Genomic DNA, 1,153,433 nt, shown 5'->3' with positions numbered 1-1,153,433 from the left:
GCCCCCACCAGCTAGCTGCAACGGGCTGCTCTTCCTGCAAGCCGTGGACAAAACAGGCGGCTGCCAAACGACATTAGAAGGGAGCATTGCGCCACTTTAAACGAGCATGTTCCCTAGTTGATCAGCAACAGAACAACGTTAACCGGGACGACTTTAAGTGAGGAGTTACTGTATCCGTGTTCTGGAGGTCTCAAGGTAGAGCAGGGACAAGGTGGAGGAGAAGGAAGCGCCTTTATGGATTTTGACAGGGCATATTCCCCATGTTTGGGGCCAGCCAGGGAGAAAGTGGTTGTGGAGAAAGTGGCCAAAGGGCAATTGTAGCTGAAATCACTAGCAGCACAAAGGTAGAGGTTGAAGATGTGATATAGAAGAGTTTAGAAACTCTGAGAGGAAAGAGAAGGGGAGGAAGTGTATATGCATACATGACTTTGTCATATTACTTCTTGATCGCAGGATACAAGTTCTTTGCTTGTGAATTTCTGAAAGCTTCTGAGGACAAGTTGTTGTACTTTTTGTTAGTCTGTGGAGCCATAAAGAGCGCAGGTTTATGAAGAGGATAATAGGTGGGAACTGGAGAACAGCCTAATTGTTAAAAAGCCTGAAAGAAAATCTAAAGAGAACTTCCAATCTTCCCGTAGCTGAGCATTGACAGTTACTGACAGAGAAGCTCAAAAAAGAGGCTGTGACTGCAGGCTTAACAACTCCAGTGGGTGTTACATTTAGCTCGAGTAGTAAAGCAACAAACCCAAGGACAGGATGGGATGGGAATAATAGGAGAGCAATATTAAAGGTGAAGGGTATGAATAGAAAATAGAGGCCAAAATGCTGCAGGCATCTGTAACACTGCTGGCAGAAAGCAAAGTAAAAGCTGTGGGAGACCTACTTCTAGCGGAGTAACAAAGGCCGTAGCAAAAGCGGGAGAAAGGAAGAAGAGAGATGAATACAGAAAGATTCTAATAATGAATTCAGACTACACATGTAGATATCATTGCTGAAGGCCAATGTTACCAACCAAGGACACACATATACATACATTTCATTTGTAGATTGGAAGAATCAAGGCTGCAAAGATTTTTTTTTTTTTTTTGACAAAAAGACCCTAAGTTTTCTCAGTGTTTTCAAAATGGCATGCATGCTTTCAGTCCTTTTATTAAAAGCAATCAATGGGTCAAGACACTAAGAAGTAATTCCAAATGAAAAGCAGAATTGTCCTTAGAGTCAGAGGAGGACAGTTTCTAAGCGAGGTGCTACTTGACGGAGCTTGCATGCAAACTTATTAGCGCAAAGTGGAAGAGAGAAGGACATGCTCAGACCAAATGAACAAAGAAAACCTTTTATACACATTAATAAATATCCTCTTATTTAACCAATATGTAGCTCATGTAATCGTTCTCATATTAATTATAACTCCTGTATTGGCTAATTATGCATTTTTGGCTATACTTTATATTAAGAGTGCATTTGTAAATAGTTTATAAAGGCTCAATAGATCTTCAGTAAAGGTTATAAGCATGTCATTTTATTCTGAATAGAGTGTCCACCTAAGGGAGTTACACCGGAATAAGAACATAAGAACGGCCATACTGGGTCAGACCAAAGGTCCATCCAGCCCATTATCCTGTCTACTGACAGTGACCAATGCCAGGGGCCTCAGAGGGAGTGAACCTAACAGGTAATGATCAAGTGATCTCTCTCCTGCCATCCATCTCCACCCTCTGACAAACAGAGGCTAGGGACACAATTCCTTATCCATCCTGGCTAATAGCCATTAATGGACTTAACCTCCATGAATTTATTTAGCTCTCTCTTAAACACTGTTATAGTCCTAGCCTTCACAACCTCCTCAGGCAAGGAGTTCCACAGGTTGACTGTGCACGGTGTGAAGAAGAACTTCCTTTTATTTGTATTAAAGATGCTGCCCATTAATTTCATTTGGTGGCCCCTAGTTCTTATATTATGGGAACAGGTAAATAACTTTTCCTTAATCGCTTTCTCCACACCACTCATGATTTTATATACCTCTACCATATCCCTCCTTAGTCTCCTCTTTTCCAAGCTGAAAAGTCCTAGCCTCTTTAATCTCTCTTCATATGGGACCCGTTCCAAACTCCTAATCATTTTAGTTGCCCTTCTCTGAACCTTTTCTAATGGCCAGTATATCTTTTTTGAGATGAGGAGACCACATCTGTACACAGTATTCAAGATGTGGGCGTATCATGGATTTATATAAGGGCAATAAGATATTCTCTGTCTTATTCTCTATCCCTTTTTGAATGATTCCTAACATCCTGTTTGCTTTTTTGACTGCTGCTGTACACTGCATGGACGTCTCCAGAGAACTATCCATGATGACTCCAAGATCTCTTTCCTGATTAGTTGTAGCTAAATTAGCCCCCATCATATTGTATGTATAGTTGGGGTTATTTTTTCCAATGTACATTACTTTACATTTATCCACATTAAATTTCGTTTGCCATTTTGTTGCCCAATCACTTAGTTTTGTGAGATCTTTTTGAAGTTCTTCACAGTTTGCTTTGGTCTTAACTATCTTGAGCAGTTTAGTATCATCTGCAAATTTTGCCACCTCACTGTTTACTCCTTTCTCCAGATCATTTATGAATAAGTAGAATAGGATTGGTCCTAGGACTGACCCTTGGGGAACACCACTAGTTACCCCCTCTCCATTCTGAAAATTTACCATTTATTCCTACCCTTTGTTCCCTGTCTTTTAACCAGATCTCAATCCATGAATGGATCTTCCCTCTTATCCCATGACAACTTAATTTACGTAAGAGCCTTTGGTGAGGGACCTTATCAAAGGTTTTCTGGAAATCTAAGTACACTATGTCCACTGGATCCCCCTTGTCCACATGTTTGTTGACCCCTTCAGAGAACTCTAATAGATTAGTAAGACATGATTTCCCTTTACAGAAACCATGTTGACTTTTGCCCAACAATTTATGTTCTTCTATGTGTCTGACAATTTTATTCTTTACTATTGATTCAACTAATTTGCCCAGTACTGACGTTAGACTTACCGGTCTGTAATGCCAGGATCACCTCTAGAGCCCTTTTTAAATATTGGCGTTACATTAGCTATCTTCCAGTCATTGGGTATAGAAGCTGATTTAAAGGACAGGTTACAAACCAGAGTTAATAGTTCTGCAATTTCACATTTGAGTTCTTTCAAAACTCTTGGGTGAATGCCATCTGGTCCCGGTGACTTGTTACTGTTAAGCTTATCGATTAATTCCAAAACCTCCTCTAATGACACTTCAATCTGTGACAATTCCTCAGATTTGTCACCTACAAAGGACGGCTCAGGTTTGGGAATCTCCCTAACATCCTCAGCCATGAAGACTGAAGCAAAGAATTCATTTAGTTTCTCCACAATGACTTTATCGTCTTTAAGCGCTCCTTTTGTATCTCGATCGTCCAGGGGCCCCACTGGTTGTTTAGCAGGCTTCCTGCTTCTGATGTACTTAGAAAACATTTTGTTATTACCTTTGGAGTTTTAGCTGTTCTTCAAACTCCTCTTTGGCTTTTCTTATTAAATTTTTACACTTAATTTTGCAGTGTTTATGCTCCTTTCTATTTACCTCACTAGGATTTGACTTCCACTTTTTAAAAGATGCCTTTTTATCTCTCACTGCTTCTTTTACATGGTTGTTAAGCCACGGTAGCTCTTTTTAGTTCTTTTACTGTGTTTTTTAATTTGGAGTATATATTTAAATTGGGCCTCTATTATGGGGTCTTTGAAAAGTGTCCATGCAGCTTGCAGGAATTTCACTCTAGTCACTGTACCTTTTAATTTCTGTTTAACTAACCCCCTCATTTTTGCATAGTTCCCCTTTCTGAAGTTAAATGCCACAGTGTTGGGCTGCTGAGGTGTTCTTCCCACCACAGGAATGTTAAAGGTTATTATATTATGGTCACTATTTCCAAGCGGTCCTGTTATAGTTACCTCTTGGACCAGATCCTGCACTCCACTCAGGACTAAATCTAGAGTTGCCTCTCCCCTTGTGGGTTCCCGTACCAGCTGCTCCAAGAAGCAGTCATTTAAAGTATAGAGAAATTTTGTCTCTGCATTTCCTCCTGAGGTGACATGTACCCAGTCAATATGGGGATAATTGAAATCCCCCACTATTATTGAGTTCTTTATTTTGATAGCCTCTCTAATCTCCCTTAGCATTTCATCGTCACTATCACTGTCCTGGTCAGGTGGTCGATAATAGATGTCTTCCGTTATATTCTTATTGGAGCAAGGAATTACTATCCATGGAGATTCTATGGAACATGTGGATTCATTTAAGATTTTTACTTCATTTGATTCTACATTTTCTTTCACATATAGTGCCACTCCCCCTTGACCCTGCGCGACCTGTTCTGTCCTTCCGATATATTTTGTACCCTGGAATGATTGTGTCCCATGGATTGTCCCCACTCCACCAAGTTTCTGTGATGCCTATTATATCAATATCCTCCTTTAACACGAGGCACTCTAGTTCACCCATCTTATTATTTAGACTTCTAGCATTTGTATACAAGCACTTTAAAAACTCATCACTGTTTATTTGTCTGCCCTTTTCTGATGTGTCAGATTCTTTTTTATGTGAATGTTTCTCGGCTAATCTGGCCCATACTTTATCCTCTTCCATCTTCTCCTCCTGAATAAACCTAGAGAATCTCTATCAATAGACTGTCCTCTAAGAGAAGTCTCTGTCCGATCCATGTTCTCCTCTGCAGCAATCGGCTTTCCCCCATCTCCTAGTTTAAAAACTGCTCTGCAACGTTTTTAATGTTAAGTGCCAGCAGTCTGGATCCACTTTGGTTTAGAGGGAGCCTATCCTTCCTGTATAGGCTCTCCCATCCCAAACGTTTCCCCAGTTCCTAATGAATCCAAACCCCTCCTCTCTACACCATCGTCTCATCCACGTATTGAGACTGAAGCTCTGCCTGCCTACCTGGCCCTGTGCGTGGAACTGGGAGCATTTCTGAGAAAGCCACCATAGAGGTCCTGGATTTCAGTCTCTTTCCTAGCAGCCTAAATTTGGCCTCCAGGACATCTCTCCTACCCTTCCCTATGTCATTGGTACCTACATGTACCACAAACACTGGCTCCTCCCCAGCACTACACATAAGTCTGTCTAGATGCCTCGAGAGATCCGCAACCTTCGCACCAGGCAGGCAAGTCACCATACGGTTCTCCCGGTCATCACAAACCCAGCTATCTACGTTTCTAATGATCGAATCTCCCATTGCTAACACCTGCCTTTTCCTATGACTGGAGTTCCCTCCCCCAGAGAGGTAACCTCAGTGCGAGAGGCAACCCCAACACCATCTGGAAGGAGGGTCCCAACTATGGGAAGGTTTCCCTCTGCTCCTGTTGACTGCTCTCCTTCCCTGAGCCTTTCATCCTCCTTAACAGTGCAGGGGCTGTCTGACCGGAGATGGGACAAATCTACAGTGTCCCGGAAAGCCTCATCAACATACCTCTCTGCCTCCCTTAGCTTCTCCAGTTCTGCCACCCTGGCCTCCAAATCCTGTATGCCGTCTCTGAGGGCCAGGAGCTCCTTGCACCGAATGCACACATAAGCCACCCGCCCACAGGGCAGGTAATCATACATGCTGCACTCAGTGCAATAAACAGGATTGCCCCGCATGCTGCAGTTGGGCTTCTGCCTGCATTCTCTCCTACAGCTGCCTAGGTTAACGATAGAGTTTTTGTTTAAATCAAGAAGTTGTGATTATAGTTTAGTTTAAAGGTTTTAAAGAATGGCAAATGTACCTCGCTCCCTTCCCAACTCCCTCTCGAAACTCTCTGTTAGCGGCCCCTGGTCCCAGAGCTCCCTGGTCACTTGCTCACGGCTTTATAAAGGCCTGGCCTTCCTAATAGCCCCACCCCCTGACTAAGGCTCAGCCAATGAACAGAGGCTTCTTGATTTCAAACCTTGTTTAGAAGCTCATAGCTTCCCAGCTGCTGGCCACAGCACACGGTCCTTCAAACAGACAGGCAGACAGACAGACAGACAGACAGACAGACAGAAGCTCAGCACACAGCAAGTAACCCCCAAACACAAACACACACTACAGACAATCACTTACCCCAAGGGTCCCGTATTTGCTCCTCCTTCACTTGGAGAACTCCCTCTCGAAACTCCCTGTTAGCAGCCCCTGTTCACAAAAGCATGCTACAGACATAAGCATGGTGTGTTACAGATGGCTATAAACTATAGTTATAAACTATGGTTCTAAGCAACCTATGACCTGCTGGAGTCTAACAAATTATTTGCCATTTATTGAAACTCTATTAATAATGTATTAACCTTTTCTAATCTGTTAAGGACACATATATAAACACATTACTGCATCAACAATGAAAAACCTGTAAAACTAATGTCAAATGAAGGGGAAACCCCCATAATAGATCAAAGATAACATTTACGAGAATGCCTAAGTGACATGGGAGTTTAGGTCTTATTTTCAAACTACCGAAGTTACTTGGAGCCAGATTTGTAAAGGTATTTAGGAAATTAGTAGGATTTTCAAATGCACCAAATCCCATTAGGCTATGTGTCTCAGTCTCTTGAAAATGAAGCTTAGGATAACATTTCTGTAAGTGCATAATTCACTTGGGCAGCCATGTCTAATTTTAAGTCAATGGGACATAGGTGCCTCAGTCACTTAGGCCAGGTCTTCACTACAAACTTGCATCGGTATAACTACATTGTTCAGAAGTAAATCCACCCACTGAGCAATGTAGTCATACCAACCTAACCCCCTGTGTAGACAACACTTTGTCAACAGGAAGACTCCTCCAGCTGACATGGGTACCACCTCTCGCCGAGGTAGATTCACTGTGTTGACAAAAGAAGCTCTCCATCGGCATAGTAGTATCTTCACTAAAGCGCTACAGTTGCAGTGCTCTATGCGTAGACAAGCCCTTAGGTTCTTTTGAAAGTGTCATCCCCAAAGTAGTGTTGTATATGGCTTTCTGCAACCCTACAGACAACAAGCTTACAGATGACTCCAGTCATTATCTATTGTAATCCTATAGAACACTTTCAATATTACATTATTCATCTCAGTGATCTCCTGCTACAGGGATTTCCACAGATTTACTGTTGTGTCTATTAGTATTTCCATTTTAGGTTATAAACCAACTGCTCGGTAGTTTCATAGATTGTCTTTATTATTATATCACAGAACCAAAGAAGAAGCAACATCAATTCTAATTATACCCTTCAAAGTGCTGAATGCCTAAAATGAAACCCTTTAACTCTTCCCCTGTGCAGGCTAAATAATCCTATTCTTCATTCATCATCGCGGCAGCCAGGAACAACACCAGAAGCAGTTGTACATGGACAAAAGAATCTCAACATAATTCTTCCTTAAATACCCCCCACTTGTTCCTACCCAGAAAATAAAGTATTCAGGGAGAAAAGGGCTAGGGAGACATTTAAGTGCCTAATGATTCTTATTTGTGTTTGAAAAATGTTAGTACAAGGAAAATTTTTAAACTCTCCCTTTGGTAGAATGCAGATCTTACCATCTATGTAAATGTCAGTAAATGCATGATTCCTTCACCTACTGGCATAGCAGATCAGAGTCCTTGCAGTGCCAACATTTAGTTCAAATGATGGATAGTGTCAGAATAAAACAAACCATTGGGAGTTCATCCTATTGATATAGTATAATCTAAGAGAAAATTACTTCCAATTTATTCCATTGAAATCTACAGAAGCTCTTCTTCTGTTCTATGAAGCTTGGCAAGGCTGGTGGGACAATAGTGTTGTTTGACCTGTGACCTGCATACAGAGGATGGGTGGGGCAGAGCTAAACTTGATGTGAAAACATTAACTGAGCATTTCCTGCTATTCCAATATTTATATTTCAGCCTGAATGGCTTCTAGTTTAGATTCAGGAAAACGACAAAACAAGCACAAAAGTACAGTGGCTACAAGGACAGCAAAGAAATTACACACATGCACATGTGTGTGGTACAAAGGTTTGAATTACTGCATTACTCTTAAGAAGCACCGACACAAATGAGCTAACCAAGCCATCCCAAACAAGTGCCTGTAAGGGACAGGGCATTAGACTAGGACTTAGAACACCAGGGTTCTATTGCCAGCAATGGTCGAGACCTTGGACAAGTCACCTCCCCTTCTGTGCCTCAGTTTTTCCATCTGTAAAACTGGGATATTATACTGACCTTCCTCGTTCCTATACATGTTGTGATAAGGATGTTAAGATGTGATCCCAGGACCTGCCAGGGCCAAAATCATGTACAGTGTGTCCTACTGGAGAGTAGTAAGTGTCTTCATTCCAGTGGTAGAAGATTCCTGCTTCTAGCCTTGATGGACTGCAAGATTTGTAAACTAGGACTGTTAATTAATCACAGTTAACGCATGTGATTAATTCAGAACAAATTAATGTTTTTTTTCTTTTAAATGTGCAGTTATCGCACACCAGAGTGCTGTGCTCAGGGGGCACCGCTGCATGCCTCTGGGGCAGGGGTACGGCCCTCCTCCCCCCACTGCTCTGCTGCCCTGTGCAGCTGCTGCTCCTCTTATCCCTCCAACCCCTGCCTTGGATCCACCCCTGGCAAAGCAGCTCAGGACAGAGAACCTCCTGTCTCCTGTGCAGAGTGGTGGGTGGGGGCTGGTGTCTCTGCTGAGCTCGGGTGGGTGGGGACAGGGAGCCTGTCTGTGCTGTTGCCTCTGGGTCAGGAGTGGGAACTGCCTGCAGGTGTCTGAACAAGCAGTTAGGCAGGTGGGTGCGCTGCTTAAAGCGACAGTGCGCTGACTTACTCACTCCCCCCTACACACACACACACACACACACACACACAGTCTCTCTCACACTCCCCACAACATACACACCGTCTCTCACACTTCTCCCCCACACACACACACACTGCATCCCCAACATCCAAACATGTTTAAATAAATGGTATTCTATTAGTGTTTAACAGTGTAATTAAAACTGTGATTAATTGCAACTTTTTTTTAATCTCACGATTAATTTCTTTAATTGTTTGACAGCCCTACTGTAAACTTGTCACCAGCTGAGGAGCAAACTGTCTGTCCTGGGCCTCAGGCAGAAATAATTTCAGGGGAGAAACTCCACACATTCAGAGAACACTGCTGTTAAGCTATTTTAATATCACAAACTGAAGTGGAGATGGGTTAATAGGAACAGTGCAGGTGTGGGGTGGAAGGGGCAAGATCAATACAAGTTTTCACAGGCTTTGCAGTTTATCACATAAGTATCACCACACCTCTGAGCAAAAATACGTTTCAAACATTTTTAAATTCTATGTTCTTTCTAGAGTATTCCAGTCAGAGCTTTTGATTTCCTGACACTTTAGGATAAATAACATTGAAGAAGATAATTACGTACAAAAAAACCTGTGTAAAAATATGATTACAGTTGCAAAGTCAAGCACCCAAAAGTTAAAAAAAAACTGAAATTAAGCTTGTCTGTGCAACCCTAATTCAGCCCCCTTATGCTAAAGCATTATGGTAGTCTAACTACATGGACACTTTACTTTTTCCCCCACAGTACCCTTACTTTTGCAACCCAATGTTTTAGGAAATGATATAGAAAAAATTTTATGAACTAAAAAAAAAAATTGACTCCCACATGGGTCAGCATTTGACCTTTAGAGCCACCCTTTTGCCAGTTGAGCTCCTTGTGTGCGTACACACACATACACACACACACACACTTACACTTTTCCCATTCTGAGTGGTGGTACCTTGAACCACTGCAGGCAGCCCCCAGCAGGTGGGATTAATAGCTACAGAAGAAGCCCTGTTCAGCCCCTGCAAACTCAGGATTGCACATTCTAAGTTACTCTGTGGAGATGGCTCATCTAGTGCAACTGGCACAGAGGAGCTGGCAGGGGATGGAGCATGCTCAGTGCAGACAGCATCGCTGGAGAATTTAGCTGCCGAAATAACAAGCCTCCACTGAGCATGTGCGAACTGAGATGTTTCAGAAGCTTATTACTTGAGCAAATCAGGGCAGATTTGCAGGAGGACAGCCAAGGTCACTCCTGTGAGAGCAGCCAGTCTCCCTTCCAAATGTCAAGTCCCTGCTCCAAAGGGGAGATGCGTAGAATTCAGTGAAATGGTTAAAAAAATCTTATAACATAGGCAAAACAGCATCTTTGCCTCTAAACTTGATTAACAATTTTAGCTGAAATTTTCCAGACAAGCTCAGCCTGTAGCAGACAACTAGCATGGAAATTTTAGATGGAACTGTTAAAGTTAGGTGAAAAGTTATAAGCAATTGAAAGTAGGATGGTAGAATGAAAAGTGTTAGGCAATCTTAAGTAAGGGCATAGCTACTGGTTCCACCTATAACACTGCAGTGTTATGATATGCATATGTTGTAGAGTTAGTTAGTTAGTTATTCTATTCTGTCCAATCCACCAAAATGTATATTTCTGGAAGCTTTTTAAGAAGATTGTGTTTTCATTGGAACTATGTGATGGCCATATGGGCATCAGCAGTTGTTCCAGTCCAAAAATCTCTTAACTACTGTTGCCATGGAACAGAGATATTAATGAAATCCTAGTTAAAAATATCTAAACAGTGACAGTCCTAGTTAGATTAGGAATGGATCTTTTTCTTAAAATACAGCTACCATTCTGATTCTATCTATCCCCAAACCTTTAAGTGATTTTCTGCTCTTAAAAATCAATTTCTGGGATTCCATGTTTGTTGTTTCTTAAAGAATTGTGTGTCAAGATGTTCATAGTTCCTAAATACAAATATTTTTAGCTTGTAAGTCTTGCAAATTCAACAAGGCTCTGGGAACCAAGACTGGATTTATTCCATCTTGAGCATCACCACCTGCAGGCAAGACTCTACAGATCACTGCTAGACCTCATTTACATCTGTGCTACTCTGCAGTCCTTAAATTACGGTCTCAGTGACACCTGGGCCATCCTTTTGTTTCAGTCAGTGCACATGTGTAGCTGATTAGAATGTAGTTAACAATTCTGATGATGCATAAGGAGAAATAGAATACAGCTTATTCTCCCATAGCCGATTCTGCAGAGCTAACAGAACTAAAAACTCATCTCTGAAGTCAGCCAATACAGTTGAATAAAAACAGGGACCAGATCTGCCGTGTTAAATGGTGATATTAGTTTTCAAAGCAAAGTTGTACTTTAAGGTTCGGATGAGGTCAGATAAGTTGGCTCCCTCCCAGTTAGTATTCCCTGTATCTAAGTAGTCGTGGGGTGAGAGGGAAAGTACTGCCATGGAACAGAACCTAGCTAAGAGGCAGAAAACAAAGAGCAGGAATAGCTGGTCAATTTTCATCATGGCAAAAGGTTACCAGCAGGGTACCCTAAGGCTCTGTACTAAGAGAGAAGTTAAGTATATTTATTAATTCCCAGACAAAAACTATATTAAGAAGGAGGTGAAGTTGAGTGTATGTATGAGCAAATTAGGGTTTAAACACACACATTGCAGAGGTGTTATAATTATCCCCAAACCAAGCATTATAAACCCAGGAAATTCAGAATGAAGGTTTAATTTAAAAGAAGTCTAAATAAGAGAAGGTATAGAGATGTACAGTTAGGGCACCAAAAGAACCTCATGCAATGATGCTATAGAATAACCATAGTTATGATTACTGCGTAATAGTGTTTGTCTTTAACCTAAAGATTTTTTTTAATGTGCCCCATAAGTATCAGATTTCAGTGAGTTTAAACTTCATGGGAACTTTGAAGAGTCTGAGTGTTAAGATCATGCGAGACCAACCAAAATGATAAGAGGTTTAGAAAACCTGACATACGAGGAAAGGTTTTAAAAAAGCTGGGCATGTTTAGCCTTGAGAAAAGAAGAGCGAGGGGGGACCAGATAACACTCTTCCAATATGTTAAGGGTTGTCTGTTATAAAGAGGATGGGGATAAATTGGTCTCCATGTCCACTGAAGGTTGGCCAAGAAGCCATGGGCTTCATCTGCAGCAAGGGAGATTTAGGTTAGCTATCAGGAGAGACTTTCTAACTATCAGGGTAGTTAAGATCTGGAAGGGAAGACCAAGGGAGGTTGCAGAAACCCCATCAGTGGAGGTTTTTAAGAATAAGTTGGACAAACACCTGCCTATTTATTTGGTCCTTCCTGAGCACAAGGGGCTGGACTTGGTAACTTCAAGATGCCTTCCAGCCCAACATTTCTAGGATTCCATGAAATACAAGAAACTCCTCTAGTGATGCAAAGCCATCAAAGCTGATGTTATGCCACCTGTATGCTGCTTCTGCTTATGTAATGGGCAGGCTGGGGAACTTGCAAACCACATACTCTTCCCCCAGATCTTTGGACTCCAGAACAGCTGGCATAACTTCAGCCAGTTATGCGGCTGCTCTAGGTTGTACAGGGGCTATTTCAGCCCCACACCTTGCCCACAAATAGAGGAGTAGAAAGTTGGTTGAGAGCCACCTTCCCTTCAGCCCCATCTGTGCCAAGTATGAAGTGAGCCCAGGGTTTCTCTTCCACGCTTTCTGCTCAGTGCACTCAGCCATCAGAATCCTGGCTCTGTTCAGAGCTGCTGAACGGCCACACGAGTAGAATCCTTGGGAAACTCCCAGCTACAGCAACAACCGCACTGCAGTGTCTTATACAAAAGGAAATCTCAATATGTTGCTTTCCAGTTTGTTTTCAGCACAATTCTTTCTGTTTGTATGTGTGTTGGTGTGTACCCAGGGCTGGAATGAATCAGAACTGCAACTTCAGCACCATATGACTCCTCGCATTAGAGAACACCTGTGGATAATTTAATAGCCTAAAGAATTGCTGAAAGAGGAGAGACATTGCTGGCAGCCAGTATATCAGTTCAACAACTAATCGTTCCTCTTCTGTGAGAAGTCCCTTTTCAGTCAAAGCACTTGTTACTGTATTCCTGTTTACAATGGCTCAAAATCTGTCGATGTTCATAGCGTCAGAAAAGGATAGTGTTGGCACTGGAGCTGTGGAACAGAAAATGCAGATAGCGGCTACATTCGTGGAGTGTCAAAATTAGAGCTGGCTGAAAAATAATTGATGTAACTCCCTTTTTTGTGGAAGTGAATCCATTTTTGATGGGAAGGTTTCACAGCGCCAGGATGGAACTTGTGGTCAGACAGAGAACTACCCACTCTGGGATAGCTGATAGGACAGTGATGAGTGCACTTGTTTAGGAGGTAGGAGACCTAGGTTCAAACTCATACACCAAATCAGACAGAACATGGACTTGAACCTATATCGCAGGTGAGTGCTCTACCCACATAACTATTCTGGCACTTTGTCTCTCTCTTGTGGTCTTTGTTGTGAAAAAAATTCATTTCTTTTTAATTGCACTGTTCTGTTCATTCTCTCTGAAGCACCTGGCAATGGCCACTGTCAGAAAACAGGATACTGGGCCAGATGGACTACTGGTCTGATTCAGGGTGGCTGTTCTTATGTTTTGCATCAGAAGAAAACTAACTCTGAAACTTCTAAATTTTGTTTTAAATTTAATGTTTTCTGGCCAGCCCTAACCAAAGCATACCTAAGAAGAAGCAACAGTCCACAGACACTTGGTGCAAAGACAAGCCAAACATTTGAGGGCATAAACCAAATGAGTAAACCTGTGAAATAAATCCCATGCTCAGTGGAAAGTTGAAGGATAACTCACTGTTCAATGCTAAAGGAGGCACATGTTGATGCTATAACCAATTTTCTTCCTTCTGTTTAATACCAGATGTTGGACTAGATGATCTAATGATCCCTTTTGGCTTTAAGACAAAGGGAGTTTCTCATGATGTAGCTAGAAGTAGATCATAACAGCAGATTTTGCCTTTGTGATTGAGAGTCTAGAAATATAGCTGTGCATGAGACTTGGAGTGAGAAAAAAAGTTCAGTTCATACAGTGAATTTAGAGGCATGTTGGACTGTGTGTGAGTGATTGTGTTTCTCTCCCTTACCAGCTGTCTATCTGTAGTTTGCCTGGGAGAGGAAAGCTACTGGTGATGCGATGCATTAGAGCCAAGGGGGATGAATGGTGGAATAACTGGGATCTCAGTCCTTGCCATACGGGATCAGAACAGTGGTTCATCTCCCCAGTATCTTTTCTTCCAAGAGTGGCCAGCACTAGATACTTCAATGGAAGGTGCAAGAAGTAGAATGTGGAGAGAAATGGGATGAACTGCCCCCAAGGAAAGTTCCTTGATAGTTCTAACCCCTCCTGCTTCTGGGCATGATCCCTTCCAAGTCCCTTTTTTGTATGTTCTTATTATTCAGGTCCTTTGACTCCTACTGAATGCTTGGCTTTAGCTATCCCTTGTAGCACTGAGTTCCATGCGCTAATTGTGGGAAAAAAGTAGTTCCTTTCATCAGTTTGAATTTGCAACCTTTCAGTTTCATGGAACATCCCTTGTGTATTCTGAGAGACAGTAAGCCAAAATATCCAATCTTCCTTCCCAGTCTAGCCATTATGCATCTTTTGATGTTCCTATCTCGAGATACCCAAACTGGCATCAACTGACTTCTTGCAGTTGCATGAAATGCTGACAGGTAAGACCCAGCAAAATTACATATGGCAAAATATCTTACGCCATAGTGTGATTTACGGTCACTGCTGGTCAACGTCCTTATGCTAAGGTTATAGACCTAACTTCCTTATGCTAACTGCTTAAGCTTGGGCCTGTAGGGTCCTTGCATTACTGCTATATCATACTTCTGTTCTCAAGATGGCGTAAAATCTATGATGTATCTGACAGGCAACACTCCCCAGAATACAGATTCAAAAGACTGGATCCAAAGGTGGGAATTTGCATTCACCTCCCCATAGGTATATCCTAGGAATCCACCTCAACTTGATTGGTTCCAAAAGTTCCTTCTTGTCTGGCACATTGTTCAAAACAGTCCTTTGAAGTTCATAACACTTCCCAGCATTTAGACTGGCCGTATCTCTGCACTAGACAATACATACATACAATACTCCTGGGGGAATTCTGTGCCACTGTGTGCACGCAGAATTCATGTCCCCTGCAGATTTATTTGTTTCCCTGCAGACAAATGACTTTCTGACAGGGAAGCAAAGGGAAGCTGCAAGAGCAGTCACACAGCGCTTGGTAGCAGTGCAGATACATCGTTTCAGGAACCTGCAGCAGCCGGCAGAGAGGTAAATCACTGCAGGGCTGGGGACGCCCCAGCCAGTGGCTCCTACCCTGAGCCGGGATCCCGGTGGGCTGGAGGCAGGAGAGGACAGGACTGCCTCTTCCCCTGCAAGGAGTGGCTAGGGCTGTGTCAGACCCACTCTCAGAAATCTCCCCCAGATGCAGGAAGGTCAGCATCCTCCCCTGCTTCCTGTCCCCATCGCTCCTCAGCTGCGGGGTGGAGGGGTCACTGAATGGGGACCTTCTCCCTCATTCGCCCAACCCCCGTGCATCCAGACCTCCCATACCCAGACACCCCTGCCAAGCCTCATCCCATAAGCCCAGAATCCGCCTAGCTCTCCATACCTGAACTCTACCCCACTGAACCTCAACCCCTGCAGCTGGAGCCCCCCTGCACCTAGAGCCCCGGGCTCCGGCCACCCACCCCTGAGCTCCCTGCACTCAACCCCCCACCCTGACAGCCCCATCCCCCATAACACTCTGAGCCACCACATCCAGACCCCCATGCCACTGACCCCAACTAGCTGCATCCAGACTCCCACCCCACTAAGCCCCACTCCCTCAGCACCCAGCTGCCCCCCACCCCCGCTCAGACCCCTCTGCTGAGCCCCAACCACATTCACCTGGAAGCCCCTGCAGAGACCCATTGCCCCTGAACCTGGAACCCCCCCCACAAGCCTCTGTGCATCTAGAGCCCCCCCACTGAGCTGCCTGCACCCAGATTGTCCCACACAAAATCCTCTCACCCCACACTGAGCCCCTCCGCACTTGGATCCTGCCTGCTTGAGACTGCCTGCCCCACACCTGGTGTGCCTGGCGCAGAGGGGCAGGGCCCCAAGGTGTTTCTGGGGCAAGTCCAGGTCTCGTGCTGAGTCAGGGTCAGGTGCAGTCTCACCACTGAGTCCGTGTTCCAGGGGTGAGGGGTAGGGAGGCTGCAGGGTGATCTCCCGCCTTTGTACAGCCGATGGCCTGTGCTCCCCTCTGCCATGCTGGAATCTCTGCATTTAATTTATTGACAAATAAAACCTGCAGAATTTTAAAATATTGTGCCCATATTTTTAAATTTTTTGGCACAGAATGTCCTCAGGAGTAATACAATCCCACAATCATACATTCAATTTGCATGTAATACAAAGAACTCCAAAGATACTTAACCCTATTCAATAAGATTTTTCACTGATATTGCAGGAAGTTGCCCTCACTCAATTGTCTCCATGTATAAATATGAGTAGTTTCTAGGAGTCTGGTTGGGTGCCTTTAAAATGATGCAATTAGAATTTCAGTGTCTTTGTTTGTGCATTTTGAGCAACTGGACTGACGCAAAAGCTCAGGGCCCTAAATTATGGGCAACATTAATGAGATACTGGAGGTAGAAAAATGAAATGCTAGATTTTAAGTCATGTGAGGTCCATGTTTGACATTTGGAATCATATTTTTGAAACCCTTCCCAGGAAGGTAAGTCAGCTGATCTATACCAAAATCTGAAGATCCAGCCTAGAAGAGTTTACGAAATGTATTTCACCACTGCATGCCCGTATTACGAATTGGTTTTTATTTACTAACCCATTTCTCATGGGGTTAGTGGTAGAGATGGGGATGTGATTTTGTTTTAGTTGGTGTCTCTGAATGTTCTAACTGGTTGTGCTTTATTTGGGGCTTTGTTAGAGTGGGATTAGTCATGCTGAACATGTTATTGTCAATCCGGGATGCTTTCAAAAGGGATGGTTTAGTTTCTTTAATTAAACTTTAATTCTTCAGGTTTCATTTCTTTATTTTGTTTTCTATTTTAGTGCAAGGACGTTTTCTAAACATCCATTACAAACAGGTGTCTGTCCTTGTCTTACTGACTGATGATTAGGAAGATGATCCATGACTAATTTAAAATCAGGGCTAGATTCCTTTTCAACAGAGCTTCTAGGAACACATGGATGAGATTGAACCATTTGGATCAGGCAGAGATAGATGTACCGGTTCTAATAAGTGGGATTTATTCCCCTATTTCTCCTCCACAGACACCAGGACCGAGTGGGCCAAAGTTACTGGTTGCATTCCTGAGCTGGCTTTGAGCGCAGCTAACAGCATTTTCACCAAATACAGGGATAGACCTGATTTTACACAAAGCTCATGTAGTTCCTTATCCAAAACCCAGTGAAAACACTTTTGCAAAATCAGCCACTTATTTAGGTGCACAAGTATGGATTTAGGAGCTTGACTTCCGGGTTGGCCCAGTTTTCCAACTCTACAGTCCAATAAAAACAGTAAATATATAATTAATAAGTGTTATAAACCTGAAAAAATTACTGAAGATAGTTTTCCCAACTGTATTGATTTTTCAGCTTTAAAGTGAGATATTTCAAGACCTTTGAAGGCTAGAAGTCCATGCTGCGTGTCCTGCTGGAAAGCAAGAATTCTCACTTCCATTGGTACAAACCTCCTAGTTCTAGCCCTGGTGAGTCATGAGATAACATCTTAAATCCATCCCTAGTGCAAGACAGAGTATAATCTTTTAAATCAATGAAAGTGACCCCTATGATCACCCTAGGACTTGGGCCAATCTAATTTTGAGGGGGAACTCCACATTTGGAGAGGTGTAGATGGAAACATTTCTCTAGTAGCTTGATTTATTTTTAAATGGCACTGTCTGAAGCTGTGCAGAGGTTTGGAATGGTATAATAAATCCTCCCTTGCACTCTTCCCATCTCCTGGAAGTCAAAGGTGCATGATCAATGGAATTTATCATCAATGTGACGTATTAACGTATGTTTGTGTGCTGAGGGGGGAGAAAAAGTATGTTACAGCATTTCTAAAGTAATTACATTATCCACCCACTTCTGTTAGAGTTGGTTTCATTTTTTATTGCTTTTTCCATCACATGAAGTTGTGTTTTTGAGAGAGGGTCTCTGAGCCAGGAAAAAGGAATATCAAGTTGATATGTGTCAAGGGAGAGAGAACATTAACTATGCTCTTCAAGTCCTAATGAATAAGATCAAAGATACATTTTTAAAGTTTCCATAGTTCTATAAATGATTTCATCAGATGTTAAATCATAGCGTATGCCTGGCAAATGGTCCCATAAACTCTTCAGTTCATAATTCTTCTATCGAAGCTTTGATTTAGTTTATGACAGGTGCTACGTTAATCTTCACAGAAATCCTGGTAGGTAGCATGACATCTGGAAATGCAATATAAACTGATCTTGTAAAGAAAATGGCAGACAACTTGTCAAAAGAGAGAGGCTTTTCAGCAACACACAGTGTAACTGGGCAGATCACAACGACTCCCATTCTCCAGATGTCACAGTGATCATGAACATTCACAAAAATGGTCAGCTCAAAATGGATTCCCAGCTCTTTGCAACAACAACCCAAGAATAGCTTCTCATCCCTGAGACTAGAAGAAAAGAGAAGACGAGGAAGAATGGAGAAAAATGGGGAAGTATAGGGAGAAAAGTTTCCAGATACATCCCATTAGGGTGGCAGTTCCTCAACAGATGTAAATTGGCACAGCTGTAATGAATTCAATAGAGTTACATCAGTTTACATCCACTAGGAATTCTGATTTGGTGCTTATGTAACGCCAACAGACCCCGGACGTCGGCGGGCGGAATCGAAATGAGGACCTCTAGAGCTTAGTGCATGAGCCTCTACCGCACAAGCTAAAAGCCAACTGGCTGTTAGCTAAGGCTGTCGAGCAGACTCATTAATTGCTCTCTAAGTGGTCTCGGTGCCACTAGATGGGACAGAGCACCACACCCAGGAGGTGTGTGGGTTACACTTACAGGGTAGAGATGGATAATACAATCTGTCTTCCTGTCTTCTGAAATAATTGCCATTAGCGCTCAGCTATTACAGCAAATGGGTACATTATAAACAGATTAGATTAAACTACTATTCAATAGGTTTTCTTGAGCAACCATGAGAACTTTGAAACTAGTGGACGAGAATTGTTATCTCAAAGGATTCTTGAAAACCAATGTTCTGTAACCCGGAAGCTTATAAGGACTTGTCCACACAGGGAAATTGTCCAGCATAACTATAGTGCGATAAATATGTGATTACTATAGTGATATCCATATAACTCTCTCATATGGACAATCTAACATGGAATAAAAATAACTTTGTCCTGGAGTAATTACTCCAGTCTGAAAGAGGAGAGAAGAGTGAAAACATGCTTTTGCCCTGACTAAAGCAAAATCAGTAGTTTCGCTTTAAACTAAAAAAAGCCAAACACACACACAGATACTTTTCCAGTGTGAAAAAAAGTAGATTTCTTTTAACTATGAACTAAAAACTAAAAAGGAAAAAAGCCTTACAGGAAAAGGCACAGAAATGGCGCAATTGATCCAGGTCATTAATATAAACTGACAATTAGTGACAAAAACCAATTCCTGTGCAGGATTGGGGGGAGGAGAGAGTCAGTTTCATGACTGAGAGATGGTTTCTCATTATTAGGCCTGTGGAAACTGCAATGGAGAGGGGGTAAGAGGCCAGGTTCCCTTGCCCCTCACAAACCTTCATGTAGAGCGGGTGAAAACAACAACAGCAAGTTTGGTGGGAATTCTTCAAATATTTTACCATTTTTTCAAAAACAAGTTGGAATTTCAAACTTTTGACAATTTTTTTGACCCTCAAAAGATTTCAACCTGCTCTACAATTGGGTTAGCTCCCCTCTCCCTGCAAAGGGAGGGGGGGGGAATTGTTGAAAAAACTCATTGCCAGGTTTATTTTTAAAATCACAATTTTCAACTAAAAATGTTCTAGAATACTTGAAACATTTCCACCAGTTCTGCCTCAGAGAAGACTCTTGAGCCAGGGCTGATGGTGTTCTCAGATCCCCATCTCATCCACACCACCCTCACCCACTTTGCCTTACTTAAATTGCAATCTCTTCAGGCAGCAGGTGTCCTGGCCTCCCTCCCTAGCCACTGAGGCTAGGCGGCCCTCTTTGCACACACACACCCCCAGCTCTTCAAGCTGCGCTGCCACCAGCAATTCCCCAGAGACAGGGCAATGCCACCCCAAAGCTTCTTCAGGGGCAGGAACCTGAAGCACCACTAAATCATGCAGCTGACTCCCAGCCACCCCTTCATGGCCAGAGGTCACTCTGCCTCACCCCTGCCTCTTTCCTCCTTGTCAGGGCCCTTTAAGAAAGCATAGTTCAATGGTGACCCACAAGGGGTCCCATTTACTTAGTCCTCTGATACCTGCTAGCCCTCTAAGCCCCAAGTAGTTCAGTGTCTATCTCCTGGTTAACCCAAAACAACACAAACTCACTCAGTCTTCATCCCAGCCAGCCTTTCCAGCTTCTTCCTGCTTGGAAGGGTTTCTCCCAGGTCTCGTTGCCTGGAGAGCTTTCTCCCACTAGTTCCTGTAGCTTCAGCTTCTCTCCCTGCTGACTTAGGGCCCTGAAGGAATTTTCTTGCTCCTGAATACCGCTACAAACCTTGTTTCAGTTTCCTAGGCTTCCCCCTTTAGTGCTCTTTTTATCCTGGGATCACCTGATTCAACCCAGGAGGGGCTCACCCTGTAATCAGAGCTGCGTTAGTGCCAGCCTAGTGGCAAGCCGCCCTGTTACACATACCTTTCTCCCCCCACAAGAAGGTGATTGGCAACAGGTAAGCATGGCTGCCTCCTGTTCGCCAGCTACTTTGGCTGGCAAACCCACTAGGGATTGTGAGGGGTGTCCTGACACAGCTCGCTGGCAGCGGGCTTGTCCCCACTGCCCTATAGAGGGGGGAGGTGACACTTCCCAATCTTCCCCCCTAAAGACACAGTGGTTAAAGCAGAAAGAGGAGGCGAGTTCTCATTGCATGGACCAAGCAGGAGGGTGAGCTGCTTCCTGAAGCCAAGGAGAAGAAAAGGAGCCCTCCCTCTACCGTGGAAGGGAAAGCCCCAAATTTACTCTTAGTGTGCAATGAGAGGAGAGTGTCCTGTGCCCCTGGAGAAACTGAGGGAGAGCAAAGAGGGACACGTGTCTCTAAGACCAGAGCAGTCTGCTTTCCTCACCTACCTGGAGAGATTAAAATGTAAGTAAGGAGGAGAGCTCTCAGCCTTGTGAGTGGGAGGGTCGCTTGTGAGGAATAGCTAGGGGCTCTTCTAGCTTACATCGGGGGCCACTAAAGCCCCTGAACCCACAGGGAGCAAGGGGGATGGAAAGTTCCCTTTACTACATCTCTCCTTGGGCTGCGTCTCCAGGAAGCACGGCACAGAATCTGACCCAGTAGCATTAGTATAGGAAGGTCCCACTCTCTGTATTTTTTCTTGCACTTGAGTGTTCGATGATACGGTGTGCATCTCACATTTTCCCGTGTCATCACAGTGGGGGCCAGGTTTATGTGAATAATTGTCAGGATGAGTTGAAATTGCAATAAGCAGCCTGTATGGGAAAAGAGGATTTCTGCATCAAGTAATATGTTTGTGTTTCCTGGGACAGGAACGGTTGACATCCATCCCTTGTCACAAAGTAACATGCATCAACAAATGTAATTTTAAAACCATTATAATGCTGCCAAATACATTAAAACAAAAGAACACGGGATATATATGCACCAGAAGAGTTACAGATTTCCTGAGTGGTTCAGCATTATCAGAACTGTCAATTCAAAAATAAAAATTGCCAAAACTGTCCCTACAACATTATAAAACTGTGACAGGAATACACAATAGCTAGTAAATTAAAAAAAAAAAACACTAGACACAATAATCACCTACATATCCTGCCAAGCCAGCAACAAAATGTACCAAGGCTACCAAAAACAGTATCACAGTATCCAATATCGCTAAAAATTAACGTCACATCAATTATTAAATACAAAGTCCGAACTAAGCAAAGAGGAGCATTCATGTAATGTAAGCATTTAGAGTGGCTAAAATCCAAAGGAAAAAATCCCAGAAAAGAGATGATTATTTGCTCTTACCTTTCTTTGTCTGGGGTTTGGATACCTGGCTGATCGAAAAGTCTGTTTAGTTTATCCAAAAGAAGGTTAAGAGGTGACTTCATCATGGTCCACAAGTACCCACAGGGGAAGAGATTTCTGATTGGAGGTCACAGGGAAGAGATTTCTGATTGGAGGTAGCTCTTTGATCTAGCAGAAAAAGGCATGAGGAGATCCAGTGGTTGCAAGCTGAATCTAGACAGGTTCAGACTAAAAATAAGACACCAGTTGTTTATAGGGAGGGGAATTAACCATTGGAACCACTTACCAAGGACTGGATGGATTCTCCACCTCTTGAAACCTTTAAATCAAGACTGGATGTCTTTCTAAAAGATGTGCTATAGTCCACACAGAAGTTATAGACTTAATGCAGACATTTCTGTGTGAAGTTCTTTGGCCTGTGTTATATAAATTATACTAGATTATCATAATGGTCCCTTCTTTTTTTTTTTTTTGTAATGTAAGGTTTTTAAGGCCCAGCCTGACAAAGCCCTGGCTGGGATGATTTAGTTGGGGTTGGCCCTGCTTTGAGCAGGGGGTTGGACTAGATGACCTCCTGAGGTCTCTTCCAACCCTAATATTCTATGATTCTATGAATCTATGAATTTTTGCATTCAGGAGCAACAAGCAGGTATTTTCCCTACAGAAAATACTTAAGGCGCACAAGTCATGTATACCACACGCTAAACCAACAATGGAACTGATAGTAAAATTCCACATCCCTGTGTTAAAGGCACCTGCTCCACTGCCTGAATTATAAGAAAATAAAGGGGTACGTCTTGAGGCAGTATTTCTTCAGAAGTATAATGCCTAAGGCATAAGCCTGTTAACACTGGGCCTGACTTAAGTCAATAAGAATCTTTTCATTGACTTCAGTGGGTTTGGATGAGGCCCACTGAAGTCAATGGAAAAACTCCTGTTGACTTAAAAGGAATCTAGATCAGTGTCTAAAAGCTTTCACTGGGTCTTGGTGCCTCTTGCCTTCTCACCCCATTAGGCTGAAAAAGGAGCCTTCGGATTGGTTGGTAGACAGTCTTACTCCATGTTACAAGTGCAATAGTCCGTTTCCTAACATATGTGCCTATTTTTAAAATACTATTAAAGTGAAATACAATCTAAACCCAGAACGTCCCTGAGCCCCCAAGTGTACTAGAGTGGGTGGGACTGCCCTACTTTGGGGCAAGCCAATCTACATCTTGGCCCATTATAAAGGTGGCACTCGCTTTTTGACATTTGACTTGCCCTGCTGTACCAAAGCAAGGGATATTGCTGTTTCTTTGACAAATGCTGGAGACTTTCACCCACACCCCTGTGCGACAAAGCTTAGAATAGATGTGCACAATGTTTAGCCCATCTGTACATCTCAAAACTCAGATTGCGTCATTCCTTTTTCCTTCTTCTTATTTCAGTGAAGGTAGCCCTTAGATACTACAACCAAGATCAGGACCCCATTGCGCTAGGCAGGGTTGGATCACAGGCAGTCCCCGTCCCAAAGAAATTATAATCTAAATAGACAAGACAGACAAAGGAAGTATCTCCGTTTTACAGATTGGAAACTGAGGCAGAGAGACTAAGGGTGGGCTTTTCAAAAGCTCTCAGCATTGCCTGAGTTTTACCATTGCCTTCAGTGGGAGCAGAATTAGGGCCATGCAGAATGCTGTCTAAATCCTACTTAAGGCCCAATCCAAAACTCACTGAAGTCAACAAAAGTACTTGACAGAGCTTTGGGTCATGCCCCACGATTTATCCAAGATCACGCAGAAAGTCTGTTGTAGTGCTCAGAACTGAACCCACATCTCTTGAGCCAGAGTCCAATGCCTTAGGAAAAAGCAGGGCCACCCAGAGGATTCAGGGAGCCTGGGGTCTTCGGCAGCGGGTCCCAGAGCGGAAGGACCCCCCACCGCCGAAGACCCGGAGCGGAAGAAGCTCCGGGGGCCCGGACCCCACAAGAGTTTTCCGGGGCCCCCAGAGCGAGTGAAGGACCCCGCTCCAGGGGTCCGGGGCCTGCGGCAAATTGCCCCACTTGCCCCTCCACCCCCGGGTGGCCCTGGGAAAAAGAGCAACCGTAACCCACACAGCTCCTGGGTGTGGTGTTCTGCCCCATCTAGTGGAGATTAATGAGTTTGTTCTACATCCTTAGCTAAGAGCCAGTTGGCTTTTAACTCATGCGGTAGAGACTCATGCACTAAACTCCAGAAGCCCCAGGTTCAGTCCCACCACTGATGACCAGGGTCTGTCAATGTTACAACTGGCGGCTCAGCTGAGATTTCAACTCGGAAGTCTCTGAAGCTCGGGACGCGTTTCCTCAGCAAGGGGAGTTATGTAACCCACACACCTCCTGGGTGTGGTGTTCTATCCCATCTAGTAGCACTGAAACCACTTAGCAAGAGAGATTAATGAGTCTGCTCTGTAGCCTTAGCTAACAGCCATATGGCTTTTAGCTCATGCAATAAGCTTCAGAGGTCCCAGGGTCAATCCCACCCACTCACAACTGGGGTCTGTCGGTGCTACACAACCTTCCCTCTTTATTTTGTCATGTCTCCCTTCTGCACACGACAAACTCAAGAGCTACCCAATTTGGCTTTACTCATGCATTGTTGTACTATCACTTTTGAAATCTTGGCAGCCAAAAACAGGCCTCCTGTGTTTATTGCTTGAGACATAGGCTATGTACACACTACCACTTATGTTAGTGTAACTTATGTGGCTCAAGGGTGTGACTAAGCCACCCCCCTTGGCAATATAAGTTCCTCTGACATAGCGCTGTCCACACTGGCACTTAGGTTGGTGTGCACACACTACGTCGGCAGAAGCACTTCTGCCACCACCATAGCTACTGCCGCTCATTGTGGGTGAATTAATTAAGTGGTGGGGAGAGCTCTCTCCCGTTAGGTTAGAGTGGCTACACTGCGGAGCGCCACTGCTGTAAGTTCTCTAGTGTAGCCACAGCCATAGAATGGAGCCAGTGACACTAACTCACTGCAGCAGTACAGAGTTCTGCGCTCCATAGGGTTACCATATTTCAGCGAGCAAAAAAGAGGACGGGAGAAGCCCCGCCCTAGCCCCGCCCCTGCCCCTCCCACTTCCCGCCCCCCCTGACCTCCCAACCCTCCCCCCGTTCCTTGTCCCCTGACTACCCCCTCCTGGGACCCCTGCCCCTAACTGCCCCCCAGGACTATCTAAGCATCCCTGCCTCTTGTCCCCTGACTGCCCCAACCTTTATCCACACCCCCACCCCCAGACAGACCCCTGGGACTCCCACGCCCCATCCAACCACTCCCCACCCCCTGACAGCCCCCCCCAGAACTCCCAACCCATCTAAACCCCTCTGCTCCCTGTCCCGACTGCTCCGATCCCTCTCCCCACTCCTGCCCCCTGACAGTTCCCCCCCAGAACTCCCAACCCATCTAAACCCCTCTGCTCCCTGTCCCCTGACTGCTCCGATCCCTCTCCGCACTCCTGTCCCCTGACAGCCCCCCCCAGAACTCCCAACCCATCTAAACCCCTCTGCTCCCTGTCCCCTGACTGCTCCGATCCCTCTCCCCACTCCTGCCCCCTGACAGCTCCCCCCCAGAACTCCCTTCCCCCTACCCCCCGCTCCTTGTCCCCTGACTGCCCCCTCCTGGGACCCCTGCTCCTAACTTCCCTCCAGAACCCCACCCCCTACCTAAGACTCCCTGTTCCTTGTCCCCTAACTGCCCCCTCCTAAGACCCCCCCCCAACTGCCCACCAGGACCCTACCCCCTACCTGTACCCTGACTGCCCAAAACTTTCTCCACTCCCCCCAAAAAGCCCCCCCCCCCGTTTCTTGACTGCCCCCTCCAGAACCTCCCTGCCCCTTCTCCTGCCCCCCTTACCCTGCTGCTCAGAACAGGGTGTTGGGCTCTGTGCGAGCCGGACACGTGGCTAAGCTCCCCAGCACAACAAAACCTGGTCCCTGGCCCTGCACAACAAAACCCGGTCCCTGGCCCGGACCGGGTTGCAGGGGAGAGCTGCCCTTGTATCAGCACAAAGTGCTCTCGCTCCCGTTTTGCTACGCTGCATGGCAGTAACCGCTCCCAGTTGCAAAAGGGGAGGGCTGCACTTTGTGCTGAGACACTTGCTCAGAATGCAGGGCGGAGCTCCTCTCCAGCTGCTCCGGAGTCCAGCCCGGGACTTTCCTGCAGCCCTCCCAGCCGCTCCGGGGGAGGGGGGAAATCCCGGACATTGTGAGTGCTTTACAAATTCCCCCCGGACGCTATTTTTAGCACAAAAAGGAGGACATGTCCGGGTAAATCCGGACGAATGGTAACCCTAGCGCTCCAGTACTTCAGTGAAGGGAGTGTGGGGTGCATCCGTATCTCCGAGAGCACGATCGGACCCACCTATGAATGTAGGTCAATTTTTATTTCATAGCTTTCTTCAGCCTCAATTTACCATAAAGGAAATTCAACCCATCTCTACTGGAACGCAATGGTTTTAAGGAACAGATTCATTTACCATCTTGGGTGGATATTTAAACAAAGCAAAAATATTTTATGCTGAATTTTAGTTACAATGATCTATAAAGAGTTTCTACCTGCAAAAAAAAGAAGTCTTAATTTAAAAGGAAAAATATGAATTACAATATGGCTGTAAACTAGCCCCTTAATCTTATTAAGGCTAAAATGTACAGAGGAGCCTAAGGGAGATAGGTGCCAAAATCCCACCAAATTTCAATGGGGTTTAGCCTATTGGAGCACATTGGTCAAGTCACTTCACCTTCCTGAGCCTCAGTTTACCCAGGTATAAAATGGGGGTGATGATACTGACCTCCTTCATAATGGTCTCTGAGCTCTACTGATGAGCAGTGCTATATAAAAGCTAGGGATTAGTACTAACTCCCATAGGTTTTCTATAGAGATAGTTGTAAATGCTACACATAAGCCTACAAGGCGATAATTCCAGCTGTTTTCTTTCAGCACCATTGAAGAAAAAATAACATTTTCAATATGGACGCCAATTATTTACCTGTTCAGTTTGCACAGTTTTATCCTCTCTCCAGTTCAGGATTGTTGTTTAATTTGCTGGCGGATTGTGAAAGCCAAATCTTGATGATAAAGAGCTGGCCTATAGGGGGAAAAAAGATTGATCTGCTAGTATACGAAAAATAAACAAATAAACTTAATTTATTTGTGCATCAAATCATATAATTAGGGGCAGTTTACTGGATGTTGGTGTTCCCTTGCAGGATCTCATCAAGTGTTGTGATGGGAGAAGGGGGAGTATGGTAATTTCTCTAGTACATGTAAATAACAAACATTGTTAACAAATGAATGATGGAGGTCAATGGGCCATACAGTCATTAGATGGTGTAATGATATGCTGCAGGTTATCTGGGGGCACGGGGTACTAATGACATTCACAGCATTCCTTCAGCAAATAGCCTCGGCCACCAGAGATGAGCATTCACCTTTCACAACGCAATATAGTGGTAAATGACCCAAGTGAGAAAATTTCACTTCAGGTTGGCGTTTAATGTGCTCTTATTATTCCTCAGTCTCTGATGAAAAGAGTGCTGTCCATCTCCAGTCTGGTTTTGCCAACTGATAAATGGTATAGCCAATTGCTGGACCACATTTTGGTTCATTATGACATACACTCAAGAGACCAAATAATCAATGTCAGTCAGTTTCATTGCTATAAGACAATAATAATAAAATAGTGCAGGAAAAGGTTCTGTACGCTACCAGTCTGCAGGAAGCTGTCTCATGCAGTGTTATTACATCCACCTTATGCGGAAGGTGTGCTCCCAAAGTTGCACCCAAACCATCTTTTTATCTCCTACCTGTAAACGGTTCTGTGTGAGTCATTTGAAACTAGATTTAACCCATCAGCTCTCTACCTTGTTTTGCTGGTACCATGATGTACCCCTTATCTCTCTGTTCTGAACACACGCATTCCAAGTACCAGGGGACATGCGGGCACCTCCAAGGTTTGTAGTAGGGCAGAACAATCTTGTCGTCTTTGGAGACATGAGGTGGATGAGGGAATATATTTTATTTGACCAATTTCTGTTAGTGAGAGAGACAAGCTTCTCTCTCACCGACAAAAGTTGGTCCAATAACAGGTTTTCCCTCCCCGACCTTGTCTCTCTAATATCCTGGGACTGACACAGCTACAACGCCTCTGCTTTGGGGCCATTCCAGTACTCGCCTGTGAGAATAACTCCCTACCTGTTGCTATGGTAAAATAATCGACTGTCCTGATCCTGACCGCTTTCCTAGCTACTTAAACCAAAGCTTACTTCAGCTAACAAGGTGTAATGGGAGAACAGGGTTTCAGTAAAGGCACAGGCCAATTTAGCCTATATAACTGCTATGCTATTTGTGCTTAATGCATAATAATGTATATGTGGTGTGATAATACACATGAATAATGTGATTTTATACACATCACATATGTTAGCCAGCATATATTGGTCAACACTATATATGCTGGAAGTCCAGAGAGCAGGTGACAAGAAAATCAAACATGTTTTAGAAGTTGGTCTTGGAGCTAGGGCTCTGCCCCAACGTCGTAGCCATAATCTTCATCCCTTCAACTGCACACCCTCTGTTTTCCTGGCTGTAGATCATCATCCTGTGACACTTCCCAGGCGTACCCAGGGTGTGAGGCACCTCGCTATCACCTTCCCTTAGTGTGGGGAAGTCTGGCTATTGCTTGTTGTGGATCACCTCCCTGACCCCACCAGCCTCTGGCAACACAAGCCCGGCCTGCCAGGCCCCTGCAGGCCCCGCTTTCTTGGTGCAGGTTAGTGATAGGCACACACCAACACCTGCACCCTCCGAGCGTCCCTCGGGAGCACCCACCCTCTGATCCACCCAGCTCGCTGCACTCTGATTCTCTGCTCCGAAAGGAATAGTGCACACCAGCTTCCTCGATCCAACTCAGGATCCCTGCCCCGCTTCACGCACAGAACTTAGATGTTCTTGTTTTCACTAAAAATATAATTTTATTATCCCAGAACAGAGATTCAAAGGATAGTAAGAAAGGCCATTGGAAACACATGGTTACACATAAAAACAAAATCATAACACGCTTTCTGGAGCCTAAACTTACCTCACAAGACAGACTAGCTATCCCAGTCCTTTTCCCAGCATTTTCAACCATGATGGGTGAGATCTTCCTTTCACAAGATCAAGCCCATGGACAGCTTGTCTTCCTAGACAGAAGGATCCCTGGTTTACTTCTGTACCCCAAGTTATACCCCCAGAAGTTCATGGTCTTGAATCATGAACAGGATAACCCCTACTGTTTTTGTATTTTCCTGTGGCACTCACAATCTGTTCATTAGCATGTTGTAGTAAGAGGAGGCCCTGAGATATAAACCTTGGTATCAGCGGCCCAGTATGAGGCCTAAGGCCTGAACTAAAGTAATGGTCAAGACTTTGCTAACATAAAGCAAAGTTAAGCTGTGAGCCAGAGGCAGACCCTGCTCACAGAAGCTGGCAAGGAAAGGGCTGATGCTGGAAAAAGAGACATACCTAAAAGGTACTGGACACTAGATATCAGAACATTCGGATACTTGCACATTCCACAAGATAACAAGGAACAGGCTGACCCATCCCAATGACAGGGCCGAAAGGGTAATATGATGGATAGAGTTGTTTTGTTCAAACCAACATGTACAAGGTGAAAGGCGGCACCTTACTACATAAAGGGGTTGTATCTTTCTACGTAGAGGGATTGCACCTCAATACGTCAGGAGTGATGTGTAAACTGTTTGTACCTGTGTATAAGAATGCATCCCTGAGTGGACATCTTTGTCCAGCCTAGGGGGCAGTGGAAAGTCCCGCCACTGACTGAGCTGAGTCCATTGTCAGGGAGCACATAAATACTGGCTAGCCACACCTTAGCAGCACCTTGGACTTCGTTTGCTGGGGAGCTGGAGACTGTGTTTCTCTTCGACAATAAACCTGGCTGACGTGCCTTCGTACCTTACTAGAGTCTATGGTCAGTGGGGTTCTCTCGGGGTCTGCTGTGTCAGCTCTCTGTGCAGAGCTGGGGCAGCACACAGAGGGAACACACGCACGCAGCCAATTGATATCAACATTGAACAGAGCAGAGCACCGCACCGGTAGTGTCTGACGACACATGTGACTCAGTATGCAAATAGACTTCTATTGTAAGATACACAATGGTCAGCCAGGGAGTTACGTGTCCCTCACCTCCTGTCTGGAAAAGTCTGTGTCAGGACACACTATCGCTGTGTGACCTGCCTTTAAATACATGGCCTTGAGAACAGAATACATAACTCCTTACACACTATCTGCACATATATTTTGCAATGGCTATGATGACCAATGCGACACAGGCTTTCAATAGAGCCCTTCCATGACCCCCTTTCATGAATCCGAGGATCTCTGTACCCCTATGCTTTCTGCCCCTGGGCATTGAGAGGTCTTTGGGTCACACTGCCCCAGTGGTAGTAGCATGTTTCAAAATTAAATGTCTTTCTAAGAGATATGTTCTAACTCTACAAGTTATTGGTCTTAACACAGGTAAAATTCTATTGCTTGTGTTATGCTGGCGGTCAGATAATGCTCCCTTATGGCCTTAAAATCCATGAACTTATGATATCCCATGGCAGATATTCTGGTTTGTGACTGGCACTACTTGTGAAGTAAAGGTACTACTTAACATAAGTCATGGTATCAGAATCTGGCTCACTCATATTTGGTAGATGTAAAATGGTGCAATGGCTCCTAAGTTTTCCAGAGCAATATTATGGACCAGATCCTCAAACTGAAGTCAATAGAGTTATGTCAATTCACATGATTTGGCCTAAAGTCTTAATACACTGAACAAACAGTGACGAAGCAATGTCCTCCTGATCAAATATCATCTTTGCTCCCTGTTCAAATGGCATCTGTGCTCTCAAAAGTTCTTTATCACATACTGTAAAAGTCAAGCAGATACAAATGGAATTAAGAGTAAATGCATGAACTGAAAATGACTTCTCTCACCTACCTACATATACCAGCTGTTTGTACCCAATCTTTCCATGGCCTCTCCCAGTTCTGAAATATCAGCATTGTTGCATGCCTTTCAGTGGGAGATACGCATTTTGTGTTACCTCCATACTCACAAAGTATTTCAGAAATAATAGGCAAAGTTTGAATATGAATCATTTATTTTTGTTTGAGCTAGAATTTTACAAAGGAAACCCACATAGAGCTTGTCTGATTCTATGAGGACAGGTGAGGAGAAGAGAATAAACAACCCCCCACCCCTATTGCTCCAACAGAGTTGACTGAAGTTTGGTTGAGTTAGACATTTGGCATGGGACAGAGACTTCCCTAATTTGTTAGAATTCTTTACAGGTCAGATTTCCAAATGAGCTCAGCATTCAGTCGTTCCCATTTAGAACAATCTGGTCACTTCATTTATTTGCCCGACGAGGTGGTGGCTAGGCCCTGGAAAATCAAGTCTGAGTTTGACTGATTCAAAATCTAGCACTAGAATTTTTACTGTAACACTGTGTGTTATCTGTCCCGTCTGTGCCCAGTCCACAGGGGACACAAGTTTGTTACGGATTTCACCTAGCGAGGCAGGCTCTTTAGCTCAAACTGTGGAGACTTGTGCTTCTAGCTCTGAAGGTCCCCTACTCAATCCCTGGTGTTGGCCAGGATGTCAGCCATCATATGAGCAAGATGCTACATCTTCCTCTTGGTAGCTCCATTCAGTCTGGCTGATTTGGGCTCAAAAAAGAGCACAGCAAAAATAGAACAGGTCCAGAGTAGTACAATGGAAAAAATGAAAGGTGACCTTACAAAAAAATCCTATTTAGTCTGGACAAAAAGTCTAAAGAGATTTATTAGAAGGTTTTATGGTAAAAGGAGCATTTTTTTGTACATAAAGTTATAAATGAAGTAGAAAAGGGTAATCATTTGCTCCTATTTATTTATTTATGAAAATTTGTAACGCATTCATGGCTAGGGGCTCTGCACCGAGAATCTCCTGCCTCCATACCACAAGAGCATATATCTAGGGACTGTCAGCAAAAACATATCAGATGATCGCCACTATCATAAGAGTGCCTGGACAGAGAGGGGCAGTCTTGAGAATTGCCAGGTCCTGGCTCTTGTAGGGTTAAACCGACAACTTAAACTGCACCTGGAAGCAGCCAGGAAGCTAGTGCAATGCACAGAACATGTGTCCTGTGTTCATGGAAACCCGTTCCACTAAACAGGTGCGTCTGTCTCTATCTAAGCTGCTTGGGGCACGAACTGTCTTTTGGTTTAGTGTTTGTGCAGCACCTAGCACCGTGGGGTCCTGGTCCAGGACTGGGGCTCCTAGATGGTACAGTAATACAAATAATAATCATTCTTCACTAGCGAAACCTTCCAAGTAGTCTTCCAGGGTAGCCACAAGGAGGGCAGATTGCAGTAGTCCAATCTGGAGGTGACAAAGGCACGGATCCTGTTGTCAGGGTTTTCATCATTAAGGAAAGGCGGCAGCTTCCCAGATAATCACAGATTTAGAAAAGCCACTAGTGTAGCCTGGAAATCCAGAACAGTGGTTATCCAAAAGTATCCTAAAACTGCAAGTTACTTGGGCAAGGAGCAATCCAATAGATTCCAAAGCTAGAAAAGACCATTATAATCATCTAGTCTGACCTCTTGTGTAACACAGGCCAAAGAACATCCCCAAAATATTTCATATCTGAACCAGAGCATATCTTTTGGAAAGACAACCAATCTTGATTTAAGAGTTGCCAGTGATGGACATTACACTATGACCCTGGGTAAATTGTTCCAATGGTTAATTACCCTTAAAATGTATGCCTTATTTCCTGTCTGAAGTTGTCTAACTACCTTGCAACTTTTGCATCGTTATACTTTTGTGTGCTACATTGAAGAGATCATTAACAAATACTGGTTCCCCATGTAGGTTCTTATAGACTGATTAACTCGCCCCTTAATCTTCTCTTTGTTAAACTACATAGATTGAGTTCCTTGAGCAGTGGTGGGCAACCTGCGACCCAAGGGCCGCATGCAGCCCATCAGGGTAATCTGATTGCGCACTGTGAAACATTTTGCTGACTTTGACTGTCCGCAGACACGGTCCCCTGCAGCTCCCAGTGGCCATGGTTCGCCATTCCCGGCCAATGGGAGCTGTGGGAAGCAGCGGGCCACAGAATGTGCTGGCTGTGCGGAGGGACGTGCCTGTGGTCAACATCAGCAAAATGTCTCACGGCCCACAATCAGATTACCCTGATGGGCCGAGGTTGCCCACCACTGTCCTTGAGTCTATCACTATAAAGGCAGGTTTCTAATCCTTTAATTATTCTCATGCCTCTTCTCTGAACCTTCTCCAACATCAATATCTTTCTTGAATTATTGACATATTGACAGAACTGAACATATTATTCCAGCAGCCATCCCACCAGTGCAAATACAGAGGTAAAATAACCTCTCTACTCCTACTCAAGTTTCCCCTGTTTACGCATGCAAAGGTCACATTAGTCCTTTTGACTACAACATTGCACTGGGAGCTCACATTCAGCTGATTATCCACCATGAGCCCCAAGTCTTTTTCAGAGTCACGGTTTCCCAGGAAAGAGTCCCCCAGCTTGTAAGTATGGCCCACAATCTTTGTGCCTACATGTATACATTTTGCTGTATTAAAATATATATTTACTTATGCTCAGCTTGCCAAGCAAAGCAGTCATAACTTCCACTGGTTTCTTCTTTTCCCCCTTCCAACCAGATACACCTCCACTTTATCTGGGTTATATCCATTCTGAAGCTGAAAAGAATGAAGAAGACTCACATTAATTATTATTATTATTAATTACAGTTTCAGTGGTCTTCCCTTTGAGCTATGCACTGTACAAACACACCTTAAGAAACTGGTGATGACCTGAGCTACCAGTCAAAACAGACAAATGGTGAGAGGGAAAACAGAGTATCGGGCTGGGAGTCAAATAACAGTGCCAGAGCCAGGAATAGAATGTACGGGGTTTTTTTAGTCCAATACCCTATCTACTGTACGATGCTGCCTCTCTGAAACTGAAAAAACGGGACAGGGGTGGGGAGTAATAGGCACCTATACAAGAAAAAGTCCCAAAAAATGGGACTGTCCCTTTAAAAACGGGACATCTGGTCACCCTAATATTATGGGAAGTATCTCACTGTGAATATAGCACACTTGTGTGGGAAGGACTGACGTCTAGAGGGAGGACTTTGGGATATCGCAGAACAGAGATTTGTTATATTGCCTGCAGAAGAGCTGCTGAGATCTGTTTCTCATTTTTTTTCTTTACATTTTGTTATGTTGTCACAGGTTGTACTGTTAATATTCTGTCAGACTGCCTAGAGCCTGGAAGGCGCATCTTTTCACATGCTTTAAAACATAACAATGAAATAAGAATCATTGGATCGGGACTGAATTTTCCATCCCTGATGCTCTAGTCTCCCCAAGTACTGCTTCGTTTGTCTCAGAGGCTCTGTGCACCATGGTGATCTGTGAGGAAGATAAAGAGTGAGATGTTTCAGGCCACTGTATCCATAGTGGAGATACCTTATTAAGCAAACAAACTGCTGAGTCATGTTTTCTGTCAGAGCTAGCAAACCTTATTAGATCCATCAGTCTTTCAGACAGTCTCTGGGGCCTCTTGGACTGCTCAGTGCTAATGGACACCCAAAGAGCCATGGCAGCAAAACACAGCCACTTCCTTCTCTGCCGTGCCCTGCTGTCTTGGAACCCGTTTTCGCCCATTCCGGGACAATGTTACAGTGTGCAATACCTGCCCTGAGCACCAACCATGACAGCTCTCATGGCAGCCTGTCCGCTAGGCCCTCACCCTGGACAACTGTGGGGCCAGGTGCCCCGGCCTGCCCGTTTGCTCTGGGAAGGAGGGGGAAGAAGAAGAGCTGGGAGAGGGAAGTCACACAGCACCTGCTTACTCCTACACCCAAGCTCGGTGTAGCCCATGCAGGGACATGAGTGCGCTTTTCATGGCCTTGCACAAGCGTGAGGTCCATCTCAAAATCAAGCCCAAGTATTTTCCTAGGGGAACGTTGGGGGTCTCTTCTTCTTTTAGCTGACCTGTTTGCTAATTACCACCAGAACTATGCCCGACAGTGGCAAGAACTTGCAGGTTCCAAGTGGCAACCTGAGACCACGACCCAGCAATCACTTTGGCTTGGCCACTGAACAGCGGTTTTCCTGACTTGCTCTCCTGCTTAGAAGAAACCATTTAGGTTCCCTTTTCCTGCTTCCAGGAATCTGCAAGCAATAGGTCTGCTCCCAGTGGATGTAATTCATACACAATATTTTAGATTTCAAGGGTCCCATTTACACAAAGGCTGCTTCGTACCACTCTAGCAGTACACGGGGGCCCTGAAGTGGTGTGTGTAAATATATGCACTGTCACTTTAAAGCCCCATCACCTGCCAAAATCGTGTCAAGTGGCCTTAAGTTTTAAGAAGAATCAGGCCCCAATTGTGTCCATTCTCTACTATTTCTAAGACCTGACCTACACTAGGAAATTAGGCGGGTGTAACTACATCACTTGGGGGGAGGGGGTGTAAAATCCACCTCCCTGAGCAGTGCAGCTAAACTGTCCTAAACCCTGCTGCAAACAGCACTAGGTCCCTGGGAGCATTCTCCTATCGACCTCACTACTGCCTCTCAGGGAGGGGGATTACCTATGCCAACATGAGAACCTCTCCCATCAGGAAACATAGGCTTTGTCTATACTACCATGGTAAGTCAATGTAAGTTAAGCAACTCCAGCTACATGAATAATGTAGCTGGAGACAACATAGCTTAGGTTGACTTACTGCAGTGTCTACACCATGCAGGGTTGACGGGCAACACTTTCCCGTCGACTTACCTTACTCCTCTCATTGTCAGTGGAGTACCAGGTCGACCAGAGAACGCTCTGCCCTTGATTTAGCGGGTCTTCACTAGACCCACTAAATCAATGCCTGATGCATTGATTGCTGGAGTGTCGGTCCCGTGGTGGTGCTCAGAATTTTAAGTGTAGACAAGTCCTCCATCCCTCTTCTGTAGAGGCCAGAACTATAGCTCACTGAAGTGATTTCTGACCTCAGTGGGCTTTGGATCAGGCCCTTAACCAGCATGGTGGTGGTGATGTTTGTTCAGTGAAAAGCCTCTAATAATTGGAATTTGTTCCACTTTATTACCTCTAAGTACCTCTTTATAAGCACTGGAAGTTGGTGGGGGTTTTGGTTTTGACTTGGCATGTCTCCCACCCCTAACACCACTAGATCTCATTAGTTAGATTAGGCTCAAAGAGAAAAACCTGATTCAGAAAGGCAGATTTACATGTTGTTTCCTGGTTTTTCATACTCTGTGGGACATACAACAAAACCTATTAAAACAGTAAAAGCTTAACAAGGACAGAATCAAGGGGGGTTTGTTTCCTGAATACTAGGACAGCTCTCGCTATGAATGGAGGGGAGGCTAAAGTGATGTGGATGACACCTCTGAAACAGTAAACAAGTTCCTGCTAATTGTGGAGTTTCTCTCTAATTTGGGGTAGGATTCACTCCAGTGGTTTAATCTTCTAGTCTGGAGTTCATTCAGTATTTTAAGAAAATCTGCCTAGCTGAAGGGCTCAGGTTCCTAGCATTCCCTCTCCCCGCTCTGAAAGGAGAATGAGAGACTGAGACTTAAATGGGGTTGTTCCCTTTTATAGACATTCCTACTCAACATCAGTCCATCACATAATTATGCATACTGGGTTCTGGTGCAATTAAACCTTAGGCCTGGTTTGCACAAGGGAAATTGACCAGCATAGCTATCACAGAATAACTATTCCTCTGTTGCTATTCCATTATAAGTGAGCTATTCCAGAATAACTCCCCCATATGGATACTGTTCCAAGAGAAATGATTTTATTCTAAACTAATTAGAATGCTTCCCGACTAAAGCCACTTTCATTTTGGAATAGAGCATCCATACAGGGAGTTCTTCTTGAATAGTTCAATTATAACAGAATTGCTATAGCAGAAAAGTTATTCTGGAATAGCTATGCAAACCAATTTCTTTGGATGGCCAAGCCCTTATAGACTTTGGGACTTATTATATTTAGCTGTGTTTACATACTAATTTGCATAATATTACTCATGAAGCTTTGAAGTGAAACTTAAGCTGTTTGAATTTTCCTTTTATTTTGTCTCATGCATACACAACTCAAGAGATCTCTGGTAAATACATATCTAATCTGAAAAGAAAATCTGTTTACATAATTGCCTCTTCATAAATTATGTGAGTTAATCCCTCACTACAACCTGCGGTTAATTTTCTTCCCACAAACACAACAGCATCTTACAAAAAAACCACCCTAATTTTAAAGTTACCAAAGGACTTGTTAATTAGAATACCAAGAAGGACTAAAAAAAAAAAGCATAAATATCTATCTTTCAGTACTGCTGAGGTTGTGACACAAGTCAGGAAGTTCAAAATTCAAGCCAACTTTCTCTTCTTAACTTGCAGGAGTGTAAACAAGAAAGTAATTTAGCTTTCCTGCTAGAGAGAGTCTTCATTTACATGTGCTAGCATTTTGCTTGTTAATGTCATGTTAATATTTCAGACAAGTCCATAACAATATTTAAACTGCTGATGTTCAGAGTTTGGTTACAGCTCAGAAAAGTAAGTGCCCAAAGATTTGGATGATTATCTAGCCAACCAGGGGCTTGATCCAAATTCCAGGGAAGACAATGGAAAAAACACCCACTGAATCTGAGTCTGAATTACTGAGTCTGTAAAACTGTATTTGAACTGCTGCAAGAATAACTTTTCATGAGAGTAAGTATTTCAGCTATTCTAGTTCCAATCCTGGCTGTGACTGGAAACCAGAAAAGAAAAGGGAAAAAAGCTTATGGACGCATATTAAAAATATGCATGTCTAGAAATGGGCAAAGGTTGATTTTTTTTAAAATGTCTTCTAAGCAGATACAGCGCTGCCTAGATTAGAAGCAGAAGGTGGTAAATGAAGTATTTACTTGAGATCAGAGCTATTCTGCTGTCTGTGTGAAGCCCCCATTTACAGCCTGATTCTGAGAGGTTCAGAGTCTCTCCTGTGTGTTACTGAGCATTGAAGTTGCCAAGGCTCCTTCCCCATTCTGAACTTTAGGGTACAGATGTGGGGGCCTGCATGAAAACTTCTAAGCTTAACTACCAGCTTAGATCTGGTCCGCTGCCACCACTCCCAATGGGCTAACTCTCTTCCCTAGGTAGCCTTGAGAGACTCGTCCACCAACTCCCTGGTGAACACAGATCCAACCCCTTGGATCTTAAAACAAGGAGAAATTAACCATCCCCCCTCCTTCCTCCCACCAACTCCTGGTGGATCCAGATCCAATCCCCTTGGATCTAAAAACAAGGAAAAATCAATCAGGTTATTAAAAAAGGCTTTTAATTAAAGAAAAAGGTCAACATCATCTCTGTAAAATCAGGATGGAAAATAACTTTACAGGGTAATCAAACTTAAAGAGCCCAGAGGACCCCCCTCTAGCCTTAGGTTCAAAGTTACAGCAAACAGAGGTAAACATCCTAGCAAAAGGTACATTTACAAGTTGAGAAAACAAAGATAAAACTAACACGCCTTGCCTGGCTGTACTTCATAGAATCATAGAATCATAGAATATCAGAGTTGGAAGGGACCTCAAGAGGTCATCTAGTCCAACCCCCTGCTCAAAGCAGGACCAATTCCCAGCTAAATCATCCCAGCCAGGGCTTTGTCAAGCCGGGCCTTAAAAACCTCCAAGGAAGGAGACTCCACCACCTCCCTAGGTAACGCATTCCAGTGTTTCACCACCCTCCTAGTGAAATAGTTTTTCCTGATATCCAACCTGGACCTCCCCCACTGCAACTTGAGACCATTGCTCCTTGTTCTGTCATCTGCCACCACTGAGAACAGCCGAGCTCCATCCTTTTTGGAACCCCCCTTCAGGTAGTTGAAGGCTGCTATCAAATCCCCCCTCATTCTTCTCTTCTGGAGACTAAACAATCCCAGTTCTCTCAGCCTCTCCTCATAAGTCATGTGCTCCAGACCCCTAATCATTTTTGTTGCCCTCCGCTGGACTCTTTCCAATTTTTCCACATCCTTCTTGTAGTGTGGGGACCAAAACTGGACACAGTATTCCAGATCAGGCCTCACCAATGTCGAATAAAGGGGAACGATCACGTTCCTCGATCTGCTGGCAATGCCCCTACTTATACAGCCCAAAATGCCGTTAGCCTTCTTGGCAACAAGAGCACACTGTTGACTCATATCCAGCTTCTCGTCCACTGTGACCCCTAGGTCCTTTTCAGCAGAACTGCTACCTAGCCATTCGGTCCCTAGTCTGTAGCAGTGCATGGGATTCTTCCGTCCTAAGTGCAGGACTCTGCACTTGTCCTTGTTGAACCTCATCAGGTTTTTTTCTGCCCAATCCTCTAATTTGTCTAGGTCCCTCTGTATCCGATCCCTACCCTCTAGTGTATCTACCACGCCTCCTAGTTTAGTGTCATCTGCAAATTTGCTGAGAGTGCAGTCCACACCATCTTCCAGATCATTAATAAAGATATTAAACAAAACCAGCCCCAGGACCGACCCTTGGGGCACTCCACTTGAAACCGGCTGCCAACTAGACATGGAGCCATTGATCACTACCCGTTGAGCCCGACGATCTAGCCAAACTTACAAGTTTGAAATATGAGAGACTTGTTCAGAAAGATTTGGAGAGCCTGGATTGATGTCTGGTCCCTCTCAGTCCCAAGAGCGAACTCCCACCAAAACAAAGAGCACAAACAAAAGCCCCCCCCCCCCAAGATTTGAAAGTATCTTGTCCCCTTATTGGTCCTTTGGGTCAGGTGTCAGCCAGGTTACCTGAGCTTCTTAACCCTTTACAGGTAAAAGGATTTTGGTGTCTCCGGCCAGGAGGGATTATAGTATGGTACTCAGGGGGGCTGTTACCCTTCCCTTTATAGGTATGACAGAAGTCAACAGGAGTGAGGGACTCAGCAGCTGTCACAAACCAGCCCTTAGACAGTGTGTCTCGGTATTTTCTATTGTAACATTCTCAATAGCCCCAGCGGCTCCTTTCGGAAAGGCAACATTTCTTCACCCTATCACCTTCCTTAGCCCTAGTCATCTACCCTGGTGACGTGACATGACGTGCCTCCCACTCTAAATTCTGTCCCCTCTTGGAGGTAAACAAACAGTCCAGCCAACCAATCTTCATATCCAATGTAGAATCATAAAATAGAATCATAGAATATCAGGGTTGGAAGGGACCTCAGAAGGTCATCTAGTCCAACCCCCTGCTCAAAGCAGGACCTAATCCCAACTAAATCATCCCAGCCAGGGCTTTGTCAAGCCTGACCTTAAAAACCTCTAAGGAAGGAGATTCCACCACCTCCCTAGGTAACCCATTCCAGTGCTTCACCACCCTCCTAGTGAAATAGTGTTTCCTAATATCCAACCTAAACCTCCCCCACTGCAACTTGAGACCATTACTCCTTGTTCTGTCATCTGCTACCACTGAGAACAGTTGAGCTCCATCCTCTTTGGAACCCCCCTTCAGGTAGTTGAAAGCAGCTATCAAATCCCCCCTCATTCTTCTCTTCTGCAGACTAAACAATCCCAGTTCCCTCAGCCTCTCCTCATAAGTCATGTGCTCCAGCCCCCTAATCATTTTTGTTGCCCTCCACTGGACTTCTTCCAATTTTTCCACATCCTTCTTGTAGTGTGGGGCCCAAAACTGGACACAGTACTCCAGATGAGGCCTCACCAATGTCGAATAGAGGGGAACGATCATGTCCCTCGACATAAACTAAAACCAGTCTCCTGCTCCTTCCAGGCACAATGCTCAGTCCTTTTTCCAGAACGCCCCTCTCCAGCTCCTTCCCTTCTGAGAGTCCAGACTTAGGCAACCCATAAGGGAACCCTCTGCTTCCTGCCAGGCACAGCCATCCTGCTCTTAGGGGCTGCTTAGCTCCAGCCCTTCTGAGTCTCCTAGAGCTGCCAACTGGCCCTGTCTCTCTCACAGGTCCCTTATAGCTCCCCACTATTTCCCCGTTGCCAGTGAGCTCTCTTACTCCCAGGTACCATCCGCTCAACTTCATCCCACTTGGGACCACTAATCAACCCAACCCATCTAATCCCCAGCTGATCAATACCATGTGGGGGACAGGGAGGCCGCTGAGCCAGCACCGGTGTGACTGAGCCTGACCACTCTTAATGCGCCAGCTCACCTCTGACCTATATTAAGGTATGAGCTAAATAGTGTGGGTATGTTGCAGTAGTTCCTCCATAGTTAAGGTTGCAAGCACCTGCTATTTTGATAAACCCCCATTTTAACCTCCTTCCCTCACCCTTTTTAACTTAAGATAGACACATTGTTTTGACCTGAAAATTGCCACATTTACTCTGGAGGCAAAAGAGAATGTTTCTGACAAGTCTGAAGAAAATTTGTTCAATTATCTTTGAATTACAGGTCATTAAAACATTACTTTGATTTTAACTGTTGGCTTTTGTCTACGGTGTCTGTCTTTTAGCTCGCAAATTATTTGCTGCAATCTCTTCAAACTTTCTACACAGTTCGTGTCTTTGAAAAAGGCATGCAGTGGCTGTATTTGTAGCAAAGAGCTTATCATTAAGCAAAGGTTTTAATGTGATTAGTTATGGATCTTTTGGGGCAAGGCCCTGCTAACGGAGATGTCAATAGGAGGGTTGCCAATGATTTCAGTGGGAACAAGATTGAGTTATAGACGTAGGTGTGAGCATTTTACACTCGGTTGATGAATGTCTTTAACTTGCTCAGGTTGTTAGGTACATTACTCACTGAACAATCTTTACTGTTTTTAAACAAATAGCCAGCCTGGTGCCATAGAGAGGATCCAGAATATGTCATCCACACGCCTCTCCTTTTCTGAACATACACCAAAATCCACCTACAAAAAGACCAGGAGATCTGGAACTGATGCAGAAGAATCATTACCAGCAGGCCAATGGGCATAGTTATTAGCATGCGTATACAGAATTAGATGAATATCTAATGCATGCTATTTTAGTGCAAATGGAACTGTTCTTCAGAGCCATTCTTGTCTAACAGGTCAATATAGATTTGCAAACAATTTTAAGCATATAAAACTAGAGCAGACAAAAAGCTCCTTGTGGATAAATATTGAAGGAATAAGTAAAATCATGACATTACTTGAAAACAGTTCCTGACTGCTCAGGGGCTACTTCTGATTTTTAATATTTGAGCCATTAGGTTCTTTGGCCAAAAAAACTAATGAGAGACAATATTACTGACTGCTCACTTGCCAAATGATATTTTCAATTTTTTACAGTGATATCTGAAACTGGCACATCTTGTTTTGATTTTACTCACATAATTTAAAACTAGCCCATCTGATTTTAATTTTTATTTGGTTTTAAATTTGCCTAAGAGTTTTGCACGCCTAATTTCAAACCAAAATGTTTTTTATTGTCCAGTTTTAATCTGCTGCCCGACTGAAATGACAATGATTATAACTGGCTTACTGTCAGCTGAGTTACCATTCTGTTATAATCCATAAAACCTCTTCACTTTTACAAATATGTATAGAAATTGGCTATTACAGTAAGCAAAGGTAAGAAACCCGCAAGTATGGGGCACAATTTATTTATATAAAAGCTTTGTGAAGAAAATACATTTTGTACAAAATATGTGACTACCTCTCTTGTCTCATTCTGGGATTTGAATCCCTTTTTAATGAAAGGTTGGGACGAATCCCTTTCCTGCTGCACTTCAGCCATCTGAAGACACATTCCGACAAAGATATTTATGAAAGTAAACATTAGAAGGAGGAATGATGATTCAAAACTAGACCATGCAGACTCTGGGGCTGCTAATCTAGGTCTTTCTCACTGCATCACTGGGCAATAGAGATGCTCACTGATCTGAACATTCAGATATTTGGGAAATTCAGGTTCAGGTTAAAGTTCAAGAAGAGGCCCACGCAAATGAAGCAGTTAGGTATTAGTTCAATAGAAATAGTAAATAGCAATAATATCTCCTACAATTAGCTCCTTCACTGGAGGTTTTCAAAAGGAGGCTGGATAGCCATCTGTCTTGGATGTCTCAGCCAGAACAAATCCTGCATCTTGGCAGGGGGTGACCTTGGTGGTCCCTTCTGACCCTATGGTTCCATGATTTATGGTTGACTCCTGCCATCCTTATAAAGGGTCATCATGACGTGGAAGGATGCCCTCCTAGTGCGGTGGGAGCCTGGTGACTCCCAGACTGTGTGTTTGAGCAGATTGACTCCATGATTCCTGTAAGCACTGTAGCTAGCAGATCCCTCCAACAACTATGAACTAGAAAAAAACAACAAGCTTCCTTACCCAGAATTCATGACCCCTGGGATTTTGGGGGTCTCTGAGCACCAGGGATTATGAGGCCACTTTCAATGTCAAATCCTGCCCTGCTATGAGATATCCTGAAGAACAGGTACAATGGGCAAGTGTGAACTCCCTGCTTATCTGCTTTCCTACACTTTGAACTGAATTTACAAGGAGTACATTGAGTGCATGTCTGGCTGCAACTCCAGCCTAAATTTTCTCACAGTGCTGAAAGCTTCAGTGTGCATCCCCAGATTTTTGTGACTTAATGCCAAGCTTCTGAACTGCTCTGTTATTTGTGTCCTGTGGGAATGAAGCCAATATCAACTAGACCTATATGGAGCAACATACAGAATGAAACCTCCTGATGATATCCTACTTTGCACTCATTACCCACTGACCTGTTGTCAATGATTTCATGAAATGATCATATCCAGTGCAGATCCACAGGAGATGTACCTGATAACTAATTGATTTCAAAGCACACTATTTTGTGGTATAGGCCCTTTGACTGTATATAAATGTCCAAATTCAACATTAATAATCCAATTTTCAAAAGAGCTCAGGCCCAGATCCTCAAAAATATTTTGGCTGTTGGTCTCCATTGAAATCCATCAATGTTTGTAGCATAAATATCTTCAGGATTCAGGCCTTCATGCCTATTTAAGCATCTAAATGAAGGGGCTAGATTTTCAAAAGGCCTTTGGAAATCTGGCCCCAGTTGTGGATGCTAAGCCCTTAACAAATCTGGCCATTAGCATTCCAAATCTGACCTTTTAAACAGTGCAATCAGAAATGGAGGAAGTGTCCTTTTTCTCATCTAAAATAAGGACCCCAGTTCTACAGATTTGCAAATTCCAGTATAGTGCAGCCTTTTCATTGACTTATGTTTTGGCTACGATAGTACATTCAGCATGTATATTTCACATTCCATGTTACCTAGTGGTGTCTTCCTCTGTTAGACTCTGACATACAAGCTGAAGTGACAGTGTGTGTCACAGCATGTGAAACAGCATAATGTACCATGTCAAATATGTGAAACATTTTCTTAAGGTGTCAGCTACCTACAGAATTTCAGCTAGAAGCAGAAATTTGAATTCTCAACAAAATATAAAAATGCATGTACAAGTTGATATGTGCATCTCCATTTTAGCAATGTTTTTGAGTTCAATATTATGGTGGCATCAGCACAGATCCATAGCTAAGACCGCAAGGGTAGGAGTATAGCTGTCATTATTATATAATGTCATCTTGGAAGGTCAGACTTCATGTTGTGTGTTACAGTGATTTTCATTTCTTTCATGTGCACACTGAGGGGGGACAGCTTTGCTGAACTGAAAAAGGGTGTATTGGAAAGGGTGTTGGGTTGTTGGTGTGGTTGAGCATCAGAGCAATTGTTAAACTGATACTGGGTTTGGTGTGAATGTTGCCTTAGCGTATGGTTCCTTTGGTAATTTGTGTTGTGCAGAAACTGAGAAACCTTGACACTAAGTTAACAAAGCAATAGGGTTTTTCTCTACACGTGTATATATAGTGAAGGTTTTCAAAGGGGACTAGTGATTTTGGATGCCTCCAATTTTGAATGACCAACCAAAGAGATAAAGGTGCCTGATTTTCAACAAGTGCTGTATACCCATTGTCTGAAATTTAGGGTAAAATATATTGTGTTTAATGATGTTGTAATTATCCTAAAGAAACAAAATATAACTCCAGGAAAGTCAGAGTTAAAGTTAATCTTAAGGAAATCCAAATATGTTAACATTTAGAAATACACATTAGGGCACCCAACAAACTTAATTCTGCCCTACAAAGACATGATGCAATCACCATGATTATAATTGAAGCATTAAAATATTTTTGGCCCTAGATTAAATTAACCTTTTAAAAATATGTTTTTTTCATTTATTCCCCCCCCCCCATAGTATTATATACTGTACAGTGTATCCTGGCAAACAGGGCAGAGTTAAGGTTATTTGGGTGTGCTAACTGAAATGTTCTGTTATGGAAATACACAAATTAGTTTTAATGAGTTCACATTTAATTAATTTAAACTCATAAGATAAAGAAGAGATTTACTTGTAAATTCTCACAAAATTCATCCTGTGCTCAAAGCGTAACGGTGGTCATTTTGGGGAGAAAACACTATTTTTTCACCCATACAAAGAGGCTGAATCCCTGCTTTAAGTGTAAAGCTCAACTCAGCCATTACTGCGGAGCCACAACCAGTGCCTCTATAACACGCAACATACCTTGGTCTTCAGAGTCCATATCCCCGATCTCCTTTCCACTCCCAGACCTAACCTTATGGAGCCTCTCTTCTCTAAAGTCTTTTATTGCCATTGGCTGTGCGCGCTATATATCTTCATTTCAACGCTGTGGCTTCTGTTAAATGTATTTATTTTCCCCTTCAGCTTTGAAAGAAGGGTTGCTTAAATTTAATTACATTCTAATGCAGCTTGAATAGTTAATGTGCAGCTGTTAATTGATAGCCCCTTCCAAATGAAGCTTTATATCCAACCGGCATGGTCCCAACGGGTGTTCTGGCTAAACTCATTGTTAGGACACCCAATTCAAATGGAAATGGACATAGGAAATGTAGTACCAATTATATCAGATACTGTACAGTGTACCATGGCAAACCCATTCATCTTCTGAGTTCTTCCAAGGATACATTCGGTGGGGAGCCAATGATGGTAATGGGGTAAAATTTGATAGATAAGAAGCTAATTGACGTTTTCTTCTGGTGTTAGGGGACTATTCAGCCCTCATGAGCTGATATTGGCTTGTAATAAATATGGTTGCATTAACCAGAAGTTCAACTGCAGACTGACAGAGAAACAGTTATAACTGTAGTACGGCAGAAATATTGTCAAGGAAGAACTGGCCGGTATGAAAAACATCAACATAAATCTTCCCCTTAAGCAGGGCAGACAGTCCAGATGTGGTAAGGCAAGGAGAGCACTATGTGTGGTCACACCTAAGATAGGTTAGGCAGGCCTTTTCTCAATAGTCAATGATACTGAAAGCAGATAAAGAATTCTATAGAAATCTCTCTTTCTGCACAACGTCTTTTTCAGTGCAGCAGGAAATGTTCACATGTCATGATTTGCCAGAACTGCTGATAAATGACAATGTACTTCCATTTGTATGTAATGAATTCCAGTCTTCGACACTAGAGAATGATGTGTATCATATCAACACTGTATAATGATTTAGCAGAAAAAGAAAGCTTTGCATTCTATACAGGGAAGAGAATCTGATCAGAATTGCATAGATCATTTATTATCAGCTGCCTGAAACTTAACTCACACACTTACAGAAGACTTCTCTAGTGGCAAAATGAGTTATGAGGTAGACTTTCAACATCCAATGGATGTTGTCTCCCTAAATTCTTAGGTGCTACTGAAATCTTCTCCTGCTTGTGCTTACAGATACAATGGAGATTGACACAGGCGATGCTCATCTATGTTTATGCGTTACTCGAGCATGTGGTGGTATAGTCTTCCATTCCTTTCTTTTCTCTGTATAGCCATAATTTTTAGGGCAGTCAATTAATCGCAGTTAACTCAGGTGATTACCTCAAAACAAATTAACTCAATTAAAAAAATGTATCACAATTAATTGCAGTTTGAAGCGCACTATTAAACTAATAGAATACCAATTTAAATATAAATATTTTGGATGTTTTTCTACATTTTCAAATACCGATTTCAATTACAATACAAAATACAAGTGTACAGTGCTCATTTTATATTTTGTATTATAAATATTTGCACTGTAAAAAAGACAAGAAATAGTATTTTTCACTTCACCTCATACAAGTACTGTAGTGCAATATCTGTATCGTAAAAGTGCAACTTACAAATGAGGACTTGTAGGCTCTAAAGTTGTACATTGCACTCAAAAATAAAACAGTTGTGTAAAAAAATAATTCTACCTTTGTTAGCTGCACTTTCACAATAAAGAGATTGCACTACGGTACTTGTATGAGGTGAATTAAAAACACTGTTTCTTCTTTTACTGTTCAAATATGCACTTTGCACTTTATATTCTGTGTTGTAACTGAAATCCATATATTTGAAAATGTAGAAAACATCCAAAATATTTAAATAAAATGGTATTCCCATTATTTAACAGTGTGATTAAAACTGTGATTAATTGTGACTATTTTTTAATCATTTGACAGCTCTAATAATGTTCTTTTTACTAGTCTTGGCCCTGTTTCCACTTGGATGAAAGCCAATTACAGTAAAAGCTGTTATATCCGGCATGTTGGGGGAATAGGAGGTGCCAGTAAGTGAAAAATTCCAGTTCACTAAGAGGGAGGGAGTTTGGGTGTGGGACAGGGTGCAGGGCTGGGAGTTGGGGCGTGGGAGGGGGTGCGGGAGGGGATGTGGGGCAGAAGGTTGGGGCACGGGAGGAGTTTCGGGGTGCCCGATCCATGTGGCACTCACCTCAGCAACCTGTTCCTGCTGCTTCTCCTAGGCAGAGGCGCGGCTAGGCAGCTCTGCACCCTGCCACTGCCCCGCCCTGAGCACTGGCTCCGCAGCTTCCATTGGCCAAGAACCATGGCCAATGGAAGCTGCAGGGACAGTGCCTGCAGGTGGAGGCAGCGCGCAGAGCCACCTAGCTGTGCCTCCACCTAGGAGCAGCAGAGACAGCAATAACTTCATGCTCTGCAGTGTTTTTAATGCAGTCCTTCTCAGCTGCTCTCTTCAGCCACTTCAGTCAGTCCATGCCCAGGCAGCATGTTTAATTTTTGCTGTACCTTGCTATTCACTTGTCTTCCCTTTATTTTCTTCACTTCATTGGCTTCCGGTCCATCTGTGCAGTAGCTTTAAAGCGCTCACCCTTGCATAGAATGTTCCATTCAGACTGATTCTTCCTATCTTCCTGCCCTCTCTTAGTTTTTCTTCTCAAAATCTCCATGCCCTATTTCCTTGATCTGTGGCCATTTCTACACGCTGTGTTTTTTCCTCTTCTAGCCTCAACATTAACTCTTCTGTCTTCATTTTTCTGACTGCCATTTTAAATCCCATCTTAAAAGTCTCTTTCCTCGTCTTTATTTTACCACGTCTGTCTCTTCTCTCCCTCCTCTAGTAAACCAATCTTTTTTTCTTTTTGTAATTTATTGCTTTATTGCACTGTCCTTTTGTTTCCCTGACCTAGGCTTTGGATCAAAGCAGCTATATAAATAAAATTTATTTTAAATAATTGATTACAATAAAATCATGTAAGAAGAACAAGCAAAAATAGACTGCTGGAAGATACGAGGCAAAGGTGGAGTTTTAAAACAGGACAAATAGTACTCGTTTATAGTATTATGATTTGTATTATTGTAATACTAAGGAGCCCTAGACATGGACCGGGACCTGATTGTGCTAGGTGCTGTACAAAAACAGAACAAAAAGATGGACCCTGCCCCAAGGGGTTTACAGTCTAAATAAAATACTTGGGCTTCATGGGTTCCTGATACTGTTATCACAAAGACCCCGATCCTGCAATGAGTTCTTTACGGTTGGATCCCTTTGCCCTCATGAAACCTTGTTGATATTGATGGGGTCCGCACAGCTGCAGGTATCCATCCTTTGTAGGATCGTGGCTTAAGACCAGAGGTGTGACAGTGCACAGACATTTTGATCAGCTTTCAGCAGGTGTTCTAACACTTCCATTAAATAGATGAGGTGAAAATCCAGTGGCCTGATCTTGCAGCCAACGGGGCTCCCCCTGGGCACAGGAGCCTGCCGGTGTTCATCTCTTTGCAGGATCTGGGCCACAGAGTTTAGGCTAGTAGACATATCAATGAGGCCATTTCTGTCTAGCAAAGCCTTTGTTTTACTGCAGAAGCATCCCTCTTTCATAAGGCAGATTCTAAGATGCCAACCTGGGTTTTTCAATGAATAATTCTGGATAAAGGCTGCAGAATATTTTTGGCAAATATTCATTACAATTTTAAATGAATGCGCTGTGATCACAATTGCAGGGCTCTCTGGTGATTGCTTTCCACAAACATACAGAGGTATGATTGAGATCTACCATGACAAATGTCCATGCAAAATGCATCTCCAATTCAGATGCACAAGGAGTCAGGGAAACCAAATGTCAGATCCACGCACTGTGGTCAGAAGAGCTTGTGTACTTCTCCATTCAGGGAACAGAGATAACAGAATAGGACTGATTCTCATATCCTTACTCTCTCTCTCTCAAACAGTCCCATTGAAATAAATGGGATTCATTGCAGAGAAAGGTACAACTTAGTGTAAGATCAGAATCTAGCCCTGTATGAATTACCTGCCCAATCAAAGGTAATCAGTGCATACTGAATATCAAGGAACAAATATTCACAAAGAATAAAACCAGTATTCAAAAATACAGTCCAAAAATTTCATTAAATGCTTTCAAGTAAAAAATACCTTCAAAGATATCACCACCTGCTTGTTTCTAGTCCACAAACAGGAAAAAAGAAAATAGTTCCATGTCCAATGAATGTAATTGTGAGTTATTCACTCAGATATCATAAATTTTACTTTACGGTACCGCAGAGGCCCCAGCTAAGCTGAGGCTGAGTGGAGTATGTGCTCGTACACACAGAAAGACAGTCCCTGTCCCAAAGATCTTACAATCTAAACAGACAAGGGGTGGAGGAAAGTCAGCACTATTATCATCACATTACAGATAGAAAGAAGAGACAGAGATTAAGTGACTTGCCCAAGGTCACACACCTTGACTCTGTGGTGGAGCTGGGAACTCAGACCCCTAACCTCAAGACCATCCTCCCTTTCCAGAATTAATAGTATATTCCTGATGGGGGAACTTCAATTGTGTCCTCTGCTGTCCATAACCCACTTTAAGGGCTAAAAGCTGAGGTATGTTGGCATAGACTCACTGACTTCAACAGAGCTATGTCAATTAACACCAGTTGAAGATCTGACCCTGACTCTACCCTTAGAAATTGTCAAATGGCAGCTGACATCTTGGACAGGCTCTCTATTCAGAAAAGCAATAACAAAGGAGTTTGTTAATCACCTGCACGGTGTGTTCTATTATTTCTGTGACACTCACTTAAAAGTTTCCAATTTAACATCCAACAATAAGAATTTAGGCCCTGATCCTGCAAAGGCTGACGCATGTATGTAGCTTGATGGGCTGTGAGGAGTCCCAAGGAGTACGTTTTTGCAGGCTCGGAGCCCTAATAAATACAATTGATAATGTTCCAAATACTAAATAGTTCACTTTTAAGTTATCTCTTTTCTCCCCTTGCTCCCAACATAGCAAAATACAGTCACATAGAGCTAGTGAACATGTTGGTCTTTTTTGCTGAAGCTATTTGATATGTTGGGTGTCACTTTAAAGTTTGAGCCTTGTCTTTAAAATGACACCCAACATATTCCAGTGGATCATCAAGTAAGCAGATATAAATAATTAGGAGATTTCCTTATTATTTTTAGATCATGCTAATTCTGTCTTCATATACTGGCAGAATTCTGGCACGCTGAATAAGAGAATGCTCTGTAAATTCTCTGCTGAAGTAAACCAATATTTTCTCTTCACTCCATTTTCAGAATCCTTTTTCCCCCTTAAGTTGGAAATGACAAACTCCAAACCCAACCACATGTTTCTGCCTTAAGTATTTACACAGTCAATAACTAGTTCACAGCTAATCTTAAATTTACAACTAAACTATTCCCCTAGATGTTTTAAAACACTTCTACCAGTTGAATTTTATTTTTATTTTTTTTAATGTTTCGTTATCCACTACAGGTTTTGCTTTCCAGGATCTTGTCATGTTTTGGATGTGATCTCTCTTATTGTGGTAACTGGCAACCACGCCTGTGATAATAAATCAAAAAAGTACAGCTGGATGCCAGAAGAAAACATTTGCCACACTTCTGTCATCTGTAGCCACGTGACACTGACAACACTACACTCTAATTTAGGCCAGAAGTTGATGCTGTCTCTTTAGGGGGCTGGGGAGAGGGGGAGTTGTGGCTGTTTTACACATTTTGGCAAGGATGCAGCCACCAGCTAAAGGACATCACAATTACAAAAGTTGAATACAAAGGATACTCATTTGCATGAGAAAGGCAGCTTTCTCTATAGCAACGGGGGGAGAAAAAGGTCATAGGCCATTCTTCTGTTTGGGGCCAGAGATAGTTCAGTCCAGCCGATGGTGCCTTATTCTGTTGGGCTCTCACTCAGCAAATATGGTATTCAGTATATTGCTGACTGCAAACAGACTATTATCCTCTGTGCTTTTGGCTCAATGTTAAGAGTTAATTTCTTGTTCAGTGAGTGTCTGAGAGAGGCATATCCATTCCTTCTAGTTTTCGGTTCTTTGTAGTTCTTTTTTCTATATCAATTATTGAGGTACTCAGCTGTCCTCCTCCGCCCCATTAGTTAACTCTTCTGGAGTGACAGGTTTATTAGAGTTCCGTGTCCCAACATGAGAGCAATATCTGAATGGTCAGTAAGTTCATAAGCCAAGGTGGGAAGCTCAATGTACATAAATTCATCACGTTCTGCCTCACCACCCTTGAGGCAGCACAGAGATTTAAGTTCTTCTGTCTTACACTCCTGTGTAAATTCTTATTTCATGACTTTCAAGAGTGTTTGCGGTCCATTTAAAGAAACTAGGGAACCACTCAGGTGATATGTGACTTCTTAAAAAGCAGAATTATGCACAGATCAGACCAGTAGTATCACAACGATGATGTATAGGGTCATTCAGTGAATCTCAGTTCTTACCACTCACTCAGATATATCCTACAATTTCTCTTAACTGCTGGCCTACACAGGCTGCATGAGAAAGCAAGTGCTGTGCTTTCTGTAAGTATTTAGCATAAAATTATGAGTTTAGCATTGCTGCAGAGAAGTTGAGGTTACATAACACTTTCATGCTGGACTGTCTCTTTTACATTAGTGTAACTCTATTGACTTGAGTGGAGTTTCTCCAGATCGCCAATTGGGTCTGTTAGATCAGTGTCGACCAGCCTTTCATCAGCTATTTTTAAACGTTCTAAAAAATAAGGTTGGGGGCTTACAATGTACCATATTTGACTGGGCCTCTGAATAATTGGTCTTTTTCCTTCCTTCTTTCATGATTGGGTCAGATTCTCCACCCAGTGAATCTACTTTGTGCTGCTGCAATGGCACAAGAATATTCTTGAACGAATCTGTGTTAACTGGATACATAGGGGCTTGTCTAGTGTAGGGGATGCCTCAGGAGGCACAGGGCTGGGGTAGCCGCTCCTATTACTTTCCCAGCTGGGGATCAGGCTAATTTAACGGTTTGGCAGTCACTCTGTGTGGCTGGGGAACAGGGCTGTGACTGGAAAGTCGTTAAATTAGCCTGATCCCCAGCTGCCAAGGCAGCCCATCGGGCCACAAGCACCTGGCATGAAATAGAGTAGTGCTGCTCTAGTTTGCATCGGGGATGGCCACTGGAATAGTGATCCCCCCCTAAGGTGCCACTTTTGCCCCCCTCCCAGCCCCAACTTCGTACTGTGCACAGCTCAGCCTGTCAAATGGAGCTGTGGCCATTACATCCGCACATTGGAGTGAACTGGACTTTTTCCAACTAAGACATGTTTCCGATACTTTCTGGAGCTCACGTTGAGAAGTTTCCTTTGAAAGCATCAGGGCGTGTATAGTAGCCCTGAATGAGAATTACTGCTTTGCTTTGTTGAAAAAAAGTCGCATTTTGAACGAAGTTATGTGTGTCTGTAAATCTGCGGCAGTGCATGCGCAATGGAGTGTTTCCCTTGCCAGCGGGAAGACAAAAGGAGGCATGGCTCTGTGTATGGTGTGTATGAATGACTGGAAGAGAGACAAGTGCACAGGGAGAGTCCTGAGGATCACAGAGCATGTTCTCTCAATGCAATTTTCTGCATGAAACTTCAAGAGGCACATTCAGCCACACCCCATCCTTGTTCAGCAGAGCTGCTGTGATTCAGTGCTGTCCTAGGGGTAAGCGAAGGATTTGTGGAGGATGCAAAGAGGATGCACACCTCCCTTTTCTCTCTAGTGCTTACTATTGCAGACAGGAAGTGCAATCTCTTTCCTTGCACAGGGATGTCAAAGGCCTCTAGTGGGATCCTGACCTGTCTAGCTAGTGAGACTGCAGTCCAGAAACTGCTGAAGCAATAAAGCATAATGAAAGGAACCCTGTCAACTTAATACAACAAAAGGTTGGATCTAAATTAAGAGTCACAGTCGCAGAGTACTCCAGCATCTTGATGATATAAGATTAATATTTCCTTCCAGTGAACAAAAATCCCAAAGGGGCTGCAAAGGCCAGTTGATTTAACAGTGCACTGGGGTTGACCCTACCACAACAAACCAGCACATGTTATTTTTGCTGTAATCACAAGCACAGAACGCTTCACAGAGCAGGATATTTATACACCCAGTGTTTTGTTGTGGCTGCTCAAAAGAGCAGATGAGCACAGCAATAAAAACAGCATTGTGTGTGTTTGTATCATAAGCCCATGTAGACATCCAATCCTAAATACCCTCTGACACTTGAACCTGTGCAGTATACATATGGGTTGTTGTTTTAAAATAGAAACTCACTGGGCACTTTTAAGCTCAGAGAATTAAACCTACTGCCTCATCATTTAGTTCTCTACCTGCCATATGGCTGGTCTGATTCATCCCAGCCCGCAGTTGGAGTGGCACACAGTTCTGAGATGTTTTACGTCTTACAGTATTTAAGGGCAAGAGGATTTCAGTGTTGCTCATCCTTTAGATGTTCGAGACTCGGATATAACCAATTGCTCATGCTCATGGCTGGCTGGTTTAATGTTGTTTTTCTCCCATGAGAGCAGTTGCCGAAGGTGGGAAGGGTAGAGCAGGAAAGCCCTTATTTACATTGCTTTTTGTAAGAGTATTATAGTTCAAATTCTCCTATGTCCTAGGCTGCAAGACCCACTATAATGCAATGCAGCATATGCTCTCAGTTGCAAATTTAACCTAATTCCCTCACAGCAAGAGCAGCCACATTAAGAAAGGAGAGGCTGTGGCGTGTAAAAGCAATTTAAGCTGGAACTGTTGGGATTTAGCTGAAATCTAACATTCACTTACCCCAAAAGTTTATCACCGTGCTTTTTGAAATGAAGAAAATAGATTACATTAGGTGGTAATTTACTCCAGTCTGCTCTGTAAATACCAAACAAATCATTTGATCGAATAACAACACTGTGGGACACAAAAGAAAAGGCAGAAAGGAAATGCACTCGCTTTCCTTGCAAAGAGACGTCAAAGGCCCATATGCTCAGACCCTGCTGCGCAGTGCACAGGAGCAGTTCAACAGGGAACGCCATGGGGGGCCCAGGCAGAAGGGGAAGGCAGCTAAGCGGCACACTGTCCCCACCTATGAGACTGCAGACAAGGGGAAGAGGGACTTGAGGAGATTTCATTGTGCCTGAGGCAGCAGTAACCCCTCCAAAAAGCCACAAAGCACAGCCATGGACCAGGAACCAAGAGCAACAGGGACCCCCAGCCTCTGTGGCTTGAGTAGAGAAAGGACAGGGATGTGTAACTGAGCTGGAGCCATGACCTGGGTCAGAGCACCTTAGATCCTTGGCTTGTGCTGTTTCTGGGCCCCTCCCCTTAATCACTGTGCACCCACATCAGCCCCACAGTTTTGAGGAGCGACTGAGGGGCTCTGTAGCTGCATTCCAGCCACAAAGGTTTTTGCATTACCCTCCCCCCATCACATTATTCCATGCAGCGTCACAGGCCCAGATCTCTAACATTTAGGTTCATCGGTGTTTCAGCCAGCAAGTTTTCTTTGATCTCTGATATAGCCTAAAGGCCTGTTGACACAGGCAACTGAGAGTTTGTAGGGTTTGTGTTGTAAATAATGGTCCCCAAATGTAGGGTTACCATATTTTGAGCCTCCTAAAGGAGGACACTCCACGGGGCCCCGCCCCAACTCCGCCCCTTCCCCAAAGTCCCCGCCCCAACTCCCCAACTCCGCCCCCTCCCCTGCTTCCTGCGAATATTTGATTCGCGGGAAGCCTGAAGCAGGTAAGGGGGGGGGAGGAGGTGCGTCTCCAGCCTGGGTCGGCCCGCCCAGCACTGCTGGCCCCCGGGCCGAGCACCCCCGGCCCAGCTGACCGCCGGCCGACCGCCAGCCCCCGAGCCGCCGGCCCCCGAGCCCCCGAGCCGCCGAGCCCCCGAGCCGCCGGCCCCCGAGCCCCCAAGCCACCGGCCCCCGAGCCGCCGGCCCCGAGCCCCCGAGCCGGCCGACCACCGGCCCGCATGTCCCGATTTTCCCGGACATGTCCGGCTTTTTGGGATTTCCCCCCAGACGGGGATTTGGAGCCCAAAAAGCCGGACATGTCCGGGAAAATCCGGACGTATGGTAACCCTACCCAAATGTTATAGATGGGACCATTCTGCATTATAAACCATGCACCACATCCCCATAAAGATCAGCAACCATTTTCCCCGTGGCTGGTGCAAACAGGTGTAAATGACACTCCCATCACCCATGGGATTTCAATCCCAGGCAGGGCAGGGCAGGGCAGGCAGCAGTAATGTCTCTAATTTAGAACCAATGAGCTGTACGTAGAATTACTCGGAGATTGCCGCTATTTAAGATAAAGGCTGTGCATGCGTCTGTCACCTGCCAAATAATTGAAAATCAAAATATGACTTAATCAACCAACAACAATAGTGTCAACCTGAACACATTGGATTTCTGACCAGGCACAAAACAAATCAAAGGTAAGCATTCAGGGGGAAATTATGCATTGGAAAAGCATATTCATTTACCTCTATTAACATGTAAGCCATGCTGTGGATTATCCCAGTTAATAAGAATGAGATCCCTGCACATCAGAAATGCCTAGGGAAGGTAACAAAAAATATGTTTCTACATAAAAGACAAATGATTATGCTTATACAGCAAATAAATGGTCTAGACTTACCCAGAGTGTAATATTTGCTAAGTGCTTTTTGTACATTCAGGGGGTTTAAAGGGTTGCATTTGGCAAAATGCACCATTTAAATATGACACAGCATGGTTTGCAAATGCTTGTTGAGACAGCAGTTGGTAATAGGGTGAGCCAGTCTCCATTAACCTTTGCAAACCAGACATTGTAGATAACAGCTTCACCTCTATATTTACAGCTGCATTTCTGTACAATTTCCTTACTGAGGTAAGATGTGCAGCTACTCATGTCCTTTTAGCTAAGAATGGCTTTTCTTCAGTCCTATTTTGGTACTTCATTCTGCTTTGACACCATCTTGAGTCTTTTATTTTATTGGATTTTACATTTTCGTTTTACTCGATTTCCACCAAACCTTTTTGTAAAAATGGAACTGCTACCCCGTACAGTGAAATTTACAAGTCCCCTTTTCTTTGCTAGTGTCTGGTGACAGTGAGAGGGTGCTTGGGTGGCGCATCTTCTCCACCCTGAAAGGGGATAGTCCTACCTGACAGAGTATCTCCTAAGTTGCTCCTGCTAGCAAGGCAGCTATGGTGCTTTGAGCTTCACCTGAGCACTGGGAACGTCTAGGAGAAGTTGGCAGTGCAAACAATGTCTTCATCCCTCAGGAGTGACTCCTGAAATCCCACTGGCCCTTACAGACTCTGGAAGGTGCAAATTCCCAGCATGCACCTCTGTGCCAGCAGCAGCTAGAGACCAGTTACTGCAGTGTCCGCTACTCACTCGCTGTTCCATCAATGCCCCTCAGTCACAACCTGCTGTAACCTTGGTTTTGTTGTTCTCCTTCCACCTCTTCCCAGCCAGAAGTTCCTTGTCTTGGTGGTTTTCATACTGTGGGCCAGCTTTAATTTGGGATGAGGCTGAAATCAGCCAGCCCTCTGGAGATGAATGGTCAGTTCCGTAAACCATCCTGAGACCAAGGCCAGATGAAAGCAATCTGGGGCTCCAGGTATACTACAGTGTGACCCTCCTTAGCTCCACTCCCGAGACCTTGCCCCCAAAACATGGCAGCACACCTGATTGAAGGGGTGGTTGCTACGGGCCCTTCTGGCTATTGTTTCAGGCTCTCTGCAGACATCACTGTGCTGAATACAACCAGGTTGCATTTTCATGAGTGCTATAAACTTTTTTTAAATGAAAGCTGAGGTTAATGGAGTCACATGATTCTAGAGTGGCAATACACCTCTACCTCGATATAACGCTGTCCTCGGGAGCCAAAAAATCTTACCGCGTTATAGGTGAAACCGCGTTAGATCGAACTTGCTTTGATCCGCCGGAGTGCGCAGCCCCGCCCCCCCGGAGCACTGCTTTACCGCATTATATCCGAATTCGTGTTCTATCGGGTCGCGTTATATCGGGGTAGAGGTGTATCTAAATCCAACCTGACATATCACCCACCCCATTTAATGAGTTTATATCCAGAAACCATGATTTCTCTAAAAACAATGCGAGATGCTCATGTACAAAAGGGAGGATATAACAGTCAATCAGCCTGGCCTCCTGGATCGTTCACTGCACTGGGACCCTTGAGAGCTGAGTTATATTCCTGGCTCTCCACTGGCCTGCTAAGTGAACTTGGGCAAGTCACTGCCCCTCCCTGTGCCTCAGCTTCCCCATCTCTAAAATGGGGATGATAATGCTGACTTACTTTGGAAAGCACATTGAGATGTACTGATGGTAAGTGATATATAAGAGCTAGGAACTATTATTGTGTGTCAGGCACTTTTTAAATACATAATTTCCAAAGCGCAAGGTCTGTATTGTGAGCTGGTAACAACCTCTTATGTAGCAATCTTGTATTGCTTTAATTCACTTGCACTTAATGAAAAAGACCATATGGTTTGAGGCCTGTTGGCTACCAGAAAGTCTTGTTAATGGCACAAAGACCTGCCTGGTGACAAAATTAAAAGCAATCAAATTGTGATCCACAAACAAACAAACATTGCCAGCTTACCTCATTCTCAATTACCAAGTGACTAATACAACACAGCACATTATTTAATTAGCAGCGAATACGATATTAATGAGTTTTGGTGCCTCGGGCAATTAAAACAAGTGCTCTGTCGTGTTAGGTTACTTGCGACTGGCACTTCAAAACCTGCCGAAGAGATAATGATGCATTCCTGGCAACAGTGGTAAAACCTTCGGCACAACAAACTGAGACATGTCTGATTTTGCCTGTTTTACTCTCCAGCAAGTTCTGTCCAGTGAGCTTTGTTTAAAAGTACTAGACCACTAAAGCAGGGTACTTGGGTGCCAAGAAGAATGGGTTACAAATCTGTTACCTAAAAGTCAAATATATTTTCATAGAGGAGTAATGCAAATTCCTTATTAGAAGGTCAGTAACAGCTGTAGATAGACTCCAAACCCCTCAAACCAAATGTTACTTTTCATTAAGTGCAAGTGAATTAAAGCAATACAAAATTGCTAAATGGAACATGGTTCATGTGAACATTTTCTTTGGTGTTGATATGCATGCGCCCATTCACCCATTCACCTGTGCTCTAAGAGTCAAGTTCAAATGAATGCCAAATCTGAAAGCAAAACTCAGCTGAAGTTTCCTATTTCACCAAGCTTCATGCAGAAATCAAGCAAAGCCAGAAGTGTGACATGGATTGGATAAAAGACCCTGTATCTGCCCGGATGGACTCCAATCCAGGCCCACCCTTGCTCATAGGATCACTGAATCTTAGGGCTGTCTACTCTGCAATCCCAGGGTGCCCCTGCCGCTCAGGCAGACACACACAAGCTAGCTTGTGCCTCAGACCAATGAAGCTGCATCAGCACAGGCTTCAGTGTGGCCGTTAGGGCAGGCTAAGCCAGGGTTCTGGGCAGACCGCGAGCCCAGGGCAGGTTACCACTAGCTCAGGTATGTCTACGTAACATACAATCACACTCTGATTGCAAGCCAGACATACCCCTGGGGAACCTTTTTGATGAACACGCTTGGAGTGTCAAGTATGAAACTAAACAAAAATCTAGCAGAAGTGTGGGTAGGTTTGGGTCTGCAGAGTGAAGAAAACTCCCGTTTACACAGAGTTAGCATAACGGAAACAACCAGGACAGTTGATATGGGAACAGCAAGGCACTCCAAACAGATCCAAGCAAACCTGGCAATGGGGCAGTTAGACAGCAGCTGTAATTTAAATTAGGTAAATGCAGAGCTCTACGTAGTTGGGTAAATAATTCACATTTCATACACGCTGCTCTGATCTACATTCGCCAGAACATTTCAGGAAAAGAATCTAAGAGTCATTTGAAATAGTCCAGTGTACTGGGGGCAGTTTAAAAAAAGAAAATGATTGGACACTTTGCTTTTGTTATAACGGGACAGGGAATAATAAAGCAATGCTAATGTTTTATAAATCGTTGCTGCTCTCTCAGCCTCAATATTATGCTCAGTGTGGGTCGCCTCAGCTCCCGTGCAACAAATATCGCAAAGATTCGTGTGGACGAGGAGAGAAAGAGATTAAAATATTGAGAGAGATTAAAATGACTAAGGCTGGTTAGTTTAGAAAGCAGGAGAGTAGGAAGGGACGTGACAGGGCAATACAGTAATGAATGGTTTTGTGGAAAGAGATCTGGTCCTCTTCCATGTGCAGTCCCAGTCCCATAACACAATTACAAGGGGGAACTTGATGAAATTGGCAGGCAGAAAATGTAAAATGAACAGAAGGGAAAGCTTCCTTAAGTAGCATATTATCAGCCCATGGAATTCAATGCCACAGGAAATCATTGAGGCAAAGAGTTTAAACAGGATTTTAAAAGGATTCAGATATTTACAGCAAGGAGTAAAACCTTTGCAGCTACAGTAGCCAGGAAGCTAGGTCAAAAATGCTAAAGACATTAACCCTTTGTGGCATAGCTGAATCACCTGAGGTATCAGAAAGTAAATGTTTCTTGGCTGAATTGTTGCACTGCTGCCCAGAAGCAGTTGTGGGTGGAGGAGCCTGGGGATGGGATCTGGGTGGGGAATTTCATCTTCTTCTGAAGGCAGATAAGAGAGATCAACAGGCCTCTCTGCTACGACAACCTCTTCAGTTCTAAGCGAGAGCGCCCCATTGGCTGAGGAGGGCTGAGCCAGCCCCCCTTTAGCCAGTGTTCGCTGCTCATGAAACCAACCCAGGATTTATTAATGGGGCAGGGACCATCTCTTTGTCCTGTGCTTGTACAGCACCTAGCATAAATCAAATAATAATAAATCATACCACTAATTAATTGCCCTTGAAATGAGGCTCACACAAATGTCCAAACTAGGAAATCTGGAACTGCTCAAACTGGAGCAAGGTCCGGACTGATGTCTACCTCAAACCTTACTTTTATTGCCCATGGCCCTTTCTAAAACCCTAGAACTGGTGGCTGTTTCCAGGGCTGTCCCCAAGGAAAGGTCAAAAACCTTCTGGCCTGAGGAGAGAAATGAAGGGGAGTCAAAGTTAAAGCCCAGCGCAGGTTTTCAGCCACCACCACCGACCACAGGGCTCCACACCATAAGGTGCTAGCCCCACTCTAGCTGCAGATGGACCAAAGCAAAGAGTAAGCATAAAGTCTCTTCAGGAAAGCCAAGCTCTGAAAGGCAGATTCTGGCTGCTACTGGTATCTGTGGACTTCTCTCTGCTACCTGCTGTATGAAGTCTCAATGCACAGCTGACTGGACTGCAGAATCCTGCTGGAATTTGGGCTCTCCCCACCTAACACTATCCCATCCCACAGTCCCGCTATAGTCACTTAGCTGAGCTCACAGTGTCAGCAAAATTCACTGGTGACACACTGACACCTACTGTTAGTCACTTCCCTGGTAAATGTGCATGCAACTCCTTTCCTCTCTGTTGCTTGAGCATTGAGTCCCAGCCCCGCAGCCTGCTATGGGCTAAGGCTAGATGGGCACCCTCATTCCAAGTCAAAAGCAGATCTGCCTCTTTTCCAACAGAGCTGCCTGAACTTGGTCTTCCTCTTCTCCACAACCTGCTGGGAGCACCACGGGTAGGCCATGGGGTTCCCCTGGTTACCTTTCTAATCAAAGAGGTTCTTAGTCCATTCATCATAGGGGCAATCATTTCAGCAGGACTGGTTCCGCTCAGCTGTTTGCCTCAGCCCAGAGTTCAAACCTTCTCAGCCCCATTGAGACAACTATAAAAATCCGGTCAGGGAGAAGGCAGAGTGATGGCACCAGCCACTGCTCATCAGCACTACTAATTAGAAGTATCTGCACCAAACAGGCCAACCTGCTGTTTTCAATGGGAAGTGATTTCTCTTAGTTACATACTGTTGAAGCCCCCTCAGCTTTGATGATCCTATTATCAGGTCAGCCAGTCTCCCCACTGGGCTCTCAACAGCGCTCTTTGCAAAGCTGCTGTCTTCTCAAGGTTTCTTGCTCAGAGATGCCACAGAATGGAGTCTATGACACGCATCCAGGAAACACCATAGCAAAAGATACCTGCTACAGCAGTGCACTGGGTCCAATACAAGGGCTTTCACACCATACAACATAATTAGGGCCCTACCAAATTTATTTTGGTCAATTTCATGGTCATAGGATTTTTAAAATAATAAATTTCATTATTTCAGCTACTTAAATCTGAAATGTCACTGTGTTGTAACTGTAGAGGGCCTGAACCAAAAGCGGGGTCACAAGGTTATTGGGGGGGTGCTATTGCCACCCTTATTCCTGCGCTGCTGCTGGCGGGGCGCTGCCTTCAGAGCTGGGCACCTAGTCAGCAGCCACCGCTCTCCGGCCATCCAGCTCTGAAGGCAGCGCAGAAGTAAGGGTAGCAATAGCACAACCCCCCTACAATAACCTTGAATCCCCACCCCCCACCCCCGCAACATCTTTTCCAGTCAGGCCCCCCAGTTTGAGAAACGCTGGTCTGCCCCGTGAAATTTGTATCGTATGGGGTAAAAGTACACAAAAGACCAGATTTCACAGGGGAGACCACATTTCATGGTCCATGATGCATTTGTCATGACCGTGATTTTGGTAGGGCCCTAAACACAATCTGATGTCAGGGATCTAATGGGGAACAGGGAAAGAAGGGAACAGCTCCAAATTTTTGCAAAGATTCAGGTTCTATTTGGGGAAATACTTGACACTTCAGTTGGTTCTTTTAAAAAAAATGTAAAAATTGAGACCAGCTATTGATAATTCTCATGCACCAAAAGCTGCACCCACGGGTGCAGGACACCTGCATTTAGAAATCCATAGCAACAAGACACACCACTATAACTACATTACTGTATTGTTCGGAGCCCAAAGAGGGAATTTTCGAAAGCACAGTAATAGATGATGATGTGTGTAAACAAATCCCACTGCATCCCAAAAGAGTAAAGCTTTTTAGAAAACAGGGTTGGATTGCCTAAATCCTTTGATACAGAGTACACCATTTGTGTTTATTACAGGCCTTTGTCCTGAACAACAGCAGCAGCAGACGGTCGATTTAGGAGGTACACAAGCCACCAGGCAGAAATCTTTCAAAACAAGCAGAAGACATTGTGCTAGTGCATTTACCAAAATACAGATCTTTATGCCTTTACAATACAAGGCACACTCTGCCCGGTGGGACCTGCTCACTTTCCATTTAGTTCAATCTGCTATCATGCGCCCTTAAGAACATAAGAATGCCCGTACTGGATCAGACCAAAGGTCTATCTAGCCCAGTATCCTGTCTTCTGACAGTGGCCAATGGCAGGTGCCCCAGAGGAAATGAACAGAACAGGTAATCATCAGGTGATCCATCCCCTGTCGCCCATTCCCTTGTCCACCTTTACAGTATAATATACATCTCAGCGTATCTCAGACTCCCAACCAAATAACAGCGGATCAAGAACTGTGACAGATTCTGGGTGTAAATCCCCATCAACATCTTAATCTGTTTATTATCCCCTTGTGGCACTCAGATCACTGTTAGCTATCAGGATTAAGGACTGGTTTAATTCCAGCATTGGAAAGGCCATTGTGGTTTTTCATATAGAATTGTATTCAATTATACAATTTTAAATCAAAGAAACAGAAATGTCACCACAAGCATTGTTGAAACAGAAATGTCTCTTCACTTTCATCTTTCTGAGCCTCAGTTTCCCCACCTGCATAATGGGGATCATTATACTGACCTCCTTTGCAAAATACTTTGAGATCTACTGATGAAGTGTGCTGTATAAGACCTGTGGATCATCATTATTATGTTCAGTCTTTTTATAAATGTAAATAATTTTTTTTTGGCTCTGATTCTGAATACCACTTAAGCACATATTTAACTTTAAACCCATACTTACATCTCAGTGAAGTCAATGAGATTTAATCATGTGCTTAAAGTTAAGCACATGATTAAGTGTTGTCTTGAACAAGGATGACTTCCTGACCTAGATCATTTATATTTTTGGAATTTCTTTACTGGCAAATAGAGTTCCTAATTGTCTGGTGCCTTGGTGATTTCTGAAATAGCAGAAAATAGAAAATGGAACGTTATTAAACTACCATCATGAGTCTGTCTCTCCCCGTGTCTCCTGCCCAGAAATCAGAGAAATTTTTCCAGATGACAGACACAATATCATCCTGCTTCTTGCCACAGTAGTATACAAGCTACTCTGGAACAGGACCAGACCTTTGCAGGCCAAAAATGTCATTTGAAGGACAACAGTCTAGAGTGGGAGGAAAAATATAAACTAGAAGTGAGGATGTGAGAGAAGAAAAGACACACAAAGTGCTTGCCATTATCTAACAGGTTATTTTAATGACTGAACATGAGTGAGATCCCGACCCTGCTCTGGCCCTTTTATGCTAGCTCAAAGGGCCAGAGAGCCTGAAAGGGCTTGAAGCCCTGGATTCCCTGGGCACAGGCACTGTGGTGGACAATGGTAAGACTGCCCTCGCAACTCCTGTCAAGGGGCAGGGTTAGGGTAGGGCACATCAGGGCCCAGGCCGGAGCCTGCAGTGCTGCACAGTTCCGGGCAGCATTGTGTCACAGAGGGCAGCCCAGGAAGCAGCCACAATTTAGCAAAGCCCCCAGGGCTGTTTAAGTTATGACAGGGACCACTCTAGCCCCCAGAGCAGCCCAGGATCAGGAGGGCAAAAAAGATGACATAATGCCTCCTCCCCCTGCCATCTCCTGGGCTGCAAGTTCTGTGCTGCACCTCTGACAAACAGAGAGCAGACTAGTAACCCATGTATCTTCCTAGGGGCTTATATGCTCCCTATCACTGTAACATATGAGTGATCATCTATGCTTTACCTTACCTGGCGAGCATGGAGCACGCCGCTTTGTAACTGCAAAGAGAGGGGTTAGGATTCTGTTTTGTGTGTTACCCCTTTAAACACGAGAAGCCGTTTTCCTTCTCTGCTAAGGTGGAACAGTTTGATGAGGCATTTCAAATGGGGGCGGTTACGACAGTAGGAGACACACTGAGCTCTGTCTCAGGGGGACAGAAGATCAGCTACATCTCGATGTATTGTTTTTTCTTGGAATGAAAGTGGTACACGCCGCAAGTCCAGGTTGAATATGGAAAAAACAAAACAACAAATGGCAGCACAAACAAATCCCATTTCCTAAGAAATCAACAATGGGTAACTGGCTGGACTAAACGGTGTATATTCCCAAACACTGGCTAAAAGGCGGAGACAAAGAGAAAAGAGCAGCATGACTGTGAATCATCTGGTAAGTCTGTTTCAATATCTTTCAATTGGAGCCATACGACTTGTTGTTTAACTTCAAACTTATGGCGCTGAGCAGGGACCTGCCCAGAAAGCCGCCACATGTCTGTTATGATTGGGTTTATTTTTATAAGATCAGTTGCATTTGAGGCAGGCTAGGAAATCGTAACTCCTATTTCATGTTGTTGTCCAAGGTTCAAACGTAATATGTTTGCACAGATTTTGAAATACATTTACAAGCTTAACAGTAACCCTCTTCAGGCGTGTGAGGTGAAAAGTTCTTGTGTGTCAATACATGCCCAATCGCCTGCATGAGTTTGCTTTATTGAAACACAACACTATCTCCATAATCATAAGCTTCTACCGGATTTCAGAAAATGAAATGAAAGAAGGGGGAAAATAGATGTGTGGGTGGTGGCAACATACTACTCTCACACTGAAACTGTTCCCAATTTGTTAAAATGGCAGAGAATTGTCACATCCTGTCACATTATTTATACCAGATTGGATACGCGGCCTGTTTTAATGTGATTTTAGTCAGGGTTATATTGCTTGTTTTTTGCAACTCTATTGTCAGGAGCAAAATAAAATCTAAGTACTGTAGACTGAACCACGTTACGCTAACGGTGAGAGGGCTATAATGAACTGACACATAGCGATACAATATTGTATCAGTCACCTGGTGCTGATTTATTGGGACAATTTCAATGGAAAAAACATACTTATAAACAAAACACAAAAAGTTACCTTTGCTGCTGACATCTTAGCGTATTGAAATTGATATTTTTAAAAAATTACCTTACTTTACACCATTCAAGGTAATTGTTTCCCTTTTTGTGTTCCACACAGCTTGGATGGCCTGGTCAGTTTCTGCAACCAGAGGGATGAAATATATTCCACCCTGATTATTCTCCATGTGAATTACTGGATGCTGAGTCTTTTTGAAAATATGTTTGACCAGATCAAAAGAATGAAGGAAATGCAATGACTTAGAGCCAGATTCAGAGTCTAACTCCTGAAACTTTAGGGTACAATTTTCAAAGTTGCCTAAGTGACATAGGAACCTAAGTCCCAAAGGGGCTATTGAAAATTGTATCTGTAGGAATCTATGGTGGATTTAAAAAAGAACTATTTGAGGAAAGATGGGCCAAATGGGATGGACCAGTTTAAAAAGAAATTATTCATATAACTCACAACAGCAGGCAACATTCTGATACACTTCATTATGATGAGAGGCATCTTTCTCTGTGAGCAACCCCATTGAAATAAGTGGAATCACACTCCTGGAGTAAGATGCTATTCAGTGCGATCTGGAAAAAGGGGTAAACGGAGACATGGCGAAATTTGCAGAGGATACAATATTGCTCAAGATAATTAAGGCCCAGAAAGACTGCGAAGAGCTACAAAAGGATCTCACAAAACTAGATGACTGGGCAGGAAAATGGCAGATGAAATTCAGTGTTGATAAATGCAAAGTAATGCACATCGGAAAACATAATCCCAACTATACATATAAAATGATGGGGTCTGAATAGGCTGTTACGACTCAAGAAAGATCTTGGAGTCATTGCATATAGTTCTCTGACAACATCCACTGAATGTGCAGTGGCAGTTAAAAAAGCGAACAGAATGTTGGGAATCATTAAGAAAGGGAAAGATAATAAGACAGAAAATATCTTATTGCCTCTATATAAATCCATGGTACGCCCACACCTTGAATACTGGGTACAGATGTGGTCACCCCATCTCAAAAAATATATATACTGGCATTGGAAAAAGGTACAGAAAAGGGCAACAAAAATTATTAGGGGTATGAAACGACTTCCATTGAGGAATGATTAATAAAACTGGGACTTTTCAGCTTGGAAAGGAGACTACTAAGGGGGAATATGATAGAGGTCTAAATAATCATGGCTGGTGTGGAGAAAGTAGATAAGGAAGTGTTATTTACTTATTCTCATAACACAAGAACTAGGGGTCACCAAATGAAATTAATAGGCAGCAGGTTTAAAACAAACAAAAGGAAGCATTTCTTCACACAATGCACAGTCACCTGTGGAACTCTTTGCCAGAGGATGTTGTGAAGGCCAAGACTGTAACATGGTTCAAAAAAGAACTAGATAAGTTCCTGGAGGACAGGTCCATCAATAGCTGTTCACCAGAATGGGCAGGGATGGTGTCCCTAGCCTCTGTTTGCCAGAAGCTGGGAATGGGCAACAGGGGATGGATCACTTGATGATTACCTGTTCTGTTCATTCCCTCTGGGGCACCTGACATTGGCCATTGTGGGAAGACAGGATGTTGGGCTAGATGGACCTTTGGTCTGAGCCAGTATGGCCATTCTTACATTATACACATCTTTAAAAAGTACCTGTTTTCTCTTAAAAAAGAATCAATCATGCTGATCTTTTTATTGATATTCAGTTTTGTAAACCCTTTTTAATTGGGAACCAACTTACACTCATAGACTATCAGGGCTGGAAGGGACCTCAGGAGGTCATCTAGTCCAACTCCCTACTCAAAGGAGGACCAATTCCCAGACAGATTTTTGCCCCAGATCCCTAAATGGTCCCCTCAAGGACTGAACTCACAACCCTGGGTTTAACAGACCAATGCTCAAACCACTGAGCTATCAACTTGCTTAACATGTTATCTCAGAGTCCCTTTAAGTTTTTAAAAATAACATTTAATTTTCTGCAGATCAGATTGCTTTTCTCAGTTCCCTCAATATCTCTCCAATCAAAGCAGATGGTTAATTTAACATATCTGACAATAACACCATGCAACTGTACATGAAAGTCATAGATAAACAGGGTAGTGAATTAACGGGGGGGCCTCTTGAAACTTTCCAGCTCTAAAAGCACTGTATAATCTTCTCACTAAATGAAAGTAAAAGGGAAATCAAATATAGATTGTTGCTTTTTTTAAGTGCACATACAGTTTAACTCCAGATAGGCTTTGGTTTTCAAAACCGATTTTGTTTGCTGATAGTGTACGATTTGTATTAAACCCTTTTGATAATTTTTAAAGCACATTTCAGAAATTGACAAGATGTTTGAAGTTTACAAATTGTATACTACATTAGCACAGCAGTTCCACCCACATTCATCCCCACAGCACACTCAGCAAAAAGGTTTTTGCACGTAAAACAAAAATGATAATACAACTATACAGCCATCCATTTCTTAGAGGGGATGTAAAGCTGAGGATGTGACCACTTGATACATATTCCTATAGCCATTTGACATAAGAGAATAGGTGTTAAGGACTGTCAGTGTCCTGGCCAACTTCCAGCTCAGGTAACAGTCCACTTATCTAAATTCCCCATTATATCAGTTGAAAATGGCTGTCTACATTTCCTGCTCTAAGTTATTCTGCAGTGGGGTTGTGTGCTATTAAATAACTGCCAGGCGGCTCCCCAGAAGGGTCTGCATTTCAAGCTTTAGGGTCCTTCGGGATGGAAAAGGCAATGTAAGATCCTTACCACTATCACGCTCTTACTGAACAGCCTTCTTCTTGCAGCTGGCTGTACATTTTTCATTAAAAAAATTTTCAGCAAAAAATAGCTTTGGGGTTAAATGGACATTTTCAAGCCAGCTGTAGTTGCGATTTAACCAGAGACAGCAACACACCTACCATGACTGGGAAACAAGCTCTTTGGGCAGGGACCATCTTTGTTCTGTGTTTGTACAGCACCTAGCACAATGGGGGCCTGGTCCATGGCTGGGGGTCTAGTCACTACCATGAGCCAAATAATACCCATGGTCTGCGCTGCATGCTGGTCTGGTATGTTAGAGGTGTCCATAATACTGTTCCCTCAGTGTCCCAGGCTCTCTGGAGTGAGCTCCATGCATCCCAGGATTCACTCATGGAAAGGAGCTGGGTGGGAGCACACTAAAGATGAGATGGATGTGTCAAATACACAGGAGGAAGGTGAGAAATTGAATGAAAAGCCTGCTAGCCTACAGCTTTTATATTTCTCCCCTAATGTCACCTAGTGGCCTCTCTGTTCAGTGGCTCTAAGCAGCCATGCCTAACACTACAATTGGGATGTATATCCTTCCCCCCCGCCACCGCCACCGCCCTCTGGCCTGCAAGGAATACTCACCCTGAGGCTGCATCACCTTTCCGCTAAAGCTGAAAGTTCCTCCAACTTTCCTGAATGGGGATTTAGGAAAGTCCATAGCAGCATGGTTCCAATCTGGCCCCACTGCTGGTGAGCAACAGGGCAAGGGCTAGCAGGGCTCTGCTGCGTGCCCCCTTGCCTCCAGTCAGCAGAGTCTGTGTTGGTCTTGAAGAAGTCACAGGACACAAGAGCTGAAGGCCTGTATTTTCTACAAGGGGGCAAGCCACCCCAGACAATTGCTGTGTCCCCTCAGCCTGCTTTCCCTCACCCTCTCGCCACCTGGGCGCATCTGAAGGGAACTTCACAGTTTTCCCATCCACTCTACTCCCTCCCTCCCCACTGCTTTTCTGCAGGAGCGGTCCATGTTAGCCCAAGTAATTCACTCAGCAGAGCGATACAGATCACGTATGAAAGACGGGGGCAAGGAAAAGCAAAGATGGTGCAAATCCCATATAATAATAATAATAATCTATACGCAATGTGTTTCCCCCCTGGTTAGAGGGAGGAAGGACCACATGACAGATGCTGGTCACATGGTTTAATGCACTCCTGGAAGGTGCTCAGATACCACAGTCATAGATGCATTATAAGACCTGAACAGGAAAACCTCCGTCCACTGCACAAAGTTGCAGCGCTGCAGTCCAAGGTGCTGAAGGAGATTTTATGCTCACATGATTCAGTTAACCCCAGAACAACGAACACTACAGAGATATTCCAGGCTGACTCCTGGAGCCTCAAGCTGGCAGGTATTTGTGCTCTGTCACCCCTCATCTCTTGTGGATCCCCATCCCCCACCATATCCTAGGTCAACATACAGTTGTACCTGCACTGGGGTGGGTCTTTGGGTGTGAACCTTGCTCTCCTTGGCCTTTGTCTCCCCCTCATCACCTGTCGCTTTCAGCTGAGGCACTGGGCCCTTCACAACTTCAACAGCACAATGGCATCAGCACTTGGCTCTGGTGTTCTCCTAGGACACCTCACTCTCCTCCTCTGATTGCCATTTGATTTACTAGACCCATTTCATGTACATCTTAACTTCCCCTGCTTTGCATCATGTGGTTTCTATACTGTATTGCACTCACTGGTGAAATCAATGCTGCACTGTCCCTCTCTCCCCCTACACTCCTCCCTCTCCCCCCATCACCTCTTCCCTGCCTCCAGGGACAATTCCCCCAGCCTCTGCTCTCCCCTTACTGCCTCTCCTCTTCCTTCTCGCTCTTCCCATCCCTCCACACATTCATCCTGCAGGTTCATCCTCCATGCTGACACCCCCACAGTCTCTGTTGCTTCTCACTTCCTCTCTAGGACCTTCAACTTGCTCCCCTGGATCAACTCTTCCACTCACTGCACTGGTCACTCCTTTTTTACCAACAAGATGCAAAGAAGCAATCCCAAGATCTTAACCATAACCCTTGTCCTCCCTCTGCGTTTGTGCTATTTGTCTGTTCTTATCACTTGCTAGGATGTTAGTGTGACGATGAACTCCACTTGCTTTATGGAAATATGGTTATGAATATGACATAACTGGAATATGCTTTACATTAAGTACCCCTTGTATGGTGTCATTAGAAATCTTGTAATCTACTAAGTGTGTTCATCCTATTTGTTTGCATGTATTATTTCTATATCTGGAGTTAGGAGAATAAGATATAAACTTGTATCACTGATGTAAACATATTAAGTGGAGGCCATTAAGGGTGCTCCAGAATCAATCAGTTGTAAATGGCCCTTAGTTATTTGAAAGCCTTCCTGTGTACATGTGGGCCAGCCCATGGGGAATGGAGACTAGGGTTCTTACAGTGACATGTGACCACATCACCTGATCATGAAATCCATCTTAAATCTGGTATTTTTCCATTTAGAAGGAGGGGTGGGGACCCCGAGAGACAAAAGATTCCCGCCTTGTGCTAAAGCTATACAAGGGGATGGAGCAGGACAAAAGGGGCTGCCAGTCATGAGAAACCCCCTGCTTACCACCTGAGATGTCTGCTGGATCTAACAAAGTCTGTACTGGGGAAAGAATTGGGCTCAGACTAGAAAGGAGACTAGTCTGTGAAAGAAGCTTATTGGAACATTTTTGAGGGTGAGATATTACCTGTAATCAGTTTCTTAATGTATTAGGCTTAGACTTGTGTGTTTTGTTTTATTTTGCTTTGTGACTTACTTTGTTCTGTCTGGTATTACTTGAAACCACTTAAATCCTACTTTTTATACTTAATAAAGTCACTTTTTTATTAATAAACCCAGAGTAAGTGATTAATACCGGGCAGGGGGAGGGGAGGGAACAGCTGTGCATCTCTCTCTCTATCAGTGATATAGAAAGCGAACAATTTATGAATTTACCTTGTATACGCTTTATACAGAGTAAAACGGATTTATTTGGGGTTTGGATCCCATTGGGAACTGGGTGTCTGGGTGCTAGAGACAAGTAACCTGCTGAGCTGTTTTCAGTTAAGTCTGAAGCTTTGGGAGTGTGGAGCAGACTCTGGGTCTGTGTTGCAGCAGGCTAGCATGTCTGGCTCAACAAGGCAGGGTTCTGGAGTCCCAAGCAGGTGGGGGAAATGGGCTCAGAGATAATTTCAGCACCTCAGGTGACAGTCCCAAGGGGATCTCTGTGACCGAACCCGTTATAGTTAGGTGCCAAACCAGTAAATAAATAATAATAATAATACCCTACCCAGTCCTCTAAAGTGTGCAGTACCCCCTGTGAAATTATGAGTACTCTCCTGAAATCAACAGCTGTTCAGGATGCTAAGCACTTTGGAAGAACAAACCCTTTAACTTTCTCTCTCTCCCTTCTCTCTTATTAGATACCCAGGCTTTGGGAACAGGTGTTTCAGACATGCCTGAACTCCAAGGTAAATATGTTGCCCTGTGGCATTAGAGTTGTGCAGTGCTTCCCAAATCTTGGCAGGTGGAGGCACTTCAGAAATATCACTTCGGATTAATTGACCTAAGCACAAACCTGTTGTTGCATCTGCAACTTGCCCTCCCCCTCACTCCTGTTTTGTCATTATTATTGTGTTTGGCAATGACGTTTGTGCCGTTCATTTCTGGGCAGTGTGACAGAATTATAGCTGTGGGGGAACCATGCCTATACATTTGCTGACTTTTGCACATATAAAATCTCCAGCATAACTTCATCTTAACATTTTTGGAGGGGGTGACTTAGCATAGTCTAAGCAACATGTTAAGGTACCTAGACTCCCTGAATCCACTGCTTTAAATCCTGTCACGGTCAACTCAGTCCTTCATCTTTCAGAATCAGATAAATACTGTCCCTTACTGCTCAGGAATCTCAGATGAGACCTTAAAAACTGACGTTCTCGGCACTTTGCATGGATATTATACTTCCTATGAGAGGTTAGATAAGAGCAGCAATTTGTCCTGATGTCCTTGTTCAAAATTTCTATTCCCTCTGCTATTGTGTAGTGTGCCCTAGTTGTCTACCCATCTGCTGCTCTCTATGCCAGTACTGCATTTCAATGATGTGTCCATCTTACAGCAGTGCATCTCAATGCTGGAGATACATGCTGTAGTTTGTTACTCACATTGTGCTGAGAGGTGTTAAAGAAATTTGAGACGTTATGATGAAAGTTGGTTTTTGCATTTAAAATTCCTTGTTGGTTTTGTATTTTCAAAGGAAATTGATTAGTTGTACAATCAAATAAATAGACTATAAGGCTGGAATTTTCCCAAGTACTTGAAGTCAGCCTCTATCAGCTACCACCAAAGGCCAGTGGGAGTTTGCTAGTGAGATCAATGGGAGTGCCTCTGGCCAATGCTGAGAATTTTTGAAAGTCCCACCTTAAATATTTATTTGTATTTTCTGTGTGAGATTAAAATGAACTCCTTGGGCCAGATGGTTGAAAGTTCTCAGCACTAAAACTGAGGATCAGTTTTCAAAAGATCACAGCTCCCATTTAGGCTCTGATATGAATTCAATAATAGCAATAATAATTTGTATTACTGTAAGGCCTAGAAGTCCAACCAAGATCAGGGCCCCATTGTCTTGTATGCACACACTGGTTCTGCCTTTGCACCGACTGAAGTCAATTCAAAACTCCCATTGATTTAAATGGTGGAGGATCAAACTCAAAGGAAGAGGCAATCTGTGACCTAAAAGTTTACAATCTAAATGGACGAGATAGACATCAGGTGGATGAAAACAAAGAGGTCACATTTTCAAAGAGCTTAGCCCCCAGTAGTTCCCATTCAATCCAGCCTTGGGAATGCATTCATGTGACTACTGTCACAAGTATATTTGAACACACATTCAAAGTTCTATGAATGACGGATTATTTAAATAGTTGTAGATACATTTCAGTGTCCAGATATATAGTATGCTCTTGCACATGGACATTTGGATATTGTTTCATACACATTTCAAATAATTAAAAAATATATATGCTCTGTGTTCCCAGTATGCTATTTTTCACCCACTTATATTGGAATGTCTTCATTTCTCAATTAATATTTTTTTCAAACTTGGCCAAACAACCATTTCCCATCAAAGGCAATGTACAGAACATGCCAAGTCTGAACCTTTAAATGAAATCATTTTTAACTGATCCAAGCAACAACAAAAAATCTCTGAACAATTTTCTTAAAGCAAGAAAACAACACTGTATGGTTTTTCACGTTCAGAGAATTTAAAAGTGCCTTAGTTCTTCAAACCCCTCCCCCAACAGTCCTTTGGTCTGAGGGGGAAACAAGCTAAAAATATTTCAGTGTGAGCTAAAAGACTGGATTTTCTAACTTGTTCAGAGCCCTGAAAACAGAGGCTTACAGTGAAAATATAACTACAGAGATATTAGTTGCAAGGTTACAGTCCCTGTTCAAAGCCGAATGCATCTTCCTGTTATCCCTGGGGTTCTGTTCTAACTACACTACCACTGGGCCAGCTAAATAACATAGAAAAAATACATCTGAACTGTCCTTTCTCAAAGAAAGATTCCCTTTTCCTTTCATTCAGTAGCATGATGAGTGGAACTGGAAAAGAGGAGCAGTTTGCAGAAGGGACATATCTTGGTGTGAATCTAGAGGTGCAGGGGATATAAACCAGGCTGGATTATGTCTGTGGGTGCAGCCTGGACAGACACAGCAGAGAGGGAGCATGAAACACTGACCCCTCGGAACGTTTCCTAAAGATCTGACCACTCTGCTGTTTGCTGTGCCACATGTTATAACGAAACACAGGCCAAGCGACGTAATTATAGCTGGAGAGGGGAGGGGGAGAAATCTGCAGACTGGAAATCTACTGGTTTTAACATCACTCTGTCATTTCCGTTCCAAGTCGTCTCAAGGCCACCGTGTTTTACCCAACTAAACAAAACTCTCCTTTGGGAGAACTAAAATGCTTCTTTATAAATGCGATGACGACGACATGCACACCCAAAAGTTCTGGAGCTCTAAGCAGCTTCCCCAAGGCCTCCCCCGTAAGCTGAATAACCACCATCTGGAGGAGCAATTTTCAAAAAAAAGTTTACATTTGCCAGAGTTTACTTGGCAAGGCTTTTTTTCAAAAGGGAAGCAGCAATCCTGCAGACAACAGCTTCCTCCACCACACAAACCTGATTCATTCCCAGAGCACTATCCAACATGTTGACAGAAGGAGGCAGGGATCCTGGGGGGGGGGGGGGGGAATCACATGCGATCATGTAATTAAAGACTGTCCCCTATTGCATACACAAACTCAGGTTGCACAGGCAACCATAATTCTAGCATTTTCTAAATTTTCAGGACTTGAGTTTGCAAACGTAATGTCCTTTTAACATAGTTTGTGTGCGATTGAAGTAATAATTACCAGAAATTCCCTCATGCTTTTTACATGGTATTTGCATTTCTAATACAGAGTCTAATCATGTAGTTTGTTTTTCTCCTTTCTCTTTGTTGTCTCTTGTTGCTTTCATAGGATCATAGGACTGTAAGGGACTTCTGGAGGTCATCTGGTCCAGTCCCCTGCACTCATGGCAGGACTAAGGGCTGGTCTACACCGGGGGGGGGGGAGGGGGATCGATCTAAGGTACACAACTTCAGCTATGAGAATAGCATAGCTGAAGTCGACGTATCTTAGATCGACTTACCTCGCGTCCTCACGGCGCGGGATCGATGGCCGCAGCTCCCCCGTCGACTCCGCTTCCATCTCTCGTGCTGGTGGAGTTCTGGAGTCGACGAGGAGCGCTTTTGGGGATCGATTTATCATGTCTAGACGAGACGCAATAAATCAATCCCCGATAGATCGATGTACCCTAGTATTACCCTAGTGAAGATGTACCCTAAGTATTATCTAGACCATCCCTGAGGGGTGTTTGTCTAACCTGCTCTTAAAAATCTCCAGTGATGGAAATTCCACAACGTCCTTAGGCAATGGGTATAAAATAAACAAAACCATTGTTCCAAGTTATGTGCAGATATTTTCTATAGTATGTAAATGTTTTTTGGGAGTCCACTTAAAAATCAGTGGAAAGATTCCCATTGGCTTCATCAGGCCCTAAAAGCTGAAGACAGAAAAGCTACAGAGCTCTAACAGAAAAGCTTTCTGTATTAGGACCCTATCCAACAGAAATAATATGTGAGCTTCTAGAGTGTAGAATACTGTGACTCTTTCCCCATAATAGATCTTTATGGTTAGGGTTACAGAATCCTGGGAACAGCGTGGAGAGAATTCACTATCCCTTTAGGACTCCCCACTGAATGCTACTTCTAGTTCTCCAGAGCTAATGCCCCACTCCTATGTTCACATAAGCAACTGTTCAATTTCTTAAAGCTAATCCACTTTTGAGCTGGAGTGGCATCTCAACAGCATTGTGCTCCAACCTCAGAACTGGTTCTATGCAGGTAGATCTGTGCCGATGTAAGCAAGTCCACTAGTGAGGACAAGCAAATCCACAAGAATGTATCTTTTCTGAGTTCATCTCCTTCTCTTGCATTTGGAATTTATATTAGAAATGCTTACCAGGTTGAAATAGAAACAGAAAACCATAGACAATCAGCAGCCTTCATCAAATACAAATTTTACAAGAGACATTTTGCTCAGTTGAAAGGTCATGTCATTTGCACCAGTTAAATAACATTTTGATGATCGATTTCCAGAGCTTGTATTTCCAGTGGTTTTTATTTCTTCCCTAGACACTGGAAGAACTACTACATTTGTAAGGCAGTGTCTCTTCTTCATCCCCCCAACAGAGTGTTGTTACCAATACTGAGTGTCAGAATTAATCAGTCTGGTTTTATTTCAAGGATAGCAAGCTGAATTTCATTACATTTAAGTAGAGAATTAATGACATGGAACAGAAAGATGATGCCATTTTATGCAGAAAATGCTTTGCCCCCATAGCTGATGGAGGGTTCCTATGAACCTAAGCTCCCTCCCAATCTGCTGCTGAAATTTGAAAGAAAGGAGGAATTGATTTGACACCTGGTTGGGGAACAGGATTGTCTGTCCCTTCCAATCTACTATTGGAGGTTTGAGCAGGGACTGTTCTGACCAGCTGGTTCCAGTTCCCATATTAAAATATAATTATTAAAAAAAAATCTTTAGGAGTAATTGAAACCTGTTAAGTCCTGCCAGTTCAAACTGTTCGCTGCACTCATGTGCTTAAGGATGATCTTCAGTTAATCTGCTGATGACAACTCTGAAAGAGAGCTTGTTCACCTACACATTCACCTGCATGACAGGTAGAATTAGTCCATGGTCCTGATCCAAACTGCACAAAGAGTTTAGGGGGATCATATTTTCAAAATCAAACCCAGGAGACTTCTGCTACATTTTTTTAGAGTCCTGAAATGCTCATACAAAAGTACATCTTAGAATCAGAATAATAGAATATCAGGTTGGAAGGGACCTCAGGAGGTCATCTAGTCCAACCCCCTACTCAAAGCAGGGCCAATTCCCACTAAATCATCCCAGCCAGGGCTTTGTCAAGCATGACCTTAAAAACCTCTAAGGAAGGAGATTCCACCACCTCCCTAGGTAACCCATTCCAGTGCTTCACCACCCTCCTAGTGAAAAAGTGTTTCCTAATATCCAACCTAAACCTCTCCTACTGCAACTTGAGACCATTATACCTTGTTCTGTCATCTGCTACCACTGAGAACAGTCTAGATCCATCCTCTTTGGAACCCCCTTTCAGGTAGTTGAATTAAAAGAAAAGAAAAAAAGAATTGTTGACTTCTGCAGACTAAATAATCCCAGTTCCCTCAGCCTCTCCTCGTAAGTCATGTGCTCCAGCCCTCTAATCATTTTTGTTGCCCTCTGCTGGACTCTTTCCAATTTTACCACAACCTTCTTGTAGTGTGGGGCCCAAAACTGGACACAGTACTCCAGATGAGGCCTCACCAATGTCGAATAGAGGGGAACAATCATGTCCCTCGATCTGCTGGCAATGCCCCTACTTATACTGCCCAAAATGCCGTTAGCCTTCTTGGCAACAAGGGCACACTGTCCACTCATATCCAGCTTCTCATCCACTGTAACCCCTAGGTCCTTTTCTGCAGAACTGCTGCCTAGCCATTTGGTCCCTAGTCTGTAGCAGTGCGTGGGGTTCTTCCGTCCTAAGTGCAGGACTCTGCACCTGTCCTTGTTGAACCTCATCAGATTTCTTTTGGCCTAATCCTCTAATTTGTCTAGGTCCCTCTGTATCCTATCCCTACCCTCCAGCGTATCTACCACTCCTCCCAGTTTAGTGCCATCTACAAACTTGCTGAGGGTGCAGTCCACGCCATCCTCCAGATCATTAATGAAGATATTGAACAAAACCGGCCCCAGGACCGACCCTTGGGGCACTCCGCTTGATACTGGCTGCCAACTAGACATGGAGCCATTAATCACTACCCGTTGAGCCCGACGATCTAGCCAGCTTTCTATCCACCTTACAGTCCATTCATCCAGCCCATACTTCTTTAACTTGCTGGGAAGAATACTGTGGGAGACCGTATCAAAAGCTTTGCTAAAGTCAAGGAATAACACATCCACTGCTTTCCCCTCATCCACAGAGCCAGTTTTCTCATCATAGAAGGCAATTACATTAGTCAGGCATGACTTGCCCTGGGGGAATCCATGCTGACTGTTCCTGATCACTTTCCTCTCCTCTAAGTGCTTCAGAATTGATTCCTTGAGGACCTGCTCCATGATTTTTCCAGGGACATACAAAAGTGTGTCTTCACTACCGGCTGGATCGGTGGGCAGCGATCGATCCAGCGGGGATCGATTTATCGTGTCTAGTCTAGACGCAATAAATCGACCCCCGAACACTCTCCCATTGACTTCTGTACTCCAGCTCGGCGAGAGGCACAGGCAGAGTCGACGGGGCAGTGGCATCAGTCGACTCACCACAGTGAAGACACCACGGTAAGTCGATCTAAGTATGTCAACTTCAGCTACATTATTCACATAGCTGAAGTTGTGTAACTTAGATTGATCCTGCCCCCCACCCTCCCAGTGTAGACCAGGCCTTGTTCTTTTTTAAATAATGCTGCTCCCAACTTCTGACTCAACAGTGACACGGGCATATTTCCTGGAGTGGAGGATTTTCCCTGGTAATATAGCGTCTGAATGAGTTTATCATGAAACACTGAACAAGTGTCATTAATATTCACTATGGGCAAAGCTCTGATAGCATCTGCACTCATTTGGCTTTTCTCTTCACCTCACACACTGTTCATCTCATGAATACTTATTCTATTGGTCTGTTAGTTCCTTGTAAACACTGAGCAAATTCTACTCACTGCAGCAATATGTCTTGAACAAACCTTTTAATAGACCTGAAAAAAAGGAACATTTGCTTGGTGAAATGAAAAACAGGGACATTTCAGGTCTTGAAAGAAGTTCCCAGGACACCAGAAGCCCAACATTGTTAGTGGACTCTGGCTTTATGGCCTCCAATTTTGTGTCCGCTCACTCTTTCAGAAAATTAGGGTAAAACAGTGACTACGCATCAAGCAATGAGGCTGAAAATGAAGACAAAGAGGGAAGGAAAGCAAGCATGTTACAATGTGAATTTCTCTTTCAAACAAACACATACAAAGACTGCTTAAGTTCTGGTCCAGATTTTCAGCAAAAGTAAATTGAGTGGTTAACTGACGTTAATGCCAATCTATTGTGGCTGAGGAGCCAGACCTTTAATTTTTATTTTAGTTTCAAAAACATTTTGAAACAACATCATTTTCAACACCACCTGGCTCAGTTGGAAACCAACATGATCTTTATCCCATTTGAACAGACGATTCAGAAAGTTTTTATGCAGCAGTATTGTAAGATCATTATTTTTTTCAAAAACCTGACAGACAATAAATCTTCTCTTTTTGCATAGTGCACGGCCCACACCATAAGTCTTTTCAGTTATGTTTACTGGATGTTCTATAGACTTAAGAGAGTTTGGAGAAGCTCACAAAAGATTCAAGAGCTGGATACCTGTCCTGATAATACTTATGCTCAAGGACACTGCACTGACCCACAGAGTAGCTCAGATGAAGTTCAACACCATGCCCAGATTATTGCACGATCTTAGAGGGTCACAAAAAGCTGCATAAATAATTATTGAATAGTAAAAGAAAAACAAGTCTCAGTGTTTGCTGCGAGCACAGGAGTATACTGGAAAGGTCATCACTTAAATGCATAAGGTCTCATTGGCTTGTGGGATACACTAATGAAAAATGTACTTGCTCCCAACAGCAAGAATCAGGGCATGAACTAAAGCCATAAAAGTTTTATAGAGCCTCTCCACAGATACCGCATTGCTTTGCCTTTGGTCTTCACAATGCACTTGACAGAATAAGCTCTACTGTGATGTACTGGCATTTCAAAAGGCTGGTTTCAAATTTAAATTATTCCACTCCGAGGTTGAACTAGTGAGTTCCTTTGACAGCTGTACTGGGTCCTGCTTTAGTGGGAAGAATGGCAGTGCTCCATGTAGTGCTGTGGGGATGAAGTGTAAATCAGGTCTCAGAAATATGCACATTTAATGTACTTAATTGACTGTAAAATAATTATACTTTGCGGTGTAATTGTTCTGCTGTGGAAGAAAGCGGGGCTTCTAAACATTTAAGGGAAATGATTATGGGACCAGAATTAAGACATTATTTTCTCCTATCATGTACATAAAATATCATAAGCATTTTGTCATTACATTGTGTTCTGTATGTGGGATGTAAGCTTCTCTTGCAAAAGCCTTTCTTGTTCTTTTGTTCCTCTCTTATTTCCAACCCACTATCCATCCTTCACTCTATTTTGATTTAGGGACACAGAGGCAAGAGCATTTCAAAACAAGTTTAGGAACAAGGAGTGAAATCCTTGCCCCAATCAAGTCAATAGGAGTTTGCCACTTCACCCGAGGAATTTAGACTATCCTCTCTCCCTTACTGATTTATATCGGCTCATTTTGAATAATGTGTGTAGTTGGGAATAAACACGAGTGTCATTGGGTTTGGATTTTACTTTATCTTCAAAGACTGGCAGCTTCAGTTACAACAGAGTCACTATTCCACTATTCCCTGGCCATAACAGTCGTGCGGGAATTTGAGTCAGGATATCCAGCAAGGGAATTTATGTTCATCCCCTTATCTACATTCCTTTGGTTCAGTGAGGGTAGCCTGAAACATTTCAAGATATTATTAGTCTGAATTTGGATCCAATTATTTCTAATTGGCCAAAAGGGATCAATGAAAAAAAAAATGGGATCAAAAAAATTAGTTGATGAAGTCAACAGTTCCTTTTTTTCTTTTAATTGATGGGTTTCTTCTTTTTTCATTCCCACATCCCCAAGGAAATCAGCAAGGATTTGGGAAGATTCAGAACAGCACACTGTAATACCTGCCTCTAAAGTGAACCTGTGTCCACAGCTGTGAAACAGAGAGTCCAGGTTTTGGAGAGTTAGCTACACAATTTTATTATGCAAAAAATGCTACAGATCAACATGATTGGATTTCCTTCCTCTCTCTCATCTGTGAAATTGTCAAGAGCAAATCCCAGAAGGTAAACCAGGCAAAAGAATAGCATGGAGCTCCCCGGCAACTAGGATCTGTCAATGGTTATCATTCAAGGGAACAGAGTGCCTTGCTCAGACTATTGGAAACTTGATTGATCTTACTTTGACTGTCTTTCATCCACTGTATCTTCAGTAACATAGAAGCTGCTTTGCAAATCATAGAGCCATTATTCTTAAGTAGAGCTGGTGGGAAATTTTTCAAGGAAACTTTTTCCATCATAAAAAAAAAATGCTGGTTTGTCAAAACAGAAATTATCTGCAAAAAAAAAAAGGGGGGAGAGGGGGTTGTTACAACAAGTGTTCCAACTCAAAATAAAATGTTGAAAAATGTTTTGAAATCGTCAAAACAGTTTAACACTTACAAAATGAAAATGCCATTTTTCCCAATTCAAAACAACTTTTCATTTCAAAACATCCGTCTTAAAAAGTTAACAGATCAACATCGAAACATTTTGAAATTAGCCAAACGAAATGACCCAAAACAAAACTATTTTCTCCTTTTTCACTTTTGGTTTGTGAAAATTGTTGAGATTTCAATTTTTCATCCTAGTTCAGGATGGGACAAATTCTCGACAAAGTCAGTGGAGCTAGCTGTGCTTTGGATTCTCTCTATCCTAGACCACTGAGGAGAATAATGGAAGTTATTGCAGCCTACAGATGTATTGCCTTCCTTGGTTTCCCCTTTTCCCGAGGGTGAGAGAGGGCAACTCAGAAGGCAGCAGCTGTCAGGGGAACCCATGGAAGCAGGTGCTGTCCTGAAGCCATTGGTGACAGGAACAGCTATGCAGGGGAAGCTGGATGCTGATAAATGATCTGGAAAAAAGGGATAAACAGAGAGGTGGCAAAACTGGCAGATGATACAAAACTACTCAAGATAGTTAAGTCCCAGGCAGATTACAAAAAAGCTACAAACGGATCTCACAACATTGCGTGACTGGGCAACAAAATGGCAGATGAAATTCGATGTTGATAAAGACAAAGTAATGCGCATTGGAAAACAATCCCACCTATACACGTAAAATGATGGGTTATCAAAATTAGCTGTTACCACTCAAGAAAGATCTTGGAGTCATTGTGGATAGTTCTCTGAAATCATCCACTCAGTGTGCAGCGGCAGTCAAAAAACCGAACAGAACGTTGGGAATCATTAAGAAAGGGATAGATAATAAGACAGAAAATATATTGCCCCCATATAAATCCATGGTACGCCCACCTCTTGAATACTGCAGGCAGATGTGGTTTCCCCATCTCAAAAAAAAAAGATATATTGGAATTGGAAAAAGTACAGAAAAGGACAACAAAATGATTAGGGGTATAGAACGGCTTCCGTATGAGGAGCAATTAATAAGACTGGGACTTTTCAGCTTGGAAAAGAGACGACTAAGGGGGGGATATGATAGAGATCTATAAAATCATGACTGGTGTGGAGAAAGTAAATAAGGAAGTGCTAGTTACTCCTTTTTATAACACAGGAACTAGGGGCCACCAAATGAAATTAATAGGCAGCAGGTTTTAAACAAACAAAAAGAAGCATTTCTTCACACAATGCACAGTCACCTGTGGAACTCTTTGCCAGAGGACGTCGTGAATGCCTAGACTATAATAAGGTTCAAAAAAGAACTGGATAAATTCATGAAGGATAGGTCCATCAATGGCTATTAGCCAGGATGGGCAGGGATGGTATCCCTAGCCTCTGTTTTCCAGAAGCTGGGAATGGGCGACAGGGGTTGGATCACTTGATGATTACCTGTTCTGTTCATTCCCTCTGGGGCACCTTGCATTGACCACTCTTGGAAGACAGGATATTGGGCTAGATGGACCTTTGGTCTAACTCAGTATGGCCATTCTTATGTTATGTTCTCTCTGTTACCCGGCACAGATCTTTAGAACTGTACTTTGCTTTCCGTAAAGTTCTCTGTCTCAACAGCTCCCTCAGCTGTCCCATTACTCTGAGGATTTGGTGATGTCATGATGTATGCCTATTGGTAGATCTAAGTGATCTCCGTCTATTCTGCACTTGGCTACAACTATGCTGCATATATATCAATACCAGGATATTAGACAGACAAGGTGGGTGAGGCAATGACTTTTATTGGACCAATAAAAGATACTAGTTCCCACCCTTGTCTCTTTAACTCTGCATTGAGAAGCGGGATCTGTTGTCAGCACCTCTGGGATTCAGCATATTAGAATCCAATCCAGTCTCCCACTGAAACCACTAGAAAGACTTGTACTGAGTTCAATGCACACTGGATCAGACTCTCAGTCACCATTCAAACTGCCATGAATTCAGAATGGGAATCAACAGTTCCCTCTCAGGGATTTCCTGACCCTATTTCCTCCTTTTTATTTGAACCTTTCAGAAGTAATCAGGGCCATGGACTGGGACTCAGAGGACTTGGGTTCTGTTTCTGGTGCTGCCACTGACTGGCCCAGTGACATTGGGCAAGTCTCTGTACCTTTGCCTTCCCACTCTTTGACTGTCTTGTTATTTAGGTGGTAAATTCTTTGGACAGGACCTCTCTCTCTCTCTCTGGGAGCTTAGGCTATGTCTATACTGGTGCTCATACTCAAGTACTTGACCATGTATAGGCTCACACACACATACCAAATCTGAGTGAGTGTCCACATTATGCTGTCCTGTACATGGGCAGTGCAGAGCTATGTTTGTAGAAGATTATAATTTAGAGACGTTCCCTCATAAGGGACAGTATATGAACGTAGGAATTTGGAGATGTGTCCTGGAGACGGGGGTAGCAGTTCACTAGAGGCATTCTCATTCACTGGTTTCTTATTTAATGTACCCCAAGATTGTTACAGGTATAACACTGTGTACACACACGGTGTCCCTTTCCAACAAAACTCTGTCATCCTGCAATGGCTCTTGGCGTTTTGCTATCTGTCCCATACTTGTACCACTGTTCATTTTGGTTTACCCCAAATTGGGTGTCTATTTCAAAATTCAGTTCTACCTGTGATAGTGATCGGTAAATGCCTCGCTAGATAAATTTCATATTCATCGATACCGCTTTCAGGTGTTACTCATCCGTCATCGCTCTATTAAGTAGAGCTGGATGCAGGGGTGAAAGTAACTTAAAGGACTTACCGGTACGCCAGAGTCTTGAGCAGGGGGCGGGGCCTCAACCAGAAGAGGCGGGGCCTTTAAATCCCGGGGTCGTTTACATTGAGATTTAAAGGGTGCAGGGCTATGGCTGCGGTAGCGGCGGCTGGGAGCCCTGGGCCTTTTAAATCACCGCTGGAGCCCCATGGTAGCGGTAGCGGTAGCTGCTGAGGCAGCCGGAAGCCTGCTGGTACAGTCGACTGTGTATGGCTTTTGCCGGTACGCCGTACTGGACCGTACCGGCTTACTTTCACATCTGGCTGAATGAAAAACATGGGTGAGGAAGAGGGTAATGTGTTGTGGAGGGGGAATCTAAATTTTTCCCCAATTGTTTTTTTTGAAATTCAAATTTTTATACTTGGAATCTTTTTAGTTTCAAAAACTGAAAATTCAGTATTAAAAAGAGCTCTCAAGTTGGTCAAAAATGAGGGGGTAATACTGAAAATTTATTTTTTCCAAACTCCAATGTATCAAAGTTTGAATTTTCAAACTTTGAAAAATTTTTATCAGCTCTTCTACTTAAGTATCTGGTTTCCAGTTCCTTATCCAATATATATTCAGCATGGGGATGTCTAAATTTAGACAACTTTTTTAAAAGACAAACTTTCAAGAGGTTATGCCCCAAGTCAGTAAGATGCTGAGTGCACTCTGAGCAGTTCCGACTCTCTATTTGACCTCAGTGCTAGTTGAAGGTATTCAGCATCTTGCAGGACTAGATTCTTTGAGATCAGTTTCTCCGTATGTGTGTTGATGGGACTGAAGACACCAAAACAAAAATTGTTCGCACTTCCTTTTCAATCTGGACATTCTTCTTTCTGCCTAGAATTGGGATCTCAGTGCAGGTGAAACTGACTGTGTTTGATACATAAGGCAAACAAGACCTTCCAAAAAGACATCTACTGACGGAACTGATTTATGCCATGTCTACACTATGAGCTTTTGCCAGCATAGCAATGTCAGCTGGGGTGTGATTTTTGTGACATTTCTGTACTGGCAAAATCCCCCAGGTGTAGATACAGTTATACTGGCATACCAGGCCTTTTGACAGTAAAGTTTATTTCACTCACCGAACTTTATAAGCTATATTGACAAAAACGCCTTTTTGCCAGTATAAGCTATGTCTACAGCTGGAAGGTTTGTCACCGTAGCTATCCAGCAAATCTTTTGTAATGTACACCTGGCCTTAGTTAAATCATAATATTTTCAAACTGGTGGACTAGTGACTAGTGTTTTAACTGCTTATGTCTGGCTTAAAAGCAAAGCATTTTCCTAGCACTTTTCTTAGGAGTTTACAGCTCACTGATGTATTTGGGATGATTTTTTTCAATCATCACTGTAGATCTGTTTTCATTCTGAGGAGGGCATTTCAACCTCTGCTTTTATTTTATCTGGATCAAACAATTAGGATAACTTTATTGAATTTATGCTTAATACAGAAATCTACCTTTCGACGTCAAAAAGTAAAAAAAAAAGATCTGCATTGGAAGTCTTACATGGGAGAAAGAAAGGCATCTTTCTCTTGTCCACAAAACTTACCCAAGACCACGATTTAGGAAAGCACTTAACTTGGTGTTTAACTTTAAGCACGTGCTTACGTCTCAAAGCAGGTGTTTAAGTGCTTTCCTGAGCAGGGATGCTTTCCTGTATCAGGGCTTAAGTCTTTAATTATCAGTCACTTTACAATCCCCAGCCAAAATGAAAACAGCATCCCTTTACATCTTTAGCACCTTGTAATCTGTCAGAAATCTGTGAAATCCCTCTTTGAAACACTTTAGGAGTAGAAACATCTGAAGTTCTACTAGAAAATGGTAATGAGAGGACTAAAATAACTAGTCCTTTAAATAGATATGGATTTCCATAAAGGAAAAGTTGATTTATTCTTTTTATTAATAATAAATCATGTTGCCCTTTCAAGAGACGTCTTTTACTCTTCATTTTTGTCACATATTTTAGATATTAGACAATCCAAAATATGTCCCATTAGCTGCAAGTTCCAGAGGGCATTCGCAGATCAGGTTTTTGAATGTGAACAATACATGGGAAACAGACAGGATAAATTATTGGTCAAGGCGAATTTGAACAGCCTGTCTTCTCCAGCCTCCAAATGTAATCTTTTTAAGATCAGAATGTATAATCAGAGTTCATAAAGTAGAAAAAAATGACACTATTTGCCTTCAATAAAATAAAATGCCATTGAAATGTATGGCTCTGCACCTCAGAAATCTGTCTTAATGATACCGTTGTTTTGGTTAACACTTTAACAGCCGGTGCTAATGGGGCTATAAAATAAATTATGCCAAAAAAAACCCTAAGTTCATAATTCAGATTTCTGACTGCTGTGTGAGAAAAGTGATTCTACTTTCCCCCCACATAATTAACAAGAACCCAACTCCTCTCACTAGAGTCAGTTGGGACTACAGTCCCTCATCAGTACCTGATGAAACTGTTGTACAAGAAATTATAGGCATAAATGCAAGAGTTTGTGCCAGAAGGCTTCCCCTTTCCTGGGGTGCATTTGTGGATTGATACATGTCCCAAGAACATAAGGATAAAGGACCTATTTAGAAGGTGGCCAGGCAAACTTGATTCACCATACCAGATCAGAAAAATACTCCATATAATTTGGTATCTTTCCTCCAGCAGCAACCAAAGACTGAAATTTCCAAAACGATGATCCTCTTACACCTTGAAGCATGAGATCTGGTTGCCTTAATCATCTTAGCTTGCAACACCAAGTATTGTTAAGGGGTATAAAATTGTCCTATATCAATTCATCCACCACAGTATTTAATGTCAGTGGCATCAGCTGGATATTTAATGTAGATGCCACTGAAATAAAATGCAATGTCTTGTACTTCTCCTTTCCCCCAATGGTTGGAACAGGGATGACTAGAGTAAAGCATAGCTGGTGGGTCCACAGTCTTGACCTTCCGCATGGACAGGGTAATTCATAGGCTATAACAGGAGAAACAGTGCCCTCAATCTACCACACGACTCTGCACCTCTCCCTTGCATGTCCCCTGCACAAAACACTTCACAGAATCATAGAATATCAGGGTTGGAAGGGACCGCAGGAGGTCATCTAGTCCAACCCCCTGCTCAAAGCAGGACCAATCCCCAACTAACTCATCCCAGCCAGGGGATCCTTAAAAAGCTCTAAGGAAGGAGATTCCACCACCTCCCTAGGTAACCCATTCCAGTGCTTCCCACTAGGAGGGTGGTGAAGCCTAGAGCACTGTCAGGTGCTGTGAAGCCTTCCCCTTATGCTCCTAAGTCCCTTAGGCACTTCTGAAAAATCTCCTCCTTGGTTATTGTGATGGGTTGGATCACAGAATCCCCCTTGGGAGCTGCCACCTGATGTGCCAAGACTACCTCTGCCCCTGCTTTCCCTGCCAACTCGGGACTCCAGCACCCTGTCTTGCTGAGCCAGACATGCTCGTCTGCTCCAACGAACACCCAAGGTCTGAATTTCATGGCCCAAAGCTGCAGACTTAACTGAAAGCAGCTTACAGAAGTGTTCCTGTCTTTAACACTCAGATGCCCAACTCCCAATGGGGTCTAAACCCAAATAAATCCATTTTACTCTGTATAAAGCTTATACAGGGTAAACTCATAAATTGTTCGCCCTCTATAACACTGATAGAGAGAGAGATGCACAGCTGTTTGCCCCCCCCCCCCAGGTATTAATACATACTCTGGGTTAATTAATAAATAAAAAGTGATTTTATTAAATACAGACAGTAGGATTTAAGTGGTTTCAAGTAGTAACAGACAGAACAAAGTGAAGTACCAAGTAAAATAAAATAAAACACGCAAATGTATGTCTAATACAGTAAGAAACTGAATACAGATAAGATCTCGCCAGTTCCAGTAAGCTTCCTTTTACAGACTAGTCTCCTGATAGTCTGGGTCCAGCAATCACTCACACCCCCTTTACTGTCCTTTGTTCCAGTTTCTTTCAGGTATTCTGTGGGGGGTGGAGAGGCTCTCTCTTTAGCCAACTTAAGACAAAATGGAGGGATCTCTCATAGGCTTAAATAGACTTTCTCTTGTGGGTGGAGACCCCCTCCTCTCTCCTATGCAAAATCCAGCTCCAAGAGGAAGTTCTGGAGCCACCTGGGCAAATCACATGTCCATACATGACTCAGTTTTTACAGGCAGAAGCCATTGCCCACATGGTATCTTGAATGTCTCCAGGAAGACTTCTTATGTGAATTGGAGCATTCCAAGATGCATTGTTCCTTAAGTGTTTCCTGATTGGGCACTTAACTTTGTGAATTCCTTTCTCCAGGAACTGACCAAATGCTCTACTACCACCTAGCAGCCAGGGCTCCAGGCTTCCACCACCCAGTGGTGGATTTTTTCCAGGGCCCCCGACATGGGCCCCATTGGCCCAGTGGCTAATCCACCACTGCACCCACTCTCAGCCATCTCCTGTCCTGGGTGAAGACCCACATCTCACTCTCTTCTGACTGGGGTATTTCCAGGCTGCACAGTTCCCCACCTACACTGTGTTATCCCCAACAGAGACAAGCTGCCCAACCACACCTGCCTGCTTTCTCTTCAGGGGCCGATAGAGTGATTGTCAAGAGCTATAAGTAACAATTTAAGTAACCACACAGTTCTATCTATGCAAGTAATTTGTACTCTTAAGGAAAAAGCACTGCAGAGACAACATATTAAAACCAATAAAAACCCTAAACTCATGCTAATAATCTTATCAGAGAGCACCCCACCGTAACATGGGCTCTGGCAGGCACAGTCCTTCAACGCCCACCCAAGGGATTTCCTTTGTGGTCACAAGTTCACCATAACCTCTTCTCAGAACTAGCACCCAGTCTTATGGGGCCTCAGTGGATCCAGTCCTTCCAACCATATGCTAAGGATGGAAGACAGGGGTCCTGTCCATTTGCTGGATTGGGGCGGGGGAAGGCCTTGAGCCAGTTTAAAACCAGGCTATCTATCCAAAGTTTCCTTTCTTTGACTGTTGGCCCCTGAAGAATCCAGTCTGAACTAGTATATGTACATCCCTCCAGGGGATGGTTCCAAAGGGTTAATAATGGAGGGTGTACATTAACATCTGCCTCTACTAGACAAGGTTCATATATCTCCACAACATGTACACAACTGCATTCTAATGCAATGTACCCCAAAGCTATTAACCCTAATGTGATAAGGTTTAACTTAATTCAACAAAGTTTATCTTAATTCCCTAAGATTTGCCCAGGATATTGTCAGTCTGTCACAATTTCATTGCCTTCAACATTATCCCTGACATAGCATACAAGGTCTTGTCTCATAGCTGAAGTGGTTACCTTTAATAGGCAGTATTTTATTGTGCCATTGCTGGTCTACATGTTCTATTTGCTGTAATTAACAGCTAAAATGCCAGGACATTGTATTAGAAAAAGCCAGGAAGTGTGTACGACTTCACCCTTGTGCCCATTTTAGAATAAAGACATTCAGATGGAATAAGAACAAACACCAGCTCCATAACAATTAGGAGGTTCTGATGTTGTCCCAAAACACAGAGCGCATTTATCATAAAACTCACAACCCACCTGAAAAAGAGTAATTCACACATCAGCAGCCATTACCCTTCTTTAGAATGAATGTAAATCCTACACACTGAATATTAGACTGACATTTGGGGTAGGGTTATGTCAGGGCTGTATCCCCACTTTGAACTTTAGGGTACAAATGTAGGGGCCTGCATGAAAACTTCTAAGCTTAACTACCAGCTTAGCTCTGGTCCGCTGCCACCATCCCAATTGGATTCCCTCCCTGGGAAGCCTTGAGAAACCTTTCACCAATTCCCTGGTGAATACAGATCCAAACCCCTTGGATCTTAAAACAAGGAGAAATTAACCATTCCCCCTCCTTCCTCCCACCAACTCCTGGTGAATAGAGATCCAACCCCCTTGGATCTAAAACAAGGAGAAATTAACCATCCCCCCTTCTTTCTCCCACCAACTCCTGGTGAATACAGATCCAAACCCCTTGGATCTAAAACAAGGAAAAAATCAATCAGGTTCTTAAAAAGAAGGTTTTTTAAGAACCTCTAGGCTTAGGTTCAAAGTACAGCAAACAAAGATAAACACTCTTGTAAAAGGTACATTTACAAGTTGAGAAAACAAAGGAAAACTAACCCGCCTTGCCTGGCTATTTACTTACAAGTTTGAAATAGGAGAGACTTGTTTAGAAAGATGTGGAGAACCTGGATTGATGTCTGGTCTCTCTCAGTCCCGAGAGCGAACGCACTCCCAAACAAAGAACACAAACAAAAGCCTTCCCCACCCAAGATTTGAAAGTATCTTGTCCCCTTATTAGTCCTTTGGGTCAGATGCCAGCCAGGTTACCTGAGCTTCTTAACCCTTTACAGGGAAAAGGATTTTGGAGTCTCTGGCCAGGAGGGATTTTATAGTACTGTACACAGGACAACTGTTACCCTTCCCTTTATAGTTATGACAGGTTATCTAAAGCACTCGATTTTGGCCAAACTCTGTTCTCATTGACTTCAATGGCAAAATGCCCCTGGATTTCAATGGAAGCAGAAGCAGGCCAACTCTGATTGCTTTTGAAAATCCTTCCCAAAGACTAGTTCCATAAAAGTTTGCTAGCAGTACGTTTGCTGACACTTCAACAGCCTGCCTTGCAAGAATCGCTAAGCACTGTACACAATAAAACTGGTACATGAATACTCATGGAAAGCAAATATTGAGCTTTGCACTGGAAGAAGTATCATATACCAGGGATGGGACACAGATTAAGGGACCGATCCAACAAAGCACCAAAGTATGTATTTAAATGTTAATGTGTGTGAGTAGCCCCATTGGAGTTGGGTTAGAGACTTTTGTCTTCAGCTTTTCTAGCTCAGTGGGGGATGGGAGCAAAGTGCAGCTGGGGTACAAGATTTCCACACTCCCTTCCAAAGCTGTGGCATTTAAGATCCCAATCCAGGAAAGCACTTATGCCTGTGCTTAAAACTTGAAGCATGTACCTTTTCTCATTGAAGGTGCAAGGAACAGTGGCACCGAAAGCCACAGATCCCTGACTCTTCTCCACACTCCAGCCGGTCATGTCTCCCGAAAAACTGCCGCGCTTCAGCCACCTCAGGCTACGGTGACGGAGACCCTTGCCTTTTAGGCTCCTCCTCTCTCCCTCCTCCATGCGTAGCTTTGGCTGCTCTTTCCTCTCATTTAATCCTGTCTTCATTTTGCAGCCGAGGGCTGCTAAGGCCTTAAAGAGTACAATGCACATGGCAAGTGACACCTGAACATAGCAGTGTTAGCTGCAGTAACCGCATCGCTCCCTGAGGCAGAATTAAAAGATGATCTCATCTCCCTTTGTCTAAGAAAAGACAGACAGAAAGTACCTTCCTACACCAGAGCAGGTCTCCTCCCCTCCTGGCAGGTGCCCTAGCCACCAGGCTGTAGTCATTCTCACGCCCTTTCTCTCTGGCCCACTGACCATTCAAGTGTTGCATACAAGTAGAACAGCTCTGAAAGGAGAGCAGGAAGGAGTCACCCCAGAATACCATATAGCGGGTGGTTAGGCCACACACCTGGGAGGGGACAGACTCAAGAACAAATCCTTGCTCTAGAGCCTGGGTGGGGGGCGTCCCATATCACCCGTGAGCATCCTCACTTCTGAGTTAAAGGTTATATAGGGGGCAGCACCACACACTCAGTTTTTGTGAATCCAGCCCTTCATCTCCTGTACTGCTATTAAAAAAATACATGAAACAAAATGTTTCATTTTGGGTCAAATAAAATATTTTGTTCGATCTGAAATGAATTTTTCCCAACATTTTCCTATTTCCAGAAAGTTCTGAAAATTTTCAGATTCAGATTGACCCCAGTTGTTTCCCCCTCAATATTTTGGAGCTGACAGTGGACTGAAAAAACACAGTTATTCTCACAGCTCTACTCATTATTAGGAAAGTCAGGAATACACTCACTGCTAGTGGCGCTTCTCGCTGGCCATCCTGGAAATTAGCTGTGCCAGACTTGCACTCTCCCTCTGGTGGTGTCTTCCCCCAGCCTGTCTCACTCTGCAGCCCTGCTCACTCTCGGATCTGCAGTCTCCGCTTCATGGCTTAGCCACTAAGGTCATCCCCTTCCAGGGAATTCAAAGTCCTTCCAGACCCACTGACTGTCTGGCATCTCCAACACCCTTGCCACTTCCCAGTGGCTGGAGGGGAGCCTAGGCCCATCCTCTACACTGGGTTCCAGATAAGGGACCCTATAACGAGCAGCCAAGGTCTCTGCACAGTCTGATCCCTTGCTGCCATTTCCCTGGGCTTCTTCTTACTCCTCAGGCTTCCCGCCTCTCTGGGTTTGCCAACTCCCTTCACTCAAGGAGTAACTACAGCCTCTTCCCTTCCTTCCTGCAGCCCTCTTGCTGCTCACCACTCCTGAGCCTTATACTGGCCCCACTTGTTCCTGCCTAGCTGAGCCTACTTCTAATTAGTGGCCTGCTCCCTAGCTCCTCCTCCCGGTGCACCCAGTGGAGTGAATTGGCCTGTCTGGCCACCTTAACCCCTTTAAGTCCTGCATGGGGAGGACACCCCATCACAAGGAATGAGGAGGATTTGTTCTATTGATTTTCTCTCCCACTCTCTTCCCTGTTCAAATCCACCCCAGGTCACACTACAGTTTATGGTTGGCTAAAGTGCCCACATTCCAGAAAGTAACCACACATCATAATCTACACCGGTGGTTCTCAAAGCCAGTCCACCACTTGTTCAGGGAAAGCCCCTGATGGGCCGGGCTGGTTTGTTTACCTGCCGCGATCACAGGTTCGGCCAATTGCAGCTCCCAGTGGCCGTGGTTCGCCACTCCAGGCCAATGGGGGCTGCGGGAAGCAGCGGCCAGTACGTCCCTCAGCCCGCGCCGCTTCCTGCAGCTCCTGTAGGTTTTATTTTGAGTAGCTGATGAAGGGGGGGGAAGCAGATTATTTTTTAAAAAGCAGAGCTTTTTAAAGCTTTACTTATATTTTCAAAAACCTAGAGTCCTACAGACTGCATAAACCGAGGATGGTAACTTCAAACGACAAACCCTCCCGAGACTGGCAATCCATACTGTAACCTAATTAGTCAATTCATTATCCCCAGTACAAATATTAAGAACTAAAAGGTGAAGAGCATTCATCTCTCTTACAATCTCTTTTGCATTCCAATTAATATTCATTTCTATTGTTTTATTTTTAGAATCTAAATGTACTTGGCTTATTAAACTGTATTTGTTTTTCAGCATGTGTGTGAAAGGAAGACATAGGAGAGTATTTAAATGTCTTCTAGTCAGCCCTTTGGAAAACATCGATTTCTCCATCAGCAGTGTAGGAGAGAGAAAGAGCCTGGAGTCCTGGGTCTGGTATAAAACCTGAGGCCTGAACCATAGTCAGTAGAGTCAGGCCATGCCAGGAACCAAAGTAGGCCATGTATTAAAGCAGATGCTCACACGTTCACCGGACAGTACACAAACTTGGCAAGGGTACTGCTAGCATTGCTAAAACACAGGCACTCATAAGAAGCAACAGATACTGGGTATGTGTGTGAACACATGCCGAAAGATTAGCCCAGACCTAACACCAGATAAGAGGGGTTGACAGAAGTGATGACTAGGGATGCTTTGCCTGAGACATCTGGAGCAAGATACAAGGGGAGGTAACAAGTGAGAAACAATCTACAAACCACATACTGAGTGCTTCCCCCATCCCTGCGGTCCAGCTCTGCTGGTATAACCCACGCTCGCCAGCCAGTGCACGCTCTAATGGTGGCCGAGCCACCCAGAGGTTGACGAGCCTGCTACTGCTCTGGTCCCTGGGTGGGTGACTGGCAGCAGAGTCTGAACCTGGGACCTCTGGATCTATCAGCATGAGCCTGAGTTCAAAGACCCAGCTCTGTTAGTCAAGGATGTAGCAGACTCATCAACACTAGCAGCGGGAGACAGAGCACCACCCTGACCAGACACAGGTTAGACTGCCTGGTGCATCGGACTCCGCTGCCTCCTCACCCCCACAATGACCAGTTCTGGAAAAGGGGAGTAGCTGGGCCCCCATCCTAGGCAGGAATCCAGGGAGACTTTATCCCCCCTTATGCCCAGGGACCATCATGTAAGGCTGAGATCACTGGGGAGGAGCCACTCTGGGAACAGGGGGCTGGAGGCAGCAGCCAAAGCAAGGGAAAGATTAGGGAGGCAGCGAACTGCTCTTTCCTTCCACTCCCTCATCTCCCACTGGGCCCACATACACAACCAGAGATTGTGCCACTCGCAGACAATGCGTGCACCCACCGAGCCACACCACACTCAGCCTGGGCACCCCTCCATATCCATGTGCACCGTGTAGCCACATATTCCTTCCTGCACACTCAGGGACAGCATCTCCCAGCTCTCCTCGTGCGCAGCCTCTAGGAGCCTGTTGGTTTGTTTTCTGCTTGGTCGGTCACCATTCAAATGGCACCCTGCCAAGTACACGCTGGAAGTTTCCTGGTGCCACTATATGGCTCAATCAAAGAAACAAATACAGATGGATCCCCTTTGATTCTAGCAGAGCTTTAATAAAGCAAATGTCAAAAATCTCATCACTTATGATTCAAGTTGTGCTGCTCACGGAAGGAGACAAGGCTCAGAAAAGGTTTATAACCGCCAGTTCCCATATGAAGGTTAAAATAGTTAGAACCTTGACACAACTGTATGCAAAGTCATTTTCTTTTGCTTTCTGCGCATGCATGGGCACACATACACAACCCGAATTCACATTGTAGGGGGCCCAACTAGATTTGGGTTTATATTCTGTTCTGTACACATCTGACAATTTAATTAATCCCGATCTGGAGTTTTCCTCCTTCTAAAACACAGCAGTGACATCAGCTGGTAGCCACAAACCCTGTTCCAGAGCACCAAGAATGACTTGTTCTATGGAGCTAGTTCTCTTGATTGTAGCATGAGTCTCGTGATACATGGTAGTGATTTTACAGTCCCAGCTCCGGGAGTCATGTGATTGTGAGAGAACTCAGCTTTCATTTTTTTTAAATAAAGTTTCGAGCCCTCAGTGTTGCAGAGAACAGCTTGGCAACCTGAACCCTAAAGCTCCAAATAGCAGCAAGCAAATTAAAAAAAAATCCAACATTTATTAATTTTTAATAATCTCATGATTTTAAGCCAGTCATGATTATGAGGACCCTGATGTGATTTCTGAACGCTTGGGGTTGGCCGTAATACTTGTTCTCTCATTCCACACTGCCGCTAGAATGCTGTATATACCTTGTTTAAAAGGTTCAAAAGGAGATTCCTGTGTCTACTAGCTCTTCTCTAATTAGGAGGAGTAATAGAATTAAGATGGCAAAGGTCTCCAAGCATCAGCAGACAGGCAGCTATCCCTATTTATTACTGGTCTCCCCTCCCCACCTTCGAATGAATCGCCCTGCAGAACTAAATATAGAGAGGATACTTTACAAAAGGATAAAGCATTGGCAAGGCCTGCTGCACCTTCAGATTGGGCTGGTGTTCAAAGGCAGTAACCACTTATGAGGAGGAGGTAGAAGCGCACACACCTGTCCCTCTCCAAAGGCTCAACCCCACAAGGAGCAACAGGCGCTCCGTCTTAAGGAGGAAGATTTCCTTCCAGATCTCCATGGTGTGGTGAGGGAGAGTACCCAGAACTCCCCTTTATGGATTGCAGTATGGCCCCTGTGCACCATGCAGAGGTGTGGAAGGATTCTGGGGCCATTTGGGGGGCTATCCCTCCCACTGGAGAAGTACAGACGGCACAGTCCTTACACTCCCCTCACTGCACAAGTAGTGGCTGCCATTGTGCCCTCCCCAGAACTGCACACCCACATAAGAGCCAGGCCCAATCTGGCCCTGGATGGCTGGTGCCCCAACCTGTAAACTATGGACAATCTCAGTAGACTTCAATTGCTCTGACAAAGTACCAGGAGCTAGGTAAATTCTGCACTGCTAGCTATAGCCTTGTGCTACCCTGCACAGGTCATGGGCACAGAGCCTCATGTGTGGACATTTCTGTGGGCTGCATGAGGATCCCGACCAATGGGGAATCTTGGCAAGTGATCGTAACAAGTGGTGCCATTGTCTCCATCAGGGTATCAAAGTCCATGACAGGCACTGGCTCCTACAGCTTGAAGAGAAAAGAGCCTGTAGGAAGCAACCAATATACATACATTTGGAATAACTGCCAAAGATCATGCAAGTCTCAGATTGGCCTATTTGGCCACTTGAGACATTGCAAACCAGCTACATCAGAGGCTGCAATTCCCACCATCTCTTGCAGACGAAAGGATGCCAACAAAGCATGAGGAGGGCTACTGGGCACCGAAAATGCACTGGATCGTGTCAGGAGGGGTACTGGGAACTATTAATGAATGCTGATGAATAAGTACCAAATAGGTCCACACTTTCTGGCCATCTTTGTGTTAAAAAGGACATTGTGCAGCTGTAAGTCCCAAGAGTTAGTTACACCATTTTTGTTAAAGTAGCAGGATTATATGCAGTAGCCCAGCCCTTCCTTGCTAAACAAAAAATAGAGCATCTTTAATTTAATTTTCACATGCAGAATGGTATTATTTCTACAGAAATGCACTTCAATCCTTCTAGAGGGTGAGGCACTGCAGACAGCGCTCATTCAGATGTACATTTATCTAATTTAATATTTTCCACTGACAGCTGAATTAAGGTTGTATCATTTGGCCAACAGCCAGGTGTGAACTTGTGAAGTAATAGAAGTGTCATGTTCAGTACACTCCAAGTCCTGCAATAAATCTACAAAACTATGTACTGCAAGAATGACACAGACTCAGGAGAAGGGTTCTGATTGAACATTAATGATCTGCATTTTCTCTGTCTTGCTTTGCATTCCCAAAGCTTCAGCCACATGACTTCACTCAAAGACATTCTTCACTGTTGCAATTTTTTTGCTGTTAGCAGTAGATTAGAATAATAAAGAGACTTTATTTCTTCTCCCTCTCCCGTTTTAAGCCAACTCCTGAAAGCACTTACATGCAATTATTAACATGTAAAACTCCATGGAGGAATATAAGAGATAAAGACAACTAGCAGCACAAGATATAGGAATAAAGCAATAAAAAAAGAAGACATTTTGAATGTCAGCTCTTAAGTGGTAATTTTATGAAGGTTACTGAGCCTGAAACTTCAGCTGGCCAGCACTCAGGCATAGTTTGAAATCTCACCCTAGTTAGGTAAGTTTTGATATGGTTAAGATGGAGAAGAGTACCTTTTTCATAGAATCATAGAATATCAGGGTTGGAAGGGTCCTCAGGAGGCCATCAACTCCAACCCCCTGCTCAAAGCAGGAACAACCCCAACTAAATCATCCCAGCCAGGGCTTTGTCAAGCCTGACCTTAAAAACCTCTAAGGAAGGAGTTCCACCACCTCCCTAGGTAACCCATTCCAGTGCTTCACCACCCTCCTAGTGAAAAAGTTTTTCCTAATATCCAATCTAAACCTCCCCCACTGCAACTTGAGACCATTGCTCCTTTTTCTGTCATCTGGTACCACTGAGAACAGTCTAGGTCCATCCTCTTTGGAACCCCCTTTCAGGTAGTTGAAAGCAGCTATCAAATCCCACTTCATTCTTCTCTTCTGCAGACTAAACAATCCCAGTTCCCTCAGCCTCTCCTCATAACTCATGTGCTCCAGCCCCCTAATCATTTTTGTTGCCCTCCACTGGACTCTTTCCAATTTTTCCACATCCTTCTTGTAGTGTGAGGCCCAAAACTGGACACAGTACTCCAGATGAGGCCTCACCAATGCCAAATAGAGGGAATGATCACGTCCCTCAATATGCTGGCAATGCCCCTATTTATATAGCCCAAAATGTCGTTAGCCTTCTTGGCAACAACGGCACACTATCCACTCATACCCAGTTTCTCGTCCACTGTAACCCCTAGGTCCTTTTCTGCAGAACTGCTTCCTAGACATTTGGTCCCTAGTCTGTAGCAGTGCATGGGATTCTTCCATCCTAAGTGCAGGACTCTGCACTTGTCCTTGTTGAACCTCAGCAGATTTCTTTTGGCCTAATCCTCTAATTTGTCTAGGTCCCTCTGTATGCTATCCCTACCCTCTAGCATATCTACCACTCCTCCCAGTTTAGTGTCATCTGCAAACTTGCTGAGGGTGCAGTCCACACCATCCTCCAGATCATTAATGAAGATATTGAACAAAACCAGCCCCAGGACCGAACCTTGGGGCACTCCGCTTGATACCGGCTGCCAACTAGACATGGAGCCATTGATCACTACCCGTTGAGCCTAATGATTTAGCCAACTTTCTAACCACTTTATAGTCCATTCATCCAGCCCATACTTCTTTAACTTGCCGGCTAGAATACTGTGGGAGACTGTATCAAAAGCTTTGCTAAAGTCAAGGAATAACACATCCACTGCTTTCCCCTCATCCACAGAGCCAGTTATTTCATCATAGAAGGCAATTAGGTTAGTCAGGCATGACTTGTCCTGGGGGAATCCATGCTGACTGTTCCTGATCACTTTCCTCTCCTCTAAGTGCATCAGAATTGATTCCTTGTGGACCTGCTCCATGATTTTTCCAGGGACTGAGGTGAGGCTGACTGGCCTGTAGTTTCCCGGATCCTCCTTCTTCCCTTTTTTAAAGATGGGCACTATATTAGCCTTTTTCCGGTCATCTGGGACCTCCCCCGATCGCCATGAGTTTTCAAAGATATGGTTCTACAATCACACCCACCAACTCCTTTAGCACCCTCGGATGCAGCGCATCCGGCCCCATGGACTTGTGCTCGTCCAGCTTTTCTAAATAGTCCCGAACCACTTCTTTCTCCACAGAGGGCTGGTCACCTCTTCCCCATACTGTGCTGCCACGTGTAGTAGTCTGGGAGCTGACCCTGTTCATGAAGACAGAGGCAAAAAAAGCATTGAGGACATTAGCTTTTTCCACATCCTCTGTCACTAGGTTGCCTCCCTCATTCAATAAGGGGCCCACACTTTCCTTGACCTTCTTCTTGTTGCTAACATACCTGAAGAAACCCTTCTTGTTACTCTTAACATCCCTTGCTAGCTGCAACTCCAAGTGTGATTTGGCCTTCCTGATTTCACTCCTGCATGCCTGAGCAAATATTTTTATACTCCTTTCTGGTCATTTGTCCAATCTTCCACTTCTTGTAAGCTTCTTTTTTGTGTTGAAGCTCAGCAAGGATTTCACTGTTAAGCCAAGCTGGTCGCCTGCCATAGTTACTATTACTTATTATTGTATCTCACTTTCCATAAGCTTGAATTTTCTTCCCTATTGTGGGGGGGGGGGGCAGAAATAGAGACTAAGGCATGGATTTTCAAAAGCAATCTGTGTTGGCCTAACTTTGCTATTACTGAAGCCAGGGGTGTTTTACCATTATCATAATGCCACTACATTAATCTATGGTGTGCCCATATCTTTAATCGTGTATCCAGTTCTGGTTGACCCATCTCAAAAAAGGATATAGTGGAACTGGAAGAGGTTCAGAGAAGGACAACAAAGATGATCTGGGGGTATGGAATGTCTTCCAGAAGAGGAGACTAAAAAGATTAGGGCCGCTCAGCTTCGAAAATAGATGACTAATGGGTGGGTCTGATAGAATGAAAAAGTGGAAATAGTGACTAGAGAAGTGTTATTTATCTTTTTACATAACACAAAAACTAGGGGTCACCCAATTAAGTTAATAGGCAGTAGGTTTAGTACAAACAAATGGAAATACTTTTTCACACAATGCACAACTAACCTTTAGAACCCATTGGCACTATTGTGAAGGCCAAAAGTATAACTGGGTTGAAAAAAGAAATAGATAAGTTCATGGGGGAGAGGTCCATCAATGGCTATTAGCCAAGATGGTCAGGAACACAACCCCCTGCTCTGGGATGACCCTAAATCTGAGTGCCAGAAACCAGTGGAATCTCTTCTACTACCAGTGGAAGGCAGGGGTGGATCATACCTTAATTGCCCTTTTCTGGACACTCTCAGTGGTACCAGCCACTGTCAGAGGATACTGGGCAAGATGGAACAGCTTTTACATACCATTGATTAGTATGGTGTGATGGGGTGGTCTAGACCCAAAGACCCCCTGACGGAGGCCGCAGGATCCTGCCACAGCCATCCCAGGAAAGGAGCAAAGTCCTCCAAGTGGCTTATAGAGACTGTGCAGGAAAGCAGCCAATCAATGGGAGGCTGCAATGCGATAGCCAAGAGAGGGTTGCAGGCTAGTATAATTGGAGCTACAGTGCAGACCCCAGTCAGCTCCTTGCTGGAGCCAGAAGAGTGCAGCTGGGGCTCCTGGCTGACTAAAGGGAACTACAGCACCATGGACAGCTCAGTGCTGGCAGGGACCAGGGAAGCGAGGAATTGTTCCTCGTTGGCTGTTGGGCCTGAACATAGAAGAGCCTTGAGGGTAAGGGTGAAGCTTTGGTGAAGGCTCAGGCCCTGGGGAAGTGGCCCAGGAACTGAAAACAGTTTTGTGAAAGGGATGTGGCGGTGCTTGGCTGCTATTTGTAGGGTCCCTTGGCTGGAACCTGGAGTTGTAGGCTGGCCTAAGTCCCTCATCCCACACCCCAGAGGCCACTGGTAAAGTGACCTACAATTGGACAGCGATAATCTGAACTACTTAGTGGCCCACCTGAGAGCTGGGGCCAGAAGGGCCCAGAGAGAGTGAAACCATAGCCCCCAGGGAGGAAGCCTGGTGGGCTACGGCCAGATACCAGGACCGGGACTGTCTAAAGACTGCAGAGGCACCCAACCAGTAGGGGCACTCATGTCAGGTGAGTGCCATGCTGTTACATATGGACATCAAGTTAAGCCATCTAGTCTGATCTAAGTTAAGCACGTACAAAAGCCGTGTCAGAGATTTAGTCCTGCTTGTGATCACAGGGGGACTTCCAAACAAACTCTTTGGGGAAAGTGGACTTCTTACTGAATTGGGATCTGGATACAGATAGCTCAGGAGTCTGAGTTTAGGATCTGCAGCTCTCTTCCTTGTCCAGTTGGAGGCTTCCACATATTCTCCAGTGCTAGAAATCTGGTTTTCTGCATGAAACACCGGATCTGTTTCTCCTACCCTGTCCCCCTAGTGCAAGTTCGAGGGGGGTTACAATTCTCCTATTGAACAGTGCTCCACACCGGCCAGTCAGAAGAGCAGGGACCCCAGGCTGGCTAGACTTGATGCCCTGAAGGCAAGAAGTGATAAAGTGTAGAAAGAGAAGGAGAGAAGTAGTAGGATAGTTTAATACACACTGGCAGGGTGTGTATGGTGGGGTGTATCAGTCTTTTATAAGAGCTAGGGCATAGCATGATGATTAGGAAGGTGCACATAGGGAGCTGGCTTACTCCAGCCTGGTCTTTCTCCCTACAATCAGGTCTGGCTCAAGTGTAGTCATGTTCCAGAGACGGAAGAGCTGGAGTAACCGCTGAAGGTAGAAGGGAGCCAGAGAGAGAGAGTCTCTCTTGTCCTAGCTGTGAGTGACCCCACAGACCTGGTTTCCATCACAACCATTGCCTCACAAGGGCCTGTTTCTGATGTCCCTCACACTGCTGTAACCTCCTAGATCCCAGTGCAATGACTCAGAGCTGCCATCTCCCACCAGTGATGGGCTTCCGGCCCTTGCAGAAGCAAGTCTTGCAGTCATGCTAGAGGCTCCAGCCCTCACCTTATTTATAGCCCTGCCCAGGCACTCTGATTGGCTGATCTTCCCCACTGCCTCACCTCCTGCAGCCAATGACAACTGCTGGAGGAGGGAGAAAAGTCCCCCCTTCAGGAGCCCTTTTCCCACCTTCCCCCTCCATCCCTGCCCCACCAGGACGCTGCTGGAGATGCCCCTTCCCCAGGTAGGGAAGCTAGAGAGACCCAGGAGCTCCTCCTTACTGTCCTGGAGAGTTGGGGGTGAAAAGCCCCCACAACTGCAGGAGGATCTGAGATGGGGATGGGGCACAAAATTGCTGTAGGGACAGGCACATGTGGGGCAGGGATGAAGAGGGCACAGCATTAATTGGAAAGCTTGGGGTCGGGAAGAAGCTGGAAGTTCTGCCGCATCAGGCAGCATTTGATACCAGTCTGTGTCATTTGATCTCAGTCTGGTCTCTCCGGCCCAAGCTACTCCAGCAGGGCAGAACCCCCTTACTCTGTACTGCCCGCTCTGTGATTGTCTCACACACGCTGGGGCAGGTGGCGGGAGTTCAGGGATGAGAACCCAAAACTGCATATGTAGAAGGGTGAAGTCACAGCCAGCCCCCTCTCCTCCTCTCTCCTCTCCTCCTCCCGTCATGGCTGGGCTAGCATAGATGCACTTACCTGTCTAGCACCTCCTGCCAACCACGGCCCCGGCCCTGCGGTGGGCTCTTCTGTCATAACCAAGAGTCCAACACATAGTAGCTCCAGGTCCTTCCAGCTTGTCCTTGGCCCCCGTGGTCTCAGGGTTTTCAATTGTCCCTATCTCCATATGACAAGGGCCTCGTGACGCCTTCTCCCACACCCTACAGGGGATTCCAGTCCAGGGACCCTAGGATGAGTAACCATGGTCTGTTCCCTCAGTCACCTTGTCACTGTCCCCCCACTCTCCTCCCTAACTCTTGCCTTCCTTTAGGCCTCCTGCCCAGCCCCTTTCTGGGCTCTTTGCAATGATCAGCACCTCCCAGGGCTTCTCCCCAGAGGTCCAGTTCCTGCCCTTATGTTGGGGCAGCTGCAGGAGCTTGCTCCAATCCTGTCTCTTCCAAGTATTTCCCCCAACTGTGGGCGTCGTCCTCATCCTCGCTCCTTCCTCTTCCATGCCAAGGGAGGAACTGCCGAGATCTCTCCTCTCTTCCTGCCACTCCTTCCTCTCCTCATAGCACCTCCCAGCTCCTCCTGGGCCTTCATCTTGAATGAAGCCAGACCTGCCCTCTGAGTACAGTCAGGTGGGTTAATTGGCTTCTCAGACCCATGTTAATCCTTTCACCACCACCCGGCACATCAGGATATAACCTTCTCAACAAAGTGTCAGGAGCTGGAGGCTGATATTGTGCTTTGGGGAGGGGCGGGGGAAGGGAGTCCTTGTGTATTTTGCACTTCTGGAGCTGGCAAGGGCAGTTACTCCTCTTGTATGGGAGTATAAATGAGATTCAAATCAGGTCCTGCAAGCCAGGCTTTCAGAAGAGTTCAGCAGCTTCCATAGGTCTCAGCAAGCGCGACTGGGTGCTGGGCCCTTTTTGAAAACCTGCCCATTTCAAACAGGTGCCTGAATGGGATTGAGGCCCAAGGCAGGTGTCCCACCCAGGTACTGTGGTTTGGTAGGAGATGCTCCCAGCTCTCCAGGTTCCTTGCTCACAGGTCTTAGAATCATAGAATAGCAGGGTTGGAAGGGACCTCAGGAGGTCATCTAGTCCAACCCCCTGCTCAAAGCAGGACCAATTCCCAACTAAATCATCCCAGCCAGGGCTTTGTCAAGCCTGACGTTAAAAAAGGAAAGAGATTCCACCACCTCCCTAGGTAACCCATTCCAGTGCTTCACCACCCTCCTAGTGAAATAGTGTTTCCTAATATCCAACCTAGACCTCCCCCACTGCAACTTGAAACCATTACTCCTTGTTCTGTCATCTGCCACCACTGAGAACAGCCGAGCTCCATCCTCTTTGGAACTCCCCTTCAGGTAGTTGAAAGTAGCTTTCAAATCCCCCCTCATTCTTCTCTTCTGCAGACTAAACAATCCCAGTTCCCTCAGTCTCTCCTCATAAGTCATGTGCCCCAGCCCCCTAATCATTTTTGTTACCCTCCGCTGGACTCTCTCCAATTTGTCCACATCCTCCTTGTAGTGTGGGGCCGGACACAGTACTCCAGGTGTGGCCACCTCAGTGCCGAATAGAGGGGAATAATCACTTCCCTCGATCTGCTGGCAATGCCCCCACTAATACAGCCCAAAATGCCGTTAGCCTTCTTGGCAACAAGGGCACAATGTCAATTTATATCCAGCTTCTCGGCCACTGTAATCCCCAGCAGAGCCAGTGCAACCTGTTAGGCGACCTAGGCGGTCGCCTAGGATGCTAGTATTTGGGGGGCAGCATTTTCTTCGGTGGCGACCACGGCGGCCGGATCTTCAGCCGCCCCGGTCGGCGGTGGCATTTAGGCGGAGGGAGCTGGGGCAGGGGGCACGGGGAGGGCCCCCTGCAGCAAGTAAGGGGGGGCAGCACGCAGGGGAACTCCCCGCCCCAATTCACCTCTGCTCCGCCTCCTCCCCTGAAGACTCTGCTTCTCTCCCTCCCAGGATTGCGGTACCAAACAGCTGATTGCCGCCGCAAACCTGGGAGGCGGGAGAAGCGATGGTGGAGCTCGGGGAGGAGGTAGAGCAGAGGGGAGCTGGGGTGGGGAGCTGCCACACGGCTGCCCGGGCGGGGGGGAGCTGCAACGGGGGGGTGCCTCAGGGTGGAGGGGGGGAGCTGCCGCAAGGGGGGTTCCTCAGGGCGGGGGGGGCGGGGAGCTGCCGCAGGGCTTGGGGAGGGGGCGGAGCAGAGGTGAGCTGGCGTGGGGAGCTGACACATGGCTCCCTGGGCCGGGGTGGGTGGGGAGCTGCCGCGGGGGGGTGCCTCAGGGCGGAGGGGGGAGCTGCCGCAAGGGGGGTTCCTCAGGGTGGGGGGGGGGGCGGGGAGCTGCCGCAGGGCTTGGGAAGGGGGCGGAGCAGAGGTGAGCTGGCATGGGGAGCTGCTACACGGCTCCCCTGGCCGGGGGGGGTGGGAAGCTGCCACGGGGGAGAGCGCCTCAGGGTGGAAAGGGGGGTGAGGAGCTGCCGCAGGGGGGGCGCCTCAGGGTGGGGCGGGGAGCTGCCTCAGCGCTCGGGGAGAAGGGAGGGCACAAGGTGGAAGTTTCGCCTAGGGCACGAAATATCCTTGCACCGGCCCTGATCCCCAGGTCCTTTTCTGCAGAACTGCTGCTTAGCCAGTCAGTCCCCAGCCTGTAGCAGTGCATGGGATTCTTCCGTCCTAAGTGCAGGACTCTGCACTTGTCCTTGTTGAACCTCATCAGATTTCTTTTGGCCCAATCCTCTAATTTGTCTAGGTCCCTCTGTATCCTATCCCTACCCTCCAGCGTATCTACCACTCCTCCCAGTTTAGTGTCATCTGCAAAGTTGCTGAGAGCACAATTAATCCCTTCATCCAGATCATTACTAAAGATGTTGAACAAAACCAGCCCCAGGACCAACCCCTGGGGTACTCGGCTTGAACAAGGAATGTCAGGGCTGAAGAGGACACCCTATATTTCTCATGATCTTAGGGGGGCTGGGCTCTGTTCTATACCCTCTCCCCTGTGCTCCAGGGTAAAGGCATTCTTCCCCCACCCCACCAGCTGGGAAACTGGACTCTTCCCTCTGCTGGCTGAACGTGGTGCTGTCTCTTGCCTCAGTTATCTTTGTGCCCCAGCTCTTTGTAGACAGTTTGACAGGGATGGAGGCTGCTGTCAGAGCACACAGAGCTATCTTAAGAGTCTGTATCTGGCCTCCCCTCTCCTCCCAGGAGAAACATCCTTCCCCTCATCTGAATGCTGGGTTCCACCCCCCTCGGCCCCACGGTTGTACCTATGACTCCCACTACTATGGGTGGGAAGGGAGCAGCATTCCAACCGTGCACAGTCCAGCAGAAGGAACGGAGAATCCTGCATCCAGCTGAAGATACAGAGGGGATTGTAAGCAATCTTCAGCTGGAATCTGGCCAGGGCTGGGACCTCAATGTGATATCTTGATAGTCTTGCCCCAGCCTGGCCCCTCAGTGCCCTGCTGGGGGAATAGTTCTACACTGAGTCAGCGCAAAGAGCGAAACCTAATGTATTTCATCAGCAGCATCACACACATGCCACTGCAGGCAGCTGATAGCACAATCCAACTCGGGAGATCTCTTTATTAGAGAGTAGGGGCTTGCTCCTTTGCTCATTAAAGCTCACGTTGACAGCAGTGGTGCGGGATCAGACATGAAAATAAATTTCCATTTAATAATCAAACCTATTTCTTAGATAGCAGTTCTCAGCAGAGACAAAAGCACTTCACCGTCTTTTATGTACTTACCCTCACAGGACCTCTGTGAGGTCGAGAGTATCATTCTCCCCATTGTACAGATGGGGAACTTTTACTCCCTCAAGGAACAGATGGGCAGGATCCCCTGGGAGAATAACATGAAGGGCAAAGGGGTCCAGGAGAGCTGGCTGTATTTTAAAGAATCCTTATTGCGGTTGCAGGAACAAACCATCCCGATGTGTAGAAAGAATAGTAAATATGGCAGGCGACTAGCTTGGCTTAACAGTGAAATCCTTGCTGACCTTAAATGCAAAAAAGAAGCTTACAAGAAGTGGAAGATTGGACAAATGACCAGGGAGGAGCATAAAAATATCGCCCAGGTGCAAGAGTGAAATCAGGAAGGCCAAATTGCGCTTGGAGTTGCAGCTAGCAAGAGATGTTAAGAGTAACAAGAAGGGTTTCTTCAGGTATGTTAGCAACAAGAAGAAAGTCAAGGAAAGTGTGGGCCCCGTACTGAATGAGGGAGGCAACCTAGTGACAGAGGATGTGGAAAAAGCTAATGTACTCAATGCTTTTTTTGCCTCTGTCTTCACGAACAAGGTCAGCTCCCAGACTGCTGCACTGGGCAGCACAGCATGGGGAGGAGATGACCAACCCTCTGTGGAGAAAGAAGTGGTTCGGGACTATTTAGAAAAACTGGATGAGCACAAATCCATGGGGCCAGATGCACTGCATCCGAGGGTGCTAAAGGAGTTGGCGGATGTGATTGCAGAGCCATTGGCCATCATCTTTGAAAACTCATGGCGATCGGGAGAGGTCCCGGATGACTGGAAAAAGGCTAATGTAGTCCCCATCTTTAAAAAGGGGAAGAAGGAGGATCCAGGAAACTACAGGCCGGTCAGCCTCACCGCAATCCCTGGAAAAATCATGGAGCAGGTCCTCAAGGAATCAATTATGAAACACTTAGAGGAGAGGAAAGTGATCAGGAACAGTCAGCATGGATTCACCAAGGGAAAGTCGTGCCTGACTAACCTAATTGCCTTCTATGATGCGATAACTGGCTCTGTGGATGAGGGGAAAGCAGTGGATGTGTTATTCCTTGACTTTTGCAAAGCTTTTGATACGGTCTCCCACAGTATTCTTGCTGCCAAGTTAAAGAAGTATGGGCTGGATGAATGGACTGTAAGGTGGATAGAAAGCTGGCTAGATCATCGGGCTCAACGGGTAGTGATCAATGGCTCCATGTCTAGTTGGCAGCCAGTTTCAAGTGGAGTGCCCCAAGGGTCGGTCCTGGGGCCGGTTTTGTTTAATATCTTTATTAATGATCTGGAGGATGGTGTGGACTGCACTCTCAGCAAATTTGCAGATGACACTAAACTGGGAGGGGTGGTAGATACGCTGGAGGGTAGGGATCAGATACAGAGGGACCTAGACAAATTAGAGGATTGGGCCAGAAAAAACCTGATGAGGTTCAACAAGGACAAGTGCAGAGTCCTGCACTTAGGACAGAAGAATCCTACGCACTGCTACAGACTAGGGACCGAATGGCTAGGAAGCAGTTCTGCAGAAAAGGACCTAGGGGTTACAGTGGACGAGAAGCTGGATATGAGTGGACAGTGTGCTCTTGCTGCCAAGAAGGCTAACGGCATTTTGGGCTGTATAAGTAGGGGCATTGCCAGCAGATCGAGGAACGTGATCATTCCCCTTTATTCGACATTGGTGAGACCTCATCTGGAATACTGTGTCCAGTTTTGGGCCCCACACTACAAGAAGGATGTGGAAATATTGGAAAGAGTCCAGCGGAGGGCAACAAAAATGATTAGGGGTCTGGAGCACATGACTTATGAGGAGAGGCTGAGGGAACTGGGATTGTTTAGTCTCCAGAAGAGAAGAATGAGGGGGGATTTGATAGCTGCTTTCAACTACCTGAAAGGGGGTTCCAAAGAGGATGGAGCTCGGCTGTTCTCAGTGGTGGCAGATGACAGAACAAGGAGCAATGGTCTCAAGTTGCAGTGGGGGAGGTCTAGGTTGGATATTAGGAAACACTATTTCACTAGGAGGATGGTGAAGCACTGGAATGCATTACCTAGGGAGATGGTGGAATCTCCTTCCTTGGAGGTTTTTAAGGCCCGGCTTGACAAAGCCCTGGCTGGGATGATTTAGTTTGGAATTGATCCTGCTTTGAGCAGGGGGTTGGACTAGATGACCCCCTGAGGTCCCTTCCAACCCTGATATTCTATGATTCTATGATTCTAACTGAGGCACGGGGAAGCTAAGTGGCTCGGCCAAGGTCACACAGGAAGTTTGTGGCCAAGCAGGGAATTAAACCAAGGTTCTCTAAGTCCTGGGCTAGTGCCCTGGATCATCCTTCCTCTTTTAGCAGCCATCAAAGTGACCTTTAGTTATCTAGCAGTGTTATCCAGTGTTATCCAGCAGCGTTAGCCAGTGTTATCTAGCAGTGTTATCCAGAGTCAGTCACACTAGACACTACCCTTCCATAATTCTAGCTACAGCTGGAAAAATACTCCAAAATATTTCCTATGAATATTCATTTGAATTTGCAAAGGGAGTTGCTTCAGCTATATTCACACTCACTTCATGTTCACTTCCTGTGAATCTTCTAGCCAACAACTTTACTGGCAGCGATCTTCACAGAGTCAGCAAATTTTAAGAACTGTTTTTAAAAAAATATTTGTTGAAAGCAAACCTGGAATTTATAGAAATGAGTATTCAATCCAAAAACCTGATTCTAAGAGTTAGGCTTATCCAGTAAGCCAGCAGGAACATACCATATGTGTTGTGTGTCCAGTCAAACAATGCATATTTAAATGGCTTTGGGAAAAGAAACCAAACATCTTTAAAACTATTAAAAGAACCAATGCTTAAATAAAAATGCAGGAATAGCGAAATAAATTGAGGCTGATTTGCAACCCTTTATCAAGTCTCCTAAGCTAAATGCTATGGCCAGTGTTGTACTATAAGTACTAAAAACAATAGATATTTTGTCTACACTACTTGTAGGTCTAGAGATGTGAAGCCGATGCTTCTCACCTGGCCTAGTGGATAGAGCAGGGGACCTGGGTTCTCTCTCACACTTGGCCACTAGCATCCCGGATGACCTTGCCCAAGTCGTTTTAACCTCCCCGTGCCTCAGTTTCCCCAATCTGTAAAATGGGGATAATGCTAGTGACTCTCCTTTGTAAAGCACTGAGATCTACTGAAGAAAAGTGCTCTCAAAAATCTAGGAATTATTATTTCTTCACTCCCTGCTCAACAAACCCTTTTAACTCGACTTTTCAATGCACTCAGATGAGCCTGAGACTTTATTCTTCTTTCGGCTCCCCAACCTAGGCCAACTGCCTTTTTATTTTCATTTTCCACAAGGGGGCTTCTAGAACCAACATCCTGAATATCCTTGGTAACAGAATGATGCCAGCATAATATTCCATGACACTGACCCATTCAACTTCAGTCTCCCACCCAAATACAGATCATGCAATCCGCCTATCCCAGCCTGACTTTTCAGACAAGAGAAAATCCCAGGGTAGGAATTGCTCTTTTGCCTCCTGGCCCCAAATACACAAAATACCAGAAAAGCTTCAAGGATTTCAGCTTTCTGTGTGTGATGTGCAAGTTTTTGGCCTCAGGAAGTGCAGGCAACTGTCACTAAAGGCAATGGAAGTGAACTCCTGGTTCCACTAAAGTTAATGGCACACAAAAAAGCATTGATTTCAATGGGCACAGCAGTTCAAACTCTGTGGTTTGCAGCTTGCATATAACTGGGAGCAAAAATTGGCTTTGACTTCCCAAACAAGCTAGAGGGAAAACTAAGAGTGACCAACATCGGAGTTAAAGGGACACAGCTGGGAATTGAAGGCCAATTATTTGACATGTCCTTCTCTCCAGAAATATTACTTCCTGTTTTAATGCATCCTCAGTACAGCTAAATACCTGCACCCTCAAAAACAAGGGATGAATTGGTGTTAAACGTTTCTGTTGCCAAAACCGGGACACTGCAGTCAGTGGGTCCCAGGCTCATTCATGCGGGTTTTGTGCCATCCCTCCAGTATCAGTGTGTCTTCTGTCTTCTTGTGAATCAATTGGGGGCTGAAACTGACAAGATCCATCTAAACTGTGAAGTGAATGGCAAACAGGAGACTTACCCTTTTCAGTTCCCCACTAGTTCCCAAGAACAGAGCTGGAGAAAGCTTTGCTTCCTGTAAAGGGAATCTTTTAAAACAGAGAATTGACAGATGTTAGCCTTGTTCTCTCTGGGATATTCTTATGGGGAAGCCCTATAGAATTTAACCTCAAGAAGGTTCTGCAAAAATTGTCTAGGGGGTTTATAGAAATAAGTTTCCAATTTAATGTAATTTGGTAGCGAACAGGGCTGGCTCCAGGCACCAGCCGACCAAGCAGGTGCTTGGGGCGGCACCTGGAGGGGGGCAGTGTTCCGGCCGGCCGGGGAGAGCAGGGCCGCGGCTGGGCTCGCCACCCTCCCCCCGGCGCTCCGGCCAGTTGGGGAAAGCGGGGCCGCGGACGGGCTCGCCGCCCTCCCCTGAAGCGCTCCCTGCCGGGGGGCCAGGAACAACAGGAGGCTTTTTTGCCTGGGGCAGCAAAAAAGCCAGAGCCGGCCCTGGTAGCGAATGATACAGTATTTATAGGGTTTTTTAAAGCCATGCTATAGAATACTGCAGCAGTGAATAAAATTCTATAGGATGGTTCAGAATACTCATTGAAAGGTTAAACTTTATTAAATTTGATAGGACTTTCCCATAAGTTGATTACTGTAGCACAGAGAGCCAGGGTTAATTGGTGGACACTGCAGGTTTTCATTTTCCAGAGAATAAGTAGGATTCTAGATCAGCAAGATTTGAAAGTCCAGTACACTAATTCTATAGCAAAAAAAAAAAAAAGGGGGCAGCATAGTCTAGTGGTCTGAGTGCAGGACTGGGTATCAGGAACTCTTGACTTGTTTACTCCTGCTATGACCTCAGCCCAGACTTTTATCTGCTCTGCCTTTAAGATGGGAATAATACTTATCTCACGGGGGGGTTGTAGGAATTAATTCTGGAACTGACCCCAAGCCACATAAACCCAAATCTGAGCTTCCCCAAAGATCAGTGGCATTCAGAGCCATGATTTCAATGTGGGCCTATCTCCAATTACTCCATGTTTATAAGTGCTCAGTGTTCCTACGAAATTGGTGTCCATACATTTTGAATTGTACTATTATCTCCCCATGTGCTCTCCTTTTACATAAGCACGTCAGTTCAGCCCTCATCACTAGAACCCCTCATGACTGATCTCCTCTGGACTGTTAACAAATCAAAAACATGCCATTAATAAAATCCCAAATGTGAAAATGTACCTGCCATCTGTGTGATGAATCTAGCCCATAATTTCTCAAATCAAATCCCTCTGTGGAAGAAACAGCTGTTCACAGAGCAATTTGTCTGTGGATCTGGAGTAAATCAAAAATGAACTACCCAGAAACTAAATTTTAAGCCCATTCTAATTGAAAAGACATTCCTGTTGCTAGACAAAGTTTACTACTGTCCAACTTTTATACCCATAGCAATGGATTGGTGGTGCCATTTTTAAACACTCACTAAGCAGCTGTCTCCTGGATGCTTTGCACACTTACTGAAATAAACCATAAAGTGGTGCCGTGACCCCCACAAAACGGTAAACAAAATGCTATTGTTCTACGTCAACGTTTCTGCAGTTACTCAGTATCCCCACATCAGCTCTTTTCGCAGGAGGTTTCTTTGAAATTGCGAGTTTTGCACCAAAAAGAAATATAGAGTAAGAACTGCACTGGGTTAACGGGTAAGCAGAGTCAGCAGCCCTCAGCAACATGATGCATCAATAAGATAAATCAGCAGCCCTGCCAAAATTGCTACCGAACGTTTACATGTGCAATGCAACCGATGCATCAAAAGCTCTCCCTTGGCTCCACTGTAGAGGGTTAAGAGACTTAGGAGTGAGAGTCTGATGATTTATCGCTTACAATTAGAGGGTAATTAGTTATATGGTTTAGAATCTGAGGGTCTCTTTTGGTAATAATTTCTGTGGCTAAATGTTTTCCAGCCAAGAGGAAATTATGAACTGAACTCATCACAAGTATTCTGTTGCCTTTCACAAATCCAGTACAATACTCCCCTTTTGGACGGGGAAACTAAACCGTTTGATAAGAAGAAAGCTACCAGGACTGGGTTTTTTAGAGGTTAATGGGAATGCAGACAGACTGCTGCTTACATGTTTTTTGTTTTGTTTTGTTTTTTGGGGGAATCCCTGATTTGTGTTAAAGAGGTGGGTCCTTCTCTTGGATACAATCTCTTCTGGTCAGACTTTCCCTAGCTGGTGTCCCAGTGCTGACACTGAGATTGCCTGATACTGGAGTGGCTGAAGTGTATTGGAGTATAGTTGTATTGGTGGTGATGGGTCTTAGCCCTTTAATGGACTTGTAGATTGGGGTTGATTTCAGTGAAGTCATGGTGTGCACAGAGCATCAGTGCTGTGTGAGCCACATTAGTCTAACACAGAGGTAACTAATGTGTGGATCACAATGGCAAGGTCCAAGGGCCACTGCCTTCTCACCAGCTGAGGATGGTCAAAAACGTTTTTGTTCATTGACGCAATCAGTGTGGAGGTCACTCTGTCAATGGCAGGTAAAGCCACTTTTGTGACCTACCCTCCACCTCTTTTCACTCATGTGAGCACAAGAAGGAAAAAACTTCTTGAAAAATCTGCAGCAGTTTCACCACGCATCTATTGTGACATAACAAGTATGAGCTAAAACCTCAGATGGGGTAAATCCAGGTTCTTGTAGTACCCTCATCATAGTAGCAGACCAGCTTCTGTCTGAAGTCACACTGATTTACACTAGCTCCAGATATGGCCTGTGCTCCCTAAGAACCTAGATCACACAACTTCCATGATCTGATGGGCAGGATCCCCTGGGAGAATAACATGAGGGGGAAAGGAGTTCAGGAGAGCTGGCTGTATTTTAAAGAATCCTTATTGAGGTTGCAGGAAAAAAAACATCCCAATGTGTAGAAAGAACAGTAAATATGGCAGGCGAGCAGCTTGGCTTAACAGTGGAATCCTTGCTGACCTTAAACGCAAAAAAGAAGCTTACAAGAAGTGGAAGATTGGACAAATGACCAGGAAGGAGCATAAAAATATTGCTCAGGCATGCAGGAGTGAAATCAGGAAGGCCAAATCACACTTGGAGTTGCAGCTTGTTAAGAGTAACAAGAAGGGTTTCTTCAGGTATGTTAGCAACAAGAAGAAAGTCAAGGAAAGTGTGGGCCCCTTACTGAATGAGGGAGGCAACCTAGTAAGAGAGGACATGGAAAAAGCTAATGTACTCAATGATTTTTTTGTGTCTGTCTTCACAAACAAGGTCAGCTCCCAGACTGCTGCACTGGGCAGCACAGTATGGAGAGGAGATGACCAGCCGTCTGTGGAGAAAGAAGTGGTTCGGGACTATTTAGAAAAGCTGGACGAGCACAAGTCCATGGGGCTGGATGCGCTGCATCCGAGGGTGCTAAAGGAGTTGGCAGATGTGATTGCAGAGCCATTGGCCATTATCTCTGAAAACTCATGGCGATCGGGGGAGGTCCCAAATGACTGGAAAAAGGCTAATGTAGTGCCCATCTTTAAAAAGGGAAGAAGGAGGATCCGGGGAACTACAGGCCAGTCAGCCTCACCTCAGTCCCTGGAAAAATCATGGAGCAGGTCCTCAAGGAATCAATTCTGAAGCACTTAGAGGAGAGGAAAATGATCAGGAACAGTCAGCATGGATTCACCAAAGGCAAGTCATGCCTGACTAACCTAATTGCCTTCTATGAGGAGATAACTGGGTCTGTGGATGAGGGGAAAGGAGTGGATGTGTTGTTATTCCTTGACTTTAGCAAAGCTTTTGATACGATCTCCCACAGTATTCTTGCCAGCAAGTTAAAGAAGTATGGGCTGGATGAATGGACTATAAGGTGGATAGAAAGCTGGCTAGATCGTCAGGCTCAACGGGCAGTGATCAATGACTCCATGTCTAGTTGGCAGCCAGTTTCAAGTGGAGTGCCCCAAGGGTCGGTCCTGGGGCCGGTTTTGTTTAATATCTTCATTAATGATCTGGAGGATGGCGTGGACTGCACTCTCAACAAGTTTGCAGATGACACTAAACTGGGAGGAGTGGTAGATACGCTGGAAGGTAGGCATAGGATACAGAGGGACCTAGACAAATTAGAGGATTGGGCCAAAAGAAATCTGATGAGGTTCAACAAGGACAAGTGCAGAGTCCTGCACTTAGGACGGAAGAATCCCATGCACTGTTATAGACTAGGGACCGAATGGCTAGGAAGCAGTTCTGCAGAAAAGGACCTAGGGGTTACAGTGGACGAGAAGCTGGATATGAGTGGACAATGTGCCCTTGTTGCCAAGAAGGCTAACGGCATTTTGAGCTGTATAAGTAGGAGCATTGTCATCAGATCTAGGGATGTGGTCCAGGGCCGGCTCCAGGCACCAGCCAAAAAGCAGGTGCTTGGGGCGGCACCTGAAGGGGGGCGGCGCTCCGGACGGTCGAGGAGAGCGGGGCCCCGGGCAGGCTCGCCGCCCTCCCCCCGGCGCTCTGGCCAGTCGGGAAGAGCAGGGCCGCGGCCGGGCTCGCCGCCCTCCCCTGCCGCACTCCCCACCGGGGGTCCGGGGGCGGCGGGAGGCTTTTTTGCCTGGGGCGGCAAAAAAGCCAGAGCCGGCCCTGACGTGGTCATTCCCCTCTATTCGACATTGGTGAGGCCTCATCTGGAGTACTGTGTCCAGTTTTGGGCCCCACTCTACAAGAAGGATGTGGAAAAATTAGAAAGAATCCAGCGGAGGGCAACAAAAATGATTAGGGGGCTGGAGCACATGACTTATGAGGAGAGGCTGAGGAAACTGGGATTGTTTAGTCTGCAGAAGAGAAGAATGAGGGGGGATTTGATAGCTGCTTTCAACTACCTGAAAGGGGGTTCCAAAGAGGATGGATCTAGACTGTTCTCAGTGGTACCAGATGACAGAACAAGGAGTAATGGTCTCAAGTTGCAGTGAGGGAGATTTAGGTTGGATATTAGGAAAAACTTTTTCACTAGGAGTGTGGTGAAGCACTGGAATGGGTTATCTAGGGAGGTGGTGGAATTTCCTTCCTTATTGGTTTTTAAGGTCAGGCTTTACAAAGCCCTGGCTGGGATGATTTAGTGGGGAATTGGTCCTGCTTTGAGCAGGGGAGTGGACTAGATGACCTCCTGAGGTCCCTTCCACCCCTGATATTCTATGATTCTATGATCTATGTAGTCACCACACTGGCCCTTTCTCATCCACAGTTTTCATTCAAGTGAGCGGACACGACAGCAGGGGCACCATGTGGATCATCTGATGTGACCCAGGTCAAACGATATTAAATCACATGTAGGGAACTCCCATCCAGCCATGGCAGTAATTAGCACCAAATTGATCTTTGGTCTTTCAGCTGCCTTTAGCACTGTTGATCATAAAGTGGTGCTGGCTGGGACATAAGACCTGGCAAGAGTGCACAGAACAGCATTCTGTTGTCTCCGCTCAATCATGACCAATTTTTGTTCATTTACAGCTGTAAAGGCCCATTGAATTCAATGAGAATGCACAAGTATAGCTGAAAACAGAATCGGGTTCACTGACTATAGATCAAGCACAAATATGCTCCGAGCACCCATTCTATTCCATTGGGGGGGTTCATGTGCGCATATGATGGTAGCATTTGTCAATACTTGAGATGCAGAGAGTCCCAAGAATGGAAAGACAAGTTTTGCCATTCAGTGAAGCAAACGTTGAAGGAAAAATTCACACTGCTAAAGGGAGGTCAATTGTCACAATAGAGGGAGGGAGGCAGAAAGAAGGAAGAAAGAAGTCAGCACTCAGGCCTGGTCCACACTAACCCCACACTTCGAACTAAGATACGCAAATTCAGCTACGTGAATAATGTAGCTGAAGTCGAAATACCTTAGTTCGAACTTACCGCGAGTCCAGACGCGGCAGGCAGGCTCCCCCGTCGACTCCGCGTACTCCTCTCGCAGAGCAGGAGTACCGGCGTCGACGGCGAGCATTTCCGGGATCGATCTGGGATCGATTTATCGCGTCTAGACAAGACGCGATAAATCGATCCCAGAAGATTGATTGCTTACTGCCAGACCCGGAGGTAAGTATAGACCTTCCCTTGGAGGTAGATTCTAGCATCCAGGAGACAGTGCCTGAGCAACATTCAGAAATAACTTCTGACTAGAAGTAGCAAACCGCCAACATGAATGACCAGGGAAATGCAGGGAATGATAAAGGAGAAAAGAAGTGTAAACGAGACACTAACCTTACAAATGAGACACTAACTTTGTGTGGTTTTGGAATACTAGAAATGGCACCAGAAAACCACCCGCGAAAGTGAAACTAGGACTACACAAGCTGTGAAGACAAAGGACTTTACAGCTATATTCAGGAGTGATCTTTTTGAGGAAAGCCATATGCTTCTGAGAAGCAGATAGAACCAGAGTTCTCAATCGCTTCTTTACATCTGCATTCACCAGGGAGAATTGAAGAAACAGGAATGATTCAGATGCATACAGAGGGGGGAGGAGAAATAACTAAAAACCGAGGAAGACACCAGAACAGACAGAAAGGAGTTAGATCAACCAAAAAACAGAGATAGCTCCAGGACTTGACAGTAAAGTATCCTGGAAGAAATTATAACCAAGCCATTAGTAGACATTTGGTGTCTGTGAAACTTTGCAGACAAAGTGCCTAGAGAATAGAGAGAAACTAACCTCACACCCTGTTTTTAAGACGGGATCAAGGGTGTAACCAGGAAAATAGAGCCCTGCACAAAAAGGTTAGCAGATGTTTTTGAATGAACTAATTAGCTGATTTTGCTATCTGCCTATTGGGAAACCAGCAGAGTGTTTGATTAATTAAATGCAGATTTAACTTTTTTTGAGACAGACTTTCCTACCAGAACAAACCTGGAAAGAAAGAGAACATTTATCTCCAATAAAATTATATTTGGCCAGCTTTATTCTGCAAGCCTACTGCTGTTATTGAAGACACCTGGCTTTTAATGTTCTCACAGCACAGCTTCACCTTCTGCTAGAGCCTGCAGTGAAGTCAGAATCCTGTGATGATGACGACATCAGATTGTTGCTGTGGCAACAACAGCCATGTCACTAATTCAACACTGTTGTGTCACCACGGCTTCAAAGAAGGGCAAGAGGTCTGTGAGGGAACCAGCTCTTGTTTAAACTAGGGCACTTTGTGAACAAATGGGTGAAACAATAGCTGAAAGGTAAAACAATTGCAACTAATTGGAGAGACTTGAAAATTTTTAATCCTTATCCCCTCTCTAAAATGAATTAAGTGCCTGTGAAAGGTGCCAGAATGACAACATTGGGGGAATGAGGTCTTCTGTTTCATGCATCACAGTGTGAGAACTGTTCCTAGTCCATTTCACCAACCCAGTTGATCCTATGTTATAACAGAAGGGTCCAGTAGTAACCCCTTAGAAATCCACCTGTCTCTATCATTGGATCTTTCTGTCAGTCAGTTTCTGTATGGATCAAACACAAAATGGTGCTAGTCACAGCTCCTGAGGATTTTCTCTAACACTGAGCATGCCAGTCTAGAGTTAAAGACCTGATTGGAAATCCCAGTCCTCATAGAGATGGCGTATGGAGAGAAGATTAAAATTACGCAACTAAAAATGTAGGGTCCGCCTGATTTTTTGTTTTGCATGGATCGGATATGTGACTTCATTGTTCATCTTCTTTAAGGACTTAGCTAGATGTGGAACAAGGTAGTGCCACACAGTGCAGCAAACATCAAAGCAATCTGGTGGAATGATGTTACTGCAGGAGACAGTCCCTTCTTCCTCCGTTTGTTTCTCTTGACTTTTTCCTCTTTGTGTCGTACCACTCCAGCCCAAATGGCAAGAGATGTGTGGGGTCTCAGTAGTAAACTCCACATTGCTTCTTCAAGCTGATTGTGCCAGGCTGATGCCAGACTTTTATCATTTTCATTTATGATGGTTGTTTTTCATGTACATGCCAGCAGTGCTCATACTGCTGAAATGAAATTGCCAGATATTGATGGCCATCTGTGTTCGAACCTCCCACTACCAGTAGGTGGTCTAATTAAGATGGCAGGTGGTGCTGCTTTCTCATAGCACACCCTGGTGCATCGGGATCCGCGGCAATGTGCTTTTTGACTAGACTCCACCATACACTGCCCATACCCATTCTAAAACTTGTAATCAAAGCAATGGATGATTTACTAGAGCAAGCTGTTATAAAATGTTGGTCTAATTATGTTGATACAGGGGCATATTTACTAAACTTATTAGCATGTGACATGTTGTTTACCAGTCTGAGCATGGAAAAAGTGGACTCAGACTCAGAAGATGTCTTCTCTGATAGCCAGTGAATGTCTTGGCTCTGCTCACCATAATGTTGGCAAATATGCCAGAGCTATTCCTGGTGCCAATCCTTCAGTCATCTGTATTTTTAATAAGTGCATTCTCAATGGAAAAGTTTGTCAAACATACTGTGAACATCATTTCAATGATACTGGTCTTTGACTTCCCTCAGAGTTTATTAAATGGTGAAATATGTTTAGAAGACGGTCTCTACATTCTCTGGGGCAAGGGCTGTTTATACGTTTGTACAGCAGCCTAACACAATGGGGTCCTGATCTCTGTTATAGCCTCTGAATACTACTGGATTTGAAATCAATAACAATGGGTAGGTATTCATAACTACTTATTACTAGCTAGATCAATGTAATAAAAGGCAATTTATGATTAGTTCAGTCAAATTGTACACTGAAAAAAGAATGGTACTAGCCTTGCAATGTCATCAGCAACCTACAAGAGACAAGACTCAGTATTCTTTCCACAGGGTCATTAGAATGAGGATCTTGACCAGCCTTGGAAAAAGCATCTCACTCATGTAGCAGCAGATCCAGTCCATTCATCCAGAAGTGACATATTTGTTAGGCTGGGAGTTTCAGAAGGTACCACTCCCTATTACAGCTGAAAGAAAAATGACATAAGAGCGGCCACTGGGGCTAGAGAAGTGAGACAGTCCAACAGCCAGAAACAGAGAGAACATGAAGCATAGAAACATGGTGAAATATGGTATCTATTAAATAAAAGGCATGTGCAATATATTTTAAAATCTAATCCATAAAAGGGAGTGCTTAGCTGTCCTAATTTCTTTCAAAGCTTTGTGCTTAAAAGTATGTATTTAACATAAGTCAGGTTTTTCCAGTGCCAAAAGCAAAAAGTGACATCGTTTCCAGATGTAGCTTTTAACAGAAGACGTCTTGAGTAATTAAGTGCTGTCAGATCTGAGAGGACTAGTAATTGAAGATGTATAGAATCCAACTTATCGCCAAACGAGACTTGACACTGGGGAGAAAGTGCAAATAAGATTCTTCTAGCACAAGTCTTTTTGTTCTGGCAATGAGCTTTGAGGTGTAGACGAGAAAACTTTCATTTCCCTTTAAAATGGAAAAGTTCTAGTGGAAAAAGTTCCCAGGAACTTTGGTTACGTGTGCTGAATTATTTAGCTCTTTACGTTCCTATGTTTGCTGTTATCTGCAGTTGGAAAAAACACACACAAATAATGTACTGCATCTAACCTGCCCTACTTAGTCAGAGGAGACAGACAGTTTGACTCCAGAGCTGAACGTCAGCTGTTTGGATTCAGCTCTGCAATGCTCAGAATAGTTTATACCACAGTCTAAACTGAGCCATCAGCAATAGGATCTCCAGCCCCTGAAATGTCAGGAGATCAAGTTCACTCCAGGCAGGAGCTGAATTTTCAATCCAGGAGGCTGCATCGTCTAAAGCTCACGATTATTCAGGTGAGTTGGTTTACTAACATGTCAACGTACAAGATTTGTCCTCCTAAATTTAATTTGTACTTTGGATTCTTCTTGCCATCTGTAAATAATATCTGCTTAGAGCAACATTTTAAGAGGCCCATTTTCAGTTTGCTAGGACTGTTCAAAACTAGGACTAGCCCAGCTAGTGGGTGACGTTTTCCCCTGTGCTGGTGTGGATACAAGCAAAGAGAGAGGTTGCAGGTGGGATGCGCTGGCAGGTGAGATGCTGACCTAGAAGTCCCTGAATGCTAGGTGAGTAGCCTAGCTAACATACTCTATAGGGGTCATGGTCAGTGAGACAGAGGATATCGCTAGACTCCAGTCCCTTGCATATCTGCTGACATCTATCAATAGACACCAGTGTTGAAATCCTGGCCTCATTGAATTCAGTGACAAACTTCCCAGTAACTCCAACAGGGCCATGATTTCACCCGCGGGAGAGCACATTTTGCTCCATTCTATAGAAGCACCCAGGGACTGCACGGCCCCCAGACCTCCAGGCTCCACTCCACTCGTATCTGTCCTGCGAAGTAAGGTAGCTCATGGAACTGCTGCTGGACCACATCTTCCCAAAACAAGTTCACTGTGGTGAAATACAGCCCCTAAAACATCGCCCTATCTGCTTGAACACAGCCACACTAATAGCCCGCAGCAAGAAAATAAACTCTTCAGCTCTGCACAGCTGTTGTCTCTACCACACCTGTGTTGTATCACAGCAGACCCCAGCTGCCATACAGTAGCCAAAAGGGGGGCGGGGGGAGAAGACGAAAGAATAATCTATTTTTCTTGTTGTATTGTCACTTTAAGTGCCGTTTCTAAAGCTAATGAATAAATAAAACAGAAATACATGGAAATCACTGGGTTTCTGGTAAATCTTGTAAGTAAAAGCTACAGTTCAGTTACTGGATATGAACTTCAAGTAGTGATCTGCAGAGAGTCTGCTCAGGGATCTCAGTCCTGTATACAAACACAAAGCCAGTTTGCAACATGTTTATCTACCTTCAGCATGATTTATGTACGGGTGTAATGGGGCAAATACAAAAACTGTAGCAGAACCAGATAGAGCTCAGTGATTTATTATATTGGAAGGATGGCATATAGCAGAAGCACGCAAACCAGTTTGTGTTACACCTGCTGACACATTGGATTTAACGTCGTGAGCCATATTCCAGGTTATGCAAAAGAAAAGGCTGTGGTGAAAAGGAAAGACCTTTATGGGGTCTGGGAGAATATTATGGGACACATGCTCAGCTGGTGTAAATTGTCATTGAAGTCAACAGAGCTATGCCAATTTATACCAGCTCAGATCTGCCTTCAGATTCCTACGTGGCTATTTTTCACTTCTTTTTTCTCTCTTCACATGCCAACAAGTGGTGGGCGATCAAACAATGTGCAGCCTTCATACCACTAGAATGTTATGGCTAGTTACAATAACTAGAGACTGACTGTTCACCTGGCAATCAACTTCTTTATGTTTACCCAAATGCCACCAGGCATGCTGAGAGTTAGATATGGATAACAGGGTTCAGGTAAGAGGGGGAATTTTCAGTGTCATTAACAGACTTTTGGGGGTTGCCCTTTTTCAGATAACTCAGAGATGTGGGTAACTGAGGTTCTCCAGATCATTTAGGTCTCATTATCTAATTTTGTGGGATGCTGATAATCTCCTTGGAGATGTTTTAGTTTCCTTTATTATTCAAATGAGCTATCAAACTTGTGTCCTCATTAAAAAGCTTATGTTGCTTTTTTCACGACTTGGTAAGTTAGCTTGAGAATCCTAAACAGACTGCAGTTATAATATATATATTACACTGTAGTGAGCTGGTGTGGCTCCCCGCTGCCCTGGAGGGGGAAGAGCCCATCCGGAGGCCGGAGTGGGCGGAGCTGGGGAGCTCTGAGCCCGCCCCTCAGGGGATCAGGCAGCGACCCAGAAGTATAAAGGTTCGCCCTCAGAACTCAGTCAGGCCCCAGCCGCCGGAGAGACCAGACGTCTCCAGCCTAGCTCAGGGCTCGGAAACCTCTGTGGCCCGGGGCTGCCGCCAGGAGCCGCCGGGCCTACCCTGCGCCCACTACCCAGAGGAACCACCGGGCCTGCCCTGCATCCGCTACCCGGAGGAGCCGCCGGGCCTGCCCTGCGCCCGCTACCCTGAGGAGCCGCTGGGCCTGCCCTGCGCCCGCTACCCCGAGGAGCCGCTGGGCCTGCCCTGCACTCACTACCCAGAGGAACCACCGGGCCTGCCCTGCATCCGCTACCCGGAGGAGCCGCCGGGCCTGCCCTGCGCCCGCTACCCCGAGGAGCCACCAGACCTGCCCTGCATCCGCTACCCGGAGGAGCCGCCGGGCCTGCCCTGCGCCCGCTACCCCGAGGAGCCGCTGGGCCTGCCCTGCGCCCGCTACCCACAGGAGCCACCAGACCTGCCCTGCGCCCACTATCTGGAGGAGCCGCCGGACTTGCCGAACGATCCCTGGCTGGACGAACCCATGGTCCAGGATCTCCGCGAGGCCGACACCAGCCCCCAGATAGGCCCTGAGGGGGAGTGTGGAAGTGGCCCGGGGGCAGCCAACCCCAGTCTGGCTGCACCACTGCCAGAGCCGATGTCGGTGTGTTGCGGCCAGGATCCCCACTGACAGCAGCGGGTATCTGCCACTGCTAGGGCCCCGGGCTGGGACGCAGTGGAGTGGGAGGGCCTGCGTCCCCCCTGCCACCCAACCCGTGGGTGGCCATCTCCCCATCTCCCCATCTCCCTGGCCTGAAGAGGCTGGGACCACTTGTTTGTTGCCCCGCCCTGACCTAGGGCCTGGGCTAAATACTCTTGTTTGTTGCTCAGCCCGACTGAGGGCCTGAGCCCTGACATAACATTGGTGCCCGGCCCGCTGCCACGGTCGGGCTTCCTGTGTCTTCCAGAACCACAAGGGCTGCTGAGGGAGACCCTGCGGCCGGACGAAGTACCCTAGCCCCAGTGGTGTAGTAAGCTGGTGCGGCTCCCCGCCGCCCGGAGAGGGTCGAGCCCCGGCAAACCCTTGTACATATGCCTACCTAAATTCCCTGACATGTCCGACTGGACAATGGGATTCTTTCCTTCTTGCCCAAACCATTGTGCAGTGTTCTCCAGAGCCGCCACTTTCTTCACAGAGGTGACTCAATTTCAGTGGTAGGTTAAGATGACTCTTGTCACTTTGTAACCAGTGGATAAAGTTCTTTGGGATCCTTTAGGATAACCAAACTATAACTGAAGTGACAATTAACTATGATTAATAATTACATGTTTTCTCTCTATCCTAGATATGTGTCATACAAAGATTGTGCTTTTGGTTTATGAATATGAAAATATTTGTGCTTTATAGCCTTTTGTAGGATTCCTCCCCTCTAAAATATATATATATATATATCTAGGTAGTTATTGCAGCATTTCCCATTAGCTTTTTGCTTTGTGAAAACGAACTTCACAAAATGATGGCAAATTTGTGGAGGCTGACAAACTGGTGCCAAATTGTTACGCAGGTCTGCCCCTCCAGTGCAGGGGAACATAATTAGTGTATACATCATAACCCAAGCTGGCTCGGTGGAAATGCTAGCTTAGCAGGGTCAGCAGGGAATGTTTATACTGCACACCCAGGATCAGTTTTGCCTCAGGTAGTCTGGCACAGAAGAGCTGATGAATTCAAAGCATGCATTCAAAGACTGCTCTCAGCAAAACACGTCCACTTTAATTCTGGAGGTGCCCAGGTGTGGCTAGCAGGAGGAGGAAAACCCTGCACAAAGTGGAAGGGGAGACAGGTCCATGAGGTATGCATTAAAATAAATTGTAGCCACATTTGGGGTGGGGGGGGGGGAAATCATGCAAGTTCTCTCAACCTTGTCTGTCACCAATGTGCTACTCTTTGCATAACAAGAGACTCACCCAATGTAAAGGGAATGTAGCTGCAAGGGCTGTGTAAAACCTATGCACACATTAAAAAAAGAGCCGCAAATTAGCAAATGAGTATAATGTGGCTCAGTGCAGTTCCAAAACAGGCCAAGAAGGATGAAAATGTAAAGATCCAAGCAACAAAAAAGGAGGGGGAACACCATTCCACAATGCCAAACTGAAAAAATTATCCCCAAAATTGACTACACAGCGCTAATTGATGCAATTGAGTGAGGCAAGGGAAATAATCCAAGAGCAGAATGACTGTGGTAGGAGCATCGCAATGTAATTGCAATGTGATTTTTTTTTCCCCACTATGTATCATTACACCACCTCTGTTTCTCTTGAACAAGTGTATTTTTTCTAGCTAACGCACAGAGAAAAATATCATCCCCTTCCTTCTCAGGCAAAGCCCACGTCACTTTATGCTACAGAGCTAGAACTATCAGCCCACAGTTATGGCTGTGATACTGGGTCCACTACTAGCCTTATTGTGACCCTCCCCTCCCTTATCACACACTTCTCAATAAAGCTCATGTGGCCTGGAATGCCACGTCCTTCACCTTGGTCCAGAATCCATCCTTGCCACCCCATTGAAGCTACTCCAGCTCAGAGGCTTAGACCCCACATAACCCCATCAGCTGCTCAGCTGTAAATCCTCTAGCCCATGCCACACTTGCCTCCCCTTGCCTTATGCTGGCTGCTCCCCTGAAAAAGGAGTTCTGCCTTGTGCAGGCAGGGTACAGTCTCTCCCCGACAGCTAGCTCCCTTGTGCATAGCAGAACTGCACTGGTTGTGATGCTCAGAGTAGCCTCTCAGTAGTGAGGGAGGAGGCTGGGCTGTTCCCTTATTCATGTAAGCTCTTTGTGCCTCAGTTTCCTCATCTGTGAAACAAAGGTGATATCTCCCTTCTTCCCAAGGGTACAGCTAGACTCATGATTGTCTGCAAAGTGCTTTGAGATCTCCAAATGGAAGGTGCTATAGAAATACCCTATTACTACTATTCCACTGAAGGAAATCTCATCCAAGACAATAGCAAAGGGTAGAGTTTGATCTGGACTTTGTTATTCACAGCTAAGGGAATGGGCGTTTTTTCCCCTGACGTCTCCTTGACTTACTTTGCAAAGCCAGCAGAGCTGGCTGGGAAATGTCTCTTATTTCCCGAGGATATTTTCAAATAATTCTTTGAAAGTTTGTACAGAATTTCAGTGCTCATTGAAAAACTGATTAGCAGAAAACCAACTTCCATTTTTGAAAACTGAAAAGAGTTTTGTTTTTTGACAAATGACCAAAAAATCTGCCAAAAATGTTGATGAAATACCATTTTTTAAAAAAAGAAAACCAATTCTTTCTCAAATTTATTTCTTCCAAAAAGTCTAATTATTTTTGAGCAATTCTACTGGTCAGTAATCTGTTACCATTAATATCTGTAAACTGTGTTTGTAACACTGCTGGATATTTTTTTATATAAACTAGATGTACATTGCAAATCAGTAATGACAGGTTTTTGCAAATTATTCTAAGCACAAAGTTAATTTAAGTTTGTATTTAGTAATAAAAAACAAGTCAACCTCAAGTTGTAGAGTATAGTTCTGCCTTTGTCAATAGGACTAGCTTTTTCGGCTCGATCTGTTAAATTGCCATCTTGCTTTCCATGGCCCATTGGGGATAATTACAGCAGCCAAACTGTGACTGAGAAAGAATATCACTGACTATTTCACTGGGTATCAGTATTGGGCAGGATGTCTGTGATATTTGTCCTAAAGTATTCATAAAGCATGCCACAGTATGTCCCCAACGTGTGCCATGTTAGGATTTAAATGGTGATCTACATTAGAAGCAAAAAAGACAACCAACGTTTTGGAGCGTTGTTCCAGAGTAGCTCATTCCAGTCCAGGAGAGTATCACAACAGGGGTTTCAAGTAGAACTATAGTATGAATGAACATAAGCTTTTACTTCCATGGAAGTGACTTGCCTAAACCCAGATCAGGAAAGCACTTAAGCACACGCTTAACTATAAGTCATCCTAAAGTTGAACTTAACTTGAAGACGCTGGGAGTTAAGCACATACTTATAGTCAAGCATGTGTTCAAGTGCCCTCCTGGATTGGAGCCCTAGGACTTAATCCTGCTGTGATGGGAATGAGGATTCAGCTTGAGCAGTGCCAAGCTAGCTGTCGTGCTGCTGGGCATGGTGCTGTGTTGACTCAGAGAGCAGGGAGATGAAGCTGGCGGAGGGGAACACGCTCTCCACACTGGCATGCTGACAGGAGCGCTGTGCCCAGCTTGTGTCATAAGGCACTGCGCAGCTGGTGGCACAGACCTCTCAGACACAATTCTGCATCAGGGTCTGGCCCACCTGGCTGCCCATTCTCTTGACTCTGTCAGCACATTCAAGTGAGGGCAGGGCAGAGCCTCAGCTGGCGTAAGTCATTGTAGCTTCATTGACATCAACTCCCGGCTGGCAATTCAGTGATAGTGAGCACAAATCCTCCACATAGCGTTTAGATCACCTCATTGCCCTGAGGTACCAACGCCCGAGCTCTGCACTATCATGCTCATTTCCCCTGTCCACCAGAGCTCAGTACAGAGCCGGTGGGGCACGGCTGTCCAAACTGTAGCAGAGTTTTCGCCAATTGCTAATACTGGGCACATTCTTCTGCATTATATGGAAGACTTACCACACCGGGGCTGAGCAAGTGTCTAGCGCTTTCTCCCCCTGCGCTTCTCTTAGCTACACTCAGGAGCAAGCAGGATTGAATCCCCGGTATGTTGTTTATTCTAATTTCATCCTAGCTTGGAAGGGGTCTTGTTATGCTTGCCAACACTGCTAAACGCCGATTCATCCAAACCAACTCCCTACGTCAACTTTGTTTGTATAGCTGAGCAGTAAGATATGGGACACCTTGTTGGCAGTGCAGGTTAACGCAAACTTCAGCCTGAAATATATATTAACCACCAGGTTTGAACCCAGGGGCCTATGAAGCCGGGAGGTTCCCAGTTAAGGGTTCAAGCATCGGCTTCTAATGCATTCCCTGGGTCACTTTCTACCGCAAAGTGCATTTTGGGCACTTCCTCGGCTGGCAGCACGTTGGTGTCCCGGTCAATCTCCGCGGTCGGCTGGTTGTCTGCAGCCTAGTCTAGGTCCACAGTTCACACCAGTTGGAGAGTCACAGGCACCTCTGCAGAAGCCTGCTGCACGTGTTCTTCCTCCTCCTCAGCCTCCCAAACTGAGCTGGGTTGCTCCTTTTATCTGTTCCCTCCACCTGGTGCACAGCAGGGGCAAGGGGGCATGTTCTCCTGGGTCCACAGTGATTGCTGAGGCCCCGTTGGCCCAGTGCAGGGCTGGTACAACCCGTCACACATGCCTTTGAGTGGTGTGATGAAAATGGGTTCAGATCAGGCAGAGTTGTGGATTTTTGAGAACAGCGCTTTGCACACAGGCTGCACATTTTTAACAGCAGCAGAAATGAAACGAAATTGCTCCCTGCATGCATGAGCAGCTAAGGCCTGGCCTACGCTACATGGTTAGGTCAACACAAGGCAGCTGACGTCAAACTAGCTGTGGATGTGACTACACTTAAATTTGGTTCTTGCTGACGTAAGTGCCCGATCTGCAGACTTAACACCAGTGATGCAAGTAAAATCCATGTCTTACGGGGGGGGAGACACCAGCTAAGGGGGGCACGTGACCTCCCCACGTGACCGTCCATGTGACTCCTCACCACCCTGCCCCCAGCCCCAGGGCCTCCACCCTCTTCCCGTCCCCTCCCCACATCCATCCCATGTTACTTGGGGAGGGAGGGCTCTGTCTTCCCCCTGCTGCGCTGGAGACAGTGCCGGGGGGCAAGGCTAGGGGGGCAGTACAGCCGCTGGAGGATCTGCCAGCATTCTGCTCCTTTTCCCGCTGCTGCCCCTCCCATCAGGGAAAGGAGCAGAACTCCCAGCCCTCTCCTCCGGTGGGGCTGCTGCTGCTTTCCGATACGCCATACCGGCTATACCTAGCTTGCTGGTATTGTGTTCCGGAGTGTACCGGCCTGCTTGCTTGCTGCTTAACACCACTACCTCCCCAAGCGGCGTAGAGTCAGGGTCGATGTACAGAAGTTGACTGAGTGTAGACACTGCATTATTATGTCGACTGTTACTGGCCTCCATGAGCTGTCCCACAATGCCCCACACTGACCGCTCTGTGAACTCTACTGCCCAGGGGTCCGGTAGACAAGACGCCATCCCTCTCCTTCAAAGCCCCGCAAAGTTTTGAAATTCCTTTTCCTGGTTGCCCAGATTGGTGAGCACACCTAGCAACACTCCACTGCTGTGTGCAACTGCCCAGCTGACATGCCAACTACACACTGCAGACATGCTCCTGCCTGGAGTATACACAAGGTATCGGAGCTCCTGGGCCTGTGGGGAGGAGCCTGTGGGGGGGCTGTGAAGCATAGCTCTGTGCTACAATGTGGGCATCGACAAGCAGATTCCTCAGGGGATGCAGGAGAAGGGCTACAACAGAGACCAGCAGCAGTGCCGCCCTGAAAGCCAAGGAGCTGTGGCAGACCTATCAGAAGTCAAGGGAGGCCAACAGTCAATCTGGTGCAGAGCCGCAGACCTGACGCTTTTACAAAGAGCTGCATGCCGTCCTCGGCAGATACCCCACCATCACCCAAAAGAGCCTCATGGATACTTTAAAGAATCCTTATTGAGGTTGCAGGAACAAACCATCCCGATGTGTAGCCGGGAGTTGATGTCAATGGAGCTACAATGACTTGGCTTAACAATGAAATCCTTGCTGATCTTAAACGCAAAAAAGAAGCTTACAAGAAGTGGAAGATTGGACAAATGACCAGGGAGAAGTATAAAAATATTGCTCAGGCATGCAGGAGTGAAATCAGGAAGGCCAAATAACACTTGGAGTTGCAGCTAGCAAGAGATGTTAAGAGTAACAAGAAGTGTTTCTTCAGGTATGTTAGCAACAAGAAGAAAGTCAAGAAAAGTTTGGGCCCCTTACTGAATGAGGGAGGCAACCTAGTGACAGAGGATGTGGAAAAAACTATTGTAGTCAATACATTTTTGCCTCTGTCTTCACGAACAAGGTCAGCTCCCAGACTGCTGCACTGGGCAGCACAGCATGGGGGAGGAGATGACCAGCACTCTGTGGAGAAAGAAGTGGTTCAGGACTATTTAGAACAGCTGGACGAGCACAAGACCATAGGGCTGGATGCGCTGCATCCGAGGGTGCTAAACGAGTTGGCAGATGTGATTCCAGAGCCATTGGCCATTATCTTTGAAAACGCATGGCAATTGGGGGAGGTCCCAAATGACTGGAAAAAGGCTAATGTAGTGCCCATCTTTAAAAAAGGGAAGGAGGAGGAACTGGGGAACTACACGCCAGTCAGCTTCACCTCAGTCCCTGGAAAAATCATGGAGCAGGTCCTCAAGGAATCAATTCTGATGCACTTAGAGGAGAGGAAAGTGATCAGGAACAGTCAGCATGGATTCACCAAGGGCAAGGCATGCCTGACTAACCTAATTGCCTTCTATGAGGAGATAACTGGCTCTGTGGATGAGGGGAAAGCAGTGGATGTGTTATTCCTTGACTTTAGCAAAGCTTTTGATACGGTCTCCCACAGTATTTTTGCCAGCAAGTTAAAGAAGTATGAGCTGGTTGAATGGACTATAAGGCTGATAGAAAGCTGGCTAGATCGTTGGGCTCAATGGGTAGTGATTAATGGCTCCATGTCTAGTTGGCAGCCAGAATCAAGCAGAGTGCCCCAAGGGTCGGTCCTGGGGCCGGTTTTGTTCAATATCTTCATTAATGATCTGGAGGATGGTGTGGACTGCACCCTCAGCAAGTTTGTAGATGGCACTAAACTGGGAGAAGTGGTAGATATGCTTGAGGGTAGGGATAGGATACAGAGGGACCTAAACAAATTAGAGGATTGGGCCAAAAGAAATCTGATGAGGTTCAACAAGGACAAGTGCAGAGTCCTGCACTTAGGACGGAAGAATCCCATGCACTGTTACAGACTAGGGACCAAGTGGCTACGAAGCTGTTCTGTAGAAAAGGACCTAAGGGTTACAGTGGACAAGAAGCTGGATATGAGTCAACAGTGTGCCCTTGTTGCCAAGAAGGCTAACGGCATTTTGGACTGTATAAGTAGGGGCACTGCCAGCAGATCGAGATACGTGATCATTCCCCCTATTCAACATTGGTGAGGCCTCATCTGGAGTACTGTGTTCAGTTTTGGGCCCCACACTACAAGAACGACGTGGAAAAATTGGAAAGAGTCCAGCGGAGGGCAACAAAAATGATTAGTGGGCTGGAGCACATGATTTATGAGGAGAGGCTGAGGGAACTGGGATGGTTTAGTCTGCAGAAGAGAAGAATGAGGGGAGATTTGATAGCTGCTTTCAACTACCTGAAAGGGGGTTCTAAAGAGGATGGATCTAGATTGTTCTCAGTGGTAGCAGATGACAGAACAAGGAGTAATAGTCTCAAGTTGCAGTGGGGGAGGTCTAGGTTGGCTATTAGGAAAATCTTTTTCACTAGGAGGGTGATGAAGCACTGGAATGGGTTACCTAGAGAGGTGGTGGAATTTCCTTCCTTATTGGTTTTTAAGGTCAGGCTTGACAAAGCCCTGGCTGGGATGATTTAGTTGGGGATTGGTCCTGCTTTGAGCAGGGGGTTGGACTAGATGACCTCCTGAGGTCCCTTCCAACCCTGATATTCTATGAGTCTGATTCTATGATCTGAATCCCAGGCCCTGGAGTGAGCAGCAAGGAGGAGAGGGAGCTTGGAGGACAGGCGACCGGGGAAGCCAGCTGTGCAGCAAGCCAGGACCTGTTTTTAACTTCACCACAGTCCAGCCTGTCCCATCAGTGGAGCACGGGCAAGCCTGAGGCAGGGGAAGGAACCTCTTCTAAGTTTGCTGTTTACTTTCAAATTACAGCGGTGGAACCCCCACTGTAGCAGGACGCACCTTTTGATTAGTTCATTTTTAATTGTGCTAGACAAGGTACTGGAAGAACCAAGAGAGGTAGAGTTGCTATTTGCTTTTCATTCCCCTCTAGAGTTAGGCAGTGGGGGTTAGGCAGAACACTCTGTTTATGTGCACCGGGATGTCCCGTTAATCCTCCGTAGAGAGTTCAAGGAAACGTTTAGGGAAGTACTGTGCAATCCTCTGCCGAAGGTTTCTAGGGACAGCTGTCTTGTTTCTTCCTCCACAGTAGGGCACTTTCCCACACCACTCAGCAGTTACTGCAGCAGGTACCACTGCAGTACAGGCTAACAGCACACAGGCCCAGGTGGCACCAGGATACCTGCAGCAGATGTGCTCTTTCTGCCTCTGTTATCCTCAGGAGTGAGATATCAGCTAAAAACTCCACTGCTTATGAAAAATGGTGCCAATATTCAGGTCCATTGCCCTATACAACTAGAATAATGCAAGCGAGCGATTCCATCCTCATGTCCCAAGCCCCCAGAGGGACATACTCAGCATGAATGGTGCTGTGTCCTATCAATCCCTGTAGTGCTTACAACTTTTGAGGAGTGAATTCAGCATCTTAAGTTTTCCATTGTGAATACACTGACAGTGGTACTTCTCTGTGTTGTATCTGCAGTTGCTGCCAGTGCAGCCTTCAGGGTCTCCCCCTCCACACACCCCTGAGCCAGATAAGGAGGAGAAAGAGAAGGACTCGGGATGCCATATTCCAGGAGATCTTGCAAGCCAGTGCTGCATCGGACCATGAGCACAGGGCCTGGAGGATCACCCTTTCAGACAGTACTGACAGGGATAGAGGAGAGGAGAAAGGCTCAGGAAAAGGACAGGGACACGCTGCAGCAGATGCTTGCGCTTGCTGCAGCAAACAGAGATGCTGCAGACTCCAGTAGCCTTGCAGGTTCAATAATCCCATGTTCACTTCCCTTTGCAGCCCATAGAGAACTCTACATTGGGACCTCCCTAAGCCTGCCCCCTCCCAACTTTCCATGTGGCATCAGGGATCATTGCACTACTCTTACCACTCCACCCAGGGGGACATTAAACAATCACAGATGCACATACACCAACCATGACTTTCACAGGTCAGTATATGTGTACCTGAAATGAAGGGGAAAAAACACTCATTTCCATAAGTCCTGTTCCCTTCATTTATTAAATTCTAAATGTTTTTTTTTATTTCCCTGGTTAATGTCACAGAATAAAATTATATTTTTGGCACATAATTCATCTTTATTAGTTCACAGCATATACTGGCTGGTGATGAGGAGGTCTGACAGCGATCAATTTCCTATTACTGCAGTGTGTCACAGAACCCATAACATCATTCCCAGACAATATTAATAGGTCCATTGACAAGTTTATATTCCTGCATACATAGCAATTACTACAAGATTCATTCCAGGCTGCAAAAGAGAAAGGCCAGGTAGATCACACGACCGCAACACATTACTCTGTCTCACTATTAAAATGTTTTTCAAAGCTTCCCTGAGCGGAATAGCTCCGAGTTGAGCTCTTCTTATAGCCCTTGTATCTGGCTGTTCAAATTCAGTAGACAGCCGTTCCACTCCACCCTTTCCCCTCTTTGCTTCACAGATATTTTGCAGGTCACAGTAGGCAGCTATAACCATGGGATATTTTTCTCACTGAGGTCCCGTCTTGTAACTAAACAGCACCAGTGACCTTTCAGACAAACAAAGGCACATTCAACTGTCATTCTTCACCTGTTGATCCTGAAGTTGAAGCACTTCTATGTGCTGTCGAGGCAGCCAGCGTACTGCTTTATGAGCCAGGGGGAGCAAGAGATAGGCTGGGTCGCCCAGGATTACTACAGGCATTTCAACATTCCTAATGGTAATCTGCCAGTTGGGAAATAAAGTCTCTGCTTGCAGAGAACAGTTTTGTGTTCTTAAAGATGCGAGCATCACGCACCTTCCCTGAGCAGCCTACACCGATATCAGTAAAGCGTCCCCAGTGATCCACCAGCACTTGCATGACCATAGGAAAGTAACCTTTCCTATTGATGTACTCAGTGGCAAGGGACCTGGAAGGTCCCCTCAGTCCTTGGAAAAATCATGGAGCAGGTCCTTAAGGAATCCATTTTGAAGCACTTGGAGGAGAGGAAGGTGATCAGGAACAGTCAGCATGGATTCACCAAGGGCAAGTCGTGCCTGACCAACCTGACTGCCTTCTATGATGAGATAACTGGCTCGATGGATATGGGGAAGCAGTGGTTGTGATATATCTTGACTTTAGCAAAGCTTTTGATATGGTCTCCCACAGTATTCTTGCCAGCAAGTTAAAAAAGTATGGATTGGATGACTGGACTATAAGGTAGATAGAAAGCTGGCTAGATCATCTGGCTCAACGGGTAATGATCAACGGCTCAATGTCTAGTTAGCAGCCGGTATCAAGCGGAGTGCCCCAGGGGTCAGTCCTGGGGCCGGTTTTGTTCAACATCTTTATTAATGATCTGGATGATGGGATGGGTTGCACCCTAAGCAAGTTCATGGATGACACTAAGCTGGGGGGGAGAGGTAAATATGCTGGAGGGTAGGGATAGGGTCCAGAGTGACCAAGACAAATTGGAGGATTGGTCCAAAAGAAATCTCATGAGGTTCAACAAGGACAAGTGCAGAGTCCTACACTTAGGTCGGAAGAATCCCATGCACTGCTACAGGCTGGGGACCAACTGGCTAAGCAGCAGTTCTGCACAAAAGGACCTAGGGGTCACAGTGGAGGAGAAGCCAGATATGAGTAAACAGTGTGCTCTTGTTTCCAAGAAGGCTAACAGCATATTGGGCTGCATTAGTAGGAGCATTGCCAGTAGATGGAGGGAAGTGATCATACCCCTCTATTCGGCACTGGTGAGGTCACATCTAGAGTACTGCGTCCAATTTTGGGCCCCCTACTACAGAAAGGATGTGGACAAATTGGAGAGAATCTAGTGGATGGCAACGAAAATGATTAGGGGGCTGGGGCACATGACTTACAAGGAGAGGCTGAGGGAACTGGGCTTATTCAGTCTACAGAAGAGAAGAGTGAGGGGGGATTTTATAGCAGCCTTCAACTACCTGAAGGGTGGTTCCAAAGAGGATGGAGATAGGCTGTTCTCAGTGGTGGCAGATGACAGAACAAGGAGTAATGGTCTCAAGTTGCAGTGGGGGAGGTCTAGATTGGATATTAGGAAAAACTATTTCACTAGGAGGGTGGTGAACACTGGAATGGATTACCTTGGGAGGTGGTGGAATCTCCATCCTTGGAGGTTTTTAAGGCCCAGCTTGAAAAAGCCCTGGCTGGGATGATTTAGTTGGGGTTGGTCCTGCTTTGAGCAGGGGGTTGGACTAGATGACCTCCTGAGGTCTCTTCCATCATCTTCTATGATTTTATGAATCTAAGGCGGTCTGCTGCAACAATAGATGGCACACATATCCCTATCACCCCACCGCAGTTCGGGAACCCCATTTGCTGCAAAACTATCCATTATGTCCCACACGTTACTCAGAGTCACAGTCCTGCTTAGCAAGTGGTGAGTAATGACCCTGCACACTTGCATCGCAATGATCACTGTGGTGGATTTCCCGACCCCAAAACATTTGCCCAACTGGCTGGTAGCAATCTGGGATTGCAAGTTTCCACAGTGCTGAAAAGTCAGGCTAGACTAATGTAGGGGCAAGTGGTTGGCATAGGGAGTTTAGAACAGGGGCTCTGAACCTTTCCAGACCACCGTACCCCTTTCAGGAGTCTGATTTATCTTCTGTACCCCAAGTTTCACCTCATTTAAAAACTATTTGCTTACAAAATCAGACATAAAAATACAAAAGTGTCACAACACACGGTGACTGAAAAATCACTGACTTTCTCATTTTTACCCTATGATTATAAAATAAATCAATTGGAATATAAATATTGTATTTACATTTCTGTGTATAGTATATAGCGCTGTATAAACAAGTCGTATGAAATTTTCGTTTGTACTGACTTTGCTAGTGCTTTTTATGGAGCATGTTGTAAAACTAGGCAAATATCTAGATGAGTTGATGTATCCCCTAGAAAACCTCTGCATATCCCCAGGGGTAAGCATACCTCTGGTTGAGAACCACTGGTTTAGAAAACCCCAGTACTGTATTGATACCAAAGGCCTTTCTGTGTTCCATGCAGTTCTGTTGCATGCAGCTCCCCCAGTTTGATCCCACTTTCCCAGTCTATACCACCATATTCCCACTCCTAGTCCTGGGGCAGCTACAGATGGGAGTTGGGCCTTTTTCAGCAAATATCAGGGATGCTTAAATATCGGCCCTGGGCCCACGAGTGGCAAGAAGCAGGAGACTGCTGAAGTCAGCAGAAAGATTTTACCGTTGGTAGTTGTGATTTTGGAATATAGAGGGCCTAAGTAACCTAACCTGGTCACTGTGCTAAAAGGATTTTGTTTCCATTGACGTGCAGAGTGTACTAAAATAGGACTTAATCTTAGTGAGATTAATTCAGGATCACAGTGCTTTTGATTACATAATTCAACAAGATGTAATGCCCCCCAAACACCATGCAGTATAGATTTTCACATCAAATCGTTCAGAAGCTAAATGTTAAAGCACAAGCTAGTTCTGTGTCAGGTGAAGATAATAGAAGATGATGTCTAAAGCTGCCATTTCTAGTTTGGAGATTGACTGGAGACTTTGTAATTGGCCAGTTTTTGATGGCCACACTGTATAAAACCTCTGATACATATTTTGGAGAGGGTGGAGGTCATGCTTCCAACAATGATGAAAGGGTAAAAAAATATTTTTGTAAGTATCTGACTGGCTGAGTTCTTATTGACATGATTGCTTAAAGCTGCTGGGACATAATTGTGCTACTAACAATGTTAGGGTGTCTAGAGCCTCGGAGAGGCATCTTTTTATTGTGTTAATTCTAAATAAATAAAATAAAAATACCTCACCCTATCTGATTCTCTCCCAGGTATTTGATAGTCTGTTTCCTTGCCTCTCCAAAGCTTTACCTGGCAAGCTACAGGCAGAATTAAATACTAACCCCAATCACACTTAGCACTTCTGTTGTGCCTTTCTTATGTAGATTTCCAAGAACTTTATGAAAAGCCCCCTACATGCCTCAACAGGTGGGGGAACTTGATGGGGCTGGTGCCCAAGGGAAGGGAGACAGTCACTGTCTCTGCTCTCCTCCCCGATCCCCACAGGAGTCTCTGACACCCATTGGCGAGCTGGGGGGAGGGCTGCTGATTGGCCAGCATTCTCTAGCTCCCATGATTTAACCTGGAGCAGTGGCCATGTTTAGGCTCCATTCCAGAAGCACCTCCAACACACCCTGCGCTAGTAAGGAGAACCCGGCCTGACAGATGCTGTGGGTCTAGGCAATCACGTGTTTGGGGGGCAGAAAGGATTTTTTGTCTTCCATGGGCCAACTGGCAGACGACTAGGGAGTTTTTCACCTTCCTCGCAGCACCTTAACGCCCCAGTCGGTCAGGTGGGAACATGCTTAGCACCTAACTGAGGGACTTGAGTTGAGTTGTTAATTCATCACAACTTGCAGCTGGTTCCCAGTGGGGTTAGAAGGATAAAATGAACCATTTCTGAAGGTAAGAGATCTGGGATCTGGTGATAGGCCTTGGGCTCATGAGATAGGGTGAGACCTTGCAGGCTGAGGTCACCACCCCTTTCTGCACCCTCGGTCCCGCTCACAGGAGTGAGGGTGCTGGGACTCAGAGCGAGCCGAGTCCTGCAGGGTAGGCTGTCTGACCACGAGTTATGGGTCACATGGTAAGGTGCCCTATAACCCCTGCACTGGAACCATTTAAATGCCTGATATAGGAGAGTATGGGCGATGGGCAGGTACTGCCCCTCCCTTGTGCATACGTTTAATTTTAAGCAGCCTGCATCTTTATTGCATGCACGTGTCTGTCTTCATTTCACCGCTGGGTCCGCACCAAATGGGTAAGTATTACCTCCCCTATACAGAGTGAATAAGAGGTGCTGAGAGGTTAAGTGACTTCTCCAAAGCATTAGTTATTAGTAATTATAATGAAGCTTTATTTGTATTGTATTAGTGCTATGGGGCCCTATTGTTTTAGGCACTATATGAACACATAACAAAACTGCACTTTCTGCACCGGTGAGCTTACAATCTAAATAAGACTAGGTTTCAACAGTAACCGTGTCTGCAAATGCCTTCTGTCATTTTGGGTGAGCCAAGGAACTACGCCCTTTGCTCCATGGTGAAGATCTGATCACACTCACCTCCGCTTTTGGCACTTCTAGAATGGACTGCTTCAATGAACTCTACTTAAGATCGGCCACAAAGGCCACGACAGAAATTGTGACTGGTCTGCAGCATTGGAACCAGATGGAGGGTGGGGTGAAGCAGACAAAGCATATCACCCCTGCCTCCCTGTTCGATCCTGGCTGCTACTGACGGTGCCATTCCTGATCTTCAGAGCTATACACAGGCTGGAATTGAGCTGTTTTGCTGACACCTCTTTCTCACCTCACCAGCTGTGATCTAAAGGGAGGTTACAGCTGACACAACCTCCAGTGAAATTCTCAGCAGTGGCTGGAAATAGTATTAAATTGTTTTCCTAAAGGTTAACTGTAAAGCATTTGCAATAATCCTCACCGTTGGTTTAAGAAGCATCTACACTATGCCATAGCTGTACTGCTGTTGCTCTTGTAGTGTAGACACAGCCTTAGTAAATAGATAAACCAAGTCACAATAACATCGTGATGTACAATTGCTTTAATGCAAAAAAATTCAAACAAAAAAAATCCCAGTTGGCCTGGAATTTCTAGTTCTTTAATTGCTGCATAAAATACTTTCAATCCTGCAAGAGATCATGTCTAAAAACAACATGTTCTGATCTGAACCACCAAATAAAAAAACATGTGATAGCCTTGCTTTCTGTTCGTTCTTGTACTAGACGCACAGACGCTACTCACCAAGCAAAATATTGGTTTCGTGCAAGAAGCTGAGTTATTTAGTTCCTGTGACTGATCCTCTTCTAGAAGAGACAACACTGACAGATCCCTGAACAATGTAGTACATTGAATCCAAACATGAAAATACGCTAAGACACCTATTTTCTAATGCTGTACACATCCCTAACTAGAGCCCTGAGCTGCAAACGCCAGAGAGTCTAAATAAGCAAGGGTCGAAAAAAGCATTGGTGAAAGTAAAATATTTCATGGAAGTACACAATGTGTTATTTTGCACTGATGAGAATGATAAACAAAGCATAAACCTATAGCCAAACCTTCTGAATTTCCACTAAAGAGGTCAGATATCAAGTCAGAAATGTTCTCAACGTGTTAATTGTTCTTCTCTATCCTGTAAAGTCCTATTGACACAATATACTCTTAGAACTTCCAGTGTCTAAACCAATTTGGTCACTAAATTGATTCCAAGTCCTCATGACTCTAATGAGAATTTTGCTGCACAGGGATAAAATATAGCTACAAACCTGTGTGCTGCTAATTAGTGCAACAAAGTGCTTTCCAGTTCTGAATGTTTAACTGAAGCTTATCAAGACCACTATAAATTACTAAGTAGCTATTCCAAGCCTCACCACATACGTTGCACCTCTTGTTACACAACTCATAATATTTGACATTAATAGGAGTAGTAATAACCAAGATACGTTTTCAGCCACTTTCACTGTCTTCCACTAGATGTAGCTGAGGTGAATTGTTCGAATAAATGGGAATTTACCCTGTGCACATTCCTTTGTCTACACATGTCATTGGCCTCTACAGAAAAACCTACCATAGCTATCTAATACATATTCTCTGATTGAGCACGTTATAGACACACTAGCATCATCTCCCACCCCTTTACAAGTGTGAAAGCATTAGCCTTGCACTGTCTCGGTGACATTAGCATCGCCATCTCTGTGAAGGTGGAATTGCTGCCCTCATTTTAAAAATAAGGGAGCTGAGGCAGTGTGAGAGAGAGTTGGATTTTCAAGAAAGCCCAGAGGAATTAGGTACTGTGTTTCTACTGAAAGTCAATGGGAGTTGGATGCCTAAAGGAGTCAAAAAATGAGTTTGAAAATCTCATCCAAAGTAACTTGCCCAAGGGCAAAGAAAAATTCCATGACAGAGCCAGAAATAAAGCCAGGGTTTTCTGGCTTCCGGATGTTATGGTTAATTAATTTGTGTTTCAGAACCACCTAGATCCCCAGCCAAGCCTGGAAACCCATTAATGCTGGTGGCTGTACAGACACATGGAGGCAGACCCTGAAGAGCTCACAAACTAGATGGAACAGCCAAAGGAAAGGTTTCTACCCCCACATCACAGATTGGGAACTAAACCACACACAAGGGGCGAGGGCCCAGATTTTAAAATCTATTTAGGTGTTGCTGCTCTCAAAAAACAGAGGCAGAGTGGCCTCCTCCAGACCTCTGAGGAAGGGACCATTACAATCGCCTAACTGTTTTTGGAGCCTAAATCTAATTTTCAAAAGGGATTTAGGCACTTAGGAGTCGCTCAACAGTCGACCCCATCAAAGAGTCTTAGGCATTACAGGACGCAGCATTGCAGTGCCTAACTTCTCAGCACCCCAACATCTAGCAGAGTCCAGAGGGATTCCCAAGCACCAGCAAGCTGAGTGGGGAGGACCCATCTAACCTAGCCAGTAGGAAATGCTGATGAGAGGGGTGGGGCTCAGGCCCCACCCCCGCAGGGAGTTAAGCATCTGTTTCCAGCCCTGCAGGAGGTGCCTTCATCCACTCACAGCCATGAACCCCCTCCTGGAATTAGGCAAGTAAGTCCTTTCTTGACAAAAATAAAAAAAATGGTGACCAGAAGCTGGTGGCGTTCTCTTTATACCCAGTAGCCAGGCAGTATTGTTTTGAAATGTAAGCTAATTACACTGAAAAAAGATTTTTAAAAAGCATAGTCAATATCAAAGCAAAACATTCAAAATTATCAAACCAATGAGTTTTGATTGACCCAACCCCCCAAATGTTTTCTTGGTTTGCTATAATTTGACTTTTTGTCCCAATTCAAGATGGAAAAATTTGTTGAAGTCTCCAAAATAGTTCCCATCCATATTTCCCATCCCAAAATATTTCCCATCCAACACAGCAAGAACTTTTATTTTCTGGTTTTCTCCTAAATGAATCTTTTGTGAAATCAACATGATTTTGCAAAGCATTTAGTCTTTGACGGAGCTGTATTCTCTAACAGAAAATCATTCTGATGAAGGTTTTCTGACCAGCTCTTTACTGAATTTCAGCAAATGATTCCTATGCTAAGCCATGAGTTCTGGGTGAGCAAAAGCAGGTCTTCTAGAAAGATCTGCAGTCTTGATATAAAGACTTCAAGTGATAGCAAAAGATGTGGTGGATTCTCTATCCTCTAAGAGGCTCCTGATCAAACTTCTGGAAAGCTTTCTGGAGGACCAAAAGAACAAAAGCAGACAAACCAAGTTAAGGGCAAGATTGTGGTTAGCCCTTCATGACTGGTTTGAGGGGAAAAGGTGGTGGTGTGTAAGAGCTGGGGACACCAGGGAGAAGGCAGGCCATGGCACAGGCTTCCAGTTAGGGTGAGGTGTACACTGAGTTTTTTCAAAGGGTGGTTTAGTGGCCACACTGCCTCAGCTGGCCAGGAGACGTGGTACCTGGGGAACGTGCCCCCTACCACAGGCAGTGGCTTACAATTGTAGTCTAGGGTTATGTCTACACTACCCGCCGGATCGGTGGGTAGTGATCGATCCAGCGGGGATCGATTTATTGTGTCTAGTCTAGATGCAATAAATCGACCCCCAAGCACTCTCCCGTTGACTCCTGTACTCCAGCTCGGCGAGAAGTGCAAGTGGAGCTGCCGGGGGAGCGGCAGCAGTCGACTCACTGCAGTGAAGACACCACAGTAAGTCAATCTGAGTACGTTGACTTCAGCTACATTATTCACGTAGCTGAAATTGCATAACTTAGATGCATCCCCCCAGTGTAGACCAGGCCTAACTGAAGAATGTATGAGCTCCCTGAGAAAGCTGAGATGTGACATTGACTGTAAGGTGAGGCCAGAACTATTGGACTGAATCCTGAATGGCCCATGGCATTGAGAATGGCATGTAGGGCTGCCAAAGCTCCCCGCAGCGTGAGTGGTGAACCGCAGCGTGTCACATTCTCGGCAGTGAGCTTTCAGTTGTCTCTCATGTCACAGGAGTGGTTCGGTCTGGAGCTGCTACGAAGTGGAATGGCAAGCCTGGCACTATGGGGTGATAGGAGGAGCTCCCACAAACCATCACTTCCCAGGCAACTGGAGAAGCAAATAGCTGCTCAGCACAGCCTGCGGATAGAAACACACATCTTCCCCACCGCTCACAACCCCTGGTACTGTCATTTCGTTCCTGATGCCTGAAATTCTATGCCTCTCCTGCCTCACCATTACCAGCTCTGTCTCCTACAGCGCCCCTTCACACAGAGCTCCTCTCCACCCTGGCCCCTGGCGTCAGGGCTCCTGGGCCTTTTGCAAATCTGGCCCTTCATTTAGGTGCCTAAATGGAAGCTAACCCTTTCTGAAAACCTGCCTTCTCTGCCCCCTCCCGCTGCCCCCAGGGTGTGCTGAACACTTGTGGAAATTCGTCCCTGATCCTTTTTCTGTTCAGGAATAAATATTACTTTTGTGCCTAAAATTAGTCTCCTGAATCCAACTGTGGTCACCTCTAGAAGTGGTCTAATTTTCAAAAGTGCTGATCACCCTGCAGCCCTCACTGTTTTCTTGCTAAGAAAGAGTGTTCTGGTAAAAAATTCTAGTTATAAACTGGAGACTGCAGCAAAAAGGTTCAATACATAACGATGAATGTTAAAATATGGTGGGTGCTGGATTCCTTTTGTGCTAAGATAATGGTTAAGTACCACATGCCTACAGTTTCTTGGAGCATAAAAAGGTTGAATAGCTCTGTCAGAAGAAAATCATTCTTAGCATATCTTAAAGGAACAAAACAGGATAGAGTCCTCATTGAAGAGACTCATCATCTGATAATGAACCTGAGATACTCAAACAATGGTCTTTTTTCAGGTGGCATAGAGTAACCAATCAAAAAGTTTTAGCTATTCTGATTAATAAACCTGAAAAATTCCATTAATAAATTAACCGCCAGATAGCAAGGTGAGGAGGGGGGTTGCTCTTGTAATCAGTAGTGGATTTACTTTCTTTCGGCTTGATAGATGGAATTAATCAATAGCTCTCAGTTTTAGCCTAACTCTGCCCCCAGCTACATCAATGGGAGTTTTAACATTGACTTCAGTGAGAGCAGAATTAAGCCAGCATTGAGTGCTTTTGGAAATCTTACCCGGCACTCCTGTTCTGTAAGGTCCTGAGCACTTGAAACTGAGGGATAGCTCAGTGGTTTGAGCATTGGCCTCCTAAACCCAAGATTGTGTGCTCAATCCTTGAGGGGAACATTTAGGGAACTGGGGCAAAAATTTGTCTGGAGATAGGTCTTGCTTTGAGCAGGGGGTTGGACTAGATGACTTCTTGAGGTCCCTTCCAACCCTGCTATTCTATGAGGTCCTGAAAGTTAGGGGCATGCAGAATCAGCCCTAAAAGACTTATTTGATTATAAGTTTTGGCTGAAAAATCACCCTAGAACAGAGGGCCTGTGCAAAGACATCTACATTATTTAAAGTTCACAGGCTTAAGTATTGCAGAAGGCTTTGCAGAGGCCACCTGCAGTAGGGTGAGTTACGCTGTAAAGAAAAGTGTTCCCCTGCCACCTATTCTGAGGCATTAAATACCTTACTAGAATAGCCAGGCCAAGAAACTATGAAATGGAAATGTTACCTTTGTGCCTCTAGAGAATCTAAATGAGTGAGGGAATTCTCTAGCATCTCATTGTAGTTGACCCATTTCTTTAATAAGATGCAATAGTAAGATATATTCCAGAATAATTGCTATCAGATTAGAAAGTGTCATTTGTTCAACCGTGCTTCCAACAGAAGCGGTAGTGTTGTGTTTTTCAAGATACGCTGAAGACACAGCTAGGAAGTTTTGCAATTCAATGTATTTAGCTAAGTGGTTAGAAGAACCAGTTTTTGCCTCAGACACCATAAAGGGTTCTGAACCTGTTGGGTGTTAACATTTTTCTTCGTTCTTACAGAACCCCTCTACTCTGAAGAGTGCCTATGGCTGGCCCAAGCCAGTTGACTTGGGCTTACGGGGGTCAGGCTAAGGGGCTGTGAAATTGCTGTTTAGACGTTCCAGCTCGGGCTGCAGCCTGAGCTCTGGGACCCTCCCACCGCACAGAGTCCTACAGCCTGGGCTCCAGCCCGAGCCCAAACATCGGCACTTCAGTTATACAGCCGCTTAGCCTGAGCCAACTGACACAGGCCAGCTGTGGGTTTTTAATTGAAGTGTAGACATACTTTACGTAAAAAGGATGGCCTGAATTTTCAAGATTGACTAGTGGTTTGGGGGGTCCAACTTTAAGGTGTCCTCAAGTTGGGTAGCCAAAAACAGAGGCATCTGAAGTCACCAGTCACTTCTGAAAAGTTAGACCAACAGTGAATAAGACAATGCGTCTGCCCTCTGGGGACACTCAGAGTCCTATATACCGATTTTAATGACAAAATACATTTTATTACCCCTATTAGCACTGCAGAACCAACACAACTGGATTCTATACATTTCTGGGCACCCGTAACCAATGGTGGTTGATCTACAGGTCCTCCTCTGGGCCAATCTAAGGAGGACAGGAATTGTTCCAGTCACAGTTATACAGCTTTAGCTCAAGTTGTAGCAGCTCCTGCTTTTAGCTCTGGAGATCCCCACTTCAATCCCTGGTCATCAACTAAGACAGCGGCAGTCACACATCAACAGAATTACCAAGTTCCAGACAGTGCAAACTCACTGACAGCACTCAGGTTGCACCAGTGCCACTCTGACCCTATGTCTACACTGAAATAAAAGACCCACGGCTGGCCCAAGTCAGCTGATCCAAGCCAACCACGGATATTTAATTGCTGTGTAGACATACCCTATGTGACCTGCAAGAGTGCAGTTACTCATAACGATGTATGCAAAGGAAACACCATGTGATTACCAGAGAACAGGCTGTTTGCAGGGCTGGCAATTCGGAAAAAGAAGTCTTTTCATTTATGAACAGAGCAATTGGGTACGGAATCAGTGTGTCACAATAAACACCGCACTCTAAATGACCCTGACCGCCAGTTTTCTGAGTAGAATCACATGCTAAGTGGTGTCATCAGGAGAAGGATATGGGGAATTGTATTATGGTGGAGTTAAAACAGCGGTGATGTCTTGAAATTATTAAGTAATTTCGTATTGATTAAGAAATATTTTACATGGCAACTTCTTGCCTGATCTTGAGATTTTCAAACTATATAAATACAGAAAATGGTTAAAAGTTTAACTGACAAATGATCTCTTCTCATTGTTACAGTATTTGGTAGGGAAGATTAGAAACAATATAAATAAGCATTTTTACCAAACAGTACATCATCTTTCCTATAATTTTAAATTATCTACATAAACAAAGTAAATCAAATTACTATTGTCTGTATCCCTGTATCACCTTCTGTGTATATTTCAACTGATGCATTCATAGAATTTCATCCTATTATCTCAAATATTTTCCTTCTTTTATTTTAATTAATAGTGAATAAAATTTTATTCCCTCACATCTTGTCCTGTAAATACATGTGCTGAATTTATTCTGATTAATTTAAAAATATTAAATCCCCAAATCTGGAACACTTCCCAGATTACACATCTGTCTTATTCATGAATCAGATAAGGAGACTGATCAGAGTAACAGGGATGCAATGAGAATGAGAGGCGATGTGGAGGGGGCACCTGCACACACACACCCCGATTTCTGCCAGGGTTTATGCTCCCTGCCCTGACCCACGCTGCCCTCCCATACACACACCATCAACAGTTATGCATCATCTCAGATGAGACCCCCAATATGTAGGATCACGGGGCAAAGTTTCTGTTCCGAGATGTGGGAGATATCTAGTTCCTGGTTGGTGAAGTGCATGTTCAAATTCCTCTGTGGGACAGCTCCCAGCATGTCAGAACTGACCTGTACTTGGTCAACTGAAGTTCAGGATCTTTATAAACACTGTGTTCTTTATGGAAGAAGCCAGCCTATTTAAATCCATGGGTTGGTGTCTGTAGCTCACACAGAACAGAAGGCCCGCCCCTCTGATGAGGGAGGGGCCTCAGGTGCCAGGGGTTAACTGAGTCTGGGGGACAGTGAATGACAAAACAAGGAGGGGGCTGCACGTTACCCGTTTAAAACAAGGGAATCCAAAGAGAAAACCAAGCAGACAACCCTGGACAATGCTCAGTGCTGCTCTGTGAAGGAGTCAGCAGATGCCACACAGAGGGACACTCTTCATATGCAGGTGGAGATGAGGGACTGGAAAAGGCCCCATAGACTCAGAGAACCTCCCGGTTGAGCTTCCCCCTCCTGGGCTGATGGACGGCTATGTTGGCCAGTGCCAGGAGGAAGCTGATGAGGACATTACAGGACTCAATGGAGTGGGTGTAGGAAGCAGTGTAAGGAGAAGAGGAGATGGAATAGGGGCTGCAACATAGCACACTGCAAGTAGGCGTGTGCCAGGGTCTCCCTCCCACCATAGGTGGGGCAGCTATCGGGTGTAACCTTGCCAGCCAGGCTCAGACTGGACTGATGCCAGACAACAGCAGTGCAAGTTTCCAGACAGCCCTGAAGAAGGACTCCTAATTCCTTCTGTGGGGACCATCCCTAGGGTGAAGGGTCGTTCGCTCCCTGTTCCTCTTTCAGTCCATAGCCTCTCAGCTCAGACTGCCAGCTAGCATACCAATTAGAGCCTGTTGTGGAGGTGGATTTCTGAGGTGGACATTGTTACACCGGGCTAAACATGTTAAATATAAGGGTTTTCCCTCAGTACTATGATCATCCACCTACTGTACGTGAAGGGATGGGGGAGCAGTGCGCTATTCTTCACCTGCCTGCTGCTGATAGGCCAGATCATGGTTCTTGAGCTTACATTTAAGACTCTACTGGGCCATGTAGGCCCAGCCCAGCACAAGGAGCAGTGCTGTGGAGCTATATATAGGTAACTTCTGACACCCCTGCTGCTACACCCCCGTGAGAGGCAGCTTAATCTCCCTTGTCCACCAATCCTGCTCCATAGGCTGGGGTGGAGAGGGCAGGCGCCATGGCCCCACCTCTTACCTGCCCCTGGAGAAATGAGGTGGGAGTAGTCCCTGAGCTCCCTTGAGCACACAGACTGCAGTGGTCCCCGACAAGAGCCAGGCAAGTGTGAGGGAAGCTCCTTGCCTCCAGCCCCTGAATGCTTTATTAGCTCTGCGATGCAGGACCCAATTGTGCGAGCCCTCCATGTATGGAAAGCCCATGGATGTCAAAGGAAGTCTCACACATCATGTCCCTAAAAGTGGTAGTTTCAAGCACATGAAGCCACAGGCTGAATCCAGCAAATCCCTAGGGAAAAGCTGACTTGGTGGGGAAGTTATAGCTGGAAAAGTATAGGGCAAGATTTGGCCACGCACCAAGGAACAACACTCCCGAGCTTTCCAGCTCCTAATTCGTCCCTCCATCCAAATCCCGAACACACAGCGCTCGGTTTATTCTCTGCTTCGAGAGCCCTTCTGGGGGACTGCTCAACCCCAAACCTGCTTGTATTTGAAAATTGCCATCTGCCTAAGTATAACGTATAGTTTATGCCGATGGTACCTTGACACAATTATCTGTAGTCATGCTGCACATGTGTACGATTCATCTGAACACGGTAAAATCAATGTAACAAAATAAATGAATGAACAAGCCCTAGAGGAGCTTTCCAGGAAATGACAGTTTCTGTTGTATCAAACTACACCTCTGCGGGAGCAAAGAGGAGGAGGCTTTGCAATGCATGCTCATGCTCATTGATTAATCTCATCCAATGGACGTAAGCGGGTGGTGGGCGGCCTCCGAATGCTCAGCGTTTGGTCCAGAAGTTCAGATGATTACCTGGAGCATATTGCAAACTGCTGCTGAGCCTGTGCAAAGTTATGTGGAGCAAGAGTTTTTGAAAACATTAGCTGACAAGAATCAGTATCAGTACTGAGGTAGCACCTAGTGGCTCCATTCATAGATCAGGCCCCCATCGTGTTAGGTGCTGTACTAACCCAGAACAAAAAGTCAATTCATTCTCCGAAAAGATTACTATCAGTTACCAATAGCTCTCACAGCTTTGTTAGGAGAAGAAATTACAGCCACAGAGAGAAAAGGGGCAGTAGAAGAATTAAATTCTGACAAAGGATCAAGTCCTCATGGTATGTAAAACATGGAGTAAAACAGTTGGGAACCCTTTAAGGGGAGTGACTAGGGTTGCCAACTCTGACTGAAGCTATTCCGGGAGATTCCACCCCCCAACATGACGTAATGTCATTTTCTTGCTTTCAATAGTCACTAAATCAATGCCGATTCCGGGAGACTCCAGGCCAATCCCAGAGGGTTAGCAACCCTAGGAGTGACTCTAGCATGCTGTGGGCACTGGAAAGGATATATTTTAAATGCTATGTTCACTGCTATGTTCTTTTTACCTGGAACTTGTTGCAGATAGATGGGATGGGTACTGACCCATTGCATTCAGGTTTGAAAATATTGGGGGAAGGGCTGGTGAGACACTTGTGGGAGAGGGGATTTTTAAAGTGCTGTAATGGTCCATGGTCCATGGCAAAGAAAGCGAAAAAGTGTTTGAACAGAACACAAGAGTCAGTGGAAATGCCTGCAGGTGTTTCAACCGCGGCTGTACAAAACCTGAGGTTTAAACAGTAGTAGACGTTTTATGCAAAGAACTTTGTCATGGGTCACTCACCAGCCGGCGCATTCCCTCGCAGCCAGGCGTCACCCTGCAACCACTCCAACTCAGTGCCCCCCACTCAGCAGCTCTTTGGCCTCTTCTCACTGCTCCAGCCAGCTCATTCATAATCTCACCCCTTCTGGGGCAGTCAAGAGGCCCACAGACCAAATGTTCAGTGGCCCTGGGTAGGGTTGTCAGTGCCAGCCTAGGCTCTGTGGTCCTTGCCCTCTCTTCCTCAACTAGCCCCTTTTCTTCGGGATGTCCAGGCAACCCAGGCCTGCCCTTTCCTCTAGGTTCCAGCCCAAGGACCTGTGTTTAAGCAGCTAAGAGCTGCTCCTTATAGTCCCGTGGGCTGCTTCCTACCCCTGCCTGTCCACAGGTGCCTTTCCCAAGCCTCTCTCCCTGGAAGTCCAGCTCTTTGTGAAGCTTCTTCCTATCTGCTGCTGAGGACCCTCCCCTCAGGCGTTCTCAGCCTCTCTAGCAGCCCCCGCTGTCTGCTCTGCAGCCTTGTTATCCCAGCTGGAGCTGGCCCGGCAATTAGCTGCCGCTGAGGAGATAGCTAGCCGACCTGTTAACCCCTTAGTGGCTGTGGTTGAAGGGGTCTATAGACTCATAGACTTTAAGGTCAGAAGGGACCATCATGATCATCTAGTCTGATCTCCTGCCACCCTCTCAGAGCCTTAGAGTCTGATTCAAAGTCCACTGAAGTCAATGGGAGTCTTGGTTGATCTGGGGTGTTCTAGATCAGTTCAAAATGTATCAGCCCTCATTTATCTGCAGCGTGCTACCAGGTAGGGGTACATCTAGGGCCTGCATGGAGTGGTGCCATCGTAGTAAGGGTCACAGAGGTGGCTGGACAGTCCTAAAAGACCCCCTATCCCAGAGCACAATGCAGGGTTCTGTATGCTGAGCAGAACAGAGCTGCCAGCTACAGCTTTGGTTTGGGCACTGTTAGAGGGAGGTGATGTTACAAACAAAAACCTGTTTGTTTAGTACAAGCTCCCCGTGCGGTCATGTGGAGAGCACCACGTCACCCATAGCATTTGGGATAGAAGTGGACTGGCTTTTTGCTCTGGGTTTGTACAGCACCTACCACAATGGGGTCCTGCTCCATGACTGGGGCCGCTGGGAGCGACCACAATACAAATAATAAATACATAATAATAGGTTGGCAAATGCAGGGTATTCAAATGGGGCAGGTGCTACGGAAGGTATCATCCGTGTTACGCTGATTTCTGATTCTACTTCGCAAAACCAGCAATATATTGTTCATTATTTCCAATCTGTTGGGGGCGGGTGCTTGCTAGGAGACATGGACTGAATGGTTAGCACATAGGTTGAACTGCTTCTATTAGGTGTAAATTGCTCTCTACATCCTTCCCCTGTTAAAAAAAAAAGCAGCCAGCAAAATTATACATTTAGGAACTTATTTGACAAATACTTCAGATGCTCTCTATAAACGAATTCATTTCATAGCACTTAATAATGCACTTGAAGAACTGAAAAGATGAATTTGTTTTCCTATCCCTCTGACAGGGCACATAAATGCAATTAAAAGGGGTATTACTCTTGGTGGCTAATTGCATTCTCCAAAGTATTCTGATAAGAATACCAACAGAATTTTTTTTAAACAACTAAATTCAACCATTAGCTTTTTTATTTGGACTGAAAGAAACAAAAAAAACAAAATTCGCTGGAAAATCTCATGAGACCAGCTCTCACATGGTATCACTTCCATTGCTATTCCCAGCAGGAAACACTGCGGTGGAACTAGAAATTTCCTTTTTTCTGTTAAAGATTTTTTTTTAAAATAACATTGTTGTACTCTTGTCTAATACGTTCATTGATCAGCTTGGCAGGTGGTAAGCAAGATTACTGCCTCCAATGCAAAACATGCTCATTTTATTATTACCTTCTCCTCTTTCGTCCACCTGTTATGCCCTGCTATAAATCCAGATTGGGAGCTCTTTGGGGCAGTTTTCTGATTAGATGTTTGTCCAGCAACTGGCGCGAAGCCTTCATCCACGATTGGCGCTTTGAAGCGCAATGGTAATACAAATTTATAATCCTGAAGGGTATCATTCTACTTATTCTTCTGTTTAAACTCTGACTCAGTGTGTGTATTTCAGCAAAATGTACCAAGGAAAGGTGGTACATTTACAGTTTACCTTTTCTTAAAAATGACCTTTAAGCACTAATGAAGGCAGATGACAATGTGCACAAACTGTTTGTTTTTATTGTTTTGAGTTATGTGGCTTCAACGTGAAACTTCTTTTAGAAGCTTAATTACTCCCAGTGCTGCATACATAGTACAGCGAAGGTATCAAGTGAGACAATGAAGGGAGTTTGGTGGTTTTGATCTTCTCGTTTTCTGAAATCCGTTTGTTCCAAGCCAGGTAGGTCCTCTGGAGGCCCAGCGATTTGCCAGAATATATTACATTTTTCCAAGATTAGGGCACAATGGATGATTAATGTTTCATGCTAAAATGGACTTTTCAAGGACTTGGGGGAAGCCTCACAAGATTAATTTTCTGCCGGCACATTGTGATCGAAATGCATAAATCGCAAACAGTATCTTGTAAGTTACCAGAGCAAAGGGAAGCCAGATCCTGACACGGAGCTAGGGAAGTAGATCCCTTTAGCTGATGTAAATCAGCATCGTCCCACTGAAGTCAATGGAGCTACACCAATTTGCATCAGCTGAGGATCTAGCCCATAAAGTTTATAAGGGATGAGTCTCCAAGGAATACTACGGGTACGGCTGTGTAGAGAGGCTAGAAATGGCTTCCCACAAAACTAAGCGGTACGGTAGCAAGTCCAGGACCAGTTTCTGGCATGAGGACTGCACCAGCAGGCAAACAGAAACTGAGCAAGCATGTCAGCAAAAGCCAGAAAACATCTGCTATGCATCGACAAATGGCCGTGCTGGAGTTCTGGCTGCGGAGGGAGACCAGCGGAAACTCCTGTGGCCTGGGCTAAGAGACAGCAAAGCTGGAGGAAGAGGTGTGGTTTAGATCGGAGTAGGTGTGGGACACAAAAACCAGCCTCGGTTTCCTAGACAGACAGCTCTGTGCAGCCCAGAGGTTAGACATAACATCCATCGAAATGCTTCAGTTCAGGTGACAGAGATCAGTATGGACCATGTGTGAACTGTTCATTCTTAGCTACAGTGAGGACTGGGTTTCAGTGATTTATGAGGCCATGCCTGTGTAAATGGGACCAGACGGTTGTGCTGAATCTGGACAGAATTCAGACATAACCATAAACTATTTTCACCCCCAGGAATCATACCAACTTTTCTAGCCAATGCACCTTTTCCCACTGAGAAGCTAGAATTTGGGTCACATTCAGAGATGAGTCAAAATAAGAGGAGAGGAAGTATCAGCTGGTACATCTTACACTTTCTTCAGTCCTTGCCAATAAATTCATGAGCTTGGATTCTTCTGGATATCCACCAGCTTAGTGGCCTAAATTCTGAAGTGAGTCCAGCAAGTCTGAATGGGTGTGATTTATACCTCCTTCCAGTCCCTTTAACATGTGCATGACTCCAGTGTAGGCTCCCTTTAGGCCAATGGTTCTCAACCTTTTCTATAGCACAACCCACAGCCGCCTTGCCTCCTGCATCTCTTATCCCCTCTAAATAGGATCTAGCCAGGACTTTTCTATTTAATAACATGGGAAGAGTAGGGGGTGGTTCCCCCCAGAAAGTGGTTCACAAATCCACCGTGATCCCCGCTTTAGGCTCCCTTAAACTTACTTATTGAGTTTCACACCCACTTAGCAGACATCCACCTTACACCTCACCTGTGCCATTGAGTCTAAGATGAGAGTAAGGGAGTCTAAATTGGTGTAACTTCCACACTGAAGAACCAGGAGCAAGTAGTTTGGCAAGCAAGCCATTAACAGGGGGCGTAGTGGGTATAAGTTATAAGTCGCTCCCTTCTCCATGAAGTGAAAATTACATTGCCCTACTTGAACTTACATTTTCTTCTAGCCCCTTAATGCTTAAATTACTCCGGTTAAGATCCATTACATACTGGTAAGGAAGTCTAAGTAGATCTAAAGTAGACTAAGTGAGTCTGATTGACGCCACCACACAAATCACTACAACAGGTTGCTTCATAATAAAAATATGCATCCGAAGAAGTGGGCTGTAGTCCACGAAAGCTTATGCTCTAATAAATTTGTTAGTCTCTAAGGTGCCACAAGTACTCCTGTTCTTTTTTCATAATAAAAAGAAATTCTCAATTTTTTTTTTTTTTTTTGCCAATAAGCCTGGTGAATTTGCTTTGCTGTTATTTGTAGGGTGATATTACTAGCTGCTTTGAGTATTTGAATGACAGCTGGAGTATTCATGAAAATGTCTGTTAGTTAAATGTAGCCCAGAGGATTGTTTGTCTGAAAATCTGTATCCGGAGAGCATTATTGGTGTGTGCTATTTGTCAATTGTGTCGTTCATTATTCACTTGTTTCAAAAGTCAGAGTCATCGAATCCAGGAGAAGAAACAATACCATGTGAGTTAGGGGACCAATTACAGAGCAGGAATAATGAATAGCAAACAGTCAAAGTAATCAGTTAGTGAAGAACCTATGTGGGCTGGAGCCCATGGCCAAGTTCTAACTCAGTGATACTCACACCTCAGTGGTTCAGGAGCCAAATTAGCATCAGTGTTACCCAAAAGAGCCATAGTCAGGGGAATTCATTGTTTCATTGACTATAGTGCTATATATTCAATCACACAGTGTTTTAACATCATGTGATGCAAAGAGCCACAAGAGACACATGAAAGAGCCCCTTGCGGCTCGCAAGCCTGAGTCTGAGTCTCACGGCTCTGGCTGCACATAATTAAGGCTAAGCGGAGCTATTTGTACAGCAGCCCGTCTTTCAGAGTGCTCTGACATCCATGTCCATAAATACATTGCTTTGAAGACAGTTGTGCCCTCTCAGGGGCAAGGATAGTTAGCGGTTCCCGTGACGGGTTCCCTTAGAACTGGGGTACCACTGAGCCCTCTGACCCACCAGCCTGGGCTCCCTCTCACACTGTGCTGCTGTGATAAGCTGCAAAGCCCTCCAGCCTGCACTTTCACCAGCTTTCACACAGGTAGGGACACACCCAGCTGCAGTTACATACACGCAGGTTCTTTAACCAGCCCCTGCATGTGACGGCACAGCTATGGCACCTCCCAGTTCCTAAGGCATGCACCCAAAATTATACCGTCTTGACTCCTCCCTCAATCTGGAGAAGGATATGCAACAGCTTTCTGCCCCAAGTTACGACTTCCACACACACTGGTTTTAGACAAAGCAAACACAAGTTTATTAACTACAAAAGATAGATTTTAAGTGATAATAAGTGATAGCAAACAGATCAAAGCAGATCACCTAGTAAATAAACAAAACTGCAAACTGAGCTTAACATACTAGATAGGTAGGATATGAATTAACAAATTCTCACCCTGAGTGATTGTAGCAGGGTGAACACCTACTCTAGCTCTGAAGGGGTTGGAAAAGCCCTGCAGAGGGCTGGGGCTGTGGAAGGGAGCAAAACCCCGGCTGATTGGCGGAAGTGGCTGCAGCTGGGGCCACGCCCCAAACGGAGCAACTAGGCCTTATAAGAAGGCCAGGGCAGCCAGAAACTCAGGAGTCTCACTCTGACTGGAGAGAGAGACAGGCCTGGCTGCTGGGGAACTCACCGGGGACCTAGAGTGAGGCAGGGCTGAGGAAAGGCCTTGGGGGCTAGGAAGCCCTAGGCCAGCAACTCCCCAGGCTTCAGGGCCTGGTCCTAGGCCCACGTAGGTATTGGGGTTGCAGAGGGGCAGCCTGAGGGTCGGTAAAGGCAGCCAGTCCAAACCCCTTGTTGCCAGTGCTGATTGGCTGACAGACTGCAGTCCGCCCCAGGGCAGGGGGGCTAGATGGTGACTGGCAGTAGCCATGACTGAGGTGACATTGGGATGGGGGGGGGTTCCCCTAGGTGGGGAGACCCAGAGAGAGAGTGGGGTACTGCCAGGGGGGCAGCACCCAAGCCAAGGGCACCGGGGTCCAGGAGAGACACGGGGGCCAATGACAGGTGGGATACTTGGCCTGCAGAGGGCGCGCCAACAACTGGTGAGCTAATTCCCGAGACGACCAGCAGGAGGCATCGCAGGGGTGGGTCTGCGCCTGGTTACAGTGATAAACAGGCTGGCAGATTCTCAAGGCACAAGTTGCCTCGGCTTTGCAGCTTGGGTTTCCCCAGATTTTCATACACAGGCCAGAAATCCCTTTAGCTTCAGTCCGTCACTTCCCCAACCCCCGTTCAGCCTTTATTCCTCAGGTGTTTCTAGGTGTGTTGTTGTAGAGAGAAGGAGGACCCTCCATGATGTCATTTTCCTCCTTTTATATCTTCTTCCCACTTGCTGGGAAGGTCTTTTGCTGTGACCTGCGTCAAACAGTTCCCATTGTGTAGTGCTATCTCTGAGAGGTTTCTATTGTACACAGTTCCTGGGGTAATCCTTGTGCTTGTGCATTTCCTCAATAAGCCATTAGCATTGTTTGGCCTTTTTCCTGTTGTACTTGGCAGGCTGCTTGTGGGTGTTTTCAACCTCACAACATGTTTCAGTGACACATACCTAGCCAAACTTCATAACTTCACATACAACAATAGCACATACAAACCAATGAACTATTAACGGTTAGCAGATCAAGACTTTTACAATGATACCTCACAAGGCATACTTTGTACAAAACATATCCTAATTACATGACAGTGGTGAATGTTGGGGTTCCAGGGTGTCACCGTACACATTTGAGGTCATTCATTATCTGGCAAATATGTAGGAATAAAGGAATGCCTGTCCAAATTATGACTGGTGAATGAACAGAAAAAAAGGGTCACTTTTTGGGATGATTTATCTGCAGCAAATAATTCAGCCAGTTCTACGCATCACTTCTGAATTTGAGCCTTTGGTTCCAAATTTGTAAGTCACCTCTAATTTGATTAAACAAAAATAAAACGTTGCTAATGTACAGCAGCATACATTTTGTCTAAACCCCGAAACTTGGAGTTGTTGGGTGAGATTGGCAAAACCTCTCTTTTGTTCAATTGTTTTTCTCCCGTTGTGGAAACAAGTCTGGGCTTATTAAGAAATGTTTTAATTCTGCTTCTAATTTGTTGTTTTAAAGGGGGCTTTTTGCATTGTTTGGAGTCGGACTGAAATCAGGAACAATTCAAGGAGTTTTCAAAATAAGCACAGAACAAAAAGGGCAAGACAAATATCCCACAGTGGGTCTGTCATATGCAAATCAATAAACAAGAAGTGTTAATGTCTGATGATTGGTAGAATAGGCACAAGGGACAAGAGCAGGTCCTCTTGCAGTTGACATTAACAAACTGTGAACAATGCACATTTCTTTGTACAGTATTTACATAGCTTAATGGAGTTTTAAAAGGTCACAATCCGAGCTGTAGACATTTTGGAACTGTGAATTACATACAATTGCATTGTTGAATTCTTAATTATATCCTTAAAGGGTTTACACCCAAAGGAACTTTCACAGCAAAGCCTAGATTGTCTGGCTCGACTTCCTCGTTACAGTTCCACGTACTGTGGGACCCACACAAAGACTTCTGGCAGAGACGAAACTGAACCTGTGTCCTCTGCTTGCAAGACTGATGGACTAGGAAGTGCTCACCCCAATAATGCTACTGAATCTCATTAGCATCAGGCACCTGATTCAATGTTATCAACTTATATAGAGGGGGCTGCACCATAGCAGAAAATTAGTGTTTGCATTAGGTGCGCAAATGCTAAAGCACGCCTTGTTTGATACTGGGTATTTCGGGGCTTGGCTAAAGCATGCCTTGCCGTGTTTTGGACAGCTCTTGAGATCTTTGGTCTGGATAGAAGCAGGTAATTCTGCTGTAATATTCTATTTGAACAACCAAGACTTGGCTGGTGCATAAAACTCGTGCCATTCCATGCATGAACCACCCTGTGTAGCATATGTGTAATGCATGGACGTCAGATACATACACCGAGACCATAGTTGTCAACAGGGTTGAAACCTGAGATCTTGAACACCAAAAGAACAGGCTCCTGCCAGCAGAGCTAACGGAGCTACATTAGTCTGATGAGCAAAGCAGACCACATATTCCCTAGGGCTGGTCACTAGCGGGTAGCATGATCTCACACACAGGCTAGTATATTATATGTGTATAAACTGCTGTAAGGCCCAGGCATGCCAAGTTTGATATGTGGCCAGCCTGCGGCATGCTATATACAATGTGTGTTGCCTTTCAGACTACAGGCTTGTTCCTGATGTACGAGTCAATTCCTGCTGCCATCAGGGAGCCACGTTGCACGTGGGTGTTGTGTACAGCGGCGTCTCAAAAGAACCCACTTCAATTCCCCAGCAGCTGTCTCTGTCTACACACAACACTGCCTCAAGACAGAGCTAAACACAGAGGCAAACTGGAATATTACTTGTAAAATATCCTAGGCCAGATCCTCTGTTGGTGTAAATCCACATAGTGTCATTGTCTCCAACAGAATTACACCAAATGACAATAGCTGAGGATCTGGCGCTCCGGGTTTGACCCATTCCCAAGCAGTGCTAGCCAACAGGAAAACAGCAGCTGGCACGACTGCAGCTTAGCCCAAACACATCGGTTTCACTACTCATTAACTTTTTAGCTGACCCAGTTTGCACAATGAAATCCACAAAGGCATTACTTCACACAGACTACGGAAGACAACTTTGAAATCCCCCAGTCAATCCCAATTGTCCACACACCAGTAGACATGGGAAATGTCTACATTGCAAAGAAAAACCCGTGGCACCGAGTCTCAGAGCCTCGGTCTATTAACTCAGGCTCATGGAGTAGACGTTCCCGCTTTGCCTGGAGCCCAGGCTCTGAGACACCACCCCCCTTGCTGAGTTTCAGCATGTCTACGCCCCTATATTTAATCCCATGAGCCAGAGTCAATTGACCCAGGCTCTGAGGCTGGGTTTTTCTTTGCAGTGTAGATATACCCTATGTAAACTTTGGTCCTGTCCCAGGTCACAAAAGTGGACAACAATCATCCCCTCAGAAGCAAGACAATGTGCTCAAAAGAATATGTTGTGTTAAGGGGATGTAAGACCCTCCAGGAAAATTTTGAAACTGCCAATTTGGTCATATGAATTCAACTGTAAAGGAAATAATAGTTTTATGGTTTATTTCAGTTTCAGTTGGTTGTGATGGTGACAAAGGATCACCCTCTTAGGGGTTCTCTATATGGGAAAACTGACTAGAATTGCAATTGTGGAATAAACTATTCTGCAATAGCTATTTCAGAATAGCTCCCTGGGTGAACACTCTCTTCCCGAACAAAAGTGATTTTACTCCAGAATAACTACTCAGCTTTGCAAGGGCACTAATTATTCTGGGGAAAAATGATTTCTATTCTGGAATGGAGTGTCTACATGGGGAGTTTTGTGGTTACTGGGCCTACGAATTTGCTCTAATTGTGAGCTGAACTGCAGAAAGCAAGTGAAAGTTCATAAAATGTCACAATGACCTATAAGAACAAATGTTGATGGGAAAAGGTACAAAAGGGAGACGAACTGAATTAGTCCAAACAAAAAGGCCTCCTGATATAACTCAAGGACTGTGCTGAAATAATGCTTAGCAAAACCAGAAGACGTGGAACCAGAAATTAATGAACAAAATGAACATATATTAGGCCTAAATAGTGAACAAATAATGAGATAAATTATTCCACGCATCACTCCATTTTTGGGTCTTTAAAGAAAGAGATTTTGAGAGGAAGAGATGGAAGAACAACCAGGGCCACTGAGCAAGCTTCACCATCCTGGCTGCCAGTCCTACTTTTACCAGGGACTTTATCCTAACCTGATGAACGTCCTGACCAGACCAGACCAGAGAGAGAGACCCAGATGACATCATCATCCCTACTATCTCCAGCTGAATCCCATCTACCACCTGAGATAAAACATGATCAGACTTTAACAGCAACAACAGCAGCAGATCCCACCCATTTAAGCTCACTCCCCTTTTCCTCCAAAGGACAGTTATTACCATCTTCAATACCATCTAAAGGCACGTTTTCAGTACCCGCCAGATCGGCGAGTAGCAATCGATCTATTGGGGATCGACTTATCGCGTCTAGTGAAGACACGATAAAATCGATCCCCGATGGCTCTGCCGTCGACTCCAGAAATCCACCGCGGCAAGAGGCAGAAGCGGAGTCGACGGCGGTGCGGCAGTGGTCGACTCGCCGCTGTCTTCACAGCCAGGTAAATTGACCTAAAATACGCAACTTCAGCTACGCTATTCACGTAGCTGAAGTTGCATATCTTAGGTCGACATCCCCCCTCACCCCCCCCCGTAGTGTAGACCTAGCCTAAGAGACTGTCAAACAAAGGGGCTTTTTCCTTCTACAAGCTCTCTCCCACTAAAAGGAAAGGGAACAACGATGTTGTTAAAATGAAAGCCTTACTTAATACTTTACATGTCAAATATTTTAACTGTTTGTCCTTTTCTTTATTTTTAATAAAAGGTTGAAAGGATTTTTAATGGTGTGTTTGCCCTGGTACTAAGCAGGGTGTATACCAAACCCTGACCCTTATTTAACACTGTTTAATATTAGACAGTGACTGGCTTATCTTAACACCTTGGACAATTTATTCCAGCTAAATTAATACAACAGGAGCCACTCCAGAATAGTTATTCTGGTTAATTTCCCTCTGAAGGCAAGCCCTTAGGGAGTTCGGGTCCAGTTCCCATAGGAATTCATTGGGAGTTGGGTGTCTAAATTAGAAACTCCCAGTTTGGAAATATTCTACAACAATCATAACAATAGTCAACACATCTATGCCAATCTAATCTGTTACAATATGCTTTCCTGCTTCATCTCCTACACAAACAAAGTACATATTTAGGCTCTCCCTCCACTCCCCTGAGAGCTGGTGGAGAGACTATTTATCCAAGGTTAGTTAATGAGCCATGTGTTATTATATCATATCAAAGTCAGTTAAATATGTTTGATTTGTTTCCTTCTATCTCTTTATGGGGGAAAAACTGAGCAAACAAATGTGTGTGGAGTACAGACTTCTAGCTATGGTTTTAAATGGCAGTGTTGAAAACCTAAATAAAATAGAAGAGTGGATGGGCACCAACTGCTGCATACAAAATCATGTATCAGCTCACCTAATACAGAATGGGCCAGCGGGAACACTAGGGTTGGGTTTCCAAGGACACTCAGCATTGGCCCAAATCTGCCCCATTGAAATCAATGGAAAAACTCCCACTGACCACTGGGATGTGAATTCGGCCAGCACTGGGTGCTTTTGGGCATCCCATCTTTAGTCCCCTGGGACGCGTAGGAAATCAGGTGGCTATTTCTTAAAATAGAACTTCACATACCCTGTTCAGGGCATTGAATTTAGCTGCCTCGTTCTGATCACAGGCTCTCAGCAGTGTTGCAACATATGCAAGCGGGTCAGCCAAGCCAAACTTCATGAGCTTCCACTGTACAGTTCCCTTTGCAGCGCAAGACAGCATCATTTGGGGTTTTCCACTCCAGAGGGGGGTGCGTGCCTGAGTAGCTGGGAAGTTCCTTAAATGGAGCCATCCCATGCAAAGCTGATCACAGCATCTGAATGTAACTGCAGCTGGGTGTGCCCCTACCTGGATGTGTGCTGGTGAAAACTCAGGCTGCTCACAGCAGTACAGTGTAAAGAGAGCCCAGGCTGGTGGGTCAGGGGGCTCAGGGGTACCCCAGGTCCAGATGGCACCCCACGGGGAACCTGTCACACAAGGTTCATAAATAAATGCTGTCATAAGACTCCTCTGCTGTTTTGGAGAGCAACACACGTACTGCTCTGGGTAGGTCTAGACTGCAGTCACTGGGTGTTATTGCGGCTTGAGTAGACATACACAAGCTAGTTTTGAGCTAGCAACCAGAGCAGAGAAGTTGAGACAGCATGGACTTCTTGTATTCATTTAGATGGCATATATGGGCCTAAAGAGTCAAAGGTGTTAACAGTCCAGCATTAAACAGTGTTAAACAAAGTTTCGGGATTGGTATACAAAGCCCTCAACCTGCCAAGAGCCATGGCAAACACACCATTACAAATCCTTTTAACCTTTTATTAAAAACATATCTTTTGCAACAGCGTTGCAAACACCCCCAGCAAATATCATTCTGGGATGTATTATTAGGAGTCTTGTAAGTACACGAGAAGACACGAGAAGTAATTCTTTTGCTCTATTCCATGCTGATAAGGCCTCAACTGGAGTATTGCATCCAGTTCTGATCACCACATTTCAAACAAGATATGAACAAATTGGAGAAAGTCCAGAGGAGAGCAACAAAAATGATTAAAGATCTAGAAAACATGATCTATGACTGGACGTGCAAACTTTTTGGCCTAAGGGCCACATCGGGTTTTGGAAATTGTATGGAGGGCCACTTAGTGGAGGGGGACATGGCCCGGCCCCCACCCCCTATCGACCCCCCCCCCGCTTCTCGCCCCCTGATGGCCCACCCCTGGGACTCCTCTCCCATCCAACTCCCCTGTTCCCTGATGGCCCTCAGGGATCTCTGCCCCATCCACACACCCCTGCTTCCTGTCCCCTGACCACCCCCGGAACCCCATCCAACCCCCCCTCCTTCCTGGCTGCCCCCCTGGAGCCCTGCCCCATCCAACCACCCCTTTTCCCTGTCCCCGGACTGCCCCCAGAACCCCTGCCCCTGACTGTCCCCTGCCGCCCCATCCAACCCCCCCTCCTTCCTGACTGCCCCCCCAGACCCTTTCCCCCATTCAACCCCCCTGTTTCCCCACCCGACCGCCCTGACTCCTATCCACACCCCTGCCCCCTGACCACCACCCTGAACTCCCCTGCCCTCTATCTACCCACCCTGCTCCCTGCCCCCTTACCGCGCTGCCTGGAGCACCGGTGGCTGGTGGTGCTACAGCCGCGCACCGCGCAGCACAGAGATTGGGTCAGGCCAGGCTCTGCAGCGGCACTGCCCAGGAGCTCGCAGGCCCACCGCCCAGAGCATTGCAGGCCCACCGCCCAGAGCTGAGGCTGCGGGGGAGGGGAAACAGCTGGGGAGGGACTGGGGGTGAGCCTCCCGGGCCAGGAGCTCAGGGGCCGGGCAGGAGAGTCCTGCGGGCCAGATGTGGCCCACGGGCCATAGTTTGCCCACCTCTGATCTATGAGAAAAGTTTGAAAAAAATGGGTTTGTTTAGTCTGGAGAAGAGAAGACCGAGGGGGACATGATAATAGTTTTCAAGTAATTAAAAGGTTGTTAAAACAAGGAGGAAGCAAAATTGTTCTCCTTAACCTCTGAGGATAGAACAAGAAGCAATGGGCTTAAATTGCAGCAAGGGCGGTTTAGGGTGAACATTAGGAAAAACTTCCTAACTGTCAGGGTGGTTAAGCACTGGAACAAATTGCCTAGGAAGGTTGTGGAATCTCCATCATTCGAGGTTTTTAAGAACAGGCTAGACAAACACCTGTCGGGAATAGTCTAGTCCTGCCATGAGTGCAGGGGACTGGACTAGATGACTTCTTGAGGCCCCTTCCAGTCCTACACTTCGCTGATTCTATACTAAAAAGAAGGAAAAACAGTTAAAACATTTGAAATGTCAAGTATTGAGTAAGGCTTTCATTTTACCAACATCCCTTGGTCCCTTTCCCTTTAGCTGGAGAGAAGGGAAAAAATCACCTTGTCTGACACACTCTCTGAGAGGGTAATAACTGTCCATTGGGAGAGCGGGGGGGAAGGATAAGTTAGTTGAGATGGGCTGGAGCAGTTGTCATTGCTGTTTTTGTTAAAGTCCTATCTCGTCTCTTAGAAAACAAACCAACGCAAACACACACACGAGGGAAGAGAAAAGAACAGCACAGATGGAAAATGCAGCTTTTGTTACTGGCGTTGACTCTCACTTGTAATCTCATTGCTGGAAAATCACAGGTGCTGCACATGGTGTCACTAGGCACACCAAGCCATGGCAAACTTGTACCAGCATCAGGCTGTTCAGGGCATTGAATTTAGCTGCCTCTTTCTGATCACAGGCTCTCAGCAGTGTTGCAACATAGGCAAGTTGGGTCAGCTAAGCCAAAGTCTTCCTAGACAGAAGGCAAAAGGTGAGGGGTCAGAAAGAGAAGAACTAAGTGGGGAAGAAAAAAGACACATGGGGATGAGTGACAGTCTCATGTCTCAGGTGCTAGTTGGGATTTAGCCAGAGCCAGTAGAGGTGAAGGTGGCAATGTCATCTGGGACCGTCAGTCTGGTCGGGACATCTCTCAGGATTATGACCAAGAAGGTCTGGGATTCCGGGAGCCAGTGGGGGTGGCAGCCATGACAAAGACACTTGCTTCTTCCCCTTCACTTATCTTTCCTGTCTATTTGCATATTTTCCTCCCAAATACTCTGTTGAAGGACCCCAAAAGGAATGAATGGTGGAATAGCTCTTCCCCTCATTATTTTGTCCACCAATTAGGCCTAATAGCCAACTTAGCAATTTTGGTTTATTGATTTCTGGCCCTCACATTTCTCTTGTTTACCAGACACGATCTTAACACTGTTCTTGAATTATTACCAGTGGGCCTTTGCTGGTTGGACTAATTTAGTCTGTCGACCTTTTTCCATTAACATTTATTGTTATGGCTTATTGGGATGTGTTATGAACTTTCACTCACCTCTTACAACTGAACTCACATTTAGGATTAATTTGTAGAAATTAATCATTACAATCATTACAACAGGCTGTACAAGGCCAGCCAGAGCCCTGGTTAACTATTCCTGGGGATAGTCTGTGCTATACTGCCCATTGCCACCGCTTCATTGCTCCAGAACCGAAGCGAGCACCATTCCAGCTAGCACTGGTAAGGCTGCAATCAGACTCTGTGATTGCAATCCAGACATGCTCTAGGTGACCTTTTGCTGATGCATTTTCAAACCATCTTCTCCAGATTGCAAGCTGTGGGCTTGATTCACCCAGCAATCCTTTGGTTTCACCCTGGAATAAGTGGAGTGACACCAGTTTAAACTGGGATAACACCGTAGTGAATCACCTCCGTAGAAAGTCAACGTCTCCTGGGCTTATGGCCCCTATTTCCCAATTAAACGGGGCAGTGTTTGAGGGCCTGCATTGCTGAAGCAGCTCTCGGTGCCGAGCCTGCTTACATTATTTTTTCAGAAGAATTCCTTCTCCACACTCTTCTCGGGATCAGAGAAAAGGTATGAAAGCAAAGGTACAGCAGTGTCCTTATTTATTTTTAATCTTTTCCTGTGATTTATTATCTGGGACACCGGATTCTCCCCTGAGAGCAGGGCTCCTGTGCTGTGTGTATTCAAGACTGCCATTTATTCATTTAGGCTCCGAGATCTGAGCTTGCAATATCTGATGTTACAGCAAAGTTCTCGCAGGCTCAGGGAGCTTGTTAAATGGAAATTCCACTATTGTTAAAACAAAAAATTCTGCTTTCTGGGGGAAAATATCAGTAAAAACCTGCCGTCTTTCTGTTTGGTAAGCACCTTATTTTTATCAACTAGCGTTGTGAACAAGGTAATGGCTTCATAGGCTGAAGTGTGCTTTCAGTTTGTTCGGGCTGAGGGGTGATCAGGAGCTCTCACAATGCCAAAGGATATTACAAATACAAAGGATGAGAAGGGCTCAGCGTAATTACCAGGCAAATATCTGCAAGACAAGTCACTCCTCCCCTCAACTTCCTGCCATTTGCCCTCTAGGATCATTCAGACTTCAGCCTGAATTCCTGTCCTTTCCTTGAGCCCTGCCCACCGCCCATTAAAAAAACCAACACCATTCCCTGCAGGAGAGTGTCACTTCCCCAGTACAGGAGCTCGCGGTAGCAAAGGGATCAGCATGTCACATGCACACAGAGACTCAAGAGATTGAATCCAGTTCCTGCTTCTGCCACCCATTGTGACCTCAGACACGATGCTGGATTTCTCTGTGCCACAGTTCTCCAGCTGTAAAGTGGGGGCAATCGCTCTTCTGTTGTCCCAGACATTGCCTGTCTGGTTTACAGTCATTGAGGTTAAGGCCAGAAGGGACCTCCAGTTCATCCAGTCTCACTTCCTGGACGTCATGGGCCACCAACACCACCCAGCACCTGCCCACTAAACCCGACCACCACAATTAGACCAAAGTCTTACAGCCAAACCATGTGTGCCAGAGGCGGAGAACAGGAGGGACTGAGGGGAACCAGAGCATGAGGCTCCTACACTGGCAGCGAATTGATATACCCAGATGATCCTATGAAGTGACCTGCACCCCATTCTCCAGAGAAAGGTGAGGAAAAACTCCAAGATCCATGCCCATCTGACCCATGTATGTACAGCCCCCCAGCGCAATGGGGCTGATCTCAGTCGGTTCCCCTAAATGCACCAGGGATGCAGATAAATAATAATAATGTTCAAAATAGCACTTAGTTTTATTCCCCACGTGGCTGGTGTCTTTTGTGCACAGTGAGGCAAAGATCATATTGAAGCTGAGAACCAAAATGGCAGAACTTTTCAATGCAAAAGGGGTTGCATTTCCAGCAAAAACTCATCACTAATTCACCCATGCCCCAGAAATATAGTGTGAATATCATACACCCTATTGTGAATTTTTCTTTACCCAGTAATGTCATAATGATGGGGACAGACTACATAATACACCCCTCAGGAAGTAGGTCCTAGGGTGTTCATTCTGGGTACACATGCAAGCAGTTGCTGGCTGAATCTATCTATCTATAGATTCTAGCTGAATCTATCTTTCTATCTATATTTTTTTAAATACAAAGGCATCAGCAAGAGGCCCGCAAGCAGGCTGGGAGAATAGTAGGAAAGCCCACTGTTTTATTCTGGTCTCCATAATCCAAGAAGGAAGCTCATAAATTGGAGAGAGTTGAGGGAAGAGCAACAAGAATGATGACAGCTTTAGAAAAGAGGCCTCAAAGGGACGGACTCAGAGCTCAGTGGCCAGAATGCACAAAACGAGTTAGGCACCTGCGTCCCAGTTTGGGGAGCAATACAGCACACAAAACTCCCACCAAACCCCGTCGGCACCTAAGTTTAAGTTTTTGCAGTGAAAAGTTCCTGCGTTTCTGTCTCTGGGCATGAGCATTGTTGCCTCCCTGTCGGTGCGATTCATGACCCAGGCGGAGATAGGCGTTCAGCTACCTAAGCTGTGCTGGCAGGCACCTCCGCGCACACCTACCGGGTCGGCCTCCTCAGGCAAGTTCACACAAAACAGGTCAGGAGGAAGAAGGAGGACCTGTGGGGCCAGTGGATAGGGTACTCACCCAGCTCTGAGACATCCCTGGTTCTAGTTCTCCCCCTTCCCACCCCCTTGCAAGCAGAGAAAGTGAGCATACATACATACATACAAGCATGAGGATGATGCTGTAGCCTGGTGGACAGCACCCTTGCCCTGAACATGGGAGACCCAGGATCCAGGCCTTCTGCTCTAATGGCTATTTTAAAATTATCTATCCACACTGCAACAGTTCCAACAAGGGAGCTAATCCACATAGGATTAGCCTAAAGCCCAGTGGCTAGGGCACTCACCTGGAAGGTGCCAGAGCTCTATTCAAATCTTTTCAGCTGGGGTCTCCCACAGCCCAGGTGGAGACCCTAACCACTGGGCTAACAGTGGTGAGGGCGCTCCTCCTTCCCCACTATCCAGCTTCTTGCTAAAATGGCGTGAGCGTCTGACTCCAGGAGAGGGGCTCCTGGTCACAGATCACTAGCAGAGTTCGGCACCTAGGTCTCGGCTGCAGGGAGGCGCCTATCTCTGCGAGAGGAGTGGGACTAATCACACAACCATGTCACCGGCATCTCCCATTGGCTGGCTTTGGTGGCTCTGCCTTCATTTTACAGGGCACTGAGGTGACCTGACCCCCGCAGAAACGGCGGGAGAGAAAGGAAGCCAGAGAGAATATAGCAGTACTTATAAAAAGTGTGTGTCAGCCCTTCATTTTTCATCCACCCTCAAAGGCTTTAATCCCACTTCTCCATAAATTCCCTTACTTCTCAGGCACATCCAAAGTTTCCCAGTGAGGCAGGCATTCGCCTGTGCCCAGCAGTCCCCAGACTCAGGACCTTTTCTTCCCAAGATGATTACATCTCTTCCCACCCCTTTCTGGAGCTGTATTTCTCACCAGCCACCCAGTCTTCTTACATGATACCTCACCTCCTCTCACTGGAGTGAGTTGGACCTGACTTATATACACCACAGTCCCCTCCCGCTCGCAGCAGCCTCTAACAGGATTGGTCAATTGGAGTCAGCTGCTTGGGTTTTTTTCTTCCCCTGTTTACACTGTCACATCTCCAATTTTTAAATCAAGAATGGATGTTTTTCTAAAAGATAGGCCCTAGTTCAAACAGGCATTGTTCTGGGGGAAGTTCTCTGGCCTCTGTTAGACAGGAGGTAAGACTAGGTGATCACAGTGGTACTTTCTGGCCTTGGAAACTATGGGTACATTACATTTGAGCTGCGACTCCAGCTCCCACAAATATACCCACCCTAGCTCAAGCGGAGCTAACACACTAAAAATGGCACTGCCTGGGCTACCTTGAGTACACGGCTCTTTGTAATGCACTGGCTCAAGTGGAACCAGCACAGGGACAGTTCCACGAGCTGGGAGTCAAACTTTCCCATTCAAATGTAGACATGCGCTAGGAACTGTTCAGTGTGGAGAGAGGGACACGGGAAGGTTAGCCAAAAGCATCACAAACCAACCCAAGATCCAGTTCCAGGGAACCTGCCATGTCGTTTAGAACCAAAAATAACATTTTATTGAAAATATTATGGGTAGAGCTGGCAGCAATGCCTGGCGTTAAGGTTGCCCAACACTTTCCATTACAGCATCCTGTTGTCAGGTGCTTAGAACTTTGCCAAACTTGGAAAAATAGTTTGTGATCATGGAGTTAAAGGCTGTACTATTGTGCACATGCACATGGGAGCCAAAATTAAGATTGCATAGGCCACCTTAATTCCGGCATTTCTTAACTTTTGAATGCTTGACTCTGTCACCTGACTGTTCTTTTAACATGTTTTTTTTTTTTGCAAGTTACACATATATAAAATCTAGTACAAGTAAATTTTCACGATTGCAGAGAAAAGCTTGAAAATGTGACTCATGGGTACCCTAATGGCTCAAAAACAGAAAGCAAGAGAAAAGAAACCAAAATGTATTCTTTTTAAAACATCTAATAATTTGTAAGACAACCTCATAATTTGGGGTGGGCCTGACTTGTGATTTGTGAACACTTGGGGTTGGCATACTGCACGGGACTCGGAAAAGGAAACTGACTAGACACAAAAGTAAAAACTGACCTGATGATTTCCATTGTTCAAGCCAAACGAGAGGCAAAAATAGCTACACTGTTAAAGTAATACAGATTTTAAAGCCCTGTCAGTCTGAATATTTGAATTTGTTACTAAGGCATGTGAAGAGGTTTTTTATTCCTTTTCCATATAAGATTTTTAACCAGAGAGTGTCCCTTAGAGTGTTCTTTAGTTTCAAACTGGCCTTCTTCAAGTCTGAGATGGGATGAAACATGATGGTGAAAACAGACTTTGCAGAACGTCCCAATCTTGGTTCTTTGCCCAGTTATACCCTAGAGGATGGGAGGGGAGAGAGAGAGAGAGAGAGTGCGTACATGCACACTCAAACATTGTGAAGGCAGAGAAAAATAGAAAACTCTACGGCATTTTTAGGTGGGTTTTGTTTACCCAAAGAAAACATTTTGCAAGCTGATGTCTTTTCATTCTCATACCAATGCACATGGACGATATCATGCTGTGCCACACACAACAGCAAAGGTAAAGTGATGCTGTTCCTGTAGAGCGACAAAGCCATGGGGACCTGGTTTGTCTGTTTTGTTTTGATTTCTAATGACAAGAGAAAGTTAGATGGAATGAAATTCACAGCAGCTCTGCCAAAACGGAGCCATGGAGCACACAGAGTGGAACAATGACCCTACAGCTTGCTCCCCTCATGCCAGTAACCCCTCCCTGGCAACAGTACTTGGATCCAAATCCCCACATTGCTGGAGGAGATGCTGGAGGGGAGCTGCTCCATGACCATGCTGCAGCATAAGCGCTCTATAGGTAGGGTGACCAGATGTCCTGTTTTTAAAGGGACAGTCCCGTTTTTTGTGACTTTTTCTTGTATAGGCACCTATTACCCCGCACCCCCGGCCTGTTGTTTCACTGTTGCTATCTGGTAACACTATCTATGGGCCATGCTCCAGCGCCAGAGGTAGTGTAGGCATCCAGTCGGCTGTCCTGCATTTGCTGGAAGGAGACCAGGATCTTGCATGGAGCAGCAGGTGCCCTGCATAGATCCACAGGGCTGGGCGAGAGGTCTTGGGAGCTGTTCCGGCTCCTCCTGGTTAGATTCTGCACCTGCTGCTCACCTCTCTCCCCAGGGAGAGGGCAGGACAGTTGCCATACATTCAGCGCTGAGAGGTTTTTGCAGTGCTTTGGCTTTGGGTTTTTCTATGGAAGGGGAGGGGGTGGGCCTGAAGGATGGGTGAAATTTCCCCCAGGCCCAAGTGTTTCCACAAAGCTCTCTTAATCCCTGCCTCTCTGAGGGCTGAGGGCACGGAGAGAGGGATTGCAAAGGAAGGCTGGTGTCCCCCTAATGGGCTGTGGAGAGGGTATGAATGTGCTGATGCAGAGGGAGAGTTGGGGGCACAGGCCGGGGTCAGGCTAGATATGGTTATTTGAACTCACACTTAGAACCTCGCATAGAGGATGAGGATGCACACGGACTAGAATAGCAGTCGCAGGGGGGCTGTGCTGCAAGCCTGCAGCCTGAGCATAATGTTGGAGAGCAAGTTCTGCACCCCAGGAAACAGGAGCGGCGCCAGGGTTTTTGGCGCCCTAGGCGGGAGTCCTTCCACGCTCCCGGTTGTCGTCGGCAATTCTGCAGCGTTGGGGTCCTTCCGCGCTCCCGGTCTTCGGGGCACTTTGGCAGCGGGTCCCAGAGCGAGTGAAGGACCCGCCGCAGAATTGCCACCAAAGACCCGGAGCACGGAAGGACCCCCCGCCGCCGAATTGCCCCCCTCCCAAATCCTGGTGCCCTAGGCGACCACCTAGGTCACCTAAATGGAAGCGCCAGCCCTGCCAGGAAATCCCGGAGGATTTGCCAGCACAAAATCTTTCCTCGTACAAAATCTGCTTTCTGCAGCGAGAGAGAGAGAGGGGAGGTTCTCCACCTTGAGAGAGCAGATGCTGAGAAATGCAGAAAGGCTGCTGGAGCAAAAGCCAAAAATATAAAAATCCCTTCAATGGTTTTCACTTTGGGAGGAGATGAATTTTGTACATTATCTGACTGAGATGAGTTAGGGAAAGGTTTGGGTTACAAAACACAAAACAGTACAGAGCTTTTCAAGGTGTGCCAAAAGTAGTTATGGTTTTGAAACAAGATTCTGCTTCAAAGAGAGAGATTACAGTAAGAAGCAACCTACATAGCTAATGATAGTTACAGCTGGCTGAAAATTTTTCGACAGAGCAGTTTTCTGTTGAAAAATGGAGTTTAATTGAAATCTAAACATTTTGCAGGAACATGTCAATTTTGACAAAAAAATTTATGGGGGGAAAAATCCAAGTGATTCATTTTGACATTCTCATTTTGTCTTGATAATATCAAAATGATTCATTTCAATAAGGAAAAATTTTTAATTTTGACTTTATCATTTTGATTCACTTCATTGACACTTTGATGTGATAATTTAATACAAGATTAAAGTTAATATTTTATCTTTAATATTTTCACATAATATAAAAGTCAAAATAAAATCTTTCAACATTATTGAACCAAAAATGATTCAATGTTTCCAAACTGAAATTTTTCAGAATTTTCATTCTTTGGGAAGTTTCCAAATTTCTGTTTTTGTTCCAATTGGGAACTTTTTTTTGTTTTGAAATGTCAGAAGTTCCCACAGAACACAAAGTCCAGCCAGTTCTGTCCATCAGTGTATGTTTCGCTGCTAGAATTTTCAAAACATTTACCAGATTAATACACTATGTTCTGCAACAACTCCTGTAAAATATTCTGCAATAATAACCCCAAACGGTACATCTTGCTTTAGTGCTAGCACAGAGTTTGGGATCGCTGCTGTGGGATTATATCTTGCAAGGGATACAGTCAACAGTTCTCTAAGGCAATTGCTTTAGACCTGCTTCTTCAAAACTTATGCTGAAAAGTATTTACATAAATTGTGCTCGTGGTTTCAGTCAGATTTTCTCAGCATGAGTAAGATTGGCAGGATAGTCCCCTGGTGAGAAAAAGAGATGGTCAAAAAAGGGGGATGAATTTAGCACACACACACACAAAAAAATCCAAAGCAGAGCAGGAACAAGCTCTGAAAGTTTGTCTACACTGAAATGAAAGCCCGCGCTTGAGCCTGAACTCAAAGCTAACCCCCCTAGCATCTACAGTACAATTGTGCTAACCCAGGATCCCATGATCCTGCAGGGGTGGAGGTTCCGACCTCAAGTCCAGCTGGGACCCAAGATCTGAACCCTATTGCTTTGCAGTGTAACTTCAGCCCCACTTGACTCAGGTCTCAGGAATCATCCAGAAGTATCCCAGAATTCCATGGGACAACTTGCTTAGTCCTCTCTATCCCAACAGTCTGCAGTCCACTCTATTGACTCTAAAACGGGTCGTCAGATTCAAGTCCCACTAACCCTGGGCTTACATGGCAGTGTAGACAGACCCTTGTTGAGCAGTACTCCTGTTAGTGGAGCTCTGGCATGAAAACACAAGTTTGACAGAGAACACACACAAATTTTCCTTTGGGAGCATTTGCACCACATTCATTGACATCAACAGGGGTCATGGTGCATAGTAAAGGAGAGAATATAGCCTATAAACCTTCCTGATATAGACCACACTTTTTAAATTCAAAATTGATTTGGCTTGGTTTCCTGGGTTTTCAAGAGTGGTTTTCCATGTCTAAAACCATGGAGGGGGCTTGGAGGTGATTTTAATACCTTGACTGCATCTACAACAGCCTGTACAATGAATTGTACAACCATCTCTTTTCTTTCCTCACCTGACCCCTTTGCTCCATCCATACCACTCCCTTCCCGGCTCCCTACATGCCATCCCACTTTCATCTCTGGGCCTTGAGTCATGCTCCCCCTTACCTTTGGAATCACCCTATCCCACCGTCCTCTCAGCCTTCTAGTCTCTCTTTAAAGACTCTTCTCCCAGAAGCCCTATGAACCTAATCTTTCCCTCCAGTTAACTGCATCTCAGTGTAACCCTGAAGGAGTCTGCATCACTAACCATCCACCTGATCACACTTATTGAACCTTTCCCCTTCCATTCCTCTCCCAATTAGTATCAGATTTCTCCTGGCCCAGCTCAGCCCAATAGATTCTATGCTTCACTTTTCTCACTTGGTACCTTGCTACTTTCACCACCACCTTCCAGTGTTTTGTGGGTGAAGACAGTTAATGTCACAGTAGAATGTTTGTAAGCAGGATTTTTGCCTATGCTTAACAGCAGTGTATGAGCATCTCAGGACAGGAAACTATCCCATGCCGTGACAGGCTGTACCCTTATGATCACCCTTTTTACAGGACTATGATCAATGTACAAAATTCTTCCCTCAGAGGTCATGTTTTCTAGACCTTTAATCATTTTGTTGCTCTTCTCTGGATTCTCTCCAATTTGTCCACATCCTTCCTGAAATGTGGCGCCCAGAACTAGACATAGTACTCCAGTTGAGGTTTAATCAGCGTGGAGTAGAGCAGAAGAATTACTCCTCATGTCTTGCTTACAGCACTCCTGTTAATACATCCCAGAATGATGTTTGCTCTTTTTTGCAACTGCGTTACATTGTTGACTCATATTTAGCTTGTGAACCACTAGATCCCCAGATCCCTTTCCACAGTACTCCTTCCTATGCAGTCATTTTGTATGTGTGGAACTGATTGTTCCTTCCTAAATGGAGTACTTTGCATTTAACCTTATTGAATTGCATCCTATTTGCTTCGAACCATTTCTCCAGGTTGTCCAGATCATTTTGAATTTTAATCCTATCCCCAAAGCACTTGCAGCCCCTCCCAGCTTGGTATAGTCTGCAAACTTTATAACTTTGCCATTATCTAAATCATTGATGAAGATATTGAACAGAATTGGACCCAGGGTTAAGCAGCCATTCTTTGGAAGGAAGAAGGGTATGAGCAATACATTTACATCTTGGCAATGAAACAGCTGGAAATCCCTGTGCAAACAGACTTTCTGTCTCCTGAACCTCAGCTGGAGATGATTTTCAAAGAGGAAAATACCTACAAGTAGTGAGAACAGAGGACACAAATCTCTTCCTTCATTTCTATTCACGGCATCAACAACACTTGAAAGACAAAGGAAGCATCATGGGACTGGGGAGTGATCCTGGCTGAAAGCTTCCACCAATAAGACTGCTAGAACATGTGGTGAGAGATCCTTTGCTTTGAATTCACTGTCACTTGTTAAGTTAGGCATTAGTTGTGTTTTACCTTTTATTTCTTTGTAATAAACTTTTATGCTTCATTAATTGTAAACACTAAAAATCTATCTTTCTGTAGTTAAAAAACTTGTTTTATCTAAGCCAGTGTGGTTAGATTGAAGGCTTTTGGGAGCTTCCATTTGAAATAACAAAATTGTGTATATCATTTTGTATTAATAAAATGACAGACTTTCTATGAGCTTGCATTGTCCAGGAGGGTGCTGGGCAGTACAAGATGCACATTTTGGGGGGAAAGTCTGGCACTGGGAATTTTCTGGTGTCGCTCTGCAGTATAATTCAAGAGTGGCAGGCTGGCTGGCTGAAGCATTCTTGCACGATAGTTGGGGGTAATTTACCTGCTGGGGGATGAGTTTGAGCAGACGAGGAGTGGCTACTCTCAGCGCAGAACAGTGTAAAAGGCAACCCAGGTTGCAGAACTGAGGGGACACAGCTGTCCAACAGTTCAGATTGTTTCCTAGGGAATGTCACATGACTTAATAATGTATGTCCTCAGCAGAAATAAAGCTAGTCTGAGTTATTATAGAGTATTTACACCGGGCAGGAGAAGTGAATAAAAGATAGGCCACTACTGTTTTCAACTCTATGGGACAAGCCAGGTAAACACATATATTATGCTGTGAAGCAATTCTTAGAAGGAACATAGGTAAATGTTACAATTTTCAGGAAGGAGTTTTTGAAACGCTAACCGTCATCTCCTTAAAATTCACAGCTCTGTTATGTATTCAATCATTAACACCTAATCCTGTGTAACTCAGGAAAGAGGAATGAACTATGGAACATTTCCTATGAAAGCCGCAACCTCCTTAGAGTGAAACACTGGGACTGCTCTTTGAATACATTATGTGCTATGGAATTCTACTGAGTTGTAAAGTATGTCATGTGATAATATTCAGCTAAAAAGGGAAAGGCTCCATCATATGAGGTTTAAGGCATTTCTCAATTGTTAAGCAAAATCATTTCAACTCATGATAGAGGAATTTCCAGACTGGACCAAACCTGTCATTCATCCAGTCCAGTATTTTCTCTCCATCAGTGGCCAGGACCAGATGCTTCAGAAGAAAGTGCAAGAAGCCCTATAGCAGGTAGTTATAAGATAATGCCCTATTCATCCTCATGGGAAAGGGTTGCAAACAACTTCCAGCACTGCAGCACAGACTAATTGAGCTAAAGGAGTCAAACCACTTTAAAGTGAGAGAGAAAAATCTAATCGAGTTCTTCTCAAAGTCATTAGCAGGAAAGTGGACTTCAAGGTTGCTGGAAAGGTCATGGGAGGGCAGAAAAAGCGAGAGAGGCATTGGACTGGTTCTTCTCACACTGGCCCTGTTTGGCGGTAGTGTTGGTATCCAGAATGTGTACTGAACAATCTTCTGCGCCATGCACAAAGAGGGCGTTGAAAAGTAAACCAAGAGAAGACAAGTATTAGGGGGTGTCACGTTATTGATTTGAACTGGGCCCACATAGAACATGGTTGCAACCAAAGTCCTGTAGTGGCACCAAATCTTGTAGGGGTTGGGGGTCAAATGAGGTGTCTAAAACAAGGTTATGGTTTGCAGATTATGATTATGCTGTCTATATGTGTGTATCAATTTTGTAGTTGAAGTTATGAATACTGGCTCTATACTGTCTGTATTTCAAACTTAGGTTATGCTTCTGGGAAACTTCCCAGACAAGTTGGTGTTAGCTTTGCCTAGCTTTCTTCATGGCCCATTAAGGACCATAAGCTATACAACTGACCCATTGAGAGAAGGCAAATATGCCTTGCAACTCAGCAAAGTATGCAGGGACTAGCCCATGTGACTCCAGACTCCATTTTGCTGTAATTCTCCACAGTAAGGACAAAGAGATGTTCTTACACCTGGAAAAGACTATAAAAGGCTGAGGCCTCTCCTCCATCTTGTCTTCAGTCCTGCTTCTTACCTCTGGAGGGACTTTGCTACGAATGGAAGGACTGATGACCCATCCCAGCTGTGGATGTACTCCAGAGACTTGATTTTGAACCTGCAGTGTATTTCATCACTGCTACAAGCCTGAACCAAAAACTTTGCCATTAGTGTATGTAATTGATTCCATTTAACCAATTTTATCTCTCATCTCTATCTTTTTCCTTTTATGAATAAACGTTTAGATTTCAGATTCTAAAGGATTGGCAACAGCGCGATTTGTGAGTAAGATCTAATTTGTATATTGACCTGGGTCTGGGGCCTGGTCCTGTGGGATCAGGAGAACCTTTTTTCTTTACTGGGGTATTGGTTTTCATAACCATTTGTCCCCATGATGAGTGGCACTGGTGGTGATACTGGGAAACTGGAGTGTCTAAGGAAATTGCTTTTGTGACTTGTGGTTAGCCAGTGGGGATGAGACCGAAGTCCTCTTAGTCTGGCTAGTTTGGTTCGCCTTAGAGGTGGAAAAACCCCAGCCTTGGGCTGTAATTGCCCTGTTGGAGCAATTTGTCCTAAATTGTCCCTCTCAGTTGGGTCCCGCCAGAACCGCAGCGTTACGGGGGACAGGCTAGAACCTGGCCAGCATAGCACTGGCCTAGAACCTCTGGATTGAGAGACCTGCGGAAGGCTCTTCTCCAGCTACCACTGGCCACAAGACTCTCCAGCAACACAGGGGGACCTGGACACAATGCTGTATGCACATCCCCCCCTGCTACCCAGCATGCCCTAGGCGCCTCTTTAGCAGCTTTTCTCCAGCAGAGGATTCTCCCCCACAGGAGAAAATCCTCCACTGATTATATGGCCACTTTTCATCCACCAAAGCAGCAGACATAGCTCGGACGAGAACACCTGGATCCTGACTCCAAATCTTGTGCTAATAATGCTGGACTAAACTTCTGCCCTTATCCCCAAAGGCTACAGGTATGTGTTGCAAATGAGAACCCCATGCTTCTCAAATAGCAGAATGCATAGCGCTGAGATACATAACATTTTCATTAATCATATTTACAACTGTGGTTGTGTCAGATGACGGGCTCCTTTTCAGACACCTTGATTCCACATGAACTGTATCTGCACAGAGGAACAGCCTGTTCTGTTCTACAAGCGAGAGAGTCTATAGAAAGTTGACTTTTACATGAGCTATCGAGGTACTTAATTTTAAGTGTGTATGCTTGCCTAATGGTGACTAACCTCTAATGGCCTGAAAAATGCGTAAACCTGACATATCCAATAAAATCAGTGTAATTATACTTTCTGTACCAGGCATTTGAGAACATGAACAATGTGTGTTCAGGAAGAATAATGTTTCATTGAAACTGCAGGGGATATAATGGGACTTAGTATTCATGGGGTTGTAACAAAATATTTTTTACAGATCTTCACTGATTGTGAAATTATCTATACTGAAGAAACTGGAGAAATTGGATGTACTCTACACCAAAGACTAAAGGAGCATAAAATATACACTATTGCAGTTACAAGGCACATAAAATCTTATTGTATCTGTGATAAATATTTGTGCTTGAGCAATTTTACAAACTACTTTCTGTGGGGAATGGTTAAGGAAGAGAAGGATGCCTTATTTATCAGTTTTAAAGTGTAGCAACTCCCAGGACCAGTGACGAGCAGGCTGTAATGTATCCGCACTCAAAAATATTCAATTAATTATATAATTTGGCATTCAAAAAGCTCTTTTTTTTCTTGTTAAGCTGTTATCAGTAGATAGATGCAACGTCTCATGGGCTGCATAAATGAAGTCAGAAGAGAACCCTAAAGGGATGCTGTTAAGATTAAAATCATATATTAAAAGAAAATTCCCCCATGAAGAATGTAGAGCCCACAGCTCAGAGTTTGATGGAGAAGCTAACACAGCATTAAGCTGCGTTAAACTTTTTTGCAAGTTCTTTGTGGAACTTGGAGAGGCTATGGGCCAGACAGGTGAGGAGTTAGGTCAGTGCGAGTTAGGCACTGAATCTGCTTAGGTGTTTTGAAAATCACACAGGCACTTAAGTGCCTCTTTAGGTTCATGATTACTTTTGAATATCTTGCTTCATGTGCAAATCCCGCCCCGTCCCCCGCAAATCACAAACCAGAATGTGGGCAGTCAAGCCCAATGGTTGGAGCAGGATCCAGGCCTAGAGGTCAGAACCATGAGTCAAGGATCAGACCCAGAGTAGGGTGGCAGCACTGGAGCAGACTGGAACAGGACAGGAGCAAGACGGAAGCAGGACTGGAGCGATGCTGTGAACAAGGCCGGGGCAGGACCGGAGCACGGCTGGCACAGGAGCGATCGCAGCTGTAGCCACAAGCATTGAGCCACCAGAGATTGTTGCTGTTGGGCCTAAGAGCAGGTTTGGTGACTTCCTTAGCCAATCAGGTGGCCCTGCTGGGGCTCAGGCTGCCCTGAGACTGAGCAAGCACACCTGCAAGTCCTCATTCCTGACATCCCGCACACCATCCTGCACCTGGTCTTTAGCCTCCCTTGCTTGCCCTCCCCTCCATAGCTGCAGATCTCCTCCACCACAGCAGGTGTTCCTGCAGGGGTTGTTGTGAGAGAACTGGATTTGACATAACTCACAGCTGTTGTTCGATGTTGTTAGATGTTGGCTGCATGTGAGAGTTCTCTGTGTGCTGTCTCAGATCTGCGCAGATAGTTGGCACAGCAGATCTCAAGCGAACTGCCCAGTAACCACAGACTTGATTCGTAGCGAACTGCCCAGTAACCACAGACTTGATTCGTAGCGAAGGCGCTTGGTCAGATTTATTGTCAACAAAGCACAGTCCTAATGTCCTGGCTCAATGGTTACAGTTATACTGACACATGTGTTCCTGTTGCAATGGACTAGCTCAGTTAATGGCGGAACTTTCCATTATCCCCTAGGCCACCCAAAGACACTCCCTCCGAGACAAACAAGTTACATATTGCCCTTCTGACATAGTTAGTTACTGCCCTATGACGTGAGTTGTTACCAACCATTACCTTGTACATATTGGTTCGATCAAAGCATCTCTATCCATCGCACTGTCATCCTGACTTTATCCCTTGTTATCTTTTGGAGGAGGGTGTTTGCACCATACTTGGTATCGGGGTGTTCTGGTACCATCCTTCTGGAATGTGTTTGTGTGAGTTCCTGTGCCTAGCCTCTCTTAGGAATATGTGTTTTTGCAATACCAGCTCTGTTCTTGCCAGGTTCTGTAAGCTCACAGCCTGTCTCTTGCTAACTTTTGCTTTATATTAGCAAGGCTTGACCACTACTTTAGTTCAGGCCTCATACCAGACCTTTGCTATACAGGCTTATGTCTCAGGCTCTCTTTCTACTACAACAACCATCTTGTGCACTTAACCCCCATACGCTGGAAGTGAGGACACCACATAGGAATAATTTGGCCTTGCTCAGGCAAACAGAACAAAAACAGCTGCAAGCTGTGGTTTTACTGACTGGGATAGATAAAGTGAAAGGACAGATTCATATGGGGATTGGGGGTCGTATGGAAAACTGACCTTGATTCTGGTTGTTTGTGTTTGTAAGTTTCTTGCTGAAGCCGCTTTGCTGATAAGCAGAATAATAAATGATTATTGGCTGTTGCTAGGGAATTGTTAGTCTATTAGGGGCTATTATGAGTTATGTGCTTTGTCTGGAGAAACCTATAAAGAGTTTAGTTAGAAAGTATGCTTTGGAGAAGTTTGGATTTCCTATGAGCAAGGAGTCACTGACATAAAAACTCCCCAGCAGCTAGGCGGAAGGCTGACCACTGGACCCCTGGTGTTGTCATTTGACACCATCTCAGACTTTGGGTAACTACATTTATTTGGGATGCTCTAGACCAACTGTTGTTTTAGAACTGTGATTTGTACTTAATGAAAACAAGGATTTTGGGGTGGAAGCACTTTTGTGTGTACCAATCATTTATCAAACGGAGGTGCTGCGTCACCCACTGATTTATTATCTGACATCGCCTGGAGAACAAAACTAGTTACCAAACTTTGGGTTCAGATAACCCCGGGTAGCAGGGTGAGGAGGAGCACTGATGCACTAAAGATGGCTGAACCAACTCACCACGCAACCAAGGACAGCATCACACATGCCAGGCTCCTTCTCTGAAATACGTGGTGACAGATCTCCATAAAGGTTCCATCTGCCAAAGGAAAACCATCAGCCCATAATTAAGTTGGCTGGACAGAGGGCACGTGGGAGCCTGCAGGGCATGAGGCTCATCCGATGCCGTTAATGGTGACAAAGCTACAGGACTGCAGTAATTCAATGTAAACCAGGGTCACAGTTCAGGGAAACTGCACCTCTTGTAGTCCAGCAAGAGCACACAGTCTAAACTTACGCCTCAGCCATCACCACTCTTGGGCAGACACCCACAACTCTCTCCCTGCTGATGGAGCTTTTCCAGGCTGCACAGTTCCCTGCTGACACTGAGTTCCTCACCCAGTCAGACTGCTTACTGGCTAAACAGGCCAGCTTACTGGCATTGCTTTCTCCTCAGAAGCTATAAACAGTGCAATTACCCACAGTTAGAAGGTACCATACAGGTATTCCTAAGTGTGGCAGGGTGGACTAGGTCTGGAGGCCTCCTGCTGGAGGACTCACAGCCCTGCATCACCTGGCCACAAAAGAGCAGAGAGAAGTCCTCCTGGCAGCCTAGAGTGACTGCAGAGGAGCAGCCAATCAAAGAGGCTGATGGAGCAACCAATAAGGGGCCAGAAGGGCTAGATAAAAGGCAAGCAGCAGAGCAGAGCTTTCAGTTGCTGTGTGGAGCTCAATCAGGGAGGATTGGGAGCCTGGCTGGCTAGATGAACAGCAGGACCACGGACAGCTCACTGCGGAGAGCTCACCAGACAGAACCAAGCCCGGGGAAGGCTCCCAAAGAATGGGTGCCTGGCTAGCTGGATAGAGTAGCAGCAGGACTATCGAAAGGTCAGTGTGGGCAGTGAGCCCGGGAGACTGTGGACAAAATCTGCCCAGACCAGGAGAGGGTAACTAGATGGGCCCTGCTGGTCTGGTTGCAGACTGAGCCCAGGGAGGGCTGCTGAAAGGACACCAGCAGAGGGTACTGAGATGGACACCCCTGAGCACAGAAAGTTACAGCGCTGTAACGCACTAGTGTAAACAGTGCTGTAAGCTAATCCCCTCATGGAGGTGGAGTACCTGCAGCGCTGGGAGAGCTCTCTCGCACTTCGAAACGCTGCCGCAGGAGCGCTCCCACAGCAGCGCTTTGGAGTTTCGAGTGTAGCCACGGCTTAGGTGTCTGAAGAAGGCAGTGACTCTGGGAAGAAGCCTGAGAGCTATGGCCCCATACCAGGGCTGTGATAAGAACACCCGAAAGGGGGGACAGAATGAGTGGCTCGGCTAGACGGCTGAATCGCTGAAGACCTGCTGAGAGAACCATTGGCTGGGAGGCACTTGCGAGAGGCGGCTGCCACTCCGTTGAAAGACCTAAACCAAAAGCAGGGTCACACCCAGCCAACCAAAGGGGCCACCTGCCATAGGTGCATTCCGCCCCATGAAAAGACTGACTGCAGGCATATCAGCCAGAGAAAGGGGGCGCTCATGAGAGGTGGGTTATTCTAAGCAAGCACATTTATTCTTAAGGTAAAGGTATTGCAGAGAAAACATATTAAAAGAACCTGCACACACACCCAAGCTAATAAGTTTGCCAGAGATCATCTCCAACTCCAAGAGGGGCTCTGGTAGGTGATCAGTCCTTCAAACTCCATCAAGGGGTTTTCCTGGGGTTACAAGTCCATAACCGCTCTTGATCACAACAAGCACTCCCAAAATCTGTATGTCACTCTCTTATTCAATTGGTCTCTTTGATCTTGGGACCCTGGGAACAGATAATCAGCAGGCAATTGCCCTCTCCTTAGGGCATAACTTCAAAGAACTAGGTTATTGCAAAACCATAGGTGGGTACAGTGTGGAAATTTCTATTCACTTCTCTACATATTTCCCATAAAATGTACTTCACATGTATTGTTCGGAAAGATCTCTGTCTGCCACATGGTCCAATGTAGTTCTTTGATTGTCCAGGCCCAGAATAATACATAACCTTTGCATTTAATACAATGGACTCCAAAGATACCCACACAAAAATTAAGGTTTATCAAGGGTGTTGCAGGAAATTACCATATCTGTCACAACTAGTATTGTGAACAGAGTTCCTGGCTATATTATTATTATTTACATCACAGCACTGCCTAGCAGCCCAAGCTGACATCAGGACCCCACTTTGCAGGGCCTTGCACAAATGCAGTGAGAGACTCTCCTGGCCCTGCAGAGCTAACAATCTCAACAGACAAACAAAGGGGAAGGTGTATCTCCAAGGTCATTATCAGAGCCAGGAGTAAAACCAATCTCTCTTAAATCCCACTGCAGAGCAGTTGGCCCCACTGCCTCTTGGAAATGGCTACAGAGCTCTCAGTTAGAGGTAGGGTTACGGACAGAGTTGTCCAAAACTGCTGAGATTTTTTTCATACAATTTCGTTTTGGGCAATTTCCCAGCCATGGTATTTTGACACAGAGATCAGCACTGCACAGCAACAGTGAAAGGCAGAGTTTAGATAAAGTACACACTCATTTGCAAACACAGAAGGGGCAGCTTAAGTTGATTCCAGACTGTCATCTCAAGTGAATTCAAAGCAACGGTGACTGCCCCAGAGCCGCACACACCCACATGAGTGGCAGTGCTCCATAAAACACAATAGACTCGAGCAGAAGCAGGAGCAGCAGCATAGCTGGTCTGGCCTCCCAGCCTGGTTCTCCACCATCTCACTGCTGTAATTGTATAGCCAAGACATTAGCTACACACTCCATCAGACATTGCACAGAACATAGGCTTCAAATGCACATTAGTGGGCAAATATCCCTCAGTGTCTGTACAGCCTCATGTATTAGTGTTGGTCTTGATTTTTCCAGGCTGTCTTATTCATCGCAAACTGTAATAATCTCCTCCCCCTCACCACCACCACCCCAAGTACTATGGGAGGATTTTTTTTTAATAGCCAGACCACATGCAAGAACTCATTGTAAACCATCCTCATCCTTTCAAAGTTACACTATGAGAATGCCGGAAAGTATCCTTATACTAGCCAAACTACATCTAAATGAGGCAGGAGCCCAAGCCATAAATGGATTTTTAAGCCTCACCCATTTGGTGAGGCGGTTGAAATCAGAGGGGCTGTTCAGCCATACGGAGAGACAGGCGCTGTTGCAAAGTTCATACCAGGATGCAAATGGGTTGAAATTGACTGCTTCTTCACTATGGCTGCTGCCTGCAGACTTCCAGTGAAGTTCAAGCAGAACTTAAAGCTGCTTTCACCACAGCAGGAATCCTCAGGAAAGTGTCTCCATCTCCCCTGAGCCTCACTTGCACCCTCGCTGCTCCAGCGCCAGTGAATCTGTCCCATCGTATGTAAGTCCTCAAATTAAATTAAATTAATGGAGATATCCCATCTCCTAGAACTGGAAGGGACCTTTGAAAGGTCATCGAGTCCAGCCCCCTGCCTTCACTACAGGACCAAGTACTGATTTTGCCCCAGATCCCCAAGTGGCCCCCTCAAGGATTGAACTCACAACCCTGGGTTTAGCAGGCCAATGCTCAAACCACTGAGCTATCCCTCCCCCACTAAATACCCTAAAAGAATCCACTGAAAGAACTGGGAGTCAGTAATGTCTGAGGGGTTTGGAGGAAGCACCAAGAGGAATGGAGAGAAGCCAAGCCAGAGTCACGGAAGACAATTAACATTGAGCTGAAGTGGTATATCCAAGATCAGCCCATTGGAAGTTCTGTTGGAGCAGTATCATGGGCAACACAGAAGTCCTGCCCATTCATTAGACAGTCTCAGACTGCAGCATTCCACAGCCTCTTCAGTTTTCTTAGCTCAGCCTAGAAACTAGGGCTCCAGTCTGTGTTTCTAAGAGCCCAATCTGGAAGGTGCTGACTGCCCTCTATTCCCAGCTATGTCCAAGTGTCAGCACTGGGCAGCAGGCCAAATTCCAGCATTAGCTCCAGTCTTTGGCTAATCTTCATATCAAAGGGTTTCCCAAGCTGTCAAAATTATTAAAACCTCCAAAATGAAAGCAATCACCAACTAGAAGCTCAATTTAATTATCCAGGCTTTGGCCAAGAGCCTTTTACGCTGGTTTCCTGCTGTAGTTCACCCATCAAAGTGGCATTTCTCATTGCTATCAATTCGCCACAAAGGAGTTCTGCTTTGGGAGCCTGATGCAGAGAAAGCCAATACACTGTTTTCCCCCGAGACAAGCTAGTATTGAACATTCCTACCGATTTTATCGGGATAATAAACACAAAGGGCCAAATCTCAGGGTGCAACTGATCTGCACAGAGATAGAAGAGCCCAATGGCTGCTCTAATTTATATTATCAGCACTGCATACAAGGATGGCAGTAGTGCATCGCTGCCAGACCTCCTCTCTGCCAGCAATGCCCCTTTTCCCCAGCAGCATGGAGTTTGAACAATGTGAGAGGCTCTGGGATACCAGAGAAACATCCTTATGCTGGGTTGATCCTCCCTGGGCCAGTCATGCCAGCTTTAGTGCAAAATTCCACTAATGATGCAGTGCAGAGCAGTCAAACTGCACCGTCTAATTTGGCCCAGAGTTTCACAGCTCTTAAGAATCTGTATTATCTTCTGCCTGTCCAAACTCCTCTGATGAAAATGGCATAACTGGGATTTCAGGTGAGCCAAGGACATTTAGGCCATATGGAAAGGTCCATTATTGTGGTGTTCCATTCCAGCAAGAAGGGAACTATATATTCTGTGCAATTTTATGTAGGCAATAACCTGAGAGATCTTGTGTTAAAAGTTCTCCTCCATTTTTCCATCACAGTACATCCAAAGTTACCAGGCTATCAACCAATTTTGACACCATACTGATTAAAGAACTTGAACTATAATTTCCACTATAATTTATCTGGGCCCAAGATGGTTCAAAATGATTGAAAGATATTCAGAAAATGAACTGAAATAATCAGTGAAAAGATCATACAGCTATACTTGGTACTCAGGTGAAAATGTTTAAAATGCTCAAAAAAACGCTTGTATTTTATTTTGAATTATGCATGAAATTGTTTATAAAGCTCGAAGTCTGGTCTCTCAATTGCATATAATACACCAAAATGTCCCTCATTGATCATACAAACAGATAATGTGCAATAATCAGCCATATCTCTATTTAGGTACTATTACTGGGACAAAACATTACCCTATCCCCTAATTTATCTATCATCAGCTATACTCATGGTTCAGTAAATCTATTAATGTGTTCCATTTTAACTCCAGGCAAAGTATTTGGATGTAAAAATGCATGATATTTTAAATTAAATTTGTCCTAAATATTCATAAAAACATGTGTTTTCATGGAAAACAGCATATTTTCCTTGGTGGCAGCATTGTAGAAAATTAGCACAATGTCTTTACATTTCACTGGGAGGTTTTGATGTCTCAAATGACGAGAAATTTAATTTCAAATAAAACAATTACAGGTCAGGAACACAATAAAGGGTGCTTGTACCTAGCACCATCACATTTTCCTAGCAACAACAATTAATATTTATGTAATACGGCAAGCATAGCAATGAACATTGTCTACCATATAGATTTTCAGGAAGTGATTTCATTGTCTCCGAGACTTTTATTTTTTAATATAAACTTTTCAGCATCCCGTGCACAAGTATTGGAAAGTTGATCAGTATTGAGCCAGTCACTTGCACCACATAAAAAGAGACACTATAAAGCTTGGAGGCTTTGGATTTGGACAGTTAACATGTGTATTCCTGCAAAACCAATACGGCCATGCACAAGGATGGTGACGACTATCAGGAAATCCCTTGTCAATCATCTAAGATTCAGCTTTATAACTGGTTTGCATTGTCATATGCATCTAACCTCAATCAAGGAGGAGTCCACTCAATGATTTACACATGTCAGGTGGGGCAAATACCGTGAATGTGCTCCAGCATGGTTGGACTTGTATGGTGATAAATGACCCACTGCTGAATCATGTCAATGGCACCTGTCAAAAGAATCTGATGACATCCCCTGTGACTCTGGGTTCCAGACCACCTGCTTTCGGCATTTTCTAGACAAAGAGTGCATAGATTGCAAGAAGACACTATGCTCAGTCAGGCTAGGTCTACACTACCCGCCTGAATCGGCGGGTAGAAATTGACCTCTTGGGGATCGATTTATCGCGTCCCAACGGGACGCAACAATCGATCCCCGAATCAACGCTCTTACTCCACCAGCGGAGGTGGGAGTAAGCACCGTTGACGGGAAGCTGCAGAGGTCAATTTTGCCACCGTCCCTACAGCAGGGTAAGTCGGCTGTGATGCGTCGAATTCAGCTACGCTATTCGCGTAGCTGAATTTGCGTATCTTAAATCACCCCCCTCCCCCCCGTAGTGAAGACCTTTCCTCATTAATATTGCAGGGGAAACAAAATCATGTATAATCTACCACCTCTAGTACCAGTCCCATACCTTTACCCAGTGCAAGAAAGAGACTTCAGTTAAGATCTGGCCTCTGTGTCCCTGCATCTGGACTAACCCTTCTTGCCATGTGCAGTATATGCAAGAAAAGGGAGTGGTACATCCCCCTGGCCCATAAACACAAGAAAGATCAAATAGTCCAAGCAGAAACTGTAGATGCAAGAAAGTTAAGAAGAATTGAAAGAGGATTGGAGCATTGTCAATCATACACAAGGACAAGATTGTGTGTCAATTGATGTCTAGTACCATGAAACTTGTTAGAGAGACTATGAAAGATTTTTGACAAAGTCAGCAGATAAGTATAAGCCTACTTGTGCTGAACAGATGTACAACAACGCCCGCATATTTTTCTGTGCCACTATCATCCACTTGAGTCTCATCGTACACCAGGAGATATTGCAGAGGACAAAAAAAAAAAACATACCCAGATTTTAATCAAACGTGTAAAAAAGCATGAAGGTCTTGATACTTCAAATTACAGGAAGTGAGTCATTGTAAAGGCAGAGAGTTCCATAACCATTCAAGCACAATCATGGTAGAGACCAATGGAAATTTAAACATGGCAGCATTTTTCTAATCTTTATGTTTGTAGTAAATCTTGAATAGTAAAATATAAATTTATAACATCGTAGCAAGACTCTAACATTACAATTACAATCAATGTCCTTATGGAAAACCCTGGAGTTTTTTTTAGAAGTCATGCATGTTTTTGTATTACAGAGTTGACAGACTGAAATATCGTCTGAAATGTGACTTCCTTCAGCTTACCTTTCATACACCATATCACAAGAATGTTAGTGAGATGGGGTATGCTGACACAGTGTCAACATGTATGCTTATTAATAGATTTCCTTATCAATCAGAGGCAGCTACAGATATGGACACAACTGAGTGACGAGGAGCAAATTCATTCTCAACCACAGGCTTGATGATCAACCAGCCCATTGATCATCTAGAATAAATACACCAGTTCCTGATGTGCAGTCAGCTAGGACTCCACACAATGCAGCCACCAATCCTGGAATGAGCTGTCCCTGACCACCAACATCAATCAGTTTCACCGGTGATGATGCAAAGTCTGTCATGCCATTTGATCTTTACAATTTAATGGCCTGTGTTACTGGTTCACCAGATGTACCGACACTGGCTGGCTATGTTGATCTTCCAGATGATGTGGACTTTAAACTCATATCATTTTGCCAAGACATGGTTCACCTTGCATCCAAGGGTTGAAAATAGACCCCTAAATCCCTTTGCCTTGGATTGACAATTAGACACTTGACAGGATCATCTCAAGTGGTCTCCATACTAAAACTGTAACATTGTGCATCTTAGAATGCAATAATTAGCCATGACACTGACCTGCTCAGCTACGGCTCATTAAAGGGTTGGTTAAAGGTTCCACTGGGCTTTGGAAAGAAGGCTCCAAGCATTCTAGCCTGGGACAATATTGATTTTGGACAAGAAACCCTATCTGGGCATGGCACCATCCACCATACAAATGGAATAATGCTGCAGAGACACATCACTGAACCAGCCCCAACATCCGGCACAGAGCCACTCCCAAAAGGAGGGTGTTATCTTAAAATACCCCTCGGGTTTGCGATAAAGCAGTACCATCAGAACAAGAGGAAAGTTCCACAGAAGCTGAGTTGTGATGCACATGCCCCATGAGAGGCTGACCGATACAGATCAAACCTGGAATCAGCCCTGAGAACTGAATTAGCATACATTTTTATGAAGGATCTCAATGCTGATTCACATGGCTGGACAGGTTTCCATAATGCTTGTCAACATGACTGTACTCTCTCGACGGTAGCTATCCATTATCTTCCAGTCTTCGAGGCACCACCAACAGAGACGTCTACAGTGTACACTATTCTGAAATGAAGTATTTATATAGCTGATCAGCTTGAAATTAAGCATGTAGTCTTGATCTTTGACCAAGCAATATATGCTAAAGCACAATAAATCTGATGGAAAGACTATGACCACACAAGATATTTGATAGTGTGCAGCGTGGCGAATTCCATACCTGCATGCCATTTCTAGGTGTCCTCAGCAAAAGATTTGTGAATGTGGGAATTCTTGACATCTTGACATAGTTAGAAGTTGCCGCCCCAGGATCAAATCAATCAATGGTGTTCTGAGTGGCCACCACTACAATCACAATATGATAGAAACAAACTTCTGTATGAAAGCATGCAGTGTCTGAGATTTCAGACTTTCCTTAAATCATCACCACTGGACAAAGCAGATAAGAACCTACTGGTCATCAAAAAAGAAAAAAAAAGTGAAGCTAGTATTCCTCATTCAATCTCTGAATATTCTGTGTAGAGCTCATGAATTCACCAATGTGGTCATGAAATATGAAGAGAACCCCCAACATATGCCTTCTGTAACTTTTACATCAACATAGTGCAAATCTTGCTCCTCTTTGTGAGAGCAACACCTGAATCTGACTAAGGAGTTGCAACTTTCAACTATTCACTTCATGATGCTCAGGTTCTTCTCTTACAATCATGTGAACTATGCCGAGTATCCTCCATCACACTGCCTAGAAATGGTGAAACTGCCCATCACATCTCCAGAATGTTACACAGAATGCAACACCCAAGGAAAGCAGATGGTCCAATGTCAAAGTGGATATGGATTCTCTTCAATCACGTGAACAAGGCTACAATAAAGACTGAACAAGGAAATTGAACAAACCTGCAATAAAGATTAAAAAACAAACAGTGGTTTGGTTGGATTGACACAAAGCAGTTCATTGCTGGATCTTGTCACAATATGGGAAAGCTATTGTAAGAATGAGGAAGTGTGAAATGATGGCAGGCCTTGGTGTTCTGCCCAGCATCATCTTTGCTGCCTAAACAGAGCCTGCCACCAACATGTGATGCTCTACACACCAATACAGCAAGTGAGCAAATTACTAGGCTGCTATAATGAGGCACTCTCTTGCCAACAGGTTGAATGCTCCTTCCCCTGTAGGCCAGAGATGGCATTTATTAAAAAAGGAGCTTGCCATCATCTGTATAACAAGGAGTCCAACACCAGATAACGTGTTGCAGGCCGTGCATTGTGCCTGCAAGCATGTGAAACATCAAACCAGGAGGGGTTCGTGTCTTGCTGCTGGGCTTTCCTGCCCAGACTTGTGTCAAAGTCAGAAGAGCATGAACAGTGACAAAGCCGCTGATCCCATCACTCACAATGACGACGTGTTTGACGAGAGTGACGTTGATGAGTAGGATGTTGGGATTGTCAAACTGGGAAGTAAAAATGTATTTTCCTGTGGGAATAAGCGCTCCAGTACCACCAGCAATACACATAATTCAAAACCAACTCTGGATTTGAATAAGAAAATAAAATGTTATTTATATCAATAATTAAATAAATTCATAACAATCCTGATAACCTGTCACTTAGAAAATTTGAAACATAAATGTTGTATAGAAGGGGATTCCAGGAAAAAGGCTTGTTTTACTTTTTTTCAGTGCTGTTGCTGAGGAAAATGTTGGTTCTCAAGGAAAATAGTAGGTATTTACATAGAAAAAATGCATCAGATGTATGAAATGTATCATTTCAAGCACATAGGTTGGTGTGCAAACACTTCTCTTAAGGGTAAATGGCAACGTAGTCCAACCTGTAGTGAGAGGCAAGTATTGTCAAGAAAAACAAATTAGGGAGATGGGATGATACCTATACTTACTACCAAAAGATAGACATAGTAATTTATTGCACATTATCTGTTAGACTGATGATTGTGGGAAATAATGATGTTTAAAACACCCCAGTTGGGAAAGAATTTTTAGTCCTTTAGCACATTTTATTGTCCATAAATACTTTTAAAAAAATTCACCCAAATTGGCTATTTGCAATTTTTTTCTGGTGTATGACTTCTACGTTCCTCAGTCCACTCAGTCTTGCCTTTATCATACTTCCATATACATTTCCATCATTTTCAGCCAGTTTGGGGCCTTAGGGGGAAAATGTTAATGCGGTTACAGACAAGAACCCTTTGTCAGTATGGTGTCAAAATTGGTAACTTTGGGTGTGCCAGGGTTTCCTGCAGAAAACTGTTAACACAAGGTTATTGGCTATCTAAATCTGTTGAAAGTAAGTAGTGCCCCATTGCTGGAACAAAATTAATTTTCTAAGCACAATAATGGGCCTTCCCATACATGAACAGGACAAAGATGTTCAATACTTTCCCTGACTCAATTTCTCACATAATACCTGAGGTACAGAGGGAAGAAGGGCCTTGGAGAATACCTTATGCCTAATGGGTCACTACTTGCATCTTAGACTTCCTTGAGGTGAAAAGGACAATAACTTCAGCCACGACCAGTGAGCATTCCACAAGCAGCATTTTGGGCCAAAGGAGCTGGGCCATGAGAGATCTGCTCTTCCAATACCAGTTTAAAAGCCATAAACCTCCACTAAACACTACGGGTGTGGCTCTTGCCAACTTGACAGAAGCTGGATTCTGTGCATCCTTCATGCTGCATTGAAGAAATATGTTACAAATGCACTAAAAATTAAGTATCTGCTCTGTAAAGGTGATCAGTGGTTTTCCCCACCTCACCCCACCCCTTTTCTAACTGCTACTTATCCATAGCCAGTTCTGTGATATAAGGTCTTGCAGTCATAAGGGGAAGTGTCTTTCCTGCTCATTTCTTTTCTCTTTATTGGCATATATAGCGATCCTTTTTATCCTTGGGGGCATGTGTCTCAATTGCTCTTCAAAGACATTTGCTAATTACCTTTCTGACCAAATGTTTTAATGATTTGGTTCATTATTCTTTAGTATTAGGAGTCATTTATCCAGCTCTGGCTGAATTTGTCTGATGGGGAAAATGGAGGACAATGCTTTGACTGCCTCCATAGCCGCTGGGGAGTATACACAGTAACTCTCACATAAGGACTGCCAGATATGGGGCCAAACTCTTGGCCAGCATTGTTCCAGCCCAAAGAGCTGAGCCATGGTGTATAAGGAAAAAATGAATGAGTAGGCAAAAATGTTGTACTTGTTGTGCAAGGGGTGTGATGTCAGAGTGATCTAAAACCAATGCCACAATGTGGTTAAGTCTTCCCCGCCAGCCTCTCCGAGGCAACAGAAAGAAACATTCTAAGCACCTTTTCCTCAAGGTAGCTAATGCTCACCTACTCAGTTCTGTTGGACAGTGACCAGAATAGTGGTGTGTGAGGGAAGGGAGTCTCTGATTCATGAGCAGATAGCCCATGGCTGAGAAGCTACCCAGAAAGTTATGCATGTCCTCTCTGATTTGAAGTCACCCCCTGTGGTAAAGGAATACAAAGAAGAATCAAGAGAGTTCCTGAGCAGCTTGCTACAGGTGAAAACCCTTTGCTAATAGTGGTGAGATGGCCTTATGTAAATGACAGTCAGGTCTCACCCTACTTTTGTAAACCTGCCTATCTTCAGCCTTCTCCTTTCTCCAGCTCTATCTCAAACGTTAGCACCATAAACCAAGACACCAATGACTCCATTGGAGAACTGCCTGACCTTTTCCCAATATCCCAGCCTCATGAACCACAGAATCTCACCAACCACGTTCAGGTGTCCTCCATGTACATATCAACACCAAAGTTGGACAAATGGACTTGGTCAACCCTCTACAAATCTGGAGACTAAATTTACACTAGTGGAGTGTGTTACAGCACTTGGCTTCTAAAGGAAGAGAGCAAATTGTCCATCCCCCAGTTCAGCCCACTCCCTTTGAGGGACATCAAATCTCAGTGCTCTCAGAGCACCTTTCCAAGTCCTGCAGGGAACAAATATCTGGCCAAACAAGAACCATCCCTGGGAATTCTTTTATATCCATATAGTATAGATAGATATTTTTCATTAGGAGTCAGATTTCAGAGTAGCAGCTGTGTTAGTCTGTATCCGCAAAAAGAACAGGCGTACTTGTGGCACTTTAGAAACTAACACATTTATTTGAGCATAAGCTACATTTTCAAAATCCTTAGGCCCCAAAGACCCATTTTCAAAAGTGATTTAGATTCTCAGGAGCCAAAGTTCCTTTCATTGAGACTCAGGTTCCCAATCACCTACATCTCTTTTGAAAATGGGACTTAGGCACTTCCAAATATTGTACCCTAGAGCTGGGTGAATACTGCAAAATATATCTCCCCAGAGACTACGTTCAAATGTTTAAATAAATTTGCTTTGACTGTCTCTGCATTGTGAGTGCAGTAGAATATTCATGGAGAGCAAATTTCCAATGTGTAATCATAAGCATTCCTGTCGGCAATCTGGCTGTGAGAGTTCTGCTCATCCAAAGGGTTCTGTAAACATATTCAATGATCTACATGTCCCGTGAAAACAGCCCCCATTTTGAATATCAAATGTTCACAAAGAACTGCTTGCTAATGGGTGGGGGGCAGACCAAAATTCTTGGCAAAAACTCTACTGAATATCTGATTATTTATTTCTATGAAATGATGGGCTTTGTGCAACAAAGCAAACATGTTCAGACTGTGACAGTGTGGTTTCAAGTGGACACTCAGAGGTTTTGCATGGTTTCCACCTGGGACCATGCTAAACTTTTGCAGTATTCTCTGCTTTGTCTCTGTACCACTTTGCTCAGTGAACATGGGCCCCCGTCACCTAAACCTGGGGGGGGAGGGGGAAGGCTTAGAGTTGTACAGTATATGGTCAGACAGGACAAGCAGATTATCTACTCTGACCTCCTGGCCATCACGGGTCACCATCACCATCCAGCACCCACAAACTAAACCCAACAACTGAAATTAGAGCAAAGTATTATAGCCTTCAGGAGACTAGACTATTGTATGCCACGGGCAGAGAAATGGAGGGACCAAGTGACACGAGTGCCCAAGGACCCTGCAATGGCAGGGAACTGATTAAATGAGATGTGCCCAGATAATCCAGGAAGTGACCCGCACCCACACATTGCAGAGGAAGGTGAAAACCCCTCAAGGTCACTGCCAATCTGTCTTGGGGGGAAATTCCTTCCCCGTCCTGAATATTGTGATCAGTCAGACCCTCAGCATGTGAGCAAGAACCAGCTAGCCAAGCACTTGAGAAAGAATACTCAGTGCCACCTCAGAGCAGCAGCCCACTCCATCCAGTGTCCCACTGTAACCCACACACCTTCTGGGTGTGGTGTTGTGTCCCAACTAGTGGCGGCGAGACCACTTAGAGAGAGTTAAAAAATGAGTGTGCTCTATAGCATTAGCAAAGAGCCAGTTGGCTTTTAGCTCATGCTGTAGAAGCTCATGCACTAAGCTCCAGTGGCCCCATCCCGCCCACCGACGACCAGAGTCTGTTGGTGTTACACCATCACCAACCACGGCCATCATTATTGCTGAGTTTCTCACATGTGTGTTCCTGTGTATATGCAGACTTGTATGTTCCTAGACTATCTGGGATTATTTTAGAGTTCTATTAGAATATTTTAAATTGCAGTAAATAGTATTATTTGCATATACCGTATTTCAGAATTTTTTAATCAAATAATTTGCAAGTGGATTGAAGTTTTCCTAGAAGCCCCATCCTTTTGACTATATGGATCTTTGCAATCATAAAGGTGTACAACCTTGCCAAGGCAGATCTGAATCCTTCCCTTTGCATTTAACTCTTAGCAGACCATGTTTACATTCTCCATACCACCTCACTGCAGTAGGAAGAAACTGAATACCATGTAGCTGTAAATAACCTCATGGAATTCTATCTCCTTACGTACAAGATCTTTAACTTGCTGATCACTTTCTATTAGTTATCTGTTAGCACTGAGATTGAATTACAGACGTGCAGCCTGCCTAGTGGACTCATGCAACACACAGGAGCACACAGGCAATTTGGCCACAGGGCTAAAAGGAGCTGTTATAGACTGCGAGGCAGTTTGCAGAAGCAGCAAGGTAAATTCAATTACTAACCCTCTCGCCCACTGCATTTCAGGAACAGTGACTTAAATTGACAAACAAGGAAAATCACAGGTAAAGCTGAAAATCTGGATGGCTGTTCCGCCTCGCTGCAGATCACACTGGTTGGTTGGTTTGGTTTCTATTTTTGTGATGTGCACTATAAATCTACAAGTTAATGCTGAATATTTATTTATTATGTATTTATTTCTATTTCTACATAATCATAAAAAGCCCTTATCCTTGCCTTCAGGCAGTCTTGACAGATATTTAAATACAATCCTTATTAAAAATGAATCCAGTGATTTCATTTCAACTCTCACTGCCAGAAATAACAAACCAAGACAGATAAACAAGGAAATACCTCATTTCATTGAACAACAGCCCTCACCATCCCCACCGCCTCCTCCAAAGCCTGGGGGAATGGCTGGTGCTTTGCATCATACCCTAAGAGTCAGCAGCTCCTAACTATTATGGATCAAGATAAGGAGTAAGTTCCTAAGTCAAGGGCCCCTCCTGGGCAAAACCCTGCCAGCAGCCCCCTCCCAGTTAAGCCAAGCGGGGCCCAGCTTTGGTGATTCCACAGACTGCAACTGGGAGAAGAGATAGTGTCTGAAGTGAACAGCCTCGAGTCTAACCCGTCTGGAGATTTGTGTGTCAAAAGCCAAGCCTCTGTCTCCGCCTAGAAAATAACTGGCCGCCAATCCACATCCCAGACCACTTGTGGCGTATGCTCCAGGTGTGATTCCCCACTTTACAAGCCAGCAGCTGCGTTGTGCCCCAACATCATCTGCTGGCTGCACGTAAGCCAGAGCCCCAGTTAAAGCAGTGTCACCTCAAGGCTGGAGTTCTGCAACGGCCTGGGTGACGGTAGCAAGGTCCTCCTCTGAAAGAAATGGTCGCTGTCTCCTGGCCAGACACAGGAGGGGGGAAAAGCTGGGTCAAGGACTGTCTTTTTGTTCTCTTTGTACAGCACCTACCACAATGGGGTTTGGGTCCATGACTAGGACTCCTAAGTACTATGGTAATACAAAATAACACGGACTTATTATTTATTATTTGTGTTACAGTAGCACCAACAGGCCTCAATCAGAATTTGGTGCCCATCGTGCTAGGGCAGGAGAGGGCAAACTACGGCCCGCAGGCTGGATCTGGCCCGTCAGGGATTTCAATTCGGCCCATGGGGTTGCCAGCCCCGTGGCACAGCAGGGCTAAGGCAAGCTCCCTGCCTGCCCTGGCCCCACGCCGCTCCCAGAAGTGGCTGGCACCACGTCCCTGCAGCCCCTGGGGGGGGAGGGGAGAAGAGGGCTCCGTGCGTTGCCCTCACCTGCAGGTACCGCCCCCCGCAGCTCCCATTGGCTGGGAATGAGGAACCACGGTCAATGGGAGCTTTGGGGGTGGTACCTGCAGGCGAGGGCAGCGTGCAGCGGAGTCACCTGTCCCACCCCAACCCCAGACTTGCTGGCCACTTCTGGAGTGGCGCAGGGCCAGGGCAGGAAGGGAGCCTGCCTTAGCCCCACGGTGCACCACTGCCACCCCAGAGCTGCTCAAGGTAAGCGACGCCAGGCCAGAGCTCGCACCCTGAACCCCTCCTGAACCTCATACCCCAAGCCCCTGCCCTGAGTCCCCTAACCCCCTGCCTTGAGCCCCCTGCTGCATCTCAACCCCCTGCCGCACCCCTCCTTCACCACACCCCCCTGCCCTGAACCCCTCCTGAACCCTGCACCCCTCCTGCACCCCAATCCCTAGCCCTGAGCCCCTCCCACACCCCGCACCCCAACCCCCTGCCCCAGCCCTACATTCATGGCCCTGTGTGCAATTTCCCCACCCAGATGTGGCCCTCGGGCCAAAAAGTTTGCCCACCCCTGTGCTCGGGGGCTGTACAGAGCCCCAAAGAGCTTTCAATGTAAATAGAATCTAGCCATAGATTGTGGACCCAAGTTGTAAATGATGATGCACTCTCTGATTTCAAATGGACAGATTGATTCATTGCCTTGTCAGCCAGCCTTGTCTTAGAGAGGCAAGGTCGGGGAGGCAATATCTTTTATTGGACCAACTTCTGTTGGTGAGAGAGACAAACTTTGAGCTACACAGAGCTCTTCTTCTGGTCTGAAAAAGGTACTCAGAGTGTCACAGCTAAACACGAGGTCAAACAGATGGTTTAACTTAAGTAGTTAGAATATGTGCTAAGGGAACATTCAAGGTAAAGTGGCCAGTGACCTCTCTGCAGCCATAGGACAAAAACAGGGGTTAGTGGGTTACAGATTGTTGTAATCAGCCATAAATACAGTGTCTCTGGTCAGTCCATTATTTTTAGTGACTAGCAAAGTTATGAATTTAAGCTCCCAAGCTTGTCTTTTGACACAACCAACTTCCTCCGAAAAACTCCACATCATCAACCTCCCTCAGAACACTGTCCTTGCCACCATGGATGTCGCTTCCCTATACACCGACTTCCCTCACATTGACAGCATAGCTGCCTGCCTGAAATATTTACAAGGAAATGGGCAACCCTCAGATATCCACCCCAAACACACCACCAACTCATCCATTTCACCCGCACCCATAACAATGTTACCTTCAACAGCAAACACTTTGTCCGAGCCACGGGAACAGTCATGGGTCCTAGGATGGCTCCCCAACGTGCCAATCTCTTTATGGGCCACCTTGAAGAAGAATTTCTGGACAAATGCACCACAAAACCAATGTTATACCTGAGGTACATCGATGATATTTTCATCCTCTGGACAGATGACTAAAACTCCCTCAGAGATTTCCACCAAAACTTCAACAACCACCACCTGTCCATTAAACAAACACTCCACACCAGCATCAACTTCCTGGATACCACAATCAGCTTTAATAAGGAAACCCTACAGACAGCCATATACAAGAAACCCACGGATCAGCACACCTACCTTCATAGATCCAGAACCAACCCAAACAGCAAGAAATCTGTTCTCTAAAGCCAGACACTCAGATACCACAGAATATGCTCAGAGGAGAAGGTCTGGGATATACATCTCAACACATTCAAACCTGCCTTCACCAGACAAGGACACTGCACCAGAGAAGCAGATCACATCATGGAATGGGCCACCCAAATACCCTCAGAGAACCTGCTCAATGCAGAAATAGCACTCCCTCCAACTGCACACCCGTAGTTGTCACTTACCACCCCTCACTGGAACCATACAGGGTATCGTCAAACAACTACAACCCATACTCTAGAGGGACACCATCCTGAAAGAAATCTTTCCTGAACCCCCTCTTCTGGCCTTCAAGCAACCCCCCCCCAATCTCTCTAAACTCGTCATCAGAAGTAAGCTCCCCACAGACCAGGACACGTCAACTCAAAACAGCACCAGATCCTGCCAGAACAACAGATGCAAACCTACAGACATATCTCCTCTGCTACAATTATCAATACCCCCCACAACACCCCTTTCAAGATCCATGGGTTCTACACATGCCTGTCACAACATGTGGTGTACCTCATCTGGTGCATTAAATGCCCCAATAACCAATATAAGGGCAAAACCAGACAATCACTACGCTCTCAAATGAATTCACACAGGAAAATGATAAAAGACAAAAACACCCCGTCACCTGTGGGCGAACAATTTTCTCAAAGCGATCACTCTATAGCTGACATGAGAGTCCTCATCCTCAAAGGAAACCTGCACAACACTTTCAAAAGATGAGACTGGGAACTTAAATTCATAACTTTGCTAGACACTAAAAATCATGGTATAATAAAGACACTGGATTTATTACAACAATCTGTAACCCACTAACCCGCCTTTTCACCTTGAATGGTCCCTTAGAATATGTGTTAATTACTTATGCTAAACTATCTGTTCAACCCTGTGTTTAGCTGTGACACTTTGGGTACCTTTCCCAGACCTGAAGAAGAGCTCTGTGTAGCTAAAAAGCTTGTCTCTTTCACCAACAGAAGTTGGTCCAATAAAAGATATTCCCTCCCCCATCCTGTCTTGTTAAGTGTCCTGGGACCAACACAGCTACAACATTTCGGTCTTAGGCCTAGTCTACGCTATACAGTTAGGTCGATGTAAGACAGTTTACATTGACCTAATTATGTCAGTGTATACACTACAGCTGGAGCTGTGAAATTCACAAGAAAGCCGTCTCCCAGCTCCCCAGCCAGGCTGCTACTGGCTCTCTGTGCGGCTGGGCTGCCACCAGGCTACCAGTTTGCGCTGCTACCCGGGCTCCTCACTCCTCGGGAGCCCTGCTATCCCCGGGGTCCCAGCTCCATGCTCCCTGACTAGAGCCCGGCTACCTTCCCGCCCGGAGCACGGCAGCCAAGCAGACTCCAGGCATGGATCTCCCCACCAGGAGCCTGCCTGGCTGCCCCCCACTCCCCAGGCTCTCAGTTCCCCACAGGGAGCGTGGCAGCCAACTGCACTCCGGGTGCGGATCTCCCCGCCAGAGGTGAGAAGCCCTGATCAGATTCACCCCCACTCCCAGCTGGGAACGGGGAGGTGAGAAGCTTGGTGGGCCAGCTGGGCTCCCAGTGGGGAGCTGTGCAGGGCTGAGAGTCACACACACACTGCCCCTTTTTAGTCGGTGGAAGCGCTCCTGGTGAGGATGTGCACCACCACCAGGAGGGTAGTGTGGACATCAGCCACTGCAGTCATTACTGAGGTAGCTGTAAGTCAACCTAGAATAGGTCAATTTAAGACTGTAGTGTAGACATGCCCTTATTCAGATTGGACCTCAGCCAGCTTGCCCACTTCCAAGGCCTAGCCAACGCTGGATAAGCCACTTAACTGTATTGGCTAGGAGGGCAGCAAATGACACACAGAGAAGGGTGGCACCAGTACATTGAAAACACCAGAGCCACTAACCCTGCCAGTAGCTCCATAAACATGCTGAACATGAGAGCAAGTGAGAGGCAATGCTGTGGAAAATCTCGAGTACGGTCATACATTTTAACTGCCTTGTATTTGGGCCTGATTGTCTAGCCATCAAATACACATAAATCTTGACAAACCATGGTCATTCTGTGTGCTAGGGCGGTAGTATTATTTTTTAAATTGTTTCCTTGGTTACAAACACACATTACAGAGCCACGTTCTTATCTGAATTACCCCACTGTAAATCCATTGATTTAAATGAAGTCTCGAGATTTACACCTCGAAACTGAGATCAGAATAGGACCCATAATTTGTGCTTCTGGTTTTCTCAGTCTCTCTCCCACTTTCTTTCTCTCACATGCACACACACACACACACACACACACAGTGTGGGGCAAGCGGAGGAAGGAGAGATTTTTAGGAGTTCAGGTATGAAGTTTGTGATTCACTGATGCAAGAAGCCAGGCTGCAGTTTTCAGAGCCATTAGTCAGTCCATGTCTACTTGGGCCAGTGCCGTAATCTTACCATCAAAACTGGATAAATGTCACAACTCTGCTTTAAAGTACAAGAAGGAATATTTTGCTTGCATTTAGTTTTTTAGTCTAAAATGGCAAAATTATCACCAGAACTTGAAAATACTGGCAAAGCCCTTGAGCTAGCTGCATCCCTGTTGTAACACCGTTGACTTGCACCAGGGATTAATTTGGCCCTCAGTGTGGTTATTGTTTTACAGTATAGTAAAGGCACATTGTGCTTTCCAGACAAACTAAAGACACGGTGCCCGCCTTGAACACCTTACAGAAGACACATTCCCCCGCAAGAATGCCTTATTCTTGGGACTTCACTGCTCCTGTTGGGTCTCCAGAGGAGGAGGGAGTTGGCCAATAGTGGCCAAGTTAGTGGTGGTGTATTATGATGCAGCACTGAGAGTTTCCTGGAGGCTGAGTTCTCCCACATTACTGGATGTGATGCCCAGCTGTGCATGAGATACACACCAGCTGAGGAGCCAGCGTGCAGAGAAGTTAAGTGATTTGCCCAAAGGAATATGGGAAGTGGTGGAGCTAGGATTAGAACACAGATTTCCTTACTCCCAGTCCTGTTCTGTAACCCAAAAAACCAGCTTCTCTCTCCCTGACACAGGGTTAACTGCCTGTGCAGTCAGATTTGATGTCAGGCCTGGATCCGATGCTGGAGGAAGCTGGAATAACAAAAGCTGAACTCCCATATGCCAGCAATGACTAATTCAGTTCAGTTATTTACTTTATAGCACATTTTAATGTGATTAAATATAAAAATATTAAAAAATCATTAACTGGGGAAAACAGTCTTTTAGTTACATTGCACACTTTGAATAAAAATCTGAGTCAAGATGCTGGATCAACCCCCCGCCCCAAAAAATACAAAATATCCAGTGCCAACGTAGTCTGAACACATTTCTGGCAGAATTTTCTGAGCATCCTCTTCAGAAGGACACAACCAGCCTTTCCCAAGGTGAGGACCGTGTCTACATCAACCCCTTCAGTAACTAAGAGCACAGAGGTCACGCAGCTCCCTGGCTGCTGTAGAGAGGTGTTTACTGGTGAAGTTACTTCTGCAATGAGCAGAGGACCTTTGAAAGGGTATTGTGGGACAAACCAATCAGCACACACCCTGAAACAGCTCCCATTGCAGCGAATGATAAAAAGCCCCATTGATTTCAGGGGGAGCAGGATCGCAGCCAAGGAGGGTAAGCAGTGAATGAGCTGTGCTGCTCTGACTACAGAGCATATGAACTTCCTCTAAAAAGGTGACCACCCTACAGAGACTGATGTTCTGGCTGAAGTAAACCAGCATAGCTCTACTGACAGGCTGACCCTGAAGAACAAGGGGAGCATGGGCATGGGACACCCTGTTAATGGGTGCAGTACACACTCCTCTGCCCTGCTGTCTGCCTTCCCCTCCTGCTGAGCGCTCTAGAACCACTACAGGTGCTAGACTCACAGACACTCTACACCCCAAGGGGAAGGCTGCTTATACCCTCCCCTCTCTGAGCCACGTGCGTAGGGCTGGGAACAATCTCACAAGTACTGGAGGAAACAAAGGGGCGTTGAAAGGTTCGTCCATCAATAGGTCTGTGACAGATTGCTGAAGGAACAGACCATGTCAACACTAGAGCGCTTACCACGGCACAGCAGTACTGATGCAGCTGCGCCCCTGTAAGATTGCTCGTGTGGCTGCTCCCAGACGGGAGAGAGCTCTCCCGCCGATATAATAAAACCACCTCAACGAGCAACGGTAGCTATGTCAGCAGGAGTCAACATAGCACTGGGCACGCTACCAGTTATGCTGGCAAATTTACGTCGCTCGGGGGCAGGAGAAGGGAGGGGTTCACATCCCTGAGCAACGTAAGCTTTGACGACATAAGTGGTAGTTTAGACATGGCCTTAGTGTTAGGCTTGTTACTCTCCATCCTCATATTCCAGCTCCTTTCTAACGCAGTCACACAGACTCATAGTTCTAGCACTCCCTTGCATTCTAATCCCACTAACCTTTTATTGCTTCCTATGCACATGATCTCCTAAAGCTCCCTCGGAAGAGAGGAGCAAATTAGAAAAACGCAATGTACAGCAAGTGATTTGCTTGTGATGTTTGCTCTCACAATTCTGCATGTAGGGCACCTTTCTGTTCCGTTAGCACTTTCCTGCCAAATTGCTCTAGTGACTGAAGTTAGATAAGCCCCCAAAGAGCAGGGACTAATAGTTCTGGAGAACAGAAGAAGAGCCACTGCCAATACAATGCACAACCAAGAGAAACATTTATTCAGCCACCCACCCTCCCTCGCCCAAATACTCAACACTGATGAAATCAGCGCCCTATGTTTATGATTAAGGACCTTGCTACTCCCAGTTATTTTTGACACATTTGTTCCAGCGCCCAGGATCGAGTCATCACAAGAACAGAGAGGATCCTTCCACAGCACTTCTGACTAGAAATGGTTTCTAAGCCATGAATAACAAGGAGTCTGGTGGCACCTTAAAGACTAACAGATTTATTTGGGCATAAGCTTTCGTGAGTAAAAACCTCACTTCTTCGGACGAAGAAGTGAGGTTTTTACTCACGAAAGCTTATGCCCAAATAAATCTGTTAGTCTTTAAGGTGCCACCAGACTCCTTGTTGTTTTTGTAGATACAGACTAACACGGCTACCCCCTGATACTTTAAGCCATGAATGTAACACACAAGGTGTTTTATGTGCCACAGTGTGTTTTGCTATCACATGGGGGACTTGCATTACATAGTCTCTTTGGAAATCCTGTTCCCAGAGGTTTTGAGGAGGTGACATTTTGGTGTGGGCAAGACAGCAGAAAGTTTGCACCATAGAATTAACATAGCAGGAAGCCCTTGTATTGAGTGTTTCACCTTTCTGGATGGGATAAAAGACCTATAGTGGGAATACAGCAGGAAGAGATGTCAGAAGCAATTCCTTTCCAAACAAATGAGGGACGGGCTGAGATTTGCTAGCCATCAGATGCCTTAAGGGGTCTTCATCAGTAAACACCAAGCAGAATACATCTGACCATTTCCAAGTTGCCTCAGTGTCTGTTTCTTTAACAGCTTGCAAAAACAAAGGAGAAGAAAGAGGGGATTTTCATCCATTTTATCAAGGTGAATAAAGGAAGAGACAGTCAGATCCACCAGTTTTTCAGAGGGGACCTAGAATGAGCACACTGGAAAGACAGAAAAGCTGCCACAACGTCTCTTGTAAAAGACATAGGCCATGCTTAATCAAAGCTGACACAATATCAAGACTTTTCAAGGCAATACCTGCATTAAAAGATAAGTATTCAGATGCTGTCAGATTCTGCAAACATCTCCGGGTGCCACCAGGTAAAAAAAGAAAAAAAAATCCCCCATCAGCAAAATGTGATTTTTATTCTACTGTGCATGATGCCAAACAACTCTGTCTTTGCACTCTGCTCATGAGGTTCCCAGAGAGAGGAAATTACCCAATACCTTAGTTCCCGAATACCACCTGCAAGGGAAGAGGCTCACAAGGGTTGACAACCAGGAGTAAGTAAGAAAGGGAAAAGACTGAGAACCCAAAGCAGAAGTGAATGAAAAGAGAGACATGACCAAATTCTGCACTCTCTCACAGACCTTCGCCCCGCTTCATTTCAGCAGGGTTGAATTTATGTGTCTGAGAGCAGAATCTGCCCCATGGACACCAATCATTTGCTGAGAAAGTGTATGTGAAGACAGGTAACTCCCATGAAGCCTGAGCAATTTGATATAACCCTTGGTGTGCCCTTTGACCAAAGTCAATATGAGCACCAGAATCCGTCTTCTGTCTACGCCACCCTCTCTCCCAAACAAATTTTACTAACTCTCTGGTGCTCACTGATGACTGGGAAGCATTAAAATTAACAAGGTATTGTTTCAACGCCAGTTTTGAAGACCTACATGTGCACACTTTTAAACACACATTGTTAAAGAGACTATTCAGTTAATATTATTGTTTCAGGTGCTGCATGCCAGGTAGTAATCTGGAGGGACTCAGTGTTTCTAAAGCTAAACTGGCTCTTAATTAAGAGAACTATTTACAGAGGTGCTGCAGCTGCAGATAGTTTTCCAGCCATGTGCACACAGACTGACTTCCTGGTGCCTCATCCAAATGCTTCCCTCCTGTAACCACAGTCCCTCCCTCCAAGAACTCCCATTAACTTTGATGGCTGGATTGGACACAGCGTTATTTAGCCAAAAGCTGGGATCTTAAAATTGAGGTTGAATTTTTATTACAAGTGAGGCTGAAGGAAGAGATTCTCATTTCCATAGGTTTGACAGTTGCCATCCAAAGAGAAGATGGTGGTAGTGGTTTGTGGGAAGCACCTGGTGATCTTTATGTTCCATCTCCCTTTCCCCAAGAAGCGGCACTTCGTTTTCAGAAGTCTACTGTTTGTTGCTCAAAACAAGATTAACTAGATTGTGGAACGTAATTCATGTACTTCATAAACATTTGCATTTTCTAATTATTTCCACAAAAGGCTGAAATGCTGGATTCACACACTTGCTGGGGAGTATTCAGCAGGCTTTAAATTAGACTCATTGCTGATACTCAGATGTTAGATTTCCTACATTGTCTCCTGTTATATAGGAAGAAGGTACTTGTGCGGCTCAGACAATCCTCTGAGTCTCTTTCCTGCTCGGGGATTTGGAAAACTGATCACTTCTTTGCATACAGGATCATCTAAATAAACTGGGGAAGGGGCTCACCTACACTTTAAAAAACTATCATTTAAAAAAAATATTCTTTGTTTGTCTCGTCCATATTTCCTGTATCTATAAAAAAAATTCACATACCAGCTCGAAATCTTTAAGTGAAACCATCAATTCACTTTATGTTGTTTATAAAATATAGAAGAACTGTAAAGTGTTGTCTCAGATTCTCTGTGTGCCATCTTTCCACTAGGGAGCTGTTTGCATTTCCCTGATTCAGAACAGGCCTGAACCCACCCTCGTCGCTCGGGAATTACAATAATTATAAATACAAATTTGAAAATAAAACAAAATAAAATAAAGTAATTATCTTTTTAAAATATTCTAACGTCTAAAGAAAACAATGTATTCATGTATAAATAAAACATGATATTAGTCTATGGGAGCTTTAAAGCTCAACAATAAGATGAGATTTCTTGATGCAGACCCACACAGGAGCCGGTGGCAGGGCATGTCCTGTGTTTTGCCCAGCTGTTTGATTAGATCTCCCTTAGACATGTATGCCCTGCAGTCCAGGGCCATGTGACTGCTAGTCCTTCCCAACCTGGGGCATACTGCTCCAGCACTTGCTGCTGATGTCTCCAGTGTCGGCATACAGTATGTGCTGGAGCGTGCATACTGATTACATTGCAGGATTGATGACACTGTCTTGGTGTTCTTCGCACTGACGCAATGAGAGCTTGTCCTTAGTGACATTTTTTTCCCCTGACAAAAACCACAGAAGCCAGAGCCTGCGGTAAGCTGCAGCCTGCTGCTGCTTGTTCTTGCCCCTGCAGGCTGGAGCCCCGCCTTCCAAAACAGAGAGCGGCCATTGGTCTCTGCAGCCACACCCACATCCTTACACAAGGAGCGCTGATCCACACACCTGCAGGCTGAGAAAAGTCATTGTCACTACTGGATGGAAGGAGAGGTTCCACCTTGAAGCATATACAGATGTTGTGTCAGGAGGAGCCTTGATGCAGGCTTTGCCGCCCTGTCTTCAAAGCTTTGGCACGGACGTCCTTATAACTAGCCTGTTTCCAAAACACGTTAATCCTCAACTAGAGTTTACTTTCACTGGTGATGCATGTCAGAGGAACATACGACTGGACGGGACCGCCTGGGTCACTGAGTCCAGTTCTCTGCTGTCTCAGGCAATTGTCATGCAATCCTGTTCATAAACTCATCAAACTCCATTTTAAGACTAGAGGTTCTTTGTCCCCTCTTCCAATAGGAACGCTGTTCCAAAACCTCACCCCTCTGATGGTGTAGAAGACTGGTCTCACCACTGGTGTACTGCCTCACGACTGGGTATGTATAGCACAGGGATGCCCAACCTATGGCCTGTGGGCCGTACACGATCCCCCAGAGCATATCATAAACCCTGGGCGGCAGGGCTTGGGCTGTCAGCCCTGGGCAGCTCTTGATTTGGGATTTGGGAGAGGGTTGTGTGTTCTTTGCTGTTTTTTCCCCCCTGATTTCTATTATTCTGATACACGTTTTATGCACTGATTTCTTTCTTTGTTTTTAAATAGACAATACTATACAGAGAAATCACCTATCTAAATACATAGAAACGAAGCTGAACTTAAAATATAAATCAATGCTGGTGACTTTAAATCTCATTAAAATCTGTCGGATCTGTCTGGCCCAGACAAGGTTGTGCTTAGGGTTATGTTGCCCTCTTGTGTAATGAGGAGGGGCACGACTGATGTAGCAAATTCTCCTCCTCTAGTGCTCTCTGCTGTCACCATGTTGCCCCTGTGGGAGTCTGCCTTGTCTCATTGCTCTGGCCAGGTCATGTTTAGTCCCCGCCCCTTCCGAGGTAACAGAGTCCAATAAACTCAATTCAGCACAACTCTTTGCCCCTACCTGAGCTCATCCCTCTATAGACTAGTTCTCCCCCACTCCTTGTGTCAGGGGGTTTCCGCCCCAACTTTCCCAGTGGACTGGTAAGGGAAGCCAGGCACTTGCACTCCTCTGGGCTCCAGGCCAGCAACCCCATGATGAGCAGCTAAGCTCTGCTCACTCAGGCTCCTCCCTGGACTTTTCCTACCTTGGTCTTTCTTCAGACCCTTTTCTGCAGCCCCTCCAGAGGCTTACTGTACATCTGCCTGGCTCCAGGCCTTTCCCCCTGCTCTCTGCTCCCCTCTCTCCCTGCATCTCCCGCATTCATCTGGGCTCCTCCCGTTATGCTCCCACCCAGCTGGGCCTCATCTTCACTTGGGCCCATCCTTCTGGTGCAGCCAGGAGCATTAATTGTCCCCTGTTTCTAGTTAACCCTTTCATGACCTGTGTGGAGGTACATACCCCATCCCAGATGATTAGAAACCTTCTTCCAATTTCCAGTCTAAATGCATTCATGGCCAGTTTATTCCCATCTGTTCTTGTACCCACATTATCATACGCTAATTGATGATGCAGTTCCTATATACTCACAGAAGTAGTCATGACTATCATTTCTGTCTAAGAACGTGTATATGCAGGGCCGGCTCCAGCATTTCTGCCACCCCAAGCAAAAAAAAAAAGCCGCGATCGGCGGCGGCAGTTCAGCGGCAGGTCCTTCGCTCCTAGAGGGAGTGAGGGACCTGCCGCCCCCGAATTGCCGCAGGTGCCGCCCCTCTCCCTTGGCCGCCCCAAGCACCTGCTTGTTAAGCTGGTGCCTGGAGCCGGCCCTATGTATATGTTCTTCTTTATACACAGTGGCATGAACATATTATAAACATGGAACAGTGGTTTACATTAAAAGAGTGATTTAATAAGCTGCTTGTTACCTTTGTTTCTGCAGTGTGCTTTTCAAATGAGAGGATGAACTATGATCCCTGCTCTGTCCTTCCACTGGTTTCTAGACTTTTGTCCCTTAGTGGCAAGCTTGTTAAAGCCGTGAACTGTCAGACTCAGTTATTCACAATGCATCTTAATAGGCTTTGTAGTTTTTCTTAAAAGAGAAAAGAAACAAAAACAAAAAATCACCGCCGGGTCAATTGTCCTTTCTTGAAAATTGGTTTTGTGGAATTCATCTCTCCCCAGGAGATTGCTGAATAATTGACGAATGTTCTCTCTTGGGACAACACTAAAATGAAAGAAAATAATGCTGTAATCCCTGCACGAAAACAAACTTCAGTCACCACCTTTGGTGTAAGAGGCTCATGTGTCACTTTAAGATCTATTTTGATATCCTTTTCTATCACATCGCCATTTTGTGTTAGTGCGAAGAACTGGCTGCTGTCTCTCCAGAGCTCATGAACTAAGCAGGGATGGGTTAGCACTTGGCTGAGAAGCCTCCAAGAAAAGTCCCAGGTGATATAGAAAGTAGTGCTCATGGTTTACTAGCAGCTATTCCTCATTAAAGGTATGTCTACACTGCACATATCTTACGATGGCATGTAGAGTACATACACTGCATGCCCCCCAGCACAGCTATAAAAAGTAGTGTAGACACTTATGCACTGCTTAGGCGTGTACGATAAAGACATACCTGCACCTTTGGAATCTGTTCTCTACACCCTTAATCTGTGCCTCCCCCATCTACATGACTGTTTTTAGCAGCGTACTGTCCTGTTGCAGGAATCTTTCCCCACTGCCTCCCTTGCCAGCATAGGCGCCGACTCTGTGGGTGCTCTGGGGCTGCAACACCCACGGGGAAAAATGGTGGTGTTGAGTACTCATCGGCAGCCCCCTATCAGCACCTCCCCCTCCCTCCCCGCGCCTCCCGCCCACCGCAATTACCTGTTTTGTGGCATGCAAGAGTCTGGGGGGGGGGGGGGAGGAGGGAGGACGCAGCACGCTCAGGGAAGGGGGCGGAAAGAGGCAGGGCAGGGGTGTGGAATTGAGGAAAGGGGTGGACTAGGGTCTAACTAAGCAACAAGATAGCACAAGACTACTATCATATTTCAAACTGAAGCACTGTTTTCTGGAATAGCATGGCTGAGTTGTTAAGGTATTAGCCATGTGCTTCCGTACAAGGGCACCAAAACACTTGGTTTAACAAATTTCAACAGACACTACAAAGATGACATTTATTTTATCAGCATAAAAACATCTCATTCGAAAAATATTTGACTCATAGAATAGGAATATACCACTGTTTTTCGCATTACAGTTCTCAGTAGAATAAGAGAAATGCTTATTTTTCATATCCACCAATGTACTCTATATCATAATTTTATCATGTCATATTGTACCAATTGTGGAGACTCATTCAGTATTTCTTATTCAAGTGAAGCTTCCACTGAAGTTAAGGGAAGCTTTGTCTGATATGTCAAGTATTAGAACTGGGTACACAATGTTGTTGTAGATGTGTTGGTCCCAGGATATTAGAGAGACAGCATGGGGGAGGTAATATTTTATTGGACCAGCTTCTGTTAGTGAGAGAGACAAGCTTTTGAGCTACACAGAGCTCTTCTTCAGGTCTGGGAAATGTACTCAGAGTGTCAGAGCTAAATACAAATTGGAACAGATTATTTAACATAACTAGTTAACACATTTTTCAAGGGACCATTCAAGGTGAAGTTGTCAATTAACACCTCTCCAGTCATAGGGGGGAAAGGAGAAAAAGCAATCACTCTCTATCTGACCTCAGTCCTCATCCTGAAAGGAAACCTGCACAACACCTACAAGAGACCAGCCTAGAAGTTTAAATTCATAACTTTGCTAGACACTAAAAATCATGGACTGAATAGACACACTTGGATTTATGGCTTATTTCAACAGTCTGTAACCCACTTAACCACCCCTTCCCTTCCACCAGCTCTTTTCCTGCCCGCTTTCACCCTCTATGACTGAAGAGGTGGGAACTGGTCAATTCATCTTGAATGGTCCCTTGAAATGTGTTAACTACTTATGCTAAACAATCTGTTCCACCTTGCGTTGAGCTGTGACGCTGAGTACCTTTCCCAGATCTGAAGAAGAGCTATGTAATCTCAAAAGCTTGTCTTTCACCAACTGATGTTGGTCCAATAAGAGACATTGCCTCACTCACCTTGTTTCTGTAGAACTAAGGCCTTGTCTACACTACAGTTTTGTTGACATAAGTCGGGTTTCATCAACAAAACAGAGGAGATGTACACACAACTATGCTCCTCCCACCGATTTAACTCTCCTGCTACACCAACATAATAAAACCACCTCAACAAGCAGCATAGAGCTTTTTGCAACAAAATTAGAGAAACACAGTGTCAGTGTAGACATTGCGCTTGCTTATGTCACCCTAAGTAGCTTCCAGGAGGTGTCCCACAATGCCCATCATGACTGCTCTGGTCAGCAGTTTAAACTCCGCCAGCCTGCAGCCAAGTACACAGGCACACACCCTCCTTTAAAGCCCTGGGGATTTTTGAAATTCCACGTCCTGTTTGCTCGGCCTGGGCAGCTCACATCGCATCTTCCCAGCTGACCATGCTGTCTCTGTACAGCAACAGGCTCCTGCGTGAAGTACAGTGGAGTTTCTGGATCTGTTGGGAGAGGAGGCTGTGCAGTCACAGCTCCAATCCAGCCCTAGGAACTTTCATACTTAGAAGCAGATTGGATGAAGCAGTGGACAAGGAGGTTGAATTGGAGGAGGGGGATGGGCTAAGCAACAGGCTCGTCTGGTGGCGCGGCAAGCCAGGACCTCTTTTTGACTCCGGAGGGGGTCTAGCCAGTCACAGCAGTCCAGCTCTGGCATGCCTGAACCAAGAGAGGAGAGCTCATTTTGCTTTGATACTGCACAGATACATAAAGTAGAGGTGTCCTATAGTTCGTTACATGGTACACATGGGAGAAGGGATTGAAATTAACAACTAAGTACTGTTTGCATCTGCTTCACATTCCCCTGCGCAGCTATGCAGTGTGGGCCCCGAGGAAAACTTTGTTAATGCACACCAAGCTCTCCCGGAAATCCTCCGTAGAGATCTCTAGGAAACTTTCCTGCAGAGACTCTGCAATTCTCTGCTGAAGGTTCCTTGGCAGAGCAGCCTTGTTTCTTCCCCCATTGTAGGAAACTTTGCCAGCCAATCAGCAATTACTGCTGGAGAAACCAAAGCAGCACACAAGCAAGCAGCATACACACCGGTCTGAAGCTGCTCGCATGTCAGAGAGGCCCACTTGCATCTTCGATTACCCTCAGTAGTGTGATTTCAGATTCGATGGAAACCGGTGCCAGTATTCAGAATAATGTCCCCATGCATTTATACTGATATCCTCCTGAAACCTCCCAGACTCTTCATCCCATCTTGCACCGTCTCCCCCTCCCCAGGCCGAACTCACCATGTTTAGTGGTCTGGCCATGCTGCGTGCTTGCCAAGGGAAAGTGAGAAAGAGGTGTATGTAACTTTTATGATTCAAGACTGTGAGTGCACACACAATACTGACTGTGTATTGTTTCTGTTGCTTCTACAGATGTGCCCTTGAGGGCCAGCTCCTATGCACCGTCAGATAAGGAGGCAAACGAGGAGGAGGAAGGAGGACATGTTTTGGGAACGGCTGTATTCATCTGATCAAGCTGATAGCGAGCACAGAGCGTAGAGAGAGAGAGACAATAACTGAGAAACTACAGATGGATAGCCAGGAGAGGAGACAGGGCCAGGACTGGAGACAGGGCCAGGAGCAGATAATAAAGCTCATGGAGGACCAAACAGAGACTGGGCTGTCGGTGGAACATATGTGCACTTGACTCCCACTGCAGCCCATACAGAACCTCCTTCCTTGCCCTCCCCAAACTCCCCCCACACGTTCCTGGCCCATTGCAGTACCCCTTGCACGCCACATCTAGTAACATTTTCCATAGTGACAGCTGGGCTTACACTCAGCTGTGAGATCCTCACTTCAGAGACTGCTGCTCACGGTCATGTTCCTTGTAAGAAATGTTAATCTGTGTATTGCTGTTTAATAAAAATGGAGTCTTACAAAGACAGCGATTCTTGATTTGTGACCTACACAGGATGGTTGCAACAGAAATTCAGATAGTGGCAATCACCACATTTTCAGACTAGAATTAACGCTTAGCAGGAATCATTACAGGGGTCATTCAAGGTGGCGAGTAAACAATACCTGGCTCAATTCAATACAGAAAGACGCATTACTGGGCTCATTGATTCAAAGAGCTCCCTGTTGAGCCTCTCTAATAGCCCTGGTATCTGGTGCTCAAAGTCAGCCACCAGGCAATTCACCTCAATGCTCAATCCCTGCGGAAACTTTTCCCCCTTGGCTTCAAAATGTTATGCAGAGCACAGCAGGCTGCTATGACCATGGGAATACTTTCCTCATTAACGTCTAACCTGCCAAAAAGGCAGCACCAGTGACCCTTTAAACTGCCAAACACACAGTCTACAGTCATTCTGCACTCGCTGAGCCTGTTGGTGAAGTGCTCATTGCTGCTGTCAAGGTTTCCTGTGTATGGCTTCATGAGCCACAGGAGTAAGGGGTAGATCTCCCAGGATCACTATGGGCATTTCCACATTCCCTATCAGAATCTTCTGGTCTGGAAAGAAAGTCCCCGTAGGCAGCTTTCTATATAGGCCAATGTTCCTGAAGATGTGTGCATTACGCACCTTACCTGATCACTACGCGTTGATGTCAGTGAAACGACCCTCCAATACCATAAAGAAGTAGTCCCTTCTGTTGATGTACTCTGTTGCAAGGTGGTCTGGGGCCAAAATTGGGATATGCATGCCATCTATCGCCTGGTTGCAGTTAGGGAGTTCCATTGCCACAAAGCCATCCACTATTTCCCAGTGGATTTCCAATACATTGCCCAGAGTCACAGTCCTTTGTGGCAGGAGGCGATTAATGACCCTGCATATTGAATCTCTACAACCCCAACAGTGGACTTCCCAACCCCAAACTGATTCACAACTGACTGGTAGCCACTCGCTTTTCCACTGTTAGGGCAGTTCTCATTTTTGTGTCCTTGCGCCCACACTTAGTGCTTGTTTCCTGAACCCAATCATGATGATCCACCATGTGTAGCTGCTCCATGAATGCCAACATCAATCTTGAATTGTTTCTTTCCATGGCATGCAGCAGAACAGGCAGCATGGATTACTGTTCAGATTCGCAGCTCATGAAATACTGCAGGATCAGCTGTGTTGTGTTCATAATGCTCATCACAAGATTGGTGAGCAGTGCAGGATCCATGCTTTCAGGCGGAAATAGCAGGAGCAAAGTTTACAGGGGCAGTTGAAAAATGGCATGAAACGCAGTCAGAAGCCCTTGGAATTATGGGATCAAGAAAACTGCATCATGGAGGGGGATCCCACCCCCATGATGCACTGTGATCCATTTCCAGAACTCCTAGCAGAAGAAAGTGGCGATTTGCACAGTGGGATAGCTACCATTGTGCAAGGTGCTGTACAAACAGTCCTTGGTGTGAATGTTTGCAGAAAATAAAATTACAAAGTTACATAGATGAGTATTTGCAACAAACAACAACAAATAAGCGCCACATTTTTTACATTTGCATGTACCAGAATGCTGTCAGCTTACCAGTCAGGGAACAGAAACAGCACCATGTGATTCAGCTAATCAATCACAATCAAGCCAGTAGACAATCCTGAACACACCCATTCCTGCATGCAGTCCAATTTGAGTCAAAGAGAGTGCATGTGGCAGTATGTTCACAGGCTCAGCACCGCCATCATTCAAACAGCAAATATGGAACACTCAGAACCACGTGAACAATCTACCGAGCTTTAAAAGCCATCAGCAATTTCATCAGAGGAGCTCTCATGATAAATACATTTGAGGAAATCATCCTTGTAGATACTCCACAAGCATAAAGAGACTAAATACATCTAATACGTTATTGGTGGTGAATGATTTGCTTTGTTCTAGCAATTATTTTCACTATATAATCTCTTATTCCCTTTCCTCTTATCTTTCCTTTAATGTTACTTGGTGTCTTCCATTTATGTGCCTCTCTCATTGTTTTATGTTCATGGTAAATCAATACAAATATTCAGACACTTAAACACCTCATTAAAATCTGCTTGTAGTTTTCTCTACCCAGGCTCAATAACACCAATCTGTTCAATAGCTCATAATATGAAAGCTTCATCAAACTTCTAACTATTGTTAACTCATTGCTGCGGACTGTTTCCAAGTTCTGCTATATCGTTAGTGTCATGGGAGGGATTTTGCCCCACAGCTGAGACTAAGCAAGTGAGGATAAAAGCCAGCAAGTGGCTTCCTTGGAAAGAAGAGCTGCTATAGAGAGATCAGATCCTGTGGAAGGTCCTCCTGGCACAGGGGGAAGAGAAGAAGAATGGGAAAGACCACTGGGCCCCGGCAGAAAAGCTAGCAGAATATGAATGTGGAATTAGATAGGACTGTTTTATTGTGTTTAAAGAAAAAAACATGCTCTGAAGGAAGAGTTAGAAAAGCCTTTGGGTGTGGTATTAATCTTTCCTGGGCTGGGGAGACAGGTCAGCTGCCCTACATTTAGGTTAGGGAAGCAAAACTTACAATAGTACCCTCAATGAGGTCATACTATCACTTTAAATGTCCTACCAATATCTGTGCTCTCAGTCACTTCCTACGGTATGAAAAGTGTTCTCTAGCCAGTGTTGTACATAGGACAAAGAGCTTCATTGAGTCATCTGGAAAGAGAGAGCAATTTGGAAACAGCATTTACATGCTTATGAATGTTATTTGTTTCATCTGGTTTGTGAGATATATACCCATTTCCTAGAATATTTATGACATCCATGTCCAATTTGTGACAATTATAATCACAGGGTGCCACAACCTTCACAGTGATTAAAAGGATTTTTTTTTAAATTAAGTGATTGGAGCAGCTCATCTGAATGGGAGAAGGGTGGTGAATAAGCACAACAGGGTGAGGTTCACAGGGGAGGTCTTTAATGGATCCAGGGCCTATACCACTAAATGCTTTGGGGGAGAATTTCCAAGGCACACAGTGGGGCTAGATGCCCATTTCCAAGTGACTTTAATTGTGAGCCCAAATTTGCCTTTGAAAAGCTGCCCTTTAAAATAAGCCTTCCACTTCATAGCGACCATTGTAATGAATCCATAGCGGACACAGCAGGATGATCTCTGCTCACAGCAGGTGATGTGAAGGAAGCATTTGAAGGACTGATGGCGGTTGTGATTGCTCCATTGATGGGCAGAGCATCTTAATGGGAGCCTCACACAGCCTCTAGCTCCTGCTCTTGGAGAGAATCATCCTGGATTTTGTTTTCATCTGTGGAGGCCTAAGAGGTTGCGAACTTTCCTTGAGGACACGGCGCTCAGCCCAGTCCATCGTGAACAGCTCCTTTGCCATTTGTAGGATGGCCTGCAGCTACATGCCAATGCGGCACAGGGCAGCTCACGCCTGTGGTGGAACTGGTCAGCACGAGCATCACAGCTGTGCTCCATGGGCTGGAGAGACCCTACAGTCGAATCATACATTTACAGGTGATCCTGCCTTGATGCTGGCGGGTCTCGGAGTATGTAACTTTCTCCCCCTTGACATCTGTCTGAGTCCAAGTCTCCCCTCCTTCAAACAAACCTTAACACTGCTCTTCAAAGGTTTCCCCGCCCCCATGTATTACTATTGTTGCCATTCACATCCACTCTGTTCTCATGCCATAATTCCCTCTTCAGTTTATTCCTTTTATTTCAATTATTTTATTTTGTTTTGGGAAAATGTCATTGTTATTTTGGTAGGGACAACTGGACCCTTTATATAGCTGCTGCTAATAGTAAATAAATAAATAATAATAAACATGTGGCCCTATACAAGTGGAGCCAGGAGGAGAAGTGATGTAGTAGCAGGGCTAGATGGGGCATAATGGAGACCATAATGTGTTCAAGAATGCTGGCAGAAGAACCGTCAATGACCCTGTCTTCCCTTGTTCTACACAGATTGGCTGCTCTCTCCTCCGAGCTGTTCTCCGGCCTGCAGCGAAAAGGTCTGGTGCACAAGGATTCAGGGCAATGGCCCCAAAAGCAGCTAGACTAGCCATGCTGGCCATTCTCGGCCCTTGGAACCCAGCCGTGCAACGTGTGGCTACCCCCTGGGTGTACCTCTCCTGATTCCATATTTTGGCTCTTCCTGTGCAGAGCGAACATGGGACTGCAGATCACCTGTATGATCCTCTCTGAGCACAAGCTGGCTCTACAGATACTTTAAAAGAAGCTGCTGCCGTCAACATGAATTGGTCACGGTCTCTGTTGAAGAACTAGTTGGTGTGAGCTTCACCGGCACCATCTTGCATGCTCATGATAAGCTGCTACAATCTGGTTTGTATTATTGTTTTATGTGTAAGAGTCAGCGTCTAAATACAAGGCTAAAGCAGCAGCACTTAAGGCATGAATTAAACTCCCAAATGGAAATTTAGAGTCAAGGTTTTCACTCTGTCCTTCGTTAATCCTGCTGCTGTTAGGCACAGGTGAGCCTCCAATGTGTGTGTTACAATGTTCTAGAAAGAAGGTAAGTGAGGGCGAGCCCAGTTGTCTTGACTCTGAGTTAATATCCTTGGTGTTACTTTAATGTTAGCCCTTGGGTATGTAATTTTAAAGAGCCGTGAATATTGGTAATAGCATACCACTTTCTACACTATAATATTAAAGGAGATCCGCTACTGGATGTACAACATGAGGTTCCTATGGCCCTTCCAAAAACTGTGAGGCAAAAATACAGTGTGCTATAGTCAGGCTATTAAGTGTCTACCAGTGAGGACAATGGATAGTGGGAACTATATCCGGGGGTGCAGAGATACACCCATGTATACTTCACCTAGGGGACAAGCAGGGCTGGCTGTTTAATGCTGGGAGCAATAATTTGGGTGAGCTAACCTTCATGAAACAGGAGAATGTCTCATGAGTTAAGTTTAGGGCACTCTCCTAGGACTTGGGAGACCTAGTTTCAAGTCCCTGCTCTGTCATAGACTTCCTGTGTCACCTTGGGAAAGTCACTCAGTCCTTGGGTCTCAGTTGCCCCCTCTAAAATGGGGATAACAATACTTTCCTACTTCATGGTGGTGCTCTGAGGTTAAAGATGGTAAGATTTTGGCAGTCCCTCCTACCCCCATGATTCTAAGATGCTCAGATACTAGTGTAATAGGGGTCATAGAAATAGACAGCAAGAGATTACTAGCAGGCTAACGCAATGGTTTGTATGCATTTGATGGTTTCTGACCTGTTGCAATATGGAAATAGTTAATCCCAATATCTCCATATTGGTTTAGGCACTGTCAGCTGTAAAGCAATTTGGTTTAGGTTCATAAACTTCACTGTGATTATATTGATATATCACTATATAAAAGAAAACAGTTAAAGGGTCAGATTTCTCTATCCTTTCTTGTCCTGAGCAGCACGTCACTCTGCAAGTAGTTCTGCTGGTGTCAAAGGGCCTACTCGGAATAAATGTTACTCGTTCTGAGAAACGATGGCAGAATCGGTCAGTTGGGGTTTTAGGCTCAAGATTTTCAATGCCATCTATGGAAAGTCAGTTCTCACACATTTTAAGGGCCATGTGTGTCCAGTTGCTTTTGGCAGCTTGAACTCATGAAGGGGAGTTAGGTAGGGGAAGTGGTCCATGAGAAGACCTCTCTATTAAGCTGTGGTCTGCTCTAAAAAACCACACACACCACAAACTCTTGCTCTCTTGTTTTCAGCATAGACATGGGTCTTGTGAAGTGCTGAGTTCTAATCCTAGTTCTGGCACGGACTCTTTCTTTGGCTAGGGCAAGATGCCCAGGCCCAAAGCGTGTCTGGTTTATGTGGAGCCATAGGTAGACAAGGGTAAAGGCACAAAAACTTCCGCATCCTGTGCTGGGGGTCAGCCAAGGTGCGCTCTGGGCTCATGCTGGCAAATCAAAGGAAGCGGGACCCTGGGTGGCGGGTAATGGAGGCTGGGGCTAGGCCTCTCCAAACCTCTGCTAATGGTCCCTGCCACAGCCCTGGAGCCGGGCCACAGTGGGGGCCAGGCCACGGGCTGCTCCAGGCACCTCCTGGCCAGGCTGGGGCTCAGAGCTGCGCCAGGCACCGGCCAGGCTTCGGAGCTGCACTGGTGGACCAGCTGGTGAGAGCTGGGGGCCAGAAGGGGCAGAATGGGAGTGGGGCCTCAGGCAGAAGACGTGGGGCAGGGAGCTAGCCTCCCCGAACAGGAGGGTCCACGCGCCACCCAGGAGCAGGATGAAGCTGAAATGAAACAGCCAGTGGAACTCCACCCTTTCAAAGAGTAGTGGTGGTTCTGCACCAGGGTAAACTCTCATTCTAGTGACCCCCTCCTCCACAAAGCACTGAGCTGTAGGGTACTACCTAGCCTTTCAGCTCTCGGCCTTCCTTGTCCCATCTGCAACATGAGGTTGTTAGCAGCTGCCTGCCTCACAGGGATGCTATGCAGATTAGATCATGTTTGTCAGATCCCTTTGAATGACCTAATGTGCTATGCAAGTGCTAAGTAGTATCATTATCCAACTAAAATGCCCTTACGAAGCATTAAAAGTGACTACCTACCACCTTGCGTTTCTGTGTAAAAGAAATACTATTTTAAAATTGCCATCATCCCCAGTTGTACAGTACCGGTTACGGGGTTTCTAAAAGCAAGCTTGCACAATTCCTTCTTTCTTAATGCAGCAGAGGCGAGAGTACTAACAGAAAATGTATTCCTTTCCTTCTTCCCTGTCCCATCCCTCTTCCAGATTTCCACTGAGAAAACATTTTGGTTCATAAACTCCCTTATTCTCCTCAGCACACAGCCTCCCATGCAATTCACAGCTCTGAAAACATTTTCACCAGCAAGAATATCAGTGCACTTTACCTAGTATTACATTCTTCCCACTTCCTTCATACAGAACAGTGAAACTACACAATAAGATACAGTAACTTAAATCCTTGAGCTTCCTGAACACATTTTGCATAATGGAAACTCAGAACAAAGCTTCATATGCTCATTACTAGGTTTGCCTGAAGCTAAAGATTCTTCCTTCTATCCATCTAGTATAACTGAAAGTGTCTAGAAAACTTTGCTTAAGACCCTTTAAAAATGAAGAAAGCAATACACATAATGGACCAAACCATGACTTCAATTAGAGCTTTACAACACTGCTGTAGAAGGTGGTGTTGTTTCCTTGGTGTTAAGAAGGGTAGATTTTGACCCCAGAGCATGGCTATTTTCAGTTGTTCAAATGTCTTTACCAGTAGAGGGTGTATGTAGAGCACTCTCCCATTCATTCTCTATCTGTGAGCCATGTGTTTTCTCTGAAGCACTTAGAGAGAGGATCCCACCAGTCCAAACATTTACTAAAAATCACTCCTCTCTAGAAGGTTAATGCATCAGTGACTTATACAGGTTGAACGAGCAGAGATGAAATATTCCTTTCCTGACCATGTACACTTCAGATACTGCGAATATATCTGGACAGCCAGAGCTGCAGCCACAGTACATCACAGTGGTCCAACATTGAATTCTTGAAAGTCATCTCTTTTGCTAATGTTTGCATGTTATTTATTTTAAAACCCTTTGACAATTCTCTGCTTTGTTCAAATAAATGATTTCCCCATTTTCATTTTGAAGGAGCACATATTCTTTCATAGAATCATAGAATATCAGGGTTGGAAGGGACCTCAGGAGGTCACTTTGTCCAATCCCCTGCTAAAAGCAGGATCAATTCCCAACTAAATCATCCCAGCCAAGGCTTTGTCAAGCCGGGCTTTAAAAACCTCTAAGGAAGGAGATTCCACCACCTCCCTAGGTAACCCATTCCAGTGCTTCACCACCCTCCTAGTGAAATAGTGTTTCCTAATATCCAGCCTAAACCTCCCCCACTGCAACTTGAGACCATTGCTCCTTGTTCTGTCATCTGCTACCACTGAGAATAGTCTAGATCCATCCTCTTTGGAACCCCCTTTCAGGTAGTCAAAAGCAGCTATCAAATCCCCCCTCACTCTTCTCTTATGCAGACTAAATAATCCCAGTTCCCTCTGCCTCTCCTCATAAATCACCTGCCCCAGCCCCCTAATCATTTTTGTTGCCCTCCACTGGACTCTCTCCAATTTGTCCCCATCCCTTCTGTAGAGGGGGGACCAAAACTGGATGCAATACTCCAGGTGTGGCCTCACCAGTGTTGAATAGAGGGGAATAATCACTTCGCTCGATCTGCTGGCAATGCTTCTACTAATATAGCCCAATTTCGTTGGCCTTCTTGGCAACAAGGGCACACTGTTGACTCATATCCAGCTTCTCGTCCACTGTAATCCCCAGGTCCCTTTCTGCAGAACTGCTGCTTAGCCAGTCAGTCCCCAGCCTGTAGCAGTGCATGGGATTCTTCAATCCTAAATGCAGAACTCGGCACTTGTCCTTGTTGAACCTCATCAGATTTCCTTTGACCCAATCCTCCAATTTGTCTAGGTCACTCTGGACCCTATCCCTACCCTCCAGAGTATCTACCGCTCCCCTCAGCTTAGTGTCATCTGAGAACTTGCGGAGGGTGCAATTAATCCCATCATCCAGATCATTAATATAGATGTTGAACACAACTGGCCCCAGGACCAACCCCTAGATCCAACTGCCAACTAGACATCGAGCCGTTGGCTCTCTTGGCTTGAAAAGCAGGTAGATAAGGTTGATTTTGGTTCTAAGCAAGATTTTGAACGTTATTATATTTGGCTTTGTGTATTGGCCAAGAAACTTACTGATCAGAGGCACCAGTGATGGTGGTAACCTAATGTTGTTCCTCCTAACGGGCTGAATTCTTTCTTTGTCAAGGTGGTATCAGCACCTGCTAGTTTATACTAGTTTCATGCTAGATCAGAAAGCAAAAGTTTAAAGTGGAACAAAAATGTGGATGAAGCATTGTCCATGTTCCCAGGTAACATCATTTTCTGATTAAAATTAGTATACACTTGTCTTGCAAGAGCTATGTAAGCCAATCTAGGAGCTGTGCTGTAAAAAGTTTGAGAAAAAGATATAAAAGCCATTAAATATATATTCAGCATGTTAGTTCATGCCTTTACTAAATAGGATAAAGAAAGATAGCTTCATACTTTCCTGTAAAACAGCCTGGCCACCCAAACACAAGTCCAGTGAATGGTTCCAGTTACACTAATGCCAAAATCTTTAGACCTACTACAATTAGGAAACTATTGAACTTTAACAGGAGTTTTGAATTTTCAGAGAGTTATCCAAACAAAGCTGCGTCTCTTGCAGAAGGATATGTAACTGTGGGTTGAAAAAAAATGCTAGCTGACCATTTTTGAGCAAACCGAATTTTCATTTTCATGGAATTTCAGTTTTACAATGAAATAAAGAAACATTTGTTGTTTTGGGGGTTTTGTTGGAAAACTAATTGCCACCACAACGAAAATTTCCCAGGAAAACTTTAATTCACATCAAATCAAGTTTTCAATGACAAATGGGTTTGATAAAAAAAAATTCCACAGCTGTAATATGAACTAGAAATGGGAAGATTGCCATTTTCTTCAATAAGCTTTGGATCAGACCTCAAGAGGAGAAATTCTGGTCTTAGGTATAACCTGTGTAATTGCAGAGTAACTCTGTTAACTTCAATGGGAGCTGCTGAGAGCTCTGCATGTTTAGAAATCAGGCCACAGAAGAAGCTAAATGTGGACTAACTTTAGGCTCTCATTTTTGAAAATTCTTCACCTAAATGACTACATAAGATGCAAGGCAGTGGAGGAGAGTGGAGAATCAGATCCAATGAGTCTAGGAGAAAAAAAATCCATGTTTTTTTTATTTTCAATTATCAATAATAATTCAGTCACCTTTTATATTAATGGTACACCGTTTATTAGCCCTGTACAAACTATTCAAATTGGAAAACATTAACCAAGAGGAGTAAACCTACCATTTCAACGTTAACAATTGGAGGGAGTTTTTAACCAATGTTTTTTTTCTAAACAAAAAAATTAAAGCTTGAAAAAAAAATTTGAAATTGATATTTCCACACAAAAAATCAATTTCAATTAAACCCCGTTTTCTCACACAGACGGTTTAATTAGAAGTTTTCTGCCTAGCTCTGCACACTGATATTTCTCTTTTTATATACAGCTTTTTTCAGCACAAAATACTCACTGGAATAAAAGCCCTTTCCAGTAGCCATACTCTTCGAGATACTGAACAACTATCATTTAAAAGGCTTCATGTACACACATCAAAGGGGTTCTATGATTTACATGAGTGAAACTGGGTTAGTTTGTTGTGTCATCTCAACCTGAAAAGGTGTGTGTGTGTGTGTCTGTGTATGTGTGTGTGTATATTATATATATTAGGGCTGTCAAGCGATTAAAAAAATCAATTGCGATTAATCACGCGATTAAAAAAATGTATCATGATTAATCACACTCTTAATACTAGAATATCATTTATTTAAATATTTTTGGATGTTTTCTACATTTTCAAGTATATTGATTTCAATTACAACACAATATAAAGTGTACAGTGCTCACTTTATATTTATTTTTGATTACAAATATTTGCACTATAAAAAAAAAAAGAAATTGTATTTTTCAATTTACCTAATACAAGTACTGTAGTGCAATCTCTTTATCATGAAAGTTGAAGTTTAAAATGTATAATTATGCACTTAAGAACATAAGAACGGCCATACTGGGTCAGACCAAAGATCCATTTAGCCCAGTATCCTGTCTTCTGACAGTTGCCAATGCCAGGTTGCCCCAGAGGGAATGAACAGAACTAGTAATCATCAAGTGATCCATCCCCTGTCTTCTATTCGCAGCTTCTGCCAAACTGAGGCTAGGGACACCATCCCTGTCCATCCTGGCTAATAGCCATTGATGAACCTATCCTCCATGAATTTATCTAGTTCTTTTTTGAACCCTGTTATAGTCTTCACAACATCCTCTGGCAAAGAGTTCCACAGGTTGACTGTGCGTTGTGTGAAGAAATACTTTCTTTTGTTTGTTTTAAACCTTCTGCCTATTAATTTCATTTAATGACCCCTAGTTCTTGTGTTATGTGGAGTAAATAACACTTCCTTATTTACTTTCTCAACACCAGTCATGATTAAATAGACCTCTATCATATCCCCCCTTAGTTGACTCTTTTCCAAGCTGAAAAGTCCCAGTCTTATTAATCTCTCTTCATACGGAAGCTGTTCCATACCCCTAATCATTTTTGTAAAATTTTACAGCCTGCAAGTCCATTCAGTCCTACTTCTTGTTCAGCCAATTGCTCAGACAATTTCACCTGAAAGCGAGAACAAGCATTCTCGTGGCACTGTTGGAACCAGTGTCGCAAGATATTTATGAGCCAGATGTGCTAAAGATTCGTATGTCCCTTCATGCTTCAACCACCATTCCAGGGAACATGTGTCCATGCTAATGACAGGTTCTGCTCTATAACAATCCAAAGCAGTGTGGACTGACACATGTCTGTTTTCATTATCTGAGTCAGATGTCACCAGCAGAAGGTTGATTTTCTTTTTTGGTGGTTCAGGTTCTGTGGTTTCCACATCATAGTGTTGCTCTTTTAAGACTTTTGAAAGCATGCTCCATACCTCATCCCTCTCAGATTTTGGATGGCACTTAGATTCTTAAATCTTGGGTCGAGTGCGGTAGCTATCTTTAGAAATCTCACCTTGGTACCTTCTTTGAGTTTTGTGAAATCTGCAGTGAAAGTGTTCTTAAAATGAACAACATGTGCTGGGTCATCATCTGAGACTGCTATAACATGAAATACATGGCAGAATGTGAGTAAAACAGAGCAGGGGATATACAATTCTCCTCCCAAGGAGTTCAGTCATAAATTTAATTAACACATTTTTTTTACGAGCGTCATCAGCATGGAAGCATGTCCTCTGGAATGGTGGCCAAAGCATGAAGGGGCATACGGATGTTTAGCATATCTGGCATGTAAATACCTTGCAATGCCAGCTACAAAAGTGCCATGCAAATGCCTGTTCTCACTTTCTGGTGACGTAAATAAGAAGACGGCAGCATTATCTCTTGTAAAGGTAAACAAGTTTGTTTGTCTTTAGCAATTGGCTGAACAAGAAGTAGGACTGAGGGACTTGTAGGCTCTAGAGTTTTACATTGTTTTGGTTTTTTAGAGTCCAGTTATGTAACAAAAACAAATGTACATTTGTAAGTTGCACTTCCATGATGAAGAGATTGCACTACAGTACTTGTATGAGGTGAGTTAAAAATACTATTTTTTTTGTTTATCATTTTTACAGTGCAAATATTTGTAATCAAAAATAACATACACTTTGATTTCAGTTACAACACAGAATACATCTATGAAAATGTAGAAAAATATCCAAAATATTTAATAAATTTCAATTTGTATTCTATTGTTTAACAGTGCAATTAAAATTGCGATTAATAGCGATTAATTTTTAATCACGATTAACTTGTTTGACTTAGTCACGTGAGTTAACTGTGATTAATTGACAGCCCTGATATATATATTCCCTTTGTTATATATTTGATGGATCACCTAACCATTAAAAAAAGTGTTTTGAAAATAAGACCCTTTATAAAATGTCTATATTTCAGATCTCTGCCCTCATGATTTTTTGGGCGGGGGGGGCGGGGTCAAGAAGGTGGAGACACAATCCGCTTTCCTGTTAAAGCTTTTAAATGTATTTATTTCAGAGGACAGTTCTGCCACGGCTTAGTATCCACTCATGATCCTGAGCAGGTCACTTAGCCTTCTGTGCACCTCACGCTCCTCCATCTGTAAAACAGGGATAGTATTTCCCTACCTGTGTAAAACACTTTGAGATCTACAGCTATAGAGTGCTGTAAAGATGTCACCTGAGAACCTAATAATGCCAACAGAGGGTTACAGAAATCTCATGAGTCTGGTGTGTACATTGTAGCTCAAAGAACACTATGTGAAGTCTCAAATGAAAACCAGTTTCACGCTGACCATTAATATCATTGTAAAATCTATGTACAGACAGGAAGTAAGGAGTATCACACGTACACACTGAAAATATGGTGTTTTTTTTTAAATCTATATCAACCAAATTCACCACCAAAGGTGAAAAAGAGGTTTTCCTCCGGACAGGCGATAAGAAATGTGTTTCTGTCAGGACATAAATTAAGCACTGTAAGCTAACAGAATGTGTGCCCAGGCAAAGAGTAACAAAGGTGTGAAATCAACAGGAATTGAGTCCACAGGAAACAAGCCCTGGGAGTTATCCTGTCTCTGAATAAAGACAATGGACTGTGGGGGTATTGCTATGAGGCAAAGAAGACAGCCTGGTATCCTGCACCTACGAAGCTAATGGACAGCACACGTACCTTCATGAAAACAGGACCTCAACCAGCTGTGGTTGAAAATGTTGTAGAGGACTTCGGGGGAGAAGCTTCTTCAGACAGGAACTTGGCTGTTAAGTTTAGTCTCTAGAAAGTGTGTTACCTTTTTGTTTTGCATGTAACCATTCGTTTCTTACTCACTATCACTTGAATCTTGGCTACCAAACTTATTCTTGTTTTCACTATAAATATATTGAAGCGCTGTGATGTTCAGCATGGTGCAGATCCTGCATTGAATCTTACAAGCTGGTGTGTTCTGTTCCTTTGGGGACAGCAGACCTGATAGTTCTGAGAGAAGCCAGTGTCAGGGGCTGATATCACAGGGGGGAATGCTTCAGAGGGACTCAGAGTGCACCTATTTTTAACCTGCAGGCAAAGTAAGGGCTGGCATAGCCAAGAGAAGAGGGCTTGAGTAGCTAAGAGACTGGGGGTGTTCAGAAGCCCCCACACACCTAAACACCAGCAAGACTCTCTCAAGCTAGAGGCAGGTGCCTCGCAGTCCTGGGTACCCCAAGACCCATCAGAAAAGGTGTTCTTATTAATATTTATCCTGGCTGGTTGCAGTGCAACACCACAGGTGACTGAGCCAACCAGAAGAATTTGTCAGTTCATTTGTATGGCACAATGTAAGACCCTGGTCCTCAATGACTTACACCAGGATTATGCAATGTCGCTGAAGCCGATGAGGCTACTCACAAATGTGTAAAGTTAAGCACGTGTGTAAGTCTTTGCAGAATCGGGTCCCTTCGGTTTTAAAGTAACAGTGGTGTGGGCACTTTCTTACACTTAAAAATATTTCCTGCCCCCCGTGTCACAGCCGTTCTATTATCTGCCAGTAGCAGTGTGAAATCAAAGTATCTGGAGGTGTGACTGTAGTTGTACGAGTTCTGCAGTGGTGTACATATAGCAAAGTGAAACAATTAAAGGGCCGATCCAGTACCCACTGAAGTCAATGGACAGGCTCCTGACGATTTCAATGGGCATTGGAGCAGACCCTAAGGGCTAGGAGAACAAGTTCTCATGCTCGTGGCAACAGACACCTGTTTTGACACAATTTGGAAATCCTAACAACTGCATCAAAAAGCCATCCAAACCCAAGTCCCAGCCCCACGCCATGCTCCCACAGTGGCTTCAGACCAGTACTAAGTCGCTGCAGAGCACAGACATCTCAAAGAGGGTCAGCGAATACACATGTAGTAAAAACCTTTGCGGAGGCATTACACAATGATAATCAGTTCGGGAAGCCTGTGCTTTCAGCATTGGACACTAAATGCAATTTCAAAGCCACAAAGCAAAGCAGGAAGAAAGTATTACCCTGGAAGCAGGGATCCAGTGGGGTAATACTACTACATAGCTCCTCGATAGTACTTTTCATCCATCGCTCAATAGCACTGCCAGGGAGCTCGCGTGAGCAGCTGGGTGTGGAACAGATGCAGAGGCATAGAGCTCTGCATGGATTCTGGGAGCTGAACCATTTGCTCAGCCAATGGGCCCCACATAGGACCCATCCCCAACAGAGCAGAAGCAAACACACACAAGTGCCTCTCTAGATGGGGATAACAGGGTTGAGTACAAAAGATTCTTAAACCCTGGATCTCACGTTAGACAGTGACCCTTTAAGAAGGCTAGAAGACAGATCATTGAAAACATTCCCTTCCTCCTCCTCCTCCAGTTATAAATATTTTTTTAACTTAACTGAAGGATTAGATATCAGCACCCAGGTTTGTGATGCATTGTGTCATCGACATAATGAATCCCTCATTTCCCTCTTTTCCACTTCAGTCAAGCTCTATCAAATGCCCTCAAACCATTACTGTAACCGTGTGATGACAGTTTAATTAGATCAAGACTTTGCAAGAGGAAGAATACTGGAAACAGAGACAGTTATGGATTACAGTCTGAGCCTTCGCTACCTACCCTTCTTCCACCCCACCTACATCGAGTGCTACCTCAGGAATGCCAGGAGAGAAAGACATTTCCCCACACACACACAGATAATGTATCCCATTTGAGGGTTATCAGTTAATCTAAATGACAGGGGTTACAGTGTCAGCCATTCCTTCTGTCTCCATATTTCTGAGAACCAGAACACTGCTTTTTGCATTCCAGGAAGGCATGCTCGGAACGAGCAGTCAAGAATGGTAATGCAGAGACACCTAGGGTGAAATTCTGACTCCAGGGAAGTCAATGGCAAAACTCCCAGTCACTTCAGTGAGGCCAGGACTTCAGCCCTGGGATTTTCATAAAGAACAGAAGAACACATTCAATGGGGAGGCCACTATTTTAAGAATACACCTCTACCCCGATAGAACGCTGACCTCGGGAGCCAAAAAATCTTACCGTGTTATAGGTGAAACTGCGTTATATCGAACTTGCTTTGATCCGCCGGACCGCGCAGCCCCACCCCCCCTGGAGCACTGCTTTACCACGTTCTATCCGAATTCATGTTATATCGGTTCACGTTATATCGGGGTAGAGGTGTATTTATAACTATAAGCCTGTAGTGCCATTCAGCTGAGCGTCTCCGAGAACTTGACGATCATTCACAGACTCCAAGGCCAAAAGGGACTGTTACGATCAGGTAATCTGATCTCCTCTATAGCACAGGCCAGACAACTTCCCCCCTAAAATTCCTAGAGCAGATCTTTTAGAAAAAAACATCCAATCTTGATTGAAAAATTCCTAGTGATGGAGAATCCACCATGACCCTTGGTAAATTGTTCCAATTGTCCATCGATTAATTCAGGCTTGCAGTACTACCTCTGAAGGAGCTATCATTGTGTCCATTTTACAGGTATGTAAATTAAGGCACAAAGGATGGAATTCACAAGGGGCGGAGGAACTTAGTAGTTGCAATGGTGAGCACTGTAGTTCTTAACTTTTACATGCCTGTGACAGAGCCTTGGCAAAGGATCCCCTGTTCTTTGCAAACATTTCTCATCTCAGACCTTAGGAACTCACTACACCAAACATGTCTAGCAGGATATTTATCTATAAAAGATAACATGCATGGTGTCTACAAGAAGCTCATAACTTGTCAAGATTCATAAACTTTGTGAGATGCATGTACAGGTAATATTTAAGGAATAGTGTATTTATACTGAAAGTACGCTTTATGGACCTGGAGTAGGAATTGGTCACTGGGAGACGGTATATCTGAGTGATGGCCTGTCTGGGTAAGAGGGGGACTTGTCATCCCAACCTGTTTGGCCGGTGATGCAATGCAGGCCTCAATTGTTTAGCCTTACACAATACTAAGATTTTGAATGGGAAACCATCGGAGGCAATGACCAGGGCCGGCTCCAGGCACCAGCCCACCAAGCTCGTGCTTGGGGCGGCGCAGCGCTCCGGCCCCCGGGGAGAGCGGGGCCACAGGCGGGCTCGCCGCCCTGATACCTGCGCTCTGGCCGCCAGGGGGGGAGCGGAGCCCCCGCCGGGGCTCACCACCCTCCTCCCAGGGCTCCTGCCGCCCTCCCCCCGGCCGCCAGGGGGAGAGCGGAGCCCCCGCCGGGGCTCACCGCCCTCCTCCCAGGGCTCCAGCCCCCCGGCCGCCGGGGGGAGAGCGGAGCCCCCGCCGGGGCTCACCGCCCTCCCCCGGGGGCTCCGGCCGCCCTCTCCCCGGCCCTGGCAATGACAACCAATCAAAACCACTTAACAGCAAAGAAGAAACTTAAGATGGGGGTTTGCCCTATCTGTGAATAGAAACAAAATGCCGTTTTAATATAACAAACTAGGGAGAAGCACCCTTTATCCTTTCAGTGAGAAAACCTGTTGCAAAGCAGGGGTTCTTCATTAATGTTTGGATCCTGGTTCTTGTGAAACTAGCTAGCTCTGCAACCGACAACTTTGGGCAGGAAACCTATTTTATTAGATAGAAAACTATTAATAGGAACTATTAATAAGTGTAGACCCAGGTTCATGTTTTATGATTTTGTTTTTGGTTGTTACTGTTTGTTTTCATCACTCTCTCTTGTTTCTGGCTCAATCTTTATTCTCTGTTAATTAAATCTACCTTTGTTTTACTGTAAGTGGTCAGAAGTGCTATGCAGTTTAAGGTAAAACTGGTAAACTGAGGCACACTACACCTCTGGGGGCAGAGAAGCTGGAATCTGTGAGTAGCCAGTTCAGGGGCTGGCTATCATGAGGGAATGAGTCAAAGTGCACCTATTGTTAACCTGCAAGGCAGAGGAAAGCGTTTGAGTGGCAGAAGGGCTGGTAGCATCAGAGAGCTGACACCCAGCCACCACTGGAGGCAGAGTGTAATAAGGTGACCCACAATCCTGGGTCAAAGTGCCCTGCCACCAAGTAGGATTCATGATCTGGAGTTAGGCATTCAGACTCCCTATACAATGCATGGGGACAGATAGGTGCCTAAAAGCGGGATTCACAAAAACCTGCAATCTGAGCAGGGAGTCACTTAACCTAGCCAATAGGAAGTGCCAATGATTGGGGTAGACCTGAAGTCCCACCCCAGAGCAAGAGAGACAGGCGTCTCTCTCTGCTTGGTATCCCCAGCCTTTCCTGAAGTTAGACCCCTAAGCCAAAGCAATTGAGGTGCTGGTGCCTCCCCACCCCAATAACTTTTAGGCCGCTGGTTAGAGCACTCACTCAGGATGGAGGAGAGCCAGGTTCAATTCCCCTCTCTGCCTGATGTGCAGAAGGGATTGAAGGCGGGAGTCGTCTCTCCACGAGAAGACCCCAATGGTGGATCGGGCGCATACACAGGACTTTCTAGTACTCTGCGGCTGTGAAGGCGGCAGCAGGAGGGAAGCCCCTGATTGTCTTGGATCTCCTTGCCACTGGTCAGGGTTTTCCTCCTGTCAAGTTTTGTGTGGTTACTGCCTGTGCACCGGTTTCCCCATGTTAAAAGATTTCACGCGCAAGCCTCTCTCTCCTAGGAGGGTGCCCTAACCCCCAGGCTATGGCAGAGCTCTTTCCATCTCTCCTGTCGAAGCTGTTCCACTTTGTACAACTCCATAAATATGAATTAGATCAGAGAGAGAGAGACCGGCTCTCTGTGCTGGTGGGTAGCGCAATCACCTGGGAGGCAGGAGACACAGGGATCAGTCCTTCTTAGCCAGTGGATATTACTTATTTATATGCAGTGGAATGGCTTCAACAGGGGAAATTGAAACAGCCCTGCCTCAGGGTACCCCATCGCCCAAGGGTAAGGGCACTCCTTAGGAGACGGGAGACCCAAATTCAATCCCTTCTCCAAGGCATCCAGAGGGGGGAAATTTAACCCGGGTATCCCATATCTTGGGTGAAGGCCCCTAACCACGGGGCTAAGATTTATTAGCGGGAGAAGGGAAGCAGCACCTCCTCCTCTGGCCATTCGGCATGAGATTAGATGTTCTCTTAGCACATCGATCAGCTTGGGCCCCAAAGGCAAGCTAGGTGTGGGAATGTCTCAGCTCCTGGGTGGTGTCGGGACCAAGCTAGCTGTGTGCACGCCCAGTCACCAAAATTTAAGTTTCCACGATTAAAGTCCCTGAAAGGCACATAGGCGCTAAGCTAGGGGGAGGGGGGCATGGTGAACACCAGCGGGGCCTAAATGTTGGCCTTGGGGGCCTAGCTTCCACGTTAGGCACTTCCGGCTGCCTTGTGAATCTCACCCAGGGAGGAAGTGGTTTGCCCCATTTAATGGCAGAGAACAGAGCTTAGAGATTTTGACCCACTATAGACCTCACTGCCAAAAAATAACCAGTCGCAAATAAATGTGACCTTTGGCACTAGTTTCTGTGGGGCAGCACACTAGTCAGTTGGTAGAGTTCAGAAACCCAGAGCTAGTATGTTTTGCAGATCTTGTGCCAGCATCTTAGTGCTGAGAACAGTATAACTACAGTTATTCTACAGTATAACTGGGTAATTATTTAACTGCTTTTCAAGTGCGTATTTAATCAGCACTGCTCCCTCCCACCAGTTATTATTTGATGCTCTTAATGTCGTACATTTTCTGCAGTATTCCCGGTTCCTTTACATTTCACGTGTGCTGACTCACAGAAAGTCACGTTGGTATTGCTCAGTGAGTTTAGATGCAGGGCTGTAAGATGAAAGGCATTTGCTGTTCTACTGCCACTATTCCCTACCTAGTTTCTAAACTAATCTGCACTCATAGGTTGTTAGATGTTGGGAAAATTCCTGCTCTGTCCTGTGCAGGTGCATTAGAAGGGAAAGTGTTTCTTCCTCACATGCTATTCCCCATCTAGCACTATCAGGGCTCTGTTACTATAGTAGTGGAGTATCTCAGTCTTTAATGTATTTATCTTCCTCACACCCCTGTGAGGTAGGGCAGCGTTATTAACCCCTTTGCACAGCCATGGAGCTGAAAGATAAGTGACTTGACCAAGGTCACATAGGAAAGTCTGTGGCAAAGCTAGAGATTGAACCTGGGTGTCTCGATGCCCAGCCTACTGCCCTAACCAGACCATGCTTCCTTTTGACACAGCACACAACAGATAGCAAACAAGCTCACCAGAAGGGCCCTGCTCCTCCCTCACCTGGCAGTCAGCAGGAGGCACATGTGACTCCTTTTCTGGAGCAGCAGGAAGGTGTGGTTGCAAGGCCCCATGTTCCCCACTTACTTTTGGTCAGCCTGCTCAGCAAACCAGAGGCTGCTCCATTCCAGCCACCACAGGACTGTGCTGTAGGGCTTGATCCAGAGGCCACTGAAATCAATAGGAATCTCTCCATTGACTCAGCAGGGCCACGATTTCACATACAGATTGAAGTGATGCAAAAGACAAGCAAGTGTGTCCTTTTCCTTCATCCATTAACCTAAGCTACAGGGTCAAACGCTGCAGTCCTTAGGCCTCATTCTCCATTCACCTACACTGCTGCAAGTTCTGAGTAACTCCACGGTGCTATAGCTGGAGAACAATGGTCTAAGGAAGAGGGGAGTGAGCACCTTGTGAAATCCTGATGCAGGAACGTCTCCTGTCAGAGCCACTGATGCTTTGCCTGAGCCCATTACTGTCATTCTTGTACTTTCTTCACTAATATCTCCCTGTAAGTAACTGATTTTTAATTGCTTACAAGACAGATACTTCGTATTGCACGTTGAAAGTTATTGTCACTAGGGTCAGGTGAGATGGGTTTTCACTTAATTATCAACCTATCCTGCCTTGGGGAGAGCCATCAGTACCACACTATGGCCATGTTAACAATATCTGGACCAAATTCTGTTCTTATCTAAACCAAAGTCCAGAGTAACTTCATTGACTCCTGTGCATCGCCCTTAGCCTCAGTCCCACTGGAATATGTCTACACTACACTGAAAGAAAGCATTTCTGCTGGTGCTGGAATGCCGCCTCCCCAAATGACAGGTTACAAAGTAGCAGCCGTGTTAGTCTGTATCCACAAAAACAACAGGAGTACTTGTGGCACCTTAGAGACTAACAAATCTGACATCAGGAATCATAATTTTCAAAAACCAGTAGAAGAATACTTCAACCTCTCTAATCACTCAGTGACAGACTTGAAGGTGTCAGTTTTGCAACAAAAAAACTTCAAAACCAGACTCCAAAGAGAGACTGCTGAACTCGAATTAATATGCAAATTAGACACAATTAACTTAGGCCTAAACAGAGACTGGAAATGGTTGAGCCATTACACTAATTGAATTTTTTTTCCCCCCATCTTAAGTTCTCCTCACACCTTCTATGGGTTATCTCGATTATCACTTCAAAGTTTTTTCTTCTGCTGCTACTGATAGCTCATCTCAATTGATTGGCCTCTTACAATTGGTATGCGTACATCCACCTTTTCATGTTCTCTGTATGTATAAATATCTTCTGTCTGTGTGTACCACTCTATGCATCTGAAGAAGTGGGCTGTAGCCCATGAAAGCTTATGCTGAAATAAATTTGTTAGTCTCTAAGGTGCCACAAGTATTCCTGTTCTTTTTTCCCCAAATGACGTTAGCTATGCTGACAGAAGCACTCTTCCAGCAGTAGAGCTGCATCTACACTGGATGGGTTTTCGACATGGCTATGTGGTTAGGGGAGCGGTTTTTCACACTACTAGCCGACAGAGCTATGCTGGTATAAGTTAGAAGCGTAGCCCACACCTGAAAGCACAATTTGGCTTTCTCTGTTCCTGTGCTTTTATAGTGCTTGATATTTCCTGTCCTTGTGAAATTCATTTTGAATAAATGTACTCACAAGAAACTCACATGTCCTCTCATCTTTAAGAGCTTCTGTTTTTAAATTTTAATGAACATCACACGAGAGGAAAAAACCACACACACAGCAGCTATTCAAAATTAGCTTTTTTGGGGGTGCTTTAGAGAAGAATTTCACTTCTCTATAGCCCAACTGGGACTGCAAGCCACCCAGATAAGCTTTTCAATGTATGCAGCTAATCATGTAACTCTCAGCTCTGAAAGCGAGCTTTTTACCTTTTGTCTCTGCTGGGCTATTCTTTGGAATGTATAGCACATTAATGGGAATGCACTATTGAACTACCTTGCATAATACAAAGGAACTTTGCTTAAATTATACTTAAATTACCAGTAAAGAAGCTGAAGGGGTCTCACCTCCCAGGCTTTTATGAGCTCATCATAAATAAGGCTGCGATTATTTCACTGAGGTTGCGATAGTCACGGATTCTGTGACTTTCCGTGACTGCTGTAGCTGCTAGTGCAGCTGATGTCAGGGCCACCCAAGCAGCTGGCCCCGGGGCCAGCTGCTTGGGCACCCCATGGCCAGCTGGTTGGCCGCAGACAGTTGGCTCCAGGGACTGCGCGAGCAGGGGCCGGTGCAATTGGTCCCAGGGATTGCCCAAGCAGCAGTCCTGGGGAATGCCCGGGGGCCAGCCACATTGGCCGCTGCTTGGGTAGCCCAGGGCAGCTGGCTCCGGGGATTACCATAATAGCAGCCAGTGTGGCTGACTCTGGGGAGTGCCTGAGCAGCGGTCCTGGGGGCGCCCTGGGGACTACCTGAGCAGGAGCGGCCCCAGGGGCGCCCAGAGGCCGTCTGGAGAGCAGTCCCTGGGAGTAGCGGCTGTGAGGAAGTCAACCCCCAGCACTGGAGCAGGGCGCCCCAGAGCAGCAGGGCCCCAAAAGTAGAGATTTAGTCAGGGGTATTTTTGGTAAGTCATGGACGGGTCACTGGCCGTGATTGTTTATTTATTGTCCCTGACCTGTCCATAACTTTTACCAAAAATACATGTAGCCTTACTAATTCTTAGCCTTACTAATAAAGGTATGGTTTTTCTCAAGTATTCGTTCGTTCCCCTACTTAACATAATATACCTTGCATGCTTCTGCACAGAAATACTCTAGATGGGTTGACCCACCATTGGTGCACCCCTAATAAGTCTGGGCATAACAATGCTTTTGTCTCTAGCACCCCCTGCTGACTGTCACTCCTTTCTGGCAACTCAGCTTCTGGCCAGATCACTCTTAGTTCCACCTCTTCCAGAGTTACAAGAGGTCTGACAAATATTAGTCCCAATCCTTATATCTGGTCTTTGGCCTTCAACTCCAGGCCCCGTGGTCTTTACACCCCTTCAAGCAGGGCTCTCAGTAGTCTTTATTCCCTTCTCAGGGACCACATTACTACCACAGGTGAGAGGGTGAGGAACCAAGGCCCTCCTTCTACACTGAGACCATACACCCAGTAGCCAAGGTCTGCTTCATCAGATTCCCTGCTGCTGCTGCCTCTCTGGTCTCCTTCCTACTATAGCCTGTTTTCAGGCCTTCTCCCCAGCTCCTTGTCATAAGTTACACATCCCAGGGCTGTGTTCTGGGTCCAGCACAAGTCTCACATCAAGCAGGGTTCCACTCCCCAGGCCTCCCTGCCTCTGAGTCCTATCCTTGCTAGTCTCTTCCTGCTCCTGGGAGCAGCCTCTGAGCCAGTTCTTCCCCTTTACCTCAGGGCCCTGCACAAGCCTTCGACCCAGCAGGATATCCCCCCTCTGGCCAGTTCCATCACAATCTTTTCTGTACCTGCTCCTGCTGTTTCTTCCTGTTGCTCTGCTGTCTACCACCAAGACAGTGGCTGCAGGGTTCTCACTGACTGTGTTCCTTCCATGACAAAGAACCAACTGCTCCCCAGCTGGGTTTGATCACCAGTTATGGCCAACACCCCGCCAGGTGCCACCCAGTGAGGGAATTGGGCTTAGGCTCCTGTCAACCCGTGGCTAACCAGTGTAGGGTTTACTCAAAAGGCTCCTCTTCTCCCTCTTCCAATGCTCAGTGTTCTCTATATGAGACTCACATTCTGATCCAAACTCAAGCGTGTGGCTGAATTACAGGCATTGAAAGTCCTCCAGGTAAGTGTACCTGGCGTGTGGCAGTTGTCCATAGAAATACCAAGATGCAATGGGACACATTAAGGAGAAGATTTTAGTCTTCAAATCACAAGCAAGAAGCCCTGGGATAGCTCAGTGGGTTGAGCATTGGTCTGTTAAACCCAGGGTTGTGAGCTCAATCCTTGATGGCGCTATTTAGGGATTTGTGGCAAAAATCTGTCAGGGATGGTACTTGGTCCTGCTGCAAAGGCAGGGGACTGGACTCACTGACCTTTCAAGGTCTTTTCCAGTTCAATGAGATAGGTATATCTCTATATTTAAAAAAAAAATGAGGTAGCCTGACTCCAGAGAGAGGTTCCTCCTGATCCCAATTAGTATGAAGTTGGCTTATGCCCTGAAGCATAAGGATTTAGATCACTTCCAAAACTCTAGTTTTTTATTATTGTTTTGGTCTTAAAGTGTTTTTTTCATTATCCAATCCTCTTTGAATCTTTTGGCCTCAATGATATCCTGTGGCAATGAGTTCCAAAGGCTAATTGTGCATTATGGGAACAAGTATTTCCTTGTATTAGTTATGAATTTCCTGCCTTTCAATTTCTTCAATTGCCCCCTTGTCTCTGTTTTACAAGGCAGTGACTAGAAGACTTGAACTACCTCCTCTGTAACATTTTCCACCTTGTCTCCAGACTGATTGTCCAGGGTGTGAAACATGGCGTGCCGCTTATAGCAACACAATGGCCCAGACCATTCCTCTCCAATCATGGGGCTGGAAATCCATGTTGGGACTGTGGAAGGAAGAGGAGTGACCAGAGCATAGTCCCCTGTTGAGTCTGAGGGACTGCATGCAGAAATCCCACTGGGCACTGTTGCTTGAAGCAGGGTTAACTCAGAGGGCCAGCAGAGAAGCACATGGGGGCAGCCCTCCATTCAGGATGACTCTGACCTCTGAAATCTACAGGTGCCATAGCGTTGGGAAGCCATTTCTGTCTAAGCTAAAGCAGCCCCCTCGGGCTTCCCTATGGGCCATGGCAGTGCCAGAATCTTTGCAGTACTGCATGCCCACCTCTCCAGACCCCAGCCCTGACTCCGGCTTGTCCCCTGTGCCAGGGTTTGGGAGGCAGTCCTCGGAGGGCAGTCTTACAGCTGTCTACTACAGCGCCTGCATCAGGGAAGTTGTCCTCCAGCTGAATACAGGGCTTTGATGGCCACTTTACAGTATGCCATGTTAAAAGGGCTGCAATAAAGGGGCCAGTGGGGGGTTAAGTATCTCACTCTATAAATTTGCCAATGCCTTCTAGTGAATGGAATATATTAGACTTGTTCAAATGTGGCTGGGTGTGACAAGAGAGAGATCAATTCGCCCTCTAGTGGCTGCAAACACAAAAGAATAAACCACCTACGCAGAACGGACCAAATTCATCCCTATTGTAATGGCACTGAAGTCAATGGAAGTTACAGCAGAGATTAAACTGGCCCCGAGGATCACTAAGTGCCTTACATCCATTAATGAGTTAAGTCTCATAACATGCCAAGGAAGTAAGCATGCACTGCTATTCCCTTTTTACAGACCAGGGAGAGCAATGCCTGGGAAAGGGGACTCTGGAAGAGTGGGATCTGAGTGTCACTGATTTCCACATCAAATTAGTTCAGATTACAAGTTAAAAAAAACTGTTTTGTTTTTATTTATTTTAAACCCTAAACCCTGCTAATTCACCTCCAGGTCTGACAGTGAGGTCAGGTTCTTCCAGGCTTCTGCACCATTACCAGGAATGAAGGTTTCACAAGGCAAATTCTGCCTTTATTTACAGCTGTGCAACTCCTTGATCATCAGTGGGGCTGCAAAGATATATGTGAGGGTGTAATTTGGTCCACAGTATCTAATCAATCCTGTATACATGCCTAAATCCTAATAGATGACCATGCAACCTTTAAATGAAATGTAAGCCATCCTAGTCAGTATTAGAGAGAGTTAAACATTTGGGTGTGTTTTGGTGTTTGTTTTTTCAAAACTGCAAAATTCTGAAGGAGCAGTAAGAAATTCAAAAGAAGCTTGTGAATTTTCTTTATCATACTTATCTGGCCCCCTACTACACCTCTGAAAGGTAGGGAAATGCAGACAAAAACTCTAAGTGACTTGCTAGAAAGCTTTTAGCAGAACAGGGAATCAAACCAGTGTCTCCTAAAGCCTAGGCAACTATCCTAATCACTGGACTATCCTTTCCCTATTTGTTGAGTATCTCTACTTAATACTTTTCTGGGTCATATCATGGATGCATGCAGGAGCCAGAGACACCTGTGTGTTTACAAGCTGGATAAAAGTGTTATTAGTAATAAGGCCCTAAAATTGCACAAGGCAGCTCTCCCTGTGGGTGCAGTGAAAGGTACAGGGATTACCTTTTTATTTGCCTCCCAGCACAGTTTCCATTAACAGCAGAATTTAGTTAGCCCCCATCATTTAAATCAAAAGTGTGTGGTTGTTACCCTAGGAAACCTAGCAGAGGTCCATGCGGGTATAGTTCCTGCCTGATATGTTCATCGCCATGCATGGATGGAGAAAGGGTACCTGGAACGTTCTCCATTGTGCAGGTAGCAGAAAATGATCCCAATTAAGTCATTGGATGGGGCAGCATTGCAGAGACTGGGGACGTGAAACTTCAGGGCCATGGCCTCCAACCGTCCGCAAGGGCCCTTCACCTCTGCTGTCTTTAGTGGGGGGTTGGTGATCTGCTCTACTGCTGCTCCTCCTAAGGCTGTCACCTTATCTCCTTGTTTCTTGGGGCACCAGGTGTCACTCCTTCAAACAGGCCCTTATGGGGCCCAGTGTGGACACTTCTACTGCAGTCAATGGGTTCTTGCAAGGGGACAGCAAGTGCCTGCCAGCCCAGGGGAGTGGCAGCTGAGAAGCCATCTCACTTGCTGAGGAAAGGGAAAAGATAACCCCTCCACACAGTTGCTAGGATAACCACTGAGTGCCCCTAGAAACCATGAGCTAGGAGGGATTATCAGGCATCTCCTCCCCAGCAGACGGTTGTTAGGGAACCATAGGCGGTTCTGCGGTGGGTCTGGCCGTGGCTCAGACAGCAGCAGTGAGACAGGTCCCTCGCTACCCAAGAAGACCCTTCTGTATTGGAAGAGGCAGTACCAAGTGGCCTCCATACTCAAGTCTGTAGCAAGGGCACTGGCCTCTTGTCTCTGTTTGCTCCTTTAAAAAGCCTGTGATGCAATTTGCATGAAACTGGTATAATCCCAGGTCAGTCAAAACAAAGCTCACCCACCTCCCAGCTCCTCGAGTCCAGCCATTATCTCCTCCCAGTGCATCAGTTATCACACTTACACCTAACCCACCACTGTCCCAAAACCTGGGAAAACCAAGGCCTCCGGGCAGACAGCCTTGTGCTTCTGCACTGCCTCCTATAACTCCCTCCCTCAACTCCCAGGGCAATACAACTCCTGCAGGATCCGTGCTCCCAGGGGCTCCCCTGAACCCAACTCAGGAATGGAAGTCACCATGTGGTGTCCACAGTGCACAAGATAATGTTACCATTGTTTTGCCCCACTGTATGGGGGAACAAACAAACAATCATCCCTCAGTACATACAAAGCCCTGTCCACCTGATGTAGCCATAGGGGAGTTTCTGCAGGGTTAGGTGAAAGGGGACAATTCCAGAGTCACAGCCCCCCTTCTTCTACAATGACCCTGTCCTGCCCCAGAGTCCCCACCACTCAAAGTGAAAGGGACAATCCAGGTGCTGATGTTCCACACCAAAGCTAACATGGCCACACTGTACAGATGTTCATTCAGCTACAATTCAGTGTCCACTTCGGTGGGTACTATCTGAGCAGCTGGACCAAGTTAACATCGATATGGGAACCTTAGCATTCAATTTTTGTGACTTGCATGCATTCAAATTCTGAGCCTCACTACTGCACTAATGTTGTCATTGGCATTTCATGTTATTCATTCCACTAAGCTGAACAGGCCGGCCACTTTTTAAACTCTTAGCAGTGTCAGTAGTTTCACTACCTCATTCTTAAACATAAAGGCCAGGTCTACACTACGAGTTTAGGTCAGATTTAGCCTGGACACGTCCACACAACTAAGCCCTTTTTTTCGACTTAAAGGGCCTTTTACTCCACCTCCAACAAGGGGATTAGCGCTAAAATCGGCCTTTCCGGGTCGGATTTGGGATAGTGTGGATGGAATTAGATGGTATTGGCCTCTGGGAGCTATCCCAGAGTGCTTCATTGTGACCACTCTGGACAGCACTCTCAACTCAGATGCACTGACCAGGTAGACAGGAAAAGCCCCGCGAACTTTTGAATTTCATTTCCTGTTTGCCAAGAGTGGAAAGCACAGGTGACCATGCAGAGCTCATCAGCACAGGTAACCGTGATGGAGTCCCAGGATCGCAAAAGAGCTCCAGCATGGACCGAACAGGAGGTACAGGATCTGCTCGCCATATGGGGAGACGAATCAGTGCTAGCTGAACTCCATAGCAGTAAATGAAATGGCAAAATATTAGAAAAAGTCTCAAAGGCCATGAAGGACAGAGGCCATAACAGGGACGCACAGCAGTGCCGCGTGAAAATTAAGGAGCTAAGGCAAGCCTACCACAAAAACAGAGAGGCAAACGGAAGGTCCGGGGCAGAGCTGTAGACATGCCGCTTCTACGCGGAGCTGCATGCCATGCTAGGGGGTGCAGCCACCACTACCCCAACCGTGTGCTTTAACTCCATCAATGCAGAAGCACGCAACAGGGAAGCGGGTTCGGGGTACGAGGAAGATAGCTCACAGCAAGGAAGCGGAGAAACCAGTTTCCCCAACAGCCAGGATATGTTTATCACCCTGGACCTGGAACCAGTAACCCCCGAACTCACCCAACGCCTGCTCCCAGACCCTGAGGGTGCACAAGGGACGTCTGGTGAGTATACATTTGTAAATATTACACATGATTTAAAAGCAAGTGTGTTTAATGATTAATTTGCCCTGGCAATCGGGGCCAGTACAGCTACTGGAAAAGTCTGTTAACGTGTATGGGGATGGAGCGGAAATCGTCCAGGGACATCTCCAGAAAACTCTCCTTCATGTACTCCCAAAACCTTTGGAAAAGGTTTCTGGGGAGGGCTGCCTTATGCCATCCGCCATGGTAGGACACTTTACCACGCCAGGTCAGTAACACGTTGTCTGGAATCATTGCATAACAAAACATGGCAGCGTATGGTCTCGGTATTTGCTGGCATGCAGACAACATCCATTCCTTATCTCTCTGTGTTATCCTCAGGAGAGTGATATCATTCACGGTCACCTGGTTGAAATGGGATGATTTTATTAAGGGGACATTCCTGCTCGGCTGAACAGAAATATGCCCCGCTGTTAGACACGCGGTGGCGGGGAAGGGGTGAAGTGATCATCCCAGAGAATTGGGTGTGGGTGGTTGGAGGGTTAGTTGGGTTTGTGTTGCATGTTAACCTGGAAACCTCAGCCCCTCCTTTTACATTGCAAACCCATTTTAAATGGCCAACTCAATGGGTGCTTGGTATGGGAAATGAGCACGCTGCTGTTTGAAACCATTCCCACATGTTATGAAGGTTAAAAAAGCCAAAAGACTGTGGCTTACCATGGCTGCCTGCAAGCCGAATTCTATTGCCTGGCACTGCGTGAGTGATCTCTCACACCAAACCGGCAGGCCCTCAAATATAAGAGGAAAAATGCGACCTTGTAACGAAAGCACATGTGTTGTGTAATGTGAACAGCAAAATTTAACATGAAAGAGTGTATCCATTGTTCTCTAAAATGTCTTTTTTAACCACCTCTCCCTTCTCCTCCACCAGCTGCAAATGTTTCTCCTTCACAGAGGCTAGTGAAGATTAGAAGGAGAAAATGGCGGACTCAGGATGATATGTTCTCTGAGCTTCAGATGTCCTCCCACGCTGACAGAGCACAGCAGAATATGTGGAGGCAGTCAATGTCAGAGTGCAGAAAAGCACAATATGAACGAGAGGAGAGGTGGCGGGCTGAATCACGGGCTGAAGAGAGCAAGTGGTGGGCTGAAGAGGATAGGTGGTGTCAGCTTGCTGACAGAAGGCAAGAGTCGATGCTCCAGCTGCTGGAGCATCAAACTGATATGTTCCAGCGTATGGTTGAGCTGCAGGAAAGGCAGCAGGAGCAGAGACCGCCGCTACCGCCCCTGTGTAACCAACAGCTCTCCTCCCCAAGTTCCATAGCCTCCTCACCCAGACGCCCAAGAACGTGGTGGGGGGGCCTCTGGCCATCCAGCCATTCCACCCCAGATGATTGCCCAAGCATCAGAAGGCTGGCCTTCAATAAGAGTTAAAGTTTTAAAGTTTTAAAGGTTTAAACTGCAGTGTGTCCTTGTCCTTCACTCCTCCCGCACCCCTCCTGGGCTACCTTGGCAGTTATCCCCCTAGTTGTGTGATGAATTTATAAAGAATGCATGAATGTGAAGTAACAATGACTTTATTGCCTTTGCAAGCGGTGCTCGAAGGGGGGAGGGGAGGGTGGTTAGCTTACAGGGAAGTAGAGTGAATGGGGGTGGCGGGGTTCATCAAGGAGAAACAAACAGAAGTTTCATCCCGTAGCCTGACCAGTCACAAAACTCATTTTCTAAGCTTCTCTGATGCGCACCGCGCCCTGCTATACTCTTCTAATGGCCCTGGTGTCTGGCTGCGCGTAATCAGCAGCCAGACGATTTGCCTCAACCTCCCACCCAGCCATAAATGTCTCCCCCTTACTCTCACAGATATTGCGGAGCGCACAGCAAGCAGCAATAACCATGGGGATATTGGTTTTGCTGAGGTCTATCCAAGTCAGTAAACTGCACCAGCGCGCTTTTAAACATCCAAATGCACATTCTACCACCATTCTGCACTTGCTCAGCCTATAGTTGAACAGGTCCTGACTACTGTCCAGGCTGCCTGTGTACGGCTTCATGAGCCATGGCATTAAGGGGTAGGCTGGGTCCCCAAGGATAACTATAGGCATTTCAACATCCCCAACGGTTATTTTCTGGTCCGGGAAGAAAGTCCCTTCCTCCAGCTTTTGAAACAGATCGGAGTTCCTGAAGATGCGAGCCTCATGTACCTTTCCCGGCCATCCCAGGTTGATGTTAATGAAACACCCCTTGTGATCCACCGGGGCTTGCAGCAGCATTGAAAAGTACCCTTTTCAGTTTATGTACACGGTGGCTTGGTGCTCCGGTGACAAGATAGGGATATGGGTTCCGTCTATCGCCCCACCACAGTTAGGGAATCCCATTGCAGCAATGCCATCCACTATGACCTGCACATTTCCCAGAGTCACTACCCTTGATATTAGCAGGCCTTTGATTGCGTTAGCTACTTGGAACCCAGCCGCCCCCACAGTAGATTTGCCCACTCCAAATGGATTCCCGACTGACCGGTAGCTGTCTGGCATTGCAAGCTTCCACAGGGCTATCGCCATTCGCTTCTCGACTGTGAGGGCTGCTCTCATCCTGGTATTCTGGCGCTTCAGGGCAGGGGAAAGCAAGTCACAAAGTTCCATGAAAGTGCCCTTATGCATGCGAAAGTTTCGCTGCCACTGGGAATCGTCCCACACCTGCAACACAATGCGGTCCCACCAGTCTGTGCTTGTTTCCCAGGCCCAGAATCGGCGTTCCACGGCATGAACCTGCCCCAGTAACACCATGATTTGCACATTGCTGGGGCCTGTACCTTGTGTGAGGGCTGTGTCCATGTTAATCTCTTCATCACTCTCGTCACCGCGCTGCAATCGCCTCCTAGCCTGGTTTTGCTTTGGCATGTTCTGGCTCTGCATATACTCCAGGACAATGTGCGTAGTGTTCATAATGCTCATAATTGCCGTGGTGATCTGAGCAGGCTCCATGAACCCAGTGCTATGGCACCTGGGCTGAAAAAAGGCGCGAAACTATTGTCTGACAGAGGGAGGGAGGGAGGGGCTAGTGACGAAATGGTTTACAGGGAATTAAAATCAACAAAAAGGTGTCTGTGCATCAGGGAGAAACACAAACAACAGTCACACAGAATGCCCCCCCCCCCAAGAAAAATAGTTGATATTGTCAGTTATTCTCTGAACTATTTTTAGGATTTTTTAAAATTAAAAAATAATGTTGAATTTCTCGTTTAACAAAAAGCCTAGTTTTGGTAAACAACTTTTTTTATTACCATTTTCAATAATATTTTTGCTGTTGCATTATTTGTTTTTAAATCAAAAACAAAATCCAAAAACCTAAAGGTGTGTCCATTTCACAAGGAAACTATCAAGTTTGGGAAAATTGAATTAAATTAGTTATTTTATTTTACTTTACAATTTTTATTGAAATAATTATCAAAACAGTAATGACATTTTTTGTTTACCAAAAATGGTTTTGGTGAATGAAAATTTGATAATGTTTTCAATAATTTGATTTTAAAATTGATTTTATTTGGGGAAAAAATAGAAATGGGTCTCTTGTTCATGAAAACAACTTCAAAGATTCAGAATTGGTCATGAATAGTTTTGTATTTGACTAGTTTTAATAATAAGCTGTCTTATTACATACAAAGATGGGTTCTTTTAACATCGTTACTCTTGCAACTTTTAAAACTTCCACAGCAAAGAGAATGACATCGAGGTGTAAAATGGAAAAAGATGAAAGATGCGACACAAGGGAATTTCAAACCTGATAGCCTGAGGGTTAAGCATAGACTGTTAAAAGAAGAATCCAATTAAACTTTAAAACAAGGATGTACCAAATTGCCCAACTGTAATAAATTCATTCTGTACGGATACATTAAAACAACAACCTATAATAAATACATGTGCTTCTTAAGCACATCAAATTAATTAAAGTGGATTGTTTTATTTAGAGTTTAAGAAAAGTCATCTCATTTGGGTGGTGGCCTTAGCTGTGTTAGAGTATCTAGGCCACTACCTAAGGATGCAGAGACATGCTGTATGCAACAACTCAGAGAGGATCACTTCATAAAAAATAAAAACTTCTGTATAAAAAAAATAATAAATAGTGCCCGGCGTGGATACAAAAAGGTTATCTGCAGATTTGCAGGGCTCTAAACAGCTCCACAGGTCACCATGCAGCAGTGATGCAGGGCTGTGTCAAGCCCCCCCCACCTCACTTCTCCCCAGAGACCTCCTGCTCTGCTGCCCACTCCACCGACCCATACCCCTCCTTCCCCACTCCGGGCAGAGAGACTACAATTCTTTCTATGCAGCAGATACCCCTGGATTTGCAGGGCTCTAATAATAAAAGCATGGATTGAAAGCACGTCTCATTATTAGCCTTCAAAGCCCGGACCTGGAGCTACTATGTGTTTATCAGCTAATTTCAATAATACTCCAATGTTTTATTAAACTTCTGGTTGGTCACCAGCATCTGGCGAAATACAGGCCACCCCTTGGACCAGACTTGCTAATGAGCTCAGCTTCCATTAGGTACTCAAATGAAGTAGCCAGACTTCCAAAAGGAAGCACCCTTCAGCTCCCTTAAGAGCAATGGTAACAGCTGGGTACCGAGAGCTCTGGAAAATCCAGACACTTGCATGCCTAAGTGGGAGCAGCTGGGTGCCGAGCTCACTGGAAAATCTGGCTAAATATGTGGAGTGAAAAACCTCTTAAAGTCATTTTTCCTTGCAAGTCAAGGCTCACTGTGGCCTCAGTGCAGCAACGTGCTTAACCAGTAGCTTAATTTTAAGCACAAGAGCAGTCCCAGTGAAGTCAACGAGACTACTCATGCTTCAAGTTAAGTAAGCAGTTCTGGTCCCCGGTGTTTAAGAAAGATGAATTCAAACTGGGACAGATGAAGAGAAGGACTACTAGCATAGGTGCCGACTCTGTGGGTGCACCGGGGCTGGAGCACCCACAGAAAAAAAAAAGTGGGTGCTCAGCACCCACCAGTGCCAGCTGTTCGCCATCCCTGCTCATCAGCTGATGGGGGTGGCACTACAGCCAAACAGCTGATGGGGGCAGAGCAGGGGCAGGAAGAGGCAGAGCAAAGGTGGGGCATTGGGGGAAGGGGCAGAGTGGGGGCAGGGCCTCAGGGTGGAGCACCCCTGGGGAAAAGGAAAAGTCAGCACCTGTGTCTACTAGGATGGTCAGAGGAATGGAAAACCTACCTTATGAGAGGAGACTCAAAGCGCTTGGCTTGATTAGCCTAACCAAATGGAGGCTGAGGGGAGATATGATTGCACTATGGAGACTTAAATACATCACAGGGATAAATACCGGACAGAAAGAGCAGTTATTTAAGTCCCAATGTGGGCACAAAAACAAATGGATATAAAATGAAAGAGGAGAAGCCATGTACCCCCAATGCAAATAGAGATAAGAAACTGTTTTCAGGCTCTCTGCACAGGTACTATGGCGGAGAATGCTTTGGAAGAGTTAACTGAGGGAAGGGATCAGAAGGAGACCCCATCGATCGGAAAGCATGAGATGCTCTGTCCTAGGGATGGGGGTTACACAACCACCACTCCCAAGAGGAGGAGACGGGTGGTGGTGGTCGGGGACTCCCTCCTACGGGGGATGGAGTCATCCATCTGCCGTCCAGACCAGGAAACTCGAAGTGTGCTGTTTGCCTGGAACTAGAATTCAGGATGTGACAAAGTGTCTGCCAAGACTAATCAAGCCCTCGGACCGCTACCCCTTCCTACTTCTCCACGTGGGCACCAATGATACTGCCAAGAATGACCTTGAGCAGGTCATTTCATGACTCTGGGAAGAAGGATAAAGGAGTTTGAGGCACAAGTCGTGTTCTCATCAATCCTCCCTGTTGAAGGAAAAGGCCCAGGTAGGGACCATTGAATTGTAGAGGCGAATGCATGGTTACGCAGGTGGTGTCAGAGAGGGCTTTGGATTCTTCGACCATGGGATGTTGTTCCAGGAAGAAGGATTGCTAGGAAGAGATGGGATCCACCTAATGAAGAGAGGGAAGAGCATCTTTGCAGACACGCTTGCTAACCTAGTGAGGAGGCCTTTAAACTAGGTTCACTGGGGGGTTGGTGACCTAAGCATGGAGGTAAGTGGGGAAGCAGGATACTGGGAGGAATCACAAGGAGGTGGGTGCAACAGGGAAGGCCTCCTGATTCATACTGAGAAAGTAGGGCAATACGCTAGTTTTCTTAGGTGCCTGTACATGAACGCAAGAAGCCTGGGAAACAAGCAGGAAGAACTGGAAGTCCTGGCACAGTCAAGGAACTATGATGTGATTGGAATAACAGAGACTTGGTGGGGTAACTCACATGACTGGAGCACTGTCATGGATGGGTATAAACTGTTCAGGAAGGACAGAAGTTGGAGGAGTTGCACTATATGTAAGAGAGCAGTATGATTGCTCAGCGCTCTAGTATGAAACTGGAGAAAAACCTGTTGAGAGTCTTTGGGTTAAGTTTAGAGACAAGAGTAACAATGGTGATGTCATGGTGGGCATCTGCTATAGACCATCAGACTAGGAGGATGAGGTAGACGAGGCTATCTTCAGACAACTAACAGCAGTTTCAAGATCACAGGCCCTGGGGAACTTCAATCACCCTGACATCTGCTGGGGAAGCAATACAGCGGTGCACAGACAATCCAGGAAGTTTTTGGAGCATGTTGGGGACAACTTCCTGGTGCAAGTGCTGGAGGAACCAACTAGGGATCATGCTCCTCTTGACCTGCTGCTCACAAAGAGGGAAGAATTGGTAGGGGAAGTAGAAGTGGGTGGCAACCTGGGCAGCAGTGACCATAATATGGTCGAGGTCAGGATCCTGACAGAATCACGTAAGGAGAGCAGCAGAATACAAATCCTGGACTTCAAAAAAGCAGACTTTGACTCCCTCAGGGAATTGATGGGCAGGATCCTCTGGGAAGCTAATATGAGGGGAGGGAAAGGAGTCCAGGAGAGCTGGCTGTATTTTAAAGAAGCCTTATTGAGGGGGCAGGAACAAACCATCCCGATATGCAGAAAGAATAGCAAATATGGCAGGCAACCAGCTTGGCTTAACAGAGAAATATTCAGTGAGCTTAAACACAAAAAGGAAGCTTACAAGAAGTGGAAACTTGGACAGATGATGAGGGAGGAGTATAAAAATATTGCTAGAGCATGCAGGAGTGTAATCAGGAAGGCCAAAGCACATTTGGAGTTGCAGCTAGCAAGGGATGTGAAGGGTAACAAGAAAGGTTTCTACAGGTATGTTAGCATCAAGAAGGTCCCTTGTGTGGGACCCTTACTGAATGGGGGAGGCAACCTAGTGACAGATGATGTGGAAAAAGCTGAAGTACTCAATGCTTTTTTTGCCTCGGCCTTCACAGACAAGGTCAGCTCCCAGATTGCTGCACTGGGCAGCACAGTATGGGGGGAGGTGAGCAGCCCTCAGTAGTGAAAGAACAGGTTGACTATTTAGAAAAGCTGGACATGCACATGCAATGTATCCAAGGGTGCTGAGGGAGTTGGCTGATGTGATTGCAGAGCCATTGGCCATTATCTCTGAAAACTTGTGGTGATTGGGGGAGGCCCCGGACAATTGGAGAAAGGGAAGATAGTGCCCATCTTTAAAAAAGGGAAGAAGAAGAATCCAGGGAACTACAGTCCCCGGAAAAATCATGGAGCAGGTCCTCAAGGAATCCATTTTGAAGCAGTTGGAGGAGAGGAAGGTGATCAGGAACAGTCAACATGGATTCACCAAGGGCAAGTCATGCCTGTCCAACTTGATTGCCTTCTATGATGAGATAACTGGCTTTGTGGCTATGGGGACAGCAGTGGACATGATATACCTTGACTTCAACAAAGCTTTTCACATGGTCTCCCACAGTATTCTTGACAGCAAGTTAAAGAAGTATGGATTGGATGAATGGACTTTAAGGTGGATAGAAAGCTGGCTAGATGGTCAGGCTCAATGGGTAGTGATCAATGGTTCGATGTCTAATTGGCAGCCAGTATCAAGTTGAGTGCCCCAGGGGTCGGTCCTGGGGCTGGTTTTGTTCAACATCTTCATTAATGATCTGGATGATGGGATGAATTGCACCCTCAGCAAGTTCATGGATGATACTAAGCTGTAGGGAGAGGTAGATATGCTGGAGGGTAGGGATAGGGTCCAGAGTGACCTAAACAAATTGGAGGATTGGGCCAAAAGTAATCTGATGAGGTTCAACAAGGACAAGTGCAAAGTCCTGCGCTTAGGACAGAAGAATCCCATGCACTGCTACAGGCTGGGGACCGACTGGGTAAGCGGCAGTTCTGCAGAAAAGGACCTGGGGATTACAGTAGACGAGAAGCTGGATATGCGTCAGCAATGTGCCCTTGTTGCCAAGAAGGCTAACACCATGTTGGGCTGTATTAGTAGGAGCATTGCCAGCAGATTGTGGGAAGTGATTATTCCCCTCTATTCGGCACTGATGAGGCCACATCTGGAGTATTGCATCCAGTTTTGGGCCCCCCACTACAGAAAGGATGTGGACAAATTGAAGAGTCCATCAGAGGGCAACAAAAATGATTAGGGGGCTGGGGCACATGACTTAGGAGGAGACGCTGAGGGAACAGGACGTATTTAGTCTGCTGAAGAGAAGAGTGAGGAAGGATTTGATAGCAGCCTTCAACTACCCGAAGGGGGGTTCCAAAGAGGATGGAGCTTGGCTGTTCTCAGTGGTGGTAGATGACAGAACAAGGAGCAATGGTCTCAACTTGCAGTGGGGAGGTCTAGGTTGGATATTAGGAAAAACTATTTCATTAGAAGGGTGGTGAAGCACTGGAATGCGTTACCTAGGGAGGTGGTGGAATCTCCACCCTTAGAGGTTTTTAAGGTCAGGTTTGACAAAGCCCTGGCTGGGATGATTTAGTTGGGGGTTGGTCCTGCTTTGAGCAGGAGGTTGGACTAGATGACCTCCTGAGGTCTCTTCCAACCCTAATCTTCTATGATTCTATGGCCATCAACAAGTTTATACCTGAAATTAGATGAAGGTTTCTAACCATCAGAGGAGTGAAGTTCTGGAACAGCCTCCCAAGGGGAGCAATGGGAGAAAAAACCTAACTGGCTTCAAGACTGAGCTTGATAAGTTTATGGAGGGGATGATATGATGAGACTGCCTACAATGGCATGTAGCCAATGTGTGACTGCTTGCTGAAAATATTCCCAATGGCCAGTGATGAGACACTAGATGGGGAGGGTTCTGAGTTACTACAGTGAATTCTTTCCCAGGTGACTGGCTGGTGGGTCTTGCCCACATGCTCAGGGTCCAACTGATTGCCATATCTGGGGACAGGAAGGAATTTTCCCCTCGGTCAGATTGGCTGAGACACTGCGGGGGTGCCTTCCTTTGCATCATGGGGCACGGGTCACTTGCCGGTTTAAACTATTGTAAATATTGGATTGTCCGTAACTTGAAGTCTTTAAACCATGATTTGAAGACTTCAGTAACTCAGCCAGAGGTTAGGGGTCTATTACAGGAATGGGTGGGCATGGTTCTGTGGCCTGCAATGTGCAGGAAGTCAGACTACATGATCATGATGATCCCTTTTGGCCTCAAAGTCTGATTCTAAGGTCAGGAAGATGAGCATTTTCATGCTTAAGTGTTTGCTGGATCGAGGCCGTAAATCTTAGCTCTTGACACCTTGTCATCATTAAGATCCCATGTTGCTTTTTTGCAAAAGTAAGGTTTTTAACCCTAGTGCCCTGGCCAAATTCCAGTTTAAGTAATTGTCTTTTGCTGACATACACTCTCCCTGCAGTTTTAAATGAATACATTATTCTAGTCACTTCCTGTCCTGTTTTGTAATCTAGATGTACACTGTCACAGTTGTAATATTCCAACCCAGAGGATGCTGCATTCACAGGTGAGTGAAATGACTCCTGTACAAACTTTGTAAAGCTTTTTGGATTCTTAAGGATAAAAGTAGCTAAAAGAAATTAAGCTTTTTGTTATTGCTACAGTTGCTTGAAAAACAAAACATTGTTTGCTTTTGCCATTGAAATCTGACAAAAATGTGAATTTCTATTTTAATCATCAATGGTTATTACTATTTGAACATCAAACTGCATAAGTATTAATAGACATAGAACTGTCCTAAGGCCTAAAAAAGAACTACAAGATCTGCTGTAGGAGCCGAGAGATTGCGTTAATTACTTAAAGCCACTTCCCTTCTTTGTGTAGTAAAAGCCTGATAAATATTTAATTGTTTACCAAAAATATTCAAGGAGGGCTTGAGTTCACGGAATCACTGTGGGAGTAGAGATGTGCGGAGCCACCCACTTTAAGTAAGGATATGTGACCGGGTATATAAACACCTCACTGGCCATGAGGGGGTTAAGGAACAGTTACGGGCTAAGCAGGCCCCACCCTATGCCCTTGCTGAGCATGCTCAGGTTGATGGCACTTGAAGTTAAAAGTCAGCCAGGCAGCTCAGTCTGTGGTTGGCAAGCCAGGAAGAGGAAGTACCCTGAGAGCTCCCCCGGAGGACTGCACTGAGCCTGCATTGAGCCAGTGATCAGGGGAGACACAGCACCCATTCGCTGGGACAAGGGCTGGAAGCCCAGAAGGCGATGCTCTCCAGAGTTGGGAGGTGGCTGAATGGGACACAGACTAGAGTAGGAAAAGGCCCAGGGAAGCTGACTGGAGGCTGACACTCTACAGAGACAGGTGAGCAGTCAAACCAGCCTTACAGGGCCCTGGACTGGAAGCCCGTGGAGTAGGATGGGCCCGGGTTCCCCTACCCTGCCTGCACTGTGTCCACTAGGAGGGGCTGCCGCCTCGTTAAATGGTAGCTGCTGGTTAGGAGTCCCCTACATCACCACCCCCTGATCATAGAGCAGGAAAAAAAGAAGCACCTTCTGACTGATGGGCATCTCTGATTTTTTTTTTTACACGTTTGATTGCTTCATAGCTGCTGCCCACATGTCTCTCCTGCCCTGCATGCACCTCCTCTTTTGCTGGTGGAGGGCAGCACTAGCTAGCAGCATGGTTAAGTAAACTTGGAGTAACAGATCTCCCACATGCTTACTGCATCCTTGGAATATACAGAGTGCCTCCACAAGAACACAGAAGGACAAATTTCAGGAGAGGAATGTTGACAGAGAGTTGCTGTTCTCCATGACATTCTCTTCAGGATCCCACAGAAATGTGAGCTGGAAATCCTGCAGCATTCACGGTCACCAGACACAGCGCACTCAGGTGGAAAATAGGATAGTGCATAGGGAGAGTAGCAATGGTAGGGAAAGCTCCCTAGGGATGGAGAAGAAAGCTATTCCCAGTGATAGGTTGAGGTCTGCTTCCCACCCTGCCAATATGGAACTTGCAGGTCTTACCCCTTTCACAGTTTAGAGCTCCTAATGGAATTGATTGAGGAATGCAGTGTTGTAGCTGTGCCAGTCCCAAGATATTAGAGAGAGAAGGAGGATGAGGCAATATCTTTTATTGGACCAACTTCTGTTGGTGAGTGAGAGAAGCTTTTGAGCTCAAACAGAGCAATTCTTCAGGGCTGGATGGTAATAGCATTGTAATTTTCTTTCAAATATTAAAATAGCAAAACTGTTCTATATTTTAAAAGAGCTTTTGTTGTAAATAGATTTCCACCCTGTCTTTTTTCCCACACACCACCATTCTTTGTTTCCTCCTTTCAGAGGAATGCCCTCTGTTCTGTAAAATTTCACAGCTCAGTAGCCCAATTTGCTCGTTATTCTACTTTTTCAAAGTAGCTCCCAATCTCTGTTAATTCCTTTTTTCTGTAACTCCGAATACCTGAAGAGCTCTGCATAAGCTCAAAAGCTTCTCTCTCACCACCAGAAGTGGGTCCAATAAAAGATCTTACCTGCCACACCTTGTCTCTCTGATTGAAGAATGGCATTTCTGACCCACACAAAATGCCAATAGTTCAACATTTGTTTTCATCCCAAATCAAGCTGGAAAGTCAAAATATTGAAACTTTTCACAGACTCCCATGATGCACTGTGGCAGTGCAGCAGCAGGGAGAGACCACTGTGCATTGTGGGAGATGTAATCCACCTAGAAAGCAGGGCCCGCAATGGAGAAGGTAGGCACAGAATCATATGTAGGGCTGGAAGGGAGCCTCCCTGTGCTGAGTAAGGACTAAGTAAACCTACACCATCTCTGACCATCCAATGACAGGGATTTCACAACGTCCCTTGTGTAACAATGCGGCCTCTGGCAGGACACAACTGAGAGTATCAATTCAGGACAAATTGCTTAGAGTACGGCAGTTACAGCCCAAAAATGGAGTTCCTTTATGCACACCAACCCAGCCAAACAGAGAAGACTTCGGTTTTACCTCACTGGCTAACCAGAAGTCATACAAGCAATTCCCTCAGATATTCCTGTTCCCTTGTATCACCACCAGCACGACTCCTTATGGGGACAAATGGTTATGAAAACCAATATCCCAGTAAAAGAAAAAAGGTTCTTCCAATCCCAAAGGATCAAGCCCCAGACCCACGTCAATATACCCGTTAGATCTTACCCACAAATCACTCTGTTGCCAATCCTTTAGAATCTAAATCTAAAGGTTTATTCATAAAAAGAAAGAAATATAGATGAGAGCTAAAACTGGTTAAAGGAATCAGTTACATACAGTGCTGGCAAAGTTCTTGATTCAGGCTTGTAGCAGTGATGGAATTAACTGCAGGCTCAAACCAAGTCTCTGGAGTACATCCACAGCTTGGATGGGTCATTCAGTCCTTTGTTCAGAGCTTCAGTGTAGCAAAGTTCCTCCAGAGGTAAGAAGCAGGATTGAAGACAAGATGGAGGAGATGCAGCAGCCTTTTATAGTCTCTTCATATGCGGCCTGTGCTTCCTTTGTTCCAAAAACAAGCTACCCAGCACATGTCATGGAGAAACCTTAGGGTTCTGTCCATAGGCATATCCCTGCATACCTTGCTGGGTCACAAGGTGTATCTGCCTTCTCTCAATGGGTCAATTGTATAGCTGATGGTCCTTAATGGGCCATCAAGCAGGCTAGGCAGTACTGACGCCAAATTCTCTGAGGTGTCACCCAGAAGCATAGCACAAGTTTGAAATACAGACAGTATAGAGCCAATACTTATAACTTTAAATACAAAAATGATACATGCATACAGATAGCATAATCATAACCAGCAAATCATAACCTTTTCACAGACACCTCACTTGACAACCTTTGTACAACATTTGGTGCCACTATAGGACCCTGGCTACAGCCATGAACTATACGGTCACAGTTCATGTCAATAACGTCACACATTGGAAACCTGTTCCAGAGCTTTACTACCCTGACAATTAGAAAGTTTTTCCTAATATCTAACCTCGATCTCCCTTGTTGCATAGTAAGCCAATGGGACGACCTGGAACTACAACTCCCATGAGAAACCACAATAGCTCTGGAAGATGCCAGAGTCTAATTCTGACCCAAAAAGAGCCATTGTTTTGATTTTCCATTGGAAAATCCTGGCAAAATTGATCTTTTCCCAAGGAAAAATATCAAGTTTTAACAAAACCCCATTTTCCATTAAAAAATGTTTTCTCTGAAATTTTCCAACCAGATGAATCTGCCAACCACTAGTCTTAGAGGAGGCAGTAGCTAAAACTCCATAAGCTCTGCAGTGCAGCTTTGAGGGAGTTGTTTATCTCCCTCCAGGGTTTCTTCCATGGAGATCCTCTGAGCACTGAAAATGTGGGGAGAAAATACACTGTCCATAGAAAACACCGTGTTGCCTACTGGAGGGCTAGACAGGCGCGCAGAAGAAAGGCCGTCATTTATTACTAGAAATACTGCCATTCAAAACTAAATTTCCTAAGCAACTCTGACATTATACAAGAGAGACTCCTTTAGTCTGTACAATATAACAAATGTCCTCACAGAACAGCCAGAGAAACAGATTCCATATTCAGGAGTTCCATAGATTCCAATGCCAGAAGGGACTATTATGATCATCCAGTCTGACCTCCTGTATAACACAGGCCAGAGAACCTGACCCAGTGATGCCTGCATCACGCCCAATAACTTGTGGTTGAGCTAGAGTGTTATCCAGGTGTTGAAAAGAGTACAGCTTTGGTGATCAGGTCTCCTTATTACCTTACTTTATTGAGACAAGTCACTGTAGACAACACTTGCAGGCCCCCAATCCTAGGAGCTTTTAGAGAGATGGAAATCCTATATGAGCACATACATCTAAGCCACTGAAAAAGACTTCCCTTAAAAAACAAGTGACTAGCTCAATGGAGCAGAGTCTTTTCCAGGAGCTTTTAAGTATCGACTTGTTATGGCTGTTCTTACAAAATCATGCTTGGGCTGGAGCCTCAGACATGCACACTTCTAATTTACGAGAGCTAGTCAACAAAGACCTGCAATCCCAGGAGTGATGGTTATTATTAACATGAGTCGATATTTTTGAGACACCAGACGAAAGGCTTCCTCGGAAGCATCAAGGAATGAAAGCCCATTAGCTGGATTGCCAAGTTTCGTTTCCCTCTCCAAAGTTAGGAGCTGGCTTTTCAAGGATATGGCTGTAAATGACTAGGCCAATGGGATGTAGACCCAGAAATGTAAATGAGCCAGGGCAAAAAAAAACCCAACACCTCAATACATGTTATATGCAAGTGTCCCAGAAAACCAGTGTTTCTACTGGAAAAGATAGGAGCCTACTGTTCATTCACAAAGAGGCTTCAGCTTGATCAAAATAATGTTTAAGGACTGGCGTTCAGTTTTACAGCTGCTATGCGTGATGGCTGAGGTCTTACAAAGGAAATAATGTGTCAGGGTCTTACGCATTTTCTTATGGGAGAAATTTTGGGTTGGTATTATCTAAAACAGTGGTTTTCAACTGATGGACTACAGCACCCTGGGCGGGGGGTGGGGGGAGATGGTCATGAAAGGCAATTGGATGGTACCAAAGCACTGAAAGTTTCATTTCAGTGTAAAGCAAAGAATCTCATTCCCCATACCCCCTTCCCCTTTGAGGATCAAGGACTCTGTCAGACCCCCAAAACATGTGCACACACATGAATTATACACGCTTATCCTTATCGTGGTGAACAAGGAACCATCTACAAAATGACGCAGCTTATCAGTGGTAAACAGCAGACACCAACAAACACTCTCATCAGGAACAAACAAGGACACCTACTAACAACCGAAAAAGAACAAGAAATGCGCTGAACAGAGCATTTCAAAGAATTGCTGAACCGGGAGCCATCTGAAGAGGAAGCAAACATCCAGGAAGCAGAAGAAGATCTTGATATTAACACAGACACCCCAACTAAGGAAGAGATCATCCAAGCCATCAAATCCTTAAAAAATGGGAAAGCTCCTGGCAAGGATAACTTGAATGCAGAATCGTTCAAGGTAAATCCTAAGTTAGCAGCATCTATCCTGGCCCCTGTATTTACATCAGTCTGGGAAAGGGAAAAAGTGCCAGATGAGTGGACCAATGGGGTTATAGTGAAGATACTAAAGAAAGGAACTCTCAGTGATTGTAATAACTGGTGTGGTATCACAATTTTATCTGTGCCAAGCAAAGCATTGTGTAAGATCATAATCCGGTGTACATCAGACGCAGTTGATAGCTTCTCAGAAAAGAGCAAGCCAGTTTTTGGAAAGCGCGTGGATGCACAGACAAGATCTTCACTCTACGAAACATAATAGAACAATGTTTAGAATGGCAACAGCAGCTCTACATAAACTTCATAGACTTTTTGAGAAAGCTTTTGATAGCATTCATAAGACCAGCGTATGGTGCATTCTGCAGGCATATGGAATCCCTTTCCATATAATCAACATAATGAAAAGCTTTTATTTCAACTTTACATGCAGTGTTGATCACAGTGAGCTCAGTTTTGAAGTCAAAACAGGAGTACATTGGGGTGTCTCATGTCTGCAATCCTCTTCAAGATTGCCATCGACTGGGTAATGCAGCATACAACAGAAGACATGCCAGGAGGAATTAAATGGACACCCTTCTCATCCTTTAAAGACCTGGCCTTCTCAGATTATTTCGCTCTCCTATCACATACCCAACACCATATACAAGAAAAAACAACTCGACTCAACGCATTCAGCCACCAAATTGGACTGAAAATTAATTGCAATAAGACAGACATCATGACCTGTAATATTGCCTCACCATCACGGATAAAAAGAAGAACAGGAGTACTTGTGGCACCTTAGAGACTAACAAATTTATTAGAGCATAAGCTTTCGTGGATGCATCCGAAGAAGTGGGCTGTAGTCCACGAAAGCTTATGCTCTAATAAATTTGTTAGTCTCTAAGGTGCCACAAGTACTCCTGTTCTTCTTTTTGCAGATACAGACTAACACGGCTGCTACTCTGAAACCATCACGGATAGAGAATTATGTTCTCACCAACGTAGAAACATTCACATACTTGGGCAGCACCATCAGCCAGGAGGTGGAACAAGCCAGGACATCCAAAACAAAATCAATAAAGCCAGGAACACCTTCAGGAGCATAAATATAGTCTGGAAATCATCAACATACAAAACGAAAACTGTGTACTTTCAACATTACATTATAGTGCAGAATGCTGGGGAATAAGAAAGTATGACATGTCCAAACTGTCTTCATTCCACACAACCTGCCTCAGAAAAATCCTCCAAATCTTTTGGCCCAGAACAATCTCAAACCAAGATCTATTGACACAGTGCATTCAAGAAGATATGAACATCATCATTGCCAGAAGCCGTTGGAGATGGATTGGTCATGTGCTTCGGATGGAAACTGATTCCATCACCAGAGTAGAAATAAGATGGACGCCTGAAGGCAAGCAAAAACGAGGCCGCCCGAAAACAACATGGCGAAGAACTGTGGAAGCCGAGCTGAAAAACCTGCGGCACAGCTAGGGAACCACTGAAAGACTTGCCAAAAACAGCCAGGAGTGGAGGAGGTTCGTCACTGCCCTAAATGCTAGAGACATAATATGAACATCATGATGATGATGATGATGATGATCCTTAGTACATTTGTGTTCTTATTTTTATTGTGAAGGGGGCCATGAAAGCTTTTGGACTTCCAAGAAAGGGTCATCAGTCTAAGTTGAGATACTTGCCTTCAAGCAAGGAAACTTCTTTCTGATAGTGCACAGATAGTGATGTTCACCATCAGTCACTGAAGGAAAAGCCCCAGAGAGTGCATAGGTAGCGGGAAGTCAGAGATCAGGATCGGGGGACTAGTGGTTGGAGCAAGAGACACAAGTCTGAACCAGAGCTGAGGGTCAGAGCCTGAAGCCAGCTACTGGAGCTGAAGTCAGAGGTTAGGAATCAGAGCCAAGTGTCAAAACAGGTTACATGGAGTGAGGCCCAGCTAGACCCAAAGCAGGACCCTAAGGCTAGCACAAGACAGGCACTATCACAGGCAGGGTGAACATTGCAAGTATCAGTGAACTGCTGGTGGGCTTAGGAGCAAGCCAGCCAGCTTCCTCAGGCAAGGAATTGTATCGGGGTCTGTCTGGTGCAGCCCGGAGATTGAGCTTGTCTAGCTGCAGGGCCTTATTCCTACCAGTGGGTACGTGTGGTTATGTGAAAATGGTCCCTCAGCCTCAAGGAAATAGCATCTGACACCCCCACACACACAACTACCAATAGCATCTTACACCTGCTTTGCACAAAAGTAACAACACAAGGGGCAAGACTGGACAAGCAGGCTCCAAACATAGACACGTGTTGTCAGCAAGCCAGGAAAAACAGTCCAAAATCCCCTGGGTGTGTTAACCTCCAAGACATGCTGCAAAGCTCGTCTTTTCAAGGGAGCTATTGTAGAGGGAGATGGGGCACAAAGGGGGGGTGTTCACTATGATGAGATATTTCCTTTTATTGGTGCTGTGTGGACAGTCTGTTTAGCTATCCTCGTACTTTGTGGGGTTGCCACTGGTTCCTTCTCGTTATATCATCTGTGAGTGGGATTTTTCAGAAGAGCTCAGCCTTGAGCTAACTCTGCTCCCATTGAAGCCATTGGGAGTTCTACCTTCGTCTTCAATGGGACAAGAGTTCTCTCAACACTGGGCGCATTTGACAATCCCATCCTGTGTTTTTACATGACTGTCGCCAATATTGGTGCCTAGAGCGTGAAACAGGTCCCTTTCTGTCACTACTGTTACTAATAGTGCAATGATTCAGTTTCATCGGGGATTCGATTTGACTTAGCGACAGCCTTTGCTCGGGAGACACCCGGATCATTATTGGGGTACATTGGGGGAGTGAATCAGGAGGCTTTCACTGCATCAGTCTGCAGTCTGATTTGTTTGGCTTAGTGCTAGTCCCTGTTTGTTTCAAGACAGAAAGTGGACTTCTGGCTTGTGAAAGCTATTGGAAAGTTCCCTCTTTAGCCTCAGATCAGGTGTCGCTTGGGCAGTACTACAAACTTCCCACTCCTCATTGTACTCCAACAACTGGCTCCCCCACTTAGCAGGAGGCACCCACTCCAGATGGCAGGGCAGTAAGATTTCTCGACCATTCCATCCTTGTGCTTTCCAATGAAAATGCCAGCGAGCCTGTCAATTAATGCTAATGGAAGCGATACCTGTCATCCAGGAACTGGATAGAGACCAACTCAAGTGACTTAGGGCCACCAATGGTCATGATTTTCAGTTTCTTTCCACGAGCTTATATTAAAATAAAGATCTTACAGGGCCCAAAACCATCATGGATACAGCGCTAGGTCCTCAGCTGGATTTCGATCAATGAAGCGATGATAAGTAGCAATAAAAGAGTCTTCAAAACCTTGGCTCTGTAAGCGTTCCATTCAGTTGGTTAAAGCATGCATCTGAAATGCAGGAGACCTCTGGTGACAGATCTTCTTCCTTTCTGGAGGAGAGGGGGGAATTGAACCTGGTCTCCACCATCCCCACTGGTGCTGAGCACTCGAACTACGGGACACCACCACCACTACCTCTGCCAGACATTTTGTGTGGAACAAGGCAGGGACCTAACTCATTCCAGCAGGAAATGCGTCATGTGTCTAAACTGCCTGACTCCAGGTGACAGGTTCCAGTTTGTGGATCGCTAAGCAGAGACAGGTGCCTCCTGGCAGCCTGGACATTGGCACTTATCTCTGAGAGTGGAGCAGGGCTTAGCGCACTCACTGTCAGGGACCAAGCCCTGTAGCTGAACCAGTCTCCAGGCAACCTAATGAGCACACCTGGCCTGTAGCAGGCTGCCTGATTGGCTGCACTCCCTGATTGGGGAAAGAGTCAGCTATGGCTCTGACAGCACCCGTGTCTGCCTTGGACTTGCCTTCCTCGCACTTCAGGTAAGCTAGCTCTGACCCTCCGCTCGGGTTCCTGACCTTGGATTCCCTTTCCTGGCTACTGATTCCTGCTCCAGCTACTAGGCATGAGCCCCTGCGTTCTGGTCCTTGAAACTCTCCTCTTGTCAGTATCTCCCATTGATCAGCTGAGGTGGCTCCCCACTTAGCATGCTGGCTTCTGTGGATCAAGTTTGTAGGAACCTGTTTGTCCAAGGCACTGGATAGGAAGCCTAGGTGCCTACCTTGGCTTTGAAGTTTGCAGTGCTGTTCCTGGATGCCCACTATTGGAGAACCTAAATCCTTTGTGGTTTTCCCCCAGGAGCCTTCCATTTTTGTGCATGAGGCTTTTGCTCTTAGGCGATCTCTCTTCACATACTTTCCTTTCAACTCTAGTGGCATTCATTAAATCCCCAAATTAAGAAAATAAAATGTTAATAGCTCTTCAGAAAGCTGCTCTGTGCTACCCAATGCTCCTTAGAAAAGGTAAGTACTCAGAGCAAACCCTTAAAGGGACAGAGTGGGATTTTCAAAAGTAGCTATGGGAGTTAAGTATCAGAGGGGTAGCCATGTTAGTCTGAATCTGTAAAAAGCAACAGAGGGTCCTGTGGCACCTTTGAGACTAACAGAAGTACTGGGAGCATAAGCTTTTGTGGGTAAGAACCTCACTTCTTCAGATGCAAGTAATGGAAATTTCCAGAGGCAGGTATACTCCACTGGCCATCACCTACTGTCCTCAGCTTAAACCTCTCCAACGCATCATCAGTGATCTACAACCCATCCTGGACAATGATCCCTCACTTTCACAGACCTTGGGAGGCAGGCCAGTCCTCGCCCACAGACAGCCCGCCAACCTTAAGCATATTCTCACCAGCAACCACGCACCGCACCATAACAACTCTAACTCAGGAACCAACCCATGTAACAAACCTCGATGCCAACTCTGCCCACATATCTACACCAGCAACACCATCACAGGACCTAACCAGATCAGTTACAACATCACCGGCTCATTCACCTGCACGTCCACCAATGTTATATATGCCATCATGTGCCAGCAATGCCCCTCTGCTATGTAAATTGGCCAAACTGGACAGTCACTACGCAAGAGGATAAATGGACACAAGTCAGATATCAGGAATGGCAATATACAAAAACCTGTAGGAGAACACTTCAACCTCCCTGGACACACAATAGCAGATGTAAAGGTAGCCATCTTACAGCAAAAAAACTTCAGGACCAGACTCCAAAGAGAAACTGCTGAGCTCCAGTTCATTTGCAAATTTGACACCATCAGATTAGGATTAAACAAAGACTGTGAATGGCTATCCAACTACAGAAGCAGTTTCTCCTCCCTTGATGTTCACACCTCAACTGCTAGCAGAGCACCTCACCTCCCTGATTGAACTAACCTCGTTATCTCCATACTGATTTATACCTGCCTCTGGAAATTTCCATTATTTGCATCTGAAGAAGTGAGGTTCTTACCCACGAAAGCTTATGCTCCCAATACTTCTGTTAGTCTTAAAGGTGCCACAGGACCCTCTGTTGCTTTTTATGGGAGTTAGGATCAAAATCTAACTGAAAATCACTGGGATTTGTGCTCCTGAATCACTAATATGCTTTTGAAAATTCTGCTCAGAATGTTAATTCAAAACACCCATTTCTCTCAAAGTTTTTCATTTACTAATATTAACACTCTTTAAAGATAACTAAAACCAAAAGAGAAGAGCAAAGACATCTTGTCTGTTCCCCCAGCACACATGCACTTTGTGCATCTGACAGCACTTGAGTGTCACAGGGGTGCTGCTGGTTGGGGGGCACTTTGGGAAATCTGACCCGTTAGAAGTAGGGCCCTACCAATTTCACAGCCATGAAAAATGTGTCATGAACCGTGAAATGAGCCCTTCCCTGTGATATCTGATCTGATCTCCTCCTTGCTGCTGGGAGTGCCCCAGCCAGGGGACTCCTAGCTGCAAGTCCCCTCCGGGCTGCTCTCACGAGAGGGGGGAGCTCAGACCCACCTCTGAGTTCCTCCCCCTGCTGCAGCTGAGCACCAGCCCCAGAGGTTCCTGCAGCTGGAGGAAGCTTGTGGAGGTGAGTCCAATCTCCCCCTGCTGCGGGGAGCACCTCATCTGGGCTCCTAGCTGTGAGTCCCTGCTGGGCTGGGGAGGGGCAGGACTTGTCCTTTCCCTGCAGGGCTGCTGGAGGGTGGGGAGAGCAGCCCCACCTCAGGTACCTTTTGGGTTGGGACCCCCACAGTTACAGCACCATGAAATTTCAGATGTAAACAGCTGAAAACGTGAACTTGACCAATTAAAAAACCCTCTGGCCATGAAATTGATCAAAATGGACTGTGAATTTGGTAGGGCCCTAGTTATAGGTGATGAGTTCTTTATCTTGTCCCGTTGTGTATAGTCAGTTTTACATCTGTCAATAGTCAGTTTCATTTTCTTTCGCTTTGTTCACTGCACGAACAAACTGGTCTAATATGTGCATTGCTGAAACAGGTGCTCACACACTTGCTCTTCTTAACGGGCCATGGAAGGTTTCATGGGAGCTGCTTACATTTCAGGAGTTAGCCGGATGCTACCAGTTAATTATCGTATCATTTTGCTGTAGAAGTTGTATGGGCCAGATCCTCGGCCTGTGAAAAATATCAGCTCCATTGACTTCCATGGAGCTATGATATTTTACACAAGTTGAGGATCAAACCCTAAGTCCTTAATTTCTAAATCCTCATTTTTTAAGAAGAGTCATAGAATATTTATATAACCCACAAGAGTCTAGCCTGATAGGAGGGTTCAGTGAGCCAGAGAAGCGGAGTCTCTCCCACCATGACCCTCACCCAGACGGTATCTCTGACATGGCAGGAGGGAGCAGTGGTATTGGAATGACCCTCAATATCTGGTGGAAGCAGAGAGTGCCTGGGGGAGTTCAGGACCCATCAGCAAAGCAGTGGGAGGTGTGGTTGTGTGTATGAAACATTAAGAATATGAGGAAACAACAGGGAAAGAGTTGGGTTTCAAAGAACTGTTTTTACTAACTATATACAAACATACAAGGCCTAGGTATTAGAGCTGGCTGGAAGAACGTTGTCAAAATATTTTGACAAACAATGCCTTTTTCATCAAAATCAAAACATGCCAATTTCAATGAGCTTTTGTTTTGAAAAACTCCAAAATGAAGCATCTTTATAATGTCAAAATGTCCCGTACTGACGCTTTTGGAATGAGACATTTCAAGTTTTCTTTCCAAAATGGATTTTATTTATTTTATTACAAAAAAGTTTTAAAAGATCAAAATTAGAACAAAATGTTCGGGTTTTAGTGGTACAAAACACTTTGACCTGATTTTTTTTTTTTTCCAAATTTCATTTTGTGAGAAATCTGAACAATTTGTTTTTGTTCTGGTTTGGAATTTCCCCCCCAAAAAAGTGAAATGGCAGAATTTCTTGCCAAATGGAAAATCCTGCCCAGCTCTACTAGATAAGAGCAGCCATGTATATAGTTGGGTCCCTGTGACATTTGCAGTAGAAGACAGGAAGGCTTGTATGGGCTATCAAACTATTTAAAGGAATGCTACCCCCCATGCTACAAAAAGAGACGGTAGAGGTGTTTCAGATTCTTCTACTGAAGGAATAGCAGCTAGACATGATTTGTATTGGAACCAGGGCCAGCTCTAGGCACCAGCAAAACAAGCTGGTGCTTGGGGCGGCACATTTCTAGGGGCGGCATTCTGGCGCCGGCCATGCTGCCCCTAAAAATGCGCCCCGGCCATCCTAGCTCACCTCCGCTGCTGCCGCTCGTGCGCCACAGCGCATGAAACAGCTGATTCCCACGCCGCTGCTCGCCCTCCCTCCCAGGCTCTCAAACCTGGGAGGGAGGGGGAGATCCTGAGTGGCCGTGGGGCACGAAACAGCTGATTCGCGCGCTGCTGATCACCCTCCCTCCCAGGTTTCAGACCTGGGAGGCAGGGGGAGACCCCGAGCGATGTCGTGCACTGCTTCTCCCCCTTCCTCCCTCCCTCCCTCCTAGGCTTGAGAGCCTGGGGGGAGGAGGCAGGGCTGGGGATTTGGGGAAGGGGTGGAGTTGTGGCAGGGCTGCGGGCAGGGTAAGAAAAAAACTGGGGGGGTGGCCAAAATTTTTTTTGCTTGGGGCGGCAAAAATCCTAGAGCCGGCCCTGATTGGAACTGCAGGGCTAGCATGGTGCCTGCTTCTGGAAAAGTCCTTTCATGTTTGGGGAGGAAATAGTTCTTAGCACTGAGAGGATCTCATCAGTAACATTCCCTCCAGTGTTCAGAGAGAGTCTGCAGAAAGGCTGGAGGTTCTAATTCTTGCAAACGTTCCAAAAAGACTTTGTATACTTTTCTCTCTTTTCCTCCAGTGTGGCCCCCTCTAGCTATTCCCCCTGAATGTAAGGAAGCCACTAATGATTACAAAATGTACAGATTATTAATTAAAGCGAACTTACATCCTAACTCCAGGGCCTGGCCAGCCTGCCTGATATTCTTTAATGCAGCTAATGTGCTGCACACAAGGAAATGACTCCCCTGTTACTTGTCTGTGTATTTAAGCAAATAAGATAATAATGTCTTGGAATTTCTTATTCAGACAGAAATGAAAAGAGGCATCTTTCTTTTGCTGCTTTTGTTTCTCACTAGACATTCGACAAAGCCTTTTGTTTCCTTTCAGTTTCCTCAAGTACATGAACACCTGCTGAAGGAGATGCTCTGCCACATGCCATTTTCAGTAGGAGACAAGACAGGTTCTGGAACTGGTGGTAGGATTCAAACATGGTGACACTCTTGGGGTCACTCTGGGGTATGTTTCATTTTGGACCAGATTCTCATACCCTTACTCATGCTGACTAGTACCTTACTCGGTGAGTGATCCCATTGAACTCAATAGGGCCGCAACTGGAGTAAGGAATGGGTACAACATGAGGAAGGGTTTTGCACCTTGTCTACTCAAGAAATTATTCTGGAATAGTATCAGAGGGGTAGCCGTGTTAGTCTGAATCTGTAAAAAGCAACAGAGGGTCCTGTGGCACCTTTAGGACTAACAGAAGCATTGGGAGCATAAGCTTTCATGGGTAAGAACCTCACTTCTTCAGATGCAAGTCTCGGTAGCCATCATATCTGGGTGCTGGCAGACGTGGGGCTGCATTGCTATACAGCAGCAGATCCTTGCCTTTTGGCAGTAGATGGTGTACTACCACTGGTATACATCATCGTCGTATTCCTCAGTGAGTTCGGTCAGAGGCACCTGGGCAGACATGTTTTGTCTCCTGGAGACTCAGTCCTGCCGGCAGTCCTATTGCATCGTCTTGACGATGATGGCTAACAATCGTAATACAGCATCTTCTGCCAAGTACCCAGAAGATGCCGATGGCTATACGTCATGCTGCACCGTCTGCTGCCAGCCTAAGATGTAAAAGATAGATGGACCAGACTTGTTCTGTATTCATTTGCTTTCCCCTCCCTCCATGAAATCAACGGCCTGCTAAACCCAGGGTTTTGAGTTCAATCTTTGGGGGAGACCATTCTGTGTGACAGTTGTTTGTGTTTATCCCTGATGCTCAGACATCTTTGTTGATTTTAATTTCCTGTAAGCCATATCGTCACTCGCCCCTCCCTCCCTCCGAAAGACAATAGTTTTGCGCCTTTTTTCAGCCCAGACGCCATAGCACTGGGTTCATAGAGCCCGCTCAGATCACCACGGCAATTATGAGCACTATGAACATCACGCGTATTGTCCTGGAATATATGCAGAGCCAGAACATGCCAGGCGAGGAGGCGATTGCAGCGATTGCAGCGCGGTGACAAGAGTGATGAGGAAATTGACATGGACATAGACCTCTCACAACGTACAGGCCCCAGCAATGTGCAAATCATGGTGTTACTGGGGCAGGTTCATGCCGTGGAACGCCAATTCTGGGCCCGGGAAACAAGCACAGACTGGTGAGACCGCATCGTGTTGCAGGTGTGGGACAATTCCCAGTGGCTGCGAAACTTTTGCATGCGTAAGGGCACTTCCATGGAACTTTGTGACTTGCTTTCCCCTGCCTTGAAGAGCCAGAATACCAGGATGAGAGCAACCCTCACAGTTGAGAAGTGAGTGGCGATAGCCCTGTGGAAGCTTGCAACGCCAGACAGCTACCGGTCAGTCGGGAACCCATTTGGAGTGGGCAAATCTACTGTGGGGGCTGCTGTAATCCAAGTAGCTAACACAATCAAAGACCTGCTGATATCAAGGGTAGTGACTCTGGGAAACGTGCAGGTCATAGTGGATGGCTTTGCTGCAATGGGATTCCCTAACTGTGGTGGGGCGATAGACGGAACCCATATCCCTATCTTGTCACCAGAGCACCAAGCCACCTAGTACATAAACTGAAAAGGGTACGCGGGATGGCCGGTAAAGGTACATGATGCTCACGTCTTCAGGAACTCTGGTCTCTTTCAAAAGTTGGAGGAAGGGACTTTCTTCCTGGACCAGAAAATAACCGTTGGGGATGTTGAAATGCCCATAGTTATCCTTGGGGACCCAGCCTACCCCTTAATGCCATGGCTCATGAAGCTGTACACAGGCTGCCTGGACAGTAGTCAGGACCTGTTCAACTATAGGCTGAGCAAGTGCAGAATGATGGTAGAATGTGCATTTGGACGTTTAAAAGCGCGCTGGCGCAGTTTACTAACACGGATAGACCTCAGCGAAACCAATATTCCGATTGTTATTGCTGCTTGCTGTGCGAGAGTAAGGGGGAGACATTTATGGCTGGGTGGGAGGTTGAGGCAAATCGCCTGGCCGCTGATTACGCGCAGCCAGACACCAGAGCGGTTAGAAGAGTACAGCAGGGCGTGGTGCGCATCAGAGAAGCTTTGAAAACCAGTTTTGTGACTGGCCAGGCTACAGTGTGAAACTTCTGTTTGTTTCTCCTTGATGAACCCCGCCCCGCCCCATTCACTCTACTTCCCTGTAAGCTAACCACCCTCCCCTCCCCACTTCGAGCACCGCTTGCAGATGTAATAAAGTCATTGTTACTTCACATTCATGCATTCTTTATTAATTCATCACACAACTAGGGGGATAACTCTTATTGAAAGCCAGCCTTCTGATGCTTGGGCAATCATTTGGGGTGGAATGGCTGGGTGGCCGGAGGCCCCCGCACCACGTTCTTGGGCGTCTGGGTGAGGAGGCTATGGAACTTGGGGAGGAGGGCTGTTGCTTACACAGGGGCTGTTGCGGCGGTCTCTGCTCCTGCTGCCTATCCTGCAGCTCAACCATATGCTGGAGCATATCAGTTTGATGCTCCAGCAGCCGGAGCATCAACTCTTGCCTTCTGTCAGCAAGCTGACTCCACCTATCCTCTTCAGCCCATGATTCAGCCCGCCACCTCTCCTCTCGTTCATATTGTGCTTTTCTGCACTCTGACATTGACTGCCTCCACACATTCTGCTGTGCTCTGTCAGCGTGAGAGGACATCTGGAGCTCAGAGAACATATCATCCCGAGTCCGCTGTTTTCTCCTTCTAATCTTCACTAGCCTCTGTGAAGGAGAAACATTTGCAGCTGGTGGAGGTGAAGGGAGAGGTGGTTAAAAAAGACACATTTTAGAGAACAATGGGTACACTCTTTCACGTTAAATTTTGCTGTTCACATTACACAGCACATGTGTTTTCGTTACAAGGTCGCATTTTTCCTCTTATATTGAGGGCCTGCCGGATTGGTTTGAGAGATCACTCACGCAGTGCCAGGCAACAGAATTTGGCTTGCAGGCAGCCATGGTAAGCCACAGTCTTTTGGCTTTTTTAACCTTCCTAACATGTGGGAATGGTTTCAAACAGCAGCGCCCTCATTTCCCATACCAAGCACCCGTTGGGTTGGCCATTTAAAATGGGTTTGCAATGTAAAAGGAGGGGCTGAGGTTTCCGGGTTAACATGCAACACAAACCCAACTAACCCCCCTCCCCCCCCACACCCAATTCTCTGGGATGATCACTTCACCCCTCCCCGCAACCGCGTGGCTAACAGCGGGGAACATTTCTGTTCAGCCAAGCAGGAACGAGCACCTCTGAATGTCCCCTTAATAAAATCACCCCATTTCAACCAGGTGACCGTGAATAATATCACTCTCCTGAAGATAACAATGAGAGATAAGGAATGGATGTTGTCTGCATGCCAGCAAACACTGGGACCAGACCAGGGGGACAAGGTGGACGAGGCTTTCTTCTGGCAACTAGCAGAAGTTGCTAGATCACAGGCCCTGGTTCTCATGGGAGACTTTAATCACCCTGATATCTGCTGGGAGAGCAATACAGCGGTGCACAGGCAATCCAGGAAATTTTTGGAAAGTGTAGGGGACAATTTCCTGGTGCAAGTGCTGGAGGAACCAACTAGGGGCAAAGCTTTTCTTGACCTGCTGCTCACAAACAGGGAAGAACTAGTAGGGGAAGCAAAAGTGGATGGGAACCTGGGAGGCAGTGACCATGAGATGGTCGAGTTCAGGATCCTGACACAAGGAAGAAAGGAGAGCAGCAGAATACGGACCCTGGACTTCAGAAAAGCAGACTTTGACTCCCTCAAGGAACAGATGGGCAGGATCCCCTGGGAGAATAACATGAAGGGCAAAGGGGTCCAGGAGAGCTGGCTGTATTTTAAAGAATCCTTATTGAGGTTGCAGGAACAAACCATCCCGATGTGTAGAAAGAATAGTAAATATGGCAGGCGACCAGCTTGGCTAAACAGTGAAATCCTTGCTGATCTTAAACGCAAAAAAGAGGCTTATAAGGAGTGGAAGATTGGACAAATGACCAGGGAGGAGTATAAAAATATTGCTCAGGCGTGCAGGAGTGAAATCAGGAAGGCCAAATCACACTTGGAGTTGCAGTTAGCAAGAGATGTTAAGAGTAACAAGAAGGGTTTCTTCAGGTATGTTAGCAACAAGAAGAAAATCAAGGAAAGTGTGGGCCCCTTACTGAATGAGGGAGGCAACCTAGTGACCGAGGATGTGGAAAAAGCTAATGTACTCAATGATTTTTTTGCCTCTGTCTTCACGCACAAGGTCAGCTCCCAGATTGCTGCACTGGGCAGTACAGCATGGGGAGAAGGTGGCCAACCCTCTGTGGAGAAAGAAGTGGTTCGGGACTATTTAGAAAAACTGGACGTGCACAAGTCCATGGGGCCGGATGCGCTGCATCCGAGGGTGCTAAAGGAGTTGGCGGGTGAGATTGCAGAGCCATTAGCCATTATTTTTGAAAACTCATGGCGATCGGGGGAGGTCCCAGATGACTGGAAAAAGGCTAATGTAGTGCCCATCTTTAAAAAAGGGAAGAAGGAGGATCCGGGGAACTACAGGCCAGTCAGCCTCACCTCAGTCCCTGGAAAAATCATGGAGCAGGTCCTCAAGGAATCAATTATGAAACATTTAGAGGAGAGGAAAGTGATCAGGAACAGTCAGCATGGATTCACGAAGGGGAAGTCGTGCCTGACTAACCTAATTGCCTTCTATGATGAGATAACTGGCTCTGTGGATGAGGGGAAAGCAGTGGATGTGTTATTTCTTGACTTTAGCAAAGCTTTTGATACTGTCTCCCACAGTATTCTTGCCACCAAGTTAAAGAAGTATGGGCTGGATGAATGGACTGTAAGGTGGATAGAAAGCTGGCTAGATCGTCGGGCTCAACGGGTAGTGATCAATGGCTCCATGTCTAGTTGGCAGCCGGTTTCAAGTGGAGTGCCCCAAGGGTCGGTCCTGGGGCCGGTTTTGTTTAATATCTTTATTAATGATCTGGAGGATGGTGTGGACTGCACTCTCAGCAAGTTTGCAGATGACACTAAACTAGGAGGCGTGGTAGATACACTAGAGGGTAGGGATCGGATACAGAGGGACCTAGACAAATTAGAGGATTGGGCAGAAAAAAACCTGATGAGGTTCAACAAGGACAAGTGCAGAGTCCTGCACTTAGGACGGAAGAATCCCATGCACTGCTACAGACTAGGGACCGAATGGCTAGGTAGCAGTTCTGCTGAAAAGGACCTAGGGGTCACAGTGGACGAGAAGCTGGATATGAGTCAACAGTGTGCTCTTGTTGCCAAGAAGGCTAACGGCATTTTGGGCTGTATAAGTAGGGGCATTGCCAGCAGATCGAGGAAAGTGATCGTTCCCCTTTATTCGACATTGGTGAGGCCTCATCTGGAATACTGTGTCCAGTTTTGGTCCCCACACTACAAGAAGGATGTGGAAAAATTGGAAAGAGTCCAGCGGAGGGCAACAAAAATGATTAGGGGTCTGGAGCACATGACTTATGAGGAGAGGCTGAGAGAACTGGGATTGTTTAGTCTCCAGAAGAGAAGAATGAGGGGGGATTTGATAGCAGCCTTCAACTACCTGAAGGGGGGTTCCAAAGAGGATGGAGCTCGGCTGTTCTCAGTGGTGGCAGATGACAGAACAAGGAGCAATGGTCTCAAGTTGCAGTGGGGGAGGTCCAGGTTGGATATCAGGAAAAACTATTTCACTAGGAGGGTGGTGAAACACTGGAATGCGTTACCTAGGGAGGTGGTGGAGTCTCCTTCCTTGGAGGTTTTTAAGGCCCGGCTTGACAAAGCCCTGGCTGGGATGATTTAGCTGGGAATTGGTCCTGCTTTGAGCAGGGGGTTGGACTAGATGACCTCTTGAGGTCCCTTCCAACTCTGATATTCTATGATTCTATGATTCTATGACCATACGCTGCCATGCTTTGTTATGCAATGATTCCAGACTACATGCTACTGACCTGGTGTGGTAAAGTGTCCTACCATAGTGGACAGCATAAGGCTGCCCTCCCCAGAAACCTTTTGCAAAGGCTTTGGGAGAACATGAAGGAGAGTTTTCTGGAGATGTCCCTGGAGGATTTCCGCTCCATCCCCATACACATTAACAGACTTTTCCAGTAGCTGTACTGGCCGCGATTGCCAGGGCAAATTAATCATTAAACACGCTTGCTTTTAAATCATGTGTAATATTTACAAAGGTACACTCACCAGAGGTCCCTTGTGCACCCTGAGGGTCTGGGAGCACGCCTTGGGTGAGTTCGGGGGTTACTGGTTCCAGGTCCAGGGTGATAAACATATCCTGGCTCTTGGTGAAACTGGTTTCTCCGCTTCCTTGCTGTGAGCTATCTTCATTGTCTTCATCATCATCTTCCTTGTACCCCGAACCCGCTTCCCTGTTGCGTGCTTCTGCATTGATGGAGTCAAAGCACACGATTGGGGTAGTGGTGGCTGCACTCCCCAGCATGGCGTGCAGCTCCGCGTAGAAGCGGCATGTCTGCGGCTCTGCCCTGGACCTTCCGTTTGCCTCTCTGGTTTTGTGGTAGGCTTGCCTTAGCTCCTTAATTTTCACGTGGCACTGCTGTGCGTCCCTGTTATGGCCTCTGTCCTTCATGGCCTTTGAGACTTTTTCTAATATTTTGCCATTTCGTTTACTGCTACGGAGTTCAGCTAGCACTGATTCGTCTCCCCATATGGCGAGCAGATCCCGTACCTCCCGTTCGGTCCATGATGGAGCTCTTTTGCGATCCTGGGACTCCATCATGGTTACCTGTGCTGATGAGCTCTGCATGGTCACCTGTGCTCTCCACGCTGGGCAAACAGGAAATGAAATTCAAAAGTTCGTGGGGCTTTTCCTGTCTACCTGGTCAGTGCATCTGAGTTGAGAGTGCTGTCCAGAGTGGTCACAATGAAGCACTGTGGGATAGCTCCCGGAGGCCAATACCATCAAATTCTATCCACACTACCCCAAATCCGACCCGGAAAGGCCGATTTCAGCACTAATCCCCGCATCGGTAGTGGAGTAAAGAAACCGGTTTAAAGGGCCCTTTAAGTCGAAAAAAAGGGCTTTGTTGTGTGGACGTGTCCAGGCTTAATTCGATTTAACGCTGCTAAATTCGACCTAAACTCGTAGTGTAGACCAGGCCTCAATGTGTGGACACTCTTAATCTGTAATAAGTGTCCACACACGGAGTTAGGCAGGAATAGTTAATGTGCTTCAAATTCCCCCTTACTTTATTCTGGATTATCCAAGCCCTAAGACTCTGATTCTTCGAGTTAGTCTGAGCTTTCACATGCAGCCCAATGTAATGGGTGGCACATAACTGCATCCCTTGCCCCCCAAAAATCAGATCCTGAAAGCAATTGGGCCTGAGAAACACTTGGCAGAGGTGTGATCTAAACTTAAGTTTTACCAGCATTTTTTTGTCACTTACGAGTGGTTTGATTTTTTTCCCCCCAACATACAATGGTGCAAGTAAAGCTCTAATGTAGCTGCAGTTATACCAATTTAACTGTGCTTCTATCAGTATAGCTTATACTGACTGGGGGAACGCTAAGCGCTACTGTACTGATATAACTATGTCTACATTACAGGGTTGTGCTGGTATAACTATACTATCAAAACCCGCCGAGCTCAGTCATAGATTAATGATCAGTCCCTCAGGAGCTCCTCACTTCCCTGTGGCATGGGGAATATGCCCATTGTCAGATTCAGTGTGCTCCCCACGCTATATATGCCAGCTGGTGTGGTGTGCGGGAGCACTGGTTCTTCCTATTCTTTAGCCTACCTGCTTCTGAAGGGGGGGCCTTTGGTGAGAAGACTTTGTTCCCCCTTGTACCCAGACCCAAGAACTGGCAGCTCCTAAACTGTGGGGACAGGCCAGGACCCAGCCATCATCTTGCTCACAGCAAGAAACTAGTGTTTGCCTGCAATCCTGACCTCAAATGGAGTCCCAGCATGGCCTGCTGTAGGACTTTGTTGAGCCACTTCCAACATCTCTGCAAACATTTGCCTTCAACAGCAGCCCAGCAGGCCATTGGCTTCTATTTGCATTACTGTACAAATACTTTTTGCTGTGAACAATGTAAGAAATCATTGCCTATTGTGTCTGAGCTCCCGTAGTGTCTACTTGAAAGAGAACCAATTCTGATACAGTAAAACATTGTGCAGGAAACCTAGTTCTATTTCATTTTTTATTTTCTTCTTCTGTGATCTGGTGACACAGAGTAATTGACACTGTATGCTCACCTCTTGCACAAATATTACTGTTTCTGAGTTGTCTGAAATGGAATTTCCTCACTTTAATACCACACCGAGTTTTCTGTAATATGCTGAAGAGGAAATTGGTGGGGACCCTCTTAGGCAGCCACTAGTTCCATCAGAAGGCAATGACAAGCTGACCACTCATAAGCATTTCACTTAGCAGCAGGAAGGCACCTTGTTCACACAGTTCCCTAACACTGGGCTATCAAATTAACCGGCTTCTGCCCACTGAGAACACTGGGCATTTATGTAGCCACTCAGATCCCAAAGGACCCTACATCTCTTTGCAAATATGTCTGTCTCTTCACTGAAGGAAATGACTTCCACTGACATGCAGCTGCTGGGGTGACATGGAGCAGCTCCAAAACAGTACATAGCAACACTAAACACAGAACAGTAACAGAAAATAATTTACCAGTCTGATAATAGAGAGGGAATCTAGATAGACAGGACATAATGTAGTCAGAATTTAAGGCTGGTGTAAACATGCTTTTTGTAGCCACATAACTATATTGATTAGGAGGGTGATGTTTTTTACCAATATAGTTACCATGATACAATCCCTAATGTGAACACTGTTAGTTATACTGGTGCATATCGCACACTTAGGTCTTTCTAGTCCATGTACATCACAGGGCAGTTAATGGGGAGTTCAGGCTCAGTCTGTCAGTGACTGCCTTATGAAGGCCCCATCTGGGGTAATTGACTGTGGCAGGGGCTGATTCAACAAGCACCTGGGCCTAATAAAGGCCAGTTAATGGGAAACTCCTAACTGGGGCAGGAAACTCCTGTAGAGTGGAGCTCCCATGAGAGGCCTGAGTCAGAAGACTGAGTAGGGAGCCTAGAGAGGGATTTCTCCGAGGAGCCTGTAAGAGGTGCTCCTAAAGAGGAGAAGCTCCTAGCTGGAGGGCTGCTGTTGGCAGACACCCAAGGGGGTCTGGCCTTAGCCCTGGGTCTCCCAGTCACTGGCTGGAAGCCCAGCCTGGCAAGGATCACCCCTGTCCTTGGAGCAGGATCACAGGGGATGGACCTCCCTGGACCCCTGACTCCATAGAAGGATCCTTCTCTGGAAGAGGCAAAAGGCCTACCAGCAGGGGCAGAGAGCAGTACCGAGACACCCCCTGGGGAAAAGCCCGGTTAGAGGCGAGCACTGGACTCAGGTGGGGGACAGACGGACTAAAAATGACTCTGGTCACCCAGCTGAGAAGTTGGGATGAAGGCTTGGTTCATATTCTGTGTTGGCTTTTCTGTTAATCAATTAAACCCTCCACAAGGGCATGTTCTTTAGCATCTAACAATCTGTCTGGACTTGTTGATACCCTGGGTGAGGGAAAAATCAACTAAGGGCTTGCCCTCAAGGAGGTGAGCTGGGTCAGCCTGGAATGATGACAATGCAAAACACGGGGCCTTCCACACTGCCTTCTGGAAAAATCTGGCTAGAAATCTGGTATGCCATGAGAAGGCAGCAAATCACCAGAGAGCATTCTATAGGTGGAAAGTGCTGAGATGAGACTAAGGTTAAAGGCCATAGATGATCAGCATCAAGAGAAGATTGCATCAGAGTCTCTTTACTGGCAAAATGTTCTGAAAAGGCTCATTGCCATTGTGAGAATGCTTGCTACCCAAAACCTAGCACTGCATGGCACTTCGGATCAGCTGTATGTGCCTAACAATGGAAACTTCCTTAAAATTGTGGAGCTGATGGCTGAGTTTGATGCTGTACTCCAGGAGCATCTAAGAAGAGTCACCACCCAAGAAATGTACACACACCTCTACCTTGGAAAAACAATTCAAAATGAGATCATACAGTTACTGGCAACAAAAGTCAAACAGAAGATTGTGGCAGATCTGAAGCCAGCAAGATATTACTCTGTTATTCTGGACTGCACACCTGACATCAACCATACAGAACAAATTACTTTAATGGTGCATTTTGTAACAACAACAGAACCTAGTGAAAATGTCCCTGCAATGGTGACTGTCAGAGAGCATTTTTTAGAATTTATTGACATTGATGATACTACAGGAGCTGGTATGACAACTGTGCTTCTTAAAAAGCTGGAAGATACGGGAATTGCGATAGCCGACATGTGAGGTCAGGGCTACGATAATGGTGCCAACATGAGAGGAAAGAACAGAGGAGTGCAGACACGGATCCGAGAGTTAAACCCTTGAGCTTTTTTTGTCCCATACAGTTCTCATTCATTGAACTTGGTGGTCAGTGATGCAGCATCAGCTTCTAGTGAGGCTGCTGAATTTTTTAATGTAATTCAAAGCATCTGTGTATTTTTCTCTGCATCAATGGCAATTTCATCGATGGCAAATTTTGAAGCAACATCTGGGAACATCCTCTCTGACATTGAAACCACTGAGTGCCACATGATGGGAGAGTCGAGTGGAGGCGATAAAGCCTATCAAACACCAAACTGGGAAGACAGATGATGCCATAGTTGCAATTATGGAGGATAATGCTATGACAGGAACTGTTCATGGGAGAACAGTGACAGAGGGAAATGGAATCATCAGAAACATACATAACTTCAAATTTCTGTGTGGCTTAGTGTTGTGGCATGACATGCTGTTTGAAAGAAATGTTGTAAGCAAGAGCCTCCAAGGTGTTGACCTTGATATATCTGGAGCAAGGAACAACTGGACAAAGCAAAGTCATACCTACAGTCTTACCAGTCAGATGAGGGATTTCAAACCTTTCTGAAGAGTGCACAGAAGTTGGCAGAGGAACTTCACACTGAAGCTATTTTCCCACCCATTCACGAATACAAGAGTCACCGAAGAAGAAGACATTTTGATTACGAGACACAGGATAATGCCATAAGAGACCCCAAACAACAATTCAAAGTTGAATTCTTTAACCAGGTGCTAGATTGTGCAATACAGTCAGCTGAAGAACGTTTCATGCAGCTCAAGGAACACAGCAGTATATTTGGGATGTTGCATGATATTCCAAAACTCTTCACTATACCTGAAGAAGACCTACACCAGCAATGCAGGGCACTAGAGACAGTGTTCACACATGATGACGTGCGATATTGATGTGAGTGATTTAGATGATGAACTGAAAGCCCTTTCAAGATACATTTCAGCAGGATCAACTGCAAAGGCTGTTCTGGAATATATGTGCACAAATAAGATGACCACCCTCTTTCCAAATGTTTTTGTTGCTCTGTGCATACTTCTAACACTTCCTGTAACCGTTGCCAGTGGAGACGCAGCTTCTCCAAGCTGAAATTAATAAAAACACATCTACGCTCCACAATGACACAGGAAAGGCTGGTCGGCCTTGCAACCATCTCAATAGAACATGAGCTGGCCCAGACTGTGGACCTTCAGGAAGCAGTTCAAATCTTTGCAACCAAGAAGGCACGGAAAGCACCACTTTGATTACTCAAACAGATAAAAATGCCAGTGTTTACTATGCAGACAAGAAAAGTTACATTTGCTGTCCAAGCATTTGAAAGTTATGTATTACTTACAATTTTTGAACAAGGCATTTTAAATTGTTAGTTCTCCTTTATTGGGGTAGGTAGCAGAGCAGTGCCATGAGAGGAGTAGAACAGGAAGAAGGCAGAATTGAGACCTTTCAAAGTTTTGGCCCAAGCAAGGGGGCACGGGGGCATCATTTGGGCTCCCGCCTCAGGTGCTAAAATGTTATGGGCCAGCCCTGGGCAAGTCCCTGGCCTCAAGAGTTCTGAATATAAGGCAAGAATTTTCAAAGGCCCCTAAGGGATCAAGGCACCCAGCTCAATGACATTCAGGTGTCCAACTCCCTTCAACTCCTCTGAAAATCTCACCATAAAAATAGCCAACACATAAAGGAGAGGGGAAAAGACTACATTTGGGGGGACATGCCCATTTGCCCCTAATTTTAATCCTACTCAGCCCTTAACTTTCTCCTACTAGATATATATTCCTAGATATAACTCCTCCTCCCCTTCCCCCGCTTCCTGCACCCATGGCTCCTCAGCTGCAGGGGGAAGGATCCTTGTACAGGGAGCTGCTCCCCCATCTACCCAACCCCTGTGCATCTAGACCCCCTCATACCCAGACCCTCCGGCCAAGCCTCACCACCCGCACTCAGAACCACCCTTCTCCGGGGGGGAGCTGCACAGTGATCTCCCACCTCTGTGCAGCCAGCGGCCAGAGCTCTCCAATGCCGTGCTGGAGCCTCAATATTTATTTGACAAATAAAATTTGCAGAATTTTAAAATATTGTGCACAGAAATTTTAATTTTTTGGTGCTGAATGCCCTCAGGAGTAAAGAAATGAACGTAGTACAGATTTTCAAAAAAGAAAAAAAAACCTGGTACCCTTGCAATCATCATCCCTGATTACATAAATTCCTCCTAAAGAAACAAATATTAAAAGAATAGTTGAACACCTAGAGATAAAAATGTGAACTCTATGCAACATGATTTATAAAAAAAGAAATCTTAACAGACAAAGTTAATTCCCTTTTCTTAACAGAATTGCAAAAATCAGTGGATGAAAGTGTAGGTGTGATATATTTAGATTTTAGTACAGCATTGGCTATTGTTTCTTATAATATCTCTTTAAGAAAAAGGGTAAACTAACTCCGAAAGAACAATCTAAAAATAGTCTGTGTAAATACTGCAGGAAGGTGGATGAAGGTGCACTTGTGCAAATGTATATCCAGCTAAATGATCATGCCAAAATGATCATGTGGACATCTTTAAACATCCTTGAGTTCCCTCTTTCTGTTTAGAAAATTTCACTCATCCTATCAGGAAGCAGAAACAATGTTATGTGACTTAAGTAACCAATCACATATCAAAAATAATGGGTAGTGAATGGTTAAAGATATAATCAAAGCAACAGCCCACAGACTGAGTTATGTTTACACAGAGTTTCTTGAATTTTACTGGTTTGTTATTTTGAATTTTTTTCAAAGACTTTGTAAATAATTCATTAAAAGAAAAAAGGGCCAAATGCATTCATAATTTAGTCACTAGCTCTTTTCAAGTGGGTTGAAAGCTGGTTAAAAAGGCCAGAGAAGGGGTAATGCCGAACAACAGTACATAAAATTGAGAGAAGTTACTTGATCGCATAACAGACATTAGTGCTAGGTCCAGTCTTAACATCCTCATTAATGATCTGGAATTAGGAATAAACAGAAAATGAATGAAATTTGTAGGTATTAATAAGTTGGGAGGAATTGTGAACATCCCCCACAAAGAAACCAGAATAATACCAAGGAACCTAACCACATGGACAGAAAATAACAATAATATTGAACTTGGTAAATTCAAAGGTAATATGGTAAGGAGAAATTATCTACATTCATACTTAAGAGAGAAGAAATATAAGAAGCAGTAATGAGGAAAAGGCCTCAGGCTGAGAATGAACAGAAAATTAGACTATGTTGGTTGAGCCTCAGTTTGTGTAAAGCAGAATATCTCAACTGAGCTGTTAGTGAAGAAGTTAGGGGAGTCAAATAAGCCCACGTACACCAGCTGAGGATCTGGCCCTCAATTTGCAATGTGATAAGGTAGCAAAAAAAAAAAAATCAGTGCAGTTTTGTGCTGCATATTCAGATGCACCACATCACAATGCAGGGAGGTGAAAGTTCTTCCAAATTTGCCTACAGTAAATGGTGATGATCTTTAAGGTGTCTAACCCAAATTAAGGTGCATGCATTATAACGTCAGCACCTTTTAATCCTGCATATATCTGTGAAATTACTCTTTGAAATACCTCAGGAGCAGAGCTAATACCAAAAGGTATTTTTTACACCATTTGAAAACTATATGTTTATTATAAGTCAATAAACTAGAGCTTGACTCACTCACCTTTACTTGCCAGATTGCATGTTCCACACCTAATACTGAGAGATTTTGCTGCTGAGAGCTCAGATGTCACTTTGGCAGTTTTCACCAGATAACATTCACATCTTTTTGGCTTTACTTAAATAGCATGAATCAATGCATAAATTATAAAATAATAAATAAATGGAGATCTCTCATCTCCTAGAACTGGAAGCAATCTTGAAAGGTCATTGAGTCCAGCCCCCTGCCTTCACTAGCAGTACCAAGTACTGATTTTGCCCCAGATCCCTAAGTGGCCCCCTCAAGATTGAACTCACAACCCTGGGTTTAGCAGGCTAATGCTCAAACCACTGAGCTATCCCTCCCCCCATATCCTTGGTTTATTTGTCTTTTTTAATTCCAGCCAAAGAATTAACCGAGTCTATAGGTTGTTCTCCTTTTTCAATAAGTCCCTGCTTTTCCATATTGTCTGCATCACATTTTACTATACCTGTGAGAGAATGAGATTTTTTTTCTTGCTGAATTAATAACCAGAGTTACAGACGTGTTTATCTGGAATTCTTCCAGCTATCATAGGCCTTGGAAGGTATCTGAGTAATCTTTCACTGAGCCAGCTGTCTTAGTTCTCGGCATGAGCTTCTGTGGCATTTACAGCAAACATCTTTTAACTAACTTTAGGTCTAGGCAGTATTTAGTCATAACACAGGTGATACATCAATATTTTCTATTTGCGAAGGCCTTGACTCAGGAAAGCATCCCTAATCAGGAGAGCACTTAATCATGTGTCTTTCTGCAGTTCTCAATAGGAATGGGCTTAAGTGTTTCCTGAATTGGGGCCAAAGTGAATATGATATACCGGTTTTTAATACATGTTGTAATTGTTACTTACCCTTGTACTGTTTGTCTCTCTCAAATTTAAATTTGGCCAATTACAAAGACACACACTCACACAATAAAAAGGGGGTGAAAACACCTGAGAACAGAAGAATTGAAATGAAAAACTAAAAATAATAATAATTTTTTAGTTGACCAAAACATTTTGGTCAGCTCAAAATTAATTGAAAAACAAACAAACAAAAAGTCATTTTGAATCAACCTGAAATGTTTCAGTCAATTCAATATAATTTTTTTTTTTTTTTAGTTTTTTGTTTTGACAAAAAATAAGTTTTGGTTCAAATCCAGCCAGATTTTTTTAACTGAATATTCCATCATCCATTCAGTTCTACTCAGCACATCCCAAGATCAAGCCCCAAGTCTGTGGACATTCTTATCACATCCTCCTGATAATAATCAGCTCAGAACTGTGAGTTAATGGGCAATGGGACTTGAGGGCGCTCTACATCTGGTTGGTTGTGCTGAACACCTCCCCTGCTGTTAGTTATTCCTTAAAATTATCATCAAACATTGGACTTCATTGGGAGTTTGCGTCAATTGAATGTGGCTCTTGTGAAAGGTGTCAGATTTCCAGCCCTGGAGACTGCAATAAATCATTATCTGTTGTTATTATTAATACATATTTATAACACATATAGAGTAATGCATAGCATTTATATAGTGCCTTATATGTTAAAGCACTGAGCAGCAATGCAAGCATCTGTCTTACCCTCTCTCACCCATCCACTTTCCCTTAACAGTATTCTGGCAGGATCATCTCTAGAGCTGAGAACACAATTCAATACCCATGGCCATTTAATTCAAGATCGCTTGCAATCACACCCATTCAGCCCTCTGTTAAAACCACCAGCAAAGGTGGCAATTGGGATGCTAACATTATGAGGTGAGCTTCTGTTCACTACAAATTAGATTTGGGAGCTTTCTTTCTATATGCATGGATATTCTGTTCCACGCAAGGTGTAAGAGATAAATATACTTTGCTTTAGGACAGAAAAAAGTGCCCCAGGGTCTAGGTAGCCATGGATGCTCCAAGTCATAACAAGATAAGTCAGCACTCTACAGGTGTTTATCCACTGATCCTATTTGCAACATTTGTCGCATGCATGTCAATCAATGGAAAGGCAGCAAACATCTGGAGGCACGAGGGCTTTAAAATCTCTTAACCAGAAAACTTCCACTCTCTTGGAAAAAGGCAAAAACCAAGCCTTGGGTGGCTAAGAGAATGAGGCCATTAGTGGGTCATACATGCTTAGTGCTAGCAGAATCCCACCAGCACAAGCCTTTTCTAATAGATAAAAGAACTAATGGACCTTCTGCAACACTAGTGTGAATGGCTGGTATGCAGCACAGCTGACAACACAGGAAATGGTGGTCATAAAAAGAGCATGTTGGAATTCAGTCGTATTTATAGACTTGGCATCGAAACATTACAGAGCTCAGTGGAATGATGTTGCCATCCAATTGTTCATAAATCTCCTGCTTCCAGCTGAGTCCTCACTCCCCTTTCACACACAGACACATGCCACCCACATGCACATATGCATACTCACAGATACACACATACTTTTCTGTATTCTTTCTCAAAGAAGAAGGCTGTTCTACAGCTTTAGGAAGCTTTACACGGAAGAGTAGGGCATGATCTAGAGGAAGCTTATGGTGGGCATCCAAGATACTTGGACGAGTGATTAAAAAGATAGAATTTGTGCCAATCGCAGCATATTTGACAAAGTTTGCCTGCCAAATCTGTGATATCCAGCTCCTTTCAAATGTCATTAGCAAACATGTAGCACTGTGTAGTAAACATTGTGGGGAAATGGCCATATTGCAGTTCGTGCCTAGCTTGTAGTAGCAATTTGGAATTGTGGCATGCTTTGGAGGCAAATGGCCGCATTTCTCCTCTGGTATAATTCAGCATATCCCAGTTGAAGTCAGTAAAGCTATTCCAATATACACCAACTGAGAATCTGTCCCATTGTTGCATTATTTCTGGGGGAAAACTCAGCTGCCGATCTGTCCCTTGCATCCTAACACTGGTGGGATGTTTGAAAGGAAACAACAAGCCAACAGCAAATGCTTGATTCATGTGCCATAGTCAAAATTAACACTATCTCCACCTCCTATAGATCTAAACCGTTGGATAGATACTGAAACACAAAGGCTGAATTCAAAGACCTTCCCCTTACTCAAGTTTTCAGGTACAATATAATTCAACATTATCCGGAATATCGAAGAACACCGAAGATGAATAGTACTGTGTTTGGGGAATCAGACTTGAAGCTTCCGTTAGTGTTAATAGAAATTGTGGGTCTTGACACAAAAGTGACTAGTGATTTTGGATGCCTCAGTTCAAGGGTAAACTTGAGACAGCTTAAAAGGGCTTGTTCAGAAAATGCTGAGCATCTATACCCTTTGAATATTAGTCCCTTCTAAGGTATTTCAAACTCGGCACCAAAATAGTTTTGAAAAGTATTTCAAATGCTTTGGAAAATCTTGGTCCTAATTCTCTGTCCATTACACTACTCATATATTCAATGTATAGGTGTTCTTCCTCTTTCTTGCCACTTTCCTATTTGAAGTCAGTAACTTGTATAGCCTTCTTCCAAAACTGATGATTGTATGCCCGGCTGTCATGCAAATTGGTCTCTCTAAGGTCCACTGATGTCCAGTCCATGTACAGAGTCTTTGGATTTCCCATTGGTTGTTTTTCGTCCATGACGATTGCAAGGATCATCCCACTAATATAACTCTCAGGTCTCCATTGGACATGTTCATATCAATGCAGCTAAGCCTCCCTCTACTTGTTTTCAATTGGGGCAATCCGGAGTAGGCCCCTCACAACCTCATTTTCTTTCTTATCACAGAGTGTCCAATCATTTGACAATCTCAACTTCTCCATTTCTGTGGTTGAGAGTATACTGATTTCTTTTCTTGTGGCTGGCCAAGTCTCAGGTCTGTACATTAGGATGGCTTGAATTACAGTTTTATACACTCTGTCGTTTAACTTAATTGGCATCCTTTTATCAGAGAGAAATGGGATCAGCTCCCACCATTTGCACCAATCAGCTTTGGTACAAGACCGTGCAACACTCAAGCAGGCACCATTGTCAGCAATCATTAGATCCTTTGTATTTAAATTCTTTCATTCTTCTAAGCTCTCTGCCTGTAATATCCTTTATAGTGGGTCCTCCTCCCTCAGTTATCAAAGCTCCAGGCTTACCAATGTTCACTATAAGTCCTGCCTGCTCAAAACTGCGTTGACACTGGTTTGCAGGATCTCACAATCTTCTGCACACATCACTAAGTTAACAACTAACAGCATAGTCTAAGGCCTGGTCCACACTAAGCCCCCAGTTCGAACTAAGATACGCAACTTCAGCTACGTAGCTGAATAACGTAGCTGAAGTCGAAGTATCTTAGTTCGAACTTAAAGGTACTTACCGCGGGTCCACATGCGGCAGGCAGGCTCCCCCATTGACTTCGCCTACTCCTCTCGCAGAGCAGGATTACCAGCGTCGACAGCAAGCACGTCCAGGATCGATTTATCGTGTCTAGACAAGACGCGATAAATCGATCCCAGAAGATCGATTGCTTGCTGCCGAACCAGCCGGTAAGTATAGACGTACCCTAAGGGGGCACCTTTCATATACACCTCTACCCCGATGGAACGTGTCCTCGGGAGCCAAAACCATCTTACCGCGTTATAGGTGAAACCGCGTTCTATCGAACTTGCTTTAATCCTCCGGAACGCGCAGCCCCCCCACCCCCCCCGGAGCGCTGCTTTGCCACATTATAGCCGAATTCATGTTATATCGGATCGCGTTATATCGAGGTAGAGGTGTAGTCTCACTTATCACTCCCCTGATGTAGAATAAATATAAAATTAGAGAATTAAAGTTAGTTTACGTTGTAAAAAGAAAATCCCTGGAAGTGATGAGTTATAAGGCCAGAAGGAATGATATAGGGAGGATGTCTGGCTCAAAGAATAACTAATGAGATAAGGGGAAGTCTATAGAAAGAAGGCCTCTGACCATCAGGGGTGACTGCAAATGGTTTTAAATAAGACAAAGAGAATCTATCTTAAAAAGAGCCCACATGCAAATGTTCTCTCTAAAATTAGGGCCTACGTGAACCCAGGTGTACAGAAAAAGTTATTGGTCAGCAAGAAGGAGGGGAAGAGACAGTGAGGAAAGGCCTTGGGGAGAAATGAGGTTGTAAATCTTACCTGGATGAAGACTGGAAATAAGGGTGAACTGTCTCAAAGAGATTTTTAACTGAAGTCAGTAACTGGCAATAACTTTACTTGTTTGTTAACGGGTATCAAAAGTAAACTCTTAAAGAGTTCATTGCTAATAGCTGCCTGACCACTTTCAAGCCAAGTAATATGGGTCTAAGCACCCCTGGGATTTTCCCGTTTGTAAGTTTCATGAGCTAATGCTTATAAATGTTTTGTTACTCTTTGGATGTAGTAAATGGCTTATTTTTTAGGATTTTTAGGCATGTTTAGAGCAATTGTATAAAAACCATTTAGTCTTTGGATTTAATAAAGGAATTTATGGTTAAATTAGTGTTCTGGTATTATGCTGCAGAAATAATAATAATTCCAGCATATGACAACTGCAAACAAAAAATGGCTCAATGCTGCCTCCTGATGCAGGGCAATGTTTATTGGAAATTCTCTGATGTAGCCGCATTTGGCTTTGACTATGGTAGTTACTCCATCATACATAACCTGGATTAGACGGATATATCCTTCTGGCACTCCTCTCCATTACAAACTCCACCAAACAAATTGTTTTGGTACATGATCACACACCTTCTCCAAGCCCACAAAGACCCTACCCAGTTGCCATCTCTTTTCTCAGAACATCTCCATGAGGATTTGTAGAGCAAACATGGTATCAATTGTACTCCATCCTGTCATAAATCCATGCTGACCATTCTAAATTTCAACTGTTCCATGCAGATGCTACTCAACAATCTTCTCCCGTACTTTCATAGCATTTGACATCAGCTTAACTTACCAGACAGCAAATGTGAAAAATCGGAATGGGGCGGGGGGCTAATAGGAGCCTATATAAGAAAAAGACCCAAAAATCGGGTCTGTCCCTATAAAATAGGGACATCTGGTCACCCTAGCTTAACTGGGCGATAATTAGCACACAGTGTAATATCTCCTTTATGTTTAAAAATATCATTGAACAGACGTATAAGATATGCAACACTTTCCCTTCCCAGATTCATTAGCACATCCACTGATACTTCATCAGGCCTAAGTCCCATGTGCTTCTACAACCTCTTTCTCCTGTATGCAATCTGTTACATCTGGTTCGGCTTACATGTTCTTTGTTCCTCCCTTGGATTCTCCTCATTCACCCCTCTTAATAAAAACGCTCCAGACATCATAGATTGATTCGCCATTCATTTTCAGTATGCCATGTTCATTTCTAATATAAGCAAACTCGTTCACATCCCTCTTCATTTTCTCTCTTATCTTAGCAAGTTTGTAGATGGGCTTTTCTCTGTCATATCCTCCTAACTGATTGTATAGCTCATCACAGGCCAATTTTTTAGCTGTTGCAATATTTCTTTTGACCTCCTTTTTTGCGTCCATATATGCCATCTTATCACTGCTCAAACCACTGGCCTGCCATTTTTTAAGTAACCTTTTTCTTCTCAATGGATTCTTTAACTTGAGGATTCCACCACCAAATATCCCTTTGTATCCTTTTCAGTTTCATCAGTCCTAAGAAGTCATGTGCCATTTCCAGCTACATTAACTTTAGTTTGTACCAGTTGTCCTCCACATATCCCTGTGTGTAATCAGGAAATATATACATTACTTCTTGTTTAAAGATTTTTTTCATTCTCATCTTTAATTTTCTACCACTTAGACCTTTATGGTGCCTAGGGGTTCGGCTGTTTCCAAGGTTCTCTGCATTCTGATGTCCATAAGAAGTCTGCATTGAATCACAATGTAGTTGCTGGGTATTACTTTACAATTGATTATTCATGATCACTTCTTGTTAAAAAGAAATTGATTTTGGCCTTGTGTCCTCGACTGGCATAGGTTATGAGGTGGTTTTCCCTCTTCTGAAAGTGTGTGTTTGCAGTCACCAGTGCCAGACAAAGTCTGGAGAGCTATTTCCTCCTCCAAATTTCTGGTTCCAAGGCTGAGCCCTCCATGGACTGTTTCATATCCAGTCTTTGCCTTTCCGTGTGCATTTAGATCTGCTCTCATAATTATCTTCTCACTGGGTGGTATGTTTCCAATTAAGGCACAACTCATCAAAAAACTCCTTTTTTTTACCTTTGATCCTCTCCTAACTGTGATGCATACCCCTTTACTATATGGATAGTTACCTCTACCCAACACAATTTAATTCTTGTCAGTTGGTCCGAACTTCTGGTAACCTCTATTACATACCTATGCCTGGTTTGATCCAGAATAACTCCAATACTATTTCAGGAGGCTGAAATCCCTGAATAGTAGAATTTTGTAACCCTTCACTAGCATCTTTGCTTCACAACCTTTCCATTTAGTCTCTTGTACACATACCCCTCTTTAAGATCTCATACAGCTCCAGGCTTCTTCCCGTCAGCATTCTTACATTCCATCTTGCATATCTTAGCTTACTCCACTTACTCACTCACGTCTTTAATGTTAGCAGCCCTTGCCCAGTTACAACAACCAGGCCAAGCTATTCTGTGTTGCTTGTGAGGAACGCTCTAGCCCTCTGAGGTACACTTGACATGGACACCAGTTCACATAAGCATATCTATTAGACAAGCTTTACAGGTCGGGCGTCCAAGCCAAACCCCCTTGGTTTGCAATTGGAGTTTCCCTTCTCCTGCATGAGCTGCCTACTGAGACTACCGAACCCAACCTGCCCCAGCAAGATTTATTTTAAGGCAGTTTTTATTCACCTTGATGGCCTCGTCATAGGGCCGATGTGGCAATTTATATCAGTAGCCACGACACCAGCTACATCACGCCCTGCTGAGAGATGCCACCAGTTGGTCTGTGACTGCTTGTTGGATATTCACAACTGCCCTTCATCTGCAGAACATTCCTCTATCTACCACCCGGGAAAAATTCTTATTCTGATTGACAAAAGTCACTTTTCTAGCCTCTTCCTGATTTTTCCCACTGCTGAGTCTATACTCCCATGCACCTTGTGGTACATGTGACACACAGAGGAATCTGGCTTAATCTGGAAAACTTCCTGAAATACAGAGCTGAGCCATTTATCTCATACCTCAGAAGAAGAGACTAGGTAGGGATGATTTGAGTGTGACGTCAGTGAATTCTTTTACCCAACACAGACTACTGGTTAGCACATAAGTGCACGCTCAAAGACATGCCAGAAACACACAAATATATATGTGTTACTGTTGGTCAATCTGCGACACATGCTACAGTTATTTCACTGAATATGCATATATAAGCTATAGGCATAAGAATAGAGATAAATGGAGGAGGTTTTCAAAAGTGCTGAAGGGATTTAGGAGCACTATTCCCATTGACTTTCAATGGGATTTATGCTCCAAAAATCCCATAGGGGCTTCTGAAAATCTTCCCCAGCTATAGACCAACATCTGTGGCTCATTTGGCTGGCAGTCTGGGATAAGCTAGTATTCTAAATGGTTAATATGTGACCCTTTCTTTGTGTTGGTTGCTAACACTGTATGCGTCATCTTGTTTTCCTTCATGTAACATTTTTAGCTACATCCTGCTCATTTTTCTTTACCTTACAAAATTGTATTCCTCTTATATATTAGAGATCTCTTCTTAATCCCTCCTTTTTTTGGAGTACAAAACTAACTATAGCCTTCTTTATAAACATTTAAGACTATCCCGCATTCCAGCTGCCGTCTTTGCACATCTGTCATCTTGTCAATAGCCTGTAATATGGCACCCAGCATTTTCCACAGTCCTTCAGGTGTGATGGTTTCTGGAGCCCTTTGTATATTTCTATAATCTCTTCTGATTTGTTCTGTGCCTCTGATACATCTCAGGGGTTTGTTTACTTTCTTTATTGCTGCCAGACACTGTGCTGACTGTTTTAAGATTACATCTCCCATCAATCTCAGATCCTTTTCCTGAGAACCTTTCAGAGGGGGTTTGAAAAGATTTACAAAATGAATGTGAGACAAGAGTGTGCGGGTCCATTTTACAGAAAGGGGTACAATATTCCTTTGAGAACTGGTATAATATGAGGGGCACTAGGAAAACAAAAGCTAACTTTTTTTTTTTAATAATTTCACTGATTTCTGAAATGAAGCCCCGGAGGTAGAAAGATGCCACAAAGGATTCAGAAGATAGACTACATGTCTGTATACAACAATCCATTGTTTAAAGCCATGATTTTCAGCATTATCCCTTTGGCTATGTTTTGACCCAGTCTTATTTGATTTATGTTTCTTCACGTTAAACTGCATGCACCACTAATCTGGCTGAGATCTCCCTTTATCTGTGTTTCTTTGAATGGAGTCTCCTTATTTGGTACAAGCAAGTCTACTCAATTTTATTATTTGCAAACCTGTATGCCTTGCAGCATGTACTTTGTTTCAGGTGAATATGTGCAATCTGCAAAGGATAAGGAAAAAGCAGAATGCCATGCTGATCGGTGGTGTTGGTTTCTTCCTTGCATCCATCCATCTATCCTAATTCACCCATAACTATCGCATTTAGTCCTTAAAATGATCAGAATCAATTTAACATCACAGTGTGACCTTCAGAAAGGAAGCTAATTTTCTATTAAGTTTAGAATTTCACTGTTAATACTGAACATACTAAAGTTATATCATCATGGTTAAAGTCCTTGGGGAGTACAGTTTATAACGTTGACTTCTTTCCCCTGATGATTTGCGACTCTTGTTTCACAAATGGCTTAAAACCTCCTAATGGTGTCAATGTAAGACTACCACTTTTCCTACTTTTCTGGTCTTACTCTTGCTTGCGGGGAGATAGGTAAGATAAGTGGTTACAGCTGATGCTAATATTGTAAACGCTGCTAGCTACGGATACTGAAAAAGCAATGTGTCCACATTCCCTAGAGGGTAATGCAATATTTCTTCCATGAGCTCAGCTTTCATTCAAGCCTAGCATGCAATCAGAACTGGAAACTTCTTCTGGACATCAGCATAATGCATACTGTATGTTAATTCTGCAACATATGCCTGAGAGATTTCCTCCCTTCCTTCAGCTAATATTTTGGAGTTTATCATAACATGTACAAGTTCCTAATCCACTAGAAATGGGTATTCTTTGATGGGATGGCTGACTATACCATACACAACTTGAAGACCAAGGCATATACTTTGATTTTATGAATCTTGAGAGCCTGGAGCAGTCCCTAATATATTCATGAAGGGCTGCTCCAGACTCTTGATGTATATTTTTACAGTTGCCTCTTCTGATCTAAGCAGCTGGCCAACATACAGGTCCCTCCCAGAGTTGTTCCTGTTAGGAGGAGAAATTGATGATACCAAGTCAGGCATATTCATTGGTGCAACCCTGTTTATTTATAAAGGATGTCCTGATCCAGAGATGCCCAATCATGAGTTGGACCCCAAAATCAGGAGATTACTTAAAACAAATTACATGGTGTGTTTTTTTCCCCCTCTGTTTTTGATCTTTGAACGCCCCCTGCCCATCCCCCATGTGTGGGTGAGAATTAGTGTTGCCAGCTCTCGCTTATTGGGGAAGGGGATTTTGGTCTCCACTGTAGGAGCTCACCCCCACATCTGCCCAGCAGTTAATTCTGCCCCCCAATCTCAAATCGTATCCAGCCCCTCAGCCTGACCTCTGCTCTTCTTGGGGTGCTTCACCCCCCTTGCAGGTCTGGGGGGTGCTTATAGTAGGGAACCATTCTTCCCAGGCTGGATGGGCAGCTCCAGGGCCACACGCACATGCACAGTGCAACCTCTTTATTTTGTATGTGCAAGGCAGTGAATCCTCCCCAAACTGACAGCACCTTGTTTTTAAATACAGAATGAACTTTTTGAGAATTGACAAATAAAATCCACAATTTGGTTCATTAAAGGACATCATTTTTAATCCATTTTAAGGTGTTCAGAATCTGGTCAGTCTTTTTTTGTCCCACATGGTCTCAGGAATGGAACAATGCAGACACCTTACACGTTGCATAGAGTTAAACATTAATTGAAATCTAGTGGATGGGCTACATTTGAAGGAAATAGGTTGTAATTAACAAAAGTTATTAATGACTCTTGTCTCTAATTGCTATGATTATGTAGACTACAGAAAGACTCGAGCTAACAGCTCCAGTTAATTCTGAAGTGGGGCCATTGTGAGATCAGTGGTAATTCAACCAGTCACTGCCTTTCCTCCCCGGCTAATATACAGGCAACATTTCTCCTGGCTGTAATAGCTCAATGGTGTGAGAGCATCTGAACACCTGTGTCAAGAGCTCTGATTGTTCGATTGCTTGGTCCAACTGACCCCGTTTTTAAAACAGCATGCAAACTCGGTCATCCGTGCCTGAAAGCCTCCCTGTGATGCTACAGACTAAGTTCCACTGTGCACTGAGGCAACACATCCTCTTACTGAGGCAGGAGTGCACTGGGAGCACCTTAACTACAGAGACACTGGGACTCGGGGGCTGGGATCTCCCTGTCCCTCACTCCATATAACAGCCAGAGTCACTAACATAAGCCCTTTGAACAAATAAGTCAGTTGCAAAATTAAGGGCTAGAACCCTTTGTCTGCTTCATGCTGATCTAGCAATGCAAAGCGAGTTACCTGGCTGGTGTGCTTTGGCTGAATCTGCCCTTTAAACTTAAAAGAAATACAAGTTTATATACTATATATTCAATTATTAAAAATAGTGCATGGTAGCTTCCTCTTTGGGTTTCTTGTTCAGCCTTTGTGTACTACATTTTTAAAAACTAAAGAAATTCCCATACCAACCCCCACCCCCCAGAAAACCGTTAACATGGAGTTATGGTGAAGGTATGTATCAGTAATGTACAGGTAAAAAAATAATTAAAGTGATGTCATAATTATCCTCAAAACGAATAATGTAGCTCAGCTCCTCAAAAGGTATATAGGTGCTGAACTCAAATGATTGCAAGGGGAATTGGGTATCTAAATACTTTAGAGGATCTGAGTCTATTAAACCCAAGAAATTCAGAGTTAAGTTTACACTTGAAGGAAATCCAAACATGTGAGTGTAAGGAATGCACAGTGAAGTTACCCAAACAGCCTTACCTCTGGCCTGTAGTGATGCCATGACAGGGAAAAAATTAGAAAAACAAGTCTTAAAAATAGTTTAGTCTGAACTGGGAGAACAAATATGTGTGTGCCTGAATCATAATTGTATAGTTATTGCTCAGCATCATAACAGGGCAGCTGAAAATTCATAGTAATTTTGAAACATTAAAAAGTTACTATCATAGAATATAGGTGTGATGTTGTGCAGTCTATATGGTTTTATTAAAATATAAGTGAATATAATGTAACTGGGATATGCTTCATGCAAAAGGTCTCTTGTAAGGTATCATTACAAAGCTCATAATCTACTGAGTGTGATCATCCTATTTGTAGCAATGTACCACTCTTGTATCTAAAACTAGAAATATAAAACATAAGTCTGAGGGCCTATTGTAATTGTGTAAAGTGTGGGCCATTAAGGATGGTTTGGAATCTTGATGACTCCCATTGTCTGCAGATGGCTGTATTTACCTGTGAGTCTTCCTGTATAGGTGTGTGCTGGCAAGTGAGTAATGAAGTCTTGCAGTGAGATGTGATCATGTCACCTGAACTGGAATCCATCTTTAACCTGGTGCTTTTCCAGTGAGGGGGGTGGAAACCCAGAGGGACAAAGGGTTCCCGCCTTATGCAAAAGATATATAAAGGGGTGGAAGAGAACAAGGGGGGAGGAGCCATCATGAAGAATCCCCTAGCTATCACCTGAGCTGCAACAAGAGCTGTACCAGGGGAAAGAATTGTGCCCAGGCCTGGAAGGTGTCCAGTCTGAGAAAAACTTACTAAAACATCTCTGAGGGTGAGATTATCTGTATTCAGTTTGATTAGACATAGATTTGCGCATTTTATTTTATTTTGCTTGGTGACTTATTTTGTTCTGTCTGTTACTACTTGGAACCACTTACATCCTACTTTCTGTATTTAATAAAATCACTTTTTATTTAGTAATTTACTCAGAGTATGTATTAATACCTGGGGGAGCAAACAACTGGGCATATCTCTCTCTCAGTGTTATAGAGGGCGAACAATTTCTGGGTTTGCCCTGCATGAGCTTTATGCAGGGAAAAACGGATTTATCTGGGTTTAGACCCCATTGGGAGTTGGGCATCTAAGTGCTAAAGACAAGCACACTACTGTGAGCTGTTTTCAGGTAAACTTGCAGCTTTGGAACAAGTGATTCAGACCCTGGGTCTGTGTTGGAGCCAGACAGGAGTGTCTGGCTCAGCAAAACAGGGTGCTGGAGTCCTGAGCTGGCAGGGAAAACAGGAGCAGGGGTAGTCTTTGCACATCGGGTGGCAGCTCCCAAGGGGTTTCTGTAATCCAACCTGTCACAATAGGTTTGGAAGAGACCTCAGGAGGTCATCTAACCCAACCCCCTGCTTAAAGAAGGACCAATCCCCAGACAGATTTTTTCCCCAAATCCCTAAATGGCCCCCTCAAGGATTGAACTCACAACCCCATGTTCAGCAGACCAATGCTCAAACCACTGAGCTATCCCTCCCTAGTAGTTATTTCATCTCTTAAGTGCTTATCACATGCATGGCTCTGTACAAGACATAAAAGCAGTGGGGTTCAAAAGTGCTAAGCATTGGCCTAATTCTGCTCCCACTGAAGTCCATTGTAAAACTCCTCCTAAATTCAGTGGGAGCAACAGGGAACCCTTTTGAAAATCCCATCAAAGATATTCCCTGCCCTGAAGCGCTTACAATCTGAAGCACTGACCTAGAGAAGATGGGATGAACTAGAATCAGAGGAGATGGTTGAATCAGAATTGTATTGTTTGTCCCCAGTTAATTTGGGGAAGAGAGAGGGAATGTGTCTGATCTGAGCTAGTTTTGTAGGTAGTCCTGGGTAAAATTAGTCATTAAAAGGGAATTTAAATAGGAAGCGGGCAGAGAGCTGGGATGGGAGCCGCACCCTCCACTCAGGCCCCTGGACACTGGATGAAGCTGTGCAAGGAGCTCTATACGTGAAAAGTTCCGGTTGTGGGAGAATGACCCAGTGCAGGCACTGAGGGAGACAGCTCCGGGGACCCCCACTGATGACTTGGCAGGTGGGGCATACTAGAGATGAGCACAGGTGCAGGAGGGAAGCTGCAGCATGCTGTGCTCTTGCGATTTCAGGTAGTGCTGCAGCTGCTGTAATGTAGACAGGCCCCCAGGACTATCTAAATTATGGCGGGGGCAGACCTGGGTCAGGAGAAGAGTGCAAAGGTGACTTAAAGGCACAGGACAGAATCTCAGCCTGGTGTACGAGGGCTGAGTGATGGCTCAGTGCATTGAGGCACAGGTAAGAAGGCAGGTGGGCCTTAATTCAGCAAAGCACTTAATTTTTAAGCATGTGTTTAAGTCCCACTTAAGGTAATAGGACCTAAGCATGCACCTAAAGCTAAGATTGTGCTTAGTGCTCTATTGAATAAGGATGGATTTATTCATCGATTTCTAGACTCCAAGGACAAAAGGGACCATTGTGATCATCTTGTCTGGCTAACTGTATAACGCAGGCCAGAGAGCATCTCTAAAATAATTCCTAGAGCAGATCTTTTAGAAAAAACATCTAATCTTGTTTTAAAAATTGCCAGACATTGAGGATCCTCTATAAACCTTGCTACACTGTTCCAGTGGTTACTCCCACCGTGAAAAATTTAGGTCTTATTTCCAGTCTGGATTTGTCTATTTTCATCTTCCAGCCATTGGATCGTTTTCTCTCTGTCTCTGCTAGATTGAAGAGGCCATTATTAAATATTGGCTCCCCGTGTAAGTATTTACAGACTGTATACAAGCCACCCTTTAACCTTACCTTTGTTAAGCTAAATAGACGGAGCTCCTTGAAAACAACAAGGAGTCCGGTGGCACCTTTAAGGTGGCACCGGACTCCTCATTGTTTTTGTGGATACAGACTAACATGGCTACCCCTCTGATACTGAGCTCCTTGAGTCTATCGCTATTAGACATGTTTTTAATCATTCTCATGGCTCTTTTCTGACCCCTCTCCAATTTCTCACCATCCTTCTTGAATTGTGGGCACCAGAACTGGACACAGTATTCCAGCAGCAGTCACACTGGTGCCAAAGCCACAGGTAAAATAATCGCTCTACTCCTACTTTATAACTGACCTCGGGACCGATTGCAAGAGTGGGCTGATAAAGTTTGTGGATGATACGAAGGTGGGAGGAGTTGCAAACTCGGAGGAGGATAGGGATACTCTGCAGGGAGACTTGAATGAGCTTGTGAATTGGAGTATCAGAAATAGGATGAAATTTAATAGTAAAAAGTGTAAGGTGATGCACTTGGGGACGAATAATAACAATTTTAGTTACAAGATGGGGACGCATTGGTTAGAAGTAACGGAAGAGGAGAAGGACCTAGGGGTCCTTGTGGACCGCAGGATGACTATGAGTCGGCAATGTGACGTGGCGGTGAAAAAAGCCAATGCAGTCTTGGGATGTATTAGGCGAGGTATATCTAGTAGAGATAGGGAGGTCCTGCTTCCGTTGTATAAGGCGCTGGTGAGACCTCATTTGGAGTACTGTGTGCAGTTCTGGTCTCCCATGTTTAAAAAAGATGAACTCAAACTGGAACGGGTGCAGAGAAGGGCGACTAAGATGATCAGAGGAATGGAAAACCTGTCGTATGAAAAGAGATTAGAGGAGCTTGGGTTGTTTAGTCTGACAAAGCGAAGGCTGAGGGGGGATATGATTGCTATGTTTAAATATATCAGAGGGGTTAATACAAGGGAGGGAGAGGAATTATTCCAGTTTAGTACTAATGTGGACACGAGAACGAATGGATACAAACTGGCCGGGGGGAAGTTTAGGCTTGAAATTAGACGAAGGTTTCTGACCATCAGAGGTGTGAAATATTGGAACGGCCTTCCGAGGGAAACGGTGGGGGCGACGGACCTGTCTGGTTTTAAGATTAAGTTGGATGAGTTTATGGAGGGAATGGTTTAATGATAAAACATAGTAGCCAAAGAAAACCAAGCAATGATACATGAACAGCATAATGGCCAACAAGGGTCAGGCTAGAGACTCTTGCCTATATGCTCGGGGTATTACTGATCGCCATATTTGGGGTCGGGAAGGAATTTTCCTCCAGGGTAGATTGGCTGAGTCTCTGGAGGTTTTTCGCCTTCCTCCGCAGCATGGGGCAGGGATCACTAGCAGGAGGGTCTCAGCCGATTGAAGTCACTAAAACACAGGATTGGGGACTTCAACGGTAGAGTCCAGGGAAGGGTCTTGCGGCCTGCAGCATGCAGGGGGTCAGACCAGATGATCATAATGGTCCCTTCTGACCTTAAATGTCTATGAGTCTACTTGAGATTCCCCGCTTTATGCAACCAAAGATTGCACTCACCCTTTTGGCCACTGTGTTGCACCATGTTCAATTGATTATCCTCTTACTTAAAGATAAGCATGTGCTTAAGTGCTTTGCTGAATCAGGGCCAAAAACAAGAGTAGGAGAAAGAAACAAAGATGATGCCAAAGCTGAAATCATTAACGGACTTTGGATCAGTCTCCCAAACTCAAAAAGAGTCTTTTAATGTGCTTTGCATCAGGCCCTGGTGTAATGAAGCTGATATGGAGATATGTGATATGAAATGAAAGCCATGTTGTAGGTCTGGGTCAAGTTGTGTGGGATCTGGAAGGAAATGTATGCTACATATTTCTAAAATCATTGATAGTATTGACATGTTATAGGTGTTAAATTTAAAAAAAGAAAAATAGAGGCAAGGCGTTCTGAACAATGATGAAGTAACGAAAACTTTGTGAAAGATAGCTATTCATAAAGAGTAGGGGAGGCAATACTTAGCAAATGTGAACCTATACCAATCAGCTGATCCAGGTGACGTGTATCACAATGTTAGGGACATTGGTAGCTGAACCTTACAGCAACAAATATTTCTGAAACATTACAACAATATCAGGAGGTACTAGAGAATGGCAGAAAGCAAATGTGGTACCAATCTTCAGAAAAGAAAAACACATTAATCTTGGCAGTTACAGTCTGCTAAATCTAATTTTAATCCATAGTAAATTAATGGAACAATTATTAAAGATCTGTGTTTGTACAGGCACTCAGATGCCATGGTGAGGTGTGTCACAGTTAGACAGACAGGGAGCCAATGGTGCCAGACAAGCTTGATTGCTTTGTTTGACAGAATTACAAAATTAGTGGATGAAGGAAACTTGACACGCTTACTAGATCTGGATTTTAGTAAAGCATGTGATAGCCTTTTATGGAATGAAACCTGACTCTAACAATTAACTCAGATTGGCTTGGATATAAAAACTGTCACATGGATCAGGGACTGGTTGCTATCCATGTGGCAGCATTCATACCTAAGGATATCTACTTGTGGGGTACTGCAGTGATGTGTATCTTATTTAAGATCTTCATTAATGATCTTGAAGGAATGTGTAAAAGGAATGTTAATTACATTTGCAGAGGATACTAAAATGGGCGGGTGTTGCAAACACTCACGTGGAAAGAAATAACACAAAAAACCCCTAGAGAAATTAGAATTAAGAGCAGAAAAAAGCAAAATCATATTCAAATAAATCATTTGGGGAACATAATCTGAAGCACTGATTTGCTGATTTGGGAGAGAGAATTCTGGCAAGCAATAATGCTGAAAAAGCACTTGGACTGACATGCCGAGATAGTTTGTTCAGTAAAGTACTGAATTTTTAATCTGAAGGCCCAGGATTCAAGCACCTGTGTAGACAAAAACATACGGATGCTAGGACAATGAGTGTAGTAAAAGAATCTGAATAGTCATGAAATTATAGAACTGTTTTGATGCCAGGCCATTTTTAAAACTTGTCAGTGCGACTTGGGAGTATCACATCATTTAGCACCAAAGACCAATATCTCTTTATATGTATTTGTGGATAATCTAAGCATTATACCCAGATGCACAGACACTCTTTTCTTAACCTGTGTATTACATAATTTTAACATTTGTTTTAATCACATGTCGAGGTGTTACTTAATATTGCATAGCAGAGTTTTATTTGAAAAGGAAACTCTCAGGATAGATCTTGTATAACTCTTAAAATCTAGTTTTGTTTCCCTACTGAAATTTGTCTTATTCTTTGGCTCAAATACTTCTGTTTTGCTCTTGTGGGTGCTAGAATATAGGCCCTGATCATATTACCAAGAAAGCAAAGCATTAACTTGTTCTTTTCTGTGCATTCGCTCCTCTTTCCTGCTCATAGCACACTAATAATTACTTGAGGACCCTGATTTATCAAAGTAGTCTAACTGGGGTGAACCGTAAGTACAGGAAAACATCTGTACTCAGGATAATACTTAAGCATGTGTTTAACTTTAAGCGGAAGCTTAAGTGCTGTCCTGAGTAGCAATGGAGTTAAGCATATGCTTAAGTGCTTTCCTGAATAAGGGACCAAGTTAGGCAAACAGGATTTATCCCATTGTCCCATAAACAATATTGGGAGTACAAGGACTGTGCAGATGTGTCTGGTGACTGGGATATAATTTGGTATACTGTTCATTGTTATATTCATGGCATACACAAAGAAGTTAGATAGAAACATAAAATGCTCTCTCTGGAAGAGCAATTTCTTAGAATTCAGAGCAAGAACACACAAGAACCAAAAAACAGAGAGAAAACAGGCTGCTCCCTAAAACACAAGCACAACTCACCCCACCTTACTCTAAGCTGCTGGCTACAGACTGACTCCTGTCGCTCCCATGCTTCTCTACAGAGCCCCCTGGCCTGCAAGCAGGACCAGGAAGCCCCACTCTTAAAGTGGTAGCTTGCAATCCTAACACAGTCCTCACTACACCACACTCATATATGAACACGTACCGTGGGTGCTATGTACCTTATATTCATGATTAGAGGGGAGTCTGCTGACTAAGGGATGCTTACCCTGCAGTTCATTAAGTCACTGGGGATCTTGGGTAAGGAAAGACTGCAAAGACGTAGCCCGGGGTGCTTTGTAGAATCAAGTTTACTACTTTTTAAAAACACCACAGAAGCACTTGCTTTCTATACATGTGAAAAGTTTGCCTCTCTATATTTCTTTTCTTACAGAAAACATTTCAATTTTACATCATTCGCACAAAACAAACAAAAAAATCAAGAAAAATATTAATAATTTCAGCAAGCACTTTCCAGCCCAGAGGCCCTTTACAAACATCTAAAATATAATAAAGTATAAACTAACAATAACAAGATTATACTATCTATTATTACTTACAGCTGCATAGTTATAATTACCAGAAGGGTGGAGGCACACAGCCCCCCACCTTAAGCTTTCAACCTGGAGAGGAGACAGCTGTGGTTTTGTCCTTCTCCCCGTGGGCGCCGGAGTTGTATAATTTTTGGTGGTGTCTAGAACGGATCCAAGAAGAGCCGTCCTGTCCATAGGACAGACCAGGGCAACTGCCCCAGGCCCCGCGCTTCAGGGGGACGTGGGGTCCAGGACGGCCTTGGGGGCTAGTGGGGGGCCTGGCACTGGCAGCAGTGAGTGACCCCCCAGCTCCCAGTGTCGCTCGGGGGAGGGGGCGGAAGCTGGAAAGAAGTGGGGCGGGTGCTTGGCAAAGGGGTGGAATGGGGGCGGGGAGGGGCAGAGCAGGGGCGGGAAGAGGCAGAGCGGGGTGGGCTGGGTCTCTCGTTGCTACCGGCGCCAGGCCCCTCGCTAACCCCCCATGCCGCCCTGGACCCCACATCCCCCTGAAACGCGGGGCCCGGGGCGGTTGCCTCAGTCTGTCCTAAGGACAGGATGAATCTGAAAATATCAGCCCAAACATTGGTGGAGCCAGGCCCACATTCCTGAATATTGGTGGTGCACGGGCACCAAGGGCCCATATAACTCGCCATCTATGCTTCTCCCAACTCGAATCTAGCTAACCCACACACCCTTCTCACCTGCACTGCCAGTCTGCTTCCTCTCCTGCAAGAACTGCAGGGGGAACTCCTGGAAGGCAGATATTGGAGGGGACAGAAGGCAGACCTAGGAGGATGGGGTGGATTGGAGGTGGGGAAGCAGGAAGTGTGGGAGTGGAAGAGGGACATAGATTGGGAGGATGAAAGTTCAGTAGGGGCGTGGGGAGTAAGAGACTAGGGGGAAGGCATGGAAAATGGGGCTAGGCAGGGACTGAAAGGGATGTAGGTGGGCACTGGGGGAGAAGTTAGATACAAGGTTGGAAGCTGATGGGAAGCACAGGCAAGGAGCCCATGAGATAAGGTAGAGAGGTGGGGAACTCGGGAGAAGATGGGGATTTGGTGGAAAGCTGTGGGGAGGCAGCTGAAGTGGAAAGAGGAGAGCAGTCAGGAAGAAGAAGCAATGGAGAGACAGAAAGCTGGAGGAGGTAGGAGGTGTTACTGGAGGCTTTTTAATACGAGTATAGCTGTAGATAGGTGAGTTATGCAAATAGTTAACAGAAAGTGCATCATTTACTGGCGTACAAAGATATGTTACATTGTTTATGAATTTGTCATATCAGTGAAGTTAGTGTTGTTGCACACTGCAAATACCTCATTTTGCAAAGCTCTTAAAATGGTGTGAGCCGCTGGAATGGTTTGAAAGTGACTTGTTGCTGGGTGTCCTGACGCCATCCAGCATCTTTACAGTGTTGCTAATCCCCCAAATTCAAAACCCGGTAGTCAGACCCCCAAAAGTCATGAGATTGGCCCCCAAGGCAGGAGGTTTGTTTAAAAAGCCCAAACAATTATATTGTGTTTTTTGGTCCGTCTTGATTTTTGAACTCCCCTTGTCCACCATGTGTGTGCATGTATGACTTAGTGTTCCCAGTGTTCTCAAATGCATAGCATGGTGCTGGCTATCTGGTGGTGTGGCATTCCCAGTGTTTCCCCAAAATCTAATTAGTTGTGTTCCCCCCTCATCCCTACATCTACCCACCCCCTAGCCCATCAAGTAAATATGCAGCTCCCCAACCCTCAGTGCTGCCACCATATCAGTACTGCCCTCCACCTCTGCTCCTCCAGCAGCTGCAGAAGTTCTTCATCCTCCTCTCCCTACCAGTCCTGGCATTGCAGGAACATAAGAACAGCCATACTGGGTCAGACCAAAGGTCCATCTAGCCTAGTATCCTGTCTACCGACAGTGGCCAATGTCAGGTGCCCCAGAGGGAATGAACAGAACAGGTAATCATCAAGTGATCCATCCTCTGTTGCCCATTTCCAGCTTCTGGCAGTTAGAGGTTTAGGGACACCCAGAGAATGGGGTTGCATCCCTGACCATCTTTGGATAATAGCCATCCATGGACCTATCCTCCGTGAACATATCTAGTTCTTTTCTGAACCCCATTATAGTTTTGCCCTTTACAACATCCCCTGGCAACAAGATCCACAGGTTGATTGTGTGTTGTGTGAAGTACTTCCTTTTGTTTGCCTATTAATTTCATTGGGTGGCCACTGGTTCGTTATGTGGAGGAGTAAATAACACTTCCTTATTCACTTTCTGCACACCATACATGATTTTATAGATCTCTATCTATCTTGGTCATCTCTTTTCCAAGCTGAAAAGTCCTCGTCTTTTTACTCTTTCCTCCTAAGAAAGCGATTCCATACCCCTAATCATTTTGTTGCCCTTCTCTGTAGAGGGTGACCATATGTTCCGTTTTGGCCAGGATAGTCTCTTTTTAAAGCTCTGTCCTGGCTGTCCCAACTTGATAGTCCTTGATCAGTTGGCAAGAGGAAATGGGACAAATACTCACTTTTGTCAAAAAGTGGGGTGTAGAGGAACATGTAGGGGGAGCGAGTGGCGATGCCAGCCCCACGGAGAGGAGGAGGCAGGGCTTGGGTGGGGGACAAGCAGGGCTCTAGCGAGCAGCAATGCCAGCTCCAGCCTCCCATGGTGGGGGAGGGAGGGAGGGCTAGCCCAACAGTGTCCAGAATGACATGCAGTATTCAAGGTGCGGACGAACCATGGATTTATATAGTGGCATTATGATGTTTTGTGACTTCTCATTTATCCTTTTCCTAATGGTTCGTAATATTCTGTTTGCTTTTCTGACTGCTGCTGCATATTGAGTGGATGTCAGAGAACTATTGACAATGACTCCAAGATCTCCTTCTTGAGTGGTAACAGCTAATTCAGGCCCCATCATTTTGTATGTATCGCTGGGATTATGTTTTCCAATATGCATTACATTGCATTTATCAACATTGAATTTCACCTGCCATTTTGTTGCCCAGTCACCCAGTTTTGTGAGATCCTTTTGTAGCTCTTCACAGTAAGTAATTTTGTATGGAGAGGAGAGAGGAGAGGAGCAGAGACCTGACTAACTCATTGTATGACCTGCTGGGCTCTTTCTGCTCCCTCTCCCTGTTTCCCCTCAGTAGCCAGAGTTTTTTGGGATAGGGGATGGGGGGAGAGCTTTGCCTGCCTCCTGCAGCCACCCTGATTGGCTGCTCTTCCCTTAGGAGGCAGGGCAATGGGGAAGGCAGCCAATTAAATGGGTGTTTCCTCTTGAGCATGGCTGAACATCCCACCTGAGTGGGAGGTTCTCAGACTGGTTCCCTCAGGGGCTAAGATCTAGTTACTTGCCAGAATTGGCAGCATCAGTATAATCATCCTCCGGTCAGAAGAGCTGGAAGGGGAAGTCCAAGGAGAGGCAGGGCAGGGAGGGAAGAGGAGAATATGTAGGCTGAGGTGGGGGAGGGAATGAGAGTGCAGTAGGGTCTCAGAGAGGGAAGAGGATGAAATTTGAGAGCCCTTGTGTGCAGAGGGAGAGGAAGCTAAGGGAAGCTGAGAGGTTGAATGGAGGGGTAAGAGAGGCAAATAGAGCTGTGGTCAGAGTAGCAGGAGAGAAGTGGGGAGGACTAGGAGGTTTTGGATGGTAGGACCAATGGAGACAGGAGAAAGTAAGAGAAAGGTATGGAAAGCTTTAGGGACAAGGTGGAGAGCATGGGCATCAGCTTCGGATGGCAGCTGAGGAAACCTGGAGGTGCATGGTGTTGTAGGAGCAGCAGTGATCTGTATGCTCTGTATAACCTGTATGTTCAAAAGGTCTGTTACACCTTCACCCCCTTTTTGTCTCCTCTCCCTCTTTGAATACCTGTGAAGTGGCTTTCCCCCTCCCTCCTGGAATTAGGGTGACCAGATGTCCCAATTTTATAGGGACAGTCCCGATTTTGGGGTCTTTTTCTTATATAGGTTCCTATTACTCCCCACCCCCGTCCCGATTTTTCACACTTGCTGTCTGGTCATCCTAGGGTGATCAGAAGAGCTCCCAGGTAGACAAGGTATGGACACTGCCTGAGGTGGAGTGTGACCAACCAGTCATCTCTAGTCGCAGGCCATGAGGAGCAGGTCCGTAAAAGGGGAAGGGGCCATGTGCTCAGGAGTGCACTCATAAGCTTGTACCTCCCGTGGAGGCCCTTCGCCCGGACCTCCTGGCCAGTGGTTCGCCGCGTTGCAGTCCATTGTGCCTCGGGAAGACTTACCCTCATCACACCATCCATTGCTGCGCTGCAGGACATTTACCTTGAAGGATCCTGACATCTCCAGTACCGTGCCTGTCCTGGGAGCATCAGTATGCAAATATGAGTGTGATAGCTTAGATATCAATATAATAAACGTGCTGCTTTCTGCCAAACTCTGGTGGGTCATTAGTCCACCCTACGCTTACTAGCTGACCCAATTTCGGGTAACACATGGGTGTGCTGCTCCTGGAGCATGGCCAAAAGGGCAGTGCTGAAGTGCAGGAGTGCTGGGGTGACCATGGGGGCATTGTGCTATCATGCAGGATAGGGAGGGGGGCTTTCCCTTCCCCTCACTTTAATAATAATGAATATTTGTGTATTTTTTGCATTAGAGATCCCCCTGAGAACAGGGTCCAGTTGTACTCCACGCTGTACATACACACGGTAATAGACAGCCCCTTCCTCAAAGGCCCTACAACTTCACCTGCTGGGGGGGGGGGGGGCACAGGCAAGCGTCTCCCCGTGTCCGTGCCTCAGTTTCCCCTGCCCCCCTTTGTGTGCTAAGCTGGTAGGCTCTGTGCGGGCAGGGCCTGGCTCCGGCTGTGGGCATGTACAGCTCCTAGCACCGCGGGGCTGCAGTGGGCGCTAGCGTGCTGCACGCCGTGTCCTCAGACCCTAAGCCCGGAGTCAGGGCGCCCCGGGCGAGGGTTCGCCGCCCCCGGAGCCCTAGCTCCGAAGGCGCAGGGGTGGGGGGGGCGCCCCCAGCCTCCCCCCTCAGTGCGCGTGCCGCGCGGTAGGTGGAGCCCGCGTCCGCGCAGCCAGCACAGGGCTCCGGAGCCGGGTTTTGCGTGCGGCCGCCGGCTGGCTCTCGGCTCCGCCGCCCTCCCGCATCCCCAGCCCGGCTCGCTCGCTCGCTCGCTCCGGGGCTGCAGGCGGCGGCTGGTTGCCCGGCTCCCCGGCGATGAGGAGGAGGCGGCTCCCGCCCGCCCGCAGCTGCCCGGCTCGCTAAGGAGGGGGGGGCTCTGCCGGGAGGGGAAGGGGCGGCGGCGGCGGCGGGGGGGCCCGAGGAGCAGCAGCCCCGTTGGCCCCGGCAGCCCCCTGCAGAGCAAGGCGGCCGCGCGGCGGGGAAGGCGGCTCTGAGCCCAGCTGGTGCCGGCGGAGGAGGTGGAGAAGGCAGGAGCAGGGGGGGGGAGGGGGGATGGTTTTTTCTCCCGGTCTCTCTTCCGCGGCGTCTTTGCTCCGCGAGCAGCGGCAGCCCGGGCAATGACTCTGCCGCAGCCGAGCCGCTCTGCTCCGGGGGGTGCGCGGGGCCGCCGGCCGCTGCCCTGAGCGCGCTCCGAAGTTGGGAGGCGAGGGCGCCGCCGGGCTCGCCCCGCTGGCGGAGCGGCAGGACCAGGAGGCAAAGGAGCGACTTGGGGTGCTTGCCCCCCCCTCCCACCTCTTCCCGGGGCTGTGCCGCCCCGCGCCCATGGCTGGCTCCGGGAGGCAGCGCGCCGCCGCCGCAGGTTGCTGATGGGGACGGAGCGCTCCGGACCGGACTGAAGGTAACTGCTCCTAAGGGCCCCCCCCCCCGCCATCGCCTCCCCCGCCCCCTGCGTTGCGCGGAGTCCCGCCGCCCCCGGGGCACCGAGCGGGGCTGTTTCCCCAGGATAGTTTCCTGCGGGAGCCGCGAGCGCGTGTTGTCCTGGAAATAGCGCTGTGCGCATCGCGGGCGGCGGTGCCGTGCCGTGCCGCGGGCAGTGCCTGGTGCCCGGCCGGCGGGGAGCGGTGCAGGTGATGGCTCTGGGCTGCAGGGAGGGGTGGCTCAGCTTGGGGAGGGGGGATAAAGGAGACCCGATGGGGTTTTATTTTATTTTTCCTTCTCTTCCCCCCCCCCCCACCCTTTTCTGGCTTCCCTAGGCAAGGCACCGCGTCTGGCTGCTGGGTTTGTGGGTGTTCTGCGAAATGCCGGCTGTGCAAACCCTTCCGTGGCTGGCTACCAGGGAGGGATGCCTGGAAGGGTGGCCCCAATAAACCACCACTTTCCCGGGCGGCGTGCGAGGAGGGGGCGCGAGCGGGGATATTCGGGCTGAGCTGGGGAGTGTGGGGGGAAAGAGGTTTTCATCCTACCTTCCCCAGCCTCTCCGGGCACCTCCTCGCCCGGCAAGCGGGGAGAGACACGGCTGAGGTAGACCACAAAGGATTTTAAGAGCCATCAAAGCTTGTCCCCCTCCCCCTTGGAGATCTGGATTTTGAAGCAGCCCCTTTGCCTGCTACAGGAGTAGGGCTGGCGTACAGCAGAGCGAGGGATGTGAGCAAGAGGGGCCGGCACAGAAGGGTGGAGGATGAAAATTACATCCCTTTCTTGAGCGCTCGCTTTATTTTCCCATTTCATTATTTATTTGCCTTTCCCTTGCAATCATCCTGTGACTGTTTAACTTGGAAATCTGGTTGCATGGCTGCTGATTGGTACAGGCGGTGAGCCCGGTTGAGGAACCCGTCCCCATATTCTAGTCTAACAAAGCTCGGCGCATTTAGTGCTCGTGAAGATGTTAGGTGCAGCGCCCCAAAATCTGCACTGTGTCCCTGGGATTTTGTCTTCGAGGGCTGGATCTCGTTAACAGACTTAAGTACAATGTCGCCAATGGCAACAATATATTCCAGGATCAGTTGTTTTGTTCATCCCCCACCCTCCCCATAGATGCACAGATGTTTATATTTTTGCGAGAGAGATTGGGAGCTAGGTATAAAAGGAACCTCTCGAGTAGGCTTCGCATGTGATTTTTCTCTGCGGTTGTTAAAACAATTTGTAAACAGCCGAAGAAATGAATTGCTGTGTATCGCTGCAACAATCGTAGTTACAGCCAAAACAACTGATGTCTGTTGTATTTACTTTCCCATTCACATTACTCGTTAGGAAGTATTAGAATTCTTGCACTCCCGGTTTGGATTCCATGCAGCCAGCTGCTTAGGAAATGTGGAGATGGCTAGAGCCGGGGAAAGGGGGAAAATGCCTTCTGTGTCTTGCTATAAGGCAGATAGGCAGCCTGCTAGTTATAATTGCTTTCTGTATTGTTGCACTGATTATTCCAAAGCATTAGATCAAGATTTTCAAAACCAAGCCAAGAAAAAAAAAATCATTCTTCAATGAAGTCTTTTGAAGGCTTCTCCATTATCATTTTTAAAAGCTATCTAGTAAGAGAGCGTAGCCAATACTAGCTGTTCGATATTGAGAAATAGTGGGGGTTTTGTGGAGCCAATATATCATAATTTCCAGGGTTTTGGGGTACAAAAATGCTTCCACTGTGTATTCATTTTGGAAAAATTCTTCTATAGATTTATGGGCTATATAAAGTGTACAAGTTAAAGGGATTGCTGTCCAAAAAAGAGAGAAAAATCTACCCTGTCCTTATTTAACAGCAAGAAGAGAGAAAAATCCATGTATCAGTGCCAATGTTTGGTTACAAACTTAAGGTTAGTGCTCTATTATGACTGGTTTTTCTTAAGGTAGAACAACTCACCTCAAATTTTAGTAGCCGCAATATTAATAGTGGTGATACAATCCCTTTGTTGTGATTCAAACTGCTGCTGTTTTGGTGTTTGTTATAAGCCTGGTTTCCTTATTTAGCGTAGAGCACTAAAGGTAACTGTATTGTCTCCTGTTACTACACCAAACCAAAACAACAACAGAGTGAACACAGATGGAAAGCCTTTGCATATCCATTTCCAAATGTTCTGAGGTTCTTAAAAGGAAAATATTGAATTTTGACTCACCCTTCACTCAGATTAATTAATATGTAGTTTATCTTTTGGAATGCATGGGGTGAAAGGAAACATTTAATATTAGTATAAAGCGTGTTTAATGGCAATGCAGGTTAGCCAAAGAAAAACAGTGAACTGTAATTTTTGAATATATATAAGCAATTTAATACTGTTTAGCAAGCGTAAGGTTACCAAGTCTCCCTTCAGCTATTTTGCTCCACAAGACAGGAGTTGGTTGTTGAGGGAACATGGAATGATTTGTTTCTCAATCTAGAAAATTCAACCTAAGTGTTTCCAAGGCTGTACATTTGAAGATTTGGTATCATCAATGTCCTTTGTTTCCTAGCAGCATGTGTTCCATAGTATTCATACATTCCACAGGTTGTGATGTCATCAGAGTTGTGTCCATCTCTATTGTAGGGTTTAGCCGAAGGTGATGTGGTAGGAGTGCTTGAGTTTTATTTCCCAGCTGCTCTTGTTAATTAAAGAATACAGCACACACCCTGTTGCTTCCCTGAGATACAGTTGGTTGTATTGTCTGCAGATGATAAAAGAAGTGATTGCTTCGTTACGTACATGTAAAATGTGAGCAGAGTTTAGGTGAAGATGTAAGACCTCCCATTGAATCTACTGACTGGACAGTGGTACATTTTCAAGTGTTACAACATAGTAAATTACAAAGCTCCTCAAGGTATTTCACAGCCTTGTGAGAGAAACCAGATCATTCTTTCCTTGAACATAAATTGGAAGATCTTTAAAAATACTTGTGCTAGATGAAGCCTGTTATATTGAATGGGGTTTTTGGGTGTGTGTGCTTTTTTCAATGTTCTTTTTGGTGAGTTTATAAACGTGTGGCATGGACCTCGTTAGCCAACACTGTTGTTTTATTAGACATAATTTCTGGTGATCTGAGAAGATTAAAGAACATTAAAATAGATTCGTTTCCATTATTTTCTAATTCATTTAGGATTTATGGGAGTGGATAACCTACAAAACAATTAAGAATTAAGGATGGGCAAACTATATTAGTATTTGATATTTGTATAGCGTGTCTGACTTGTACACTTGGTCAGTGTGTCCAACCAAGAATATTTTCCCTGCCCTGAGGATTTTTCATGTTGGAAGCATGAATAAGTACAGTGACAATAAAAACAAGTATGAGATATAGAGAAGAGTGTGGTCATTGGAACAGGAATGGGGACATTAGAACTGGGGACATTTCAGGAACTTTTGATCTAAGTGCATGTGGGGAGAGAGGAGGACTGGTGTGCATTTACTAGAGGATTATTTTACACATACCTGAAACAAGGTGCAAAGACAGGTGAAGGAGGTGGGATTGAGAGAGCAGGAAGGGGTTATAGGAAGAGATAGGGTGTGTAGACTAGCGTGGAGTTTTGGCCAGAAATGTTACCTGGACTACAATCTGTTCATTTAAGTTTCACGTGAGTGCTGGCTCTGTATTTCTCTTGGAAAAAATTAAGTTGCACAGTAGATGTGAGAGGTTCTATGCTAGGATCTCAGGTGATTCTGGCTAGAAAAATCCTCCTCTTGGTATGCCCCTATCTAGAGAAAATCCAGAAATAATACTAAAAATGTTGATCTCGGAGATGCTTAGGTCATGCTGAGTGCAGGGTCTCATAATCTTAGTAGATTATTGGGGAGAGTTCTGGGGCTGTTGGATAGCATAGAGGTGCACAGAGACTTGCCACTCTTTTGCTGCTATCATTGGTTGGGCTGCTTGTTGTAGTGGGATTAAGAGGCACTTACTACATGTGTAAGAACTCAAATGACCTCACTCCAGTTCCTTGAACTTCTAGCTGTTCTCTGCTGCTGTCTTTTTCCTCCTACAGCTGTCCAGTTGATACAGCAAGAATACTGAAAATGCATCGTATCTAGATCTAAAAATGGAAATATTTATAGTGTGAAGAACCACGTTCTGGCTTTGTTTGTAGCCATTTACTCTCCTATGGGCTATGTATAGAAGACTGGGGCATTCTTTGTCATTCTTAAGTATGGCCCTGCCAGCCTCTGGTAGAAAGTTTTCACAACTGCTGTTTGGCAAGCGTTTCAAGTTACAGCTCCTAACTCCTTATGTAGACACCTATGCAAGTTTTCTAATTTTCACAGGCGCCGAGCATCCAGCAGTAACCATTGATTTTTTGAAGACTCGCAGAGCTTCTGTGTGCTCAGTACATCTGAAAATCAGGCCACCTACGTTAGGTGCCTAAACAGAGCTGTAGGAGCCTGACCATAGGCACCCACTTTTAAAGTCTTGGCTATTTATCTAGAGAGAAACTGACTTGTACTCAAATCTTTGATGTGATTCCTTACATCCTAAAATTGGATTCCATTGTCCATACTGTAGCTCTGAGTTAGCTGTAGTTGGAGCAATGCACAAGATACTTAGTTTAAAACACTTGTCATTTGTCATATTCCTGTATGCCGGCCATGGTGCTTTAAAGTTGGCTTGTGCGGGGACCAACTCGATCTTAAGTTTGGTTGTCCCCAATTAATTCCTCATTAACGTCAGCAAGAAGCAATTTCATTCCAGACTACACTTTGTGTAGAGTGCGTATGTAGATGTGTTCTTGCTCCCCCTAAAGTCACCAGTGGCAAAACTTCCGTTGAATTTAATGGGAGAAGGTTGGAGCCTGGAATTAAGTATCTATGTCAATATAGGGCCAACTGGCAGAGGTGAGGCAGAAAAGAAATGTGATAAATTGATGGGCCCATTGCGCAAATTATGAGTTCCTCCATTTAGTGGTGTATATGAGGAAGTTGAAGCCTGAAGCCAGCTTCCAATTTCAGCTGCAGAACGGATGGTCATTCAGTGCACCAAAGGTTTGCTTATGGTAGGGTAGAAGCTTGCCTGGCAACCAATAACAAGTTAAATTTCTCTTTTCTGGACTACTTTTGTGGTTGTACAACAACTCTGTCCAATGGGATTTATCCTAACTGATTGAAACCACCATTCATTTCCTCTAGGAGAGACTGGGATAACTTGGTGTACATAGACTAAAACAAAACACGTTTTGAAATGTCTTTGTTGCGGATCATGGTATGGTACAAATTAATACCATACAATATTGCAATTCTGCCACCAGTTAATCAGAATTTCATTGCCACGTTTTTTCATTTATACTTCAAACAATTTGCATACCCTTCCAAGGGAATACTATTGAGTTCAGCAAGAGTTGGATTGGACCTTAGGGGTTGGAAGGCGGGTGCATGTGTAAAATATATATGTATGCGCGTGAGTATATATTTGAACATATAAGCCAACAGATCATTTTGTTGAAAACTTGAGCTGTTGGAAAATATTGTGACTTCTACCACATCATCTGTAGTTAAACACTTCAGTACAGAAGTGCACAACATCTGACAGCATAGTCTGTAGAATATATTGTGTGCAATTGAAACAAATTCAGCTAGGAAACCTAACACAGATCAAGTCTTCGGTTTCTGGTTTTTTGGAACCACTTAGAATGAACAGTCAAGATGGAGAAAAGAATATCTATTGATCAGAGTTGAAAAGGACTGACACTCAAAGGAGACCTAGCTACAGTATTGTTTCAAATGTATTTCTATGTATTTTCAGCATCACTGTTCTAGCAGTTGATATAATATTTCAGTCTTAATGAACCAGTGTAAATAATTGAGAACTTGAAGTCTGCTCTGTGTATTTTTAAAACTATAGTGGGAACATATAAATGAAAATCAACATAGGTTGCATTTCATGGGTCATGAAAGGAATCTGGCTCGAAGGAGAGTAAAGTTGTATTTAGAAGCTGTCACAGTCTGATATTAAATTACACATATAATTTAAATGCCTAATTGTCATTAAGTTTATATAGCATCTGTTAAAATTGACGTTGTTATGCTATTTCTTATGAAATGATACCTTTTATTTGGTAAATAGTACAGTTAACATTTCAGTGATTAAACCGGAGGAATTCTAGTAATTATAAACTGAATACTTCAAATCTAACTCCCATTGCAGTCAATGGCAAAACTTTGACTTCAGTGGATACAAGTTTGGGCCCTTGGTTGAATTTTTCTCACTACATTTGCTTTAAGCCGATTAAGTCAGATCCTCAACTGGTATAAATTGGCATATGCTGATTACACCATCTGAGAATCTGACCCACTGTATCTGAACTCAGGGGAGGGATAGTTCAGTGATTTGAGCAGTGGCCTGCTAAACCTAGGGTTGTGAGTTCAATCCTTGAGGGGGTCATTTAGGGTTCTGGGGCAAAAATTGGGAGTTGGTCCTGCTTTGAGCAGGGGGTTGGACTAGATGACCTCCTGAGGTCCCTTCCAACCCTGTTTTTCTATGAATCTACAGCTATGGGAATTGAATGTTTCTGAAACTTAAGTCAAACATCAAGACTAAAGGGCCTGATTCTACAAAAGAAGCTCGATGATTGTGATTTTATGACCATGTGGAGTCGCACTGAAGTCACTGGGGCAGTGTATGGGCATAAGGGTCTTTGAAGGATTACTGACTTAAAGTGTGTGCATATAAGTGGCTCTTTTATAATTAGGTCCCTCATAAATGACTTATTTGTTTCGGTCTTCACCAAGAAGTCTGAAGGAATGCCTAACATAGTGAATGCTAATGGGAAGGGGGTAGGTTTAGCAGATAAAATAAAAAAAGAACAAGTTAAAAATCACTTAGAAAAGTTAGATGCCTGCAAGTCACCAGGGCCTGATGAAATGCATCCCAGAATACTCAAGGAGCTAATAGAGGAGGTATCTGAGCCTCTAGCTATTATCTTTGGAAAATCATGGGAGACGAGAGAGATTCCAGAAGACTGGAAAAGGGCAAATATAGTGCCCATCTATAAAAAGGGAAATAAAAACAACCCAGGAAACTACAGACCAGTTAGTTTAACTTCTGTGCCAGGGAAGATAATGGAGCAAGTAATTAAGGAAATCATCTGCAAACACTTGGAAGGTGGTAAGGTGATAGGGAACAGCCAGCATGGATTTGTAAAGAACAAATCATGTCAAACCAATCTGATAGCTTTCTTTGATAGGATAACAAGTCTTGTGGATAAGGGAGAAGCTGTGGATGTGGTATAGCTAGACTTTAGTAAGGCATTTGATACGGTTTCGCATGATATTCTTATCGATAAACTAGGCAAATACAATTTAGATGGGGCTACTATAAGGTGGGTGCATAACTGGCTGGATAACCGTACTCAGAGAGTTGTTATTAATGGTTCCCAATCCTGCTGGAAAGGCATAACGAGTGGGGTTCCACAGGGGTCTGTTTTGGGACCGGCTCTGTTCAATATCTTCATTAATGACTTAGATATTGGCATAGAAAGTACGCTTATTAAGTTTGCGGATGATACCAAACTGGGAGGGATTGCAACTGCTTTGGAGGACAGGGTCATAATTCAAAATGATCTGGACAAATTGGAGAAATGGTCTGAGGTAAACAGGATGAAGTTTAACAAAGGCAAATGCAAAGTGCTCCACTTAAGAAGGAAAAATCAGTTTCACACATACAGAATGGGAAAAGACTGTCTAGGAAGGAGTACGGCAGAAAGGGATCTAGGAGTTATAGTGGACCACAAGCTAAATATGAGTCAACAGTGTGATGCTGTTGCAAAAAAAGCAAACATGATTCTGGGATGTATTAACAGGTGTGTTGTGAGCAAGACAGGATAAGTCATTCTTCCGCTCTACTCTGCTCTGGTTAGGCCTCAGCTGGAGTATTGTGTCCAGTTCTGGGCACCACATTTTAAGAAAGATGTGGAGAAATTGGAAAGGGTCCAGAGAAGAGCAACAAGAATGATTAAAGGTCTTGAGAACATGACCTATGAAGGAAGGCTGAAATAATTGGGTTTGTTTAGTTTGGAAAAGAGAAGACTGAGAGGGGACATGATAGCAGTTTTCAGGTATCTAAAAGGGTGTCATAAGGAGGAGGGAGAAAACTTGTTCACCTTAGCCTCTAAGGATAGAACAAGAAGCAATGGGTTTAAACTGCAGCAAGGGAGGTTTATGTTGGACATTAGGAAAAAGTTCCTAACTGTCAGTGTGGTTAAACACTGGAATAAATTGCCTAGGGAGGTTGTGGAATCTCCATCTCTGGAGATATTTAAGAGTAGGTTAGATAAATGTCTATCAGGGATGGTCTAGACAGTATTTGGTCCTGCCATGAGGGCAGGGGACTGGACTCGATGATCTCTCGAGGTCCCTTCCAGTCCTAGAATCTGTGAATCTATAAGGAGTTGAAATGTTTGATTCCAGTGTCCCAAAAGCTGATTTCTCCTGTTCTGAAGACTGACCTAATGGAGGTGAAGCTCTGAGCAATTTGTAAATCTCCTGTGAACTACTTACGTTTTTAATAATCATATATACATACACACATTATATAGTATCTTTTAAAAAGATGTCAGTCTTCTCCCTAACGACCCTTTCACCCATCCCCCGACTTACCAGCCAAGTAGCTAGTTATAGATGTAAATCTACTGTTTGAACTTTTGAAGGGGACCCGCTGCTCAAAATTAGAGGGATAGGAACGTTTAGCAAATCCAGTGATTTCTGTTAGACATGAGGTAACATTATTTTTCATTCTAACTATTGAAAGTGGAAACAAAATGCTGTTTGTTGAGAAGTTGTAACTTTCTGTTTTTTGCTTTAAAATGCTTCTAATGCTTCATGGAAATTTTTGGAATTGTGTAGAGAGAAAATGTTGTTTTGCTTTTTATTTTTTTCCTTTGTTCCTTCCCTTATGTGTTAAAGATGTAGGTATGAAGAAAAGAAAATCTTGGGTCAAAATGCTCAAACATGGCTGCCTGAAGTTAAGCAACAACATCCAAATTTAGGCAGCTAAATAAAAGTGGCCCAATTTTCCGAAGCCCTGAGGAGCCCCAGATTTCGTTGAAGTCTGTGTGGGCTCTTGTTTATGTATTCCTGCAGCCTCTTCCCACTCTGAAGGGATTGGACCCAATCCATCTTCCATTGTGGTCAATGGGAATTTTTCAGATAGCTTCAAGTGGAATGGGATTGGAACTGTAATCTCATCATGAATGTAAATTTCACAACTACTAATGGTGGCATCCCAGGATTGACTTCAACCGGGGGATACATTGCAAAGAGCCATTAATCTTACGGAAAACTTTGGGGGGAAAAAAACTATTTAAAAAATTGGACGGTGATGCATCATTTTGCCAGTACCAGGACTTTTATGTACAAGCCATGTTTTGTTTTCAAGTTTATCACCAGCTTTTTAAGCTTTGTATTAGTGGAGTTAACTGGAAATGGGCAAAAACAACAACAAAACCATGATTTGAGGGATTTCTTCAGTGGATGGCACTCATACCCCCCAAAAGTTTGCTTACAGCACTGCTGTAAAACAAGATGAGACCTTGCATTTCAGATTCCAAAGATGATTTAAATCAGAAAGGAACTACAGGAGTTCCAGAGTTACACAGGTTTAAATCTGAAATAAGCAAATCGCTCATTTTGTGCAGAAATGAATAACATTATTTTTTAAAAGCTGGGGAGAAAACATTTAAATTAAACAGCTGTATCCATATCTGTGTGGGTCTGCTTTCCCATTGGAATGAGGGAAAGGCTGTACGTTAAAGGACATTAATACATGGAGCTCTAGAGCAGTTGACCTTTTTTTAATGTACCAGATTTGTTGTGCTAGAGTATGCCACAAGAAAAGGGAAACATGAAGTAGAAACTATACCCCCGTTCTATTTGATCGGCTTGTATTGCTGTTTACAAGTCCTGCAGAGGCAGTGTGTGTTGCTATTCAGTACAGCTCCAGAAACTCAGCATTAGCTTAAGCCTGTGAGAATAGGGGAGGGACCAAAGCCCAGTTTTTGATGTTCTGCATGGGTGGGTATCCTGAATACTAAAATGCATTCCATTGACAGCTGACCCCGTAAGGAGATTTTTCAATGGCTCCCTGTTTTTTTTCACCTTCCTTCCCTCAAAGCTATTCCAAAGGATGGTGGGGGCGGGAGGGGGGAGAGTCCTCATAGTCATCTTTGTGAATAGATTTCACCGCTGGGTAGAACTGAAGAGGGTTTCAAAGATTGTGTTTAACTCCTTTGCTTTCACAGAATTTTGGCCAGTATTTGTGTCACAGTCTGACACTTTGTCAGTTCAAAATGATGCAAATTCCTGTCAATTACTTCAGGGAGGATGGCTATCCCTTTTTTTTTTTTTTTTTTTTTTAATGAGCCTTAAATACTACAAATTTTGTACCAAAAATGTCTGCCATATAACTTAAAACCCTTGGTTGCTGTTTTATGTATGTATGTGTTTATTTTATTTAGTTGCATCTGTATTTTTCAATAATAATTGGGTACGGTTTTGGGAACTATGCCAAATGGATAGCTGTGTTAGGCTTGGCTTTGATGTATTTACTCACATTGAGTAGTACCTTACTCCTCATGTAGCCCCATTGATAGGACAAGTATCAGAGGGGTAGCCGTGTTAGTCTGAATCTGTAAAAAGCAACAGAGGGTCCTGTGGCACCTTTGAGACTAACAGAAGTATTGGGAGCATAAGCTTTCGTGGGTAAGAACCTCACTTCTTGCATCTGAAGAAGTGAGGTTCTTACCCACGAAAGCTTATGCTCCCACTACTTCTGTTAGTCTCAAAGGTGCCCCAGGACCCTCTGTTGCTTTTTATTGATAGGACAGTTTGTGGTGTAAGGTGGTATTCAGTGTGAGTGAGGATGTCACAATGTGGGCCTTGAATCATTAGAAAGAATCATAGACTATCAGGGTTGGAAGGGACCACAGGAGGTCATCTAGTCCAACCTCCTGCTCAAAGCAGGACCAATCCCCAACTAAATCATCCCCGCCAGGGCTTTGTCAAGCCAGGCCTTAAAAACCTCTAAGGAAGGAGATTCCACCACCTCCCTAGGTAACCCATTCCAGTGCTTCACCACCCTCCTAGTGAAAAAGTTTTTTCTTAATATCCAACCTAGACCTCCCCCACTCCAGTATGTACTCCATTTTCTTCCAGAGGAAGTGAATAGTGTGAGCATGAGACATCATTGATGTTTCATAGTGTAAAGCTGCTGTAGTGGGAGGTCATTTCTGTTCTCTTTAATGGGTACCATTTTTCTTTTTTTGAGGGAGGGGTAAGAAATATTAAATATGTTTTTTTAAACCTTGGTTCCAAAGTAATATATGCATTCTCATGCCAAATTCAGTTTGATAGGTGTTTTAAATAGCTCTCAGCTTGTTTTATGGAGAGGTAAATTGTTACTATAGACAAGTAGTCAACAGTTAGTACTGTAGCATACTTGGTGGAGCATTAGAAATGGATTGACCAATCAGGACCTGCCTCTAGATAGTACGTATGTATAACAAACACCGTGTGGAAGATGGCCCTTCCACGTGGAATAGTGTTAATTTTGGAACCTTGGACTTCACGCATAAAACTAGAGTGGTGTTCTAGCACTCCTAATTTGCCAAGAAATGCCGGTGTACATCCCCCGTCCATCAAGGGCTCGATCCCGCTGTTCTTTCTTCAGGGTCAGACTCTGTTCCCCTGAAGCTGAGTAGAACACCTTACTCTGAACAATCCCATTGATTTCAGCGGGAGTATACTTGAGCAGCAAGATAACACTGGGTGTGAGACAGGATCTGGCCCTCAGTTTTTACTCAGGCCTTATTAGGCACAGCTCTAATGACTTCATCAGCAGTTTACCTGAGTCAGACCAGAGAGTCTGATTGTCCCTTCCCGTGGGAAAACCTGGGTCTCCAGTGAGTGCCCTGTTGCCATATGGCTCCCTTGGAGAATGTGTGACAGGGCTCCTGTAGCAGATACTTTGCGGCCCGGAGTGCACTGTTAAGGGGGCTCCCCATTGCAGGGGAAGATAATAGAGTTTGGGTCTGTATTATCCTTCCATCCTGATCTTTGGAGGGGGTCAATTTGTTTCCCCCATAATCCTGGCCCTGCCCACTCAGCCCCTTCCACCACGTGGATCCCAGTACCCATAGAACACCCTCCTGAGAAATTTGTGTGGGAGGGAGAGCTCTGGGTGTGGAGAATCCCACAGATGTAGGGGCTGCAATTTGGCCCGGAGTAAGGATGTCCAGGTTTGCCCCAGAACTCATGTAGTTTTGAGGCAAAGCAGATGTGTCTCTGTAGCATTGCTGGAAACATGAAAAATTAGATCATAGACTTAGAAGTCTGCATGATATACAAGCTACCGGTGACTACTTTATCTCCATCACATCACATCATGGGAATCTGGCCTGGCCGGTGCAGATCATAAAGTCCAGAATTCTTGGGCTGATTCCTGCTGTTCTTAAAGGATAGTCTTGCTGCAGTCAAAATAAATGGTAAAGCTCACATTGTGTGTTCTGGCCACGATTCCTTACTTAACCCAAACTCCAGCTTACCGCAACAGGACCTGTAGCCAAATGAGTGGACGATGGAGAATGGAGAGCTCTTTTTTGTAACTTAACTATATGTTATAACATCTAAGCAGCCACTGATGTTGGTGGTTCCTTATTAACTACTGAGGTTGTTAATTCTGTCATCAATCTACACACAATATATTGATTTAGCAGTGGTGGGTGTTAATACAAATGAATTGTATCACAATGCCTAAGAGCCTCGATCATGGATTAGGACCCCATTGTGTTATGCCTTTATATCAATCATACTTGGATAGAATGTGTGCAGCTGTTTCATTTCAAATGAAGAGGGACTGCCACAGTTTTGGGCAAAACTATGGTTAAGTGGCTGGAGTAGACCGGTCCGGAGAGTAGCCAGCACTTACCAGAAACCCTAATTAGTAGAAATCCCATGTACGCTTGACCTTGGCTATTGAGTCAACCCTCAAAGAAGAAAGAACGCTAAAAATTAGTATGCCATCAACACTGCACTTTTATTATTTGACGTTATTAAGCAAACTTGGTGTGTATTTCTTTTTTGAAGCGTTTGATTAAATGTGTGATCTTATCTTGCTGAAATAGCCCGCTGGGCTGCAGACACTGGTGTTCAGAAATGAAATTTGTTTAGAGACTCTGAACAGTCATTTATTCAATGAGACCTTTCTTGAATAATAGATGACAGTGAGATAGCTGTGCAATGACAGTTTTTTTTCCTGCCTAGAGAGGGTGATGAGAGAGAGAGAGAGAGAGAAGAGAGAGGGAATGAACAGATAACACAAGTGCACAAGAGCAAATAGGCTGTATGCACGGGAAAATCAGTCTACCATACTTTGTAGCAGAAATGGGAAACCTTACAAAGGTTGTTGTTTACCTCTTAGGACCTGATCCTGTAGAGTTATATAGGTGTTTAATTTTATGGACTGTATGTCAGTATATCTTGAAGCCTATGTAATCCTTTGCACACCTATTTGGTTGTATATAATAAACATTTTTGCTTAATTGACATTTAAAGCCTGGGGCCAGATTCAGCTACCATTACTCACAACGAGTAATACTTTATGTGTAGACCCATCAGAACCACTTGTGGAGTAGGGTACTAGTACAGGTGACAATCTGGCCCTTAGTATTTACATGTTATGTTAGATCTGATGCTGCTTAAATATGGTCTCTAGATAAATGTTCTCTTCAACTTCTCCAGGTTCTTGTAGATTCCAGTAATATACAATCATAGTGCTTCCTTATGAAATCAGTTACTATGGCACTTCCAATCTAATTATGGTAAATATACTCATTCCTGTAAAGTAGTCCATGGTATGTTATCTGATGTATGCAACATATGTTTTTCCCCCCACCAACACACTTCATTGTAATTTTCTATGTAACTCCTAGGTTCACAGGGATGAGATTTCATTGAGTGTTTGGCATGCATAGGATTTCCAGCTGCTGACACATGGTTATGTTCCTTACTTTTCCTTATATGTGGGGCTGACAATGAACATAAAATACCTAGCAGTATTTTTACATGTTTGAAATATGAACACACACACTGCTGTCAAGTATGTTCTGAGGGTGAGAAATGGGACTTTTAGAGCAACTTATGCTTTCCCTGTTTAAAAAAAAAGACTTTTTTTGGTTTTTTGTTTAAAAGGAAGTTTTCTCATGAATGAAGCAAGCCCTGGAGCGCCTCTGCTCTAAACCTGCATTCTGTTCCAGCCTGGTTTTCCCCTGCACTGAGCAGCAGTTGTGTATACTCTTTAATTTCAGGGCAGAGTGGTGATTAAGTGGTTTTTCCTCCTAGAAATAAAACCAAAGCTGCTTCTTGTATGGGTCAGTCGAGGATGTGAGTTCATTGCCTTAATGATATGGCAAGGTGTGGCCTTTTGAGTCCGCTAGCGTCTGATGCTCCAGCTGCTCGTGTTCTGTGCTCCCCGATTAGTTGGTCTGTTTTCTGTAAAGCTATATTAAGTCATGTGGCCCAGATCCATGACGGTACTTGGGTGTCACTGCAACACACAAAATTTCTGCTTGGCTGCCACTTCACCCAATAGGCCCCTAAAGTCACTTGAAGCCATTCCACTGCATATAAATCATGAAAGAGTGATGGGAGCAGGGGGACTAGCCCCTGGGTCTCCCAAATGGTTGCCTTTACCGCCAGGTAATCCAGCTGTTCTCTCTCATCAGTTATTTAATCGGAAATGGAACAGCTTCAGGAGGAGAGACTGAGGCAGCCCCACATCAGAATAGTCCAGAGTCCAGTGGTTAGAACACTCTCCTGAGAGGCGTGGGAGACCCCTGTTCAAATCCTCTCTCCTCCTTTGGCAAGATGGGGGCACTGAACTTTGATCTGCCACATCCCTGGTGAATGCTCTAACCACTGAGCTAAAGGTGGGCCGCTCCTCCTCCCACTGTTGTGTGTGGAGTGAGGCAGGCACCTAACTCATTCTCACAAGGAAAAACGTAGGTGCCCAATGTGCCTGCCTCCAGCGCAGGTGTTCCTGGCTGTTGTTCACAAGCAGAGACAGGCGCTTCCCTATAGCTTGGATTTAGGCACCTGTCTCTGTAGCAGGGCTGGGCCTCTCCTTTGGCTAGCATATGGGGTTTTTCTTGTTTTTTTGGGGGGCATCTAGCTTTCCGCATGCATTGAATCGGGAGCCTAGGTGCCTAACTCAGGCTTTGGGGATCACATTATTTCTGTCACTTTCTAAAAGTGACATGTTGTGTGAGCATCCCAACACCGAAGTCTCTTTGTGGATCTGGGCCTTTATTACTTTCAATCACGCAGAAATTCTTCTTTTCTCAGCATAACTAATCCCAATGGATGTGAAATATTTTCCTGGAGATTACAGAAAATACAGGAATTTGTGCGTCTGGGAGCCCAGTGCATTCTGCTGTGACTTTTGATTGGCCTAGCTAGGAGGTTACTTCTCACGATCAGGCTATTTGGACAGTGAGTTGCATTGTCTCCTAGTGTATGGGAAAGAAAGTCATCGATAAATATGTGGCATATAGGAAGCGTTCCCCAAATATGGTTTTGAGGCACTTGTCCACAAATCTACAACTAGATATCATAGGAGCAGTTTTTTCCACTATAGGAAGAGTGTGGGAGTTAGAAATGGGGAACACCAGAATGAGCGCTCGACTCGTATAACCTCAAATGGCTAATTTTACAGAGGTTAATTTATAGAATAACAAGGGCTGTCAAAAAGCATCATCCCTGAATTCCTGGAGGGTGTCATTTGGGCGTAGTCCGGTGTTGATGGCCGGGTGGAGCTGTGCCGTGTTGAACGAGCTCAGGAAAGGATTCCCCGTGGTTGCTCTGCAGGGACATGATCACTAATACATCTCTTTCCAGGGCTAGGGTGACTAGACAGCAAATCTGAAAAATCGGAACGGGGGTGGGGGGTAATAGGAGCCTGTATAAGAAAAAGACCCCAAAATTGGGACTGTCCCTATAAAATCGGGACATCTGGTCACCCTATCCAGGGCACAGCTTATTCTCCCTGGCATAGGTGCTGATTCCATGGGTGCTCTGGGGCTGGAGCACCCACAGGGAAAAAAGAGTGGGTGCTCAGCACCTACCAGCAGGCCCCGCCGACCAGCTCCTCCCCCTTCCCCCAGCGCCTCCTGCCCACTGCTGAACAGCTGTTCAGCGGCGGACAGGAGGCACTGGGGGGGATGGGAGGAGCAGGGGAGGAAAGAGGCAGAGCGAGGGTGGGGCGCGCTCAGTGGAGGGGGTGGAATGGAGTGGGGCAGGGGTGGGGCCTTGGGGGAAGGGGTGGAATGGGGGTGGGGCAGGGGTGGAGGACCCCCAGGGAAATTAGATAGTCGGCGCCTGTTCTCCCTGGTCATATGCCCACTCTCATTCACTCCACTGGGCACTGGAAGGGGCCCTATGCACCCATGAGTGAGGATGGAAGGAGCAGTTCCTGTGCTCACTGGAGTGCAGGGGCTGCAGATGGGCCTGTCTATTACATGCACTATGTAAGGGGCAAAGGAAAGGAATCTTCTGTCCTCTCCACTCACCTGCCTGAGGGGTAGGCCCTAAGGTGAGACCCTGCATATGGATGTATTTTTACCTTAGAGCCATTTCCTCACCTTCAGAGAAGTTTATGGTCCGATTCCATTCTGTACGATTGAAATTGGAAGTCCGTAGATAAAATGAAGTTGAAAACTTGGCCAGATTAAATCCTATTTGCCATTTAATTTTCTCTAGAAATACATGGCCTAATTAGGTTCTCAGATAGTGGCCCTATAGGAAAATTGCAAAGCTGAGCCTCTGTAAAAGTCCTGGTAATGTGTTTTTGAAATTTTAATGATCATTTGAAATAAAATGCACATCTTCATTTTTCCTCTTTAGGTGAGACACTTCAGAACAGCAACATTAAAAAGAAGTATTAATACTTAACATTGTAGCTACTAAAAGGATTGTAAAGTTAAAAGGTCCACTGCAGACAAATTTCAGGAGTGGCTTTAAAAAAAAAAAAGAGTAAATTTTATCTGGCATCCGTTGAAGTTTAACGGAAGTTAAGTTTTAATTAAAAAGGAAGAGTGCAGCAGGGTGGTGATTGGGTTACGTGCCTGTAGTGTAAGTCTATGTGCACAGGCAAGTCCTGGCTCGCAGCCGGAGACTGCAGATTGCATTGCAGCTGCCCCTTCCCCTTTTCCAGGGCTGTCCGAGAATTGGTTAATCTGGCTGCTTGTCGCTCTGTCTCACTCCTGCTACTGAGAGGCAGATACCTAGCCTGCACTCCTTATCTTTCTTGTGCTGGGAGGGATGGCTCCTGTTGGGCAGGGTGAGGTGAGCAGACAAAAGAGCCTGGATTTAAGAAGGGGACTGGTTGTGGTGGAATTGGGATGCCCACTGGGTAGTGAAGACTGGGGCTTCAGTTTGGTTCCGCACTTTGCACTGCCACTAAATTCATGCAATTAAAATAATAATAATAATTCATAATAAGGGTGTCAAAATCTGTCCCTACTGTGAGCTGCCCCTTTTTCCAGATGTGGATCCATTGACTTCACTGAAGGCTACTGATGGAGAAAAGTATTGTTCAGCACAAATAAGGGACTTGGATTCTGTCCCTTAGTGAGCGCTCACAGCACAGAATAGTAAATAGCACAGGGCCAGGTTCTGCCACCCTTTCTGAGACTGACTAGCACTTGACGAGAAGTCTTGTTGATTCTAGTGAGGCTGCTCACAGACTAAGTTGCTACTCAGCGTAATGGCAACAGAGTCAGGTCCACATTTATTGACAGTCGTTCACTTTGGAAGGCCTTGCAAAGTCCCTTCTGTGTCCCTGTGTTTCTGTTACAAGGTGCTAGGAGAGTATTGCATGCAGGCTTCTGGAGCCTTGTGTGTGCAGGAGGTCAGCATGCTAGTGTGCTACCGATACCTGAATGTCATGCCAGTACGGCCTCTGCTTTCACAGGCGTTTGCAAACAAACAAACAACCCCCCCCCCCGCGTTCTCCCCCTCAAAAAAGCTGAATAATTGGTGAAAGTCTGTTTGAAAAAAAGACCATGGGCTGGATCTTCAGGCGACAAGCCACCCGCTTTGTTTTAAGGCCGTAAGACTGAAGCTGAGGATTCTGACTGTGGCAGTGCCTTTTTAAAGAGTTTGTTTCATCAGCCTACTCCAGTGCAAAGTAAAAGAGTCATGGTCCCCGTACTACAGGAAAAGCCAGAGCAGAATAAAGCAGCACGCTTGATAGGCTGCGAGCGTGTTCAACCAGTGCTTTGTGATCTGCTTATGGGGTTCTGAGTGCAGAGTAAAGGGTTGGTATTGATGTATAAAGCCCTAAGGTCCAGGTCCCCCAAGGTAATTAGGCTCCTTACTTCCTTTGAGTTCATTTGAGGATCTGGGGCTAAATGACCAACAGCCTGCCTACATGAGAGATACTGCCTCTCTCCCTATGCGATAGTGCTGCAGTTTAGTTTGAGTGCCTGTGCAGACCTTGACATGCATTCTCTCTCCCCCCTGCCCCCCCAATCTCAGAAGGAATTGTTGAGAAGGAATTGCTGTCAGGAAGTTCTTTGGGAGGGCCCTTTTCTTGTGGAATGCACTCTATTCCCCCCCTCCCCCAGCCATCTTGTGCACAATATCTCGAAGCTGTTGACTTCCAGTGAGCACTCCTGCAAAGCTCTCCTTCGGTAAGAGCTGTGGAGGAAGTCAGTGCTACACAAAGGGTGACAGGCAGGCAAAGTGAGGAATTTATTATTATTTATTTCTAGTATTGCAGTAGCCCCTAGAGGCCAGGGCCCCATTGCAGTAGCCCTACACAAAACATAAAAGAGAGGGATGGTACTTGCCCTGCAGTGAGAACAAACTAAGTAAGTTATTAAGCTTGTGCAGCTTGGCTATTTGCTTACCCTGTTTTGTGAGGTTGCTGCTTGATTTATGTGCATATTGGTTACATTGAATTATTGGTTCTTAAGTTAGTATAGCTGCCTAGGGTGCAAATTAGGCACCTGTTGTCATTTATTAAATACATCCTCTGTAGACTTTGGGCTCCTATCTATGGTTGACAGGAGAGGCTGTCTAGTCTCTGTTTAATCAACTGTTTCTAAGACATCTATCACCTTGCTATTTATGGCCCACTCTTGCATGTTTCTAACTTTTTTTTTTTTTTTTTTGGTCTCTTGGTAGAATGGGAGCAGTTAAAGATGTACATGTTTGCAGGGTAGGCATTGACGGTTGAGCTGCTTCCACATTAAACTCTGTACCCTCCTCACTGGTGTCTTGTTAGTGATTGGGGAGGGAAGTTGAAGATCCCATTGGCCAGTGTTCCCCTTTCAGTAAAACAGGTTCGAACTTCCCAAGGGCCTTTGCTTGTCTCCAGGTATGCAATGACTGCTCTGTTTTCTTTCAATCCCTGCACCACCGTTCTCTAACTCATTACACAAAGTGCTTTTCGAGATCCAAAGTACGAAAAGGTGATATAGAAAGACTTAGACCACTGTAATGTGGTGACAATATTTAAATTAAGGAAGGAGGACATCTTTCATCAATAGGGGCACATAGAATAACCATCAGTAGGAGTGCCCCTTTGTGTAACATAGACCAGTGCTTTCTGTAGCCAGCCTTCAACAGCTGGAGAGGCACTTCATCATTTGATGGAGATGCTGGGAGCCACAAATTAATCACATCATGATGTCTTGATGTTTCTTTGCAATATTGGTGTTGTGCTGTTCTGCAATATGGGGTGATGTTGCATGGTAGAAACAAGAAATCAGCATGAACTGATGCAAAAAGATAAATGAACATCCTTGCACCTCTTTCCATTTTATGACTACTGCAGAGGTGGGAAGGGGGGAATCCTTGTTTTCCTTTTTATCTATTGCCCCGAATATAGGTCCCTGTTTCATTTATATTTTGGAAGAGGTCATCACTGGGAAATGGATCTCATTATCTTTCCTATTGCTAGGTCTGTTTGCTTGGTACTTCTTGCTCATGTATTATGGAGAGACAGTTTCCTTTCTCTAATTAAGGTGAAACCTGCTTTCCCTTATAATCCTGATTTTGACTGTTTCTCTAAAATCCTCAAAAAGGTCCTTTCCGCTTCATGTTTTGTATGTTTGGTCTCTAGCCAGCCGAGAATATTTTTTGCCAAAATTTTGTGGTGATTCAGATGAGTCATTTTTGAGATGGAGTTTGGACTTAGCAAAATAGGTTTTAATCAAGTTTAGAAAATTCTAATCCCCCAACGCACAACATTTTACCTCAAAACTGGCTTCGCCTAGAAACTTCAAATGAAGTTGATCTAGTACATTTAATTTTGAATTGACTATGGGCATACTTGAGAAATAATTCAGCTGTGATTCAGGAATGTTAGAATAGTGTGTTGAATGCTGGGCTTCTATGCGTTCATTTTTCAGAATGTGTACTCTAGCCATTTTCCTAACAAAAAGACAGCGTTCAAATGTATACCATATTTGCTGCAGATTGAAGTCAGTAAAGTTCAAAACTGGAAATAAGGCACAATTTTTTAAAGAGGGTAATTAACTATTGGAACTGATTATCAAGGGAAGTGGTAAAAGTTCAATCTGCCGGAATCTTTAAACCAAGAATTCTAAAACGAATGTGCTAGTTAAGAAGTTGAGTTTCATGCAAGAAACACTGGGTGAAATTTGGTGTCCTGTGCTGGAGTTGAAATTAGATGATCACAATGGTTCCTTCTGGCCTTAGAAATCTATGAATATGTAAAGAAAACCCAAACAGAACCCCAGAGTCAACTCATCCCAGCCCCCATCATGATTTGTGCTCTTGCTAGTGAATGGTGCAAAAATGTTCTGTGGCTATTCAGTTGAACTTCTTCATGAATTTACTTCAGCCATGTTTACACTCCTGTTTTGTTTGCTTTGTGTGAATATTTGAATTATCACATTTTGCTAGTGTGTATTGTTTATGGAAAGCAAATTTCAAAGTTGCACTGTGAGTAGTTGTGTGGGAATTGTTTGCCTATTTGTCTGCCCAGGGACCAGAAACAGTATCCTGTGACTTCCCAATCAAATAGCGATCATACTCTCAGAGAAAAGTTTGCAGTCAAGTCATAGAATTTAAAACATTTGCAGAAGAATCTGTTGAGTGGTTGTGAACTGGAGATGTTGATCTGCTCACTGATCCTCCATGAATGGAAGAAGAGGCGAAAGTACTCTGATTATTAGTTACGAATTATTAATTAATCTCTACAAGCAGCAAGAGCACCTAACTCAGGAACCTACTTCTGGCATCCTGGGCCCCCACTGCACCCTACCAAAAGGGACTGTGTAATAAGGAGAATATATATCTGATCCTGCAGAGGTTCCCCTTAATCCTTCCTGGGGAAATGAAGTCCCACTGAGTTGAATGTATTGTGAAGTCATTTGAGTTCTAAGGAGTTAATTAAGATACCAAGTGGCAACAGTTATACAAGTGTCTTTGGACACAGTTAATGATTCAATATATACACCTGGGGGAATTCTGTGCCACTTCACAATGCAGAATTTTGCAGAAATTAATGTTTTTTGTGCAGAATTTTCTTTCTCCCCACAGAAATGGGCTGCAGTGCTGCTGGCTGCCAGTAGGGGCCGCTGGACCAGGTAGAGCCCAGCTCGCACGTAGAAGACAGTGCCAGGGGGAGGGCATGAGGGGTGGAGCGCAGGAAAATCCACACAAGTCTGGGCTGAGCATCAGACTGTTTTTTTCTCTGGATTCCTGGACTCTGAGGGGTGGGGGTGGGGCATCTGGGCTGGGGGGGCACCCAGCTGAACTCTGGGGGGGGAGGGGGTGCAAGTATCTGGGCTGGGGGGGCGTGGCTAGGCTCTTGGGGGTAGGGAATTTGGGTATATTGGCCGGGGGGGGGGGCTGCAGCTGGGCTCTGGAGGGGAGGGGTTGTGGGTGTCTGGCCCCCCAGCTAGGCTCGGGGGGGAGGGGAAGAGAAACAGGAACTGGGCTGTCAAAGGAGTTGCTTTAACACTCTACTCCTGGGGGGATTTTTGTGGCTCTGAATTGTTACAGACATACTTGCTGACAGGTATTTTGCAATAAATTACCAAAATAATTGAAACTGGCATGATTATGTAGTGTTATGTTTGACAACATTTTCAGAATTTTGCAGAGTTTTAAAGTATCGTGTGCAGAATTTTTATTTTTTGGTGCAGAATATTTTTATTTTTTGGCGCAGAATTCCTCAAAGAGAAAATGTACACAAACCGCCTACACCAGATTACGAAACTAATCGACATGCTTTGTCTGCATGCTAGCCAGGGTGGATAAAAGTCGATAAGATAAAAAATAAAAATAAAATGTATTGGGTTTTTATCAGATTTGTTATTTAAATTTTAAATTAAATACAAGTTTATTAACTAAAAGTATTAAAATTAAATTTGAAATTGACAGTCTATATTAATGCCTAAACTTACTATAATATATTAAAATTAATTAAAACAAAAGATAATATTAAGCAGTGCATGTTTGCTGTCAAATTTTAAAGAAAATCAATTCACTGAATTGGTGGAAGTCACTGGCTAAGCAGCTGGAGCCGGAGTTTGTTGATGTGGTAGAACAGCTTCTGACAGCAGGAGCCTCTTCTGCAGATACAGAGAGAATATTTTCTTTGTTTCAAATGGATTCAATTTGTTCAGTTCAATAAGTAGTTTATTAAAAGTTAATAAACCAAGTGGGAGTTGAAAAAGCAGGAAAGCTTGTTTTTTTTCTTCCACACTGTGAATAAAAAACTAGGTGTGAGGGTGTGTGAAATCTACTAGTTCTAAAATCTTGAAGACATGGTGACCAGAAACAACCAGTTCAATTCACTAAACACAGCACACAAACTGTTTAATAAATCAGTGAGTTTTAAATGCAAAACACGGATTGATAAACTTGTGTCCAGCGCTTCTAAGGTAGTTTTATTTAATTAAAAATGCTGTTTGCGTGCATTTTTAATTGAATTTGAATTTCCATCCAAATGGAGTTTGACATACATCACAAATAAAAAATTAATCATCTTGTAAATAACAAGCACATCCGTTGCCATTTTCTAACATAATAAAAATGTAAAAAATAAGAATTTGAATAAATGTTAAGCTATATAATTGCTTACATAAATATGTATATCTATAATGTATCCTCCTGGTTAGCACAAAGAAACACCAAATTTAGTGTAAGGGTTGTATTTAGTTGCAAATCAACATGTTTTAAGGGCTGCTAACTAATGAGAATCAACCTTTCTTTAGAAAAATAGATAAAAAGTACAAATGCAAAACACAATTAAAATTGATTATTTAAATCAAGGTTTTCTGCTTGCTGATTTAAATTGCTTTGATTTAAATCAGCCCACCTTGACAATAACCTTTTGTTATTTCATGAATTGCACTTGCTTTTGGGGAGGTTTGTGCATGAAACCAATTATTTAATCACATTTCAATTCACCACCTAAAAGGCGGATACATAAAGTGGCTTCCTGAATCGTATGATGTGCACAGTGGACCAAGGGCTGCCAATTTGTGAAAGACCTTAGAAGAGTTCTTGGATCCAAAAATAACATCTCTTACATACTGGACAAGAAAGGAAGATGGAAGGGAAGTTGAGAGGTTACTGTTAATGCAGAGGCAGAGTTACGTTATTTGGGTGCCTTATCCTTATATTTCCATATTTACAAATGCTTGGGGTTGGTTTTTTTTTTTTTTTTTTTTTTGCATTCATCCATGGCTCTGAATTTCCTGGGCTTCCAATGGTTGCTTTTCCATGGTTGCAGTGGTCTTGTAAGCTTGCCTGTTTGTTTTTTGCTTAACCCTTAAATTACTGAACAAAGTTTTTTGAGAATATCAAGGAACTTGGAAAGCTTTCCAGGAACCAGTGGTCTGTGTACTTTGCCTGGTATGCAGGCTAAGGAATTGGGCATCCATCTGCATCCACTACACCCTACCAAAATGGACTATGTCATAAGCACCAACTGCAATGCCAGTTAGACTGATGGAGCCCAGAAGTGCCATTGCTAGGGCCCTAAAGAGCCACGTACTGTACAGACAAAGAGCCATGGGATGAGGTTCATTTGTGCAGACGGATAGTCTGTAGAACGTGAACGTGGTTAGCACACATTGACTTTAAAAGGCTTTTGTGGCGATGCTGGAATTTGATGCACAGGACATGTATACTTCTGCCTTGTCTATTTATGCCACAGGTATCTCCTTAAGCAGGTATTTCTATTGTACTACTGCATTTTCTGTGATAGAAATGGAATTTTTTTTAATAGCAGAAAAAATAGAAAACCAATCTCTAGGGCCTAGAAATTCATTTCCAATTTTAAATTTAATCTGTGTGGCAAACTTGTACCTAATGCTACAGTGTCAATCCAGCCAATGGCTGAAAGTTTATTCAAAGACATTGAAATAACATATGGTCCTTAAGGGCCCTGGACCCTTGAAAAAAACTCTCCATTACTCCCAAGGGCCGGTGGCTGATGTTGAATTAGCATAAGGCACGTTCCTTGAATGCTGCAGAAATAAATAAAAGCACAATGGAATCTGAATGACTGGCAATTTTCCCTCTGTTGTTTTTAGCCACTTGTAAACAATTCATCTGTGCTCTGCATATTGTGAATATATCGCTTGTGACACCCCGTGATGTGTTTTTGCTACTCTCCTTTTCTTTTTTCATAGTAATCTTTCCACGTAGAGACACACTACCTCCAGTCATAAAGATTGAAATGTAATTAAAAGCAATTCTAAAGCGATGTTAAAAAGGCAAAGGATTAGTTAATACATCATGGGGGATATATCTGCATTGACTTCAGTGGGAGTTACCATTATTATCTGTATAACAGTAGTGCCAGCTGAGGTCAGGTCCTTTGTGCTAGGACTGTGCAAACACATAGTGGGTATGTGTATGCTGCAATCTGGGGGCCTTATTAACATCGTTTTCTTTATAAAGGTTGTAAACTTAGGGCAAACTACGTCTTGAGGATGGGCACATGAGGAGAGAAGAACAGAGGCAGATGAACAGCAGTGGTTCCTTGAGTCAGTCAGCCTGCAGTAAAGATTCATAGATTCTCATGCTAGAAGGGACCATTGTGATCATGTAGTCTGACCTCCTGTATAACACAGGCCAGAGAACTTGCCCAAAATAACTCCTAGAGCAGGTCTCTCAGGAAAACATCCCCCCTTGATTTAGAAATTGTCAGTGATGGAGTATCCATCATGACTGTTGGTAAATTTCCAGTGGTTATTTACTCTCACTGTTAAAAATGTACACCTTATTTCCAGTCTGAATTTTTCTAGCGTCAATGTCCAGCCATTGGGTCATGTTGGACCTTTCTCTGCTTGATTGCAGAGCCCATTATTAAATGTTTGTTCCTATATAGGTGCTAATGGACTGTGATTAAGCCACCTGTTAACCTCCTCATTGTTGAGCTAAATAGATTGATCTCCTTGAATCTATCACTATAAGGCATGTCTTCTAATCCTTTAATCATTATTGTGGCTCTTTTCTGAACCATCTCCAATCTGTCAACATCCTTCTTGATGAAGATGAAGACTGTGGGCCTGCAACGTGCACTTAGGGTCTACATGGCCCTTCAGTGCTGCTTCCAAAAGGAGCAGAATGTGTTCCCCTCCATAATGTCTGCTGTGGATGATAGGCCCAACCCTCATGTACCTATTCTATCTCCATGCTCCTGAGATCAATGGAAAGATCCCACAGGTCTGGTTTTCTGAGGGCTCCCAGGTCCACCCTGATTCCAGTGGGAACTGCAGCTGACTATCCCCTTTGAAAATCAGACCCCTGCCATGTTAGCTGGGCTCTGTGCCTAGAGCTCCAGAGACTGCTAGATCACTATATCTTGCCCTGCTTCTGCAAGGTTATATTTCTTCTTCCCAAATCTGGCATAGTCATATAAGGCAGGACAACATTTTTTCTTTACTTTGTGTTGAGTCATTATGAAACTCACGCAGAACTACAGTAATCTGAGAATTAACATGAGGGAAAACTATAATTCTAGTGCCTTAGACAGAGTGCTTTGTATACACAGCTCACACCACAAGCCTATCAGTATTGCAAATGTGATGTGCTAAACATACTGTCCCAGTTTCTAGCTACTTAATGCTGGTTTTCTGCCTGGGCTGTTGGTTTTATTTTTTAAGCAGGTGACTACATTCTTAAACTGCCATTTCTCTTGAATTAGACATAGGAGTATGCTTATGTGGAAGAATTTATTTGGACTAACATAGAAATACATGCTGCAGCAGAATAAGTGAACAAAGGAACACGCTCTGCTCCTTTTATTTGACTTGTGAGATCCTTGTACTTCAAAGGTGCTTACTTAATGTGATGCCAGTATTTATGGACTCTCTGGTAGCTGTTGCATTCAATTAAGAGCTAGTGACCTCAGTATTCTAAATTATAGTATGTAAAGCAGATACATTTGTAAGCCACCTTCTGCTATTGAAAAACTTCGTTTTTTAGGCTTTGCCAAGAAAAGTAAATCACATGTATACTGACAATATGTCTTGTGTAGGGTTACCATATTTCAGCGAGCAAAAAAGAGGACGGGAGGAGCCCCGCCCTAGCCCCGCCTCTGCCCCTCCCACTTCCCGCCCCCCCTGACCTCCCAACCCTCCCCCCGTTCCTTGTCCCCTGACAACCCCCTCCTGGGACCCCTGCCCCTAACTGCCCCCCAGGACTATCTAAGCCTCCCTGCCTCTTGTCCCCTGACTGCCCCAACCTTTATCCACACCCCCACCCCCAGACAGACCCCTGGGACTCCCACGCCCCATCCAACCACTCCCCACCCCCTGACAGCCCCCCCCCAGAACTCCCAACCCATCTAAACCCCTCTGCTCCCTGTCCCCTGACTGCTCCGATCCCTCTCCGCACTCCTGCCCCCTGACAGCCCCCCCCCAGAACTCCCAACCCATCTAAACCCCTCTGCTCCCTGTCCCCTGACTGCTCCGATCCCTCTCCGCACTCCTGCCCCCTGACAGCCCCCCCCAGAACTCCCAACCCATCTAAACCCCTCTGCTCCCTGTCCCCTGACTGCTCCGATCCCTCTCCCCACTCCTGCCCCCTGACAGCCCCCCCAGAACTCCCAGCCCCCTACCCCCCGCTCCTTGTCCCCTGACTGCCCCCTCCTGGGACCCCTGCTCCTAACTGCCCTCCAGAACCCCACCCCCTACCTAAGACTCCCTGTTCCTTGTCCCCTAACTGCCCCCTCCTAAGACCCCCCCCCAACTGCCCACCAGGACCCTACCCCCTACCTGTACCCTGACTGCCCAAAACTTTCTCCACTCCCCCCAAAAAGCCCCCCCCGTTTCTTGACTGCCCCCTCCAGAACCTCCCTGCCCCTTCTCCTGCCCCCCTTACCCTGCTGCTCAGAACAGGGTGTTGGGCTCTGTGCGAGCCGGACACGTGGCTGAGCTCCCCAGCACAACAAAACCCGGTCCCTGGCCCTGCACAACAAAACCCGGTCCCAGATCCGGACCGGGTTGCAGGGGAGAGCTGCCCTTGTATCAGCACAAAGTGCTCTCGCTCCCGTTTTGCTACGCTGCATGGCAGAAACCGCTCCCAGTTGCAAAAGGGGAGGGCTGCACTTTGTGCTGAGACACTTGCTCAGAATGCAGGGCGGAGCTCCTCTCCAGCTGCTCCGGAGTCCAGCCCGGGACTTTCCTGCAGCCCTCCCAGCCGCTCACTCTGCTGTGCCGGGGGAGGGGGAAATCCCGGACATTGTGAGTGCTTTACAAATTCCCCCCCGGACGCTATTTTTAGCACAAAAAGGAGGACATGTCCGGGTAAATCCGGACGAGTGGTAACCCTAGTCTTGTGTAATACTATTATTTGTGTCTGCTTTAATGTGACTTACACAAGCTTATTTTGTGTAAATGTAACATTATGTACATCTTTTTGTGTGGCTAAAAGGAAACTAAACAGTTAAATACTGCATATCGGATAGTTATGAAGGAATGTTTAAAAGTCCTTGTGTTCCAGATCATTTTTAACTGAAAATGTCATTGAGTTTTCACTTAATTGTAGATTAAAAATTCACTTTTTCATTTTACATGTAGTTGTAAATGTCCTATCAGAACAATGAATCAAATGCAGCCAGTGTAGTCTTGAAGGAAAAAAATACCATGTTTAATTTTTTAGCTTTGTTGTTGAAAATACATAGTTATAGTGCAGATGTTTTACTATATTCTGTTGTTACTAAGAAGACCTTTGGCTTCCTCATTTTGCCAACCATGTTTCAAAATAAAATCCCTGAAATGGACAAATAATATATATCTTGCCCTTTTCCCGCCTCCCCCCCCCATAATATTATGATCCAACGTATATGTTTCATTGCAATTGTTTTAATTCAGTGACACTATGTTGTTCTTATCAACATGGGTTAAATGTGCCATACCCACATTTAGGTGTTTTGTTTTGGTTTAAAATTTCGTGTCTATAACTTAGCAAAGTTGGCATTAGCCCCAGTCCCTTGTGGCCAAACGAAATGCTACGCACAGATCTGCCTGCTTGGATTAAACCAAAACCCATAGAAAAAGGTGTATACAATTTGAAACATGCATCAGAGAGACCCTGATTTGGGAATGCACTTATGCATGAGTTTTTCTATCCATTACTTTCCAGGACAGCACCTACACATATGGTCAAGTCCCATGGGATTTAAACACATGCTTAAATTTAAGCATCAACCTTTATTACCGGTATATCTTTCTGCTTTAGAATATGTTTTTTATTTTTTCAAATTTAGCAAATTCTGAAAAAATATATATATATAAACAAATCCTAATTGTAAACCGAAAATACTTCCAGTTGAATCCTGAAGGTAAATCAGGATCCAAGTTAATAGAGCTTTGATATTTGTATCTTAAAAAATAAATTGGTTGAATTTGGGGCAATATATTGACACTGTTTTTAAGTTAAGGATACAGTTGAATAATGTCAGCTAAAATTTGATCTGTTTTAAAACTGTAATGTAGGGAGCATTTTCCTCCAGGATTCTCAACCTCAATCTTCATTTTTGCATATTTTCTCCTCTCGTTGTGAGAAACTTAAATATTAATTATTTTAATGTGGGCTTGTGTTCCCTCTGGTTTTGCAGCAGCTGTTAACACAAACTGTTCCTAGAACTGTTCTGACTTCTGTGAGGTTGATTTTTCAAGGTTTTTTTTTATGTTAATTTCAAGCTCCATTAGAAAAATTGGGGCATGGGGAATGCTTGACATACGTATGTAAAAGGACAGCAGTTCCGAAGAACAAATTTATTTTCAAGCTTCTGAGCAATGAGAAGTTAAAAGTAGCACATAATAATCTGATTTTTTTTAACCAAACTGTTTAATACGTGTAGATTGCGTTCAGTTCATCAATGCCACTCTGCTGCTGCTCCTTAACATTTAAGTAATGTGTGAAAACTGGAGAGTCAAATGACAACCGTAATTTTTAGCTGTCTGTGTAAAAGACAGTCAAGGCTGCAAGTATAGGTAGAACAGGGGTTCTCAAACTGGGGTTTGGGACCCCTCAGGGGGTCACGAGGTTATTACATGGGCGGGTCGCGAGCTGTCAAGCTCAACCTCAAACCCAGCTTTGCTCCAGCGTTTATAATGGTGTTGTAAATTAAAAACACATTTTTATATATTTAAGGGGGGGTTGCACTCACAGGCTTGCTATGTGAAAGGGGTCACCAGTACAAACGTTTGAGAACCACTGATGTAGAACCTCTGGAGAAAATTCCAACGGTAGCAGAAAGCTACTATATATTACTCGGAAACTGTAGCAGTTAACCAAGCTGGCAAGTTTTCGCGGTGTGTGGATTTTCCCAACTAAATGATAAATTCACTAAAGTAGTTCACGTGGGTAGTATTTTCGCTGTCTCTCTCCCACCAGCCTGCCCTTAATCACTGAAGAGACCTTTTTCCTTGGAGATAGGTGAAAGATCAGGAGTCTTGCTGGACCATAGATCTTTATTAGGAATTCAAGCACTATGTATTTAGTTCCTTTCACCTCTTTCACAGGAGGCAGACAGACTCTTCCTCTGTGGTATGAAAAGGTATGAGGGGTGGCTGGGACATAGCCTCTTACCGTCAAGCTTTCAGATTCCAAACCTTTCCTGACTATTTGACATTTTTCACAGAGCCAGAATGGCAAGACCCCTCATTCCATTTCAGCCCCATCTCAGCTGCTAGAAGTCTTTATGGCATTGCATCCTTGGATAACCATTTGTGTGTCTCTAAGCTACTAAGACATTTCTTGAGGCAATGACTATCCAGGGAACATATCCCTTAGCAATGGAAAGGGGGACCTGCCTTAGGATAGAGAGTTGTGGAGCATGGGAAATAGAAAGCCCATTTAGATGTCAACTTCTTTAAGTTGTTTAACATCTCTCTTTCATGAAGGGTCTTTCTTAAAATCTAGGACCCTCTTCAGCAGGCTGAATTAATTAGCTTTGCCTTCTGCAGCTTGTTTCCAATGGAAGGCAGTGGATGAATACTTCTGGATTGTTTCTTGTGTGGCCATTTTAGATGTTCAGTTGAGAGAAGGTATGTATGTCAAACAATATCCATAAGGGTAAAATTTGTCAAGCAACTTTCCAGGTTTAATATTTTTTCTGCATTACTCATTGCTAAGGGGAAACCGATCTATTCATAAGATGTTTTTTTCTGGTAGGTTTTCTCTAATAGTAGCTTTTTTTTTTTTTTCCCCATGTGAAATGTTTGGTACATACAATCTGTGAGCATAACTTCAAAGAATGTTTGTCATTTTAGCTCCATTCCCGATGTTGCTGCAGCTTACGTTTTTTGTAAATAATAAAATAAGTGTGTTTGGACATTTAGTGAATGACATTTAGTGATCATCTTCATGTAATCACTCTTTGTGTTTAAAAGAAAATCGAAGATTAATAAGCAGTAATTGTTGCATTCGATCAACATTAGTAGTGTTTGAAAGCCAGAATTACAAATGCTGTAGGATTTGTTCTTTTCATTGGTCCATAGGTATTGTGTGATCTGTTGGTTGACTGGAGAGAAACTAAAGTAAGGTCCTGATTCAGCAAAGCATTTAAGCATGTGTGATAATGTGATTTAAACTTGCCCTTAAAACAAACTATGAGTGTGAGCTTAAATGTTTTGCTGAATTGGGCCCAAGAGTCTGATGCTGCAAGACATGGACTTTGATTTCAAGTTGAGGTGACTCAGCATCACACAGGAGGTGCTCAGTGCGCTGCAATAATGGATCCAAATACAGCAGGAGGAACTGGTGAATATTACATGTTGAGCAAAGTAGAAGTTAAACAGGGTCACCAATTAACCGTCTCTCTTTGCTTACAGGTAGTAAAGAAAGTCAGACAGCTTTGCTTTGGTTTAAGGTTGCTTTAGAATGCATCCCTTCTTAACAAACTCAAACATTTACTGAAGGTATTTCTCCTGTTTTAGGTGAGATGAACTTTTAAAACTATTACAGTAAATAAGAGACTAGTAAATTCTGTTTCAGGATGGGACAAATGCAAAGTACTCCACTTAGGAAGGAACAATCAGTTGCATACATACAAAGTGAGAGATGACTGCCTAGGAAGGAGTACTGTGGAAAGGGATCTGGGGGTCATAGTGGACTACAAGCTAAATATGAGTCAACAGTGTAACACTGCAAAAAAAGCAAACATAATTCTGGGATGTATTAGCAGGAGTATTGTATAGGGTTACCATACGTCCGGATTTTCCCGGACATGTCCGGCTTTTGGGGGCTCAAATCCCCGTCCGGGGGGAAATCCCCAAAAGCCGGGCATGTCCGGGAAAATCGGGAGGGAGGGAGGGCTCGGCCGGGGCCTCTTTGGCCAGGGCCGGTGCGGGGCCGGGCCGGGGTCGCGGCGCGGGGCCGGGCGGGGAGCAGGGGGCGCGGTGCCGGGAGCCGGGCCGGGCCCGAGGGGCTGGGCCGCTGGGCCGGGCCGCTGGGGGGTCCGCGGGGCTGCGCCGGGCCGCGGAGCCGGGCCGGGAGCCGGGCTGGGGTCGCGGGGCCGGGGGGTGCACCGGGCCGGGGAGCCGCGGGGGTGCGCTGGGCCGGGGTCGCGGAGCCGCGGGGGTGCGCCGGGCCGGGGGGCCGGGCTGGGGTCGCGGAGCCGCGGGGGTGCGCCGGGCCGGGGGGCCGGGCCGGGATCGCGGGGCCGGGGGGTGCGCCGGGCCGCGGGGCCGGGGGGGTGCGCTGGGCCGTGGAGCCGCGGGGGTGCGCCGGGCCGGGGGGCCGGGCCGGGCCGGGATCGCGGGGCCGGGCGGTGCGCCAGGCCGCGGAGCCGCAGGGGTGCGCCGGTCCGGTCCGGGAGCCGGTCCGGGGCCGCGGGGGTGCGCCGGGCCGCGGGGGTGCGCCGGGCCGGGAGCCGGTCCGGGGTCGCGGGGCCGGGGGGTGCGCCGGGCCGCCGGGGGCCGGCCGGCAGTGCTGGGCGGGCCGGGGGTGGTCGGCCGGGGCTGGCACCCCAGGGCCCGAGCCGACCCAGGCTGGAGCCGCTGGGGGGGCCAGCCTGGGCCGCACCTCTCCCCCCCATCTCCCCCCCCCTTACCTGCTTCAGGCTTCCCGCGAATTAAATGTTCGCGGGAAGCAGGGGAGGGGGCAGAGACTTTGGGGAGGGGGCGGAGTTGGGGCGGGGGCGGGGCCGGGGCCCTGTGGAGTGTCCTCCATTTGGAGGCACAAAATATGGTAACCCTAGTATTGTAAGCAAGACACGAGAAGTAATTCTTCTGCTCTACTCCATGCTGATTAGTCCTCCGCTAGAGTATTGCGTCCAGTTCTGGGCACCCCCATTCAGGAAAGATGTGGACAAACTGGAGAAAGTCCAGAGAAGAGCAATGATTAAAGGTCTAGAAAACATGACCTATGAGGGAAGATTGAAACAATTGAGTTTGTTTAGTCTGGAAAAGAAAGACTGAGAGGGGACATAACAGTTTTCAAGTACATAAAAGGTTGTTACAAGGAGAAGGGAGAAAAATTGTTCTCATTAACCTCTGGTGATAGAACAAGAAGCAATGGGCTTAAATTGCAGCAAGAATGGTTTAGGGTGGACATTAGCAAAAACTTCCTGTCAGGGTGGTTAAGCACTGGAATAAATTGCCTAGGGAGGTTGTGGAATCTCCATCATTGGAGATCTTTAAGAGCAGGTTAGCCAAACCTGTCAGGATGGTTTATATAGTACGTAGTCCTGCCATGAGTGAAGGGAACTGGACTAGATGACTTCTTAAGGTCAATTCCAGTTCTATGATTCTATGGAATATAAAGTGAGATATTTGGAATCTCTTGCACTGCACTGATCTTTGATACTTTCATTGTGGCAACTTTTATGGAGTCATTATTGATGCTATGTGGAGGTGCACTGGGGTGAAACAATTGTTTCTGGAAGAGCGGGGATGCTAGGTCTGCTATTTCTAAGGGGTCTATTGCCTACCTGGATTTTCATATCCTAAATCCCATTGGATCAGACATATGAGGTAATATATGAGTGTTATTCAGAGTCATATAAACATTGATCAAATCCAAGAAGGTGTTAATCTCTGGTTTGTACCTGTGCTTGATTTTTTTTCTTGGTTACATCAGAAATTTCAGTAAAATAATATTTAATCAAATTTTATTATTTGTCCTATTTTTGTTGGAAAATGTTAGCTATTGCATCAAATTACTGTTGTAAACTAGTCTGATGTTAGTTTTGTACAAACTAAGGTCAAATTGATATACTTTAACATAGCTTCCACTAACATAAACAGCCATTGTCTATTTTTACCTCCTGAAGACCTGGGCTTTGCTGATAGATTTTGTATCTTTCACAAAGAGAGTGTAAGTTATGTGAACTCTTTACAATCCAAAGTAATAAAAAAGATAAAAATTGTCACCATTTCTTCCTTATCTCATCACAAGACTGTTTCCCGAATGAAGTATGCACATAGGCTTTAGTCCAGTGAAATATGCAGATATAATTTAATTTGCATACATTAAAAAACTTAGCTTAATTAATGATTTAAGACTTTTTTTTTCAGCTGAAAGCCTCTTTCACATTTTTCCTGATTGAATTGCCTATTCTATTTAAATCAGGCTTTGATAGTGTTTCTTGTGCATTACAAAATTATACTGGTAACTTTTTGTTACACCTTTTATCAACATGACTAATTCATAACAGGTTTCAGTTTATTATTAGCTGTAGATGTATTGTAGAGTACCACTTTCCCCAAAGTAGAAATTGTAAAGTGCTTGTATGATGACCATTTCTTTAAAAGTGTGTCCAGGGATATCCCTATAGAGTATAGAGATACATATGGTAGATGAAGATAGGAAATACACCACATGTGAAAAGAACATTTTAATATTAACATGGAGAAAAATGCAGTATGCCTGGCTTGTGATTTCCTTAGAATTACAAATATAAACCACCACGCCCAAGGCAAGGTTCTGTTTGTTGCATGTTGTAGTAAAGCAACACACAGGAAACATTTTAAGCCAGCTCAGTGCTAAATAATTTAAGAACCTTATTTTATTACTGTCCTAACATGAATTTTAAATTTTGCTATTTTCAATGTGGGTTTCTTATTTTTCTTGAGGGGAGATAAGAAAATTGGACATTATTTGATATGTGACTACTTCCCGTGTCCCACATTCCATCAATAGATATCCTTCTGGAGTACAGTAAGTGTTATGGCATACCCCATAGCATTCCATATTCACTGCAGTCAGAATTTCCAATTTCCAGTCATCAGCAATTTCTTCAGAGAAGCAAACCTGCCAACCTCCTTGAAAAGCACAGTAGTCCATCTGGTCCTCAAAAAGCCAACAGTGGATGAAGATATTCTGTTAAATATCATCCCATCTCCAACCATCCCTACACTGCCTCCCAGCGTATTTGCATTGTGAGTTCAAGGCCTTAGATCCAGATCCTCAAAGGTATTTAGGCTTTAGTCCTTAGCTTCAAGGCTGTCGGTAGGGTCAAGACTCAGCAACTGCATTTTCTCTTTGACCTGCCAAGACAACTTTGTTCCTCCAGGGTAGCGCATTTCACAATCCAGGAGAACCAGAGGCATTGTTCTCAGTTGAATAGCTCTGGCTATGAAATTAGATTCCAGAGGGGTCTGGCTGCTTTCAGGGCATGCTGCGGGAACTCCTTCTTTAACAGGAAATTACCACCATAGCCAAAGTAATAAGGGAGAGAGTTTAGGGGGAGCAGGAGAAAGCCACAAAGACATGCACGCAGAACCCTCTCCTTCCTGAGAAGGTACAGTGCTAAACACTGCTCAAGTCTGTACAGCCTTCACTGATCCGTGAAACACCTACTACCATAATATCGTAGCACTCTGGGAAACCCAAAGACAGGTAGAAATGACCAATTTGTTTCACCTATCTAGGCTTCGTTCACCCACCCTGCTGGTGCAGGGTTTACTGGTTGCAATCCCCCAGCACCCGCAGGGACCTCTGTGCCCCAGGGCTGGGCATTGGTGCTGCTGTGGTATCCAGCACAATGCCGCGCTGTGTGTATGCGCTGTCCATACATTCCATCCTGTGTGATACTGCCATGTGCAGAACGGAGGGGGTGACAGAGGGGGGAATTAGTCCCTCTCTGCCTCTAGGATATGCAGCCTCGGACAATGGGGCTTCTGTGGTTCAGGCAGTGTAGTGTTACTGCGGGAGAAGCCGAGATTCGGAGGGGTTAAGTGTCTTGCCTGGGGAGGGCTGTGGCCTCACAGATTAAGCGTGGCCCTGAGAGTGGGAATAATCATTTAAAGGTTTACGATTTTCATGGCAACCGATCTGATTTTATTTATTTATTATATTTATGCCAGCAGGAGCAGTGTGTGCAGGGCAGAGGGACACCGGGCAGCTCAGCAGCATGTCTGGAGCAGGAGTGGGGAGAAAAAACCCTGCAGCAGGAACTCACATGCAGGGCAGGGGTAGGACCAGGAAGAGAGGATTGTGCCGCTGTGGGGGAAGAAGGGGTGCTGTAGATGGGAAGGCAGATGAATGAAGAGCAAAAGGAGAAAGTGGGATTAATGCTTTTTCCAAAAGGTGTAACTCTCTCCCTCCCCAACAATTTTCATAATGAAAACTGCTGAAAATGTTCACCCTCTTCACGTGTCAGAATTTGCTACCAGGCTGTTACGCAGCTGTGGAGGCATCTCTTTTAAGAGGTGGTCACACTATAGAAAGAGCTTGAGAACCCCTGCTCTAGAACTGCCATCTGTCTAACAATTTCCGCTAGCATTAAACACACTGATTGTTTCTTTCAATCATTCTTCACATTCTACCCCAGCTCTCTCTTCTCTGTGTAATGCACCTGGCTAAACATGCAGAGATTCTGAGACCCCATTTACTGCAAGCAGTTAGGTGATAGAATATAAACCAAGTTGTTACAAGTACCAACCTTGGCTCAAATCCTGCAAACACATGTGTGTGCTTAACTTTTTAGCATGCAAATAGTCCCGTTGATTTAAATGGGGTTTCTCGGGGGCTTAAAATTAAGCATGTTCCATGAGTGTTTGCAGGATTGGGACCTATGTTTGGAATACCCTGACATATTTTAGGGTAAGGTTCTTTTCGCATCTCAGTAGTGTTGCAATTGCAAAGAGAGAGGGAGGCTAAAGAAGAAACAAATGGGATGAGAAGAAAAAGAAAAGAAAAAGAAAAAGTTAACACGGATCGCTGAGAACAGACAAAATAATGCATTGCAGAAAAATCTTTTGTTTTCATTGAAACATATTTGCAAAAACATACAAATGCCGACATTTGCTCTTGAGCACTCTCAATATTCTTCGATATTAATTGAACCAAGGGCTAAAATTCCTACTTTCAGTGGATTCGTTTTGTTTTTTGAATTTTGCAAATTGATTAATATTTTCATTTTGAAAAGCGATGCCGACTCAGCAGAAGATGTGATCTTCTAATTAGCACATGTCAGGATTAGAATTAGTGTTGAGTTGTAATTTGCATTTGTACATATAGCAAAAGACCCAGGCTAAGGTTGGCCGCAAGTAGAATAAAATTATAGGTAGGGCTCTAACTTGGCTCTTCCCAGCCCTGCGTCTGTAAGTTTTGGGAGAAAAGCACAGTACACAAGTGTTATGTTGAGCAACACGTGGATTCTAGTGGATTAATTTCCAACAGAAGAATTACATACAAATGATTGGTATGTGTTATGCATGTTAAATAACCACTTTTATGGGCCTGTTGGAAATTAATATAGCTAATTGCCACACACTCACACCCTTCAGCTTAAGGCATTGCAGTGGCAATAGTTTCTTGGCTAGATCTGCTAGGGCCCATGCATACAGGTTAATGTTTCTGAATGTGAAAATAGGGTGCATCTCTAGGTCCGTAGAGTCCTATTTTGATTCAGCTTCAAGTCCTTTTTGTGAAGAGCATGATCTCACACTGCACGTTTCTCATCTGAGATTATTTTTGCAGCGAACATTCATCGCATAGATGGTATGTAACTTGAGTGTCTAAAACACTTCATTGCATACTGGCATCTGGGCACTTGAGCACAATATTGCCCTCAATTGTAATAAATCTATACACACCTTCAAGCTCAATGCATAATTTAGGAGTTGATCTCCAATTGTGGGAAATGGAGAGCAATAATACCTAACTCTTGTACAGTATTTTTCATCGGTAAATATCAGAGCATTTTGCAATTTTTAATGTATTTATCCTCACAACAGCCCTGTGAGGTAGAGAGAGATTATCCCCACTTTACAGCGTCTTGTGTCGGCTGGTGATGCCAGCTAGTTCCACTCAAGCAAGCAAGAAAAAGCAAGAGGTTTGGAACACGACTGAGCACTTATCACTCTGCTGACATACGCGGAGAGGTTTATAGGGATTCTAATATAGAAGGTAATGGAATCTGAATGGGAATGGAAAGCAGACTTTTCCTCCAATGGTGGTGATAAACCAGCTTAATTCAAAATAGATGGAAAGTAGACATAAATGCTTGGTGTTGGAAGTAAGAGCTGTTTGTCATTGAGATAGTGGGGGGAAAGTATATCAGATAGTGTTTTATCCATGTAATTAGGTCAATGTAATTGAAGCCAGTTCACTTGTTAGTGAACATTTGTCTAACAAGTTTAATTCACTTCAGTGCATCTAAGTTTAAACATCAAGGGGGAAAAAGCAACTCAAGCAGGATTTTTTTTAGTGTGTGTGTGTGTGTGTGTGTGTGTGTGTGTGTGTGTGTAAATATTTGGGAGACCTGGGTTCTAGTCTCAGCTCTGCCACTGGTTTGATGGGTGACCTGGGGCAAGTCACAGCCCTGCTCCGTGCCTCAGTTTCCCCAATTGTGAAATGGGGATAATGCTACTGACCTCCTCAGTAAAGTGCTTTGAGATCTGCTGATGGAAAAACACTAGGTAAGAGCTAGGGATTAGCATTGGTTCTGAACTAGACCACTTGAGCAATTCATTCCCCTTCAGTGTGCCTCTTGCTTATCCCTATTTGAAGGAACACTCCATGTTATGGACCCAACATGTATTTTTGGATGGAGCTGCTAAGAAGAAAGAGGACAGCATGGACCTGATTTAGAAATGCTTTCTTGTGTGTTTGATACTGTTGCATATTTGCAAGGAAGCTGGCCTGTGGATTCAGAGAAGCATTAAGAAACATCCCTTTTCCTGAGCTGCTAATGTGGTCTGAAAGTGAGAGCAAGGGCTTGGCAATCCAAAGGCTGGGAGTCTGTTCCCAGCTCTGTCACAGACTTTGAGGTTGTAGGCAAAGCTTCACAGCTCTCTGCCTCAGTTCGCTGGTCTGTAGAATGGGGGTATTAGCAGTCACTCATCAAAACACATAAGCATATGCTTCATTTTAAACTGTTCCTCCTTGTTCAGTCCAGTTTTCAGTTCACTTGGCCTAATCCTTCCCTTTCTGCCACCTCCCCACTTTTATAACATACTGTTGACTTTGTGAAATGGAATCAAAGGTCAGTAAAAGTTACCTTTCTGGAATTAAATGGGGTGTCTGGACTGCATTTTAAAAGCCTGAATAACATGAGCTCTTTGTAGATCAGTGGTTTTTGCAGCAGGCATACATTTTTCATGAATAGCACAGCCAGTAATGCAGAATATGCATAGAAATTCCCAGTGCACAAGTTATTATTAATGCCTCAAGGCTGTTAGCATACAGTTTGTCCAAAATTGTTTAGGAAGATTTTCCTATCAGTTGTGTAAATATAGTACTGTGCATGTAATTTTTGTCTTCTGAGGTTAACACTTAGCCACTTATAGATATGTTATACGTCCCTGAGATGTTTAAAGACGAATGTCTTAGTCATAGTCAACTGGCCCAATGAGAACAGATGAATTTCAAGATATGCCAAGTTAAAAGTGGTATAAATTGCTTGATGTAGAAGGGAAAGAAAATTAATCTCTTTAAGATTGTTTAATTTCTCCAAGAAGACCCTTTTTAAACCACACTTTTGACTTCCCTATTTGGCTGTTTCTGAGAGCAAAAAGAAATGGTTTCAAAGACCAAATCCTTTCAGGTTGTTGACCTTTCTTTGAAAGGTCATGTTACACTTTATAGTAGTGCAAACCCTGAGAGATCATTCAATAAAATAACATTAAAAGCTATCATACATCTGATTTTCAAATGAAGAACTAGCACATCTTACCTTCCAGCTGAACAAATAAAACCTGTAGTAGTTTCATACTGTGATCATAACATAATTGAAAGGATATTATTTCAATGTGCAATTCAATAAAACTAACTACAGTAGTGGGGTTATCGATTTAAATTCAGTTAAAGCAGTTGAAATATTCAGTTCAAAATATTCTGATGAATATCAGCTCTGGTAATATGATTTTCTGCATTCAGGAGCAGAAAATAAATTATCAGTCTGAAATATCTGATATAACCTTGGGGAAGGGCTTGCTTTTGTACAGTTGGCCTGGTTGGTGTAAGCTTTTAACTTTTGATAGCATTCTCTCTTATATTGCATGTGTTTCAGGTAAATACTTGTTGTTGCATGTTAACAATTGATCACTTAATTATACTTGGCCAGATTCCGCAAATACTTTTTGTTTGAACCAGTTGCTTGTTGTGGGCATGATATTTTGTCATGTAAACGTGAATGCTCTTCTGAACCAAAGGGAAGATTCTTTGGTAATTACTTGGGTATTTCCAAGTGTAATTAGCAAGTTATCTGCAGTGACATCTAAGTACAACATATGTAGTCAGCATGCAAGTAAATAAGAGCTTTCATGGTGTTTTGTGAATTGTAAAATAGGGTTGTCCTTTTAAAATGCTAATTGTAGTACCTCAGGACAGTCTTATACAGTGCACTAACTTTCCAGGCTACTTCCAAAAGGTCATTTATGAACATGGGACGCTATTGAGTAGAACATTTCACATGAGGAGATATGAAAAAATGTACTCTACCTATCTTTGTATATTGTCTTTTACTCTGTGCTCCTTACCGTAGTATTTAAGCACCTTCCAGTAGTGCATTAAGCAACATAACTCACATAACTGTCAAGTGTTGTTGGTTCTCTCATCCTCTCCCCAGACGGAGAAGTTTGTGCAGTGGAGTGATGACTTATTTCTGTAGGTTGGGGGGAGGCAGCAGAAATAATCCAGTCCTGGGAGGCTAAAGTGCCCTTTGTCCCTATTTTTACCCCACTCCCAGGAAGATCCTGGATCATGGCCATCGTCCCTGTGTCTGATGACTAGATGAGGCTATATGTTTATTCAGTCATCACCACCCCTTAACTAGCTGGAGAGGAATCATGACTGAATGACAAAGGACACCAGCTCTGCTTGCTCATGGTGACACACAGGGAGGCCAGTGCCTAGACAATCTTGAATACTGGTGCTCTCTTACAGTATGTGAAACCTCTCCAAGACAAAACCGATCCATTGGTTGTTTCATAAGTATTCTTTACAGCCCACCCACGTTAGGGGACTCGGGGTTGGGAGGCCGGGAACCATCTGGAAAGAAGGAAAGGAAGTGGTGCTGTGCACTTGTAAAGCTAAACTGACTTACAAAACGGAAGGACACATTTCAGTTCAATCTTTGTGCTGCTCTAGCAAAGAGACACAGGTGCTGGCTTTTTCCTTTGCCCAGGGGTGTTCAACCCCCATTCAGCCCCAGGCCCCATTCCACCCCTTCCCCCAAGGCCCTACCCTGCCCCACCTTTTCCTGCCCCACTCCCCCACAGGCCGTGCCCACTCCACCCTTTCCTCCAAGGCCCCACACCTGGCCTGCCTCTTCCGGCCCAGTTCTGCCCTGTTCCCGCTCTCCCCCTCCCTCCAGTGCCTCCTGCATGCCGCGGAACAGCTGATCGCGGTGGGTGGGAGATGCTGGGAGGGAGGGGGAGGAGTTGATTGGCAGGGCCTCCGGCAGACAGGAGACACAGGAGGGGAGGAGGGGAGCTGGCTGCCAGCGGGTTCTAAGCAAAGTTGGTGCCTGTGCAAAGAGATAAAAGACCAGTTTAGGGTCAGACCTTGGCCTCCTGCACTGAGCCCAGGAAAGCAACGTTTGCACAGGGGACCTATGTGCAGGCTGGGGGAACGGAATCCTCACTCACAGTCCAGCTGCAGGGCGTGACGCAGCGGAGCTGAGCTCCACTCTCAGGGAATGGGGTCACTTCCAGGCCTCCCGCCGTCCTCCCCAGCAGAGCGCACCAGAACAGGGAGAAAGGATTCCGGGACAACTTTCAAAGTTACTTTTGGTTCCCAGGATTTGAAATGGACCCATTCTCCCCCTCACCCCCACTCTTCTGTGATTTTAATGGAATTTTTTTGCATGTGAAAATCCAGTTTTCACTGGAATCCAGTGCAGTTTTTGGTAAATGGAAAACTCTCGATAATGATTTAGGTAAACGCTTCTATTAAAAAATTATAGGAAAAATGGAAAATGTTGATAATGTTGACACAAGTTTGCAAAACATTTAGGTTTGTTTTTGGTGTGTGTGTTTTGATGCACTTTATCACACAGAAAAAAGCTTTTACCAGGTCTACCCCCGTCGTGCAGTCATGGCTCCAGTAATCCCACTTCCCATATCCCTTGCTCCCCTCATTGCTGTGAACCCCTGTTTTCTGCGATGCGAGCAGTGTACAGATTCCATGTCTATCTTGCACCTATTGTCTTCCTCACACCTCCATGAAGCTGCAGCAGTTCTGCCGCTTTTCAGGCCTTTCCCTCCTGATCCTAAGGGTACAGTTTCTGCCCGTAAGGTCACTTTTCGATAGATGTATAGGTTTCAAAGCAAAGGCTTCTCTCTCTTCTTGCGTTACTAGTGAAATGCTTCTTAATTCACAAAATTCCATGTAACTATGGTTATTTTCAATTAGATGGATGAAGTCATAATGGCTGTCTGTCTAATGCTTTCATCAAAGTGATAGAACTAAGGTTGGATTTTCAGAAGCACTCAGCATTGTACTAACTCAGCTCCCACGGACGTCACTGGCAGGGTTAGACAACTCTGAGTGCTTTTGAAAATCTCACCCTTGACTTTCTCAGCTTTTACCTGTGAGCAATATAAAATATACAGATTTTTTTTCATTCCCTATTTTAGCGGATCTATTGTATACACAGTGACTCCTATTACTTTTGTATAACTTGATTGCAGCAGGCATTTTGCTGAGCCATTGTACTCAGGATGAATGAGCTACATTAAATATATGAAGCTGGCTTTAAATCTTTGACCTGGTCTATTAAGTTTTACTTCTTCCCAGTGAACATGTATTCCAAGATTTGTTTCATAACATGTGCAATATGGCGGTGATGAAATAGTTAATAACCAAAAGCATGTGGACAAAATCTTTAATGAATTTAAAATTAGATTCCTTGCGTTTTTCTAAAATACTTTCATATTCTTAGAGACACAACCCATTTTTTCTTTCAGCAGCACATCTAAACAATTTCAAAGTGAGGACAAAATAAAGCCAGAGCCAGTGGTAAAAATGATGCCTCCTTGAAATGTTCTGAGTGCTGGAATTTATTTTATAATAGCAGCTAAGGAGGCCTGTCCCCTAAAAAGCAGGGAATGAATAGTGTCTAAATCTGCTTTAGGAGAGAGCTTGTTCATCAGACTGTACCTCACTTTCCTTTATCTGTCACTCTGTAAATAATAGGGAGAGTTCCTTGGTTGGTTGTACCCAACATGTACCAAATATAGCGTATAATCAACCAGCTGGAGCTGTTCTCATTCGATCACAAAATACCTTTCTTCTGGCAGATCTGTTCTATGTTTTTTATCATATGAGCCAGGCAGAACTGTATAGTTTGTACAGTAACTTTATTAAACTTCAAACCAAATAGGGACATATGGGATACATTTTCCAAAGACTGTTTTTGCACCTGCAGATTAGAATACTTGAACGCGTAACTATGCACATCAGTAGCACCGCTTGTTTAAACGCTGACCAACAGACATACAGGCTGCATAATCTTGTTTTGTAGGATTTGCACATACAAATACACCTCTACCTCGATGTAACGTGACCCGATATAACACGAATTCGGATATAACGCGGTAAAGCAGTGCTCTGGGGGTGGGGTGAGGGGGTTGCGCACTCTGGTGGATCAAAGCAAGTTCAATATAATGCGATTTCACCTATAACGCAATAAGATTTTTTGGCTCCCGAGGACAGCATTCTATCGGGGTAGAGGTGTAGTTAGGTGTGTTAGATTTGCACCCACAATTCCATTGCAAGTTGGAAAAAGTGAAAGGGATGATTTTGTAGATGCAAAAAGGGAGGACAGGTCTCAGCCCCGTGGAAAATGTGACCTCCGTCATGCATTGTAAATTATATGCATATTTATATCATATGCATACGCACATGCCGTATTTTACAAACTCATTGGAGATTAAGGAGTTAATAAAATCAAAAAGCTCATAAAATGGAACATCTCAGAATCACAGCCGGTATGGCGCATAAGTTGCAGAGTGGTGCATTGAGCCACTTCCTTCTTGTCCTTCAAACCCTTGCAGAGTGATTTCAAATGCACAGAAGGCATTTGAATGTGAAGGGCTGTTGACCTGTTCTTCATTGACATCACTTCCGTTATGTGATACTTTTTCACCGAGAAAATGACTCTTATGACTGGTCATTTGTAAGACTGGTATAGAGATTGGTTCAACTGTAACTTGTTTGCTCCATGTGTGGCAACTTGCATTGTAAAGGACCCTGTTCTGCATACTTGCTCACCTGCATCTGGGAGTCAAAAGTTCATGAGGTTTAGGTCTAAGTGTTTCCCTGGCATTTTCATTGAGGAGCTGGGTAGGAAAGAAGCCAGAGGTTCTACCCTTCTCAAACCTACAGATTCCTGAGATAAGCATGGGGCTTCTGTGTAGCTCTCAGTCCTGTGCATGTTCCTGGAGAAGGAAAATTCCTTTCACCAGACCCAGCATTTCCCAGAAACATTTGGAAATGGCTCCTGGTTGACTCAGAATAATTCAGAGGCAGAGTCAAATGTGTGTCTGTTAGCCATGCATGTAAATGCATTGAAGTCTACTTTCTCTTATAATATTGTTGAGAAATCGTACCAGTCATGCACAAAATGTGGATTATATTTTCCCCCAAAGGCCCATAACTGGGTTGAATGAAAACCAGTTTTCACTGGACAACTCAGACACTTCTCAATGAGCAATATGTCCATATCAAATTTCAGGTCTCCCCTAACCCTTTGCCACACAAGCGTACCTTCAAAAAATGTCACAAGAATATTTTATATAATGGAGGAAATGGGTCCTCCCTCTTTCCATACTCTTCCTAGTGCTAGTGACTTAACAGCATTTGCAGACGCTCTTCTAAAAAGTGACCTTTGGGAAGAGAGCCAGCTTGGAGAATTTCATCCTGAAAGATGAACATTTTGGAAAATTAATAGTGATTGAAAGTGGGTTTAGAACAGAGAGTTTGCGTAAGTCTGTCACCCATTTCAAAGAGCAGAAGTGCAAACCTGAGTCTAGTTGTTAATTACATTTCTGATGAGGCTGTTTTGAAACAGAAATTGATTTCACATTCTGTCACCATAAACATAAGGGTGTCATCACAAATTCATATTTTTGCTACTTGCTGTTTATAAATCCTAATTCTCTGTTTGAGAGTTAAACAGTTGCAGATAAAAGCACTTTGAAATGATGATAATGTAAACTGATGCAGCGCCACTGAAGTTAGGGGAGCTATACTGATTTACGCCAGCTCAGGTTCTGGTAGCAAATGTCAGCTTCTTTGAAATGAGAAAATGCGTGAATATCTGATTAGTTGAAGAGAACACAACATGTATGTGTTGTTTCAAATGGAAGGGAAGGCTCTGGTGGCTTCCCTGCTGCCGTGGCTACTGTTCAGACATTCCTATCAGACATCTGAGCCCTGGAGCTCATAAAAATACTTCAGGACAATGGGCCAGATCCTTGGCTGGAGTATATCAGTGCAGCTCCCTTGAAGTAAACAGGGTTATGATTTACACCAGCCGAGTATCCGGCCCATTGACTTTAACAGATCTAGGCTAGTTTCACCTGCTGACGATGGGGCACAATATTTTTGCAGTGGAAATACTCCGGATTGCATCGAGTCAGATATTTTCAAAGTAAATTCCCAGGGAAAGGAATCTGACTCACCCTCTCCCCACTACAGTGTCTTACCCACAATCCATTTCAAAAGTCACATGTTGAAGTCCACGCGATGCTATCAATAGATTCTATATATTGTTTCAGCAATTGGCTGTAAACATATCCAGTGAACCACACTTGTTGATGTTGCCTGTTTCCTTGCTTGTGGCTTGAAGAAACTGGGTTTGTTTGAATGGGAGGAAAAAATAGATTCCTTCCTCCCTTTATTCTGTAAGCACATGCACTGCTAAGACAGAAGCTTTATCACAAACTCAAGGAGATCATTTCTGCAGGAGCTGTTTGTGGAATTGCTGGTAGCACATCACTTTGCAGAGTCCTACTGGCTGAGCCTTAATTCGCTACAGAGTTACAGACGATTAACACACATGTTCACTTCTGCGCTAGATGTTGACCGAGTTTCCTGGAGCATGAGTTATTTGCTGTCACATTGTTCAAAGTTTTAGAAAGACGTGTGTTTTTGTTATTAGGTTTAGATTTTAAAAGGAGATGTTGATTCGATCATGTCTGTTTGACCTTGACAGTCACCCAAGTTGCGGAATAAGCAAGATTACAGGATAGTCTGTATCTAAGAGTTCCCCATGAGTTTTCTCATGCAGTCTTGCCATAGTGTGGCCTATTAAAGTGGTAGAAAACAGAGTCTCATTAATAAAAAAGAAAGCCAACGCTTTTGTAATCACTCCAATGTTTGGCTTCAGTTCGTGTCGCACAGCACCATGCCATTCAGTGAATGCGCTCTTAGCACGCTGCACAGTTCCATGGGATCTGTGGTCTACTCGAATGCCTGAGATCCTGCTGAAGAGTTAAGGGGATCTGAATGTTCTCAGTTGGACATATTCAGAGGCTGGATCCCTCTATGGGCCCAGTCATCTCACACTGAAGGCAACAGGACTTCCATTGACTTAAGTGAGGGCTGGATTAGGTCACTTCTTTCTTTATTGGCATAAGTATCTGGGTATTGAAAAAACAGCTTGTCTGGAAGTTGGCTCCTTCTCTGGCTAGAAAGGATGGAGATAGGGAGCAGAGCAAAGGTGCACAGCAGATCAGGTGCGGTTCCTTTAAGAGAAGGGAAGGGTGGAACTGGGTCAAGGTGCAGAGTTGGGGGCACTGGGCCTTTTGCCTACCCAGGAAGGCAAAGAAAGAAAGCAGAAAGAAGTCCTGGCCAGAGGTGGTGGTCAGAGTGGGGAATGATTTGTTTGGGAGGATTATCAAAGTGAGTGGGGGAGCAGGAGAATTAATTTATAATGGGGGGGGCACAGGAAGGGCTGGAATTGGATTTTATAGTGCTGGACTTGAAGCTTTGCTAATATAAATTTAAAAAAGCCTGCATGGAGGTGCGCAGGGTTGGTTATTCAGCTATTTTTGCCTGGGGCTATGACTAATACTTGCTTGAGAATGTGTCCCAGTAAATTTTCAAGCCCCGAGTATTGTGTGCATGCGTGGACATGAGTATAATTCAGAACGCCAGGGTATATTCCTACCCTGAGCCTCTTGTACCCATTACTTAAGGGAGACTTTATTGGTATTTAGCCCCTGTTGCTCATGAAAGGAGCAAGTTTCCAAACGGAGTGCCTCCCTCTGCCCTGGAAGGAAATGCCAAATGTTTTTTGTCTTGTTTCTTCCACCTTGGTGTTAGAGCTCATCAGTTTGCACCATGTATGAATTGTTAACAGGTTAGCATTTTTTTCAGGGTAGCACCAAACGATTAATTATAATGTTGTACAAAATTAATTGAAACACAATGTAATCCCTGTTAAGGAATGTCACTGGAATGATCTTAAAATAGACCCCAGAAGAAATAGTTGAAATCTCTCAATAGAAAAGGTTGGCAAATTTTCTGTGCCAGTCCTCAGAGAGGCTTTCTTTTGCCATTAAAATATGTTCAGCTTTTTGCTGTGTTCTCTCTCAAAACGCCTATCATGCGTGGGGAAGGAAAAGCATCTTCACTATCATGTTCATATCTGCCAATGTTATGTCCTCCTCTGTGCAGATAATTGGGGTCAGAGCCAAACACTAACTGATAGGGGATCAGTCATCCCATCATTGTTCATTACCAGGATCCTTGCACCTTCCTCTAAGGCATCTAGTGCTGGCTACTGTCAGCGATGGGATACAGGACTAAATGGACCTTGGGTGTAATCCAGTCTGGCAATTCCTGTGTTTCTATCATGGATCTAAGACTGAGAAGCTTCACCCTTTTGAGTTCCTGCCAGGCACACAGTCTCCATAACAGAGTATAGATGGCAGTTCATTTCTCATATGCATCTTGCATGATGCTTAAGGAAATCTCTAAAAAAAATAACGGAGAAGCAAGTTGTATCTGTGGTGTGGTTCCATTCCTAAAGCTCTCATTGCTGCATTGGACAGCTCAGAATTGTTTTATTAGCATTCCTTTCAAGCTGTGTTTTTGGGGCTCCTTGTTGGCGAGCGTCACTGCACACTTTCCTGCGTGAGATGGGGAAGCTGAACAAGGCCGGCTCACTCCATATCTGAAAACCACTCTAAATACATGTAAAAAGCAACAGAGGGTCCTATGGCACCTTTAAGACTAACAGAAGTATTGGGAGCATAAGCTTTCGTGGGTAAGAACCTCACTTCTTCAGATGTCTTGCATCTGAAGAAGTGAGGTTCTTACCCACGAAAGCTTATGCTCCCAGTACTTCTGTTAGTCTTATAGGTGCCACAGGACCCTCTGTTGCTTTTTACAGATTCAGACTAACACGGCTACCCCTCTGATACTCTAAATACCTGGTATCTCTTCAACCCCCCATAGAGGGGTGATTGTTGTGCACCATTCCCAAGTGAGGAGGCTGCAGTGAATGCGTGTTTTGGAATCTGCAGAAGGCAGGAGCTGCAGTTCATCTGCCTGTCCATTCCTGGTTTACAGTCTGCTGCAGCACACCACAGAGGGATACCACTTACCCTTTTATAGCACTTTAATCATCTGTTCATTAAAGGGCGCCTAGACCTTCCATTTCTCCACTCAGCACTGTCTCATTCATTTGAGTGTGTTTGCTAAGTTCTCCAAGCTTTCTGTTAGAGCTGGTGCAAAGCATTCAGTTCTTAGTGCATACCAAACACATGTGAAACAGTACAAGCAAAATTCGTGGAAAGACAAACACCCCAGCTTCACACCAGGTTCAGGTACAGCACTACTCCACAGTCCTTGCTATTTTCAATCTTAGTGGCCATGCCCATCAGTTATCCGTACGTTGTTCATTTTTTTTCTGCTTTCAGAGATCTTTTAAAGAAAAGCAGGTAATTTTGAGGTTGAAGTCAGATCAAAGTTTTCTCTGGTAATGTGAGGTTCATTTTGTTGGAGAGTTGGCCATTAATGTTAGGCCTCATCTGCATGAGAAAACTGCACCGGTTTCACTTAAATTGGTTTTTAAAACTGTTTAGCTAAACCACTGCCACACCCCATGTGGACACTTTTATTTTGGGTAAATAGTGGGTTGTTTTGTTTAGCTTAAGCTTCTTCCTATGCGGCTGAAGTGAAACCCAAATAAGCCATCCTTAAAGCAAAGTGTCTGCACAGAGTTTGTTCTTGTTTGCTAAATTAGTTTAAAATCACACTGTTATCTAAACCAGTGAAACTTTCTCATGTAGACAAGGCCTTAGGCATCTGTTTGTATTTAGGTAGTTTCAACAGTGATTAGATGCATAGCTTTATGCAGCCAAGTTCAAAAATTGGGTTCTAGGGCAAAAATATTGAGCAAATATAGGGGTGGACGGACCTCTCATTTCTTTCTTGTGCCCATGGCTTTACTTTTCATGAAAATGTTCAGCCATGTGGTTCCATTTGAAAGTTACAACTCATGTAGAAGTGACTTCAGGACAATTGGGTTTTAGCCCGAGCTTGTCGGTGTCTTGTGGATGGGAACACTTGCCATCTGGAATGAGTCTGATCTTTTTTTTTAAGTAATATCTACCACATTTTAAAAAGTAAATGGCTCTTTGGAAAGTTAAAACCACGTCTTACTGACAAAGTGGAACTAAACGTGGACAGAGCAAGCTTCTGGCAGCCTGAGTACGAAGTACAGTGACCTTTTTCAGGCTCTGGTTTCTATTTCAGCATTGGGAAGTCCTTTTCTCTGACTGCAGACAAATCGCCTTCCAATCAGAGGCTAGATGACTGAGATCAGAACACAACTAGAAGAGCTGCTGCGTTGCCCGATGCTATGATTCGTCTCCTGACTGGAACCGTTTTTTTCCAATTTACCCAAAGGGTGCCTTGGAAACATGCATCTCCAAGAGGGCAAAATCTCTCAAAGAGAATCCTTTGGATCTCAGACCTGGGTGAAAAATGACTGTTTCCATGGCAGTATATAGTTCTAAAGAGCTGAGACCTGCAGCTTCTGTTAACAGGCGCTCATAGAAGTGCGTTTCAATAGTGCTGAGGAACAACTGTGTAAAAATAGAATTACCTACCTTTGTGAAAAGTTAACCTCGGTTGTGATGAATCTCATTGCTTCATGTTGAGGTTACTGCTGCTATTCAGCTCTGGCCTTGTCTTCACTGCTAGGAAAGGTATATTTTTGACCACATAATGTATTGGGTAACCAAGAATTGGGCCTCATCTGCCAAAAGTTGTAAAATGCTATAAAATGGGATTTATTTTATTGTGCTTATTTATGTAGGATTTATACATCAAGGCATGAAAGGCTTTAAAGGCAGTAATTGTAGTGAGTGCCATTCACAATACTATCTGTTAGGGTAAGCATTACATTTGATAAAGTCTGACTGTCACCTTTGTGCGAGGTGAGGACAGTGCCCCGGCAGAAAGAATGAACTAATGTTTGACTAGATTTCTAAGACTCTACCCAGTTTTTGTATGTTAAGACACAGAGGGCCCTTTCTGCTTTTCAGTGTGGGTACTATGAAATGGGCACAGACCAATGCCATCCAGAATTGGCCTGTCAGGGTAGAAGTAGGGAGAGGAGATTCAGTGACATCATTACCCCACCTGAACCTGGGAAACCTTTCTACATCAGTAGTGTACATTTGGCATGGGGAGAGGGCAGAGAATGGTCAGTTTGGAAGGTTTCTTCTTTAAGGGACAACAAGTTAAGAACTGAGAAGGCTCAGGTGTGCATGGCAATAACGTCTCCGTTAACTACCTGGTCTGAGATACGCAGGGTGGGAACGTACCTATTTCAGGATGGAGGATGGTAGGTGTAGCAAGAGCATGGCTGTTCTACATGGCATCATTCCCCTAAGGAGGGCCCGGTGGAATTTCCCATAGGCACGAATGCTGAAGCTGTCAGCATGTAACCGCCTGCTCTCTACGCTCTGCCCTCAGAAGGGGCCCATGTCGCACCAGCTTGGGTGAGAACACTGCTCCGAACAAAGTCATGCTGCCATGTGGGGAGAAGGTTGGTGCAGAGGGGCCCCCTCTCCATGCACTTGGAAATTCCAGTGGTTCTTGCGATGTTTGTGGGATTGGAGGGCCATGTCCCGTTCCCCATGAGAAGGCCAACATGAGATTGTCTCCCTTGTAGCATGATGCCTCAGCAGCTCCATGGCATCACCGTTTTCTGAGTCACTTCTGAGTTTTTCTGCCCCAGGGGTTGATATGTAAAAATCCAACAGTTTGCGGTATCAGGACCTTACTTTGTAATAATGAAACCCTTACGTATGTGCTTAGGGACCAAAGAGAAATGTGGTTAGCAGCATACCTGTTCCATTTTATTGGAGAGAATGGACAGGCCCAACTTTAAACCATGTACAATGCATCCTTGTGAAATGCCCTAAAAATGCCTGCAATGGTAATGAATAATAAATATCTGACCCTGTTTCACACAGAGCTGGAGCATGTTTTAATATGAGGAGTAAATGCTTTTGTACGCACTGGCTGGGTGACGGCAAATGTATTTCTGAGATAAGGGCACCAGAAAGAGTCTGGCATGCCGCTAGCATCTAATAAAAGTTGTTGTTAAATGTGGTGAGAGTATTACTCTGTGTTACTGTGTCAGTTCCAGCTGCAGGGACACTAACAATGGCCATTCAGTTTCTAAAATAAAAAAGGTCAGGGTATGGGGTGCCAGTGAAAGGGAAGTAGCTGAATACCAAGGTGTTCCTAGGAGTGAAGTAGCACATGCTAAATTATGAATGGACAGCAAAGCTATTGTACTTGCAAACGGGCTGGTGTTTCTTTAGTTCTAACCAATTAGAGCAGATTTGGTCCAGGTTAATTGCTTGGCTTTCGTCTTACAATAAAAGAACTGTAAGCAGTAGAGCAAAGGCTATATGATGTTTCGGGGGTGAAATGGTGAGGAGTGGGGACATGAGGACCTGCCTGAGAGCGCATAACAACGTGGATTCAGACACAAGAATGCAAGTGTTGCAGATTATTGCTGCATAGGCAATGGTAACTGGTTGCTAACTCTGAATGTATTCAGTCTAGTGACAAGTACTACTCTGGAGAATTGTTAACGGTCGCAGACTTTGATTTCATTCAGTTAAGCTGGTGGTAACCTTTTTAAAGAACTGCTTGGGACAAACCCAGGAATTCTAGTCGACTGGATTTTAGAGGAATTAAACAGCAATTGCTGCAGCCCAGAAAACCCACCAGCTTGCTTTTTATTTTTTTTCCCCTCTCAAGCAAGAGCTCTGCTTCTCCTCTGCCTTTTGCCTGTGAAGAGGGAGCGCGGTCTCTTAGCTGCAGCAGAATGGGAGTGTTGCGATCCTGCTGGACAGGTGCGAAGGACTGTGCTGTCTGTTGCATGTGACTACAGCTCTCCATTCTGCTTCGGGGTAGCACACTATGCTTCCACCAGTGAAAATGGCTGCACAGGCCCATGTAGAGCTATGTCGGTTCTAATTAAGGGCTCAGTTGGGTTGTATAGGTGTGGCTCCAGGAGCTGTCTCAGTGCGTGTAATTTAGGGTTACCATTCGTCCGGATTTACCCGGACATGTCCTCCTTTTGTGTGCTAAAAATAGCGTCCGGGGGGAATTTGTAAAGCACTCACAATGTCCGGGATTTCCCCCTCCCCTGGCAGAGCAGAGCGAGCGGCTGGGAGGGCTGCAGGAAAGTCCCGGGCTGGACTCCGGAGCAGCTTCCTCCTCCCACCCCCCCCTCCCTGCATTCTGAGCCGGCCGGCAGCTCCTCCTCCTGCAGCCCGCTCCGGCAGCCCTGTGCAGGACCAGGGACCGGGTTTTGTGTTGTGCTGGGGAGCTCAGCCATGTGTCCGGCTGGCACAGAGCCCAACACCCTGTTCTGAGCAGCAGGGTAAGGGGGGCAGGAGAAGGGGCAGGGAGGTTCTGGAGGGGGCAGTCAAGAAACGGGTGGGGGCTTTTGGAGGGGAGTGGAGAAAGTTTTGGGCAGTCAGGGTACAGGTAGGGGGTAGGGTCCTGGGGGGCAGTTGGGGGGGGTCTTAGGAGGGGGCAGTTAGGGGACAAGGAACAGGGAGTCTTAGGTAGGGGGTGGGGTTCTGGAGGGCAGTTAGGAGCAGGGGTCCCAGGAGGGGGCAGTCAGGGGACAAGGAGCGGGGGGTAGGGGGCTGGGAGTTCTCGGGGGGGCTGTCGGGGCAGGAGTGGGGAGAGGGATCGGAGCAGTCAGGGGACAGGGAGCAGAGGGGTTTAGATGGGTTGGGAGTTCTGGGGGGGGCTGTCAGGGGGCAGGAGTGGGGAGAGGGATCGGAGCAGTCAGGGGACAGGGAGCAGAGAGGTTTAGATGGGTTGGGAGTTCTGGGGGGGCTGTCAGGGGGTGGGGAGTGGTTGGATGGGGCGTGGGAGTCCCAGGGGTCTGTCTGGGGGTGGGGGTGTGGATAAGGGTTGGGGCAGTCAGGGGACAAGAGGCAAGGAGGCTTAGATAGGGAGTGGAGTCCCGGGGGGCAATTAGGGGCAGGGGTTCCAGGAGGGGGCAGTCAGGGGACAAGGAACGGGGGGAGGGTTGGGGGTTCTGGGGGGGCGGGAAGTGGGAGGGGCAGGGGCGGGGCTAGGGCGGGGCTCCTCCCGTCCTCTTTTTTGCTTGTTGAAATATGGTAACCCTAGTGTAATTGCCTCCTGGAGCTCCCTAGCATGATTGATGCCGTGGTGTGTGTCTGGTGTCACCTACTTTCAGGAGGTCAGCACGCACTTCCCTCTGTGGCCAACCAGCTCAGCAGGCTGGTGGAGGGAGAAGCCATAGTCTTGTCTCCTTCCCACTCCGTTGTAAGGCACTGCAGGACTAAAACCTGGGACTGTGGTGGTTCTAGGCGGCTGACACTTCCACGTTACCATTGGAAGCTCAGGCTGGGTTTTTGCTGGAGGATCTTGTGAAACTAAATGCTTCAGGATCTACCACCTAGCAGGGTCTGAGTGATGGCCCCCCGCAGCCGACTGATTGGGTCATGCTGGTTTATGAATGCATGTGGAGCTGTCAGAGCAGCGATGCAGACTGCTTGCTTCCACTTCAGACCTTGCCTTTCTGTGGAGCCTAGACTCCAGCTTCTGACCCTGGTTCGTCCCCAACTCTGCTGCTTGCCTTGTGTCGGTAACCTGGTGCCTGACGCTGACTCCTTGGTATCCTGACCTAGATTGACCCTGACCCTGCGACGTGTCTCCTGACTGCCACTTGGTAACAGAGCGACACACACAGGTCACCTCGCCTGGCCCTGGCACCCTCTCTGCCCCCCTTTCTGCAGGACTCGCACTGCTGCCCTTCTGCTGTCCTTGAGTTCACCTGGACGCAAGGAGCACAACCATGGCCAGTCGTGTGCAGGGGGCAGGTTACAAAGTGAACTGGGCTTCTGTCAGTGGTGCCAACTCCAAGCCTTCAAAAATCATGAGTCAAGTCCCCCGAAGTCATGAGATTGGCTTAACCGTCATGAGCTTTTAAAGAAATGATAAATGTTGGGATCTTTTTATTTGCCTTCTGAGCTGTTTGCCTTGAGGGGTCATGCGTACAAGCTTTTCTCTGCAGTGATGAGGTAGGGCTTTAACAGAAACATCTGATATTGCAAGACATGCCATGGTGAGGTTTGCAGCACTGTGGGTGCGATGAATCTCTCTTATCGTTTCATTTGTCACGCCCACCAAGGATCAGATCTCAGTGTCAAACTTAAGATGGAAATAGAAGGAAAATTATTTATTTTCAAAGCTTGTACCCTGAGAGGATGGCCCAGTGGTGAGAGAGAAGGGACAGCTGTGTTTGTACAATGGAGTCCTGGTCCATGACTGGACTCCTAGGTGCTATGATAATACAAACAGTAAATGATAATAGCCTGGGACTTGGGAAACCCAGGTTGAATTCCATGCTATGCCACAGACTTCCTTTGTGACCAAGTCACTTGGCCTCTCTGAGCCTCAGTTTCCCATCTGTAACATGGGGATAACAGCACTTCCAGGTGTTGTGAAGTTGAATTCATTAAAGATTGTGAGGTGCTCAGAGACTATATTAATCGGGAAGTGGGGTACCTAAGTACCTTAGACCGTGTCATTAGAATATATTTGTTTTGTGCATTTACTTCATGATGTAGGCTATGTCTACACTTACGGCGGTGTGTGGCGTACCGGCACTACATGTGTAGCTGCGCACCGCAGTGAAAGGCAGGCTACGTCCACAATAGTCTACGCTGGTGGCTGCTTCTGGCAGAGAGAGGCTCCGGCAGCGGGGAGGTAGTGGGATGCTACATTGCTGAAAATAGCAATGTAGACGGGGAATCACTGCTTGGGCATGCAGAGAGCCATGAATGGTATGTACCTTGAGGCTTCAGGTGTGTAGGGAACTGTACTCTGCTCTCCTAAGTAGTGCCTCACTGCTACACTGCTGTTTATACCCAGGATGGGGGGGGGGGGTGTAGCGCCAGTACTCTACGCGGTGCCACGAGTGTAGACATAGCTTTTATTTTTAATTCACTCAGAGATTTAAAACAAATTCGAACCCCCCTTAAATCTGAGTCCTTCTGTTGTTTTGGTAAATAGAGACTGTTTCAAAAATGTATGCCATATAAACTACGGGCCAAGGCAGGTCCCTTGACTTGTGCCACACCAAGTGAGGGAGTGTGATGCAAGATACAATCAATAGAGCCTTAAATGTTCTTCCCATGCAGCGATAAAGGCCCAGATCCTCGAAGATATTTAGGTAGGAAGTTAGGCATTTGGGGAAGTTGGGGATCTGAGCCAGAGTGCTTAGGTAGTGCAGTATGTCACATGTGACATATCCTTCTTCCTGTAAAACCAGCAGTATACCATACACAATCTGGAGAGTGGAATGGGGAGGAAGCTAGCGGAACAGTGGGATGGGGTCAGCTGGGAAACCATTTGCGATGAATGCTTCCCAAGCTAAAGGCACTGAAAGTTATTGTTGCCAGAGGTGCAGCTTGTGGTGTGCTGGCAACCTAGATAGTTGACAGGCAATTTATTGTAACAATTCCCTCTAGCTGCTGACAGTTTACCAAGTACAGTATCAGGAAAGGTCATTTACTGCCCAAGGAGATATTGAGGGATTTTTTCCCTGGCTTCCACAGATTCCCTATGGTGGTGTCTGTCTGTGTGTGGAGTTGGGTGGTTGGTCTTTATCAGTGTTACTCTGCCCTGCTGCTTTCTGGATTGCCAAGGGCTGGGCTGGAGGGTGTTTGTCTCCATGTGCCCCACTCCTTGTGACATGTACACTTGTGCATGAACAATGGCCTGCTGCATTTCACGTTGCTCTCCTGGTTTTTGGTCACTCTGCTCACGCCATCTCATTCCTTTTTCTAGAGGAGGAGACCATTCAGCCCTAATGGTATGTTTGGGAAATGTGTAATTTTAGGGAGTGTTACTGAAAGCAGCGTCACATAGTAATGGCTCCAAAGGTAAATTGTAAAATCTCTCATGGGAGACTTTATCCTTTTGAATCACTGACCAGAGCATCACACGTCCACGTGGACACCTGAAAATTGCAGGTGAAACTACTCTGCTAGATTTAGTGCACGGATCCAGTGAAACTATTATTTTACAAAATTACAAAAAGTCCCCCCTCCCCCGCCAATATAAATAAATAAATACAAAAGTAGGCTCAGAGGGCCTGGTTATAAACCCGTTAATGTCAGCAGGAAACTTTCCTTTGACTTTCATAAGCTTTGAATCAGTCCCCCCAAAAGCATACTATTGTTTTGTTGCAATTGTGTTGCAAGTGACAAAGAATTCTGTGTAAATGCTGTTTTTAAAACCATTGCCTCCAGGTTGAGGCTTTGAGACAGATGCTTTTCTCCAGCGTCTTGCATGGTGACTCACATGGGTGAGAAGCACTGACATTCCACTCTGGTAGTGTTTTATACCTGCTTCTCGCAGGTGATTTGACGACTGGGTAACTGAGAATCAGCCCCATGTGCCCTAAGTTTCTGTGCAAGTTGTAAAAATGCTATAAACTGGGATCTGTTTTATTGTTTATTTAGGATTTATATAAAAATAAATAGACGCACCTATCCTAAGTGCTAGGCGCCTCTGACACAAGTTACAAGCACAATAAAAATTAAAGAGCAGCTTTGCCCTCCTTTCTGACAGCCAACAGAGCTTTGCTTTATCAAAGGGAATGCTAACCCTTAAAGATAGTATTGTGAGTGGTGCTCATTATGGTTATTGATTTAACCAATCTTCTAGGCACTGGTATGCCACAAGCACATCTTTCATCTACAGTACTATTATTTATTTGTACTACAGTTGTTCCCAGAGCTTCCAACCAGGATCAGGGCTCCCTGCGGATACATGGTAAAAGAAAAGCTCTCCGAAAAGCTTACAAACTTTTACTGTGTAGCTGCATTTTTTTTAATCCTGTGTAACTCTGGGATAAAGTATGTGAATGATACTACAGGCTACAAATAAAGGCTTCAACTTGCACTGCTGATCGAGGTGAAATTTCCAGTGTTCCCAACTCTCTGAATTTCTGTTGTAAGCTTTCAATATTTGGTATTTTTCTTAAAGTCCCAGCTCCTGGATTCATGTGTATTACAAGAGAATCTCAGCTTTCATTTAAAATGTAAGTTTCTAGCCCTCATAGTTGCAGAGAAACGTTTGAAAATATGAACCATATAGACAATGACACCAATAAAACGATCCCCAGAGTTGTTGTTTTAAAAAATCTCATGACTTTAAAGCCAGTCTCATGATTTTTGACTATTTCAGGTTGGCAGTATTGCATTCCCTATAAGCCATTGGCTACAACGGATGCAGGGAAAGACTATAATGTGAATTTGGGCAGGACAGCAAGTTTGTTAGTTTCTCTTTCATCTTGATTTTTGCTCTCTTCCTATGGCCAATCACAATAACTGCAAAAGAAGGGTAATTATTTAAGTGGTTGCGTTGTTCTTCTAAATACTTTCTTGGGAACTTTATTTTGACTGTTGGGTAAAATGAGAGTTTAAATTAAAATCTCCAGTTTGTGAACTATATGTGAGTCGAACTATGATAAATTACTAAATATACTGGATACCGTGGGCTTTTGAACAAGGAAATATACTCATTGCAGAGGAAATGGAGTTTCCAGTAAATGGAGGATAGCGACAGTGAATAAGAAGACATGAGAAACTACTTTCAGTCTAAGACATTTGGCCTTCATCACTTTATTACGACGTTAAATGAGATTTATTTATTTGATGTATTTATTATTTCTTAAAGTGTCCCTCTCCTGATGGATTATCTGGAATGCAGTACCAGATATTTAAAAGAGAGTTGGGCAGCCAGCACAGACACAACAGACCAACAGCACTGGGCAAGGCGGGTGGTAGGAATCCAAAATGGAGGGCTGGAGACAAAAGGAGGGTAAAAAGGGATATAGACTTGACTTTGCTGGGTCAGCATCAGAACCCTACTCAGGGAAGGATGGGGTCCAGCTGTCAGAAGGAAGCATAGAGCAGAGATCAAAGACAATGCGTGTGATCCCTGTTGCTCTGAAGGTGTAAGCTCTGAGGTTGTCTTCACTGCCAAAATAGGGGTTTTATGCAGGGGATAACTAATGCATGCTATAGCTGTCTCTTGCTGCAAAATCCTAGCGGAGACAATGAACCTGTTGTTTGTATTGCAAAGTAGTTTGGCTAAATCCTCTCTGTCTGCCCTGCCTGGGGATGACCTCTTAGCTACACCGCAGCAAGAACTACAAAGCCTTGTCTGCACTAGAGTTTTTACAGTGAGCTACAGCTAGTGCGCGTCAGCTGTAAAACACAACCCTTTTGCTGGTGAAGACATGGCCTAACGAGGGTGGAAGTTCAAATATTTTTAACCTTTCTCCTGCTTTCAGCGAATCAGTGAAAATATTATCAGTGAATTCAGTAGGAGTAGCATTATATTCTATTTGCAAGACAATGAGCCCCATTTTGGTTATTTGGATAGATGTGGCCCCTTGCTTTAAACAACAACAACGACAACTTGAGATAAAAGCTTGTGGAGAAAATGATGAATGCAGTAATTTTGGATTAGAATTTACCCTTCCTGCCATGCCCACATCATGTAGACAAGTAAATTTTCATAGTCCTTTTTTAATATTCTGTTCTTTAAATCCATGGCTTAGGTGTGAGATGATTGCTGACATTTCAGCTCTGTCTTCATATTGTATTTTTTAATCCGGAGCTAGTGCTTGATTTTAAATAAATACAGATGAGACAACTCAGCTGACTCCAATAAGTAATAATAAGGATTGCAGGTTTTATTCTTTTCAGTATAATTAATAGCATGGTATATGAAGGACCTTTGCAAAGTAACTTTTCTGTAAACTCATTATGGTGCAATCTTATATAAATTGGTATGCAGAATACAGCTGACTACGTCCAGGATCTTGCATAACCAACATAATCATGTTTACACTTGACAGGAATCTTATATTTTCCTGAACAGACTTTCACCCTCTGCAGTTATACGGTTATTGTCTTTTTCCAAAAGCAAGATTGTTAGGCAGAGCAGGGCTTCAAAAGAGGGGTGGTATTATATCAGAACACTAATAAATGATGTATTCCTATCTTCCCTACTCCACTTCCCAACTAATTTGTAACCAACCTTTTAACGGGCCACAAAATATGCCGGCCAATTGCAGAAATGTGTTTAGCTTCGTTTGATAGCATTTTTTTTCAACACAATGACAAAAGAAATGTCCCACATAGCTAATTACAAATATGCAGGGCAAACAAACATGCAAAGGGTATATAAACAATGTTTTTATAAATATAGTGCTGTGAAGTCCACAGCTATAAATAGCATGGATAGAAGGAGTGGGTGCATGAAGGAATTAAGATTATATATACACAAACTACATAACCTATATGCTAGATATTTTATATCACTGTATCATATTCACGCAACTGCTGACTGCAGTATTTCTCTGGTCTTAATTATATACCAGGGAATCTTCAGAACATGACGTGGTAAACATTCTATTAAAGTAGGAATCCTGGGCATGATACGAACGATGGTCGGGAAAGCTAATTACTAAAACTTAACTAAAAATAAGTGGTTGCCTAGTTCACCTTCTGAAAACCCATCAACCCCTTGTTTCACTCCCAAGCTACCATTTCTATAGGTAAAAATACATATGGATCAGCCATATAGAAATAGCTATTTAATCCCTTCTAAATCACTTGAGGTTTATCTGGAGAAGCTGCTCATACAGAGGGAAAGTGAGCCTTTAAGGGTCCCGTTCTGCAAAATACGGACCTGCTACTGTGTGCAGGATCCATTTCCCACTCCGTCCCTCTCCATCCACAGACCAGAGGCTGGAACTGGCTACCAGTTGCTGTGATGCTGTTCAGGGGAAATCCAAAACCCAGGCTCCCAGATGCACCTGGATAGCTCAGGCAATCATGCGTAAGTTGTCAAAACAATGCTGCAAACAAAAATGTGCATCTGAGCCGTGTAGAGCATGCATGCAATGAGCTGTGGCCGTCTGCAACCTTGTATTCCCTCTGTTGCACTGAAACAGTACTTCGTAATTGGCATACTTCAGCTCCATCAGTGCTTCTGTTGTGTGGTGACTGTTCCTTCAGCTGTAAAGCTGGTACATTTCATCACTGTGATAGGCTTCATGCACAGCTCTTCGGGCCCGCACAGTATGCGAGTCACTGCCCTGATGTTCCCCCACCTAATATACCCACTTTTAAGCCTGTATGGGGGTAGAATCTTCCATTGTTTTAGCCCGAGCGAGGTGCAAACCACTTGGCACGCTGGTGCTCCTGTGTATGTTGCCTGCTGCTGGGATGCAGAGGCAGTAGTACTGTCAATTCCTATAAAGAATTTGCCCTTAGAGAGATCATTTTTGAAGTCAGGCTTGTTTTTCTTAGCTTACATTTGGGATTGTGTGGCTGCATTCACTCCCAAGGCCTCCCCCGCCTCCTCAACTCATATTATATAAAACAATAATCTCTGTCTGCATGAAATAAAAGCCACAATAATGAAGTTATACTTTCCTTCTTGGATCAGACCTAATTAAATTTTGTGTCGTCGTCGTCGTCCCCCAGTAGTCTTACGAACACCCGGGTACAGGCTTGGAATCAGGTACAACTTACATGCTGCTTTAGGCATCAGGATGTTTTACCGGCAGGTAGACTATTGGCAACATTCTCTAGCAAACTTTCCTGAAATAGAGCTTTAACTCCAAGAGAGAAGTCACCTTGGCGTAACTCCTTGACGTCTGAAGAACGGACACTTTAACGGCTTACCCTTTTCTACCAGTGTGCTGCAGAGTCAGTATTGACAGCGAGGTCAGGCCTCAGCGGGAGGCGCTGCAGTCAGCACTGGGGCCAGAGACAACAGTTGCTGCCATCTGAGCCATCCTGCCACCTGTCCCACTGGTGTTGGTCATTGATCAAGATCTGGCATTTACAGAACTGATCTGATATCCTGTGCATTAAGCTTGTATCTATACTTGAGAAATGAGATGTGTCCCATGCTATTCAGAGTAACTTTTCACTCTGAATTACTTGTTCAGTCAGAAAAATGGATCTTTATTGAGACGCTAGTGCAAATACTCAGCACCACAGATCTAGAGTTTAGCCTCCAGTGGCTTACGCTGACGATTATCCCTGCCATACTTCTGTGGCTTGTGCTTTGGTCCAAGGGCTTCCTGCTTGCAGGCTCAAGCTCTGTTCTGTGAGCCTATGCGTGTGTTGGTTTTTTAAACAAAACCTAGATGCAGTTGAAACTCCCTAATGCAGTGTTGTTCCATCCCAATTTATTTGCTTCATGAACTGTTTTTCTGGTTTTGCAAAAATAGCAATTGGTAACTATAACCCTGATTTTACAGAAGTTTGTGTCTTGCATGTTTTTACATCGGGTCTGTTTTTCAGTCTTGTGTACATTACCTTTTAGCATGGCGGCATAGTATCTGTTCGGGGCAGGTGATATTCTTTAATTGGAGTATGTTTACTTTTTGTTTTTTGCCAAGTTTTTCCTTAATTTATAGCTTGATGTTAACTTAATTACATTTATTTTGTGTGTTTGTTTTTCTTTAAATCTTATAAAAGTATAACAAAACAGGTGGTTGTGGGGTTTTTTTTTTTTTTTTTTGGATTGCCAGTCCTGTCCAATCTTTAGTTAATTTCATCAAGCACTAATGTGTTTTTTTCCTCAGAGACAGCTGACTGTTTGAAACACTGGATCCAGAAGCATGGCTTTTAGATTCCTCTTTCTTACAATCAGCAGACATGCTACAGACCACCTTTCTCCTCCCTGGGTCTGAGGCTAAACTGATATTAATAGGTTTAAAGATTATTTCAGAGTTAATAAGAAGAATGTTCAGTTATTTGTATTGCTCCTGACAGATTATGCAAATATTGCCTTTATTGTAACATCTTGTACAATTCAGATATTAGATGTCCTTTGATAATTTTACAAGCTGTGTTTTGCCTAATTATTTGGTTCCTAATTAATTCAGGTTACATTTCACATCAGGACAATACTGTGTGCAGTTCTATCTGATGTGCCATAGATGCTTAGGAAGGAATTTCCAGCAAATATGGATTCCTAGGCTTGTTTGGGCTAGCAGGCTGCTTGTGGCAATAGATTTCTCTCACACCAATGAAAATAGCAGGTGGATGACTTTCCGATCAAGAACCTGGCATTTGATTCACACGGTTAGCACAAGATATGTGTTAGCGTTTCAGTGGAAAACTAGGCTGCGTTGCCAACTCACATGATTTTATTGTGAGTTTTGCAATATTAAGTGTTTTTTCTTAAAGCCCCACAACTTCTGGAGTCCTCCGCTTCTGAGTGAGAAGCTCAGCTTTAATTTAATCTCCCCCACCCCCAAGTTTCTAGCCCTGTTGGTTGTGGAGAAAACCTTGAAAATCTGACCCCTAACAGCTCAACAGGTAGAAGGCCAATAGGAAGACTCCTGAATATGTGTGATTTTTAAACCAGTCTCATTTTGGGGGGGCTTGACTTATGATTTCTGAACACTTGGGCTTGGCAATCCTGCATTAGCTGGCAGTAGCAAGGGGTAGTCAGAGCGGCCCCTACAGAACACTTTGGGGGAAAGGGCCCAAGGCGGCAAGGCCCAAGTACCCACTTTCCCCACCATTTTCCACCCAAATGGTCAGCAGTGATCTACTTGGCCAAGGATCAATCCGTGAAAGGCCTCAGTACTGCTTGAGCAAACAGCAGCAGGGGACAGGGGCAAGAACTAGGAAGGGCCATCTCTCCCCCTCAGACATACACTCTGCCCTTGGAGAGAGACGCTGATGAGGGAAGTGTGGTCTGAGGTACTCCTGCCATTAACTACATGGAGCTGTATCCCTGCTCATCCCTCGGAAAGGTCCCAGATCTCTCTAGAAGACAAAAGCGGCTGAGCGGTGGCAGGTACTTGTGGTTCATCCCCGGTGTTTAACTGTGGATGGTTTGTTTAAAGGGGACTTGACTTCCTGGGAGAAAATGGCTGTGACTGGACCATGAGGAGCGCAAAGGTGGCAGAAAAAGTGACTCTCAGAGGTCTGAATCTGTTAGGATTCTTGTTTGGATTTTACTTTTTTGAAGTTATGAAATAAAAAAGGTTAATAGACAAGGGTTAAAATATATATATTTTTAAATTTGGGATTAAACAGGCAGGGGGTTATTAAAAAACCCAAATAAAAAAAATCCACCAATGACCACCCCACCACACACCACAGAAGGAGGCGAAGATTTAAAAATAATTGGAATTAGACAAAGGTAGATTCGGGGGGGGGGGGGGAATAAATTAATAAAACTAGGAAAAGCAGGGGGTTATTTTGGGGAAAAAAGAAGGAAAAAGAGGTTAAAATGAGGAAAAATTGAAATAGGCTCCTGCTCACATGTCTGCCATTACCACAGTCTGTTTAACCGATTTATCCCCACAACACCCTTGGATTGTCCCCTTGATACAGGCTGGAAACTGAGGCACAGAGAGACCAGTTGAGTCACTGAAGGTCATGCAGGAAGTCTGTGGTGGAACAGGGAACGGAACCCAGGTTTGCCACGTCCCATAACTGTGGACCGTTCTTCTGGGGGTCATACACAACTTGTGCTCTAGCAACCCATGATCTCCCCTCTGTAACTGTGGTTGTTCCCCTTTGTGTGTGTTATGCCCACTTGTTGCATCTTGTCATAAAATTAGATTGTAAGCTTGTGGGGGCAGGGGACCATTTCTTTCAGAAGCTCCAATTCTGCCAAGACTTTTGCACGTGCTAGCTTTGCTCCCTAGGAATAATCCCTTTGAAAGCAATGGTACTGTTCAGCTTCACTTGCTGTAAGTCTCTGCAGGGTTAGAGGCTATGTTGGTATACTGCTTATTAACACAATGGGATGCTATTATGAGCGAGGCTTCTGAGGGCTGCTGTAAGTGTGATTCTAGTAACAATAGGATCACTCACTGCATCAGTTGTGGTTTTTTTAACAGTACCATGCTGGCTTAGCAGAATAGTTTTTCAGGACGGTCCTAGAAGCTCTTTCTAAACCCCTGTTTGGGTGCTTGGCAGGAATCTGCACATTTCCTAACTACGGTGTATAAAAGTGGCCTTTCTAGTTGCTGTTCCATCTTCCAGGACTATAAGTGCATGGGGAAGGTGAGCCATCCCGAAGCCCCTTACTAGGATCACCGTCAGCGTGTTTTTATGATCATCAGCAGAGCCAGCTCTGAAAATCAATTCTGCCTTTTGTTAGAATCAAAGCCTCGCTCTCCTCATTTTATCTGTGTCCATGTCATCTTGAAGAGGTCCAGCTGCACACCTTTGATGTCAAACAGGTAATTAAATATTACCAGAGCAGGACTGAGAGTTTCAGGAAATTACACACCTTATTTGTAGTGGAAATCATAAACTGCGATCTAAAGCAACTGTTTCCAGGTGGGGGAAACCTACAGTTGATGGAACCCTATGAATTTCAGCAGGAGTCTCCGGGAACCCTGAGATCAACGAGGTCCCTTGGACAGATAGAGCCCAGAGTAATGCAGCATGGCTTTTGGACATGATATGCGACATGTTACTGCAACTGATGCTGTTGCCAGCTTTTGTGTCCTTCATGCATTATTTAATAACTTTTGTTCATTTGGGTTTGTTTGCGTTTTTAAATGTCTCTCCCTTATGCTGGATTCTTTCTGTGATCATTTATTAATCACCTAGCAGTCCCAGTCATGGACCAGACCCGCAGTGTGCTAGGCACTGTACAAACACAGAACAAAAAGATGGCTCCTGCCCTGTGAGCCTTCTGCATTCTATGGATGCATGTTGGAGGCTAAGAAGCGGGTGGGGGGCTGATTTCCCACGGCTGTATGCGGGGGTTCTCAGTATTCAGGGCTTCCGACAGAGGTAATTGTGTTTTCCCCTTTTGCTTTTTCTCTCCTCTGTCTTGAACTCCTGAGCTGCCGCACTGAATTTAATATTTTAAATCTGCAGAAGTCAGTGCGTCGAGGCTGGAAGATACATTTGGCTTGACAAATAAAGCTTTTGCTCCCGGCTAGTGGGTGGGCTGTGCTTGAAGAGTGCCTCTCAAATTGATGGGTATCAAAGCCATTGTGTGTGAATGTTATTTTACAAGTAGGGAAAATTGTCCTGATCACTTATCAACCTTGTTATGTTTGTTCAATCTCGAGTAGTTGGTATCTTTTTAAAAAGACCAAAATTACTCAAAATAACTGGATTTACAGTAGTGAAAGTCTGCTGTGAAGTAATTTTGCAATCATTTTGTTGACTGAGACTGCTGTATGTTATATTTCTGTTCCAGCTGTCTCCTAAGACTTTCTGGAAATGAGATCTTCTACTTCATGAGCTTGTCAAAGTGACTGCATTTTAATCCAAATGTGAAGAGATCAGTCAATTTAATTTTCTTGGTGATCAGCCCAGCCCTAGTGGCTTTCACAGAGCGTTCAGTTAACTTTGCTGTAGGATTGCTCTGTAATCTGCGCTGACTAAATGAATGTGGGACAGTCAGAGTTTTTCTGTTTGGGGACAGTAATTTTGCTGTTCATGCCCATTTTTCTATTACAGGCCATGGGGAAGGTTTCATTCTCCATGTCGAGTACTTTGACTTTGGATAGGAACACAAGGCTGATATGGGGAGATATAGCCACGCTTCAACCTTCTGTCTAGTCTGCCATTTCTTCCCAATGGGACACATTCATGCCTCAATTGCATGTACTGTATCCCCAGTGGTTCAGGAGCGTCCGAAGTCAGAATTTTGCCCACTAAACCCAACTTCCGCATTCCCTAAGTATCGATAGCTCCACTGCAGCAAATCCCTCTTTAGTAGATATAGATTGGGGGGGTTAGAAAATCACTGGAGTCTACTCCATCCTCTGGAGGTTTAATGGAATGCTTTCTGCAGTGTGCCCAGCTCTACAGTTAGAATGCGGCATGCTATTTTTCTCTAAATGCTGCATGTGTGAATGTAAGGTGTTACCCATCAAGCTGTTGTGCCATGCGTACTTATCAGTCCAGCAGTTCATGTGTTGCCTGTCCCAAGGGCGGATAAGCATTGTTTTTTGCAAACCAGCTGTGGTTTATCCAAAACAGAGGTGAAGTTAAAGCAGTAGTTCTATCCAATATGCTTTCCTTTCCAAGAAAAAGGTTTCCAATAGGTAGTTCTGTGCATTGCTTATGCAACAATAATCTATGGGTGAATGAGTGGAAATGTTGTCACTGATCAGTTCTTTGCAGAGGCTGATATTGGTGAGCTCTTAATTTGGGAGAAGGTACAGTAGGCACTTAGCTTGTATCAGTAAGAGGGAATGGCTAGAGCATGCATAAGAAAGATGTGAATGTCATACAGCCCTAAAAGGCACTGAACAAAGCTGTAATGCAAGATACAAAACAAAGTTTAAAATCTTGACCAACCTTGAACAGCTGTGGGTTTCCATTTAGGAAATGGTTTGAAGCTAAAAAGAGATTAGAAAATCTACCCTTGATATAAGGTCAGGAAAACTACAAAGAATAGCAGCTCCTCCTCTAAAAGTAAAACATGAGTGGAAAGTAGAAAATGTTAGTAAAGCAATGACATTTGACCTTAGGCAACAGGGGTTGAGTGGTAAATATTTCATAAGAGAAAATATTTTTTCCCTCTTCATTTTAACAGAGCAAAAGGTGCTCAATTTCTGTCTCCATTCTAAACCGTCCAAAGTGATTATTCTGTTTGACTCTTGCAGAACTTAGATAATTTGACATTACGCTACTAAGGCCTGGTCTACACCTAAATATTAGAACAGCCCAATTGGATTGCTCAGGGCTGTGAAGGATTTTGCACCTTAGTCAACCTAATCCTTAAGGTAGATGCGGCAAAGTTGACAGAAGAATTTTTCCACCAATCTACCGGTAGTTACTGCCTCTCGGAGAGTTGAATTGATGGGAGGAAAACCTAGAGTTGCCAATTTTGGTTGTACATTTTCTTGGAGGTTTCATCACATGACATAATTAATTTTTAATTATAGATTGATCTTTAATTTCCTGGAGACTCCAGGACAATCCTGGAGGGTTGGCAACTCAAGAAACCCTTCTATTGATGCCCATCTTCTATACTATACTGATAGGAGCTATGAATCTATAGCCGCTGTAATGTAGACATGGCCTTAGATACACTAACAGATATACACCTCTACCCTGATACAACGCGACCCGATATAACACGAATTCCATACAACGTGGTAAAGCAGTGCTCCGGGAGGGCGGGGCTGCGCAGTCCGGCGGATCAAAGCAAGTTTGATATAACACGGTTTCACCTATAACGCGGTAAGATTTTTTATATCGAGGTAGAAGTGTACTGTGACTACAACCAAAGTCAGTGTTCAGAGAGAATTCGATTTTTGGGCAGTGGGTGAAGTCCTTTTGATCTGTGACGATTGTACTACTTCATGCTGTATTTTAAAAGCTGTAATTTTCAACACTGTATTGCATATTTTATTCTAAAAATAATAATTATTCATCTTTGAAAGAAATAATGAGAAACACAGGATAACTGCTTAGCCTGTATTTCTAGTAGAGCTTTTTTGAATAAAAGGGTGTTTGTCGTTAAATGATCTTTTTTTGCCAAATCAGAATTTTTCAATAAAAATTACTGGCAGTGCCTATTTTTCATTTTTTTTTTCAATTTTTGTATGAAAATTTTGAATTTTTAAATTTTGATAACATTTTGATGCAATTGTTAATGCCAATAAAACTATTAAACCCCCCCAAATTGGAAAAAGGTCTATTTTGAACATTTCAAAATTAAAATTTTGAAAATTTTCACAAAAAATGTTTTCATTTTCTGACAATCTCTTCTTTCTGGAGACCTCTGAACTGTTATGGAGAACTACACTGAATAATCAAATACCCTGCAGACCTTTGCTTTTCATTTCAGATGTTTACTTGCAATGAGAAATAAAAGGATGTCTACCTGACAAGGTATGCTTCCATATGTGCTAAATCTGGGCTTTTACTAGTGGGGGACAAACAATTTTTACAAGTTTAGTATTGGAAAGAGCAATGATGCATCCAAAAAGGCATATCCCGCTCGGAATTTGAAAACAGGCAAAATATATTCAGTTGTAGCATTTACTGCTGCCATTATAGAACATTTATTCTTCAGGGATCAATTTTGAGTCTCTGCAACAACAACCACTGAATTGGGTTTTGGGGAATTAAAAGATTTTTGTTTAATTTGTTAGCTGCTGAACTTATTAATGTAACCCATCGTAAGCCAGGATTTTCAAAGACGTTAACCTAAGGAAATTCAGTGGCAGGGTGGGTGGTAGTAGAGCTGACTGAATAATTGTATTTCTCTTTCAAGGCTGAATAGAAAATGCGTCCTGCTCCTCCTGACCCCGCAAAAAGATTTTGAACCAGAATTGAATTTTTCTGTTTTTTTCACACTGAAGTGAAAATGCTTGTTCAACCCAGTAAGAAACTTTTTTGAATAATTTGATGTAAAACAATATTTTTCCTTTTTAGTTTGGGGTCATTTTGGGGTGTTTTTTCACCCTTTTAATTTTTTTAAAGTTAACTTTTGGTGGAAAACACCAGACTCCTTGATGCTTCTGAATGGCACTCTTATGGAATAGCTAGTCTTAACATAGAAGAATAGGACCACATAGAATAATAATATAACCTCATTTCCCGTTTACCAACACAGCTTACAGAAATTTTTATATCTCTATTGTTCCCATCTCAGGCTTCTTCAAAGAAAAACTATAGAAGTAAGTAAATACTTTCTTTAAAAATATTTCTAAAGACAGAAAGTTATGGAGCAAAGCCCAGATTTTACAATAATATGTCAGCCTGGTGTGGGACTGTGAACTACTGGTGAAAAGAAACCCAAAGTGTTTTCATCACCATGCTATAGTACAGTAAATGGAAGGCACCCCAGCAGCCCCTGCTGGAGTGGCAGTGGGTCTCTGCCTGCCCTACGCAGATCAGCGTGGACGTGGAGGGTAGCATAGGGGTGAGCATGCAGTTAATTGGCAAGGTCCCACTGGATGTGTATAAGTGGTGTGTTGGTGTTATTCCAGTCCATAAGCTCTGAGGAGTGGCTGTTTGGTCCTAGCACACTGGTTTCTGTTTAGAGGTTGGATTTTGTGCCTCTCTGCTGGCACTTCACTCATTACGGATAGTGTCATTCTCTCTTTTTAACGATTTAGAAGTTTTAAATAAATGTTCAATGAGCAATTTTCATTGCACTTCTGGTTTCTCTTCCAAGCTCTCTCTTGTCATCAATTTGATTGCAGAGAATTCATGAGTGATATTACAATGTATTTCAAAGCAGCAAACTGCCATTGACTTCCACAGGAATGTAAGCTGTACTGTGGTAGGCTAAATTACATCAGGAGTTTTGAAAACAGGGCAGATATCTACTCAAACAGGAGCTGATACTCAACTCTAATAAATCCTCAAAGCTGGCTCTGTTTTTTGTTACACTGGATGGCATGTTCATGTATCATTTTTCTCTTCATAAGACCAGAGTGAACGTTTTTTAAGTGCCTATCGAGTTTGATTCAGGTAGACAAGTGTCCAGAACGAGACTCTCCTATAACACAGTGTAGGAAGGTTGGCCTGTAGTTTCCATGCAAAGCTTTGAGTTAATAAGCTATAAATGTCTTGTGGGCTCCAATCCTTCAGTGCAATGCTCCCCAATTAAAGTTTTACAAACCTTATGACCTAAAAAATCTATCTTTGCAGTCTATTATCTTCCTGTCTAGAATTCTGCTTAAAAATTAGACAGTCAAATCTGAAGATCTGTAGTTCACTTTTATGCAGCAGAGCCTGGAGTTTTTAGAATAATTATTTTGCTAAACATGCACACAAATCCCTTGGGTAAAACCCTGCTCCCACTGACATTAATGTGAAGACTTCAACTGACATCAGCAAGGCCAGGATTTCACCCCTTGCATGTAATTATAATCGTTAGCTGGTCATGCTTTTTCCATAGCTCTTTAGACCCTGCTCCACCACACTGTGTTAAACCATTTTCTGCCATGTGGATGTATTACCAAGAAGCCAGTTCATTACTGAATCCACTCATATGCTGGTCAGATTTCCATTAAATCTCTAGATATTCCTTTTAAATCCACAAACTGGCTCAAAGTTAGGGTTGAGGGAACAAGTCCAGATAAAATCAGAACTGCCCTGAACTGTTAAAATGTTCTGAAGGGCCAGAGGCTGCGCTAAACTGTTAAAACAAAATTCCTTTCCTTGGCCACTCTGCACTATCCAGTTCTAGTCAGGACCAGAAGCTAAGTGCTAAGATAGTGTCAGGGAAGCTGTTTCCATGATATTCCTCCCAATCCTGCAAATACACGCAACCTTACACAAGTAAGTAACCTTGCACAAGTCATCACACTAAAGTCAATGGGCTACTCGCATGCATGAAGTTTCTCATTTGTGTAAGTGTTTGCAGGGTTGGGGCCATAGACCTTTCACAGTCGCTGGTTTGGAGCATGAGGACTTCCCGCACATGCTCTTTCAGATTGAGAGGACAGGAACAGGTTCCAATTTTTGAAAATCTCCATTCTCATTCCTTCATCTCCCCCCCCCCCCAGCTGCACTCTCCCATCCACATCCTCATGCTCCGCTTTCCTCTCCCCTTCTCTACACCTGTCCAGTTCAAGCTCTCCTCTCCATTCACCTCTTCCTCCTAGTTCTCTCTCTCTGGTGGTGATGGAGAGTTGGAGGACTCTGGGTCTTTAGAAAGTGCAATCTCATTTCCCCACTCTGTGCTCCCCGCTACTGGTGGACACTCAGAGAGGCTGCTTTTTTCTTTGCTGATGGTAACAGGCAGCCGACAGGCTGTAGGCGAAGATGACTCGACTGAGTAATGGCTGCCGGCAGGGAGCAAACTTGCAAGGAGGGGAAAGTTCTTATACTCCCTCCAAAGCCCAACTATCCCTCTAGCACCAGTAGTTGGGGGAGGGGAGAGGAGAACATGGCTCTGCCCAGGCACTCTGGAGAGCCAAGAAGAAAGGCCCTTTCTCAACACTAGTGCTCTTCCTCCAGCCCCACCCACATGTCTTTGGTTTGTGTGCAAAGCCTTGTCCCTTCTCCAAAGAGTGCTCATCCAAACTGCAAACAAACTGCCCTAGGTCTGCAGGATCCAGCTAGGGTGACCAGATGAGGTGAAGAAAATATCGGACACATGGCAGCGGGGAGAGGGGGGTGCCTGCCGGCAGAGAAAAAAAAAAAAACCCTAGTCCTGCTGGCTGTGCGAAAAAAACAAAAAACCCCACAGTGCTGCCGGCGGATATCGGCACAAAATGCGTGCCGACCAAAGATCGGTCGGGACGCTGCACAGACACCGAAATATCGGGACGCCGGTCACCCTAGATCCAGCTGAATTGTGCTGCAGAGCAGAATTCTCCCACTCGGGGTTGCCTCAAGAACTGTGGGGAACAGCAGAAAAGCACAGGCTTCCTGCTGCCATATGCGGAGTTGAAGCCTTGCCCCCTGAATCGCTGGTGACTGCAGTCCTGGCTCACCAACCGGTACGGAGCATTGTTAGTCGTTGAGGATGACTGGCCGTCTAGTCATGGAGGAGTTGCCTCCCAGCTTTTACAGCAGTTTGGTACATTCTTCAAAACAGCTACAAGAAGCTGTTCTAGTTGCAGGGGAGAGAGAAGATGGTTAAACGCTTTGTTAGGAGGCTCAGCGCAGCACCCTATGTTTCACTGGAGAGCTCGCCACCTCTCTCCCCTTTGGCATGCTCTGCTTTTCCTGGAGAACCTGACAGTCATAAAATCTCAGCAAGCTATTGACTATCTCACGGGCTGTTGGAATGAAATAGCTCATGGAGAACAAAAAATGGTCCTATCGTAGAGGTACATCTTGTCTGGAGAGAGACGCAGATGGGGACTTGGAAACTGATGCTTGGCTGTAGCCACTGCCATTATTCACTAGCTTTCATGAGCAATAAAAAAATCCATTCTACAAAAACAGAGCGTCTCTTTCTTCTGACCTTGGTGTAAAAAAGAAAGGAGGAAAGTGACTCGCACCAGAAGGCATAATTTTTAATTAGGAAGTTAAACTTCACTCACAGACAACTATGTCCAGATGTCTCAAATGAGAACTTTTCAGGGGCCTGAGTACCATTAGCTGAGCCGCATGTAGCTAAGAAGCTTCCTGGGAAACGAGGTAGGTCGTTAACAGGTGTGGGGAAGAGGGCAGGAGCTGTAAGTATTCTATTGATCCCTCTAGACCTGCTGATGGATAGACTCTTTCCCTTTGATTTCTTTTCTAGGACTGTAAGCCCTCAGGGGAACCTTTGACGAGAACATTTTTCAGTAATCGGTACAGTTACATTTTAGCCCCAGTTATGTTTGCTGACCTTGTCCGGTGTTGGTGGCTGTTCGTGTCAGATTCCACCTGCAGCGGGATCTCTCCCCTGTCAATTGGCTGAGCTGTAAGAATGGTTTGGAGATCTTTTAGCTGATGCGTTAGCCGTGAACAGCTTAGCTGAGGGAATTTTTCATGTACAGCAAAGTTGTCAGCAAAATTGCAAGACAAACTACCATCAGCTATCTCCCTTATCGACTCTGGGCTGCTTAATTTCTGTTTCACTCTGCTAAGATAACTATGTTGTGGACTGCATGTAGTTGTATTGTATAATTCTGTAACCACATTGTCCAATATTATTATTACGTTAGCTGATTCTGAAATGTCATCATCTACCAGTAGTACTATAGCGGGTGCAAATGCATAGGCAGGAACGGTGATGCTACTTCTCTGCCACAGTCTCCCACTCTGGCCTTGGGCAAGTCACTTTGTCTCTCTGTACGATAGTTCACCATCTGTAAACATGGGGATAATAGCACTGCCCTAGTTCACAGGGAGGTTGTGCCGGTAAATGTCTTATATCTATATCATGAGAGGCTCAGATAAAACAGTGATAGGGCCAGAAAAGTACCATAGATAGGTTCCAAGTAGCACCTCTTCCAGTTAGGGATGGATTTCAGCTTCCATTTCACAGTAATGTTTTTCATTGCTTATAACAAACTTATATGCCCAGTGTATTTTTTTATGGGGGATCTCTGCCCAGAAGGGAATACGAAGAGAAAAGATGAGAACAAAATTCAAATACTAGGGTGATAAGCCCCATAGAAATACCCATAACTAAATTATTTATTGATATTGGCCAAAACTGTCAAAAATGCTGAACGATTCTGGGTACCTCAGTTCATGGGTAACTTGAGGTACTTGAAAGGGGCCTGATTTCAGAGAGTGTTGGCATCCGCCTGCCAAAAAGCAACCCTCTTTGAGATGTGTCCAGCTGGGCACCTAAGAATGAAGGCATTCAACAAAGTAACTTGCCCGTTTCTTTTAGAAGTCAGACAGTGTATGGTAATAAAACACAACCACCTTGATCACTTTTAGCTGATGACTGTATTTGAACCAAAGTGCTATAATATTTTGTAATGACAAATAATTATATAAGCCATTGAGTTATTTGACCATTAAGAGGGTTAGCCTCAATGCGAAACATATGAAAATATGACACTGTATTTTATGGTTCAGATTAATAAGAAATGCTTACACACACAGTAAGCACTCTTTTATAGATTACTCAAACACAAGCTTGATGATGCATTGTACACAAGTTTTAGAAAACTGTAGACCTAAGCAAAGATTTACTGTATCAGCATCTGAGTGAGGGGAGCGGAGCAGAGTGCAAATAAAGTAGAAAGATGGAATTGAAAAGGCAGTTTGGGCAAATATCTGATCATGTCCATATGGTGAACGAAGTGTGGTTGGTGAAGTGACGGGGCCATTATCTCCTCAGTCCACTAGGACAAGTTAATGACAACCAGGAAAATCGTTTGAAAGGTCAGATGCAATCTCACTGGATAGTGCTTGAGTCACTAATGGCAAATACCTACACTTCAAACTTCAGAGCTAAATTCTTCCTGTCTGCAGAAACTTTAGTCTAATGGCGAGAAATGTCCTCAGCCAGGCTCCAATTCAGCAAAACATTTAAGGGCATGCTTACGCACGTCCCTAGTCAGGAAAGCACATACTTAACTTTTAAGAATGACTCTGGTCCAGTGGTTAGGGCGCTCACCCAATGCCTGTTCAACTCCCTTCTCCTCATCAGATGGGGGAGGAGGGGGGCTTAACCTGGGTCTCCCACATCCTGGGTGAGATCCCTAACCGCTGGGTTAAGGTTATAAGGTAGGCAGCCTCCTCCTCTCATCTCCCTTGGCTGTTTATGTGGAGTCAGGCGTGCCCCACCCCGGTCTTGCAAGAAATGGCATAAGCACCTGGCTCCAGCAGAGAGGTTCCCAGCTGTGGATTGCAAGCCGAGATAGGCACCTCCCTCCGGCCTGGACTGTGGTGCCTAATTTCCAGAGGGGGACAGGGCTTAACACTGCCCCCCCCCCCCACTGGCATCTGCTGTTGTCTGCTTTCCATGACTCTCTATCTTGCATATTGACTTTTGTGGATTCCTTTCGCGGGCACCTCTCTCTCCTCATGCATTGTATAGGGAGCGAGGTGCCAACCCCCTGGCTCTGAGCACTGCAATGCCTGAATTCCTTTGTGGATCTGGGCTCGTCCCCTGTGGACAACTTAGCTGCAGTTACTGTTCACCAATTCACATCTAAAGCTTTTCAGAGCCTCATGATATTCCAAACTGCTAGAGCTTTGAATAGATCTGCAAATTCAAATACAAAAAAAAGTTGCAATGTGCTGGCTTTAAACGTTCCTAACTGTAAAGTACTGAATCATTATATCTCAAATATGGCTTGTTTTTTTTTTTTTTAATGAGTCTGAATAAGATCTATGAAGGAAAACCAAAGCTGAGAAACAGTGGTTTGGTAGTTGTAAAGGTATGATGTTTTAAATTCAGCAAATGTATCCTTTGCTGAGACATCCTTAATAAATGAATTCTAAGAGTGTTTCACAAAACTGGACAGAGGAATTGTCAGCCTCCTATATTAACACAGTAAACGCTCCAAAGTTTTAAACTACTGAATTAATTTCCTTCAAGGTTGTTTGATTTTCTAAAGTCTCAGGACCTCCACTGAACAAGCTTGGCTTGTAGCTTCTACCTCTGGTTTTGAGCAATACCTGGGCAGACCATGTGCAAAAACGGTGTTCTTTTCCTAAGTGTGTAACTCAAACACATGTGAACTGACTGCCTCCCAATAATTATAAATGCATTACAGTTCCTATGAAAGGTAGCACTCTCTTCCCCCAGTCGTCTGGTTTCTTAGAGTGACGTTGATTGATTCCTTTTGCACTGGATGTCACTCTCACGTAGTTGTTGGTGGATAGCCTTGTTTAAACAGGTGGGTCTAGCAGGATGGTTTGCAGGAAGTGAGATATGAGCTCCTTCTCCAAAGTGTTCTGTACCAAGAGCATTCTTGGAGGGAGCATTGCCAAATGATACCTGGGGTCCAACAGGCAAAGGGTCATGGTGGTCCATGGGGTGGACTGCATAGCAAGAGTTGATTCCTGAGGTCATTGGGCCCTAGCCCATTGAAGAGGAGGACCTTGAATGGCACCTTCAATTTGACTGGCAGTGAATGAGGCATGTGCCACTTTCAGTTTAGAACAAACTCAGTCTAGTCACATGCCCAGAATTAAAATTTCTCATTAGCTCATGGCTAGCTGTTTGCTGTTCTGAAAAGAACATTGTACTGTAGAACAAGACATACCATTTACAGGAGTTTGGCGTGTCCACTTTTGACATGCAAATGGAATTTAATTTTTCCCCCTGCCAGGTCAGAGAGAGGCTTCTGTTGAAATCTTTTATTTTATTTTATTTTTTTCTCAAGGGAAATTTTGTTTTAAATGCCTCATCCCTTTTAATCTTCTGGAGAATTGTGGTTCATGCTTGTGGTCACTAAACCACTCACCATTCTTTGAGTTGACTAGCAAAAGGATAATGCAGATTTCTTACTCCCAATATCAATACAAAAAGCCAAATTAGCTATTTCCAGAGTTTACTTTTCCTGAGCCCGAATGTTAATAGCTCTTGAAAAGTGGTTGTTCCAGTTGAGAGTAATAAACATCACACTGTGTGCTCGGGTGTCACCGGGCCAGCTAGAGGAGAAGTTTTTAGTAACATACAGGTAAGGTTACAATCATATTGCATCTTGTGGTCATTGCCTTCTGCGGTATAAATATACGTAATGATCTTGTTAAATGTGATACATTCCATTTCACTATATTGACATTTCCATTTTAGTGCGATATACCTGTCTGGTAAGTCTATCTTTAATGCCTACCACAAGTATAAAAATCATCCTGGGAAAAGGAAAGCAGCCCACTTGAAGAAATGGTAGGTAATTTAGGGTAGTATTACTTCTGGGAAAGTTTTATGCTTGAACAAATGTTGCCATTTCTCAGAGCCTGTATAAACCTTGGAATGTGTTCTGTAACCAGCCTAATAAAATGGCGGTCAGGCCGTGAGAAAAGATGCCGCTCTACCCATGGGGAACGGCATTCCTTTTTATTCATTTAAGCTATGGACATAGTCACAAGGAGCTGAGACTATTATGATGGACTCACCTCTTAGCACCTGAATTTAAATCTTTATTACGCTAATTTGAAGATGCAATCGGAGCCTTTTGGGAACAGAGCTCCACCTCGGAAGATCACACTGCCTTAAACAATGAGGCACCTTTTAAGAAGCTGCAATGCAAGAGACGGCAAAATTTAAAATGCAGTCATTGCTATAATTACCAGTCTGTCCTATGGGAGCATGCTGCCAGTGAATGGGGTATACAGTGGTGAGAGCGTGCAGGTTATAAGCTATCACTGGGCTTGCAGGGTAGGGGCTTTGTAGGATTGTGTGTGATCTGGGGCTGGGAACAGTTAGTATGCAGAGAACTAGCTTAGAGTATGTTGGGGTGAGTTGTGCCCCTCTGCCTGAGGGAGCAGCCTGCTTGGGGTGTCTCTGCTTTTGTTTTGTGTGTGTTGGGATTCTGGATTCTAAGAAAGAAAGTGGTGCAGGCCCACAGAAAAAATATTTTTTGTTTTTATCCAACTTTTGTGTATGCGGCATGATTGTAACGTGAGGTGAGTAAACTACTCTACTCTTGTGTAAATTACAGTTGGTGGTAAGTTCCATGGCCCAAAGATTTAAATTCCCTCTCCCATGAAATGAGAAAGCAGAGGTACAAGAAGAGAAAAGGACTCGTTAGTTTGTTTGCAATTGTCCCCCTCTGCTGCTGGGGGCGCTAGCGTGCTGTGATGCACTATGGCTCAGAGTTCTACTGCTTCCTAGAGGTTTGCACGCCCAATTCCCATTTATTTTAATGAAAATTGGGTATCCAAATCCCTGGGGACTCTAACCCTAACCCTTCCCGGATCGCCAGTAGCGCCGGGCTAAGCCTGATGACCGTTTTGCCTCTAGGTTCTGTAGGGTTTCTCTCTGGGGAACTCCCAAGGAGCACTTCCCCTTGTGGCTCAAAGGAAAAGGTTTAATTGCTGGAGCTGGCAGGCAGGGGAGGGTGCAAATGCCCTAGGGATAGTGACTTCATAGATACTTACAATAAACGGTTGCATTCATTCCTATCCTGATTTCTAGGGAGCACCCCAGTAGGGTGATACACAGCTAGGCTTGGCCCAGGGGGCTCCTCTAAAGTGTCCTGGATCCTTTCCTTTATTAGAGAACAGCTAATTATCATCAGCCAAGATTCTTCCTGTTGTCTCATCTCGTCCTCCCCTCCGTTTGTTTGCCCCCTCTTTCTTTTTCCAGTGAGGAGCCTGCTGCCAGAGCTGCCTCCCAGCGCTCTGCTCCTGGCCTGTCACCCATCCCCGCTGCCGGCTACCCAAACGTCCCCTGTGCAGCCAGCTCCAGGCCCTGCCTGCTGCTCCGGGCTCTCGCCCACTCCCCTTTGCCTTCCAGGTGTGGTGGCCTTTTCCCCCTCTCCAGACACCATGGGACCTCTGCTGACTAGGCGATGAATTGGATCATCCAGTGGGCCACTCCCTGCAGGCAAGTCAGGTGGGAGCAGGTACCCACTCATGAGTTAGCAGGTACTCCTCATTTGAGACCTCTCCTTCCTGCTTCCTTCGTAAGTCACTTCCTGTCAGACTGCCGTAAGATCTAAAGGCCTATTTAGACATTACACTATATCATACACGTTATGCTAGGCCACTTATTGCAACTAACCACTAGAACCTTGTGATTAAGCTTTCATCATGTATCTGTCTAGATGTAGGTACTTATCTGTCCCCCATCACCACAGTATCTGGGCACCTCACAATCTGTAATGCATTTATCCTTCCAGCACCCTGTGAGGTAGGCCAGTGCTATTATCCCAATTGTACAGATGGGGAAAGTGAGGCACAAGTGACTTCCCTAAGGCAGAGCAGAAACCTGAAGCCCAGTCTCTCGAGTCAGAGGCCGCTGCCCTAGCCAATGGACCATACTTCCTCCCTGCCTCCTTACTGGCTAAAACTGACATTTGGAACTCAAAGTGGTCGCAGAACTTGATCTTGCCTCTGCTTACTTTGAAGCCAAACTGGGGTTTGTCCGAGTAAAGAAAACTAGATCTGGGTCAATAACCCTTGAACAGGTTGGATGAAAAAGTATGAAAATTAAAAAAAAAAAAAAGTCACAGAAAGGTTAAGCCAGGCTCGGGGGCCATCTGCTGTGATTGACCCTTGTGAAATCAGCTGGATGGACTCTGACCCTTGTGTGACATTAGTGCATGCATAGGCAAAAATGAAAATGCTCTTCTCTTTCTCCTCTGGAACCCTCCCACCTGCTGCTGCTAGCCTCCCCTAATGTCCTCCTGACCAAAGCTTTGTCTGTGTCCCCTTCCCATCCTGCCGCTCCCTGGTCAGCCTCCAGGGGAAGGAAGCAAAATGCTGGAATAGTTCCTCCACTTCTCCTCAAAAACTGTTTCCTACCTTGAACACTGAGGTGACGCTGAGGGACGGGGGGACACCAGAAAGTAAAGGGAGGGCGTAGAGGGAGAGAGAATGATAAACTAAGAGTGTGCACGGAAAAAAGAACAAATTCCAGTGTGTGTGAATAGACTTGGACAGGGCAAGGAGATTGGGGGGTGGGAGGGAGGGCAGTGTGCATGTGTGTCTGGTTTGATTGGGGGGAGGGAAGTGCAGTACTGGGTGTGTAATTTTGCAGGGAGCAGGTAGTGTATATGTGGGAGGGATTCGGTGGCTGGCTGCTAATTCAGCTGTAGCATTTTAGGGAGGAAGAGAAAAAATTGAGACTTCCCTCCCCCCCCACGTATAGTGCCCCTGAAAAGTCTGTGCAGCGTTCTAGTCTGCAGCATGTAGTTCTAGTTAGCAACACAAACTTTAATCGGTTGTTAGCACATAAGGTAAAATATCATCTCTGGGTGTTTTGAAAATAATAAAGTCAAGCTGCCAGCTTGTTCCTTTATGACAGACATCTATATTTGCGCCAGTGCTTGCTCCCGGAGGGCACTGTTTGTGCAGCGTAGTATGCAGATTAAACTGAGCCTTGCTCAAAACAAATAAATAAAAAGTCTACGTCCTCCATCAGAGCCCTGACAAATACAATTGGTAACTTTTGTATATGAAAACAGGCTGAGCAGGAAGCAGCAGTTATAGATTATTAGGAGTAAATACGAATTGACATGGTAGACAGGAACGGCTCTGAATCAGCAGTTCTGTTCCATTGTGTCTTGCTGATTAAAGGTCATTTAGGGGGCATAGGGACATGCTGGTTAGGCCTATTGTGTCCGTCTGCACATTAATGACCACTGAGATCAGAGGCAGTTGAAAAAACACAGGGCTGAATTCTGTTCTCAAATCCACCTGCGTAAATGCAGAGGGACTCTACTAAAGCCAACGGAACTACCCTGGGTTTGCCCCGGGTAACCGAATAGATGTCCCTCCCCCGAGCCCCCTTTTCATAAAATCCTGGGCTTGGTTCACTCCTGCTGACAGGTTGAATTGCCTGTCCCTGAACCAAAAGTGGCTGCTTGGCTGTGGAGGGATTTGTCCCTGAGGGAAGGCTGTGGGATCTGGTTGGGAGGGAAGTCTTATGTGACAGTCAGGTTCCATCCAGAGACCATATTGACCGCAGGTTATCTGCCATTTGCCCTCACCACGTCTCCCCAGCCAGGCAGCAGTTGGGGATCTAGATGGGTAGGTCAGTAGCCTTTTCCTGACTTGAACCATGTCGCTCTGTCATAATTGGCTCATGGTTGAGCCTCCTGTCACTGATGGCAATGGAAGTAGGTGGCAGTATTGGAATCGTTGCATCTAGTCCCTGAGGTTCCAAGAGTCTTTGCAAAAAGTCTGATACTAAAGATGAAAATGTCGGTGTTCTTTCTAGCTGGACAGCATTGTACAGCATGTTCTTGGCACTTGTATTGGTTCTTGTTTCTTAACATGGTACAAAACGCGTTACTGGTGTATAACTTGCTGTTTCGTCTCACTCCAAACAGGCTTGGTAAATATAGTAGTGTCGTGTTTTCATTGGCAGCTTCCCACAGTGGCTGGCAGCACAGGCCGACCTGAAGAAGCAAGGTGTCGTGTAGGGTGTGTCTACACGGCACAACTCTTAGGGCGTCATGTAAATAACACATGTAACTAGCCCCGCCAGCACGAATGTAAATAGCCGTGTAGACAGTGAGGTTCTGCTTAGGTGAGTAAAGACATGCCAGAACCTTAGGGCAAGTACCTTGCGTGGCTCTCTACTCACCCAAGCAGTATCTCCGAAAGGCTCAATGCTGCTGGAGTCTTTCCCCACTGCTTTCCAGAGCCCTTGCCGCCAGTGGTGTGCAGTGTGGACATTTCTCTAGTTTTACCATGGATATGAGAGGTAGATATTCCTCTAGTCCAATCCCAGCTGCGCCACTGGTTGATCCTTTGGCCTTGGACAAGTCACTTCATAATACTTTGCACTTACATAGCACCTCCTGTTTGAAGATCTCAAGTTGCTCTATAAACATTAATGAATTGAAGTTCACAGCATCCCCTGATAGGTGAAGTAGTATTGTTCTCATTTTCGTAGTTGGAAGGATTCAACTGTCTACATGAGGGATTTTTGCACTGCTGTGGCTGCTGTGATGTAGTTAGGCCGTGCAAACCCCTAGGTTAGATGTAGTGCATCAGTACAAAGCAGGGATTGTAGTGGTGGGTACAATTTAACCCTGAGGCTAAGCTACACCAGAGCAAAAATCCCTTGTATAGACTGACCCTGAGGGACATAGAAAAATGTGCTGATTTGCCCAAGTGTCATGGCAAACGTGTAGCAATGCAGGGAGCAAAAATCCACATGTTCAGGGACATGGTTTTGTGTATGCTCACCATTTAGTCACCTCACCATCCTCCCGCACTTATGCCTATACTGCAATTAAACACCCATGGCTGGCTTGTGTCAACTGACTTGGGCTCAGGGACTCCAGGATGAGGGAGGGTCCCAGAGACCAGGCTCTAGCCCAAGCCTGAACATCTATACCGCAGTGTTTAGCCTTGTCAGATCGTCAGCTGATTCGGGCCAGCTGCAGTCATGCTGCATGTCTTATTCCAGTGGAGACGTACCTTTAGAGTCTCTCTGTTCCTTGTCTATGCAAGGAGGATTTATTTCCTTACCCACCTCACAGTGGCATTGGGAAGATTGATTTGTTAATATTTGTAAAGTGCTTTGACAATGGAAAGCACTATGTAAATGCAAAAAGAAGAACAGGAGTACTTGTGGCACCTTAGAGACTAACAAATTTATTAGAGCATAAGCTTTCGTGGACTACAGCCCACTATGCATCCGAAGAAGTGGGCTGTAGTCCACGAAAGCTTATGCTCTAATAAATTTGTTAGTCTCTAAGGTGCCACAAGTACTCCTGTTCTTCTTTATGTAAATGCAAAGTGCCTGATTTTCCTCTCTTGGTGTGAAATGGGTGTGATGTGTCAGATTCATATTATAAGGCCAGAATGGACCATTGTGATCATCTAGCTTGACCTCCTGTACCACACAGGTCACAGAACAACCCTGAATTAATTCTGTAATGCCACTGACTTCAGCACTGTTATTCCTAACTCTAATGGGAGAGGCGACTCAGATTCTAAATATTAGAAGTAGGAGTTGAACATTTTTTATTCTCTGAAACTAAATGCTTATTTTATATATATGTGTGTGCATGTGTCTTTGTGTGTGTATGTATTTTTCACTTTTATCAAGTATAACAAGATTCACCCTGCCCCAATAAAAATAAATAGGTTTGGGTTTAATGCAAATATTTGAGTTCTTGTTCAGCTTTGGGAGGCCACATGTGAGGGGGTAACACAACTTAGCATTGTGTTGGAAAGCAATGATGAAAAATCAGAACCAGATCACTACTAGCTGAGAGGCACAGGAAATGAAACAGAAGGTAGAATGACCCCTTTGCTGAAGAACAGGTCTTTCAGGTTGATGGAATGTCAGGAGAGAGGAACAAAAGCAAATGCTTTACTTGTGCTGAGTAAATATCTTGCAAAAGTAGGAGTAAGGAAACCTTTCAGAACTCCATACGCCTTTCAGCAAACCTACAGATTTCAATACACATGAGAAATGGAAATCAACAGCTAGACTACAGACACTGGCATGCCTTATGTTTTGAAACATAAATTACCGTTGCTGTAGACTAAAGGATAAAATGGGGTTGACAGTGGGGATAATAGGTCTTGGACTGGAATTAAGAGTTTTCTTTTAAACAGTAAACTAAGATTACTGCATGTCAAAACACAAAATGCTGAGCAAATGTAAATAACAGAAGGCTTTACTTTGAAACCTTAGGGTTGGTGAACTATGACTGTGGTGTTTCCATAGTTTAATATCAGTATCAGACATGATATTGTGTGATTATAGCTAAGGCTAGAAAAGTAAGCGTTCAAACAGACAGGCCATGCAGCAGAATTAAAAACAGGTGTTAAACCGCATTTCAAAGACATTACAACTGGAAAATTTATTTTTTTAAACTGTCCAAACCTCTATTGGTTTACATGCCTTTTCTCTATGCTGTGTATGACTACATGATACCCAGCTTCTGAATCTATTACCCTTTGGGCAAATTCTCAGTGTTGCCAACTCTTGTGATTTTTGTCATGAGTCCCATCATTTTTAGTGTTTTTTCTTAAAGCTCCAGCTGCTGGAATCATGGGCTTGCAATGAAAATCTCAGCTTTCATTAAAAAAAAAAAAAAAAAGTTTCTTGTCCTCATAACTGCAGAGAAAAAACTTTGAAAATGTGAAGTGAGTATACCCTAAGGCTCAAAAGCCAGGAGATAGATAAAAAGAATCCAATATTTATTTAAAAACAAACAAACAAAAAACCCAAATCCTCCTGATTTTCAAGCCAATCTCCTGATTTTGGGGAGGGGCAGACTTGTGATTTTTTGAACATTTGGGGTTGGCGATTCTGATTTCTGCTCCTGCCTTTCCCATTGCAATCCAGGAGGTGGAGCACATTTGTCTGAGAGTGGGATATGGACTATTGCATGCCAGAATTAGACATACCTTCTACAGAGTAGTCAGGGCCCACAAACCCAGTGAAGGACCATCAAAGGCCTAACCTAACCTAACTCCTCATGGTGCTGTTATCCCTAGGGCCTGTTGGCACATATTTCCTTGCTGCAGTGAAGGATTTTGGTGCACGGGGAACACCGGGGTAGCTCTAAAGATGCTTTTTGCCTAGGTAATGCTGCACATTTTGAGCAACGTGGTCTGTTCTAACTTGTCATCCTTTTACTCCTCTGTTTTGTTAGAGGAAATTAATAATTATTATCTTCAGGATATAGGATCAAGTCTAGCTTCAATCGATGAGGCTCACTTTGAAGTTAGGGGAATTGTACTTTCTTACACCAAGGCTGAATCTTGCCCCAAGAATGAAATCCTGGCCCCTTTGAAGTGAATGGCAAAGAGCCCAGTTGACTTGAAGGGGGCCAGGAGTTTACCTCTAGTACTTTTGCAGCATTTACAGCTAATGAGTTTTCTGTATCATGGCAAACTGTGAAGTATAAACCAAAGGCAAGAAGGGCCTCAGCCGTTGCTAATTGCAGTGGGGAGCACATGATCGTTCCATGGTTTTGAAACATTTTGATTGTATTTTCCCTGTTCAGTCCTGATACAAAGCTAGCTGAAATCAGTGGGTGTCTTCCCATTGTGTTCAATGGGCTTTGGAGCAGGTTCTTAGCGTAGAGCATCACGAGGCAGGTTGCTTTGTTGCTTTGTTCTTAAATAAAGATTTGTTTCTAAAGCCTAGAGGGGAAATATAGCTTGGTCTGAATCCACAAAACATCTCCTGGTTTTCAAACTCATCTCCTGTGCTACAGAAGATAATGCGGTATAATTGTTTCAGGCGTAACTGTAGAAGACAAGCCATGCTGGGTCAAAAGCACTCCGCACCCACAAATGAAGCCAGAGGAGGGTCATTTTGAGACCAACGGAATCTGCTGGGTGCTGAGTCCTTTTGAAAACACCCTCGTTTCTCTTAGGTGCCTTAATGGCATAGTAGGAGAGCTGAGCTTCAAATCAAGAGGTGAGGCCTGCAGTAACTCAGCCAGAGGGTACAGTCCTATTACAGGAGTGGCTGGGTGATGTGCAGGAGGTCAGGGGTGGGCAAACTTTTTGGCCGAGGGCCACATCGGGGTTGTGCAACTGTATGGAGGGCTGGGTAGGGAAGGCTGTGCCTCCCCAAGCAGCCTGGCCCCCGCTCCCATCTGCCCCTTCCCACTTCCCGCCCCCTGACTGCCCCCCTCAGAACCTCTGACCCATCCAACCCACCCTGCTCCTTTTCCCCTGACTTCCCCCTCCCGGGACCCCCGCCCCTTATCCACGCCCCCCTGCTCCCTGTCCCCTGACTGCTCCAACCCCTATCCACACCCCTGCCCCCATACAGCCCCCCCCCCGGGACTCCCACCCCCTATCCAACCGCCATATGCTCCTCATCCTCTGACCACCCCCTCCCGGGATCCCCCACCCCTAACTGCCCCCCAGGATCCCACCCCCTTATCCAGCGCCCCCCGCTTCCCGTCCCCTGACTGCCCTCCCAACCCCTATCCACATCCCGGCCCCCAGGGACTCCCACAGCCAACCCTCCCTGTTACCCATCCCCTGACCACCACCCCAGAACCTCTGTCCCATCCAACCGCCCCCTTCTCCTTGACTGGCCCACAGGACCCCCCGCTCCCTTACCAACCCCCCTGCTTCCCGCCCCATTACCAGCAGCAGGAGCTCGCAGCCGTGACACCCGGCCAGAGCCAGCTGCGCTCCCCACGCTGCCCAGCAGGAGTGGCGGGCCAGAGTGTGGCCTGCGTGGCTGCGGGTGAGGGGCCGGGGACTAGGCTCCCCGGCTGGGAGCTCAGGGGCTGGGTAGGACAGTCGAGTCCCACAGGCCGGATGTGGCCCGCGGGCCGTAGTTTGCCCACATCTGGACTAGATGATTGTGCTGGCCCCTTCTGGCCTTGAAGTCTGTGGGTAAGTCTACACTGCAATAAAGAACCCCATGGCTGGCCCGAGCCTGCTAAGGTGACCAGAGGTCCTGATTTTATAGGGACAGTCCCGATTTTTGGGTCTTTTTCTTATATAGGCTCCTATTACCCCCCACCCGATTTTTCACATTTGCTGTCTGGTCACCCTAGTGCCTGCAGACTCTGTGGGGCTTAAAATTGCAGTATAAGCATTCAGACTCCAGCTGGAGCACAAACATCTACACTGCAGTTGTATAACCCTGCAGCCCAAGACCCACAAACCCGAGTCAGCTGACCTGGGTCAGCTGTGGGTGTTTTATTGCGGTGTAGACATGCCGTATGAGTCTTTGAGCTCATGAAAAACTGGTCCTAATAGTGTTTTGGTGTCCCCCCTGCCCCAAACCTCCTTTAATGCACTTCTCCTGATTTATGATGTCCAATTCTGATGCTAAACCAAAAATGTTTTTGGCTGGTATTTAATTTCTCATGCTTGACAGCGTTCACGATAAAAAGTCTTTCCCATTCTTTGCACTCCAGCACAGCTCCGTTTACTGCTCACACGACAAAGTCTTTTAATTGGAGTTTCTATTTATTTGGGTAGCAGATGCCAGTACGGTATGACTCTGTAGCAGGTTTACATCTTTTGCTGAGTTAATGCGTACTCCTGCAATAAGCTGCCTGAAACAAAAGTGCTTGTTTCTTGTCATGGTCAAATGCAAGATCTTTGGGGGCAGGGACCATCCGTACTGTGTGTGTACAACACCTCGCTCAGTGGGCTACGGTCCATGACTGGGGCGGCTAGGTGCTATTGCAATAAAAACAATACATGTAATTAATCACAATGTGTTTAAAATCTGTTTGTTTAATGTTAAATCTCAATTTTTAAAGAGAAAAATAACTGCATGTTAATTATGTTCCAGAAGAATCTAAGCAAACCAATGTCCTTACCTATGGGAAGATGTTTAAATGTTCTCTTCCTTATATATATATATATATTATTTTTTCATGAAGGATCAGATTCCCCCTTGTAAGTAAGCAGGCATGACTCCCCTTGTAGTCAAGTGCCCCCTTTTACACCGGGGCTGAATTTTGTCTGAGACCCCTCTGGACCTTGAGAATTACTTACATGGGAAATCCTGTAACAGTATCAGAATTGGAATAAAAGCAACAGAAGCATAGTAATTCTGCTTACAATATGTTAACCAGAATACATTCACAATTCTTTCTACTTAGGGACACAATCTGCTTGCTGTATTATGCCAGTAGAGATAACCCTTAATTCCTCTCCTATCCGGTTTTTGAATCATTTTGTTAAACAAAGGCCTTTGAGTCTTCCTTTGTTGCTGAGAACAAATGGTGAGATTTTCGGAACTGTAGCTACTTTTGTTATTCACAAATTCCAAAGCCTTTCAAAATTCATCATCATTCACATTCTCAGCTCCACCACACAATCAGTCATTATGTCAGCAGCTGCCCGGGGAGTCTCACTTCGGCTCATTCAGCCAAATAATAAGCATCAGGACAACCACTACTGCATTTAATAATAATAAATAATTAAGCAATAATAATAATAATAATAATAATAATAATAAATTATTAATAAATAATAAATAAAAATGATTAATAAAATAAGCACAGAGCCATGTTGCCGTCTTTTGCTTTTTGACACATCTTTGCCTAAAAGTCAGTTCTGTGTTTGTGGCACAACTCCTCACTCTGTTTTATGCATATATTAAAGTAAATATGTGCATTTCAGAAATTAACTGGTTTTGTCTGAACGATGCTTCAGTAATGCAAAAGCTTCTAAAGGCTGTGCTTTTCAAACAAATTATAACATTTGTTCTTCAGTTCTGACATAGGGAAAACACCCTCTTAGTGTCAGCGGGAGTTGGAATTCTACCCAATTTCAGGATGTATTTGGAAGGTATTATTTTACACTGGCATAACTTCATGGAAGTTCTTATGCATTTTAGCTTGCTCACATGTTCTACTGTACACAACTCCATTACTGATATGTTAATGTATGTATTTAATACATCCTATCAAGTAATATGATGATGTTTGAATCATAGAATATCAGGGTTGGAAGGAACCTTAGAAGGTCATCTAGTCCAATCCCGTGCTCAAAGCAGGACCAATCTCCAATTAAATCCTCAAATCCCCCCCCCCGGATTGAACTCACAACCCTGGGTTTAGCAGGCCAATGCTCAAACTACTGAGCTATCCCTCCCCCTGCCAAGGATTGTAAATGGATAAAATGTCACTGGTCTGGCTTTATATGATTTGTTTTTTTATTTTTCTTAAGTATGTGTTGGAAGTAGTGCAGAGCTAACTAAAACAACATCATAATGTTAGTGTGATGCTTTCCTCCTCCTCCTTCATCATGATGAGGAATGTAATTTTCAAAGTGAAGCAGGATTATTCTTTTCAGTTTGAGGTGGCCTCCTGTACAGATGTATGTAAATATGAAACAGAAGTTGAGTCCAAGTTACGGTTGCTGTAATCTGCACAGTACTTGACTAATCCCAACTAGATTGATCCAGATGTCTTGCTATCCAAAAGTCTTAAGTGATAGCCAGTGTTACACCATGCGTGTGCCATCACCTCGTTAATCTAAATAAAAATTGGATTTAAACACTGATGCAAATGAACAAGGTAAAGCTGCAGTTTGCTTTTCAGTCACAGACGGATTTGGATGCATCAGCCAAGAAGTGATAGAAATAATGTTAAAAGGTCTTTGATTTCTCCTTTGTTTCTCATAACAGCAGGGGGATGTCTTACATTCTAGAGGGTTTTTTGCATTTGTCCACTTGAGAAGCTGTTACCATTTTTAACTCTCTATTTTAATGCAGGAGCAACCCTTCTGAACAATCTTGATTAGACTCTTCTGTTTAAACCTGAGCATGCGGCCATATGAGGCTTTCTTATCTAACCCATTCTTGGTCCCGTTAAGTTATTGGAGAAAAAAAAGAAAATGTAACTTAATTGTAGTTTTGGCTTATTCTTTTGAGTAAGGCATGGAGAGTGTGTATCTAACAATTACATTATTTTATTTAAACATTGCATAACATAGCAACAACAGCCGCTTGTAAACTGCTGCCTGCCACAGTCTGTCCTGCCCCCTGCAGGCAGGAGCTCTGAGCTGGCATCCTTTGCTCTGCGAGAGAGGATTGCAGCCTATGATGTAGATGGTTTGCAGTGTCTCATGACTGAATAGGCCAGACAGGAGCTCTACCTTCCAAAATGCAAGGTGACCTTTGGGCTTTGCAGCCACACCTCCATCACTACATAATAATCGCAGCTGCTCCACACAGTGGATGCTGTTAATTTTTACCTTCCGACATGTTAACTTTCTTTTTTCTAGCTTGCGTTTGAAAGTGAGAATGCATTGCTTTTAAATCACATTGAAATAGTGATTTGCTCTCAAATTGTATTATTTTATGTATGGTCTGTGTGCGTTCAGGTGTCTACATGTTAGATTGTAAACTGTTTGTAGCCGATGCCATATCTTTCTTTTCTGCTTGTATAGCAAGTTATCCATGGGGGTCCTTACTCTGAGTAGAGTGTCTATTGCAACAGAAATAATAGTTGTGTGTCTTATTGCAACCTAAGGCTCTGATCTTGTAAAGCACATGTATGGCTTCAACAGGACAGCTCCTGTGCTTAAAGTTGTACATGTTTCTAAGCATGATGCTGGCTCGGGGTCAGAATGCAGTAAATGATTAGGATCTGTACTTTGGACCAAACTAATGGTGTATCAGCACACAGTGTGTTTATAAGCAGGTTACACAGTGTAAATTTTCTGTGTTCTTCATCTGTATAAACTACAGAGTTGTACAGGTCAATACAGGCCTCCCTTGGCCTGAGATGCATGGAAGAGGCCATATGTACGTAAGCCAAAATATAATAGAGAATGAAAAAGATGGAACGAGAATGGAAACTATGCTGAGTGTATAGATCACGCTTGTTAGACACCCTTATCTGTGACAGCATTGCAAGGCTAGGTGCCTGCGGATGAAATTAGTATTCTTGGCGAAAAAATTGTTCTAACACAATGCACAAAAATGATTTTTCTTTAACATCAGGCATATGTGGTGACCTGTTATAATTTTTTAATCTTGAATAGTTGTGTTTATCAAGGCTTTAACGGAGCACAGTTGGTGGTCAAATCATTTCCTAGCGATTCTGAGTCGTGGGGCGGGGAAGATGGAAAGAGGAAGAATCACAGATTAGAGAAGGCTTCACAAGTTATTGGTGAAACATCTCCCCAATGAAACACTGATTCACCTATATGGCTTGTCAGCAGCAGGGATTGAACCTGGGATTTCTGGATCTTAATGCAGGTGCCTCCAATACCTTAGCTTTAAGCTCCAGCTCTGTTAACCAAAATGTAGCAGGCTTGTCAATCCCTTGCTGGCCTAGCCACCACCAGAGGCGGATGGAGTGCCACATGCCCACCAAGTGGCATGGCTTATACTAATTTTCTCACTCTCCTATGTCTGCCCGGAGTCCCACTTGTCCATGAATGTCTTGTCTTGTCTCTCCACTCCTCCCATTTTCCCCTTTTGCCTGAAAAGCTTCGGGGCATGATACAAGGTACATCTTTTCCCCCAGGCTTTTGAAAATGATGAAGGGAGAACTGTACGGTGAGGAGTTTTGGAGAGGCAGGGCTGATGATGGGTTCTACATTGGACGGTATTGCTGCATTTTAGTTTTACCGGAGTGGTGTTCTTGAGTTACGTGAAGGGCTCCAAGACTCTATGAATAGTTGGTCTTTCTTAGAATTTGTATAATCCTACCACCCAGAATGTGCAATTACATCCAAAAAAGAGATGGGGGCAGGGCAGAGAGATTTCATTTGCACATCTCCTGGAGCAGGCGCTGTTTGAAAAGTACCAAATGTTTTTCTCATATTTTTTTTATAATGTCCCATTAATGTTTTCATTTTTTTAAAATGAAAAACTGAAAACCATTTCAGTTTTAGGTGAAAACAATTTAAAACTGAAAAATTTTGACTGAAAATTAAAACTTCTTTGGAAGAAAAAATGCATTTTGGTCAAAAAGCCTGTGTGTGTGTGAAAAAATAGTCTGACTTAGGCATGGTTGCAAATCCTGTGGGGCCGGAGTAGTCAATAGGTGGCCTCTGGGCAAAATCTGGACCGCCAGACGCTTTTAAACGGACCCCCAAATCTTTTCATTTACTTATTATTTATTATTTTCTTTGGAGTCTCTGGTTGACTAGACCTTGACCAAGAAATTTGGACCTTGATAAAAAATAATTGATATCTCCCCTCCCCCCCCCCGCCGCAGGGCATGTAAGGCCAGCATGAGTCTGTCCCTATGGGGGGCTGCTAGACACTGAGGAAATGCACCCTGCACCCTATCAGAGGGGAATGAGTTTCCCACTGGCCTACAGTCCTCCAGAACCCTCATAGGTGTTACACAATGCCTTTGGAGACTCCCACTGGAGTCCCTCCATGCCCACCTGCTAATGGTGACTGTCTGTATAAAAACAACACTGTCGCCCAGACCTAGTAGCACAATGGATTTTTATGTGTGATTTTTTTTTAAAAATATTCATAAAGAAACAATAAAAATACAAAAAGGTAAATGATGTACAGCTTGTAACTGAATGTTGCACATTTAACGGGCTAGCCAATAAAATTATATAATTACATGACTTTACAACTTATCAATGTTACAAGACTAGACAATACAAAATTAGACAATATAGCACAGTCATAACATGTTGGGGGGTAACCAGAAAAGAAGTTACATATATAAGTAGGCAAAAAAGGGTAGTGTGTGAAGGAGGGAAAGAGTGGAGTGGTCAGCTAGAATGGAACTCTGACATTATTTCAACCGTCTCAGCATTTTTCATCCAAATGTATCAAGAAATGGAGTCCAAATTTTGTCAAATTTATAGAATTGCTCTCTAGTCAACAAGCTATTCTTTCTTTTCCTGCTAAGTCAGACAGGTCCAAATACCGCTCTGTTCTGGGCAGAAGCCTCTCCTCCATGTTTGTAAGATCATGCGCTTGGTGATCATTGCAGCCCTCAAGTACCAAAGTCTTCATAGTGGAGTTAAACCCACTGTAGTAGGTACCTAACCTGTGATATAATTTTCAGCTGATGTTTGGTTGTTGAAGCCAAACACTGTTTTCACTCTTGTTTCCTTAGTCTCTTCCTACAGCTGCCTGGCTGTTGTACAGTCCCATTGCATATATATCAAGTTTCTTTTTTCTTTATTACAGCTCCAACAAGTATCAGAGGACAAAGCCCCCATTTTGCACAGCCTCTGCAATGCCCAATACATTTTGATTATAATCTTTTGCTGTGTCAGGCATAGTCTCAGATCCACAGAGAAGCATTTTTATGTAGCCTGTGGATTAAACCTAAAAGCTAGAGGCTGATAGGAAAGCTGACGTGCATGGGGAAGGAACCCCCGGAGAGGTCAAAGGTCCTGGTTCCCACTCACAGATGCTGGGAAGGGGAGCTTGCTTGGACTCCTACCAGGATGCTTTTCCTGGACCCTGCTCAGCCCTGCATGTTTCATATTTGCCTCTAGGGTTTAAGTGTGTGATTCATTTGAAGTTCCCTTCTCTGCAGCTAGAAAGGAGAAAGGGTTGTCCTCCTCTTTTCCCCACCCCATCCTAGTTAGTGTGGAAATGGGTCCACAAACTCCCCCTTTTTGGTGACTTGGCTGCTGCAATTTTACCCCACTTCCAGCCTCTGGGATCCTTCTCCCCAGGAATGGTACCAGCAGTGCCTTCCCCTGCATCTACTCATAACAAGCCACAGCAGACTGTAACCGAGCCTTGTCAGTTTCATTGCTGGCTTCCATGTTGTGAATAGCGTGGAGTAGTTGCCTCCCGCCCCCCACTCGAGCTGCTTGGCAAAGTTCTGTGTGTCAGTAGAGATGGGAGAGCTGTCTGCTTGCAGAGTTAGGAACTTAGCACTGCATTGGTTCCCATTTTCAGGGCTGCGTTTGCAAATATAAGAGCTGAAAATCTGAGGCCTGATTCCCTTCTCATTTGCATCAGTTTCAGGCTTGTTGCTTTGTTGACTTCAGTGGCGTTACCACCGCCTTACGCTGGGGTGAGTAGGATCAGAGCGAGTTCTTTGGCCCTCTAAAAGCTAGAAACTGAAATTCTGCTGAAGCTGATGAATCAGGCCCCTTCACTTGCTGGCAAATGTTTACTACTTGTCGCTGGTGAGTGGGAGAGAAGAAAACTTGAAGCGCTCCTTTGAGAATGCTGCTTTTTGCTGATGAGGTGTCAGTTTAAAGCTGAAATCACCCTGGGACTGTGCACTACAAATGTATTCTTCCTGGGACACCCTGATAGCTGTCTCTTTGAGTTCTGGAATTGGTTCTTTCTGTGACTGTGGGCCAGATCCTGCAGTCTTGGCTTAGCCTTGACTTGGATGGAAATGTCACCTGTAGGATTTGGCCAGAGATTAATGCCTGGAGGATGTTCAGTTAGTTGACCCAAGAGTGAGGAGTGTTCTCATTGCTCTCAGGTCTCTGTAAGTAAAGAGACCTCTCATTTCAGACAAATATTTACCTCTACCCGGGTGGATCGGATAGGAACCGACCTTTTTATTGCTGTAATTTACTGACATCAAAAATGTTGCATCATGAAACCATGATTGGGGAATTCTCGGTGACAGATCTGAGCCTTATAACACACAAAACTTCCCCTGCATTTCTGTCCATTAGCTTGAGGCTCTGTCACACGTTTTGAGGGCAGGTGTTGCACTGTTAGGCGATGAGGATTTAAATCTCTGGCGATGCTATTACCGGATGATGTGAAGATTGATAGGCATCAGATACGTGTGGGCTGCCGTAGTTTTTCCATGGAGTAACAGGCAGTTAACTAGCTTTATGAATGGCTTTAAAAGCATGTATGTTAAATTATTAGAAACCATACTTGGTCCTCTTAAATTTACTGTGAGTAGAGCAACCAACTAGCGTATCTGCTGTTAGTACAATGAATAGGCCATGGGAATGCATAAAATATATTTTTAAAAGGTATTAAAGTATTAAAACTATGTGGGTACCGCGTTATAATGAATGAAACAATGGTAGTTGGCTACATTGCAGTCAATTGGAAGCTTCTGTACATATGGCTGAATTTTGTGTAGGAGTTGCTTGTAATGTGTCTCGTGTTTTTCAAGGGTGAGAGCATCTTTTCCTGACGGAGGTAGCAGCTGTGACTGCTGTGCACAGATGTGAAAAAACACTCCAGGTAAATGAGAGATGCAGTGTTGTTTGAAGAGCAGCTGCTGTTAATTGTCGAATATTTGTGCAGGATCCCTCCTACTTTGTTTTGTAGAAACCCTGGTGGTGAAGGTTGCTTCCCTCTGAAGAGTGTTGTACTTTAATTAACCAATTGTTTCCTTGTTCGTTGCTGGGATTCTTGGCGGGGGTGGGGGCGAGGGTAGTAATGCGCATCTATGTATATGTGTATTTTATTTTAATCAGATAGAGGGGTAGCTCTCCAGGGAATATTTCTGGAACTTTGTGAAACATTCCCTCTGACAGGCCTGGCTACAGTGCAGTCCGTTTGCTTTTTGTTGTTGCTACCTCTGATATAGCGATTAAAGCCACACCCCGTAATGCAGGTTGTGCTGCAGGAAAAACAAGCACCAAATTAGTCGCAGCTAGTGATGTAAACTAGCACTTTGCCTGTCACCTGAGATGTGGTGCTTTAACGGGAACAGTTAAATGCTCCAGGAGTATTTCTAATCCTGGAATGTTTATCGGGTTTTGTCTGTTTGCCTCTTTCTACAATTAAATCCTTTTCAGCAGTAATTGATTTTTGGGAAGGAGGGGAAAGTCTTTTGGTTGAGGTTCATAAACAGGGGTTTTGCTCACCACATTTGGAATGGGAGTTTTTGCATTGGGATTCATGGCTCTTCTCTGTCTCCTTTTTAGATTACTACATGCCAATTCTAAGCAGTGTAGCTGCTGCTACTAGAGTAGAAGGCATTAGCAAAGCCACGAGTGTACCAAACCTCTGAAGGGAAGGGTTGAAAGTTTCTCCTGCAGGCAAAGAAAATGAGGGGCCCCAGACAATCTGGTGGATGAATCAAGTCAGATGGTGAGAAGCCTGCCTCCAGCTCCTGTCACTGGATACTGGTGCTTGTGGCTTAGTCAAAGAAGGCAGAGCCCCAGGCCTCAGTCACAATTCATTAAAGTGGAAGGCTGGACTAGGTATGCTTTCTTTTTACAATATCAAAGAGACCTAGTATTTGTTATCAATCATGATTTTTTTTTTTAACAAATTATTTTGGTACATATTTATAGCAGTAGGGTGCATGCAGTATGGCAGGTAGGCATATCTCAATGAGTTGTCCTTTCCACTTGCCTTTAATGTTACACTTTTCTATGACTCTTAAACATCCTAAAAATATAAGTTATTCCATGAACAAAGTGAAAGTTTATGCACTGCAAACCACTCCAGGATTGTAGTATCATATAGTCTCATCTCTGTTTGCCAGAAGATGGGAATGGGCGACAGGGGATGGATCACGTGATGATTCCCTGTTCTGTTCATTCCCTCTGGGGCACCTGACATTGGCCACTGTCGGAAAGCAGGATACTGGGCTAGATGGATCTTTGGTCTGACCCAGTATGGCTGTTCTTGTGTTCATCGCCCCCAGCTGACTTTCTCTATTTATTATATTGTATGCTTCTGTTCTCTTCCTTCTCTAATTAAACATCCTTTCAATCATTCCTCCTACGGAAACTTTTCCAGGCATTTCTGATCATTCTTTTTTTCTGTCTCTGGACCCCTTCTATTTCTGCTGTAGCTTTTTTCAGACAGGGTTAGCAGAACTGAACATCATCTTCCAGATGACCTTCTAAGCAATGTCCTTATCCTCTTTAATTACTCCTTTAACAACCTGGTAGTCCAGCTGATTCCCAGTTCTCTGATTCCCTGCTTCTGATATACTTAGAAAAAATTGTGATATATATTTTTCAGCTGTTGGTTCTGCAGGTTCACTCTTACCTCTTCTAATTTTTATCTCACATTTTATCTGCCATAATTTATTGTCCTTTCTGCTGCCTTCATTTGAGCCGCATTTCCATTGGCTAAGAGATATCTGTTTGTCTCAGATAACTTCGTAATCTTGCCATTTAATCAGGCTGTGCTTTTTTCCCCTTGCCTTCCTGCTTCTGGTTTACTTTAGAGGCATGCATACCTTCTATGAGTCGATTGTGACATGCTTAAGGAGCCTCCATTCTGGGTCTGTGGAGTTCAGTTTCCGCATTTTTTACTTCCTCATTGTTGGGGGAAAAACCCAACCTATTTTAATTTTAGTGTAACTGTTTTTGGTAACTTTCCTTTAACAAGGATATTGAGGGTAATGATACTGTGGTCACTATTATAAGTGTTTCAGTTATAGTTACTTTGGGTTAAGTTGAGAATAGCCTCTCATCGTATGTATTATGGAGCTAGCTAGTTACAAGAAGCAGTCCTTTAAGCTATCAGTAAATTACTTCTCTAAATCACATCTCAGTGGGGCATTTAATCCATTTAGATACAGGTATTTGAAGTCACCCATTATTACTGTTTTTCAGAGTCTCTTTGATTCTCCACATTGTACACTCATCCGTATGTACTCAGAGGTATGCATCCGAAGAAGTGGGCTGTGGTCCACGAAAGCTTATGCTCTAATAAATTTGTTAGTCTCTAAGGTGCCACAAGTACTCCTGTTTTTATTGTACACTCAATATCTTTTTCCTGTTCAGAAGGTTACGTTTAGAGCTGATGGAAATTTTTCAGATGAAAGGGGTATTTTCATTGAAAAATGGCCTCATTTTGAAAGAAAAAGTTTTGTAAAAAATTATCATCATTATAGATATTTTTCATTAAGCACAAACTGTTTCACAATTTTTAAAAATGTTGTTGAAATGTTTATTCAGAGGGGAACAGAAAATTTTCAGTTACTAAATACCGGGAATTTCAATAAGTTAAAAGTTTTGGTGACCTCTTTGATTCAAAAAGAATTAAAATAAAATCTATAAATATCATAGAAAATTGCTAGTCTACTTCAAACTCCATGAAAAGAAAATAGCTTTGATTTTGTTGGAGATTTTTTTCTTTTTTCAGCCAGCCCTAATTATGTGTCTTTTCTTATGACGTGGGTTGCGTAGTGTGTGGTCCTCTCCATTTGGCAACTCTATCTCATTAGAGGCTATGGAATCCCTTTAGATATAGTGCTACTGTCTCACACCTGCTACCTGTCCTGTCCGTCCTGTAAAATTCGTAGCTAAGTATTTTGATATGCTGTTGAGTTTTGTGATTCCATCATCTTTCGGAGGTTCCTGTCATGTTAAGGCCCTCTTCCATTGCCCAGCATTCCAGTTCAACTCCTTGTGTTTTTAAACTTCTCACAATTGGTATATGATCATTTGTGGGCTTTATTTTTGTCTAGATGCTCTTTTTATTGAACTTTTTTTGTCTGACATCCTGTTATGTTTGCAGAATGCAAACCTCAAGTCAACCTGTCCCACCTCCAGCTACCGATACCCCTAGCAAATGTCCTTCTCTGAACTGCGTGCTCCTCAGACCTGTTGGTTTTCCTGTTCCTTAGTTCAAATAATCCCCTAAACAACATCAATGTTCTCTGCCAGCATCCTGCTTCCACTTTGGTTAAGGTGGAATCTATCCCTTCTTTAGAGGCTCTTCCTTCCCCCCAAAAGTTGCTCACCTACTTGTCATACATTGTGAATACGGCTGTCAAGCAATTAAAAATTAATCACAATTAATAGCGTGAATAAAAAATTAATTGTAATTAATTGCGCAAATAAAGATTAATCACAATTAATCATGCTGTTAATAATAGAATACCATTCATTTAAATATTTTGGATGTTTTCTACATTGTCAAATATATTGATTTCAATTACAACCCAGAATACAAAGTGTACAGTGCTCACTTTGTTGTTATTTTTGATTACAAATATTTGCACTGTAAAAAACAAAAGAAATAGTATTTTTCAATTCACCTCATACAAGTACTGTAGTGCAATCTCTTTAACGTGAAAGTTGAACTTACAAATGTAGAATTATGTACAAAAAATAACTGCTTTTAAAAATAAAATAATGGAAAAATTTAGAGCCTACGAGTCCGCTTAGTCCTACTTCCTGTTCAGCCAATTGCTCAGAAAAACAAGTTTGGTTACATTTGCAGGAGATAATGCTGCCTGCTTCTTGTTTACAGTGTCACCTGAAAATGGCACTGTTGTAGCCTGTCACAAGATATTTACGTGCCAGATGCACGAAAGATTCATATGTCCCTCGATGCTTCAACCACCATTCCAGAGGACATGCGCCCATGCTGATGATGCGTTTTACTCAATAACAAACCAAAGCAGTACGGACCGACTTATGTTTGTTTTCATCGTCTGAGTCAGATGTCACCAGCAGAAGGTAGATTTTCTTTTTTGGTGGTTCGGGTTCTGTAGTTTCCGCATCGGAGTGTTGCTCTTTTAACACTTCTGAAAGCATGCTCCACACCTTGTCCTCTTCAGATTTTGGAAGGCACTTCAGATTCTTAAATCTTGGGTTGAGTGCTGTTGCTATCTTTAGAAATCTCACATTGGTACCTTCTTTGCATTTTGTCAAATCTGCGGTGAAGGTGTTCTTAAGACGAACAACATGTGCTGGGTCATCATCCGAGACTGTGGTAACATGAAATATATGGCAGAATGTGGGTAAAACAGAGCAGGAGACATACAGTTCTCCCCCAACAAGTTCAGTCACAAATTTAAATAAAATAAATATTTTTTTAATGAGCGTAATCAGCATGGAAGCATGTCCTCTGGAATGGTGGCCGAAGCATGATGAATGTTTAGCATATCTGGCACATAAATACCTTGCAATGCCGGCTACACAAATTGCCACGTGAATGCCTGTTTTCATTTTCAGGTTACATTGTAAATAACAAGCGGGCAGCATTATCTCCCATAAATGTAAACAAACTTGTTTCTCTTAGCGATTGGCTGACCAAGAAGTAGAACTGAATGGACTTGTAGGCTCTAAAGTTTTACATTGTTTTGTTTTTGAGTGCAGTTATGTAATAAAAAAAAAATCTATATTTGTAAACTGCATTTTCACGATAGAGATTGCACTAAGGTACTTTTATGAGGTGAATTGAAAAACACTATTTTTTTTGTTTATCATTTTTACATTGCAAATATTTGTAATAAAATTAATATAAAGCGATCACTGTATACTTGGTATTCTGTGTTGTAATTGAAATAAATATATTTGAAAATGTAGAAAAACACGGAAAAATACTTAATAAGTCCCAATTGGTATTCTATTGTTTAACAGTGCGATTAAAACTGCGATTAACCGCGATTAATTTTTTTGAGTTAATCGTGTGAGTTAACTGCAGTTAATCAACAGCCCTAATTATGACCCTGAAGTCCTTTACCTACCTGGCCCCACATGTAGAAGTAGAAGCAGACTCATTTCATAGAAATAGAAAAATGTACCTGGTTAGCCTTTTTCTTTTTCTTTTAAGATGATTTTTTGGGGGGTGAGGGGAGGAGGAGGAGGTTGGTTTAGCAGCTCCAAAGGGATTAACCCTGCTCTTGCAATCCAGGGGAATTAACCCACTTCCCTTTAACCTGCAGATTTGATTGGTAACTCTTCGTTTAATCAGGGTTTCTCTGTATTAAATATTACCTTAATGTGATAACAAGGGCGGGGAGCGGACATTAGCAACCACACAAGCACTGTACAATTACTAACAAGGAAATTCTTTTCACTTAGGGCTTGTCTACGCTTACCGGGGAATAGATGAGCAGCGATCGATGCATCGGCAGTCGATTTAACAGTTTAACGGTCTATTTAATCGACCACGGATTGCTCTCCCATCGACTCCTGTACTCCCCCGAATTGAGACTAGTAGGGGGAGTCAACGGGAGAGCGTCTCCCGTTGACATTGCATAGTGTGGACCCCGCGGTAAGTAGGTCTAAGCTACGTCGATTTGAGTTACTCTATTCACGTAACTCAAATTGCATAGCTTAGATCAACTTTTCCCTTTAGTGTAGACAAGGCCTTAGGTTTTTTAAGTGGTGCTTTGGGGCTAAAACCCTGGGGTGTGGTCAAGCCGGGATGGGGCTATGTGTTGAATGTGCACCATGGCGGAAGGAATGTGGCTGAGAGCCATAACTTTTTCATTCTTCGACTTCTGAATATTAAAAATGACAGGGTGGGGTTTTCTAGAGCACTTGCTGGTGCTTAACTCTGCTCTTATTAAAGAATATGCATGAAATCCTGGCCCCACTGATGTCAGTGGCAAAACTTCCATTTCATCCAGTGACGGGAGTTCTGCTGCTGATTCTAGTGGGGGGCAGAGTTAGACCAGCACTAGCTTCTATTGCAAATCCCACCCTTATCCTATAATATTATCTGAACAGAAGTCTTTTGTGTTTGATAATCAGGTGTCCTTTTTCATACGAGACACACTTTGGAAGTAAGCATATCAGGTAGATAATTATTTCCTCAGCTTATTTATTATTTTCTAAATAGTTGAAGTAGCACTGTTATAATAGAACTCTTACATTGTGAGTGTGTATCCGGGTGAGAAAATCCGTGTTTTACTTGTGCTGTTTATTGCTTGGAAGAGGATACACAGGTTATTTGCATTCAAATATCCGAAATGACTTTCAACTATTTGGTTAAAGCACAAAGAAGTCGTTCATAACAGACTGAGATTTTAATAATTTAAACTAGCCTTCCACCTAGGAAAAACTGTTAACAATATGTATGAAAGGGAACTGACTGTTGTGTAGGATAACATTTCAAAACATAACTACTCTTCATAGATTTTCTTACAATCTTTGGACTTCTCTAGTATCAGATTTTCTTCATGTAGCTGGCTTTTTTCCTGTGGTCTCAACACAACTGGAGTTTTTCTGAGTTGAGTGACATGCAAATGTTTGCATATGAATAAATTCATCTTTTTAAGATTTCCCAGTGGGACTCTTAACTATGCTTAGTCTGTTTATCCACTCAAATCGGCTGTTACAGTGTTTTAAAACTTGAAATCATAACTGCATCTAAATTTCACCATGAAATAAAATCTAAGTGAGGACACATGTTAGTAATCAAAACAAGTTACTTAAAATAAGCTCTTGTGTTGCAGAGAAAGAAATCTTTTGCAGAAAAGTATTGACAGGCTTTGATCAGTAAAATGTTACGGCAACATTTGCAAATGCGGGTACCTAAATCTGCATTTAAGCACTTAACTAATTTGACCTGGTTTCCAGAGGTGCTCAGCAAGATAAAAATCAAGTCAAATGATTTAGGTTTTTAACTGTGGATTTAGATCCCTAACCTGAGCCAGTTGGGTGTGATCATATAGTGGTGCGGTTGGAACTGCAAAGCTGTTCATGGGTCTCCTAGAATTCTACATCTTACGGTATCTGAGGCCCGTCTCATAATGAGACGTGCCGCTGTCTGCTGGATCCTTTCATTCCACCAAAGGAAGGAAGTGTCAAAAAGAAGTTTCCTTCCTGAGTCAGTCGTCCTCTCCTGCCCCCTTTTCACTTGAATATGCAGTTTGTGAGGCTAAGGAGCAGGTCCATTCAGTAAGCAAATGGAGCAGTGATGCTGCAGAAATGAGAATTCTCACCTGTTAATTTTATTTCTCAATTCTGCAACACCAGCTCAGGACGACCCTTCCCGAAGCTCACAGACAATTCAGTAAAGTTAGGAAGTATGGCCAAGACTTTCAAGTGACAAGTGATTTTGGGTGCTTGATTTATTGGAACCCATCTTGAAACACTTTAAAGAGACCTGATTCTCAAAGAGTGAGTGCTCAGTTCCCTCTGACAATCAAGTCCCTGTATGGAGTCATGAGTTGTACACCATAATCGCTAGTCTCTTTTGAAAATCTTGGCCATACTTCCTAACTATACTCCTGCCTGTATTCCCCTCTAGTTATGGGGATTAAATAACCAGGTATTGGTTAGAAGTTCTAAAGAATTGTAAGTTACAGTATATTACAATACTGTGGTGGCCATAGGAAAAATACAGGGACATATTGTTGGGGATTTCGAGTGGAGGAGCCAGAAATGGACTGTTGCTATCAGTTGAGAAAGGAGGAGCAGCTCATCTGTTCTGCTTTGGTGTAAAAGGTTGCAGAAACCTAACAGTAAGAATTTAATACCTTCGGTGCTAAATAGGATTTTTGTACTTTGCAAGTCTCGGGTTGTTTTTTAAATTGAAATTATTTCTACTTCTAAGCCACTCTGAAGTTACTTCATTCATGTGGTGTATTTTTCCCACCTGCATGTGTTAGCACAATAATAAAAAAGGAAACCTGTGATCCCATTGAATGTGTGCACAGTGCTGCTGTATGGTAGCCAGCCTTTTCTAATGACTCTTCCTTTTTTTAATCAGTACTTTGAAACTTTACCGGCTCTGCCACCCAACTGTAATTTCTATCACCTGGTTCTCACTGCAGGAACCATCCCTTGTTTTAAACCAAGATGAATTTTTGCCTTACTGAGTCTGGTTATTATCTCACTTCAGTGTTTTCAGATGTATGTACACTGGGAATTCAGAAATGACAGCAAATGTTGTTTAGAGTGAAGAATTTCCCCTCCCATTTTAAGCTTTCATTGCTAATTTTACCTTGCTTATTTTATTCTGGGACTTTGTCCTATATTTGCTTTTTAGCAGGTTGAAAGATAAGCAGCAGCATGAAAATGGCATGCTCTGGCAACTTGCATTTTTAAATGCTGTTAGTAGTTCTCCTGCTTGCTGTCAGGTTTGTGTAGGGTCATTTTGCTTATTTTAGTTTCCTGGATTACAAAGCTTTGCTGCTTTTACTGTTACCTTCCAGCTGACTCCCCCGTGATCCTTTTGATGTATGAGATGCAGAAAATGAGCGAGAGTGAGGGAGACTGAGAAGAGCACAGTTGTAGTTGGAAGAAGAGATTATAAATGATAGGACTCAACAGGTCTATAAGCAGAAGGAATTCAGGAAAAAAACAATAGAGCTAGTTAAAGCAAATAAAGAGAAATAGAAAAACGTTAAATTCAAGCATATGCTAACATATGCTTTATAAATTGGTGCGGTTTATATGCAAATACAGTAGAAGAAATCCTGGCCCCATTGAAGACTATGGCAAAACTTCCATTGATTTCAGTGGGGTCAGTATTTCACCTAGTATACCTAATACTTTTTGTGGACACCTTGATTCTTGTTTATATTAATATGGTAGAATAGTTAGAGCATGAGTTGGGAGGCAAGTGTTTGACAATCTCTAGTTTCTTGCCATACTGCAGTCATTGGAACCAACTAGGAATAATATTCTATTCCCCTATAAAATGAGGTGCACTTTGCCAGCGTTCATTATAAGTAAATTTCATTTTACCTGAGCTAGAAATAAAAATAGTATAGTAATTATCAGCTCTAGTGCCAGTTTTGGGGATTGGTTTGTACTGAAACATTTTACTCTCATTGTTTAAACTCAGTGGGAAGTTCTAACTGTGTTTTGTGTAAACTGTCTTGTGTCCTTTTTCTTTATTGTATATAAAATCTTTGCTGAACATGTATTTAAGGTGTCTAAATTTCGGCACCCAAACATTGCCAATGAAAGTTCACCATTGGAAGTGGTGCTATTAACTGCTTAGCTGTGAAGCATTGCCTTGAGAAGTTACTGTAAAGCGAACTCTAAGGTTGCTGTTGAACTTTGTGTTCTGAGAGGCAAGACGGTCCAGTGGTTAGGACAGTAACCTAAGATCTGAAAGAAGTGGGTTCAAGCCCCTCTTTTCCTTTGTGAAATGGGGTAAGTCACAAAGTTGCTCTGTGCCTCAGTTTCCCATCTGTAAAATGGGGACAACAGCACTTCTCTGCTTCACAGGGATGTTCTAAGGATTAAAGATTGTGAGGGGCTTGGACGCTATGGTAATGCGAGGCCATATAGGTACTGAAGACAGATGGAGCCAATGCTTTCTGTGTGGAAGAATTTCTGCAACAAACTTAATTAACAAGCTTATTTTGAAGTGTTTTGTCAGAGAAGTTGAGAGGGTCATGAGGGCTCTAGGGAGGTGCTGCATGGGAGTTCAGTTGGCCTCTGTTTATTTTCTCTTTTAATGATCATGCAGTTAGTGATTTATACATGGCTGGATCTAGGTATGGGCAGGCAAGGTGGTTGCTCTGGGTGCCAACTTTCAGCGGGTGGTAAACTGGCTGCTTTTTCCTTTTGCTCCACTGATTGGTCAGGCTTTTTTTTTGTGCATGCTTAGCCACTCCAGGGAGCACTGAAAACTCTATCCATCTTGCCGGCAAAACGCCTGGGGACAGCCCAGGATTTCTAAGTCAAAATGAATTGGATCTTGTGTGGCGTTCCCCCTTTCTGAGTGTTGGAGAGACTGCCAAGGCACCTAAAATCCAAACGAATATTGCAAAGGGCATTTCTAGCTGGTGGGATCAGTGTCAGAGAGTGAAAGATGTGGCTTGGATCTCCTTGGAAGTCAGCCTCAGTAACAGGTTTTCTCCCTGTTAGACATTTTAAAAATATCTCTGTTATGTTGGTCAGAAAGAGTGATGCTTAAAACAAGCATCTGGATCACTTCCTGGAAGCCATGAGTAACATACATAATACTTTTGAAAGCTGGGGGAGCCAAGTCCTAGTCTTAGAGACAACTCAGGAACTGCAGGGAAACCTCAGGAACGGTTGATGTGGAAGTGCTAGAATAATGCCAGGCCTGATTGTGGAGTGAACCTGGGACCTCTGGCTATAAAACCCTGAGTCCTGCTGGTTGGGCTGAAAGACCCCTCTCTCAGCCAAGGCTTTAGCAAGCTCATCAGCTTTTGTGTGGCCCAGTCACCCCTACAAGGGAAGGAGCACCACCCTGAGAGGGTGCGGGTTACTTTGTGAGAAAGGAAACTGTAAGTACATCATACATGTTGGGTCTACACCGCTGCAGGAGTCCCCTGTGCAAGGCCACTTTGTCAGCTGGACACTTAAACCAATTGTACCTCTGCTTCGTGGTGCAGGACCAATGCGAAGCAGAGTCCATGGGTGGTCCACTGCGGGCCACACCTGCAGTTAAGCTGACACTGTTCCATTGACTTCAGTGGAACTGCGCTGTTGTACAGCACCTGGGTCTCTGGCTCCCTCGACTCCCGGGTCGCTACGGCTGACTTGCAGCAGCTGGGAATCTGGACTTCTGAAATAAATAATTAAATAATGCACTTCAGGTACATCTGGCTGTGCCTAAGCCTACCTTCCTTCGTTAATTAGCTGGCTGATTGCTTGTAGGCAGGCTTTTGAGAAGATGCTGGCAGCTCCTCCTTGTCTGCAGAGTATCCCCGATAGTGGGCTCTGTGGTCATTTACTTTGGAGCTGTCGTATGACGGTGAGGATGTGCTGGTTTACTGTACTGGGGCATGGGCTGCGGCCTTTAGGACGGTGTCTGACTCAAGTATCCATTGTCTTCACCTGCCAGGGCTGCCATTAACTTGACTGGGAGCAGAATCTGGCTCTGAACTTGACCCATCGCTGAGGCCAGGGATCAAAAAGGGGACACTTGCCATTTGACACATCAGATGGCCCGGCTGTCACGACCTTATTGTTCTGAATTTAGCAGGGCAACACCTGGCATCATCTGAAAGTGGGTGAGGACATGCTAGACCTGCGCTATCTGTACCCTCGTTTCAGAGCTCATATAACAATGAGCTCCTGTTGCTCGTCTCACCTACTCCCACGCCTGACGCCGGGCCCAAACTGGGCAATCGGCAGATTTCACATCGGGCCAGCATGCTTCTTCCAATCCCGCCTCTGCTGGCCCGGGGTGATGGGTTGACATGCTCTTGTTCAAGAGGGAGGCGGTATTGCCTACTTCCCAAGTGGCACTTGGATTCCACAACAGCCTCTCTCAAGAAGGATGGTGTGCCACTGGCTGACAAGTGCTACAGCCACACTAAACGCCTCTCCTGGTACATAGCACCAGCAGTTAAAACGAGTGCCTGTTCTGTGCATTCACCGCAGGGAGTCTGTGAACAAGAAAGGCCGCCAATACAGCATATACATACGGTAATATCTAGACCCATAGGGAGTGAGGTAGGAATGGGAAGATCTTCTACCATATTTCCTTGCTTTCGGAGGATTCACTTAGTCTCATTGGTGTACATTTTCAGCACAGTGTGTGTTGTGATTGAGCCATGCAACTCTTATGGGCCGTAATGGGAATCTCTTGGCTCAATCCCCACACTCTGTGTTGAAAATGTACCCCCTAATGCTGCCATAGTTTTAGACTATCAGAGACGCTAACCCAACACTATTACAGTCTGTGGTATAAATACATAGTTAGATTTGAAAACATTTACTCAGCAGACAGAGAAGACAGAAGTGATATAGGTCTCCAAATTAGTGCTCTGCAGTGTCCAGATCTGTAGTTTGTGCGGCAGCTCTTACACAGTATGGGGGGAGGAAGCTGATCCGTTTCACTTTGCTCACTGTGCTCACCAGAAGCCGCTCTGGGAAGAACAGAGCCTGGGTCCTGTGCATGTGTTAAAACCGTGCTTGTGTTTTGTGAAGTGCTTTGAGCATCTCTCGGTGTAAGGACAAGATTTTGTGCAGGTTAGTCCAAATCCATGCCTAGTTTCTAAACTTGGGGGCTCAACTCCCCATAGATCTGAGCCAAACAGAGGACACCTGAAGAGGGCCATGAGCATAAGTGCATGAGCACATGGTTTCCACCCCCTTGTCCTGTGGTGCACGGTGCCAAATCAACACCTCCTTCTTGGGGAGATCGGTGGGTGTTTGCAGTCATGTTTGGAGAGTCCTCCTGGTCCAAGCAGCAGTAATTCTCGGTTGCATTTCTGATCAGAATTGTGCTAGACCAGAGGGAAGCGGCCCGTGCAGAGAGGCAGTTCACCTGTGACTCTTATCCACCGTTCCAGAACCCATCCTTCCTGCCACTGAATTCCATGGTGTCTAGGGGGAACATTGGAGAATGCCCTTGTTGTCATGTCACTTTGGCTTCCCTCCACTTCTCCTACAGGTCGGTACACGGCACACTGCAAGTGGAGAGCAGCACGCAGGACTGTGGAACCAAGTGTCCTATCGTAGGTGCCCATGTCTGACAACCGGGCACTGTGTTTTGTCCTTCATTGACCTAAGCATTGTTCTACTAGTTTAACAGCCGTGATTTCAAATGTATGTTTTATTCCATTATACTAAAGGTGTTTCCTCCTAAGACCCAGAATGGTTAGAAGTAAATAGTAATCTATCGTGGCAAGTGGCAGGTCTACAAAGAACATGCCATCACTAGTCATTTTTAGCACCCGCATGGGCTTCTATTGCGTTGTGAGAGCCAGAATCTGTGAAATCCTATGCATACAGAGCAAATCAGAGAATTTTAATGATTGGAAGATGGGCGCATAGGATCAGCAAGTCATGCAAAGTCTCTCTTTAATACAAAGCTCTTTCCCTTAAAGAAATAGGGAGAGGAGGGAAATCTATCTTCGGTTGAATAGCTTGAATGATACAGCAAAAAGTGATGATTTAGTACAGGGGTCGGCAACCTTTCAGAAGTGGTGTGCCGAGTCTTCATTTATTCACTCTAATTTAAGGTTTCGCGTGCCAGTAACACATTTGAACGTTTTTAGAAGGGCTCTTTCTATAAGTCTATATTACATTCAACAATAGTTTAGTTATATAAAGAAAATAAGGTTTTTAAAATGTTTAAGAAGCTTCATTTAAAATTTAATTAAAATGTAGAGTCCCCTGGACTGGTGGCCAGGACCCGGGCTGTGTGAGTGCCACTGAAAATCAGCTCACGTGCTGCCTTCGGCAGGCGTGCCATAGGTTGCCTACCCCTGATTTAGTACATGCTTTAAAATGTAGGGGATATTTTCATTATAGAACCCACCTTTAAATAACATGTTCTGGGATAAAAAAGAAAAAATAGTGGCTTCTTTGTGTGCAGGCTTTTATTTGACATGGTTGGGTAGGCGATTGAATCCCACTCCTGCCTCAGCTTCAGCGGGTACTCGATGTTCTCCACAGTACCTCAAGCTGAAAATTGATTTCCAGTCAATACTGTGCAATGATTCGACCCGCTCCATAATCAGCCCCACTCTGTGAATGAAACTCATCAGGGGAGGCCTGATTATTGTCTCTGTTAGGGTTGACCTGATTGAAAGGGCTGTCAGGCTCTCTGAAATTCGGACACTTTGGATGTTTGCTATCAGGAATTATCTGTGCTCGCAGAAGGGGCTAAATTGAGCAGACATGAAGTGGCTGGTGCTTTACTGATTTATTTATTTTTTTCTCCCCACAAGTGGGTAGAGCAGGGGCACATACAACCTTAGCTCCTGTGTGCCAAGCATTTGAGTAACACCGCTCTAGTACACATGCAGCTTTCTCTGATCCTGGTTCAAGTTAACTTCGGTGCACACTATTTTTATTTTTTTTAAAGAAAGCTCATTTCAGATGATGCTAAGTCCACAGAGGAGTTTGTTTACCTGTTTAGGGCTAGATCATGCCTTTCAGGCCATTTGTACACACAGGCATTGCACTGATAAACTAAAATTACTTTCAAAACCAATTTAGTTAAGCCAGCCTGAACACTCTTTTGTATTGGTATCAGACTTGGTCTACCACTTTCGCTCCCATCTGTACATTAATGACACAAGCTAAACTCCTGTAAGCCAGGTTGAAATCATTTAAAGAGGGTCCAGGCAGGAGTCTGCACCAGTTGAATGAAATCCGTTTAAAAGCACATCGTTAATGTGGTGGAACTGTGTGTACAGAAGAGGCTTTAGGCACAGGTCTGTGCTGTGGATGGCAGCACAGGGGGTAACCCCACGGGTACTACCTCCAGGAATGCTACCGCCAGTTTCCCATTCGGTCGGGAGGCAGGGGCCACAGGACCTCACAACAGCTCTGTATCAGGTTCTGTGTCCTCTCCCTATGAGTGGTGGAGCTAAAGCCATGGCCTCACCTATACCCACCACTCCCCAACCTCTTTTTGGATAGTTGCTCCCAGGGAGGAAGAACTCAGCCACTGTTTTTGAGCTGCCCTGAACGCAAGGGCTATGATTCTGCTTTGCTCAACTATGGACCAGGAATGGGATGTGTGTGTGTGTGTGTGTGTGTCTCTGTTCCCTCCTGTGCCCTTGCAGAACTGTGTTACGTAGGAGCCTAACAGTCTGGCCCTGAATAAACACATGGGATCCCTAAACTGTCCACAAGGCAGCAGGAATGATTAGGAACAGTTGTCAGTCTATGGACAATGCAAAACACAAGCCAAATCCTTCTACTCCCCAGCGACAGCATGTGACCACCATTTAAAGTACACCACCCTGGGAGATACGCTAATCATGGAGTATGGAACGTATTTTAAGTTTGACTGCCAGCAGGACATTTTGAGTCAGCATAGTAAAAGGCCCGTTAGTGTTTTTGCAGTGAAATGGTGCCATGTGTTGCCCATTTTTAAAGACTTTTTTTTCTTATATGACCATAAATTTGCCCTCTTTCCTCAACCCCTACACAGGACCATTGGAGACCCTAAAGACACAAGACCCTGGCAGTTTTTTACCCTCTCCCCTCTCACTGGTATATGGATTTCAGCTGGGCTGATAATATATGTATTGACAAAGTCCAGTGTCCCCTGACATGAGTATATGGCACTGACTTGTTAGACTTTATTCAGAGGCATCTCTTTGACATATTCAAGTGGTGTGTATATATATATATATTTTAAAAAGTACTCAAACCTGTGTTTGTTTGCTAGCAGCGCGGGAATATTTTTAAAAGTCAGGAGGGGCGCAGGGGTATCAGAAGTGTGCGTTTCTGTTTTGCTCATTCCCAGCCCATGCAGTGCCATGCCAGAAAACTTTACCTTAATGAAGAGCCATATAGTTAATCAATAGTTGGGCCAGTCTAGTTTGTGGCACTGGACTGGAAAAAATCCATCTTTATGGACAACTGTCCTGCCACTGGCTTGACGGAGCGGGGATGAAATCCTGGTCCTATTGAAATCAGTGGCAAAACTTCCCTTGGCTTTAGTGGGGCTAAGATTTCACCCCACAGTTCTGTTAAATTTAGGCACTGGAGGCTTTAATATATTGAAACCCATGGCTCTTCAACAAGACTGTCTACCCGTTCATAATGTGCTAAGCTGATAACACTGATATAGAATTATGTTGTCAGGACCCCTGTCCTGCCCTCATGGAAACCAAATGGCAATTTTCCCCTTGGCTTCAAAGGGTGCAGAATCAGGCACTTAGTGCACAATATCAGGTACAAGCATTTACATAGCCTTTTTTTTTTAGGGCCTCCTTTAGCACATTACATATGGAAACCTGCTTCTTGCTCGGGGGCAGCATTGTCAGTGGGAGTTTCTACCAGGACTAGAACCTAGGTCTGCGGGGACAGGGGGCTGACACTGCCATACTGCTGCTTAGCAGCTGTGAAGGGCCTCTATGCATTATCACATAGACCCTATGGGGATAAACACCACCTCGGAAGGCCGGACTGGCAGCTTACCTCGAGGCCCTTGATTGGTCCAGGTGCCCCAGGTAAGCTCAGGAGGTGTGTGTGCAGGAGAGGACTCTTCTGCCAGCTGCAGCGGTGGACCTGTCTCTTGGCTCTGACCTTCAGCGCTGTTCCTGGCCTCTGACCCTTGATGCTCTGGCCATTAGGCCTGACAGCTCAAGCCCTGGTTGTGATGCTCGGAGGTTTTCCGGGGAGCACAGAGGAGGAGGTCAGCCATGATCATCTTTGTTCTCAGACCCCACAGGATCCTGGGGCCTGTGGGCAGGAGTGGGAGACACTAGATGAAGAGAAGGGCATACATCAGACCCTCCCGCCATTACAGGCCCTGCAGGGAACATGGATCAGCCCAACCTGAGGCTGCACCCACTTTCCTGTGGGATGTTTTCCACACTGTGGTGCAATAGCAGGGCAATTGCCGGGTAGGCAGTTCTTACAATCACAATGGCACTGTGCTGCAGGGAGATGGAGGGAGCTACAGCAGAGGCATGGAAACATCCCTGTGAACCCATCTCTGCACATCCCCTGAGATCCATGGGCTGTGAATGGAAGCCCCTTGCGCCTTCTTTGAAAGGACAAAACCACACTGCGACTGAGGAGATCTGGGGAATGCCTGCCTGGCCACAGCTCACCCCACTGTAATGGACAGACTTCTCAGTCATCACAACTTCGCTTTCAAGTGGAATCTGTTGACTGTGGGTCAGATTCTCACCTGGTGTATTTTGGCAAAGAGTTATTGACATCAGGGGAGCTACTACACCAATTCACACCATCTGTGAACCTGGCCTGGCATCTTCTGATGTTCCTGTATTAAATATTTAGTCAGAAGCAGGGTGAGCCGATAAGTGATTTTGATGGTTCAGGCAACAGAAAGAATTATGTGATCTGTTATGTTGAGGATATAGAATGTATAGCCTTATGAAAGATTCCAGGATTGGGTGCTGGCATATATTCTGTGGAATGTCTACAACTGTCTACTATTAATGGGCGAACTCTTAATCTGTGTGATAAATACTACGATTGACAAAGATGTAAAATGACAGGATTTATTCCCTCCACTATGACCCCAAGAAGCTAGAGTTCGTCTTTGCTGCCTTGGTCAAAAAATCCATTTGGTGGAACAAAATATACTAAAATATTGCACAGCAAACGGCTATAAAAATGTCGTTTGAATATCACATTTGAAGTGAATTATGCTCAGAACAACTGTTGAATTTAGCTAACCTTTATGAAAACTTCCAGAGAAAATTTAAAGGCTAACCTCCTCCCAGTGCTCTGGTATAACTAATGTTTAATGTGTTAAGAGGTGCTAAGTGGGTGCAAAAAATGTGGATGTGTTAAGTCGATGTGAAGACATATACCCCTCACAGTACGTTAGCATTTAAAAAGAGAGACACTAGGAATTTTACTCTTTACTAATGCAAGCCTTCCTAGTGAATTCCATGGGATAACTCACTAGGAAGCACCATGGCGTGTTCCTTCCCAAGCCTGGGTTTTCTACAAGGCCTCTCTGCATCTGCCGTTTTCCCCCCAACCAAAGGGTCATGCCCACCTCCCTAATGCCCTGGTACAGTTAACAAGCTACACCTGCCTCAATTAGTCAGCAGGAATTTTATTTGGGGTTTTAACACCTGTTAATAGCATGGCAGGGTCATCTGGGGAGTTCTGCAGCCTTATGTGGGATTGTATATCCTGCGGTGCTGGCACAGGGACACACGCCAAACTGGTATTTTCACCACCAACCAATTCCAGGTAATATAGGTAAAGAATGTTTCTTCCTGGAAAGGTACATGACATGTCTTTACACAAGAAAACCGTTGGTTTAATATCACTCATTTAGGAGGCAAAGAGGAAGGATGGTCTTGTGGTTAAGTCGCTAAACAGGGATTCAGGAGATCTGTTTTCATTTCCTGGCTCTGGCATAGGTTTTCTGTGTGACCTTGAGCAAGTCAGATACGCCCAAATTTTCAGAAGTGACTGTTGACATTGGATGCCTCAGTTTATGGGTGCTCAATTTGAAGCATCTCACAAGGGCTTGATTTTGAGAGGGTGGGTTTTCAACGCCTTCTGAAAACCAGGCCACTTCAAGGTGTGTCTCGTTGGATGAGCTGACCCCAAATCTCTAGTTCCTTGAAAACTCTTTGTCTCGTTTCCCCATCTGTGAAACAGGGGTAATGATACTTCCTTTGTCTGTGCCTGCTCTGAGCGGTCTAGATTGTGTACCCCTCCGTTCAGAGGTGATCTTTTACTGAGTCTGTCTACAGTGCAACGGGGCCCTGATCAGTGCAATGGGGCCCTGAACCCTGAGGTTGCTAACTGCTACCATAATACAAACAATAAATGGGAGGTTTCAGAGTAACAGCCGTGTTAGTCTGTATCCGCAAAAAGAAGAACAGGAGTACTTGTGGCACCTTAGAGACTAACAAATTTATTAGAGCATAAGCTTTCGTGGACTACAGCCCACTTCTTCGGATGCATATAGAATGGAACATATATTGAGGAGATATATATACACACATACAGAAGCATAAACAGGTGGGAGTTGTCTTACCAACTCTGAGAGGCCAATTAATTAAGAGAAAAAAAAAAAACAAAACTTTTGAAGTGATAATCAAGCTAGCCGAGTACAGACAGTTTGATAAGAAGTGTGAGAATACTTACAAGGGGAGATAGAGTCAATGTTTGTAATGGCTCAGCCATTCCCAGTCCTTATTCAAACCGGAGTTGATTGTGTCTAGTTTGCATATCAATTCTAGCTCTGCAGTCTCTCGTTGGAGTCTGTTTTTGAAGTTTTTCTGTTGTAATATAGCCACCCGCAGGTCTGTCACTGAATGACCAGACAGGTTAAAGTGTTCTCCCACTGGTTTTTGAGTATTTTGATTCCTGATGTCAGATTTGTGTCCATTAATTCTTTTGCGTAGAGACTGTCCGGTTTGGCCAATGTACATGGCAGAGGGGCATTGCTGGCACATGATGGCATAGATCACATTGGTAGATGTGCAGGTGAACGAGCCCCTGATGGTATGGCTGATGTGATTAGGTCCTATGATGATGTCACTTGAATAGATATGTGGACAGAGTTGGCATCGGGGTTTGTTACAAGGATAGGTTCCTGGGTTAGTGGTTTTGTTCAGTGATGTGTGGTTGCTGGTGAGTATTTGCTTTAGATTGGGGGGTTGTCTGTAAGCGAGGACAGGTCTGTCTCCCAAGATCTGTGAGAGTAAAGGATCATCTTTCAGGATAGGTTGTAGATCTCTGATGATGCGCTGGAGAGGTTCTAGTTGGGAGGAATGAGAGGAAACCTAAGTTCCCTCTAAGCTGCGCAGCTGCCCAGCAGGCCATCAAGTGCCGCACACTTCGGTGCCTCCCCCCCACACACACTGCTGCGCTGCTTCTGCCTTCAAGCTGCTCCCGGGAGTCTCCTGCTTGCTATGCAGAGCGGGGAGGGGAGAGCAGGTGCTGATGTCAGGGTGTCTCACTCCTCCTGCCTCCCGGTACCCCATCTCTGCAGAGCGGGGGAATGGGATGTGACAGAGCTTAGGAGTGGGATGGAGGGAGCTTGCTGGTGGCTGCTGCTGTCTGCTTTGAGTGCCAATCTACTTATAAGGGCAACATACTTAAAGGGGCAACACGTCTCTCTCTCATACACAGAGTCTCTTGCATCTGAAGAAGTGAGGTTCTTACCCACGAAAGCTTATGCTCCCAATACTTCTGTGAGTCTTAAAGGTGCCACAGGAGCCTCTGTTGCTTTTTACACTTCACTGTGTGTGTGTCTCTCTCTCTCGTTCACACACACACACACACACACACACACACACACTGTTTTTCACACTCACCTCTCAACACATACTTGTGTTGTTGTTGTTGTTACTTCTTGGTACTTCCTGCAATGCACATATATTCTCTGTAATTTTATTCTTTCAAAGTGCTGTTATTTGAGTTTTTTGACTGGTCTATTCATTTCATAATTTTTATTTCTCTCTTACGCTTAAATTTAATTCCTTGAGTAGTGAGTTCTAAAATGCTTAACCTGTCCTGGCTGGAGTAATTATCCCTATGGTAACTTAAAAAATATATATATACACCAGACCCTCGCTAGAACACGCGTCTATATAGTGTGAATTCGCATATAATGCGGTCGCAGCCATGGATCCCAAATTTAATTACAATTAATTTTAACGTGGTCCCTGCTTTAATGCGGTCCCATGCATGGATCCCAAATCCCGCGTTCTAGCGAGGGTCCGGTGTATTAGATATAGGTTTTTTGTTTCTACTGGGGGCGGACATCCACACATTGCCTCGGTAATTTGGTGCACGTAAAAAAATTCATTCCACACATGGATGGAAAAATATTAGAGGGAACATTGGAGGAAACCATAGTACATGTTATCTCTCATAACCAGTGTAACATCTTGTGCCTAAAAGGCTACCATATCTGTGGCAAATTGGTCTCAGGCAATCATGAGTCAGTGTAGCAATTAATAGGTGATGTGTAGATTGTCCAGACAGCCAAACTTTCACAGTTTTCTTTTAGTGCCAGTTCTGGATATCCCAATCTACATAATCTCATTACCTGCTGAAGCTTTTTATATTTTCATTTAATCAGTTTAGTGGTGCAGCATAGTTCCAGCAAGACAGGCTGAAGAAAATAAAATTGACATGCAAAAGCCCTTGAGGTGTTCAAGGTGCTATACTAGAATAAAGAATTGCTGTTGAAATTTTTGTAAAGTTGATCACATCATTGCTTCAGTTACTGAATCAAAACCTTGAGTTCTTGTTCTAAGATCCATATTTAGCCTTACTGGAAAACAGCCTTAATTTTGTTTTGTGGCTTTGTTTTGTTCTTACAAATGTGTACTGAAAGAACCACATTCAAAGTTGGAACACATATTAGCCAAGTGGCTTTAGATCCATTTTTTAAAGCAAATTTGACCAAAATGGGCTAGAATTAGTCCCAAGAATGTATCACTTAAAAGTTTAGAGGTAGATTCATCAGAATTTTATTTTGATAGACAAAATATACATCCATGTTAAAATAGTTTGGCAATAAAAAGGATGTATATATTTTAGATGCACAGGGGAGTCTCACTCGACTGTAAAATTGAGCATACTAGTATTTCTGGACTGCTCGTCAACAGCTATTGAGAAGTTAACTTGACAAGTTCAATGGAAGGGCTGGGACACAAAGCAGCGTTCTCAGGAAACGTAATACAGTACGTAGCACATAATGCTGAAATTCTTCCACTCAAAATAGTGGGAATAGTCAGATTTCAGTTGTAACAGGCAACTGAAAAGTTTATACCAGTGATCTTCTGTGCCATCGTTGTGTTGTAACTACTCTGATGAAGGTGAGCTTGGAGCCTGCAGTTTAATTGAATGAAGAGCCCCTTAATTTCAGGTTCTGGATAAAGTGCTCCTTTCCTGCACATATTGAAAAGGAATACTTCTCTTATGGCTGTATTCGATTTTCACTTACAACTCTTTCTTGCCTACATCACATCCCTAGTAACTGTTGCTTGCATCTGAAATGGGTTATCCTGTATTTGTGCTGTTATAAATACATGGGATGCTACAAAACTGAGCAAGTCTCGCAAATGTCCTTTTTGTTTCTATGTTTGATTTAATTCTTTGAACCTCTTAGAAATGAATTACAGACATTATTTCCTTAGAGGTTGATTTGTTTGCGGTGTTTGATGGAACAGTTTGAAAAGACCCATTATATATCTGGTGGAGGATGAGTACATCTGTTAGATCCAGTGAACTTGCTTGGCTCAAGTGCTTTTAGGCTCATAGGGAAAAATCTGAAAAACTGTGTTTTTAATGCACAATGACCTCTTTTTATTTTCTGAGAAGATATTCCCACTCCTCTTTCTTCTGGAATTAGGAAGGTCTTTGTCACTACTGATTAAGTTTATTCCAGTAATGAAGAATCACAACATGAATTTTTAAATGGTTTCACTTTATGATTTATTTATTTATTTTCTAGAGTGATTATAAATGCATGAGAAAATGTATGGTTACTCAGGGCAAATTTATCATTAGGCAATGATTTTTATGTTCTAAAGTTTACTTATAAATCTACATGCCAAAATGTTGAAGGGTGTACATTTTGGACCTGCATGTCTCTTCCACTTTTGGCTGCAGGGAGCAGTTGCAATTTATATAAGGCACAAGATGGTTTATAAGACATAGGAACAGCAACTTGACTGATGAAAAAGGCAACAAATGGATGTCTCTCTATTTCATGCTTTAATAATTGAATTTAGCCTCCAAATTTAGCCCAATAACTCTTAAGGGCACAATTGGATTTTCTGCAGTGTTTGATTGTTAGACTATTTACTAGCTTCCGCAGAGAAAACCTTGAAATATCATTTTAAAATATGTTCCCCGAGAATCTGATTCACTTTGCATCCTTGTAGTAATCCTGTCAAACTCCAAACTTCTCTCACACTCTAAATTTTTCTCTCTCTCTCTCTCTCTCACACACACACACACACACACACACACACACACACACACACACACACACACACACACACACACACAGTCGTTCATACGGCACCGTGTGCTCGTCCAGGACTTCGGCGGCGGCGCACAGCCGTCCCTCCCCGGGCCGCTCCGCAGGAGCAACCGGCTCTGCCAGGGCCCCATGCGTCACAGTGCCAGGCTGGTCCCTGGCAAGGACAATGGTGCCAGTGGGCACCGTGGCCTCAGGGACCCGCACAGCCAGGACCCCGCTCCGTGGCGGGAGCCTCTCAGGCCGCTCGGCGTCGCCTCCTCGGCACCATGATCCGGCCGTGGGTGCCGAACCACCGGCACCAACCTCGGGATAGGGCCCGGACGTCGACCCACCAATGCCTCCGGCCTCTCAGGAGGACTTTAAGGCGCACCAGGAGCTGCTTAGGAGGGTGGCAGCAAACCTCCAGCTCCAGGCCGAGGAGATGGAGGAGCCCTCGGACACTTTGTTTAATGTCCTCACCTCCTCGGCACCGGGGCATGTGGCCCTCCCGCTGCATCAAGGGGTGGCCAGTATCACCACTGGCCTCTGGCAGACCCTGGCCTCTCTTCGGCCCATTTCCAAGAGGGCCGAAAGGAAGTATTTTGTTCCCACATAGGGGCATGAGTACCTATACGCCCACCCAGCTCCGAACTCTTTGGTGGTAGAGTCGGTTCACCACCATGAGCGGTTCACCACCAACCCGCTCCCACCCCCAAGGACAAGGACACTCGGAGGCTTGATGCCTTTGGAAAAAAGGTTTATTCCTCTGTGAGTTTCCAGCTCAGAGTGGCCAACCACCACACGCTACTGAGCCACTATGATTTTAACCTTTGGGGATCCCTTCCCAAGTTCGAACCCTTCGTCCAAGACAAGGACGGAAAGGAGTTCCGGGCCTTGGTGGAGGAAGGTGCTGCGGCGGCAAAGGCGACACTTCAGGCAGCTTCCGATGCAGCGGACACAACCGCCTGTTCGATGGCTGCGGCCGTCTCCATGCAAAGGGCGTCGTGGCTTTCGCTCTTGGGCCTGTCAGTGGAGTCCCAGTCGATTATGCAGGACCTGCCATTGGTCTGCAGGGCTCTGTTTGCGGAACAAACGGACACACGTCTGCATGGGATGAAGGATTCCCGTACGACCTTGCAGACGCTAGGCCTGCCAAGGACAAGCCCAGGCCTCAAACCTCCACTCCTCCGGCTCGGGGCAGATACGAGCCCCCACCTAAAAGGCAGAGGGAGCAGAGGTGTCGATCCCAACACCAATCCCATTCGGCCCCATGACCTGGCCCCTCAAAGGCCAAGAGGCCTGGGAAACGGCATTTTTGACTCGTTGCGGGGGGGGGTCACCGGGCCTGTCGCCAGTGTACCCCACCCCCAGTTAATAAAGTTGAGTTTTGCCGGCATTCCGACTGCATTGGTCGGCATTTATCGGCATTCCAACTGCAATGGTCCCGTATAACGTCGGACCGATGGGTCCTCAGCACCATCTCCCAAGGGTACAGGTTGCAGTTCATTTCGCCCCCTCTCCACCATCCTCCGTCCCGGGAGCCAGCCAGGGACCCGGAGCATGCCCTGCTACTCAGCCAGGAGGTAGAGCGCCCCCTCTCCCTGGGAGCTGTGGAGAGAGTACTTCGGGAATTCCATAGCAAAGGTTTTTACTCCAGGTATTTCCTCATCCCCAAGGCGAAGGGTGGGCTTCGGCCTATCCTCGATCTGCGGAATCTCAACCAGTTCCTGGTTCGTTGCAAGTTCCGCATGGTGTCCCTGGCCTCTATTATTCCCTCCCTAGACCCAGTGGATTGGTTTATGGCTCTGGACCTCCAGGATGCGTACTTTCACATCCACATTTTCGAGGGCCACAGGCGCTTCCTCCGTTTCCTGGTGGGTCAGGACCACTACCAGTTTACGGTCCTCCCCTTTGGCCTTTCTACTGCCCCCAGGGTCTTTACAAAGTGTATGGCGGTGGTGGAGGCACATCTCAGGAGAAAAGGGCTGCAGATCTTCCCCTACCTCGACGATTGGCTGCTCAAAGGCAAGTCTCAGTCTCCGGTGCAGGAGCAGATGACCTTTCTGCTAAACACCTGCGCGGCTCTGGGCCTAGTGGTGAACGAGGAGAAATCCACGTTAGTCCTGGTTCAGCGTATAAGTTTCATAGGAGCGCTGTTAGACTCCCGGGTGGCCAAGGCCTCCCTCCCATGGGACAGATTCGAGACGCTCAAAGCTCTTGTCGCCTCGGTCACGGCCTTTCTGGTAACCACGGCACGGGTGTGCCTTCAAATCCTAGGCCACATGGCAGCATGCACCTATGTGGTGCGACATGCCAGGCTCCGGATGAGGCTCCTCCAGCTTTGGCTGGCCTCCCGGTACTCCCAGGCCAAGGACGGCCTGGACAAGGTCATCACGGTGCCACCAACGGTGGTGGCAGACCTGCAGTGGTGGTCCCTCCCGAGCAACATGCTCCGCGGTATCCCCTTCCGAGAGCTCCCTCCCTCACTAGATCTAGTGTCGGATGCCTCGGACCTGGGCTGGGGAGCCCACGTGGGGGACTTCAGGACCCAGGGTATGTGGTCACCCGAGGACCTGGCCCTGCACATAAACGTCAGGGAGCTCAGGGCCATACGCCTGGCATGCATGGCTTTTTGCCAGCACATAGAGGGGAAGGTGGTCAGAGTCCTCACGGACAATACGATCGCCATGTATTATGTGAACAAGCAGGGGGTCACGCGTTCCCGGGCATTATGCGATTGTCTCCCAAACGAGGGATGACGCTGGGTTTGGTAGGGCGGTGTTCCGCCCAGGTAACCCATAAAACTTAAGACGTAAAACTCCTACTCACCTCCATCAGGTATAGCTTGGAGTCACCTATAGTGGAATACACATGAGCAATCACTCGAAGAAGAAAGGACAGTTACCTGTTCCGTAACTGGCGTTCTTCGAGATGTGTTGCTCAGGTGTATTCCACGTCCCGCCCTCCTTCCCCTCTGTCGGAGTTGTCTGGCAAGAAGGAACGGAGGGTCGGGGGAGCACGCAGCCCCCGTTATGGCGCGATATACAGGCACCACTCCAGGGGTCGCAGCGGGGCTCCCTCACTACGGGTACGGCTAAGGGAAAAACTTCCGGCACTGGTGCCCATGGCGAGCACACACACCTGTAGTGGAATACACCTGAGCAACACATCTCGAAGAACGCCAGTTACGGAACAGCTCACTGTCCTTTCTGAAGTATTGTATGGATCTATGTGTGTATGAATTCATATCTTATATACATATATTCATACATCCACATCCCAAAGCACTTTATGGCAGAGTGGCTAACTTAGTCCCAGTATCCTGACCAAATTCCACTGAGTAATTACTTAGAGAATTTTTCACTTGACCAGTTCCTCAAAATTTCCCTACAGTTCTGACACACTATGGCATTCTAATTCACTTCCCACTCAACTGTTGGATAGTGTTGCTGTTCAGACTTTGATTCATCAAAATAGTGAAGTACCTGCCTACCTTTAATTATCTGTTTATGTTCCTTGTTGAATTAGGGCCTTAATGCTGAGGTGGCTCCTTATCAGTGATGGGCAAAATGATCTTATAAAATCTGTAAAAACACTTTAGGGAATCCTTGGCCGAAAGTTGCAGGATAAGTATCTGTCATCATTACTATTATTGTTTTATTATTCTCTGGACTTTCCCCCTACGCTAGGATAAGATGGACCACACTAATCTCAATTCTTATCTGGTGTTCTTTTCATTAAGATCAGGATAGAAAAATCTACCCTATGAAATGGTTGGTTTGCTATGAGATGATACTTTGGAGTTTATTTTTCATAGCGTGCTAAGTATATCCTTGCCTTAGGCAGTACAAGACATTGTCATGCTGTCAGAGTACAGAAGTACCAATTTAAAAAAGTTTCATGTTCCAGCCTTAAATACAGTGAGATGGCAAATGAATCTGGTGGAAACCTTTAGGCATTCGACACCTTTGTAAATAATATAGAAAAAACGTAATTTAGCGAGAATGCTGATTATGCACAGTGTCCCTCTGCTGTGCTGTCACCCACACCCTCAACCTTATCAAAACAGCTGTTAGAAAGAGGATCTGTGTGCTGTAAACGGAACACCATCAACTTTAAAATCACCTACCTGCCTAACATCTTTCAACCTGCTGTTACAAGTAACACCTAAAATGACTATGATTGAGAGAGGAAAAAAATCTTTCTTATTCTGTTCAGTTTCTTCACAGTTTTGCAGCACTTTGCAAAGAGTCATTTTCCCTGCTTCTCCTCTATATTTAGTTAGACGGTTTCCACCATTGTTTTTGTGTCTTTTTTTTCACACAGGAACAGGGAAGAAAAGAACACTTTTTTTAGAAATAGGAAAATGACAGTAAAATGGCAAAACTGGCAAATGTGTAGTACCTGAAACTATCTTTAACTCTTTTTTTTTAAATTAGAATATATTTCAAGTTGGTCATGTCCCTTTAAGCATGAATTATGTATCCAGGTCCTACGCAAACTGGATGCCAGGTGTGCTATTTATATATGCAACCACTACAAAATTTGAATAAACTATTTACAAGGTCCTTAACTTGTGATCACATCATGGAGCTAAGGTGTACTGTACCTCTTTGCTCATTGCTTGCTCTCTTGTAAACATGCCAGGCACCTTGCAACGCTATTTGATCTTTGTAAAGGGATCCACAGACTTTCCTGACAGCTGCATACTGTGTACTCACCTAGCTGTCATTCATGAGTATGGAACATGAGGTCCTTCGTTATGCACGGGCGAGGCAGGAAAAAGGGGCGGACATAGAAGTGGAAAATAAACACAGGGGGATAATGTTTTCAAATGTCTTTTGAGGGGGAGGGGCATTCCCCTTGTCTTTCTTTTTCACGGCCCCATTGCTAAGGATGGAGATGTAGTCTGGTCCTTATTGCATGCAGCTTTAAAGGGATTATTGTCTCAGCAGATCCACTTTGCTCCCTGAATAATGCTTGGTTGGCACCATGCTGGCACAAGGGATCAGTTGTGACCCTGCATTTCCCCCTGGCCATTTTGTGCCGAGAGAGTATGAACAAGCTAATAGAGCCACTCAGGCAAAGTTCTCAGCCCATAATCAGGCAAAACTCCCCATTAGAGACAGCGCGACATTTCCTGCAGCAGTCTGAGAGGAAGGAGGGTCCAATGGTTAGAGCTGAGGAGACCCAGGTTCAGTTCTCTGCTCTGTCACAGACTTCCTGCACTCTGTGCCTTAGCTCTCCCCAGTATAATGGGGTAACAATATTGCCCTACCTCACAGGAGTGCTGTAGTGATTGTGAGGTGCTCAGACACGTCAGTAATGGGGGGCTGATAAGCATGACAGACAGATGCTTTGCCCTGGCTCTTGGCTGTCGTCTCTTTGTTTCCTTTCAGGCAGTAAGTTAGTTTTTCCTTACAGACCCTGTTAGGGCACCCAGACCTCAGAGCAATCCTATAGGGTCCTTCCCCCTAAAACACCCTGAGCAGAAAGGGTGAAAAGCTTGTCTGTGGCTTGGTGGGCCACCTCCTGTGCCGGGTTCGTCTGGCTCACCATAGGGGTAGAGAGTGGTGTAGCCCGAGGGACAGCTACAAACAAACGGGCAGGGGCTTTTCTTTGGGTTATCAAATATCTTGGAGCCCAGAAAGAGGGAGTTTAGGAGGCGGAAAGGAGCCATTGATACGTCAGAATAGATCCAATGTGGTGTAGGAGATGATCTGTGCTGTGCTGCTCACTCCTCTCTACTGTGGTGGATGAGCTCTCTGCGACATGCACCTTCCTTTCCCTTCCCCATCAGTGGAGAGTTCGCATTGGAGCATGCTCAGTAAGGGTTGACGTTTGTTCCTTTCCAAGTGGAAATAACGGGGTTCCCTTTAGAAGTGGGAATGATTGATGAGATGACCAACCTGAGGAAAGGGCAATTTGCTAACTGCAAACGAGTCCAGTCCAAAACCTCACATAGCCATGACCCTCTGAAGCTTGGATGTTGGAACTTGGAGTGGGGGAGGAATAGCGCAGTGGTTTGAGCATCGGTCTGCTAAACCCAGGGTTGTGAGTTCAGTCCTTGAGGGGCCCATTTAGGGATCTGGGGCAAAAATCTGTCTGTGGATTGGTCCTGCTTTGAGCAGGGGGTTGGACTAGATGACCTCTTGAGGTCCCTTCCAACCCTGATAGTCTATGATTCTATGAACTTGCCTGAGGTTCTAGGGGGGATGTGGAATGATGCTGTGGAGTTGGTGCTCCCTTCTTCTAAAGCCTCTCCAACTAGATCTCGTCCCTTCTTCACTCCTAGAACCAGATGGGATGATCTGGCCCTTCATGATACACAACTTCAGATAACCAACACCCCGGTTGCCTGAAGGTTGGTTTGTTCCAACAGCAATAAACACTACACAGTTTCCTGCCCTTCTGAGAAACTGACTGATTTGGAGGTGTCCAGAAACATCTAGGTGACTGTATTTCTAAGGTATTCTAACCTTACTTATGTTTTCCATAGCATACAATATCTTGTACTGACAGTTGCAATATAGGCTCGCTGAAGACGCTTGAATTCTTTTCTTTTAGCTGAGAATGGTAAACTAAGCGTAGTGTCTGAGAAGTCAGTTCTGTTTCCTAACCTTTTTCCCTTTAGCAAACAGGCATCTTTTATTTCAGGTGGCACAAGCATATACCCAGCCCTGTAACTAACATACGTGCAGTATATATTGATATTGCACATGCAAAATCTATATTAAAAATCAAGAACTCAACATTTAGGAAATGCCAGTATTAAAGTTGCCCATTGGTGCGACCAGCTCACTTATATAATTAGCTGGTCAAGCTGGCCCTCTAGATTGGCAGCAATTATGCATGATGAAGTATAGGAGACTTTTGGGACCATTCCTGGGTCTCTTGCTGCCTGGGTTTGTGGATTTCGGGTGCACGGCATGAGGACTTCCTACCAGCTGACTCCTTCTCCGAGAAGGAAGCTCGCGTGCATCCGGGCAGAAGGCAGCAGAATTCAGCAAGGAGAGGAAAATAAGGATATCTGTTTCTTAAATAGGAGGGTTGGGACCATCAGGACGTCCTTTGTTAGGTTGGCTGCAGGTCTGAGGAAAAGCCGTGCTCAGATGGCCGAAGGGTGCGCCATCGCGTGGATGTGGGTATGTTTATGCTGGCTGCCATATTGTAAAACCATGAGAGAAAGAAACAAGCTGCCAATGTGTCCTCTTGCCGAGTCTGTGTTTTAGCAAAGAGTATGCCCGTGGCAGACAAGAATATCTGACCTTATAAGCAGTGGGGCAGCATTCGCTCCACACCATTCCTGAAGGGGTTAAGGGAGCTAGATGGGCCAATTCACCACATAGGCAGTACCTGGAGGAGAGCCAGGGCTCAACAGGACTTAATGAAGGCTGAAGCTCATGTGGACAGGAACAGGCAAGGCTTCTGTAATGCTAAGAGGCGGAGAACAGACGGGGGCTGCAGGGGCAAGCAGTCTGCTCTCACTCCCTGACAGGAAGGAGGGCTTTTGGAGATTCCAGGGTCTGGCAGGTACCGAAAAGGGGAAGCAGCCATGGGCAGTGGAGGGAGCTTGGACAGATGGTACACTTAGAGGTGCCAGAGGATAGGAGGAGGAAGTAGGAGAGAGCCCAGGGAAGCAGCAATCAGGTCTGGGAGTAAGTAGACGTAGTTGTGGAGCACAGTAGTTGTGGTCCCTGAGCTGGAAAGCAGAGCAGAGGGTGAGTGGGCCTAGATTCCCTGATCAGCCCCTGGGGAAGTGGCACGGCTTTGGGCGTAGGGCTGCCTGGAAGGGCAGAGGGACAGCTTGTCCAGAGAGACATTCACAGACCCTGGAAGGGGCAACTATAGTGAGCTGGGCACAGGGCCAAGTCACGAAGAGGGACAGCCACGCCGCAAAGATGACTGCCCTGAGTCCTGGAGAGTAAGATTGAGACACCAGGCTGAGGGACTGCAGGGAGGGGCGTCTGAGCATGGCGAGCTAATCCCCAGAGGAGCCAGGAGGGAGGTGTGCCAGCGGTGAGTAATGAACCCTGTTACAAGCAGGACAAGGTGGAGTGTGAGTATTTTGGTAAGGTAGGGTCGCAGAGTGTTGTTTCAAAGCAGAGTCTGACATAAAATACACAGTGGAGCATAGATGTCTGTTCTGCAGAATGGGAAAAATACCTTTTATCCTTTCCCCCAAAGGGTATGGGTGTCCGGCTGTTCAGCTTCTGGCCAAATAGGTTATTTTAAACATGTCTAGGGGCCTTGAAGGCAGATTCTCTATCTTGTTCTGCTCCCTTTGCGCCACTCAGGCAATGCAAAGGGAGTGGAAACCACCTGAACACTGCTCCTAGGGGTTCACCTGGCACCAGGGCAGTTGCCCATGGGCAGAGAGCTGATGTAGCACTCTCCTACATCGCCTGCCCCAAAGGTCCCTACTGCTAGATGTGTGCTGAAGGGTGCTTCACAGTTCAGAGCAGCTACCTTGCATAATCCCTCTCTCCAGCAAGGGCACCCGCTCTAGACTCCTGGCTCCTCAGCCGTCAGCTCACTTGCATCTCTTTCCCTTCTGGCTGGAGTGTTTTAGGGGTTTGGAGAGGGTCCCATATGAGGAGAGATTAAAGAGGCTAGGACTTTTCAGCTTGGAAAAGAGGAGACTAAGGGGGGATATGATAGAGGTATATAAAATTTTGAGTCATGTGGAGAAAGTAGATAAGGAAAAGTTATTTACTTATTCCCATAATACAAGAACTAGGGGCCACCAAATGAAATTAATAGGCAGCAGGTTTAAAACAAATAAAAGTAAGTATTTCTTCACACAGCGCACAGTCAACTTGTGGAACTCCTTACCTGAGAAGGTTGTGAAGGCAAGGACTATAACAGCATTTAAAAGAGAACTGGATAAATTCATGGAGGTTAAGTCCATTAATGGCTATTAGCCAGGATGGGTAAGAAATGGTGTCCCTAGCCTCTGTTTGTCAGAGGATGGAGATGGATGTCAGGAGAAAGAGTTCACTTGATCATTACCTGTAAGGTTCACTCCCTTTGGGGCACCTGGCATTGGCCACTGTCGGTAGATAGGATACTGGTCTGGATGGACCTTTGGTCTGACCCAATACGGACGTTCTTATGTTCTTATGTTTTGAGGCTGTACAGTCCCCTGACTATACTGTGATCTCCCCCAGCAAAAGACAGACTGCCTAAGATAAGCCTGCTTCAGCTCTCTTCTCATAATTGCCCAAAGTTAAGGTACTACACAGTTCTTTCTGAGCAATCACATGCTGATTAGCTCACCAGAGATTACCCCTTCACTTGGTGATTGGTCCTGCAATCCCCACACAGGGATTTTTCTGTGGTTACAAGTTCATCACAGAACGAGCACCCAGCCTGGGACAGTTCCTTCCAGCAATTCCCTCCGGGGAGTCACTTTAGTGACAAATTGGAATAATAGTCAAGGATCACAGTTGGGGCAGCCTACAAATGCGAAATCTCTAACTATGGGTCTTAATCATAACGAAGCAAGTGTTTGAGCTCCAATCCTAGAACGAGTTGTCTGTCAAACTCATCGTAGCAAGTGCCAAGATCTGAACAACGGCCAGCCCTGTTTGTCAGGGACAGAGAGAGGAGACTTCTCTTTGAGGGTCAAAGGTTTTCTAGAGGGGAGCTTGTGCTATGATATCCCTGGTTACATTCAAGTTCCGTCGTGAGACAAAATAAATAGGGTGAGTCAGCAAGAGGAGGTTTCACTTACTAGGTTCTGAACAAGGCAGGAGATTTCCATCGCCATTCAGCAGTGAAAACCTGCCACCATCAGAATTTGAAATCCTGGAAAATTACTAGGGAGGTTTTCAAAGCCACCTAAAGGATCTAAACACCCAACTGCCATTAGAAATTTATGAAAACTGGGCATCCAAGGCCCTGTGGCAGTTTTTAAAATCATACCCAAGATGTATATCCATCTCTTTAGGGCCTACCTGTCAAGGGTACCATATGTGGAGGGATGCCAGAAGTTACCTATATTCCATAGAATGTGGTGTCTCGTCACTCTTTTTAAAAATAATTATTGAAAAGAATCCCAAAACAGATTTTCGATGGAGTTATTTAGGCTAAAGGAAAGATCACCACATCAGTAGTTTAGTATGCTGAAGGCTGTGATACTTTGGTCTAATTCTGGTCAGGGGCTGGGTGCATTGGTGGCTGGGTGGTGTTGGTGGCATGTGATATGCAGGAGGTCAGATTAGATGATCTGGTGGGCCCTTCTAGCTTTATATTATATGACTGTATGACATCATTTTAAGTTTCCTGCATGAATAATTTTGGGTCTTGGGAGTCCCATGTTTAGGCCTTGGCACGTTGAGAATTATGGTATTTCTTCACACAACGTACAGTCAACCTGTGGAACCCATTGCCAGGGGATGTTGTGAAGGCCAAAACTATAACAGGGTTTAAAAAAAAACATTAGGTAAGTTCATGGAGGTTAGATCCATCAATTGCTATGAGCCAGGATGGACAGGGATGCAACCCCATTTTCTGGGTACTCCTAACTTCTGATTGCCAGAAGCTGGGAGTGGACAACAGGTGATTGATCACTTGATCATTGCTTGTTCTGTTCGTTCCCTCTGAAGCACCTGCCATTGGCCAAGAGTGTTCACTGTATTGTAGACATTGCATGAAGCTTGCTTGTTACTAGATGGCAAAGAGTATGCACACGTTCCTTTTTCTTTTCTCAGTTGTATAGCTGGACATATCGCTGTTGATATGGTCAAAGATGCACAGACTAATCCAGACTCTTTACTCTCCTAATTGCCACATTAAAAGATAGAGCTGTATTCTGTAAATCTTCGAGGATGAATATTAGAAGTTCTCTGATGTTCTGGAAAATAGACACTGTTAAAATGGATCCAAAAGGTCTTATCTGCGAAGACTTTTCCTTCTTTTCTTTTTTGTCTCTTTTATTTCGTTGGTTAATAGATCATTTTACAAGCTGCGTTCACCACATCCTGCCTGCTAGATGACTCAGACTTGGAAATTTTCATGACAGTTGAGACGATCCAAAGCAGAATTTTTGCACAGTGCCTATGGCTCTTCTCAATCTTAAAATTGTCTCAGCCTTCCAGACCTCAGATATTGGTTAGGTATCTGGCTGATTGTTGAGGTCACAAATCAGGTTGAAACATCAAGTCTGATAATAATAATAATTAATAATAAAAAAACCCCTAAGAAAATGAGTGTTATATAGATTCTCAGGAGTTAGGGAACCACAGACTTCCCATGCATGCAGCACCACAAGTAATTCATTAGTTTGCATTTATGCTTTGAAGATGAAGAGCACTATATAAATGCAAAGTTTTACATTCCTATTTAGTAGTGCTGATGGAAATATTTTTTGAAACGTTTTCTTTTTGACCAAAAAAGACTTTACACGGAGAACAAACATTTTAATTTTAGTTGCAGTTTTTGCTGACTTGTCAATTAAAAAAAATGTGGAAAACTTATGGGGGAAATTAAAAAAAAAATTTCCCAGCAAAACACAATTGGCATTTTTTGACAAGTTATGATATTTATCATAATTTGATCACAGCTCTGTATTCTGGATCTTTTCATTTCCCCCATTGGTGACAGGTGGTGTGGCCCCATTCCTAGTTCCCTATGACTGGAGTAAACCGTGTGTATGTCTCCAGGATAGAAAGGGAGAATGATCCTAGCCTCCGGCCTCCTGAATGTAAGGATACTTGTGGTGGTGCAGCTGGCCTCTGGTCATCCATTAGTTGTGTCTGTCCGCAGTTACTGGGCTCAATGCAGAAGAACCTGTGTTATAGAGGACATCAGACTACATGTTTAATGGTCCCTTCTGGCCCTAGAATCTGTTAATCTAATCCAGTGGTTCTCAATCTGTTTACCATTGTGGGCTGTATCTGCAGCTCTCAGTGTTATGTGGGCTGCATCCACACAATAAATATACTACCTGTATGGCCTTGAGGATGTCACATGGGCCAGAGCTGTGTGCTAATTGGGCTGGGGGTTGAGAACCACTGATCTAATCTGTTTATCCAGGCCTCCCCCCTCTCCCTCCAGAAATGAGTGTCAATATGATGATATGTGAAACAGGGCACTATTCCAGTATAGGGAGGCAGAATCTGGCCTTTATTGACCACTTACCTGATGCTTTAATATCTATAGGGGTCTGTGCCAAAGTGCTGCAAATATGCCTCCATTTTCCTTTCTACCAGAACATCTTTGGCCCTGTTGCTGCAAAGCTCATGTGAATGTGCCTTATTTAGACAGGTAGCACTGTTGTTTTCAATTAATATAGACTACTCATCTGATTCAGGGTTGTAACGCGAGAGCCTTTATGAACATACAGTGCTGAAAAGATATGCGAGGAGGGATTTATTCCTCTAAAAATTCTAGGGTGAGACTGTCACCCCTGCTACTGTCCCTGTACATTGCTTGTAAAGGCCCTGTAGGGACTGGGGAAGAATTCCATCCCCTGCCTGGTACAGGTGCCATCTAGGGTGTTTAACTTTGTAAGGGGGCAGGAAGAAGGGTGTCAGGGTTGGTCAGTGCTAGGGACATTTTAGGCTGCACTGCTACTGACAGAAAGCCCAGGCCAGGTTGTTGTAACTTAGACCAGCCCACGCTGGGCATCCTAACTTATATGGGGGCCTTTCCATCTTCTGGGGTAAGCCAGGAATTGGGAGTGTGTAAACGTGGCTTTAAGCCATGTGTCTCCCCCGCACCCACGCCCCTCAATCCAGGGGCTGCAATCTCGGTGCTTTGTCCCCAGGCAGTACAGCACTGAATATCCGCTCTTAACGTTTTTCACCTTTTCAATCCCAAGCATATATTAAAACAGAGAATATGAGTCATCTGGTATATTTAAGAGCAAACCTTCAGAGAAAAGATCTCTTAAATTGTCGTTTCCACTGGAAGTTGATAAGCTTATTAAATATGCAAAAGTGAACGTGTATCTCAGGCAAAGCCGACGTATGACCAAGCAGAGAAGACCAGTCGGAGATATAAAATATATGTAACAGTGAATTTAAATACCATACTAAATCATTGCCATGCCATTTTATTGGACATTGTTTCATAAACTGTGAAAGCTTTAGCTATCATATAAATCTGTCTCTTAATAGGCAGTGGTTACATTTCTTTATAATTTATTTCTCTGATATGGCTCAGCAGAAATGTGCCTTCCATGTAACTTCATTGATATTCCACATTTTGTTGATTACAGCAGCTCAGTTTTTTTGCCATTCCATCTCCCCTGGTTCCATATGAGGAATATTGTCTTGGTGGTGATGGAAGAGGAAACGAGCTATGGGAATGCATGTGAGGGTCCCAGCCTTGTTGACCGCGGGCAGGGAAGTGGTAGACTTTTTACTAGTTAACTGTGGGGAGTACTGAGGTTTTGTAAATTAAAATGGGCTTCCAGGGACCATTGTGCATTCAGAGTGGCTCCAGTAAAAATTTATACCAGTGCAGCTGAGATCAGAATTTGGCTTGTGTCTCATTAACATATATTTTAATGGTAGAGTTGAAATGCATTTGATGATGGGTCTTGCACTAGTGTGATGTGTTTAAATGGGAAACTCTGGGACATTATGGGATGGCTTTCATTTCAAGGCAGTCTAATTTTAAACCCTGTAATGTAATTTTAATGCCCCATTTTGCTGTTCAGGGTAACTTTAACCACGTCATGTTTTTCATGTATATAAACAGAGGTTGATCTAACCACCATTGAGACTGGGCACTGTCATGATTTAGCTCAATACTACTTTTTTGAGTGCTTAGCAAAGTCACTTGGTATGAACATGGAAATAGTGGTGAGTTTCGTCAAAAAACAATTTTAAAAGACCCTGATTTACTTGAATCCAGTTGGTCAAAGTTTAGTGGTATTGTACAATACCAATGATGGAGAATGCTGGCCAACTTTGCACTCCACGTGGCTTTAAGGATGTTTCAGCTAGAATGGCCTCTTCATAGCTGTTCGGTCTGTAAAGGCTGATAGTATTCTAGGGTTGGGAATGAAGCCTCCATCCTGCTCTCACTGAAGTGAGTTGGTGTTTTACCGTTGATTGCAGTTGGGGCAGGATCTTTATGAGCTTGCTAGCCAGTTCCTTTTTTACGTTTGTTTCATCCGGTGGCTATGCACAGGCTACGGAATTGAAGATTGACAGCTTTTATGGGGATTAAGACGCGCTGTAGTGCAGACTGATGATACAGTCCTAATTTTTACTGATTGCAGACCTGTGTGTAAACTGTGTGACTGCTATACTAAATTTGCATATGATCTGCTCAATAGTAATGACTGAAAATTTGAGCCGTTGATACATAATACGCATGAAAATAGATTACTTTTTTAGGGTTTTATTTTATTTGTGTGCATAATTCTACATAAAACCAGATAAAAGGCTTTATCCACAGTAGAAATGTTGCTGATAATACAAAATACTTGATGAGAACATATTGCCACCTAATATTCTATTAAATGACTACTACTGTTTTTTCGTGCTGTTAAAGGATCATATTCTTCCTTTTCAGTTGGCTGATGTTTGTTCAGCCAACATTCTTTCTTTGGTGAAATGTTTTGAATGTCTGTGGAGAAGTATTAGTGTGAATGGCTCTGAGCAGAGATTTCTCCATGCAGTACCACAGTTGACACGTTTTGGCTAAACTATGTCTGTAATGAGTCATGAGAATAAGAGGGAAAATGGAGCTGTTTGCTTTTCTTCAGCATCAACTGCCAGAGGTTTTATTTTCTTATTTCGGGTCAGATTATTCATGAAACAAATTTATTTTCTTGGCCTTCCAGTGGTTCCACATCTTCCACTCATAGTGACGTTGAGTAGTGCCTACTCCTTGGAATCCCCTGGGGCCACTCAAGAACAAAGGTACTGCCCACCATGGGTAGCAGTTTTGTATGCATATCACACGGTTTAATAATCCTTTTATTTTCCTGGTATTTTCTTGCTGTAATCCATAAAGCTCTGGAACTCTTACCCCAAGTAAGACAAGACCTGCTGCCTCTCGATTTACTTTCTGGATTAAGTTTTGGTGATGGAATGTCTGTTTGTGTTTCATCTCCTAAGGCATCTTGCATTCTAGGAGCTGGCAGGCACCACGCCCAGTCTCAGAACCATCCATCCTATGGAGCACAGAAGCAGGCAGAATGCGTGTTTAGGCAGAGGAAAATGCTCAGAGGTTACCTCTGCTTTTTCCTCCACAGTCATTCTAAAGCTTTATACTTAGACTGTAAGCAGTTTGGGGCAGGGGACTGTCTTTTGTTCTTTCTGTGCAGCGCCTAGCACAGTAGGGTCCTGGTTCATAACTGGGGGTACTACTGCAATAAATAGTAATGTTCTATCACCAGCACTACTGGAAGCATTCATAGTCCCTCATCCTTGCTGTAGCCCAGCCATAATGTTGCATCTTTAGAATCCTTGTATTTCACCAGCTGAAGGAGACCACTTTTCTTTCTGTCGTTGAAGGCACGGACACTGGCTCCTTGCTACAATTGTACAGCTCTTAGAACGTGGTGCAGGGAGTTTGATAAGCAGCTGTGTCTTTGATTTTTACTCCCAAACACTTTTTTAAAGGTTCAGTTATAAATATTTCATTAACAGTGTACCTTGGTTTTGCAGATTCAGAGTGCAGTACCAGTGTGTGACTGAGACTCATCCCTAGATTGCAAGACATCTCAATGGCCAACAACTACCTTTTGTGTCATTTCTGGACCCCTTTCATGAGGTTTGCATGTTCTTCCATAGTCTCTGTTCTGCCTCCTCATTTCACATTTCAGCATCACCGTCATTTTGCTTTTGTTTATTATTTTTCCTTTCTACTCTTTTCCTCCTCTAAAACCCTTGAAGTAAATGGGAGTCTTTCCATTCATTTAGGTAGGCTGTGAATCAAACCCTAAACTCTGTCAAGTCTTAATCTCTGTACCTAATGGGACAATCCCATAACGAAAAGCAAAAGACTTTTATATCTAGAGATGAATGTTTCTCTACTTTGAGGTAACCCATAGTTCCGGAAAGATGTTGGGTGTGAGTTGCTTATCTCGTGTATGAAAAACTTTGAAAATGCTCAAACTTAAAACAATGAAAATTGTTTTTAAAATCAAACTTGGCTTGATATTTATTTCTTACAGAAATAATCTAAAAAATAAGCTCAGGCTAAATAACATCACTGCAACTACTGAGATATGCTTATGCGAAATTTCGAATAGGAACATATGGGTAAAGTGAACTTTTTTTTTGAGCAGTCTGAGTTCAAACATGGCTGATTCAGTTGCCCTACTTTCTCAAAACAACAGCAATAAAACCAAGAACCCTACATCTGGGAGGTGGCCAAGTATGGAAAATATCAGCCCCAAATGAATTTGATTTCCTAAAACTTAGAGCTGCAGGAAATGTGGGCTTGGTACAGAAATTCAGGCTTATCTAGAGTGCACCTGACCTTGACAGCACCGCTACACGTATTATACACTAGACTATGGGGCAGAATCCCTGCTTCACTCCTGTTCTGGTGTCTCTGCCAGCAAAGGTTGGCTTTGTGCAATATATTTTTGATTACAAGAGGGGAACTTATATGTAGCTATTTGTGATTATAGAATCTATCAATATCAAATCTAAAACTGAAACCAATCTAGTTTTTGGGAGAGGAAGGCTCATCCAGTGGTTAGGGCACTAGTCTAAGGTTTGGAAGATCCTGGGTTGATTCCCTGCTCTGCTACATATTTCCTGCATGACCTTAGACAAATCACTTAGCCTCTCTGTGTCTCAGTTCCCCATCTGTTAAAGGGAGATAATAGCACTGCCCTACTTCATAGGGATGTTGTGAGGATAAATACATTAAAGATTATAAAGCACTCTGAGATCTACTGATGACAAGTATTATGTAGATTCCAACCATCCCATCCAGAGTGTTTATAGAATGTAAACAGGTGTGTAATTTAGCATATACATTTAGAAGGGGATGAAAAGGAGCTAAATTATTACCTGAAGCAAATGTGTAAGAACATGTATTTTTACTTGCTTATGCTTGTTTTCTTATAAATATGCCAGGCTACTAATGATAATACATAATTAAATGAATATTAGATTAAAAGATTTGTAACAAATGCAAATCTAATTGGTTAATCCAGTTATGTTTGGGGGGATAGCTCAGTGGCTTGAGTATTGGCCTTCTAAACCCAGGGTTGTGAGTTTAATCCTTGAGGGGGCTATTTAGGGATCTGGGGCAAAAATCTGTCTGGGGATTGGTCCTGCTTTGAACAGGGGGTTGGACTAGATGACCTCCTGGGGTCCCTTCTAACCCTGGTATTCTATGATCTAATGTGACCAGCATTTTGTTGGAAAAAATACATTTAGGTCCCAGACTAGGAAAGCACATTCTTAACTTTAAGCACGTCACTAGTGTAATTGCAGCGAGACTGCTCACATGCTTAAAGTGAAATGTGTGCTTAAGAGCTTCACTAGAGGGGACCTAATGCTGTGTTTTAAGCCCTGGTTCAGGTTGGCACTTAAGCATGGGCTTAGGTCCCATTGATTTCAGTAGGATTTAAGCACATGCTTAAAGTTAAACGTGTTTAAGTGCTTTCCTGAATTCCCTTAAGTGGTAAATGCATCTGTAAATTAAATGACAGATGAGTGTTAGCCACTGGCTTGAGATGATAACCCATCCTATTTGAAATGCAAAGAGAAAAGGAAAGCTGCATTTTTGTTATTTGGTCAGGTGTGTCTAATGAAAACTGCAGCTCCCAACCGCAGAACTCTTCGGTCACAGATATTTAAGCAAGTTATTATAACACTTATTCTTGTCCTTTCCCTGAAAAAGTATGGTAAAGATTTTCATGATGCTTTGTTTATGCTGACTGACTGCAAGCAAAACTTTATAATTTATTTATTTATGTTTAAATTTAGGATGAAACCAAGCAAATAAATTTAAAAGGCAAACACTAAGGCTGTTTAGAAGCAGTGACCTTGTCAAATACACAGAGAAAATGTGTTAGCTAGAATGGTTTATGATCCACATCTGTGTACCAATACAGGTGGTAATTAGAATATAGTTGATTTCTCTGGAATGAGAAATGGAATGGATTTGCTTCTTGGTGGCTTTTTATATTTCACAACTTGGAAGTTTTTTGCCTTTTTATTTCTCCAGAAGAAGCAGCAGCTTTACTCTAAAAGCCCCTGGGAATAGTCAGTGTGTTTAGCTTTGTGTTCAGTGTATTATTAGCACACCGACAAGTTGTCTATTTTGTTACTGGCTTACACCGATCACAGTAGACCCGTCCGTATGGGATTCCACACTTCAGTGGGATGATACAGTTCAAGGCCAAAACTTTGATCCTTAGATGTCCAAATCCATGTTAAGGCATACTATAATTATTATTTTTAGTAATCTGAAGAAGTGAGATTTTTTTTCCCACGAAAGCTTCTGCCCAAATAAATCTGTTAGTCTTTAAAGTGCAACCGGACTCCTTGTTGTTTTTGTGGATACAGACTAACACGGCTACCCCCTGATACTTGATATAATAATTATTATTTATTATGTTATGATGTATGTGTACTATCATAGCGCCTAGGAGAGCCCATCGACGACTAGGACCCCGTTGTGCTTGCTACTGTACAAACACAAATGGCCTAATTTCCAGGTGTCTTGAGCACCTGTAGCTGCCATTGGCTTTAATGGGAGTTGTGGGCTTTCAGCAGCTATGGAAATCAGGCAACTGTTATGTAGATGCCTCATTGTGGACTTAGGTGCCTAGCACTGAGGCACCCACATTCAAAAAGGTTGGCCAAGCACTTCTAAGAGCTTAACCTTGTGGTTAAGATACATATGGCATTTCACTGTAGAGTTACCAGCAGTACGGGCAATTGCTCCAACAATTTCCCCATAAATCAGCCTGTTTGCACTTTTAAGGTGTAACATCTCATGAAGCACAAGGGCTTCATCCTGTACAAATGTTATATGAGTAACTGGGAAGCATGCAGCCCCAGTTCTGAAATGAGATAAAGCTGTGTGTTCCGGGATCTCGCAGTTAGAAATTCAGATCTTCAGAGTTCTCACTAGTTTGGAGCTGTGTGTATTGAGTTTTGTTTTTAGTCTCTGCTGTCCCTTTTTGGGGGATGAAGAAAATGTGTGTGTTGAAAAAAGACATATCAAAAAGGTACAGCTGTTTGAAAGTTACTCAGACATATGGTGTATTAGAAATAGTGCCAGCAGAGATGGATTAGCAGGCTGAGTTCAAGTGAGGAGGTCAAATATGCAAACTGAATGCAATTTATCTTATGGTACTGCAGTTCATCACATAGCAGTAGAAATAAAGAAATAACACACACAATAATTTAAGAGTAACTGGGAAAAAAAGGTGAAAACAATAAAAGGCTTCTGATGACATCACATCACACAAGTGATCAAAACCAGGATGATTTAAGTGACTTTCATAACACCTGTACCCAGAAATGTCTTTATGTGTATATAATGTATTTCTGTTTTCTTTTATAATTCGCAGGTCAGAATAAAATGATTTCCCACTACTCCTGTATATTAGTGTGATGTACATTCCCACTAGGGAAGTATTTCCAATAGTTTCCTCTGGTTGAATTTTTACAACTAAAGTGACTTTTAAATGGCATACATTTCGGTTAAGCATATTGGTGTCACGTTAATAATAAAAGAGTACGACAGACCTATCCTGAGATGTGTACGATGTAGAGAATCGGAGTAAACATAAATTAGGAGATGAGTTTTCATATAGTGCAGCCTTGTCACCAGTGGGGAATCATTGACTAAGTGGAGTGAACCACTTTCTGACTTTCTCCCCTGGAGCCACTGTGATGAAAAAGACCATGGTGGCACTCTTCTAAGTGAACACCAGCCCTTATAGCCCTGGTCAAATGCCTGTGGAAGTCAGTGAAAAGGCAGCTACTGACATCAATGGGCTTTGGGTCAGACTCTTAAACAGGGCTGTAACAGAGTTATGGGGCGACATGGAAGGTACGTTTTGCCCCCATGCCGCTGATCTGTTAGTCCTGAAAATGGGAGGCATTATGAACAAACCAGCTTTTCTTTCTGCTTGTGATTTCACTTTAACTGGTTTGGTGAGGAGCACTGGCAGCGTCAGAGACTTGCTTATGTCAAAGTTATTTTGAGACATGATCCCTGCATGACCCCTTGAGTTTGCATGTCAGTAACTTTTCCTTACCCCCAGCTAGGAAATATTAACTAGAACAGGTGACCCTCCCAGGCTGCATATTTCTCAGTGCCTCCACAACACCTTCCCAGTTTCCCGTTATGGTATGAGTGAGCTTGGTGCCTGTGAAAGGTCCTGAGAAGTGGATTCTTTGGTCAATAAAAGTGACCAAAGAATGGGTAGCAGCCCTCTGAACATTCCCAGGCATCACTTCCGCTGTGCCTTAGTTGTTCAGTCTTTGGCCTGGGTGCTCACTCTTCCAAGAAGGATGTTGGTTAATATCAGTTGTGTGGGTGCTTTTTTGTGACTTGAAATCCTATGTAGCGAAGTTGGGATTTTCAAAGGGGCCAATGGGAATTAGGCACTTAGGACCATCATCTCAAAGGTATTTTGGCATCTTATTCTTAATGAAATCAACAGCAGTGAGGTGCCTAAATACTTTTAGGGACCTAGTCCTGAAACTCTGTTGCAACTCAGTATTTGCAATTCACATTAGTGATCTCAGTCACCCATGTGACTGAACAGCTGTCAAAGTACAATTTTTGGTCACTGCTAACTAAAGTTAAATTAGAACCATCAATTAAACTGGGCAGGGCGCTTCCTTTACCAAATTCTTGAGACACCTCGTTTGCACAGTTCATCTTTTGCTAATACACAGTTGTGCTCAAAGGTGTAAAAGCTCGAGAACTAAATCATAAAGATGCCCAGTGTGTGTGAAAGCGCAAACATTGAAATAAATAAATAAATATGACTTCTTACTGAAGGAGAAGTGCAGTACAGTGTTTGTAGTAATTATCTGTGTGAGGACATTAGCATTTTAAAAACACACTAGGCAGGCATGAAGAAACAGATGGTATTTTTAGTTTAGGGTGCAGGTGCTTGTTTGGGTGTTCTGTGGTAGGTTTACTGTTTTTTGTAGGAATTGTGAGGGGTCTAGATTTTTATCATGCTACATGTTTTATGGCACATTTTAAATGTCTATAATATAAATAGCTTTGCCATCAACAGGCATAAATGTCAGGCTATTGACATATTATAAAGGTACAAATGGAATGTAATCTGGCATGCTGGTTCTGGTGTTGAGACTTAATAGTCCATCTGTATCATTTATCCCAGTGGGAAATAACACAGGATGTTGCCTTGTAATTTTTTACTACTGTATAATAAAATGTAACCATAATAAATGGTGTCTAAGCAAATAACATAGCAGATTCTGGCGTGTATCCAGTTTGTCTTCACCACTTAACTTAGTTCAAGTTTTTCCTTTAAGCAGCTATGTATTCTAAAGGTTCTGACTGGATACGGTTTGCATTTGGATTTCTTTTTAACGTGGTAGATGGCAAAGGAGGAGACTGATACCAAGCCAGATCCATCCCTTATCCACCATAGGTAGAGTCCCTGGAGTGAGACAGGCGATAGATTCGTCCCTCCATGTTTTCATTTACAGACTAAATCCAGGGTCTCTGTCATTATGCCTACTCTAGAACTTGAACTCCTGTGCCACATGTCCATGCGGTGGCACTTTGATAGCCTTGTTATAAGAAATGGGTTAAGGGCTTTCTTCTGCAGCGAGAAGAAATTGTGTATGTCACATGTTTCAGGAACAGAACTACAACGTTCAGTGAGGAGTTACTGTACTGACATTTTACATCATCAGGTTACAATGCCAATCTCCTTTTTCCCTCTAATGGGTTTGGGGCAAAGTTGGACTAGTTGGGTCACCGGCCAGGAAGCAGAGCTGCAAGCAGAAGTCTTACCCAATTTGCCTGTGTACCTCTGTAAATCTTGCCCTTCTCCCCTGACCTGCTCCATAGACAACAGCCTCTCCTGAGCCATAGTCTGCTCCCTGGTTCCCATTGAGAGAATGCTTCACCTCCCTGCCCCTGGCCTGCTAGTAGAGACATACCCTACTCTGCCTCCTCTCTACCCCACTGTGAGAGAGACAGCCCACCTTTGCTTTGCTTGTTAGCTTCTCCCTCCTGTCCCGTCTGCCTCTCTGCTGCAGCTGGCTGGCTTTGCAGGGTTGATTTTTTTTCAGGGGAACCCGTTGCTCCGTGTGTGTGTGTGTGTGTGTGTGGCTGATGATACTTGTGGTGTTGCTTGGTTTGTGTTTCTCCGGTGGAAGACAGTAAGGCGGCAGGTCACTGCTCAGGTCAGGTTGCCTTATTGCTGGCCATATGTGGTCGGGCTGCTCTGTATCTCCCAGGGTCACTGGAATAGGCCTCCCTTGGAGATGCAGTCACATGCTCTCCAGCCTATGGATTTTGGTACATTCCTTCCTATGCTGCGCTTCAAAATGAAGGCAGCCTCTAGGGAAACAACTTTTGCAGAAAATTACTAGATGTAACACAGTATTAACTCGGAGGAGCAGCCCAAGGACACTCTCTGGCTAATGTGAAGACAGCGACCCCTTTAAGGGCAGTACATTGGGGGAAACACAGTGCCCGAAGCAGCACTCTCTGGGAGGGTGTGTGCCTCGATGCTGTTCCCTGCCCTTCGCTGTGGTTTTAAGATGCCCTGAGTGTCAGATGTTAGAAAGTGCTCAGCACCTGTTTAGGTGCAAATCTGGCCCTTGTTTAGGTGCCTAGATGGATGCTGAGCACTTCCCAACATCTGGCCCTTAATATTGCAAGTGTAGAAAAATACAAAAACATTATTCTGTGTGTATTGGAGTATTGCACGTTTGTATAAAGAGACAATTAACATTGAAATGAGAGAGGCTTTTGAATCATCAAGTAGATGCAACAGACTGTATCATTTTCTTGATTTTCATTTTAATTAGGATTAATCATTTTTATCTCCTAAATACTTCGCCAGGAATTTACACGAAGCAGAAGAGTTTGGAGAGTGTTATGCCAACATAATATCCAGTGCTTGAAGAAGAGCTGTTAAAATATATTGCTGGGAAATCGCTGTTAACTAAGCTGTAAATATTGCATAGTTCCAAACTGTGGATCAATTTTGCTCTCCTCTATGTATGAACAATCCCCATGGGCTGCAGGAGGTGTCAATCTAGGGTGAAATCCGGGCCCAATTGACGTTAGGATTCACTGCATATATTTTTCAAAGGGCAGAATTTCACTTTGGAATCTAAGCTGCTTGCAGTGATGGTATGTCTTTTTCTCTGATTGGCTTTCTGTGCTTTATAACATACAACAAAGAGTCTTACTATGGGAAGAAAAACTGCTGTGTCGACCGGAGGTGAAAATTCTGCCCTGTAATTTGATCTTTTAAAAAATGTGTAATTTTCTTAAACGGTAGAAATTGTAAATATTTCCTGCCAACTCTAGCAGAACCAAATTTGATCTGCAATGGGCCCAAAGGGATGTGTCATGGGTAGGTTCTAAGCTTGTAGTACATTCACATAGTGAGTTTGAAAATCATTAGGCATTAGAGCAAGGAGGAGAGAGAGAGCCAGAAAGCAAAAATTGCTGAAGAGGAAATTGTTCAGGAAACCTACCAAGTTATCCTTGGGTTAGGGAAATGAGCTGCTCCGTTCTTTACTGCAGAAGTGTTAAAATGAGAGCCAGCATCCCCTATGCTTCGAATCATTAATCTGTTATGTCTGGGCTGTATTTAGATTGCTAGACTGAATCCTCTTCTGGCCACTATGGGCCTGCGTCTGTTCCAGGTGAAGTTAATGGGAGTTTACCATTAATTTAATTGAGAGCAGGATTGGTGTTACTGTAATGCACCATGTTACAGAGTATCAGCGGGGTAGCCGTGTTAGTCTGGATCTGTAAACGCAGCAAAGAGCCCTGTGGCACCTTATAGACTAACAGACGTATTGGAGCATGAGCTTTCGTGTTAGTCTATAAGGTGCCACAGGACTCTTTGCTGCATGTTACAGAGGATAATGTACAGCCCTGTGATACGCAGCCATAGTGGTAGGCTCTAACATTTTAAATGGTAAACCAAAGTAATCCATAATATGAACTACAGGCAATTGCCTCTAATTCTTGCCGAAGATTAATTTAGCATTGCTATTAATATTTTATGTGCTAACATTGTTTGCGAAGGCTAAAAGCTTTATTCATTTTGCACACTTTTACTTTTTCCATCCTTTCTTTGTGAAACGTGAAATTCTCTCTCCTTTTCAGATTAATTGTATAGAAGGAAGTTTAATAAAGTTCCAGCCTCGCTGTGTTTGAAGGACTTTGCTTGTAATCTGCGGAAAATAGATCACATTTATTTTGACATTAGTGTGTTAGATTTTCAGGAAAAAGATAGTTAGAAATGTAACCTTTTGTAATATCACTGGTTACATATTAATATTTTAAGTATCTAAACACTTACATATGAGGGACTCGAGTTTCTGACTTGCAAATGTTACTGTAGATTTTCAGTACATAATCCTATTAAAATTTAAGAGCATGAGATAAAATGGGCCATTTACCCTGAAATTTGTGCATATCTAGTTGGACCATTTCTTAAAAGTTGTAAACATGAGGTTGAGAAGAATGTATGAGTATCAGCCTCTCTGTGGAAAGTGGCAATTGAAGAAGAAAGAGCTAACAAGATCGATGTGTCTCTAATGTACCCAGCAAGTGTGAAACCATTCCTTTGGAAGATAAAAGAAAAGGGTAGGGGTAGCGGTGTCCATGTGGAGAGAGGAGTCGTTTTGTCTTTATGGAGCTTTGTACAAATTCATGCATAAGAAGTGTGAGAAGTAGACTTGCTGACGCCAGCACAGCGTCCTGTCTTAGCGCTTCACCCAGCTTGTATTGGCAGGGCTGAATTGAGGACATCTGTGGCCCTACACCCACCCTATGTGGGGACCCAGGCTAGTCCCACCTAAATGGGAGCTCAGCTCTGGTGTAAGTCGAGCCTCACATATGGCAGCTGAGCACTCTTGAAAATTTGACCCTTGGTATAACTGTGTCAACCATGTTTCATTGTGTGGCTGCATATGAGCGCTAGGTACAGTATGAATTGTTCGATCTGCACTTTGCATTTGATAAATCAAGTTGGTTAGTAGTTGACCAGCTTATTACTGGAGAGGCAGCATGACCGAGTGGCTAGGAAGCTGCATTGGGAGATAGGAGAGCTGTTATATTCCTGAGTCTGCCGCAGATCTGCTGTGTGAGCTTTAGCAAGTGCAACCCCCTCTCCATGCATTTATTTCCCCTCCCACCTTTTGCACATCTTGTCTATTTAGATTGTAAGCTCCTTGAGGGATTTTTTTTTTTTTTTTTTTTTGGAGACCAAAAAGGCTCTCATCTCCGTTGAAGCTTCTAGGGGCTGCTGTGATGCTGCTAATAATTGTTAACTTTAATAGCGGTTATCAAAATAGTTCCGTAGTGGAGGATGGTAATATTTGTGTTTGAAAAGCATGTTGCATGTTTGTTAATGTAGTTCTAGTAGGCTGAAGTTCATATCGTGATCCACAGGACTGGTACAGCAAGGGCAGTGACAATGGAAACTTCCCTACACTATCGTATGATTGGTTTTCGCCATGACCTGGATCTAGGAGTTCTTCAGACTGGATAGCTGTTCGTTTCTCTCTGCTGAGACTTAGTGATAATGGCAGTGGTTTTTGTGTTGTGGGCAGCAATCTACCATACGTAGGACCAACACTAAATATTTGTAACATCTCGCTCGTTAAAACTAAACTGCACGCACCAAATAACTGAACCAAATGCATTTTGTAGAACATTAGTCTCATGCTCCTCATTCACTGAGTTCACTTATTAATTTACAAAACTCACAACAACCTCAATTTTGAAAAGTAATTTTTGGGGTGTCTCATTTGTGGCACCTTAAGGGCCCTGATTATTAGAGATTGGGTGCTTGGCACCTTTAAATTGTCTAAAGATGGGCACCCAAAATTGACAAGTTTCAGAGTAACAGCCGTGTTAGTCTGTATCCGCAAAAAGAAGAACAGGAGTACTGTGGCACCTTAGAGACTAACAAATTTATTAGAGCATAAGCTTTCGTGGACTACAGCCCACTTCTTCGGATGCATATCCGAAGAAGTGGGCTGTAGTCCACGAAAGCTTATGCTCTAATAAATTTGTTAGTCTCTAAGGTGCCACAAGTACCCAAAATTGAGACTCACTTTTGGAAGTTTAGGCCAGTGGGTCTCCCAGCATTAGTGTGAATGTTCAGTAGTCGTCTGTTTTGCAGCACATTGGTGGAGTAAAACAACCTATGCTTACATCATCTATATCTTGTTGAATTGGTAGAGTAGATGGCATTTATCATTGCTTCTTCTAATAATACCGTCTGGGGTGGTGTGGAAGTCAGGAAGCCAGAATAGTTTTAGTTTGTCTTCATCTTGGCACATGTAGAGGCTGAGTGGTGCCCTTGTTCCTTTACACAAATGCATTAGTCCCAGAGGATATGGAGACATGAACCTTTAGAGCACCAGCAGGACCATTAGCAGGAGTTGACTGTGTTGATGCCACTGTGCTATCCATTTAGCAGTAATCTTGGCAATTGTGGCCTGAGTGTAGATTATTTGGATTGTTCTCCCACCGTGGGATGGAGTGAGAGAGACAAGATTCCCCACTTAACCTGGCTCTTCATCAAAGAGTCCTTGGTGATGCCACTTGTCAAAGTTCCAAGATGCACCTGGAATCTGTTGTGTCAGGCTGCAAACAACTGAGTTAGAAACAACACATGGTTTTTGAGAACACATTGGACAAGTGCAGAGGGTGGGGGACTAAGACTTGGAGAGTGACTAGCTTGAGTGGGATGGGGCAAGAGGGAACTTTTGGTCTGTGTGGGGAATTAACTGTAACGCCTCTTAATGTTAACGAGAGTCAACGTTAAAACGACACCCACTGTATTTAAATTGTATCCTGGGGAGAACAGGATGGGATACCACGTACTTTCCATGAGTTAGGGCTTCAGAGGACTCTGAATCCAAGCAGTTCCTCTGCCCTGCCAAATACTTTGCAAAGTCTGTCCAGCACACATCCATTTGGTTGGTTCCTTGTGTGATTAAAATAACAAAAGGAATCCCCAAACTACATTTGAAATCGGCACGTGAATAGTGTGCAAAGGGTTATGCCAGCTCAGGGTAATACATCTGGAATTTGTGGGGAGGAATATTCTGTAGCCAGCACTCAAGTCTTATAAAAGAAGATGCATGGGGTGAGGGGAAACATGCACTGAATGGGAAACTGACACAACAGAGCCATAAACCACTGTACATTGTGCTACCTGTACAATTTTATATACAGGGAAATGTGAAATCAGGGGTGTTGTAAATGAAATTAAGAGCCTGTTGTTTGAATTTTATTTGAAAAATTGTTGCCAGGTAATTGGGAGGCAAACTAATATTAACTTCTTGAGACTATTATGGCAAACCATTGTTTCTGCCATATAGTGCTGCAGTCAGATAAAAGTTATTCTCCAGTGGTTTTTTAAAGCATAGTGTAGTGGCTGCTATAATATATAACTGCCGTACTCCAACCAAATCACACTTTGTCTAGAAATAAAAGCATGTTGGATGTTCCTCTTGAGGTGTTGCATAGTCTATTCTGCACTTGTAAAACCGTATTTCCTTCTCAAAATCATCCACTTTGAATCAAATTCCAAGACTGGAAGCACTTAGCATCTGGTTCTTTCATGGGCAGGGTAAAATGACAGCTAACCTTACCTTGAGCCCAAGTACACACTTCTTTCTTTTTGCTGAATAAAGACTGTAGGATCAGACCCCTTATAAAAGTTCACATTAATTGTTCCTGTTCATGTGTACTTGTACACTATGGACAAACTTTAAAAAAATGGCAGCCTGAAGGTTAGTGTCATGGGGCAGCTGCCCTGGATGGGGCGTTAGGGCTCAGTCTGCCCGTGACTGTCTTATGAAGGTCCCATCTGGGGGTAACTGATTGATTAGTAAATGAGCATCTGGACCTAATAAAAGTTCTCCACGCTCAGTTAGTGGGGAGCTCCTAAGGGAGGGAGGACGCTCCTGTGGAGAGGAGCTCCCAGGAGAGGCCTTAGCCAGAGGGTTGAGCTGGGAGCCTAGAGGGTGACCTCTGTGGGGAATGGGGAGTGTATAAGATGAGAGCCTCCTAAATGGATGGCAGCAGTTGACAGTTACCCAAGCAGGGCCGGATTTCCAATTCGGCACAGTAGGCCCGTGCCTAGGAGTGCTTTAGCTCTCTAAAATTGTATCCAACACAAAGGATAGCTGTAGGCAAGTGGGGGAGGAGGGCACTGAAGATGCTGTGCTTGGGGCGTGTAACTCTAGCCCTGTATCCAAGAGGGTCTGGTCTCAGCCATGGGTCTCCCAGTCACTGACTGGAAGCCCAGCCTGGCAAGGATCACCCCTGTCCCTGGAGTAGAGTCGCAGGGGATGGACCTCCCTACCCCTTCTACTGAGAAGGATCCTACTCTGGCAGATGCAAGAGGCCTACCAGCAGAGGCAGAACCGAGAGATCTCCTGAGGAAGAGTGTGGTTAGAGGCGAGCACTGGACTCAGGTGTGGGACAGATGGGCTAAGATTGGCCTGGTCACCCAGCTGAGATGTTGGGGCGAAGGCTTGGTTCATGTTCTGTGTTGGCTTTTCTGTTATGAAATGAGACTGACCATAAAGGAGTGTTCTTTAGCATCTAGTGAACTGTCTGGACTTGTTGATACCCTGGGTGAGGGAAAAGTCAAGTAAGGGCTCACCTGCAACACCACATCCACCTACAAGGGGGCGTGCCCGGTCAGCCATGAACCGTGACCTATAGGCTGTCAAGTCCACACTTAGGTTCCTAGATAAATTTGCCTGATTTTCAAAAGTCTGGAGCATCTTCAACTACAGTTGACTGCTCTTTAACATTGCTGTACAGCTAACCAGATAAGATCGTGTTAGAGTCCTAGGCTAACCACAAGACCAGCCTTCCTTTCACACCGCCAAAGGAGCAGAAGAATATGAAGAATTGGGTTGAAATCCTGGCTTTGCTGAAGTCAAGGACACAGCTCCCATTGGCTTAAGTAGGGCCAGGATTTCACCCATGTCACCTTGTATAGCTCCATTAACTGACCAAGGTTCAACATTGTTGTGCTGAAATTTGCTATCATTTTATTCAGTGGGGTCCTCACTTGTGGACGGATATCCCTATTCAGAACAAGGCTCATTGGGCATCACTTCAAAGGAAAAGGGCCTCTAGTTCCTGGATATATCTCACTCCAGTGATGAAATCTTGACCCAGGGAAGTCAGTGGGGCCAGAATTTCACTATAGGTAGATGGTTCTGAACCCATGGTCCTTAGACCCAGTAGTGGATTAGTCACTGGGCCTATGGGGTCTGAGCCCAGGGGCTCTGGCCAACTGGGGCTCCCCGGAGTCCCATGTGGGCTGGTGAAGCCCTCACACCCCGACCCAGCTTCCAGACAGTGGCAACGAGGGGAACCCCCACACTCCCAACCCGCTCCCTGGTGGTCGGGCAGGGCAAACCCCTGCACACCCAACCCCGCTCCCCACCAGTGGGTGGAGGAAGACCCCATTCTCCTGCACCCTGACTCTAGCAGAAGCTGGCTGGCCACAGGGGAAGCCCCCAGCACCCCCCACCCTGTCCCTGACAGAATCTGGCAGGCAGCAGGGGAAGCCCCAGCACCGGGACCCCTGTTGCGGCCCTGGGACTGGAGGAGCTCTCTCTACCTGCCACAGCCTCAGGGCTGGGGAGCTGTTACTCCTACTGCAGCCTGGGGCCGTGGCAGGGGGATAGAGCTTCTCTGGTCTTGGGGCTGTAGTGCGGAGGGGGTGGCGGGGACCCTGGGTGGAACTGGGGCAGGGCTCTGGGGAAGGGGCAGAAAAGGGTGGGACCATAGGCAGGGTCACATGCAGAGGGGACGGAACCACAGGTGGAAGGGGTGGCGAGGGGCCCCCCACTTGCTCTGGCTCAGGGCCCCAGGAAACCTTAATCCACCTCTGTGTGGACCACCTCTGGTTTGCAGATCTGACAATGTGTAGAATGAAATTTCTTGATAAGCACTTAGCAGACAACTTGGATTCTGGTAGAGGAGATGACACAGAAGAAATCTCTTTCCAATGAAATAGTCCATATTATGAAAGATGTAGAGAACCACTGCTTTAGGTGATTCCTTGGCAATGACTAGACTTCATTAACACTGGATTCCACCTTCCTGGGACTTAACGGCTTTTAATTTCTTTTTGTCATTTTAATATGTGACTCATAAATGAAATAAGTCATTGTCCCCTCCCCTGTACGTTATAGAAGTGTAATAGATGTGTAAATAAATTTGGAAAGAAAACTAAGGCATAAAAACTTGTTCCTACACTTCTTGAGTGGAATAGTTGATATAAAATGGAAGCAGGCTTGCACCTTAGAATTATATAAATACAAAAATGTTTCTGATATGGAACATAAGTACATAGCCCTTTCTTTGCCAATGTTCTTTTCTCTTCTTTTCTTTCTAATTGGCATTGAGAGCTGTCAGTATTTTCTTTAATCTAGGGGAGGTATGCACCCTGGTTGCTATCCGTAAAAAGATATGCTCTGTAAATATTCACATTAAAAATTCACATAGTCCTTACTAAACCAGATCTATATATCCCGGAAGAACTGTGCTAATCGGTGTGTGTTGTGAACATGTATCAGAAAAACATTTTCATAGCTGTGTAATAAGTCCTCAGAGGCAAGTGCAAATGAGCCTAATTTTTTTCTTTTTTTTTTTTCTTCCAGAAATGCTGATTTCAGTAATTTGCAAAAAATAGCGTATGGATTTTTAGCAACTGAAGAACAAGATAAGGTAATTATTAGTTCATAGAGTCTAGCCTTCTTTGTTAGCTGTTGCAAAATGTTTGAAGCACTGGTATAGATAACTGTGTCGCACTGTGCAAATCTATAGCAATACTGTCATTGCTTATGGCATTAAAAAATGTCATTTCGTAGGCACAGTCATATTTCTTTACAGTGCTCCTTTTCCATAAGAGCAATATCGGAATAAAAGTAACAAAACAAGATGTTGATGAAATAAAAAGATGCAGACTATCACACTGTGAAATGATGCAGCATGCATATGGGTTAAAGAGGTGAAAGAGAAAAACAGGTGTTCATACGCTCCAGTGAAAAAGGCTGCGCAATCATCTACCTGGTATAGCTATTTAGTATACTTGTATAGCTTTGGGCAAGTGTGTTGGTCCCTGTTTCAATCTCTAGCATGAAACAAAATGGTGGTCATTGCGCTTGCATGAGCCATACAGCTGAGGGCAGCTCCTGACTGAAGGGATTGCAAACAGCAGAAGGGGAAGCCATGTACGTTACTATAGCCTCAATCTCTAGTTTCTTTGCCAAGCTGCTCTGCAAGGTTGGGAGGGTTTTCTCACTTTACCTGTGCGAGCTCTGCAGAGCTCAAGTCACCCATGGCTGGCTTCCATTGTGTGTGGGCAAGCACTCCTTCCTCTTGTGATTCCAAGGCAAGGAACCAGGAGTGCAGACTTCCCTCTGCGCCGGGATGTAGGGGAAGGAATGGGTCCCAAAGTTAACTTTCAAAGTGGGGAGAAATCAGAGATGCCACAGTGTGTAAAGTGAAAGGAAATACATAGATTGTATGTGTTGGATGTTTTTAATATAAATAAGCAAACTTTAGGAACTAACCCACCAGAAAATGTAACCAAAATGCAAAGAACCTAAGGAGAGGAAATTACATGAAGATCAGGAAAGAGCCTGCAGAAACATTTAAAGGATTCTTATAAGACATTATTTCACTGTTCTCTTTTGAAAACTGCAGTGGAGTGATGACTTAAATTCTCTACATCTACATTGCTGCATCCTTGATAAATTAGCACAATGCACTTCAGTAGTGATCAATAAGCAAAGACAGCAAAAATAAATAGACTACAATATTACAAGGCTATATTTTGTTATGTAGGCATGTGTATGCTTTAGAAATGTATATATTTCTTGTCTAGAAGTAGATCTAGCTCCTCATTCATCAGGAAAGGCTGGTAGAGGGAAGTGTGCTGTGAGAGAAGCAGAGCCTTTGATCACAGCAGAGCCCTGAATAGTGGGTGGGGATTCCATGATTAGGGGACCTATAAAGAAGCCAGCCAACAAACAGAGCTGAAAACAGGAGAGTTTGAGGGGGAGTTTGTAAGGGGAATTTGGGGAAGGGGTGTGTGGTGGTGTGGTTTTGTTTTGCGTGTGGGTTGGTTTTTCTCTTGCCAGGAGTTTAGGAGGGAAAACTATGACAGATACAGAGGCAGCACTGGTTGTGACCCAAGGAATGGATGAGACAATGAAGATAACCAGATGTGGAAGCTGTGGGATGTACATTATCCTGGAGCAGGGACCCAAAAAGAGCTTTGTTTGTTTATTTGTATGAAGTGCTTATGGAAGAGAAGATCCGAGGTCTGGAGATGCAGGTGGAAACTACGGATTGAAGAACTGTGAGGGGAGACCGCTGGGTGGGGAATGTGGCCAGTGGAAGCATGTGACTGGAAGAACCAGGCAGAGGTCAAGACTGGCTAATGAAGGAGAAATAGAGCTGAGTTACAGGTTTGCTGAGTTGGATAATGAAGGCGTGCAGCAGGCAGTTACAGAGGTGGGAGAGAGAGGCAGGAGAGAAAAGTGGATAGCCCTACAAGAAGAGGGGATGAAGCAATAGAGATAGCCAGAGTTTGGAGCCCCCAGAGGATAGAAGATGACTCGCAAAAGATTGCAAGGAAGAACAAAAAGAGAAGAGGACTGGGAGCCAGAAAGAACAGGAGGAGGAAGGCCAGAGAATCACACCAACCCCAGGAAGAGGCAAGTCTACATCACTGGGGACTCCCTACTAAGAAGAACGGACAGGCCTATCACCAGAGCTAATCTGGATAACAGAAGGGTGTGCTGTCTGCTGGGAGCTTAAGATACAGGATGTGGACCTGAGTGTGAAGTGGGGCCTAATGATAGCAGGAAGAAATCCAATTATTGCCCTTCACATAGGAACAAATGGTACACATTGTGCCAAGCTGGAGAAGATGCTTAAGGAATTGGAGGTCTGGGTGATCTTCAGTGGAATTTTACCAGTCCCTACAGTAGAAGAATGAAGGTGTGACAAGATTATGATGATCGACAAACGGCTCAGGCAGTGATGCTACAAGGAGGGCTTTGGGATGTTTGGCCGCTGGGAGGCATTCACGGACAGAAGACTGGCACAACTGATTAAAAGAACTTTAAACTGGGAGTTCAGGGGAGACAGATGGGAAATCAAGAAAGCGAGGATGCAGCAATGGAGAAAGGAACAGCAGAGGGTAGGAGAATGGACATTAAGAGGAAAGACAGTGCCAGTACCGATAATGCTAACAGGCAGGACAACCTTGGTTCAGATGATCATGAGCTAGTTCAGTCTAAACTAAATGGAAGGATAAACAAAAATAAGTCTGCAACAAGGGTCTTTGATTTGAAAAAAGCAAAAAAAAAAAAAAAATCAGGGAATTAGGGGAGTGGATTGGACTGAAGAACTCAAGGATCTGAATGTGGAGGAGGTTTGAAATTACTTTGTCAGAGTTCCTGAAGCCTGCATCCCAAGCAAGGGGAAAAAATGCGTAGCGGAGGGTTGCAGACCAGCCTGGATGAGAAAGCATCTGTGACATACCTGGGCACAATCCAGACCATTGAGTAGCTGTGTCACCCCTTCCCTGTAGCCTGGGGGGGGGGCTTTACAATGTCTTGGTGCTCACAAACTGCCTCCAGCATGCAAGCCACTCCCAGCTATGTCTGTGTGCTGCAGCCAGCCAGCCACCCCTTGGGTCTCACCAGCCTTACAGATTATCACCTGGTGACCCCAGCACACTCCCAGTCCCACGTGTTCCCCCAGAGACGCATGTCCGGTACTGCCCAGCCCGCTCCTGGACAGTGCAAATACACTGAGTGTGTTATTTCTTTAAGGGAATAATATACATACAACTTGTTACCCCACATGGAGTTACCAGACATTTCAGCTTGAACACACTGGTTTAGAGAAAACAACTTTATTAACTACAGAAATAGAGAGAGAGAGAGAGAGATTTGAAGTGAATACAAGTAATGAGGCATAAAAGTCAGAAATGGTTACAAGGAAAATAAAGAGAAAACACTTACTGCTGCCTAACTTAACAAACTACATTCGATTCAAAGTTTTCTCACCCCATGCTTTCAGCAGTGTTACTGACCAAACTCTTTAGATCAGGACCCCTCCCCTAGAGTCCAACAGCTGCTTTCTTTGTCTGTTCAGGTGGAGTGACTGCGATGGGCAAGGAGAGAGAGAAGGGGGGTGCCTTCGGGTGTTTCCCCCTGCTTTTTATAGTTTCAGTCCCCCTCTTGAAAAACATTTCCAGCTGGGAGCAAGGCGACAGACGGTCTGTGTGGAAGGGAACTCCATGCTGTTTCTTTGCTAAAAATGTAGATTTTTGCCCCTGCCCCTTTTTTCCTGCCAAAGAATGGCCAATTAGGTAATGGTCCATCAGCCTTGTTTACACCTGGCTGAGGCATCATCTTGACCTTTGTATTCAAGGAACTGGTTTCGCCACTCCCCAGACTTATTTGGAAAATACACTTTTAGTCATGATCTCAGTTTGCTTATAACTTCATATATTATGCTGCTATGTGCTCTTTGCCATGATGTTATTGATCCAACAAATTTGGCGTTTTCAAATGGTACCTTATAAGGCATACTCTGTGCGAAGATACTTACAGTAGTGTGTCGAGTGTGAATACAGGGGTATATTCCATCGCAGCATCTCAAACAGGTTATTAAGAGAAAGCAGGAATGGAAGATGGGATGGATCAAAAAGGAAGATACCTCTTGGAGGTCAGAAAGTGTAGGGGAAAAGTGAGAAGTGCCAAAAGCCAAGCAGAGTTGGACCTTTCAAAGGAATTTAAAGCCAATAGTAAAAGGTTCTATAGCCATATGAATAAAGAGAAAACAAGGAAAGAAGATGTGGGACCGCTAAGCACTGAGGATGAGATGGAGAGTAAAGATAATCTAGGCATGGCCCAACACCTAAATGAATACTTTGTCTCAGTTTTTAATATGGGCGATGAAGAAGGTAGAGATAGTGGCAGGATGGCTAATGGTAAATGAGGATATGGAAATTACCAAATCTGACGTGGAAGTCAAACTGAAGCATTTTAAGGGGACCAAATCGGGTAACCTGGATAATCTCCATCCAAGAATATTATAGGAACCAGCATATGAAATTGCAAGCCCAATAGCAAGAATTTTTAATAAATCCATAAACTCAGGGGTGGTACCCTATGACTGGAGAATTGCTAATATAGTACCTATTTTTAAGAAAGGGCAAAAAAGTAACCCAGGAAACTACAATCTTGTTATTTTGACCTCCGTTGTATACAAGGTTATGGAACAAATTTTGAAAGAGAAAGTAGTTAGGGACATAGAGGTAAATGGTAATTGCGATAAAATACATCATGGTTTGTCAAAAGGTAGATCGTGCCAGACCAACCTCATCTTTCTTTGAGAAGAATAACTGATTTTTTTAGACAATAGAAATGCAATAGATTTAATCTACCTGGATTTCAATAAGGCATTTGATACATTTCCACATAGGGAATTATTAGCTAATTTAGAAGGTGAGGATTAATATGAGAACTGAAAGGTGAATAAGGAACTGGCTAAAGGGGAGACTACAATGGGTCATACTGAAAGGTGAACTGTCAGGCTACTGGGAGGTTACTAGTGGAGTTCCTCGGGGATCAGTCTTGGGACCAATCTTATTTAACATTTTCATTATTGACTTTGGTACAATAACTGGGAGTGTGCTAATAAAATCTGTGGTGACCCAAAGTTGGGAGGTGTTGACAATATGAAGGATAACTGGAATGTCATACAAGAAGATCTTGACGACCTTGAAAACTGGAGTAATAGAAGTGGGATGAAATTTAACAGTGCAAAGTGCAAGGTCATGCACTTAATGGCTAACAACAAGAATTTTTGCCAAAAGCTGGGGATGTATCAGTTGGAAGCGACAGAGGAAGAGAAGGACCTCGGTGTATTGGTTGATCACAGGATGACTATGAGCCGCCAATGTGATATGGCTGTGAAACAGGCTAATGCAATCCTTGAATGCACCAGGCAAGGTATTTACAGTAGAGATAGAGAAGTGTTAGTACCATTATACAAGGAACTGGTAAGACCTCATCTAGAATACTGTGTGCAATTTTGGTCTCCCATGTTTAAGAAAGATTAATTAAAACTGGAACAGGTGCAGAGAAGAGCTATTAGCATGACCAGAGGAAACCTACCTTATGAGAGAAGATTCAAAGAGCTTGGCTTGTCTAGCCTAACCAAATGAAGGCTGAGGGGAGATATGATTGTTCTCTATACATACACCAGAGAGATAAATACCAGGGAGGGAGATGAGTTATTTAAGTTGGAGACCAATGTGGACAAATGGATATAACCTGGCCATCAAACGGTTTAGGATTGAAATTAGATGAAGGTTTGGAAGAGCCTTCCAAGGGAAGAAGTGGGGGCAAACAACCTAACTGGCTTCAAGACTCAGCTTGATAAATTTATTGGGTGGGAGGGGTATGATAAAACTGCCTACTACAGAGAATTCTTTCTCATATGTCTTGCTGGTAGGGTTTGCATTCAGGGTCCACCTGATCACCATGTTTGGATCAGGATGGAATTTTTTCCCAGGTCAGATTGGCTGAGACCTGGGGGTGGGTGGGGGGTTGCCTTCCTCTGCAGCATGGATCACAGGTTGCTTGCAGGTTTAAACTAGAGTAAATGGTGGATTGTCTGTAACTTGAAGTCTTTAAATCATGATTTGAGGATAACTCAGTAACTCAGCCAAAGGCTAGGGGTCTATTACAGGAGTGGGTGGGTGAAGTTCTGTGGCCTGCAATGTGCAGGAAGTCAGACTAAAGCCAGATGTGACCATCATGATCACCTAAAATCTGAGTCTATGAAACATACGGCTGCTTCAGGTCCTTTTATAGTGCTGTACTGTGTTTGCAGTTTAATACCAAATATATACCTGGAAGAAAACATGCAGGGAAAATGTACGGACCAAATGTTTAGCCTCCAAAAAGTATTTAAATATAACTGTGTTGGTCTTTTTACAGAAATATCACCCTCTGTAGTTTCTACTCTTACAGATTTCAATTGCCTTGCTAATGATGATGGGTGAAATTCTTTTAGCAAGTAATTGCATTAGGAATTATAATGCTGTTTAAAGCTCCATGAGAACTTCTGTCTTTGAGATCTCCCTGTCATCCAGCCTAGTTTGCTTTTTTCTCTTCACCTGAAATGATAATTCAGAGACAAGTTATCTGTAAATGGTAATTGGGGATAGTTGTCTATTAGGATTTGAACACTCATTGTTCTGAGTGCATGCTCTATTATGCATGTCAAAAAGGGAGAATCACAATCTGTTTTTTTCTAAAATCATGTAAGTCCCTGAATTTTTAAAAAAGGAACAATAAAAAGGTATTAATGGCTCCTGTAGAATTATATTTTAGATATCCTGCAGGTTACAATAACATGCTGTATGTTGGCAAAGAGAAAGATTATGCTGCTCTATTGTATTTTACTTGACATTTTGATTACTTGGTGCTCCTTTATAGGAAAGTGAAATATTAGTCCCTAACTTAGCTGAGAAATTTAAAATAATTTCAGTGAAACCATTCATTGTTATTTATTATGGTTTTGGAGTGCTTACAGTTGTAAATCAGATTTTAAACTTTATTGCTGTTTTCAGATAAATAAGAAACTAAAAAATGCCGCAAAAATACAGCATGGCTAAATGCTTTCCAAGGACTTGGAAAGTAACCCTGTATGCTGTAATGGGATGTGACTGTAGATCCTCAAACATCTGAATTATTTCCATTGGTTTTCTGAAATGCTGTAGACACTATTGATTTAGAATTTAAGTAGGAGCAGTGCAGTATTGTAAGAAAATAAGGCTATGCATGGTGCAAACAAATAGTAATTGGTATTTATTGTCATATTCGTCTATTTGATGAATATGTAACATTTATTAGCCTCTCTCATTCTCTCTGGGATCAGGCAGTAAGTAGTGAGCAGTTCATTTTAGCTGTGAAAGGATTCCTGGCTAGTCATTTGGCTGGATAAACTATAGGCGTAGATCAGCTGGGCATACAGTAACTACTAGGTTTAACAGGGTTTTTACATTTTGTGCAATGTGGCACTAGGTAACGGCAGCTCTGGTTGAAGTACGTTTTGTATATTTACATTGTTCTCCATCATGTTGAGCAAATCCCAACTGCTGGGCGTGAGTTCTTCCAGGGTAGTGTTTTCTGCAGCTGTCTTGATGGACCATTGGGGCTGAATCCCCACCCATATAAAATAGGAGTCTTACTCTTGAGGCTCATACATTTGGCATAAGGGTCCCTTATAACCTCAGAAACCAGGATTACTCAGAGATACTGAGTTCTAGAAACCTGGCTATGTTTTATTCTCTGCATGACCAGGCCAAAGTAAGACTTTCCAGGGCTCAAGGGCATTAATACCACTCCCAACTCATTTTGTATTCAGTGCCTTTTTTTAACTGGTTGGCCATGACATTAAGATTTCTAATTAATTTAGAAACCACAGGCAGTTGAAGAGAGTGAACAATGTAATAACTGGGCCATCGGGCAGAGTAAAAGCACATCAATTATTCAGGCAGTCTTTCCTGCTCATTCCATTCCTGGAGATGTGCTTGCTGTCAGTGTGTGTCAGCCATCCAGCAAATGCCCTTCAGAATCTACATGCATAAACACTGGCCTTTTGAAATCTGCATGAAGATACCTTGAGCATTTGGAACGATAGCTGCCAGTGCAATGAGGAAAACGTGAACTGTCTGGCTGCTGCTTAGTGCCTTAAACAACATTTTGAGTTTCCAGTCAAAACTGACTGTATCACAGGAACCTCTGGAAGGAATAACTAACTCCTCAAAGAGGTTAGCCATATCCTAATCATTGGAAAGTAATAGAACAATATTACTCTAAAATGCTATGCGCTTTTGAATGTATTTTTCTCTGAACAGATGAAGACCAATATCTTTAGAAAATATCAACCTCTCTTCTTATTTCTCTGAAATCCCCGAAGTGCAGAGTACATGGATTCCACAGATAGTTCCCTGGGAAATTACCTTGACTGGAACAGACACAACTACTGTATTCAGATGAATGTTAGTAAGTAGAGCAGTTTTCCCACCAAAGGCAGTCCTTTCTGCTTTTTCCCAGTCACTGCCATCGCTTAAGCAGAACATTACCCCATGTGATTCAGCTTAGAAGCGTGAAAGTTTGAAAACTAAGATGCTTTTCTTCATGTGACTTAATAGATTTTAAGGAAGCATTATGATCATTTAGTGAGTCTGACCTCTAGCATTGCACAGGCCAGAGAATTCCAGCCGTGATTCCTGCATCTGGCCTGATAACTTGTGGCTGGGCTAGAACACGACTGTTAGAAATGCACACATTCTTGATGTAAAGATTTCGTATAATGGATAATCCACCCGAGTGGTGAAATGGAACGGCAAATAAGGGGCCAGTCCTTCTGAAGTGAAGTTTTGACACTGACTGCATTAGGAGCGTGAGGTTCTGTTCTGAATTACAACTGGCATTGTCCTGTCTAAGCCTGTTGTTAGGGGCAGCCATATTGCTTTTAAAAAGTGCCGTGGTTCATGACAGCACCAGTACTGTATTGATGTTACGAATGATATAACTTGCTGGCAAAATGACCACTTCCAGCTGCAGGTTTGGACATGCTAGTTGTAATTAATAGTGGACATTTAATTCTCTGGTCTATGTGACCATTTAAGAATCAGTTCTTCCCATGGAAACTCTTTCAAATCTGTCTCACTGTTTGCCTGAGCAAAACAGATACAATAGTTTTGCCTTAATAGACTTGGCTGTAACTTAAACACTTGAAATGATATTAGACATCCTTTCTCCATTAGCATTGCACGTTGATCCTGACCATATATCAGTTGAGCTCAGTGTTCATTAAATTAAAGGAACTAAACTCTGTCGACAAATGCTTTGGCTAAATGGTGCCTTCAGTGTACCGAGAACAAGAATGCAATTAGCTGAAATGTATGTTTACAAAATTTTAATTCCTGGGGAGTATCTTCTCAAATTGCCTGTTACAGTTGTTTGGCTGGCGAGCTTTCCAAGGATTGTAATTTGACAGATTTTGTAAAGCTTGGTTGTAACACGTGTACAATGGAGTGTTTAACTGATCTATTATATATCTGAATAAAACTAAAGAATATCAACTCTGTAGACAGACTGTACGGCTACATGCCCTTTCACTGTCTCCAAAAGTAAATGCACGAGCCTTCTGACTTGTAAAATTACTCCAACAACAGGCTTTATGGATTAATTTTTCTAATTTCCCTCACCTCACAATTCTTACTGGATTTGATCTTCAATCCTTAAAGGATGATCCTGAACGTCAGGTGTTTAGTCTCACAGTGCCAAAGTCCTTGCACGGAGTGGATTTGCGTTTTGCACACAGAGGTAGTGCACAGGCCTGTAAAGTTTGCTGTAATTGGAAACAGGAGGCCTTGCTGGGCTAGAAGGTCCTGCATTTTCAAATCCATCTGAGTTACTTAGGAGTGCAGATCTCATTGGAAATCAATGGGACTACTTGTGCTTCTAAGCCACTTAGGTGCTTTTGCAAGCTCCACTCTTCGGCCTGTGTTTTCTAAAGTGACTGGTGATTCTGGATGCCTTGTTTTTTGGGGTATCCAGCTTGAGACACCATAGAGGGACTGGATTTTGCAGAAGGTGGGTGCTTAGCATTTCTAAAAACCAGACTCCTTTAAGGTGTCTCAAATTGGGCAGCCAAAATGATAGGTGTCTAGAATCACTATCCACTTTTGAAAGTGTAGACCTTAACTCAGAGGTGGGCAAACTATGGCCCACATCCAGCCCGCGGGACCGTCCTGCCCGGTGCATGAGCTCCCAGCCCCTTCCCCACTGCCCCCCCCTCCCTCACAGTCACGCCGCCGTGCGAGCAGCGCGGCAGTGTGTCTGGCTCCGGCCGGGCGGCGCGGCTGCCAGACATGCTGCTCTGAGTGGCATGGTAAGGGGGCTGGGGCTGGATAAGGGGTGGGAGGTCCCGGGGGGCAGTCAGGGGACAGGGAGCAGGGGGTGGTTGGATGGGGCGGAGGTTCTAGGGGGCGGTCAGGGGATGGGGTACGGGGGGGGGTTAGATAAGCGTGGGAGTCCTGGGGCAGGGGTGGGGGTGTGGATAGGGGTCAGAGCACTCAGGGGACTGGGAGCAGGGGGGTTGGATAGGGGGTGGGTCCTGGGGGCGGTTGGGGTGGGGGGTCCCGGGAGGGGGTGGTTAGGGGACAAGGAACAGGGGGGGTTGGATGGGTCAGAGGTTCTGAGGGGGGCAGTCGGGGGTAGGAAGTGGGAGGGGGCGGATCGGGGGCGGGGGCCATGCTGTTTGGGGAGGCACAGCCTTCTCTACCCTGCCCTCCATACAGTTTTGCAACCCCAATGTGGTCCTTGTGCCAAAAAGTTTGCCCACCCCGCCTTAAACTCATCCTTTTCAGTACTCAGTATTTTAAAGACTGTATACTCAATATGCCATTGTCCTAAGTGACACTCAAGGTAACTAGATCTGCTTCCCCACACCCCTTCCATTTGTTTACCCTGGTCATTTGACAGCACTCTGTAGGAAGTCCATTGTACTTCTGTGTGGATGGGCAATTCCACCCTCCTGCATTATTCTGGGTGGAGCTGGAAAGCTTTCCGAGTTGGGCTGAGTGGGACACTCCATAAGTGAGATTAATAATTAATACTTATTTCTAAATAGTAAATTAATAGGTTGCAAAGAGGCTGGTGGGGATGGGGGGGATTGGCACTCTCAGGGGAGGGGGTTGGCACTCTCAGGGGATGGAAGCTACCCCAAGGGAAGCAACAGAGCGTAAGTTGTTCCAGGAAAATGAACAGCTTTCTAAAAGCAGGAAAGCAGCTGCATTTCGCCTGGAGTCGCTGGGGCAGTGCACCTCTGCACGATCTCCAGGAACAGACCAATGGTGGAAAAGCCACAGGTTGATTCAGTGCTTAGGCCTAGCTCCTCAGAGGTATTCAGGGTATTACAGTAGAGTCTCAGAGATACGAACACCAGAGTTACGAATGGACCGGTCAAGCACACACCTGTTTGGAACCGGAAGTACGCAATCAGGCAGCAGCAGAGACCCCCCCGCCCCCAAAAAAGCAAATACTGCACAGTACTGTGTTAAACGTAAACTACTAAAAACATAAAGGGAAAGTTTAAAAAAAATGATTTGACATAGTAAGGAAACTTTCTGTGCTTGTTTTATTTAAATTAAGATGGTTAAAAGCAGCATTTTTCTTCTGCATAGTAAAGTTTCAAAGCTGTATTAAGTCAGTGTTCGGTTTTAAACTTTTGAAAGCACAACCATAACATTTTGAACAGAGTTATGAACTACCTCCATTCCCACCGTGTTTGTGACTCTGCGGTTCTAGTGTAACTTGAAAGTTAGGAAATCTTTTTATCTCCCAAGTCTGTCATGTAGTTGAAAGATTATAGTAAGGCCAGAGAGAGGAGGGGAAATAGCAGATAAGAAAATGTTGTAGGCAAAACTAAAATAGTTCATGGTGCTTTTAATTTTCATGGTCCTGAATATTGATTTTGGTCTCACCCTGTACTGTGTAGAGTTTATGGTGTGGAAAGGATAAGGCATTTTGAGTGTGCATAGATAACAACAAAATGGCACCTATTAACTTCAAGCATTACTAAAATATTACTTTGTGTGCTAAGACGCATAGTGTCAGTATTTATTAGTTCATTTTCTTCTTACTGTATTCTAGAGCACAGATTTCTTTGCAGCTATTTTTTGTCGTTTCCATTCAGATGAAGAGTGCGTTTTGGACTTATTGGGTAAGTAAGCATTTCATGGGCTTGAATGTCTAGCGACACACATTAAACAGTTACCAGAATAATATAATTTGCTTCCTACTTACTGATTGCAGGATATAAATGGAATACTCTGTATAATCTGTTTGGCAATAGCTTATAGACATGTTGAATGATGGAGAATGGACTAATAAAGACCAAGCTCTTGATGGAGTTTGGGCTACAATTTATCAGCCCCACAGCAATTGGAATAACACATGACTTTGGTTGTCCGATTCAGTGTTTCTCAGTCGTTTGGATACCAGGACTGGTTTGCTGCCTTCCTAAATTGTGTCAGGGAGGTCTCCGGGACCAGCGTCGGTCCATGGACCAGTAGTTGAGAGCCACTGCTCTAATTCACATGATGGCAGGAGGTGCGAGGCTCCACAGCAGTGCTGCAATGTAATGTCAAAGCGTAAAATGCATGGAATGTAATAGGGTTGTAAAGATGGTTGAGAATACAGTGCTGTTGTTGCATGTGCTGGAAGCCGTACTTATTGGGCCATATTCAGCTCTTGGAGTCATGCCATTGAGTTCTTGGAGCCAATGTGTTTAGTTGGCAGGGCACTGGACTGGGATTCAGGGACCTGGGTTCTGTTTCTGACTCTGCCACTGATGTGCTGTGTGACACTGGGCAAGTCACTTCACCTCTCTGACTGTTTCGCCTTTTGTCTGTCTTGTCCACTTCAGTGCTTTGGAGCAGGGACTGTCTCATACTATCTGTTTCTACAGTGCCTACCACAGTGGGGTCCCAATATCAGGTGATGCCCTAAGGGGCTACTGTATGACAGATAATAAAGTATTAATTCCCAACAGTGTAGCTGAGGGGGGGATTTGGCAGAGATTGTTCAGTTATGAACAATGGACCAACTCTCACAGCCCTTACAAAGGTCCCACTTGGGCCTTTTGATCACCTCACAGAGGGTCCTCTTAGTGTGCGGATCTCATTTCCCCCATGCACATGGAAAGGGAGGAACCTGTCCTCCAGCAACCTTTCCCCTTTCCCACGACACTGCTGAGGGTGCTCCATGAATCCAGGAATTCATGTGGGGGAGGGATGGACTAATAGAAGAGTGAGTGAACTGGGGTGATTCCAGGTAGGGCACATGGGGCCTGTTTTTTAAAGGTCTTTAGGTGTCTAAAGATGCAGATAATGTCCTGTTTTCTTTCCTTCCTCCTCCTCTCCCCCACAAGTCCACATCCAGGTGAGACTTCCCTGGAAAGCTAATACAGCCATCCTTTCTGCTCCTTACCAGATCCCCCAGTACAGGACACCTCTCAGGACAGCCACCAGGTTTTTGGGTCTGACCCTTGATTTTTCTCCCAGGTTGTGGAAGGAAAGTGGGGAGACAAACCCCATCTCCCCAATAGAAGGCAGAGGGAATATCACAAGAGGACCCTGACACTGGCCCTGATTCAGCAACACACTTGACTTCACTGGGAGCTAAATGTTTTCTTAAGTGCTCTGCTGGAATCTGGGTTGTCGGTGTGTTAACGCCGAGAGGTATGATCAGAACCTCCCTATTCACACAGTGCTTACCCAGGCAAACAACCAGTGTCTCCACTAGGAATTTCCTGGGTGAGGGACTGTGTAAAAACTCAGTAAGACTTTTGGGATTTGGTCCCAGTCCAATATTTTTTAAAACATTGGTTTTTTTTTATTATTATTTTAAATATTGACAGTGACCAATGCTTTCTGTACTAACTTGCAAGTAAAGTCATCTGGGAATATGTGGCCCACACACACATCACATGCCCCAGACAATACATGGATATATCTCCCATGACAGGTGATTGCATTATTAGGAGGATGGCCCTATAAATGAATAACATGCATTTATTTGGGATGTAAGAAGATTTCTGCTGAGGTGGTGGAAATCCTCCCTTGTCTCAGATTTTACTTAAATCTTTGCCTCCCAATTGTGAAAACTGTTCTTGAAAGAGAAGATACCTGATCAGATCAAGACACAAAACAAGAACTGAAGACAAGGAAGAACTTATGTTCTTCTGTTTATGTTCTGATTGAAATGAAAGGGGGTGAAATTCTCAGTGCGGATGGCTTGAGGTTTAGTTTTTCACATGGCATGCGATATTCATTAGGAAACGACATGGCTGACTGGGTCACCTACAGTCACTTGGTAGGAAGGCTAGGTGAGTGGAAGTGCAATGTTTTCCTATATCCCCATCTCTCCCCCGCACTCCCCACCAAGGGCTCAATTATGGCTTTGCTGCAAGTAAGGGCAGACCTGGGGAATGTATTGTGACTCAGTCTGGTTCCTGGTTCCCTGCCTTAATCTGGGGTGAGGTGATGGAGGGGGATTTATCTTTTCCAGCCCTACAGCTGGCCCAATTACTTCCCTTGGTGGATGCGTGGAGCTCAGCTGCACTGGTTGATGTGTGGAGCTGGGGGAGAGCTCTCCGACCCTGTTGGTCTACTTCCCACCCACATGAAGATGTTAAATCTTCTCTTGCCCCCCTGTGGTGCAGGTAGTCTGTGCAAGGGAGTAAGGGGGTGTTTTATCCCTCCTGAGTCCCATTCGTGCGTGCGTAACACCATTCACATCTGAGTCTTCAGGTCTCAGAATGTAGCAATTTGATTAAAGTCTAAATCAGAAAACGTCTTAAAACTGTGTGTCCTTCCATGCAAACTAAATTGAAGGGTTTAAATGCACTCAGTTTGGCTTAGTCATTTCCCTGCGGTTCATGACTGTACTTTTATATTTAGGCTGTGTACTTGGTGAAACAAACTGAATTGACCTGATGATTTGTTTCACAGAAGTTGTACGGCCTGAGGATGAAGTTTGAAGGGTTTAGTACAGTGTAGAAATGGCAGTGCCTGTAGAACTGCGAGGGCTTGATCCTGCTCCCATAGAAGTCAATAGAAAGCCTGAATTGATTAAAGGTTCATATATGCTGCCCCTGCAGTTTGTACTACAGGGGAGTGAATAGCAATGCACACCAAAGCGCGCGGTGTAACTCCCCTGTGTGGATGCTGGGGGCACAAACTAAAAGGTTCCCACTTTGCATTAATGTCGTCCTGTTTGAAGAGAACTATGTGAATACAAACTTAACAATCTTTTCGTTCACGCCGCAGCGGCCACATCGGGGAGGTATGGTGGAGCCCCGGGGGCGCTGTAGTTCTCATCCAGGTGGTCTGAACTGCAGGGTGGTGTTGACATGCCCTAAATGAGAAGGGGCAAAAATTCCTCTGTGCAGTGGCATCCCTTGCAGCATAGCAAAGTGACGTTACCGTGTGCATGTTTCTTTTCCTGCAGAACAGAGAGGACCAGTCCAAATTTTTGGGTGCCCAACTAAAGGCAAGACAAAATTAAGGGACCCTTCTGAAAACGTAGACTCCACATTAACAAGCCCTACTTCTAGATTCCTAAAAATGTGAGAGAAAAGATTCTATCTGATTATATTAAGATAAAGATATTTTAATAGCTTTAGGTACGTGTTTTTTTTTTTTTTTTTTTTTTTACTATAAATATACCCCAAAGGAATAATTCTATTTTTAAGAGGAGTTTAGTATTATGATGATATGAAAGTGTATAATTTATTATTCCAATTGGAGGTGAAGGAATTTAACATGTCAGATTCTCTATTCATTACTCCAGCAGTCAGGACTAACAGGCTGTTCCTTCACATATGCTGTCAATCATTTAGATAGACCAATTATAGATTCAGGTTTGGATTTTTTAAGTTTTAAAAGAAAAAATTACAGCAGAATAAAGTACAGTACGTGAATGGGAAAAAAAAGTCCTGAGACAAGAATGGTCATCGCCATTTTTATAAGCTTGTGGCCACAATTCTAATGCTGCATTGAGCCTCTCCACTATAGATTGTCGGCTTGACGTCAGAGATGCTTCTCCTGTGGCTCTGTGTAGAAGGCAAGAGCTGTTATGCCAATTAGAAGTATATGCAAAAAAAAACGTTGACCAGGATTTTCAAAATGGAAGGCCTAAAGTTAGGCTCCTAAATCCATATTTAAGTCCTGCTCCTGCAAAAACTTACACGCCTGCTCCTCTCTCCACATTGTAAGCAGTTGATTAGCTTCAGTAACACTAGTCGCAGCACGTAAGGTTAAGCACATTTGTAAGTCTTTGCAGGATTGGGGTTGTAGGCTCCTAATAAGGCCCTATTCCTGCACCATTGAAATCAATGGGAACAGGATCAAATCCTAAATTACCTGGTTTTGAAAAGTGCTGTGTAGCCAGCCTACTGACTTGGATGGGAGCTGATGGGTGCTCACTACTTTTGTAAATCAGGTCCAATATTTAGGAGTGTAAGTGTGGAGTTAGGAGTCTACAAACCTCATCTTAAAATTGAATTAGTGCTTATGGGTATATTTATAACTAGAATACTTGTGGTGTGTATTTTGGTCAACATAACTTAATGTAGTATAATTGGTTGGGAGCAGAGATAGGCTAGCTCTAAGTGCTTTAGAAAATCTCACCCTGGATTTCTAGGAGTGAAGGCCCAGAGCCTCATCTCATTATGCCACATCCTTCTGGGGAGGAAGAAGGGATATATTTTTCTAATTAGAGACGTTTCAATGAGACACAGAATAGGAAACAAACTGGAGGAGGAGGATCTGCACCCACGTTAGCAAATATCCAGCTTTGTCCAATCTCCCAAACCGAAAGGCTGATGCCCTAAAGTTAATAGGTTCAACTGTGCCTTCAGCTTTTCCGCATCACGCATGACTGGTGTGTAACAACGGGCACCCTGTCTTTGGACAACAGTGTTACCATGTTATGGTGATGCCGTCATATCTGAAGTGCATCAGCGTCACTACACATGCCAGGACTTCAGGTCAGAGCCTTCAAATTGACAGCCATAAATTTCTCTTTGGTTTTGACTTCTCTGAAACAAGGGTGTGAAGAAATTCTGTGGCTCTTGGAATCATTGAAATCTCTTACACTGGGAACCGATTTCCTTTTCTCTATTTGGTATTTAAAATGTGCAGCATATGCTGCCGAACAACTTGAGTCGCTCTCTCTCTCAAATGTCTGAAAAGACTGAAGGTCACTCGTGGTCTTTATATGGTGAGAACTCATGAGAATAGTTTATTTAAACTTTTTATAAAAGCAGCTTTTTTTCATGGCCTCAGTCCAGTAAACACTTATATGCATATGTATCTTAAAGCATGTGAGTAGCTCTGTTGACTTTCATAGGTTTAATCATATGCTTAAAGTTAAGTATGTGTGTATGTTTCTGCAGAATTGGGGCCCATGTTTGCAGTTTTCTTGTATGCTACAAATGTGGCTTGCAAGATTTGTCTACATATATTGGCAACTTGTAGAGGAAAAATAAGGTAGGAGTGAATGAGATGCCCTATCTGTGGTATGATAATTCCTTCAGGCAGAAACATCCATTTCAGTATGCAGTGTTAAGACACTATAAAAGTGTCTAGTAATTATTATTTGAGTATGTGCTCAGTGTGTATCCCACCATAGTGCATGTGTGCTCAAGGTATTAGATTGTTTTTGGAATACCCATGTCTGTTCAGGCCACGCCTGCACCCTGTATCTCCGCATGTTCCCATGCATGGGCATACAGGGCAGAGCCGCTGGCAACTTCTCTCACTTCCTTCTTATTACCCGTGGCAGAGAGATGGAAGCTGGTGAGGGTCTAACCCACAACTCTCTTCAGTTTAACTTCTAAACTACGTTTTGTGAAGAAATCCTTCTTCATGTTTTTTAATTTGTTTATTTAAATACAAATAAAAGGCCTATAGGGTACCGCCTGGACAGTGGGGCTAGGCACCCAGTGCCAACCGCCACAGTGGACTCTAAGGCTTCAGGGTTTAATCCCTGCCTGACCTGTGGCAGACTCATCCCCCTGGTTTGTGGGTATAGACGATATCTTTTCTGTCTGAGGAAAGGTACATCCCCTTGCTGCATAAATCCTTCTTGTTGAGGACTCGCAAGTTGAGGGGCATGCGGCTAAAACTTTACCTGCTCGAGCAATCGCCACACGTTGCCGCAGACCCGGCAGAGACATCCACCTCAGCAGGTGCCTCTCTCTCAGCTGGCACCACACTCTAGTCCTGCATCAAGCAGAAGACAGGGAGGAAAACCCTATCAAAATTGGCCTGGGGCTCATCAACGTCAATTGCTCTGACAGCGGGGCTGCCAAGGCAGCCGATGCCGACAATGCCTTCTGGCACCAACAGATCAGTGCTGACCTCGGCAGCAGTGAAGTCCTCTTGAGAGCTGACACCAAGAGGTAGGACCAAGTGGAGACCAGCTGTGGCTCCAAACACGGAAACGCTGCCCATAGAAAGGAACAAAGACATCACTGCTCCTGGGACAAGGCGTCTAAGTGCACTGCCAGAGGAGTGGTTTTAAGCTAGCTGACACTGCCACCAAAGGCACTGGCACCAATTACGGGCCCGAGGTGCACCCACCCACACCGAACTGTTGGAACCCCTCCAGGGATGTCATTGATCTTTATACAGCAGTGGGGCCAGAGTTGAGAACCTCACCCCTCAGCACCACTCCTCTCAGAATATTTCTCTTCATCACCCCTGCTCAATCACACAGTCCCACTGGTGTCAAGCAGGGATGCCTCTGCGCTATGCTTTGAAAGTGGCTTTTGAGTTGTACAGGAGACCTCCCTCCAGGGCACTGACCCAGCAGAGACATGAGTGCCAATGGGCTGATCAGCCAAACCCAGGCCAGTACCCAATCAATGTGCCACCTTGGCCATACTGGCCCTAATGGGCACCATCATGCCACATGTCCCATAGCAGGTCCCCTTCCTGCTGATCCAGGAAGCTCGGGGGTTAGGAATACCATTGCTGCCTAGACCGTCAGTGCTGATAAGGTAGTCCAACCAGCCCCTGGATCCCCTGACTCATCATGGATACCCTGGATATAGAAATGATGGTCATACAGGAGAGATCCCCTAAACTCTTTGACATCCTAATTGCATCGGATCACCTTTGCCTATCAATGAAGGCACGCTGGAGCTGGCTAAGGGCTCCTGGGGAACCCTGACCACAATTCAGCCAATGTACAAGGAGGTGCAGAAATGCTACCAAGCGCCCCCTAAAATTTCCAAGTAGTTTTACTCCCCCCATCCAAACCCCGCATTGTTAGTAGTTGCAGAAGCGCCCATTGGCCTGGAGCGGTGAACTGCAGCCAGTGGGAGCCGCGATCGGCCGAACCTGCGGACGCGGCAGGTAAACAAACCGGCCCGGCCCGCCAGGGGCTTTCCCTGAACAAGTGGCGGCCCTAGTTTGATAACCACTGGTCTAGAGCTTGGACCCATCAGACTGGCCTGTGTGGTACATCTGCCTGTTCTCCAAAATTCAATAGTATAGAACTTCACAGACAGCATGACAGCCATGACTACATGAACAAGCAAGGGGGTGCCCACTCCTCCCCACTCTGCCTGGAAGACATTGACTTTGGGAACTGGCGCCATTGGAACGAGGTAACACTAATGGTCCTTCACCTCCTGGCAGTGACTGAGCAGACTTCCTGAGCTGGACGTTAGTGACCAACGAGGAAAGGTTATTGCACGGATCAGGCACAGAAGCAGTCTTCCATCAGTGGGGATTCACCACAATTGATGTATTTGCCACGAAGGATGACACACAGGGTCAGAACTTCTGCTCAAGAGGAGGCCTGAATCCAGGGTCGCTCTCAGATGCTTTCCTCCTGCCGTGGAACAGTGGTTGGCTGTATACCTGCCCACCAATCCCCCTGATTTTCAGAGCGATTTCCAAGATCAAGAGACAAAACCACAATCATTCTGTGGCTCTATAATGGATGAATCAGTTTCAGCTTCCAGATGTCCATTCCATGCAGGAATGTCTGATCCAGTCTGGATCCGCACCATGGATGGGTATTGTGTCCAAACCTGAACTAACGGCAGCTCATGCCCTGGCTGGCTCTGAGCACCATGGACAGAGACTGCTCCCTACAGGTCCAGGAGATCCTGATACAAAGCAGGAAAACCTTTGCTGGAAGAATGGATTCTTTAGAACGTCAGAGGTTCTCAATGTGGGCAGCTCAGAAAGGCCTGGCCCAGGCTTCGGTACTGCACATTCTTGACTACTTACTACACGTCAAGGAGACCGGTCTTTCGCTCAGCTCCATTAGAGTCCATCTCACAGCGATTTCAGCTCATCACCCACCTATAAATTGTGCTCAGTTTTCTCTCATCCCACAGTATATTAAAGTTTCTTAAAGAGCTACGACACACTTCTCCACCTGTCAGAGAACCCACTCCTGCCTGGGACCTCAAAATAGTCCTCCAGAGGCTGGAGAGCCTCTATTTGAGTCTCTTTCTGAATGCTCCTGCACCACCTCGCTCTGAAGATGATCTTACTCTCCTGGCTGAAGTGATAGTGACTAGGTGTGATGGGGTCCCTGGGATGCAATCTGGACTGTGGGACTGCTGAGCTCTCTGTCCTACCAGCTTGGGCTGCCTCTCACACTGTGATGCTGAAGTCAAGTTACAAGTCTCTGACAGGCACTGCACTTACACAGATATCCACAGGCAAGGACACACCCAACTGAGTTACATGAATTATCTCCCAGCCACTCATGAATCATCAATAGAGAGGTTCCAGCCAATTTCCCCAGCTCCTCAGCCTTGCACCCCAGAAATATACCATCTTGCACTGCTCAAGGTTCCCTTGGACAGTGCAAACTCATTAATAAGTTTACTACTACTTCATAGGAAAGTGGACATGCACCAATTTGAAGATACACAATTACAGTAGGGTAAGGAACTGTTCTTTAATGCTTACTCAACGGGCCTGAACCTGATCTCACTTACACAGGCTTTAACTTGGCATAACCCCACTGACTTTGATGCATGTACTCCTGATTTTACTCTGCTAACAGGGAGACTAGATCAGGCCCACTGTCTAGAAGCTGTTCACTAGAAAATCATTCTACTTATTACGAAGGAATAAATGCACTAGGAAGCTAGTGTGTTTGCAGTTTAGCATAATAACGTGCTTCCCTTTATCATAAGCATGCACAAATGCAGCCCCATGGTCTCTGATTCTCCTTCTCTCTTTGCATGCCAGGCTTATCCAAGAGAAAAAAACAATCTAATTGGAAGGCACTTTATGCTGCTGAAGAACCTCCCTTTGGCATATGTTCAGAGGATGAAGGTGCTTCTCCTTCTGTAAGCCAGGGCTTCCTGGTGTGAGATGTATGCAAGCTGCTTGTGTCTCTTCTCCTTCCAGGAGCAGCTGTGTTATTGTAAGCCCCCTGAGGAAGGCAAGCCTGCCAGTCTCTATAATATTTAAAGAGTCACTTTGTCTCTCCTTATAACTACTTTAGTTTACTCAAGTGATAGTTTCGTCTGCAAATCAGTCTTTCTTTTAAGCCACATGTTCACAATTTTAAGGTTTTAAAAAATCCTGCATAAGCATTTTTTATTCTTTAAAAAAAAATCTGCAAAAGTACAGTCTCTTTTATAAGTGTATGTGGCTGTATACCACATTAGAGTGCACAAGTTAAACCTCTTCAATTGCTTTATATGCTTATGAATTTTATGTACACCCCCACACCCACCAAGTAGGTCTAGTATATACATGTAATTGACAAGTGTCTTCATAATATTTACCCTGGGATGCAATGTTGGTATTAGACTTCAGAGTATTGTAGCTGTAACCTTATACAGACTCTGCCGAAGAACAAAGGTCATTATTGCGGTGGTATGTATTTGTGTGCTCGTCACTGTACATACATGCAACGAAAAGACAGTCCCTGTCCTCAAACACCTCACAATCCAAGCGTAAGATGAGTGACAACAATGACCAGATCAGGCAGCACAAAGCATGGGTGAGACAATGGTAAGTGTACCATGCAGCGATCGCAGCAAACCGGCTGCCTCGTCAGTGCCAAGTCATTTGTAGGCATCACAGCAGAGGTGAGTTTTAAGGGGAGGTTTGAAGGAGAATACAGTACTGTCATGGCTCTGACGCTTTTCCCGTGCATAAGGGGGTGCATAAGAGAAAGCAGGAAGGTTATTACTTTAATATAACCCTGTGTTATTTATTTATACATAATCTTGATAGTAAGGCAAAATAATAACGGGCCATGTCCTCTGCGACAAGTGGAACTCTGCCAGTTTCCACCAGCTGAGGATCTGTCCCAACATTTAGCGCTCACTCAGTACTTTTCATCTTCAGACTGCTTCCAAACGTTAACTAATTAACCCTGCTGGGGAGCATGCAAGTAAGTATTATTATAATCATCTTGCAGATTGAGAAATGGGGGAGAGCGAACGAGATGGCAAGGACAACATTTTCTTGCTAGCAAGGCCTGTAGTTGGGTAGGCGCTGCTTTTCAAGGGATAGGGTGTGAACTCTGCCTCCGGGCCAATTGCCTCTGGGATTTCCCTGGCTGCCGGCACCCCAGAGACCATGGGCTAGATTCCCCCCACCCAAGAAAGGACTTAAGCATCAAACTGCCACCCTAGGCACCTCAAAACTCCAGGATCAGGCCCCACAGGGATTCACAAAGCCCAGCACAGCTGCCCCCAAACCCTGTAGGTGCCTAAATTTGCTTGGCACCTAACTGTTTGCCTGAGGGGAAGTAGGGATTTGAACTAGGATCTACCATGTCTTTTGTGAGCCTCCGAGCCACTGGGCTATGGGATATGCTGGGGTGGGGCTCCCTCGTCTCTCCTGTTGAAGCTGTTCCACTGTGGATAAATAGTTAATAAAAGTCGTTGGAGCAGGAGGACTGGACCTGGGTCTGCCACTGCCCAGATGAATGCTCTAACCCCCAGGATACAGAGTCATTCCCATGACTGTTCTCCCTCTGGCCCCATTCATCTTTCATTCCTTAGCCAGACTGGAACAGATTCAGTAGGTGAGACTGAGAGACCCTGCCCGCTGCCACACGCACGTCAGAATATCCCATATCCCTGGGCCCTCACCTGAGAGGTGCTGGAGTCTCTTTCAAATCTCTTCTCCCCCTCAGCTGGAGTGGGGACTTGAACCATGGGTCTCCCATGTCCCAGGTAAGGACCCTGGTGACCGGGTTAAAGTTATCAGGGAGAGTGGCCTTCTTGCAAAAATGGTGTAGGCGCCTAACCCCCAAGAGAGTTCTCTGCAGAGAATCCCAAGCAGAAAGAGGCACCTCCCTGCAGCCTAGATGTAGGCACATATCTCCATGAGAGGGGCAGGGCTTAGCACACACCCCTTGTCAAGGCATCTCCCATGGGCTAGCTTAGGCAAGGAGCTGCCTAGCATGCTGACTTTGTGAATCCCATTCTCAGGTGCCCATCTCTCCCCATCCAGGCACCGAAAGCAGGTTTTGTGAATCCCAGTGATTTTCTAGGAGCCTAAAAGTTAGGCTCTGAAATTATCAGTCTCATCACGCCTAAGTTTCTTTGCTTGTATAAATAGTGATTGAGTAAAATTATGGTAGTGCATCAGGGTTGGCAGGATCTGGCCTTATACTATTAAAATATCATGGCAGTTTATTATGTATGTTGACCATGAGTCAAGAAATAAAAGTAGTTGTAATTATTTCCTGGTTTACTTTATTTGTGTTGCTGTGGAACACCAGACAAAGTGCTAAATACAACCTCTTGAATGTGAACGCTGAGGCCTTGTAAGGATGCTCTGGAACATTGCTTTTCATTGGAGAAATGTGTTACATCTGCTGTGTTTATATTAGATGTACAATACCACATCAGCTAAATCAGTGACTGTATTCTTAAAAAGAACCCCTGGAAGATGACATGTAACAGTGCGAAATAACTATTTGTTAACTGTAAAACGTCGGCGTAATTTGAGGCTGGGGTGGACTCTCTGCTTGCTGACCTCCCTCATCTTTGCTGTGTGTTAGGAAGTGAAGCAGTGTTTTGTTGCATTCAGGATTACAGAATTTCAAAGACTATGAAGATGCTGTTGTTGGCCCTGCTCCTGCTCCCAGTGAAGTAACTGGGCATTTTGCAATTGGCTTCAGCAGGAGCAGAGTTGGACCCAGCATCAGATCCTCAACTAGTGCTGAGGCCCATTCGGTGCCCTTTGCATTTCCCCCAGTCCTGGCACTGCTCTGCCCCAGCAGTCCCTCTTGTGAAGGTTGCTTGCAGTGTTCGGCCAATGGCCACAAGAGGCATCACCGTAGATAGGGCGCATGGGAGATTCCTACCTAGAGCCATAGGACTTGCCAAATGGGATCAGATCCACAGTCCATCTTGCCCAGTATCCTGTCCCTGACGGTGACCAGCACCAGTTGTTTCAGAGGAAGGTGCAAGCAACCCTGCAGGACGTAACAGTGGGATACGCTGTCCCAGGCAAGTTTTGTTTTAAACCCCATTAGTTGGCTTATGCCTGAAGCACATGGACTTATATCCCTTCCAGACCCCATGTTTATTAATGTTCACTGGCCATGCCTCCTATTCTACTGGTTGGGAGGTGGGGGTCACTCGGGAGCTGCTCTGCAAGAATACCTGTGTAGTCAGGAGCCATTGGTTCTGCTGACATAATTTATGTTGGGGTGAGGCTGTCCTGAGAAGCTTTTATAAGCCCTTGCAGTGAAACTGGCATTTGCCTGGCATGTCCAAACACACAGACAGCTGCTAGTGGTGTTCCCTTCAGTGTTGTTCCCCTCTCCTCATGCCACTTTTTGGTATTGTAAATCTTCGATTTGGAAAATGGATGCGAGTGAAAAGACATGGGAGAGCTTAATTTCAGAGAGTAGTGGGACTGTAAAGAGATTCCTCTGGATGGAAATCTGCAGTGGATTGAATCCTAATCCCTGCTTTGGCCTAAAAACTCTCTTCAAGATGCTTTATAAAATTGGATTTTAATATATCCTCTCCCACCCCATGCCCCTGACATACTCAGTGGAGATTACTCTGATGTGGCAGATAAAGTCAGTGTATCAACCGTTATATTGATATAATTTGATTGGAGAAACACCCTAGGACTTCTGAGTTGGCTTGAATGGGAATGGAAGACAGCACCACACAGAATCAAGCCCATAGCGCATAATTGGATTTGGGCCTGACTCTGCAGACCATATTCAGATGAGTAATCCCATGGAAGCTAATGAGACTCCTTGCAGGTTTAGTAGTCGTTAGAATAATCAGAACTTCTTAAAATAAAGAGCAAATGCATTTACAACAACATATTTTAGACTTATTCAGAGAGGCATCTTGCCGGAAAGATCCTGGCTCTGGTACAGTGTACTGAAATGTTTTGCGTACAGATTTAAAACGGCTGTCTTCTGAATTTTATTTCTAAAGTGCACAATAATTACATTATTGTGTAAGAGGTTGTAAGAGTTTATGTAGCACCATTTATATTGTTCTGTACATATAAAATCCCAAGACTGCTGTTTTCCCTGCTTTTAATTTCCCACCCTTTATATGACTTCAACACATGTCTGAGTGCCTGAATCTTTCTTTCTAGCCTTGAGACAGTGCCATTGCTAAGTTTTCAAATGGGTGATGTGAGGCTCTCTTGAGGCTGCAATCGGATATGTTTATGTTAAATGTTAGTGTTCCGTCACTTCTTGCCATCTCAAGAGTGAAAAAATAAACGTAATGGGCCTAGATTTGTTGCAGTCCCAAAGCAGAGAGAGGGTGTGTTGATCTCTGACTTAGTTGCATGTTTCTAATTTTATAGGCTCCTCTTGTTAAACAATTTTTTAGTGTAACTAAGAGTTGTATTAAATATTAAATAAATGGCCTGATGATTCATGAAGAGGGTCCTTAATGGGAGTTAGAAATTTAGTCTCCAGCTGGTTTCAGTATAATCTGTGGTAATATATCCAGGGTCAGAGAACAACTTCACCTTCAGATAACTATCTCGTGGCCAGAACTTCCCCACTACACCCAGGAGTTCTGGGAAAAACCTGGTTAGTGCCTTCTCACCTGAGTGGAGAAACAAGTTGCTCTGAGTAGAATAAACCCTAAAAAAAAAATCCATCCCCTTTGTGAAAGTCGTGTGAGCCTATATTGTGGAAACCATACTAATAATTAAAGGCTGCTTCACTCCTACCCTAGTTGTTCTCATGTAAAGGATAGAAAACGTAGCACGTTCCCCTCTGCAGTGTTTGGTTTGTGTGATTCCCCACTGTTGAAAAATGGTGGAAGATTTGGCTGCTCCAAGCCAGCAGAACATGGGGAAGCACGGCAATGTCTCTGAGCAGGCCCCTGTGACTATCGGCTCCTCCCAGAAGGCCTGACTTTGGACCCCTGAAAGCAGTTAGATGCTCAGCCTAGATTTTATGCTAGCTGTTTCAGTGCCTAGGCTACTTCCTTCAAATAGAAGTTACCAGAGGATTACCCCTTCCCTGGGCGGTGTTTTGCTTATCTTGGGAAGAACACAACTGGAGACAGCCGGAACAGGCTCCCCCAAATCCTCTTCTTTCCCGCCTTTGTCTCACAACCACGTGTAGGGTAAGAAATCAGTCGGTCAATACAGATGGATCAGAGTATCAGGAATATTTCCCAGAAAGAAATTATCTGCTGTATAGTGCACAGAGCTGGGGCAGTGAACATCTTCCCTCACCCCCACCCTTACTTCTGCAAGGTTACCACTGAATTAACTCCTGGCCTGCCTTGGGATTTGCAGCCTACACCTAGCAACCAGGCCCTCTCAGGGTATGTCTACACTGCAGACTACTGCTAGTGGGGTTTGAGCTAGTGTGCTAAAAATAGCCGTGTGGACCTTTGCAGCTTGGGCTCGCCACCTGACCCTCTAGGTGCGAGGCTCAGCTCCAGCGTCCACACTATTTGTAGCACACTAGCTTGAGCCCGGCCCGTGTGGGTTTGTCTCCCAGCTGGGAGGCTTGCTGCCAGCTGCCGTGTCGCTGTTCTCGTGCTGCCTTGAACTGGGCCGTGCGCAGCGTATCGAGCCAAGCGCTGCTTGGAGTGTCACTTCAGAAATTACCAAGGATTGTAAGCACCGAAATGCTTGTGGAAAAATCCGCCAAAATACTGAAAGGGAGGAACTTCGTTACAACTGCTGGTTAATGATGATTGGTTTCTATTGTCTAGTCATTGTGCATTCCCACTAAATACCGATAGCTGGGCCGCAAGTCCGTCCTCAAGCTGATTGCTTGTTTGAATCTGAAAAGCCTCCCAGAGTTCCTTGCCCCAATAGCGATGCCACCTTTTATTATTATCTGTTTGTGTGTTGCTTTGCCTTGGCTTACTGTGTGAAAGCTAGTGGCCTGCTGGCTATGCAAATTACTCGGAGAGCTTTGTTTGTTTGTGAGCTTTATGCAGATTAACTTATTTGACAGTAAAACATTATCTTGGCTAAACATGGAAATTCTGCTTCTGGCCTGTGAAAAGTCACTTTATTTAAATAAGAAATTTGCATAATATGTTCTTGAATGAATTACTGGAGAAGCAACTCCTGGAGTTTACATTTTGGCTCAGTTTCATCTCAAGTTTGAGCTGTCGCCGATTTTGGTCACTTCTGTGTTGTGCAGGTTAGAGCTGTGATCATCCACACAAAACAGCAGCGGGGCCAGACTGTGCCCTTGGCAGTGTGGAGGCCACAGGGCCCAGGGGGAGCTTGGGGAAGCAGTGACTCACAGGCAATGATGTAGCACAGCTTCTAAGCACGGGCTTAGCTTTAGGAATGTCAGCGGGACTACTTCCATACTTAGATGCCATGCTTAAAGTTCAGCATGTGCATAAATACTTGGTTGAATCGGGGCCATAATGCCAGACCTCGCAGTATGCTGTGTGAGCATGCTCGTTGCACCACCCCTTAGAAGAGTGCTCCGCATGCTGCCTTCGCAGCTGGGCACTGCAGAAGAGGTAGGGGATGACATGATCCTGCCTTCTCCCTGCCTTTTCTTTTTGGATCACTTATTCTCTAACGGACTCCAGCTCAAAAATGAGCAGAGACTACAGTTGTACCTGGCAACCAGCCACGGTTGGAAGACAGGGTACTGGGCTAGATCAGTCATTGGTCTGACCCGCTATGACCATTCTTCCGTCCTTGGGCAAGGAAGGCAATGGTAGGAGAAAGTACAGGGGCACAAGCAAGGAACAAGGGCAAGCCACAATCCAACTGAACATAATGGGGGCGGGGATGGGACCACAGGAATCCATTCAGACTCAGTAAAATAACTCATCCCTTGCAATAGAGGTGTTCTTTAAATGTCCCAGGGAGAAAGCTTAAAATCACTTAATCAGCAATACGTGCACAGACCCCTGATTAACGGGGGGGGAGAGAGAGAAAAGAAAATCCAAGGTCTAATTTTAAAAATTATTTAATCTACTTAAGTGGCGTTAAAAACATGCAATTAGTAGAGTATGCAAATGATTACGCAAGCAGAAATTTAGTATATAATTGTAAATTATATAGACAGCTGCAGGATATCAGTAGACATATGGCAGAAATGTAAATAGTTTGCTCACACTTCAGTGACATCCTACAAAGCTGTATGTAAACTTTCCTAAGTGAAGATAGAAAAGATGATTTACTAGGAGAGAGAATTTCCAAGAGAAATAATCACAAATATAATAATCTGAAACTCATGCAATATAAAAAAAAATGCTCCGTTTTGCAACACTGCATTTTCACATAGTTAATGTATACCAAGCAAAGAGTCAGACGCGTTTAGAAGATATTGATTATCCGATTGCTGAAACAGTTGTAGATCACAGCTAGCTACTTCTCCGTGGGATTTGTATGCTTGCTTCAGTAGAAATTTATGGCAAATGCTTCATTTGTTAAGGCTTAGCAGAAATTATGAAGCGGGGTCTAAAGAGAGAGGAATTCAACAGTGAGTGTTAAATTCCTGAGTATAAATTCATATACCATTGGCCAAATCATATATTTCATACTCCAGCAGAACTCCCATCAAAGTGAATGGGGGAAATGACCGTGGACTAGCTGAAGGGGTTGGTGTTGCACACATCAAAATGTAAGGCTTTAAGGCCAGGTCCTAGAAAGTGTTTAGGGGCTGTGACAGGGTGGCACTCATCACCTTGGCGCCTCCTGCTGGCCGTGCTGGGAATTAGCTCTTGGTTGCCGGTGCGCCTTCCTCTAGTGATGTCTCACTGTCTTCACTTCTCTGCTCCACCTCTAAGACCCGCGTCACTCCCTGGACCGCGGCATCCTCTTCTGGGCATGGTGCTCCGATTGTGCCCCACTCCACCTTTTCCCCCCTTCCGGGGGAACCAGCTGTCTCTAGTCCATTTACTTGCTGCTGTGGCTTACTGCAGCCCTCGTTCTAGCCCCTCACCTCAGGGGATAAAGTGCAGTCTGAATACTGGCCAGCCCTCTGTGGCAAGCAGGGGAAAAGAAGGGGGGGGGGCAGGCCCGTCCACTACTCCGGGCCCTGACCCAGGGCCCATATACCCAGTGGCCATGTGCTGCTGCTACTCTAACTCCCACCGCCTATTTCCCTGGACCACTTCCCCATAGCGCTAACCCCTTCCCAGCCCTTTGTATCAGGGGCCTTAGTCTGGCCATCCTCAGGCTGGTGCTCCCTATTGTTCCCCTGACCCTGCCTAGCACTGCTCTATCTAAGGTGCTCCTCTAAGGCAACCAGTGCTTCTCTCTTGCACTCCAGGGAGAGATTGCTTCTGCTTTGTTGAGCAACTCTTCTTATATGGCCATCCCTGGCCCTGATTGGCTGCTCCAAAAAACCTTCCCCTGATTGGCTCTCTACAAGCCCTCCTCCCATTGGTTGGCTTTTGCGCAGCCTCTGTGAGGGCTGCTTTAATCCTCCATCTTCCCGTGTGGGGCAGCCGCCCCACCACAGGGGCCTATCTCCCAATGAGAATTGGGGCCTCAGTATTTATGTGGAGTGCAGTGATATTAGCTATTGTATTACACTGGAAATCAACCAAAGTGTCAAAATATTTAGCATTGTTTTGTTAGGGACTGCCCTCCCTGTGCTTTTTGATTCATCTAGGGCAGGGGTCGGCAACCTTTCAGAAGTGGTGTGCCGAGTCTTCATTGAATCACTCTAATTTAAGGTTTTGCGTGCCAGTGATACATTTTAATGTTTTTAGAAGGTCTCTTTCTTATTGTTGTATGTAAAGTAAATAAGGGTTTTAAAATGTTTAAGAAGCTTCATTTAAAATTAAATTAAAATGCAGAGCCCCCCGGACGGGTGGCCAGGACCCGGGCAGTGTGAGTGCCACTGAAAATCAGCTCGCGTGCTGCCTTCGGCACACGTGCCATAGGTTGCCTATCCCGATCTAGGGCAATAAACAATTTACCAGTCCACAGCTATTGAACAGAGGGTTTCCATCTTATAGATTTTGAGTAGTTGTCATGCAAGAGTAAATGATGTATGGTATACTTCTTAACTTGAGTTCTGCACGGATTTCTGTTTACTCCTTTTGTAGTCAGTACCAAAATGTTAAAGGTTCAGAAAACTCATTATTTCTGCTTCGCTGGTGAAGTTCAGTGGTTTAATTCTTGTAAATGATCAGCTTTCTTATCATGTTGAATTTTTTTTAAGGATACAGAGATTAGTGTTTCTATTCCAGAAAAAAAGTAAGAGATGAAAATCAAAAAAAATCCAGACCTCAAGTAATGTTTTAAAAGTACATTTCACTAGGGAGTTTTCCTTAACGATCTTTCAAAAATGACATGATGGAAAATTTGGGTCATTAATCACTGACGTTATCTTTTTGTTGGTTTTATGAACATTTTTTTAAAAATTAAGATTAGCATCTGGTTCAGGCTACAAAGTATTTCTAGAATTGTAAAACTTTCAGTAACCATGAATTACTTAACAAAATGTGTGCGGGATTAATATTAAGAAAAAGGAAAAACAGTGCTAGCATTGTTCTTTAATAGGTGAGCTTATCTGCTGTAATTGCTAAATTATGTCACTGGTATTTCCTTAGGCTAATAACTGCAAAACATGATGCACAAATCATTCCTTGAAATCAGCAGTCGTCGAAATATAAGGTTTTATATTACAACTGAGATTGAAAGCAACCAAAACTGATCTTTAACAGAAAAATTACTTGAGAATGATCTGAGTGCCTTGCATTGAATTGGCGGGTTTGAAATGCTCTGAGTCAAGCTGTTCTGAGGTGTTAGCAGTAGGTCACTGTAATTTCACTTTTATTTGTAAAGACCTAATTTCTAATAGAAATTATCCCCAGTGCTTCCAAATAAGAAATTGGAAGCTTTTGAATATTTTACCCTCTGCTTTCCACTCATGAAGTGTAACAGGAATGCATCTCAACGTTGGCCTGTTGGGTCTGTTTCCCTCCAAGTCAGGGTGATGTTCTCTGCCAAAGAGATGTCTCTCTTTCCCCCTGCTCTCCCAAAATATCTCCCAAAATATTTCCAGCAGCCGTTTTCACAGTTCAGCTTGGAGAGGGACTGTCCTAAGAAAAAAACTCTCAGTTCTCTGTGTTATAGGTCAAATTTCTGGTTTTGTCCATTTACAGAACCAATCTTTTACCTCGTCCTTTCTGTACCAAAACTTCCTGAATGTCTGTCTGCCCCAGATGCATCATAACTTTCCAGAAAGAGAAAACACAATAGGAAGAGAGATGTGGCAAACAGCAGCTGTAGTTATAAAATGGACCTTTAAGGAATGCAGCTATAATTTTGTCTCCCAAAAATAAAGGGCCAATCTCAGATTGTCATGATGGGAGAGTAGGGGGAATTCCTAGAAGATGGCAAACCTGCACTGCAGAGAATTAGTGGGGACCAAGAAGTCATAAAGGAAGGTGCCTTGGTGTTTGCACTTGTTGTTGCTCCTATCACAGGGCCTTTCCAGTTCAATGTGGAACAAGTTTGTTTCCTGTAATATCCAAATTGAGTGGCCTGTCCTCTTGCGTGTACTCAAGTGAGCTTCTGGATCATTGTCTTGCCACAGTCCAGTAACTCTGGGATCTTTCTAGATGTGGGTGGAGCAGACATCACAATCATGGTGTGTGTGTGTGCTAAGTTACCCATCAGGGCTGATTCTCTCCCTGGTACGCTTGTGGAACCCATGGTTCAGAGTGTTACAGATCTCCCTCTGTGCCCGATTGTAACGGGGTCGCACTCTCCTCCCGTGAGTGCCTCCTGGCCAGGTGCGTGTGCCTGTGCTCTTAGTCTGCAGTGACCTCTGGTGGTGGTTTCTCTGGCAGGTTTTCAACGACACAGCTCTCCAGCCGAGTCACACGCAGTCTGTATGTGGAACAAACAAAGCCCTTCCGAAGTAAACAGTCCAATAGGGGCCTATCCCAATGCCCTTCCGTTGGTATCTCTGTAGCCCTCCCCAGGCTCAGTCTTTAAATAGTCTTAGCCCTGGTATGAGGCTGTGCCCCCACGGCTTCCTCCTTGGAGACACTGTCTTCGTCGGCTCCTGGCCTTTCTGATCCTAGCTGGGCCATTAAACCATCCCATCCCTTTCCGGAGGTATCAAAGCACCAAAGCTGGGGTTGGTCCTGCTGTAAGCAGGGGTTTGGATTAGATGACCGCCTGAGATCTCGTCCAACCCTACTCTTCTATGATTCAAAGGCTGACCCTCTTCCAGGTCTTCAGCCCTTTTCCTGGGCTTATGCAAATTCCCCTTCTTCGGACCTAATGCTATTTCCCTAGTGGCTAATGTGGGGGGGACCCAGGTCCGCCCACTACTCAGAGTTCCAGCCTAGGGACCTTATGCTGCTGTGCCCCCTTTAAGTTGTCACTGTGCTGCTGCAGTTCACAGGCCACTTCCCCAGGGCCCCAGCACCTTCACAAATGCTTCACCCTTACACTAGGGCTGAAGCCTTTTACTCAGTCCCAGCAGCCAGCCAAGTGCTCCTTCTTGATCCCCTAGTCCCTGCCAGCAACTGCCTCGGGCTCAGTGCCAGCAGCGCTCCAGCAGCTCCTTTTTGTGCCCCTGGTCTCTGCCAGCAACTGATCTGTCAGTGGTCCTGCCGCTCCCTCAGCCAGCAAGGAACACAGTTCTCACTCCTTCAGCTCTAGGCATCAACTGACTGTCTCTAGCTCGCTTTTATATGGTCCTCCTTGTCTCTGATTGGCTGTTCCTTGCAGTTTCTCTCATTGGCTGCTTCCCCTGCAGCCACTCTAGGGAGCTTGGAGGACTTCTCTACTGCTCCTTTCTAGGACAAGGTGTGGTAGGACCCTGAGGCCTCCAACCAAGCTGTTGAAGACAGGCTGTTCATGGGCTTGATCTTATGAAAGAGGAATCTCAGCCATCCTGGTTGAAAACACTGGGAGAAGGACTTGGTGTAGCTATTCCGTAGGAGACAGGGGAACGTCTTGTGAGTCAAGTTTGGGCTCTAGAAAGCATGTTATGGTTCTCTTTTATGTGTAACCATGTGTTTCCAATGGCTTTACTTACTCTCATTTGAATCTCTGTTCTGTGATAATAAGCTTCTATTTGTAGTGAAAACACGAATATATATGTTGTGTGCTTGAAGCGGGGTGGGGATCCTGAGTTGGATCTAGGAAGCTGGTGTGCGCTGTTCCTTTGGGAGCAGAGAATCAGAGTGCAGCGAGCTGAGTGGATCAGGGGGTGGGTGCTCCAGAAGGAGGGCGCTGGGGTTGGTGTGAGCCAATCAGTAACTGGTACAAAGAGAGCGGAGCCTGCGGGGGCCTGGCAGGCCGGGCTGGTGTTGCCAGAGGTAGGGAACTGATCCCCGGCAAGTCCAGACCAGGCACCCTCATGCTAACGAGAGGTGATAGTGAGGTGCCTCACAACCCTGGGAGCCCCTGGAAGGGCCTCACAAGTGCCCCATGAGAAACCCAGAGTCCTCTGAGCAAACCCCACAGTATCCAAGCATCCTGGTACTCCCCCCATCATTGATAAAACGGGTGTATTTTACCACTCTGAGGAAGCCGCCTTAAAACAGACGTTATCATTTACAAAACTTTTTTAAAAAATCCATTCTCTGTAAATTGTGGTAAGTTGCCAGACGAAGTATTCTTGGCCATTTGTCACGCGTGTTACCACTGGTCAGTCTGAAGGCTGAGGGATATGAGGAGGAGTTCTAATTATCAGGATCGATTCACCAAAAATCATGACTTTCCAGCAGTTTGTGTGTCCTCTTTCTCTTCTAGCTTCTTGTTCACAATTTGCCTTTCTGCTTTCAGCTCTTCAAATTCATACTTCTCTGGCCCAATTGTCATAGGCCAGGGGTGAAATTAACCCATGTCTGGAAGTATATTCCTAGATTTTTTTCCTTGACTAGATTTGTCTTCTCTCCTTCCCTTGACTAGATTTAAAGCCTGCCAACCTGGGAAGACTTGCTGAACCAGGAACCCATTGCTCATTCTGACCCTTGAAATGCCAACTGACCACTTGGCTGACTGAGTTCAACACCCCAAGAAAAAGTAGACTACGCCACATATATTTTAAATTATTTACTATCAAAAATGCATCTGGCAAAACTGAATAACTTTATAAAAACTGTCAAAAACCTGGCAAGTTTAAGGTAGTTACTAGAACAGATCCTTCTATTTGTGTGATACGGATAAGAAATTCTTTTCTGTGGGAACACTGAATATTTTTCTGGTTGCTTAGGAAGAATTTTAAAATGTCTGCCTCTCCTTAGATGCAAGGATTTTGTCTGTGACATGTTCCCTCCAAAGGGAAGGGAATTAGAATGAGAGGATTGTAAGGGACTTTGTATAGGTGTGTGAAGGAAAAGTTTTGCTTTGAAACTGTGTTTTCCCTAAATAAAAGCACAAATAAAACAGACTGTATTGCAGTTACCACTTCTGTAAAAATTATCACATACATTTTTGGACACTATTAAACTAAGTTATTGAAATGAAAAAACAACAACAGCAACAAACCCCTGAACCTGTTGTTTGTTCATTATCTTTGGTTGCCAATGAAATACAAAGAATACATCAGATGCCAAAATACGTGCATGGCATTACTAGGTGCTGCAAAATCAAGATGCAGCTTGCATTGTTTCCTGAGAAAGTTGCGATAAGCTGCAGACGCAGGTCAGCAGAAAAGAAAAGGTGGTGTTTTTTCATAGTGAATAGACCCCACATTCGTTGCTTTTCATTCTTCTGATATGACAGTTCCTTTGTTATTCCTTCCACCTAAAGTCTATCATGTCATTCGGAACAATGGTGCCTTTTTGTAGCAGATGACAGATGTAGCATTCTTTGCCACGGGACTGGGAGCATCTTGGTGCTTTGTTCCTTCATTAGCCTGTCGTGTCTTGTAATCAAAGTATAAAGATGCTTTTAGTCATACGTATTTCTAAAGTACAGGTTGTATACAATATGAGCGGTGTGTTTTAAGTGGAAGCTCACTTTCTAGGCGGAAGTGAATCCCTTTTGGTAAACAGTATATTACAGTTCAAGGTAGAAAAGTGTGGCCTTGTGAAATCCTAACTTCCTTTGAGCAGTCTGGGCTTTTTGCTGGCTTATTCTAAATGCTTTATCCCACTGATTGTGCCAAGAAGCTCAATAAACATTGACACCCCCCCTCCAACTTTTATCTCTGCAGACACAGATCATCATTTTAGTTACAGCAGTGCTCATTTTTCAGTCCCACTGGTATCTCTGTTTGCCTAAGCAATACAGCGGAAGTGGTTTGTGGCAGGAGGTCCCTGTCGGACCAATAAAATAAACTGAATTATTTTGAAGACACCTAAGGGACCTCAGCAGGAATCAGACTTCTGCCACACTCAAGATCTGATTCTTGATATGCTGTAGAAATATCCTTTGTAGGAACATTATTCAGCCGCCACCTGTGAGTTGATTTGGGAGGGCAAGCTAAAAGGTGGTCTGGGTAAAAGGAACTTGATGCTATCACACTAAGAAAAGTATAGTGAATATCTTTATTCTTCTAGTGCATGATCCAGCACTGATTGGATTAGATCCAGCATTGGTCGAGGCCCCATAAGAACACTTAGAAATGAATTCCTAAAATATTAAAACATGCTTTTAGCTTCTCCCGATGAAAGTACAGGTGGTACGTATATTGTGTTGTAAGCAGCCCAGCCAGCACCCCCTTCTTCTTTCCTTCCAACCCAAAGTTTCTGTTCTGCTGTCCTGTTCTATATAGATTCATACAACAGTGTCATCAGCATCCTTTCTGAGTGCTTTCCAGTAGTGCATTAAGCAATGTGACCAACATCTGTTGTGTTTGGGATTTGGGGGGGATTTTTTTAATACTATTTTTTTAATACTTTTTTTTCATGGTGGAGCTACCATGAAATCATAGATTAAAAGCAGTGCATGTCTGCAATTTATTTTTGTTTAAATGAATAGCTTCCTATATGTCTATTCCTTTTCCTCCTCCCTTCCCTGTTCACTTGGTATCCACCACATACTGTACTTATCTTCTGTCTTTGAAGGAGTCTCTTTTCTCCTTTCCAGTTCTCCTTCCTGGGAGTGGCTTCTGTCCCTCTTTCCTTCTCCGCTGGCCCTTCTCTTCTTCTCTGTCCTCCACCTGGTGGTGGCTGCAGTGCAAACTAGCCTGCCTTGGCACATAGTCTGCACTCGGGGGGGGATGAGGAGCTGTGCGGATTCAGGGCCGTGCTTACTCACTCAGCAGCGGCAGTCTGGACCAGCCTGGGGGATAAGTTGTTGACTGGGAGATGGAAGGAAAGGAGCTAGGAATTGTGAGGAAACCTTGGGTTTTTGGACAACTTTTTACTGTGTGTTTTTTTTTGTTTTGTTTGTTTGTTGTTTCTTTTTGGGGGGGGGGCAGTTGATAACAAGTTGAAATTTTCTGATACAAATGGGTTTATTTTTTTTTCCTAGAAATTTTCTAGGGAATGCCCCTCCCCCCCACATTCCTATTTTGTGACCAGCTCTATTCCTGACCTTTGGGAGACCACGGTCAGAGAGGGGGAGTGATGCCACAGAGCCAGCACTGGCCCCTCCTGGCAAGGGATCCTCAGGCATTGGTACCCCTCTCGAGGGATGATTTGTGCCTTGAAGATTAAGGCCAGATTTTTGAAGGGTATCAGCATCCAGTAACTCCCATTGTTCTGAGTGATGTTCTCAATGGGAGTTGCTAGGTGCTGAGAACTTGGAAAATCCAGGCCCTGTGTGTGGGGCACTAAATCCCTCTGAAAATCTATCCCCAAATGATTCTATCTTAATCCAAGTAAAGCAATACCTTGCTCTGCTGGAAAGAAATATTACTAATGAATCTTGGAACATACCTGTTGATAGAAATAGCAATTTCTGGCAATATCTTGGGCAAACCTTAATGAATTAAGCGTAAGTGTCTTAGAAGCTCATTGTATTATAAATGCAAATGTTTGTGTGTTATTGTGGGGTTGCATGTAACTTTTCTAGGATCCATGACTAATGTAAACTTTGGAAGTGTGACAAGCTTCAAAAGTCTCTTTGAAACAATGTGCTAGACAAAGTTAAGTGGGATTTCTAGGAAATACTTGGGAGGAGAGGAAGGCAACTTTTCACCTTCAGACCTTACCTTTGGAGTTGTGCCCTGAGGAGAAACCCGTTGTCTGCTGATCAGCTGTTACATGAGGACCAGACCAGAGGTCCAAACTGCATAAAAGAGTGAATCTCAGATTCACGAGTATGCTTGTTCTGAGCTGAGAGCTGTTATGAACTTGTGGTACCTTAACTGGGGGTAATTATGCTGTTTGTAGCCTCTGAGGAGAAAGCAAAGCAGGCCTGCTGAGGAAGTCTGTATTATTGGGGGATTCATAGTGAAGGCAGGAAACTGTGCAGCTTTAAAACCCCAGTGTGGAAGGAGTGAGATGCTTGTTTCCTCCCAAGAGCACTGATGGCTGGGGAGCCAGAAGCCCAAGAGTGGGTGCCCTGTCTGGACTATAGAGGGGGAATACAGGTGCAGTGGCCCTGAACTGTGACACCTGTTAAACAAACAAACAAACCCAAAAACAGAACCTCAGTTTTTTTCCAGCTTCTACTTGTTGATTGTCTTGACAACCCTACCATCTGGGCTCATATATATGGAATTTGCATATAAATTACACTATTTACTAATGCATAATTTTTTTCCGTTGTTTTGGGCTGACATATTTCACTGTGTGTAGAATTTGTGTGTTTTGTCATCTCTCAGAGAAAACTCAAAAGAGCTTATTCATATTTACCAGGCATTTAAAAATGCTCTTGTCGTGTCTATATTCAGAAAAGTTTGGGAGCAGGGTTGTCTGTCATCCAATATGTACTTTGTACTAAGTTTGCGTCTTGTGTCTGTGTATAACTTACACATGAAGCACAAATGACATATGTTCAGATTTTTAGCAAGCTAATATAGTTTGGTTAGAGCTGCATACAATTATGTAATGAATTCTTCAGTGTAAAAGTTACAGCCCGGAGGTTTCAAAGTGGAATGTTGATAAAAGATTTCTAAAAGATTTGTGGTTGAGCCCACTTATAAAAATAAATCTTGATCCATTTTTGGCAGAAAAGAACCATTTTGATCCAAACAATAAAATATTGAAAGACTCTCAGAACTATTTTCATTCCCGTTTACAGAACTGCACATAGATCAAGAGGAAAAATTATTTAACCAGTGAAAGCTCATTTTCATTTTAATAAAGAACCTGTAATGTACATTTTTATTATTTTAAAAACATTGTTCTGTCTGCATCTGATGGCTTTTAATTTGCCGAGGTATTTCCTGACCCTAAGCTTGACTTTTGTAAATAGTCTGCTGAACCCTGGCTTACCTTTATAAAATGTGGCTAGCTAGCGAACTTCTATAACTGCAAGCAAACAGCCTTCGACTCTCCCTAACGTACAGAGAGTTTCAGCTATGTTTGTGACATTGATTTCTTTTAATAGATTTTTTTTTTGGTTTGCTTTTCCTTCCCAGGTGTTTCTTGTGGTTTCTTGACCTGTTCTTTTTCTTCTGCTTCTGATATTAAAGAATCTCAGGACAATGACTGCTGATTTGTACCATATATACATCAATATCTGTGTTTAACAAGGTTTCATTAAGGGCATACTTTCATTTTTTGGTCTGAATTTCCCGTCTTTCATAGGTTCAAAAGAATTTTAATGTTTTTTGCACCATAAAGTAACTGTTTTCCTTTTGGATATGAAGCCTTTTAAAATAATTGCGAGTTCGGTATTCTTCTCTAGCATTAGCTAATGGGCTTTTGAATCAATGACTCTATTACCATTATGTTTCTGATGTTCCAGAGAAAATAAAACAAAAGATTAGTCATTTTAACTCCATCTTATGTTCATAGCCAAGATTTGTCAAAAAGAGACGTGTAAAATAAGAAACTTTGTTTTTAAAAGGGCTAGGTACCCAGAAGCTCCTATTGGCTTCTGTATGAGTTGTTAGGCACTCAGCAATTTTAAAAATCAGATTGCTTATGTAAAATGTTCAGAGGTACCTAAGTCACTTAGGCGACTCTGGCCCTATTGGCGTTTAGTGAGAATTAGACCCAGATCCTTGAAGGATTTAAGCACTTAGCTTCCACTAATTTCAATAGGAGTTAGGTACCTAAATACCTGTAAGGATCTAGCCTTGAGTCTGTTTCGTTATCTGGTCACTTTTGAAAATTTTACCCTCGGAGCCTAACGTTAGACTTCTGTTATTGAAGGTCTTGGCTATGGAGAGTAAAACAAAAAAGTAATAGGTGACTTTTGAAAAGCAACTAAAGGATTCAAGAGCACAAGTCCCATTGAAAGTCATTTTTGAAAAATTCCGTCTGGTCCTCCAAGGGTGAAATCTTGGCCCTATTGATGCCAATGGGAATCTTGCCATTGGCTTAAATTGCCAAGGATTTCACTGAATAGGATTAAAGGGACCATGTGCCCTGATACAGTTTAAGGTCACAGAATGAATAAAAGCTTCCTACAAAGGCAGCCTCAAAAGTCTGGGCCAAAACCTCCTACTTGGTATGAAGTCATCCCTCCTGACCATTCCAAGAGAGTCCCATGGAAGAGATACTGAAAAGATCAACAAAAAGCATAACTGGGAGCATGAGCTATGGAAGCCTGAGTGTAGTCAGGGAAAAGTCACATTACGCTGTATTCCTTCTCTCTTGCTAGGGTAACTTACTACTGAAAATACAAAGCAAGTTGTTGCTTCTCTGTCCGGCAGCAACTTGCTATTGGCAGAAAGCCACCCCTTGGACTGGGATGAAAGCACACAGGGCCATCTGCAAACCTTGTGTGTGTATGGGTTGTACCTTTCACTGCAAAGGACTCAGATCCTGCTGATTACAGGCATCCTGAGCTCGTAATCTAAATGCTGCCATATGGGCTGTGGTGGTTCTTCAAGGAGGTTTTATCTATGTTTTTGGCTATCTTTGGGGGACGGGTGGGTGGTTTCGAGCAGGACGCTTACTATAAACATTATTTACGTGATCATCCAGGGTCTAATTCTGCAAACACCTGTGCACATGCATCACTTTCCTTGTGTGAGTAGTGACATATCAGTAAAGGGATGCATGCGTGTATTTGTAGGAGTCCTGTTCTTTAATAGATTTGGATCAATTGCTGCCCAAATTTAGTAGTAGTATTTCCTACCACACACTATGAGACTTGGTTAGCCCGACTGTGTAGCTGTGAACGGAAAATAAGATTCTCCTGCACGGTGAGGATGATGGCTTCCTGTTTATAAAATAGTGACCATTCAGAACATTAGGGAATCCCAGGATCAGGAACTAATGAGCTATAATTGGCCAAAGTGTGGTGTTCCTATATACTACCCAGAGGGGAGGTAGCATGATAGAGCCTGTTTTAATCAACTTTAATTAGCTCATTTCTTTATTTTTCCTTTTGTGGTGACAGAAGTCCAGTTTTATCATATATGATCAAAGTTATCTTGGGCAAGACAGCTATTCCATGAGCCTGATCTTATTCATATTAAATTTTGTACCAAGTGATGTCCAACTCAGCATGTCAGAATGGAGATGACAGCTGTTTGATGTCCACATTAGCAGCTTTGCTTAAACCATACAACTGGGCAAAGGGATCTTTGAATAAATGCTTCTTTGACATCAAAAGCAAAACACAATTAGGCCAAGTTGTGTAGTTTCTATAAAATCACTGCCCCCGCCCTCTCTGCTAGGCAGAACTTGATGTGGTTTTAAGTGCAAATTGAAGATGAGAAAATAATTAGCATGTTGTTCATTTGTCACTTTAAGAGAGGAAAGGTCAAGTGTAGTCTGCATGAGAACTATTTTGCCTTGCATTTCCCCCTTGTAGTATTTAATTAGCTTTTTCCATACACTGTTTGGGGGTGGGGGAGAAGAGATGGTACTTTGAATGAGCAAGTTTGAATAACTGGTTTGAATAACTCATCTGTATAACTATTTATTTCTCCTTCAGAACATATTTTGTATTGGTTAACAGGCTTACTCCATCCCTTTGCTCCTCTTCTGCTTCAGACATGTTTGTAACTTGCCTGGAAAGGTATGGAGTTTGAAATTGTTACTGCTTTTTAAACAGAAATATGTAGCTGTTACTAGTTTTGATAAGTAAGGACCTTACTCAATAATTTTAAAAATGATGGCACAGTGTAGTAAATGTCCTGCAAGTTAGAGGAAATACCCAAAACAGAAGGCTTGCAGCTTCCACATTGTTCTCCAGGAATACTTGTACGTATTTACATAAGCAGTTCTTTTAAATGGATGAATTATTCCTCATTTTGTGCTGGTAATATTTTTTTGTTTGTGCACATTGTTCAGCGTTTATCCAAATGAAAAACACTAGATAACCAAAATTGTGTATGTTACTTGATAACAGTGATCTATTTTCAAACTCTAATATATACGTATGCCATTAACTGTGCTGCTTTCATTCAGCTGACAATCTTTCCTTCCAGACTTACCAGATAGCTGACGATGGCAAAGCCAAGTGAGATCTGTTCTTACCTGACTGTCTACATCTGATGTATGCTGCCTGGTGCTCAAAACACCCATGATGCAGACTATTTTAAATTAAGCTAAATTGGCTGAATCCCAAGCATTTGATGTATGCCCGCTTGTCCATTTATCCTCCCCCTTAAACCAGTGTATCAATATAGTTTTAATGCCTATACATGGTTGCTTTCTTTGCCTGCCATCCCCTCATGTGCTGGGAACAGCTTCTGTTATGAGTAACAAGGAATTACAGTGCTGGACCCTTAAATTTCCAGATGCCTTGTAGGACAAGAGTATAGTTTTATTTTTTACAGGAGCTCTGTGATATTCAATGGAATTGACCCCACAGGACAATGGATCCTTTGTGGGAGGGTTGGAACTTTAAGGCTCCAGCCTGGAACATTATAACACTTCTTTAAGTAATACTATTTAATAATACAAGATGGCATTGGAACAGTCTTAGGTAAACCACTAACAAATCAAAATGCAAACTGAGATTCTGTTGGTTACATGGCACGATATACCTTAAACATTTCTCTCTCCTGTTCATTACACATGTCTTTTAATGCTTCACAATTACATAATATTTTCTTTAAAGCAACTATGAATTTTGTTTATAAGAGATCGTTCTGTGCAGCTGGTAAGGCAAGTAACTTATTTTTGTTCCAGAATACAATTTACATATCTGCATTTTCAGGTATGTACACATATATACAGATAGGTGTATATATATGAGTGTAATATAGCGTAATGTAATGGAGAACATTTCAATAACTTGTTGGTGTAACATAAGAGTGTTAAACTGTTACATTAATTAACTTATTGGACCCTGAACTATTGTTTAGACTTCACAAATTATGGGCAAAGATGAGCCCTCTGCAGTGCAGGTTTGCAAGAGGGGGAATGGGGAACAGCACTGGGATGTGATGCTAAATCCTTCATCCATTAAACCAAGGACAAAATTCTCAGCAACTTCGGTGGGTGCAGGATGGTAGCTGTAATCATCCACTGATCATTAACCAGTAAACTTGCTACCCCAGCTCATGTACCTCTCTCCCTAGTGCTGTTGTTGTCTGCAAGTTTGGCCAGCCAGAACTCGCTGTGCCCTATGCTGTAGCAATGACATGCACTAGAGGGGAGTGACAATGGCTTTTTTTTTTTTTTTTATGGAGCAGCAGTGAGCTGTGCTCCCTAGTGCATCCCCCAGTACACTCACAAAATAAACCATCATACTCTGAGCTGACCTGCTCTGTCAGGCTGGCTCAGTCCAAAGCAAAGCTGTTTCCACTGCATTTACCCACACCCGTAGGTGGATATGTATGGTGAGGGCAAGCTTTGTGTTTGCAGTATATGCATGTGATGCTGCAAACACAAAGCTAAAGAAGACGATCACTTTTCCCATGCATACATACCTTAAGAGTAATGCCAAAGTTAAAATATGCCAGCTCTGCCATGTTGCCTATCCTAGGTATTTTAAGCCATGCATTAAAGTACATATTTAAAAAGAAAAAAAAAAACAGCACAACCTAATGTACAATATTTGCAATTTCATGATGCTGTGAGAACTGTAATCTCACAGATATTTCCTCCCCCACCTGTGGTTTTTATTTTAGGTGTGAGCCAAAATTTGAAATGCTTCTAAATCCTTTCTTTTTGTCATCTTTATTTTATCCAATAATGCAAAGATCGCTGAGAGGATTGCGCAACCTGAAAATGTTAATGTTTAAAGTTCAGTGAGTTTTGAGTTACATGTGAGCTAAAACATCATCTTAATTTTTTCCTGGAGGAAAATAATCTATTTTGCATTTGCATATAATTCAAAAACTCCTGAAGAAATTTTGCTCACATTTTCCAGAACAGTTCACCTCTGGGCTAAGACTAAACATGGAAACTTTCTGCCACAAAGGGATATTTTTCAGAAGGTTCTGAGCATGTGCAAACAGGCAGTTATAATGAAAGCCCCAATGGAGCCTAAGCAGAGCAAGTTCTGCTAGTCTCTTGCTAAATTACTATTCTGTCTTCACAAAAAATCATGTGCAGTTCAGGTTCTATTCTGTGACTGAATGTTGAGGAATTGGAGATTGAGGGACAGATTTTCAAGAGCAACAGAGGGTCCTGTGATTTTCAAGAGATCAGCACGTTGCAGCTCCCATTTTTTTTTTAACACAGGCTTCTTGGTGGGGAGCCTTTTTTGAAAATCGGGGCTCTTACTTATATGCCTAAATGGTAGCTGAATTCTTCTGAAAGATCTGGGTCTGCACACAATTCTGCTAAGATGTTTGAGGCCATGCAAAATTGATTGGCACGTTCCAAAAAGTTCTTCCTTTAGAAATGCAAAAGTACTTCATGTCAAAAAATTAAGGCACGCAATCATGGTAGTCTACCACTGAAAACAGTTAGTGTCTATTTAAAATGAAGAGAGGAATACAGAATTAGTATCTGACCCAGAAAAAAGGGTTTAGAATGTCTTAGTACAGTCAAAAAGTGACCATGGCTTTTTCAGTGATATGAGTACATCATATTATTTCTAACACGTGTCTGTATTCATGCTATTTAATTGTCGTTACAGTAACGATTCAAAAGTCAATATTGTATTCAAATGGGGATCTCAGTTATTTCTCTGCCGTGGGGTTCCAGCTGAGATCACATTAGGCTTTAGTTAGAGCTGAGCGAATAGTTCATAACGAATTCTTTAAGCCAGCTCTACACTGCAAATGTTGCCATCATAGCTACGTTGGTCTAGTGTGGTGAGGTGCGATTTGCAACTAAAACTGCACTGACAAAAGCCCCTATTGTAGATGCAGTTACACTGGCAAAATCACTTTTGCTAGTGTACCTAATTTTACTCAGAAGGCCGGAATAGGCTATGCTGACAAAAATGCAGTTTTGCTGGTATACGCTGTGTATACTAGAAGTACTTTGCTAATAAAACTCTACCGGCAAAGCCTTCTAAGTGTACGCCTTGCCTGAGTCAACACATGTAGCCTACTTTCTGCTCTTGAATTTGTTATTCAACAACTTTGATTTAACTTTATGGATGATTGATCATGGACTAGGCAAGTGTTCAGTGTTCACTCTTGAGGCTGGATTGGTTCGTTGCGATTGCTCGTATAAGTCGCATGGGATTGTTTCTTTTCTCTAAGCAGGTATATGCACAAGCCGATTTGGTATAAATGTAAGCTACTCTTTCCAGAAACATTTGCATGTGTGACTTTGAATTTCATTTTCCATTAAGGTTTCTGCAAGTAAAACTCAGTCTCTTGGATGTACATCAAAAGCAAATGCAAAAAGGGCTATGGAGATGACTGAAGTGAATTTGTTTAAAAATTCAAAGAAATTTTCATGGATAATAATTTTGCACTCTTACCTGGATGTAGTTTTTTATCTGATGATCTTCTTGAGAAGAGCTTATTACAGTTTTATTACTGCTTAAGAAACTTTAATAATTTCCCTAAATCTCTTAGTGAAAATGCCACGTAATTGCTATTCAAGTTGATCTGTCAGACATGGTCTCATATAAAGTAATCTCTCTCTTAAATAATGAATTTGAAATCATTGCTAAAGTTCGGTCTAGAGAACTGGAGGGGATGTTACAGTGTGTAATAAATGGTGATAAACTGGGTTACAGGAGAGCAAACATGGGCAAAACAAAATGGGAAGATTTTGCTAAAAATGTGTGAAGCTGCATGCCGTCCTGTTCTGCCTGTCGTTTCTGGGGTCTTACTCCCAGGGGACATCACTGGGAAGTTGCAGGGGAAGAGCCTGCCGATGGGAGCAGGGAGCCAGCGACACCTTTTGAACTGCTGAGCAATGATACCGTTCTGTCGGGTAATGTCCAGGATTAGCCACAAATGACAAGCTGCTGGTGAAATCCCCAGTTTGCACTTAAATGCTGCTATGGGTAGAGGGATGGGTCATACCTTCTTGAAATCAACGTCACTGTGCCTCTTCCCTTTGAGTCCTGCTGACAGCTGTGCCTGTGTCCCAGAGATGCTTCCACTGATCGTCTTCTTTTGGCCCCAAACTCAGTTTCATCAGGGATTTCTTATATGCCAGCTGACCTGCATTAATCTCTGAATAATATACTGGCTACAGGTTGCTATAATTGAGTTGGTGTCCATCATATAATTGATTCTGTTACCTTTACACTCCTTTCCCACCTTTGTAAAGGAATTGTCTTTGTTCTGGTCTTTCTGCCATTGCTGCGTGGCCTGTAATAGACAGTCAGTTCTCCCACTTCTTTTCCCATTTTGGCCTACTGGCTAAAGAGCAGAAATTGGGAGATGTAACCTTGGCATGTCTTGGAGTCTGGAGAACGTTGAGTTCTCTCTCTCTCCTATTCCATTCGATTTGATATTTCTAGGCCTCATCTCTGCTCTACAGTGCTGTTGATACACCCAAACATATTCTCTTGGGGAACAAAACTGCTTTAGTTATTCAGCAGAGACTTGTAATAATTAGCCAGCACTTACTTAGTGCTTTCAGCCTCCATGCACTTGAACAATGTTAATTGGTTAATGTTCACAATACCTCATTGCTGGGGATAAGCAAGTATTATCCCCATATTAGAGAGGAATAGATACCGTGGCTGAATTGCTGGGGGAAATTCCCTTTCACTTTACACAGGGGTCTACTGTCACCAGGTCGACACAAGACTATTAATGCCTCCATCTTCAAGGTATCTTCACTCTTCAATATTTGTCAAGTATCGGGGTAGCCGTGTTAGTCTGTATCTACAAAAAACAACAAGGAGTCTGGTGGCACCTTAAAGACTAACAGATTTATTTGGGCATAAGCTTTCGTGGGATGCATCCGAAGAAGTGAGGTTTTTACCCACGGAAGCTTATGCCCAAATAAATCTGTTAGTCTTTAAGGTGCCACCAGACTCCTTGTTGTTCTTTAATATTTGAAATTACTTGTAATAAACAATTTGCCCTTGTTACAATGAATACAAAGTGTTTTTTAAAAAATCAATTCTTCAGCCCCCCCTTGCAGTTTGTACAGTACGATTGGAAGCTCTTTGTCTCTTTGTTCTGTGTGTGTACAGTGCCTAGCACAGTGAAGTCCTGGTCTGTGACTAGGACTCGTAGGTGCTACTCCAGTACAACTAATTAATATTAATAATGCCTTTCCTGTTTACAGTTACAACTGATGCAGTTAGCTTAAAATATCCCTATTGCTGATGAATACAAGAGATGTTCTCTCGGTTACATGGCCTCATTTATTTTGTTCAGGAGTAAAGCTTGCATATTTACCATAGCAACTCTACATCGCATGAGACCTAAAGCAAGCAGTGATTTAGGATGTGCCCCGTCAAAGTAGCTTTTCATCAATCTACAATGTGTACCATGTTCCCTTTATATGTTGTTGTAAGTAAAAGAGATGTTCTATTTGTTTTAAAGTAAACTTTAATTTTAAGGTGTGTTATGTGAGTTTTCTGCTTCCTATCTAAAAAGTGAGATCAGGGCGTGAGGAACTATATCCCAGAACTGTGATGCATTGCCACTTCATTACTGTGATGTCTTCATGATTTCAGTCAGAGCACCCTGGCTGTAATGAGACACCTGTGTGGAGACTAGGTCCAAATCTGCCTTATGAGACTTTATGGCGAGCTTCTTCTTTTTTGATTTACAGCTGTCCCCAGGATGGCGATTAGTTTAGTTCATTTTGCATGTTAGTTTCAGTCAGTTTAAAATGTGCAAATTAATAGCACAGACTGCGGGCAGGATTCTGATGCGGTACACTGAAAGTACAGCTGTAATTCACTTCTGATTTATTAATTAAACCCCACCCCAGCACTAGAGGCTGCATTATGTGCTGTTGGTTGCCAGCTCCCTGTAGTATAAATGCCATCAGATGCATAAAGTTACAAATTGCTTTCATAACTTTCACAACTAATTGGTAATCACCCTGCAGTTAATGGAACAGGGAAAACACCTCTTGCTAAATGCATTGTCTTCATTTCCTCCTGCATAATTTCCAGTATGTAGAGATCATATTCTACATTGGCCAATAATAGCAACACTACAAGAAAGGGCAGATGGTAAATTTCAACCATATTCTTGCTTGTGTTTCTCTCTTTGAGTTCAAACCTAAATACGCTAGTCAGTTCTCTAATGTCCTGTGTCTGGTGTTGCTTTGTGCATAGCTTTAGCGTTTTACTGCCAGTTAGTTTCCAGTAAACCTTCCCAGCTAAATCTAAGTGATGTTGCAGACAAGTTTGCCGGAGGCAGTCCTGCTAAAGAGTGGGCTCCGTGCACTCAGACAGATGGAGGATTATTTTCTGAACTATAGTCACCTGTGATTTTTAATTGAATAACTCTCCCCTAAAAGTGCAATTAACCCAAACGTTCAGAGCACCTTTGTAAAACTAGTTGAGTTGGAGGATTACAGCTTGTGATATATAAATTCTAAAAGTCTCCCCCCAACCCCCAAATTGGAAAAGCTACAAGAACTTGCCTCAGGAAAAATTCCATAAAATTGTATCAGCATTTAAGAATTAAATTAGTGGCCAGCAGTTGACGACACAAGAATTAAGTCGATGGCACTGGATGGTGTGACACACTTTACCTCTATCTATTGATAGATTTCACAGGCACTAATGTTCCCTAATAAACATCTGAAGGTAATTTCAAAGAGTGGGAGAGGTTAGCGGAGAGAACAGAATGGTGGTTTGTAGTTAAGATTGCCCATATATTCGATAGCTCTGACAGAGCGTGTAATTAACTTTTTAAGTGTTTATACTAAAGAATAAATAACTAGTAATACATAAGGCTTGTAATAAATGTTTCAAATAAACTCTGCTTGTGCAGGATTTAAAACAGCAACTTGAGATTTTCCGAATTATTATTGTTTTTAAGAGAAGAGATTTAGGTACAATCAACAGCTTTGTTCTGTCAATCTACAGAGAGATTTTCAAAGGTATTTAATGCCCATTGAGGCACTGAAATGAATTGGCCTGATTTCAGGAAGGTCACAGCACGGAGGCTCCAATTGGGCATGTGCTTAAGCAGTCTGTGGAATTGGGGCTTCAGCAGTTCCTGTTCTCAGTAGGAGCTGGGTGCCGTGCGGAGCCCTCTGAAAATCTGGCCAGTTCACGTGGGTGCTTAACTGGGAGCTGAGCTCCCTTGAAATTGTGACCCTAACTCCTCTACGATCTATGATTTTATAGGCAGTGTCTCAGAATAATAGATCAGATTCCTACACACAAACACAAAGCAACAAAGAAGAAACACTTCTAATATAAACATTGGTACTGTCTATTTGTTATGTTCAGAAATGTTATTGTTGCACAGAATAATTCAAGTATTTATAGCTAGTATTTCAGCCAGTACTTGGCTCACAGTGGTTGCCTTCTTTCAAGTCTCAATTGAGTCATTTTTAGTTTTACGCTGAGTATTTCTTTCTGTGCTCTGTGTAAACCTTCTTATACAATGAAAGGCAGGCAAGCAGGTGGGTGTTTGGGACGTGCTGAAAAATTGGGAGCCAGACCCCTGCTGATGTAAATTGAAGTCAGTGGAGCTGCAGCAGCAGCGGGGAATTTGGTCCTTATTTCATTACTGGTGCAGTTAATCCAGATGCAAAAGGCCCTAAGGCCTAATGCACTAGTTAAGACAGTGCTGGGGGCAGAGGTGGAGGGAGATTGGAGTAGAGGTGGACGAGGAAATCTGATGTTCCATAGATACTCTGCACTCTTCCCCATGGGACATTCACCCTCCATTGGGCTTGCTAGGGCTGGGAAGATTACTCCAGGGTTGCCCATGACCAGCAAATGTGGTTTTAAACACCACTGCCTTTGTCTGTTTAAAAATGTGTTAATTACATCTCATCCCAAACACCGCTCCTGGCAGACTTGCTCATTGTCTTTGTCTACGTGGGGCCCCAGTTGGAGGAGTCTCTTTCAAGCAGCTTCGTTGCCACTCTGGGGCCATGTGGAAAGCATTCTTCTCACTGACCCTGCCATGGTGGAATCTTTGAGTTGGGTAATGAGATCTGGATTTGCCTTTCACTGTAGGACTTAAATGGTAGATGTAGGACCTTGTGCTCCTCCTCTATACTGAGGGGGAAGGGGGTGGGAGATTTAACTCTCGCTTAGGAGAATGCACATATAGGCATTTGAACATTTTACATGTTTTCTTTTACTCAGTGTTGTTGTAGCCGTATTGGTACCCGGATATTAGAGACACAAGGTGAGTGAATGAATATCTTTTATTGAACCGACTTGTTGCTTCTTGTTCAAGTTTTTCTCTCTCACCACACAAGCTGGTCCAATAAAAGATATTCCCTCACCCACCTTGTCTGTCTTTTACTCTGCATTTAAATTGCTTGCGATCTAGTGGAGAGATAAAGAAGCGATAACATTGTCAACATTGAGGAGCGTGGTATATATTAAAAGGCTATAGTTTCCATTGAGCAGTCAGAAGATGGTGGCATGAAGTTATTGTAATTATTGTGATGAGAATTGTGCTTTCAAAGACTCTTCAATTTTTGCAAACTGCACTTCTGGGATATGTATGGGAAGCAGCCATTTTAATTAGGAAGATACGCTTGGAAATGAAAAGTCATTTTTAATGGTAATTTCCTTTGTGAATGTTTTACTGACCAGTAGAATTTATTTATCACACAGTGCCCGCAGTAAAATAGGTATTTATAGGTTAGTTTTCAATTAGATATCATGACTTGTAGAATTGAAGTGATTAATGTTTTTATCTGTATATTGGTTGGGGTAGTCCTAGGGAATGATAGGCCTATTAACTACTTCAAGAGGGGCCTGACTGAATCTTTTGTCTTTCTAATAATAATAAATAAAATAGCAACTGTGCTCTTATTTAGAAGAGGAAAATTAAGAGGTATCTATAGTACTCTAGCAAATCTGAAGCATGGATGACTGAAGATGTTTTAACAAATTTGGATTTAAAGAACCAAGTACATTTTTGCCTGTCATATGCCATTGAAGTTCTTTATAAATAATTAATTTTAAAAAACCCCATGATGTGACTCAATGATTCTGAATGGAACTTGGAAGGCGTCAACCAGTGATGACAGATTTATGATATAAGTATGTGTGACACCAGACTGGCTGTTGAAATGGCTGGGCAGATGCATAAGGAACATCATTCCACAAGGGAACACTGATTTACAAGAAGCTAATTTTTAGAAGAGTGGACGGGTATAGAGATTAAAAGAATCCACATCGCTAGCTTATATTATTACAGTAGACATCAGTTGGGAGTTTGGGGAATATATTCTTATTCTGTAGCCCAGAGATTTATGCATGTAACGCCGATTAGCTTTATTAAGTTCCTTACTGAGTTCTTTGTTCCCATCTGCCTCAAGAGTTTTTTACCCTATTAGCATTTGAAAATGCACTGCGATATACATTTTAACATTTTCCGAGAAACTGCCTGACTTAAAGTCCATAACATTTTAATGCTGGAAAGAATTGGACTTAAACATCTGTCTGGATATGAAATTGACAGAGAGGAGATAAGAGCTAGTGGTAGCATTGTCTGGAAAAGCTGTAAGATGTCACAATATATGCACAAATAAAGGTATTTTTGATGCAGAATTGTAAGAAGCTAGTGTTGCGATAAGATTCTTCTTTTTATTGAACTGTCTTGCCAGAAGTATTTCTGCACAGTCAATATTCTAAGGTGGGTGGGTAAATCCAGTAGGAAATTTGTGTGTGCACGCATGTGTGCTATTAGGCAACTAAATATTTGACTGACAAATACTCATCCCTATGCAACATGACCAAGAACCCCGAAGCTCGTAGCATACCCCCTGGTGACCCAGGTGCAGCTGTAAGTCCTGAACACTGGCCGCTTGCTCTGAGCTGCATAAAACCAGAGGGAGGGGGTGGGGGTGGAGGAGAAATCCTGATAAACCCACTCGCCTAGCTTGAGTCAGCAGGGAGAACAGACATCTTGTCAGGCTCCCCACACCCTCACTTTCTTGTCTTCAGTTGTCTTCAGGCATGTATCAGGAAATTGGCTGGCTTCCCCCACTCTAACTACAGTTTTACAAGGGTGACACCTGAGTCATTCCTTCCACTCAGATTTTCGTATAATGGACGCCTGGCCTGCTCCTGCATCCTGTGTTTTTAGGGACTAGGAATGTAGGCCTACTCCCTCTACCAAAGCCATCTTGTCTGCCCCATTCTACAGCAGCTGTGGCCAACACATCACCCCTGCTTCTCCTTCAGGTCCCAGACACCCAGGGCCGGTGCTTCCACTAGGCGACCTTAGGCGGTCGCCTAGGGCAGCAGGATTTGGGGAGTGGCATTTTGCCGTCCTCGGCGGAAATTCGGCGGCGGGGGTCCTTCCGCTCTGGGTCTTTGGCAGAAATTCGGCGGCAGGTCCTTCACTCGCTCCGGAACCCGCTGCCGAAGCACCCCGAAGACGCAGAGCGGAAGGACCCCCGCTGCCAAATGTTCTGAGGAGGAGCGCTGCCGCCTAGGGCGGCAAGAACCCTGGTACCACTCCTGGAGACACCCCCAGAGTTCACTGATTTAGTGCACACATCCCAAAGGCTTGAATGGGCCTGAGGGAGTTGTAATTGAAGACCCTTACAAGTATAGAAGTGTATGCGCGCTCTAATGGGCCTGCACTGTCAGACATTCAGTTCAAGAATGAGGGGAGAGAAGGCAGATTTCCCTTCTCCCCACCCCTCCGCAAAAAGTCTCTATCCAGAGAGGGGTTAGGTCAGATACACGTTTATATTTGGAAGTCTGAATACAAACATCTTGTGGATCCAAAAATGGGCTATTTGCCACTTGCTAGTCGCTTCCTTCTAAACATATTCTACATATTTTTACACTTTGAAAATATTTAATTATCCTTATCCTTAAAAGAATCTATGATATTTTTACTTTTCCAAGTCCATAGGAACCCACCAGTGCTGAAAAAGGCTGACATTCTGATTCTCAGGTTTTGTTTCTGTAATAGAGAATAAGGGGATAATGGACACATACAGAATAGTTTTTTTCAATCTTCTCATCATGGCAAGCTTTATTATTACTCTGAATCCCACTGGCTTTTATTAAATTGTGCTACTGTTTGAGTTTGTAATATCAGTGCTTCAAGAACCGCCCTCTGCAGCAGTTTTTAATAGTCTATGTGTTCATTGTTCACCAAGTGATCTTGAAAATGAACCAAACTTTTCATTGATCCAGCAAAGTTGCTAAGTTTACTACTAAGCCTGATATAATATATATCAAATCACACAGATTTGAGATCATCCTTGATAATGTACAGAGGGATGAAACAAAGTGCCTATAACATCACTCTTGGATTTCCTTAACAAAATGGACTTTGGAAATGCAGCTTCAATTCAATTTGCATTTGTAAAATAAAAGTGTCATGCCGTACGGTCCAGTGGGAAATTTCCATGGCACTCAGGTTCTTTCAGAAGTGTTAATCAAATATTCAGTTGCAGTGCACACATCGTTTCCAGCTTTAAGTAGATAGCACTTTGGTTCAGTTTGGTATGAAAGTAACATACTGTTGTTACTGGTACCTTGAAGAAATACAATGATCGGACTATGGAAATATTAAGCTGTTTTGAACTGATGCTTAATGATGTGAAAAGTAGTTTTTAATTCGGTTTCTCGCTCTACACTAAAACTTGATGTGGCAATCAGCAAATCATTACGAGGTGGGTTTGTCTTGACCCGTTTGTGGTTCTGTGCAGTACAGGTGACCTTTTCAAAACTGCCTAAGGGATTATGACACCATTGCATCTAAGGGGAAGTGGGCATCTCAACCCTGTAGGTAGCTGTGAATATCTCAGCCTACCTGAGTCCTCTATTTTTCCTTCCTTTTTAAAAGCAGGAAATGTAAGGGCCAGATCCAGGGATTCAGCATGCAGCCCAAAGATTAAGCTTTCTGCTGGGTATCTCCACAAGGAACCAGAGGAACAGGGTGCTATGGTGCTGCTCCAGATGTCACATTGACTTGGTGTCCATGTAGTACTTGATGTTCAAAACAAGACCCTGATATTGGAGAGTTTTGGGATAGTGGATCCATTGCCTCCCCCCCCCCCCACTAAGTACCAGTGGAGCTGCTGCCATGTAGAAGTTGCCCAATCCCTTGGGTCTGACAGGACATCAAGTGCCCGCACTACTTCTGCCAGAGGGAGCCCAGAAGTTTCTGTGCATATAATGTTATTTTATTGATTTTAATATGAGAACCACAAACTCAACAGACACTCAACTTTTCTTACCCTGACTGTCTTTTGTGCTTCATCTCTATGAAGAAACTTCTCATTTAAAATGTTATAAATATTCCCCCAACACACAACTGAGCTGCATCTACACTAACACTTTTGTTGGTCAGGAGTGTGGAAAAAAAACACACCCCTGACCAACATAAGTTGCACCAACAAAAGCGCTGGTGTGGACAGTGCTATGTCAGTGAGAGACGCTCTCCCGCCGACATAACTACCTCCAATCATTGAAGGTGCTTTACATATGCTGACGGGAGAGCTCTTTCCTGTCGGTGTAGAGCGGCTACACAGGAGACCGTACAGTAGTGCAGTGGTACAACTGTGCCGTTGTAAGGTCTGTAGTGTAGACAGAGCCTTAGCCTGTGGAATTCATTGCCACAAGACTGTTCTGTTCTGCAGAGATTCCTGTACACCACACACCAGCATAGAATCATAGAAGATTATGGTTGGAAGAGACGTCAGGAACAACCCCAACTAAATCATCCCAGCTAGGGATTTGTCAAGCTGGAACTTAATAACCTCTACTGATGGAGATTCCACCACCTCCCTAGGTAACCCATTCCAGTGCTTCACCACCATCCTAGTGAAACAGAGGTTCCTAATATCCAATCTAGACCTCCCCCACTGCAACTTTGAGATCTTTGTTCCTTGTTCTGCAATCTGCCACCACTGAGAACAGCTGAGCTCCATCCTCTTTGGACCCCCCCCCCTGCAGGTAGTTGAAAGCTGCTATCAAATCCCCCCTCACGCTGCTTTTCTGCAGACTAAATAAGCCCAGTTCCCTCAGCCTCTCCTCATAAGTCATGTGCCCCAGCCCCCTAATCATTTTCATTGCCTTCTGCTGGACTCTCTCCAATTTGTCCACATCCTTTCTGTAGTGAGGGGCCCAAAACTGGATGCAATACTCCAGATGTGGCCTCACCAATGCTGAATAGAGGAGAATAATCACTTCCCTCGATCTGCTGGCAATGTTACCACTAATGCAGCCCAATATGCCGTTAGTATCTGACATAACTGAAGGAAAGAGTTTAGCAGGATTTGGCGGCCTATTCTATGCTGGGGTGTCTCTCTGAGGCTTGTGGGGGCCACTATATGGCAGGTATATGACCTCCTGGTGGGTCCTAATCGCTGTGTTCTCAGCACCACACCACACTTGCTGCCTGGACAGACAGCAGCTGCAGCGGCCTGGCCTGGAACTGAGTGCAGAGCTAGACAGGGTGTGGGGCTGGGCTGGTTCCATGGGATGGGGGACTGAGGGCCAGGCAGCAGCCGTTTCTCTCTCTTGAACTCAGCTTCCTGTCTGTCCTGGACATATGGTAATTAGGAGCCACAGCCCTCCCCACAGCGGCCCCTGCAGGCCCATGAGAGACACTGCAGCATAAAACCAAGCACCGAGTCCCTCTGCACTAGATCCTTGCAATCCAAACCGAAGGGACCCGACTACAAGTGTTGGGTTCAGGTATGGCAGGAAAACAACTCGATGCGCTCGGGTCTGGTTTGGGTTGGCTGTGGTCTGACTGGGTTCAGATCAGGTTTTAAAATTAGACCTTAACAGACCTCCTCTTGTCACTGTCAGCAACGGGATACTGAGCTAAATGCACCACTGGTCAGATCCACTCTGGCCATTCCACGTTCCTATCCTTTCAACCATACTGCATGATCAGAAAGTGAAGAACAAATGTTTTTCTTGCCAAAAAACAAAAAAATTGCATTAGGATAACATGAACCTGTCCGTTGTTTAAAGTCACACACTTGGCATGTATGCTGTCCTGAATGAGGGCTGGCCATGAGAGGAAGAGTGCTTACTGGACATTCACAATCTAAGGGCCTGATCCGCAGCCCTTTCCTTGACTTCAGTGGGTTTGGGATTAGGCCCTAGGTTGTTTTCCTTAACTTCTTGTATATATCCTTATGAGTGATGTGTGCTGAGACGCCACACGTACAATTTTAATTGAAAAGCTGTTTGGGGAAGAGGGATGGTGTGTTCTTTATTCATCATCTGGAGAGCCTATTTGGTATTTTACAGCCAGTGTGTGTACGGTAAATATGGTTTTCATTAAAAAGGAAGCATTGATCTTATCACATTGATGATAGCTCAGGAGTAGAAAATATTGGCACTTATTGCAATAAAGTCAATATTGTGATAAGTTCTTCCATTTTAATATAAACCTTTGCACTATGCTTTCTAAAAAACTTAGGATTTTGGGGTTGGGTTGATCTGAGTCCAGTATGGTCCCCCCCCCCACGTTATAACCCTTGTTAACTTGTCAAGTACTTAGTGGCTTATAAAATTTTAAAGCTAATAGGATGCTCTGTAGGGATCACAGCGCTATAGTAGATGTTTGAGTGCTTCCTAAGATAAATAAGTCATGAAGTCATGGAAAGTTGCAATTAAAGGAGCAAAATCAGTATTTTTGAAATACTGTGCCTGGTCTCATCTGGCTTTAACAGATAATCAGGGCTGGATGATGTCCATACTTAAACTGGAGGTATCCAAAGGAAAAGGAAGTCTGTGGAACACGTCTCTTTTTGGGCATCAGACTGATATTTACAGATCTCAAATAGGATTATTGTTGATAGAGAGAGCAGATTCTCCTTCAGCTCAATAGATAGACATGTTGCTTTTGGATACCAAAGTCCCTGATTCAATTTCTTGCTGGAATGGCTTCCTCATAAATAAGGATAATCCTTCATTTGATGTTTACTCAGTTGGTGACCTTCTTGTATTCTGCAGAATTCACATAAGGCATTGCAGGTTATATTTCTTTCCAGAATGCACTTTTGCATTAGCTGTTGTGATTCAGATGGAGCTTTCATTCCCAGTCCCTATTTTCAGGGATTTATAACTTTCACAAACCATTAGTTTGGGGAGCAAAATTTCTCAGATCTGGTCTCAGCAGTGAATTTGTTTTTCTGGAGGAGTGAGCAAAAATTCCAGCCAGCCATATTTGAGGATTGGACATTCCCATGAAGAGCTCGATTCTGAGCTCATGAAGTCAATGGGAACGTCGACATTAACATCAATGGGATCACAGCTGGATTCTGAGGCTTTAACTCTAGATACCTGAGTAGTCCCATTGACTTCAGCAGCACAACTCAGGTGTTGAAAGTACAAACATAGGGAAATGTTTGCAGGAATGAGGCCTCCCTTAGGTATGTTGTTTGGTGCTTGTTGTAATATGTTATTTCTTGTTTTCCTTTAATTTCTCCTTTTTTGGCTTTGAAAAATCAATAAAAATGCAAAACACATTCAATATTAAAGCAGAGGTTTAACTGTAGACAAATCAGGAAATTTTATAATCAGTGTTTCTGCAACAACATTCCATCTCCTTTGTATGTTTACACTATAATAAGGTGTTTTATTATGCGGTTACACAGACACAGACACACGCACACACACACACACACAGATAAAAATGTCTGAACCTGGGCAGTTTAAACTGAACACAGACATACAGAATTATGCTTACTTAATTGGGTTGGGTCAGATGTGCTGTGTTTTTATGTGTGACTGCTTCTCTTCGAGTTCTAGTCTTAGTAGGATGATTTGACCTGACCAACGCCTTTGGGTCCATACCCCACCATCACATCTTTGCCACCCTGGGAGAGTTCGGGATGCCAGAAAGCTTCATCCAGATCCTCTGGGACCTCTACAAGGACTGCACCACCACCATCTGCGCCACGGACGGAGAAACGGACGCCATCCCCATCCGCCGCGGCGTGAAACAAGGATGCCCCCTTAGCCCCATCATCTTCAACCTGGCCGTGGAACCGCTCATCCGAGCCATCTCCAGCAGCCTGACCAGCTTCGACCTGCATGGCAAGAAACTCAGCATTCTGGCCTACGCGGATGATCTGGTCCTGACCGCGGATGACCCAGAGAGCCTCCAAGGTATGCTAGATGCCACCAGCCGAGCTACTGACTGGATGGGGTTCTGCTTCAATGCGAAGAAGTGCGCAACTCTGCATATTGACGGCAGCAAAAGGGACTCGGTGCAGACAACGGGGTTCCAGATCCAGGGTGAGCCCGTCATCCCCCTGGCAGAGGGGCCTGCTGACATGTCCCGACGCCACAGTGAGGAACATTGCGGCGAACGCCCTGCGTGATGCGACAGAGAAGCGGATCAGCAGAGCCCCCTCGAACCAAGACATCGCCACCTTTCTGAGCGGCTCCCTGGATGGGGAATTCGGATGGGACGGGTGCGACATCGCTTCACTGTGGTCCCGCACTCGCAACGCCACGCGTCGCCTGGGGAAGCGCATCGGCTGCCGCTGGGAGTGGTGCGAGGAGCGCCAGGCGCTGGGAGTCCGGGTGCCGCAGATCAGGTCTGATGACAACACCATCATCACCCCGACGGCCAGGGGCTTGCTGGAGAGGACTCTGAAGGCCGCCATCCGCTCATTGTACGTGGAAACCCTGAAGCCTAAACCAGACCAGGGTAAAGCCTTTGAGTTGACCAGCAAGTGGGACGCCAGCAGCCACTTCCTCGCCGAAGGCGGCTTCACCCGTTTCGCCGACTGGCGGTTCATCCACCGTGCCCGGCTCAACTGCGTCCCACTCAATGGAGCCATCCATCATGGGAACAGAGACAAGCGTTGCAGGAAGTGCGGCTACCCCAATGAGACCCAGCCCCACGACCTGTGCAGCTGCAAACCCCACTCCAGAGCCTGGCAGCTGCACCACAACACCATCCAGAACCGCCTGGTGAAAGCCATCGTGCCACGCCTAGGGGAGATCTCCGTGAACTGCACCATCCCCGGTACTGACAGCCAGCTACGACCTGACGTGGTCGTCACCGGCGAGGCCCAGTAAACATCATCCTCGTCGACGTCACGGTCTCCTTTAAGAACAGGACTCCGGCATTTTGTGAAGCCCGAGCTCGTAAGCTGGAAAAGTACACCCCCCTGGCTGACACCCTGAGAGCAAAGGGCTATGAGGTGCTGATGGACACCCTGATTGTCGGAGCCCTGGGCGCCTGGGACCCCTGCAACGAGCATGTGCTGCGGACCAAAGGGATCGGTTGACGCTATGCACGTCTCATGCGGCGCCTCATGGTCTCAGACGCCATCCGATGGTCCAGGGACATCTACCTCAAGCACATCACCGGCCACCGACAGTACCAGGAGGCGTGATCCAGAGTGACATCGTTCTCCCACTACGAGAAAGGGACCAAGTGACCTTCTCCGTTGGATCATATGAACTGGACCCATAAACTCCCTAAACATTAAATCTCACCAAATGAGGGTCAATCCATCCTCATCATCATATCCACTCATTATACTTTATATCTGAACATAGCCACTTTATGAACTTCATACCCTCATATCTCAATGTCTGTACTTGGACCCATCAACCTTTTACCCCCAATCGGGGATATTGCAGATTATGTATTCCTCATGCCACTTTATCTTAAACCAAACTTTGCACCCTCGATAATCTGTATGTTATTCCCTGATAACCAGAAACTTCTATGCTCAAACTCTGTTCACTATTTTTTTTTAACATCATCTTAATAAAATTTTTAAATCTGAGCGCCTCTCAATAGTGCGTTAAATAACGTGACTAGTCTCTGCCCCATGTTGTTCCCTCATCCCCTCCCCATGGGGAGAAATAGTGCTGTGGAGTGTCTTGCACAGATGAGCTTTACCCTTCTTCTAGAGAGTTCCATTGTGCCACGGGAGCAGAGTTGTTGGCCATCGTCTTCAGGCTCTTTTTTGGTAGCCTAGTGCCAGGCCATTGAGCGCTTTGAAGATATGGACCAAGAACTTGCTTCGCTCTTCTGTGGAAAGCCAGTGTAGGTCGTGGACGACAGGTCTGATGAGTTCCTGAGGAGACGTGCTGCTGCTGTGCTTGAGTTGCACAAACTGCATTTATGTTCCAGTGGGCCCCATCCTGCACCCCGAAGAACACACAGAGAGAACCCTTTGGGTAGAGAGCACAACCCTTGCGTGCAGCAGCATAGCTCAGCCAAATCTCTGGCCCCCATTCCCTACCTTTGTGGTGTCGAGGACCTGACACCTCTACCTTTAAGGACTCTGTTTCTGAGCCGTTGCTGTTAAAACAAACAAAAACGGATGCTGTGGAAACTGCTCTTCAAGGATTTGGGGATGCTAGTGAAATAAAGGCACGTGCACTTTGGCATGAATCTTTGTGAAGAAAGAAGAGGCGGTGGTGGGGAGTGTCTTGCTTTTGTTGAGTCACTTCAAATTTACATTGAAGTGACATGCAAAAAGATGAGATTCTTGTTAGAGCACCACCCCCATCACCACAATTATCCCCTGGGGAAGCAGTAACTACTTGTCTATTTCCATGTCTGTTCCTCAGCGACATTTTTCAGTAGGTCAGTTCATTGTGCTGCAATCAATAGTGAGCTTGCTTTAACCAACTGCACTAAAGATTAATGTTCGGCTGTGCAAATTGGTGGAGTTTAGAGATGAGTGACTTGGCAAAGGTATGAAAGAATTACAAGGGATTTCCCTTGTATTTGTATTAACAAGGAGCCCTAATATATACGAGTGTGTTTTGTTGTTGTTAATACTTATCACTCTGTTTTTAAAGAGACAAAGCAGTCTGACCTGATGTACACCGACCAAACTTCAGAACTCACCAGTCAAAAATTACAGCTCAAACTTCTATGTTAACTAGCCGACTTTTCATTCTCTGGACTACTCCATAATAGAGCTTCTCATTAGCTACCTTCCCTCCATGGGCCAGTGATGGTCTACAAACTGCAGCTGGAGAAGAGTTTTTAGATAAGATAGCAGCATCAATAGAGCCTCGTCATGAGGTTCAGTTGCAGTTCACCTTCATTTATACTCTTTCTGGATAAAAGATTTGCAATGCCAAACGTCTACCACTGAACAGGCTAGTCAAGATGCAAGTTTTAGAAAAATAATGAAAACAAATATGCAGTATTGTGTAAGTACTAACTATTCAAGAGTTATCCCTTTCTGTGTAATATTTTCAAAGGAGCCTAAGGGAGTTAGGCACCTGAATCTCATTCAGTCTAATCTTTAAGTTGATAGATCTCAAATATAGGCAGCGATTTCCCCGGCACGGAGAAACCTGCCCCTTAATCACATCTGTCCTCTCCACCAATTACTCCATGTTGCTGCCAAAATCACTCATCTTCCCTGCTACCACCCATAATCCCTTGCTCCAAACCCCACCTATCCCACATCCCCCACTTCCTGTTGCCCTGCCCACCTCAGCCAACAACAACCTCTCCCTAGCTAGCAACCCGAACTACCCTGTCAGCCCCTCCCAACTGCCTCTCCATAAACTGCTGTCTCCCCCGAGCCTGTGCATTCCCCATCCATTGCTCTTCTGCTGCTGTCTTCCCAAGGACCTCTGCTGCTTAGTACTGCCTTCTCTAGACGCAGTTCTCCTAAATCCCAGGCCTATCACTGCCCACTGTGTGCCCCACTAACCAGCCCTTGCTGCCCTCTCTCTCTCACTCATGTCTTCCCCTGCACTCCTAATCAGCACCTTCTCAGGGGTGCAAATCTTCTGTCCAAATGATTTGGGGAGATGTAGTTGGATGAGGGAGCCTGGCCTATAGAGGACAGTGGGAGCATGAGGCATGCAAACTACAACTCCCATGAGGCAAAATGGCCCCTTTTTTGAATTTTTGCCCAAAATAGCTATTTTCTGCTGGAGAAAACCCCATTTTTTGACCAGCTCTAATTTTAAACTAGTGATTATGCTTGAGCTGACATATTACCATTCTTTTTAGAAAAAGCTTTAAAAGGGTTAAGGTTCCATTTAAAAAAACCAACCAACCAACCCAGCATACAAAACTAGGCCATTGTGAATCTTACAGGACCACAAGTAAGGTCACTCAAACAACTTTAACTCTGGCCCTCTAGGACGGTTGCACTTCTGTCTTAGATTGTAACTTTAAATCTGGAGAAGGTACTGAAGTTTTATGGTGTGTGGGCGGATTATGGAAGATGTGACCTACGGAGGATCAATTTTAGAAATGGTTTCAGACAGAGGTGCTTCTGATACAATGAGCTTTGGGTTTTCTTAAGGTTACCATATTTCCACAAGCAAAAAGGAGGACACTGGGGGGAGGAGCCCCGCCCCCATCCACTTCCTCCCACTTCCCATCCCCTGACTGCCCCCCTCAGAATCCCCAACACCCCCCCCCCCCGACCAGAGCCGGCTTTAAAGAGCCCAGGAATCGGGTTGCACTCCAGCTGGAGCTCCGGATGGGGTCGCGGGGCTTGGGGCCAGGCCGGAGGTGCTCGGCCGGGGTTGGGCTGGCGCGCTTGGCCGGAACTGGGGCCGCCGCCCTGGGGCCCGAGCCGCGCCGGGCTAGAGCGACTGGGGCCGGGGGTGCTCGGCCAGCGCCGCTCGACTGGGGCCGGGTTGGCGCGCTCGGTCGGAACCTGGGCCGCCGCCCTGGGGCCCGAACCAGGCCGGAACCGCTGGGGCCAGTGCCGGAGCCGCTGGGGCTGCCGGGCCCTGCTCAAACTGGGCCGGAGGGAGCCGCTCAGCCAGGACCGCGCCTCCCCGGAGCTCTCCTCCCCCCCCCCCCAGCTTACCTGCTGCTGCCACCCACCTGCCCCTGCTTCTTTTCAGACTTCCCGCGAAGATCTGATTCGCAGGAAGCGGGGAGGGGGAGGAGCAGGGGGCGGAGCGTTCAGGGGAGGGGAGGAGGGGGAAGACAGCTGCGGGGCCGGACGGCGTGGTAAGGCTGCAGGGGATGCGGGGAGCAGGGCTTTGGCTGCCTAGTAGTGCTTGGCCGCCGCTTTTCTGTCTATAAATAGCCGACGGGGGGAAATCCCGGACATTTTTAGATTTTTAGAAATCCCCCCCCGGACGGCTATTTATAGACCAAAAAGCCGGACATGTCTGGGGAAATCCGGACATACGGTAGCCCTAGTTTTCTGTGTAAGGGCCATAACATCATGAAGGCGCTTGTTTGAAAATGTTACAAGTAGGTAAGAAGGGCAGCATTTGTGGCAGGGCGGATGCGGGGGTGACATCTCTGTTGCACAGAAGAGAAGACAGATAGTGTGGGGATAGGCTGTGAAGGGCCTTAAAGGTGAAGACAAGTTTCTGTTTGTTGCCATACCAGAGAGAGAGAGAAAGAAAGAGAAGGGGGAGCCAGTGAAGAAATACAAAGAGGGGTGAATGGTCAAACCACACACTAGAAAAAGGATCTTTGCAATAGCATTTTGCATGGGTGAGCATGCAGCAAGAGAAGAGAATGTTGCATTGGCCGAGATGGTGAGAACCTGGATGAGCATCTTAGCTGCATGAATGGTGAGGAAAGACTGTATCTTAGTGATGGAACTTAAGTGGTGCCAGAGGCCTTCAGTCTCCTCACGCAGACAGTGTAACCTTGCCTTTCAAATAGTCCTATTGATTTCCATGGACTTGAATGTCCCTTGGGACATGCAGGCATGCAGGGGCATAAGGGGCGGGGGTAGGAATCCCCTTAAACACCCAGAACTAATGTCCAGGAAGGCTACACAGGTGTTTAAGGGGGATTCCTACCCCCCCCTTATGCCCCTGCATGCCTCCACTCCACCCTGGGGAGGTGGGTAGAGCCAGCACATAAGGAGTGGCAGTTTGCTTCTGGCGTGGACCAACAGCAAATTATGACCGCAAGAGGAAAAAGGGAGGGAACTGTGCACTGCTTGGGTAGCATGCCGTGCTCTGCCTCTCACACAATGGGACTACTGTAGTTAATATAAATATATGGAGCTATACCTATCTCATAGAGCTGGAAGGGACCCTGAAAGGTCATGGAGTCCACCCCCCTGCCTTCGCTAGCAGGACCAAGAGTACTGATTTTGCCCCAGATTCCTCAGTGGCCTCCTCAGGGATTGAACTCACAACCCTGGGTTTAGCAGGCTAATGCTCAAACCACTGAGTTATCCCTCCCCCCTAAATTGTCTCTTTGCTGTAGGGCGAGTCTCAGAATGGGGCTGCCCGAGTATGGAGCAAGGTATTATGCTTCATCTGGTCACTTGTGCAATGAACCTTCGTGACAGATAATTGTCACAGAGCATCTCTTTTTCTGTGGCCATGTTAAGGTTGTTTGAGCCCTCACTTGTGGCTTATCATGGTTCATATTTTTTCCTCTTTGTTATTTTTGTTTTTAAGTGAAACCTTAAGTTGTTGGTTGAGAGTGTTTTTTTCAAAAGCAAGAGTTAAATGGCCAACACTCATCAAAAGTCAGTAGGAGATGGGCACTTAACGGCCTTAGTTGTTTTTAGAAATAGCATCTTAAAAGTTTGTGTCTAAGTTTTTAAAAAAAACTGCTTTTAAGGCTTTTTCTGAAAGGACTGACGGAACATCTGTTCAACCTTAACTCCAAGGTAATGGTATTTCTTGGGTGGCTCTTGTACTCATGATTTTATAGATTTTGTTTTTTGAGGCTGAAAGGAGCAATTCAGATTGACTAGTCTGATTTCTTGCATAATACAAGCCATAGAATTGCATCAGGCAATATATCGTGTCTACACCAACATGCAGTAAATCACAGTTCCTTCTGACTAATTTCTCCCATTCCTTTCAGGAATATTTAGATCCATTTTGTGCTATGTGAAACTCTAATGAAGCTTCCTCAGAGACGCAAGCAATGAGAGGAAAGGTGACATGAAAATCAGACCCAAATATAAAGTGTCTGACACAATGCTGAGATTTGCTAGTGGAAAGTCATTTTAAGAATGCCTAATTGGTTCGACGGAGTAAATTAGTATGTAAATGTTTGTAGTTCTGGGCTGCTCGGAGAAATTTCATTAAGAGGAATATGACTATGAGAATTAATTTTACTTACATATAATCAACACTCAGAGCTGACAGGCACCGAATGAAGAACGTGAGGCACCACAGGAGCTTTTGTTGCTGTTGTATATATGGTCTGGCACCTCATCTGCATTACCTTCCTTTTCTGTTTTTTCTGTATTGCATATCTGTGAATATATTTCATGAGACTAACCTTCTCTCACTTATCATGAGTTCCTATGTAATTGTGCCCATGAGGTGGCCAAGTGTAACAGTGCATTGGTACATTGAGTTATAGGTAAGCATTACTGGCCTGCATCCGTGCCAGTAATGACCAATTAATGACCACTGACGTAGGCTAATGAGAAGCCAGGGGTGCTTAATGCTTTAACTAGTTATTGCCTGACCAAAACAGAACTATAGACACGGGGGTTATTATTTCTGTGGAGGTTTTTAATGGATATTTCAGATGAGTACAAAACGGACTGCACAGGTTGGTGGATTGTAATCACATTGTACATCCAGTCGGTGTGTTTCTTTGTAACAGCACCAAAAAATGTGCAAAAATCCCAGCTTTTGATGGGAAATGAGAGATCATTAAACAGCCATTCAGCGAGGTGGGCGGTCACTCTAAGGACAGTGGGTGGGAGTTTTTGAAAGTGCTTAGAGCTGGTGTAACTTGTCTCCTATTGAAACCAATGGGAGCAGCTTAAGTTATTAGGAAAGTCAGGACAATTTTGGGGCCTAAATCTGGATCTAGGGATCTAATTTTCCATTTTGAGAATCTTGGCCTATTTTGTTATTTGTGGTTCCCTGATATGTTAATATACATGTCAGTTTTATTTTGTACTTTGTGTTCTTGATTCTCCTATGATGCTGAATGATGTAAATCAGGAATAGCTGCATTGAAGTCAATGGAAATTACTGTGAAAATATAAACAAGCCCTGTAATAATAATATACAATTTCATAAACTGCTGCCTGAGAAATTAGGGAGACCACTTCCCAGCCTATAGGGCCAAGAATGAGCCCAGTTCTGCCCCGCGACACTCGTTCAGACCCACTGACATCATTAAGGTTGCACCGATGTAACTGAGGGCAGAATTTGTACGGCAATCTTGCCAAGTACTTAAATAGGTGCTTATCTGTTCTCTGCCTGTGGCATACAATAGTCTAGTCTCCTGAAGGCTGGAATACTCTGGTCTAATTCTGGTTGTCGGGTTTAGCATGTGGGTGCTGGGTGGCCTGTCGTGCACCGCGGGTCAGACTGGATGATCTGGTGAGTCCTTCTGGCCATAAAGTCTATGACACTGAGGTGAGTTGTACCATTAAAGTCAACGGGTCTTCTCACATCTTAAAAGGATACACATGCTCTGTTGGATTGCCGACATAGCTGGGGCATAGTGTTGAAACAAAAGAGGAAGAGCAGGTGAAAAAACGACGTAATGTAATCCTAAATGTAGGAAACTAGGGACCCGATCTTGCTCTCATTGACTTCAGTGGGAACAAGCTCCAGCCTTAGTTTAAACAACTCTGGCATACTCAACCCATAAGTAGCTTTAACAGAGATTGTGGATCTGACAGTGCCTCACTCACTCTGACGTGTGGGGAGCATGCAGAATGTTTCCTGTATGAGCACGTTCATCGTGGGTGTGGGAATTGCTTGGTCACCCTGTATGTCTCTCAGCAGCCAGTTAAAGTTAGTAAGGGGAGAACACTCTTTCCTCATACCTGCTAAGACATAGCGAGAGACGGGGGGAAATGCTCCATCCTTTGCAGCAGCCAGGCTAAGAGATGAGAAAATGAAAGAATAATGGGAGATCCCTTTTGGCAGCCAGGGGAGGGCATAAAGAGGAAAGACTCCCTCCTTTCCCAGAAGTTAGGACACCAAAGGGCTAATCAGAGAAGGGAAACAGACTATGGCAAGCATGTTTCCAGCATAGCTCCTCATTGGGCCACTCTTGGCACTTTGTTACATCTCTTCAAATCACTGTACGTAAACAGCTAATTAGAAGCACAGGAGAAACGTATGTTTTCCATTGCACCATACGACAACAAATTGAAATGAGTTCACTGCTGTGTTGACCAGAAGACACTGTATAAGGCTTTAGAAATAAACCAGTATGGCTAAACTCATAATGTTGCTGATGTGTTTTGTGCAAATTCCATGGAACCAAAACCTTGTGAGAGTTAGTATTCAACAGACTATCCTAGGGATTTCATAACCATAAACAGCATATTTACCTTTGAATAAAATTCTCCTTTGACCATTGCATAGTTTTCTTGTATGATTGGAACCCTTATGCATCAGGAGTGAAATCTTGGCCCTATTGAAGTCAATGGCAAAACTCTCATTGACTTCAGTAGGGTAAAGATTTCAGTCCATATTTACACAATCATATGACTACTATGATTGGATTTTCTAAAGAGCCTAGGAATTAGATGCTCAAATCCCACTGACTTTCAATGGAAATTGGGTGCCAAATCTCCTTTGGTTCTTCTGGAAATGTCCTCCTATGTATTTTTTAAGATATAAATTATTCTCAAGTAATGTATAAGTGAAACAGATATTCCAGCTGTTTACATGATTTGTAATGTACAATACCAATAAATGGGACTATTTAGATTGATAGTTCAGCTAGAGAAACAAGGGGACTTTATACTGTTAAAAGAACTTGGGCATTGGGAAGCTGAAGGCTATGGCACTTACTACGGCTGATAAAACAGGTGATTCAGAGAGTCTAACTGGGAAGCACCATCTGCTGACTCCAGGTGTTTCTGTGACACGACAGCTAGCAGTGGACTCTGTTTAGTTAGGGGGAAAGTATTGTTGAGATTGAGTGACACAATGAGACTTGTTACAAAACTAAGAAGTGCAAGTGAAAGAAGGAGTTGACACCACGGCTGAATGGAAGATGGTCAAAGTAGATTTTGCTCACCACAGACTCAAACTGTTATTTTGTCCTGTTCTGAAATGGGAACTCTCAGCTGTAGCAGTTCAAAAGTTATGGTCATGTTTATTTTAGCAATTTTTAATCTGTAATCTTCTTTGCCCAATTCTACTTTCAGTTACCCTGCCTCAGGGATCCTAGTTTTCTGTGATAAAACCCCCAAAATTCTCAACCCCATTTGTCTGATCTGATTGGGACTGGGGCTAGATTGGATAATCAAAAATGTGGTTAATCCAGAGAGCTTCAGCCCTGGGTGGCAGGGTTCGGTCTTCAGCGGGAGCCCCAGTTTGACTAGTATGGGGAGCTAGATAATGGAGGCTCAGATAAATGGGGTTCTACTGTATGTTTTTATTTTTTCACAAAATGTAAAAAATAAAGATTCTGTGTAAAAACACAAATTCCGCATTTTTCTGCGGCACACAGATTTCCAGGATCCCTGCTCAGCTGTAATTCCTATTGACTTCAATACAGTCTTTGAAACACAGTTGAAAAATGTATGAGAGTATCAGCCTCATAGATGCTAATGGCCCCTCTCTGCTCTGAGAGACCCCGCCGTGAATCAGGATCTCTGTAAGAGGCAGGGGAGTTGCTCAGGATTCGTGCTAGTATAAATGAGGGCAGAACTTGGTACAATCCCTGTATGTACAGTGGCAGTCATTCCTTGGCATCCACTGAGGTTTTCTTTAGTTTTCAAGGATGTTTGACATTGGGAAGGTGTCACATACTATCAGTTAAACTTCAGATATGCACCTGCTTACACTTATTTGCTGTGCAAAATCAGGGACAGTTCTGCCACCTTTAGTCACATTGACTAGTGCCTTACTGCCCAAATAAACTTACTGATTTTGGTGGGATTATTCAGAAGACGGTACTAGTGAACTGAATAATGGTGGCAGACTCTGCCCCTTGGAGACATTTAGATAAAACATATTATGTATAATATAATGCCCACTGAAGATCGTATTTTGAAACCAAAGAGTAGTGGGGGAAATGATCGGCTAAAAGCTCCCATCTGTTTTCTTTGACAATAATGGACCCTGACTCTACTCTCTCAGGTTTAAATCTGGTGTAACTCCACTGAGGTCGTTGTAATCGCACCTGTGTAAACTAACTTAAGTGAGAGCACAATAACCTCATCCAAGGTCCTTTGGCCTAAATTAGCTGCAGCTGGGTTGAGATTTCATTTAAACTAAGATCTTGTGACCCTCACCAATGACAGAGCTGTAAATCTAACAATAAGGACGATGAGTTTGGATAAATATAAGGGAAACATATTTTGAACTTTAACAATTTCTGTTCTTCATGTTCACTTTCACATTTAAATCTTACTTAAATGTAGTTGGGGACAACTCCTGAGGTCTTTGAGGATATTCTTCCTGCTATTTTTGCATTTTTTCTTATTATTTTTGTATTCTGCAAAATTTGTGTTTGGCAAAAAGCGTCAAAGTGAAGAACTATCCCATGCTTAGTGCAAAATCGTGGGCACAAATTATATTGTTTCAAATAAGGAAAGTTGCCAGACACTGAGCTGCATCAGCACAGATCTGGCTCCACTGAAGTTAATGGAAGTTTTGTCACTGGCCTCAGTGGGCCCAGGATTTCACCTCTTACGTTGAGGAGTTCTGTATTGTAGGTCACAGGGCCACGTGAGCTTGTCTCAAGGCTAGATCCCTTACGATTTATGCTAAGAAAAGCTATTGGATAGTGGAAAAAAATTGGTTTTGGTCAGAGGATACTGTTTAAGCCATTTACAGTGCTGGCCATTCTAAAGGTTCATATATTTTTAAATGTTTGGTCGAAGGATTTATTTATTTTGTCTAGATATTCCTAGCTTTGGCTTTAAATGGCACTGTGTATCGGCTCACTGGTCGGAGGGCACGTTGCATTGCTCTATGGGACACTCAAAGGTTCTGTTTCCAAAGCAAATCATTTTGTTATTGAGGTGACAGCACATCAGTGAAGAGCTGCCTTTTTGCCTGTAATAACTATTATGGAAACAGAGTAGTAAATCCTGTGGCAGCCCACACACATAGAAAGAAGCAACAGCAGCCATACCTCATGCATGTTGAGGGGTGGTCCAGGGGACAAGGTACTAGCCTGGAAATCAGGAGGGGCCGGTTTCTATTCCCAGCTCTGTCGCAGACCTTGGGCAACTCTCTTTCCCTTGCCATCCTTTGTGTGTCTTGCTTAGTTATGCATCTGCCTGGTGCCTAGCAGCATGGGACCGTAATCACGGTTGGATACTCTAGGCACTACTGTCAAAGAAATGAATAACTACATCAGGTGGCAGGGATAAAGCACAGAACCTTTAGCAACAAAAGTACAAGCCAAAGAAAACCTCTGGGTAGCTGTGAATTTTCTGAAAATTGATATCCTCTTTGTAGGCCAGCTGGTTCTTACTGTCCAGTAATAATAATGCATATGTAGCACTTTTCACCCACAGATATCCAATTCTTCACAAAGATGAGTAACTATCCAGACCCCTGTTCTTACAGATGGGAATACTGAGTCGAGGAGAGATCCGTGACACTGTGAGTGGAAGAGCTGGGATTAAGAGTTCTCATTACCAATCCCATGTTCCAGTCCCATGTTCCAGACACCTTGCTGTCTCCCAAGACCGCTGTAGCTACTAGAACCTACTGCCTTCACAGTGTGTTAATGGGAGTCAAGCATGTGCATAGACTAGTACAATGGTGTGGTGATCCTAGGCTTTCTAATATTGGCTTCTTTGCCTGTGTCTTTATGATTTTTATTAATGAACTTTTACGTGTTAATTGGGCTGTACCGAGCATCAGGAAACATAGACGAGTGTTTTTTTTGAATTGCCAGACAGCAAAAAGAGCATTATTATAATAGCAGAAAGAGACAAATGGGGAAACTCTTGTAAATTCATGATTTGAAAGCAAATGTATTTATATTCAAGGCTAAAGAAGAAGAAAACAATTATTTGAACACCCCACCCCCAGTTGCTTTGGCCATGGAATGCTGGGCGTGGCTGTGAGGTTCTCAGAATGCTCAACAACTTCTCTTAAGGGAAAGGTTAAAAGGTTGGCGTGCTTCCCGCTGAGATAGGTGGGATGAGTTCCAGTACCTTATAACGATTGTTACACAGCACTGCAGAGTGTTGGTTATGTGAGATCCTGCGGGATCTTTTGTTTGATTGGAGTGTGTTTTCTGGTAACCCCAAACCAGATTGTGGTTCTGCCACAAACCCTGAATAAGGACCAAGCAGCTGTGTAGCACTCCAGGGACCGTATTGTAACTTGGTTGGAATATGGCTGCTGGTTTTCCCAAGGAGCAAGTAATTCCCACCAGCCTATATACCAGGGGTAGATTGCTACATCCTCCACACTTGCCAATATGAGCTGACTGGCATGCTGGGGACCACAGTCAAGTCCAGCAGAGGAGGGGTAGGACAGTCACATGGAAGCTGTTGTTCCCCCGTCCTGCTAGCTGTGATACAGGTACCCTTGTGCCTCTTTGTGCAGGTGTGTTACGCAGGTCCCAGTTGTGCCCCAAATATGTTGTTAATATTTAAAATTAATGATCCCTAATGTCCTCAGTAATGTAATTGAATCTGGGTGTGGAACAAGAAATTGAAGATGAAGGTAACATTGTGCAGCAAATAATCCAGTTGCTCTGAAATGGTTTATACTGCTTTGACTATCCAGGGAGAAGCAGAGGCAAGAAACAACCAGGTTGCAGATAGCTTCACATCTCCAACCCCCTTTTTTCATTACTATGCAGTGCAAGTGCCTGTTGGCACAAGGACAAATTCCACTGTAAATTATGTGTGATTTACATGAGAAGCTCATTAATTCTCTCACACCAGATTTAGGTAGTTCCATTTGTAAAAGGTGTCATTTTAAACACTGCCCAAATATATTTGCTTCTATCTGCTGACTCAGTGTGTGCTAAAAGATGATAAAACAATAAAGCGGGTGTATTTTTTTAAGTAGATTTACCTTTCAGTTTGGAGGTCAGGTCTGCTACACACTATTGGATGCAGTGTTGTTGTAGTCATGTTGGTCCCAGGATATTCGAGAGACAAGGTGAAGGAGGGTAGTATCTTCAGCCCTGAAGAATAGCTTGCTGTAGCTTGAAAGCTTGTCTTTCTCACCATCAGAAGTTGGTCCAATAAAAGATATTCTCTCCCCCACCTTGTCTCTCACACAAATTGAGTCAATTTATGTTAATTTTAACTGTCTCAGAATGCACGCACAGAGCTGGTCCTAATATTCCTTGTTAGCACCTCCGGTTTTTCCTTCTCCTGCCTGACACCAGTGTCTGTTATGACCGTACATCAATAAGCCAAACGTCACACACTGGAAAAATAAACAAGTGATGCCAGCAGCAAGACTCCATAAGTGCAAATTAAGCAATGAGATGTGGCTATGCTATTCATAGTGTCCAAATTACACGCGGCAATCCCATTGCGTTGACGTGTGTGTGTATGTTCTACAGAGGTGTGTTGCCAGCTGAAATTAACACATTATCTCTTTCATGATGTGACAGCACTTATAGATTTAGAATCCTTTTGTGCAAAGGCAAAATCATTTAGTACAATTTGTGTTCATTTCAGGTGTCATTGCTCTATGCGGGCCAGTGTCTGCTCCCAGCGACACCCGAGTGAAGGTGAAGTAAGAAAGAGCCTGAATACTCTTACAGTGGGATTTTCAAAAGCAGTCATTATTGGCCCGACTCTGTTATTGCTGAAACTGCCATTGGCTTCAATGGGATTAGAACTAGGCCAGGGCTGAGTGCTTTTCAGAATCCCACTCATATTTGTGCTGTATAAATAACATTTGCATGACAGATCAATGCAAAAATCCTACTTAGAATGATTTTCATCACCAATGATTTTCATATGCAATGCCACAGAAACAGGCGTTCTTAATGCATTCACCACCCACGTGTCTTTTCCATCTAATAGCCTGAGCCCGTTACAAAAGTAATGTTGAGTTCAAAAAGAGCAAGAGCGGGCCTGAAAGTAGCATTGTGGTTTTATAGGCATGCAAGTCTCTGTAAACCAAGACATGTGCTGGGGAGGGGGGCGTAGGGATGGGGCAAATAAGGAAATCAGACACGATTTTTGCAAAGGGGAAAAAAAAGCGCTCTTTTACTTCTTGCCTATACTGAGGTGTATAAATTTGACTGCACGGGAGGTGTTCATAGCGGTTAAGCAAAAAAAATATATATATATCCTGTGTGGCCAACTGGCATACAAAAGAAGTCTGCAGTGGAATCTATACCTGCCCTTGATATTTCTCCCGGAAAGATAGTTTTACAGCCCTGACAATCAAAGGAAATGTATGAGACTTCAACAATGAGTTAATCCAGTCCATAACTCTCGTTTAACCAAACTGCAGCATTAAGCAGCATGAGCATTTCACATAAGCTGAAAGAACTATATGCTCATTTGCAGTTTTTATTTATTGTTTTAATCCAGCATCTGGATTCAGTTGTTTTCTGATGTAGAGCTGGCACTGAAAATCAGATGATGGCATAAGTGTTCTATCATAGATTCACATGCAGCATGGTTTCAAATTGCTAACGATAATTATTTAAAATGGGCAGTTACTCTTAAAAATTTTCAGGCTGATTCAAGCAGAAAGAGCGGGACAAGCTGCCAGACTCACCTTTGAAGTTTCTGGCCTAAGGAAACTGTTCCTTGACATCTCATTACTTTCCTCCTATTATTAAAAACAAATGTAGACCTCCTACACATAGATTAAATACGGCACAAATGTAACACAATTGATTTACAGCAGTTCAGAAGAAGAAAATAGGCTGCATTGTTGTGAAGCTGTATTTGCCAGGATATCATTCTGCATATTTTATGTTTTCTAAAGTAGCAGCACAGGACAAGAATGATTTTTTTCTGTAACTGTAAATCCACTGTGATAGCCATACAATTATATACATATTGAAACAGTGTCACTGAGAGAGAAAACTACACCCACTATCCCTTTCTAGCCCAAACATCTGCAGGTGGTGGTCTTCGTACTTGCTTATAGTTTGGCTGAGGAGCAATGTGGAGGTTGTGTGTGTGTGTGGAGGCAGGCCGGGGGGAGGGGGGGATTCATTAATCCCTAATTTATAAGATGTCCACAACAGACCTTCTATGACCTCTGTTCTGTCCCAGGGCTGGAAGAGATGCATCACTTGTATCGGCTTTATGGCCACTGATTCCATGTAATTGTAAACGCAGCTGGCCTTTTTTTCCTGACAGAAAACAGTTTTTTTCCTAAAAGAAAATTTCCACAGGAAAATGTGTTTAAAAAAAAACAAAACACTTGCAAAACAAAACTGAACATTTTTCAATTTTTACAGAAAAATTGTTTGGGTTTTGGTTTAAAAAATGTTTTTCACTGAAAAACTGCAAGACTTTCACAGGAAATTTAAAACCATTTTCTTCAAAATTCTCTACAAAAAAATTGACCAGCTGCATCTCAAACCCAATAGCCATCCCTCCTCCGTTTCCTCGGACTGTCTCCAACTCACCTTATGTCAGAGCCTAAGGAGAGTGGAATAGGGTAGCATGGTGGGGTTATGTGGTGGTGGAGTAAAGACCTCGCAGAGAGCCATCCCTCAGATCGCCACCACTAGCAATAGTGCAGTGGCATTTAGAGACCTCCTGACCGAGGTCATGGCAGAGTGAGACCCCACAGTGATTAATGATCTGGAAAAGGAAGTGAAAGGTGAAGTAGCAAAATTTACAGATGATACAAAATTATTCAAGACAGTCCAAAGCTGACTGCAAAGAGTTACAGGGGAATCTCACACAACTGGGGAGTGGTCAACAAAATGGCAGATGAAATTCAGTGTTGATAAATGCAAAGTAATGCCCATTGGAAAACGTAATCCCAACCACACATATATAGAGATGGGGTCTAAATGAGCTGTTGCCACTCAAGAAAGAGATCTTGGAGTCATTGTGGAAAGTTCTCTCAACATGCGGCAGCAGTCAAAAAGGCTAATGGAATGTTAGGAACCATTAGGAAAAGGATAGAAAATAAGACAGAAAATATCATGTCACTCTTGGTAGTATGCCCATACCTTAAATATTGTGTCCAGTTCTGGCTGCCCCATCTCCAAAAGAATATAGTGGAACTGGAAGAGGTTCAGAGATGGGCAGCAAAAGTATAACTGGGTTCACAACAGAACTAGATAAGTTCATGGAAGAGAGGTACATTGATTGCTGTTAGTCAAGATGGTCAGGGATGGACTCCCATGCCCAGAGCAACCCTAAACTTCTGACTACGAAAAACTGGGAGGAGCACGCACGGGTGGATCTCTCCAAAGTTGCCCTGTGCTGTAGTTCTGTTGCCCTGAAGCTCTGGTACTGGTCACTGTTGGAAACAGGATACTGGGCTAGACAGAACATTGGTCTGACCCAGTATGGCAGTTCTTATGGTCTTATGATTATGCTGCATTGGGGCTTTCTACAGCACATACTCAAAGAGTGACTTCCACCCTATTAGCTGGTCACTACATAAACTCAGTGTAAACAGGCTGTGTTTTACTATATGAACTGAACAACATTTTCCTTCTTTTCACAACCCCAGCACTCACACAGCTATAGCACGAAGTAATTTATATTAATTGGTTTATATTGGCTATACATTAGATTTGGCAAATTGTTTTAAAATTATTTCATATTTTTCCTGAGAAAACTCTCCAGTCTGATCTGATATTTTTTGTTTTGTAATTTATTTTGAAACTGTCCCAAATAATGACATGAGGGCTACCCTCTGAAAATGGATAGGTCCTAAAGATAGATTTAAAACATGACATTCCCTTGGATGGGCTGAGGGCCAGATCCTCCTCTTGTGCAAATCAATGACACTCCATCAAAGTCAATGGACCTGTGCCAATTTACGCCAACCGTGGATCTCTCTTGGGTGTGTAATATCATGTGAGTTACCATGGCTCCTCAGGGTCATGTTGTAATACAGTGTAATTTCCCAAAGAAGTCAAACCCCTTTGATATTTCCCCCCTTCAATATTTAGTGAAACTTTTTTTTCGTTTCATTGAGGGTAGATATGTATTTGTTTGTGATTTTTCATCTGATGTAGCTATTGCTTGTATATTATTTCTATTACAGGAGTCCTTAGCCCCCCTCCCCCCCCATGCAAGGTGCATAGTTAGTCCCTGTCCTGCAAAATGTACACTGTATGTAGACAAGACAGACAAAGGGTGGAAGAAGGGACAGACTATTTTCCCTATTGTACAAATGAGCAACTGAGGCAGCCTAGAGATTTTTACGGTCCCAATTCGGCGAAGACTTATATACGTGTATTACTTTACACATGTGAGCAGTCCCATGTGGCAAAATAAAATGGAAAATCTGTCACAGTTTGTACTTAAGTTTATGTGGGACTTACTCTATATGATAGCATTTGGCAAAGTAAAATAAATAAAACCTATAATGTTTCTTGAGAAATACTCTTCTCTATAGAGAGAACGTTTAGGTGTCTGTTCATCTGTTAATATGAAAAAAGAACTCCCACATTGATAGGAGGTGAGAGCTTAAAACTTGACTCTTTGTGATTGTGCAGCTGAGAGAGAGATGAGAAAAGAAACCTCCCTAGATGTTTCAAATGTGGCATTCCTACGTAGTGAGTCGTGCATTTTTATTTCTTCATGTTACTATATAATATACATTGGCAACGTATGTAGGTCATTTCATCAAAAGCAAATCACTGAAGATTATCTGTAGTTAATATTGTGTAAAATGAGAGGGAGAAAGGGTATGACCTGTAATATGACAAGGTATTAAATTCTTACGTCAAAGAAATAAGCTGGACTGCTGTCCAGCTCTCGATTGTTTTGCCAAATAGATTTCAGCTAAGTGAGGCAAATGTTGATAACATAAAATTAACGTTGAAGGCACTTCACTTTAGTATGTTGAGAGACAGCATCCTGTTTTAGGCACTGATTCAAGAAAGCACTTAAGCACCTGTTTAAATTTAAGCACATGCTTTTAAATCCCTTTGGCTTCGGAATTTTAAACACATGCTTAAAGTTAAGCACATGCTTCAATTAGAGCTGGGAGGGAAACTGTTTTATAAGATTTCAGAAATGTTCCCTTTCTGCACTGGGACGAACGTGAGTCTTTCTGAAGGTTTTAATGAAAAACAAGACAGAGATGACACCCACCACAGACTAGACAAACGCCTGGTGATCAGCTCACTTATCTGGAGTGTGGGAGACATAGGTTCAAATCTCTGCCTGCGTGATTTGGAATACAGACATGAACTCAAGTCTACCCCATACTAGGTGGGGATCCCCTAATCTCCAGTCTATTGGCTAGGCTAGTCTGGGATGGATCGTTCTCTCTCAAGTTTTGACCAGAAATTCAACCTTGGACTAGAGAACCCTTCATGACACGAGTTTAGTGGAATCTAACCCTTTCCTGTGAAAAGTTTTGGTTTGGATGAATTGGCATTGTCCAATGAAAAACTCTTGTGTTGAAAAATTCTTGATCAGTTCTAGCTTAAATGCTTTCATGAAGAGTGATATTTTCCTGAACTGCGGCTGTAATACTGAACTGCAGTCTGGGGGGAAGAAAAGTTAACAGAATCACTAAACCTTGTGGGTCTGTTTCTTTTCTGTTATGCTGGTTTTTTGCCAGTGTAACTACGTCGATGTAGCAGAGTGACACCAGTTTAATGGATTGGAGAATCAGGCTCTGGTTGTTTTTTTTAAATAATCCTTGTTTCAATGCCATTTTTTACATTTTCTTTGCTAGCTGTTAAAAACATCACGGTAAAATCCATGAACTATGAGACTGCTCTTTTTCCAACACGATGTTCATTTAATTGAGTAATTGCACCATCATATCTCTCAAGTATCATCAGCCCAATGTACCGGAGGAGCCCTGGGCCACTGAGAGCTTTGTGTTGTCCACTTTTGTAACTGTGTGTGATTTACAAGGCAGATCATCAGACCACTGCACAGCGGAGCTGGCATTCCAGATAATGGAGATCTTAATAAAGAGAATGAGAAACAGTTGCTTAAAGCATCTGAACCCCTAACTACAAACAGACCAGAGGAGACTCAAAGCAACAAGAGATTGACATCTGTGTGACAATGCCCATACTAGACTTGGGTTTATAAGTTCTTAGGTGGGTAAATCATATAATCTACCCACCCCTTATGTATGGGGGTGTGTCCCAATCCTGGTATGACAATCCGCTGCCACCTTCTCAAGTCTCATGCAATGGCCACAAGGAGTGACTTAATATATTTTTGAAGTTAATGGATTTCTCCAAGAGTGCTTCAATTTTTCGAGTTTTTCTAGTGGGTTATGTCTAAGCAGTATTTGTCTTTAAAACCATAGTCCTGACAGCAGTAGGGCTTCTGTTCAACTTTCATCCCCGGAGTAGTCCCACGGAAGTCAAGACCAGACTAAGAACTATTTGGGAGAAGCATACTAGTTCCTAAAATGGCTAGACAGGTCTTTCATTCTTCTGTGTTTTGTAAATCTTTGTCTCTGGTTAACAAGAGTTCTTTAATCAAAGTAATATGAAAAAATAGTGAGATATGAAACTATGGGTAAAATTCTGTTCTCAATGTCATTTTCTCTAATAAGCAAATACATTTTTAAACTCGACTTCCCAAAGAGGTGGTGGGCGCCGGGCACTAGCTGTGGTCAATCCCAAATGGATAACATCAGATTGAGGCGGAGCAGAGGTATCGACTGAGCCCAAGATATGCCCAAAAATCCATTATAAACTGTAAAATTTGGATGTCTCGATGTCTTAGGGGACTTGTATCTGAGGATTTACTGTAAATTACTGTAAATTTGGAGCACAAACCAGGCTCCAGCCCTGAGTGATGAACAGCAATTTTTAAGGCAGTCTGGTGCAGCCTGTGGCTGTCAGAACACTTAGAAAAATCAGGTGATGAACAATAAACTGGCCTCAGCCTTAAGCATTGCTACAGCCCCGCTGTAATCGCTGTACCCTGTGCTCCTCACCATCGTGTCTGAGGTCCTGCGTTGATCTAGAAGTGAAGATGTGCAATGGAGAGCAGAAGTTGGCCCCAAATGCTTCAATCATGAAGTGCAGAGATGATAAATGTTCATACAGGCTGACTGAACTCTCAGCATCTTGTCTCTGTTCAGTGGGGTCAATGAAAAAATTGGAGTGGATTTTCCTGAGGGCAGTCTCTCCTTTGACTTTTCTGAAGTCTTGTTCAGGAGTCTGGCTGAGGTAGTTCTGAAGACTGCATTTTGTAACGGAGAAACAGACGAGTGCTTCCCATCCACTACAATAATAGTTTCTAATATTAAATAAGAGAAGCCATTAAGGGAGAACCTCACATGTCATGGAGGCTAGGCATTGTTATATGAGTACGTTCCCCCTGCGTAGTCTGCCTGCTGAATTCATTACACGCTTTCACAATGGATAAAGATTAGAACCTTGTTTATATTTCTAGGAACATTTTTTGCTGAAAGACAGAGATAAGAAGTAGGGAAAATAGTTATATTGAACTTATTTGGTTTCTGGGGCTCTGACAGACAATGGAGGCAGTAATTTCAAAGTCATGCAGTGTAGAAAGGATTTACTGTCACTTTCAATACTATTCAGGAAACAATGTGCATGCAGCCTAGATAGCTCATGATAACTTATTTGTGTTTGAAAATGGCATATTGAATAGGTGTAGAAGAAAACTGCAGTTCTAAACCATGAGGTTTCCATCTTCTCTAGGATAAGAGATGTGTTTATAATACATGCCAGCTAGCCAATGTGGTGATCCCAGTGTAGTCAGGAGAATGTGTATTGGCACATGTGCAATATGGTAGGGATTGGATCAGTCCCTAGGAGCTAAAACATGAACTGCCCTGTCTACACTGGGGTTTGTTAGTTAGCACGTGTTAAAAACACATATTTTACTGTAGTGAAGAGAAACCTTCCTGAAGTGGGAACCCTTATAAATTGGGGGAGATTCTGAGCCTGATTCTCTACTATAACTAGCAGTCCTTTGCAGTTGTGCAAAATGTGTGTAAAAATTGATGTAAAATGCAAACAAATCAGAATGGCAGCACTTCATATCCACTTTGCGCAAGCATAAACAAGCTGCCGTGCAGCAGAAATTCTGGCCCTTTGTATGTAGTGACTTATGCTGCCTTCCCTTGCTTTTGTGGGGAGAAGGAAGCATCATGTGCAACTTGCCCAGCTCCTCTTCCTTCTGTCCCCAGCCTGCCCTTCCTCCCTGCCTCCCGCAATACCATGAAGCTTCAAGCTGATGGAACAGTCTTGCCATGAAGTGGCACTCTTCCCTTTTCCAATCCTAAGTGTAGATACTTGGGTGCAAGCTACACTCCATTAAAAGAAATGGAGGGGAGCACTGGGGTTGGACTGCAAATCTGAATGCATATGGGGTATAGTCCCTAGGATATTGTAACTGTATGCCACTGATCACATCTGTTATGCCATATTCATTCAGCAAAAATGTAATTGCCGGGCATTGCACACACATGGGGAATGGTTAACATATCCTCATGCCATCAGTTTCCTTTAAATTCATTTTTTCTCTATAAAATGGCTAGAGCGGCTTATGGGAAAAAACAATAATAAGAATAATACTTTAGCCGAGCATTAGCTACAATATGCTATTTGCAGCCTAATTTGACAGTGTTATGCTTTAAAACTAGGATTTATTGACTCCTTTTTTTTTTCATTAGATGCCATCAATTTCGACATCTTCTGCTTTTGCTCCTTTTGATCAGGCTGAAGGACCAGTCAGGATTTATCCAATTTCGATGCGTCTGTCTTTGTCAATTGTTTTGCCCTGCAGTTTTCTTCTATGCAAATAGGCATGGAGAAGCTGGGAAATGTAGCTAAGTGAGCAGGAAATACAGATCAACTTCATGCTGTTACTGGAGTAAATGCCTTTCTGTAGACAGGACTGCCCAGAGGATTCAGGGGGCTTGGGGCAAAGCGGGGGAGCGGACACACTCACCGGGCGGCACTCCGAGTCTGCGGCAGTGGCGGCGGGTCCTTCAGTCGCTCCGTGTTTTCGGCAGCAGTGAAGGACATGCCGCCGAAATGCCGCCGAAGACCCAGAGCGACTGAAGGTCCCCCTGCCGCCAAAATGCCGCCGAAGACCCGGATCACCGCTGGGTAAGCAAAAAGGCGCCTCTAGCCAGGAAAGGGATTCTCGACCAGGCCTCACGGGGCCCCTGCGGGGCCCGGGGCCTGAGGCAAATTGCCCCACTTGCCCCCCCCCCCCCCCCCCCGGCGGCCCTGTCTGTAAAGGAGAATGGAAAATGTAGAATATGCCAGTGAAGCTTACGTTATCATTTTTGAGTCTCTGTGCTGGAGGGGAGTGGATTCTGTCCCCGAGTACTTTGCAAGGATGAATCTGAACATTTTACATGGTAGCTAATATATTGATATTGAAACTGGGTAGTGGTGGAGGGGGGAAGTTACCAGAACTTTTTTCTTCAACTGTACATTTACCTTCAGAAGATGGTCAAATGGTGCAGACAGTGGGAGCTGTCCTGGAGAATTATTTAGTACATATCTTCTTCAAACAGGACTCTATGAGTGCGAACTAGGGACTTGGTTAGTATCGGCAGCATCCGCGCGGGGGGGGTTACAGCACAGCACTTTGATGTACACTGCTATTCCCGCCATTGTCGTCCAAACTGTGGGGCATTGTAAGTAGGCCTTTGGATTGTAAGGTCTTTGGGGCAGGGGCCTATGGAATCCTAATACATCAGCAAGGCAATGGTGAAATGACAATGGGATCTCTTCTTCGAAAGGCAGACTGGAAGTCAGAGGTTTGGGCAGTGTTTTTTGTAGGCTCTTAATCTTTAGCTTTATAGCGTGTCTGATGATCAACTTTCCTTTTGTGTATGCTGCTCGTTAGTCTAAGGTAAAATGTTACTGTCGGAAGAGAAGATTTCTGCTATTACTGCCATCAAGATACACTGCTTGGGTCAGGCAGCTTGGACCTGAGCTATATTCAAAAGAAAATAAGGGCTAATCTTTTGGACACCTTTTCCATTGTCCTTTCTATATCAAAACCACCACCATTCCCTTCTCGCGGTGAACTTTTGGATCGCCACAAAGATAACATTTTATTTTCTGGTAATTTTTCAGTTAGAGATCAAGATCCGTCTGCTGTGAGTAAAATAATCTGAGTGATGTTCATCTTGGGATTCTGATTTTCCCCAGTCTTTCTCCTGTGACACATTATGGAAGGAAATCTTGAATGAGTTTACCGTTTACCGTTTGAGAAATGAGTGCATCTGAACTGATCGTGCACAGGGCTAAGCTACGGGTGGACTTTGACAGGAAATTCTGGTATTACTTTCATGCAGATGATGCTAGCTGAGCTTCAGAAAAAGAGAGCTCCCAGGAATGAATTTTTAAGTGAAGAAGGGGAGATTTTTGAAATTGACTGTTTATCTGTAGGCAAACCACAATGCATATAGAGCTAAAAAACAAAGCATTAAAGATGGAAGAAACTTATTAGATTATCTAGTCCACTCCATACATTTTCTCTAGTATAATGTATATATTTACTGTTCTGATCAGTTCAATTTGAACTGATTCAGGTGATTTTTCCATCCCTTCCCAGGGATGACTATTCCAGAATCTAACAGAGTGATGGCAAATACTGTAACATTTTTGATTCTGTTAGTCGCAGAAGTTGTGCACACATAGAAGTCAATGGAGTCAATTCTTATTTATACCTTTGTAAATAAGAGCAAACTACGTACACGTATCCACACATGCAAAATGAAACGTGTGTAGGTATTACTTTTAGTCTGATAAATGCCTAAGGGAGAGGGAAATTATATTTGTATGGGTAGAAGCGCTGACTTCTTTTAAAACAAACAGTATATAAGGAAGTACAGAAGGAAAAGCTAATGACATAGAGGAAAACCATAGATTTTATGTGCTATTTCTAAATCCTGATTACCAGCATGGAAGTGGAGGGAAGCTGAGAATAATCAATATGCAGCTCTTTGGCTGTTAAATGACCGTATGTCGCTGAAATCACTTTAACTGCAATAGATCCTATTCCTGACGTTCACTTCACTCTCTAAAAATCAAGTGTTTAGGAATGGCCCCCTCTTAAGTAAATCACTGTGCATATGGCTGTAACCAAACAAATTATTACATAGTTTCTTTAGCATTACTAGTGATGGACATGCTCTGTAGTGTCTTTAGAGCAAGGAGTCTGGGAGCCAGGTTTCCTAGATTCTGCCACTGATTGAGTTACCTGCTTGATCTTGGGCAAGTCACCAAGAATATATCTCCACTGCATTGCCACCTGGGTCTGTGGGACCTGGACTTCTGAACTTAGTGTTTGTTCCAAGCTCACGCTTGAGCATCCACACTGCATTGTAAATCTGGGTTTACAATTCCTGGGCCTGGGTCTCCCAGAATGTGTCCGTTCTGCACTACGCAGACTTTCTGATTCAGGTCTGCAGCTTGAGCTGTGTCCACACTGCAAAATGACAGGCCTCGGAACGGAGTCTCTTATCAGGACTCGGGCTGCGACTATCCTCCTAGCAGGATCCTAGGACCTGGGTCCTGAGTGCTTACTGACCAGAGTCAGACTGATTTGTGTGAGCGGGGAAGGGGGCACTTTGGCTCAAACCTGAGTCTGAGCCCAGGCTGATGCAGTATAGACATAATTTTCCCATCTGTAAAATGGAGATTATAATCGTTATGCAGTTTTGTAAAGTGCTTTGAGATATTCAGATGAATACGTATCTCTGTAAGTGATAAATATTTTGGTCTCAATCCTGAAACTGTGTCCATAGATTTGTGGGACTGGGGCCTAAAAAAGGCTGATTCCATAGGTATTGCAGTAAGACTGCATGTTGTCATGTTAATTATTGCTAGACTTGAGCAATTACTAGACTTGAGCAAAATATAGCTTTTAATGGTCACTATTTTCCATGCATCATCACCATTTCCCCTCATTTATGCAGAAGTTAATGCTAGAATAAGAGAGACCTCCTGCTGTGCATTGTACAAAGATGTCTAGCTCAATTATTTCATCTTCTGAAAAGTCCTGTGTTCATCTCTTCACCAAACAAGAGCTCTTTCTCTCTGACCAACCCTACCACTCAACTTGGCAAGATTCAGCTTTGGACCTTCCATTGTAGCGCTCTGAGTTTAATTTTTGAATAAAAGTTTCAAACACTACAGGAAAAGAAATTTTTGAATGTTCTAATTCATCCTTCCCCCCATTCCCCAGGAATGTCCCCAATTAGTTACTAGGGCCTGAATGCACAAAAGGAGTTGGGTGTTGTGACACTCACAATGCCTAATTTTTAGGCGCCTAGAAAATCACTGCGCTTCACAAAGCCTGAGCCTGGCGCCTAGACTCCCTGTGAGATGAATAGGGTGAGAGATATGCTGAAGAACAGGATTCACAAAAGCCTGCACGCTAGGCGGCTTCCCACCTAAGCTAGCCAATGGGAGATGCCAGCTAGAGAGTTGGTGCTAAGCCCTGCCCCACTCACGGACCTAGACACTGATCTGCTTGTGAATCTCAGCTGTGACCCCTCAGCTGGAGTTAGATGTCTGTGCTTTTTCAGCACAGGAGAAGGACTAATGACGGTTTAAATATTTATCCACCATGGAACAGTCACTGGGGCAGAGAGACAGAGTGTGGGAATGCTGCTAGTGGAGTGGTTGGGGCACCCACCTGGGAGGTTGGGACACTCTGGGTCCTGTTGTCAGTGCTGTGGCAACGCTGCTCCGTGCTGCTGTTCTGCACTAGCAGAGAGTGCAGCTTGCCCATTCAGCAAACCTGGATGTTGTTCATACCGAGAAACCACAGGCTCGGTTCGGTGGTGAAGGAGCACGGCCAGGTTTATTGTCCACAAAGCACAGTACCAGCGCCCGGCTCCGTGGTTCCAGGTACGCTAATGTGTGTGCCTGTGACAAGGTACCCGCTCAGTCAACACACCAGGATGCTGTCCACTTGGCAAGTACTTCTCCTTTTATACATTGATTCAGACAAGGTACTCATTGCGCTCCAGATGTTGTTTGTTACCGGCCTTACCCTTGAACCTGCTAGTTCGAGCAAAACATCCTTACCCCTTATCCTGCAGTCCCATCTTTTCACGGGGTGCACCGCTGGGCTGGTGCCTCCTCCTGGTACCTGGGGATTAGTCCAGGCTGACGCCCCCCCCCCCCCCACGGTTCGCACATAGTCACTCCGTCTCGGCTGTACGCCAGCAGTCCCAGGAACTGCAGCACCCTCCTCATGGCTCAGCCCCTATCTGTCTCCCCGTTAGTAGCCCTAGGCAGTCTTCCCCACTCACTGCCTTGCTGCCATTCGCCCAGTGGCTGGTAGGGGAACCTGGACCTGCCCTCTTCTCCGGGTTCCAGCCCAGGGACCCTCAGCTCAGCAGTCTGCACCTTCTCCCTTTGGCCTCACTGCTCTATCCCTGGGCTGCTTCCTACCACTGCTTCCCCGTTTTTTTCCTGGGCATATCAGTTCCAAAAGCCTCCTCCCTCTTCCCAGGGAGTGATTGCAGCCTGCAGTTTCCACTCACTCCTCCCTTTCTCCTGGGAGAGTCTGCCTTTTTCCAGTAGCCTCTCTTCCTGTCATCTCCTGGGATTTATAGCCCCTCCCTCCCATTCCTGCCCAGCTGAACCCCCTTAATTAGCAGCTTAATTGATTATTTGGCCCATCTGGCCTCTGTGAAACCATGCAGGGTGAGTGTGGGGTAGTCACCCCGTCACACCAGCCTTATTTGACTCCGGGTTGGTGTGTCCCTGTTCTGTCTCCTAGGAATGCGTTTACGCTATCACTTGAGAACTCTGGGTGTTCCCGTACCATCCTCTCAGGTCAGGAATGTGCTTTCTTGGTATTCACTAATACCTGGGGTGTTACCATTGAGCCAAGGCCAGGCCTACTCTGGTTCACAGCCTTTGGTTCACACTTTTAGTTATGCCTTGGGCTCCAACCACTCTTTCATTGGTTATCAACAGTGGGGCAGCTTCCACAGGAGTGACTGAGGGCACCCCCACAGCAGAATAGCCCAGAGCGCAGCAATAAAAACTCTTGTCTGGGTTGGCGGAGACCCAGGTTCAGTCTCCCCATCCCCCCACCAGAGCGGGGGAGAAGATCTGAACAGGGAGTCTCTCCCTCTTAGGGGAGTTATAAAGTGAACACCACAACCACCACCTCTTTTTCTGCCTGGATTTTGAATATGGCTCAATCCGGTAGGTGGCCTCTGCGCATGTCTACCTGATTGGGCTCCCCAGGTAACTGAGGTGGACAAATCCCTATCTTCCCCTGGTTTGTGAATCGCTCTGGGGCTTAAGCGGGAGATAGGCCTAAAGGGCGGCATCAGTGGTCTGCTCAGAGGCAGAAACATAAGTACCTAGGGAACTTTTACCCTGACATCTCAAAAAAGATATACTGGCACTAGAAAAGGTTCAGAAAAGGGCAACTAAAATGATTAAGGGTTTGGAACAGGTCCCATATGAGGAGAGACTAAAGAGGCTAGGACTCTTCAGCTTGGAGAAGAGGAGACTAAGGGGGGATATGACAGAGGTATATAAGTATGAGTGATGTGGAGAAAGTGGATAAGGAGAAGTTATTTACTTATTCCCATAATACAAGAACTAGGGGTCATCAAATGAAATTAATAGGCAGCAGGTTTAAAACAAATAAAAGGAAGTTCTACTTCACACAGCGCACAGTCAACTTGTGGAACTCCTTACCTGAGGAGGTTGTGAAGGCTAGGACTATAACAGAGTTTAAAAAAGAACTGGATAAATTCATGGTGGTTAAGTCCATTAATGGCTATTAGCCAGGATGGGTAAGGAATGGTGTCCCTAGCCTCTGTCTGTCAGAGGATGGAGATGGATGGCAGGAGAGAGATCACTTGATCATTGCCTGTTAGGTTCACTCCCTCCGGGGCACCTGGCTTTGGCCATTGTCAGTAGACAGGATACTGGCCTAGATGGACCTTTGGTCTGACCCGGTACGGCCTTTCTTATGTTCTTATGACATCTTAGGTGCTGAGTGAGTTTAGGTGCCTATAAGGGTTAAGTGGGAGTTCTATGCATCGCAGTGGTCCCGAAACTGGGACTTAGGTACCTAACTCCTTTTGTGCATTCAGGCCAAAGTCACTTTTTTCTTAAGAGGCAGAATTTGTGCAATAAGTGGAGCAACTCTCCAAATTCTGTATAAACGTTAGGAGGGCTCGGGCTGAGAGTCTGCCCAATGGGAGAAACTCTTGTGTCATGATAGTGTATCATCATGGTGCAATGCAGTGTCATGATGTTACATTGCAGTTGCTGATGTAATTCAAACACATGGTATGTGAATGTAGTGCTTCGGAGTCCCTGCGAGTTTTTTTCAGGATTTATAAGCATCCTGTAAAATAGGCTTTCAGGATGTGGTAATCAAGTTGATTATAAGGGGGAAAGGAGAAAACAAACATAAATTAATGCTAAGAAATTCCAAGTTAAGCTGAACCTGCACTCTTATCTCATGGCTTTGTGGGGGGAGGAATTGCAAGAAGGTGTCAAGGACAGATTGCCACCATTAACATTCAATTCCTGACATTGGGGTGGGGGGATTAAAAAGATTTGCGGGTATAAGGGTGTTTCTTTGATTATTTTTTAGTATTTAATTTCCCTGTTTTTTTCTTTAATGGGAAGATATCAAGAAGCAGCCTTCCTTTATGGGACGTTTATAAAGCCAAGAAAAAATAATTCAAGGCTTTCAATAGGTAAAATATAACTTTTAAGTAAACATTTTTCCTTGCCCTAAAAACAGTGCCCCAAAACTTTGTCTCAGAGTGCAGAATTAAAGCTTTTCTTTAGTTGCATTCTTTATTGTGGCTCTTTGAGAGATGTCAAATAAATAAAGAATGAACGTATATTTTATTAATTTATTTACAGAGACTAGAACAACTCTAGCATTACATGCTCCATTTTAAGACCTGTTCTACAGTGTCAGTAATAAAAAGTATTTTGAAAAGTTTACTAGTCAAGAGTTTCAAAAATAGGGGCCTAACTAGCTGTTAAATCCATATTTGGGCATCTAAATAACGATCATATATAAATGGGCTGTGCACATTGACTGTCCGGTTATCAAACTCCCCCCCCCCCCCCCCAGCATATCTCAAAAATATCTCAATCTAAAAGCTTCCAATCTGCTTTAAACATAATACCTTGATGAGCATCCATGCAATGGACCATTTTCATTAAGGGCCAGGTGGAAAAACTGAACTTGCTAGGTACTAAGGTTTGTATTCCATGGAGGTCTCTGTGAACATTTTTAAATCCATGGGAGATCCTGCAGATACTACATGAATTGTGAGAGTGGCTGGCTAGTTGTAAGTTATGTAGGACCAATAATTAGGGAAGACCGTGAGAGAATTTGCATTTTAATGCTAATTTTAACTATCTCTTTCTCAAAACAAGAGACACCTCCCCCCGGCTCCCCGAAATCTCCTTTCCCTCTGAAATTTGCCATGACATTTTTTTGGAAGAGGAGGAAATAGTTGGGGAAAGGGTGATATTAATCTGACACAATGTCTAGAGATATAAAAGTGTGATAACAGGTTTGCCATTATTTGAAAAGTCTTTTAATGTTCATTGGAACATTTTACCTCAAAGATGTCTCGGACTAGAAACTTCACATAAGTTCTCATTCATTTGTGCTCAATGAGATCTAGTGCACAACACTATTTTTAGAAAATTGGGGGGGGGGGGGGGGCAGATTTTTCAATGAGCTCAGCAGCTCCCAAGAAGAACAAAGGGAGCTGAGCATTTTTGAAAATCTAACCATGACGATCTTCACGTATTGACCACGAAGATTACACGTTGTTTGAGTGCAGTTTGTTCTTTATCTGGTTCATAGGGCAGCACATACGGAATTTATAGATTTGACATAGAATCACAGAAGTGTAGGACTGGAAGGGACCTCAATAGGTCATCTAGTCCAGTCCCCTGCACTTAGAATAGACTATCAGGGTTGGATGGGACCTCAGGAGGTCATCTAGTCCAACCCCCTGCTCAAAAGAGGACCAATCCCCAGACTGATTTTTTTTTTTGCCCCAGATCCCTAAATGGCCCCCCTCAAGAATTGAACTCACAACCCTGGGTTTAGCAGGTCAATCCCTTCCCGCACTTAAAGAAGGACTAACTAATAAATATGAAGCCACAGACTCCAACATATACTTCTAAGGTCCACAGGCATTGCCTATGGAGCTTACAAACTTAATAGGTTTTTCCTGCTGATGATATAAGGTCTGCAGGCTATAAATTCTGTTCTGATTACTGCGAACCCCTTGCAACATTTGCAAGACAAGCACTTCAGAGACTGTGATGGCCTGACTGCATCTATGCACCTTATAATCTCTACAGGCATCACCTCTAGTGCAAATTAAAATACTCCCTGAGCCCTTCATTTCAGGTTTTATTGAGCTGACAAACTCCTCTGGCAAAATGATACGTTATGTAATCTCCGCGAGTTAGTCATTCATTTCAGGGCTCATGAAATTTAAAAGCCCATCAGGCCGACCAGAAGTACTCGTAAAGTCTGAATCTTTCCTTTCCGGTCCAGAGATTTTAAAAACTCCAACAATGAGCTGATGGCCATTAGAATTTGTATGGGTTCCTTCATGAAAGGAGTTGACAAATCCTCTGGTAAACCAGTGGGCTAACGTCACCTAGCACCCAGTTTCTTCTGGGACTCCATTAAGATTTATAACAGCCCTGAATCCATCCTTTTAGGACTCAGGAAGTTTACCAGTTCCATGGGGAAACTCACCATTGTTTATAACTCTCCTCCACTCTGCATTGCTGTGGATTTTCTTCCTGCGAGTGGTACTCCTCTCTTCCACTTGAGACCAGCCAGCTTCCACCTGCAAACAGACAATTTTGGAAACATCGACTACAAGTGAAAATGTAATACATTGTACAGACAGATTTTGTGTATCTTCAAAAACTCACCTTGCAAATTACCACTGGCATTTTGACTTAAATGTAAAAGGACCCCTTTTAACTATCTGTTGGTTTTCTTAACACAACCTGCACATCTCATGCTTGTGTGCCCTATTTGGTATTAATGAAGTGTCAAAAAATATTTTCACAGCTGGGGGAGTGCTTAATGAAAAGGTTAGATGTCGGTAAAAGTTTGGTGGTGGAGTGGTTTGTCTGGAAAAGCACAGGAGTGGTTAAGTCAGGGTCTGGTTGGATGAATAAGTGGCATCTGCTAGTAGGAGGTGGCGTTTTCTTTTTCTAGATGCTATCACTGCTGAAATATCTGGGCGTGCCCAGTTAGATGAATGGAGAACTGTATGCCCATGAGGCATAGAGGAGAATTTCAGGGTGGCAAATACATTTCATTTACCTGCCAAGCTATTAAGGAACAAGTGGTAAGAACTGCCCCTGCCCCTGCCCCTGTACTCATGGAGGCCCCGCTAGGAGCAGAACTGGTGCGGTTCCAGCACATGAGGAGAGCACACACTGCCTCATGCACGATGCGTGCTGTAGAGATCTACTGTATAGAATCACTCTGCTCTGCAATGCACAGGCGATGTGGCATAGTTGGGCTGGGGAAAAGGCAGGGATGTGCAGAGCGGGGCTCATAACAGTTCTTGCTGTTCCTTGTGCATCTACCCAGCACATAACCTGTAACTCAGGCTGTATCCCGAGCTCAGGATTTATCCCTCAGCATTAATTGCTTTTCAAAGTCATAGGGCCAGATCTTTGCTTGGTGTAAATGCAGCCAGTGGAGCTAAACTGATTTATACCAGCTGGGGATTGGGCCCATAATTCCGAAAGCTACTGCCTGACTTCTTGCATGTTTGATTCCCTTAAACTCTCTTTTTAGGACATTGCTCGGATAACATACAACACCGACGCAATATTTTTCAGTTTAAATTTTATTTTGAGGGGGAGATTTATTGGGGGGGGGAAGTAGTCAGGGTGTTATTGTTTGAAAGCTGTGATGTAGTGGTGCAGGGTTTTAGAGCATGGAGAGCTTGATTTATAACCCTGAATAGTTAATGGGAATAAGTCATAAATTACAACATTAGGCTTGCTGCAGGTTTGATTTCTGCTGTATTTGGTGCAAGACAGTGGAAAGCAGGCTAAGCAAGCAGCCTGTTTTTCTTTATTCACCCCCCAGCTTTTTATACACAGAGTTAACATCATTCTGAGAGGCCAAAAAGAAACATTTTCATTTCAAAATTACTGAAATTGAGAAGAATAGACTTCATTCCTTTTTTTGTATTTGCCAGCAGCCCAGCTCCCCATGCATGCGTGACCACTGCACTATGGCTCCAACTCTGAGTCATTAATCAATGCCAACATTAGTACAGAGATAAGGTTAGGAAGTAGTAGGAGTGACCGGCAGGATAAATTGCCTACAGACAAGCTTGAACACAGAGACACTCGAATGTTAAAGAACTGTTGGGAAAGCAGGACATAGGATGTTACTGCAGCAAACGTTGGGTATGCATATCGCTCTGCAATGCTCTGATTACGCTGGCTTCACTAAGATGCACCCAAAGGCATTCAGGCCCATATCTTCACAAGCATTTAAGTGCATAGCTCCCACTGAAGTCAAGAGTTAGGTGCCTAAATACCTTTTGAGGATCTGGGCCTCAGCCCCCTAAAATTTGTTTGCCTACCTCCTGTGGCCATAATTCAGATCCTACAAATGGGAGGGCTGGTATTTTCTTTCATTGTAGCCTCAGATCTTTAAAAATGTCTCCATATTCTCATAGAAACACTAATGCAGAGCCCCAGTGAGCAAATGAGAATTGCTGCCGTGGTGTGCTGGGTAAACGCTGTGCCTGCTGAATGAACGACGCCCTGCACCAGAACAGCCTGCAGACAGTCTCGTCTGTCCACACGCCAGCCATTTCCATGGGTTGCTTCTCCTTCAGTTGAATTCAAAGTGTTTGTCAGTGGGACTCCTCATGTGCCTGAAGTGTAGCATGTGTGTAAAGTAGTGGAGGAACAGAATGAAAGTTAAGTATGACAAGGTGGGAGAAGTAATATCTTTTACCTTTGATCTGGAGGGGGAGGGTTTGCAAGGCTAGGGAGAGCATAAAGGCAATGGAGTATTTCAAGTGAGAAATTAGGGCACAACCATTGTTAATAATATATTTGATCTTCCAGCCAGAAGTAGGAAGGTTGGTCTAGTGGATAGGGCACCCTATGTGGGCTAAAGAGACTTGGGTTTAATTCCTTACCTGTAAAGAGGGTGAGAACTTGCCTGCCTCAGAGGGTGGGGTGACAATACAGTGCATTCATGATCGGAAGGTCCTTGAGTATTAAGGTAACGAGAGCCATATACTGAGAGAGAGAGAGAGGGTACTTCAGTAATTGTTTGAAGGATAAATCAGTAACTTGTAATAAGGATGTCACAAAAAAACCTACCCACCCTCTAATGGCAAAGTGTAGCAATTATAGATTGGGGGCACAGCTGATACTGGTTGGTATTAGAGGAATGCTAACAATTGCTCTAGGTATGGTGGTGGCTCATTTTATCCCCTCCCAACTTTGGTTAAAGAGTAGCAGCCGCCCTCTGTCAAAGCAATGCTTGGGGGGGGGGGGGTTTACACCCTTTGGGCAATAATTTATTACCTCACCTGGCTTCTTAGACAGTTTTCTCCCAGACTGGAAAGTGAGGGCTGTTAAGTGCTTCTCGGATGTTAAGTTAATTGTCTGAAAATAAGTGCCTGAGGGTGGATCAAGTATTGTCTCATCAGTATTCCGTGCCAGAAAACAAACAAGGGGAAAAGAAACACCAGGAACCTAGGAAGACAAGTAGAAGAGTAAGAGGAAATATGACTCTGCTGTGTAACTCCGCCATAACCCGCTCTGAGCATAAGCGGCCAGCAAAGTGTTCCTCATACCCTCCTCCTTGTTTACCCTTGCTGCATGGGACATCTGTCATGAGGTTGCGTCTCTTCAGTGCAGTGCAGTGCAGCGGGATTTATCCTTTTTCCCTTGAGCAAATCTGGAGTGAAATCTTTAACCTATTTATTGTGCCTGTTTTCAGATATTGCAAATCCTTAAAATTCTACTGCTGATATTGTTTCCTTTCCCTATTTCTTTGACTTATGGGGATGCTAACCAGGTGTTCCTGGGTTTCCCTTTAGCGATTCACGGGCATCCTTTGACTACTAGACAGAGGCCTAGTTGTGGTAGCAGTCATGAAATGTTGATGCAAACATATTAATTATAGGATGGCATCTTATATATCAGAGATTGGAAAAACCCAGTTAGATCATAAGCATCCACCCATGTGCAGAGATGTAATATAGTGCCCAGCTGGAGGAATAGTCATATTTGAAAACAATACATCTTATAACTCTTCTTTTCTCTCTGTCACATGAAAAACAAACCAAGAACCATAGCCAGGCTCTGTAATGAGAGCATGTTTGTTTGAAACTCAGGGCTGGATTTTCATAGAGTACAGCACCCAACAGCGCCCATTGAGGCAGGTGAATGAACTGGCCAGATTTTCAAAGGGACTCAGAGAAGAACGGGCGCTGCTGAGCCATTTTTGAAAGGTTGTTTTGTTAGGTGCTGAAATGGCAGCTGCGTTCTACGCCAGCGCTTTTGCCGCCCCAAGCGGCGGGGGGAAAAAAAAAGCCACCATCAGTTGCACTTCGTCGGCAGCTCTACCGCCACCGCTTCATTATTCTTCAGCAGCAATTCGGCGGCAGGTCCTTCCCTCTGAAAGCGGCTGAGAGACTTGCCGTCCCTCTCCGTTGGCCGCCCCGAGCACCTGGTACCTGGAGCCGGCCCTGGCTCTACTAAAAAATCCAGGGCTTTGGAGCGGAGCCTGGAGCGTGGAGCAGCTCTGGAGCAGTGGAGCTGCAGGTTTTTGCCTGGAGCTGGAGCGGAGCCTGGAAAAATCCATTGCCAGCTGTGGGTGTTGGGCATCAGCCTGGTCCCACCTTATTAATAGGTTTGGTCCCAGTGTGTAAACAGATTCATGCCTGCTCGCTTTCCTGATTGAAGTAAATTCGTACTCCCTTCTTTGCTCCTATTAGAATAGCAGAGCCAATAGATTTTCATATATAAAACCTTTATCACTTGTGATGTCAGCACTAGGAGGTACTTGCCTGACTTTCTTATCCCAATTGAAGGACTGGCAGGTAGAAATACAATCCATGTACTAGTAAATTGAGGAAATTAGATATAAACATGAAACTATACATAGCGATTTGTAGTCACTTTGGAAAACGTGCATGCGCTTCAAAAGCCCCTTCAGATTTTCAATACTGATCTCTAAGCCAGTAAAGTTACTCTCCTTTGCTTGACTAGTAAGCAATGAAAATAAATAGAATATGGTTGGAAAGCATTTGAAAATCATTGCTGTTTCTTTAATAAATGCTCACAATCTACATTTAATGTCTGTCTGATGCACAATCCTTGACTTATGCCAAACCTCCACATTTCTCTGCTATCCATCTCTGAATGTTACCTTTCACTCAGTTATTACATGCATTTCAAAGGAGCCCAACACCTTAATGTCTGTGCATCTGCCGTGTAACTCATTCATCAGGCAATTTCAGGCTCATAACCAATAGCAGAGTGTCTGAACAGCCAATGCACTACACCAAGCTTAAGAGCTAAAGTAGTACATTTGGACTCAAATGTTCATCAATATTCAGCCAGTAGGCTTTCATTTATGCCTTTGCCAATGCTCACACAATAACACAAATTTAATAACCTCCCTGAAGAAAAGTAAATACATTTAACATTGGTAATAATTTGACTATTGTTGCTGGCAGCAAAGAATGAGTTTTTGAGGCAGCCCAGTTGTCATATCCCATGAGGGACAATGATGATGAAAGAAACATTGCAGCATTCTCCAGCGCACATTTGATCCATCAATCATCCAGACAAAGTGTGAACTCCGAAACCGTTAAAGTGTGAAATCCTCTCCTTTACTTAGACCTTTGAGTTTACTGGCTTTAAAGAAAACAAGTGAGTCAATTAAGAACAAAACTGAAAGTGGAGAGAGAAAAAAAGTATTAAAAATATTAACTTGACATATTCAGGTTTGTTTGATAAGGTAACAGACTGCTAATATTTAATTTTAAAAGCCTGGCCACTCTTCAAAGCAAACTTATTAATAACATAAGTCATATTAAAGCAAGCTTTCATTAGGCAACAGCTTTCTCATAATTAGTTTTAGCAAAAGAATCTGCTCTTAAAGAAATTACAGCAGTACTCTACTTTGGTAACAGAACTTTTTGATAAAGATTTTTTTTTCATAGGGTAACTCCAGAGAATCTTGGCATTTCACGGTGAGATAAAGTGGGACTTACACATGCTTGGCAAAATTCAGACCGGGGTCCAACTCTGTGTTGAGTTACATCCCATGAGATTCCATGGACTTCAATGTTGTGATAGAATTTAGACTCTCCCTACAGTGAGCAGGTGTGGTTTCTGGGGAAGTCACGTTCTTTGGTGATGGAAATGCTGGTGTTAGTTACCCATTGAATGACTTGTCAGAAAAAAGGTTTGTGTGATGGAGTAGCTTTGATCTGGAATTCATGAGGTGTGTGAAACGAGTGTAATTTACACGCCAAGGTGGAGGAATGGGGGATAGTAGGAACAGCAGCTAAGAGGAGGAAGTCAGATGAGGCAGCCTCCCTGCCTGATGTCACACCCATTGCACGCCCAGATTGGTGCAAGTTGTACTACTCTCCTGCTGATACACATTGTCTGACCAATTTAAATCCAGTGTATGACTTACAACACTCTGTACATTGCCAGAGAATTTGACTGGTTTACTTTTCCCTTGGTATTTCCTTTTATAATGTTTTCTCTCCTAAATTTCATAAAGAAAATGGTTATTGGCTGTTGGAAAAATAAATGGCTATAAAGATGAGATTTTCAAAAGAGGCCAATGGAGTTAGAAAGTCTCATCTAACCAATTTATTATTTCTAACCCTGTGTAATCTCCTACCATGTTACGTATTTGACACGGGAGAGTAATCATCCCTAGTTCTCTGTAATGATGGAAGAGTAGTGCATATTGTATTTTTCTTTGGAACACATATATTTTAAGTGTCTGCACGCTGGAATTCACATCTGTATTTTACCAGAGTTTGTATATCCTGGGTGAAATGAACAAAGTGTGGAAAGAAAAGAGTTCAGAGGTGATATTGGAAAGAAGCAGTAAAGACCTACCATATCATAAGAACATAAGAATGGCCATACTGGGTCAGACCAAAGGTCCTTCCAGCCCAGTATCCTGTCTACCGACAGTGACCAATGCCAGGGGCCCCAGAGGGAGTGGACCTAACAGGTAATGATCAAGTGATCTCTCTCCTGCCATCCATCTCCACCCTCTGACAAACAGAGGCTAGGGACACCATTCCTTACCCGTCCTGGCTAATAGCCATTAATGGACTTAACCACCATGAATTTATCTAGTTCTCTTTTAAACCCTGTTATAGTCCTAGCCTTCACAACCTCAGTCAAGGAGTTCCACAGGTTGACTGTGTGCTGTGTGAAGAAGAACTTCATGTTATGTGTTTTAAACCTGCTGCCTATTAATTTCGTTTGGTGGCCCCTAGTTCTTATATTATGGGAACAAGTAAATAACTTTTCCTTATTCACTTTCTCCACACCACTCATGATTTTATATACCTCTATCATATCCCCCTTAGTCTCCTCTTTACCAAGCTGAAAAGTCCTAGCCTCTTTAATCTCTCCTCATATGGGACCTGTTCCAAACCCCTAATCATTTTAGTTGCCCTTTTCTGAACTCTTTCTAATGCCAGTATATCTCTTTTGAGATAAGGAGACCACATCTGAACGCAGTATTCAAGATGTGGGTGTACCGTGGATTTATATAAGGGCAATAAGATATTCGCTGTCTTATTCTCTATCCCTTTTTTAATGATTCCTAACATCCTGTTTGCTTTTTTGACTGCCACCGCACACTGCGTGGACATCTTCAGAGAACTATCCACGATGACTCCAAGATCTCTTTCCTGATTAGGGTGTAGCTAAATTAGCCCCCATCATATTGTAGGTGTAGTTGGGATTATTTTTCCCAATGTGCATTACTTTACATTTATCCACCTTAAATTTCATTTGCCATTTTGTTGCCCAATCACTTAGTTTTGTGAGATCTTTTTGAAGTTCTTCACAGTCTGCTTTGGTCTTAACTATTTTGAGCAGTTTAGTATCATCTGCAAACTTTGCCACCTCACTGTTTACCCCATTCTCCAGATCATTTATGAATAAGTAGAATAGGATTGGTCCTAGGACTGAACCTTGGGAAACACCAGTAGTTACCCCTCTCCATTCTGAAAATTTACCATTTATTCCTATGCTTTGTTCCCTGTCGTTTAACCAGTTCTCAATCCATGAAAGGACCTTCCCTCTTATCCCATGACAACTTAATTTATGTGAGAGCCTTTGGTAAGGGACCTTGTCAAAGGCTTTCTGGAAATCTAAGTACACTATGTCCACTGGATTCCCCTTGTCCACATGTTTGTTGACCCCTTCAAAGAACTCTAATAGATTAGTAAGACATGATTCCTCTTTACAGAAACCATGTTGACTTTTGCCCAACAAGTTATGTTCTGCTATGGGTCTGACAATTTTATTCTTTACTATTGTTCAAAAGCTCCGCATCCATTTCCAGCAGTCAAGAGAGTTCTCCTTCTTGACAGCTTTCCCTTCAAGGTCTTTAGTTCAGCTATTAATTGGCATGCTCATTAACAGAGCCACGATGAGGAAGGGGAGCCAAATTTATATTCTGTCAGCACCTCCCGGGAGGAGCATGCTCAACAAATAAGTTTTTCACTATCTCTCCCTGCTTCCTCGTGATGGCTCAGGTTTGCAGGGCTGCTATAAACCCCAATAAATATAACAGCCATTAATAGCTGATTGCCCCAAGGGGTTTATGTAATCTCAGGATTACGAATGCTAATTCCTTTCTCCAGTCATGTTTCTGTATTTATTGATTGGTGAACTGGCTGTAAAACTGATTTAAACGAATGGCAGCACACACGATGGTGGCCTGTTTGATGCCAAAGCACTGGTTGGGCGGAGTGGTGCTGAGCCAGTATTTGAAACGGGAGGGGCTGGGAATCGGAAGTAGTTACTGTCGTTAGTACAATTTCTCTGATCATTACAATTGCCCTGTTTATTGTGCTGCTTCTGCAGTAAAACCTTTCTAGAACAGCACATCTCTCTTTCTCCCACCTACACTCGCAGGAGATGTGCATCCCATTGCAAATGTTTCTTTTTCTTGAATGTTAATCTTCCTCACAGGGCCAGTAGACCATTTGGATTTGCAGGCCCGAGACTGGATCGAAGTGGTGTTCAAATAAGCAGCAGAGGCAGTGAAACACAACGGTGCCTTTCTCCTGGAAGGGCTTGTGTTCTACATGCAGAGGGGTCTTCTTTAATATTAAGGCAAGGCACAGGACATGTGGGCTGCCCTCTGGATCCATGAGAGGGAAACGGACAAAAGCTAATCTGGAAATTCCATGCATGACAACCACCACCACCCTGAAAAACCAGAGGAACAGCCGTGCTTCTCCTGCATTCTGATCTGAAAAGGTGGAGAGGGAAATTATACCGGCCACTGCCCAGTTGCATTGAAGTTAGGGAAGAAGAAGCGGGGAGCTCCTTCCCTGTGCTGTTGTATCCCACAAAGGAGGCTGTCCTAATGTAGCTGCCTGTGCAACTTGAGCTGAAAAGGAAGGCACCTTTTGATGCCAGCCCCTCACACCCAGTGACTTGTGGGTGGCGCAGAATCCTGGCACTCTCCACAAAAGCTAGCTGCAGAAGGATGGCACTGGGAGGAGTGCGCTCTCTGCCCTTTGAAAAAAAGTGCATCAGTGGCCACTGATGAGCTCGTTTCCCCAGGGGCTGCTGGGGGCATGATGCCTGCCTTTGTATTACAGGGCATAATGCCTCCAGCCGCTGCTGATTGGTGTCCTCAGCCCCTATGCACCACAGCTTTAAAGCAAATGTGTCTATATACAATATAATATCCTGCAAACACAAGTATATAGTAAGATTCCAGGACTGTCACTCTGAAGCCTAGAATGTCTATTGAGTCAGCGCGAAGCAATGGCAGCAGCTACAAACGTGGTGGAGAGCTCTTTTTGTTCAGAAAATCCTGGTTTCATGGTCTGCTACCATCCAATTTTTAAGTTTTTAGTCACTTTGACTTTATGAATTACACCCATGCAGTGTTCAGCTCAGGAAAGCATGTATCTATGCCATACTATGATTCTTGGACCACTGTGACAGCAGAGGTGACTCAACCAATCACCATCCTTACTCTGCAGTTTCTTTGCATGTAACAATTTCATTGGTTGCATGAGGGAGACTGCACATATGGTGGAATTCTTGGCCCAACTGCCAGAGGTCTTCAAAACCACCCATGCAACAACACAACCAGCACACACAATAACCCCAAACACACGCAACTCCTCATTGCAGCACACACTCCTCAGTCACCCCCCACACAAATCAACACAAATCTTCCAGGATTGTCACTCTGTCTGTCTGTGTCACTCTGAAGCCGAGATATTCTAAACAGAAAGTGCCCTCAACCATGCTTGGAAACAGGATTGAGGCCTCAGAGACATTAACTGAGCCCTGAAAGGGTGAAACTCAAAGCAGTGCAAGGAAGTACGAGGGAATTTGCTGTAAGAGTTAAGGCCTGGAAGTGCTCTGCTGATTTACAAGGGACGCCCCAGGCAGCTTGTTAAGTCAGCTTTCCATCAGCGTCCTGTTGCCGGAGTGGCATAACCAAGCCTACTGCCAGGGAGACTTGGGGCTGCATGTTCTCACAGCTCTTACCGAAGTCCTGAGAGTTATATGGCATAGCAGCTTATTCCCTGAAGGAAAAAGAATCGAGTATGTGGCTGAGTTTAATTATCTTTAAATAATTCTTGTAAATTTTGAAAAAAAAATTGTAGAGAATCTTATTTATGCTGGGCCTGAGATTCAGAAGAGCTCTGCCCCCTTTGAGCGCAATGAGTGTGCCGAGCGCTTGTGAAAATCTGGCCTGCCATGTCTTAATGCGTGTTAAACTCAAAGGCACAGCATCCTGCTTTTTTGATCTCCCTGTTTAGTTCCTCCCCAAAACAATAATATAAAGGCATAGCTGCTTTACAACAAGAGTATCGTTTTAACAACAAGGAGAGTTTCAAATACACCTAAGAGATGTGGGAGCACAGAGCTCCTCAAATGGCAATGGGACTTGTGCTCCTAAATCCCTTAAGCTATTTTCCCTTCTCTCTTTAAGCTGAGTCTGCTAACTGGGCAATTGCTTGATCATTAGGTCAGCGTGGCAGTATATAGAGCACTCTTTAAACCCAAAAAATGACTTCATTTCCAAAGGCAGCAGTGAAATAAATCCTGACGTGTGGGTTGCTCAGTTTGTTATATTGTGGATATTTTAGTATTACCAATTTAGAATTAATGAACATGGCGGAAGTGCTGTAAATGGTGATTCATAATTTGCTGTATGGTATTGCTTACTTTTTTTGATTTGTGACTAGCTACTAAAGAAACATAACTCAAGTTACAGCTATAAGATGTAGACAGATGAAAATGTATGTAGGCTAGTCTATATTTAAAGCAGTCTGTGAAGAGCACATCTAATGAGCCATCTTTTTTCTATCTTAAAATAAATGAAATGAAGTTGAACAAACGCAGAATAGAAAACATGAGACATCAATGAGCTACAGTCAGTGTTTGTAATGAAAAATGTGCACTTAATTCCCAGAGCAGAGAATGCAGGTGGTAGAGTATGTGGAATGCCTTTGAAAGTGTTGCATGCCAGCTACATCTGAAAGATATCAAAACCAAATCTCCTCGACAACGCTGGAACTCCCATCAGCTCTGTCAGAGAAAATCCTCTCAAAGTGGCTGCTGGAGAACAGCAGACAGTAAGCGGAATTGAAATGTGTTTCATCCTAATTTCAGAGCTGAACATTCCCCCAAAGCTTTATTTGAGAACCACCATTTACAATGTAGCCTTCGTGATTAAAAGATTGAGCCACCCAAGCCCGTCGCTTCCCCTTTCTATATAACAAGCTGCAGAAGGTGACCTCTTGGAAAGGGTGCAGATGTCTACAAGCAATGGCCACTTTCCCATGCATCTTCTCCACTGGAGATACTCCTGCCAGCGAAGTAGAATGGCCAAGGGTGAGTGGCTGCCAGTTTTCAGGCTCTCTTCGCTGCTGGCCTGCCTACCACACGTGCAGTCTCTCCTCTGGGGGGTCTCCAAACCAGAGGAATGTTCCAGCAGTAACTTACTGCGGAGCATTTTCATCATACGGAATGTTGCCCTGAAAGCGAGACCAGGCCTCTTAGACAGACTATTCCCAGTCATCCCACTGGGTGGGTCCGTCACCCTTTATCGGCGCTCAGTGCATACTCTGCAGCCACAGCAGGGCAACAAAGGGCCATGTTTCTTCAGAGAATCCCACCTCATTTCCAGATAATTCTATGACTTATTGGCCCTTGCTTTGGTGCTCACCTCTCCACAGAGTTGAGTACGGAAACAGAATAGAGGCATTAGTCGTTATTCCCAAATTTATTAACATATGCTGATTTTTCTTTTCATTTGGCTTTCTTTGTAGCAGCTCAGAGCTTCCTGATTTGGAACCAGTAAACGGGCTCGTTCTTTCAGGACAACAGGAGTGGGCAGTGGACACTGGATAAAGACATTGTCCTCGTCTGCTTTTATTGCAGATATATAGTTCCTGCAGATGGAGCTGAATGCCAACATGCACATATGGGCTAGATGCTGCTTGGGGGCCTGAGGCCGATCACTACTGCTGCTGTCTGGGTCGCAGTTCCCAGTGGTCATTTTTCCTGTCTGATTTAAGGTTGAGTTGTGCCCTGAGGGCACAGCCTATGGTGAGAGTAGCGCGGACGGCAGCACTGTCTCAGGGACGCCTCCGAAGCTCTGTGCTGCGCAGAGGGAGCACGCCTACTGTTGCATGACTTTACTGCCCTTATACACTGGTTGCACTCTGTGGGCTGGTGCAATGAGTGGTGGAAAGGGTCAGGATCACAGCTGCCTTTGGAGTCCTGGATGCCCCCAGGGCTGCACAGAGGGATGACAGTCGTACTTGGTCCTTTCACAGCCTTAGCCCATCGTGGTACCTTGGAAAGGGCCAAGAGCAACCAGCTCGTCAGACAGATCATTAGATTTGAGTGTCCCTGCATTTAGCTGTAGAAGCCTTGCCAGCATAACTGGCTGATTCCAAACTTAATTTGGTGCCAAGGTCTCAGTTCTCAGTCTGGACTGCTCTTGTGCCCCAAGCTTAACTAATGCAATGGAAAGCGACTCGCACGCGTGACTTAAAACCAACTCATCAGAGGGACCAGATTCAGTATGATGTCTTGGGGGGAGGGATGAGCAATAATTACACTTTAAAAAAATTATTATCAGAAGATAATTAATTGTGAAAATTAAGATTAACCGATTAATCTTTGCTGCCCGGCTGAGTCTCAAAGGCTGCCAACGTGAAAACGGAAGTAGCGTCTAAAAGGCAGTGGTTGGGGTCGGGGAGGCAGTAGGAGGTGCAGTGTTGCAGGTTTGAGCAGAGATAAAGGGGCGGGGCTGGGAGGGTTCCAAAGCACTCGATGTTGCTCTAACTGTGAACCAGTGGGAGTTTTACCACTGACTTCCAGAGGAACGGGGTGAGCACTTTGAAAATCCTCCTGAAAAGACAGATGGGTATATTAGCAGAAAATATGTAAGTAGCAAATTACGTCAGATTATCAGAGTGCCTGAAGTGATGCTGCTGGTGCAGCCTGGAGAGAGAGAACGGAGATCCAGGGTCACATTTTCAGAAGTGTCTCTGGGCTTGTCTACAGGCAGGGGTGTGAATCTACCCTACACAGTCTGATGTCACTAACTGTCCATGTGGACCATGCTGTTGCTCATTAACTCATTAGTGTGCTTTGACGTAGAGGGCCACATCAGAGCGCCCTGATGAACAGTTAATGCATGTCACAGTTAGTGTGTGGCAGGCTAGTGTGGGATAGCTTGTCATGGACTAAATGTTCCTGTAGACAAACCCTAAGTGACTTAGGAGCTTAAGTTTCCTTTTCAGAAATGATGTAGACACTTAAAAGTCAATGGGACTTAAGCTACTAAGTCACTTGGGTGCTCTTGAAAATATTACTCAAAGTCTAGGAAATGAAACAATTAAGAGACGTACATATTTTTCTTTACAAGCTGACGAAACTGACTATTATTCCAACGCATGAGCCCAATACTAAATCTGCTGACATCAATGGGCATTTTGCTGCTGACTTCAATAGGAGCTGGTCTAAGTCCCTCGTTCGGGATTGGAAAAGGGCGTTACAGAAAACGAAAGGCCTCTACAGTATTATGCCTTTTCATCCTGGCCTCTGTTCACATGCATTTAATAGCTCTTGTTCATTATGCTATTTACTTCTCTATAAAAGTTAGCATTGCCTTCCTTGTTTTAAACATTGTGTGTGGGACTTGTCCCACCCCACGGTAGGCACCTCACAGACTTTATCTCTGTCTCCTCCACTCCCTGTTGTGTGCGCCTCCCTTTTCTCCTTCCACCCAATCTCCTCACTGCTGGAACAACTGGGGCAGCATTCCTGTGTTTCTCCAATTCTCCTGTCTCTTCTCCCTGGCCCCTGCCTCTTAATTTCCCCTTCCTTTGCTGTTCGGTGTTTTTTTTTTCTCTGTAATTGTGCTGCTTCACTCATGACAGTGCACTGGGGATCCAGTTTATATGAGAGATGCTGTACCAAATATAAATGTATTGGATCATGTTCCTTTGGCAGGCCATATGCTTTAACGGAGTGCACAGTGCATATCGTTTATGTCAGGCTAACGGATCTGTGGTTCAGTTTGTCCCATGATGTGAGGCTACTGTCAGCACATAATGTGCTACGTATTCGCCCATTAAATATATTTTGACAATTCTGAGGGGCCATGATGTGTGTCTAAGGCATGTGTTGCACCTTTTGTTCAGCCACAGTTGCTTCCCCACTCATCGCGCTCTGATCTGGTATGCGTTCTTGGGCACAAAACTGTAGGCAGCTCTGAGAGCCATGTGGTGCCTATGTGCCTCCCCAGAAGAAGTGTCATTTTGCACTGCTAGGCAGGCTACTCCGTTAATTCTACCCACCCTTAGCTTAACTTGTTTCGCAACCCCCTTTGTCTTGCTGCCTTTCTACATTTACTCCACAGTGAGATCAGGGTGTAGTGGAGGTGTTGCAGATGTGCCTCATCCTTACGGAGTCTTTTATGTTTCTTTGGACTCGGTTTTACAATTTACTTTGTAAATTAATGTGGAGGAGGATGAATTACAAAAAAATGAAATGCACTGTAGCTTACTCGGTCTTAGAAAAGTACTGCTTTCAACACTCTCGAGGTGTTCTGCCAGCTGATCTCTCTGAGGTCATGAGCTTAGACGTTTGTGTGGGTAACAAAAATATACAGATTTATCAAAGTACATATTTAAAAAAAACAACAACAAATGAGGAATTGTGGATTTCAGGAGATTCGGTAGGCCCTTGGGGGTAGCTGTACGAGGAGAAAGACAATCTCAGGGAGTGTTGCTCTAAGAGGATTCAAAAGAACATTTCGGCAACCATGCGTCTCAGAGGTACCTGCAGAACCACCAGACAATGAACAACTCTCCAATCCATTTGGCAAAGATTTGGAGTCAGCCAGACTCCACTTAAGATACATGATGGCATTTCAGTGAGTGATGTCATATTAAGGCTCAGCACAGACACAGCTAGGCCCCAAATTCAGCATCCAGATGAGGAAAGCTGGAAGGTCAGTGACTGGTTAGTAGGTACTATGGCAGGGCGGTCTCTAGAAGATGTCTACACACTGTCAGCTACTTCCACAGTAAGACCCCGATTCAGCAAAACACTTAACTTTGTCAGTGGGACTTAAACACAGTCTTAACATTAAACATGTATTGAAGTGTTTTGCTGTATTGGGCCCAAAGTCCCTTTCAGAATGACAGCTCACCTCCAATCCTATCTATTAATTTAATCCCCCGCCCCCAATAATCTTACGGAAAGCGGTCTGTGAGTTTTTAAATTAAAAATAAAATATCTGAGCACTGTAGAGATGAACACCTATTATTGTTACAGGGACATTTGGGGCCAGATTCTGCAACCCTTTGTTTCCTTAAGAAGCTCTTCCTTCTTCAAGCAACCCTGCGGATTTCATTGGGAACTATTGTATGATATGCACCATTCAGTGAGTGTGAGTGGGTGGCAGAATCTGGTCTCATTATCTTGTTGCTGTATTAAAACTTTGTAATTAAAAGGGAAAAAATAGTTTCAAGGCATTATTTTTTCATATAATCTCTCAACAAATGTATCTTTTTGAAAAGTCGTCAGCACGGAGTATATCTCTGCACAGAAGGAGAAACAAACACTGGGTATGACATCAACTTCATTCTTTCTCAGGCTTGGGAGATAACAGTATAAAACATGACATTTAACATCAGGCTTTTCTAAAGGCTTCTTGATAATTGTGAAGGATCCCTTTGTCTGAACCAGTCACTTTCACGGCTCTTCTGCAAAAACGTTGAAGGGAAAGATCAAGAGAGACGACCCCTCCCACCTGGTTTGGCAAATTGCACAATGGGGTCAGTTTAGCATTGTGCCTTGCCTTGAAAGTGACATGGTGCAGGCGTTGGTTGGTAGGAGGAATGGTTTATGCTGGTCCAGTCCTTGTTCTTTTTTTCCCCCATCAGAACCAGAAATGAGCAGGTTCATTATCACAAACACACAAACTTGTGCTAAGGTTTATGGTTGCCTCAGATTAAGTGGGTAGGGATTTCATGGTTTTGAGAAATAACATAGGGCGCCTAATACCATCGCTTACCATGCTGAGGAGTATTGTCTCATTGTTACCTTGAGCTCTCCCTTCCTGTTTGCTGTGTCCACGTGTTGTCTCCTAGATTGTAAACTCTTCAGGACAGGGTCTGTGTTCTTTTGTTAGGTGTGTACAACGTGCAGTGGGGCCCAGATCCATGATTGTGGCTCCTAAAGGCAACCATAATTAGCATTGGGGAAACATTTTGATTCACTGTGGGGTGCCACATGAACTAAAAATGTACCAGCACCATTGTCAGACAGCCACATATGACAAGGTATCCCTTTGGTGGCACTGTATATTGGGCCATCCATGCATTGCCAGGCTTGTTTGTCAGTGTAAGGGCATGAAGTCAATGTAGGAGTTTTCTTCAAATTAAAATAAAAGTGATCTTAGTTAAAGCAGGGCTTTATTTCAACCATACAATGAATGGCAGCTATTATTTATGTGATACTAGGTGCTAGATGCCTCATTGTTCTAGGTGCTGTATGTACATATGGCGAGAGACAGGCTCTACCCCCAAGAACTTTCGATCTAAATAGGACAGCTACAAGGTGGGAGGGGAAATGAAGGCGCAGAAAGGAGATGTGACTAGACCAATGTCAAAATAGCAAGCCAGTGGCAGAAACTGAAATTGAATGGAGGTCTCCTGAGTCCGAGGCCAGTGCCCTACCCACAGGGCCACTCTCCAACAGTAGCACACAAGAAAATAATGCATTAGGTAAGAAGAACCCTTGCAGTTTCAGGGAATTAAACCAGGAATAGGATTTGGAATATAGTGTAACTTGCATTGGAGGGAGTTTGGAGTCCCCTCGCCCCCTTAAGGATCATCTTGAATTCTTAGATTCAAATGTGAAAATGCAAAGTGAAACTCAGGTTTCGGGTTGACCCCATGGAAAATTGTCCATTTACATGTGGTTTCAAGTCAAAGTTATAAACCCAGAAAAGGATCTCGTAGGTTATACTGCATCACTAATTGAATATGAGTCAACAGTGTGATGCTGTTGTGAAGAACGAACCATGCCAGATGAACCTAATTTCCTTCTTTGACAGGGTTACTTGCCTAGTGGACATGGGATAAGCAGTACATGTAATATACCTTGATTTTAGTAAGGCTTTTGACCAGGGCTGTCTCTAACTTTTTTGCTGCCCCAGGCAAAAAAGAAGAGCACTGCCCTGCCGTAAGACCCCCCCCCGCCAGTGCTGCACTGCCGACCCCCCTCTCCCCCAGCGCCACGCCAGGCCGCTCAAACCCCCGCCCTCCCACCCAAGCGCCGCACCGGGCTGCCCAATCCCCCCCCCCCCCCCCCCAGAGCACCGCACCGGGCTGCACAAATCCCCAGAGTGCCTCGCCAGGCCGGCCAAGCGCCGTGCCTCCCCCACAAGCGCAGCGCCTCACCGGGCCGCCCAAACCCCTCCCCCCCTGAGCGCCGCCGAATCCCCCGCCCCCGAAACACCCCCCGCGCTGCCTGGCCGAAACAAAACAAAAAACAAAAAAAACCCTCGAGCGCCGCCCCGCCGAACAAAAAAAAACAAACCACCGCAAGCGCCCCCCACCACCCCAACATTGGCCTCCCCTTCTAAGCCTGGAGCCGGCCCTGCTTTTGACACAGTCCCACATGACAGTCTCGTAGGCAAACTTGGGAAACGTGGTCTAGATGAAATTATTATAAGGTGGATGCAAAATTGGTTGAAAGACCATACTCAAAGTGCTGTCAAACCAGGAGGATGTATCTAGTGGGATCCTGCAAGGGTCAGTCCTGGGTCCAGTACTATTCAATATTGTCATTAATGACTTGACTAATGGAGTGTTGAGTATGTTTATAATATTTGTGGCTGACACCAAGGTGGGAGTGATTGCAAATACTTTGGAGGAGAGGATTAGAATTCAAAATGACCTTGACAAATTGGAGAATTGGTGTGAAATCAACAAGATGCAATTTAATAAAGACAAGTGCAAAGTACTACATTTAGGAATGAAAAATCAAATGCAAAACTACAATCTGGGGAATAACTGGCTAAGTGGTAGTAATGCTGAAAAGGATCTGGGTGTTGTAATCAATCACAAACGGAATAAGTGAACAATGTGATGCAGGGGCAAAAAAATGCTAATATCATTCTGAGCTGTATTAACAGGAATGTTGTATGTAAGACACGGGAGGTAGTTGCCCTGCTCTACTCAGCACTGGTGAGACCTCAGCTGGAGTACTGTGTCCAGTTCTGGGCACCCCACTTTAAGAATAAAGCAGGGTGGAGAGAGACATTGGTCTCTGCCCAAGAGATTTGAGAGACAAGGTGGGGGAGGTAATATCTTTTATTGGACCAATTTCTGTTGGTGAAAGAGACAAGCTTTCGAGCTACACAGAGCTCTTCTTCAGGTCTGGGAAAGGTACTCCGAGTGTCACAGCTAAGTACAAGATCGAGAGGTGATGGCTGAGGAGCCAGAAGCCTAGAGTGGGTGCTGTTGGTGGACCCTGGATGGGAAACACCGGTGCAGTTTCCTGGAGCTGTGACAAAAATATTTGCCTCTCTTGACTCTGCATCCCAAGTCTTTCTTGTAAACCAAGACGGTTTGAACTCTTCACCGGCTATATTAAATGTAATTGTTTCCTGCCTTTGCCTTTTCACCACTTGTGCCCTTACAAGCTCTGCCTCTCAATCAAAATGAACACAGAGGGGCAAAGAGATATTGTGTGTAGCGGAACCATGTAGTCAACATTGAAACCTAGGATCTTCGGGCAATGTCTTGGGACAGCCCCTCCGGATTCTAGATCAGGACTTCAAGGTAACAAAAGAAGAGTCTGCTGCCAAAAAAGCCACCCCAGGGTCTACCTTGAGCTCAGTGCATGCAGGCCACATATTGAGTGAGTGGTGTGTGAAACTGGTATAGTGCAGACATGTGCCGTGAAGCTCAACCCAAGCTATCCGGATGGTAGTGCCTTTATTTAAAGAGTGCCTGGTAACTGGTAATTTTTGGACACACCCAAAAATACATTGGGAGAACTACTGCCCAGAAGGGGTAAGTATGTTGGACACAAGATATGTCTAGTTCTGAGTTGATCACCCAAAATCCTATTGTTGTCCAGGCCTTCTCATTTATGTTTGTAAGGTGTTTGCATTTAATTGTGCGCTCTGCAGGGTGAGGAGGAAGGTAAGACCTAGGAAGGCAATTGCTTCCTCAGTTAGAATTAAATATATGTCTAGCCTTAGGAACTATGTGTTTTAATGGAAACTCTTCTGATTTTTAAAATAAGAAAAGGATAAGGGGGAGAGAGATATTTAGAACCAACTATAGGTGGTCTATAGGTCCAGAGGCATTGAGGAGTTCAGCAGCTCTGAAAATCAGTCTCTTGTTAAAATTTAGCTTTATGATTAAAAGCTCTTTGCTTTATTCCATACAAAATTAATGTTATTAATTTGCACATCTAGGGATTGCGTCCACATGTATTGATTGTATATTGATGTTTTTATTCTGTGATTAAAATAGCTCTGCCTCTTTATACTACTTTGGCATAATGAAATAGTTAGCTATCCTGTACAGCATTTGGTAATTCATCCCGTTACTTAAGCTTTACGATCTTTCTTTTAAATTAATTAGGGCTGAGCGTACTCACCTTGAAATCAGTGAGAGTTCGGCCATTGACTTGGATGGAACTAGGACTTGGGACTTACCATTGACTTCAATGGGCTCTGGCTCGGGCCCTCCTAGGATGCTTTGAAATTAGAAAGTGTTATATCTGTGGCAGGGTCAGTATTATTATGGGTGGACAGACTCGTGCTAGCCCCGTTTGAGCTGGTGCACTCAAAGGAGCAGAGTGGAGGTTGCAGCTCGGGCAGCAGCTCAGGCTCTCAAGCCCAGCCTACCCCCTTGGATTGATCTCGGAGGGCTGCCCGGAGTCTCTGCCGGAGCCACCACAGCCACACTGCTATTTTCGATGTGCTAGCTCAAGCGAAGGTAGCCCAAGTCTGTCGACGCAGCTGAGAGGCTTGCTCCGAGCTGCAGCGGAGACAATACCCTCTATGTGCTGCTTCGGCAGTGCAAATCAGCCCTCTCAACCCAGTTTCAAGACTCATAGGACTTCTCTGGTGCTGAGGGAACACTGTAGCATCTCCTAGGGTACCTCCCTCTTCTTTTCAGCTGCTGTGGCTAGGGCTGGTGGTACAGTTGCATGGCTAGTTGCTGGAGCAACTCCTTGGAAGCTCAGGGCAACAGGTGCAAAGTGGACTGAAGTGGTGCCTACTCTTGCAGTTTTATCACAAGTTGTGTTATTTGGTGTTTTCCTTAAAGCCCCAACTTCTGGAATCAAGTGATTACATGAGAATCTCCACTTAAAATACACACACACACACACACACACACATCCCAGAATGTATTATTATTTTTAAAATCTAATCATTTTTGAGGCCAGACTAGTACTTTTCGAATGCTCAGGGTTGAGAATACTGAGAGCAGCTTTCAGGCTGCTCTACATTATACGGTGTGGCGTGGCTCAGAGACCAAGGACTGGAGGAGAGTGAAGTTGGCATAAAGTCACCGTTGCACTACTCCTTCCTGATCTGCTTTAGGTGCAAAAGGCTGTACCTGAGAACTGGACCCTTAATTATTCCAAACTTCGTGTGTTTGTGATTTGTGTGCATCTTCCATTCCATTCTGAGAAATTAAAACCAAATAAATGATTGGCTTAGATAGCTTGTGAAATATAACACTTTTCCAAAATATTCAGGGAAGCTAGTTATTAAACTCATCCCTTTATCCATGGCTTTAAGGTTGCTACCTCAATTAAGATAGGAGAGGTGTATGGTTCAATCCAGCTATTCATGAACTATGTTGGTGGTTTTGTAAGGTTTCATTTGAAACAATATAACTTAAAAAAAAAACAACAACAACAATCCAACAACACTGTTTACTGGTGGTCAGTCCACCCATGGGTGATAAGTTTCATCATTATCTGCTGGCAGAGAATTTAAAACCAACAGATCTATTCCTTGTGGAGATAAAGCTCTTGCAAGCACCTAATTATCAACTCATCTGTTTTGATGTTAACATCCTCTTAGCCTCTGAGAAGCAACTATTTTAAAACACTCTTGTGTCAAGAACTTGGGACTATATCCCTGTGCTTGTTTACTGGCTTGGCAGGCTTGGAGTCAGGGGATGATAGAAAGATGCAGACGTTTTACAAAGTTAGCCCACATGTCAGCGGACATATTTATTTCACTATTTATAGAGTTGGATTTCCATGTTAAAGGAAGATTACCTCCTCCTGTACAAACACAGGTCACCCTTGCAACTCTGCCCATTAGAGCATCATGTTAGTTGCAGAGAAATGAGAGAGGAGAATTTGCACACTTATACCTCCCTTCCACCTGCACTACTGGGTCTTGCATTGGGGTAGGAATAAACAGCGGTTCTGTGCCGAGATAAGGTTTTGTGTGCTTGGCCTGCATTGCAGTGATGGTTGACAGATAGCCTGCAGTGTGGGGTCTGCTGCGCATTTGCAGTGCTGCCATGACGTTAAGAAAGAGAGGCGGAGATGTGAGTTTTGGTGGAACACAGGCCAGCAGTTTTATCAGACACCAGAACAATCAGATGTTATAGGCATGTAATCTGTGTTCTATTCTGAGAGCTACAGAGCCTCTCATCCTCCTAACGTTATACACAATTCGCAGGTGGCACTACCCCTAGTACTTACATTTGCTGATGCTAAACTCTGCAGAGAAAGGGCTCTGCTTTCTTCTATGACTTGCTCAGTTTATTGGCACTTAAGAAAAAAAATCTGCTATGAAGAGAACTCAAAGGGTCACATCCTCTCCCTACCAGCCTACCTGGCCTGCAGAGAGATCTCTTGCCATCAAAACATGAGTGGGTGGAAGATGTTAGATAGATGCATTCCCAGTGGGGCAATGATAGGTGATGCTCCCATTCTTCCAAAAATGTCATCAGCAGTGTCACCACCTGCCACATCTCTCTCTGACCCAGTTTCTGAGATCTCGCAGTTGCAAAAGGCATTGAGAGCTTCCCTTCAAACCCAGCCAGAAATAGCTGCTGGCCATGGAAAAAAATATTTTATAGCTTCTCCCAGACCTCAGTAATTCTACCTCTGTTCGATTCAAGAAGTGTTTTCCTCCCTCAAGATACAGTGGCATCTGGCCGGCCTCCTTCGTACTTCACGTTAAGTGGAACTGGATGAGGCCAGTGCCTTTCCAATGACAGGCTTTTTGGGCTCCACGCCCAGCTGAAAGCTGCAGTCCCACTTGGACTCTCTCTTTCCAGCCCCAGGCACAATTCTGAGGCTGCAGCTCCACATTGCTAGTGGCCACCTGACTCCTGGGAAGGGATAATAACGCCAAGGCAAAAACAGACATGTGGCACGGAACAGAGTGAACAAGGAGCTCCTCGGAAGATGCACAATACTATCCCCCCACCATGTGTGTCTCCCAAACTCCCCATCGTTACCCGAATCCAACAGGGATGGGTTCCAAACTGACTAGGGGGAAACGATAGCTGTATGAAACACCATGGAGAAATAATACCTTGTGATGAGCTGTTCGTCCTCTTTGTACGGTGTAGAGCCTGACATCCGAGGGTGAGTGTATAAACCAGGGGCTGGCCAGCTGCACCAGAATTCACACATCCCATTAGTCAGTCTCTGAAAAATAGAGGGGTAGTTTCACTTGTATCCTTTTGTCATTACATTTTGTCCAACCATATCCTTGTGCTAGATTCCCTGCCAAACAGAGCAACCACATGTGCTTCATAAACTTCATCTTCTCTTCCGCTATCCCCACATCTTCTCCTTGTTCTCTTCCTCCTTGTGTGTCATGTCTAATCTTAGCTATTTCCGGCCAGGAACCTTTTCTCTGCAAGCAAAGCAGCTTGTGCGTTTTGAGAGCTGTATAATAAAGAATTATTAGACGTGTCCCTCCCACTCTAAAAGCTGCAAAGAAAGTAAAAATAAACACTGAATGGAACAAAAGATAATCAAATCTTGATGAACAAACCCACAAGCAGTTAGCAGAGTAACTATAATGTCTCCAGACATCTGTCCTCTCTCCTCTGCCAGCTCTCCATATGGCTTATCGTTTGTATGCTGAAAGCAAAGAGGAAATCCCCCATGAAATGTATTGCTTTGTTTGATGGGTCCATGCTCTGCCTAATCATTGCCATGATAAAACCCTGAAATTGGCCTCCTCATGCTTATAGTGATGGAACACTTCATCATACCAAAAACCGTCACAGGCTAAGAGCCCAGAAGGTATCTGGTATCACAGCAGGGTCCAAGTCTGTGCAGGGGATGGAGCAGTCAGTGAGCACAACTTTGTTTGTAGGGAAATTTACCACCCATAGAAAAACCCAGATGGTTGGAATCAACTGGGGATACAGGTAACAGCCAGAATGTAGAGTTCGTATTGCAGATATCCATCATGTCTTTTCCCTGTGTGTCTGAGTTTAGACAGCCAGAGAGTCTAAAGACCGACGTGATATGCTAGTCCTCCAGCCTGCCCCTCCTACGAAAGCAGGACACTGCGAGGTACTGTTTGTGTTTTCAGACTCCCGAGTTCTACTGCACAAAACTAGCTACCGCAACAAGAAGGAAGTATAAAAACTACAGCTGGCTAGACAGAGACACGTTTTTAGTAAAACGTTTCTCCCAAAAAAGTGACTCTTTTTATCAGAATATCTAGACATTTGAACATTTTTGACCAGTTCTACTGCAAACCCTACGTGAGAGAGAGAAAAGTGCCAAGGGTGTAACGTTGGCTCAAGTTTTATCAGTATGATACAGGTACACACATGCAAATCCTTCTGATTATGTCTTGCACTGTAGATTATCCTGTTCTGTTAGACCTTTAAAAACATAGGAATTGCTGGACTGGGTCAGGCCACTGGTCTCTTTTTTCCAAAGTCCTCCCTCCAATAGTGAACAGCACCCCCAGCATCAGAGAAACAAGCCAAACACTGGGCTGATATGGGATTACCTGCCCGCCGGGGATGTTTCCTCTGAATGTCTCAGTTTCTGCTATAAATCTCTATTTTATTTAGACATTTATAAAATTTAAAATACTGTGATGCTCTTGGCCTTGCAGAAGTCTTGTGACAATGAGTTCCACAGTCTAATTGTGATTTGTCTGAGAAAAGTAATTCCTTGTAGCAGTTTTGAATTTACCCTGTTTAAAATTCATTGCATGCCCCCTTGATCTTTTCTTATGACACTATGACTAACAGTTCCACGCCTACCTTCTCTATACCATTCACTATTTCATATACTTTTATCACTCCTTTTAACATTGTTTTAAATGCACTGTTTGTTCCATGAGCTTACAATGAGCTATGTGCTGCAGTAGTACATTTTGCTTATTAGAAAAGGCATCTATCACTCACTCATGCTTTGACAGTCATTAATTATTGGCTCCCTTTTGGGCCTATGGGATAAATAGATTTCACCCTTACTTCTATTTTCTACAAGCAGTGATGTTCTTCATGTCTATCATTCCCCTCTCCCTGCCCTTGAGGAATATAAAATTGCTTGTTAAATTAACAAACTACTAGCTAAATGCCCATTAAATCTTAACTAACCAATCAAGCAATGCAACATTTGTGGTGCTAAAATATATATATATATTTATTTACAATTCTTACAGTAAGAAAAGAAAAATGTTTATGTCCTGAGAAAGAAAGTAAAGCATTCTAGAAAACAGAAAAAAACCATGAAGTAAATGTCCTTTGGCTGCGCTATAATTGCAAATTCTGACCGAGTTTGCCATACACCAAGGCATGTCTGGTGTTCCTTCATATGTCATTGAGTAGGGCTGCAGCAGTTATTATGGGTCACGGTCCACAAGATTGCGGTATTCTGCTCATGAAGAAATTCATTTGAATCATGGGATTTTAAGCACAGATCATTTGTGCAGAAAGGGGATAAAATAAATTGGGGGAGCCATGAACAACAATGATTAAAATTTATTGCAGAAATACTATAATTGGTACCTCAACTGAGAGAGAAGTGAAGTACTCCAAGCTAGTTGTATTAAATGTTCATTTCTAAGAGGCTGACAAAGATTTATGGCTCCTTTTCTGTAAGTCCCATTTAGTCCTCGTGGCACTACATCTTTCCTGATGCATATAAGAAACAGTTAGTGTTAATGGCAAGACAGTTTCTGTCAAGGATACCTTTAACATTTGAATTTTTTGGGGGGGGAAAAAGTTAGCAAGTCTTAAACCACTTTCTTTTTTAAATGATGAATGATGTATGCAAAGTGTGCCGTAGGTGTCCATTAACACTCCTTAAACCAACAACCTAGGACATCTTCATTTGGTGAAAAATGCCTGCCAAATTACAAACTCTTCTGATGATGCTGGTGTCTTTGGACCCTTCAGGAATTTAAGTCTCAGACAAATCTAAGATATTAAATCTGGAACAATGAGGCTTCTGCCTACCATTATTATTGTAGCCTTCCTGCACATGTGGGACTTCCTGTGCTAAAAGGCATAGGTGTGATGTTGTCATCTTTGAGGTGTATTTAATACCTCTTATAACTAGATATAAAAGAACACAGAGGCCCTAATTCTCCTCTCACTCATATCGGTGTAAAACAGGAGCATCTCCATTGATTTAAATGCAATTACATGAGTGTAAAGCCAATTTGATGAGAGAAGAGACAAGCCCCGCTTTGCACCTTGTGTAGCTTTGTATACTTGGGCAAAGCGGATGAACAACAGGACTTTCTTTTCTTCAAAAATGGATGTTGCAGATTAGGGTCCTGCTCTAGTCTCTTGTCCAGTTACAAACAGCTCAGAGTTCTTCTTCTGGTAAGCACCTTGTGTGGTTTATTTCACAGTGTCCTTTAGAGAGGCATGCAGCCCTGTGTTTACAATCACACATACTCCTTAGCTTCTCTGGCCAAGGAGGAGGAAGATCCCTCTAGGCTCTGACTCTGAAATCCTCCCTCTCTCTTTCTCTGTCTTCTCTTTGCACTTCCTTCCTGGGTCTTTTCTACCATCTGCCTAATAGGCTAATTAGCCTCTTAGTTCTTCTCAGCCCATCCCAATCTATCAACTAGTGACAGCTCCTCTAAAGCCATTAATGAGAGCTGCAGTGACCAGAGTGCTGGCTCAGCTGCGAATGCCCAGTACTCTGCCACAATGGACTCAAAACAAAACATTTTTTTTCCTCCTGGAAAAGGAAGGGGAAGGAGGGAAAAGTTGGGGGAAGGAGAAACTAAACAAAAATCTTGTTCTGATTCTATTTGATGGTAACTGAAAAATTTTCATTTTAAAAAAATGGAAAATTTTGAGCGATCTTAAAAAAAAAAATGGTGACAATGTTTGAATAGTACAAAAAGGCATTTTTTGTCAAAAAGAAACAAAATTTTTTGGCCATCCCCAGTGTGAAACGCTGCAGATCGTAATGGTGGCATTGTACACCTGCTGTGCACTGCTGTGAGTTGCTGCCCAAGCCGGTGGAGAATCAGTGGAGAATCTCTACAATCATCCTTCACATTCTAGTCCTTTCTATTAGCCTCCTGGAACTCATGTTCATAGTTCAGAAGTAACAGAATCTGCTTACACCAGCCAACAAATTCTGCAGTTCTGTGCTGATCTTTTTGCTCAATCTTTTCTGACGTTGGTAGTTATGTAGCCGGTATTTATTATTTTAGCAATGTGCTTATAGCCAACTCTTTTCTCACGACAAACCTGGTTTCAATGCATGCAACCATAAAAGATGTGTAGGGGGAGGGGTCAGCACAGCTTCAAAAATGGCTGAGCTCACTGGAGCCGAGAAGACCAAAATGGCTGAAAGGTATATAGCCCCTTACTGGGGTCTTCTGTGGTCAGCTAGTGCTCGTTTATATCTCCTTGTGTGGACCTAAAGTATTTAATAATCTGACCTCTCAGTGTCATGTAGTAATTTATCCATTGTGCACAATTCTAGCTATCTAATATATCCTGAATGTGCCTCTGGTAATTTACGGATTAAGGTTACCACCCCATAGCTTTTGGGACTAAATTATTTGATATTTTGGGGTTAAAAACCTGTTCTGAAATAAGCTGGAGATGTATTTTTCTGTTGACTGGATAAACAAAAGCTACATTAATAAACAGGAGGACAGTCCAGCAGAGTTCAGTAAATCAGACCTTAATTACTGATGTTTGAAGAATGTATTGATGCCTTGATTTAAATGTTGTTTAAGACATGTTTTGCTATTTTGTTTTGTATACGCTACCATGTTGTCAGCAAGAACAATTGTCTGCCAATCAAAGTCAGGGCATACCAGTACACTGCTAAACATCACCTTGTTCCGTTATCTCAGATTGTCATAATTAAGTTTTCATCCTGATAATGCTGTAGAAGAATCAATTAAAACCTGTTTTATTCTCAACATACAGTATTTTGACACACATGACAAGCAGCAATGTTCAGGAGAGGTTTCTGTGCAGTTTTCTAAGTGATACATGATTTCAATGTTATTAAAACTATTGAAATTAGTAGTATTCGTCTCCACTTCAATTTTTTTTATAAGGGGAAAAAACTCTTTCAGAAGCTGGAGAGAATAAGGTGGAAATATAATACATGCTAGACGTAAGAATGGGTTAGAACTGCTACAGAATGAGTAGATTTTTACATCACTGTTCCCTTGGTTAGAGGTTTATCAATATTGGTGCTGAACAATATTGATTTTGCTTTTCTCTATCGCTATAACATAGGTCTGCTTTATACCAAGGAAATAGAATTCATATGTCTTCAATCCACAGTGATTTTCAAATGGATTCCCCTAGGAATTGCAAAGACCTATGTACAGAATTGTTGGATTTGTACAGATGAGCTCTAGCTACTCTGGTCAGCCTTAAAGACTTTTCAATTTTGCCTTTGATAACTAGAAAACGTGATCATGGTATTTATGATGTTCCCTATTTGTCCCTATACTGTGTTAACGTTAGTTACAATGACAGTGGGATTTCTTTAAGGGTGGCCACTGTATTTTATATAAACTACATCAATTTAAATCACACCTAAGAGAATGTGAGTGGCGATAAGAAAGGCTCAATTCCAGTACAATCTTGTAGTGTATTGTGGTTATTCCGTGAAACTATACATGTGACACTGGCTTCGTTAGATCGGGTGAACCAGTCTGAGTGACATTCCGTCTGAAATTGGATAAAGTCACACTGCTAAGTGGAATGCTGATATTCTGAAGGTGCTGGGTCCCTTCTGAGTAAAGTACCATGAGGAGTAAGGAAGGCAGTTTACTGATCACAAGTTATTCAGGATTCATATTTTTAAGGGACAAATCAGTGATAGCAGCTTTAATAGCAGTTACCCCCTGACATGAGCTTTCGGGGCTAGACTGCTCACCTGGACAACATAGGAGGCCTGTCTAAGTGACTGTACAGCATCAGTCACTTGGAAAGCAGCACGGGGAGACTCCGATTGGGTCACAGAAAGATCAGTGAAAGAACACTTCAATCTCACCCCTACCTTTGAAAAGTGCACATGAGTGAGTGTGTTTCAATGCAGGTAGAAGGCAATGTACAGAGAGAGTGTTGTAACACAGAAAGCCGCACAGAGACGAGTACTTGAACCAATTGTGTGCCTCTTGATAGTTGCATTATTGGGACACCGATCTGCTTCTTGATCTTTTTCCTCTTTTGTTTAAGTAGCTCTGAAGTTAGGAGGGGTGGACAGAAAAGGGTTCTCAGCCCATTCTTGGCTGTTTGCAATAAGGGAGTTTTCTGCTTCGGAGCAGATTAGTGAGAGCTAAGTCAGGTGACAGCAGGAAGTGGATGTTTCATTCGATAGCAAAATGGCCTTGTGGCTGAATTTGTTGTCCTTTCACAGGATAATTCCCAGTCACTTATTAAATGTGCAGATTGTTCTTGAGAGGGCTGTGTGCTGGGGGTCTTGTCCACGGGCCCCTCAGCTTTTCTCCACCCACCTCCATAAAACCATCTGCTGCTTCTTGCTGTGACCACAATCCTTTGTTGTCTGCAAGGATTTATGGGAGTGGGATCGTGGGAAGAAACAGTGATGTGGGTTGGAATGGTGGTGCTGGGCAGTGGTTGTTAGGTTTGGGGGGTCTAAGTTGGGGAATGGTGCTGGGGGGGTTGGAGGCTGAGTGTGGGGTACTTAGTAACAGGGCACTGTGTGGGCATTGGCTCTGGAGGCTGTAGCAAGAGGGTGCTGGTGGCAGAGGACAGAATACTCCCTTCCCTCCTTGCACGAGGTTCAGCTCCAGGGAAGGCACTTCTGAAGGAAGGCGTAGAGCCGGTTGGGCAATCCAGCGGATGGAGCCTGTCTCCAAACCTTCCCCAGGAGGCGGTTGCTGGTAGCACTGTGTGTGGAGGGGAGGTGCAGGCAGCAGTAGGGGCGTGAAGTGTACTTCTCCTTTCCTCCATGTCTCTCCTCTCAGATCCGAGTTACCACGTGCAAAGAAGCAGGCTGATATTGGTCTAGAGAGGGGTGTTGGGCATCACTCTCACCAAGGGTCCAAAGTTAGCGTTTTTGGTCAAGGCTGAAAAATGTTTATTTTTTCCCTCCACGTTCCTCCAGCATAACTGACTCCTGTTCACTATAATCACCCAGAGCCCTCGCTCAGCCCCGGGACCATGGGGACAGTCAGCAATGGGATTCTCTAGGATATACTCTAAACCTAACTCACATACTAAACGTGGGTACAGGGGCAGCATGGTGTGGGTTATTTGGGTTCCTCCCTCTGCCTCTAGCTACAGAGGTGGGGTCTCAGCTGCTTCTTCCCTCCTGCTTCAACGGGCTTGCCTTGGTTTATGCAAGGGGGTAAGTTTTGGAGGCTGTACTTGGAAGGGAAAAGACTAATGACTGACTTTGCAGAAGCAGGCTCTGTAGACCTCAAAACCACCTGGACTATTGGGAGCCTCAAAACCACCTGGGAGAGGACTATTGGGAGCCCTTCAACAAAATCCAGCCATGCCTCTGAAGGGAAAGATGAGGTGATTTCTGTACCTCTGTCCTTACATCCCCCTTGCCAGAGATGACTTGACTTTATTCTCTAGGCTCATACTTCTGAAGACCTAATGTTTTGCCTTTTGAATGGATCAGATTGCTCCAAATGAAGAAGCATTTTTAGAAAAAAAAGAAGAAAAATAACCACACCAGGAGAGGAGATACCTAAAAGGTTCCCATCCCTGTTCCTTGTCAAATGCACACACTGCACACTCTGGTGCATGGAGAATAGTTTCTCATGGATGAATAATAAATACTTGTCCTTAGTATGAAGCTGCTTGCCAAGCAGAGCTGTCCAACTCCCTGCAAGCGTTTATGCCTGTATTATCTCCTCTGCACTCTGGGCTAGGCACACCCTTGGCATAGCTTTTTGGTTTGTAATCACAGACTCAGAAGACAAATGACTCTGGAAACTCCTTGTTAAAACATGGGCAACATGTTGCTGACCCTCCACACCCTCTCCCATCCCACCCACGAGATCCAGCTTGGGACTTCAGCCCCCCAGAATTGAGATCTGCTGAGATTTAATGCATTGGCTTTACATCGCTGCATTTGTCACCAAACTGACAGGCTGCTCATGGCACTTGAATCCAATTTATAAAGGGTTGCTGCTGTTTTTGTCCAGTTAGGAGGCAATCTTTGGCTGGGTTTTTGCCATCCTGATTCATGTACGGTATAATCATGAATCCGAATAACCAAACCTGTATTCAATTTATCCTGTGCTCCCAATGGAAATAAAGGCTGAGAGAGAGGGAGCACGGAGTATGGAAGGTAGTAATGGACAACTAGATTAGGAGAGAGATTGAACCAAAAAAATAATAGCCCTGCCGAGTGAGTGACTATAACCGGAGGAAGGGGTGGGCAAGCTGAACTGGAGAATGTTCCTTGATAGAAAATGAATGTTAGGAATCTTCTTTTCTTTTGTTGTTGGCAAAGTTAGATCAGCTAGAGATCTCGACCTTCCTTTAATTGAAATAAGTATTCTTTTTCAATTTATTTATAACTTGTTTTGGGTCTCTTCATGTATCGTCATGCTAGAGAGAGAGACCGCTATAAATGTAAGGTAAGCGTTGGGTGAAAGGGCCGTGATGTCAGATTTTTAGCCATCAGTTGGCTCTATTACATCTGATAGATTTCCCATCACAGCCTATCTGTGTTCTCTCTTGCTCAATTCCTGGCTGGAGCCAAGTGCTAAAGAATGACACGATATATCTTTCTGCACAATTTGCCAATTGTGGTTACTTTTGAAGCCCGGTGCTCTATGTGAATCTCCCTTCTAAATGGGAGAGTGCAGACAAAGGAGTGATTGCTTTAACAAAACCTTAGAATCTTTTTTTTTTTTTTTTAAGTAGACACTCATAGTAGTTATGACAGTTATCATTTATTGTCTGTCCTGAATGGCTTTTCAAATTATTGGACGGAATATTACTTTTATAACCATTTCTTTTGCAGCCTGATCATAAAGTACAGGGATATAGCTTCATGTCCACTATATTTAGGGTGAGATTTTCAAAGGAACGGAGTGTTGTCCTAACTCTGCTCAGTGATCAATGGGAGTTTTACCATTAACAGGAGCAGAGGTAGGCCAGTACTGAGTGTTTTCAAAATTTCCACCTGTGTGGTGTCTGAAACATGAACTTACTCTGTTGCTCTCCATAAAAGAGGATTCCCCCTCCTACCCATTGATCTCACACAACAGTCTTATATGTGGAACAAAATTTGGCTAGCTACAGAGCTGTCTTGCAAAACACAGCGGCTGACACTTCCATGCACCAGACAATTTATCTTACTTTACAGGTGACACAGATGCTTATTTACTTCTCTAGAATCAAACCTAGTATCCAAAAGTAACCATTTTTTCCAGACTGCTGTGACATTTTACCTCTGCTTAATTATGCCACTGGACTGGGGATAAAATCAGAAGCTAGCTTTTCCTTGTAATAATCCACATAATCTAGTAATTCTCCAAATGTATTAAGGCAGAAGATAAAAAGTCCTATTAGTGGAAGGGCAAAATATCCAAACCGCTTTCTAAAGAGCCATTCTAACTATGCATGTCATTTCATTCTCATACTTCGTGTTATTACCAGAGCCTAATTGAATGATATCTTTGCATTATATGCCTGACTATCTGCTATTTTGAAATTTGACTTTATATATCTCTCTATGTATGTGTGCGTGTGTGTGTGTGTATAACATTTGTTTATTTTCATAGATATTGTCATGTTAATTTTTTTAAAGTTGCAAAATGTCACTGAAAGGTTTCAAACTTTTGTAAAATTCCTTCAATTTTGTAAACTGCAGTTGAGACTCCTAATGTAAGTAAAATCACACACAATGGCCCCCATCTGACAAGGACTTGCATACTTGCTTAATTTCATGCATTGTGAATTTCAATAGGAGATGGATGACTAACTCCCATAGGCTCCTTTGAAAATCCAAGTTTATGATTCATCCCATTGACTTCAGTGGGACAACTCTCAGTGCACAAATGTAAGCACGCACTTAATGTTTGGAGGACCACACTGTACAGAAGACCAATAAAGGATGGTGAGAATAGCATATTAAAATAATTATTTTTATAAACATATACATTTTTGAAAACTCAGCACTGGAAAAGTTTCTGCTGAAAACATTCCAACTTTGCTTTAAAAAAAAAACAGAGGAAAAATATAAAAAGAAAACATGATGTTGGTGTTCATGGTATCCAGGCAAACTGGCTCTCTACATATATGTAGTCAGCAGAACTATCCATAATACATATGGAAACTAAATAAATAGAAAGTGTTTTGTCTTCTGTAAAGTCTCTCTTTAAAACGTTAGAGCAGAAATATTGCATCATCTGCTTGGAACCTTAGATAACCTCCCTTGGTAGGAACAGCCTTCAATTCCCCTTGGATCTTTTAGTGACTGATACTCTATAATGGGCCATTAAGGAATGTGTTTAATTTGAGGCTTATCCAGGCAAGCACATCTTAGATTGGCTAATTTCAAAATAGGTGTATTTTCTCTTTTGGCTGCGTAATGCCCATACTCTGTCTATGAGGCATGAAAAAGAGGGAAAGTATATCACATTCCTTCTTCAGCCACCCAAAACCAGTTCTCTTCTCTAAAAGCATGCTTGTCCTGATTGTCCTAGCAATTAATTTCTGCAAGAAAGCACTCAAGGAATTAATTACATTTTAGCCTTTCACCACCCAAACGTTTTATTATTTAGAAATTTTATAGTACCCTTTAAAATGGACACTTGCTCAAAATGGTTTGTTTTTCTTTGAAAGAACAGGTGCTTTCTATTTAAAAATCAGATTTTGGAGGGTTAATCATTCACCTAAAGCCCCAGCTTATGTTTGCTAAAAATGCCATGGCATGTTTTGCAAGAATGGGGGTTTTAACCTGGAGGTTCTGGTGAAATTCCAGTTGGTTAATGAGTTCTATGTATCTAAATTCCCCCTTGTAGTTTTAGTTGGAAATGCTGGACTTCACTTACTTTTTTTTTTTTTTTTTTTTAAGTGTAGTATTTCTGGTACATAATGTCTGCCTTGTTACACCCAGAGAATAGCAGCTATTTCATTGTGGGGCCGTGGATCCGAGGACTGTCACGTGCTTTGGCATCCTTCCCAAGGAAAGGTACCTTAGGATTATACGGTATTCTTTATTAATGGCAAAGGAGATGTAGTTGGTGAGCTACATTCTGATCTTGAGACCAGTGGACAGATCCTGGATTTATACCAGTGTAAAGGCTCAGAAACTGGCACCAACTTAGTCATTTGGGCATATTGCTCAAAAGGTGGTTGTGCAGTGTTAGCCAAATTCTCTAGTGTCCTCCTAGCTACTGAAGGCGATGGGAAGGTGGCAGAGAAAGGACAGAAGAGTCCATCTTGCATCCGAAGGCGTCAGTGGGAGCATTGCTAGTGGGTTCAGTGGCATCCAAGTTGAGCTATAGAATTCAGCCCTGTGGTGGTAATCTTGGAAGAGTTTTAGGGGAGCGATAACTTGAAGCTCTCTTGCTAGTGATAACTGTTGGGTCTCTGTGACAGTGTGAGTAGCTAAGGCTGACACACCACTCTATGCACTTTGGAAGTGCACTTTGGAATTGGGGTAGATTGATGAGGTGATAGTTTAAGTACCAAGTGATTAACTAATTAGGTGGCTAATTCAGATGGAAACACTTAAAAGAGAGACAGGTGGGGGGAAGCCCAGAAGGAAGGGCTGGAGTAGCCCAATAGCTCAGAGAGGTGAGATCTTGGCTCCCTTATGTCCTATGCCGTGATAGTAGGAAAAGCCTGGTGGAATGGCCTTATGCTGGGGGGAAGAAACATTTGAAAAGTACATTGTAAATAAAGCACTCGGTGTGGACTTGCCACTGGTGTGTGTTAAGGACTGCACTGTTTGCAGTGAGTATCTAGGGTGAGAGAACCCTACCCTGTCACAGTCTCCTTAAACGTGGCCATGGTTTCTTACAGTAATTGTAAAGAAAACAGATCAGTACCTAGGAGAGGAAAGATGGTCTTGTGTGTAAGGTAATGAAGTGGGGATTCAGTTCTCATCCTTGGAGCGGACTGTTCCTGTGTGGCTTTGAGGAAGTCACTAAAGGACAAAAGTGGCTAAAGTTTGGCTTCTCAGCCCATATTTAGGTACTGAAATAAACGGGCTGATTTTCGATCGGGCTGAGCCACCCAGCCTCTCCTGCTGAGGCCAGCTGAAAAGCAGCACACTTGAGTGCCTAAATTTCCAGGTTAGCTTTAGACACCCAAGTTTGAAAATCGTAGCCTTAATCTCGCTGAACCACTTTTCCTCTTCTGCAAAATAGGGGCAAAATTATCTTTTGCCCACCCTTTGCGTATCTCGTCCATTTGTATTGTATGCTTTTTGGGACAGGAACTCTCTCTTATTATGGATACATACAGCACCTAGCACCATGGGGCCTTGGGCTGGGCTGTGGCCTCTAGACACTACTGGGCTGCAAATAATAAACGTGCCGACACAGAAAAAAATGCAATAGGTAAATATTTGTTGTTTCCAAAATCAAAGGAACCATACTTAATTTCAATTATAACATGAGGAAAATAGTGTGTGTAATGTGGAAAATAATCTTTTTTTTTTTGTACCACACTTGTTTTTAGGGAGCTATGTGTGTGTATGTGTCGTAGCCACCTTTATTCTTATATTTCTGCTGCTTATTTCATTTTGTGGACCTATCACATCTGATATTTAGATTTAATAGTTCTTGGTTTCCATATTTATGTTTATTTCCCTAACACAAAAATTTCTTTCTGCATTACTGCCCTTATCTCAGGTTTCAGAGTAGCAGCCGTGTTAGTCTGTATCCGCAAAAAGAAGAACAGGAGTACTTGTGGCACCTTAGAGACTAACAAATTTATTAGCGCATAAGCTTTCGTGGACTACAGCCCACTTCTTCGGATGCATCCGAAGAAGTGGGCTGTAGTCCACGAAAGCTTATGCGCTAATAAATTTGTTAGTCTCTAAGGTGCCACAAGTACTCCTGTTCTTCTTTTTGCCCTTATCTCGTTATTTAAATCTGTAATGACATTGCTTTTCTCAGCTGCTCCTCCAAGTCAGACCGCATGAAAACACTTTTTATGTTTTGCTCACTAGTTCCCTTCCCTACACATGCCCTCCTCTTGGGCTGGTCCACTGACTTTGGGGATTGTGTGTCAAGGACCCGAGATGAGTCATCCTTCTAATATAGAGAACATTTATCCTGGCCACTTGTGTTAAGAAGTGAACTCAGATTTCTAAAACTTGGTATTTCTCACTTATTAATCCCTGGTTTTTGAGAACATCCACAAAAGAGCTGATAATATACCCTCAACCAGGCAAGGTCAGGAATGTTTTGAGTTTTATTCCTATCAATACTATTCTTAATTTGTATCATTTGGTTGAATAATATAACCTTCCTAATGTTTTCCAAGCCAGTTACACTTTAGTAATCACATATACTTATCTTCAGCATAGACCTAATTGATATTATTTCTCACTGAAAACATCAATGATGGCAAACCTGTCCTATTGGCTTGCAGTCTATTAGAAATAAAATTATATTAAATGTCTTGTGGGGTGTGAAGAAGTTAACTCAAGGAGAGTTTGCAAGAAAATCATCCTGGTGTAAAACATAAATCTGTTTTAGACTTAAACTACATGTCACCTTCCAGCCAAAAATAGCAATGATAATTAAAACCCAATTTGCTACTAAACATTAATAGACATTTATTATATCACAACAGATTGGAAAGACAATTAAACTTACCTTTTTCATATAGAACTTTCTCCTTAAAAAATTGTTACCCACATAGAGTTTGTTGCTATCTCATTTGCCAGTAATGTTTATACACACACACATTTTCACTAGTTTAAAACTGATCCTTGATCTGATTGTCAGCATTTTTTTAAAATCAAAACCAATCTTGGGTAAGCTATTCTTTAATTATAAAGCAGAAAAATAAAGAGTGGGCACAATCACATTTTCTTGGTTCGAAGAAACAAGTATCTGAGTTATTTATTGTCCATTTGAGAAGGAAATAGTGACCATAAGCACAGCTCATAAATGCGCTGACGTGACTGGTGTCCTGCATGTACACAAAAGGTCAGTGCAACTGATCAGCCAGGTTCTGTTCCTGTAAAACAAACAGAAAAATATTAATGAAGGGATTGAATGGAGATACAAAATAATTAGGCAAGTCTGAACTGAGGTCACAGCCAGGTAAGGAAATCCAGAATTAAAGAGAACCTTCTAGCCATGGCGAATGCCATTATATCCAAAGTATTGTAATTCACCTGTTACTGTCTGTCAGAGGGCTAGAGCCATTGGGCCCCTGAACCTACTGATCAGATAGACTGAAGTGCACACTGAGGGAGGTCCAGATTGTCTGGCATCCTCAGCTATTCATTTATTTCTTTTTTTTGTAGTCTATTGTTAATATACTAAGAGCACACTGTGTCATGCCCATGCCTGTTGTGTTGGGCAGGGGGATGGGTAAGTAAGGGCACCCCTACCTCTCCCCTCCCCCGGCATGATGCACGGAAGGGTTGATCACAATATTTTCCTGTGAGCAGAGTCTCCTTGGTGCTTCCTCCCTTTGGGGAAGAAATAACTCAGAAAGGGGTAGGGAGGAGACTGTGCCATAGGCCCCCTCACTCCATCTTGCTGGCAGACCTGGGCAGATGGGCTCAAGGGCGCAATCTGTACCATCCTGATGAATGGCACAGTTTACGCTCATGCACCTGTGCACGAGAGACAGCCCTCTTGGTGCAGTGGGGCTCTGCCCCACCCCATACGCGAGTCAACTGCAAATTGCTCTGTCGATCCCTGTGTCTGTTCCAAGGCCCTTTGCTTTCTGTGATTCGGTGTGGAACTTGGGGCTAGCTGCAGAAATGAAGCTGAGGAGAGTGAACGGTGTTCAACTCTGCTCTCCATTCTTACATCGGCAGACGTTGGTCAGCATGGGTTAAGGAGCACCTTTATAATGAGGGAGAGATTGAGGCCGAGAGGGAAGGCAAGAAGGAAAAGGAGATCAAGGTGGAGGAAATGATGCTATGGAATGTTTTAAACAGATTTAAACCATTTCATTTAATCAGTAAGCCTAGAGTCACTTAGTTGAAGACATTTTCCTAACTCTCAAACTTAGAGGCAGCCACTTGATCTTTCATTTGTTCCCCATACTTTTCCTTACCATACTTACTCCAACAGAGTCTCTCTTTATTTCTGAATTGAAAATGAGACCTAATGCAGAATCTGTGATACCACAGTTATACCTGACAAAACACTTGAGCTTAGGGAGAACAAACTGGACCAGTGTGAGAGAGATTGACAATGCTAGCAAAAGGAAGTTAGAACTGCACGTGCTGAGAATATATCTCTGCACATGTGTGCGTCTACCCACACAAGTACATTTAGTTTTTCACAAAATAATTGTAAGGGATGCTTTGCGTGTATGTGCAAATAAGCAGCATTGCCAACTCCAAGTGTTTAAATATTATGAGCCGGGCCTCAAGGAATCATGAGATTGGCTTACAAGTAGGGCTTTCAAACAATTAAAAAAATTAATCACTATTAACTGTTAGACAATAACAGAATACCAATTTAAATTTTCTATAAATATTTTTGGATGTTTTTCTACTCTACACTGTAGAGTGCTCACTTTATAGTATTACTTTTTATTACAAATATTTGCGCTGTAAAAAAAGGATAAACAAAAGTGCAATCTACAGGTCAAAGCATGAAGAGGCATACAAATGATTAGCATATCTGACACATAAATACCTTGCAACACCAGCTACAACAGTGCCATGCAAACACCTCTTCTCACTTTCTGGTGACATTGTAAATAAGTAGTGGGCAGCATTATCTCCCATAAATGGAAACAAACTTGTTTGTCTTAGCGATTGGCTGAACAAGAAGTAGGACAGAGTGGACTTGTAGGCTCTAAAGTTTTACATTGTTTTGTTTTTAGTGTAGTTCTGTTAAAAAAAATCTACATTTGTAAGTTGCACTTTCATGATAGCGATTGCACTACAGTACTTGTATGAGGTGAATTGAAAAATACTATTTCTTTTATAATTTTTACAGTGGGAAATATTTGTAATAAAATAATATAGTGATCACTGTACACTGTATTCTGTGTTGCAATTGAAATCAATATATTTGAAAATTTAGAAAAACACCCAAAATATTTATAATAAATTTAAATTGTATTCTATTATTGTACATCAGTGCAATTAAAACTGCGATTAATCACAATTATTTTTTTAATTGAGTTAATTTGTTATGGGTTAATCACTTGAGTTAACTGTGATTAATTGATAGCCCTAAAAGTCACAAGATTTATAAACAAACATACATTTGGGGTTGTATATTATTTGCCTTCTGTTTCTTGAGCCCCTATTGGTTACAGTCCCACCTGACCTTCCACTTACGTCCTGGGGCAGCTAGCCCACTGCGCTACTCGAGCAGAGCTAGTGTGTGTCCATCCACGTGACCTGGGAACTACACTTCCCAGCTCAGCAGTGTAGACGTACACTTAGAGCCAAAACAGTTTCTAATGCACACAGCTCACTCTCTTAATTTCATATGAAACCGCCCTGCTCTGAGTCGTGAACCTGGATTCAGGGAATAAATAAATCATAGATTGCTTAAGTTTCCCTTTGACCTTAAGAAAGGGCCAAAAAACTATATGTAGCCTACAGGGGAAAAACACAGTAGACTTGGCTGGTCTGCATTTGTGTTTGCTTGTCAAGGACTTGCTAAATCTGAAATGAATTAACTCTTTTAACATTTGACAGTGACCTTGCACGTTGTTTTGCTGTAAAGCTATTACTACATCCAAAGGATTCGTTGTCGTTTTAAATTCTAGGTTAAACAGGTGGTGCATGGGACTATATTTGATTCAACAACAGTTCCAAGCTGTTCGGACTGCTCATCGCAGGGGAATGTAAATAGCGGTGTAGTGTTATTTAAGAAGCTCTGATAAACTGGTATTTATGAGATGTTGCCACTGTTTTTGCTTACTGTACACCTTTGAAAATATTTATGAAGAGAAGCTGCATAATACGTAGAGGAGAAGTAAAGGAATGGATTTAGTGTAGTTAAATAACATACTATATAACAAGTGAATGGCACCCAAACTTTCAGAGCGACTGTCCTGCTTCACTGGAGGAAGACCTGGGCTATGCCAGCCAGCATTTGCTGCCTCCCATTTAGGGATGTAGGTGTGAACATGCAGTGGACAATTAGGGCATATCTACATGCGCCGTAAGCCAGCGCCCTAGCGTGTCATGCAGTAACATCCCATGTGGACACTTCTCTAGGGCAGTAGAAGTATCGTAGTGCACTTTGATGTTCTGCTGTTGAAATGAAAGGACATTAAATGCGTTACAGGAGTTTGTGTGCTGTAGGGGTGTTCATGTGGGACGTTCCTGTGTAGCAAGCGAGTGCACTGTAGTCACACCCTGCTTGGGGTGCACTCATATGCTGTGTAGGGAAGCCCACAGCTATTTTAAACCCAGTTCTTGCAGCATAGAGACTGGGGTATGGAGCAGTCCAAACTCTCTTGAGGGTTAGTGAACGAATAATGAAAGGGATAAGCAGGCAACTATTGTGCTTACAGAATTGGGATCCACAGTAGAAAAGGGGAACTGTCTAGTTGAGCAGGTGGAAACATTTCAAATTCTGAAATTTTTCTGTTGGAAAAATGGAGACAGTTTTTGTGAAAACTCTGAATTTCCTTGCTTGTGTGGTTTTGCGTGAAACTTTGAGAGGGACAATGTCAGATCAACCTCAGCACCAAATCTAAGTTTTCAGGCAAATCTGCCTTTACAATACCTCAGAAATGTTTGCGTGGTTATTTAAAAATTCCACTGGAAAGAGTTTTAAAGAAATAACTATGTCCCTGCAGTATTTACAATCTACACATTGCAGTGTGGTGGTAGTGGAAGCATGAAAGTGAAAATGACTTGAAACTGGTTGGTGGGGAGGGAGCAGAGGAGGGAGACACTCTCTTTTCATTGTTGGAACTGAAAGAAATGCACAAAACATGGAGAGAGAGGGAAAAAAAACAAATGTTTACAATTCTTTCTGTCTTTAACAATATAAAGTTGTATTAGTAAGACAGGTAACTTTTTTTTTTTTAACTTGAACATTTCTTTTTACTTTAATATTGTTTGTAATTTAGGCATTTTTTTTCAGAGGGTATATTTTTTTTCATTTTGCTGCATTACCCCTCCTAACTCTCCCCCACACTGAGTGAAATTATGAAAATATTTCCTGAAGTAGCTTCTTGTTAAATGACAGATGTTGAAAATGGAGACCTGCATTCATCCTGGGGCTAGATTTTCCCATAATCACTAGCATCAAAGGGTTAATTACTTGCAGGAATTTTCTCTTGCAAACACTGAATTTAATCAATATCTGTGTAAAGCATTCAGCTTATTTCCCACTAAGTAAGCAACTTTTACAAAAGACAGAGATAAGAAATGCAGTGCTGTTTTTCTATTAAAGAATACAAAGCTGTGATGCTTTGTTTGTTTAAAACTATTAGGCAAGTAGTGTCTGGCTGTGTGGCTGACTAGCTTTAGTGCTACTGAAGATCTAAAGAAAAAATAACAAATCAAGTTATTATTGGGTACTTCCAAAGCTGTTTACTTGTGCATAATTTCAGTATGTTTCTTCCATAGCTATTAAATTATATCCATGCATACTTAACAGGGATAAACATCACATCTATGTTAAATTGGATATTAAATTTACTTTTTTTTTTTTTTAATTTTAGTGATTGATAATGGGGCTGATTCTTGCACTTTGTGTGGTCTTTTGCCCCTGTGCACTATGAACACCTGCTTGATTAAGTAACAATGCCAAATCAGAGTGCTGGTATTTTACACCCACTTTGCACCACTGTAAATCATCACACATGGTTTAAGGCATTGGCATGTCCAGTGACTCAATGCGGTTTGAACACATTTTATTTGTGCTGCTGTAATTCCGCTTTGAAGTCAGCACATCTAGCCATTGACTAGCTCTTGTCAATTTCCTTATTTCCTTTTCCTCCCTTAGACTAATGTCATTAAACTAACACAAGGACTCCTTGGTGTGCTGGTTGACATAAAGCACTGAAGAATGGACTTGTTAGGTGTTGCATCCATCAGTATATCCATAATGTCAAGTATCGGGGGTAGCTGTGTTAGTCTGTATCTACAAAAACAACAAGGAGTCTGGTGGCCCCTTAAAGACTAACAGATTTATTTGGGCATAAGCTACAATACCCACCTGGGGAAGTGAGGAAACAAATTGACAGAGCAAGACGGGTACCCAAAAATCACCTACTACAGGACAGGCCCAACAATGACAATAACAGAACACCACTGGCCATCACATACAGTCCCCAGCTAAAACCTCTCCTGCGCATTATCCACAATCTACAACCTATCCTGGAAAATGATCCCTCACTCTCACAGACCTTGGGAGGCAGGCCAGTCCTCGCTTACAGACAACCCCCCAACCTGAAGCAAATACTCACCAGCAACTACACACCACACCATAGAAACACCAACCCAGGAACCGATCCCTGTAGCAAACCTCGTTGCCTACTCTGTCCCCATATCTACTCTGGCAACACCATCAGAGGACCCAACTACATCAGCCACACCATTAAGGGCTCATTCACCTGCACATCCACTAATGTTATATATGCCATCATGTGCCAGCAATGCCCCTCTGCCATGTACATTGGCCAAATCAGACAGTCCCTCCGCAAAAGAATAAATGGACACAAATCGGACATCAGGAATGGTAACATACAAAAGCCAGCAAGTGAACACTTCAATCTCCCTGGTCATTCTATTACAGATTTAAAAATCACTATCATTGAACAAAAAAACTTCAGAAACAGACTTCAAAGAGAAACAGCAGGACTAAAATTCATTTGCAAATTTAACACCATTAAGCTGGGCTTGAATAGGGACTGGGAGTGGCTGGATCACTACAGAAGCAGCTTTTCCTCTCCTGGAATTGACACCTCCTCATCTATTATTGGGAGTGGACTACATCCACCCTGATTGAATTGGCCCTGTCAACACTGGTTCTCCACTTGCAAAGTAACTCCCTGCTCTCCATGTGTCAGTATATAATGCCTGCATCTGTAACTTTCACTCTATGCATCTGAAGAAGTGAGGTTTTTACTCATGAAAGCTTATGCCCAAATAAATCTGTTAGTCTTTAAGGTGCCACCAGACTCCTTGTTGTTTTTATATCCATAATGCCTTTTAAAGAACGATCATCTTGAACAAGTATCGCACAGTACATTTTTGGTTCCTAATGCCTTAGTTTCCTTGGGCTGTCTGCTTTTCAGTCAGTTCTGTTCTGAAGAGTTGTGCTTTTGTAAATCACTTTAGTGCGATGCTTGACAGCAGATCAGGATGTGATGCTTATGGTGGCATCCCTGCAGCCAGAAAGGTCAGTGTTCAGCAGAACCTTCTTGTAAATTAATGCAGCATGCCTTTGCTTGGTGGTTCAAATCCAGTCCGCTGTAGGTCAAATGTAACTTTTCATCTGTTTGCATTGGAGGTGTGTCCCTTGCCTGCTATCAATAAATTAAATGTTCTACGCTGGACAATTCATAGCTGCTCTCTCTCATTGTCTTTGGCCAAATATTACCTCCAGAGAACCCAGTAGATGGGATTTGTTTTATTTTGCGAGCCTCTTTCTGCTTCTTGTAATGCTTTTTTTGAGTGTGTTCCTCCAACCCCCCTTCCCCACCATCAAAAGGCTTGACCCGTAACAATTTCATTTTTACCCCTACAGATGTTCATTGTATTTAGGAGATATAATTTAAAATATTCAATCATTTTGTTCCATTTTAGAAATTAGGCTTAAAATGTTGTAAGTGGACGTGATGACTCGTGGTTAGAATAGCAAAGCCCTGAAAACGTGTATGATGCTGAGACAGAGATCATCACTAGCAGTGTGACAAGTCGCTTGACTACCCACTAACCTTGGGCTTCCAGTCCTCCCAGCTGCAAAGCTGGGTAAAAGCTTTGAAAAACAAGTGCCACCATTCAGTTGAGTGAGCAAATGACAGCAGGGGGAAAAAACAGCTTAGACTAAACTGTGATACAAGCAAATATTTTTTGTTGGAAGCAATGATACTTGCTTATACAGAGTATAAATCAGAACAATGCGGGGTTTGATTTAGCAGGGACTGAAGGGCAAAACAAAGGAAACATTGTTATGTCCAAGCTTCAGAAATATACCCAGATAGCAGTGGCATGCAACAAGCTTTTTCATATGCTTTTTGGCTCACACTGGGTTTTGTGTAAGAACCAAAGTTGGCAAAAACAGCAAGCATTGGTCAGACAAGAATAGCCTATGCTGATGACAGATTTTGGAGAGATTTTTAATTAGGCCAGTGCTGTGAAGGCTACAAAGTCTTGGGACTTCAAAACAAAGCTGTCAAATATTTTACAATTGATCATATTTTACAAATCGGTTTTAAGCAGAAATCACCACTGCAGTCAACGGGGAATTTAAGCTTAAAACTGGTAGCATGATTTAACTCTATAGTTGTTGTTTTCTTCAAGGTTTGGTTCACTATATCCTTCAATCCTCCTCTATGAGGACAAAAAATGGTGGCTAGTCAGAATCTTTCTTGCGATTAAGAAGGGGACTGTTTCCATTCAAACATACAGTTTCCAGTTTCCCTACACTTCCCTATATAAGAGTGTAGGTTGGATAAGAACATTTCATTGGGTCCCCAAATGAGTAATTACAGGGCTGAACTGAAGTTGGTTGAATGAGGTGCTGATGGGCAGGCACTGTGACGGGGTTGGAAAGGAGATATGGACCCTTTCATTCCATGGCCACTGGGTCAGAACCTGGCCTGGTTTGAAGTCAGGGACCCAGCGCTTAGTCCGTCTGATGTCTGTTCTGAAGGCCTGAGTAGAAAGTCCCAAGCCAGGTTCTAGCCGACGTATCACACAACCCCAGCACCATTGGTACGGACTGGCCACCCAGGGTATGTCTACACCACAATAACAGGCCTGTGGCTGGGCCTGTGTGTCAGCACAGGAGAGTAAGGGGAAGGAAGAACTCCCCTTATTCCTCGCTGAGGGCTCCATACTCCTTATTCCCTGTCTTGCAAAGCTGAGCTGGCATTGGGTGTGTTGTGATTTGCTGCTGCTGTGGGAGAGCAGGAAGTTCCTACCCACCTAGAGTAAAGGGGGAAGCAGAGAGGGCTGGTGCCTCAGAGAAGCATCTGAGTCACAGCGCCTTCTGGGGCTACTCTTGGGACAGGGCAGTTTATGCTCCCCCCCCTTGCTCAGGGCTGTGCTTAAAGGCACGGTCGAGCCCAAGTGCCTGACTGGACTCTCGCATGTGCAGTCCCTTGATGTGCACATACAACCACAAGGGCACGCTCTCCTGAATGTATTGGTGCCTGTGCTTTGGCTCTGTATGTCAGGCACTGGAGCGGGAAAGTGGGTTATTGGGGTTAAAATTCACCCCGTGCAGAAGGCTTCCATGAGGTCTGGCCACCACATAAAGCCATTGAAGCCCTGGCTCAAGGCCTGGCCCTCTGCACAGGAGGGTACATTGTGTGTTCCTACCAAACTGCTAATAATGGCCTGTGAGGGGAGTGGTTCTCAACCTTTTTCATTGGCGGACCCCTAAAATAGCTCGAACGGAGGTGTGGACTGCTTTGGAAATCTATTGTCTGTGTATATAATTGAATTCTGTTCAGTCAGTTTTCAGTCTGTCTTTCGCAGACCCTTTAGACGTAGTCTGCGGATCACAGATTGAGAACCACTGTGTTAAGGGAGCCCCTGTTTATACTTAAACCTGCTGTCTTGATTGCCATGCACTAATCACCTGTTTTTTGTTACTGACCTCGCTCTTTCTCTTTTGTTTGTAGGTCTCGATTCTGGATATTGGTTGTGGGTTTTTTTTTTTTAATTTTTATGATTATAATTTTTGGTTGGCTTTTTCCCCTTCCCCTGTGGATGTGAATTGAGGACCTACGGAGGAGCTCTGGACGAGGGAACAGGAGGACGCTTACTTCATTTTATTTGGAAACGCTCGTTGCCGCGGTACCTTCAAGTTATATTCCACAGTCATGTGGTCATCACAGCTGCTGTTTTTCACAATGCTCTTAGCACCAGCAGTGCATGGTAAGAGAGAGGTGGGGGGAGTTGGTGGGGTGCTTAGGTTTTTTGCCTCTATCATCTGTGTGAAATTGATTTTTCTAGGGCCACGGGGACCTAAGGCAGTGAGGAGGCCAAATCCCATTGAAACTCAGTAGAGTTTGGCGCCACACTCCTTTACATCTCTTTGAAAAGCCCAGCCGACATTATTGCTAAATAGGCCTGCAATAAAGAACCATTATTTGGCCTTAGGTAAAAAAGCTGTTTATGAACTAAACTGCTTGATGCGCGTGAGGTCATGTTGGAGATTTACATTAGACAGTCTGTCCAGTACACGACAGCTGAGTTTCTGCCCTGTGCTCAGGACCAGCACACAGGGTAGGCACCACTTAAGTCACACCTTATCCTGGCCCTGTGCATGGGAGTTGAATTTCACCCTGTGTGACTAGATATCTCTGAGATGCATTGTACAGCGTAGCCTACATTAACCACAGCTACAGAGAGGATGGGATCTCACTAAATTATCATCACATATTAACGTGCCACGGTGGCCATCATATTTTGTATTATCTTAAGCAAGTAGTTATAATCTATCCTTCATCACAGATTAAGGAAAAGTGAAAACGGATCCATCTCGCTATGTGGATAGGGCTTATAGGGCAATGTTTTTAACAATAGGAACCCAAAGTTAAGCTCCTAAAATAATTGGCCTGATTTCTAAATTGCTGAGTGCCTAGAAGAACCTGCTGGTGGGGGAGGGGATCAGCATTTTTGAAAATCTGGCAACTCCATTTGGGGGCCTTAAGGGGAGCTGAGCTCTTTTGAAATTCTGGCCTTAATGTCAGGTCATTGGGAGCACGCTGGACAATCCAAGCCATTGATTTAGGTGTAGGCTTTAGGCTCCTAGTTTTGAATATCTTGGAGAGAATTCCACATCCACTCTCGGCACGTGATAGTTTCCCAAAGCTAAGGCTTTAGAGTTAGTGGGAAAGGAAAAACAACAAGAAAAATACATAGTGCATCGAGTCTACTGGCATCGCTTTTACCACCTTTATGCCCTAGAGCGCTCTCTCTTAGTGTTTAAGCAAACTTTCCCACTGATTTCAAAATTTTAATTTATAATTAAATGGTGTCAAAAAATTGTGGCTGGGAAAAAACCCAAGCTATTATGGAAGGAGCTGTTGGTTCTACTCAGGAAGTTAAATGGTAAATGTTGTTTTGCAAATCTTTATAATTAAACAATATTAATAGTTAAAGCAATTAACAATTTAAATGCCCCTCTGGCAGTTTTGGTTTTAGTCAGAATGCCAGTGTAGTCTGAGAGCTCGCTTGCTAGTTTTGCTGAATGAAAATGCCAGAATACTAGGAGCCAAGTTGCCCCACAAATGAGCAGACACCAAAGATGCAAAAACCGGGGGGGGGGGGGGGGGGGGGCTGATTTTTCCCACAGATCTGCTCTTTGGCGAGTCATTTACTCCTATGCAAACTCAGTGGAAAGCATGGCTGGTGTCCGTGACTCCACAAGGGGCACCACAGTGGGAAATCAGGCCCCTTGGTGTTAGCGATGACCCTTTGTAACCCACCGATCAGTGTGTGTTACATGTCCTCCAGTGTGGCTGATCCACAGAGGTTATGAGTCTGTTACAGCTACAGCACCTGGCTTTTTGGTTCAAGTGGTATGAGCTCTGGAGAGTTCTGGTTCAACCCCTGCTGGTGGCCAAGCCAGCAGCCATCCCACCAGAGCCTGGACCCACAGCAGTTCATGGTATTTCTGCTAAGAGGAGGGTAATAGGAGTAATTTGAAAGGTGGCGAGTGGAGAAGGGAGTGTAAGACCATGGCCCTGCACCCACCGCAGCTGGCTCCCTTTGAAGAGAATCCCTTCATTGTCCAGGGGGTACAAGGTCCAGACTTGTGTCTGGCCTTTGAACAGGACTTTCAGGGAGCATTGTCTTCGCTCACTTGCCCCAATGTGCACCTGAGCAAGCCACCTGCAAGCTGTCCCTAAGCCAGTTCTGGAACAAGCATGTTTATTGTAGATGGATAATGACCTTCTCAGATGTTACAGCCCCTCCTCCCCAACCCCACCAAGTAACCTGCCCTCCCCCCAACGAGGTGGATTTCTTTCCGTCTTAAAAGGGGTGAACAGACAGAGCTCCATGAACTCCATTTGAATGCCAGTCTAATGTGGAAAACACTCAGACGCTGATGATGGGCAGCAAACCCCTAGGCTGCCCTGGCATCTTATTTAAACACAAATGTATTGCTAAAGGTGAGTTTAGATGTAAAGCTTCTCAGTGCATTGTATAAAAACAAAATTCAGACTTCTACATCACTAACCAGCAGGCTGAGAGAGATGCAACACAGGTGTGTGTGATCTGAAATTACACTGATCTCTAACTAGATAATGATCTCTTACCTCGAACCTCTTAATAGCTCTGAAAAAATGATGCAAACCTCTGCAGCCCCGAGAGATCTATACACTGAATGTCTTGTCACATGATTATTTTTGGTCCCCTTTTGGATTTCCAGAAACCAGGATGCCCAAGAGGATTTGTACTCCAGCCAGATCTAGCAAAATCATTTTCAACTGACCTCTGTATATTTAGGACATGGGCTATCTTGGCTTTCTGTTTCAGAGAACTAGTCTAAGCTGGGGCTGAAGTACTGTAACTGTTGTTTGCCAGGTGGAAAAGCAATTTGCAATCCTGTCCAGTCATGCATTGCAGCAGCTGGGAGGAGAGGGTCCCACCTGCTATTCTGTTCCCAGACTTCCTAAGGCCTTTGTACCATTTACTGCCATTTTTGGTGGGCAGCTGTGGGGGGAGGTCTCTTCTTTGTAAGGAGATGGCGTTCACAGGACAAGCTGATTTCTCACTGCATTAGCAGGTCAGGGTACAGAGCCAGGTTCTGTGTTGTTTTTGGTGGGCGCCTTGGAAATATTTATTACTTAACAGCACTGGAAGTTGTGTGGTGACAATGATTCTGTTAAAGCAATCAGCATTATCTTTCTTTGGGAAGTATATGATGCTAGCAAGCTGGTCCTTGGTGATCGAGAGCTGCTTGATGTGAGCTGAACGTTTGCTTTCTTACTTTTGGAAAACTGTGGCAGCACGGCCACCTTTTAAAATACATACTATGTTTCTTTTATACTTGTACAAGTGTTATGTTAGCTTGTGAATGGAGGGTAATTGCCTTTTGTATGCTACTCTTTATATAGTCACAGTGAAATACAAGAGACATGTTTTATTAGTTGTGAAATAGCCAAGTTGACATCCAGGCTTCTGCCTAACTTCATTGTTTTAAAAGATTAATCATCCTTGAAATATTTATAATATTTGCTAGGCTAGGCAGTTGGTATTACTGCAGCAGAGCCCCCATTTTTATAGGAGACGAGGTGATGAAAGAAAAGCTTTTCCTGGTAAAAGGGCTGACCACAGATGTATACCACAGGGTTTTTATTAGCAGCACAGTACTAAATTCAGGAGTATTAAATTCTCCAGCTGATGGCGGTCTGATCTATAAGCCGGTAGAGGGTGAAATTCAACCCTGCAAAGGTCCTATCCACCACTTAATTCTCACTTAAGCCATTAAGTGGTGCAAAGGGCAGTGTGCAGGGCCCTCTCTACACAGGGGTGAATTTCACACAGAGTAAATAGGGGGATTTCTGTTTTTTTTTTATCCTTCTTCTTCAGTGTTATGCAACCGTGCCTGCTCAAAGAGTTATGACACACCAATGCATTATGGAGGCTAAAAGCAAGCAAAATCTTCTTTCACTTGCAATCCACAGTGTTTGCTCGGCACATGCAAATTTGTCATGAATTTCCCAGCTCTCTCACATCTAGAAAACTAGATAGTAGCTATGAGTTGGCAAAGCATTCTGGCTATGAGCATGCAAATAAACATATCAAGGGATTACCATCTCCCTTGGTTTTTCAAATATGTATGTTACATCGATCCAAAACGCATGGTTTTTTTTGTTCTGGACCAAAGCATTGTACAACACTGATTTAGATGAGTCTACTTGCTCTCACTATTCTAGAAGGAAAGTGGGATTCTTAGTGAATAATCTGTATGCCACTGCCCATGATACATGACCAGCTTGGAGCTGTTGCATGGCAAGCCTGGTGCCTGAGCCCTGGCAGTCAACTAAATGTGTGTGCTCTGAGTTCATAGTGGTAATTAAGCCATACAATATGACAGCATGCGAATTACAGTGTGGTAATTCACTCCCGAAGCATTTAGGCACAAAGGATGAAGGCCAAATGGCCTTTGTGCATCTAAGTGTGAATTATTGTACCATAATTTACTCTCCATCACATTTGACTGTAATTTTAAAATGTTTTTGTTTTAATTTTTTCCAAAGTTATAAAATGCCCCCAAATATAGTATTGAGAAGTCTAACACACGTTCACGAAGAGAACAGCAGGAGAGAAAGACAGGAATTTGCTGGGTCCTAAGGTCTCAGGAGTTGTTTTAGATGCATTTATTCACCCTAGCCACTAAATGAGTTTTGTGATGTGGACACCTGCCTGCCAAAAACTGCACTGGGATCAGCAACTCATTTCACATAGGCTATCAAACAGTCACTCTGCAGGGTAATTTATTTCAGTTACTTATTATCTGATCTCGATGTGATCTGGAGACCTTATCCCAGGGCCAGCCTTCTGAGCCATTCAATCTCTGTCTAGTTCATAAAGTAGACAGACACCCCCACAACAAAAATCACCATTACAGCTGGCAGCCTTGTTACCAGTCTCAGCAAAGGTTGACTAATCAGAGAGACTGCACTGTCTGGAGCAAATTGGCAGCAGGGTGATGCTGCTGCTGGTAAGTTTGATCTGCTGTAGCTCACGTCACAAGTGTCATAAAAACAGACTCTAAAAATTGGCACAAAAACACTGGGAGAAAATGATTGGAAAACGCCTTAAAACCTTACATCTAAAATGGGTTCTGTTCTGCAGGAAAGGGTTGTCTTAATGATAAGAATGCAGCGTTGTTCATTGGAATTCATTCTGTAGGTCAATACATCCTTCTGGGACAGGTAGTCATGGGTTGCTAACATCACTGCTTCACGTGCTCATAGCCATGTAGATATGTTCTTTAAAATCAAACAAACCTGTGATAGACAGGGTATCAGAGTAGGTGATCTAAGCATCCCACTTGGCCTGAAACACCATGAAATTACAGAACACCATTTTATTGTAGAGTAATTCATCTGCCATTCAAACAACATCAACATCTTTGTCGGTTATGGGTGGAGCACCTGTAGCTAAGATTGCCTAAGTGTTCCCGTTATAACAAGAGGCCATTGCATGTTTGATATTTTCTACACTCAGACTACAGATTGTTAGCTCCGGGAGCGCGGAACTGTTTTCTTTGCTTCTTGTCTATGTGGCATCTGGGACACTGGGGCCCTGATCCTCAATTAGGTTCCTCGGTACTACAATAATACAAATAATGGATACTAACTGCAGATGTTTACCTATATGAGAGAGCTGTCCCTGTTGTTTCCCTCCCTTCTAAGGTATTCCTTTCTGGATTTGTTACAGTATTTATACCTCTGTCTTTCTTTCTGATAATGCTCTTAATGCTGAAATGTGTAGCGGAAGGAAGGCGACCCATTCGTGGCTAGCCTGGCCCTTGCCCTGCACCAAGTGCAGTCTGCATAAGGACTGGCTTGCAGTCAGTGCCCATGGGAAATGCAGGCACTGTGTGTTACCTGCCTCTCTGGGTATGCATGGTGTTCCGAAGGGGTTGGAGCCATGCCGAGGGAGATCAGTACAGCAAGGGGAGGGAGGAGTAGGCTGCATCCCCGTCTGCATGCTCGTGAACTAAGAGAACATTTGTCTCCTCTCCGAATTCCATCAGGTCCACCTGGGATGCTGTGCTCCACACTGGCCTTCCTGTTGTGCTTTGCCTATATAGAATAATTGAGCCATAACTGTCTGAGCAGTGGCCTTGTCTATAGTTTGTCATATTACTGCATATTCTAAAGCTACTCTTCAAAAGGTGGCAGTAGCATCCATAATAGAAATGACATTTGAAAGTGCTTTAACTTCTGGAAACATACTGAGCAATGAGATTCTGTGTGGCACCCCATGGGATGGGGATGGCTGATGGCTCTGAGCCACCTGTGTGCCCTCCTGATCTGGAGGCTGGAGGGACGCTCCCTGGCATAATTTAGATTGTCCCAATGGCCTGTCTAATTTAGAGCAGCCTGGGCTCCTACCCTCAGTCTCTGCTAGGGGGGTGTTTCTGAAAGGGTGCAGTACTCACTCCCCTCTGAGCCTGGAGAGCTCTGGCCTCCTCCTCCTCCCTGCTCATGTGGAGAGTCCAGTGGGGGTGGTGGGACTAACTGCTCGGGGAACAAAGGAAGCACTGTGTGCACAGCCCTTGCTCAGCTGGGGTAACTGCCTTGCCCCTTCTCAGAAACAAGCACATCTTGCCTTCAGTCGTTTGCTTTTTTTGGAGCTCAGCACATCGCATGGGGGTGGGAGGAAGAAATTCAGCCCACGATTGGTGAGGATAATGTATTTGCTGCTCTCTCGTGCATTGCTGCTCACCTTCAAACTGTTCTAGACATACGTAGCATCATAGCTACTGCTCCAGTTAGATTGGGATTGTTCTTCTCTTATTACAGCTTAAAAATTAGTGAGGGTCATTTATTAATGTTTAATTGTATTATTCTAAAACTGGAGGTTGCAAAGGGCATGATTTAGTAATGAGAGTGGATCACAAATCCACCGCCGTGCATCCTGTCTTGTGTGGTGCGCTCTCTCAGGAGAACGCTAGGCAATCAGGTGCTTTAGGCTGGTGACAATAGCGCAGAACAGTTGGAATGGCCCCGGTAACTCAGCAGCTTTGTAAATTACAGGCTGTTGTGAACCTTGCTGCATGGCAGAATCTCTACAGGCAGATAAAACTAGCGTGTCGTTATAAAAAATAGAAGGCTGATAATAATCACACAGGGTGCATACCACATATATCACCCAACAGATCATCTCTGTTCCTTTTAATGTGTGGCCCCTCTGCTAGGAAGGAGGATTCAGGCATTGAGGCTGACAAAATCTCATGTGGAAAGAAGTCCCGTTATTCCACTGGCTGAGACACAGATTTGCTTTGCAAGACAGAAGTCGGCCATTAAAATAACAAGATGGATTTATGGCCAAAACCTGTTTATCACTGAAATAATGTTTTGCCAACTTATTTGCCCACATAGCAGTGTGTAATTGGCAACATGTTTCATGTGAGAATGCTCTTTTTTAATAGCTGAATCCCATCTTCCATCCAAATCCAGGTCACTGAATATTAAAAACCAAGCAAAAAGCTAAACTTTTACACAGGTGAGTCATCTACAATGTGACTAATGGAAGGGTTCTATTTTTAACACTTCCATTTCACTGACATGAATTGAAATCTGTCCTGTCATTGCTGTCTGTGATCTTACAGGCATGTTTAATTAAAAATTTTACTATTAGTGATCATTGTGAGGGATTCTAGGGTCTCAAAATTAATAATGTTTGGTTGTTTTACTTCATTTGATTGAAAAAAGAAATTGGCCTGTTGGTCAGAAGCCAAATACATAATAAATTTATATAATCAGTAGACACCTTCCAGCCTGCATGCACTGCTGACAGAACTGCTTGGAAGTCATATATTATAATATCAGACAGCCATAAAAATAAATAAACTCTAGTTGCTTGTTTCCGTGCACAGCGAAGAGAGCACACTGAGCCGGCCTGGCACGGATACTGACTTCGTGAGCTGATAAACGCTAATTGGTAAGTGAATATTCTGACAGGGTCTTAACTCTTTAATCCTTTCTACTGCTGCCAGACGTGGAACGATCACCTTGATACACTCCAGCTCTCCCTTGTATTTAGGCTGGAGTACTCAGCGGAGCTTAAGGGATTCGGGCACACAACTTCTGCTGGAATCCAACAGGATTTGGGCGCCGGACCAAATTAATTAGGAATTCAGTTGTCCAAGACATACTGTTGATAAGATTTACCATTAAAACTTTTAAAACAATGGAACGAGAGCACTCTTACAGCAAGTAAAACAACTGTCGCCTTTCAATGTGGATTGCTTTCACCTATAGTTCGATATGTCTCTCCTGTTCAGTTGAATAACCATGATGCCCATTACCATGAACAAGGCACAAGTTGAGCATACAGATTTCATAGTTCCAATGAGCGGAAGGGGGCATAACATCCTATTTAGATACCTGTGTGCCCTTCTTGGCTTACCATCTTACAATCTATTAATGTATATATCCTCACAACGCCCGTGCGAGGCAGAGAAGTGGTATTATCCCCATTGTATAGATGGGAAAATAAGGGACAGGATAGAAAAAGTGACTTGGAACCTTTGGCTGAGCTGGGAACTGAAATGAAGTCTTGCTTCTTACTTCCCTACGTGATATGGTCTTCGTGCATCTAGAGAACTGGATACTGGTGGAGGTAGAAATCCTGTTGGGAAGAACACAAATTATTTAGATTAATCCTGTGTGCATCATGAGTTGATGCATCAAAGGTAAGAATGTCCTAGCAGATTGCAAACATTGTGGAAAAATCTGATGTCCCATGGATCAAGCCTCTTGATAAAAGTTGGGGTAGGTGGATAAGAGTAAGGGCAGACCGGCACATAATCAGGTCACCTAGTAATGTTGTAATGATATAAAATAATTACAGATAAAAATTGGCTATTAAAATTATTATGCCGTTCACAAACTTTAAGAGGTTTTATACATTCTTTTTTGGCTACAATTATTGCAGGCTTATTCAGGTGTATTTTATAGATAGTCAAGTGCTTATTTTATTCCTAACTTTTTTTTTTTTATCCTGGTGGAATCTTAGGCTGAAGGAAAAGGGTGATTTACCTGAAAGTTATTCTTTAAATATGCAAGCTGACAGTAATGCAACAAAAAATTAATATTTGCAAGTCAATTTCCAAATGTTCATGCTGGGAATAAACAGCCCAAGTACCAAAAAACCCACCAGTAACCCTTCAGTAACATTAACAGGGCAATAGAATCACTGTATGGAATCCATGGCTTTGCTTGCTGACCTCATTTCTCTGCTCTGCCATACATGTCAGAGATCATCTAGGCGTCTTTGAGCCTGTCTCAGTGTGAGGAATGGACTGTATGACCTTTTGAGGTCTTTTCCAGCCCTACAGTCCTATGTGTCTATATAGTCCCTCTTTACCCAATCTTTTCTATTTTCCTTATAGTTTAAAATCTCTAGGGGCTGCATGGGTGAGCTTTATAATCTCAGAGTCAGGTGATTTTGTATGCACTGAGACTCAGAAACTCAGCACTGTGGGGGCAGAGGAGGTATCCTTTGTTTTAATACAATCCCCTTTTTTGGATACTAAATTTATAACGTGCATAAAATACTTGACCTCTGGAGAGGTGCTGACATGTCGAGCTGCATCATCCCTTGTTGGCCAGTTGATAGAATGGCGCTGAAAATAACATTTAAGCAGGTCTTGTGTATTCATTATTGCTCTGGAATGCCATTGTGGTGAGAAGTTTAAAGTAGGGCAACCTTAGGGACGTAAGGAAACTGAGACAATGAGATAGGAATGGCAGCAGTCATCAAACCATAGTATTGCTGGGGGTTTTTAATGCATTAATTGTATAGAAGTCAGTGTAGGCTGTAGGCTGTGTGCATCTATGGAAACGGGGCTTCTGAATGAAAGTGGTCTGAGTATAGATTGTTTTGGCTTCTTCCTCCACTCCCACTTAAGCATGCACAAACATCCAGCTCCGATTAGAAATTGTATGATTTACATTCCCCTTAATCTGCATAGCTTGATGTGATTTTCACTCTGGAGCTGCTGCTACTTCCTCCATCATTTTATTCATCTATATAGTCACTGATTGATAGTGCTTATGTTAGCACAACATTATTTGTACATGATGATATTAATTTAAAATAATAGTAACCAATCAGGTAATCTGAAAATATTTCAAAAGCTAGTTAGAGCTGTGTAGAAGCATTGTAACAAATTATATGCTTTCGATGGACATTTGATTTTTTTCATTAAAAATGAAACCCCCAAAGCTGAAATATTTCAGCTATACATTTAAATATTTTTATATGGAAATGTTGCTGTGTTGATTCATGGCCCTTGTAGTTCCTATTGCCACATGTCCCCATTCTCCTCTGTGAGCTGGGTTCCCCATCCAGACCACATCTTCCATGAGCCATCATGGCCAGGGAATGCCATGATGCACCGCCTCCCTTTTCCAAAGGTGAAATTGTAGTGCATTATGGGAGATGTAGTCCTACCAGGGCTATCTAGAGAGAAGAATGTGGCCACGAGGCACCTGAACGACAGTTCCCTTGACACACTGTGGCAGTATTTCCAAATCAAAAGTAATTTTGTGGGCTGAAATTTTCAATATTCAAATTTCTGCTGAAAAAAAAATAAATTTTCTGTTTGACAAAAATCCCATGTTTTGACCAGTCCGACAAACCCTGAACTTTACCAAAAGCTTGATCGAAGTTTGCTAGTAAGCAACCATATGCAATTGTAGTTGTAAACTATTTTCAACTCAGTAATTTGTTATTTTTTGCATGGTTTCATCCCTGAACTGGACAAATCTTGGTGGTTTCTTATATGTTCTGCCATCAGGGGTGGCTTTCGTCTACTGTTTGACTTTATCCAAATCTAAAATTCAAAGCTAAATTTGGAGGGCCCCCCCAAAAAAGAATAAAAATAAACAAGCTCACACATATACCTGTGAACTATACACCTTTAATGCTAATACAAATTAATTGTCTCATATGCTGTGGAGGAGGGGTGTACAATGCAATATCCTACAAAAAAGGCAGTTAAAAAACAAACAAAAAGCCCCAACCATAGTTCTTATTGGCTGATGACAGTTATAACATTCTGGCAGTCTGTGTAGTTAGATACTACTATGTAACCAGTGTAGCTTCATGTTTGAGATCTCATCAGGGGTGTTAGCCTTTAAAGTTTGTCCTGTGTGACAAGTTGAGTCCCAGTGCGGCATAGGCCTTGAAGGTATTTCCATATTGGCTTGAACCCTTTGTAATGCACCATCAACAATGGAACTCTCCCAGGCATAACGTGATACATGGCAACAATACGTTTTATTAGCAAATATAACCATTGATGCGTAAAGGCAAAGACAGTTAAGAAGCTGCTTAGTCTTTAGTGTCAATCCTCACAATGTCCTGGAAGATAACGGGTGCCTGCTGTAGTTGCACACCAGCATTCGCACATGCTGGTGCTGACCCAATTTCCTGTTGGTCTGCAGAGCAATTGTATGAAGAGAACAACTCCTATGTTCTCACAGCCAACCAATGTAAGGATGTGGTACAGTATTTACATAGAGGCAAGGGTGGGTATAATGCAAATGTTATGATGCCAATGAGGATACATGATACTGCCATTGAAATGAAATGCTATACGGCACAATTAGAGACAGGGTTTGATTTTCACAAATTTCCTGGACTTGACACCAGTTTTCTTAATGTGACACCTCTTTGTTCATACAGAATATCAAAATGGCACTTAAATTACCCTTTGTGTAGAAAAGGTAATAATAACCATGCATTATAATGTGTTTAAAACACAGTGTTGCTTCAGTCGGCGTTTCAGATTTAACTTTCAAATGCTTTTCATCTGCAGATTGCTAATTTGACAGACACTTTTTATTGGTTTTAGCCTGCAAAGACTATTTTAACTTCCTAAACGGAACAGTGTTTATTTGCATTTGGCAGGAGTTTGTAGCACAGTGAATTAGCAGTAAACTGATACTTAAGTTCTGATGTATATAGAAATTAATTCTTCACAGGTTTTGGTTGTCTGCCTTTCTCTATGCCATCGTGTGTTTACACAAAAATTATTTCTTCAGAGCAGGGAATCCTTTTTCCTGTTCAGGAGCTTGAATAAGACTTTGCATTGAGTAATTTGCACAACTCAACAAAACCATGTATTAAATAAAAATATAATAATATTGAACGAGACTACTTTAGTGCACCAAGCAGATCATCTTGCGTACTCTTAGATTCCATATAAGTAGAACAGATCAATGTTGATCTATAGTATATATTGTCTGGATGTGCCTAGTACAGAATGGCTATGCTAAATATTATCTGTATTTCAATTGTACATGAAATTAAAATCCCACTGTTAACACAGCATTGAGTCTGTGACGTAAGTAATCAGAAATTAAGCAATGTAAAAATCCAGGTTCCAACAGCAAGGCTAAGTTGGCCATATTGCACCTGCTATCTAATGTAATATAGTGGGAATCTGTCGTCATCACACTTGCACTGTAAACTCTTAGGAGCAGGGTCTGTCTCTCTTTATGTTTGTACAGCACTTAGGAAAACGCAGCCCTGAACTCTAGGCGCTACCATACCAGTACTGGTGAACTCTTACCATTCCCTACCCCCCCACACCCAGGCATGCATTTTAATTAGGGCTGTCAATTAATCACAGTTAACTCATGCGATTAACTGAAAAAAAGTAATCGCGATTACAACAATTAATCGTGATTAATCGCACTTCTAACAATAGAATACCAATTGAAATGTATTAAATATTCTTGGATATTTTTCTACATTTTCAATATTGACTTCAGTTACAACACAGAATACAAAGTGCACAGTGCTCACTTTATATTATTTTTTATTACAAATATTTGCACTGTAAAAATTATAAACAAAAGAAATAGTATTTTTCAGTTCACCTCATACAAGGACTGAAGTGCAATCTCTTGATCATGAAAATGTAACTTACAAATGCAGATTGTTTTTGGTTACATAACTGCACTCAAAAACAAAACAGTGTAAAACTTTAGAGCTTATAAGTCCACTCAGTCCTACTTCTTATTCTGCCAATCGCTAAGACAAACAAGTTTGTTTACATTGACGGGAGATAATGCTGCCTGCTTATTTACAATGTCACCTGAAAGTGAGAACAGGCATTTGCATGGCAGTTTTGTAGCCGGCGTTGCAAGGTATGTACATGCCAGATTTGCTAAACATTTGTATGCCCCTTCATGCTTTGGTCACCATAAAGTGGACATGCTTCCATGCTGATGAGGCTTGTTTAAAAAAATAATGCATCAATTAAATTTGTGACTGTATTCCTTGAGGAAAGAGTTGTATGTCTCCTGCTCTGTTTTACCCACATTCTGCCATATATTTCATGTTTTAGCAGTCTCGGATGATGACCCAGCACATATTCGTTTTAAGAACACTTTCACAATAGATTTAACAAAACGCGAAGAAGGTACCAATGTGAGATTTTTAAAAATAGCTACAGCACTCAACCCAAGGTTTAAGAATCTGAAGTGCTGTCCAAAATCTGAGGGACGAGGTGTGGAGCATGCTTTCAGAAGTCTTAGAAGAGCAACACGCTGATGGGGAAACTACAAAACCCAAACCACCAAAAAAGAAAATCAACCTTCTGCTGGTGGCATCTGACTCAGATTATGAATATGAACATGTGTCAGTCCGCACTGCTTTGGATCGTTATCAAGCAGAACCAGCCATCAGCATGGACGCATGTCCTCTGGAATGGTGGTTGAAGCGTGAAGGGACATATGAATCTTTAGCGCATCTGGCATATAAATATCTTGCAATGCTGGCTACAACAGTGCCATGTGAATGCCTGTTCTTACTTTCAGGTGACATTGTAAACAAGAAGAAGGCAGCATTACCTCCTGCAAATAGTAACCCAACCTTCTTTGTCTGAGTGATTGGCTGACCAAGAAGTAGGACTGAGTGGACTTGTAGGCTCTAAAGTTTTATATTGTTTTATTTTTGAATGCAGTTCTTTTTGTACATAAGTCTACATTTGTAACTTCAACTTTCATGATACGGAGATTGCACTACAGTACTTGTATGAGGTGAATTGAAAAAACGTTTTGTTTTGTATTTTACAGTGCAAATATTTGTAATAAAAATAAATAAAAGTGAGCACTGTACACTTTGTATTGTGTTGTAATTGAAATTAATATATTTGAAAATACAGTAAACATCCAAAAATATTTTAAATAAATGGTATTCTATTGTTTAATAGCGTGATTAATCACAATTAATTTTTTTAATCACACGATTAATCGTGATTAATTTTTTTAATTGCTTGACAGCCCGAAATTAAATTATTTTTAATCAAAATGGGCTCCCTGCCCTCTCTCCCCATCAGTCATTGGCTGGTGCTGAATTGAGGACCGGGCTCTGCCAGAGCTTGTTTTTAGACTTTGGGTTTGAGGTGCCCTGGGCGATACCTTTTGGCCATACTCCAATAGTAGTGTGGTTATTGTAAGGTTATTATAAACGAAATAACAACTGCTCTTTGTGTGTGTGGGGGGGGGAGGGAGCAGGGAAATGGGGGTATCTGGAATATTCTCCCCCAGCAACTGCGTTTAGGGGGAAAACAAAAAAAAAACCCAAACACTACCCACCCTATTTATTTGCTGTATCCTGGTGTGTTCTAAAGCTTTATATTTTTAAGGCCAGATTTTAAGAAGTGCTCGGCACCCAGCAGCTCCCATTGAGAACAATGGAGAATTCCCCACTGACAGAAATGGGAGCTGTTGGGTGCTGTTTGAAAACCTGGTTCTAAGTCGCTTTCCAAGAGTACTAATGTTCTAGGGATAAGAGTCAGTCGAGGCAGGGACTGGACGAAGGGTGACTTCCACTTCCAAAGGCAGAGAAATGTCCCCCATGCACCCACTGCACACCCATGTGACCCCTGTGCATTACTATCTTTACCTTCATTCTTCCGACACCTTCACTGTTTGACTTTTTCATGAATAATTATAAATATTTCACTTCCTCTACTTGCTGCTTTTGCTTTCCATTCTCTTCCTTTCCTGTTCTTTCACCCCCCTCTTTCCATCCTTTCTATTGCATGTCTAGTATCTCTCCCTTTGTCCATTTTTGTTTCCTTCCTTCTCCTTTTCCTGCATTGCATTTTTTCCCTTTTTCTGCCATGGACTTTCAGTCACTCCCCATTCCTCTTGACCTCTCCTTGCTGTTATTGCTCATTCCCCCATCTCCCATCGTTTCCAAAGCACAACAGACTATGATTCTAGAAAAGCTTTCTTTTTGGTAAATCATGACCGGGAGTTTGTTAGTGATAGATCTAATTTTTTTCTGGACTGGCTATATTGATAGCAATCTGGGGCAGCATCACTACATTAGATACAGTGCCTGCACTGATGATTACTGTGCAACTTCTAACCTTACTGTGATGCAAATAACTTGTGCCTTTAATGTCAATAGCTATGTCCCATGGAAATGCTGGGAACGTACACAGAGGGAACAGTTCATTGGATTCATGAGGTTTAGAAAAAAAAGTTTTCCTATTTAAAGTGTTGACATTTTCCTTCTGCAGCATCAGAGCCAGCTGTCAGATGAGTTTGGCTGGAACCATACAGTATGTGCTGGTGGGGGTCAAATCTTTATCTTGCTTACAACTTCTGAAGACCCATTAAGCATCATTGCCCCTAGTTGGCCAGTTGGAAGGAGGGGCTTAGCAATAACACAGTGTTGCCAACTCTTGTGATTTTTATCACAAATCTCGGAGTATTTGGTTAAAGCCCCAGCTCCTGGAGTCAGGTGACTAAATGAGACTCTCGACTTTCATTTAAAAATAAAATGAGTTTCTGGTCCCCGGGTCTGTGAAGAAAACCTTGAAAGCACAACCCCTAAAAGCTCAGGATATGTCTACACGGTAGCTGGGGGTGTAACTTGCAGCTCAGCTTGAGGAGATGTACCAGTGATAGCTCAATCAGAGATAGGGTGCCAAAAATAGGACTTAGCCATGGAGGCTGTGAGTGGCAGGAGGGGATAGCCATCCCCAGTTGATCCTATCTGAGATCTTAGGTACATATTCAGGTCAGCTAGCCCCTCCCGCTGCTTGTGCTGATGTGGCCACACTCCTATTTATAGCACACTAGCTCAGTCAGAGCTAGCCCGGGTATGTCTGAGCTGGAAATGACACCTGCAGCTACAGTGTAGACATACCCTCAAACACCAACAGGCAAATAACAAAGAACCCAACCTAGATTCTTTTTTTAAAGTCTCATGATTTTTAAGCCAGTCTTATGATCTTTGGGGGCTCATGATTTTCCAATGCTTTGGGTAAGCAATATTGTTACCATTTGAGCAGGCCTTCTGAATTCATTACCTGGTGCTTATGCTCTTAACTGAGTGCAAGAAATGTTTCAAGCAAGGGAAAAAGGTCAAACTGTAGGCTCAAAAGGGAGGGCAGAACTTCCTGTACACAGCATGGGAAATAAGCAGAGAAATCGTGGGGTCGCCCTAGTTCTCCCACTATCCTTGTGTGCCATGTGGCTGGTTGGTTTACGTTCTATGAAAGCAAACCTAAAATGGCTTAGGATAGTAGCCAGCCCTGGAAACACACAACCTCATTAGTGATGGAGAAGAAGTACATACCCATTCCTTCAGCCCCAGCCAAGGAGCCATGTGGATTCCAATAAGACCTGTAACCCAGTCACAGCTCCCCATTACCTGGCATAGGTGCTGGCACACAGACCTACACTGTGGGGAGATTATGCAAGGGGAATATCAGTGAGGGAAATCTGACAACACAGCAGCATGAAGAAGAGCAGCCGATGTAGTACAATCCCCAGAGATTTTGTGCCATGTATCGTGCACGGGTAGTGTGGTTATAGCAATGAGCTTGTCCAGTCACTTCCTTCTGTAGACCCCTGGCTGCAGGATACCTGCGTCTATGGATGTTGTTTATAATAGTGCATTTGGGGCCTTTGCAGTTAAATATCTTTTTCTTCATTTGGTTGTGGAAACCACACACAAAAAACCAAAAACTTGAGGTGATATCTTGACACTAGTGAAGTCAATGGGAATTTTGCCGCCATGCTGGACACTGTACCCGCATATAAGAAAAAGAATAGCTCTGCCTTGAAGAGTGTATATGGGGAGATTTTCAAAGGCACAAAGAAGGGCAGGTTCCGTTCTCCTGCAGTCTGAGTAAAGAGTGAAACAAGAGACAATTGTAAGGGAACGGGAAAGGGCTATAAATATGGCCCTCATTCTGCAAAGATTTACTCCTATGCTTCTTACTGCTGTCCACGCTGCCAGTGTATGGCCACGGGAGCAAGGGGTAGGCTGGGTCTCCCAGGGTCACGATTGGCATTTTGACATCACCAATGGTTATTTTGCCGTCTGGAAAGAAAGTCTCTGCTTGCAGCTTTCTGAACAGACCTGTGTTCCTAAAGATGTGCGCGTCATGCACCTTTCCTGACCCTCCCATGTTGATGTTGGTGAAACGGTTCCTGTGATCCACCAGCGCTTGCAACACCACTGAGAAGTACCCCTTTCGGTTTATGTACTCTTTGGCTAGATGGTCTGGTGCCAAGATAGGGGTATGCATCCTGTCGCCCCAACGCAGTTAGGGAACCCCATTGTGATAAAACCTGCCACTATGTCCTGCACGTTGCACATTACCCTTTTTAGCAGAAGTCTGTTAATGGCCCTGCAAACTTGGATCACAACAGATCCCATAGCAGATTTACCCACTCCAAATTGATGGCCCACTGACTGGCGTTCCAAGCTTCCATGGAGCTAACGCCACTCGCTTCTCCACTGTCAGAGCAGCTGTCGTTTTAGTATTGCTGTGGTTCAGGGCTGGGGAAAGTTCTTCACACAGTTCCTGGAAAGTGGCCTTATGCGTTCAAAAGTTCTGCTCATCATCCCACAACCGCATAATAATGCGGTCCCACCAATCAGTGCTTGTTTCCTGGGCCCAGAAACGGCGCTCAACCATGTCAAGGTGATGCGTGACTGTAGCCAGCAATTGTGAATTGCTCTGTTCTACGTCTTCCAGCAGGGCTGCTTGCGTGGCATCACATTGTTCCAAGAGGCGGCTCCTGTATCTGTTGTGTAAATACTGCAGGATAAGGTGTGAGGTGTTTGTAATGCTCACAAAAACAGTGCCACGGCATCTGCACGGGTAACCAAGGCTTATGAAAAAAGGTGCGAAAAAGGCTCGGTTTGTTTGCCATTGATTTCAGGGAGGGAGGGAGGTAAGTGCATCATGGAAGGCTAATACCATGTCCCCATAAGCACTCACACCAATGTTTTGGTCCCATAATGCATCGCAAGCCCCACCCAAAATTCCATTCGTCTACGTGCACTGTGGGATAGCTACCCACAGTGCAGCGCTGCGTGCGTTGATGCAAGCCCTGCTAGTGCGGATGCACTCCGCCGGCACACTGAGCATAGTGTGGACAAGCAAGATCGACTTGCTTAAATCATAGGCTCGATGTCGACTTACATAAAGTCGACTTAACTCTGTGGTGCTTCACATTTTAGGAGATTGAACCCATCTTGTTGACTTGCAGTTCTCATGTTATCCCTATCGTGTGTCTTTCGTAAGCCAAGATTGCTAATAGTGGCTTTGTGGTGTGAAATAATAGGGAGTAGAGTGAGACCTGAAATTGATTTTCTGATCTGCAATGTGAAAGATCTTGGGTGTGTACATTCCTCCATTTCACCACATTACTCCATTCATTATTACTTTACTTTAGTTGGGTCAAGCATGTATTTTTTAGCAGCCACTGATTTGTAAGTAAACAGTTAGCGGAAAGTCTGTAAGAATGGAGAGGTACGAATCTCTAAAGATTCATTTCTTCTATGAATTCTTATTTTTTACTTTGTTCAAGACATATTACATTAGACTGCCTGTTGTGATGCATTTTAAATGTATGACTGGCTAGGAATGCAAAATTATATCATTCTACCAAACACACAAGATGATGTAGTTCAATGAGAAGTTTTAACACACTCCTGGTGCCATGTCACTTGGGAAGGAAAGGTCATATACATACCTTGGTGGTGCATCAGTAATGAATGGAGGTACCAAAAATGCAAAGTAAAGGTTATGAATTTGTATTTGTCGACATAGCTGTCTCCAGAAGTCTATCATTAATTAGAGAAATATTCCACTACAAATTATGAAAATTAGCAGGAGGCTGATTTCAGTTACTCTCATTTGCTGTCATTAACACTTTAGCATAATGCACACTGTAGTCAAATAAAAAATGGAACCTTTATTTGTGTCTTTTGAGAGTGCCTCAAAAAAGCGCCTTGATTTATACTCTACTTTTTAGTCTAATTAAAACTGATGATTAAAACATGCAAGTCCCATAAGATGACTCTGCTAAAGTGATTTTTTTAAATAAATCAAATAATGTTAAATGTTCAGGGTTATACAGTCTAAATAAAGAATGCTATCACTGTAGCTCATTACACTGTGTATTCAAACTCCAGTAATTATCACCAACACCCCAGCTGGTGGGGAATATTACTTTATTGAAGAACATTGCACAAACTTGCTAAAAAAAAACCCAAACAAGTATTAATGTTCAGAAAGTCATGACCTTAGGCCTTGATCCTGCAGTATTGGAAAATTGATTGGCTTATGTTTTCTCAGCTGTGGCCTGTGGTGCAAAATAATTGAACAAAAATTTTGTTGTGGTATTTCTTCTGCTTCCCCTGTGTTATTCATATTCATGCTTTTGCTAGGGCCGTTTTAAAATGTATTCTTGCTTTTGTTGCTTTTCGCTGTAAATGGTGCTTCCGTGTGTGTACTGTTCAGTGCTTCTACCTAAGGTACGGAGATGTTCATGCTGTCACAGTGCAGAATCCGCTGTATAATTTGCTTTGCAGACTCAGGAGGGCTTCACCTTGCATGGTGCCTCCTGCTGAGCTGAGATGCTGGCAGAAGCAAGGGAGATCTGCACATCAAGAAATGCACTGTATGCAGATCTTACCCCTTTTCCACGGCACTGCTCCCACTGCCATGGACTGTATGGTGAGCTCTCCTGGGAGCTAGAAGTAAAACTGGGTGAATTTGTTGGGCCTAAACATTTTTTGGGGGGAGAAATGCAGATTCAGTGACCCTGAAACATTTTGCAAATTTGTGTTGCTTTTGCCAACCTGCTCTTGTCAAAAAGCACACAAAAACTGTATTTTTTTTTAAATGAGATGTTTGACGTTTTAAAAGAGATTTCATTTGCTTTTATGGGATGGGGAGCACTCAATCTAAACAGAATGTGTTCATCCTGAAATGAAATGTGTGAATTAAAAATATGTTCTGGTTTTGGGTCAACCCCAAACTAATTAGTTTTCCAGTTTTTCAGAGTTGCCAGTGATCTGAAAAATCATTTATTTGCACAGCTCTCGTTCTGAGTCTGTGAGGATAAGTAGGCAGGTCAGGAAGGAATGGATGCATGTCCCTCCCAGCTGGTCCCATGAAGTTCAAGGCAAAAATGTATACATCCTGTATTACTTTTCCATAACTCACTCTCTCTGTGGTACAGAGCCCATTTTTCAGAGGGGGTCATGGGGCATAGGAGTCAGTCTGCTAGAGGATGAATGGGGGGAGACCCAGAGCCAGTGCATTCAGATATCCCAAGCAAGCTGCAGACCCCCAGGGATTTGTGTGTTTGATGGCTGGTTCTTGACAGAATGATTCAAGAGGAGACGCTGCAAAGAGAATAAAGCTCGCAGAGATTTCCTACCTCATCCTGTGTGTGTGTTCCGCCCCATAGCACCTCACAGGAGCTTGCAAGTCGGAGCCTTCAATCACGTGAATGCAGCCTGTCTTGTTCCAGTATAATACAATATGCCCTTTAAAATGCGGTGTGAGCTCTCCTGCTTTTATGTGGTACTCTAGCATCACTCTAGATTAACTGTTGTGTTCTGCTGTTGTATTAATGGTGCATAAGTTGGGTTTGATTTCATATTATATTTTTGGTGAGCGATTTGGACAAGCCACACAATTTGGTTTATATTCAAGATATATCACCTTGTGAGATGCTGTGGAAGATGCTTTGCTGAGTACCTTCCAGGCCAATTGGCTCTTTTTGCAGCTAAGACCATGCACTGTTTCTGATCACTTTACCTGTACATGACGGGGAAGTAGAGTGTGTCCTTTGTGAAGGGGGTAAAAATTGAGCTGAAAAGACTAATGCTAATGGCCTGGACTAGTAGCCAAAAATTCTGTCTTATAACAAAACAGTTAACACTGCAAAGGCCGAAATGTGTGCTGCAAAGTGTTAGAGGGCTCGGTATCCAAAATGTTTCCAGTGGCTGGTCCCCTGAGGCCTCACTACCTCCCCCCCCCCCACCACCCCGCTTCAAGAAACCACACAGCTAGATCCCTGGGAAGGACCTTGAGGTTTGTACCCCCTCTGAGAGACTCACAGGATTTCAGTCTCTTTCACTTGCGGAAGATGACAGTCTAGGTCTGGCAGCCCAAGGCTGCCCTCATTTACGTGGTGCAACTCCCACAGACTTCAAAATGCAGATGTGTAGCAAGGGAGATTTGCTGATGGACTGGTTTAAAGCTTGTAATGTCACTATTAAATATCAGGTGCTATCATTTGATGTGATTGTGTAAGAATATTGAGCAGGTTGTAAAATACTAGTGGTAAAATATTTTCATAGAGACATCAACTGCCTATTTTCACGTCTTTCTACCTTGCAAAGTAGAGGGTTTTAATCCAGTGTGCTTAGAAAGGAGTCAAGAAACTACAGAAACAGATATCAAGGTAAACTGAATGTTTAATTTTGCTTGTTTTGGAATCAGTGTCCTTGAAATGAATTTTGTGTGCACTCTATTTTACATCTGAAATAAAATAATAATTTCTCCTAAATGTATCTACGGTGTATGTACCCATTTGTCTCAACTACTCACTGTTCTTTCAGAGAAAATCTTATTGATTCTGCTTAGATTTCCACTATCATAGCTTAACTATGCTTTTTTTCATGAGATGTCAGATTGGCACATAGGTCTAGATGAGGGCAGTCAAGTGAGTAAAAAAGTTAATAGTGATTAATCACAAGACTAAAAAAAATAATTGTGATTAATTGCATGATTAAAAACAATCGTGATTAATCGCATGATTAATCGCACTGTTAAACAACAATAGAATACCATTTATTTAAATATTTTTGGATGTTTTCTACATTTTCAAATATATTGATTTCAATTACAACACAGAACACAAAGTGTACAGTGCTCACTTCATTTTTGATTACAAATATTTGTGCTATAAAAAACAAAAGAAATAGTCTTTTTAAATTCACCTCATACAAGTACTGTAATATAGTCTCTTTTTCATGAAAATTGAACTTACAAATGGAGAATTATGTACAAAAAAACCTGCATTAAAAATAAAACAATGTAAAACTTTAGAGTCTACAAGTCCACTCAGTCCTACTTCTTGTTCAGTCAGTCACTCAGACAAGTTTGTTTACATTTGCAGGAGATAATGCTGCTCACTTCTTGTTTACAGTGTCACCTGAAAGTGAGAACAGGTGTTTGCATGGCACTGTTGTAGCCGGCGTTGCAAGATATTTACATGCCAGATGTGTTTAAGATTCATATGTCCCTTCATGCTTCAGTCACCATTATAGAGGACATATGTCCATGCTAATGAAGGGTTCTGCTCGATAACGATCCAAAGCAGTGTAGACTGATGCATGTTCACTTTCCTCACCTGAGTCAGATGCCACCAGCAGAAAGTTGGTTTTCTTTTTTGGTGGTTCGGGTTCGGTAATTTCCACATCGGAGAGTTGCTCTTTTAAGACTTCGGAAAGCATGCTGCACACCTCATCCCTCTCAGATTTTGGAAGGCACTTCAGATTCTTAAACCTTGGGTCGAGTGCTGTAGCTATCTTTAGACATCTCACATAGGTACCTTCTTTGCATTTTGTCAAATCTGCAGTGAAAGTGTTCTTAAAACGAACAACATGTGCTGGGTCATCATCTGAGACTGCTAGAACACGAAATATGTGGCAGAATGTAGTAAAACAGAGCAGGAGACATACAATGCCCCCCAGAAAGAGTTCTGTCATGAATTTAATTAACTCATTATTTTTTTAATGAGCATCATCAGCATGGAAGCATGTCCTCTGGAATGGTGGCTGAAGCATGAAGGGGCATACGAATGTTTAGCATAGTGGCATGTAAATACCTTGCAATGCCGGCTACAAAAGTGCCATGCGAACACCTGTTCTCACTTTCAGGTGACATTGTAAATAAGAAGTGGGCAGCATTATCTCCCCTAAATGTAACCAAACTTGTTTGTCTTAGTGATTGGCTGAACAAGAAGTAGGACTGAGTTGACTTGCAGGCTCTAAAGTTTTACATTGTTTTGTTTTTGAATACAGTTACGTAACAAAAAAAAATCTGCATTTGTAAGTTGCACTTTCACAAAGACATTGTACTGCGGTACTTGTATGAGGTGAATTGAAAAATACTATTTCTTTTGTTTATCATTTTTGCAGTACAAATATTTATGATAAAAATAATATGAACTGAGTAATGTACACTTTGTATTCTGGGTTGTAACTGAAATCAATATATTTGAAAATGTAGAAAAAAATCCAAATATTTAATAAATTTCAATTGGTATTTGATTGTTTAGCAGTGTGTTTAAAACTGCGATTAATTTTTAAATCACGGTAATTATGTTGAGTTAATCGCGTGAGTTAACTGTGATTAATCGACTGCCCTAGTCTAGACTGAATTGTTCTGTATATTGAGGCACACTTTGAATGGGTGTAAATAGTGACTGAGACCCGCTGTGCATCTGGCCCCTTAATGGAAAGTCTGGAGAATTGGAAAATATCCTCTCAAAATACACAAATTTCTCTTGGCCCCAAGGTAGTGAAAAATGAATTGTCCATATCCTTTCGGCGTTTTGTAACATGCTGAGTGTGGTTGTTGGTTAGCCAGAACCCTTTTCACTGACAAAGGAATGTTGTGGCGCTAGAGAAAAGCCAGAATGAGAGACACTTCACACAGGTCACCCGTGTCTTTGTCCCTCTGTTTAGAGTACTTGGTCCGCTTATCCACAGATTGCAGTACTGGGCTAAACCCTCCACTGGTGTAAATCCGTTGTGGATCTATGCCAGTTTGCACCTGCTGTATATTCTAAGAATTGTGCATACACTGGGCGTGTAGCAGCATCCGATTTTCTGTCTATTGCCTCTGTTCTAATTTATGCCGGAAACGAGCCTTAGTCAGCAGGTGAGCCTCTGCATTCCTTCCCCATCTTAAAGATTCATACACAGAAGAAAGACACCTGTTAGGACACTTGTCTCTAATCCAGCAATTTAGGACTCCAGTCAGCTCCATAGAAGTCAGTGGAAAGACTCCCATTGACCGCAGTGGGGATTTGGATCAGGCGCTTCCAACGGCTCTCATCACCATGGTATCTGAGTGCCTTGTTGTCCCCCAGAAAGCCCTAATTACGTGATATGTCACTTTGGACCATGACTGTTTGTGGTTGTATCCACTGGGGACTGTCTTTCCATGGAAAGGATGATCCGGTGATTCGGGTGCTAGTCTCGGACCTGAGACACAGACAGTTCCCTGCTCAGCTAGGTAGTGGAGATGCATCCTACATAGATGGAGGGTGGTTTTTTCATTGATGTAGTTAATCCAACTCTCTGAGATGCAGTGACTAGATCGATTGAGGAATTTTTCTGCCTATCTAGATGTGAGTACTGTTGAGAAGGGGGGTTATGTCGATCTAAAGGCTTCACCCAGGGCATGACGTTTTTCACAGCCCTGAGCGATGTAGCTAGGTTGACCTAAGCTTTAGGTGTAGACCAGGCCTTAGTTTCTCTGTACTGAAACTACCCATCTATACATGGGGATACTGCAAAAAAAGCAAACATCATTCTGGGATGTATTAGCAGGAGTTGTAAGCAAGACATGAGAAGTAATTCTTCCGCTCTACTCTGCGCTGATTAGGCCTCAACTGGAGTAACGTGTTCAGTTCTGGGTGCCACATCGCAGGAAAGATGTGGACAAACTGGAGAAAGTCCACAGAAGAGCAACAAAAAATATTAAAGATCTAGAAAAGGTCTTTTCCTATGAGGAAAGATTGAAAAAAATGGGGTTGTTTAGAAGATTGAGAGGGGACATAACCGTTTTCAAGTTCATAAAAGGTTGTTACAAGGAGGGAGAAAAAAATTGTTCTCATTAACCTCTGAGGATAGGACAAGAAGCAATGGGCTTAAATTGCAGCATGGGCTGTTTGGACATTAAGAAAAACTTCCTAACTGTCAGGGTGGTTAAGCACTGGAATAAATTGACTAGTGAGGTTGTGGAATCTCCATCATTGGAGATTTTTAAGAGCAGGTTGGACAAACCCTTGTCAGGGATGGTCTAGATAATACTTAGTCCTGGCAGTAGTGCAGGGGACTGGACTAGATGACCTCTCGAGGTCCCTTCCAGTTCTATAATTCTATGATTCTATAATAGCACTGCCTATCTCACAAGGGTGTGGATTAAAAATTGTGAGGTGCTCAATTACTGGCAATACTCAGGTACTGGGAGCCATATAGGATATATAGAGTTCATTTAAAAAGATGTGTAAAATATTTACATTTATTCCCATCATAATTTTACTGAGTGGTTTTTGGACTGTATTAGTGCAGCATTCCTAGGTATGGAGGCAAATATCAGACGACATATAACCAATTTTTTTCTTTCCTAAGGAGGGCTAATGATTTCCATATGCATTTTTAATTTTTCTTTTACTGTTACTGAACATGGCAGGCAGATAATTTAGTAGTTTTGCTTCCTTATTGGAGGAAGTCTCTAGTTTAGCAAAATCAGGTCTGTTTTTACATCTCATTCTCATAATAAAAGGAATGTGAAAGGAGTTCCACTGAGTTAATGAAAAAGAGTTTTATTATAATAGCTACTAAAGGTGAATTTTAAAATTTATTTTTTAATGAAGCCATGGAAGGCACGGGCAATATTAACTGTGTGCTTAGATCTCCTTTTTAAATGAAAAATACATCTGCTGGTGTCCTTTTGGTTAATGCATTTAGTAAACAATTTGAAAAGTGAAGAGCTTCAGGAAGGGGACATGGAATTAATAAGCAGAGAGGCAAAACAATAGGTTTAAATTGCATGGTTCCAGTGAAAGATTGTAATTGTCTTTTAACTGTACAGAGCTCATGGACCCTGCAACAAGTATTTAATCTTCCAAACTGTCATAAATTTGCTGTGCGGGGAGCTGAAAATGAAAGGGGCACTCCAAAAATGGCTAGTGGTTTGGTTAAGCGCCACAAGTTTGCATTCAAGGAGTTTCTTTCACATCCGTTGTATTGTGGGGGGCAGAATGTGTCCTTTCTACTCCATCACCTACTGCCTAAATCTGTGTGTGTGCCTTGAGCCACATTTCACCTTGGCTATTACAGCTTTTTCTCTGTCCTCCTGCTGACACCCTAGCTCTCCCCAGTCCATCCATTACAGTGCAGTCCCACTGATGAGAGCACCTGCCCCCTCCCATGAATCCCTTCACTCACTTCCCTGTCTCTTTCTGCATCACGTTCAAGCTGGGAAACCGCACCTTCATATCTATTAGAGAGACAAGGTGGGTGAGGTAATATATTTAATTGGACTCATGTCTCTTGTTGGGAGAGACAAGCTTTTTTGCCACACAGAGCTCTTCTTCGGGTCCGGGAAATGTGATCTAAAGTAGCCAGTCCAATACAAGATACTACCTCACCCACCTTGTCTCTTAATATCCTGGGACCATCACGGGTACAACAACACTGCAGACCTTCATAAGTGTGCTGTTCCCCCTAATGTAGATCTCAGTCCGTTCTTTCTCCTTACTTTCCCCTCTGTCTTTTCCCCCATTCGTGGCTTCCCACCTTTTTCCATGCTGCTTTCTGCATCCTTAAAATCCTTTTCTTCTGCAGCTCCTAACCCGCCTGATCTTGTCCACCGTGTGACTGCACACCTTCTCCCGCCTGACTGTCGCTCTCTGTTTTGGTCAGTGTCAGATATTAAGGTCATCTTCTTTGCTTGATAAGGTGCCATGTACACTTATGGCCCTACAGACATTAATGATAATAACAGGGAGAACAATATAGCAGAGTGGATCTGGGAGGAAAATTTGTGCTTGAAGGGTTGAGAGTTTATAACTGTTCCTTATGAAACTTTGTCCCTTGTACCGTTTTGACAAACTCTGTCACTTTGGGAAGGGAGATTTGAGGTCATGAAACAATTCATAAATCGCTTCTCCCCGTATCCCTGCTTAAAGTGAGCCGCTCCTGTTGGCACTAAGAGACCAGCAGGATGCTGTAGTGCCGCATTAATGTCAAAAGCATTGAGATAAATGACAGCTACATTAATTGAGTAGGCATTTGGGCTCAATTTGAGATTCTAACGTTTTTATAGGTACACTGAGGGGTAGCAGTGAGAGGTGTGTTGAAGTGTATTGGCAGTTGATATTAGCTGCTAGGAACTTTAATGTAAACACAGATGCTGTATCTGTAAGTCATGAAACAAAGGTGATGATCTTGCGTGTTGCAGCGCGCCCATCTTGGAAGGCTACATCCCAACTGGGCCCATCCGTTTCTTTAGATACTGTGAAGTTTAACAAGAGCAAGAGGATACAAGCAAATGATGATAATACACCTCTACCCTGTAATAACGCGACCCGATCTAACACGGGTTCGCATATAGCGCGGTAGCAGCAGAGCTCCGGTGGCACTTTAAAGGGCCTGGGGCTCTGGCTGCTGCAGGGAGCCCCAGGCCCTTTAAATCACCGCTGGAGCCCTGCTGCTGCTATCCCGGCGCTGCGGCAGCAGGGCTCACCGGCGATTTAAAGGGCCCAAGCTCCCCACAGCAGCCGGAGCCTGGAGCTCTTTAAATCACCGCCGGAGCCCTGCCGCCCGTACCCCGATATAACGGGGTTTCAGCTATAACGCGGTAGGGATTTTTGGCTCCCCATGATGGCGTTATAGCCGGGTAGAGGTGTACCTAGCTCCTATATAGAGCTTTTCCTCAGGAGATCTCAAAGCATGGCACATAGGAGATCATTATCCCTGTTTTACAGATGGGGAAACTGTGGCATAGAACAGCAAGCGATTGGTATAATGTCACCTGACAGCTGAGCTGGAAATTTAACCCAGCCCTCCTGAGTCCCAGACTAGTGTTTTATCCACTAGGCCAGACTATCTCCTGCGATAAATCTACATGTCAAGTAGCTTTTGAATAAAGTATAAAATCTGTTTCTTAAAGTCCTTATTGCTTGACCTATTACAATGAGCAAATGCAAGTTGTTTTTTAACCCTACTCTTCTACCCCACTCACAACTGATATAATGCATCTGAACTTTGACCCAACCCCATTTCAAACCAAGGTGGGTCTTTCCAGGACATGAATCAAAGCTTAACTCAGTGGGTGGTTTCACTCTCCTGAGTGGATTGCTGCTTTGGCTTTTCCCCTCACTGTAAATAGCAGGGTCCCTGGTTCAGAGAATTCAGCAGGCCGAAAATCAAATACTTGGCACAGCGGTTGGCCTCTCTTCATGGTAGATTCCCAGAGTCCGAGGGAATTAATATGGAGGTCACCAGTGGAGATAATAAACCAGGCATCCATTAAAAAAATGACTTGGTTATTGTACTCATGGTGTGAATGACACTAACTATGCTTTAAAGACATGGCAAAAGTGATTATCACTGTGAGGGGGGGAAGTTTATTATCAGGATCATTAATAACCTGGGACTCAGGTTCTCAAATTACAATTAGTTCCTCAACAGCTGTGACCTTCATGAGTTGCTCATTATTGTTGATCTCACTAGTTCACTCCCGTACCGTACCTCTTTTCAGAAATAGTTCCTCTGACGGCATTGACCCCAAGGGTCCCAGTGAGAAATTAGTCTTCAAACAGTCATTGTTACTTCTGCCTATAAAGTGTAACACTTTCTTGTATTAAAAATGCAGTAAATTGTTAATACAGCCGTTGTAAATCCAGCTGTTCAGTCAGATCCCAATTAGCATGATGGCTATTAGACTTCTGGATACTCCTGGGAGCAGTTTATAACTGACTAAGCTTCTAAACAGTTGCAAACTCGCTCATAATACTGAACTCTAGTCTGCCCTGTGTACAGTTGGGTTGTACTTCTCAAGTGAGTTATCGACTGAGAGAAGAATTTAGATCATCAGGTTTTATTCATCTGAAAAAAACAAAAAAACCCCAAAAACAAATCCACCACAGGAGTGTGCCAGAAGTGTAACCTCCTTCCCTTCTCACGCTGTCTTCTTGGGAAAAGACACTTGGTTCCAGAATGACATACCAGTTAGGTACCTTTGTGAATTTGGGCCTTGGTCACTCCCACCCAAGCATGCTCTGTAAAGTTGGGGACACAGCATTCCGTGGCAGCTGGTGGAGAGAGAAGTTGTCATTTGTTTCCAACTCCCCAAAGCTGCATGTGAGGTGAAAGTACCAGTCCTAATTAGCTCCCAGGAAAGCTTTACTGATGTCTTTACTGAGAGTCCTGCTGCTGTAGATGTCTCCAGACTTGAATCCTGCTGCACTTGCTGCCTGAGATGGCTTTGGACTGTCTTGCTGCTGTTGGTGATTTAGAAATCTTTGGAGCTCTTTTTACTTACCCAGCCAGCCTCAAGGACTGAGGGTTAGTGTAGACATTTGGAACAGCTTATTGTTTTTATTACCCCCATGATATCCCACTTAGTAAGAACTGGAGCATATGATAAGCTTTGTTTTGTTTTATATTGTCATATATATTTAATATAAAGACATTATGTACTATTCATAATTCTTGTTCATTATTCTTATTCGTCACAGAAGTTTAAAGGCAGAATGTAGCCAGTCCGGATAGTAAAGGAACTGAGCATGGCCCCTCTGCTATAACAACACAATTACCCTACCTGAGAAGTAGATATGGGCAGGAAATGGGCTTAGAATCATAGGGTTTGAAGGGGTATTTCAAGACTAATTTAGATACTGTGGCTTCTTATAATTGGTTTGTATTGTGTTGCACCTGTGCATTTAATTTTCTATCTGATTGCTCACACTGCTTTTTACACCAATAAAAAGAGAATTCCAAAATATACGTTAACCACATCTGAGAGAACAAGCAAACCAGGTTTCCTTAGTTAGCAAGAATTCAGCTTATTAGTTTGTTGTGTTGGGTGGGTACGTTTCACAACAGGCGAAATGTAGTTGCTCTTCACAAATAACTGTTTTACTGGGCAGGCATTTTCGTATGTATCTCGGGCTGTATAAAGTAAGTGTGTGGTTTTGCTAGTTTTAAAAACTATTATCATACTTGAAACTGAAATAATAACGGGGCAATATGGCCATGGCTTACTTGCTTTCTGAAGTCAACTATCGAGTTAATCAGAGTAAAAATAGCATGTATGATCTGAAAACCATATTTTGTATACCTGGCTTCAAGTCACAAACTGATATTTCCTTAATTTTTAGGAGAGGTGGAGATTATAATAATCCTCTTATAATAAAGCTCTTCTCATGTTTTTCGTCAGTAGATCTCAAAATGTTTTACAAAGGAGGTTGGTACAATCATCCCCATTTTACAGATGGGGAAGCCGAGGCACAGGATGGTGAGGTGACTTACCCACAGCCACACAAGTAGAATCCAGGTTTCCTGAGTCCAGTGCTCTGTCCATGAGGCTATGCTGCCTCTCTCAAGGTTGGCCAAGTGGTTAGAGTGCTAGCCTGGGAATTAGGAGACCCTGGTTCAATTCCTTGTTCTACCACAGACTTCCTGTGTGACTTTGGGCAAGTCATGTAGCAGCTCTGAGCCTCAGGGCCTTGTCTGTACAATGGGGATATTAGCACTGCCCTGCCTGATGGGGATGTTGTGAGGATAGTATGTTAAAGACTGCGAGTGAGGGGGATCATGCAAGTACCATAGGTAGGTGTCCTGCAGATGGAGGCATTTCTGATTAGGCTTCGGATATGCATCCGAAGAAGTGGGCTGTAGTCCACGAAAGCTTATGCTCTAATAAATTTGTTAGTCTCTAAGGTGCCACAAGTACTCCTGTTCTTTTTTCTGATTAGGCTGTAACTTGTTCAATACAAAGGAAATGTGGAGATTCTCTAATACAGAGCTGTTGGTCACTGGCATGATTATTCTTCACCTTCAAGGCCCAGCTGTTCTTCCTATGAGTTATTCCATCCAGAACTGCTTTCAGCTGTGGACGGTGACTGCTTCCTTCAAGTTCACAAAGGGACGTTCTAACCTAACAAGCAGTATTAGTCACTTAAACTGAGGCTTTCTTGAGAGACTGCTGTAAACAATCTGGAAGAAGAAGGTACATATCAAGTTTTGTTTGAGGCGTGAGGATAGATATTCTAGGTCACTAGTTCTTGGAAAAGCCCCTTGTGGACATGATTTTTATTTTTAGTATTATAGGAATCCAGTGTGAAAATGTGTTCAGGATGTTGCTAATGTCAGTAAATTTCCAATCTTCTTGTCAGTGTCTTGATCTTTCTCCATCAGTACAACAAAATACAAAGAGTGTGCCGATATCTTTCATGTTGACCCACAGTAAACTAGCCCTGGTGCTTCCTGGACTGCAGTGACAAGTGCTGCCCATAGAGCACTGATGTGGATTTACAGTGAGTGGAAATACTGTTATTTTCAATTGTCGGCATCCTACACTTGATCAAACAGATTGTGAAATGGTGCGGTAGAAAACCATTATAATAATTATGAGAAAAAATGTCTTGTCTTAATCTGAATATGTGGAACTGTCTCTGAGAATTGAGTTGATTCCATATGCTTTGGTATGCTCCATCCTGCACACATTGCTAGTTTTAATAATCCATGGAACAACTGTCTGGGCAGCTGACTAGTTTGCAGCTTCGGAGCCAAAATGCTCGGAATGGAATGCTGCCTCCACTGAAATCAGCATCAAAACTTCTATGGTCTTCACTGTGGCCAGGATTTCACTCCCTGGGTCAGATTCAGCCACTGTTATACATACCAAAATATGTATAATCCCATGGATTTCAGTGAGGTGTGTGAGCAGGCTAAAATCTGTTCTCCGATCTGTAACGTTGCCTGATGAAACCAGCCATCACAGGAAATTCAACCCCCAACACCAATTCAACAAGTTTTTTAGCACATACCTAACTTAAGCATGCAAGATGTCCTGCTTAATTCAGTGAGATTATCAGTGTACTTGAAGTTAGGCACATGCATAAATGCCTTGAGAATTTTAAATTTGTAAAGTACAATGGCATAGAAATGAAACGCACTCTAGCCATGTTTTGCTTTCCCATGCCAGACTGTGTAAATCAGCTGTGTTCACACCGTTCCATGAGTAGGGTTGCATTCTCTGTAGAATGCTATCCTGTTCTGTGGGGCTTTTTACTTTTGTTTGTTTGTTTGTTTTTCCCTTGCCTAACTGACCTTAGAGACAGGTCTTATTGCTTCTAAAGCACATATTACTCAAATTCCTAAAATATAACGATTTAGATAGCTCTCTAAAACAATCAGAGACATTAACATCTCAGTGTAATTACAGCACTCATTATAATTTGCAGGGGAGGTGGGGCGGGGGCAAAGAAAGACAGACAGATAGAAGTAATTCAGGGGCCAGTTATTATTAAGCCATAGATATAGCTTTTTAGCTGGAGAGCTGCTTATATCATACAAAGTATGTAAATGCCCTTACACAAAAAATATTATCCTTTTGGCCTTATTTGTTTGCTGCTGTGGAAACTCTGTGACCCTGTAATGTATCATTTCCAGGAACTTGCTTTCTGTATTTCATGATTGATTGTAAAAATTGAGGGCCTCTGTAGCTTGTTTCTGAAATGACACTCCAGTTGTGTTTGTAGTCCGTGACTGCTTTCATGTTACAGCTCTCGCATGCAGTTTCACATACCATGGTAAGAACTCTAGAGTGGGGGATTTAACTTGTGGTTGGTAAACCCATAATTGCAATGTTCTGTGGACAGAGATCACATCATGTACAGTTTACACAACATATACATTCAATTAAAGTTTGGTAAGTTTTTGCCTCCAATGGAGGACAAGAAGGGAATCCAGCCTGAATTATTGCGTGGATCCCATATGAACCTTGCTGGAGAGAAAGCAGCAAAAGCTGAGTGATTTGTATTAATAAAATCCATGCTAGAGATCATGGGGAAATGTTTTATCATCGTCCAGAACTACTGTATCTTTGTTATGGTGATTTAAAATGGCAAGAACAAAATGAAGCCTTGAAATTAATTTGACTGTTAAAATGTAAAATTGCCTTGATCTTAAAATAGGGCCACGGAGTCCAATTAATTCTTTTTACACATCGATATAAGTGTTTGACAGCTGCACCTTCCTGTCGGTTATAGGATGTGTTGCATTTGATGAATAGTTATTGTATAATTAGGCCTACCGGATGGTGGTCGAGCCCTGGGAAGATAACTAGAAACTTGCTGCTTTAAGGCTTGGGAGTTGGGTTTGGTAGAAGGTGTGAATCCATGGGCTGAAGGGGGTGTCCAGTAGTGGGGGGAAAGGGCAGGGCAGGACTCCTGTCTAGAGTGAATCTGGTTCCCTAAAGCCACCTTGTTGTAGGCCAGAACACCTCCCTGACCCTTGCACATGGGCTTCTAGCCAACCCTACTGCCAACAGCTGGTTCCTGGGCCAACTGATAGAGTGGGGAGCAGAAACAGGGAGTCAGGTTGGATAGTCACGGAGGATGAACCCAGAAGGTTGTGTGAGGGCTGCAGTGTGGAAGGGGAAGGAAGAAAACAGCTATAGAGGCACAGATTACACACTGTGGTTCTTGTATTGAGGAAACAGACAGCAGAGTTGAGGCATGTTGTGGGAAGACTAGAATTACAGTGTATTTCTTTCTTTTTCCCTTCATGGTGCCAACACTGAGAAGGGCATTATCAGGTCTATTTCACAGGAGTGTTGTGAGTCTGAATAAATCAGTCTTTATGAGGCACCGTGAGTTCCCTGGAAGGAACACAAGATACACTACAAGAATGAATTCCTTACCAGTAATTATCTCTGTCAGGATACCCCACTTCCCCCATTCCGCTTCCACCTGGCTCCCTTGCTGTCTGTATATACGATAGCTGCTGCTGAAGGACACTTCTTTAGGGAAGGAGGGGAGCGTCTGGCAATATGCACCCGCCCCGAGTCACAGCCTCTTTTGCCTCCTGGATTTCTGGTCGGTGATGGTACACCCCACTCCGCACAGACTGTAAGGGGAGCTGCAAGTGCTCGGCACATCTGGAAAGGAGGCCGCTTGTTGATGGTTGATTTAGGTGCCTAATTTTGGACACACAAATTTGAAAAAAATGTGCTCAAAGTCTATAATGTAAGAGTGTTTTCGAAATGTGGTCCTCTGCACGACCTCTTTGCTCCTGTCTGGCCGTGCCCATGATTACATTTGGCCTTAGTGTTTGAGGTAACAGGACAAATATTAAAGGAAAAATTTGGAGCAAAAGCAAATGGGGGGAGGGGGTGCGCTGCAATTATTTAAATGATTAAAATAAGAGATTACCTGGGAAACTGGAGGTGTGTGATTTTGTGTAATCACTGGTGGTTATTTTCTGGTCTCCTTTAGGCCCTGTGCCACCCCATCGTAACAATGTTAGGGGGAGAGGTGATTGTGTTTCTATCAAATAAATTAGCCTCTCTGGACACTGCTGATTTGATTCTGCTCTGATTCACGTCTGCGTTTGTTTTTTCCTTCTTTCTCCTTTCTCCCTCCCATATCATTTTAAATCAGTTTGAAGATCATTTGAGACCCCGTGGGAAAGGTAGAGAAAGCCAGTACCCAGTGCGCTGGCTGCCTTTGCTGTTCATGGACAGCGTTCTCAATCCCTCTGACAATACAAGCTATTTTGACCTTTGTTGTCTAACCATTATACCCACTTTGTATCATGAATATTACATGTGTGGCAGGGAAGTTTTGTAGATTGCATCTGAGATGAAATGATTGTCCTGGTGTGCAGTAGAGGCAGCAAGTTGATGTGGGGCAGTGGGGGAAGGATGGGACGTTAAAGTCATTCCCTTCTTTCTTATCCCTCATCCTAAAGGAAAAACAGAGAAAAGATGGAGCTGGTAACCATTCAGGCCATATCTGCACTACAGCTAGACCCCTATTTTTGTATCCAGCTTGTGACACACTTCTGTTTACAAGGTGGCAGCAAACCCCACTGAGATGTGTCCACAGAACAGCTTTCTTTTCTTTTCCCCACCATGTGTGTCATCCATGACTGTGTCCCAGCTGCTACCACAGCCATCTTTGGACGAGTGAGTTCTGGGACGATCTGGACAGATGTAGAGTAGCCAGGAGCTTAGCTTTCTTTCTCGGCTGCACTCAGTGTTCCACTCCAACACCAGGAGTCCCAGAGGGGTCTTTTGAGTGATGAGCTATTTGCTGTGCTTGAGGACTCTGAATGTGGAGTTGCACTTTTTCATACTGCTCAGTTGAGGCTGGGTTCTCTCTCTATCCTGTCTGTGAGTTAGGATTTACAATAAAACTAAAGGTCCAAAATGCAGAATCTTTCCCACTAATGCCTCATGAGTTCACAGCCGGTGATTTACTAATTGGGACCAACCGACTTCTTCATGGCTATGTCAATCATCTTTCTTGCAGCAGTATTGTCTGTCTGTCGGTCACACATGCGCACGCTATTCCCTCTGTCTTCTTGCTTCGCTCCTAGCTGGTGTGCTGTTCACACTGGTTGACCAGTGTTCTGAGAAGCCCCTGAAGGGAATGGAAGAGCAGCTCCTGAGCATGCGTTTTAATAGGTCACTCACTCCAAAGCAGGACCCTTAAACAGCTGGATAGAGCCTAATGATCCCATTGGCATTGGCAGGAAATCTGGGCCACTTGTGAGGAATGCGTTTATTTGTGCATGGGATAATTTACTCCTGTGTTTGTTCCTTCTGACCCTTTTCTTCAGTGCTTTGAGTTTCTTGTGAGCATTTCCCCGTCTTATGGAGCAATTTCCTCCATGCTGACTGAATTTTCCATTGTGTGGGTGTAGGTAACTGGGAGGGAGAGATGCTAAACCTTTTCACAAATTGGGACTGGCCTGCTAACCCCATAGTGTCAGGCCAAAGCAGTGCCAGAAGGGGGCTATCACTAATGAAGGCAAAGAGTTTACAATGTTTTCCTCATGTGAGGGCATTCTGTTATTGCCCTTCATTAGCCAACATTCCCTCCACCACTCAGTGTGGAATAGTAAAGCAGACAGGGCTGCCGGTGGAGTGACTCTCTCACAGGCATATCTTAGAGACATGGCCCCAGGTGGCTTCTGAGCCGGGGCAGAGTCTGCACTGGACCTTCGGAGAGGCACATCCAATGGGAAGGTGCAAAGGCAGGGTTTGTGTTTTTGTGCTGCCTGGATAGTTGATGGTTGTAGGTGCCTAAGGTGAGTTAGAGCAGCCCAGGGGCACTCTGAATTGTGGCAGCCCTCCATGGCTGCCTGGGGCTTGTGCAGTCCAGGCTCCCCAAAGCACTGAGTGGTATGGGCACACCCTTCTTGCCCGGGTCCATCTACAGCCCTGCCCCAGCAGCGTGGCCTGCAAGGAGGTGCAGGATGTGTAGGGTCACTTGTGCTGTCCCTGTGCCGAAGGAATTCTTCCCTGGCATGTGGAGGCCACAGCAGGGTCCAGGATTGAGCACGACACTCCTGCATGCAGCCTCCCATCCTGTGAGCCTGCAGCCCAGCCAGAGCTCGCTTCTCAGTGGAGATCAGCCTAGACTCTATAGTGCCTGATGAGCAGGGGCCGCTCGCTACTTCCCCTGCTGTTCCCAGCCACGTGGAGCAGCGGAGAGGAAGGTGTGTGTGTGTGTGTGTGAGTTAGCAACCTCAGAGTCCCTCAGGCAGGATCGGTGAGGATCTGTGGGACAGGGCAGGGGAGAAAGGGGGAACAGACAGCACAGGATCTGTTGTGGAGAGCAGGGGCTAACATGGAAATGGAATGGGGGGGACAGGGGCCAATGCGACCTGAGGGAACCCTTCCTCCAGCTTCACTCCCACCCAGCAACCACATACCCCACCCTCAGCAATCCCTGGGGGTGGTGGTGGTGTGCATTATCACAACACCTAGGAGCCCTGGCATGGACCAGGCCCACATTGTGGTTAGGTGCTGTACAAACTCAGCATTCATCTAGCTCCCCTCCTCTGGCTTCCGACGTGATCCCCCACCCCCCATCTCTTCTGAGGGGTGTGGAAGGAAGGCAGGCCTGCCTCCCGTTGCTCGGGGCAGCCGTGGGAGGGAAAGGCAGTGTCAATCCAACACCTCCCAACCAGCACCAGACCTGCATGGCTATCTCGAAACTGATATGTGGATTGTTGGCAAATTAGCTCTTTTGCATCATCTGTCACACGTGGGGCTGGGGAACACTCTGCAACCGGGCACTTCTCCAAAGCAAAGACTCACCTGCCATTGGCCACTGTGAATGGTGCTCCAGAGGAGATGCGAGCAGGCTTCTCTCAGCTGCAGCGCTGGAGGCCATAGTACTGCTGAGTCAGTCCCAGCATTTAACATAGTTTAAAAATCATTTTGAGGTAGGTGGGAGGGGAATTAAAGACATAGGAAGCCTTAGTGCAGGTCGGAAAATGGGTATGTGGAGGTGAGAACTTGGCAGTGTATCAGGAATGGGAAGGAGGAAAAAGAAAGTAAGTGGAATATTCGCTGTCAGACAGAGAGGATGTATCAAGTGGAGTCCTGTGCTGAGTCCAAAACTATTCAACATGTTCACTAATGACTGGGATGATGGACTGGAGAGTGTGCTTGTAAAATTTGCAGATGATATTAAGCTGGTGTGTGTGTGAGTGTGTGAGCACTTTGGAGGACAGGATTAGATTTCAAAATGATTTAGATAAATTGGACAATTGGTCTGATATAAAAAAATGAAATTCAATAAAGACAAGTGCAAAGTATTGCACTTAGGAAGGAAAAATCAAATTCATAAATAAAACATGCAGAATAAGTAGCTAGGCAATACTACTGCAGGAAAGGATCTGTGGGTTATAATGGGTCACAAATTGAATCAGTAAAAAATGTGATACAGTTGTGAGAAAGACAAATGTCATTCTGGGATGTATTAACAGGAGTGTTGTATGTAAGAGACAAGAGGTATTTGTCCCATTCTTCTTGGCCCTGGTGAGGCCTCAGCTGGAGTACTGGGTTCAGTTTTGGGTGCCACACTTTTAGAAAGATGCAATCAAATTGGAGAGAGTCCAGAGGAGATCAGTAAAAATGATACGATGTTTAGAAAACCTGACCCATGAGAAAAAGTTGAAAGAATTTGAGTGTGTTTAATCAAGAGAAGAGAGGGACATGTTAACAGCCTTCAAATATGTTAAAAGCTGTTACAAAGCAGACAGTGATCAATTGTTCTCCATGTCCACTGAAGGTAGGACAAGAAGTAATTGGCTTAGTTTGCAGCAAGGGAGATTCAGGTTAGATTTTAGGAAAAAAACTTTCCAACTATAAGGGTAGTTCAGCACTGGAGCAGAATATGTGGGAAGGTTGTGGAATCCCCATTACCGGAATTTTTTAACAGCAGGTTAGATAGATGACCTCCTGTCAGGGATGGTCTAGGTCTACTCAATCTTTCCTCAGAGCAGGGGTGGGGTGGACAAGATGATCTCTTGAGATACCACTCTGTGCTACATTTCCATGCCTGTGATTAAGGTGAAAAAAGGTGCTTGTGTTTGAAACATTTTCTTTCATTTTAGATCAGGTCTTTTAACTTAACTTTCTTTTTAACCTAAGCTAACTCCTTTTTAAGATTGCCAGGCGTCTGGTTTTTGATAGGAACACCTGGTCGAAAAGGGACTCTGGTGGCTCTGGTCGGCGGCGCAATGGGGCTAAGGCAGGCTCCCTGCCTGGCTCCCGGAAGCGGCCAGCATTTCCGGCTCCTAGGCATGGGGTAGCAACGGGTGCTCCGTGCGCCCTGGCCATGCCTCCTTCCAGGGGCCAGACATGCCAGTCACTTCTGGGAGCAGCCAGCCAGAGCCCGCACCCTGAAAGCCCTCCCACACCCCAACCCCCTGCCCCAGCCCTGGGCCCCCTCCCACACCCCAACCCCCTGCCCCAGCCCTGAGCTCCTTCCCTCACCCCAACCCCCTACCCCAGCCCTGAGCCCCCTCCCACACCCCACCCCCTGCCCCAGCCCGGTGACAGAGAGGGGGGGTGGAGTGAGCAGAATTGGGGCCTCAGAGAAGGGGCAGGGTAGGGGTGGGGCCACAGGGCAGGGGCTGGGCAGGAGGGTGGGGCAAGGGTGTTCAGTTTTGTGTGAATAGAAAGTTAGCAGCCCTACTCCTTTTGCACGCAAAGGGACATAAACAACTGATACAATTTTTTCATTGCTATAATATTTGCACAGGGCCATTTTCTAATTATAATTATTTATGGAACATCACAGGAGTACATGGCACCTTACAGACAGAAGTGAAAGGGCCTGAGTCTCTATTGCCATGCACCTGGTGTAGTCATTTACTCCTCTGCAAAGTGAGTGTAAAACACGCCCATTCTCGTGTTTTGCACCCATTTACTCCCAAATGACTATACAAGATGCATAGCGTAGGCCCACCGTCCCTGCTCGAAGAGTTCATGTTCAAAGAGTCAGATTCTGATCTCTCTTACACTGTTACAACTCAAATAATCCATCACTGTGGATTTACACCAGAGTAACTGGTTTTCGAATGTACTGCAGAGTAATCACATTCCGCTGCTCAGGGTGCGTGATGTTTGGGCTTCACATTGCTTTGCTCAGCTTTTGGCCTAATGCCGAACTTACCCCCGGCGTGATGATATCCCAGCAAGACACAGGCCTGCTGCAGTGTCTTTATTGCCTAAATCTATACATTAACTATAGAATATTATTGATCCAGCGTCACTGGATCCCTCAACCCTCATCGCATACGGTATCTGTGACACAAAGTAAACATTTCAGAGTAGATTGTGTGACAATATTAACAACAGATTTACCCTCCTTCGGAAGTCTTTGTTTGCTGAACTGCAGTGATATGTTCTGGTTTCTTAGCTGCTTGTCTTTTATAGCACAGGAATCTGATCATCTTCTCCCTGTCTAGCATTACTAGAAGCAAGCTGTTTGGTTCTCTTTCTCACGGGCAACTGCAGGAATCAATCACAGCTCCCTGATGTGCAGAGTAACAAAGGCTATGAAGCCCTGTTCATTGATTCAAAGCAAAAGAGCCAAAGTGTATACTTTGATTTCAGAGAAACCACACCCTATGAGAGATTTACAAGGTTAGTTTTGACCGCTCTTATTAGTTGTGACTCTCGAGATCTGGAGCACTTTGGCATTAGAGAAAAGTGAAAGAGAAGTAGTCAGGCCTGATTTAATTTTACATTAATAAAATGTGACTTATAAATGCCACTATAAGGCAACTGTATCCACTAGAATGTTTGTAGTGTTGTAGCTGCATTGGTTCCAGGATATTAGAGAGACAAGATGGGTGAGATATCATCTTTTACTGGACCAACTTCTGTTAGTGCGAAAAACAAGCTTTCAAGCTACATAGAGCTCTTCTTCAGGTCTGTGTAGCGGCAAAGCGTGTCTCCTTCATCAACAGAGGTTAGTCCAGCAAAAGATATTACCTCACCCACACTGTCCCTCTTCTAGAATGGTAAGGCTGTCATTTTAAAATGGCTAACTCTGGATAGGGTACACATTGGTAACGAATGGGTTATCAACCTTTACTGACATTTTGACAAAAGCTCCATTCTGGATCTAAGGACTCCAACAAATCCTGATGCCAGAGGTTGTAATGTATTGTGTGAGTCAGGAACGTATTAGTAATACAAACAACCAAACCATGCATCCATTAAGGACTCCTAATAGAAATTTGTTTTAGGTTGCATACTCTGTATATGGATTCATGCTAATTAAAGATGAAGTATGTTTTTCAAGCAGTGTGTGTCTATGGGAGCGTGTATATACACAACCTAGATCTTTAAACACATTTATTTTTAACTTAAAGGTGAACTGAAATACAAATATAAACAGCAAAGAGTCCTGTAGCACCTTATAGACTAACAGACGTATTGGAGCATGAGCTTTCGTGGGTGAATACCCACTTCTTCGGATGCATGTAGTGGAAATATCCAGGGGCAGGTATAAATATGCAAGCAAGAGTGCAAGCAAGCAGTATGCAACCCCGACCGGGGTTATTCTATCTCCTACCCAAGATCCACAAACCCAGAAATCCTGGATGCCCCATCATCTCAGGCATTGGCACCCTCACTGAAGGACTGTCTGGATATATGGACTCCCTACTCAAACCCTACGCCACCAGCACTCCCAGCTATTTCCGTGACACCACTGATTTCCTGAGAAAACTACAATGCATTGGTGACCTTCCAGAAAACACCATCCTAGCCACCATGGATGTAGAGGCTCTCTACACAAACATCCCACACACAGATGGAATGCAAGCTGTTAGGAACAGTATCCCTGATGATCTCACAGCGCAACTGGCTGCTGAGCTTGGTGACTTTATCCTCACACACAACTATTTCAAATTTGGTGACAATATATACCTCCAGACCAGTGGCACCGCTATGGGCACCCGCATGGCCCTACAATATGCCAACATTTTTATGGCTGACCTGGAACAATGCTTCCTCAGCTCTCGTCCACTCATACCCCTTCTCTACCTAGGCTACATTGATGACATCTTCATCATCTGGACCCATGGGAAGGTGACTCTGGAAAAATTTCACCACGATTTCAACAGCTTCCAGCCCACCATCAACCTCAGCCTGGACCAATCTACACGGGAGGTCCACTTCCTAGACACCATGGTGCAAGTAAGTGATGGTCATGTTAACACCACCCTATACCAAAAACCCACCGACCGCTACGCCTACCTTCATGCCTCCAGCTTCCATCCCGGACACACCACACGATCCATTGTCTACAGCCAAGCACTAAGATACAACCGTATCTGCTCCAACCCCTCAGACAGAGACCAACACCTACAAAATCTTCACCAAGCATTCTCAAAACTACGATACCCGCATGAGGAAATAAGGAAACAGATCAACAGAGCCAGACGTGTACCCAGAAGCCTTCTACTGCAAGACAAGCCCAAGAAAGAAACCAATAGAACTCCACTGGCCATCACATACATCCCCAGCTAAAACCTCTCCAACGTATCATCAGTGATCTACAACCCATCCTGGACAACGATCCCTCACTTTCACAGACCTTGGGAGGCAGGCCAGTCCTCGCCCACAGACAACTCGCCAACCTGAAGCATATTCTCACCAATAACTACACACCACACCATAATAACTCTAACTCAGGAACCAATCCATGCAACAAACCTCGATGCCAACTCTGCCCACATATCTACACCAGCGACACCATCACAGGACCTAACCAGATCAGCCACACCATCACCGGTTCATTCACCTGCACGTCCACCAATGTAATGTACACCATCATATGCCAGCAATACCTCTCTGCTATGTACATCGGCGAAACTGGACAATCTCTACATAAAAGGATAAATGGACACAAATCAGATATTAGGAATGGCCATATCCAAAAACCTGTAGGAGAACACTTCAACCTCCCTGGACACACAATAGCAGATTTAAAGGTAGCCATCCTGCAGCAAAAAAACATCAGGACCAGACTTCAAAGAGAAACTGCTGAGCTTCAGTTCATCTGCAAATTTGACACCATCAGCTCAGGATTAAACAAAGACTGTGAATACCCAGCCAACTACAAAAACAGTTTCTCCTCCGTTGGTGTTCACACCTCAACTGCTAGAAGAGAGCCTCATCCTCCCTGATTGAACTAACCTCGTTATCTCTAGCATTACTCACTCTTGCTTGCATATTTATACCTGCCCCTGGATATTTCCACTACATGCATCCGACGAAGTGGGCATTCCCCCACGAAAGCTCATGCTCCTATATGTCTGTTAGTCTATAAGGTGCCACAGGACTCTTTGCTGCTTTTACAGATCCAGACTAACACGGCTACCCCTCTGATACTTGACAAATATAAACAACTCCTTTAAAGTCCAAAACATGAACAGAACGTGAGCCTGCTGCAAAGCCACAATATACATGTGCTGAAGGTGACATCTATCTATGCGGACTAATCACGGTAATGAGCAATACATATGGCAATAAGTGCTTGCGGCATCCAAGCCTTAGATAACTTTCACTTGGCTCCATGTTCAAGTGCATGAGCCTGGTTTTGTACTCATTCTGATTATACAGTCTAAGGGAAATGAAGAGACAGGTAAGAGAAGGCAGGGAAAGGGATTGGTAGAGGAATAGAGGACAGATCTGATGATCTATAAACATTTCCCCCTTTATTTTATATTGCACCAGTCTCACATCAAAGGTTAAGTAACCTAACATAAATTTAGAGATTAGCTAACAGACTTTGCATTATCGTAGCTCATTAGCTAACCCTATTAGAGAGCAAAACTACTGATAAATAGCCGTGAATAACCTGGGCATCCTTTCAACAAGCTTCCCTCTGTATTGGTGCCTGTCACTGAGAATTCAGTGAATCTTCAATAAGGAAGAGCTACTGTACGTGATAAACAATGGGTGAGAAAACAATTCACATGCTAAAGCCATTCTCTCTATATTACAGAACAACACATTAAAAATCTTTTGAATTATGCAGAGCATTGCTCATTACTAAAACAAAACTCTGACTGGAATCTCTCCCTTGATTTGCTCTCAACAATTTCTTCCCTCTCCCCAAGCTGTCTGTGTTAGGTCCACATAGATTTAAAAAAGCTACCCCTGTACTTCTTTTCCAACTCAGAAAAAGTACATAAAGCCTAGATATAAACCTTCAGTACATGGACTGGCTTCTAAAAAGCTCTCTGGAGACCTCTCCTGGGTGCCTTTTCAGACTCATGGAAATTTTAAATGTTCCACCTTAGATATTTCAAGCAGTCTTAGGAAAGAAAAGTCTGTTTCAAGACTCCATCATTTCATTAAGAATTGATCATGTTACAACTTTTTCCTATTCACCCCTTCCACCACCATGTGAGTCAGAACATCAGACACTTTTTCATTGAACTTGGGAGCATGAAACCTTCCTCATTGTATAGTATCTGCATCCATGTGTCGTGGTGTGGCCATCTTTTCAGGTACTACAGCACCAGGCTGGAACATTTCTATGTCACAAAGACCTATTAACCTCCTGACTATTGTAGTAAGTGGGTAGGACCATTCCTATGCTTAAAGTTAAGTACGTGCTCAGATACCTTGCTGAACTGGGACCTAAAAAGCAGAATCTAAAGTGGTATGTTGGGGGTTCCATCCAAAGTCTCTTTCGTTTGTGATTTAACTACTAAGCTGGATCTGACTTTAATGATGTTTAAGGCCCCGATCTAGCAAAACACGTAGGCATATGCCTAGCTTTAAGCGCATGAGCTGTGTAGTTGATTTAAATGGGACTCAGTTAAGCATGAGCTTAATTGCTTTTCTGGACCAGAGCCTAAGGCTGGATGTTGGTTGCAGCCACAATTATTGTGACCAAAAAACTTGTGAAAAGCCACCTCGTCGTCCTCCTCCTAATCCCTCCTTGAACCTTTCCTGTGCTGTGATGCCTGTAAAAACTCAACCCCGGCTGTGTCGCTGGTGAGCTGTAACCGTTCCATGTCACACCTTATCGTCTCCTGCAGAGGTCACCTGCTTCTTTTGTTCTGCTTTTTGGTAGCTTCCCATTACTCTCCAGCCCCCGTCCTTTCAGACGGGAGCAGGAAGTGTCTGCTCCCAAGCAGAACAAACCTATTGCCCCCAAGATGTTTTACTTTGAATGGATGATCGCTGAGTGCGGATCACTCACCATTGTCTCTGGCCTGGCAGGCGACTGGCTAACTGAGAGTGGATCCACATACATGTAGACTTTCCCTCACATAGTCATTTCCTTATGCAACTCCATCAATCATCCACAATTCAGAAGAGAACCTCCAGGTAGTCACACTGACCATCACCATCTCATTGTTTCCTTGTGCTCACTCTTGTCTCTTTGTTGACTTGTTCTTATGCTGTCAGGTTTTCAGGGCAGGGACTGTCTTTTTTGTTCAGTGTGTGTACAGCACCTAGCAAAATGGGTCCCGGGTCCCTGGTCCCTAGTCGGGGTTCCAATGTGCTACGTTAATACAAATCAATGGTAATGATTGTAGGGATTTTTATAAAACATTATGGTCTTTTTACCCAGCTAGTGTTATTTTTATAGGCTTTTAAGCTACTACTTAGAGGAGAGGAAAGTGATCAGGAACAGTCAGCATGGATTCACCAAGGGCAAGTCATGCCTGACTAACCTAATTGCCTTCTGTGAGGAGATAACTGGGTCTGTGGATGAGGGGAAAGCAGTGGATGTGTTATTCCTTGACTTTAGCAAAGCTTTTGATACAGTCTCCCAGAGTATGGGCTGGATGAATGGACTATAAAATGGATAGAAAGCTGGCTAGATGGTCTGGCTCAATGGGTAGTGATCAATGGTTCCATGTCTAGTTGGCAGCCGGTATCAAGCAGACTGCCCCAAGGGTCGGTCCTCGGGCCGGTTTTGTTCAATATCTTAATTAATGATCTGGAGGATGGCGTGAACTGCACTCTCAGCAAGTTTGCAGATGACACTAAACTGGGAGGAGTGGTAGATACGCTGGAGGGTAGGGATAGGATACAGAGGGACCTAGACAAATTAGAGGATTGGGCCAAAAGAAACCTGATGAGGTTCGACAAGGACAAGTGCAGAGTCCTGCACTTAGGACAGAAGAATCTCATGCGCTGCTAAAGACAAGGGACCGAATGGCTAGGCAGTAGTTCTGCAGAAAAGGAGCTTGGGGTTACAGTGGACGAGAAGCTGGATATGAGTTAACAGTGAACCCTTGTTGCCAAGAAGGCTAACGACATTTGGGGCTGTATAAGTAGGGATATTGCCAGCAAATCGAGGGACGTGATTGTTCCCCTCTATTCGACATTGGTGAGGCCTCATCTGGAGTACAGTGTCCAGTTTTGGGCCCCACAGTACAAGAAGAATGTTGAAAAATTGGAAAGAGTCCAGCGGAGGGCAACAAAAATGATTAGGGGGCTGGGGCACATGAGTTATGAGGAGAGGCTGAGGGAACTGGGATTGTTTAGTCTGCAGAAGAGAAGAATGAGGTGGGATTTGATAGCTGCTTTTAACTACCTGAAAGTGGGTTCCAAAGAGGATGGATCTAGACTGTTCTCAGTGGGTAGCAGATGACAGAACAAGGAGTAATGGTCTCAAGTTGCAGTGGGGGAGGTTTAGGTTGGATATTAGGAAAAACTTTTTCACTAGGAGGGTGGTGAAGCACTGGAATGGGTTACCTAGGGAGGTGGTGGAATCTCCTTCCTTAGAGGTTTTTAAGGTCAGGCTTGACACAGCCCTGGCTGGGATGTTTTAGTTGGGAATTGGTCCTGCTTTGAGCAGGGGGTTGGACTAGATGACCTCCTGAGGGCCCTTCCAACCCTGATATTCTGTGATTCTATGATTCTACTCACAGCTTTGGTCACGGAAAAAAGAATGAAAATATTGCATGTTGTGATGTTTCCTGTTTATTTTAAATACAAATTAGGACTTTTGGGGTGGATGGGGGTTTCTATCGTGATGAAGACACTATGGCTTTTCCCACTTTTTTGATATGACAGCCAGCCTTAATGACATTGCACTGAGATGGTGTGTGTCACACCTGCCCAGTACAAGCTGCGCTCCTGAGGTTGAACATGAATAGCGAGAGCTGATGGAGCTATGGATTTTTGAGGCTGCATCGTGTTCTGATGTCATTATAAAAATGTCTTCATGTTTGCGTCCAATCAGTCTGCCAGTAGGCCGTAGTTGGACCCGTGTGAATACATGGAATTCAGAAACATTCTTACCATTTGTGGAACTTTGCACCCAACTCTGGTAGGAAGGTCTGTCTGTGAAGAGTCTCTTTTCTGAAGTCTACAGATGAATTATCTAATACTTTCCATTAGGGCTGTCAAGTGATTAAAAAGATTAATCGTGATTAATCACGTGAATAAAAAAATTAATCGCAATTAATCGTGTGATTAATCACACTGTTAATGGAATACTATTTATTTAAATATTTTTGGATGTTTTCTACATTTTCAAATATGTTGATTTCAGTTACAACATAGAATACAAAGTGTGCAGTGCTCACTTTATATTTATTTTAGATTACAAATATTTGCACTGTAAAAAACAAAACAAAAATGTTTCAATTCACCTCATACAAGTACTGTAATACAGTCTCTTTATCATGAAAGTTGAACTTACAAACATAGAATTATGTACAAAAAAATCTGCATTCAAAAACAAAACAATGTATATCTTTAGAGCCTACAAGTCCACTCAGTCCTACTTCTTGTTCAGCCAATTGCTCAAACAAGTTTGTTTACATATGCAGGAGATAATGCTGCCCATTTCTTGTTTACAGTGTCACCTGAAAGTGAGAAAAGACGTTCTCATGGCACTGTTGTAGTGGGCATCGTAAACTATTTACATACCAGATATGTTTAAGATTCATATGTCCCTTCATGCTTCAACCACCATTCCAGAGGACATTTATCCATGCTGATGACGGGTTCTGCTTGATAACGATCCAAAGCAGTGCGGACTGACGCATGTTCATTTTCATTATTTGAGTCAGATGCCACCTGCAGAAGGTTGATTTTCTTTTTTGGTGGTTTGGGTTCTGTAGTTTCTGCTTCTCAGTGTTGCTCTTTTAAGACTTCTGAAAGCATGCTCCACACCTCATCCCTCTCAGATTTTGGAAGGCACTTCGGATTCTTAAACCTTGGGTCGAGTGCTATAGCTATCTTTAGACATTTCACATTGCTACCTTCTTTGCGTTTTGTTATATCTGCAGTGAAAGTGTTCTTAAAGCGAACAACATGTGCTGGGTCATCATCCGAGACTGCTAAAACATCGCGTGAGTTAACTGCAATTAATTGACAGCCCTGCTTTCCATGCCTTTAGCTGCCAGGCCTCATCTAACGATGGGTTTTACTCTATGGTCTCTAAGGTGCCACAAGTACTCCTGTTCTCTATGCCAAGTGTGGTCTCTGCTGGACCAGGTTACTGAAATTTGAACAAGGGAAAGGATTTCATCATGGATAGAGCTGTGTGGGAAATAAAAAAAAATTGCAACACACATACACACAAAACCGGGGTGGGGGGGCAGGGGAGGGAAATCCAGCAGTTTCCTGATAAGTGAAACATTGTGCAGCTTCCCATCAAAGGCTTTACCATTTTCTGCTGAAGTGGGTGATGTCTGCAGGCAGAAGACTGCCATTTCCCTAAAGAGCTACCTGTTTTCACTATGATGACTGTGATTTTATTTTTAACCTAGGGCAAATGTGTGAAAATTTCAGTTTAGTCCCAGGCTTTAATTCCACTTCTATTTTTTAATCAAGGAAACCCCCATTGGTGGAAATGGCAAAATTTTGTTGTTGGCCAGATTCACAAATAGTTGCATATATTTCTGCATTTCTGAGGCATTTTTGAGGTGAAATTCTGATCCCATTGAAGTATCAGAGGGGTAGCCGTGTTAGTCTGGATCTGTAAAAAAAACAACAGAGAGTCCTGAGCACCTTTAAGACTAACAGATGTATTGGAGCATAAGCTTTCGTCACATGCATCCGATGAAGTGGGCATTCACCCACGAAAGCTTATGCTCCAATACATCTGTTAGTCTTAAAAGTGCCACAGGACTCTCTGATCCCATTGAAGTTAGTGGGAGTTTTGCCATTGACTTCGATTGTGTCAGGAATTCACTTTTGGACTGGGTGTATATCCTAAACCAGTTTAAAGGATTACAAGTAGTGGCTTGACATGGGTACGTCGGGTTTCCATTGTCAGGTCAATATCAAGGAGATACTGTTAATTTATCTACTTCTGAGTGTCTGACAATAGACTAATCGATACTGTGCATTGCACTATGGAGACTCTAGTTAACAAGTTCAGGCCTGCACAGAGCAGAGGTGGAGGGATCCACTGATAAGCACCCAACTTCAGAAAAGCAGGTGGCTTTAAGGGTCTCAAGTTGAGCACCCCAGGTCCCTCGGAACCGTTGGAAATTTGGACCTTTGAGTTTTGCCTGTTTTCCACCCCAAGCCATGCAAATCTCTACCAGTTTCAGGTTTCTTTATTAAAGGTTCACACAGTTACAACTAGTGGAAAGAACACATTTTCTCTAGTTATTTATGGCAGCGACTCAGAGAAACTGTGATGTCTAAAGCACCAAAACAAATCCATTTGTTATTTTAATGATCTACAGTTCAACTATACGACGAACTGAATATGGCTAGGTTTCAACATCTGGATAATTTTCAGTAAAATGAAGTAATAAGGACTGAATCTCGTTCTCCTGAGTAGTGCTTTTGGTTTTGGCCCCTAGACACCTATAAGTGTTTTGGAACTCCAACACAATACAAGTGTCTAATATGGATGGCTAGATTCTTCTTTTTCTTCGTCTCTGGACAATTGTTCAGGTTTCATACAGCTCCTCTTTCTGGGCAATGACATAAGAATAGATTTAATGCAATAGTAAACAAGTCCATAAACAGTACAAAGCAATCCTTATCTCACCATTCATCATTTCTTTAATAATGCAAATATTTTTACAGAAGCTTTAATGTTTCCCTTTAGGGACTACTCAAGGGACCACAAATCCAGATTAAACTTTAACTTTGAAGAGATTTTAGGAATACATTACTTTAAATCATTCTATGCTTCAGTAAACTCCAGATGCACCCAGCTGCTCTGACTCTCATCTCTTTTACAGAGTTTTCTATACCTTTGTGGTTCCCTTGACTTAACTGGAACAGCTCCCAATTTACACCCTAGTGAGAGAAGAATCAGACCTGGCTCTGTTGCATTAAACTATTTCCTGTCACGGACCGATTCTAACGTAGACTACTAAAGAATCTTATTCTTCTCACACTTACACCATTTCTGCAGCATAACTCCATTGATTTTGTTGGGGCTGCTCCTGATTTACAGTGGTGTAAGTGAGAGGAGAATCAGGTCCTTATAATTTGTATTTTTCCAGCTCAGGACTTTTGACTTGGGATTGCCACACCCAGGAGCCAGATTTCAATGTCAGTTACAGATTCTGATGTCAGTTACGCCAATGTATGTCTAAAAAACTCCATTGGCATCAGCGCTCCAGAATTACACCAGTTTAACAGAGATCAGAAATTGGTCCATTGTTTTAAAGTTGACATAATCATAAAGAAAAGTCTAATATCAAGTATATAATAATATTTACTTATAATACATACATAATATATGATTCAATAAAAACTATAATTGGGACTAATGAGGAGAATTATTACTCTTTTCTCTTTAAAAGCTTGTTCTCTTACAGTTAAACCCTGAGCACCAGTCTATTTAAATGCCTTTATGATCATGAATACTGTGATGGTATAGAAAAGTTTTTATCTAAGCACAAGCCCTCCCCCCCAAAAAACCCCACCCTACTGAAGACTCCTATAAAAAGCTACAGTAGAGTCATTTAAATTGTAGGTGTATTTTGTTACTGCTGGAATTGTACTTGCTTCACCACATTAATTTGTCGCATGAAATTTGAGGCTTCAAGGTTGTGCAGCAATGTCAAAGCCCAAGGCATGCTACCTTTTGAAGAGGCAGTTGTGGGTCTATCCAGATCTTCTGGACTTAGGCCCAAGTAACTCTGACTTGGATGCAATACAATATAACTGTTCACGTTAGAGTAGCGCCTGGAAGTCACAACAAAGGCCAGGGCCCCTTTGTGCTAGTACCATATGGACACATAATAAGAGGCAGTCCCTGTTGCTATGAATTTACAATCTAGCTCTTCAAGGGAAGTCTTAATTTCTGCATTTGATGGATGGGGAATCAAGGCCCTGTGAGTTTGTGACATAGGGTCACCTAGCGAGTCTGTGTCAGAATTAAACCCCGCTCTCCTGAGTGTAAGGATCTAGGGTCTAGAACCAAGGTCAGAAGAGCCTGGGACAGCCGATGTTCCCACAGTGCCACCAGGAGGCAGTGCAGAGGCACAACCAGGGAGCTCTGCAGAGAATAGGCACCGCAGGATGTACCACCCAAGAGACCCAGAGTGACTGCACCCTGCACCTCTCTGATTGGCCAAGCGCCCTATTTAACCCTGGAGAGTGCCCATGAAGTTGTGTGGGCCTGCTGCGTCTCCAGGCCTTATCTTGTCTCCTGAGTTCTGGCCTCTGATCCCAGCCTGACTCTGACCCCTATTCTTGTCTCCTGATTCCACCCTGGTACTATCTCTGATCTCTGCTCTCCGACCCCAGCCTGACTTCGCTCCCGACTCTTGCTCATTGAACCCAGTGCCAGCAGTTCCTCTAACTCCTGTTCACTGACTGTTGTCCCTGACATGTGGACCACAGCCCAGTTGTGACCACTAGGCCAGACTGCCCACACCCTTACTCAGAGTCTCATTCCAGTGCCTCAGTACCAGATCATTCCCTAATACTAAGGGGTTGTTCAAATTGGGAATTTAATTTGGATTAAGGAAGGGAGTGAATTTAAAGCACAATAGCTATTCCTAGAATCATAGAATCATAGAATCATAGAATATCAGAGTTGGAAGGGACCTCAAGAGGTCATCTAGTCCAACCCCCTGCTCAAAGCAGGACCAATTCCCAGCTAAATCATCCCAGCCAGGGCTTTGTCAAGCCGGGCCTTAAAAACCTCCAAGGAAGGAGACTCCACCACCTCCCTAGGTAACGCATTCCAGTGTTTCACCACCCTCCTAGTGAAATAGTTTTTCCTGATATCCAACCTGGACCTCCCCCACTGCAACTTGAGACCATTGCTCCTTGTTCTGTCATCTGCCACCACTGAGAACAGCCGAGCTCCATCCTCTTTGGAACCCCCCTTCAGGTAGTTGAAGGCTGCTATCAAATCCCCCCTCATTCTTCTCTTCTGGAGACTAAACAATCCCAGTTCTCTCAGCCTCTCCTCATAAGTCATGTGCTCCAGACCCCTAATCATTTTTGTTGCCCTCCGCTGGACTCTTTCCAATTTTTCCACATCCTTCTTGTAGTGTGGGGACCAAAACTGGACACAGTATTCCAGATGAGGCCTCACCAATGTCGAATAAAGGGGAACGATCACGTTCCTCGATCTGCTGGCAATGCCCCTACTTATACAGCCCAAAATGCCGTTAGCCTTCTTGGCAACAAGAGCACACTGTTGACTCATATCCAGCTTCTCGTCCACTGTGACCCCTAGGTCCTTTTCAGCAGAACTGCTACCTAGCCATTCGGTCCCTAGTCTGTAGCAGTGCATGGGATTCTTCCGTCCTAAGTGCAGGACTCTGCACTTGTCCTTGTTGAACCTCATCAGGTTTTTTTCTGCCCAATCCTCTAATTTGTCTAGGTCCCTCTGTATCCGATCCCTACCCTCTAGTGTATCTACCACGCCTCCTAGTTTAGTGTCATCTGCAAACTTGCTGAGAGTGCAGTCCACACCATCCTCCAGATCATTAATAAAGATATTAAACAAAACCGGCCCCAGGACCGACCCTTGGGGCACTCCACTTGAAACCGGCTGCCAACTAGACATGGAGCCATTGATCACTACCCGTTGAGCCCGATGATCTAGCCAGCTTTTAATTCCAGGTGTGGACATTCTTATTCAGGAAGAAGAGTGTCCACAGACAGGGCTATGCAGGAATAGTTATTCTAGAATTGTTATTCCTGTGTAGATATTCTAGGATAACTCCATGTGTAGACTAACCCAAAACATCAGTGGTGCTTGCCTGGCCTGCAGTTACCCCTTGGAAACTATATGTTGTGTGTCCAATTTCCTTCCCTCTACAGTAACTCCTCACTTAAAGTCATCCTGGATAATGTTGTTTCGTTGTTATGTTGCTGATCAATTAGGGAACATGCTCATTTAAAATTATGCAATGCTCCCTTCTAATGTTGTTTGGCAGCCGCCTGCTTTGGCCACTGCTTGCAGGAAGAGCAGCCCGTTCATTTGCCCTTCTTGTGCGGGCGAGCAGGGCATTGCAGTGCTGCTCTAGAGGGTGGTGGTTGTTGTCGCCTGCCACAGAGATAGAGGCCAAAAGCGTGAGATTGTCCTGTTCTCGCTGGCAGTGTGAACAAACATAAACATGCCAGGAAGGTCCAGGCTGTGAGTGAAGAGCATTCACCTGGCTCTGTCCCATCCAACCCTAGCCCCTTTATGCTTCTACGCTGTTCCCGCAGGTCCAGCTCTGCTTTGTTCTTGTGAAACCTCCCCGGGCCTGACGCCTTCATTTCTTGTTACTGTTCCCTCTGCGCTTTATCATCCTGCTCCCACTGCCGGGCTTTTGTCCCTAGGTGTCTGAGCTTTTGTGTTTTTTCTCTCTCTCTCTCTCTCTTTAAGCATCCCCACCCTCCCTGTCAGTTTATATTCCCAAATAATCCCCCATTCCTCATCTCTTGGGATCTAGATCTCCTCACACACACATCGGCCTCCCCTTACCTCCCCTCTCCATGGCTTTGAGGTCGCGTTCCCCATGTGGCCCTCTGAATGCCATGACCCCAATATTTCTTCCTTTTATGTCTTCCAGGGTATTCCTGTACCTTTTCCCCCTCCCAGACCTCTCCTTCTTGTCTTCATCTTTCTCTACTTAGGACTGATCTGATGCTGTGGTATGGGAGAATGCTCTCTGCACTCAGAGCTGGGGGAGACGGGAGGGGAAAAGCGGAGGACCTGTGAGCTGCGAGTGGCAGAGAGGTTGCAATGTACGCACAGACCATCGTCAGCCCCTGGTGGTGGTAAGCTGGGGTGTACCAGCAGCAGTCATTGAGGGGCACCGGAGTGGAGCCGATGACTGGCTGTGGGGCTGCAGAAGGGATGTGCGTTATGCCCTGGGATACTGTGTGAGACCTGAGCTTGAGAGGTGTTTAGAAATTTAAAACAAGGAATGTTCTCAGTGAATGAAATGCAGATGGGAAGAAAATGAACCTTCAGGAGCCGAGCCTGGGGACGGAGGTTGTAGTGCAGCCGGCAATCCGTTCCATGACGGATTAGCTCAGGCCAGGACCTTGGTGAGCTGGAGAGCCTGGCAGTGTGAGCAGTGCCCCTTTGTGTTTACCGCACTCTGCTCATGTGCCCCTTCTCCAACATAAGGGAACTGTGTAGTTCAAACGCTCCAGCATGGCCATGCAGGGACATAGTCTAGACGCGAATCCCCAGTGAGGGTCACTTGAGTTTTCTAGTGGGATAGATGAAGCAGCTAATGGCACCAGAGTCTATATGAAAGGAACGTAGATGGAAGTTGCTGTTAAAACTAAGGTCCTTGTAGCTGTTTCTTGTTTGGCATACAACAGGAAGCTCCAATTGGCCAGGTTATGGTTAGGGCTGCAAAGGATAGGTTTCTTGGCACGAGGGTTAGGGTTGTAAAAGCGTAGGGCTCTCTTTAGTTTAGCGTCCCCAGCCAGACTCTAATTAGAGACCTTCTCTTAATTCCAGGAGCACCGCAGGAAAGCCAATATCACCTCATACTACTGCGGCTCAATTACGAGAACAAAACATGGTGGTTTGACACGAACAGGGAGCAGCCTGGGTCCATTTTAGCAGGGCACAGAAACACTAGCTGAGTTTCACATGATTTACATTCTAGTAACAGCTGGGACTGAAAATCGCACTGGTCCCAAGTCCAGGGCATGGCACCAGTGCACACAGATGCTCCTGGACAAAATTCTGATATCTGAGGAGCCAATGACAACTCTAAGGTCTGTTGTCCCATGAACACACTTTGAACCCTTTTAGTACCATTATTTATATTACAATAGCACCTGCCAGATCTCCCTGAGATCGGGGCCCTGTTGTGCCGGTTGCTGTATATATACATTGTAGGTTCTTCTTCTTCTTACTATCTAAGGGCCTGATTCAGGAAAGCATATAAGCACGTTTACCTTTAATCATAAGCTGCTTATGTCACATTGAAGTAATTTTCTGAAAAGGGATGGATGTAAACATGTGCTTAAGAGCTTTCCTAGGTGACAATCTCGGTGTCAATAAAAAATAAACCCAACATTTCTAGCCCCGAAAAGCCCGAAAATATCACCTGAGTGAAACACAAAGGGTCAGAAATCAGATAGTAAATAAAACCCTTTTGGTTTTCTAACCTCATGATTTTTAAGCCAATCTCATGATTTGTGGGGGGCTGACATAATGGAAATGCTGAAATCAAGTGCCTTCACCACAGGACCATCCAACCTCCCCTAGTGCACATTCACTGCATCCCAGTGGTATACAACGTTCATTCGTAGCCCTGGTGGCTCCGGAGACAACAGACTTTGGAAATGCATCTTTCAGATCACTATCTCATTACAGACTTCGACTTGAATATCTATGAGCTTCTATCAGCCTTTATCTTGCGAGCTACTAGAGTTAAAGATAAATGTAGGGGCCTGATTTACTACTTTGTTACTCTGGTTTTATGCCAGCGCAGCTCCTACAGTGGAACCACACCAGTGTTAAATTAGACTAATGCCATGGTGAATCATGGCCTTTATACAGCAATTCCACACCCTAATAATGATATTGCTGGCAGGTGCGTCAGAGGCAAGCCAGTATCAGCCTGGGATCTTTAACACTTTCCTGTTCTGGGAACAGTGTTGTTTGTTTTTTTCCCCTACCCCACAGCAGTAACATAAGCAGAAAAGGATGCACAATTTCTAACTATTAGGTATTTTCAGTCTAGGTAGTGAGAAAAAGAGAGTGATTTCTATCCTCTTATTTCAGTCATGAGTTAGTTTTTCAGCCACTCTGAAATAACAAGCATTTCAGAGAAAGAGGTTTGACAAACCAGAATTAATATGTGTGAGTAATTAAAGGGGATTTGGAAAGGGAAGAATCCTTTTCAGTTAAATAAACATTTGCAGTAATAGTCTTTAAATGAATTTTCACTTTCCACTAATATTCTTCTTGATGACAAAGGCCAGAGGGGAAAAAGAAGCATTTAGATGTATGTTTATATACTGCAAATTAGGGCACTAGTAATACTTTGTTTTAAACAGAAAGAGCCAAGTATTCTAAACAAGGCCTCAATGTAGTAAAGCACTTAAGCCTATGCTTAACTTTAAGTATGTGCTTAAGACCCAATGACTTCAGTGATTTAAAGTTAAGCACATACTTAAGCAGGCTTCCTGAATAGATTTTTTTTTTTCTGAATCAAGACCTAATATGGGGCTGTTGGCTAGTGAGAAATTGCAAACACAAAAACATTTCCCTGAATTTGTAGGGGGGGAAATGATGCATTGCACTTGAATTTGGGAGCAGTAAGTTATTTAACTGGGCAGTTTCCCATATTGTTACCTGCATAGAATTACTGAAAATAATTATTCTTTGCGGGTGCATTTTTCTGCATCATTGCCCCAACATGTGCACTAAAAATGCACTCTGAAAATCTGGCTGCAATGTTTTTCAGGGGAAATTACACATGAATTCTAATTAAAAACATCAACCCACAATTTCTTTGAAAGTACATCTGCTGCCATCATGCTTCTAACTGTAACGAAGCTCAGCAAGTCTGTAGCAACCGAGAATACATGTAATTTAAAGGATATTTTAACATTTGCTGAAGTGCAGCAGTAATAACTACAAGCCGATGCCCTGCAGGCATGACAAGGGGCAATTATGTTTTGAGGTCAAAAGTGAAGGGGTCAGGAGGAAAGCGAAAGATTTTGATGACTTGTTTAATTTTCCAACTCTAGAAATTAACAAAGAAGAAGAAATTCTGTATTGCCTAGATAAATCCTGTCATTACCTGTTACCATCTCACCCTCAGTTACTGCTTGGCCCTGTGTAATTTCAGCAGCATGAGGTTCCATCGTAGGTTGTCCTGGATGTCGTTACAAAAGTAAAATTGTCACCACATCTGCCTTCAGCGGTGTTGAGTAAAACACCCTGCTGCTGTTCTTACTGAGTGCTAGCCAATAAGCAAGGTAACTGAAATTAAACAGAGGATGGATAATAGGACAGTTCTAATATTTGGATGTGAAGAGACATTAGCCTCTTACCCTTGATTTTCGCACCTCATATCCTTTAGGTCAAGATTTTAGAAAATAAGTGATTCCCGCATCTGGATTTAGGCTCCTGAATAAGGCACTTGATCTGAATACCTGAATAAGGCACTTGATTTCAATAGGAGCCGTTGGGTATTGATCTATTTTGAAAATCAGTGTGGCAGGAGGCATTTCAGAGTCTTTGGAAGTTCTCACAACATCCAGGAGTCATGTTGAGTCTGTGTCATTCCTGATTTTGTCTGAAATAAAGCACTTTACCCCGTTCAGGTGATGTGTGCCCCTGAATGCTCCCCACTCCTGTCTGCCCCACGAATGGACAATCAGGTCACTTATTTAGGAGCCTCAATAAGGATCTGTGTGTGAGATGGAGATTGTAAAGATGGGAGATTATTCAAAAGCGGGTGGGGGAGGCATTGGTTTGAAATTGCCTGGCTCACTGGTGGTAGGTTGTATTAATTACTGCTGCACTCTGAGGGGATATTTTTAAAGTTATATCAAAGGAGCCTATAGTATGTGGATAGACAGCTTTTTTTAAAGAAAAAGCATTTCTATAAATCAAACTATGGGATGCTTGTAATGAGTGTTATCCTTCATGTTTGGATTTCGACATATGTGATTTCATAGCAGAAATCTTTGCAATTCATAGAGAAATCAAGGGAAATTGCTTAAGGGAGGTTATTATATAGGACCAAAACATTAAATAATAATAATAGATTTGCTTAAAAGGACCTCAAAATATCAAACACTTGAAATATTTACTGCAGCCATCATGAAAGATGAACGTGATATGGGCTACACTAATATTTGGAGGAAGCCGGAAAGGGTGATTAATAGTGGTTTCCATAAAACATAGACAGCAGCCTTTGGTAATCACACTGTGGTATCTGAGATACATACGTTTTCTTTCCAATAGAGAGAGGAAATAATTATCTATGGTGCCTTAGATATGTCCTCACGCTAGACCTAGAACATAACTATAGTCACACAGCACATGTGGTATCTCTATGTTAATGTTGTCTTTTTGAGGACCAGCACTCATGTCCCTGGGAAGTTATTGTTTGAGTAGCCTATGTCAGAATACTGTTTTCCAGGACATTATAAATAATGTCTGGTCATGTTTGAGTCTGGCACAACATGTACTAGGGCAGCGTGCGCTATTGTTGTCCCTTAATGGGAAGTAAACGATAGATGTTTCTTTGGAAGCGCTATATTTGGGGATTAACTTTGAGTGTTCAGCAGATCAATGCCGTACAGACTCCATCTTCCTTCTGTATCTTACAATAGAGGTAAGAAACTGAAATGTACTCTCACACCTCATTGAAAAACATGCATACTGCTTTTATTAATCCTCTATACATTCACAGTAATTGCAAAATCAAATTCTGCAGTATCATGAGCCCCAAATATTGAACTGTTACTGTCTGTAGAGTCAACTTTTATAGCGTCAATTTGAGGTTGGAGCAATAGGGTCAGACTGAAATCCCTCAGTTAAACATATATTCTAACAAAACCATATTATTAGTAATAACTCCCCATCTTCAATTTACACCAGTTGTGATATGAATGAGGTTCAACAATATATGCTCAAGTTTGCCATTCGACAAATGTGTCAGATTTGTACACGTGAACACCAGCTTGGTTAATGTCTGTTTGTTTAAATTTGGTATTCTCTAGCCGCTTCATTTTGAACTCCAATTTAATTTAACAGCATAGATTTGTTTAAATAAATAAAACAACCCAACAACGCAGATCAAGTATAGAAATCAAAAGCAGAAACCTACTTGGGAAAGTATTTGATTTAGAGCTCATGTATAACGAGGTGGCGACAGGGGTGTCAGAGATACTTAGACCATGCCTCTCAAGCTGCTGAGGTCCATGTATGTGCCCAAAAACCCCAAAGTAGGGCAAACAATGACCAAAAAGTTCCTCTTCAGTGCAAGCTTCCTCTTCGTTGTGTGTAAAACACAGATGGCTACTGTCTGCCCTAAGAGAAAATCCAGATTGCCAGAGGAGCCAGCCAACAAACAGAGCTCCAAAACTCAGCCAAACCAGCAGACATTGGTTGGACTCTTCATCTTGCCACTGTCTCTGGCAGCTAATAAGAATTCTCTGAGGACTTGGCACTAGGAGGGAATGAAGTCGGCCCTATCTCTGTGCTAAAATCCACCATTCTGCTCAAAAAGTCAGTGATAGGTATAAAAATTGCTTCAGTGAGAACTCGCACAGCTCTTCCCCAAAAGCTGGTTGCCTTTGAGAGGGGCCAATACCAAAGAAAATATGTGCAAACAAGAATACTTCCCTGAGCACTTTTTAGCCCAATGTTCCACAAAACAGGGTGAACTTTCAGACCTTGTATCTTTGCGATTGGAGCTCTGCAAACCCTTCCAAATGTACTTTAAAATGGAGTTGCAAGTTTCTTGTGTGTGAAAACCACCTGGGTTGGTAGGCACTGATGTTCCAACATGTTCAAATTTCAGCAAACATGGTTTCTATCCCCCCTGCCCTCTATGGTTGAGTTGAAGTCTCTGGTGAAACTAGAGTTGCCATCACATGACATAATCTTTAATGAAAGATTAATTTTGAATTCCTGGAGTCTCCAGGACAATCCTGGAGGGTTGGATAACCATTGGTGCAACAGAGACATCAAGAAAACAATAGAGTTCTGATCTCTGGGAAAGACTGTTCTTTGTGTAAAATTTTATGAGCTAAAACATGAACTAATACTAAGTCAGGTAATTAGAGAAGGAGTGCACAGCCCTCTTTCAGGAGTTCACAAGGATTAGACCACAGCTCTGATACAACAACAGAACTCTGATCTCAGGGTAATCCTTACCAACGTCTAAATGCCAGAATATATTTACTGGAGCCAGAGTACAAATGAATGACGAGGTAGTGTGCACTGATAGAACACTATACAGAAATGAATGTAATATCCTGGGATGCTGCTTGCCAGTCATAGAATATGAGGGTTGGACGGGACCTCAGGAGGTCATCTAGTCCAACCCCCTGCTCAAAGCAGGACCAATCCCCAGACAGATTTTTACCCCAGTTCCCTAAGTGGCCCCCTCAAGGATTGAACTCACAACCCTGGGTTTAGCAGGCCAATGCTCAAACCACTGAGTTATCCCTCTCCCGCCCCTGTCAGTCACTCAGACACAGGGGTGAGGACAGGAAGAAAATATATTTTCCCTGGCGGGATAGGAGGACCCTGCTCTTACGGATTAAAGCCAGAAGAAAGGGCTTCTGCTAAGCAGGCTCCTGATCATATGGGAGAAACTCAGATCAAGAACACAGGAGAAATTCAATGTGCCTTGACGCAAAGAGTGTATCCTGTGATGTATCCCAGTAGACCAGGATCAAAGATGAAGTATCCCACAGATCGCATTCCCATACATTTCATAGTTATCCACATATAAAAAATTACTCAGATTTCTAGGAACATTTGAAGGACCTGGGCAAAATTCAGGTATACACAGACGCAGTTCCAGGGCTGATTTTGAGTGCTTGGTGGGTGGGATTTTGAAAAGTACTCAGCATTGGCCTAACTCTGCTTCCATTGAAGCCACTGGGAAAACTGAGGGAGGTCATTAGGGAAATGTTATCTACGGACACTGGCAAAGCCATGTTCCCTCACAAAGAGTGCCATGCAAGAGAGACAGAGCACACAGAACCCTGCCATTTAAAGCCTCATCCAAAAGATAATTTCCCCGCTTAATCAAGAGCAATAAAGAGACGTGGAACTTGGTAACTGTGTGAAGCTTTTCACATAGAACACAATCATAAAATAATTTGATGCTTAAAGTTCTTGTAACTTGTGAAGACTATTTGTTTAAAAACAAAACAGAATGTCCCCATGGTGTAATACTGAAGGAAATAATATATCTAGCTCTTTTGTAGCACTTTTCAATCAGTAGACCTCAAAGTACTTACAAAGGAGGTCAGTTTCATCATCCCCTTTTTACAGGTGGGGAAACTGAGGTACAGAGTGATGAAGTGACTTGTCCATGGTCACCCAGCAGTTCCGTGGTAGAGTCAGGAATAGCACCCAGGCCTCCTCAGTCCCTGTCCAGTGCTCTAGCCACACTGCAAGGGTAGTCAAGTACAGGTATCACCTAGTGCCAAACCCTTTAGAAAAGGTCTTACTATACAGTACAAAAACAATCAAAAAGGCAGTGTTCCTGCTCTTAATCCTATTCTCCACGCTGAAGATAAATGCTTTGTTTTATCCTCTCTAGCTTTCAGTCGTGCCCCCGTTCCTATGGCCGTGGTCCGACGGGAACTGTCCTGTGAGAGCTATCCAATAGAACTTCGCTGCCCGGGAACAGATGTCATCATGATTGAAAGTGCCAACTATGGTAGGACCGATGATAAAATCTGTGACTCTGATCCTGCTCAGATGGAGAATATCCGCTGTTATCTGCCAGATGCCTATAAGATTATGACTCAAAGGTATGGTATTTAACATTCTTTGCTTGTTGGATGTTTGATTTAATCCAGTACGTATATATGCATTGCTGTGTGTTTGCATGAGATTATACAGGTACTAGGAGTTTGTGTGTGTGGGTACTGTGTAATGGTCATAGGCTGTGAAATGAGCACATTCCATAGTATGCTAGGATAAAAAGAGACATGCTATAGCTAATATTTGTGACTATTGGTAGGTCACTCTGATTCTGTCTCTTCCTGTGCCTTGATCTTGTGTCCCAAATGCCTGAATACTGAGGCATTTATTATCTAACAGAAATTCTTTTCTCTTGTGCTCCTTTCCCTTTTCTTGTGCTGTTGTCAAATAGAAGGTTGTAAAGCTGATTTAAGCAATACACACTGTTAATTATTCGCAGTTTGCCATGGTCATTATATACAGAAGCTAAAATCCCATGCAAGATGACTTGATTTATGCTTTTATGGAAACCTTTCTATGATAGGAGTCATGTGTACTGTATCAGCTAAGCTTTAAGTGCCAATCCTGAGTTTGTGCCATTTCACTGGGAGGTGTCCACCTACATGGAGCTTATTTGCAGGACCTGGGTTCAAAAATGTAATCCAACATGGTTGTGAAAAGCAATTGTTAACTGCTAAATATTTCAGGATATTTTCTGGCACTCAAAATGTTTGCGAAGGATTCACAAACTCTTGTTCCTGTTCAGTTAATCACATTCAGTGTGTTTCCCTTTGTAACTACACACAGAATTATTAAATACAGTTTATTATTGATTAAGAAATAATAAAATCAGCATTGTGTGGTATTAACAATATCAACTTAGGCAAAGTATGCTCATTGAAGTCATGACAACATTTATGTAGCCCGTAATGATTAAGGTAATGTTATTTTTGGTGTAGTGTAATACACTTCTGCCCTTCTCTTCCACTGAATGAAGCCGCATGAAAAAAAGTAGTTTTCAGTTGTATTTGACACATTAATGTGGTATTTGTTTTAGCTTTACTTAGAATGGTTCAACATTGGGAGTATAAAGTTGAAAATACCAACGGAGTGGTCTCTCTTGACAACTTTTGTTGCATGTGGAAAGTAAGCCTTTTTGACTCAGAATTTCTGTGTGTTTAAATCAAATCCTTAAGTGCCGATTTTTGTTGCGGCTATCTGTGGGAATTTGTTCATTACATTTCTCCTTAAAATAAAGAGCAATGGCAACAACATCAAAGCAGCTGGTTGCTTGGTTGTGGTGGGATTGTAGTGGAGTTATGATAATTCTTTTGTTGAGGACATTAATGGCTTAAAATAAAAGCCGTTAATCCATTGAGTGCAGGCAAAATAAAAAAAAAAAAAACGTTCTGCCCCCGTAGGGCCAGAAGCAATATTTTTTGGTATCTGGTGGTGTCCACCATGTGCCAGCCTTTTCCCAAAAATATATGAAGAAGGCCTAGTGGCTGCCCAGCATGCTGCAAATCAGAATGAAGTGTTAGCCATGAGAGTCAGTGCCAGGACTTTGGAAGATATGGTATGTCTGTGGGCTTTAAGAAACCCCTATTTTGATGACTAATCTCTAGCTCTTGTTGCCTCCACCTGATCCAAGTTGCTTAGCAAAAACTTGTTGGGTTAGCAGAAGACTTGTGCTGATCCTCTATCCTTCTCAATAGTGCAGGTGATGATGTGGCCATTATAGGTAGGGTACTTTGGTTAGAGTGGGAAAGGTAAAATGGATACAGGGAATCCTACTAAATAACAATGTCCATGGGATCTGGCCAAAGCCCATTGAAGACAATGGGAGACTCAATGAAGCATAGCCACTTATTCCATTTGAACTGTTGGACAATTGTAATGGACTTTTTTTGTCAAGAAGTGCAAAGTCACAGTATTAACTAGCCACCTCTGAATTCCACAAAAATAACTGAAACATAGTTTTCATTGTGGGAGCAGAAAAAATGGTTGGCATTTTTATACCATTTTTTTTTTAAATCTCCATTAATTCAAACAGCTGAAACAATGTTAAAAGGAAACCATTATATGACAGAACTAACACATTCCCAGTCTACCAGTTTTCAGCTCAGAATACATGTTTGGGGATTGGTCCTGCTTTGAGCAGAGGGTTGGACTAGATGACCTCCTGAGGTCCCTTCCAGCCCTGGTAGTCTATGATTCTATGTTTACAGCTGAACCTCGGAGAAGAGTCGTTTGCACCAGAGGAGCTTACAGAATGGGAAATGCCATTTTGTCCTAAAAAGCATCTATATGTTGATAGATTATTGCTTATGATCAGTGCCCCAAGTGCCAAATTCATCGGTTCAGCAGTTTTTATGCTGGATTCACAAATGAATGCAGATTTTAATTCCACGAGTTTGGCTTTACTAGTAATAATAATACTAACAACAATAATAATAACAAAAGGACTGGAAACCAAATTCCTCCTGACAATGAATCCTGTGCAATGCAGTCTGCGAGTGAAAAGGAAATCAACACACATGACACACACCTCTCATTCACATGTCAATTGAGTACTGAATTAATAAATACACAGTCCCACTGTAGGTTTGCTAGTAGCTTTATGACTGTAGTCAATTCTTAATCAGCAGCTCTGTGTGCCCAATTTCATATGTATTACGTTATTTCTGTGGGTTGGTTGTGAAAGCAAGGAAGTGTGTGTGACAGAAGTGTAAGTGTGTGAAACAGCATGTGAGTGATCAGATTTATGGTAGATATTAAAAAACACTCAAAAACCATCCAAGTGAGTCTGTTCCTTTCTTCTCTGTTTATTTAAATTAATTTTGTAGCTGGAAACATGGGGTTATTTGGGAAGGGAACACCATAAATCTGCGGGCGTGTTCGTGGAATCTCCTGGGCAGTGAGAACACAAGCAGCGCTTATTGGAAGTGTTGCAGTACAAATCTCAAAAATCTTCAGAGTATTGGTCTAGCTAAGGAAAGTTTAAACAGCTTGTGGGGAGCTATTTTATAGGAAATTAAATCTCTGTGGCCTCTCCATTCTGTTTCTACACTTGCCAGCTCTTCCTTCCAGCATTAAAGCAGCAGATGCCCATAAAAGCTCAGAAAGTCCATTTTGGATTGAAGTTTGTCTGGTATAATTAGAGAAAATTGTATTTCATAGAATGTTTGCTTTGGAGAAATGACTTTCTGAGGACTATAACAAATGATTGAATTCAAACCGTGTCCATTATAAATGGAGTGCAGTGTACCATGGGAGATTGTACTGTTCTCCCTCCAGCAACTGTGCCACAAAATTAACATATCATCCATCCAAGCAGTTGGGAAGAGTTAGGCAGAATTGGAAAAAGCTGTGTCACATTTTCATTTAAAAAAAAGTCTTTGACTTTGTGGCATTAACATTGCAAATGATTAAAAAAAAAAAGAAGGCAGAAAACTCCTTTGATTTGTTTCTCTTGAGTTTCCCCTTTGGGTGCTTTGTCCCTGTAAGAGCCCAGATCCAGCAATGCATCTAAGCATGTGCTTAACCTTCAGGATGCGAGTAGCCCCCATTGAAGTCAATAAGGCTGTTTGGATACTTGAAGTCACACACATGCTTACGGCACCAATTCAGTAAAGCATTTAAGCACGTGCAAAGTCTGTCCTTATTCAGCAAAGCACTGAAGCACATGCTTAATGTTAAGGGTGTTCCTAAGTGCTTTGCCGAATAGAGAGGGGCTACCGAACCACAGACTGCCTAAGTATATTGCTGGACCAAAGCCAATGGAAAGAAGGGAATGCCAAGGAAATGCTCATTCTAGGGTTTTTCAAAATATAGATATGGTGGGGTTTTCCTCACTGTATTTTAATGCTTAATTTTAAACAAATCAATTCACTTGTGGTAGCCTTTCTATTGGGCTTTGACCTTGTGTGTTTTAGTCAAAGGGAGGGGGAGGAGGAGGAGCAGTAAAGTTAAGAAAATACAGAGAAATATTGATTTGTTTTAACTTTAAAGGTAAGCTCAATATTTTCCTCTTTTCTCAAAATATCAGGGCCGCTGGGATCCTCCTCCATTTGAACTGCCATGTGCGGTTGCGGGGGGGAGAGAGGGGATTGGGTTATAACCAGACCATACCAATAGGTGGAACTAAGGATCAAGGGGGAAGCGTTCATAGGCTTGCACAGCTGTTTTTAGAATCAAAACAAAACTGCTTATGCCTTCTGGAGGCCCAGCGTATTGATAACCATTATCTGGGAGCGCTCTTCTCTTCCCTACATTGCAAAGAGCCCTGTTTGCAAAGGGACAGGCTTGCACGGGATCCTATTGTGGGACTTCTCCTCCGGGTTGTGCTATCACGTGTCAGTGGTTTACGTGCTGATTAGAATGTTTGTCAGCAGCACCACTGAGGATATGAAAATAGCTGCTAGCGGCTAGAGAGCATCTCGCTAGTGCAGCCCTGTACTGGGGGCAGTGCAAAGGCACCCAGCCCCAGCGGAAACACTATGGGCCTCCTGTTCTGTGCAGGCACAGTGCCTCCCGGAGCTGCTTGCTGCACCGAGTAGTGCAGAAACTGCGGTGTCTATTCTGCATGGAGTGGCCAGCCCCCTGTCCTCTGCCCCGCTGCACCTTTTTGTGGTGCCCCAGGGGAGTATTTAGGGTACCAAAGGGACTGCACCCTGAGTACAGTTCTCTCTGGTTCCTACATGAGCTGTGCAGAGAGGGATGGGGAGCTATTTCTAAAAACCACCTAGGAGGCATAGTTGGTAGCTGCCAGATGTCCAGCAGGGGAATAGTTGTTTGAAGTAGGTTATTCCTGGATTTTTGACTCATTTCTGTGGCTCGTGCTATCACTCTTTCCTCTGGTTACAATGCCAGTGACTGTGTAACACTGACAGACAACAGTTGTCCGTGGGCAGAATCGAACCTGGGGCCTCTGGAGCTTAGTGCATGAGCCTCTACCTCATGAGCTAAAAGGTGTGTGTGTGTGTGTGTGTGTGTGTGTGTGTGTGTGTGATATATATATATCTATATATAGATATATATATAGATATATATATAGATATATATATAGATATATACACATACATACATACATGCCTGGAGTAAGAGACAAGTCAATGGGAATGTCAGTCTTGACATGTCACATTGACTTCCAGGCACAACATCTGGCTGTAGTATAGAGTCTGATTCTACGAGATGTGGGGTGCCCTCAACTCACCCTGTCGCCTGAAGGAGTTGAGGGCATTCATTGCCTTATGGCATGGGTAGATAACGAGGAAGCTGTCTGACGCAGCCAGAAAGACATGGCTGAGATTTACCATCTCCTGAAGACTTGATTGTTAATATGTTTTGGTTGGTTTCTGTGAAAAAAAAAATCACAGTCTAAAAGTAATGTGATGATGATGATGCTAACAATGTGCATGTTGCGGCACGTTCTGTCTGAGAATTTAAAAACACTTTCCCAGCTCTTGGTACAACTTACCAAAGGTCCTGGTGGATTCTCCATTGTCTCGATGACCACTTATAAAAGATCTGCTCTAAGAGGAATTACTTCAGGGAAGTTTTTTGCCCTGTGTTCTACAGGAGGTCAGACTTCTGGCCTTGGAATCCATGAAAATAATGAACTAAGCTCCCCTTATGCAATAGAAGTGGATTGTTACCTTATTGTACAGGGGGAACTGATGTGCAGTGAGCTTAAGGCCAACAATTTGTAAAAGTGGCTACTAATTTGGAATGCCTCTGTTTTGGGGTGCCCCGTTGACACCTTTGAATCAAGTGATGTTCCCTAGGTCCCATGGGAAGTGTGTGGAAGGGACACAGATCACCACTCACCTTGTTTTATGCCTTAAAGAACAGATCACGTTTCCACTAGGATTGAATTAGAAGACTTCAGCTAAGTTGTAGCACAGTTGTGTCATGCTCTACACAATTAATGACACATTTCTCAGAAAACAAAATGGAATGTTGTTGCAGACTTCTATCACAGGGATGTCGTAAGACTTAATGCACTGGTGCTTACACAGCTGTGTATGATCCACAGATGGAAGGCAGGATAGATAGGCAAACTATTATTATTGATAACTGCAGCATTTCCCGTAATTGGCAGGAATTGTAGATTTTACCCAAGAGAGAATAAAGAATATTGAGATTCACAGTGCCCTGATTCTGATCTTTGAACCTCAAACAAAACCTTACCAGAATTCTGGTTAGTCTATTATTTGTGTCTTGCAGAAAGCCAGTTTAAAACAAGGCACAAAGTATTTATTTGAGGAGCCTCTGTCCCAAGCTTTAGCAATTTGTATGTTGTAATTAAAAAAAAAATCCATGGGCAGTTCTAATGGAGCAATATGCATGAAACTTCCAAATCATCATGCCCTTTCCAACCCTCCAGCACATCAGAAAAATACTCTCAGCAAGGAAGAGAGCAAGTACCAGGCTGTCAGCCTGAGCACGTCCGCTGTTTGCAGCTGCCATGGTAACAGATATGTAGAGGGGGTGGTTTTTAAAGTACTGCAATTAGGTTCCTACCCATGTGAAGCTTTATATATATAAAAAATAATACCCGAGACTGCTCTAGTTGCCAGTGCAGATGAAAGTACCCAGCTTAATAAGCAAGCCAGCCATGCACTGCCTGACTTTCCTGACTGCTTTTAACGTGTTACCACCCCCGTATGCACAACTCTTTGCCATGATCTGGTTTTAATGTGATGAAGGCACAAACAGCTGACACGGTGCACTTCCAAAAGGAAAGCTCTCAGCCTTCTCAAGAAGCACAGATGGAGAAGAAGTGAGCTTGGCTACTGCTGTTGCCTGAATGTCTAGGAATAAAAAAGGATCCAACGTGACACCCAGGCTGTAATCCTGAGTAATAAATGTCAGACAAAGCTCCCCCTTTTGAGGGACCTGGTGTCATCTCTTCCAACTCTAACTATTGCATTCTCCAGCTTGACAGCATTCCTTCGGTCTTCTCTTAATTGAGCCTTAGCCAGCTAGCTCTCGCCCATAATCCAGCTCAATCTCTGAGCCAGGTCTGGAAACAAGTTGATGGAGATCCAAAAAGCATAAGGACTTGAGGTAGTGTTGGAGTGGCCTCTTCTACCATCTCAGTGATCATTCCCCTGAAATGAGAGACAAAAGAAGGGATTATTCGCGGGATTGGCTATACCAAAGACAGATTGCGGAGTAAGCGCTCAACTGTTGTTTCTTTGCAAGAAGCTACTACAGTCCAAAACAACAGCAAAAACCCAAACCACAAAGAACAAATGAACCAACCCCTGCCTGAGTAAAAATAACACAGGCAGCAGTTCAGCAGCAGAGTGGGGGTTATCCAATTTATCACACCACATGCAGCATGTGTGATTACCATGTGGTCAGGTGGCATACGTGTGCATTTGGTGCAAGCAATTCATGGTCCTCTGAGAACGAGTATGGGCTCTTGGGACCAGAGTGGCTGAACTGGAAGAGCTAAGGGAGACAGAAAGGTACATAGATGAGACTGTTAGAGATGCAGTAGAGCAGTTCCACCGGCAGTCAGACAGTCTCTGGCTGTTGAGGAGTATGAAAATCTTGGGGAAGGAGAACATCAAGCAGGAGTGCAGGTAAACAATCCCATAGTTGTGACCTTCCTTGCAAATGATGTCATGGTATCCTCTTGCACTAAGTATACTCCTCCTGGGGAGAGGACTTCTGTTGTTAGGAAGAGACAGGTAATAGTAAAGAGGGATTTGATTATTAGAAATGTAGATAGTTGGAATTGTTATGATCGGGAGAACCTCATGGTGAATTGCTTATGGTGTGAAGGCTGCAGACCTCTCGAGACATCCAGATAGACTTATGTGCAGTGCTGGGAAGGAGCCTGTGGTTGTGGTTCATTTAGGTATCAATGAGATAGGGAAAGATACAAGAGAGAGATCCTGGAGGACAAATTTAGGCTGCTAGGTGAGAGATTAAAGTCCAGGACCTCCAATTTTTGGAATGCTTCCAGTTTCATGCACAGGGCCAGTTGGACAGGCAGAACTGCAGGATCTCACTGCGTGGATGAGACTAAGGTGTTGGGAGGAGGGATTTAGGTTTATTAGGAACTGGGGAATCTTTTGGGCAAGGAGGAGACTATACAGGAACGATGGGCTCTACCTAAACCAAAACAGAACCAGATTGCTGGCATGTAAAATGGAAGAGGTTGTAGAGAAGTTTTTAAAGTAAGGGCTGGGGGAAAGTCGACAGGTGCTGGGGAACACATGGTTTGGACGAAGACATCCCTGAGGGAGGATTTATTAAAGGGGATATTTTATATCCTAATAAAGAGCAAGAGATAGAAATTGATCTAGTTCAGGTGGGAACTGAAGAGAAACGAAAAAGAGTCCCATTCAGTTACATCACATGAAGGCAGACAGCTAAAAAGTGACATGTATAAGTGCTTGTATACAAATGCTGCAAGTCTAAATACTAAGATAATAATTCAGCAGTTCCAGATGGTATCACCCAAGAGTTCTGAAGGAACTCAATAATGAAATTGCAGAACTATTAACTGTGGTATGTAACCTATCGCTTAAATCAGCTTCTGTACCATATGACTGGAGGATAACTAATGTGACTCTGATTTGTAAAAAAGGCTCCAGTGGAGATCTTGGCAATTACAGGTTGGTAAGCCTAACTGTAGTACCAGGCAAATTGGTTAAAACTATACTAAAGAACAGAATTATCAGACACATAGATGACCACAACATGTTGAGGAAGAGTCAACACAGCTTTTGTGAAGGGAAATCATGCCTCACCCATTTATTAGAATTCTTTGAGGAGGTCATCAAACATGCAGACAAGGATAATCCAGTGGATATAGTGTACTTTGATTTTCAGAAACCCTTTGACAAGGTGCCTCACCAAAGGCTCTTAAGCAAAGTAAGCAGTCACGGAATAACGGGGACGGTCTTCCCATGGATTAGTAACTGGTTAAAGGACAGGAAACAAAGGGTAGAAATAAACGGTCTGTTTTCACAGAGGAAAGAGGTAAATTACTCTTGGGGGAATTCTGTGCCAAAACATTAAAAATTCTGTGCCAAAAAATTAAAAATTCTGCACATAATATTTTAAAATTCCCCTCCTCTTCAGAGCTTAGCTGCGGGATGCCCTCCTCCCCAGTCCAGACACCCACATCCCTCCCTCCCAGACCTGGTGGCGCCCCACCCAAGCCCAGACACCTACACACCCTAACCCCCCGAGTCCAGAGATCCAGAGGGAGAAACAGCCTGATGCTGGGCTTTTACGGAGATTCCTGTATCCTGCCTTCTTCCTTTAGGGCGTGCTGAGACCTGCAGTTGCCAGGAACCCTCCTGTTCTCTCCCCATGGCAGTGTCTTCTATTTGTGAGCTGGGCCATTCCAGGTCCAGTGGCCACTAGTGGTGGCCATCAGCACTGCAGCCCATTTCTGTGGGGGAGGAAAAGGAAATTCTGTGCACACAACATTAATTTTATGCAAATTCTGCATGTGCAGTGGTGCAGAATTCCCCCAGGAATAGTAAATAGATGGGTATGCCAGGGACCTCTACTGGGACCAGTGCTGTTCAACATATTCATAAATGATCTGGAAAAAGGGGTAAATGGCAAGGTTTGCAGACAATGCAAAATTATTGAAGATGGTAAAGTCCAAAGCTGACTGTTAAGAGTTCTAGAGGAATCTTCCAAAACTGGGTGTCTCGGCAAGAAAATGGCAGATGAAATTCAGTGTTAATAAATGCAAAGTAATGCATATCAGAAAACATTCTGAGTCTACCTATAAAAAGATGGGGTCTAAATTAGCTGTTACCACTCAAGAAAAAGATCTTGGAGTCATTGTGGATATTTCTCTGTAAACATCTGCTCAATAGTAAAGCAGCAGTAGTCAAAAAGGGTAACAGAATGTTAGGAACCATTAGGAAAAGGATAGATAATAGAACAAAAATGTCATAATGCCACTATATAAATCCATGGTACGCTCACACCTTGAATAATGCATGCAGTTCTGGTTGCCCCACTCAGAAAAGATATATTAGAATTGGAAAAAGTACAGAGAAGGGCAACAAAAATGATTAGGGACATTGAACAGCTTCCATATGAGGAGAGATAACAAGACTGGACCTCTTCAGTTTAGAAAAGAGTCGACTAAGGGGTGATATGATAGAGGTCTATAATATGAATGATGTGGCTAAAGTGAATAAGGAAGAGATCTTCACATAATACAAGTGGCAGGGCCATCAATGAAATGAATAGGCAGCAGGTTTAGAATAAACATAAAGAAGTATTTCTTCACATACTGCACAGTCAACCCGTGGAAGGCCAAAAGTATAAGTGGGTTCAAAAATGAATGAGATAAGTTCATGGAAGATAGGTCCATCCATGGTGGTGTCGTGGTCAAAGACACCCACGCATTGATTTTAGTTCAAAGACTCAAGCCTGAGGCCAGTTTATTGACATACATACCAATGCATTGGGGTAACAGTCTGAAGACTGCCACCCCTAGGTCAGCGTGCAGGTTGCCTTTATTTCATCAAACCGCAAGCACAGTACAAATTATACGTCATTTGCGAGAAATTAATGTTGGGGCCTGCCCCCCCTATTCCTGGCACCTTCCTTATTATTTTACGAGAATTGGGTGCATATTAGGTAAGGGGTCTCTTGGTGGTTTCCGTTATGGGTGTTACTTGGCACCACTTTGGGGGTATTTCTCATCAGAGTACATATTATTTTTCTGGGGTTTTACGGTTATGGGCATAGGGGGTTAACACAGGACCCCCAAAGAAGATATATGATTGGCTAATTTTGCAGATAGCTGGAACTACAGGAGAAGTTGGCCTTTGCAAAGCAATTTCTTCATATAAGCCGTTACTACTGTTTCATCAGTAAGCAGTTATTATGTTTTTTTTCATTAACAAGTGGTTATCATGTTGCTAAGGCCTTTCACATTGCTTCCTTCCCCTCCCTCTTCTGGTCATGACCCATGGCCGAGTTTGGCAGGGAATTGTACAGCTTAGTCACGGTCAGGCCCTGGCCTATACTGCCTTTTGTAAGGGCAGTCAGTATATCGAGCCTCTGTCAGAGAGCCTGATTTTTGGGCCTTCGGTGTTACTTTGGCTGTCATAAAGAAGGCCCCCTAGTTCTTTTTTCCACAGTGGTTAGCTAAGATGGTCAGGGATGCAACCCCATGCTCAGGGTGTCTCTAAGCCTATGACTGCCAGAAGCTGGTACTGAACCACAGAAGGGAGACCACTCCATAATTGCCCGATTCTGTTCATTCCCTCTGAAGCATTTGGCACTGGCCCCTGTTGGAAGTCAGGTTAGTGGGCTAGAAGGACCATTGGTTTGACTGGGTGTGGCCATTCTTATATTCCTGCCTTCCTGGAAAAGAGCTGCTGATCATTTCCCCCAGTAATGAACAGACTAGCTTTCCCATTGGCCTTCACCATCCAAAAAAGACATCAGACCACGTTGTAGGTCGGCCCTGGGCTGAAGATGACTCAAGAACTCAGCACACAGGACTGGCTGAAATTTAAGCAGAGAAAACTCCCAGTTTGTCCTTTTATCCATGTCTGCGGCCATAGAAGCTGATAGCTCTGACTCTTCAAAACAAAAGAACCAGGTAATCCCTCTCATCACACAGTGTGTGTATCTGTTACTGTGCAGAGATCACCCAGATCAGCAGACTGTCCACCACGGGGAATCGGTTTCCTGATGAGTGCCTGGCACATACTCTAGTAGTGGAAGTGAGAATTAAGCCTCCTTTACCTCTTGCCAAGTCTCCATAGAAGATTTTGATATGAGTTGGTGCCTCCTTTTTAAAATGTGTTCCTATTCCTTTTCTGCTGTATCGCTTCACATGAAGATATCTTCCAGTGATAAATGAAATAACACTACGTTTGTTGGGGGTAAATGTAAATGTGTGTTTGAGGGGCAGATGGGAGGGCTCGGATGCTACTATGTCAGGATTGGGCTAGAAATGTCCCCTGCATCCTGAAAACCTATCCTGCGCTGGCTGAGTGAGCAAGGTGCTTGACTACTATTCTGAACATTGTGGGCTCAAGTCTCACTCCATCTCATGCTGAAAGGCCACCTTCAGTTCACCCAGCTGCAAAATGGGTACCTGATCCATTGGGTTAGAGCAGTCAAAGGCAGTCAGCCATCAGGGCCAGCTCCAGGCACCAGCGGAGGAAGCACGTTCCTGGGGTGGCACATGCTAAGGGGCGGCATTCCGTCCACTCTTGGGGTGGCACAGTCCGGGCGTCCTTTTTTTTTTATTTTTGCTTGGGGCGGCAAAAATGGTAGAGCTGGCCCTGTCGGCCACATCACTCCCTTGTGTACCATTGACTGTGCAACTGGTGTGCCTTTACTGCATCAGCCTGATGAGCCATTGGCATGGGGGAACTCTGACTTCTGTGGGGTGGGTTGTTTCATGAGTGGATGAGCTTTATTCTTGTAAAATGGTGGGGGGGGAGCATGGTGGGAAGATGCTCCTGTTATAATTTTCTCCTGAGTGTTTGAGGCTTCTTGGGAGCATCAGCTACTAAATAATACCTGTGCAAGAAGAGTTTGGCACAGGGAAACATTGCTGAGATTTCAGAGTAGCAGCCGTGTTAGTCTGTATCCGCAAAAAGAACAGGAATACTTGTGGCACCTTAGAGACTAACAAATCTATTAGAGCATAAGCTTTCGTGGACTACAGCATCCGAAGAAGTGGGCTGTAGTTCACGAAAGCTTATGCTCTAATAAATTTGTTAGTCTCTAAGGTGCCACAAGTATTCCTGTTCTTATTGCTGAGATTGAAGCATGCCAGCTGAAGAAGGTGTGCGGCATTTTTGTTATTACCTTGGAGCATATGAGTGCAAAAGCACAGAATAGGCATTCCATTAAGCGCAAATGAGGGATGAAAAAGATTAAATCTGAAGAGCTGGGAACTGTTTGGATGAGTGTCTTAAATGACCCCCTCTCCCCAATGCACAGTAGGATTTTCTGACCATTACTTGTAGTGGAAAATGTCCCAGTGCAATCTATGTAACTAACACAGAGTGCTAGCTTAATAAGGGCCAGATGGGGGCGTTTGTTTATTTGGGGACATCCAGGAAAATTAATCCAAATTTAGTAAAGGTATGAATTTGACGTGGATTAGTTAAACCACATTAAACCCTTATGTGAAAATCCTCATTCAGAAGTAAAGTAGCCTTAACTGGGTTTAGTTTAATTAACTTTCAAATTGAATTAAGCTAAAAAGGGCACTTTAATTTTGAATAACAGCATCCTCACAGGGATTTAATGTGATTTAATTAATCCACTTTAAATTCACACCTTTTGTTAATTCAAATTAATTTTCCTAGTTGTACCCATGTAGCCGAGTCCTGGCTCCCTTTCCCCCATGCTGACTAGTACCCCATTCCTTGGGTAATGTCATTGAATTTGGTGGGTAAGGTATTACTCAACATGAGGATTGCAGTCCAGCCCTGCAGCTATTCTTCTCCACAGTTTCTGAAATCCATGCTTTATTATCCAAAGCATCAGCTAAGGTTTTCAAAAGCAAGAGAATAAAGTTAGGCATTCATATCCATATTAAGAGATGGAAGTAAGAGGTCTGGTTTTTCAGAAGTTCTGAGCACCTAGCAGCCTCCATTGGATCGGCCTGCATCCTCTTCCCTTTTCCCACTGCAGTCACCCAGGGCAGAATGCCACCCTAAATGTCCCATAGTGTATGTAACACACATCCCTCGTGACCCAACAGTTAAGGTGGGATTTCTGATTGTCAGTAATACATTGATCTGAAGCATTGTGTGCTAGGCACACATGAGTCATATTGATTTATATTGTCTAAAAATAACAAAGAACCCAGTGTGTATATATTGCTAAGGATGAGTACAACATAAAAGGAAGGCAAATAGGAACAAAATCCAAAAAGCGGAGGCATAAAATGAGTTACACCTAGCAAGGACATAAAAGGAAATAAGAAAAGGTTCTATAAATACATTAAGAGCTAGAGAAAGTCTCGGTCTTTTTAGTCAGAAGGAAAGCTAACAACAGATGGCATCAAAAAGGCTGAGGTGTTCAATGCCTATCTTTCTTCAGTCTTCACTAAAAAATGTTAATGGTGACCAGATACTGAACACTATTAATATTAACAACAAGGGGGAAGGAACACAAGCCAAAATAGGGAAAGAACTGGTTCAAGAATATTTAGATAAGTTAGATGTATTCAAGTCAGCAACCAGGGACTGCTTATAGGGTACTTAAGAAACTAGCTGAAGCAATCTCGGAACCAATAACTATTATTTTTGATAACTCATGGAGGATGGGTAAGGTCAAAGAAGATGGCAGAAGGGCAAACGTAGTGCCTATTTATTTTTTTAAAGAAAGTGGAAAAAAGCATACCTGGGGAATTACAGACAAGTCAGCCTCATTTTGATACCTGGAAAGGTATTGGAACAAACAATGAAATAATTCTCTTGTAAGTGTCTAGAGGATAACAGGGTTTTAAGTAATAGCCAACATGGATTTGTCATGAACAAGTTATGCCAAACCAACTTAATTTTGTTCTTTGACAGGGTTACTGGCCTCATCGATGGGTGGGGGGAAGCAGTAGGTATAATTTATCTTGGCTTTACTAAAGCTTTTGACACATTCTCACATGACATTCTCATAAGCAAAGTAAGGAAATGTGATCTAGATGAAATTTCACTGTAAGGTAGGGGCACAACTGGTGGAGAAACTGTACTCAGAGTGGTTATCAATGGTTCACTGTCAAACTGGGAGGACATGTCTGATGGGGTCCTACAGGGGTCTGTCCTGGGTCTGGTACTATTCAATATTTTACTTTATGACTTGGATAATGGAGTGGAGGGCATGCTTATAAAATTTGTGGATGACACCAAGCTGGGAAAGGTTGCTAGCACTTTGGAGGACAGGATTAGAATTCTGAATGACCTTGAGAAATTAGAGGATCGGTCTGAAATCTACAAGATGAAAATCAATAAAGAAAAGTGGAAACTTCTACATTTAGGAAGGACAAATCAAATATACAACTACAAAATGGGGAATAACTGGGTAGATAGTAATACTGCCAGAAAGGATCTGGGGATAATAGTGGGTTACAAATTGAACATGAGTCAACAATGTGATTTAGCTGCTAAAAAGTGTTGTATGTATGTATGACACAGGAGGTAGCAGTCCCACTCTGTTAAGCACTGGTGAAGCCTCAGCTGGAGTCCTCTGTCCAGTTCTGCATGCATTAAGACAGTCAGAAAGATGTGGACAAATTGAAAACGGTTCAGAAGAGAGCAATAAAAACAATAAAAGATTTAAAAAACCTGACGTCTGAGAGAAGGTTAAAGAAACTCACCATGTTTAGTCCTCAGAAAAGAAGACTGAGGTGGGACCTGAAAGCAGTCTTCAAAAATGTTAAGAGTTGTTATAAAGAGGACTGTGATCAGTTGTGGCCCGTGTCCACTGAAGGAAGGACAAGAAGTAATGAGCTTAATCTGCAGTTAGGTAGATTTAGGTTAGATATGAGGAAAAACTTTCTAAGCATAGTTAAATATTGGAACAGGCTTCCAAGGGAGATTGTGGAATCCCCATCACTAGAGGTTTTTAAGTACATGTTGGACAAACACCTGTCAGAGATGGTCTAGGAGGTATACTTAGTCCTGTAGCCCTATATTTATATGATTGTGTATGTGAATGCGAGCGGATGTGTGTGCTGTGTTACCCCTCTACTTCATTGTCTGTCTTGAAATAATTACTAAAGTGCCCATGAGGTAAGGGAGAGACAAGGGGGGTGAGGTAACATCTTTTATTGGACCAACTTCTGTTGGTGAAAGGAACAAGCTTCCAGACTACACAGAGCTGTTCTGCAGGTTTGCGAAAGGTACTCAGCGTCACAGCTAAATACGAGCTGGGGCAGATGGTTTAGCATAAGTAGTTAACAAATATTCTAAGGGACCATCATGACTGACAGGAGTATTTCTGTATCAATGTATTTTCTTTTGTATATACAAGCTTAGTTGGTTTGTGCCTGAGGTCACAAAAGGGTTTTTACACAGAGGATAGTGTATTCTCCAGGATATTTCAAAGCTTTCATTCAGTGGATTTGATGACCTCATTATTCATTGAACCATTGGGGTTTTACTGTATATCCGTTTGTAAAATCCACACTGGGCATACCTGCATGGGGGGATGAGGGGTGTGTGTGTGTGTGTGTGTGTGTGTGCGCATAGAGAGAGAGAGAGGGATCTATATGTCTATATCATAGAAACCTGGAAATATATCTGTAGATATCTGGTGCATGCGCACATCTATGCACACTTGCAGCTCAACAGTCTTTTTGGCTTTGTGTTTTTGCATCCACTCAGCTAGTTTTAAATATTTTTTTCAACTTTAACTTTTTGCCAAGATATCTATTTTGTCAAGATACCATGTGATGGCAAAGCTGAAGAGGATAAAATGCAAGAGGGTCTAGAACTGCAAATCATTTGCTTCCAATGTCAAAAATTAAAATAAATGACTAAAGCAATCGTACTTGACCCTCAGTTCAACATGATTTTGAAATTAAAGAATACATTTTGCCAGCAACATAAATTATTGTTTATTTCAGTCTCTTGGGAATGTGGCGAGGCAGGGGGCGGTATGAAAATATTTTACGTTAAATCAGTGACTAAGGAAAAGGTTTACTTTTTTTCTGATTGGGAGGAGTGTTTTATTCATTGGTAAGTGGAGGGAGTGCTGTGCGCAAGAGGTTCCTGCCAGAATCTATGATCTGGAAAGAGGCAGATTATGGGATTTATGATCAGAACCATGCTCTATGCTCTCTACACAGAATAATACATTGGTGTTAGTTCTATACAGTAGAAGGTTTAATTCAATTGAGGAGTCCTGCTGACATCATAAACTGAGAGACAGCAAGTAGTTTATGAGCAGTGTAGAACCTTAGGACTGAATTATGGTCTTGGTATTTGGTCTGCTACCGGGTATTGCAATTTCTATTACACAGTATATTATACAGTTTTACTCAGTGTAGACCCAGTGACAAAGAAGAGAAAAGTTTATTGCCCAGACAGTGCAAGGGGTGGAATATGCTAATATAAAATGTACTGTACTGCAAAGCTAACATAAGGGGAAGGAATGGAGTGTAAGGAAGTAGAGTTGACTTGGAGCAAAGGTGTTGGGACAAGAAATGCTCAGCATAACTCTAGTGGTCCATAGTGCCAGTATCCTGTCTCTGGCAGTGGTCGGTACTGGATGCTTCAGAGGAAGGTATAAGAACCCAGCAGTAGTAGATGGTGAGATATTCTCCCACATTAAGTCTCATCCTGATCTCTAACGATTTGAGATTGGCTTAAACCATATCCCTTTCAGATTGTTCGTGATCATGAATTCTGATAACTCTGAATATTCTTGATAACCGTATAAATATCTAGTTCCTTTTTGAATCCCGTTACGTTCTTGGCCTCAACAGCCACCTATGACAATGAGATCCACAGTTTTGCCGTGTGAAAATGTGTTTCCTTTTGTCAGATTTGAATTTCCTACCTTTAATTCCATTGCCTGTCCCCTGGTTCTTAGTTATGAGACAAGGAGAACAAAAGCTTCTGATCTGGCATCTTTGTGACATTCATTCTTTTACATGCTTTGATCATGTTGCCACCTATTCATTTCCTTTGTAAGGTCAACAGTCCCAATCTTTTCAATATCTCCTGCTATGAGACTTGTTTCCAGGCTTTGATCATTCTTGGCATTCTTCTCTGAACCCCCTCTAGTTCTGAAGTGTCTTTTTGAGATGGATTAATCAAACATATTGACCATTATTATTTAATTTTCACGGCTCTAAAAAAGCCATATACTGGGACAGAATACGCTATTCATGTCTGCTTGAATTATCAGGAATACTTTACAAAGTGGAGCATGGCCACTAAAATGAATGAATAAATAAGTGAGTTTATGGAAAAGTCCTGCCAAGTCTGATTGGGGGCTCTTCTCCATAAAATAATTAATTCACATTTTTAATCATGTTAGTTCTTTCAGTGTTTCTTTGCAGTTGAGTGTCTAAATATCTTCACCATTAATTTCATTTCCTCGGTGTCGGTATGGGAAATCTTGATTGTGTAACCTGTTTTGCCCTCAGGTGACATCTTAATCCCTTTATCCCAGGGAACACCCTTGGATTTGGCAAGTACTGTGAGATTTTAAAATGTGTAACATATTGATAACATGTATATGCAATTAGGGCCTTCAGGTTCCTATTTGAATTCTGAGCATGTAGGACATTTTTGTTCTTTCAGGGGAGAAACTTCTCCATCAAGTTTTTATGCATAATTTCATTCAAGTATCACAGGAAGAATAAGGCAACTTTGGCATAGAAACATGGGCTAAGAATCCATCACTTATTTTATGCTCACAAATGTTGTTAAAGCTTTTATAGAAAAAAATAGGACATGTATCAGACCAGCTAAAGCTCAATTCCAGCAGTCGTTGGTGAGAACTGAACTGAAATTGAAATAACTTAATGTTAAACAACTTAAATCCACATTTGGTATGATGGTAAGAGGGAGCTGTTTTTTTTTTCTTTTAAAGTGTTGGAGTGTGAGATGTTGCCAGAGACTAAAGCCACCAATGTCTTCCGTGTGATGATGGTCATTAACAGCAATAGGTCACCCTGAAATGATCTTGAAAATGGTTGTGAACTGCTGGTGTAGATGGAGCTAAAACGTTTTCAATCCCACTACAGAAAATGCGATTTGAAATATCATGGCATTAAGTATCAAGAATGACCTGTCTAATGCTGCTGAAAATGGGTCTGCCCCATCGAGGCTAGCAGTTAAGTGCTTTTCAGAAATAATTCAGGTGCATCCTTTGATGACAAAAGCAGTCAGTGAAAAGCTGGTTTCCTAATGTATCCATCTGCCTGTATGCTAAGCTTTCTGTGGTACCAGTTCCTGTGCAGTATTTACAGAGCAATAGGAAATAAATGATAGGTTAGTTAGATGAAGAATTTGAGTTGTCTGTATAAAAGCTTTATTCCTCCTAATTCCCATTGCATAAGAAAACGGTATAAATACATTCTGTAAGTAAATGTGTATATATAAATATACAAGAGGGGGTGTGTATCTATCTGAGAGAGAAATGTACAGCCAAATGCATACAAAGAAACATAAAAATAAATGACATACTCAACTGTTTTCTAAAAAAAGGCACTTCAATGCTAACATCTACTGCATCCTTGGAGAGTTCTCCACCAAGCAGAATAGATCTAACATTGAAAGGGAAAAGAGTATATCGAGTAGCAAGCTACAGCAGTGCACCAAAACTTAGCAAGCAGATAATGAAATGACTATGCTAGCTATGTCATGAGGAGCTGAAAACTGTGTTTATTGTCCATTATGTACATTATTCATCTTTTAACATGTGCCCGTATTTTACTGTGATGATTCTAGGTTTCTTTTCAAACTGTGAAAGAAAGAAAACTCCACCAGTCCAAATTTTCATTAGAATTGTTCTGCTTCAAAACTTAATTTTCAGATGTATTTGCTACTGCTGCTCTTAGTTGGCACATAAATATCATGGACACTTGAGCTCAGCACCTCCAAACCATTCTGAGTCTTAACCACCTGTTGCACACAGTGAGATAGTATTTTGAAGTGCCAAGTTAATTTGCTAATGACAGCCTCTCTTTGGCCAATGGAACCTGCCTCACAGGAGAATTTAGCCATTGGATTATATCTGCCAAAATCCCCCTGGTACACCTCATAGATTATTCTATTACATTTAATATCCACTCACTGTTAAGTGGTGGTAAATACTTCGGATTTTGCTTCAACATTTTCCGTTTCCTCTTCATGTTAGATCCACTCTGCTTTGCAGAGGACTCCCTAGCCGTGCAGTAGGTATTAACCTCCAAATCCTTTTCTTTTAGAACAATTCCAGGAAACCACCACATCTCACTGGGAACTGTGGAACTAAGAAAATTGTCTTTGTAATTCCAAATGGCTGAAACATCCTTGTAATTTAGCTGCGGGTGGCACGGTGGCACAGACATATTTTGCAAAAACAACAAGGAGTCTGGTGGCACCTTAAAGACTAACAGATTTATTTGGGCATAAGCTTTCGTGAGTAAAAACCTCACTTCTTCGGATGCATAGAGTGAAAGTTACAGATGCAGGCATTATATACAGACACATGGAGAGCAGGGAGTTACTTCACAAGTAACTCCCTGCTCTCCATGTGTCTGTATATAATGCCTGCATCTGTAACAAGCTACCTCCTGATACTAGACATATTTTGGTCATCTACATTAAAAAAAAAAAAAAAAAAAAGATGCCCAGATCCTCAACAACTTTAAATCATGCTAACTCCATTGAGTTGAATGAGACTGCATTGATCTACAACAGCTGTGGATCTGGCCCTGTAAACTGTAGATTTCATGCAACTATAGTAGGTGTCTTCTGCTTCCAGAAAGCCTCAGAGATACACCTCTACCCCGATATAATGCGACCTGATATAACACGAATTTGGATATAACGCGGTAAAGCAGTGCTCCGGGGGGGGGGGCTGCGTACTCCGGCGGATCAAAGCAGGTTTGATATAATGCTGTTTCACCTATAACGCGGTAAGAATTTTTGGTTCCCGAGGACAGCGTTATATCGAGGTAGAGGTGTATTGCCACCAGTTGGCATAATTAGTGCCGATTCTTTTTTCAGTGGATTCCTATGATTAGTTAATTAAGTTATAAATGCTGCAAGATGTGAGCAGACATGCACACACGGACACCTCTTTGAAGTCAATGGAAATTGTGAGTATGTGTCTGATGGCCAAGTCTGGCATCAAGGCACTGCTGGCAATATGCTTTGAGGCAAACATGAGAGAGAGAGAGGGACGAACATCTTGAGGCAGTGGAAGATGTGATACAAACAGTAATTAGTCAACTGCAAAATGTCTGTATGTCCAATTGGTTTGAGATAAACATCCCAGAGTCTGGACAGTTATTGGGATTGTAAAAACATGTTAGCAGGCCTTTCTGCTGTCCTTGTGCCCACCTCCTTCCCTTTTATCAGTAGTTCCCACATTCTCCCACTTTGTGTGTGTTCCTCTTAGGGGTTGGCTAGACTAGCTGTCTTCCTTTAGCATGTCTCCTCCTCACAAGATTGGTCTCTGCCATTCAGCGCACTGTGACCCTAACAGCAACTTAATGCAAGAGGGTGAGGGACTTACTGATATCGGGTAGTGAGTTTTATCTGGCCTGGCCAGTTCAGTGTACCCCAACTCTCCAAAGTCATAGCCTGTATCCAGGTATGATGTAATATATCAATAGAAAGCTAATAACAGACTGATCTTTAGTAGTATTGTGTGGTGTAATTATGGAGGGCAAATGTAAAATTACAAACATATTGGGAATTATGTTCTTAAAGTGTGTCTGCCAGGCAGGGCTGAAGTTACTCCACCCTAGACAAAGGAATGTGGTTCTGCCATCTTGAAGGTACTTCCAAGGTAGTTTGAGACAAAGGTAAACAGAACCATCAAGCTAATAAGGGGAGGAGATAACCACTCAGCATCACAGCATCGGAGGGCGGGGGAGACTTCAGGAGCAGATCAATTTGCATTTTAGCAAACACCAGCAGGGGAAGAAACCAGCATGGAACTTCCTTCATCCCCAGACTCCACAGCTCCTTCCTCACAACCTGAATTAACTTTACCGGGGGCGTAACATTCAGCAGAATCCATTTCAAAGGTTCACTGGACGATAAAAGAGAAGGGCAAAGAATCCCAAAAACAACAAGGAGTCTGGTGGCACCTTAAAGACTAACAGATTTATTTGGGCATAAGCTTTCGTGGGTAACAACCTCACTTCTTCAGATGCGAAGAAGTGAGGTTTTTACCCACGAAAGGTGTCTTTAAGGTGCCACCAGACTCCTTGTTGTTTTTGTAGATACAGACTAACACGGCTACCCCCTGATACTTGACACCATGCAAAGAATCCCAAGTTATCTTTCACTGAAGATCCTGACCAAGGCAATGGTCAGTCATTTTGCTGGAAGTGTGGTAAGAATCTGACCTTGAACCCAGACTGTAGTTTTGTTAAGTCTAGTCTCTAGAAAGTATTTTTCACTTTTTTTTCTTTGTAATCATTACTAACTCGTTCCTTTGTACTTGAACTCGCTTAAAATCCGACCTCCTCTTGTTAATGAACTTGTTTTATTTTTAGTTTAAACCGACCCTGTGTTGTGTGTGAAACGAAGTGTGTGTTAACTCCAGTGAATGTGATAAGTTGTGCAGTGAGTCTTTTAAGAGTTGTCATCTAACCTTATTATTTCTCTGACTGGTCCAGGAAAGGGCTGGACTTTGCAGAGCACATGGGTTTTGAGAAAAGCCAGAACTGAGGGTTTGGGGTCATCTTACCCGGTGGAAGCAAGGATGGTGGATACCAGAGCATGGCTGGGGTGTAGCAAGCAGGCTGCTGGATCAGAGCTCTGATACACAGCTGCTTAACACACACACACTCAGTGCTTGCTTGTCCACTGGCTGTCTGTGTACAGGCTTTGAGCCATAGCAGCAGAGCATTTAGTGCATTCAAGGTTACAGGGCAGGCAGTGACACAAACTCTCATTGGTCTGGATAGCACTCCAAAATGTGACACCCCCTACAGTGTTTTCTTCTCAGCTCTTGTACTGTCCTTCCTTCTTTTCTATTCAGGAGGGTCCTAATGCTTTGGGACACACTCACTAGCCCTTGAGTTGTGCCTGCTAACCAGGCACTTTTCCAGTTTACATCGTTAGCCCTTCAAGACAGGGACTGTCTCTCACTATGAACGTGTACAGTGCCAAGCACAATGGGGCCCTGATCTCCAGGTGCTATTATAATGCAAATTATACTAATGTTTAAATACTTCCACACACTGCATCAGACTGCATTGTGGGATAGTAATACCCCTGAGCATATGGGATCCTCCCCCCTTTCAACTATATTTCAAATGGACATTCATGCTTCACTGATGCTGCAGATATGCAGGACCATCTAAATTCTATTGCAGGTTGGAAGGCACACGATTACATGAACTGGCTGCAAATACTGCTCAGTCCTTAGCCTGGTCAACTTTTGTAAAGATGTTTACTACTCTTTGGAACAGAAACAACACTGAGGCTATGTCTACATTGCAAAGCCTATGCTGGCATAGCTGTGTGTCGGCATGGCTGTGTTGGCATAGCTCCCTAGTGTAGATGCAGTGTGTGCCAACAGACGTTTTTCTGCCAGTCTAGGACACCATTTTCCTAAGGACATGATTTATGTTGACAGAAGGGGTTTAGACACTGAGTATTTTTACTGAACTCAAAGGGATTATTCATGTGAAAATAGTTACTCTTGTATGTAAGTATTTGCAGAATCTGGCCCATTGATTTCTAGTGGCTCATGCTGCTGATCTCATGAGACCATGAAGGAAAGAAAGAGAGAAGGAAGATAAAAGTGCAGGGTAGTTTTAAAGTGAATCCTTCGCTTTAAAAATGGTTCTTTTCATAATGTAGTAAATTCATTAGTTCTGCACAGTGAAGAAGGAAGTTGATTTATGACTGTAACCATCCTGAATTGACAAACAGAGCTTCTTGAAATGTAGTAGCCAAAATTAAGGCCTCTACAGGCATCAGTAGGTTAGAACACTTAAAACAATGTAATCATTTATTTGTTACAAATGGGAGAAGGTATTTCTAGAGTGATATGTATTACTTCAAATATATTTTAATATACAAATGTTTGCATTTGTGCAGGTGATTGTAACAGTTGACTACTGAAAAATGACCAACACAAATGGCCAAGGGCGACAGATAAAATTAGGGACACATAAAACAGATGTGGGAGCTTCCTTAATCCAATTAGTCCAGCAATTCAATCCAGGTTGGAAGAATGGCTGGTATTCTTCCTATGCGTCTCTACTGTAAGACATAATTAAAAAACAGAAAGGAAGGTGTTGAATAGCACTATGTAAACTGGGCTGAAAATATTGTGAAACGTGCATGTTGTTATTATTTATCATTTATAGTGCTGTAGCACCCAAATCAAGTGAGGCCCTATTACACTAGGCCCTGGACAAACATAATTCCCACCCTGAAGAGTTTACAGTTTTAATATTTGTTACAAGCTATCATATCACGTCGTCTGGGCACTAACCTCTTCAATTGAAGTGGCTTCGGTTTAGATTCTTCTCTTTAAATTGGGCGCTATCCAGAAAGGCCAGGAAAAACAAAGGCAATTTAAATTGTTGAACACAATCTGATAAAGAGAGGCTAAAGGGATGGCTCAGTCATTTGGGTGTTAAATTAAAGTTGTTTTTGTTGTTCTTGATGGATTATCTGTTTTAATGTTGTTACAATTTATTTTGATTTTGTTAAGAGGGGAAAAAAAGGAAATGACAAATCCATGATTGGAAGAATTTGAATAATAAGGTGTTGCTCATACATACAATCATTATAAAATATTATTTTATTGCTTATTTTTGCTGCATTTATAAATGTATTGTAATATTCTTCCTTTTTACATCGAGAGCTTGTGTGTGTGTGTGTGTGTGTGTTTGAGAGAGCGCGTGCGCATGTGAGTCAGGAAGCTTTCAGCATGTACACAATAGTGTCAATAACTATAGTGAACAAATGGTTTGAATTCTGTGACTCTGGTCTGTAGCTAAAATGAAGGTGTTAGGCATTCCTAAAGAAAAGAGAGCTAATCTTGCCTGGGCATATCTCAGACTATATTAATTACACACCTCTTTGAGGGGCCAATGCTGATGAATGTATGGGAAAGCTCTTTACTTTACTTCAAGCAGCCTCAAGAGTGTTAGTAGTGTCGCTGAGGTGTCTATAAAGGAAGATTCAAGTTGCATTATAGTGAGGGAACAAAGGACCCTTTTATTTAAAAAAAAAAAAGCCTCTGATGGTTGATCGGGGCATGATCGAGCCTATTATGAAGATCTGCACAACATATTGTGAAATGGAGTGATTGGAGTCTGTGCTGTGAGTGGAACCTGGGGAGAGAAGCCACTTCTCAACTTTCTCTCTGTCTGCCTCCTGCCGGAGTGAATTCACTATTTTTGCTGTTACTCTTACACCCACAGTACATGCCAACACACAGTCATGCACCATGATTTTTAATAACTATGGGGAGCCGCCAAGAGTTTCAAAAGTGCTGAGCGTCCAGTAGCACCAGTTGACTTCACTGACACATAGACATGTAGGGTTTGCCAGACTAGATCAGGTCACTGGTCCACGTAGTCTCCAGCAGCACTTGTTTCACAGGAAGGTGCAAGAAGCCCTGCAGTAGGAAGTAATGAGAAAACCTCCCCTCTGGGAAAGTTAGTTAGAGATCGGTTTGGGTTTTAAAACATTTACTGCTGTATAGCTGGATAGTCTTGTTGTACAAATACATTTCTAATCATTTTATGAATCCTTCTAAACAGTTGGCTCCAATGTTATCCTGTGACAGTGAGGCCCACAAGTTAATAGTGTAAAAAATGACCTTCCCAACACCCTTGTCAGGCTGTACAGCTGTCTGGCAGTACAGGACCAGGATTTCCGTCATCTGGAAGAAATCCAGCATGCTGATGTGACAGAGAGGGCCCACTGTTGCAAAAGATGGAAACTTCAACCTAAAAGACAGTTTCCAGCTGCTTCCGTCTCTACAATCCATCTATACTTCCTGAATGGGCACAGGTTGGATCACGACCCAACACCTGGGTATCTGGTGTTACACGGGACCCTACCTTGACTTGCCAGGAACGCCTTACCAAGACCTCACTGAAAATAAAGACGGGAAACAACCTGATCAGCAAACTAGGGGGCCCTACTGGGGGAGAAAATGCACACACACTAAAACTCTGTAGCAGAGTATTGCTCTCCAGTGTGATTCAGCTGCCCCCCGCCTCTCCCCCAGTGCTAATAGACACTCAGCTGAATGAAACCATGTGCATAGTGACAGGTACCAAGAGACCAGCCACCCTGGCCTGACTGCTGGGGCTCGCCAACGCTGTCTATCCAGACATCAGGCAAGAAGTTGCTGTGCAGAAGTGCTCCTTAAAGTGCAAGACACGCCACATCTACCCGTCTAAAGATGTGTTTAATCCACTGAGCCGCCGGTTTAGCTCCAGCACCTCATTTGGGTGGTTGCCCCCAAGAATCCTCAGTATCCTCTCCAGCTGGCATACTAGGTGGCAAGGACAAAATATATCCTAATATAAACCTGTTACAAATAATCAAACCTATCCGAAACTAAGCAACTTATAAGAAGAGATCTATCTATCTATCTATCTATCTATCTATCAGCAAGCAGGCTAGCCTTAAATGTATCTCATGTACCTATTATGTACGTCCGGACACTTCTGTGATTGGATTATTTACCTGTAGTCAGAGCTTCCCCTTAAACTCTATTTTGAGCTCCCCAAATACTTGTGGTTTTTCCGTTGGGCCGTTTATCTGTTCAAAGTTCATAGGTCTCAAGCCTTATGCTAACTTGCTGAAGCTAATGTCTTACAGGACATAAGCCTGTAGGTTTCTTGCATTACTGCTGAATATAATGCAAAGCAGTAAATATAATGAAGGCAGACTAGCCCACTGGGCTACAGTTGTTGAGAAGCTAAGATCCCTGCTCTGAAGCAAACACACTGTTAGCATGTCAAGCTGGGAGGGCAAAGCAGTGTGAACTTCCCACACTCACGGCTCCTGGAGACTCAGCCCCCAAATTGCATCAAGAAGAAGGAAAACTTTAAGGAGTTGATACATTGTTGTGGTGATTTTTTTATTATGTATAATAGACCTACTGCTCGGAATAAGAGTTGGAGTCATTCACAACACTCCATTGCCATGTAACAAACCACCGTCACTGCCTGTCTTTGTAACAAAATCTTCAAAGAAGTGGTAGTTGGTAAGTAAAGTTGAAGCCTCTTAGGCATTCCGCATTCCAGAGACCATCCTGATAATGGCCATCTGTGTGCTTACCTCAAGGCCAGTGATGGCTTCTCTCCAAACTGTACAGCAGCAGGCATTTTCCGAAATGGAATGATCATACAAAACGGTGCCATCCAACCTCGACTGTTTGTGACGCAACGGCGGCTGATATACGCGATAGCTATGTAATCGGGGTACTCGTCCCCGGGCTGTGGCCACGGTGTCAGAAGGGGTGAAAAGGAGAAATGTGTGATTCTTTTGGGTAGAACGTGGCTGGTAACGTCAGTAGGCAGTAGGAGGCTGGGGAGCTGGGTTTGATGCGCTTTTGTTCAGCAGCACCAATTTCATGGCTAATGTACATGGTGTAAAAAATTAACACCTAGGAAGGACAAGGTCCCTTCCCAGATGAGAGATGTCAAAGACAGCGAGGAAAACGTTGTACTAAGTCATCCCAAAAAGGCAAACAACAGCACGGCAGCAACCTATCAACTGAGACAGTCCAGCTGCTGTCTCTGTGCTATCCTCATTCTGACAGTTTCTGTGGCAGTGTCTTGCACGAGAGTGGGAGGAACATTCTGTTATCTGGATAGCAAACTCAGTTGCTGTTCAGGAGTACATAGTGTACATTTAGTCGATAGACTTAGCTTCATGGTCAAACAGCGGGGCAGCACTGAAACCGCATAGAGATGGAAGCTCATCATGAAAGGAATCGGCTGAAAACATATGTGAGTTTGTATGACAGATGCCAATGCCCTGTTTAATCAGCCTTCTTTCTCTGTAATTTAAGGTCACCGGGTTTTTGACCCTAGGCAGTGGAAGCTATTGAGGAGTTCAATGAGCAAAGTAACAGAAGAGAGATTCCTTCTGTGTGAGGTAATACATGTGTGCTTTGGATTAAGAGAGAACAAAAAAAAATGGCACCACAAAAATTCTGGAAAGAAATCATGGAGACACTGAGATTGTGCTTCAATGTTGGGTGTAAATTTGTCTCTTGACTCCCCTCAAGCCATGTTGATGCTGAAAGATCATTTTTCAGCTAATAGCAAAGTTGTGCTAACTGTCTCCATTCCAATTACTACCCAAAACTTCCCATGCTGCAGTCTCATTTTGATCAATCTTGTGAACGGAGAGAATTCACTCTGATGACCGCTAAAATGGTTACTGGTATTAACTTGCCATTTTTAATTCCATTTCCTGCTTAGTGGCAGTTTGAAGTAATTAGCATGGGAGATATGTGTACTTTAACATTTATTTGTATAGGACAGATTACTTGGGAACATTAAATAAAACTCTATGACCAAGGACAATGAGGCAAATGTAGTAGAAAATTCAATATTTGCAATATTTCTTTGTAATATAGATGATCATATCAAGAGATGTGAAAATTCTTAGAATCTATTTTGTGATGCTTCAGACATTAGCATGGTATTATAGAGGAGGTACTGGTCTTTCTATTGCCAGCTTTTGATTCTAAGCTCAAGTTTTGATTCTTTCTATTGCTCAATAAAAGGTGTCTTGCCCTTGAAATTTGGTAAAGGCTTTGGCCAGAGAAAAACATTTTGGCCAGCTCTGAGGTGCCTGCCACATTTCACCTGTGTATGGTTCTGTGTCACCATCTATGAAATAAGGATAATGGCATTTCAGTTGCCTTGCAGATGGGCTGTTAGGGTTACAGCACAGTGCTTGAGAATGCAAAGTACTTTAGCGTCATCCTTGTTATTAGCTGTTACACAGGCATGGTCATCAACCTCACGGTTCGTGCATGTGTTAGAGCACTAAGAATGTCCTCAGGCGGTTAGCTTAGTACACTTCCAAAGTGCACTCCACTAATGCGCACAATGGCATTCCTAGTGTGCAGTAGGAGTGTCCACACAGGGAGTTAGTGCGGAGTACACCAGCTACTGTGAGCACTTTCCCCATGCAGACCAGCACTTAGCCAGCCAGTTGGCCTCCTTTCCCCCCCTCACAGGGAACTCTCTATCTCCCAACCACTGTCTTTGGGGAAGAGCAGTGTTGGCTGAGCTCTGGTCCTACCAGTGGTTCTATCCGCCAGTTCCTCCATGTCATGTCTTGTTGGTGTGGCTGCGAAGAGGGCCACCTCTCCCTCCCCCAGCAAGTCCCCAGGGCTGACAGGAAGCAGCTTGAATCCCATCCCACATGGCTGTCGGTGAGAGAAACTCCCACAGCACTTAAGCCTGGGTGGAAGCAGCATTTCAGAAGGCCTCCTGCAGTAGGGAGGGAATCCTTTGTGGTTGCCTAGCAATCACACACAAGCATTTACTGGGCTTCAATTCTTGGAGCGAGACTCCACAACCTCCCTAGGTAAGTTTTTCCTGTGTTTAACTATCTTTGGGCTAGAAAAATTCTTCCCTAATATCTAACCTAAATCTCCCTTGCTACAAACTAAGCTGATGACTTCTTGTCCTTCCCTCAGTGGACTTGGAGAACATTTGATCACCGTCCTCTATGAAACAACCTTTTACATATTTGGAGACTGTTATGTCCCCCCTCAGCCTTCTCTAGACTAAACATGCCCAATTCTTTCAACCAAACCTTGTAGATCAGGTTTTCTAAACCTTTTATCATTTTTGTTGTTCTCCTGTGGACTCTCTCCAATTTGTTCACAACTTTTCTTAAAGTGTGGTGCCCAGAACTGGGCACACTACTTCAGCTGAGGCCTCACCAGTGTTTAGCAAATAGGGACAAGTATCTGAAGACGTGAGGTTTTTACCCACGAAAGCTTATGCCCAAATAAATCTGTTAATCTTTAAGGTGCCACCAGACTCCTTGTTGTTTTCGAATAGGGACAGTTACTGCCTGCGTCTTACAATGCTCCTGACTTGTAGTCAACCCCCAGATCCTTTTCAGCAGTACTGCTGCCTGGTCAGTTATTCCCCATTTTGTAGCTGTGCATTGGATTTTTCCCTCCCCGGTGTAGTACCTGGCATTTGTCTTCATTGAGATTCATTGTATTGAATTAGTGATTTCAGGCCCTGAGGCATAGGGCAGTAGCGTACTGAGGTCAGGTAGTAGCAGGTGGGCAGTGCTCATGGTGGACCCAGCACTGAGGCAGCTGGGCACGGTCAGGATTAAGTTTATTTTATCTATGGTTTCTGACAGCCCAAAGAATTAATCTAAATGGCAGCGACAAGCTTTGCTGCCTACCTGAGGGTTGTGAGATGTTGGGGGTGAAGGGACATTTGGGAGAGGAGAGGCGCTGAGGAAGAAGAGGAGGAAGGCATGTGGGATTAAGGTAAGGGGGATGTCTATTGGAGTTAAGCAGAGAGGAACTATCTCTTTGTGAGAGGTCAAACCTGTTGAAGGATCTATACCCCAATCAATCTCCCCTGGCTGTGGGAGAGGAGGCAAGCCTTTTGTGTTAGCACCTTTCCAGTTCAAAATGAGATTGCTCCCATAAGGTGAGATGTAATTTAATTCAATCTGAGAACCTCATTCAGGCAGGGCTGAGACATTAGCGCTGCGTTGCAAACAGTCCGATGACTTCACTCTGCATTCATTATCCTTGCCCATTCTCTTGTCACTCCTTCCATTTTCCAGTTGATAAGAGCCTTCTACCTTTCCATTTGGCCAATTAGATGCTGTAAATTCAGCGACAAGGGCAGCATTAAATTTCTAGGATGTGTGTCTTATCATGGAGCTCCTTCCATGTTGCTAACAGTATTTGATTCATACTGAAGGAAAATTGATGAGCTGAATCCTCCTCACATAACAGCTTCATTGTTAACATCTCTTGTTCTCTCTCACCCCCTTTTTTCCCTCCCATTCAATTTGTCAAGCACACTTTAGGCAATCAAAGGCCAGAAAATCACTTTCATTCTTGAGGAAGATATTCTGTGTCATTTTATCTAGATCCAGAACTACTAATTCTCTGAAGAAAAGCTAATAGAAACGGGGACTTAGTGCAATGGTTGCAGTTTCACGGTGTCTCACAAGTCAAGTTACTATAGAACTGCAGAGATGACACCCCTCCATTCAAGATTAAAGAAAACTCCCTTGCACGCTTGAGAAGCTGTGGGTACAATTACCTTTCCCTTTGTGTTAGTGTTTAATGCAAAAAGGCATAGAGCCAGCTCTGACGTGTAGTAGACTGGTAGGAAAGCAGCTTTGAAAGTGTGTAGTTTACATGCTGCGGAATGTACACATGTAGATGTAAAAGAAAAGAGAAATATAAAGCGACAAAATGAGCTTTTAACAAATTCTAGACTGGCCGTAGCATCAGCATGAACCGAAACGCACTCTCACAACATCGGGAAGGCAGAATTCCAAAAGAGTTTAATTCTTGTGTGTTGTGTGTATATTCACACTGTGCTTGTGGATTGGAAGAGAGGTCGAGATCCTCAAAGCTATGTAGGCACCTAACTCTCGCTGACATAAATGGGAGTTAGAAGCCTAAATACCTTGCGGAATCTGGGCCACAGTCCCCACTATGGAATGATATGTTAGTAACTAATTCTATCAGGGGTGCTGGAACAATTTTTATAGCGCAGGTGCTGAGAGCCATTGAACCAAACAGTACACCCTGTACATAATGGAACCCACTTCAAGTCAGGGGGTGCTGCAGATCGCCCCCCCCGCACTCCTAGTCCCACCACCTATGAATTCTATTGCAATATTACTAGTACCCATTTTAACTCTCTCTTGGCAGAACATAAAACCAGTAATGATTATCTATTAATCATATAGGCACAGGCCTAGGTCAAGAAGAGCACTTAAACTCTTAAGGTCCCGGAAAACACCTGCACACATGCTCAATCTCACTGGTGTCAATGGGACTTAAGCATGTGCTTAAAGTTAAGGTGGGTTTTTAGCAATTCTAGTCTGTATGCAAGAATGGATGGGAATATTGGTAATTATAATATTACACAGTTATGTTAATAACAAGTTCCATTTGATAATATTAGTGGTTTTGCAAAGGGCAATTTCTGTAACTGACCTGTTTTGCAGGTTGTAATGGGTATAGCCATTGGTCCATATGGATACCACTTTATAGACATACTTCATGGACATACACTTTACATCCCCAATAGATTCCTTTTGCAAAGGCACATATGACTTCAAGGCAACATGCCTATCACATAAATGGAATCCAACTTGAATAACGTATATCAAGTGACATGTCATGAAACATGATGGAAAATCTAAATGTCCCTATTTCTGCTCCAGTTGAACTGAGAATTTTGCTCTTGGCTACAATCTGAACGGGAACAGGCCCAAAGAAACTTTGGGATAGATCCTTAGCTTGTATAAATGGTCATAGCTCCACTGATTTACATTAGCCGAGGATCTGTACTTTAGAGTGGTGTTCTGCCCATTTTCTTGGGATTTCTTGAAGTTCCCCATTGTAGCACTATCTGTCCATTTATTTATAATATGTCAGTGCATCCATAAATGGTACTAGGGACATTCAACCATTTCTTTTCTCCGTTTCTCTGCTGTCTTCAGTGGATTTACAGAGATAAATATCAGGCCCCTGATGTACTTTTACTAAAGGAAGTAAATTAAATTATTTCATACGCATAGGAATCTGGTTTCCCCGCCTCTTCCTCACATTCTCCCTGCCCTGGCCACCACCTGTTCAGGGACATTAGAAAAGAAGGAAAGAGGAAGAGGAAGAAAACTGCTGCTATAATTTAAATCAGCTGAGTGAGTATATGTTTTTTACTTATATTTCTTAATATGTCTCTTGTTTTAGCAGTTGTAACCTGTCAAGGTTCTCTCTGTGGAAGGAGGTTGTCTTTATAAGGCTGGCAAAAGTACGGATTCAGGGGTGGGCCTAGACTAGCTGCCAGCAACTGGCGCCCTAGGCGAACCATGCAATCGACGCCCCACACCCCCAAGCCCCAAGGGCAGATCTAGACTGAGTTTTTTGGTAAAGTGGGAAACATTTTGCCCCTTTTTTACTTTTAATGCTTTTTAAGTTTTTTTTTTTTTTTTAAACAGAGGCTTAATTATTCGGTTTGTTTGTCAGTCCAACCAATGTTTCTGAGATCAGATAAAATAGAGACACAAAATTTTTCAGAATAGATTTGTACACGACAGCTAGATGATATTTCAGTCTGATTTCAAATAAAAATGCATTAAAAATGTTAATTATAATTTTTATTATTACAAATCCAAAACCATCCATTATGCTATCCTGCTTTAACTGCCATTACCACCGCATCCAATATAGAAAGAAATAAGAAAACTCTTCAATGAACTTTAACCTGTATGTACAAAACACTCAATAAAAAACACTCTTTGCTCTTAAAACATGAATTTTCTTGCTTTAAGTTTTGAAAATTCAGTCAGTAGTTCTTTTAGATCCAGTTTTCCAGCTATTTCATGCTCTATTGATATTGTGGCAAGTCCAACAAGTCTTTCTTGCACCATTGTTGAACGCAGATATGTTTTTATCAATTTTAACTTTGAGAAGCTATGTTCCCCACTAGCTACAGAAACTGGCAAAGTTAAAAGACTGCGTAGAGCTATAAAAATGTTTGGAAAACTATCTGTGAGTTTATTTTCACAAACAAACTTCAGTACTTCTTCAGGAGTGGAATGTTTCTTAAGTCGTCTTGAAAAAGCCTGAAGCTCACTACACAAATCTGTAGCATCAATGTCTTTTGAATTTTCATGAGTCAATGCCGACTCCAGTTTAATACAAAATTCTCTTATCTGTTTTGCTGTTTTCTTTTGCAAGCTGTGGATATCATATAGAAAGTCAAATACTGACTCTAGCTGCTGCATCTGTTGAAATCTTTCGTCAACCGAGTGAATAGTAGTATCAAGGACTGCAAAATAGAAATTCACTTTGAACCTTTGTTTTGGGTTCTGAATGGGTGTATCTCGTCCTCCATACAAAAACTGCTGTTTCTTTTGACGAATGAGAAATGGCTCTGGTTCAAATTCGGTTAGAAAGTCTATTTTTTCAGCAAGCTGAAGAGAATCTACCAGTGTTCTTTCGAACCCTTCATCATTTCTGAATTCCTCCATAATATGTTTAGTTTACTGCAGTTTTTGAATAGCAGAATGTATGTTTAAGTTCTTTTCCTGAAGCTGCTTACTAGTGAGGTAAATTTCGAAAAGGATATTATACCACAAAATGAGTGAAGTCACAAATTTGAATTTGGAAAGGTCATTTGCACGAGCTTCTGCATCATTGCCAGATGATCCAGTAAAGGTAGTGTCATCAGAAATATCAGTTAGGGCATCATAAATGTTTCCAAGTTCATAGTGAAGAGGCTTCAAAGCATCAATGAGACTCTCCCATTTTGTCTGACTAAGTGGTTTCACAGTTAGAGAATTCACATGGCGAGTCAGAATCTCCCAACGGCGTGTTGAGCCTGAGAAAAACACATAAACACGTTGCACCTGATCAAAGAAACTGCTTGCCTCCAAACAGCATCTAGCAGCATCATTGACAACCAGTGATTCAGAGAATGCGCACTGCAAGGAACGAAAAAGGCCCTACAGCGTTTACACGGAAACAAAATGGCCTTTTTCGACATTATAACCCAACACCAGTTGTTTGGAAAGTAATCCTCTTCCTCACGGTTACCCTCTTGGAGTATGATGTCATCACTTTCGTAGTCTGTTAAGCGTTAACGATGTTACTCTTCTTTTATGGACCTTATTTATTACATGTGAACCAGTTATAACAAAGAAAAGTTCATAATTATACAGCCCGATAATAATGCTAAGATTTAATAACGCTTAAAGATACTCACATTTTGGATTTATAATGCTGAAACACAATTTTCCACAGTGTTGGCTCGATTATTAACCATCTCCCTGTGCCGTGTGTTAAAATGACCGTTTGACATGTATCAACTTGCAATATCTCCACTCTACATGAATTTCCAGCTATGCGACTTTGATGTATCTTCGAGTTAGGTGTCACTAGCATTGCAGCTCTTGCTGCTGGCAGATGTGTTTCATTGTGGCTGAGTTATTGCTTATCAGAATTGCAGAGTGGGTCATCTTGACCCTACGTCGCAAATTAAAAAAAAATCACTAAAATATTATTTTTGCAGTAAATAAACAATTTGACATATTAATACATTCTCAGACATGTAGAGAAATGAATTATAATTCATATTCCCTCTGTATGTGCATGGGAATTGAAATAATGACATCTTCGTTATTTCATTTGTATTTTTGTTCATCTTTTTCTTTTCTTATTTTTTTTGCCTATATGGACAGATTCCATTTGGAATTTTTTTCCTGTAGTCCATACTCATCATAGTCACAGTCCTGTAAAGCAATTGCTTAGTGTGAGAAGAATTTTATAGTTAATAATTCTGTGTTCCACTGTTTTTGCTCCTGTTCTGCTGCAGTGACCTGTGTTCCAGCCCTGTATTCATTTTCTCTCTCTCTCTCTCTCTCTCTCTCTTTCACTCACTTAAACTGCAATAGAACATCTGAATTACAAACACCTCGGGAATGGAGGTTGTTCATAACTCTGAAATGTTCATAACTCTGACCCAAACGTTATGGGTGTTCTTTCAAAAGTTTACAGCTGACGATTGACTTAATACTGCTTTGAAACTTTACTATGCAGAAGAAAAATGCTGCTTTTGACCATCTTAATTTAAATGAAACAAGCACAGAAAGTTTCCATACCTAGTAAATCTTTTTTTTAAACCTTTCCCTTTATTTTTGTTAGTATTTTACGTTTAACACTGTAATCTACTGCATTTTTTTTTTTTTTTTAATCTCTGCTGCTGCCTGATTGCATGTTTCCAGTTCCAGATGAGGTATGTGGTTGACTGGTCAGTTTGTAACTCTGGTGTTTGTAACTCTGAGGTTCAACGGTGCTTGATTCATAATATATTTTAATAACTTGAGTAAACTGAGGCATAAAGGGCATAGTGAAAGGATAACAAATTGGGTTATTTTGCCAGATGTGATCTTGGAGCTTTTTGTTTGGGGGTTTATTTAGAATATTTGTTAAATTTTGTTTGCTTGTTTTGGGTATCAAAAATGCATAAATGCAATCATTCTGAAATGCTAATTCTATTCAAGTAAAAAGAATATATATAGAAGTTGAATTGTCAGTCATGTGCACTTACTATGGATGTTGTCTTAGCCTTCAGACCTGTAGATTCTGTTGTGTTTTTAATTTAGATAATTGGATTTGGCGCTTTTGGAGAGTTTAGGTGATATTTTCACCCTGGCTGTCTTCTGGTGCTCACAGCAGCATTTGTTTTCTCCATCAGGGACTTTTTTTTTCTTTACACCTTCTCTCTAATGTTCTTTATGTTACTGTAGAACTCTCTGCAGAATATCCTTGGCTCCAGGCACCGATCCAGCCCTGGTGTTAGCTCGGAGGTGCTGATTTGCTTTAATCCCTTCACACAGCTAATTTATTTTTTACTTACTGTCTTCGGGAGATCAGAGCTAATTATTTTGACTGCAGCTGTGTGTGTGTCTAAGAGAGAGAGAGAGAGCATTTAAAATTGCAGTGCAAAAATTCTTCTCTGCTTGCATTAACTATTTGCAGTTTCACAGATCCAAGAGCTCCGTTACACTTCTGGGTTTGTATTTAAATTTGGGGCAAAGATACTTCCCTAACACATCTCCATATGCTGTATATGTGTGTCATTTTCTGTTCTGCGAGCCATGGAACCAAGCTGCTGTGTATGTTTCCTTATAAAGGAACCAGCTACTGTACCTATCAGCTGGCAGTGGCGAATTTATCTTCACTCCAGTGTGGCTTTCGCTGATCCCTTTCCTGAAAGTTTACAGACATTATGGTTCAGGCATGCAGCCAACAGAGAGGATTTGTGTTGGTGTTTCTTTATTTCAGTGCCAAAGTAGGATTAGCTTGTCCTGAAAGGAGGAAAGAGGTGAGCTAGAAATGCTTGACCTGGTCTTTACTAGCTAGTTGCTCTTTATTTTCTTTTGAGCATTCCATAAGCCTTTCTTTACTCACATGGGTGAGAATAGATTCAAATCCGTGAAGACCTGCTAAAGCCATACAAATCTCCTGGCTAGCTTTATTAAACCAAATCCACCACCTCCTGGAAAAGGAAGAGGCCAGGCCATTTTCTCCATGAGACTTTGGGATTGGTTTTAGAGCTTGTTTGTGGATAATTTACGTTCTGTGGGCAACATGTAGGAAGAGACAAATTACCAATTAATTAGTGCACTTTTCTAACTGCATCCTGATGCCTTCCCGTGACTTTGTGCTGTGTTTAAAGAGCTCCTTGTTTGCTTTTGACTGTGTTTGGGTGAGAGCTGTAAATTCTCCGTAACCTATCTGTGATTTGTTCGGCTGTGGCATGAGCAGGGAAAACAGGGACAACTCTTTGATCTCTGACATCGTGATATCAGCAGGGGAGAAAATAAAAAAAGCACTTTAGATTCAAGTTGGATTAAATTAGTTGGAATGTAAATTGACAGAGATTTGGCAGTAGATGTACAGTATAAAATCACTATCCCTTTGAATCAAGTATGAGTGTTTTCCAGTGATGGAAACAAATTTGCCCTAAAGCTTTTGTCTAAGAAAACTGGTACAATTCCAGGCAGAGAACATAACATTTACATGCCAAAACTAAGGATTTCTAGTACTATGAATGCATTAAAAATAATCATAGTAAAATAATAATAAGGTGTCTTAATACATCTTGTGAGAAGCACTTTATTTTCATTTGGAACTCATAACATTTATTTTATCTGCATTTCCTATTAATAGGTTATTGGGCTGTTTCTGAACCAAAAACAATTTGTGCCTTTCTCGTTGTATGACAATTTGGTTTGGTTGTTGATTCCTTCCCTAGATTGCATACTAAACAAAAATAGGGTAGTTCATTTAACAACCAAAATATTGCAAGATATAAATCCATAATATGGACTAGCACAGTAAGATCTTTAAATCTTCACAGTATGTTTGATTAGAATACGCAGAGTATGAACAGTTGCATTGACATAACAAAAGCCACTAAGGGGTCTCACTGTTTCAGTGATCAGTGAACTAAGCATGTGCCCAGCGCTCAGCTGTAGGCCATACTTCGAAGGAATGAACATACCGCCAAGGTGTTCAGGTTAGCAGACCATAATGTAAAAGTCAATACATACATTTCTATACCCAGTAAACACTATACAAGCTTCTTAAATACTGGTGTAAGTACAGAAACAAGGAGCCTTTAAGGCCTTTTGAGTCACCTGCTATAAACCTTATTGGAGAGATTTGTACCGGAGCCTGTCTATAAGAATTTCTCACGTGGTAGAGATGACACACATTCTAAATTGTTTGCGTGCAGATCATTTGTGTGAGAAACCCAACAACAGCTTTTCAGAGAGACTAAAGATGCTGGTTGACGTCAGAGTGGAATGAGGATATGGAGGTAGAAATTACCACTTTCAAGGTGGAAATCAAACTCAAACAGCTTAATAGGACTAAATCGGGGATGGGAAGGTGGGGGGGGGTAATCTCCATTCAACAATATTAAAGGAACTGTCACATGAAATTGCAATTCCAATTGTAAGGATTTTTAATGTATCTTTAAACTCGGGGTTTGTACCCTATGACTGGAGAATTGATAATATAGTTCCTATTTAAAAAAAAAATTAAATGGAACAAAAATGAGCCAGGAAATTACAGGCCTGTTAGTTTGGCCTCAAATGTGTGAAGGTCTTGGAACAAATTTTGGAAGAGAAAGTAGTTAAGGACATAGAGGTGAACGGTAATTGGGATAAAATACAACATGGTTTTACAAAGGGCAGATCATACCAGACCAACTTGATTTTCTTCTTTGAAAAGATAGCTGATTTTTTAGACAACGGAAATGCAGTAGATCTAATCTACCTGGATTTCAGTAAGGCATTTGATACAGTTCCACATGGGAAAATATTAGTTAAATTGGAGAAAATGGGGATTAATATGAAAATTGAAAGGTGGATAAGGAACTGGTTAAAGGGGAGACTACAACAGGACATTCTGAAAGGTGAACTGTCAGGCTGCAGGGAGGTGTCTAGTGGAGTTCCTCAGGGATCGGTCTTGAGACTGATCTTACTAACATTTTTATTAATGACCTTCGCACAAAAAGTGGGAGTGTGCTAATCAAATTTGCAGGTGACACAAAGTTTGCACATATTGCCAATACAGAGGCGGACCGGAATATCACACAAGAGGATCTGGACTATATTGAAAACTGGAGTAATAGAATTAGGATGAAATTTAATAATCCAATGTATAAGATCATGCACTGAAGAACTAACAACTAGAGTTTTTTGTTATAAGCTGGCATATCAGTTGGAAGTGATAGAGAAGAAGAAATATCTGGGTGTATTGGTTAATACAGGACAGTGTGGGCCCCTTACTGAATGAGGGAGGCAACCTAGTGACCGAGGATGTGGCAAAAGCTAATGTACTCAATGTTTCTTTTGCCTCTGTCTTCACAAACAAGATCAGCCCCCAGACTACTGCACTGGGCAGCACAGTATGGGGAAGAGGTGACCAGCCCTCTGTGGAGAAAGAAGTGGTTCAGGACTATTTAGAACAGCTGGACGAGCACAAGTCCATGGGGCCGGATGCGCTGCAGAAGTTGGCAGATGTGATTGCAGAGCCATTGGCCATTATCTATGAAAACTCATGGTGATCGGGGGAGGTCCTGGATGACTGGAAAAAGGCTAATGTAGTGCCCATCTTTAAAAAAGGGAAGAAGGAGGATCTGGGGAACTACAGGCCAGTCAGCCTCATAGACTCATAGACTCATAGACTCATAGACATTAAGGTCAGAAGGGACCATTATGATCATCTGGTCTGACCCCCTGCATGCTGCAGGCCGCAAGACCCTTCCCTGGACTCTACCGTTGAAGTCCCCAATCCTGTGTTTTAGTGACTTCAATCGGCTGGGACCCTCCTGCTAGTGATCCCTGCCCCATGCTGCGGAGGAAGGCGAAAAACCTCCAGAGGCTCAGCCAATCTACCCTGGAGGAAAATTCCTTCCCGACCCCAAATATGGCGATCAGTAATACCCCGAGCATATAGGCAAGAGTCTCTAGCCTGACCCTTGTTGGCCATTATGCTGTTCATGTACCATTGCTTGGTTTTCCTTGGCTACTATGTTTTATCATTAAACCATTCCCTCCATAAACTTATCCAACTTAATCTTAAAACCAGACAGGTCTCACCTCAGTCCCTGGAAAAATCATGGAGCAGGTCCTCCAGGAATCAATTCTGAAGCACTTGGAGGAGAGGAAAGTGATCAGAACAGTCAGCATGGATTCACCAAGGGCAAGTCATGCCTGACTAATGTAATTGCCTTCTATGATGAGATAACTGGGTCTGTGGATGAGGGGAAAGCAGTGGATGTGTTATTCCTTGACTTTAGCAAAGGTTTTGATATGGTCTCCCACAGTATTCTTGCCAGCAAGTTAAAGAAGTATGGATTGGATGAATGGACTATAAGGTGGATAGAAAGCTGGCTAGATCATCGGGCTCAACGGGTAGGGATCAATGGTTCTATGTCTAGTTGGCAGCCGGTATCAAGCGGAGTGCTCCAAGGGTCGGTCCTGGGGCTGGTTTTGTTCAATATCTTCATTAATGACCTGGAGGATGGCGTGGACTGAATGGCTAGGCAGCGGTTCTGCAGAAAAGGACCTAGGGGTTACAGTGGACGAGAAGCTGGATATGAGTCAACAGTGTGCCCTTGTTGCCAAGAAGGCTAACGGCATTTGGGGCTGTATAAGTAGGGGCATTGCCAGCAGATTGAGGGACGTGATCGTTCCCCTCTATTCGACATTGGTGAGGCCTCACCTGGAGTACTGTGTACAGTTTTGGGCCCCACACTACAAGAAGGATGTGGAAAAATTGGAAAAAGTCCAGCGGAGGGCAACAAAAATGATTAGGGGGCTGGGGCACATGACTTATGAGAAGAGGCTGAGGGAACTGGGATTGTTTAGTCTCCAGAAGAGAAGAATGAGGGGGGGATTTGATAGCTGCTTTCAACTACCTGAAAGAGAGTTCCAAAGAGGATGGATCTAGACTGTTCTCAGTGGTAGCAGATGACAGAACAAGGAGTAATGGTCTCAAGTTGCAGTGGGGGAGGTTTAGGTTGGATATTAGGAAAAACTTTGTCACTAGGAGCGTGGTGAAGCACTGGAATGGGTAACCTAGGGAGGTGGTGGAATCTCCTTCCTTAGAGGTTTTTAAGGTCAGGCTTGACAAAGTCCTGGCTGGGATGATTTAGTTGCGGAGTGGTCCTGCTTTGAACAGGGGGTTGGACTAGATGACCTCCTGAGGTCCCTTCCAACCTTGATATTCTATGATTCTATGATCACAGGATGACTATGAGCCACCAATGTCATGTGGCCGTGAGAAAGGCTAATGCAATCCTAGGATGCATCAGGTCAGCTATTTCCAGCAGAGATAGGGAAATGTTAATACCATTATACAAGGCACTGGTGAGTCCTCATCTGGAATACTGGGTGCAATTCTGGTCTCCCATGTTTAAGAAAGATTAATTCAAACTAGAACCAGTGCAGAGAAGGGGCTACTAGGATGATCAGAGAACTGGAAAACCTGCCTTATGAGACGAGACTCAGAGCTTGGCTTGTTTAGTCCAGCCAAAAGAAGGCTGAGGGGAGATATGATTGCTCTCTATAAATACATCCGAAGGATAAATAGCAGGGAGGGAGAGGAGTTATTTAAGTTAAGCACCAATGTAGACACAAGCACAAATGTATATAAACTGGCGAAGAACAAGTTTAGGCTTGAAATTAGATGAAAGTTTCTAACCATCGGAGGAGTGAAGTTCTGGAACAGCCTCCCAAGGGGAGCAGTGGGGGCAAAAAACCTCTCTGGCTTCAAGACTGAGCTTGATAAGTTTATGGAGGGGATGATATGATGAGACTCCTACAATGGCATGTAGCTGATCTGTGACTGCTAGCAGCGAATATCTCCAACAGCTGGTGACGGGACACTGGAAGGAGAGGGCTCTGAGTTACTACTGAGAATTCTTTCCAAACTGCTTGGGTGGTGAGTCTTGTCCACACATGCTGAGGATCTAACTGATTGCCATATTTTGGGTCAGGAAGGAATTTTCCCTATTCCCTGAAATTGGCAGAGACCCGGGAGGGCGGGGAGGGGCTTCACCTTCTGCAGTATGGGGCATGGGTCATTTTCAGGTTTAAACAAGTACAAATGATGGATTCTGTGTAAATCCTGTTTACATCGCAATTTGAGGAATTCCATAACCCAGACAGAGGTTATGGCTCTATTGCAGGAGTGAGCGAGTGAGGTTCTGTGGCCTGCAATGTGCAGGAGGTCAGACTAGATGATCATGATGGTCCCTTCTGGCCTTAAAGTCTATGCGTCTATTGTAAGGAAACACATATGATATTTAGGCTCGAAGGGCAAGATTTTCAATAATGGAAGCCTAACTATATAGCTCCTAAGGTGGGATTTTGCAAAGTCCTTAGTGTTGGCCTAACTCTGCTTGCATTAACATGAGTGGGAACGGAGTTCAGACAGTGTTAAGCACCTTGGAAAATCTCACCATTAAGGGTACGTCTGTGACTGCATCTCGAGTAGGCATCGCTGAGCTAGCTTTAATCTAGCTAGCTGGGATACCGGAGCAATGAAGCCATGGTAGTGCAAGCTATCCCCCTAAGTAATTACCCTGGGTTCCAGGAAATGCACAAGTCTGCTCTGAAGCCTGTATAGCCATGGCTTCACTGCTCCAGGACCCGAGCAAGCTAGATTAAAGCACGCTTGGGTACGTCTACCTACTCAAGCTGCAGTCACACCTTGTGATGGCAGTGTAGACATACCCTTAGTCTGTACTGAGGTATCTAACTAAATAGCCTGGTTTTCAAAAGTGTTGTGCACCCAGCAGCTCTCACTATCGCCTGAACCCTTTGGGGTGTGTGTGTGTGTGTGTGTGTGTGTGTGTTGTGTTCACATCATAGTGGAGGGCACTGGTATAAATCAATGCTGATGGAGTTTAGGTCAGGAATTCCCCCGGCGTTGAGGGTGCTGGTGACTGAGGACACAGTGCCAGGTAAATCAGTCATGATACACCCATCCCATCCCATCTCACCCTTTCCCTAACTTAGGGTTACCATTCGTCCGGATTCCCCCGGACATGTCTGACTTTTTGAGCTAAAAATAGCGTCCGGGGGGAATTTGTAAATGTCTGGACCTTCCCCCCCCCCCCCCCCCCATGCAGAGCGCGCGCGGCTAACAGGGCAGCCGGCCGGATGGTGCCACTTACATGGAGCTCCGACAGCCAGGGAGAGCACATCCTCCGGCTCCCCTGCAGCAGAGATCACTCCCTCCCTCCCTCCCTGCATCCGCAGATCGCCTCTGGCAGTCTGGAGCTCCTCCCCCACTGCTGCCCAGCGTGCTGGGATGAGCGGCTCAGGCCGTTCCTGAGCAAGTTCACAGAGACGTTACGTGAAGGTCAACAACAAGGGGGCCAGGGGGTCGGAGAAGGGGCAGGGAGGTTCTGGAGGGGGCAGTCAAGAGACGGGGGGGTCGGGAGTTCGGGGGGGGGCTTTCTGCGGGTGGGGGTGTGGATAAGGTTTTGGGCAGTCAGGGTACAGGTAGGGGATAGGGTGCTGGGGGGCAGTTGGGGGGGTCTTAGGAGGGGGCAGTTAGGGGACAAGGAATAGGGAGGCTTAGGTAGGGGGTGGGGTTCTGGAGGGCAGTTAGGAGCAGGGGTCCCAGGAGGGGGCAGTCAGGGGACAGGGACAAGGAGCGGGGGCGGGGTTCGGAGTTCTGGGGGTGGAGCTGTCAGGTGGCAGGGGTGGGGAGATGGATCGGAGCAGTCAGGGGACAGGGAGCAGAGGGGTTTAGATGGGTTGGGAGTTCTGGGGGGGGCTGTCAGGGGGTGGAGAATGGTTGGATGGGGCGTGGGAGTCCCAGGGGTCTGTCTGGGGGTGGGGGTGTGGATAAGGGTTGGGGCAGTCAGGGTACAGGTAGGGGGTAGAGTCCTAGGGGGCCACTTAGGATGGGGGGAGGGTCTCAGGAGGGGACAGTCAGGGGACAAGAGACAGGGAGGCTTAGGTAGGGGGTGGAGTCCTGGGGGGCAGTTAGGGGCAGGGGTCCCAGGAGGGGGCAGTCAGGGGACAAGGAGCAGGGGGGAGGGTTGGGGGTCCTGAGGGGGGGAAGTAGGAGGGATAGGGGCGGGGCTAGGGTAGGACGGGGGCGGGGCTAGGGCGGGGCTCCTCCCGTCCTCTTTTTTGCTTGCTGAAATATGGTAACCCTAGCATCTGTATAATTTAAATTTGTGATCATTTGCCCCAATAGTTATCATAACTGCTAACAATAACTCACAGGCCCGGCTTGCAAAGCACAAGAATATCTAGCGTGCTTGCATATCTGCCGGCAGCTTGTTTTCCACCCATGCATGTGGAAGCTGGGATGATTTAGCTAGTTCAATCAATACAACAGAAAGAGAAGCACTATTCACTTCAACTCATGCACTCTGATCCTGCAGACACATGCAAGGTTCTTCCATCCATTCGTGTTTGCTGGATCAGGAACATAGTTTGCTTTTTCGAAGCTTTCAGGATGAAACCTTAGCCACACTGAAATCAGTGGGAGCTTTGCCATTGAGGCTGTTAGAGCCAGGGCTCCACCCTCGGTGTTTAGAGGAAGCAGTGCTGGTTCTCTAGGGTTACCATACGTCCGTTTTTTCCCGGACATGTCCGGCTTTTCGGCAATCAAACCCCCGTCTGGGGGGAATTGCCAAAAAGCCGAACATGTCCGGGAAAATGCCGGCCAGGCACTTCCCCTCCCGCGGCGGCTCTGCTCCTCCCCTGACTCTTCGGCTCTGTTTAAGAGCCGAGCTGGCCGAGCGCTATGGGCTTCAGGCAGCCCCCTATGCCTCCGGACCCCAGCCGCCGGCCAGGCACTTCCCCTCCCGGGCTCTGGTGGCACAGGGTCCGGAGGCATGGGGGCTGCCCGAAGCCAGTAGCACTGGGGCAGCTCGGCTCTTAAACAGAGCCAAAGAGTCAGGGGAGGAGCAGAGCCTCCGACCGCGGCAGCTCTGCTCTTCCCCTGACTCTTCGGCTCTGTTTAAGAGCCGAGCGCTACAGGCTTTGGGCAGCCCCCATACCTCCGGACCCTGCGCCGCCAGAGCCCGGGAGGGGAAGTGCCCGGCTGGGGGCGCAGGGTCCAGAGGCAAGGGGGCTGTCCGAAGCCCAAGCGCTACCGGCTTCACGGTTTGCCGGGCAGCCTCCAGACCCTGCGCCCCTGGCTGGGCGCTTCCCCTCCCAGGCTCCAGCTGCGTTGGGGAAATGCCGGCCGGGGGCGCAGGGTCTGGGGGCTGCCCGGCAAACCGTGAAGCTGGTAGCGCTCGGGCAGCCCTTTCCGCGTGGCTGGGAGTGGGAGGGAGGAGGGGGCGGGGAAGGGGTGGAGTTGGGGCGGGGCCGGGGGTGGGAAATGGGCGGGGCCAGGACCCCGTGGAGGGTCCTCTTTTTTTTATTTGTTAAGTATGGTAACCCTAGGTTTTTGGATGTAGTAGTGGCAGCTTTTGTATGTGAAAGACTCAGCTTGACTTTAAAACAAGTAAGTTTCTCGCCCTTATTGCAGAACAAAGCTTGAAAATGTGATCCCTAAAAGCTCAAAAATCAGAAGGCAAATAAAAAGAACTGTTAAGCCAATTGCACGATTGGGGGTTGGTGGGCTGGCTCATGATTTTTGAATGCTTGGGATTGGTGATATTATGAAGTTGTCACTAACAGCAAGTTTTAGCCAAATCGAATTCTCTGTTTCAGCCCAGCACTGTTTGTTAGATAACTTTTAAATTTGAACCTTTTTACATGGTTGGCTATAATCAGTGGAGTGTAAAATGACAAAAAGAAAACAAAAAGCCTCTCCCTGCGTAATTATGAAATGCATTTGTCTCACTCCGTAATAAAGCACTGTACTAAAGAAAACACTGATAGTACACTGGCAAAATAGCTATTCTAACAAGTACAGCTGTATCCAGTTTATCATTTCACATAGTTTTGGTGGTTTTTACTGTTGTACTAGCTATGAAAATTGTGCAGAACTCAGTAGCCATAAATATAATCTAGGTTTTCAATTAAACGTCTCCACTTACAGATCAAAGTTTTAAGAAATGGATTTGACTGCAGCCATGTACTTTTCTTACAAGATATTACGTTAAGGTATGGGCTGGGAGGGTGAAAACCCATTAACAGTTTGCATTGAGCAATTAATCATTCTTTGTCCTCCAGACATGGTATAATAATAATCTCAGCAAATGCAGCAGTGCTATTGCTGTGTTCCATCTTCTTCATTCTTTTGTCTTGCAACTGTATCCAATGTGATCAAACAGCTCTCACACTCATTCCTATTACATAATGCCTGAACAAGGTGGCAAATGCTTTTTTTTAAGCTATGCCAAAGTGAGTCAAAATTCATTGAAAATTGTTTTCGTCAAGCATTCATTTAAAGGGACAGACTTTTCTTCTATCTGATCCCTGGGGGTGTATCCCCTGACAGATATATATTGCCTTCTGGGGACTTTGGAGTAATGAACCAATTTTTCTCCCCAGGGAAAACTACAAAAAACAACAAAATAGAACCTGTTCGGTTTCATATGTAAAGGTTGTGATGACATCAGTGTTCTTTTTAAACTAAGTCATATGTAATGCAATTCTCATGTACACAGTTGTTTAAAAACTAGATCACAAGAGCTCATTATGGTAAACTTGGTGTAAAGTTTTCTATCTCAGGTGTTTCTAGGTTATAAGTATAACCTTTATCATGAAAGCTCACTGATAAAGCAAGTTAATGATGGTTGTGAGCTTGTCTTATCCCTCCAGTTACGTCAGCTCAGCATTCTTTACTAGCTAGGGAGGGAAGTCAAAGTGGTGGTGGTGATTCAATAGAGGCTGTCACATTTTCCTGGGAGTCACTACTGAGCCAGTTCCTTAGCATGGTGCTAAAGGGCACTGGGCAAGTGTATTTGGAAGAGCTGTAGAACGTGGGTGCTGACTGCACTGAGCTTTTAAATGTCTCTGGCATGCAATTGTATTTTGTCTATTTAAATTCACCCTACAGTTTCAGCTGGAAGCAGTGTTCTTCACTTCCTGCCCTAATCTGTTACATATTGTTGCTGTGCACTGTTTAGCACCTGCCACATTCCTCACCAGCTTGAGATGCACCTAACTGATGAGGGAAGTAATTCCTATAGATAGAGTTGGCATAATTTGATTATTTTTTAAATATTTTGATGGATAATATCAATGTTTATTTGTAAGCATTTTTTCAATGTTTATTTTCAGAGTTGTGAAAAATTATGGGTGGGTCGGAGGGGGTCAGACAATAATTTTACTGACAGTAGGCATTGAGATTCAAGAGGGTGAAGCTTTACAACCATTAAAACATAAATTGTCAACCCCACATGTCAAAATATACAAGGTAAATATCCTGACATCAAACACTAAGTTCTCAAGGAGCAGTTTTCTTTCTTTGACTATCTGTAAAGGTTGATTATTAGTGATGGAAATATTTATTTGTTGATATTTGTGTGTACGGTGAAAACTGACATTTACTGACCCTCACTGACAAAAATCTAATCCTTCTAAGTCTACCTCTAGGTGTTATAGTCTGAGGTTCATTCCAGCTGAGAAGCACGATAGAAAGTTATGCCATTAGTAGTATCAACTTCTTTGTTGTTTTTATTTGGTGGTGGAGTGTGTGTGTGTGTGTGTGTGTGTGTGCGTGTGCGCGCATGCGCATGTGCGGGATGGGGGGAAGAACTGATTCTTGACTGTATAATCATGTTGGTCCATTGTGAACAATGGCTTATATTATCACCCCTGGTGACAGTGATGTCACTTGCCTCTTATGCTTGTACTGTTAAACGATGTACGATTCTATTTTCTATTACTGAGTTATGTGCCTATCTTACTAGCTCATAGAGTAAATAGGTGTTCTGTACTTTGGATGCAATTGATTTGGTCACATCCAAACAAGCATTTTCAAGCTGCCAAAAGTTGGATCACTTGCATTGGACGTGTGTCCTAATTGTATCAGTTTTCTGGCATGGTATTCTGTAGAGACTAATTTCAAATTAGTCAAATTTCAAATGCTGTCTAAACATACTAGATTTCCCATCAATTACTATGCTAAATCTTTGACAGACTCTCTGCCAATCTTTGGGTAAATGCCACCCCATATTTCCATTTGAACAGCCAAATGGAGACGAGCAAAATGAGAACTACATTAACTTCCCAGGGTGTACTGAATGTGAAGCATGGGTAATTTCAGAGTACAAGTATGTTTGAGGTCTCCGAGCTTTGTTGGCATTCTGGTATTGTACAATACAATAGCCCTTGATTGTGACAGTCTCTTTAAATGCTTTGCAATCAATTCTTAAAGTTCCAGGGGATTGTGCTAGCACTCAGTTTATAGTGAAGTTTCCCTAATAAATACAGACATAAGGGCATTTTGGATTGGAATGTTTTTACAGAAAATACAGTTTATCACAAAACAAAGAACCCCAAATCTTAGCTTTGCATTAATTACTGCCATCATTTACCCCTGAACACGCCTAGATTTAACACTGTTTGTTTTATCTTTATACAGTTTGAAAAGTTCAAGCACAACTAAAGTCTTTTCTTTCATTTGTTCTGTCCAGTGTGATGCTGGGCTTTTTTCTTTAAATTAGTTTAAAAAATAATGAACTATACGTAAAAATGTACTTAAATTCTACTAGCTTACTATTTAATGTTTTTTTCCCTTTAAGGACTGGTTTGTGCACAGGTTTTTTTACCATTTTGATATGGCGTAAGGGGTATAATTTCTGTGCTGATATAGTTAAATCAATACAAAAACTGTATGTGGAGAAGTTCCAAATCAACGTATGATGGTTATGGGAGAAATACCGATCCTGTTGAAGTCAACAGGAGTTTTTAATGAAGCCAGGATTTCACCCCACATACTTACATGGGACTGAAGGTTAAAGAAAAAAAATATGTCTGATCAATGGGGATTTGATAATGCCATGTCGATAGACATAGCATAACTCATGAAAAGAAATAGGAAAATTAATTAGGGAAAGAGAAACCATGGTTTATTGTTCCAGGGTTTGTATTTCTTTGTCCCTTAAAACTAATGGTATTTTCAGTGGTTCCATTTAGAGTAAGCAGATATTAAAGAGGGGAGGCAGAGTTGATTTACCACAATTGGTTCATAATGGCTAGTGGATAAAATTTGTTGTTTGCTTCTATGTGGATACAATAGGGTAAGATTATGTGAATGAATGTAACTTTGCAACAGTTTATACCAAGATAAAAGACAGGACTTCTTTTCTAGATTAGTCTGAATGGAAGGGATTTTCCCTTGGGGTTAAAAATCTGGTGCCTATGTAATTTTTCACAAAATGTAAATATTTCTAAGGAATTCTCAGTACTCAGTAAGCATTTGGATTCTACATCGATAGGTGGTATAGAAACCATTTGGCCTTGTATATACTAGAAAAGTGCAATGGTAAATAGCCAATTTATGCTAAACTGACATAAGTAAAATTAAACCAATATTAGTGCATCTCATCTAGGGGCTTGCATCCGTTTAACTAGATCAGTTTTTAAATGGGTTTAATTAAGATGGTAAACTTTTCTAGAATCATAGAATATCAAGGTTGGAAGGGACCTCAGGAGGTCATCTAGTCCAACCCCCTGCTCAAAGGAGGACCAATCACCAACTAAATCAGTTTTCTTTTTAAAACATTTCTTTTTTTTTTTTTTTAAATAAGGAGATATACCCATCTCATAGAACTGGAACGGACCTTGAAAGGTCATTGAGTCCAGTCCCCTGCCTTTGCAGCAGGACCAAGTACCATCCCTGACAGATTTTTTTGCCCCAGATCCCTAAATGGCCCCCTCAAGGAGTGAACTCACAACCCTGGGTTTAGAAGGCTAATGCTCAAACCACTGAGCTATCTCTCTCTCCCACAAATAGATAAGGGGTCACATTTTTAAAAAAGTGCCTAAGGGTATGTCTACACTGTACAATGAACAGACTTTTCTCTTGATTTTAGCCCAAATTCCCCTACCATCCACCCACACAAACCTCTGACCCAGGTTTGGAGGTGCTTTAAGGCCAGATTAGCTTACATGGCTTGGAATATAGGTTAGAACCAGGTTTCCCCTTTAATTTGGCCTAGAACCCACCCATTATGCACTGAGGACATGGGCTAAAACACCCAAGTGCTGATAGTATTCCAATTTCCCACAGTTCCCCCCAAAGGAGAGGCCAGACACAATTGACTGGGAAAGAACCCTAGAGTGTCTCAGAACAAAGAAGCGTGGAATATGTCCCCAAACACACCCAGACAATAGCAGAGACAGTGAGGACACAAGTCTGGATCTGTAAAAAGCAACAAAGAGTCCTGTGGCATCTTAAAAACTAACAGATGTATTGGAGCATAAGCTTTCGTGGGTGAATGCCCACTTCGTCAGATGCATGCGTGTATTCACCCACGAAAGCTTATGCTCCAATACATCTGTTAGTCTTTATGGTGCCACAGGACTCTCTGTTGCTTTTTAGTGAGGACACAGTAATGAGATTAGGGGCTTTGCAGTATTGCTGTTCACAACTGGTCTAGTCTAACCTGGGTACTCAGAGCAGAGTTCCAGTCATCCCTGTTAACTATCCAATGAGGAACAGACCTTTAGTGACTTAGCCACATAATTCCCAAGACTTTCATTGGAATTTAGGCTAAGTCACTTAGATGCTTTTGACAGTATGACCCAAGGATGGAGATAGATTTCTAAGAATGCTTTTGTAAATGACAAGTGATTATTTTACTTTATTTTCAGTAATTGAAATTGCCTTTTTTTTACATGATTTTTTCAATGGAGACCTTCCTCTCTTCGCCTCCCCCCTCCTGCCCTTTATTTTTAAAGAGAACTGTTTATTAGGTTTACTTGCGGATAGTGATCCATCCATGCCATGCCCTGTCACCCAATCCCAGCTTCTGACAAACAGAGGCTAGGGACACCATTCTTGCCCTAGTGTAGTGTACTGTAGTGTACTAGTTATTCTTAAGCAAAATGTATTTATTATGTGGCAGTCACATAGAATTAACATAGAATGAGAGTTGCTTTTTAATCCCTTAAACAGGCCTGAACTGCGAAGAAGTGTGTTCATTCAAGACAGTGCAGGGAAGCCATAGTGAAAATAGAAGGCTATATTGTTTAAGAATGACCGAAGGAAGCTGCAGTCTGTATTACTCTTTCCGCCTTTCTTTACCCCAAAATGACCATCTTAGGAGGAGCCTTCATTCACTCTTTAGATGTGTTCTTTTTCATTGGGCCTACTTTGAGGGGGATGGGGGGAAGAAACATTGCTGAATGCCTCCATATGAGGACTGGTCCTTGTTGTGGCAGTCAGGTTAACGCATGACACACACACAGAGCTACAGTTCTTCCAAAATAAGAAATGTATCGACCCAAACAAACATTGACATCAGTCAAACAGGATTGGTCACAATAAAGGGTTGGTGGATGAACTCGAATGTACAACATACTCTGAAATTGGAGGTTCTGACATGGCAATCACATCCATGCAAGCAGATCCTATTGGGCTTTGTCAGGGTTCAGGGGGTGTGCCCACATAGATCCCCATGGAAGACAGGGCCCAAATTACCCTCGTCTCATATAGATATAGTGTTCTCAGACCTTCAAGAGAGCATCCATCACCATACTGGTGACATCAGGCCATGAGTTCTCATACCCTGTGTTCTTGGCAACAGAGTAAAGGATTAAATGGAAATTAAAATCCACCTGGAAAGGATTTCTATCACCCAGTATGGATTTGGAATGAATAAGGGATTTGATTAATGCAGTTAATACAATCTTTTATCATACCCTACTGAAAATGATTAGCTAGGGTGGCTGGAAGGTCAGATAGCGATGGTGAGGTTAAAATGGCTGATTCAATTCTGGAATATTTTGCTTTGAATTAAGCAAATTAAGCAAATTCCAAATTGCTTGAAATCCTACTTTTCTGACTGGTGCCTTTTCATTTCTGGTGGAAGCTTTACATCTTCCTTTTGTATCTCCTGTACTCCAAGACTCTGTCTTTGCCTGCTCCTCACACCCCATCCACCCCGTACCCTCTCTCTAGTATGTTACTTTGCTAGCCTTCAGCCTTAGACTCTACTTTTCTGGAAACAACACCTAATTGTACCTCTCTGCCAATGCATTCACAAAGCCCTGTCTGCTTCCCAACACATGAGCATCTTATGCTTCCTACCATCCAATCCTTCAAAGAAAGAAAGTCCTCCTCTTATTGTGTATAAAAGCACTATCCTACTCCCCTGGAGTCCTATTTGTCTCTGACTTCACTCTCAGTTGAATTCAGACATTAGATCTGGTCAAAAAAATGTTCTGTTGTCTGAAAAAAGATCATAAAACGGGACTTTCTGAGAAAACATCTGTGTGATCCAAAAAACCCAACCCATTTTGTTCGGAATAAAATTTGATGACATTCTAACTTCACTGCCCCACAAGGCCAGACATCTTTGCCTTACCTTGGATCCCCAAAGCACTTGAACCTCTCAAAAGTCTTTTCTCGTGTAGTATTGTTGTAAAGCTATCATCCACTGTACAATATGGGCATTGCCAAAATGGATCCCCACCTTGATCTTGCCTCTGCTCTAATCCTCCTCCAGGCATGAGTTAGTTCCAGTTTTGATTATTCATAGATTCTAAGGCCAGAAGGGACCATTATGGTGAATATCACAGGCCATAGAACTTTTCCAAAATAAGAACTTCCCCAAAATTCCATGATCAACTGAAATTCTTACTCTTTGTATTTAAATGCTGCAGTCAGATTATGCTCTTACGGCTGAAAAAGTGATCATAGCGCTCTGTGAGAAAGATAGTTATAACTAAAGGGTAATTTACCATCTCTTAATTTACCTAATACCAGATACAGTATATTTAACTCGGAGATTTATGTAGTGGCAGTTAGTGGTTGTTTATATGTACAACTGATAGCATGTGTTACACCCTATATGTAGGTTATTCTTGGGCTTGGAAAGATTATATTTTCATCAGTAAATGTGGGTAAACATCGATTTCACCGTATACATAGAAACCAATGGATTTTTTTTCCATTTGTAATAACTGAAATTTACAGCTAGGCTAAGTCAGAAAAATGTTGCCTAAGACCTTGTGAGAGTGTGATGTATAGATATTTACATTGTATATTTTAACATGTGATGTGGACAATTTGTGTTTTAATGGTTATAAAGCTTTAACGTTGTGAATCTGTGTCTATTGTCATCAAATAATTGTTTGTCGCCTGTTATTGTCTGACCTCCCCATAATTCCCCACAACAGAGAAAATTAAAATCGATAAACATTGAAAAAATGCTTAAAATACACATTGATATTGTCAGTCAAAATGATAAGAAAATAAAACTTGAATTCTGCCAAGATTCGTTATTCTTAAGCAAAATGCCTTGGAAATGTTAATACAATTAACAATTAAGACAGGCAGTGTGGCCTAATGGGTAGGACACTGGAGTGGGAATTGGGAGATGTGGGTTCAATTGTTATCTTTGCCACTTGTTTTGCTGGTCAATCTTGACTTCAAATATTTATGTCGCAGTTTCCCCATCTGTGAAATGGGGATAATTATACTGACCTTCTTTGTAAAGCACTTTGTGATCTACTGATCAAAAAACACTATGTAAGAGCTAGGTATTGTTGTTATCCCTCAGTATTATATCATGGCAATGTTTTTGTTTGTTTTTAAACAAACAACCTTCACAACATACAAGATCTTTAAGCCTTACAAAGAGCAATGGTACTGTTTAAAATTTATCCCCAAGAGTCACCAGTAAATCCTGACCATGAACCGACTCTGCAGGTTTGAGTAATCAGGAGTTTTGTTAACCCCTTTGCAGAATTCCTGCATTTTAGATGCTCAAATGCACTCGTTCTTTATTTTCCTTAAAATTCCCCCAGTACCCAAGAGTGCTGTTTGCTGGAGATCACTATTGCGTTCCTGAGCTGCTTATTCAGACCTGTAGGGATCCCTCCAAGTGCTCCAACAATGGCTGGGATCTTCTTTGTTTTCGTTTTCCATCGTCGTTCCACTTTGAGGCAGAGTTCTTCATTCTTCACCATCTTTTCTTGTTTCTTTTTGGTGTTTCTGTCTGCTGCTCTGGCAATACACCTCTACCCCGATATAACGTGACCCAATATAACCCAAATTCAGATATAAAGCGGTAAAGCAGTGCTCCAGGGGGGCGGGCTGCGCACTCCAGCGGATCAAAGCAAGTTCGATATAACACGGTTTCACCTATAACGCGGTAAGATTTTTTGGCTCCCGAGGACAGCGTTATATCGAGGTAGAGGTGTATCAATTAACATGGGTTGGTTTATTGTCTTTTCTACAACAGCTGTGTCTGACCTGTTTGCCTGCACAATTTGGCTGTGACAGTTGCAAGATCCCATAAAATCTTAGCCTCTTCTGTCTCTAGAGCACTTTCAGTTTGGTGGGCGTAATACTGCCTGGTGCTTTTACGTCCATACTTGCGACAGAGGCTCCAATGCAGACACTTGGTGACCTCATTGTGTCTGTTCCTATGTTCTTAACCAGCCAGGCTCCTGCGGGCACTCAGCATATGCTCCATTGTCTTCCTTTTCGGAACACGTTCTGCAGTTCAGGGAGCAGTTCTGTCAGTCAGTTTTGTTCAGAATGTGATTAAGCCGTAAGGACTGTTTCTGTGCACTCAGCATGAGGCTCCCTGTCTCTTCTGAGGTATTCTTCTGCAAGCCATAATGTTGTTAATCTTCTATCACTAATGTGTTCAATCTCTCTCCACCACTGTCTATGCATTGATTTCTGTGTAAATCTTTTGAGTCTTTCTTTGGTGATTTGCTTTCTCCTTTCTCTTATGCTTTCTTGGCTGAGCGTGTATCCCAGCCTATCACTTATTATTGCAACCAGATGATCTTTTACTCTGGTTGACTTATACATTTTGATGTTATATTTTTCATTGCCAATTGTTTCCTTCACAGACCGTAGATTCTTTCCTCCATCACATCATTGGATGTATGTCCTGTCTGTGCCTTGATTGATATTCATTGTTCTGTGCATCATTAGGAGTTTTCTTGTTTTGGATGTCAATTTTTTTCTTCTCTTCTTGATTCTACATGATCATTCCAACAGTGCATCACCCAAATAATTCTTTGAGTTGAGTTTTGTCCTCAGAGAATTTACTATTTGTTTGTAATATTATTTCCTCACTTCTTCTTTGACTTCCTTATGTTGTAACTCCGACAGTTCCCTGATTCCAAGCTATTTGTAAGGGACGTTTTGAGAGATATCTTGGATAGTACCGTTGTTACCTTGCATGCCATCTGATTGTACCAGTTTGCCCCTCTTTACTGATGCAGATGCACATTTAGCCAAGCCAACCCACAGCTTTATATCTTCACCAGACATTTCAGCATGTGTCATCAGTTTCTGTATCCCCTTTTGTGGCTGTCCATATAGTTTCAGATCATCCTTGTGTAACAAATGATTAACTGGTGGTGGTTGTTTGCTGATATGAAAACCACTCTTTATTTCACGGACCATCCATATCAAAGGCAACATGGCTACCACAAACAACACTGGGGATAAGGAATCTCCTTGAAAGAGATTCCTCTTTTAATTCAGACCTTATCAATGATAGTCCCTTTCAGGTAAAGTTGAATGTTCTAGTTAATCATAGATGGCTGCAGAAAAGAAATGATCTTTGAATGAATCTGGTGCATTTTCAGTTTCTCAGTCTGCGAATGTGGAACACTGTCTATCCACACCATCTCTAATTTGTTGTTGTCCTTTTGTATTGTTTTGCATTTTCTGTGATCCTTTTGTTCAGCCTGAAGTGGTCTTTTGTCCCTTTCATGTTCGTTGTGCTGCCTTTTTGCTCAGGAGGCAACATTCCATTGCGAGCTAGCACTGCCCGGATCTTCTTTGCCAGAATTGCTGTTCAGGTTTCCAAATAGTTGGTGTACACGTGATTGGCCTGTAATTCATAGTATCACTGGAGCTGCCTTTCTTTTTCTGTGTAAGGACAGTTCTCCTTGTCACCATGCATCTTGGGCATCCGTTCTTCAAATATTTATGTTGTTGTTGTTAGGGGTGAGGGCTCAGTTATTTTCTAGTGGCTATACATGGTGTTTCTGTATCAAGCTTTCAAGGATTAAGCTATATGGATATGTAGTCACAAACTTATTTAATTTTGTTGCGGTATGTATAACCTCTCTGAAAAGACATTCTGCAAGCCCACAGTCTCACATGTCAAAGCTAAAAAACCACCTTTGCCCCTTTATCCATGTATTAACCATAGTTACAGTCTTCCAGTATCTTTCATTCATTTAGGGCCTGCACTCTGCTTAGTTTGAAGTTGATGGGAGCTGGATTGGACTTATAAACACTCTGTCAGGACTGTCATTAGCTAATTACTATTGCCTTTTGTGGTCAAGCTTTCTTTTATGAGTGTTAATTAATCATGAAGACCTCTCTTATTTGGAAAAATGGGACTGCTATGGTGAGATAAGATCTTATGACTTCTTTGCCAGGTCTGCTGCAGTCTTGGACTCTCTTCCTCCAGCATACCAATCAGCTCTGCGAGAGTTAGCAAATCACCCTTTGGGTGAGACACTGAGCAAGCCATTTCACAGTTTGGAAAAATAAATGCCGCTCATTAACCCCCCTTCCACACACATTTTATCCTGTCTTTTCTTGCAGGGTGCGGTCAGTATTTGACTGATTCCATATAGAGTCCTCTGTGATTAGTTGACATAATACCTATTGTTCAACAGGGTCATTCTGAGGAAAGTGCACAGGTCTGGGAGTCAGGTGATCATGAGTTCTCATCCTGGCTTTGTTGTTGACACATTCTGTGGTATTGAGCCTGTCATTTCAAAAATGGGGGTAACAATATGTACCTGATAGCTCAGTTAGGTTGTGAGATTTTATTAGTCTGTGTCTGTACAGTGCTTTCAAGTGCTGTACAAACAACTATTCTTAATATTAGCCTCATTGAGTTTTGTTCTCCAGTCTGAGTGGGAGTTTAAAGTGATTTCCTAGGAGCAATTGTATTTTGTACTTTATCTCTAATATTACTGTTCATAGTTTTTCTTAAGTGATGTCTTGATGCAGATTTGTACTGTGTCTGTGCAGGTGGCCATTAAAAGATGATAGCTATACTCACAATAGCCTTTGAAAAGTAAAATCAAATAAGGGGACCTTTGCTACTAATTCCACTCCCCCCCCCCCCCCCCCACACACACACACTTTTGGAGGATTTAGCAATAGTTATTTTATCTGCTTTGAGCAGGGGGTTGGACTAGATACCTCCTGAGGTCCCTTCCAACCCTGATATTCTATGATTCTATGATTTTTTTTCTCCTTAACGCCATTAGCGTAGTTGATGTTGGGCTGGTGTTATCTCCCCCAGGCAGGTATCTCTCAATGCTATTTTGGCAGCATTTATCTTTTCAACTGAAAAAGGTTTTCTTTCTTTCCCAGTGGTTCCAAAGAGGCTGGAGCTCGGCTGTTCTCAGTGGTGGCAGATGACAGAACAAGGAGCAATGGTCTCAAGTTGCAGTGGGGGAGGTCTAGGTTGGAAATTAGGAAACACTATTTCACTAGGAGGGTGGTGAAACACTGGAATGGGTTACCTAGGGAGGTGGTGGAATCTCCTTCCTTAGAGGTTTTTAAGGCCTAGCTTGACAATGCTCTGGCTGGGATGATTTAGTTAGTGTGGCCCTGCTTTGAGCAGGGGATTGGATTAGATGACCTCCTGAGGTCTTTTCCAACCCTGATATTCTATGATTCTATGACCTTCTCCTACTATGGATTGAGCCAGCTATTGTAACTTCAAGGGTGGAGACTGGCAACATGGTGTTTTCCCTGGGGATTTATTTTTCTTGCTGGGGATCAGACTAGTTTCTGTTTAAGAATCATGGATGGTTAATAGTGAAACCAAAGTATTTAAATTGGAGGGATCAAAATATAAACTGTTTACAGGTGCTTTATTGTCTACTTCCCATATAGAAGCTGATGACAGCCATCTTGGTCTCTCTTTAGATCTATAGCAAGTTTATAGTCTATGTATCATATGAAAAGCACAGTGATGGGGCAACTGAATTAATGCTCTTGTTCTTTTCTAATTAAGGCCCTCTCGATCCAACAGCTGTTTCAAGCACACACTTACCATGAAGCAGACAAGCAAGTCCCATTGCTTGGGAAAGGGGCAGTCTTAGCACAAACACCCCTGGTCAGCACCTCTCCTTGGCTAGCTTAGGTGGGAGGCTGCCTAGCATGCAGGCTCTTGGGCATTGCAGTCTAAGGCACCTATCTTTCCCCATTCGTTGTATAGGGAGCCGAGGCACCCCACTCAGGCTTTGTGAATCACAGTGATTTTCTGGGTGCTGAAAGTTAAGTGCTGTGACACTCATTGTCACCACGGTTAACTTCTCTTGTGCATCCAGCTCCAGTCCCTAAATATCTGGAGTAACACCATTGTTCTGGAGTGGTCTAGGTGTCATTCTAAACACCCAGCAAAGCCATCTGGAGCTCCATTTTTGAAATGACAGGCTCAGTACCACAGAATGTGTCAGCAACAAAGCCAGGATGAGACCTGTACTAAGAAACTTTCCCACTCATCAGCAGAAATTCATTATTTTGGCAATCGCTGAGCTCTGTGCTGCCCATTGCTGACATATGTAACCTAGCAAGCATTGTTAAGAGGTCTTCCATCTTTTTTTGAACCCTGACTTGGTATGATAGTTTAACACCTATAACTGTAAGGATAACTCCTGTTACCAAAATTCAAGGTTATTGCTAAGATAACTCCCATCCTTCCAGCTTTCTTACCTTCCTCTCCGACTGTGATTCATATTTGCTGACCTCCTACACCCTCCTGGTCAGAATTAACATCCCCCTACTCCTGGACCCAACTATTTTGCTTCCCCACTCTTGGCTTCCCTAACATTTCCCCTACTTTAGGAATCATTCTCTGTTTTCTCCTTTCCTGCCTTCGGGAGTGAAACAAAGCTTCCCTCAGCTGGATGGAGATTGCCCAAATGTGGATTAGTCTGAAGGCATTTTTTCCCAGTATCTCGCTCTTACAATCAAGGGGTTTCTCACATGTATTAGCCAGGCATTTTGAATCTCACTCAAGTTCAGACTGTCACAGCTCGACCACTCCGCTTCAAGACATGGCTACTGTTTCCTTTATGAATTTCACCTCAGCTTAAAGCCTTCTTTTCCATATGAATGATCCTTAAAACATTGTTTAATACCAGGCACTGTATGAAAGGCACTAGGCAAAAATTTATCTTTGCCGAGTTCACATGTAACATGCTGGTCATTAAACTGGAGTCAAAGGATTAGAAGAAATTGTGTATATGTGTGCGCGTGTGTAAAACATGCATGTATTTATACTGTGTGTGTACATCCTCAGATATAAAATAGTTAAGTTCTTACACTGCCCATAAAAATTCTCCAGAAAAAAAACATCAAAGTGAATTAAGTTCTATTGAAATAATCTTTCTTACTGTATGTGGTTTATGTCCCAGCTGAATCCTCTGAAAAGCCAATGCAGGGGGTGAGAAGGAGAGAGAGAGGCCCTTATTTATATGAAGTCTGTACCTCTGTTTGACTTTCTGCTGCCAGAAACAGAAAGAAAGGCTTCCATAGTGTGTCCAAGCTTCTGGTGAATAGCTTCTTTGGGTGCGGAAGTGAGATCCACAGATCCTTTCAGATGAATAGAACACTTAATGAGTGGTTCTCTGTTCTGCACTGCTGGAATGAGACACATCCCTCTTTCTAGGTCACTAAGTTAATCAAGTCAAGGATTTCTGCCCATTGTCCCCCTTATCAGCCACAGCTGCATTTGCATTAGGAAGCTTTCTGTTTCTTTAAGCTTTATTCATGGACTGATTAAATCCTCTTTCACGTTTGCAAAAGTAAATGCCTAATGCACTATATAGCCATCTCCCAACTCAAATAAAAACATATAGTAGAATATATTCTGAACAAATAAGAGGGGAAAAATTCATGTCTCAATTTATCTGATGCCGAGCGCTTGGACCTAGGGAGAAAGTAAGTTGTAGCTTGAGTGTTTAATATGTTGTGATTTTTAACTTGCCTGTGTGGTTGTTGCTTTGCCCTGACACTGATGCCACACGACATACAAGGGGGGCTGCAAAACTGCAGCTCTTCGATGTCTGTGAAAATAATATGTTGTATAGTTTAGTCAATTTTAAACATTTCATTTGTTGTTGCAATTGATTAAGTAAAAAATTGTCTTAGCAGCAAGGTTTTACTTCCCTGTGATGATTAAAGGAAAAAGTAAGAGGAAGGAAGCTATCATTGTTGCAAAAAAGCTGCAGTTAAAGTTTTCCATGTGCTGGGGGAGTGATGTAAAAGCTGACCATCAATGTCGAGTGGAGATCTTTTCTTTTCTTTTCTTTTCTTTTCTTTTCTTTTCTTTTCTTTTCTTTTCTTTTCTTTTCTTTACATTCATTCAATCTCTCATCATTAAGAGATCTACCTCTCCCCATCAGGATGTGGTCATGGCTCAGTTTCCCCATTGATTCGTAGTCTCCCTCTTGCTGGTTGGGTACTTTGGCCCTACAACTAAACTAGAGAGATTCCATCGTGTTTGGGTAAACAGAAGTCCAAACAAAATCAATAGGCTTCCGAGCCCCCTCTGCAGGGCCTGTGTCACCTTCTCCTCTTGAATCAGAGGGGTTCACAAGTGTAGGGGTATAATTGCACTACCCCTAGGTGGCCCTTCTGAGTCATAGGGAACTAATGACCTCCATGTCCCATAACACCGGCCTCTGGCCCTAGACTGTAAACAACTATCCACGCCCAAAACAACTCTGTCCATATTGTACCTTCCTCAGGGCTACTATTCACATTTCCTGTTTCTGTGGATGCTGCAGGAAAAGCCCCTCTGTGAGCAGCCCCACTAGCATCACCCAGGGATTCCCCTCATCCCTCTCCCCGCGGTTCCTTGCCCTTCCTCTTGTACCCCCTTCGGAGACTCTTTCAGGGAAAGCTTCTACTCCTTCCCACGCTCTCTACCGCAGTCTGGCCTTTTCCACACTCCCTCAGCAAGCAGAGCATCTGCAGGCCCTCATCTCTCCTTTACAGGGCAAAAGGAAACTCTTTTACCTTTGTGCCCTGTTTCTCAGCATGCATTGCTGCCAAGTCCGCAGCTCCCAGCAGACAACTCACAACCCCCCTACATCAGCTTTGCGACCCCCCACAATCCCGCTTTGGGTCGGGATCCCCATGGTTACAACACAATGAAATTTTGAAATTGACCAATTTTAAAACCCTCTGGCCATGAAATTGGTCAAAATGGACTGAATTTGGTCAGGTCCTAGTGATGTGGTACTGGCAAACGTCACTGCTAGCTGTTGTAAGACCTGCACAGACATTTTGTTCTTGACTATGACAACCAATGGCCGTATTGCATTGTAACTGGGTGCCCAGCAGTACTTCTGCAGTCGTCTTCGAGAGAAAAATCATTTGTAAAAGGCTCTGCTCATTAGTTCCTTTTTAGAGTGTGAAATTATCAGAGTTGAGTGTAAATTTGTATAACAAATCCCCAAATCAGACAGGTTTTTTTTTTTCATGTTTCCCTGCACTTGGGTCAGACTGGCAGTTTCTTCCTTCTCACTGAGACACCTCATCCTAAACACAGGGTCTGTCCCCCGTCCCCCCTGCCATCTACCCCACCATAATTCCCTCTTAGCCTGGTGTTCTCTCCAGGCCATCAATTTACCTCATTTAGTCTCTGATGTCTACATATAGATTCCGTCACTTCCCCACCCTGTGAAATACTGTAACCAGCCAGATCTGGAGAGGGAGCAAGTACCTCCCTAGGACCAAGGGAGGGAGGGCCAAAGTGAGGAGAATGCACTAGGAAAGGCCAAGGAGGATAGAAATTGTGGAGCTAAAAAATGTGTATTACTGGGGAAAGATTAGGATATTGAGGCAAAAAGGTGTGTGGGAACTGGAATTTCCATTTTATGGCATATTCTGCCATTCTGAATCAGAACAAATCTAAAGAATTTGAGGTTGCCTGAGAAATTGAATGTGTGATTTTTTTTTTTGTAAATAGAAATGTGTTGACTTTAAAAACACATATTCTAATGTACTATACTTATCTTATAAAATATAAATGTAATATTAAATCAAATGCATTTCAAACAAAGTCATTTCACCAAGAAAAATGGAAACACTTAATTTTTACACACACACTTTACTTGCAATCAACACATACCTGCAGAAAGTTTCAGTTTCTCCAAATCGGCATTTTCTGCCAGAAAAATGTACAGTTGGAAAGTTTTTGACTAGCTCTAGTAAAGTATGTGTATTAAACTACCAAGCTCTATTGATGGGACATAAATGCATGTGCGGATTCATGTCAACTTCCACCAAAACAAGGAGACTTGTGTCGGTTTTGAATGTAGACCAGGCCAAGAGATGATGGGTCAAATCCTCAGCTGGTGTCAATTGTTGTAAACCATTGGAGCTTCACTGATTTACACCCTGTGAGGCTCTGACCCAGTAACTGTAGAAGATAAAACTGTCTCAAACTTCTATAATGTATTCAGTGGCAGATGACAGCTAAGCCAGTGATTTGAGTTGCTTAACAATTCTTATCGTTTGCCGATGTTAATGCTTGGTTTCAGGAACTGCCTTGTGATTAAACTTCTCTAATTACAAATATTCATTGACATCAAGAATACTCCTTGCATGCCCCTAAACTGCAATACGACATTAGCTCCCATTTACTAGTTAGTGTTGTCTGCTGAGTCCTCTCCCACCCAAAGCTGTAGTTCAGCTAGTTAGCTGCTGCAGTGCTGATCTACATAGCTTTTGTAGCAGTATTTTTCTCATTAAAAATGTAGCAGCTATAATTGATGGAGTAGGAGGGGAAAATGAAGTTTCTTAGTTGCTTTAGTAGTCAATTGGAATTTTTAAGTGGAGAAACAGTGATGGATATTACACGAAACCCTTCAGAACAGTGGTTAACAGCATTAGCAATTAGCAACCATGGGTCTAGGCTGTACAGACACAAGTATTCAATGTCTGAATGATCAACTTCAACTTATTCAGAATAAAAAACTCATGACATTCGAGAGGCCCATTTGGATAAAGGGGATTTGACTACCCTGGAGAAAGTCCATAAGAAGGAGCAACTAGAATGACACAGGATTTAAGGCAAACGGTTAGGGAGACTTCAGGCTTCTGCCTGTGTTATTCCATTGGGATTAATGGAGTTACATTGGTGTAACTGAAGTAACACCGTCTAGAGTCTGTGTGACCTTTTGTGGATCATCCAGATCAGTAAGGGGTTCTGTCACTGCTTGTCTTGTAACTTTGGGTCTCTTAATGCCATGCTGCTCGGGCTCAGAGCTATGACACCAGTAGCCAGCCTACATGCGTAAAGATCTCGCCCTGGCTTCCACCCACCAAGTTACTCCTTGAAGGGTGACCCCAACAGCCTTTCTGATCCCTAATCTCCCCAGGTCAACCCTCCAATGTCTTAGCGATCAGACACTTGGACTTTTTCCCTTCTGGTTCATCACCCTTGAAGGTGTGAAACCTACCCCCAGTTATAAGTCCACTCCACCCAGATTAAACTTGCTTGGGGTAAAAATAAAGAAAATGTGTATCCAATGGGAAAGTCACACCTTAAAAATGAAATAGTAAGAAAAAACAAACACATCCAAGCTAGGCAGAAAATAACCAGAGAGAGACACCTCAGGCGTCTATAAGTTCTGTGAGACTGGGGTTTTCTTTTCAGTTTCAGTGTTTTCCCATTAACTTTAATGGTCCACCATTATCTTTTCCTTGGTTGTACAATGCTAGGTGCTTGGAGTTAGTTTCCAGTAAAGAGCTAGCCTGGGCAGTGCCCCTGCCGGATTGCTTCCCCACACTACTGGGAGGCGATGCTTGAGTTGCACCACAGTAAGAGTGGCAATTTTCTACATATGCCTGCATTCATAACAGTAACCTGGATACAGATATCCTAATGACTGTCAGAACATTGCAAGCTTTCCTAAGAGACCTTACTTAACATATACTTTACTACTGAGGGCATTCTGTGCCAAAAAATAAAAATTCTGCGCACAATATTTTAAAATTCTGCAAGTTTTATTTGTCAGTAAATAAATGCGGAGGCTCCAGCATGGCAGTGGGAAGCACAGGCCACTGGCTGCATGAAGGTTGAAGATCACCCTGCAGCCCCCGCACCCCCGGGACATGGACTCAGCGGTGAGGCTGCCTATGACCCTGACACAGGACAAGACCTGGGCCTGTCTCAAGGCACGTCTTCACTACCTGCCGGATCGGCGGGTAGCGGTCTATTTATTGGGGATCGATTTATCGCATCTAGAGTAGACGCGATAAAATTGATCCCCGATCGCTGTGCTGTCGACTCCAGAACTCCACCACAGCGAGAGGTGGAAGCGGAGTCGACGGGGGAGCGGCAGTGGTTGACTCGCCGCCATCCTCACAGCCAGGTAAGTCGACCTAAAATATGCAACTTCAGCTACGCTATTCACGTAGCTGAAGTTGCGTATCTTAGGTCGACCCCGCCCCGAAGTGTAGACCTAGCCTCAGAAACACTGTGGGGCAATGCCCCTCTGTACCAAGTGCACCAGGTGTGGGGCAGGCAGGCTCAACCAGACAGGATCCAAGTGTGGAGGGGCTCAGTAGGGTGTGGGGATCCATGTGTGGGGTGAGAGTTCTGTGTGGGACAATCTGGGTGCAGGCAGCTTAGTGCGGGGTTTAGGTGTGGGGATATCTGGATGCACAGAGGCTTGTTGGGGGGTGAGGGGGTTCCAGTGCAGGGACAATGGAACTGTGCAGGGGTTTCCAGGTGAAGGAGGTTGGGGCTCAGCGGTGGGGTCTGGGTGTGGGGGTCTCAGCAGGGGGAGGGGTCTGGGTGCTCGGGGAGTAGGTCTTGGTGGGGTGGGGGTCTGGGTGCAGCTAGTTGGGGGTCTGGATGTGAGGGCTCAGGGTGGGGGTTTGAGTGGGGGGAGCTCAGTGGGGGGTGGTCTGGGTGCAGGGGTGGGGGTATGGAGGCAGGGGGTCTAGGTTCAGGGGGGCTCCAGATGCAGGGGTTGAGGTTTAGTGGGGTTTGGGTATGGCAGGCTAGGGGGTTCTGAGTGAACGGGGTGAGGCTTGGTGAGGGTGTCTGGGTATGGGAGGTCCGGATGCACAGGGGTTGGCTGAATAGGGGAGCAGCTCCCCATACTGTGACCTCTCCCCCCACAGCTGAGGAGCGATGGGGGCAGGAAGCAGGGGAGGATGCTGAGCTTCCTGCAGCTGGGGGTGGGGGGGTTCCTGGCAGTGGGTCTGACCAGCCCCAGCCACTCTTTGCAGAGGAAGAGGAAGTCCTGTCTTCTCCTGCCTCCAGCCCAACTGGGACTAGCAGCTGATTCCAGCTCAGGGTAGGAGACACTGGCTGGGGTGTCCCCAGATCTGCGGTGATTTACCTCTCTGCCAGCTGCTCCAGGTGCCTGAAACGATGTACCTGCACTGCCAGGGAGTGGTGCGTGACTGCCCTTGTAGCTTCCCTTTGCTTTCCTGTCAGAAAGTCATTTTTCTGCAGGCAAGCAAAGAAATCTGTGGGGGGACATGAATTCTGCGCACATGAAGTGGCACAGATTTCCCCCAGGAGTAATATTTCTACACAACAGCATTGGATATACCCATTTGATTCAATTGCTTACTCTTTGGGGTTCAGACCCCTGTTCTCCCTTTGGGGTGCTTGGACCCTGATTGTCAGTCAGGGCCTCAGCACCAGAGTTTTGAAGGTATTTAGGCATATGTAGGTGTCTAGTGGGATTTTCAAAAGTGCTCAAGCATCTAACACCCATTGGAAGTAGATGCCAAGGCACCTTTGAAAATATCCCACTAGATGCTATCTGCAGGTTTGTCTACATTAGAAAGTTTCAGTGTAGCTAAATCTGTTTGGAGTGTGTGTTTGTTGCGGGGGGGAATCACTCCTCTAACTGATATAGCTATGCCAGCAAAGGTCCTAGTGTAGAGGCAGCTACATAAGCAAACAAGCTAATTCAGAGGTAGAGCTTATTTGGTTTTGGTAACTGGTTTAAGCTTATATCGGCAAAAGGACTCTTGTTGACATTATAGGTTGCATCTCCACTATGTTGGAAGGGTTGGGGGTTTCTGCTTTACAGCTCTATTGGATATCTGTACCAGCAAACTCTTTTAAGTGTAGACAAGACCTGCATCTTTACATGTCTAAATACACTTATGAATCTGGCCCTAAGTCTCTATTCTTTGGGGAAAACAGGTGCTGTAGCAATATTCTGTATTCTCATCTTGATGTTTAAGGAGATGCATATTGAGATCTGCTAATTGAAATCCTTTAATGGGGACAATATCAAGGTGAAGGCTTCAGTTTAAGTTGATTTTCAATGTGAAGTAGGTTTAACTTCTGGGTTTGTTTTAACTCTGTTTTAATTAATTGCTGTTATGCAGTGGCTAGGCAGGTGGCCAACAGGGACTACCGATCTCATTAATACCCCTTCTCTATTTACACCAGAAAATCAACAGCCAACCAACCCCCTCAATGTCTATAGTCTGCATGCAACTACTTTGGGTAACCACACGTTCCCTTCACTGTCCCTTGCATCCTCCTCCCTTCCCATCATCTATGTATTACACCCACCCGTTGCATTTTTTTCCTCGTGGACCCAGCAACTGCATGAAGCTCACTGCAGGATCTGAGCCCTAGATGAATGTAAGCTCTTCAGATCAGAAGCTATCTCTGACTCTGTGTTTGTACAGCTCCTATCCCGGGGGTGGGGAAGGGTGATCTTGTTGGTAGTTAAAATAACGCTTATCAGAAGAAATGTTTACGTAATACAAAATCTGGTTGTGTGTGTGTGTGTGTGTGTGTGTGTGTATATATATATATATAAAAAAATTAAAAATAGTGAAGTCAGACCATAAGCACAGCTGAACAAATGTACCGTATGAGCTATTATTTTTTTTGTTTGCTCTCAAACTTATAGCGGACGTTTCACCAAACAGAAGAAGAAAGCTGTCATCTTGCTATGAGTTCGTGTCAGTTATTTCATTTGGTATAACGAGTTCCAGGTGGACAGTCAAAATTGCTTTCACTCCTAATGCGCGTGTGTGTGTGTGTGTGTGTGTGTTTTGTAAATACAAGCAGGGTTTTACTCTTACATCATCAAGTGAAAGGGCTGACCATTTATCACACTCAGGAGTGACCCCTCCCAAAAAACCATGTTTCTTAGCAATGGGTATCATAATACTCTCCAACACAAACAGGATAAACCAGTAGCCTGATTCACTGCTACATTACTCCACTTTTCCACTGAGGTAACTCAGCTGAAATCAGTGCAGTTACACCAGTGTCAAACTGGAGTGACCCACAGGTGAATTGAGCTTGGTATTTCCTTTCCTGGAAATGAACTGAGGGCTAGATTGTACTCAGCTGTATATGTAGTAGTCCTGTTGATTCTAATTAGATTACTCATGTGAGTAACTGTTCACCAGTTCCTGTTTTCCAGCAGAAATTGGCTGTTCACAAATCATCTTACGTCAGTTTAGGTCGCCACTTAAATCACCGTAATGAAACTGGTTTGGAATAGATGCTGTGGGTGGTTTTTAGTTTTGTTTGTTTTTTTCCAGCATTGCTGAAGAACAAACTAATTCTTGACTGTTGCATGGATGATGATATTTTATCTCCTTGTTTGGAATAATAGGTAAGAGATCAGCATAATTAGCTTGAAAAAAGGAAAGAGAACTAAATGTGTCGTGCTTTGTTTAGAATTAAGTACAGGTTGGATTCCAAGGACCCAGCTGCAATTCTGAAAGTGGATAAAAGAGAAATATGCAGAAGGGATGGGGAGAAATAAAAATAAAAAATACAGGGGAAGGAGTAAAGTTAAAAGCACAAAGAGTTACAGCTGGCAGCTTTGTTAGCAGGCCCAGCATAGGTAAAGAACTGAAGAGCTAGGGGAAACTTCAATCATTGTACCCCTAAGTTATGTCTACACTGCAATTAAACGCCCATGTCAGCTGACTCGGGTTCAAACTGCAGGGCTGTAAATTTGCAGTGTATATGTTAGGGATAGGCTGGAGCCCAGGCTCTGGGACCCTCCCCTTTCACTGGGTCCCAGAGCCCTGACTCCCGCCTGAGCCCGAATGTCAACACTGCAATTAAACAGCCCTGTGTGCCTAGTCAGTTGACACGGGCCTGCCGTGGGTGTGTAATTGCAGCATGGATGTACCCCAGTAGTAGGTCGTGCAGCTTGCTTTGAGAAGCTTTGGTGGAGCAGCAGTGGGACGTATGCATCCTGGCTACCAGTGTTGTACCATTTGATTTGGTTCTTTTTTCCAGTTATATCAATTTGTGGCAGAACAATGGGTCCTTAGGGCCCATCACTGCAGGCTGTGCTAGTCACTGCTTTGGGGATGGGAAGGAGATTGGCCAACGCTGGTTGGGTTTTTTCTCCTTCCTTGCAGCTCAATCTAGGGGTTGGATTTTGGGCAACTGGAGGTCTGGAATTCTCTCCATTCTGGGGGTCACAGTTGGGACCTATGTGAGAGTCGTTTAGTTGTCACAACTTTTGGCAAGTGCCTGGTGCATGAACTCATTGCTTTATGCTCCAAATCCAACAAGGTAACAGTGGGCATCCTCGGAGCATCTCCTTATGAGATGGGGGCATTGTATCTAACTCCCTTGGGGCAAATGCGAACCAGGGGCTGAGGCATTACCCTGGGGAGGAGGGAACTGCCCTGCTAATGCACTTGATGGAGGTGCTGGCTGGGGGTCAAGGTCCCCTCTTGCCTCAACCCCCAAAAGGAGAATGATGCTAGTGGGCAAGAGGAGGCATCCAGAAACCCTCCTTGTGTGATAATTGGCTCCCTCTTCTGTGGGAGCCCCTGCGTTGACTAATAAAGTTATGGCCTGGTTAAAATACATATGACCTGTCCTTGCCTTCCTCTGTGTGAGCACACCAACAGAGACCTTGGTCTCAAATTCTGTGGGGCATTAAATATTCCGGATGCATGGAAGGGATGGTGCCTCCGTTGAATAGCCTTCGTCCGTCCAATTGAGAAGTGGCAGCTGTAGGCTCTGAGGTGAATTCTATCAAGTTGTGTGTGCACCAGATTGGTCGAATGGAAGCAGCGATCATGTGGTCTGGAGGAAAAAGGTATCGAGTGGGGTAGAATGCCAGGATCCTGACAGCTATGACAAAGTTGGAGAAGTTTCCTGGGATGGGGGGAAAGGGCAAAGCTATGGTCTTTTTCATGTTCTGGCCAGTCCTACTGGTTCAATTAAAGGTGTGGTTTTAAACCCATTTAGTTTCACCAGCACAAACCTGTGTGTGGACACTCTAATTTTGGCTTAAGGGAGACGTATTTTGGTTTATCTGAATTGATTAGAAACAAATTTTATCTAAATTGATATGAGCCACTCTTAAACCGGTGTAAGAGTATCCACACAGGGGTTTGCACCAGCTTAACAAACCCAGTTTAATTAAATCAGTGCAGATAAGGCCTAAGATTTCTCCATATTGCCTTTACTTAACAGACATTTTCCAGGAAGGGCCCCTGACAAGCGTTTTGGGGGTGGGTGCCCACAAGCGAGCAATAATCTAGCTAGCTCTGCCCATATTTATCTAAGATTATTTCTACACTTAAATCACTGCAGTAGTAAGACCAGCCTTAAGCATTTATAAGGTGCCAGTGACCTTGGTCTCCCGCTAATGTAGAGATTTAAATCTGCCCACAAATTCAATTCATTGCCTTGGCATCTCTGCTGGCAGACCAGTAAACAGTTTCTATGCAGAATGTGATTTTCTAGCTCAGGAATAGAGCCATTCAGATTAGAACTCAGCGTTTTAGTGAGAAATGTCTAAAACGTTTACATAACCTATTTACATATGAATGCAAACATTACAGACTTTATATTAACAGCCCTTGTTGTTGCTCATTACTATGCATAGAAAAAGACATCACAATTTCCAGTAGTGTCTACAAAATTATAAATATGTGATAGAGTAATTACTGATTTGGAAATCCAAATTATATTAAAATGATTGTAGCATCTGTGTCTCCAAAAAACCTCTCCATTTGTCAATTCCAATCCTTTATTACTCAGGCAAAAAACATGATTCTGATGTCTGTTTACATAGTTCTTTATTAATCCCCTATTTTTAAAGACTTGATGCCCAAGTATTGGAAATCAGCCTTTCGTCCCCACAACAACAATGAAGGGAGGGGGGAGAGAAATAACAATAGTCCTTGTGGGATTATTTTGATGGGCACTTTTCTATGTGTGGGTTAGTCCCATTGCATGCAGTAGCTGGATGCAATTCAAGTCTTCCTGACTTGTGTATGCCAGGTAAAAATTGAGGGCCGTATTCTGATGGCCTTACTCACGTTGAGTAGTATCTTACTTCCAACAAAGTCCAAATGGAGTCATTGGGGATATTTATGGAGTAAGGAGCTAGTCCGTGTGAGTAAGAGTATCAAAATCTGGGCTTCAGTAAGTAAGTAATAATGATACCTAGCTCTTATGCAGCGCGTTTCATCCATAGATCTCAAAGCGCTTTACACAGGAGGTCAGTAGGGTTGCCAACTTTCTGAGTGCAGAAAACCGAGCACCCTTGCCCTGCCCCTGCCCCACTCCTTCCTCAAGGTCCCGCCCCTTCTCTTAGGCCCCGCTCCCAATCACTCCAGCCCCCCTTCCTCCATCACTCACTCTCCCACACCCTTGTTTGCTCATTTTCACTGAGCTGGGGCAGGGGGTTGGGGTGCAGGAGGAGGTGAGGGCTCTGGCTGGGGCTGCAGGCTCCAGGGTGAGGCCAGAAATGAGGGGTCCAGGGTGCAGGGAGGGGACTCTGGTCTGGGGCAGGGTGTTGAGGTGTGGGGGGCTGAGTGCTCTGGCTGGGAGTGCTGGCTCTGGTGTGGGGCTGGGGATGAGGGGTTTGGAGTGCAAGAGGGGCTCTGGGCTGGGGTTGAGGGGGTTGGGGTGTGGGAGGGGGTGTGGGCTCTGGGAGGGGGTTCAGGGCTGGGGCAGAGGGTTGGAGGTGTGGGAGGGGGCTCAGGGCTGGGGCAGGAGATTGGGGAGTGGGGTCTGGGTGGCGCTTACATCAGGCGGCTCCTGGAGGCGGCTGGCATGTCCCCGCAGCCCCTAGGCACAGGGGCAGCCAGGGAGGCTCCGCTTGCTGCTTGGCCTCGCCCACAGCACCACCCCCACTGTTCTCATTGGCCGTGGTTCCCAGCCAATGGGAGCTGCGGAGCCGCATGGAGCCAGGGCAGGCAGGGAGCCTGCCTTAGCCCACTGCGCTGCCGACCAGACTTTTAATGGCCCTTCAGCGGTGCTGATCAGAGCTGCCAGGGTCCCTTTTCGACCGGGCATTCCGGCTGAAAACCGGATGCCTGCCAACCCTAGCGGTCAGTATTATTATCCCCATTTTACAGCTGGGGAAACTAAGACCTAGGGAGATGATGTGACTTGCCCAAGGTCCATGGCTGAGCTGGGGATAGAAGCAGGTCTCCTGAGTTCCAGTTCAGTGTTCTATCCACTAAGCAACACTGCCTAAAGGAATTTATTTACTGCCCACTGTAATTCCTCCATTAGCACCCAACTTATGACAGCAGCGAGTTCCAAACTGTCCTGCTGGGGGTGACTGGGCTCCTGCAAAGTCAGTGGGAAGACTCCCATTGACTTCAGTGGGACAGGATTTCACTCCTGGTTTTGAAAAGAACGCTGTTTGTGCTCCAGGCTACTTGAAAGTCCTTATTTCTTTTTCCTCCCCTGCCCGTTCCTTCTGCTAAGTGCTACCACTTTAGCCACAGTCTTGCCTCTCTGGGTGCTAGAGCCTTTGCCCTTTCCGCATCGATTGCTGAGATCATCTTACCGCTTCTTGCACCTCCGTCACTATTCAAAACTCACCTGAAAACCTGCCCTGCATTGCTAGCCTCTTAATTTCTTTTTACCTGTTACACTAGCTGCATTGCATACTCCCTTACCTGTATTGTCTGTTAGCTGAATGGGTCATGTAGCTTGTATACAAAGCTGTAATTCTCTGATTTCTGTAACCTGTTTTGAGATGCATGGGCATGAAGGACACTATACACAGAACTTATAACAATATTACTAAGCAAACAGCTTCCATTCCAGCCTTTCTCCAAAGGTATGCTATTGGACTGATCATAACTGGCTAAGCATGAATGTCCAAGGTGGGGACAATTAACATACACAATGAGCCTTCTACCGACCATCATTCTGTCCCTGGGAATGGCCAGCCATGGCTCATATGGGACTCACAAGCACTGTGCTAGGCTTAGAGCTGGCATTGGCAATGACCTCCTTAGAGGTCGGCAATGAGAACAGAGCCATGTGTCCGTCTCCAAGTGGACAGTCAAGCAGAGCTGTGCAAGACCGCGCTGCTATTGCAACATGCACCCTCAGAGCTTCAGATGGAGTTGTGGCTGAGTCAGCCAGAATGCCTCCATTGGCTCCCGTTCCGGCCCAGCCCTCACTCCATCCCTCTTCACAATGCAGCCAGGGGCTCAGAGCCCTATATTAGCATAGTAATGTTTCTGGAAGCCAAAATGATGTCATGAGAATAAAGCATTTAGCACACCTGCGGAGACATTTGAATAACATTCAGAATAGTTCTTACTGCAGGAGCGATGAAAGATCGGAATTGACAAATGGTGTGTGTGTCACAGATAAAGAGCATTATTTATTTACTCAGTGAAGTTGGAATAAGGCTCTCACTGTCTTTTGAGAAAGATGGCACAATATTTGTGAAGGCTGGGGACCCCACGGCTGGATTTTAGCCATAACTCTCTAGCTCCAATTTTTCTGCAACTGCCTGGTGGGTCGGCAGTTTTTAGTTAGGAACCGGTTCAAGTGAACTTACAGATATGAACTTTCATTTCTATTGTAGGGATTATTTGAATTGGTCAATATTTTAGTCTTTCTCTCTGAATCTGTTTACACTACACTGTTTCTGAGCAGCATCCGTGTGTGCATACTGGCCAAGTCAGTATAATGAAATCATTTTATAAGTGTAGAGTATTTGGGAACATGAACGTGAATAATGCTTTAAGGAGCATTTACTGCATAAAAATCCTTTTCATCTTCCCAGCAATTGAGCAATGTTGAACTTCCAGGGAACTGCTGAAAAATGGACGGGAGTTAATTGGGTGCTATATGTGGCTGAATGTCCCCTTTGACTTATGGGACAAGCACTATTTGCACTAATAGAGGAAATACAATGCCTTCATTGTTTTTGTTTGCCTTTTACTGCCCTTGGGACTTAGAGTTACTCAGTCTTGTCCACCAAGTCTGAATGGTATGTTATCTTTAGTGCATTACGGTCAGTATGTTTTTTCTGTGTAGGGGGCATGATTTACCATCTTATTTTTTCCTATCTATATTTGTTTTGTTTTTTTAAATATTAAATGCAATATTTGAAGTCCTGTAAACCTGAATGTGATGATGCAGAGTCAGGTGAATAGTGCAAAAGAAAATCCGACCAATAATTTGAAATCTTGCATGTTTTTGCCTAGGCGAGTGCTGGCTTTTTGTGCTTGCTTTCTGTGATCTCATGGGGAATTAAGTTTTAAGAATAAAAATTTTGAACAAAGTGAATTACAAGTTGCGTGTATGAGGCGTCATGGAAAACAACATTTAAACACACCTGCACAAGTATTTCCACCAGAATTCCTTACAAGTGTATGTAGTCCTGGAATAACGACACCACAATGCAACGTGTTTGTGTGGTTAACGCTCTGGACTAGTTTGCAGGAGATTTGGGGCCTGGCTCTCCTAGGTCCATTGCGGATATTCACCATGGCCGTACGCATGTGAATAGTCTTGGTGAAGTTATTGTTATTCCTTTTTTGATCTGAGTGGCCAATCACAGTTCGGGGCTGTGGGGATTTTCCATTGGGAAGCAGAAATGAATGATGGAGTCTGGTATTTCCTTTGATGCGGTCTAATTTATTTACTCATTTATTTATTAACTCCACCCATCACACGGTTTAACCCAGCTCGTAACACCAGTCATCAATGTATTCATGTACGTGAGCTGTTTAACTGATACTGGAATGAACACTATATAGAAAAATCTATAAACAAACAAGAATTAATTAATCAGATCAGCCACAATTAGTTTAGACCGCTTCAGATATCTTTAATCAATCCATAAACATTGAAAAGATATCAAATTAATCAAATTAAAAAAATCTACCCCACTTTGAAACCAGTTTGAGTCTCACTGTTGCAAATCACATTTAACAGGGTACATCACGTGTGTGCTAGGGGTTCACACAGATCTGTTTCCATCAGCGTAACTACACCAGTGCAAAAAAAACCCCAAAACAAATCAAACCCAATATAGACAAGGTAATAAACAAGAGTGAGAAGTCCAGTGGGGGCTTCTCCAAATCTTCCTGGACTTCATTTCTTGTTCCCTTTGCTTAGGCTCCACCTGGTTAGTTTTAATGGTTTCTGCAGTGTACCTCTGGCTGGGCTGGCAAGAGAGTGGTATCCCTCAATCTGACGCAAGTGCACCTCTATAATTAGACATCAGGGAATGCTACAGAAGGAAATAGTCAGCCCTATCCTTGCCCCAGGAGAGTGTCTGTCACCTCTGCACCACAGCCTTCACCTGCCTGAGAGAGCAAGGGATTGATAAATATAAATGTAAACATGCACACACAGAATTGGATACGGTAAAAAGCCCAGTGACAACTAGCAAAGGCGGTGGTGTCCTCCGAGGGCTGTGATGTCATTTGAGGCACAGTATTTCACTGGAGCAAAAAACCACAGCCTTCAAGTCCACACTGCCCACAAGTCCATATTTCCTGGCATTCTCAAGAGCAGACCTGAGGGCTGTTAAAGTGCTGCACAGCACTGGCTCCTCACACTGTTTGTGACTGCCATCTTGGACTTGCTTCTCATTGGTTAGAAATCTCCGTAGTCATCACTGAAACTTTTACAGCTTGACAGACTAAAGGAGCTCAATCTATTTAGCTTAAAGAGAAGTTTAGGGGGTGACTTGATCACAGTCTATAAGTACCTACATGGGAATCAAATATTTAACAATGTGCTCTTTAATCTAGCAGAAAAAGGTAGAATACAAGCTGGAAGTTGGAGATAGACTGGAAATAAGGCATACATTTTTTAAGCGTGAGAGTAATTAACCTTTAGAACAACTTACCAAGGGCTATGGATGGATTCTCCATCACGGACCATTTTAAAATCAAGATTAGATTTTTTTTTCTAAAAAGGTCTGCTCTAGGGATTGTTTTGGGGCACTTCTCTGGCCTGTGTTATAGACAGGGTCAGACTCAATGATCACAATGGTCCCTTCCAGCCTTGGAACCTATGGAAAACACCACTTAGCAGGTTTTCTAATCCTTTAATCAGTCTCGTGGCTCTTCTCTGAACCCTCTCCAATTTATCAACATCCTTATTGAATTGTGGGCACCAGAATGAGACACAGGATTCCAGGAGCATTGCCACTTTTGAACCTAGTTACTCAACAGTGAGGTTCTGAGATTGCTGGATGTCCAGTGCTCTTTAATTACTCACTTGTGGAATCACTTGTTTTGCTTGACCAGCTAGTATTAAAATTTTTCAGTAATAAGTCTCTGCTTTAGTTTCGGAATAACTGATGCTGAAGTTGTGATGTCAGTAAGAGTCACAGGACGGCATGCTTGACAAAAAGGATGGCATTATCTGTTAATATAACACAAGAATTCTCCAGATATCTTGCTATCACTCTCTTTCATTAAATGTGAAAGTTAGAGACAGAAACTATACTATATTTTGTTCCAGGTCTGCTTCTGACATTCCAGAGCTCAGTCTACCTATCAAGCACCCACCATTCTTCTCAAAAATATTTCCTTCTTTCTCCCCCAAAGTTATAGGGTCTGTAAGGCAGTACAGTTGAGTGTCGGTCGTGCACCAGTGACAGGCTTCAGGTCCAATGTCCTGCATTATGGTCAGAGCTAGGAATTTGATAGCACTGGAGGAGAGTTGTGAGTTCCCACTTGCCAACAGGGCACAGGTCTGTCTTCTAGCACTGGGAGAAGGGTGTGAGAAACTGGCCTCCAAAATGCGTGACAATAACATGTAGAGAGGTCATTTTTCAAAGTTTCCAAAATGAATATTATAATTGCTCTCTCTCCATATTGGATCCACTTCTCCAAGGCACCTAAAATTTCAAATACATTTAACCAAAACCACAGCATAGATGTGAAAGACGATGATTTGTGGAGTTATGTGGTTAATTTATCATGCGCCTTTGCCCTCTAATCCAACTCCGCAGGACTTATGTTAGTAGGCCTGCGTGGCTTCCACCAGTCACCATTTTAGAAAGTCAACCTGGCACAGAAATATTTTGTCCCCTCCAATTTAGAATTTCCAGTTCCTGCCCCAGTTGCATCTGCCTAAGGCTCAGGATGAGTGGGATTCAGTACTGATCCAGTGACAGCTTTTTCTTTCCATAAACATATCAGGGCTGGATTACCAGAAGAGCTCAGTTTCCATTCAGGCACCTGAACGAAACGAGTCGGTTTGCAAAAAAAAGTCACTGCCCAGGAGCTCTCGTATGGGATGTCCTGTGTACTGAGCCCTCTTGAAAAGCTACTTTATTTAGGTGCCTAAATGGGAAGTGAACCCTATTGAAAGTCCAGGCCCGGTTGTGGGAGATGAGCTTTTCTGAAAACGTGGACTTCAACATTTCATTTTCCCAAGGACAATTTAACGTTGCATGTATAGGATAGTATTTAATTGTCTATAGCATTTAGAATATTTTTTGCAAAACTCAGCCAACTAAAGAAAAAACATCCTTGAGGTTTCCCAAGGCCTCCAAGGTTTTATTGTTCCTAGTTGGTGTTATCTCACAAAGGTTCAGTTCAAAAGTCCCCTTATCTATCAGATTGTTCTCACCAGGGCATGTCTGTCTGTCTGTCTGTCTATTTTACATTCTATGCGGAGAGTTACACTGTGTGGAACAAGCCTGCCCTTACTGGAAGGGTGAACAGGTCGGGTGAGGGGATGGCCATCCAAGTATGGTGCAAAAGGCATCTTAGGGCCTAGGGCAGGCTAGGTCCAGGCACACTAGGGGAGGGCACTCTGGTGGGTGGTCACAGTCAGTAGGCATGTGTGATGCCTGGCTTCTCTCAGTGTTCTATTGAGTGCCTCAGAGGAAAGCGGTTTCGTTACTGCTGGGCAGAGGCTCTCGACAGAGAGGCTCCCAAGCTGCCGTGTGCATGCTCAGAAGATTCTACCTGTGGGCACAAAGTAGATGACTACTTTTTAGACAGTGATAGTTTCAAATAACTCTGCTAAGGTTAAAGATAATCTACCCTTCACTTATCCAAATCTTTTGACGTGGCTGAACTGAGATGGAAAGCCCATGTGCACATCCCCATAGACACAGGCCGCACTTTATTTAACAACTATAGTGCCACACAGATGTCTTCCCTTCGATCCTAAATTTCTTGGGGGGCGGGGGGAGTTACCTAGCTTTGCCTTTCTGGACTATGGGCTGTGTTTGTTTATACTCCATCTACTCAGTCAGTTATTGGATCAAGTTTGAGCTGGCGTTCAATACAAATGAGTTTAGCCTAAAGCATACTTTACCCGGCAATCTAGAGGTGGAAGGTGAGTACATTAAACCCGCTCACACAAATGTTCATAGCACACTTGGATACTATGTTTTCAACCCAGAAGTGCCCTTTCATGTTTCTCTGTCCTTTTGCAGTCTTTGCTGATTGGAAGGAGGACACACACACAATTACAGTGCGATAAAAAAACGGCAACAGAGCTGCCAGTAATTAATTGTGGCCAGACTATTTTTTAAACCTTACGTCCCCAAAGTGACACATTAATCCACAGAAATGCAGTGGAAAGAGTGTCTGTCTTCCTCCCTTTTGTTAACGATATTACTGAGACAACATCGCCTTTTATGAACAATACTTTGACAATCTCACGTTCACTGTTACTTTTAATTAAATTAGAGTATAATTAACTTTCACTGATGAAAGAGGGGAGGGGAAAAAAACCCAGTAGCCTTCCCTTGAGCGTGACAACAAAGGAAAATTGAGTCCTTTATTCATCCCTCCTTATGGACAGAGCAGAATGCTTACCATAACTAGCCCTTTCTATCCACACAAGCACACTTAAGAAATGGCTGGAAACTCAGGAATGAGAAAACACGAGATAAAATGTTTGAGTTGCCATGAGGGAGAGCCATTGAACGAGGTGCAAAGTATGCTGCCCCCTCCTCCCAGTGTATTTACTTACTTTTAGATTCATGGCCAGCTCTTAGACAAATGTGAGGTGCTCCCTGCAGACAAGGTTGGCTCTCATTAGGAAGTGCCTTTGCTGTCACTTGAGTCAATATAAGATGGATCAACTAGTGGAGTCTTTTGGTTCTTAACTCCTCAGCTGTAGAAGCTGGGTCTTTCCAGCTGTGAGTGGCATGTTCATTATCTCAGGATATGGGGGGCAGAACGAATGCTATTGTACCTCTCTATCAAGTGACCTATAACTCAACATTAGCTCCAGATTAGAGGTTGCTGCCCACTCAGCAGATATGGTGGGAGTTATGTTAGTGGTGGGGTTGGGGGTTGAAAGTAAAAAGAGAATCTTTGTAGGGAAAACAAAGCTCTGAAAGGCTTGTTATCTCTGCTCTCGGATTGTACTGTGAATATGTGTAAAGTATATTTTTTTATCTGGGTGCTACTGAAGTTGACAGTGTGGGAATGAGAGAGCTAGTTAGCTTGATACATAGATATGTGAAAAGCTAGGGTGCGCTTTAAAAAATAGGCGAAGTCAGTAGTATTGTTGCAGGTCACTGAGCAAAAATCTTTCATACAATGGTGCCCTGTTTCTTTGAAAAATCCAGTGCCACTTGCACTGTTTAAAAATAAACTTTCCTTGTGCCAAAATCCTGCTCAGCTTATCTGGGCATGGGGAGCAAGGGGGCATGGGGAGCAAGGGGGCATAACCCTGTACTGCCATACAAAGCAGCCATGCTCTGGGGCTCCACGGAGATGGTTGTTCTGTTCTGCAGGAAGCTGGAACAGAGGGGACCAACTTGCATGGGGACAGCAGTTTTGGAGCTGCTCGGGGTGATGGTGGCAAGTTCATGGAAATACATTCCTTGTTCCCCTAACTGCCTAACACTGATCCTGGTGCTGGCTGTCGCCCAGCTGGGGAGCCCTGGAATCTGTGTAGCTCCAGCGGATCAGGTGGGGGAGGAAAAGAGAGAGAATGGAGCAGGATCCCTCTGTTGTGCTGGGAATTTGGTTAGCCACTAGGAGTGGAATCTTCTCCTCTTCCCCTTTCCAATTATCAGGCATGTGCCTGTCTCTGACTTGGTGGGCCCCCTCTAAGATCATGGTCTCACATCTTATTTAGAGCCCTCTCTCCATGATGTTCTCCTTGAGAATTTGACCCAGTCTCTGCCTCTTACCACCCAGTGGCAGATAGGGCAGTCAGGCTGGATGGTCATGGACTCTACCACGCCGAGCTGCTGGGGAGGGAGCAGCATGCATCTGTCATTGGCTTGATTGTGAGGGGATGCTGTCGCAGAACCTGTGAGAGATTGTGGGTCGGGTATGAGGCAGGAGAGAATGAGTCAGCGGGAAGGAGGGGGTGTGTGGCATTTTGCTGGAGGAGACAGGAGAGTGTGTGAGAGAGGATGAAGATGCAGAGAGCACAGAGAGTTTGGAAAGGAATGATGGCGGGAGAGAGAGAAGAGTGAAAATGTGAGTGGAGGCGGAAGAGAACACAACAGAGGGAAAAGCAAGATGGCGGAGAAGAGAAGGAAAGAGAAAACAATTATTACACAACATAGGAAAACCATGCTGAGGGGGAAAGAGTTTGTGGAAAAGAGATAATAAGATCCATGGCAGAGGAAAGATGGGCATGGGAGAGTGAAATGCAAAGAGAGAGGGGAAAGAAGTGCAACAGCGATGAAGGATATTAAGCATGTTTTACTTAGTAGAAAGGGTAGATGCAAAATGATGCAATACCTCGCCAAATTTAAGTTTGTTTGTGTTTCTAAATGAATGGGATGAAATGTGCTTTGAAAGTGGATTAAGTTAAACAGGATCAAGGCACTCTTATTCCAGAATAAGAGTGTTCACACATGGAGTTAATCAGGAATAACACCATGTGTAGACAAGCCCTATTTAGTTTGGTCCCCATGGAAATACTCATCCAGAGGTATTTTGTTACAGAGTCTGGAGTCTGGATCACTTGTGGCTTGGGCTGGTTCTCTCTCTCTCTCTCTCTCTTTTAAATTTTTTTTTTAAGTCTTATGTAACAAACTGGGGCTGAAGGTAGATGAAGGAAAAACTTGCTCAAGTAAACCCAACAAGACTTAACAGCAATCAAAATAATGCATAATTGTGATTCTTTCATTAGGACTGGATTTTTTATTTTTGGCATATTTCTACAGAGAGCCTTGAAGAGGCTGCAGTTAGTTCATTTTGATCCTGTAAGAAGAGAGCTATCCAAAAGCGCTAGGCACCCTGATAGATAATTAAACCTGTTAATAAAAAAACAACAAAATGCAGCAGGTAGCAAGACTCTTGTGCAAACATTATACATCCCTGATTGTTATACCTCAGGAAAGGTTAGGAAGTCAGCTGTTCTGTGCTGAGAAAGAGCAACATAAAAGGACCATTCATAATGAAGAAAATGTTAGAGAATATCATCTCCCTGTCACCGCCCCCTCCCCTTTCATCCTTTGGAGGAAAAAACAACAACAACCATTTCTGCTTAGGGATTCTTTGTTTCTGAAAGCTAAACACAAACAGAGACTTTCCATTTGCTTTTGAGCTGCATGTTATTGAAAGGAAATGTGGTAAGCCAAAGACTTTTCTCCTCACTTGTGTTCCCCCGCACGCCCCCTCCCCCCATGTGCAGGCCATCATTTGAACTCTATTTAGATGCCTATTTTGAGTGAAATTTCTCTTTGCTTCCTATTTACTTTCTCCAGGCTATTATTTTCTCCCCCCTCGGTCCTCCCTAAAGGGTTGATTTGGAAATATCACATATTGACAGGGGAGAATGCACTGCTAGCTGACTTATTGACTGTGACAGCTTCTTTGCTAAGGTAGCCATCCAGAGAGGAGATTTTGTGTTTCAGAGAGGGAAAAGGATATCTTGCAGCGTTGCCATGAAGGATAATGAATTAAGCCTCTCTCTTACTGTAAAACCATTAGAAAAGTAAAATAGGCCTCGAGAAACAGGCTTGGATATTGATGTCTCAGCTATATTTGTGTGTCTGGTCATGTGGAGCCCGCCCTGCCTTTGCTGAAATATGAAGTTTTCTGGGATTTGCAATAATGAATGCAGACATGCTCTCTTGGCAAGCACACGTAGACATTAAAGAGGTCTCCTGTTATAAACATCAGTAAATAGAAGATACCCAAAGTTACAAATGGAGCTGGGAGTGACACCTATGGTTAGAATCGCCAAACACTTTCCAGTATAAACCTCTGTTTTCAGTCACTTATAACTTTGCTGAATTATAACCATTTGGGCTTAAATTCTCCATGCTGGGTCTGTGTCTCCAACTGATTTTAATGTGAAAGATCCAGCAAAAATAGTTCAGCTACATGGGAGAGCAAAGTTGGGAAAAATATATATTTTTGGCTATGTTAAAAAAAAAAATCCAACACTTTCTTTGAGGAGGTTTAGCAACTCCAGGATTTGGCATAGGAACTTGAAATTTGGCAGGGGAATAGTAGTGGGGACATGTAATTTTGTTGTCTCTCCCCAGCCCCCCATGAAAATCCCCCCAGATTAAGCTAAATTATAAACCTCTGAAATTGCTATACTCAATGGGGTTTGGTAGAGACTTGCTGCTAAAACCTCTGAACGCTCCATAGGCACTGAGCATGCACCATTGCTGGAGACTGCTCTAATTTACAGGAGTATTAACTTGCTGCTCATAGGATTCTCTACAGTTCTGAATTGCTGGAGCGTTCTGTTCTCTGGCCACCTGCTCTCTCACTCCCGGCATGCACCCACGCCCAGGGCTGGGCAGGGCAAGTCAAGCAGGCAGGTTCCACGGTCTTTTTGGTCACCTTACATTCTGTGCGGACTGACAGAAAATACCATCTCAAAAATCAACAGCTCTCCTTGCACACTTTGTGAACCACACCCCTGTCAGAGTGACCACATGAGCCCACCTCCAGGGAAAGGGGTGGGGGCAATGCATGCATAACGTGTACCAGAATCTACGGGCAGGGCCGGCGCTAACTTTTTTGCTGCCCCAAGCAGCAAAAAAAATGCGCCGCCCCGCCGAGCCCCCCCCACACCGCCGAGCACCGCGCCGCCGGAAAGCCCCCCCCTCCCCGAGCGCCACACGCCGCGCCACCCCCCCGCCGAGCGCCGCGCTGCTGGAACCCCCCCCAAGCGCCACGCCGCCGGAGCCCACCCCTCCCCCCCCCGCCGAGCCGCCGGAACCCCCCCCCCCCCGAGCGCCGCACCCCTAACCCCCCCCCCATGGAGTGCCGCGCCGCGCTGCCCCCCGCCACCCCAAGATTACCAGGTACTGCCCCAAGCATGTGCTTGGTTGCCTGGTGCCTGGAGCCGGCTCTGTCTACGGGCCTTGCATAGTCTCTGCGTAGATTTCTGGGCATATTTTTCAGGCCTTCCACACCGCAGCATGTCACACCTAACTGACAAAGGAATGCTGTACTGTCTTACCTGCCTTCCTCCCTCTGCTGCTGCTGTCAGTTTCGGCTGAGGGGTGCATCCAGGCTGTCTGCTGTTAGGCCAGCTGTACACTCTGGCCATCAAGTCCTTCCCCCGTCGCCTCTCTGGGCTGGTGGTCGGGGATGGGTGTCAGGCGAGCTCTCTCCCACCCGTGCTTCAAGCCATTCGGTGGAGCGCGGGTCCACTGCTCTAGCTCTGCATTTACCTTTCTGCCATGCATCCTTCTCCGCTGGAGAACTGGCAGGATTTGGAGGGCAGGGTGGGTGAGCGACTGCGGAGATGGACAGGACTGCTCTGGTGCCTCTCCCTGCTATACAATCCCCAACTTGGTGCGCCAGAGGTTGGTCCCGGCAGCAGTTACCAGAATCGGAGTCATCCTGGATAATGTCCGGGGAGGCAGGGTGGATCCCCTGGCGCTCAGTCTGAGCATGGGGCCCTCCACTCTTCGAATTCCCCAGCGTTTACTTCATAGGGTTGCCAACGTTCTAATAGCAGAAAAATGAACACCCTTGCCCTGCCCCCGATGCCCTGCCCCTTCTTTGAGCCCCCCCCCCCCATCGCTCACTCTCACCCACCCTCACTCACTCGCTCATTTTCAACAGGCTAGCTCAGGGGGTTGGGAATTGGGAGGGGTCGAGGGCTCCAGCTGGGGGTGCAGGCTCTTGGGTGGGGCCTGGGATGAGGGGTTTGAGGTGTAGGAGGGGGCTCTGGGCTGGGGGTGGTGTTGGGGTGTGGGAGGGTGTATGGGCTCTGGGTTGGGTGTGCGGACTCAGGGGTGGGGCTAGAAATGTGAGGTTTGGACTGTGGGAGGGGGCTTCCGGCTGGGGCAGGGGGGCTGAGGTGTGGGGGTGTCAGGGCTCTGGCTTGGGATCTGCGTTCTGGTGTGGGGCTGGGGATGAGGGGTTTGGAATGCAGCAGGGGGCTTGGAGTGGGGGGTAGTGCGTGGAGCCACCTGGCCACCCCTGCGCGTGCGAGCCACTGGACATGTTGCCGCTTCCGGGAGCCACATGGAGACAGGGCAGACTGGGAGCTGGCCTTAGCCCTGCTGCACCACCAACCGGACTTTTAGTAGTGCCCCCACGGTCCCTTTTTGACTGGGCATTCCGGTCAAAAACCAGACACCTGGCAACCCTAGTACTCCAGGAAGTGAGGGCAGCCTTATCGCCCGTCTCCCGGGTTTACCTCGAGCAGGTTCCTCAAGAGGGTGTTCCCCACCCACCCCTCAGCCCGGATTCTCCAGACCTTTTCACTGTGCTCCTGCCCCGTAAGCCCCACCAACCGACCCAGATGCACACCTCGAGCTGGCTGCGCAACCTGCAGCTAGTTTGCTTCTGAACCGCGCCAAGGGCAAATCTGGACACGCTCATGTGCGATACTCTCCTCATGTCCCACCCGGACACTAAGTGGTGGGACCTGTTGCCACCTATTGAGGTGAGGAACCCTGGTGGGCCAGCCTGTATTCCACCGGGAATATTAGTTGATGGCTCCTTCATGGAGCCGTGACCATGGGCGTGTACCTGGTACAGTTCACCTCTATCCCTGATGCTTATTCCTTTTGCGGCATGAGGGAGTCCCTAGCACATGCCTACCTTGAGTGCGCCAGGTTGCAGCACCTTTTCTGGATCCTTCTGGGACCCAGGTTTGCATTTTTGGCTGCACTTCTCCCCACACCTTGCACACTCCATCCGCGGCCCCACCAAGCTGTGAGACGTCCTCGTCAACCTACTCTTAGTGCTGGCCAGAGCGGCCATCTATAGCACCCGGGAGAGGAGATTGGCTGAGGGGTTCTCGGCAACTGTGGGGCCTCTTTCTGTTCCTCTCTCCATTCACGTATCCAGGCAGAGTTCCTCTGGGCAGCGTCCGCTTGCTCCCTTGACACATTTGAGGAGCAGTGGGCAGGGCCAGCTCCAGGTTTTCTGCCGCCCCAAGGGGGAGGAAAAAAAAAGCCGTGGCAGCAAGATCTCACCGCTCCACTCTTCAGTGGCAATTCGGCAGAGATCCTTCACACCGAGAGAGACTGGGGGACCCGCCGCCGAAGACCCGGACATGCCACTCAATAGCGGCCGGAGTGCCGCCCCTTGGTATTGGCCGCCCCAAGCACCTGCTTCTTTAGCTGGTGCCAGGAGCCGGCCCTGGCAGTGGGTGCTGCCCGGGGTTCTCTACTCAGTGTCCCCTTCAGGTTCCCTACTTTTGACCCTTTGACCCTCACACTTGTCCTTGTTATTTTTTCTGTTGTCTCCTGTATTCATTTGAGTCCTGGGCTCCTCCCCTTAGGCTGAGGGAGGGGCCTTTAGCTCCTGGAACCCAATAGATCTCTCTGCTGCTGCATATATTTCACAGCCACTTTTCTTTCTTCTGTACCTTTTCTGCAGTGATTGTAGCGTTCAGTTCAGCTGGACAGGCAACCAGTGCGCTTAGTGGTTTTGAGTCTAAAATGATTAATTCTGAAAAGCCACACTTTAGGATTGATCTTCTATTTTATGCCATCTTTGCATTTCGGTGGTAACAAATGTATTGCCTCAAACTTGGTTAACTTCTCACTAATACTGAGCCAATGCTACTAATGCCTTGTGTTCCTGCAAAGACTTAAAATAAACATTACCTTGCAGAATATCCTTTTTTTAATGTATTTCTTCCCCATCCCCACCAAAAGATGACCTTGTCACTTAAAAAGCATAAGCATGTTCATAAAGAAAAGCCATGCAAATGCAGCCAAGGGAAATGGTGCTTTTTAAAGCCTGAATCAGGGGAAACAAACTGAGTTGAGCCCTGCAGCTAGTTCGGAATCTGACTGAACTGAAATGCTTCCTTCAGTCCCACTGCCTACAGCACAAGCAAACACCAAATTTATATGCACTGTTTCATGTTAACAGCCTAGAAAGGCTTTTTGAAGTGGAACAAGGAATTGTTCTACTGAAATGTACTCTAGATGTAGGTGTACGATTTATAGTTAGTGCATTTGTTATGTTAGATCGGCACAACTCTTTTGGGGTAAATATTTGTCCACATTTTAAATAACATTAATGGATACACCGAGAGATTGGGGTGGGGGGACTAGCTGGAGTGAAGTGCTACTAAATAATGGTATTTCTTATAACTGAGGAAAGGACTCTTTTTTTTTTTTTTTTTTTTTTTTTGCATTAATTATGGGTGATTCCTGTTTTGGATGCTCAAACGAAGGCCTGATTTTCAGAAGAGCTTTGAGTGCACTGTTCCCTCGAAAATCAGGGTCCAGCTATCGCAAGTTGGGTTGCACTTTAGCAAATGCAGACTGCTCAGATTTTACTTTCTACTTTCCCAACTCTCAGGTGAAAACCAGAGAGCAAATTGGTTCTATGATGACTGACTCCTAGGGTCTGATGAAGAGCACTTTCGTACTAGGATCTGGATACTAGGATCTGACTGCCCTGTCTCATCTCATCTGTAGGCATTCATCCCTGGGCAAAGTGGGTTCAACACTCTAGAATTCTAATCTGGAATCATTTTACCCTCTTTGCACAGCTATAAATGACCGCACAAGACCAAGGCAACGGAGAATCAGGCATTAGATTTCTTGCAAAATGGAAAAGTAATGGTGTCTGAAACTTCCCTGCACTTCGAACTTGTGTACATATGGAGTCATTCCTGATTAACTATCTCTGAGTAACTCCACGTTGGGACTCTTTTTATTCCAGAATAAGTGTGTCCCCATATGGAGTTACTCAGGGATAGTTAATCAGGGATAACTCCATGTGCAGACAAGTCCTAAATCACAGCAGTGATTAAGTGTGTGGTGTTCCCAGTGAAGGGGTGAGATTGGCATTCTCTCGGCTGAGTGAGACAAGACCCCACTCCCCCTTCACCTTCCCCTGTCCATGCTAGGGAGTTAAAGTGGGAGAAAAATGACTGCAGGTAGAAATATGTGTTTTTTTGGGGAAAAAAGACGACTTAATAAAAGATTACAGCTCCCTGTCAGATCTCATAGCAAATGGAAATAAAGAAAGCTAAAAGCACCTTAAGTACTCCTTTGATGCTCACAAGTCTTCAAACTCGGTTTGTAAAATGTTGTGACTTAGCAGCTAACAAAATGGGTATTGTTTATCTATACTAGTGAAATCGTCTATCCAGCTTCGCAAATCCCCTCTGATCCCCTCCCGCGCTCATTCTCAGCTTGCATGGTGTTAGAACAATTGAAGAAGGGGAAAAAAAATTAAGATCCCCCACTGTGCAAATATTTCTTTGGAGGAGGCAGACGAGGTTATTTAGTCTGGGAGAGCCGCCATGTTTGGAAATGTATTCTGTTGACTTGTTTTCCATAACAGCTTAGCTCAGCCGTGTTCTGGACTTGGATATGAAGAGCTTGAGAGCAGGGTCAAAGAGTGGCTAGTTTGCGATATGCCCTCATATTGTTGGCTAGTTCTTATTGGAAAGGGTCTTTTTCTACCTGTCCTCCAGATGAGAGATTGTCAAAACCACAGATAAAACAGAGAGCCATCTGCTGTGATGCTGGGGCATTCCAGTCTGAACCAGCTGGAGCAAGGGAGAAGATCCTAAGATCAGACATGTAGAGCTGAAAAGCTGGGCATCCCAGACTTTTCCAGTTTAGGGTCAGGCGGCCACTTGGAGAAGATCATGTACACATGAACAAGCAGGAATCAGTCACTGGGGTAGAGCCCAAGCAGGGCAGAAGGACAAATGCTGTGAATAGAAGTAGGAAACCACAGGAGCAGAAGTGGAAGTTATGGGGATAAAAAGGGAACCAGAACATTTTCAAAGGATGTTTTCTTAAATAAGTATGGGGGCCACTAGAGGTTTTTATCCCATCTCTGGTGAGGTTTAGGTGATTTTGTCTCTCTCACCTTCTAAACATCTGGGAGCCCAGGTGGAACTGTCCCTGGCAAAGTGTTTTAAAGGTCACTAAGAATGCAGTGGAGCTAGAGAATGAAAGCAAGGGAGGGAAGCTGAGGTGGGGTGGAGGAAGAGAGACAAGGAGAAAGGAAGAGGAATACATTTAGAGAGAGGAAGAGAACTTTGCAAGGCAGAGAACAGGGAGGCGAGCGCTAGGAATCAGATATTGAGGAAGGATAGTCCGGTGCTTAGCGCACTAGCCTGAAACTCAATGACCGGAGTTCCATTCCTTTCTCCGCCACTGGGTCGTTCTGTAATACCAGGGTATAAAATATATTGGAAGGACAGAACAGGTCGTGCTGGTGGGGGAATCGCACTATATGTGAAAGAAAGTGTTGAGTCAAATGAAGTAAAACTCTTAAATGAACCAAACTTTACCACAGAATCTCTATGGATAGTAATTCCATGATTTAATAAGAAGAACATAGCAGTAGGGATATATTACCGACCACCTTACCAGGATGTAAGAAATGCTCAAGAGATTAGAGAGGCTATAAAAATTTTAAAAAATCAATAATAATGGGGGATTTCAACTATCCCCATATTGATTGGATACATGTCACCTCAGGATGGAATGCAGAGATAAAGTTTCTGGATACTTTAAATGAATGCTTCTTGGAGCAGCTAGTCCTGGAACCCACAAGAGGAGAGGCAATTCTTGATTTAGTCATAAGTGGAGCACAGGACCTGGTCCAAGAAATGAATATAGCTCACTTGCTTGGTGATAGTGACCATAACATAATAAAATTTCACATCCCTGTGGAGGGAGGAGGGGGACACCAAATAAATCCACCGTTGTAGCATTTAATTTCAGAAAGGGGGACTACACAAAAATGAGGAAGTTAGTTAAAGAGAAATTAAAAGGCCAAAAAGTGAAATCCCTGCAAGCTGCATGGAAACTTTTTAAAGACACCATAATAGAGGCTCAATTTAAATATATCCCTCAAATTAAAAAAAAAAAACAAAAACAGTAAGAGAACCAAAAAAGTGCCACCGTGGCTAAACCACAAAGTAAAAAAGCGGTTAGAGGCAAAAAGGCATCCTTTAGAAAGTCTAAGTTAAATCCTATTGAAGAAAATAGAAAGGAGCATAAACTCTGGCAAGTGAAGTGTAAAAATATAATTAGGAAGGCCAAAAAAGAATTTGAAGACCAGCTAATCAAAGACTCAAAAAGTAACTGCAAAAAAAAAAAAAAAAAAAAAAAGTAAGCACATCAGAAGCATGAAACCTGCTAAACAACCGGGGGAGGGGGGCACTGGATGATTTAGATGCTAAAGGAGCACTCAAGGAAGACAAGGCCATTGCAGAGAAACTAAATGAATTCTTTATATCAGTCAGTGAGGCTGAGGATCCGAGGGAGACTCCCAAACCTGAGACATTCTTTGTAGGTGGCAAATCTGAGGAACTGTCCCAGATTGAGGTGTCATTTGAGGAGATTTTGGAACAAATTGAAAAATTAAACAGTAATAAGTCACCAGGACCAGATGGTATCACCCGAGAGTTCTTAAGGAACTCAAATGTGAAATTGCAGAATTGCTAACTGTGGCATGTCACCTATCATTTAAATCAGCGTATGTACCAAATGCTTGGAGGATAGCTAATGTGCCATCAATTTTTTAATGGCTGGTAAGCCTAACTTCAGTACCAGGCAAATTGGTTGAAACTACAGCAAAGAACAGAATTATCAGACACATAGATTAACACAATTTGTTGGGGAAGAATCAACATGGTTTTTGTAAAGGGAAATCATGTCTCACCAATCTACGAGAATTCTTTGAGGGGGTCAACAAGCATGTAGACAAGGGGGATCCAGTGGATATAATGTAATTAGATTCTCAGAAAGCTTTTGATGAGATCCCTCACCAAAGGCTCTTAAGCAAAGTAAGCTCTCATGGGATAAGAGGGAAGGTTCTCTCCTGGATCAGTAACTGGTTAAAAGATAGGAAACAAAGGGTAGAAATAAATGGTCAGTTTTCAGAATGGAGAGAGGTAAATAGTGGTGTCCCCTTGGGGCCTGTACTGGGACAAGTACTGTTCAACATATTCATAAATGATCTGAAAAAGGGGATAAACAGTGAGGTGGCAAAATTTGCAGATGATACAAAACTACTCAAGATAGTTAAGTCTAAAGCAGACTGCAAAGATTTACAAAAGGATCTCACAAAACTGGGTGACTGAGGAACAAAGTGGCAGATGAAACTCAAATGTTGATAAATGCAAAGTAACGCACATTGGAAAACATAATCCCAACTATACAATACTATATCAATAGGCAGAAGGTTTAAAACAAACAAAAGGAAGTACTTCTTCACACAGTGCACAATCAATCTGTGGAACTCCTTGCCAGGGGACATTATGAAGGCCAAGACTATAACAGGGTTCAAAAAAGAACTAGATAAGTTCATGGAGGATAGGTCCATCAATGGTTATTAGCTAGGATGGGCAAGGATGCAACCCCATACTCTGAAGTGCCCCTAGCCTCTGTTTGCCAGAAGCTGGGAATGGGTGATAGGGGGATAGGTCACTTGATGATTACCTATTCGGTTTATTCCCTTTCAAGCATCTGACATTGATGATGGACAATTGGTCTGACCCAGTATGGCTATTTTATGTTCTTAATCTGGTGGATGACCAACCAACCAACCTTTACACTTTGGGAACTAACTAATAGTTATTGCTGGTAATTTATAAGCTACTGTCACACCCCTCCCTCCCTTAATGCTTGATCCTTTTTGTCTGTTTGGTGGTGTCCCAGATTGCACACTGTGCTGGAAGAGAGTGAAAGATTCGCATTTGAATTCAGGACCTATGCTGAGAATGTGTGTTTGGAAAATTGCTGTGCCCAGGATTCCCAACTCTTGCGATTTTATTGCGATTCCCACAGTATTGGGGGCGAGGGTGTTGATGGTGTTTTTTTTTTTTTTTTTAAAAGCACCAGCACCTTGGTTCATTTGCTAACATGAGAAGCTGTGCTTTCACTTATAAAACAAAACAAAAGCAAATTTCTCGCTGGCATGGTTGCAGAGAAAACTTGAAAATATGAAGCGAGTGCATCCCGCAAGGCTATAGAAATCAGAAAGTAAATAAAAAGAACTCGCACTTTATTTATTTATTTACATTTCATGATTTTGAAGCCAACCTCCTGATTTTTTTTGAGCCTGACTCATGATTTTGAAGCATACCTTTTACATGCATTATTGTTCTTCTATGTAACATGACGGGGACTGTCCATGAAGCCATAGACGCTATGGATTAGCCCAACACTATTGCATTTTGAAAGGCACATTGAGCTCAATAAAAGCTTTTTGTTGGAAGTGAAATTTTGGATTATGTTCAAAGACTCTGCTTGGAAGCCTGCCTGCACACACTGTCCTAACTATCTGTATATCCTTGCCAAGCCACCTGTCTTGCAGTAGCAAGGGTGAGGACAACAAAATTAGCCCTCAAGTTAATACATTTATTCCTCCATTTATATGATAAAAGTAGTCTCTTGTCTGTGACAACCATCGGCTGGCATTAATCTCAATAGGCAAACGTTAGAACATTCCAGCCCTCTGGATTATCTGTTATCCCGCTAAATTGCCTGATGAGTAGGGTATCAGGTTTTATTAATCTTTCTGTAATTTTTTTTTTAATATTGAGCTTAAGGCACTCACTAATGAATCAGTTTTAATTTATGGGCTAAAATAAAATCCTCATTAAGGCTGACAAACTGTAGCCTCAGGTAAACGCAAAACATTTCCACTCAGAGCTAAATGAGTTCTACTCTGGATGCTGGTGCTTCTGCCAATAGAAAGGTGGGGTCAGAGGTCCAATGTCATATCAGAGGAAGAAGCATTTTAGTGAAAGTAACTGCAATGCTCTATCCCCGAGGAATTCTATATCCAGTATGGAAAGGGATGAAAACGAAGGAGTATATTGTCATTTTTCCCCCTGAACAAACACTTCAGGAATATTCTGTTTAGAACCACTGTTTGCTAAATTAGTCTGTATCCCAAACACATTAATCAAATATTCCAATAGCTCCTTTAGGAACATACCCAGTGCAAATGTATACTTTGAACTTTGGATGCACATACACATTTTTCAGTAACACTAAGGGGAGTCAAACGGAGGCCGTATCTCTGGACTCAATACTGCAACCATTTATACATGCAAATAACTTCACTTACGTGATTAGCCCTGCTAACATCAAAGAGACTATTTGCCTGAGTAAGGTAGCTCTTGCCTCAATGTGTCTGTAGAATCGGCTCTCCAGTGAGAGCAAGCTTATTTTTGGAAATATGTAATATCTGAGTCACGTGCATTGCAGCTCTGTATGACAAATGTAAATGTACTGTGTGCATTTGGGTGTAAAATACCATTCTTTAGGCATTAAAGCAGAACAGCTCTGTTCTTTAGACAGTTTACTTGAGGATTGATTGTTTCTTTCCTGTTTGTCACTGTTTCCAGTCACCTTTTTGAATTATATGTCATTATTCTATAAACGCTATTTAAAGGGACACGGTTGATATGAATATCAGATTCTTGTTCATTTAAAAATATTTGTGTTTAGTTACAACTAATACTAAATCGGATATATGTTGATTTACTCTTTGCACTTTGTCTTGAACAGTGCAACTTAAAGTTACATTAGATTTCTGTTCCCATTCATTTTAGCAAAATGCAGTTGAGTTTGGATTTCAAACATTGACAGAGAGTGTTTTTAAAAAATACAAGTCCTGTTTCCAATGAAATAAAAACAACATTAAAACATTTACAAGCAAAGAAAAGCCACAAAATGTTGGGTGTAAATTGTGTCAGCATTTTTCAATTAATGGGTACAATAATTTATAATCAAGTCACTGACACAGTCAATGCAGTGCTTTGTTTGTTTAGATTTTAAAGATTGATTATTGTCTTACTGACTATGGATAATCTAGTTCCAAATGTTGGGCCCAGTTGTGTGACTTTGCTAGTCATCCTTGAAAGGGTTGTGGAATTAGGTCTCTTGTCTTTTGAACAAGTGTCTCTATAGTGACGTATCTGTGACCATTTAGTATAATGTAAGGCCCTGATCCCGCAATCACTAAAAGACGTGCAAAAGTGTCTGCAGGATTAGGGCCTAAATAAATTAATCTGTCAAGGCTCATATTCTTATGAATAATCTCATTGACTTCAATGGGAGCCCCTACAGGTACGAGAGTCTGATTGTGTAGATCCCCTTGTAGGATCAGAACCTCAGTGGATATTTCAGCTGCATGCTACATGCTTTACATTTGCTGTTGATGTACGGGGTACACTGAATGGATACACTTCAGACGTTTACTTGTATAACTGTCATACAAAAAAACAATAAAAAGGAAGTCAAAGCTTAAAAAAAGAAATCCCAAACAATTTAAAATTATTAGCTCTCAGTAGGTTAGATGGAACTAAAATGATAAATAATGGGTAAAAAAGCACTTGAGTGACATAAGAGCCTATGCCCCATTTTCAAAAGTGATGTATTCCTACGCTCCATTGAAAGTCAATGAGACTGAGGCAGGGAAATCACTTTTGAAAATGGGACTTAGATGCCTAAGTAACTTGGACTGTTATGAACATTTTACCCAACATCTTCTCCATCTGTATTTTGATTGTCATTGTCTTTGCCTTTCAGATGCAGTAATCGTACACAGTGCGCCGTGGTAGCAGGCCCTGATGTGTTTCCAGACCCTTGCCCGGGAACGTACAAATACCTGGAAGTGCAGTATGAATGTGTTCCTTACAGTACGTATAGTAATATATTTTCACTTCTCATTGATAGAGATCTCATTTTGCTTGCAGATTAGGCCTTGAACCCATGGGGGGAAAAAACAAACCACCACTCAATGGCAAAATTGGCAAAAGTGTATACACCACACCAGATTCAGTTGATGAGGGTTTGAAAATCTCACTCATTGTGTGATGGATGCTCCTGTTAAATGAAACACTACTATTAATTAGGGTGGGTTTTTTTTATTGCTCACTATACAGTTTTCTGATTGTAATTTGTATATCAAAGTTTTTTAGACTGATCTGTGTTATTTTAATTAGTGCCATTTTATCGTTACCTTTTAAGTCCCATATTACATCTCCTTGCAGGGACAAGCAAATAGGAAGCTAATTGATGAGAGCATAATGTTGATGGTAGGAATTATGAAACTGTAAGTTTGTGAATTGATTAAGGGAACTTACATGCAGGCCCTGTAAGCCTTACTTTTTTTCTAGGTTTAGAAAAACTTTCATCTGTGGTTGTTGTATTATATTTTTAATAGCGCAAAATCAGCATTACCAAAAAGTAAAGCATGCCTCAGAATTTGCTTTTCATAGCAGCAGGACTCATTTACAATTCTGCTATCAAAAAAATTGTATATTGCAAAGAGGAATATAAATATTTGGTTAGCAATAGTAAAGAATCAAGTCATGCAAAACTAAATCATTTCTCGGTTTCTTATCCTGGATTTCTTAAAGCTCTCAAATTGTGCACCTCAGGGAACAATTTAGGCAAAACTAAAATCACCCCTGGTCTTCCCTAATTAGTTTAATATGTGTGGGATCGAGTAGTGAGAGCCAGCCAGAAAACACTTCATTCTTCTGGAGTACAGCAGTTGACCCGTGGAAGAAGATAGCTGGGATCATAAACAAATAGGCTCGTGCTTGGATGTCAAGCCACAGCTGAAGGAATGTGTCTTGGAAGTGACAAACATGATCTCCTCAGGGAAAGTTATGAGCTTCCTTGCTCATGCTTCCAGTCCCTCAAACTGTACGCACCTTTCACCGAGGAGCTGGCTGCCCATCGGCCCTGGGGACTGAAAGGGTTGAAAGGTGATGTGGCTGTCGATAGATGGCTGGGAACTGAAAAGTGAGGGATGCAATTAAAACAAAAGCACTCACTGCCCTTGTCCCTGAACAAAAGTGACGTACTCTGCCAAGGGACCCTTAGTCTGTCTCAGTCAGTTGGGGGAAACAGGGCTCAACATTAGGACTATGTCCATGTCTCAGTATTAAAAACAAAAACCATGAAGCTTCTAGATGCAACAACTGATGTCTTACATTGGGGCTGATTCAAAACCCATTGAAGGCAATGAAAAGATTGACATCCATGTGCTTTGGATGTGCCCATAGAGCTTTATACAAAATTACTAGTTTGCAGGTGACCTACTAGCAAGGCCGTGTTTCATTTCATTGCCAAAAAAAAAAAAAAAAAAAAGGCGTGTGTGGGGGGAGTGGGGGTGAAGAGGTTGTACTTACCATAAGTCGTATTTCTTATGATTTGCAATTTACATGGCATGTATTATTTCCTCCTGAGATCATTCTGGTAAAGAACTAGTCATTACCAATAGCCTTTGTTGCATAGAAAACAAAGAAGAATAGTGGTGCATTGTTAGAAAGGTAATATGTGAATATTATGCCCTGAGGTGCTAATCGGTCTTATGTGCAAGATGTAAAATAACTCTTGCGGCAGGCTGTTCTGTACCAAATGTACAGTAGGGACTGAATGTTTTTAATGATCCAAATGTGAAAAATGATGCCTTTAAAATCAGGTTACGGTGTTTGTATGGCTGTGGGTTTTTTAATACCTACTGGAGTAATCTTTACATACTGCTGGAGGCGGAGATAATCATTGTGGTGAATTCTGACTTTTCCTAGTTCTGATTTGCAAAATTGCAGCATTTATGATTAACATTTTGGGCCAGATCCTCAGCTGGTATATAGCTCCATTAATTACAGAGAGCTACACTGCCATACCCCAGCGAAGGACCTGGCACGTTGTGCGGGAGGGTCCGTGTCCATGTGTCCCTGTCCCTCCAAAGGCAACAGGGTCTAGTGAACTGAGCATAGGGCTTTCACACCAGAATTTCTCGATTCTGTTCTTGCCTGTGTCTGGCGTTGGTAACGTGTTACACTTCTGTAGTAGTTTGCAAACACTATTTAGTTATGTCCCACAACATCCCCATCGCATGAGGCAGGGAACAATCACCCTGTGGCTTTCACAGTGAAAGTCGCAAGAGAGTGTCAAGAGCAACATTACAATCCAGGAGTGAAATCTTACCTCATTGATGTCAATGACAAAACCGCCTTCGACTTTAATGGGACCAGGATTGAACCCCAGAACTTGTGCTTAATCCACTGAGCTGCACTGCCCCTAGGGAAGTCAATGTGAGTTTTGCAGTGTCTGTTTCCTCTGAAATAGGGATAACACTTTATTTACCTGATTATCTACCACATGGCTTTCTTGCTGACTGTGAAGCTGTCACACCATTTACTAGCAGTCTCATTTGCAGACTTGTAGTGGTGTATGGGGGAGGGGTTTATCCTCTGAGAAGACAAACAGGCCAGTCATCTGACCACCCATTCTCTTCATGTGAGAGCACCATCTGGGTCACCTTTGAGGAGGGACTCAGCTGTGGAGATGCAGTGAGGCCAATTCTGCAGCCACAGCCATCAGTAGGGCATGCTGTGCACATGCAAGTATCAGAGGGGTAGCCGTGTTAGTCTGGATCTGTAAAAAAAGCAACAGAGGGTCCTATGGCACCTTTAAGACTAACAGACGTATTGGAGCATGAGCTTTCGTGGGTGAATGCCCTCTTCGTCAGACGCATGTAATGGAAATTTCCAGAGGCAGGTATAAATATGCAGGCAAGAATCAGTATGGAGATTCTTGCCTGCATATTTATACCTGCCTCTGGAAATTTCCATTACATGCGTCTGACGAAGTGGGCATTCACCCACGAAAGCTCATGCTTCAATACGTCTGTTAGTCTTAAAGGTGCCACAGGACCCTCTGTTGCTGTGCACGTACAGTTTGCAGCACTCATCGGCTGGGGTAAGTGATAAATGAATGGCTGAGTGAGACCTCTCTCTTCGTGCTGGTCTACACTATGGGGTGGGGAGGAATGATCCAAGTTATGCAACTTCAGCTACGTGAATAACGTAGCTGAAGTCGCCGTATTTAGATCTACTCATCATGGGTGTCTTCACTGTGCTGTGTCGACGGGAGATGCTCTTCTGTCGATTCCCCTTGTGCTTCTCATTGAAGTGGAGTACCGGAGTCGATGCTAGAGCAATCGGCGATTGATTTATTCTGTCTATATTAGCCACGACAAGTCGACCCCCGCTGGATCGATCACTGCCCGTCAATCCGGACGGTAGTCTAGACAAGCCCTTCCTTGCATTTGTTACTTTAGACCATATTAGTGCCAACACACTGTGTGCAGTGATGGTTGCCATCTTTTGGCCAATCAAACACAGAAGTTATCTCTACCCATGGCTATTCTCCAGTTTCTTCCAACAAGACCTACCTAGTCGCTCCTGCTTTGGGTTTAGTCTAGACGGTGAGGTTTAAGCTGTCTTTTGAGTGCCTTACAAGTTAAAAGTGGCTTACACAGCACCACTGAGTAAACCTGAATTCCTTCTTGTCTATTTGCCGAGGTAAAATGGACTATGGTTTTTGGGTAATTTCCTGCCTCCATTGCAGATTTTCCATGGCATAGTGGGGCTATTCTCAGGAACCGCTTGGATTCAGACTATTACTAATGCCGGAAACCTAGTGCCCTGTTACCTTTTTGAACTAAGCTTTGCAATGTGCTATTCTCCTAAAGAAGTGCATCAGCTTTTGTAATTAAGGCATTAATGTTTCATCACACGTTCCATTAGAATGTAATCTCAGCCTGCTAGGTCTAAGTTGTTGGTTTACTCCGTAAGGTTTCAAATCATGGGCTATATATGTTTCCATAGCATTAATGGAAATATTCGCTGAACAGCAAAGGAAAGTTGAGTATATGTTCCAGTAGAACAGCATTTGGGAATTGTCTGTAGTGTGATGCTATAGCTGACCTTGAGCACTGATGCTCAATAGAACACTGTTGTGCCTGTTCCCTCAAAGAAAAACATATGGAATATTTTAAACTCCCTGTTGGTTCCCCCGTCCTGCCTTGCATTGGTTTTGTTTTTTCTTCCGTTTCTCCAAATTTCCATAACTTCCATCAGTTGCGGGAAGACTTGCTGGTGACAGTGCATTGTCCACTGAAACCCTCTCCATTTCTTTCTGAAAAATGTAGACTCTTAAGACTTTACCAGCCCATGTTCTCTTTTGAAAATGGCTGCTGTATTATATATCCCGAGTCCTCCTTTCCGCCAGCTTCACTCACTCTGGGAATTATTTGTTTTAAGAAAAAAAATGGATCTGGCTTCTAACGAGGGATAGATTGTCCTGACTTCTCTCCCCTCTGGCTAAGCAGGGCTAGTCAATATCAACAGGTGACCAATTCTCTCTCATGCTTAGAATAGTCCCCTATATTTTTAAATGCTGACAAGGTGATGGGGGGGTGGGGGGGAGGCAACATTTAACTATCAGTCATCTCTTTGTTAAAGACTGGTTTAAAAAAATCATAGATGTTGAATTCACATTTCCCTGTTGTGGTATTGATGAAAAAAGGGTAATTTCTTTGCTAGAAATAGTCTTTTTATTGCTGACAGAAGAGTGGGTTGGCTTACATATCAATAAATGTGAAGGATGTTAAGTGTGATGTGGGAACAGAATTCAATAAAGTTTTATTGTATCACAAGTGGACAGAAGTGCGTTTAAAAACATTAAATGAAAGCTCACAATATCTGCTCCACTGGACCTTAGGGCCAGTGAATAGACAGATAATTGAATAATGACAGTTTTAAGAGAATCCAAGCACTAGAAAGCAATCTGATATTTTTATTGCTTTAAGATTGCTGAGGGGAGGGAGAAGATGAGAGAAAATTGCAACCTGAAAACAATTTAATGAAACCACTTCTCCCAAGAATACTGGTCTTAATTATTTTTCAGTGCCATACGATTTTTGAATCCTGTATCCTCACCTCCCTTGCCTTTCTTTGTGAGGGTTTCCTTTCTGCAGTTCTTAACCACTGACAGCTGAGAAACAATGTTTTCAAGCTCTCACAGCAATGCATTGCTGGGTGCCAGTTTTTATTACATAAATGGTCCTGTGGTTCCTTCAGATTCCATCCCTCTGGGTTATTTCCTTCCCAGGGGGCAGGCCATCCCTCCATGCTCTCCCCACATCCCCCAAGAGAAAATAACAAGTGTTCCTCAGGGGTTAAACATGGTTGTGTACACTCTGGTTTGGTAATGAAAGCATCCCTGCTAAAGCAAAGCTTCCCGTGTTCTACTTAGTTCAATGAATGATTTGCGTGCGTAGGCTGGGGACCATAAAAATACTAACCTAACCACCCATTATGGTTATTTCTTATTCTGAGCAAAGAATCTTTACTTTGTATCCTGCTGACAAACTGCCTTTCTTCCAAGGCATACAATTTCATAGGCATTGCAGCCAAACAAACAAACGAAATCAAAACAAAACACAAAAATCAGTTTTGTATTCATTGGAATTCCCAGATTCCCTTGTTAGTTCTTTTTCTTCCTCGGAGTCAGAAACAAAGGATGCATTACTTACCCCACCAATCTCCTTTCACTGTATTATTGGTGGGGAGAGTGCACATTTACAAGTGCTAACAGAAATGTGCCCTTAATTGAAATAATCTAATACTATGTGGATTTTGCAAATCAGCAGTCTCTTAGCCTGCAGGTTTAGAGACCAGCATAGGCGTGCACACAGTTTTCAAGAATGAAATAAAAACTGATGCTGGTGTTCAGGAAGAATAAATATTTTAGATGAATCAAAAAACTTAGGAGATTGAAATTTAAAACGAAATATTGAATGATACTCTGGGAAACAGATTCACAAATAAGAAAGGGTATTTTTCCTTCCTAGGTTTGGTTTTAAACTTGAAGGCCCAATTTAAAGGAACTAAGCCTTTTTAGTAGGTGTTAGTGGGCATAATTTATGCACACATGTCAGAGGCCTGCTGAAAGCAATGGAGGTGTTAGAGCTTCTCAAAAAAGAAAGATTGAAAAGATCTGTTGTAATGGGTTGATACGCAACCTAAATATTAGGGTTGCTACCAGCTCCCCCTGTAATTTTCAGTGTGCTCCTAACAAAGGCCCATTTAAGCAGCTCAAAGCCATGTGTTTTTTTAATTTCTTTCTGATGTGTATCAATCTGCACTAAGCATTGCCCAACCAAGGAGCCCAGTAGGTCTCATAGAGGAGAGGTGACTGGGGCAATCTCTTTCAGGGAAGGTAAGTCTTTATTCTCTATCTAAGGTACTTACTTGGTTCCCCTTATTGTAATATTTGAGCATCTCATATCTATTTATCCTCATAACACTCCTTTCAGGTAGGAAGTCCTATTATCCCCCTTTAACAGATGGGAAACTGAGGCACAGAGAGGCCAACTGATGTGCCCCAAGTCATACAGGAAGTCTGTGGCGGTAAGGGATTTGAACTTAGATCTCCCAAATCCCAAGATAGTGCCCTAGACTCTGGACCATCCTTCCTCCCCGTGTGTTCTCTTAAATGCCCCTGTTGGTTAGCTGCAGAAATGGCAACACCACCTCAAATGAGTTACACATGCTTCATGGCAGTAAGGACACGGCAGCATTCTCTCATTGTGGGTACAGCTGTACTTAAGGAGTGTGTGCTGAGCAAACATCCCACACCTAGCTGCCTTCTGGTCCTCCCATTGCAAACGTCAGAAAAGAAATCTGGGAAAGAGAGCTGGGATCTCCATGAGCCTGTCAGCTGATCTCTGATTGTAGAGCTTTTATTGCACAGTGGTGATGTGTCAAGGGCAGTAAGAACACGGCTTGTTGGACATGTATTAGCACTTAGAAAAAAAATCTTATGGCTTTTAAAGTGAACCGATTTTTTATGGAAGAGTCATGGAGAAGGAGTATAAACCCAACCACTGCTTTTTAATTTTTTTAACAGAATCACTTGTCAGACTATCACCAGCACTTTAAACTAACTTCCTGATTTATAGAGATTGATCGATCTTAGACCAATCATAGACCAGACTTTGATCTGCACATCCTCACCATTCAGAGGTGGTCAAGGTTTTGGGTCAGGTGCATTTCCAAGCTAAGAACGTAAGAACAGCCATAGTGGGTCAGACCAAAGGTCCATCAAGCCCAATATCCTGTCCTCTGACAGTGGCCAATGGCAGGTGCCCCAAAGGGAATGAACAGACAGGTTATCATCAAGTGATCCATCCCCTATCACCCAATCCCAGCTTCTGGCAAACAGAGGCTAGGGACACCTAGCCATTGATGGACCTATCTTTCATGAATCTATTTAGCTCCCTTTTGAACCCTGTTATAGTATTGGCCTTCACAACACCCTCTTGCAATGAGTTCCAGAGGTTGACAGTGCGTTGTTTGAAAAAATACTTTCTTGTGTTTGTTTTAAACCTGCTACCTATTCATTTCATTTGGTGGCCCCTTGTTCTTGTATTATGAGAAGGAGTAAACAGCACTTCCTTATTTACTTTCTCTATACCACTCATGATTTTATAGACTTCTATCATATCCCCCTTAGTCGTCTCTTTTCTAAGCTGAAAAGTCCCAGTCTTATTAATCTCTTCTCATACAGAAGCCGTTCTATACCCCTAATCATTTTTGTTGTCCTTTTCTGAACCTTTTCCAATTCCAATACATCTTTTTTGAGATGGGGTGACCACATCTGCATGCAGTATTCAAGGTGTGGGCGTGCCATGGATTTATATAGAGGCAATATGATATTTTCTGTCTTATTATCTATCCCTTTCTTGATGATTCCCAACCTTCTGTTCACTTTTTTGACTGCCACTGCACATTGAGTGGATGATTTCAGAGAACTATCCACAATGACTCCAAGATCTCTTTCTTAAGTGGTAACAGGTAATTTAGTCCCCATCATTGTATATGTATACTTAGGATTATGTTTTCCAATGTGCATTACTTGGCATTTATCAACATTAAATTTCATCTGCCATTTTGTTGCCCAGTCACCCAGTTTTGTGAGATCCTTTTGTAGCTCTTTGCAGTCTGCCTGGGACTTAACTATCTTGAGTAGTTTTGTATCATCTGCAAATTTAGCCATCTCACTGTTTACCCCTTTTTCCAGATTGTTTATGAATATGTTAAATAGGACTGGGCCTAGTACAGATCCCTGGGGGACGCCACTACTTACCTGTCTCCATTCTGAAAATTAAGAAATGGTTTGGTGGAAGAGGTAGGGCATGATCAGGGAATGCTTTACATATTCTGGAAGTACTTCTGTATTATGAGCTTAAGGTTCGTGAGAATCATGGATAATGGAGAGATCACACAGGCTGGGTGGAATGTTAGCAAGAGCGCTCCCAAAGCTAAACGTTGCAGTAATCTTGATTTTCAGAAGAGGGGGGGGGACTTTTTTTTTTTTTAATTTGGCCAGAAGCAAAGTTTTGTTCTTTGAGTAGATGCAACGGTGTATTCCAATTAGGTGTATTCCATAATCACAGCCCACACCAAGACCCATATGAGCTCCAAAGCTCCTGCAGCATCAGTAGCTGTAAAAACAATGGCTAATATTGAGAACAATGGGAGCTGTTGGGTGCTGAGCACTTTTGAAAATCTGGTGCCCAAACGGGAGCTGAGTTCTACTGAAAATCAGTCCCTTAGTGTTAGAGAACAAACTGGAGAGACTTAAGCCATCTATACTACTGTGTAAGGCCCCAATTCAGGAAAGCACTCAAGCCCATGTCTGTCAATCCCTGTTCAGTATCGCACTTAAGCATATGGTTAAAACCTATTAACTTCAGTGAGACTTAAGCATGTTTTTAAGTTCTCTCTTAAATAGGGATGCTGTCTTGAGAAGGGGCCTAAAAGAGGATTCCATGTCTCTGCAATAAAACTGGGAGGAAACGGGGGAAAAAGGAATATTTATAATGCTCATGACAATTGTGGGCATAGAGCTGACAATCTGTCCCTCGGGGGAAGAGGTGATGGGGAACCTGCCTAGAAAAAACGAACAGTTGATCTTGAAGACTGTTTTTGCTGAATTTGTCCCAGAATGTTCAAACGGAAGATAAATAGCTTCAACATTCTAACCTCACTTGAGAGAGGGAAATCTGTGTGGCTGAGTTGTTCTCTAACTGTAAAATTATATTTAGGCTTGGAAGGATTAGTTTTTTATTGGTAAATGTCAGTAAACATCAATTTCACTGTACACACAGAAATCAATGAAAAAATATATCCATCGATGGTAATCGAAATGTACAGATAGGTAAAGTAAGAAACGAGCTTCTTGAGAACTTATTAGAGTTTGGTATTAGGATATTTGTGTATTTTAACTGTTATAAAGCTTCAACTTTTCAGAATCTCTACATCTACCATTATTAAATATTTATTTCCCCCAACCCCATTGTGTAACCCCCATAATATCCCACAACTGTGAAAATTTAAATTGATTTTAAAAAATGCTTAAAACCCATAATTTTGCACAACTTTGAGAACTTAAATACTTATAAATCTGCAAAAAAAAAATGCTTTAAAATAAACACGAATACCCTTCCAATACAGAGAGAGTGTAAGTTTTTCTACAGGTTGGTTGCTCTCTCCGCCCCTTTCCCCCAAGTGGCACAATTCACAGTTGATGGAGTTAGCAGAAGCAGGTTCAGAAAACACCAGCAACCATGTCAGTGTGTTACTTTATACTAAGAGGGGAGAGGAAAATACTGCTGGTGTGGTGTATTTCTGCATTTGGGCATCTTTCTTGACCTCCAGTCAGCCACTCCACACAGTGCCGCAAACATCTAGCAGGGTTCACTTGTTCTTAGCAGTCTGATGGAAAAAGGGGCCAGATGATATTAATTTTGTCTTGGATGATACTGACCTAAGTTAAGCATGCTGTCTGTGATGACTCTATAAACCAGGCTTCTACAACAGTATGTACATGAGAGAAGACAGTTGATTGTCATGATATAATGTATGGAAGGAAAAGCTCCCAGGAATTGCTTACAACACTTCATCATACACACACTGATACTCATGTTAAATGGCTTTTCACAGTCAAAATCAGCCCCGATCTCATTAATTATGAATGGCTGTTGTGTGACAGATGGTATGTATTACTATTTTTAAGAATGAGTGATAAGTGTAAAATGAGAAACACATGTTGCACGACAGCTTTCGCTACCATGTATCGAAGAGAACCAAGTTTTCCCCCGGTTGGACAGCATCCTGTTTTAATAACCTTAAGATGGAGATCATGAAATATACCGGGGTAGGAAACACTGGACAAACATAGACTCTGATGTACGAGGATGCACCTCTCACAGAGCTCACTCAGGGTTTCACCAGTTTGTGCCAGGGCTGCAATTGGCCTTTCTAGTAGGAATATTGATCAGGCACATGGTTTTACTAAGAGCCCTTAGCCTGTGGAGATACACAAGTTTAAACAATGTGTCTTGAAGGGAATGAATAGCTTAGGTCAGTGCTTTAGCCAACGGTTGACATACACAAAATTTATAGTATTCCTTAAATAGTCTGATTTCCTTCTAAACATGTTTCTGTAGTATTACTTTCTTCATGAAATAGGTTTCAGAAACTCTTGTACATGAACAATAATTGGGGCGGGGGGAGCGTAGTATAAACAATTCTTTTAATTAGATGTAGATAATAGGCTTGTGAATACTTTTTTTTATTTTGCTGATCTGCAGCCAGATAATTGTCAGAATCAAGCCTGACCATTTCTTGCAAGAGGAGGGCCTAACACAGTAGCAAGAGCACAGTAGTTACAAAGTCTTTATTACTTTTACAAAACATATTCCATGAACTTAAATACTGTAATGTGAAACATTATAACATGAAGCTGCCTGTGGTCAGAATAAATGGATCAAATATATTTTGTGATACAGTAGTAGCCTTTAAAAAATAAAATCCTGTTGATTTGTTTGCCTGTTTGCTTACTTGTAAAGTGAGTTTGCAGTGTGTAGGAAGTATAAACTAGTGACATTTCTATGGCATGTTCTTTTCTCTTAGGGCTGAGATAGGGACTGAAAACCACACATGTACTTCATTTTGCGTTTTTGTATTCAAGCTTAACATTCATAATACAGCAAAATGTTATTTTTGCTTCTTAAAATCAATCGTATTAGTTATTCCCTTGTTGAATTTGGTTCTTATTCAAATACACTAACTGCTGTCCTTGAAAAGAAATTCTGGCTCAATTTCTTTAGAACTCAGCCTTTCTTTAGTGCCTTGATAACAGTGTTATCTTATTCCGTAATGCTTCACCATACAGAGTAATCTAAAACCCAGGGAAGCATGCCAAAAGATGCTAGAAAAAAGGGCCTTTACAAAAGGCTGGACTTTTCCCTCTAACATTGCAGAGTTTACATTGCTCTCTCTTATTCAAAGAAAATGAATAATTCAAAATAAATTTGGAAAGTAAACAGAGCAAGATTTGTTTTTGGAAAAGTGCATTAAATTTGATAACGTATTTTAGTGGGTAAAAGTTCTTTCCTTTTCAGTTTTGTCAGATAAAATTGGATTGCACTACTCTTTACTAGCCAAGGGGTGTGTGTGGGGGGGAATTATTGCCCCTTGTCTTTAGTCCCATCTGACTGAGGCTATAATAGGCTCTTGAGGACATGTCCTACTAAGGTATTCTGGCAGGTTTTCCCAGTCTAAAACCTCCCCTCCTCACCCAGATCCATGGTAGCTGAGCTTGGTGCAGTGAGCTTGTGTGGAGGCTAAAGAAATTCTCCTCCATAGGCTTCAAAATTACAATAGACAGTCTTGGTCACAGGTAGCCAATCCTGGAGGCTGGCACTATCCCTACCACTCAGCTTTCCCGTGGAGGCACAAAGCACCCCTGCTTCCCCTATAACCCACTCCTCCCAACCGCCAAATCCAGCTGCATGAGGATACATGGGGGGACAAATATCTTGTATCTGAGGTCCTCCATCATCAAAGGGGGGATTCATTAGGGGTTGCCCCACAATAAGGAACCATCATCAACCATAACATATACACAAGGAGCAAGAATCCTATTCTACCCTTAAGAGACTTCCAGAGTGAAGTAATCCATCTCCTTGCTGACCTATCACAAAGAAACAGTGGCTGTCATGAGAAGACCCCTGTATTCAGGGTGAGAGTCACCCTCCACCTTACGATTGTCCCTCCGCAACCTTTCCACACAAGATAAGGACTGTCCATGTCAGGCTAATCTACATGCCCACGCTGCTGCAGCCACCATCCCAGTGCCTCTTAGAACAGATTCACTGCCTTCCCAGCACCTTGAAATGACAGCCACCCCTTCTGTCCCACTAGAGCTCCAACGCCTTCTGCACGCTATGTCAGGCAAGTGCCAGCTGGCGATGGCTGGGGCTGAAGAGACAGATGTACCTTTGGGATCTGTTGGAATAAAGTGCCTCTGCTCCAGAACAGCAAAATGACAGGGTACCACTGCCAGAGCCGATCCAGAAGGAAATAATCACCTAGGCCTTCCCTTTCCTCAGGTCAGTCTTTCTCACTCCCTGTGTGTCCAGAGGGCCTGTTGACTGGGCAGTCTATTCCACAGGGAAGGTGTTGTCTCTCAGGTTTTGTCTCCAAGACAGTAAAGCTGGCTCCCCCTATGCATACATTTTCCACAGATTGAGAGAGCAGACTTCAAGGCCTCCTTGTTATATCTTTTCCCCTCCTGATGGTTAACTACAGCCGAAGTCTGGCACTTTAGGCCAGTGGTTGGAAATGGCCTGATCTAAGTCCTTGTCTTCAGGATGGATCATTAACTTTTTCTGCCCTGGCCTGGTGTGCGAGTGGTGTACATTCCATCCCGTTGGCTTTCCCCACTTCATAAGAACATAGGAACAGTCATGCTGGGTCAGATCAATGATCCATCTAGACCAGCATCCTGTCTCTGACAATGGCAGAGCCCACTGCTTCAAAAGGAACGAACAGGTCATTATAGAGTGATCCATCCCTTCTCATCCAGCTTGCAGCACTCAGAGATTTATGGACACCCAGATCATGAGGTTGCATCCCTGACCATGTTGGCTAATCGCTGTTGATGGACCTATCCTCCAAGAACTTATCTAATTCCTTTTTGAACTCATCTGGTCCTGGTGACTTATGTGTCAGTTTGTTCCAAAATCTCCTCTCTTGACACCTCAATCTGGGATGGTTCCTCAGATTTGTCACCAAAAAAGAATGGTTCAAGTGTGAGAAGTTCCCTTACATCCTCTGTAATGAAGCCTGATGCAAAGAATTAATTTAGCTTCTCTACAATGGCCTTGTATTCCTTGAGTTCTCCTTTAGAACCTCAATTGTCCCAGGGCCCCACTGGCTGTTTGGTAGGCTTCCTGCTTCTATGTATTTAAAAGAATACAGTTTGTTTTTGTGTTTTTAGCTAGTTGCTATTAAAATTCTTTTTTGCCCTGCCTAATTATACTTTTACACTTGACTTGCCAGAGTTTATATTCCTTTCAATTTTCCTCATTAGGATTTCACTTCCAATTTGTAAAAGATGCCTTTTTGCCTCTAGCCACCTCTTTTATTCTGTATACATGATTTTTTTTTTGTTCTCTTACTGTTTAGCTTATTTAGGGTATATATTTCATTTGAGCCTCTATGGTGTTTTTAAATAGCTTCCATGCAGCTTGCAGGCATTTCACCTTTGTGACTGTTCTTTTTAACTTTCATTTAACTAGCTTCCTCATTTTGTGCACTTCCCATTTTTGATGTTAAATGATACTGTTGTGGGTTTCTTTGGTATGTTTCCCCCCGAAAGTATGCCCAGTTTAATTATGTTATGGTTGCTATTACCGAGAAGATCATCTATATTCTATTATTGGACCAGATCCTTTGTGCCAGTGAGGACTAAATCAAGAATTACCTCTCCCCTTGTGGGTTCCAGGACCAGCTACTCCAAGAAGCAATAATTAATGGTGTCTAGAAATTTTATATCTGCATCCCATCCTGAGGTGACGTGCATCTAGTCAATATGGGGATAGTTGAAATCCCCCATGATTGCTGAGTTTTCTGTTTTTGTAGCCTCTCTAATCTCCCTGAGCATTTCACAGTCTCCGTCACCATCCTGGCCAAGTGGTCAGTAGTATATCCCTACTGCTGTACTCTTATTATTCAGGTATGGAATTTTTATCCAGAGAGATTCTGTGATACAGTTTGATTCATTTAAGATTGTTACTATATTTAGATTACTATATATACTATATATAGATTACTATATTTAACTCTCTGCTTTCTTTCACATATAGTGCCACTCCTCCACCAGCACAACCTACTCTGTCATTCCTGTATATTTTGTACCCTGGTATTACCATGTCCCATTTATTATCATTGTTCTGCCAAGTTTCCGTGATTCCTAATATGTCAGTATGTTCATTTAATACCAGGCCATTTGCCCATCTTAGTATTTAGCCTTCTTGCATTTGTATACAAACACTTATAAAATGTGCCTAATATATAGTTGTGTCTTCAGATGATGTAATTGAACAGGACTCTTTTGTTTGACTGTTTCTCTTCAGTTCCCATCTGTACTTTATCAACTTCTCTTCTCTGCTCTTTACTAGGATATAGAGTATCTCCTTTAATAAATCCTCCCTCAGGGATGTCTCTGTTCAAACCATGTGCTCCTTGGCACCTGTCGGCTTTCCCCAGCCCTTAATTTTACATGCCAACAATCTGGTTCTGTTTTCGTTTAGGTGGAGCCCATCTAGTCCTGAATGAACTGTTCCCCAGTTCATAATAAACCTAAATCCTTCCTCCCAACGCCATTGTTTCATCCATGAAGTGAGATCCTGCAGTTCTGCGAGTGTGATAGGCCATGTGTATGGAACAGAAGCAATGCAGAGGATGCTACCGTGGAAGGCCTGGACTTTAATCTCTTACCTAGCAGTGTAATTTTGGCCTCCAGGATCTCTCTTGCCTTTTCCTATGTCATTGGTGCCTACATGTACCAAGACCACAGGCTCCTCCCCAGCACTAAACCACAATCTGTCTGGATGTCTCAAAAAGTCTGCATCCTTCACAGCCGGCAGGCAATTCACCAGGCAGTTCTCCTGGTCATCACAAATCCAGCAATCTGTATTTCTAATAATCAAATCCCCCTTTACCGTTATCTGTCTCTTCCTAATAAAAGGGTCCTTCCCCCTGAGAGGTATCCTCAGTGCGAGAGGATACCATGAAATCATCTGGAGGGAGTGTCCCAATTATGGGATCCTTTCCTCTGTGCAAGTTTGATGTTCTTTCCCTAGGGGCTTGTCTCCGCTTATTAGTGGATCAGCGCTCTGGTGATCAATCCACCGGGGGTCGATTTAGCGGGTCTAGTGAAGACCCACACTAGACTCCCATCGACTCCAGTACTCCACCAGAACAAGGCGCATAAGGTAAGCTGATGGGAGAGTGTCTTCCGTTGACCCAGCGCGGTGTCTACGCAATAAGTTGACCTAAGGTACGTCGATTCCAACTGTGTTATTCACGTAGCTGGAGTTGCGTAATTTAGGTTGACTTAGTCCCGTAGTGTAGACCTGCCCTGAGTCCATTCTACTGTGTCCCTGAAAGTCTCCTCTATGTGTTTGCCTGTCTCCCTCAGCTCCTCCAGTTCAGGGACTATGGTCTCAAAAGTCCATATGCCATCTCTGAGGGCCATGAGCTGCTTGCGCTGAATATACTCATATGCCGCTTGCTCACAAGGCAGGTAACTATATGTGCTGCATTCAGTGCAATAAACTGGGTAGCCCCCACTCTGCTTCTGGACATCTGCCTGCATTATTTTAACTCTGGCAGGGTTTTAAAAATTATTTTGAGGTAGGGTTACCATATTTCAGCAAGCAAAAAAGAGGACGGGAGGAGCCCCACCCTAGCCCCACCCCTGTCCTGCCCTAGCCCCGCCCCTGCCCCACCCACTTCCCACCCCCCTCAGAACCCCCAACCCTCCCCCCCGCTCCTTGTCCCTCGACTGCCTCCTCCTGAGACCCTCCCCCCAATCCTAACTGGCCACCTAGGACCCTACCCCCTACCTGTGCCCTGACTGCCCCAACCCTTATCCACACCCCCACCCCCAGACAGACCCCTGGGACTCCCACGCCCCATCCAACCACTCCCCACCCCCTGACAGCCCCCCCCGAACTCCCGACCCATCTAAACCCCTCTGCTCCCTGTCCCATTGACTGCTCTGATCCCTCTCCCCACTCCTGCCCCCTGACAGCCCCTCCCCAGAACTCCCAACCCCCCCCCGCTCCTTGTCCCCTGACTGCCCCCTCCTGGGACCCTTGCTCCTAACTGCCCTCCACAACCCCACCCCCTACCTAAGCCTCCCTATTCCTTATCCCCTAACTGCCCCTTCCTAACTGCCCCCCAGGATCCTACCCCCTACCCGTACCCTGACTGCCCAAAACCTTATCCACACACACCCCCAGAAAGCCCCCCCCAACTCCCAACCCCCCCCATCTCTTGACTGCCCCCTCCAAAACCTCCCTGCCCCTTCTCCGACCCCCTGGCTCCCTTGTCGTTGGCCTTCGGTTCGCCTAAGGTCTCTCTGGGAGCTTGCTCAGGAACGGCCGGAGCCGTTCTCCCAGCACGCTGGGCAGCAGCGGGGGAGGAGCTCCAGACTGCCGGAGGTGAATGCAGGGAGGGAGGGAGGGAGTGAGCTATGTTGCAGGGGGAGGAGGGACTCTCTCTCGCTGTCGGAGCCCCATGTAAGTGGCACCATCCGGCTGCCCTGTTAGCCGCGCGTGCTCTGCATGGGGGTGGAGGGGGGAAGTCCGGACATTAACAAATTCACCCCGGATGCTATTTTTAGTTCAAAAATCCGGACATGTCCGGGGGAATCTGGACGAATGGTAACCCTATTTGAGGGGTGGTGTTATTGGCTTAAATTTAGCGTATGTTTGTTAGGCCTCTCACACTCTGTCTCTAAACATCCCTGTTTGCTTCTCCTGTTCGCTAGCTCCTCTGGGTGCTTAAAAGCTCACTTTTTAAACCCCTGTTCTCCCTGAGTTTTCCCTGCCCCTTTGTCTAGGGATCCTAAAGAGCTTAAAAATCAAAGGAGAGCACATTAGCGCATCCTTAGTAAGCTCCCACCCTAGCCTAGCAGGCCACTTAGCTCAGCACACAATCCCCAAAACAGACCACACTATAACCTTCAAGCAATAAGTAAGCAGAGGACAAGCAACCTAACTGACAGCCTCACCCCAATGATCACCAGAAGAGCTCCCTTGCAAGACTCCGCTGTTTGCGACTCCTGGTTGCTAGCTCTTTCCTCTGCCACCCTTCCCTCTCCTCCCCCCCACCATTTCTTCTCTGCCAAAAATGCTTCTACAACCACTTTGTTCTTATCTTAATTAAGAAGGACTCCTTGATGACTGTATCTGCATTTCTATTTAATACAAAGTCAGGTATCGTGTCCTGCAACCTGCAGCCCCTGGGAATGAACCCCATGGACACACACATTCTAAAAGAGTCGTCATGGGGAGGAGTCCCGGCTAGCTAGCTGTCTGTCTACTTAAGCTTTAGATCCAAGGGCGCCGAAACAGGGGGGCCAGAGAGTCATGGCCCTCCCACTTTTTGAAAGTGGACAGGCCTGGCCCCATCCAATTTTCACCATGGGCCTCCCCACCCCTCCTCTTCCCCCCGAGGCCACACCCTCCTGGCTAGCCCAGCAGCTGGAGTGCTGCACCGCAGACCCTTCACCTACCCAGGGCAGGGGGGCCGAGAGCAGCCCCCGGCCCATGTCCCCGTCCCCCGGGCTCCCTGCCCACAGCAGGTGGAGGGTCTGTGCCAGGGATCCACACATCTGCCCAGCCGTGTGACTCTTACCATGGCCGGGCTGTGGCTCCAAGGCCCTGTCCCTCAGAGCTGCGCCAGCAGCTGTTGGGAGCCGCGGACCCTCCACCTTCCCTAGGTCGGGGGGCCTGAGGGGCAGGGACATGCGCTGTGGACTGCACTTTGCCCCCCACACTGGGCAGGTGGAGGGTCTGCGGGTCCTGACCCTCTCCGGCTTCCAACTTGGCTGGGGGCGGGGCCTTGGATGGAAGGGGCCACGGAGGGGCAGTGGCACATGCCCCCCCCCCACTTTTGGGAAGGCTCCAACACCCCTGTTTAAATCACACCCACCTGTATGGTATCTGAGCACCTTACAGCGCTGAAGTAGTCCATGTAAGAGATCTACACGAAGGCCAGATTTTCCACTTCTCTCACTCTGACCAGAGGCAGAAAGGGTTCATTACGACCGCATCTCTCTCTCCTTGCCCTTCTATTCTTATTTTCCTTTGTTCTTCTGTTTCGCCCCGTCCTGCCACAAAGAAACAAATCCTGCTGGCGATGGCTTAACTATCTTGAAAAGTCTAACTCCAAATGTCATTTTTAAATCCGCCCTTCCCCATAAGTAGCAAAGCCCCTCATGGAAAACCAGATTCTGGAAGAATGTCAGCCTTTCCACTTGTAGGATGCAGGAGCTGCAATTTATCAGTCAGCTCAGAAGTTCTGCAAGTTGATTCTTACTACTCGCCCTTGTGAACAGTCCTGAAAAGCTACACCGCCTCCAAAATGCAGAGTTAACCCGGCTTGATGCCTGCATGGCTGCTGGGGTATTGATATTCTGTTTTAGTTTGGTCAGTCAATAAGGTCAAGGGGTTTAAATTTTATCTGGTTTTCATTGGTGTTTGCCTGAAGTAAAATAGGTATCCAATTAAATTTTCCAATATTGAACAAGCATGGAGTAGTAGCATCAGCTCTTTCACAAATGGATATTAAATTACATCCTGTAAAAGTGGCTGAAGACAATACCCAGCAATAACATGACCTAGTTATGTGTTTATCGAATTTACAAGACAATGAGATCCGATTTCTTTGCCAGCTGCATGGTAGCTAATGGTCAGTAAGAGAGCCTCAAAATGAGAAGATCTTATGTTCTATATGGTGGACTCAAAGCTGAGTTTCAAACCTTCCCCACCTGAATTGTGGTTCCAGTGGTAAGGAAAAGCATGCTTCATGTAAGACTAACAATACATTGGCCATGTGCAATGATGAGGAGCCTATTTCTATGCTGATATGATTCCTTAGACTTCGGTCATGTCACCCGCGATGTACACCGGTGTGAGAGAGTGGAGAATGAGGCCTGAGAAGACAGATGCAGAAGCCTAAAATGGTGCTTCCTCTTCAAACTGACAGTTGTATTGCAATCACCAGTCTTAGCCACATCACGCAAGCTCTTTAGCAAAGTGGCCTGTCCAGCTTGGTATTCTAAGAACTCATTATGATAACCAGCAGGATGGAAAGTCTGTGTATTATATTAAGTATTCAGTTACACATTATTTCAGAAAACAAAGAAGTCAATTAGATCTTTCTTTCAGAGCCTGAAGAGGGTTTTCTTTCAAATGAAATAGTACTGATTGTTTTCATTCAATTCAAAAGTAGGCATTGACGTTCCAAAGAGTGATATTTACCAGAAAATTTAAATTGGAGGCACAACATGAAAATTAATGTTTTATAATAAAACTTTCTTTGGTTGCTGTTTTCAGAGTGAGTGGGCTGAGAGTTTAGCCCTGTTTAACATAAATAATGTGTATTTCGGTAGCACATTTCGTTTGAGGATCCCTAATTTCTTTCACACGCGTTAATTAATTGAGTCTAACAGCATTCCCCTCTGGGAGAGGTGCATAAGCCAGATTTCACCTGCTACTGAAATGAAGACATTGCTGAGGTGCAAAGTGGCACCTATAAGTGTGCAAAGCAAAAGTATGTAACTGTTTAGGACAATAAGTGAAGAATATGCCATACGATTGTAAAACTCCTGCTTCTAGTTCTGAAGGGCGATGATATGTGGACCTTAAATCCAGACTGGATGTTTCCCATCCTGGGCCTTAGGCTAGTTTAAGGTTAGAGGGAACAACAAAGACACATTTCTCCAGAAGGGTGATTTAAGGGGGGGGGGGGGGGGGGAGCCGCTTTTTGAAGCCGCTCAGAGATTTGAAATGTTAGAAGCAATCCTGAGAGGCAGGTGGTGTGCGTAGGCTATATGTACACACACGCACACACACACAAGTGTGTTTGTGCATATGTTTATGAGTATTTGCATATAAAATTAAAAAGAGAAATTGCTTCACCTGCCACTGAATTTTGATCATATTAGGGTAAAGGAAAGCAGCCAGGTAGACAACTGTGAAATGTCCAGTATATAAATAGGGAACATAGTGGATACTTCAAGTCTGGGCTGATCTTTTGTGCTGTGCATCTAAGAGAACTCGCATCCCAGGGGGAGGGAGGGGACTAGGGTAACACCTTCCCAAACCTGGGCTGGAGAGGCCTCCTGGCATAACTTAAATAGCACTGGGGACCTGTCTAAGTGATAGCAGCTTCCTGGGGTTCCCCTGCTGCCTGGAGTCTCCACAGCACTGCATGCTGACACCCTCCCCTGCCTCGCTCTTCCTTTGGCCAGCACCACCCCAGTACGCTCTCTATGCTAGAGCTTGCAAGGTGATCCTCAGAGCGTAGCCTTACACCTGTCCCCTGCAGTGCCGGCCCTGCGGCAATTGTCACCCAGCTGCAAAAGGGGCTTGTAGGGCCTCTTTACGCCTCTCCGGGCCTTTTACATGGCATAAAAGGAGTGGAGTGGGGGGAAGGATCTCACCCCAATGCTTAAACCACTAAGCCATTCCCTCCATCTCAGTTCAAACCAAAGACTTTTCTTTCCACATAAGATAGATACGAAATGGAGGGAACCTTCAGTCCTCTACACAGGCCAAACTTCCATCATGGTCAGTAGCTATTTGGGCTGTACAAAGGTCCAGTCCAAAACCAATCTAAAGTTTACTGGAAAGGTGCCTATTGACTTCAGTTTTGAATCAGGCCCAATGTCTGCCAATCCAAGCCCATAATTTCCACAGATACCCTATAAATTGCCACCACAGAGCTATATATTTATATGTAGGAAATGTAAACAAGGCTTTGTTAATCTACTGACTGACGCTCTTTCCCACACCAGGGTAAAGTATTTCAAGAAGGGCTGTAGGCAGGTGAATTCCATGTTGACTATCCCTCGTGTAGGACTGAATTCAAATATTTAGAACATTTTGAGACAGGCTTGCAGAGTAAAACAAGACATTTTTCAAGTCTGCTCATGTTTCAGTTAGGTTTAAACTACAAGTGATGATGGATGTATCCTTGTCTGATGGTTATCATGCTAACGGTGCTTTGCAGTGGACATCTCATACTGTCTGTTCTACTCCTGGCTGCACAGGGAGCTGACTAATTGTAAAAGTACAAGTGAGAAAAACAGTGAGCTTGACAGGAGAACTTTACAAGTGAAATCGTAGATTAAGTAATCTTCTTTCATAAAGTAAAGCACCATCTTTATTTAAAATTCTTGGATTCCCTTGCTCCTTGGCCCGAAGGTCTAATCGTTGACAATCTCTCTGTTAGAAGAGTGACATTTTAAAATGTCATTTCTATTTACTTAAGATGGAATTTTGCCAGCAGTATTGATATAAGGATTTAATTGTCTTTAAGCAAATTGACCACATAAAATAATAATAAATAGAGTCCATTGACTATGGGTTCATGTATCTTTTATCGTAAGCCTATAAACTTGTAGGCAGATTCCCAGCTTCTTACTATAAATCTTTTTTTGAGAATTGTAGCGGTAATAAGAAAAATAGATTACTCAAAGGAATCTTATTACTGTTGTTCCCTGGTGCACCTTTATTTTTCACCATTGGTATGGGTTTTTGTTTGGTTTGCAAAAGCTAGCAGTTACCATTGGTGACATGAAGACACTGATGGCACTTGCATCCCTCATCGAAATGAATGGGATTAGCATTTCTGGAAATCAGACTATTACTCTAATTCATGGAGGTTACTGTAGAGCCACTGGGGTGAGTTCATTCCCTGGGTTCCTCCGGCTTCTGGCGGCAGACCCCATGCTGCAGGTTCCAAGCTGTGGAAAATCTGCCGGGAGCAATGCCACAGAGCCAGCAATGGACTTGGGCTTAGAAGCAGCTGGTGCAGCCCAAAAGAGGGTAGGCTGGTTTGGCAGGGGGCTAGGGCATGTGGGACATCTCTGGAGACTCCCCTGCAGGTTTCTTCTACAATATGCAGGCACAGTCGAGGTTCAGAGCACCCCTCTCCTGCTGAACCCCTTTTAGGACAGTGGATAGCAGGGGTGAAGGGGGTGGAGTCTGTGATCATGGAGGTGAATCAAGCCTGATATCTACCCACATTTTTATACCCTAAATAACAATAGGTAACATGGTAGGCAATGCAGAGCTGGAAGATACGTAGCTGGCAGGGGTCGCTTGCTGCTCTGGGGCAGTCCTGCCCAAAGGTGTGGGCTTTCTGCCAAGTGGTGCATAAGACTAGCAGATATTGGCATTCAGTGGGGCATAAGGGCACCTTGGGTGTGCCATGTACCGTGTCCCAGGTGGGGAGGTAGTACAGAACCCACTTCCACTCTGCTGCCACTTCTCCTGAACAGTCCTCCATGCAGGGAGCATTCTCAAGGGGCCAGATCTACTGGCTTTCCAGCTTTCCTGTGCTATCACAATGGGGACCTGGATTTGATCCATAAAGTGCTATGTTGGAGCTACATGTACGTGTAATTGGTTAGGTACAAACAGCTGCCCCTCCACCTCCTCCTTTCATAGCATATTAATTGTAGAAAGGTTGACAAATTCTAACTGGTGTGCCATTTGGTTACAAAATAGCTTTATTACATTGTTTTTTTTCTAAAAATGTGCTCAAAATAAGTTTTTAAATTTGAAATATTCAAGTAATGTACAGTAGGAAATTCTGTTTTTTTTTTCACAAAAAATTGAGTGGATTGACTGGGCATCAGCTTTAATTCTGAAATCAGTTTATAACATATTGTGGTACTGCAGGGAATTTGGATTGAGGTTTACAGTTCCTAAGGGTATGTCTACATTACAAACTGAAGTTGAACTATATTAGGTTACTTACAGCCACCACAGTAATTACTGCGGTGGTGCATGTCCACACTACCTTCCTTGGGTTGCTGGTGCACGTCCTCACCAGGAGCGCTTCTGCCACCTAAGAGGTACAGTGTGGGGAGCTGAGAGCCCGGTCTCTCAGCTCCGCTGGCAGCTCCCTGTCAGGAGCCTGGCTGCCCCCCTGGTTCCCGGTGGGCCTGCCCCACTCTTCGGGCCCCGTTCCCTGCTGGGAGTGGGGGCGAAGCTACCCAGGGCCTCTGGCCTCCTTTTCTCTGCTGGAAGTGGAGGGAACTGGGCTTCTCACCCACAGGGAGTAGGTTTTATCTGCCCTGACTTATTGCCCTGCCCGCTTCCCACCAGGCAGCCTTGTCAATTTCATAGCTGAGTGAATCGTGAAATTGACAAGACAGCGGATGTAAGTAACACAGTGTCTACACACCCTAACTATGCCAACATAAGCTTTATGCCTTTTGTGGAGGTGAAGTTGTTATGCTGGTGTAATAGGGCACTTATATCAGCGGGTGGAAGGCTGAGTATAGACACTGACATAATTAGGTCGATGTAAACTGTTTTATGTTGACCTAACTGTGCAGTGTAGACCAGCCCTCAGTGTGTGAGGTGGAGGTGGTCGGGGGGTTGGTTCTGCATTATACTGAATGAAAACATAGTATGCTGTTTATAAAGATACTTGATTCTAAAGCTGTCCATTGATGTTTTCGATACCCGCCTTAGTGCCGAGTCTTAGTGTATGAAATGCTGACAGTTTCATTCTATGGTCCTGGAGAACATGTGTACTGAAAAGTGCTGAATGGCACTCTTGGTATGGAAACTATGCTGTACAGAAGACAGGATGTGTAACAGTGTTGAAAATCTAATCAGGAATGCTTCATGGGGTTGCAAAATCATTGCTGGCTAAAACGTTTTCACAGGAAAGTGAAGCTAGAATTGCCCAAGGTCATGATTGCGAACGCTGTGTTAGTGTGCAGCCTCCTGGACCGAAAGGAATCTTACTGTACTGTCGGCTAACATTTACATTCCCGTTTCCCCTCTTGTAATGTAGCCATTACATGGCGAAAGGCTACGTGGACTGAGCAGAAATTCTGATTGCAGTCAACACGATCAGCATTCTCCACACTCAAATCCCTAGCATGATAACTTTTCTGTATTGGCTGTGTAAGCAGGACCCTTTCCCAACCTGCTCAGTCCACGTAGTCTCTACTATATGTAAAGTCCAAACTCACCCTCTTCCTGGTATGCAGTTTTATTAATAAAGAAAGCAACAATAAGACAGCATGAAGGTCAATTACAAGATTGCTCAGTCTACCAGGGGTCGGCAGCCTTTCAGAAGTGCTGTGCCGAGTCTTCATTTATTCACTCTGATTTAAGGTTTCGTGTGCCAGTAACACATTTTAACGTTTTTAGAAGGTCTCTTTCTATAAGTCTATAATATATAACTAAACTATTGTTGTATGTAAAGTAAATAAGGTTTTTGAAATGTTTATGAAGCTTCATTTAAAATTAAATTAAAATGCAGAGCCCCCCGGACCGGTAGCCAGGATCCAGGCAGTGTGAGTGCCACTGAAAATCAGCTCGCGTGCCGCTTTCGGCATGCGTGCCATAGATTGCCTACCCCTGTCTAGACCCTCTTCCCACAGACCCCACCCTATCTCCCTTGCTTGTGAGTGGGGTAATGAGTCATCTACTTCAGTGAGTCAACAAACCCAACATAACCCTTTCCCAGCTGGAATTCATTACCAGTCCGTTTTTCAATTGTTGTTTTTTTAAACCTTGGGTTTACTAGAACAAATATGCAAAATTAATCTCAAATATAGTCTAGCAGGCCGAATTTTGAGGTCCTTAGTCAATTTTTATTCAGCCTTACTCAAGCTAAACGCCTCGTAAATTAATAAAAGGTGTGTGAGTGAAATTGATTTTAGGATTTGTTCCACCATTGAACACTACCACACACAATTCTGAATCTTCACAGTTATAGGTAAGGCTGCGATGGCAAACCACTCAGTTAGGAAACTCAGAGCCAAAGACTCCATGGCTTCCTGAACTGACCCTTTTTGTATTTGTCCCTGCACATGTTCCAGTTTGTAAAACCGTTCTTTGTTCTGAGACCCCTGGCAGGACAACCATATGTGCTGCAGTATCTGTTGTAAACATAGCAGGGCAGAATTAAGGACACGCTAACAGGCTTAACTCCGTGTGTTCTGTTTGTATTGGTGTGCTTCAGTATGTATTTTCCTGGCACTTTTGGTTGTTTCATGTCTCTTCTCTCGGGCTAACACTAGAACCCTGTCGCCTTGTTGTCTTGCCGTGTTCCTGATGTCCTGTTCTCACTGTGCCTTTTCAACCCTTGTAATGGTGATGGGTCTGTGGCTTTCCAAGGTGTCATCACTGTAGTGCCTCACTGCTCCCGGGGGAGGGATAGCTCAGTTTTGAGCATTGGCCTGCTAAACCTAAGGTTGTGAGTTTAATCCCTGAGAAGGGGGCCACTTAGGGTTTGGGGGCAAAATCAGTACTTGGTTCTGCTAGTGAAGGAAGGGGGCTGGACTCGATGACCTTTCAGGGGCTGTCCCAGTTCTAGGAGATAGGGATATCTCCATATATTTTATATTACCCTTTGCATTATGAAGAAGGAAAATATTATAAGCCAAAGCCTCATCTGGTGTGAACCAGCGTTAATGAAGCTCTACCAATTTACCCAAGTTGAGGATCTGACTCTCCATTTTTCCTAAGTCAATACTATATACTGTGAATTCTCCCACAGCGACCAAACTGACACCATAAAGAGGAGCAGACTGCTGAGATTACCAGGCAAGAATCTAATTGCCAAGAAGCTGTCAATAACCTCCGGTTAATCGGAAACCTGACCACAGAGATGCTTCATATGACAAAGTGCGGGGCAGATTGGGGCTGGTCTCTGCGATAGCAGTGAATGAAGGAGAGGAAGAGCCAGTGTGAGTGAAGTCCAAAGTGAAGCTGGCTTTGCAGGAGCGGGACAGCAGACAGCCCTGTCTGCTGTAGCACCTGGCACCAGCGGGGCATGCTTCTCAAAAATATGCCTTCCAGCAGCACTGACTGCAGCTTGGGCAGTGTCCCTCTTCCCCTTCACCAATTGGCTCAGACCGTTATGCTCTCTAATTGTTCCTACATGATGCTAGGTTTAGGCCTGGAGGGATTCCTAGCAGTACTGAGTGCCAGAGGCGAGGGCCAGTTCTCAGCTCTGTTCTTTTGCCATTTCCAGATGGTTGTGGACTGCCCTGAAAACACGACTACTGTGATAATGGGGTGCGGAGGACAGACTTAGTCCTAAGCCATTTCAAGTCTTTTAGTGATTGGGGGCTTGACTTGCACTAGGAAGTGAATTGGATTGGCAGCCTGTACAGAGCATGGAACGCAGGTCCTCTCTATTGATCTACCTGATCTAAATGATGGGCAGCTCTTCTTTGCACTAACCCATTAGAGCAGACTAGTCTTATAGTGACAAAGGTAACAATAAGCATGGCAAAGCCCACCTGGGCAGGGAAAGGGCGAGGTATCTTGATGAGCTGAAGAGGGAAGGAAGAGTTTCTGACCCTGGTGGCTTTCTGGGAATCTAGCAGCACCGAGTCCAAAAAGACCACGACATTGCAAACCACCTTAATAGTTGGCAGGTGAACTTCCTAGTGGAGGCTAAAGTGATAACCCCTCAGTACCTGAAAATGCCTCCCCCTGCCAGCAAGCATCACCTCAGTCTAATCCAGACCAAGCCCATTCCAGCAAGCTCCCAGCCAAGGCCTGTCCCAGCCAGACACCGGGAGTGCAAGAAGATATCTCTGTTTGCACTCAGAGAAAAGGTGTCAGAGAGCTGAATGACAATACCCTATGCCACAGCACTACATCATGTCCCACAGTGGCTAACTGCATGTACTGAACCAGAGAATTGCCAGGATTGAACCCTGTGGGACTCATAGGAGACGCAAAATTACCCATCCTACGTGTCAGGGATCTCTGACAGGAAATTACCATGAAGTGACTCCATCCACCCTTATAAGGTCCAGCAGGGAAGTTATTGCCACCTCAGGTTCAGTATTTGCTCTCCCTGGCCAAATGGCTATCCATTATCATCATGAATGACTGTGAACTGCAGAAAGATAGTGAGGATGCGGCTACAGTCTGGTCCTTGGGGTACTCGGGGATGGTGTGGGAGACCCATCCTCAAATCCCTACTCCAACAGCTCTTGAGGAGGACTGCATCAAGGGGTGAGGTTGAGAAAGCCCCATACCAGAATATCCCAGAGCTCAGTGGTTAGGGTACTTCCTTGTAATGCGGAAGGCCCAAGTTCAGATCATTTTTCCACATCAGGCAGAGAGGGGAACTCTATATCCCAGAGGAGTGCCTTACTCACTGGAATAAAGCTTTAAAGGGAGGCGCACCCTCTTCTGGACATTTTGTGAATCCCTTGCTTTGGTCAAAATGCCTAAAAGATTAAATGGTTTGTTTCAACATTACCCAAATGTTTGGACTCACATTTTTGTCTCAGAAATGTTGAAACATTTTGATTCATTTCGACTTGAAATGTTTTTGTTTTCGATTCGCTGATTTTTTTTAAGTGCCATTTTTGTTTCAACCCCCCAAAAACTTCTTACAGTTTATTTGTATTTTGCAATTTGCCAGTGAACTGAAAATTCCATTCTGGACCCAGCTTTACTCCTGAATGCTAATCCCAGCTGGGCAGTGGCCTCACGCTAGAACTTTGGTCAGGCCACAGCAATGTGGGTTACAGTTTCCTCAACTGTAAAATGGGCAAGGATTTTGGAGGCTTTATTTGGCCAATGTATGTTCAGTGCATTGAACGTGCAAAGTGCTACATAGTGTTACAACAGTACAAGAATTGTCCCTTAATAGCGTATTTCACAAACTCCCCAAGACATTGGTGTAAACAGTTACCAATGATTGGATATCAGGGAAGCAGTCCGTTTCCAGTTTTTAGCTCTCACCCATTTGTCATGACAGGAGTGATACAACAGCTTGCCCCTAAGGTTCCCAGCGGCTTAGAAACAGAGGCATCTGCTGGGGTTATGAACTGGTTAGTGGCTCAGCTCAGCAGCAGGGGATCCTGTAAACTGATCAGATCTGTCTTTACCTATAGGTTTCACAGCTGTCATGGGGAATGCTGTATTTGCTGTACAGCTTCAGGGGTGATAGACTTCAATCCGTATTTGGATGATATTGTGTCACAGGACTGGAGCAGAAGATGATCAGAAAGATGGATTTGGTTGGTTGGTTGGTTTTCAGTTGGAGTATGTTCGATTTTGGAAATGTTCTAAGAAAAGAGGGTGATTATTTTTTTCTTTGCCTCCTTTGAATTTAGTATGAAGTGTCTGTAGAGACAAAGCTGAGAGGTTTCCTCCATATTTTACATTCTATTCCACTGGCATATTCTGACAGCAAATGTTCTCCCAATTATACCCAGGTCTTTGGATTCAAATTTAAACTCTCCTATGACATATATTTTAAATCATATTTGTCTGTCACAAACAAACCTTTTTCCACCCTCTTTCTGTATCCCACCTGACATCTTGTGCAATGTTCATGTTATCTGTGACATGGTCAATGGTGCAACCTCATTCCTTTCCATCCACACCTCTCTCAGCCATGGATACTACGTGTTGCTAAGAGTTAGGGAGCTGCAGTATTTGCAGTCATTTCTGGTAGCTTTTCTTCTGCTTGCAGTCAGGGATTGATGCCTACACGTGCCTTTCTCAGGCGCTAGGTTGCTTTTGTGCCTGATAGATCCCTTGCCACGGTGATGGTGAGGCGCTTTGGGGAACCTCTGACTTGTTGGAAGTCCTCTTCCTCCTCAGAGATGGAGAACAGATGTTGATGGTGAAAAGAGGAGGGATTTTGGCTGTTTTTAGGTGGGTGGGTGTGGCCGGGGGAGCGCCAAAATTGTAAGAACACCACCCCCACAGAAGCCCTTAATGGCACAGTGACAAATTGACTGTTGCCCTGCACTTGACCTGTTGATTTACCTCAGTGCAGAGTGTGTATAAAGCACCTCCATTCTGATCTGGACGTACTTCTGGTTTGGCAGTGGAGATTCAGGCCCACAGTGTCCAGTAACTGATGGGAGAAAGGGCTGGCTCAAAACCAACCTGTCCTGGAAAAAAGAGCAACATGAGTGTTAGAAATTGTGTATTGTCCTGGCAGGGACTCCACAGCTGATGTGCACACCTGCACTCCTAGCCATATGATGGGGCATCCAAAGCCGGGCTTGAGCCGGTGGCATCACACCGTTGAACTGCACTCAAACAAAAAGATCCCTCTACTACAAGACACACATCCCTGTGTCAGCTGTATCTCCCGGCTGCTTATGAACACATAGTGTATCAGCTGAACCATTTAGCATTTTTTCCCTTCCTCCGTTTCAGCGTTTGACACAAGAATCGGCAGCACCAGCTGTGATGAGTCTTTTTTTGTTGTATTTCTTTCTGCTGCTGTCAAAGAAATCAGTATGTTGCCTTTTATGTAACCTATCAACTTTAGCTCTTTCTCCTACCTTTCTTTTTCTTGAACCATTAACCTAACCTGGAGTGATTAGGGAGTGCATTGGCGTTTCAGCGTACTGCTGTGTGAAAAAGGCAATCGGCTCAGACACCAAAATAGACTTGTTGGACCTGAGTGTCTGCACCATTATAATGGATGGCGAAACTCCACCGAGGCTAACCGAGTTATACCAGTGCAAACCCCGTGTACCAGAGTGGCAGTCAGGCCCAATGAGTTTAGAGTAATAGCATGCAATCTCTTCATTAACAAATGCAAATGTGATTGCTGTATGGAAAAGAATGAGGCTGAGAAAACGCTGTATGTTTTGGTGCTGCTGTATATTTTAAGGAATGCATTTTCCATTATGAAATATGGTCTATATTTAATGCATGTGGACTAGGTATATGTGGTTCACTGGCTGCACAGCAGACTGAATATTGACCTACATTGTTGAAAGTGCCTAGTGCAAAATTTGCAGGTGTCCAACTTGAGACAACTTACATTGTCAGAAACTGCTGAGCACCCACCCGCTGGGAATCAGGCCCCTTTTTAAAGGCATCTCCCAGGCATCTGATTATTGTGGCGCCCAAAATCACTGGGCATTTTTGACAATTTAGGACAGCGTCTCTACAGCTGTGAATCAGATCTGCCACCTTCATAAATTTGTCAGAAGGGAGAACAACAATATTTACTTTCCTGTTTTGTTTATTATTATTATTTCCACGTTTTGTGTGTTAAGAAGATGAAAATAGTATAAAAGAGCCCAAAGGCAAGAGAGCTTTAAAGGGAGACAGTCAACTTAAACTGGTTCAAAAGTTACACTTTGTGTAAACAAGGTTTTTGTGAAAGCTAGCGCCAATAGGCAAGTTTTCACATTTCTTTTTCCGATTCCCGTGCTGTTTTTTTTAAAACAAATAAGCATCTTCCAACTGTGTTTAAAACCCAAATATTGAAGCACTAACAACCACAAAGTGAAACAAGATTCATCGATTATAAGGTTACAAGGGACATCGTCATCATCTAATCTGACCTCCTGTGTAACAGGAAGCTGACTTTCTTAGCCCAGCTGAGAAAAATGCAAATAATAATAATAAAATAAAATAAACAAAGGTCATAATATCATCAGGTGTTTTGTTTTGTTTTAACTTCTTTCATATTTTCGTAAAGAAATCTATTTGTGTAATCCACACCCACTCAGCTTGGTGCACTGTTGTCCTCTAATGGTAGCTGGGCCATGGGTAGAGGTCGATGAGCCTGCTACAACCTTGTTTGACAGAGGTGGATCTTTTAGTTCAAGTCTCAGAGGCCCATGCTTTAAAATCCAGAGGTCTGATGTTTGATCCCCACTTCCAGTGACCCTGCAGACCTCCCAATGCCAGAGAAGTGCTGTTCCGTTCACATTTTAAGTTTAAGTTAAGAGAGTCTCTTTATGTATTTTTTTCTGAAATGACCAAAGGAATTGAATTTGTTAGGAACGTATCTACAACAACATGCACAGGCTGCTGGCATGACAGTAGCCCTCCATACTGTCAAGTCACAATATGGGGATCTTGGCCTCCATCCCTTTACTCTCTGAGTAGTCCTTACTCCTGCAAATAGGCCTAATGATTCGTTCGATTGGGGCTCTGCAGGACCGTGCCCCTTCACATGGCATTTTTAAGGCTGGGGTTGGAAGGAAAGTATATCTATCTTTTTGCCATCACTGGAGTTGTTTAGGAACAGGTTGGACAAACACTTCAGGGTTGGTCTAGGTATACTTGGCCCTGTCTTGGTGCAGGGGGCTGGACTTGATGACCTCTCAAGGAATCTTCCAGCCCAAGGTTTCTGTGATTCTCCCTGTATTTCGTTATATTATTTTATTTGCTATTTTGTTACTCTGCAGAAATCATTTTCTACCACAGAGGCGTGCGTGGGGAAAGAGCAGGTTGGATTAACCATAAGCATCAACTTTGACAGCTGCCTGCTGAGCCAAGTGGTGTCCCATGGCCACGAAATTGTGAATTTTGCAAACTATGACAGTTTTTCTTCACTTTGGACTGGGAAAAAAATATATATTTTTCTCCACAAACATAGCACGCACTTCCCCACTCCAGCCATCCCCCATCTCCTCCCACCACCAGCCATACCATTTTCTCCCATTCTCTTCCCTGTGCTTTTGTTTGACTGCTGTCAAAAGCACCACCTTTTCTCAACGCAGTTATACAGTGGGTTTGACTTGGGGGATACATTCAGACACTTTCGTAGTTTCAAAAGGTAATTTACAAACAAAAGAACCCAGGTGATGCCGCAACTGTAGCAATGATCTCAAACTCATTTCTTACAGCACCAAACATACTGCATTGTAGTGATACAGATGAGACAAAACAAAAACTACCCTTCAAGGTCCCCAGTGCTCCATCTGCTCATCTCAGTTAAGACATGTTTTAGCTTGCACAAGAAATGTCCTCCCTTGCCTACAACTCAGTGTAGCTCCATTGAATTCAGTGGGCCAAATCATCAGCTAGTGTAAGTCACCTTAATGCTATTGGACACAATGGAGCTATGCCAATTTCCTCCTCTGAAAATGTGGTCTTAAGATTCTGTACACCTCTCTCTTCCTTTCTTATTACTAACACGGCTGTGAGACTGGACAAAAATAAAAACTGAAGTGAAGCCTGAATTCTTTTCCCTGGTTACATTTTGCAAGATAAATATGTTCTGCTTTTAGATGAAAGTGGGCATCACTAAACTGGACATATTTATTGAATTGCCTCATAGCAAAATGTGTTTCCTCCATTTTCACATACTTCCTCTCCCCCCCTCTCTGGTAAGGAATGTTTTAATCTACTGATGACAGGGAGAAAATGCTACATTAGCCATGACATAGAGAGAAGGCACTATTCACTGACTGTTCCAGTAATATATATTGTGCAGAAAATACTTTGCAAGAGCGTAATTACCCTGATTTCAAATGCTTAATATATGGTAGGTTAAGCCATTGTAGAGAACATAAGAACAGCCACGCTGGGTGACACCAAAGGTCCATCTAGCCCATTATCCTCTCTTCCAACAGTGGCCAATGCCAGGTGCTTCACAGGGAATGAACAGAACAGGCGATCATCGAGTGATCCACTCCCAACTTCTGGCAATCAGAGGCTAGGGTCACCCAGAGCATGGGTTGCATCCCTGACCATCTTGGCTAACAGGAGTATATAACACTTACTTTGTCCATCTCATTCATGATTTTGAACTCAGGCACACACAAAGGGCTGCTCTGGACCCTTATGAACTCAGACATTTTCAATTAGAAATGGAATTAGTCTTTTTTCATGAATGGTGAAGACGGTAGGTCTTAGTATGCATAGTGCTAAATTCATTGAAAATAAGACTATTTCTGTGCAGTAACTACATGTATGTTATTTATAATGTGTGGTTTTCACAAGCAGGATATCCTTTTTACTTCACTGCATATACCAGTTTAAGCTAAAGTGCTCTGCTGTGTTTCTTTAAAGTGGCAGTGCCCAGTTCAATACAAAGAGGTCCTTACCGTATATCACTTTGACATAGTTTGTGCCAGTTCATTTTAAAATAAACCAACACAACACGTAATTTAATCCTCCACTGCCCCCAGTTAAAATGAAATCAAGGAGACAAATGCTGAATTCTATGCTTTTTTTTAAAAAAAAAAAATTAATCCCTACACAAGCAAATTCCCCTTGAAGTCAGAGTAAGGCCTGCATATGTGTTGAGAGCTTCAAGATCTGGTCTGGCGTGACCAGCTCTACATTAACTAATCAATGTGTGCGTATGTCAGTATGGAAACACATTCCAGCGTCATGCTTCCTAAGGGAGTGTTAGAAATGATTGGGGATTCGTATTGGTTGCTAAAGTGTCAGCCACATGACTGTGGATGTGAGGTGAGGTGCACTGCACCGGCCACCCTGGCCACAGCTGCTCTTGCTCTTAAGAGTACAGATGTGCAGAAGAGGCAACCAAAATCCACAGAGACGCATGCATATGTGGCAACTGCTACCTCCTTTACAAGGGGGCAGCATGTGCTCCCACCAGTGCCCGCCGGTCAGGGAAGGGGGGTATGGTTGGGGTATGTAATGCTGCCCTCAGAGAGTGAAAATAGTTACATTTTGGCTGCCTCACAGTCAGGTGTGCAAATGTGGGAAGACTCTTTACATCCTACACATGTGTACCCCACTTCACACCCAGCCATTTGTGAAAAGGTGTTACAGACACTGCTATGGGGTCTTTCCTTTAACCATCCCCACTGTTCATACCCTTCTCTAAAACATCTCTCAGCTGCAGCTTTGTGTCTACCCCATGGCTGAAGCAGTCATAGGGGCATCGTTTTTCATGACATTTTAATAAGCGGTTTTGTCCTGGCAGTGCCCATCTCCAGTGATAGGACAGGGAATCAAACCCAGGTCTCCAAGGACTTAGACCAGTGCCTCAACCACTGGATTGTCTTTCCTCTTTGACTTAGTGGTTAGAAGTTTCAAAAGCTAAAGCTGGCTGATATAAGTTGTAAGATAAAGTGACGTTTCTTAAACAGTTTTCTGTGACGGTTCCTTTGGCGCGTGGTGGATGAGATGCACACATTTCAGTATGGCAGTCCTCAGGATCGCTTTCTGAATGGGAACAAGTTCAATCAGTGTCATTACCTTTGTGTCGCACATTGCTTAAATATATCGCTTCCCAGTTAATTATCTTAATTAAAAACAGAAAAGGTCACACCTTTGCTTTGGTGGTAAATGTATTCAGAACAGTCATCTTTTATGTGTATCGTTACAATTTGTTAGATTGTTAAATTTCGTCCCAAAAGGCCAATCCCTTAAAGAGTAATGTGTCCAGTTACACCATTCCCTACACTTCACTTAATCTCCAAAATGAGTCGTGACCAAACATCCCTCACATCCAACTGTTCACTATGTATTTGGCTGCCTCCCCAAGCGGTTAGAGGGGAGGAGAAAAAGAGAGAGAGAAAAGTTTCCCAAAGACCATTTTGTTTTGTTTGGTGGACACCTTTTGTGGATCATAAAAAAATCCCTTCACTACTGCATCGTGTTATGACTAATGTAGATACTATTGAGAAAGGCACATCATGCTTGACCCCTCTTTTCAGCCCTTTTTAAAGTGGTGTTAGACCTACTGAGAATTATTAAAGGGAAATGCAGCCATAGGTGCTGATGTCAGCACCATGCCGTGTGATCGAATAAGAAATATGGTAGATACTTTAACTCACAAAGACATGAGATACCAGCCAAGGCTTACATTACTGCAAAGCTGAGAGCTTTTCAAAAATATTTTCTCTGAGGAGAATCAGATTTCACTCATACTTCTCTCAGCACAGACATGCCCAAGCAATGATTATTAGCTTCTTTTTGGACCTATGCAATCCACTATTATACAGCTAGTCCTTTAGCTGGCAATATGACAAACAGTTCATTCTTCTTCTTGGTGGAAATATTATCAAAACACATGGAGCCTTGATTTAGCTCGCCCCCAAAGCAAAAATATATCCTGTAATTTTGCAGACTTTTTTTCACCTCCTCATTCTTTAGGGTGAGATACTTCCTGAGTGCTATGAGAGTCTGTTGGCATCCCCAGATTCACCTCATGACTGGATGACAACAGATCTTAATGAACGTCAGGGTTTTATCCCTTTTGAACTCAAACAATAAGTCATTAACATCAATCTAGCCAGGACTATACAAGGAAATATGCAAATTATTTCTAACTAGGTACAGTCCTTGGGATCCTGCCATGTTGCCAGCTTAGTCTTTAATGTCATAGATGTTGGACATTCCTGGAGTAGGATGTATTCTGGATATATGGTTATTAGGATGAAAATATCGGCATTACATAATCAGATTAGGATCAGAATTTCATGAACGGCCACACGGAATATACAAGTGACAGAATGAAGCACATCTACAAGTGGGTTCTATAAAGTGATCCTCAAAATGGGCAAGCATATTTCTGAGACCACTGCTTTTCAACGTTTTCTCTTTTAGTATTTTTAAGATTTAGCTTATTTTCTTTTTTATGGAGGAGTCATGTTTAATCGTGGTGCAATCTAATAGGGCCCCATTCTTCAGCTGCCATGTTGGAAACGATAGCAATTCATTTGCCAATAAAGTTTTGCAGGATAAATGGAACGCATAATTCAGTTTCATACAGCATTGAACAGACTGCCCGAAGCAGTCTTACATTAATTCATCTTGCTGCTTATTTTTAATAGTCACTATAGATTAAGAAGGTACTGCTATTTGTCTTATCACGAGTTAATAGCATTGCAGACTGTTTTACGCAATCAGATCATATGTGCAAGTGATGCAGTTTTGTTCAGTAAAAATTATTCACCTCTGATGAGCCAATCACACAGCATATGGAAATATTTTTCCTGAATGGCTTATCAGCGATGAATAGGCTTTTAGACTTCATCTGCTATTCAGAAAGTTACTTTAAATTTGGGAGGGGCCTGCTTCAGTTTTGAGATTCATGGCCATAAGAAAATATTTCCAACTAATTCTCATAGATATGTACTAAGTAGATAACACTACTTGCTTTGTTTTGTTTTGTTTTCCACTGAGGTAAATATTGACACTTATTGTCCCTTTTAGTGAAATATCTTGACTGAGGAAAGAAAATTCCTCTTGGATAAATTAAATGTAGATATTCAACTCAACAGAATTCAATATCTGCTTAATGAAATGTTCATCAGGAAATTCACTCACTGTGACTAGGATGAGAGGTATAAATTATTAAAAATCCACAATATGTATTACTGGACGAATAGAGTTTGGGGAAATCTGAACATAGAGTGTTTCTGCAACTTGCTTGAGGCCAGTAGAGTTGGGCACAATTTTTCAGAGGAATCGTTTATTCACCAAAAAATGAAGTTTGGGTTGACCTGAAACTGGTTATTACTTTGACATACATGGTTTTAGTCCTTCAAAAAATAGCTGGAGAAGGTGGTGATGGTGGACCCTGGCTTTGCTCCCCCCCAAAACAAACAAATGAAAAACCCGCACAGCTTTAGCTAGATGACTAGGGCACTAGCCTGCAATGTAGCACATCTAACTTCAGATCCCTTCAAATTTGCAACGGACACAAAATGGACTTTTTCATTTGGCCAAACATTCTGTAAAAATTCAGATTTGGTTCCACCCAAATCAATCTCCCCACCCCCGATTGATTGATTCATTTCGGAACGGCCACCAGACTGAAAAATCAGTATTTCCATCGCTCTAGAGTGGCCATCTGAATGGGATTGTATGTTCATTGAAGTTGGTACAGGATTTTCAGCACTTGAATAATTGGGCCTATAACATATTTTTTGTTTGCTTTTTGTTGTTGTTGATTTTAACATAGGCCTTCAGAATCAGATTCAAAGTAACATTTTTTCCCTAATACAATATAAGGGCCCATTTTTAAACTTCTGTATGCCTAAAGCTTGGCAATTAAGTACATATTTTAATGAGTCTGAATGGAATAATAGAACACCAGGGGAAAACATTACTTATTTATTTGTATTGCGGTATTAATCAAGAGACGCCAATCAAGGATTAGGACCCCATTATGCTGGGTGTTATACAGACATATGACAAAAAGATGGCCCCTTCCCCAAAGAGCTTAAAATTAAGGTCAGGTCTAAACTAGAAAGTTAGGTTGACCCACTACGTTGGTCAGAGGTTTGAAAAATCCACACTGCTGTGCCATGTAGTGAAGCCGACCTAACCCCAGTGTACACAGCGTTAGGTCAATGGAACAATTCTTCCATCAATTTAGCTACCATCTATTGGTGGGTGGATTAACTATAGTGATGGGAGAACCATTCCCGCTGCTGTAGTGAGTGTCTACACTGAAACGCTTCAGCGGCACTCCTACAGCATTTCTAGTGAAGACACAGTCATCATAAAAAAACGCACTAGGTAACTTGTGAGCAAAATGTAACTATTATGGTCACACAGGTGTGGTCCTAAAGAATCTCTAGTGGACAGCAGATAGTGCTCAACAGTGGGCATTCTAGTTCCTGATTAACTAAATATTATATAGAGTTTACTTTTGATATTACTAAGTAAAAAAACCAAACCTGTGTACTATTATGTTTAGTATTACGTTCAAAAGAGCAGACTAAGATCACTGTTTACATGTGAAGGACCACGTTAATAGGGTGGAAAGTTTGACAAATCAATCAGATGAACGGAAAGCTAATAGAAAACTCCCATGAAAAAAGCATTGGTTTCTACACCATCCTTAGATATCACATTTAAGAGTTTAATTTAGAATATGTCTGGTAAAAGCATTTGTGGATTATTGACATTTTCAGTCTGCCCACTTCACAGTGAAATTCGTTAGGAGGTGATAATTTTGGAATCACATTATAGGAAGCATTGTAATATGAGGTGCTTGAGCGGCACTTTCATTTACTGGTGCATGGGTATTATTTGAAAAACATAATTTAAAAACTGAGCCACTGAGATTACGCTTGCCTCTTATTAAATGAAGGATTAGCAGCACTTCATTTGCCCAGAGAGACAGATGGCTGTCAGGCATTTTTGCTGTATAATACGTAAAGATTTTAATGAAGACCATATTGAGGGTGGAGATATAGATTGTGTTTGTTTACTGAAGCACTTTTATATCTTCATGGCAATATGCACATTTCAAGCTAAATGTGCCCCACAAGAGGTCTTGCCCTGTTGCATCGTTTTAATTGAAAGAACCATGCCTATGAAAAGATCATACAGTGGGTGCTGTATTGGACCAATACAAACAGGAGCGAAATCCTGTCCTTCAATGGAGGCAGCCAGCACATGGAGGATGAGCCAAGAATCTGCCTGGTGACAGCGTTGTGTGTGTCCGTTTTCCAGCTACAGGGCATGGGGAGCCCCTGGGTCCGTTGTCTGGCTCACTCACGTCCAGCAGGGTACTGTCCTGTGTTGCTCAATACACAGAAGTAGCAACTCCTTAGGTTTTCTTCCCCCCGGCTCTTTTGCATCTGTGTGGGATTGGGCAGGATCTAACCGTGGCGGTGTGATTTTAATTATGCATTGGGAAAATACAACAAAGCAGAGATTCAGTCACACTGAGGGTTTCAAGCCTTTCAAGTTTGTTTGCCAAAATAGTTTGTGCCGTCTGTATGTTGTGCTGCCTTTTTCTGTGGGTTTTTTATAAGCTTGCTGTGGTTTTTAACTGCAGATAAGAAGGAATCGAGTATGTGCACTACCAGGGCTTATGTCTGTCTATTGAAAATCTGCTGTGGAAAACTTGTGCTACTTTCCCTCCAGCCTCCACAGTCATCTCAGAACCTCCCAGTGAAACCCCCGTGTTCCATCACAGGTTTGGGGCCAATATTAGTATTAACGATCATATCTAAACAGATCTTCCCAGGCAGAGTAGGGTCTTGTATGGATGTTTTAGCCCCACACCCTTCTTCCTGTCAGACCCTTTCCCGGGGGCAGGTTATCCTGTAACCTATGCAGGGTTTCTTAGGCATCAGATGCCGGCCACTAGCAGAGCATTGACTAGATGATCTATCAGTCTAATAAAGGTACAACTGTTGGTATATTCCACACTACCAAGACTCTTCCTAGCTATGGTAACTTCTCAGAAGGCATTGGCTACTGGGTACGCTTTGGTCTCTTGGATTTAAATGGATGATTTACTTACTTGAACCTTCTTTGGACTCAGTCCTGCAGAGAGGCCAAGCACCTAGGCTTCTTTCTGTTTGGGCTAGAGAGGTGAGAGCTGTGGGGAAGAAGTTTCTGGTCTTCACGTCGACAGTCAGAATCCAACAGCTGCTATCAATATCCAAAACAAATAACAATATCAGCCTTCCATGCAGACCCCAGTGCCACTCTGTCCACTGTGGTGTGGTGTACTCATTTGGTACTCACTTGCAGACTCTGCGTCATATGTTTCCCTTACATGTAAAAACCCACAGAAGGGAGGGAGAAATCATTTGGAACAGCAAGATTCATCACATACTCCCACCCTGCCTCTTTGTGATGTGGGGTTGGCTGTGGATTCTTAGCTGCCATGTAATGGAGCGTGAGGAACACATGGGGCCTGGGAGCTACGGGAAAATGAAAAGCCTGTGGGTCTCTGGCCATCCTTGTGCAGCAGCCCTGACTCCATACCCCTTCCAGAATCCTCTCCAAAGCACTGTCAGAACAGCTGATGTGAGGCTATTGGATGGACAAAGTCTGCAATCTTGTAGGGGGGACAGTATAACCTCAATGGTGGTCATAGGGACCATGTTTCTCTATGCAGCGGCATCTTACGCGACTGAGACTAGCTCAGTCTAACTAGCTCAACTACCAGAGGAGAACAAGTCATAAAGAGCAAAATGCTATCCTGCACTTGCCCCTTTCAGTTCAGTCCCATCCCTTTTCCCCGTAGGCATCACAGAACATGAGTTGTTGGCATTAGTGCTGATTCGGTTATGTGCACTAAGAGCAATGGACAACATAGTAGTGTTTCACTTCTGCATGATAGTGGATCCACTCATTTTTTCTCCCCTACATGCGTGGAGCAGAACCTAATATGGGAACCCAAGATTGCATCCAGATCAATACAGTGGACAATACAGTCCCTAACATCAAATGAAGACTCTTCACAAAAATTATGTAATTATGTGGTTTTTTGTGAAGGACGCTAACAGCATTTTTTGGATTGTTACGGTCTGATGTGGGAAATAAGCTAACATGGCAGGAGAAGTCTAACACACAAACCGAAATGTGCATCTGTGATACTTCTTGGTGTCCAGGGAATTGCCACATCTGCTTACAGTGTGACAGAGCCAGCTCTGGGCCCACTGGCAGAAATCCTCTGCTCACCACTGGCAGCACAAGAGCTCTGCTCTGGGCTCCGCCTGCCCCACTCTTTCTCCCTACACAGCCACTTCCTGACACTCTGCACTCAAGTGCTCAGCCCCTGGTCTTCTGGACATACATAGCATACCTGGGGAGAAAGTAACTTAAAGGACTTACCGGTACACCGGAGTCCTGAGCAGGAGGCGGGGCCTCATCCAGAAGAGGCGGGGCCTTTAAATCCCGAGCCCTTTAAATCGAGATTTAAAGAGCCCAGGGCTCCGGCTGCAGTAGCAGCGACTTGGGAGCCCTGGGCCCTTTAAATCAGGGCAGGAGCAATAGCTGCGGCGGCGGCCGAGAGCCCCGGTGCTCCAGCGGTGAGGTAAAGGGCCCAAGGCTCCGCTGTGGTAGAGGCGGCCGGAGCCCCTGGCCCTTTAAATCACCGCCAGAGCGCCGCTGCCGGAGCCCCAGTGTAAAAGGCTGCTTATATATAAATAAATATCGAACAACTCCTTCAACTCTCAGCTTACCCGCTTTCTCAAGCTCCCTGCCCCCAGTGTGTGGCTTTGCAGTGCACCAAGAACGTTAACAAATGTGGGTTCTGGTAGATCATGGTTTGGGCCTGAGGACCCCCTGCCACCTCTTGTTCATATCCAGAGTTCAAGCACTTCCCCTGCTCTCAATGGTGGCCGTTCACCATGGAGAGAGGTGTAGGACGTAAACCAACAGGCATTGGGATGGCTGATGCAGTCCACTCCCAGCTCAAACAGTTTTACATAGAATCATTGAATTGTAAGACTGGAAGGGACCTCAAGAGGTCATCTGGTCCAGGCCCCTGCACTCATGGCAGGACTAAGTATTATCTAGACCATCCCTGATAGGAGTTTTTCTAACCTGCTTTTAAAAATCTCCAATGATGGAGATTCCACAACCTCCCTAGGCAATTTATTCCAGTGCTTAACCACCCTGACAGTTAGGAAGCTTTTCCTAATGTCCAACCTAAACCTCCCTTGCTGCAATTTAAGCCCATTGCTTCTTGTCCTATCCTCAGAGGTTAAGAAGAACAATTTTTCTCCCTCCTTCTTGTATCAACCTTTTATGTACTTGAAAATTGTTATCATCTCCCCCCTCAGTCTTCTCTTCTCCAGACTAAACAAACCCCATTTTTTTCAATCTTTCCTTGTAGGTCATGTTTTCTAGACCTTTGATCATTTAGATTTATTTTTTAAAAAATCTCATTTTTTATGATGGAATAAACACAGACTGGATGATCTGTTCTTGATAGCATTTTGTCACTAAATAAAATCCTTAACTTGAGTTAAACAAAGGGATAGATAGGGGGCTGGAGGATGGATGGATAGATATATAGATGTAATTTTTTAACTCTTCTTGAGGGGAGAGGAAAATGGAGCCATCCTCTCTTAATATACTATCTGGCGTGACACCTTTTATAAAAGCTGGAAAAGCACAGGACACAATTCTTTAGTTTTAAACCTTCCCCCGCCCGCTGTATTCTCCTTTAAACAATTCATCCTTGAGTTGTCTGCTCCTGTTGTGTGTTTGAATGTGTAGCAAAGTCTCACTTTTCCAGTCCAAGGACAGTTATAAAACTGGAGTGTTATTAAATATTCAAACCCAAACGAACACAGCTGGCACAAGCCCCATTGCTGCTATGTCCTTTGAGAGCATACCAAACTCTGGTGCAACCACACCCTGCTCTCCAGAACTGCCCTTATCTTCAGCTGAGCAAAAATGGAGCAAGAGAGGGTCCTAAGAATCTGGGCTAAGGTTTAAATTGATGAAATGGGAAAGCGAGGGACCAATCAGCTCCCCCACCAACCCTGGCTGACCAATGAGTGGATAGAGTCTCCAGAGGAGGAGGGGCCATCTTTTCATTCCCCCCGGTATGTGCTCCCCTCTCTCTTCTACTGGGGCTCTCTCAATCACTTCAAGACCCATCAAGTTTCCCAGGCATTGAGGCGGGTACCTACACCCCTGTTATTCCCTTGTGTGTGCTACCAAAGCAGAGAGTCCCATGCAGGACTGTACTTGTGACACAGTGGTGGCTGTCTCCTACGTGTGCCCTATGAATGGCTGAACAGAACTATACTCGTTTCTAGTTATATATTAGAAAGACAATAGTTCATGTTATATTTTGCTCAAGTGGGTTAATTGTGCTGGAGACTATTAAGAGGCAATTTTCAGAGAGACGACCATTCAGTGCTGTCAACATGTTTTTTGTTAATGGGAACCCTGGGTGTCATCATGGAATCTGTGTATTTATTGTGGCAATAGGGTGACCAGATGTCCTGATTTTAAGGGATAGTCCCGATTTTTGGGTCTTTTTCTTATATAGGCTCCTATTACCCCCCACCCCCATCCTGATTTTTCACACTCGCTGTCTTGTCACCCTATGTGGCAACTATGGAGATCAGATATTGTCCTTGCGAGGAGTACATGTGAACTATACTAGTCAAAAGAAACATCAGAAGGAATTGGGGTATGGAGACAGTAACATGTCCCAGGCTTGTACAGTAGTTCTTTGAATTGCTGCTATGCTAGCATAGTGATGTTGATATTAACGGTGGCCATGTTGGAAACAGCACAGGAGGTGTAGGGGATACCGTTGATCCGTGCTAATGAGTGCAGTAACAAGAATAGGTGTAGCAGGACTTGTTGTCAGAGAAATAAACATGTCTACAGTTGCTTCAGTTGTGATGAAGTGTTAGGACAACCTTAATGATATATGCAACATGTGAATTTTGTGAACTGAAATCTTTATCGTTAAAGTACTGTAGCCCATTCAAACGTTGCAACTATGACACGGACTTCTCTGTAATTAATGCTCTCTGACCAAATTGTTAAATTCTGTGAATGGCAGTGCTGATAGTTTTTAAACGTCATTCCATAGTACACTATGAAGGAATCAGAGATATAGTGAAAACTGCTCAGTACGTTTAATTTTTTCATATTATTATATGATACGCGAACCAAGGGACACTCAGGGCTGGTCTACACTTAGTCCGGACTTCGGACTAAGGTACGCAAATTCAGCTACGTTAATAACGTAGCTGAATTCGAAGTACCTTACTCCGGACTTACCGCGGTCCAGACGCGGCCGGAAGTCTCCCCCCGTCGACGCCGCGTACTCCTCTCGGCGAGCTGGAGTACCGGCGTCGATTGTGAGCACTTCCGGGATCGATCCGGGATCGATTTATCGCGTCTTAACCAGATGCGATAAATCGATCCCAGAACATCGATGGCGTGCCTCCGGACCAGCTGGTAAGTGAAGACTAGGCCTCAGTGGGTTAAATTCTCCAGGCTTCCAAGATACCTCAGTGCAACTCCTTTAAAGCAATGTGGAGTTGCACCAGTATAATCAAGAGGAGAATTTGACCCATTGAAATTCCAGAGCAATAAATTTAGATCCAATAGAAGGACATACTTATTTGCTTGACCTATGGAAACCACCAAGCAGGAGGTGGTCATCTACTGTGGCTGGCATTTTAAAAGGATTGGATACTGTTACAACCACTAATAATGTGTAGTTCGGCAAGATAAGTATAATGAATTCTTCACAATGCTCAGCTGGTCATGAGTAAATTCTCTCCTCCAGCCTGTTTCCCCCTACCTATAGCATTGCACAATTGTTTCAGTGCATTATGAAAGGATTTTGCCATCCTCTGAAGCATAAATTCCTCTCCACTACACTGCCAGCAGTACAGTAGGAAAGATAGATCAGTAACAATTCCTATGGGGCTAGAAGCTTTGAGACACATCACCTATGCCTTTAAAAAAAACAAACCTCATTTTTCAAGAAAATGAATTATGGCCAGCTACAGCCAGGTGTAGTGTTGGCAGGTGCTGTGCAAGTTTCTCTGTAACTGCTGGGTCCACTTGGTTTTAATCCTGACTGGTCGCATCACTGCTTTTGCAGTGCTAGTGTCACCCTCTTTCCTGCAGAATCAGCCATGTAGCTAAGTCCACTGCGGCCTTGACTGTGGACAGCTCGAGTCATTTCACTTTTCACCTCAACCTGTTTTAAGCTAGACATGAATCTGAGCCAACGCCCCACATCCAGAGACTGCTGAACTTTGGAGAAATTTGCAGCAGGATCTGCCCCCTATGGGTGGCTCATGCTTCTTTCCCCATCAGGAGCTGTAGATTGAAACACTATATATGGAATAATAGATATAGATAATATTCAAATCCTGTTCCTGCAATTTTTCTCTTTGAACTTGGAGAGCTGGCAGGATCAGTCTCACAGAGGAGCCACGGCCTGGAAATGCCTGTTGCAAATTCTTGGCAGGCTAAAAAAAAACACATATACCTTCCTCTGTGGTATTGTCCCTTGTCCTTGGAAGTGTCTCTCTCTGTTCTCTGAACCTCACCGTGCTGCCAGTAAATGTTCACTTCCCTCACAAAGAAGTGACATCCCTCAGTGATATTCTATGGGTTTTGTTGTCCCCTCCACCTCCAGTGGATGAGGCACCAAGAGCCCAGCAGATCAGAATTTGGGTAGTACGTAAGCCATTTCCAGCCTATGGCCCTAGATAGATGTATTCTTATTTTACTTTTCAGTGAAACACCATTCACATTGCTATATAAAATATGATTGTTAGCAGTAACAGTAGTATTTAGGTTGTAAGTCTACTTCTGATCATGATACAGATCCAAGATTAAGACTGGTGCATCCTTACCTATGAATACAGAAATCACATTATCTACAACAGAATCATTAACACGTCATAATTTGCCAACTCTTCTCATACAGTTACCATAGGTATCTCCTAATTCTAAGTGCAGGGAGGAACTGTTAATTTCAGATGTCTCTGAAGCTTTCAGTAGTGCTCTGTAAAATGTTGACTTTTTAATGGTGAGCCATTTGGTGTGTCTTCTGTTGACTGGACTATGGCTTATTCCCTGCATAATTAGCGATAGCTCTCATTCAGAGCGAATTCATGCAAAGTGTTCCTCTTACCTCTCCTGTTGTCATCAGTTTTAAGATGTGTTGTCTGTTTTGTTGCTGTTGTGTTAGATGGATCACAACTTCTTTCTTAAACTTTGATACTGCAGCAGCTGACTTTGTGTGTCTCTTATTTTCTCTGGTGGGGTCATAGAAGGTGTTGGTTCTTTATCAGGGCTGTTTCTTGTCTTCAGTGTGCTTTCCTTCCCATGAACTAGTGATTTTCAACAGATACAAGCATGCTAGCAGTGTCATATAAGCTACACAACTAAAGCATGCATTACCATGCACCAGTGACTTGGTTCAGATTGACTGCACAACTAGTGACCTCATACAGTGCAAGGTCGTGACACAAGCAGGAGGGCAGACAGGAAATAGGTCAATGCCTCATCTACTGTAGGAACATCAAATTTACCTGATGACAACAGCAGCTTGAGAGCTGATTGTTAAACCCCTGCCTGTATTGTGGTCTTAAGGAGAGGAAAGGGGCCTGCTATCTGCTGATTCTGTGCAAGGGGGACTGTGACCAGAGTCCCTCGGGAGTCAACTGAGGTCACTCAATTAGGGTGAACTGCAAAGAATGGGGCAGACAATCCCCAAAGCTGGTGGATATTCCAATATGTAGATTTACCAACCAGCACAAAACAGCTTCTTTATTACCTCACTGATTGCCCAGAAGCAAACAACACAGTTCCCTTAAAGTGACCCAACTTCAGGCCTCCCCAGACACCCAGGATTACTGAAAATCTTATTCATCATATAAGAAAGTTCTACCAATCCCAAATGATCTGACACATTACCTCCCAGGTTAATGCATATTCCAGATTTTACCCAAATACACACTTACAGCCAGTTCTTATTAACTGAACTACAATGTATTAAAAAAAGAAAAGGGAGAGAGATTGGTTAAAAGATCAGTATACACACAGACATGAGTACAATCTTGAAATTCAGATTCATAGCAGAGATGGTGAGCTTTGTAGCAGGAAAAGAGTTCTTTTAGAATTTAGTCCATAGGTTATAGCTCAGTATCCAATATCATATTCAGGGCGTTCCAGTTTAGGATTGGGATCTCAATCTTGTGACTCAAACTTCCCCTGATGAAGCTTAAGTAGATCTGAGATAAAAAGGATTGGGACCCCAGGGTGGTTTATACAGTTTTCTAGCAGCCACTTGATCATAGAGTCCTGGGTGAACAATAGGCTTTTGATGTAACCTTCTGTTTCCTAAACCTCACCGGTAATTAACTACATGAATGAACATAAGATAATTTATCCAGTAAGCAGTTTGTGATAAACTTTAAAGAGACATATAGACAATGACATTATTGCACCCAAAATTCATCTACATGTTAATATTCCCTTTTGATATCTGAATCAATAGCTATAGTGACAGACAGGAACTGTCTGTTTACATGGCCAGCATCTATAAGTAAACACATATAATTAGCATCACCTCTAATTTTCTAACAATACAGGTTTTCATTTCAAAGTTCTAGCCTATTTAGCATTGGATGGCCCTAATTACCATTTGCATACTTTCTAACGTGTTTAAAGGTTGGCTTTGGGTTAGTTAGTCTGCAAGCTGTTTAACCCTTTCTGGCCATGTGTTATACTTTGTATAAGATTCATTTCAATTATATAACAGTGGTAGCAATAATGATTTTCATGGTTATATTTTAATTAGACAACATCATATATAGGAATGGTGCATATAAAATGGAGTAGTGCAGTGGAAGGGAAAGCATAGGGCATCCATCTCTTCTAAGACTCTACACAAGGCTTCTGGGTGAAAAGTCTATATCTGCTCTGCAAGCATGGGCGGCGGGTGAACAAGCTGTTGGGGGAGGCTAGCTCCCGCCCCCTCCCCCTCTGCCCAAGCCCCCCCTTCCGCCCCCACCCCGTCTGCCCCCCTCCCCTGCCAGAGCCCAGAGTACCCCCTCCTGGCCCCCCGCGAACCCCCAGCCCCGGAGTACCGGATGGGCAGTGCAGCTGGAGCGCCCCCAGCCCCAGCATGCTCGGCAGGCAGTGAGGCCGGCACAGTTCCAGCACCCCCAGCTCCGGAGCGCTGGGTGGGCAACACAGTTCCAGCACCCCCAGCCCCAGGCCTTGTCAGCACTGGCACCAGCCTGCCTGCACCAGCCTCTCTGCCCCGGAAGAGCGGGAAGGGAACTGGGAGTAGGCAAGAAAGTCCTCGAGGCAGAGCATGGGCGGGGCCATGTCAGGCACAGCCTCCCCCAGCCCTATGATCCCCACCGCCTATGTCTGCAAGGGCCTGATCCAAAGCAGATTGACTTCAATGGGTTTTGGCTCAGGCCGTAAATGCTTCTTGGGATAGGCTGTAAGGTTATAGCACCAAAGCCTTTCAGCTGTGTACAGATGTGCTGAATCGGTTTGTTCCAGCAGTGAGGGGCTCAGGTCTGCTAAAAAGGATGAATCTCATTGAAAGCCCTATAGTGCCTGATAAACAAAATAGATGTGCGTTACAGGAGATGGGCTTTTTGGTAGCACATTAATAGTTAGTAACATGTTAATATTTTAACAGCCATACATATTTACATTCATATTTACAACTAGTGGTGTGTTTAAACCCTTCCCAGTGTTTTGTTGTTAATGAGGGAGGCCATGATGACGATGATGATTTTGTAAGTGCTGACAGCATGCTTGGTTCTGCACAAGACCTAGACCCAAATCCTGTGAACACCTAGGTACCTGTGTGACTTTACTCACATGAGCAGTCCACTCAGGGCCAGTGGAAATACTCTCCTAGGTAACATTGTGCAGGTTGATTTGATTTTTCAGGATTTGGGCCATGGATATCAAGACAGTCCCTATCCTGAATAGTTTATTCTATCTAGAAATCTGTTTCAACCCTATTTCAATGAATAAAAATCTTATTTTATGCTCTGGGCATGATCCAAACGCAATGGAAAAATCTCTGAGTTCAGTGGACTTTGGATCCGGCCCTGATTGCTTTTAAGATTGTAGTACAGCTAAGTCAAGTGCCTGCATTTTATTTAGTGTATATCAGGGGAAAAGATGTTTTACATATTTATATATATATATATATATAACATTCACAAAATATAGCAATAACTGAAGTAAATTTATAATACTTCCTTTCATTTGGAAGAGGTATAGAAAAGTACCTGGCCAATACAGTACCATTAATCTATTCTCTTTTCTCCTTTCTCTCTTTACTTCTCTCTCTACAATAGAAGTGGAACAAAAAGGTAATTAAATACCTTTCAAATTATATATATTACTTATTTATAGGCTAAGTTATTTAACAGTTTAACGTTTAGTTGAAATACCTTTGTCATTAATTCTCACTTTTTTTTTTTTGGTTAAAGTTTATTTAGTTTCTCTGCTGCTCAACTTCACAAGATAATATATATTTTTGGCTGAAAAGATTTACTGGTCTAGTTTTCTTTCTCAATCTTCTACTCTAAAAACATGATTTTTTTTTTAAAAAAAGACCTTGTAGACACAGTGCCCCATACATTAGCTACCGTAAAACAGTCACAGCTTCATTTGCTCCACTGGAGTTCTGTCCATTTATACTAGCTGAGGTTGTGGCCCAAAATTTCGTGTATCATTTGAATTTGTGATTTTTCCCATGTTCTCTCTTTTTTCAGGGGGCTTAATCAACTTCTGCACTGTTGAAAATAATTGGTTGACTTCTAATCAAGAAGTGATAATTCAACTGCCCTGTATACCAGCCCCATGCTAATAGAAATGTCCAATGGGACACTTGTGCCTGCCCAGTTGTTATGTTTCAGGTCATCTTCATACCGCAATCACACACACAAGAACATTGACTCAGTTATAATATGTGATGAGCCCCCTCCAACTCACACTGACGTCAATGGCAAAACTCCCATTGACCTCACTGAGAGTTCGGTCAACCCCCTTGGTATTGTGCCCAGAACTCACGTAGCTTAAAGTCATTCTTCCATGTCGATCTGCATCAGCACAAGGGTCCGCCACTGGATCAGTTGCAGGAGTAGGACCTCGGTGTGCACTTGAAATTTACTTGGTCTCCATCAATTTGTTTTTTATATTGTAATATCCCGTAGCACTCCCTGTATGCCAACACACATACATTTGTAGTATATTCTTCCCTTAATACAGATGCATAACTCCAGTGAGTGAGAGTTAAACAGGACATCAAAGGGAGAATGTAAACCCTAGACTGCACTGTAGTTTGCTATCACATGCTGCAATCATTTCACTGCTTGCCAGGTTGTGCTCTGGCCCACGCTGTGTGTACTGCACTGTAGCACATAGTTCTCCTTCAGCTTATCAGTCAAAGATAAGATTTAAGTGTTATTTTAATTCTTACATCGGCAGGGCACATGTGCTGTGCCTTCTCCTAACCTCTGTCCATGCAACATATCACCCTAAAATCAAACCAAGCCAGCTGATCCCTGTCCCATTTCCATTCTGAAGTCTGAGCAGCAAAGCACAGCTAGCCAAACCGTTCCTGTATGCTCCTCTCATGTAACCGTAGAAGGTATATGTTTTAAGTTTGAATATTACTGTGTTTAACAGGACATTTTTAACTGATTAAAATCTAGACTTGGGTTCCTCTCCAGTGAACTTTATTCTTTTCCTTCCTTTCTTCCTTCCTTGCTTCCTGTCGTTTCTTTCTCCTCTCAGTATTCATCCATTGTTCATTTTTAATTGTGTGGACTGCATGTTCTGTGTGTTCTGTAGCAGCTTCAAAAATCATATTGCTAGTTATGGCCCATACTAGGGTATTTTTGTCTTCCTATTTGCTTTCAGTGTTCCTTTGAGTTGCCAAGGGATTTGCCTCTGTTTTGCTATGGTACCTTTAAAATATTTAATTCCACCTGGGCTATAAGGATGGGATTTTTTTTTTAATTTCCATTTCTAGGGCAATCTTCAGCAGACTGTTCAAATTAAATATATGGAACAATTCCCTAGAAATTTACCCCTTCCCCTATAGGTATAGATATAGTGTAGAATATAATCTGAAAATACAAACCCATAAACCCCTTGGGAATACATATTCATTTCAGAGTTTAGAAAGGCGTATAGTCCAAGTAAGTACACTAGTAAAAATAGATTCCAAAAGCAGTAAGAAAATGAACTGATGTTGATTGAAAAGGCAGCAAAAATCAATATGGAGGAACACGTCCTGTTCTAGACCACTCACTGCCTGTGGTGAAGGTAACCTGCAAATAGACTACATTTGTTGTGGGCTGATCGTACTCTGCTGCAGAGCTATGAACAATTAGAAGTTAATGCCAAACCATCCGAGCTCTTTTTAACTTTCTTTTTTTGTGTTTAACTCTTTTCCCCTCCAACAGTTTTTCTTTGTCCTGGCCTACTAAAAGGTGTATACCAGAGTGAACATTTATTTGAGTCAGACCATCAGTCTGGGGCTTGGTGCAAGGATCCTCTACAGGCTTCTGACAAGATTTACTACATGCCCTGGACCCCATACAGAACTGACACCCTGACGGAGTATTCTTCCAAGGATGATTTCATAGCTGGGAGACCAACGACCACCTATAAGCTCCCTCACCGGGTAGATGGCACTGGATTTGTAGTGTACGATGGGGCTTTGTTCTTCAACAAGGAGCGAACCAGGAATATAGTCAAGTTTGACTTGAGGACAAGAATAAAAAGCGGGGAGGCTATCATAGCAAATGCCAATTACCATGACACCTCTCCTTACAGGTGGGGAGGCAAGTCCGACATAGACCTAGCGGTGGATGAGAACGGGCTATGGGTAATCTATGCAACAGAACAAAACAATGGCAAAATTGTCATTAGCCAGTTAAACCCTTACACCTTAAGGATCGAAGGGACGTGGGATACAGCCTATGACAAAAGGTCGGCTTCCAACGCTTTCATGATCTGTGGGATTTTATATGTGGTGAAGTCGGTGTATGAAGATGACGACAATGAAGCCACAGGAAATAAGATAGACTATATTTACAACACTGACCAAAGCAAGGATAGTCTGGTGGATGTTCCCTTTCCAAACTCGTACCAGTACATCGCTGCTGTGGATTATAACCCCAGGGACAACCTCCTTTATGTATGGAACAACTATCATGTGGTGAAATATTCTTTGGATTTTGGACCACTGGACAGCAGATCAGGTAAGGTTCTGTGCTAAGTTTTGCTTTTGTCTTCCATTATCTATAACCTGAAGCTGGTTTGTTTTTTCTGTGAAGTTAAAGTATATTTCTCTTTGATTGCCTGTGTGTGTGCATGACTTAAGGCCTAGTTCTCCTCACCCTTAATGCTTAGCTGCTTCAAAGAGACACTTTACTGTTTACAGAACATTTTCTTTATAGCTTACTTTGAAAATAAATGGAAATAGGAATAAATTGTCAGTGATAAGCCTGAGCCAATCTTCAAATATCCAAGTTCCTGTTCAGATCATCAGAATCACCAGTGGAGATGCCTGTTTCATTGTATTTATTCTATCCATGAATCCCCCTTGCTTTTATGACCATGCCAGAACATTACTTTTGTGAAACATAGCTCAGATGTTGCTCTCATCGTAAATACCATGGGGCAGATCCTCAGCTGGTTTAAATCAGTGTAGCTTGCAGTGAAGTCAATGAAATATTGAAGAATGACATGAGCTGAGAATCTGAGCCCAGATATTTGCGTGCATATGTGCGCGCGCACACACACGTTTTGTTTGTTGTCCTGTGTATTCGTGATTAATTTCAGAGTAGGAAACATGATCCAGACTGGTGGCACCTTAAAGACTAACAGATTTATTTGGGCATAAGCTTTCGTGAGTAAAAACCTCACTTCTTCGGATGCATCCGAAGAAGTGAGGTTTTTACTCATGAAAGCTTATGCCCAAATAAATCTGTTAGTCTTTAAGGTGCCACCAGACTCCTTGTTGTTTTTGTAGATACAGACTAACACGGCTACCCCCTGATACATGATCCAGACTGGTTTTTCTTGTTTTTCTGGGTCATTCATGTTGCTGTTCTGTTAAAAAATAGTTTGGGTTGGTCATATTGTTTAAATCTTAATAGAAGGAAATTATATTCCATGACTAAGTAAAGACGAAAGCTTATGGTCCAATACGTCTGTTAGTCTATAAGGTGCCACAGGACTCTGTTGCTTTTTACAGTCCAGACTAACCCGGCTACCCCTCTGATAAGTAAAGACTGGAATCCAACTTCCAGTGGATTTCCATCAGACATCATCACCATAATTATATTTGGCTGATTTTTTCATTAATTTGGATCAAATTCTTCCTTGTACATAAGTGTAAATCCGGAGTTACTCCATTGTCAGTGAATTTGGCTCTAATTCACTAAATCATGCAGAAGTCTCAATTATTTTCTTTTAGGTTTTAGTGTTTACTCCTATACAAACTATCTGCAATAATGATTTAAATTCAGTTTATCTATGATAGATTATATCTTTCCTGAATGCTGAGCAGGTAACAGGAAAAGTAGAATTAATATAATTTAGAAGGTGAATCATTTAGTTATTAATGTGTTATTTTTTTCTCCTAAAATGTTACCATTCTGTTCAATACGATGACAAAGAAAAGACTATGGGCATGTCTACACGAACACGTTAGTTGGCAGAAAGCTGGGGTCTGAATCTACCTTGCACTAGACTGAGGCACACTCACTGTCTCTGTGGACCCTGATACCACACTGTAAAAGTTCCCTAAGCACTTTGGTCTGCTCCCGGGTCCAAGCTAGGTAGATCAAAGTGCACTACAGAACTTTTAGTGCACCACGGCAGGGGCCATGTGGACGCTCAGGACTTGTCTATGCTGCCCTGCAGTTCAGACTACAGGCATCTGAATAGAGGTGAGCACCAAAATGTTGTGCTGTAACTCCCTGTGTGGATGCTGCAGGCGCAAATTAAAAGGTTCCCAGTTCATATTAATGTAGTCGTCTTCTAAGAGGACTTGCAAAGTAGGAACCTAACTGTAGGACAGTGTAAGACATGCCCTTCGGCAGGGCTGTGGAAGGATGTTTCGCGCCCTAGGCGAAACTTCGACCTTGCGCCCCCCCCCGTCCCTGAGCCCCCCCGCCCTGAGGCGCCCTCTCCGCCCTGAGGTGCCCCCCCGTGGCAGCTCCCCACCCCCCACCCTGAGGCACCCCTCCCCCGCCCCAGCTCACCCCTTCCCCGCCTCCTCCCCAGCACTCCGTCGCTGCTTCACTTCTTCCGCCTCCCAGGCTTGCGGTGCCAATCAGCTTAGGCGCTGCACGCCTGGGAGGCGGGAGAAGTGAAGCAGCCACGGCGTGCTCGGGGAGGAGGCGGGGAAGGGGTGAGCTGGGGCGGGGAGTTCCCCTGTGTGCCGCCTCTCCTGCCCCCCTTGCTGCAGGAGGCCCTCCCCGCGCTCCACTGCCCCAGCTCCCTCCGCCTAAATGCCGGCGACGACCGGGGCGGCCGAAGATCCGGCCGCTGCGGTCTCTGCCAAAGAAAATGGCGCCCCCCAAATCCTAGCGCCCTAGGCGACTGCCGAGGTCGCCTAAATGGTTGCACTGGCCCTGCCCTTCGGGGGCGGAAGGCTAACGCGGAGTAGATTTACACCCCAGGTTGCTGTAAGCTTAAGTGGTTCCTATAGACAAGTCCTGAAGAAGTCCCGAAGAAGTAGTTCAAGGTCTTTAGGTTGCAGGAGAGGAGTAATACAATGTTCTGATCCATCCATTTCTCTGTATTCAGGCTGTGATTCGTGTGCACAACAATACTTTTAGACAAAGAGATTTTAAATGAAATTGTGACTTTGCAAATCTGGGAATGAGCAGAAGTGAAAATAAGTTCCTACAGCAAAATGCAGGGAAATGAGGAGAAACATGAGACAAAAGACCCGGAGTTGGAACTGTGAGAAGGAAGAACAAGGAGAATGTAAGGGTATTGATCTATGAAAGATTTCAGATGGGGAGAAAAAATGAAAAGTATTGCTTCACTCCACAAGTTAATGATGAGCACATACTTTGTGAGTGGTGGAGTGAAACGGAACAATATGTGAGTTATTGGTCATCCGAAAGGAGCAAAAATCAATTGCATTCTTTTCTTATTCTAGTGTATTTTATCCTTTTTGAGAAATCTTTTCCATATACTTCAATGGAGTCGGTGCTGTCCCTTTTCAGATGGTGGCTGTGGACAGTAATTGAATCTGTTACAAAAAAAATTAATCTCGCCTTCAGTGAAAAATGAGGTGGTTGCAGGTTTGTGAACAAGAGAAATATTTTTTTTTGTTGTTCTTTCCTTTCTGAGCTCAGAAGTTCAGAGTGAGAACTGAGCAATCTTTGGGGCTATTTGGATGCTGTGCTTAGTGTTGCTTCATTATAGAGGTAAGGGCTATTCGTGACATTTTGATCTGGATTTGAAGTTCCCCTCATTTTAGAAGAGTTTCGGTAAAATTAAATATTGAGTGAAAATTAAAATTGCAGGTGGAAAACATTTTACTGGGGGAAAATATTTGTTGTGGAAAATGGCAAGAATTGTTTGAGATTCACTTCAGGTAATTTTGCAGTTGCAACAGGGGATTGACTGTCACCAGCTTTAGGCCTTCCCCTTCCTTCCCCTCCTACCCCCCAAAAACCTCCCCCCTCCTGTTTGCAGTTGTTCCAAAGCATGGAATTTAACCCTGTTGGAATACATCATCCTGTGATGTCACAGGTCTCCAGGATTGCGTGGGACTTGTGAGTTATTGATCCTAAAAAATGATGCGTTATCAAATAGAGAGCCAAGATGGGCCAAGGACCCTTCACAAAGACAAATAAGTGAACTTGGCTGCAAAATTCCCCACACAGCCTCATTGGTGGGGTCATTATTTTACTTCCAAATCCAACAGACTCACTCATTTCTAAGTGAGTAGGTGAGTCGACATTTACTAGACTTGTACATTTGGATGTGTTTGTGGATAAGGGAGAGAATCTTCATTCTGTAGAGAATGTCTGTGGCTCTTTCCTTCTCTCATGAGTTAAGGCCCAATATACTGCACTTTGAAGTCAATGGGAGTTTTTTACGTTGACATCAGTGGGTATTGGATCAGGCCCCAAAATGTCACCTTTAACAAGGAACAGCACAACAGCTGAGGAAGTGGACAGCAATAACAGCTGTAGCAGTCTGGTAAGCAGTGAAGGAATCTGATCTCTTTCTAAGAAAAATTCATGGATAGCTTAATATTTGTTTTTCCTGTTTTAAAAATGCCTGAGATGTACAGCGCTTTTACAGCCAATTGGTGTCTTTAGTCCAAGCACGAAACAGTTAAGTAGTACTTTCCTCTAACGTCAGAATTTCAGAGTAGCAAAACATGTAAACAATATGTGTTTAATTAGAAAATAAAGAAAAAGATGATAAAATTGATGGGGAGAATTGCCTGTTAAAAATTAATTAGGAGAGAAGTTTAGAAAAAAAGGCCTTTGGAAAACAAAAGTTGCCAGCAACAAGAAAATTGATTTATCACACAACCTAAATAGCGAGTAGCATATTGGAAATATATTTTAATAAAAACTCCAAGCATACAAACATAAAAACAAAAAACCAGGTGTTTGAGTCTTTGCTTTCCTTGAGATAATCATTCTTTTTACCTTCTCTCAAAACAATCTAGAGGAATAAGTCTTTTAATTGCATCCGTTTGTTTCCCCCCCAATTAATACTTTTTTGTGGACTTTAATTGAAAGGTGCATCTCCAAATGTAGCTTTTATACACATTGGAGAGCACTGCTATAAAAATGTTTTCTACATGCGATTGCTGAAATGAAACAACAGGCCTTTGCTCCTTGCAGGGAATCGGTGGCAAAGGATCATGGGAATTCAGCAGCTTGGCCTCTGTAGTGATTTAAAGAAGTAGACAAGGGGGCACGTTGAAATCTTAGATCTGTAGCAAAGTCAAGAGAAATTCAATTGAGCTGGAGACAGCCAGTTCAGTGCTTTTTACAGAGTGAAACCAAATATTGATTTTTTTCTCAAAAACTGCTAATTAAATGCTGCATTTTAAGGAGTTTCCTCCCTTTGTTATTTTATTGGGAGCTGGATTCAATTACTGTAAAGGAATCTTTTGAAGAAAGGTCGGCTTAGGGTCCACAAAACCTATGAAGCTGATTGTTAACCCATATCTCCAGGAGGTGATATTGGATAGAAGGATATGATCTATCCCTCCTGTTCTTCAGTCTCTACTGGGGCCATTTGCTTCATGGATGCCTGTCGGTGGATTGGTCCCTTCTTATATCGATCTTCTGCTAGTCTGGTTCCTTGCCTGTTGGGTGGAAGTAACATTGAAAACGACTCTCCACTTCCATCAGTATTCTCCATAACAAATGCTCCAAGAACTTCAACTAAAATAATAGTGTTCATGTTCTGGTGTACCGCTGGCAACATTATGCTCCAGAATTGAGCTGAGGACAAAATTGTGAGTGGCGCACATGAAATAAAGACCCTTTCCTGTACCTTTTATGATCCTATTAACCCGAGCTATTCATTCTGATCACCCCCATCTGGTGACCCAGATGGCATAAATCATCTGAAAAACCCCACCCTTGTCTCCTTCTGTACTACTGGAGTAAAACAAGGATGGCGTTTGGACAGTTACACCCACGGGTAGGGTGTGGTTTATCCTCCACAGCAGCAGTGCTGCCCCTGCCTCCTCACCGAGGAGCAGTCCTTGAGAACTCCACTCGTTATGTGAGGTCCTTCGCTCTGCTCTGTACCCCTGTAAGAGACAGGTATAGTCTAGCCTGCTGACATTTGAGCCTGTAGGTGTAAGTAAATGCTACTCAGCGTGACTGAGACCTGCAGAATTGATCCGTGAAGCCCCAGCCTGTCCCATAACAAATGCTGGGATTAAAAATAATTAATGATGCTTGTCAGGATTCAAGGCCATGCATCAAATTCCATTCTTACCGAAGTGGGAATCCAGAGTAATCTCACTGGTTTCAGCAGAGTTATTGTGGATTTACACCAATGTCACTGGGAGCAGAATGATTGTACCAGAGCAATCTGTCCAGAAACAACTGTTCACCCTCTAGAGAAGAATTTTCTGTTGTACTTTAGGTGTAATTCATGCTGGGACATACATATGCAGGGTTCAGGGTCTAGTCTAATGCAGTCCTTTTTGACACAGATGGACTTCTGCCACTGGTGAAAGGTGTGTGGGGGTGGGGTCGGGGTGGGGGGGGGCATAATTTCTCCTGACCTGTACACTCTTACAGTAAGGAGTGTAGGGCTCTCCGATGTTGTATTATTGCAGGGAGTTAGTTACATATGACTGTGCAGGACACAGTGTCAGTTTTGAACAGCTACAGTCAAACCAATGAATTCTTGAATCCATTTCTCAAGACATGTCCAGTTTCCGTATTCTGGGCAGGTGAAACAGAATAACATATATTCTGCTTACCTCTTCTGTGGCAGAGCTGAAAACTAGTTGGTTTGAGCTCTGACATCACTGCAATTAACTGGAGATATCTACACTTCAGTTAGCCTCCCTTGAGTCAGAGCAGCCAGGCTGCAAAATAACTCTTTGAGCTGCACTGAGTGATTGGAGCAGCTGCTGATTTGTGCTAACTCAAGCTGTCGCTAGACCCCTGCTGGGCCAGCAGGCTTGAATTTAAAGTGCCATCACACTCCAGCTAAAGATTCTTGCCTGTGTGTGGGTGTTAGGTTAGGGGCAGCACTTGAGTTAACTCTGCAATGAAGACAAGCCCTTAAGCTTACCCTGGATACAATGGTGGTGACATTTGTTGGCAGGGGAAACATTTTGAGGAAGTGTCAGTTGTTGTGGGTGCACCCTTAGTTGTGAGGGCATTAGCTCTCCGGGTGTTAAAATGCTTTGCTTTCTCAAGCTCTTACTGGGACTGGGTTCATCTGCTGCTCCTAGCACTTCAAGAAACAGAGGTGGATGGAAATGCCCACAGTTGGTTGGAGATTGCCTCCTTTACTCATGGCAGTGGCCCACACCTTTGTCAGTCAACAGCCACACTTCTGTGAGGTGTTCTAGCCAGGCTAACTCTGAAGGCCCTTGAGCAGCGTAAGCTATTATTGAATGGGGCTGCATGGTCTTTTAGGTAGGCTAGAGGCTACCAAGAGCATGTTACAACTATGCCGCCTAATCCACACTGGTTGCACAGCCTTTCTCTGGAGTTGATTACTATCTGTAAACTCTAAATGGTCTAGCTCCGAGTTACCTTAGAGACCACCCATAAACCCTGATGTGACACCTGAAACCTGCCCTCCTTAGGGTGAAACCTCCCCGAGCAAGATTGGCTGGCGTGCAGAATTATCTCCTGCTGGAAATCTCTCTGAGTCTAAGCATATCTATTTTTAGAACATGATGCAAGATTCACGTTTTCATTCAGTCTTTTTTTAGTAACTGTGAGTGTTGGAATTTCCTTGGCAGTCAGTTTCCTAGCTGGAAACCCTCCACTCTGATTCTGGTCTGTTCAGGATAGCTGATTAGTTTGCTTTAGTGGGCTTAGAAATATATGCTTCCTGTTTTGGAGGAAATGTTTTATTCTCTTGATCTAAGCTATGCCCAGGAGCCCATCCATTACAGTGCTGTGTACCTGACAAACGTGAAATTAATAAATAGTTATGCCCATCTGGTAACATGTAGCATTCATATAATGCCTACATGTGTGTTGGAGACTTCTATATATTGTATATTAGCACTGTGTTTTACCAGGCATGCAGTGAAATGTGGTACTAAACTATTGTACCTACCTTTGACATTTAAAAAAATGCACAGAATGCATGTTAAACTTTTATCCCAGGTTTGTGTTTAGTATTGGAGTATGCTCTCTTGACGTGTGATGGCAACCATTTAATTCAGTAAATTCCCCGGCTTTTCTTTGTCTTCTTTTTTTAAGCAGTTTTACAATGCAGATAAGGTGAACCCTCTGTCCTTAAAATATGCTAATTAAGTGCATTTGCGTCTCAGTTAAAAGATGTGGCTGTGTAGTGATGAATAAGAACTTTAAACACATATGACACCTCGTTAAAATGTAATTTTCACATCATAACTCTGAGCCCTTTACTTTGACAGCTGAGTAATGTGAATGGTGGGCAGAGAATCTTGAACATTTTCACAGCAGTCACGTGCTAATAGGTAGCTGAAAGCCGCTTCCTGCATTGTTCAGCTTGAAACATCCTTGCCAGGGAAATACATCAAGAGAGCTGTAGAATTTTAAATCACGCTTGGGTACAGGATATGAATTGCTACAGTTTCAAGATCCCAGGGTGATAAGACACATTTCCTGTCTCTGAAATTTAATCCAGGCTGCATTTCAAAATCCAAACTGAACCTTGGTGTTGTACATCTCCTTATGCTGGATGAGGGCAATATTTCAGGGGGCTGCTAGTTGTTAATTGCAGATGATTCTGTATTTTTATTTTCCAGTTGATTTCCTCTGAGCATCCCTAGCTCTCCTCTCCAGCTCTTCTTCACCGCTTGCAGCGGTTGCTGTTGGCTTACGTACATTATTGCTGGAGTTGTTATAGGAAGCCCAGCCGTTGCTTAAGGTAGCAGTCACATGGGTGTTCATGATGAACTAAATTGTTGGCTTATAGTCTTTAATATCTCCCTTTATGTGATTGTGTCCCAGTAGTTGAAGAAGGTTACCCTTTAAATAAATTGTGTTCCTTTCTGCTGTGTAGCCAGAAGGGTCTGTCAGTCCTGGCAAGGTCAAGAATTCAGTCCAACTGACTCACTGTGTTTGGAATGACACTTGCACCTTAGTGTTAATTTGTTGGTCTAGCTACTTATTTAAAAGCATCAAGCTAATGAGATAATGCCCAAAGACCAGTTAATACATTTGTTGGACGTTATGGCGTTTGCCTTTTTTTCTTCTTCTTTTACTCATTAAAAACGGTGCTTGTTAAAAATGATAACGTAGTACTATTGGCAGCTCGTATAACGGTCATCCTGCCATTCAGCAACCAATGCTGGAGTGGGAACTTTCTTCTGTCCTGCCGTCTCATGAGAACTCTCAAATTCCTGCAGTGCGAGATCCCCAATATTCCAAATGCTCCTTTTGTGGAGCGGCTCAGACATTTTACTAGAGCTTGGCTTGCACAAAGTGAGAGTCTTCTCGGCCTGTCCAGGAAAAACAGATGTGTGGCTTCTTGCTCCCCTGAAATAAAATCATCCTCTATAAATGGGAAATAGCTTTGCCGAGGGGAGATAGAGGGTTCATAGTATTCCCTCAATCACTACTCTTCTCACTGCACCTATTCACATCGTCCTGAAGAAAATGTCACAGCAGTCCAGCCAGTGGGAGAGTTGGACATATATTTTGCTGCTTCGAAGACCCAGCTGTATCTCTCCGGGGTTTAAAAACCAGTATTGTAAAGAAATGTAAATTCACCATCTAAAAACTACAACAAATAGATAAATGTGTTTTCCTTTCACCAGTTACTTATGATCATTTGTGTATATCCACATGCTACACCTCCCCAGTATAGTATGTTTTAGTGAGGGCTGAGGTTTGATGATCTTTTATTTTCCCCCAGAATAACTTTTTCATATCAGCTCCAAACAGGGTGGATTTGATTTAAATCATGATTTAAATCACTAGTCAGGAAGACTCGATTTAATCATGGTTTTCTCCATAAAAGTGCATTCTTTTGGTTGTTATAACCTTAATACATATTCTTCACAACTCAGAGATAGATGTAGGTTTCATTTTTAGAAGGTACACGCTATACATTTTTAAAGTGATTTATTTTGAAAACTTTTCAGATTAGTTTACAGCTATATCAGAAAACGAATGATTGTTTGGTTATTTCATTTACCAAAGGTAATTGAAGCAGATATTTATGATGTCATTGGGAGGTGAACTATCTCCAATTCAACAGGTTAATCATTAAGGGTTCGTCTATACTTACCTCCGGGTTCGGCGGTAAGCAATCGATCTTCTGGGATTGATTTATCGCGTCTTGTCTAGACGCGATAAATCTATCCCGGAAGTGCTCGCCGTCGACGCCGGTACTCCTGCTCTGCGAGAGGAGTACACCAAGTCGACGGGGGAGCCTGCCTGCCATGTGTGGACCCGCGGTAAGTACCTTGTAGTTCGAACTAAGGTACTTCGAATTCAGCTACGTTATTCACATAGCTGAAGTTGCATATCTTAGTTCGAACTGGGGGGTTAGTGTGGACCAGCCCCAATATTTGAAGTATTTTCTTGCCATTCTGTATTAGGGGGAGAACATCATCAGACAGACATTTAAATTGTTTTATTTAAGTAAAACAACAATGTTAAGTATTCTGGATTTTTTTTTCTTCAACATCAAACATATAGTATTTTAACAAAACAAGCATATGAATTTTTTAATTTAGTTGAACATTCATGTTTTTTAAAACCAGGTTTGTTTTTGCTGTGACTTTCTTTAAAACATCATCAGCAAACATATATTTCTTGAATGGTTCACCTTAGCTTTGAAGTATATTATAGTTGGCATTATGGATGGATGATTGCTAGATGTCCATGCCATAGCCAACTCCTCTTCTTCAACAGTTAAGGTTTGACCCTGGTAGCGAGTATTGAGAATATTTGCAAGAAAATTAGCTGGAGATAGTGTTTGTCCCATTCTTTTTTTTTAATGCTTGTAATTTAACTTTGTCATTGCATATTTCTCTTTTTAAGAACTCATTCAGTTCCTTCCAAATTTCAACAGCGTCAGCAATAAAACAGCTATTTCCCTGCATTTTGTTCAAGGCTACAGAAATAGGCTTCAGGGTACTCAGCATGTGTTCAACATTTCTCTTAAGCCCAATGTTGAGAACTTGGGCTGTGACAGTGCCATCTATTTTTTCACGATTTTTTGCACAAACTGTCATCAGATTAGGCCAGTTCTTGATATAGTGCTGAAAACAGTCCACTAGCGTTCCATCACACATCTTGTGGTAGAGTTAGCTTGGTTCCTCCCACTTTTTTCAGAGCAGCTGCTGCAAAGTGGTTGTTATGGAAGTATTTTGCAATTTCAACATTGGCCTTTATTTCTGGAACACTTTCTCATCCTCAGTGCTCAAAGCACTAACGTCTCTAAGTGTTATTATCCAGGATGGCTTGATTTAAATCACAGATTTTAATCATGATTTAAATCAGCAAGCAGGAAACCTTTATTTAAATAATCACTTTTAATCTTATTTTTTATGTATATGTTTTAGGTTTTTTTTCCTAAAGAGGAGTTGATTCTCATTGGCTAGTAACCATTCAAATCGTGACTTGCAACTAAATACTTTAAATCTGGGGCTTCTGTTTTGCTAACCAGTAGGATCTATACACATTTATTTAAGCAGTTACATAGTTTAACATACTTTTTTCTGTATCTTTGTTTTTACATTTTTGATGGTTAGAAAATGGTGAATGATGCATTTCTTCTTTACTAGACAACAATTAATTGTTTACTTATGATTTGTGTGAAGCTGCGTTTGAATTAAAATTGGAATTAAATTAAAATGCACAAAAACAGCTTCTTAAAAATATTCTTTATTATTTTTATTATTACTTAAAGAAGATTTGCTTAAACGTGCTGGGATATATAAGGAAAAAGTAAATGTATCAAAACATGTTTTGCATTTAAAACTAACTGATTTATTAAACAAAGGAAGTATTAGCTGTAGTTTGTGACTTGAACTGATTGTTTCTGGTCACCATGTCCTTCAAGATTTTAGAAGTATTAGATCTCATCTGCCCGCATTTAATTTTTTTCATAGATTGGAAGAAGAAAACAAGCTTTACTGCTTTTTCCCCTCAGTGTCTCAGCTTTGAATGAACTAGTCATTGAACTCAATTAGTTGAATAAATTGAAATGAAGAAAATATTCTCTCTGCTCCTGAAGAAGAGCCTACTGCTGTCTTACGGCAATTTAGCACTTCAGCGGGCTCCTGTTCCAGGTGCTTAGACAGTTCAGTGGTCTGACTTCCTTTAAAACGTCAACAGCAAACATGTGCTGCTTGGTTTTTATTATTTAGTTTAAATTGCTTTGATAAATCATAGTAAGTTTAGGCTGTAACATAGATTGTCAATATTCCAAATTTAATTTTGACTGGGTTTATTTTAAGGAGAAAAATATATTTCATTTAAATAAAAAAATCCCTAATTTAAAAAATATTGATTTTTATCCACCCTGATATTATCCCAATTTTACAACTTGCCTTCCTAAGGATAGAGATTTAACATACTTATTGGCAGAGGCACTGTGTTATAGTGGATAAATCCACCATCGCTTTGGAGATCAGGAGTCTGTTACCAGTTCTGTTACAACCTGCCTGTGTGACCTTTGGGAAGTCACTTAACTCTGTTACTCACTTGCTGATCTAGAAGATGGACCTTCATTGGCCCATCCCCTCTTGGGCTGAGGAGGCATTTTGGGGGAAATTCAGGAAGTAAAGTAATAACGCGATTGAGGTCAGTGGGAGCTCTGATTTCACCCCTCATCCCTGAGTTTCCATTCATGCTCTGGCTGGTTCAGAGGAAAACACATTTTTGACCTACGCACCCCACTGTAACACTGCATTTAATCACACACACACACAATTTAAAATGAACATAAACAAAGGCCAGCTCCGGTGCCTAAAGAGACGAGAAAGAAAGATACAACTATGCACTTTTAATGTGCACTTTATTTGTGAAATAACAATGGTGATAGGTGTCTTATATGAGCCTAGGCAGAGAAATAGACAAACAGCAAAACTATTTTTTTCCTGTGTGTTTTCCTCCATTGGCTTTGAGGAGAAAGAACCCGAACTAATTGTTAAATCGAGTAAATTTCTTCAATATTTTACTCTTCCTGCCCTTGAAAACTGGCTCTGGTATGAGACAGTGCCAAAACCTGCCTATATTTCAAGTTTTGTGATGCACGTGATTTTTGTTGGCCAGATCTAGAAATATTAGACATTTTACAAATGATGTCATAAAGGAGCCAATATTTCCGCCTCCAAAAGTACTTACCCCATTCAGTCTGAATTTTCAGAAGATATTCTGGTTTTCAATGACACTTAACCCTAAAAAATAGAAATACATGTATTTATTTACTCACTTTTTTATTATTGCCAAGTGGCTTAAAGTCTTCTTTATAATTGGACTGTAGCCATAACTTGAGCTATGGAGAGGAGACCAACTATATATAATAAAACAGTACCACACACTTGAAGGCCCAGAACTATAAAATCTAAGACCTCTAGGTCCAAAAAACACAGGTCTCTATCCCTGGGCCTAAAGGTTGATGTCTGTTTGTTGTAGAAATAAACTTGTGTATTTTCCACCCTAATCTTCAAGCAACCAAGAGATGACAGTTTACTTATGCACAGATAGTCCAAGATTCAGCAATGCAATTAAGCGCTTGGTTAAGTGCCTTGGTGAATCAGGGTGGTGATGGACAAACCTGCTTCTTCTGAAGTCCTGGTAAAAAACTCCTATTACCATCAGTGGGAGCAGATCTGTGTCTCCAAACTATCCACTGCAAAATTTGCAAATAGCCTGGCTAATATAGAACTATTTTTCTCCAAATGTAGCTGACACATCAGCTCTCAAGGAGCTGCAGTTTTCACATGAGCCTAAAAGAGTTAGGGGCCCAAATACCCATTGTAAATCAATGGGGTTTAGGCCACTATCTCCCTTAGACACCTATAAAAGTGCCAACCATACTTATATGGGAAGTGTTTTAAAGTGGTAGTACCAAGATTTCTTTGAACTAGAAGGAGAAAAAGAAACTTTAGACTTTTTTGCTGCTCTGGCATTTTAAAGGGGACTGAAAGGGGGACTAAATTTACACCCAGTGTCTGGCTCCTTCACAGTGCCAGAGAAGTGGAAAAGGGCCTCAGTATAAAAGATAATATGGTTCTCTATGTTCGTACAGTGCCTAGCACAGTGGAGCCCCATTCTGGTTGAGGCCTCTAGATGTCACCACTTCCATTGTTAAATAAAAGCAATAATGGAAGAGGTGGGAAATAAAGTGCATCAGAAGGGACACAAAATGTGTTAAGTTAATGGGAAAATGTGCACTCTTTCATTGCAGAACAAAGCTGTGTACATGCATTTTTAGTGCACCTTTCCACCAGAAAATACATCTGTTTGCTACAGCTTTGGAACCCTCGTACAATGAGTGGTCACTTCCAAACTTCTTTTTATATCCACTGTGTTTTTATCTCCTCAGTCCACCTTGCTGTACCTAACTTAATCATAGGAGTCTAAATAAAAAACCCCACATCTGTGATGACTCAAACCTTCTGTCATCTAACACAGAGTCTGTTCGAATGGGTTTACGTCTTTTGCATTGGAACGATGTTCTCATCAACAACAAAATTGGAACTAGAATGTGAAGGGTTAAATGTCACCCCAGTTCATGCAAATAGAAGTGCTAGTCAGTGAACAACAATATGTAAACTTTGCAGAGTGAAAGTTTCATCTAAGTAAGAAAGAAATGTAGGTTAGGGAATCTGTTCAGTAATATTCAGCATACAGTAAATGTCCTAAAAATGGAGGGTGTTTTTTTCTATCAGTATAGAAATATCTCTATAATTACTAGTTAATTATATGCCCTTTCTTTGTACTCTGAAATTTCCCTTTCAAAGTAGCAACCTTCTGATATTCTTTTTCAAAGCACACCAAAAAATGTAGATTAACCAAAGGCTGCTGCAGAAAGTAACCTTCAAACCAGTGTGTGGCTCAAAGAAGCCAAATCAAGCATCATGTTTGTGCTCCCCCCCCCCCCTTCTTTCCCTGAATGTTTTCAAAGTCTACTACAACTATGATGCCTTGAACTAATACTAACAGTCACATTGTCTCTTGTTAGTGAAGGAAAGCTCTGTCTTTGAAAAACCGTATTTAATTAGATTTAACCACCCCCAAACTCCTATATTAAGGAGATGCTAAGGATGCAGTGTTAAGCACTTTGAAGCCAGGGAATGCCAAATTTAAGGTGATACACTCAACCTTATCCCCATTAAAATACTGTTTGTCTTCATATGATCGTATGTCTCTTTTCCATACATACTGTGTTTCAACAGCCTTAGATACACAGGGAGAAAATACTAGGTATTAAAGGGCTCTTTAATCTAGCAGAGGAAGGCAGAACAAAAACCAACAGCTGGAAGTTAGAGCCAAGCAAATTCAGATAAGAAATATGGCATCTATTTTTAACAGGGAGGGTGACTAACCAATGGAACAGACTGCCCAGGGGAGTGGTGGATTCTCCATCTCGTGGTGTCTTCAGATCAAGATTTGATGTCTTTCTGGACATCGTGCCTCAGTAAAACACAAGTTAATAGGTGAATATGGGAGGAGCCGTATGAAATGTATGGCCTGTGCTATGCAGGTGGCCAGATTAGATGTTCTAATGGTCCCATCTGGCTTGAAGATCTAGGAGCGAGCTTTGGGTGCTGGTTCGAACTCCGTCCTCCTCTCTGTGCCAACCTGGAAAAAGCGCTGTGTGTCGCTCAAAAGCTTGTTTCTTTCACTAACAGACGATCATCTAAGAAAGGAGATTGCCTCACCCGCCTTGTCTGTCTAGAGGCAATTAGTCATTTATATGAAGAGAACACATTAAACCTTTCTCATTCAACATAATTTAATTGAGTGCACAACACAGAGTAGCAGTGAATATGTGCTGGCATTTACAGGCTACCTAAAGGCCTGATCCAATTCAGACTGAAGTCACGGAGAGTCTTTTTTCATCGACTTGAGTGGGAGATTAAGTTTGCAACCAAGGAGTGGGTTCAGGAAGTAGAGCTGGCAGGTTCAGAGCCTCAGACATGCCAAGGAGGGAGCAGCAGTGGCAGGCGTCTTGTTAAGAGCGAGTGGTGGTAGGGTGGAACTGACTTATTGGTGGGAGAATGAACGTGTGCCTCAGTAAATTGAATAAATATTCATCTTCCAGAGTGTGGCTAAAGGGAGGACGGGAGGGAATGAGGTCCAGTTATTTTTTTCCTTCATTCTACAAGGCTGAGTGTGTCTCAAGGATGCATTTCAATCCATGAAATCCTTTTCCAGGCTTTGAGTCATAAACAAAGTGCCAGAACCTTCCCAGCACCTGCCTCTCCGCCCTCACTTGGTTCATGGAGACGTGTGCTCTGCCAGTTTTGGGTTCTGGTATCTGACTTGAGTAGCGCTGTCACTCTCACTTTTAAGAGTCCATCACTTTCACCTTGGGGTTCTGATCCAGTTGCTCCAAGAACATCCCTCACATGGACAGTCAAAGTTAGGTAAAGAGTCAATGAGATCAATTACATGTAACTAACTCTCACTCTTGTAACAAGCAAATATTTGGCAGTTATTCCTATTATTCAGTGGGGAAAGGGAAAGTGTAAGAGGAGAAGCCAAATATGTCCCTTTTTCTATAGCCATTAGTCACTGTTCATCCTGAGTTCAGGCATACTCCACCACCTAGACACATTGCATTATCTTTCCCCCGCAAACCACACTCCCGCTTTTCCCTCCACAGCACCACTTACCTCTTCCAGCTTTTCCCTTATGAAATCACACAGCCCTGTGTTCTGACAAAGGTAGGAGCTAGTTGCTTGACTCAAAGGTACAGTGGTCTGACACAGAGTGGGCACGTCACCTGCATTCTCTCCGATCGGCCCTGGCAAACTAGAGAGCCATTCATGCATGCCTTGAATAGCTGGACTGGACTTACACAATTAGATGGGCAATTGAATTGTAGTCAGCTATTCAGTGCTTCAAAACAGCTCATCAACTAGTGTTTAGGAAAGACACCGGGAATAGACTTATAACTTCCTAGGGAGTGAAAAGCTCAGAGAGGCTTTGCTCTTCTCCTAGCATATCTACAGTCTTTGCCCTTTTTAATTTCTCTCGTTGTACCTTATGGAATCTATTATTTTAAGTGAAGAACAGATTCTCGCATCCCAGGCTTGATTAGGGGAGACACTGATTGTTTTTTGCTAAACCTACTGAAGCTGCTCAGTAAAGAGCAAATGATCACATTCCTTGGTCTATTCCCAGTGTCTTTCCAGAACATAAGCAATGAAAAGCTATTGTTTAGTCCTGTATCGCTGCCTAAAGCCCAATTGCTCCACTGACTACATTAATTTATTCCACCTATTCAAGGCAACTACTATGCCAACCCCAATGGGCATGAAGGCAGGTGACTTGCCCATCTTGTGTCAAGGCCTCTGCCTAGCTTCTGTAGTTTTCAGCTCTGCTGCTTCTTCCCTTTTGAGTCCCAAACAGCTGATAGCTTTGTGATGATACAGAAAAAAAATTTTCATTTCCCTAAAATGAAATACCCAGTTTGCTTATACAGTGCAAGTCTGAATCCCATGTTATAGTGAAATTGTCCTTAAGTCTCATTTCCGCTCAGTGTATCTTAATCAAGCAAAAATCCTGTTATATCGAAGAAATCCTGTTATTATGAACAATCACTGGGTTGTTTTAATGGACACAACCCTTTTAAGTAAGCCTTTGTCATCTGCGTTGCCCCTTAATCACACAAGTCAGTTCAACATAAAAAAGCAGGACAGATATTGCAAGTGACTTGAATTCGTATGGATAGTTGCTATCCATTCCAGCATGTAGCATCATGTTTTGCTTTTCTGATATCTTAGATTGTCCTCTGATGAAATTAAATTTGCTTCATAGCAAACTGAAATTCACCATGGACTCAGTCCTGAAGTGCTCAGGCAAAACTTTCACTGGCTTCAGAAAGTTTGCCTGAAGCACTGAATAGAAACTGTGAAAGGACTTCAGGCTTTGGTCCTGTATGAGTGTTTCACTTTATTACTATGCGTACATGCCCAGCTAACAGACGAACCATCCAATGAGCATGGACACATTATACCAATGTTTTACCAGTGTTATTTCACATCACAAGTTCTTTGTTTTCACATAGCTGCCATGCCAAATAGATTAGGAAGGTGTATTTTAGGTTGCCAGGTGGACAGGAAGGTCAGTCTTTCCCTTTCAAACAGCTGGCATTTCAAGATCCTTTGCTAGATGGTCCCACCAATCTCAGGAGGTTTTAAAGTTGTCAGTAGAGGAGGAGGAATCAGCAGTCGTGGCCACCTGGAGAGGCAGAAGTTGAAGGGGCAGTTTTTATGGAGATCAGAGCTTTTTTATACCTCCTTGGTGCTTTGGAGGGTTACTTTTCTTCTGGGGATGTGAGTGTCTTTTGCAAATGTGACTGATGTTCTGCAGCAGCCCTGCAAAGTAAGTAAAGAAGCATTATTCCCATTTTACAGATGGGGTAAATGAGGTGTAAGGACATTGACTTGCCTAAGCTCAGACTGCAGGTCACTGGCAGAGTCAAGAATAGTATTCAGGAGGCCTGACTTCCGTGCCCTGCTTTACCCAAAAGAGAGCGCTATCCCAACCTAATTAATTATTTACAGTCCTTGTGTTTCATTCATGGGAAGGAGTGCTGCTTGCTGACTCAGCCTGAAGTGCTCACTCATCCGCTGAGCTGTTTAACCAACAACCAGCTGCATCAGATGTTTATACTTCTTGACTTTGTTCATTAGTTTGAAAAAAAAAAAGAAAAGCTTGCAAATCTGTGGTGCAGTGCTGCAGAATGCCGGTAGTAATGAAGATGTTAATTAACAATATTGAACAAGATTTCGAGAGATGAGTTTTAATAAGTAGTGCTAAAAATATTCATTCATTCAAAAGTATTCATCCCCAGAATGAACACAATGAGCACCAGACAAATGAGAACAATACTCAAGGCCCACGAGCTGCTATGTTAGAGGCGTTTCATTTCTGAGTCACACGAGAAGCAGGAATTTCAGACTGGCTCATTTAAAAGATGTTTTGTAGAAGAGAAAGTAAAGAATCAGCGTATCAACCAGGTGCCCTGTTCCTTTCATATCTCTGGCTAGTTCTGTCTTGCCCCAGCTGGCTCCAAGACCCTGGAGTGGGAAACGCAGACAGCGTATGTTGTCACAGACTGATTTTCTGTCACTGGCATGTACAACCTGGGGTCCTCCAACAGAACCCCGGCAGTGAATAATCTCTCTTTTTGCCATAATGTGTGTATGTGTCAACTGTCCTCCTCAAGATATAGAAATCAATACTAGATCAGTCAAATCTACAGACATTTCCACAGGACAACCTCCTTAGTGCTCTGTAGCCCAACAATCTGCAATCCATTCTACTGAAAACGGAAGGGGGTGGTTGTGGGAGACAAAATAAATGGAAAGGGAAGGTGTAGAGGTGCAGACTCACCCCTGCGGCGCCTCCTGCTGGTCGTCCAGGGAATTACCCTCTGCAGGCCGGTGATCCGCCTGTCCTCTGGCCTCCATGTCCCTCCCTGGACCCTGGTGCCCTTTTATCTGGGGGGCTGCCCCCTGGCAGTATACCCCCTCAGTACTAGGGTCTCCCTTCCCAGAGAAACCCCCACCCACTATCCCTACCTCACCTCAGAATAAGGCCACTGCCAGTCACCAACTAGCCCCCGCTTCCTGGGGCAGACTGCAGTATAGGCCACTCATCACAGGCAAGGTTGGGTTTGGACCTGCTGCCTTGGCCTACCCCTGGGCTGCCAGTTGGAGCGCCCTCTGCCGGCCGATGATCCGCCTGTCCTCTGGCCCCTGTGTCCCTCCCTGGGACCCCCAGTACCCCTTGGCCTCCTACTAGGCCACAGCCTGGGGCTTTCCAGGCTGCAGCTTCTCAGCCTGTCCCCAGCCCTGCTCCACTCAGGTACTCTGTCACTAGCTCGCTGCAGCCAGGCCCTTTTCCCTCTGAAGGCAGAGAGAGACTCCCTGGCCTCTGGTGCACAGCCTTTTTATACAGGCCAGCTGTGGCCTGATTGGAGCATGGCCCAGCTGCGGCCGGTTCCCCAATCAGCCTAGTAGCTTTTCCTTTGCCCCAGCCCTCTGCCAGGGCTGTTTTAAGTCCTTCCGGGCAGGAGTGGGGGACCACCCCGCTACAGAAGGGAAAAGGTGAGGGGCACAGGGCAGGGAGAAGGGTAGGAGGGGCAGGTGTAGGGTGAAGCTGAGACTGTGAGGAAGGAGGAAGAGGGGAGGGTTCAAGCAAACAGCTAGTTAGCACAGGGCAGAGAACGGCCTGTCAGAACTGTAGAAAGGTCTCTGAATGTACAGAGGACCAGAGATCCCTGCTTCGACTGCTTCTGCCCCTGCTGCCTGGAGTCTGGCTGGCTCCTCTCTGGATTTTTCTCCCAAGCTTGCATTGTGGCAGGAAGGGGAGGCATCCCTTGATGCAAGTGCCTCCAGAGTAGGGAGGCTCTTCCATACACATCTTAGGGTCTAGTGGAGTGCTAGGGGGAAGGGTGTCCCCAACTGGGCCCCATTTTACCCCTTTCCTCAGCACAACAGTCCCTGCTTTGGCTGCTTTTGCTTCAGCAGCTGGAGTCTAAGAATATTTCTTCAAAAGAAAATAAATCAATAATTGTGTTTCTCATGTGGGCTTTAGATTAGAAGAAGGGGTGAGGTGGAGGAATCAGGTTTTACAGGGGCTTTTAACATGTATGACACAGTTATTCAGAGACGAATTAATCATGAAATGAGCCATGGACTGTGTTGTGGCTTCTTGAAGGGAGATCTCAGTCCTCGTCAGAGCTTTTAGATGGAAGATCATTTTACAGTACGTGTTTCTACACGTAAGAGAGTCCCATGTACCTGTCCACACAAGGTAACTGATGTGCCAGCTTGTCCCTTACATCTCCAAATACACTTCATCCCTTACTGAGTAGAGAACATAGATTTTACCTACCGAGTGCTGGGCGTATGTCACTCTTCTAACAGAAGAGTTTTTACCATTGAGTTTGCTATTGCGTACTTAACAATAAAAATGAGTGATGTTCCATTCCGAGCTCAGTCTCCATGGAATGCAACAGTTCTTCATTGTAAGGGGAGAACGTGTAATTAATTTTTAATTATTTTCCCTTTTGCCAAAATATCTTCACAAAGTGCAAATTAAATTATTTAACCTTGACAAGCTTCTGCCAATTAGTCTCTGAAAAAAGTGTGTGTGTGTGTATATATAAACCTGTGGAAATCCAACGGAAATGGGAATGAAACTCAAAGCAGTAGTGGTCTATGTGCCTAAACTATTAAATATTTCACAACTGTCCTTGTGGTATTCTAAAGGATCCCCGTCCTTCCATTTTAATAGTTAAAGATTAATTGAATTTCAGTTATTGAATATTTCTGGTGGCCCTTATGTTGAAATGTAAGATGGGCAATTTAACTTTGAATTGATTTTTCTTTAATTTGAGCTTTGTAGTATTTAAATATTTACCTCAGCTGTGCTCAAGTTTCCTGAATTATAGACAAGAGTAGAAAGAAGTATTCATTAGACAAACACTTGTTTATTAAACAACATCAAGATTTGAAGAGTTTTATATTGATTTTAATTAATGAAAAACTGAGCTTGTAGCAAAAAATTATTAAAGACACTTCCAAAACACTCAGAAAATCTGTTTTTTTCTTTAATCACCATTTCTCAATCTGGCTCTTTGTCCATGAGGATCTCAATGCCCATTGAAATAGACTGAACACTTTTCAGTCTATCTTGGATCAGGATCTAAGGTCCCAGTCTATGAAAGTCCTCAAGCATATGCTCTTTAAAGAAAACATCTGAATGGTGCAGTTGAAGTTACTGGCCCTGATTCAGGGAAGTACCTGTGCTCAGGAAGGTTGCTTTAATTTCTCTGAAGTTTGAGAGGAAAGTTCAAGAATGCTTTTAACATTTGACTCAAGAATTCATTGTTGTGGACTGGTTTCCTTGTTTAAATAAAAATAATGTTGTTGTAAAAAGATTTTTAGATTATGAAGTCAGAGGAGACTGTTGTGATCATTTACTGTGTATAGCACAGGCAATAGAAGTTCCCTGAACTAAATCTTTTGCGAAAAAATATTCCATCTTGATTCATTGTTAAAAATTGGTAATTTATTTCCAGTTTGAATTTGACTAGTTTCAATTTCCAGCCATTTGATCATGTCAATACATTTGTCTGCTCGACTGAAGATCCTTCTGTTATCAAATTTCTGTTCCCCATGTAGATATTTATAGATTGACTTGGAAGGATTAGATTTTTATCAGTAAATGTCAGTAAGCATTGATTTAACCAAACACACACAAGTCAAAAAATAAATAACTAAAAATCCATCAATGATAATTGAAATTTACAGATAGGAAAAGTAAGAAAAATGATGCTTGAGAACTTATTAGATTTTGATATAAGAATATTTACTTTGTATATTTTGAGATGTTGATATTGACAATTTTTGTTTTATCGGTTACTAAGTTTTAACTTTTTGAATCTTAGTGTCTACTCTCATTAAACACATGTCTGGCCCTGCCACCATAATTTTCAATTATATATCTATATCTATCAATCTATATAGATAGATAATAGATAGATATAAAACCAAATAGTGCCAAGCCTACTAATAGATTGTGATCAAATCACCCCTCAGTCTTGAAGCTCATGAGAGGATTGTATGCTAGGAAAAGGGTATAACTGCATCTCTGAAAAGTTTAATAGCAGACCTGTTCTGCATTGATAACTCATCTTTTAACAGGTTAAATTAGACATTACTCTGCAATTCGTAAAATTGGAGGAACTGCCATCAACTAACAAGTTGTGGGAATTAATGTGTAAATATGCATTTGGAAAAATGGTCTTTGCAAGTTAGGTCCGTTCCCATGGTGGGCCGACTTAATTTATTGTTATGGCAGATAAGTATCTACTTGGCAGCTTTACAGATGCAGTATTTTCTTTTTCCATGTATGAAAGATTCATACACAATGTATCTATTATATTAGATACAAACATCATTCATTCCTGCTACCTCTATGTTTAGATTGAGATAGACCTGATGCTAATTTTTTGTTTGTTTGTTTGTTTCCCGGCATCCTTCCAGTCATATTATGGGACACAGATGCATTTCCACCCTTTGCTCCATATCTTTTTTGTTTTGTAGGGTCCCTCTGGAGGATTATTTTGCAATAGAGGTGTGGAAGGGAGGTAAAGTTAATTGTCTCTGTTGACTATCAGAGGGGTAGCCGTGTTAGTGTGGATCTGTAAAAAGCAACAGAGAGTCCTGTGGCACCTTTAAGAATAACAGACATATTGGAGCATAAGCTTTCGTGGGTGAATACCCACTTCGTCTGAGGCAGATATAAATATGCAGGCAAGAATCAGTCTGGAGATAACAAGGTTAGTTCAATCAGGGAGGGTGAGGTCCTCTGCTAGCAGTTGAGGTGTGAACACCGAGGGAGGAGAAACTGCTTTTGTAGTTGGCTAGCCATTCACAGTCTTTGTTTAATCCTGATCTGATGGTGTCAAATTTGCAAATGAACTGGAGCTCGGCAGTTTCTCTTTGGAGTCTGGTCCTGAAGTTTTTTTGCTGTAAGATGGCTACCTTTACATCTACTATTGTGTGGCCAGGGAGGTTGAAGTGTTCTCCTACAGGTTTTTGTATATTGCCATTCCTGATATCTGACTTGTGTCCATTTATCCTCTTGCGTAGTGACTGTCCAGTTTGGCCAATGTACATAGCAGAGGGGCATTGCTGGCATATGATGGCATATATAACATTGGTGGACGTGAAGGTGAATGAACCGGTGATGTTGTAGCTGGTCTGGTTAGATCCTGTGATGGTGTTGCTGGTGTAGATATGTGGGCAGAGTTGGCATTGAGGTTTGTTGCATGGATTGGTTCCTGAGTTAGAGTTGTTATGGCGTGGTGTGTGGTTGCTGGTGAGAATATGCTTCAGGTTGGTGGGTTGTCTGTGGGCGAGGACTGGCCTGCCTCCCAAGGTCTGTGAAAGCGAGGGATCATTGTCCAGGATGGGTTCTAGATCACTGATGATGCGTTGGAGAGGTTTAAGCTGAGGACTGATGGCCAGTGGAGTTCTGTTGGTTTCTTTCTTGTGCTTGTCTTGTAGCAGGAGACTTCTGGGTACACGTCTGGCTCTGTTGATTTGTTTCTTTATTTCCTTGTGTGGCTATTGTAGTTTTGAGAATGCTTGGTGAAGATCTTGTTGGTGTTGGTCACTGTCTGAGGGGTTGGAGCAGATGTGGTTGTACCTCACGCTTGGCTGTAGATGATTGATTGTGTGGTGTGTCCGGGGTGGAAGCTGGAGGCATGAAGGTAGGCATAGTGGTCGGTGGGTTTTCGGTATAGGGTGGTGTTAACGTGACCATCACTTATTTGTACGGTGGTGTCTCTGTTGAATGACATTGGGCTGCTGCTTCTTAGCTCATAAAGATCTGGAAAGCAACCCCTGACCTTCCCCAGAAGGTGTATAGAAAATCAGGAGCAGTATGTTGGGATAGCTTTTGCTAGGCGCAGGGGTTCTCAAACTGTGAGTTGGGATCCCAGAGTGGGTTGCGACCCCGTTTTAATGGGGTTGCCAGAGCTGGCATTAGACTTGCTGGGGTCCGGGACTGAAGCTGAAGACAGAGCCCCACTGCCCGGGGCCAAAGCTGTAAACCTGAGGGCTTCAGCTTTGGGCAGTGGGCAGGGCCGGCCCCAGGCACCAGCTTAACAAGCAGGTGCTTGGGGCGGCCAAGGGAAAGGGGCGGCACCTGCGGCAATTCGGGGGTGGCAGGTCCCTCACTCCCTCTAGATGCGAAGGACCTGCCGCTGAACTGCTGCCGCCGATCGCGGCTTTTTTTTTTTTCGCTTGGGGCAGCAGAAATGCGGGAGCTGGCCCTGGCAGTGGGGCTCAGGTTATTGGCCTTCTGCCTTGGGCTGAAGCCCTTGGGCTTGGGCTTTAGGCCCCTACCCAGGGGTTGTGAGAGGCCTTGGCTTTTGCCCTGCTGCCCGGAGCAGCTGGGCTTGGGCGGGCTCAGGCTTCAGTCCCCTCTCCTGGGGTTGTGAACTCATTTTTGTTGTCCGAAGGGGGTCGTGGTGCAATGAAGTTTGAAAACCGCTGTGAAGTGGCAACATCAGAATAAGCAGGTCCTAGTCAGGCAGTTTTGTTGCATTTTGCAATGAAGCCAAGAAGCAATTCTACTCTTGACATAGCGAGTCTCTTATTATCTTCATGCTTTAAGGCTGCAGAGTCTCTTTCTCAAAGCCTGTTTACACTGCTCGGGGATGGCAAATGAACCTTAAAGCAGGAACATGTTACATTTACACACGAGCTGATTGAAAACAAATGTGATGGCGTAGATTTCTATCGGAAAATACGATTTTGTTGAAATCAAAGCATTTTACAGGCAGGTGTCCATTTCAACAAATTTTTGGATGGGAAAGAATATAAACTGAATGTTTTGACTTTCTTGTTTAGTTTTTGATAATGTTGGAATGCTTGGTTTCAACTTTATCATTTTGTTTTGACTTTTATATTAACATTTAATATTGCATGTATGTATTAGGCAATATTATATTTAAGATTTTACACTGGAATGCCCCAACATTATTGAAATTGAATGTTTTGATGGTTCTAAATCATTTTTTTCAGGAATTTCCATAAGTTATTTTGACTTTTCATTCCAATTCTGAATGAAAACAAATGTTGAAATGTCAGAATTTCCCATGGGACGGAAATTCCTTTTTTCCAACCAGCTTTAATTTACACCCATTTTCTGGACCCTTTATGCTGCCAGAGAGGTATAAAATGATCTTGATGTAGATCAGTGGTTCCCAAACTGGGGTTCGTGAACCCCTGGGGGTTCATGAAATGTTACTGGGGGTTCTCAGGAAAAAATTCCCTAATGGCGGACAGAGCTGTCCCTAGGGACTCCAGACAGCACAGGGCCAGCAGCCTGAAGCCCCTGGACTTCCAAGAGCTAAGCAGATCAAAGCAAGCATATCAATCATACTGAGGAGATTTAAACTTCAAGACTCCTTATAAGAAATGGAAAAGGGAGGTGGATATTTTTTGCTGTTTTTAAAATTAAATAGGCAGGTAGTATTGTTTTTAAAATTATTATGAAGAACAAATTTAAGCTTTGTTGTAACGTGCGTTGTTTGCCTGGACTACTCAAGACCTGAATGCTTATGTAGGAGGAACTCTTTGAGTTGGCTTCTTAAATACCTTCCTGCTGTTTCAAATCTGATACTCCTTGATGAAACATAGGAGCTTTGTCTTATAACAGGCTTATTCAAAGTGATACAAGCTATGGAAGTGAGATCTTGGAAGAGTGTTGCCATTTTCATAATGTAATAAAAATAGTGTAATTATAAATAATAATTCATAATTAATAGTGTGTAATAAGCATGTCATAAAAACACATTTTATATTTCCAAGATCACTGCTTTTATAATTTATACTCAGGTAAAGGAGAAAATCCCTGGAAATATTCATTTTTAGGAGGGGGTTCGCGAGACTTGACATTTTAGTGAAAGGGGTTCACAGGTTGTTAAAGTTTGGGAACCACTGATGTAGATGAGACTCAGGCCCTGTATCTTAAAACCAGTGTATACTTAGCACAAGTAGACCGGTGGCATGATGGGGGGAAAGAAACTTTCCTCTCCCTCCCCCAGGCTGTGGAGCCATTTTACAGCTTCTATCATAAACTTGAGGTTTTAAACGCCCCCTTAGCTCCTGAATTCTAATGTGTGGGGGGCAGTGACAAGTGGAGCTACCTAACAGCAAAACCACTTCCTGTACTCTAACGCAGCCGTGCTGCATAGCACCTTGCGGGGGGTCCTCAGGATGTGCAAGGAGTGCACTGCCCTGTTAGGCCTCTCAAAACCTGTCCCCTCCCTTGCTCAGTCCAGTGTGTGATGCTGTGACAGTCACAGTTCGATCAGTGCGCCGTGCGGAGTAGCATGGCACACCATGAGGTAGTGCCAGTCGGGAGGTATTACCCTGCATGAGGTAGCAGGATGTGCCCCTATGCGGTTTGCTTTCCAGACTGATCAAACAGAGCCTGAGTTTCCTGAGTATTAAGTCATAGTGCAAGATCCCTCACTTTTCTCTAGCTTTGGCTTTGGGCAAGGGGAAGCAGGCACACAGGGTGAACTGGTGGGTACTCACCCTCCCACCCCCAATCCTGTGAGACATGGCAGGAAGGAATCCCTGTTTTTATAAATCAGGTGTTGGTGCTTGTGCCCGGAGGTGAAGTGTTAGGCATATGTTATTAATGTAAAAACAAACCCGTTAGCTGTGTAGTTGGAACAAATCTTTTGTGTTTCACTTGGACCATACTTGAAAGCGAGTTAGCTAACCGTGATTGTCCAGACTTTATTTACAGCCTAATATAAAGCTGTGCTACATACGGCAGGCGTTTCATTTCATGCTCACATGGAGAGATTGGCATTCAACAATAGATGCATCATGTGACAGGTTTTGTGATGGCTGGGTGCATCACACTAGCAATTAACCAGCAAGGGGAGCGGACACACACACATAATCAGAGAAGCTGCAGTTGAATATGTCAAATGCTGGGAAAGGAAGTGTGAGATATTGGTGGCCAGCGGAGCTAAATATAAATCATAAACTTAGCAGATTGTGACCTAGGCAATGTTTGGAGGAAAGACCTCCAAGGAACAGCCAAAGTGCTGCAGGAAGTCAGCCCAGTGATCTGTTAACCATCACAGACTGAGCTGGAGCAGGTACACAGACGGGTATACGTTCAGGATGCTGATGCGATGTCCCATATCTTGATGCCAGGCCTATGACTTCCCAGACAGCCATTGCATCCTGGCCTATACCCAATGTCTGCTGAAACCTGGTGGGCTGAGAAGCGAGTAGGAATAAAGCCTCAGCCAAGGCACCGCCCATGGGAGCCCTGATTGGAGGATCACCTGGCTCCATCAGTTGGTCCAACCATGCTATTTACTGAGCATGTGCAAGCTGAGATTTTTTCAAAGGCTTATCACATTGACAAATTTGTGTAGATTTTCACAGGAAATGCAAAAGTCACATCGCTGAGACAATGACCTCCCTCCTGCCAAAATTCAAGTTCCTGCTGCAAAGCATGGGGGCACTAGAACGTCTCAATTAAACAATTGTAAGAATTATTTTAACACGGCAAAACAATTATTTAGTTGGGAATTAGTCCTGCTTTGAGCAGGGGGCTGGACTAGATGACCTCCTGAGGTCCCTTCCAACCCTGATATTCTATGATTCTATGAATGTGCTTTTCCCTCGCCTCATTCCCAGAAGTGGCAAAGCCATTTCTGGCTGAAACTTCTGAAACAATTTCAGCCTCAGGCAGACATCCAGCATGGAAAATTTCAGCCTAAATGGTCAAATTTTGGGAATGTAATAAGTAAATGCAAGCAAGGTCTTATAATGGGAAGTGCCAAGAAACCTTAATAATAGGCAGAGCCGCCAACTCCACTTATAATAAAGCAATTTTGATTACAAAATTGAGAGACGATCAAAACAGATAAAAAGGAATTAGTGTAAAATCCAATCTAATAAAGTGTCTGAGTGAGCATCCCACTAGTCCACTCCTTACAGTTGTTATGTCTCAGTCCTTCCAGCTTGTCTCTCTCTGAGTCTAATTCTGCCTCCCTTACTCTGGTAATATTCTCAATGAAATGAAATAAGGGGCCCTTTGGTGGGATTACAGCCTCAGCTCCCCACGTGTCACTGAATTCTCTCTGTTATGCTGCTGTGTCACTTTCATGTTCAGATCTGAACCGTTTGCATTATCATTCTAGCCAAAATCTCGTGTTTTGCATCCTCATAGGGGCAATGATATTTTTCTCATTTCACTCCACCTTATCGCCTGCTCCGTTCTGCCCATGTTACTACTGTATTGATTGTATTTTAAATTGAATTCCAGACCCCTGGTCTGCAACTGGGAGACAAGGACTAGATGATCAAAAGGTGTGTACTGAACTGACGTCAAAATGTTCCTATACAATTACTACTCGACAGCGGCCTACCCTTCGGTTAGACATACATCTCAGTTGCATCTGAAGAAGTGAGGTTTTTACCCACGAAAGCTTATGCCCAAATAAATCTGTTAGTCTTTAAGGTGCCACCAGACTCCTTATTGTTTTTATCTCAGCACTGATGCTTCCAGTGCACTCATTCGTATACGACAGTTTACTAGACTAAAATTTGATGAGTAGAACTACTGACCTCAGATGACCCATTTCTCTGTGTCAGAGACCTCATATTCAGTAGAGGCCCATCCTGGAAGAAATCAATGTATTTTTTTATAAATGTTTCAACTCATTACCTTTTGGTGACTGACATAATTGTCTAATTTCTTTCCCCCCTCTGTAATCAGTGATTCATAATGAACACATTTAAACCATTTTATTATTTTAGCTCAGAAAAGTATTTAAATGGATCAAATCTTATTAAAAAAAAAAGACTGCTGACTTCTGTTGGAAAGACCACAGGTTCACACTTGGATTTCCTCCCCTGAGCTTTATAACCTCCCCATTCACCCAGTATCCCATAATAAACGAGTGTACCAACTTTCAAGATTCTGGGTCAATCGTAACACAAAAGTGAATTGTTATGGTCAGTCAGTCACTGTGTTGCAAGCCTCTGTATTAGAAACCACTGTCAAGTGTCAATTTGCGCATTCCCTACACAATGGTTTCTTCCCTGTTGAATACAGTTCATTACCATTTATATAGCTGTTCTTGTCCCTGGCTGGCGTGAGAAGGGCAGATCCTCAGCTCGTCTAAATGGGTCCAGCTCAGCAGAAGTCAGTGAAGTTGCACCAATTTGCACCAGCTGAGTACCTGGCCCTTTGCCTTGCAGACTGGGCTATGTCATCTCCTCCTTGGTGTGAGGGCAACTTGCTTGTCACTTGTCTAATTGTCAGTTAAATCAGAGTACGGTATACCAGCATGTTTTAAGCTCCCCTTGTATTTATTTGTATCATCTGTAATCTCTCTGTCTGAGTAACTCAGACTGTCACAACATTAATATATGTGTTGTGTATACCATTAATAACTTATATATTAATAGCATCTAGTATGTATATATCATGCTAACTGAAATTAGCATAATTTCATTATATTCTGTATATTTATGCATTATAACAGGTTCAGGCTTTATAGTATTTGTGATACTGTATCACATTTGGAAATATATTAACTATATTTTCTGACACTATATTATATATATACATATACGTTGAGTTGCATAATATCCCTAACCATTGTTCTGACCTGCCCAACTGTTGTGCAAGGGAGTTATATCTTACTTAGAGCTGGAGCCTTCAAGCTTTCATCCACTCACTGGCAGTGAGATCACATAGAAGGATAAAATCCCTCAGAACCCCCATATTTGAATTTATATCCTTAAAAAGAAGGCTATACTGGTTTTAAAAAAAGACCTGGTTTAGAGGGGAAGTGAAGGCAGCTGTAATATATATAGAACAAATGGATGAAAGGGGAAGTTGATAGTAGTGAATATAAGTCAGAAGTTAGAAATTGTAGAAAATTGATACAGGAAGCCAAGGAATACACGGAGAAATGAATGACTAGCAGAGCTTAGGAAAAATAAGGAGTTTTTATAATATATTAGAAACAAAAATAATCCTGGCAACAGTATTGGTCCATTATTAGATGGAAATGGGAGAATTATCAATAATAATGCAGAAAAGGCAGACACGTTAAACAAATACTTCTGTTCTGTCTTGGGGAGAAAAAACAGATGTAGTCTTATCCTATGATGAGAACACTCTTTCCATTCCCATTAGTATTTCTGGACGATGTTAAACAGAAGCTACTAAAGTTAGATGTTATTAGATCAGTAGGTCCAGGTAAGTTGCATCAAAGAGTTTTAAAAGAGTTGGCAGAGTACCTCACTGCACCATTAATGATGATTTTTCACTAAGTTTTGGTGCACTGGGGAAGTTGCAGGAGGCTGAAAGAAAACTAATGTGCCAATTTTTAAAAGGGGTAAGCAGGATGACCCAGGAAATTATGGGCCTGTGGACCTGATATTGATCTTAGACGAGCAGCTGGTACAGGAGTCGATTAATAAAGAATTAAAGGAGGGCAATGTCATTAAGGCAATTCAGCCTTGGTTTATGGAAAATAGATCCTGCCACGCTAACTTGATATCTTTTTTCATGAGATTGCATGATTCATTGATGAAGGTAATAGTTTTAATGTAATAGACTTCTGTAGGGCATTTGACTTTGTGCCACATGACATTTTGATTAAAGAACAGGAAAGGTGTAAAATTAACATGGCACACATTAAATGGATTAAAAATTGACTAACTGATAGGTCTGAAAATGTAACCGTAAATGGGGAATTCTCATCAAGTAGGTGTGTTTCCAGTGAGGTCCTGCAGGGATCGGTTCTTGGCTATGTTCTTTACCATTTTTAACAATGACCTGGAAGAAAACATAACATCATCACTGAGAAAGTTTGCAGATGACACAGTTTGTGGGAGTGGTAAATAATGAAGAGGACAGGTCACTGATCAAGAGTGAACTTGATCACTTGGTAAACTGGCTGCGAGCAAACAATATGTGTTTTAATACTGCTAAATTTAGGAACAAACAAATATATAGCTGAAGGATGGGGAACTCGATCCTGGGAAGCAGTGACTATGAAAAAGATTTAGAAGGTCATGGTGGATACTCAGTTGAACATGAGCTCCCAGTGCTATTGCACTCCTGGGATACATAAGCAAGGGAATCTTGACTAGGAGAAGAGAGGTTATTTTACCTCTGTATTTGGCAGTGTTGCGACCACTGCTGGAAGATTGTGTGCTGTTCTGCAGCCCACAATTCAAGAAGGATGTTGACAAATTGATGAGGGTTCAAACAAGAGCCATGAGAATGATGAAAGGATTAGAAGACCTGCCTTATAGTGATGAACTCAAGGAACTCAATCTATTTAGCTCAACAAAGAGACTGTTAAGAGGTGACTTGATCACAGTTTATAAGTGCCTATATGGGGAACAAATATTTGATAATGGATTCTTCAGTCTAGCAGAGAAATGTCACACAAAGCTAGAAGTTGAAGCTAGACAAATCCAGACTTGAAATAAGGTGTAAGTATTTACTGTTGAGAGTAATTAACCAGTGGGCCAATTTACCAAGGTCTGTGGTGGATTCTCCATCCTTGGTAATGTGTAAATCCAGATTGGATATATATATTTTTTCTAAGAGATCTGCCCTAGGAATTATTTTGGTGAAGTTCTCTGGCCTGGGTTACACAGTAGATCAACCTAGATGATCACAATGGTCTCTTCTGGCCTTGCAATCTGTGAATCGATTTAAAGGACTATGCTACTTAACATACACTCTTTTTGTATCACCCTTGCAATATGTGACTCCTAGACAGGAGCATGGCACTCCTTTTGCAGGCACTTTGGTTCACAGGGAGCCATAGAGAACATTCAGTGCTGAGGTTTCCTTTAAAAGGAAGTTGCAGTAGATCATTGCAAGTACGCACCCAACAGCTGACCTGTCTGTCCAACACTTGAGGCTGCATAGGGCACCCCTTCCTCAAACATTCTTCCTGACTCCATATCCTTTTTGTGCTAAATAAACTACCTGCTGGTGTAATTTTGCATGATTGGGCATCTGAAAGGCCGCTTGGCTTTCTTCAGATGTTTGCTCCCTCGAAAAGTGCTCATAGCCCTGAGGAAAATGTGAAATCAGCTCTGAATTCTGGACATTTAAGGGAAAACCAGTCAGTGTTGCCAACTCTTGGGATTCTATTGTAAGTCTTGTGGTATTTGGTGTGCTTCTTAAAGCCTCCGCTCCTGGAATCCTGTGATTATATGAGAACCTCAGGTTTGTGTTTTTATTTTTTAGTTTCTAATCCTCATGGTTACAGAGAAAACCTTGAAAATATGATCCCAAAAGCCTCGAACACCAGTCAGCAGATAAAAAGAAACCAACAATTTTTAGTATTATTTTTTAAATGTTCATGATCTTTAAGTCAATTTCATGATTTTGGGGGGGGTCTCATTCATGATTTATAAATGCTTGGAGTTGACAATACTGAAACGTACTATGGGGTGGCTATCAAAGTAGTCATTTCAAGGCTCCCATGAACTCCTGCATTTAAGCATACTTTTTGTGGTGGTTGTATGATACCAAAGTTTATACCATTAATACGTAATCATTTTAAACAGTCACAATGATTTGGGGTGGAACTCTGGCTTTTTTACCCATGAAGCTTATTAATGGATATCAGTCCCATAGACTCAGGGATTGAGCCATTTATCCCTAGCTCATGTGTTCTGTAGCCTTCCACACTTCCCCCTCTCTGAGACCTCTCCCCTTTTCTGGTCTCTTGCACTAACAGAGTTTTGTGCTTATTGAAGCCTCTGCTTACCCTGAGCAGAAAGTACCAGTTTTTCCAAAAAATCTAGCTGCAGTCTTGAAGATGTAAAGCTTTTCCTTCATCCCCAGATGAAAGCCAAACCCCAGAATCGCTTCTGTAGCTTTATTTTCCTTTCTTGTGTATATTCGATTTACCTGATGATAATAATTTAATGGTTCCTCAAATATGGCAATTTAAAAAGCAAAATCGATTTCTAATTAAGATGTGTCTGAAAGGAAACAAATGATGCTTGGCTTGTACACAAAGACATCCCCAGTGAAGAGTCCCTTAAACGCACTTGGAAAAGATTGACTGCCTCAGAGAATAGTGTAACCTTGCTACATAAGTGGCACTTTCAGGCATCTCAAGCAGTGGCGTATAAATGAGATAGACCTTTGGCTTGCCGCTCGCTGTGTGCTTTGTCATGTTTGCCCAAGGACTAATGACCGTTCTTAGCAAGGCCGATTTTCTGCAGATCCTAACTGCGTGTTATTTTAAAGAATGCCACTTATTGCCACAGTGTGTTCACAACTAATTACTTCCACATGAATGGCTTTTTATCTCTTACCTCTATTTTTTTTCTTAAGCTGCTTATGCAGCTGAAAGAATTCCTTCACAGTAAGTGCATTGTACATTAATCATTTTAATGTAGGCTCCTGAACACAAAATAGCAGGTTCTTCTGGGTCCCCTCTGTATGCCAAATCCTGTAGCAGAGATGGCCACCATTGCCAACTTCATCTAAATAAAACGATGCTGCCTTGAAAAACAGAGCAAAGCTGAGGACTAGCTATTGTTATAGTGATCAGTACTGTCAATGAGAATCCTGGGATGGGGTGCATCTACCCTGTGGGGCCAATAAGGAAGCCCCATCTGCCCCTACATGTCACTGAAGCCCATTAGCTCTGCACTTACTAGAGAGATGGATAAGTGTTAGTAGGACCTAGGCAGAGTGATTGGAGTGGTAATGAACAGTCTGAAGAAGACTTTCTTCATTGGAAGACTCCTCTGATGGTCTACACTTCTGTTGGTCAAGGTTAGGTATGAGAACCCCTCTCTTTCTTAGGTCTCCATCCTGGAAGGGGGGATCAGCCATGAGGATACATTTCCCCCCTAGCAATTTGCCCAGATAAGAAGAATCCCCAAGTCTCCATTGTAGTGCATGTCATAGGAGGCCAGCTTCCAAGTTTATGATACACTTTGGCACAGAGCATAAGAACATAAGAACGGCCATTCTGGGTCAGACCAAGGGTCTATCTAGCCCAATATCCTGTCTTCTGACAGTGGCCAGTGCCAGGTGCCCCAGAGGGAATGAGCAGAACAGGGAATCATCAAGTGATCTATCCCCTGTCACTTATTCCCAGCTTCTGGCAAACAGAGGCTAGGGACACCATCCCTAACCATCCTGGCTAATAGCCGTTGATGGACCTATCCTCCATGAATGTATCTAGTTCTTTTTTTTAACCCTATTATGGTCTTGACCTTCACAACATCCTTTGGCAAGGAGTTCCACAGATTGACTGTGCGTTATGTGAAGAAATACTTCCTTTTATTTGTTTTAAACCTGCTGCCTATTAATTTCATTTGGTGACCCCTAGAGCGTGGAATCACAGGTCAGCTCACACACAGCTTGTTTTCTGTGAACTCTGTAGCCTTTGCCTTCAAATATTTGCTACATAATCCATCCGTAAAGATGACTGTGCTTGATTAAGTGACTTGGGTTTAAATGACTGAACAGTGTGTTTTTTTTTTCTATACATCTTAATTTTTACTCTGTGCTCTCCATTGTTCTTAATGTTTAAACACTAAGCATTGCTGCCTTTCCCTCTACTTTTATTCCTGCTCATGAAACACAGGGTGATGGGGTTCCACTTCATTTATTTGCTCCCGTCCCTGCATCGCTGGTGGTGATATCAACAGGGCTCTGGGAAACTTATGTGGTGGGCTTATATTTTTTTTCCACAAAGAATCTTCATTACAAATGTGTATTTTGTGTGGTGAGGGATTTAATAGTAACATTTAAAAATATTTTACTGCTGGGACTGGGGTATTTTCCTTCTGTTGCTTGTTATTAGTGTTGGTTAACTGCTGTCATGGTGACATTTTCCAAGAACAGCCCATTAGAAAGAGGGAAATAGAGAAGTTACAGGGCTACCATACACATGCATCACCTTTACAATGGACGACTGACTACCTCTCTAGCTGTACTGGGTAGTTTTGATGTAGATTGCACTGTGAATCAACAAGGACCATCCCTCTTCATCTCCTGCAGTTCTATCAATGCAGAGTGAACCAATGGACAGGGCCTGGAAGAGCACACAAAGAGGTGCAGTTGGTGAAGTCCAGGAGGTCTGGGTGCTGAGGTCTGAATGGCAATTCTGTGCCCCTCCTTTCCGTTATGCTGTCTAGAGAAGTGTGAATTTCTGGCCCTTGGTTTTGTGCTGCTCTGACAGATTCCTGTTCCACAGAGGACAAGCCTGTATCTGTATGTAGCCTTAGCACCCTGAGGGCCAAGATGCTGCTCTGGCCAAGAGAAGGCGCATGCAGGAATGCAACAGGGAAAGTCCCTTCAACTCCAGGGGCACCTGTTCCAACCCCCCAGAATGAACACACACCCACCAGAAAAGTACAATGAATTATAGGAAAGGGAAATGTTTATTTACAGAGGAATGAAAGGAGAAAAACAACAGGGGGAGATATAGGGGGAGTGGTAAAACAGGGTTGCATTCAACACAAGGTCCCACTAGCCTAGTGGTACCACAGTCTGAAAGGGCAGACACTGAGCAATATGTCTACACACAGAGTTCAGGAGTCCTGGGCAAAGTTCCAGTCCAGTGGTCAGTCTTGGGTGATTAAGAGGATAATGAAGAGGTCTGAATGCAAGATCAGTGGTTAGCCTACTGGAGAAAATGGCTTAGGATATGGCAGGGGTGGCTGGCATACCAATGTGTAAATATCTACATTAATTAAAACTACCATGAGATTTGACTTTAAACAAATCCTGTTCATCCTGCGTGGAATTACTGGTTGATTCTGTTTCAGAGGTCATGTAACATGTAACTGAGGCTAATTTGAATATTAAGTCTACTACAAAGGGAAATATTCAGAACCAAACTCTCTCTCTATTAATTTTGCTGTGACATCTTTCTCTTGGAAGGACCAGGAGCCTGAGGCAAAGTGAGCTGAAGAATTATAAATTGGGCTGAAATGTACCCTCATTTGGAGCGTACTCTGTAGACCCCGGGGGCCTTAATTTCATCATTCTCTGTGTTTGCGCTCATCTTTTTCGGAACCAGACAGATGCACTGCAAACTGTACAGTGTAACGGGTCTCATCAGCCTGGATCAAGCGGTCAGGAATTCTAACATTGCCTCTGACTCTTGGTCTGATGTTGGCTGTACAGAACAGTGCGGTTGTAGCACCAGCACTTTGTCATGCAGATTACAAACAGCAACATGAGTGATGACAATGCATAGGAAATCAACATTTTATTTTATTTTATTATTATGGTAGCACCTGGAGGCACAAATGAAGAGACTCATTGTTTGAGGCACACGACAAAAAAGACAGTCCCTGCCCCAAAGAGTTTGCGGTAATATCATGGTGAATTTTTATTTATAAATATACAAATTGCAAGAGATTTGGGTCACAAATTTAGAATTTCTGATATTAGGAAATTGCATTTGACAATCAGTGAAATTTCTTTGCATTGTTGTAGCCATGTTGATCCCAGGATAGGAGAGAGACAAGGTGGGGGAGGTGATATCTTTTAATGGACCAAGATCTGTTGGTGGAAGGGTCAAGCTTTCGAGCTGCAACAGAGCTCTTCTTCAGGTCACCTGAAAAGATCTTAGATATTTCACTTATTAATGGATTAAGTCCGGTGTGGGTTGAAGATTAATATAAAGGGCTAAATTCTGCTCTCATTTACAGATGTGTAATTCCTTTGGGTTCTTTATGGCTGCACAGGTGTGATCAAGGGCAGGATCGGGCCAATGTATATCTGCCAGTCTCGTGCCACATGGAAATGAACGAGCCCAGAACTGGAGCACAAAGGAACAGATCATAAAACCTCCTGTATTATTCATTGATGAATGAAGTACTGAGAAAGGACCCTGTGAAGTTTCTAAAGCCCACAACTCCACCAAAAACCCAATTGTTACACTCTGGGCATTAAAGTTCTTTTGAGTTTTTAAATCCGCCACTAAGCCATGCTGATCTTTGTTCTTAAAAATGTTGGTCATACTGGCAAGGAGAGTGTGGGCTCCCCCTGCTGGCTTTGCAGCCTTTAAGGAAGGGAAAAAGGACAAGTCCCAGAGATTTGACAGTGATGTTGCCAGGTGCCACAAACATGCTCGCTCCCATCAGGTTAGAAAAACTCTGGAGAAAGCTCCAATGTTTGGCAAATGAAAAGATGGTAGATAGGTTTTAAAGGTGTATTGCGAGCCACAGGTGAGGAAAAGCACTGAAACAATTCAGCAATACTGGAGTGTCTTTGAAAGTTGTGTTCAGGCTATTTGGTACCTGCTCATCTTATTGGGAGTGGGGAAAACTTTGTACTGCACATTATTGGATGATATAAGGAGACTACAGATGCCCTCTCAGTGGTTTTGACATGGACATGCCTATTCTTGCGATAAACTTTTACGGTACTTCCAGCATCTGAATATCAAATAGTTATATTAAAAATTGTCATTGATATAGTAAGTTTATAGTTCTAATAATAATCATTGCTACACTAGCTTTACAGTTTTACTTATTCATTGATACAGTGGGTTTATAGCTTTAATAATTAAGAACTTCCCAATGCTTTAATTTCATTTTCTCTGGGGTGGGAGTAGGAATTGATTTTCAACCTTTGAGAGGAGTCCAACAGAGTTTTCTTTGATCCAGTTAATGAGCGCTGTTATTAGCATCCCAAGTAAATTCAGAAATAAAAGCTCCCCGTAGCATTTTTAACATCCCCCCAGAAATGTTGTCACCCCACTTGATAAACATACTCTAGATAGAATCTTTATTCCTCCGTATTGGCTGAAGAATCTGTTTTTATTCAAATCCTCTCTCCATGGGTGGGACACTGAGGAGGAAATAGCCTGGGATCTTTGAAACCTTGCTCTCTCTGTCTTGAAGAATTGTCCATATAGATACGGCTCTGATAAGCAGTGTCTCAGAGCTTAGTTAGTAAGTGATTTCCTTCTCTTCTCCCCACTCCACCCACATCAAGCCTAAAATCCTGGCTCTTTAGAAGACTTTTGATTGAGAGAGAAAATACGAAAGCGGTGTGCATGTCTGTCAGAGTTTGATCAATTTGCTCAAACAGCGCAGTTTTTCAGCTGACAGCATTTTAGCACTCAGAGGGGAGTTGTCAAAATTTCTCTACAGGCAGCCACGTCCTTCAAGCTAAGGCAAACTTTATAGTGTCTTTAAAAAGATAAGGTGGCTTGAATCACCACTCTTTTTAGTTCATGGAGAAAGTGTCCATCCCCACCCCTGGCCCCATGTGACTTCTTTACTGCATAAATGTAATGTTCATATCTTCTCTCTCTTGACTGCATCCTTTAGGCTTAAGTATCTCTCTCTTTATGCTAGGACTTTGAACCACAGAAAAGTCCACCCAGCTAACTGAAAATACTGTCAGGCTTGCTGTATTGCCTGCTTCAAGACTGTGGAGAAGATCAAAAGAATTGATTAAAAGAAGTGAGGGTGCTGTGACCCAATTAGAAAAGAAATTGCACATTTCTTCTTGCGTTTTCTTAATGAGAGTAGTTCATAGAAATACCACAATTAAAAAGTCTCCTTTGACTTCTTATTATCCGGCAGTCCCATTTGTATTGCATCATCTCAACAATAATCTTGATGAGCTCACAGTCATGGAAAGTGTGAACTGCCCAGAGATAAACAGTGTACTGCAAAGATGTTTGCCCAGCTTTCTCAGGGTGACCACTTACATGCATTTTAGTGGATATACATTACAACATTTATGTGGCTTCTGGTTGTCTTGATTTGTTAAGTGTGACTGCTTTGCTTCATTGAGCCCTTTTACTGTTAACATGCTAGAAGTGCAAGTACACAAATGCAAGGAGCCTGGGAAACGGGAATGAAGCACTGGATGTGTTACATGAAGGACTGCAATTATGGTCCACTGGCAAAATGAATATCCTCAGTGGAATGCCAGTGCAGATGTATTCAGTCTTCCTAGGAGGGACAGGAAAGGAAGGGGTGGTGGAGAGGGGCGCTATGCATCACTAGTGTATACAATGGCAGTGAGGTACAGTTTGTAAATGAAGCCTGTTTGTTAAGACACATACAAAGGAAAATAAAAGTGAAATTAGACTGGACATCTGCTACAGGCCATGAAGCTGGGAAGAGAGTGAGAATGATGAATTCCTGGACCAAATCTCAGTGTTTGAAACTACAGGACTCTTCCATTACCATTTCTGTGCTAATGACTCACAAAGCCACCTATCCACTCATGATCTGTCTCTAGCCATCCAATACAGGATCTCAGCCTGTCTCTCTGAGAACCCCTTCTGAATGGTTTGCCATCGCAATTTAAGCTTAACATGGTCAAAACTGACATCCTGATCTTTTCCTCCCGAAACCTGCTCCATCTGTGTTGACAATGACATCCTTAATAATAAAGAGACTGTGACCAGTGGTAGGTATAAACACGACTGGATTTTTAGTACTGAGAAGAGAAATGGGTGGATATATTGCCACTGGCTTTTAGTAACACATTTGGCTTAGTGTTATGAAAAGGAAGGCCACGTCTACACTACAGATTTGTATCGGTTGCTCAGGGATGAGATAAATCCACACCCCTTAGTGACATAGATACACTGACCTAACCCCGAGTGTTGACAGCGCTTTGTCGGCAGGAGAGCCTCTCCAATTGACATAGCTACTGCCTCTGGCGGAGGTGGATTGACTACGCCGACAGAGGAAGCACTCCCGTTGGCACAGGAGTGTCTTCACTTAAGAGCTACAGCGGCACAGCTGTGCCGGTGCGGCGTTCTACGTGTAGATCTGCCCTTACTCTCTACATTAATTCAAACTGGCTTGGTGATGAGCACTGGCAAGATTGAAAACTGACCTTAAGCAAAGGATCGATTAAGAGGGTGATGGGTATTGGGGTATAGCAGAGAGCCTTGTTAGCTCTGATTTTATTTAATATCTTAATTATTAATGTAGGAGAGAGAGTAAAGAGTGCGTTAACAAAATTCACAATCGATGCTACATGGAGAGGAACTGTGAACGCCAACGAGAGGGGAGAGATGATGCAGAGGGCCCCAAAGAGGTGAAGTGTGTGTGCAGAAAACCTACCACGTGAGATTCTGTTTGGACAGTGTGAGATCATGCACCTGGGACCAGATCATCCAAACCACCTTTTTCCTGCCAAAGAATGACCGCTTAACCAGGTCATAATCCATTTGATTCTGTTGACACCTGGCTGAGGTGTCAGTTGCCTTTTGTATCTGAGGAATTGGTTTGTGCCTGTTTTTCTAAACTGGAAACAGGTCTCAGTACAGTCATAGAGTAGAATGTTATAATTTTATGTATAATGTTGCCACACATATTTTATCAGGACAATAATGACCAGCAGATTATGAGTTTTCAAATGATACTTCACATGGCATACTTTGTACAAAATGTATCATGGTCTTGTAAAAGGGGTGAACATAGGGATCCAGACGGTCACAAGCTAACAGTAATCATGAATGTGCAGTGCTATATGGCAGCAGAATAGACTAACTGCCTTGGGTTGAATAACACTGCAGAGCAGAGAGTTGATACTGTTCCTTCTCTCTGTGCTTCATTGCTACCACCCTTCCTCAGTGATTGAAGGCAACAGGACTGTTCATGGAGTAAGTTACTATTCAAAATGAGTAGGTATGTAAGAATATGGCCCCATGAGTAGTGTGAGAGTACACCAACAGTAATGCATGCAGTTCTGGACTGCAGACAGTGTTAAATCAATACAGGCAGTTCAAAGAAGAGCAACAGAAATGGTTAGGGGACCTCGGAAGAGTGATTTTTTTGAAGAGAGATTAAAGAGTTATATACAGTGTAGCTGAAATAAGCCACAGTTAAGGGGGGGTCTGTAACTACATGGAAATATTACTGAGGAGTAAGCAGCAGAGACGGAGATTATTTATTTAGGCTGATACACAGAGGTGTAACTAGGAGAAATGGGATCTGATTAAGAAAAGAAAAGTGCAGGTGGAATTTTAAGGAAATCTTCCCGACAATGAGATCTATTGTATAGTATCAGGGGGTAGCCGTGTTAGTATGTATCTACGAAAACAACAAGGAGTCTGGTGGCACCTTAAAGACTAACAGATTTATTTGGGCATAAGCTTTCGTGAGTAAAAACCTCACTTCTTCGGATGCATCCGAAGAAGTGAGGTTTTTACTCATGAAAGCTTATGCCCAAATAAATCTGTTAGTCTTTAAGGTGCCACCAGACTCCTTGTTGTTTTTATCTATTGTATAGTGTCCCCAGGGAAGGAAGGGACGGACAGTCATTTTGGACATTTTAGCTTAGTTTGGACAAAACACTACATGCACCAAAGGCAAAAGTCTTGCATCGGCAGGAGATGGACCGGATGCCATTGCATAGTGTTGGGTTTTTTCTATCTCTAACCTGCACTGACCCAATCTTACAGTCCTACCTGAAGCAAAACTCTCAGTGAAGCCTGACCCACAGCCCATTGGAGTCCCAGCAGACTTTTAGATCAGGGGAGGGATAGCTCAGTGGTTTGAGCATTGGCCTGCTAAACCCAGGGTTGTCAGTTCAATCCTTGAGGGGGCCATTTAGGGAACTGGGGTAAAAATCTGTCTGGGGATTGGTCCTGCTTTGAGCAGGGGGTTGGACTAGATGACCTCCTGAGGTCCCTTCCATCCCTGTGATTCTGTGAAGATCATTGTCCTGAGAAAGGGCTGCAGGCCATGGTGCCACGGTTTTCAGGTTAAATTCTGTTTTTGAGGTTCGACAAGACAACATCTGTCAGGCACCACAGGGCCTAGGACCAGCTGCTGGTCTGCTTCCCAACTTCACTGCTTGGCAACCAGTGAGCCCAATGGCTTTGGAACTGACAGAGTGGCCACTGCCCCGGACTGGCTGTCAGGGCTTAGTAACCCTGTTTATAAGCCCGGCCTCTGCAGCAGATCAGTGGCTGCTCACCACTTACCACACCCGTAGCTGCTCCTACCCTTATCCAGTCCCTGCTCTAGCCTGCTTCAGGTTCCTGTTTCCAGTCCCTGCTCCGGCTCTGCTGTAACCCCTGCCCTCCTCCAGCGTCAGACTTCTGGTTTCGATCACCGGCTCTGCCTCAGGCTTACAACTCTGGAATACACGCCTCCCTCGGTTCTGCCATTTGTCTTCTGCCCCTCTGGTATGCTCTCCGCTTGCTTCCTGGACTCTGCCCACCCTAGACTCTCACTTCCATCACTAGACCTATCTGCCCATGGCCCTGACGGCTACACGATCTCAGAGCAAGATGAACTTAAATTATCTTTCCCACTGCTGACCTTGCTCTGTGCCGTTCTCATTCACGAGTTCTCATCTCCTTCTGAGTTCAGATTGTTTCTGTTGCTCTCCAAATCCCCCTCTCCCTTCATCTCCTCTGCACATACCACTTCTTTCTTTGTTTGTTTTCCCCAGCTAAAGTGATTGGGAAGTGATATTTCCTAGCATAGCAAGCACATCTGGGAGTGAAAGAATAATTTAATGTGTCATGTTTCCTTTAGCATGCTGGGAAAGCTCTGGAAGCAGAACTTAGAAAACATAAAGCCCTGCAGGTCAGCGCTCCGGCTCAGTGCTCTGGGGAAAGGCTGATGTAAAGAGACTGCTTTGTTCCACAAACTGCAGCATATTCCTTGGTGCTGTGAGTCAGGTCAGGAGGACAAGATTGAAATATTCCAGCTCCGCAAGGCCTAGAAGGATCATTTTCACCTGAGATTTAATTGCTAAAATAATGGGGGAAGGGTTTTCTAACAGGAGGCATTACCTATTAAGTTGTCATTATAATTAAACACACACACACACATACATCTCTCTATATGTTTTAGGAGTGTGTATATATATATAATTCCTAAAACCCATAGGCACCTTTGGAAATCCGCAGTTCCCACTCAAGTCATTGGGGACTGATTGCTCAGGAATTTTGAAAACAGGGCCTCTCGTATTTAGGCGACATAGACTCCAGTCCTGCTCTCTGATCTGCACAGTCGGACCCACTGCACCTTCATGAGGCTCCTTGGAAGACAGTGATGTTCTGCATGAATGCCAAGGTCTACCAAGGGAAATCCGATTGCACGGTCAAGGCCTAAAGGTGGAATGGGAATTCAAAAGAGGAATGATGCATTCTGAGAGCAGGTTAGCCCATTTTATTGTGCTGTCGGTTTACACAGCCACTGCCAGATACTGGTGATATATTTCCATTTTGTTTTCAGAAATGAGAAGCTTGCGTTATGCGGGCTTAACTAATTATCTCCCTCTCTCATCTCTCTTCCTTGATTGTGCTTTCTTTCTTTCTCGGACCCTGCTCCTCCTTAGCGCCCAGCAATGCTCCAAGCCAGACGCTTGCTCTGATAGTGACCAATATCATAGTAACTCTGCATCTGCTTGGGAGGCCATGGCTTGAAGCCAATCTTAGTTCTGTTCCCTAGATCATCAAACTGCCTTTCTAAAGAAATAAGGAACCTCTACCACCCTGGATCCCATAACCAAGGAATCTACATGACTTCTGTGAATAAAGACACCTTGTGTTTCAAATGTGTTTACTTATACTCAACTTAGGACAGCATTAAATGTAATACATAGCTAAGCCAACATATTCAGTGCAGTATTGCAGCTTTGTTCCTCTCTGCAACAGGCGTAATATCCACGGATTAGAAATGTTTGCTTCCTATGCCTGTCATAGCCTGGGAAGTTTTGGCATACCCATGTGAGATGAATTAGGACAGGCCTGTAGTATTTCTTGTGACTAAGGTGCATGACTCTGTGCGTTGGTTTACTATGAGTTACCTTGTAAGGAGTTAGATCAAAAGAGGGTTGCTAAGGGAGGAAAGATAAAACAATGTCACAGATAAGAGTCCTTGAGGAAATAATGGGGAACCTGTTTATTGGGGAATACCCCCTGCCTGACTCCAGCCAGGCTAAGGACAGTTCATTCTTCCCAAGACTAAGCCTACAATCAAAAGGCACATGCTAAACTGTCGAGGAACCCAGGCCTAGAGTAGGGGTTGAGTGAGTGGCCCGAGGCAGCCCAGGGAGTGTCAGTGAGCGCTGGGAGGGAGAAACGGGTAGCAGCGGCAGTGAGCTGCTCGCAATGTGGTGACGGAGGTGAGTGGTCAGGCTGAAATATACGAAAGCTGCAAGGAAAGAATAAGGGTCAGGGAAAGGGAAATGCTTTACTCTTTGCTTTGCATGCGTTGTACCTGGGGGTGAATGAATAAATAATGCTTTGTTTCGAAGAAGCTGTTTTTGAGTCTCGTTAACCACCCTCGCTGGTCATAGGTCCCCTAAGCGAAAGGGCGGACCTGTCAAATCGATTTGGGCCTGTTGCATTAGCACAGGTGGGGCTGCATCCCACAGATCCAGTACCAATGTGATTGTCCCGCACGGTTCCCGCTAGAGTGAGGTGCGGGAAGCCAGGCCTCGTTACCTGAGGGGTACACCGAAGACAGACTGAAAGGCTTCAAAGGCACAGTTTGTCCTGTAAACCTGACAACATGGTTTATGGGTTTTCTGTACACTTGTTCCTTTGAGGCGACCATTTTCTGTAATCCTATTCATATAAGTCCAGCATTACTAGACGTCTGGAGAGGGGCAGGGCTCGTAATACATGCAAACATTACTACTCAGGGATCTGGTCATCAGACTATACAGTACTGGAAGAGTGTAGTAGACAGTATCCTTTTCCTTTCAAACCTGTGTCTATCATCTACATAATGTACATGAGCTATATAGCCTCAAGGTGGCTTTAGTTGCTAATGTTGTACCTTTCCAGCCATACTGGTGTGCATTTTATACTTGCTGTCATTCCCCACACAAAATGCAAGAGGTAAAATAGCAAAAGAACAGAATTACTGTATTATTAGATCCCCTCTTTAGATAGGTGGTATTCTCGGATTTCCTCTATAGGAGTCATTAAAGACTTACGGGGGGGAAAATAAGCCCCGGGGGAGAAAAACTGAGAGTTCATGCTAACCAAAGGAGATAAGGGGAAGAAGGCCTGTTTTTCAGAAGAAAAAGGTAAACTAGGTAATAGTTGCATTAATAAATGAGGAGGTGGATGAAATCAATGCAAATTCTAAAATGACTTAATTAACTGCTTTATAAAGTCTATCTGTAAAAAGAAAGCTAAAGAAAAGAGGTTTAGCCAATAGGGAAATGAAGGAAGTGTTTTAAAAATAGTCATTGATAAAAAGCCAGTAACAGAGTACTTAGAAGAATCTGAACATAGGCAGATGAACAGACCTGGAGGAAATTCATCCTATGATGCATTAGGAGTATTTGTTAACAAATGTACAGCCCATTAATAATAATCCTTTTCTTGAAAAGTCATGAAGAAGTGGGTGATTTCCAGATGACTGGTAAAAAAAGAAACAGGGTGCTAACTTTCAGAGAAAAACTAATGATCCTGGCAATTACCATCCTGCAAAGCAAAATTAAATCCCTGGTTAAATAACAGCTCAAATATTAACATAAATATTGGTTAATATCTAAAGAATTACAAAACCATGACCAAAAACCAGCATTCATTTATAAAGAACAAACTGGATTGCTTTTAAAAGTGGAAGGATTAAATTAGAAGATGAAGTAGACACGGTAAATATAGTGCAATAGTAGATTTTAGTAAAGCATTTAATATAGTGTCTCAGGAAATCTCTCACAATTGATTCAAATTGGCTTGTCCAGGAGCATGTCACACGGACTGAAAACTAGTCACATGGGCTGAAAACAAAGCCGCAGGAACCAGTGTTAGAGTCAGTGCTATTTAACTTCTTATTAATGATCTGGGAGAGGTGGCAAACAGTCCAAATTAAATTCACAAATGATGCTAAATTGGGAGGTGTTGGAAACATCAGTTGGGAGTGAAGTAATACAAAAGAACCGAGAGTGGTTAGGAATGTGAGCATGAAATTAAAGAAAATTCCACTTTCAGAAATGCAAGCTAGCATATCTCAGAAAGCGAGACAAATACCATAGGTGATCTGTGGGAGGGTGAAATATAATACCAAAAGGAGACCTAGATTCAACTGAACAAGGGTTTGCAATCTGATATGATGTCAACAAAGTGTGGTGCAATGCTCACCTAATACAGAGAGGCAACATGTAGCAGAATAAGAAATAAAATCTCTCCAGTCCAGTGGATAGAACACTGAAAACCTGTGTGACTTTGCCCACATTAATTAATTTACTCTATGCCATCTGGAATTGGGAATAATGCTTCCCTACCTGCCATGGGTATTGTGAGGATAGAATCCATTAATGACGGGCGGGCTTAGATACTGCAGTAATGAGGGATGGATAAGTACCTTAGATAGATGAAAATTTCATAAGGAAAACACCCAAGATAGCTTAGTTCTGGCTATCTCTTCTCTAGAAACTGGAGGGAGTTCAGAGCAGAGTGACAGAGCAGACAGTCTTCCTGACTGCAAAAAGAACAAGGAGTACTTGTGGCACCTTAGAGACTAACAAATTTATTTGAGCATAAGCTTTCGTGGGCTAAAACCCACTTCATCAGATGCATGCAGTAGAAAATACAGTAGGAAGATATATATACACAGATATACAATATACAAATACTCACCAGCAACCACACACCACACAACAAAAACACTAACCCAGGAACCTAGCCTTGCAACAAAGCCTGTTGCCAACTCTGTCCACATATCTGTTCAGGGGATACCATCATAGGGCCTAATCACATCAGCCACACTATCAGAGGCTCGTTCACCTGCACATCCACCAATGTGATATATGCCGTCATGTGCCAGCAATGCCCCTCTGCCATGTACATTGGCCAGACCGGACAGTCTCTACGCAAAAGAATAAATGGACACAAATCAGACGTCAAGAATTATAACATTCAAAAACTTCAACCACCCTGGACACTTCAAAAACAGACTCCAACGAGAAACTGCAGAATTGGAATTAATTTGCAAACTGGACACCATTAAATTAGGCTTGAATAAAGACTGGGAGTGGATGGGTCATTACACAAAGTAAAAACTATTTCCCCATGCTGTTTTCCCCCCTACTGTTACTTGTGCCTTCTTGTCAGCTGTAGGAAATGGGCCATCCTGATTATCACCACAAAAGTTTTTTTTCTCCTGCTGATAATATCCCACCTTAATTGAGTACTCTCGTTAGAGTTGGTATGGCAACACCCATTTTTTCATGTTCTCTGTGTATATATATCTTCCTCTGTATTTTTTTCCACTGCATGCATCCGATGAAGTGGGTTCTAGCCCACGAAAGCTTATGCTCAAATAAATGTGTTTGTCTCTAAGGTGCCACAAGTTCTCCTCGTTCTTTTCGCTGATACCGACTAACACGGCTACCACTCTGAAACCTGTCTTCCTGACTGAAAACTGATAGATTGGGAAACAGTCTCCAAGGGAATTCCCACCATTTGAAATATTTAAAGAGACACTATCAACTTGAAATTTAATTTTTGTTTTCTTTGTTTAACAGTTAAAACTCCAATAACTACACCTGCTCCTACATTTCCTGCCCTTTGTGTGTTTTTTCAATCACATTTTTATGTTGCTCTGTGAAAGACTCACACACACAAAATGGGGAGAAGTTGCCCACTCAGGGTTAACAGTGAAACTGCTGGTACATGGAATGATGCCACCTGCCCAGAGTGAATGAAGGGGACAAAAATAGAGAACTGTTTTTGTTTTGCTCCACTCTCTTTTAGCTATACTAAACTGTAATGTCAACCCCAAGCATTCATAAATCATGAGCCAGGCCCTCTAAAACCAAGAAGTTGGCTTTACAAATTATGTGCTTTTTGAAAAAAAAAATTGTTTTGTTATTTGCCTCCTGGTTTTTTGTTTTTGTTTTATCCTTAAGACTTTGTTTTTCACCTAGTCTTTGCAACCATGCAGGCTAAAATCTTAAAAAAAAAAAAAATCCTGAGTTTCCCTCATAATCACATGACTCCAGAAGCCCAGGCTTTCCAAAAGTATGCCAAATATTTCAAGCCCTGTGATAGAATCATGGGAATTGGCTACACTAACAGCGGGAGATAAGCATTGTCAGACCGTTTGTATTATTTTTTTAGGTAGATCGTTTTTAACTAGATAGACTAGATAAATTCATGTTTGTTGTATCTGTAGTTTCTGTGACTGGTCCCTAAAATTGTTGATAGTGTTTTGTACCTTATGAAGCAGCCAACGGAGGAGAGTCTGAAAATGGCCTGTTGCGCCACTTGACAAAATGGATGTCTTTCGGCCCGTCTGATGTTTTTGTACAGTGTTGGCTCTAAAATTCACTGCACAGCCACTGAGTTTATTTTTCATGTGTCAGACCTAAAAACAAACTGCACATGCTGTATTTTGCTAGCACACGTGTACACGCACACACCCCATTTGTGCACCTGACCGCCTGCAATTCATCATGGCTCTAAAGCCTTCCTCTCATTCACTCTCAGTATTCATTGACATCATAAAGCCCAATTAGGCTTAATGAGTTACATTCTCCCAGCTTCTATCAATGACCATTACTCTTACCGCTACCCTTAAACAAAAGAAGGTTGGTTGGTGTGCCTCCCTCATTTTAATCTCTCCCCCTTTTCCTGTTGCCGTCAATGGGGAGAAGCCCATCAGTGACCTTTGATCCACAATCACTGACTTCATTTCCTGAGCAAGTGAAGCATGCAGCCGCTTTGATGCTCCCTCAGACATTGCTAATGTGGCGGAGGAGAACAATGACAAATGAGACGAAGGGGGAAGGAGGGAGAGGGAAAAAGAAATCCGAATGAAGAGATTAGATACGAAATTGGCAACTTTATCATTCGGTTCCTCTGATGATTGCATTTGATTGCTGCTTACATTTTTACCTGAGAACCAGCTTCAGAAACACCAGATGGTTATAGACAGAATGGGATTTGAAGCGGGCAATGCAAGCTGTTATTATTCTAGGCATGCCGAACTTTTCATCAGCAAAAGAGACATCTTGACCTCTGATATTCCATCAGTAGCAGAGACTTTACTTTTTGGAATTTTTTTTGTTTTTTTTTAATGAGAAATTGGGTTATTTGTGTAAAGAGATCCAGCTACTTTTTGAATTCTCAAAATACTTTGGAAAATGTCTGCCTTATTTTTCAAGCAGTGTTTTGCCTCACACAGCCATGGTTCCCACTAGGGTTGCCAACTGTCTAATCACACAAACCCAAATACCCTTCCCCTTCCCCAAGGCCCCACCCATGCCCCACCCCTTCTCTGAGGCCCCACCCCCCACTCCCTCCATTCCCGCTCCCTACAAGGGCTCTGGGCTGAGCCTCGGGCAGGGGGGTGGAGTGTGGGAGGGAGTGAGGGGTGTGGGCTCCAGGAGGGAGTTTGGGTGCGGGAGGGGGCTCAGGCCTGGGGCAGGGGGTTGGGGTGCAGAAGGGGTTGTGGGTTCTGGGAGGGTGTTTGGGTGCAGGAGGGGGTTAGGGTGACCAGGTATCCTGTTTTCGACTGGAACTCCCGGTCAAAAAGGGACCCTGGTGACTCCGGTCAGCACCGCCAACCGGGCCATTAAATGTCCGGTCGGCAGTGCTGCGGGTCTAAGGCAGGCTAGTCCCCGGTCTGCAGGAGTGGGATTCCACCCCTGAATGTAAGCAGACCTTTGAGTTGGCTCTGCATGTTGTTTCCTGTCTGAGAATGGGACATCAGTCAACCAGAAATGTAGTAGGTTGGTCTCACCTTGTCACAGCTAGGCAGACTACAATAACGGCATCTTGTCAGAGGTCTGGTGGAGCTGTGAGTGCTAGAACATGCTGTCTGGAGGTTAGTGTATAATTCAAGCAGCCACTCATAATATGAGTGACCAAATTCAGTTCCATGTTCAGCTCTGCTTCCAGACCACAAAGCAGTGTTCAGCTGAAGTAAATACCAGAGCCAATACAGATGTAAGGAGGACTGCTCCCCAGGAGGTTCCCAATAATTTTCCTATCTAGGTGATACAGCAAGATACCTCAATGTTCAGGTGTTCCAGGTGAGGCTGGTATGCCAAGCTGTGGTTGAGTTTTACTCCCAAGTATGTGCCAACTGGATGGAATAGCAGTCACTATCTTTGGACATGGATCAAGATGGTTTAATTGGCAAGAGAATTGATTAGGTAGAAAGTAGTTGTCACATTGAGAATTAGTCTCCATTGCTGGAAGTGGTCAAAGTAACTGTGGTTCTCTTCAATCCTATGGAAGCTGTTTGCAGTGTCAACAATACTGATGTCAACATAGCAATACTCTTTGGCCTGCATTTCGGGAAGGTTGTATGTGTATAAATTGAACAAAAAGGGACAAAAACTGACGCTGGTGGAAGCCCATTGTGGAGTCATAAAAGGTGACTGAATTTTTCCACGACTCACAGGATGACGCTTCAGTCGCTAATCATTCCATGGATGAACCACACCATCAGCCTACAAGAATAATTTGCATCAACTTGGCACTCAGCCCAACATGCCACATGGTGTTGTAGGCTGCTGTCAGAGCAATGAGGACAGCACCAACTTTCTTCCCTGTCTCAGATGTGTTTTCTATCTCTTGAATCAGACAAAGTACCTGATCTTGGGTGCATCGTCCCCTCCTGAATCCAATCTGATCTTAAGGCAGCTGGGGATTGACTCCCTCGTTAATCCACGTCAGGATTCGGCTATCTGTCGGTTTGTAGGTAACACTGTTTGGAGCTGTCAGTAGTTTTCATGGCTTGGGGACAGCTTCAACTTCTGCTCTGCACCAGACTTTCACGATGCTGCAATTCTGGGTGCCATGATTCAGAAACCGAAGCAACCAGCTTTTGGTGATTGGCTTAAAGGCAGAGACGATCTTGTGGATGTTATGTAGACCAGGAGCATTGTTAGGCTGCAGCTGATGTATAGCCCGGTCAAGCTCTTGATCAGTAAAAGGAGCCATCAGGTTTATGTCCATGTTCTCAGCCGCCATTTTAACTGCACTGCTGAAAACTGTCTCAACTAGGAACTCTGCCATGGGCCATCAGATGGGATGCAATTGCATTTGCTGTGACTGCGTGTTCCCTCTCCATCCATTCTCTTAATAGTTTGCCAGGCTTTGGGTCTGAAATACATGAAGTTCAATTTGGAACTATCCCCGCTCCCCAACCCCTATCTCTCTTGTCTGGTTTGATGTAGAAGGTGACATCAAAAACCTCCTATTCATTCTTGGTAGATTTAAATTCCTGGTATAGTCTGGTTGCATCACATGACCATCCATGAATTTATTGTAGATGAAATCCGCAGGGTATAGATTTCTTTGATGTGTCCACTACTTTATCGCAGAAAACTTGGTAGATGGCACTGAGGTTGTTCTGAATATCTGATTTTGAGTCTTCACCCACAAGAGACTCCAAATGAGACTGGATCAGATCCCCCCTTGATTTCAGAAATTTCACCAACATTTCTGGAGGCTATTTGTAGTTGAAATTTGCATCAGGATGAAGTTGTCTAGCCTCAAATTCCAGCCATTGGATCTTTTTAAAGCTCTTATAATTTTTACTTCCTCTTCCAGTACTTTCCCAGGATTTGGGTCGGTTGTGATCAAGGATGGCTGATGCTGGGTTTGGGGAAACATATCCAGCATTTTACATTCCATGACAACCGGAGGATGTTGTCCAGTGGTAGAAAAGGCAACATCAGAGAAGATCCTGAGTCCATCCATATTTTGCTATGGAAAGTGGGTGGTTGCTTAGGATCATAGTCGACCATCAATGCCCACTCCTCTAGCCTTATTCCATCCACACATCATCAGTGAATCTCCAATAGGAATGGTGTGAATTAAAATTGCCACAGTAGACTGAAGGTCCTGAGAAAGTGATGACAGGAGTGGGCCAGATGGCAGGTGGAGGTTTGTAGATGTTTATAAAAAAGTTGAGTCTGTCACTTTTATAGCCTGCCGTTCAATGACATCATTTGGACCCGATGGTGAGACTAGAGTGATGGAATGATTCCCTAATGTAGGATGCCATCCTGTGATAGAGGGGAGACACAACAGCAAAGCCAGGGATTGATAGTTAGGTGTCAGCTTTAGAGTGTGTTTCCTGAAGAAAGATGACATGGCCTCTTGGCCACTGAGATTCCAATGCTATTGAGGGCAGCAGCTTGAGAGCCGACCCCAGTGCTAGGGTTTCTGATGCTGGCCATAAAAGGGACCACATTGGAGGATGATTCTTTTCAGCTGTATTTGTCTTTCACTTTTGACAATGAGAACTTGAGCTCCAATTGCGTATTTTATCCACTTTTGTTTTGCGTTTTGCTACTGATGGGGGGGGGGCACATGAAGGTAGTAGACTTGCTTGAAGTAAACACCAAATACTGCCAGTGTTACAGTACTTGCCACAAAAATGTAGTACTTGCAATACAATTGCAAAAGTTGGCAACACTGCATGAGGACTGAACTAACAAAACGATGGTATTATTGAAGACACCAGAAGTAGAAAATGACAGCTTTTTCAACAGACAGAGACGGCGTAGATCTGAAAGGAGAAAACAGTTGAGAACAGCTGATGAATTAACTTTTAACTATATATATATATATATATATACACCAAGAGAGAGCGAGAGGACTGTTTTACTCATTTACAAAAAAAGTTCGGTCAGATCTTCAGCTAGTGTAAATCAGCATGACTCTGTTTAGCTCCATGAAGGAACATCAATTTACATCAGATGAAGATCTGGCCCGGTGTAAGCGCGTGGGACTCACCCCTGCGGCGTCTCCTGCTGGTACCTTCTGGGAATTAGCTCTCCAGCCATTGGAGCGCCCTCTGCAGGCCGGTGTCCCGCTTTCGCCAGGCCCCCATGTCCCTCCCGGACCCGGTGCCTCTTGCACACCGGGGTGCTGCCCCATGGCAGTACACCCCTCAGTCTCTGGGTCTCCCCTCCCCGGAGAACTCCCAGCCCCTATCCCCGCCTCGCCTCAATCGTAGGATATGGCCAGTCACCAACTAGCCCCCTTTCACTGGGACTCACTGCAGTCTGTATAAGCCAATCATCACAGGCAAGGGGGGTTTGGACCTGCTGCTTCTATCTATAGCGGAGCTGTCCCTCTGCAGCCCAGTACCCTCTAGTGGGCCCTTACTTCGGCCTGAAGCCTGAGGCTCTGCTAGGCTGGAGCTCCCCAGCTCCCTGTCCCTTCCCCAGCACTGCTCCACCCTCAGTACCTTCCTCAACTCCCCAGGCAGCCTGGTCCCGCCCCCTCCAAAGGCTAGAGAGAGAGTGTCCCTGTTCCTGGCTTCCCTGGCCTTTATAGGGCCAGCTGGGTCTGTTTGGGGCGTGGCCCCAGCTGCAGCTGCTTCCCAATCAGCCCAGCTTTCCCCTGCCCCAGCCCTCTCCAGGGTTGTTTTAGGCCCTTCCAGGAAGGAGCGGGTGACCACCCCGCTACACCCGGTATATGGAAGATGAAGGGAATAAAATAGATTACAAGATATGAAAATTCAGAGTGGAATCCTGGCCCTGTTTGAAGTGATGGGAGTTTTCCCCCTGACTTCAACTGGGATGGCATATCACCCTTCAGATCTAGCATAGGATCATAGGGTGAAATCCTGGTTATAATGAAATCAATTCCCACACTCCTGTTTACTTCAATAGGGCCAGAAGGAAATATTGTGATTGTCTAGTCTGTTGTTGTATGTAACACAAGCCAAATGACTTCCCTGAACTGATTCGTGTCTCAACTAGAGCATATCTTGTAGAAAAAAAATCCACTCTTGATTTAAAAATTGCTAGTGATAGAGAATCCACCACAATCCTTGATAAGTTCTTTCAGTAATTACCCTCACAGCTAAAAAATTGGGCCTTATTTCCACTCTGAATTTGTCTAGCCTCAATTTCCAGCCATTGGATCTTTTAAAAGCTCTTACAAGTTTTACTTCCTCTTCCAGTATTTCCCCAGGATTGGGTCCATGACCTCTGGCACCATAAGTGAGAGCCATACCTCTAAGTCATTAAGGTTTTGATTCTGCAATGGATCTACACCACACTGGAGGGAGACCAACAAATTAATTTCTATCGCATGACTGAACAGTTATCAGATGGTGACTTCTGTTCACTATTGACATTGAGTGAGCTATAAACACGCAACTGAGAAGTGAAAGTCCTCTTAATGTGTTAACAAACATGCATTTGCATGAAGCAAATTTCCCATGATAAAGCACTTAAAAGCAAATGTAGAGTTTATGACATGCCAATAGATTTTAAAGCTGAATAATATACAATTATTGAAGTGGCTAATAATGCAAATTATGTGAGTCAGTCTCAGTGCATAGCAGTAAATATATGCCATTCCATGCAGGCACTCTTTTTTTCCATTTAATGTTTTACGCCCCTGACGAGATGTTTTCAGTATATTGCTTATACCAGCATGGTGCGCTCTTCGTATTCTTGGATGTCATTATGAAGAACCCTGAAGACTGTACCAATTCTCCACTGTCTCTGAGGCTCGCTTGAAAACTGCTTGGAGCAACAACTGCAAATGTCAACAGGGAGCCATATTAATTATTTGGAATGTGCCTCATAAGAGGAATCAACTGTTTTTATTACAGCATGAATATTACTTGAAACGGGAAGGTTATTCTAGCTGTTATCATAATCTATGTATCATTAACTTTCCTTGTTTAGAAAAAGAGATTAACAGCCCAGAAAATTGTTATAGTAAATAGATGAATTATAACATGTTTTTATTATAAATAAAAGTTTTTCAATATAAGCAGTTACCTAGTGATCCATTGGAGAAGAATGAAGTCTTTAACAACTAAAGAACTGCATTGTAAGGTTGACTCTTAAACGGCTTTCATTCATGTGAAAGTGACTGTAATTCTGCACACCAGAGTTTACATCTACTGCAGACCAAATGTCAAACCACTATTTGTGGTAATTGACGCCATACTTTCAGTAACAGCTCTTGTAGGCAACACATGCAAAGCTTGCTATAACCTGGAACTGCTCATTTTCCATTTTGAGTCAGGTTAACAGAATGAATGTTCTTTTCCTCCCTCAAGTTTGAAGTACAGAATCTGCAAACGAAACTGGATATGAGTCCCCATCAGAGAATGAAATGCAAAATTCATTATGAAACTGCAACTAGCCTTCTCTAAAACAGGTCATATTGGATCCCAGAAGAAAGGTGGTGATGAGCAAGCATGTGGAGCCTTCGCTATGAGTGGCAATGGGAGATATGGCTAAATTTAAACATACAATAATATCTGTTTGGAGAAAGCAATTTTTTTTTATATACGTACTGAGAGGTGAAATATCCTCCATAAGGTTAATCTTCAACATCAATTTCTATGTGCAAGAAAAATACCTGATAAAGTAGAATGTGTTTAAACCTGTTGTTGGTCATGTTTTAAGTGTGTGGTGCGACATGTGTGTTGAACTAAAATCCTTACAGATCTGAATGTGAAACAGTAGACACTGAAACCCTTGATTTGTCCACAGGGCAGGCACACCACGGGCAGGTTTCCTACATTGCTCCACCAATTCATCTTGATTCGGACCCGGAGAGACCGCCTTCGAAGGGTGAGTCCGTGATGCAATCTGTGTCTGTGGGCATGGTCAGATAGCCATAGGCATGAATGTATTTTATTGGTTTGTGCAGAAGAGCCTCCATGACGAGAATTACGGTGTGCCATCCGGGGCACTCATTTGGGCAAATTAATTCCATTGACTTAAATAGAGTTGCACCAGACATAGATTTGGCTCATGCTCTCCATTCCTTGTGTAGATTTGAGATTACTGTATTATCCCAGGACCATTTAGTTCTCCCACGCAGTACTATATGCATTTGTGTTGGAGAACTGTCACCCTTAGTCCTCGCGCAACGCTCCCTCGTTCCCTGATTCCACTGCATAGCCAGTTTTGGAGGGGACTCTTTCTGCACTCTCATGCGGGCAGAGGTGGTAGAGGAACAGGGGGAGCTGATGGATCTGCAGCTACTCAAGGGTGGTGAGGCCGCACCAATGTTACTCCATTTCACAGCTTGATTTGGAGAATTCTCCCCCTATCTCATCAACTCCTGCAAAGTACAGTATGTTTTTGGCCTTGGCTTGGGAAAGCAGATTTTCCCCTAAGGGATGTACTCAGATTGTTTACAGAGTTCTTAGATCTTTTCTGTGCTTGTTTTGACTCCGTCTGTATGTGTTCAGGTATGTCAGCTCTAAGATACCGAGTCAACTGTATTTGGCTGCATCGTAGTAAGATCTATAAGTTAAAACCAAAGATGGATATGGAGAAATCTCTTGCTCACCCAGGGGAATGCATAGGAATATTTACTTTAAAAACAGGGTGGTCCTTTTGGGGGCAGGAGAGTAACATTTCATCAGGGAGCGAGTGATGATGATCTGTAGATGAAAGGAGAAACTAAGGACACAATAATTGCCACCAAGAAAATTGTTTAGGAACCCCTTTAAATACATTTGAGTAGTTAAGAAATTCATGGAGATGAATTTCCGTATAGGCAGCTTATTCCATAATTACCTACTGCAGTATAATTGAGACAAGACATGGCACTCAGTGGACCTCGGGTCTGATCCAGTATGGCAATTCCTGTCCGCCTCCTGTTACATAGCTATACAACATGGGCAATTTCACATGCAGACGTGTTTCTCTGAGTGCACCACGTTTAAAACGCAACATGCAAGTGCAAAGTTGAGTACACTAATATGTGACACCAGGTGGGTAGGACCTGTTCCTAAATTGCCTCAGTCAGTGCACGCCATTAGCACAGAGGGCATGCTAGATATTCAAAGGGATGGTTCAGCAGAAAGACACAAATGGCAGGCGGTTGCTGTCTCTCTACACTGACTCAGCTCATTGATTACTATCACATCAGGACTTTCTTCTTCCTTCATCAGATTGTTCTTATCTGTTGGTGCTAAACAGTGGTTTTGGTGATTTAAAAACATGAGGGCAAATCAGTCCCTGCCCCCAAAAGCTCACACTCTAAGGCTGTGATCCTGCAACTAACGCAGCACTGGTGGACCCTTGGGCCCATGTGGTGCCCTATTGTCGTCAGTGTCTGTGGGAGCTCAGTAAAGTCATAGGGCAGATTTGGATACCTGTACCCCAGCTGATTAGCATCTTACTGTGTGAGTAGTCCCATCAGCGCTACTCAGTGTGAGTTAGTACATCAGAATCTGACTCTGAAAGGCTTCTTTTGCTTTACCCATCCATTGCCCCCAGTGTTTGGAGATTGAGAAAGTCTCAGCATGTGCATGGGCACTGAAACATATCCTGCTCCCCAAAGTTACCCCTGAACTTTGCAGCCTAAATTCAAGCATATTCTGTGTGCAGTGCTGGCCCCATTGAAATCCATGGAAATGTTGCTATTCATATCAATGGGGTCAGGATTTCACCCTCGAAATGTACGGCCTCTGCTGTCTTTCACTGTGAATGTGAGTGCATGCGTATGCAGTGCAGCAGTAAAGATCACAAACAATTGAATGAGTCTGACTATATATGTAAGCAGTTTCTTTGTTTTTGCTGCTTGGAGAACGTGGTTGCATTCCCAATGGGTGGGACATGATGGTCAGTGGCCCGTTCTCCATCTCTCGCCAAAAATGATTGTTCTCATGGAAGAAAGTGGACTGCTTCCAAAACAGGTGATGCTGATCATCCAAAATCCCATAAGGCTTTAAACTCGTGGCTCAATCTCTTCCCCATCGGAGTTCGCCTTTAGTCCAGACTGTCTTTTATAGTCTAGATCTTCAGCTGTTTCTCTATTGCCTCCAAACAGTGCTTGTAACTTTTAAGATCTCTCAAAATCATTTTGTCAACTATGTGCCCTGTTTTAACAGAGGACTCCAGCAAGGCAGATGATGTCTCAGGCTGGGCGACCGAAACACCCAGCCTCTCAAAACTTTCTCTGATATTAGCTGTGGTGATTCAGAACTTATATAGACTATCTCCACTTAAATCATCCCCATGGCTTGCTGCAGAAGATCAAGGGGGACTGGGTCAGCAGCAGCCAAAGATGGTGCTGTCATGGACGTAGCCACTGATGCAACAGCCCCGGGCCTATAATAGTTCTCTGCAATTTGCTTTCAGGAGGCATAACTCATCCCCTAGGCCAGGTCCAGAATGACACATCCATATGCTGACAAGAGTCAGATGAGCTGGAGAGACTGGTGAGAGCAGGAAGTGGCGTGCACCCAGCACGCTGCTGGCATTATGCCTCCCTGGCATGGCCGCAGTGAAAAGGTTTTCAAGCACTACTTGCTCAAAGAGCTGTGGTACATGGTATGGCACTTCTCATAGACCTGCCCAGTAACTCTGATCGCACAGGTGATTAACATGGGTGGGATTCAGTGGGGATCATTGCCCCCTGTGTTGTGCCGTCCAGCGCAGGGGTCCGTGAGGCTCCCCTGTATCATTCTGTTATTGGGAGGGGGCTCAGAAACCCGGGTGATGTGCACACTGTAGGAAGCTAGGCAGATGGGAATGAGGCTCTTCCCCCCCCTGAAGAAGAGGCTGTGGTTCTGCCCTCAATCACCATTGTTGGGGTTCCCCAAGACCTCTTCCATGCCGTTCCCCAAGATATCGGTTTGGCTCCAGTCTCATGATTCAAGTTCCTTTATTTGGCAGAGAGCAAAGCTATGGTGAGTTGATCAGACTCAAGCGTAGGGGGCGGATACTGGGTATCGTACACATCCAAAGTTACCCAGCACGTCTCTTCCTTTTTATACATTTACACATCACATTGTATTTACTATACCTTGTGTCACATGCTTTGGGGTTGGCTTGGGCACTTAGTAGGAACCAATCCCTGTGCAGCATGCTCTGCCCATGCACTGTCCAGGTATGACTTACTCTTTATCTAATCTTACATTTCAGGCTTATCTTATCCACTGTTATCTTGTCCATTGTCAGTGGTTCACTGGGGGTCCCCCCTTCTCTGAACTAGTGCAGACATGCTGTTCCCAGCCTGCTGATCCATTATGTACTTCTCTCATCCTGTCTCCCAAGCAACAAGGCCTCACCCATTTCCAGTTACTCATGTCAAGTCAGGCCTACATTGCACTGCTTTAGTTGTTCTTCTCTATATTAGCATATATTTCATTTGCATCATATTCCTGTCCTTCTGTGCTTTCTTTTTATAAGTTCACTACTGAGCAACACATTCCCAAGACCACAGTAGTAATCATTTGAATCACTGTTAATCCTAGGCTCAAAGTACAAAATAGGGTGCAAGTTTACCTCTTCTGCTATAGTCCACCAGGGTGTAATCTCACATGATAAACTTGCTCTGCCTTTAAAACATCCTGTAATTTTAATTTTGCTTTTATTTTAATCACATTATTAAAAAAAAACTGGTACAAAATATAAAATCTTTTCATTTATCACCGCAGGAAATTTAGGTGTGGAACAGAACATAGGCCAATTACAATAAGATTCGCTGGGTCCATACCAGAAGTGGTCCTCTTCGGCCACCGCATAATACAGTAACTCCTCATGTAAAGTCGTCCTGGTTAACGTTGTTGCCTTGTTACGTTGCTGATCAATTAGGGAACATGGTCATTTAAAGTGGCGCAATGCTCCCTTCTAACGTCGTTTGGCAGCCGCCTGCTTTGTCCACGGCTTGCAGGAAGAGCAGCCCGTTGCAGCTAGCTGGTGGGGGCTTGGAACCAGGGTGGACCGGCAGCCCCCCATCAGCTCCCCGCTTCCGTAAGTTCCCTGTGCTGCAGCCGCACAGCAGGTTATCAATTGCAGGCAGTTCAGCTGTCCCTCCCCCCACTGCCCTGTGCTGCTCCTGCCCTCTGCCTTGGAGCTGCTCCCGGAGACTCCTGCTTGCTGTGCAGGGGGGAAGGAGGGTGCTAATGTCAGGGTGTCCACCTCCCCCCTGCTCTTGCACCCCGCTTACCCCTTCTCCATATAGAGCAGGGAGGGGACATGGATGGAGAGAGAGCTTGGGGCAGCAGCTGCTGTCTCAACTTCCTGATCCACTTAAAAACACAATGCACTTAAGAGTGGGTCAGCTTACTTACAGGGGCAGTGTGCATCTCTCGCTCTGTCCCACACACAAGGTGTGTGTCTGTCTCTGTCTGCTATGCTGTCTCCCCTCCCTCCTGTTCATGCTGCCTTGTGTGAGAGGCTACATTAACAACGTGTTAACACTTGAGGGAACAGCCGAGTGCTAGTTCATAATTTAGCAGTAAGGCATTCCCTGGGAAATATCCCTCCCTCTGACTTCACCACCTCAACCAAGCTTCACAATCATCATAGCTGTGAACAGTATTACATTGTTTGTTTAAAACGTATACTGTGTTTATATCTATATAATATATAAAAGCAGCAAAGAGTCCTGTGGCACCTTATAGACTAACAGATGTATTGGAGCTTGAGCTTTCGTGGGTGAATACCCTCTTCGTTGGATGCAAGTATTCACCCACGAAAGCTCATGCTCCAATACGTCTGTTAGTCTATAAGGTGCCACAGGACTCTCTACTGCTTTTACAGATCCAGACTAACACGGCTCCCCCTCTGATACTATATAATATATAGTTTTTTGTCTGGTGAAAAAAATTTCCCTGGAACCTAACCCCCCATTTACATGAATTCTTATGGGGAAATTGGATTTGTTTAACATGGTTTCACTTAAAGTCACATTTGTCAGGAACAGAACTACAACGCTAAGCGAGGAGTTACTGTAATGGGTAGCAGCAGCTTAGGCTTTGAGATGATTCATAGAATCATAAGTTTTAAGGCCAGAAGGGACCACTGTGGTCATCTAATCTGACCTCCTGTGTACCACAGGCCAGAGAACTGCTCTGCCTTACTGATAAAAAGCGCTGGGTATTTTCACTATCACTTCCCCCTCTTCTCCTCCTCTTCCTCCTGCTCCCACCACACCATGTTTCTTTGACACTGTTCTTCCTTTTGGCCTTTGCTGCCTTTGCCTCCTGCTTCTGTTTTGACTGCCTTAATTTCACCTTCATGTTACCTCAGCACTTAATTAACCACTGGGCACGGGTTGCTATTGCATTTAACTGCAGTAGGAAGAGCATTGTTGTCCACCTTGCAGTTTTAACTTTAATCACGCTAATACTAAAGAAAGCTGGGCTACAAAAATAAAAGCCTTCTGTTTTTGCATATGTAAGCAAAAATAAATTGTACGTTTTGAGTGCTGTTGCTGCTGTGATTATATTCAGTTGCAACTTTCAGCTGACAGATTTATTTGTAACTATCTTTTTTTTTATCACTGGTGACGTTTACCTATATTATTGATGTATGCAATGCATTTTTCCAACCCTTCACTTTACTGAATAGAGTGTAAACTCCAGTAGTTTACTAGCACATTAGTGTCACCATACATTACAAGGTAATTACCTCGAGCCACCGCTCTATATAGAAACATAGTAATGGCACTGTAAATCATTTAATAAAAATAAGGTCCTAGATCAGCATTCACTTTTAAAGTTATTTCTCCTTCCCCACTCCCCATTAATTAGAAAATATGGTTTTAAATTTGTTTCATACATGAAACACCCATAACCATTCTTTTTACATCTACCTTTAGTAAAACAAACGGGACTATGTTGCAGTAATTTTTATGTAATTATTTATATTTGTTCATATGCAAATTAATTCCAGAGGTAGCTGAGGCAGTTTTCTCTATCGCTGAGTCCTAGAACTGCTGGAAATCAGTGCATTGCTCTATTGCTTCAGATGTAGTGTTCCAACAACTATGGCTTTGTCTTATTCTTTATGCATGGTCCTGAACTTGTTAACTGTCTGGACTGAGGGCTCATGCATAAAGATAAGGGAAACTCTATTTACTCTTTTGAGTTTTAGTTCCTGTCCTCGATAGATAGCTATTAGCCTTTCATATTTAAGAAGCCTCTTTCATTCGCTCAGACAGTTCCTTCGTTCTAAGCATTAAATGTTAATCACTAATTTGTGACATCAAATCCTTTCTGGATCCCCAGGTTGTGATCTCATAAACTAAGGATTATAACCTACATTACAAAAATGGTTTGTTTGTTTCTGACAACAGTAAAGAAGTTCAAAGATAAGCGGGACTCTAGTGTCTTGGCTTCAAAGGAAGTTTTACAGAATTAAGGTATATAGCAATAACTGAAATGTAGTGTTTGGAGTGAAATTACTCCAGGCACTAAAATACAATGAATGAATTGAATTAAACTCACTGAATCCACATACTAAAGCTATTTATAAAGTTTTATAGAAGCAGATTTTGCTCTATATGTGGAATTATTTTAAGCATAAAATATATCCCTGGCTCTAAAGCTAGGCAGACAAAAGCAATAACCTACGTTGCTGAGATACTGTTCTGCAAACTGTTCCTTCAGGTGAAGCCTGTGGGGAAATGGGTGGCTCAGGGGGATTGTTAAAGTTGAACTGAAATTGTTTCAAAACATATTAATACACAAGTCAAGCTTATTTAAGAGCCCCGGATTTACAAATGAATAATAGGTAAGTTAAATAGAGGGGACATCCTGTGGGCTTGCCCTCTTTCTATGAAGATTTCTCCAGGCAGCCGTCCAGTTTAGACCTCCAGTCAGATCCTTGGTCTCTTCTTTGAACCTTAATCTGTTTCTTTAAGAGTGGAAGACATAATGGAGTTTATAGACCTGCAAAGTACGGGGGGGAGGGGCAAACCAAGGTCGAAGGGCCTTGCCTCATAGCAGATGATGACCCTGGACATATGCACTTTTGGTCACAAGATGCTAAGAGATTCACTCCCCCTGTCACTCTGGTGTCTCCTCTATCCCCACTCCATATTTCATTGCCCTGTGGTTAGAATCCCACAGGCTTTATTGTTGGCAGCTAGGTCACAGCCATGTTTCCCACTTTTTTTCCATTTTCCGTGATTGAACTGCACTACAATAGCCTCCCCCTTGGGAGAGAATGCTCTTTGTTCTTTAGACTATTCTTTTGTTTCTCTCTGGGGCCCTTCCTTATCTTTCCCCCAGACTCCCTTCAGTTAGTTATGGCCATAGCTTACTGACTGCCTCCTCTTAGCCATGTTATTTTCCTGGGAGGAGAGGTTAGGTAGGGGACTAACCAGTTCCTGTTAAGCTATGTCATCAACTTACAGAAACTCATCCAGTGAGGTGGGTTCTTGGGAGCTGAGAGCACAAATGTTTCCTCAATGATCGTTCAGTTCAGTTCAGTGAGCAAGCCTGACAAACTGATGGGGGGAAAAGTCAGACCCCCCAGGTATCTGTAAGAGGAGAGCTAGGTCTTGCCCACAGTAAGGCCATGTGCTGTGTGAGAAAGTGGGACCCTGCATCCATTTGTCAGTACTGTCCATTCCCGTGCTGGTTCCAGCTTGCTATGTAGTGCCGGACCATTTCTGCCATCTCTCTCCATCTCCCAGAATGAGGCACATTTTTTCCTCTTTGCTGTTTGATAGGAAGCCTTTCACTTCCAGTGAGGAAGGCCAGCTTTGTAGTTGGTATGAGCATAGTGAGATGATGGGGAAAATCTTCACAAGTCAGAAGTTTGGTCCATGTCACAGTAACACATTCACTTAATGATGAGGGTGATTTATCATTCAAGACCTGAGATCAGTCCAGGGATGGTGCATAATAATAAACAACAGTGATGACAATCGGTGTTGTACACTATGGCTGAGCGATTTGGTTTCCAGTCTCCATCAAAATTAATGGGAGTTGGTCATCGAAACGGCTTATACAGCTTTGAAAATCTCAGTGCACATGCATGTTGGGGCACAATATTACATCTATTGATAACCCTTTAAGGTGCCAACATATAATATTGTGAGCTGGTGGCTCCAAACACAATCCACACCAGACGTAACACGAACCTGATTTATGCACAAAAGGAGCTCTCAATGAAGCACCACAAAATCCAAACCTAAGCCTTCTCACCAAGCTTGGATGCTTTTAGGGTTCCTCTTTCATGGATGCTCAGCCCACTTCCAAGGAGCTCTCTTTCTCTCTTGACTCGCTCCCTTATAGCTGAATGGGATAACGAGAAATCTAAACCCAGCAAAAGTTATTTAGCATTTTCCAGTGGGAATACCCTTTGTGGCTTTCAGGCAAACACTGCATGATCCGCACACCTAACAAATATTGCATACGTTAAATGCCAGGTGGTTATTCACAATAATGATATCATAGATGGATTAATGGTATATAATAGCATTGCTTCTATAACCAAGTTCCCTTCAGCCCAATGTTTTTAACAATTACTGAGACTTGAATTAGTGAAAATACCCCTCCACACATTTCGGAAATTACATATGGTCAATTTTCATGTTACTTCCTGAACTGGTTAGAGCTTTTAGTACAGGGGTCGGCAGCCTTTCAGAAGTGCTGTGCCGAGTCTTCATTTATTCACTCTAATTTAAGGTTTTGTGTGCCAGTAATACATTTTAACGTTTTTAGAAGGTCTCTTTCTATAAGTCTATAATATATAACTAAACTATTGTTGAATGTAAAGAAAATAAGGTTTTTAAAATGTTTAAGAAGCTTCATTTAAAATTAAATTAAAATGTAGAGCCACCTGGACCAGTAGCCAGGATCCGGGCAGTGTGAGTGCCACTGAAAATCAGCGTGCCATAGGTTGCCTACCCCTGTTTTAGTATATACAGCAAAACCTCAGAATTACTAACCTCTCCGGAATGGAAGTTGTAACTCTGAAATGTTCATAATTCTGATCAAAACGCTATGGCTGTTTTTTCAAAAGTTTACAGCTGAACACTGACTTAATACAGCTTTGAGACTTTACCATGCAGAAGAAAAATGCTGCTTTTAACCATCTTCATTTAAGTGAAACAAGCACAGAAACAGTTTCCTTACCTTGTAAATATTTTTGTTTAAATTTTCCATGTTGTTATTTTAGTAGTTTACATTTAACACAGTGCTATTGCCTGATAACGTACTTCCAGTTCCCAAAGAGGTGTGGGGTTGACCGGTCAGTTGGTAACTCTGGGGTTCTACTGTAGTTTGTTATTGTTTCTGGTGGTGGTGATGGTTGTTTTATTGAACTTATCTCTTCGTTGCTATGACCGGTGGTTTTTAAAGCGTTCAGCACCCACAATCAGACCCAGCTCTTCAAAATTGCTTAGCAGGTTGGGAGCTGAGTTCTTCTGAAAATGTGGTCATAAGTGGTACATGGGGTGCTGCCGGGTGCTGAGCCCTTTTGAAAACTCCGATCCTGGTGTAAGTGCCGAAATGGGAGGGGAACTCTTGTGAAAAATCTGTCTCCAAGTGTGGATGCTGAGTTCTTGAAAATCTAGTCCTGAGCTTTTATGAACATCTGGCTGCATGAGCCAGATTCTGCCCTGCTTGACACCCTACAAGCCCACACTGAAACCAGTAAGGTGGATGGCGGGGCTGAATTTTTTTGGCCCATACCAGAATGTTTTATTTATTTTAAAAAATAAGCATAGCAAGTGAATATTAGGGACTTGGACTTGTTAAAACAAATCTCCGGGAAGCTTTTCAGGAAGCCTGCAGTGTTTCAGTTTGTTTTAATGAATGCAGCCCAGTCTACACCCTGTAACTACTGATAGTCACAAACCGTTAGTTGCGTGCCTTTCACTTTTAAAAAAAATGCTGTTGAACTGTTGCACTTACTTCCTTCGAATATGTGTTTCCATTTGAGAGGGGCACCGCAGGGCATTGCTGTTTATTTATAAGCTAACAGTGTTCTCTCCAGCAGAAAGCACGAACTAACAGACTTTCTCAAGCAGGCGCGCTAAATCCAGCCTGCAGATGGAAAGTGGTGTAACCCTGTGTTTACACTTGAAAATATTGATGGAAGTAAGAAAAACATCATTTCACGTTGAGATTTTAACTGCTTTTAAACAGCATATTTTCCTATTGTCCTTACTGCTTAAAAAGGGATTTTTTTATATATTTACACCAATTAATCTTTGCATTGTAACGGAGTTGTCCCTTGGAGATCAGCATGTGTTCTAATTTTAAGATCCCTAGAAATGTTATTCTTTATAAGTTGCCTTGAGCTAGAATATTATGCGCTAAGCTTAAAACAGACACAGACTTCTACCCCAGAGATTTTCTTGTCTAGAGTGCTTCATTTTACACTTTGCACTGTGACATCATTGGTGGAACTTTGCATTCTCCCACCTGACACTGGCAACAGCTGGCGATTGGAACAATGACATACACTCAAGCAGCACTAATCTAAAGTGAATGTCCTATTAAAAACCCAAACAAACAAACAAACAAAAATCTGTTAACTAATCCATTGTGGAAGAAGAATGCCATTCTATATACAACACGAGCCCCTTCTCAAACAATCCTATCACATCCCCCACTCCCCAGACTAATTTTTTGGCCAAACTTTCTTCTGGAATATTTATAGGGCAAATAACTGTTTTAAATGAGCAGATGGGGGAGGCAGAAGTCAAGCTGTTAAATTAATAAACATGTGTGGTACTTCATCAGTAAAGGAGTCCATTTTGGCATTTTTTCCTGATGATTTGTATGGCCTATCACCATTGCACCTGGTGCAGGGACAATAAATGGGCACTTAATAACCAAACAACGTGCAAACTCCTTCCATTATAACTTCATTATGTCAGAAATAATCGTCTATAACTAGATGTCAAATACATAATTTATGTCTGGCTCCCTTGTGGAATAGTGGCCACATGAATGAATGGCCCCATTAATGGGAAGGAGCTTTTACCGTAACTTTCTCTCTCCTGGTACCTGGTCCATTTTGTCATCTGGTATTAATTCTGAACCGATGCAGTGCTCCAAAAAAGGCCTGTTATATTTATATTTGTGTAATCAGAGAAGAGGGCACATAAATCATACATGAGATCAAATTTCAGGTCCAATGACTTCCATGGCGCACATCTGTTTTAAAAAGAATAGTACAGGTCTGTGGTAATTTTATGGAGACGCATAAATGTCCCTCCTTGTACCCCTTTTTGAGACATTAAAAGGGTTCCTGGCTTAGAATGTTAGTGAACACTTCCTCTGGGAGACTTCTGATGTGATCAAAGAAGAGCTTGGCTACTGGAAAGGCTTCATCTGTCACAGTGGCCATTTTAATCATCAGCCGCATTTTGCTTCTTTCTTCTGTTATGTCAGGCTACACCTACTGGTAGGGGTGTCCAGTGACATGGGTGTTGACATATGTTGTCAACACTGGAAAAATTAAGGGCTTTTTGTTGTTGTTCATTTAAAAGATCCCTTTGAATGTACATGCAAGCACCGTTGGTAGGAGTTTAAGGGCCTGGTTTTGCAAGCCTGGCTTGTGTTAAGTATTATGTATTTACATGGGTGGGTAGTTCCAGTGGTTTCCCTCCTGTCAGCCTCCCACAAGGGACTGTGTTCCTGCCATGTTGTAGGTTGTGAAGTGTTTAGGAGGCAAGTTGCTGTGGACCCTACATTTATTTCAGGGTTAAATGGGAGCTGTTGGATGCTGAACTCTTCTGAAATCTGACCAGTACAGTAGTGATGTGAGCATTGTTTGGCAAAGGTCTGGAAGTGCAGGTTGAGTCAATGGGCCATGAATACGCTGTGCTGTCAGAGGAGACGCTGTCACGTGTCTTGAGTATTTTTAGAACCCACATGCACAATCTATTCTAATCAGAGTCCCTACATTCCAGAATTGCAGTCTTCCTTTCTGCTGCGCTGTTTCAGCATCACCTGGGAGAGGAGGCTACTCCCTGGGAGCTGTTCTGCTTTAGCCGATACAGTCCAATGTCAGACAGGCATCCTGGCAGCAGCAGGTAGGGAAGGGAGGGCGATAGGAAAAAGAGGAATTTGGCATGAAAGCATTCTAACACCTCTGCAGGTATCTGAGATCGATGGTGAGAAGGCATGTGTTCTGTTTCTTTCTTGCCAGTTGAACTGAAGTGCTGAATTCCCTCCAGTTACTTGTGCCACTGTTCCACTGGTCTGTTGAATTAGCATCACAAGCAGCAGTCTTCTTCTCAGTGAGACGGGGAAGAGAGGTGGAGAAAGGCTCTGCAGAGTGGCAGACATTCAGCAGTGGTGCTAAGAGAAACTTCCGTGTTAGTGAAAAGGTCTAGGCCTCATCCTGCTGCCCTTACTGAAGACATCTTTTGGCAAAATTCTCTTTGAAATCAATGGCAGTTTTGCCTGAGTATGTCTGGAGCAAGGACTGCAGGATTTGGGCCTTTGGAGACCACAGAGTGCAGGAGAAGAAAGGAGACAGGAGATGAGGGTAGAGAAAAGAAAGGAGAGAGAGAGATGAGTAAATAAGTCACTCATTACTCACTTCTGTCCACATCCTTCTTCTGCTGTTCCTCCTTTCATTTTGCCATCCTCTGCTCATTCCTTTCTTCTCAGAACTCACTCATCCATCTGTGGAGGGAGATGTCTCCTCCTGGTCCTGCTTCATGCAGAGAAAAACCGGCTGCTCTTTTGGTATTTGGGGAGATTTTGCAATCTATACTGAAAGTGAGAGAGAACATTTTCATATGCTATCTCTTTTTATTATTCTTTGTATACAACCAAAGCCCCATAAGCATTTAACCTTGACACAGAACTTTATTAACGGTTCATTTGGGCCTGTACATGGCAGTCACAAATGTGTAAGTAACCCATTGGCCAATGTTTCTTGGGATAACCATTGATTTAGGTTGGGTTTAGTTATGACTGTCTGTTGTATGATCCTCACCTGTTGACTGCTTTATACAACTGCATTAGCCTCAGACTCAGTGAAGGCCATTTGCTGGCTTGGACATGGAAAAAGGAAGGGATCATGGATATCTGCTAATGGAACAGTGACTAAAATATGAAACAATGAGGAAGGTCTAGGGCCCAGTCTAGATTTTTTTTTTTTAACTGGAATCTAGACTATCCTTTGGGTTAGAACTTTAACGGTAGAGTGCATCCAGATCCCAGTTTCTGGGCAGACCTGCTGTACAATAGAACCTCAGAGTTACGGACACCTCGGGAATGGCGGTTGTCAGTAACTCTGAAATGCTTGTAACTCTGAACAACGCGCCGTTTGGGCTCCAGATCCAGCAGTTGACCCTCCAGGCCAGGTTTCAGCAGCAGCTGAGTTCCCTACTCAGCGCCGTGAGTTTGCAAGCTGGTCCCCCTCCGGGCAGGTAGGGGTATGGTGTGTGTGTGTGAAAACAGCGTGTCTCTCGGGCGGGGAGGAAACCAGCATGTGCCTCTCCTGGCAAGGGGAGGGGTGAAAGCTGTACAGACCCCAGCCCTGGTCTTGCTCTGCTGACTCCGGAGTTGCCTTGGGCTGGCAGTCCCAGCATCTTGGAGGGTGGGGTGGGGACAGGCAGCTCAGATGTGCCTATCTTTCAGATGCAATACAGGCACAGTACATTATTTACTTTTTTTTCTCTCCGCTGCTGCCTGATTGGTTACTTCCAGTTTCACATGATGTCCATTTGACCGGTCAGTCCATAACTCAGGTGTTCGTATCTTTGAGGTTCTACTGTACTTATTAGTGACCTGCAGTTCAAAGAACAGCAAACCTTCTTTTTCAAGGTTTATTTTTTAACAAGTTAATGTAGCAGTTGGTTGTAGCTTACCTTGTAGGAAACAAGAAATCTGTTTGTACCTCTTTGTCATAATGATTATAAGGCTAATAATTATTTCAGTCATCTCAATACATTTTTTTTTATTTGATGGATGAAAAAAATATACAGTTAACAAGGATTGAAATGTCAGCTACCTTTCAACAAGCCTTGTAATGTCATCTAACTTTTTAGCAGAGTTAATGAACATGTTTCCCACTGTCTCTGTGAAATGATTTTAGGATTAGCTCATGATTGAGATGTACATATTTAGCTAATGCAATATTAATGCCTCCTGAATCTTTGATTTATCATTCAGAATCTATCATATGGCTCTTATGTTAGGAGAAATACCGCGGTCCTTTCTGTTTTGGGAGTCTCCTCCTGGAAAAAATTTTGTTTGTACCTTTCCTCAGTTACAGCAATTACGGTGTGACTTAGGTAACAAGAAAAAGCTGCTAGGAAGTTCATTTTGGATAGACTTTCTTACTAATGCAGACCACTTCCTAGTAAAGAGAGCTTCCCCTAAAAAAAGTTTTAAGAGGCTGAGCTCTTCAGGAAAGGGGCTGTCTTTTTGTTCAGTGTTTGTACAATGCCTAGCACAGTGGGGTCCTGGTCTATCCTTAGGGTTCCTCGGCACCACGATAATAACAACCATAAATTCATCCCTCGTCTAATTCCATTGAAGTCTAGGGATAAATTTGGCCCAGTAGCATTAATGAACTAATGTCTCCCTGGTATAAATAGTAGAAAAATAAGTGAACAAGTGACTCAGAATTACCATGTGCCTAGGTCATGCCAACGAGGTCACCGGTTAGTGAGTATCAAGCCTCGTTGACAAGATGTCAAAGAAGTTAATAAAGTGCAGTGGCACTCTTTAGCATTGTCCATCTGTCTTTCTGTGCTTCATACAGTTTAGATGTATCTTAATGGTTGATGAGCTGGTTTAATGTGTTCTAATTGGAGCTCATCAGATTTAGCCATGATGTGATCACACACTGAAGAGTTATTAAAATCAACTTCCCATGTGCCTTTGCAAGAAAATGTGTGAGGCACACATTTCTCATTACTGCTGTCATCTGGTACTGTGCTGCATCGAAACAGAAAACGTGCTCATTAGGTGACTCCTCAAGGAGCCTTCCCATGTGATTTAACTTTTCATCTGTGAGTAAACAGAGCTTTCAAGCCAGGCAGCTGGTGTTTGTCTTGAATCAAATCAAAAAATGATTTGAGAGGAGAAGGACAGATATTCACCTGAGCATCAGGGAGACTGATGCCTCTCAAATGTTCCCTCTTTGAGCCCAGCTCTTTGGCTGTTGTGGTTTTCACTCTTACCTTCATCTGTTGTTGAGCAGAGGGAATTCTAGTTGTTTGGCATAATAGATTCAGGGGGAGAGTGCCTTTTGGGAGTAGAGTGCCTAACTGCCGTAGGCCCTTTTGAAAATCCCATCCTTAATAAATATGTATTCAATAAAGGTAAATAGATTGATCAATGTTATGGAACCTGGGTCATGGCTCCATAGTTAAGGCTGTTACCTGGTTCCCATCACAGACCAAGACACGGGTGGTCAGGCCTAGTGGTCAGACCAGTGGGCAGCCAGTCCTACAGGCCAGAACTGGAGTCAGGAACCAGGAGTTAGAGCCAAGGGCCAAACCTGAAGTCTGGAACCGATCAGGGGAGCAGGGCTGGAAACAAGACAGGCACATGAGCAATTGCAGGTACAGGGTTATGTGTTGAGCACCCATTTGCCTAATGTTGCTGCTGAGTTTAAGACCACGCAGGCTGGTTCTTCCACCCAATTGGGTTTTCTGGCCAATCATGTGATTCTGCTGCAAGCCAGCTGTGATTCAGCTGTGGGGCCTCTCTTGCTCTCTAGGGAGCTGGTCCTGGTCCTGATTCCTGACAGTTCCATTCTATCTTGTCATTTTGACTGGGAAAATTGATTTGGCTTGATAATGACTATATTTACTCAGAAGACATGTGAGTCCCTCTCACTCAGAAATGGCTTGTGAGTGCCTTCAGATTAGCCATGTAATTATATCTGCTTGAAAACCAGTGTGAAGGCTGCATTTGAAGAAACAGGTATGATGCTTGACGGAGGTATTAGCAATGGTTGAATGTAATTGTAATGATTCTGTGCATGTAGGCATGTTGGAGTGTGACTGACTGTGAGTTTGGGTTGCAGAGTTCCCTGGGGTATGAAGAAACAATGGGAGGATGCTCTGCATGGAGAAGTCGTTGGTGTAAACCAACCTAAGAGGCTATTTGGGCTAGGGTGTGTGGAGAACTGAGGGCACAGTTCTGTCTACGGGCTTTGTGCTGTGTTTCTATAGCTGCAGAATGAACCAAAAACCCTAACTAGGGGCGATGAGTTTTGGACAAGACCCTACTGTGTGATTGTTGGTGGCTGGGGAGTGACGTGGGGACTCCATCTGTTTGTAGTGAGCATTCTGCCATCTGGTGGCTATCGGTGGCGGAGGGAGAACATAAGAGTCTTTCTACAGCTGGCGGCTAATGGAGACCGTGATCTTACTCAAGGGGTAGAGCGATGTGCAACAGAGTTTACACACAGATACAGACAAACGTATCCTATAAAGGAATCAGATTGTTTCTCCTAGAGGATGGGAAAGAAGGGAGAATGAGAAGATAGCAATTGCTTCTTTTATAAATAATATTTTGAGGGATTCATATAGTCGGGTGATGGGAGTCCCATATATATATAATCACAGATTGACTGTGGAATTTGTTTATTTGTACCAGTGGATCCCTGGCAGGATGGCACCCAGTTCTTATGGAGAAAAATGGTCAAACTGTGTTCATTGAAAATTGCTCTGATTATGGATACTAGCAGTTTCATATCTTGGGTTTACAATCAGAATTCCACTGCAGGCCTGCTTTCATCTTTATTTCATGTTAAGTGCTGTTTTGCATAGGAAACATTTTTTTTTAAAACGTATATGTACACACATGCACTAACAGACATGAAGCAAAACACTGGTGTAACTGAATAAACAATACCATGGCGTTTTAGGAATAAATGAGAATGAGCATCATCAGGTCATTTTAAAATTCATATGTTTTAATTTGTGAATAAAACACATATATAGTTTCTAAGTTCCTGAGGGCCCATTGTAGCAAATCCTACATACCATTGAAGTGTAACAAGCGTATTTATATTTTATGGTGCTTCTCTATCAAGCTGTATTATTATGGATTGTCCAGACTCCATAACAGTTGCTAAGGAAAAGGAACATTATGTTAATATTGTGTAATAATGACTGTGCAAGTTGGGTTCTATCACACAGGACAAGTTTAGGGAAAAAAGGTGACGTTAATGCACCATTTTGATGAGAGACTTGATCACCTGCAGCTTATATTTTAAAAGAGAAAGAAAGTTTGAAATCAAGAAGCCATACAGAAAATGAGAGCGAGAAAACAGAACATTTTAAGAATTTATTGACAGCACTTTAAATTTACTTAACAGTAGGAATCTGGAATTGGCTTCACAAAGAAGAAATCTGGCAGGAGCAAACAAAAAGCATTTACAAAACATTCTAGGTAAAGAATTTGTCTCTCATTAAGCATTCTCGTGAACAGATGTGTTGAGCATATAAGCAGTACCTGGGTCTTTAATTCTGCTGTTTCCTGACCAAATGATATCTACCAATAGTTTTAGGTGCTCTCTGAATCACTTAATGTTTGGTTGGGTACAGTAACAAGTTACAATCAAATAATATGCTAACATGATAAAATTCCAATGTATTTGTGTAACTGTATAGAATTAAAGAACAAGTCAGCATCACAAGGTCATGATTTCCATGGCAGATAATGTAAGATACAAATGCTGTGTAGATAAGCACTATAGAAATGCCTGTAAATAAAATAAATAAGGAAGGATGTTGGCATTCTTCTTAAAGGGAAATTCTAAAATATGTCTTCAGTATCAGAACTGCCTTTGCATCAAACAGGCATGGAGAAAGTGGTTCAGATAAAATAAGAACTGTCCTGAGCTTTCACTTAAAATCCAATCTATCCCTTATTACATTATGTGTGTTCTGTATAACTAGTGGGTTATGATACTCTCAATATCACTAGCAAACAAGCAGGAGTTGCCATGACATGGCACCTGGAATTTCCCAGAATCACTAGTCTTGGGAACTTCAATAACAATAGACGCTCACTGAGGGCGGAAATTCAAATGGGCCGTATTTAAACAAAGTTTCTCCCAAGAGTAACTACTAAGGGCCAGAAACTGAAAGAATCTAAAGCTGAGTTCAGCACCTGGAGCAGCAAAGATCAGAACCAACCAGCATCATCTCCTCCTACACCTGTCCCCCAGTCTGGGCTGAAGGAGCACAGTTTACCCAACTAGGAGCAGCTCCGTTTTCCCATACACTAGATCAGGAGCTGAGTTCACGAAAACACTGAGGGGCATAGGGCTATTACACCTTAGTAAAATTTTGTTTACCATTAACTTCAGCTTGTGGTCACTCTATTCTGTTAGTGTTAGGATCGTCTTACCTTTTAACTTGTAGGCTCTCTAGGACAGGGATTGTCTCTCTATGGGTATTTTTGCAGGGTCCAACATGATGGGGCCTTTGATCCTTTGTGGTGCCTTAGAGCACTACCATAATGTTAATGGATAATAATACAAATATTTGTAGCTTGCCATGGGTGTGTCTACATGACTAATAAAGTGTTAAAAGGACAAGTCCCTGGCCTGAGTGTGTATCCTCTAATTTAGACAAAAACAATACAATATGAGAAGAGGTGAGATGCAAAAAAAGCAGCAGTTGGCAATTGGACGGGTGTCAGCACTGGAACGCTAATTGAGAGAAATGGGTGTGAAGGAGGGATTGAAAAAAGGAGAGGTAAATGTCTTGATGCATAGGAAAGGGGATTGGGTGGGAGGAAACAGGAGCAGATATATAGGTGTGGGTTGGAATGGTCTGGAGAAGAGAAGCCTGGACTTAATGAGGAAAAGAAAGGAAGCTACTAAAGGAATCTGGGAAGGGACTAATCGGCTGAGAACAGCAGGAAAGGTGAGCTACGTGGAGGAGGTTCCAGCGTTAGAGGTGACAGTGGATCAGTGGTTTAATAGTTGGGGAAGAGATGGATTCTAGAGATACGCAATTATAAAGTAAGACATTACAAAATGTAATAAAAGGCTGCAAGAAGAGGGCTGTTGCAAGGTTACAATTGCCCTGGATGGCTAAGCCAGAGTAGTATTAGACAGAAAGCAACAGAGAAAGGTGGAGAAGAAAGAGGAGGAGAAAGATGTTTGTTGGAAATTAACATATCAAAAGAAATCTCCGTCTCCCATCTCAAGAGCTGCTGAAGACTCTGCTATATGAATGTTGGTGTGAGCTGGTTTCCTCTCCCTGTCTGAGCCAATCAGAACATCTTTCAGGATCAGGAGAACGGTCCAATGGATGTGTTAGTAAATCCCCATATACCAGCGTGTACTGGCGAGGTCCGGCTGAGGACAGTTGTGATAGTGAAACTGTCTGTCATGGTTTGCTACCAAATGTTTTGCCGAAAAGCAATGCCACATATGTGTAGCAGCATTGGCTCACCAAAATTACCCAATCAGAGCAAGTTTCCACTGGTCCATGCATGGCGACTTCCCTTCACATTTCAGCAGATTTTATTTTCTTGCATTAATAATTTTGCTACCTCTGACCCAGCAGCCTTTATGAACTCCTAGTCAGCAGTCCCGTTAGCTCAGACAAAGGCTACACACAAATTTGCTCTGATTTAATTTAGCTTCAACCTGGTCCCAATCAACTTAAATTAAAACTGAAATAAAATCTGGTTTAAATTGACATAAAAGCCTCCACACAGCAATGGATTAACTCAATCGTTTATTAAACCGCACCTTAAATTAAACTGGCACAACTCTTTCTGTAGGCAAGGTAACATCACTCCTTGAGTCCATTCTCTGGTTGGGTTTTTAAATATCATGGAGAGAAGTGAAATGCCTTTCTTGTCCCCATTTACCCACCTTGCACAATTGAGGGTTTCAATCCAAGGAAGACTTGAACACTACACCCAACAACTAATAAGGATCCCCAAAGCCCAGAGCAGATTACTCATTGTCTTCCTGAGCTAAATCCATTGAATTATAATGGGCAGACTCAGCCTCGAAGGCTTCATTTGCACCCCTTCCTTGTCAAGGCAGACCCTGATGACTCATAAGGTCACAGTCAGACAGTGGTGTACCAAGTCCAGGCTCATTCTTGGGACACTCCATTCACAGTAATCGACCAACAGTTTTAAAAGCATGTGCCCCCTTATGGCCTAAGTTTCATTCTTATCTTTGAGACACATTGCTGCTCTTCGTTTTGTTGGTTAGGATAGTTGCAGTTCGGTGTTGGTGCCCCGACTATAAGCACCAGGGCTGACACTATAGGTATTTTGCAATCGTTCATTTAAGTAGCTGAAGCTCCGTGGGGAGAAGTCTATGAAATGGCATACACCCAACCTCTACACTGGAGGGCTCGTAATACAGAGAGTTTAAAATGCACAAGTGAGTGAAAAAACCAACAACAAATCCCTCGTTTGATTATTAGTGATGTAACTTACCCCAAGTATATAAAAACAAATAACACAGGATGAAATAGTCTACAAGTAGGAAATTTAGAGGAAATTCTATGCAGGTGTCTTGCAAATTAATTTACTTTATTTCATTTTTATTTTCTCTTTCCTGTTTTTTTTTTCTAATGAGATTTTTAATCAAGCTTCTGTTTTGTTCTCAGACTAAGCCTTTTTTAGCCTACAGATTTTATTTATTTATTGTACGTTTCTGGAATAAATGGAGACATGGCTGAAGGGCAGTAGGCGCTGAGCATAATTTTGTAGGTGAATTCTTGCTTTTGAGTTTCGGTTCAAGAGGCTACCTTACCACATGGTGTTTTAATATAGTTTGACCTCAAACTTCTCCTCCACTTGGCTTCACATATGCAATGACACAGCTGCTGACGGGGAGTCATTTTCTCCAGGAAAGCATGCCATGCCAGCAGTAATATTCAGTACTAATGACATATATAATAGTTTAAATAGTCTATTATTTTTATTTTACTTTTGAAATCATTAAGGGCAGCTGCTACTCATTACTGACAAGTTTCAGAGTAACAGCCGTGTTAGTCTGTATCCGCAAAAAGAAGAACAGGAGTACTTGTGGCACCTTAGAGACTAACAAATTTATTAGAGCATAAGCTTTCGTGGACTACAGCCCACTTCTTTGAAGTGGGCTGTAGTCCACGAAAGCTTATGCTCTAATAAATTTGTTAGTCTCTAAGGTGCCACAAGTACTCATGTGACTCATTACTGAGTGAGACAAGCTATCTTGTTTTCTAGATCAAAATGTCATCTCTTTATATTGGAATGAAAGTTTGGCACTTTGATGCAAATAAGATTAAGAAATAATGTACAAATAATTTTAAAAATACAAAAAATGAAAAAAATGCCATAAAGTAAAACTTGAAAGACATTTTTAGAATTCCCCAAAATGAAAATTTTCCCAAATGAATTTTAATTTGTATTTTGAAATATATTTTTCCACAGGAAAGTCCATTGTAATTGACACACTTTAAAAAAAATGTTTCTATTTCAAGGAAGATGACATTTTTCATAAAAAAATGTTTTGAAAAATTTCCAGCCCGCTCTAGTAACTAGTCATCTCTGGGTCGCGAGCCTGAAGCAAATGCCGGACTGTAGTGGGTGACTGAAAGCCATGATGCTTTTCAGAGGCACATGTGAAATACGTTGGTCACAGACCTGTTAAAGACATGGAAGTATTTACATCACCAAACTGTCCTCACAGTCATTGTTGATTGTCATCCTGGGCTGTGGTCTTATCAGAGACCCAACGGGTCCTGGAGTCTGAACTACTCCTCTTTAAGCACAGTCCCTCTAAAGCGGGTTTGGGGTACAGTGTTTTAAAGGTATGAATGCAAAATTCCTCTATTCATGCTGTACCTGTGCTGGGAATGAAGAGTTTCATGACCCAATCCTGCAAATCCATCCCCTTCCAGGAGCACTTAATTATCAAAACTATGAAAATACACGTAAAATTCCAGGCCTAGGGAATGTACAGAAATACCAATTTTTTCTGAACCAGTTCAGTCCAACTCTTGATTGGAAATAATAATAATAACTTAATTAATAATTAATAAAGATTATTATGCACACTTCACCTTGAATGATAACAAAATATGTTAACTCCTTACGCTTAACCATCTGTTTCACCTTGAATTTAGCCATGAGACTCTGAGTACCTTTCCAGCCCTGAAGAAGAGCTCGGTCTGGCTCAAAAGCTTGTCTCTGTCACCAACAGAAGTTGGTCCTCCCTCCACTTTGTCTCTCTCATAATATCTTGGGGCCAACACACCTACACCAACACTGCAAACAGTAATACATTATGACAGTCATCTCTAACGTCAGATTCCTTCTGAATTTGTCAGCTGTTTATTAAAGAGGAGACATTTCTGTACATTATCAACCCTACTCTCTTGGATGTCCAGTTTGCCTTTACTAGTAGATGAAAGTGGGCATAATTAGCAGTGGGCAAAATTAGGAGGTTATAGCTTGTCGGACAGCCAACAGAAAACCTAAGAAATTATAAGTAACATCACCCATTGTCATTTGTAGTCCTGATATGATTGAAGTCAGCCCAGGTTTCCCAACTCTGCCGACAAAACCATTTACAGATACTAAGTGATTTTAGTAAAAATTCTCTTCCTGAAAACAAAAGAAAAAATTTGGCATAAACTAAAAGCTGTTCGCTGTCATTTAGAGACCAGATTTTATTATTTTGTTTTGTTGGTCTGGGTATATGATTAGTCATTTCATGCTGTCATGAATACGTCCAAGTTCCTTGGTAAGTGATTTTCAATTATGGCACACTATAACCTTCCGGTTATTTATTTGGCATACTTACTCTAGGTAATGGGAAATGTTCTCGTTGGAACTTTACAAGCTCTGGAGGGTTGCGGGGGGAAGGGGATCTAATCATCTCAGCTGGCCTCTTGTTGCTGACACAGCATAATAAATGTAGGTGGTAGTTTCTAAAACAGAAAGACAATTGCTAGAAAGACATGCTTTATTTTGCACACATAACAGTGAAATGGGACATGTAATGCCTCTGTTGTATTTATTGGGCACCATTGTCATTTATCCACACACAGGAATGAGGTATATATTTTTTGCACTTCCCGTTGGCGTGTATGTTCAGAAAAAAATCCCTAGAAAAATGGCACATGAGCAATTTGCTTTTGCAATCAATATCTGGAGATATTAGCATATTCCTCTGCTTATTCGCGCAGTGATAAATTAGACCCTGGAAGTATGCTCAGAGGGGTTTTAGAGAACACTGACACGGGAGGGGGGGGGGGGGGGGAGGGGAACTATGTGAATAAAAAGCATTTCAGCCCCGGTAGTAGCCTATGTACCTGGTTCCAATGTAGAAGTCTTGCAGCAATTCAGTACAAAAGGAAAATAAGAAGAATGTGGGAGGAAAAGTAAAATACCAGAAGACAAAGAGTTGCATGAACCGCTAATTAGTGCAGATTCCACCCAGCCACAAAGAAGAAAAGCTGGGAAGCTATTGGAACAGCTTTCCAAAGGTCATGGTGGATTCTCCATCACACGCTCGGGGGAGGGGGTGAACGGGTGGGAAGAGGGGGGCAGGACAGGGGTGGGAAGAGGCAGGATGGGAGTGGGGCCCTGGGGGAAGGGGCGAAGTGGGGGCAGGGCCTGGGGCAGAGTGTGGGGGGTGTCAAACACCCCCTGGCAGATTAGAAAGTTGGCGCATCTGTTTCTGAACTGTTCCCTTCCTCGCGCCCCTTCCCCCCCAACATGCTCCTTACATTGAATCCCATCCTGCGAGGCGGTGAGCATCACTTCCATGGTGAAGTCAATGGGAGGTTCAGAGATCAGGGACACACACACACCCCTACCTTGTCCTGAAGAACCTACTGTCTGTAGCCCTCTCTTGTCTCGTCCTTAGATGGTATGCTCCTTGGGGCAGACGTCATCTTTTTGTTCTGTGTTTGTACAGTGTCTCGCACAATGGGGTCCAGGTCCATGTCTAAGGCACCTCAGCACTACGTTAATAGAAATAAGCAATAATATTCTAAGTTATGCTCAGGGCCTGATCGTCATCTTTCTCAGGCGTTTACAGTGTCCTGCTGATTCCTAATGCAAACAAGGCATAAATAACAAATAGCTTCTCATATCTGTAGCCACATTTGAATTAACTTGATGTCAGCATGCACCATCATGCCCGTTACGTTTTTATTTCAGACACTGGCTTTGCCTCCCGATGGTTTCTATGATGGCAAGCTTCGGAAGGCATAGCTCTCTTGGCATAAGTATGAAATAAGTTGGCAAGTAACCTCTGGAGGCTCCCCCGTGCCATGCCCCCAGCTGGGACTGCAAAACATCCGGCCACCTCCAGCTCTTTGATCTTCTCTTTGTTCTCAGCGAGGAAACAGGAACTGCAATTTACAAGCAGGTTTAAGATGTATGGCAGCCTGTGTTTCTTGTATCCTCATGGTTGTAGATCAGCTATTGCATCTCCGCACCTTGCTAGCTAACAAGAAAGAGGAGGAGGCAGGGTGTAAGTTTATTGTTCTGTGCAGTGGATTGTTCGTCTAACCCCGATTCTTGCATTTAAAGTCAAGGGACATGCATTTCATATGGTGTTTTTTTTTTCCCCAAGGCTGTTTCAGGCCAGCTGAGATGTGTTCTGAATGGGCACTCCATATACTGATACATGTTAACGGGATCAGAGTATGAGACTAGAGATCAGAATCAGATCAGCAGGGAAAAGACATTTCAACCCACTGTCTAGTGACGTCAGGAGACAACTCCAGAGTTTTGTAATACATTATAGAGGATGGGATGAGCGAAGAGAGGAAAACAGAGGTCTCCCAAGGACTCCCCTATGGAGATGGCTGCAGAAATGATTGAGTAATTGATCACTCCATTTAGGAACAATGACAGTGTAGCAGAGCTGTTTAGGGAAGCTGACATTACTAATTGGATAGCTGAGAGTATTCTGTACGATAGACAATAGGGCAGCTCTTTAAGGGTCAGGTGGTTTGCCTTGTTACAGCAGCAGTTTGAGATAAAGGGGAACCAAAGGTATTTCCAGTGGAGGGACTGAGCAAGACTTGGCTTGCCCTGAGTCTATAATCACCCTGACACTTGTTTTATGCTTCTGTTCTTGTTGGCAGCCAGTATTCCCAATGTATATGTGCTGCTATTCCGAAAAGCTGGGAGGTGGATTATTAGAGGGGAAATAATCTAGCGACGGGATTTAACCTCTACAGAAGTAGGGGGTTAAGCGCATGATTTGCTTAAAATGATGAGGGCAGCTGAATGTAAGACTTCTGAGCTTTCCACAGAGTGCAGATCATAATATGCTGCAGCGCCTCCTTCATGAGTAGGGAGAAGAGAAAGCAGAGGAGAGTTTTCAGCCCACCGAAATGAAATCACTTACGTGCAGGGTTCCATTCTGTTGGAGTTCAGCCATGCCTGAGTAACGCCAGAGAGGAGTTTTGTGTGAGTGAACTTAATTTTGTCCACAGCAAGAGGTCTATTGTTTGCAAATATGATGGAATTCCCAAGCAGGGTGATATGATCCTCTTTTCAAATCATACCTCTGATATGGATTCTTGGGGGGATTTTTATCCCCTGGACTGTGAGGTAACAGGAAGTGGTAGAAATTGCTAGGTGGTATTTAGGAGGTGTGGGTTTAAATGGTTATAATCTACAAGCTCCCCGGGGAGGTGGCTGTAAATTACTGCTTACTGTTGGTTCTGAGGAAATCTAGTTTTTTTTGCTTTAACTGTACAGTATTCTGCTGTTTTCCCTCAATAAATATCTGAAAACTTCTGGAGAAAATAGTACCACACAGCACTGTAAGACAGTGAGGGTCAGTCAAAACACATTGCATTATTAGGTTTGAACTGCATGTTACGCTGACACTGCTAGATGCAGATCAAGCTCCATCAAGGGTTAAAGCATTCACATTTGGATGGAGATGGTGGGTGTTTGGTGGTGCAGAGAAGGGCTTGGCTTGGATGCAGTTGACTTGAAGGACTGGGAAATGCTACTGTAGTATCTCACTAAGCCCCGAAATAAAATTCAGCTCACCTGCCAGCATCCCCGCAAAGAGCAGCGTAAGTGCTACACTTTTACCTTAAGTACTATAACCATTGTCTCAGTCATTTGAAAAATCAGTAGAACATTATTATTCTTCATTGGTTGCCATGGCACTCAATGCATTCCGTGTGCAAAGTATAGAAGTAAATTTGTTTTACCTGGAAAAAGTAATTGACTATTATTTTTTGTTTTTAACAAAAAGGTGAACCTTTTTTTCCAGTTTGTACCTTACTTTCAGTTTCCTTCCTATGCATGCCCATGCTGAAGATTCTTAGCTGGTAAGATGACCAGCAGCAATCTGGTTAAAGATGTTGGCATTCATATGTTTATAATTATGGTGGCTAAAGTTAGCCCTCAGAGTTAGCACCTGTATATAATATCAGTAATGGATCTTCATTCTTCTTCTAGCACTTGTCTCTCAGCAGGCAGATTCCAAAAATCACAACTGTCTCACAATATCACACACACCAGTGATTGAGCTCACTACCAGAGTAACTGAGTGAAGTTCTCTGGCCTCTGTTATGCAGGAGATTAGACTAGATGATCTAATGCTTCCTTCTGGCCTTAAAAACTATGATAATCCAAACTGCATAATCCAAAGACATCTCTTCTTCTTGCTAAGGGAGCGGTAGCATGCTCTGATGTGGGTACTGTAATGAAATTTTGCCTGACTACATTCCCCCTCCAGTTTCTTTTGGATATGGTATCATTTATTTCCTCCCCAATGCTGTTGGTTAGTGCTTCCACGTGTTATTAAACTGTTGTCATAGTCAGCACCAGACATGGCTGTCTTTCAGTGATGTATGTCCTTCAGTGGTCTGTGAATGTTTTCTAGTTGCTCAGAGAGTTCCTTCTCTAATACAAATAAATAATAAAAATAATATGCTAAGGGACTGATTTTCTTTGGCGCTGCAGCACTGGTAGTCATTCACACCACTGTTCTTATCCAGTAGCATTTTACATCCCCTCTTCACTACTTTGCACTGGGGTAAATGTCTACACCAGGTGCAGGACAAAAGAGTATGGGGCCCTAAACCCTTAAAATGCCTGGCTTTTCCACTTCAACTGATTTTCTGTTGTTCCAGTTTGTTATCGACAAGTGAAACGGAAGCCTTAGTGTTCAGTTCTAGGCAGCTGTTCATCCAACACCCACAGCAGTGTACTCTGCGGGTATTGGGTTATTTAAAAAAAACAACCCAGCTCCTCCCCTCTGTAGCAAGCTGGGGCTCACCGGTGCGGCACCTCCTGCTGGTTGTCAGGGAATTAGCTCGATTCCAGCCTCAGAGCGCCTCCTGCTGGCCGGTGTATCCCCTGCCCTTACCTGCCCCTCTGCAGTCCTTTTATCTCCATCACTTCTAGCCCCATGTCCCTCCCAGACCCCAGTGCCCCTTCTCTTAGGGTGCTGCCCCACAGCACTGCCCCCACACTCTGGGTCTCCCCTCTCAGGGGAACCCCAACCCCCTATACCCACCTTGCCTCAATGGCTACTGCCAGTCACCATCTAGCCCCTTCTCTCAGGGGCAAACTGCAGTCTGAAATGGCCACTCATCCCTGGCAAGGGTTGGACCTGCTGTCTTTCTAGCCCAAGCTGCCTCCCTGCAGCTCTAGTATCTCCCCTGGCCTTTAGCAGGGCACCAGCCTGGGGACTCACCAGGCCAGAACTCCTCAGCTCTGCCTGCCCTTCCCCAGCCCTGCTCTGCCCCAGGTACCCTGCTTGCCCAGCCAGCCTGGTCCTCTCTGCTCCCCAGCTGGAGCAAGAGTCTCTCCCACTCTCTCAGCCTGCCTTTTTATCACGCCAGCTGTGCCCTAACTGGGTGCAACCACACCTGTGGCTGACTACCCAACCCGCCTCCCTTGGCTGCTTTTAACCCCTTTCTGACTGGAGCGGGGTGACCACCCCGCTACACCCTCTCCTCTCTTCCCACCCGATCCCCGGAGTCAAGCTAGCGCCATGCTGTATCTTCCCTGAAACCCCACGCCGATCACACGTCTCGCTTACCGCAAAGGTTCCCTTCTGAAAATGTGGCTTCTACTGAGGTTCCCAGGCTCAGTCTCTGTATGATCTGTTACATCCCAAGTACCCACACCACTAGCCCTAAATGTTACCTTTGTAGGATATATTTTCAGCGAAGACCGACATGGGAGTGGCTGGATCAACTTGCTGGGTCCATCCGGTAATATTCGCTAAAAAAAGAAACCAAATCTGTAACCTGGTGGTGGAAGAGCTTTGAACTTGGGAGATGTTGGTGTCTTACTGGCCTCATGGTTAAAAGGGCCCAGCATTGTATCCATGATTTATAGACATGAAGAATGGTGTGTTTTCTTTGATAGGAAATTGTCTGTCTCCTGCTGCATATTTACGAGTACAGGGGCAATGGAGAGGATTCGTCAACCCTTCCTGGGAAACGGTGGGGTTATGTAGGGAGAGTCCAATGTTAACTGGTAGTCAGTGATCAGAAGGGTCTGAGGAGAAAGGGGGAAGGCTGGCTCAGTGCTGGCTGGGGGAGGAGGGAAAGAAACAAGGCCAAAGCAAGCTAAAGAGGTAGAAACAACTCTAAGCCGAGGGCATGGTCCCACCTGTGCATGCTGTAAATGAAGAGCAGAGGGTGGTCGGGATATTCAGTAGTGCTCTGCAGTTGTTGTAATGTTATAAAAAGACATTGGGCTAGATGCTGCTTCCATTCAAGTCCCCGACTGCCCTACATGTCTGTGATTCTCTGATCACTAAATCAGTGATAGGTGTGAGCATAGCAAACAGAAGCAGACATTTCAAGGGCCAAATGCAGAGGTGAGTCTATGAGACTCTTGGGTTGGTTTAGCCTCTTTCTGCCCCTTACAGAAAAAATTATACCTGTTTATATTCACCCTATCAAAGACTGAGTTAGTCCTTGTTTAATTAAACCAGTGCAACTCAGTGTAAACTGGTTCCGTTAAAGCAATGCAAACCCGTGTGGGCACTTTTACATCAGTTTAAGAGAGGCTTATTGCATTTTAGCTTAAACCTGTTCTTAATCAGCTTAAATTAATTGAAATAAGCCACTCTTAAACCGAATTAAGAGTGTTCCCACAGCCCTTTGCATGGGCTTAAGTAAATCCATGTAAAAGCACATAATTCACATTCACTTTAATGTCCCTTATGCTGCCAGAGCCCTGCAAAGACATCTTTGTATAAATAAATATCTGGCTCTTGGATCCATATTGAGAACAGGAATGAGCCATTTGAAAAACAAATAGTGTGTCAGGAGGAAAGGCTACATACATTACTAATATGGTGGGTGGTTTTCATGGGAAACACTGCCTTTGAATCTATTGCTTTTCTTCCTTTCTGCAGCTTGATGCTGTTGATTACGAAGGGGGAAGAGGTTAGGATATATTAGCTACTTAGAAGCTAGAGACAACTCACAATGCCAGAAAGTAAACTTAGTTCTGATTAAATTTTAATTGCTCCCAAGTTTCCACTAGTTACGTGCTTTAAGTTTCACACCATCAGAAAGCACTCGTCAGCCGATGTTGTGTGTAAGAGGAATTTGGCTGATGTTAGCGAAATGCTGGAGACGATCCAGGCCACGAGAGTTGCAGTGTATAATAAGTCTGAAAATTTGTAGGCGTCTGAAATAAAAATTGAAGACCTGGAAATAGCAATAACTGGATACAATCCTCTTCTAACTGAGAAAAAGTCACAACATTGAGAAATTGCAACCAACGCCTGGAAAACAAGTTCAGGTTAAGAAATGCAAAGTCTGTCACGGGTTCACGGAAGTGTTAAAACAGGAGATGGTATTATTAGGTTTTTTATAGTATTTTACTTAAGGGACGTGTATACCTCCATGGAAACCTTGGAGAAACATACTATTCTGAGGCAATTTGGCACTTGTCTTGTATCTCATAAGTTCCAGGTTTTCATCACTTGAAAGCAGGATCATTCTTCTCTAGAAAATCATTTGCTCCTGCTGCTTATTCCCTCAGTGTTCTCTATGACATTGTAATCCTTGTCACCACCTGGTTCTTATATTGTCAAGAGAGGGTCATAGCTACAACTGGGGGATAAACAGCAGGAGCAGACAGACTTGTAAGTAGCAAAGATTCATTTTTCTTGTCCCTGGAGTAGTGAAAAAAAGATGAAAGATGGCATATCAGTAGAATTGTTTGTAAATAAGATGTGTTTCAGAGTTCAACATGTCAAAATCAGCTTTAAAAGGTGCGGAGATGCATGATCATCTGCAAACACTTGGAAGGTGGTAAGGTGATAGGGAACAGCCAGCATGGATTTGTGAAGAACAAATCATGTCAAACCAATCTGATAGCTTTCTTTGATAGGATAACGAGCCTTGTGGATAGGGGTGAAGCGGTGGATGTGGTATACCTAGACTTTAGTAAGGCATTTGATACGGTCTCGCATGATATTCTTATCGATAAACTAGGCAAATACAATTTAGATGGGGCTACTATAAGGTGGGTGCATAACTGGCTGGATAACCGTACTCAGAGAGTTGTTATTAATGGTTCCCAATCCTGCTGGAAAGGCATAACGAGTGGGGTACAGCAGGGGTCTGTTTTGGGACCGGCTCTGTTCAATATCTTCATCAACGACTTAGATATTGACATAGAAAGTACGCTTATTAAGTTTGCAGATGATACCAAACTGGGAGGGATTGCAACTGCTTTGGAGGACAGGGTCATAATTCAAAATGATCTGGACAAATTGGAGAAATGGGCTGAGGTAAACAGGATGAAGTTTAACAAAGACAAATGCAAAGTGCTCCACTTAGGAAGGAAAAATCAGTTTCACACATACAGAATGGGAAAAGACTGTCTAGGAAGGAGTACGGCAGAAAGGGATCTAGGGGTTATAGTGGACCACAAGCTAAATATGAGTCAACAGTGTGATGCTGTTGCAAAAAAAGCAAACATGATTCTGGGATGTATTAACAGGTGTGTTGTGAGCAAGACACGAGAAGTCATTCTTCCGCTCTACTCTGCTCTGGTTAGGCCTCAACTGGAGTATTGTGTCCAGTTCTGGGCACCGCATTTCAAGAAAGATGTGGAGAAATTGGAAAGGGTCCAGAGAAGAGCAACAAGAATGATTAAAGGTCTTGAGAACATGACCTATGAAGGAAGGCTGAAAGAATTGGGTTTGTTTAGTTTGGAAAAGAGAAGACTGAGAGGGGACATGATAGCAGTTTTCAGGTATTTAAAAGGGTGTCATAAGGAGGAGGAAGAAAACTTGTTCACCTTAGCCTCTAAGGATAGAACCAGAAGCAATGGGTTTAAACTGCAGCAAGGGAGGTCTAGGTTGGACATTAGGAAAAAGTTCCTAACTGTGAGGGTGGTTAAACACTGGAATAAATTGCCTAGGGAGGTTGTGGAATCTCCATCTCTTGAGATATTTAAGAGTAGGTTAGATAAATGTCTATCAGGGATGGTCTAGATGGTATTTGGTCCTGCCATGCGGGCAGGGGACTGGACTCGATGACCTCTCGAGGTCCCTTCCAGTCCTAGAATCTATGAATCTATGAATCTATGATTTTGAATTTTCTCTATAGTTCCTCCTATTGGGTCTATTTGCAGTATGTCCAATGTGCAGCTTTCTGAATGAAGAACACCAGCAATCAGTGTTGGATTAAGAGTGGGGAAATATTCTTCCTCTAATATTTTATTTTTAAAAATTATCCCCTTTATCGGGTAGATGATTTGAATCTGATCTGCAAGTTTGGCTTTCAGGGTTCAACACTCATATTTCACCTGGTTTGCGTTTCTCTACGCTAGGGTGACCAGATGTCCCGATTTTATAGGGAGAGTCCCAAAATTTGGGGCTTTTTCTTATATAGGCTCCTATTACCCCCCCACCCCCTGTCCCGAGTTTTCACGCTTGCTGTCTGGTCACCCTAACTGAAGCTTTCTTACCTGGTTAAAAATGAAATGGGACAAATTGGCTTCAAATATGCATTGCTGCAACGTGACAGAATGACGTTTGCTCTGAAGTTCAGTCCATTATCTTTTCATAAATAACACCCCGTAGCTCTTATGTGGTGCCTTTCATCAATAGATCTCAAAGCACTTTACAAAGGAGGTCAGTATCTTTGTTATCCCCATTTTACAGATGGGCAAATTGAAGCACAGAAAGGGGAAGTGACTTACTCACAGTCACCCAGGAAAGAGCCAGGGCTAGACCCCAAGTCTCCTGAGACCCAGTCCAGCAGTCTATCCACTAGGCAACACTGCCTCTCATAAAGGTCTTGGTGTTTCTGGATAATCACACAGGGCCAGATTGTGATACTGTCACTCACTCATGTAGTACCTTACTCCATGTGAAATCCCACTGAAGTAAATGGGACTGCTGGCAAATGGGACTGCCGGTACTACAAAATGTGGAGGGGGTATTGGAATCTACAGTAATGGAAATTCTGGCACATGGGATTATCATTATATTTTAGCCTATATCTATCTTACTTATTTTCCCGTCTTTCTCTCTAACTGCTACTGCTGCTTAGTTTAACATGGGACAGCCTGTTCACAAATATAAACGTTACATGTATTTTAAAATAGGCCTAACTTCTTTATGGTTTAGTATCTGTCCTGCAACTCTATTAGCAGTAGTTGTGTGGAGAGTGTGTGAAAACAATCTAACCTTCAGTTGATTTTTTTTTTCTATCAAAAGATTGTTTGGTGGAGTTTGTGTGAAAGATGATTAAATCTCACTTCAGTCCTTGGTGAGACTAAACTTATGGACAGTGCAGACAGAGAGAGATCTACCTCATTTCAGTATTTGATCGTTGATATTTTGTTCTTGGATCTATCTTCTCCTCCTACAAGAATGTCTGCCCTGGAGGAGAGTATTAAAATACAGCCAGGGCTCAGTGGGGTCCTCCTGTCCAGGAGAGGCATGGGATGAATGTCACCTGGATGACCTGATGTTGCTAATTTTTGGTGCTACACTAGCTGTCTCTGTCTACACCGCATTGTAAACCCAGAGCTTGTGGGCCTTGGTGTTTTCAAGCCTGCGCTTGAGCATCCGCACCACGCTGTACAAACCTGGGCTTACAACTGCTGGACCTCACTATACTAACAGACCTTCGGGTCTATGGCGTGAGCTGAGTCCACACTGCAAAATAACAGGGCTTGGACCCGAGACTCAACGGAACCTGGGCTCTGACTCACCCCCCTGGCAGGATTCTAGGACCCAGGTCCTGAATGTTTGCTGACCTGATTCATACTGATTTGTGTGTGCACAGAGGGGGGCTTGGGTTAAAATCTGAGTCAGAGCCCAAGCTTAGTGTGCAGTGTAGACACACCCTGTGTGTGGATAAGTGTTTGCAGCTTTGACTTGAAGAACAAGAACCTGATTCCACAAATTGTTTAAGCCCGTGCTTAACTTTAAATATAGATTTTAATGCTTTGCTTAATTACAGATGCCACACTGAAGTGAAGCTGGAGTGTCATGATATTGACTGGACCATACAATAGCCTAGTGCCTCTAGCTGTGTTAGCTATTGTTATTATTGTTTATTAATCCATAAACCTCCCAGGGAAAAAAGAAAGTAAATCTAAGCTCCTGAAAAGATGCTTCAAATCTTGTAAAGTTTTAGAAGACCTGCAATGCTGTTCAAAGTCTATCACCTCCCCATTTAACATGGCATTTTCTCCCGATTACCAGTTATACAATGCAGTTGGTTATTACATGGAAGAATAAACAAACGTCTCCGTTAGTGGATTTTGTTACGAAGTTGGGCATAAAGGACACTTTACCGACAATAGAGACAAATGGCTTGATGCTTTATCGCAACATGGGAGGCAAAAAGTTGGTGGAGGCTGTTAGATGTCTTATTGCCAGAAGACTGGGGAGAAATATGGCAGAATGCCATCTCTAGTTTTTCCAGAACAAGTCTTGAGCAGATATTCCTGGACATTGAAATACCTACTTAAGCAGATTTAGCTGACCATGGTAAATGCTAGCATGCTGCTAACCTTGTCCAATGAATAGCAACAAATGGGCACTACATGTCGCAAAACACGTAATACACAGAAAATGGAAACCCAACCCATCTCCACTGCAGTCAGATCATTGGACACAGCTAGTACGGAAAATAAATGTATATGGGTGACAAAATGGGGAAAATACACTAAAATGTGATGTCATGTAGAGGCACTAAACTGGTTCTGATCTAGCAATAAGTAGTATTACGCATATGGCGTGATTATGAAAAGCAGCTGTGGGCAGGGGCACACTCCGCTCCTGTCTCTGTCGAGACAAACAAACTAACTGGAGACCTTCTACAGACAAAACAGACAGTTATTGATTTTCAAAGGCTGTTCCCACCGCTCCTGAGACTAGCAGGGGAGAGACCTCCTGGGGCCTTGGCTCTACCCTACTGTTCTCTCACTGTCTCTCTCCCCTCTTTAAACTTCCTTGATGTGTCTTTGTACCATCCAAGTTCCTGTTAACTCTCCCCAGCCTGTCCTCAGTCTATCAATCTGGCACAGTTCCCATATTCAGGTGGGCGTGGGGTAGGGACTTGAAGTTGCAGTGATGAGCGTGCTGGAGAGCTCCTGTTGCCCAGGACTCTATCACAGTGACATTCTGTAAATTACAGGTGGGATTTTCCAAAGAAGACTGAAGGTGTTGGGTGCCTCACTTCCTCACGTGTTTTGAAAATGCCACCTCACATGTGTAACTCACGTACACTGATCTCATGCTGTGCGGAGCCTTTCCTGTCTAAAGACAAAATATTGCATGAGAACAAGGTTAAGATTCCTAACTGAGTAATGTGATTTGCCAAAGGGCTGAGCACCCAGTTTGAAATCAGTGGGGGTTGTTCAGCACTTTTAGAAATCAGGTCATGTATTTGGAAGTCTAATTTCAAGTTCCTATTTTTTTAAAATCTGGACAGAAATGTCTTGGGATTTGTGTTGATTTTTTAAGAAATGTTTAATTAAAATTAATAGAAAGAAACTGTTCAGGGTCCTGGTTTGTTTAGTTGTCAGGGCATAGGGATGTAGAACTTCCAAATGGTGTCATAGGTACCAGGTGGACAACCTTGGTAGGTCTCAAACCTCAAGCTGTCACCTATTCCTGGCGGTGGAATCTCACAACTCTTTCACTCTCTGACCGGTCCCCAGGCTGCAGTCCCTTGTGTAGCAACCCTGATTTATCTCAGCAGGTCTGACTTATGTCCAGACACTGGAATCTGTTCCCTGCATGGCAACAACAGTGGAAATTAGTGACCACACAGCCTCCTTAGAGCAAAGTATAATTTATTTAGAACAAAACATTTAAGAGAAAACACATCTCAAAAACAGTTAAACACATGCATATCTAGCTTACCAGGTGTTAAACCATCTTCCACATAGGTACTCTGATAGGACTAGTTCCCATGTGTCAGACCCTGCTCTGATCTAGGCTGAAAAATCAAAGAGATTCATTGTGGAAATGTTAAAACGGTTCCTTTTGTTTCTGAAATGTCAGAATGATTCCTTTCAACATTTCACCGTTTTTTTCCCTTTGACTGAAAGTAATTCTCTGCAATTGACGTGAATTTGCCAAATGTTACAGCTGACCCAAATTTGCATTTTTCTGTGAAAAAAGTTTCACGCACTTCTAATCAAGACCTTTTCAACTGTTTCTAGCTTTTCCCAGTCTGGTAAAACAACCATGTCACTTTGGCTTATGGCCTGGAAGGATGCCATTGTCTTTCATGTGTGTGCTCGGATATTCTTATCTGGGAAGCCATTGCATCACCCTCCTTTACAGAAGTCCTTGTATTGGAGCATTATAGGTATATAATAAGCATTCCACTATCCCCAATATAAGTTAGATCAGTGCATTCATACAGGAAAGTCTGATAGCCCCATTATCAAATTATTACGTCAGTATTCATTAAAACATCATTACATGTCAGCACCAGGTCTGTCACAGACAGCACTTAGTATTCTGTGGCAATACCCTGTCCATCACCTTGCTCAGGGAGAAGGACAACATGAAATGAATTTGTTTGAAAAACTGAGATGAGTGTGACTTTCCCACAGGTACGGCTCAAACTGTGCTTAAGAGTTCTGATCCCCACTCTTCACATGAATCATAGAATCATAGAATCTCAGGGTTGGAAGGGACCTCAGGAGGTCATCTAGTCCAACCTCCTGCTCAAAGCAGGACCAACCCCCAACTAAATCATCCCAGCCAGGGCATTGTCAAGCTGGGCCTTAAAAACCTCTAAGGATGGAGATTCCACCACTTCCCTAGGTAATCTATTCCAGTGCTTCACCACTCTCCTAGTGAAATAGTGTTTCCTAATATCCAACCTAGACATCCCCCGCTGCAACTTGAGACCATTGCTTCTTGTTCTGTCATCTGCCACCACTGAGAATAGCCGAGCTCCATCCTCTTTGGAACCCCCCGCTCCTTCTTCAGGGAGTTGAAGACAGCTATCAAATCCCCCTACCTCTTCTCTTCTGCAGACTAAATAAGCCCAGTTCCCTCAGCCTCTCCTCATAAGTCATGTGCCCCAGCCCTCTAATCATTTCTGTTGCCCTCCGCTGGACTCTCTCCGATTTGTCCACATCCTTTCTGTATGGTGGGCCAAAACTGGATGCAATACTCCAGATGTGGCCTCACCAGTGCTGAATAGAGGGGAATAATCACTTCCCTTGATCTGCTGGCAATGCTTCTACTAATGCAGCCCAATATGCCATTAGCCTTCTTGGCAACAAGGGCACACTGTTGACTCATATCCAGCTTCTCATCCACTGTAACCCCCAGGTCCTTTTCTGCAGAACTGCTGCTTAGCCAGTCAGTCCCCAGCCTGTAGCAGTGCATTGGATTCTTCCGTCCTAAGTGCAGGACTCTGCACTTGTCCTTGTTGAACCTCATCAGATTTCTTTTGGCCCAATCCTCCAATTTGTCTAGGTCACTTTGGACCCTAGCCCTACCCTCCAGCATATCTATCTCTCCCCCCAGCTTAGTGTAATTTGCAAATTTTCTCAGGATGCAATCCATCCTATCATCCAGATGTTGAACAAAACTGGCCCCAGGACTGACCCTTGGGGCACTCTGCTTGAAACCGGCTGCCAATTAGACATTGAACCATTGATCACTACCCATTGAGCTTGACGATCTAGCCAGCTTTTTATCCATCTTATAGTCCAGTCATCCAATCCATATTTCTTTAAATTGCTGGCAAGAATACTGTGGGAGACCATATCAAAAGCTTTGCTAAAGTCAAGGTATATCATATCCACCGCTTTCCCCATATCCACAGAGCCAATTATCTCATCATAGAAGTCAATCAGGTTGGTCAGGCATGACTTGCCCTTGGTGAATCCATGTTGACTGTTCCTGATCACCTTCCTCTCCTCCAAGTGCTTCAAAATGGATTATTTGAGGACCTGCTCCATGATTTTTCCGGGGACTGAGGTGAGGCTGACCGGTTTGTAGTTCCCCAGATTCTCCTTCTTCCCTTTTTTAAACATGGGCACTATATTTGCCTTTTTCCAATCGTCCGAGACCTCGCCTGATCACCACAGGTTTTCAAAGATAATAGCCAATGGCTCTACAATCATATCAGCCAACTCCCTCAGCACCCTTGGATGCATTTTATCCAGCCCCATGGACTTGTGCATGTCCAGCTTTTCTAAATATTCCTTAACCTGTTCTTTCACCACAGAGGGCTGCTCATCTCTTCCCCATACTGTGCTGCCCAGTGCAGCAGTCTGGGAGCTGACCTTGTCTGTGAAGACCGAGGCAAAAAAAGCATTGAGTACTTCAGCTTTTTCCACATCATCTGTCACTAGGTTGCCTCCCCCATTCAGTAAGGGTCCCACACTTTCTTGTTGCTAACATATCTGTAGAAACCCTTCTTGTTACCCTTCACATCCCTTGCTAGCTGCAACTCCAATTGGCCTTTGGCCTTCGTGATTACATCCCAGCATGCTCGAGCAATATTTTTATACTCCTCCGTAGTCCTCTGTCCGAGTTTCCACTTCTTGAAGCTTCCTGTTTGTGTTTAAGCTCACCGAAGATGGCAGTGTGATAGTGAAAGATAGGCAACAGTGGAATGTTGTCCTGTGAAATCTATTATTAGTAGTTAATATTATTATTTTAACATCCTTATTTTATAAAACACATTCCAGTCAATGAAAGATGCCCTGGGTCTAAGTTCAGTCATTAGCAGATTTGAGTATCTTGTAATTGAATTTTATTAATGTGTTCATTTGTTGTTGGCAAAGATAGGCACACAACCCCAGTTCTAACACTAAGTGCACATTTGAAAGAGGCTGGAATCACAAAAGTAATGTTTTGTGCCAACGTATCCCCACAAAAGAAGTACCTTTAAAGGACACTAATTAAATTGAACCAGGTGTTCCAAGTGCCAATCCCCCATTGCACCATTTTTCATGTGCGATTTGATCAGGTGCAATTAACTCTAATCACATTCTGGTTTGTGTGGGAAGAAGGAAAGAAGATACATGCAGCTCATACTTCTAATAACACGTTGTGTGGAAGCATTGTCTTTGCCTTGCAATCTGAGCCTCACACCACCATTGTAGTTTGGTCTCTGCAAAAAAGGGATAAGAGGTAAAACGTGGCAAACGTTATCTTTGGGATGCGACAAAAGCAGCCAGGAAGAAATCTTTTTCCTAGATCCTATTGTGCAGGAGGCCACAGTGGGGGATTCTTCAGACAGAAATAAGATGATAAACGTGAACAAATGCTTGCAATGTTGTGGGCTTTATCTGATCTCAATACCAGGATGCCTCGTGTGGTGAGCTCTCTTTAGTCCACTAGACCCCCTACCCTGAGTATATAACAAGGGGGTGCTGGCAACCTCAAAGCAGGCACTCCGGAGGATAGACTAGGCAATGTAAGAGACAAAGGCCTGTATGCTCCCCTCCTGCACAGAAGCGCTTGGAGGGGAACAAAGTAATTTAAAAAACCCTGTGGCTGTGACAGACTAGCGGAGCCTGTGTGATTTCCCTGAGTTCAAAGGACAAGCAGAGATGTGAACTGACTGGAGTTTAGGGCGGAGAGTGAAACAGAATGCAAGAAGCCATGGCTTGGGGCCCAAAGCTCACGGGTCCTGCAGAGATTCTCCCTCTGTGCTCTCCTGCCCTATCCTTGTCTAAGGTGGGATGAGTTGCTAGTCTACCATTGGCTGCAGGCCAATGTCTAGGTTCTGGGGCCTCTCCAAGGGGAATCGCAGAGTTGAAGTGGGAGGTGTGTCCTAGGTATAGGTACTCTGATGGCCCCCATCCCCATAGCACCTGGCCAGCTGAGCTCCTAACAGAGTTACATTTGAGCATTGTTTGGTGGATCTTCCAAAGTTCTTGGGATGGGGCATAGATAGGGGCATGTCTCTTCATGAGCATGGCCCCAGCTACTCGTCAAAGCTGAGGGTGCTTGTTCGACCCAACCCCCCCCACCCAATTTTTTTTCTTTCAATTTTTCAGAACTGCCAGTGAACCCCAAAGTCATTTGTGACCCCAGCTCTAGGGATAAGTGTCAGAACTGGTGTGTCTACACATAGAGCGCTATAGTGGCGCAGCTGCAGTGCTTAGTGAAGACGCTGACAGGAGAGCTTCTCCTGTCAGTATAGGCACCCCATCTCCTCGAGAGGAGCTAGCTCTGTCGACGGGAGAAGCCATGTCCGCGGGAGTTTGGTCAGGATAACCGCGCCGCTCAGTGGGGTGGGTCTGAAATGTAAACCAAGTTTCTGTCAGCTGCTGAAGGCAGTGCAGCATGCATTATCCGCCGGGGGATTATCGAGGTCCCCTGTGGAGAAGGTAGGCCGCTGCTGCTGTTGTTCTCTTGGTACTGGATGGGGCAGCGCACAAGCTGGGCTGGGCTGCTTTCGTATTCACAGTCTGGGTTTTAATATATTAAGCCACCAATGTGATGCACAAAGAGAAAACAAATTAATTGAGAAAGGGGAAAGTTTGTATTTATTAAATGAATAAGGAAAGCAAGTGTCATTAGGCTAATGTGCTGTCTAAACATTGCTTTGTTCTCATTTTACGTCTCCTCGTCTCTATTCTTGACTCTCGCAGCACATGGACATCTCATTCACCACACTCCCATGCCCGGCTAGTCTGATTCTTCCCACGTGGTTATTAAGCAAATGACGTGTCTCAGCCTCACCTCAGCTGGATAAAAGTGGACACACAATGCTCTGTTATGTCATTAGCAGAGCCCTGCATGCTTCAGCCGACAACCAGGTCGTCAAGCATCCTTGGACACTATTTATAGTGCAACAGAGACAATTAATCTAATATCTGATTTTAGATTATGCTGCCTCCCCCCCCCCTTTTTTTTTTTGTTTCGTGGTTAATATTTGTTTTCCGTTAGAACACACTCAGCAAAATTGGACTCATCAAATTTGGTACCTGTTCACCTCCTCGCTCGCATTTAAAAGTCTGCTGGAACTGACAGCGCTTTATTTTTCCCCCCTTTGCTCAACCCCTTCTGGCTCCCTGCCCGCTATCATGACACCAGCCTATGGAAAAAGCACACCACACTTTGAAATAGAAATCATCCCGGGGTTTGGGTTGGTTTTTAAATAGTTTCCAATAGCACCAATCCCCTTTGTTGCAGGTTCCGTGGGATGATAGTGAACCTTTATGCCTGAGAGCTCCAAACCAAAGAAAGGAACCGTGCTGCACAAGACAGCATCTGTTTTAATGTTCCCACTGATCTTTATTACAGAGACACTCCCAGTAGCCTGTTAGGAAAGAGTGAAGGAAAACAGGTTTCTATTCTCTCAGCTGGGGAACAAAGAGTCACTTTCTCAGCTGATGAATAGCGAAAGGTCCCTTTTTTCTTTGAGACTCGCCTTTCCCCTTTTTACATGGCCCTGCCTTGTTCCCTAGCTGGGAGAGTATTCCCACTTCCAGGGCAAACACCAAAGGGTGTTAAGAAAAGTGCAGGAAGGATTTGCTCTTCCCTATTGGGCAACTAAGTGTGTTTGTTTTGGGACTCTAGTCTCCATGCCTGGCTGTGAATACACCCTCTGCTGGGTGGGAGAAGTTCCATTCAGTCACTCAGAGGAAAGACTCTACCTTTCTCCTGCAAGCTCCATGGGAAGAATGTACAGCTGGTCACAGTGCTCTGGTAGATACCCTTGACTTAGGATATGTCTACACTGCAGTCTGAGGCGTGGTTGCAACACGGGTAGGCATAGCCAAGCTAGAATGGCTAAAGATAGCAGTGTAGATGTGGGGTCATGGGCTTTAGCACAGGCTGACAACACCAATACGTACCTATGGTCCCCAATGTGCTTAAGCCTGAGCCACTGTGTCTACACAGCTATTGTTAGCCATGCCAGTGTGGGCATGTTTACCCGAGCTGCAGCCATACCTCAGATTGCAGTGTAGACAGATCCCTAGACTTAGAGGTGACAGGTTCTACCCATGGGAACCTTGCAGGAGTGACTGAATTGACATGGATGTAACAAAGGCAGAATCTGGCCCAGGAAATGTAATTCCCATTGCAGTCCGTTATCTGTCACTGGAGCCAGTAATGCGGAACAAATGCTGCCTCTTGATTACTTCTAGTATGTTGCTGTCTTGGAGACTGTTCCCAGGCATCTTAGTGTCTGAGTTTTCTGAGTATTGTGCCCTGGAAATGAGCTGGAGACTGTGTGTTGGTTTTAAGTGAATCGGTGTCCCTGCTTTCAAATAATATGAGACTTAATAAAGGAAAATAACAGCTTAATTCAGCATCGTATCCTGTAGGTCAGAGGGCCTGGCCCTGTACAACTGACTGATGCCAAGAGGACTAAGTGGTCATATTGAGAAAATGCATAGTAGGAACATAGGGATTGCCATAGTGGATCAGAGCAGTGGTCCATCTAGCCCAGTATCCTGCTTCAGAGAGTGGCCAGCACCAGATGCTTCAGAAGAGTGGGGAAAAAACCCTGCAGTAGCATTTATGGAATAACCTGTTCCTGGAGAAGAGTTTCTTTGAACCCCACTAATTTAGAGGTTGTATCATGCCCGGAATTGGGGTTTAGATTCCTTGTAAAGCTCTTGTTTGTTCTTATAATTAGTTACTATTATAACTCTAGTATTCTGGTTGCCCATGTAAATGTCTAAATCTTTTTCTAAATCCTACTAAGCTTTTGGCCTCCATGTCGTGTGCCAGTGAGTTCCACGTGCTAATTGTGTGAAAAAGTTCCTTGGATCAGTTTTGAATTTGCTACATTTCATTTTCATTGATTGTCTCCTCCTCCTTGCAGTATGAGACCGGATGAATAAACCCTTGTGGAATATGCTTCTGTCAAATTACCAGCTTATTTTTAATGTTACTGTAATCCTCACCCAGAATATCTCTTGCATGTATTTTTCAATTCTAATAATCCCTAAACTGAGTTGTAACCAGCAACAGAGCCTGTAAAAAAGGTGAACTTTAGAGGAGAGGGTGAGTGTATAGTCCAGACATTAGCAATTTTTGTTTGCACCTATAGTGATTGCAATCCAAGATCTCGCATTTGCCAAGAGAAAATGCAGCTACCAGAGGGCTAGGTCACACATGAGCAATGTTATTTTCTGCCTAGATTGTCACATGAAAATCCTGGTGCAAAGCAGGGGGATGATGCGGTGGAAAACAGCTCCTTCTCTGTTCAACCTCTGCTGTGCCCGATCCAATACAGGATTCTTTCAGAGGGAAGGGTCAGTGGTGGAACATCCCCATTGACCAGGGAAAGAGGGCTAATTACCACAGCGGCAACTTCTTGCAACCTTTCCATGGGAAATGTGAAGATCTGGGCTACCGTTGTTTCCTGTCTCAAGAATAAGAGACAAGGGTAGTGTCCCAGGTACCTTTTGGTGGAATTTGTTGGCAAATGCTGGTTTCCTAACTGACCTCTTCCATTATATTGCTAATATCTGACATTTTCTGATCTTCCAAAGACAAAAAAAAAAAAAAAACCCTCTGTCTCTCACTTTAAATGTGTAGTTACCTTTTGCTTTATTTAATCAATTTTTATGGTAGATGTACAGATTGAAAGAACAGCCCGAAAGACAGACCCCTGGCTTCCTGATGCTCATATTTTTGAGACTTTGTGTGTGAGGACAGTTCGAGGTTGTTAGGCCAATAAAATTAGCCTGCTTTGACAAATGCACAGCAGGGCCTTAGCCTCTGAAATCACACTTTTTAAACTCATCTAAACTTCATTTGGAGCTAACATGTTCACTGGTTTCTTTGCCAATAGTAACAGCAGCTGGAGGAAGAAACCAAATAGCTGGGCTATGAATTTTGTTATTTGAGTTTGTTTCTGAGGGGATTTTGGTGTTGTAGCACCTGTGACCTGCCAGACCATTCTTTCCTTATAAACTATCCTTTGAGCTTCAGCCTTGTGCTTCTTCTCACTTAGATTTAACGTAATGGAGGGCGAGTCACTTTTGGTAACCAGAGTAAGCCTGGTTCTGAGCTTTCACAGTATTGTCATCATTATTACATAATGTCAGTTCTGTGTAGGTCATGTAAATATGCTGGAGACTGGTAGGTGGTTCAGTGTAGGGAAACCATTGCAAATAGTCTGTTTTCGTTTTAGGAAAATAGGGACACTGGGATGCCTAATGCCCACTAAATTTATCAAGGGCTCCTTGTCTGTTGCCATATGCATGGAACGTGAAAGGCCCAAAGCTAGTAACATTATAGGTCATAGAATCAGAATAGTAGGACTGGAAGGAACCTCGGGAGGTCATCTAGTCCAGTCCCCTGCACTCATGGCAGGACTAAGTATTATCTAGAGCATTTCTGACCGGTGTTTGTCCAACCTGCTCTTAAATATCTCCAACAATGGAGATCCACAACCTCCCTAGGTAATTTATTCCAGTGCTTAACTACTCTGACAGTTAGGAAGTTTTTCTTAATGTCCAACCTAAACCTCCACTGCTGCATTGCTTCTTATCCTAAACCCATTGCTTCTTGTCCTATCCTCAGAGGTTAAAGAGAACAATTTTTCTCACGCCTCCTTGTAACAACCTTTTATTTACTTGAAAATTGTTATCATGTCCCTCCTCAGTCTTCTCTTTTCCAGACTAAACAAACCCATTTTTTCAACCTTCCCTCATAGGACATGTTTTCTAGACCTTTAATCATTTTGGTTACTTATCTGTGGACTTTCTCCAATTTGTCCACATCTTTCCTGAAATGTGGCACCCAGAACTGGACACAATACTCCAGTTGAGGCCTAATTAGCATGTAGTAGAGCGGAAGAATTACTTCTCGTGTCTTGCTTACAACACTTCTGCTAATACATCCCAGAATGATGTTTGCATTTTTTGCAACAGTGTTATTACACTGTTGACTCATATTTAGCTTGTGATCCACTATGACCCCCAGGTCTCTTTCTGCAGTACTCCTTCCTAGGCAGTCATTTCCCATTTTGTATGTGTGCCACTGATTGTTCCTTCCTAAGTGGAGTACTTTGCATTTGTCCTTGTTGAATTTCATCCTATTTACTTCGGACCATTTCTCCAGTTTGTCCAGATCATTTTGAATTTTAATCCTATCCCCAAAGCACTTGCAACTCCTCCCACCTTGGTATCACCCGCAAACTTTATAAATGTACTCTCTGTGCCATTATCTAAATCATTAATGGCAGATGGGCAAATATCTCTCTAGCAAATATTTACAACACAAATGAATGTCAATAGATTAGAAATTGAAGTGGAAGATATCAAAGTCCAGCTTGCTATTATTTCCTTGTTTTGTTTTAATCATAAGAAATATAAAATTAGTCTTGGTCTATGTGTTAGAAACATAGAGTGCTTCTTTAGCAGCGTATTGAACCAGTCATTTTATCCCGCACTTATGCTAAAATCTGAACAAAGAGTCTCTGATGTCCTTTTTTGAAGCTGATCCAAATCGCATGCTTCTCTTGCTTTTTTTCCCTTCTGGCTTTCTAGTATATGTTCATATCTTGTGTCACTAATAAAAACATTTGAAATGTGTGCAAGTTTAGCCACCTAGTAGATTTTTTTTTTAATGACAAGTTGGGTGCGTACCAGTTTGCTGTGTATGTTTAGGAGACATTCCTTTTTTGATCAAACTGTCACTTTTGTTCCATACAGATGGCAGCTATTAGTTCTTATTAGAGTTACTCAGGGAGAATAAGATTAAACATTTTAAAATTACTCCGGAGGACTTTATTAACCTGATTACATTACTTCAACATCTTATGTTTTCTTCTTACTGTATTGACGTTCAGTTTCTTCTCATTGTATTGATGTTCATTTCCCCATTACAAATATTAACGTCTCTCCTTTTTATGGGCCTGATTCAAAGCCCAGCAAAGTCAATAGATCATCTTCCCATTTACTGCAAGATGAATTTTGGGCTTAAACTCCATATACAGTGCCAGGTGTTTGCCTCAACTAACTTTTGCAAAATACAATTTAAAAAGAAGTCTGATTTGGTATTGGGTTTTAAAATTAGAAATTAGCATTAGTGTTTTTCTCCATGTTTTTATTAACATTTGATTTTGAAATCAAGATTTTGGGTAACACTTTCAAAAGTGCTTATGTGACATCACAGTCTGTGTCATGGAAAGTTAATGAGACAAAGCCCCTTAAAGCACCAAAGTTAAATTTGGGGCGGGGGGGGGAGGACTTGGGTTCATAAATCAGTTAGGCTCAGAGCCTCAAAGGTATTTAGGTGCCTGATTCCCAGCGAGGGGTAGGCTGAAGAGAGTCTACCGCAATGTATGGGTTATATAGTAGGAAACCTGCAGCCTTTGAACGGGAATAAATTCAATTCCTGGCATAGGAGAGTGTGGGTGATGGGCAGGTAGCACCCCTCCTGACACAATTCATCCATGGCTCTGTCTTCATTTCACCGCTGTGTCCACATCAAATGTCACCCCCGTCTCAATGGGTGGCGAAACTTGATGGGGACAGTGGTGAAAATGGTGGCCTTAGCAGCGAGAGAAGGAGACATTCGCAGAAGAATACCTGGTAGCTCCTCCCGCCTGTTGGAGTCTCTGGCACTCATTGGCCAGCCGGGTGGGGGAGGGGGTGTTGATTGGCCAACATTCCCCAGTTCCCAAGATTTCACTTAGGTTAGGAGCCATATGGAGCCTCTTTCAGCTCTGCTCTAGTAGTGCATCTAAATACCTTTGAGGATGTGGATGGAAGTTAGGTGTGCTGGGCCATGGGCACTTTAGAAATTATTGCCCTTTGCCTTTTTTTGTTTGCTTTTTAATTCTATCTATCTATCTGAAATATACTGTATGTGTGTGTCTATTAAAAACCCGCTACACTGCAGCAACGTTTGTTCACAATGTTAATAGCTCATTTGGTGTTAAAGCCCTGTGTACAATATCAGTCCTCCATAAAATCAATGTAGGGCTCAATCCTGTAGTCAGAGGCATGAAAGCAGATCCCTGAAGATGAATAATAACACTATTGGACAGAGCTTTACACAATATTTAAATACCTATGCAAAATAATGAAGCATACTGGAAGGGATCTAAACAGTGCCTTATGGTCTGTGAGGGAAAATGCTTTATTTTGAAAAAGCTCTGAATATTGATGTTCTCATAATAGACTCTTGTCAGTTTTTTGTAATGTGTTCACATGAGAGATTCGTTTTCTTTAATGCAAACATATTCCCTGCCCCCCTCTCTGCTTTCCCCCTGCCCCCAAAGGAGGAAGTTAAATCACAGGTGGGTTTGATGAAGTAACATGAAGGGTATGAAATTATCCAAGCAATGAAATTCAGAATCAGAAGCGAATCAGAGTCGGAAGCCTTGTCTGCTCTTCATTCTGTAGCGCCGAGTTATGGGAGAGGTCTCAGGGCCGTGACAGCACTGCATATCCAGTACTTGCCACAGCTGGGCACAAGAGGGTGAGCTTTGAGGACAGGGAGGGGCTGCCTTTTCTCGGCATTTCCCTGCTTCTGGAGGTTTAAATCAGCAACTCTCTTTGTAATGTAATCTATTTACAACCCATGAAGGAGTACACAATAAAAGAAATAAATAAAAGCCACTACAAGCGGAGACTAGGCAGAGCACAGTGCCCTCTAGAGAAAAGCACTCAGCAGCATTCAGATTTGCCTTAGCAATGGGAATTTTTTATCTGTGTTGGAACACCAGTGCCCTTGCGACGCTAGGGAAAATCATGGTTTTGGCGAGGGACATAAAACAAACTTTTATGTGTGTGGGGGTGGGGGGTGAGGGGGGGTTATCATTCTTGTTGCTGTTTGACTAGGCAAAATCATTATTAGGGATAATAAAAGGACAGTATCAATTCAATAGCTAATATGTAAACAAGAAGCCCTGCTTTCAGTGCTTTGTCTATTGCACTGTAGTGCAGTCTGATTTGCATCTTAATGTAGTTAATCCACACTTGGGTTGAAGGGGAAAAAAAAAAGTTTAAGCAGTCTCCCTGTGACAGTTTTGCTTTTTCTGACATTTTTCTCTCCCTCTCCCCTTTTTAATTTCAACTTGCTGACACATCAGCAAAGCCGGTTTGCTCAAATCCCTAGCCTGAGAGCACCTGGGAATAGAGAGAATCTGAAAATATTGTCATGGCAGATATGTAGTAAACAAGTTGCATGCGAAAAGCATTCTTTTCATTATTAATCTCCTCAGTCATCAGGCACAAGGAAGAAAGCCTCCATGGCCTGCTTCCATCCCACCCACCCACGCTGTACATGCATGTACTGCAAAGGTTTGAAGCTACATCTCTGTAGTTCCAATGTAATTTTTTTTGTTTTGTTTTGTTGTGCCTGCTCTCTTTCTCAAGTGTAAGCACAACACAATCAGTTTTTAAATATTAATATGAGATTTGCTGGAGTGCATCTTGGAAGCATTGAGTCACTGAGAATTGAAAAACATAATCTGTGCTTTTGAAAGCCATCCAATTCCGTTTTATTTACAGACTTTGAGCCATTTCGCAAATTGAAAAGCAACCATCCAGCCATTCCATGTTTAAATTATTATATGTTTAAAAGATCCCAAGACATTTCGCAGTGGGCAATAGCCCATTTCATTGAATACATCCCGATCAAAGACTTTACGCACAAGGATAAGAAGAGAAGTTCAAAAAATAGTTATTTTTCGGTAAAGTTATATTTATATCCTGCATTGAAAAAGCAAATATGGTAGCCAGGAGTCAAAGTGCAAGGGGACATTCTGTCGCTGAGATCTTTGGCTAATGGGCGGACTCACTGTGGGCTTCAGCTGCATTGATTAGGTCAGTCACTATCATCCCCTAAAGCCACTTGGTCATAACCCTTCAATTTTGTGGCACTCAGTCGTGTTTCCATAGGCTGAAAGGCAGCAAATCCAGACACAGACTACTGCTGTCGAATGGCAGAAAAAAAAAGATTTTGTGTCACTGACTAGATATAAAGTATGCAATTCAAAATACAGAGGAAAATACAAAAAAAAATAGATAAAATGCAATAAAATTACAGTAACTGAATGAAAATTCCATGGATTGCTTTCCAAAACAGCCAAGAAAAAATAATTTTCTACATTCAATATTTTTTTACATTTGCTTTTTCTCTCAAGAAACTAAAAGCCACGTTTCCCCTTGTGGGTGCAGTATAGTTAGTGTAATTAAAAAACAACAAGAACCTCCCCCGAAAATCTTGACCTGCAGTAAATCTATTCAAGCTATTTGTGTGTGCGCGCGTCCGCTTAAGTGGCTAGAATGAAAAACTGACAGTATCTGTTGCTGAAATCAAAAATGATTTCTACAGCGATGAGATATTAGGGAATTCCTGCTGGTTTTCTCTTTAATGGAGTTTGAGGTATGCAAGTTGGAAGACAGGTTTCAGAGTAGCAGCCGTGTTAGTCTGTATCTGCAAAAAGAACAGGAGTACTTGTGGCACCTTAGAGACTAACAAATTTATTAGAGCATAAGCTTTCGTGGACTACAGCCCACTTCTTCGGATGCATATAGAATGGAACATATATTGAGTGAGGTTGATGGATTTCCACTCCATACGGCTAAGTTGGAAGACAACGTATCAGATCTGCAACCAAGGCTCTGATGGATGTGAATCACACTGGGGAACATAGATTGTTTAGGAGGTTAGACGTTCCCTACATACTTTACTGAATAATATGCAGCTGTTGTACCCCGGGGGGAAGGGGGAGGGAATATGATCTTCCTTTTTGAAATAACATGTGACATAAGAAAGGCAGATCTGATATTTTAAAATATATTAATTCAAAATAATGCAGCCACATACGACAGTATTTGCACATAAATGGAGTGATTTAAAGCTAAATCGCCTAAAAATAGCTCTTTGACTGACCTCTCAGATCTGTTAGATGAGTCCATTCACAATAAATCCTGATGCACTGTCTATTGGATCAGCTCTTCTGTAATGTTTCCCTGTTTACTAGGGCTCCATAGTTAATCTGCATTTCTAAAAACAACACGATTGTGAAGAGACACTACCTTCCCCTGTACTATAAATGATGGCCCAGTTTTAATTTCTGTCCAAATCTTCAGAACAAATTGCAGAAGGTGAGAGTAAAAGCTTGTGATGAATGTTCTTATTAGAAAGGCTTCTGGAGAGTGAGAGAGATTCACAGAGACATCCTGGGCATTGAATAAGAGAGAACAGGTAAGACTCTGGGTAAGGTCTTTATCTAGTCATGGCCCAATAGAAGCTGAGAAGGGTGATGATATGATATAGCACTTTCCTAACTACCTGGTGCCAAAGCCGGGGAAATTCTTAACATTTCCCTTTGTTAAATGTAATGTGCAGTAGTTAATATTTAAATCTGGTTGCTGTAGCCCCATCGTTGGGCCAGGAAACACGTCTTTTTCGAATGGCTCTCTACAGGCTTACATTTTAAACTGAGATGTCAGGTCCTCTGACTTTTTGAAAAAGATCAAAGGTGGCAGGTATTTTGGAATGAGACTGAACATTTATTTCCCAAATAAAAATGTAATGGGCCCAATAAGAGAGCAGCTGGGTGTTGAATAGTGCGGATTGGAAAATGGGTATTATTCCCACAGAAAATGTTCACCTTTTTATTGGGGGGGCGGAGGGGGGACGGGGAAATTCAGCCCAAACGAGAATGTTTTCAGTATTTGGCCAGAAGGTTTTTGACAACAACTCAAAATTTTCCATGGAAGACAGAATTCTTGTGAGTAAAGTTTACTTTAGTCAAGAAGCTACATTTCCATTGAGAAACAGTTTTGATGGGAAAAAATGTGACCAGCTGTAATGCTGAGCTGTTTGGACCGTCTGGTTCCAAATGCTTAGTGCTTGGAATATGATTAATCAACTCATTGAGGCAATGTGGTTTAGTGGTAGAGAAGGAGGCTAGCATCTTGCAGTAGAGCACAGCCTCTTTTAGGTTTCACCCCCCTTGAATTTTATGGTCATTCTGTTTTTCAAATTAATTTAAAAAGTTCAAATTGATGTTTGGATAAATCACAATGTTTTAACTGGCTTCAGATTGAATCCAGGTAAAACTATCGAGTTTGCAGCAATAAATCCTGTCCTGCATTCATAAGTCACCTAAAATTTGGTCTGGATCCATGTGAACCTCTTTCCATGTTTGTCAAAATGCTTGTGAATGTTTGGACCAACCTCCCAATCAGCTTGTTCCAGTGACTGCCCACTCATCTTAGATGTTATGGCAGAGATGGAAGAACTGCTTGTCTTAAAGAATGTCTTTCAAGTTGGCTTGGCTTGGTTTGGGTCCATATTTCCAAAGAGTTCAGTTATAGAAGACCCTGAGCAGACTATTGAGACACAATCCCATCGCCCCGGCTACTGAAAGAGTCCAAGAGAATTATATTGTACTCTTGTGTTCCTATACGTCCCTGGTTCAGATTTATCCATGATTGGCAAGAGAGCCCTTGTATGATGGAGACCAATCCATAGGTTTGATATGAGAGACACTTGGCCTTCCTTTTTAGTAAACACAAGTAATTATTCCTGTTCTATACAGTTAATTCTGTTTATTGAAATGGAGGGTAATCTGTTTTTGCTGCTTCCCTGTGCCATAGCTAGTCTGTGGCAGTAGAATACAGGAGCCAGTATGCAAATGGCTACAGAGATATATAGCTAGCTAGACACATGTACACATTACCTGGGACAGCACAGGACGGTGCTGCTCTTCGCCTCATGTACCAAAGAGAATATTTCACTCAAGTGGTTAATCAACAAGTCATATTCCAAGATATTTGCTCATATCATTGTTAATAATGCTGGTACATATGCAAGGCTTGACCCAAAGCTTACTGAAGTTGCTGAGAATCTTGCCATTGATTTCAGTGGAGTTTGGATCAAATCCATAAAGAAAGAAACAGAAACAGGATTGGTTTTTCAATTAAAAATATTGTTTCTACTAAGATTAAAACAAATGCAGTGACAAGTGTTGGACGATGCCAATAGGAAACTAATTCACTCAAGGAAGATTTACAAGACAGTGGAAGAGAGAAAAACAGCTGTTTTGATTTGTTTAAATGTTTTAAACCAGAATGTTTTTTTTTCTTTCAAGAGGTATGTAAACCTTCCTATTAAGCATGTCAATATATCTTGTTCAATTGTTTGATAGACAAAGAAAGGAAAGGAATGAAATGCTCTAAGCAAAATAAATATTTATCATATAGAAAAAGGACAAAATCAGCAGAGAAAGACCTTTAGGTTTTGAGTTTCTAACATTCTTTCACAAACCGGCAATGCTGTGTTTTCTTAACACGTAAATAATTGTGAATGCAGACACAGAAGATTTGTATGAGAAAATAACTTGATTGCTCTAAATTTCAATGGATGTTGAACTGTTCAATTTCATTCTAAATAGTTGTTTCAGTGTTTTCAGTGGGAGACCTGTTCACAGCATCCAAACTGATGAACATGCATGGTTTTGGGGGCCTCAACATCTGTTTGAATGTCATGCTTTCTCCAAGCTTGCTGTAAAGCCTTATAGAATCACTTAGTTTAGCTGGATAGGGTGACCAGATGTCCCAATTTTATAGGGACAGTCCCGATTGTTGGGTCTTTTTCTTATATAGGATCCTATTACCCCCCCCACCCCTGTCCCAATTTTTCACATTTGCTGTCTGGTCACCCTAGCTGGACATCCTTTGTGAAACTGCAAGCACTGCCTCTCCTGCCACTGAAATGAGGAAGCACTGGCTCTTTGTGTGTGTTTATACTGGAACAAACCTTTAGATTCACAGATTCATAGGTTTTAAGGTCAAAAGGGATCTTGATGACCATCTAGTCTGACATCCTCCCTAACACGGGGCATAGAACTTCATCCTGCAATTTCTACGTCACCTCTTTCCAGAAAGATATCCAGCCTTGATTTAACTTGTTTGCTGGGACCCCCTTTGAAAATATTTCAAGCAGTGACGACCCTCCTCCCCCCCAAAAAAGTGATACCAAATTAGTGTTGATACTCATAGATATCGCCATCCTTACTTCTGCACTGCTGCTGGTGGCAGTACTGCCTTCAGAACTGGGTGGCCAGAGAGAGGCAGCTGCTGTATCTCCGCTCCCCCTCCAGCTCCCTCTTCCTCCCAGCAATATTTTTGTGATCTCGCGACCCCCGGACAATAGCCTTGTGACCCGCTTTTGGGTCGGGACCCCCAGTTTGAGAGATGATTTGAAGGCTTCAAGAGATGGAAAATCCACCATGTCCTTAGATAAGTTGTTGATGCTTAGACACCCTAAAAGAATACCTGGGCAAATGAAGTTCTGGTAATTACAGGCACTCTTGCCTAGAGTCAAAGCATTTTATAAAAAGATTATTCTTGCAGTTTTTAAATCAAGATGTGAGGACGTCAGTCGCTCAGCCAGAGGGTATGGATCTATTGCAGGAGTGAGCGAGTGAGGTTCTGTGGCCTGCAATGTGCAAGAGGCCAGGCTAGATGATCATGATGGTCCCTTCTGGTCTTAATGTCTGTGAGTCTAGTGTACGGCCATTGGTGAACACAGCCCGGTGTCTGACAATGCCACAAAGGAGTGAATAACCAAGTCTGAGATGACATGTGGGATTCTTCCTGTGTCAGGAACCCACACAGTGATCTTAGCCCAACTGAATACAGCTGAAGTAAAAAATAAAGGACATGGTTATTCCACAGGCTTGAAAACACTGCTTGTTTTGAGCATAGTTCTTACCTGGTCTTCACTCTGGCAAAATTCCCACCGAGCCTAATGGGAGTTTTGCCTGAGCATGGACCTTGAGGTTTGAACTCCGTGTGAAATTTGAGAAATAGAAAGAGCAAGGAAGATGGGTCATATCTTTTCCTCATACAGTCAGCCCATTAGATAGGTCTATATATTTCCTAGTGAGTTGCAGCTATCCTGCTGTGGACCTTAGAAATGCCCTTTTGTAGCTGTCACGCTAGTCTGAGCATGTCTGGAAAAGCTAGTTTTATATTATTGATGTAGACGTTCTGTATATGTATAGGACATGGGGAGAAAAAATCAAGTATTGCTTTGGGTTATCTGGGGAAGGGACAGTTGCCTAAACCAGGGCTCAGATTTTCCCAGCAGCTCTATGGATTACGTTTAGCGCCGGAACGATGCTCCATAGAATCCAAGTGTAGCGTCTCACAAATGTTCTGCATCTCAAGCTTCTTATAGAAAGCTAAATTTACTCTAAATCTAACCTTCAACTCACAAAATGGCAAAGCATAATAAAACAAGCCGTAAAAATAAAATAACCATAAATATGCATTTCTAGTTATAATAAGTTTAATGATTTTTAAAGGTTACTGCTCCTCTGTAAGAAAACATTGTATTATGAAGTAGTGTCTTCTATTAAAATAGCCCCATGCAACACTGATTTTCTCCAAGTTTAAAATTTACCGTTTCTTGGCAGTGTGGATAAATCTGAGTATCTCATCTATATTCTGTACTGCAGAACTTCAAGTAATTTTTCACAAGTTGCAGTCTATTCATGGTTTTACTGGGATTTAAGAGTTATTTATATGTAAATGATTCCAATCTCACATTCTTTTCCAACTAAACAATTAAGTTGGTTTTAAAGTACATGGATGTGTGAGTGAAATCTACTGTGGGAGCTTTCTGTGTTCTATAAAACTCACTGCTATTAGTATGGCAAGCTTGTCTTTTGGAACTCATTATCACGGTGACTTGTTCAATAATTAGACCTTTGAACTGAATTCAGTAGTATCCCATCCATCTAATTCTGTTAGGTGACTTCAAACCAGTTGTTTTATCCTTTCTTATCATTTGTCCTTTGCATGATGTGAAGCTGAATTCAGTGCTGAGATTGTTTTTATTTATTTATTTGTAAAGGTAACAGACAAGCGCGCACACACACACACACACAAACACACAAGAAAGAGAAAAATACCCTTGAAACTGGTTCTTGCATCAATGCCCAGGGGTCTAGGCAGATAAAATAACTGCCATTTTATGACTATGGGAACATATTTGTAAATTCCCCATGCATAGCTGATCAAATAAACCTTCCGGAGCTGCAACCTAAAAACAATATAGTCCAAGATTCACAATAACTATTGCTAAAAGGCAGGCTCAAAATTTCAACCCCCTCGAGATTTCTGTTCAAGTCAATGGGAGCTGCTGACCACTCATCACTTTGAAAACTAGGTCACTTATTGAGTTGCCTGAATATGGACTTACCCCCTAATTTTTGACACCCATGAATGAAAATGTTGGCCATGTATACATAGGCATTAATTCTGGTATTGTTCTCCAATGACTGCTTGAAAAACAATTTGTCTTTTACACCTACACTCAGAAATGTTTGTAAAAATTGAGTGGTCACTCATAACTACAGGTCAGTTTTGCCTTAGGTGCCTTAACTAATATAGACATGACCATCTCTATATTCACACTACTTAGTATATGTTATTCGGCAAATTAAAGGTAATGTGTAGTTACCTAAGGCAACTGGAAACATCCTAATGGCAATTTTCTTTCTTTCTTTCTTTCTTTCTTTCTTTCTTTCTTTCTTTCTTTCTTTCTTTCTTTCTTTCTTTCTTTCTTTCTTTCTTTCTTCATCTATCCTATTGTAAAGTAAAAGCAGGTGAAATTTGACTGGGCCATATTTGCTGAAGTTCACAAGAACCTTTTAGCCAGCGGTAATTTCAGATGGAGAGCATATGTAGCCTGGTGTTTTAGTGCAGCTTTGAACAGAAACAAGGGGAAACCTGGTGATTTCTGTGAAGTTTTGCTTTGCCTTGTTTTGAGATTCATTCAAACCCAGAACACAGGGTGAAAGTGAGTCAGTGTGAACATGCTGGAAAATATGATCAGCAGCCCTGTGGTGGATTACACTTCCCTGATTTTCAAAGCCGCCTCCTGACAAACCCAGGTCTTGTATGCACACGTATAGACCACAGTGTTTAATGCTGGCAAGTTAGGGTCAGGAGGTTAATAATAAAGGGCCTGATCCCCCAAAGGTGCGAAACACATGCAACTGATGCTGGATGAAGAGCTCGCAGGGTTGGGCCCAATGTGATTGTCATTGAGGAAAGCCATAAAACAAGTACATTGAACTAATAATGTGATCACAGAAACAGTGATTTTTTTAAAAAAATGTAAACAGCAAGAAATTGATAATGGAATCCTATAAAAATCTCCCCAATAAAAACTTAAGATTCAGCCAAGATGTTTAGCTAGCTAGTCATAGTGCTCAATATAGAAGAGAGAGATTGTTTTCCACCTGTGTAATGGGGAGGATTGCCTGTCCCTACCATGCAGGGTGCTGTGAGGATCAATACATTAACAATGATGAGGTGCTCAGACACTACATTCATAGACTCATAGAAATATAAGACCAGAAAGGGACCTCAAGAGGTCATCTAGTCCAGTCCCCTGCACTCACGGCTGGACTAAGTAAAGTGATTGTCTCCAGGGCCTCAAGGGGTATATTTGCTTTTATGGAGCAAAAGCCAACATATCTTTAAATGGTGTTGTGTAGTTAAATGGTGTTGTGAAACTGGGCTTGTGGGCCTCTTGTTCCTCCCCAAACTGGTCACTTCATCAAGCCCTAGTTGCAAGAGAGGAGCAAAATGTTACACCAAGCGAAAAAGCAGGCGGCCTCAGTCTTCTAGCAGAAGTGTATGATATACTGTCATGGGGTGGGGCACAAATGTCGCTGCTCAGTGAGGAAATGTGGTGGAAAAGGCATCCATTCCTTCAATGGTGGGGATAAGAGGAAGCCGGTTCTTCTCTACCCTTGTGCATTGTGTACTCATTGGAATGGTGGCACTTTAAATGAATGCACAAGATACAAAGCAGTAGGGAGCCAGGCCCCACAGCTCTGTCTCAGCCTGAAGTGCAAATTGTAATGAAGAACCTAATACGAGTGCTCTATTTGGTCAGCTTTTCGGAAGTCCTAATCAGTGACAATATGTGGGTCTAAATAGCCGGCAAAATAATGTAATTACAAGGGGACTGTCTCTCCATATTTTCGTACACAATACTTAGCAGAGCAATTATGCAACACAGAGCAGGTTAATGTTGTTTTAAATTAGTTAACCTCTCATTGCTGCTGGGCCCCTCTTGTCAGTAACAGTTGTAATGGCACATCCTTTTAATGATTAAACCATCAAGGAATGTGCCTTCTGTGAGGTGTTCCTTTAAAGCCACCATACATGCTACGTTGTGAGGGCGCCGGTATTACTGGTAGGATCAGGCATTAGCACGGGAGTTGTTACGGAATGTAAATGAATTAGTTCCATAAACCACCTCTGGGCTAATCCCTGGATGTGCGCTTGTGGCTGGAATGACTCCGCACAAGACAGGACTGTTGTCAGGCACTGCAAGAGGGTGATGTAGACATGAAGGATGTTTCACTCCGTCATTGGTGGTAGTCATTAGTGCAGTTCTGCACTAGGGCTGACATTGAGCGGGGCGCTGGGAATCTCTTTGAGTAGCAGTTCCTGGTGAAGGCTTTTCTAGTTCAGCCACAGTTAGCCATCCATCAGTTAATACCACTTTGGGAAGATCTACTCTATTCTGTTGTCATTTTAGATACTTCTACGGAGGCGTGGTAGAATTCAATTTTTAGTTCTTGATCATTTTGATAGATCATATTGATGTTTATTTGTAAGAATCATTTTAGATTTCTATCAATTTACGTTTTCAGTTGTGCAAAATTATAGGTTTTAAGCATTCCCCATTTTATCTATTTAAATATCCATGGCTTTGGGGTGGGGGAAGGTCTGACAATTATTTAGCCAGTAGATTTGAGATTCAAAAAGTTAAAGCTTTGTGAACCATTAAAACACAAATTGTCAACCTCACATGTCAAAATATTCAAAGTAAATATTTTAAATCAACAGATCATGCCTGTTTTTACTGTTCATTTGCTAGTCCATTTGTAATGAGCCTCATTCAAAAGTGTAAATCTCTGGATTTTTGACACTAAGAAGTTCTCAAGCGGCATTTATCTTATTTTACCTATCTATACATTGTAACTATTATCAATGGACGTATTTTTTTCATCGGTTTGTGTATGTAGGTGAAGTCGACATTGGCTGAGATTTAGTAATAAAAATCAAATTCGTCCAAGCCTATTTATATAGCACCCTGGCCTACAGTAGTCAGCAGCAGACGGATTCATAAGGAGTTAATGTTTGATTGGAAGAAACCGAACACCTCCTATTTGTTTTGTAATGTAGTTGCACTCTGTAAGAAGAGTGTCTTTGCTATGCTTTGGGAAGGACTATGAAAGCCTACCTTTAGCAAAGCTGTAATTAATTAGTTGTTTGGTACTCGGACACAGTTTTGATGCAGTCGCTTCCTATGGTCCTTGCTAATTTTGTAGAGAAAACAGTGCATCATGAAATATTAATGTGTCCTCTATGTTAGAACATCTCAAAGCCAAAGAGATCAGCAATTGCCCTTTTTTTTTAACGTACTTTTGCTTTGTTTCAGAAGTATCGACATCTGGGGCGCATGGCATGGGAAGCACCACCACCAGCACCCCTCTTCTCCTCACCGCCACGAGCACCGGGCGCACCACCACCACCTCAGCCGTGGGCAGAAGGAACAGGAGCACGAGCACGCCCTCGCTGGTGGTGGATGTCCCCGATGAAATGACTACACCCCTTCCACCTGCCTCCTCCCAGCTCCCCGCTGTAGGGGCAGAGAGCTGTGAGGCTGTGGAAGCCCGTGAGATCATGTGGTTTAGGACCCGGCAAGGACAGATGGCAAAGCAGCCGTGCCCTATGGGGACAGTAGGTGAGCCCCATTGAAATGGCCTGAGCATGCCATGTTTGGATGCTGGGTGGTGATGTTATTATATAGGAAGTCAGACTCAATGATCTGGTGGTTCCTTCTGGCCTTTAATTCTGTGATGCTGTGCCTCTGTCTCCGTTTGTCTGGTTCTTTCAGTGACTTGGTCAGAGATCTGCTTGCTACTACCATTTATACCGTACACACCGTCTCCTGGCAGGCCGGCCCACATGGCCTGTCACCAGTGGGATAAGCTAATGGTTATTTAGGAAGTGTGGCAGGCAGCTGATGAACTCCCAGCTGTATGAAGGACCAGCTCCTGAGTATGCCTACCACTCCCTGCAAGATCCTGAACACCTTCAACTCCCAGGGAAAACAATGGGAGGCAATATCAGGCCTTGGTACCCCAAGGGAAATGCCCTGTTGAGTACATTATGCAATACACTTTATTGTCTTTATTCTGTATATGGATGAGCCGTGCCTGGGCTGATTGCTCAGGTTTTGGTTGTTTGAAGTTTATCCTAAGTCTTATCCTGTGCCATGGTGGGATTTTGGCTGTTTCCATTGATACCATTTTAAAGATTGTGGCCAAGATTCTCAAACTGGGGTGCATAAAGTTGGGCTCCCTGATCCATAACTAGGCACTTAACTGGGAGCGGCTGATTTGTCAGAACTACCACACAACTCCAGCACCCACTGAAGTTCCGGGGGAAGGAAAGTCAGATTCCCCTGTCAAATACATACAGGAGAGCTGGCCAAAAAATGGGATTTTTTTTTTGAAAAGCAAAAGTTCAAAATTATTTTTTTCTCTGACATGTCAAACAACTGGATTTTTATTTTTTATTGACCAAAATGTTTAAGAAAAAATTGTCTGGTGAAAATGTTCAGGAGATTTTTAGCCAGTTCTAGTCAGGGACGGATTAATCTTTTTTGGGTCCTGGCACCCGGACCATGGCCCCACCCCTACCCAAGGCCCCGCCCGTGCTCCGCCCTGAGGCCCCGCCCCTGCACGGCCTCTTTGCCCCAGACCCTGCTGACGCTCCACCTCAAGGCCCTTCCCTTGCTCAGAGAGGGAGCTGGGGTTGTATCCCCAGTAGGCTAATGTATAAGGCATTAGCCTGCTATACTAGAGACTATGGGTTCAAGCCCTGTCTGGGGTTAAAAGCTCTTCTCCCTTTTTGGAGGGAATGAGCGACAGGGAATAGATCACTTGATGATTACCTGTTCTGTTCATTCCCTCTGGGGCAAGGTGGCACTGGCCACTCTCAGAAGACAGGATACTGGGCTAGATGGACCTTTGGTCTGACCCAGTATGGCCATTCTTATTTTCTTATTAGAGGAGGAAGCGGCAGGTGGGGAAGAGGCCGAGTGGAGGTGGAGCGAACAGGCAGGGCCTCTTTTGAGCATGGGCCTGGTGCCACAGTTCCACTGATGTCATTGTAAATCTGGTACTGGTTCTAGTATCCAATTTTGAGAACCTGTATGCCAATAAGATATGAGGAAGGTGGCGGGAATTCACTAAAGAGCAACAAAAAATTAATACAGGGTTGAAAGAAGTGGAGAAAAGTTTAAAAGAGCAAAACATGTTGGGTCTTAGTTTTTCAGTGCTGTGCAGCTTGTGTCATCATTTACATCTGTGTGCACTGCTTCTGATCCTTCTTTCACACCAGGTGAGGTGAATAGAGTAAAACAGATATAAACCCTGTGTTTGTGAGAGGAGAATTGGACCCAGTGAGTGCAGAGTGGGCATAAAATAGTACTTCTGGTGCCTTTTAGAGGCACTTTATGCAGATGTAAATGAATACACAAAGTTTAGGTCATTGGAGGATCAGGCCCATTGCTCAGCTGTATGACGACCAAGGGGAGAATAAAATAATCGTCTATAAAGTCCTGGTCATAAAATGAAGGAAAGAAAGGAAGCAAAAGAAAAGTTAGGCTGAATATCAGGAGCCATCTTCTAACAGCGAGGTCTATGAGGCTGTGGAATAGCCTTTGTAGAGAATCTCTCTGCCCCATTGCATGAATTATAGAAAACTAGATTGGATGAAGTATTTTGGAATATGGAAAAATTCCCCACGGGCAGAGGATGGTCCAGAGCGGCCAATAGGCCTTTCCTAGCTCTAATTTCTGTGATTCATATGATTCATTAAAGCTGCCACGTGTTGTCAGTGCACCTGTTCCTGCTCCCTTTGAAGACATCAGCAAAGCACTCTTTGACTTCCATGGGAGTAATATCAGGCCCCACATCTCATTTACTTCCCTATTGAAAAGTTTGGCTCTTCAGTGCAGAGCACCTTATGGGATGCAGGCTCTTTAATCTAACATCTCTGCTTCCTTGCCTTCTAAAGATGTCTTGCCGAGCCATTGAGACTGAGTTTCTCTTTGTCTGTAAGCTCCTGGTATATTTTGCTGTTTTTTTTCAGGAGAGTGCTTAGGAAGTATTTCCCCTAAAGTCCCTTTTGTCACTAGGTGTGTGGTGGTGGGGATGGGGGGAGCGTGAGTTAAAAGGACCGTATTGCATCGTATTTGTAGCTATCAAACTTGGTGTGTTTCCATCCATGCGGTTCCAGGGCTTTACAGTGCCGCAGAAGCTTCATCAAACGGCAGGGGAGAGGGATGGTGAGTCTGAGGGACTGATTTTGGAGTCACAGGGGGGCAAAGCAAAGAGAAAGCCTTGCCTGTTGGTTAGGGCAGTAGCCTAGGACTTGTGGGACCCAGGTTCACTTTCCTCCTCTGTCACGGGCTCCCTGTGTAGCCTTGGACAAGGCAAGTAGTCTGTCAATGCCTCGGTTCCTTAGCTGTGAAATGGAGATAATGGTACTTCCCTACTTCCCAGAGGCATTGTGAGGATAAATACATTAAAGATTGTAAGGTGCTCGGATACTATATTAATGTGGGCCAGACATATCTTCCCATTGAGGTCCTCAAAACATAGCTTACATGGGTTGCAAATGTTGGCTACACTTTCTCTCATTATGAAATGATTGAAGCCTGTGAAAATAAACCCTGGCTTATTAACACATTTGCTAGCAGATAATAGAGTCCTGTGTTGTCTTTTTAGGTGTTTCAACTTTCCTGTGTCTTGCTCCTGATGGGATCTGGGACCCACAAGGGCCGGACCTCAGCAACTGCTCTTCTCCCTGGGTCAACCACATCACACAGAAGGTAAAGTTCTACTGTCAAAGAACCTTCATTGAGCCTGTGTGCTGGGGTTTTGTCAGTTACATTGCGTCATATTTATCTGACATCTCTGGTACCAAAGGTGACAAAGGAAACAGTGCTTAAACCAAAACATAATAATAACAGATGTGATGGCCACACCAACAACTTGTGATGCCCTGGCACAAAAGCAAGCCATCCTTGGGCTATAGAATGGGGTGGAGCAGGAATTTTAAAGGCCTGGTGCCTGTAGCACTGGGAGGATGGGGAGAATTGGAAAATAAGATTTAAACTAACGCAGCCAATTAGAAAAGGGAAAGGAGAGGAGAGACCTTGAGTTTGAGAGGGTAAAGTGATACAAGAATGTTGAAATATGAGATTATCAAGAAAGGGATCTTTTTCCCTCGTGTGTCCTAATGATTTTTCTGGTTCTTTGTAACCATAGAATAATCCTGTAATGAAATCTTTCCCAATGACACAATTGCACAGTACAATTGGGTTTCCATATTGAAGACTGGCTCGCTATTTTCAATTTCTCTTAAGGCATGAAAGCCTAGTCCCTGTGAACGTTTCTGGCGCTTACATTCTGGCCCCCAGTGCAGTCAAACAATGGCTTTTGTTACTTTTGATCAGACTTTCCACCGCATGGAAAACTACAGAGAGGATAGTTAATGGGGATGTAAAGCCAGCATTCCAGAGAAAAGGGAACTAGGAACCGGAGTATATTGGATCAGCCAATGGAAATAAAAACAATCTACCCCCTATCTTTTGACAAAGTTCTATGATGAATGTTTTGTAGCTCTTCATCATTTATCAGTGTTAAAAGTACATTAACATGTGACAGTAAAAGCTCTCCGACTCAGAAATGAACAGGCCCAGTTTGGCTGCAATACACTGAACATTTTTGTTATCGGTGCTCAGTGGTGCTGTCAGCTGATTGCATTACAAATGGAGACCAGATGTGTGTTTACACCACAGAGTCTGCGGGCTGAATCCTTGTTATAGCAATTGATGTGAATTTATTCACTCCTTATGACTAAGTAAAAGTGTCCTGGTATGACAAACTAGCTGTGCGGCTGCGTGTCTGAAGGATTGCTCTTCCGAGTAGGCCTTGCAAATGAACAGTGTGGGGAGACCCTGCAGGAAACAGCATTGCTCTTTTGTCTCTCTCTCGCTCACTCTCCTTTTTTAACTACCTTGAGGCTCAGTAACCCCGCCAGACCATTAACACAGCCGCCCCCCCGTAGGTGGCATGACAGATAAGCTGTATCCCCTCCCTAAAACATGGCAGGATAATGATTAGTACTGCTCTGCACACTGCAAACATTGGGAGCCTGGTGCCCCTCGACTTTACTGCAGCACGGCCCGGACAGAAGGGTAGGTAACTCTCTCACGATGTGATCAGACTTGCTGATTAATAAAGACTGCGTTTGCTGCCATTAGCAGCTGTGCGGTTTTTATTTTATTACCCACTGACCTATCCCGGAGGGGTTAATATTACTCATGCTAGTCATAATTCATCTCGGCAGCTGGGAGTCCTCTTGCAGCTTGCTGAAGATGGCTGGGCCATTAGCCGTGTGCAGGGCGGGGGGGAATAATAACCTGGACTGATGAAATCCCCATCAAGATTAGGCTTATTTTATTTCACACCCCAGATGTCATTTGGGCAGTGGAGTTGTTCCGTTTCATTTGTGAGGCGCTTTCAAAACAGGCTGAAAATTAAGGGCCGGGTTTTCAAAAGTCCTCAGCATTGACGACGGGTTCCCCAAAGCCATCTGCTTCCAAGCAGCTCCATTCTTCTTCATGGGAGCTTAGCACTTCGGAAGACTTGGCGCTTTCATTAGGTGCCTAAGTGGGAGCTGAGCTCTTTTGAAAATCCAGCTATGTAGGGCCCTGATCTGAAATCCACGGAGGTCAGTGGAAAAACTCCCATTGACTCCAAAGGGCTGTAGCCCTGGTTTAGGTGTCTAAGTGGGCACTGCTGGACTCTTCTGCTAACCTGGCTGTAAAGGCCCAGCCACCTTGGTGTGTGTGTGTGTGAGAGAGAGAGAATCCCAGGGGTAAAATCCAGAAGGGCTGTTGCTAGGTGTGAGGGGTGGATGGGGAGGAACCACTGCCAGCTTTCTCCTGCACTTCTCCAAAGCTGCAGAAGGGGCCTTTCATCTCCAGAAGCCACCCAGGGCCTTCCCTGGCCTGCTTTCCAACACGGCTGCAGCTGCATGTGATACATCCTGCTGCCCGGGCTCCTTTCTAGGAGCCCAGGGATATGGGCAAGAGGAAGAGCAGGCCACGGGAACTGAAGCCAGCTCTGCTGCAGTGACAGGGAGCACAGCCGGCTCACCTTCCTACGTTCACTGATGGATCTCCATGGTTCTGTTCTCCCCTCTGCCTCTCCTGCCAGAGACGTGGGGGAGGGCAGCCCTGCTTGGAGGAGGTGGCAGCATTGGGAGAAATACTCCTTTGGCAGAGATGGGCTCTGCCTGCATGCTCCCTCTTCCCGGCCCTCATGCTCCTGTCCCATTAGAGTTCCTCCTACTGTTGTCTCTGGGATCCGGGCTATAGAGGCAGAGGGTGGGAGTCCCCCATACAGCATTCAGGGAAACCGTTAAGAGCTTTAGTTGATCGGGCCTCTTAATTTTGTGTCCCTAAAAATAGGCTGGCCCCCACACAATAAAAAAACATCACTGACTCCTTATGCTGATTTTAGGAGCATTTGCTCTTACTATGCACCAGCCATTGACCCACACAGAGCATAGTATTAAAAGTTTTACAATCCTGTATTAGCTTCCATTACAGTCATTGTGCTTGATGGGGATTCGGAATGGATATCCACCGCGGCAATTCATTGGCCTCCTGACATTTACTTTAACTCTATTGTAGATGCCTACAGTGCCCTCATAACACAGCAGGAGAATAAACTTGCCAAATGTATTGAGTTATGCACTGCTACATGTAGTAAGAAGCAGCAGAAGGGTCATCTTTGGATCCGTTGCATTGTCCTGATTTTGAGGTCATGTTATCAGCCTGACGCTGTTTGTTTTACCGCTTGCTTTCATCAGTCACAGCCTTTCCGCCCAGTGTGTGATTTCTCTGAAGATGTCCCGGCGGCCGTTTTAGTTGTGGGTGCTGCCTGGGAGAACAACTGTCTCCTTATCTCATCTTCTAGCCGTGTGAAAAAACAGCCTCCTTTGCATCAGAATATTCCGGGCCATTTCTCTTAGATAGGAGCGGAAAGTAAACAAGCAGGAAACGAAAAAATGAATAAATAAAATACATTTAAATACAATTAACCCCCCCCCACACACACACACACACATATATATATATATATATATCCAGGGTACACAGCTTGCTTGTTCACATTACTGTATACCAAATACAAAGACAGACAAAGATTTGTGTGTCACCTTAACAGTGACACCATTGCAGAAGCCTGAGGTGACCTATGCAAGAAAGAGGCACGTCTCTGAGCAAGGGAGATTGGGCAGGGACTGGGGGGCAGGGCAGGGATTTGTGTGTGGTAGGAATTTGTTAACAGAGCGAGAAAAATGAGTTCCCTCTGCTCAGCCATCTCTCCCTCCTCAGCTTCCCTCCCTCTTTCCCCTCCACCACCGGCTGTTTGGATGAGGTCGGCGAAAACACTGTCCATCTTTCTGTGCTCCCGTTTCTGTCTTCTCCAAGTCTTGGGCCCATTTGTAATGTTTCTATCGTGATCACACCTAGAGCTCCCAATCAGAATCAGGGCCCAAATGTATCAAGAACAGGATCTACAAAAAACAAAACCAAACACATGGTTTTGTCAGCCTGACAGGGACAGCAGGAAAGCTACTTAGACGAGACATACTCACTGTTAAGGGACATGCTCCATAGGGCCAAATATGTAATCTTTACTTTGTGCTTATTCAGTTATTGACACCAATGGGAGTTCTACATGCATAAGGACTACAGGGGAGTCACATTTTACATGGGGGTTAGGTTCTGAAGTCAGCACGTAAGGTGAAAATCACATATAGTCAAACGCTCATTGAGTGGAATGGCGGGCGGAATCGCCCACACTACAGGTACAGTATTTAAATTGTTATTTTTCCCTTTTTTGTTTTTTGTTTTGGCGAGCGCGTATAGTTAAAATTGCGTAAGATAAATGCACCTATGATGCAACTCCACTGTATAAGATAGGGCTTTTATACAAGAATTGCCTTTCTTTAGGAAAAGAAGCCTCACCCATTAAGGTTTATTTTTCTTCCTTTGGTTTGTGGAACATCGCTTTCAAAATTCTGTTGTGTTTCCCTAAGGAGTCTATGAGCAGGCGATATTTGGGAATTCTCAGCTGTGCTGTTGTTGCTGCACAGCAGTTACATAATGAATGTTAAGTGCGAGTTTGAATTAGATGGCTATCCAGTGTGCGTATGGACCCCAGAATTTTAAAGACGATATTCTAGGAGTGCACGTTGGAATGAATGTGGCTATATGCTTATGGTACAGGGAAGGTGCATTGTGGGACGTGAAATTGTGTGCTAGTTATACAGGTATTGGGATGCAATGCCAATCTTCACAGCACAGTGGGTGGAATCTGTCTATCTATGTAGGCATTTTTATTTGTCATATAATGGATTCAATACATTTCATAATTATACAAATTTCATGAAATTCTTTGCATAAAGTATTTCAATTTGTTTGTCATTGGTTCTTCACCTCTGGCCAGTCGAAAGTGTCTGTCTGTCTGTGGTATGTCTGTCTATCACTCAGTGTGTGTGTGTACATGCAGACATAGGTGGGTAGGTGTACTATATCTATCATTCTCTATGCAGGGGTTTGAAACTCATTTTTGGAGAAGGCCAAATTCCATTTTATAACCTGGTCCCTGGACTGAACTTGGGCACCTCTGCTACCCTTAAAGGATCTCCCATGGGTATCAAGAGGGGGTCGCACAAAGATAAAGTGTAGCTCATGGCCCTTGTGGAGGTTTTCAGATTCATGCAAGTGATGCCGGAGCCCATGTCATATTAACTTTTAATCCCTTAGCTACTTTTGAAAATCCCTTGCTTAGTATGGTAAGTAAAGCCATGGAGGAGTCTGAAGTTGGCTCTTAAGTCCATGTTCAGGCATCTTGGCCAAAGTGCTGAGCAGTGGCTCTGAATAAAGTTGGTGGCAGTGGTGGGATGTTCAATACTTTGTGAATGTTGTTACTGACTTAGGAGCCTAAGTGAAGATTGCCAAATTCAACTTTAGGTTCCTAGTTAGGAAAATCCCGGGTAAACCTTTACTGTCATCTTCATTATTAGGAGTTATGTCCTATTCAGCCTCGCTCAGTGGGAAAGTATTCTCACCTTAAGACCACAGCTATTTCTGCCCTTTCTCTCTCTCCTTTCTCCATCCTCCTTTCTCTGTCTTCGTCCCCCATCTCTCTCTTTGTTTGTCTCTCTTAATTTTCTTCCCTCTGCATCTTGTTCCCTGCAACTGCTCCCAGTCCCCACCTGCATGGGCTTCTCACCCAGCCTGTTCCCCGGTCCAGCTGATAAAATGATCGGCAATTAAATGGTTAATGATACCATGGAGAGTGTTGTCATTAGGTTTCAGAGTCAACACACACTCCAGTTATATGAACAAGGAGTGGGGGTGTCAGCATTCCCTCAGCTATTGATTGACTATCTGCAGACTCAAGAGGTACTTCTACGCTGCAAAGAAAAACCCGCGGCGTCAAGTCTCGGGGCCTGGGTCGATTGACTCGGACTCATGAGGCTAAAATTAGCAGTTAGACGTTTCCGCTCAGGCTGGAGCCCAGGCTCTCAAATCCAACCAGGGGGAAGGGTCTCAGAGCCCGGGCTCCAGCCCAAAGTGAGAATGTCTACACTGTGATTTTAATCCCCACAGTCCAAGCCCTGCAAGTCCGAGTCAGTTGACCTAGACTCTGAGACTTGGTACCATGGGTTTTTCTTTGCTGTGTAGAGGTACCCAATAAGACAATCCTTGCTTCTAATTTGGAAGGTTAACTTCACGGTTGTGAGGGCTAGAAACGTATTTGAAATGAAAGCATATGTAGGACACATGAGTGTATCAAACAGGCGAGGTGTTTGACACCTCTGATCAATGGTGTTTGTCTCGCTAATTTGTTTGTTCTGATTGTTATTGTGCAAGGCTGTGGGAGATGCCTGTAGTGGTCAATAGATGATCGTCTTCTATAGAAGCTCGACTTTGTGACTGCTCAGCGTAATAGATAGCTCCAGGCTGCACCTAAGTGCAAGCTCTGGTTTGCCTGCTGTTAGATATATGTGAAGTAATCATTAGATAATGTAGTTGCTGATTACAGTTGTAAACAGAGGTGGATTCACTGAAGCATTTTAAAGACAGGTTTTGACTAGATCTGACTATTGTGAATGGAAACCCGAGTGATGCCAGAAAAGTGACCCTAATGTTAACTTCATCTGGTGCAGAGGCCTTATGTAGTTGTAATAGTTTCCAGCTCTTACCTGTGGGTGGTTCTAATTTTGATAGAGTCCTAGCACAGCTTGAAGATTGTTGTGTGCTCTGGAAGAAAGTAAGTCATAAAAGACTCCTCTTCCGCATGAGAACGATAACAGCAAAGATGTGGTTGAAAAGAGTTTTATAGCCTGGAAGCTCAAGAGACATTTGTGTGATATTTATTTTTGGCCCCACTGACATATTTCCCCATTAGAAACAGGATGGCAGTGAGCTTTGGGGAAGGAAGTTTGCTGAGAGATGGTGAGCTAACCCTAAAAACAGCCATACGGATCTGCGAAGCAATGGAACAAGCCAAACTGCAGTCACAAGCTTTCCATGAAGCGGAGAGTCAAGGAAGCACACATGAGGGTATCGCTCAGAGGGGCACAAAGGACAGACATGAGAAGAAAACCCAGGGGGTCGCAGTCAGCACAAGGAAGAGCACAAAACCAGAAGGCAGGGTGATGTCTGTGTAGGAATTGACGAAGTGAATATGCACATACAGACTGTCTAGCATCTGGCCAAAAGTGCAGCATTTGTTGTGAGTGCAACCAATTTGCAAACCCATGCAGGCAAAAGGAAAAGGTAAATGCTTTGAAGGATTACATTGATAACCTCAGTGGTGAAAAGCTGTACAGCGATTCCATATCGCAGTCGTCATTGGCAAAGACTGGCCTATTACCCTTAAAGCCCAGGGAATGGAAATTGCATATAAAGTGGACGCAGGTACTGAAATTAAGGTGTTACCGGTATGACTGTGACACATTCTGACTGAGAGATGCCAATTTATGAAATAAGCAAATATCCTGAGAACACACATTGCCCTGTTTCTGCATCGGGAAGATGCCGTATCACCCTGATATATGACATACAGAGAAGTAAATGCTGAAATTGTTACAAGGCCTGGAATACATATCTTAGGCCTGGAATCAGGCTAGCCATTGGAACTGATGTTTATTTTAGGAAGACCAAAGACAGAGTAGGCCCACTGCTCAGTGAAGAGGGAGAAACAGTAACAGGAAACTTGGAAATGGCAGAGATGCTTAATGACTTCTTTGTTTCGGTCTTCACTGAGAAGTCTGAAGGAATGCCTAACATAGTGAATGCTAATGGGAAGGGGATAGGTTTAGCAGATAAAATAAAAAAATAACAAGTTAAAAATCACTTAGAAAAGTTAGATGCCTGCAAGTCACCAGGGCCTGATGAAATGCATCCTAGAATACTCAAGGAGCTAATAGAGGAGGTGTCTGAGCCTCTAGCTATTATCTTTGGAAAATCATGGCAGACTGGAGAGATTCCAGAAAACTGGAAAAGGGCTATATAAAAAAGGAAATAAAAACAACCCAGGAAACTACAGACCAGTTAGTTTAACTTCTGTGCCAGGGAAGATAATGGAGCAAGTAATTAAGGAAATCATCTGCAAACACTTGGAAGGTGGTAAGGTGATAGGGAATAGCCAACATGGATTTGTAAAGAACAAATCGTGTCAAACCAATCTGATAGCTTTCTTTGATAGGATAACGAGTCTTGTGGACAAGGGAGAAGCGGTGGATGGGGTATACTTAGGCTTTAGTAAGGCGTTTGATACGGTCTCGCATGATATTCAAGATTGCAAGTGCTTTGGAGGACAGGGTCATAATTCAAAATGATTTGGACAAATTGGAGAAATGGTCTGAGGTAAACAGGATGAAGTTTAACAAAGACAAATGCAATGTGCTCCACTTAGGAAGGAAAAATCAGTTTCACACATACAGAATGGAAAGAGACTGTCTGGGAAGGAGTACGGCAGAAAGGGATCTAGGGGTTATAGTGGACCACAAGCTAAATATGAGTCAACAGTTTGATGCTGTTGCAAAAAAAGCAAACATGATTCTGGGATGTATTAACAGGTGTGTTGTGAGCAAGACACGAGAAGTCATTCTTCCACTCTACTCTGCGCTGGTTAGGCCTCAACTGGAGTATTGTGTCCAGTTCTGGGCACTGCATTTCAAGAAAGATGTGGAGAAATTGGAGAAGGTCCAGAGAAGAACAACAAGAATGATTAAAGGTCTTGAGAACATAACCTATGAAGGGAGGCTGAAATAATTGGGTTTGTTTAGTTTAGAAAAGAGAAGACTGAGAGGGGACATGATAGCAGTTTTCAGGTATCTAAAAGGGTGTCATAAGGAGGAAGGAGAAAACTTGTTCACCTTAGCCTCTAAGGATAGAACAAGAAGCAATGGGCTTAAACTGCAGCAAGGGAGGTTTAGGTTGGACATTAGGAAAAGGTTCCTAACTGTCAGGGTGGTTAAACACTGGAATAAATTGCCTAGGGAGGTTGTGGAATCTCCATCTCTGGAGATATTTAAGAGTAGGTTAGATAAATGTCTATCAGGGATGGTCTAGACAGTATTTGGTCCTGCCATGAAGGCAGGGGACTGGACTCGATGACCTCTCGAGGTCCCTTCCAGTCCTAGAATCTATGTATAACAGGACTTGACTCAGAACACCATAACTTAAGTGGAAAAATGCTTAAAGGATTTAGGGACATTAACAGTAACATGGCAAGTGGCCTTAAGACTGTGCGCCTTTTTTATCATATGTGCAGCCAGCACCTTTCCTGTGGCTGTGAGGAGCAACTTACAGTGGAGGAACCTACAGACTCTGGGTGCATTTTGCTGGCAGTGGTTGGAGAAAACTTTTGGGCCTGAATATGCCAGCGTGAGGCGGGAGCTCTAGCACATGCTAGCCAGACGTGAAATCTGGGGGGGAAATGTCAGGGTTCAAAGTCTTCACCCTTCTGGATGCATCAGATTAGTTTTGGCAAATGTTCCTAACTCAAGAGAGTTCTTGATGGCATTTTAATGTCTTTTGACAGGCACCATTTCCAACGCCTCTGCTTTGGTGTTTGTTTAGCCTCTGTTATATTCTATAGAACGGTGTAGCAGCTCCTGGGCCGCATAGATGCTTTTATCATTTGGGACAACACAGAATAAGAACCCAATGACAGGCCTGTATAAAATTCCGTAGGTTGCTAGGGACAATGCACTGAAACTGAATAAAACGAAGTCCTGACTGCAAAGGAAGAGGACTCTTGTATTTGGCGGACTCATCTTCATTACAACGTGGAGACCTACTTTAAACACAATGACCTGTGGCACCTGGAAGGATACAAACACATGTGGCCTAGAACCACTGGGCTCACTAACAATATGGTGGACGTACAAGTTTCTGAAACCATCTACCGGCTCAACTACACACACACACACACACACACACACACACACACACACACACACACACACTAATTTTATAAGCCCCAGTGACTCATTGAAGGTCACCAGTTATTTTAGGAATTAGAGGAAATGAAAGATAAAAGTTTTAAATGAATTGTTTTAGAACAAAAGGGAGGAATGTGTGGAATAGCTGTTACCATTCTGCAAGACTACTAGCAGTATTTGAAGAGGACAAGAAGTCAGCCACCATACTAGAATGCAGAGCTCTTTGACTGCTCATCAGAGCAGAGAGTGGCAGGCACCTTTTAAAAGTAGAACCTGGTCTTGGTGGTATGAGATGCATGAACAGTAAGGTTAAAATAATTTAATCCTTGAATATAAGTTGTCATTGTTTTAATGGAAAGAACAATTCTCTGAAGATGAGTATATGAGCATCTTCACTCTGGTTTCATTAAATCAGACAGTCGTTGCTGTTGAATTGATGGTAGTTATTCATTTATAAAGACAGTTAATTGATTTACATGGAGACAGAAGCTCTGCCTGCTATTTCTGTTTCTACAATCCAGCATTTACATAGGCACCCAAAATGGGCGAACAAGAGAAATATCTGATTTTGTCTATTGGACGATAATTCGATAGTGGCCTTTCACCCTGGAGGGAATTTGTAACTTGGTTTATACCCGCTTCTGTACAATTTCCCTTCGCCCCAGTACAAAGCCAGCAAGGTAAAACAGCTCAAGGTAAGGATGAAAGCCCAAAAAGGAAACGAATGTGCCAGGGCAATGCCAGGTTCAGGTTTGGTTTAGGTGATACTGAGATTCAGGAGTCTGTTAATGATGCAGGTATTAAAATCTCTAAACTCCAGTATATTCCAAATAGCCTATTTGCCGGTCCCTACTGGAGGCTCCTCTGTGATGGCACAGGAAAGCTTGGTCCCTTGTTTGAAGTTGACTTTGTGTGTTTTCATGCTGCCAGTCAGAAGATGCAGTAAGCCATTAAATTCAAGCTTTAAGATTAAACAGTAAAGTGATTGAGGTGAAGCACTCCCGCTGTTTAATATGGCTCCCAAATTGCAGCAATGGCCAACGTATTAAACGGCTCTTCTTTTCAGCAGTGCCTTGAATGGCTGAATACGCTTCTACTTATTAAATCAAAGTTATGAAAATTGCTGTTTGTTTCCTCGTTAATGTGGGTTATAGCAGTCTAATTTTGTTCCTTTTTATGAGAAGTCAGTTTTGCTGTGGAGACCAGTAGCTGAAATGTAACTTCTTTCTTCATCATCAAGTAATCTGCTGGGCTTGAGAGATACTGTTATTTTGATGATAAGCCCATGCATAGTTGCACACTGATTGTGCGAGGGCAGGTATTGAGATGTTACCGTATGGCTGAAGAAAACAGGAATTCCATTGTGTAATTCCATTTAAGGCAGCTGCACCTACTTTCCCACCTCCACATCTTTATTTTTGTTACAATAATTGCTGGCAAATTTACAGTACAAAGGAATACCGTGCCCACAGATTCCAGTACCGTGGAGTTATAGGGCCTGATTCTGATCTCACTGCACTGGTGGAAATGGGGAAGCAACTCCACTGAAGTCAGTGCAGTCACACTGGCAAGAAAGCAGTGTGTGTTTAATCAGATTCAGCACCACTGATTTTAAATCATGAAATCTCTTGTGCTGTGTTTCCTGCTTGAACCTTCATTTTGCAAAACAGTTTGCTGTCTTAACTTGCTGTGTGTAGGGGGGACTGCAGAATGATTAAAATAAAATACAAAATTGCTGCATTGCTGCAGGGAAAAATTGCATAAAATTGTTAAACATTTGCATCACCCTTTAATTTTTCTGCTTTGCCCACTCTGACACACAGCTGTCTTTCACAGGAAAATGAGTAATTTAGGTTAGCCTACTTGCAAACTGAGACAGATTAAAACATAGGGGTAATTGACGATATTTACATTCACAGCAAAGATCCAAGCTGATGGTACAATGAGCCTTATGCATGCATCTAAAAGGAGAAAATAGGGTCCTTTTCCTTCTACACTTTTTACCACTTAGCCAGGAACAGTGAAACATCTTTCCGTTTTCTCCTGTCCTTCAACTCCTAGCTGAAGTCCGGGGAGACAGCTGCCAACATTGCCAGAGAGCTTGCAGAGCAGACAAAAAATCACTTGAACGCTGGAGACATCACGTATTCAGTCCGAGCCATGGACCAACTGGTGGGCTTGCTGGATGTGCAGCTCCGAAACCTGACTCCAGGTGGGAAAGACAGTGCTGCGCGCAGTTTAAACAAGGTAAGACGCGAAGGCCTTGGGAACGGTGAGGAGGATAAGCAGGAGTTGTGCTTTCTCCAGAGAGGTGTTAGAAGGCCTCGCTATTGCCAGTGTTAGAATGTGATTCTTTCTGAGTAGATGGGAGCACATGGCCGTTTTCATTTGCAATGTATTTTTAGTCTGTCGAGTTGTGGAACAGTTGTTAATGCCAGGTGTGCTGCTAATGTTGGAAAATGTCTGCACTCAAATGCTTAGCAGAATAAACTCCATGAGGCTGATTTTGTTCCCAGCTACCATGCATGAGTGCAACTCGAGAGAAACTCTGTTGAGGCAATTGGAAATCTTCTGGATTTACACCTATGCGACTGGTAGTGGAATTTTGCCCAGTGAATCTATTGCTGAATCCATTTGTGAAATGCCCCTCATACTCTAAACCACACAATGAGGGATCTGGGTTTATAAAAATCCTAGTCAATGAATTTACCTTGACGGGAGGAGGGGAAAGGTATTTGGAAATGACAAAGTGAATGTTAATTAGCAAAACACTTTTATTTAAAATAGCACAACCTGGCAAGGTAATTTAACATTGGACAGTTCTTTTTATGTCTAACTTTTTCCAGGGCTACCTTTTGTATCATATGATTACTGTGTAGTTCCTGTGATGTCTAGATGGAAAATATTGTTCTCTTGATGGCAATTTAAATGTTAAAGATCGGGAAGTGGTTGATAGTTGAATTCTTAGCTGTGGAGTTCATACAAATAAATTTGCTCCTTTAAGGTGAAATCCACTCCTGTGTAAAATGTCATCCTAGGGCTTTCACATCACTTAAGTATCAGTTTAGCCCACAAAATAGGACCTATATGGAATTAAAGTGGTAGTTCATATAGACCTTGCATTGGCCCTTAAGACAAAGAATAGATCCCTCAGATTGACTGAAGAAGTGGGCTGTAGCCCACGAAAGCTTATGCTGAAATAAATTTGTTAGTCTCTAAGGTGCCACAAGTACTCCTGTTCTTTATACACAGTTATGTAGACCGTACTATTAAAACGAGGTACCAAATTCTGCTCCGAGTTACACCATTGGCTTTAATGGCAGAGACATCTGTGTAACTACAAGCAGAACTTGGTTCCAAGATTAGATTGAGTCTGGGGTGGGGAGGGGGAATCACAGATACACCAGATATTTTCTAAAAAAGAAGAACAGGAGTACTTGTGGCACCTTAGAGACTAACAAATTTATTAGAGCATAAGCTTTCGTGGACTACAGCCCACTTCTTCGGATGCATATAGAATGGAACATATATTGAGGAGATATTTTCTGTGTTTACTGTATTTTGGGATGCAAACCCAAATAATTCTATGAAAAGCAAAGTTCTCTCTTTGATATGCATTATTATTGTCGATTTACGCTGTTTTAAGCACAAAGGATCTTTGGATTGTTATAGCGAAACCAAAACCAACTCTAGGAGTTAAAGTTCTGTGCATCCTGTTCTTTGCATGTGCTGTCGGCTGGGTTAACTTGATGCTATTAATTAATATTGCTTCAAGCTCTCCTATAACAGTGCGGGCATTAACTGTTACAGGGCCATAACAGTGTGTATTACAGACCTACTGCAAAGTTTTTAGATACGAAATTCTGTTGATACCTGACAACATTGGGTAAAACTGGCAATTACTGTCACATACTAACTGGTTACATGATTCTCATTTGCTTGCTACTTTGAATATTGCTTAGCTACGTACAGCATCCAGTCACCTTTGCTTTGCAAAACATATGTTTTTAATCCTTGTCTATTTCACCTTTTGACATTTCTCCATTTCTATGAAAATGTGGTTGTAGCTAGAGGGGGGAAGAACATAACAAGACAGTGTGTTTCTAACTCTGCCTTGCCTTCCTGTGGTCCCCTCTAGCAGTTTTCCCCCTTAGGTTTCCACAGTCAACTAGTACAAATCAATTGTGCTGCACATTAAAATTCTGGAGTGTGTGGAGGCCTGCAAATCAGTGATACGAGTCAGTGATGCGAATGACAGGCTCAGTAATTTACTTGCTCTCATTCCCCACTTAATTCTTTAGAGGAGCAACTGCTCTATGTTCATTTAAGAACGCATGGATTAAAGCTGGAAGTAGTTATTGGGCAAACAATAGGCAGCAGAGTCACTGCTCCATTATCCCCTTTGCTGATCAAGGATAATGCCCCGAAAAGAAAAGAAAAAGTAATTAGCAAAGACTTTGCGTTTTGTTCTGTTTAGTCAGAGAGAGCAAAAGAAAGCAAGCAACAGCCATCAAATATTCATTTAATCTTTAGGAGAAATGTGCAAGTCCACCGAAAGGACTTCGCTCAGGACTTGGCCTGAAAACGGGGCTCTTATTTTTTGCATACAAGTTGATGTAACATGAATTGAAACGAACTGGGGTGATGGTGGAGCATTGTTTTCTTTTGTTAAAATTTTAACTACGTTAACAGACACTAGGGAGATTTTAGCATGTGCCAGCAGCAGCTCCATGGCCCAGTTAGCTCACACACCCAGCACTGTGTCGGCAAGCCCAAAGATAAAATAGCCTGAAATATTCAGCCTGATTCTCATTTAACTGTAATTGACACCTCTTTAACAGCCCTTTACGCTGTCAGACCAATGTAAAGGAGCCTTGTGCAAATAAGAACAAGGCTCGAAATCTCTGGCATTGTCCGACATGTGCAATGTTTGATTTCAAATTTGCAAGGTAAATTTAGCTTACAGAATAGTTACAGTTTGCCTCAAGGCCTGCTGCCGTAACTAACAGCTGTGTGGCAGTTTCCAGTCTGTGCTTTCCTGAAAAAAACTAACCAACTGTTTCTAGAGCCAGTCCTTACAGCGTTCCACTGCTGCTTAGCGTGCATGTTCTCCTAGAAACTCATCAACAGCGAAATGATAGTTTTTGTGTAGATGGTTTCTTTATTTTTTTCCCTTGTTTTCTTCTGTCACTAACTTGTTTTTTCTATTCTGTCTTTAATCTGCTGTCTTTATGGATTCAGCTTCAGAAAAGGGAGCGCTCTTGCAGGGCCTATGTCCAGGTATTTCTAGTGTTTTTATAAATCTGTCAAGTTGTTTGACTGAATGTCTGGTGCTGTTCTTGTGTCTGTGTATCCGATCGCTCTAGCCTTTGTGGCAGCAAATTCTCTAGTTAAGGCTACAGGATAACATTATAATTCCGCTTTCCATTGCTTACAACTTTCAAGAATGGTTGGGGCAGAAACTCACTAGAAAATTGGGGGAAAGATTGGAGAAAATTATTTCAGCCACTTTTTGAGTTATCCAAATGGGGAAGACAGTTTTTTGTATATATTATTAGTAGTATTGTTAATATTTATTAATCGTGTTTATGACTATAATACCTAAGGGCCAGCCAAGACTGGCACCCCATTGTGTGAGGTGCTGTACAAACTCAGGGTAGGTGATTGTCCCTTCCCTGAACAGCTTACGATATACATAGACAAGAGAAACACAAGGTGGGGGTAGGGGTGGAGCACACCAGCAGCGTGAATAATGAGGTGATGGCAAATAGTGTGTTGGTTCCACTTTTCGAGGTGGGGGAGCTTGGTTTTAATTAGGAGGGGATCAGCTAAATGGAAGGGCAAAGGGATGGGGCACATGACAGGGGAGAAGAGGGTACGAGGGGCAGGTGTGAAGTGAAGCTGAGGAGAACACAGAGAGGGCGTGGGGGGTTTGGAGCAAACAGCCAATCAGCACAGGCCAATCACCCATCAGAACCGTAGGAAGTTCTCTGAGCGTCCTGAGGTCTCTGCTTTGGCTGCTCCTGCCCCTATAGGCTGGAATTTCCAGTCGGCTCCTCTCTGATGTTCTCCTTCTAAGGCCACTTGGAGAGGTGGCGGGGAAGCACCACCTGGTTCCTGGTGCCCCCAGAGTGCAGGGGAGGGGTCTACCTTACACAGATCTGGGTTGGGGTGGGATATGGGAGAGGGGTGGCTACAGCTGGGTCCCATTTTAGCCCCTCTTCCCCATGGAGCAGTCCCTGCTTTGGCTGCGCCTGTTCCGCCTGTGCACATGTATTTTCACTTTAAAAAAGTAAAGTAAAGCTTCTGTGCACATTGGTCGCTCAAAAACTACTGAATGACACATGTGGCTTATCCTCATTCAGGAATAATGCCATGTGGGGGTAGCCTGTCCCCCTTGGTGTGGCTTAAGCCCACCCCCTTTTTCTCTTCTTGGAGCAGCTTCTCCTCTCAAGGTTTGGGACTTGTGTTCCTTTCTGGCACCTGGTGCCTCCACTCAGAGGATTCTCACTTGTCCAGATACCCATGGGTGGTCTCCCTTGAGAAAATCAATGCTAATGCTGCAAGCTGGCAAGGAGGGTATAGTCCAGTCCCCAGGACCATAAAAGTAAATAAATGTAACCCCAGCAAAGGAATGGTGTACCCAAAGTAACAGTATAAGGGAGGGGGTTTTACTGAGAACAGGAAGATGGGAGCTGAGGAAAGAAAGGGTTAAGGTTAACTAATAATTACCAAATGTTTATAACTAAGCCACACCCCCACCTCCTAAATCTCCCAGACTCCTCCAAACCCAGCTCCCTGCCTGGCAACTGGCCAAAGCAGATGGCACAGGTGAGATGGTGTACCTTGAGATGGAGTACAACTCTCTAGTGCAGCAGGCAGTTCAGAAACAACTCCCACCGGGAAATGTGCCTGCTTAAATCAAGCTGCTCCAAGTATTAGTAAGAGCAAATGCCCAGAGGAGAAAAACGGGGAGGGCTGAAGCCCCACTCAGGGGGAGGGGCTACCATCCACTGGTGTTATTCCTTAATGAGGATCACAAGCTAAATATGAGTCAGCAGTGTAACACTGTTGCAAAAAAAAGCAAACATCCTTCTGGGCTGTATTAGCAGGAATGTTGTAAACAAGACACAAGAAGTCATTCTTCCGCTCTACTCTGCGCTGATTAGACCTCAATTGGAGTTCTGTGTCCAGTTCCGGGGTCCATATTTCAGGAAAGATGTGGACAAATTGGAGAGAACCCAGAGGGGGGCAACAACGATTATAAAAGGTCTAGACAACATGACCTATGAGTAAAGATTAAAAAAATGGGTTTGTTTAGTCTAAAAAAAAATATAATGGAGCTATACCTATCTCATAGAACTGGAAGAGACCCTGAAAGGTCATTGAGTCCAGCCCCCCGCCTTCACTAGCAGGACCAACTACCTCACAACTCTGGGTTTAGCAGGCCAATGCTCAAACCACTGAGCTCTCCCTCCCCCCTGGAGAAGAGAAGACTGAGAGGGGACCTGAAAACAGTTTTGAAGTACATAAAAGATCGTTACAAAGAAGAGGGAGAAAAATTGATCTTGTTAACTTCTGAGGATAGGACAAGAAGCAATGGTCTTAAATTGCAGCAAGGGTGGTTTAGGTTGGACATTAGGAAAAACTTCTATCAGGGTAGTTAATCACTGGAACAAATTGCATATGGATGTTGTAGAATCTTCGTCATGGGGAGATTTTTCAGAGCAGGTTAGACAAACACCAATCAGGGACGGTCTAGATAATACTTAGCCCTGCCTTGAGTGCAGGGGACTGGACAAGATGACCTCTTGAGGTCCTTTCCAGTTCTATACTTCTATGATTCTATCATTTCTTAATTTTAAAATATTTTTGTCCAACTCTCACAGCACCTATTTGTCACAGAGGATTTGCCACAGGTGAAGTTTCAGTTTTTTTGGGACCCATCCCTGTAAATCCTCCTCCTGTAGAGCGTCCATGTACTTTAGTAGGAGTCTGTACAGAGAATATGCCAAATTGTGCCTTGGGTGTTCAGCTAACCTGGAGTTTCCATATACAACTCCCCCCCCCCCAATCTTTAGAGTTCTCATTTAAAGTGGAACAGTTATATTTTACCCTCCTCAGGTAACTCAGAAATAAGGAAAGAGTTTTCTTCAAACTTTCCCCCCAAATCTACCTGATGGCTGAGACCAGTCATGGAAAACTTCAGGTGAAAGGGGACATTTGTCATAAAGTGATGACCAGTTGCAAGCTGTGGGCCTGATTCTGCAAAGACTTACAAGCCAGCTTAACTTTATGCACTGCTAGTTGTCCTAGTGGATAGAGCACTGGACTGGGCTTCCATTCCTGGCTTTACCACGAGCCTGCTGGGAGACGTTGGGTAAGTCACTCCCTCTCTATGTGCTTCAATTTCTCCATCTGCAAAATGGGGATGTAAAGAGCTTTGAGATCTACTGATGAAAAGCACTAGGTATTATTATTATTACTCAGAGTCTTTGCAGGATCAGGATAATAGTGCAATTTGTCCTGTTACCTTGACTATAGATCCAGTGAAGCTTATAAAGCAGTATGTGCAATGTGAATGAGTTAACTTTGCAATAAGGAACACTTCTTTTTATCTCCTGATTTTTGTGCGTTTAATTTTGCAGTCTTAATGTTGCAGTAATGCAGGATTTGCCATGATTTATATGCATATAATACACACAGAGACATTAAAACAAAACACACATTTATGTTTAAGGTCCCCTCTGTACATCTGTACATTTCTAGTTTCTGCACCTACAAACCATGACATCTTATGCTATGATACGCTTTACTTTGCCAATGAATCCTCTAGCATTTCTATGACTGTAAAATGTGTATAAAACTGCATTCCTCTTCGTTACCCGGTCTGATCCCTTTGGGTATGGATATCCTGAGGTGTGTGAGAGTTGTATCTAGCCTCACCCCAGCTAACTGTCCTGGTACACTGATTTCCTTTCATCAGTAAAGAGAAGTAAATGTTTTCCATTCCTCAGGCTGAGTACTCTTAAGATTTCAGAGAGAGTAGCCAAACCCATTTCTCTTCTTCTTCGCTGTCTTCGAGATTTTGCTGTGTAAAAAAGAAAAAGCAAACTCTCATATATTTTTTTATTTTTTCCTTTGGCCAATAATGTATAGCATATTTAACATACTTTTAAAGAAATGTGGAGGCTGCAAAATAAGGTCTGCATCCTGCAAAGACTTAAGCTTATGCTTAACTTTAAGCATGCACCTATTTCCCTTTAACTCAGTGGGGCTACTCACGTGTTTAAAAGTTAAGGGGTGCCTTCCAAGGTGATTTAAAGTAAATTGAATTAATGTTACTTTAATTCTGAATGAGAGCATCCACATAGGGTCTTAGCATTGTTTAACTAATCCACTTTAACCTTGCACATTGAGTTAATTTGGATTAACTATCCTTAGTGTCCCCCTGTAGACAAGCCCTTATACTGTACAAAGCTCTAATAAACCTTCTGAAGAGAAGACCCATGGGATGGAGAATGGAATGGATGACCTAATTGTTCTTTTCCATCTCTGATATGGTCTGTACTTTGAATACATTAACATACAAGAATGTACCTTGTCACACCTTTGTGTGCTATGTTGCAGGATGTTTGGCATCAATATAGTCTTCAAACAATACATTTTCCCTTAGAAATTCATGTAATTGTAGTCACCAAAAAGTGTGGCTGCCCTGCACAGGGAAGAGAATCTGATCAGTAGAAATTAAATTGAACGCCAGAAAATTCCCTCTTGCAGCCAATAATTCAGAGAAATTTGTAGGCTGACCGTGGCAGTTTATTAGACCCTTTGCAACCCCTGAGTAAATCTTAGGTAATGTCCACACTGGAGCTGGAGGCAGATGTACCCACCCTAGAAGAGTGAGCTAGCATGCTAAAAATAGCAGGGTAGCCACAGAGTCATGGGTAACAGGATGGGCCTAGCCACGCCAAGTATGTATCTAGGGTCCCAGACGGGATCGTGGCTAACTGTCTTACCACTGTGACTACACGTATCCTCTGTGCACCTGAGTTCTCCATCTATACACTGCTATTTTTAGCACATTAGCTTGATCAAAGCTAACACAGGTATGTCTACCGAAGTTGGTAATTACACCTCCAGCTACAGTGTAAACGTACCTTTATTGTCGAGGGGTGAAATTCTGGCCTCGTTGAAGTCAGTGGGAGTTTTGCCATTGACTTCAGGAGAATCAGGATTCCACCCTTGTAACATGATTTTGTTACAGAGATGAATATTGCCATGAATTGGAATCTTGTAATCAAGTTTCTGTGCAGTTTTGAAAATGTACCTTTTACTATTGATCTCTCTAAACAAGGGACAAACGCAATAGGAAGTTGATATGAAGGATGTCCAGTAATTGCAAAGCCAGTAATGAAAATAACTGATATTTTAGGAGGTTTAATTTGGGATGGATGGATAAATTGATTAGAGTTTTGGTGGTTTCCTCATCATGGAGGACATAAATAAGTAATTTTTATAGACCTTTAGTGATGGGTAACTCTGTATAGCCAATACTTGACACTGGCAGTGGTCTTGAGCAAAGATGTATGTATAATAAAAAATTAACCATATCATATATGGATTCAAATATATTGCAGAGTTCTTCAAATAAATGTACTGTATCTGCAAATATGTTTGTGAGATTATCAACCCATCGCTTTAGATAGTAGTATAGTGACAACTAATATTGATTTGATAACTTGTTTGAAAAATGTCAAACCCAGTGATCTTTACTGTAGGTAGAATTTGCTGCTTCTCCTCTTTTCAGAAATCGATGAGGTAACCGCTCTTTTTTCTTCTTTCAAAAAGAAGAAAACAAAAATCACAACCCAGCCAAATCTGCCAATCTACTGTAGTGGCAACTCAAGGCATCAGCATTGACACAACAAATACATGTTGGCATAGGTGAATAGACAGCTGTCCAAGGATTTGGAAGTCAGAACTGATATAAGGGAAACTGTCACTCAGAATTCTATTGCATAATAATTATATGCAGTGAGAGAGGCCTAATCCACCAAAGGAGACTTATTTGATGGGGATCACTTGTTATCAGGGGAGATAACCATATACCAGTTGAAGATGAGATGAAAGTTCTGTATGCAGAACAAGACTGTATTTTTATTACTCCTGCTTGTAAGATGGTCTGGAATCATCTTGTGAACACAGAAAACTTCCAGGACGTAATTCATTCTCATTAGCTGGTGTTGAACTGTATTTCCACATCCATTCATCATCATTATTATTATCATTGCTATTATTAATTTGTATTCTTGTAGCACTTAGGAGCCCCGTCATGAACCAGGTCCCCATTGTGCTAGGCGCTGTATAGACACAGAACAGAAAGATGGTCCATGCCCTCCAAAAGCTTACAATGTAAGAAAACATCCCATAGTTTCTCAAACCCAACTTCTTTATCATTCACTTCTCTTGGCAACCTATTTCAGGTGTGTCGCAGAATGGAGACTAGAGTAGAGAGTGTGATTCACAACGAATAATGCACTTGCTTGGTTTAGCCTCTTTTTTTCTCTCACAGACATTCTAGAAGCAGATGGAAATTCCCTGTAATTTGTTCAGAATTCATAGTTACTCAGTTTTATGGAGGGTTGTTTCCTGCCCCTTTCTTCTTTCACACTCTGGATTGATTGTGGGCAGTTTGCTTCAAGTATTTGATATTCAATATTTGACATTTGAGCTGAGATCATTGGTTGTGATGGGCCTCCTTAGCAGGCTTATGGCATTGTTTCCACTGCGGGGCTGGATGTATGTAACTTCTGAAGTCAGGAGACTAGGCTGGCAGAGATCACTGGGGCTTTGAATCCATCAGGGAGAAGAAGCAGATAAGCAGGGCTAGGAAAGCTTAAAAAAAATTAAACCTTTGCCTTTCTTGGCCACAAAATTTATGCTCATGCACAAGGGATGGTCCAGTGGCTTAGTGAGTCTAGGACTTGCAAGAGCTGCATTCAGTTCCCTCTTCCCCCACAGGCTTCCTGTGTGATCTTGGGCCAGTCAGTTAAACTTCGATCCTGAAAGTTTTTTAGGCTCCTAACTTCCATTGAGATCAATGGACATTAGGCATTGCGATACCTCAGAGGATCTGGGCCTTACCCTCTGTGTGCCTGAGTTCCCCATCTATACAATAGGGAATGATTATTATCATGCCCGTCTTTCGTGGGCGTGGTGACATAAATACACTAAAGGTTACAGGTATTCAGTTGCTACAGTAAAGGGGGCCATATAAGCACTTCAGATACATTAAAAAACTGTTTGTCTCCTGCAAGCTTTATTGACTATGGGCAGAGTTTAAAACCAGGGCTCAATGGGATCCTTGCTGCATATGCCGAGTAACAGAGCTTGTAGATATGCTGCCCCAGGAACAGAGCAGGAACCGGACTGTGATGCTGAGTTTCAATGGGGTCTCTGATTCATCCCCCTTTTGCTCCAGGGTGTACGTGGTCTTGCTCAGCCCTATCCCTGGGGTAAATTACTTCCCAGTTGCGGCCAGCGGGAGGCAGCGTCCTGGCTCTGCTTGGGCTGTTCTCACCTACCCTGCACGGCTACTGGCAATATGAGTGGTCCGCACAAGGAACTCAGGTGGCACCTGACACCGCTTGCTCCATATTGTGGGTGTGTAGTCAGGGTTTCAATTGCATGCGTGGGCCTCATTACAAGGGGTGAGATCGGATCCTTGTCTTGCTTGTGCAGTTTGTGCCAGGGCTCTGGTGAACGGTGTGCATAGCCGCGACTCCCGACCGTGCCATGCAGTGATCCCTTTGTGTATAAAATGAACCACTAGGAGGGAAAATGCTGAAAGGAGAGAGTGTCACCTTAGCTTCCTGCAAGTGCTTTTGCCAGTGAATCCTAATTGCTTTAACATTTATAGAAAGTGAACACAGTGGCCAAAGCAAATGGTTTTAATCTGGGTGGGAAAAACCAGCCTTCGCGGTATTTGTCTAGGTCTAGCTGAGACATTTTCCTTCCACAGATTACCAGGGTTTGGCCAGCACGCCACTCTTTACGTAGGGTCCATCTGCCCACAGCAGGGAGGTGGCATTCCCAGCTCAGGTAGATGTACGCGCGTTGGCTCTGCTCAGTCTAGCAGCATGGGCAGCGCCTCCGGTTAGCCACCCGAGACCGTACCCGGGGCTCGGGCAGGATTGTACTCTGGCGACGAGTCTGTGCCACTGTAGCCACACAGGTGGTTTTAGGTGCGAGCTTGAGCAGAGCTAATGTGTGTGTCCACCTGAGCTGGGAACTACACCACCTACCTGCTGTGCAGACATACCCTCAGTCTCCTTCTGGTATTCTAAGTCAGAACCATACTGTTGCCACACCCCAGAACTATAACTGCTTTTCACTCCTGCAAGTGCCATTTTCTCACCCATTAGAAGCTGGATGAGACTTTTAGCTTTACCTTACCGGCGACAACAGTGGAAGTGCTCTGAAGGTACTACCCATGCAGTAAAGAACACAGGCTCTTCCATGAAGCGAATAACTTCATTTCTAAGATTCTGGCCTGTGTTCTTTGAGTTCTTGTCATCTCCAGTCTGTGAAGATTGCTATTGTTTTGATCAAAGCGGCCCCTTTAGTGCTGATCCTCAGGTATCACTCTTGCGTGTTTCTCCCTGACGATATGAGCAGTCTGGATCATTGTAGAAAGAGAAAATGATCAACTTTTCTCAGCGGATCCAAGGCATTAAGTTCACAACTGATTAAAGGAAGAGGTCTTTTTTGAAAACCTAATATCTGTTGGCAGATAAAAGATATGTCTGGGATTAGTCTGTTGATATCTAAAGTGGCTTAATCCTGCCGGTCCCACTTCTTATTGATGCCTGCTTGTGTCTAAACCGAAGAAGAATCTTGCCCCTTCATGGCAGAGTGTACATTGAATTATGCCACATTTACTTGTGTACTTGCAGTGCACGTGACAAGAGAGATGTTAACCTCCATTTATAGAGCGAGAAACAAATTAATGAGGATTCTCAAGTTCCTTATTTGGTCACTTAATTGGCTGTATGACAAAGAGCTCCGTGGTGTGAGTGTCAAACAACTTTTGGAGTCCTCTAATGATTTGTGCTTTGCTTGCCTCCTGATGCTGTTCTATGTGGCCTGTCAGGTTGGATATCCTTGTTAAAGTGGCTGGAATAAATTGGCTAGCAGTGTGCATACAATGTAGTATATTAACTATAGCAACAGGGAGTACTTTTAGCAGCTTTTCAAGAGATCTAGATGTTTGCCCATAAGCATCAAAGCGGCCCAAACTTTAATTTCATATAATTAAAAGGACATCTGCAAGTAGTTGGATTCGCAGCAGGATTTTGTGGGTTGGTACCCTTGGTTAAAACTCTGCGAACTTAATATATTTCACAGCTTGAGCAACCTGCACTTGATTTGTGTCAGGAAGAGAGAAAATACCCTGTGTGTTTCTGCTGTGCTGAGCCTATTGTTAGGAGAGAGCAGGAGCAAAGAAACAGACTTCAGTCTATCTTTGGAGTCTAACCTTCTCTGCATAAATATGGACAAGGAACATGAGTGCATACTTCTGTGACAGGGCAACCTCTACACGCAGGATAGAGGGGTGATCTCCAGCTCCTGGAGACATACTCGTGCTAACTCTCAAGAGAGCTAGCACGCTAAACACAGCAGTGTAGTCACAGGAGTCAGGGGCAGCGGCGGCAGGGGCTAGCCCCACTGCGTACCGACCCACAGGGTTTAGGCAGATGTGTACTAACCTGGGCTGCTGCTGCCCGTCCTTCTTCTGCTACGCTATTAATTTTAGCCCACTAGCTCAGATGAGAGTTAACACGAGTCTACGGAAGCTGGGAATCCCAGAGCTAGCTGATAGCGTTGGATGTAGCTTAAATAACTATAACTAAATTATACCATCTGGAAAAACGTCCACAAGTAATTATAGCAAAACTGAAATATGCTGTGTTATTATCTGGGATTTTGGTTGGAGTCGGCCCTTAGATCTGTTGACACTGGGAAAAGTCTCAAGACAAACTGCCATAGATGCTACTGGGAGATGTCGCTTTTATTTGGACAGTTGGAAGAATGCATGTCTCCGATTCCCTGGCAGTTCCCTCCAAGGATGTGGAAAATCTGTCAGAGAAACACATGTTGCGTGCAAGCATTTTCCTCTCTCTCTCTGCAGCTTTGCTTACTTCCCCTAAGTGAGGAGCTACCTGTTGTTTGTATGCTCTCAATTCCCAAATTAGAAGAACAGCAAATATAGGTGATTCATAAATGCAATCCTTAGAAAGCTATTCCACATGGAAGACCTTATGAGAGGAAATAGATCATATGTTATTTCCTTCTTCCTAGTCAATTCCTTAGAACCTTAGGGTACGTCTTCACTACCCGCCGTATTGGCAGGTAGCGATCGATTTATCGGGGATCGATATATCGCATCTCGTTAAGACGCGATATATCGATCCCCGAACGCACTCCCTGTCGACTCCAGAACTCCATCGGAGCGAGTGGTGGTCGCGGAGTCGACGGGGGAGCTGCAGCCGTCAATCCCGCGCCATGTGGATCCCAGCTAAGTCACTCTAAGATACTTCGACTTCAGCTACGCTATTCATGTAGCTGAAGTTGCGTATCTTAGATCGATCCCCCCCAACAGTGTAGACCAGCCCTTAGAACTGCTGATCTTAGAACATTCCTTTGCATGTGCTAACTGCAAAGCAAAAACCACAGTCTCCAATTTATAGCCTCCTTCTCTTTCATAGGTCTCCTACTTTTTAGTGATCTCCCATTAAAAGATTATTTGTAGTTCAAAGCCAAGCTTATGAAACTGAGGTGCCTAGAGCTAGGTCCCTAAATGCATATTAAGGGCCTCAGCAAGTGTCCTGATTGCATCAAAAGCCCTCCCATTGACTTTAACGTCAGCTTGGAGCACTCAACACATCTGATAACCAGGCCACTTCTATTTCAATACTTAAATTATGGATTTTGGTGCCCAGACTAAATATGAGCATGTTAGTTTTAGTCATTAAGGGCCCATTAGGCCCTTAGGAAAATCACAGCTTAACATCAGGATATGTTCTCCTGTTGTTTTTCCCTTGAGAAAGATCACGCTTTTCCTAGACCCAAACTGCAGATCAACGTTGACGCCATCAATCACCAGTCACGTACTATAGCACTAAATGAAGACCAGTGCTTCATTCATAGACACACTTCTCAGACAGGTGTAGAGGGTGATGGGAGAAATTAGCTTCTACGTTTTAAGCATTTTTTAGAAAAACAATTAATCACTCTTCAACCAAACTCAGGCGAAGCGCATGTTATGCCATTTTACCGCATATTTCACAGCTGGCCTCCCTTTGTGAAATTGTGTCTAGTGCAATACCTGTGGTTTGACTAAGGAAGAGCTTTAATCTGGATTTAAAAGAGTAATTTAGGAGGAAAGGAGTTGTGTGATAGTGAAGAGCCTTATCAGATAGATTAGATTTCTCCCGCCGAGAAACAGAATGCAATGACATCATTCAACTAAAATGACATTTTTCTTGTTTAACAATAGCTAAAAGAATACTATGCTTGTCTATTTTAGATCTACTGTCCTAGCATAGGCTGATGACTGTTCCAGTTTGACTTGTGACCCTTTTATACAGATTACAATATTCTCTTCATTTGATATTCCAAAGGGGCCAGACGTTTCCTAAGCTGGTCTATTTCAGTGCATTCACCTTTCCAGTACCATGTCTCCTTGTGCACCCAGATCAATGCTTTCAGTCTGCCCCCCTTATCTATGACGTCTATTCTACTCAAGCAGCACAACATATATTCGTAGTTAATGGGAGTGCTCCTCCACTGATGGCACTCTTTATCCCCAGACCCAATGATCACACAACTTCCAGCAGAGCTTTCTGGCCGTGTCATTGATCCTAGTTTTTGCTCATTTTATTTCGGGGGCTTGCAAATACTGATGTGTTTTGGTTTGCTTTAAGAAAAGGTATGTTTTTTCATTGAGTTTTTCAGAGCAATATATATGATAATTGGAAATAACACACAATAGGAATTTCATAAGCAAGAGATGAAATTCAATAAAGACAAGTGCAAAGCACTTCCCTTAGGAAGGAAAAAGCAAATGCACAACAACACAATGGGAAATAACTGGCTAGGAGGTAGTACTGCTGAAAAGGATCTGGGGGTGATAGTGGATCACAAAATGAATATGAGTCAACAATGTGATATAGCTACTAAAACGGCTAATAGCATTTTGGGGTTCATTAACAGGAGTGTTGTATGTAAGACACAAGAGGTAATTGTTCCTCTCTGCTCAGCACTGTTGAGGCCTCAGCTGATTAACTGTGTCCGGTTGGGAACCACACTTTAGGAAAGCTGTGGACTACTTGGAGAGAGTCTAGAGAAGAGCAACAAAAATGGTTTAGATCGAATGTTTAGAAAACATGACCTCTGAGGAAAGATTAAAAAACTGGGTTTGTTTAGTCTTGAGAAAGTTCCACCTGGCTATTTATCCTTAATCAATTAACACTACAAGAGCAGAAATGTGGGTTTGACTCACAGAGCATTGTTCTTCTCTCTGAATTCCTTGAAACATACCCAATTGTTGAGGTGGGTTTTCTTTGGAGAAGGAACTTTTTCCATTACCAGTATTTGCCAGATGTTGTTAAACTCGGGGGAAGGGGGGGAGGGTTCTTCCAGCAATTTGCAACAGAGCATCAAGCTTCAAATAAAAAATGGGTTAATATTTATGTGCATGTTCCTAATGATAATAATAATTAATAATTAATGACCAGTGTGCCTCACAATATCACCGAGTGGCACCAATCAGATCAGGGCCCCATGATAGGCCCTCGACAAACGTGATGGGAGATAATTCCTGCTCTGAAGCACTTATCATTGACACATACAAGTCAAACAAAAAGTGGAAGGGAAAACACACATGAGGTGACTTTCCCAAAGTCACCCAGCAGGTCAGTGACACAGCCAAGAATAAAACCCAGGCTTCCTGAATCCCAGGCCAGTGGGCCGTGCGGCCTCCCACGGAGCAGAGAAACTCACCTCGCCTCCGTCTTTGTTGCTTGTGATCCCTGGAGGAAGAGAGAACATTGTCTCCCATAGCTGCTGTGCTACCACAATACTCTACATTCACGATTAATACACAAAGAAACAAGGGCAAGTGCTGTTTGAGCAGCCGACCGTAATTGAACAACGTTGTAAAGCTGATTATTCACCACCTTGCTGCAGTGTACTTTCCTCCTTGACCCAGCGGGCACAAGAAAGCTGAGAGATTCATTATCCTCCCTTGTCTCGCCATTTACTTAAAACAAGTATTGCTGCAAGACAAACCCATTGGTTGTTTCCTGTTTAATTTTGTTTTCATCCGAAGTAGCCCTGCATGCAGCTGATTCTGCTGCTGGTGGCCAGAGGAATCTAGACCTGGTTTTGAGCAGCTTAAACAAAGCACCTTATCGTTTTAGAGCACAGTCCTTTCTTCCAAGAGGGTCATGTCTCTTCGAACAAGGAGAGTAGCGTCTGAATGAACACCCTTTCTGGCTGATCGAGTCGGCAGTTGGATTGCATGCAACAGGAGGGCAGTGAAGGTTTAGTTGTGTGTTGTGCAGTACCCTGTATGCTCCCTGTAGAGCCACAGGTATTAGCCAGGGTTGCACAAAGATTTCTAAAGCAATACACAGTGATATTAATCCTCATGCATCTGTGATGGTGTAAAGTGGTGATGATGTATATTGGAGCAGTGGGCAAAATGTCCAAGGCTAGACTGTGGTGTGTAGTCACAGCCCTGAGCAGGCACTGCAGAGGCTCACGTTCCTCGCTCAGCAGATACAATCCTTCCAGCAAGTTTAGAAGACTATGCATTCTGCACCACCACCCGGGATGGGGTGGCACACTCCCCTGGCTGCAGCAGGAAAACTCTGCTGGCTGGTGCAGGAGGGCAAGGCAAGAACACACCATAGAATATCAGGATTGGAAGGGACCTCAGGAGATATCTAGTCCAACCCCCTGCTCAAAGCAGGACCAATCCCCAGACAGATTTTTGCCCCAGATCCCTAAATGGCCCCCTAAAGGATTGAACTCACAAGCCTGGGTTTAACAGGCTGATGCTCAAACCACTGAGCTATTCCTTCCCCCATGCCTCCTCCTCACCTACTTTGGGGCGGTGTGTGCCTTTGGGGTGCACTCCCTGTACTTCCCTGAGCCCCAGGACTTCAACTGTCCCCGGCACAGAGGTGGGCTAGGAGTTCCTTGTGCCCATCGACTCCCTGGACCATGCCGAGCACAGGGGCCAGACGCAATCGAGCTCTCAATGAGGAGGGAAGCAGAGAGAGAGATTGTGTGCATGTGCGCACGGGTGTGTGTTTTTACACACAAAGTCCCTATGGCCCAACTTGTCCATGAGTACACTTTGATGAATCATTCTTTGTTTGCAGTGAGTTGTCTGGAGCTAGAGAATAAAATTATCCTTAGCTGAAATTGGTTTTGTTGTTCAGGACATGGGGGTTAAATTTACCTTGTACAAGCTGGTAAGCTACAGATAGAAATATGGCACTGAGGGCCGATTCTGTAGTCCTGACTCGGTCCTTAATGTTAAGCATGTGCTTAAGTGTTTTGCTGACTAAGGGCCTCAGACCTGCTGATCCTGCTGCCGTTGAAGCCACTCAGCATGTTTTTCTGAATAATGACTCAGCACAAACTGGGAAATATTCTCGGGGTTTGTCCCTGGGGGAAGGTACTTGGACCTCTAGAATAACTTAACAAGATCCAAAAACATTTTTAATTAAACAATGTGTGGGAATCTTTCCATTGGCTTGTGTGGGATTTGGAGATGGCCATTACACTAGGGGACTGGTGGAATCATCTTGCATTATAGAGGTGTCAGGACCTATTGAAGCTATCCTAGGTTGTGTTTGCCTTGTTGCTTCCATTGTGGCCTGTCCTACTGCTAGTTCCTGATTGGTTAATGCTGTAATGTGAGTTGTGTGATGTAATCCACGTTCAGCCAAGGGATGTAATTGCTAATAATATGAAAGAGCGTTAGAAAAGTCGAAGTTCTGTATTGATAGATTTTCTAACCAGCAGGATCATAACAAGAGCAGTATATTAAAGCCCCAGTTCCACTGTCTGCACTCATGCAAAACTCCCAGGAAGTTAGGACCGCAACACAATTGTTGTGGGTGTATATGATAGGAAGCTATCTGCATGATGTTTTCAGGTCTACCTTAAACGTATGCTCTTTCGCAAGAGAGGCCAGTTTGAAATGTCCTGTAGAATTGGAAGAGTCAAAAGAGGAATTCAGACCTGTTTCCCGTAGAGCCCCTCTGACACTCACCACTTTGGTTTGGACCAAGGTTTTATCATTCACAGATGAGAAGATAGGAAGGATCCATCCCTTAGTAGTTGTGTTGGGGTTTTTTTTCAATTTTTCAGCTGATGGCCTGCTCTCAAGAGGCTAAAGTACATGTTTAAAGAGCTGAGAATTGTAGGAAAGCCACCAGTTTTCTGAGGTCAAGGTTGAAATGCGGTGGTACTGTGAGGCACACAATCTGCTCCCAGACTGCACTGTAACAGGACTGGGGTGAATGGATTTTACAGCCATCAGTGTTTTCCAGTGTCAATTCCCAGTTAAAAGCAAGGATTTTGAGTGTAGAAAAGACATTTGTTTTCAAAATGCAAAGTTTAAAGTTTTGGTGGAGTGGTAGTAAGACTTATGTGGCACCAATATATATGCAGACTCCTAGATTTAAAACTGAATGACTGTCACTTAGCCAGAAACTCTCACTAGACATTTCTAAAAGGCGAGAAGATAAAAATAAACACACAAGCAAAATGCAATTTTACAGAACAAAGCAACTGTCACAAAGGAAATCAACAGGATATGTAAAAACAATCTTTTCGTAATGTATAATTACAGTAAAGCTCCTAATTAGTTGCCTGTTGACAATAATGTATTTTAATATTAATTTGTAATTTATGAAAAGGAAGAATTATATTTGGATGGATGGATTGATTGATTGATTGTAATCCCAGGACAAAGCCAGGGAACAGTGAGTTTGCCCTTGTTTGGGAAAGATTTCTCCTCTATCATTTGTTGTTGTTGTTGTTGTTACTATATGTATTCCAGCAGTGCCTAGGAGTCACAGACCAGGACTCCCATTGTGTTAGGTGCTGTACAAATTCAGAACAAAGAGATGGTTCCTGCCCCAAGCAGTTTACAATCTCAGCATAAGAAAAGAGACAAGAGGTGGATACAGAGTGGGGAGCACAAGGAAACGAGACAATTGTCTTGGTCTCTGCATCAGTCACTGTCAGGGGTGACTGCAAGGTTACTGATATTTGCAAAGGCGCCTGGGTCGCAGCGACGTTCAGTGGCAGTTGTGCACCTGTCTGTCCTGGCCATTTTCCAAAATCCCAACCACACGTCTATGAACTTGACCTGACTCTACTGAAGTTAATGGGTTCTGTGTTAACTTCTATGGGAGCAGGAGCATGATCTATATTTGTTGCACTTGGCCTCACATATAAAGATTTGCACCAAAGATAGTTCCCTCTATCATAGCTCTCCTCTCTCTGTGTTTACACTCCTGGTATATTAGTTATCTTATATACACCCCAGGAACCTCGGGTTTACTCAGTGCAGTGTTGTGGGCATGCAAAGATTGTGGGGGAGGCTGATCGTAGCTGTGGGAAGAACGGGATGAGACACCCACCTCCCCAAGTTCTGTTTTGTATGAGGACTCAGAAAAGGTATTTGGCCAATCCTGCTAATTTTTATACAGTTCTTATCAGATGAGCTGTATGGATTAGTGCTTAAAAGAGGATGTGGGGAGGGAAATGGAAACGGAAAATGTTTAACACTCAGAATAATAGTAGGGACCAGTGGGAGTTTTGGTTTGTTTATTCATTTAAAGGAGCCTACGGGAGTTAGGAACCCACATCCTTTTAATGGGAGTTGGGTGCCACGCTCTCTTAGGCACCTTTGAAAATCCCAGCCTTTATCAGGATCATCAGTGTCACTTGGGATACTCAACACCCCCCACCCCCTCCACAAACACCCCCACCTTGAGCCCATTTTCTATGTTTCAGTCCCTGTGTTGCGGCTCTCAGCCTTCTGGCTGAGGAGGGCTAGGAGTTGGCTGTCTGGGTCTGGAGCTTGGCAATGCTGCCCCCCCCACTGTTGTGATGATTAGTTGTAAGGCACTCACTGTGTTTGGAGGAGCATTCTGCTTCTGCAGTTTTCCCTGCCCCTCAGGTTTGTCTACACAGCCACTGGGAGTGTGCCTTCCTGACCAGGTCACTAAACTCCTCCTAGCTCTGCTTAAGCTAGATCACTAAAAATGACCATCTGGATGTTGCAGCGTGGATGGCAATCAAGGCTAGCCACTTGAGTATCGTCCTGCCTGACCCATTGGGTACCTGCTCAGGTGGCTACCTGGAGCTGCATCCACTCTACCATTTTTAGCACGCTAGCTTGAGCAGAGCTAAAGCGAGTCTGTCTGTTTGGGGTTGGGAGACTCAACTGCCATGTAGACATAGCCTGACTGACCAGGGGGCAAGACAGATGGGGGCAGGAGTCAAATCTGTATAATCCATGTACGGGCCAGAGCTCTGCTGTTAAGCTAAAAGCCCAGCCGTTGGATCAGTGCTTTGACTAGCACTGTCAATTGTTCTGGTTACCCATATTTGTTCCATTGTCCTCTTCCTGCAATCTCTATCTTAGGAGAAGCTGTTCCTTTAACAGCTGTTTGGTTTCATTTAAACACCTACCTGGGCCCTCGTTCCAAACCCAAACATTTCATTAACGCTTAATCTCCACGGCCTTGCCTGCGATGCTATGCCATAATGAAGTGCTTTGCTCAAAAATGTAGTGCTAGGAAGGTTAGGTTAACGCACTAGACTGGGTGAGGGAGTGCTTCTTTGGGAAAAACAATGGGCCAAATTCAACCCTGGTATAACTCCTGTGCAGGCAGTTTTACTGGGTATTTTCAAATCTGCTTCAAAGCCCATTGAAGTCTGTGGGAATCTCTCTGTTGATTTTAATAAGTTTTGAATCAGATCCTAATTCATCGGTGATATACATGTGCTGGCTTCAGTGTAGCTATCCAATCTGATTGCTGACTCTGCAAGAGAGTTTGTATAATATCCAGTTAATGTTCTGTCTTTCACAGATGTGCCCGCACACAAAAATTCAAATACACATGAGAAAAAAATTAGTTTTTTAAGAGCAGAATGTTTGTAGCAGATGTTGCACTACTACTAATGCAAGTATTTCAGCATGTTTCAAGTTTAGTCAAATATGCATTACTGACTAACCCAAACCCAGGAGCTAGAGCTGTAGTTAAGACTAATTCTTTCTACCATTCAAATATTTAAAAAAAATAAAATCCAACATGATGTTTTAGCAAAGATTTAAAGGGCCCATTAGTAGCGAACTAGATAAAAGTAATGCAAATTGTGTTCTGCATAATAATGTTGAGGGTGGGTGTGGGGAATCATCATTTTCTGACTGTTGTGCCTAATTACGTTCCTTGAATATGGGATCTTTGCAAGCAAAACACAGCCACGTTGCATAGACATGCAAAGCAAAATGGGCACGGCTTTGATCACTCAAAAATAATAACACTTCTCTTTGCTCTTTTGGAAGACAAAGCTACCGATGTAAGCTACCAAAATGTATGAAACATTATTCAGAGTGGGCTTTAAGATTTAAAAATACTGAAATAAATACCTATCCCTGTGTAGTTTAATGAGTCTTTTTGACTGATAAATGTATCATGTTACTTTAGATTCAGTTGCCAAACTTCCAAAGTTTTTATTATTATTATTATTATTTATTATTTCATTTTAAAAAATAGTTTAAAAGTCTAGAAGCTAAATTTCTCATTCGTGAACTCCAGACTGTTGTTGTTGTTGGTAGTCCATCGCTGACGATGATGATGTTATTATCTCAGTTCTCATCTATGGCTACGCATATGACTCTGAAGACCGAACCTTTGGCTGTGTAGGAAGTCCTACACTGGGCATGCAAAGTCCGTATCTATGATGTTTGATGATGCAGCATTGTGGCGCCTTTCACATGCAGCCTGGAGATGATTACGTCGATCCCTCTCAAATCTGTTACGTTCTGATCTTGTCAGAGACCATCAGTAAGCCCTTTTCTGAGTCATTTGCTCAAGTTTTTGGAGATTCATGCCAGCCCACTGGAGACTGCTCTTCAGGTTATCTTTGAAGCACTTATACGGACAACCCTTCTTTCTTTTTCCCTGCCTCTGCTCTCCATACAAGATCTGTTTTGGAAGACGGTGGTCTTCCATTCTGATGACATGTCTAGTCCACGTAAATTGTGCTCTAAATTGCATTGCCTCAATGCTGGTTGTGTTTGCTTGCTCTCTCAAGGACCTAAATATTGGTCACTCTGTCCTGCCAGCGAATGCTCGTTATTAACCAGGGGGAGCACATGTGAAATTGTTTAGGCTGTTTAATGTGCCGTCTATGAAGAGTCCATGTCTCTGATCCATACAGAAGAGATGTTAGGACCACTGCACTGTAGATCTTCAATTTGGTGGTGAGATGAATGTTGTGTTGGTTAAGGACTTTTGTTTGGAGTTGGCCAAGAGCCTAGCTGGCTTTACTAATTCTGGAGGCAATTTCCTTATCAAGGGAACCATTGTACAAGATGACGCTGCCCAAATATTTGAACTGATCCACGTTTTTCAGCTGTGTGCCTTGGATGAAGATGGCTGGCACTAGAGCACTGGATTGAGGTGCTGGTTGGAACAAGACCTCTGTCTTCCTGAGACTGAGGGTGAGGGCAAAGAGCTGGGATGCTTCAGAAAACCTATCAACGATGACCTGAAGGTCGTCATGTCTATGGGCCATCAAGGCGCAGTCATCTGCAAAAAGTGCCTCAAAGAGAATTTTCCCCAGTGTCTTGGTCTTAGCATTGAGTCTTCAAAGATCCAAGAGGAAAACATTGAATTGGGAGTGGATATATATCCCCTGATCAAAGTCCCTCGTGGCATGGCTGAGCACACTGGCAAAGAATAAATTGAACAGCACCGGAGCGAGTATGCTGCCGTGCTTCACTCCATTCGAAATTTTAATCGTGTCAGAAGAGTCACCACTGGAGAGCACTTGCACTGGCATGGGGTCAGGGAGCAGATGGATGATTTGTATGAACCTTCTTGGGCAGCCCAGTTTATATAGAATAGCCCATAGACCCTCTCTGTTGACCATATTAAAAGCTTTGGTCAAGTCAATGAAAACTGCTTTCATTGTTTCAGGTCCATGTTCTGCTCTAAACATGTTTCCTGGGCATGCCTTACAAGAATCATGTCCGTAGTACTACGACCTGATCTGAAACCACACTGTGCTTCTGGCAGATTCTCTTCATATGTTTTCAGCGAGTCTTTTCAGTAGAATACAAGCTAATATTTTCCCTGCTGTACAGAGGAGAGAAATGCCTCTGTAATTTGCACAGTCAGCTTTGCTGCCTTTGTTTTTGAACAGTGATACAATAATAGCATATTTAAAGTCTTATGGCATTTCTTCTTCCTCCCAAATGCTACTCAAGATGTCAAGGAACACCTCGATGGCCTTGGGGCCCGCTACTTTATACAGTTCTGCTGGAATACCATCCTTTCCAGACGCTCTGCCAGAGTTCAATTGTTTGATGGCTTTTATGACTTCTTCAACTGATGGAGGGAGGTCAAGTTCCTCTTTGATGGGTTTCTCAGGTAACTGATCAAGGACTCGCTGATCGACCCTGGATGGCCTAATGTGTAGACTATTGAAGTGTTCAACCCATCTCTATAATTCCCTCCCTGTCTTTGATGAGGGCTGTGCCATCTGCCAACTGCAGGAGCGTTGTGCCAGATGTAGATTATCTGTAGACTGCTTTGAGAGAGTCAAAGAACATCTTTGCGTTGTTCGTATCCGTGTAATGCTGAACTTCTGGAACTTCTATCCATACTGTAAAAGCTGGGTTCAGGGCCTGGAATGTAAATGCTTGACACCAAGAAATAGATTTTGCTGCTGGAAAATCAACATGTCTGGATAGTATGGGTGTAATTCTGACTCCATTAAAATAATCGAGAATTTCGCCATTGATTTCAATGGGACAAGAGGTTCACCGTCGTTTGTAAGTGGGGTATAGGACAATGTCTCTTGAACGTTTCTGGCCTGATGTTCAAAAGCTTCAGTCAACTATAAGAGGAGGTCCTGGGTGCTCAGCATTTCTGAAAGTCAAGCCATTAATCTCAAGGGGAAATGAGAAATATGGATTTCTGTGATATACTTTCTAAATGGCAGTGCAGGATAATGGGGTTCTGTGAAAGAAAATTCTGAAGTGTCAACTAATCCTCTGCTGATGATAGTGACTGGTGACACCAGAATGCACTATGGACCCAAAGTGGTTATTAATATAATTGCATTATCTCATTAAAAGTGTCATTAGGATGTCTCCTCCTTCAAAACCCTCCTTAAAACTCTCCTTCGCCGTGAACACTACAACAACTTTGACAATAGTTAGGTAGCTGGTGTGTTGAGAGCACAGCCTATCATATTGACCAGTAGTGTCTCATTGTTTCCTTGTACTCCCCCTTCTCTGTGTATCTGTCTGTTATCTCTTGTCTTACACTTATATTGTCAGCTCCTTGGGGCAGGGACTGTCTTTTTGTTCTGTTTGTAAGGCTCCCAGCACCGTGGGGTCCTGGGCCATGATATGATAAATAAATAATAATCATAAAAACTGCTTAGTCCCCAGGACTGGAACGTCTTGAGGTCTTTGCTTTTCCCTAGGCTTTACTGCAAGCTAATCATGTATGGAGCAATTCACCATAGCCGTGCATTGTCTATTTTTTTGTCCCAGTGCAAAATGGATGTGAAAGGATATCACTTGATCAGGTAGTATTTTATCCTACCTCTGCACAGGTGGACATGACTGCAGAAGGGGCAGGGCAGTGGTGAATCCGGCCTCTATTGCCACATCCTTCTGGTCACGTCATTTTAGTACCGGGGCTCTAGATCACTTCCTAGAAAAAAGACCGTGCCATATCTCTTTGATAAGTCATGTTGTAAACCTAGGTGGGAAAAAAAAAAGACCCAGCAAAGACCTCTGAGTGGTGAGCTCCTTGGGGCTGCAAATTGCCGAAGTCACACAGGGTTGTCCTCGCCGCACAGAATAGCAGTAGATGTGGGTTTGATGCCAGGGCTTTCAGCACATGGAAAAACATCAAGAAAGGCAACTTCATCTCAAAAGGCAAATTGGTTGCTGGTATTAATTGGCAGTGGAGGTGTTTCATTATGAGGCAGGATTTTTTAGCAGCTAGTAACTAGTAACCATGAAAACACTAACCAGCAGAAGAAAACATGAGCTGTTTTTTTTTTTCTCCCCACAAGCAGTGAATTTTGCTAACCAGTGCGCTGCTGGTTCCCATTTAAAAACATGCGAACTACATGCACCTTGGGCTAGCCGTGGTTAGCAACCGAGCTGCTCTTTTTAGTCAAGTGAAATCTTCACAATCAATAGGGGCTGAGGACTGTAATTTACGAACCACAAGAATTGCTCAGTTTAGTTTTCAGCCTAACGTGCATCCAGATTAATCCTTGGGAAGTTCACAATGGGAGGGCTCTGTTTTACTTTGCAACCTAGGGCACAATGTACACGGCAGGAAGGGTATAAGTTGTTACTACAGTGAAGACTGTTTACTGACTGGAGAGATTTGAAATGTGATGCCCTATGTAAACCTCTAACAGCACCTGCCGTGCCTTTGGATGCAGGCACACCTGAGAATTATAGTACCATGGCCCCACTATTTAGCCGCCTTACAATAGAGAGCAGCACAGAGGTGGTGGTGATGGTGTGTTTTTAGAAACAGTAGCCCTGGTATGCATTAGACACTCTTCATGTTGGATAAGCAATGTGGGCTGTGGAGCTAACTCTCCCCTTATCAGGAACAGATCTGTTTGCTGTCCTGGGTCTAAGTCTTAATTCTGGATCCAGGAGACACTGTAACTACCAGCATCCTGCTTCACAGGGATGCGTGATTTCCTTTGTGTGTGTTCAGAGAAAAAAAATTCTCACTTGCTCTGAATTCAGAGCTATTGATGAGAAGAACCTTTTTGCTGACATTCCCTGGCCAAAGGGAAAAATAATGGGTATCTCTACTGTAGATTGCCCGCAGGGGTGAGGAGATGGGACAGTACTCTGCTTACCTAGTCGGATGAATTTGTAGATAGCTTGACAGCTCATGCAAATTCACTGGAGCCCTTTCTCACTCTGCTTTTCTTCTTTGCAGGCTATGGTCGAGACAGTTAATAACCTCCTGCAGCCGCAGGCTCTGAACGCATGGAGAGACCTGACCGCGAGTGACCAGCTGCGTGCAGCCACCATGTTGCTGGACACAGTGGAGGAAAGTGCCTTTGTGCTGGCCGATAACCTCCTGAAGTCGGACATTGTCAGGGAGAACACTGACAATATCCGTAAGTGACCGGAGCTATTGGAAACACCAAAGGTGGCCAGGGAGAGGAAGAGAGATGGAAACAGGCTTGGAATCCTGGGTGAAGCCCCGGTCCCATTCACGCCAATGGGGGACCAGGATTTCACCCTCTAGCTCTAATGTAGTACAGCTCACTTCATCTGAATTAAATTCAACCTCTCTTTCTCCATACGTGTTAAATAGATGACTCTTCCTTTCCTGTTTGAGTGTCCCTCTGTCACCAACAACTGTGGAGTAAAGCATGGGGGTTGTATGGTGTTGTCTGCTTCCCCTTGGGTGCGACTTTCAAAACCTTCCCTTCAGCAATGTGGATTCTTCCCTCCAGCTCTTTACTAATGGTAAAATCTAGGAGTTGCAGGCACTCAGCATTTTCTCAAGATTTGGCCCTATCAGAGGGATCCAGCCATGAATAAATTAGTTGAATTTTTGTGTGTGGTATAACTGAATTGATGGCCCATAGACAAGGCTTCCCTTTTAGCCAGTAGGATTTAAAGATGTCAGTTTTGTAAGCAGTGGGAGAGCCATAGCTGGATGGACAGATTCGGCAATGAAACCCATTGATAGTGAACTCTGGTATAGCTGGATTCCATTGATAGTGAACTCTGGTATAACCAGACTCCATTGAGAGTGAACCCTAGTATGGCGGGTCTCCATTGATAGTGAACTCTGGTATGGCAGGACTCCATTGATAGTGAACTCTGGTATAACCAGACTCCATTGAGAGTAACTCTTATCTAGTGATTTATAGTGAAACAGAATGAAAGTTGCTGATTCAGTGCACTGCCCTGGAGAAATTACATTTCAGCGGGTACAGAACCCCTCTTTACAGCCAAAGCCTCAAGTCCTTCCCAAACAAAACTCCCTTTATTGTTATGAGTCATTATTTGCTAGGCTTCTGTGATGGCTGCATAACATTAAAGGACATTCCCTAGGATCTTAGAGATTTGGCTGACTAAAGTCTGAGTAAGAATTGCAGGTTTTGAGTCCTAGTCACCCTATTCTGTGGGGGCAAAATACTTTATAAGTGCTTTTGCTGAGTCTACATGTGTGTAGTTAGGTGTATTATGATTTATCTATTACTTGTGTTTCACTGGGGCCCACTGTACAAACATATGTACAAACATAACAAAGAGACGGACCTGCCCTAAAGAACACGGACTACGTTTTTCAAAAGAGCCTAATGGAGTTAGGCACCCAACTCCCATTGCATTTCAGTGGGACTTGGACACTTACATCCCTCTCTTTTGGAAATCCCAGCCATAATCTGCATCTGTTATATCAGCAAGAGCACCAGCTGACAAGGAGATGGTCCTTAATCTTACTTAATACAAATATAGTCAATTGAATTCAAGTTTTTGTCTTTATTTAACTGAGGGTTGTTTTTAATTAAAAAACAAGTGAGATGGACAATGCCAGGCCTCCAGCAGTGCTCACGTAAAATGAGAACAGCCTTTCTTTTCATTTCTTTGAATGCAGATGCCGAGTGTCGATAAAATCTACAGAATGTACCAAGAGCCAGTGGCAAACTACCAACACTTTCAGATGTTCATGTTAATTGTTGTCTTTAATATTCTTGGGTGCTTGTTTACATGAACTGGTTGTCTTTGTCTACTACAGAGACTACATTTTATTTGCTATTTTTTTAAAATTATGTTTAAACCTTCTTCGGGGAAGAAATAAGCAGCAGTCCAAGGCAGAGTCTAGCATGAAACACTGTACGTGGATTCTAGTGTTTGCATTTTCTTTGGAAAACAGTTTTGTAACTTAGCTGTATATCATTATTTTGAAATAGTGACTTTTCCCCCTCTGTGTTACAATTCAGTAGCTCACTTCTCTCTTGCTAACAGAACTGGAAGTTGCAAGGCTAAGCACAGATGGGAATTTGGAAGACCTGAAATTTCCACAGAACTTGGGCCACGGAAGCGCCATCCAGCTGTCAGCAAATACATTGAAACAAAATGGTCGCAATGGTGGGTGCTGAATTTTGAGGCCTTTCACACCTTTTGATTTGGGTCACCAATGGGTTACCTTTAAAAGTAGCCTGTAAAGTATAGAATAAGTAATGAATAACGGTTATAAGCATGTTGCAAACATGAGCCGTAGATGTTGTAGTCGTTATAAGCACATCTGTTGAAGGTATTATAGATAGTTATAGTATCAGTAAAAGGTGTTATTGATGATGATTGATTGCAGTAGCACCTAGGAGCCCTAGTCATGGACCAAGACTGCATGGTGCTAGGTGCTGTACAAACTCAGGTCAAAAAGACAGTCCCTGCTCCAAAGAGCTTGTAGTGTAAGTAGAGCTATAGCAAACTCTTTTTGTTCTGCGTTTGTACAGTCCCTGGTCCATGACTAGGACTTTAGGCATTCTGATAATACAAATAAATAAACTATACTCGCAACAGTAATACGTAACCTATTGACCTGTTGGATTCTATAACAAGTGATTAACTGTTTATTACAATATCTATTAAGCATTTGTTAACTCTATATAAACCCTTCATGAATATACCCTTGATATGAAGTGTGACCTTAACTTACTTTGCTGAGATGCACATTTTTAAATCCCCTTTCTCTCCTGGCTCTATCTGAGGAAGGCAAGAAGCCTACAAATCCAGATCCATTTTTTCTGAGGGTACATGCACATAGGAAGCAGCACCAAGTCTCAGAGCCCGGGTCTACAAACTCCAGCTTGTGAGGCTCATACTATATGGCGCTAAAAATAACTGTGCTGACACTCAGACAAGAGCTTAGGTGTTAAGCCCACCCCTTGCCCTCAGACCCTGAGCCGGAACAGACACATAGCCATTTTTAGCACTGTAGGACTCGAGTCTGTAGACCCAGGCTCTGAGAGTCATTGCTGTGAGTTGCTACTTGCCATACAGACGTACCCTTAGCGGCCAGTCAGGCCTTACCACATCACCAGAGACTCAACACTACATCTGTGTGTTTGAATTGCATGCAGAGATCTAGTGATTCATTCTGCAGCCCTCAGATTTGTTTCCCCTGCTTAGAAGCAATGCCAGCAATCCTGTGCTGCAGGAGAAACAGGAGTGCCTCATGCACAAAACTGATCAAGCCTGTCTAGTAGCACTGCACTTGCGTGGGTATATTGATAATCAGTCATTTGGAGTTCTTCCATAAGGTGCCTTGTAAATCTTGCTTTAGTGCATATGGATTAATGTTAAAATAGTAACTACATTTTCTTCCCAACTCTGTGATGTCCTAATACCTTACAGATCTTTTCCATTCCTTTGACTGGAGCTTCTAAAATAGTCAATTTTATTTATTTCTTTTTTACTTTTGAGCATCTATAAAACCTGTGGTGCACCAGACATGTTTAATATTAATTAACTATCCCATGCCCTTGACTGCATGCTAAATCAGCTGATTGGAAATCTCTCTTACTGCCAAGTGACTGTCAATCTTTGCAAGTGTCAAGGCTCTGTAAATGTGCCCTGGTTTCGTAAATCACGCTGCAAGTGGGCCAATGGGGAATGAAACTGAGCCTCAGAGGTTCGTTGGAAAATGTTGCCTATGGTGAGAAACGTACATACGATAAAAGACGTATTTGAAAAACTGTTTTGAAGTACTGCACTGTACTAATATTTGAAAGATGGCGAGGGGTGAGGGAATCCCAGTAAACGATAACCACACGAAAAGCCAACACACCAAAAAAGTTCTGAATCTAAATCCTCAGTGTCTCGATCTCTAAAGCTTACGAGCCTCTTGATATGCTATAAATTAAAGATGATGTTAGATGGGAACGGTCTTGAAGCTGCCAAGTCATTCATTTCTAGTTCAGTCATTTGAGCAGAAACATTTGTGGATCTATCTGTATAGATCCACTGTAGCCCAAACCGTGAAGTGCCAGGCTCTGTTTGTACTATGGGGCTTGACAAATTTCTGTTTATGAGATCCATTAAAGTAAAGACTCTGCTCATTTATTTTATTGTTCTGTAATGAGTGTGTATTCTGTGGGGGTTGCTTTTAAACATTAGCCTGCGTGTGTGTTTGTAAATGCGGCAGTACTTTGATCATTGCAAACTAGGCAAAATATAAAGCAATAGGATAATATAAAGCTAGGTAAGCGAGGTTAAACTATTAAGAATCCTGAAGACGCTGAGCCTTGGTCTTGCAGAGATCAATGGGAGTTTTGCCACTTCAGTGGCATCTGGATTTATCCCCGAAATTGCAGGATGAAAAGAGAATATTTAATTGGGTGAAATCCTGGGCTTATTGAAGTCAATGGCCGAACTTCAATGGACTTCAGTGGGGCTAGTATTTCACCATGTGTGGTTGGACTTTAGAAATCTGTAGGGAAAGAGAAACTCTTTATAAAAGCTTTGGAAGACAGAGGAGAAATCCGCATTACATGCTGCTAAGTCTGATGATCAGAATAGACTTGGACTCAGATGTTACAGCCCAGGACTGTGATAACATTTTCTATTCTTTCACTAGACCAGATTTTCTCTTTAAACAACTTGGCATTTTTCCCGCTGGCAGACAGGAGTAGCTCCAAAAAGTCAAAATGGCAGTGGGCTTTGCTGTTGGGAAGACAGTGATCACTGTTGAGAAGGGTCGTTGATACCACCAGCTGATTTACCCTATGTGGCAGATATATCCGAATTCTGTCTGCCGTTGTTAGCTCCACTTTGGAAGTGGTAACAAAGGATTCACCAAAAGACCAGATCCTTATCTGGTGTCAATCGATATAGTTCTGTTGTTGTCAGGGGAACTGCCTCAGTTTACCCCAGCTGAGGATCTGGCCTAAAGCTATGAAATAAATTTGGAAGCAGTAATATCAATCTCTCATATTTAGGCACTTCTGTTCACCCTGAAGTCTCCCCAGAACACAGGACATTGGAAAAATCACTAGACAATTAATATAGAAGGGGCATTTCAATTTTTGTAAAGTTTACTTTAGTTACAGAAAATAATCTTCAAATAAGATCACCATATTGTATTGCCATTTCAGGGCTACCTACCTTCTCCTCTGGCACAATCAGGTGCAAATACATTGACCTCGTTGTTGTTACTGCATGGCCTAGTGGACAGATCACTGGTCGGGGGCGTAGGGCACCTGGATTTTAGTCTTGGCTCTTCCCGACCTTTAAAATGTGAAGAATGATACTGACCTACTTTGTGAGGTGCTTGGAGATCTACTGGTGAAAAATGCTGTAGAAGTGCTAGGCAGTATTGTCCCACTGGGGAATTTCCCCTCAAGTCGTCAATCAGACTTTGTTCCCCTTGGCAATTGCCATCCTCACATTATTAGGGTATTGTGATAGTCTGCCTTGAAATCCCGCAAGCTAGGAAATGTACCGTCATAGCTGCCCAATCCAGTAGTGGAAAGACTTTTTTTTAAAATAATACTAATAATTATAAAGGAAAACTAACTCACTGCCTTCCTTATTTTAAGATCTTTGCAATGATGGGCCAAAAAAGCAATAAAGAGGATTGCTTCAGTTAGAAACCAATTTGCTGGTAGTGTGGGTTTTATGGAATAACTCTAGCAATGGAATTAAATGGAAAGGGAGAAAACCTGTTGAAAAAATGTATTTAGTTATAACTAACATTTCACAATGTTTCTCTTTTGTTGCTGATTGTTTATGGGTAATTTCTGACCCACTCCCGCCCCCCCCTTGTCCCTCACCCTACAGTCTTGAATGGAAATACTGTTAGGTTGTTCAACAAGTTGCTCTCTGTGATTGTCACTTTACAGTGTGTCCCAAGGATGAAAGTGGCACTGCCCAAGGAGCAGAGCAGACAACAAAGGATCATTTCTAGACACCCAACTCCTCACTGCTCCTTCTTGCTATGAGAGGAGTAAGCTACTTCACCTCTTTTCCATGGAGCAGGTTATTCCCACGTGTCCCATAAGCTGCAGTCCCTCCCAATTCCCCATCTCCCTTCAGCTTCTTCCTGCCCACTTGCTCACAGAGAGAAGTATAGGATAAGCAGCTCTCCCCATCCTTGGACAACTTGATGGGCCACGTGGAGTTCTGGTATTTGCAGTGACAGTGGGAGTTGAGTTTTCTGTGCCAGGCCTCAATGCTTTTAACTCCTGACTTCTGTTGCATTCACAGAGCGAGCCAATGATACATTATCTCTTTAGCAACACAGGCTGGACTGTTCCCAAAGTGCACACACCCAGCTCTTTGTTTCGGCAGAGTAGACAAGATGGAGGAAGTCATAGCTAACCGAACGCTTTGCTTGGAAGGGACAGTTGTTATCTCTAACACAACTTTTGGGCTGGACTGGTCTGATCTCTAACTCCTCTCTGCACTTTGTAGGTGAAATCAGGGTGGCTTTTGTGCTGTATAACAACCTGGGTCACTATCTCTCCACGGAGAACGCCAGCATGAAGTTGGGAACAGAGGCCATGTCAACCAATCACTCCGTCATAGTCAACTCCCCTGTCATTACAGCAGCAATAAACAAAGAGTTCAGCAATAAGGTTTATCTAGCTGATCCTGTGGTGTTTACAGTCAAACACATCAAGGTACGGGAGCGTGGGGGCATCAGGAAACCACACATTTAAAGAGATTTTAATTTTATTTCTAAAGCTAATGCAGCAAAAGTTCCCAAGTTTGGCCACCTGAAGCACTCAGTAGCCTTGGATTAAATTTTGAATTATGTGTTTGTTACTTTGTGCCTAATGTTTTATAGATAATGTCTCTTTTACATTGTACTAATCAGAGTCTCCATTGTGTAGAAGCCCCATCATTCAATTGCTAACTCATGTCACTCCATAATTAAAAGCTACCAATATATTAAAATGGTCCAAAATATTATTTTATCATGGTGGCAGGGGATATTAGAGGGAACAGGATTTCAGTGAAAGAGGACAGTTAGCCCTCCATTAGCCAAGTACTGTAATTGCAAAAGTTGATTGCTTAAAGAAATTAATTTCTCTGCTCTGCAATGCAAATGAAGCAATCTGGTTCTGAAGAGTTAAATTTAGTCTGTGGTTGAAATTAATCAAGAACAAAGAACTAAGTTGGCAGTAACAAAGAGAGCAGCAACAATCTAACTTTCTCTGGCATGTACAATACTTGACATATAAGCTGTTGCTGATTGTTTATATGAAATGAAAGGGTAAGAGTTACAAACTCTGGGGAAAGAGAGTGCATTTAGAAATCTCAGAAGCCATTAGAATTTTTATTGCATTTATTCATTTCTTTCTGCAGCAGTCAGAAGAAATTTTCAACCCTAACTGTTCATTCTGGAACTATTCAAAACACACAATGACAGGGTATTGGTCGAAACAGGGGTGTCGGCTCCTGACCACAAACAAGACGCACACCACATGTTCCTGTAATCACCTCACCAACTTTGCAGTCTTGATGGCACATGTGGAAGTCAAGGTAGGCACTGGAAATCTCGAAGCTGCGTGATTAATACAATATTGCTTTGTTGCTGGGAAGAGAGAAACATTCGGTGAGGTCGCTGTCTGAAGGCGATTCCAATCACCGAACCTGTCACTCTGCCCGGGTTGTTTGTATGTCACGCCGATTAACTTCAGCACAAGTATCCCAGGGCTGTGGCTGGCCCATAGTGTGACCAGCTGCCAAATGAGATGAAGAACAGGGAGCAGTGAACTTCAAAAGGCTGGCTATGGGTGCTGCATCCAAACCCATGATGACAGAGAGCTCGATGCTGCAGTCTTTGCTCATGTGGGGGTCTGACTGTGCCCTGGAGACCCAGCTCAGCAGTGTGGCTGGTGGGGAGTAGCAGGAGGGATCTGCCTTGCTGGGGCTTCCTGGATCCTAAAGATCCCTGTGATGCTGACAACGCTCTTTGGGGTGTGTGGCTTACTGCCCCCTATGCAGCCAGTCAGCACCTCGGGGTAGAACTATGCCTCTCTCCCTTGCCCGGTGCCAGCCTGGGTGCACCAGTAAGTCACTGCTTGGAATTCTGCCTGCCTCTGTTTCAGGCTGCGCAAGGAAGGGGAAGTTCCTTTCACCCTCCTTGCCACATGGCACACTCCTGTTAGGGCCAGGTGGTCCACGGTTAGCCCCATTGACTTCAGTGGAGTCACTTGCTTTGAGCCGTATGGCGTAACCCTTACTCACGCCAATAGGACTTTTACTCACGTGAATCGTCCCGTTGATGGTAGAACTACCTGTGTCACTAACTGCTCCTCAGTGTGCTCACGGCTTGTAAGGTGGAGACGTCCGCTTAGGTTTGATGCACGCACAGGCGAAAGGTTGAGTTGGTTCTTACATTATCTGAAAGGTTTGCCTATCTGTACTGGAGATGGGTACTCTGGAGAGAAGGACTAGGTGTGCTTTTTCTAACATTGTAGCTGAGCTGGTAAAACAAGTTATTAGCCCAGTTTAATTACTATTCTTTAAAAGGGAGTACCTCATTTTAGTCTCTCTCTATATGGATAAATGAATCAAGGTTCAAAGATCATTTTAGAGAAAAATCCAGTTTTGGTCTTTGTTTTGCTTCTTGTGACTAAACATTTGCTCGTATTTTTTTAAACACATACATTCTGCAAGCTATAGGCAGGACAATGATGCATTTAGTAGGCCTGTATTGAACAATACAGCTTCATTTTCAAGTCTGCTGCAGTGCATGTGCAGTAGCTACTTTTCACAACAGTAGTATTGAGCCACCAGCCCATAGTGATAATGTTACGATCGAATGGCACCGGTTCCTCTGATACTGAATACTGTCCAAGTGACTAATGGATCCGGTGTGTTGCCAATGTAATGTATGAATCATAATGACGGCATTGACATTGTATTGGGTCTTAAGGAGTTTGTCACATCAAACAATGACATTGGTGTTGTTTTTTTTTTCTCTTTTTTTCAATGGTGGTATCTTTTATATTAACTAATCATTGCAATGCTATTTTGTATTGAGCATATTAGGCCCTGTTTCTGCAATTAGGTATATAGGGAGTCCCATTGGCTTCAGTGGAGCTCCGCATGAATGCCGGGTTCTGTCTACACAGATCCAGTTGCAGGGCTAGGGCTCTGTTTTGCATACAGCATCTTCCATACAAACTCTACGAAGAGAGTCAGATAACTCAGAGCAGTTCAGAGCTGCTGCTGTAACTACGGAGATGTAACCGCAAATGCTGTTATGGTATCCAAGGAACTTCTGAATATTTTTCCAACATTGCTCCTTTGTCTGCTTTTGTTTTTATGATTTTTCTAAAGAGAATTTAAAAGCACTGCATTCAAATATGCATTAAGGCTCTCTTCTGAATGACAGAAGCGATGCAAAATTGAAACAAGGAACCGGCAGCTCTTTTAACAGTCATGTAGCACACTTGTTGCGACAGGGTGCAACTGGGCAGAGCTGGATAGGTTGAGGATAAAGGGGGAGAGAATGCTGCCAGTTACACGGATAAAGTTCCCATTGGCTTCCATGGGACTTGCTGCTATGCAATGAAGAGCAGAATTTGGCTTTACGTGACTTCAGTGACTGCCTGGGATTGGCCAGCTAAAGACAAATCGAAGGTCTGTTTTTAGCTTGAAGAAGCGAATATTCAATACAAATGTTTTACAAATGAACGCAGTTCTGCTGATCAAGCTTAGTTTTTTTGTAGACTGTCCGGAATTGTTTGGATTTACCAAAAGCGTGTGTGTTTGTCTGGCTGTCACCTGTCCGGAGATGAAAAATATGCAGTGTCACTGAGGAATGAGGTTGCGTCTGAGAAATGTGGGTAATTTGGATGGGGATCTGGACAGCAACTAACAGCTTGCAACAAAATCAGGAGGGTTGAGGGGGAAAAAGCATTTTAGACTTTTTCTGCCCCTTGACATGCTGTTGCTAAGTGCAGAGTCCAGCCCTATTCCTAATAAAGATTTCAATGGAGCTCTATAAGTTGGTTATTGTATGGTACATAGCCGACACCAAATAAGCCAGCTAACAAAGGGATTGGTTCTGAGGACTATGTTCAGCTTTTACTCAGTCTTCACTAGGGCAGCTCTCACTGAATAATGAGAAGGGTGAAATAAAAACAGAGTAAGGCCCTCAGGAGCTGATAAAGTATGCCAGGCATACAACGAAAATGAATCCTACTAGAGTTTAATTGAGGAAGAAGGATGCCTCAGTGATTAGGGCACTAGTATGGGACCATGAGACTGGAGTTCAGGTCCTTGCTCTGCACAGACGTCCCATGTGGCCACGGGCAAATCCCTTCCCCATTCTGTCTCTCTATTCCTCATCTGTAACATAGGGATCATTACTTCACAGGGGTGTTATGAGGGTAAATACATTAAAGATGCTAAGGGGCTCAAGTACCCCAATAATGGGCCCATATAAGTATAATGGAGCCTTAGATAATAATACCTCGCTCTTATGTAGAGCTTTTCTTCAATAGATCTCAAACTGTTTTACAAAGGAGGTCTGTAGCATTATCCACATGTTGCAGACAGGGAAACTGAGGCACAGAGAGTGCAAGTGATTTGCGCAAAATCACCCAGCAAGCCAGTGGCCAAGTTGGGAATAGAATCCAGATCTCCTGAGTTCCAGTCTGGTGCCCTATCCACTAGGCAACACTCCTTAGACTGATTCACATCATGTTAGTCTCTCTCATATGTTAACTAGTCTGTTTTCATGGCTGTAGTGTCATGTTCATTTTTTATTTGGCTATTGCCAAAACACCGCTGCTGCCATGGTAAAGTCAGCTCTGTTTTGTTGACTGTAACCTAGAAGGGCCGCTTGCTGGCATCTCTCTGGTTCATAGCTCATTATAGTCTACGTTTAGCCTGCAGTGTGGAGGGGAATTGGTCTGATGGCTTCACGTGAGTCCAGAGAAGTAAGCCCAGTATGTTAAATAGGATGCAGGATAAAATACAAGGGAGCGTTTGGTGCAGAATAATTTTGTGGGCAATGAATACCTTTTCAGAGCATGGTCCTTCAGGAGAGATGTTAAAGTAAAGGAGACAGCATTTGCTGTTGTGTCTGTCCAAGAAGCATGGACTTAGGGGTTCCAAGTGCCAGTCAGGTAACAAAGGTCTCTGTTTTCAGCATAGCACTTGGGCTGTTGTTAACAGGTGTTCTCCTCCACCTGCACATCATGTGAATCAGAAGGGAAACCAGATTCCATCTGGCTACCCTGTGCCTTTAAGGCACAGCCTCTAATAAGGGAGTGGTCCGGAGAAGCATTGCCTCGGGGCAGCAGAATGTTCACGGAGAGCGCGCACACTGCTGCGAGTACCCTTGTATGCTGCTTACTCCCCATACCGTGGCCCAGGACATTGGGGAGAGATGTGGCTCCCCTTCCCCACTACATGCGCTTGGGGTAATAGGATGAGTGAGGTCCCAGATCTCCTGGAAGCACAGAGATTCAGCCTGATCCTTATGGAGGAACACTAGGGTTGGCAGGTGTTATGTTCATGGCACACACAGAGAAAAGTCAGATTAAAACCAAAATGCACTTGCTGGAAGGTAACACTGCTTCATTTCTTAGAATTTAGAATGTTAACCCACAAGAACCTCAAACCAGAGAGAGACAATGCAGGCTGCTCTCTAAAAAACAAAAGAGACAACTTACTCTACCTTACTCTAGGCTGGCCTTAGACAAACTGACTCCTCTGATTCCACACGTCCCTGGAGAGCCTCCTACCCTGCAAGCAGGACCAGGAAACTCCTTAGGATTTGAATTAGCAGCTTATAATTTTTACAGTTTTCAATATACCATCAACATCTCCTTATATCCTCACCTGGCTACCTGAAATATCCTACCTAATGACAGAGAATACAGCGTATCACGGGGAACAGACACCTGAGCCCCTCTTCTTAATTTAAAGTCGACAGCACTACAATTTGACAACTGTCACTTCCGGCCATGAATTAGCTCCCTCCCCAGTAAGATGGTAATGCTGTGTGTTCCTCTAAGGGAGAATTCTGCGGACATTCCATGAGTTATGGGCTGTGGTTTAATTATTAGCATATGGGGGGTGGGGGAGAGAGGTAGGGACTCTGATGCATTCAGCGAATGATTGATAGCCTTCTGCTTCTCTACTCAGTAATAGCTATATGTCTGTGTCTTAAGAAAAAACAAATATCAATGGCTGACCATTAGAGCTGTGATTTATCTGTGTGTCTTAAGACTGGGAGTTGATGGGATCAATTCCAGGCTTAACAGGACTCTACTCAATTAAGAAGAAAGATTTTTTTTAAAGATGCTATCTGCCTATTAAAGTTAGTTGAGCCTGGAGCTGGCTTTATTCATCAAATTCAATGGGCTCCCTGCCAAGTTTACATGACTTTCCAAGATCCTGGGACTCTGGAAACAGTAGAGTCTCCCCAGATGCCCCCTCAATTTAAAAGGCACTGAGTTGGGTGCCCTTTCTCCCATACATAATACTAAGGAATAACTAGGTGCTAGGCCATCTCCTCCAGGCCTCTGGAACATAATACATGGAGTAAGGATAATCACACAAGCTGACTTCATTCCCAGCAGGATATCTTTTGACAGGCATGGCAGGCAGTCCCCCACGGCAATTGCACTTACAAGTCATGGTGTGAATGGAAATTCACAGGCTATTCCAGAAATGCATGCTGTAATTCAAAGAAAACCCATGTCACATAAGAGTTGAAAATATTGTGGTGTCTCTGCAAAGAAGTACAAAATGATGTACTAGTTATGAATGATCATTTATATGGTAGTATCACTGAGAGATCAGGGCCCCTTTGTGCTAGGTGCTGTACAAAGATAATAAATGACAGGCCAGGTCTCAAAGAGCATACAGTCTAAAGAGACAAGACAGGGCCATGTTGGGAGGGGAGACAGAGACACTCTGCACATTAGTGGCCGAACAGGAATAGAGTCTCTTGTGTTCCAATCTAGTATCCTATCTGTGGATTACATTGCCTGCTGTTACTCAGAGCTCTTCCACTGATTCATAATATCTTTGTCAGGTATAAAAATGATGTTTGCCATCCCTGGTTATCTAACTATTGTACTCTCCATCTACATAATGCAGCATGCAGTCTACCTTATGGAACCGCAATATTTCCTGTCTTTCAGAGCATGTACCATTGAAAATTAAAATTTTCATTTCTCGTTTAGATGCCTTCAGATTTCCAAATAAATCAAACACCTTTCTGTCAGATTACAAATAACTTTGGATGGTTTTATACAAAAATTATTGCAAGCAAATGCATGAATCTGTAAGGTGTTATTATGACCCTTAAATGCAATAAGACTACAGTAGTTCTTACGCCCTGGAAAAAAGCACATGGTTAAAGGACATAAGCCATTCTATCTGTGTAACAGCTACAGAATTATCTTTCAAAATTTACAAGCTGATTTTCATAAAAGCAAGTACTTTGCATCATAATGACCATAGCAGATGCATCTTAAATGTACCATGGGAAAAATACGCAACCCAAAAAACTAGTTAAATGCTAGTGGGAAAATCCATTAAAAAAGACCCAACTGTGTGAGTAAGAGTAGCTTAAGGTAGACAAATATTGCTCAGCAATGTGTACTGTGCTCTACAAATCGCTATTCCAACAAGATGCTTTAAGTGCAGCAATTAATCTGAAGCTTTAAAATGTTATACTGTGCTACACATAAATTACATCATCATCAATTATTTTGGAAGTCAAGGAACGTGGAGAGTTGAGGAGAGAAATGAACAAACATTTATAAAGTCTAAATGGAACGTATGGGTCTATTGCCTAAAACCAATCTCTGAATTTTGGATCTAAAGAACAGGCTAAACTCATCCCTCAGTCAGACATACATTAACATTAGTGGGGTTGATGGGCAGTATCAAAAAGCAGAATTATGCCAGGGTCTAGAACATGTTAAAATATCAGAGCTAAATTCTGAAGCTGCTGTATTGTACATTGAGTCGGGCAAAGGGATTTTGCACCTGCGAAACGGTTAAGTCTCTGCAGAAGAGTTTTATTATGCTGACTTATTCAAAAATGTGTTAAACAAGGAGTGTTTCAATTAAGCAGAAAAGTTATTAAATCAGCTTGTCTTCACTGGGTTTTTTAAATGAAAAATAAAAGACTATTTGAGTGTGTGTCAAGAACAGGAACCAGGGAACTTAATGGAATCAGCAAATTAAGAGATGTAAGAGACATATTCAGTAATCCATTACATCCCTTTGCCAGTGAAGAATTGTCACTTACAGAATATTGTGGGGTGATTTGTCTAGCTTCCCTTGGGAAAATTACTCAACCCTTATTGTTAAGAAAATACAGCTTACTCTCCTGACTAAATTTTCATGGAAGCACAGAAATTGTGTCTGGAAAAACTGAAATTGTCATGTAATCTATCTCTACAGTGTCAAGACATAATTGTATACAATAGCATATCCTGAGCATTAAATCACTCCAGATATAGTCCTTATAACAGTTCTCATGGGTACCCGATGTTCAGTCTGAAAGATCATATGGTTTCCAGATATTCAGCCAAAATTTTTCTTTGTTACTATTATTCTTATTTCTATCTGACTGAATTGCTCTAAAGATCTTCTCTTTCTGCCTCTTGGGTGTTTGCACCATTTAGACTGCATATCCCCACACATAGTCACCTTTTGGGTGTCCAACTGGGGACACTTTGGGCCTGTTTTCAGAGGCTCTGAATCTGAGTCATTCCCATGCTGCCAGATAATGCCTGGAGTATGAACAAGGCTCCACCATCCCTGTCTATCCTGGGTCACTATTTGCATGCCCTCTACATTGTTAAGAATCATAAGCTATTGCGTGCTTTTTAAAAAAGATCGGCTCTAGGAATTGTTTGGGGAAAGTTCTCTGGTCTGTGTTCTACAGGACAGCATCCAGGAGTGATGCCAGCTTTTCTGCCGCTCTAGGTGGCGGAATGTCCTGCCCCGAAATACCACCCCCCACAGAGGCAGTGGAAGGTCCCGCCGCCGAAATACTGCCGCGGTCGCCACCCCCCAAACTGTAGTGCCCTAGGCGACCGCCTAGGTCACCTAATGGGCTGCGGCGGCCCTGAGGGTATCAAAGATGATTACAGAGGCTACCCTTCGGGCCTTGCAATCTATGAATACGTTTTCCTTCTCTGAGTATTGTTCAATGGAGGGATTAGTTCAGTTGGCCCCCTTGTATGTCCCTTCAGCCCCCAATAGTACAACTGCCATGGCAGATGCTCTGGCTTCATTCTTCACACAGCTCTCAGATATTTCCATCTTCTTCTCTGGATAACTTCAGATATAAGGGGGTGTTGAACTCTGACAAGTATCGGCACTTGTTATATATTCATTCAATATAATACCTAGTATTGTCCTGGAGTGGTTGCTGTCACAAGCATTTAGATATCATCTGTACCTTTGGTGGATTTCCAGCTTTCACATCCATATGCTAAGATGGAAATAATATTTGAGTTAAAGAGTCGTAGTTTGATCTGCAAATTGGAGATTTCTGGTGACCAATTACTGTGTAAGCTGATGAATGCAGCTGCCACCTTGCCAGTTTGTGCCATTATTTCCTCCTGGATGACCCCATTGGCTTGTGCATTACTGAGTTGGGCACTGCCAGGCTTCTCATTAGATTTGTTTTTTCATGACTGATTATTAATCCCATCTGTTTTGCAGTACTGGACAGTCTTTCCATCTTTGCTTGAACTTTGGTTGAGCTCACACTTAGAAAAGCTATGTCATAAGGCTAACGGCATTTTGGGCTGTATAAGTAGGGGCATTACCAGCAGATCGAGGAACGTGATCGTTCCCCTTTATTCGACATTGGTGAGGCCTCATCTGGAATACTGTGTCCAGTTTTGGGCCCCACACTACAAGAAGGATGTGGAAATATTGGAAAGAGTCCAGCGGAGGGCAACAAAAATGATTAGGGGGCTGGAGCACATGACTTATGAGGAGAGGCTGAGGGAACTGGGATTGTTTAGTCTACAGAAGAGAAGAGTGAGGGGGGATTTGATAGCTGCTTTCAACTACCTGAAAGGGGGTTCCAAAGAGGATGGAGCTCGGCTGTTCTCAGTGGTGGCAGATGACAGAACAAGGAGCAATGGTCTCAAGTTGCAGTGGGGGAGGTCCAGGCTGGATATTAGGAAACACTATTTCACTAGGAGGGTGGTGAAGCAATGGAATGCATTACCTAGGGAGGTGGTGGAGTCTCCTTCCTTGGAGGTTTTTAAGGCCCGGCTTGACAAAGCCCTGGCTGGGATGATTTAGTTGGGAATTGGTCCTGCTCTGAGCAGGGGGTTGCACTAGATGACCTCTTGAGGTCCCTTCCAACCCTGATATTCTATGATTCTATGATCAGCAAAATCTAGATTTTACAGTGTATTGCTGTGAGCTATGCAATGGCTATGTTGTATCCTTCTACACTTTGCCATTGACTTCATTATGAGACAATGCCAAACAGTGGAGGTAAAGAGAACACATCATCATTGGAGACCAGTGTCTGTGTTGAATCATTCACTCAGGCCTGCATTTACTTTCACATGCTGCATCTTGATAGAAAGCCTTGATGCTGTTAACTACACCTCTACCCCAATATAACACGACCCGATAGAACACGAATTCGGATATAACACGGTAAAGCAGCGGCTCCGGGGGGGGGGGGGGGGGAGGGAGGCTACGCACTACGGCGGATCAAAGCAAGTTCGATATAACGCGGTTTCACCTACAACGCGGTACGATTTTTTGGCTCCTGAGGACAACGTTATATCGGGGTAGAGGTGTATTTTAGTTGGCATGTCACAATGCTTCAAGATGTTCCACAGTGAATTGCAATGATGCCAAGCTCCCACAATTCCAACTGGAGTAATAGCAGATCTGCAATGGGCTCGTTCTTATGTTGGGCACCCAAAAATAGAGACAGCATCCTAAAATCAGTAGCCATTTTAGAAGATGTTGACCACGGTGTTTAACTCTTTTAATCTTTCCTTATAAATCAATCTCTCTGGCATTGCATGTGTTGCCTTTCTCTGGACTCCTTGTTTGCACTCTTTTGAATACCAGAGTGTCCCAAAGGGCCAGAGGCAGTGTTCTAGCTGCACTCTTGCCTGTGCTCTAGAAACAGTTGTTGTGGCTTATTTATAATTGTAGGATTATTATTATTTATTCCAACTGCAGCTGCACAAACGCAAGCAAGGCCTCTAGTGTATCCCCAACCTGTGAAGTGGTACTGTCCAATATTGCAATGACTTTCTGTGCTATTATATCACATTGCAAGCTCATATCTAATTACTTACTATGCACTCTCTCTCCCCTATGTCCTTTTCAGCATAGCTATTTTGCATGTATATCCCTCTCACCTGCATCTCTGTTTCTGTGTAGTTTCTCCAGATGTTTTAGCTTGTATTTTTTCCAGGGAGAACTCTGTTATTTCCTTTCCATATTTCTAACCTCCCTGTCCCTTTGTATTATTTATGTGCTTTTCAATTCTGGAAACATTAGTCTCGGAGTCCTCACGCATGGATAGGCTCGGCAGAATTCAGCTTTTCTTTTTTATAATGACGATGGATAATATCAATGTTTATTTTACACTTTTTTTATTTTTTATCTATTTACATTTTCCCACTTGCACAACACTATTGTTTTTAAGCATTTTTTTTCTATTTGTATCCATATAAATGTTCACAGTTTGGGGAAATGATGGGGGGAGGGGGGGATGGTCAGACAATAATTCTTTAATGACAGAAGACTCTGTGATTTAAAAAGTTAAAGCTTTATAGCCATCAAACCACAAATTGTCAAATCTCATGTCCGCATTTACAAAATAAATATCCATAACTCAAACTCTAATAATTTCTCAAGCAGCACTTTTCATACTGTGGATTTTGATGATTATTGATGGAAATATTTCTTCTTCAGTTTGGGTGTACAGTGAAATCAACGTTTACCGACGTTTACTAATAAAAATCGAATCCTCCCAAGTCTAAGCATGGTTGGAGATGTTAAATTAAATGGGCGGTGACAGCATTTTGTTCGCAGCTGCTTCCTCTACCCCAAACCTGATAGATTGTTTTGCTCATTGCCCCTTTTTACAGCCAGTTCTCTGTGGAGAAAGCCACAGGAAGGGACCAGAGGGGCCGGAATGCTTCGCACTCCTGGGTTCGGTGACGTCTTCCTTCTTCCATGGAATTTATATAGCACTAAGCTTCCCCCTATTGATACCTTCACAATCAACATCTTCCTCATGGGGAGAATGAGGTTCAGGGTGACTTCCTCTCTGATTAGATTCTGTACTCTCTGGAACATGCAGTTCTGCTGTGTGTAATTGAGGAATCTCTTTGATCCGTGTGCCGAAGATCGGTTTCATCCAGTTCCTTCCACTAAATAAAGACACTAAATTAGGGAGATGGTTGTCCCTAGGAAGAATGGTGGCAGAATTTCTCAGTCATGACATATTTTGACCTCTCAGAGTGGCAATAGGATGTCCTTTATAGATACCATTTTAATAAGAGTTGGATTCATAGTTTCCAAGGCCAGAAGGGACCATAGTGAATATCTAGCCTGACCTGTGTAACACAGGCCAGAGAACTTGCCCAAAAGATGAGTGTTTTGAAGAAAATCATAGGGCAGGATTGTCCCTCGGCCCTCAGATAGGTATACAGAGTGGGCAAGCTGAGACAGTGCCCGGTGTCCTGCCATCTTGCATAGCTGCCCAAAGGCTGGGCCCAATAGCAGGCCGCAATGTGACCTGAGCACTAGGGCTGTGTGGGGCTAGATCAGCTGCTGTAGCTCGTCTTTCCAAATAAAACAGAGACGGTACTTGGCCAAAAGCTGTTTGTCGTCGCTCCACTGATGAAACGAAGCCAGAATGAAGGCGCAAGAAAGATGCAATCGCTGGGCCTGAATTACCTCTCGCTCACACCTGTGTAGCACTCATTTTGCAGTAGTGAAGTGACACCTGTGTAAGTGAGACCAGAATGGGACCCCATAGTGTTCACCACACACTGTAGCCATGGTAACCTGCAGTTCAGCTTTTCACTTAGTAACATAGAGGAAGGTGATAACTTTATGTCCTCTTTACAGTTTAGTGTTTTGGCTGTTTATAATAAGGGACAGGACTGGCTGATTTCAGGGCAACTCCATGCCAGCAAATCCCCTCCACATCTCTTGTTACTGCTCTGAGATTGACTCCACTAACGTAGAGCGCCAAAGAGCACTTTTCATCCCGGTATCCTCACTAGCTGCCCGGTCCGGCGAGGTGCTGACTGCCTTCAGCTTCCGTTGACTTCAGCGAGAAGTGAGGATGCCCAGGATTTCACTGGATTGGGCTCTCTCTCATGAACTGTGAACTCGACCTCCTAAGCTCCCATCCCAACAGCCAAACCAGGTGGTACAGATCGCATCAGCCCTCTCACCAGGAGCAGTTAGGGCCCTGGTTCAGCAAGGCACTAGATCATGTGCCTAACTTTAAGCTCATGAGTAGACCTACTGAAGACGACCTTGCTGACCTAGGACACTGGAAAATATCTCTGGTATTTTGTGACCCCTGCAGTGCTCAAGATTACCGAGAGCTTTGGGACCTTGAAATTAGTGATGCCAATGGGTTAGTAATTGTGCATCTCGACACATAGCAACCGAACTGCTTTGGTACTTACACCCTTGTCTTTCAAGATGGCTGCTTGCCATCATGCCAGTAACTCTGGGGTGACAAGTCCTTGCATCTTTTGGCAGGTTTTTAAAAATGACTGGGGAAAAGCCAGATGTGTCTTGGAGAAGGTTGTGTGTCAGCTATATCTGGAGGGATCATGGGGAGACTACATTTTAGGGGCTAGAACTTGCTGAGTGACCTTCTATAAAGAGGAGGGAAGATTTAAGTGTGTGTCCTAAGGAGACACCAAACCAGCTAGGAAGAAATGTCTCAGGGAAGTAGAGGCTGGATGAACCGGGTACCCTGAGGTACATCTCCCATTGTGTACGAGTGATTTGGAGCCTGAAGCTAATTTCAAACTGCTGTCAATCAGTCCATATCCCATGGCAGTCAGTGGCATTACACCACCGCTTCAGATCAAAAGCAGGCCCTTTCTATCCGTGGTTAGGGCTCAGTTGTTCCCCTTGGGCATAGTCCATCTGAGTTGGTCACACAGTGCCATGCTTTTCATGGCCACTGTCGGTAGACAGGATACTGGGCTAGATGGACCTTTGGTCTGACCCGGTACGGACGTTCTTATGTTCTTATGCTGCCCTCAGGAGGCATGGAGGGGCTGTGCACCTGCCCCCCACTACTGCACCCCTTGTGGAGAGCAACTCACTCCCTGCCCTCTGCCATAGTCTGCTTCCCACCCTGCTTCCCACCCTGTCCCAGATGCCATGTGTACCTGGGGGAGCAGGTACAGAATAACCTGTGTGCTCCCTCTGAGTGCAGGGCTGGGGTCCCGACCAGTTCTTACCTGGGTCATGCAAGGGGGAGGGACAGGGACAGGGACAGGCTCCTTAATCCCTCCCCCAGCTACATGCCGGAATAGCCACGTTTGGGGGAGTTGATCCTTAGTGTTCAGCATAAACTTGCAGTTTTGTACATTCAACAAGCGTTTCCCCGCGTTCCTTATACCAGTGTGGTTTGGGTCAGTAGATCTCGTCCCTGGCTTTCCCAGCAGTTCGGATTCAATTATTAGTGTGTCCTAGACTCAGAGACTTTAAGGCCAGAAGGGGCCACCGTGATCATCTAATCTGACCTCTTGTACATCGCAGGCCACAGAACCTCACCCACCCACTCGTGTGATAGGCCCCTGCCTCTGGCTGAGTTAGTGAAGTCCTCAAATCTTGATTTAAAGACTGTCTATAAAGCCCCCGGGATCTCACTCTACCTGTGTAACATACCGTAGTGAGTAAATGCAACGTGGACATAAGGACGACGGGCTCTCGATAACACACTGTGGTTGATATTAGTTTTAAAAGGAGTAACGGGATTCCAGTCCATTCTGGGCAGCTACAGATCTCAGGAGCAGTGTAAAGTATCCACCACTGCCAGCTTAAATCTGGCCCACTTGGACCGATGCCCAATCCATGCTGCTGCCTTCCAAGTCAGCTCCCGCTGGTCACACAACAGCCATATTCCAGCCAGCCAATGACACTTTCTGTAATTACCATTTGTCATTCCTCCACCCACAAGCATGTTACTGTCTCCCTTCCTAAAGGCAAAGATTAGCTGAACAAAAGCACCCCCCGCAGCCAGCAGCTCTGTTTCAGCACCGTTTACCTCTACTGAGCTTTTTAAGAGGGAAAGAGAAAGGACCCTTCATTTAAGGGACAAGCCATTCTGTCATAAACTGACATTCACTAGAGTTGGTTTTTATTAACTCTGCTCTGGAGCACAGGCAGTGCGCTGCTGGAATCGTCATTCATCTCTAACACATTTCACAGCCTGAGCAATTTCTGGGCTGCCTACTCACCCTGCTGTGGACTCGGCAGCCAGGTCTGTGACACACACACACAACGGTTTTCAAAGCCGCGATCTGTTTCAACCAGTCTGCTTCCCACCCACGCAACTTGGAGCCCAATCCAAAAGCTGTGGGAGTCCAGGGGAGTCTTTGCGTGGACGAGGATCAGGCCCCGAACTCCAACCCTAGATATAAAACTTGTCACAAATACAAACGTTGTTGGATTGATCGGTTTGTTCTTTGAATTTCATCAAGCACTTTGTTTCTGTAAAATAAACCTTTCTAGAGGTTTGGAACCCAGAAAAGAACAGCTCCAAGCTTGAGCAGTATGGTGACAGAGCACGGAGAGCCAGCCACTGACCCGGCATGCTGCTCACTGAGGGTATTCTACACTGCAGTGTAAACCCAGGGGTTGAACTCAGGCTTCCACCAACACATAAATTGTGCTAACCCAGGGCTCGTACCCAGGGTCCCAGGCCACACAGGGATGGAGGGTCCAAGCCCAAGTCAAGCTGGGACCCAGGGTTCAAGTCCTGTTGCTTTGCAGTGTAGATGCAGCCCCGCTGGACTCATGCCCTAGATGTCTGCCGAAAGTATCCCATGGGCCAACTTTCTTTGTCCTCTGGATGGTCGATTTTCCCACATTGCCCCACAAGCACAGGGCTAGCGCAGCCCCATTTTGGGAGGGTGCTAGGAAGTCTGGTTAGACTCAGGCCTGCAAAATGCAGTGTAGATGCTGGAGTCCCAGTTTGGGATCCAGGGTGCAACAATTCCTAACCTGGGGTTACAGATGAGTGTAGATGCTCAAGCCCTAGGTTGACAAACTCGACACGAGTTCTACCAACCCTGGTCTTACGCTGCAGCATAGTCATAGTTAGGCACTAAGTAGCTCCCCCACAGAATCCCAGAGAAGGTCGTTCAGAAGCTCAGGAAGGATGTGCAAAGGGAAGGAGCGAGGACTAGTGGAGCTCAGGGGAAGCCAGGTCTCTGGCTGGTGAGATCGCTTCCTCTTCTTCTCCTTCTCCCTGAAGGAAGTGCTGAGGACTGAAGGACATTGCAGGTGGAAATGCCACACGGGGTTTGTGGGGCAGTGTGGCGGAGATCACATCAGTACAAACTCACAGAGGTGTTGACAATCAAGGGACATCCAAGACTGTTTTGGAGGGGCCCAAGGGTGGCTGCCCTGTTACAGGCACTATTTGTGATATTTTATGCAAAGTAGTTAATGAGTTAATTTACATTTTTTTAAAATAAGTTATATATAACCATAAACTTCAGCGTAATAAATGTGGAGGTTTAGTGCTCTTGAAAGGCCAGTTTAACAGCCCTGGTCAATGAAGTCCTCATTTAAAAGCTGGACAAGCTTCCCACATATGCTGCCTCACAATCAGGCGTGAGCTTTGCTCTGGAGGCTTTGGGCACTTCGTCTCTAGGGGTAACAGTCTCCATGGCCCATGCAGTCTTTGGCCTCTATGCTGAGTCTGAGGGCTTGTCTACATTACCCACTGGATTGACGGCCAGCGATCGATCCAGCAGGGGTCAATTTATCGCGTCTATTCTATACGCGATAAATCAACCGCCGAGCACTCTCCCGTCGACTCTGGTGCTCCACCAGGGCGAGTGGTGGAGTCGATGGGAGAGCGTCAGCCGTCGACTTACCGCAGTGAAGACACCGTGGTGAGTAGGTCTAAGTACGTCGACTTCAGCTACGTTATTCACGTAGCTGAAGTTGCGTAACTTAGATCGATTCCCCCCGTTCCCCCCCAGTGAAGACCAGGCATGACAGTCATTGCAAAGTGTGATGCTGAGTTTGTGCTGTGGGAGCTGGGACTGACACCCACAAACTCATCCCACATAGGGGCCATCAGGCCTCTGTTGGACAGGAGCTTGTAGTGGCCCACAGGTGAAAGGCTCTGTAACAATGCACTGAGGCCCCCAGGCCCCCAGGAAGTGCCCGTGTCACACCTTTGAGAATGAGACTTGCTGCCTGGAAAGATGCATTTATCAAATCAAGTTCTGATCTTTTCTGGAGGCTGCACAGACAGAACCTTCCACTCCCTGGCACGAGGGCAAAATCTCCCACCTCTGTCTTCTACCATCAGCTGCCCCACCCAGTTCTTACAGGGACAGTTCCCATTAACCAAAATGACAGCAATAAAAACACAACAGTAATACAAATATTAACACAACTTCCCAGCTCGCTTCTACATTCCATGTTTGGCAATATAAATTCATTCCAACAGTTACGATTATCCCAGGGTTCTCTTCCTAACTTAAGAGGGTGTCATATTTATGGTGCTATACAGTGACTGCTGTCAGTAGGAGTGGTGAGACTAGATCCCTTGATCTCCTGGCTCCCCACCCAGGGCATGCACCCCTAGGTGTTTGCTGACTGGGATGGTGGCTCTGCCCTCTCTCCTACAGCAGGTCTGACTGTGCTAGAACTTGGGTACTGGAAGGTGAGAGTGACGATCCATAGAAAGCAAAGTAGGCCAGTTTGGTCTCGGGGTGCGGTGATGCCCAGCCTCCTTTGGTTTGCACTGAGCGGGGGGAGGGCAGGCAGGCAGGTACAAGGGGCCATGCCTCTGTTCAAGGGCTGTGCACTGGAGATCACCAGCACGGCTCCTTACTAATCCTCCCATAGGTGTTAGCTGCCTGAGAGAAGAATTATCTTTTTCATCTGCCCCAAACTACCCAACCCTTTCTCAGCTCAGTCCCTGTGTGGTCCAGAACCAGTGAAGGATAAGAGATCTCTTCCCCCCGCCCCCTATACCAGCATTATAAGTGGCCCTGGTTACAGAATCCCTCTGACCTCTCCTCTTCTCCTCTCCTGCATGGTCCTGGGGGGCTGTCGGACCGTTTTTCACCACCTGGGGAGTGTGCCTGAGGATCTGACTGGACAGCCTTTCATGCCCACTTTGCACGCGGAGGTGTAAATAACTCTGTAGGCAGCTGAGCAGTGGAGAAGCGAGACCTGGGGTTTTATTTATTCCACACATGCTTGGTGTGTGCATGGAGCCAAGCGGGTAAAAGGAACAGGCTGCGTCCTCGCTTATTCCACGTGAAGCCGGGGCGCTCTGCTATCAGACGAAGAAAAACTCTGGAAAGCTCCCCATGTACAAGACTGACTTTTTGTCTGGAGTGTTACTGCGTTTGTGCTGTTAGCCTTGGGCAATCGATCCACACTTTCCGAAGTTCACCTGATTGTCTCTCCCCTTTATCTGCCTGTGCCAGCCGTGTAGTTCCCGTGTCTGTGTCTCGCAGCTCTCTGAAGCTCTGCCTAGCGCTGCCTTCTAATCAGGCGAGCTGGCCTGCTTTGCAGCGGGGCTGTTAGGGGAGATGTTATCCACCGCTTCCCAGCCGCTTCTTGCAAAGCAGAGCAAAGGCAAGGATCAGGATTTGTATTCACATTTTTGCACCAAGTTAAGAGGAAAGTAACGAGTGTGGAATTACACAGAGATAAAACAATGCACCTCTGTCAGGAAAAGAATATGCCCTTTCTGCCTTGTGTGTGCAGTGGGGATAGAATAGACATAGAATATCAGGGTTGGAAGGGACCTCAGGAGGTCATCTAGTCCAACCCTCTGCTCAAAGCAGGGCCAATCTCCAGACAGATTTTTGCCCCAGATCCCTAAGTGGCCCCCTCAAGGATTGAACTCACAACCCATTTTGTTGCTGTTGCAATAGACATATGTTAAATCTGTGCCCTTGTGGCACCTCTGCAATCATAGAGTCTCTGAAACCTTCCAAATTCCCAAGAAAAATGGCAGGAGTGCTGTGGGAATAAAACCTCCCATAATCTCTGTCTAGTCACAGAGTTGACTCTTTATAAACAGCCTCTAGGGGGAAGAAAAAAGTCACTCACCATCTTTCATTCTCATTTGATGCCTATCAATCGTGCCGATAAAGCCAAAGTGCTGAAAGGGTTTGAGTTGTTTTTGATGGGTGCTGACATAGCAGGAGTGTATATCAATAAGTGCCTGACACTGATGTGGCTTTATCATTGGCAGAGAGGCAACAAAAAGGGTAAATGAATCAACTTTCCCCTCCATCTGTCATAGACTTTTCCCCATTGCAAAACACCATGTCCTTCGCTTCCAAGATGAGTGCCAAGCGTCCGTGCTCTGGTTTGGGAAGCAAATGCACGGACAAACACAGAAATAGGTCCAGTGGCATTTTATAGGTGGACCCCAGCATCCTGCTTTCCACCGTAAGAGCTCCTGGCCTACCCCCTAAACCAGTCTTTGCCACTGCTGTTTTTCAGGCGTCTGGTAGCCTGAAAGGGGAACATCCCTGCAGTAGTGACCATGTGGACATTACTTCTGGGTAAGCAGAAACTAGACCACATCGCAAGGAGGAACACACAGTTTCTGAGGCACATTCAAATCCCGGTTAAATGTGGATTTAAAAACAAAATGGTTAATAAAAGGTCTCTATTTATCCAGGATATTGTTCCGATATTCATTTTGCGTTCCCAGCTCCAGGGTTTGATAAATCAATATTTTTTCCCCTTCCCTTGTGAAAAAAAGAAAGGAAAATAACCCCTGTTTTTGCCACATGCTGGGCATGAGACATACATTATCTTAATGATCCCTGCGACCCAATCTTGGGATTTGAGTCTGTTCAGGTACCTGCCCCACTGCCTTACTGCTGAATTCACAAACAAACCCAAGCAAAGAGAAAGGGAGAGAATGGAGTGCGGCTTTCAGGTTGTGGCTACATTAATGCAGAACTCCATTCTGGGTAGTTTTAGTCCTAATGCCCTTCATTAGCTATCGGTCCCTTGTGCCAGTGCTTGGGAAGTGGATACAGGAGTCTATCGAAGGGTCTCAGACAACCTGGCTTTTTTCAGTATTGATTAGCTGACGTGCAGCGTGTGACTGATTCTTTTTCTGTTGTGTCTCCAGCACAGCGACACAGTCCACGACCTGCTCCTGGATGTGATCACGTGGGTCGGCATTCTGCTGTCACTCGTCTGTCTCCTGATCTGCATCTTCACCTTTTGCTTTTTCCGCGGGCTCCAGAGTGACAGGAACACAATTCACAAGAACTTGTGCATCAGCCTCTTTGTGGCCGAGCTCCTCTTCCTCATCGGGATCAATCGAACGGATCAGCCAGTAAGATACTTGGCGTAGAAATATGGAAGCATCTCCTCCCACCTTCCAGTGGAGGTAGCTGGGCCTGATCCTGGAGCAAGATGAATGTGGATACACCCTACACTCATGCTCATCTCGTTGCAGGATTGGGGCCCTGTTTGGTAACCAACAGTGAAATCCTAGTCCCTTATGCTCAGTGGCAAAATCCCCATTGATGTGGATTTCACCCCAGATGTCTGTTTAAAAAGTATACACCAAAGGTGTGTGTTGTTTCATGTTTCCCCAGCAACAACACAGTAATTCTCAAGAAGATGCTTTCTATTATAAGCCCTCCTTTCTGATCCAAAGCTTATTGAAGTCAATAGGAAACTTTCTGTTTACTTCTATAGGCTTCCGATCACGCCCTGATTTCCTGAACAAATTATCCTTGGGGGCTGAAATTCCTACTGTTTGTTCTCCACTTGAATGTTTCTGAGTAGTGAGTTAAACTCCATCTGGCTGTTTTTGAGAAAACCTCAACTTGAGCAAAAAAAAATCCAAAGGAAAAAAAAGGCATTTTTCACAAGACTATTTCAGGTGCTCTGTTTGTGCTCACATACATCAAAATGGCTCTTTTTAAAGAAAAAGCCTTCAAACTTGGCAAAGACTAAGGATTAGCACCTTTGACGTCTGTGAAGCAATTTGGTTTACAAATCGCCGGGTTCTAAGCTTTGAAATGAACAAATTCTGCACGTTCAGTCTGCCGTATTCTACTGACTCTAAAAATGCCCGTGACACACTAGATAGCAGGGGAAACGTACACCATATAAAAGCAGTCTCTTGTGTGGAGCTCTGCAGACAGGCAGAAATATTACTGCAGTGATTACCCATTCGCCATTGGGTATTTTCGTCCCCACAGTCCCACTTCATCGGAACGGCTGAGCCTACGGGACAGTGATATTCCCACAGCTGCTTCTGGGGCTTAGTCCTCCTGGTTGCTGGGCTCCCATGATGTGTGCACTGCCCTCAGCTGCCATTGAAGTCAGTGGGAGTGGAGGGTGCTCAGCACCCATCAGGATGGCTCAGCACCTTGCAGGATGATTGAGTTCTAAGAGCATCTACAGGAACCTCAGCTCGCTTACTGAATGTGCCATCGTTCAGAGAAATACGCAGAGGGACAGATTCTGTCCTCCGTCCATAGGCAGCTCAGGCCTGATATGTACCAGAAATGATGCAGGGGGTGGGGCTATGGGTTGGTGGCAGGAAAGGGTCAGGGGCTGTGGGTTGCCGGCAGGAAGGGCAGGGGGTGGGGCTGTGGGTCCATGGCAGGAAGGGCAGGGGGTGGGGCTGTGGGTCCGTGGCAGGAAGGGGGCAGGGCTGTGGGTTGCCAGCAGGAAGGGCAGGGTGTGGGGCTGTGGGTTTCCACTCCATGCAAGGCCCAGGGAAGTGATCTTTGTGCCGGGTTCTCCACAGAGGCTGGACTTGGGATTCACACCCACACGCCGTGGGCCGGCAGCAAAGCTGGAGCACAGTATATCTGTGGCCATTAGGGACTGTATCAATAGTTGCTGCCCTTACGCACCTGCTGAGCAGAGAATTTTAATCACTTACCAAAGCCACCACCTAGCTCTTACACAGCACTTTTCATTAGCAGATCTCAGACGCATCCCAGATCTCCGCACACCAAAATCTGAGATGGTCCAGCCCGATGGCGGCTGAACCAAAAGCCCTAACGGTTTCAGTCACCTGCCGTGCTTCCCAAAGCTCTGCGGCTGGTGTGGCCAGTGGGCGAGGCAGGTTTTCCTTTCACTCCTCCGGAACCATCCATTAGCGTATGAAAGGGGAGGTGCTGCCCTTGCTCTCTTGATCAGTGGCAAAATGAACATTGACCTTGATGGGAGCATGACTGCCCTGACACTAGGCTTTTCCAAGGTGCCTAAGGGAGTTAGGTGTCCAACTCCTGTTGACCTTTAACATGGCTTGGGTGCCTTATTCCCTTAGGTTCCTTGGAAAGCCCCAGCACAAGTCATGTGTCAGTGCCCTTATTGGAGATCATTTCAGTAATTCCATCTCCATGTAAAAATAGAAAAATGGCGTGTTCTTTGTGTTTTTAAATTCCATTTAGAAATGGTATGCTCATTTGCAAAAGCATCCCCGCCCCTTGGTGAGTGTCTCTAGAAATATGCTTTGTCAGGGTTCCAGTCTTCATTTTCCTCAAACAGCCACTGCATATACTCCATATTCAAAGCCACGAGATCCTTCCCTTACATAGGGGCACTCCTTCAGTCCTGGCTAGTGTATTCTCATTATTACTGACACCTTTTTCACTGGCAAGCTGTTGCAGCAGGGAGTTTTCACCTTTTCACCATTTTTTTCAGTAGTATACCAATGTGTTCACTCTCTTTGTAGGCGCATGTGCTCCTCTAGCGCATGGCCAGGTAAAATCCTGGGCTAGAGCCCCATGGCTCTGGGGAGAAGCTGAAGATTGCAGAGATCATTGAGGTTATGTTGTCCATCCCCTTGTCAGTGCAGGCTTGTTCCCAGCACTGTATTTGTTCAGGGCCAGTTTGATCTCAGTGGATGTGTGTGAAATAAGGTCTTGCACTGGAATCTGTATTTTCACATTCCTCTTCCCTGACTTTTTTTTTAATTCCCTTATCTCATCCCCTCACTAAAACTACTGAGCAATGGAGCTCGCAGCATATGCCCGGCCCTGCTGACAGCACCCAAGAGCATTTACATGGCATGTCAACATCTGGAAACTTGCCCACGCAACAATAGTCAACAGAGGCATCAGAAATAGAAACATGGTCTTTATGATTCCTCAACACAAGCCCCTGATGTATTGAGGCAGTTAGCCGTCAAATCCAAACACATGCATATATGTGTGTGTGTCTATGTGTAAATAATATATGTGTCTAGATATAACAATACATGTATAATACATATATTACACAAATCTACATTATCTAGAGAATTATACACATGCGCACGTATATAAATATATACATACATGTGTAAATAATACATATGTATATTCTATAGACATATATAACTTATAAATAATATACATTCTCATATAAATGTATATTATATTTTAAGTATAAAGATATTTAAAGTGATCTGAGATTTTGTTCTCATATAATGTCTATTTATTAAACCAAGGCGTTAGAATATTTCTGTGTGTTAATCCTGTTTTATATTGATAGTAAGAAGCAGGGAACAATTGCTTCAGTGATTTGAATCTGAATATGTCCCCTACTAAGAATCCAGTTTAATACTGTGGGAGTGCAGGAGCTGGGTACAGGGGTTTCAGCCAATGATATGCTTAGGATAATGTGCATAGAACATGAGTTTGTGTAAACTACAGCCGTGTACACCTCTACCTCGATATAACGCTGTCCTCAGGAGCCAAAAAATCTTACCGTGTTATAGGTGAGACCGTGTTACATTGAACTTGCTTTGATCCACCAGAGTGCGCAGTCCCGCCCCCCCGGAGCACTGCTTTACCGCGTTATATCTGAATTAATGTTATATCGGGTTCCGTTATATCGAGGTAGCAGTGTGTATATATTTATACACATACAGAGAGAGATTCTAGGATTAGTATCGTGTGTAATAACCAAAGACATCGGTGGTTTTGTTACAATGATTGTAATAATTTTGTTTGGGAGCAAACCTGTGCCTCTGTTTTGTTCTGTTTTTCTGGACTCTCCCAGATCGCCTGTGCTGTGTTTGCTGCCCTCCTGCACTTCTTTTTCCTGGCGGCATTCACCTGGATGTTCCTGGAGGGGGTGCAGCTGTACATCATGCTGGTGGAGGTGTTTGAGAGTGAACACTCGCGAAGGAAGTACTTCTATCTGGTTGGCTACGGAATGCCCGCGCTCATTGTGGCCGTGTCAGCGGCGGTCGACTACAGGAGCTATGGCACAGATAAAGTGTGAGTTGAACTCTGCCACGCTTGGACCTGTGGAAGAGAAGCAATGGTTGTTTGTGGGACTTTCTGGGGAAGGACCTGCTCAGTTTCTGTGGGCTCTGATGAGAACCAGACTGGGAAATTAAGGACCTGATCCGAAGATCATTGGAGTCAAAGGAAAGTCTCCCGTTGACTTCAGTGAGCTTTGGATCAGGCCCTCACTGTTATTAATCTGTTTTGTGCTTATCCCTTTACTAACTATGACCCACGTCCGCTATAGTAATGGCTGTGGGCCAGAAGTAATTGTGCACTGGCAGTGGAGCCTAGGGGATTGCTCCAGAATGACTCCTGGTTCCAACAGCCCTGCAGGTGTGAACAGGCTGAGAGTTAGGCCTGACAAGACCATATGCAAGGTCTAGGCTAGTGCAACAGACACATCCCCAGCCCCTGGACTCACTGCACTGAGATTCTTATAAGGGCCACAGCATGACATGCTGCTGAATGGTCACTGCACCCTTCACCCCGATTGCTGGCAGGCAAGAGAGTAGGTGAAGTGCTGCTCAGTTGGTGTCAGCTTCGTTGGGAAACACGGCAACCAAGAATATGCACCAAGTGCAATATAAAAAAACGTGACTAGCAGATTTTGAAAGGAAAACATTATACCAGACATTTCTCAGCTTAAGAGAAGCTGGTCTGATTGGTCTTCCTTGGCACACGCAGAAGAAACACTGGGAAACGGCCATTGAATGATTTAACAGTTCAAAACCAGGAAACACTTGTACTGGCCACACCATATGGTCTGCTGTAACCTCTCGGGCAATGTCCAGGGCTCATCTGCAACCCAGGGGCTGCCACAGAGGCCAGATCCCTGCTGGAAAAAACAGGAAAGAGCATGAACAGGTTTTTAATTGGCAGTGAGTGAAGGTGAGCAGATCCACTTACCATGCTAACCTCCCCCTCAACCCCTAAACGAGCAAGCTCTCCAGCTTTCCTTTCCACATGTCCCTTATCTCCCTGAGCCCCTTGGAGATCTGTGCTCACCCCTGAGGGTCGACCGCTGTCCTAAGCCTGAGGAAGTCCCGATGACAGTACTGTTCCCTCTGGATGCTGGCCCAAACATATAGACTTTAAAGCCAGAAGGGACCATCATGATCATCTGACCTCCTGCACGTTGCAGGCCACAGAACCTCACCCACCCACTCCTGTAATAGACCCCTAGCCGCTGGCTGAGTTACTGGAATCCTCAAACCTTGTTTTAAAGACGTCAAGTTACAGAGAATCCACCAATTACACTAGTTTAAACCTGTAAGTGACCCGTGCCCCATGCCACAGAAGAAGGTGAAAAAATACCCAGGGTCTCTGCCAATCTGACCTTGGAAAAAATTCCTTCCAGACTCCAAATATGATGATCAGTTGGACTCTGGTGGCGAGACCCACCAGGCACACTGTAGTAACTCAGAGCCCTCCCCATCTAGGGTCCCATCATTGGCCGTTGGGGATATTTGTTACTAGCAGTCACGGATGAGCCATATGCCATAGTAAGTGATAGCAGCATATCACCCCCTCCATACATTTATCAAGCTCATTCTTAAAACAAGTTAGTTTTTTTGGCCCCACCACTCCCCTTGGAAGGCTGTTTCAGAACTTCACTCCTCTAATGGTTATAAACCTTCACCTAATTTCAAGCCAACATTTGTTGATGGCCAGTTTACATCCATCTGTTCCTGTGCCAACATTGGCCCTTAACTTAAATAACTCCTCTCCCTCCCTAGTGTTCGTCCCTCTGATATATTCATAGAGAGCAGTCCTATCTCCCCTCAGCCTTCGTTTGGTTAGGCCGAACAAGCCAAGTTCCTTAAGTCTCCTCTCCTGGCTGGCTCTGAGGTACCCTGGGCCCCACTGCCCCTCCATTGGAGCTGCACCGCTAATGACTTCACAGCCTTGTGCTGCCTCTGGCCACCCTCCAAAGAGAAGGAGGTTCCACAGCTCAGAGAGGCCAACCAGCAGAGTGCCACCTCTGGCTGCTGCTTCCAGTGCTTGGGAGACTGAGATTCAACAGGAGCTCAGCCAGCCTCCCGTGTGTCTGAAGGGCAGGGAGTTTTCACACAGTCAGGAGGAAGAGGGCAGAATGCCACAGAGGCAGCCTTCCCCCCACCATTTCTGGGGGCTCCCCGCCACGTTCAGATGAGAAAAAGAACGTGGCACCCAAATCTCAGACCTGTGTTTTAGGGACAAATGACCAGTTTTCCTACCTCTTCGGAAAATTTAAGTTTAAATAAGAACATAAGAATGGCCATATTGGGTCAGACCAAAGGTCCATCTAGCCCAGTATCCTGTCTACCGACAGTGGCCAATGCCAGGTGCCCCAGAGGGAGTGAACCTAACAGGTAATGATCAAGTGATCTCTCTCCTGCCATCATTATCATGGAGTAGCTGGTCCCTATGAGTAGATCAGGACCACCGCCCCTGTGTCACAGCAGCTGGACCCAACTGAGTCAGTTAAAGGGAGCAGGGCTATCCCTGGGGCTCTAAAGGCCTGTCAGAGGGCAGGAAGGGGAGGAGTGATTGGGACAGGCTGTGTCTGGGGAGAGAAACCATAGGGGAGTGGAGGGTCCCTGGAACAGGGGGCCTGGTGCTCAGAGAGGAAGCCTGGCGCTGGTGTTCCAGAAAGATACGTTTGCTGGCTGGGACTGCGAAACTGCAAGGAGTAGGGACACCAGAGATCCCTGGGAAGGGGAGACCATGAAACCCTAGGACACAGGGTGAGCTGAGGGACTATTGTGTTTGTTTTTATTTGGCTGGTAAACCTGCTTAAAGGATCCTGGGCATGGCAGGCTATCCTTGGAAGCTGGGGAGAAACCCTGCCAGGTCACACTCTCTTATTATCTTTGTGTTTATTAGGCGAGCACCTGGAGGTCTCAGCTGTGCCCAGGTCCCATTGTGCTAAGCGCTCTGCAAACATATAGTAAGAGCCAGGCCCTGCCCCAAGAGCTTACAGTCTCCATAGTCAAGACAGACAAATGGTGGGGGAAGGAAGGATTGTTATCCTCATTTTGCAGATGAGGAATGGAAGCAGAGAGAGACAAAGTGACTTGCTCAAGGACTCCAGTCTCCTGAGTCTCGGTCCAGGACCTTAGCCACACGACTGTCCCTCTTCTCTAAGAAAAGAGTATTTCTCATTTAAATGATGGACCATTGCATTTCTAAAAACCGTCTTCTATACAGTTACCAGGGCTGTCAAACAAAATAGGCAGTGACTGGAGAGTGTATTAGACTCTTTGCAAGTTGGGATAGCTACATCATTTATAATTATGAACATTTTTAAATGTTTTCATCAGTACTGAAACTGGTATCAAAGCACAATTTAGATTATCATGCAACACTGTCTAATGGCAAACAAAAGGAAATTTCAGCCTTTGATTTTCTCTGCTGGCTCCCTTATAATGACAGTAGCAATGTATTTTATTATTATTTCAATTTCTTTTGTGAGGCCTGTATTTTCCCATCCTTTTTGGCTAAGATGCAGGCACAAAGAGAAGGCAGACAAAACAGCGAGCCAGTGGGGCTCCAGAGCTCTCTGTGACAACAGCTCAAGGCACAGCCGCGGTGACAGCTAGTTCTGCATTAGTTCCATTTGCAAAATCTCCACCCAAAAACAATAGCGGCATAGATGCTTCTAGTTCTTTGCTGGAGTGACTCTGTTATCTAGCGGGGCTGTTTATGTTACGTTACAATACCGGGAGATGGACTTAGATTGCAGCTGAATATTTGCTTTGTGTGCAGTCAGCGGGTGTGAGTTCGGTTTTGAGAAAATATTCTTCTTTGAACTTTCAAAAATCGTTTCAAACATATGTGTTGTAACAGAAGGGCTTGTGGAAGGTTTACCTGCCTTTATAGAAGGTTTACATTTGGGGGAACTTTGAGTGGCACACACAGCATCAGGTAGGGGAGAGTACATTTTCAAGAATTTGTCTATAAATGCCAAGGTTCCTATCAAGCTAATCAAAGGAGTTTCACCATAGACCTGCCTTCAGGTCTAAAGAATAGAAGAGACAATAAGCGTCTCAGGGTTGTCTTTGCAGTAAACCATATTCCTGAGCTCCCAAAGTGTTTCAGCACCGGGATCCCTACTGCATGCCTCCCAATGAGCACAACAGCCCTCCCTGATGTTTTTGCACCTTAAGGTTTTGCCAGGGATAAGGTAAGGCAGGGGCTTAGCACAAGTGCATCCATTACCCCTTGTCATGATACAGCTGGACTAGCTACATGCACATGGAACAAACCTTTCCTTAGCTGTGTGCAAATCTAGCAAAAATGCCAGCACAAAATGTGCAGAGCATGTATGGCAGGCAATTCCCAAAGGGTCATAACTTGGAGGGGATCGAAAGGAAACAACAGTGGAACACTGCAAGACCCTCTTCAGTGAGAATTATTTGCCAGCCAAAATTTAACTTTCTACCCACTTAGATTATCACAAGGACTTTGTTAATAATGGAAATCATTAATAATAATGTTCCAGAAAGTCATAATTCCTGTCCTCTGGTGCTCTGAGAATGACTGACCCATTTTTCTCCAACTTTAAACAAAATAAAAAGTCACCTTTGTATAGAGACCGCAGTTGGAAAATTTCAGAACTATGAGCCGCAAAAACCATGGATTAGAATGGAAACTGGCAGGGGAGAATTTTAAAGCAACATATTCCATGTATGACATGGGTACAGGCCAGTTATAGCTGTTATTGTTACTACACCACACTTCAGTAACAAACATACAAACTGAGGAGCTAGGAAACTTGTAACAAGTAGGGGCAGATTTTTGTCTCAGTTACATTGTTAGAAATGTGAAATAACTGTATTGGCTTCAGTGGATTTACTTCAGGTTTACACTGGTGTATACAACTGAGAATTTAGCTTGTAAAATCCAGTCAAACTGTCACTCCAAACCAGAGCCGGCTCCAGGCACCAGCAAATAAAGTAGGTGCTTGGGGCGGCTAATGGAAAGGGGCAGCATGTCCAGGTCTTCAGCGGCAATTCGGCTGCGGGTTCCTCACTCCCTCTTGGAGGGAAGGACCTGCCACCAAAGAATGAAGCGGCATGGTAGAGCTGCCGCCGATCGCGGCTTTATCTTTTTATTTTTTTTGGCTTCACCGCTTGGGGCGGCAAAAAAGCTGGAGCCGTCTCTACTCCAAACTCATGTCACCCATCCAAGGTCACAACAACATTGTCTTCCATCTCTGCTTGAATCCTTAAAGGTGGAAAAATTGGCTGTTGATTTCCACCTTGCTTATTACCTTGATGGTTCTTGAAATATCAGACCTTAAAAAGGTAACATTTTAGTACTGTATATGGAAAATTTTAGAGATTTCTCAAGTGTATTAGTTATTATTTTGATTTCTCCTCCACACATGCACTAATAGTGTCTGGCTTTACAGCTGAGATGCTATGAAAATAGCAAGAGTCACACTAATGAAAACACCCTTTTATGAGGACTGGTTGAAAATTTCTGTCCAAATTGCTTTTCATTAGAAAATTGGGGGTTTGATAAAATGAATGTTTTCACAAAAACAGTCTGCTCAGAGCTTTTCATGAACAAACTGAATGCCCCAAACCTGAAATATTTTGATTTGGATCTGCTGCTGCAGTGTCTCATGGGAGTTGTAGATCAGTTGACTCCTTTCCCCTCCCCCCATTTTCCTTTATGGACTAGGTTCATCATCCTGACTACATCTCCCCCTCATCGACATGATATCATAGTGCATTGTGGGAAATATAGTCTGATCAAGGAGTTTGGACTATAGTAGAGAATGGGAGCATGAATCACGCAAACTACAACTCCCATAATACACCACGGTGGCATTTCAAAATTGAAATATTTCAGTTTGGGACAAAAATATTTTGATATTCAAATTTTCACTGAAAAATAGAAATTTGGCCACAGGAAAAACTTTTTCCAACCACCTCTACTTTCAGGAATTTCTCTATATCAGGTGAGGCACATACAGAAAGTTTTATTGACCCTCAGCTGGGATGAACTACATAAATTTTCCACCTGTGAGTAATACAGCCATTGTATATTGAAGCCAGAAAAAACTCCTTTCCGTGCTATACCATAATTTTGTCTTGCTATTTAATATACACACACATAAAATATTATGCAAACACTTATAAAGCATAAAGTATTTGTTTATAATCTGTAATTTCAGAGTGGGCAATTTTATCACATTCTAGCAGTGGAAAATAAAAACATACTAGATGTTTTGTATAACTAACATGCTCCATCTGGTTGATGGATGATGATGTATTTTACTGTATAATGTTATTAGAAGGGTAGAACTGATTAGAATTTGTGGTGAACTATATGCCAGGCATACATAATTTAATTGTGAGAAGTTGCTTGGTTATTTGTGAGACAATCTGCAGAATATATTTCTTGCATCCCCCTATTTGGTATTTGTTTTAAACAGAGCTTATAGAGTTTCTAACATTATTTAGAAAATGTGTTTTTCTGTCTAGCATTTGGTCCCAGGAATCATATGTCTCTGAATGATCAGCTTAGATGCCTAATGTAGGATTTTGTGGTTTGTTTGTTTTTTAATCTGCTGCTAGTATAACACATACCCAGATTATACTGTCAGAAATGGTCATCTGCTCCTGTTTTATTCCCTTCTTCATCATGTGTTGTTTATGGCTTTCCATAGCATCCCATGCTCTGGTATTCATATTGACATCCTGCAGTAGCTGTTCAATAGGGATACTATTTTAAGCTTAATTACATCAGGGGCTGGCATTGACTTTTTAGCAGTAGTTCACACCAGCCAGATTAGGAGACGTGGGGCTAATTACTTTGGTTTATGATCTGCAACTAGGCAGCTGCATGTTGATTACCTTAAAAGATTTCCCCATTTGGAGCCGAACGGGGCTATCCGTGACAGCCAGCTGAGCAGGATTTAGCCTTGTTTTATCTATCATCCCTAATACATGATAACTGCATTTAACAGTGCACCTAGATTAACAAAAAAAAAGGTGTGCATCTCTCCCCTGGTTGTGTGTTGTCTCATATGAAAAGGTGAAATGGATAGAATCCCATTGCAGACAGTAGTGGGTGTGTCTACACTACAGCGGGAAGTGAGCTCCCCAGTGTGGGTAGCCAGAGTCACCCTAGCAGGATTTGAGCTAGTGTGCTAAAAAAAGCAGTGTGGAAGTTGTGACTCCGGTGGGGACCCAGGCTAGCCACCCAAGCTCAAGCTGGTGGGGTTGCAACAGCTATACGGTTATTTTTAGCGCTCTAGCTAACAAGCATGTTAGGTCATGAACAGCTAGTGCAGTCTAGGTCTCCTTCTTAGCAGGGTGAGAGAATTGAAGCTCTTACGGATAATTGAAAGCAAACGTCATGAACAACAAACAAATCACCACCTGGGACTGGTCTCTAGTCTAGCTGCAAAATAAGGTCGAGTTTGATGATGCTGCATCAATTTGTTTTGGACTCTCTGATGGCCAAATCCTTCCTTCTAGTCCCCAGACCAAGTGTCAAGCTGTGTGCTGGGTGGATCTGCGAAAGGAAATGGGAATGTTCAAACTGTTTTTTAAAAAATGTTTGTAACGATGCTGTTCTGGCGGGACCCAACTGAGAGTGCCAGTTCAGGACCAATTGCTAAAATGGGGCAGTTACAGCCCAAGTCTGGGGTTTTTCCACCTCTAAGGCGAACCAAACCAGCCAGACTGAGAGGACTTCGGTCTCACCCCACTGGCTAACCACAAGTCACACAAGCAATTCCCTTAGACACTCCAGTTTCCCCGTATCACCACCAGTGCCACTCGTTATGAGGACAAATGGTTATGAAAACCAATGCCCCAGTAAAAGAAAAAAGGTTCTCCTGATCCCACAGGACCAAGCCCCAGACCCAGGTCAATATACAAATCAGATCTTACCCACAAATCACGCTGTCGCCAATCCTTAAGCATCTAAAATCTAAAGGTTTATTCGTAAAAGGAAAAAGATAGAGATGAGAGCTAGAATTGGTTAAATGGAATCAATTACCTACAGTAATGGCAAAGGTCTTGGTTCAGGCTTATAGCAGTGATAGCATAAACTTCAGGTTTAACTCAAGTCTCTGGAATACATCCCCAGCTGGGATAGGTCATCAGTCCTTTGTTCAGAGCTTCAGTTTGTAGCGAAGTTCCTTCAGAGCTATGAAGCAGGATTGAAGACAAGATGGAGGAGAGGCATCAGTCTTTTTATAGTCTTTTCCAGGTATAAGAATACCTCTTTGTCCTTACTATGGAAAATTACCACAAAATGGAGTCTGGAGTTACATGGGCCAGTCCCTGCATACTGTGCTGAGTTGCAAGGCATATTTGCCTTTTCTCAATGGGTCAATTGTATAGCTGATGGTCCTTAATGGGCCATCAAGCAGGCTAGGCAGAAATAACACCAACTTGTCTGGGAAGTTTCCCAGAAGCAGAGCATAAGTTTGAAATACAGACAGTATAGAGCCAATATTCATAACTTCAACTACAAAAATGATACACACATATAGATAGCATAATTATAACCAGCAAACCATAACCTTGTCTTAGACACCTCATTTGACCCCCTTTATACAAGATTTGGTGCCACTACAGGACTTTGGTTGCAACCATGTTCTGTATGGTCCCAGATTATACCAATAATGTCACAATGTTGAAAATAACTTTTCCCTATAATGTAGTGTGAGCAAAATACCTGAGGGTATGCAGGTGGCAGAAAGGTTTGATTGACTCCCATTTTAGATGGTGGCCCCCATCCAGCAAAATATTAATGCATGTGCTTAACTTTGAGCATGTGAATTGTCTTGCTGAATTCAATGGAATTACTTACGTGCTTACATTTAAGGAGATACTTAAATGTTTTCCGGGATCAGGGCCTTAACTGGCTCTCTTTTGGGATGACCTGCATAACTCACTTAAGTAATGTGGCTAGCCAAACCCGATAACAACAAACTGTCCTATCACCATAACCCCTTATGTATTCTATACTGATGCCCATCACAGAGCTCACAGAAGAGGAATGAGGCATTGAAAATCTTAGTATTTTGTATTCAACCTACTTGTAGGTAAACTCATCCTGTGGTGAGCCAAGTCCTTTCTGCATCGTGCTAGGACTATATGTACCTTTTGTTTTGTTTTGTTTTTGGAATGCGATAAAGCTAGATATCAGGTGACAATGATAAATCTATCATAAAGTCACAGCCTCTAACTTCAGTCCTTTTCCGCTTCCAGCTACCTATATTTTATGCATCATCATATTGTTGAAAAATAACTGCGAACTACAGGGTATGCCTTTGATAGGGCAGTGTGCTTGTTTTATCTTCAGTTTTTACACTGCATGCTCCCTGCTTGCTCAGGCCCGTGGGAGCAATGTGGACACTGAAATGTAGTAAAAAGAGAATGCATATTCCACCCTTCAAAGGCATGTATTATACATACATATCCAATTACTGCTACCACACACCGTGATGGAGGCTCTATAGCTATATGAAGCAAACTCCCAAACTCCCATGAAGAGTATGATCACTTAGATCTCTTCAAATGTTATGGTCCAATGGCAGCTAATGATTGTTTATTGGTTCCATTTAATGCACACTAGGGATACTTTAGTGTTTGATTTCTCTTCATGCAGAAAACAGAGCAAACCCTTTGTAGCCTTTATTACTTGCAAAAAAGCCTTGGTTGAATATAGCTAACTTGTCACTATGCGAGGAAGGAAATTAAAAAGTGAAGAAAAGCAATGCCACACAGCACCTTAATAGCACAGCACTGAACGTGTCTGTTCATCTCTTTGGAGAAGAAGGGAATGGTTTTGTTGTTTGTAAAACGTATGGGGCATGCAGCATCCGTGGAATGTCAGATCATATGATATGCATTGTGCTAAAAGCAGAAGCATCTCATTTGTTGGAATATAAACTTGCAATATGACAAGTCCGTGTTCAGATGGCAGCTGGGTACCAGGGTCAGTTCCGCAGCCTGAGATTAGCAACTTTTGGAGCTGAGTTGCCTGATTGCTTCCTTGTTTCAAGGAGTTAATTTATTCAGCTCATTGTGTTTGTGCTTTTGTTTGGAAGGAAAGAAAAGCTCAGTGTGGTACTTGTCTGATTAACGATTTACTTCTCTGGGAACGAATTGGCAGGATGCCCAAGTTTTGATGTTTTGCTCTTAATTTGCATTTTTAATGAGGTCTGACTAAATGGGTTCAAAGTTACATCACTATAAAATGACCACAGAAAGATTGACTTTTTTACCCCCTTCCGGATTAGACATATTACTGCAGAGTTCCATCTGAGTCATTCAAGAGAGCGGTACTTGGTTTCTTAGAAAGAGACCTTTCCATTAGAACAACTGCAAAATTGCAATGCAACCTTTAAGGGTTGCATGGCAAAAAGAACCTTTGCTAATCTTGACAGTCCGTGCTCCAGTCTTGTCTGTGTGGAGTGTAAGCGTCTCAGGGTGGGCGTTGTGTCCTGCTCTGTGTTTGTATATGTCTAGCACAATGGGACCATGGTTTGGCTAGGTGTTATCCTAGTCCAAATAATAAAAAATAATACACTTGGATCTTGGCCATTCCACAGCCACAGAATTTGCCACAGAAGCCACCCCATGACCGAGATTTCTGCGCTGGAATCTATGCACCAGATTTTCAAAAGAGCTCAACAGGGCACACTTCCCATTGGGCGTCTGAGCCACTAACGACTTGGCTGCTCACAAAAGAAGTCACTCACTTTGTTCTTCCGTTGAGCTCACAGTAACCCTTTTGCAGTGTTGTATTTTCCCCTGCAATGTAAGACAGAGTGGGAAAGGTAAACAGGTGTAGCCTTCTAGCAGAGAAGGAGAAATGTGTGCATCAACATGCTTTTCTGGATTATGCAGAATTCAATTGAAAGCCCTGTTTTCATTGCCTGATGGTAGTGCTGACAACTAGAGCTGAGTAAATACAGCAAAACACCACTCTCAAACATTCCTTCAGGTTCTAAACAGCTGTGGGAATCAGCCATCTTCATGCCCCTCACTGTTCACCATCCATGATTAGTCACAGTCCATTGACGTCAATGGAGTTGTGCTAATTTACACCAGTGGAGAATCTGGCTCTGGGACTGTATCACAGTTTTGCAGGTGAGGCATATAAGCAGGCAGGATGCATGGTTTGCGGGGCTGCCAGTGAATAGGAAGGGCACAATGCTGGCCTTGAGGAACAGGGTATAGGTCTGAGACCTATGATGAGAGAGTCTGTGGCCAAAAACAGCACCAGCAGCTGTGGCCATATGGCCATCAAGCTAAAAACGGGAGTTCTGCCGCCCTGCTCGCCAAGAGCTAGTAAAACTCTAAGTACTCAAGGAGGAACAATTTGCTTTGCCATTGTAAATGTGCCATGCTCCCTCCACCTGCTTAGCAGGATTTGCAGAGGCAGTGAGATGTGGTTGTTTTGCCTGCTGACAGATGCTTTCCCTGTTAAATGTATGATACAGTTTGAAATACTTGGAGAATTTTTATTTTAAAATCACAAAAAATACCCTATCCTTAACTGACAATATTGTTATAAGGTACAGCATCAGTGATGGGTTTGGCAGATCCCGTGTTCCTGAGTGAATTTAGAGTCGCAGTGTTATTCTACACTTCCCCAAATAATTACCTGTCAACCAAAAAATGTTCAAGTAAAATGAACAAAGGGCCAGATCCTTGGCTGGCATAACTCTTTCGACTTCAATGGGGCTATACGGTGTAGCCTGACCCAAAAGCTCCCCAAGGTCTTCATCAGCACCCAGTACTTTTTGGTATAGGTTTGCTGTTGCTCCCTCTCCTGGCGCCCCGCCCCGGTGAAACATGCTTTGAAAGGAAGGATGCTCTTGAGGTTAAGATATCAGACAAGGATTCATGAGTTCAGTTCCTGCCTCTGCCAACACACCTGCTCTGAGACTTTGTGCAAATCATTTTGTGTCTCTTTGCCTCAGTTCCCCATCTGTAAAATATGGGTAATAATACTTCCTTTGTCTGTCTAGTCAGTTTCGACTGTAAGGTCTTCGGAACTGGGTCTGACTGTGTGTTTATACAGCACCTAGCACGGTGGGGCCTGATCTCTGCTAGAGCCTCGGGAAGCTACGGCAATACACGTAATAATACATTTAAAACAAAAAGGGTTGAAAATCACTCATTGTGCTCAGCTACTGCCAGACACACCTAAATCAGTTTTAACGTCAACTAAGGCAGCAGAAACCCAGAACTCCCGTCTTGATATTAAGAAAGCCTTTTCAGTGTGTCTCTCACATTAAGATTTTGATGAATGACTTCCGTTCCAATTCAGGAGTTAGAGCCTAAGTAGCAACTATTTTTTAATCTCTCTGCACTCCAGTTTCTGTTTTGGCTCGGTGCAAATATCATTATGTTTGTGTAGTAGGTTTTATAATCATTTTAGATTTGTATAGCCATTCAGACCCTCAGGCTATGTCTGCACTACACACTGCTGGTGGCTGGTGGCAGTGTGTAGGGTATGTGTAGCTTACTAGTGACTAGCGGCCTGCGTCCATGTTGCGGTGTGTAGCTACACATGCCAATGAAAGGCTCTGGCAGGGGGGAAGCAGTGGAAAAAGTCTTCAGCATCTGACTGCTGCCGGAGCCTTTTACTGATTCCAGAGTCTTTCCCGGCAGAGGGGAAAGGTTCCAGCAGCAGGGAGCTGGTGGAGTCTTTCCTCACTGTTGGACCCTTTTCCTGTGCCAGAGACTTTTCCAGCAGATGTGAAAGGCTCCGCAGAGCAGAGGCAGCAGGACACTGCACTGCCAAAAATAGTCGTGTGGGAAGGGAGGCACTGCTTGGGTGAGTAGAGAGCCGTATAAAGTATGTACTCGGGGACATACCCTCCCTCTTCAGGCGTGCCTCACAGTCTGTGCTGCTGTTTATACCCATGCTACGGAGCTACTCCGTATGTACCACGCCCAAAGAAGCCAGCAGTGGAGAGGTGCCCTAGGTTGGTAAAGTTGGGAACACACCTGAATTTTCTACAGTTTTGAAATTTGACGGTTTAATTTTTGATTTTGCGAATCCTAAAATTCTTCAGTGTAGAAAGAGACGGTTGTTTTCACTGTAGCATTTCAATTCTAGGCTTTGACCCCTTCTCTGGATCTGCTGACACAGACCCCTGTGCTCATCGGCTTAATCCGCACAAGGGAGATTTAGGCTAGATACAAGAAAAAACTTTCTACCTGTAGAAACTAATGAAGTATTGGAAGAGGTTACCAAGCAAAGTTGCGGAACAGGTTTTTAAGAGCAGGTTAGACAAACACCTGTGAGATATGGTCCAGAGTTACTTGTCCCTTCGTCGGTGCAAGATGATAGGTAAAATGACGTCTCGAGGTTCCTTGCAGCCCTACGTTTCTCGGATTCCTTGTTGAGTTGACTAGGACCCAACCCAGACCCAGGGATCAGAACTGCTGTCTTACACTACATACTCTCAGGATAAATTGATATGCATAATTGTAGTCACTTTATTTAATTAGGAAATCCACTTAATTTCAAGGATAAAAGGATTTTTTTACAATTTAGTAGTTTTTCCCTTATAAACACGACTTTAATGAGTAACATGACAAACACGACAAGACATTATTATTTTAAACATCATATGTAGCTTCCTCAGAATTTATATTCATCCGTCTTGTAACGAGTCACTTCCATTTTATCTTCCTGTCATCTTGAATGAACTAGAAATGGAAATATAATTTCCCAGGGGCCTTAAAAATTGGGGAAGTATTAAGTGCAGCTGAAATTAAGTGATTAATAATTTAGTTTTAGGTCATGAATCAGCTTTATGTGATACTGAAGATCATTTGCAACCTTAGAAACACTAGTGGCAACAATGCACTCGGGAGGTTCAGGGCGGTAAAACCTCTAAGGTGAGGCTGCTGAATCTAATTAATCTAATCTTCAGTCCTCCGGTACCAAAATTTATTTCCTTTTTGCACCAAATTTCCTCAGATCTTCTTGACAGAAAAACGTCAGCTCGCTTGACAGTTGACTGGCAGGTTGTGTTGCATCATAATTGGGGAGAAGCTAAGAGATTTAATGGTTGCTCATAGTTCCTCCTCCCCCCCCACATTTTTTTTTTTAATATAAGGTTTTCTATGACAGATGCAAAAGGCCTTAGCAACTAGGCCCTGTGCCTTTCCCCCCCCCCATGCTTCCTCCAGAGGTAATTATCTTCCTCCATCAATAGCACTGTCAGAAATTGGGCACATAATTCAGCATTTAAATGAACAAGCAATGTAATATTTCCTGTCTCCCAGTGGAATGTTTTGCAGCTCACATTCTTCTCTGTCACTCGCTCACTCTTGATGTATGTCCTGCGCTCAGTCCTTGAATGCCTTCTATCCCCTGTGTTTCATTACAGATGTTGGCTCAGACTTGACACCTACTTCATTTGGAGCTTTATAGGACCAGCGACCTTGATAATTATGGTAAGAACTCCTAATTAACTACTCCATCTCCCAGGTCAAGAAATAAAACTTTCACTCTATATCTTGAATTTACATAGATTAATTTGGGGAAAGCATGTTCTTATCTGACCCCACCTAACACAAGCAATTAGACACTCATTATAAGAGACTCCTTGCATTCTGAAATACTTGATCAAAACCTGTTGGTGAAAGGAAAGTATGTTTCAGTACGAGCTTGTGCTGTGGACACTTGCTCAGAATAGTCTTTTGCAAAGCTTGTTTGATGTTATCAGACGTTTAGAAGCGCTGGTCTCTATTTTGACATCACTGTATGCTCATCCCTTTGAATTCCAGAGTGAAGCAATACATCATTTATGCACAAAGGGAAATCTGAAATAGGAGCGAAGTCAAAAATGGAAACGATTTTTTTTCTCTCGCTTTAGAAGTTAAAACAAAATAAGTTAACACACTTTGTCACCATATCAGATAACATAGCAACAAGGTAAAGAACCAAACTTTAGAGACAGCTGGAGTTTGCTCATACTGAAATCACTGCAATAAGGCTTACATAAATCATGCTTTGTTTTAAATATGAAGTAGTTCAGCCAACACAGCAAGGAATGAGCATACTCATTGCAATGCAGACGTTGTAGTTGGTTCTCATTTCAATCCAGAGTGTTTCATTAGCCATCCAGGTGGAGGCCTGTGCCACTTGCTAAATCTGCAGTGACTATCATATGTCACACACAAAAACAGCCCAATTGTGTGCAAATCAGGGGATCGTGCTGTTTGAAGGATGTAGTGGCTTGCGTATTTTATACGTTTCTCTACAGAACCATTAATCTATATTTTTATTAAATACATTTATAAAAGGCCTCTCCCTCTGTGATTGCCGCCTCTCGTCTGGGTCTTTGGTAACTCATTTCCAGTCACGGGGAGCCTCTCTAGCCTAGAGCTAGTGAATCACAATCTATCTTTTACAGCATAGACCAAGCTCCTTTTCCCAGTCATTACATTGTAGTGTCTCTTTAACAATCACTTGCCCGCACATCTCCCACGTTACGCTGTATTTGAAAATGTATACTCACCCCTACCCCGGGTGAGGGCAGCCTTGTGTTCCTTTCCATGGGAGCAGGTAAACAACAAACCTGGAATGGTTTGTCATCAGTATGCACCGCATAGCCACAGAAGAGCAGTTACAGCAAACATTTTTAATTTTCCATAACATCACCTGAAACACTGCTTTTGGTGTAAGGGCTGGCTTCATCCAGCACCACAGCTTTGTGGAACTCTATTCTATTGCTGTTCTCTCATTCGGGAAGCTGCCTTGCCTACAATACTAGGCAATCATCTATGATTTAGTCTCTATAAAACTGTAGTGAGAACTAATTTCCCAGAGCAACTCATCTGTTACAAAGAAAAGACTCACTTCCCCCTCCTCCAGGTCTGCCGTGTAACACAACCTTTTTTTTTTCTTTCTTTCTTTTTTTTTCATTCCAGCTTAATGTAATCTTCCTGGGGATTGCTCTCTATAAAATGTTCCATCATACTGCCATCCTGAAACCTGAATCCGGCTGTCTCGACAATATCAAGTAAGTGGCTTTTTTCCCCCCCTTCTCTCTCTCTTTTGCTGTTTACAGCTCCCTTCCTCTTTGAACAGAGTATATTGTAACAAACCCTCCTGACAGAAATGACAAGAAGGGGTGATGCATTGTCTTTATCTCAGGTGATCCTGTTTTTGACTGCAGAAGTGGTTTATTCTGAGCAAGAACGGGTGGATGAGGATGAAGGCCTGTCTTTAAAGGGCCCTGGTATTAGAGTGTATTTAAGATGAGTGGTGGCAGTTTTCATTCAGTTTTGCATAGCACAGTTGTGTGTGCCCGTACTGAAAAAGACAATGGCCAGGTTCTTTACAGTCAGATGGAACTGCAGCTAATGTAAGATGGAATTACAATTTGGTAATTATTATTTTAGTACTGTGCAGAAAAGGAGTGGAAGTGTGGATTGCTATTGCTTCTCTCTGCTTTGAGTGCCACAGCCTACTTCTGATTTGTTTCTCTCTGCAGTAGATTTATTGGCTCTTATTCTGCCCTCAGTCCAAACCTAAAGTAACCCATATGGCTTTAGTGGCGCTGCTCCAGATTTACACTGGAGTTCCTAAAATCAAATTTTTGTGCTCTCTGCACAGCACGTATATTGTTCTTTACTTTGGTGAGCATCCAAGGCACAGCATCATATTGTCTAGCTATTGATTGAATAGAATATTAATGCCCGGCAGTGCCTGCCTGTGACAATGCCTATGGCTTTAATTGCATGCTTTACAAATGCAAGTGAGATTTCAGGTGGCAGTGTGTGATAGGATGTAGAGTCAGCTAATTAATAAGACCATCTAATGAACTTTGTAGGGAGGAAATGGTCGGCATCAGCACTTTATTGTGTATAGAGCAAAGCAGAACAATATCTGACTCCGCCAAAGGGCTCTCTCATCCCCGCTTTGACAGGTGGGAGGAGGGAGAGGACAGGAAGGGAACTCATTATATAATGACTGAATAGCACGTTTCTCCAAGAGGTTATTGTTGCTGCGGCTGTATCTGCTCTCGCAGATGGTGCTTTCCTTTAAACTAGGTCAGGCCTCGCCGTAAAATTCTCAAGCTGGACAGGGGTTTGAAGTGCCCAATAGCGCCCCCAGCACAGCTTTCTGGTTCCAAAGACCGGCTCTTTGTAGCAGGGGCGGGCGTGGCGCAGGGCAGCGCCGACAGCCACTGGAAATTGCAGAAGGGGAGCGGAAGCCTTGCAGAGTGCCCCTCACCCTTCCCCACAAGCCGCCAGTGACCCCAAAGAGTAGCGCCTGAGATGTGGGGGTTCCCAGTAATTCTGCAGGGGTGGTGCAATAGAGCAGCGACACTCGGCATTAACATCCAATGCGCAGAGCGCCATCCACCAAGCAGCATGGCCACAGAGGCATCTCTGCTGGAGAGTGAGGAGGGGGAGCCTAGGTTGACATGTGAAGAGGAGGGCATTCCACAGGGTTGCTCTGAGCCCCATGGGGTTGAGTCCAAGGACTTGTCTGAGCTACATATGCTTTGCCAGCATAACTATACTGGTGTAAGGAGATCAGCTATACCGGGAGAAGGATTTTGTTTCTGGTGTCTACACTAGGGCTTTTACTGGCATAGCTATGGCTGCTACTGCATGCGATTTTTTTCACACTGCTAGCCGACAGCTATGTAGTGTAGACTAAGCCTAAGGTTCCCTGTGCTTTGTCTGGCTCTGTGCCGTTAATCCCCCAGTCCCTGCCCCTTTTTCCCCTCAACCAGCTCCCTTCCCCAGGGGAATAATAGGTTGGGTCTTGTATCCCTTCAACCTCACACTATATTTTTTCTTGTCGTTTTTTCCTTTCAGTTTTTTCCCATGATGCCCCATCTCTCTTCTACATCACCTACCCATGCTGAACTTTCATTTCAGGGTCAGCAGTACATGTCTCTCTGCTGGGTTTATTTCATTTTCCTCTTAATACAGTTGGCGCTTCCTTAGATGTCCGGGGCAATTAGAATTATCTCTTTGAGCAAAGCCTATTTTTTTCCATATTCTCAGCCTCTGCATTCCAGCTCAGATGGAAAATCTCTGGAATAAGAGAAGAGTTTATTTGGAAATGGAGCTTCCTTTGACAAAGCGTGGCAGCCTAAACAATCGCTTGTCCATAGAAGAGGCTGTAGGTGCGGGGAAATGGCTTAGCTCTCTAAGATCCCACTTTCAGCCCCTTTCATGAGCTCCTCAATGCAGGACATTTCCCAATGGCTGGGGGAAGGTGGGAGCAGACTGTGGAGCTACCAGATCCACCAGTTTTGTCTCCTCTTTGCTTGCGGAAGCAGGGGGGTACATGGCGCCCCGGCAAAGCGAGGTGTTCTGGCATGGGGAACTTGGATGTACAGGTGATAACACGACAAAGAAGCTTGCAAAGTTTGATTTTATGGGTGGTATCTTTTACATCCATTTCCAGTCCCTTACTGCTGTCCGTTCAGTTCAGTGACGCTTTATTGGCACGACAAGTGTTGCCAAAGCCGCTGTAAGAAAAAGCCACTCTGTTCAGATGTGTGACAAGTTACAACACCCCTTCCCCACCCCCACCTCTCCGGAACGTGGTTATGTCCTGTGTTTCAGCTGTGATCCCCTTTGGCCGTGTGTCATTACTGTCCATTCCTGATCTGGTGGCAGTAGGGTGACCAGACGTCCCGATTTTATCGGGACTGTCCCGATATTTACTTGTTTGTCCCGCGTCCCGACCGATGTTTGGTCGGGACACTGGACAAAGAAGCAATTTTTGCCCTCCACTCCAGCTCGCGCCCCCCTCCCCACCCCGACTCCGCCCCCTCCTTTCCCGATTGGATAGCTCCCCTGGCCCCGCCTCTTCCCCACGCACACCGCTTGCGCACTGATCAGCTGTATGGCGGCGGCGCAAGCGCTGGAGGGAGGCCGGACACCAGCGTGGTGGCAGGCTGCTAGGTAGCACAATGCCCTCTCTTCTGTCAGCAGTATTTCAGACTCTTGGCTATATTAGGTACTAGGAACAATCAGTCCACTTTAAGAGCGTAGACGATCCAAAGTCCAAGTCAGTGGCAGTCTTCCCATTCATTTCAGTGAGCTAGGGATCAGATCTTAAATCAACAATAAATTTAATAACACTCGGGACTAGCAATTTTACTACTCATATTATATCAGCTGTGTAGACCTGCTGTCTGAGAAGAATCTTTTCAAGGTCACCTGGCCAGAAAGCTCAGAACTGTTCTAAATTAAAATAATAATAATAATAATAATAAATTAATATCATAATTAAGGCAAATATATCAGTAATCTACTGAGTTATCTTTGCTTGTGCTAATCTCTAATACCTTTGTTAAAATGCCAGGCATTTATATTACAGGTTATGTCAATTACAGTGTCATAGTAAAATATGGTATAGGTTCTTTGGCAGACGAGTGTCTATTCCTGATTTGACTAAAATAAAATGCTTTGAAAACACAAGCAATACAAATATTTTTAAACACCTTACTGATATCTTTCCAAACCTTCATTACCAGTAACATTCTTTATTTTAAAATATGTGAAAGACATAAACTCAGTCTATTTAATTTACCAGAGAAAAGGTAAAGAGGTTACTTGATCACGTTCTGTAAGTACCTACCTGGAATTAGAAATTAGATTCAGGCTAGAAATAGATGCAGATTTATAACACTGGAGGTAATTAACTATTGGAATATCCTCTCTAGAGAGGTGGTAGATTCTCCAACACTTGAAGTCTTTAAATCAAGTTTGGTTGTTTCTTTCTGAAAGATATGCTCTAGCTCGACTACAAGATATGTGCTTCATTCAGCAATCACTGAGTGAAATGCTAAGGCCTAAATTATACTGGAGCTAATTAGAATGGTCCTTCTTTGTCTTACATCTATGAAAACAAAATCTATGTGGTTCCAATAAATTCGGCTGACGGCTGTGAGCCCTTAGTGTGGTTCCAAAATGTTAGATCTCCGATGAGTATTATTTTTATTTTGTTTATTTTTTGTAAACAGATAAGGCCTTTTGTATGAAGAGCTTGACTGTGATACTTGTGTGACAGTTTTACAGCATTAGGGGAACTGAATGGAAGTTTGTTCTCCCACTTCATTTCCCGTTGCTGTTCTGCATTAAGCTATGGTGAAGTTCTCGCAACATAAATCCTCAGGCAACTCGACAACTACAAAATAGTCAAATCCCTGTGGTGATGTAAAAATAAAAGCTGTAAAATATTTGAATAGGCAATTAATAAGCACCTTGGCAATCTGGTGCTTGCTTATGTCGCTTTAAGCTTGGAAATACATTATGAAACGTAGAAAATGGATAGCCAAATAACTCCACTTAAACGAATCAACTTGATAAGCCCCATGGTGTCCCCTGGGGTACCGTGAATTACCGTGCCAACAGACGAACCATTGAAAGGGTAGCGTCTGAGCCAGGTGCTGTATGGATGAAGGATTTCTGCAAAGTTGTAAAAATAAACATCCCGAGCCTTAGACCGTGAGGTACAGTCACTTTATTATTGGGCTAACATGGCAGAATCTGAATGTCCAGCAGTTTAACACTCAGCATCCATGAGTTATGCTCAAAGAGTCAAGGAAACACCTTGACGTTTAGATGGTTCAGAAGCTGCCTCATTCTCACCCGTGTTCCCTTTTCCAGGTGGACAGGCAGTTTCCAGAAAGTTAAATCTATGCTCTGTTAGTTTGTAGCTTTACGTCTGTGTATGAAGTCTTCCCCTGATCTCTGTCCACTTGCTTGTCCTTCGACTGTGTTCTCATTGGAACGGGGAGCGTGCTCCTTAAGTGTTAGGAAAGAGTCCAGCACAGAGTGTGTGCTACCAGTAATAAATAAGTCCAGCACCCTATCTTGGCTCTTCGGGCATGTCGTTTAGTATGGAGAGGTAGCAGCCTTTCCATGGTCTAGGCCAGACTTGATCTGCCCTGTAATTCCAAATAAAAAGTTTTCATCTTGTATGGGAAAATGTATGATCTCATGGAGAACCCATAAGCACCGCAGGGCAGGGCCAGTGTCTACTTCTGTGGGTGAAATCCTGACTCTGCTGATGTCCATGGCAGAACTCCCATTGACTTCAATAGGGCCAGGGTTCACCCTGTGTTTATACCATGCCTAGCACAACAGGACACTGTGCCTTAGCTGAGCATCTGGGCACCATCATGATGTACATATTAAATAATTATAACTAACAAGTTTGTAGCTGGGGTCTTTTGATAAAGCTGGTTTTAACTCCCTCTTCCCCTCCTCAGTAAGTTTAAAAAACAACAACCTTCTTTGTGTTTTCAAATATTAAGGGTTCAGACTCAGTGAAAACTACGATTGTTTCGGAAGGTTTTAAATGAATGGAATATTATGAAATGGAATAAAGAAATAAAATGGCTCCATCTTGGAATCTTCTCACATCTCTTTGTCCTTCATGAAATTCCAGCCAAGAATGGGTTTTGCCGACTAGCCCTCTTCACTGCAGCATTCTCACTCTTGAAGTTATTTAAGCCATATGCAGTGTTGTCAGTAAGAACTACCATAACAAGTGTTCTCTAGGTGCTGATCGCTAAATTATTAGGTAGAGCGGTAGGTAGATTAGACAGTCGTGGCCATAAACTTGCGCCCACAAAATTGCTGCCATTGAGAAGTATGCAGGAGTCTCAACTGGCAGAGGAAAGAAAAAGTCAGCTGAGAATGTCTCGACTAGTTCTGTCAGGGCGAAATTCACCTCTGTGCAATGGGCCTGTTTTGGGGGTTTAAGTGGGCTGGAGTAGTGCATAGACCTTGTGAATGAGAATAAAATTAACTTTCAGGGACGAAAGCAAAGGCCCTAGCAATGGTGTATTGCTGGTATACACTGCTCTGTCATAAATGAGTGCTGTCCACCACCATTCCAAACTCACTGGGATAGTGTATTGCCTGTAGATGGATGGATCGTCCAATCTGGGGATTGTGGCAGCATGAGGAGTACCCAGCTGGTGAAAAGCCAATCTATCTGCCTCTTATGCCATGCCCACGCTCCCACAGCCTCTAGCACGGAGATGAGAGAGGATGGAATAGAACAACATTGCATTCCAGAGATCTCCAGCTGGGAGATGGTCCCTGGCAGGGAGGCATTACTGAATAGGACACTTTAGAGCAGCTCTGACGCTGCTCTAATGTAGCTTGAACCAGGGAGCCGCAGTTAGCCCCTGAGCAGTTGTCCCATTGTGCCCACTGGATGCTGGGCACAAGAGAGAATGTGGCCCAGATTTTCAGGGGCCTGGTACACATGTGATTTTTTTAATACTCACATGAATCCAGAATGCCTTATAGATCGAAGGAATGCATATTGTTGTGCAGTTAGGCCCTGATCCAGCAAGGCACATGGGTAGTCGCACTGATTTCAACGGAACCACGCAGAGTTAGGCACATGCGTCGGTAGTTTACTGGACTGGGGCCTTGATGCATTCTCTTCTCTGCTGGCCTTTGCAAACACTGTAAACTACCAAGGCTTGTTCATGGTTTCAGACATTTTCCTATTTGTTTAATATCTGTTCTTTGTGAAAAAGTGTTACTACAGAATGTTATTTCCTATGGTGTCCCCCCCCCCCCCCAAAAATGGCTGTATCACAATTACATTAGGTCGATAAGAGGCATGCTCCTTAACCAGAAACTATTTAAATAATGGTTATTCTGATCACAGAACTGTTAGAAACGGAGGGTGCTTATGTTCTTCCCCTGGGATTGCTTTCCTCATCCTACTGCCATTTGAATTACTTTCTTTGCAGTCTAGTGTCATTGGGAATTATGCATGACATCATTTTGGGGCCGTTACAGTAACCAAAACTGATCCTATTATGAAAGAATTGGCTCCAGGGATGGAATGATTATTTGATTAATAAAAGGCAGATTTTGTAATTAGATTGAAAGAATTCCTCAATGGGATTGGACACCTGCCATACCTAAAGTTATGCAGGAATCTTAATGTGCTTCCGAATGGCTGGAGGGGAGGGAGTGAAGCCTGCTTCATCATACTAGAAAACGAGAGCCCATCAGTCATGCATTCTATTTTTGTTAAGCATGGTAACATTTTCTTTGAAATCTCAGTGTGTTTCTCCCTCGCCCCCCCCCCCCCCCCACCACCACACTTTTAATTGTCCTGCTCTCTATCTGTGGTTAGGTTTGCTAGCATTCCATTTAGCCAAACTGCTGTCACTGACATTTTTCCATGGTGCAGTCTGTGGCTATGAGTTTTATTTTATTTATTTTGGAAGGGTGAAATATATGCTTTTATAGCCAAGTGCAAGTACAAACCCATGAAAAATGGGAGTTTTCAATTTGTTTTAACTCTCCTTCCCTTTTTCCATGCATTTTGCGCCGGTGTCATTTTATAGACATAGTATACAAAACCTGTCTCAACATTTGCCTTAAAGTCAGTTGGATGCCCTTTAAAACGTAATTAGTGTGGGCCTTCACAAAGAATAATAATAAGTAGGACTGGAGAGTTGTATTCAATGAAAATGTCCATCAAAGGAAATCTAGGCACGTACAAAAAGCATCCTCCTAGGAATTTATTTCTCATTATGTTAGTTTTTGGTACCCAAACTTTCCACTTGTTGGTTAGTTCAGTTTTTAAAAGGGACCTCAAGATAGTTTTATCCCAGCATTCAACCCTTTTACCTGCATTTACCTGCATCTGTGTCAACCTGCTAGCATTCCTCTTTCTTTAGCAATACAACGAACATTGAATTAACAAACTGAGGTTCCATTGGATCATTGTTTATTCTCTTTGTGCAATTTTCTAAGCGAGAAAGAATGGTGTTAGTTCCTGAGGCCTCAATTCAGGAAAGCATATGCTTAAATTCCATTGAAATAAACACTTAGGTGCTTCCCTGAATCAAGACCCTAAGGGCCTGATCCTACACAGCAGTGAGCCCTGTTATAATAATCGGGCCTACAAATTTGTGATCATTGTAAAAAAAGTAAGGAATCAAAATTGGTGTGTCAAATATTAGGCCTAATTGGTGGACAAAATAATGAAGGGTAGCCTGTTCCACCCACCATTCCCTTTGTGGGTCCTTCAAGAAAGAGCCGTTTTTGGAGGGAGGGGGAAATAAAAAAAAATAGGGAACAAAAGATGGATGCTACTGGTAAAGCAAGCTTCACCATCCTGGCTGCTAGCTACATCATCTCCTGGGATCTCAAGCCTTCATCTTCTTAATCCTAAAAAATGTCCTAACCGAACCAAGTCAAAGAAAGGTACCTGAATACCATCACCACGTCTCCCAGTCCAGCCAAATCCCACCTAAGATCAAATCAAATCAGACTTTAACCAGCTCAATTAACTTCTTTTCTTTTCTCTTCTCCAAAAGGACAGTTGTTACTACCTTTGATACCCTCTGAGAGATGATCAAACAGGGGTTTTCCTTCTAAAACGCTCTAGAGCTAAAGCGAAAAGAAACGAAAAAGTTGTTAAAATGAAAGCCTTATTTAATACTTTACATTTCAAAAACATTTAACTGTTCTTTTCTTCTTTTTTTTCTCTTCCATACAATTTTTTAAAAAACATTAATGATGTTTGCCATAGTACTAAGCAGGCTGAAGTCTCTATATACCAAACCCAGACCTTGTTTAACACTATTTAATGTTAAGCAGTAACTGAGTTAGGTTAACACCTTTGGCCCATTTATTCCATCTAAATTAATACAACCGTGCATCCAATGGGATGATGAACATCATCAGTTCCTCCACGGGAGTTGAGGATGGATAGAGCACTAAAGTTTTACAGACAAAAAAAATAGTCCTTTCAATATTTAATTTAAGGGAAACCGATTTCTCTCAGCCAACTACAATAATTATTTTCACACTCTTTTGTCCCACAATGAAGAGCTATATTTCTCATCTCGGAATTGTCATTTGAAGAGACACGTCCGGCAGCCTAGTGAACTGTAATAGATTCTGTCACATAAAACAAGGCAGCACAAAATGTGATTGGCGGTTGGGGAGAGTGGCTGTTTGTCTGTTTCCATAGGAGGGTACCAAGAGCAATGTTAAACTCAGCCAACTGTCTAGGCTGTGGCACTCATTGCTTGGGAAGGAAAACCTGACCCCCATATTCTCTCATTTTTGGCACCCAATTTTAGAAAATTCTGGCCTAATTTTCAGAGGTGCTGATAACCCACAACTCCAGCTGAAGCTCCTGGCAACTTTCACTCTTCTCAGCTTTCCTGGAATGTGTTGAGTCCTTGTGGTTTAATCAAGTGTCTCGCAATAGTTAATCTTTTTTCTTAAAACCCCAGCTCCTGGAGTCACGTGCTTATGTAGGAATTGCAACATTCATTTAAAAATAAGTTTCTAGTCTCCCATATTTGCAGAAAATATGCTTGGAAATGTGGGTCCTAAAGGCTCAAAGATAGGAGGCAAAGAAAAAAAACACCATTTCTTATTGTTTAAAAAATCTCTTGATTTTTTTTTAAAGCCACTCCTATGTCTTTTGCAGGGTCTAATTTATGATATTTTAACATTAGGGATAGTCTAGACTGTACTTCTCAAAATCACATTCTGGTGTGTAAATTTGGGCACCCAGAAATGAAGCCACTAAAAATGAGAAGCCACTTTGAAAAAGTGCCCATCTAACTTTGCTCCCCATTTTCATGTCGTGTTCTCCATGGATTGCCAAGGCAGCAACAGCTTGTGATTAACTCATGAGTCTGTAAATGACACATCAGTTCATATTACTACAGTCATGGGAAACAACTTCTTTTGAAATTAACTGATCCAACCAAAATACAGTGACCCAAATCCTGGAATGTGTTGAGCACCTGCAACTGCCATTGAAGTTGGTGCATTTCATCGATGATGTATTATATATGGTGTAGGTGTAGTATAGGCTCATTTTCATATTTTATCATATTTAAAGACGCAGTGTGAGTAGTTCAGTCCTCAAAATTAGGGTTTTTTTAAAAGTACCTAGAAAACCTTTAATAAATTGGTTTTATTAAATGAAATGAAATTTAAAAAGAAAAATAAATATTCATCTACAGAAATGTTTAATAAAGTCTATGCTCAGACACAGCATCATGCAAAACAGAAAATGAAACTGACTGATCCAATCTGATTGAAATGCGAGAAAGTAAACAAATTGCTTTCAGTGCAGTGAAAAGTAAGTTAGATTTTAATTGTTTAAGCTTCCTTCCACTTCAATAATAAGGAGATTAGGTCAGTAAGGTTGGTAAGGATTTTTTTTTAATGATTTGTATGTTGAGTGTCATTTTACCAAAGCCAGATTAATTTTTCAGTAGTATAGTTGTGGTTATGAAATCAAATGAAAATACAAAGATAATAAAGATCACATTTCAGATCCGTATATTAAATCTTTGTTAATTTCTGTAGCAATTTGTATTATCATCTGAAGACACAATTCTTGGAAATGGTTAATGATGCTGCAGGCTCTGGAAGCACATACTGTACCAGCTTCAGATGGGGACTCATCTTGCAGAATAGAAACATTTTAATCCTTCATTCCTTCTGCACTGACAGTTGCCGATAAACATGCAGTGATCATGCTGTATAACTTGCCGCCTGAGGGCTCCGTCCTACAGGGTGCTGAAGGCCGGGGAGAAAAGTGCAGAGAACCAAAGTATTCGTGCTCAGAGTCTGCTCAGCCCAGCACCCGAGCTGATAGGCTTGGTTGTAAGGCCCAATCCGGCAAGGTGTTCAGCACTCCTCAATTCCTGTCAGTGTGGAGTTGAGGACGATCACTAAGGATCGGGCCCATTGTTCCGAGACCTGTGCACAGTGCTAAATAATGGGAGATTTTGTGCATCTGCACTGAGCCCTGCTGAGTATTCGGGAAGTGGGTGCGATGGGGATATGCCAGGGCATTGCCAAGGGATAAGTGTTGATGTGCAAGCCAGTGAATGCAAATACTTATTTGCAGTAGTAGAAGTGACTATTTCTATTACCCTGTACCCCAAAGCCCTACTACTGAATTCATAATAATTTGTAATGAATTAACTAAAATAGTCATAGGTATTAATAACAGTGATTGTTAGGATTTCCATTTACTTCTACTAACCAGGAGGAGAGGCTACTCGAGCACATCATTGAGAAGGAAGAGTGAGAGCAGGGCCAGCCACCAGCACAGCTGTGCTTCTAATTCTATCCTTCCCAGACTGTGTAAGAGTCTAACCAGCCCGTTTGACTAATTATAATCTTTTTGAAACTACAGGTTCAAATCACGCTGCCTCCAGTGCTCCCTTCCAAAGTAGATAGAGGCACATGAGAACCTACACTGGGAAAAGATATCTCATACTAAGGAACAAATACATACGGGAGCCATAACCTAGCTAGAGACTGGAAATAAAATGTAAAGGTTTAACAGTGAGGGCAGCTTCCCAAGGGACATGGGGGATTCTGTGTCACTTGGAAACTTTACAGAAAGTTCCAGCTTCACTTGGAAAATGTTCAAGTGTCTAGGGGTACGTCCACATGGCAAAAAACCGAACCCACCCGCAGCAGTGAGTCTCAGAGCCTGGACCTACAGGCTTGGGCTCAGTGGCCATGTAGCTATAGATGTTCCAGCTCGTGCTGGAGCCTGGGATCTAAAATATGGGGGGCAGGGGCGTGTTTCACAGCTTGAGCTCAGCCCAGGATGGAACATCTAAATGGCTATTTTTAGTGCCATAGCACAAGCCCGAGTCGTAGACTCAGGCTCTGAGACTCACCTTGGTTTTTGCCATGTAGACAGAGCCTAAGTGATCTAGGTGTTTTTGAAAATGGGTCTTAGCTCCTATGTCACTTACCCCACATCAGGGGTGATATTATTCACCTAGTTTTGGCTAGATGATGAAGTTACTGGGTGAGGGTCTCTGGTCTGTATTGTGCAGGAGGTCAGACTGGGTGATCATAACGTTTCCTTATGGCCCTATAATTTATAATGCACGTTGGCACAGTGCTCTCACAAGCTTAGCAGTCCGCTTACTACACCTTTTTGAATCTTACCGAAAGCACCAAAGCACCATGTTCAACAGCCCTATGGATGGCTCAGAACTCCTGTCACTCAACCCACATCTGCATCTCCGCATGATCAAATTTCTAATATGCAAAACCAGAAAAAATACACTCATCTGCTGCACATACACCAAATTAAGTGCTTACAAGAGTCCTACCAAGCAAACATGCCACATATTGGTATAACAATATGCAAACACCTTAAAGGAAAATTGCTAATATTTGATGTCATTGAAATGAAAACCCACCTGGGATTGCATTTATTTTTATGTGCGTTTTTGTCCAGATGGTCACGTTGATTGCAACATCATATTTTGTCCATTCCTGTTGGACACACTTTTAGGTTTTTTGTGGAATGTTTTTATTAATAATAGATTATCCGTTTTTTGGGGGGGGTTTTTTTGCTTGTTTAGCTATCGTTTTCATGATGGCTTACATTAGTGTTGAATGGCAATAGGAAGTGCTAATCTTTCCACTGACAGGTGTCTTCCTTCCAAAATAAAAACCAATCAATAATTATCGATTGAGAGAGTGTCTTGGAAGATATTAAATACTCGAGGTCTTGCTATGAAACCATTCATCAAGATTATTGTTTTAAAAATTCACAGATTTAGTATTTTATCTGCAAAGCCCTGCTTGAAAAATGCAAATGTGGCCAAAGTCTTTATCGAATCTGTATCATGTGGAAACAATCAGATACATGGTTATACTTTACTGTGTTTTGAATAATTATGGCACGTCTTTGCAAAGTTAGAAGGAAGGAAATAAACAGGGTAAGCAATTTTGAGGGCAATTAATTACTTACAGAAATTAGATGAGCTTAACAAAATTGCTCTTTTCAATTACAATAATTAAGAACAAATCTCAGAAAACAGGCCAGATCTTTTGCAACAACCTCCTGTTGAAACAAAAGGGAATAAGAGGTCTCATGTTATAAGATATAACCAGGCAAATGATGCAGTAATTCCAAGTCCTGTGCCTGAATGACCTAAGAAGGTGGCCTAGAGTGGTGGATATTAACTGGGTGAGATCTGCAAGACTGTGTGAGGGAGTTAGGAGTCCTACTCCCATTGAAAGTCAATGGGAATTGAGTGTATGATAACAACAGGCATTTTTGAGGATCCTGCCCTCAAGTGACTTGATCCTGTTTGTGGCTCTGCACAGACATCTGCCTTGGGTTCAAATTATAGGTGGGCAAGCCTAAAGTGGTTCTGATCAGCACCCAAAAGCTCATAGCTGTGTTTCCCCATTGCCCTACCCTTTGTGTCCTCATTGACACCAGTGTGACAGAGCACTCCCGTTCTGATGACATGCACCCACCTGGCGATCAGTTTGCACTGGTATAGGTGACTGCCCCAGGTGTGGGGGACTGATGAACTGGGCTCCAGATCCTTGCCCAGCATTTACCTGAATTATCCACAGCTTATTTTGCTCCTCTTCTAGGGCCACTCTCTCTTCCCCTCACAGGCTCCTTGACCTCTCTTCCCCCAACAAAAGTGCCCATCCTTCCTACCTGAGACAAATTCTTCACAGTGCAAGGAGCCTGCTCCCAATTGAAACATCTTCAGTGACTGGGTAGCTAGCCCACTCACCATTGTAGCGATTTGGCAACAGCTGGCTAGCCTGCTGTATCTTCTGGGAACAAGGCTGATGGGCCGATTACCCCACAATATACCCAGAGGGATCGCCGAAAAGCAGGCAGTCTAATTTTTCTCTTTTTCTTTTATGTGCAGTAGGATCTTGAACTCTCATCTGGGCCTTCCTGCTGATTCTGGCTATGTTAATCCAGTAAAAGCTATTCCACAGATGCAGTGCTTAATTTGTGCCAGGGTTTGCCATAAATTACTGCATCAGTTACGAATGTAAAACAATTGCTTGAGCCCCTGCACCTCTTCCCTTCCAAATGTAGCATTGCAGAGATGTCACCCTACAGGGCAGCACCTGAGAACATGGATTTTGGCCAGCCTTCTTGCAGTTTAGTGGCAGCCAATGCGAGTTATTTTAGTCATCAGAATGGGGAAGCCGAGGAAGCATTAAGGGGCTAGGAGAAAAGAGAGAAAATCTTGTTGATGATTGTGACAGTGTAGTAACTGAAAAATGAGACTGGTGAAACTCTTTCATGAAAATCCAGGTGACGCATATTAGTGGTCTAAGAAATTTGATTAGAACATTTGGCTTGATGCCAGCCAGTCATGTTGGATCTTTGTCACAAAACGTGAAGCCAAATCCTTTAAGTAGTCCCTTATTGCTGGCTATTGATTTTTCAGAATGAAGACACTCCTTCACTAATTAGCAACGAACACATTTGTTTTCTGTGAAGAGCTACTCTGGACTTCGAGTCACTTAGTGTAGCTTTTCAGAAGTTGGCTCAATCAATTATTGCTAGCCCTAAAACTGAAGAAAAAAAACACACACTATATCTCATGGCAGATATGAATGGAAAATAACATCACGTTGTGTTTTAATTCCTTCTAGTTTATGAATACAGGAATTCCCATCTTAGGGAAGCTACAGTTTAACCACTTGCTGTGAAAATGAATTATGCACATTTATTTCAAATTATTTTGGAGGCGCACACATAACCTCTCTGCTTTTCAGAGCATTGGTCACCCATAGAAGCCAAGTAAGGTTCTACTCACTTTGGGCTCATTTCTGCCATATTTGCTCAGCAGACTACTTATGCTCAGAGCGACTACACATATGAGTAAGGATTTTGGTATCGGCACCCTTTGTCCACATGTTTATCAAGCCCTGAACCTTTTATTGGTCTCAGAAATAAGGGGAAACACTTTGAAATGTCATAGGTATTTTTAATTGTGTCTAACTGCACAAATCATAGCATCTGTTGTTGGTTATTTATGTCTTACTTTAATGCAGTGGTTCCCAAACTGGGGTTCGTGAAATTTTACAGGGGGTTCTCAGGAAAAAATTCCCTAATGGCGGACAGAGCTGTCCCTAGGGACCTCGGGCAGCATGGGGCCAGCAGCCCAGAGCCCCTGGACTTCCAAGAGCTAAGCAGATCAAAGCAAGCCTATCTATCACACTGAGGAGATTTAAACTTCAAGACTCCTTATAAGAAAAGGAAAGGGAGGTAGATATTTTTTGCTGTTTTTATAATGAAATAGGCAGCTAGTGTTGTTTTTAAAATTATTATGAAGAACAAGTTTAAGCTTTGTTGTAACGTGCCTTGTTTGCCTGGACTGCTCAAGACCTGAATGCTTGTGTAGGAGGAACTCTTTGAGTTGAGTTCTTAAATGCCTTCCTGCTGTGTCACATCTGATACTCCTTGAAGAAACATAGGAGCCTTGTCTTATTCAAAGTGATACAAGCTACAAAAGTGAGATCTTGGAAGAGTGTTGCCGTTTTCATAATGTAATTAAAATACTGTAATAAATAATAATTAATAATAAATAGTATGTAATAAGCATGACATAAAAACAAATTGTGTATTTCCAAGATCACGGCTTTTATAATTTATACTCAGGTAAAGGAGAAAATCCCTGGAAATATTCATTTTTAGGAGAGGGTTTGCGAGACTTGACATTTTCGTGAAAGGGGTTCACAGGTTGTTAAAGTTTGGGAACCACTGCTTTAATGGGATGCTTTCTGTTCAAAGTTGGCTGAAAAGTTAGATTTTGTAAAAAAAAACAAACAAAAAAACTTACCTGATACCTCATAAGGCCAACAGAAATTATTCCATTTTTTTAAAAAATACAGACGTACTTCATTTGTTTTTGTCCCAGCTGCAAAAAATGCAAGCAAACAGTATAAATAGTTAAAATAATTGAATTTCAAAAGTTTGTTCAAGTTTTAATAATCTAGGTTGCTAGTAGCACATATATGAGGAAGTCTGTTTGTCTACAGGATATTACTTTGAGGTTGTCGATGTCCCTTTGAAGTGCACGACTGTGCTGTTCACTTGCACTCTCACATTTCTGGTCATTCTGTCTCAAAAAATACCGATTGGGATTATAAAAAGAGCCTAAGTCAATAGGGTTTGTGCTCCTACGTTACATAAGTGCTTCAGGTATCAGAGGGGTAGCCATGTTAGTTTGAATCTGTAAAAAGCAACAGAGGGTCCTGTGGCACCTTTAAGACTAACAGAAGTATTGGGAGCATAAGCTTTCGTGGGTAAGAACCTCACTTCTTGCATCTGAAGAAGTGAGGTTCTTACCCACAAAAGCTTATGCTCCCAATACTTCTGTTAGTCTTAAAGGTGCCACAGGACCATAAGTGCTTCAGGAAATCTCATATAGAGCAGAAATAGAAGGGGTCAGGAGACTGGAGATGAAAATGATTAGAATCATAGATTGATTTCTGAGTGAACTAGAGACCGGAAAGGTTGGCACTATTTATTTAAGGGAGAGGATGAATAAGAGGATCCTCATCCATGAGGGGGTCCTAGGCAGTATGGTAATACAGTGTGTGATGGGTTGGATCACAGAAACCCCCTTCGGGCTGCCAACTGATGTGCCAGGACTACTTCCGCCCCTGCCTTCCCTGCAAGCTTGGGACTCCAGAACCCTGCCTGGTTGTGCCAGACACGCTTGCCGGCTACAAACACAGACCCAGGTCTGAATCACGTCCCACAAATTGCAGGCGTAACTGAAAGAAGCTTAAGAAATGTTCCTGTCTCGAACACTCGGATGCCCAGCTCCCAATGGGGTCCAAACCCCGAATAAATCCGTTTTACTCTGTATAAAGCTTATACAGGGTAAACTCATAAATTGTTCGCCCTCTATAACACCGATAGAGAGAGATGCACAGCTGTTTGCCCCCCTCTTCCAGGTATTAATACATACGCTGGTTTAAATAATAAGTAAAAAGTGATTTTATTGAATACATAAAGTAGGGTTTAAGTGGTTCCAAGTAGTAGCAGACGAAACAAAATAAATTACCAAACAAAATAAAATAAAATACTCAAGTCTATGCCTAATACAGTAAGAAAACTGAATACAGATAAAACCTCTCCCTCAAAGGTGTTCCAGTAAGCTTCCTTTTACAGACTAGTCTCCTTCTAGTCTGAGTCCAGCAATCACTCACACCCCCTGTGGTTACTGTCCTTTGTTCCAGTTTCTTTCGGGTATCCTTTGGGGTGGAGAGGCTATCTCTTGAGCCAGCTGAAGACAAAATGGAGGGGTCTCCCAGGGGTTTAAGTAGACTTTCTCTTGTGGGTGGACACCCCTCCTTCCCCCGTGTAGAATCCCAGCTACAAGATGGAGTTTTGGAGTCACATGGGCAAGTCACATGTCTATGCATGACTCAGAACTTACAGGTAGCAGCCATGGTTCACATGCTACCTTGAACGTCCTCAAGTAGACTTCTTATGTGGATTGGAGCCTTCCAAGATCCTTTGTCCTTCAAGTGATTCTTGATTGGGCACTTAACTTGAAAATTCCTTTGTATAGATTCTGCCCAAATGCCTTACTAAGGGTACTTAAAAATCAAACCAGTCAATATTCATAACTTCAAATACAAAAATGATACATGCATATAAATAGGATGGATAGACTCAGTAGATTATAACTTTTACAGAGATATGTTACAGGGCATATGTAGCATAAAACATATTCCAGTTATGTCAGATATACATTCACAAGCATATTTCCATAAAGCCTTATGGGGCGGCAACGTCACACAGTGTGTGTGTGTGTGTGTGTGTGCGCGTGTGCAATAAAATATATTTAATTAATAATAGGGGAGATGTTTAGAAGTTGTGATCCTTTTCAGGGTACTCATGACTCAGTCACGTTTTTAGCCCCCTGCCTTCTGTGAGTGGCAAAATGCTTGTACTTAAACTGGGTGTCAGTTCCCTGACACCATCAGCCCGTTACCCACCTAAGAAATCTCCTCTGGGCTATGCCAGCCCTTATTTCACCTTGTAGGTTAACAGTTGGTGTGCCCTGGTCCCCAACCCCCTTTGCAGTGTCTCTCTGTACCCAGCCCCTTTTCCATTGAACAGTCAGAGAGATACCAGGACTACTGTCCCCAGAGAAGAGTGTGCACACCAGCTTGTACAGTTCAACTCAGGATCAGCACCTAGCTTAATGTCACTGCTCTAAGATATATTTACAGTGAAAACAACAGTAAATGTATTAGCAAAGATTCAAGAGGCACGAAATGTTGAGAAAGGATAATGGAAACAAAAGGTTACATATAAAACAAAATCATAACACGATTTCTGGAGACTAAACAACAAGCTAACCTTCGGTCTAGAGAAGTTTATCTCCCTTAGATGTCTTCTGTCGCATTTTCAGCCAAGCCTGGTGGTGTTCCCATTTGCATGAATGTAACTGCTCTGCCTGATTACTTCTAAAGGGGTGTCTTCCCGGCCTTCTCCTTGTATCCCCCAAAGTTCAGTGGTTGTACCCAGAGTCAGGATAACCTCCTGTAGCTTATTCTCCAGTGTGTTGCCTCCCTATTGACTTCACTCTCCCCTCCCCATTGACTTTGTGTGTAAATGAGGCTTCCACTGTGTGGGCTGAACATCTTTTGTTTGGCAGAAAACCTGTCTGTCAACTGTGCCTTAATACAGACTTCGGGAACACGTTTTTAGTAGACATACATAACTGCTTGCATAGTATCTGTGCCTATATTTCGCAGTGGTATCAATGCCCAATGTGATCCCGGCTTTCATTTAAGACCTCACACATGACATTCTCTGGTGAACCAGAATGTACAGACCAGAATCAGGATATTCTTGTAACCCGCTTGCCAGTTGGCATTGAGGGATTAGGGCAGGGGTCGGCAACCTTTCAGAAGTGGTTTGCCGAGTCTTCATTTAATCACTCTAATTTAAGGTTTCGTGTGCCAGTAATACATCTTAACATTTTTAGAAGGTCTCTTTCTATAAGTCTATAATATATAACTAAACTATTGTTGTATGTAAAGTAAATAAGGTTTTTAAAATGTTTAAGAAGCGTCATTTAAAATTAAATTAAAATGCAGAGCCCCCCGGACCGGTGGCCAGGACCCGGGAGGTGTGAGTGCCACTGAAAATCAGCTCGCCTGCCGCCTTTGGCAGGCTTCCATAGGTTGCCTACCCCTGGACTAGGGTCACAGAACCATAGGCCAAGATTTTAAAAATCAGATGCCTGTTTTATCCCTTGCCATCCCTTCTATATCTGGAGAGCTGCCAGATGCTCTCTGCTTTGAAAACCAGGCCATTTAGTTAGCTGCCCAAATGGGGATGTAGGAGCCTAACTTTAGACGCCATTTGGTCCTGCAAACATTGCAGGGAATACAGGAGGTAATGTGGACACTTCTTTCTCACAATGTAAGAACAAGGGGACCCAGTGAAATTGAAAGACATGTAACTTAAATCTGATTTTAAAAGATTTACACAACACGTTCTTAACCTCTAGAACTCATTGCCCCAAGCTACAGTTGAGGTTTTTGTTGGATTAAAAAATGGACTGGACATTTATATGGATAATAAGGCCATCCACCATTCTGTCAGATAGATGAAAAGAAATGTGGGGATTTAGATCCTCATGTCTCAGGGCATAAGATAATCATTAGTTGCCAGGGGTTAGGAAGAAACATATGGAATTAGATGGGGGTACACAGTATTTTAAATATGGATCTTCTACTGATTCTTTCTATGTGTGTTACAGTTTGAGGGATAATTTATGTTCATTTCACCAAAACTTGGGGTTGATTTTTACTTGCTTGTATCGTATCTAAGTATATGCCAATGCTTTATAGCTCTCAGCTACATTTTCCCTCAGTCAGGGGTTGGTAATGTATATAATTCCAAGACTGTAGTCCCTTTTCTGTAATTTCTTGTGTGCATCGCAGGCAATAACACTACACTAGTAATCATAACAACATACAACACCCCTGAACGTTACCAGGAAACAGGTTCTGCTCTGGTGTTCAGTATATGGGAACAAATATTTACATGTGAGCTAATCTTCGTAAAACTACTTTAGTTTTTAAATCAAAACAAAAAATAAAAACGTAAGTGACGTAGGAGCCTACGTCCCATGAGCCAGAAGTCTAAAACCAATGGGAGTTAGGCACTTAACCTTCTCAGGTGCTTTTGAAAATCCACCAAGGGCCTAGCTGCATCTTTAGGCACCTAAATACCTTTGAATATCTGGTCCATGGGATTTAGGCTCCTAAGTGTCTCAGTCACTTTGGAAAATGGGTCTTAGGCTTGTAAGTCACTTAAATGTTTTGAAAATTTTACCCTTAGGCGCTTTGAAAACTTTAAGCTAAAAGGCAAATCCAATGATTTCACATTTTGTTTACACAAAGATAAAAAAGACCCTCCAGATACCTTGGAGAAAGGCCATTGCTACTCACTCAAAAACTTAGGAAAGGGTGTGTCAGCTGAAGCTAAGACACGTGACTAAGGCTCCGTTTACACCATACCCCCCGGCAGCAGCATGTAGGGTGTGTATAGCTACATACCGCAATGAGAAGCCTGTTGCATCCAAACTGTGATGTGTAGCTACACATGTCAGTGAAAGGCTCTGGTGGGGAGGAGATGCAGCTCCCCATGCCGGAGCCTTTCACTGTCGAGAGAAAAGGCTCTGGCAGGGAGAGGCAGCGGGGAAAAGCCCAGCTTCACACTGACTTACAAAATTCAGAAAACTGGTTATGAGGCCAAAGCCCGCACACTCTTCCCCTTCACTTCCCATGGCTTATTGAGGAGGGGAGCAGACTGTGGACAAGGCCATGCTGGGGACGTGTGGAGGGAAAAGGTAGCTGCCCAGACTGGTTCTTGCTCTACCCTCTGCAAAATATCTGCATAGCCCCTATCCATGAGGCCATGGGGACAGGGGAGCAGGTAGGAAAAGCTGTGTTGAGTGACATGCTCCTTTCCCCAGCCGCAGACTGGGTAGCTGGCTGATGTGTGCTGCCTGCTGCTTTCCCCTCCCGGTGCCCTCTGCTAGGAGACACTGTGGTCCGCACAAGGGGTTGCTATCAGCTGGGCAGTGGTGGGAGTGTGTCTGTCCTCTGCCTGGGTACCAAGGTTCCCAGCTGTAGCATCAACAGGCCCTAGCAGGGGTCTGTGAGAGGGCTGGCTGCCCTGATGCTCTCGCAGCCCCTCTGAGGCAAAGATGGTGCAGTGTATGGAACCCCAATTCAGCCCCTCCCCTAAGTTATAGTCAGAGCCCCTGCTCGTGGAGGGAGACAGAAACCAACAGGCCCTCAGACCAGGGGCTCTCTCTGTAGACTCTTGGTGCCAGTAGTAAGCTCTCCTTACTCTGCCCTCCAAATGGGAATCCTACCCCATTCCCAACTCCCACTCCTTTCCCCAGTGAAACAACCCACACCCCTCCGATAGCCTCCCTCACGGGCCCCAACCCAGCGACCCTCAGGCTGATTCCTCCTCTCTGGCCAGTTCCCAGCCACCACCCTACCTCAGAGCTGAGACCCTTGCATTGGTCCTCACTGCTTCCCTTCCGCACCCTTTGCTTCCGCTCCTGACATGACCTGTCTCCCCCAGCAGCGAGGAGAGGGGCCACACCAAGAGCACAGGCCGGGGAGCGACACAGGTGTTTGCTGGCCTGGGAGGATGGTTCAGGGTGGAATTTGCTCCAGCCAGGAGTCCCAGCTCCCAGCAGTCAGAAACTTCCCTCACACTCTACCCTCCCTCCCCAGCCCCCACAGCTTCACTGCTAGAAAGAAGTCCATATTACGAAGTCAGGTCTCATTGGCTTTGCCCCTGGATGGAAAGCTACCCCAAGCATCCGAACACAGCAGAGGTCTGCATGTAACCATGACAATAGCTTCTTCTGCACCCAGCCTGGGCCTGCAAGCTGCCAAGCAGCAGAGGCCACGTGTAGGGAAACTGGCCATCCTTGGGTAAGTGAGAGCATGGCTGGAGTGGAGGGAGGCCAGCGCAGGGTGCACAAGATGGGAGGTGGTGGTCAGATGCTGGAGAAAAGCGATGGGGAGATGACAAAGCACCATCACCAACACCACAAGGCTGGTGGTAGTTCAAGCTGGAGGCAGAGAGGGTCTGCCAGCCCAGTGGTGTTGGTGATGGTGCGGAGGCGGGAGTCGACTCTGGCATGGGGTGTTGTGTGGTGGAGTTAGCGGAGGTGTGAGTGGGTGCACAGGCAGCCTGACTAGTGGGTTGGGCGGGGTTTCTGGACCATGATTGGGGGAAGCTTTCCCACCTCGCTCAGGGCCCAGTCCTGATCTCACACCCAGGTAACTCCAGTGACTTTCCATCTTGTTTGGTGGACAACATTGTTCCCCCTCCCTGCCCCCCATAAAATGGAAGTAAATAGGTCAACACTTTCCTGTCTCCTTGCAATCAGCGGAGAGGGTTTTAGACGATTCTAATGCCATTATCTTTAAACGAGGGTAATGTCGCAGTCTGACTCATAACTAGGCAACCTGGGAGTTACAATTATGAAAACAACTAATAATAAAAAGATAAGGCTTCTATAGAACATCCAAATATATTGGACAAAGAATGCCTAAGGTACAGTGAAGTTTGCCATCTACACATATCAAAGCTTTCCAGGATGACTACATTAGATTTCCTCTATTAATGTTCTCCATAGATAGCAATGATTTTTTTAAAAATAGATGTCTAAGTCAATTGAAATTTTATAAGCAGCAGAAGAAGACGACTGCGGCTGGGGAGCTACAGAACTCAGGGAATGACGGCTGCTTTCATAAGTGATGCCAGGAGGCTGCTGTTATTTAGATCCTCTGATAAGTAAACCAATCTGGTCAGTGTCTGGGGGGGGGACACCTGAGGAGGAGGCTGTGGCATTCTTTTTGGTAGGCTGGGAATAAGCTTTGGTTATTTCTTACAAAATATTCTTTCTGGCATTATATTCTAATGTTGGTGTTCTTGTCTTTGTCTATGCATTCTTTAGCTATGAGGATAACAGACCCTTCATCAAGTAAGAATGACCTGAATGGCTGATAAATCCCATTTATCAGTGTGGTCTCATGAACCAGCTGGCAGATCAATATTGAAAAATCATTAAAGCTTCTGTCATTCACGTTTGAGGCAGAAGAGCAAACTGTGCAGGAAAATGGCCAGGCATACAGCTTCTAGGCAGAGTAAACATGCTGCATATGTATTGCCAAACAATTGTCACTTTATCTGCTTCACAATTCCTGATTGGACATCACCCGAATTCACTGCAAATGTTAAAGCAATCTCGTGTAGTACAGACTTGTTATACCAATAGCAGCTTTCTTGTTTCATTACGCTCTGTCGCTCTGTGCATCAAGTGTGTTGTGCTGGTAAGGAGAACTTTGGCTTGGAATTCTTAATGCAATTTAGGGGTAAATTTTCAAAGTGATGCATGGGTATTAATCCATATAACTCCGAAGCTAATGGGGGCTAAATCTCTGTGCAAGACTTGGAAAAAATGTCTCCTTAAAGATGAGACTGCACAGTTGTCACAAATTGTCAATTTCAGGCTTTCAATCTTGCCAACATTTGATGTTTTGTTTTTCCATTTCTTTAGAATTAAATTATAAAAAAAGACTGTGAAAAACTTGTAACAGAAACACAAGTCTGTACAAAGAGCTAAAAACAAAAGGAAGCAAGAAACTTACAAATTATGCACTTTATATCAACATTTCTTGTCCTGCAACCAAAAAAGAAAAAAGAGAAGTAGTAGTATAATGGAAGCATAACAACTTTGCAATAGACTTTCAGTTTGTTCTTCTGGTGAAGAGTCCTTTCTGTTCATTTTTTTCAGTACCATTGTCATATTCTCTTTCATTTTTCAGTTCTCTTTTCAAGAGTAGGGGATGGAGCAATTTTATGCAGTTTCCACCCCCTCTTTACTTCCAGGTCTGTTTTCTACATCAGAATTTTGTATATTGGACAGGTTGTGCTGTGTGGCTCCTCTAACCCAAAGATTCCTTTCGGCTGCTAAGGTAGCATATTTCTGTTACTACCATATAAATGGTTCACTCTTTCCTATGCATCTCTGTAGTCTGAGGTGCTCTCCTTAGACTCAAAAACTGGCTGAAACTGGAGATAGGGTCATTTTCAATTACCATTTCGGTCATTTTTAAACGACCAAAATACACAAGGACACAAGAGAAAAATCTTTGTTTCTGCATTATTATTATTTTTTTAAATGACTTGATTTTGCAATTAAGATCATAACGTGGTCTCCTTGCTGGTGGAATCTTGGCAGGAAAAATATTTAAAGCAGCCAAGCTATTAAACTTTATCCAGTGACCGCCTTTCAGAAGGATTTTTGAGACTGCATTTTTAATTTGCATAGTGCTAAATATTTATTCACAGAATTGACTGGAAATGCTTCAAAGGAGCTGGTTCTGGTTTGCTAGATATATAATAGGGATTTAAAATTAAAAAACTGTCTAAATAAGTAGTTACCTTAGTGGAGCTCTTCTGGTCGCATGGATAAATACATGTTTTATGAACTTCAATGGAAGATATAATACTGTATTTTCTTTCTAATATTTAAAGAAGAACAACGAGAAACTTTGACACAACAAAAGTGTGTTTCTGTTTAGGACAAATCCTTATAAAAGCACAGGAATTCAAAGTGAAGGCTGACATGTTGCCCTAGTGACATGACTACAAGATTGGCATCCCCAGCTGCAAACGGCTTGGCTTTCTCACAGGATTTTTCACCAGCTCTTCTCTCTCTCTCGCACACACACACTCTCTCTCTCTCTCTCTCTCTCTCTCGCACACACACACACACTCTCTCTTTCTCTCTCTCGCACACACACACACACACACTCTCTCTCTCTCTCTCACACACACATACACACACTCTCTCTCTCTCTCTCTCTCTCTCACTCTCTCTCCCCCTCTCCCCCCCCTTTCCCTTAGCAGAATGCAAACCCAACTCCATTCTATCTCAAGCCAAGTTTTTTTTTTCAAGCCTGCAATGTCTGAGGAGGTTGAAAATTAGGCAGAATTTGAGCTCACTCCTCCCTATCAGGACCTTGAGACTTCAAGTCCTTCTGCTGTTCCCAGCAGATAGCTCAAAGCTGTTGCACTCCAGGACTGATGTAAACAGAGGACACAGATGAGGTGAAGCGTTATGGTGTGGGCCTCCTTGCTCAGGGGAAGTCAATCCAAAGCCTCTCTCAAAGAAGAAGAGTTAAAAAGAGGAGAGGTGTGAGTGGAGAATGAGCATGTCTGGGCAGGCTTTCAGGCCTGAGTCCCCCAGGTTTACATGCTATAATTCCATTCACTTTGGTAGAGTAACTCCTGACTTACACCAGCGTAACCTAGAGGGAAAGCTGGCCCTTGGGCTTAAGAGTGATCCTCAAATGAGGCTGCTTGCCCTGCATTCCCCACTTTGGCCACTAGGTGGAAGTTCCCATGGTGCCTGCAGAGTAGCACTCTCATTAAGGTCCAATCCAGCGTTCACTGAAGTCTGTGTGATGACTCCTGTTCATTTCAGTGGGCGCTGGAACAGAGCCTAAGGCAGGACTGGGTTCCCTTCTGCTCCCTGTCCTACTTTTCACGCTTTGGCTTTTGGGTACCCCTATGGAGTAGGGTATCAACCCCTCCATGTGACTTAGCATTTAAAGTTTCAGTGTTACTTGGGATAGCTTTGCCCCTTCTTGGATGGCGGTTCCGGCTCTCCTTACACTGAGTTAACAGAAGTAAAACACACCAGCTGACCTGTTTATCCAAAGCTCAGAGCGCTTGCCTTGGTTTCTCAAAAAGGAAAAGGCTGTGAACCGATGTCTGGAGTCACTTCTTACCCCTACAGCCCATCCTAGCAACCCAAGTGAAATGCATTCTTGAGGGGAAGCAGCCACACATTGAGAATAGTCCTCCCCCCACCATTAAACTTCAGAACAAAACTCTGAAGTAGAAGCACAGCAGGTGAACCAAGTCCCAGAGTCTGACCAGCCACGTGTAGTAGTTTTACCTTGTTTTAACTGGCAATGGTAAAGTTTACCAACAAATCAGAAACCAGGGGAAAAAAACAGGAATAAAGGTGTCTTAGTGACTGTTAAATAGGGAGCATTTAAAGAAGCTAATCCAACTTCAGCAGTGAAACCCGTGGGGGCTAACAAAACAACTCCTTAAAAGGGTTTTGTTTTGTTTTTGTTTTGTTTTTTCTCAGCCATTTGCAGAAACAGCATCTACATATCATTTACATATTCACTGCTACTGCATTAAAAATGTTTATGGTACAAATCTGCTTTGGTTAAGATAAGTTTCTGTCCTCATAACATTTTCATTTTTGTATCTTTCCTCAAGCTCAAAGATTAGTAAAGTGCATGGAATTTGATAAGCGCTTTTGTCAAACAAAAAAACAAAACCCAACACCTCCTTGTAACTCTATCTGATTATTTTTTCTTCTGCTAAAATGATAGTGGAATATAATCACTGCTAGTAGATGTGCTAATTCCTCTTTGGATCAAAGACCAATTCCTTTCTGTATTTGTTTTCTTTCTCTCCACAGGTCATGGGTTATAGGTGCAATAGCCCTACTCTGCCTCTTAGGACTGACCTGGGCCTTTGGACTTATGTATATTAATGAAAGCACAGTCATCATGGCATATCTCTTCACCATTTTCAATTCTCTGCAGGGAATGTTTATATTCATTTTCCATTGTGTCCTCCAGAAAAAGGTAAGACAGATTATTCCGCGCTTCATAGTTGTGATACAGGGTATTTCGTTGCCTAACAACCACACTATAATGTTACCAATGTGCCTTGCATTTTTATTGAAATAAAGACTTGTTTCTATTTACATAATAAGAGCTGTATTTAGATTGGAAATTGGAGAGATGCATGAGAATGAGATACTGAATGGCTGTGGCATAGCAACGTTCAGGATGTTGGAGATCACATTATCAAATGCAATACAAAATGGTAGCATGTAGTTTTGAGGGAGGATGTAATACCCGTGAGAGTTGTTTGCATTTTAGAGGCCTGATTCTCCATTCACTTACTCCAGTGTTACACTGAGACAACTTCATTGGCATGAATGGAGACATCAGTAACATGAATGAATTTCCTTCTGATTTACATGGGTATAAATGAGAGAAGAATGGGGTTGTGTATCTTGGCTTAATTTAATGCAAGAAAGCACTCGGGAATTGCCTGTCTATATAGATGTACATATCAGGTGTTAATAGGAACTGCTTCATTTATTTTTTTTAAGGGGAAGATTTTCAAAATTTTGAGGTGCACAGGTCCTATAGCACTACAAGGTATATATAACAACTATTCCAAAAAGTCATGGAGAGGTTTTTAAGATCCATTTTGTACAGCATAGAAATTCAGGAGTATGAAAGCTCTTTAAAAAAATTAATTTCTTCTACCAATATTAAATGTACTTTTGGAATAATAAGGCCAATTACTCTTTTCAGCTTACAATAGAAAAGAATGTAAGCACTTGTAAATGTAGGCTCCGATCCTGCCTTGTGACCTGTGTGGCTGGAGAATAACAATGTAGGATTGGGGTCTTGCTGAAATTTGATCCTGCTCTCCACCTACAGGCCACATCCAAAGCCCATTGAAGTCACTGGAAAGACTCCCATTGACTTTAGTGCACCAGGATGTAGGGGCTTGACCTTGCACCATTCGGCTGAATGGGTATCCTCCCATTGACTTGAATGGGAACAGGAACAAACCCTTGATGAGCCGCAGTGTACTGCATTGCAGCTGGTAGGGTGACAAGTAAAGCCTTGGCCAGCAAGTTGTTTGGAAGCAGTTTGAGAACCTTCTTGCTAAATCGTCATGCTTTAAAACTGGAGAAAGAAACTTGGAGTCAGATTTTTGTTCCATGTCATTTCATCTCCGGAGCGATCATCATAAGAGACTTGAATGCTTTAGTTCAAATCCAAATTTGTGATAATGATTCTAAAACTTTTTAACTTCCATGCATAATAATAAAAACGTAGGAAGATGCTGAATACTTTAAAGAGACAAGTCAGGTGAACAGAGCAAATACTGTCAGAAACATCTTTAGGCACCTACAGTATCTGCAGTTGCCTAAGGAGCCATCAATGTTCTGGGGATTGCCACCTAACTTTAGGCTGCTGTTTATGAAAATATTGACCTAAAAGTTTAGAGCTGCTATTTAGTATCTCAGGGTAGCATAATGCAGCATCATTGACTGCACAGTATAGATTGGTTTCAAGCATTTCATGAAGGTAAGAAACTAAGCAGACCTATATATGTATGTATATTCATACGCCAAGCATTTACTGATGTATTGGCATCAGGCGCATGATGTGTTGTTACTGGTTTAATGATAATGACCCAATTCAGCAAAACACGTAAGCACATGCCTCATTTTAAGTACATGAGTAGCTCCATGGAAATCATGAGGACTACTTATATGCTTAAAGTTAAGTGCATGCCTAAATGCTTTGCTGGCGTAGACTCAGTAAGAGCAATGTAGTTACTTAGTCACTTTTAAGCAGCCATATTGCTACAACCTACGTTAATAAAAAAAGAAAACACCAAAATTCTCCACCAAATCCACTGCGGTTTAGAGGAGAAAAGAAAACTCTGCTTGTAAATGGGCTGAAATGAGCCAATGGCATTTGCACTTAAATGTGGAGAAAATTATAGCGCTTCTGAGCCTTAAGGAGAGCCAATTCTTCTTTATTACAGAATGTATGTGGAAATGTTAATTTGACCTTTTAATAAATGAATCATTAAGGGCTAGATTCTGATTCCCTTATTCACATTGAATAATTCACTCTGCAGGCAGTCGCATTGTCGTGGGGCATCAGGCACCACTCAGCGTGGGTAAGGGGAATTAGCCTGTCCCATATTAGGCTTTGTAAATTCTACCATCTATATACATGATATATCAAATAGAAAGGAATCCCACTAATCTCAGTCAAAAAGAGCAAACAGGGATGGCATGAGCATGCCCTTGAAACAATTCTCTGCTGAATACGCTATTCAAAAAGTATTTGCATTGTATCTGTGCATCTGTTTCAGTGTTATTTGTAGTATCCTCTAAGCAGTATAACGATGACAAAAGAATGCAGTTATACCCCGAGTACCTATACATCTCCAGTGCCTCCTGAGGTCAAAGGCCTGCCTGCCTTTCCAGCACTGACTATGAGAGGGCATCTGATAGAAGTGCAAATCTTGTTGTGTGTTACTGCTGCTCTATATTTCTAACAATTGTCTGAGCCTTTACTAGTCTATAGATACCACAGATTGGGAAAGAGGGAAAGCACTTAAACACATGCCCAGGTCCCATTGGGTGTGTCTACACTGCCTTGTAAATCCGGATCTATGGGACCTGGGCTTGTGGACTCAGCGTTTCCAAGCTAACGCCTCGGTATCCACTTGCATTATAAATCTGAGTTACAGTTGCTGGACCCAGGTTCAGGGATGCTGCGGGTTCTGCCACACCCCCTGGCTTGAAGTAAATAACAAACACCAAATGCATGGTTTCCATGGCTACCATCATCAGCGCCGTCGCTATAAAAATTGTTCCAGCACCCCTGCCCAGGTCTCAGAGCAGGGCTAACGCAGCCATACTGCAGTGCACAGACATTCTGACTCAAGTCTGCGGCTTGAGCTGCGTCCACACTGCAAAACGACAGGGCTTCGACCCGAGTCTCAGCAGGACTTGGGCTCGGATTCACCCCCCAAACCTGAATCATACCCCAACCTTGGTGTGCAGTGTAGACGTACCCATTGACAGCTTTATGTGCGCTCCTAAATAGAGATTCTTTTGTGAGCCTAGGCACCCCATTGCTTATTTTGGAGATCCTGAGGCCCTTACCTCAGTCCAGTAGCACTTATTCCATGCATAGTGCCATTGACTTCAGTGGATCTGCCTGTAGTGTATTCAGCAGAAGGACCATGTCAGAATCTGGCCCGTTAAGTGCTAATTTCAGCAGATGCTGCTGAGGTGTGGGTTGTGCTCTTTTGGTGTTTGTATATTTCTGGGGAGACGGGAGCTTCATTTCTCCATTAAACCTGTTTCAGCTCTCAGTGTTTTGGGTTTGCTCTGCTCTCTGACTCTTTAATGATTCTAGTCAGATTTACAGTGTTTCCTTTTATGAAGAAGTTGGATTTCTTTCAAGTCTGTGTTTCCTGTACACCCTGTTGGTCTAACTCTCAGCCCTCTTGCAAATGTTTGTTTTCTAGCACAGCACTGCTTAATGGTATTATAGCATTGTGGCCATTCCAGCACCGGATGCCTATTTTACACTCTTTGGCCAGAATCTCTCCTCTCTCATGCCAGTTTTACGACAGTGTGCTGTCGTTGATTTCAGTGGGGTACTGCTGATTTACGCCAAGGTAGGGGAGAGGAGAATCCAGTCCAGTCCCTGGATTTTGGGAATCTCTTTCCCTGAACCAAGGGGTTGGGAGAGGGATTATTTGAGCGGGGGAGACATTTTCTGTCTGTCACGGACTGGAAAATCAGCACATAGCTGTGGTGGGAAGCAGTTGGTGGCTAATTAAAGGAATTGAATTATTTTCTCTCAGCAAAGGACTGATTAGGCACTCGAGAGCACATTGGGCACTCATGGTATTGTGTTTGTCTCAAGCTTTTATGGAAAGGCCTAATAAAAAAAAACCTGTAATCTGCTATTTAAATAATCGTTTCACAGATAGGTTTCTGAAATGCCCATAGGAAGAGTGGAGAGAGATTTAATCAGAGAGCAGTGAGCACAGTGTGCTCACAGACTAACCTCTGCCGGTTTCCTACTGCATTTACATTTCACGTGGAGAAGTAAAGTGGCCTTTTTTCACATTTGTGGCACAGCCTGAGATCACCCATCACAGCAGATGACCCATTTTCACTCTGGCCTCTCCCTGGTCTCCATGCATGTGCAGTCTAAATTATACACACACTCCAAACTTTTCCAGTGCCTAGAGCCTCAGCTGGGGTATGTCAGTGTAGTTCCATTGAAGTCAGGGGAACGACATCAATTTCTGCCAGAGAAATTACCCCATTAACTCCTCAGTCTTGTCTGTCATATTATAGGGCTTTATGGGGGCGTTTGCACCGTTCCCACCAGTTCTACACACAGAAGACTTCATTTCAAAGACTGTCAGTTTCACAGTTTTCTGGAGTTTGAATATATATATGAAATCAATTCCTCTTATACGTTTCTTTTTTTGTAATTTTCCTCCTAGTCCCCTGCCAGAAGCAATAACTTGTAGCACTGTGATGAGCCAATATGCCAGTTCATATCAAATCTATGAAGATATTAATTTTGGGGCATAAATAGAATGTCTTTAGTTTCTCTCATGCTGCTTTGATGTGCCTCAGAGGTAGCTAAATTCGACTGATATCGGTGAACCGCTTTCCTACATAAAAGCCGTCCCTTATGACATCATAAATGTAGAGCTAATGTGTTAGGAGAACACTGTTGAAAGGTGTAATGGAATTCTTCTAAATGCACAGAAACAGCTATAATTTTAATGAATCATAGAGGAGGAAAAAAACTATTGAAAATCTTTAGTCTCAGGCTGGAGAGGGAGTTGCCCACTAATGGAGATGACTGTTTAATTGGCTAGGTACGTAAAGAATATGGAAAATGCCTGCGCACACATTGCTGTAGTGGGAAAAGTACGGAGAGCTCCATCGGCTCAGGAAAAACATCTGGGTCACGGACTCCTGGACGATATTCCACAGGCTCACAGGTAAACCGTGTATGTTCACCGGCATGGAATGCTTCTTACCTGCCTGCTAATATCGTTCTTTGCATCGGGTGATCTGTAGGCAAAGGATTCATTTCTGGAAATGAGACATCCTCTCGGACAGGTACATCACTTTGTGCAGTAACAATCCATCAGTCAAGGAGGCTTCATTTGCTTGTAAAACTGATGGTGGAATAAGTTGATTATAAAACTGATTTGATAAATGGGCAGCTCAAAGACTTCCTGTTTGGTATCATTCTTTCCCTTCTGAACGTCATGGGTCACACTCTGCTCTTTGTTATAGGAGTGGTAATCTGTAGCAGTTCCATTAGAAGTCAAAGAAGCTGTTTCAGAGTTACGCCAGTGTCATGCAAAACAGAATTTGGCCCCATGCTTTCAGATGTGACATCCCTGAATCGAGCATAGTTTGGTGACCTTAGGTTGAAATTACCATTAGCATCCCTTAAGCAGTCCTTAAATGAATTGAGGTGAAAACACAGGTGTTTTCCCCCAAGGCTAAGGAATGTGTGTTTTATATGACAAGGTTACTGTGCTACCCCAACAAAATATTTATGCTGATAAAAAAACAACAGCAGCTAAAAATCTTGTATAGGCTGGGTGTTGAGGCCTATCACTTTCTGGCAATAGTTGTTTTAATCTGTTGGTTTACTCAGTTTCCATAGTTTATGGATCTCTGCAAAGAATCAACTGAGATTCAAATAATAATATTTATTTTCTAAATTTTATTATGCTCTGTTCATCCAAAAATTCAATTTTTATTCTGTTTGGGAGTTTGGCATTTTACTCCCTAACTTGTCTAAGGATGCTGATTTATGAAGAGCAGTTCATATAAAACAAACTAGCTGACTCCTTAATCAAGAGAAACCAAACACACACTTATTCTGCATTACTAAAGGATCTAATTATATTTGCCAATTCACCTATTAAATTATGACAGAAACATGCAGTGAATAACAGTTTATAATCTGTCAGGAAAACATAATTTGTGATTTATGTTGTCTTGGAAGTAAATTGTTATTTATTTTAAGTTTTCCAAGGTGTCATTCAAGAGTTGTATTCTGACATCTGCTAGGGACTGCACACAGCGCATATAGTAATGGAACATGGAGCCTTTAACCTCTTGGTCAAAAGTGGGTGGTGCAGATTTGGCCAGTGGTCTGCCTATTGACTACCTAGCGTGTCTTACATATACAACACTCCCATTAATACACCCCAGAATGATATTTGCCTTTTTCGCAACTGCATCATGTTGTTGACTCTCATTCCATTTGTGATGCACTATAATTCTCAGAGCTTTTCCAGCATTACTACCACGTGCCAGTTTATCCCATTTTTCAGCTGTGCATTTGATTTTTTCCTTCTTAAGCATAGTACTTACCACTTATCTTTATTGAGTTCATCTTGTTGATTTCAGATTACGTCTCACATTTGTCAAGGTTGTTTTGAATTCTAATCCTGTTCTCCAAAGTGCTAGCAACCTCTCCCAGCTTAGTGTCACCCACAGATTTTATAAGCATGCTCAACACTGCATTATGCAAGTCGAGACCCCTACTTAATAGACCCTCTCAGTTTGACAGCAAACCATTGATAACTCTCTTTGAGTATGGTCTTTCAACCAGTTGTCCACCCACCTTCTATTAATTTCATCTAGAATACATTTCCCTACTTTAATTATGCAAATATCATATGGGACTGTATCAACAGCCTTAGTAAAATCAAGATGTATCATGTCTACTGCTTCCCCCCATTCACTAGACCAATAACCCTGTCAAAGAAAGACATTAGGGTGCTTTGGCATGATTTGTTTTCGACAAATCCATGCTGGCTATTCCTTATTATCCTCTAGGTTCTTACACATTGATTGTTTAATAATTTGTTCCAGTATCTTTTCAGGTATCGAAGTTCGGCTGACGGGTCCATAATTCCCTGGGTTCTTTTTCTTGCCTTTGTAAAGATAGGTACTATGTTTGCCCTTCTCCAGTCCTCTGGGACCTCACCCGTCCTCCAGGAGTTCTCAAAGATCATTGCTAACGGTTCTGAGATTGCTTCAGCTAGTTCCCTAAGAACGCTATAATGAATTTCATTTTCACACCCAGGCTACGCTAACTCAGGTGTTCAGACCTAGGTGCCAATCACCCAGGTGAATTGTGCAGTGTGGCCATAACCCTCTAGCGGTCCCTCCAGACTAAGGTTGAGACACTTTGGCGGGTTTGTGCTTGGATTCCACTCCAGCTTCCTGTCCTGTGCTTGTTTTCTGTATCAACAGAGGACTCCAGTCTCTGCGACTGGCCATCCTGCACTTCTCACAAGCATTACAACACACAAATAAAATACAGCAGAAAATGGATGATGATCCTACAGGGTTATAGAGAGTATCTAATGCCATTTATTTAACATTTGTGACGCATTGTCTCGGAGTGTTGTACGGAGAAATGACATGGGATTGCTTGGAAGCATTCTATTATTTTATAGCAAAATACAAGCTGCAGGGGAAGATAAACCACATAAAATATTTTCCCCTGTTAAGATACTCCAAAACATCATAATTAATAATCAGGAACAATTACGCCAAAGAAATTAAACAAGCTTCTCCACCATTAGTAATTAAATATTTAAAAAGGTCGCACTTTACATTAAAGTTCCATTCATAAAAATGTTTATAAAGGCTTAATAAGCGATTAATAGATGATTTAATACCGGGTAAATCAATTGTCATAGAGTCCAATGGATACTTACACTGAGACTCAAAACAGTTTTCCCATCCCATGAGAATATGATATTTTTTTCTGATCTAAATCTCACAAATTTTCAAAAACCAAAAATCAATTTATAAAAAAAATCAGTTCAGTTCAATCAAATAATTTCATTTTGATAACTCCAAAATGTTTTGTTTCCATTTCAAGGTTTGTTTCACTTTTTGTTAGCGTACATGTCCGAACATTTCAAAACAAGAGGTCTGTTTTATTCAAAACACTGAAACTTTCCTGTTCAACAATCTCAAAACTTTATTAACCAAAAATGTTTCGAGTCAGGTGTTTCATAAAAACTATCACTGTTTCTCGAACAGTTTCTGTTTTTCCCACAAACTGGCATTTTCCAATGAAAAAACGTTTAATTGGAAAATTCCCAACCAGCTCTGTTCATAACCATCTGTTGCACCTTCTGCTGAAACGTTTATAACTATAACACACACTGCTCATGTCTGTGACCTGCTTATGACGTCTAGTAACACTTTATAAACCATTTATAAATGGAATCTTAATATAAAGTGTGACCAAAATGGGTTATTGTAGAGTTTTCAGCTAGGATTTTCAAGAACCCTAAGGCTCGTGGACACCTGCCTACCTCCTTTAAAATTCCTTGGAAGTCCCAGGCTTCACATTTCCATAGTGCAGAACAATGCTTCCCCTCCTTGTGCCATCTTACCCATGTCATAGGTGAGGGCTGGGCAGGTGTCTCCCTTGCGCTCATCTGTGGGTTTCTCAGTGTCCTTGGAGGTATGTGGATGTTTTCCCCCACATGGCAGAATTATTGACTCACAGTGTCATAGAATCATAAAATATCAGGGTTGGAAGGGACCTCAGGAGGTCATCTAGTCCAACCCCCTGCTCAAAGCAGGACCAATTCCCAACTAAATCATCCCAGCCAGGGCTTTGTTGAGCCTGACCTTAAAAACCTCTAAGGAAGGAGATTCCACCACCGCCCTAGGTAACCCATTCCAGTGCTTCATCACCCTCCTAGTGGAAAAGTTTTTTCCTAATATCCAACCTAAACCTCCCACATGCAACTTGAGACCATTACTCCTTGTTCTGTCACCTGCTATCACTGAGAACAGTCTAGATCCATCCTCTTTGGAACCCCCTTTCAGGTAGTTGAAAGCAGCTATCAAATCCCCCCTCATTCTTCTCTTCTGCAGACTAAACAATCCCAGTTCCCTCAGCCTCTCCTCATAAGTCACGTGCTCCAGCCCCCTAATCATGTTTGTTGCTCTCCGCTGGACTCTTTCCAATTTTCCCACATCCTTCTTGTAGTGTGGGGCCCAGAACTGGACACAGTACTCCGGATGAGGCCTCACCAATGTCGAATAGAGGGGAATGATCACATCCCTCGATCTGCTGGCAATGCCCCTACTTATACAGCCCAAAATGCCGCTAGCCTTCTTGGCAACAAGGGCGCACTGTTAACTCATATCCAGCTTCTCGTCCACTGTATCCCCTAAGTCCTTTTCTGCAGAACTGCTGCCTAGCCACTCGGTCCCTAGTCTGTAGTAGTGCATGGGATTCTTCCATCCTAAGTGCAGGACTCTGCACTTGTCCTTAGAATCATAGAATCATAGAATATCAGAGTTGGAAGGGACCTCAAGAGGTCATCTAGTCCAACCCCCTGCTCAAAGCAGGACCAATTCCCAGCTAAATCATCCCAGCCAGGGCTTTGTCAAGCCGGGCCTTAAAAACCTCCAAGGAAGGAGACTCCACCACCTCCCTAGGTAACGCATTCCAGTGTTTCACCACCCTCCTAGTGAAATAGTTTTTCCTGATATCCAACCTGGACCTCCCCCACTGCAACTTGAGACCATTGCTCCTTGTTCTGTCATCTGCCACCACTGAGAACAGCCGAGCTCCATCCTCTTTGGAACCCCCCTTCAGGTAGTTGAAGGCTGCTATCAAATCCCCCCTCATTCTTCTCTTCTGGAGACTAAACAATCCCAGTTCTCTCAGCCTCTCCTCATAAGTCATGTGCTCCAGACCCCTAATCATTTTTGTTGCCCTCCGCTGGACTCTTTCCAATTTTTCCACATCCTTCTTGTAGTGTGGGGACCAAAACTGGACACAGTATTCCAGATGAGGCCTCACCAATGTCGAATAAAGGGGAACGATCACGTTCCTCGATCTGCTGGCAATGCCCCTACTTATACAGCCCAAAATGCCGTTAGCCTTCTTGGCAACAAGAGCACACTGTTGACTCATATCCAGCTTCTCGTCCACTGTGACCCCTAGGTCCTTTTCAGCAGAACTGCTACCTAGCCATTCGGTCCCTAGTCTGTAGCAGTGCATGGGATTCTTCCGTCCTAAGTGCAGGACTCTGCACTTGTCCTTGTTGAACCTCATCAGGTTTTTTTCTGCCCAATCCTCTAATTTGTCTAGGTCCCTCTGTATCCGATCCCTACCCTCTAGTGTATCTACCACGCCTCCTAGTTTAGTGTCATCTGCAAACTTGCTGAGAGTGCAGTCCACACCATCCTCCAGATCATTAATAAAGATATTAAACAAAACCGGCCCCAGGACCGACCCTTGGGGCACTCCACTTGAAACCGGCTGCCAACTAGACATGGAGCCATTGATCACTACCCGTTGAGCCCGACGATCTAGCCAGCTTTCTATCCACCTTACAGTCCATTCATCCAGCCCATACTTCTTTAACTTGGTGGCAAGAATACTGTGGGAGACAGTATCAAAAGCTTTGCTAAAGTCAAGAAATAACACATCCACTGCTTTCCCCTCATCCACAGAGCCAGTTATCTCATCATAGAAGGCAATTAGGTTAGTCAGGCACGACTTCCCCTTCGTGAATCCATGCTGACTGTTCCTGATCACTTTCCTCTCCTCTAAATGTTTCATAATTGATTCCTTGAGGACCTGCTCCATGATTTTTCCAGGGACTGAGGTGAGGCTGACTGGCCTGTAGTTCCCCGGATCCTCCTTCTTCCCTTTTTTAAAGATGGGCACTACATTAGTCCTTGTTGAACCTCCTCAGCTTTCTTTTGGCCCAATCCTCTAATTTGTCTAGGTCCCCCTATACTCCCCATCAGCCCCAATGACGTTCTGCATTGGGGAAAAGGAGAGGTTGCCTTACATCCTTTGTACCTGAGCAATACCTTTGATTGTGTAGGATTCTGTTAAAGATGGAGGCTGATAATAAAACCATTTGCTTTCCATTTGCTGTCAGCATATGGGGATAAGTAGCTCAGCACAGCAGTTTGCAGGCATGAAGCACAGTCACACACACACTCACACACTCCAACACTGCACACATTTCCCTGCCTAACCCATCTCTTCGGACGGGGGTTATCATGTCCCAAACTCCTTATGTGTGGCTATTCTCTGAGCCTGCTGTGCTGGGTCTGTCCAAGCTCATCAAAATGGAGGACACCTTCCATGTTTGGCTACGTGGAAAAGCATAATGCTTACTGCTCTGGGAACTCTCCGGGGCTCAGCTCCCATGCACTGAGGAGCACGGACTCTTAGACACACAAACTAGGAAAGATGAGGCTGCCCATGGCGACACTACAGTGCAAGCCATATGTATTTCGGCCCTCGTTCTCCCACTGCCATATACCCCAATGAGATGCTGGTGTAACTCCTCTGAAATCAGTGGAATAACACCATCCTCATGCTGAAGCCGTGCAGGGGTGATTCAGGCCCTTTATTATTATTGTAGTAGCATTTTTATACTTTAGCTTATAGCTAGTGCATCCTGAATCGTTCTCCCCGCGTCAGGAGACAAGGAGGGATGACGGAAGCCACAACCCCAGATTGGGTTTCCCCATAGCAAAGGCGGATCATGTATGCAAGGCCCATGACAGTCCCAGTTGTACAGCCGTGCAACAAGTTCATTTGGCCACCTCTCATCCTGACATTCAGCAATGCAGCTGGGAAATATGTCTCTTTGGACCCTCCCTCCAGATAACGGGGAGAAAAACAACCAGCAATCAGGAGCCAGATATTCAAAAGAGCTCAGCACTCAACACCTCCCATAAGTGACTGGGCTCTCCAAAGGGGATCAGCTTCCATCTTCAGGCACCTAAAAGAAATGACCAGATTTTCAAGGAACAACAGGCACTACTCAGTTCTGAAAAACTGCCCGTGCTCACAGCTGCTTAGCCTGTTCGAAATCTGTCAGTAGATTTTCCAAAGCACAGGCTTGGGGATGAGGCGGTGTGGTGCGAGTGACAAAGGCAAATGCCCCATGACCCATCTGAAAGACAAAACAGAAGACCGCTAAATCCAGGATAACACAACAAGACCCCTTCAATAAATGCTGTACCATAAATGTCAAAATCTTTGCTGTTTTTCATTAGGGGAATATAACTTCTCTTGTTTTGTGGCTGTATTTATTTCTCACCTTCCCCACAGTGGATAATAAACCTCTAGAAAACTTGAGCACATCCAAAGATGCCTAGACATAAAACAACTATTCCAGTATACTTGAAAAAAAAACAGATACAAATCAATATAAAACAAGGGAATTTTAGAAGTATTCATGCTATTTTCTGTGAGTTAGTTTCAGTCATTCAACACTACACGGCTGGAACAATATCTTGCATGGAGGTTATTTTGTGCACGGTCTGTTCTGCTTGTTTATTAATATTTAGAAAATATATGCTATCCTGTGATGCACTTCTTATTTGAGATACAAATTCATGTTCTGAGTGTCTGGTATGCAGGGCCAGTGCAAGGAAGTTTCGCACCCTAGGTGAAACTTCCACCTTGCGCCCTCCCCGCCGCCCCCCTCCGCCCTGAGGCGCCCCCCCCCCCGTGGCAGTTCCCCCCTCGGGGAGCCATGTGGCAGCTCCCCACCCCAGCTCACCTCTGCTCCACCTCCTCCCCGAGCACGCCGCCCCCGCTCCAATTCTCCTCCCTTCCCAGGCTTGTGGCGCCCAACAGCCGATTGGCGCCGCAAGCCTGAGAGGCGGGAGAAGTGGAGCAGCGATGGCATGCTCGGGGAGGAACGCTGTAAATAAAAAATTGGGGGCACCGCTTTTTTGGTGCCCCCAAATTTTGGCGCCCTAGGCAACCACCTAGTTTGCCTTAATGGTAGCACCGGCCCTGCTGGTATGCAATAGGCGGGTGATAGCCAATCAGAAACTGCTTACTTACAACTGGATAGGAAGATGTCTCATCCTCTAGACATGCCAGTAAGCCATCTTTAGTGAGGCAGAAAGAAATCTATCTGCAGCTGCTAAAAATTCATTACCTATGTGGTTCAATTCCTCTTCAGAGCCGGATCCGTAGAATGTGGAATGACACAGTTCGAAAGCAGTCCGAGTCTTCCTTTATTACCGGAGATATAAACAGTTCAGCTTCCCTCAACAGAGGTAATTATAAACTGTTTTTCCTATCTACAACTTTTATGATTATTTTTCAAGTAGTCTGAAATTTATTCCCCCTTCCTTCTCCCCAAACCTCAAATTGTGCCGGACCTTATTCCCTGTGATAAGAACGTTATATCACAGAATGAAATGCAGTTGGAGTGCAATGTATTCCAGTGTCCGTTAACTGGGAAGGGTTTTTTTATTGTTGGGGGTGGGGGGTTGGTTGGTTGGTTGGTTTTTTTCCTTATTTTTACACATGCATTTTCAAGAATATAATTTCCGAAAAAGTTAGGAATTTAAAAGAACTTTTGTCCTACGGTCGGACAGCTAGAGCCATCAGATGGTGAGCCATCAGGCCTCATTGCTAGCTGTAAAAATGGGCAGTTATATGGCTGTATCGTCTGTTAAGCCACATTGTCCCAGGTATAAAGCAATTTCATAGTGTTTGTGGAAGTAACAAGATACTGCAGAACACACACTTAAGACAAACCTGCGCCCTTGGAACAAAATAATTGTGAGTGATCTTAATATCTAGAATGAGTGCCTGACTTATGTGAGCTGTTCAGAGCTCTGGGAGGGAAACATTATCGGAAACGTGTAGCAATGGAGTAATGCTAAACAAAATACAGCACCTATTGCAGTGTGAAATCTTGGCACATTTAAAAAGGTCTCCCGTTGAGCTTTTTCCAGGAAAAATGATCGTGTGGAATTATTGGGTCTACTAACCTTCCCAAGCTGCCCTGTTTTGCCTCTAGTTAAATTATTTTGATGGCTAACTGTGGCCGAATCCTAAGGGCTGTACTCCGAATCCTGAGGGCTGTACTTGGTGCCAAATTCTGCTCCTTGTTTTACAACAAAAATCCACCAGATAAATACTGATGTAAACAGAGGACAAGATTCAGCCCTCAGGGTCTGATTCACCTCTCGTTTCAACCAATGTAAGTCAGAAGTAATCCCACTAAAATCCATGGAGTTGTTTCCATGTAAAGATGATGTGACAAGAGACATAAGACTTTGGTTCTTATTTGGTCCTTATTCAGGCAAAATTCCCATTGACTTTACTTTGATATTTGCCTAACTAAGAGCAGGTGGGGAGGGCGTGAAGATTTTGAATCTCTAATTAGTGATGGGTCACTACAGTGCTCTAGGAGATCAAAAAGGTTGGACTGAGTTCCCTTACTCTTCAGATACATTCCCCGTAACCTTTTGAAGGAGAGAGTAGGTCAGTAACCATGAGTGTGTGTTGCTGTCCCATTACACCCACTTGTCATCAATGGTTTTGACTTGTTAATATAATTGTTTGCAGTTAATTCATTGAAGCAAAGGGTAGATGCAGTCTTATAAAGGGCACCCCCATCACAGAAACTTCCTTTACATTTGTTTGGTCCAAGCAGTTGCCATTGACACCTCTTTCCATCCCTCACAGAGAAGGGAGAGGGGCTGTATGGCTTTTGTGGTGCTAATTAGGAGGGTTTTGCTTTGCAGCCTGAGGGAGTTTGCAGCCAGAACCAACCTGCCCCATCCACCACACAGTCTCAGCTGTTCTCTCTCCAGTGCATGAGATGTGAATCCCTTCAGATAATGCAGAGGTTGACTTGCCCTCACATCAGGGCTGCCCAGAGGATTCAGGGGGCCTGGGGCAAAGCAATTTTGAGGGCCCCTTTCATAAAAAAAGTTGCAATACTATAGAATACTATATTCTCGTGGGGGGCCCCTGTGGGACCCGGGGCCTGGGGGAAATTGCCCCACTTGCCCCCCCCTCTGGGTGGCCCTGCCTCACATCCATGTAGAGTGCAAGCAATGCTTTTGCAAGCAGGATGTCTTGGGTTCATGAGGGGAGGAAGGGCATCTTTCCTCTGTCAGCTCAGTCAGTTTTGTTCCAGAATGAAAATGGCATCTTAAACTGAGAAAACCGGGATATGGCTCCAAAGTGGTCTCCTTCTGCAGCTTCCTCCCAAGTCTGGCAGGACAACGTTAAGAGATTCCCACCCCAGCAATATTTTTAAATCCTGATTGTGCAATCCTGATTGTTCTGCCTTTGCTTAGCACCTACCCGTGGAGTTGGATACCATATTCCACATTTTCTTTTCTGTTGATAAAAGTACCAGTACAAATGGGGACTACAAAACCACCTTGGGAGTTAACACCTTCGAAGAAACATGTGACCTCTTGTTACAAAGGGTGCTAGACAAGAACATCATGTCTGAAATTAACACAACTCCTTGAGACTGTCTGGAAGTTCATTATTAGGCAGCCTGTTTATAAAAGGTACTCATTGACTGAAATGGCATTCCTGTGGATTTGGAAGGGATGTCCTCTCTCACGCTTTTTGACCAAGTCTTAGCAATGTTGTTTAACTGTATTTGTATAAGTTGTGTTTCCTTTATAATTAACCACATTCTGTTCTTTGGCGTCCTTCCCCATAGCCCCCAAGCAGCTGTCGCATTCACCGCTTTTCTAAAAAACAAAAATAGACTCCCCCCACACCAGAATCTCTCTCCCCCTGGCTACTATCTTGCCTCCACTGTTCCCTTTTTAAGCATCTTTTTGTATGTAGGGTGACCAGACATCCCGTTTTTAAGCCCTTCTGCAGGTGTCCCGACTTTTTCTTAAAAATGGGCAAACTGTCCCATATTTTCTGTCCGTCCCCACCATCAGTACTGGCGGGTCCTGCTGCTGGACAGACCCCTGCTCACCAGCCGCCTTCTCATCAGCAGTGAGGGGGGAAGGCCCAGTGGCCGACGATGGGGGTGGCAATGCAAGGCTGGCAGCGGGCCAAAGCTGCAGCGCATGGGGCAGAGGCTCCCCATGCTGGTCGGTCAGCACAGCCCCCCACTGCATGCCAGCTCTCGGCCAGCAGGGCCCTGCCCCCCGTCCCATTTCCGGCCGGCACTGGCTGCACGCTGCAAGCTGTGGTGGCTGGTGAATGCAGGCAGGTTACATGTTGTCTCGGTTGGCCACCTATCCGCCCTTTATGTGCTCCCCCTCACTGTCCTCTCCCTGCTTTGCCCCTTCACCCGCCCCCAGTCCCGCTGCTCCTCCATATCCCCACCGGCAGGGCACGTCCTGCTCCCAGCGCTGTGTGGAGAACCAGCCCCTGGTCGGGGCGCTCAGCTCACCAGTACCCTGGCCGGCAGCTCCCTCCTTCCCCCACTGCCTCTGGCTGGGCCGACGCCCCAGGAAAACCCAAGAACCTCCAGTTCGGGGTGCTGGCCAGGAGGAGCCGAGCCCTGCATGTGCCAAAGCCCCGCACAGCGCTGGCACAGGGACGCCTCCACACCCCTCAGCTAAGCTCTGGAGTGGGGAAGTGGGGAGCGATTTCCAGCCTGGTCATGCCCTGAACCTGCAGACTCCACAGCAGCCCCCGGGCAGGGGCTTAGCACCCTCTTCACCCCTCACCTCCCCCCCCCGGGTCCTGACCCCAGGGAGCATGGGGCTGCTCCATCCCCTAGGCACCCTCCCCTGCTCAGCCACCTCTCTGGCCGGTTCGCTGAACCCCTGCAGTCAAGTTCCCTGGGCCCTGGTGCACAATGCATCCTTAGGGCTTAACCCCTTCCTGCCTGCAGCGGCAGTTGGGTTATGTCTGTGGCTAGCAACAGCCTGTGCAGGCAGGAAGGGATCAGCTGCTTCCAGCCAAGGAGAAAGGAGGAGGGAAAAGAAGAGATGAGAAGAGATGAGCTCTGCAAAGACACAGGTCAGGTTCGTCCCCTTCCCTCCCTCCCCCGCCCTGCAGCTGGAAGCAGCTCCAGTCCCTTCCCTCCCGCTCAGTGCTGAAAGGCTGCTGCTGGCCACATTCTGGTGTGAACTCAGGCAGAAATCTGGTGGGGGGGGCATGTGACCCTGCATTCCCCCCACGTGTTCCCTCAGGAAGATGCAGGTACCAGGAGAGGCGGTTCCGTCCCAGGGTCCCAGCCAGGCATGGGGGACAGAGAGCCCCAGGCAGGGAGGGTGGGGTCGGTTGGTCGGTCACCCCCCTCCACACCCCGTGTGAGAGAGGTGTACATGTGTGTGTCACCCCTCCCTGTGTGAGTGGGGGAGTAGGGGTGTGTGTGTCACCCCTCCCTGTGTGAGTGGGGGAGTAGGGGTGTGTGTGTGTCACCCCTCCCTGTGTGAGTGGGGGAGTAGGGGTGTGTGTGTCACCCCTCCCTGTGTGAGTGGGGGAGTAGGGGTGTGTGTGTTACCCCTCCCTGTGTGAACCCTAAAGTCTTAAAGATGAGGTAAATAAAAAGAATCCAGTTACTCAGCATTTCTTTTCAACGGGGGCTCAGTCAACTTGATGTTAATTTGAACGTTTGTACTGCCTAGTTCTGATTGTTTGCCATTGAACTCGCTTGAATACGAGTAATTTTACCAGGTGTCCCATATTCAACATAGGGAAATATGGTCACCCTCTTTTTATGTGTTCATCTGCCTCACCAGAACTGCCCCTTGCCAATCTGCAGTCGGGGATTGGTCCTTGCCATAGTGCAGCTGCTGTGGTGAGAGGATCGCCTCTCTCGTTTGATTATAGATAGGCTTGGAAGGGTTGGATTTTTATCAATAAATGTCAATAAATGATTTCACCATACACACATAAACCGATGAAAATTATTTCAATCAGTAATAATCGAAATGCACAAATAGGCAAAGTAAGTAAAGTCTGCTTGAGAACTTATTAGAGTTTGATTAAAGGATATTTACATTTTATATTTTGACATGTGAAGTTGGCAACTTGTGTATTAATGGTTATAAAGTTTTAACTTTTTGAGTCTCAGGGCCTACTATCATTAAATAATTACTGTCTGACCCCTCTGTTGCTCAACCCCCATAATTTCCTGCAACAGTAAAAATTCAATTAGATACGTAATTCAAAATGCTTAAACCCCCTAATTTTGCATAACTGTGAAAATTTAAACAGATAAAATCAGAAAAAAAAGCTTTAAAATAAACATGGGTATTATCCATTGGAATTATTAACACTTACAAATTGAATTCTGCCAAGCCTAATTGTAGCTCATGTGCTCTCTTTAATCTCAGTTCTGCTGCCAATTATCGCATCACATCCTTCTCAAACCAGGTGCCTTACTTACGCTGTTTCAATTCTGTCTCCATGCTTGTCCCTTTATTGCGATTAGCAATGGACATCGGTCCACCATTTGAGTTGTGTACCTGCCAGTCTTACTAGTCCCTTTCTTTTCTCTCTTCTGTCTTCCTGTGAGTCTCTGGTTTGGGATCAGCCTGAGGCATCCCATCTGCACTAACGCATCCCCCTCTGCAGATATAACCATGTCTTCATTTTCTACCAGGAAAGACTTGCTCTGTCATGACTTCTTCCAGCTCTGTATGTCCAAACCGATATTCCACTCACTGGTGAAAGAACCCTGTCAACTATAATGTCACCCCTTCACCTCCTCTGTTATTCTAGTCTACTTATCCTGTCAAGAACTTAAGGCTTGGCCCAAGCTCCCTCTCTGGCCTCTCTGTGTGCCACATTTTCTAACTGAAAATCTGCTGACTTTCCCCTCCGAAATAGCATCGGCACTAAGAATCATCCTGATCATTTCTTGGTGGCAACGTAGTTATAGATTAGTCCAAAATACACCAGACCTGGTTCTCCTTTCACTTAGCCTGCTTTACTCCAGTGTAGGTTACGGTGGCATTGTACCACTGTAACTCAGGAGGAAGTGAGTGGAGACCTGTTGTCTTCTTCTACATTCCCAAAAGCAAGAGCACATAACCATCATAATCAGAAATCCCTAAGGACCCCCTGCTTGTTTCAGGATCCAAATTCACAGTGTCTTTCTAGTATTCAGTCTCCACATCTTTCTCTCCCCTTTTTCTACCACAAATCTGACTTCTTCTCTCTCCACTCTGAGATTCTCCGTCCAGCAATCAAACCTCTTATTGATGGGACTGTTTCCATTTCGCAGTTTCAAAACTGTCTTGCCTGTAACTCCAATGCTTTGTGCAGTAAAACCATCAGATCTTAGTTCTGGAGCCTTTCAAACTCCCCAAAATGATGCCTCTTCTTTAGTCTTGTCATCTCTTCCTTGTGCATTCCTGCTCTGTAACATCTCTGCATGACACAGTGTAATTTGCTTTACCCCTATCAGCCAGGAGTCAGCTTTAATCTGCCCTGGAGCATTCTGTGTGAATGGTGCTGTGGAGTGTATTGTGTTGTACTCCTCCTCTGCCTTGGAATCCGTGCTATCGTGGTGTAGATGTCTTTGCGTATAGTGGGCTGACAATGATAAGAGTCAAACTGAAAAAAATGTCCTTTGTAAGAGCATGAGTTGAGGAACGAGTCTCTCTTTATCTGTATGATGTTCATGGGGCAAGAGGTTCTAAAGTTCTTGATTTACAGGTATAACACTGACAGACCACAGTCGTTGGCCAGCAGGATCAAACCTGGGACTTCTGGAGCTTAGTGTAGGAGCCTCTACTGCTTGAGCTAAAAGCCAACTGGTCCTTAGCTAAGGCTGTAGACCAGACTCATTAATCTCTAAGTGGTCTCGGTGCCGCTAGTTTGATACTGTACCCCATGAGGAATTATTGGTTAAACTGAAAAACATGGGGATCAATATGAAAATCCAGAGGTGGATAAGGAATTGATTAATGGGGAGAATGCAGCGGGTCGTATTAAAGGGTGAACTGTCAGGTTGGAGGGAGGTTACTAGTGGAGTGCCTCAAGGTTCGGTTTTGGGACCCATTTTATTTAATCTATTTATAACTGACCTCGGAACCGATTGCAGGAGTGGGCTGATAAAGTTTGCGGATGATACGAAGGTGGGAGGCGTTGTAAATTCGGAGGAGGACAGGGATATCCTGCAGGGAGACTTGAATGAGCTTGTGAATTGGAGTATCAGAAATAGGATGAAATTTAATAGTGAAAAGTGCAAGGTGATGCATTTGGGGATGACTAATAACAATTTTAGATACAAGATGGGGACGCATTGGTTAGAAGTAACGGAAGAGGAGAAGGACCTAGGGGTCCTTGTAGACCGCAGGATGACTATGAGTCGACAATGTGACGTGGCGGTGAAAAAAGCCAATGCTGTCTTGGGATGCATTAGGCAAGGTATATCTAGTAGGGATAAGGAGGTCCTGCTTCCGTTGTACAAGGCGCTGGTGAGACCTCATTTGGAGTACTGTGTGCAGTTCTGGTCTCCCATGTTTAAAAAAGATGAACTCAAACTGGAACGGGTGCAGAGAAGGGCCACTAGGATGATCAGAGGAATGGAAAACCTGTCGTATGAAAGGAGACTAGAGGAGCTTGGGTTGTTTAGTCTGACAAAGCGAAGGCTGAGGGGGGATATGATTGCTATCTTTAAATATATTAGAGGGATTAATACAAGGGAGGGAGAAGAATTATTCCAGCTTAGTACTAATGTGGACACGAGAACGAATGGATACAAACTGGCCGTGGGGAAGTTCAGGCTTGAAATTAGACGTAGGTTTCTGACCGTCAGAGGGGTGAAATATTGGAACGGCCTTCCGAGGGAAACGGTGGGGGCGACGGACCTGTCTGGTTTTAAGATTAAGTTAGATAAGTTTATGGAGGGAATGGTTTAATGGTAAAACATAGTAGTCAAGGAAAACCAAGAAATGGTAGGTAAATAGTATAATGGCTAACAGGGGTCAGGCTGGAGACTCTTGCCTATATGCTCGGGGTCTTACTGATCGCCATATTTGGGGTCGGGAAGGAATTTTCCTCCAGGGCAGATTGGCTGAGCCTCTGGAGGTTTTTCGCCTTCCTCCGCAGCATGGGGCAGGGATCTCTAGCAGGAGGGTCTCTGCCGATTGAAGTCACTAAAAACAGGATTGGGGACTTCAACAGCAGAGTCCAGGGAAGGGGTAGGGACGGTTTTATGGCCTGCAGCATGCAGGGGGTCAGACCAGATGATCATAATGGTCCCTTCTGACCTCAAAGTCTATGAGTCTATGAACCCCGGAGGTGTGTGGGTTACACAAGGCTAACACGTCGAGCATCTTTTTCGGTGATAACTGTGCCAAGAGCCTACAAGTGCAAGGTAGAGTGTCACAGCGTGCAATGGCAGGTGTATTATATGGACTGTGAAATCAAAGTGTAACCACCTGCTTGTGTCCCCTTCCCATAGCCATCCCTTTGACTGAACAATCTCCCAAGTCAGCCCCCTCTTGTGTACGTGTCCCCTTTTAGCCCGCCGACACAGCTGTACGTGAAGTGTGTATTATTCATAAACTGCAACTGAACTTCAGTAATGGGATGTAGAGGGATGTACTGACGTGAGGGAGCCCCTCTTCTTCTGGAAAGTGGGAGGTACGGAAGAATTGTGAGGGGAAGAGCTCTGCAGTGTGGTCGTTTCATGCATGGGCCTTGTAGAGCGGGTAACGGTTTAGGAGCTGCTCTCTTGTAATAGCGTGTCACGTGGTACAGAAATAGGGAAGCTTATGTTGCTATTATTATTTGTACTGCAGTAACACCCAGGGGCCACAGTGAGGGCTCAGCACCCCAACGTGCTAGGCACTGTGCAAACAGGCCCTGCCTCACAGACCTTCCAATCTCCATCTCAGCTTTGAGTTAGATTGCTTGAAAGTAGCAGTTATTGCCAGCGTGACAGAGACCTCATGTGTGGGGCTGATGGTTCCGCAGAAAACTTTTGAGTAGATCCCGAAAAATGGGTGCAGCGTAACAGGGGACTTGCGTAGAGAAATTTGAACATTCCTTGTGCTGCAATCAAAGTGCAGAAGAGATTTCTCTCCTCTTCCTCCCCTACAGATAAGTGATGTGGCACAGAGAGAGCCGTGTCGCCTTTCCCTGTTTATTCCCACCTAGCAGTGACTAATCCGAACATCCCCGTCCTTTCCATTTTTCTGCTGTCCTACGCAGCCTTTGAAAGCGCTCTCCATGAGGACGCTGGTGCGTTCTGACAGCCTCCCTCAATAACCAGTCATGTAGCAGAGCAGCGATGTGGCTCTAATCCATTTTTCACTCATGTCTTGTCAGAGCCATTATTGTCTCTCTCAGGGTACCAGACTGTCAGAGTAGAAGAAATTTCATAATAAATCGTACGGCACCTTATTTGCATTCAGGTTTCCAACCATATTTTAGGGATTTTTTTTTAATATAGTTTTGGAGGAAAATGCAAGTGGAAAAAAATGTAAATGGGGGTTGTCTGCTGTTGATGGGTTATCCAAATGAATGTTCCTTCCTTCGGAAAGGCAGTTTAGTCACCGAGAAAAAGGCTTGTGCAGTACAGTTTGTTATTGTCACCACATGCTATTTTGTTAACATGAAGTGCGTCGAAGGTGCTGCGCGTGTCCATAAGAGTTGTCACATTAAGGGAACTATCAGTTCACTGATTGCAAATGTTAATCATGTCTTAGTATATTTTACCCTTTTGGAAAATAATGGGATAGAGATGATACCAATAGAGTTCTACGGAATTTAAACAGGGGTCTAAAGAAATGAACTCTAAAAGCCTGTAAAGTTGAATAGAGAACTATATCCCTACTCTAGAATTCCATGCTTGGCGTAAGAATGCTACAGAAAGGTTACTATTCCACTTCTGTAGAAAATTCTCTTCTTGCCTGATTCCCTGTATACGTGAGCTGACTTGCAAATCCATGTCAGGCCCCAGTCCTGCCATTAGATCCATGCAGGTGTGTGCCCTTATGACAGTCAGAGACCTTTGGGACTTCATAGGTTTTAAGGCCAGAAGGGACCATTATGGTAATCTAGTCTGACCTCCTGCATAACACCGGCCAGAGAATGTCACTCACTGATGCCTGCATCATAACTTCCAGTTGAACTACAGCACCTTTTTAGAAGGACATAAAGAGATCCTCACTTTCACATTTACCGAGAGGATTTGGGCAGCCTTTGAACCCAGGACCTCTCACAACCTAGGCAACAGTCTTAATTTTAGGCAACAACCCCCCAAAGTGCCATTTGTGTAAAAGTGCCAGGCGTGGGCATCCATCCAAACAGATTCAATTGCAGGTTTGGGGCCTAAATGTGTAGGGGCGCTGTGTGAGGGGACAGAAGCGGCGATTGTTAGGGGCACAGTGCTGGTGTGAAGTAGGGAATGTTTAAATATGGACAGGCAAGGGTGCATGCGGGTGTGGGAGACTGTGCATAGATGTGTATGTGAGGTCATGTACATGGAGGACAGGTCAAGAGTTAGGGCCAGAATTGCCACATATTAAACCATGATCATTGTGAAGTCCAGATGCCAGGTCGTTGGTGATTGTGATTGGAAAGGAAAAATTCTCTTCCTAGTTAGAAACCACAGAGCCACATTCAACCCCCAGTCACTCCCATGTAAAACTACTGAAGTATGGTTTGTAGCCATGTAAACAAGGGCAGAATTTGCCCGTTTCTTAAGAACCCCATCCATTACGTTTGAAATCAATGTTTTGTTTTCTCTCTGCCTTATTATTCCTGCTCTGTATTTTTATGTCAGCCACAAAGATATAATCTCAAGTGTACACAGGAAAAGGGGGAATGATTGGTACTGTTTTCCGAGATAATCAGTTTAATGTCAAATTCATGCACATTCCATCATAATGAACAGAACAAACTGAGCTCAAATTCAAACAGTGGGAATCTGACTCAGAGAGAAAATTAAAATGAGCAACGTTAATATCCTGATTTCTAACCCAAGTGAGACCTGATCGGTCTCAGAACGAAATCTCCTGTCAAATCCCTCACCCACCCCAAAATATAATTAAGTTGTGATTTCCATTCTGAAACAGTATCTGCGCAGTGAACTCAGCAGGGACTGCTGCGGTATATGTCGAGGTGGGTGGGTGAAATTTAACATTCTGTCCAGGTGGCCATGTTATGCTGAATTTTTAGATAGCAGGCTTTCAGAAAATGCACTGAAACTTTATGTTCTCCATGCCACAGAAGTCTGATGTGGGACTTTGCCCCCGGTGTCAGTGCTTGCACCAGTGCCCTAGCATGGTAGTAAGGGGGCACTGTTAAATTCCTGGTACTGCAGATACTCTACTTCCAGTTCTTGCCATAACCAGAATTTCCAAGCACTGACCAAGGACAGAGACGGGTTCTGTTCAGATTTTCGGCAAAGCTTCAGCTTGCACCTTCATTTCACCTGAACTCAGGTGCTCACACACCCTCACACGGATGTCACATATCACACAAACAGTGGCAGCTGCGAAATGTCACATGAAAGTGGCTCAGGACTCCAACTTGAAGTGGTTTCTACGGGGCCTGATGTGGTGGGACCCTGATCCTTGATGCTACTGTAATACAAATAATAAATAGCCATCAAACTGATCCTTCCTGTGAGATTCAGACAGCACCAAGAAGATACCTGCCCATCTGCTCCTACACCCTGAAATATGCAGACCATTCAGTGGCAGCCGTGTTGTTTCACAGTGTAAGCAGGGATACCTCTTTCCATTTTTACCTGCTTTTTATATATGCAAGGCGAAGAAACAAGCAGCACTTTAGAAGATTTACCGCAGAGGGACGGAGAAGGTGTGGAATTCTAAAGGAGTGGGGGAGGCATTAAAATACACTGAGTGGGAAGGCCCTTGGAGTAGCATCGCACCACTATCATGCAGGTGAACCTACTTTGTGTCCCCGTCTCTCTTCTCCCCAGGCTGACAGAGGCTGCGATTGCTGTGGAGACAGCATGCCCAATCACTGGAAGTGTCTGACGTGACCCACCAACAAACCTCTGTGTTGAATTAATAGAGATAATATGAATGTTCTTGGAACGCATCTTTACTGAATCAGAATTTCTCAAGGCTCAGTGTCAAAATTAATATGGCATCCAACACTCCAACAACTATCCTATGACGTTTAAGAACATGGGAACTGCCATAATGGGTCAGACCTGTGATCCATCTAGCCCAGTATCCTGTCTCTGACTCTGTCCAGTACCAGAGCATCCGGGGGAGTGTACAGAAGAACAGCCATTGATGGATCTGTCCTCCATGAACTTATCTAGTTCTTTTTCAGATCAAGTTATACTTTTGGCCATCACAACATCACAGGGCAGTGAGTTCCACAGGTTAATGGTGTGTTGTATGAAAAATACTTCCTTGTGTTTGTATTAAACCTGTTGACTATAAATGTAACTGGGTCACTCCTGATGTTTTGTATTGTGGAAAGGGTAAATAACATGTCTCTGTTCTGTTCCACACCATTCATGATTTTTATAGATCTCGCTCACATCCCCCCCTTAATCATCTCTTTTCTAAACTGGACCCAGCCCTAATCTTTTTAGTCTCTCCTCATGTGGAAGCTGGTTCATACCCTGGTTCATCTTTGTTGCCCTTCTCTGAACCTTTCCAATTCCAATCTTTTTTGAGATGGGATGACCAAAACAGGACGCAATTTCAAGGTGTCAGCACACCACGGATTTATATAGTGACATTATGATATTTTCTGTCTTATTTTCTATCCCTTTCCTAATAGTTCTTAACAGTCTCTTTGCCTTTTTGACCACTGCTGTGCGTTAAGCTGAAGTTTTCAAAGAACTATCCAGAGGTAATAGCTAATTTAGAATCCATCCCTATATAGTTTTCGTTGAGATTATTTTTTTCCAGTGTGCATTACTATGCATTTATCAATGCTGAATTTCATCTGCTGTTTTGTTGCCCCATCACCCAGTTTTGTGAGATCCCCCTGTAACTCTTTGCAGTCAGTTTTGGACTTAACTATTTTGAATTATTTTGTATCATCTGCAAACTTTGCCACTTCCCGGTTCACTTCCTCTTTCAGATCATTAATGAACATTTTGAACAGCACAAGACCCAATACAGATCCTTAAAGGACCTTGCTATTTGCCTCTCTCCATTGTGAAAACTGACCATTTATTCCTACCCCATTTTCAGCTTTGTGAAATTGGCCATATTAATTGAAATGTAACACTAATGCTCACTGTTTAACATATTTTTGTCAAATAAAAGCGGAGCTTTGGCTGGCTCCAAAAGGCATCCCAGTCATTCTTTTTTGCCCGTAGGCATGGTGGTGGGAATGCATGGCCTTGTGGGAATTTCCACTGCTAAACGGAAAAGCAGAGATTAGCCAACATTGCAGTGTTCAGTTCTGTATTTGGTTTAGGCTGGGACTGGATTCAAGTTTGAGGCAGAAGGAAGGCTAGGATTTGGATTTAGCAACACTGAAATATTGCCAGCTGATGATCAGATGAGCTTATGAGATTTTCTGGTCCCTTGAGCAGGTTCTCATGAGATTTGGATGGCATCCAAACCACAAAATAAACCCACGCCCAGGACACATACCCTTTGGATGTGACCTGGAACCAAGTGTGAAAGTGAGTCTGAGTACTCAAATCCAATCTCCGCACCCTCCATTTTGAAGGGGTTCAAATTCAAGATTTTCTCTTTTGATTCATCTCTCTTAAAAGTGCTACTTTATCGCTACAGCATAAGATTTTACACGAATTCCAACCATTACACTTAGTAATATAATCAAAGTGAATAAAAATGAAACAGATGATTAACTGACTCTTACACTCCATAGACAGACTAGTCACACACAAGCTATAAACATCTAATCACACTGTTGATATTCAGTGTAATTTACAGCAATTATTAAACGTACTGAGATAGAATTAAGTAGCTTTTTAACCAGTTTATTAAACAAGGAAATGTGCTTCAGCGTATACAGAAAGGAGAGTTACTACTCAAAGGTGTACCTGCAAGTAAAACAAAGTCATTTAAACGGATCAATAAACCTGAGCTGCATGGGTTTATCATGCATTTCCCACACCCATTAAAAGGCATTGTGATGGCAATGCACAGTAAGCAGACATCTTTGGAATTACTATGAGATCGTGTAAGATTGCTCATGACATTGTGTGATCATTTCACATTCCTCCCTCAAGCAAAACTGGGTTATCACAGTATATCAGGATTCATGAGAAGTCTAGCAAGAGCTTATGTGTTAAATGGAAGTTTCCATTCTGAATCCAAAAATGTGTGCGGTGCTCATATGTGAACTTCTGGAGAGGCTGGTAACGCTGCTGCAAGACCTACTTTCCTCTGAGCTGTTCTGTACTAGCATCCTGGCTCTCTCCTTCCAACCTTTGAGCAGGCCTTGACATGGGATTGCCCAGTGAGGTGTTCTTCTGCACAGTTACCCCTCTGCCTCGGGAGAGTTTCTGGTGTGGCCTAGCACCCAAGTGAGCAGTGGCTGCTGCTGCTTTCATAGTCACGTTCTCTGGCTCTGTGCACCCAGTGGCTGAGGGCCCAAGATTTGATTTCAGTAGGACCCCAGGCACAGAACCAAGACTGGCTGAACTATTGAATCTTCTGTTCTTCGAAGGAGGGGCCAAGGGTGCCTGCTGGCAAAGGAGAGGACATATAGTCCCGTTGGTAGGGAAGAAGAACCCAGGACCTCTTGCCAATCCACAGAGAAGTAAAGGGAGTAAAGGAGAAGTGAGGAGGGTAGGGGGATATCAACCTTTTTGAACTTTTTTGCACCTGAATAAACGTTGGAGTTCAGGTCAGGAACTGTGGCTTGATTGGGCTGGCTCCATTATTACTGAATTGCTTCATCCATCTCTAGTCGTGTCTGCGAAATGACTGCCTGTCATCACTGTATCAAAGGTACATAAGAAGAACTCCAGAAATGCCTCAATCCAGCGTGTATCTTTCTAAGGTTATAGCGTGTGTAAATTCCAGGCAAGATCTGAACCGGTTCTGGCTCTCATCTCTAATCAGGTTTCCAGTCTGCATCCCCAACTCCCAATAACTTAAATGGGAGCTAGTGGGTAGTCGGTGCAGCATAAGGGAATGCTCTACCTTTCAGAACTGGGCCTTATAGAAGCTGTAAAAAAGCATTCTCATAAAAGGGGTTGCAGTTTTCCAAAGCATAATACCAGTAGAATAGAAAAATGATTTGCACATTCATCAGTGGCCTAACTGCAGTGACTCATAACCAGAACAGAATTAATATAGCTTCCATCTGTCTCTACAAGACCTTTCAGAAACCACAAGTCAAACTATTGTTGCTAAGTAGGTGGCACCAACTTGTAGCTCTTCGCTTCCTTGCTATAAACAGCATAGTGTTTTCAAATGCATTCAAACCCAAAGAGTAGGCCAAAGGGAAAGTAATGTAAACAGGAAAGCAAATGCTGAGAATTAAAGCCCCTGGATAGCAAAGCACTTAAGCAAGTGTGGAGGCCCACTGCAGTCACTGGGCCAGATTCTCAGCTGGTATAGATCAGCATCAATCTTCCAATCAAAGAGCTTTGCTGATTGACACCAGCTGGCACAACGGGGTTACTTGTGCATGAAGTGTTTAAGAGTTTTGCTGGCTCAGGGGTTAAGTCTGCAATAATAATATTATTAATAATAATAGGATTGACATACTTAATTCTTAATGCACAGCATTAAAATGCTTATTCTTGTTATTGTGACACCTTAGATGGTACATGGCACATTTACCAGATGTGCATGGCCAGTTGCCAAACACAGAGCCAAAAGTCAGACAAGGAAACTCGTGCCCCGAAGAGCTTGCAGCATTCCGGTGTGATGTTGGGCAAGTCATTTAGATCTCTCTGTGCCTCGCTTCCCCATCTGTACAATGGGGACAGTTGCCTTGCCCTGCTTTGCAGGGTGCTGTGCAAATAAACACATTAAAGTCTGTGAGGTGCTCCCATAGGACGGTGATGGGGGCCAGGCGAGTAAAACAGATCTAAAGCTACAAATAAGCTGAGCAGTGGTGGGTTAACACAGACCGGCTTTGTGGGGGGGATGGGTTCAGAAAGGATTAAAGGAAGAGTGGGAGGCTGTCAGAGTTATGAGTGAGTGAATGAAGGGAACCATCAGGAGGGAAAGTGGGTTGAAGGCCTAGCAACCCAGACAGGGGGTGTGAGGGAAGGTGGGGCATGAACTGCAGCTCTAGTGCGGGCTCACACTGTACTGTGCAGGTGGGGAAAAGGCACATTTGACTAGCTTTCATGCGTTTGCCAGGACAGCTGTTTCTCTTTCCTATGGGAGCCTGTCCCTGTGCTGTGCCATTAGTACAGCTCTGCTCCGTAGCAGGGGCAGGCTGTGGAGAGCCAGTACTCCGCATCTATGGCTCTTCCACATCAGAGCTGGACAAAGCCTCCTTGCAGCCATCCTCCTGTGGGCTGAGGGATTGCACAGGCCAAGGGATCCTCCCCAAAGGTGTGGATGGAGAAGAGCGCCGGAGGCTGCAACATTGGGGGAGAGGATTCTATCGCCAGCTTCCCCCCGTGAATCTCCCCAGCTCATGGCCCATTTTCTGGGGCTCTGCACTGGCAAGCAACTTTGGCCTTTCCCCATGAAGAGCAGATAAAGTGTGTACAGCGTTACCACTTGCCGGCGGTCCAACATTGGCTGCCTCTGCCCTGGGTTCTTAAATCTGGTACCCCTGGGCACTGTGTGTCCTTTCAGTGGCCACTGACAGAACTAATGAAAATAAAATATTGGCCTCCCACCAGCAGCAGCCACTGCAGAGAGCCGGCAGGAGGCCCCATCTGCCTGAACTGCTCTACTGTCTTCTGGGGGCTCTGAGATCTAGCTACGGAGCTGTCGAAGCAACAGGGAAAGCAGCCAGAGGCAGAAACCAGCCAGGCAGCCTGGCCCCTGTCAGTGATGTAATTTTCCTCCATCGCAGTTACAAGGAGCAGATGTTCACACTGGAAAACCAGGACCAGTGCAGGGATGATTTGGGGGTGAGGGGACTCTTTGAAGAGGCAGGTGTGGATAATTGTACTAGCAAGTGTTTGAGACGTCGGGCTGGGGAATGAGGGTTCACTGCATGACCCCGTGGGACAAGGGAGAAAGGGCAGCGTGGCACCGTGTAGCTCTGAAGAACTGGACCATGAATGTTATGTGCCATGCGAGTGTCAGCTCGCGAGGCGGATGTATCAGCGGATTTCCCAACCGACTGCGTTGTGCTGGGCAGCCCCTCCCACCGTGACATGGAAGTGGGTGTCTGGTGGGTTCCTCTACAGCAGGGGTGCTGGGCCTTGTGCGTGTAAACCCAAGGGGGAAAATGATGAGCAAGACTGGGGGCCAGGGAACCCAAGCTGTCTGAATGAGAGAGTGACTGTGCCGCTGCCAGCAGTTGTGAGGCCTGAGAAGAAATCCATGGCTAAGTAGCTCATTTGCATGACAATGCTTGCACTTCAGCTGACCTCCCATCAGACCCACCCATTCTGTGAGACCATGTTTGGTCTTGAGAAAAGAAGACTGAGGACATCAAGTCTGTTAAGGGATGTTATAAAGAAGACGGTGATCAATTGTTTTGCATGTTCACTGAAGGTAGAACAAGAAGCAATGGGCTTACTCTGCAGCAAGGGAGATGTAGGTTAGATATTAGGAGAACTTTCTAGTTGTCAGGGTAGCTAAGCACTGGAATCCTCAGCCTTGGAGATTTTAAAGAACGGGTTGGATAAACACCTTTCAGAGATGGTCTAGGTTTATTTGGTCCAGCTGCAGCCCATCGGGCTGGATTTGCTTCCAGCCCTACTTTTTTATTATTCTATGATGATTATTGTTATTCCAGTATTGCTCAACCAAGATCGAGATCCCAGTTGTGCCAAGCATGGTGCAAACAGAGTACAAGTCAGGTCCTGCACTGAATAGTTTGCAAATGTCCCTTTTTTGTCTAGTGAAGTAGATGCACTGGGGACGTGAGCTGGATATCGCTCAGTAAGGAGGACTGCACCTCGCACTTAAACTTAGATGTGCCTATCACACCGTGTAGGGACTTTCAAGTGCAAAGGCCACAGAATCCCTTGATTATTTGGGTCTTTGACGATCTTGTTGACCCTGTTTCTCTTTGGTGTTTATTCTTTGGTCTTCCCCATTTTGGCCTTTTCCTTTGAGTCTTTCTTGAGAAGTTGGCTATGTATTTATTTGTTCTTCCTATGGTGCCCATCACTGTGGTTATGTGGATGTTAGTCAAAGTTGGGTCATTAACATTTCCAGTTAAGAGAAGCAAACCCACTAGGCTCCCCTTCAATCCCCAGCATTAGAAATAGACCTGTCCAGTCAACTAAGTGCCCAATGTTTAATTTCTCTACAATTACTGCACAGCTTGGGCAAAGAGATGAGGCTTGCAATGCTCTCAAAATGGATTGCAAGTGCTGCAGGATTTTCCATTGTTATGAATTTCTTAATAGTGTTTTGTTTTCTGGTCCCAGGATAAGAGATCTTACCTCACCTTCCATGTCTCTCTTTATGGTGTTTTGTCATGAAAGGTGACTCTTTTTGCAGAGCTCTGTAAGACAGTGCAGAAACTGGTCATGTCATGGTTCAGCTAGTCTAGTAATCGGTTTCAGACAGTGCTCAATGCTTGACGCTTCAGAGGAAGGACTCAGAGTGGTCCCATTTGTGCACTGCTCCATGAGGGAAGGGGATTTATGGTCTGAGGCCAGAAGGTGAACAATGAATACTCTGAAGCATGAGGATTGATGACCCTTCTCCATTTTATCTTAGGTAGTTGAAAGAAAAACCCTCCTCATGAAACAAAAACTCCACCCTTCTCAGAAATGGTTCGCAACACCAAAATAAATAAATCAGAACATTAAACGAAACTGTTACCAGCAGTGCAAAAATCACACCAAGCAGGGGCCAAGAAAAGCCAAACAGAAAAATGAAGAAAGGGGGAAAGCCCAGTAGGCAGGAAGGATGGTCTGACGGTCGGGTCACTGGCCTCAGACTGAGGAAACCTGGGTTCAAATCCTTCCTCTGCAACCAGATTTCATTGGTGACCTTGGGCAAGTCACTTGGGTCCAGATCCACAAAGGTATTTAGGCTTCTAACTTCCACTGAAATTGATTTATTGGACCAACTTCTGTTGGGGAGAGAGACAAGCTTTCAAACTTACATTGAGCTCTTCAGAAGAAGAAAAAGAGCTCGATGTAAGCGCAAAACCTTTTATGCCTCAGTTTCCCATCTGTAAAATGAGGATAATAGCACTTCCCTATCTTACAAGGACAGTCTGAGAGCTATGTAAGCAGGTAGCACCAAAGCCAGTCAGACACCGGGCAGTAGAAAGCCACTCCCAGGCATGTGTAGGAACATAGGTCCATATTACACCTGAGGGAACTATGGGTTCAAATTGAGTTTGGATATTAGCATGAGCAATAGGCCCAAAGCATGTGACCAAAAAGAGTAAGATAATGAAAAAGAGGAATTGTTTGTGTTCAAATTGTAGTGACCCTTGAAAACCAGTGTTACCTTATTTAAGGTTTGAGCTAAATAATAGAAATGAAGAAAACATGGTTAGTTGGGTACCAGGTGCAGTAAGTAATTAGTTATGAAAGTTTATTTAGAAAGGAGTGCTTAGTCCAATATAGGGTTACCATACGTCCATATTTTCCCAGACATGTCTGGCTTTTTAGTTCTTAAATAGAGGAATTTTTAAATATCTAAAAAGGTCCAGGAAAACACGGACGTATGGTAACCCTAGTCCAATAGCTAGGAAAAAATACAGCAAGGTAAGATAAGAAGACAACTTTGAAGAGAATTCGGCCATTAACCATTTCATCAGGCTTTAGCTAAGGTCTAATAACCAGCAATGACATCACTTGTTTGTTATAGTGTATTCTAGGGGTTCTTTGTCAGAGCTTTTCCTTATCCCTCTGGAGTCATGCCATGATGGGAAGGTGTCTCCTGGACCTGATCCTGTTGTAAGTATTTTGGCCAATGCTTATAACTGTATTGTTGCCCTGGTATAGTGTATAGATGTATACATTTATCTTGTATTTTGGATGTAGCCAACAGCTAGTGGCCTTTGAGACTAATAAAGGAATGCGTGTGCGGAAACTGAATCATGGTGAATCTTGATGAACTTATTAGGAAAATGATTTTCAACAACACAGGAGATCTTGTGGTTTGGCTTACCAGGCCACTAGAGAGGGTGCAAAGGACTCAGGTGCCCTAAACCAAATTTGTTCATCTGAAGCATCCAACTAGTCCTATGCACTCATGCAAGTGGACTGGGTCTGTTGTGATTTTAGACAGTCAAAATTGCACATGTCCTCCTCGAGTTCCCAGAAATTAAGATGTTTAATGTCACATTTTAATCAGTTTTTGGTATTCAGGTCCAAATACAATTAGCCGGAGTTTGTACTTTGTTGTATAAAACAGTAAATGTGTACAGAAATGAATACTCGTTCTGTATATTCTGAAAAATGCTGCAGAGATGAACTAAGCAAGAATCAACAGGAATAGAGGAGCAGGGCTATTATTTTCGTAGTATTTCCAGCCCCACAAACTAGAAATAGCACGTGAGAGCCAGTCTCCTGGTATGTCTATCGTGAGCATTCTTGAAGTGCTACAAGAGAGTCAGACGTGACATTTCACATGGTGAACCAGCCTGCACCGGATTTTTGAATGGCATTTTGTGGAGGAAGTTGCAGGAGCAGGGCTGGCAGTTCTGGAGAGTTTGTACAGCACAGTGGTTTTGTGGTCCATGACTTCGGCTCCTGACCATTACTGCAATACAAATAATAAAGTATAAGAACACGAAGAAAGCAAGAGAGTTTAAAAAAACACAGTGGAGGGCAGAAAATAGAGAGTTAAAAAGAAAATCATTTTGATACTAGTCAAGTCTAAGAGCCAGTATTCTTGGGGTTCCAAATCAAATAACAACACCTCTCAGAGACATAGGGGACAGATTTTCCTGTAGTTCTTAATTCTTAATAGAAATTGGTGGGTGCTGCCTAAATGGAGCTGAGTTCATTTGCCCTTTTAAGTGCTACTATAGGGATGTATCAAGCTCCTAAACTGTATCCCACGGGATATAGTTATCTGGCCATCATAACAACCTGAGATTCTGCTGAATTCACCTTGTATTTTTAAAAAAATAACAGTGCAGTTCTGAGAGAGGTGTGAACTGATTCACTCATCTCAATAGGGCGTTAAAAGGACACCATCAACTTAAATATCGCAAGTCTGTCTGAATGTGTTTTACCTGCTTTACAAGTGACACCAAAGGGTATTATTGTGGCTGAAAAATATCAAAGAAAAAATATTTTCAGGGTTTTTTTCCAATTTGTTTCCCATGTGCAGTTTTCAGCAAACAATATCATCACTGTTTCTCCTGGAACAGCCAGTTAGGTCATCAGAATCCTCCATTGTGTCCCTTCCACACAGCAAGCAACAGTTGAGAACAAATTTTTAATAGGAAAATATGATGGTAAGACCAAAAAAAAAAAAGGCAGACAGACTCAGTGGCCGTTGTAATCCTGAATTTACTTCTAACTTAAATTTTTAAACTGACCATATTTCAAGCTGATGATGCCCCTTTGACTCTGGAACCTACTGATGACATTTGAAAAGCGAGCTTTCCTAAATTAGGCTTCCAGAATACACATGCTAAAGGACACACAGTAACATGTCAAATTTATGTACATAACTGCACACACAAATAGCCAAAGAGAAGTGGCAGGAATACTGGTTGCAGTAAAAGAGCCTGGCAATTTTTTTTTAATTTAATGATGATGAATATAGGAATAACTTTACTAACAAAGGACTTGGTTTTACAGACACTTACCTCTGTGCATGTGAGTAATACCACTGAAGGACCTGGGAGCTTCCAGCCAAATTTTCAGGAGTTTTCAATGAATTGTGTGCACCCCACTTGAGATCCCTTGTATCTTGTATCAGAGGTGCTGAGTCCTTCTGGTAGGGGAGCTACAGATGCTGAGCACCTCTGAAAATCAAGCACAAGGCCCCTGATACTCAAAGATTTTTAGGTCCCTAACTGCCATTGAATATCGATTTCGGTGGGAGGTGCCTAAATGCACTGTACCTTTGAGGATGTGGGCCCAGGTGTCTCAAATTGGGCATGCAGAATTACGAACATACTGCGAATATTGGCCTTGTTATTACACAAGGGCCTCAATGCTGCCCTCAGTCTGTGTGCAAACCTTCAATCGTTAGGAGTAGTGGGCCTGTTCTGGATCAAGGGCAGTGATAAGTAGCTGGAAATGTGTAGCCTCATTCCAGGAGACATTATTAAGGGTTAATGTAACCCCCCTGCACAAAAAGAGGTTGATGGCCCTGCTATAAAGTTGTTGTGCCTATTACAAGCTGCTGTACTCTATCCCTCCGTGCTCTTCATGTCCAAAGCATGCTTTGGTGCTGTACAAAGACAGAGGAAGACACAGACCCTGCCTCTAAGAGCTTATGTTTTAAAGAGACTTGAGCTCTGTTACTAAAGCCAGTGTAATGGAAGTTTAGTGCTTGTGAAAGGGGCACATCAGTGTAGACCGAAGTCTTCTATTTGTCCTCAGACCAGGGAAAAGGTGGGCTTCCACAGCACTACAAGCTTCCTCCTTGCTGCCTTGCCAGCATGCCTGCCCTGAAGGAACAGCCTCTAGATTGACAGAGGTTCGTTCGGCCTCCAGTCCTTTTCAGCCCGGACTAAGAGTACCAACTCAGGGGCGGGGTATTCTGAAGTGAACACCTGTGCCCTGATGGAGCTAGGTGTGACCTGGGGAACCATAGATGTCAGAGTTGGCAATGACTTCATGGGTCACCCACGCCTTCTCTCGGCCAGTTCAGAATTGAGTGCTATGGTATATTTTCTAGCATCTTGTTCAGTATAGGATTATACATCGCAAGCAATGGGGCTTCCAGCCTTCCCTTGGGGGATTACTTCTCAGACTTGTTCATCACACTGCCAGTCAGTATTTCCTGATAAAGCAGACTGGCTTTTTAATTTCTCACTTGCATTCCCAAAACTCCCAGCAAGATCCCACTGATTCACCTCCTTGCTCTCTTTCCACTTACCCAACGTGTATATCTATCTGGCTCTTTCCTGCTGCATAAATGCATCCCAGTCCCTGATCTTTTAGTAGCTCTTCTCCAAACTCCTTCCATTTCCTCTACATCTGTCTAGTAGCGCCTCACCACGAATGGCATGGAATACTTGATGCAATATTCCAGATGCAGTCACACCGGACTCCCCTAAGAAAGGGTTATCATCTCCAAGCTCTGTGATGTGAAGCCCATCTCTCCCCAGCCCATTTAAATTATGGAACAGCCATCAGGTGGTGCTGTCTGTCAACTGGGCTGAATTTCAGCTGCTGACTTAACAATGAAGGACTTACATTTTAACCATGTATTCCCGTAATATGTGGTAGGAAAGAATTCTGGTGGATGGGACTAAATAAGTTATTATCTGTTTGTTTTCACTTGTGAAGGAAAGTCTGTTTGTAAAACATAGATCCCCTTTGAACTAACGATTGCCTCTGCACTTTTTACCAAACATACTTTCATCCCAGAAAAATTATGATTTCTAGCATCGAGGGTAAAGACTTGGGGAATGTACAGTTACTCATTTTTCTAGTGATGTGCAAAATGAATCCCAGTACCGATTGTCTTCTAGTTTATTTGCCCTCTCTGCTGCCTGAAGCTATGTTAGCCAAGATTTGTTCCAGAGATTTCAATGAATGATGTGGCATCCTACCTTTGGGAGATCCTAGGGGCTGCTGTGATTTTAGGATTGACAGCCGTATAATTGGAAGTCGGTCATTAGGTGGATCAAATTTAAAGAAGAAAATGGAGGGCAAGGCAATTTCTGAAAGCAGAGCAGGCTTTGGGGAGTATTAGACCCAGTGCTGTATTATTGCAGAGCAGTCTGAAGGTAGTGACTTTGGAGGAGGAATGAACTGTGATCTGTAATCTGGCTGTGCACTAGGGAGAGCTGCAGATGTCAAGGGGATGGAATCTTTTCCCATAGCCTAGAAGAGTAGCAGAGCTTCTCCATGGTGACTCCTGCAGACCCAGGGGAGTCGTCGAGAACAAGAACAGATTGGAAACAAGGCATAACTTTTTACCGGCGCGAGTAATTAACCACTGGAACAATTTACCCAGGGGTGTGGTGGATTCTCCATCACTGACCATTTTTAAAGCAAGATTGGATGTTTTTCTAAGAGATCTGCTCTAGGAATTATTTTGGGGACAGTTCTCTGGCCTGTGTTATACAGGGAGTCAGACAAGATGCTCACAATGGTCTCTTCTGGTCTTGAAATCTCTGGCAAAAACCCATCTCCATGCAGTGGGATCTGACCTGCTCCGAGCATGCCTCCAAAGCAGGGACCTTCTCCCCCACAGCTGTGATTGGAGACACACAGATGGTGCAAGGCACCCTGCATGGCAGAACGACCCCGCGGTTCCGCACTCAGAGCCTGTGGGGGGAGTGGTGGGCTGTGTCCCTAAGAAATAAATAAGAAATAAATGCAACTAGAAGGGATCTGAGATAACACGAAAGGACATGGTACCAGTATATGAAGGGTGTACACATTCAGGAGGTATGGTGATGGTATGGCTGTGTCCTGGGAACACACACCCCCTCCCGCCTAGCCCTCCAGGGTCCCAGCCAGAACTGTGGAAGAAGCAAAGAGAAGACCATCCCACCAGAACCCTTCCCAAGTTTGGCCGAATTCAGCGCATTCTGGGTCAGAAGCTGGAGAGCACCGTGCGAATAATGTCACATGCCATATAGAGAGTTTATGGGGCAGGTTTTCAAAAGCTATCAGGGCCCATTTCCAAGGGCTCAGCACCCATTTTTGCAACATTTTCAAAGGGCTCCTCATTCAACATCCTGAGCTCTTCTGAAAAGCTGGCCACTCACTTTGGTGCCTGACTGGCCGATGGGCCCTTGGAAGTCTGACTCCAGATTGGGGTTCTGAGCAGTTTTGAAAATCTGACTTTCTGTGTGTCTTCCGATCCAGTCACGGAGCTTCAGTTAAAGGGAGTCCCAGACACTGGGTATAAGGAAAAGGAAATGTAAACAATAAACATGTAGGCTGAATATCAGAGGAAAGTCCAGATTGCAATGGTGGAAGCTCCAGTATTTGCCAGTTAAACCCGAATGGCCAAATGATTGAAATACGAACTGAAAGTTACAATCCTGCACAGGACTCTGGTCTTAAAATATCAGATGCAAATATGTGCGTGCGTGTATATATATCTCTTATTTCTGCATTAAAGCATGAAATGTTTAATTTCAGACAAAGATGGCCTAGAGCTTTAGAACCTCATTTGTTGAAACTCTATTTCACTGCAGTCAGTATTAATAGCTTCTCAATGAATAGATTAGATGCTGCAAGTGACAACAAACCTATTTGAGAGAAATTTAATAGGCAGGTTTATTGAAGTTTATTAGCTCAATCTTGTTGGCTATTAGAAGAACAGAGCCTGATACATCTAAATGTCAAAGCGTTTGTTTGTGGGTACCAGCAAAATGCTGGAATACCTGTCCCGCCCCCCACCTCACCCAGTGAACGTGTCTCATTTGACTCTTCATCATTTCATTAACTGTTTGAGTAAATTGAATGAGAACTTGAATAAGAGAATCATTTACATACTTGGAAATTCTGCCTGTGAAGGACATTACTGAACACTGATAAGGAAAGCTCCAGTCAGAGCATTAAGTCTCGCTCAGACAAGCTTTCTTTCCTGCTTTGTGTGTAGGCAAACAAAGAATGTTTAATTTCAGACAATTTGCAGAGAATGCAGATAAATACATTTATACCAGAATTAATAAAAACTGGCTAGAATTCACACACTTCAATCAGCATAGCCCAGCTATTTCAGTACCAGCAGAATTAGAAAGTTGAATTCTCTTCTAGAGTTTAGCCTTAGGGAGTTGGAATAAGAAATCCTCTCAAATCAGGCATTTGTATTGTGAACCTGTGTTTCTCAACTCATTCACCAGTCTCCAAAAACGAATGAGAATTTCCTACCTCAAGGTCATGCTCAAATAACGTTAGTGAGTGAAATCTTTCAACGAGAGACCCATGACTGTGGTTGGTCTAGGTCAGGGGTGGGCAAACTTTTTGGCCTGAGGGGCACATTGGGGTTCTGAAACTGTATGGAGGGCGGGGTGTAGTATATTAATTTGCTTCCCATAGGAATGTGCTACTTATGGTGTACTGCTTACGGCTGCCCGTCCTGGTGATCTGAGTGGCATGGCAAGGGGGCGGCGGGCAGGGAGCAGGGGGGTTGGATAAGGGGCATAGGATCCCGGGGGTAGTCAGGGGAGAGGGAGCAGGGGGCGGTTGGATGGGGCAGAGGTTCTGGTGGGGGGGACGGTCAGGGGACAGGGAGCAGGGGGGATTGGATAGGCGTGGGAGTCCCGGGGGGGTCTATCAGGGGTAGATAGGGGTCAGGGCAGTCAGGAGACAGGGAGCAGCGGGGTTGGATAGGGGGTGGTGTCCTGGGGGGTGGGGTTAGGGGCGGGGGGTCCCAGGAGGGGGCAGTCAGGGGACAAGGAGCGGGGGGGGGTTGGATGGGTCGGGGGTTCTGAGGGGGGCAGTCAGGGGGTGGGAAGTGGGAGGGGGTGGTGGCCAGGCTGTTTGGGGAGGCACAACCTTCCCTACCCGGGATGTGGTGTATTAAATTGTTCCCCATAGGACTGTGCTACTTACAAAGCATCAGGACTGACAACCATGAGTAGTACATGGTAAGTAGCACATTCCTACGGGGAGCAATTTAATACACTACACCCGGCGGCTCACGCAGTGCTGGCGGCACAGCAGCTGAGGCCGTGGGGGAGGGGTCAGGGGCTAGCCTCCCCGGCTGGGAGCTCAAGGGCCAGGCAGGACGGGCCCGCGGGATAGATGTGGCCCGCGGGCCGTAGTTTGCCCACGTCTGGTCTAGTTCAATATCATTGACCCCAGCAGAAGAAAAGATGGTCCAGTGGTCAGGGTACCAGGCTGTATTCCCTGCTCTGACTCAATTCTTTTGCATGTCCTCATGCAAGCCACATGGGGTTAGATCCACAAAGGGATGTAGGTGCCTAACTGCCACTTCAGGTACCTGAATCCAAAATTTAGATCCCAAATTCCCCACTCAGCTGTAGGCCTCTGAAGTCACTAGGTACCTCGCTGTCTGCTGGCAAAGTCCCCGAGTTGCCTGATTTGAAGCAGGAACTTGAATCCAGGTCATCCAGGAGATTGTGCTAAGCACCAGGCTATATAGTTATTCTCTCTCTCTCTCTCTCTGGCCCAACGACGATTAAAGTATTTCATGTCAAGTGGAACAGCTTCAACAGGAGAGATGGAGACTCACCCCAGAATCCTCCAGATCGCAGAGGTCAGGGCACCGAGGTTGGAGGGCTGGGTTCCAGCTCTGAATCAGACTTGAGTGAGGTCTCTCACATCTCAGCGAGAGCTCTAACCTCTGGGCTATTGAGCATAGGGGCGGGGGAGGCAGTGCCACCTTCTCCTCTCTGTGCTGTGGGGGTTTTTTTGTGAGAAAAGGCTGACTTGACTTAGGGGCCTCACTCCAGTGGAGGGTTCATGGCTGAGAATCAAGACCAGAGTCGGGTGCCTAAGTCCCTTTGAACCTTCTCCTGGAGCTAGGTGCCTAAGCCTCCCCTCAGCATTTCCTATTGACTAGTTTAGGCAGCTCCCTGTTCAGCATGCTGGCTTCTGTGAATCGCAGCCTTAGGTGCCTAATTCTCCCCATGCCCTGCAATGGAAGACCTGGGGGCCTAAGCAGGGGCTGTGGATTTTACTGGGCAGCTAGATGTTGCAACTGTAACCCTAAGTCCCCTTTGTGGATCTTGCCTTTAGTCTGGGTCTTAGTTCCGCAGTTGTACAGTGGTACTTCCTACCTCACAGGGGTGTTGTGCAGATAAATACATTTAAGACTGTGAGGCTCAGAGATACTGTGGTCATGTATCATCAAAAGATACACTGGCCAGTGCCAGCTGCTGCAGGGGGTAGCTACTTACCTGTACAATACTTAGCATGCTGGGGTGGGAAGGGGGTTGAGGTTTCTTCTTTTTGAAGGGCATGCTGGCTAAGGCCTGGACAATTTTAGACTGGAATGGAGAAGGGTTGAAGCCAGGCTTAACAGACTGGGTCCATTTCCCACCAAACTGGGTATGTAAGTATGTTATTAATTGCACAGGGATGTGATCCTAGAGAAAGGCACATCTCTCGAGTAACTTTGTTAATTGCTTTTGAAAGGTAATGCTTTTTCACCAAGTCTGAAGAAGCACATGAATGCATTTCCTTTCTGGTGCCCACTGGGTAGACCAGACAGACGCTTCAAGTTCATTTAAAGGCCTTCCGCACTGCTTTGTCAGCCAGCTGTCAGCAAGAAGTTATTTGAATTGTGATCCTGAATGATATAGTCTAGACTTGAGTGACATCCACCTGTCAGCTTCCCTTTCATTCTTTGCTTTCATTGAATGTTTAAAAGCATACATATAGTTCATGGATGTGCAGTTTTCTATTAAACTCTCCCAAAATTATTTCTTCATTCAATATCCTCTTGCATCAAGGACGTGAATTTCTGTCTAGCAAAGGGGGAAATAAGGTACAATTCACGTTGCACACTATAGCTATAATGGTATCTACTTTCATATACACACAGAGTAGATAAACTTAACAATGACAGGTTTCAGAGTAGCAGCCGTGTTAGTCTGTATCCGCAAAAAGAACAGGAGTACTTGTGGCACCTTAGAGACTAACAAATTTATTTGAGCATAAGCTTTCGTGGGCTACAGCCCACTTCATTGGATGCATAGAATGGAACATATAGTGAGGAGATATATATACACATACAGAGAGCATGAAAAGGTGGGAGTTGTCTTACCAACTCTGAGAGACCAATTAAGTAAGATAAAAAAACTTTTGAAGTGATAATCAAGATAGCTCAGTCCAGACAGTTTGATAAGAAGTGAGAGAATACTTACCTGGGGAGATAGATTCAATGTTTGTAATGGCTCAGCCATTCCCAGTCTCTATTCAAGCCTAAATTGATTGTATCTAGTTTGCATATCAATTCAAGCTCAGTAGTTTCTCATTGGAGTCTGTTTTTGAAGCTTTTCTGTTGCAAAATTGCCACCCGCAGGTCTGTCATTGAGTGACCAGACAGGTTAAAGTGTTCTCCTACTGGTTTTTGAATGTTATGAATCCTGATGTCAGATTTGTGTCCATTAATTCTTTTGCGTAGAGACTGTCCGGTTTGGCCAATGTACATGGCAGAGGGGCATTGCTGGCACATGATGGCATATATCACATTGGTAGATGTGCAGGTGAACGAGCCCCTGATGGCATGGCTGATGTGATTAACAATGTAAAGCCTTTAATGGGCAGTTATAGTCAGAAGAGTGACTGTAAAAACTGGCATCATGGGGTTTGTCATTTGTTCTCCCTCGGCTTCTGTATCAGATTTGCTGAGTTTACAGTTCAAAAGATGATTTTTCGAACTGAGAGCCCGGCTGCCTGGGATCTAAAAATCATTCCTCTTAAACCTCCACCAATAATAAAGATTCTGGTTCAGAATTTAGCTTAGTAAAAGCCATGCATGGAGAAGACTAGAACTTGGTTCCCGCTTTAGTAGCTGTGTTGGTTCTGCATTGCTAACAACAGTCCAAGTTGGCTTTGTCAGTAAAATAAGCAGCTATGACTCAAAGATGCCCACAGAGTTGGTATGTTGAGTACAGCTGAGTGAGTATGGCAAACAAATAAAATAAAAAAGGGGGGGGAGGGCACACAATTATTTGGATTATAGAAGAATTCATTTGGACTGTATTTGCACCTCTTTTTATTTGCTTTGGGTGCATATTCTAGCAGATGACTTTCCTGACAGGCACTTTTGCCAAAACAGCAAATGTAAGCAGAATATTTGTGAAATGCAGATTTCAGATTCATCATGTTGACTTTTCATTGACGAAACCTGATTCTAACGACCAGATGCAGATGACAGTTGCTCACGTTAAATAATAAACTTGCCTCTGAAGTGGACCTCCCCAATCAAAGGTCGACTGTGAGTAAGGGTATCGGAATCTGGCCTTACAAGTGACACTCATCCAGTCCAGCAACAGAAAGAGATTGCGTGACAAATCCAAAAAGCTCATCTTTAAAATATCAAACTCTCTCACAGACCAAGAATAAGTCACTGAATAGATCCAGCAAGTCATTCTGAATAACACATCTGAGAAAATTGTGATCTGTCTGCTGACAATTCATGAACAGAAAAAGAGGTGAAATGCTTGAAACAATTATTTGCTACGAATTATTCACCCAACTCTGGTGTTGAGTAAGAGAGTGCCATTTCACAAGGTGAATCTCGGTTTATAATCACAGTGTATGAACGCTTTATTGGAGATAACCTGTAACTGAGTATCTATGAACTTTGAAGGTGCTCAGAATCTCAACCAGGATCTAGATCGGAATTGCACAGCTTCCTCTTCAGCTATATATTGGCTTGAACCAAATCCTAGATCAGAACTTTTGCGTTGTTGAAATAGAAATCTGAGTATTGCTGTTTCTTTGTGTTGTGTTGTTCAGAGTTACAACTTCTGATCCTGGTATGCTATGGTTACTAGCCTTTGGCTACTGGCTCCGTTTTTAGTTGGCTCCTCTCGTTAGACAAAGACACCCCAAGACGTGTGTCTGGGATGACCCTTGATTCTTTCCGACTTCATGGCCACACGCTTCCATGTAGAGTGCAACAATGTTTTGGAAAGCAGAATTAAGGTGCTATCGATAACATCTCTTCAACTTACAGAACCCCGGGAATTTCCACTCACAGAAGCTGACAACCAGTCACATGTAACTAAACAAATACATTATTTGTTTGCCAAATATGCACAATATGCAAGTGCCATGAGAAACCGAGCAGAGAGGTTTTATGCAAGGAAGGCTATCACTAAATTCTAGCTACATGAAGAAGATATTGGGGGCATACCCTCAGCTTGTGTAAATTGGCATTGCTCCATTGAACACAATAGAGCTATAAGTGAATAAATAAATAAATACAAACTATGAACCAGATGCTTCTGGCTGAGGATATTGGGCAGCCAGCCAGGGAGAAGTCAGACAGCACATAGCAAGAAAGGTTCCTCACGCTGAGTGGAATCAGAACAGGCAGTTCACATACACAGCCTGCTTCCATCTACTTTGAAACTCACACACCCCGACCTTCGCTAGCAACTTTCAAAGCACCTTTCCCTTCCAACCTGTTACCCCACTCCCCACACTTCCCTATCAGCGAAGTCCGCACTCTGTTGCCATAACGGCTCCCACAGGCTCTGTTGCTAAGTGCTCTAGTTTGTCTGGTACGCTGTTTCTTTGGGGAAATAATACGCTTGTCTCTCGCTCCCTTTTCTTCCCAGCCACTTGTTACAGAGGAACTGGAGTCTTATGGAAACCTTTGATATTTTTAGAAACCCTGCTGCTCGGATCACATGTTTTCTATATTTGGCTTTGCTCATTATTTATTACCAAGGACATTTTCCTGCAAACAGGAGGGTTGTTTGTGAGTTCACCTGCCCCCGCTGCTCATTCCTCATCTGAAATCCTAATCCCGTTTCTAGTAGCCCTGGTGGTTGCCATGGTGATGTTGAAGTGTCACAACGAAAGCAGGATGGGAACTCAGAAGTGTGGCTAGTGTCAGGGGGTTGGATTTTTTTTTTGTTACTGACCCTCCCTTTTGAAAAGAGAGCTCGTCTTTTTTATTATTATTTTTGGAATTAAAGCTTTAATTATTGGTCATTTGGAGCCCCCGAACCCCCCAGCAGTCACTGGAGCTGGGAAGATTGTGCTTCTGAGATTGATTAATAATAATACCCATCTCTTATATAGCACTTTTCCTCCACAGGCTTGAAAGCGCTTTACAAAGGAGGCCAGTAGCAGAAGGGAGGGTCTTGAGGGCAAAGTTAGGAGCTGGATCCAAATGCTTTAATAATAACATTATGTTTTATTTTCTTGTAAAGACCAAGGTTCTGTTTGCTTTGACCCTCCCGTTTTTGGGTCCATGATCCCAGCCTTCTTTTACGGTGGGGAAACAAGCAGGGCCAAATTCTGTGCTCAGTTACGTTATAAATCCAGATTAAACCCTCTGACTTCCGCAGAGTTAGTTACTCCAGATTGGCACTGCTGTAACCAAGAGCAGAATTTGGTCCCCCCAGTGAAATGAAATCATTTTTAATGGAAATGACCTCAGTAAGAAAGAGGAAGATAGAAAATAAGCTGCTATTAATCTTGTTTAGTATATTTATACGCAGTCTGTGTGAGGTCAGTTTCTGTCCCTCTCGCATTGGAGAGATATTATTCATTAAGAGTCAGATTTTCAGAGTCTGATCAACTATGTATTTTTTTTCAAGTTTCCCATCAGAGGCCAGTTGTCCATTTAAATGAAATGCTGTGAATAGGCCCTAACGTACACAGGCTGGTAGTTCACTTTGTGTTGCATTGAGGCTTGGTTTTTCAGGAAGTCCACTTCCATGGTAAAAACAACGAGGAGTTGATACAGACTAACACGGCTACCCCTCTGAAACCTGTCACCTCCATGGTAGAGTCCCACAGATGTTACCAACTGCTGAGTATCCTATGTGAGATGCGTGAGGGGGTGGGGTTCAGTCCAGTCCCCGGTGGGCAAGCGTCAGCATCACAAAATCAGCATCACATCTCAACAGAGAGGCCAGCCCATAGAGCCTGGTTGTGCTTGTTATTAGTGGGGTGATGCCTTCTGGGGTTGTGATGAGGTCTCAGGAAGACCTGCACTGCCTTTGAAGTGCTCTAAGATAGAGAGTCTCCAGGTTCCTCACACTAGCCCCTTCCATCAGCAGTAAATCCACTCCAGGCAAGACACCCCCCAAAGGGGCAAGGCCAGAGCCATGGGCATCCCTGCCCCCCAACCAGCAAAGGAGGTAATGTTACCCCTCCTGAAGGGCAGAATTCCTCCTCCCGTGGGGTGGCAGAGCTCTGCACTGCACCAAGCCCAGGGCTGGGCCTCCAGGGCTTGGGCAGCGTGTGCTGTACAGATGGGACCTTTGGAAGGGCCTGTGTTAAACTGGAAGCAGGAGTTTCAGTGGATAACCGTAGGCAGTTTCCAGCTCTTTGTAACAGAGTGAAATATACAAATAATGTATATTTATTTATCGGCACATAATGACATGGAGCCACCTCCTGGACCAACAGCACAACGTGACACATGGACCCTCCTGTCTCGGGACTGTGTCAGCTGTGCCCCAAAATGGCTGCCACCCTCTCCCCCTCTCACGTATGTTCTTTGTAACCCCTTCTGTTCTGTCAGATTTTCCCTTTTGTTGCTAAGTCATGTTCTGCTTCCTCTCCCCCAGTGACTCTCCCCTGCCCTCCAAACTCCCCACGCCCTCCCGCCCTCACCACAGGCCTTCATGTTGTTGTGACTGGGGGGTCCCTTGGCATGCCCCACGGATGAGCTGAGCACCTCAGGAGCGGAGGCGGCTGCCTGTTTTGGGGGCTGCAGTGGAAACAGGGAGGGTAGGCTGGTGCCTTTTGAAGTGCCAGCTATACCCAGGGCTGCACCTTCGCAGCAGGTTGTGGAAGCAGAGGTGTCATTCTGTTTTCTTCACCCCTACTTCTCTTCTCCACTGTCCTGCAAGCCCCCTCTTGCCTGCTGTAGCACCTCTTGCCCCGTCAGGGCCTGCTGACCTGGCAGGGAAGTGTGATAGACCAGGTTAGGCCAGGAAGTAAAGAATATGTATGCGCTTGACTCTTCCGGCCAGTGACCGAGGGAATGTCCCTTCTCCCTGCTCCTAGTCTGAGGGTTGGTCTTTGGTAATGATGCTGTGATCCATGTCAGATTTTCAACTGCCCCTTCTCATAGATGTGTATTCCTGCTGCGAATTGGCTAAGGCAGGGGAGGGAAGTCACTGCCACACGAACCAACTTCCTTCCCTTAGACATAAGGTAGGTGTCTCTGGTCACATGCCGAAGAGCAAAAATCCAGGAGCTCGGTCTCCTGAAGTCTAGCATAAAGAACAGGCTGAGTTGTGGCCCCTCAGCTTCCTCTACAACTAGGTTGTAGTTTCCAAAATGACAGCCAACGAGGACGGGAGTGAAAAATGGTATTTGCAAAGGCAACGTAGAGCCCTGGAATAGGAAGATCTCTATGGGCTGCCTGGTCCCGTCTGTAGGAACTCTTGAAAGAGTGATGGTGCTTACGCTTGAAGGGTACATTGTTGTTGCACAGTAAGCTGTTACTGTGTAGATTTAAAGCACAATGGATAGAATTGTACCTGCTCTATTGTACATAAATAGCTGCTCCCGGAATAAGAGCTCTCATGAGTGCCCAGAATCTTATGGAAGCCAACATTTTCCATCCTTCCTTTTTTATATATGTTCCGAGTGACCAGTAAATAAACCCTAGTCAACAGTGAAATTTGAATGTATTTTCATGTGAGTCATTGTTATTGTTTGGTTCATATGGCACTTTCTGGAGACGATCCCCTCCCCGCATTGTGTAGACTGTCACCTTTTGTCGTATCCTTGCTTAGACTCTGAGCAACTAGGGAAACCACCATAAATGTGGGTTATCAGCATTCCAATCCATTTTCTTTCGCATCGACTTGGATTTGTGCATTGTCAGAAACATCTGTGCTGCTTTAGTGGCATATAGTTTTCAAGTCTAATTAGCTGGCTGCTTGTAATCAGGACTATTTCAACTGTTGTCATTCTGAATGTTCTTTTTTCCTTTTTTTTTTTATACCATATTTGCCTGATTGACCTTTTTTTTTTCTCTGTCTTTCTATCGGGCTGCTCCAGGAGCCATGGCTAATCATCTTATAACCAATGCTCTGCTTCGTCCTCATGGCACTAACAACCCTTATAATACATTGCTCGGGGAATCGGCGGTCTATAACAACCCTTCTGTCAGCATGTACAACACACAAGGTGTGCAGGAGTTTCTCTCTAATTTTTTCTAGTGAGAGTCCCATTTTATGTGGCTTATATAGGCCCATTTTTTCTTTTTTCCCTTTGTCCCCCCCCCTCTGTTTTTTTGGAACCGGGTATAAATAATCTTTCCTCTCATCTCAGTACATTTTTCCATTTTCCTTAGGTTTTTTCTCACTAGCCCTACCAAATGACCAGCTTCAGTTTGATAGCCACTCATCAGATCCATTCAAATATCTGGGGTGGTTTTGATTCTTTTAGTTTTAGTCATCGGTGTGTGTTTTGTCCGCTGTATCCATTTATCGCTTTGTTGTCAGTTCGTTTCTTTGTTAAATCATTCATTTTAGAAAGAGGAGCACCTTTCAAGGTAAGTGAGGTCAAAATGGCCTTTGATACCAAGCTACTATTGCTTTTGGAATAGCATATAGAAAAATAAATTGTTAATAGCTCATCAATGTATCTATCAGAAATTATGCATTAAAAAAAAAACCACCCTTGAGCTCTAAGGGGGATATGGAACCAGAAATCTAGACCATTCCAAAGAGAGCAGATTTTAGAGTGGGGGTAATAAATGTATTGTCATATAAATACATGCAAACTACATGTGCATTAAGGAGACCAAATAAGAGCTTCAGGAAACTAGAAACTGGAATCAAATAGCAGCAAAGAGTCAGTTGGACCTAGTCTATAAGATTCTACTGCAAAAATCATTCCCTTGTGACCTATATATTTGTCTTCTTTATTTGCTCTGGTTGCATGAGTAGACCATGTTTGTAAATGAGCATCACAATGCTTTTTGTTATAGATACGTCTATTTACAAATGATATGGGGAATAAATCTGGTATTTGGACGCTTGATCAGGTTGCATCTGTTAAGTTTGATAGTTCAGTCTTTTATCCATTTTTCCCCCCTAGACAACTGAATCATTGGAGAGTAACTCTGCTTTCAAACACAAATACTTTCTAAAATGTCAGCTCTCTTTATTTGCTCCTCTTCTAATTAAGGTGTCCCTTTGCAGTAAGGGGTCTCATAAGAAAGTGAATAAATAACAGCAACAGTGCAAGCAATAAAGATATGTTGTAATATGCAGCGTTGTTTATAGTAAAATTATATATTGACTTGTATCATTAGGGTCTTTTCATTCCAACCGCAAAGGGGAAAGCATATGCATTTGACCTTTTTTCTGTTCATAAATTTCTTGAACCGTACTAACTTCTCACAATAAATTAGATTGCACTAATTCTTGTTAAAGGAACTAACATTAAGCGTGAATTGCTCTGAATTTTAAGAGTTTGCTATATCACAACTGTTGAAGCAAGTTTTGATAATCTGTACAGTTTTGGTATGTAAATATTTATATTTTCTTGCTGGAGAAGTGTTAAGGTTGTTACTGTTAAAAAGATGCTATGCTTTAAGATTAACATCATTTTACATCTGCTTTCAAAACTAGCCAGGGGAAGTTTTAAACTGGGTTATAGAGGTACTGTCTGGATGGCAGCAGGAAATGTCGAGTCAGAATTTGGCTTATTGTAATCCCCAGTTTTCTTGGCTGTGTGTCTCAGGTCTACAAATGTGCTCAGGGCTGAAATATGACAAAAAGTTTCTGCTAGAAAGTGCATTCAAAAAAAAAGGTCATCTAATTTTAAGGCCCACCTGCTAATTTTGTTATTTGCACTGAGTAGAACCTCATTCCACAAATAGTCCCTTTGATTTTAAGGCGCTACTCAATACAAGGGAGCAGAACTGGGGCCAGAGAGGTTATAAGTATGCTAAAAGCAGACCTGTTCAGGGTTCAGTCAATAGAAATTAAAGAGAACTCCGTGAGTCCTGATGCGAGTTAAGCCACTGGATATTTACCATTGACTTCAGTGGGAGCAGAATTGAAGTCGGTATTTCTGGGAGACTACGAGTTTACTGATAACCATAAATATATCATGGGAAGTAAGAAGTGTAATAGATATTGCCTTCAAAACTAAGTGATTGTCTCTGGGCAGGAATTTCTTCGTAGTGTTTGATGTATGTCCCTATGAATTTTAGAGGAGTCCATATTGCAGCCCCAAGTTAGTAAATACAGATTCCACAAAAGGCCTTATGAATCCCATGGGATTCATGCATACTGACCCAACAGCCAAACTAATGGAGCCATTGTGATAATCTATTGAGTCAATAACACATTTTATAAATATCCATTTGGTGCAACTTAAGCATGGCTTCGTGTGCTTCCCATGCACTACAAATTGTCACCGCATTTGGGTTTGTCTTGACTAGGATTTAATGGTTACACCATGCTAGAGAACATCTCCTAGCTAACGTGTCCTAAAACTCTAATGTAGACAAGGCGGTGGTTTCTTGCACCTCCCTCTGAAACGTCTGGTATTGGCCGTTGTCAGAGACAGGGCACTGGGCTGAATGAACCTGGGGTCCAAACCAGGGCAGCAATTTCTGTGTACCAGTGTATGTTAGCTACCTTCTCTGCGCTAGACTTTTATAATGTGCTAGCTAAAACATTCTAGCCAAATGACACTAAATCTTAATCAAGTCAAGCCCTTTGGATCTGCTATTTCTGGGCAGGGAATCTCTGCAGCTGCTCTCCCTTGCAAAAGCAGAGTTGAGCACTGCTTGCGGGAATCTGTTTTCACAAGTATTTGACTTCAGGGGGAGCTGTGTATAGCGCACTTGCAGACCACATGCCCACCTAGCACTCTGTACTGCAGCACAGTTTTGTCTGAGAACAGGTGTTTGCCATTAGGGGCCAAAGCCCATGGAAACCAATGGAAAGACCCTTCAGGTCAGGCCTTAGAAGTCAGTGGTGACACTCTCAATTCCTTTGATGGGATGGATTTGGCCATAAAGGAGTGAATAAGGTAGTAGTTGAGAAATTGAGGGGTTTGCTGAACCATAGAGGTTGCCACAATTTGGACCTGAGAGAGGAGGTGTTTTCACTGGATAGACTGAAATCAGTTTGAGTCTTGGATAAATGGTGGGTGTTTTATAACAGCTTTCATGAAAGATCATTTTAATAGAAGAAGGAAATAAGATAACATAAATGAGGTGTGCCACAAACTAATACAAAATGGGAAATTGAAAGTTACAACTTCATCCTCATCTTTGGTATGTTTGGTTTAAAAGCAAACAGATAAATAAATGCTTCATTGCAAAAGGTTTTAAAATGCCAGCACGCCCTGGATGAACAAAACCCCACAGTAGCAAAACAGTGGGTGCAAAAGATGGAAGACACAATAGTTTAGCAAGGAAATGTGTTTCAATTTCAACTGCCGGGGTGGTTATAACTAACAGTAAGTAACAACATTCATTCTAATGGCATTAAAGGTGTCTGTCTTTCTGAATGGGGAATGCCAGTTTAAACTTTACATTTCCAGATGTTTATTCTTGATTTGTGTTGCACCCTAAAAATGTAAACTGAGATGGAAAAAAATTCAAAAAGGTTTCTTTTTTAAAAGTAAGGTTTATTATTGTGCTCAAAACATTTTTTTGTCTAAAATGTCAGTATTTTAACCTGCAACAAACCATGTAACAGATTCATGTATTCTGGGCAGTGGAAATTATTTCTGTTAACTCTTTTTTCTGCATATCATCAATTTGCTTTTTACTCATGTTTCTCCTACTGTCGCTGTAAGCTTACTTGTTGTTTTTTCTTTCCTTTTCTTCATGCTGTCGTTTAGAGCCCTACAGAGAGACAAGTATGGGAGTAAAGCTAAACATTGCATATCAAATGTAATTTTTTTAGTTCACTTTTATTGCATCACATATAGATGATGTAGTTATTAAAAACAGTTCATTTCTCACAATTCTGAAAACAAAAGAATAAAAACCATATGGATTAATATATATATATAGTTATATTATATATATTGATACAGATTAGATGCTTTTGTTGTCTATTTTCTTTTTAGTGTCATTTACCCAACATAGGTTCTAAGTCTCGTGTAACTGTGTGTGTGTGTGTGTTACATTGTTTTAAATTAAACATTTTTATTTGCAAAGTCATAAACCTTTTATCAATTTATATGTTATATTTCATTATGAAACTTACTCTATTTCAAACGCAATCCATCCACTTTATTTTCCTACAGAATCTTCCAGCCTCCAATTCTATGCATTGGCAGCAGAAATAACAAGCAGTGTCTTCATGCATAAGTTTCTCAGCCATGACCATCAAGCAGACACTGTCGTAACAATCACTCATTACATACAGTCCTTTAAAAATATTTGCTTTTTATTTTCCTTAAACGTTGTGGATCATTTACGGAGACCTTCTAACATGAAAATAAATGGCTTTGTTCTATGTCTGTGATGGCTAGTTTATTTTATGCATAACTTTCCTTGTTTGTTTGGAAATACATGATACAACAATATACCGTATGCACCAGAAATCCAAAATAGGGATGACATATTCAGGACATTTCACTCAAAGAAAGAACAAAGTCTGCAGTAGCTAGCACTTTCCAGTCTTAGATAGATATCCTGAAAGGACTGCATCACAGATATAGACTGAATCCTATATTTTCAGAAGGTACACTAGCAGTGTATTAAGAGTTTTTCTTGCTGATGTGAATGACCATTAATCTTTGTTGTCAACACAGAGCTGCTCTAATCCACCACTGCTGGTTCAGTGTTGTCTGTGTTTTTTGGCAGCATCTGAATGCACTAACTGAAAAAACACATGGAAAGTTTCATACAGTCTCATGCTGGGTGTTCATTCTAGTGATCACAATAGTCATAAGCATGATAGCTTAACATGCCAGGACCTGATTCTCCTCTCACTTAAACTGGATTTACTCCCCTGGCTTCAAAGCAGTTACGCTTTATCTACAGTGGTGTAAGTGAGTAAAGATTCAAGCCCTTGGTTTTTATTTACAATGTTAGTAGGCTTATGGAAATTTATATAGTTCATTAAATAGTTTCAACAAAACCAACTCATTCCCAGAAGGCACTGGCCTAGTTTCTGCAGTTATATATGTATTTTTTCCTGTTGTAGGTCCGAAGTCCTACCATTACAGGGATACATTTTCAAAATGGCAGGCAAGCTTATAACTGGCTGACTCATGCAAATGGGAATTATGTGACTAAATACCCAAGCAGCCCTGATGAAAATGCACCCCATCACATCTACAGTGCCTATAATCCTTACAGCTGCACTGTCCCTGCTATTGAACAAAGCTACCTAATGAAAAAGTAAAACTCGGAAGCAGCTTTTGAAAGACTATAGTGTACGGAGCTTGGCAATAACAACGCGCACAGAACTGTAATCCCTAGCATATGACTACGATATAAAATTCACAGCACAGCATCATGCAAATAATTTTGGTCATGCCCTTGTAACAGAAGGGATGTGATGTATAATTTTAAAAAATCAAACACAGATACACAAGCTAGTCACCATGTAGCAAAAACTATAAATTTTATTCATGCAACTCCATTGCATCAAATGGAGTCGCATTAAATGTAAGGAAGGTGAGAATTTTCCCCCCAAGATCTCACGTATGCAATCAGTTTACTAAACCATGTTTTGGGAATGGGCTAGCTACGCTGTAAATACAGGTCCGCCGCTTATGTAACTTGTCATCTTTCCATTGAAATCAGTGGTGCTAGGACAATTTATACCAGCTGAACATCTGCCCCATAGATTTCCTAGTTTTAAGGAACATATAAAAGAAGCTGAGATAGCATTTGGGAGCAGCTATGTGTGATATGAACAGGAGCTATTTGGAGAGGGGCTGTTCCTTCTCTTAAGCTACTGACAAATCAAGTGCAATACCTGATACCAGATATCATTTTCAGTGGAAAAACCTTAATCTTATTAGCTAGAGCTCGTGTTCCCATGTAAAAGATTATTAAGCTTTTTTGTTTTTTCCATGATGCTACTATTGTTATCAAACCCAATCTAATTTTTTTAATTTTGTTTGATATCAATTTTTACACAGCTGCTGTGTTAACGTAGCAACACAGTGCAGCACTGATTGATTAAGACAGTGTGATGTTTGTACGAGTCCTGCGCGAATGTCCTGTTTTGCCCAAGTCACCCTCTCTTGTGTGATGTTTTTCAGAGGGGCTTCTGAACAATGCCAGGGATACAAGTGTCATGGATACTCTACCACTGAATGGTAACCACGGCAACAGCTACAGCATCGCCAGTGGCGAGTACCTGAGCAACTGTGTGCAAATCATTGACCGTGGGTATAATAACCACACCGAGACTGCCCTAGAGAAAAAGATCCTGAAGGAACTCACCTCCAACTACATCCCTTCCTATCTGAACAACCACGAGCGCTCCAGCGAACAGAACAGGAACCTGGTGAACAAACTCGTCAACAACATTGGCAGTGCGACTGAGGACGACGCCATCGTCCTCGACGACGCCACCTCCTTCAACCACGAGGAGAGCCTGGGCCTGGAACTCATCCACGAAGAGTCCGACGCCCCCTTGCTGCCGCCGAGAGTTTATTCCGCTGAGAACCACCAGCTGCACCACTACACCAGGAGACGGATCCCGCAAGACAACAGCGAGAGCTTTTTCCCCTTGCTAACCAACGAGCACACAGAAGACCACCAGTCGCCCAACAGGGATTCTCTGTATACCAGCATGCCCGCGCTGGCTGGCATGCCCGTCACAGAAAGCGTTACCACCAGCACCCAGACCGACCCCCCCACGGCCAAAAGTGGTGATGCCGACGATGTGTACTACAAAAGCATGCCAAATCTAGGCTCCAGGAACCACGTCCATCAGCTACACACTTACTACCAACTGGGGCGAGGCAGCAGTGATGGTTTTATAGTCCCACCGAGCAAAGACGGGACTTCCCCCGAAGGGAGTTCCAAAGGACCTGCTCACTTGGTCACTAGTCTATAGAAGATTAAGCAAAAATGTAAAACAACCAACATCCCCTCCCTCTCCTCCCTAACACCTGGTTTACTGTTCTGAGTTAATACAAGCAGTGGTAATATTGTGCGTACTCCTAAATCTTCGTGCTGTTCTAAAAAACAAACAAACGGTCAGACTTTTTTTTTTACTGGAATTTTTAGGCCAGCCCGGGGAGAATAATAACTGATGAAATTCCACCCCTTTCCTCCCCTCCCTCTCTCAGACAGACTTCATTATGTTAATGAAAGAGATACAACAGATAATGGCACACTTCGTGGCCTTCTCGAGTTATGCTGTGTTTGTTTAAACATCCTTGATGCTCTGTTGCTATTATTACTGAGGACCTGATTTAAAACAAAAATAAAAGGCCAAAACGTGCATTTGAAACTAGTAGCGATGACGCATCTCGGTGGGAGTGCTGCACAAAGAACAAAAAACAACAACAAATAGCAAAACTGTTTATTATGAATCTGTATCACATAATGGTTTTTGGTCACTCACAACTTGATTTAACTGCAGCGCGCTTAGCTGTGGGAGCAAACAAAACAAAATCTAATGAAACGGAAGGGAATTCTAGAATTATATATGCGACGCGCATATTTTATGTTTTGCTGTATTAACTGATGATAAAAAAACTAATGGCAGAAAAAAAATTGAACAATTTCTATGTAATGTACAGATACTAGCATTGCACATATAGTCTGCTTTTTGTTCCTCCAGAACTTGCGTCCCTGTTAATGTAGTGGAAAAAAAAAAGAACTTTTTCTGTTGTGCTGGTCTTGCAAATTTGTCTACCAGTAGGAGCAAGGTTTTTCATAAATCCTTTTTTGCCATTGTTTTCTTTAAAAATTTCACTGGGCAAAAAAAACAAAAAAAACAAAAACAAAAAAAAAGTCACTTTCTAAGGCTCGTATTCTAGAAATACGATCACAAATTCTTTCCAACCAATGGAATTTTCTTTTTCTCATGCTTTCTCTTTCTTCAGTCGATGTATTGCCAACAGAAAATTTTGCAGATTAGAGCAGGGCAAACTTTATGTTTACAGTGCACAACCAGTAATAATAATAATAATATGAAGCGTATTTGGCAAGCCGTCCCTCACCCAGGCAGTAGGCACGGTACTAGAAGCCAAGAGATCTCTTATAGTTATAGCTGGGCTTCTGCATGTGAAAACAATATCCCTGTAGGAGTTAAGAGTCTTCAGGCCTCAGTCTGGTTCCCAATCTAGGCACATGTACTGCAGTGGTTAAAAAAAAAAAAAAAGAAATTTGACTGTCTTATAACAAGAATTTGAAAACCAACTATTTTGAAGTGATTAAAAAAATCCTCTGTTCATTATTTTCCTAACAGGAAATTTATTTATTTGACAGGATTTGAAGTAATGTAGGCTTTCCGGAGGTAAATTAGCAGCACAGATTATAATTTTTTTTTTAATTTATGATCCATTTTGTATGGTCTCAAAGTTGAATGACCTCATTACTAATATTTGTTGTAAAAGTGAAACTTGTTTGCCAACCAATAAACAACTGATTAAGATTTAGAAGATACTGGATGTACTGTACGACTAAACTTTCTCTTCATTTTTCTCTCCCTTCCTGTCTTCGGTACAAGAGTTTTGATTCCTTTAGGCCCCAGGTGAGCAGAGCCAAGGCAAGGAGCCCTAGATGAATAACTTAAGCACAAAAATTATATAGCTATGGCTGACTGGAAGGTTCTAGAAAATCTAGCTAGGTGTACTTTGTCTTGGGGTAGGGAACAGATGAAGTGAGCCTGCTTTTTAGCGGGTTACTGCATAGGTCTAGTGGGTTTCTACGGTCTAAACTAGCCTATGACATGAAGATAATTTGAGTACAGTATTTCATGTGTTGTACCTTTTAAGCACTGCAATATCCATTATATCTTTTTGGTACTTTGGTTCTTCTGATGTTACACTCAGTTGGTAGTGTGGCAAAGAGTAAAACAAGTCCACATTAGGTCTCCCTAGCCACCCTTTGTGGTCTTTATATTTTAATGGTGTGGACCAATGAGAAACAAGTTATCTAAAAAAAAAAAAAAAAACACTGGATCCTCCCAACTATTCCATGGTCAATTTCAGCCACTTTACAAAGACCTCCGGTTTCTAACAGGAGCTTGATGGTCCCTCCGAGTATTTAACAGGAAAGACATATATAAATTACTTTCCCAATCTGGGGTGTCTCCTTTATTTGTGTTGCTTGCCGGTGTATTGCCATACCAAATTCTCCTCCAACTCACCTTGAAATTATTTTTTGAATAGAGCACAATTATATAACTTTCCCAAAGACAAAATATGTAAGTTAGAAAAATCAACACAATGGAACAGAAAGATTGACAACAAAAATAAGTGCCTCAGGGCACCCTCAGCACTGACTATAAAGTGACTCAGATGCTAATTCTCATAGAGCTGTTGTGCATTGCTCTGTCGAGGTCTGGGCCTGCTTCCATGCAAGTCAGTGGCAAAACTCCAATTAACTTCAGTGAGAGAAGAAGGACTTGGGGTGGGTAGGTGATGTCTCCATTATTGCATGCTTTCCCTGTTTGATGAACAAAATATGTTGGCTACACAGTTCTAGACTATAGGCCACATTCTGTTATTCTTTACTCACCCTGGGTAGTACTTTATTCTGCAAGCTGCTGTACTGACTTCAGGGGCATTACTCCTGAAATAAAGTAGTAATCAACATGAGTATTTAAGGGTATTAGACTCTGGCCCTGAGAAATCCCAAACAACACAACACCACACACTATTCGTTATCTGGGTGGCTTCTGCTAGCCACTTATTCAGATTGGAAATATGTGCTGAAGGGAACCCCATTTTTGAGTGTAGGAGGTAACCCCAGAGAACTGGCTGCAGACGCTAGATTTTACACTCAGTAACAAGCAGCATTCTCCTTCAATGGAACAATTGTCTTTGTAACATTGTGGGAAACATCTACAACCCAGTCTTCCCTCTTGGTCTTGATGTTGCCAGCCTGATGCCCTAAAACTTGCTGCCCTTTTTATTATTATGGGGTCAGTGTGATTGAGACAAATGGCATGCTGTAGATTTACACATGCAAAGGTAAAGACAATTTCAGATTCTCCATGGACATAACTTCAGTCCAGCGAGTCAAGTGGACATTGTTGATGATCTACTATGCTTGAATTAGATATATTTTTGAGAAGGACAAAACCTTCAACAGCAGCAGACTCCCAAAATGCTTGTAGAAGGACATGGCAGAATTAAATTCATGCAGAGGGTAAGATCTTTCACAGTGATTGTTGTCATAATAAAAGGCCAGCGGTTAATAAAGGTGGCATTTACTGGTGTGTCTGATGTAGAACAAGAACTCGTTTATGGTTGATACATTGCTCTATCAATGTATCCTAGTGAAAATTTTATCCTTGTGATGTTGGCAAGGTCATGGTCTCCCTACCTTATTCATTCCACTTCCCTTTATTCAACAGTCTTCCTTCCCCTCATCTCTCTTATTTTCCCTCCATTTGTCAATCTGTGCTCTCTCCTCTAACTTCCCTCACTTCTCAACTCTCTGGGTACAGGAAACACTTCATTTTACAATTGTCTATATTCATCCCATGCCAACCTTGCATTACAGTATCCATTCTTATGGATGTCTTACAGACATTGAAAAGGTTGACTCCCAATACGGAGGGGATACAAATTCTATTTATGTTAATTAAATTAATCCAACATAGTTTTCACAGAGTCACAGAAACGTAGGGCTGGAAGGGGACCTTAATTCCCCCAGCACTGAGGCAGGACTAAGTAAACCAAGCCCATCCCTGGTGAGTGTTTGTCCAAACTGTTCTTAAAAACCTCCATTGATGGGGATGCCACAACCTCCCTTGGACGTCTGTCCAGAACTTAACTCCGTGGGAGTTAGACAGTTTTTCCTAATATCTAACCTGAATCTCTCATGCTGCAGATTAAGCCCGTTACATCCAGTCCTACCGTCAATGGACATGGAGAACAATTGAGCACCATCCTTTTTATAACAGCCCTTAATATAGTTAAAGACTTGTATCAGGTCCCCCCTCAGACTTCTTTTCTCAGGACTGAGCGTGCCCAGTTTTAAGCCTTTGTTGCTTGGTTTTATTTCTTGACCTTTACTTTAAGGCATGGTCCCATGTTGTGTCAACCATTTGGACACTGACACGGTGAAGGCTACTGTATGCTGACCTACAGTCGCAGCACCGTGGATTATCCTGTGTCAATGAGTACCGATTTTAACTGAGCTACAGTGTGCTGATATCATCTGCATAATCTGCAGTCCATAAAATTGAACTCGGAAGTTCATGAATTCAGTCCTTGGAGTCTGAAAATTTCTGCATGTAGCAGTGAGAACGTCAAAGCTGCTAGCACTTTCCAAGTATAAGAATATTTTGAATACAAAAAACATTTGGAAAGCACAGCAGATAAAAATAACTGAAGTGTGTGTTTAGGTGTGTGTGTGCACACGGGCATGCCTGTGAGAGAGACACAACAGTCAGCAGCAGTGAATGCTGTAGTTTCGGCTATACATTAGTTTATATTTTAACATGCTCAGAACTTTCCAAAACAGAAAGCTTTTGGGCTGAATTTGTATGCTTTGCCTATACTAGAAGGAATTTGGTTTCCCAAGGCTCCGAAAAAATTCATCTGCCTTTTTGATTTATGGGGAAATGAAAAAAGAAATACATCTTTCCAGCCTAAAAATACCTTGATCACACTTAAAGAAAACAAAAGGAGGGGGTCAGGCGTCAACAAAAAATGGATAAATGGATGGACGCTCCCACTTTTTTGAAAAATTTGGTCTGAAGTTAGGTTCCTAAATCCATTTTTAGGTATCTGAATAAGTGGCCTGATTTTGAACAGTGACTGAATTCAGTGGAGCTGCTGACGGCTTTGCACCTTTGAAAACTAGGCCTCTTACTTAGGCACCTAACTTCAGACATCCTGTTTTGGAAAAATCTTGTTCACAATCCTTACCTGGAGTGCTTACTTTGCTGGGATTGGGGGAAGAATGAAAAGCATTATATGATGTCTGCTTTGTGATTTTAGACAGCCCTGAGCAACAGGCAGTGGGTAAGCTGCATTCTCCAGGAATAGCCCTGGGAGGTGCTGTGACGCAGGGATCCTTGTAATTTGCTGCTGGGCTGCATGCTAGAGAACTGAACCAACTCCACCCATTTCCCATCCCTTCCAACCAACCTTCTCTGATGGGGAAGCGGAGTGTAGACAGCGATTACTTCCATGTAGTTCTTTGTGTGGGCATGTTGCAGAGTAAGCTATAGGTAATTGCCATGACAGCTCGCTGGCACTCACTAAGATTTCAACCCCTCTGTCTATAGGCTGACTGCAGATTGTCTCTGTCCGGCCTGTTTGGCATCAAGGCTGCTGCCGAGATAATTTGCATTAGAGAAATCGTGAAAATCTGGATCTCTAGAGAAAAAACTAAAAGAAGGCTGTCGAGAGCTTTTATAAATATTTTACTTTCCATTCTCCTCCTCTCCCATAAGGGCTGTCTCTAAAGAACATCTGGCAGCACTGGCTTCTAAATGTCTCTTCTGCAGCTGGGGATCAGTAGTACGCAGCCGTAGTATGGCTACATCCCCTCTTCCTGTCAGAGCACCCCAAAACTGCAGACAGGAAGGGGCAGAGGTGTAGGATTTACTATGCTGGGCCTATGCCACCAGGCAAAACCCCAGGCGGCTGCCTAAACTGGGGGCCAGGATCTGGCCTGAACTAACTTAATGTATAGCTGCTTATCTAAAAATAGCACAGCTATGTAATGTTACTGGAAACTGAATTGCACCGCCAAGCTTTGCAATTGTAATAGTGCATCCTTAACGTAGCAGTCGCACTGGTTTCTTGCATCACACACACACCTGCGCAGAACAGCATACGCAAAACAGAACACCCTGCAGACTTCCACAAGAAACAGGAATAAAAAGATACCTTTCCCTTCTAAAAACTGGCTATGGAGACCCTAAGAGCACCCAAGCTTGAACTGCGATCACTGCTAGTGTCCCTCCTCCATGAAAAATAACGGAAAAGGAGGCAAGCTCATATTTATTTGTAGCTATTTAACCTCACTTGCTGCTGATTTTGGTTAGTGACTATTGCAGGGGTGAAATGTTATAAGATATTAATAAGCATAGAAGTGTAATGCAGTCTGGGGGTCTTCTTTATGGTGTAGAATTCTGAACATCTCAGGGCACAACATTGAAATCAGATAATCTTGTTTTGTTAAGCACTGATTTTTATTTCCTCTGTATTGTTGTTTTGAGTCTTTGAAGTGGAGATCCGCAGAGACAAAATTACCAATAGCTCTGTGATCGGGGAAACTGTTGACCATTCCTGATACGTCATTGAAGTTAGGTCAATTTACACTATTTTCATCTGTAAGAGCAGTTGGTCTGGGATCAAAACAACCAGAGTTTTGCATACTCCCACAGCAGTCAGTGAGCCAGATCCCTCGCTGATCTATGTCAGCCTAACACCACTGAAATCAGTGTAGGTCACATTGATTGACACTAGCTGGTTACCTTTCAAAACTGCTCCGCTCCAAAGATTTGGCCAAAATTTGATGCACTCTGAGTACACTGTAGGCTTTCTCATACAGTAATCACTACACATGTGGATATCCCTGTGACCTACTCAGGAGCTCTGGTGTGCAGTCATTACAGGATTGGAATCAGAGGGAGTACTCTAAAATGGCTCTGTGTAATTGTGTGTCATATGGAAACGGGTAAAAATCACTGAGAGCAACTTCCTAGCACCTAGGAAAGGTGCTCTTTTAAGCTGCCAGACACAAGCATCACTCCATGTATATAACATTTTATTTGTAGGATAAGGAAAATCTGGAACGATAGAGAAAATATTAAAAGAACGCTGCCAAGAGCTTTTATAAATATTTTACTTTCCATTCTCCTCCTCTCCCTTGTCCCTCCTCTCTTCCCACCAATACCAGCAGAGGAATTTAAAACAGTATTTGTTTCCCTGCATGTTTCGTCATCATTCATTTGGTTCCTCTTTCTAATATAGCCCGATAGAGCAGCATGCATCTATAGTCTTCCTCTTGTCTTCGCCCCAAATGTATACCAGAAAGTAGCATGCAGGTAGAAGCCAACCCCAAGTGAGAATACAACGTAAGTGTAGAATAATATGTGTAATGTGCACAGCTCAGAAGATGTTGCACAAAGCGTATGGATAGAGCCGATGTCGCAATAAGCAGCTATTAGGGTTGGTTCAAACACATCTGGGACCTCTTCCAAAACCATTCACTTGCTCCCACAGCCTGGCATCAAGGCGGGGGAATTCCCTCCTCCTCGCTGCCCTGAATTTGCTCTGTGATGCCGCTGTGAGTGGGGGGGGACAGGGAGAGAATGGGTGATGCATGTGTACGTGTTTGGGGAGTAGCTAGGGGTACGGTGGATGATGTTTACCTGTTAAAAAGGAAGAAGAGGACCCATGATTTGTCCCAGGCGGTGCTGTGATAAAGGGGAGACCACATGGTCCCCAGAGAGTTTGAGTTACAAACCCAGAGGCCTCAGTCAGTACAAAGCAGCTCATATACCTTATAGTGCAGCACCAGTGCCTGAGCAGTAACCACCACTCTAGTATTTCAGCCCATTCCTGCTGTGCTAGGGCCAATGCAGCTGGCGGTTTGGTACCAGTATCTGAACATCCCCTGGTGCCAGACGCAGACGTCCGTGGAGATTTAGTCTCCCTGAGGAGGAACAATAAACAGCTTGACGTTCAGTCAACAGAACTTGAACCCAGCGTGTGCGTTGTTATGGACATTCTGAGCATTCACCTCAGAAATTCCGTGGTTGGAAAATGCCGCACAATAGCCCTGGGTTAATAAAGGGAAATGTTCTTTCAAACATGTGCATTGAACAGGAAAAGATGACTGAGGTTCAGAAAAAAGAACCATCAAGTCACTTCTAAGGAGGAGCCAATCAGAAGGAACTTTGCATGTGCCTTCTAATTGGTTCATCAGAAGTGCATAATTGTTTTCACTACTCAGTTGGAATGAGTCAGTATAGACCAACTTACATATACAGTCTCATTGGTTAACGTTACTCCCCTACTGCTGAACTCTGGTCAGGCAAACAATTGGATCTACGGACTTGCCAAGTGAATGTTTCTAACTAATCAAGAGTCAGAACTTCCTGCTTTTATGTAACAAAATCTTATGGGTTTCTCCACAACTGGAGACTGATCCAGAAAACAGGGAGGAAAAGGTATCTATAGAAGCTACTCATTTTTGGCAAGTTGTAAGAACATATGGATGATAAACGAAACAATATGTATACGACGTCCTAGGAGATATATTCTGTTTAACATGGAAACACTGTAGACTAGCCAAGTTAGTTTTAATTTGGAAACCTTTTGTTTCCAAACTGAAATAGCTATTACAGGTGCCTGCTACTTATCAATCATATAATTCATGCACACATTTCAGCTGGTGATATTCTTACCCAAAAACATGCCAACAAAACATTTTCTTAACTACTAGCAGTTTGCTTGGTTTCCTTTTCCTCTGTGTATATTCTTTTCTGTGTCTATTCCTTAAATGCTCTGTACAATCACATGTAAAACACCCAAGCTAAAAATCTCAATAAAAAACTCCATAAAGATGAAGCAGCAGGACAGTGCAGTTATTATGAACTTGAAGCAAAGGGTTGATATTTTGACAGAGCTTTTTAAAAAAGAAAACCGAAAACTCACGAAGCAGCCATCTTGCTCAATTGATATGCAAGTGAACTCCTCAGCCGGTGTAAATCTGAATAGGCCCATTCAAATCACTGAGTTACAGATCTGGCTGACAACGTACTTCTTGAAAGCCAAGTCACTAGTTAAAAGGCCTGTTATTTCCCCAACACAAATTAATCTGGCTTTGCTTGATGATCTGCTACTTGGTCTAATAGAAGACCCCCCTACAAATAAGCTTGCCCTGGTAAGCAGAATAGAGGAGACAGGAATTTTGTCCTTATGCTGTGCAGTATTTATGTCATCTCTGTGATGCTATATGTGGTAGTGGTAACACTAGCTTTCTTCATGTCCATGTCCAGTGTGAGTAATGTATTATTATATGCAGTTCTGTGGCCGCGAGAAAAGCTAAGGAATGCCAAGAAAGTAACATAATGCTGCCCTTCACATATATAGATGACCCAATATCGTAGTGTGCCAGTTGTAATTGACTGCATGTTACCCTACAACTCTAAAAAGGTTATTACCAGCAGCAGGACAGTCCTTGGGTAAATTATGGCTGTAATAAAACTGTTTTCAACCTGTCTCCCGCCACTTACCTTTGAGGCATTTACTTCAGCATTTAATTTGGATCCCAGTGGCAGAAAATCTAAAAGTCTGCTTCCAAATGCAGCAAGATGTTAACACGCTCTGAGGACCTTGTATAATAGTTACAACAAAGATCTCACCTACTTCGATGTCTGTGAAACACCATTGTTTTCGTTGGAGAAAGCTTTTGGGGAGAGCATCAAGAGATAACAACCAGACCATGAATCAATTGGTCCAACAAAAGACTAATGGGAATTTTGAACAAATCCCCTACACAATAATAATAATCCTGGCGTATCAGTTAAAACTTAGATCCCCCCACCCCATTCTAGCAGTAGGGGGGAAAATAAGTCTTTTGTAGTTTATTCTTGCTGTGGTTATTACCATGTCTGGCTTGAATGTGCCAAGAACATTGTTGCTTCAGTTTCACGTCCCTTTCAGTCACATTCGATGGCCAGCTATAAAGAAGTGAGTGCACACTCGGGGCTAGCCTGAGAGAACTAACAAGATGATGCTTTACGAGCCAGCACCAAACTCAAATCAGCATTTTAAATAAAATGGGCTGGGATAAGAACTCCGGCGCCCTGCGTTCCACCACCTTTGCAGCAGGAGAATAGTGGCTCAGCTCTTTCCGCTGGAGTCTATGCACATGAGTTCTCTGGAGGGAAAAAAGTCAGGGACTAGGGCTCAGTGAATTATTTTTAGCAAATAGTAAATTGGCTGAAAAATGCATTTTTGGGCCACTGAAACTAATCATGAATTGAGTGAATTTAAGTGAATAGTTTGGGCCCAAAGAAATGATTTTTTTTAAAAGTCAAAGTGGTTCATTTTGACCATGTTTCAAAATGACATTTTGTTTTGAAATTTAGCTACATTTATTTATCAGAGGGGAAACACAACCAAAAAGGGTTCAAAAAAATCCAAAAATGAAACAAAAAAATGTTTTGGGGTTAAACAAAACATTTTATTGGACCTGAAACAAAAAATATTTTGTGTTTTTCATTTTGGTGAGAAACCCCCCAAAATTCAATTTCAGTTTGAATTTTCAAATTCTTTTTCCAGATTTTTTGGTCCTGACCCACCCAAACAAACAAAAACCCCCACACAATTATTTGCTCAACTCTTACAGTGCTATTGGTTCCACATAATCAAGTGGGCAATGAAATCTGAGATGAGCCTGGCCATTTGACCGATTCTCCCTTCTGCCCCCAAAAGCAGGGAATGCAGGTCCCAAATGGAGATACACTTGTAAAAAGGAGTTAAGCAGCTAAAAAGCAAACTGCTGTTAGCTTTTCCCTTCCAGTTTCCATGCTCCATTGTGAAATTATTATGGGGTTACCACTGCCAACACGTGTTGCCACAAGGGGGTTTGAGAGACACAGTATTCCCATATGGTTGGACTAGGAACTAATTGTGTGCTCTCAGAGCCTGTGCTGTGGAAACACTTGTCAAATGCTGAGTTTTTAAATGGTTAACAAAGAATCATGTAAATGAAATGAAGCATAGTGACCACAGTGAATTCTTAGTTGAAGTCACACACAGTTCTTTACATGTTAATAATTTGATACAAATACCAACAATTACATAAAGCCTTTCCCCTGATGGACTCCAAACACTTGACACATGTTCAGGAATTCAGCATTCCCTCGGGAAACTGATGCACTGAAAGTTGTGACCCTCCCAAGTACATAGCGTGTCAACGGCAGATTCGGGAGTCCTGTGCCCTAACCACTAGACCAATGCACCCTCCTCGTTAGCTTTACTGATAATGGATCAACTAGATCTGATTTTCAAAAGAGTCCAGCAGCACGGTTGAAAACAACAAGAAATTTTCCCCATGTCCAGAAAGACTGATGATGCACTGCCCTTGCTCCTTTGGCCAAGGATCTCTAATGGGACTCTCTTTGAAGCCCAATAACTCTTCAGTGACAAGTCTGTGCTACTGCGGTGCATACTGATGAAAGGCACACTCTTCCTTGAGTCTGAGTATGCCTCACTCGCTTCACCTGCTCCCAGAGGTCATCATCCTACCAGGTTTTGTTTTCTCCAGTTGTCTCTTTTTAGGTTGGTGATATCCACAACGGAACCCCAACGGTGACATAGCCAGTACTGAGTAGGGTTTGTATGTGACAATGTCACACTGCTAAACCAATCAGTTTACCTTCTAATTCCCCAGATCATCCTTTGGGATTCAGCTTCCCGACCTGTGTTCTCCGCTCTGTATTTGTGCGTTTGATTACTCCGTTATCTTTGTCCTTACTGAATCTCCTTTTATACAGGTCAGACTATTCCCCAGCTATGCAAACCCATGCTACATTGTTTTGGAGACTTGCAGTAAGATAAAGTATGAACTTGATTGCCTGCAGAAATTGTCTGAAACTTACCAAACGAGATTCTTATAAGGACAAAGGTAAAGTGGTTCCACATAAGTTCATTAGTGAAACCTGTATAGTTTAGATTCAGATACTGAATATCTAATCTCTGACCTTTTTTAGTAGCCATATTACAAGCTATCTATCTAATCTGTGTTTCTCTAGTTTCCTTAAGAGAATGCCTCAAGGAACTAAATGAAATGTCATATAATGATATACTGGGCCCACTGCATTTCCTTTATCCATTCAGCTTATTATCCTAGCTAAGAAAAATAATTCAAGTTAATTCACCATAATTTTTTATTGGCAAACCCATTTCATCAATTATGTCACCTTCTTTTTCTGTAGATGCTTACAATGGACTTCACTATTAAGGACCCAATACCTCAGCACTGACTTCAATGGAAAGACTCAGTTCCATCTGTGGGTGTGGGATTAGGCTCTAATTGTGCTAGAAATGTACTGAGTATTGATGCTAAGCAGAAATGAGAGCACTTCACTAGTTCTGTACTTCCTCTCTCTCCATGTTTTCCCTTTTCCGGCCTTCTGGGGACCTCATCTCTCTGCTCTGAGAGCCAGTGTTTCCATATTCATTCTGTTGGGCCCTTTAGCACTCTAGGCTGAACTTCACAGGCTGCCTGATGAGATAAATATTTTCTGGTAGTTCGTCTTTAGCCTATTTACTGCCTCGTAACCTCTCTGTTTCCTCATTAACTACGATTGCATTAAGCTGTGAGTTACTCTTACGCTTCTTAAGTGAAGGCTGCAGCAAAGTAGCTATGAGCCATTTCCTCTGTCACCCTGACATCTGTTATTTGCTCTTCCTGCCTGTTAAATGCACAACCTACATTTTATTTAGTCATCTCCACAGCCTCTGATGTACCTGTACACTTCCTTGTTCCCTTTTACGGCCTTTGCTCCTACAGGTCCTTAACATCCTCCTCTTTCCCCTGGTAATTTCCCCTTCTTCCCATGTTACCCATTAGCTCTTTTTGCTCTAAATAATTTCAAAGTGTCTGCTTTGCTAATTGCTCTAGCAATTGACTGGGTGTAGAAATGAAACATACTGGCCTGTAATTCCCTCATGTTCCCCCTTTACCCTGCCAAAGATGGATAATCCCAATTAATACATCAGTTCAGTATGGTTAAAGAGGATGACCCAGTGGCTTATTAGAACCCTTATTTCTGATTTTCTAATGACTGTCCTATAATTAAACAGGATAAAAATAAAAGAAATCAATAAAGATATTTATCAAATGGAGAATCACTATATCAATTCTTATCTTGATGCTTGCAGATGGAAGGAATTATGGATTCACTAAAGCAATGCTCCCACCACCTCCTTAGTGCTAAAGAGATGTTTCATTTAGTGCACATCAGCAAGAGGACAGCAGCATTTTAGGAACCCACAACCTAGTCATCCAGGTAGCTTAGTCTACAGTCAGCTTTACCTGGAAATTTACCTTTGTTCATGCTATACACACAGAGAAGTTAGATGAAAACATCAGACATTCTTGCTGGAAGGTTGCACCATAACACTTCTTTATATCCTTAGAATCCAGAATTAAAATACTCAGTCATCAAAACACAGAGACAAAGCAGACTTCTCCCTAAGGCAGAGAGCACAAGTAACTCCACCTTGTTTTAGCTTGGCTCTTTCCAAACCGCCTCTGAATGTACCTTTCACTACAATGCCCTTTAGTCTGTGTGAGGGACCAGGAATCCCTGCTCTTAAAGTGATAACTTGCCATTCCAACACAATCCTCAATACACCTTGCTGGGTCAAAAGTCTTCCTTTGAGTTTTGGACCATTTGGTAGCATCAAGCTTTCCAGCCTGGTTGGACAGAATCCTGGCATTATTCTTTGTAAGATTTGTGGCCCAATCTGCAAAACCTTATTCATGTAAGTAATGCCATTGACGTCAATGGGATACTGATGTAAGTAAGGCCTTCCTGCATGACCAATGGTTTGAAGGATCATCCTTCAGTTTTCTGTGTGAGCCAAACATGCAGCTTCTCAGGTTTCCAGTAGTCCCCAGTCTGGTTTTAGAGAACACCTGTATTCTGTTTTTAAAAAAAATACATTTATTTTCACTGGTTTCACATAACAACTGATTTATTGCAGGGCTCTCCCTCTCGTTTGCTTAAGACAGCAAGGTATCAGAGAATTATATCACTTCTTTTCTCATGTTCCCTCCCTCTCCTGTATTTAATAGTCGATCTAGCTTATTAACCACTTCTGTCAGCTTCAATCATAGAATCATAGAATATCAGGGTTGGAAGGGACCTCAAGAGGTCATCTAGTCCAACCCCCTGCTCAAAGCAGGACCAATTCCCAACTAAATCATCCCAGCCAGGGCTTTGTCAAGCCGGGCCTTAAAAATCTCCAAGGAAGGAGACTCCACCACCTCCCTAAGTAATGCATTCCAGTGCTTCACCACCCTCCTAGTGAAATAGTGTTTCCTAATATCCAACCTGGACCTCCCCCACTGCAACTTGAGACCATTGCTCCTTGTTCTGTCACCTGCCACCACTGAGAACAGCCGAGCTCCATCCTCTTTGGAACCCCCCTTCAGGTAGTTGAAGGCTGCTATCAAATCCCCCCTCATTCTTCTCTTCTGGAGACTAAACAATCCCAGTTCCCTCAGCCTCTCCTCATAAGTCATGTGCTCCAGACCCCTAATCATTTTTGTTGCCCTCCGCTGGACTCTTTCCAATTTTTCCACAAACCTATCTTTTCCACAAATACTATCTTTACTGCCATTGGTCTTCCTGTCTGCTTCGGTAGACTCAGAGATTGATGGCAAAAAGGCACTGCTTCCCAGAGGGAAGATAGTCTAGGACATGTGACTGCATGGGGTCCCAACCTAAGCTATTGGAAATGCTGGCCGTGGAGACTGCTGACATATGACGTGAGTCATGTGTACTCTGTTCTAGGAATTAAGAAAAAATAACTAAAACTAGATAGGAAAAACAATCACCTTTCAGTGACACTAGTGTAAATCTAGAATAACTCCATTAAACTCTGTTGGAGTTCCTTTGGATGTGCGTGATAAAAAAACAAAGCAGAAGCTGGGTCAAAGTGTTGAACACTTAGCTGTTCGGAGTCATCTAGGCGACGAATCACAAGACTGGGTGCCTAAAGTGAGGCTTCTAAGACCACAGTGAGGCACTTAAATTTTCAAAAGTGCTGAGCCTCCAACAGCTCCCATTGGCTTCAAAGGGAGCTGCTGGGTGCGCAGCTGAAAAAACATCAGGCCATTTATTTAGGTGCTGAAATGTGGCCATAGAAGCCTAGTTCTGGGCACCCATTTGTGAAAATCTTGGTCCTAGTAGTGCTTTGCAAATCCAGGATCCAACGCTCTTCCCATGTGAGAAACGATAAAAACAAATAAACTGGGAAGTCAAGTCAGCACTAGCTGAACGTTCATCTGTCCAAGCGAGAAGAGATTCCAGGTAAGCAGCATTTTTGTGTGACCTTGTGACAGGGCACGCTTGCCCCTCACTGATCCTGCAGGGGTTAACTCCACCTGATGGGCTGAGGAGGCCACACCCCCTCAGCCCTGCTGGGCATGCTCCAGCTGGAAACCAGGTATAAAAGGGAACAGCTCAGCTCAGTTGGGACTGACCACCAAGGAGGCAGGACGTATGTTGCAAGCTCCAGCCTGGGAGCTGCTGAAGCCCTAGACCGCAGGAGCCAGGGGTGCAGAGACACAGGCGGATATCCAGGTACCTGCAGACACCCGAGAGAGGTCAGAACCACTGGCAGCAGCACAGGCCAAAGGACCCGGAGGTGTCCAGATATCTACATTGGGAGATACAGTAGGAAATGGCCCAGGGAAACTAGACAGTGGACCAATTATAGAACCAGCCATTAAGTCAGTGTGTTTCAGTCAGATCCCCTGGGCTGGGACCCGGTGAAGTAGGGAGGGCCCAGGTCCCCCTAATCCGGTTACCCTGACTGGCCACTAGAGCACACAGCCCTCGGAAAGAGGGAAGCCTTATCAACTCTGGCCACTAGGCCACACAGCCCGGCAGAGAAAGGGCAGCCATATTGACTTTGGCCCCTAGGCTACACTACTCCAAGACAAAAGGGCGATTGCGCAGACTTAGTCATGGGGCCATAACAACCCTTACTTTGCCACATGACAGATCTCAAAAATTCTTCCCAAATGTATTGCTTTTACTTCTTAGTGTCACATATATTCCATAAAATGTGCATTTTTGAGCATAAGTATTTCAAGATTACATATGCTTTTACACTTATTTGTCTAAATCAGGGATTGGCAACCTTTCAGAAATGCTGTGCCGAGTCTTCATTTATTCACTCTAATTTAAGGTTTCGCGTGCCAGTAATACATTTTAATGTTTTTAGACAGTCTCTTTCTATAAGCCTGTAATATATAACTAAATTATTGTTGTATATAAAGTAAATAAGGTTTTTAAAATGTTTAAGAAGCTTCATTTAAAATTAAATTAAAATGCAGAGCCCCCCCGGACCAGTGGCCAGGACCCGGGCAGTGTGAGTGCCACTGAAAATCAGCTCACGTGCCACCTTCGCGTGCCATAGGTTGCCTACCACTGGTCTAAATTTTGGATGGTTTATGAACATCAGTGTCCACAAATTGTTGGCCACCTGGTATTATTAATTGGCTTTCTTTTTTTTTCTTTTTTTTTTTTTTTGCTGCCAAATTATCAGTCATAATCACTGGCTTCAATACCAACCAGCATTTATCTGTGAAGACATTAAAATATGTAAAATATATTGGCTGTTCTAGTTCAGCTAATGAGATTTACCCCTTTTGAGTGAAATCAACTAGATCAAAGTAAAACCTCAGTACCTTAGAATTAAAATACAGTTTTTCCTATTCTAGTATCATAAAAAGGTTTTCAGCATGTGACTTCCCATAATGCTTGATCATTCTGTTTGTCACAGTTTTGTTCAGTGAAGGGACTGAGTTCACAACCTAGGGTGTCACTTCACGCACTCACTGAGCCCAAACTAGCCCAGTTTTCAGACCTGTATCCTAAATTTCAGACATTTAGCTACTGTCTTGGCTTGCAGGGACACTGAATCATTATAGTACTGCTTAAGTACAGTAGTTAGCATTTCAAATTCTGAAGCAAGCATATCTCAAAGGCTGCATAATCGCATGGAAAAATAATTAAAGCCAGTGAGACCATGAGTGGTCTTGAGCAAAACTACTTTCCCCGGAAGATAAAAAGGTAGTAATCATACTGTTTCTTTATCATGATGCGCAGTGACTACGCAGGCATGTTGGCAATGTAAAATAGCTGCAAGTGTGGCCCAATGGGGACACATTGCTACGATTCATCTATTTATATAAAAGGGTCATTCCGTAAGTGGCTGTTGATACCAGCTGGAGACAACGTGTCATACTAAACAGGGTTGACTTTTTGCACCCAGGCATTTTAGCTGACAACAGTTCAGGGTTGTAGTTGGCCTTGACAAGCCTGGCACTCCAAGGAGGAACAATACAACCTGCAGTGCTAGGGGAGGGGGAAATAAATGAGAAAATGCATCCCACTGTTACAAAAAGAAATCCCAAGAATACACATGCGTGCCGTGCAGCTAAATGGGGAAGCATGGCTCCACAGGTAGCAACAAGGTGACATCTACCTTCCTAAAACTAGATGCAATACCCTTATCCTGCTGTATGTTTAACTCTCTTAGAGCGTCGGGTTTGCCAGCAGCCAGAGGGCGGGAGAGGAGCTAGTGTGTTGTGTGCAGTGATTTGTATGTGTCTCTTGCCTAGTTCTGTCCTCATGCCCCTGAGGAAGTGAGATATGTTACTGGGGTTCTCTGCCATGGAGAACTCTGAGGAAACCTCAAGGAAGGCTCGGAAGGAGGGAAGAGAAAAGCGGGTCAGTCCTTTCCCCAAATCCTGGGGATGCCCCAAGATCTGGATGGATCTTGAAGGCTCTGCCAGACCCAGGGCTGTTGGGGTGAAGGACTTCTGTCACTCACCTCAGCTTCAGTCATTAGACAGGGGACAAAGATTTTCTCTTGAAGTACCACTAGCCCATCCGAGACCCCCAACAATGAAACTTCCGTCCTACCACTGTAAAGCTCAACCCACCCTTCCCAAACACTGCTCCCTTGTCCCACAAACCTCGCGTCCTGCCCTCTCCCACCCCACTCACTTCACAAACAATCCCTCCTTCATCCTTCATTGCCCACTCTTCCCTTGCCTCCAGCCCATTCTCCTCTGTCCTCCTGTGAAATCACTGCAATGGTCCCTCTGATTTTATCCCTTCTCCCATACCTCCCACTCCCAGAGGGGCAGAGTTCAAACCCTAGGGTTTCAGGTCAGGCACCCAGGGAGCCAAAACTAGCCCTGTTCTGGTCTCTGTACTAAATTTCAGTCATTTACCGACTGTCTTGTCTTGCAAGGGCATTGAATCATTTCAATACAGTACTGCTTACAGCCTCCTCTTCCCTCTATGCCCCGTGCCTCTCCCTTCCCTCCCCAGCTCCCCTCCCCCCGACACCCTGTGCCTCCTGCCTCCACCCAAATCCCCGACACCCTGTGCCTCTCCCATAGGCTTGCCAGGTGTCCGTTTTTTTACCGGAACGCCCAGTCGAAAAGGGGCCCTGGGAGCTCTGGTCAGCACTGCTGACCAGGCCTTTAAAAGTCCAGTCAGCGGTGCGGAGGGGCTAAGAATATAGAATAGAAGATTAGGGTTGGAAGAGACCTCGAGAGGTCATCTAGTCCAACCCCCTGCTCAAAGCAGGACCAACACCTTGGCTCCGTGCAGCTCCCAGAAGCATCGGCATGTCCCCCTCCAGCTTCTGCACATAGGGCAACCAAGGGCCTCTGCGCACTGCCCCCGCCCCAAGCGCCAGCTTTGCAGTGGCCAATGGGAGCTGTGGGGCAGCCCCTGCGGGCAGGGCAGCTCACAGAGCGTAGGAGCAGGAGGGGTGACATGCTGCTGCTTCCAGGAGCTGCCTGAGGTAAGCGCAGCCTGGAGCCTGCATCCCTGACCCTCTCCTGCACCCCAGCCCTGATCCCCCTCCCGCCCTCTGAACCCCTAGGTCCCAGCCCAAAGCCCCCTCCTGCACCCCAAATCCCTCATCCTCAGCCCCAACTGGAGCCTTCACCCCCCACACTCCATCCCCCTGCCCTAGCCCGGAGCCCCCTCCCACACTCCCAACCCCTCAGCCCTAGCCTGGAGCCCTCTCCTGCACCCCCAGCCCCACACCAGAGCCCCCACCCCCTGCACCCCAACCCCCTGCCCAGAGCCCCCTCCCACACCCTGGGGAACCCCTCATTTCTGGCCCCACCATGGAACCCACACCCCATTCCCCTGCCTCAGCCTGGAGACCCCCTCCCATACTCCAAATCCCTTGGCTCCACCCCCCAGCCCAGAGCCCCCTCCTGCACCCCAAATGCTCTACTCGGCTGCATCTTGCACAGACAGAACGTACAAGCGGCGAGACCTCCTTGATCAGTGCAGAGGGAAGCATGCTGCCACGGGAGCCTTGAGCTGTGCTCTGATTGTCAGAACTGATTGTACATCAGCCGCTTACCCACAGCACTATATTCAATTGCCACGACACCAGCTCCTGTAGCTACCCCTGAGGCTGAGAAGAGCCTCTCCTTTCAGAGGGGTTTTGTTTTGGTGGGTTCTCTGGGCTGAAGCGGCTTTGGTTGCCAAGTCAATTTAGGGCCCAATTCCACTACCTTTGCTGACAGTGAATAGCGTCTTCCCCTACAGGCAATCCCATTGAACTCAATGGGCCTACTCACGGGGTACATAAGGAAGGGTGGCAGACTGCGTGCTTTCTGATTCACTCTCCCAGCCTATCATACTCAGTGCTTATCAGGTATTTATTCAGTATATATGGAATACTTGATTGCTTGTTTCTGCTGAGGTTGCTTGACCCCTATTTAGGACTACATAACCCTGATGGTGATGGAAGCAGCGCCACTCCCTCAGTACAAGCATCAAAGCACCCACAGTAGGGACCCAGCAGCCCGGCTGGCCACTGGACTCCCACAGCAAGCAATTAAGGCAGAAAATAGCATGTGAATAGGCCTTGCTGGCTCACAGATTCCAAGGCCAGAAAGGCCCATCGTGACACCAGCCAGAGAACTTCCCCAAAATAATGCCTAGAGCAGATCTTTTAGAAAAACATCCAATCGTGATTGAAAATTATCAGTGATGGAAATTCACCACAACTCTTGGTAAATTGTGCCAGCGGTTAATTACTCTCACCGTTAAAAATGTATGCCTTATTTTCAGTATGAATTTGTCAACTTTCAACTTCCAGCCATTGGATCATTATATCCCGTTCTCTGCTAGATCGAGGAGCCCATTACCAAATATTTGTTCCTCACATAGGTACTTATAACCTGTAATCAAGTCACCCCTTAACCTTCTCTGTGTTAAACTAAATAGATTGAGCTCCTTGAGGCTATTACTGTAAGGCAGGTTTTCTAATCCTTTAATCATTCTCATGGCTCTTCTCTGAACTCTCTCCAATTTGTCAACATCCTTCTTAAATTGTGGACACCAGAATTCCAGCAGCAGTTGCACCAGTGCCATCTACGCAAGTAAAATAACCTCTCTGCTCCTACTCTAGATTCTCCTGACTATGCACCCAAAGCTTGCATTAGCTTGTTGCCTGAACTTTAGATAAGTAATCAAAATAATTAATTACATAAAGAATCCCCAGTTATCCCTTTGAGGGTTGACAGGTTCTTGCCCCAAGATCAGGCCCAGTGTTATTTAAATTATTATGTAGTTGGGAACCCTGATTTGTACAGTTGCAACACTCACACGATAGGAACTCTTTTATATTTACAAATATGGTTTATTAATACATTTAGCACAATCACAAACACCCCAACTTTGTACGACAGATAGAGATACTACAGAATGTACATCTACACATCCATTTACTCACACCATCCCTTGTAGAACAGCCATCATCTTCCTCATCACCATCACCTTCCCTGTCATCACCAGTGGCCATCATTCTGGCACCGCCCAAGGACTACATCTCTCTCTCCTACCACCCCTGGGCTGGGATGCCACTTTTATAATAGGTTACACTGATGCAACTATGTTGGAGGCATATTCAGTAGGGGATTTTTCCCTTTTTCCTTATTTTTATTTTCTCACCTTACTAATGTTGAAGTGTTTTTTTTCCTATAGGTTAGTATATTAATGATCTCAACTTATTATCATATATGTCAATTTGTTACCATGGCCTCTTTGTTGTTTCTGTCCTAACTAGTTATTTCGGTTTGTTCCGAGTTGTGGTGTACCTGTTAAGTTTAAAAGTTATGAACTTAGGAAAGCCCCTATGCCAACCTGCTTTAACACATCCTTTATGTTAAAGGTCGCAGCTATACATGGACCTTACGCTTTAGATCATCAACTCTATCTAGGTGGAAGGTCCCAAACATACATATGCTAACTTTTCCTTAGCTCACCATACAGGATGTGGCCTGCAGGTCCCTTGTGTTACAGCCAAAATATACTCTAATATAAACCTATTATAATAAAACAAATAATCAAACCTATCCGAAAATAAGAAACTTACAAGAAACTATATATAGGCAAGCAAGTCGGCTAGCCTTAGATGTCTCTCATGTACCTGTTATGTATGTCAGTTCGTTGCCACGACAGTTCTGTGGTTGACTCATGTACCTGTTATGCTCTCTGTATGTGTGTATATATATCTCCTCATTATATGTTCCATTCTAAATGCATCCGAAGAAGTGGGCTGTAGTCCACGAAAGCTTATGCTCTAATAAATTTGTTAGTCTCTAAGGTGCCACAAGTACTCCTGTTCTTCTTCATGTACCTGTGGTGAGAACTTCCCCTTAAACTCTATTTTCAGCTCCCCAAATACTTGGGGTTTTCCATTGGGCCGTTTATCTGTGCAAAGTTTATCTGTTCAAAGTTTATAGGCTTTAAGCCTTATGCTAACTTGCTGAAGCTAATGTCTTACAGGATACAGGCCTGTAGGTTTCTTGCATTACTGCTGAATATAATGCAAAGCAGAATATAATGCAAATCAGTAAATATAATAAAGGCAAGCTAACCCACTGGGCTACAAGTTCTTTTGGCCACAGTGTCACAGTGGGGGCTCGTGTTCAGCTCATTATCTGCCATGACCCCCCTCCCAAACCTTTTTCAGAGTCACTGCTTCTCAGGATCAACCCTCCATCCTGTAAGTACGGCCTGCATTCTTTGTTCCTAGAGGCATACATTTTTCAATTAACCGTGGTCAAACATATTGTTTACTTGTGCCCATCTTACCAAGTGATCCAGATTCAGTGACCTGTCCTCTTCATTATTTGCCACTCTCCAATTTACGTGTCATCTGCAAACTTTATCAGGGATGATTTTATTTTTTCCTCCAGGTCATTAATAAAAAGGTTAACTAACGTATGGCCAGGAACTGATCCTTGCAGAAGATCACTGAAAACATTCCTGCTCAATGACGATTCCCTATTTACAATGTCACGTAGCCAGCTTTTAACCCCTTTTAATGTGTGCCATGTCAACTTTCTAGTTTTCTAAGCAAAATGTCATGCAGTACCAAGTCAAACGCCTTATAGAAGTCTATCACATCAACATTAGTACCTTTATCAACCAAACTTGTAATCTAATCACAAAAAATATATCTAGTTAGTTTAATTCTTTATTCCCATATATCACATCCCATATACTAGGCTTTATTCCCATATATAAGCCACTCCGTGATCTTGTCCAGAATTGATGTCAAAGAGGCCTATAATTTCTTGGGTCAGCCTGTTTACCCTTTTTAAATATTGGCACAACATTAGCTTTCTTCCAGGCTTGTGGAATTTTCCCAATGCTCCAAGACGCATTGAAAAGTCATAATTCATGGGCCAGCAAGCGTTTCAGCTAGCTCTTTTAAAACACTTGGATGCAGGTTGTCCACACTTGCTGATATAAAAATGTCTGATACGAGTGGCTGCTTAGCAAGACTAGACGGGTGAGGTAATATCTTTTATTGGACTAACTTCTGCTGGTGAAGGAGACAAGCTTTTGAGATACAAAGAGCTCTTTTTCTGGTCTGGAAAGGTATTCAGCGTGTCACAGCTAAACACAAGGTTGAACAGATTGTTTAGAGTAAGTAGTTAGCACACAGTCTAAGAGACCAGTCAAGGTGAAGTAGCCCGTTAACACCTCTGCAATCATAGGCCAAAAGAGGGCAGTGGTTAGCAGTTTACAGATTGTTGTAAAAAGCCATAAATCCAGTGTCTTTATTGAGACCATGATTTTTAGTGTCTAACAAAGATATGAATTTAAGCTTGCCTTTTGAAGGTATTTGTGCAGGTTTCCTTTGAGAACAAGGACTGAGAGGTCAGATATGCAGTGATTGTTTTGTGAAAAGTGTTTGCCCACAGGTGATAGGGTATTTTTGTCTTTTATTATTTTTCTAGGAACCTCCGTCTTGCAGTGTCCAGTTATGCCCACTGGACACTGCAAGCTTATATGAGTTCATCAATTTAACAAAGAAATTGATATGTACCAGGCTTGTTCTCCCAAGGAGAGTGTCTGACACACTTCAAACCAAACACTCTGCTTCAGGTCAAATAAACAAACAGATTTATTAACTATAAAGATAGATTTTAAGTGATTATAAGTCGAAGCATAACAAGTCGGAGTGGTTACTAAAATAAAATAAAATAAAATATAAGCACACAGCCTAAACTCTCAACCCTATTAGACTGGGCAGCAACTAGATTAAGCAGTTTTTCTCACCCCACTGGATATTGCAGTCCTTAATATACAGGTTTGTTCCTTAAACCTGTATATTGTTCCAATCTCCTGTTCTGGAGTCTTGTCTTCTTCTCAGTGTCTTAGTTGCTTGCAGCCTAGGTGGGGGTAGGAGAAGAGGCCAAACATATGGCCCCTCTGTCTGTTTTATACCCTCAGTCCATGTGCTTGGGGAGCACAAGTCCAGGCATGTCTGGGGCATTGCTGAGTCTCCAAGCATGGTTGAACAATTCCCCTGGGGTGGTCTCATGCAGGTGAATCATCGCATTGTAACTCCCTTGCTGGACAATGGCTGTTGATGGTTGTTTGACACCCCACCTGGGTGTTGGTTACTTTCCTTGCTGTTGCCTCTAGGGAGCTAGTATCTGGGTGATTCCCCAACGTACAGCATGTTTTAGTGACAACCATGTTACACAGTTCTCATAACTTCATAGGCATTGATGATACACATATATGATAGAGAAATGACTTTCAGCAGATCATAACCTTTCCCCTGATACATATAAAGCATGCCTTGTAAGGTAAGATCACGATTATATGAAAATGAAGAATATGTGGGTTACAGCATGCTCCCCCAAGGTATAGAATGTCATAATGGGTTGTAGTTATTTAATGATTCCCGGTATGGGATGGTAGGTGGCAACCAGATGTGTGCGGTTGAAGGGTTGTTTTTTCCCCCTATATTGAAGCAGGTTCTCTCAGGGCATTTGGGTGGCCTGTTTCATGATGCAATCTATTTTTCTGGTGGTGTCCTAGTTTTGTGAAGGTGGTATTAAGGTGTACATCCTGGACTTTCTCCTCAGAACATACTCCATGGTAGCTGAGTGTCTGGCTGTAGATAACAAATTTCCTAGTATGTTTGGGGTGGTTACTGGATCTGTGAAGGTAAATGTGGTGGTCTGTGGGTTTCTTGTACATACTTGTCTGTAGGGGGTCCACTGTTGAAGCTGATTGTGGTGTCCAGGAAGTTGATGCTGGTGTGGGAGTGTTTTAGAGAGAGTTTGAATGGATGGATGGTGACTGTTGAAGTTGTGGTGGAAATCTCTGAGGGAATTTAGGTCATCTGTCCAGAGCATGACTATATCATCGATGTAGCTCAGGTATATCACTAGTTTCATGGTGCTTTTGTCCAGAAATGTTTCACTGAGATGGTCGATGAATGGATTGGCATATTGAGGAGCCTGCCTAGTACCCATCACTGTTCCGATGGTTTGAAAAAAATGTTCATTGTTGAATATAGAATTGTTATGGGTGAGGACCAAATGGATGACTTTGGTGATGTGTTTGTGATGGATATCTGAGTGTTGTCCATTGTCTTATAGATATTTGAGGCAGGCAGCAATGCTGCCTTTGTGAGGGATTTTGATGTATAGGGAGGTGGTATCCCAGGTGGCCAGGATAGTGTTCTGAGGGAGATTGTTAATATTGCATAGTTTCTGGAGGAAGTCAGTTGAGTCACAGAGGAAATTGCCCCTTTGTGAGGTGAGTGGTTTGAGGATGGTTACTATGAGTCCTGATTTTCCTTCACTTACAGTGCCATGGCCAGATACGATGGTCTGCTTGGGTTCCCTTGTTTACGTATGTCATAACTATAAAGGGAAGGGTAACAGCTGTCCCGTGTACAGTACTATAAAACCCCTCCTGGCCAGAGACTCCAAAATCCTTTTCCCTGTAAAGGGTTAAGAAGCTCAGGTAACCTGGCTGGCATCTGACCTAAAGGACCAATAAGGGGACAAGATACTTTCAAATCTTGGGGGGGGGAAGGCTGTTGTTTGTGTTCTTTGTTAGGGAGTGTGTTCGTTCTCGGGACTGAGAGGGACCAGACATCAATCCAGGTTCTCCACATCTTTCTAAACAAGTCTCTCCTATTTCAAACTTGTAAGTAAATAGCCAGGAAAGGCGTGTTAGTTTTCCTTTGTTTTCTCAACTTGTAAATGTACCTTTTACCAGAGTGTTTATCTTTGTTTGCTGTACTTTGAACCTGAGACTAGAGGGGAGTCCTCTGAGCTCTTTAAGTTTGATTACCCTGTAAGGTTAATTTCCATACTGATTTTACAGAGATGATTTTTACCTTTTTCTTTAATTAAAAGCCTTCTTTTTAAGAACCTGATTGATTTTTCCTTGTTTTAAGATCCAAGGGGTTTGGATCTTGATTCACCAGGAGTTGGTGGGAGGAAGGAGGGGAATGGTTAATTTCTCCTTGTTTTAAGATCCAAGGGGTTTGGATCTTGATTCACCAGGAGTTGGTGAGAGGAAGGAGGGGAATGGTTAATTTCCCCTTGTTTTAAGATCCAAGGGGTTTGGATCTGTTTTCACCAGGGATTTGGTGAAGGTTTTTCAAGGTTTCCCAGGAATGGAATCCATTGAAATGGTGGCAGCCGAACCAGAGCTAAGCTGGTAGTTAAGCTTAGAAGTTTTCATGCAGGCCCCTACATTTGTACCCTAAAGTTCAAAGTGGGGATCCAGCCTTGACAACGTATCTTGGGAAGCATGTAGAAGGTCCCTGGGTGGGTTCATGGGCGATGAGGCTGTAGACTTTCTCGTGGAATTGGTTGGGGAATGATTTCATGATATCTTTAAATTCCTGGGTGAATTGTGGTGTTTGGTCTTCTTTGAGTTCTTTATTAGGTGCTGTCAGAGATTGGTCCTGCTTTGAGCAGGGGGTTGGACTAGATGACCTCCTGAGGTCCCTTCCAATCCTGATAGTCTATGATTGTGATGGATGTTACACTTGTTAACAATTTCACAGTCAACTATTTTCCTGAAGCAATCAATGTAATGTTTCAAGAGTGTGGTTTTGTTCACTGTGGGGTATCCAGTCAGATGATACTTTTTTCTTATGACTGTCGGTGGGGATGTGGTAGTTGTGGGTGGTGTCATCATTGTCCTGAAAAAAATTATATGAGGCAGAGTCAGCAAACTAATTCTTCAGTTCTCCACAAGCCTGTACGGTATCAGGTTCTGTGGTGGGGCTGAAGTCCAGTCCCTTGGAGAGTACAAATAATTCAGCTCCAGTTAGGGGTAGTCTTGATAAATTGATGATGTTAGTGTGTCATGTAGTATCCATCTGGTGGGTCCCGGTGCATTGGTTTCTCCCGAAGGTGGTGTGCCATGGGCTGTGGAGTTGTTGTAGTTGGTTCCACTTTTTGTTTTTTCTGTTGAATGGCTGTCATCAGTTTTTAGAATAGTTGTTTTGGTTTTCTTGTATGCTCTTCTGGTAGGTTTCCTGATATTTTCCCTTCCAGTATGAGAGTATGTGATGATTTCTTGTTTGAGGTGATCCCTTCTGGACCTTCTAGTAGCTGCTGCTTAATGTCCTCCTGAGATCCTAGGGGAATGGAAAGAATGTTATCACATTATATGACCTACATCACTCCTTCCACTTGGCTTCCTCATTTTGGCCAGGTGGGAGATAGCATGAGAATAGCTTTCCTTGTGCTGTTTCCTACCCAGTGATGGATAGTAAGACAGGTCCTCTGGCCTGTAGGGATGTGGGGAAATTAAGTTAACTAATGTAAACCTTAAGAATGCGTCCATGACAGTCTAATTCTCCCTGACTTGGTTCTACCTTTCCTAAACTCTTCTTGAATGTCATATTAGTCATAAAGAAACCTACATATATCATTTTGCCACTAACACACCATGTCTCCCTAGTTCCCAACCTGTATCTATAAAAAGCAATGCTTTCCTCTCAAGGTTGCAATTATTATAAAAACAGCTGTAAAATACAGCACTTAGAGAAAAGTCTGTGAAGCACCCTTCAGTTAATACCTGATATCAAAACAAATCTGTTTATTTTGCAATGATTTATACAAATGGTCTATTTATAATAAAACTTGCTTAAACAAACCCCAGCTTAGATGGGGATAGTAAACCGTGCATGACGGTCTTACTGGGAAGTGTTCCACAGTAAAATAAACAGAGGCTGTAGTAAAGCATGTTCATCCAGTTAAGCATTATAGGGGTTTCCCAATGCAGAAGAAAGCTGGAGCTCAAATGACAGTAGAGGACGTAAGTAAAGCACAAAGGAATTATTGTGTCAATTAAAATCAGTGTCTGGATGTACTCCTGACTCTGTGTGCAGGAGGCATGTCATGTATGCAAAAGGTACACGCCTCCCCTTTATAACTCTGGTCATGTCTCACCTCATTCTCATTTCTCTGCCATTGCAGGAGTCTTGGGCATTGGTGCACCTCAGTCCCTCCTGTTCTCTATCTGTAGCACATACCAGTTTAGTTTCCTACAGGCTGTAATGCTCTGGTCTAATTGCAGTTGTTGGACTTGGTGTTGAGGTGGCCTGTGATGTGCAGGAGGTCAGACTGGATGATCTGTCTTTAATCTCTATGATGCTGTGATACTAGGCTCTCGGGCAAACTTCACCTCAGTGCAGAGGCCTATGCACCACTTAAACTCTCTAAAATTGGGCTTAAGTGGAACTTTACTATTACGTAGACCTTATATCGCGATTGCTTTTCACCTCTTAGAGCTTGTCTTCCCTAACTCATGTCCCACTGAATGCAACTTGTCAGCTACTAACACAACCACCCTCTTATGTGGAGGCAAGCTAGCACCACTTGAGTGCTGCTAGTCCTCTAACACCTTCCCACAATCCCCCTCATGTCCAGAGAGGACAGACAAGTTCTCCCACAATTCACTGGGAAGGAATTCCTAGAGTGACTCAATGCACTGCAGCACAAAGAACTATGGGATGTGTCCCTGGGAGACTTAGCGCCACACCACGAGTGAGTGCGGTGCCAGTGCGGACACAGCAGATCGAGTGCTATTTCACAGTATGGCCACTCACACTCGAGAGGAGTAACTTGGAGTGTAGATCCCCTGAGTTAACTCTGCTGTGAGGACATGCATTTAGCACAGCAGTCACCAGAAGGGCATAGGTCAAAATCCACAAAGGGAGTTAGGCCTCACTTGTAGCCCAGTGACTAGGGCACCTGACCATGCTGTGGAAAATCCTGATTCAACTCTGCCTGCAGGTGGTCCACACACCCTAACAAAGCAGAATTGTGGGAGGAGGCTCTGCTAGCCCTTAGGAGTTAGCAGGAGCTCTCAACCAGCCTTCCTTTCTCCGGCCAAGGCAGACTCTCACTGCCTCATTTGAGCTGCATTACAGTCCATTATTTAAAAAGTAGCTATTTAGTTTCTGCAAAGTTTGAAAGTGCTGTTGGTTTTATTTGGTCTGGGTTTACTTTCTCTGATCTTGTTTTTAGCAGAAGGTGGAGGAACACGAGAACAGGAGCCACGCTTTAGAAGAGTCCCAATGGAAGACAGCGTCATCTAGCAACGACAGGAAGTGCCCCAGGACTCCCGGGTTCTATACCTGGCTTCAGTGCTTAATTTGTAATGAAAGAGATGCCGGGCCACAAGCAATTTTTTTACTTTCATAACTGTCGCAGCAAGCCCAGAGGTGCCGGGGCTACCAACGGCCAAGCCTAGTGGTGCCGGGATTCAGCCATGGCAAACCCTGGCAAGCCGTGGCAGAAATTAAGCACAGCCTGGCTTGTTTACACATTTGCTCAGAGTTAACTTCTCTGTGCCTCAGTTTGCTCTCTCTAAATGAGATAGTAAATCATAGTTCGCAGGGAGTGTTGTGAGGCCCAGTCAGTTAATGTCTGCAAAGCACTTGGGGATCCTGGAGTCTTTAAGTAGCTCTGCAGAGACGTATTTTTAGAAAGGCTTTGTTGTGTGAATTATCTAGCCCAGCAGAACCATAACGTACAACACAGCTCTGGGAAGTTTTTTTTTAGTGGCCTGTAAGGGGTCGGACTCACCCCTGCGGCGCCTCCTGCTGGTCGTCTGGGGAATCAGCTCAATCCAGCCTGGAGCACCCTCTGCAGGCTGGTGATCCGCCTTGTCCTTCGCACTGGCCCCCTGTCTCCCAGGACCCCAATGCCCCTTGCTCTGGGTGCTGCCCCCTGGCAGTACCCACACATGCTGGGTCTCCCCTCCCAGGGGAACCCCCACCCACTAACCCCACCTCACCTCAGCGTAAGGCCACTGCCAGTCATCATCTAGCCCCACACCTGGGGCAGACTGCAGTAAACGCCACTTATCACTGGAAAGGAGGGTTTGGACCTGCTGCCTTGGCCTACCTCTGGGCTGTCCTCTGCAACCCCCAATACTCCTTGGCTTAATACTAGGCCGCAGCCTGGGGCTTTCCAGGCTGGAGCTCCCCAGCTCCTCAGCCTTTCCCCAGCCCTGCTCCACTCAGGTACCCTGTGTCTAGATCCCTGCAGCCAGGCCCCAGCTGGGCTCTGATTGGGGCGTGGCCCAGCTGTGGCTACTTCCCCAATCAGCCCAGTCTTCCCTGCCCCAGCCTTCTCCCAGGGCTGTTCCAAACCCCTCAAGGCAGGAGCGGGTGTCCACCCTGCTACATGGCCGCTAATGGATTACGTTTTCAAGAGTGGCTAGAGATTTTGGCTGGCCTGAGATTCGGGTTCCCAACTTGAGATGCCTTAAATGGGCTTGACCTGTGGAAACACCCACCTCTGAACATTAGGGCTCATTAAGGAGTCTCCAGATGGGCACGATAAAATCGGGGGATACGGCGTCACTGGTCGCTATTGTAAATATTGCTCGGTGTGTAAAAAGACCTAATATGGGTGGGGGAGGGGGGAAGAAATGTACCTTATCGTTCAAAAATGAATGAACTGTCACCACAGTACTTTAGTGTGTAATTGTCACTTGTAAATAGAAAACATTTAACATCAACTTCTCTGACAGCTCAGTAAACAGAGCACTTCTGAGTGAAAACTGATCAGATTTCCTTCTCCTATGTAAATACAGCTGGTTTTTTACAAGTGAGCCTTATTCTCCTGAGGACAATGATTACAGCTGTGAGAAACGTTTTCGCCAAAACTTTTTCTGGTGGAAAAAATGCAGATTCAGTCACACCGAAACAATTGTTTTGTTACTTTTCAAAATGGCCAATGAACTGAAAAATCTGTTAGTCTCCCACTTCGAGTACTGCTGCCTCTTTCCATTTAGTGGTGTGAAATGAACCTGGAACCCCACTAATTATCCGGGCCCCTTCAGGGGGTTTCTCAGACTCAAAGTCCACACAAGCATCATGTAGCTGAGTTTTCCCACACCGAGCTTATATGAACATGCAGCAATTACCGTGAACTGGGAGAGAGCCCGGATAGACAAAAGGCCACTTGCAGTTAATTCTGCTGACATTTTTTTCATTGCTTAACAGAATTGAATTTGTGGGGCCAGATTCTCAGGCTATGTCTACTTTTAAAGAGCTACACAGCTGTGCGGCTGTAGCACTTCAGTGTAGACACTTGCTACAGCAACCGGAGGGGTCCTTCATCGCTGTAATTAATCCACTTCTTAGGACTGGTCTACACTGGGACGGGGGATCGATCTAAGATACGCAACTTCAGCTACGAGAATAGCGTAGCTGAAGTCGACATATCTTAGATCGATTTACCATGCGGCGCGGGATCGATGGCCGCGGCTTCCTTGTCGACTCCGCTTCTGCCTCTCTCTCTGGTGAAGTTCCGGAGTCGACGGGGAACGTGTTCGGGGATCGATTTATTGCGTCTAGACGAGACGTGATAAATCAATCCCCGATAGATCGATTACTACCCGCCAATGCGGCGGGTAGTGAAGATGTACCCTTAGACAGATGGTAGCTGGGTCAACAGAGGAATTCTTCTGTCGACGTTGTGCTGTCCACACTGGGGGTTAGGTCAGGGTAGCTACGTCACTCGGGGGTGGATTTTTCCCACCGTTGAGTGTTACTTGATACACATTTTCAGTGTAGAACAGCTCTTAGCTGGTATAAATAGTCAATGGAGTTATGCTGATTTACACCCTCTGAGCATCCGGCCCATGATGTTCACACGGATATGGCAGAATTCTCTGTGAAGAAGGAAAGACAAATGTCATCTTTCTGGTCCGTCAAAATAAAATTTAAAGCCTTAAAACATCAATTCTAAACAAACCTCAAAACTGTCCGTTTGTGTTTAGCCAACTCTGGCTAGATGGATAGACAGAGACATGCCCCTGCGTGTGTGTGAGAAAGAGAACATGAGACCTATGCCGTGTGTGTGTGAAAGGGAGAGAGAGAGACTTGTCTGAGAGAGAATAGGACTATATATTATACTCCCCTCTCTCTATATGGCAATATATAATAACAGAGAGAGCATATGTCATGATGTGGAATCAAGTTTTTGTCAGCAGAAGTTTATAATAATAATAATGGAGATATCCCATCTCCTAGAACTGGAAGGGACCTTGAAAGGTCATTGAGTCCAGCCCCCTGCCTTCACTAGCAGGACCAAGTACTGATTTTGCCCCAGATTCCCAAGTGGCCCCCTCAAGGATTGAACTCACAACCCTGGGTTTAGCAGGCCAATGCTCAAACCACTGAGCTATCCCTCCCCCCCAATAGTTTGCCATACTATTCAAGAGGGAAAGTCACCAGTGAGATCTGCAGGCAACTAAGAAATGCAAACTAAGGAAATCTTTGCTCCACTCCACATCATCATTTATTCTACATATGCCACATATTTAACAACAACAATAATTAATTCAGAATGATTTTGGCCCCAATCCTGCAAATATGCACATGCTTAATTGAGCAGAGGTTGCATTCAGGCATAAGTGTGTGCAGGACTGGGGCCACAGAGCATTAATTAACTTTTTCTTTTTAATTATTCTTTCCTAATTAAAGCCAGACTTCCTTATTAACTGTGAGTCCCACTGTACAGACTCTTGCAGAAGAAGAAAATTCAATTATCTAGAATAACTTTTCCTATATATGACAATAGCTCAGTTCTAAAGCCTGGAATCTCAGAGTGAGCACAAAGCATGTGCATGTGCTGTGTGCCCTACTGGAAAGCCAGAAAGCTCCTTTTTCCAGGGGTATAAAGTTGTCATTTCTCGCTCTGATGTGCCATGAGGAGTCGCCCATGCTGAGCGTTGCGTCAGTGTAATTTATGGGGTGAAGTCCTACCTGTGGAAAAAGAAGGAAACGTTTCTCTGGCAGGTTGATTAACTGAAACTGGCCATTGTCTGAAGCTGCTCAGACGTTTAGAATCCTAGAAGGCGATAGCCAAGTGACAAACTGTGGAGCCATGTGATGAATTTATTTATCATTTCTACAAGTGCCTTACCTGCCCCCAATCTATCTCTGCAGGAACAATTCTAACTTTTGGACTTCAAAACAGCCCCTTAAAACTCTAATTCCAACAGAAAATGTTTCCGATTACCCACCATATATGGATGTCCCTGCCTCCTTCATGCTGCCAGTGTTAGATGCTTTCCTGGACGGTGCAGTTCCTTGGGCTGTGTGATTACATGAACATCTCAGCTTTAATTACGAAATAAAAAAGAGCTTCTACTCCTCCTGGTTGTGCAGAAAAGGTTAAAAAATGTGCCCAATTGTACCCTTGTACCCCAAAGGCTCAAAAACTAGATGGTAAATAAAAAACAACCCCAAATATGTACTTTTTTTAAAAATAATCTCATGAGTTTTGGAGGCCCGACTCATAATCTTGGATCCCTGAGGTTGGCAATAGTGAACACCATACACAGGCGTTAATCTGTCATGGACCCAGTGATAGGTTTAAGGTCTGATATGGGAGCATTATTCCACTGGAAAGCAGACAGTCCCCAGTTTTTCATTGCAACACACAGCATTTGTTTCTATTCCTGGAACTTCCCATCATATTGACCCTTAAGCTCTGAATGTTATGTCTAGAAGAGTTATTGTTTCAGGCATTTACAATTTATTCTTTATAATGCTCTTCATTCAGCCCTGTAGAATTGGCTACCTGGTAACTGAGGGCACCTGCTTTAAAGACAGACCAAACCCAAAAGACTCCTGATAAAAAGTGTAAGTCCTATCCAGTGTGTGTGTGTTGAATACGTGGCATGCACAAGTTATATGATGGGGTGGTGCGATTTCAGCACTCATTTGGGGAGACCTGCATAACTCATGCATGGCTTCCGTTCTCACAAATAATGAAGCTGTCTTAAAAACATGCTGATAATGTGTGTGTGTGTGTGTGTGTGTCCCCGTCCATCTGTCCATCCTTCCAGAGCCCAGACTTTCAAAAGAGTTCAGTTCTCAGCAGCCCCCATTGCGAACAGTTGGAATTGTTGGGTATTGAGCGCTTTCAAAAACCTGGCCCTAGTAAGTCAATAAGACCACATGCCTTTCAGCCTCAAGGCCTTGATCTTGGGCACCAGAGTCCACTCCCATGAATCTGACTGAAGGCCCAGAGCTGAAGTCTTCAGTTCAGATCTGTTCTCATGCCTCTACCTATTTTTGTTGAGCCTGCTTCATGTGCCCAGTGCGGTGATAGTGTTACTCAAGCAGATATTATCCACTAGAAAATTGATTGAAAACTGCCACTTTATTGCACCAGGGCCTCAAAACAGCCTTCAGACAATCAAGACACCCAGCCAATACTGAACTGATCCAAAATTTTAATTGGCAAAAGGCTCTGTATCCCATTAGTGAATCCCTGAGCCATCCAGTCCCCCCGGGCAGAATTCTTATTTAATCCAGCTCGAAGTCAATAGTGATTTACGTTTCATTTACTTAAACCATCTTAACTGAACTTCCACACTCCTCAGGCATGGAGTGAATCTTAATACATTGTAATTACTGTACTCCGATTGATGCAATGCTATGAAAAGCTATCACAGAGAGTATTAATAAAATGTAAATTATAAAAAACAACTTGGTATTGCCAGAAATTAATAATGCGCTAGATTTTCTCTTACATGCTGCTCATTACAGACCTGCCTTTGCATTCTCTATTAAAGTGAGTTATTCAAACTATTTGTATAGTTGTGCTCAGTACGAAGTTATATACTGTATGTTTATATCCCAGTTAGATGCAATGCATGGGAATTTTATTAATCTGTTATTTCTTTCAGGCATTGATTTTAGTGGCATTGCTGTAATGCTCATATGACAAACATGAACAGATTGATTCTACACGTATGGATTAGTTCTCTTAAGAGTTGAGGGTAGGTAGGTTTATCTTGCACTGTAACAACAGAATTCATCGCTGTATTATTTACAAGAGCCACAGAGTCTGAGTTACTATGTAGACGTACCCTAGGAGGCCTGGTGAGAAAGGGCTGCTGGGGAGTCAGACCAGGAGATGCGAGCTGTCACAAAGAGGAGATGGTTCCTGGGCAAGGCCTGCAGACCGGAGAGCAGGAAGGGTTTTGCTTGCTGGCAGCACCAAAGCTGGAGAGGGCTGAAGGCAGGAGGAGCAGCAGCAGAGGGCGATGCCTGCTAGTTAAGCCAGAGAACCAGAGTCCAGGGCCAGAAAGAGTGGAAGAAAGTGGCGCAGCAGAGGGCTTACCTGCTGGTGTCACCTTGCTGGAGAGCTGGGTCCCAGAGGAACCATGAAAGGCTCCTAGATGAGAGCATTCCCACTGGGAAGAGTGGGGTTGTGCCCCACACTGATGGGCTGGGGTGGCTGTCTCAGAGGAGGCCTGCTGACCAGCCCAGGTGTGGTGGAAGGCACCAGAATGGTGAGAATGGGGCTGAGTTTTTAAAGACTACATGCACAGGGTTGATGTGGACTATGTTGTGGGGGTTTGGGGCTTTTGGACTGTGGTTTGCTTAATAAACTGTTGAGGAACTTGGCAGGGGGTTGGGAGGGAAGGACCAGGTGTCATGTGGCACAGAGCACAGTGTCTGCAGGAAGACCCAAGGTGGCAGTAATGATGGGGGCACCTAGTCAACAAACCTGTTTGGCAGTGGGTTGGAAGGAACTAGAGGGGAGGAAGGCTCCCAGAGAGAGAAACTGAATGGATCCAGGGATGGGCGCAGAAGCTAAACAGACCACAGTGGGTATGCAGACCCCGACTCAAAGGGTGCAGCGGATGCAGAGGCAGAAGCAATAAGCCTTCAGGAGAAGGTGAGGTCTGCAGAGCAGGGCTGTCATGCCACTTTGCAGCACCAAGAGTTTCTGCGGGAGAGGCACCTGGACACTGCTGAAGAGAAGGCTGACGGCCGATCATGGAGGGTGAGCTTGAAGAGGAGTGAGACAATCTGCGGGCCCAGCTCTGACAGCTCTGTGGCAGAAGGCATCTCTACCCATGGTCTTGAAGGGGTGGGTATGTGATCGGCTGTGCAACTCCCACAGGAACTGAAGGGGTTCATGTGGGCCTGAGAGGCCAATTAACATACCTGGCAGCACCTGCCAGAGAGAGGGAGCAAGCCAGACTTCACTGACAATGAAGCCCAGCTGGGAAGGGGCTGTCTGGTGATTATAAAGCCAGGAAGTTTGCAGTAGGAAGACGCTGACTGGGGAGCTGGCTAAGATGGGCTGGGTTGGATGGAGGGAAGTGGCTGGACTGTGGTTACTGAGCTAGGGGTTATTAGACTGCTGGCTGGCTGAACCTTTGGCTGACAGGCTAGGCAGAGTGAGACTGGAGAGATCATGAATGAAACTGAAAGCAGGCCTGACAAGGAGGCTAGGGAAAGCACTGAGGAAAACAGGAGGCAATCAAGGAAAAGAAAAGGGTGGATTCTTTGGAATCAGAAGAAGGCCCAGGAAATAGGAGGTCAGGAAAGGGAAATGGTGAAAATTACATAGTAGTCAAATCCCTAGGTAAGGATATAGACAGGGGATATCAATGACTTAAGGAATGCAGAGTGGATTTAAAAAGTGCTGGAGCTATAGTAAGAGGTATGAAACTACCTGGCAAAGACTTGTTAGTGGAATGTAAAAACCAAAGAACAAACAGGGAAGCTCCTTAGGACAAAAGTGTGAGGTAAAATAAAGATAAATTGTCAACTGCCCAAATTCCTCACAGAAATAAGAGGGGGAGCATATGGTGCATCAATTGAAATAAAACAAGGAATAGATGAAGATAAGGTGATAACTGCTAAGAGGCTAATTAGCAGAGGAGGATGTGATAGCAAACCCTCAACAGCTGTGCTGGTCACATTTTAAGGAAAGAATTCTATCAGAGTAACTTTAGGGTATCAGGTATTCTGAACTAAGGCCTATTTTCCTCCTCCTGTGAGATGTAGCAGGTGCCAAGGATTTGGTCATGTAGCAAATAATTGCCTAGGGACAATACAGTGCAGTAAGTGTGGAGGTGGATATTCATACAATAATTGTGAGGAAGGGACAGAACAAAAAATGTGGCAATTATGGAGGAAAACACTTAAAACACTGTAATGTTTCAGTATAGGCACTACCAATGACGGTGGAAGGGCTTCTCCTGTTGGCCTAGGTAACCCACCTTCCTGAGAGGTGGCAGTGAGATCAACATAAAAGGTCTTCCGTTGACCTAGCATTGTCCACACCAGGAGTTAGGTTGGTATAGCTACATCTCTGAGGGGGCATGGATTTTTCATACCCCTCAGAGACATAGCTCTACCAATGTAAAGTATCAGAGGGATAGCCGTGTTAGTCTGAATCTTGGTGTTCACACCTCAACTGCTAGCAGAGCACCTCACCCTCCCTGATTGAACTAACCTCGTTATCTCTATACTGATTTATACCTGCCTCTGGAAATGTCCATTACTTGCATCTGAAGAAGTGAGGTTCTTACCCACGAAAGCTTATGCTCCCAATACTTCTGTTAGTCTTAAAGGTGCCACAGGACCCTCTGCTACCAATGTAAGTTTGTAATGTAGACCAGGCCTGAGGCAAAGCGAGCTAGGGAAATAAAAAAAACTAAATTACCAATAACATCTCACATGCAGAAATTGCTATGAGGGATCCTAAATAAAAAAAAAAAAAAAGAGGGGAGTGGGGGAAGGAAAGCTGATATGGGGAAAGGGAATAGCCAGCAACAAATTAATGGGAAGGAAGTAGTGAGTGACACTGGACTAAAAGGTGCTGACATATTACTTACAGAAATGGAGAGCTGTGTTGCATTTATGATTGAAGTAATCAATTGTACATCTCAAACAGGAAAGAAAACAGAGAAAATGAGAATTATAATTAAAGCTACTGCTAAGTACCTACGGGCCAGCAACCTGCCAGTGGAGCTACTTCATACTTTCCTAAGTGAAGGAAATACTGACAGTTAAAAGAACGGTGGTGACTCTTTCAAGCTGAAATGCCCATAGCCCAATGAGCATGGGCAGGAATGAAAGACAAATATTACTGATGTGACAACAAAGCCTGATATACTATGCATACTAGAGACTGGGTTAATCGAAAAAGTAGTCTATAAAATCTCAGCTTATGGCTTATATAGACATGATAGAGAAACAGGAGCGTGCGGAGGTGTCTGCACCTTCATTAATGAGAACTTGAACGGCCTTGAAGTAGAGGTTAAGAAGTTAAATATTGAATCTAATGCTATTGAGATAGCAGTACAAAGCAATTCTGCATCTCTAAGATTTATAATGTCTATAACCCATGCAGAAAACTAGAGGCTATGGACCTGAAAGCATTAATTGCGGATGTCCATGCCCATTCATTATCTGTGCTGGTCTCAATAGTCACAACCGATTGTGGGGAAGTAAGAAAAAAATATTACAATGAAAAATGTTTAGAGCAATTCTTTGGAAAGAATAATTTAGTAATATTAAATGATGGAGCACCTGCCAGGTTCAATATAGCTGATGGAAACCTAACATGCCTAGATCTGGAATAGCTTCAAGTACCATAGCAAGTAAATGCAGCTGGGAAATTTACAAAGAAAAGGGAATGCACAGGGATCACTTCGCCACATTAATTACATATCAAGAAAAAAGAAATACTGAAGACAAAGATAAGATCCCCACTTGGAATTCAAAAAAAACAACAAATTGGAAGCAAAAGTGAGGAATATGTGAATGAGCAATGTGTAAATGAAGATACTGGAATTCTGTAGTTATGTTACCAAGGGACTCATAAAGGCACCCAGCCTAGCTATTCCTAGGATACCAACACTACTTAAAGATAAGAAAAGTGATCCCTGGTGGAGCAAGGAATGTGAAATGGTAATTAGGGAAAGGAATAAGGAGTATAAGACAGCAAAAGATTCCTTAAATAACGAGGACTTACACATCAAAAAGGCAAGGCACTTGCACAAAGGTCTATCAAAAGAGCAAAAAGAGAAAGCTGGAGAACATACTGTGGGAAAGTAGATAAAGCTAACAATATAGCAGAGGCATCTACACGAATTAGGAAAATGAATGAAATAACAAGAGCCACGTAATGCCAAGCCTTGCAGTTGCAGGGCATGGAGTAACAAGCTGCAACAAAGAAAAAGTGGAAATTTTGGCCACCATATTTCAAAATATCAGTAATGATGAGAAACAGAGGATAGAAATTAGGGCGAGGAAAAGAACATTCATTAAGGATAATCATGAGGTGAGAGGAGGATGTAGATATTATTTTAAGTGAAAACTTTAGTCTGAGAGAACTCCAGAAAGTTCTAATAAGGAGCAAAAGCACCGCACCAGGCAAGGACAAAATAAACTTTGAAATACTTAAACACCTAAGTGAAGGAAGCTTGAGGATGATACTAAAATTGTATAATAACATGTGGCACAAAGGTGAAATACCTAAGGACTGGAAACATGTGATTATTGTCCCAGTGAGGAAACCCAGTAAGTTGCACTCAGGGCCCGAGGCATACAGACCAATTGCCCTCACAGCATGTTTAGGTAAAACCATGGAACGAATGGTAACGGAAAGATTAGTAGCACACCTAGAAAGAAATAGGTTCATAGATGGAATGTGAAGTGGATTCAGAAGACGTTAGGCGTGCGATTGCCCACACTGTAAGGATAGAGATAGAAGTACAAAAAACAAAAACAAACCAAAAAACCCAAATCATGAGAACCAAAGAATTCGTGATAGTAACCTTTCTGGACACAGAAAAAGCCTACGATGTATTATGGAGAGAGGGACTACAGTAACTCCTCACTTAAAGTCGTCCCCGTTAACGTTTCATTGTTACGTTGCTGATCAACTAAGGAACATAGTCATTTAAAGTTGCGCAATGCTCCCTTCTAACGTTGTTTGGCAGCCACCTGCTTTGTCCATTGCTTGCAGGGAGAGCAGCCCGTTGCAGCTAGCTGGTGGGGGCTTGGAACCAGGGTGGATTGGCAGCCCACCATCAGCTCCCCCCTCCCCTAAGTTCCTTGTGCTGCAGCCGCACAGCAGGCTACCAAATGCAGGCAGTTCAGCTGTCCCTCCGCCCACTGCCCTGTGCTGCTCCTGCCCTCTGCCTTGGAGCTGCTCCCGGGAGCCTCCTGCTTGCTGTGCAGGGGAGGGGGAAGAGGGAGACTAATGTCAGGGTGTCCCCCTTCCCCCTACTCCTCCTGCCCCCCACTTGCCCCTTTGCCATATAGAGCAGGGTGGAGACAGGACAGGGCTCAGGACAGAGAGAGCTTGCTGGCCGCAGCTGCTGTCTCAACTTCCTGATTTTTTTTAAAGGCAATGTACTTAAGAGTGGGGTCAGCGTACTTAAAGGGGCAATGCACATCTCTCTCTCTCTCTCTCTCTCCCTTACACACTGTGTGTGTCTCTGTTTGCCATGCTGTCTCCCCTCTCTCCATTCGTGCTGCCTTGTAGAGTGTGAGGCTACATTAACAACAATGTGTTAACCCTTGAGGGCTCAGCCAAATGCTAGTTCATCATTTAGCAGTAAGGCATTCCCTGGGAAATATCCCACCCTCTGACTTCACCACCTCAACCAAGCTTCACAATCATCATTGCTGTGTACAGTATTAAATTGTTTTAAAACTTATACTGTGTGTTGTGTGTGTATATGTGTGTGAGTGTATATATATATATATATAGAGAGAGAGAGAGAGAGAGAGAGAGAGTTTTTTGTCTGGTGAAAAAAATTTCCCTGGAACCTAACCCATTTACATTAATTCTTATGGGGAAATTGGATTCATTTAACATCATTTCGCTTAAAGTTGCATTTTTCAGGAACAGAACTACGTTAAGTGGGGAGTTACTGTACTTCATAAGGTAGCCTCCTTGGGTATTCGAGGGAAAATGTACAAATGGATAAGGGACTTCTTAAGCAAAGGAACGATATAAGTCCAACCAGGTACTGCTTTTTCCAATGTATATTCAATTGCAAATGGAACTCCACAGGGTGGGGAGGGGTGTAATTATCCCAACCCTCTTTAACATCCTGATAAATAACCTCTGTAAGTAGGTGAGCACAGGAATAGATATTACACTATTTGCTGATGACTGTGCCTTGTGGACCAAAAGCAGAAATCTGGAAAGTGCCGCCAAAAGACTCAATAATGCGCTTAAAAGGAGTGCAGAATGGGGACAGAGACGGGGCTTCAAATTCTCCACAGAAAAAATGAAGGGAATGATCTTCACATCAAGGAGAATCCAAAGAGATGTGACGTTGTATCTATATGGCCAACAGCTAAATGTAGGGAACAATTACAGAGCCTTAAGTGTGATATTTGATAGCAAGCTCACATGGAGGATCATATTGAAAATATGCAAAATCAATGCACAGGCCAAATTAACTAACTTCAAAGTCTGTCAGGAACATCCTGGAGAGCAGATAAGAAAATGGTGGTAATGCTAATTAGACCAATTCTTGAGTATGGCGGCCAGGCCTTTGGATCAGCCCTGAACACAAATCTGAGAAAACTAGACCGTTGCCAAGCACAGGCATTGCATATCGCATGTGGTGCCTTTATTACTACGCCTCTTGTGAACTACAGCCGGGGAAATGCCTAGCAGTGGTAGAATGAAGCTCCTAGACTTAATCTTTTGGGCCACCGTACTAGGTACTAGCAAAGATGACAACACAAAGCTAATCTATAATGACCATTGGGAATTAAGTGGTGGCCGAGTAGGACAACACAATCAAAATTCCCTATGTAAGTAGGGTACGGAAGTAGATAAGGGATCTTAATGAAAAGAGAGGATTGAAAAAGACCAAAATCTATAGCGATGGGAAAATCACTAGAAACCGCCTCCCCTCCCTGACATAAACATGGAATTATATAATGACCTAAATAAAAGGAGGAGACTGATAAATATACAAGATATAACAAATCAATATATCTGTGATAAGTGGGAACGCTATTGCCAGATATATAGAGACAGCTCCAAAGAGGAAGGAAGAGGAAGAGTGGGAACAGTTTTCTGCATGCCCTCCCTCAGATTCAAGAAATCTATAAGACTGACTAACTTTGTATCTGTCTTTACAGCTGCGCTAACAGGGATTATGCTAGCACTAAACTGGGCTTTAGATATGCGGCCAACTGCCATGACCATCCTGTCTGACTCCTTATCAGGGCTGCAGGGTATTTACAGTGGTAAATCTGACAGCCGAAAATGATATTCTTCATGAAATATTACTGCTAACAACTGAACTGGTGCAATTGGATATATCCCTAGTAATAGTGTGGCTCCTGGCACATGTAGGAATTGCAGGCAACACATTGGTGGACAAACAGGCAAAAAGTGCTATTAATCATGAATGAGTCGACCTAGCGATCCCCTTAAGCAAATTGGAATTTAAACACCTCATCAAACATGTGCTAAGGCAGGAATGGTAAGGGCTGTGGGCAAACAAAACAAAGGGAAAATATTCCAAGAAGTCTGCCCGACAGTTGAAAATGTTGCAAGGCCCTGAAAGGAACAGCGAAGCGGCTCCATTTAGAATTCTAACAGGACATTGTGGATTAAATAGTAATTCATTTCTAATTATCATGCACAAAATTGGATTATGCAGCACATGTAAGGTCCAGGAAAAGATAGATCAGATCTTTTGGGACTGTAAAGACTGTATCAGTGACAGGACGTATTTCTATAGGAAGCTCAGAGGCCTTAAAAAAGTAACAATTTTTCTTGCAATATCTATCAAGGATGCAAGGAAAATGGGACCCAATTAAAAAAAAAGTTCCTCTGCAATTCTTTAAGAAGACTGGGAAAGGTCCAAGTCTCTAAGTCACAAGCAAGATACAAAATACAGTGCATGGTGGTCATAGACAGAGCAAGCAAATCTGCTATGCTACAAAACCGAAGAGGAGGAAGAAGAACAAAAAGACTGGAGGACGAGTCTGCAGTCAGTCTCTGGGGGATAACGGAAGGAAGCAGCCCAGGGAGGCAGCAAGGAGTCTGAGGGAGCAGACCTTGGATGCCAGCTACGCAGTCCCTGGTCTGGAACCCAGACTAGAGGGAGGGCCTGGGTTCTCCAACCAGCCATGGAGGAAGGTGAGGTGAAACCCCCTGAGGTAATGGTCATAAGGAGCACAGACTCCAGAGCCAGATGGAAGACTTGCTGGAAGGTCATTGGAGAACAGCTTGGTTGGACTGTTTCTCACCTTGGAAGGAGTGGACTGAAGTGTGACCTGGCCCAAGGGCCACGCTGCAGGAAGAGAGACCGTTGGCAATGGGTGCCGTACAGAGAGACCGCCGCTATGCTGTGCCTGGCCGGGAAGAGGAGTTCCAGTGGTGAGTGAACCCTGACACTGGTGCTGTACAAACAAAACAAAACGACAATCTCTGCCGCACGGAGCTTACAATCAAAATATAAGACAAGAGACAATTGTCATGCTGTCCGGAGTGACTCACAACTGTGAGTGTCTACCTCAAGGCAGACTACCGGACATAGGGCAGACACCCCAAGCTTGTAGTGTATTCTAGAATTAGATTTCATCATGCCAGTAACCAGAGTGAACTCCTGGGTCACTGTAACACTCTTTCCATGGAGTCACAGACAGTGCCCTTAGACACTCCATCCAGCCTATCTTCCTGCCCAGACAAACTAGATTTTGTGTTAGTCACATACACCAAAAACCACAGCACATCAGGTTGCTCCCAGTCCTAAGAGACCAGTCACTTACCCCAGATCAATTGGTACTCCAGGTCTTGCACCAAAGACAACCCTGGTTGCCAATTTTATGAATAAACTAACTAAATGCTTATTAGCTAAGAAAAGGAAATGAGTTATTGAGAGGTTAGAGCTGGTAACATTTATGTACAGGTGAGTCACAGTTTGTAATTCCAAATGGTGGCAGTGACGTAATAAACTGCCAGTTTCCCAGAAGTCTTTTCAGGGTACCCAGGTTGTCTCTGAGGATCTCCGCTTTGCATCTGGTACTATTCCCTGTAAGAGTCCAAACAGTCCAGAGATGAAGAATCTTTCCTTGAATCCACATTTATAGCTTTTTCTGATAGTGTCTCTACCCACGTGGGCTTTTCCTTTGATGACAGTGAGTGAGGAATGTACTTTGAGTCCTTGGCCTCTGGTCATCACACAGAAAATGGCCACTTGCTTTGAAATGAGCATTTTTCTGTTAAATTTCTTCATTTGCATATCACAAGGCTTTTTTCTTGTCTGATGAGTTATTTAGCTACAGGGTTATTTACAATGTAAATGTTTGTTACTACATTATAATGGATACAGACAAGTAAAAACAATGCATATAACATGCCATTCGTTTTCATGAACTTTAAACATCAAATACATTCTTCTACACTTAACAATTACATTAAATACTAATACACAAGTGAGTTAACCTCAGTACACTCTGGCATGACCTGATCTGGCAGTGTCACAACAACAGGTGGGTATAGCCTGGTAGATGGGAGAGTACCAAGAATCCTTTGAGGGACTCAACAAAATGGTGGAAAAGGAGAACCAATAGATGCAATTTCTCAGAGGCTATTTGCACACCCAAATAAGTGCCTTCACAAGAGGTGACTCAAAGAAACTAAGTAGTCACAGGGCGAGAGGCATCCCTTAGCCGTAGAAAGTGATGGATTTCAGAATGTGAGGAGGTTACATATTGTGTGTCCCAAGAAGTAACACTAGACCAGTGTTTAATAGATTTGTTAGTGTTCTGGGAAAGAGGGCGAACACGAGGTAGCAAAGTTTGTGAAGGACAGAAAATTATTTAGATTAGGACTAGAGAAAACAGGAATTTCAGGAAGGTATAAGAAAGATGAACAATTGCACAATGCAGGACAGATACAATTCAGGGTAGACCAGTACAAGGCAGTGTGCATACTTGCACATCTCTGCTCTTTACAGAACATGAAGAATATGACGGAACCACATGTCACAACTGGGTTCCAAATAACGCTGTTTACGGTTTCTGAAATAGAAGACAGGGAGATCCACTAGAGGGGTCTCAAACTATTAAAAGGGACACTAACCAATTCCAAATAAGGGAATGCGCACAGGTCAATTTTTTTGTTCCAATCAGCTATAGACTGGTTGTGCATTCTACATTAGCTGCAGCAACTCAAGAAAGACCTGGACATCATTTTGAAGAGCTCAGCAAAAAAACATCTGCTCATTGTGCAGCAGAGGTCAAAAAGCAAATGGATGTTGGGCTGTTTTAGGAGAACAAGACTCAAAATATGATTGAGTCATAATCTAAATTTATGATACAACTTCACTTTGAATGCTGTATTAAATTCTGGTCCTCCTGTCCCAGAAATGATACAGGAATGGGAAGGGCAAAGGACGTGATTAAATGGATGAAAAGACATCTGTATCAAGAGAAGTTTAGGAATATTAAGTTTAATGTGCAGACAAGGGGCAACATGACAGAAATATACAAAACAAGAAATGACATAGAACAGGTGAATTGAATGTTCCAGTACACCGACTTGGATAATACAAGATATGAGGGTACTCAGTGAAATGAAAATGCAGCAAGTATAAAAGCCATTAAAGGAAATACATTTTTACACAGCACATAATTAACCCAGGGAATTCACTGCCACAAGACACCAATGAGGTAGTATTTAGTAAGATTTAAAAGAAATAGCTCATATTTATATGGGTAACTAGAACATCCAGAAACACTAACTAGGATAAAAATGTCAATGTGCACGTACACTCCCTTACTTCAGGGCTTAAAGTGGCTAATAGCTGCCTTGTGTTAGGAAGAAACATTCCCTGCTGATATCTTAGTGCGTTTTTGTTCATTATGGAGTTTCTTGCACCTGCCTTTGAACTAACTACTGGTCATTGCAGGAGACATTTAGATATCTCGCTAATAAGATTTTTTTTTTCCAGTTAAGTTTGGTTTAAATCCTCATCTCTATTTTACGCATATAGGCACACACATACAAACACTTAATCCACCTAAAAAATGGCGTTAATGTTAGACTTGCATGGGAAAGCACTTAACAGTCAGGAAGTGCCAAAGGTAAGGCTTCAAAAGCTGAACCCCACCCATTTGTTCGTATACATCATGCGATGCATCCTCTGGGGTCTTGCTCGTTCATTGTGTGCCTCAAAGTGTGTAATCAGGGTGCACATTCCACAGGAGACTCAAGTAGCCACAGATGATCTTAGTAGACTCATTTGAAGCTTGTTAGCAATATGCCTGTGTGATGGAGAATACAACCCCACAATGAAGAAGAGGTTAAGGAGCAGCTCTGGGCCCAGGCGGGCCCTGCCCGGCCACACCTGCAAAGCCTGCACAAGCTGGAGGGGGAGCTTAAAAAGGGAAGCCGAGCAGCTCAGAGGGAGGGAAACAGTGGAAGGGAGCAGAGTTGTGCTCTTGGGAAGGTATAGCCAAGAGCTCTTACTGCCTAAGGCCTGGCAAGGCTGACCTGACAAAGCCTACAGAGGCGGGACTGGTGATTGATTGTGAAGGTCAGAAACTTTATTTTGTGTTTTTGGTTCTTTAATTTGCCCTGTGGGGAAAGGAGGATTCTGGTAGGAAGGGAGCTAGGAAGGTAGATGCCTAGCACCCCAAGGTGCAGGACTGAGCTGCCTACAATTGGGCGCTGGATTGGAGTTTGGTGGAGATGATGGGCATAGACTCCCCACCACCCCCTAAAGAGAGGACAATGATAGGAACCTATCCTTCGGCAGGGACCATGTTGGTGAAGGCCCTGAACATACAAGGGTCCAGACTCCAAGTCCCTGACCTAAGAGAAAGCCCTGGAAGGCGCCTGAAGGCTTCCCCATTATTGGATGGGTTTTTGTGTACTCTGAAAGGAGCGGAGTGGAACATGTAGCCCAGCTAGAGGGCTGAGTTGCAAAAAAAGGGACAGACCACCACAGGGCAGAGATACAGTGGGGGGAAAAAAGGGGATGTCACAGAGTAAGAGAACCTGCCATACCCCTGCCTATCTAGTAGGCCACAGTGGCAGTGGTATGAATACTGGCCTTCTAAACCCAGGGTTGTGAGTTTAATCCTTGAGGGGGCGACTTAGGGATCTGGGGCAAAAATCAGTACTTGGTCCTGCTAGTGAAGGCAGAGGCCTGGACTTGATGACCTTTCAGGGTCCCTTCCAGTTCTAGGAGATAGGTGTCATAACATCAGCCTTCTGAGCCGCAGAGCGGAAGGAGCTCACCATTATCTAATGTTTGCACTTGTAGCAAGGGGCCAGACTGCTAAACTTAATCAGGTTGAAAACTTTGTAACTACACGAGTAGCCCCATTGATGTCAATGACACTACACGCAGAGTAAGGTACTCCTCGGCGTCAGCAAGGGTGGCCGAACTCGGCTCAACATTGGCTATACATTCACGAGCAGCACAGCGTGCATTCACTCAAAATGTGTCTTTCAAAGTACCGTTCTTGTCAGTAAAATTACAGCACAGCCACAACTTGCAGCAGCTCAAAAGGAATCAAATCCAGCCCAGTTTTCACCGGAACAGTCAAAGGCGTTTCTGCCCTAGGAGAGCTTCTTTTGGCGGTAGAGCCATTTAAATCATACAAGAAATGTATCTGCGTTATTGCCAGCCCCAAAGTTCAGAAATCACGAGTCAGACCCCAAACTGTCATGAGATTTAAACAACAAGAGAAAACTCATGATTTCTGAGTTAAACACTAAATTGTGTTTTTTGGTCTGTCTTCTGATTTTTTGTTTTAACCTCTCCCTGCTCACTCCCAGTGTGCATGTGACAATTAGTCTTGCAAATTTCATAATTCTGTAGTAAGGATGGATGAACCAACTGATATTGTAAGCTCTACTGTCCTAGGCACCTCACAGTAACCTTTTACAATCTAGTAAAAACCACAGGGGTCGGTTTCAGATGTGGAAGATGTAACTGGGACTCACCAAATTCATTTGCTATAGAGACTACAAAACTTCCATTATATGGGACCAACCTTTCACCCTTACTGAGCTGAGCACGATTTCAAAGTGAAAGGTTCTGCCAGGGCCGGCTCTAACTTTTTTTGCCTCCCCAAGCAAAAAAAAGAGCGCTGCCCCGCCGTGACACCCCCCCACACAGCGCCGCCCCGCCCAGGCGAAACACCACCCAAGCACCGTGCCACCCCCCCCCGTGGAGCGCCGTTCCACCAAACATCCCCCCGCCCCCCGCAGAGTGCCGCGCCACCGAAGCTCCCCGCCCCCCGCGGAGCATCGCGCTGCCGAACACCCCCCCGTCGAGCGCCGTGCTGCTGAACCCCCCCGCCGTCAAACACCCCTCCACCGCAGTGTGCCGCGCTGCCACCCCCCCCATGGAATGCCGCGCTGTCCCCCCAATGGAGCGCCGCGCTGCCGAACCCTTGCCCCCACTGAGTGCCCCGCCGCGAGAACAAAAACAACCCACCCCAGCCCCAGCGCTGCCCGACCGAACCAAAAAAAACCCAAAAAAACCCTGAGCGCCCCCCGCCACCCTAAGATTGGCCGCCCCTTACCAGGTGCCGCCCCAAGCATGTGCTTGGTTGGCTGGTGCCTGGAGCCAGCCCTGGGTTCTGCAGCTCCATCAGCAATGTCTTCCCCATAAGTGCCAATGTCACACCTTTGAGAATGAGACTTGATTTCTAGAAAGATAATGTTATTAAAGCAAGTACTGACCTTTTTGGAGCATACAGAGGCAGGGTCTTCCACTCTCTGGGTACCAAGGCAAAAATCTCCCACCATTGCTGAGAGCTTTGGAATGTTCTGAGGAACAGAGCACAGGGTTGAATGGGAAATGCTTAGACCACCTCGACTGTAGCTGGAGTTAGCAAACACATGTGTATTCATTCTCTCTCATGCCTGGTGCTGAAGCTGTTCCACTGTGGATAAATAATGAAAGAATCACTGGGGGTGGGGAGGGGAGATAGACTGCACAACTGTGGGAAGGACTGCAGCATGGTGGTTAGAGCACTTACATGGGATGGAGGCGACCCAGAGTCCAAGCCACTTGCTCCAATGGCTTGTTAAAGTCATTTATCCACAACGGAACAGCTTCAGCACCAGAGGCTGAGGGTGCCCCATATCAGCCTAGCCCATAGACCAGCAGTTAGAATGCTCACTGGAGAGGCGGCGGACTTCATTTCAAATCCCTTCTTCTGAGACAGAGGGGGGACTTGCATTAGGGGTCTCCCACATCCCAGGTGAGTGCCCCTACTGCTGGATTAACAGTGCTGAGGGAGGGCCCCTTCTCCCAGCCGTCCCACAGTGTTTTGTTTAAGCTTCTCTATAAGGGCCTTGTTAGAGGGCTTTCCCTTCACCCTCTGCCCTGGTTCTTGTCACGCAGACAGAAAGCAGAAGACCAGAAGTCCGAAGTGCAGGTAATGTGATGTTTATTGGGGTTAGTTCCAAGCAAACCTATCCAGAGCGCTACACACCGGCCGAATCTGTTCCCCAGAGCGTTTACCCCGTGTCTCCCTTCCCAGCTCTGATGCCACAGAGCCTTGCCTGTGTTCCCATTCCCCCCTCCCCATTCCCATTTCCCACCTCCTCCTCCTCAGCAAGCCCAAATATACTGCAGTGCATGCCCTCGGTCCCACCCCTTACAGCTCATGGTCATGTTCTGTTTTGGGGGGTCGTGAGTCTAGGGTCTTTGTCCCACCTCCTTTGTACCCCATGGGAGGGGTAAGGAGTGATGTTTGTGTACTGTACTTATGTCTCCCTCTCCATCCCCCCTTTGCCTCTCCCAACTGCCTGCTTAACCATGGCTTGAGAGGAGCCAGGCAGCCTTTCAGTGTTTGCTCATATATTACACTCCCACCATACTCTCTAACACTTTAACTGCTCTTATTCGTTCCCATTACACTAACAAACCCACCTGGCTTCGGCAAAAGCAACATACACAGCGTCTCTTTGTTCTGGGTAAGGATCCCTTTGTTCACCCGTAATTGTGTATATAGATCAAAAATGAAACAGGCAAGTGAAACTGAAAATACTCTCGCAGGCAAGAATGTAGGCTTGGATCTTACATTGGCACTAGCACTCCTAACAGGCCTGAGCCGGTAGGGGAGCTGAACAAGTTGAGCCTCAGCGGGCAAGTTACTAAATTACTACATTGAATGTAGGCAGACAAACACCTGTCTTCTCCAGGCTTGTGCATCGCTCTGGGCCACAGGACTCTGGATGCTTGGCTTGGGGCTGCACTGCACATGATCAGAGGCAGACACATAGGTACCCAGCGAATTTTTACTGCAAACATTTGGGCACCAAGTGAGTTTAGGCAGCTATAGGTTTTGGTGGCAGCTGAGTGGCGTTTCTCTGAATTCCAGTGGGGCCTGATTTGGGGATTTAGATGCCTAAAGTGGCAGGTGCTTAACTCCCTTTGTGCTTAACTCCCTAGTGCTTTTGAAATTCCGACTAGGCACCTATCTGCATCTTCTCGCACCTAGATACCTAAAAATCTAGCCACTAAACATGTTAAAAATCTAGCCTCTAGAGCCTTCAATAGGCATCATTTTTATCATGCTAACTAAATAACAATGCTATACCAATGCACATGCAGCTAGCTACACGGTCTTATAATGAAAGCTGTAGTCCCAGCCCTCGATGCAGCATTGCTATGTCTCAATGTTATACATAAAGCGAGTTCACAGAGTAGTAGAGTGGAATAATTTCCACACGTTTGGGATGAATAGATAACCCACTTTGGCAACTCTAAGTGGAGCCACTTGTGAACTGCACTGCTATCAATCATCCCAAATGAACAAAGAATCAATGGGTAATCCCACGCCTTACTGTTCCACTTATCTTCATAACTGCTGCCCTGCTGGTCCCACTGGGGTATCATGAAGTGCCTTCATGCACTGTTTGGTCCATGGCAAGTAGGCCCCCTGGTGCTTGGCTTTTAGAATGGCCCTCAGGGTAAACAATAGCACTTTATAACGCACAGCAGATGCAGGTAGGGGAGCGATTATAAATATATTAAAAAGCATCAACCAGTGTTAAGAACTCACTGATGTTTTATGATACATGGATATCAAAGGCTGTGTTCAGACTGGTTGCTACACTGAACAGAGGAATAGATCACCACACTGGTCAGTCAACCCCTCTCCTGCCCCCCAGGCCAGAAGAAGTAAGTATGGAGAAGGCTAACACTTTGGTTCTCCAAGCCAGACCACAGAGACATAGGAAATGTGCCTCAATCTCTGGTTGAGAGATTTTTAGTGTTATAAATTACATTGAAAAATGTCCCTCCCTTGGCATGTTGCAGCACTACAGTGGCATGGTCAGTGCTAGACGAGAGAACCTTTCTTTAATGTTTGCCCAGAATGTGTTGTGGACTTGCAGTAAAAATTAGTCACCCAAGGGTAATATGTCTTGGTAATGACCCATTCAAGCAAGAGGGAGTTGTCACCCCTCTCTAGGCAACTGTCTATCCTTGCCCCATCTAGAGCAGTCCATGAAAAACCATCAAAGACAATTGCAAATGATTGAAACCCCTTGGAGGTAAAAAGGACCATTTACGCAGGCAGGAGAGTGCTCTGGCTATGAAGGAAGACCAAAGACTGTTTCAGTATTACAGTGTAGGGGCTTGTACATCCTACTACTTATGTCTGTGTAACTTTACGTCACTCAGGGGTGTGAATGAGCCACCCATCTCCCCTGAGCGACAAAAGTTACACTGCCCTAAGCACCGGTGTGGACAGCGCTACGTTAATGGGAGAGTTTCTCCCACCGACATAGCTACCGCCTCTCACAAAAGTGTGTCTCTATAGCGCTTCTAATGTAGACTAGCCCTAAAGAAAGGCCCTCTGCATCCAATCACTGAGGAAAACTCCTTGGGGGCTTTCATGAATGTTTGGTTTGTGGTTCTTGTGAAACCAGCCAGCTCTGCAATGGACCGAACTTGGGGGTAGGGGGGAATCCCTACTTTATTATCTAGGACAAGTAACAAGAACAAATGGATATCAACTGTCCATCAATATGTTTAGGTTTGCAATTAGACAAAGGTTTCTAACTATCGAAGGAGTTAATTTCTGGAACAGCCTCCCCAGAGGAGCATTGGGGGCCAAACACCTAACTGGTTTCAAGATTGAGCTTGGTAAATTTATGGAGGGGATGGTATGATGAGGTTGCAATGGCATATCTTCCATCCCTGAATTTTACTGCATTACTATAGACAGTTTCCCCCCAGGTGTCTTGCTGGTGGGTCTTGGCCACATGCTCAGGGTCTAACTGATCACCATATTCGTGACTGGGAAGGAATTCTCACCCAGCTCAGATTGGCAGAGACCCTGAGGGGGTCTTCACCTTCCTCTGCAGCACAGGTCACTTGCTGGTTTGAACTAGAGTCAATTGTGGATTCTTTGTAACTTGAAGTCTTTAAATCAAGATTTGAGGACTTCAGTAACTCAGCCAGAGATGAGGGGTCTGTTACAGGAGTTGGTGGCTGAGGTTCTGTGGTCTGCAATGTGCAAGATGTCAGACTAGATGTTCACGATGGTCCCTTCTGGCCTTAAAGTCTATGAGTCTATTGATGTGTAGACGCAGATTTCTGGTTTATGGTTTTGTTTCGTGTTGTAAGCAGTTGTTTCCATCACTTTCTCTTGGTTCTTTATTCTCTCATAATTAAACCTTCTTCTGTTTTATTACAAAACTGCACGTGCTGTGTGGTTTACATGAGCGGTGGTTTAAGGTAAAACTGGTAAACTGAGATACACTGCTCCTTTGGTGCAGAGGCTCTGGAATTTGTGAGTAGCCAGTTCCAGGGGCTAGATACCATAGGGTTAAAATGAAAGGTGATTCAGGGATTGGGATGCACCTATGGTTAACCTTCAAGGCAGAGTTAGGGCTGGCCTAGCCCGGAGGAGAGTGTTCGAGTGGCTTGAAGTGGTATCAAGGAACTGACCCCCAGCTACCACAAGAAAGACCCCCATCACTGGAGGCAGGGGTTAAAGAGATGACTGACCATCCTAGATGCCTTGAGCACTGTCACAGTCACCCAGTAGGCTGATGACAGAGCCATGAATAGAACCCAACTCTCCTGAACTACTAGATCCCACTGTCCATACAAGAAGCCTGTTAATCAAAGCATTGCTCCATTACTCAGTACCTGTGCTTGGCTGCACAAATGGCGGCAGACAAAAATGGGTCAACTCCTTTTCATTCACACCAGAGGGAAGATAGTAACATTTAAACAACCCTACTTACAGGCAAAGCAAAATGATGTATTTTAAAATTTCTGTGGCCACAATTAGCTTTTCAAGTGTACTGTCTAGTGGCACATCATGTCGATGCTGGGCAAAAGCGAAGAAGAGTTGAAAGGCTTTTGATCCACCGAGACCTGAGATTGCAGTGCTGTGTTTCACCTGCAGCAATTGGCAACATTGCTCGAGATTCAAACCGTCAGAGTCTGCCCCCTTCAGTCTGGCCTGCATTACAGAATGCTGCCATGTCTCCACACCGCTGAAAGGGATCCTTTAAGGAGACATGATGTGTCCTCTTCTACACTAACGGTTAAACTGTGCTTAGCAGCAAGTCATCCAATTCTATTGTTGGCTGCTGTGCTCAGATAGTCAAGAATATTTTAGCATAGGCACGGCGTAACTCTAGGCAGAGGAGATGTCATCCGCTTTTCCAGGGGTCACACAAAGAAGCCAGAACTCAGTCCAAGAGAGGAATGGAGTTTCACAATGTGCTCGCTTGGATTCTGTTATGGTACTGGAAAAAGTTACCCAGGGAGGTTGTGGAATCCTGTCACCGGGTAGACAACCACCTGTCAGGGATGGTCTAGGTTTACTTAGTCTTGCCCCGGTGTGAGAGGAAGGACTACATGTCCTCTTGAGGCTCCTTCCAGCCCTACTTTTATATGATGATATGCTCCCTAATGCAGAGCGCACACACTAGGCCACCCTGGTCATTTATGTCCCACATTTGCCCTTTTGCTTTGTTTTTTTGGCGAGGGGGGCAAAGGCAAAGAAAAACAGCCTCAGAAGAGACTCAGTTCCTGGATCTTTTCTCTTGGGGTGCATACTCCCCTCCCATAACTCCTTTCCAGGTCATCACACACCAGTTATTCAGGCTTTACCTGGGTTAAGCAACTATCACTCTTCTTGATGTAGCATCATTCTTATTTGTTTCACCTCTAAGGGCCAAGCAGTAATTTCCATTCCAATCACCCAATGACCTATCTTTCAGGGTGCATTGCTTGTTGGCTTGTGGTTTGTTGTGTGTGTGTGTTTTTTTTTTTTAAGGATCTGTTCCCACTCAGACAAAGGAAAGGAAGGATGGTCTTGTGTCTAAGGAAAGGTTGGATTTTCCGGCTACTTTACCCTGTATACAGAATTCAGATGGATCGGGGGTCCTGTAAAATTAAGGGGCCTGATTCTGCTCTTTTTATCGGAGTGACACCAGCCTCGCTCTACTTCAGTAACGCCCGCGTAAAAATTGGTGTGACAGGCCCAAAATTAGTGCTGATTCCACACTGGGAACTAATCTCATTGACTAACATGCCGTAAATTTTTTTCATAATGTGGAATATTTTTTTGTTATGAATTCTAATTCTATTATTACTTGCTGTGTATACACGCTAATAAAGTTAAAGGATACAATGACACCCTTATATAAATACAGCCTTCCACTACTTTTAACATAAATGTAAAGAAACCCACAAAGCAAAATCTGCTTTACAAGCCAGATTTTTCAATAGAGCTCAGCTCACATTTAGGTCCTTAAAAGCCAGATTTTCAAAAGGGGCTCAGCGCCCACTGAGAACAATGCGAAGGCTGCATGACAAATTGCAACCCACAAAATCTCTATATAGCTAAGGAGTAAACTGTAAAGGAAAACTGCAGTGACATTAGACAGTTCTGACGGAGAAAGCTGCCATAGGCAATGTTGGAAGTCCACGGGTAGATCTATTAAAGGGCGATCTTCTTTCTTTCTTTCTTTCTTTCTTTCTTTCTTTCTTTCTTTCTTTCTTTCTTTCTTTCTTTCTTTCTTTTAAAGAGTGTTAATGGTATTAAACAACTCTATTGGAGTTATAAAATCCCTTATTGAATTAACCCTTTCCTGAGCAAATTCTCAAAGGGATTATACAGACAGCAAATCCAATTGCAAGGTGCACACTGCAGAGTTGGCTTCTAATTGCCCTGATCTTAGAGAGGAGCATTCCTACCTCAAGGCAATGTTTTTGCCAGAGTTTTATCTGGAACCAAGAAACCCACAGAACTGGAGGCTGCGGGACTCCATTTTGGTCAAATGAACTTAGGTGGAACTTGTAAGTGCTGCTATTGATACCTTTAACAGCATCATCTGGTGTTAGGAAAGTGGCATTACAAAAGTGACATTTCTTGGCTGAAAACTACAGACTGAGGGTGACCGCAACGTTTTGTGAAATTGGTGCCCAATTTGCTGAATCGTTTCACTAAAAAAAATCCAAGTTGTGGTTCCACAGTTTCAAAGCAAAACATCGAGCTTTGAAATTTTACTTAATTTTAAAATAGTTTCAAAAAACCTCAAAGCCGAAATGGAATGTTTTGGTTTGGGTCGAATGACATGTGGGGTTTGCCTTGACATTTTTTCAACTGTTTTTTTTTTTTTTGCTGAAAACTTTGAAAAAATGTGTTTCGGGTCAGCCCCCAAACCATTTTTGTTGTTGGTAAAGTCAGTTACTTGCACAACTCTATGCACAGCAGCTTCCCATTGACGAGTGGGAAATTGGTAGTGCTTGGCGGGGGGTGGGGGAGGGTTTGTTGATTCTAATCCTGGTTCCTTTGTTACATGGGTGGTTTGCTGGTGGTGGGCCCTTTACTTTCTTCTGGGCAGAGGAAGTGAGGTGAAAAGCTTTGAATTTTCCATATAACAATGAAAAGTTACACGCCCGGAAATGGGGAGCAGAGAGGTAGTCGGGAACGTCAGATGGAGGGCCCCAATTGTCTAAAATTTACAAGGGATAGGCAAAGAGACTACAAAACTAATTTCCAATGGCCAGGAGGTCAGTCTAGACCTTTTATACTGAAGCATTAAGGAATCAATCAGATGCTGGCTTGCCATTAAATCTGGAGTTTATGAAGAGATTATCTTTTTACTGGAATTCTGCAAGTCAGATTAATAATGTGCCTTTTATGGCATCTTAAAATAAAACCTCTTCTGTTGGAGTTTACAGTGGGCTCATAACCTGCCTCTGCTTTTCCCTTTTCTGCTGTTTCTGCAGCCAAACTCTCCACTGCTACAACTGCAGTGGGACCCAGTTTAACAAAGATTTCCAGCAGGCACTCTTGCTGTTTTTCCTATGCATCCAAAGGGGAACTGCAACCTCATGGTCCTATTCTACACCATGACGGTGATTTTAAAATAAAGATTGCCCCATAAATGTATGTAGGGATTTAGACTTCAGTGTACTAAGACCATGTTAAGTAACTTATATCGTCATTAATCCGACAGGTGACAATTGTTAAAAGCAAAAACACAGCACGAGAGTCCAGGGCGATTGGATTGATTCAATCAGAAGAAGAGGCAGCATTTGTATCAGGGACATCTGCCCTCAGAGTGAAACTGATGTGGGTAAAAACCTCCCAGAGGAAGGTGATTGTGCCCACAAAGTTGGGTTGGGGATAAAGATCTGGCCCTGCTCCCGATGAGTTTCTTACTCAGTCTGTTGAACTGCCAAAGAAACCCCAAAAGGGTACAAATTAGTCACAGTGACTCAAATCAACATGTAAGACCTGATTGAATAAGTCAAGGATGACAAGAAAGACATTGACCCTATAATGCTGCTCGGCACCGGATTCAGTAGGTAAGTTGCAATTGGTGAAGAACTCAGATGAAATGCCAATATTCTGTGCTACTAATTTGGGCTCAGTCAGGATCACATCCCATTGTTCTCGAATCTGTTGAATGTCATTGATAAGACTTTCAATGTTATCCCTCTCAACATCAAGTGTAGCATTACATGCTTCAATTACCAGATTAGTTTGGTAGATCATTGTAAGTAGCTTCATCCACAAAGATGACATCAGAATGCATTCAAATTTGGACATGTGCTTCTGAACAGACTGAAGTTCAGTTCAAGCCTGTGCAGTGAGATTGAGAGATTCAAGCTTATTTAAAGCCTTTCTCAATGAATTCAAATACAGAGCAACTGGTTGAACACCATCAATCCATGCAGACCAACTAGTTTTGGACATCCCATGCAGTGAAACAGGAAGATATTGCGTCAGAATTTCCCACCTTTGTGGACTGCTACTGAAGAGATTGTACATTTGCTGAACAGTTCCAAAGTAAGTAATTGCCTCCTTGCATGATTCAGCACAGTCAATACCTACAAGATTCAGTGTGTGGTTTCCACAGCTGGAGGAAATACAGTTTGAATTATGCTTGAGCAGAACTGCTTGCACACCTTGGTACTTCCCAGCCATATTAGATCCATTGTCATAGGCTTGACCAATGCAGACTTGAAAATCTACCTTAAAACCTTTTAGAATTGCTAGCACTCGAGCAGCAATTTCTTTTCCAGTTTTTCTCGTGAAATTATCAAACAAAATAAAACTTTCTTCAAATGAAAATATTGAGCTGTCTACAACCTTAACATATCGAATAACCATAGTAGTCGGTTCCTTGTGAGAACAATCTGGAGTGGCATCAACAATGATTGAAAAATACTTGGCATTTTGAATCTCATCAAGAATTGTTGTTTGTACGAATGACCCACATGGCTCAATAAACTTGTTTTGTATGCGTGTGGAGAGATAATGGACTTGCATGCATGCGCTTTGGACTGTCTTGCGATTCTCAAACACATTTAACATGCTCTGATAAAAGTAGGTCATATTTGCTGAGGAGCTCAACTATGCTTAAAAAGTTTCCATTTGCATGATCACCAATACGTTGACTGGAACCAAAGAAAGCCAGTCCCCGCTCAGAAAGAAAAAGGATGACATTCAGGGTGCACGCAAGAAGTTTTTTTCCAGTTATTAGTTTATGTAGAGATTTCAGTCAAGAGTAAATTCTCAACTGAACTTTCAGCTCATGCTGCCCTACTGGCTGATTTCCATGCAACATAGTTTTCTTTGTGTGATGTTGAACTCTCATGTGATGGTATTCGGTCTTTCAACTTCCTCCAACCTCTGTTGATGTTCCATCCTGATTGATCAGAGAGAACTGATGTATTTGCAGCACTGTTGTTCAAAATCCGGGGGTAGCTGTGTTAGTCTTTAAGGTGCCACTGGACTCCTCATTGTTTTTGTGGATACAGACTAACAGATTTATTTGGGCATAAGCTTTTGTGGGTAAAAACTCCATCTGAAGAAGTGGGTTTTTACCCACAAAAGCTTATGCCCAAATAAATCTGTTAGTCTTTAAGGTGCCACCGGACTCCTCGTTGTTTTTGTTCAAAATGAAGCAGGGTGCACAGAACAGGGAGTTTTTCCGTACTCCAGCATAACCAGTCTCTTGTGCAAGTCTCACCATTTGGAAGAGTGTTTGTCAGCAGACGAGTAAGGAAAGCATTATTATGAGCATCTCATAGAATGTTACTTGCAATTTCAAAACAACTAATTTGAAGAAAAGATTGCATTGGGGTAGCATTGCTCTTGTCAATAATTCCAATGTCAGTCACAGTCAAACCTGTAGTACTCATGAATTGTCTTGCTGCGTAAGATCTACATCTTCCTGTTGCTGTTGTTTCTTGATCGTACACAGGATCTTCCGCTGCATCTGTTGCTGTTGGCACATCTCCTTCTTGACTACTGTCCTCATGTTCAGGTATTGGCATTGAAATATCACCTGTTGCAGTTATGGAGTTTTAATTATCTGTAGCATTGTTTGTTGCGTAAGGTGTGTTGTTTTCCAGTGGTTTGAGAAATGCAGTTATTGGCTTTGAGCTCTTAGCTGCTGCTTCGCTCAGTTGTTTTCACCGTCTCTTGCTTGCACCACTTTCAAATCTCCTCTTCAGAGTGATCTATCTGGTCAGTATGTCGCTTATCCGCACTTGAAATATTCAGCTGTAAATAAGTAGCGTATCTACACTTGAAATCTACTGTAAACATGTACACAAATGCTGAAAAGACTTAAAACGAAGGACTACGAATGAAGAACACAAACTGAAACAGTCAGACAGGTTATTATCCTTATCACTGAATCAAAACTCAAGCATGCAAGTTATAATATAACAGGCTGAGCTGAAGACAAAGGGATGACATATAGTAAACACCAACACAGCTACAGACAGAGGGATAAGCACTGGAATGGGTTACCTAGGGAGGTGGTGGACAGGGCCGGCTCTGGCTTTTTGTCCACCCCAAGCAAAAAAAAAAAAACAACCTGCGGAGTGCAGGTGCAGGGGGACCGGCTAGTGAGGGGGAGGGGGTGGGAGCGGGTGGGAGAGAGAGAGAAGGGGGGTGGCCAGGGCTACAGCGGGGCGCTGCCACGCGTGCCGTGCCGCCTGCCAGCTCCGGTCGGCGGGGAGGGAAGGACGAGGACTGCCCTGCAGGGCTTGCTGCAGGGCACTCCCGTCCTCCGCGCCACTGCCCCCTACAGGGTGGCCGGAACAAAAAAAAAGCGGTCGTGCCGCCCTAGGATTGGGCGGAATGCCGCCTCGTTCAATCTCCCGCCCCAAGCACCAGCTTGCTCAGCTGGTGCCTGGAGCCGGCCCCGGTGGTGGAATCTCCTCCCTTAGAGGTTTTTAAGGTCAGGCTTGACAAAGCCCTGGCTGGGATGATTTAGTTGGGAATTAGTCCTGCTTTGAGCAGGGGGTTGCACTAGATGACCTCCTGAGGTCCCTTCCAACCCTGATATTCGATGAGTCTATGATAATGTCCAAAAATTTCAAACATGTGTCCTCACGAAACTCACTGTACAAGATTGTCCTCACAAATTTTCACCGTGAATCTGGGCCTATAGACTACGAAAGCCCATGATGATGGCCAAGCTACCAAGCTAGGGGTCAACCAACCAACCAGTCACCTCTTTTAGCTACCATATGAAGATACTGTAATAATGAGGAATTCTCACACACAAATAATTCCTTAGTCAACTAGACACAAAACTATAACGACACTAAAATTTAACAAGTCTCTCTTTCAGCACACACTTGATTCAGCACCAGCCACTAGTTTGTTTATATAATCAGCTGATCTGAGAGGACACGTTCATCACGTTCTAATCTTGTGCCATCAGAACCGATATATTTTTATTAATATTTATGAATATTTTTAATTCTTTAATATGACAAATTCTATATCAGTTAAAAAAAAAATGGTCTCTTACCAATTCACATCTCTTATTTGCTAAAATTTGCAGCTCTAAGCTGAGAGTGTGTGTCACATTTTGGTCCGATAGGGATGCGCATAAAAACAAGTTGCAAAACTTATCAAATGCCAAAAAATTAACAAGTGTCTAAATTTGAGACCCCCTTTGAGCTTGAGGACCAGGCCAAATGGCCCTCCTGGTCCCCCCTCTGATTGGCCTTGTCTGAAGCTGCTTCCTTCCAGTTGAGATGATAGGCTGTTTAGTAGCCAATAGGGGAAGGAGTTTGGTGAGGGCACTACAGCTGGTGTTAAGAGGCAGTGCTGTGCAACCCCTTCTCTGCTGCCCCAGTCCATCCCTTCCAGGTGGCTGCAAATTACTGGGGAGGGAGAAATACCATATTGGTTTATTTCATCCAGGATAAAAGATTAGGGGTGGGGATTAGGTTTGTAGGAATCCCCACACCAGCACCGATCACACCAGGCATCCATCTAGCTCTGTATATTGTAACCAATAGCAGCCAACACCAGCTGAGGAAGGTGCAAGAAACCTTTGTTATAGACTGACCTGCTCCCTGAGAAAATTTCTTCCTAAACCCCATTAGTTTGAGGCTGGCTTACGCACCAGAGCATGAGAGTTTATATTCCCTACCAATACTCTTGGGATAGCCCTGAGGCAATGAGAAGACAATGGAGCTACGGCATTTTATATCAGTGGCAATCTGGCCTTAGCTTTTATTTGATGTTGTATCCCAAGGTGTTTTTGTTATCGATTTAGAAATGATGCAATTCTTTTTTGAATCTTGTGGTAGTGAGTTCCACAAGCTTATAATGCCTGATGTGAAAAAAAAAAAACATTTCCTTGATTGGTTTTAAATTTTGCTGCCTTTCAAATTTCATTGAATATCTCCCTGCTTGTGTGTTAAAAGAAAGTGAATAGTAGTTCCCAGTCCAAGTTTGCTATGACAGACATTATTCTGTACACTTTTATCATGTCTCAACTCATTTCCCCCCTAAAGTAAAGAGACCTTTTCCACATGGCCTAGTGGAAAAAATCTGGCCAAAAATTATTATTCTTATTCTAACGCTCGAAAAGATTATGGAAATTCAGCAGATATTTTATTAATGACAATTTCTGGTGATGTTAAGCAGATATGCAAGTGACATCAGGGTCTCTGTCCCTCCCTGGATGGCTTCTCCTCCCTCTCTTGGATTACATAACAGCTCTTGAAAATGCCTCCAGGAGACAAGGAAATGCAAAAGGTAAAGGTAGGAATAGCATAATGGTCAAAATACTTAATGTGAAACAAAATGAAGCAAAGAAAAATTTGTTAGAGCTAAAGCTCAGGAAAACATCCTTACAGGGTCTAGAGAGCTAGCTCCTCACACCTCATTAAAAGGACCGTGTCATGATATTTATCACTATTTTTAAAATCCATTTTTCCTGCTCACCGCTTGTAATACCCATTTGGAAACATGAAATTGAACTATTTCCTCATGGCAAAATACTGCTCTTAGATCCACTTGGTAGATTGCCACTCGACTGTACTGCTCTCCTGATATGTTCACAACAGCCATGTAGGTTTGGCCATGAACTTGGTTTTTTTTTTTTTTTTGCTCTGTGGTTTACATGTGTTATACAAAATTAAATGTAATCCTACTATTCTCCTCTTGGGCCCTCCCACACTTCGCCATAGGTGGGAGTCTGCCACAGCAATCTATGGCAAGCATTATGGTCCATAGCTCAGAATTCTGGTGTGTGGCTCAGAAGATCCGGCTTGTTTTGCCTGTTCACTTGCTGTGTGAAAGTAACTTCACCTCTCTGTGCCTGTTTGTACAGTGCCTCGCACAATGGGGTCCTGATCCATGACTGGGGCTCCTTAGGGACTTCGGTAATACAAATAATAATAATATATAGACAAAAACGATGAGGAGTCTGGTGGCACTTTAAAGATTAACAAATTTATTTGGGCATAAGCTTTCGTAGGTAAAAACCCACTTCTTCAGATGCACGGAGTGAAAATCACAGATACAGGCATAGATACACTAGCACATGAAGAGGAGGGTGTTACCTTACAAGTGGAGAACCAGTGGTGACAGGGCCAATTCAATCAGGGTGGATGTGGTCCACTCCCAATAATTGATGAGGAGGTGTCAATACCAAGAGAGGGAAAATTGCTTTTGTAGTGAGCCAGTCACTCCCAGTCCCTATTCAAGCCCAGATTAATGGAGTTAAGTTTGCAAATGAATTGTAGCTCTGCAGTTTCTCTTTGAAGTCTGTTTCTGAAGTTTTTTTTGTTGAAGTGTGGCTACTTTTAAATCTGTTATTGAATGTTCAATCCCTGTAACAAACCCTGTTGTCTACTCTGTCCCCATATCTACTCTAGCGACACCATCAGAGGACCCAACCACATCAGCCATGCCATCAAGGGCTCATTCACCTGCACATCCATATGGCAGGGACCTAAGCACTGATTCAGGCACCAAAATCAGCCCTTAGGCTCAGCAAATGGGTATTTAGACTCCTAACTTTGAAAGCTGGACCCATTACATTTTTGTATAATATTTTGCTAATGTAGAAGCACCTCTCAACCCTGTCCGCACTGAGCTCAAAGGGAGTTTTGCCATTGGCCACAAGATTGGGCTCAGGGTCGGATTTTCCAAACATATTGCTTATTTCATGTTAAAGTAGAAAATGGTGCAGTGCACTTTGAGGACTCTACCTCTCAAGGACCGTTTTATTTTTATCATCGAGATGAACAAAGTGTGGTGCACAAAGCAGCAAATACACTAGGCAAAACCTGTTTGCAGGACAAGAAGTAACTTCCCCACAGCCAAGTTCTCAACTAAAGCATCCCATAAAATAAAAATTATATAGCAAGTTTGCTCCCAATCTCATTGGAGATGGGTAAAACATTAACTCTTGTCTGGCATTTTTTTTACCAAATAATCTGCTTGGAGGGAACCATGGCTGCTAAATCCAAAATGTAAAATCACAGGAAAGCAACTAAATATTTGTTCTAGTAACCTATAAATTGAACACTTAGCTTGTCTGTATCTCTTCCTATAACTGTAACCCACTTAGCTCTGCCCTGTTGTGCATATTTACATATTTCTTTGATCTTACATGCATATTACTTGACGATTTTAAGGAAGCTACCAGATCCAGCTCTCTCCTGCTGCTCCTCGTCAATCTAATCTATCCTGACTGCTCTCATGATATACAGAGCCCTAATTCTGTCTATTTATAGACTAACTGGAAACCCTCCTCTGGGAGGAGCTTATTTTATAAACGGTCAGTCCTCTAGTTTGGATTTTAACTCTCAACAAACAAAGCTCTGGAGAAGAGAGAGGAACCAGAAGTAGGTGGGTTTTTAAGCCGAAAGGAAAAGAAAGGCAAAGAGATTGTGGACGCTACCTTCTCTGAAATTAGAAAGGGAATGGGGAAAAATGGGAAGGAACACAATAGTTACTGTAAATTTGCTATTATGTGGACTAGGGATTACACGTTTCCTTATTACATATATGTGCTATATATATTTGCCAGGTTTCTATTGAAGCTACTACTTAATTTTTTCACCTATATTAAATTACTATTGAGATCAAGATTGCCTGCCTTTGTCACGGTTCTGCAATAATCGGATATACAATAGATCTGTGGGTCATCTTGATATGCCTCCGCCTCTCCCTCGATGATGTCACATAGATGAGCAGATTAACTATTTCCAGATAGTTTAGTTCCAGATTAACTATAATATAAAATGATAATTGTATAATGTGTGCAGGGCCGGATTATGACACTCTGAGGCCCTAAACTATGTCAAGTGTAAGAGCCCCCATACCATAAAAAACAAATGGATTGATTATTTTCACAGAAAGGCCATTAAATACATAAACACGAAAGCTTTATATTTGCATGTATACAAAGGTGAAGTGGTAAAAATAGAATAATAATCTAACTAAAACACATGTCTTGCAATATGCCTGTTTGCACTATAAAATCGTTTCAAATTAACATATTTTCGTCTATGATTTCTTAATTAGCAGGTATGGAAACTTTATATCTACAGCCACACAAAAGCAGTTACAGTTACACAGACCAGCTTACTTAATGGAAGCAGGACAACCTGCAGTATGTCTGTTTACCCATCACATTCATTTTACCACTGAAATGTAAAACATTTTCTCTTGTGATATTTGGAGAGCAAAGACATTGATGATGTCCTCAAATGATAAGCTATGGAGTTTGTCACTTTTGATGCACAGAATGCTTAGGGCGGATAGCTTTTCTTGCAGCATTTTCTAAGCAGACATCGCTTTGCATTTCCTTCTCTATCCTCTGTCTCCTCCATGACCACTAATTAAGCTCGAGTAAACACCTCGGATACACAGAGTGACAACAAGCTATATGTGTAAAAGAGAGAGAAAGAAAGAATTTACCAGAAAAAGGACTGGTAATCTCTAGACAGGCATTGAGAAAGTGAGAAAAACTAGCCTATATTCAAGCAAATATAATGAATATTATAGGCTTTAATAGCCTATAAATCATATATACACATAGATTGAAATAACTTGCTCACCAAGTACTCAGAATATTTTGTTATATGTGTATATCTTCCTTCACTTCTCTCAAAACCCTCTATTTATCCTTTTGTCAGCACTCTCTGATATTTATTGTGAAGGTTCCTGAATCTGACAGAGGGAAGCCAACACAAATTTATCCTCCTCAAGATCCACTAATACTAATTTTAGAAGTGCAATTGTCATTTTTTACTCACCCCGGCCTCCCACCTGTCAATAATGAACAATTTGTGAAAGGTAAAAGGGTAGGGTAAAGGTATTTGTGTAGCCAGATGTGTATATTTTTGTCATATTTGAACCAAAATGTCTATATTTAAAAAGAATCTTCTTTTCCCCACATCTCCTTCATTTATCAACCGATTTTGATAACATTTGAAAAGGAGCCAGTTTTTTTCTTTTTTAGAGGCCCCTCATATTGCGAGGCCCTAAACTGTAGTTTAGTTAGTTTATGCCTTAATCCAGCCCTGAATGTGTGCTGTGGGTGTGAGTCCTTGTTGTGGCACTTTCTATTCTCATTGGTGTCATGAAAAGGAGATGTTAACGTTTGTAATACCCAGTGGTGGGGCTTGTGGAACTTCTTATCAGTTGAACGTCTTAAATCATCTGAATTTGGATTGGAGAGCTACCAGCAGCGCTTTTTCATGGGCTGCTGAAGCTGTGTAGATGGGGAATAGGAACGCATTTCTAATCTCAATAAAGTACCTTGGGGAAAGGTCAAACTCTTGCGGGGTAGTTTTGCCTGTCACTCGGCATACTGGGAGCCCAAGCACCTTGGGTTTGTGACCCAGATTGAGTTTGTTATGCACAAAGTAACCGTGTGGCTCCTTTCATAGAATCATAGAATATCAGGGTTGGAAGGGACCTCAAGAGGTCATCTAGTCCAACCCCCTGCTCAAAGCAGGACCAATTCCCAACTAAATCATCCCAGCCAGGGCTTTGTCAAGCCGGGCCTTAAAAACCTCCAAGGAAGGAGACTCCACCACCTCCCTAGGTAACGCATTCCAGTGTTTCACCACCCTCCTAGTGAAATAGTTTTTCCTAATATCCAACCTGGACCTCCCCCACTGCAACTTGAGACCATTGCTCCTTGTTCTGTCATCTGCCACCACTGAGAACAGCCGAGCTCCATCCTCTTTGGAACCCCCCTTCAGGTAGTTGAAGGCTGCTATCAAATCCCCCCTCATTCTTCTCTTCTGGAGACTAAACAATCCCAGTTCCCTCAGCCTCTCCTCATAAGTCATGTGCTCCAGACCCCCTAATCATTTTTGTTGCCCTCCGTTGGACTCTTTCCAATTTTTCCACATCCTTCTTGTAGTGTGGGGCCCAAAACTGGACACAGTATTCCAGATGAGGCCTCACCAATGTCGAAAAAAGGGGAACGATCACGTTCCTCGATCTGCTGGCAATGCCCCTACTTATACAGCCCAAAATGCTGTTACCCTTCTTGGCAACAAGAGCACACTGTTGACTCATATCCAGCTTCTCGTCCACTGTGACCCCTAGGTCCTTTTCTGCAGAACTGCTCCTAGCCATTCGGTCCCTAGTCTGTAGCAGTGCATGGCATTCTTCCGTCCTAAGTGCAGGACTCTGCACTTGTCCTTGTTGAACCTCATCAGGTTTTTTTTGGCCCAATCCTCTAATTTGTATAGGTCCCTCTGTATCCGATCCCTACCCTCTAGTGTATCTACCACGCCTCCTAGTTTAGTGTCATCTGCAAACTTGCTGAGAGTTGATATTACCATAGGGAGGGGGAAAATAATCCACTGTGTTTAATCTAGAGGAAAGATTCTGCCAGCCCATACTCATTTTGAGTTAGTAGCTTACTATGCATTTCCTCCCACTCCTTTCAATGGGACTAATTGCAGAGGGAGGTGTTCCATTGGAGTCAGGGTCAAACTACCTTTAGTTCTGCATGGTCCGTCCCTGACATGCTCACACTGGTAAGCGGCTCCTCACAGCTGCAGCCCCACTGAAGTCAATGACTTGAGAAGCTGCCCCTCTCCTCCCCGCCCCGTCACATTGAGGTGTCAGAGCTTTACAGCAGCTTCTCTGAGTTCTGCCTTGAGCCACCTCCTTCGAGCGGCACTCTGTTGTGGGTGAGATTTTCAAAAGCTCTCAGCAGTGCCCTCTCTCGGCTCCCATTGAAGCCACTGGATGCTCTCCCTGTGATGGCAGTGCTTTTGAAAATCCCAGCCTAGATTATGTTACAAGTCACATGAGTAGGCCTCTGGGTCCAGTTTATGGGTCATTGTAATAAAGAGTGTCACATTCTTAGCAGATGTACACAGTGGTAACTGCACACAGTCTCACCGCATTAGTAACGGCGACAAGGCTCGGCAGGCTGGTGGGATAACCGCAATACTCAGGTTTGGGGAGCGCAGAGACCAGAGACCAGGTCAGATGCTGAAATGCTGTGTAACCAGAGTGAGTAACGCTTACGTTTTATTTTAAGAAAAAAAACATTTGTTAAATCCGACCTGCAACATGCGCCACTGTTATACGGGCTCCTTTGCTGCGGCTGCCACAAAACTTCCCGGGAAACTTCTTTGGGAGCCCCATTGCGAGACTGGAAAAGCATCACACCAAATAAATCACATCTGGTGGCCCAGCACAGTGATCACTGAAACGAACTTAGATTTACCCCTATGTTAACAAATTTAAAAGGGGCAGGGTGAGAGTATAATGTATATATCTTCAACAATCTGAGCAAATGCTGCCAAAACCCATCTATCCCCATGGACTACAGAACAAGAACACATGAGTGAGTGACTTCTTGTGGGACGTTTTCTTTAAAAAAAATGTCAAGACTATAGCCACTTGGTTGTTCTTCAACATGCATGTTACTAGATTCAGTTCAGAACTGGCTGGCTATACCTGAAAACCAAGTGAATGTGTTTCACCCATAGATTGTACCCTCTGAGAGTGTGGGGTTTACTGCATAACTAAGCTAGTGGGAAAATCTCCATGGTGCCGCTTTTAAATTCCTTGGTTGCTGGGTAAATTATAGCTCGTTTGTGTAATAACTATGCTGTGCCATCAGATGTAATTTTTTTTTGTCTTCTGTTGATTATTTACTCTTGTTGAATACTAATGGATAATAATTTACCATTAGTGGAGATAGACTGCCATGAAAATGATCTAGACTACAGATCATGCTTCATGGTACTGCAATGGATTTTGCACTCTCTCTTTCCCCCTTTCCAAAAAACCCATTTTATCTTTTTCAGATTTTAAGCCCCTACTTTTGAGCTAGGTTTCAAACAGGCCTCCACTTTTGCAGGTGCAAGTCCACCCATCTAGCTGCCTCACTCCCTGACAGCACAGATCCGTCCAGCTATTCCATAGCATCATTCTTTTTGACCACTTAAAGGTGTGTCATTTCGATGCCAAAGACTTGCGAAGCATTCAGACTCCCAGCATATTCCGAAACACAAGCCGAGTGGTGGACAAGGAAAATCCAACCCTACCATGCTCTGTTGTACCAAGAGAAATGTGTAAAATATGGGAGATGAATACAGAGTCTATTAAACAATTAACAAAATCCTTCTGCGTAGAAGCACACAGATGCCGCTGTGTTGGGGTGCCCCCAAGTATGCCATAAAGACAAAAGGCAGGCAGCATCTGGTGCCTTTTTTAAATAAAATCTATAATTGTGTTCTAGGCCTTGTTGTCTGTGCATGATGGTAATGGGCCTGCTAGGCATAATTAGCTGACAACTGACAAAAGAGGCCACTGTAGCTAAGAGGAGGCTGGGTGCCAGGGTCATTAGATGGATTGGGCAGCGGCCATGAGAACTTGCCGCTATGTGACTGACGCATGAGAGCCAGGAAGGTGGAGTTTGCTCCGTTCTGTCTGAATGCCGTGGGTGCTGGGAAAAGGAAGCAGGGTACAATAGAAGCAAATTAAGCAGGGCTGGCCATTTCGTAATTCATCTTAGTCCTGTTGCTTGGATGTAAAGGTTAGATCAATTCTTAATAGGCACACAGGGCCAACCCCTCGCTCTTCGTACTCAAGTATTGAATAGTCCCTTTGAAATCAGTGGGACTGTTTGTGCCAATAAGACAAACAGGATTTCCCTCTGAATTTAGTGCCGAGTGGGATTTTGAGTGGCCTAACTCTTTCCCCGCTATCGTTAATGGTCAAATTCCCCCCGACTTTAGCATGAATGGAGGTAGGTCACCGCTGCGTGTTTCTGAAACTCCCACCAGTGCTGTTTCATTGAACTGAGCATGTGGCCTTCAGGGACGTTAAGGGACTGAGATGATTGTAACTATCGAAAGCAAGAGTCGGTCCTCTGTGCTCCCTGGACCTGATCCAGCAAACCACTTAAGTGTTGGCTTAACTCTAAGCCTGTGAGTAGTCCCCTTGCTTTCAACAGAAGCACTCACAAGCTTCAACACAGCAGCCAACTTTTGTGTATCGTTTATGCAAATTGCTTAATGGGATAATATGCATATTTATAAATTTGCATACACAAACCAGCTTACAGTCAACACGCCCTAGCCCAAGCAATGCTGGAGATAGGGCATGGACCTCCACAAAACCTGGCAGTGGTGGATTGGGGAAAGTTGGCGTCTGTTTGGGGTTGTTGGGTAGCGGGGTGGCAATGGAGTGCCTGGAGTTGCTGGGGGAGGGTGTTGGCTTCCTGGGACTGTATGTTGGGGCAGGCAGAGTGGGGACAAGGCCTTTGGAAAGGCTCTACAGCCAGGGAAAACTGAACTGAGTGAATCCTCCAAGGTGGGCACTGGAAACAGCCTTACTGACTGCAGCTGTGCTCATTTCTCTGCTTCATCCTTCCAGCAACTCTCATGGGAATCTCTCCCTCGCCCCTAGCTACCATTTCAGGTGGCTGGTCTTATCCTGCCTCCCTGTAAAAGAGACAGCGCCTTGTAATCCGTCCAACAGAGTCACAGCCTGAGAAACCGCCCTGCACAAACTGGTGGCAAAATCCTTCCGGACTGAATCGCATTGGGCCAGCACCTTGGCCCTGGTTCCGGCTGCTTTGGGCTGCATGTGGCAGCCATACAAAACCGCTGGGAAGCTGCCCTAAAGGCGTGTCATGACCCCAGGCTTCCTACTCCCTAATTTGGTTACCTGTGGCCACCACCAAGCTTTATGCTTGGAAATTTTATATTGTGTCACCTCGCTCTGTGCCCTTGTTCCAAGGCCCCTGTCCCCAGGAGCGGGGCACTGGTTAGTTGATATGGAAGGTGCTCCTTGAAGGCCAGGAAAACCCAGTCACCACAGCTCCACTCCAGCTTCAATGAACAAACTCTTACTTCATTACTTCACAGATGGGGAAAACACTCTGGTCAATATTTGGTATATAGCAAAACCACAGTGGCCATCTTTTAAGGAAGCATACTTTTCTAATGTCTGTACTTTTCATGCAGAAACCCCTTTACTTGAATTGTTTGGGTAAAAAGAGGTCTAGATAATTGGGGGAGTACCTGGGTGGGTGATTCACCATGCCAGAAAACACACCAGGTTCAAATAAAAGGGAATTTTCCCTTAAAGGAAATTGGAATAACAGATTTCTACTGTCAAATTTCAATATAACTGTACTCAGGGAGGGTCAAACAGGTTTTTATTTTATTATAAATTTCAATATAACTGTACAGCTCTTATTATCTGGCCCTTCAGATATAAATGAGAGGAGAATGTTTGAAGCTAAATAGAGAATGTAGATTTTGTATTTTTTTAGATCCGATTTATTTTGCTATGAGTGTGAGCGGGGGTTCAGTGACCAAGGGTAGCTACAGTTTGGAATGTTGTGCAAACCACTCTATGCCGGAACACAGTTCTCAGCTACACAACCAATGCACATGGCGATGCAACTCAGTGGAGCTCCTGGAAAATTTTCCATCCAAATATATTTCCAACAGAAAGTGGCTTCTCAACTAAATGGAAATTTTAATTAAGAATCTATGTTCATAGAAAATGTTCAGTTTTTCTATTGTTTAGTAGCATTTTGTGGAGGAAGCTGTAGGAGGAGAGCTGGCTGTTATGGAGAGTTTGTGCAGCACCTAGCATGATGGGATCATGATTCACCCCCACGACTAGGGCTCCTAGGTGCTACCACAATGGAAATAATCATAATGATAAAGGCCTAGGTATGAAAAATTTTATAAAACAGTAAAGTGTAACCTTCTCTCTCTCACCACTTCACCAACATGAATTACTTTACCCCTGTGAGGTAGGTCATGGTTGTTCCTGTGTGGCAAATTGGAGAATTTGGAGTACATTGAAATTAAGGTCCACATTTTCAATAGTGACCTCTAATTTTGGGTGCCTCCGTTTCTGGGAGAAGACAATGGAGTTATGTTGGTGTGGAACTGGACTGAGATAAGACTCAAGCTCTCTCCATCTTAGAGATGGACCAGCTCTAGGCCATAGTCCTATACTGTCATTCAGCATGAGTGTGAAAGTGTATAGGAGAGGACTTAGGGTCTTCTCTCTACGAGGGCTTCCCGCATGGCAGGGCACAGATGGAATGGTGGGAGGAGTGAGGCCAGAGGGTTAACTACTCTTCAGAGCTACAGATTCTCTCACCTCCCCCCCCCACCTCGATGAGATGGAGGGAGTGTAGGGAGCACATGGCCTGCCTGGAGTGCCCTCTTCAAAAGGGCTCTGCAGCCACTTGGTGCCCTTGGGGAGTGAGTCCTTAGGTCCAGCCCACTTTGTGCATCTGTGAAGCCCTGAGATTCTGGCTGGGCACCATGCTCCAAATTGATCCCCTCCACTGGCCTAAGTAATTGTGACTGGTTCCTTTCTCAAGCACCTCATTATATGCCAGCCAGCGCCATTGGCTCCTCTAGGAATGGAAGTGAGCAGGCACTAGGACCCAGATCCAGGGAAGTTTGGAGCTTAAATACCTTGGCAGGTCTGGATCTAGGTGAGCCTGGTGAGAACATCACTGGGATGTCATTAGGGATCTATCAAGGCTGGCCTGGCCTTGCTTGGTTCAAGCAATGCCTCCCAGTGGCAGGGAGACCATAAACTCAAATACCATTTGCCATTTCCTCCTGAAATCTCCAACTGAATTATTCCCGTGGAGGACCAGCCTCACAGCGCTGAAGATACTCACATTCACATGTCACTCCAGTCCCCTCGTCTGTCACCATTACCTTAGTCATGTCATCTTTTTTAAAAAAAAAAACAGCATGAAGAGGCATTTTTAGCATCATGAGTGGCTGATTAGCATACAATTACTTGGAGGGATTAGATCGTTTTCATTTGTCTTGGCCCTTCTTTCTTTTTTTCATTCAGACAATACTCACAGAGCAGCTATCACGAACAGGCATATCCAAGCACAGAGCATTGTGGGTACATTGTCATGCTGGCCTGCTCATATGCTTTCCCAGCACTGAGGGCAAGGTTGCATCATTGAGCCACTGACTACGTTTGAGGAGGGGAAGAGGCCTCCAAGACACATGGCGCCTGAGACCTTCCTTCACTTTCTAAGAGCACGGGAAGAGTGCATGCAGCAGGAACGGCAGCTGCAACCTTTTACAGAGGGAATTTCAGTGCTTCCCCCTGGGCCAGCTCAGATCCACCGGCTGGTGCAGAGTGGTGGGGAGATTATGGTCTCGTGATCCACCATGCTGGGGAATGTAACATACCATTGCTAGACTCCCTGGACTTTGTGCACCAAAGACCCAGTTGTTCCCTTTTGAAGTCAATGGAAAAAGTTCCCAGTGAGAGTTTCACTGAGCCCCAGAAGCAGAGACCAGGATTGTGACTGGACACCAAGCAGGGATGGGACCAGTCTCCTTTCCCCCTTACACACCCAAACATGGTGAGGCACAATAGAGCCAGGAATTCAGCTTTACTGGCCGCATCCACAGCTGCTGTAAATCGCCATCACTCACTTGAAATCAAGGGAGCTTTGTGGACTTACAGCAGCGGAGAATCCATCCCTACAGCTTGGTGGTGGCACCTGAAATGGTGTTTCAATGGGACTGGCACAAATCGATACCTGCGTCATGGCTTCAGTTTCCAAAGTTCCTGAGACGAAGTGCAATTGGAGAAACACAAAGAAGAAAGAAACGGCGCAAGCACGGCATCAGTAAGTATTGCCATGCTGAAGAGACCGAGATTGGCCACAAGGCAAGCGGTACGTAACCTCTTTATTGAGCAGGGGCTGCCGGGTGTAATCTCCGGATGAGATGACTTTGGGGGACAGAACACTCAAGTCAGTGGGGTTCTCCCAGTGTCAAACTGGGCTGAGGAGAATCAGGCCCAGGCCCAGGCCACCATAGAAATGAACATTTTGGACTTAAAATGCTGCTGAACTGAAAACTGCATCCAACATCTTGAAAAGCAGGAGCCTAACGTTCAATCGCTAAGCTCGTATTTAGGCACCTAAATACATCACCATAAGTGTTGAGCGTCCTGCAGCTGCCACCAAATTCAATCAAGCTTCAGTGGGAGCTGCTGGATTGTCAGCACTGTTGACAATAAGGCCACTTACTTACGGATCTGGTCCAACGCCCATTAAAATCAATGGAAAGATCCTATTGACTTCACTGGGCTTTGGATAAGGGCCTGGGTGCCTAAAGTGAGGCTCCCGCATTTGAGACCCTGGCCCTTCAGAGCTCAGGGAGCAAAGCAGACCTCTAGTCTCCTCAGCCAAGCAGAACTTGAGCCAACCAGAATCTGAATTGATTTTTGGTCTGCAAGATTGTAAAGAAAAAGCGATTCCATCTCCACACACGCAACCCCCCAAACATTCCTCCAAAACTTATTTTAGTTTATTCCCCCTGCACAAAAGAAATGACATTTAGTGAAGCTCCCTTCACCTACATCATCACTGAAATGATAGGACAGTCAGAGGAGAATTGGAAGGAGCGCTGGCAGATTGACTGAGGTGGATGGAATACACTGATATCGTTATAAAAAGAAAAAAACTTTGTTTTGCTTTTTAAAAGCAAAACTTTCCATGCTGCTTGACTCCCCCTAACCCCCCGTTCCTTTGCTTCCTAAAGAAAATACCCTGTTTATTTTTGTTTGCATTTCACAGAAAATAAAACGGAAGCGCAGAACATTTTACTTTTGTGTTTAAGATCACAGGGAAAGAAGCCCCATCATCTTTTATAGTTCCTGCATGATCTCGGCTTAAAATGAAATGCCTAGATAATGATTATTTTAAAATAAAAACCCTACCCTAAATAAAGGGAAAATTATTCTAGTACTGTATATATGTATGTATAAATGAAAACCAATAACTGAATACAAATAAGAGTGGTAAGAAATATTTTTCCCAAAGCAGTTTTCTATTCCCTAACCAAGTCATGAAAAGTGTTGTCTCTCCACTCCTAGTTTTATATTGCTTCTTTAACCAAAACAATGAGAAGAGAGATGAAAAGATTGAGGAGGAAATGGTAAGTTATTCTTGAAGGTAATACTATCAGGTCTGTTATCACATCACTGGCAGGGTGACAAGAGCTATCAATGTGCATTAGTTGTGCTCTGGGTGACATTTTGTGCCTTAAAAAAGCTGAACAACGTTGGTCCTAAATTAACAGCCACATTAATGATAATTGAATACACTGTGTGATCTCCTGTAATCAGGCAGAATTCTTTGCAAGAAATTATAGACACACCCTTCTGACGCCCTTGCACTAAATAACCCCTAATCTGGGAACAGCCCCATAGAGTTTAATGGGCCTACTGATGGAACAATTGAGTAAGGGTATCAGAATCTGGACCATACGAATTGGTCTGTATCTGCTGATCCCAGTGATGGCCACAAATATGCCAATGGAACATCCATATATGTGAATCGGAGCTAGGCATGTGCATATCTGTGGGCAGAATTGATACCTTTGTTTTTTAAATAATGAATATGAACATGGCCTTAATGCCCTAAACAGGTACTTGCAGAGAACTCCATGTTTCGTGAGCATGATGGCTCGTTTGCACTCTGAATGTGTGTTTCACGGGCATATTTTAGCTCTGAAAACTTTGCCCTAAATAGTTCTTTTTACTCTCTCACTATGTTTTGCAGCTGTGAACACGGGAAATGTCACATATAGGAAAAAATTGTTCTGCACAAATGTGTTTACATGTGAGACATTATTTTCACATCGTTCTAATCTGTTTTGCTCTCTCCCAATAACATTGTTGTTTAGCACAGACTGTAACACTTCTTGGCATTTATTTAAGGAGTGATACTACAGGAGAGTAGGTATGTTTTAGCCACAGGGGCCAAAATCTATAATCTCGCTTTCCTCTGCTTTTTGATCCAGATTTTTCAAAGTGCATGCACGCATCTGCATGTGTTTGACTTGCATATCTGCAAATAGTGGCCCTGATTCAGGACTGCATTTAAGCATGTCCCATTGAAACCAATGGAGCTTAAGCACATATTTAAAGTTAACCACATGCTCAAATGCTTTCCTGAACTGGGGTAATTGGTTTCTGAGACGTGCATAACAACATGTAGATATGAATCCAGATTTGCTCTTTGGGGACTACAGACATTGTGGACACATACTCTCAGGCACGTGTTGGCTGCTCTCTTAACTGACGCCCAGGGGATTGGACCAGGCACTTCCACAGCTAAAAAGGATCCAAGCTTCTGTAGCGAGAGGTAATAGCAACTCATATCATCTGTGGCGCAGCAGAGACGAGGCCATGTAACACAGTTACCAGTAGCAAGCTTACGCATGCACTCCTCGAAATCTGACTCTCAAGATCTATTACCCCCTGCCAAGGTGCTTATAACTTTGGTTAAAGTCAATACCAGCCATGTGTGCAAAATGCACGCACCACTAATTCATTGACTCAGTAACGATAGTCAATAACTGTTCTCTTTCAGTCGTTCAGAACCAAAGGCTGTAGCCAGGACCACATTAAACATCCTTGGCCATTTATACCTGGCAGAGAGATGGCACCCCGTAGGATTCCGACTTAGCCATTCTAGGCATTCATTGCATCCAGGCTTGATTATTGCAACTCTCTGAACCGAAGTAAGAAACCACCAGTGTGAGAAAAGCGACTCTTGGTTCAGAACACAGTCGGACAGACCACGGAGAGCCTGTTACCCCAGACTCCCCGTTGACCGAGCTAATTCCACGTTTTGATCCCCATAATTTAAACCTTCTATGAGAGTGACCAAGTCACCTGAAAGGCTGCCTCCTTGTGTGTGCTAATGACCTTTCCCTCCCTTCCCCATCCCCAAGAGACCGTGATAACAGAATTGTCAGCTCCAAGACTGAAATGTGTGTGTGCAAGAGACAGTTCTCTCCGAAATCATGCTGCACCCCAGAGTGTCCTCCCATCGCACGGCGTTAGCAGTGGGAGCCCCAAAATACCAAGGTCAATGTTTTAAAGCAGTGACTAGTGACTTTGGATTTTTCCATTGGGAGTACCCAACTCAAGACACGCTTAAAGGGACCTGCCTTTCCGAGGCTGGTGCTCTGGACTTGCTAAAAGTCCAGGCAACAGGAAGGTGTTTCAAGGGGAGCAAAGTAACAGCCTCACCAACCGTGTATTGCTGTCATCGAGCGATGCCCCAGAGCACCCTCTTGTGGCATTGTCAGTCTCACGCAGTGGGGTCATTAGCCCCCCCACCAGGTCCTCTGGAGTCCTGCCCCTTGCATGGCATTAATGTTAACGTCCTAAAGAGTGTCCTTTGGTAGCAAACCAAAATATCTTCTGTCCGATCTGGGGTCTTCCTTCACTTCCTGTCCCTTCAAAGAGTGACATCAAACAAAACAATAGCCAACAGATTTGGGATTTCAGACTCCTGATTCCCCTGTGTCATCTGTCCTATTGTCAGAACACTGATCGGCGGGGCTCTTTCCCTCAGTCCTGTCCCCTCCCTACCACCTGACCTCAGAAGCTCATTCTGGATTCTGCAGCTTTACGCCTCTCTTCCCCCTTAGGTCCTTCTCTAGCCTCTGCACCCAGGGTCTTCTCTCCACTGGCTCCCCTCTCACAACTGCTCAGAACCCCTTCTTGTATGGCAACCACCCACCTCCTCCCCAACTCGGCCTGATACTGAATTGTAGGTGCAACCAGGTGGGCTAATTGGGCTCTTAGGCGTCTGTTAACCCTTGTGGTTTATACATCCCCTCACAGACACCCAAAATAACTAGAGACGCTCCCCAACTTACACAAGCGTTCTGTTCCGGAACGCTTTGCGTAACTCGAATTTTGCGTAAGTCGGAAACATATCTCTGACCATTACGCCAAAACCCCACAACTCCTAGTTCTAGCTTACGGAACTGTTTCCATAAACTCGGATTTGCATACGTCGTGTTTACGTAACTCGAGGAGCATCTGTAGTCATTTTTGAAATGCTTGGCCTAAAATCCAGCAATACTGTGGCGTTCCACTGCTACTGTCAAAGAAATACCGTACATGGAATTAATAGCTTCGATCCATATCAGTATTAAATTTGCTCATTCCTTTGTAATAATAGCATTTTATAGTAATATCGTATAAAGATTAGACCTAGAAAATAATTCATAGTCTCATATAAATAACGTGCTATTTTTACAGTATGGAAATAAAATATTTCAGACAACACAAGACTCTTGAATATGTTACTTTATGCTGTTACACATCTCTAAGTAAACAATGAACCAGATAAATAATCAGTCACACTCTATGAAAGCTAAACTAAAAGATATACTTGTTGCCAAATGATATACAAAACAAAGCTCAGATAATTAATAGCAGAATTTCCACTTAAGCAACCTGTCTCATTACACTTGTGGTCGCTAAAGAACGCTTCTTTTATTGTACCAAATGTGCAAAGCCTTTTTAAAAGCCCAGCACAGTATTAAATGCTGCCATAGCTATCTTTTTACTCAATGCTTGATTATTAGACTAGACTACACCTATGGAACTGTCTACATCTACGATAATCCCAAAATTCCTTTCAAAGAGTGAAATGTGCAGAATATTTTTTTTCCCAGTCCCAGGAGCGTCACCTACTGGTGAACTGACTTTGCTGAATTTGTTATTTCAGCTGACGAAAGGGTTCAGAGTAGATCTGGGTGAAATTTTTTGCACCATTTTTTTTCCAGTGAAAAATGCAGATTAGGTAACACCAAAATATTTCGCGAATACATGATGTTTGGGGAATTCTTTACAATTACGTTCAATTGTTAATTAAAAAAAAAACTCCAACCCCTCCAAAGTTTTGTTTTGACATTTCTAAATGACTTGTTTTCTTAGTTTGAAATGGTTTTCAATTTGAATTAAAAAAAATGAAAAGAAATTTTGAAACGTTTTAAAATGGTCAAAATCTAAGTGTTTTCTTTGAATCAACATCAGAAATTCACAGAGCACATATCTGCACCAGTCCATTCATGAACTCAGAGACAAAAAGTCCTCAACGTAATTAGTAATTTCAGGTTACTGAAAACAAGTACACCTCTACCCTGATATAACGCGACCCGATATAACACGAATTCGGATATAACACGGTAAAGCAGTGCTCCAGGGTGGCGGGGCTGTGCGCTCCGGTGGATCAAAGCAAGTTCAATATAACACGGTTTCACCTATAACATGGTAAGATTTTTTGGCTCCTGAGGACAGCGTTCTATCAGGGTAGAGGTGTATAATACTAATTCCTTCTTAATTACTAGTGATAACTTAGAAGGTCAGCTCGTCAGGTGGCAAAGCTTTGTTGAAGACGATAGCTTGAGAACCTGGCCCAGAATTATTAAAACTCTTTTGAATTGTTGTTAGAAATTACTAAACAATTTTAAATTACTAATACCAAGGAAAATAATTACTCTTGATTTACAAGTGATTACTGAGAATTACATAATTATAGTAGCCAAATTACTTAGGACACTTTACTGATTGGTACGTAATAAAATAATTACTTTCCCCCCTTCTGTTTACTATGACTTACCTAAGAATGATGGTCAAGGTTTTCAAAACCGGGGCTGTATTCACAACAGGATTTAAATACCTAGCTGCCACTTCAGGCACCTAAATCCCAGAATCATGGGCTCAGAAAGAAAGGGAGTGACCATGCACATGATTCTGCAGCCTGGTGGTTCCAATAGTAGAAGATCCAGGATCCAGTCCCCCCGCTCCAATGACGCTTTTTAATTATTTATCCACAGTGGAAAAGTTTCAGTAGGAGAGATGAGGGAGCCCTGCCTCAGAATAGCCCGTAGCTGGGCACGCACCTGAGAGGTAGCAATGCCCAGTTCAAATCCTTTCTCCCTCTGAGGTGGTAGAGGGAACGAGGCATCTCCCACATCTCAGGCAAGTACCCTAACCACTGGGATAAAAGTTATGCGGGAGTTCCCCTAGTCGCCAGCAGGTGCCTCGTGCCAAGAGAGGGCCCTCAGCAGAGAATCCTAATTGGAAGGAGGCTTAATCCCTGTCACTGTCCAAGCATGTTGTGTGCTCTTCTTTGCATGGGGATATGCTCAGATCATCCATGTATCGGGGCCATAGCCCCCTGGCAGATCCCAATAAAGGACATGCACAATAGCCCGTTGAGTAGCAAAATTTTCGGGTGAGCAAAATGTTTGGTAACTATTTGTTTGGATTGCCTGGTAAGGGGGTGTGTTTTGCCTGGTTTGCCTAACACTGCAAAACCTAGAGAGCCACATCTTCTTTCAGATTGGGTTCAGCTGCCTCTTGGAGCTACCTCTGTGGAGGGGGCGGGTTAGCCTCTGAATGACTTTTAATCTCCAACATTCTCTTTCTTTTTTTAACCCTCAGAATTCTTTGCTACCACATGCAAAAATGTGCCATGCTGACATTAAGGGATTAATGCTTTTCATTTCAATACCTACAATTCAATTATTTTCTTTTATCCAACATTTAAAATGACCAGGTCTAATGCTAATTGCTGATGCATCATGTGACAGCTGGAACAGAGCCTTGGTGGCCTGATATAAGTATAATGTAAACTGCGTTGACATGAGTGCAGAGAATGGTGTGGAGAAAGTGAATACAGTTTATGCTCTCTGTACGTGTGTATATAGATCTCCTCAATATTTATTCCACTCTGTATGCATCCGAAGAAGTGGGCTGTAGTCCACGAAAGCTTATGCTCTAATAAATTTGTTAGTCTCTAAGGTGCCACAAGTACCTCCTGCTCTTTTTAAGAACCAGGGGTCACCCAATGAAATTAACAAACAAAAAAGTACTTCCCACAATGCCTGGTCACTCTGTGGAACTCATTGCCAGGGGATGTTTTGAAGGCCAAAAGTATCACTGAGTTAAAAAAAGAACTAGATAAGCGCATGGAGGATGGGTCTAGCCATAGCTATTAGCCAATATGGTCAGG

At 43.8% G+C, this 1,153,433-nt stretch overlaps 1 protein-coding gene across 28 annotated transcripts; it reads left to right on the top strand.

Moving 5' to 3' along the window:
• Positions 1-301,280: 301,280 nt before the first annotated feature.
• ADGRL3 (adhesion G protein-coupled receptor L3) lies at positions 301,281-1,103,545 on the top strand. 28 transcript variants are annotated; one of them, XM_054030141.1, is made up of 27 exons: positions 301,281-301,672; positions 449,423-449,489; positions 584,530-584,785; positions 645,917-646,130; positions 739,296-739,405; positions 788,007-788,021; positions 790,125-790,925; positions 846,579-846,659; positions 904,635-904,940; positions 907,996-908,099; positions 919,874-920,059; positions 923,054-923,092; positions 946,132-946,315; positions 948,180-948,302; positions 952,629-952,837; positions 953,526-953,702; positions 972,544-972,753; positions 976,431-976,651; positions 991,035-991,101; positions 992,581-992,672; positions 1,015,479-1,015,505; positions 1,019,031-1,019,199; positions 1,024,079-1,024,204; positions 1,032,221-1,032,317; positions 1,066,817-1,066,945; positions 1,070,630-1,070,681; positions 1,073,015-1,073,177. In XM_054030141.1, the coding sequence occupies exons 3-27, from the start codon at positions 584,731-584,733 to the stop codon at positions 1,073,073-1,073,075; spliced, it is 3,855 nt and encodes a 1,284-aa protein (XP_053886116.1). In that variant the 5' UTR covers positions 301,281-301,672; positions 449,423-449,489; positions 584,530-584,730; the 3' UTR covers positions 1,073,076-1,073,177. The 28 variants fall into 28 exon arrangements, with proteins under 28 accessions (XP_053886116.1, XP_053886117.1, XP_053886118.1 ...); XM_054030142.1 differs by having other exon boundaries at positions 301,282-301,672; positions 904,638-904,940; XM_054030156.1 differs by having other exon boundaries at positions 301,312-301,672; positions 1,070,630-1,070,647; positions 1,073,015-1,075,381.
• The last annotated feature ends 49,888 nt before the right edge of the window (positions 1,103,546-1,153,433 follow it).

This window comes from Malaclemys terrapin, chromosome 5 (assembly GCF_027887155.1).
Source record: "Malaclemys terrapin pileata isolate rMalTer1 chromosome 5, rMalTer1.hap1, whole genome shotgun sequence".
Taxonomy (NCBI): domain Eukaryota; kingdom Metazoa; phylum Chordata; order Testudines; family Emydidae; genus Malaclemys; species Malaclemys terrapin.
This window is presented reverse-complemented; position numbering and strand designations above follow the sequence as displayed.

Coding starts and splice junctions, on each gene's coding strand:
- ADGRL3 (XM_054030156.1), top strand. CDS start 584,731: ATGTGGTCATCACAGCTGCTGTTTTTCACAATGCTCTTAGCACCAGCA. Junction 991,102..992,580: donor CAGCGACCTTGATAATTATG/GTAAGAACTCCT, acceptor TTTTCATTCCAG/CTTAATGTAATCTTCCTGGG. Junction 1,015,506..1,019,030: donor GATAACAGACCCTTCATCAA/GTAAGAATGACC, acceptor TTCTCTCCACAG/GTCATGGGTTATAGGTGCAA.